Consider the following 1,129,682-nt stretch of genomic DNA (forward strand, 5'->3'; position numbering starts at 1 on the left):
TACCCGAAACTGGGCGCCATTTGCGATATTTCAATGAACACCGAGGTATTTTAGATTGTTCATCAGGAGGACATGGTTTCAAGACTTCGTAGTTTTTGTACAGAAATATGCCAATCGCGTCCAGTGTTCGGAACACGGACTCGATATTTCGTGGTTCTTGTCTCGGGCCATGGGATATTAACTTTGTGTTCTTGTACGGGAACTATTATTTGGAACGACATTCAATATTTAGTGGTCCTTTTGGAACTGCTTCACGACTTTAGTGTTCTTATTTTAAAGCACTAGTTTTACAAATCCACAGGCCTTTGGAATTTCGTGAGTTAATATTATTTTATTGCTTTTGCGGATTACTTTTTGACCATAATATTACAGCTAATGTCCTTAAGAGTTTAAGTTTGAACGCCGCGCAGCCCTTGATATCAATAACATGTAATCTCGTTATACTTTTTTTTAATAAATAAGAACACAAAGTAGTTAGGGATAGTTCTCGGCCACCAAGTGTTCTATGTGAGTGTTCCTTAATTTGTTTTTATTTCTTTGTCTGAACATCATTTCAATATCCACCAGTACTTGGCCACTGCTGGGTATTTTATACAGTGTTCGGATTTTCAATGGAACATGAGTTCAAATATTTCGATTTGTAAGTTCAAAAGCAGGGGCGAAATATTTAACAAAAAGTGTTCCCGTCGACCTAAAATACCTCATTATGTAGTTATAGTAAATGAAGCATTTAAGGTCGAGAAACTGTGAATTTTTAAATTCTAAATCCATTTTGCGGTGTTCATTTTTCTTTTAAGCGCGTAATTTAAGAAGCGATTTACTGGTTGGATTTGAAAGCGTATTGGTTAGTGTGGACACGGTCTAAATCGTTGGCTACTACCGCCACCTAGAGGCGTGAGTTTTGCGTATGTTGCTTGATGTGAAGCTTGCAGCCGTTGTAGTTCCTGAGGGCAACGATAGGTGGCGCTGCAAGCGAACCGGATTTAGCCCCTTTCACGCTAACGACTCAATTATTAATAATTATTATAGGTATACCAACAATAGCATAATTATTGACGTACATTATATAACTAGGGATGTTTCCACTCGCCTATTTTTATTAGAGTATAGTTATTTGTGATAGACTTCCGTTCATCGTACCATACCACGTTGACCTACTCAGGCACCCTGTATTAGATTTTAGTTCTCATGTCGGATATTTGGTTCTGATCTGAAAATTTTGCCTGAATAAATATTGCAAATGTCAGTGGTGTTATTTTTAGGTCATAAGCTGTGCAATGTGCATTCTTACTAATAAAATAAATAAAAGTAGCCGTGTTTTTTATTTTCATTCCTTCCCGTATCCACTACTCCGTATAACCTATCATATTTATCAAGACGTAGGTACGTCTGGAGTAGGAACAGCTTTATATGGAAGCGAGACATGGACACGAACCTAACGTGATTCAAACAAAATGAGTGCTTTTGAAATGTCGAAATGGAGAAGAATAGAAGATATAAGCTAGAAAGAGAGGAAAACAAACACAGAAGTAACTATTAGATTTGGTAGGTGATGAGAACAGATCTCTGCTGAGAACGATTGAAAACGGAAGGGGAAACATGTTAGGGCACCGAATACGGCGCAACACGTATAATTAAAGGAGAATAAATAAATAATTTAGGGGACCTTACTCAGATCAACCTAGCCCCTAACTAAGCTTGTACTTTGGGTGCTAGGCGATGATATACATACTTATATAGATAAATACATAGAAAACACCCATGACTCATGAACAAATATCTATGTTCATCACACAAATGAATGCCCTTACCGGGATTCGACCCAGGACCATCGGCTTCACAGGCATGGAGGGTCACATTTACTAACTAGGTCAGGCCAGACCGGTTGTCAAATAGAAAAAAGGAGAGGCAGAGGAAGACTGAGGGGTGTATTTTCGAACCAAGCTAAAGAGAAAATCAACGTAGTGACGTAGCAGGAGCTCAAAACAGTAGCAGCGAGAAGAACGGAATGGCGATCACTCCACCGACAAGAGCCAGGCTCTGAAAATGATGATGATGATGATGACGATGAACATAACATTACTGCAACGGTATGCACGCGCATAGTTATCTTGGTTACGTGTTCTGCTCTACGGGTCGCATTTCTCAGAAAATTCTCGTGAAAATTTGGTAAGCATTTTCGATTCAGTTTTTGGAACTTTTGGGATTTGTGAGGTCTACAGCTCGCAGAGCCACTAGTTCATTAATGATGAGTATATAGTATATAAGTAGACGCAGCTGCACAGTTTTTAGATTTAACTATCCTTTTCCCTAAGTCTCAATTCCAGCAGAAAATCATTTAGTTTAGGTGTCGACATTTACATAATTCACGCAGATATCAAATCGGAGCCGGGCGCGGATGCGTATGGATTACCATATCTAATCAGATTCGGGGCAGCTTCTTTGACGACGATCGCATCTCCATCGAGGAATCTAAATCACTTCTTAATATTCAACGTCCGACTGCAAGATATTGACGAGAATAAATAAAATAATCTAAAGTTTGATTAGATTTCGCACCCTTAAAGTTACCCGCTAAACGAGATCGCGATAAAAGTAAGACGTAATTAAATGTAATGGTATGTCACGCCAAGTTTAAACGAGCGGGGATAAAACAACAATCAAACTCAATTAGCTCTTAGTACTATCAGGAGTCGGATACAATAGCGGGTATAAAGGGAAATGCTATCGCAATACAAGTTAAAAGATAACGCTGGCGTACTCTCCTAATAACATTTGCATATCTTAATGCCGCCGACGCGATATATAGGAACGCGCCGCCGATATCAGCTAATATTGACAATAAACAAGGAACATGGAACACAAACAAAGCGAAGAGCACCGGCGAATCGTAATTATGGATTAATAATAATGGATACGTTACTTAATTGTTGAAATATGGTAATTGGAGCGGATTAACTAGTGTTTACAGAGTTTAAGTACACATTCTTCGCTGATATGAGGCTTAAGACGAGTAATTATTGCTGGTGTTTCGGGACCTGATTCAATTTAGCAAACTTTATACATAATTACATAATAGTATAGTAGTGTAACAGCTATATACTTAAGATGGGCTTTTTTCGGTACAAGCTTTTATCGCAGACTGTACTTTTCTTTCCACAAGCAACTAATATTAGGATAGGATATCAAGATGTGGTTGAAAAATGCATTGCAAGATTCGAAAATAAAAGTTAGTTACATACGAACATTAAATAAATGCTTGTAAAAATCGTTACCGTTACGTAATCGTTAAGTATGTAAGCTACTGATATAATATGATTTTTAAACAGAAGTAGGTATATTTTCAGAAGAAGGAGATATAAGGCAAAAACCTGCGATAGCGATTACTTCCGTCGCATGTTTCGCGCGGCGTTGCATATATATTTCGTCCCCTTCTAATTTCCTGGCTTTACGTTCTCATGTAAACCATAGGTAGACAATAGTTTGGCTAGTTAGGAACTATGAACTAACGACTTTACTAGTTAAATAGTTCGCTTGTTAGACTCTCGTCGAAGAGAGTGGTAAAACTAAAAAAATGGATCTAGCTAGATTTCATTGTTAGAAAAAGTCGTTTTGCTGAGTTTCAGGCAAAAAGCTAGAATGGTCTGACACAGATTTAGGTGCAGATTTATCTTTTCTGTACCCAAAAGTTAACAACGTACGTGTATTAATAATTGTCACAATTTAGGTACAGTCCAAAACAGATTCAGATTTAACAATTTCTTATGGTTTTAATCATAATTTGAATAATTTGATACAACCTTGAAGGTGGATCATTCTGATTGGTGCATGCAGAATGTTAAAGTCGTGTGTAAAGGTGCCCACTGATTAACAGTCCGCCGGACGGTATCGGCCTGTCAGTTAGAACAAAATTTTGACAGTTCCGAACAACTGACAGGTCGATACCGTCCGGCGGACTGTTAATCAGTGGGCCCCTTAAGATGCGCGCCAATCACCAAGACGATCGGCAAGGTCGTCTCAAAACCAGTTCAAAACCATAACAAATGTCAAATTAGTATCGACGTCTGAACGCCGAATAAATTAATTGAATTTAGAAGTTTCAAGTGAAGTGTGAAGTAAGATTACTTTCGCAATATTCAATTAACAATTACACTTCTAGCATATTCAGGTATAGAGCTGATACAGTGTAGCTACTCCCGCTGCCAATAACTAACGTCGCGAGGTCAGAAGAACAATAGGGTCTTATTCATTAAAAACATTGAAGCTTCATATTTAACCCAACACATTCTATAGAAGCTTTGTGCGATAAACTGAAATAAGTCCATACAAAATGTAAGGTATTGTGTCGCACAAAACGCCCGGTGCCCGCCAAAATACGTCCGTTCCGTCCCACAATTCCATTTTTGAATCTCCAGCGTGCAGCGGCATTCATGCCGTCGCTTTGTGCGCTCCTGAATGGCGGTCCTTTCAACGGGAACACACGTGAAGTTCGTCAAGTACGCACTGTATTTTACAAATACGGGACAATCTACGAGAAGATTAAAAGAAAAATTATTTGGTGACTGTTAATTGTTCCTGGGTCAAATTCATCATACGATGTTTTCTTTCACCTAAAAGCTAGTGGTAAATATCAAAATAATATTTTGTAGGTAGGTACATAAGTTCCGACACACTCTTGGTGCGAGACAGTCGGACGTCAGATCCACTCGCCCATCGCCACTTTTAATTATGAAGTCGGTAAAAATACGTATTGTAAAACCATAATAACGTTAACACAGTAGTGATATTACATGTAATTAATTCGGTTGGTAATACTATTAGCAGGAAACCTTAGTGCCATTGCTATTAAGCGGCTTAGAAACCAGCGAGACGTGGAATTGCTAATATGTAACTAATAACGGTCGATCGATACGGTTAATTGTTCAGTTTTAAAGATGAATACTAACGCATTAGCTTAGGTATCGAGGTCTACAGCTCACAAAGCCAGAGCCACTAAGAGTAAAATGGTCTGTTACCTCTTCACAGTTAAACCGCTAAACTGATTTAGATGACATTTGGAATGGAAATAGTTTGAGATCCAGGAAAGGGGAAGTTTTTTAGTAGTTTTACATTAGTCCTCATTATCATTCCACGCAGACGAAGTCCCGGGCGGAAGCTAGTATAAAAATAAATCGGTAATTTCGCTTCCCACTCATTTCGACAAAGCATCATCCGCCTTTGGCGCTCTACCTACAACTCGTCTGATTTCACGCATCACTGCATACAAATACTGGGGTCACCTTCTGACCTTCCGTAATTATAGTTCGGGAGTGATATTCCGATTGCTTTTCGAGACCAAGAGACTCTTATTATATCTTTTTGATGTCTACCTAAATGTAAGTTCCTTCCAGTCGGTGACACACCCCTTGCGCTGCGCCGGCAACCGACCTGCCTCTGAGGCCAATTCAAAGTTACATTCTGTCATGAAAATGATGTCATTTGGTTATTATTTGCGCATACATTTCGCTCGTACTTATCCGCACGCATATTGGAGCGCGCGAGACGCATGGGAGAATAACATCATTTCGATTTAATTTTGATGTACCTATTGTAAGTTCCAAGTGACCTCCCGGTCAGATATTACTTATACATTAAGTGCCCCCTCTGTAACACATGATTCTGGTTAGTACAAAAACAGTTTTCGCTGCCAATTTCTAAACCGAAGGGAATGTACACTGTAAAGGCCAGTAATAGCCTCTCGATTTGGCGCACAAAATATCAGACTTTAATTTTAGCCATGTTATTTCCATACGACTTGCTACCAAAGGCTGATCCTTGCGCAGGGCATTTTATTACATCACGGTTTTATAACGCGGTTCACAGTTTACGACCAATCGATTGGGTTTTCATCGGCTAAGATAATCTTAAATGTCTTTGGTATGATACTTTAATCTTAATTTTGAACGCAGCGAAGAAAACGTTTACTTTATTTAATTGATTAAAACTGCTTTCTACATAAATAAATTGAATCTTGGAAAACCGTTCTATTTATTTCTTTTACGAAATCATAAAAGATTAAGGTATAATTATATCCATTTCCCGTGTCAAAACTCGACGTTTGCAGCACCTCAAGATTTGTCATCAGCATAATGTCCGTCATCCGGACATCCGTGTAACGACCGTCCGGAGAAAACCGGACCCTTACAAAGCCTTCCGGACCCGGACTAATGGCAGCATTTATCAAAATTGTAACATAAAAATACAGTTTTATTACATAATTAATTTTAATGTTATGATCATGAGACCCTAATGACGCATTATGTGGGACGTCGTGTTCAAGGGTGGTGTTTTCTACTACCTACGTTTAATATGTTGGCGGTATTCAGCGGTGCATAGTGGAGGCTGGGGTAGTATTGGTGTTTAAAAAATATGATAAGGTTTATTTTTATTTAAATTAAGGTACTCAGATACAAGTCAGAGTGACATCAATATGAGTTGTACAGACTGATGTCAAAACGATTCCTAATGAGTTCGTTTATTGGAATTCAAATAGGTCTTCTCGAGCGACGTTCACATTTTTGAAGTTCGTAGATACCTCCTTGTCAAAGTTACCCAAACTTTCTAATTCCAATTATAATAAACATTTTTTCTAATTAGTTCCTGGAACTTGACTGATTTACTTTTAATTTTTCGGTACAACGGCCTTGATTATAAAATTAGGTTAGGTCCCAAGGGTATAGCGGCAAGATGGAGCCCGTGTTTTCAATAAAGTATTTTCATGCCGGTCCTAGGAAATGTACATTGGAAAATTATGCAAATTGCTTTTGGAAAAATACATATTGAGGATAAATTTTGTAAAATAGGGCAAAGGTTTACGGAATATGTTATTATTAATTTATTCTCTTATCCAAGGTTTATCCAAAAATGAAAATATCAAAGGTGCATGCATACAAAGTATAAAAAGTTATTAAGTATTGTAACTTACCATATAAGTTACGTCATAATTTCTGTACATTATTATTTGATTTACAATTCGCGTTTTAATGTATGGAAATAGCCACGTGACTTTTCGTTTTTCATTTGTCAATGTAGGTACGTTTGTCTTCTTGGCTAGGCCTTCAGATGTCCAACTATTAAGCTAAATGGTGACCTTAGACCACTTCAAATTCACAATAAGAGTTCTTACATTTATGGCGGGGTAATAGAGTTTTCATTTACCTAACCAATGAAAGAAGTGGTGGTGGCCGAGTGGATCTGACGTCCGAATTTCAATTCGGAGGTCGCGGGTTCAAATCCTGGCTCGTACCAATGAGTCGGAACTTATGTTCGGAATATCATTTCATATTTACCACTAGCTTTTCGGTGAAGGAAAAACATGCATACATCCGCGAAGAAATTCAAAATTCAAAGGTGTATGTGAAGTCCCCAACCCGCTTTGGGCCAGTGTGGGGACTATAGCCCATATCCTCTCGTGCTTGAGAGGAGGCCTGTGCCCAGCAGTGGGACGTATATAGGCTAAATATTTATTTTATGAATTACCAATGCCAGCCTTAGAAAAAACCCATGCCTCACAACAAACGTAAATACGTGCATAACCTCAGCTAAATTAAATGTGTGGCGCAACGTCACCTTGGTATGCCATTCCAAGACTGGAGTTACAGGGCCGTGAAATTGCACGCGCACGTCACCTAAGTAAAGCTGGAACAAATAATTAAAGTTAGACCAAGATAAGTCTGCAACGATTGTGACAGCACACGCAGTATAAGTATTATTTTAAACGTCAAACATCTATAAATTTTAGGAATAAGGACATTGTATACCGTAAACCGGTTGATTGTGACACTCACTAATCAAATAATATTGTAACATCTGTAAGCTGACATGCACAATCTGACAATAAATTATTACTTACTCGTACTTAAGACATGATGACCTATAAATAACATGGTCTAACTCTAAGTATTACATTTTTAACACTCTAGTATTCGAATACTTTATGCCTATCGGGCTTAGATTTGTCTCATATTTATTTACCAAATCATCAAATATTACCGTAAAAACGCGTTTTACCTAGTTAGAACTAGTTTACCGTAAAGCCTTTACAGTGAAAACGCGTTGTACCTAGTTAAAAGTGTCCCAGTGTCACAAAGTGCCTTGGTGAAAACTAGTTACTATGTTATGGGTGTTTTTAGTTAGGTACCTATCTATTTAAATACGTTTATTTGTTATGTAAGTATTACAATGCTATTATTGAGCCTACGCTGTTTGTTTCTTTCTGTCTAGACAGAAAGATAAACATCTAAGCTGTCATTTGGATTTGTACTTATTTTACTTTGACCTAATTAAACGATTTATATTAACACGAAATACAGTACTATCATAATCATTATAAACTTGAATAAAAAAAAATTAATTGAGGGTTTAAGAAACAGCATTCTTATTTTAAAAAGCTCGATATTGCTTTTACTCTCAAAGAAAGTAATGTAAATAAGCGTGATGACATCAAAATGTTCGTTTGAATTGGCATCCAGTCACAGAATAAATAATAGTACTAGGTACACTCTCTAACAAAACGCGTCTGTTAGGTTCAGCACAGATATGGCCGCTAGGTGGCGACAGCGCCACGCGCGGCTTATGGCAAACCCCAAAATTGGGGCCGAACGGATGTACTTTTAGCTACCTGTAGCAAAGCGACGAAATCGCGAAGTGAGCCACGCCTGATCCAGTTATCAAAATCAGAATAATCCTCCAGATACCATTTTTACAAGATTTTAGAATTATTAATGCCCCTCGTAAAGCGTCTTGCACTTGCTTGGCTTACATATTAATGCAGCCTTTAGCATACTTCCTCAAGATTTTATCATATACAAAGTAATAGAGTAATAAAATATTGCAACAGATAATTTATTATGATTATAAAACTACAATGTTAGTGTTCCGAGAGTGCTACAAGCTCTACGGCGTAGCGCGTAGACCCGATCGTAGCAACATACTTAACCGTAGCATTGCTACCATAAAATTAAAGTTAGCTTAATTAATTTAAAATATCCATGAAGTCGATTCGAATTTAACAATTTGTTAAGGTATTGAACTGGTTTTGATATGATCTTAACGATCATCTTTTATACTTTATAACAAACTTATACCATGTTATAACATTATTTTAAACTACTACAAAAAAAACTGTTTTACACGTCGAAAGAGAAAAAAAATACAGATTTTAATAGTATATGAAATATATTATTGCTTCGAGCAACACCGGCTTCCGACACATCGGAAGGGAGGGGCCCAAGCGATATCTCACCGTACAAATCTTTCTGCCATTTTTCGCGGGGGGAAAGGTGCACACAGTCGCACTTCTCACACACTTACATACAAAATCCAATCTGTAATGACGACACAAATACATAGAAAATGACACACGTCAAAGACAAATCTTGCAAACCTCGATCTCTTTTTGTGTACGGACGAGTGACAAGTGCCACAACACGCACACTAACACATTTTCGTTGAAGTATGTTATTGTATTCTGAGAGATGAGAAGTCGGATTTGTCGCTCGACCGATCCGCTATTTGTACTGAGCGAGCAAAATCGATAAATCCAACAATTACATGAGACTAAAATATAATAATTGTGTTTGAATGTAATTAAACGTATGATATGTAAAAAAAAATATTACATGTGAAATAACACTTTCTTTTTGTAAATTTGATGTCCCCGACCTCTTTTTATAACAAAAATTCACAGATTTCGTGCCTCACACGACTATCGAGCACATTGGAAATGAATCTACGGAATTCGAAAAACTATTGTCGCTGAGCGACGAGAAAGTCTGGTTAAGGAAAAAGTTACAAAATAAAACTACAACGTTGAATGATAATTATTTTATTCTTAGACTAACACAAGTATCCTGGACATAACGCATGTGAACAAACAAATTGCAAAATTTCCACACGCGTATCCAAGTTTGAATAATTGTCGCCGTGGCGCATAAGTATAGGTACATATTTCATTTTTCGATTAATAAGCAGGATATATTAATGTTCAAAGTACAAGAAAATTATTACACGGCAAATCCGTAGTCAACTCGAGAAGTGGTGATCGGCAGCGGCGCCAGCGGCCCATTTGCTGCAAGTTATGAAATTTTCTTGACAGCAGTTTGACGCGACGAGAGATGACCATAACAGCGTTTGTCTATGTTGCAACAAACCTGAGTTCCAATAGGTACTACCAGGGTTCAGCATCAGCTATCTTGGGTAATGCTCATCATGACGAATCGGGTGTCCAAAACAGCGTGTGCCTATGTTGCACCAAACCTGAGTTCCGCTAGGTACAACCAGGGTTCAGCATCAGCTCTATCTTGGGTACTACTCTCCTAAGTGCCCAACTAGCAAATCTATGTGCTATAAAAGTTGAGAGCACGTTTTTATTTTCGCTTTTTGGTGCTATAAAAGGTGTAAAAACAGTCGAATAAAAGTCCTGTAAGCGTTTACTCAACGCGAAAAGGCGCACTTATACAGACTAAAAGTGTTATAAAAATCGAGTAAGCGCTGTATAAGAAGCAAATCGATGCTGCAAGAGTTGAGTAAAAGTGGATAAAAGCGCTTCTAGTGTTTTAATAGCAACGATAGTGCTTTTATTCGACTATTTGTTCTATAAACATTAGCAATTTACTATTACTCAGTGAAAGTGTTCTATAAAAGCAGCCGCACTGCTTTTTCTCAGCAAAAATGTTTCGTAAAAGTAGCCGAATTGCTTTTACTCGGCATTTAAAATGTGTAAGAGTGCAGTAAATGCTTTTATTCAACTAATATGTGCTAAAAACGATCTCAGGTAAGCGATTATATTACAATTATTTTATTATGTTTGAGGCCTAATCGTCTTCACGTGTCTAATAAAACAAAAAGGTACTTAAGTATTTTTTTACTGCTGTCATCCATGACATTTATTTTTACCGTGATTGTGTACATAAGTTTTTACTGTCTGTAAGTACACGTAATACAGTAAAACCTAGCGCGAAAAATACTTTATTGATAAAACCAAAGGCACTGGTTCATATATATTCATGGGCCGTCTATTTTCTTACATTTCAATAAAAAAATATTAATTAAAATAAGTAAAAATTTGCTTACACGATCTAGTTTCTCTTATATCTCATTAATTCGACTATAAGTCGAGTAACTGCGTTTACTGCTACACTTATAGCACATGATGTCGCCATGTTTATGGATTTATAGTCCGGTGGCCGACTGCATGAAACCCTACCTGATAAAAAAATAGAAAAATCCTACTCTGTAGGGGTAGCTGACTTTTAGCAGCTTCAACTGCTCTTGGACAGCCGTGGCTTGGCAAATTTTGCGCAAGTGGCAAAAAAGTGGTACAAATATTCATCAAAAAACAAAAGTGGTCAGCTACATCCTGTGTTGGCTGGTTCCTGTGTCCGACCGAATTTGTGGTACCAAGTGAGCTACAATTTACCTCATCGAAAAATAGAATGTCACTTGTATGGTAGGATAGCTGCCTTTGACATTTTTTTTAATGCGGACGGACTGCAAAAGCTGCCAGGCTAAGGTGAGTCCGACCAAGACATACGTCAACAAATTTAATGTAGGTATTACAATCAGTTTTTTTCATTCTATTTTTCGATGAGGTAAATTGTAGCTGTCACGTTGTACTTACCACAAATTCGGTAGGACACAGGAACCTGCCAACACAGGATGTAGCTGACCACTTTTGTTTTGCTGTCCTCAATTCTGTTATACGATGGGGTTTTTTTTTGATGAATTTTTGTGCCACTATTTTGCCATTTGCGCAAAATTTGCCAAATTAAGCCGCGGCCGACCAAGAGCAGTTGATGCTACTAAAAGTCAGCTACCCCTACAGAGTAGGATTTTTCTATTTTTTTATCAGGTAGGGTTTCATGCAGTTGGCCACCGGACTATATTGAAACGACAACATGGCTGACTTGTGCTGTTAATGTAGTTCAAAACTCTTTAAAAGTACTCTAAGCTGAATACATTTTGAATAAAACCTGTAAATACACTTCAGCTCCTATAACAGCGGTTTGAACCCCATTACCCGAATTATGATATAAGCGCGCTGTTACAGCAGCATTGTTGCCAAATGGTTATTGGATTGCTTTTAATAAGCTTTTATAGCAACAGAGAAGAGAATTGAGTAACAGTTGTATTAAAGCGCCTTATTCAGACAATTAGCTATTCTATAGCTGTTATATGATTTTAATAGAACAATCATGCTGAATAAAAGTGATTTAGTAGCGCTAACTCAGCATTTATTAAAAGGTGGAATAAAAGTGCTAAAAGATAGTGCTATAAACGTTTATACGACATGATTATAGCACTAATTAGCGAAAATTGCTAAATAGTCGAGTTAACCGCTATTATACGATATATTGGTGTTTCAACAACCGTAACTCGGCTGTTATACGATTACAGGCTGAGTAAATCAATTCTTATACGACTATTTTGCTAGTTGGGTGCTCATCGAGACGAGTCCGATGACCAAAACAGCGTGTTTATGTTGTATTAAACCCGAGCTCCACTAGGTACTGCCAGGGTTCAGCTCCCTCTCCCTCTCCCTCTCCCTCTCCCTCTCCCTCTCCCTCTCCCTCTCCCTCTCCCTCTCCCTCTCCCTCTCCCTCTCCCTCTCCCTCTCCCTCTCCCTCTCCCTCTCCCTCTCCCTCTCCCTCTCCCTCTCCCTCTCCCTCTCCCTCTCCCTCTCCCTCTCCCTCTCCCTCTCCCTCTCCCTCTCCCTCTCCCTCTCCCTCTCCCTCTCCCTCTCCCTCTCCCTCTCCCTCTCCCTCTCCCTCTCCCTCTCCCTCTCCCTCTCCCTCTCCCTCTCCCTCTCCCTCTCCCTCTCCCTCTCCCTCTCCCTCTCCCTCTCCCTCTCCCTCTCCCTCTCCCTCTCCCTCTCCCTCTCCCTCTCCCTCTCCCTCTCCCTCTCCCTCTCCCTCTCCCTCTCCCTCTCCCTCTCCCTCTCCCTCTCCCTCTCCCTCTCCCTCTCCCTCTCCCTCTCCCTCTCCCTCTCCCTCTCCCTCTCCCTCTCCCTCTCCCTCTCCCTCTCCCTCTCCCTCTCCCTCTCCCTCTCCCTCTCCCTCTCCCTCTCCCTCTCCCTCTCCCTCTCCCTCTCCCTCTCCCTCTCCCTCTCCCTCTCCCTCTCCCTCTCCCTCTCCCTCTCCCTCTCCCTCTCCCTCTCCCTCTCCCTCTCCCTCTCCCTCTCCCTCTCCCTCTCCCTCTCCCTCTCCCTCTCCCTCTCCCTCTCCCTCTCCCTCTCCCTCTCCCTCTCCCTCTCCCTCTCCCTCTCCCTCTCCCTCTCCCTCTCCCTCTCCCTCTCCCTCTCCCTCTCCCTCTCCCTCTCCCTCTCCCTCTCCCTCTCCCTCTCCCTCTCCCTCTCCCTCTCCCTCTCCCTCTCCCTCTCCCTCTCCCTCTCCCTCTCCCTCTCCCTCTCCCTCTCCCTCTGCCTCTCCCTCTCCCTCTGCCTCTCCCTCTGCCTCTGCCTCTGCCTCTGCCTCTGCCTCTGCCTCTGCCTCTGCCTCTGCCTCTGCCTCTGCCTCTGCCTCTGCCTCTGCCTCTGCCTCTGCCTCTGCCTCTGCCTCTGCCTCTGCCTCTGCCTCTGCCTCTGCCTCTGCCTCTGCCTCTGCCTCTGCCTCTGCCTCTGCCTCTGCCTCTGCCTCTATCTCTATTTCTATTTCTACCACCACAAGAATGCATAGATTGTCGAATAGTGCGTTATCTACGCCCGTCTCAAACAGGATAGATAGAGTTAGACCAAGAAAAGTCTGCAGCGATTTTGAAAGCCCACGCAGTGCAAGTGTTATTCTGCCGTCATAATCCCGATAATTCACAACAAACACCGATAACGAACTCTGCGAAACATGAAGTCATAAATGTCCTGTGAAAAATGTCGTTCTGACTTTTTGACTATTTTAAGGTTAGGCTACAGGGCAAACCCTTAACCCGATCGTCTTTGTATTAGGCTCAAATTGTAGCTGACTAAATTGTCCAGAGCAGTTTTTCTCAAATTTTTGATATCATTCTTCGTTTCCAAATTATCGAGCACCAAAATCAAAAATTCGGAAAAAATTGAATTTTATTTTCACTACTTCGACCATAACTTTTTTTGTTTTTGACTTTCTCGAATAATTATTTTTGCACCTTACAGCTCTCGTAATTATGCGTCTTTTGAGCCTATTTTTTAATATCATATCTTCACAACTTTCCGAGATATAAGGGGATCGCACTTTTTCGTGAAATCGGACCGTATACTGGAGTGAACGAAAAGACATTTCCAATGTCAAAAACCGAGCAAACAGGCATTTTTGTGCAGCAGTGTTCACGCGCGCGTCTGGACTCGGTCTAGTGAAAAATCCAAGTGCAACTAGTTTTATTACCCGCGCTAGATTAGATTGACGCGCTAATCTTGTACCTCGGCAGAGGGGAAATAGTGCGAATGCCGCCTCCCTTCCGTGTTGCTCGAAGTATTATTGTATTTACGATAAAATGTCCCTTATGACATTTGAAATTTCCACAATATAACAGCCGTGACACTCATAAGTAAAGTCTAACAAGACAGCGCGTCATATACCTATGTGTTGTGGCGTTCGATTCCCGCGGCACTTGAAGCGCCATGTTTATCGCGACTATAAAACTGTTGGCCGCAGGTTACGATGATTTGCGGCACACCACCATAGAGCCAATAATATAGACAGTACGTGTTGTATTAGTTTTGTACAGAGCAGAAAAATCTATGAAGAAAATTAAATATATATGAAAGAAGTAAGTAGCTCAAAAATATGTTGAAAGTAAAAAAAAATGAATATTTTTCTTACTTGCACATCCTTTAGAGGAAACTGTTTTATTATATAATAAGTGTTATAAAATGAATATAAAACTAAAATAACTACAGTTAAAATAACTAAAGCTAAAAAATTAAAAATACCTTTCTTCAAAATATTCTCTTCAGCTTTGATACAGAAACGCAAACATTTGTTAAAGTTACCCAAAATATGCACAGTAAAAATCTTAGTTAACGTATTTTTGGGCCAACCTGTAGTTACTTTACAGTGGCTGTTGTTCCTCAACCCACCAACGGAGCGACCGCTGACGTCCACGAGGGTTCAGTACACATCGCCCTTAACAATTTTTATGAGTGATCACCCGGGATGCGATGACCGACGAAATTTGCGCCTAGGTTGCTGCCTATTTGTCACAGTAACAATAAATTTTTAAGCCGCTGTACAGATGTAGTGCATAATTATTTTCCATCGTATTTTCACGGAAACGTACGAACATGTCTTGTTATTTCAGTCAGTCTCGGTACAAAAAATACTGACATTGACTAAAGTAGCATGACAAACACGAACGTTTCTGAGAAAATACGATGGAAAACAATTATGCACTACATCAGATGTACATAATACAGGTACAGATTCTATAGATCTCATATTCTACTGTGACGATATATTTCTAATTGTAGATAAAAACAAATTTTATGAACAACACATGTAGTTTGTGGACAATTTCTCCGATATACCCTCGAGAGCTCTTCCTAGACGTTTATGCTCAGGGACTAAAGTCCGGCTGAAGTTGATCGAACTTGGGTATTCGCGGAACTTTACGAACTTCGCCAAAGATCGCAATAAGTGCTACTCCATGCGCTTGACTAGCCGGAGCATGATTTTACTATACAATACAATGGAACCTCGATAGCACGAATCTCAAGGGAAATGCAATAAGTTCTTGTTAACGAGGTTTCATCTTATAGAGGGCATCGATAATTTCATAGGTTTTTCTTAGTTTTAAAGAGGTTCCATTTAAATAAGTATACCCCATTAAAGAAATCGTATTAGGATAATAATTACCTACATACCTATTTGCAATCGCGTAACATACAGTCTTATTTTTTATTTCGACTTACAGGGGTTTGTTAGTAAATAATTTCAACATAATTATATAGGTAATAATAATAGGTACGTCTATTTTTTCGAGTTATAGAGGTATACATTTCGAATTCCTTGTGCTGGTATCTTCTCGGGTCGGGTGTAGGGTAAAAACCGGTGGAAGATTTCCTTTTTGTCATTCATCAAGCGCATTGTAAAATGCCTAAATCGAAGAAAACCCAATCTTTATCCTATCTTTCTCGTATCAAATCAGTACAGCGCGCCTTCGAATTACTCTAAGATCTCAAGAGAGGGTTCAGCGACTACGGTTCATCTCGGATTGGAAGTAGCCCAACTGGAATAACATCACCATACTGTATACTTAGTGAAGATAACGTTGTGTTTCTGATGGTGACTAAGGTTGCCTAAGGTTAGTGTCCAAAACACATGTCGTCCGCTCTTTGGTACAAAGTAGCGAAATGAACGGTGGCGCGTTCAATGCTTGGCTACCTGACGTTTTCGGAAATTCCATTTAGCTGAGATACATACATAAAAATCCTATAAATTTGAGAAGAGAGAGATTACTTTTACCTATACCTAGAGACTACTATGTATACGTAGTTACTCAGATTACACTTTTATTCCAGGAATATTATTTAGAATAAAAAATCATGGTTATATTTATTTCATTTGATACCTTTGTGGCTACCACCAGTTTGGCACTGACATAAACGCTATCGAGAACGTAGCTTACTTTCTTTGCATCTCGCTCGTACTCGCATATTAGTTCGAGCGAGATGTATAGAAAGTAAATTACGCACACGTTAGCGTATATGTCAGTTTTGACACTGTCAGTGACTTATGGTACGGGTACTTGAGTCCAAGTCAGATTTAACAATTTGTTATGATTTTCAATTGGTTTTGATGCGGCCTTGAAGTACGGTACACTTTCGCTGATTAGTGCATACGAAATGAACAATCGTGTGTGAGATGCGTGCCAAGACCAGTTCAAAATCATAACAAACCAGTAGACTACCATCAGGAATTCAGCGAGGAAGCTTTTGTAATGTGCAAAATCTGAACTCGATGTATTATTGGTGTGATTCGAGCAGTCATGACTAGTAGTTTCGCGTGCATTAATATCATATTGATTAAAATATAATTAGGAAGTTCGTTTAATGAAATTTCGTTGATAAAATACTATTTAAAGCGGTATTTATTTACCATTATTCTCTGTGAATGGAGCAACTTTTTCCCCTAGATCCGTGACTGCGCCAGTTTCGCCCGCCAGCTCCATCTATTGTCTGCTCGCGTCACTACAGACCGCGGAAGCCATATTTTTCGCGGTCGACGTTTATTTGTGGTTTTTCGGATTACAGTGCGGAGGAGTAGTGTCTATAATAAATGTCTGGTCGCGTTTTTCATTCTTTATTACGTGGGGTCTACACAATCGAAGTCGAATTGAATAATAAAATGCAGCGTTTGTTTTGTGCTTTTGTTTTTTAGAAATTAAATACTTATCGCCAGGTTATGAGTACCAATGCATTATGAAAAAAACGTTATATCCATATACAGGGTGTCTCTAGCCATTGGACAAAGCCGAAATGTACATATGCATTAGGGTATTTAGAACTAGTATACAAAGTATCATAACAATCGGTGTAGCGGTTACGAAGAAATTAACAAATTTTTTTTTTTTACTTTGGAGCAACCTATATGTGTTAGTAGCTCCTGAGGTAATAAATAGTATGAAACCTTCTTCGACCGTTTTGATTATCTTTTTTATTTATGACATTAATAAGATTCTGACTTTTGACAAATGTCATCAATGCCGCACATTTTCAAAAAATTGACAAAAGCACTGCCAATGATTAATACAGTATGTTACTTTTTGTTGTCGATTATTGGAAATAGGTAACTTTTGTTCGATAATTTATTTTTTTATCTTTTGTTCTAATTAAAAAAATATTACTGTTAGAGCATTTCTGAGAAGTAACCCTACGTGGGATTTCAGGGTTTGTCCAATGGCTAAGGTCACCCTGTATAACTAATTAGCATAGCCAAAAAAAAAGTTTGTTCGGAAAGACACTAGAAGGAAAACGTCAATCTAGTCAAACTAGGGTCAATGAAGAAACAAAATCCTTTTAAAATAAAGGAGAAAGAAATTACATAGTTTTTATTATAATAATTTATTATCACACAATAAAATTATAATTTAATAAGCAAAACTTGGAGCGATCATGTAAGTACTAACATGGGAAAAGTATCGATATTCGAGTTTATTCATATTGGAACAGATAGGGAATCTGTCGCTTAATTTTGCGCCCTAAAATCTGCCTAAAATATGATTGGCACAATCATGTGTCAAGTACCTACTTATATACGCATATTACATTAATTGATATGTCTCTAATGTTTTTTTGTTATTTATTGTTCACAATAATCGGGCAAAAATGCGCTAGAACAGCCATACGCAACCTTTTATTATTAGGGCTATACAAAGACGGTTTTGCCTTGTAGTCCCGGGTCGCAAGATCAGTTTGCTCTAAGGTGACATTCATATGGCAAGGGGCCCGTTTCTCAAAAGCTTGTAACTTGTAATACAAGTGGAAGTCCCTTTCTAACAAAAGCTGTCAAAAAGTGACATCCGCTTGTATTACAAGTTACAAGCTTTTGAGAAACGGGCCCAAGGTATTCGGCTCGATTCGGGAAAAGAATTAGAGACTCACTAGATATGAAATAGTAAAGATATGTGACGTTCCACTGCAAAAGGTACCGTATGGCGGCTGGAGCCGCGCTTCGGGAAATTAATTAGAGATTCATGAGATATGAAATAATGAAGATATGTGACGTTCCATAGAAAAAGGTACCTTATAGCGGCTGGCGCTTACGTCGCATAGCGTCGCAATAATATTGGAGCGCCGTTAATAATAGCGTAAGCGCCAACCGCCATAAGGTACCTTTACCCGTGGGACGTCACATATCTTTACTATATCGTATCTAGTTAATCTCTAATTCATTTCCCGAATCGCGCTGATTGCATCAATGCCAGAATCACCTGGCGTGCCACCTAAATGTAAAAATGCGTTAATTATTGCAGGTGTCTAAAAATACCCTGTACGTATTTTATTTTTGAATCAAGCCCTTTAAATCAATCAATCAAAATCATTTATTTCGAACAAAAGTCCATAATGTGTTAGTAACAAACTAATACTTAAATCTAGAGTTAGTACAAACATAACATTAAAACAGATTTTTACAAAATGGGGTATGTAGCTGCACTCAGTGTTTCAGCCACAACATACTACCCACCCACAATCTCTCTGCTTTGCCTAAAGGTTGACTGGTAGAGAATGCCTCATGGCGTTAAGTCCGCCTTTTGCACTGTAAGGTTTTCTTTTGTGCAATAAAGGTTAAATAAATAAATAATGATGATGATGATGCATTCCTGTTATCCCTCATTAGGGAGATAGGGCTCGCAGAAGAATCCTCCATTTGTCACGATCCTGAGCGGCTTCTTCCAGCTCTTTCCAGCCGAGTCCAGTTGAGCCAGCCTCTTTCTCTTTCTCAAATAATACTCACATTTAATTTCTATTTACTTTCAATGCTGACTCCCACGAACCTTCCTCGCTGGATTGACTCCACCATATTTACTTAGGGCGTCCGCAAACATTATGCCCAATTCTGAGATAATAGTCCCGGAAGAATATTGTCTTTGTTTGCTTATACAAGACGTTTGTACGAACACCAACACTCTTAACTGTCCATCGTTGGACCTTATTACAAAAGGCATAAGGCCGATGTACAGTTAAGAGTGTGGACGTTTGTACGAGCACTAGCCGAATCGTGGATCTAATATAATAGACTTGGTCTGTTGTGATTTGAAACCGACGTGTAAAACGGTTATTCTCAATAGGGTTAAGTACAATAGGGTTTACAGCGGTCATGGAATCAAATTTACGCAAATAAACGAAAAAAAAAACAAAAATCTAAATGTTTTTCCGCATTACATTCATTGTAATGTCACAAAATGCGTTTTTATGAAATGAAATGAACACAGACTTGTGACTGCACATCTCATTTATTTTAAATGTAAACTTAGTTTCGATTATGAGTTATGATTTATGTATTGAGGTTAAGGGCTCACTTAGACGGCGCGAGAACTTGCATGCAAGTTAGGTACATGACGGTATTTGATTGGTCGGCGGAATTGGAGCTAACCTCTGTAGTCCGCATTGAAACTAAACTCCCATACTCGCGTTTGTGCACCGTCGGAAAGAGCCCTAAAAATAAAGAAGATTATTAAGATTTTATATTACCACTTTGGTAACATAAATCTTTTCTAGCCTTATGTAATTTGGTACATACTGAACTTAAGTCACGGACGAACAGATCAGACATAACTTCCTTGTTGATAGAACCCTAAAACCTCAGTTTCCAATACAAACAAAAAATATTTCAGTCGACATGTCGCAGAACCGTCTGAAAAGCCAGTCAGAAACTTCGTAACTATAAAGTCCCGCAAAGAAAACGAAGTCCCCACACGGCCGCGGGAACTTTCTTAAAATCTCGAATTATTTTTCCTTCTGCCATTAACTTACTTTACTTGCATGGCGCTGGGAGCAAAGATTATATTAATTATAGATGCGGTATCCTTTTTTTATGATATAGGAGGCAAACGAGCACACGAATTGCCTGATGGTAAGCGATTACCGCCTCCCATGGATACCTGCAAAACCAGAGGGATTGCAAGCTTTTCTTGAAGGTTGTATCACTCCGGAAATACCGCGGACGACAGCTGATCATTCCACAATACCGTAAAATGGGGTGAGTAGGGTTCGCGGGGAGAGTTGGGTTATGAATGGGGAGAGAAGGGATGAAAGGGGGGTGAGATGGGATTTTAAGGCTACTGCTACAAAAATAATGTATTCCAATTTAAAATGGAGCTATAGTAATACTCATAATAAAAAAAAATCGATCCAACAATTTTCCAAAATCACCTTTGTATGAAAACCCAACTCACCCCAAATACGAGGGACTACGGGGTGAGGTAGGATTTCCTGTTTATCGTCAAAGTTATGAAATAGAACTACCCAAAATAAAATAAAAACTAAAATACAAACGTCCGGAACACTTATTATATACACCATTCAGTTTTCATATGTAAAAATAAAATGTTATCGAGGTTTCAATGTCAGTTTTGCACCTACTCACCCCATTTTACGGTATGTCTCTTCTTGGCTCAGTGGTTGACTAGTAGAGAATGCCTTAAGGCATTAAATCCGCCATTTGTACGTATAATTTTATGTGCAATAAAATTTAAATAAATATGCTTATCTGTGAAAGGCAGGCAGTTTCTCGAGGAACGCGTAGCAAGTAAATACAACATATAGCAGACAAATCGCATGATGGCTTACCATGCTCGTTCGTCTCACATAATTAAAAAAAGTGAATATAAATGTGTTCCCAAATTATTTAAGCGACGCATCTAGCCCGTAATCCATCGTCGAAAGTAAAAACGCTAAGAAAGTGGGTAGGTATGTTATGAAATGTAGATGATATTAAAATGCCGCGATGGGGGAGAAAATATGTAAATCCTATCGCCTCACAGGGAGGCAGGTTATCCGAGTTCCCTAATATTCATCCCGAGTTTAATATAGTTAGGGATTTTGAAATTGTATGTGTGGAGAGATTTGCATACGCTAAGAAGAATGTAGACATTAAGTTGACGTTGAAGTTGAGTTGAGTTGTAAGGAGTGCGAATTTGCGGCATTTAAAGATTTAGAGTGGCAATTCAGATTTGATAAATCTTAATTTGATTTGTTGGCATGGTACACATTTGGTATGACTTGCTATAAGTTATGTTTGTGTTATGATACTACCTTGACACGACTCTCTTTCGTGCACCAATAAGTGTGAACGATCGCCCGTATCGAAACAAGATCAAAACCATTTAATCAGAATTGGTTATTTGTCAACTGCAGCTACATTACTGGTGAGGCGTCGTTGTTGCTGCCGCTGTCTGTATCTGTCGATTGCCTTGATAAAATGAGTGACGGTATAAACATCTTAATTGCGGTAGTAATGCAGCGGCGAATGTCACTCATTTTTTAAAGGAAATTGACAGATAAGTACAGTGGCAAAAAAATTGATGCTGCATCAGTAATACAACTGCTGTTGACATCCGAATGTCACCTTATTGATGCTCGAGATGACTGCATGTCGTGTCAAGTTCTTATCTTAACAATAATAAATCAAGTTGGGATTTATTTAGTTCGAATAGGCGTGTATTTAAAAAATTCTTCGTAATCTTTATTGCTTCGTAGAAAATATTTTCTTTCAATTTTTATTAGGCATATTAAGTAAAAGCTCTTACAAGCGTGGCATAAATAAAATAAGTTATCAAAACACTCAAAGAAAACGAAATTTAGAAATAATATCTGCCTCACAATAAAACACTTTATAGCAAATAAGTTGTAATAGGAATGTAATGATTGTCATGAACGAATATTTTCAGTTTCATGTGAGGAATATTTTAACAATTTGTTGTTATGATTTTGTTTTTGTGTGCATCTCACGTACGTTTTTCAGTACGTGCGTGAGCAATTTTTAAGATCGTACCAAAAAATATCAAAAACGTAACAAAAAGTAAAATCTGAATCACTCTCTATTCGGTCTGTCTTCCCCTTGGCGGCCATTTGTGGTATCCCTTGGGTCCCACTTAGTACCAACGCACTATGCACATTAGTGCATTGTACCTATTTTAATTGATTTTTAGCATTAAGAGCTGATCAACGTGCACACTAGCGCCACTGCTAAATAATCGTGATTATTTAAATTTAACGAAAGATATTTAAAAAAGGGGGCATAGATTGACGAATCCAGCAACATAAAAACCAGTCTGATGTATTCAAAAGGTACTTAAATACAAAATACAGTACGTAGCGGCCCCCTTTTTTTAAATATCTTTCGATAAATTTAAATAATCACGATTATTTAGCAGTGGCGCTAGTGTGCACGTTGATGGGCTCTTAAATTAGGTACCTTTTCTCGAAAAGTCTACGGGACGCAATTATGCGTCAGAGGGAGAAAGCGTTGATCCCATTTCGTCCTACCGCATGAAGGAACATTCCAGTGTCCATTGTGTTGGCAGCAGACATACCTACGTGCATAATGAAGTCGTCTTCTCAATATTTAAACTACTTTGAACGTCTCCTATAACCTAAACTTCTAGACCAGTCGTGGCTATCCATATTTTCCTCCCGGGGACCGTAATGGTTAAGCCACAATATAAGAATGTCTTATGTGCCATTGAGTCTGTCCAGTGTTACGTCTTTTCAAAATGTTGCTATTAAACTGTTCCGAAACGTCGTATCTGTCCATCGCTTTTGACTGCATTTAACTCCTTTTTCACATGTATCAACGAAAACGCATATACTTACGTGACTATATACCTTAACCTGACAATAAGGTTTGGAATTGATTATAAATGTTAAGTGCGTTTTCGTTTGTGGCAGTATGGTATGGTGGCCAAAGCCTCTATTTGCCAAGCGTAAATTTATAGGACTTATGTGTCCTTTCTTTTATATCTTGGATAACAATAAAATAAAATAAAATAAATAAAAAGAAAAATTATTTATTTTCAGACAATTACAGTCCATAGTTGTTAGTATTAACTTACAGGCTATGTTACGTTACATTACAATACACTAAGTTACATAAATGAAGTTATACAGCTTACATAGGTAGGTACTTAATAAATGGCTGATTATTGTGGCCGATCTACCGGCTTGCATGTTTGTGAACATGTAATGCGATATATCGTCCCAAAATACCAGAATCAAACCGCTCGGCTATCATTTTCAGGATCCCGTTGGTGCTCCCACGTATACGGTGTACTACTGATGCAATATTTTTGCGCATAATGGCATAAAAATCATCTACATGCGCGTCCGCAAACATGCCAGAAGCACTACAGTATCGCGGGAGCCTCACCAGGGCCCTGAAAATGTTGTTATACTGGACCCTCAGAGAGTCAAAGGATTTCTGCTTAAAATTAGCCCACAGGCCGCAAGTATAAAAACATTGGCAATATCCATGATAGTTGATGAACTATTTAGTAAATAATTATACCCTGGCACACTCAATGTGTCAGTAGAAAAGGCGCGAAATTTAAGTTTTCTATAGGAAGACAACCATCGCGTCTATTTTTTTAAAATTTGCCGCCTTTTTCTACTGATAAACGGAGTGTGCTAGAGTATATATCCACCATAAAATTGGTCTTAAGCCCTTTAAAGGCCATCAAGAATACTTAATGGCTACCAAATGTATCGTGCATAGCGCCAAGAGCGTTTATAGCGTACATCGTCAACGACAGTGATGTTGGCATGTACAATATACATGAACTTTTTTGAATATGCAAAAATAGGGATAATAACTCATTAAGCCAAGAATACACGTTTGAGTCCTGGTCTGGTCTATAGGTTTTTTTGTGCTCGAGAATTGTATCAACAACACAACTTTTCTTTGCAACGCCATATGCTTTGGACGCATGTTAACTCCACGCCGCCTACTGAACTATGTATGATATTCGGTCGCTTATAACCATTTGGTGAACTATTGAATTTCTATCAGCTCTCCTTGGACGCTGGAGTTAGGTCTTGTTGGTTGCGATGTTTTTTAAATCTCACAGTTTTCAGCAGTTTTATGAATTTTAATGTGGATTCATATAGCCACTAATAACAGTAACTTTCTCTCGTGTGTCAAGACGATAGTACACGATCGCTTCTCCATACAAACTTAGTTCCCATTTTCCTCCCTGAATATTGAAATTATGGAAAATGCTTTTATCACACAATTTGTAGCATATTAACGTTACCTCTTCACGCTTAAACAGCTAAACTGATTCAGTTGAAATTTGGCATGGAGATAGTTTGAGGCCCGGGGAAGGATACAGGATAGGATTATCATTATTATTAATCATCATTCCACGATTGTCAATGGTATGAAATAGAACAATTGAACTAGTTAAAACACTTTTAATAAAAAGAACACAAAATAATGACAGTGACAAGTATATTTGCAGTAGGTACTTTAGTTAAAGTCTGTCTGTAGATATTCATTTTAAAACAGCAAATAACCTTTGAAATGTTCTAAATATGCTAAACATCTAACATTTCCCTCTGTTATAAATTCAAAATATCGGCAAAATTCTCGAACTTGGTATTGCAAAGTCTGCAATTTTGCTATATTTTAAGGTGACAGTATAATTTTATATTAAAGCTCAACCGAATATAGGCACTCGTAGAAGCACAAAGAAAATATCCAATTTCATAGAAACTTGTGTTCAGCGTCCGATCAATAGAAGCAGAATAGGCTGAGCTTACTCTGACCGGGTATACCTACATACTACATACCTACGATTTATTCGATAGCCTGATAAAAAGTAGATATTAAATAAAGTTTATGTGAAGAACTTGTGGATCAAGCGTGGTTTTACAGTACCTAAAAACACAAAAACTAGTTCTGTAAAATCAAAACGCTCGCGATTCTAAGCTCTGGTTTATTTGTTTAGACAACGTATCACGACAGGAAACATAAAGATAATTTATACGCGGCGCTGGACTGTTGGGCGATACTCGCCTGTTTTATAACTTATTCCGGCCTGGCACGGCACAGTGTGCATGAACTGTAGAGGGCAGCACAAGAGCCCCGTGTTTATTGGAGTTAGAGTTAAAGTTTTCCAATCAGGACAGAAGATGGCCAATTCTACAACGCACAAGGCAGCACTGCTTATAGGTGAAACTGATATTGTCAAGTTACAGTTTTCAATTTTGGCGAGCAGTTTAGCCTTCGGTAGTGACCCTGCCTATGAAGTCTAGGGTTCAAATCCCGGTAAGGGTATTTACCTATATTTGTGTTAAGAGCACGGCTATGTGTTACGGGATAATGGGTGTTTTATACGTATTTTTAAGTATTTGTATATTAATATCTTCGTCTGATTACCCACAATACAAGCCCAAGAAGGGCTTACTGTGGAGCTTAGTCAATTCGTGTAAGGATGAGATATTATTTATAATATTTATTTATAATTTGGGTCACTGGGCAGACTCCAACTCGCACTCCTATTACCGTGAGCCCCGTGAGGCTACAGAACTGCGTCATCAACAGAGTTACTGCATAATATACGAAGCCACAAAGCGTCATTTACTTCACTTATCAAATTCTAAGCACGAATTTGCCTTAGACTACAACGAATCTTTTCCACTACTCCCTTTAAGTATATATAAGCGCGTTAAAAACAATCACCGAACCCATTTGTTTCCGGAACATTTGTCCTAATGGCGCCCAAAACATACACGTTCCCTAGTTTTTATCTGTCCCATAAAATTTCATTAAGACCCAAACCCAATTACATACGTACCCATTACACCCTTTGAAAGCCTAATACGCATTTAAATTGAGTGTCCCGTACAATGGAGTGAACAAAGGTTACATTAGAGGCGTCTCAGGTAATGCATCGGTTTGCACGAGAAAGGACCAGATTTAGGGATGTGTATTATGAGTTATACGAGTATATTGAAATTGAAATTAAATATTAATTAATTATTAATTGGAATTGAATATGAGATGATAAACTAAAAAATGTACCTACGTGTAATGTATAAGCCAATTTTAGCCGACGACCAAGGGTATGATTTTATTTTCTCTCTCTCTTCTCTATCTTAATACCTACTCTGATTTGGCTCAAACTTCTGACCACTGGTTATTGATTATTCAATTTATGTACGCGTTTGTGATACATTTAAAGGATTCTGTACTGATTTTGACTGAGTCTTTGGTAATCCTATTTTTCCTAGTATGTTTCTAATGACCAATAATTATGTATAACTATTTAAAAACTACTTAATCAGTCAAAAAACTTTTTGTATATGGGTCATAATATAGGACTTATCCGATGATACATAAGACATAACACACAGCACTTATACAGAAATCGACAATAAAAATACCACACGTAAACGCACACAAGTAAAAAATCCCAAAACAGTTTTGGCAGCCCTGCTTAATGAGCATATTATAAGGGGTTCCATTCATGAGAATAAATTAGAGTTCCGCGGACAATAGAACCAACCCACGCCGTAATTATTGTGTCGGGAACATTCGGGTTTTTCCGAGATGATTGAACGACTATTGTGAACTATAATGAAACTATATTTAGTATTTTGTTCGTTCGAGCCGAAATAGTTTGTGCTTATCTCTTGTTGATTTAGGTTTGCGTTCCTGGGTAATACTCGTAGAATAGATAGGTATTATGCTTTTCTTTACGTGCCTTTGTGTTTTTCTTTTGTGTCCTTAAGAATTATGGCACCTATACTATATTTTGTCACTTTAAAACAATTAAATGTATACATTGGAAATTACCTTTTAAAAAAGCTTTCAAATGAACTTACCCAAAATAGAAAAGTTTTGACACCAGTTAATAAGTAAAACCATCTTAAAGATAGTAATTTTAATAAACGTAAAGCGTCCTTGATATTATCGGAATCTGCAAAAACACCGTTTTATAAAAGGCTCTCTAATTTTCTTGGGACAACGTCCTTCAAATACTTTCACGCAAATCACCGTATTATCAAATTAATAATTTCCTTCATTAATCACGCGATAAAATTCCCTGAAATATTTTGTCAAATTCCCTTGTCCATTAAATAATCTGTAGCCGCGTTAAGTTGATTGATTCCTGGAGAAGATGGATGAAGAGGATAATAACGGCCCGATTTATATTAGGAAGATCCTCGTTGGTGATCAGATCTATTGTGCAAGATTTAAAATAATTTCGGCTAGGGTAAACTACTTAATGATTGTTGTCCTTTGAACTGCTGGGTTCGGGGATGTGGGTTACGCGTGACGTTAGGCATTATTTACCCTAGAAATAATTTGTTTGGTAAGAATAAGAGACTTGATTAATAACTAATCTTATTGTAATCTCGTAGTTTTCTCACGCCTTACCGCTTATTTTTTTTATTATACAAAATAGTTACACAGTATTACAATATTACTACCAAGGCAACAAACTACAAAACAAATGAAAATACAAACACACGAATAATACAAATAATAACAAATTAAATATTTAAATTAAGCACTTAGGATTTGGCAGGATTTACTACCGACTGCCAAATAACTAACTAAAAACAGTCTCTCTCTCTCTCTCAAAAATACTCTCTCTACCCTTATTTTATCGGTCGATTAAAATATAAATATGTAGAGGGCTGTTTAACTTTTTCTGAGTCCTCGAAATCAAGTACGGAGGATCACTCGAAAGGTTGTTGGAAGGAAGTATCATACAGTATTATCTTATAAATATATCCACAAACATAAACATATATACACATACCTATATTATCTTCTACACAAACTAAAATAGTCTTAGCCATAGTTTCCGACAAGCAGCAAGAAAATTCGAATTGTACGAAGGGTCGGCCTGAAAACCAGCGTTGTAGTAGGTAAGCCTGCTGCAACACATGCTGAGGTTCGCTCCTTTTTAGCATCATAATTTAAAAATAATTATATCTGCATGTAAACATATTAATTTGTGCCTATTTAAGTTTAATTCTAAGGCTTGTAGTGTTTTGTAGCATGGCCTGTAACATAAACTGAAATAAATGTCATATACTAAGAAAAAGTGACCAAGGCCTCCAGTGCCCCAGGCTGGAATCGAACCAGCGTCCTCTGCTATCGCAGCAGATGCCTAAGCCACTCGGCCACCGGGTCACAGCGGCATCGGTCAAATTTTCCAAGTATATGCACTTCTTACTGAAGGCTCGCTAGCTCGGTATCACATGAGTGATCTAGTTAGAAGGTTCGAACCATATTGTTCTACCTTAGAGATGGCCAGGGGGCGCCATAAGCCTTCAGTAAGAAGTGCATATACTTGGAAAATTTGACCGATGCCGCTGTGACCCGGTGGCCGAGTGGCTTAGACATCTGCCGCGATAGCAGAGGACGCTGGTTCGATTCCAGCCTGGGGCATTGGAGGCCTTGGTCACTTTTTCTTAGTATATGACATTTATTTCAGTTTATAATTTATATAGTAGTGTTTCTACTTGATAAAAACAAATTAAAATATTTTTCTGAAATAATTTAATTTGTTCAAATACTTTAGTTTGGCCTGTAACATTTTTCAATGTGGTGTTAAATAAAAAAATTCTATGTCTATGTCTTGTTACGATTATTTGCTTTAGCACTTAATAAAGTAATTTTGAGTTAACTGTAAGTACTTTTATGGATATCATAGAATTATCGTCGCAAGTTGTATTTTTGTGGAAGAAAACCTGCATAAAATGCCAAACATAGGTCGACAAGGCAAAAAACTAACGTAGATAGGACTATTGATTTACTTGAAAACGAGTAACGAATACCACTTTTTATTAAATTTCAATAGCTCTTAATTAAAAATACCATTGCGAGTAAAAGCTAAAACTCACGATAGATAAACCAAGTGAAGCTAAACAAAAAGCTTGTTAAAAAGAACAGAACAAACGACAACTAGTGCCCAAAACCGTAACTCCGCTTTATTGAAGATCGTCCAACCAGTCGCCTCCATAAACAAACATTTTTCAACACTATGCCTGGGGACTAAGGTTCAAACTTGTGTGACTATGTTTAGAGACGCACTGACAAATAAACTAGACCCGAAAAGATTCCAAACGCAATCAGCATGGGAAGCCTGAATTAACACGGGTTACCGTTTCTATGCTAATTTTAACATTCGAGTGTTTTAGCTTAGAAATACAGAATGTTCACTCGAATTAAAAATATTCAGATTTTAAAATCCCATACTTCAAAATCCTATTTATAATACGATAGTGGATGACCGCTTTTCGACATAAACGTGGACTTCATTAAGCGTAATATTTATTTTATTTAATACGAGTATATACCTACGTGGAAAATCAACAGTTTTAATGGGGTTGGCCCATGAATCTAAGATATACCTGGATCTGGCATGAGTGGTGGGGGTAACTGACAGAACGGGATAGTGTTATGTATCTTTCAGTAGGAGTAACAGCGAAAGAGCTATTATTGTTTGTCCCTGTCACAGTCTCACATTTTATTTGTTCCCCACCTTTTTTTGAGTATGGATAATGGTGGGCAACAAATGAATTCGATCAATCACAGTGTCGCATTTACGTATGTTTTGTCCCTCACGGAGGCACGCGTATACCACTTCTATGCGATCCTACCTTCTATGGGTTGGCCGGTCGAAGTATTTAGCAGATGGCGCCAGCATAAGTAGCTCCGTCGTTCTCTAGAAATGTGCCAATTTTTTTTCATGGAATTTTATGTTCTGGGTGCCAGCCCTTTAAGCCAAATCTCATAGAAAAAGGCAAGCTATGATGGCGCCATCTATGCAAACCTTTGACAGTTGCCAACCACATTGTCTAAACATTTTAACTAACTATAGTAGAATTACAAAGCCAATTACAGATTCACACTTATAGTGTATAATACAGTATAATGAGTAACATAAAAAGATTAAAAACTAAATTTAAAAACTAAAATTAAAAACTACCTAAAATTTAAAACTAACTAAAATTAAAAACTACCATAAATTAAAAACTAAACTAATCTAAACTAAAGTAAATCTAAAAAAGGCCCCCGCGGCATTGTGCCAAAGATGCTGGCAGCATTCCCTCGCTGAATGGCAATACTAATGCGTTGCGAGAGAAAGCTGCCAGCTCTCTGGTCACCGGTGGTATCGGCCAGCTTTTTCGACAGTTCTTTAAAAAGAACATGAGCGCTTGGACCCCACGGCCCCAGTGTCTCGACACCGAATGCCACAAAATGGTATTGGGGGCCGAGACCTTGATACTTTGAAAACTTTTTGTTTTCAGTCGCCTCGGCAGCCGCCCCAGCCCTGGTCGAAGTTCTTGGTAGATGGGACGGTGCCAGTGTATCGACGCATGTGGCGTCCCAGACTAGCACCCGTCCCATCTTCCACGGGACCAGGGACATACCGTCCGGTCTCTTGCCGTCGTCCCTCAAAACGCCGTTAGGTTCGAGGATAGCTGGCGCATTGACGGTGGCAAGAGACCGGCGGATGATATCATTTAGGGCGGCGTGCCTGGAGAGGCGGCCAGCACTTAACCGACAAGAGAGGCCGTGGTGTCCAAGCACGTCGACGGTTGCGCCGCAGGGGCATCCGTGGGGGGCGCAGACCTTGACCCCTAGCCTAAGGCTTACGGCTAGGCGTAGGGTATCCGGTTCTAAATATGTACCAGAGGGGGGGGAGGGGTAGGCATGCAGCCACTGGCCGGATTCCCATTCTGCAGCAGCGAGCAGCCGCGCACGTGTATTAGGACCATCAGAGCTGGAAAGTAGTACCTCAAAGTTAATTTTGCACAAAGTGTCGTCCCAGCAACGTTGAATATGTAATTTTGAAGGTAAATCTTGACCCGGACAAGCCGTCAGCCAGGCGTCTCTAGCTTCCGTCAAGCACGCCGTCTCGTAGTTTAAAGGGCAGGCCCTTAATATTTTTCCTACGAGGGAGGAAGTGCCATGGACGGAAGATAGAAACGCCGGCAAAGCAACGCTAGAAATTTTGCGCGTACCCAGCCCACCGAATCTGATGGGCAGGCACGCCTGGTTCCAAGAATGCTCGCTAAGCTGTATATTTAGAATGGTTTCAAGGGAAGATCTAATAAGGTTGTCAATCGGTAATAAGGAGTTTTGGTGTTTCCAAAATGGACAGCAGCGGAGCAAATAAGTAAATTTTGGTACGAAAAGGCAGAATTTTAGAATTGAGCCCGTTGTGCAGTTTGATAATGTTTAATAATCGTGAAAGTTTAAATCAGAATTTTAGAATAGTCAGAGCGGAATGAGAATTGATGTCGTTCAGGCGATCGGCGCAGTTTTTGAATTTAGTAATCGTGTTTGTGATAATGCTGGGGATGGCTTCTTCGAAAATTGGTGACCCTAGGAGGTTTAGAGAGTCCTTATTGACTACTTTTATATTGGGAGTGAGGGCTTGAAATTTTTGTACGATGTCGGGATTGTAAAGGTTTAAATATAATTCGCACTTCGCGAAATTCAATTCCAGCCCTATAAGCTTAAATTTATTTTTTATTTCCGAAAGGTCTGCTAGTACTGTGTTTACATCTCCTCCTAGGGTGCCATCATCTAGATACCAAACGTTAAATTTTGAATTTAGGTTTTGATCAACTGGATTGATAGCTAAACTGAAGATGGCTGGTCCGAGAGGGTCGCCCTGCTGGCAGCCAACTTCGGAGGAAAGTTCGTGGTTTTTGTAAAGTAATTTCGACGGATATGCATAGCAATTTAATAAATAGTTATAAAGTTCCGGAGCGTGGTTGTTGACTTCGGCAAGCAGGGCGTCCCTATTGAGCGAATTGAAGGCATTTTTGACGTCAATTTTTAGGAGTACCTCACACTGGTCATTGAACAGGCAGGTGCGAAGGGCATGGACGGCGGCTTCGCACCCACCTTTAGTACCAAAACCAAGTTGTACCGGTTCAAATTGTTTTTGCAATTTCGAGAGTACGTGACGCACGGATATTTTAGAAGTTAAACGTCGAAATGTTGAACCAACAGCAATGGGCCTGATTCCCCCGTCTTTTTTTGTGAGGGCTATAAGATTTGCGCCGTAAATAATGGGTACAAAGAGGGGGTTGACTTTTCCGGAAAGCATGAGGTTGACAAGTTTGGTGAGGGCGATAATGAGGCGTTTGCCTGTATCGCCGACGCACTGTGAGGTTAAATCTTTAAGGTGTTGTGGGGATAACCCGTCTAGACCCGCTGCAGAACCCGTTTTGAATGAAAGAATTGCATTTAATGTGTCCTTATCCTGAACTTATAGTTGAATTATCGAGAAGATGGAATTGCATTTGTAGTGGTTGTATGCTGATAGTACAAGAAAATAGAAAATTCAAATATAGAATGCTTGTAAACAAACAATACTACTACATATGCAATTCCACGCTCTCGATGATTCAACTATACAAAACTAGACTAACGGAACCCCGGACCTGAACTAGAAGTACCTCATATCATAAATATTACCTACATTAACCCGTGGAGCGCCCTAAACAGACACGTGTTTTAGGGTTTTGGGTACAATACTAAATTGCTTTATTATATTGTCTTGTAATATGAGTGTATATTCTTACTAACATTATCTGTAGTAGAAATAAAATAACAGTAGTCAAACAGCAGTGATGCCGCTTGCAAGGGACTCGGCCGTTTAGTTCGCGAATTATTTTCCTTTTTGGGGGAATTCAACCATTGAGTACTAAAACAGAGTAATTATTTATATCTTTTCATACATTTCGGCTGATCGTCGATATTTCTAAGAGGAAGCGGAACATACTTTTGCAATATTTTAGGTAGAAAACTATGGCTTAAATAGATTTTAAATTTCATATTTTGGTTTGAATAGGTTTTTAAATGGTAAGGTATGTTCATGATTGTCATGTAGGTATCTAAAATACAAATAATAATTACGTTTGAACAAAAAAAAAACTATAAATTCTGCCGTTCTAAAAATACCAGCACCAGCAGGTAGCACAATAATACTTTCATATAAGAATATCCAAATATCTTACGTATAATTTATTGAATACGTCAACCAAGCACTCAACTTTAATAAAACCGGTACAGTCGCAAAGAGATAACTTATCATCTTAGACTTAGGTAACATTATGTACTACCAAGAAAGGTACGCCCATCCCGCAAACAACCGGTAACAATAAAAAAAACCGGCCAAGTGCGAGTCGGACTCGCACACGAAGGGTTCCGTACCATTATCTATAAAAACGGTCACCCATCCTAGTACTGACCCCGCCCGACGTTGCTTAACTTCGGTCAAAAATCACGTTTCTTGTATGGGAGCCCCACTTAAATCTTTATTTTATTCTGTTTTTAGTATTTGTTGTTATAGCGGCAACAGAAATACATCATCTGTGAAAATTTCAACTGTCTAGCTATCACGGTGAGATACAGCCTGGTGACAGACGGACGGACGGACGGACGGACAGCGGGGTCTTAGTAATAGGGTCCCGTTTTACCCTTTGGGTACGGAACCCTAACCAGTTAGATTTTATTTAATTGCAAGGATTACGATCCACCCAACCCGGCTTTGCCATCTATGCAAGATACCGAAGATACCATCATGGCTGCAAACATGTCCTTTAAGAATGGTTCAGCTGGCGGCCTAGATGGAATTACGCCTCAGCACTTGAAATATCTTATATTAGGTGGTCCTGGTGGCAGTAATGATGACCTGCTCAAGAGCGTTACTTGCGTGGTAAACCTCATGCTTTCAGGGAAAGTTAATGACGAAGTTGTTCCCACGCTCTATGGAATAAATATAATAAATCTTTTCACCCAGGATTACGGTTAACAATTCGATGATTTTGAATGTGACATATTATGGTTTTTATGCGTTCCAGATATATTACTTATATACTTGTGTGCCCGACTGTCCACATAAACCGCTAACTCAATATATTGGAAATGTCAATGCTTCCTTCGACTCTAACGGGATGTGTGTTTTTGTTACCTACAGATTTTCTTTTATTAAAAGATTCAGGCCAATTCAAACGTACATTGACATTAGAATGAAAATTGGATCATATTATTTAGTTATAAGCGCGTATCGAAATGCAAGATATTGGAATAACATCGGTTAAATATCAATCTGATATCAATGAAGTACGTTCGAATTGGCCTGATACTGCCCGATTCGAACTTTAAGATACGTCAATTAATGGATCTAGAAACGATATGGATTAGATGTATCAATGTCAAAAGTGATGTTTTTGTTTGAAGAAACGTCACATTTGACATTGAAATATCTAATCCATATAGTTTCTAGATCTATTAACTGACGTATCTTAACACTTCAGGGCCAAGAACACGACTGTCGGGTACACTGTTCGTAGCGACTACGCGCTACATACAGCAAAGACGTGGCTACGCTTGCAGTTGGGCGACGGTAATTACTTGTCATCAGGCGATTTGTATTGTTTGAATCCTATATCATAAAAAAGAATAAGCTAATAGGGTTTGCAAAAAGACCAATGTTCAAGTGTAAACATAATCTTTACTTTGTAAAATGTGTTTGCATTTTTCATCTCGCTGCCACCTTGAATAATCACAAAAGGCTTACACGAAATCTGTAGATTTTGCTTAACATTTATTGCGTATAAAAGATATATATCTTGGCGCTACCTCGCTTCTTGCAAAACCCTTGCAGTGTGGAAACGCTCACCCGTATCACGACTGACTAAGGTCGTTTTTCGCACAGTTCTCTGCAGCTAGGGTTGTCACCAAGTTTAAATAATTCATTGGCTGGCCGGCGGTATATTAACGGGGTACACAGCCCTGCTCTGGTTAGCGTTTAGCTCGAGCATCATTATCATAACTGACTTATTTTAAAATATTACGGGACCAGCAGCAGCATTGAATTATCTACCGACGATTAATAAAGTATAACTTTTGGGGTTTTAAAGTTATTACGTAAATATACGAAATTTCTTATTGTAGTTAGAGAAGTGGTAACAATTTATTTGATGGTTGATGAGGATGGGTTAATCGTCATTTCTTTGGCATGTAGGTTTAACAGCATTAAAATAATAGGTAGTCTTCAAAAAGTGGTAAATGTGGCTTTTGACAGTCACTTATTTTTGGAAAACTTTGCACGGAAGTCCCTCGAGAAAACCATTGTTCATCCTAATCCGCGCAGGGACCAACATTAACAAAATTATGTTGTTCAACAGTAATGTTGCACAATGTTGCAATACATTGTTGCACTATACTTAGCTTTACGGCTACTGGGGTCGTAACGTCGATGCATTATTTAAACTTTATGCACCTCACATAGTGGATACCCAATTTCGGAATGATCCGGCTCGAAGGACCAAAACTAATTTACTATCTTGAACTTAGGAAGAACAGTTACACCCGACACGTTCGTCTTTATAACACATAAACTAAGCCCATAGACACACACTTAAGTATACATACACACACATAATTTAACAATGACATATTGAAGGTATTCTTTAGTTTTTTATGGCTGTTACTTTGGAAAGGGGTTTTAAACTGTTTAGACTAAAGCATTGGTAGGGTGACAATAAATTTCAATTCAATTAATTTCATTTTAAAACAGGGATAAAAAGAACTTGGTTGTTTTAGTGCTACATCGTGATCGCCATCGATTACTGAATTAGAAAAACACACTTGCAAACCCTGGGGTGTCTTTCTGCAGGTTTGCTTCCTACATCATAAAAAACAAACATTGACATAATTTTTGATTTCGATAGGTAGGTATAAATATGTAAAGATTTCGACGCCTAAACACACGTCATCTCTCTGACGAAGAAGTTATCGTGCGGTGGTTCCACGACGCAGCGACGATCTTGAGACGGCACCCACTGTGCGACGCTGCCGTCCTCATCACGGAAAACTATAAGATCATCTTTGCCGATCACAAATTCCTGCACTGCACCCGATCTATAACCAGCGTGTATAGTTAGTTCTTGCGTATTTTTATTCAGTTTATATATAAGTTTTTCAGTTGCAGATCCAATGTATATCCATTCGCTAAAACGACCGTCGTCGACATCGTTGTCATATCTTGAAAATATTGATATGTGCTTCTTGCTTATTATTCCTCTGGGTGGCTGCAGCGGGTTGGTTCCAGAAAAAACTTGATTATCACATTCATACAGGGTATTATTAGAAACGAAATATATATGACTGCCATCAATGATAAAGTCACTAATTGAGTAATTTACTGAAAAAGTATAATGCCAATCAAATATATTCGTTGCAACAAAATGAAATCCACTAGTATTATTTGCGTACTCTTCAATATAAACCAGTTGATAGTCAGTAAAATACTTTATAATATTACGGCGCATGCCTTCGTTTAGCTGTAGCACACCCACCGTTGTATTACTAGTCAGATCATACTTATAGAATGTTCCATCTTCTGTGCCCATATACAAAGTCTGCAACCTTTGGTCGAAGTCCATTCCTGTTGTGCTCATCATGTTAACCAGTCGGTGCTGCAGATCGTCCAGGAAGATGGCAATGTTCTGGTTTGAGTTAAGCTGTAGGTAGAGTACATTATCTACGCGGTCGATGGCCATCTGGCCAGTGACGGGGAACCCCGAGAGGATGGGCCTGCGGGAGTGGCAGCGGCCCGCGATGCAGGCGTCGCAGTCTGCGCGCGCGCCTAGCGACAGTGCGCTCAGCGCTAGCGCCATCGCGAACATGTGATAGGCTGAAAAATCAGAGGTGTTACCTGAGGTTATGGAAAGAACGTCCGACACTGACGCCAACCACAGTTTTACAAATACACAAGACAAGTAAAAGGACACAGACAAGTAAACAAAAAAGAAACAATTCATAATCATTAAACATAATAATATCTACATTTTATATTCTGGCATATCTCCCAACCGCTTTAGTCTAGGGACGTCCGATAAAAACAATTAAATATTGGGATATTTTTGAGTACAAAGCACCCAAGTTATCATTAAAAAGGTCAGCATCCTGGTCCGAGCCAACTTATACTTATAAAACCCTTTATTTTGTGTAGCATCTACATTTTTTTATAGGTAGGTACATCTTCTGATAAACTGTATGAATGCTTCTTTTGTTCATTATAACGGAAATTAGGTCACATCATTATCAGCGAGTTATCTTTTGCGGTAGACCAACAATATTCTTTTATATTTGACCATTTAAAAATATAAATGAAATTGTTAGGAAAATGAATAGTGATTATATACACGGTGGCTAAAAGATAACTGCATTCCCGTTGCTAGGGAGGTTTTGGGATTATACTGAGGAACTTTTACTATGGGACCAACCCCGAAATCGCGAAAAACAATGTTACCCTCCCATAGAAAATTAACCAACCAAATTGTATGATGAAACTGCCAGTTCTTTCTTTCGCGATTTCAGGGTTGGTCCCATAGTAAAAGTTGCTCAGTATAATCCTAAAACCTCCCTAGAAACGGGAGTGCAGTTATTTTTATAGCCACCGTGTCACATGACAGCTATTGTGAACATTATGTTTATTAATTTAACTTTTATTGCACAAAAATCCTTAAGGTACCAAAGGAGAACTTAATGCCATAAGATAAGGCATGCTTTACTCATCAACGTTAAGGCAAAGTAGATAGTTTATTGGTAATGAAAAGAAAAAAAAAAGATACGAGTAAATAACCAACCACGTTTCATTGCTCAAAGAATCTTCTCCATGTTGAATATCGGTTTAATTTAATGCAGTCACACCGGGCAAACAGGAATGCTTAAATATTTATTTAATTAAAGAAAACAGAAAGGTACATAGATAAAAAAGTGTATTCTGGTATACATAACTATGTATAAGGCCGCTAGTACAGTAAAAATTACAAGACACAGGAGTCGTCTATATGTTCGTACAGCCTGATGATGAAGCCAGAGTGTGGTGGCTCGACGGAGCAACGCTTGTGCGAGAGCGCGGGCACCCACTGCGACACGCTGCCGTCCGCTTCTCGAAACACTACGTGGTTATTTTTGTCAAACACAAAGTCCTGTATCGAACCAGAAGTATAAAACGCATATACATCAAATGCTCCCGTGCTACTGTCTCGCTTATAAATTATCTTGTCAGTTGAATTTCCAAAATACACTTTATCATTGTTATCCACAGATAGCACATAGTTTCCTTTGCTAATTTCAGTTACTTCGACTTTACCGGAATCGTATGAATATACAGTGTCATTAGATACAAATAAAATATTGTTCCCACTAACAACAAAACTGCTAACTATGTAATTCTCTAAACTTGTATAATGATAAACCGCTGCGGTATCTATGGTTTCATAAAATTTCATCCTTCGACTTGTTTCATCTATAAAGTGTAATCTATTATAGCCATAAAACATAAAATCGGGTTTTCTGTCATAATCTTCTATTGAAATAACTTTTGTTGTATTACTAATTATATCATACTCATAATATGTATCCTTAACTTCTTTGGTACCCAAATATAAAACCCTGGATTGTTGGTTAATCGCTCTTCCCGAGGTTTTCATCACGTTAACCAATCTGATTTGAAGATCATCTAGATAGATGGCAATGTTTTGATTTCCGTAAAGCTGTAGATACAGGATATTGTCGGTGCGGTCGATGGCGAGTTGGTCAGTTACTTGGAATCCGGTGAGAATGGGTTTACGGGAGTGGCATAGACCCGCGACGCAGGCGTCGCAGTCAGTGCTGGCTCCAGTCACCAGAGGGACAAGCAACAGTAACATAGCTTTTGACTGCGTAAGCTTTTGACTGCGTAAGCTTTGATATTATTCTAAAACAGCTTGACCATATTGGAATAAGAGGAAATGCTCTTCAACTATTTTACACTTATTTATATAATAGGGAGCAAGCTGTAGAAATTGTTAGTTATAATGCTCATACAAAAACAGTTGAACGGGTACACTCATCATTTGAAAAAGTTCAATTTGGAGTTCCCCAAGGTAGTATACTCGGGCCACTTCTATTCCTAATCTACCTAAATGAACTTCCAAATATAGTTGATGTACCGTGTACTTTATATGCAGATGATGTTACTCTATTGTTCTCAAATGAAAGTACGTATGAAAGCATGCAAGACCATATAAACAGTGTACTAACAAGAGTTATAAATTGGCTAAACAGTCTTAACCTCCAGGTCAACTTAGATAAAACTAAAATTATACAATTTAGAAATTATAAAACCATGCCTGAATCTGTTGTTGTGTCAAATGCGAATACGTCAATAGAGGACGTAAGCCATGTTAGTTTTCTCGGCGTGGAAATAGATACGCATTTAAATTGGAAGGCACACATAAACAAGATAAATAAAAAGATTTCTAGTAGATGTTATGCTTTATCCATTTTGTCAGAAACTTGCTCCGAAAAAATAGTTATCAATGCTTATTATGGAACAGTCTACCCACTACTTACGTACGGAGTAATTTTTTGGGGCTATTCTGTTGAGGTTGATAAAACATTCATATTGCAGAAAAGAAGCTTAAAAACTGTTTTTAGAATGTTCACAGATGAATCGCTACGTGACGTATTTAGGGAAAAGCGCTTTTTGACTCTTACCGGCATTTATATATTAGAACTAGCTTTTGCCCGCGGCTTCGCACGCGCAGGAGAGTTTTTAATTTTGTTTTTTTTTTTACGGACTGAACAGTGACTGACCTTAGTCTCACCTGCTGGAAAGTGATGACAAGGCCGAAGGTGTAGGGGTTCTAAAAAAACGGTTTTTTTTCTGACTTGAGAAAAAACATGAAAAAAAACCGTGAAAAAAATCGTTTTTTTTCTGGAGTACGTTTTTTTTCAAAAGTATGAAAACTCAAAATTTGCAAGGCAGTTAATACTTTTATACGGTTGTTTTACTTGTTTTAGACTTTATGTCCGTTTATGTTAACCATTAAACCAATTTAATTTAACAACTTTGATTAATAACGACATAAATGAAATCTGTAGTGGTAGTTATCGCAATTTACTGTTGGCAATACCAACGCCTCTCGTCGCCGCATCGGGGAATTCAGGGATTCCCCAAAAATTACTTAGTTTTAAGTTACATATACAAATAAATCACGAAAAACCGTTATAGTGGCATATTTTTGTTCATCTGAAAAAAAAACCTAATTTAGAAAAAAAACCATGGTGCCAGGTTTTTTTTCATGTTTTTTTTTCATAAATTTGAAAAAAAAAAAAAACAGGGCAAGTGCGAGTCGGACTCGCGCACGAAGGGTTCCGTACCATAATGAAAAAAAAAACGGAAAAAAAATGCAAACAAAAAAACGGTCACCCATCCAAGTACTGACCACGCCCGACGTTGCTTAACTTTGGTCAAAAATCACGTTTGTTGTATGGGAGCCCCATTTAAATCTTTATTTTATTCTGTTTTTAGTATTTGTTGTTATAGCGGCAACAGAAATACATCATCTGTGAAAATTTCAACTGTCTAGCTATCACGGTTCGTGAGATACAGCCTGGTGACAGACAGACGGACGGACGGACGGACGGACGGACGGAAGGACGGACGGACAGCGAAGTCTTAGTAATAGGGTCCCGTTTTACCTTTTGGGTACGGAACCCTAAAAAAGCATTTGTTTTTTTTTCTATTTGCAACCCTACGAAGGTGTAGCTCACTATTTCAGTAAAAGCTTATTCACAGTATTCACTCTTGACTTGAAGACACCAATTGTAATTGTATCGATTAATCGAGCCCGACTTATTTAATATAATCTAATGTACGTTTTGTACCTAACACCTCTTAATTTATATTTTTTATTTATGTAGTTGTAGCCTTTTGTACCTATAGCAGCTCCTTATACACTACATCCACTTGGCAACCACAGAGAGGAGTGAAGAAGGGGGCTCTGATATTGTGGGTCTTACGAGTAATTCACTGCGAATATATACGTCAAAATGACCGCTAGACAATCACTTGAAAATCTTAGTCGGCCCACCGGATTACCCACAGTACCAACTCTCATATATACCTCATTGTTGCGGTAAACTTCGAAAACCCACGGAAACAGTTGTCCTGCCGCTACCAACTCGCAGAGACTACCGTAAGTAAACGGGCGCGACATTTCAAGGCAGTATTCAACGGAGCTGGAGTAATTATCACCGTTACTGTTAATGAGACATAATAACAAACTCCTCCCAGTTGGCCACCACGTGACTAACGATTTGCTCGCGCACCTCCCTGGCCATCACCTGCGTATCATACAGAAGATAGGAGATGGCGCGAAACAGCCGGCCTAGCCAAGGTTACAATCGCTATCGCTTCGACAACGAAAAGCATTATGTCTCTCTATCACTCTTCCATATTAGCGCGACAGTGACAGTTGCGTTTCGATCGCTACGGAGAGTAAGCGATTGGCATCTTGGCTACGCGGCCTGACAGGCTCCATCTCCAATTATAGGTACTACGGTGTGAGCCAACATGGTCCCATCAATATCCAACAATTCAACAGCCATTGTAGGTATTAGTGAAATTTTCCCTGACCTAATAGCTAAAAAAATTTACTTTAAGGCATTGCATTCTCAAAAGTCTGGATCACGTGTGGCTGTAAATCAGCGTGTATGTTACAACCGTCTATGCTATCTTCGTAATTAGCATTCCCCACCAGGGGCCATAGTTCACGTCGGCTACGTTATATTTTAATTTTGATCCCATTTTTGTAATTAGCGCCCCACAAAACCATGGAAATGATACCCATATTGATATTTTGAAATTTCAACCCCATTGCACCCCCACCAGGGGGATGATTGTTCACTTCGGCTACGTTAATTTTAATTTTGATGCCATTTTTGTTATTAGCGTCTCAAAATACTATGAAAACGATACCCATATTGATATTTTGAGATATCAACCCTATTGGGGACTTTTCCCCCTCTTAGGGGTTCAATTTTCAAAAAAACCTGAAACACGTGTTTACTCATTTATCTTTAGGAATACTCCTGTGAAATTTGGAATAAAATAGTTTAACTAATCTTGTTTCCCCATACAAACTTTGGACCCCCATTTCACTCCTTTAGGGGATGAATTTTGAAAAATCCTTTCTTAGTGGACCCCTAGACCTTATAAGGAATCTAGTTGCCAAATTTGGACTTTCTAGTCCCAGCGGTTTGGGCTGTGCGTTGATTTAAGTCAGTCAGTCAGTCAGATCTTTCACGTTTATATATTTAGATTAAGTCTATTTGTAAAAAATCACCCTCAATATTTCACAAAGCGTTCATGCAAAGAAAATGTCAGATCGCAATATAAATATAATATGGTACTTCCAAGAGTTAGCACCTTAATATATAAAAAAAGCACATTTATATCTGCTATTAATATCTACAATCATCTGCCTAACGAAATAAAATGCCTAGAAGGAAATACTTTTAAAAGAGTCTTAAAAAACTTTCTAATAGACAAAGTCTTCTATAACTTAAAAGAATTTTATAACACGATTAACCTAAATGTATACTAAAATTAAGTTAAGGTTTAAATATAAAAATTTAGTTTAAGATAAAATATAAAAACTTAGTTTAAGATAAAATAAATTGTATGCCCGAAAAGGGTAAAACTGTTGATACTCATCAAAAAATGTACTTAGTTATAGTTCTTGTACCTACACAGTTTACACTTTAATCATTTCTGATTTCTGATTTCTGATAGTCCAGCAAGTGATCATCCTAGAAAAGAAGTAAAATTATTAATGTTAAACATGGTTGGAGCTTAAAATACCCCCCTACAGGTTCAAGAATACTAAACCGGTAAGAACAGGAGCGCTTTATTGAATGACGAATATTTGAGTAAAATAAATGGTATGAAAAATAGTGAAAAGTGATGCAATGTTTCCTGTTATACTTACTTTACTTAATAGAAAATTCAATTAGCAGAAATTTGCAAAAGGAAAAGATTATTGCAATGCCGCGAACTGAAGTTTGTGTTAGCTCGGAGCGATGGCAAGCTACTTATACGCGACCTGGAGATATACGATTATGATAACCTAACTGTTGATTCATACGCGTAATACAGGGTATGTTTTATACGAGTTCATATATGTAGTTTTGCAACATGAAAATCGGATAACTATATGTCATACATATTTTATTGCACTTTGAAAAATTATGTGTACCTATTTTGTGAGCCGCTTCTTAGTTTAAAATTTAAACAAAACAAAATGTTTATTTTTTCACCCGATACATGCGCAAAACTAAGTAAATAAGTACGACTCACGCTTGACTGCACATTTAAAATAGGTTTTCCTGAGATCTAGGTAAGGAACTATTTAGTATATATTTTTCAAATTTTTAGACGCAGTAGTTTCGTAGATAAAGGTGGGGGGGAATTGTCGGACAGACAGACAGACGCACGAGTGATCCTATAAGGGTTCCGTTTTTTCCTTTTGAGGATACGGAACCCTAAAAAGTACAAAGGTTTGATTTCGCTCTGACTCTGCCCGCACATGTTGTTAAATCTTAGGGTGGCCACTGACGAGCCTTCCAACAGACCAAATAGCGTGGCTACAATCCAAAATCGGTCCGTGAATGTCAAAAACGTACAATGTTTAATATTAGGATGCCGTCCATTTGGATGAATCCATTGTAACGGCATCCATTTGGAAGGCTCGTCAGTGGCCTGCTTTACACACATATGATTCTAATATACTTATAATATCGGTTTGATGGCAGGTGCACATTCTAATTGGCCTATTAAACTTCATTAACAAAGAGAACATCCCTTACGAGCATTTTGCTAGCATATGCGCTTCAATTTACCCACTGGTTAGGGTCATTGTTATCAATCTTTACTTTGTTGCAGGTTGCAGTAGATAACTAAATCGCTTTAGCGATTATGCAGGTACAGTCAGGATCAAAAGAATCGTGTCAGACTATGCGTCAAAAGTATCTACCATTATCTGATAGTTAAACAAAAAGAGTTAGGTATGTCTTAACTTATAACAATCTCTGTAGCCCATAGACTAGGAATCCTCTAGACCGAGTTTAGAGCAATTATTTCATGCAACCGAAGATGCCAAAAATGCGGGGATGCGCGGGACGAGGTGAGCGAAGTCCCGTGCCGTTCAAACGACGAACGAGTTCACGGACGTCACACAAAGACACTTTCGACTCGAACATGGAGTAAAATTATTATGAAAAGATTCGTTTTTCTTAACCTTTAGCCTATGAATTGCGAAGTCGTCTGCCACTTCACAAGCTTAGTCTAGTGTGGGGCCACAGGATACCTATTGATACCTATTTGTTAACAAGGTTCTTTTCAAATAAATATTATATTATATTTTGTTAACAAGATTCTTTTCAAATAAATATTATTCTATTCTATTCTCGATCTTTGTAGAACAACACTATTATATACGAGTAGCAGATACTTTTGTACGCGCATTATCGAGATATATTTCTTTTGTGAATACTTTTGGTGCAATATTTCATAAGCTTTATTAATGCTGATTGTACGTGAGTTATGGCATATATAATCTTTGACCTGACACGTGGACTTATACAATGCAGACATGTGTACATCATTATGGATCAGAGACCAGTCATTTGTTTATTATTATTTATTTATCTATTTATTGAACAAATAAGTAACACAGCATTACAGTATAAAACCATAGGACTGTGAAACTACAAAATAAAAGAAAAACAATACACATAAAAATAACATTAACTAAACCTTAGATTCGGGCGACGACTCGGCGTAGGGTCATAATTCAGTGAAATTGTAGAATTTTGTAACGTGGCTCTTCTGCGTCAAATCCGGTAGTTCTGATTTTTTGCAGACTTATTTATGATGTTGGCCCAATTAATAATCCAAGTTTGTGACCTGGAGCGCTGAACGCAACTTTGTCAAAAATCGAAAAACCTGTGAAAATTTCGGTTTTTGTTTAGTTTTGGGCGATTCTAACTCTAAAGGACTAGTTTTTGATAGAACTTTCCTTAGACGTTTTTAAAGAAGGCTAAATTTGCTACAATACGAGATTAAAATTGTCTCTGTAGATTGAATAGTTTCCGAGATAAAGGCTTTCATAATTTTTTTTTTGAAATTGAGCTCGTAAGCTAAGTGAGTGCAGTGAGTATGCACTTTTGACTCGGGCAATGCCGCTTGGCACGATTGTTCCTAAGGTCAAACAAAGCTGATTTGACCCAGTAGCTACGAGATCGTACCGTGCCTACCAAAAAGGGAGGAGAAAAGTCGGATTCCCAGGTCCAATCTTTGCTATATTTCTTCCTACCCTTAGAAGCTAGGGCACGTTATATATCATTTTCATATAATTTAGGGATGAAAACATTATATTCATACTTTTAAACCGCCAAGTTAAGTGTTTTTTCAAAGATTTTTAACTTTTGACTTTGGCTATAATTACATTTCTATGGAAATCGTCACTCAATCCGCTTCATATTTTTACAAAAAAATGTATAAATGCCTGCTTTGAAGTGATACTTTATCGAATAAGGAAGCCCTAAATTATATGAAAATCATATATAACTTGCCCTAGTTGCTAAGAGCAGGAAGAAATATGGCTTAGATTGGACCTGGGGATCCGACCCTTTCCCCTCCCTTTTTAGGGGGTAGGCACGGTACGATCTCGTAGCTACTGGGCCAAATCAGCTTTGTTTGACCTTAGGAACAATCGTGCCAGGCGGCATCGCCTGAGTCTAAAGTGCATACTCACTGCACTCACTTAGCTTACGAGCTCAATTTCAAAAATATCTAAAATTTGAAAGCCTTTATCTCGGAAACTATTCAATCTACAGAGACAGTTCTAATCTCGTATTATAGCAAATTTAGTCTTCTTTAAAAACGTCTAAGGAAGGTACTATCAAAAACTAGTCCTTTAGGGTTACAATCGCCCGAATCTAAAAGAAAACCGAAATTTTCGCGGATTTTTCGATATTTGACAAAGTTGCGTTCAGCGCTCGAAGTTACCAACTTGTATTATTCATTGGGCCAACATCATAAACACGTCTGCAAAAAATCAGAACTACCGGATTTAACGCAAACGCGAAATGTATAAAGTTACTGTATTATCATGGCGGTTACCGTTTTGATATTGATACGATAGGTAGAGGAGGAAATAGTAGATCAAAATCTATATCAATGCAATAGATTAACTTCTTCGTTCGATCGTGGACCTCAAAGATATGTAGAAGAAATGAGATCGTCGATTTTGTAAGGCAATTTGGCCCTGAACAAACTGGAGCGAAACAGATCTCAAATGAATCGTCATCATTTCTAGATTTCGATGGTCAAAAAAGAAATGAAATATATATAACCGGAATGTTGAGAAATAGGTTTATAAATTTACACATGATATGAGCGATCCTGCGCCTTGTAAAGCTGTAGGCGGTGATGGGCCGGTGTGAAATACTGCCTCAATCTGTTGAGCACACCAAGCTTTTTTGAGGCTAATTTGGCCTTACCCTCTAACTAAATAGTCGCGGAACTAGAGTTAACTAAATGGGTCAAAAACAAACCTGTGTTCGCGTCTTTCCTGTAGACATACACAAGAGTTAAGGGCTATAAAGGTTAATTTTCTTATTTAACCCTTATGCACGTGAAAAGGTCCTCCTTTTATTCAGAGAACTGTGATAAAATCATTACTTACATGCCCACAAGCTGTTAACTATTGCCCACAGGAGAGAAAAATGTACAGTTCGCGCGAACACGCTAGTTTTCTCTCCTGTGGGCAATAGTTAACAGCTTGTGGGCATGTAAGTAATGATTTTATCATAGTTCTCTAAATAAAAGGAGGACCTTTTCACGTGGATAAGGGTTAAATAAGTAAATTAACCTTAATAGTCCTTAACTCTTGTGTATGTCTACAGGAAAGACGCGAACACAGTATTGTTTTTGACCCAAATATGTCGACGCCAAAGATTCCGAAGTTGGCTGTGCCAGTTAAGGCAGTGCTCTCAAAAAGAGATACGAACATGTAAGGTTCTCATAAGTAGTTATCTGGTGAGAGTGTGTGAATAAAGGTCATAAGTTTTAAAATATGACAGAAGACCTTTGTCAGTAGAAAACGCCATAGGCCAGAAAAACTGAACTCAGTGTTTTCATAAAATAATTTAATGCGGGTACACTCCAAACATAAAGATCTTAAGGTTCAAACTTTATTCATACACATAAGCCCTTTTAGTATTTCAAAGTCGGCCGAGGACGCGGCAAATGTGCCAGAAAGATAAAAAGTAAAAAGAAAGTCTGCCCCTAAATCATCCGGTACCGAGATTCAGGGTCCCTTATGGTTGCGTGTGTACGCGTGTAGATTTATGCGTGCATTTATTCAACAATCGCTTGTGACATGTCCGGTATAAAATAGGACCACACTAAACTGGTGCTATAATAATAATAGCTCCTTAGTCCGGTTCAAAGGATAGAAGAGCAGGATACGTATGCATTTGAGACATGAATTATATTCGCTATTCAAATAAGAAAATCCGACCACATTCATTGTTCCTTATCTGAAAAGGCATTGGAATTAATATCTAAATCGGGGTCGAGTACTGGTGAATGAATAAAAACTCTCGGTCCCAGTAATACGATTTATAATGGCGTAATGGGAAATGAGCAGAAAATTTGACAACTTTGTGTCTTACTTCTAAACGTTTTAAGTTTTAATACTAGTGGCTCTGTGAGCTGTAGACCTCGCAAAACTACGCTCCGCCATTTAGATTTTCTTTCTGATCAATAAAAAAATCTACGTAGTTATAGAACTTGCTCACAAAATTTGATGAGAATAAGTTCAAAATGCGACCTGAAGAGGAGACCTTTTTGCCCAAACTGAAATGGAAACCTTTGATGTCGCTTGGTCAATAATCTAATAAGGATCGCAAAACTTCAAAATAAAACTATTTCTAACAATTTTTTTAAATGTTTTTGCTTACATTTTTATTGCCTTTTAGTACATTTCATTCAAAATCAAATAAACATTATTTACAATTCCTACAAATCTATACGGGGCGGTCGGTGGAGGCGGATGCTCTCTTCATATTGTTTCTTTCTGATCAGCGATAAACTCAAAGGGTCGAATTTATAGTTCCCTTACGCGAATTTAACACGAAAACTTCCCTTGCCAATTTACGAACACAACCATTACTCCTTTAGTTCAAACACGATAAGTTTTAACTTAAATCGGAGCGGTAATGTAAAGCGTACGCAGCGATGTGTTTGTTAAGAGAGTTGGTGGAGAAGCTGGGATAGAGTCGCAGGACCGATTTATAGTTCGCACTACGTTGGACATCGGCCGAATGTAAATGAAAAGCGGTTCGCAGTTTATTGACTCGAAAGCTGTAATAGTTTTGAGCAGAACCGCTGAGTTGTCACTCAAAGTTGGAGCGAGCGATTCTCAGGCCAATTCGAACGTACGCTGACATCTGACTGATGTCATTCAGTTATCGTGTATTTCGCTCGTACATGTATTGGCGCAGGCGAGACGCACGATAACTAAATAACATGATTGAAATATTCTGATGTCAGTAATACGTTCGAATTAGGCGGTTCGTTCATTTTAGTTGTAGCAATGGTTCTTTTATTTTAGAATTCTGGGAAGGGTCGTACAAATGGTTTCTGTTGAAGTCTTGAACATCGTTGTTGACTAGTAGCGGAGCATCAGTTTATATTTAAGTTAAAATGGAATATTCCTTTGTATTGTATACATATTAGTATACCCAGGCTATAAAGACGTAATATGGTAAGAAACGAATTTAAAACTCCATTTTAAAACTTAAGTGCCTACTTTAAATATAAAGTACGAGTACTATACTTAAGGTGACGTTGGGATGTCATCTGAAGCTCCAAAATTGTTGCGGCATCTTTATTGCCGCCGCTATATCTGTCAATTTTAATTGACGTGTCGACAGCGACCGTTAGGGTAACATTCCATTTCTGACCGCAGCTGCACTACTACTAGTACTGAACGCGACGGTGTTATTGTCAATTTCCATAGTAAAATGAACAGTAGTGCAGCTGTCGTTAGAATGGACTGTCACCTTTACTCATTTTGTCTAGAATATTGGAAGCCATTTATGAAAACGAACTAGGTATATAGAAAAGTAAACAAGGGATCCATACTTATAAGCTAGTTATTCGTTAAGAAAGCGGTTGTTTAGCGCCTGGGCCAGGAATGTGACGGCGCCGGCGCGGCAATAATTCGGGGCGGCCGTGGACAGGTGTAGCTGTCGACAGGTTTGCTCTTCTTGTGACCACTTTATACTTATAAGCTAGTTGTTCGTTAAGAAAGCGGTGGTTTAACGCCCAGGCCAGGAATGTGACGGCGCCGGCGCGGCAATAATTCGGGGCGGCCGTGGACAGGTGGAGCTGTCGACAGGTTTGCTCTTCTTGCGACCACTTTATACTTATAAGCTAGTTGTTCGTTAAGAAAGCGGTGGTTTAACGCCCGGGCCAGGAATGTGACGGCGCCGGCGCAGCAATAATTCGGGGCGGTAGTGGACAGGCGTAGCTGTCGACAGGTTTGCTCTTCTTGTGACCACTTTATACTTATATAAGCTAGTTGTTCGTTAAGAAAGCGGTTGTTTAGTGCCTGGGCCAGGAATGTGACGGCGCCGGCGCGGCAATAATTCGGGGCGGCCGTGGACAGGTGGAGCTGTCGACAGGTTTGCTCTTCTTGTCACCACTTTATTTGACTTGTACCGGTCAGCAGAATATTATCAGCGCGTGACGACATCTAGATATTTCTTCAACCAAAAAGGTCACTTCTGACACTGACAAATCCGATCCATATCTAATCCAGATCGAATTCATATCCTATAATAAAATTTACGCCTGGTCACACGCCGTAGCTCGTAGCACGGCTTTATCGCTACGATAATTATTACTTACCCACTGCCACTTGACTGCACTGTGCTACAGTCGTAGACCTGAGGACTCCTTCGTAGCCTGTTGTACAACAGGCCAATTCTAAAGTACACTGACATCAGAAATTAAATTATTTAGTTATCGTGCGTCTCACCCGCTCCAATAGATATTGGAGCGGGTGAGTAAGTACCTAATGGATCAGACTACGTGCCTAAAGTATCTACCATTCTATAAATAACTAAGTATAAATACAGTATGTATCAGAACGAAAGGCAAAGAAAGAGAAAAATTGGATGTTTCATACATTTTGCTGGTCTGATGTTAAAATTTCCTATGAGAGAGTCAATTTCTTTCCGCGTTTTCGGGGTTGGTCCCATAGTAAAAGTTGCTCAGTATGACCTAAACATTAATGGGTCTCTTTCTTGGCCTTTCGTTCTGATATATACTGTATATATATGTATGTGACAAATACTTGTGAATGTTAACTGTAGAAATATAAATAATAAATAAATATGAGGGGACATCTTACACAGATCAACCTAGCCCCAAACTAAGCAAAGCTTGTACTATGGGTGCTAGGCGACGATATACATACTTGTATAGATAAATACATACTTATATACATAGTAAACACCCATGACTCAGGAACAAATATTTGTGTTCATCACACAAATAAATGCCCCTACCAGGATTCGAACCCAGGACCATCAGCTTCACAGGCAGGGTCACTATCCACTAGGCCAGAGCAGTCGTCCATGTGTGATATGACTGTTTTTTTTTTAATTATAGGACATTCTAACACAGATTGACTAATTCCCACAGTAAGCTCAAGAAGGCTTGTGTTGTGGGTACTCAGACAACGATATATGTAATATATAAATACTTAAATACATAGAAAACAACCATGACTCAGGAACAAATATCTGTGTCATCACACAAATAAATGCCCTTACTGGGATTCGAACCCAGGACCATCGGCTTCACAGGCAGGGTCACTACCCACTAGGTCAGACCGGTCGTCGAAATATTGGTTATAGAGTAGATGACATTCTGATATCAGTGTACGTTCAAATTGGTCGATTTAACATCGAACTTTTAAATTCGGATATCAAAAAGATGTAATTTTCATGTTAGTATACTACCTCTTGGTGGTGAATTATAATAATTGAAGTTTGCATAATATAAACTTATAAAAAAAATATTAAATTATTTTTATAATATTAGCACACACGTAAACGGTATCCGTGTCGTTCAGTCACCATCAGATATATCCTAGCGGCCAAGGTGATAACAAAATTCTGCAAAAGCCTTTATAATCTCTCAAGACATGCATGCACTTTAGTGCTTGTTCAGATATTTGTGAGCTGCTTGGCCGCTCCAATAACTCTGATGGCGATTGTAAAAGGACGTCTTAACCGTCGGACTTATTAACACTCGCAATTATAAGTGCTGAAACCCGAGTCACAAGAGGAACAACCCTTCGCGTGCAGTTGCCGTCGACTGTACATTACTAATGCGGTTTTCTACTCGTCTAGGTACGAGTAGAAACAGACACAGAATGGTATATCTGCCGTGTTCTTTCAAACGAATACACCCTTTTGTGTAGAGGCGATGTAGTGTCCGCCGTACATACTCTGTACTGTCTCTTCATTTTCGATGTGTGAAGTTATAAAGTGTGTCTGTTAATTTAAATATATTTTCTACGACCAAGCACTTACTTTGAAATAAAATTGAAAATTTAACAAATCTTTTTAATTCAAGAAGTAGCAAAAATGGAGGGTACGGGCGGGAAAAGAATGAATGAAATTAAAAAAAAACATGTCTGTGGTTCACTTATTTGTCAGAGATGACATTTAAAATAAGGTTGGCAACACTGTATTTCATTCAACAATTTTTAAGTGGTCATTACACGAAGTATCGTAAAATCGCCAAAAAGATACTGCGTGTATGCACAAATTCTTTTTTGGGGAATAGACTAAAGACTTGTCTTGACAACTATAAGGTAGGGTTTTAAAGGTGTGTGACAAATAAAAGTACGGGAGCAGAAAAAATATATAAATAAAACAGTCGTGTTATCCCTCAAATGATGTCAAGCTCAACCAAAAAGGTTTTTTTTTTAATTTGACCCCTAAGGTATTGAATTTTCCCCACTGTTCCCGAAGTTTCCCATCTGGGTTCGAAGGCCTGCTGGCAGTCGCTTTCGTAAAAGTTAATGCTTGTGCCAATTTGGTTCCATCAGGTTGCCAAGCAGACCCCACGCGTCCCAAATGAGTTCAGCATCAAAATTCAAAAAATAATTCAATATTCTGTAAGTAGGCCTCAAGAGCTCTTTGATAAGTCGATAAAACATTTACAATGACATCATATATTATAGTGACATGAAAAATACATAGCAACATTACAAATACAACAGCCATCAATAGTAGCGTATGAAACAACCTGCCAAAAGTGTCTGCCTTCCTAGATTACTTTACCAAACAGGGATTTATTGTATTTAACGCAGTATTTAACGTTTAAAAGTATCTACTACTTCCATTTTTTTTTCAGTTTAATTGATGTACGTATTTACATATATTATTATAAAAATAAATGTAAGTATATATTTTTGTTAAGCTACCTATCAAATAATGGTAGACACTTTTGACGCAAAGTCTGATACGCTACTTTGGAATCTGACTTAGGTACAGTCAACTGTAAAAATATGAGTGCACGAATCATCTCAAAAATATGTCCCTTAGCTCTTATGTCAGCGAATTAAGAACTATGGGACATATTTCGGAATAAGTTGGCTACACCCATATTTTTACAGTTGACTGTACTAAAAGTTATATCTATAAAAGTTCTAAGATAAAAGTTATATAAAATGAAGATTAATTTAAATTTATCCATAGAGTGCTTTGCTTAAAGCTTAATTGAAAAGTCACTCGAATAGCTTAGAAAAATAAGCTTTTAATTAACCGCATGAATCGCGGGTAGCGGTGACACGGAACCGGCAGTGCATTGCGCTGCTTCCGGCGGATAATCACATCCGGCCTTCTGGAGCCGCCCGGGTATTGTACTTGCTTATGGTCGGAGTGGGGGGTTTGGTGGGGGTCTGTCTACAACACCATAAAAAGCTAAAAATAATGTTATAAAACTTATAAAAGTTAAAAATTTATGAACCATTTTTTCATATAATTCAATTTATTAATATCTCACTATAAAATACGACATTTTTTTTATAAATAAACAATTGAAAATTTCAACTAAACCAAAATATGTCTAAAAATAAATACAATTAACCTTAAAATTAAAATCTCATTTTAAAACGACATTCTAAAATAACATGATATGTTTTTGAGATGAATATTCAAGAAAGCCCCGACCGTTTGCGAGATAGAGGACTGGATCCCCGCTCCGGGTCGTTCCTGGTGCAGAGGTTGTCCATCGTGATTCAGCGCGGTAATGCGGTGAGCGTTTTGGGCACCTTTGCGCCTGGGATGACGCGGGGTGGGATATTTGACTGACTACTGACTGCTTTGTTTTTGACTTGTGTTTTTTTTTGTGTTATGTAATTTGTAGAAATGTAGTATGTAATTATGTGATGTTTTTTATAATTAATGTAATTTTGGTGTAATGTTGTAATTTGTAATAAATATAAATAAAGGTTTTAATATAATTCAAGAAAGAAATTTCTACTCTCTCTATTTTCTTTGTATAAAAAGTTTAGCAACGAAAACTAGTACCAAAAATATGTACTTAGATATATACGAGTACCTATAGTCAGACCAAGAATAGTCTGCAGCGGATTTGATAGCCCACGCAGTAAAAGTGTTATTTTAAACGTCAAACTTCTATGAAATTATGACGTATACATGACACTTGCGCTGCGTGGGCTATCAAATCCGCTGCAGACTTTTTTTGGTCCGACATTACCTATGTTTATCATATTGGGGAAGCATTTGTAATTGTACAATGTGCCAACCGGTCGAAAACATCAAAACAAACTCTACCTTCTATAACTTCAAATTAAAATCCACGGCAAGCTCATTTCAAAAGCAATTGCAGTAAAATAGGTAAAATATACAAAGAATCCCCTGAAAGCGAGGTGTCCTTGCAAGGACAATCCAATTTGGTCTCAGAGCTAAACACTCGCACAGATAGGAAATACCCGTTACTTTCGCCGTGGACCAGTAAAACAAGCAGACTGAGAGTGTCTTTATAAAGTCACGTTGCTCCTATATTCAGCGCCATCTGTTGAACATACGATAAGTCATTTTGACTAGAAATCTAAAGACCGAACAAAACTGATGAAACTAAAAAAAACAAACTAACTTCACTTTTATTCAAAAGTTGGAGATGCGAAACCCGCGCAGAGGGACTAGGTAGCCAAGATGACCAATCGTATATCGACAAATGCCGATCGAAAAAAAAAATGTGTCAGGTTGACGTAACGAAAAGTCATGTCATATTTCGATATATTATTTCACTTTTGATTGGCGTTTTCTTTTGCCTACTACGTTAGTGACGCCATGTGGTAATATCTAACCCGAATATTGAAGGAACATACTTTGTAAGTATAAGCGCTATCTGTCTTCTTCGTTTTCGTCCATCCTATCGCCATTTGTGTCCTTTCCAAACTCTAAAGGGGCCCACTGATTACCAGTCCGCCTGCAGTCTCTGGCCTTATCGGGCGGCCTGCCGTCCTAGACCAATAACGTCCACAAACATAAGCGATTATTGCCGGCCGGCAATGGTCTGCTGCCACCTCTGCGACTACAGACGAGTCGTCAGTTTCCCACCGTACGGCCGTCCGCCGGCAATAGTCTGATATAATTTTGACAGGTCCCTACAAATTGACAGTTCGCCGGACGATATCAGCCTGTCAGTTGATCGCAAAAGGCCACACATTAACAGTTCTACTTCAGATTTTGGACTGACGGCTATTCGAACTACGGCTCGTCGATTCCGGTCAGCGTCGACAGATATCTGCCGGACAGTCCGTGGCCTGCAGTCCAATTTACACACACATTATCAGATAGCCGGCCGGTGGCCTGTTGGCCGTCATCTGCTGTCAGTCGAGAGCCTTCAGTTTCATGTTTTTCAACTAGTTTAATTTTTTCATCAAAATGGACAGTCGACGTCAAAGATAATGTTTACACTTTTGGACCTTATTCCTTTGTAATAAGGCAAAAAATGTAAACATATTTTTGACTACTATAGTGAAACCTGGTTAAAAGGGGATATTACTGCAATGTTCTGCCGCCAGAGTGCAGCACCACCGACTCAGTAAATTCATAGACTAACTTATACATACTGTGCCTTAAACTGTTTTTGACAAGGTTTCACAGACAATAAAATATGACATTGATGCATCAAGGCGGTTTGTTAACAAGGGCCTACCGGTAAACGCGAAAATCGAAATTTAGTTATCTGCCTCTTTATCGCTCGAATATGCAAGAGTGATAGAGAGATTAGATAACGAAATTTCGATTTTCTTGTTTCGCGGTAGGCCATGTGATTGACGTGACGTGTGATGTGTCAATGTGGTTTGTTTACTGTATGTGCCACAAAGGTGCCACCTACGCACTAGGTTGTTGTCGAATACAATGGCTCGCTTTTCGTATATACTTGCAAATGATTACATCGAGGATGAATGTGTCACTGAGTTTCATAGGATACTTTCCCAAAACATAAATTACCGTCCCCGCGACGTACTTTTGATGCAGGCTATGCATCTAATCGAGTCCGCTCCCGCCGAAGAAGAATTAATGATATATTAAATATATAGTCAAAACTACAAGGGTTGTGAAACTATAAGGGTTCCTATAGGGTAGTTGAATACGGAATCCTAAAAACAGGCAAACAACCTCTGTAAAATATAACGATGCGAGCGGAACACTAAATGCCTCGAGCTATCTCGGGCTTGGCCAAATTATTTATTACAAGGTATCAAACAAAAAAATCACTCGGGTAACGGCCATTACATACAAACATTGTTAGCGTGTATGTAAATTAAATAAAAATGATATGAACTTAAAGTAACAAAAATCATACAGCTTACTCTTACTTCGTACATCGCTAGTAGTAAACTTTACTCATTAATTATAGCTATACGAGGGTATAGAAAAATTCACAGATTTCGTGCCTCACACGACTATCGAGCACATTGGAAATGAATCTACGGAATTCGAAAAAATATTGTCGCTGAGCGACGAGAAAGTCTGGATAAGGAAAAAGTTACAAAATAAAACTACAACGTTGAATGATAATTATTTTATTCTTAGATTAACACAAGTATCCTGGACATAACGCATGTGAACAAACAAATTGCAAAATTTCCACACGCGTATCGAAGTTTGAATAATTGTCGCCGTGGCGCATAAGTATAGGTACATATTTCATTTTTCGATTAATAAGCAGGATATATTAATGTTCAAAGTACAAGAAAATTATTACACGGCAAATCCGTAGTCAACTCGAGAAGTGGTAGCCACATCGCCGTTATCGTCACTCGAGTCTTGATCGGCAGCGGCCCATTTGCTGCAAGATATGAAATTTTCTTGACAGCAGTTTGACGCGACGAGAGATGATCATAACAGCGTTTGTCTATGTTGCACCAAACCTGAGTTCCAATAGGTACTACCAGGGTTCAGCATCAGCTATCTTGGGTAATGCTCTACCATGTGATCATCATGACGAATCGGATGTCCAAAACAGCACGTGCCTATGTTGCACCAAACCTGAGTTCCGCTAGGTACAACCAGGGTTCAGCATCAGCTCTATCTTGGATACTACTCTCCTAAGTGCTCATCAAGACGGGTCGGATGACCAAAACAACGTGTGCCTATGTTGCAACAAACCTGAGTTCCTTTAGGTACAGCCAGGGTTCAGCATCAGCTCTATCTTGGGTACGACTCTCCTAAGTGCTCATCGAGACGAGTCCGATGACCAAAACAGCGTGTGCTTATGTTGTATTAAACCCGAGCTCCACTAGGTACTGCCAGGCTTCAGCATCAGCTATCTGCCAGCAGCCGCCAGCAACATGCTGAGGTGAGACCATTTCGTGGCACTTTTTCTTTTTTATGTTTCTCAGTATAATTTTTTATTTTGTGTTTGTGCTCACCTCCACCTCCACCTCCACCTCCACCTCCACCTCCACCTCCACCTCCACCTCCACCTCCACCTCCACCTCCACCTCCACCTCCACCTCCACCTCCACCTCCACCTCCACCTCCACCTCCACCTCCACCTCCACCTCCACCTCCACCTCCACCTCCACCTCCACCTCCACCTCCACCTCCACCTCCACCTCCACCTCCACCTCCACCTCCACCTCCACCTCCACCTCCACCTCCACCTCCACCTCCACCTCCACCTCCACCTCCACCTCCACCTCCACCTCCACCTCCACCTCCACCTCCACCTCCACCTCCACCTCCACCTCCACCTCCACCTCCACCTCCACCTCCACCTCCACCTCCACCTCCACCTCCACCTCCACCTCCACCTCCACCTCCACCTCCACCTCCACCTCCACCTCCACCTCCACCTCCACCTCCACCTCCACCTCCACCTCCACCTCCACCTCCACCTCCACCTCCACCTCCACCTCCACCTCCACCTCCACCTCCACCTCCACCTCCACCTCCACCTCCACCTCCACCTCCACCTCCACCTCCACCTCCACCTCCACCTCCACCTCCACCTCCACCTCCACCTCCACCTCCACCTCCACCTCCACCTCCACCTCCACCTCCACCTCCACCTCCACCTCCACCTCCACCTCCACCTCCACCTCCACCTCCACCTCCACCTCCACCTCCACCTCCACCTCCACCTCCACCTCCACCTCCACCTCCACCTCCACCTCCACCTCCACCTCCACCTCCACCTCCACCTCCACCTCCACCTCCACCTCCACCTCCACCTCCACCTCCACCTCCACCTCCACCTCCACCTCTAGACCTCTACCTCTAGACCTCTACCTCTAGACCTCTACCTCTACCTCTACCTCTACCTCTACCTCTACCTCTACCTCTACCTCTACCTCTACCTCTACCTCTACCTCTACCTCTACCTCTACCTCTACCTCTACCTCTACCTCTACCTCTACCTCTACCTCTACCTCTACCTCTACCTCTACCTCTACCTCTACCTCTACCTCTACCTCTACCTCTACCTCTACCTCTACCTCTACCTCTACCTCTACCTCTACCTCTACCTCTACCTCTACCTCTACCTCTACCTCTACCTCTACCTCTACCTCTACCTCTACCTCTACCTCTACCTCTACCTCTACCTCTACCTCTACCTCTACCTCTACCTCTACCTCTACCTCTACCTCTACCTCTACCTCTACCTCTACCTCTACCTCTACCTCTACCTCTACCTCTACCTCTACCTCTACCTCTACCTCTACCTCTACCTCTACCTCTACCTCTACCTCTACCTCTACCTCTACCTCTACCTCTACCTCTACCTCTACCTCTACCTCTACCTCTACCTCTACCTCTACCTCTACCTCTACCTCTACCTCTACCTCTACCTCTACCTCTACCTCTACCTCTACCTCTACCTCTACCTCTACCTCTACCTCTACCTCTACCTCTACCTCTACCTCTACCTCTACCTCTACCTCTACCTCTACCTCTACCTCTACCTCTACCTCTACCTCTACCTCTACCTCTACCTCTACCTCTATTTCTATTTCCACCACCACAAGACGCCTAGATTGTCGAATAGTGCGTTCTAACTTTTTGACTATTTTAAGGTTAGGCTACAGGGCAAACCCTTAACCCGATCGTCTTTGTTTTAGGCTCAAATTGTAGCTGACTAAATTGTCCAGAGCCGTTTTTCTCAAATTTTTGATATCATTCTTCGTTTCCAAATTATCGAGCACCAAAATCAATAATTCGGAAAAAATTGAATTTTATTTTCACTATTTCGACCATAATTTTTTCGTTTTTGACTTTCTCGAATAATTATTTTTGCACCTTACAGCTCTCGTAATTATGCGTCTTTTGAGCCTATTTTTTAATATCATATCTTCACAACTTTCCGAGATATAAGGGGATCGCACTTTTTCGTGAAATCGGACCCTATACTGGAGCGAACGAAAAGGCATTTCCAATTTCAAAACTTATTACTTATGATATTTAAATTTGTTATAAATAAGTTTTTAATATATTTTTATCCGTCTACATTTTCGTTATAAGAAATATACTCGAGCGATAATCTGTTAAGGCTTTGAAAATTATAATACAAAATTATAATAACAATACTGTTCGCTGTGTGCCCGTGGCCGCCACGAGCGCCCTAATTACTAGCCATTTATAACCGCGCGGACCGTCCGAGCGATTTTTATATTTTTTACGGCCACACGTAATATTTTCGCAGACAGAGTTCCAACCCCGCTCAAGTTGAAATTTTTAATTGTCATTTGCGTAGAACAAACCTTTTTGAGGAGGTTTTTTAGTTTGCTGAAAGGATTTTGATATGCTTACAGTAAGGTTTATAGCTCTTTGTTGTGTTTTTAGTTTTGTTGGATCTTTCTTTTTTTGTGCTTGTTACAAATGTGTATGCTACAATATATCACATTAAAGAGAATGTTTTAACGTTTTAAAATGTGCTACATAATTTTAATAGGAACATGAATAGGTAAGGTAAACGTACTAGTGCTTGACATGCTAATGCCCAATAGATGACACCTTGCTGTCACCTCTATTGACAATGACTTAAGTTTAAAGATGACATGTACTGGGACCGCGTCGAGCAAATTGAATATCTACACATTTTAAATATTTGTACCATGATTCCCTAACAGAGCCATCTATTTTAACAAACTTTGATTTATCTCAGAATGCTTACTGAATGGAAAAAAACCTACAAGTATCGGTATGCCATTTGCCGACTCACCCAAATGTAATTAATGATGTATGGAAAATTGTATGACAAATTTTAAAATAATAGATATTATAAACTATTTAATTGTAGGTAGGATTATAAACAGTAATGTCCAAATAATACGAGTAGATCATGTTTGTACCTATTCACTCACTGAACTCCACAGCTTTGATTTGAATCACGCAAATTCCAGCTCCACTCAATTTTAAAACGCATCCCAAGTATGCCAGTCTAAGATACAGAACTATTTAATTATACGACTTTCAGCTTCCGCACAGTGCTTTAGAACGGTTGAACTAGTAGAGTATTCTTAAGGGGCCCACCGATTACCAGTCCGCCGGACGATATCAGCCTGTCAGTTGACCGCAAAAGGCCACACACTAAACAGTTCTCTGTCAGTTTTCGGCCTGACGACTTACACGAACCGATAGTGTGTGGCCGCCTGACGATTCCAGTCAGCGCCGACAGATATCCGCCGGACAGTCCGTGGCCTCGAGTCCAGTCAAACACACATCATGAGGTAGCCGGCCGGCGATCGACACACGTTACAGCATTAGTAAATTCTACTTTATTCCTAGTACTTAAGAGTTCATAGTCCCTAAAATAAGCATACGACTTTTTGTCTTCGAACATCACGGATCCAATACTTAATTTATGACGCTGATATTTGCTTGTAATTTCATACACAATTTTAAGGCCAGTAGACCTTATTAACCTTAAATACGGTAGGGCTTCTGTCAAATTGAAATAGAATCAGTAAAAAAAAAACAGATATGTACGTTAGTAAAATTCAACTTTAATTCTAGTATAGTTAGCGTTCATAGTTGATTCATAGGCATCATTTTAATTTTAAGGCATGAATACAACAATGCGAAGGTTGCATAGTATCTAGTTTGTCAAGACTTTTCTTTATTTATCATGTTGTTACCTCGCAACTGTTGTTTACTGTCAGTCAAAAATAAATGTCATAGAGAGAATTATAACATAAACCTTATTTTTTTCTCTATTAATTTTAAATGTGATATGTTATTATAGTATTTGCATGGCTTATATATTTGAAAATACAGACTTGATTATTGATTGCTGGAAGAGTAAGTAACCGAGTAAAAAAGGAGCAAACATTGAAAGATTCAAATAGGGAAATTAGCGTCCCAATATAACAACACTGGTTAAAATTTTAATAGTTCTCAAGACAACGCCGGGAGGTATACCTTCGATGGCGTTCACGGCAGCTAGCAATGAAAAGACTAGCTATTGTGCGTTTTGATTCCGCTATAAAGACACGTGGTAGAAACACTAGCGCAAGTATGGAGGTACCTGCTTAGACAAGAGATAAGACCTACGCTTGAAATTCTTCAGCTACAAGTGGGATCGGAATTATGACATCATTAATTCATTCCGTTTTAAGTTAAGAGAATATCTGGAGCAAACTGTGTTCGGAGTTACAGAGCGTGGCGTGGCGATATTACCTACCCGAAATTCTCGTAATATGTGACAATTATTACAAAAAAAGGATATGGAGTCACAAGCTGCAAGCGGTGGATTCAACATACTTTTACTTACACCGGCTCTTATTTAGGTACTATCTATGTATACCAAATTGAAAGAAATGAAAATACTTTACTGTTATGTTTTTGTTATATTCATTCTACTCTTTTAAACCTTTTCTACATAATATTAGGTCTACTTGGCCGTTACCCGAGTGATTTTTTTGTTTGATACCTTGTAATAAATAATTTGGCCAAGCCCGAGATAGCTCGAGGCATTTAGTGTTCCGCTCGCATCGTTATATTTTACAGAGGTTGTTTGCCTGTTTTTAGGATTCCGTATTCAACTACCCTATAGGAACCCTTATAGTTTCACAACCCTTGTAGTTTTGACTATATATTTAATATATCATTAATTCTTCTTCGGCGGGAGCGGACTCGATTAGATGCATAGCCTGCATCAAAAGTACGTCGCGGGGACGGTAATTTATGTTTTGGGAAAGTATCCTATGAAACTCAGTGACACATTCATCCTCGATGTAATCATTTGCAAGTATATACGAAAAGCGAGCCATTGTATTCGACAACAACCTAGTGCGTAGGTGGCACCTTTGTGGCACATACAGTAAACAAACCACATTGACACATCACACGTCACGTCAATCACATGGCCTACCGCGAAACAAGAAAATCGAAATTTCGTTATCTGCCTCTTTATCGCTCGAATATGCAAGAGTGATAGAGAGATTAGATAACGAAATTTCGATTTTCTTGTTTCGCGGTAGGCCATGTGATTGACGTGACGTGTGATGTGTCAATGTGGTTTGTTTACTGTATGTGCCACAAAGGTGCCACCTACGCACTAGGTTGTTGTCGAATACAATGGCTCGCTTTTCGTATATACTTGCAAATGATTACATCGAGGATGAATGTGTCACTGAGTTTCATAGGATACTTTCCCAAAACATAAATTACCGTCCCCGCGACGTACTTTTGATGCAGGCTATGCATCTAATCGAGTCCGCTCCCGCCGAAGAAGAATTAATGATATATTAAATATATAGTCAAAACTACAAGGGTTGTGAAACTATAAGGGTTCCTATAGGGTAGTTGAATACGGAATCCTAAAAACAGGCAAACAACCTCTGTAAAATATAACGATGCGAGCGGAACACTAAATGCCTCGAGCTATCTCGGGCTTGGCCAAATTATTTATTACAAGGTATCAAACAAAAAAATCACTCGGGTAACGGCCAAGTAGACCTAATATTATGTAGAAAAGGTTTAAAAGAGTAGAATGAATATAACAAAAACATAACAGTAAAGTATTTTCATTTCTTTCAATTTGGTATACATAGATAGTACCTAAATAAGAGCCGGTGTAAGTAAAAGTATGTTGAATCCACCGCTTGCAGCTTGTGACTCCATATCCTTTTTTTGTAATAATTGTCACATATTACGAGAATTTCGGGTAGGTAATATCGCCACGCCACGCTCTGTAACTCCGAACACAGTTTGCTCCAGATATTCTCTTAACTTAAAACGGAATGAATTAATGATGTCATAATTCCGATCCCACTTGTAGCTGAAGAATTTCAAGCGTAGGTCTTATCTCTTGTCTAAGCAGGTACCTCCATACTTGCGCTAGTGTTTCTACCACGTGTCTTTATAGCGGAATCAAAACGCACAATAGCTAGTCTTTTCATTGCTAGCTGCCGTGAACGCCATCGAAGGTATACCTCCCGGCGTTGTCTTGAGAACTATTAAAATTTTAACCAGTGTTGTTATATTGGGACGCTAATTTCCCTATTTGAATCTTTCAATGTTTGCTCCTTTTTTACTCGGTTACTTACTCTTCCAGCAATCAATAATCAAGTCTGTATTTTCAAATATATAAGCCATGCAAATACTATAATAACATATCACATTTAAAATTAATAGAGAAAAAAATAAGGTTTATGTTATAATTCTCTCTATGACATTTATTTTTGACTGACAGTAAACAACAGTTGCGAGGTAACAACATGATAAATAAAGAAAAGTCTTGACAAACTAGATACTATGCAACCTTCGCATTGTTGTATTCATGCCTTAAAATTAAAATGATGCCTATGAATCAACTATGAACGCTAACTATACTAGAATTAAAGTTGAATTTTACTAACGTACATATCTGTTTTTTTTTTACTGATTCTATTTCAATTTGACAGAAGCCCTACCGTATTTAAGGTTAATAAGGTCTACTGGCCTTAAAATTGTGTATGAAATTACAAGCAAATATCAGCGTCATAAATTAAGTATTGGATCCGTGATGTTCGAAGACAAAAAGTCGTATGCTTATTTTAGGGACTATGAACTCTTAAGTACTAGGAATAAAGTAGAATTTACTAATGCTGTAACGTGTGTCGATCGCCGGCCGGCTACCTCATGATGTGTGTTTGACTGGACTCGAGGCCACGGACTGTCCGGCGGATATCTGTCGGCGCTGACTGGAATCGTCAGGCGGCCACACACTATCGGTTCGTGTAAGTCGTCAGGCCGAAAACTGACAGAGAACTGTTTAGTGTGTGGCCTTTTGCGGTCAACTGACAGGCTGATATCGTCCGGCGGACTGGTAATCGGTGGGCCCCTTAAGAATACTCTACTAGTTCAACCGTTCTAAAGCACTGTGCGGAAGCTGAAAGTCGTATAATTAAATAGTTCTGTATCTTAGACTGGCATACTTGGGATGCGTTTTAAAATTGAGTGGAGCTGGAATTTGCGTGATTCAAATCAAAGCTGTGGAGTTCAGTGAGTGAATAGGTACAAACATGATCTACTCGTATTATTTGGACATTACTGTTTATAATCCTACCTACAATTAAATAGTTTATAATATCTATTATTTTAAAATTTGTCATACAATTTTCCATACATCATTAATTACATTTGGGTGAGTCGGCAAATGGCATACCGATACTTGTAGGTTTTTTTCCATTCAGTAAGCATTCTGAGATAAATCAAAGTTTGTTAAAATAGATGGCTCTGTTAGGGAATCATGGTACAAATATTTAAAATGTGTAGATATTCAATTTGCTCGACGCGGTCCCAGTACATGTCATCTTTAAACTTAAGTCATTGTCAATAGAGGTGACAGCAAGGTGTCATCTATTGGGCATTAGCATGTCAAGCACTAGTACGTTTACCTTACCTATTCATGTTCCTATTAAAATTATGTAGCACATTTTAAAACGTTAAAACATTCTCTTTAATGTGATATATTGTAGCATACACATTTGTAACAAGCACAAAAAAAGAAAGATCCAACAAAACTAAAAACACAACAAAGAGCTATAAACCTTACTGTAAGCATATCAAAATCCTTTCAGCAAACTAAAAAACCTCCTCAAAAAGGTTTGTTCTACGCAAATGACAATTAAAAATTTCAACTTGAGCGGGGTTGGAACTCTGTCTGCGAAAATATTACGTGTGGCCGTAAAAAATATAAAAATCGCTCGGACGGTCCGCGCGGTTATAAATGGCTAGTAATTAGGGCGCTCGTGGCGGCCACGGGCACACAGCGAACAGTATTGTTATTATAATTTTGTATTATAATTTTCAAAGCCTTAACAGATTATCGCTCGAGTATATTTCTTATAACGAAAATGTAGACGGATAAAAATATATTAAAAACTTATTTATAACAAATTTAAGTATCATAAGTAATAAGTTTTGAAATTGGAAATGCCTTTTCGTTCGCTCCAGTATAGGGTCCGATTTCACGAAAAAGTGCGATCCCCTTATATCTCGGAAAGTTGTGAAGATATGATATTAAAAAATAGGCTCAAAAGACGCATAATTACGAGAGCTGTAAGGTGCAAAAATAATTATTCGAGAAAGTCAAAAACGAAAAAATTATGGTCGAAATAGTGAAAATAAAATTCAATTTTTTCCGAATTATTGATTTTGGTGCTCGATAATTTGGAAACGAAGAATGATATCAAAAATTTGAGAAAAACGGCTCTGGACAATTTAGTCAGCTACAATTTGAGCCTAAAACAAAGACGATCGGGTTAAGGGTTTGCCCTGTAGCCTAACCTTAAAATAGTCAAAAAGTTAGAACGCACTATTCGACAATCTAGGCGTCTTGTGGTGGTGGAAATAGAAATAGAGGTAGAGGTAGAGGTAGAGGTAGAGGTAGAGGTAGAGGTAGAGGTAGAGGTAGAGGTAGAGGTAGAGGTAGAGGTAGAGGTAGAGGTAGAGGTAGAGGTAGAGGTAGAGGTAGAGGTAGAGGTAGAGGTAGAGGTAGAGGTAGAGGTAGAGGTAGAGGTAGAGGTAGAGGTAGAGGTAGAGGTAGAGGTAGAGGTAGAGGTAGAGGTAGAGGTAGAGGTAGAGGTAGAGGTAGAGGTAGAGGTAGAGGTAGAGGTAGAGGTAGAGGTAGAGGTAGAGGTAGAGGTAGAGGTAGAGGTAGAGGTAGAGGTAGAGGTAGAGGTAGAGGTAGAGGTAGAGGTAGAGGTAGAGGTAGAGGTAGAGGTAGAGGTAGAGGTAGAGGTAGAGGTAGAGGTAGAGGTAGAGGTAGAGGTAGAGGTAGAGGTAGAGGTAGAGGTAGAGGTAGAGGTAGAGGTAGAGGTAGAGGTAGAGGTAGAGGTAGAGGTAGAGGTAGAGGTAGAGGTAGAGGTAGAGGTAGAGGTAGAGGTAGAGGTAGAGGTAGAGGTAGAGGTCTAGAGGTAGAGGTCTAGAGGTAGAGGTCTAGAGGTAGAGGTCTAGAGGTGGAGGTGGAGGTGGAGGTGGAGGTGGAGGTGGAGGTGGAGGTGGAGGTGGAGGTGGAGGTGGAGGTGGAGGTGGAGGTGGAGGTGGAGGTGGAGGTGGAGGTGGAGGTGGAGGTGGAGGTGGAGGTGGAGGTGGAGGTGGAGGTGGAGGTGGAGGTGGAGGTGGAGGTGGAGGTGGAGGTGGAGGTGGAGGTGGAGGTGGAGGTGGAGGTGGAGGTGGAGGTGGAGGTGGAGGTGGAGGTGGAGGTGGAGGTGGAGGTGGAGGTGGAGGTGGAGGTGGAGGTGGAGGTGGAGGTGGAGGTGGAGGTGGAGGTGGAGGTGGAGGTGGAGGTGGAGGTGGAGGTGGAGGTGGAGGTGGAGGTGGAGGTGGAGGTGGAGGTGGAGGTGGAGGTGGAGGTGGAGGTGGAGGTGGAGGTGGAGGTGGAGGTGGAGGTGGAGGTGGAGGTGGAGGTGGAGGTGGAGGTGGAGGTGGAGGTGGAGGTGGAGGTGGAGGTGGAGGTGGAGGTGGAGGTGGAGGTGGAGGTGGAGGTGGAGGTGGAGGTGGAGGTGGAGGTGGAGGTGGAGGTGGAGGTGGAGGTGGAGGTGGAGGTGGAGGTGGAGGTGGAGGTGGAGGTGGAGGTGGAGGTGGAGGTGGAGGTGGAGGTGGAGGTGGAGGTGGAGGTGGAGGTGGAGGTGGAGGTGGAGGTGGAGGTGGAGGTGGAGGTGGAGGTGGAGGTGGAGGTGGAGGTGGAGGTGGAGGTGAGCACAAACACAAAATAAAAAATTATACTGAGAAACATAAAAAAGAAAAAGTGCCACGAAATGGTCTCACCTCAGCATGTTGCTGGCGGCTGCTGGCAGATAGCTGATGCTGAAGCCTGGCAGTACCTAGTGGAGCTCGGGTTTAATACAACATAAGCACACGCTGTTTTGGTCATCGGACTCGTCTCGATGAGCACTTAGGAGAGTCGTACCCAAGATAGAGCTGATGCTGAACCCTGGCTGTACCTAAAGGAACTCAGGTTTGTTGCAACATAGGCACACGTTGTTTTGGTCATCCGACCCGTCTTGATGAGCACTTAGGAGAGTAGTATCCAAGATAGAGCTGATGCTGAACCCTGGTTGTACCTAGCGGAACTCAGGTTTGATGCAACATAGGCACGTGCTGTTTTGGACATCCGATTCGTCATGATGATCACATGGTAGAGCATTACCCAAGATAGCTGATGCTGAACCCTGGTAGTACCTATTGGAACTCAGGTTTGGTGCAACATAGACAAACGCTGTTATGATCATCTCTCGTCGCGTCAAACTGCTGTCAAGAAAATTTCATATCTTGCAGCAAATGGGCCGCTGCCGATCAAGACTCGAGTGACGATAACGGCGATGTGGCTACCACTTCTCGAGTTGACTACGGATTTGCCGTGTAATAATTTTCTTGTACTTTGAACATTAATATATCCTGCTTATTAATCGAAAAATGAAATATGTACCTATACTTATGCGCCACGGCGACAATTATTCAAACTTCGATACGCGTGTGGAAATTTTGCAATTTGTTTGTTCACATGCGTTATGTCCAGGATACTTGTGTTAATCTAAGAATAAAATAATTATCATTCAACGTTGTAGTTTTATTTTGTAACTTTTTCCTTATCCAGACTTTCTCGTCGCTCAGCGACAATATTTTTTCGAATTCCGTAGATTCATTTCCAATGTGCTCGATAGTCGTGTGAGGCACGAAATCTGTGAATTTTTCTATACCCTCGTATAGCTATAATTAATGAGTAAAGTTTACTACTAGCGATGTACGAAGTAAGAGTAAGCTGTATGATTTATGTTACTTTAAGTTCATATCATTTTTATTTAATTTACATACACGCTAACAATGTTACACCAAAACGTTTACACGGTAATAACAAACAAACACAATCATAGATGTACATATTTTATAGCTTAGTTCAACATAGACATTTAACAATGTTCAATGAAAAACTTTAATAGGCAATAAGTAAAAAAGGTTAAAATTAAAGTTAAATATTATATCTACCAACAACAATATCATTTCAACATAAAAAAAATCACTTCCACAGCTGGGATGATTATTTTTTTATCAGTGTACCCCCAGCCTACGCTCTGTACTTTTTCCTAGCTGGCCGTTACGCGGCTATAACGGCGCCGGCGAACTTTTTGTGAATATTATCCTTTTAGCACCGTGTATTATAAACGCTCCAAAAAGTAGGGAGCTCTTTAAATTACAATCTTTTTACTGCCGCGGGTCCGGCTCGAAGGACCAGCTCGCTAACAAATCAGCAGTATTTAGAAATATACCAACAGACCAAACTGGTCAAAAAAGTCATGCAATCGTTAATGAGGATAAGTTTAAAACTAAATAAGTAGACAATTTAGGTACAGTAGATAATATAATTTATTCTCAGTAGTTAACAGATAACAATCACATTCTCGAATCACCGCTGATAAGAAGGTCTTGACCACACGATGTTTTCGTGTGAACTAACTGGTTCTGGCCTTGAGTCTTATTTTGTGGAGTGGAAAACCCAGTCATAACCCCTCACTAAAATAATATGTACGTATATGTGGTTGACAAAATTACGAATAAAAGCGAAACCGCATTCCATTAGATGCTATGTGGATGCAATGATATTTAAGATATACATAAGTCATGAGCAGAAGCTAGAGGCCGTTTAAAACTTACACCGTGACATCAAAATGATATCATTAAATAAAATATAGATAATGATGTCAGTCGCAATAGTTATTTGTACAACAAGAGATCAAAGTTTGATATTTCTTCGAGTGCTTATTTTAAATCCCGTGCAAGCGAAGTATTCTAATTTAGAATCGTGAGCGTAGTAAGGGACTCAAAAGCGCACGAGATGTAAATAGCTTTGATCTCGTGTAGTACATACCTGCACTCATGTTTTCTTAAGATATACAAACAATTAAGTTTAATTACCGCAATCGAACACAAAAACAAAACGTTAAATTTCATTAAAATTATATGGAAATAACGAACATCAACTGACACTTCAATCGACAACTTTTTTTTTTGTAACAAAAAACTTTATAAGATACGGTCCGAATTGCGGATACGTACTATTTGTCAACTATGGTAGAAATTCTTAAAAGTAAAATAATTAATTTTGCGTGATAATCTGTGTATTTTTTGAGTTCATTATTTTAATTGTACAATAAAATACCTAAAATATTGTATTTTATCAGTTTTTATCAAATCATAAACTTTATTTTTATTAATTTATTATTAAGAATTCATACTCGTACGTGGTTTGGAACGATGCGGTCTGAAGTTTTCGGGGGTCTATTATAAACCCTCAATATACCGTTGAATGTTGCGCGAAGCGCTGGTGGCTTAGCGGTAAGAGCGTGCGACTTTCAATCCGGAGGTTGCGGGTTCGAACCCCGGCTCGTACCAATGAGTTTTTCGGAACTTATGTACGAAATATCATCTGATATTTACTAGTCGCTTTTCGGTGAAGGAAAACATCGTGAGGAAACCGGACTAATCCCAATAAGGCCTAGTTTACCCTCTGGGTTGGAAGGTTAGATGGCAGTCGCTTTCGTAAAAACTAGTGCCTACGCCAATTCTCGGGGTTAGTTGCCAAGCGGACCCCAGGCTCCCATGAGCCGTGGCAAAAAAATGCCGGGATAACGCGAGGAAGATGATGAATATACCGTTGAATGTCGTTTTAACTTTTTTTTGTCTGTTTCTTTTTGCTAACAGTGTGAAAGGGACAGAGATAATAGAACCCAAGTATTTCGAACTTGTATTAGACCCCGCATGTTGAGAGGACATTTGACTATAAAGGTCACTTGAATGACATTTTGTCTCACTCAGTGAGCAAAATCGCATTTTGCTCACTGTTTTTAAGAAGCAAAGTAAGTACCCTTGTTCGAGCTGTTGAGGTGAAAATGTATTTCCCTCGTAAATACTTGTATAGGTAGGTATGGCATCATTTTGATGTCGCTATGTTTGAATTGGCCTCTTACATTCGAATGGCTACTATTTACAGCAGGCTAAACGTGACGTTCAAATGGCAACTGCAGCTGCATTGCTGATGCAGTATTACTGTGCTGCGTTGACGCAGGTGATACCGTTGTCAATTTTCTTGTTAGAACGAGTGGCGGATTGAACGTTTTAACAGAGTCAGTAATGCGGCAACGGACGTGACTCATTTTATCAAGATTTACAGTGATAGTTGTAAGATCACCGCAGCTGTAATGCCGCATTAGTAATACAGCTGTAATTGATTGCCATCAAGATGCAAGACGTGAACGACGTCATAACCAAGCTAAAAATGGAATTAGGCGGGACATGTTGCCAGGCAGAGTGATGGCAGGTAGACCAAAATGTTAACGGAATTGGTGACTGCTTTCGGATGAGAGAAGCGTCTGGTGTCCGTTAGTGCGTTGGGTGGACGAGATTCGGAAGACGGGGCACTTCTGGATGAGACTAGCCCGGTATCGGGATAAGTGGAGTTCACGAAGAGAGGCCTGTGCTCAGCAGTGGGCGACAGGGGGCTAAAATATGGCTAATGATGAGTTGCCAAAGTCACCTTTAGCCACCATTCGAATATAAGCTTTACTGAGGTGTACTTAAGATGCAGTTGCCGACGGAACATTATATGAATCTCCACTGATAAGAGGAGTTTGGGCACACGCTGTTCACACGAAGACAATCTTGTTCTGGCCTTGGTTGTTTTTTTAATAATTGGGAAGCCAGTTGAGTAAAAATTCCGATAAGTACTATAGGTACTATATGAATATCTTTTTCCTCATGAACAACCAATATTTTATACTTTTGCTAACTGCAATATATACGTAGAACAAAAATATTATTTTAGTTTCAACCGTACCCCCAAAATCCTTACAAACGTACCCAACCCCTGGGTTGCCAATAAAAAAGCAATCACGTCCAAAACAAAATAGCCTTTAATAAGACTGGTGTTAGACCAATACAAGTCTCGAACGATTTTGATAGCACACTTAGTGCAAGTGTTATTTTAAACGTCATTTCATAGAAGTTTGACGTTTTTAGGGTTCCGTAGCCAAATGGCAAAAAACGGAACCCTTATGGATTCGTCATGTCTGTCTGTCTGTCTGTCTGTCCGTGTATGTCACAGCCACTTTTTTCCGAAACTATAAGAACTATACTCTTGAAACTTGGTAAGTAGATGTATTCTGTGAACCGCATTAAGATTTTCACACAAAAATAGAAAAAAAACAATAAATTTTGGGGGTTCCCCATACTTAGAACTGAAATTCAATTTTTTTTTGATCAAACCCATACGTGTGGGGTATCTATGGATAGGTCTTCAAAAGTGATATTGAGGTTTTTAATATAATTTTTTTCTAAACTGAATAGTTTGCGCGAGAGACACTTCCAAATTGGTAAAATGTTTCCCCCCCCTGTAACTTCTAAAATAAGAGAATGATAAAACAATAAATAATATATGATGTACATTACCATGCAAACTTCCACCGAAAATTGGTTTGAACGAGATCTAGTAAGTAATTTTTTTAATACGTCATAAATCGTAAACCGCAGTTTTATTATGTTACTTGCTGCTACGGAACCCTTCGTGAGCGAGTCCGACTCGCACTTGGCCGCTTTTTTAAATAATACAATCACTGCGTCCGCTATCAAAGTCGTTGCAGACTTTTCTTCGTCTAACTCTAACAATTCATAAAACTCCATTAAACTATGACGAATAGCTATTATGTCTTTGAATCGTAATATATTCCAGTAACTAAATAAATATTTTGAAAAGAAATCGACCAATAAAACCTACCTCTTTATTTATTTATCGTATGGCGGTTACCCACTGGTTAAAAATATAGGTACATATATTACAGGAAGTAGGTATTCAAAATTTATAATTATAACTAATATGAACTCGCATTCTTGGTTAGGTTTTTATGTACTTATGATTAGTTATGATACACAAACTACAATGTAACTACCTATCTGTACGGATTAAATATTCGATATTTATGCCAGCGCATTATTGTTTCATCCTATTCGCGATTCTGCTAATGGTCGTCCTCGTTTACGCGATAGCGTGATAAAACGGTGTCCGTCACTTTCTATCCCGCGGTGTTAAAAAGTGACGGTTATTTTATCACGTGGATAAAGCCATCCATAATACGCCTGCTGCACACGTATTAACCACGGGGAGAGCGCAGCATTACCGACAATCATGTCTGTAGCTTTGCACCGCTCCTCTTTCCCCTTGAAACCCTCACTCTTCTGTAGATACTTAGTTTTGCGAATACTCGAGCTATTTCCACCGTACTCATGGTAGGTAACTCTTGCAGATTCACGGGTAAAAGATGCATCGGGCTTCCAAAACTTTGTACACTCCTTTTTTGAAGAATGCCATGCACATACGCATACGACGCGGGGTTCTTTAAGAAGCGAGTATTCTGGGTTCTCGAGAGTCGGCAACGCATAAATTGGCTCCTCCTGGGAATAGTGCTCCTTTGCGGACTACCACATTAAAAAAAAAATACATCGACATGGAGTTTATTTCATAGCTGGAGCGTTCAGCGAGAATTTTCAATTTCAGGGTCTGTTAAGAACTTAAGACGGTTTTCTGTTATGGTAATTTTACACCTATTTTCTAAAATTATCTCAATAATATAATTCTAAAACCGCTTTAATGTCTTAAATTCATTTATTGAGGTTATACGTCCATTCTTGGGTCACTGACTTGCATATGTGTATCAAATTTCAGTCAACCGGTCCACAAGTTTCGGAGAAAAACGGCTGTAACAGACGGATGGATAGACAAAGACCCAAACACCTGTGACCATAATGCTTTGGCTAGGGCTGTTCCTACGTATTATAATAGGTATCTCTCATTTCGTAAGACAGCTGGGATCAATGATTTTAAAAAGAAGATACTACAAGGCAAGGCAAGATTGCGTAATATGGGAAGACCCAGTCAACCCAGTGATAATGGCCAGGGATAAAAAGGCGATGTTTCTCACCGAACATTCAGTCTCTTGCCGAAAGTGTTTTTGAGTAGCGGGTGTTGTAAGTACAAATAAACATATTTAATTATTAACCTAAATGGTGTATTTTAGTCTGCGAGCTGATTACGTAACATAAGTCAATGTCGTGCCATAAGACAAAAGTTACATTTGTGGAATTGGAACTTGGTTTAAATATATCTGATAGGGTCTGAATTAGGATATTTTCTTTGTTTCTCTTCGTCCGTATTCGTCGTACGTATTTAATATTTTGTTGTCAGGTTTCACAACTCGACATGATTCTATTACTGCTGGTAGCCTTGTGCGCGCTCACAGCGAGCGCGCGCGCCGACTGCGAGGCGTGCATTGACGGCGTGTGCCACTCTAGGAAGACCCTCATCTCGGGCTTCCACGTCACCGACCAGCTCGCCATAGACCGCAAACACAACGTGCTCTACCTCCAACTCAACTTCAACCAAAATACTGCTTTTTACTTGGATGATATGAAAATCAAAATGATCCAGATGATGAATACTTCAGGGCTGACTGTTGATCCGGTTACGCATGATTTGTATGTTGCCGATTATAACAGAAATATTTATAAATGTGAATATGAAAGTAACACGCCAGAAGTGTTTTCTGTTAATTATTACGAGCAGGATATTAATTTGCTCTTTAATAATGGCAGGGGTTTATTATATACTAGTAGACATAGCAAAGATTTACGATACATTAACCCTGATAAGGAATATTTTTGGATTTTAAGTTCTCAAGATTTATCTATTACTGACTTTGTACAAAAAATTAGCTCGCCATTACGTAGCATTTATTACGTCGCTGATAAGAAAGTGTTTGTTTTAAATACATTAAGTGAGACAAAAACTACTCGTAAATTAATCACAGAGAAAAATTGTGTTCTTTCTATTGATAAATAGTATAAATACGATAAGGTATATCTAGGATATGCCGATGAGAAAACTATATACAAACTAGACGAATCTGATAAGCTAGTAGTATACGCGGTTTACAAAACTGGGTCGATGAACAAGTTCGTGTTAGACAGAGACAACAATATCGTGTTCCATGATGCGGCTGAGGATAGCATTGTTACTTGGAAAAAAGGAACCACCAAGTGCAACATACAAGCGCCTAACAATACCTTTTTAATCAATGAACTAGATGAAGATGAGACTACTTCACAAATAGACGAAAACACAAAAGAAAACAATTATTTTCAAACAGAGTTTTATAAGTGAGTTTCTCCTTCGTGAAACTCTCGTCAAATTATTGATAGAGCTCCCAAATCTGAGATTATATACGATCTATATATTGTAATGAACAAATTGAAATAAATCATTGAGCAGAACACGTTAATAGTATTTTTCTCTTATGTTAAGGCCTCTAAAATATTAACGTGCATGTTTTCTCAATAATAAGATACATGTTAAATTACTAGTTTGATTTGTATTTTTTTTAGGAGATCACACTAATATAATATAGTAGCGACCCGCCCCGGCTTCGCACGGGTTACACAAAACCTTAACAAATTATACACCTAAACCTTTCTCAAGAATCACTCCATTGATAGGTGAAAATCGCATGAAAATCCGTTCAGTAGTTTTTGAGTTTATTGCGAACATACATACACACAGACAGACGCGGCGGGGGACTTTGTTTTATAAGGTGTAGTGATAGTGATACTTATAAACAAATATAGAGGAACGCAAAAAAAGGGTTAATTACTGCATTACAGCACTTAATGTAATTTCAAAATTAGTAACTAAACGTTTTTTTTTTGTTCTATAAGTGTATAAATGATAGACTTTCAATAATTAGAGGTACAATCTAAGTTTATTGTTAGGTGCGAGTTACTGCAATCATTGAAATGCTGAAGTCGTGAAGATTTGGCAGCGCCATTTCTCTTGCTATACCAGAATTCGTAATTGATACGAGTAGGAATAATATAATATGCAAGCACGTGATATTATAATATTCTTAATATTGTTGTAGTCAGAAGTCCTATAGCCTTTTGTTAGGTATCAGCTACCTTTGACCCCAAAATATGTTTTGACACTTATGACGTTGATTACACAGTTTCTGTAGAATCCTTATTTGATGGAAGATTGCAAAAACCCCAAACACTTTGCATTGAGAACTTCTCATCTGCACATTATAAATTATAAAACTGGACATAATCGCGTGTTAAATTTTAACATTTACCTCTAACGTTTCGAGGACGGCGTTGTCGCAGTGGTCTCGGAGAAGACTAGTCTTCACCCGACCACGCTTTATAATTTATAATGTGTAAAAAACGTGAAAGTTTAAATCAGTGTTATCTTGTTAATAGTTCTAAATGTGATGAACAAACTGGCAATTTATATATCATTTTTCTTATAACTTGTTTATATATTAGATAAGGTGCAGGGCGGGCAATTTAGACTGCGGGTTAATTTCAACTAATCGTAATATCTTCCATGTTTTACATTATTAACTAGAGGCACACACAACACACTCAACACTTTTTCGCTATCTGGACATATATGGCACTCTAGTTTATAATGTAAAACATGGAAGATATTTCGATTATTTGAAATTATCCCGCAGTCGAAATGGTCCCCCCGCATTTTACGTATCTTTTTTTGGATAGTCTACAAGATGTGATCGTAAAATGAAAATCAATTTGCTATTGCACATCACACCTTCACACCAAGCTATAAAACCTCTTCCCAAGGAATAGGTGCTAATGCTAAAAACAGAAGAATTTGGGATACTAAGAAATATCATCAGAATTTAATAAAGTCCGAATTCTTCAAATATGGGGTTGAAATGTTGAGTACATTTAAGTTACTTTGTAGTGGCGCAGAATAGGGCAGAATGGCGCTCTCTTGTGTCAGAGGCCAAGATCCTCTTTGGGTCACTGAGCCAGTGATGTATGTATGTAGTAGGTAGTAATAGAAGCAAGCTCTTTATTGTACAAAAACGCATAATAGAAGTAACTTACAATTAGGGATCTCTTTCAGTTAACATTTGAGTAGATGAGAGGAGAAAGTGAGAAGAGGGTGACAAATGCAGCAAAATCAGTCAGCTGCAGAGAGGTGTGAATTTGCGGGGGGGTCACCTCTGTCTGCATGTACATGTACAACGAAGAAGCAAATGTACCTTGTTAAGTTGAATAATGAACTTATAAGGAATGTTCACGTTCAGTCTGTAGAGTTTTTATAATAAGTATCCTTCATTTAGTGCCTTAGCTAGTTATGTCCATTTCTCTTTTATTACATAAATTGTAATTTAGATTGCTAACGATTCTTTTAAGTACAAACGTTTAAAAATCTTCCCCACTGCGGCAGATCGGCGGAAAAGAATCATAAACTTATTAAGAGTTAAAAAAATAAGGCCCTTAGTCGCTTATAATATCTTTCATAAGGATGCCACAAATAATATATAATATACACACCTGGTTGTTAGTGGTAATCTTCGCATTGCCGGAGGCCAAGAATGGCGCGAATAAAGCCTCTTATAAAACCATCGCCTGTTGCGAGACCGAGTATCTGCACACAATACAACAATGTTCAGTTTGTCTGTGCCGAGATCGGCGGAAAAGAATCATAAACTTATTAAGAGTTAAAAAAATAAGGCCCTTAGTCGCTTATAATATCTTTCATAAGGATGCCACAAATAATATATAATATACACACCTGGTTGTTAGTGGTAATCTTCGCATTGCCGGAGGCCAAGAATGGCGCGAATAAAGCCTCTTATAAAACCATCGCCTGTTGCGAGACCGAGTATCTGCACACAATACAACAATGTTCAGTTTGTCTGTGCCGAGTGCGGGGCATCACTGATAGCGGATAGATCATACACACAGATTTTACTTAATACAAAAGTTGTGACAGGTTAACAGTTTATGAGTGCTTAAATAATAATTTTACGACACAAGTACATAGAACATGAGTACAACAGGTAAGGCAAAGAACGCTCGAGAGGCTTGATATTTTGTATCGCGGTATAGGTAATCCGCCTAGAGCGGACATACAACGCTGCTGCTCCACCGTTCTGCACGAGTATAGTTTATATATATGTATATGTGTATAGATATAAACTTAGTTTTTAAACCAAGGTGTAGTCTTTATTAGGGCTTGGGTTTTGCAGAGATCTGATAACTTTTTTATAGTGAAAGCCAGTACCTAAGTCTTGGCCGCTAATTTTACATGGAATGTCATTGGTTATATGTAGGTTCTGTAACATTGTATGCAGGTGACATTACGCTGGTATTGGCGCCCCGCCCGGCAGACGTCAGCGGCCGACGATAGTTATTATATTTCTGCGATAGACACGGAATATTTCTCTCAAAGATGCAACGCGCTTGCACCGATGCACTTCTATTTCCGCCCACCACACTCACTGTACTTTACACGGATTAGATGCTTGTAAAAAAATTCCGTCCGTATATTAGAATAACTTTAATATTGAGTGACGGATTGAAAGTTTTAATCACGACGATATAGTAAGTATTTATTAAGGAAATTAAAATGACATCACCCGTTTTCTATTGCTGCAAAGCTCTTACAGTTGCGCGGCGGAATGTGCAGCTCTTTCCTGCTGTCAAAAGTGGAATGACATCTGAATCTGTCTCCAAAATTGAGTCACCACACCAGATAATGTTAAATCGGTTACCTAAATATTAACTTAGTCAATAAAATGATACAAGTCTTACCATTAAATAAAATAGAGTAGGTGTTTCTTATTTTAGTCAGCAAAATGTAACGCTTGTAAACGTACTTAATACGATGAAAAATATAAATGTATATAGTATGTTGTATATATATTATAAAAGGTGATTTAAGCAAAGTGGGAAATATAAATTTTGGTGACAGAAAATTTAGTTTTCCTATTAAATGCGTGGCCATGCCTTCTTAATCATATTTTTACATATAAATATTAAATATGACCTATATTTTTAAACAGTTGCTGTCATCGCGTTGCGGTTAATCTTTAGCCAGTTTTCTGCCACGGGGCGAGGTAATTCCATTCAGGATAGAGCGAAGCGTGGCCGTTTTTGAAATACAAGTCTGAAGTTGAATCTGATCACCGTACATGGAACGCGGCGCCAGGTAATGGCGGCTGATGGCTTCCGCGCCGCGATTCGCCCGATATCCGCCGTCTATAATACGGCCGGCTCTCGGCGCCTTATTAAAACTTGCTTCTTTGACCGTATTCCATTGGCAATGGTACACTGAGCAACGCTTGCCTCGGTAACTACGGTAATTGAAAAAAAAATATAGTTAAACATTCGTTGATTATTTATGAGAAAATACCTGACTGGTTGACCCGCAAAATATTTCGGTTTTTCGAAATGGCTCATACAAAAAATACCAATATTGTTTTTCAATCAGAATCTTCGGAAACATCTATTTATAAATATCATTCACCGCTTATACCAACAGACATAAAACATACTATCTAAGTTAAGGTTAGAAGACTTTGCTGTAAATATCATGAAAATAAACCAACTTTTAGCCTAACTTTTATATAGGCCCGTTAAAACCTACCTGTTTATAGTTGTATGACAAGTCTTAGAAAAATGTATTCAAAACGTTAACTTTTGCATTGTTCACAGAAAATGAGCCGATTTTCCTGAACGTGTTGGACCCCTCTGACAACAATCCGTGTTAGGTATTGAAAGTTTATAATGTGTTCTTGAACATTTAACACACTGCCCATTATCGTCTCAAACAGCCATCAACTATCAATTAGCAACATTTAACCCGCTCACACGTTTAGTCGCGTTAGCCGCCATTTTTGTCGCGTCAGCGGCGCTGACAAATGTAGTGGAAAGATAAGCTGCGCTCGCTGACAATATGCTAGCTATATAATTATAGGGTTTAAACGATAATGGTGAGCCATTGATTTGGATCCTACGTGAAGGAACTTTAAGATTTTCTTTTAGTTGATCACCCATCAACAAATTTTATGTTTTCTGGTTTCTGACAACGTCCGGTGGTATTTTATGTCTGTCTAGCAGTTAATATTATTATCTTAGATACAGTTTCTATTACGCGCGAAGGATGCGTCTAATCTGAAAAATGACTGTCGTTTCTTTCATTATTTATCGAACCTTATTTTTTTCTCTCGGATCTCAATAAATTTTTCCCATTTGGTAATAATTTATTTTAATTTAAATATCGCGCGCTTTCACTACGGATTTAACGTAAAGTCCGAAACCGCCATAAGTTTTAATTCAAATCTGATAATTTTTATTCCAACCGCCGAGATAGCTGATAAGGCAGATTGCGAGGATCTGTTTTAATCATCACTAGGATTAACTGCACGCCGCTTGCATAAAATATTTTAATTTTATACGGAAAATGCATTAAGACGGAGTTTTAAGAAGTTAATTGATTCGCGCTCCGAGTTTTTAATGACCTTTACTTTGTGAATTTTAATGCGGCCGAGAATATATTATTTCAATTGGTGTCGCGGCCACATTTAAAGTTTGGATTATGCAGAGAAAGAACTTGATTTTTATTTGAATTTAAAGCTTTTCGAGATTTTAAGATAGTCGTAATTCTTAAAGTCATAAAGTTTATTTATCAATTAATTTCATCACGCCAAAGATTTTCATATGTAGCTTTTTTATCTTTGATCTAGGGGAGACCGAGTTGAGTTTTGACAGAGAAGAGTTGTGACATTGTCGTTTTTTTTTGGAATCTAATGACTGTTAGCGAGCTCGCAATAGTGTGCGTTTGTTAGCTTGTAACTTGAACTAACAAACGCGCGCTATTGCGACCTTGTTTTTAGTTAACTGCTGTGCCCAGCAGTGGGACGTATATATAGACGATGTCACAAACTCTCCTCTGTCACAACTCACCTCGGTCTCCCCTAACACATACACTTAACTTTGAAGCAAAACTATATGTGCCAAAAGTATGAAATAAATAAATACTTATGTGACACTTATTTTCTAAGAGCGTAATAAAAATTAACGCCCTTATTATAGAAACACATAACTCATAGTCGATGCATCGCACATAAAAACAGCAAAACACCTCTCGCCAACCGCATTGTAACATATTTTATTAAAACATCACTTTGTATTCATAAAAAAACTGGAAGACAAAAACCGGCCGTAATAAATCGTAAAATGCAAATGAACGCAAATGTTTTCCAAGAATTTAATAATTCTGCAAATACGGAAGTGGGGCGGCGGCAAGAAAAACAATAACACTCGAAGCAGACTGCAATATTGAAATGCATTTATTTTATATGTCTATTCTTGGACACTGCTTCAGAATGAAACGTATTTTCTATCATTTGGAGGTAAAGTAGAATAGAAGTCGCCTCTCATTCTCATAATGATTACAAGCTAAAGAGCGGTTTCAGTATTCTTTTTTACAGAAAAAAAAAACTCTGTTATAGTTTATGTTTTTATTGTGTCCCAAACTGTTTTGAAGCTAGCTTCATTTATTTTAATATTATCATGATTAAAACTAAATACAAAAACGAAACTAAAGCTAATTAACGCAATAAACATCCACACCCTTGCGGCATAGTTCCGAAGACGCAGGCAGCATTTCCTTGCTGGATTGTAGGGTTGATATAATATACGAAATAGGTACGAGTCGCGCGCTCGATCAGTAGAGACGGTTCAATCGAGCTTTTATTCGAGTTAATAATACGTATGTAACTCGTTTAAAATAATTTTAATAGGTGTTGATGTACACCTATTACAAATGTTCACTAATAACTTTTCATAATTGCCATAATTGTAAAAATAAAGCAAGAATATTTATGTACCTATATATTGACGCTAAAAACACATAAAACGGAGCGACGGAGCAATCTTATCGGCAGAGTGAACAAAAGACTAATAAATTGCGACAGCGCCTTAATTAATTTTATAGCAAAAAGATACTTTTAATTAGCAATATTTTGCTTTCCCTTAGCTTTGTCAGCTGCGACTGTCCACATCAATATTGTGGTTAGATTCCTCTCCCAATGTTTTTCTGGTTTTTATTAAGAAATGCTAATCAAGTTTCGAGTAGGTACTTACATATTAAAATTTGTCCCGTTTTATTCAAAAATGCTTTGATAATATAATTGTATTTTTTATTGTGAATAGTAATTACACAGAACACACCGTGATAACAAATGACTGAGCTAAAAACCATGTCTAATGCTTTTAGGTGAATTTTGAATCTATTTAAGGCTTCTACTACAAACGTTGCAACAAATGACATGCGATTTTAAATAATGGCGTTGGTCGGTCGAAGTATTTAGCAGATGGCGCCACCATAGCTTGCCTAGCACAGCAGCACAACAGCAGTTTCATGAACGCTGCTCGCACTGTTAGTGCTTGAGAAAGGAGACCTAGGCTCTCCGAAACATGTTGCACAAGTGACTAAGAACACGTGAGTTTAAGCCGTAAAATTAGTTTAATGTTAGTATGTCTCACGACAGTTTAAATTAGATTTAAATAGTTCGAATGTTACTCCTGAACCAAATTGGATTGTTCTTACGAGGACACTTCGCTTTCAGACGCGGAATTCTTTGTATATTTTACCTATTTTACTCCAAGAATTGTTTTTGAAATGAACTCAATTTCGATTTTTATTTTAAATAGAAAGAGGAAGCTATTCTTGAATGAAGATTTTTATTTTAAATAGAAAGACTAGACGAAGCAATTCTAGATTGAAGAGAAGGTTAATGTGAATTAACAAACATGTGACTGTTTGTTGCTTAAAATAAGTTTATACATATTTCATACGTAATTAGGTACGTACATGAATGCCCCTAGACTTATTGCCTTCCAATTCGTAGCGTAAAGCTTAGAAATAAATGATATGTGGATAAATTAACTGTCATCGAGTGAAATCTCGGTAGCTCAGTTGGAAGAGTAATGGGCTAGTGACCCAGAATCACGAGTTCGAGTCTCACCCAAGACAGTGAATTTTTCCACTTTTCATTTATTTTTTACTTTGTGGTACCGTTTGCAGACGTTTCTGCTTAATACAAAATTAATTAATTTAATTCGTAGCGTGTTTTAATATTATTAGTTCAATTGATTTTCCAATGACTCACCTCTGAATACGGCATCTATAAAGGCCACAGAAGCCGACTGGCATTTTGATTCATTGCACCAGCATGTAATAGCCATAAATATGGATCTATACGGCGTCATCCCACATTCCATCCAGGTTCCAGCATTACTGAAATTTCCCGATCTCATCTTTGAACTGCGGACTCGAATAGAAAATATTTCATTGGAGAGTATTCTGAATGCGATCATGGTAGCATCGCAATTATATTAGACTGCACGGCTTCTGCCCGCGTCTTTGTATGCGTGGAATGTGTTGATTGATAAAAACTATATCCTATGTTCTTCCCTGGGGCTCAAACAATCTCTAAATTTCATCTAAATCGGTTCAGCGGTTTAAGCGTGAAGAGGTAACAGACAGAGTTACTTTCTCGTTTATGAAACATATTACTTAATTGGAAAGTAGAGATAGTATCTAGATATTGTTATTAGTTGAAACTTATCTTTTTTTAATTAGTCAAATCCCTTAGTAATTATTTTTATTTTTATTTTTATTTTATAGCCTTATATCAGAATATGTGACGTATCGTTGGTTTGATTATTTTATTGCTAATTATTCCGTGTGCCCTTTGGCAAAGGCCTCCCCCAACACTTTCCAATCTTCTCTCTTCTGTGCCAGTCTGTTCCAGGTTTTGCCAGCTGTTTTTACCAGGTCATCCTCCCATCTTCTGAAAGGTTTTCCTCTCTTTCTCTTGCCCTCTCTTGGGTACCATAGTGTTCCTATTTTATTCCATTTGTCATCTCCTCTAATTACATGGCCAGCCCATTTCCACTTAAGTGTTCTTAGTTTTTGCACCACATCTTGGGTCTTTGTAGCTTTCCTGATTATGTTGTGGTTGATTTTATCTATTTTCCTCTTTCCCATCATGCTTCATTCCATGCTTCGTTGGCAAGTACGAAGTTTGGTTTGTTGTGATTTGGTGAGCGCCCAAATCTGGCATCCGTATGTTAAAATAGGTATTAAATAGTTTTCCTTTAACTGAGATATTCATTGTTTTGTCTTTCATTATTTCTCTGAACGACCAGTATCTCTTCCAAGCATGACCTATACGTGTCTCAATTTCTGTACCTGACATATTGTCTATTTTAATTATTTGGCCTAAATATGTATAGTCATCCACATAGTCAATGAGAATGTTGTTCACTGTAATTAGTTCTTTCTCTCTGTTAGTCATTGCCTTGGTTTTTGATGCGTTCATGTTTAAGCCCACCTCTTTGCTTTGTGTATCAAGGTCTGTTAGCATTTTTTGGAGCTCATGAGAGGATTTTGCGAATAAGATGATGTCGTCAGCGAATCTTAAGTTTGTAAGGTACTCGCCATTTATTCTTAGGCCACAGCCTTCCCATTCGAAACGTCTAAAGACATCCTCAAGCACTGCGGTGAATAGTTTCGGTGAGAGTGGATCTCCTTGTCGTACGCCCTTTTCTAGATTGATGATTCCTCCTTCTTTTTCTAGCTTAACCCTAGCTGTACCTCCATTATATATGTTCTTTATTATTCGAATGTACTTTTCTTCCACTCCTTGTTTTTTTAAGGCATTCCAGATTGTATTGTGGTCAGTGTATGTATGTGTGGTCCCTTAGTAATACAGTGCAATAATTATAAATATTATAATTCGATTTTTCAACTGTATGTATGTACAGTTGTAAATTGTACACTGAAGTGTAAGTTAATGAAATAACTTCAATAAAACTTAATGAAATAATGATTCATTATAGAAAATTAACTTTCGGAATAAGGAAGAATATGCTGCCAGTAATCTAAAAAATCATAAGTAGGTAATTTAGAAAACATGAAAGCAATCATGCATCAACTTTATAGTGTTTACAAAATAACACGTTAATCTCCTGAAATACGAGAATACGAAATACACGCCCGCGACTTTTAGTTTAGGTATTCTTTATAATTCTATATACGACTTAACAAATATTACTAAAACTTTGTAACGAGGATAATCCGTGATTAAAACCTTTGCAAGGCAGTAAAATTAGTTAAAGCAAATAAAACATGCTTTCTGCCCCCAAATGGCGCAGCGCTTTTCAGTTTGCGAGGCATAGATTGCAGCGTTGAATCTGGCGCTCGCCTTTTTGCCCGCGACATTTATTGTTTTAATGGCAATGGCGTCCTCCACTCATATTTCTCTCGTTCTTTGTTAGTTTTTACTTATTACCGCAACGCTGCAGTGGCCGTATGAATATATTCCGCACCGTAGCGTCGCTGTTCGCGCGATCATTGCGGATTAAATTTTCATTCCGAATTTTCGGCTGTTGGCATCATTCGGACGCAAGAAGTGCGCGGCTGCAATATTTATAATGTAAGAATTCAGAACCTTGGCGCATTTGTATTTATTTGTGAGAAAAATGGTTCATTGGTCTCTCCTGTACTATCGCCCACAATCTTAACTGTATATCGGTGGACCTAAACCTTTTGTAATGGTCCACCGATGTACAGTTAGGAGTGTTGCTTTGTACATTGAAGCACGTCAACAATAAAACGATCCTACCACAAAACAAACAGGCTAATTTAAGTGTGTGCCTGACATCAAAAGTCTCTATCTGATGTCAGTTTACAGTAATTCGCGCGGTCAAGACGCACGGTGGGCGAATGAGTACAAAATTAAGTGCCTACATTATTTAGATATCGTTGAAATGTCAAGCGTACTAAATTTCAATTGGCCTCAAAGTAAGTAATAGTATTTCACACGGAAGGCTCCGCCCCACCTCGCATAGAATCACCCGACTCCGCAAAATACAGTCAAAATGGGGATTTTGACTGGATTTCTCCATGCGCAAAGAAACCCAATGCCATGAACAAGATAGTGCACACAAAAACATCGTGTGGTCAAGGCCCTTTTATCAGCGGTGATTCGCAAATATTCTGTTGACTACTGTCAACGCAAAATGAAATAATCTCTGTACAATTAAATACATATCGCTTATAACAGTTACTACTACTCGTACTCGTGATAGTTGTCTATATTTAGCTAAGGCCCACTTGCACCTTTCCACTAACCCGGGGTTAACCGGTTAAACCTGGAGTTACCATGGTTACAAGTACAATTTGACACTGAGTTAACCCCGGGTTAGTGGGATGGTGCAAGTGTGCCTAACTTACATATTTAGCTTTATACTTATCTCCACTAACTTTTGCGGAACTATTTGTCCAATTTTGTCTATTTGTAATATTTGTTATATATTTCTAAATACTACAGTTTTATTAGCAAGTTGGTCCTTCGAGCCGGACCCGCGGCAGTAAAAAGATTGTAATTTAAAGAGCTCCCTACTTTTTGGAGCGTTTATAATACACGGTGCTAAAAGGATAATATTCGCAAAAAGTTCGCCGGCGCCGTTATAGCCGCGTAACGGCCGGCTAGGAAAAAGTACAGAGTGTAGGCTGGGTATACACTGAGATTACTGACCAAAAGTATAACTCTGCTTAGAAATGTTTAGTGATTTAAACAGGTCTAATACAATATTATTTTATTATTTAGCTGGGTTGCACCTGACCAGCTGTGGTTTGTCATTCGTGTGGGCGTGGGCAAGTAAGGACAAGTCCGAGCGAAATGAACGCGCGAATGACAGCTAACTGATATGCTGATTTCAATATCGTTTTGATATGTCAGGTGCACATTCAAATTGGCCTGGATGTTCATTAGTTCACAACTAAAATGCCCTGTATGCATGTGGCCGGCACGAGCGCCCTAATTACTAGCCATTTATAACCGCGCGGACCGTCCGAGCGATTTTTATATTTTTTACAGCCACACTTAAATTTCGCAGACAGCGTTCCAACCCCGCTCAAGTTGAAATTTTTAATTGTCATTTGCGTAGAACAAACCTTTAGCCCTCATTCACACGGGCGCTTTTACAACGCGCGTTAAAAAAGCATTGGAATGACACAAATAGATACATGTGTATTTATTCACACGACGCGGGGGGCCGTTTTTAATCAAGCGTTGTTGGATTTTCGACTTTAAGCCTTTAAACCTTTGTCGTTGAATCGTTTTTAGAGTGCGGACAGATTCAAGCGCTTTTTTAACGCGCGTTGTAAAAGCGCCCGTGTGAATGAGGGCTTATGGAGATGTTTTTAGTGTGCCGAAAGGATTTTTATAAAAAAATCGCTTAGAGTAAAGATTAAAACTATTTATTTTGTTGATTATTTACAGTAAATAGGAATATGTATAATGTTGATAGTAGGTAGGTTCTAACGTATATAATTATTTTTTTTGTGACATAGGTAATTATAAACTCTTATAACTACCGGGGGCCTTAGTGCCCTTCGTAGAATAACGATTATTGAAATTTGAATAGTAACAACTGATAATTTCAAAATTGAAGTCCAAGAGGCCAATCCAAAAGTACAGGGAGCTGCAAGATTGCATTAAGAAATTATGAATGAATTCATTGATAAAGTCGCCATTCACTCTTACGGCTGATGGTACCTGCACTTTGACGTCAAAATGATGTCATTTTGACGACACGTACGGGCGAATGTGAACAAAATGACATAAATAATTTAGATATTATCATTTTGATGCCAAAATGTAAGTTTGACTTGACCTCCACAACTGTCAAAAACAATGTGCGTTTTGTTTTTAAAGCAGCGATTTAAGAGGGCTAACTGGACATGCAGTTTTTATATTGAACTCTCGGAGTAATTAACAATGGAGCCGCCATTAACAGGCGTTCCCCTCTGTCGAAAATAGGCGGCCAATGGTCAACCACATGTCAACCATATGTATGGACTGACGTTTATCTGACATGACGTACCTATACATTTGATGTGCCCCTCCCCCGCAAAAAACGGCAGACTATTTTGTACCGAAAATTTTAGACATGGCATCTCCGTTGGTTATATCCTCGAAGATTGCACTGTTAGAGTTAGATCAAGATAAGTCTGCAACGTCCACACGTTTTTACATCGACAAATGTCAAAGTACGGAACTACGGAAGGTACATACGGAAACTAGATTATATTTATGGATGACTCACGTCACGTAAGACCGGGCCGTGTCCGGGCCGGAGCTTCCGGCGCTTACTTTTATATGACAGGCGATCACGTGATGCTTTCCATAGAAAATGATGCCTCGGAAGCTTCGGCCCGGACACGGCCCGGTCTAACGTGAGTCATCTTTTATTTGGGCAGACTCAAACTAAAACCTTGGTTCGATGGAAAATAATAGCGAAAACAAGTCTAATTTTCATTTCAATTATATATCGTTACCCTGCATACCAACAGCATTATAATTTTAGTGTAAAATATCTAGTTCACTGCTTTTTAGGTAGATAAAATAATATACGAACCAGACAAGTCCTTGCACACTGACTAGGTACTCCCCATCAAGTAAGTACATTTTCGTCCGCCGCTTGTATAATAAAATAACTATTCCAAGGAAAGCGCCGACAATAACGAAGACCATTTCTCAGGCTTAGCAGTAACTGTCGAAACATTTCACCGCACGAACGAGAGTACTTAGACTGGAGTTTACTTTTTTTTAACCAGTTCAGTACCTACCGTAAAACTATAACTGTAGTCTAGTACTACAACGTGAGTTTCCCTTTATGATTAAAATATTTTAACTCACATTTATAGACGGATCTAACGCGAATTTTATTCAATTACCTTGATTTACCAACGTTTCGGCACAGGTTTCACTGGTCGTGGTCGCGGCTGACTGATGTCCCAGCAAAATGTGAATAAATGTGTGTGTAAATGTGAGTTAATATGTGTTCAAAACGCGAAAGTTTAAAAAAATATTATATTAAAATATTTTGCCATAGAATCGTAGTTTAATACAAATAGGCCGCGGACTGGAGGAGCGGCAAATCAAGGCCGTTCATATATTTGCCCACATTGTTAACTGTACATCGGTGGACCTTAATATGCCTCTTGTAATAAGGTCCACCGATGTACAGTTAGGAGTGTTGCTGTTTGTAGGTAGGGTTGCCATATGGAAGAATTAAATCTCCTGATAAAAATCCGGACATCACCTTAAAAATCCGGATATTTCTTGTAACAGAGATTTGGCGTAGCTTGAACGACGCCCCGGCGGCGCGCTGCTCTCTGCGGTGTACTGTATCGTGGATCTACCTTTCCCTTTCCCTCCGCCGGACCCAAAGCCCCCTCCCCGCGCGCGCACGACCTGCGCCCGCGCCGCATCGCATTCGTTACGCAGTATATCACGTAAACATTTTTTTTATATGGTCATTCCTAAAAATCCGGACACTTGCCAAGTCCGGCCGCAATCCGGACAAAGGGTCGAAAATCCTGGCATGTCCGGACAAATCGTAGGTAGGTATTTGCTACTCGCCGCGTCGCGCGCCGCTTGCGTCCAGTCCGCAGCCATAGCGGTTGTTTTATGCGATAAACACAGCGTTAAACGCCATACGCCATACGTTTGCCGCACACCCATTTTACATCAGATAATCTAATGTTATATTGTTTTACTTGTTAAACGCTGCGGTAAACGCATTGTCATTTTTCCTACATTCCGTTGACGAATGCGTTGCATATAAATAAAACAATAGCGCGCTAAGTCAACTAAAGATGTAAACGACACCATGCCGTCTGCAATAAACTTAAAGCGTTTCCGTGTCGCGTTCGCGTCACTTACTGCACAACGGCTGTATAATAGTCGAATAACATCTTAGGTGAGGTCATCATTGCACCTCGTTAAGCGGATGTTTTATTTAAGTGCAAAAACCTTCCACGTGATGTGTAGGGAAGTACATAAGTGCCGTGAGTATGCACTTATATGTCTCAGGTTATGCCGTTTGGCACGATAGTTCCCTGGCTTATAATTAGCTGATGTAAATGCCCTAGCCTAGAGATTTACTCTTTGCTACACACCAATAAGGCTGGGGCAAAGGCGGTTCCGGCGGTCCAGTTCGCACATTTGCTCTGTCTTCCTGCAGCTATAGTGTGTTTGCGAACCTAAAAATAAGAAAAGAACAACTATGGACATAGTTATTTATGTTACTACCGTATATTGCCAGAATTAATTTTAATAGAACCATTAAAAAAAATAACACTTGTTTATGAAATACCTGTTGTATTTATTTAAATTTTATCATTGATTTTCGTAGTTAAAAGAAATTGTGAGCCAAGTAGGTAACTAAATGGAGAAAGAATCCATAAAATCAAGAACTCAATAAGCAAACGGGATTTTACAAACGCCAGTTCAAGCTAATGTAGTTATCTAGACTTCTAGAGGTATAGTTCAAGAGCCTCCCGAAAAAAGTATCATAGTGCATAAAAGTACTATACCTACGCTCCGACTACTAATTGTATCGTAATACAGTTAATTTTTTCTTTGTTGTTCCTAAATACTGAGAATTTCTCTAGATCTACGAAGCACCAAAATTAATTTTTAAGACAACTTGTACATTTTGTCTAAGATCTAGCATAAATTAATGTACCTTCTGACCTGACACACGATTTAATAACATATATAATAGTTAGTATAACATCGCATTCTGCTACGTTTCAATCACACATTTTTAAGAGATTTTGTTGATACCTCTTAACCGCCATAGAATTTTTCATCGAGCGTGCTCTTGTCGCAGGGTACGAAGTTACACGAAGTTTTGTCTTATTTATCAGACCGCGGCGAAATGAGCCCGATTTTGTATGTCTTATATATCAGTCTACGGTGGTTAAAAGGTTAAAACATGTTAATCTTGCATTTCAGTGTGATTCTATAAATTTCATTTTATGTCCGCAGTGAAACAATTTTACGTTCGTTGTCTATAGTAAAAAATCCTATTTGAGATCTAAAAAGCAATCTCTAGCTCTTAGTAGTAGGTACCTTTCGTCGGCAATCGTCGCTGAGGCGCGATTGGCCCGGCAATCTGGAGCGCCCTCGACTGCAACTCGGGATGAACTCCACGGTAGTTCCGTCGAGTGTCCGGTTTTTTGCAACTCCTGAATCGCAGAGCATCTGGATTGTCTTAGCTAGTTTGAGAGTAACTTGCAGGCTTATTCTGATTATATTTAATATGAATTTGATCTGGATTTGTTGTTGTTACTTTATAAAGAAAAAGTTACCAAGCCCTCCGGTAGACGGTATTTAAGATTTCAGTTGATAATTTATATATGGAGTACTTGGAGTAGTACTAGTATGGCTACTTGCTAGTTACAAAACAAAAATAAAAATAAACAACCGGTTGCACTCCGGGAGTGCCGGTAGAAGTGAAAACTCAATGACATTGTAACAGTTTTTCGAGCAGGTCACGTGTCCGTCTTACGTCTTACGAATGTTACGGTCACGTCCTGTCGCGAGTTTAACATTTTTCCCCATCACAAAAAGTGCACAGCGCCGCTATAAGAAGTTTTCACTTCAAAAATATTTGATTTAAAAAATATTTGGTCCTAGTTCTTTTAAATGTGATCTGTCAGCTATCAACAGCGACATCTCGTCAACCAGAAATTTCACTGTTAATAGATCTTATACATATGTAATAAATTCAGATCAAATTCATAACCTCTTATTACTTATAAGAACAAGCCTTTGGAATAATATAATATACTTATAGCAAAATAATACGAAACGAGAGTAGAAAAAGCTTTTTATAATTATTTGACCGCGAATTTTTTTGTGCAATGCGCTTTTTCGTAAAGAATAATGCAAGTCTATGCCAATTACTATTTAATTTGAGTAACGCTAAACTAAATAAACGCCGCGGAGCTACTAACCCACTAGATAGTCACATTACTATAAGTCTGAAAAGATACAGATATATTTAATTGCAAAAATGTAGTGGTAAACCATAAACATAGTTGGACAGTAAGTAATTTTCGTACAATAAAAAAGGAAGCTAAAGTAAAAGCTACTATCTGGATTTTTATTTAATTTCGACGTCTGTCTGTGACTTTGTCTACGTCGAATGATGATGATGATTGAAAAAAACTTTCTCGTCAGCCAAACTATCTCCATATTTTATCTTAATCGGTTCAGTGAATTTTGCGTGAGGAGGTAACAGATAGACAGAGTTATTTTCGCATTAATAATATTAGTATGGATCCATGAACACATTAAAAGCAAAGTTTCGAATATGAGATTTTATAAAACCATTGCAAACCCTGACCATTAGCCGATATTGCACCGAATGGACGCTCAAAGGTATAAATGTACAAAGCGATTGTGGTCCGCATCGTAATACATGCACGTGCAAAGAGTTCTGGCTAAGGGGCGATCGCTTACCGGCCAAGGAGCTACGAACCCAACAGATATTCACATTTCTTTGAGTTTTTAGAAGGAACGCTTGTTTTTCGAGCATGTGTCTAAGGGATGATTCATCCTAGAACGGCCCGGTTCCGGGCAGTCCGGGCCGGTCCGTCAGACACTTCGTTTTCTATGACGTGTGATCGGTGATCACGTAATGCTTTAGAAAAGTGTCGACGCCTCGGCTCGGACCCAGACCGTTCTAGCTACACCCTTAGAGGTGCCGTTCGCATTCAACTACACTGGCTGCAGTATTGCAGCGCGACGTTACAACCGATTGCATAGCTGCGGCAAAAGTCAAAATTCCGAGGTGCAACATCGATTTTGACATTAAATTTGCGGTACTGATTAGCAATGCACGCACGAGAACTTTACAAAGTTGCGAAACTTTCCACATGAGAATTTCTCGGTAACTTCTGAGAATGTTCTCGAGAACGAGAATTTATTTATTTATCGTAGTTTATACCATGAATATTCACGATAGTTTAGGTGTAGTATCCTTACCCCCAGAAAATTCCGACTTTTGGTCTCCCGCTTCCGGTCAGAAAAATGTATGTCGGCCCGGCTAAACGGTCAGACCTAGGTGGGGGGTGCTCGACCAAATGTCATAGAGGGACCCTGGCAGTTTTTGACGCGGCCATGTTTTTCAATATGGCCGACTTTTTATTTTTTTTTATTTTTTCAAGTTTGTCCTAGCGCGCTGAAATTTTGGTCACAAAATCTCGGGGTCCCCTAGATACCTATGAAAAAAATTTTTTTGGAAATATGCTGCAGTTGCGGGAAAACTGGCCACTTATATTTTGTATGGCAACTTTTAAACGGTGCTTGATAGGTGGGGGGTGCTCGACAAAATGTCATAGAGCGCCCCGAGACAAAACAAACTGCATTAAAAAAAATCAAATTGGCCGACTTTTTTTTTTATTTTTTTAAGTTGGTCCGAGCGCGCTGAGATTTGGCATGGCGGGAGATAGAGGCCTCTAGATTCCTATGACAAAAAATACCGGCTCTCCCCACACCCCGAGGTTCTCATAAGGCTGATTTAGATCTCACTGGCAGTCATTTAATTGACAAATAGTTATGCTTTAATAGAAATAATATTATAAATATCTTCTCCATTTAGGAATCGTATGGTCACGGCCGCAAAGGTCGTACAATGGACGTATTATGTCGCGCCGCAAACAGCTCAATGCCTTGATCTACGGGATATTCGCAGCCCACGTTTGCTGAACAACCACTAAACGGTAAAATAGGTTCCACGTGGAGCAAAAAGAAATATTTCAAAACGGGTCACTCACGTAAAGGTATATTCCGGAACATGTTTTGTAAGTTGGACACAAATTTGAAAAATGTACGAGTGAAATGTCGAACTCTCACACAATTTTGAAATTAGCGCGATTGCTACTGACAAAATAGTTTGCCAGACTATATTTAAATTTTGTGTAGACCCGTTTTTTTAACCCTGGAATATAACTAAATAAATAAAATAACTTAATTTTACTCGCCTCGTCGAATTCGATTGAATGAAACCTCATAAAGTGTCATTCTATGGAACTTGCTAACTATGTAAACAAAAGTCACTAGTAAATTCATCATTCAGAGACAATTTCAATATGGCGGTTGGTTTACAATTTTACATAGTTAGCAAGTTCCATAGAATGACACTTTAATTAAGAAATTATGGCTTATTACATCTAAAACAGGAATATCATATTCCGTTCATCAATGATCTATCTATCCGTACCACAGACCCACCGTATTATTTCTTACCTTGTCACTGTGACAATCAATATGAAAGTTGCTAGGGATCCCATACTACTAGCTGTCACTGTGACAAGGTACGAAATCGTACAGTCACCTGCAATAATATGTTACTCTGCGAAGGCCGCAATAATATGTGACACGCTCTTATGGCTCTACAAATAAGATCGTGTCAGATAGTTTTGCGGCTTTCGTTGTGTAACATATTATTGCAGGTGACTGTACTGAAATTAAATCCCTTGACACGCACAGTCCCTAGTGGAGCTGCTCTAGATTTTAGCAAAAGTTTTTTTTTTCATTGCATTAGCAAAACCTAGTGTAGTTTCATTTGGGAAGAGATCGCTTTTTCTCTGTATGTCCGCCTGTTGTTAACCTCTGCTTGTGTTGCTGATTTTCTGTATTGTTTTCTTCAATTGAGGTGTGTAATAAAGAGTATTTGCATTGTTTCGCGATCTGTCTAAAAAGATCTCTATTTCACTCAACATTTTAGAAGTTTTTCCACGTCCCGACCAAAATGTAAAGAAAAATCTTAAATAAATTTTCCATTGCTCAGGCAAACGAGGGCGTTATAATAAATCTCGGGCCCAAGGGGTCACGATATTATTCAATCCTTTGTGGACCAATTTACACTGATTTCGTGCGATTGCCGGCTCAAGGACGGGTTTTACTAGAGTTGCCATGAGAGCGTGGCCGAATACCGAATATTCGGCCACTTTTATTAATAAGATAGGTTACGTCACGCACCTTGAAGATCGCTCACGTTGATTGGTGCATGCGAAATAAACTGAATGTCGATCGAAAAACCGATCGTCAAGGTCATATCAAACTAGTTAAAAACCGTAACAAGTTGTTAAATCTGGATTGTGCTCCTGTCCCATTATTTGGGTTCTGGTCTCCTCACTCTTTCACCAGTTTCAGCAAAATGTGTGTACTTTTAGAGTCAGTTATATGTGAAAACTGGCCTACTAAAATAAAGTTGTTTGTGAATATACAAAAAACGGAATTATTCAATACAATCAATTAGCTCAATAAGCGCTTAATAAAATCCCAATAATTAATTTTAAGCGCTAAAATTAATGATTTGCGGTACATTTTAATTGTGCATGTTTTATTTTATAAATAGGTGTGTAGTAATATTTATATTGTATTCGGCTGAATGATTCGTCATATTCGACCTAATAACGAATGTTAAAAAAGTGGTCGAAAATACCGAATAACGAATAGTTGAATAGAATTCGTAGCGTCTCTATTCTTTACCCCTTTCAAATTGGCGATACTTTAACATCAAGGTTTCTTTAGAAAATGTATTTTTGGATCAAGATCACAGATCAAAATGGGCAAAGAACTCGCTCTTTGCCCATTTTATAGTCTTGACCTCGGGTCATTGAGAAAGAATAAAATATTATTATAGTTTAATTTCAAACTACTGTCAGTTCAACGGCGCTTTACACTTGCACACACCTTAAAGAATACATAATTTTGTTTCTAATAGGCTGTCGCAAAATTTGGGTGGCAATTTCTCCGTATTATATTGTATAGGTAGAGTTTCAAAAATAACTACAGCTAAGTTAAAAGTATGTATAGATTTAGATTCCGTTTCAGGTCCTACCAAATAATTGAAGTACTTACCTGCCTAAGAACAATGTGGGCGACCGCTACTTCATAAAAACGTAGTAATCCATTTTCTAGTGTAAAATATTTTCCACATTGTCAATATCCAGAGAGAAAAATGGGGGGGGGGACGTTTGTATGGAAAAGTGGTCTTCCATTTTCTTCGTAAGAGAAGCCTTACGCCAAATTGCAGTTTTTATATAGTTTTTTTTTATACACGGTTTAATCAAGAGTATACTCGTATACCTAAATGCCATGGAAACAAATCACGCGGAAACTAGACAACATTTTCAAGGACGCCAGGACAAACTCTAACCAAACCTCTGAAGTCTGAAGAGTAAATTATAAGTTTGTATTTATTTATCCTTTATCTATTCTGCAAGTTATCCACGCCCTGTAATTTTAGCATGAACTAAGCGCAAGGTGCACAAAAGACGCTATAACTCTAAAGAGCCATTGTCTGAACGCACGCCTGCCACTACAAATCAAAAGTTTCTCCACGGTCTGATGGCGGCACACAGTGAGAGCTTTTACACGTCCAAATCTCATTAGTATTAGTACTCTACTCTGACATTAGGGACCTTTTACATCTCCAAATTTAATGTATTGTTAAACATAAATATCTATTGGCTGTTGTATTTTTAATGTTGCTATGTATTTTAAATGTCACTGTATGTTGTCATTGTAAATGTTTTGTCTTGTAAAAGAGCCCTTGCGGCCTACATACAGGAAAAAAAAGAGCTTTGTATGATATTTTTGTTAGGCTGGTAGCCTGCATTAACTTATTTATGCGTTTACGATTCTTTTGATGCATTTTAATTAAATAGAACAAAACGTAAAAAAACAAAAAAGGTTCTGGGCAGACATTATCGACTGATCGTGTCAAATCCGGACGAAAACAGCGAGGCTGTTTAGACTGCACGAGACGGGCCAAACCTACTCCTGTCTTTCAAAAAGAAATATTGCCGAAATATGACCTGAAAACTAAGAATAGGCTAGGCTGGCAATTTTTAAGATACCTAATCATTGCGGGCGTTTCTAGTAAAATGCAATATTTTTTGTAAATTACCTATTCTTTACATAATCCTAAAACAATTGACAGAACCTAAGGGTCGAAACAGGACTGAAAAGTTAGACCATTTAAGGCGCGGTATAAAATAAAACGCCCTTCTCAAAGTGCCCTTCAATGTAACCTATTTACTAACTGGAAATGTCCTTTTTCCAGTCCTTATGGCCCATTTTCTTTGTTGAGAAATAAACAGAGCTGGCGGACAAATGGACTCCGGACACGAGTGATGACTTCGATTCCAAGACGTCGGCTCGAGGGGCTATTACTGAAGATAAACAGCGCAGTCGACTTGCCTGGATAACCAGTATAATGTGAGCTCTTCTGCTATCCACTGTCCGTTATTATTCAGCCATTTAGCGTAAGTATTGGTCGAGGTATCGAGGTTGTAAAGGTCAAAAAACGCAAGCTACATTACCTTGGTCATCATGCGAAACGAGAAGTATGAACTCCTTCAACTCATTATCCAAGGAAAGATCCAAGGGAAAAGATCATCCGGACGGAGACGTTATTCATGGCTCTAAAATCTCCGAACGTGGTTTAAACAGAGCACACGCTCATTATTCCGCGCGGCTGTGTCTAAAGTCCGTATAGGCCTCATGATAGCCGACTTCCGGATGGAAGAAGAAGAAGATTTAACAACCAATTTAGCTAGGACCCTAAATAGCTCAATAATCCCGGAACATGACCGTACTGTCAAGCGAGGTCTTAGTTTAAGCTTTTTCGCAATCAGACGCAAGCGTGTGGGATCACTACTCAGGCGAGTGCGTGGCAGCAGCAACGGCCTCCTCAAAGTATTGTCGGAGAGCCTTGACTGCCCTATAACTAAATACTGGGTCGAAGTGGCTAGAGATGGGTAACTACCCGGGTAAATACCCGAGAGCGGGTATTTACCCGGTAAATACCCGATATTTACCTACCCGCGGGTATATACGCGGGTATTTTCGTTTTTCTTCTAAATTTGATGTGTTTTATGGTATGTGAGTATAAATAAGATTAATTTAAGTATTTTTTTATAATGTTACATAAAATGTATGTTCAAACTAATTACGAAAAGGTTGCTATGAGGTGAAGTTCGATTTTAACATATCAGTCCAATTATGAAAATCGTGTAAAATCATTCCCTGGCTTCCGGAAATGTTTTAAAATGCTTTTAATATACATTAGAAAGATGAAAATAAAGAATACTTATGAATGATAATAAAAAAAAAATGTGCCTTATCCCAACTTGTGAAGCTTATAAGTCAAACACAGTTAGTTTTAGGACAAAAATGTATGTAACCTTTTTTGTAGAAAATTATGTCTACTTTAGTTTGTACATACAACACTTTTCGATATGAATGACAGATTCCAAGAAATATGAAAAAGTTCACTTTTGCCCCCCTCCCCCCAACCACACCCCCCGCCGACCGAAGTTGGAATGTGTATTATCAACGTATAAGTACGATAATTTACTCAAGTCTAAAAAAAATACTCTTATGACGGCCTTTTTTTAATATTTATCAAAATTGTACTAAAAATTCCTTAGTTACAACTGCAACTGCAACAAAACCATTTCATTTTAAATGACACACAATAATTACAGCCATTAACTCGGTTTATATCTCCACTTTAACACAAATCGACATGTGCAACAAGAAATGAATCTACCCGTCCATTTGGGTAGATACGGGTAAATACCGGGTAGATGGGTATTTACCGGGTATTTACCTGGGTGGGTAAATTGGGTAAATACCCGCGACCCATCTCTAGAAGTGGCCATCGGCAGGGCCAAATAGGATGAGGCCGCGACCAATCGCGGGCCAATTTGTCGTGTTGTATATTTTTTGTATATTTTCTGTACCGACTAACTTAGTTATTAAGTCAAAATTGTTACTAACATCTTATGGATCATTGATCTGCAATAAATGATTTTTATTTTTTATTTAAGTCCGATAGTCTGCAAGTTGGACTCGTTGACTTTCTGAACAGAGAAACAGGCTTGCAATTTATGGACTTTAAAAACGGTACAGGTTTTAAACCATCGGTAATGTGTGGCATCAATAGTTAAATAAATATGTATTAAAGGGCATTCTTATAAACTAAGTCCCACGGACGTCAATCCTGATTCCAATTAATCCTGATTTGTATCCATCGATGGTTTCTGATATTAAAAATATGAAAAATGACTTGTAAAGTCTGACCCCGTGAAGTGTTTCGGGCAAGTGCTATAATAGGTGATAATAGTATAGTATATCGACAAGCGCGATCGAATAGTAAAACTGTAGTGAGATGGTTTTGTTAGCGCATTGGTCGGTAAACCCAGCGAATAGGTCGACAAATCGCGCGGAAGGTCTATTAGTCGGTCCATTAGTCGGCGAGACAATGGTCGCGCGTTGACGACGGCTAAGCTAATTAATTGGTCATCAATTTCTAATTTGGTAATTATGTACGCTTGTCGAATCCGATCAAGCTGTACTTGAACATACTTATATATAATTTCAGTGAAAATGCATTTATTTATAGCTTATGTGCAAGCTGGTCTAATAATAACCAAAAGTAGTCAGAGCAACTCTATAATACACTCATGGACAAATTAAGAGGAACGCAAAAAAAACAGTTTGATTACTAATTTTGAAATTATTTTAAATGTGTCATACAGTAATTAAGCCTTTTTTTGAGTTCCTCTAAATTTGTCCATCAGTATATAATGTAAAGACTAATACAATACAACAAACATTAATATTAAACTAAAACTAACTGCAATTAAAATAACTAAAGCTAAAAATTAAAAATACCTATCAAAATTTTGTGCCCAATATCAGTATATTATTTTATTTTAAAGCAACCTTATTCATTTAAGGCCCATTAGAACTCTCATAATAAGTAAGATGGCAAATGGCTGGCTGTTTAAGTAAATTTACAGCAGGCGATAAAAGCTTGGATTGCAAATTAAGTTATTTTAACACAAACTTATAATCTTTTACCGAAGACAGACATTTCCTCAAGTTATTTGGTTACCACATGGATAATATGTATGTGTCATCATCATTATTCTTAAGAGCCTAGCTCTTGTCGGTGGAGTAATCGCCATTCTGTTCTTCTCCCTGCCACTGTTTTGAGCTCCTGACACGTCACTACGTTAATTTTCTCTTTGGTCTGGTCAATATATGCACGTCTCGGTCTTCCTCTGCCTCTCTGTTTTTCTATTCTGCCTTCAATTATAGACTTTATGTGAGTATCGTGACGTATCAGGTGCCCCAACATGCTTAGTATGCATGTATGCATGCTTTATGGAGTTTAGTATAATCGAATAAAGAAATAATTTCACTAGCTTACACTAGCCGCGTCACGACATGGCGACTCGAATAGGCCTCTTACTACAAGTACGACGATATCCACAACTAGCATTCGGGTGAAAATACTGTCTAAAATTGGCCCATTTATTAAGAAGCAGCATGTCCAAAGTGAAGATTTCTGCCATAATTAACAGAATCGATAAAAAACCCATTTGGAGCAATTAGGGCCGCTCTCGGCAGTGAATTATTTCCAAATGAATTATTAATGTCAGTAAAAATACGCCTTTACTAAATGCTTTCACGGAAAACTGGAAGTCAGATAATTGGGTTTACGAGTTTCGTAATGAACGTATCGTGAAATAATTATTAACGGCGATAATTTATATTTTGCTTTTAACGAAATAGCATGACGCTTACAAATAAATAAAAAATATAATTCCAAATACGTAGTAGTAGTATCGTCAATTCTTCATTCGCTTTGCTAATCCAATCCCCTAAGTCCCACGGGAGGGAAATGAGGACTACGTTTGTGTGGAGAAGCGACCTTATGCCATTCTAATAAGGTTTACGACTCTCAGTTAAGAGGAGGCGTAAAACCAAAATAAATAAACAAAAAATTTGGCGCACCACCAAAACCAAAAGATTTTTACCTTTTGTCTCAATTACTCAGAATATACATAGGTATCTTCTTCCTCGCGCTATCCCGGCATTTTGCCACGGCTCATGGGAGCCTGGGGTCCGCTTGACAACTAATCCCATAATTTGACGTAGGCACTAGTTTTTACGAAAGCGACTGCCATCTGACCTTCCAACCCAGAGGAGAAACTAGGCCTTATTGGGATTAGTCCGGTTTCCTCACGATGTTTTCCTTCACCGAAATATGCATAAGTATATATTATTATCTGTTTTTTTTGTCATCAGGCCCCTATTTCACCAACGTGACAGGTGCGACAATTCGACAAGTCTCATTGTTGCTGACGTCACAGGCATCCATGGGCTACGGTTATCGCTTACCATCGGGCGGACCGTATTCCTGTTTGTCACCATCATTGTATTATTTAAAAAAAACTTTATTATATCGGCAAAAAACAGGCATTTCTCTTGCGATGTTTATGATGATAATGATGACAACTGTCACAAGATTTCAAAGAACTTACGGTAATTCTTGACAGCAAATGAGTTCTGTGTCGGAATTTCGTGACAATTGTCGTATTTCTTGTGACAATTGTCATTACATTAGCTTCGCAAAATAAGTACTTATTAACTGGCGATATAGTGGAGTTTTTTTTAAATTAACATGTTGGTGACAAACAACCACACCACCCGTCTGATGGTAAGCGGTTACCGTAGCCTATGGAGGCTTGTGACGTCAGTAACAGTGATGTCGACAACTGCCGGACCTGTCACGTTGGTGAAATAGGGGCCAGGTCCTTAGGCTTTATAATACTAAAATTGGTATAGTATGCAGGGTAACGATATACCTACAACTGAAAATGAATGAAAATTAGACATATTTTCGCGATTTTTTTTCGCGAGTCTTTTCAGGTTATGGTTGGAGTCTGTACTTGCAAATGTACCTAGTTTCCGTGTGAATTTTGTCATGGCATTTGCCCTTGTAACACTTAGTTAACCCCCCTTTAACTGTGTCGCCTATATGTAAACAGCACAGCAGCGACGTGGCCACAATCAGAGCCGTAACTCGATGGCCGCACTAATCACGCGTTCATTTACATACATTCATTTGTTTTGCCGCGCGGCGCCGAATTTGCCGCTTGATTGTCCCGCGGCACATTTTAGCGGTTCGCCGACGTGGCCGGTCGAAAGGTGTACGTGATATTTTAATGGAATAAATTTTACTGTCATAGCGACTTTTTTCCCGATTCCGCAAAAAAAAAAAAATGCTCAAAAAGAGTTTCTTTTTTCCCTACGAGTTCCGTACGCGTTTATAAGTCTTATAAAAAATACTAAATATGTTGAATATTATTAATGTATGCATGTAGCATGTAATTTGTTGAGCATGTGCATTCTACATAAAGGTAACTAAAATTCTAACAAGATTTCCTTCTGATTATTAAGCGTTTTCTTTATTATAAAAAGCATAATAGGTACATATATAATTATACACATAAATGTGTACCTACTCTCCGAAATGATATCAACATTATCTTCATCTTTTATAAATTTATTTATAGCTTGATATATAATTTATTATATTATTGTAGTTTAGTTTTTAATTAGTTTTATGTTTAGTTTATGTGTTATTTTAATTATGAAATAAATTTATATTTATTATTCTATATTGCAATGAACACCTCCATAATTATGAATATTAATATGATAGTTAAGTATTAAAAAACTGTTAACTTCCTTAGGAGGTTGTTTCGCCAGGATACGCCTGTTAGAACATTATTGCTGACCAAATGTTAACATTTAAATGTCCATCTACCCCGTTATAGCACAGATAAATCATCGTGTGTGCGTTAGGTGTCAAATTGAATTATTGCAACTATGTCTTTATTTACCCGGTCGGTCCAATTTTCAATTCGCTGTTCAGTTGTTTGTTTGCTCTGGTAATTTCTTTCGCTTGTGTCAATAGTGATATTAATTTGTTTTATGCAGCGAATGTGTAATGAACAGTGTGTAGTTATTTACGTTTTACTGTCATGGGAATGTAGAGGAAACTGAGTTTAATTATTTATTGAAATGAATTGGCTTTTATACAGGGTGGAAAGGCACGACGATCCTTTCCGCAAAAGGGGGATTGTTTAGCCTAAGCTCTATATTTTCTCCATAGAAACTATGTTAATATGGGCAACCGTTTCTAAATTATGGCCTTTAAAACATCCATGCAAAAAACTACTTTGTTCTAACCCTAACAGGTGTCAGGGTCAATGAACTTACTTGTAAACAATCAGTATACGACAGGAAATTATGCTAATTTGTTGCCATCTAACCATTTTTAGGTCTGCTTACAACACGGTAAGAATCGTTGTCGGATTTTCGCTTTCTTAGTGGTTCCACTTGTTCAGTACTTGAATGAAGTAGTTATGTTATTCCTTAATATTAATAATACTAAGTATACTAACCACAACATTGTTTACAACGACAGTTCAAATGGTGACATTGAAAACCACTCAAAAGTACGCAATCGTCTTATAAATATATCTGGTTTCCTTGACTGATAAAAAGGTTTTATAGTTTCTTAACACGTTTCGCAAAATTATTTTCGAATAATTGGAAACTATTTAAAATAATAAAAAATTACAAGTAGGTTGTGTTTGATGCACGAAATGAACTTGCAAAAATGAAATACTAAGAATAAATCAAGAATAAATACTTCTTAAATACCTAACTAACAAACCTTGCGTGTATCGTCTGATGTTTGAAATTAAATTGTCATTGAACTTTACTTATCTAATGTCATATTCTTCAAATAAAAATGCCGTTGTTAGATGCTCGTGGCTATTTAAATTTGTGGGGCTGTGTAAACGATATGGTGTACCAAACGGAATGTGAAACTGCGGACGAAATGAGATATTAAAGGCTAATTGCTGCTTTTGACAATCTGCGGAGGAAATATGACGAAGAGCATACACTATCGCATGGGCAATATGCGCGGGCTCGGGTGCGGGCTGCTCCGTGTCTTATAACGGAGGTATATTTGAACACCGTATGTGAAGAGAAGATAGTGTTAAATATTGGCAAAAAGTAATTATCTAAGAAAGTAATAAAATTGTTTGTACTATTTTTGCATTCATTTGATTTATTTGTCATTTATGCGTCATTCATACATAATTGCGATTCTGTCAACGATCGGAAAAAAGCGTAAAGTCCCGAGCTTTCCCGACGGAGATCCTTAATCTAGCCGTCATGTGCACATGCTATAGGGTTATCACCACAGTTAAAAAGTAGAAAATTTGGTATTTTTATTTTTTACACAATTAACGATTCTTACCATTACCAATCTGCTCTGTATCACTTAAACGACCTAATACTTCCGGGAAGGATCGTCGTGCCTTTCCATAGGGAACGGTGTTTTAAGAATATTAATAGTTAGTTATGGCAGATATTTATATGGCCGGGTTCTCGGTAAGAATTTAAAAATTTCGATGAAATTTACGACAGAGGCTTACAGAAGTGAGAAATCCTTTGAACGAGGTGTTGTTTCTGGGAAAATACGTTTTAATGAGTTTCACGCATTCGCTTCGAACGATTTTGGTGAAATTGACATATAAGTATGTATACATACCAGTTAGTTACATAATTAAAGTATACCTACATAAAAAATCCTTAAAATAAAGTATTTTTTTTTCGTTCTAAATCAGGGCTCTCCAAACCCCGGCCCGCGGGCCAAATCCGTTCCGCGAAGCGTTCCAATCCGGCCCGCCGACAGCGGTCCAATCCGGCCCGCGGGAGCCAGGCTCCAGGTGTTCAGCCCTAACAGCAGCAACCCCAGATACACCCACCCACCCTCGGCGCCGACGGTGGCCCGCGCGAAAATTCTGAGGCGCAATATGGCCCTCAGGTAAAAAAGTTTGGAGACCCCTGTTCTAAATAAGCGTCCTTGATGTACTTAATCATCCCAGGTTAGCAAACCATGGCTCTAGAGAAAGTTCTATTTTATACATTGAGACAAGTCAAGTTACATAGGTAGGTATACATTTGCGGCGTTTTAAGACTTCAAAAACTAGTGATTTCAGTGTTTTTTTTAGACACCTGTTGGCGTTCATTATGTCTCTGAAGTAATTATTTTTAATAGAGATGCCCCGAATAGTGAATTTGGCCGAGTACTGAATACCGAATATTCGGCCCCTCTATCGGCCGAATACCGAATATTCGGCAACCGAATATTCGGCATGACATGTCATGCGAACATTTTGAGTTACAATTATTATGAAAACTGTTCGCCAACAAAGCACGTTTGCTAAGATATATTTTTATGTTGAACAAAATTAATGAATGTAGTTAGAGTCAATCAAATCAGACCCTTGATAAAAATAAAATATTTTGTAATCAACAAATGCTCAAAAAACGTCCCTTCGTATTTAACTACTTTCCAAGAATACATTTTAAATATTAAATATACTTAGTTTTTCGTTATTTTTTTTGTGCAATTTTTCTTCTTAGGTAGGTGCAACAGATATTCGGTCTTCGATCGAATAGTAGGTAACATTCGACCGAATAGTAGACAACATTCGGCCGAATACCGAATAGTTGCCGAGTATTCGTGGCAATCGTGGCATCTCTATTTTTTTAAATATTATTACCTAAACATTTGTACATTGGTCATATATGTCTGTGACCAAAAGTGAATGACGTCCAGCTTGTAATTCATCGAACACTAAACTGTAATTCCTTTTGCCTGCAGACGAGAAGCAACAAATTTTCATAAAAGCGAAAGTTCCATCAATTGCGGTCCATAAATCCTAAATTTCGACCAAGGGCTGTAATGTATTTTTTCATCACACTTGCTAGGCGATGCGGTCCGTAAATCGTAAACATCCGAAATTGTCTTCTATATACTTTTATATCGGCCCAATTCGAACTTTAAGATACGTCAGTAATTCATTCATTCTATTAAAATTATGGGTTCAGCCCAGTGGGGCTATTTCGCCAGTATCAAGGTCGTAGTCAGTGGCGTGCACTTCATAAAGGCAAAAAGGCACTGCCTACCCTACTATAATTCCGATGTCTATCCTCTTAAACTACTTAATTTAATTTATACTTGATCGTACTATCAGTAATCGATATAACTTAAAACATTCTAAAAATTAATAAGCGCTCCATCTACCGGTTAAGCTTTGTCATCAAGTCATCATCTATAATAATTCTACGCGACGAAGTTTACACCACGCGGCACTAGCGCCGCTACGTGCCTTGCACGGCAAAGACAGAAAACATTTCCGTCTAAATCTTTCTATGTGTGCCTTCGTCGTTACGCGGTTACAGTGTAGTGGGCCTTCCTATAAGTACGAGCACACAATTATACAAGTAACGCACACATTTAGACGCAATAGGCAGTGTCTTTCGTACCAAACCTAAACGAATGACGCCCGAAAGTTTCCGAATAGTTCCGATGTTTATGTGACTATTTTAAAAAGTAGCATTTGCTATGGTAATTTAGTGCAAATACGAGACTATTTTTTTATTCGTTTACAGTATTTGGTTAAGTTTATTTTCATTTTTTATTCGGTCGCCATTGTTTGTTTGTTTTGGTGAGTTTATGAGATAACAGTTAACAGTTGCCGGAAATTATAAAGTGCGATTAGTGAAAAAATGGATAATGTAACTGTGAAAGTTGTGGTGGGTGTGTGTGTGTGCAAACTATTAAAAATGATGCGTTTTCGAAGCTTTCGTTTAGCCAAAAAAAGAAGTAATTGAAAAGACTTGACAACAAAATGAAAACCATCACGCAATTTTTTTGGTGAGTTAGTAGCTCTCATTTTTTAAGGATCCGTATCCAAAGGGTAAAACGGGACTCTATTACTAAGACTCTGCTGTCCTTCCGTCCGTCCGTCTGTCATCAGGCTGTATCTCACGAAGCGTGATAGCTAGACAGTTGAAATTTTCACAGATGTATTTCTGTTGCCGCTATAACAACAAACACTAAAAAACCGGGCAAGTGCGAGTCGGACTCGCGCACGAAGGGTTCCGTACCATAATTCAAAAAAACAAAAACAAAAAAAAAAGCAAAAAAAAACGGTCACCCATCCAAGTACTGACCACTCCCGACGTTGCTTAACTTTGGTCAAAAATCACGTTTGTTGTATGGGAGCCCCATTTAAATCTTTATTTTATTCTGTTTTTAGTATTTGTTGTTATAGCGGCAACAGAAATACATCATCTGTGAAAATTTCAACTGTCTAGCTATCACGGTTCGTGAGATACAGCCTGGTGACAGACGGACGGACGGACGGACGGACGGACGGACGGACGGACGGACGGACGGACGGACGGACGGACGGACAGCGAAGTCTTAGTAATAGGGTTCCGTTTTACCCTTTGGGTACGGAACCCTAAAAACAGAATAAAATAAAGATTTAAGTGGGGCTCCCATACAACAAACGTGATTTTTGACCGAAGTTAAGCAACGTAGGGCGGGGTCAGTACTTGGATGGGTGACCGTTTTTTTTTTGCCTTTTTTGCATTATGGTACGGAACCCTTCGTGCGCGAGTCCGACTCGCACTTGCCCGGTTTTCTGATATAATTTTGCCTACCCAGTCCCAAATCTCTGTGCACGCGACTGGTCGTAGTAGCAGGGTAATACGATTGAAATTGTACGGTTAGTACAAGACAGTGTACGGTGACTTAGCTCTTGTAAAGCGATAGCGGGCTTTACAAGAAACACGTGGACAACCGGCCGTTGACTCCAAAATGATGGTTAAACGTGCTTCAAGATAAATTCTCCATTCACTGCACACTACCACATTAGTTTACTGTATAATAGGCTATCGATATTACACTTTAAACAATATTAATGAGCAAAAAACAAAGCAATTGATCCCGACGCGTGCCATCAAGATGGCGCTCGAACCGGAAGTCATACACGTCACTTAATAGATCTAGAAACGATATGGATTAGATATGCAGTGTCAAATGTGACGTTTCTTCAAACAAAAACGTCACTTTTGACACGGACACTTCTATTCCATATCGTTTTTAGATCTATTAATTGACGTATCTTAAAGTTCGAATAGGGCCGTATGTGGTGGTACTGGTGCTCGACGCGGTCCCAGTACATGTCATCTTGAAACTTAAGTCATTGTCAATAGAGGTGACAGCAGGGTGTCATCTATTGGGCATTAGCACGTCGAGAACTAGTACCACCACGTTACTTGTAGGCCAATTCAAACGTGCACCTGACATCAAAACGATGTCTAGATAATTGATGTCACGATGTCAGTAACTTATCATTCGCGCGTTCACTTCGCTCGGATTTGTAACGAGACGCACGGGCGCATGAGAACAAAATTACATTATTTACCCTGCCTATGAAGCCGATGGTCCCGGGTTCGAATCCTGGTAAGGGCATTTATTTGTATGATGATACAGATATTTGTTCCTGAGTCATGGTTGTTTTCTATGTATTTATATATTATATATATCGTTGTCTGAGTACCCACAACACAAGCCTTCTTGAGCTTACCGTGGGGCTTAGTCAATTTGTGTAAAAATGTCCTATAATATTTATTTATATATTTATTTATTTTATTTATTTAGATATCATTTTGATGACAGGTGTACTTTTGGATTGGCCTCATATCTACTGTAGGCTCGTGTAGCGACAGGAACGGAGCCGGTACGGGGCGGAATCAGGCATAATTGGCCCGGCTTGTACTAATTACGGCGGCATGTCCGTCGAGCGCCAAAAGGACTCATTAACTGTCGAAATAATGAACCGAACGTTCAGGATTCATATTGCTGTTGTGTTTGACCTGTCACATTGCATTGGGTTTATAAGAATCCTTTTTAGGGTTCTGTTTTCAACTAGGAACACTTATAGTTTCGCCATGTCCGTCTGTCTGTCCGTCCGAGGCTTTGCTCCGTAATCGTTAGCTGCAATTTGGCATGAACACATAAATCATGCATAGCGACAGAACGGTAAAATAAAAACTATAAAAAAAACATTTAAAAAAAAAACAAAAATTATTACAGAATGGTAACTATGGAACTCTACACTGAGCATGGTCCGACATGCTCTTGGCTGATTTATTATTTATTTATTAGAGAAATGAAACTAACACTGACATTGTCTTAGAGGATATAACCAACGGAGACGCCATGTCTAAAATTTTCGGTACAAAATAGTCTGCCGTTTTTTGCGGGGGAGGGACACATCAAATGTATAGGTACGTCATGTCTGATAAACGTCAGTCCATACATATGGTTGACATGTGGTTGACCATTGACCGCCTATTTTCGACAGAGGGGAACGCCTGTTAATGGCGGCTCCATTGTTAATTACTCCGAGGACATTGTAGATGAACGATAAGTGAATGACATCATGTAGATGTCATTTTGATGTCAGTGTACGTTTAAATTAGCCTAATAATGCAAATTATAGTCAAATTGTATCTTTCCTTTTTATTATTATACTTCAAATACTTAAAAGTCGAAAGAGAAGTTAGTAAGGGTTGTTTTTTTTTCGGTATATTTAAAAGATAATATAAGTATTTTTAAATTAAAGCTCTATAAATATTTCTTAAATACTTTTAATATTAACCCTTTACCAGGCTGACATTTCAAAAACGACAATCGAACGACAGTCTTACTCATCGAAAATAGAACACATGTTTGAAGTGCCGCCTGTGGGAAATATATATCCCTTAGCCTGGTAACGGGTTTTGATTTATTTTATATTAGGCTCAATTATGGTTTTGAACTGTTCTTACACGAAATTAAAATAATATTAACCAAAAAAGGTAAATGCCATGCCGGGGAATTTTCAATAATAACGGCTCGATTCCGAAAATGAATTAGATTTCTACTAGACTTCAACAAGTTACGATACGGATAATTTAAATATGTAAGATAGATATGTCAAATTTGACGTTTCCGCGATTCTGGAGGTTCTCTTGAACGATTTCGACAATTATGACTTAGATATCCAAGTCACATTTATTCGATATCTAATGTAGATCTAGTTGATCTCTAAATCGTCTCATCTTGTGATTATCTCGAAATAGGCCTGTTAGTGAGTTATTTTAAAGTTCTACATTGCAGTTTACTTTACTTAAGTCGTTTTCAAATGGTGTTTATAAATTTGGTGAAAAAAAACTCAGTTCGTTCTCTAAGGAAAAATAAAAATATCTTTTAGTTATTTAAAGCTAGAAAACTCGAAAACGCTCTCTTGAAAAATCCATTTGTTAAGTTTTTGTTTAGGTTGGTTCCGTTCACCGTCGCGTCACAGATTACTTAGTATAATGATACAGATCCACCACCAAAAAAAAAATTTTTAACTAAATTCATCTGAAACTTACATTTCCGAATCCCGCAGCAAAATCTGCATATTTGTTGAATACAAAACACGTTAATATTATTTGTTGGTAGTTATGTAGCATTGTAAATGAATATTTTTACATAAAACACACAATATTAAATAAATTAAAACTATAACAAAATAATACTGAATAGGTGTTTATTCCTATGCCTATGTAAACCTATATTCCGGCTGTCACTGGTCCAAATGTGCCATAAATGCCAGAGGCGTTGCCGCGATGCCTGGCAAGCGATATTTGCTGGACCAGGTCAAATCCGGAATAGGGTCGCAGCCCGTATCTTTCAAATTGTAATTAATTCTGAAATTATAATAATATAATTATGTTTATGAGACTAGTGTCCTTGTAAGAATATGATTGAATTGGTTTCATTTTTAAATACCTATTGAAATTGTTGTCTTATCAAGACCCACTTCTTTTTTCATATATTTTATTACCTACCTACTTAAGTTACGTATCTGTTTATGTTATGTAATCTATCGTCACGTCGGATAATTGAAAATGGCGGACTCAAAATGGCTGCCGTGTATTAAATATAATCTCGCTGTTAGAATAAAGCCGCGAAGAAATGAGATTTTTGTCTTTATAGTTGCAAAACTCATTTCTCTCAAAATAATCATAGATTCAGAAACAAATGACAATAATAATATTGTATTAGACGAGATCATAAAGTAATAAGGGAAACAAATGGATAATGATGCTATTTGTCATAAAAATGCCATTTCATTTCCATTATATTTCACATTAACTACAGCATAGAAGTAATTATGTGTCTTGTGAACTTCTTCATTTGAAAGCCAGGAAATTAGAAGAAATGACCATCGCGGTGGTTTTTCCCTTTTGTCTCAATTACTCTGAAAAAGTAGTTTTCCTCATGATGAATAAGGTTTCCACAGCTAAAGCAAAGGCCAACTGGACATTTATATACATTTTGATCAAGTGCGAACCACTGCTCGCAAGGCACGGCACTTTTTGCTTTGTTTGTTGCTTCCTCTTGTTTGCGGTTACCGCTTAAGAACCACCAAAGTTCAGCTCCGCCAATAAAATAAGTAAATAGGTACCTAAAATCATTACCAGACCCCCAGCTTGAGCCTCTGATCCTCTTAAATCGCACACAGCACCCGCAGATCCTCGAACTCTCCAGACCGGGCTTAGTACGCCGAGAAGTCATTTAAAAATCGGGATCCGGGATCGACGGGATAACCAACTTTAATTACCCAACCCTTGCCAAATTCGAATCGAGATAACTGCGGTTGTTATTCCAATTGCTTATAGAAAATGATTAGACGATAAATTGATCGATGAAAGCAATTTGAAAGAGCCTAATACATAGAACGAATAGAGATAATTCATTCATTCATAATTGTTTGGGTTAACAAACAATTTGCTGTTTGTAAACTGACCGCGTTTTATATAATGTGGAGGAGGAAGTGGAAAGGAGGAGTAGAAGGAGGGACAAGAAAAGAAGGAGGTTTTTCCAACTAACAGTATGGACTTCTTCAAAAAAGAAGTGTACATGTTAAGGGTCAGCAACTCAGCAACCTGCATGCCCTGGAGTTGCAGGCGTCCCACCGTAACTGCTTACCATCAGTTTGTCGCTAAATCTAGATTTGTCTTTTTGCTAATAGTAGGGTATAGCTTGGTGCTTTTATAGTTTATCAACTTCAATAATGGAAGCCCATCTGGGCGTGAGAATTAGGCCTTTACCTTTACTATTTTAAAAAAAACAGGGTTAGATCGAGATTTCAGTTGGACTGGTTTGATCTATTTCTCGCCTCGCCTCCCCTCAACAAACAACCAACACAGCCTCTAGTCGATTCTTTAAACTTTGGCAATGGAGACAATCTGCGCAATTATCTTGAGCTTAGCGCGGGGTTCGAAGTTGGCTTTAATTACTCTTACTCTAAACTGTACTGATGTGAAGTGCTAACGTAAGTCCCGATTTATGGGATTTAGACTGTTCGGAGACGAGGCTGCTGCTTTAAATTGACTTCATCCAGTTTCGATAACAAATTTATTATTATTTATTTACGACCTCATTGTGTCCCATTACCTAAGTCATAGTGTCCCGTTAAGATCGGGAGTTGGCCGATCCAAAGACAATCTTCTGAAATGGGGAATCAACCCGGGACAAGTTATGTAGGTACTTTTCAAATCTCGCGACCTGTTCCCCGTGTCCAACTACGTGCACTATATAAGACTCTCCGGGGGTTGGAGGTGGCAAGATATTGGCAAAATATTATTTAGTTATGATCCCTTCACACGATAAAAAGAAGAAGTGTCCCATTGTTGGAGAAAAACTCCCTTCTATTCTTTCAAGTGTGTAGTGTCTAATAGGACTCCCTGTGGAGTCTGCCACCAGTGTTTCTCATACGATCGGTTAACTTCACGTTCAGAATACTACGTTCCATCACATGACATCGCAGACAAACCTTATCACTCTGATGACGAAATCCTTCGCTCTTTGAAATCTGTAAATCTTAACCTGTAACAACTGTCTGAACTTCAAATGTTTTAGGTACTGATTCACCTCATTCAGAGGGCTATAGTGCCATATCGCTTCATGTGTCTTTTCTGGTCCTGTTAATAATGGATTTTAAATGACTTGCTTGGTTTTTTATTTTCAACCTGAAGTTCAAACGAGATGAAATTTAAAATTTCGAATCTAAATGCTAAATGCAGCCTGCATGCTATATTATCTGAGTCGTTACCGTGTCGTGTCCCCTCCGTACGTCGTACACACTAAAACACGCAATTAAGGCGAACGGAACTGAAGACGGTTAACTTACGATGTGATCGCGATTAACTTGTTATTTGCAACTTACGCTAAATTTAGGGCCACGAATTACAAGTTTACGCATTTCGTTATAACAAATGTAGGTTCGTTATTAAAACTATTATATCCAACTTAGTTGATACGAGTTTAATTTGGAGTTTGATATTTATCTGGCCTGTTAAAGTGGCTAGTTAAGCTAGGGTGCTGGAAAATATTACTTTACTTGCTACAAGATCAATGGTCCAAAGCGGATTACGGCCTGCGTCGTCAAAGAGTCATTTTCCCATAAAGGCGCATTTCAATTTAAACCATGATTTTGATTTTCTATTCCTTTGATACTCACCTGATTGGATATCGCTCGTATTTGTATGTCGGGGCCTGACTCCAGAAGGACGTATTGCAGCGTTATAGTTCATTATTTTAGACGCCTGTATACAATTGATTAGCAATGTTTGGCTACTAGCAATGTTTGCTGTTTGGAAGTTGTAACGAAATTCATAACATAGAGAGTAACGCCGTCTATTGGCGTATTGTTGAACTAAGATGACAGGTAGAAGGCTTTGGAACGTCTTCTCTTGGGTGAACGTAGGCACGAATTGGCATTTTTGTCGTTATGTTGGTAGACTGGTCAAGCAGGTTGACCAACTTGACGTTGAGGCGGGAGCACTGGAGCAGCGAGGCTCCGCCGCTGGTGTTTCTTCTTGATCTGACCGCGCTAGAGATCGGACGTACTCGTTAGCCAACCTCATGCCTAACTCGCCACGTTCCTGAAGGCTTATACCTGAAGGATTATTCTGAAAGCTTATTAGAATCCAACGCTCTTTATCCATTTAGCTAAGTGTTTTATTCCAAGTGTTAATTTGATTTGTTATGTTTCATTAGAAGCTTACTTTTGTATAATAAAGAGAAGAAGTGTTGTTTTGAAAAGATGTACGTGTCCCGCCGAGTTTGTTGCCGGTCCCAAATAGGGCTAAATCTTCTCGGGTCAGAGGTGTACGGTTGGAGCCGGCCTAGCTTGACTTGAATAAAGACTTGAACGATTCTATGTGATCCTTTTATTTGAGTGCATCCCAATAGCGACTAGATATTTTATCATTTAGTACTGAGATAAAGTAGGCACTAGTATGGTTAACGAGTTCGAATGTTTATTTCATGCACTGGTAGCATACTAATTTAGCTGTGAAGTAATACATTAAGGTACTACGCCCACTGCCGTCGCCCGTGCCTCCGTCATCAGAAGTGGGATTCGAACCCACGCCCACAGAAGTGGACTGCGCCATATTTTGCGTATTTGGTGGCCAGAGAATGCACTAAGTCTAATACTTGATCAATTTTAAATCATTATCATTTTTAGCTAGCTCAAGTTTTCAGCTAACTGGCGCTTCTAAAGCTAAGTCAGATTTACGAGTACCTCATGCTTGTAACAGAATAATTTCATGTTTCACCCACTGCTAGGTACCTACAAGCCTTTTCCTCACTGGGCCAAACTTCCTCACGCTAGCTCACGGTGAATTTTTATTTGTAGCCTTGAATTTCTGGCTGCTGTTCACAGTTTCTTCATAATGCTTGAAGAGCAATGGGTAAAGTAAATACTCTTATCATATTTCATACATAAGTTCCGAGACTGAGAACAAACGAATGAAACTCGAACTCCGAACTAAAATCTAGTAGAAAACTAAGGATACTTAAGTTCTGAGAAATTCAAACCAAACCAAGATGTGAGCCGAAAGAGCCCTATAAGAAATATTGATAATCATAAATTGTAGTTGTTGAAAAACGGGTGCTTTCATATCAGGGCCGTACACATATTTACTCGTTACGAAGACAGTGGTGTAAAAATAAAGCGTCAGACGCGGCCCGCTTGACGCGGTCATCAATAAATGGGGTTTATCGGGCGCTCGCGAAGGCCCTTATGTTACCACGGAGCCTTTAACACCGCTGCCTCATAGAATTTTTAACGACAATGAGGATAAAAATGAAAACCTTACATTCATTAGGTACATTAGGTATAATCATACATATCATTTGACATACCGAATTCAAAGAAACCGTACCTAAACCACAATAAAATAATTCTAAGATTATAGTTTAAATATAATGTCATTTTTAATTTTATGACAGTTAGATACACAACTAAGGTCTCAAAATTAATTTTCTGGTTTTCCTCGTTTGTAAGCTAAGTTAGTTAGGTTAGGCTGGGTAAGGCGGAACGAGCATTTTGGGGAGTCTATTTTTTAAATAGGTACATAATTAATAAGTACAAAATGACACAGTATTTTGTCTTATATTGAAATTTGATCATTATTTTGTAAAATGGAATGAAATTCGCGTGTCAAATTAAAGAAATACTTACTTCTAGGCGTTCTCCGTTAGCGTACCTACTTTAGGCCGCCCTCCCTTAAAGATACCTATGAGATATACAAAAATATGGTGGGGCATTTTGTTCTAAGATTGTTTTAACTCTACATAATCCAGTTTAACTAATCGCGGTGCGAAATTAAATTTCATTAAAAGTAACCTATATTAAAGTTTGTATGGTGGCCGGTTTTGCGCTAACACATAATTTACAACGATGATGAATCAGTACTCGTAAAGATGGGGGGTATAACTCAAAAGCCTTGGTTCACCAGGCCTGCTGTTCCAGATACCGGTGTACGGAAACATGATGCATAGGCTTACTTTAATTATAAATTGCGTTATTATAGTTTGGCAAGCCATTTCTGTCAGTACTGACAGAAATGGCTGGGATTTGTGAACAATATTATATCACTGAAAAATCTCATTTGAAATTTCTACCAACATACAAATTATCGCAAGACCACCTAGAAACATTTTTTAGCGCAATCCGATCAAAGGGGGGATTTAATAATAATAACAATCCTACTGTAAGGAACTTCATTGCAGCTTATAAAAGGTTGCTTTGCCGCACTGAAATACAAATAAGTGAAAGTACCAATTGCTTGGAATTGGAAAAAATTGCGACTAGTACCATACCAACTATTGACAAAATCAACGGATCCTCAAATTATAATAAAATATTTAATGAGATATCTCAAGACAACAGCCTCCTTGAAGACGACCAAAACCTGGACAATAACTTGCATCAAGAAAACGTATTTGTAGACAATACGTCATCAACGTCTCAAGTAACTATGATGATTGTGTCTTATATATCTGGCAAAGTAGCAAAGACAATAGCAAAAAAAAATAATTGCGACCCATGTATGCAAAGTTTATTATCCAATAAATCTGACTCAGATATTCTTACCAAACGTTTAATCGTCAAAAGGGATTTTTCTGCAACGAGTGATGGCTATTTGACGTACCCATCCAATGACGTCATTACACTTTGCTACAACGCTGAAAATAGAAAAAGGCGGCAAATTAAAAAAATGTGAGCGCTATGGGTTGACGTCCCATAGAAAATTTGAACTTCGTTCCTTTTTCTACTTGCAAAAGTTATTTAGGTATTATAACGGTTTTGATGATATCCTATATTCCCCTCACCAATGAAACCCAAAACTTATATAGGTTATACGGGAACCTATCTGAATAAAGTTCTGAACTCCACGTACTAGATCCGTCAATACGGGTACTTCGGTATTTCGCTAAAATAAAGCGCTGTCTGCTTTAATGCTCCATGTGACAGCGCTGAACTTTTAAACTTACAGGAGTTAGAAAAATGTTCCGATTTATACGATTAGGGTGACTCTGTCGTAAGAATATAGTAGGACATTTTGTAGCCCTTAATAAATGAGAACCAAATGCGGATATAATGCATGTCTTTGGCTAGCATCGATTTCGACAAACTTGTTTTCCTAAATATGTACATACACAAACCTTGATAAATTTATCAAGATTTGCCTGGTCGTACATATTACACATACTGTAATTACAGAGGAATCAATTTTATAGCAAAAAAAACGAGACAAATAAATATAATAATATATATATATATTTAAGGAAATCATGGTACCTACTCATAAAAGATTGAAAATGACTAGTGTTTGATTGTTGAAAACTATTTTATCACTTTATCATTATTTAAAAAAAATGCAATATCTAATGGGCATTGGGCATTTAAGAATCATAATACAAAAGTAATAACTTGATTTCAATCAATTGAATGTATAAAAATATAAAGAAAGTAGTTAAAATACTAAAAGTCGTTCATATGGAATGCCATGTTTGTTATTGGTTTCGATTTATAAATATCCTACATACACAGCTAGTAAACATTATTAAATGTTTTCTTTTTGCTTTGACATTTTGTACGTGGCGTGCCTATTGGAATTGAAAATTCCCCCTTCCCCTCCTTTCTGAGTCTAACATTATGGATCAAAGCCGCTTACGGACGTTTTTGGTTTATAAAAAAAAAGGTATGAACAATACTAATTATGCAGTGATTGGAAGAGATCCCTCTTACGGACAAATTTCGCCTTTATAAATTGCATATATTTTATTTAAATTGTAATTTTCGCCTGTATTATGTACAATATTGTATGCCAAATGTACTTTAAAACCCGTGAACCTTTCTATGAACACGTAGTCACCCTTTCCTCGTAAGAGGTGAGTTTATTGCAACAAATCAAAACTTACCGGCTCTGTGAATACGCTGTACATAAATCGTGCTCGCGAAGGCACATTGCTCCCCAAAGAAGAATGCCTTAACGACGAAAAAGCTTCACATAGTCATGGTAAGAAATATCTAGACATATTTTCACCTTATTATCTACGTGTTAAGATGAAAGATAGTATACATATTTCTGATGTTTATTGTATTTTATTCGTCGTTTTGTTTTAGATGGCATAAGTCTGCACTTCTTGTAAACATCGTGGGTTACTGACTTTGATTTATATGCTTATTAGCTGCATTTGTAATAGTGTCAGCCATGAGCTGATATAGTATAATAATTAATTAATATAACTGAAGTTAATCTTATTAACAAGGTACGGGAGATAATAAGAAAATATAGTATCTAAAATACAAAACACAAATTCGCCTTGTATTATTCTGAAATGGAATTTAATTACCTATTAATTAAACCTAAATAATATAAATGACATTATTTAATTGAATATATTTGATTCCTTCTACCTAATCTGCGCAGGTACGTAGGGGAAGGTCGGGTAAAGCCAACACCCCAGGCAAAGCGAATTCGGGCTCCCAATCCTAAACTATTCAACTTTGTCGCATCACGCGCCTATATGATGTTCAGGATCCTTCGCTCTATGAGCGGCAAGCGTCACAGAAAGCGGTCGCTGCAAGCGTCGTCGGTGACGAGTCAAAATGTGTTTTTAGTGCAAAATGTTCGATTTAGAAAGGTAAGTACATTGTATGTTATTTTGTCATAGTAATTATGCTTCTATTGCTTATTAAAGTATCTTCCTTTTACAACGCATTTCTTATAAAACAATCCAACGGTTATTTTTTTAAATTCTTAATTTCTTTAACTGACTGAATGGGCAAAGTGGATTGGGCAAAGTGGATAGCGTGTTCACTTTGAATTTATTAGGTAAATTTTTAATGATAATATTTTGTTACAGATGGTATATAAATATCAAAAAAAGATCGATCATGGCTCCTGGCTAACAGACGTCATGGAAATGGCTATCTAAACGTGGATTCGCTGTGATAAACTGTCTTCAGAGATGCCGTGAAAACTTATGCTTATGAAATTAGTGAAAATATATCAAAAGTTACTTGTGACAGCTTTTTCTAATTAATATTATTGAAATGATCTTATGTTGATTAATTTTCACTTAGTTATTAAGTTCACTAAGATTTTATGAGTGAGATTTGATTTGCCCGGAGGCCTGTTTCATTTTGCCCGGTACCCTGGGCAAAGCGAATAAAATATCTTTTTTTACGTTTTGTTCAAAATTGCAGCAATTATTAAACATTGGAGGCTACTGTTGTTTTAAATTAAAAGTTTATTAAATAAAGACTTATTATTGACAATTCGTTCATTTCTTCCTTGTTAAATTTTTATGTTATGTCAAGTCAAAGCTTAAGGTGTTCAGTATACCCTGACTTCCCCTACTATTTTCTCAATCAATATTTATGTTCGTATAATTTGACATGTTATGTTATTTGTACATTCGTCATCTGCCAAGATCCTCACAAATATATGAACACGTCTATATCAAGGCGTTAGATTGCATGTTCAGATATTTTCCGATATATTTGATGGCAGGGGCCCACTGATTAACAGTCCGCCGGACGGTATCGGCCTGTCAGTTGTTCGGAACTGTCAAAATTATGTTCTAACTGACAGGCCGATACCGTCCGGCGGACCCCTAATCAGTGGGCCCCTTACCCTTAGTCAAAAAAAAAAAAATCTAAAATAAATAAATCTAAATTTACACGATTTTCAGTAGGTACCCAAATATAAACACAAACCTGTCCTGTTTGTGCATTAAGTTCTGTCGCTGTTATAATATCCTCGAGCATGAAAACAGCATTATAACTTTAAATTAACCTTCGCGACATAAATCAAATGCATTTACACCTTACTCTCTACCAGTTGTCTGCTCTTTCGTCGTTATAATGCAGATTTATTTAGGGTTCCGTAGCAAAGATAAAAGCTTACAGTATTTTTTTAGTTTTCCTCAAAAAACTCCTTTTTGTACCGAGCGCAAGCGAAAATCTCCGTTTCAACTGGGACAAAAATGTTTTCGTATGTCCGGATGTTCTCGTCCACAGGTTGCAAATCTCGATCCATTCTCGTGAAATTTTGTGAAGAGCCCATCAACGTGCACACTAACGCTACTGCTAAATGATCATGATTATTTAAATTTCTAACTAGTTTTTATGTTGCTGGATTCGTCGATCTATGAACTCAAAACGGCCGTTTTAACTTTGGACGCATAGATTGACGAATCCAGCAACATAAAAACTAGTTTGATGTATTCAAAAGGTACTTAAATACAAAATACAGTACGTAGCGTCCCCTTTTTTTAAATATCTTTCGTTAAATTTGAAGAATCACGATTATTTAGGAGTGGCGCTAGTGTGCATGTTGATGGGCTCTTCAGGTTCGATGATTGAATACATAATTTTTGTCGATTCAGTTTTTAGAAATTTATGAAAATGGCGGTTGAAAGTTACTCCTTCTGACAAAAATGATAAATCTAAAAAAAGCAAAAATACCGCTGAGGACAGGATTCGAACCTGCGCGGGTATGACCCATTGGATTTCAAGTCCAACTCCTTAACCACTCGGACACCTCAGCTGTGGACGACTGGACGAAATTTATCGCCATTTTATAAAGACAAATACTGTGATCACAGACTACCTACAATAGATACCGTTTTATAAAATAGTTACGAAGACCGCGAGGTCACATTTACTGCAACTTCCGTTATTGACATTATGTGCAAATACTTAACAAGAGCATAGGGATCGTTGTATAAAGTTCCGTTACCTGTAATATTTGTTTTACTCTATCAATTAATCATATAGCTGTTAGAAAGAGACTTTTGCTTGTATTATATTTTACAGATTACAGTCATTTAATAAAATGATATTATAGGTACTGGTAAAAACTAAAAACTCAATCTAGTGTCAAATCATGGGATTAGTTGTCAAGCGGACCCCAGGCTCCCATGAGCCGTGGCAAAATGCCGGGATAACGCGAGCAAGAAGAAGATATCGGTGGCCGCGTAGCCAAGATGCCAATCGCTTACGCTCTGTATAGTAGCGATCGAAACGCAACTGTCACTGTCATACTAATATGGAAGAGTGATAGAGAGACATAATGCTTTTCGTTGTCGAAGCGATAGCGATTGTAACCTTGGCTAGGCCGGCTGGTCATAAAAATGAGCGGTGTTACTCTCATGCTAAGTAGGTAAATTACTGGCCAATTCGAACGTGCACCTGACATCGAACCGATATTTTATCAACCAATATTTGGAATCATAATCAGTTAGCTGTCATTAGCGCGAGCGTCTCGCTCGCATTAATACTTGTGTGGGCGGTATGAACGTGCGAATGATGGCTAATTGATATGATTCCAATTTCATTCTAATACTGGTTTGATGTCAGATGCACATTTGAATTGGCCTGTAAGTACGTGCGGCAGCTCCAATGTATGGCAACCATGGGACTACTTATTATTATGCTCCTTTTACTTGTAAGTAATCTGTAGCGGTAATTACAAAGTATTGTTCCATAAAATATACACTAAAACAAATATATACTTACTTTGATGCAATGTTATACGGTCGGTGTATTCGTTTGGACGAAGACATAAGGAAAATTACGACATATAATTATCGTTATATCGTTGACATGATTTTGTTTTGTCAATTGTTAGACTTTACTGCACTTTTATTATTAAAGACATCCTCACACTCAACTCCCCGCATTTTCTAGCAGTAGGTACCTATGGGTACGGTGGCAAAAATCAACTCAGTACCTAAAATTCGCTCGTAATGTTTGTTTATTAATAGAAGAAATGATAAGGCAGTGAACAATGCCAAATAGGTACACCAAACATCATTATTAACCCAGATAACTATTCCTCGTACAAACGCTTAATATAATGAAACGATAATCGCATTTATTGCCCCGCGGTAATTAATGACAGGTAAGCGCATCACGCGATTAATAATCAATTAATCAAACAGTTATTAACTACCTGATTACTGATTTATGCGAGAAGGTACGGATGTAGGTTTTGGTAAATATAGAAGATTAGCGACCCGCCCCGGCTGCGCAAGGGTTACACAAAATGCCTGCAAATTATACGCCTGAACCTTCTTCAAAAATCACTCTATTGATAGCTGAAAACCGCATAAAAATCCGTTCAGTAGTTTTCGAGTTTATCGCGAACATACACACAAACAGACAGACGCGGCGGGAGACTTTGTTTTATAAGGTGTAGTGATAGTGAAGTCATTGTGAAATATCGATGACTTCAGTTCATTTTAACCGGATAATAGTGTATTTAACAGATTTAAAAAATAAAAGTAAATAATAAGTAATAAAAAATACAAAAGTTTCGCAGTCGGTAGGATTCGAACCTACGCTCCCAGAGGGAATCTGATTTCTAGTCAGACGCCTTAACCGCTCGGCCACGACTGCTGCTTGGCGAGTGGTCGAAATTCGCGAGGGCGTGCCAATGCACGTATGTGATGGGTACTTTCACTAAGTGCCACTAAACTTGCACCATCCCACTAACCCGGGGGTTAACCGGTTAAACCGTTTACCCAGTGTCAAATTGTACTGTAACTAACTCCAGGTTTAACCGGTTAATCCTGAGTTAGTGGGATGGTGCAATTGGAAACAAACTACCGCAATTGGATACCACTTGTGCATTACTTTATTCGTAGAAAAACTTCATTCCAGTGTAGTTAGTATGTAAGTACATTATGATTAGGTAAAAGATAAAAAAAAATATTAAAAAATATATTACATATGAAATGGGATCTATCGTGGCCATTCAAAGTATAAGTTTCTCAATATGTACGAGTATGTATGCTTTAAATAATTGCTACTAAGTAATTTTTATTTTGCCCTGTCTTGCAAACTATGTTACACGCCTAAATGTATTAACAATATGACTTAATTTTGTTGATACAGATGTATTAACTACTTGTATGTATTGTGATGACTCGTCATTACAAATAGACTGAATATATTTATTAAAAGGTCTCGATGGTTATTTGTTTTTATTATTTAAATGTGGATAATGGTGAAGGGTTTAGGTACATCATGTAGGTAACGTACGTCACGTGACGTCAATCTGCTTAATTACGGGCAGTGATATGGATTTTTTAATTAATTCTGTAGGTACCTACATAAACACAGACCTGTATTGTTTTTTCTACTAAACCATAACTAACATGTTTTGTTTACGTAAAAATATTCTCAGAAATATTAAAAAATGGGTGCCCTAAATACGCCTAACATTAATTGTCATAATATGAATTCGCATAACAGATTTGGCATAACATAATTGTGCATAACATTAAACAGGTATAATAATTAAAAAGCATAATATTTATTGTGCATAACAATGAATTCGCATAACATTATTAACTATAACTTTAATTGTCACAAAATGAATTAGCATAATTTTATAAAGCAACCGAATTAGATGGATCAGGGCAAAGCCAACTCGGTTAGGTTAGGTCCAGTTCGATGTTAGGTATTTTTTTCTAACAGCCCAATAAATTTTCACATTCTATGCCTACAGCGAAACCAGAAAATCGAAATTTCGTTATCTGCCACTCTATCGCTCGAAAATGCAAGAGTAAGATAACGAAATTCCGATTACCTCCTCAGATCTAATTATAAAAATAAATCAATATACACAATCAAAATTACATTTATTTGTCAGTACCTGAATTGGTAAATAGAACTGCGTTTTGGGTACGTAACATTTCTTTTCTTCCTTTTATTTATATACCATTTAATAATTATTAGTGTTCGACCGAAACATGTTTTTTTGCCGAAACCGAAACCGAAACCGAATGTTCGGCTTTGGCTCTAGTTTCGGCCGAAACCGAAACCGAAACCGAACCTTTTGTAGACTTGTTAAAATCGTTGAAAAAATGTTATAAAACCGCCTTTACACACATATTATGGGGCTGTCAACACCCAATGTCCTTGAAATTGATGTTACTTGAGCAGTTTTGTAAGAAATTTACTAGAGTTAGACCAAGATAATCCTGCAACGATTTTGATAACACACGCAGTGCAAGTGTTATTTTAAACGTCAAAACTTCTATGAAATTATGACGTAAGTATAAATAACATTTGCACTAGTTGCACTGCGTATGCTATCAAAATAATTGCAGAATTTTCTTGGTCTAACTCTATTCATTCACCAGTCAAATCAACATGTAGATACAGGGTCAACCAAAAACGCGAGCGCAGCGAGCGCGAATTTTTTGTTGACAATATCGCAAGGCCGGGTACCGATCTTCACCTGGGCCTAAACGTCCGAAGTGCCCCAGTGAGGCGAACTTTCATGCGAAGTCAAAGCCGTCCTTCAGGCTTCAGGATAAGTAGTTGAGCACAGACTCCAACCAATGTCCATTGTATTAAAAGCGAGATATTTCCTTGAGCGCTGGTGGCCTAGCGGTAAGAGCGTGCGACTTTCAATCCGAAGGTCGCAAGGTACAAACCCCGGCTCGTACGAGTGAGTTTTTCGGAACTTATATACGAAAAATCATTTGATATTTACTATTTGCTTTTCGGTGAAGGAAAAACATAGTGAGGAAGCCGGACTAGTGCCGATAAGGCCTAGTTTACTCTCTGGGTTCAAAGGTCAGTCTGATGGCAGTCGCTTTCGTAAAAACTAGTGCCTACGCCAATTCTTGGGATTAGTTATCAATTGGACCCCAGGCTCCCATAATCCGTGGCAAAAATTCCGGGATTAGGCGAGGAAGATGATGAGTTTTCTTATTATTCCTTTGCCCTGGCCCAGTAACATGCGACAGTGTGCTATCTCATTTACTCCGATACAATTAGACAGTGTAGGCTTTATAGGTATTAACAGCCTCTTAAGACTGCGTGGACCGTCTAGTGGCGCCCTCATTAGTGGAATTGTGTTTTATAATAAACCAATTAATTTCTGTACCTATACATGAATCAGTATATGTAGGTACATATTAATATTGTTGTCCTACTTATTCCCCAATTTTTGGTCTTTGTCACATAGTTTAGTTTCATAGTACGAAGTACCATTTCGTAAGTTTCGGCCCGGCCGAAAGGTTCGGCCGTTTTTTGGCCGAAACCGAAACTACAGCCGAAACATGATTTTTTGGCCGAAACTGGCCGAAACCGAAACCGAAACCGAACCTTCGGTCGGACACTAATAATTATGCAAAGTACCATTATGCTTGTTACATTTATCCCAAGTAATTGTTATGATAATTTACGTTATGCGCATTAACATTATACGTACTTAGTTATGCGGAATAATGTTATGCGATTTCAAAGTTATGCGTAATATACGTTATGCCAATTTGAATTAGGAGTATTAAGTTATGCGAATTAATATAGACCCATTAAAAAATACTTTTAGTAAACACTAATATTCAGGTAATAGACCAGGTAAGCTGGTTTATTATTTATATGGTAGATAGGTGCCTATATTTTACGGTTTCTTAATAAATCTCTTGAAAATTAGTTACATGGATTTTATTAGGTATCCTACCTACACCTAACGTAGAGATTTTTAAACTGACACGCGTGGCCACAGCCCAATATCAAACTTCGTACATTCCAATAAGGTGCAATATGCCTCGCCGCACACGGTCGGCATGGCGTTCAAAGGATTAAACCAGAACTCTGTAACTAACCTCTTTCGCGTGTTCCATTTTTTTCTTATTTATCAAACGACAACTGCCCGAATATTCGCCTTCTTTTTGGAAAGCTGAAAAGAATTGACGAGATACTGTGTGTGGCCACTGCAACTTGATTGATTGCGGCGAAACACAGCGCAATCAGCGAACAAACATTGCCATACTACTCGTACTAATAGATGACAAGACAGCAGCGGGCGCAGCCCGTTCCATTTTTATCGCCTGTCACTATGCGCGTCCCTTTCGCACTTACATATTTGTTAGAATCTGACAGGCATGGTACCAAGCGATAATAACGCGACCGTGCTACGCCTCCTGGACATATTTTTTACATATCTGCAGCGGTATCATGGTCGCGTTTTTATCACCTGTCATGTCATGCGTCACTTTCGCACTTACATACTTGTTAGAACGTGACAGACATGGTGACAAATGATAAAGAGCCGGCCATCTTAGCCCTTCTGGCTTTCGTTCTCTCAAATATTCAACTAAAATAAAAACTTTGATCGCACCCTAGCCGTCCTATGCAATTGCACAGAGATATGCAACACGGTCAACTTAGTTGTAGTTGCAGAGTCTGTCGATAGATACATAAAATAACATTTATTTCATTCGCGAAACTAGAGTAATTGCAATCAAGACAACTATACCCCCGGGGCATGTATCCCACTTTTACCCTAGTACCTATGTAGATGGAATCTCAAAAACAGACTGGATAGTAGGTTTAGTAAGGAACACAAATGTATGGAACAGCATGCACTTTAGTCTCAGACGATTCCGCTTGGCACGACTGTTCCTTAGGTCAAACAAAGCTGATTTGCCTCGGTAGCCGGGAGATCGTACCATGCAGACCCCTCAAAAAGGGGGGTGAAAGGGTCGGCTCCCCAGGTCCAATCTATGCTATATTCCTTCCTAGTGTTAGCAGCTAGGGCAAGTTATATATCATTTTCGTATAATTTAGGGATGGGGAATTCATTTTCGAAATAATAATTATACCTTTCCATACAAAAAAAAATTATACAAAAAATTAAAATGTTATGTAATTTTTTGTGACAATTTTGGATGTTACAATCACAGTGTGGCGATTTGCACTAAATAAAAAATGGAACAATGTAGCCCATGTATTCTTTATTCTGAAAAATATCACTTTATAGTAGGCATCCATACATTTTTTCGTAATAAAAAAATAATTTATAGCGCGTGGCGGTAACGATGTCCATACAAATGGAACTATGCCCAAAGTCACTGAATTTGGCATTTTAAAAGTTTAAATATAATGTTTGAATAATTTTTCTATGCGTTTTTGCCCTTTTTTGGTACCAATTTGTTGTCTTTATTTTTCTTTCATACAAACTTTCTCCCCCCCCCATTTCCCGCCCTTAAGGGTTGATTTTATAAAATTTTATTTTATCTTAAACTTAAACTTGACGCATTTAATTGATGTTGAAAATTTCAGCTTCATAAATATCTTCAGGGGTTTAGATTGTATGATGTCTGGAAGTAAGCAGAGTTTCGTTAGATATTATAATGTATGGGATATTATGAAATAAAATGTCTTTAGCTCAAACACATGTAGATCCTAAACTACTGAACATTTTAACCAGAAAGTTTGAACATCGATTAATTACAAAAGGTATAAGTTAGTTATAACAACAAATTTCAAAATATCTACCCTTAAGGGGGGAAATGGGGGGGGGGGGGGGGTAGTTTGAATGGAATAAAAATAAAAACAACAAATTTGTACCAAAAAAGGGCAAAAACGCATGGATAAATCATTAAAACATTATATTTAAACATTTAAAATGCCAAATTCAGTGTTTTAGTTTTTAGTAAACATTTTTAATCTTTGACTTTGGGCATAGTTCCATTTGTATGGAAATCGTTACCGCCACGCGCTATAAATATTTTATATTACGAAAAAATGTATGAATGCCTACTATAAAGTGATCTTTTTCAGAATAAAGAATACATGGGCTACATCGTCCCATTTTTTGTATGCAAAGGTATAATAATTATTTCGAAAATTATATATTAAATTATACGAAAATTATATATACCTAACTTGCCCTAGTTGCTAAGACTAGGAAGGAATATAGCATAGATTGGACCTGGGGAGCCGACCCTCTCACCCCCCCTTTTTGGGGGGTCTGCATGGTACGACCTCCCGGCTACCGGGGCAAATCAGCTTTGTTTGACCTAAGGAACAATCGTGCCAAGCGGCATCGCCTGAGTCTAAAGTGCATGCTAAATGACCTTACTCAACCTACTATGGAGGCCAATTCAAACTTACATGTAGTTTAATATTACCATGTAGACCATTGTAATATCAAGCTGATGTACTGACATCATCATCATCTACTGACTAAGCTTGTGCGTCCAATACGCGTAGGTATGGACAAATACGACTCGACTGACGTCATTAACCGACTTCAAAAAAGGAGGAGGTTGTCAATTCGATCGTATTTTTAGATATCGTTTTGATGTCACAATGTTTGTATTGGTCTCTTAAATTTATGAGAGGCACTGCGGTGGCCACGCGACTTGATAGATTGACAGCGAAGCCACACACAGCGACACAGTGCAATCAGCGAGCAAATATGGCCGTCCTAATAGAAGAGGAAACCGCTGGACATTTTTGCATGTACGCAGTTTTTCGTTCTTTTAGATGTTAGGGAATTCAAGAACAGGAAATACCTATTATACTTTATATAATTAATAAAATATACAGTTTAAGAGTTACGTACCCTAATGGTGACAATCAGAACCATACTACTGAACTTGCGGAATCCGTCCGTCCGTTCATCTCATGCTCATCTATCTGTCAGTCAGCGGGCTCTATCTCAAGAACCGTTAAAGCGAAGCTAGTCGTGTAAACCGCAAGGGAGCGATTTTAACTTCACAAGATGAGTCTAGTTTGTTCTCATCTTCATATCACTCTAGTGATGCGAGCGAGCTGCGTTATGAGTACAAAATAATGAGATCAATTTTACCGCTCAAGGCCAACCAGACCAGTCGACCTACAAATGTCACATATGGCTCCATCGGACGTCCTATGGTGAAAGTACGTAAATTACGTGCACTTAGCAAGCAGCAGTCGTGGCCGAGCGGTTAAGGCGTCTGACTAGAAATCAGATTCCCTCTGGGAGCGTAGGTTCGAATCCTACCGACTGCGAAACTTTTTTATATACCTATAATAAACTTTAGCTTGAAGTTTCCGTTGTCAAAAGAACTGTAATTCTAGAACAATTTTAAATAAGTATTTAGTCGGACTCGCGCCCTAAGGGTTCCGTAAAACCCCTTAAGATTGACGGCCCGGCTTAAAATTTATTATTTTTATTTACTACACATTAAACCCAATCGGTTCCGTGATTTAAGAGCGCTATTACATTTCGGCGTTGAGCGAGTTTAGGTATTTTACGCGCTGCGGCAGGTCGTGCGAGCTCAGTATGCCGATCCCTTCTACCACACTTGCACTACAATGATGGATTAAACATTCTTGATCCTTCGCGAAGCATATTGAAATCAACCATAACAACACTAACTGTACTTAACTTTTAAAGTTCTAAAACTGTTATTTGGTAAGTACGAAAATACTAAATGCAGTGCAAATGTACATAGGGGCTGTTCATAAATTACATCATCTATTTTTGACGATTTTTGACCCCCCCCACCCCTCAAATCATCCAAAAATCAAGCTTCGGATGAATCTGTTTCCTCCTACGTCATGTTACCATCATCCGATGTCCAGACCCCCCCCCCCCCCCCACTCCTCCCATTTGAAACGACGTAATTTATGAATAGCCCCATACTCGTACTTATGAAGGTATATTACTCGAAAGAAATTATAGGTACCTACTCGCTTATTTACATGTTTCGTCATTGCATTTGGTACCTATAGGTTGTAAAGTTTGTATCAACGAGGGTTTAAAAACGAACTGGTACTGAGGATCTGATGATGATTAAGGTGGTCACGGATACCAATCAACCATGTAGTAACATGATTAGGCTCGTTTGATTCGTCTCAACAAGATCTTTGACACTGAAGATACACAGGGTCTGATGATGGAGCTGGAAGGTGGCCACGGGTACCAGTCTATCATGTAACTAAACAACTTCGTGTTTGGGCTCGTTTGATTCGTCTCAACAAGATCTTTGACACAAGACAGTACTCAGGGTCTGATGATGGAGCTGGAAGGTACCATTACCAATCAACCATGCAACTAAACCACATCGTGTTTAGGATCGTTTGATTCGTCTCAACAAGATCTTTGACACTAGGTGATACTCAGAGTCTGATGATGGAGCTGGAAGGTGGTCACCGGTACCAATCAACCATGCAACTAAACCACTTCGTGTTTAGGCTCGTTTTATTCGTTTCAACAAGATCTTTGACACAAGATAGTACTCAGGGTCTGATGTTGGAGCCGGAAGGTGGTCACCGGTACCAATGAACCATGCAACTAAACCACTTCGTGACACAGACCCTGAGTACTAACTTGTGTCAAAGATCTTGTTGCGACGAATCGAACGAAGCCAAACACGAAGTGGTGTAGTTGCATGGTTGATTGGTACCGGTGACCACCTTCCGGATCCATCATCATACCCTCAGTACTACCTTGTGTCAAAGATCTTGTTGCGACAAATCAAACGAGCCCAAACACGAAGTGGTTCAGTTACATGGTAGACTGGTACCCGTGGCCACAGTCCAGCTCCATCATCAGACCCTGAGTACTAACTTGTGTCAAAGATCTTGTTGCGACGAATCGAACGAAGCCAAACACGAAGTGGTTTAGTCGCATGGTTGATTGGTACCGGTCACCACCTTCCGGATCCATCATCAGACCCTCAGTACTACCTTGTGTCAAAGATCTTGTTGCGACAAATCAAACGAGCCCAAACACGAAGTGGTTCAGTTACATGGTAGACTGGTACCCGTGGCCACCTTCCAGCTCCATCATCAGATCCTGAGTACTACCTTGTGTCCAAGGTCTTGTTGAGACGAATCAAACGAGCCTAAACACGAAGTGGTTTAGTTGCATGGTTGATTGGTACCGGTGACCACCTTCCGGCTCCAACATCAGACCCTGAGTACTATCTTGTGTCAAAGATCTTATAGAAACGAATAAAACGAGCCTAAACACGAAGTGGTTTAGTGGCATGGTTGATTGGTACCGGTGACCACCTGCCGGCTCCATCATCAGAGCCTGAGTACTATCTTGTGTCAAAGATCTTGTTGAGACGAATCAAACGAGCCTAAACACGAAGTGGTTTAGTTGCATGGTTGATTGGTACCGGTGACCACCTTCCGGCTCCATCATCAGACCCTGAGTATTATCTTGTGCCAAAGATCTTGTTGAGACGAATCAAACGAGCCCAAACACGAAGTGGCTTAGTTGCATGGTTGATTGGTACCGGTGACCACCTTCCGGCTCCATCATCGACCCTGAGTACTATCTTAAGTCAAAGATCTTGTTGAGACGAATAAAACGAGCCTAAACACGAAGTGGTTTAGTTGCATTGTTGATTGGTACTGGTGACCACCTTCCGGCTCCATCATCAGACCCTGAGTACTATCTTGAGTCAAAGATCTTGTTGAGCCGAATCAAACGAGCCCAAACACGAAGTGGTTTAGTTGCATGGTTGATTGGTACCGGTGACCACCTTCCGGCTCCATCATCAGACCCTGAGTACTATCTTGTGTCAAAGATCTTGTTGAATGAATAAAACGAGCCTAAACACGAAGTGGTTTAGTTGCATGGTTGATTGGTACCGGTGACCACCTTCCGGCTCCATCATCAGACCCTGAGTACTATCTTGAGTCAAATAAATACATATAGAATGTCAGGTCGTTTCAAATATTTTTAATCCTGTCCGGTAGTTTATTAAACTGTACCATTATAAATTATAATACTATAAAAACAGTGCTAGGATCAAAGTCTCTCGTTGCGGTTTACACGCACACAATATAGCGTTTTACACGGCGCCCGCCGCACACAATGATAAAAAACCTCGTCGTCGCCGTTGAAAATGTGCGGAGCCGACCGACACACGTCCTGCCTCTACAAGCTCTGCCGCGGCACTGAGCTGGCGCAGCGCGCGTCATCGGTAATATAGAGTAGTTTTCAAAAAATTGCCAAAAAATTATAGTAGAATTTCATAAACACTAATGTATACCAACAGTATAAGCAAACGTTGCAGATTGTTTGAGTATGAAAATGACTTCGATATTAAGTAGATTTTCGTAGGAATTGACACTTGTTTCGGAGAGAAAATCGAGTTCGTTTTACTTTGATTTTCTCTTTCTCAAAGGTATGTAGGAAAAATATAGTTTGATATACCTAAAGTACAGGGTATTAGTAATACAAAATAGCCAGGTTTAGCAGAGTAAAATTCTCAACATTTCCAAATAAGAGCTCGCCATTCAGTGCTGCACGGGGTTTTTCGGAAACGACCATCAGAAAAAAAATCATTACTAATTTAATAAGTCCTTTTTCTAATATTTACAACGATATTTATAAAGATAAGAAGACGCTTTTACTGGAACAAGTACTCATTGTTTCTAATAATGAGCGCAAAGTCCTGAATTTCGTCGACTAGTATCATCAATTTTGCATTATTTCGACTTTTCTTGTAAGAGCGCTCTTAAACACAATCGGTTCAGTAGTTTCAGAGCAGATTGGTTGTGACGGACAAACAGACAGACACACGATTGATTTCTTGCGTTATTGATTAACAATTTAATGCACATCCTATCCAAACATACGCTTTCATTATTAAATTTAAAATATTGGTACCTATTTAGGCTATTATTATCCATCCCCGTTATCAATGTTGCAGATCAATGAAAATAACGCTTGAAAAAACCCTAAGTTCACCTTTAGTACAGTCGCCATCAGATATATCGGAACGGTCGAGGTGCTCACAAATATCTGAACACGCCTCTATTGTCGAGGCGTTAGAGTGCGTGTTCAGATATTTTTGAGCACCTCGGCCGCTCCGATATATCTGATGGCGACTGTACATAACTTCGCTTTGAAGAGCATTAAATCATAATTCCACTATAATTTGTGTCACCGGATCCATGGGCGACTGGGTGTATTCAACAATCAGGATTTGGAATGAGTTTTAGTATTATTTAGAGAAAAAAAAAAACCAAGGCGAAGCTGGGAACGGGTGGAAAATATAAGTAATTTAAGAATTCTTATTTTTTAACTTTAAAAACTATTTTTCCAGAAATCCGAAAAATACTACACTATTAATATTATAGAAATTTACGCACAACATCGCGTCAAGCGTTATTCTACATAAATAATTCCCATGTCCATTCTATTTTTATTGGTATCTGCAACTACACTACATGGCATTAATTCATTATTTCATCATCATAAATCGAAATGTCGAGACCTAGACATACCTAGTACAGTCGAGTTCATAAATATGTATACATTTTCTCACCTTATTGCAATGGATTAAGGTGATAAAATGTATACATATTTATGAACTCGACTGTACTTAGTAATCACAGCAATAAAATAATAATTACAATTTAGTGAAAGTACCCATCACATACGTGCATTGGCACGCACTCGCGAATTTCGACCACTCGCCAAGCAGCAGTCGTGGCCGAGCGGTTAAGGCGTCTGACTAGAAATCAGATTCCCTCTGGGAGCGTAGGTTCGAATCCTACCGACTGCGAAACTTTTTTAAAAACCAAGATATAAAGTGAACTGATGAAAACGTACAAGGTTTCGTTGTCATTTTTTTTCCGTTAAATTAAGTTATATTATATTATATTATTTATATACCTTTACGTGTCCAACACTCACTGGCAACTCAGCGAGGTAATGCCGAGTAGATTTCAATCCTACTACAAGTATTTTCAGCTAGCATTTGTATATTTTGTATTGCTGTACCAAAAATATATCATGTAGCAGAGTTTCCAAACGTCAGATATCAGCTGGATAAATATAGTTGGCACCTTTTCTTTTGGAATCTTACATACTACATATTAAACTAAAATAACGGTTTGCTCGAGTGTTTTATCAGTCCGGAAAAACGTTAGTTACTTTTAATAGGACACCAAATCTAATTATTAGAGATGCCCCGAATAGTGAATTTGGCCGAATACCGAATACCGAATATTCGGCCCCACTCTCGGCCGAATACCGAATATTCGGCATGATGTGCGAACATTTTGAGTCACAATTATTATGAAAACTGTTCGCCACAAAGCACAACGTTTGCTAAGATATATTTTTATGTTGAACAGAATTAATGAATGTAGTTAGAGTCAACAAATCAGACCCATGATAAAAGTAAAATATTTTTTAAATCAACAAATGCTCAAAAAGGTCTACCTTCGTATGTAACGACTTTCCAAGAATACATTTAAAATTTTAAAAATACCTAGTTCTTGGTTATGTTTTGTGTAATTTTTCTTTTTAGGTAGGTGCAACAGATATTCGGTATTCGGCCGAATGTTGCCTACTATTCGGCCGAATACCGAATATCTGTTGCACCTACCACGAAGTGGCCGAATAGGCCGAATACCGAATAGTTGCCGAATATTCGTGGCATCTCTACTAATTATCACCAATCACCATAGCGAAACAAATAAGCTTTTACTTACTTATCTATGATGTTACTTATGTAACGTTATAAAAAAGTGGCAATTAGTTTAAAATTCATTGAAACAATAATACTTAAATTAATAAATATAATGATGATATATTGCGTAAGTAACCTATCTATTAAAAAGCCTCGTATTTTCAATCCATAATAAAGTGCCTCGTAACAGACGGCCCGGTCGTATTAAGGTCATATTAACCTCCACAAGTCATTTAACAGCTTTATCTAATTCAAGTTTGGAACTGAATTCCGACCGGGCTTAGACGTTATTTATGGCCAGAGTCTCACGCAACATACTCGGACTCTGTCGAGGATAAAACGTTACAAAAGGTCGTAAGTAGTAATTAAAGTATAGGTAGTTACGCCCTTTTTGATATTGCCCGTCAGTAGGAGCCTTAATTTTAAGCGTGCGTTTGAAATAAAATGTTCATTTATTGAAAACGTGTTCATTCTAGAGTCGAGTGAGAGCAATGCATTAACGTGAGATTTAAAAGATTGTGTTTAATAAAGATTTGGTATGAAATGAGGGATTATTTCATTTTATTTTATTATCATAACAGTGTAACTTCGTGAATATATTAAAATTTGTAATATAATTTTGTGATCATCTATTTAAGAACGGAAATTGAAATTTAAATATCTAAAATTATAGGTAGGTACCTAATATCAATGTCAGATGAAATTTACATTAATTGTAAGACGAATCGGTTTTTTAGGCACCTATATTATTACTTAGTTTAACAAACATTTACCGAATCTCAAATATTCTAGTAACAGCGCATCAAAACCATTCAGGCAGCCATTTTTCGGTTTCATGTCACAAAAAAAACATGATAACAAACTCTAAGCTCTGATGTAGCAGGGGGCACAACCAAAAGGAGAAAGACAGAGAAAATAATACTTACTTATAGTTGAACTTTCCTAGTACAAAAACCTCATACATATTAAATATGATTTTAAGCTTCCAGGCTAGTTCTTGAACATAGTTTCCACAACAACATGTACTTATAAAAATAGTCGTTAAAAATACGCAAGAGCCTCGTGGGACCGGGACCGGCCTCGCTACAATGTTCAAACTAAAACAATACTAATAAATACAAATAATAAAGGGTGCTATTTAGAATGGGGCCGGTCAACTAGCGGCGGTTATGGAATATATATTTTTCACTTCTCATGCTCAAAAAGTGCACCTTTATGTCGTGCGTAGACGACATAAAATCGCATTTTATGCTCTAGAGCATAAAAGTAAAATTTTCTTCTAAGACTAAGGTAATCGGTCTCAACAGCCAAACAGTTAAAACATATTGCACAATTTTACTGAGCAATAAAATTGTGTAGATGACAAAACTTGTTATATTTTTATTTGCTACAATTTATTAGAAATCCGTATTTTCTGTCATTAAATTTAGTAAATCACATAAATTAGGAGTCAATTATCGTTCAAAAATGCTCCGAAATGTTTGACTTGGCAGAAAACCAAGCGCCAGAAACTCTGATCACATGTTAAAAAAAAAAAAAAAAAAAAAAAAGTTAGTTTGCGGGAATTGGTTATGTATTATGTTCTTCCGCTTTACGACAATTTCGTGGTGTAAATTGCCGTGAAAAATATAATTTATTTTCCTCGCAATCGAAGTGAAAAGCAGAGTGTACAACAAGGGCATAAATGTCCATTTTTACCCTCGTCTACTAGTTTGGTCTTCGCTTCGCTCAGACCAAAAAATTGCCTCGGGTAAAAATTGGTCACTTTATGCCCTTGTTGTGCTATGTGATAATTTTTTTAAGAATGGATATAGTAAGTTAAAAGAAATGAAAGAGAGACATTCCCACCATACATTGTACTGTCATATCTCAAACGGCAGGGTTTTCGATTAAAGCTCCTAGACAGCGTGATTTTTTCCGAAACTATTAGTATTTACACTGAAACTTTCCTGAAGAATCACTCTATTGACAGGTGAAAACCGCATGTAAATCCGTTCAGTGCTTTTTGAGTTTATCGCGAAGATATAGACATACTAACAGATAAACGCGGCGGGGGACTTTGTTTTATAAAGTGTTGTTATTATATAGTGATAGGTGATAGTAATCCTTTCAAAAAAAAAACAACGGGTTGCACTCCGGGAGTGCCGGCAGAAGTGAAAACTCAATGACATTGTAACAGTTTTTCGATCAGGTCACGTGTCCGTCTTACGAAGCGTCTTACGTCTTACGCTCTCGCGAGTTTAACATTTTATCCCCATCACAAAAAGTGCACAGCGCCGCTAAAGAAGTTTTCACTTCAAAAATACTGTCGATAATTAAAATTGCATATAATAAAAAAATAAGTTAGTTGTTATCTGCCTCTTGGTGTATTTTTCGACGAGCCCGCTTACTTCATGGCCCGCCCACTCGTACAGTTTGACGCCTAGGCTTACAGCGCCTATTTACTTTATTTACGGCCCCGTTAGGGGGCGCTGCAGAGATTATTACAATTTTAACCTTCGCCTAATGCCCTAACGGCCACTCAAGACAAGCGCCCCTAATGGAAAGTTATTTGCGCAGGTTCACTGAGATATATGAAGAATGGGGTGTTTAAAGTGTTTGAAAAAATACAGATCTCTACAATTTTGTATTGACAGGGTACTTTAACATTAAATGACATAATAATATTATACCTAGTAGTTGAAATGCGATAAATCCACAGACCGTGCGTGCGATGAATATTTATATGAAATGGTTATGGATATAATGTCAGTGACATTTATGGTTGAAGATACACTTTGTTATTACTCGCAGAAAATGCTTGCACACGACGATGTGCACTGACATCAAACCGATATTAGAATGGTATTGGAATCATTCAGTTAGCTGCGCTCTCTACTTGAGACCACTGCGTAATGTAAATGCCTTATCTGTGACATAATTACCTACAATTCCATTAGTAGATAATAAACTTCTTCGCTCGCTTATCGATATTATTATAAAACTTTCGTAGTATTTACGCCTCCGGTAAAGATAGCTAGTAGTAACTTCGTAATGAATGCATACGAGTATATTATCTTAACATAAATAAATTGAGTAACGCCAGGTCAAACTTTATCAACCACACCCACAAATCTAAAGATAGATGTAGTTATGTAATAGCTATATATTAATAATGAATAATAAGTAATAACCATTATCTTGTTACATTACGTCAGGGACGATAAACTTTAGGTCATCTGACTACTTGGTCCTTTGGATTCACAGAAATACTAGGTTATGTCAATGTGTTATCAAAATCAAGAACAGTGTATAACAGGGTTTACTTTTTTTTCGTTGTAAGTAATAAGTTATAAATGAAAATGAAATCAATTCTTTCAATATACAGGGTGGAAAAAATTAATGGAGGGAAAGTTGGTATTGTATCGATGTGACATCTTATAGCTTTGTTTGAATTGGGTTGGAGGTCGTAGGCAGAGGTTAGTACACCTACCTAAGTACTGAATAACTCATCGAGGCAAACTGCTTACATTTTAATATGTATTTACATAATAGCACATGTTTTATCACATGTAGAGAATAAGACTATAAAAGATAAGAGTTAGATAAAACCAGAATTAATTAATGATTTTCCTTTGTGCTTACAAACTATATTAAATCACATTACGGGGTTTTTAGTTGTTGATTCTCTTTCGTTAGATTTGGATAAATTTTGGTTGGTTTCAAGAGCTCTTCTGATTCTAGGTGGAATAAATTTTAATGTATTTGTGTAAAAATGTATGCAATTTGCCGTCGAGTTATATTATTATAATATCATACGTTTTTAGAACTCAGATGAAGATTTTTCAGAACATAATCTTCTTCTTCTTCGCGTTATACCGATTTTGCCATGGTTCATGGGAGCCTGGGGTCCGCTTGAACCCACTTGACCTTGACTTGACCTTGGCTTGGCTTGATTTTTTAGAACATAATATACGGTAAAATTGCGCTTATATTGTACAGAATAGGGAATTCCATCCACCAACTTCTAACGAAATCTGTAAAAAAAATCGATACCTGGGGGTTTTCAGAAAAAATGGTACCAATTACTTTTTTTTTAAACCATTTAGTTTTGAATTATTTAGACTCAGAATCACGAGAACAATTGAATGAGATAAAGCAAAAAAGTGTACCCAGTTTTTCATACAAATTTTGGGTGTCAGTTTTGTAACGGTCCATACAAAATGTATGTGAAAATGCGTTACAAAACTGTAATTTTTTTGGGACACCATTTTTTTTAAAGTCAAGTCAAGTAAATGGTACACTTTTAAGTGTAAATGCCCACCTACCAAATAAAAACTTGGTCCCAATAGTGACTCACACTGTATTATTTAACACTGTTGTATATTTAACCTTATTTCTGTTTAATACTTTTCTACTTTGTTACCAATAAATCAAACAATACTTAGACGTTGAAGCTGGTCTCGTAATGCAAAGGTCGTAAATGCTGATGTAATTTTATCGTTGTTCGACTTTCTGTATACAAAGCAGTGCAATTAGCATGGCTGGCTGATGATAGTTATGGTGCTATTGTTTAGTTTCCTTTAAATGTAAATAGGGGGGAGGGACTAGGGTAGCGCTCGGTAATAAAGTGAGAATAGAGAGGTAGGGATAGAAAATATCACTTAGAAGGTACTTATAAACCATATATCCAACTACCACGGGCGACAGTTCGTTCCACAGTCTAGCTGTGCGAGGCATAAAGTTTCTGCAGAGACGCACAGTTGAGGATTGCCAACCATCTAATTGGTAAAAATGAAAATGTTGTATTTAGGTATTTTATCTATAAAAATATTAGACTGAGTTACATTATTAAAAAATAGGCTGAAGAAAATTATCCAGTAGTTCTTCTCCATTATTAGTACCTACCCCCTAATATCGAGTAGAAATGGGGGACATAAAGATAACGGGCGTACTGTGGATACCTTCTGCCCTTAAGACTTAGGACATTTAAGTCAAGTAATACTGAGCAGTTTTTAAGAGCGCTATTACATTTCGGCGTTGAGCGAGTTTAGGTATTTTACGCGCTGCGGCAGGTCGTGCGAGCTCAGTATGCCGATCCCTTCTACCACACTTGCACTACAATGATGGATTAAACATTCTTGATCCTTCGCGAAGCATATTGAAATCAACCATAACAACACTAACTGTACTTAACTTTTAAAGTTCTAAAACTGTTATTTGGTAAGTACGAAAATACTAAATGCAGTGCAAATGTACATAGGGGCTGTTCATAAATTACATCATCTATTTTTGACGATTTTTGACCCCCCCCACCCCTCAAATCATCCAAAAATCAAGCTTCGGATGAATCTGTTTCCTCCTACGTCATGTTACCATCATCCGATGTCCAGACCCCCCCCCCCCCCCCCACTCCTCCCATTTGAAACGACGTAATTTATGAATAGCCCCATACTCGTACTTATGAAGGTATATTACTCGAAAGAAATTATAGGTACCTACTCGCTTATTTACATGTTTCGTCATTGCATTTGGTACCTATAGGTTGTAAAGTTTGTATCAACGAGGGTTTAAAAACGAACTGGTACTGAGGATCTGATGATGATTAAGGTGGTCACGGATACCAATCAACCATGTAGTAACATGATTAGGCTCGTTTGATTCGTCTCAACAAGATCTTTGACACTGAAGATACACAGGGTCTGATGATGGAGCTGGAAGGTGGCCACGGGTACCAGTCTATCATGTAACTAAACAACTTCGTGTTTGGGCTCGTTTGATTCGTCTCAACAAGATCTTTGACACAAGACAGTACTCAGGGTCTGATGATGGAGCTGGAAGGTACCATTACCAATCAACCATGCAACTAAACCACATCGTGTTTAGGATCGTTTGATTCGTCTCAACAAGATCTTTGACACTAGGTGATACTCAGAGTCTGATGATGGAGCTGGAAGGTGGTCACCGGTACCAATCAACCATGCAACTAAACCACTTCGTGTTTAGGCTCGTTTTATTCGTTTCAACAAGATCTTTGACACAAGATAGTACTCAGGGTCTGATGTTGGAGCCGGAAGGTGGTCACCGGTACCAATCAACCATGCAACTAAACCACTTCGTGACACAGACCCTGAGTACTAACTTGTGTCAAAGATCTTGTTGCGACGAATCGAACGAAGCCAAACACGAAGTGGTGTAGTTGCATGGTTGATTGGTACCGGTGACCACCTTCCGGATCCATCATCATACCCTCAGTACTACCTTGTGTCAAAGATCTTGTTGCGACAAATCAAACGAGCCCAAACACGAAGTGGTTCAGTTACATGGTAGACTGGTACCCGTGGCCACAGTCCAGCTCCATCATCAGACCCTGAGTACTAACTTGTGTCAAAGATCTTGTTGCGACGAATCGAACGAAGCCAAACACGAAGTGGTTTAGTCGCATGGTTGATTGGTACCGGTCACCACCTTCCGGATCCATCATCAGACCCTCAGTACTACCTTGTGTCAAAGATCTTGTTGCGACAAATCAAACGAGCCCAAACACGAAGTGGTTCAGTTACATGGTAGACTGGTACCCGTGGCCACCTTCCAGCTCCATCATCAGATCCTGAGTACTACCTTGTGTCCAAGGTCTTGTTGAGACGAATCAAACGAGCCTAAACACGAAGTGGTTTAGTTGCATGGTTGATTGGTACCGGTGACCACCTTCCGGCTCCAACATCAGACCCTGAGTACTATCTTGTGTCAAAGATCTTATAGAAACGAATAAAACGAGCCTAAACACGAAGTGGTTTAGTGGCATGGTTGATTGGTACCGGTGACCACCTGCCGGCTCCATCATCAGAGCCTGAGTACTATCTTGTGTCAAAGATCTTGTTGAGACGAATCAAACGAGCCTAAACACGAAGTGGTTTAGTTGCATGGTTGATTGGTACCGGTGACCACCTTCCGGCTCCATCATCAGACCCTGAGTATTATCTTGTGCCAAAGATCTTGTTGAGACGAATCAAACGAGCCCAAACACGAAGTGGCTTAGTTGCATGGTTGATTGGTACCGGTGACCACCTTCCGGCTCCATCATCGACCCTGAGTACTATCTTAAGTCAAAGATCTTGTTGAGACGAATAAAACGAGCCTAAACACGAAGTGGTTTAGTTGCATTGTTGATTGGTACTGGTGACCACCTTCCGGCTCCATCATCAGACCCTGAGTACTATCTTGAGTCAAAGATCTTGTTGAGCCGAATCAAACGAGCCCAAACACGAAGTGGTTTAGTTGCATGGTTGATTGGTACCGGTGACCACCTTCCGGCTCCATCATCAGACCCTGAGTACTATCTTGTGTCAAAGATCTTGTTGAATGAATAAAACGAGCCTAAACACGAAGTGGTTTAGTTGCATGGTTGATTGGTACCGGTGACCACCTTCCGGCTCCATCATCAGACCCTGAGTACTATCTTGAGTCAAATAAATACATATAGAATGTCAGGTCGTTTCAAATATTTTTAATCCTGTCCGGTAGTTTATTAAACTGTACCATTATAAATTATAATACTATAAAAACAGTGCTAGGATCAAAGTCTCTCGTTGCGGTTTACACGCACACAATATAGCGTTTTACACGGCGCCCGCCGCACACAATGATAAAAAACCTCGTCGTCGCCGTTGAAAATGTGCGGAGCCGACCGACACACGTCCTGCCTCTACAAGCTCTGCCGCGGCACTGAGCTGGCGCAGCGCGCGTCATCGGTAATATAGAGTAGTTTTCAAAAAATTGCCAAAAAATTATAGTAGAATTTCATAAACACTAATGTATACCAACAGTATAAGCAAACGTTGCAGATTGTTTGAGTATGAAAATGACTTCGATATTAAGTAGATTTTCGTAGGAATTGACACTTGTTTCGGAGAGAAAATCGAGTTCGTTTTACTTTGATTTTCTCTTTCTCAAAGGTATGTAGGAAAAATATAGTTTGATATACCTAAAGTACAGGGTATTAGTAATACAAAATAGCCAGGTTTAGCAGAGTAAAATTCTCAACATTTCCAAATAAGAGCTCGCCATTCAGTGCTGCACGGGGTTTTTCGGAAACGACCATCAGAAAAAAAATCATTACTAATTTAATAAGTCCTTTTTCTAATATTTACAACGATATTTATAAAGATAAGAAGACGCTTTTACTGGAACAAGTACTCATTGTTTCTAATAATGAGCGCAAAGTCCTGAATTTCGTCGACTAGTATCATCAATTTTGCATTATTTCGACTTTTCTTGTAAGAGCGCTCTTAATCGCCCCCCTCTAATTGAGTTAGAAGGTAAACAATATCAACAATACTATTGCCCGCGGACTTTATGCCTGTAATTAAGCCTCCAAGCGATTTGTTTGTCTTTGCTCTAATTATTGTTAAAGTTAAGTACTTTTCAGGTAGATATATCAATTTAGAATTGAATTTTGCTCGCTTAGCAAAGATTACTCCACCATGTATTCGCGTTTGCTCAATGAGCGGGGGTCAATATAGGTTGCAAGAGGTGACTTTGAAATTTTTGTCTCACTAGAAATTATGAATGTACTTATACGCGAGCGAGATGCAATATATGAGTGAGTCAGTTATGACAATAAGTAGGAGTGAGACGCTGTGATCAGTAATGCAGTTAGAGTCTGTGCGGAAAGAGAAGAGTCGTGGAATGTATGGGGTCCAATACTCTCTACTCGACTCTAACATTCGGACGTCAACTGCTGCAAATCGTGCCAGGATCGTTATAAAATAATTCCCGCTTATAAAATAACACCTGAAATCGAAAAAGTTGGACCAAAGCCACAATATTGTACATTAAAAATGAACCGGTGATTTTAAGGGCGCGAATCTGATTAAAAATACCGCATACATTGTTTACAAGGTTTTTAATTAGTTGCTTTTCAGATGATTAATAACAAATACTTTGCGTTCGTTCGACTTTTATAATTAAGGGGATGAATTCCTCATTATTTTTATGATGAAATTTGTAATACATTTCCATAAAATGAATTTTATAACAGTGGAAATTATTGAAAGAGTTCGTAAATTTGTTTGAACTACTTAAAATGGCTCTCATTTTATCCAACTGTAACGGTAACGGAGGGCCTACCGTGAACCACGTTCGACGTGTTGTCTCTCTGTCACACTTACGTACGAATTTACAAGTGCGACAAAGAGGCAATACGTCGAACGTTCGCGGTAGGCCGTCTGTACCCTAATTCAGATGTAGGTAGCTTTTATGTATGTAGGTATGCCATGCTGCACAGCCTAAAGAGTTTGACATTTTGTTTTTGTAAAACTGCTATGCTAAATGCTAAAAAAAAACCACTGACGTCCTTATTTACTAATCCTTAAATGACTCTTAGTCTCTCTTAAACACAGAGGTTATAATTGTGACGAAACGACGTAACGAAAACAAATTTCAACATCATTTTAAAGTTAACTGACGTACCTATGCGAGTACGGTGTAGGGAGTGCTCCCGGTACTGGTTTTCTATACAAATACAGTACCGGAACCGGGAATTCCCGGTTCTCGCCATACAAACTCAGTACCGGGAGCATTCCCTAGTACGGTGTCGTGAATTCCAAACCGCTATAATGGACCGACTACACTGGAACTTGACGCAGCATATAATTATATTATTATGTAGGTACCTACGCAATAACGTTTCTATTAGCATTTTGTCATACAACCACAGGGAATCCTAGTTCAGGCATTTATAAACCACTTGTCTCTATATAAATTCTTAGTGTTTAAAAAAAATTAATAATAAATAAAATAAATAAATATTAAGGACATTTTCACACAAATTGACTAAGCCCCACGGTAAGCTCAAGAAAGCTTGTGTTGTGGGTACTCAGGCAACGATATATATAATATATAAATACTTAAATACATAGAAAACAACCATGACTCAGGAACAAATATCTGTATCATCATACAAATAAATGCCCTTACCAGGATTCGAACCCGGGACCATCGGCTTCATAGGCAGGGTCACTACCCACTAGGCCAGACCGGTCGTCGTAAGAACTACCACTGTACTATACTTTTCTTAATAAATTATTTGTATTTGTATACATTTGCAGCAGCAGCGCTGCGGTCGAGCCTTTATTTTCGTAAGTGTTGGTACCTATAAGAAAACTCCTTACGACTTCCAAAATCAAAACCATTTCCATCTGCCAAATTTAATTCCCAGAAGCAATCAGGCGTCAAACGTGACTCAAGCCGTTTTTAAGCAGGAAAATATGCCCTTTTAGCTGCATTTTCCTTAGGGGACGTCTCCGGATGTACCTAATACGCGACAATCTAAATTCAGTTAAAAATCCAACAAGTCGCCCTTATTACCATACAGAGCGGTCGGGTCGCACGCTGGCTTCGGTTTTTCGCTCAAATTCGATGTTTTTTCGCCATAAAGTGAAGGTGTTTTGAGAATGATTGCCTATATCGTTGTTTTCATTAAATGTCGCATTTTCAGTATTTTTCAGTAATTCTTTAGACATCCCTTAAGATCACAGAGCGAATATGATTTTAGAAAATTCGATTGGAAAAATTATTAGGATTTTTACCCAAGGGTCGAAGAAGGGAGAATGTTTTTAAAAATTGTACATTTTCCATCTAATTTATTTCATCATCATCATCATCATCTCAGCCATAAGATGTCCACTGCTGAACATAGGCCTCCCCCTTGGACCTTCATTCGTACCGGTTGGAAGCGACCCGCATCCAGCGTCCTCCGGCGACCTTAACAAGCCTAATTTATTTGCAAATGAGAAATGTATTCCATTAAGGTATGCCGAAATATTCCTCTTAGTCCTCCCGTAATATTGTTTCGTTTCTTTTTGTCTATATACGATTGTCACCTTGGCTAGGCCCATTGTAGTCCTGCATCTGCCACCTGGTAGTTTAACAAAACAGTTGAAAATGTCCTCCAGTGACCTCCCGTTGCTTCATTTATTCAAGCCTCCTTTGGACCCCAACGTGAACGTCTATTTGTGAAATGTGCTCCGTGAGCCAGACAGAATGAATAATTCAAAGAGAAAGTGTCATAACACTTGTTCGATTTAGATTAACCATTTTTAAACTGCGTGCTTCCCTAGAACACCTATGGCCACGTCTACTAATATTAAAAAAGCGTCTGTCTACCTCTTCACGCTTAAACCGCTGAACCGATTGAGATAAAATTGCGTACGCGGATAGTTTGAGTGTTTGAGGCCCGAGAAAGGACATAGGCTTATGATAGACATTGTTAGGTGGTCCCTCTATTAAGTACGAAATAATCCTAGAAACGCTTCATAGACTAAGAGCTAATACGCCCGGATCCAGTAATAAGGACAGTAGGTATAACAAACTTACTGTCTATGTAGTTTCGTTGTTCATATTAGCATTTACCTAGCTTTCCTTCTGTTACTCGTATTTTAGCAAAATCACGTTACTTCTAAGAATGTTTACGCAACAAATTATTTATGCTAGGTTAAGCATAAATGTAATGTTACTAAAACAATCGATTCCCTGATATTTTCTCACTATTATAACAGTAGGGCTTTAATAAAGTAAACACTACCGAAAGTTGCCGGCAACTACGTAAACCCTCCAAATTCTAACGTGAATACCAGAACGACCTAAGCCCAAATAACCTGCACGTAATGTTAGAACATAAAAGCCTAGCAATAAGTAGCAGTCCCGTGAAGGATAAAGTAGACTTGTGCTTCTTGTATTATCACGTGCAGAATTACAGCGATAGCCGGCAGCGATAGTGCGTTAATCTGCCATAAACCCACTGGCCTTTTAGCTACAAATTGCTGCAATTATAAGTAAGGAATCAAAGCAAAAAGGTTTCCCGACTTTTCGGTGCATGGCTATTTGAGTTTTTGGGGTTGCTATGGATCCCGAAAACTGCATTAAAGGCATGGGAATGCATGATGAATCTATTTGTCCCTATACTATAGTCTGATCAACATATTTTGTCAGTAACGGTAAAATCTATATTCGTCTTTTTTGGGTTAATAATACTAGCATAGGAAATCTATCGACAAGCGTCTCTTGACACACATTACACACATTAGATCTGTTATGGGTGTCGAAAAAATTGACGTTTAGAAACGAAGTTACCATAAAACACATTTTTTGGCTTTACGTTTCTTTATACTCGTTGGATACTCGTAAGTTTATTAATTGCGAACAACTCCTAGTAACTAGCAAAAAGCAGAGCTTTGTAAGGGCTCGCGGAGTTTTTCTACCAAAACGTACCGGACCGCGACTTTGAACCAATCCGAGGCTTGTTTCATGTTCGATCGAGTGGGTACGTAATAAGTCCGTTAAGAAAGCAGCTATAAGTGAGAGCAAGAAAGAAATATACTAACCGGACCCCGGTTGCTGTCCGGTACGCCTGTCTGTTACAGCTTTTACTTTGTCCATTAAAAGCGTGTCCAGCGGGCTCAGCACGGTTCCATTTTTATCGACTATCACTATGCGCGTCCCTTTCGCACTTACATACTTGTTAGAACGTGACAGGCATGGTGACAAGGGATAAAAACGCGACCGTGCTAAGCCGCCAGGACGACAAAATCAAATTGCCAATATCATCCACACGTATACAATTTCATAAGCGCTTATTACATCCTACATGGTCGCCCAGTACTTTTTGTAAGGAAGCCAACTGACTTTCCTACATCCTACATAATGTTGGGTCAGCGAGCCAATGTCCTTGAATTTATTTTTGCGTCCACACCACACAATTGAGTGAAAAACTATCCCGTCTGGACAGCTACTGGCGGTCATTTATTTATTATTGATCACACACACACACACACACACATAGTTCCACTAGGTACAGCCAGGATTCAGCATCAGCTCTATCTTGGGTACTAATCTCCTAAGTGCTTATCAAGACGAGTCAGGTGACCAAAACAGCGTGTGCCTATGTTGCACCAAACCTGAGTTCCAATAGGCACAGCCAGGGTTCAGCATCAGCTTTTCTTGGGTACTACTCTCCTGAGTGCTCATCGAGACGAGTCGGATGACCAAAACAGCGTGTGCCTATGTTGCAACAAACCTGAGTTCCACTAGATACTGCCAGGGTTCAGCATCAGCTCTATCTTGGGTACTGCTCTCCCAAGTGCTCATCAAAACGTGTCGAGTGACTAAAACAGCGTGTGCTTGTGTGTCACCAAACCTGAGTTTCACTAGGTACAGCCAGGGTTCAGCATCAGCTCTATCTTGGGTACTACTTTCCTAAGTATTCATCAAGACGAGTTGCATGACCAAAACAGCGTGTGCCTATGTTGTATAAAACCCGAGCTCCACTAGGTACTGCCAGGGTTCGGCATCAGCTCTATCTTAGGTACTACACTCTCCTAAGTGCTCATCAAGATGAGTCGGATGACCAAAACATAATGTGCCTTTGTTGCACCAAACCTGAGTTCCACTAGGTACAGTCGAGGACGTAAATATGTATACATTTTTTCACCTTATTTCAATGGGTTAAGGTGAAGAAATGTATACATATTTATGTCCTCGACTGTATCTACTACCAGTGCCAGGACTGCCAGGGTTCTGAGTCATTTTGTTGAACTTCACGCCGACGTTGCAATTGGTGTGCAGTCGGCGTGCAGTTCCCATACAAGTTGCAGTCGGGTTGTAGTCCGTCTGTATCGGCCCTAATTAAGTCACTGAAGTTTGTATTAATATGCTTATCTTTATTTATAATTTTAGCAATTCCAAGCAATAGTAACACTAAAACTGTTTCTTGAACTGAAAATACCCGATTTAATTAAGTTTGCTAACACAACATGACTGATCAGTTCATCAGCGTCATAAAACATACCAGTAAATTGACCTCCGCAGTGAATATACAGCAAGATTGATTGTTCTAGTAGGTATTCACAAAAACTTAATTGCTAAATTGGGAATCAAACCAAGCGAAGCGAGGTGGGTCTGAATCCAAAATTTTAACTCACTTTTGTATTCATCGTTGTTAATGGCGATGGCGTAAGCGCCATCGACATTATTGAAATTGAAAACACCACATAGGTATCGTTGTCTGAGTACCCACAACACAAGCCTTCTTGAGCTTACTGTGGGGCTTAGTCAATTTGTATAATAATGTCCAATATTTATTTATTTATTTACTACTAACGCCATCTGTTAATTAATGTCATCTTTAGGTGATATCAGCTGTCCCAAATAAATATAGTCTTCAATGTAGTTAATTCGTGCTTCGTTTACAAATATGTTTGTCTTGTTTCCATTGGTCATAATTTTTGTTTTTTCGGGGTTCAATTTAAGTCCAACCTTTACACTCTCAGATGACAGTTCACTTAACATCCTGCTTAGGTCCTCTGGTGTTTTTGCAAATATCACAATGTCATCTGCAAACCTTACATGAGTCAGTTTGCGCCCGTCGATGTTTAATCCTAGATTTTCCCATTCAAATTTTCTGAAGATTATTTCCAAAACAGCTGAGAAAAGCTTCGGGGAGAGGGGATCCCCTTGTCTTACTCCTTTTTCAATTTTAAATTGTTCACCTTTCTTTTCTAACTGAATGCATGCCGAGCTATTTATGTAGACATTTCTTATTAATCTTATATATTTTTGTTCAATCCCCTGTTCTCTTAGTGCGGCCCAAATCTTGGTGTGCAATAAAGAGTCGAATGCCTTACTGTAGTCTACAAATGCCAGATAATATGTAAGTTGGTGTTCGTTATATTTTGCTATGATTTGCCTTACAGCGTGAATATGATCAAGTACTGAATAGTCTTTGCGAAAACCCGCCTGTTCTATTGGCTGTTGTTCATCAAGTTTTCCCTCAATTCTTTTAAGTATGATCTTGGCAAATATTTTATATAGATTGGACATCAAACTTATAGGCCGATAGTTTCCAACGTCGTATTGGTCACCTTTTTTGTACAGAAGGATTATGTTGGATTCATTCCATTGTTGAGGTACGGTTTCTGTGTCGATGATGTTGTTAAAGATGTCTGTGAGGATAGGTGTTATTATCGATTTCGCTTGTTTTAAGATTTCATTGCTTATTCTATCTGGACCTGGGGTTTTATCCTTTTTTTGAGTGTCTATGGCATTTTCTACTTCTTCTTTTAGTATCATGGGTACGTTTGATGTATCTGGGAGTTATATTTCCGTAAGACGTATAACAAACAGCTGGAAAAGATATTGGAGCGTGAGTGAAGTAATGAAAGACAAAAGCATAAAAATAACAACAAAAAGTAAAGTTTTTGACACTTGCATATTACCGATTTTAATGTATGGCAGTCAAACATGGACCATAACAAGAAACAATATTAATAAACTTACCATTTCTCAACGAGCTATGGAAAGAAGTATGCTAGGGATCAAGATGATGGACAGAATAAGAAATACCATTATAAGGAAAAAAACAAAGATCCAAGATGTATCCCTAAAAATTAAACGGCTAAAATGGAAGTGGTCCGGACACATGATAAGAGGAAAAAACAAATGGAGCAAAATAATCACTCAGTGGTACCCAAGAGAAGGTCAAAGATATAGAGGCAGACCGCTGAGCAGATGGGATGATGACATAAAAAAAGTTGCTGGAGTAACGCGGCATCAAGTGGCAATGGAACGACAAGAATGGAATAGATTGGAGGAGGCCTTTGTCGAGAGACAAACGGATCTACAGAAAGTGGCCAAGGCCCAAATGATAGAATACATATAATGGAATAAGAAATGTTCACTGTAGACTCCGAAATAAAGGCTATATGTAATGTAATGTAATGTAAACGCCATCTGTTAGAGAAATAATTAACATTAGCACGAATGTTAATTCATCATTTTGCCAACAGATGGCGCTAGTAGTAATACGAAGTGTTATTACTTAATTAAATTTTTTAGGTTTATAAAATTATATTTTTATGTTTGATAGCACATCTAGACATTAATTTAAATTACTATGGTCAATTTCAAGCCTCACAGTGCGATAATTTTTCCGTAAAGTGTACCACAAGAATGCATAGTTTGTCGAATAGTGATAGGGCTCACTTCGCTCGCCCTAATTATATGACCACAGAGTCCAACTTTTAAAAGACGCTGCGTGAAATTATCGTTGAATTATTTAGTTGAATGTTAACGCAGAAGATGACGCGAGAAGAAGCTATTTTTTATAAAAGTGATAGTAATAAATGGAAATATTCCACTTATCCAAGTTTTCTCAACGTGGCATCTAAATAAGGTATTAGGTCGTTAATGATTTTATTTTACATACTTTATCCATAACTATTAGTGGTAACACTGGTAACTATAAGTTATGCAGCTGAAGATGTTTCTTCTGTCGCATTACCAGTCTCTGTAGCATTACCCCCTTCTTTTGTTTCAACAGTAGTTTCATTTGTTTCTGCACCGGTAGCTCCAGTTTCTGCACCGGTAGCTCCAGTTTCTGCACCGGTAGCTCCAGTTTCTGCACCGGTAGCTCCATCACCTTCTGCTTGACCCGTAGTTGATGCTTCATTATCCTCTTTCTTTGGTGTTGCTCTGGTCCAAGGAGCTCTAGTATACATTGGCTCGTTCGATCCTTCCTTCTTGTTCGCACAAGCGATGTAGATGACGACGTTGACTGGCTGGTTGAATACGGATGTGAATTTTAGGGCTAGGACGTTTTTCATGAGACCGCCTTTAACCTTTTCTACCCTGGGGCCTCTCCCTACGGCAAGTCGGTCTAATACGCGGTAGTAGGAGATCTGAAATTAAACGCTTTCGTTATTTATGACTGTAAATACTCTAACTGCTTCTAACTTTAAGATACGTCAATTAATAGATCTAGAAACGATATGGATTACATGTGTCAGTGTCAAAAGTGACGTTTTCGTTTGAAAAAACGTCACATTTGACACTGACATTATAAAGGTTCAGTGTTTAGGCCAAATTCAGTCTAACATTTACGCGTCAGCGGGGATTAAGTCCCGTGTTAGTTATAAAAGTATGAGTGAAAATAGTGTTAGTTTAAATCAATAAATTCAGTCAATTTCAATAAAAATACTTACTGGGCAGCTGAAATGTCTGACATATTTAGCAGTCACTGTGCGATAGTGCAGCTTGTCTTGATACAAATGGTCCTGTGCTACTAAGACATCGTTCTTGTTAAATATACCCGCGTAGAGATCGCGGATGCAAACAACATTTCCTAAAAAGAGTAAACCAAGAAAAATACACCAATTCATAGTTAAAATACTTGTACCTGTAAATCGAATTGGGAATGTGAAATTTACATTATTCATGATTACACTGTAAGTGCAATGTTTAATTGATTTAAAACTAGTTATGATAATTATAATTGAATTTTAATTATCAGATTACAGTTTTTAATCACAGTTTTTGCTCGACAGTTTTAGATTTTAATGATTAAGTAATTTGTTTATTTATACACGGCATTCGTGTCTAGGATATTGGTTTATTAATTATTATTAAAATGATTTATTTTGCAAACCTGGCTATGGTTTATTATCCCTAAAACATTACACGATTTTGGGCTACGGCAGTGAATTAGGTATGAGTATTAGATTATCGCACGACTAACCGGTCAAGGCTTAGTAAGTAAGTATTCCACTCAACACAGTGGGGTTGACCGGTTGAAGTACCTATTTTACAGATGGCGTCAGCACAGGGTTTATCTTTCAATCCCACGAAAAGTTAAAAATTCTTGTTTTGTAATTGCACGGCATGGAACTTTTTTTCAAGTCGAGTGTAAAGTATCCAAGAGAAAGAAAAATACGAGTATTATAAGAACACCTGACACAAAATCGACCTAATAGTCACACAGTAAGCTCAATATATCTTGTGTTGCGGGATATCTTTAATTTTCAAATTTAAGCATATTATAATGCGAAAAATATTTATACGTTTCTTGTTTGATATAATCAAATTTTAACAAAGTGTAAATTGTCCCTAAAACCAATACAGATATTTCATAACTTATTTGATCGCAAGCATTTTCAAAGAAGCACCAAGAAAGCTGCTGGGAGGGCGAGGTGAGAGATGTAAATGCGAATCAGCATACATCGTACACACGCGCGTTGTCATTCGTCGCCGTTCGTTTTGAGATCACAGTTCGGGATAGCCGCAGTATACTATGCCTTTACTTTTGCAGTAGCCAAGAAAACAACCCCCTTCTTTAAATTGCGCGCAACTTTAAGGGTAACTGGTAGAGAATGCCTCATGGCATTAAGTTCACCTTTTGTACACTAAGTATTTATTTTGTGCAATTAAGTATAAATAAATAAATCGTCCACTAGGCGCGTTATCATACGTCGCGTCGTCGCGCGTTCGTTTTACTAATGTAGTACGTACACAGTTCGAATAGCCGCAGTAGGTGTTCTGTCAAATCGATTTTAATTCTTAATTTATTTTTGTCAGGTACCTAAAATTTTTGTGTTACTCAGCAAATTAAAGTAAAGGTATTGTTCGGATCCAGACTACACGAGCTGCTGCCGCGAATGTCAGAACTCGGGGCAGCAACATAGATTCTGACATTTGCGGTAGCAATGCAGCCGGCAGCAATGACACGCTGCAGCAGTAGGTAATGCTGCCAACTGTTTAAATGCAGGAAATTTCAAATTCAGTGTAAATGTCTGGATAAAATTACCATCTACTATACTTTAAAAGGTCTCTCTTCTGCTTTCTAGTTTTTTGCTTTTCGATCCTCCCGAGCAATAAGCGACCAGCAAGCTATTAGCATTTGCGAACGTTTCCCAAAACTGCCGAATGCCAATGCACCGCGCAGTTATTCCCAGGTAGGGTTGCCATACGCCAGGATTTCCCCTGACAGCCAGTAGAAGCTACAGAAAAGTTTGGAGTTGGCAGAGGAATGGGAAGGTTATGGTGACGGAGGTTAGTGGCCCACGAAAGGTTTTGGATATTGCTATTTTTTAGAAATAACCGTTTAGAAAATGTGTCAAGTTTTTTAGGGGTTGTCCGGACTTTTGTCAGGACATTCCATTTGTTATATGGCAACCCGATTTTCAGGTAACCGCAGGATACAGCCAGCAATAGAAGTAGAGGGAGTGATTTTCAAATTGATAAGATTTTTTTTTTGTTAAGGTAACTCTGTTATTAATAGTGGTTTATGTGACTGTTACACAATAAAAGGCATTAAGTTATGAGTGTAGGTTTATCGCTTATACCGGATTACTCGCAACTTGTTTCATCAATTCACACTAGTATTTAAATGCCTTATATTATATAGCAGTCAGATAAAGTGATATTTTTAAATAAACTTTTATAAGCGATGCGCACTATTGTCAAAGGACCAGAGATGTGAGTCTCCAAGGAAATTCCTGAAACGCATGTATGTATGAATATTTAACTGCTTCTCCCTTACGCATACTAAATTTCGTTTTGTTTACTTTTTTACTAGCTATTTTTTATTCTTTACATATATGTATTAAAGTAAGAGGCAAATTGTAAATACAAATACATATAATATTCGATTGAATTACCGCATTTTTTATGACGTGATCAGAGTCTACTAAAGTTTGATCCGAAGTTGTCTATAAAACTTATAAGGATTCCACAATTTAAAACAGCTTTTACCTTAGAGACGGAGTGGAACATGGCGTGGCATAAGGTGCGGTGACGAAGCATTGTGGATCTCTGGCATGGATCATTCACCCACTAGATAGAACAACAAATATAGCCAATCCCGTTATCAATGCTGCAATTCATTGAAAATCAGAGTTGGCAAGCAGTAAATAGACTTACTCTCTTACCCTAACTAAAAAATCACTTAAAAGAGTTGCGACAAAATAGTACGATATTCACATTTTAAAAACTACTGCGAGGGTTAGGGAATTTTACTTTTTTACTTTGACAATTTCTACGCAGCTTTATATTGTGAATTCAATTTACATCTCTTTCTTAGTAAAACAAATTATATATTTTATTTGGATGAAGTTGGACACCAACGGCGAAGTTAGGGTTCCCTACGGTAGATACTTTTGCCAATATAGATTTTCAATGGATTGCAACATTGATGACGGGGTATGTATATTACCGTAATTGTTTTTGCGTTAACCTGTCTGACCTCTACCTACTCATAATCCGAGATCTAAGAGGGGTTACCCAGAAACTCTGACATAGCTCCATTCCCGGGAGTGGGACGCGGGCAAGCGATTGCAAAACACACTCCGCTTCGGCGAAGTTGGGTAAGCCGTGACTTTGTATCACGGATATAATACTTGGAGTTGGTTATTTGTGACGCAATCTTGAAGGTATTGTCATGGGTAAGGAAAACCAGGACAATCAGATGACGCGACGTGAAGACTAACATAGGCAACATACTATAACGTAGTCGCAGAATTCGCCTTTGAAATTAACCCTTAGGTACATCACAACGAAAGGCTTACTCATACTCATAATCTTTATTGCATATCACATTGTATCTTAACCTATTACATATAATTGTGTACAACATGACACCCTGTAGTGCACAGCAAACAGTTTAATCAAGAGGAGATCGAGTTTTTGTACAAGATAATAAGATTATATTAGTGTTATTTATTGCTTTATTAATTGCAATTATTGGTCGTGAAAAAAATCATTTAAAGTATAAGTAATAAGCTTTTTTAATGAGGTGATCTTTCAGTTTATTTCGTTACTAATTTTATTGAATATTTTTATTACCATTGAGTTAGGACTTTTTGAATGTAGTTTAGAGTTTTGAGGGGATAACCTGCACCAGCCTATTTTGAAACCTACTGGCGTAACGTCGGGGTATATCTGAATGTTTGGTATAAAATTGAGGGTATTTTTTTACGAACTTACATGTTTCCAAAATTTATATTGATGTTAGGGTAAGTATTTTTAGATGGATAAAGTGTGTCTTACTACTATCCGGTATATTTATGTTAGCCAAGATTCGAACATATTTTTTTGTAATATAAATAGGCTTTCCACATCTGTGCTATTCCCCCTTATATCTGCATATATCTAGCGACCTTCACCAAGCAGGAGTTTTGGCCGAAGAGTGTCAAGTTCTGGCGGTTCCGCGGCCGGCTCCCTGCGACTGCGGTGTTGCGAACTTCATTGCAGACATAATTGTGATTTTAGTTTTAAGACATATGTATTTTATAATAATGCTATCTATGGGCCAATAGTTGGCTGAAAATAAATATTTTCATTCATTCATTATATATGTCGGCGGCCGATCGTAAGATCAGGCGTATCGTGAAATTCCTAGGCATATCGTGAAACGTGAAAATCTTTGACTCGTTCCCTGAGTCGACGGACCCCGCTACGCGGGGCTCCTATTTCTGGGCAGTTTGCCCTTCGGGCATCTGAAGCAACCTAACGAACCTATCCTACCTATATATTGGTTTGATGTGACTATCGTCAAAACATTACACAGGAACATTACGATCTGCCTGATCGTACGATCGGCCTACGACATATACATATGTATGTGACCATCAGTGTGTCCTACCAGTTATTACGGAGCAAATCTGGGTCTTTACAAAAGATATCTTGCACAGGTTAGAAGAAACCCAAAGAGAGATATACATCCATCCATGACAAAGTAAAGTCACTGATGTAACCAGGCAAATGAGTCTCGTTTAAAAAAAATATGTACGGGTCTTATACATTTTGGCAAAGAGTGCAAAATATTATAGGTACTTTTGTTACTTACTGTATTATACGTTAAGTTCAATATTATAGGAATAAGTGTTCACTTATTCACTGCGATAAAAAAATAGCGACATAAAACTTGAAATTTTATTAATATATCACAGAGCTAGTCAAATTGCCGTAAAAGCGTGTCTAACAAATGACTATCACGACTAAACAACCAAAGTATAAAACACACGGAACGCACTTCTCTAAAGCACTATAGCGGACGGGTTGTTCGAGAAACTCGTCGAATGTTTCAAAATAACTGTTATAATTTTTAATTGTGTAGAAACTGACAAGAAATTCGAGATTTTTTTGGAGGGCGCTACTGAGCTTCAACAGGCAAGTTATGCAAACATCCATACATTCATCTCATCAGCTGCATAAGTGCGTCCTTTACGACCTTTACGTTATTGCCGATGGATATTAGTTTAATTGTAAAATCTAAAAAAAAAAAAAAGTTGTATGACATTAGACGTGTGCCGTTGACATACGGCGCGATTCGGGAAATGAATTAGAGATGCACTAGATATTAAATAGTACAGATATGTGACGTTCCACGGCAAAAGGCATTGCCCCGGCTGAATATTGGAGCAGCGTTATAATAGCGTAAACGCCAGCTGCCATAAGGTACCTTTTGCCGTGGAACGTCACATATCTTTACTATTTCATATCTAGTACATCTCTAATTCATTTCCCGAATCACGCCGATATATTTTAACGGATATTTTCAAGTTACAGATGTAGGTAGTGGATAATTTGGATTAAAACATTTATTTACATACAATATATATACAGTGGTACTACTAAACGAAATTAATAACTAGCTTAAATCTAAAATAGGCCCTTGAGGCATTGTACCAAGGATGCTGGCGGCATTTCCTCGCTGTATCGCAATGCTGATACGTTGTGCGAGGTAGCCGCCAGCTCTTCGGTCACCAGTTACGTCAACCAGACGCTTCGCGATTTCTGCGAACAACTTATGCGCGCTGGGACCCCATGGACCTAGAGTTTCAACACCAAATGGTACAAAATGGTACTCGTGGATAATTATTTTTTTCCTTCGTATTTTTACGGAAATGTACGAACGTATCTTGCTATTTCTGTCAGTCTCGGTACAAAAAGTACTGAGGTTGATTGAAGTAGCATGACAAATACGAACGTTTCTGAGTAAATACCTCAAAACGTTTGGAAAGCGGTCCCTGTGTTTCGACTGAGATAAATGATAAAATGACACAAAGAGAGAGAGAGAGAGCGCTAATTAATATTACAGTGAAACTCAAACTTTGAAAACACCGCGTTGCTTGCACTGTTCCGTTCCGTACGTCCCGCGCCGCACCGCTCGCGTGCGAACGGCGATCGCGCGATCGCACGGTAATCGCCACCGCGCGATCTATCGCGCTAATTATTAACAGCTGCGCATCAGTATCTCCTGTCGGCGGGAACGATATCGTTTATCAAGCGAAACTTTACGAGCGATGAAGATTGCAAGTTTGCTTGTAAAGCTATTTGGAGTTTAGAGCCTTTTTTCAAGCGGAAGGGAAATATTGTGTCGATTAGAGAGCCCAATTTTACAATTTATTAAGGTTTTTATATTGTTTTGATACGACATTGAGAATCACCATAAGTATTGTCGAATGTGCCTTTCTGTTTTTGCTATCTTTATATATTGAGGAAAAATCATTTATTTACATAAAATATATATACAGTGCAGTGGCGGCGCGTCAAACACATCAATAGCCAAGCCGGGGCTAATTTGGCTTACATATTTCCTTTACAACTCTGCTCAAACGTCCAAAAACAGGCAAGCCGGTGGGAATCGGCTTTTATGGACGCGCTGCCACTGATACAGTGGTACTAGTAAACTAAAAGCTTAAATCTAAAATAGGCCCTTGAGGCCCTATATATTTGTATTTGTGTCTGAAATGTGATTATATTACATAAAGGTTGATACTAAGTATATTAAGTCTAGAACGTGTCAGAGACGATGAACATAAGTGAATTACGTCTGTCTAGAATATGGTTAGGGTTAGTATTATACTCTATTTACAATAACAATATATATTATTATTGTACATTAACAGTTTTCATCTATAAACCCTAAAGTTGTCTAGATACATATTTATCGATAATCTTATAATTTAGAAGTATCTGTTATATTGTTGCTTTTGTGTATCCATTTAACAAAGGGGGATAAGCAGGGCAAAGTATTGAGGAACAGTTATATTCAGCTGAAAGAAAAAAGAAAATAGCCCCCAAGGATATGCAACTCTCAACAATTGATTTTCTTCGCTCTATTATCATATATATGAATAACATTTTTGAGTTACTTACTGATGTTTAACAAAAAAAAATTAAGATATATCACTAAGGAAAAATATCTATATATATCTACACTCTAGGAAGTCCCCATGGCTAGTTTAGTGCTAGATGGTCGGATGCCCAGTAGGCTGGTGGCATAGTCGCGCTGTAGGTACAACGATATCAATTCGCTGGGCAAGAAAGGAACCAGCCCACTTGTCACCCGTAACAATCTATATTATACATGAAATATCTACATTATTATAAAAACCCCATAAGTTAAGCCACTACGTGATTATAGACTATAACAATATGCGGTGACATAAATCGCGCCCTTAACATTAAGGGCGCCATTGAAGTCGCGAACGGCATTTTTCCTTCACAAATTCATTTTCCTTATGAATATTGTAAATTCCGGTCGTGTTCCAGCGGAAAATAACGAAGGCACGGCAATTTTGCCGGCTAAGTATTTTAGTGTGAGCTTAGAGGAGAGGTTTAGGGACGCACAGACAAGAAAGCAGAGGGTTCACTTAGCACAACATGGTGTCGGGTGTTGGATGTTTTTTATGTGAATCATATTTTTAATATCCATGTTGTCATAGTAAAGGTTAGTTGTTCAAGGGAAAAATCATGATTTTTTGGTACTTATTTAAATTTACCAAACGTAAATAATATGTGTTGAATTTTGAGGTACCTATTTATAAACCTCTTCTGTTAATACGTGATACATCCTGTCTTCTAACAAACAAAAAGGTGATCCGTCCATATATCTTTATGTAGTCGTTTGCTGGGCGTTGTAATTAATTAAATATTTTTTTTTAGAAACGGTTGTCATTTGAAAAGAAAGTGCCAGTTATTTTCCGAGAAATATCTAGATGTGTAGATGACCGTCTATAAGGCAAGACCGACCGTCTAAAAGCTATTTCTTCGCTTTCAACTCTTGCGTTTAAACACATTACAGAAGGTCGTTAGAGCAGGAGTGGACTCACTGTGTCTGAGTGACATACGTATATAAATACGAGAATAAGGTGCTCTTTCCAGCAATACATTTTATATGTCAGTCTTCTTCAATTGATCTTATTATAAAGTGGCTTCTCTGTAGGTACTACTCTCTGCAACAGTTCTCGCAAAAACAAAATGCTTATTAAAGCATTGCGTTTCAAAACGGAAGCCTTGGTCTCTGCTGCGAATAAATTTTAAGTGTTTTGAGCGAATCTTAAAACTTGGTATTTATACATACCTATGTACTGAACAGTAAAAAGTAGTAGGGAGCTTACTACATTTTGAATGATCGACAACTGTTTTAGCAATGAATCGTCGGTTTTTGAAAGTTATGCGGTATAAACTAGCGCGATCGTCTAAAGACTACGAAGTCCGCTTATAATCAGGACTCTAGCTATCGTAAAACCACCCAACTATATTCCAGTATGGTCTACGAATTCAAAATGCAATTTCATATCCACAGCATCCATACCAATGTTTTCTATGCTTTTGTTTGAGTTTTTTCTTCAATTTATAAAAACATTTTGCCTTGGAACTACGTAATTCAAATAATAGTCATAACCTGAGCGAATATAGGAGTTCGGTTCTATAGTTGGTTCGGTTTATGGTACGGTTGTTTTTACGGTTTGTGTTTTTATAAAAACCTACCCCAGCTTTAGACCGAACATACTAAAAAAGTCGGAATTTTGACAAAAGTTATCAACGTTTCCCATCTATTCATTCTCATAACCTACACGCTCCCGGGGCTAAGCAACAATCCATTGTTTCACAAAACTGGCCAACTAAATGTAGTTTTACACCGCGCATAAAGCGAAAGGTGCAAAAGGGGTGCCGACACAAAAACGTGGCTTGATTTCAACCTGATAACAATAGGCGGGGTTGCGATTGTACCAACCAGCCAACAACTACATGTATCATAAAACATAAACATTAACCATGGCTGCGTCAAGGGGGATACACTTATAAAAGCAACAGCGCAAGCAAGCAATGTACGTAGAAGAAATGATGATGGTAGTTTTCAGTTGTTTTGTGGTAGATAGGAGCGGAAGGCGAAAGGCAAACAACACCGTTGTTGATTAATCATTGTGAAATAGTATCGCGGGCACAGATAAGGCCACGGGCTCCGATTTTTTATGGTAAAAGGCTAATTTATAAAGGGAAAACGAAAGGGATGTTTAGTTCGCTATTTACAGCTGATTGTAATTGTGAAAGTTAAGATAAAAGGAATGTGTTAATTGAAATAGAAAAGTGTGTACCGTGAAATAAGGTTAATAATTAGTAAGGATTTATATGGGGTAATACAAGAATACTATTTTAAATTATAAAAAAAGAATGATCTTGAAACTAGTTACGATGATAAATGGCATATAACCTGGTATAGGTACAGAATTATTACTGGTTTTTTTCTTACAGAACGGACGCTCTGCCCTATCTCGAATGAATTACCTCATCCTCCGGCGGCAGATTGTCTATGTTGAATGGAACATCAGTTCGATTAGCAACTCGATGAGGGAAACATCAAGGTGCCAGTGTATGGTGTCATAAATTTGCGCTTATTCAATTTAGTAAACAACATTTTTTTCTTCTACCACGTTGCCGTGGCCACGCTGCAGATTATTAACTGACTGCCCTAAAGGAGTGTAAGTACATAGATGCATAATGCATATAATTATATTGACACAGAAACTGTTTCCGTATGGCACATCTTGCTTCACTCCACTGCTCGGTCAGAAACTCCCGGTTGGCGGCAGGCAGCACCTTCAAGTTACTGCCAATCTTGTGCACGACTTTGCATCTTAGGGATTTTCACTTTTACCATTCGAAAAATCGACGCTGTATTATTTTGAGTGCACATGTTTTATTTTAACAAAACGAACACGTTCAGCACGTCGAGGCAACTAATAAAAAATTTATACGCGTTCCAGCCCTGTTTTGGTGAAATAAGTCATGCGCCCATCCTCAGGATGTGTAAAACAAACTTGTGGCAACTTTTTTTACTTTTGAGTAAATTTGTTTGATATGTCATGTTATTTCAATCGCAAAACTTAGTGCAGTACCTTGCTCCTATTCAAAGTAGACGGTTTTTAAGTAGTTATTAAACTACATTTTTTTGGTTAAGCCTCCTCGTGAAACGTGATGATGTAAGGTAACCAAAAATGTACATAGGAACACTTTTAGTTTTCTTCTCTACTTTATTTTCCTTTCCATATTGGTCAAAAACCAAATCGTTTAATTCAACTAAGAATTAGGTAGGTACCTACATTTATGTCTCATTCACTAAATTTGTTGCTTGCTAATTAAAATCTTTTCTTATTAGGTAGAGTTAGATCAAGAAAAGTCTGCAGCGATTATGATAGCCCACGCAGTGCAAGTTTCATTATAAACGTCAAACTTCTATGAAATTATGACGTATAAATAAAACTTGCACTGCGTGGGCTATAAAAATCACTGCAAACATTTCTTGGTCTAATTCTAGTCTAAAAAATTCTGTTGTACAACTAAAATAATAGATTTTATTAAAAACATTACTGAATGAGATAACTTTAGGTAAATTAGATCTACAATTTTCAATTTAACGAAGTTTTTCAACTAACACAAAAGTCCTGTAAAGTGGAGTAAATTAGGTGCTCAATTAGAAACTGAACGGTCCACAAAATGGGTTTTCTTTAAAGTTTTATGTCGGTGTCGCTAAGTAGAAATCTACTTATATTACATGCACCTAAACTAAATAATAGGATGATGTTAGTAGCATCTATAGTAGGCAAAAAGTAAACTTATAAATGCTCTGAAAATAAAAGTATGTTTAAAAACAATCATTTTTGATACAAGCTTTTATCGTTGAATATAATTTTCTTTCAACAGAGATAAATAATACTCATTGAGACAATTCTAAAACCCCAAACACAATTAAGTTGCGTTGTTTTATCACAGAGTTCCTACGGCTACCTCCAGTGCTGCAGTGTCTATCATCAGATCAGCTTGATGGCCCCATAATATTGCATTCTCAACCAACTTGTTGTGAAGTTTCAGCTCAATCGAATATTGGAAGTGGGTCTATTTAGCTTGTAAGAATTTACCCTAACATACAAACAAAGCCTGCTGTCATCATTATCATCATCATCATTCTAGCCTTCAGTCGCCCACTGCTGAGCATAGGCCTCTCTTCGTGTACGCCACTTATCCCGGTTCTGGGTTAGTCTCATCTAAAAGTGCCCTGTGATTTTCCGAATGTCACCCACTCAACGAGCCAACGGACGCCAGGCTTCTTCTTTCATCCGAAAGCGGCCACCAATCCGTTAACATTTTGGTCCACCTGCCATCACACTCTGCCTAGCAATATGTCCCGTCCAACTCCATTTAAGCTTGGTGATGACGTCATCCACCCCAAAAAAAAGCCTGCTGTAAGAAAAATAATGTAGAAACATTTGCTGTTAGCGGGTAAGTCTCGGTAGCTCAGTTAGTAGAGCGGCGGGCCGGTATTCCAACAAAGATCCTGAATTTTTCCATTGCTCCTTTATGTCTAACCATTGTGGTATCAGTTGCAGACGTTTTTGCTTAATACAGAATTAATCAAAGCTTGAAACTCCACAATCAGACATAACGTACGCCCGGAAATAAAGCAACTCTATCTGACGCAAATGAAAAACGCCGACGCTAACCCGCCGTCAAAGAGACGTCGTTAAATATTTACACGGGGCTTTAATTAATGTCCCCGATGAAATATTAAACTGTAGCCTTGCAGTGGGCAAGGACATACAACAGATCTGCAAGCTAAGCACAACCACAAAAAAGGTTTTTTTATGATATATATATATCAGTCAAACGAGCAGACGAATCGCCTGTTGGTAAGCAATTACCAACACTGATGGACACCTAATAACTCTAGAAGTGTTGCAAGTGCAGTAAGTTTTAAATACTTACCAACTTTTTCTTGGCATAGGTACACCAAAATATTTTCAACTGACTGCCCTAAAGAGCTTACACAGAAGGTACAGTCAACGGACACTGAACATATCTGACACAATCTTATTTGTAGCGTAATAAGAGCGTGTCACATATTTTTGCGGCATTTGCTTTGTAACATAATTATTGCTGGTGACTGTACACACATTGATGAGTATACAGACATGACGTGCGCATAATAAGTAAGTAACTAAGTAAATATAGCGGACCTACTGTTCCTCGCCCCGTACGACGCGGTCGGGAGGTTGAGACCCGGCCTAATTAACAATTCTCGATACCGGCTCACCTTTGTGTTATTATATTTGTTACAATACAGGCTTCCATTTGTTATGCAAGGACCTTTTCACAGGGCGGGCAAACCATAGTACATAGTACGAATATTGTCTATATTTATGCATCAACGTGTGTAAGTTTTTAAGTCAGTCAGTAGAAAATATTTTGGCGTGACAATGGCAGCGTCGTTCAAGAATAAGTTAAAATTGATATAAATTAGTCCTTAGTTATTTTATTTCAGTTACAAAAGTATATACCCATTTTATGAATGAAATCCACTCACTAAGTGGGCACTTTTGCAGCTAGTTGGTATGCTACTTTCAATTTAACGTCATTACTGGTATAGTGGTACAGAGGGCCTACCGCGAACTACGTTCGACGTGTTGCCTCCCTGTCACATTTACAAATGAATTTACAAGTGCGACAGAGTGGTAACACGTCGAACGTGTAGAACGTCGCGGTAGGACCTCTGATAGCCTATCTGTACTGAGCATTAGCATATCGACTCCATTTCGAGCACTGGGATGTTTACATTATTTCAGATAAACCAGGTGTCTCTTATAACTTTCCTTAATAGTATCTGAACATGTATGAAATCGCCTAATCTCCATCAATTGGCCGGAACGCCTACTCAACCACCGCAATTAAAGTTGTGACAAAACCAACAGCGGCGCAAACTTGCCCGAACTCCGAACTTGCCCGGACTTGCCCCAACTTGGTCGTTTTGCCCCTGCCCCTTTATTCCCTGAGTTCCCGATCGACTTGAGCGGTAATTTGATGACAAAAGATTTGGGAAGTGCTGGACTAAACTTGAACCTTTCTAGTCTAAACCTTAGGTATAGTTGTTAACTTTAACTTCGGATTCAGACTGTACCTAGTGCGCTGCTGCAGTATTGAGGCACGATATTGCTTCCGACTGTAATCCTGCTGCAGATTATGCAGAACGTTATAGCATGCAACTGCACTACAACCCGGGCACTTATGTTCATTTTCTCCACGCCTATACCTATATATCGGAGCCAATTAGCCAAGGATAAAACGTCTGACAGGAACGGTTTTCTAAGTTTAAAATTCTACATTTTATATTTTGAATGTCCATAACATAACGCACAAACAGATGAACCAATTAAACATACCTAAAGAACCACTGCTAGAAAACCTACTTTCATATATAGAAAACCGCGTACAAATCGGTTCACCCACTAAGAGCTAAGGTTTCACATACAGACACACACAGCGATCAAACTTATACTTACCAACCTTCTTATGGGTCGGGGTTAAAAATGTATCTCAATTCGATGTCGTTTTGATGTTACTCCGAGTGCATAAATATCGGTTGTATTAATATTAGTGCACGTGAATAGTGTTACGAGCAATGTCAAAATAATATTAATTCACAATTTTCTTTCACAAGTTGAACGTCAGTCCAAAAGCTCCGTCGATTCATTATGCTCAGTGCACAATTGAAATGTTTATTTTAGCTTTGTTCAGAGACTTTGAGCTGAATTTGCACTATTATCTCTCTTACAAAGCTGAAGTGAGACCATTTTACTCGGTGAATGTATTGAAAGGCGATTTTGAAACTTGAAACTGCATTTTAGAACTGCTGAACGGTATTAGAGAGGGGATGATTAGGTCCAATGACTGTTTCAATGTAACTTTATTAAGACTTATAGGGCAATTTGAAGTTACACTGACACCAGAATGATATTTGAATCGTGTTATTTAGCTATCGCACATTTCGCTCGTGACGTACTGCGTGTATGTAAATTTTGGCGCGGGCGAGACGCACGATAACTTAAACATACATGTATTTTTTATGACATAAGAGGCAAAGCATAGTACACAAATCGTCTAATGGTAAGGGCCATTACTCGTACCGTCGCTCCTGATACCTGCAACACCAGAGGGTACAACAGGTACATACCTAGTTTTGCCACCAATGAGTTTTATCATAGCTACGTATTCAGCGAATTTTATTAATTATTATTACGTATTAGCTTTAATGCTCGAAAAAATATTATCCACACGCCGAGTAACCTAATACAAGGTGAAATGAAACAATACGTCTAGACTCATCGTAATACTCTTGAAATGCTTTGTTTGCCATCTTTTGTGTAACTAACAATCCTACAAATTATTTAATATGAAAGGTAATGTTTCATGGTAGATACGTCACTTACAAGCTTGGATTGATGTTAGTACAAGATGTAGTGAATACTCCTTTACCACCGTAGTTTCACGGAAACGCTTGAACGTCAGTCTATTTCAGTCAGTCTCGGTACAAAAAGTACTGAGGTTAACTGAAGTAGCATGACAAATACGGAAGTTTCCGAAGTGCAAAGGAACCACTACGTCTGTATCTATAACACCATGGCCACCAGAGGTTTGTATAATAGGGTAGGTACCTATATGGAAAAAAGTTACATGGTTTTCGTACTCTGTTTCGTAGTTTTCTAACTGTATTAATTAGAAAGGGACGAGTCGCCTTACTCGCGGCGAGATAATGTCCCGGCACACTCGTGTTAAACTTGCTGTTACCCAAAAGTGTCTGTCAAAGTTACCACTAGACACTTAACTTTAATACCAAACCACAGAACGTTAAGGAAATGCAGAAAATATTCAAAATATGCAACTTTAGCGTCAAAAGAAATTCCCCCGATGCGGTAAAAATTAATAGTTTGTAAGAAATTCTGTCGCTCGGAAAAGTTGGTCGTCTAGGGACGAGCAAGTTAAAAGTTAGGAGTTTAGGAGTCTCGAATAAAAGATGCAGAAGCGCGGGCAGTATTCAAATAAAAGAAATATATTATATTTGTTAGATTTAAATCTTAAAAGAGCTCGCCTATTTGGTAAGAAAACACGCACGGAGGCGAATAAAAAATCAATTATTTATTTTTTAAACGCAAATGCGCGTTGCAGGGAACTCAAGTTATTTTATATGAAATATTGTTCTATACATAATAGCTAAAATAAATAAACATGGCGTCAACGTGACTTATTAAATAAACAGTCGACAGTCTAAGACCTTTGCAAACACGACGAGTTGACTGTTCAATTTGCATCCCTCGAAACAGAACAGCCGGATAAAATCTATATTATTTCATGATAACTCGTGGTATGGTAACAATATTTAGTGAAAGAGACAATTGTAAGCGTCTGTCAAAGGGTAAAGCTTTTTGTCACTGTAACATTTTGACGACCGGTCTGGCCTAGTGGGTAGCGACCCTGCCTGTGAAGCCGATGGTCCCGGGTTCCAATCCTGGTAAGGGCATTTATTTGTATGATGATACAGATATATTTTGTTCCTGAGTCATGGTTGTTTTCTATGTATTTAAGTATTTATATATTATATATATCGTTGTCTGAGTACCCACAACACAAGCCTTCTTGAGCTTACCGTGGGGCTTGGTAAATTTGTGTAAAAAATTTCCTATAATATTTATTTATTTATTTTAACATCGCTCACACATTACTTAAGTGACCATTTTCAAACGTAAAATATTTTTTAAACAAATACGGCGTGATGTCGGTGTCCACTCAAAGGCTGCATAGGACTGGGATCGGTGGCGAGCAGTCGTGTTGGAGGCCAAGACACGCTTAGGGTCGTAAGTAAAACAAATGCGTCTGCAACGATACTACAAATTTAATAATGAATAGAATCAGGCGTTACTTTGCGGAAATCCATATTAATTAAAACCAAAATATTACTTTGCTAATCCGCGAAAAGATAACGTGCTAGTCAATCAGTGCTAACCCGTTATACTTACTTGCGTATTTTTTACATGCAATTAATGCTTCATCCTCCCACCGCAATAATAAATACGCAAATAAATATAACAAACTACCACCAAAAGAATAATACTCGACACGTGTTTCGCCTCTACGAGGCATCCTCAGGAACAGTTAAGTAGGGGGAGCGGTCAAAGTATAAATATGGCAAATTCTGATCTATTTTGTGCCATTTGTACCCATTTTGATCCAGCTGTTCTTATGATGTTGTCATACCAACGCATCTTTGGTTTTCCTACTGGGCGTGACTCTCCCCAAGGTCTCCACTCTACCAGCCTCTTACACCACGAGCCGTCTTCCCGGGCGACATGTCCAGCCCACTCCCACTTCAGTTTCGCCATTCGTCTGGTTACATCGGTGACTTTGCTATGTTCCCGAAGTCACTTGTTTGTTTTCCTGTCCCTAAGTGAAATTCCTACCATTCTTCTTTCCATCGCTCTTTGTGTTACTTGTAATCTGTGCAAGATTTCTTTTGTAAAGACCCAAGTTTCCGCTCCGTACGTAAGAACTGGTAGGACACACTGGTCAAATATGCGATTATATTATATATATTTATTTGCGTATTTATTATTGCGGTGGGAGGATGCGAACATTAATTGCATGTCAAAAATACACAAGTAAGTATAACGGGTTAGCACTGATTGACTAGCACGTTATCATTTCGCGGATTAGCAAAGTAATATTTTGGCTTTAATTAAATACTACAAATATTTAAATTAAAGAAAACATTGAAAAATTCACCGCTGCGGACAAAACTCGAACCTGCGACCTTTTAAAGCACCCGTAAAATAGCTCTTAACCAGCTGAGCTATCGAAGCTCACCAAATCTTAATGCTTGGCGACAAAAGGAATGGAAAAAAATGCAGTTCTGGTAAGTCATCCATCGCATAGCCTACGCAAACATAGCCAATCTAAGTTACCTAGTTAAGGATTAAGTTCATTTGTAACAACTCGTTCGGGCCCGTTAAGTCTATGTAGCTCTTAATTAGGTAAGGGGTAGTTTTGTTCGTGTATTTAATAACTTTTAAACTTGTGTTAACTGAAGGTATTCATTAAAATATGTAGGGTAGACTCAAGCGAATTGGATCACAGGGAATCGGATCAGACTAAAAAATAGTTTAAATTTAAAATATTGATTATCCCTTCAAGTGGCGGTCAACCCGTGAATGGTCGATGCGAAAACCAGTAAACTGTCATCCACCAGTGAGTGGTTAATGAGGTGTTGACGTATTTAGAGGTGAAATTGAACGCATTTAAGTATGGTTACGCTCTTTTAGCGCCCAAAATTAGGTAGCGAGTTAGAGAAGGATAGCAATCCATAAGAAACACAAAAACACGGTATAAAATTTGTTGGCGAGGATCATTGATTCGGGAGCGACGGCCTAGTCCGAGGTCAGTCTCATTTTTTAAGAGGTTGTTTTGTAAAAGAAATTGTATCTTAGGTATTTTTTATTAATTTAATCTTAAAGATAAAAGTCTTCATTTGATAATTAAATAGCAATTACCTCCAATAATCAATTAGTTTTATGGTGGTTGTCATTTTTAAGAAGGAAGCTGGAAAACTGTTATTCTTCCGGAGTTTGATTACGTCTGGCCAAATGTATAAACATTAGAATAATTTAATTGCTATATTCAAATAGCCTATATAACGCTGATTCTAACAATATGTGATTTAATATACTTTCAAACATAGAAAAGCTTAAATCGACGATTTTGTAAAATTTTCTTAATCTGCGCTGACCACCCACCGGGGCCCCGCCACTTGACTACTTTTCGCGTTTTCGGTGGCGCCACTTGAAGAATTATGAAGTTATGACTGACGTCGCAGACTAAGAAATCTACGGTGCTATTTCAGTGCGCTCATATCAATTAAATTTTTCAAAGGTATTAATTAAAATAAGATTATATACAGTGTCACTAGCATTTTAGAATACTTTGACAGTTTTTGTGGGCTAGTCGATTGTCAGTTATGTTAGCTGCAGTAAATAGAAGGCATATTTTAAGGAAAGAATAATTGAAAGTACCTAATAAGTAGTAAGTATTTTATTGGATAAAACACAGGTCAAAACACAATTTACAGAGATTAAGATTACCACAAAAGCGAACTGAACCCTTATAAGGCGTCTATTCCAACTAACTTTTAAGTAGAAATTTAGAAAGGGGATTATTTATTTACAGAAAAGAAAATAAAAGTTCTAGGAACTAGGGTAAGACCTCCAGTGAATGAACACTTAAGGAATTATCCATGTTTGAAAAATCATTTCTCAGCATTCATTAATAATTTCAATAATTATCTGCTATTTAATGAATCCTCATTTAATAAATCAGAAAGTAATTTCTGCGATTTTTTATTACTTTCATAGTTTTTGAGTTATAGCAGAATTTATCAAAAACTACCCAAAAACCTAATGAATGAACATAAAAACTAGTGAATGAACACCGCAAAACCCAGTGAATGAACATCATTTAGATCTTTTTAATCAGCTTTAAAAGAACATTTTAACACAAGAAACGTTTCCAGCTCTATTCAAGTAGGTATAGCGAAAGCGTTAATATATTTTTATCCCCTCCATATTGATTACAAATAGATTAGAATGTAATAAAATGATGGTTATTCACCAGAACCTATTACATATTAATAAGAAAAAGAGAATCTTTAAAACAAGAAACAACGAGCATATTCTGATGAAAAAAGGTTAGGATCAGCAAATAATGCTTAAAATAATAAACTTGTCATTGCATTGTTCGTGGTTACATTGTTCATATATAGAATTAGTAGAAATCTAATAAATGAACACCCCAAGTGTTGTATTGTTCATACATAGGCATGAAAGATCCAGTAAATGGACTATAGAAATTTTGTTTGTTCCAATACTGGCTGAAAGAATCAGAATCGTTTTCTATGCAGGATCACAAAAAACAAGCTCAATACAAATTCGTTTACACATAAATTTAGAAAAAAAATTAAATCTAGACGACACCAGTAAATGAACACACCGTTCATTTACTGGTTTCAGAACATTTGATAAGCCAGTATTGGAACTACGAAAAATAAAGACTTAATCGCATAATACGCCGACAAAGTGTACATTTATAGAAGGTTTAACTCTTAATCTAACCAAATAACCAAACTTTGTACAGGTAAACATTAAATAAGCACTTCATATGTTGCTCCAAACTTACACTGTTCTTATCTGGGATATAATTTTTGCATACAGAACTTCAAAACCAGAAATACGTAAACTTCAAACGCCAGTCACGTTCAAACTGGTCGAAAATAAATTTAGCAGGGGTTGAAATTGCATAGGAAATAGAGTTGTTAATAAGAAAAAAAATACGACAAGTGGTAGAAATTGCTATATTTCTTATTTTAGACAAAAAACGTGATTTTGTTCATTCACTGGGGGGTGTTCATTCACTGGAGGGTTTACCCTAATTACTACCGATAATTTAAATAAGCCACATTTCAAGATAAACTGAAATACCCTTATAGAGTTAAACAGAATGAGTTCAAAAGCAATAAGTAAAATAATAAAACATGCGATAATTCCTTCAGTTACCCGTTAACTAAATTGAAAATATTTCTCAAAGTTAATTAATTGAATCTTCTTTCAAGCTCAAAAGCAAGTTTGCCCGCGTCTGTGTCAACTGAATTATTTATTCAATTGGATACAAAATAGCAGTGAAATTGAGTTGAGTATTTTGCCATATTGTGGAATTGTGAAATAGTCGTAAGCACCTTGACATTCTTGTAAAGATACGCTGTTTAAAAACTAGAGCAGTAGTCGTATTGGAATCAGTTGAACCCAAGTAATCCACCTGAACGGATGAATGACGTTTTAGTTGGAGAGTTAAAACGGTTTCTTAAACCTTAATTGTACCTAAACATATATTTTGCAGAATACTCAGAACTGGACTGTTGAAAAATAAAGACTGTATAAGTATTTGAAGAAATAGAAGTACTTATGATTATAACTTTTCGGAAAATGAACACATTGTTCAAAAAAGTGTATCATATCAGGCTGTCATAGACAAATCACTTAAAAAAGATAAAGCTCTTAATTGGATAAGAAACATTATATTAAGCACATATATATTTATTGATATATACACAGAAAACGGAAGCACCCTCATTTCAAACTCGTTGTTGACATTGGAGTTACATGTAGACGGAGAGCTAACACCGAAAAAAGGTATACAATTCATGAAACAATTACACTTTATTTAAAAAAAAAGTTCATGTGCTAACGAACTAACATCTAAACTGTACTACTGGAATAAACTGTCGCCCTTCAAACCTTCAAGAAAAGAAAGACCTTAAAGAAGGCTACGCACTTACAACCCTTCTGGTATTGCAATTGTCCATGGGTGACGTTACCTAGTTGCTTATCATCAGGCAATTCATCTGCTAGTTTGACTCTTATATCATAAAAAAACCTAATAACTAGATCCGGGTCAATTTTTGAAGAGGGTGTTTTTTCGACATTTGTATGGCAATTTTTTATTTGTGGAAAATCTGATTTATAATCATAGTTTCAGGAAGGGTTCATAACAACAAAAAATATACTGTATGAGGCACCACTCTACTTTTTATAGTTGGTTAGATATGGACGTTTAAAGATTGACATTTGTATGGCACTATTTAGTCATTTGTAAGGCACTTTTGACATGTATATGGCAGTTTTTCGACATTGTATGGCAGTATCTAATTTTTTATGGCACTATTTATTATTTTTGTGGCATTTATAAGACCCTAGCGACATTTGTATGGCACCTTTTCGACATTTGTATGGCACTATGTCGACATTTGTATGCCACAATCGACATTTGTGCGGTCAAAATAGCCGTATAAATGTCGCCATACAAATGTCGCCAATAATATTTTTTTGCTAAATTTCCTACACAATACGATTGATTCACTTATTTATTTTACTATATATTTTAACACTATATTTGCAACAATTATTATAAAATACACATTTTTAATTTGACTGTGTACCAACATATTAAGCGTCCATACAAATGTCATTGTAGTCGTACCAAAATATATCGAAAGAGATTCTTACCTGTTTATATATAAATTAAACAGTTTCCGCGTCCACACTCGATGTCAATCGATGCCCAACTAACCGCACTATTGCGTCATAATTTTAATCTAACCGTTATTCAATAGACAAAGAAGATTTTGGGGGGGTATCTTTAAGTCATAACAAAACAAGTGCCGCGCGGGACAACGATAAAAAGGCTTCCCTTGTTTTATTAAATAACGCATTAATTTATCGAAACGATTAAATAAATTCTCTAGAAAATGCTCTTTAGAAAAAATACTAAGTTATTCATAATACGTTGCGTACATCCAAAGTTATGATTTTTTTAATTGGGCTATGTCGCCACTGGGACACGCGAAAAACGGCAAATTTCGCCGTTTTTGGAACTTTAAATGCGATTTTCTCAGAAACAAATAATATTTAAGCTACAGTTTTACATATTTTTTAAAGCTTATAATACATTGAATGAGAATATATACATACCCAGTCTTTTAGTCCTATGGACTTCGGGTTTTAGCCGTGGGACAGCAAAAAATGCCAATTTGAAAATTGACCCTCCACAGCTGTGCATCGATGAAGACCCGAATTGCAGGCCAGCAAGTTGCAAAATCAATTGAATTAGCACATTTTTGAGTTCCTTGCAGCTGTTCATCAATGGAGGCCAGAATACAACAGCAAGTTGTGAAATCATTGAAGATTATATAATATCTGGGGGTGGGGGGGGGGGGGGACAAACGTACGGTCTATATCTACATACAAATGCCAAATGAAAAGAAAAAAAACGTATCGGGATGACAGCTGCTACAAAAAAACCACGTGACTATTTCCAAACATTATTTAAGTTTCTATCAGCTATCGTTTATAAGCTATCGTTTTCTATCAACGATTTTGATCTTGGCTAAGCTCCTGGTACCTTTTTCTGGGTCTGGCTCTTACAGCAATGGCTGTTGGACTGCAATTAATGTCTCCGGGCAAACGGCTCGTTTTATCTCTGCTAATTAAGATTTTGTTGGTATTCAACAAAGGATCGCTCTGTTTCAGACACGGCGGTATTAAATCGCTCAAGACGGCTGCGGCTGCCACACAAATGAACTAGGTTCAAGGAATTCTACAAAAGGACCTAATTTAAGATTGTATTAATAGGTACAGCTCTATGTAATTAGTATTTAGGTACTTACACAATTGGGTAGCAAATAAAATTAGGTATTTTATTAATTTTGATTTGTGTTTTGAATAATATAAATGGAAATAGTTTATTTGGTGTATAAAAGTTGGAGAGTTTTTTTTTTTTGTGTATGAGTTTTCTTAAGTTTATAATCAATAATCACATACCTATTATATAAAATCCTGTTAAAAATCATACAAAAGAAAACTTTTATTGCAACGGATGAGACTATCTATTCTACATCAAAAGTACTATTTAGCTTTAATAAAAATAATAATTATGTATTTAGAACCATAATTATACTTTTGAAAAAAAAAAGGTAGACCCTCGTATATGGATTTCTAAAAAGCGCTATAAATGTTTTTAATGCCAGTAGAATTAATTAATAATTCTGGCCTCTCCCTTTATTTTGATAATGTAAATAACGAAAATATTCATAATTGTACATGCAAGCGGCAAATGCCTGCAAATCCTCGACAAGAAGGTGCAATAAGTACGAGTTACGGGACGGAATGGCGTCCAGAGCCATCATTCCAACCACCTACCTACCGAACTCCGACGAAACGCTTTATCAAACCAATATAAAATAAAAACGCATTACGATCGCGGAAATATTTTGAGCCATCGATTTTTTTATATAGTTGCGTTTGTATACGACATAAACATGCCAAATACGGCTTTATCTGAATCGGTATCCTTTGGCAAAATGTATACTCGATCATCAACTAAATACCTTTAATTGATGATAGATTTGAGGAGATGTTCTATATTCAATATGAGATGTATGTACCAGTTTTTTTTAACACAAATCTCTTAAAGTAATAAGTCGGATGATCTCATTCCAAATAAAAAATAACGTTACCTAATTGTTTCATTTTCCAATGAGGTATAATTTAAAAAAATATGTTACATTGCTACTAACATTTATACAACAATTGCTTCAAATCTCGGAGTCATGATACAGTGGTTCGTAATTTATACTGGACACGTATTCTCACGTACCCTTTGGAATTTCGCCAGTGCCATTTAATGAGCAGTTACGGCTAGTCGTACGATTATACCATCTAATTTAAATTGAATTTAGGAAAATATTTTGTCGCTTCCTTTGATGATAAAGACACCAACACTATTTTTTATATATAAAAATAAACTTAAAACTACGTATAACATCGGTACGTGGTAAAAGTTTCATTTCAATTTTTCGTCGCAAATGACTCGAACAGACTCAGTCTAAAGTAGTTTTAGAAATTGCTAAAATTTAAAATTCAATTACTGAAAGAGTTCATTTATTCGAATTGTGATAATAACTGGTATAACTTTTGCGGGCGCTCGGTAAGGTTGGTGTCACACCCTGTCATGGCGTGATAGACCGCAGGCATTTTAATCCAGTCACAGAACGAGCGTTTGACTCATAACAACTGTATTTTACCAAAACAACATCATCATCATTATAGCCTCCTTTCGCCCGTTGCTTCGTTTCGTTTATCCCGGTCGTGGGCTAGTGTTAATGTATTTTCCCATAATATTTATTTAGCTAACGAGCGCCAGGCGCTTGTTTCATCCGAAAGCGGCCCGCACCAATTCGTTAACATTTTTGGTCAAAAACATAAAAGTGAAAGGGGGAGACAAGTTCAATATTCATTCACCGACTAAATATGCGTAAGTTTGTGAGATCTGAATAAAGTTGATGCTCAGAACATAACCTCTATAAGACGAAAGTGTAACTATTGCAATAAAAATGTAACTGTTCATTAAACGAATCGTAACTTATGACTCAAGATCCACACTGGACGGAGTGCCCTTTTAAAACTTTCCCACTTGTACTAATCCAATCTATTTGACAAAAACTATGCATAACTAATTGGAAGCCAATTTTAGACTGGTTTTATTGATCACATGAGTATCACATGCCTCGTATATTTTTGTTACCACAAGGGAATGACTGTTGTGGACGGCGCGTATCGTCCGCATCAAAAACACGCGTGGTCAAAACATTTCATGCCATTGGCTTTCGCAGCAATTTTATTGTTTTATACGTGTATGTAAATTTATTTTTAAGCATTTTTGCTGAAAATTCTTTATCGATACAAGGTTTTGTTAAAAGATATTACTGTCAGTCATTTTATTGACAAATTGAAGCGCTGGAGTAGAATAACTGTTTTTTTGTCTATCATTAGATAATCAGCCATTTTGAATCGACGGCCTAAAACGGACATTATAATCTGATTTCACTTCAAAAATAGTAACTACAAAATTGAACACAATAATTTTAAGCTCAGCAAACTCTTCGCCACAAACTCATAAATCCACGAACACTGAACCAAACTTACAAATACTTCACCCGTGTACACGGCGCTACACATGTACAAATATTAAAGATGCAGGAGCTATCAGTGCCGAAACAAGTTTCAGAGCAAAAGTTGGCAAGTTTCTTTGAACCCAACTTTAAGGGAAAAAGAACTTTTAGTCCGAGCAAGAACGGAGGCGGTGAACGCTTGAACAGTATGTAAGGTATATGCAAGGCGCGGCCACTCAAAAATGCAATAAACGCACCTTGCAGACCGCGTTCCCCGCTTGGAAACCTTTGCATTCAATTTTGCATTATACGAATAATGCTGGAAAGTGCATTAGAGCGGCTTGTGAGGCCTGCTTAGAGTTGGAAAACATCGGGTGGTTTTTCATAATTTCATTTTCATATAAACTAGTAAGTAGAAGTAAATAGTAAATAAACAGTTGCAGTTGCCATCCGAATGTCACCTTGTGAAACTACTTACTCAAGACTAAAAACATCGATCCACCGGAGTTGTCAAACGTAACGTAGATAATTATGTTCAGAATTCAGAAACAGGGCTCGGAATGGTAACTCCAAATAGTTTTATTCATATAATGGACATTATAAAATGTAAGTACTAACCGCATGAACATTAGTGAGAACTCAGTTGGCACTATGTTGCTCGTTTGCTAGAGAATAATAAAAAAGAATTGTACACGACCATTGTCTTCTTGCCTTTAAACCAACAATAAAAGAGGGAAAAAATTACTACGAATATACGATAATGGGACAGCATAGTGCAAATGTTTTAACTTTATTGTGATGTTAAAATAGAAATATAATTCTAGCATCCTATTTAATGACTGTCGTTCTACATGTAGTACCTACATAGAGCCCAATTCAATTTTGATTCGTTGTGAATTTGATAGTGCTCAATTATAAATGCCTGCAAATTTTGAAATGTAGTCGTCAGCAGACATAAGAAACATGGATTTATTTTTCCACACGCACAATATAAATTGCCTTAGCCCACACTATGTAAATATATGGGTTACTGTCGGCCTTATTTTAATATTTTCTCGGGAATAAAAGTCGATAAACGTCTTGTCTTATATAACAGTTAAAACTTTCGCGATTTGGATACATATTATAACATATTTAAAACCGGGTCTATCGCGACCGGGTTAGCCGTGACCATGACCAGTGAAACCTGTGTCTCAACGCCGGAAATAAAGGTAAGTAACAAAGTAAATTCGCGATAGACCCGGTTTTAAATATGTTTTAATATGTCTTGTCTCATAGTTAAAAGGGTATATTTTTTATTTTATTGGTTTCCGGACATCCTTATTACAAATGGTCGCAGTTGTACTAACTAGGTAACGATTTAGGTACTTACTTCTGTTTATGTAGGTATCTGATACATATTTTCTTCCCAAAATTCAAGCTTATGGAACATTTCATTAATGTAAAGGCGTTAAATCAGCACCGAAACGGGCAAGCGACTGTATCTATTAGCGAAAAATTGCGATAAAGCCGAAAAAAGTAGATAAGAGACGGAACGATAAATTGTTAAAATTCCGCGATCGTGTAACAATTTTGTAAGTCAATTTTTCCGATACGAGCCATACCTAAGGGAAATTATCAAGATACTGTTGGTAAGATGGCGCCCGGAGAAGACGACAGGTTCTGTACAATTAATTTTATTTTTACCGGCTCTTATCTTCCAATTGAATGTATTGACCTATATTAACTTGGCACGATGCTATCGCAGTTTTTTTTGCTTGCTCTTTTAAAACAGCTAACCATTTTTCCCAATTCCATTCTTATTGTTCAGGTACTGGAAAGGTATTCAGGAACTTATTTAGTTATTGATATTTAACTAGTTAAAATCTCAAGGTAAAGTTTAGTATAATGATTTGAATTTTCAAGATTGCGATCATTCCCCTGGCCGTATTCATGTAGAAGTCTTTAAAATGCAAAGCTCACTCACGCGTGGTACTGCTATAACATTTCACCACCGTTGGGGATGAATTTGGGTATAAAAATTATCCCAATTGCCATTTTAAAATGTCCCAGATTTATTCCAAATCCGTATAACCATTGCGTGATTCAACAACTTGATGGGTCTTGGGTATCGCAATCAGGTCGCAATATACAAACTTACAAATTTATAAAATGTAGAATAGGAAAGTAAAATTTTCGCATCCTGCGTGTACCTTTCGGTTGCCGTTTCAATCCGAACACTTGTTGATTGTCATTTATTTTCTATATAAAACAAAACACGCGCGACAGTCGAGTGACGGCATGAGTGTCACTCCCGCGCGGACCCTGCTAGCTCCAACTTTTTTAATTTCACTCAAAAAATCGTCCCGAGCTCGGGTCGTTAAATTAACAATGAAATATTGGCGCTTGATTAATGGCGGGATCGTTATTTGAATTTTGAGCGGTTGAAATATACGGGCGATTTCGATTTGCGTGTGTACAATGTTCGATCGTTTATTAACGAATTAATGTAAGTGGGCACTTAAATAAATTGTAATTTCAAATTTGAATATTGAAGTACTATTGAAAATAGCGTTGAGTAACTTTTGAACGACTGTAAAAATTCGTTATTGTGGTGTACATAATCCTACACAATTGAATAACCACGTAAACACCACACCTTTCTATAGCATTTTAATCCTGAAAAGGACTTGTTTTTCTAATAGATAAAGCGACTGCCACCCTGAACGTTTCAAACCAGAGATCACCATAATGCAAAATTCGAACTTTATACTTTGATTTTGATATGGTATTACTCCCAGCACAGCCCACTAATTGTATAGGCATGTAAAAAAAAACATAAAACCGAATTGATAACCTCCTTCTTCGAGATTTGGAAGTCGGTTAAAAAGGGACACAGACCATGTGCTGCAAATTGCTCTAATTATAGGTACCACAGCATTTTGCACCACATACTTACAGAAAACATTAATTTAAATTTGATGTAGTAGTAGACCGTAGATGTAGACCGTTTTTTAAATAGGTATGTCACCTTATTTCTCTGTTGTTTCGTAGTGATTATACATACAGCAATCGAACACCGCTCTACATTCGTACATTGAACCCCATCGTAACGGAAATAAAAAAATCGATTTACTCCTAAACGATTTTTATATTCACAGTCATTAGGGATCAAACATAAAAGGGTTCAGAATTAATTGGATTCCGTCCAAACATTCCTTCCTAAGCGTTAACCGATTTTGCCCTTCGCTAACTCTATAAAACAGAGAGGGAGAGATGATTTTATGTGAAGGATTGTCGAAAAACTGGTAATAGGCGAGCAATTAAATTTTTACGGTATTTGATATAGAACAGATCGTTCGTGGGCCGTGGGTCCTCAATTATGGAAAATCTTCGTGTCTGGATAATTGAGTAACTGTGCGACGAAGAAAATACAGTTGTTCTAACACAGGATATAAAAACAGTTATAACAAATAATTCTAAATTTCTTATAATAAAATAAGGTAGTTAAAAAGGAGCTAAAATATTGAGCACTTATTTTAATAATTAGGTAATCTAGTCAAATTTGAAAAAACCATCGGAATTAAAGTCAAATACTTTCAAGTATGGATCGAGTTTATGCAATCTCTTGAAGGTCGACGGCGCCTTTAAGGCCGCGATTTTTTAAGTAGTATTCCGCCGTGACTCTGGTAGCCAAGTGCTGAGGATGCTGGCTTGATCCTAGGATTCTAGGGCTACCCAAGGAGGCCTTCTTGGTCACATTTTATTTCGTAAGTAGGTATATGACTTCTACTTCAGGTATATATTTTTTTTTTGAAATTTATTTTAGGCAACAAGGCCCATATTACAAATACATTACAGACTACTGAAGTGCACGTAGTGGCGCGATCGAAGCTGGAACACCCTCAGCGTGTAGCCGGTCTTTAGCTTTATAAAGTAGTGTTTCTACTTGAAATAACACGTTTCAAAATATTTTCAGAAATTAATTTGATTTGTCTCCTATTAATATTGACACACCGACAGCGAACCTACCTGTGAAGGTCCAAAAAAAGGTGATCAGTAATGAAATCGCAAAACGAGACCCTATTAAGGATAACAAGTGTGTCTGTCTGTCTTTATTTATCAGGCTCGCAATTAAGCTGCTCTAGCCAATGTGTTTGCTAAGTTTTGTTTCGATTGTAAACTCTTCTCTAGTATAATTTGAACCCGTGTGTTACGACTAATAATATTAAGTCCACATACTTTTTGAAATAATAAAGTGACTAAATTAAATTAGCACGATTCACAAAGAACACAAAATCGATTATTTCCCGGAAATCGTAAACTTCACTGAGCATACCGTAGTACAGTCACATTGTCATTTAGGGTTCTTGCTAAATTGGAAATTCTATAGCGTAAGTATTGAACAACCAATTTAGCTAGGACCCTAAATGGCGCTACAATCGCGGAGCGTGAGGTACAAATCGGTAGCTATCATTATTGGCCTGAAAGCGACACCGGGTGTAATGACTACGGGAAAAGAGCTATGGGATACGCTTTTTACGGGTAATTAAAAAAAATGCTTGGAGGGCCTACCCCAAAAAAATTCGTTCTTCTATTTGCCTCTCTGTCGTTCTAATATGCAAGAGGAACAGCGAGAAAAAAAACCGAAGTTTAGATTTTCGCGGTAGGCCCCAGTTTTCTACTGGTTTGTTTTCGACGCGCTTCATTCGGGGTCGTTCATAAGTCCTGTATTGGATTCCGCTTGGACCGTCATTTGCGCAAATACGTTTGAAACTGGGACCATTACGGTGGGAGGGTTTTACTCGCAGGTGTCTTAATGTATTTTACACGGACTTAGACAAAGGGGTGCATAGAGTTTTAGTCTGTATGTAGTTCTAATTTTAGGTTAAATTTTATTCCAATATGTATAGTCGACAAAGGCTTCAACAGAACTGTTTTGATGAAATGCACAATACTTACAATAAAGAAGAAAATTTGGTGTTAGCTACTTTTCATTTTAAGCCTAGATTTAGCTTTAGCATATCCAAAAAAATGGTGTTAAGTGTTTAAGTACTTACATTTGAAATCACGTAACTAATTATTTACGATGTTAATAGAATACAAGCGAAAAAATGTTATGCCTCGTCTAACTAGGTGATCAGCGATAAGTGTAGAGATGAATAACAGGCCAATTCGAACGTACATTGACATCAGGATGACATCTAAATGATGTCATGCAGTTATCGTGTAGGTATATCGCTCGTACTTGTCCGTACATATATTGGCGCGAGCGAGACGCACGATAACTAAATGACCTTAGTCAGATATCATTCGGAATCTGGAGTGTCATTTCATCGTACACTGTCAGTCTACGTTCGAAATGACCTGTCAGATATCATTTATCCTGTGGCCTTTTTTGAATTGGCCTCATACGGCCCGATTCGAACTTTAAGATACGTCAAATATTACGTCTAGATACGATATGGATTTGATATGTCAGTGTCAAAAGTAACGTTTTGTTTGAAGAAACGTCACTTTTGACATTGACATATCTAATCCTTATCGTATCTAGAAGTAATATTTGACGTATCTTAAAGTTCGAATCGGGCCGCTAGTGTATCCCAGTTTATTGTATTTTTCTCTTTACTGCGATAAGAAGTCGGGCAAGAGTAATAAAGAAACTATCACGCTCTTATACGGGTTGATACAATGACAAAGGTAATAAGAAAAAAGTTCCATTATCAACACAAAGAGATACGTTACTTTCTTACAACGCAATAATAACAGGTGAGTTTTGTAGAAGTGGCGGTGGGGTCGTATCGCTTATTACTGCCGGCCAGGGTTGTTACTTTACTGTCCTTTTTATGATAATATAGGAGTCAAGCAAGCAGACGAATCACCTGATGGTAAGCAATTACCGTCGGTCATCGACACCTGGAACACCACAGGGGTGGGGTGGGTTCAGGCCTTCAAGATGGGAGTACCGTAAAATGGGGTGAGTAGGTGCAAAACTGACATTCAAACCTCGATAACATTTAATTTTTACATATGCAAACTGAATGGTGTATACAATAAGTGTTCCGGACGTTTATATTTTAGTTTTTATTTTATTTTCGGTAGTTCCATTTCATAACTTTGACGATACACAGGAAATCCCACCTCACCCCGTAGTCCCTCGTATTTGGGGTGAGTTGGGTTTTCATACAAAGGTGATTTTGGAAGATTGTTGGATCAATTTTTTTAAATTATGAGTATTACTATAGCTCCATTTTAAATTGGAATATATTATCTTTGTAGCAGTAGCCTTAAAATCCCACCTCACCCCCCTTTCATCCCTTCTCTCCCCATTCATAACCCAACTCTCCTCGCGAACCCTACTCACCCCATTTTACGGTACGCTCCTTTTTTGAAAGTATTAGCCCGGAAATACCGCGGACGACAGTTCATTTCGTAGTGCTGTGCAAGGCGGGAAATTTCCGGAGAAACTAATTGGTGAAGAATAGTACACATAATTATATACCATAAGTAATTTATTATAGTAATTGAGGTACAACGTTAAAACCTCACGATATTTATCCCTACTTCCCGTCGCAAGTTTCACGTGGCGACATTATCTCTTGTCCCCATTCCCTTGTTTTTGCTTTACACCCCTTTTACAGAGGTACTAATACATAGTACCTTAAAGTTTCTAAAATTGCGAAATTCCTACATTGGAAAAATTTGGAAACTTCTCATTCTTGTTTGAGGATTGAAATTTTCCGTTTCCAAAATAAAGTTTTCCTTAATTTACTTTGACCCTGAAATTTCTGAGAACTGTTCCAACATTTTTTTGCTGTACTATCTATAGCTATTAATATTAGCTGTAAATATTAGCACGTGTTCGGTCGTGTCAGCCCTAGCCGTGCGTAATATTGCGTGGCCATCTCTGCAGAATAACGAGCGGCGCGTGAGCAATTTCTTACTCTTATTGTTGCGTACGAGAAATCTAAATGGGTTTATGTTTTATTGCAATTTGGGACACTTTTATGCATGTTTTTATTGAATGATTGTGTTCCTGGCATTTTTTATTATTATAGGGTGGCCTAAAAATACGCTGTTGTTCACTCACTAATGCACTTCACTTAAGAACACTCGGAATTCTACAATATAAATTGAAATGGAGGATTGTAAGTTAGGCTACCGGTTCTTTTTGGAAGAGTTTAGATATCTATTTATAGCGACATAAAATAGTAGAATCGCGTTAGTTGTACATATTGTTTGAATTTACCTCCTTAATACTTAACGCGAATTATACACTAGTCATCGAGTTCCGGAAACCTTACTACAATACAATACCTAAAAAGACACCTAGTTCAACTTAATCAGCGTTAAAATTGACGGCAAAATGAGTTCAAGCGATTGGTTAATTTCATTCCGCAATTACGATCGGACCCCAAAGAAAATATGACAAAGGTGCCTCGTTAAAGCGAATGGCCGTTTTGCGAGCTTTCTACTCGATTTGATTAAAAAAAACGCTCTTTCCGCGGCGATTGATTTCTTGTACAACTTTATCTGACAACTGCACACCATCCCACTTTTAAAAACATGGAGCTAAAGTCTAAATTTGAATGATCCGACGGTAAAAACTATATGGTGCTCTTAACGATGGACCTCTTCATTTGGAATGGCATTACGATAAAAGAAAAGGCTTTCTTGACTATAAAAATCTTTAAAATATCAGAGCTATTGTCTTTTTGATGTGTGCTTCAAAGAATTTAACTTTAGATTTCTTTTTTTTATAGAAGCAAATCGAAAGTGTTTTTGAAATGAGTTCAACGGGTCAAGTTACGGTTTTCAGTTTTGAAATCCGTAATTTGTAGATTTTTATTATTATTATTTTTTATTTCGTAGGCAAAACTAAAACTGTTATTTTGTTTTTAACTTTAATATTATTCAATCTAATATTTAATAACCTAATCAGTTAACACGTTCACTGCGTTACGGGGGCTTTTGAACCCCGTACGATGTCATCATTCAGTGCGGAGGCTAAAAATCGTGTCTACTCGCTGGTGCGGAAGCTGTATCTTGGATATTTTTATGACTACGATAAAAACAAATATACATTTGAGTTTCTTGTCAAAAGTATAACCAAGTGGTATATTCAAAATATACGAGGTCTCAGGAACCCCGTACCGACCAGGGAACAAATTTTGCCTTCTAGTGCGATACGGGTTCCAGTGAACCCCGTATAGATTTTAGCTGGCCCGTACGGGGTTATGACCACAAAGTCACTAGTGCAGTCAGCATTGCAAGACTTCTTATCGGTAAATTAAAAATAATGCGTTTGGGAAGCATGCTAGAATGGTGTTATTGCAAAAATAATGTAGTTAACAATTGGTATAATTTAGAACAAGTAATTATACTTCACGACATAATCATATCACTGAATGTTAGGTATTGTTGACTGCTGCTCAGTAATCAATTTTGACACCAGTCAGTGCCAAACATGTTGTGTCCGAAAGTGACAAAAACGTCACTTTCGGACACAACATGTTTGGCACATTAAAACTTTAGCTTTCAATCTGAAAAACGATATCTAGTTATTACTATAGTAAGCGCCAAAATATTTGTTTTATTTCCCATCACTATTGATTTATCGACATAAATAAGGTATGTGCGTTACGGGGTTTGCTAAGCCCCGTAGTTTTTCAATTTTAGTGCGATACGGGGAGAAAATAACCCCGTCCTTTCATTTCTCTATAATTTCATGCGTTTTTATCGTATCTACGTGCGAAGGGAACATGACGTAGGTAATTTCATAATCTTTAAGTTTGTCAGAAAAAAAATTAAATAATAAATTATTTCAGGACTTTATTGCAGTTTTAAGAGACTTGGGTGTACGGGGCACTTTTATACCCGTAACGCACCAAGGTGTAAACCACTACGGGGCGGATTAGGCCTCGTAACGCACTACATTTTAGGTAAAGGTTTTGGCTTGCCGCAGTGAACGTGTTAACCTAATAGGTATAAACTTTGCAGTGAACTACTAAGGCACTGCAAAACTACAAACCAAATTATTATACTTTTGTCATCTCCAAATACACATTTTGGATCTTATGAGCTTATTTTGTAATAAAACCACTACAAAGTTTTATTTTAATACTACAACAATAATATTTTCACGGGAGACTGCCGACATGTAACTGAATGTCATAATGTTTATACTCCAAAATCAACATGTGGTACATCGATATTTATTTAAGATAGTTTGGTGTCATCGGTTTACGGTTTCGATCACAATAGTAAGACATCCCTTTTGTTCTAAGCAATATGTAGGTAGATGGAAATCCATCTTTGGTGTCAATTTCATTTTAGGTTACATTCGGATTGAAACTGTCGCCGTGTTGTGATTGTGATAGAAACAATCTACTCCATCACTCATTTTACGTGACACCGTCCGTTTTCCACCTAAACTTAACCTTGTACTGTGTACTCAATGCACATTTTTGATAAAAAAAAACACCAAAAGAATCCTTTTGAAACCCAATAACCCGAGAAACGGAACATATGTGAGCTGTTTTATATTCACAGCATTATCACAGCAATAACAAAACCTACGTTACATACAAGGAATAAAAGCTACGCCCTATTACCATGCCATTAGCATAGCATTAGTGTATTGCGGTGTATTATACGATATTATACGGTATTATAGCGCATCGTTTGGCTGCAATCGCGAATTATAGGTTGCGGCATGTAACTCCGCGTCAATAACCGTCCGGTTATTTTCAAAAGTAATCATTCACTACCATCACGTAATTTTGAGAACGCGTGGTATAAATAAATTATAAATGGTTGAATAAAAATATCAGTATTATATTTTTATTGCATTTATTATAATCAAATTACGACCACGACGACGACCGGTCTGGCCTAGTGGGTAGTGACCCTGCCTACGAAGCCGATGGTCCCGGTTTCGAATCCTGGTAGTAAGGGCATTTATTTGTATGATGATACAGATATTTGTTCCTGAGTCATGGTTGTTTTCTATGTATTTAAGTATTTATATATTATATATATCGTTGTCTGAGTACCCACAACACAAGCCTTCTTGAGCTTACCGTGGGGCTTGGTCAATTTGTGTAAAAAAAAATGTCCTATAATATAATATAAATTAAACTGTTGTGAGTTGTACTAACATTAGGCTTTAACTCACGTATTTTTAGATACGTAGAGCGCGGCTATCGTGACCGCTGCTCATGCAATGTTAGCACTTGAAAATTGAGACCTAGGCTCTCCGATACATGTCGCACGAGTGACTAAAAATACGAGAGTTAAACCGGTAAATTAACATGTCGAGCGTTTTTCAACTTAAAATACATGAGTGGTGTTCTTAACATATTTAATATGTCTGTTTCTCAGAGTTAGTTGGCTAACCCTGACATGCGCATCTGGCCTTGTGTTTACTGTACCTTAGAACCCATTATGGTTCAATTAATTTTGTTGGCTATGGTTTTATCCCGTTATTTAAATTTTTAAATATTATACCTAATACAATCGGTGCATCTAAGATTGATTTTACTATCGTTATAACATTAAAAACACACTTTCGCTAACTGGTCATTTTAATAAGTATTTTAAGAAACAACATCGTAATAGTGATTTAATCCAGCCGTGCTTCTATTTCAACTAATTTACATCATGTACAAAACAGAGATTCAGGAGCGTTCTAAAGGGCCTGACGCGAAAATCGAATATCGAAGTCTCGTTACCTGCCTCTCCGTCTTTCTCTCATATTTGAGTGAAAGAGAGGTAAATAAACAATGGAATGAAATGGTTTGCGATAGGCCCTCTGAGCCCAAAACAAGGGAAAGTTTCCCACGTCGACCTTCCACTGTTGACCCGGCAGACCCCAAACTAGCAAAGTCCAACAAGCCGCACTAATTATTTAATGAATCTGTAATTACATCCAGCCAGTACAGAATTTATGATGCTCATGTTTTATAATTAGTTGAACTAGCTTGTGAGTAGGTAGGTCTGTACCTAACTTTAGTGGTTTTTAGTCATCACTGTCACTACACATTATAAAACAAAGTCCCCCACCGCGTTTGTTTGTGTGTTTGTTCGCGATAAACTCAAAAACTACTGAACGGATTTTCATGCGGTTTTCACCTATAAATATAGTGATTCTCGAGGAAGGTTCAAGTGTATAATTTGTTAACCCGCGCGAAGCAGGGGCGGGTCGTGAGTGAATAATATAATAATATTATAGGACAATTATACACAGAGCGATCTTACAGTAGGCTCAAAAAGCTTGTGTTGTATGTAATGAGGATAATGGGATGGAGTATATGGATTAATTTTATTTTTAGGCTCAAAATTCCATATTTTAAGTCTGCCTAATCTACCTTACAATAGGTACAGTCGCCATCAGATATATCGGAGCGGCCAAGGTGTTCACAATATCTGAACACGCGCTCTAACTCCCTGATAATAGAGGCGTGTTCCGATATTTGTGAGCACCTTGGCCGCTCCGATATATCTGATGGCGACTGTACATCATAATATTTATAGTTTTTATTTGACTGATAATAACACTATTTGAATTGTCGTTTCATCGTGTGCATTATATTTTGTCGTTTCTTTAATAGCACCTACCAAAAAACAAAACCAATAATAATTAATAAACGTTCAGAATTCCCACCAAAGAAAGCAATGTAATTATTTGGGAATGAAACGTCAATTTCCTGGCAACCCACGTTTTTGCGGAAACGTTCTCGTGAAGGTATTGCAGCGGGGTTGCCAGTGAGAAATGCTCCAAGAAATTGTATTGCATTTCTAACGGGGCTTGGAATACGTTTCCTATTTTTCAAAACCTTGAGAACGGGAGAAATTGCTGTGAAATAATAATTTTATTCTAAATTTTACGAGGCCGACATAACATAGATTTGCGTTGCTTGCAGCAAAATTGTCAACAGCTATTTTCGATGACAATATTTTTGAATATTATGTATTCAAAAATACCTGATGATGGATGGTCCTGGGTTCGAATCCCTGAAAGGGCATTTATTAGTGTGATCAACACAAATATTTGTTCCTGAGTCATGGGTGTTTTCTATGCACATAAGTATGTATTTATCTATAAGTATGTATATCGTCACCTAGCAGTCCTAGCAGCCATAGTAGGTAGGTAGTAGTAGGTAGTACAAGCTTTGCTTAGTTTGGGGCTAGGTTGATCTGTGTAAGATGTCCCGTGATATTTATTTATTTATTTTACAACAATTAAAATTATATATTGAAGGAAAAAAATCCAATATGATTCAAATATTGATTGATGCCAGGTGTAGGTTCGAATTGACATGTGAGTCTCAATTAGGTAAAAAATTATCCCGCCTGTAAAAGGGTGCAGCGCATAATTTAGCTTTTTATAAAAGAATACAATACTTACTTTTGATTCTCTTAACTTTGCGATGTTTACAGAAAGAAACGAAAAAAATAAAATGTACATGACCACTGCTGCTCTATTCAATACTATTTTTATCCATGATCCAATATACAAGGACGACAAAAAATACTATATTCTGTTTGATTAAAGTAACTCCATATACTCGTAGTGCCACCGATGCTATTTTATGACTTTCATATTACGGGAAGCTGATAGAGGCATCAAAATGGGTAAATAATCTAAGGAAAAGCGCTATACTTATGCACTATTGTCGTGATGACTGTACCTGTATGACTGTACCAACTCAACTGTGACTGTCAGGACAATTCGAACGTACACTGACATCAGAATGATATTTGAATAATGTTATTTTATTATTGTGCGTCTCGTCCGTGCCACTACATGTACGGACAAGTAGGTACATAAATACTAGCGAAATGCACGATTACTTAATGATATCAGTTATATTTCATTCTGATGTCAGTGTACGTTCGAATTGGCCTGTGTCAAGTGACTTTTACTTTAACATTTTTTTAAGGTTGGCCAAAAACTGCGTTGTCTTTTTTTTCCTGCGGTATATTGTTAATCATTTTAACAAACGTTGGCGTTTGTGTATTATAACATAAAATACTTTAATGAACACTACAAAGAAAAATACATGTTACAAACAGAGACAGGACTGCGCTACATTACTGCCGACTGCAATGCTGCTGCAAATGTGAAAATCAATATTGCTGCCCGGATTTGAGATTTGCGGCAATAATGCACTCGGCAGTAAAGTCGCGCTCCAATTCAGCTGTAGCAATGCTGGTGTGGTCTTCAGGCTTTATCCGAACGGTACCTTATCAAAACGAAAAACCGACAATCGCAATTATTCTCACTATAAACAGTGCGTAGCAAACAGCGCATTGGTCGGCGCGCCGCAACTAGCGCCCATAAATCGAAACAACAAATTTAAAAACACTCAAATTAAATCTCGTTTCGGAACGCCATAATTCGCGTCCATATTTTATAGGGAATTTTTAAAATGGCGGCGCGGTGTGAATTGTGATGTGCCGGTGGGTAAATGTGCTGTATTTTAAGGAATATTTACGGTGAATTTTTAGGAGTATTTGCAAAGGTGCCCATGATTTTTGAGGCATTTTCACGCTGGATTGCTGTGAACAGCTCGCGCTGACTGGAACTATAAATAAAGGGCGTGCGCAGTTCCAATACTTGCAATATAGTTTATCGTACTACTTTTTATTCATTATTATTTTTAACTGATATCACCGCTCTGGATACCGCAGTACGTCACTAAAAACACGATAAAATATCGCACGATATGCGATTCTTGTCTCGCGCTGTATAATTTTATGTGAGCACCAAACGCGCTCTCTTATTGACTCGCGCTAACTGGGACTATAACCGTTAAAGGATATGCGCAGTTTCGATACTTGCAATATAGGTTCCGATCGCCTGTTTGAGTTAGTCCGTACGCGTGCGTGCAATTTCCCGGAATTGTCAAGGCTTTTTGCATTTTTTGGCAAATATTATTGGTTTTCTACTATTGTTTTCGGTGTTCATATCGGCGCTATTGAGACAAGATAACGCAATTGCTTGGAGCTATAAAAGGCTTATTGAAACTATTTCTTACAGGTGTTGACAAAATTTAGTCTTCGTTTTACTCGTAAGTGAATAATAAATATAATAGACTGATATTTAGTATGTGTATCCTAGATTCCGATATTTTTTTTTATAAACAACCAGTCATGTTAAGACAATTTTACCGTAATAATCTACAATTCTCTTATGTACCTACTTATAAGTATGCTAATATATGAAAATGGAACTAAATTAATATCACCATTTAACTACTAAAATAATCGATTCAAAAAAACGTTAATTGCTTACATCTCGTTTGCGAAGCATTGTTTTGCTTTCGTTCTTACATATACATAGTATGTGATATTGTGCCAATATTTAAGAATATTTTACCACTTCAAAAGTGAATCAGGGTTGTTTTTTTTTGGTGTTGTCCAATTTTCGTAAAATTTCTATAACATTTGGTGAATAGGTAGAGTTCCCTTTTACAACGTAAAAAATCTTCACCTGTGTTACTGAAAATGTTTTGTCCCAAATTGGGATTTTGTGTTTATTCCGCTAGCCTTCTGTCGGTCATGAACTAAGAACTGTTAAGAATGAAATCCCATGAAGGACCGAAAGGAACTAAATCTTTTTGCGCGCTCTTAATCGGTCTTTCGGTCCTTTAGTTCAGTGAGATCGGTAAACTGATTGACTGAGTGAAACGGAAAACGGACGGAACAAAACGGTTCACAATGTCGCTAGCACAAGTGCGAACGAGATCAAAGAACGACGTGACACGCCAAAGCCCGAAAAGTATGAACGAAATCCAATATTTTCTTTATATTTTTTTTTTATTGTAATAAGGTGTTGTAATGTAATGTTATATAATCATACCGTACAACTTGAATTATATTTAGTTACCAAAGATTGGAAAAAAAATCGAGTGTAAAACCGATTCTTATTCATTCCCGGCTCTCAACAAGGTCAACGATCGAACTGAACTAAAGGAACTAAAAGACCGAACTAGTTCGTTCGACCGATTGACCGAAAGCGGAGCGCTCTCTGTAGTGAACGAGCAGGCACAAACCTATATTCCGCCCATAATGAGCCCCTTCAAACTTAACAAATTTTATCAAAAATTGACGGATAATAAAAATCGTCCCATCACCCAAAAGTGTCCCACACACACACAGAACCGAAGACTGAGGCGTGGAGGATGCAATCTGGAGAGCAGCGGGTCTTACAGGTGGCTTATGTGTCTAGTAATTTAGTCCGACTCAGACTTGCACCAGCTCGGAGGCACACTAGGTGTTAATAAAACCATATTATTATTCGATTTTTAAAGATCAAACCAGGGCCTTCTATCTAATCAACGACATAAAGTAGTTAATTTCCGTTCCCACGTTTTTGAAGTGAAAACTTCTTTAGCGGCGCTGTGCACTTTTTGTGATGGGGAAAAAATGTTAAACTCGCGACAGGTCTCGTCACCGTAAGATTCGTAAGACGTAAGACGGACACGTGACCTGATCGAAAAACTGTTACAATGTCATTGAGTTTTCACTTCTGCCGGCACTCCCGGAGTGCAACCCGTTGTTTTTTATTACCTTAGTTTATACATGAATGATAAAACACCGTGGGATTAACCGGCGTATTTATAATGAAGGTGTTATTGAGATGATCCGTCGAGTCCAGGACATTGGCTTGGTGGCTTTTTTGGCCTCGGTACACGGTTCAGCTGATCTAGTTGGTCGCATAAGTACTTACAATAGAGAGCACCAATATCTGCATACCTATCGCATCCGATGCCTTACCAAAATGGGCCACATTATGTCCATCTAACGAACATCATATTTAATATAATATACTTATAAAGGAAACTCGAAATTTCAACGTTTGTTAACACATTATTTTCATGTTTTTGGACATTTAGAATTTACTGTAGAAACATTCTAAATTGCAGCGGCTATGGTCTTGAAATTGATGTGTTTGCTCTTTGTACGTACCAGACCTAGCGAAAATACTCGACTTGTACCTAACTAGATACCAGCGCCCGCCGGATTGCCCGTACTATGGACGCCCGAAAATTAAATGGGGTGCAGTTTATTTGAGAGACAAATTATGTTCTTCAATTATTAAGGTATGAATACTTTATGTACTCGAATATTGTTTTCGTGCCAACAAAAATGAAAATGAAATAAGTAAAATACACAGAAAAAAGTCAATTTAATTGTACTTTTTCTTAGAAAAGTAAAATAATTTAAGAGTTTAGTTTGGCTTAAGACTCATACCTACGAGTACACTTGATATCAATGATATGTTTTCACTTTAACACCTTACTGCTTTGCAATAAGGAAATTTTTTTTAATGTAGGGGAAATTTGACTAATTCGTACCCCTTAAGAGAAAATACTAATTTCTTGGAAATACAACTAATAAAAAAAAACAAATGGTGTTTAAAGAATCTTTATTTAATAACGAACCAACAAAAGTAACAAGTTAAACTTAAACCTCTACAACTTCTGAGAAATAAAAGTTAAAAAAAAAAAGTGGAAAAGGTACGATTTAGGCCTAATTGTCCCTAAAACGTACCCGTATATTCGTATATCGTACTACGTAGCTATCGTACGTATTGTCTCCATGTCAAACCATGAGATGTTATAATTAGTATCGGTCTTATAATCACAGCAATTGACATAAGTAATCTTTGCAGTCATCACAAATAAAATTATGAGTATTTTTGTCAACCCCAGCACATAGTTCGTGAATCCAGGTTTCACAATATGTGCATTGCATCATGTCTTCTAAAGTACGAAATAAAACAAAGTGTTCATTACGAATAAGGCACATGATAACTAACGATTTTAATTTTGCCGCGTAAAAAAATGGCTGCCGGGCTGGCGTCTGTCGTCCATTATTTGAAACCGTAAAAGAGTATATAATTAAGCATAAAACTTCTAATTTACATATCTCAACATGTACGGAATTAAAAATCTTACGTACCTATCAACCAAAATAATTACTCGAAAAGAGCAAAATTACTAACATTTCGAATATTTTTATGTAGAAGGGCAGCGTGGAGTTGTTGTACGGGTGATGAGACATTGCGAACTAGTAGTTTCATTTTGTAGCACTGGCGTCGCCACTGCAGTTTCACGACTCGAGATCTTGATAGGGTACGTTTTAGGCGCAGGTACGATTAAGGAAAGTTTCCCCTAATAAAACGAAACATAATAAAAATCAACCTAGTCTCAAATTGGTTTAGAAATATTTTAATTTAGCATTTAAGACTTATCGTCACTGTAACAATGCAAATAGATACAAATCTTTTTAAATTAATTTTGTATTAAGCAGAAACGACTGCAAATGATAACACAATGCTTAGAAATAAAAGAAAAATTAAAAAAAATACTGTCTAGTCCGAGACTTGAACTGGTGACTCCAGGCTACCAGCCCAGAGGGGCCCACAGATTACCAGTTCTTCGGACAATATCAGCCTGTCAGTTAAACGCAAAAGGTGACAGTTCCGAACAACTGACAGGCTGATATCATCCGGCGAACTGGTAATCTGTGCCCCTTTAGAGAGATTTCCCAGTTGTCAGGGAACATTTCCACCACATCCTTCATATACGCCTTATGGCTTGTTTAAGGATGACTCACGTTAGACTGGACCGTGTCCGGGCCGAAGCTTCCGGCGCATCGTTTTCTATGGAAAGCATCACGTAATCATCTGTCATGTCGTAGAAAAGTAAGCCCCGGAAGCTCTTGATTAGTGTCGAGTGCGAGTTTTAGCTACTTGCGTTTAGTGACAAATGTATGTACTCGCATTTAACACTAATCAATGTTTTTATATTAAATGAAAAAATGTCCTGGTAGGCTTCCGTAGCTCAATTGGTTAAGAGCAACACACGGGTTGTGGAGGATGCGGGTTCAAGTCCTGCCGGAAGCGTAACTTTTTCCATTTTTTCCTTTAATATAAAATTTGGAATATCGCTCGCAGACGTATCTGCTTGTTAAACAAAACTAATCAATGTGTAAACAAGCCCTTAGAGGGGCGAGAATTGACATCTTCCATTAGACATACACTTTTTTCAGAGAATGGTAAATAATTTTGTTGCATGACATCCCATACTATTGCAGCCGTATTGTGTAATAACCTTTACAGCCCACCTGAGGTATAATACCAACACGGCAGCAATTGAAAACCTTTTCATATTGGGGAAATTGTCTTGCCGCGAGTTTGTCGAGGTGGAACCGTTTACTGAACCGCCAATGGGCCTCCGGGGGGCGATATCGGGCAATACTTCTGTAGTGGGCCGATGCAAAGGTGTGTTGGGCGAGTGGACTTGTATGCCAGTAACTTGAATGGCATTGGTTATGAAATCTGATGTTATTAAAAAAAATCTTCAAATAATTAAACTGTGTGTATATTATTTAATTAAACTGGGTGCGCCAGGTTTTTTCTGTCCAATTCATACTTACATATTGATGTCAACATGATTTCATTCTGGTATCGTTCACGTTCCTACAATCTTCTTGCGTCAATATACATATAATATATTATATTATGCACTAACAACTATGAACAAAATGTCTTCATAACTCCTCTTCATGAAAGCTACCTCAAAAAAGCGTAAAGGTAAATTACAAATTAATTTAATAAATGAAGTAGTAATCGAGAGTCGTGGAGATCAATAGTAGCCTAGAACAGTCTAAGAAAAAAAAATGCACGCCCAGTCAAGTAACCCGCACAAGTAATACAAGTCCAAGCAACGCAATTTGTCGGGTTTTCCTGGACTTTATAGCACCATTTATGTAGACTTTATTCCTTATTTATTTGACTATTTATTAAATTTATTATGATAAATCATCTGTTTTATCTAACGAGCTTTTATCAGCGAATTAGTTCACGTAAAAGTAGTTTAATTCCCCCATCATACTGTGTTTTCACTATGTTTAAGCCATTCATAATATCCCGCTGATTGCATTTCATACGGACCAAACAGCGCCAGTGGCTAACGCTTGATGACACGACTATAGGTCGTATCAAAATGAGATGACAACCGCTACAAATTGTTAGACAGAATCGGCCTCCAGTATAAGCCTTCCAACAACACATCAGATATTCATGACACTCGTCAACATTCCTCCACTATCAAACGCCCTAATTCAGCTTTAAGAGCGAGGGATGACAGGATAAACGAAACGCCGCTGCTTTTACTGCGCCGTAAAACAATTAGAGGCAAACATGACGGCGGCGGCCCAAAGAGTAAGCCCAGGGCTGTAAAGGGCTGGAATAAAATGGTAGTAAATGTTGACGAAACTTAACTTTTGTTATTCGTGGTTTGTTCGTCTAAAAATAAAATGGACGTAGTCGCAAAGTGAATTGCTAAATGGAAAACGCAGCGTAGGTAGACCACCTACAATATCCAATGATCTGTACCTAAAAGTAATTCTTTATTCAAGAGGCATTGTATGCGTATTACTTTTAAATCATACATAGATAAATTAGAAGTACTACAAATTAGATTCCTAAAACTACTCGTGAATAAGAAAACCAGAAACGGCTGTAAAAACGATTATTATAAATTATTCAAAATTTGCAAAATACTACCACTTAGTTTAAAACATAAATTCCTTCTAGCACTTAACAACTATGGCAATGAAGAGCATAACTCAATACTGATAGAACATAAGCATAAAACAAGGGCAGTAACCGCGCGAAAATTTGAAGTTCCCCGGGTCAGTAACTATTTTGGTGACAGAACTCTTAAGAAAAGATTTTCTTATTTCCTAAATAGTCTACCCGAGAACATTCGGCATGAGCCAAATAAGAATAAGTTTAAAAGCGCCTTAAAACTGTACCTATTGCAAACGCTTAAGTGACAATTGCACATGTGCAAGTGCCACTTAAGTCTCTCTCTCTTCCTAGCTATACATCCCACATGGTGGCGGGGTCAGCTTTCCTGCTTAACCTTCTCCACTTCGCCCTGTCCACGACATCGTCCTCGGATAACTTGCACTCACTCATGCCCTTTAGCACTAGGTACATCCTTCCATCTTGTTCTGGGTCTGCCCCTAGATCTTCGACCTGGGATGGATAGTTGTAGTGCCACCTACGTAGTCAGAAGGCCTTCCTTGTACGTGACCATACCATCGCAGCCTGCTCTCCTGCATTTTATCGGCAATGTCGCGTACGCCCAGGCTTCCTCGTACGTACTCGTTACCCACCACACATCCACCTCATCAACAAGCAAGCAGCAAGCAAGCAAGCCTCGGCAGCAAGTGCCACTTAAGTGTTTAGATTTAATAATAACAATTTAAAATGAGTACTCACTTAAAATACGATAAATACATGTGTATGTAGAGACTCTTACCTGCAGGCAAACTGTATATACAGTTTTGCAGGGACCTGTACAATTATATGTACTGTACTGTGTATTAATAATGTGTTTATATGTATTTTATATTATTTTGTAAATGTTTTTATATTTTACTTTTATATTCATATTATAAATTACCTAACTTAAGAGGAGAAATAAATAAGGAGAACATAAATAAAAAATAAATATAAAGTATGTTCGATTGCTATAAAGTAAGAGTATTTATGACAATGCAATATATCAAGTACAGATTTTAAAAGTAAACATAACAGGCAGAATTCTGTTTGAACTCAGCTATAAGACTTTGTACAAAATGTTTACTTAAAAGTATTCTGACAGCTAATGTATATTATCATGTACGGTGCACTAGCTATAGTGTAAATATTTAATTACTCGTACATGTATTTTATCACTTTCTCGGTTTAGTTTCTGCCTACTTCCACACCTGGCACCACTCTTCACGAGCCGCGATGCATAATAATGTCGTCTTTGAGCCGCGCGGGCGGTGTGATAAGCGCACTTCTTAATTATGGCCTTTATAATGTCATCCCACGACACCCTAACTGGCGCAGTCTCGGTAGGATTTCATATTCCTCTTCCATGACATTTGACATATATAATTACTTCCGTGTATATTTTTTGAAGTGAAAACTTCTTAAGCGGCGCTGAGCACTTTTTGAGGTGGGGAAAAAATTATAAACTCGGGACAGCGTAACGCGTAACGCGAAGGCGTCTCTCCTCTCTTTCTACCGCACGGCGAAAATATATGCCTGAGCCGGCTGTTTCATGTAGGCGGCGCAGGGCGCTTGCGTGACTTATGTCATGTGTGACGGACAATGTTATTCACCAAAGAACTTTAGCCATAACGTATCATAATCAGGTCAATTATTTAAAACTGGACTTTTATATTAAGCAATAAAGCTCAATGTTCTAATCTTGTACGGGCTGAAATACGAGGATCTCACAGTTACATTCTAACTTTATATCACTCCAATATAATTAAATAATTCAATAAAATCTCATCTTGATGAAATCGCTAATAAAAGTGAACTCTAGTACTGGTGAATAAAACTCAAAATATCATGACCAAATATATTTAGATGCGAAGTCTGCAAGGTAACTTTACAATTTCTATTCGAATTTTAAACAATTAACGCTACAAATTTAAGTTCACTGGCCAGCAATTTCGGAACTAAAGTTTTTCAATAGAAAGGAGGATGGGTCAATTATACATAGTGCTGCAAACATTTTGGACTAGTTATTGAGTTTTCACTTCTGTCGGCACTCCCGGAGTGCAACCCGTTGTTTTTTTTATAGTATAATACAGTTTAATTATACTTTTGACTGTATCAGCATTAAAGACCAATATAAATAACAAGAACTCGTTTAACTACAACTATTGGTGATAGTTTATGAAGACTAATTTATTTTCTAGAAATATCTCAAAGCCTTTGAAATATCTTTGCAGCTTTTATAATATTTGTAAAATCAATAACATACAGAGATACTAACTCAAAACCTCGCGTTGCAAATAAATTGCCAGCCATATTATACATGCAGTAACCTAACTTTGATTGCCTACTTTATGTACCTCATTACTCTGTCTGGCACTTTCGTTCGCATTACTTTTTCGTGAACGATACATATTTAACGAGTGAATTTTTGAATCGCAAGTGAATTTACGACGGGGCGCCGTAACCTGGCTGTTCTAAATCCATTAGCTGTATTATGTAAACACCCCTCTCTGGCTATAATCTTTTCACCGTCGCGCAGTGTGAGTGTAACAGTAAGGGTATTTATTATATAAGATAATAAGAGAAGATAAGATAAGCTGTAGGTAAAATCCAGCTTTCAATTTGGAAATTAGATTTTAATTTTATATTTCAAATAAAACGTCTGTGCTACTAAACGTCTGTGCTAAACAGTCACAGGTAAGTATTTCTAACGTATCTCCTAAAACAGGCCGGATACTGTTTTCATTTTATCTTTGTCCAAAGTTACCCCAGCTTTAAGGTGCAGTCGGTTCAGACAGCAGAGTTTTTGAAAACATTCTGCGCTTTTTAGGGTTCCGTGCCCAAAGGGTAAAACGGGACCCTATTATTAGGGTTCCGTACCCAAAGGGTAAAACGGGACCCTATTACTAAGACTTCGCTGTCCGTCCGTCCGTCCGTCCGTCCGTCCGTCCGTCTGTCTGTCACCAGGCTGTATCTCACGAACCGTGATAGCTAGACAGTTGAAATTTTCACAGATGATGTATTTCTGTTGCCGCTATAACAACAAATACTAAAAACAGAATAAAATAAAGATTTAAATGGGGCTCCCATACAACAAACGTGATTTTTGACCAAAGTTAAGCAACGTCGGGAGTGGTCAGTACTTGGATGGGTGACCGTTTTTTTTTGCTTTTTTTTTTCGTTTTATTTTGCATTACGGTACGGAACCCTTCGTGCGCGAGTCCGACTCGCACTTGCCCGGTTTTTTTTTAGATCATAATACGCTTGCCAAAAATATGAACAGCCATCTCAGTCAGTGCTCTGAACCTCGTTCGGAGAAGGTCCTGAACTCACTGCACCTTCATTGTCTAGCGTAGTTAACGTGCATATTTATTATCCTTCGAACTTCATCAACCTTGAAGATTAAATACATAATATGCTAAACATTAGGTTCTCTGTCTTTCTTTAAGATAAATATCAATATTAACAGTTACTCTACTGCGCGTCTACAGCAATGGCGTCTTATTAACGTTTTACTGTTGTCGCGTAAACCCCACTCCGCGTCGAGGATTTGTGCCTCACACGAACACGACGCCTTATACCGTAGCCAATTTATCTGTGGCTGTCTTTGCCACTGAACTGAGCATGCGGCTTGCAAATATGAGGTCATATAGGTACGAACCCAGGAGGACGAGAGTCCAATTCAGTGTTAACTTAGGAATTTCAACTCAGGAAAAGTAGTAATCGAACGAGCGGGCGAAGCGAACGAAGTTCTTACATTCGACTTGGGACACGCGGCTGGCTAGGGGCATGTCCCGGCATTTCGATGTTTTTAAGCTGAACTATCAGAGGATAGTTTGATACTCAAGAACTTAAGTAAATTTGTTCTAAGTAATTTAAATGAAATTGGGTAAACGTGTACCTAGTTAAGGGCATTATATTTTAGTCATTAAAATATGAGCAGGCTCGATCAACGGGTTATTGAGCTAAAAGAGCTTAGAAGGCTAAAAAGCTATTTGTGAGGGGTCTTGCTATTCTGGTCATCTTTTTGCAAGAAAGTATGGTCGAGTTTGGTATGAAATGAAAGTGCTCGTCTTGCACTTGTTTTTAAATTTACCATTTTGAAATAATTAGGAAGATAAAAATAAACATAATATAGATAGGTATTTGACATTTGACAGGAAATATTTCGGCTTACCACAGATACAGTATCAGTTAATTTTAATTAATATTAAATAACTTTACTAAATTAAACTTTCATTTCTTTCCTATCTCTTTCTAACTCTACGTGCAACGCTAAACGTCACAACCTTGATGACCGTCATGGTAACTAAGCGCGCATCTCACGCCCGACTTTAACTTTATTTCGCGTGCACCAAACTGCATGAGAAATCTTCAAGGTCGTCTCAAAATAAAATCGAAACCGTAACCTAGTTTATAACCTCCTAATCTCGAGGATACAACAAGTCCTTCGCAGTGCGTCCAGTGAAGCTGTGGAATGAGCTGCCTGTGTCGCTTAGGCAGGCACAATCGGTTGCGTCGTTCAAGGGGAGGTTAAAGAAACTATGGTTATCTGATCTGACTGATTAATTTGTCTATATTTCTATTGTATAGTTGCTTTATATCGTTCTAATTCTTTCCAATTTTTAGTGTATTTTCCCCATTCCTTTTTGTCCAATATATATATATCCTATAAATTTTGTATGTATTTATATCCTTTATCTTTCTGGTACCTTCTACATTTTGCTGCTTTTGTCACCCTCTTTTCACATTCTCCTCTCATCTACTCAAAGGTTAACTGTACTTCTTACTAATTGTATGTTATTTTTAATATGTCTTTTTGTACAATAAAGAGTTTACTACTACTACATACATACTTTCGTATTCGTGATATTATTAAATACTATGACTGTTTTTCTGTAAAAAAATTCTTGGTCTCATAAGAAAACGAAACGACGCCGCTGTGAACCGATTTTCGCTAATTTATCAACTAAATTATTGGTATCCCTCAACTTCAGACTGAGCCTAGGGCTAGGTATTCATTTCTGCTTTCTGATTTGTGGACTTTAATTTGTTTTTGACTAATTCTAGAACTAAACGGTTTGTGGGCTAGCTTGTTTTACGAACGAGTTAATAATTTTAAAATACCCACCAATTTTACTGTAAAAATTATTACGGTTGAAATTATTTATACCGATTCCGTTAACACCACTCCGCTGCACCAAAAATGCTGGAAAATGTACGATCACTGCTAATATTTATTTATGTAGTTTATTAATATAGTTTGCTTTATTTTTAATTCACTTAATATATTTCCCTTTCTGCACCAATTGTAGGTAACTCTGTTTGGCCCTATGATTGACTGGTCGAGGATGCCATTTGGCATTAAGCCCGCCATTTGTATGTTGTTGTATATATTTTGTGCAATAAAGGTTATATAAATAAATAATTCACATTAAGTTGTACAATTAAATACGAGGTACATAAGTGCTTAGTGATCAATGTGGTCATCAGTCTATGGAGGTTTTTTCCTGCTACCTCACAGCTCAAGACATCATAAGCCTTAAAATATTATTAATTAAACACCCCCTTGTAATTCCGGGAACGAAATGACACAAACCGTATATCTATTATGAAAATAGGTTAGTCGCGGTAAGTAAATAATAGATGGCGATGCTGAGACAGATACAGCTATTAATAATTAACTAGATGTTGGTATTCTGGCGGTTTAATCTTCCTCTGTGTGTTTGTGTACCTACAAATAGACAATATCTGAGGCTCATTTGAACAGAACAAGAAATAGTGATACATCAGGACTAGCTTCTGCCCGCGACTTCGTCTGCGTGGAATTAGTGACAGCAGCTAAAGTAGGTATAGCGCCTGGATAATGCTAATAGCAATCATTCAATTCGCGCATTGCTTACTTCAATTATTAGGCAATTCATTAACTCTTTCAATTCCACCCCCCTTTGCACTCTCTTTAGGGATGATTTCTGACATAAAAACTATCCTATGTCCTTCCCGGGACTCAAACTAATATACCAAATTTCAACTAAATCGGTTCAGCGGCTTAAGCGTGAAGAGGTAACAGACAGACAGACAGACACACTTTCGCCTTTATAATAGTAGCATGGATATAGTAAGAATAAGAATAAAGGATGACTCACGCTGGAATGGTCCGGGTCAGGGCCGAAGCTTCCGTAAATCCGTTTTCTATGACGGGTGACTGGTGACCATGTGCTGCTTTTTCTGCTATAAGTCTGATACATCCATAAAAATCTATTCCTTCAAATGAATAACATTCAGCTAAGACAAATGAAAAATTGTATAGTTGCTTTATATCGTTCTAACTAATTCTTTCCAATTTTTAGTGTATTTTCCCCATTACTTTTTGTGTAATATATGTATGTTTATTCTATAAATTTTGTATGTATTTATATACTTTATCTTTCTGGTAGGGACCTTGTTGTACATTTTGCTGCATTTGTCACCCTCTTTTCACTTTCTCCTCTCATCTACTCTAAGGTTAACTGGAAGAGATCCCTCAAAGGGATAAGTTCGCCTTTGTACTTCTTACTAATTGTATGTTATTTTTAATATGTCTTTTTGTACAATAAAGAGTTTACTACTACTACTACTGTCTACTACTGCTACAAATAAGTTGTATAATAATTTTTTTACCATTCTCACCGCCAAGATAAAAAATTACAAGAAAATCATTACTATTCTTGATTTTCAACATGGTTTCATCAAAATAAATGTTGCAGATATTATGCTTTGAAATTCACTAGACAAGAGACAGCCGGTTGATCAATGCGTTTAAACAGCTAGGTACACAAATTAAATACCCGCCTTCAGGTATTTGCTATCCATCTTACCCCTGGACGGAACCCAAGGACCAGCCACCGACCACTAAGGCAAAACATTGTTTGTTATTTTTCCCCTAAGCGCTTACCTTAAGAGGATTACGCTGCGAGCAACACAGCTGTAATTTATCTTGGTAATGGCTCTAAAACCGGCCCCGCCCTTTTTGGATCTGCTTAAGAAAATCAAGGCCCGAAAATAAAACGAGAATTCTTTAGCGAAGACGTTAATTTTGAGAAAACATCCTAGATTTATAGTCGCTGCTTCGTAAGTAGAAATTATGTGGGAGAGCAGTGACGGGCACATTTTAGATTTTAATTTATAATGGAACGTTTTGTTCTGCTAATGGGAAAATGAGCGCTTTGTCCTCTTTGTTCGGTTGCTGCGTTTTTCTTTGACGTATTTACAATATTTATGGTGAAATACGCTCAGTGACAACACTGAAATGCTACGTACACTATTACAAAATGGGGACTCATTTAGACAGTTCAAGAATTAGCCTGAAATATTTGATTTGTTGCTAACTACAGAGTAAACAGAGTACAATGAATACAGTCGTTAGACAGTTAGAAAATTACATGCAAGCTTTTGAACCGTCTAAATGAAGCTTTAGCTGATAGAAAACCAAATTTACACACCTAAAAGATTAAATCTTACTATAATAATAATTGTTCTTTTATTTGTTGAATTTCAGTTGAAGTAGCAAGTGTTGTATGTGTCCCTTTCCGATTTCATCTTGAGTTTAAACCATATTCATTATATTTTTTTGTTGCCTAGTTGCCTAGTAAAACTATTTTCAATATAATGCTATACCTACTCGTACCTACCTAATTGACTTAGGCAGAGTTTCAAATTACATACTTATTTCGTTTTATAACAAATGTTCTTATATTGACGATATTAGAAAGAATCGAAAGAAATCCTGAATGAAAACCTTGACAAGCATCTTAACTAAAAAAACCTTTAATATTTTTATTAAATCATAACTATCCGATTTTCGTGTCCTGAATAAAAAACCGCAACCTGATACTAGAGCCATCATTTATAATTTAAAGGCTATCGGGTATTTTTTTTTTAGAAAAAGCAAAATTTTCTCTAAACGAAGTTCATCTTTAATATCCCGAAGTCTCTAATCAACAAGCTCAGATTTTAATCAACGGAAAAACTTGACAGTCTTCCAAACTTTAAGCACTTTAATCTGCAAACCCGGATCAAATTGACTAAACCACTCGAAAAGTTGTCGAAAAACTAGTAACTAAGTAAAATCCTTGTGCCAGAATAAGAGTGAATTAATTCGCAACAAGAAAGTTTGTTAAGGCAAGTGGCTTGTAGGAGTTGTAGCTAAATCATATTGATACGGGCCGGCTTAGAAACCCTCGGTTGCGCTGGCTGCTGTAAGACAGAAGTGACTAGCGGAAAGCAATTTTTTGAATACTTATGTATGTATGTATGCATGTCACTTTATTGCACATCAACAGGTTTATATTAAACGGACAAAACAAAACAACATTAAAAATGTTATGCATAAAGGCGAACTTATGCCTGATATAGGGATGTCTTCCAACTAACCTTTGAGAAAATGCAAAAGGATCAAACACTAACAGGTGAAAGACAATTTAATATGGACTAAATGAGTATTTTGGATACACAGTAAAGGATAACTAATTTAGGGAATGCTCCCGGTACTGAGTTTGTATGGCGAGAACTGGGATTTCCCGGTTCCGGTACTGTATTTGTATAGAAAACCAGTACCGGGAGCACTTCCTAATAACTATAATCAAAAATACTTATGTAAAACAAACAAAATAATCTTCATATAAAACCATTGAGTGTTGAAGTTAGAACCATGAAATTTGAAATATACCTGTACCTTATAAATCTTATAATACCGACATTAAAAATCGGTTTACATTCCTATTATACATTACGTCAAGATGACATGGTTCACACGGGCGCTGTCACTCTCGATTTCTTTGATGAAATGAGTGACAGTTGTAGCAAACCTAACTCATTTTATAAGATAAATTTTATTGACAGTTATTAACCCCGCAATCGTTGCAGACTTATCTTGGTTTAACTCTACCAAAATTAAAAAATAGCGAGACTGTTGTTGGTTCAGGGATCCAAAAAATAAATGTAACTAATTATCTTCTCCATTATGGGTCCAAATTGCGCTTTTGAAGGCCTAGCATATCAGGAAATTAGTAAAAAAAAAAAGTTCCGTCATACACATTTTATTGTATGGTTGACTCTTTCGCATCTTTTCTGTAGACAGTACAAAGTTAACAGAATCAAAAGCTAATTTTTATACGGCACCTGTAAGATACGATACTCTTTTTCAGTACCTACCGTAAAATGGGGTGAGTAGGGTTCGCGGGGAGAGTTGGGTTATGAATGAGGAAAGAAGGGATGAAAGAGGGGTGAGATGGGATTTTAAGGCTACTGCTACAAAAATAATGTATTCCAATTTAAAATGGAGCTATAGTAATACTCATAATAAATAATGAAAACCCAACTCACCCCAAATACGAGGGACTACAGGGTGAGGTGGGATTTCCTGTTTATCGTCAAAGTTATAAAATGGAACTACCCAAAATAAAATAAAAACTAAAATTCAAACGTCCGGAACACTTATTATATACACCATTCAGTTTGCATATGTAAAAATAAAATGTTATCAAGTATTGAATGTCAGTTTTGCACCTACTCACCCCATTTTACGGTACTTTAGACTCAATTAAGGAAAACGTGATATAATAAATGCGGCTCGTTAACTTTTTGTGTCTTGTCCTCGGAAGACACATTTTCTGAAATGTTTGACCCAAAAGAGAACACGATCGCTAGCGCTTGTGTCTCGCACCTCCCCCTAAAAGATGTCTCTTCATTTTACACCAAAAATAAAATCTTTATCCGGGATTACTGCGGCGGGGCCGCGCAATAATTTAGCGCTAATGGTCGCCTGCCCTCCGAGCGAAATCGAGGGAATCATGAACCCCTGACTCCTCCGGGACGGAATGCATTAATGTCGTTATGGCCTCTTTTGTTTTTAACAATTTGGCGGCAGTGTTTTTTTTTAAGGCGAAAGGTCAAGGCCGTTGTTTTATTACAGGTTTTAATGTAGTACTATTGTGAACCAATCTAAAAAATATCATCGATAATCTAAACGCGCACTGCACGCAGGGTTATTCCCACTAGTTCCCACCAAGTTGTTACCAGTGGTAACTACTGGGAATTTTTTTCCCACCTTTTACCACTGGTAACTACTGGGAATAAAAATTCCCAGTAGTTTTAGTGGTAACTACTGGGAAGTTTTATTCCCAGTAGTTACCACCAAAATTTTGTTAGAGTTAAATACTAATAAAAACACTATAAATAGTGTAGTATAAATATATAGAGTAATTTAATAAATAATTATAAGTCGATTAGTGTTTTAGTAAACTCCCTTAAAAGTGACCAAAAATATTGAAACAGTTTAACCGGTGTACTAGTACAAAAACTATAATATATGTACTTAAGGATAAATTTAATAATCCATTTAGATGATTTTTCAAGTGATTTTATTAGGTAATTCAAAATAACTCTATTTATACTATTCATACCTACTGTTTTTATTAGTATTTAACACTAAAAAAGTTTTGGTGGTAACTACTGGGAATAAAAATTCCCAGTAGTTACCACTAACCCGAGTTGGTGGTAACTACTGGGAATTTATATTCCCAGTAGTTACCAGTGGTAAAAGGTGGGAAAAAAATACCCAGTAGTTACCACTGGTAAAAACTTGGTGGTAACTAGTGGGAATAATCCTGCATGCACTGCACTTCGCCCGTACTTTAGCTATACTTGTAACTTATGGCGTGAGTTAGATGCACGGGCGACTGACATGATTTAGATGTAAATAATTGGCCAAGCACGAAGTCAAGACTACGGTGTTCAGAGCACCGTACGACACATCCCTAGGTGGTTTTAAGTTTGGATACTTAATATACTAATTTGAAAAAAAAAACAAGTTTTATCAAGATCGGCTTACTTTATATTTCGTCAACTTTACCTTTGTTTCCAAAACCTGTGAATTTTAACTGTCATATACAATACAGGCGGCGTAGCACGGTCGCGTTTTTATCGCTTGTCACCATGCCTGTCACGTTCTAACAAGTATGTTAGTGCAAAAGGGACGCGCATAGTGATAGTCGATAAAAATGCAACCGTGCTGCGCCCGGTCTTCCAAAATTATTTTTTCGTAACAGAACAGTATCTAGATGCTACTCTCACCGATCTGTTCAAAAATATACATACTGTATACAATTAATACATAAATGTAATGGTACTTAATGAGAAGGAATACTGTTTCGACGAATCAGATACTCTCAGTAAAATCTATAGGTAGATGACGCCATAGCTGTTAATAAATATTAAATGACTTTATTATCTCTATACGCTTTACTAACTCTATGTGCGCTAATGTGAAAAAAAAAAACACAACGACACTGAAGACCGGAATTCTTAATTTAAATTTGTACTGATAAACTCCAATCATATATATAAAATTGAAAAACCAGAACGGGATAAAAAACGAGGGAAGAAGCGAGATGGCGCCTTACAAATTTCTAAAAAAGTTTTTGACACGTTTCTCAAATACGACGCACGTATGATAAGAAAAAACTGTTCTAATCTATTATCTAAGTATGAGAATATAACTAGAGCATAAAAACTATCGCTTTCGATGCGTATTTAATTTACAATAAGCAAAATAAATTTTCATAACATTCTTCATTTTACGACTATCGGCTATTTTCGGAAACTCTCGGTTGGTTTCGTTTCGAACTTCAAATAACCAAAATTATTTTTGTTATGTTTGTATGCAGTGATTTCGGCCTTTTTTACTTGGAAGTAAAATAAAAAGTGCTGTCAACCTCAACCTTTTACCTTAGTTTATGCCCATACGAGTGACATGCCATATAATGACTGATAATGACTTATCCATATAAATAAATAAAATAAAATAAAAATTCGTTTATTAAAAGAAAGAAGATAAAATTACATAACTAGCTCAGTGATCCCACACTAGGCTAGGCCTGTGTCGTGGTGACCGCTCTACAGAATTACCAAGTACATGAACTTTTGGGGTATCCTCTAAACTAAAGTGCTTAGGTATATACATTGTATGCGAAGAAAAAGAAAAAAGAAATGCTAAATGAAATGCATGCAAAAAACTAAGACATACTATTACTAACTAATACAATTTTATATTATATTTACAATTTCAAGTGTGTACTAGAAAGTCGTGATGTGTGTCATGTGTGTGTGAGTATGATGTGAAGTGTTTGAGTCTGATGTGATTTAGGACCTGTATGAGCGAGCCTGAAAAAAGTGATTGTACTATGTGTAGAATTTAGACAACTCGTTTTACCATTTGCTCAGTTTCATGGTAGTTTAGACTATTTAACCAGTTGAAAAGTTTTCTCTTGGCTTCGGACAGGGATGCGCTCTTAATGTCACAATATTTTGTGACCACATTATATATATATGGATGGAAGTGACTGGGGAAACGTTTTCCAAAAATGGTATTGGTGCTCGGAACAGGAACTTTGTACACTCTTCTGGTTAACAGGTATGGATAATTTTGTGAAGCAATGGTGTTTCGATGTACCATGAGAGTAACCCTTTGAAACATAAGTTGCCGAACTGACAATACCTTCCACTCTTTATACAGAGAAGCAGTTGAGAATCGCCGAGGCTTTCTAAGCATTACTTTTAAGATAAAACGTTGAGCTCTTTCTAAGGCTATAAGGTACGAGCTAGCAGCATATCAATAGTAATTTGTATTTTGTTGTTTTAAATTTCTTTTTGAGTTATGTTATTCAGATTTACTTTCACAGCTTCGGCAAACAAATTCGTCCGGGGACCGGGCTGCCGAGATGGGCCAAAAATACAAAGTTGATAGCAAGTTATAATGTAGGTAGATAAAATTTAAGTGCATGTTCAGATATTTTTGAGCGAAACGACCTGGTGAAAATAAGCAAACGTACAGTCAGCAGTCGGCCAAATATCGTAATATAACTCTGTTGCTATAGAAATAAGGATGTGTTCCGATTAGGGCTTCCAAAATTACGGATATGTCAATTACGTAATTAGTTACGAAATTCAACATTTTAATTACGTAATTACGTAATTCCGTAATTGACTGAATGTTTTAAAATAAATCAAAAGTTTCAAATAATTGGTGATCCTTAATAAGAAAAGAATGATACATACCATGATCTTCTATGTTTACCTACTTTTTTATTAACCGACTTTAAGATCTCAATTGAAATGAGGACCTCAATTCGATTGTACTTATGTTTTTTGTAATGTTTGTAATACACACAGGTTGGTCGCATTTTTGTCAAGATCCAGTTCTGATGATGGGATCCATATGGAATTGAGGAAGCTCCTCAAAACATAAAGGCATACATACTTATAGTGATTTATGTATTTTTATCAACAAATTAAGCATGTACATTTAAAAAAGTGACCTTTGGTGAAGTGAAGTTGCTGATGATGATTAGAACGGAAACACAAGTTAGGTATTCAAGCCACATTTTTATCAAGCTTGATTTCTGATGATGGATTCTATTAGGAATTGAAGGAACTCCTCAGCTCTTATTAGCACACTTTAGCGGTTTTTTTATTTACGTTTAAATAGTGCTATTCGGTGAAATGGAACTACTCATGAAGACCAGAATGGAACTCCTCTACGACAAAATATTTATTAAAGTCTTTAGGGTTAGCTGTAATTGTATTGAGATGCTGTTTGCTTCACAAACTGTTTTGTGAAGACGGGGTTTTTTCTATTACAGATTTTGTTTTTAAATGTTAAGTAAGTAGGTACTACATAAATGACAATGCGTTCAACTATTTATCCGATAAGTATCTCCGTAGTTTGCTACAAAAATAACCGGCAGAAGAAAAGAGCCTCACGGCTTCAATACTTGCGGGTTGCAGGTACAGATAATAAATAATTGTATGCAGCTGTCAAGTAGACTTCTCTTCCACCACCAGTAGTAATATCACCAAATAATAATGCGCTAATTTAAAATGTTGTTTTATGTAAGTCTAGGCTAAAATATCGCACATATCTGATTATATTATTTTATTGTTAATAATTCCGTAATTACGGGATTGTTCCTTTTAATTACGTAATTATTTAAAGTTCAATAGTTATTCGGAATTACGTTATTACGGAATTACGTAATTACGGAATGGAAGCCCTAGTTCCGATATACTGGCGGAATACTGAGAGACAAAAGTGGCTAAGCTTACATTGGCTCGGACATTTAGAGAGAATGGAAGAGGATCGTGCCGTGACGAGAGCGTACTTGGGACAACGAAATGGGAGACGCCCAATTGGACGTCATAGGTAATACCTACCGCTGGAACGACGTAGTTGCTCGAGATCTGCTTATCCTCGGCCATAGGGACTGGCGAGAGCTATCGCAAGACCGAGAAACATGGTGTGTTTTGTTTTGTCTTTTCTCGGAGGCCAGGCCCCAATTTCACCACGGTGACAGGTGCGACAATTGTAAAATCACTGTTGCTGACGTCACAGGCATCCATGGGCTACGGTTACTACTTACCATCGGGCGGGCCGTATTCCTGTTTGCCACCATCATTGTTTTATTAAAAAAAACTTTATTATATCGGAAAAAAACAGATATTTCTTTTGCGAAGTTTCTGACAATTGTCAAGATTTAGAAGAATTGTAGGTAATTCTTGACAGGTAATGAGTTATATGTCGGAATTTCGTGACAATTGTAGTGTTTTTGTGACAATTGTCATAAACAAAAATATCTGTTTTTTTTCGATATAATAAAGTTTTTTTTAATAAAACAATGATGGTGGCAAACAGGAATACGGCCCACCCGATGGTAAGCGGTAACCGTAGCCCATGGATGCCTGTGACGTCAGCAACAGTGATGTTTTACAATTGTCGCACCTGTCACCGTGGTGAAATTGGAGCCAGGATTCACATAACCGTAGTAAGAAATGTTAGTATTCAGAAAGGGAAATGGGGAGTACGTACGTTTGTACCAAAAGGCGATTTATGGGCGGTGGTCGTCCATATTCGTCTTAAGGCGGAAATTAATCTAATGAACGTTTTTGCAATTAGGCTTATAAAAATAAATAATAATTTTATGTTGAAACGAGTTTTAAATAAATAACTACGTAGATGAAAAAGTATAATTTTGCCTTTTATCAAATCACATATTTTTTTTCAGATATTTTGCGTATTAAGTTATCCAAATAACGGGTACAAATAAGAAATCCCTATCACCGTTATGAACCCTGGGGGCTATTCATACATTACGTCATTTCAAATTAGGGGGGGGGGGGATCTGGACATCGGATGATGGTAGCATGACGAAGGAGGAAACGGGTCATTCGAAGCATGATTTTTGGATGATTTTAGGAGGGGGGGGGGGGGGTCAAAAATTTATTTAATTTACGCGAGCGGAGCTGCGGGCCCGTCTAGTAATAAATATGATTCTTACTGAGCACACTGCGATAGTCCATTGGTTGGAAAGCCCGTTCGAAATTTAAACTTATTTGCTTTATTACAAGGTTGCATTTTGCAGATCTTTTACTGTCTCCTACTTATAGTAGGCTATTCAGAAAAAAAATGAAATATCTCACAAAAGTAAGTAAGTAGAATTAAACTTTGTACCAAAGACATAAGTCATAAATTTCAATGCCAAAGTTTTAAGTAAGGATCTTTCTCACTAAAACTACTTCCTAATATGAAATGACCAGTGTAAGCATCAGTTAGCTAGCCCTAAGCAACCAAAGATCAGGCTGCAGTTTAAAAACTAATAAAGATAGAGTTAACCTGGTAATTTTCCCGCCGTCTCCATACTTGTTTTAGTTGGATATTGACTGGTCAGCTGCCCGTTAGCTATAGTTTTCCCGAAAATCGACAGGACAGAGGTGAAAAATTTTATATGAAAACTTGCAACTTTAAATGCATTTTTTATCGAAACTATTGCATTCTAAAATGAAGTCAAAATCAGTCCATCGACTCAATTTTTTGCAAGCTTTCTAATGGTACCTCACACGATTCTTACAATTGAAAATAAAATTCAGCCTAACCCTCTAACCCCCTAAATTTCCCCCTAAAATCAGAAATAAGCAGTTTCGACTTATTCACAGTGTTAGTGATGGTACTTGCTATAACTATTCCAAATTTCAGGTACCTACATCAAACGGTCTTTGAGAAAAACGCATTTAACCGATTTGCAAGACCGAAGTGATCCCATAAGAGCACCGTGAAGAAAGTTTTGTACGGTGCTCTAAAAAGGTGGAAACCTAATAATAATAATAATAAAGGGCGAGTCACCGTCTGCCGGAAATAAAATTGCATACCGTTTTATTAGGCAGGCGTCCGGTTTTTTACCCCATAGCTCAGTTCTTAGTCCATCGCTTTCACCCAATAACCTAGTTCATTTTAGATTCCATCAACTCTCAATAGTCCTTACACCCTGGCGGGTGCTGCCTCTGCGTGCGTCCCATGACACGGGCAAGGGCAGCCTCCGCTCGGTGTACCCCTTACATTTCATTAAAGTGTCAAAAGGGCCTCTACGTGTTGGCTTCGGCTCCGCGCACGCCTCCCAAAGGTCCGGAACACCATTGTTCCGTGATGGGAAAGACATACAAATAATAATAATAATAAATTCATTTATTTCAGATACATGATCCATAATTACACAATTAACACATAAAACACACTCAATATGTACATTAAAATTAAAATTAGAATCATTAAAAAATAAATTAATAAAAAATAATAACATTAATTTAAAATTAAAATTAAAACTAAAATTACATGGTCAGTTAGACGCCCTGTGCAGCTTATCCCAGTGAAGCTGGAAAGGGCCGTCTAGGCGCTCTGCCACCGTCTGAAGGAGGCTATTCGGGCTGCCACGCAGGCGCCTCACCAAGGACGCAACGCGCTTGCGCATTATGGCATGGAAGCCATCTGTACGTCTCTCGCAAAACATCCCCGATGCACTGCAATAGCGCGGCAGCCCCAAGAGCATCCTAAAGCTATTATTATATTGGACGCGTAGGGCGCTGAGAGCTCGTTGTGTGTAGTTGATCCATAGGCTGCAGGTGTAAAACGATTGACAAAACGCCTTAAAAAGGGTAACCTTAGCTTCTTTAGTACACCTTGCAAACCTACGAATCAACATATTGCTCCTTACTGCGAGCGCCCTACGCTCCCTCTCCACATCTTTGTCGTCCCCCAGACTCTCCGTGACCCAGTGTCCAAGGTATTTAAATTCCTTAACAATACTAAGAGGTGTGTTGGCCAGTTTAACCGGCGGCACGCGTGGGTAATGTTTGGTACCCGCTTTAAAAACCAACATCACGCTCTTAGATGTGTTGTACCTAAGCCCGTGTGATTTGGCATACTGTTCACAGACACTGAGCATCTTGTTGAGAGCGTTGACCGATGGGGCCAGCAGCACCATGTCATCTGCATAACTAATGTTATTCACAAAAGTGCCATCCACTGAGCATCCTACCATGGTGCCGCTGAGCTCCCTAATCAACCTGTCAACGTACAAACTAAAGAGCCTGGGCGACGACAGGCCACCCTGTCTTACACCGCATTCCAGCCTGTATGAGACTGACAGCGAATTAGCCCACCTGACAACATTTCTCTGATGATTGTACCAGTATTTAAATAACTCAACCAACTCACTGGGTAGGCGTGCATCCTCGTACAGTTTCTGCCAAAGTTTATCGTAGCAAACCAAGTCGAAGGCCTTTGACAGATCGAGGAAGCACGCATACACAGGTGTTTCCCTGTCTGTGTAGTATCGCACAGTGTGTTTCAGGCAGAGAACTGCTGTCTCTGTAGAAAGGCCGGCTCTAAATCCGAATTGTGCATCGTGCAGAGCCAAATGTCTCTCCAGTTCCCTGTCCAACACACTGTCCATTACTTTAGCCACAATCGTGGCCAACGAAATGGGTCTATAATTATTTATGCTACCAACATCTCCCGTTCGATTCTTGACTATGGGCACTACCACAGTTTTCATCATGTCGTCAGGTAGGTATGTATGGCTCACGCAGAAGGTGAAGAGCATGGCTAGCACTCTCGGCAGATGTGCTCCGGCGTTCTGTAAATGCTCTATACTCAGAGAATCATGTCCTGGTGACTTACCGCGTCGCATGCCCTTCACGATTGCGGCCACATCCTTCGCTGTGATTCTCATACGTAAGCCTTCTGCCCCCCGCTCCACATGTGGCGCCACCACGCCAGCACCTGGTTCTGACTCGATCCGAAAGTGGTTACTGAAAAGCTCGGCAATCTGCAAGGGATCACTAACACCCTCGACGCTCACTGGGAGACCGGCCTTGGGATTCAGTTTGCTGGTCTGTTTCCAGAAACTAGGAAAATCCTTATTGAAGTGGTGCGTTGCTATAATATCCATTTTGATTTGTTCAGCATTATCCTGGCACCACTTGAGCTTCCGCTTGAAGGTTTTCCTAGCTTCGACCATTGCCTTGTGCAAAGCGCCATCCCTAGGCTTACCATAGGCAACCCAATTTTGAAATGCCAGTCTAGCCTCCCTATGAGTCTGTCGAACGTGTTTATTCCACCCTACGACTGGCCTCCTTCGACTAGAAACCACCTTACGAGAACTCAGAATTGCTGCGTCCCTCAACGTATTTACTATATTGTCATACAACCTGTCAATTAATAGCCTATGATTTAAATTACTACACAATATATCAGTACAATTTATAAGATCATTCGGAAAATCAATTAATTTAAGCCTATCATTACAATATTTATTAAAAAATGTCAACTGGTCAGGAGTTCTAGTCCCCCACAAAATTTTATTTTTCATATTACAGTCAATGTCATTTTTGGGTATAATTAATTCTAAATTACACTTGATTTCTAATGGGTGATGGTCGGACCAATAAACGTCATAATGGATCTTAGTATCTGACACTGTTTTCCAAGCCGCTTCAGTCACAACGCAGTGATCTAACCAGCTTTTAGTTCCATTAATGTCACTTAAATACGTATATGAGTCCGATTCATAACCCAATATTTCTATATCTGCACACTTCCAATTTTGATCAACACATAAATGTTCAAGTTCATTGCCAAATCTCCTTCCAGGATGTGCATTAAAATCTCCTAGTATGAACACGGAGTCTATTTGACACTCTTCTATTACCGCGGCTATTTCACCTAAACACTCAGTAAATTCATTTAATGTCTCCGCCGAGTCAGTAGGCATGTATACTGAGAACACTAAAAGAGCGCGCTCCGGTAGCACTATTTTAATAGCCGATATCCGCACACTTTTACACGGCACTACCGAAACAGATGTAAACAAGGTCTTACGCCACAACAGCGCGACGCCGGCATATGGCCTTCCCCGCAGTAGCCCGGCTCCCGTGTCCACCGCCGACTTCCCGAAGTAGGCAAAATCCTTATCAACATCCCCTAAAAATGAAATGCTTTCAGGTGTCAGCCAAGTCTCCTGTAGTGCCATTATATCCGCCTGTTTACATAACGACCTAACGCAGTCAACAGAACGGGTTATAGATCTACAATTAAAACTAAGTAATTTTATTTCAGTTCGTTGTGACTGGGACGTTGTGATCTCTTTTTAATTGGTGCATGTTATTTACTGGTCCATTTGCATTTTTAGATGTGTACATGTTCCTATCAAAATAAATAAACCGACGAAATTTAATTCCCTCGGGCCACATAGCGTTATCTAGAAATAACGATAACTTGGTGTGTGGTACAAAAATCTTGTAAGCGTCGTAGCGTTTTTGTGTGCTCATATTAATTTTCTTCAGAGACACAGATTCGCCAGTCCTCTGCTTTATATAGTCCTGTATATCCTTCTCACTAGTATCTTTATGTACATTATTAATAAATAGAGGAATTTGGAAGTTTGCCGCTTTGAATTTTCCACCCACTTGTACCATAGCTTTTCCTTCGTTTCCCTTAAATAGATTCTGCCTTCTTCGCTTTTTTCTATTCACCACATGCTCCCAGTCATTTTCATTTACTTTATTCAGATTTAGCTCTTTGTTGTCTGTATCGACTGCTCCCGCATACGTTTTAGACTTGGACCATACGCTATCCTCCGGTAGATATTGTGACGTCGCCTCTTGCGTCGGCTGATGCGCGGGCGCACGTATTTCGCTCTCGCTCTTACGCTGCACGTGAGGCGGGCCGTCAGATGCACTTACTTCGCACACGGTAGACTGAGACAACACACTGGTCTCTGCATGCACAGTTAATTGGCTCCTCTCCGCTAACTCGTTTGCGCCGCTCGGTGCATTGTATTCATGCTCGCAATTTTTTTCTGCACTGAGGGGTAGAAGTCCTATTGGCCCACTATTGCAACAGAAACTACTATTTGCAATGGCGCCGCCGCGTTTTCGGTTGATATTTAAATCAAACGGATTCACCATAGATGCTTGTTTTAAATTTGCCAAGTCACTCTTTACCTGATTTAGTTGTTGTTCATTAACATATGTCTCCTTAATGTTCTCCAAGTCACTTTTTAACACTAATATATCCTTTAATAACCGAGTCGCGTCGATGTGATCAAAGCTAATAGGTGGTAAACGGTGCAAATCCTTTGCTACGAATATGGGGAGCTCTTCGGCATTTTCCTGCTTAAACAGTGCTATCATGTCCTGAAGATTGCGCTCTGTTTTGCCACTGTTTTTGCGCAAAATCTTGCGTTGCTTCGTAGTCAACGAATCGAAAAGTAAGTCCTTCGCAGTTTCAATTTCTTTTGGTGAAAACGACGAAATCACCAACTTCTTGAGACTATCTTCACCCATCACGTCCACCTTGTTTTGTACAAACGCCAACACTTCACATATTACAATATTACACGATTTACATTTTAATACTTGAGAGGCCATGGCCGTTACACGTCCGGTCGTTAGCGCGGTGCGCGTTATATATGTATCGAGAATGAATTCATCAAGCACGACGCTGTTCGGTAGTTGGGTTATGAGTTATGAGCTATAATAGACTTTACAAGGACCCGCGTGGGCTACCCGGCGTTGACGCCAGAATGGTACTTAAACGCGCTTCATGATTATTTTTAGGGTTCCGTACCCAAAGGGTAAAACGGGACCCTATTACTAAGACTCCGCTGTCCGTCCGTCCGTCCGTCCGTCTGTCACTAGGCTGTATCTCACGAACCGTGATAGTCCTCCACTGTCCGTCTATCTGTCTGTCCGTCCGTATGTCTGTCTGTAACTCATGAACCGACAGAACCTAACCGAAGACAGTTGAAATTTTCACAGATGATGTTTTTCGGTTGCCGCTATAACAACAAATACTAAAAAGTACGGAACCCTCGGTGGGCGAGTCCGACTCGTACTTGTCCGGTTTTTTTATCATCTGCACACTTTCACATAAATTAACTGCATGTGCATAATACGCTATCAATATTACACTTTAAACAACACAAAGAAATTAATCACGAGGCGATGTTACCAATATGGCGGTCGACAAATAACCCAATAGGTTTTGAATTTGATCTAGGTTAGCTACGTCATCTGTCAATGTCAAAAGTGACATTTGCTCAACAAGAAACGTCACTTTTTACACCGAGATCCATAACAAACACAGATCAAATTATAACCTGTTATTGCAATTAGGATACACCTCCACTTGGGCATTGTTAAGTGTTGTCTAGAGTACCTAACTTAAAAATGAACGCAACTAAAATATTTTAATCATAATATTATAAACTGCCAGATAAATTCCCGCTATACATTTGGCTTTTTAATGAGTTTAATGCAACAATGTTGTTTCCATATATTATAACATTTTGGAAACACAATTATGTACGAAAATATTCTAAAGCCTTCAACAATATTATCGTAACGATACAGAAGCTTACCGAAGCATCAAAAATAACAAACAGCGAAAGTTGGCATTAAAATGTGCTGCAGCAGAGTTCTGGAGCCCCATCAAACCGGTAATCCTGTGCGCAGTTAAAATATTGTTTCCAGTATCTAATCTTGCTAATAATTGAACAAAAATCTTATCTTATTTAAGCAGTGTCAAACTGACATATACGCTAACATCTGCCTAACTTACTTTCTACACATCTCGCTCGCACTAATACGCGAGTACGAGCGGGATGCATAAAAAACCGGACAAGTGGGAGTCGGACTCGCCCGCGAGGGTTCCGTACTTTTTAGGGCTCCGTACCTCAAAAGGAAAAAACGGAACCCTTATAGGGTCACTCGTGCGTCTGTCTGTCTGTCCGTCTGTCACAGCACATTTTCTCCTAAAGTACTGGACCAATAAGGTTGAAATTTGGTACACATATGTAAATTTGTGACCCAAAGACGGACATCTTACGTAAACAAATGAATTTTAAACATGGAGGCCAATTTTGGGAAGTAAATGAGAAAATAAAAAAATAATGTTTTTTAAACTACATATATCGTGTTACATATCAAATGAAAGAGCTAATTTTGAGAATCTTAAATATATTATTTTTGCATTTTAAAAATAAATTAGTTTAGAAGTTATTTAGGAAAATAGCCAAAAAATTACCACCCCCCCCCCCCCTTTATCTCCGAACCTACTGGGTCTAAAATTTTGAAAAAATATACAAAATAGTTCTTTACAGTTTTTAGTATTTGTTGTTATAGCGACAACAGAAATACATCATATTCTGTGAATATTTCAACTGTCTTCGGTTCGGTTCTGTCGGTTCATGAGTTACAGCCTGGTGACAGACATACGGACGGACAGACAGACAGACGGACAGTCTTAGTAATAGGGTCCCTTTGGGTACGGAACCCTAAAAAGTAAGTTACGCACAAACTAGCCAATATATGTCAGTGTCAAAATTGTGGTATACGACTACGAATTGACCGATTATCACGAGTTTTGTTCTCGCGTGCGGCTCCATATACCAAGCGTGACTTTGAAATCATACTTGAGTAATTGAGCATGGAGTCGCGCGTGGCAACGCAAGCCATGCTCTGTGATCGAGTGGCATTGACAAAAGGAATATTCAAATCATGCTAAAGTTTTTAAGCCAATGGAGCTTATACCTGAAAAAATAAAACATTTTTTATGAAGTTAAAGTACTGTATATGTGTACTGTCTCACGGAGATCCACAAGCCGGGCTTAAAATAATCGCTCAACATGCCCGCTGATGATAAGCGGATGAAGATTCCCGGACCCTTTCGGCGTGACTTTACGGCGGACATGTTGCTTGGACTATCATTTTATCAAGGAAAATTAATTTCGCTCTGTTTGAGCATTCTGCTGCCGTAATAATATAAATAACTGTGTTCTAAAAGCTCACAACTATGGCACAGAATAAATAGGTACTAGGTACTCGTTCAGTCTCTAACAAAACGCGTTTATTACGACAGATATGACCGCAAGGTAGCGCAAGCGGCCACGCGTCTGTTCCGTAGCGGTGGGCGGCAACTTCTACTGCTGTCTGCTAGAGACCAAAATTGGTGAGGGCCGCATGTACTTGTAGCGACACGACGAATTCGCGGAATTTAAGGTGACATTACGGTTACGGTGCGGTGTCTTTGCTGTGACCACTGTTTCTGTTTTCTTGATAAAATGAGTGATCGACAGAATTAACGTCATTATCGAGGCAGTAATGCACTGCAGTAAATGTCACTCATTTGGTACACTTTCATAATTATTAAACTTTTCTAAAATACTTCTTGGGGCGAGTCACTATTTCTAAAAATAAACACGAAAGCAATGAAATAGGGACAGTTAATATAGAATTCCGATTCGAAGTGCACCCTCGAGTGTAATAAATATTTGCAGTACAATATTACTACTGACTATAGTAGCTTGAATTGCCGTAGTAATTTGACGTAAACAACTTGGCAGTCAAAGAGCTTTGCGTCTCAAGGCAGCCATCTTACATTATGTTAGAACTGAAGAAACGATCTACGAGTCCATGCTAGGAAATTACTTAGATGTTTGTACGGGTAGTTGGAAGGTTAGAAGGAAATAAATAGAGTACAACGATTTTCCAAGCTACGAGTAGTTACGATTTTCTAAACTACATAATTACTTACTACTAACGGGAGTGCTCCGCAGAATTGTTCGGATTATTCCTGCCGCTTTCTGTCATCCATCTGAGCGACAACACTTCCATCTTCACCCTTTAGATGGTTCGCAGACCTAAAACTGTGCGACCTGTGCGGTTCTCCAGAATCTCCCTGTCTCGCATAGCTAAATTGTAGTATCAACTGTCGCCTGCAGTATTTCCGGACCAATACGACCTTCGAACCATTATATATAAGTATGCAAGGGTGCTCAGCTAATAGTTTTGCTAACTGTACATGTAAGCAGCATGCTAACTGAATAGCAGCAGAAAAACAAAAAGCGTTCCAGTTGTTTATACTCGTAATGATCTGACCACAACTTTGTTGTTAGGTATAAATATTTTTTAATTAACTTGCGTCCTAAGGTCAATTGCTGTCGTGGCACCATTTTGCCATTAACTGTCAAAATACGCGCGCCTGGGAAATAACCTCACTCGTCGAAGATGCGTTAGGTTTTAAACTTTCATTTTATAAAAAAAAAGTACTGAGTTTAAGTGAAAATTACGTTGCAATATTTTTTTGATAGACGTTGATTTGATTTTTTTGGTAGACGAACTAAAGTCACCGACATAGCCCACCGGATTAGCAAGCTGAAGTGGCAATGGACAGGCCACATTGCACGCAGAGAAGATAGCCGATGGGGTCGAAAAGTGCTCGAGTGGAGACCACGGACTAGCAAGCGCAGCGTAGGACGTCCACCCACAAGATGGACAGACGATCTTGTTAAGGTCGCCGGAAGACGCTGGATGCGGGTCGCTTCCAACCGGCACGTATGGAGGTCCAAGGGGGAGGCCTATGTTCAGCAGTGGACGTCTTATGGCTGAGATGATGATGATGATGATGATTTTTTTGATTCTGGTGTAAGTATTCTTGGCATTGCGAATTAAAGGGTTAAGAAAATAAGTAGGTAGGTTGGCTAGGTACCGATTGCAGGTCAGTAGACGTTTTCATTTTATACCTACATTTTAATTCTACAAACAAATTTGCCTTTGCCTAGAATATAATTGAAGAAAGAATGTTTTTCGCAACATGCACATACTTTCTAAGCGCTTCGAATATAAAAGTGAGTACCTACCCAGTAATTTCACGTTAATATGGTTAAAATACAAGCGAATCTCAAGTTTCAAGACCGATTTACAAAAACAATACAACATTTTTAAAACATAATGAGTTTAGCAAAGGATTGTTTGGCCGAAACCTGAGATTTCCCGTGAAGCCAAGACTCGCTAACGAGGTTCAAATATTAAAAACATTCTCTTTACTGGAATTTACGAGGTATTTGCAAAACAGTCTGCCATCTTTGATATGACCTTGATGTTGAGCACAAGTCAGCATATATGCGACTAACGAGTGGTTACGTTACGAATACAAAATACAATCTGGAGGTCAATTCGAAATTTCATTTTGATGTCATTTTGGCATCATTCGCACGTGCATTTCGCTCTTTCTTAAGGGGCCCACTGATCAACAGTCCGCCGGACGGTATCGGCCTGTCAGTTATTCGAAACTGTCAAAATTTTGTTCTAACTGACAGGCCGATACCGTCCGGCGGACTGTTAATCAGTGGACCCCTTTACGGCTCGGCCATGACATTACGCGACTGGCGACGGCAGCAGCGACTCGGATTTTGAAATAGACATCTATTAGACATCTTTTGGACATCACCAAGATACGATAACGATATGTTTAAGATCTAACCTGTCAAATTTGACATTTTGCGCGATTCTGGAGTTACTGTTGAACGATTTCCACAGGATATGACTTAGAGATCCAATTCACATCTAATAGATATCTTACTCTATCTAACGTAAAAGTGACATTGGTTGCCCGAATTGCGCTGCAAAAGAGAACTAGTTGATATCTAAACTATAACGTATCTAGAATGGATCTAGTACGTGTCGTCTCTTGTGAATATCTTGAAGTTCGAATACGGCAGATTAGCGCCAAAGAATTTACACGTTACGTTCTGAATTCGGTCAGTGTGAAAATGGATTCTGACGAAGAAACACTTTTGTTGTCCCATCTCACTCAATTCCTATCCCCCCTAACGTTGACTGCGGGGTGAGCTGGGATTCCCTACTATTTTGTGTTAATCGTTGAATCTATGAAATGAAACGGCAGATGATCATTGAAAAACTAAACTTCATACTACCGGAACACTTTTCAAGTATATAAATCAACGTGCCAGATATAAAAATAAACTTTTATTGAGGTTTGAACTTCGGATTTGTCTCTACTCACCCCATTTTACGGTGTAGGCCGTGCACGCCCGTGATGCTTTGCCGTGCGTTCCATGGCCTAGGCATAAAACGTGCTAAATTCTCGTGGCAAGTAACCAGCAGCGTAAATCGTGTCCGAATTGAAAAGTTCGCAGTAAACGCACATAGATCAGGGCTTTGTGCGACGGACGCCGAATCACCGCCGCTATTTATCATGCAGCGATGCAGCTTAGGGACGGGGCGAGTCGGTGATTTTGTCGATAGTTTTTTGTTGTTGCAATTTTTGAAAATATGAATAATAAGTAGATTTTATTGATGTATACAGGTTTCCTCATGATGATTTTCCTTATGAACAGCAACTTGTCATATGATGGTATTCATACTAATACTTGAATAAAATGTCAATAATAAGTATGTTTATATCGTCGCCTAGCACCCACAGTACAAGCTATGCTTAGTTTAGGGCTAGGTCGATCTGTGTAAGATGTCCCCAATATTTAAAAAAAAAATTACAACGTCCGCTGACCTACTAACGCCAGTGCTGGTTACTATATGTTTGCCGCTCGTAAATTTGAATATCTAAAAAAAAAGTATTATAAGTATAATATTAAACTTACGCAACTATGACGCTATGAATGGGAATTATATATTAATATTAAAATATAACTTTTAGCGGGTTTGATCGTTTTTTTTGGCCTTTATTTTAGACGTTTTGACGCAGGCTACACCGGTCACGTTCGCGGATAACTCATGTCCCGGTCCGGACAATATACAAATTTAATGTGGAATATTATAACATCTTGATTTCGTAAAATTGAATGTTCCACGCGATAGGGCACACTGTGTCCGATTCGCACGTCGCTCCGAAGTTTGAGCAAGACAACACTATGCGCGTATTATAGCGACGTCTCGCTCGCACGTGTGAATCGGACCCTATAATCTTACAAGATAATCTTACTTGTTATTCTGTCCCGTCCTCCAATTTGTTATAAGAAATGTCGTATCACGTTCTATACCTACTAACATGCTCAGTACATGGCCTAATTATTGGAAATGACTATCCAGAAGAGTTTCCTTTTAAGAATATTTGGCCTTGTAAGGTCAATGTGGCTAATTCCGTCATAGGGATTATTCCGTTCACCTAGCGTTTTTCTCGAACAACGAACAACATTGATAATTTCGTCGACAAAGCAGCGATTGCTTTTAGTTTCAGCTATAAAAAGCAAATGGTTTTTTCCTACGATTGAAAATCAAAGAAATTATACGCTTGTAAACGGATTAGCCCTTATTACGGAATTAACCACATTTACCTTACCTTAATTTCTGTATTTTTTGTTTTGACCTAACTTGTGTACAATAAAGTGATTTCGAGTACTTCAGCAACTACTACGAGTATAATTCCATGACTGTGTTTATCGACATCGGGGCAGCTCTAGTCCATAGCTCTAGCTGCCTCGTCACGCTTACACGCTATTCTCTACACCCGGATATTTGCTATAAAAATCGTATTAGCGGCTGAATCGCGATATTTTACGGATACTACCGCATACATCCGGATTTGCTCGGGAAACTTACAACGTATTAAATTTTCCACCCTGTAGAGCTGAAACGAATGGCTAAAGCTATTCATGTTAGATTTTAACGTATAGGTACTCGTATTCTGATTTTTACCATCAACATATCATAATCTATGTAACTGTACGACTACCATGAGTTGGCATTTAACATTCGCGCTAGCGACTGCGTGAACTCGATCGCACCAATCAGTGCAAGCGAGATGGACTGCGATAGAGTCTACTAATATTACTTAGAAGAGATAATTATCTCTACTAATATTATAAATCCGAAAGTAACTCCACCTGTTTGTTACCTTTTCGGGATGAAGTAAAAAAAAATAGTTTTAACTTACGAGTGGATTATTGGACATTATGTACATGGCCAGACTTAACAAAAACACCTGTATAAATGAATAGCTACAAAAATAAAGAAACACAAAAAAATCAGTCCTAACTTGTTAAATTCCTTGACGCAGCCAATTCTGTATCAATGTTTGCCAAACACCTTTGACGCGAGTTGGAGGGCGGGTCACGTACAAAGATAAAGACAACAAAACGACAAAAGTGCCCTCGCCAAAATAAATACAAAAAAACTCTGTTAAGCAATCGGAAAGTTTGAGACATAGCTCGCGGTTAGAGGTAAGGGGGTAAGGCTGGAGCTGAGATCGTGCAGATATCAAACAGCGGAACTTTAGTCTAGCGTGAGTGAGAGCGGATTGTAAAAAATGATTTATCGTGTGCTCAGTCAAGTTGTTAGTTATGTTATACAGTAGCACATCAGTACGTCTACCATCAGTTTTAACATTGACATAACGCTCACATCTACGTAATTTACTTTCTGTACATCTCGCTCGTACTCGCATATTAGTGCAAGCGAGATGTATAGAAAGTAATTTACGTAGACGCGAGCGTATCTGTCAATGTCAAAACTGGTGGTAGCCGTACAGGGCACAAGTAGATATATTATATACTACATGTTTTACAAAACATACCTAGAAAAACTAATAAAGCGTTTTATACATTTATCCTATTACCCGTAAATACTAAGTGAATTTTATTTTTAAATATATTAATTTAAATTGAATTAATAGACTTAACGAGGATACCCACTTATCGGGTCGACTTTCTTCAAGATCATGCAATCTCAACCGTTTAGCTTGAACCAAAAATTTCAAAACAGCGGTCATATGTATGTCAGAATCTGTTTGGAAAGAGAAGATTCGTGGAATGTATTGGGCCCAAACATTCCACGACTCTTCTCTTTCCAAACAGACTCTATTATCAACTTGCTTAACACTACAAAATACTTAAAACAATGTTAACAAATAAAATTCCAAATTTCAACCACACTGGATATTAATGCAACTTAAAAATAATAATTTCCGTACAACTACAGTTTTTCTGCTAAACTTGAACAAAATATTCCGCTCCGCTCATTCCCGCCTAAATCGGACCACGGCCTTAACCTGACAGCGGGTGCCTGTCGCACTCACGCCACAAGAAAACCGCCCCGTAAAAGCCTTACTTTTTGACTTGTTGATTAAAATAACATTTCGGAACGCGGCGAAGTTTTTCGAGGAATTACTCGCTGTGTGTGGATTGCAAACTTTGTTCACTAGCATTCTTCGAGGCTTTTTCTTTTAGATTAAAAGTTGAGAACTATAATGCGTTGTGGAAGAAGAAGAATCTTAAAAAGCGGGGTTCTCTCAGCGTGGATTCAAGTAACTTTTCGAACAAGCTCTTTTAAGGATTTTATACGAAAAGAGCCAAAGCGGAACCCTACAAACTCCTCCCTTCGGGTAAACTCGGCTCCGTTCGGCTCAGCATTACTCCGAGCAATTATTAGGGTTGACACAACTTGACGTCCCTTTGCGTGCACGACCACAGATAAGACAATGGCTTGAATTTTGACAACCCTAAATAGCCGAAAGGGATAGTGCCATATATCAGAAAGGGACATCATGATTCGACCCTGAACCGCTGTCAAACTTCGGTTTTGTAGGAAGTTTCCGTTCTGTACGGTGGTACTATTATTTATTCTGTGACAGCGGCAGCATTAAGGTGACATTCGTATATCAAACGCAGCTGCTTTTTTACTGTTGCGACGTTGACGCTGCCGCTGCATTTGTCCATTTACTTAATGAACTGAGTGACTAATAGGGAGTATTACTGCAATGTTCTTCCGCCAGAGTGCAGCACTAAACAGAGTAAAAGCATAGAGTAACTTATACATACTAGGCCTTACACAGTTTTTTGACAAGTTTTCACTATGACATTGATCCATCAAGGCGGTTTGTTTACAGGTGGCCTACCGCGAAACACGAAAATCGAAATTTCGTTATCTGCCTCTCTATCGATCAAATAAACAAGAGTGATAGAGAGGCAGAAACCGAATTTTCGATTTTCGTGTTTTAGCGGTAGGGCCTGTGAGTATGCGAGTGACGCCCTCTACGCAGAGTTTTGCGTAATATTCTCTATTGATGGTTCTAATCGTGACAGTACCTACAACAAAAATCATTCTAATAGTAACATCACTAATAGGGGGTATTACTGCATTGTTCTGCCGCCAAGTGCAGCACTAGCGCCTATCGTAAACCATAGAGTAACTTATACATACTGTGCCTCATAGATATAATATATATGTACTTAAAGATGAAGTCTAAGCGAGCTGTCACTGTTACCACTTTTGTTTAGTGTACAATTAACAATGTGGCACCACCTGGCTGTGGTCATGTCGATAAAGTCATATCGATAAACTATCGACATTTCTTGCAATTTTAATTTTACTTCAAAGGTTTAACGATACCTAAAATGAACAAAAACGCTTTTATTTTTTATTGTGGTTATCAGATCACAATTTTATCGTTACGCCCCTGCAGGGAACGTAGGGAAAGTTCAGATATTTAATTAAAATACATAAATATCTACTAAAATATGTGTTCCGCAATAATTGAGTTATTTTATTATATTATAATATATTCATTATCCATTAGCATTTCAATTATGTTTATGTTTAAAGAAGATATTGTAGCTTCAATTAATCGCTATTTCGTTCCGCTGTGTAGCGTTTATCGATATAAAACATGATTAAAATTGACTTTTCACATCACGTTACAGCACACATATACGTTTTTACGCACACATACACAACTTGGTTCCACCTAAAACGGCAACACCTTGATTTGAAGTCCATCTTGTCAACAATATGGTTGTCCTAACCTTTTTTGAGAAACGGCATTTTTAAAAGAGCGAGGAGAGAGAAATGATACTAGTTGCTGCGCCGTCAAAGAGAACAGACAACGTTGGGGCCTTACTGTACCTTAAACTGTTTTTGGACAAGTTTTCACATACAATAAAATATGACATTGATGCATCAAGGTTTGTTAACAACAAGGGAAACGCGAAAATCGATCGATTTAGTTATTTGCCTCTTTATCGCTCGAAAATGCAAGAGTGATAGAGAGGTCGGATAACGATTTTATTTTGTTTTGCGGTAGACCCCCAGATTGTGATGGATTGTGGCAGTGGCGCCCCCTACGCAGAGTTTTGCGTAATATTCCCTATTATTATGAAGGAAATTGTCAGATACAGCGACCGCATCCACACCGACCGCATCCACACCGACCGCAGCAGTAATGCAGCTGCAGTTGATATCCGAACGTCCCCCTTAATGTTTTATATCCAACGCGCCTTCGGTAGAAATATGGAAGGTAGAGGTGTCTTCTACACTCCATAGCTAGGTAGAAAGTTAATAAAATAAGTAATGTCAATTTTCTAATAGTCGCAATGTCACACACAGAATGGGCCATTTTATGTAAAGTTGTCCCCTGATCTTTTTCTTTTAATTTGTGAAATTTTATGTTATTTGTACTCAGAATCACGAGCTCTTTCTATCCTAATAGGAGAAAAAAAGTGTCCCAGTGTTTTTATGTCTATTCCGTTACCGTTTTTCATAGACTTTGTATGGCGGGCACGGAATGGAAAGATCGAAAAATGTATGGAAATTTTGGGACACTTTTTTTCTCCCATTAGGATCAAAAGAGCTCATGATTCTGAGTAGAAATAACATAAAAATCCCAAATTTGAAAAAAAAAACTGTAGGGGACAACTTTAAATAAAATGGCCCAAATACAACATTGCCATTACGTAATATCCTACACAAATAATGACGAAAAACAACATTCGATATGTATCAAATCGGTTTATTTTTTTCTCAGCCATATTTGCTAAAACAATATTATATATGTATGACGGAGGCACGGGCGACGGCAGTGGGCATAGTACCTCAATGTATTACTTCACAGTGATTTGTTGTAAAATAAAAGATCACATCCTTTCTTTATTTCAAAAAATTAAGCATCTAATGAAACATAAGAAATCAAAATAACACTTGGAATAAAACACTTAGCTAAATGGATAAAGAACGTTGAATTCTATAAGCTTTCAGAATAATCCTTCAGGAACGTGGCGAGTTAGGCACAAGGTTGGCTAACGAGTACGTCCGATCTCTAGCGCGGCCCGATCAAGACTGCCCACCCGCGGCGGAGCCTTGCTACTCCAGTCCTCCCGCCTCAACGTCAAGTTGGTCAACCTGCTTGACCAGTCTACCAACATAACGACAAAAATGCCAACTCGTGCCTACCTTCACCCAAGAGAAACCTCTTGACGTTCCAAAGCCTTCTACCTGTCATCTTAGTTCAACAATACGCCAATAGACGGCGTTACTCTCTACGTTCTGAATTTCGTTACAACTTCCAAACAGCAAACATTGCTAGTAGCCAAACATTGCTAATCAATTGTATACAGGCGTCTAAAACTATGAACTGTAACGCTGCAATACGTCCTTCTGGAGTCACGCCCCGACATGTAAGTATTAAGAAAACGAAAAACTAGATAAATATCGAAAGAAAACAATTTACGCCAGAATAATAATCAGTTAACCCTAAATACGTTTATACGAGTGAAATAAATAAGAATTCATTCGCAATGAATTTCATATTAAATTGAACCCTTTTGCGTCCGTTATAAGGCTGCTTTTCTTTTAACTGACAATAAATGACGTCACCTGCAAATAACTACTTCTGTTCTGTATGATTCATTTTATTGCCTGCCGTTAAACAGAATATGAGCTTTTTTTGAGTAATTTCACTGAAAATATAATATACGTAAGTGATTATTCAATTTGATAATGTAATTCTAATAGTTTCTATAAGTACTAAGACTAAGTTATCTAGTCTAGTACCTTTAAACGAGCAATTCTTGTTTATTTATGTATTTCGGGGATCTCGGAAATGGCTCTAACGATTTCGATGAAATTTTCCGTATGGGGGTTTTCGGGGGCGATAAATCGATCTAGCTAGGTGTTATCCCTGGGAAAAGCGCATTTTTCAGTTTTTATATGTTTTCCGAGCAAAGCTTGGTCTCCCAGATATTTTTTTATAAAAATAGTTGCTATACTTAGTTATTTATTTCAAACTTCAGCTTTCTAAGTCAACCGGTCTGTGAAAAAAAACGTTATCCGTGATTCAAGTTTGGTCAAGCAAGACTAATATAAGTAATAAAAAATAGTTCTGTGCGAGTTAATATGACTCGCGCACCGAGGGTTCCGTATAAACTTTCAATTATTTCATACAACCTATCCCGTCCTCATAAATCAGGAATAATCTCAACAGTGCGAAGTAGAAAATGAGTATCCGAGTCTATAGCGGCATCTATTGGCAATATGGCTGACTAATTTGTATGTACTTGACCTAAATAGGCCCCGTGCATGAACTATAGGGGGCAGCATAGGAGCCGTCAGATTTTTGGCGCGTGGCGTAAATGTGTCGTTTATGCTTACAATGTAGCCCACAAGATGGCAAAAACCTACTATTCACAAGGAAACGTATCCCGTATGAGAACGGTAGATGGCGGCACTTGCTTAGGCAATGTACATGTGCACATAATGTTTCCGATTCAGAGCACAAGATGGCAGACCCTCCAACGCGCACGGTCCCTATATTCTAACAACCGATTTTCTTTGAAAACAATTTTCATTTATCAATGCACCAAGAAACTGTTTTCGTATGAGCCGAGGTTCGAACCCTCACGATTGAAAATCGCAAGTTTTATCGCTACCACCAACGCTTCGAAGAAGATATATTTTGGTTAATTAAAACATTTTGCCTTAAAATATCTAAGGTAAAAAAAACACGGTAAAAAAAAGACTGATGTTTGGTAAATGGCAATTACGTGATCGATAAGAAAGTCTTGCACACACACACACACACACACACACACACACACACACACACACTTGGCTCGTTATATGGCACATCATCACAGAAAGTTCATCTTTAACATCTTGAGTTGGCTGTTGATCAGTTAGAAAAAAAACGCTTTTGACACTTAAGGTATTATACCCGGGTAAGATCGGATGGAGGATAAGATCGTATGATCGCAATCGCTACCAAAATACTAGTTATATTAATAAATATTTTTGGTACAGTATGAAAGCTTGTTTTGTTTTTAATCAGTTACATTAAATATTCGGAAGTAAAAGTTAGTAAGAAATTCTCGTAAGTAGGTAATATATTTTTTTGTGACGTCCTAAAGGACCTAAATAATAAAAATCGGATAAGTGCGAGTCGGACTCGCCCACCGAGGCGAGGGTTCCGTACTTTTTATTAGTATTTGTTGTTATAGCGGCCGAAATACATCATGTGTGAAATTTTCAACTGTCTAGCTATCACGGTTCAGATACAGCCTGGTGACAGACAGACAGACAGACAGACGGACAGACCAGACAGTTGTGTCTTAGTAATAGGTCCTGTTTTTACCCTTTGGGTACGGAACCCTAAAAAACCTTCGACACTGTGGCCTACCGCGAAACGCGAAAATCGAAATTTCGTTATCTGCCTCTCTATCGATCGAATAAGCAAGAGTGATAGAGAGGCAGAAACCGAACTTTAGATTTTCGTGTTTCGCGGTAAGTATGCCCTGTGACTGTGCTAGTGACACCCTCTACGCAGAGTTTTACGTAATATTCCCAATTAAGGCAGCAATACTTAATGTCGCGACAGCAGTAATCTGTTGACATCCGAATGTTACCTTAAGAGGAATGTAGACATCCGCTTGAAATTGAAATTATGGAATATATCTTCTATTGGATGCCTTCATTAACCACAGCTGTCTTTTTGATTTTTGCAATTGTTTAATTTTATTATTAAAGGAGTTGATGCGAAAAAATGAATATTTTATTCTTAACTCGAGAAAGGATAACGGGGAAGCGGTCATCCAGTTTCCTCTTAAGTCTACAAAGGAGCTTTCGGGAAAAAGCGACACATTTTCTGTGTGGGTACGACTAAATTCACCGTTAGGTACCTACTTACTCAAAACCCGAGGGACAATCAGCACTGAATCACACCCCGTATGAATTACCGGCACTGCCCGACATTCCAGGAGGTCCATTCTGGTTAAATAATTTGTTATGCGTGTGCCAGGCGCAGTCAAACTCTAAAAATGGTTAAAGGCGATGTGTGATGAACCCGCGTGGACGTCAGCTGCCGCTCTGTTGGTGAGTCCAGGAACGACAGCCACCCAAACACGTAAAAAAATTAAATAAATTTAATCATCGCCTCACGGTTGAAACTTTGTTAACAGATAGTTTAGATGTTATTGTAAATTTAAAAAATCGTGAGCCGGTTGTATTGCGGTGGAAATATCGTCAGCTAGTCGTATGAACATGTAAAAAAAAAAGATACCCGCCTTACCTCTTTATGATACTTATCTCTAATTATTAAACTTTGCTAATTCATGAAGTAGGCGTTGCGGCTTATTCAATGAACTTAGTAAGATCAGGCGGCTTAGCACGGTCGCGTTTTTATCCCTTGTCACCATGCCTGTCACGTTCTAACAAGTATGTAAGTGCGAAAGGGACGCGCATAGTGATAGTCGATAAAAATGGAACCGTGCTGAGCCCGCAGGATTATTCATGATTAGAAATATGTAAGTGTTAAAAAGAGTTAAAGAGAGTACTTTTTAAATGTTCACGCGACCATCTGACGGTTTATCCACCGCGATTGGCTGGTTGCAAACGATTTTCTTAATTCACATTATTAACATCTAAACTATCATCTGTAAAAGTTTCAATCGGCACGACTATTACTTCATTTCGCATGCACCAATCAACTTGAGCAATATTCAAGGTCGTATCAAAATAAAATCAAAATTGTAACAAGTTGTTAAATAGAATCGGGCTTCAGTAAGTACCTACCTACTGGAATACGGCCTAGGCCGCGGGTCTCGGAGGGCGGTATGGATACAGGCTTCAGTACCTACCTACTGGAATACGGCCTGGGCCGCGGGTCTCGGAGGGCGGTCTGGAATCTGGATACAGGCTTCAGTGCCTACCTACTGGAATACGGCCTGGCCCGCGGGTCTCGGAGGGCGGTCTGGATACAGGCTTCGGTACGTACCTACTGGAATACGGCCTGGGCCGCGGGTCTCGGAGGGCGGTCTGGATACAGGCTTCAGTACCTACCTACTGGAATACGGCCTGGGCCGCGGGTCTCGGAGGGCGGTCTGGATACAGGCTTCAGTACCTACCTACTGGAATACGGCCTGGCCCGCGGGTCTCGGAGGGCGGTCTGGATACAGGCTTCAGTACCTACCTACTGGAATACGGCCTGGGCCACGGGTCTCGGAGGGCGGTCTGGATACAGGCTTCAGTACCTACCTACTGGAATACGGCCTGGGCCGCGGGTCTCGGAGGGCGGTCTGGATACAGGCTTCAGTACCTACCTACTGGAATACGGCCTGGCCCGCGGGTCTCGGAGGGCGGTCTGGATACAGGCTTCAGTACCTACCTACTGGAATACGGCCTGGGCCACGGGTCTCGGAGGGCGGTCTGGATACAGGCTTCAGTACCTACCTACTGGAATACGGCCTGGGCCATGGGTCTCGGAGGGCGGTCTGGATACAGGCTTCAGTACCTACCTACTGGAATACGGCCTGGGCCACGGGTCTCGGAGGGCGGTCTGGATACAGGCTTCAGTACCTACCTACTGGAATACGGCCTGGGCCGCGGGTCTCGGAGGGCAGTCTGGATACAAGGGCTGCTTTTACCCACTTAATAAGTAAACGCTATAGAAAAGTGCCAATATACGAAATAATTCATTATTAAAATTAGTTTTGTATTAAACGGAAACATCTCCTAACGAAGCCACAATATTAATAATAAAGGTAAAGTGAAAGAAGTCCTCCCTAAGGCGAGTATGAAGGATAGTGCGGAAATATTCGCTGTTAACGGGTAAGTATCGGTTGCTCAGTTGGCAGAGCGTTGTTTTTTCAAAAAGGGTGCAAAAATGTAAAGACAGTTCATAACTATGATCAGTATTAGGTACCTTTTGATTTCCCTGGAAAAATATCTTACAGTACTAAAGTAAAATCGTAACGTAAATACAACCCACCCATTTTCTACAAAACATGAGATTTATGTTTATTTATTCCTTTTTCTTCTTCAACGTAGCGTTTTCCCGGTCCGCTTTCTTAAATCTTCTTCACTTTGCCCGGTCTTCGGCCTCCTCAGGTGTGAGATTGTTCTCTTCCATGTCCACGACCACGGCCACGACCAGGACGTCCAGCCAGCGCTTCCTAGGCCTACCGCGGCCGCATGAGGCCTTGGACAGTGAGGTTGAGGCATCTATTTCCGACGTAGTCTACCGGTCTACGGCTTATATGGCAATACCATCGGAGGCGACCTTCCTGCAGCTTATTCGCTACGTCACGGATTCCGAGGCTGCGAGGATGTAATTATGTTTATTCATTGTTAAATAAAATTAGGAATTTCCCCCTAATATTGATATCAGATTAGTTTAACATCTCACATTCCCGAATACGTCCCTAGCTCGAACCCATAACCGGCAGTCGTAAAGAAACGTCGCGTTACTCCGCCCGCCGAAATTCTGACGTTGAAGCGATTTACAGTAATAGAAAATATAAAAATATGAGATATAAAGTTCTCGCCTTTGGCGTCTCCATTATCTTTACGGCGGTGTTTGCAATACGATCGGAGATAAAGGTTTTATTGTGCCCGAGATGAAGTAGCATTTCGTACCTACAGGGTGATATTTAATTTGGGGACTCTTTTACACTTTTTATTATGTGCGGTCACGCTCCGTGATTGTTGAGTCAATTAGGGCTCTAGCTCAATTAGACTGGTTGTTCAATTAAGCTATGGAATGTCCAATTTAGCTAAAACATTAAATGCCTCAACAATCACGGAGCGTACGAGGCAAAAAAGCGCATTGCCAAGTGGATCCCAGGCTTCGCGACGCTTCGCAGCAGCAGCGGCTAAAATCTGGGACAAAATTAGGAAGATTTAAGTCCATAGTAAAAAAACTTTACCAGCCTGATGATGTGTTTACCATAGCATATGGATTATGGACGCCTATAACTAAAGTAGAATTAAAATGATCGCCTCTTTATCGTCTTTCAACATGTTTGCCAATAGGCGATAAAAACGCGACCATGCCACTGTGTAAAAAGTAACAGTGGTCCGACGGCCTTTGACGCGTATACTGAGCTACTAACATTGCGATGATAGCGGTGTATGTAGCTCTGGTGCGCGCGAACCCTCCCTCGCCCCTAGTCAAACGATTGTATAGACTGTGACCATGCGGATAGCATGGTCATGCAGAAATATTTTAAGTACTGGAAAATCCACATATATAAATTAAATGGTCTTTACTTTCATTAAACTAAGAATGCCTTTACCAAGACTACATGATGTACATGATCTTCTGCTTCAGTCGGGCCCTCATAACTCAGGATCGTGACATTCGTGACATCATGTCCTTCTGTTGAAGACCAGGCTCCGCCATAGGGCTCTGTTCCTCGCCAAGCGCATGGCCTCGTGCAGTTTTAATTGCATATACGGCGTAATTTGAGAACACCGTCTAGTAGTAGGAGGGCCCTGAGATCTCATGCTTTCAACGTTGCCCGTCATTATTACTCTTTCCAGGTTATCCGGAGAGCGACGTGAGAGGTGTCCGCAGTAAGCTTTTGGTCCTGGCATATCGTTGACAACCGGAGTTTTATGCGTAGCTCCTCCAGTATAGACTAATTGGTACGCATTGCAGTCCACGTCCATAGTATTTACATGTCTCCGAACCATACAGAAAGATTGGGAAAACCAGAGAACGTTGAGAAACCATTCTAACCTACGTCTGTCGTAATATACTACGATCTTTCCAAATCTCATCTAGCCCTACACTTTCGCTATTTGAATCCTCCGTAATTTCCCCGTCACAGCTACCATCGCTAGATATAAGTGAGCCGAGCTAGGTGAAGGCGCTGACGCAATCGAGATCTTTTAGTTCTAAGCTTCTTGGGGGAAGTTTTTTTCGGTACACAAACATAGTGGTCTTTGCACGGTTGACGTGAAGTCCTAATTTGATGCTTTCGGCTTCTATTCATCTGAACAATCGACTCATCTCCTCCTCATCGGAGGCCAAGAGCGTTGTGTCGCCAGCATAGCGTAGCAGGTTGCATATCGTCTTCCCGCCATTCCATATGCCGCCGTCCCGCAGTCTCGCGGAACCGACCAGATCAGCATTGGACGTAGAGAGCGATTATGATTTAACAACTTGTTAAACTTTTGATTTTGTTATGATGTGAACTTGAGACGGTTTACAGTGCATCTTACGCGCTCCAATAACCATGTATGATATTAATAATGCAATGACACGTCGTCACAACTCGCAGTGTGAGTTAAGTGAGCACGCGCATTAATCAGCGTGAGCGATTGTCAACATCGTATCAAAACCTTAACAAATTGTTAGATCAGATTACGACTCTTAGCATTATTAACTCTAGAGTCTATGTGGAAAGAGAAGAGTTGTAGAATGTATCGGATCCCATTTCACGACTCCTCTTTCCGCACAGACTCTAATTACCTTGATGTAAGTATATTTTAAACAAACTGATGTTTCTCCATGAAATTAAAAATTATTCAAGCGTATATGTGCGAAATTCACCCTGTATGAAGATGTGTGAAGTAAGTACTCTGTTATGTTATGAGCTTTGAAGGGAATGACCAAAGTTGTTAATACGTATTATGTTTCTGAAGATGTTTTGCTTTGCTCATGATGGACAAGAATTAAGTTAATAAAGCGTTGTGAATAATAAAACATGTTTTTGTTTACCTACTTTTTTATTAATTTAGGAAATATGTATATATATTTTTTCCCAAAAAAGAGTAACTACACAATATACATATATTATTATTATTATTTTATACATATATGTTCATCATTTTCTGCACGAGCAGCTGACAATGATGGCTTCTTGTTGACCAACCAGAAGATAAGTTTATGGTTTGTTATTTACTCTGTTCCCAGGCATTATTTACCTAGCTACTATCGTAATGTATTATGACGATTGATATGACGTTCGTTTCAATACAAAATGCTCAACTTTGTTCTGGGCCCAGGCCCAAGTGCCTTAACAAAATCAATCTCCTTTGTACATTACATATCCCACAGCCGTATCTGAATAGGAATCACATGATGACCTGAAATAACAGGATATAATTGAGCGTTTCTTTTATATTTTGCCATTTTTATATATTGCAACCTTATTTGCCACTTTAGTGTTATTTCTGCTCTTCTAATCACGAGCTCTTTCGATCCTAATGGGATAAAAAAATGTCCTAGAGTTTATTTCCTATTATGTTAACCATTTCCCCATATACTTTGTATGGCGGTAACAAATAGTAAAGTTTAAAAAATGTGTGGAAATTTAAGGACACTTTTTTTCTCCTATAAGGATGAAAAGGGCTCGCGATCCTGACTAGAAATAACACAAAAGTGGCAAAAAAGGCAAAATTGGCATGTACAGTCGACGTCAAAGATATGTTTACATTTTTCGCCTTATTACAAAGGAGTAAGGAGCAAAAGTGTAAACATGTCTTTGACGTCGACTGTACCTAATACAATATCCAAACAATGGCGGTATATAAAGAGTGTCCGATGGGTGCTAAGCGACCTTAGCAATGGACGCTTGTAACCATTTTTATGAATCCAATCTCCTTACAATTCGAATTAGTTAAAAAATTATATATGTGAGACCCAGCTTTGCTCGGAAAACATAATTATAAAAACTCAAAAATGCGCGTTTTCTCAGAAATAAGACCTAGCTAGATCGATTTATCGCCCCCGAAAACCCCCATATAACAAATTTCATCGCAATCGTTAGACCCGTTTCCGAGATCCCCGAAATATATAATAAACAAGAATTGCTCGTTTAAAGGTACCTACTATTAGATAGAGGATTCAACTTCGAGAAAGAGGTTAATCGACGAATCTGACTCGGTTGGGCAGCGTTTGGGAAGCTACGGCACATCTTTTTGTCCAATATTCCGCAGTGTCTCAAGACGAAAGTCGTCGACCAGTGTGTGTTGCCAGTGATGACATATGGAACTGACACGTGGCCGCTTACTGTGTGCCTCATAAGAAGGCTCAAAGTCACCCAAAGGGCAATGGAGAGGGCTATGCTTGGAGTCTCTGCGTGATCGCATCAGAAATGAGGCCATCCGCAGCAGAACCAAAGTAACCGATATAGCCCTCCGAATCGCTAAACTTAAGTGGCAGTGGGCGGGGCACATTGCCCGTAGAACCGATGGCCGTTGGGGCGGAAAGGTTCTCGAGTGGCGACCACGTACCGGAAGGCGCAACGTGGGTAGACCCCCCACAAGGTGGACTGACGACCTGGTAAAGGTCGCGGGAGTCCGCTGGATGCGGGTGGCGCAAGACCGGTCATTGTGGTACTCTTTGGGGGAGGCCTATGTCCAGCAGTGGGCGTCCTCTGGCTGATATGATGATGATGATGATGATGATGATGATGATGACTATTAGATAGATAGATAATATGATGTAACTTACATTTATATTTTTGCTCCCCTGATTTCAGCCAAGTTATGGTTGGAATTGGATTATATGTATATGGATACATACTCCAATAAAACTATGTTATATTATACATATTAGGTAGATTTCTGGCATCAGGTTTCACAGATTTAGCGTAGGTATTTTGAAATTATTGATTTAGGGATTCAAATGAAACGAGTTTTCCAGACGATATTATTTATAGAAACGCGTGACACTGGCATTGTCGACAGGTGACAATACAATCAATTGACAATGACAATTATTTTTTAATGCTTGGTGTTGCTTGTGCTTTATCAAATCAGCCACGACATGTAATTCTCGAGAAGTCTCATATTTCCAATAAATTATAAATATTCAACCGAGCCACGAATTACTAAATCATTCAAATTGGTATCTTAAATTAACCTATATTTTCATAACAAAAATGGGGGTCTAAAAACTTAGAGCATTTAATAACTGGCGTCGCCTCTAAGAGCTTACCCCTCTGCCGAAAAACTTACACAATAGGGATGTTGACAACTTGACATGAATCGCGAATATTTATAACATCTTATGTTTTTACCATAGCAGGGAATATCAGAATGCTGAAAATCATATTATTCAAGTGTAAATATGCGTAATATTATTAAAAATAATCAAAAGTATTTAAAATAATGCCCAGTATCACGTGACTGCCAACACCAATCGGAACGCGTGCCATCATAGCCTAAGAAACTCCACAGACAAGTCGTCAAACATGACCGTAATCCATACGACACCACCAGGGGTCTCTATTGGTTCACATAAATTTTTTGTTCCGAATTTTTCAGTCCATAACGTTTTCCATCATAATTTTTATTAGTCATATTGTCAATAGTTTTAACAATATAAATTGCAGTTCCGATTTTTGCAGGTCATTATTTTTGTTAGTCATAAAATTTGTTCAAAGTCCAGAAGGTATACCAATTTATTCTCTTTATTCAATTAGGGTCTTAGGTTAGGGTTTTACAATGTGAGTATAAAAGTAAAATATAAAAACACTTACAAAACATAACAAAAATATATAAACACATTATAAAAAACCTAACCTAGGGTGCCGCCGGCAGCGGGGCAGGGTCCAAGCTGCCGGTGGTCAGGGCCGCAGAGTGAGGAATCGACGTACTATACGCGCCGTGTCCAAAATTACCGCCTTCTGCATCTGACCCTTGATCCAACCACCCAGCGAGAGTCTCTCTAGGTGTTGGTCGAGACTCTTCGCTATGAGACCGTTCGCTGACACGACTATAGGAACAATGATCGTCGAGTCAACATCCCACATAGCGGTTATCTCGTGGGCTAAGTCTAGGTACTTGCTGGACTTGTCCTTCTCGGCCTTCACGAGATTCTCATCATGGGGGATGGTGACGTCGACGAGCACGGTCCGGCGCTGCGATCGATCTATCAGCACGATGTCAGGCTTATTGGCTACAATAGTCCTGTCAGTGATGATAGATCGATCCCAATAGAGCGTGGCACGACCATTTTCGAGAACTGGCGCAGGTGAGTACTTGTAGTACGGCACTTCGCGGTCCACAAGGCCGTATAGGAGGGCAAGCTGCTGGTGAATAATTCTGGCTACGAGGTTATGTCTGTGCAAGTACTCGCCGTTAGCAAGATGAGAACAATCGGAGATAATATGCCTGAGTGACTCTCCGGGACGGCGGCATGCCCGACAAATGTCGACCGTACCGTCCTTCAGGATATATTTCCGATAGTTGTTCGTCATCATCACTTCGTCCGCAATTGCACAGGCAAAACCCTCGGTTTCTCCGAAGAGGTCCCCGAATCGTAACCAGTTCACCGACGCGAGCAGGTCCACATCGGGTCCCGTGAGGGCCTTGTAGAACCGCCCGTGTAGCTGCTTATCCTTCCATACCGCCTTGCGGTCCTCGGTGCTTAGTACTACAGGTTTGCGCCAGTTCTCGTTCGCCAAGGAGAGCGGCGTGAGGCCCTTGTCAGCTGCCACCACATCACGATGCATCCCACACTCGTTGTTGAGGAAATAATTCCTGAGATTGTACAACTCACGGTTGTGGAGATTTTTGGCGTTTAGAAAGCCGCGACCTCCACATTTCCGTGGGATGTACAATCTCATAACAGACGAGCGTGGGTGCAACATACGGTGAGTGGTGAGCAGCTGTCGGACCCTCCGATCCAGGGCATCCAGCTCGGTCTGAGTCCACCTTAGTATGCCAAAGGAGTATGTGAGTAGAGGCATTACCCAGGCGTTGAAGGCTTTGCTTAGTTTGGGGCTAGGTTGATCTGTGTAAGATGTCCCCAATATTAATTATTTATATATTTTATTGATTTATATAAAGGTCTCATATTAAACTCCTAGTACTGCTGGTTATTTAAATATGATTTTTTTTAAAGACATGTCAGTTGACGGATTTTCCCTAGGGTTTGGGGCATTTCTGTCAACCAACGATTTTTCTTGTATCGTGACGTATTACAAACATGCAGGTACGTCAAGTGAACACAAATACCACTATACCCTTAATTAGAGATGGGTAACTACCCGGGTAAATACCCGAGAGCGGGTATTTACCCGGTAAATACCCGATATTTACCTACCCGCGGGTAAATACGCGGGTATTTTCGTTTTTCTTCTAAATTTGATGTGTTTAATGGTATGTGAGTATAAATAAGATTAATTTAAGTATTTTTTTATAATGTTACATAAAATGTATGTTCAAACTAATTACGAAAAGGTTGCTATGAGGTGAAGTTCGATTTTAACATATATCAGTCCAATTATAAAAATCGTGTAAATCATTCCCTGGCTTCCGGAAATGTTTTAAAATGCTTTTAATATACATTAGAAAGATGAAAATAAAGAATACTTATGAATGATAATAAAAAAGAATTGTGCAGTATCCCAATTTGTGAAGCTTATAAGTCAAACACAGTTAGTTTTAGGACAAAAATGTATATAACTTTTTTTGTAGAAAATTATGTCTACTTTAGTTTGTACATACAACACTTTTCGATATTAATGACAGATTCCAAGAAATATGAAAATGTTCACTTTTGCCCCCCTCCCCCCAACCACACCCCCCGCCGACCGAAGTTGGAATGTGTATTATCAACGTATAAGTACGATAATTTACACAAGTCTAAAAAAAATACTCTTATGACGGCCTTTTTTTAATATTTATCAAAATTGTACTAAAAATTCCGTAGTTACAACTGCAACGGCAACTAAACCATTTCATTTTAAATGACACACAATAATTACAGCCATTAACTCGGTTTATATCTCCACTTTAACACAAATCGACATGTGCAACAAGAAATTAATCTACCCGTCCATTTGGGTAGATACGGGTAAATACCGGGTAGATGGGTATTTACCGGGTATTTACCTGGGTGGGTAAATTGGGTAAATACCCGCGACCCATCTCTACCCTTAATCGAAACTAAACCTTAGTGAACTCAATTTAAGGTTAAATTTAGATTTTATTCCCAAATATATTCTTGGGGCAAATTCGTCCTATTTTTAAATTGAACCTTTAAAAAAAGTTTAAAAATAATATCTACTTTTTAATTTTAAATAATACAGCACAGATATCTTAGATTGATGTACGAAAGCTACCACGAATTTATATGAGAAATTTGACAATTCAGTAAAAATCTCGCATCACCGCATGAGTATGATATGAGTTATACTTACCTAAGTGAGTCAAATCAAAAAAGGTTGGCAATATATGAAATAGGGAAATTCCGGCACATGACGATTTTTTCCGTTTCGTAATTGACGGATTTGTCCGCTCGATAGTTTTGTAAACACAAATTTTAACCACCCATGGTTTCTCACCAAGAGATTATAATGTAAAATGGATAAAAAGACCGATAAACATGCATATCGAACAATGATAAACATACTAAGGGCTGATTTAGACTGCGCGCGAACTCGCATGCATTTTAGTTACATTGCGGACTGTTGGTTACGTCCAATTCAACCGACCGATCAAAAACCGCAGTGTAATGAAACTCGCATCGTCTAAAATTCTAAATAAGCCATTATTAAGGCCTAACTTACATCGTCTCATCCCAACTTCACAAAACAGAGCAGCACACTTAGCTCGATATCAAGTTCGGAGCGCACCTGAACTTTAATAGCGTTTTTTTTTCATTTACTGGCGACTGAGCGCTGTTTCTGACTACTGTTGTGATCTGTTTTTGACTACTGGTATTAAATATGCTCTCTGCTTTAGCGATCGAGTCAGCAAGTGCATACTGTTGTTAGAATAGTCGCAAATGTTGTTGGACGGATTTACTCCTCTGACGGATTTGGCCACACTGACCTTAATAGTTTTGTTTTTCACATTTTTCCTTCAAAAGTAAATGTTTTTTCAGTGTGAAAAAGAAATGTTTTGTAATGTTCAATTCGAGCGCTTTCAAATGATATCCTACTCGACCTAGTAACTATAGACTTGTAATTTTTGCCCCCTCTTTATATTGGGCATTTTCCATTATTATTAAAAATTCATAAACAAATAATCATTCCAAATTTCAAATCGATATATAGCTTTCGTAGTTCTCGATATATTTAGCGATGTGACATACGGACGGACAGACGGACAGAGTCGCACCATGAGGGTTCCTTTTGTACTTTTTTGGTACGGAACCCTAAAAAGGACATCAACGGGACGAGAAGTCATATACCGACAAACAGACATAATTTGCGGGTTTTATTTCATTAATCACCATATACTTAAGAGTAGGTATTAGGTAATAGGTACACAATTACAAGCACAATGAAGAGCAGAATTTTTTCATAGGAAGAATTCTTTGACATGGCGCCTGGCCATTTGTAAGACGTAATTTTCATAGTTAATTGAACTTAACAGATTAATCGTGAAAAGGTAACAAATTAAACGTAAAAGGTACTAAATCCTGGCGTAATAACAATAGTTGTAGCGTAGCGTTTTTTCTTAAAAACGAAATCGATACGGTAAAAAATTAAAGCGCCTGCAAAATTGTAATAGCAATGTAAAGTGTAAAATGAGTAAAACTCGGAAACCACAAATAAAATGGCTCAATTTATAATTGAATATGAAAGTACTAAAAAGGTACTAAAATTTGGCTTTTATAGAATTTATCAATAATCGCGGGATCATTGCGTAATAAAATACACCCGCCATTCTGACTGTCAGAATGGCGGGTGTAATGTTTTTTGGTAATAACTTTTAATACCGGGAGGTACTAATTTTTTTAAAGGAGGTACTAAATAGTACAAATTAGGTACTAAAATATGGTATGCTTTTTGTTTATTTTTATTTAGGTACACCCGCGATCCTGACTCTCACCCATTGTGTACAGGGGCCTTTATGTTTTGTTGAATGTAAAGGAAACAGTTTTTAAAATAAATTTATTCTCGTAATAAAAACCTCCATAAAACACTTAACTTCATTAATTTCATTATCTACCTATTTGAAAAATGCTTTGAACTTTGTCAATATTGACAACTGTCAAACGAATGCATAACAATTATTTATGTAATCCAATCCAGTGGCGAGAAACTCTCTTACTACGAACAAACGTATAGCAAAGATATTTGTCATAATTAGTTCAGCGGCGTGGCATTGGCGGCAGCACTGTTGAAATGCCAACTTGACATTATGCGTATACGAGCGGCAACCATTTTGAAATACAAAATTTACATAATTCGTGTGCAAATTTTGCAAAATAATAACAGTTTTCTAAAGTTGAGTTTGCTTCTCCTGAGTTTTGTGGTGATTTGAAACAGAAACCCGTACCTACTGTTGTAAAATAGTACAATGGCCGGCAAAAACCGATATTGTGAAATATGCGGTGTCTGAGAAATCACTCGAGGAGGATTCTTTGCCAAATTTCTCAAGGATGAACAGCGGTAAGTCTACAAGTTTCGAAATACAACTACCAGGGAACAAATCAAATTATTTTATTAAACATTTTGATTTATCAGCCGCGTAACAAGCTAAAGACCGACCGAGACGCCGGTTCGAATCCGGTCTCCGCCACTCCGTAATAGGAGGAACAAGCACGTATTGCTCGCCCTAAATGTTATTTATTTATTTATTTAATAAAATACAGAGGTATTCTTAAAAATAGTCATAGCCCAGCAAAACTCAACAATGAGTTTGACTGTGGGGTCATCAGTCTCTAGTTATCAAAGTTGTTGGTTAAATACTTCCCAGGCATTCAAAGATGACGTCTATTTCAATTTATAAATTCCTAAAAATGTTATTTGCTACTTATGCGGTGTATTATTTAAATTTGCTATGTTTGCTACCTGTAAGTCTCTTCTAATAGTTAGGGCACAGGGTATTACTTATTAGACTGACACAACTCACGTTGTTTATCATCATCGAATCTCTATAATCTCCATTTCTTTTTCAAATATGACCTTTTATTACTATAAAAGCTTACGTGTTATTCAATTTCATATTTTAGTTATCTGAAAGTAGTCCTGCATGAACCCAAATGTCGCAATCACTTTAAAGCACATACTACTACTATCTTCCTCTTATGTTTGCAATACTTATTTTAATTTGCATCATTTGTGTCCCTCAATATTATGTTTACAGTACACAATGAAAAGGAAGCCAAAACCACTTTGCTTACAGGTGTATAACTTGGGTTAGATAAGCTAGACTGGAAAAGAAGATCTCGTTCATTTACCCATAGAAAAGTTGCAGAAGATTCGTCACGTTTGTGGCGATCATTTTGAACGGAGAGACTTTGGCAAGACAGAAAATAAGCTACATGTCGAGCCATGCTCAATTGCTCAGTGTAGAGTTTCGTAGTTACGATTCTGTCAAAATAGGCCAAACGGGGGATATTCGTAAGTATCATGTAGGTACATTATAAATTACAGGGAGTAAGTACCTATTTGCAGCGCTTTGTACGTCTTTTTACTAAGAAAAAGGAGATTTTTAGCAATAACTCAAAAACGACTGGACCGATCATGTTTGCTATAGTTTTCATTGAAATTATTTATTAAGCTTTTGTTTCACGATTTTTGTCATACTTTTTGGACCCATGGTTCAAAAGTTAGAGGGGTGGGCACATATTTTTTTTCTTTTAGAGCGATTATTTCCGAAAAAAATACTATATCAAAAAAGGGTCTCCTTATTCGTTTTGAAAGACCTATCCAACGGTTCACCCCACGCTATTGGAACAAAAAAATTTTTTTATAGTTTTTAATTTATCGCTGCCGCAATGCATGATATATGTACCCATGCCAAATTGCAGCTTTCTAACACTAACGATCACGGAGCAAAACCTCGGACAGACGGACATGGCGAAACTATAAGGGTTTCTAGGTGACTACAAAACCCTAAAAAGAGCCTATCCAAAGTTAAATCTTTCCGCACCTCCACTGTCGGAATACCAATTATTATGAGAATTTCCTCAACATGCTGCAAGTAGACGAGGTAACTTTCTATTAACCATAATTAGTAATTAGCCTTAGTTATAGCCCACAGGGCCACTTGCACCATTCACTAACCCGGGCTTAACTGATTCAACCTAGAGTAGCCATGGTTACCAGTACAATTTGACACTAGGTTAATGGTTTAACCGGTTAACCCCGGGTTAGTAGTATGGTGCAAGTGGCACTAAGTGATTAGGTAAGTAATAAACATTTTATCGTAGGTAAGTTTAAAACAGTCCAGCACAGCAACAGATACATTTTAAATTATAAAGATGCAGTTATCCCTTCATCCAGCTAACCCCAAACAAACTTTGTACCAAGACCTAATATTATAATTTAAAAAACCGGCCAAGTGCAAGTCGGACTCGCGCACGAAAGGTTCCGTGCCCATATGCAAAAAACGGGAAAAAAATCACGTTTGTTATATGGGAGCCCCACTAAATATTTATTTTATTTTGTTTTTAGTATTCCTTGTTATAGCGGCAACAGAAATACATCATCTTTGAAAATTTCAACTGTCTAGCTATCACGGTTCATGAGTTACAGCCTGGTGATAGACAGACAGACAGACAGACGGACGGACAGCGGAGTCTTAGTAATATTAGGGTCCCGCTTTTAACCTTTGGGTACGGAACCCTAAAACATGTATAAAAGGCATACACTACCTACCTTCTAAGGAGGAGGAATTTTACTGAGTACCTAATATAGGTAACTGTAAACAATTTGTCATATAATTGGGTGTTAGTGAGGTTGGATCATAATGACATCTAACTAATGTCATTCAAATATCGTACTTTTCCGTACATGTATTGGTGCGGGCAAGACGCACGATGACTAAATTTAACAATGAATGCATGATGATGATTAAAATAAATTATTATTCTGATTTCAGTGTATGTTCGAATTGGCCTGTTTTTGTGCACATCACGGTTATTCCAGTCCAGAGTAGGTACTTACAGCTATTTCATTATTTGTAATTACTTATTAGTATATTACCTACCTATTTTTTGATGGAAACAATGCCCATCTAACAAGAAACTTCAATTAATAGGTACTAAGTATGCTATGCTATGAGAGATTGAATTGAAGGTACTTATTTCAATTTCAACAACAGTATTCTTATGACATTATTCATAAACGCTTTTAAGCCCTTGATAATCGATTATCTTTATCCGTCATTTTGTCATTTGTGTTTGTTAGAAAGGGACAAATTTAACAAAGGTAGATGCTAAGTTTTATGAATAAGTGGTTTAATATATAAGTCAGTACGTCTTTCCCATAAGGGCACACGGGGCTCGTGCCCAGGGCACCCATCCTCAGGGAGCCCCGAAAGACAGACAGTAACAGTAGGTATATTTGATTACCCATAAAAAATAGATCATCTCATCATCATCATCAGTCGTTCCCTCAATGCTGAGGATCGTGACATCATGTCCTAATGTTAAAAATATTAAAATAATTTTTCACCAGAATTTTAAATTTCAGCTGCAAACCTTTACATGCCAGACCATCGACATCGAACAGTGTAGGTAAATGGTAATTATGCTAGTTATCTTTAAAAGTATTTTCACACAGACTTCAGAGGGCCTACCGCGAACCACGTTCGACGTGTTGCCTCTCTGTCGCACTTGTAAATTCGTACGTATGTGCGACAGAGAAGTAACACGGCGAACGTGTTTCGCGAGAGGCCTTCAGTTTACCCACGTTTCTCTTCGAATTGGTTAGTCCGAATTGTGATCGTTTTCAGGGTTCCGTCCGTAGCCAAAATGGCAAAAATGAAACCGTTATAGTTTCGTCATGTCCGTCGGTCAGTCCGCCCGTCCGTCCGTCCGTAGATCACAGCCATTTTACTCAAGAACTATAAGATATAAGGATATTAAAATAAACATAGGCTTTTCTATATAAGTTATATAGGAGGCAAACGAGGACACGAATCACCTGTAAATAAGCGATTACCGTCGCACATGGAAAGTCCATGAAGATCTTTTTTTTCTAGATAAATTGCCGCTCCCAACCGCGTTATTGCGGTGCACGGCGTATGGAGTTATACCTAATAGTACTTAATCTAAAAATGTTAAATTAAGGTAGAAGTACTAGTGCTCGACGCTGCACTAGTATTCGACATGGGCACTTTATGTCAAAGTGACAAGGATTCAATTTGAATACAGAAAAATCTTCGCTGTTCAAATTTAACCTATATTACTTTGACATAAAGTGCCCATGTCGAATACTAGTGCAGCGTCAAGCACTAATAGTACTTCTACCTTATTTTTTTTACAATAATTTAAATTTCAGCTGCAAACCAGATTCAGATCAGATCTTCACATGCCAGAGTACCTCTGTCAACATCAAACAGTGAAAATGGTAATTATGCTAGTTTTGCTTTTAGGTAAAAGTATTTTAGTTTTCACACAGATCTCAAGTAGTTTGTCCACGTTTCTCTTCGAAACCGATAGTCCGATTTGTGAACGTTTTTAGGGTTCCGTGGCCAAAATAGCAAAAAAAGAAACACTTATACAGTAATTTTACTCCAAAACTATAAGATAAGTATAAGGGTATTTTATTATTACATTACAGTCGCAACACCGTAGGGGTTGTAATTTCCTAATTTCGATGCTGGCCTCTTTTCTTGAAGGTTTGACGGTCGAAACGGTCCGGAAATACCGCACGCGGCAGTTCATTCGACAGTTTGTCTGTGCGAGGTAGGAAGTTTCTGGAGAAACTCATACTTGAGGACTGCCAGCCGTCCATTAATGGACGTTAATTAAGTGGTGTTGATGTACTTACTTTACGCTTCGGTACGTAGTTTAAAATACACTCCATGGGTAGGTAAATAAATAAATAATAAATATTAGGGGACATCTTACACAGATCAACCTAGCCCAAAACTAAGCAAAGCTTGTACTATGGGTGCTAGGCGACTATATACATTACATCTTATACAGATAAATACATACTTATATACATAGAAAACACCCATGACTCAGGAACAAATATTTGTGTTCATCATACAATGCCCTTATCGGGATCCGATCGGTTTCACAGGCATGCAGGGTCGCTACTTACTAGGCCAGACCGGTCGTCGTCGTATGAAACTAAAATTGTTTTTTTCTTGAGAAATATCAACATAAGCACATCATTCGATAGGTCTTCAAAATTACTATTAAGCAAGTTAAGGTTTTAAGCCACATTTTTGTTAAGCTCGAGTACCTACTGATGATGGGATCCATGAGGAATCGAGGGAACTCCTCAAATCTTTAATTAAAGGCATACATATGTGAGTTTTGTGTTTTTATCAACAAATCAAGCATTTACATTGAATTATGCGTGGTCATACATAAAAAAAAAAAAAAAATAAAAAAATATACGCGTCGACTTGAGAACCTCCTCCGTTTTTTTTTTCGTCGGTTGAAAAAGTGACAATTGATGAAGTAGAACTGCTGATGATGGTCAAGAACGGAACTCTTCATCGACACATAGCTCACGTTTTTAAGCCACATTTATGTCAAGCTCGAGTTCTGAACATGGGATCCATGAGGAATCGAGAGAACTCCTCAAATTTTAAAGGCATACGTACAGAGATTTATGTATTTTAATCAGAAAATCAAGCATTTACATTAAAAACTGTCACATTTGATGAAGTGGAACTGCTAATGATTATCAGAACAGAACTCTTGAACGACGCATAGTACACATTTGGCGATTTCGATTTTGTGGGTTAGGTTAGGTAGGATAAAACTGTGACCCTTAGAGAAACGAAATCATCATTATCATCATCATCATCTTCCTCGCGTTGTCCCGGAATTTTGCCACGGCTCATGGGAGCCTGGGGTCCGCTTGGCAACGAATCCCAAGAATTGGCGTAGGCACTAGTTTTTACGAAAGCGACTGCCATTTGTACTTCCATTCCAACTCAGAGGGTAAACGAGGCCTTATTGGGATTAGTACGATTTTTTCCTTCACCTAAAAGCGACTGGTAAATATCAAATGATATTTCGTACATAAGTTCCGAAAAACTCATTGGTAGGTACGAGCCGAGTTTGAACCCGCGAACCTTCGGATTGCAAGTCGCACGCTCTTACCGCTAGGCCACTAGCGCTTCTTAGAGAAACGAAATGCTACTACGAGTATAAAAGTGGGTAAGGTTAATATTAGGTTAGGTAAGAACTGCGACCCTTACAGAAACGAAATGCTACTAGGAAAAGGTGACGAAGTGGATTACTATATATGGTGATCACTGTGATCAGTTAAATGCCAGCCAATAATTTACATATATAAAAAAAAAATATAGGACATTTTTACACAAATTGAATAAGCCCCACGGTAAGCTCAAGAAAGCTTGTGTTGTGGGTACTCAGACAACGATATAAATAATATATAAATACTTAAATACATAGAAAACAACCATGACTCAGGAACAAATATCTGTATCATCATACAAATAAATGCCCTTACCAGGATTCGAACCCGGGACCATCGGCTTCATATGCAGGGTCACTACCCACTAGGCCAGACCAGTCGTCATTCATATATGGCATTTCAGACTGTTTTGAGAAGTCGGTTTTTTTCTATTAAATATTTTTGGCATAGGTACATTTATCTCAACTTAGTAGGTTATTCAGTGGAAGTTTTATCAAAACCGGTTTATTAATAACGTTCTAATGTACGTGTACGTATTAGTATGATAATCTCGCTTATTGATAGGTACGAACTACGAGTGTGGTATCATTGGGAATTAAGAAACGGGGCAAAACATCTTAAAGTTCATACCCCATGCAAGTTTCATCGAAACCGGTTAAATGTGTGCGTCCGCTTAAGGATTTATACGGAGATGGTCTTCGCATGCTCTTTAATAGTTTACTTGAGGATTCTTTACCTACTAGGTATTCGGTAGTATGCGAGATTTGCTCTCACGCGGACGCCGATATGCATGTCTTCAAGCAGGTCATTAGTATCAGCTATTACTAGGTAAAACATAGATCGGTATAAAACAGATAAGAAGTTCAAAGTAAGGTATTTAAACGGTCTAAGTCTTACCTGCTTGGTTAACAGCTAACTACGACTGACAAATAAAAATAAGTGAAGGTACTAACTATTAATGTTTTATGTTGGTACCTATGTTTGTAATTTATTTTTAAAACTTATTTTAACGTGTGAAATGTTCCAGCACAAACTTCAGCTACTGCATCTACGAGTACAGGCCAAGCTTGTCTGAAATCTGGAATAAGCATTCGACCGGATAAAGGTAAGCGTAGAATTGAGAAAAAAAAAATGTTATTGGCTCAATTAATGCTATTGCCTATTGAGCATGCGACTTGTCCACCGAACAAGAAATTGTTATGGTTCAAAACCATACATTAGACCAGACAAGTAGAGTCCGTATAAGTGAAGCCTGCAGTGAAGTATGTAATTTAAGTACAAAGGTATTTAATTTATAGGACTTGACCGATTATAAGGTTATTTACTATAAGGGCCAGGTGTTCAAAATGATCTTAACGCGACTTTTATTGTTAAGAGAATAAGTGCGTATCAAGATGGTATCAAGGTAATTTTGAACACCTCGTCCGCTTAGCAACATCTGCTGCTGACGTGGGAGTATCAAAAAAACTCTACCTATGTTGACGAGCTCTTATTTATTACTAACTTACATTCCATGCTTGATACGTTCACGACAGCACGGTCATGGTATGATACTGCATGGATGGGTAGAGCATTTACGTATTTTTAGCCACTCGCGCGACGGGTTTCCGAAAGCTTCATCATCATCATAACCATCATATCAGCCGAAAGACGTCCACTGATGGCCAAAGAACTCCCTCAACAATCTCCACAGCGGCCGGTCACGCGCCGACCCCATACAACTCCATCTTGTAGAGGGCCTTCCCACGCTGCGTCTTCCGGTCCGTGGTTTCTAGAGCTTATAGGTCTCCATTTTTAAGTAGGTAGGTACTAATACTACTAATAAAGAGGCGAGCAGCTAGTACCTCTATAATTATGCGGATTATTTGATTTCAGCGGCAATACCAGCGAAACACCCCCGCTTTGCTGACAAACAACCTGGCGGATCTAGGGATTCTCTAGTTCAGCGGTCGGCAACAAGCGGCCCGCGGGCCGCATGCGGCCCGCGAACCTCTCACTTCCGGCCCGCGAGCCCCCCTGGCTATTTTGTATGTAATATTGTCAAACAACAATGGCTGATTAAAGTCACACATATTAACAAAAGTGCGGCCCGCGTCAACTTCCTTAACTACTATGTGGCCCTTGGCTGCTAAAAGGTTGCCGACCGCTGCTCTAGTTCTTGCTTCTGATAATCGAAAAACGCAGCGAGCAAATCAAAAGACTAGGTAAGTGAATATGGTATTGTTACTCGTATTAAAAAAATATGTTTATCTCTCAGCAGTTTGAAACATTAATTCCAAAGTTATTGGTTAATATTTACGCACAGTATATTATTATCTCATCTTCGTTTTAAAGGATGTATACGGCGGAATAGTACCAAATAATACTTTTTAATCTCTGCCTGCATACATACCATTGCTTAAAACAAGTCTAATTTCATCCACTTGGTAAAAGGCTCTCATACATCTTTTAATTTTTCCGCGGATGTACTTATGTTTGCATTGTACGAATACATTTAAGAGACCAAAGATTTCTACGGAGTTTCATTTAAATTAATTTTACTTGTTACAGATTACAATACAACGAAGAAAGAATTGCTGAAGAAGCTCATGAAAGTGAAATCGAGTTTACTTTATTAAGAGTCTGCCTAATAGGTAGCTTAGGACTTTAACCAGATAAATTGTTTTTAAATCCATCTTTGAAACATGGTATCAAAGAGAATTTTAAATAGAGAGTTACTGTCATGGTAAATTATGTAGCTACTTACAGTACCTACATTTACTGCCATCTTTCGACAGAAGATTAAACCTGTTAGAACGCCATTTGACTTTGATCATTATTCTTTCACTCATATTACAGAATAAGTAATAGTATTTGATATGTGTAAACTTGTTAAATATTAATATTAACGCCATCTACTCGAGAGTAGGCCAAAGGTATGGTGCAATCTTTTCGAGCGATGGCGCCATAACCTTTGGCCTACAGTCGAGTAGATGGCGTTAATTTCAATATTTAACAAATTTACACATATCAGTGAAATAATAAAAGGGCTCATTTAGTCGATGCGAGAACTCGCATGCGAGTTTCATTACATTGCGGTTTTTGATCGGTCGGTTGAATTGGACTTAACCAACAGTCCGCAATGTAGCTAAAATCGCATACGCTTCGCGCGCCGTCTTATTCAGCCTTATGGATCAAAGTCAAATGGCGTTCTAACAGTTTTAATTTTCTGTGGAAAGATATTGGCAGTCAATTTACAGTGGCTACATAATTTACTTTGACAATCCGCCTCTATACACTCTATTTTCATTGATGGACCATATTTAGTACAGACTATGTAACTATGTTTGTACGACCCACTTCCCGACTTCCAATGAAGCTGGAAATTTGTATACATAAGTAAGGCGAGACAGGAGGTGGCCATAGGAACTCTGTGATAAAACAACGAAACCTAATTGTGTTTGGGGTTTATAGAATTGTCTCGATGAGTATTAGTTGCCCGTGGAATAAAAGTACAGTCAGCGATAAAAGCTTGTACCAAAAATTTTTTTTTGCCATAAACTTATTATATTGGTTAAAGTTAGATCTATGGGTTCGTTTTGGTAGGGTCTTAACTGAATGAGTTTTATTTTATGCGTATTAACTTGGAGATTGTGATTCTGTAGCCATTCTGCGTCAGGGGTTAATGAGGATTAGCTCATAGCGTAATAATTAACACACACACTATCACACACAGCCCACAGCTGATACGGCTTAAAGTATATAATAGACCTAGGTATATATAATTTCGACTGTCGAGTTGAGTGTGTGACGGTAATTCAGTTAGTTCCTACTTCCTTTTTACAGTTATATTTGTGTTTACCTTATCCTATTTAAATGTATTAATTTTAAGATTAGTTTTTGAAAAATCTTTAGACAAACATGTTAGATTTTGTAACGAGTACAGTGTATCCGTTTGTAAATTCTACCAGAATATACTTTGTACAGTTCAGTGTTTAACAACATAGGTACAGCATATTTGTACATTCAGTATTCAAATTGTGCAATAAGAACAAATATGTATATATATATATATATATATATATATATACCATTATACCATATATTAAGTCTGGCTATTAATTCAGCTATTCATAGTCTCACGTTCATACTGCATGTTTGGTACCTGGACGACGGCACCATCAGCGGAGACTCACATACGGTTCTGGCAGACTTATCCCTCTTCTTCAGTCGGTCCCTCAATACTGAGGATCGTGACATCATATCCTTCTGTTGAAGACCAGGCTCCTCCATAGGGTTCTGTTCTCCGCCAAGCGCATGGCCTCGTGCAGTTTTAATAGCATAGGTGCCGTAATTTGAGCACACCATCTAGTAGGAGGAGGGCCCTGAGGTGTCGTGCCTTCAACTTTTCCCGTTATTATTACTCTTTCCAGGCTATCCGGAGAGCGACGTGACTTATCCCTAGTTATACAGAAATTTAGCGCCATTGACCTGAAACTTAACTTCGACAAATGTGAATTGTACATTTCCGAAAACGTAGAACCCTCTTTAGCAGCCCAGGTACTTCAAAGTTTTTCGAGTTTAGATCAGATTCAGATTGTTTAGTCAAAATTAGTAGCCATTCGGCCTTATTTATTTTAAAATGTTGTTGTTGGTTCCCAAATTTACGTACTTGCTCCGTTGCTGCGCTATCTGGAAAGTCGCTAGTTTAGTCCAACCTATCGATAGTCTCCTTAAGTCACAACTGGAATCGATTTTGAATGTCCGTTTGAATGAACCGGCTTGGACCCAAGATTCTTTGCCCATTAGGTTTGGCGGTTTAGGAACACGCAAAATATCGAGTATTGCTCTGCCGGCATTCTTGTCCTCAATCCATAGCACGTCTGATCTCGCAGGTAAAATCCTTAAAATAACAAACTGCGAGGTCGCGTGCTTGGATGAGGCCAAGAAAGCCTGGCTAGCTAAACTGCCAGATGTGCCACCTAGACCCGAGAGGCAATAAGGGCCTGGGACAACTTAGCCCCCACTGCCGTTCTAAAATCCCCAATTGACACTTCGTCGGGAAGGGACCACGCAAGGCTCCTAGCTGTGACCAGAGTCTGGACAATGACCCTTTCGATTTCCAACTTCTGAACTCTACGCTGAAGCTATGGGCCTGACTGTTCGACAGTTATTTTTGCACAGTATCGTTTTGCTTACACACAAATCGTCTACACTCATGACTTGTTACGTCTCGCTTCTCAAAAACCGAATCTTTAACCTACCTGTTCCAGAAGTCTTCTCCGCCTTCGGTAAACAATTTGGGGACCACCTTAAGGCTTCAACCTACAGCGCCATGCTAAAGCATTGTTATCTCAAATCAAAGACAGATCAGTTATTGAGGCCAAAAAGCTTACCTACACTCTTCTTCAATCACTTAACTACGTGGAAACAGCTAGACGCTATACTAAGTAATATTTTATAATGTATACGCAAATATTTAAGTGTCATTTTTAGTAATTTTGTAACTTGCATGCTATACCTATTAAGTAACTAAATTCAGATACTGTACAAATCTAAAGGCCCCTGTACGCAATGGGCCAGCGCCGGCCAGTCCAAGGGACGCAGCCATGCGGTAGAATGAGATAGCAATATCACTTGCTCCCTTTAACGCATAAATGCGGCCCCCAGAATGGCCCACGCTGGCCCATTGTGTACCCCTGTACACAATGGGCCAGCGTGGGGTCATTCTGGGCCCCTTAGGCCATTTAAGGCCCCTGCCTTAAATGGTTCCCCGCGATACAGAGGAGCTACCGCGAAAACCGTAATTCGCAAATTGCGGGGATTTTTCTCTTTTACTCCATTAAAGGTGTAATTAGAGTGACAGAGAAAAATGCCCGCAATTTGCGAACTTCGATTTTCGCGGTTATAGCCCAGGTCTCACCTAGTGCGGGGGCCCCTGGTAAATATGTATACCATAGTTTATTGGTAAATACATTATTTTATTTAACTAATTTTATGGCTGCACGCCTATCCATCACCCAACAACGGCACTTTCATCGAGCCAAACACTCAGAATTGCTATCGGACTCCGGGTCGGGGCCGATGTATGTGTGGACCACAGCTGTGCCTCTAGTGGGGCCCCTGTTGATCGCCTTGGCCACCACGGACTCGCCTGCTCCTCGGGCGCCGGCCGCCTATCCCGTCATGCCGCGCTCAACGACATCCTGAGGAGAGCGCTCGTCAGCGCCGACGTCCCTGCGGCTCTGGAGCCCCAGATCGCAAGGGACGACGGCAAATGCCCCGACGGGATGTTGTTGATCCCCTGGCGGATGGGCCGGGCGCTGGTGTAGGACGCCACCTGCGCAGATACGCTGGCGGTGTCCTACATTTTAGCCACCAGCAAACAGGCCGGGGCGGCGGCTGACGTCCGCGAACTCTTCAAGGCGAATAAATATAGTTGTCTCGGCGCATACTACGAATATGTAGCCTTTGGCGTCGAGACACTAGGTCCATGGGGTAGGGGGGCTCGGGGACTCCACAAGGTGCTCAGTAAATTCCTAAGGGAGGCCACAGGTGATCCTCGCGCAGGCAGCTTTCTCGCGCAAAGATTGGCCATAGCAATCCAGCGCGGGAACGCTGCCTGCGTGATGGGTACCCTACCAAGGGCGCAAAATTTTTAGCTTCAGTTATCTTAATTGTAGTTAATTTTAGTTTTATATTCATTTTAGAACACTTATTATTTATAATAAATGAGTTTTTGTATATACCAAGTATCAACTTAAGAAATTAATAAAGTTTGTAATAAACTCACAGGTGTTTTATTTTCTAAGATAAAAAAATTGAATGAGTTTAGGACGGTTTTTATCGGTTTAGGAAATCACTATTATCGATTTTTCACAGCACTACTTTCTATCATGTCGGTTATTATCGTTTCGAGAACTCACTATTATCGATTTTTCACAGCACTGCTTTCTATAAACCATAGATAAATATATAGATAATATATTTCTTTATCTGTGCTATAAACAATTTTCTTTATGTTGGTATGAATAGATGCTCATCAGTCATACATCAGTCAAGTCCTGTCAAAACCAACCGTTTGACAAAAACGTACTATGGAGTTCCTTCTCTTAGAACGTAGTGATTATATGCTCTTTGATCCAATCTAAACAAGATGATTGAATTACATGATTGAACGGTGGAGCCAGAAGAAAATCAAACCAAGCTGTTGCACCGCAAACGATTTCTCGATCGGAGGCAGACTGACAGTGCAGTGTCATCGTCAACGTGGAACGTAGTGCCATGTTTGCGGGACAACGAGCCTGTACCCGGGGCCCGGGACGGCGATGCAGCCTATCAGCCAACGTGTAGGCGGTGATATTCAAGTCAGTTGTTGGCGGTATACCAGAGAATACTCCGCAATTTTCGACAACCACCAGTATCAAAAAATCAGAACTATATGTATTCTATTGATCTGATCCAGAAGTTGTCTAGAGGAGAAAAAGAACCTCATACATAATAGTCATTTGATAAAATAAGGATACCTAATGACATAATCACATCGAAAAAGAAAAAGCAAACAAGCAATCTATCTACGTAGCTAAGCGCAATTTCCATCGATGGACAACTAAGTCACTACATAATTATGTGCGATCAGCACAAGTAGAGTTAGACCAAGAAAAGTCTGCAGCGATTTTGATAGCCAACGCAGTGCATGTCTTATACATCATAATTTAATAAAAATTTGACGTTTAAAATAACACTTGCACTGCGTGGGCTATCAAAATCGCTGGACACTTTTCTTGGTCTAATCAGTATGATGCACCATTCTGGGAATGTGGAATGCAACATTCAACACCGAATAGCCGCTGCTTGGCTAAAATGGCGAGAAGTGACTGGTGTTACGTGTGACAGGAGAATGCCGGTCAAACTCAAGGGTCTGGTATACAAAAGTATAATAAGGCCGGTTTTTATGTAAGTATGGCAGCGAGACGTGGGCAACGACTCAGACACGTGCATACCATCCAAGTTGCCGAGATGAAGATGCTGAGGTGGAGTTCGACAAGAAATTATAGAAACCGATTGTTTGAATATATAAATAAAAATAAATAAAATAAATTGATTTTATTTCAGGCAAGCACCCATATAAAACAAATATTACCTATAAATTTTAAAATGACAAAAGTGTAAAAAAGAAGTTAAAAGTTAAAAGTACAAAATCTGTTAAAACCAAAAATTAATTTTTTTTAAATTACAATTTAAAATAAAATAAAACTATTTCCGGTTCGCATCTTGATGCAAAGACAGCCAAAACCTACATATTGGACTGTTCAGATCTTCACTAATTATGGCAAGGATACAGTTCTCAGAGCTGCGCAGCCTACTCCAAAAGGACGCTACTCTGGACCGAATTACGGCAAAGAAATCGGGGACACGAGCCTCCGCAAACATACTCGACGCACTACACCACCTTGGCAACTTCATCAGGATTCTGAAGGCGTCGTTATATTGAACCCTTAAGGTGTTAATTGCTTTCCTGGTGAAGTTGGTCCAAAGTTGCCCCGTGTAAAAGCTTTGACAGTATGCTCTAAAGAGCGTCACTTTGACCTCGTCGGAGCATCTGCCAAACCTGCGCGCGAGCATGTTGCACCTCACTGATAAGGCTCTTCTCTCTCGCTCGATGTCCTTGTCGTCCTTCAGGTTTTCGGTTAGGATATGTCCGAGGTATTTAAACTGCTGCACCCTTCGAACAGGTAATCCGTTTAAAAATACGTCAAGTATCCTCCCCGGACCCTTTCCTGCCTTAAATACAAGGTATTCAGTTTTAATACTGTTATACTTCATTCCGTGAGAAATCGCATATTTCTCACAGTAATGAAGCAACCTCCTGAGGCCCTCAGCCGAGGGGCTGAGGAGCACCATGTCATCCGCATAGCTTAAACTATTAACGCAGACGCCACCTATATGACATCCGACTCTGGTGCTCCTCAGCCCCACAATCAGGTCATTCACGTAAAGGTTGAAAAGGTCCGGAGAGGTTATTCCCCCCTGGCGAACACCGCATTCTAACCTATACTCGTTAGAAGTCGCTTCGCCCCATTTTACGTAGTTCGTTTGGTTTTCGTACCAGTATCTCAACAGATTGGTGACCTCTGTAGGAACTGTAGTGTTCCTAAGCTTACTCCACAGTAAGTTATAATTTACCAAATCAAAAGCCTTACTAAGGTCGAGAAAACATGCGTACACTGATGTTTCTCGTGTAGTGTAGTAGTTGACCGTGTGCTTAAGGCTCATGATGGCTGAATCCGTTGAGAGACCAGGACGAAAACCAAACTGAGCGTCATCTATAATACACCCCTCCTGGATCAAAGGTTGCAGCAGCCGCTCAAGCACTTTACCGACCACAGTACCTAGAGATATTGGACGATAATTGCTGGCAGATCCGAGATTCCCAGTTTTGTTCTTTACAATAGGCACTACAACCGTCCTCATAAGTGCATCCGGTAAGAAATTATACCGAATACACATATTAAACAGGTTGCATAGCCTAGTATTAATCCACGGTCCTGCATGGAGAATGTGCTCAATACTTAGACCGTCGTATCCTGGTGACTTGCCCTTGGTCATCGCTTTTAAGACGCTAATAATATCATTAGTATTGAATTGCTTTACATCAGTCTTTTTAAATGTCTTATCTTTAATACTAAGGCTAAGCACATTCTCCACGGTCAAGGGACTAACCTTGAATCTGCCAGCAAACATGTCCGCTATTTCCTTACCGCCCTGTAAGCCCTCCACTGAAACCGGTGACTTCTTGGTGGTATTCATTTTTTTAACCGATTTCCAGAAATTAACAAAGTTTTTCCCTCTTTGGTGGGTGGCCAGTATACTAAGTTTAATTTTATCTTCGTTATTTTGGCACCATTTTAGTTTATTTTTGAATTTTTTTCTATCTAACCTCATTTTCTCATATACCGGTCCAGTAGAGGGCTTACCGGCCTCCGCCCAACACTGAAAACTGACCCTCGCCCGTTGATGGCTGTCTTGGACATGGTAATTCCAACCGACTACCTTTTTTGCCTGACCTCTGCTACCAAAATGCGACCGTGCACTCAGCTCGGCACCTATCTGTAAAATATTTATTATATTAGTATAATAGTCATTTATAAATGTATAGTGATCTTTCAAATTACACGTTTCATTTATACATCCCTCACATTCATAATCCTCTTTCATTTTACTTAGCCTAATATCACAGAACATAGCATATTTCTTTATCTGACTAGAGTTACGCGTACCCCACAGCACATTATTTCTCTGTGGTAGTACATTAGAGCTACAGGAGGAAGGATCACGGGCTACCAATCCTATATCGCTTTTAACTATCATTGGAAAATGATCTGACCATAACACGTCATTCTTAACTGTTATTGATTTAATTGTGGCCCAGCCCGCTCCCGTTACTAGACAGTGATCCAACCACCTGCGGCTACCGTGTGCCTCGCTGAGGTAGGTATATATGTCTGCGTCGCGACCTAAAAGTTTAAAGTCAGCGCATTCCCACATATCATTTTCTTCACAAAATTGAATTAGTTCTCGTCCGAACCTCGCGGTAGGGTGCGCATTAAAGTCCCCCAGTACATATGCGATTTGAATGTCACTATCCTCAACTATTGCACTGATCTTAGATAGACAATCCGTAAAATCCACAAGATGTTCAGGTTCATCCGTCGGTAAATACACACTAAGCACGACAAAAGAACGCTCTCCTTGTAAGACCTTAATACCGGCAATTCTATCACTGCCACAGTCGATTACAGTCACACTGGGAAATCTAGATTTCCGCCACAGTATGCCTAGGCCACCATATGGTCGTCCGCGAAGAACACCGGTCGACGTGTCCACCGAGGTCGTTGCAATCCCATCGAAGTCCTTATGTATGCTATGTATCATGTCAAGGTCAAAAGAAAGAAGCCAGGTCTCCTGTAACGTCAGTATATCCACTGTATCACACAACTCATTTACATACCGTAACGATCTTTTAATGGATTTACAATTAAAAGACGCGAGTGTTATGTTATTATTATCCATATTTGTATTACAACCCATATTTTAGTTTGATTGTCTGTTTTGCTGTCTGTCTCGGTATAGGCGATATTTCACACCGAGCGGCCAGAAGTCGTTACTTAGTACTTTTTGTAGTGACAGGCGAGGAACTACCACTTTGTAAGATAGGAAATTCGTATCATACTTTTGCGATAGCTTTTGTACCTGTTCGCAAACAATACCCTTCTCTGTTATATAGTCGCTTATATCAGTTTCCTTGATTGTCATTTTTAAACGAGATACATATATTGACGACAATAATTCCGCGGCTTCTAATTTGCTAGACGAGCTCGCCGTGCCACACATATTCATGCTACGCTTATTTCGTTTCTTACGATGAGTAACTGTAATAAACTTGGTGTCATCAGCTTTATTCTTCATAGATTCAGGTGCGATATTTGCTTGCACTTTCACCATCGGCTTAGACGCCGCGTCTCTATAGGACGGCGGGGAGACCGGTTTCTCAGTTAGCGATAAGGATAACTCGAGCGGCCGCTCATCTAACTTTGACGATGTAGGTGTATTGATAACCGCTGACATGTCATTGCATTCATTGTCGCTAGGCGAAGATCTACTCGTACCGGATTGCTTATTTATTTGGCGTTTACTTGTTTTCGGAGATTTCTTGCTCGGCGATGATTGTTTACGCGTATGTTTATTGTTTATGCACATACGTAGGTCTGCAAAATCACTAGACAATTGTACCTCCAATTTATTTATTTCTGACTTTGACACTGAGTTACTACGCAGGTCTTGGAGCTCAGATTTCAAAATCATAATGTCTTTTAGTAGCCTGGTGACGTCTACATGGTCAAATGAAACAGGCGGAAGACGATTCAAATTTTGAGCAACAAACGTAGGCTGCGCCGCTGATTCCGTTTCTTTCATCAGCTTGATGACATCCTTGATGTTTTTCTTCGATTTATCCTCGCCTTTTCTTAGAACTAGCCTGTTCCCGTCCGGTACTGCATTAAACAACATATGCGCACGTGTCTTTTGTTGATAATAATTTCTAGCTAGGATGAGGATTTTGTAGAGTTAGAGCTGCAGACTTTTCACGGTCTGACTCTAGCTTGCAGTCGGTGTGCGGTCGACAGGACTGCACGGCAACTGCAATCAGACTGCGCAGTCGGTGTGCGATTTGGATTAAGGGAATATTACGCAAAAGTCTGCTCACTAGCTCAATCACATGGCCTACCGTGAAGTTCGGTTTCTGCGTCTTTATTACCGATCAAGTGGACCGAAAAACCGGCCAAGTGCGAGTCGGACTCGCGTTTCTATGGTTCCGTACATAAGTCCGACTCACGCTTGACTGCACATTTCTAATAGGTTTTCCTGTCATCTATAGTAGTTTCGGAGATAAAGGGGGGCAAGAGGGCGGTCATTTCTCGGCTATTTTCTTAAATAACTTCGAACCTAAACAAAACATGTCCATCTTTGGGTCACTAATTTACATAATGTGTACCAAATTTTAACTTAATTGGTCCAGTAGTTTCCGAGAAAATAGGCAGTGACAGACGGACAGACAGACAGACGCACGAGTGATCCTATACGGGTTCCGTTTTTTCCTTTTGAGGTACGGAACCCTAAAAAAGAACTGTAGGTACTCTCCGTTTATTTATTTTGGGTGCTATTCTAGTAGGTACTAGCGTAAAACAAATACAGTATGTTTCTCTCAGTCGATGTTTGAAATGAGACAGGATATAAAACATTACGTTTTTTCTATTTCTATGACATGAATGACTGATTGTGATTACTTTTGCCACTACTATTTTTTTAAACTTTGGATTGCCATTTGCGTCAGTGTCGTCTGTCATGATTGTCAATTTAAGATTCCTTTTTTTAAAGGTTAGATAACCATCAACGGGATTTTATATATGTCATGTCTGACTTTACATTATTGTTAACGTATATAAATAGAGTATTAAATCAATCCTAATGCTTAAATATGTAATTTACATCAAATGCATTAAATAATTATGGCATCAAAAGAGCCATAAAAACTCCGCACGTAATTAAGTATTGTTTTTTATCAATGTGCAAAAATAAAATACGAGTACCACAAAAAAGCCTGTCTTTTATGAGTCTGCTGGGAACCACACGGAATGGTGTGGTGATGGTGTGGAGTGGATTGGCGGCGCTCTGGATCGTGTTCCCAAAAGATGGTTATATGTATAGATGTAAATATTAATATATAAATATTTGGCTTGGTGAAGAAGTTCTGTTGCAAAATATTGCGATTGATAAGAATAATTTAAGTCATGATCATGACAGTGCACAAGATTATTTTACATAACGTCGGCTTAAGTCGCAAACCTCGGAACTCCTCCGGGAGAGTTACGAGGTTTACGAAAGTATTGTTGTCCTTGGTAGCAATTACTAATTTCCTTGAAATGGAGTTACGGGTTTGCGACTTAAGCCGACGATAAGTATCTTCGCAGCTTACATACTGTGTAAGATGTCTATACTATACAAGTGTGTCAAAAGTTTAGAAATTACTTTTTCTCTCCCTTTAACACGTCGAGGTGCCAATTGCTAATAATTACTAATGAACAATAGCGCTCCAGACTTAAGGGCCCACAGATTACCAGTTTGCCGGACGATATCAGCCTGTCAGTTGTTCGGAACTGTCAAATTTTTGCGTTTAACTCACATATAGATAGATAGATCTTCGAGCAACACGGAAGGGAGGCGGCATTCGCACTATTTCCCCTCTGCCGAGGTACAAGATTAGCGCGTCAATCTAATCTAGCACGGGTAATAAAACTAGTTGCACTTGGATTTTTCACTAGACCGAGTCCAGACGCGCGCGTGAACACTGCTGCACAAAAATGCCTGTTTGCTCGGTTTTTTGTTATAAAAAGAGGTCGGGAACATCAAATTTACAAAAAGAAAGTGTTACATTTCACATGTAATATTATTTTTTACATATCATACGTTTAATTACATTCAAACACAATTATTATATTTTAGTCTCATGTAATTGTTGGATTTATCGATTTTGCTCGCTCAGTACAAATTGCGGATCGGTCGAGCGACAAATCCGACTTCTCATCTCTCAGAATACAATAACATACTTCAACGAAAATGTGTTAGTGTGCGTGTTGTGACACTGGTCACTCGTACGTACACAAAAAGAGATCGAGGTTTGCACGATTTGTCTTTGACGTGTGTCATTTTCTATGTATTTGTGTCGTCATTACAGATTGGATTTTGTATGTAAGTGTGTGAGAAGTGCGACTGTGTGCACCTTTCCCCCCGCGAAAAATGGCAGAAAGATTTGTACGGTGAGATATCGCTAGGGCCCCTCCCTTCCGATGTGTCGGAAGCCGGTGTTGCTCGAAGAGATAGATAGATCATTTATTGATAAAAATATAAAAAAATTTACATGTCTATATTTTCTTATTCTATAAGTAGGTACTAATACATTATTATTAATAAGGTACATTTGGTATTATCACAAATCACAATATCTTAAAATAATTTATTTAACAAGTGGATAGATGGGTCAGTGACTTGTAGCAGTTGTAGCAGTTTACGAATTCGTCAATACTGTAGCACGCCATGTCCAACAATATCAGTTTAAGTTTTTTCTCAAATATCGAGTCCGAAGTAGCTTTTAACTCTTCGTCTAGAGTATTGTAAAGTTTTATGCCTACTATGTGTAAGGATTTCCTAGACTTTGCTAGACGTCGCGGGGGCACGTAGGTATAGGAGGTTGCGTCTACACGTTACAGTCTGGAGTTTTTGGTGATTAGAGGGAATCCATTCGAGATTGCGTCGTATGTACTTGCATGCTTCGAGTACGTATACAGAAGGTAACGTGAGAATTTTCAGCTGCTTAAACAACTCCTTAGCATGGTAGTCTGAGGGTTTCTTAGCCATGATACGAATTGCACGTTTTTGTAGTTAAAAAACTTTTTCACGTTCCGCACATGTTGCCCATAGGTCCACACCGTAGACTAATATCGAATGAAAGTACCCAAAGTATGCTGTTTTTAGATTGTCTTCAGAGACGCTGTGCAGCACAGGCTGATATCATCTGGTGAACTGGTAATCAGTGGGCCCCTTTAAACAAATTCGGAACCCCACTGCTACGCATGGTCAAGCTACGCACGCTACAAAATACACGGTACAAAAACGCTATGTAAACGCTTCGAAAATCTAAATTTAATTATCTGCTTCTTTATCGCTCGAATATGCAAGAGTGATAGAGAGGTTAGATACTGAAATTTCGATTTTCTTGTTTCGCGGTAGACCCCCAGATTGTGATGAATTGTGGTAGTGGCCTACGCAGAGTTTCGCGTAATATTCCCTATTAATAACTTGTTTTACAGTTGGAGGAGGAAATAAAAAAAAAAACTATACATAGGTACTGAAATGAATTGAATATTAATTCTAGACTGAACCCACGTCTTGTCAAGAAAACACCTTGAAGGAACTAAACAACATAATTTATATCAAATTGCTTGCTACAGACTATGAGCGACAAATTTATTTAATTTAAAATATGAATTGTATTTCAATAATTCCTCCACTGAAGTTGATTGCAATGTAATCAAAGAAGCATCATTTCCTTCGCAAAAATGTGACACACACGCTAACATACTTGTATAATAATTTAATTAAAATTTCAGCTAATAAACGTGCCACTGCTGGGCACAGGCCTCCTCTCATGCGCGAGAGGGCTTGGGCTACAGTCCCCACGCTAGCCCAATGCGGATTGGGGACTTCACACCTTTGAATTTCTTCGCAGCCGAATAGCTAGTGGTAAATATCAAATGACATAAGTTCCGAAAAACTCAATGGTACGAGCCAGGATTTGAGCCCGCGACCTCCGGATTGAAAGTCGGACGTCATATCCACTCGGCCACCACCGCTCACACACTTGTATGAATGATTATTGACTAAGAAAAGCTTATATTTGGAGCGGGTACGTGTTCGAAGACTATGCTGCCAATTCAAACGTACACTGACATTAGAATGATGTGATTTAATTATTGAGCGCCTCGCCCGCGCCAATACATGCACGCACAAATAGATGGCATTCTGATATCAGTGTTCGTTTGAATTTACTTGTTAGTTTTTTAGGGTTCCGTACCCAAAGGGTAAAACGGGACTCCGCTGTCCGTCCGTCCGTCCGTCCGTTCGTCCGTCTGTCACCAGGCTGTATCTCACGAACCGTGATAGCTACACAGTTGAAATTTTCACAGAAAGTCAGCGCTGATCTTCCGGCGAGACCATTTTGTGGGCCACGAACGCAACCGTGCAACACGGCCTTATTAACGAATCTGAACGCGTCCACTTTGCTTGCGCTTTGCGGTGGCGATCAGCGCCATCTAACGCGCCGGCTGTGCCTGCGCGTTAAATGATGATAATGTATTTCTGTTGCCGCTATAACAACAAATACTAAAAACAGAATAAAATAAAGATTTAAGTGGGGCTCCCATACAACAAACGTGATTTTTGACCGAAGTTAAGCAACATCGGGCGGGGTCGGTACTTGGATGGGTGACCGTTTTTATAGATAATGGTACGGAACCCTTCGTGTGCGAGTCCGACTCGCACTTGGCCGGTTTTTATTTTTTATTAAAAGTCTGTGAAGTGTTATAGAATCCTAGGAGCTTGAATCCAAATTCAACTTGGCTTTTAATTTAATGTTGCCAAAACCAAAACGTTATAATTTTTTTATCAAAAATCGCAGTTTACTTGTCTCGTAGGCAAAATGATTATTACAGTCGCGTTTGAAACCCGGCATTCCTTTTGAAAACACCTTCTGGCCGCTGACGGAGAGATATACTAATTCCCCATTCATCAGGAAAGGCGGCCTTATCTTTGTTTGCTATTTAGACCCGGATATTTAAAAAGACTCAAAGAAAAGCCTATTTCCGTTTGCACGTTTGCTTTGCGTCTCCATTTGACGTTACATAAGCGATGTTGGTGGAGGTAGCTATGATGAGGAACATGAGGAGGTAGCTATGATGAGGAAAATGAGGAACGGAAGGAACTCCAGTGATAAATAATAATAAAAATAAATCATTTATTCCAGACAACATCGATCCGTAGGTATACATTAAAGATAAAATTAAAAATATATAAAATTAGTGATAAATAGTTTTGCTTCGTTAGTGATAACTAATTTTATTGATGTGAAATTAAGTCTTTTTTATTTCTGTCTGTTTTAAAGGTTACGTGGTTTTAAATCTACAAATTATATCTCAGCCCAGTTGGAATGCACGAACGTTACTTTTTTTATTTAATTGGCGGAGGTAATTACAATTACTTCAAATACCTAATTAGCTATGACAGTTGTGATGCTTAAATAATTTGTCAGCAAAAATATATCTTCTGATTTTAACAGGCCATCATTTATTTTTCTTATCCATCAATACTTACCACATCTGGTGTAATTCATTTCTAAATAATCTAATCATAAGATCCTGTTATAAGAGCGTGAACTATTGTTTTCAGAGTCCCTCAGTGGGTGACTGAGTTAGTTAACCGGGGTCCTGTGCCTGTGTACAGAATCTAGAGTCAGGCGGCATTATTATCCCCCTGGAGTTGACATTTCGAGCCCGGCAAGACCGTTTCCTCAGAAGGTAAGATTTCGTTCTTATTTTCGTCAGAAGCCGGATGCCACGCTATTCGCCTTCATTCCGTTGTCTCGTGTAACTCGCTGAATGTTATTTATTTGGTTTTAACATCATATATCGTCAGGTGACACGCAAAACTCACTAATAACTACCACAAGTTAATAGCCATAGTGAACCATATTAATACCTAAATAAGGTTGATTTTTGTTCAATATTTTTTTAGTAATTAGTGAGTTTTGCTTGTCACCTGACGATATATTCACACAAATGGTGCAACTCAGCTGAAACGTCAGAATTTAAGGTAAAAACAATGAATTTGTCGAAGTGAGCCGACCCGCTAACATGGAGTAAACCGAGATTCCTTGCGTGAGGCATCATTTGAATTAAATCCTGTATCCGGAATATTTCAGGAGGTGTCAACTCCGGGCATGGCTATTGGTGAGCCAGACTCGGCTGCCGATCCGTGCAGCCAGCACCGTCCGAGGCAGTGCTTTTGGAACCGCAGGCCCGGTCGAGAAGTCGAAGTCTGCAGCTTCTGTGCAGGTAAGCCTACTTATCATTTATCCAAACTTCTATTCTTAGTTTTTCTTTAAGGTGTCTTTAGCATAATCGACCATATTATAATATCACCAATAAATAGAAATCCTGTATTTTTAACTCTCAAGCAAAAACAAATTTAACGGCGTCCTAGCCTAGTCTTTGTATAAAAATAATAAACCTTGTATTAAAATAATAGTATTACACAGTAAAACATATAGATTATACATTTACACAAAAATGGCGCTTAATTGCTTTCGAAATCATTTGGTTATAAATTATGAAGACATAGCAAAATAATAAACAAAAAAATAATAGAAAATTAGTTAAATATATTAAAAACGGGTCACTCACGTATTTTAAGTCAAAAAACTTAAAATAAGTTTTTTAATATATTTAATATGTCTGTGTCTCACGTAACTTTTGTTAGAAAATTATTATTGTCACATACATCCAATAAATTTGTAAAATTTCTACTACTATTACTCACGTTTATTGTTACAACTAAGTGAAATTAGAAGACGATCAAGGTCGCATCAAAACCAGTTCAAAATAAATGCCGATGTGTAAAGATCACTAAGTCTATGTCGAATAAGCGCTCTGGCTAGGCGTGCGCCAGCCCCTCTCATTGGACGTCCATGTGTGCCTAATGTTGACGAGTGCCCCCCGCGAGATGTCGCTTTGTCTAAATGCGCACAGCATCATTAGCAGGAGTGTGAATCGCGGTGCACTCATAAAAATTTCATTTGTCAATCTTCAAACAGTCAGTTACCGCGCATAGAGTAGATAAGGTCCAGAGGACCCACCGCGAAATCTGAAATTCGCACGGGGATCCTTCTCTTTTACTCCAATGAAGGCGTAATTAAAGTGATAGAGAAAGTTGCCTGCAATTTACGTTCAGATTTTCGCGGTTATAGCCCAGAAGTTTACTTAGGGCCGCGATTGTCGAAAAGCAATTTCAGTCGACACAAAAATAACAAGTTAACATGTAGGTAAGTTTTGGGACGGTATTAATTAACAATATTGTTACTGTTGAAATATTATTGGAATGGTTTACAATCGTTTTGTTACATTAATTCAGTTACTTTATGCTGTTTTCGTAAATTAATTTATAAGTATACTTAAAACAATTTAATTTAATTAATACAATTCAGTAAATTAATCTCGGTGATAAACACGATCAAACTTGTATCAAAGTAACAAAATGACATAATTGGCACGAGCGTTATTGAGAATGTTTATTAATAACAAACTTTGCGAGTTTTCGAAAATTTCAATATTGACGTAAACGTATAACAATTCTGCCAACGGAACGAGGTACTCTGTGAGTCTTGCGCGCTCGAGGTCTGAGCCTCAGTGTGCGCCGCGACTCGGTGGTGAACGCACGTCGCCGCCGCCTCGAGTGACGAGTGATCGCAACCCTGTGAAGTGTCCGTGTCAGTGTTGTGAACGTGCTACTAACAGATCCTAATAAAACGGTGTCTGTGACCCCGTTACTTACTATAGTGCACTGAATTAGTTATATGCCGTTATGAACATGAATGAACGTGTTTGAAAACGCAGGTAGGTCAATTGATAAGGTTTTTGAGGACAATAAGCTTTTTATTACTATTAATTGTACGACTAAACATGTATTAACTGTAATACTCCTCTATAAACTCTAAAAGAAATCGATTTTTAAAGTCAAGATTGCTTCCAATAATTAAATCACGAGCCCACGTTGGGCTCCAGTTATAACAACTTCGCCGAAACCTTGAGCGTACTTCAAAGCCATGTAAAGCAACGTTAGCTGACAATATAAAAGCTTTTAAAAATTTGCTCGACGTAAAGGCAATGAGCCATTTCGAACGCAAGCCTACATAATACGACGCGCGCTGAACGCAGCCCTTGACTGCTTTTATAAGTAGGACGGCCTCAAGAATCCCAAAACAGACCTTTGTTACTCGTGCTTTGTAACGTATCAGGGCCTTTCCCTCGTGCCAGCTCATGAGCTTGTATTTGAACGTTGAAGACTGAAAAGGGATTTATAACATGTTATTTTGTCTTCTGGGAGCGGATCTGTGTCATCAATTATTCTACAAAACAACAGCTGTGGCTACAATATTAATAATTATGTTATGATATTTTTGTCGCGAGGTGTTAAATAGCACTACATGTCTAGGGCAGTAAAGTAAGAAATGTTTGCAGGTTGACAAACATGTGATTTGAGTAATTCTTACTATTTTTCTATTCGACGGAGCCGGAAAGTGGCAACTTCGTTTAGCGCAGCACGCCAAAATTCGATGCTTCCCACACGACAAACAGATAAATATTTTGCTGATACAATCGTAATACTTTAAACTCTCGCGTTTTGTACACATATTATTTAATTACACGAACGGGTCTACCGCGATTTAATTTCATTTAATTTTTATAAACTAATTTCGGGTACTTTAGTGGTATTTTTTTTATCTCCGTTGACATTTACTGGGACGTCAGTCTTTCCGTGACCACAGCTGGTGTAACTCAGCTGAAACGTCGGAATTCAAGGTAAAATCAATGAAAATATATCGCGGTAGACCCGTTTGTGTAATTATATATGTTATACAATCGTTATTGAAAATGTAATTGAAAAGGGTATGGGACCTAAATAATTTATCTCAACAATTGTTGATTACAGGTTAAGAAACATCCATAAGTTTGTGTCTTTACACATGACAAATTAGTAGGCCGCGCATCAATTTTGACGCTTGTTCCACGTAACTATGGGTTCGAAGCTGTCATTAAGACTGTAATGAGCAGGTCCCGTCTAAAACTGGAAACAAGGAAATTGTTATTCAGCAGCAATTTACATTCAGAACAGTTTCCGAAGTCCGTCCGTGAAAAATAAAGTCGTATTTAAAAACAAAGTAGGATTGTTTTGAGGAGTATCCAGTCACCTTGTCGACTAGTGTTGAGTTGTGGTCGGTAATTCCTCCACTGGTATTAGAATCCTTCCGGAAAAAAACTTAGAACGCTTCGACCCCTGGACCGAGGTTAATATATTTACAAAAGTATTTACGAGGATATAAAGACGTGAACCAGGCTGGCCGCTGCGGGCCCATCGTGACATTGCAACGTGAAATTTTAATCTCATTACCTGTTTAATAAATATTGATTTCCCAAAAGACCGGTGGAGCTTTCCTGCTTTAACAGGTTTGTAAGTAATTGATTGTAGTAAATTATGCTAAAACAACGTTTAAGTTAAATTATTTTACGAATACGAAAAAAGTGAAAAGAAAAATATACAATGCTTATCTATACATATTATAAAATACAGTCCCCTGCCGCGTCTGTCTGTCTGAAGGTATGTACGCGATAAACTCGAAACTACTGAGCGGATTTTCATGGGTTATTCACCTATCAATAGAGCAATTCTTGAGAAAGGTTTAGGTAGGTATATAATTTATTAAGATTTACTCGTGCGAAGCTTCCAGTCATGCGATCAATGGGATGTAGGAAAAATGATATTTTACATTAGATTATCGAACACTATGTAGTTTTACGCAGTAAACGCAGCGGTACGCGCATTGTGTTTTTCCATACATTCCGTTAACGGATGTGTTTTCAACGCTGCGTTTGTCGCATAAAACAACCACGCGCTTAAGTAACAAACAAAATTAATAAATTATACTCCTAATTATTACCTACATAACATAAAAATAATATAAAAATAACATGTAAGCACTATTTGCTAACGTTACTTTCCATGTTCCTATCCGTTTATCGATTCCATCGAGTTTTTCGGAACTTATGTACGAAATATCATTTGATACTTAACAGTTGCTTTTCGGTAAAGGAAAACATCGTGAGGAAACCGGCCTAGTTTCTCCTCTGGGTTGGAAGGTCAGTAGTAGTAGTAGTAGTAAACTCTTTATTGTACAAAAAGACATATTAAAAATAAAATACAATTAGTAAGAAGTACAAAGGCGAACTTATCCCTCAGATGTCAGATGGCAGTCGCTTTCGTAAAAACTAGTGCCTACGTCAAATCATGGGATTAGTCGTCAAGCGGACCCCAGGCTCCCATGAGCTGTGGCATAATGTCGGGATAACGCGAGGAAGAAGTTACTTCCCATCCGTCTCCTCTTAAAGGCCCGCAACGCACTAGAAATTCCTCTGGCGCTGCAGGTGTCCATAGGCTATGATACCTAATTCGTTACCATTAAGCATTTATATCTGCTCATTTTCCTCCTATGTCATAGAAAAAACTTAACGTGGAACTATTATACTTGTAAAAATATGCCTATATCACTGTACGTGGCAATATCATTCAACAAATCCTCGTACTTGATCGTACAATAACAACAAAAACTTCTTCAAACTCTTCGGCAGTCGATAGGAATGTACGATATCTTCGCAGAACTTTTTACCTCGATAATCTTATATTTCTTTTTATTCTTTGTTGTTACACTTAACATCGATATGTTGTTGATGAAACAATGTTTGAGGAAGAAAATTAATGATATACTGAAAAAAATTAAGGTGTTAATTAATGGTTAATCTTAGCCTCACACTTGATATCGGTTTGATTTTAAATGATGTTAAAACACTTTATTTTATTTTTCATAAGCATAAATATTCGGAAATCTATACGGAATAATTATTGAACTGAGTGCAGATGAGATAGGTACAGTCAACGTCAAAGATATCTTTACATTCGCCTTATTGGAACATGATATTAATTATTTTTATCAATGTAGTAGCCAATCTTACTCCTTACTTCCTCAAGACTGGAGAGTCGTGACAACACGTCGTTGTTTTGTGCACCAAGGCACTCCATTCTGCATGATTTTCGCAGTACTAATAAAAGGCGACTGTGTAGATCCCTGGCAGGTCTTCTTTACTACGTATATAGACCCAATGAGTCGGTGGATATTCGCTGTTCCGTCCTCCATCCATCATACCCATTATTATAATATTTATAATATACCAGATCTTATTGCAGATTTGGAAATTGATTCGTATAAGATTGTCTCATCGAACTCATCATCGTTGTTAATGAATAACTCTTTAAACTAGCAATATTGTAATTTTTCTAACAATTTGTTTACTTAAATGCAAAAGTGACGCATGTTATTATACAAGTTAAAAGCGCAACCGTCATATCCGTACGTATATGTATATTAATGAATTGACTACGATTATAATAACGGTATAAATAAAACATTAAATTCCCGTCAATATTTTGGCGTGAAACAGCTTTGAGCCTCCTGATTAAGTTTAGTTAGTATCGATATTGGACAATGCATATTAAGTAATATGCATTTATTATAAAATGGCTTTATGGCACCGACATTTACATAGTCACGTTAAATAGAAAAGTGGAACAGTTTGTAATAGCAGTGTAGGAGCACCATAAAACTCCCTTGAAATAATAATGTTATATTCTATGCTTACATATATTTTTAACTGAAGTCATATTTGTTTCGTTCTGTCATAAAGTAACAGCTATAAACAATACCAACAAACATGTATATTTTTATTTTTTATTAAAAAAAAATGATGTATACAAATAAGTAGCTTCAATCCAAGCATTCTCCTAATTTATGACAAATTTACAATTAACCAAAAATGGAGTCCAATATTATGTAAAGCCCAAATTTTTTTCTTCACATCTAACAAATTGTTTTCAGTGGTAATATAATATATTTCAGCATTATTTATTGAAAATGAAAATGAAAAGAGTTTATTTGACACAACAATCTTAAGATTATTGGAAGGATAAATAATTATCTACATAATTAGAGGATCCGATTTGGAAAATCCATTAACCAGCAAACCAGCATTGTTATTTAGGAACTTTAACACTTGACAGTTTTGGAAGCATAAAGCCCCGTTTAATATATGAGAGGCTGTTTAACAAAATTTAACGAAATTTAACGATAATTAGTCCGACGACGATGTACATAAATCACTCGGCCTTTGTCGGCACGGACAGATTACCAACCGTGGTGCGAAAATTATTACATTATGCCCCCTAACAATATAAGGAGTGTTATTGAAGAAAGGAATTATGGGATCAAGGGATGCACGAGGGTACTTATGCCTTTAATGGGTCTGAACGTTCAAAGAATGGTGTGTAATGAATTTTGATTCTCTTTGATATGCGAGGTTTTGGTCATTTTGGATAACGGTTGCTAATAGTTATTTGTACAACAAGAGATCAAAGTTTGATATTTCTTCGAGTGCTTATTTTGAGTCCCGTGCAAGCGAAAGATTCTATAATAGATTCACGAGCGTAGCGAGTGAATCTAATTTAGAATCTTGAGCGTAGTAAGGGATTCAAAAGCGCACGAGATGTAAATAACTTTGATCTCGTGTAGTACACAAAATTTTTCACCCTAAGCAGTGAGAACATACCTAGAGGGACAGAGATAATAGAACCCAAGTATATCGAACTTGTATTAGACCCCGCATGTTGAAATTACTATAAAGGTCACTTGAATGTCATTTTGTCTCACTCAGTGAGAAAAATCGCATTTTGCTCACTGAGTGAGACCTTCAGTGAGCAAAATGCGATTTTGCTCACTGAGTGAGACAAAATGACTCAGTGAGCAAAATCGCATTTTGCTCACTGTTTTTAAGAAGCAAAGTACCCTTGTTCGAGCTGCTGAGGTGAAAAGTTAATTTAACATCAAGGATTGTCAGGCATGTACGAGTATCTATGGAAATACCGTAAAGGTATAGGGCAAGAAAAAAGTAAATTTTTTGAATGTGATAAATTCTTTTGTTAGATAATGACAGAATATGATTGATTAAATAAGTTTTTGGCAATAAATTTCATTTTTGGTACAAGCTTTTATCGCTGACTGTACTTTTCTTACGACAGAGAACTAATACTCATCGAGACAATTCTAAAAACCCCTATCACAATTAGGTTGCGTTGTTTCATCACAGAGTTCCTTTGGCCACCTCCTGTCTCCATCATCAGATCAGCTCGATGGTACCATAATATTGCATTGTCATACGATTTATACATGCATGCAAAATTTCAGCTCACTCGGAAACCGGGAAGTGGATCAAATTTAACTTGCAAGATTTGATTACAGACAGACAGACAACGGGACAGGTGAAAGTAAATAAAAGCTGGTAATAATAAATAACTGGTGGCTCTGAGCTGTAGACCTCGTGAACTCCCAACTTTTGCACCCTACTCCTTTGTTATAAGGCGAAAAATGTAAACAGTTCTTTGACGTCGCGTCGACTGTACCCTAATGTAATGCATGTTAAGTTTGTCGTAAGATGTATACTGCAATGCAATGAAAAAAGGCTGCTATTTAACTGATCACCAGATTTAGTAAAATTTAATACCAAAAAAATCTACTTTACCACCCTAAAATAATGAATGATCACCAAAATTATAACACCATTTTAATGTGAAATGATTACCAATTTTATTACATTTTACTATCCTATTAAAGGAAATGACACCAAACTAATCATTATTAACCCAAAAACTGTAAATGATTACCAAATTTCAAACCCCATTTTAATGTGAAATGATAACCAAATTTTTACATCTTGCTATCCTATTAAATAAAATGACACCAAAATAATCATTGTAAACCCAAAAATAGTAAATGACCACCAAAATTAGAACTCCATTTTAATGTAAAATTATAACCAAATTCTTAAATCTTGCTATCCTATTAAAGCAAATGACTCCAAAATAATAATTGTAAACCCAAAAATAGTACCTAATGACCATCAAAATTTTAACCACATTTTAATTAAAAATGTGCAAATATTTAATATATCGTTATCCTATTAAATTAATTAATCCACTTCGTCACCTTTTTCTAACCTAACCTAACCCACTTTTCTAGTAGAATTTCGTTTCTGTATGGGTCGCAGTTCAAACCTAACCTAACCCACTTTTCTAGTAGCATTTCTTTTCTGTAAGGGTCGCAGTTCAAACCTAACCTAACCCACTTTTCTAGTAGCATTTCTTTTCTGTAAGGGTCGCAGTTCAAACCTAACCTAACCCACTTTTCTAGGAGCATTTCTTTTCTGTAAGGGTCGCAGTTCAAACCTAACCTAACCCACTTTTCTAGTAGTATTTCATTTCTGTAAGGGTCGCAGTGCTAACCTAGCCCACTTAACTGATAGGAGTTCAAACCTAGGTTAGGTAGGTATGCGGTGCGGGGTACAGGGGGTTGAGCGGGAGGGGCTAGTAATTTTGGCATCATTTTACTTTATTTGGTGATATGTATACATTTTTTGGTAATCATAGTGGTTTATTTAGGTGAAAATATCGCATTAATTTGGTCTTCAAGATTTGGTGATCGTTAATGATTTTTGGTGATCATTCAATATATTTGGTATTCGAATACAATTTGAAGTGCAGTCGTAATTAAAACGGTGGTACTTTTGTAATTTTAGGCCTTATTTTTTTGGTGTTCAGTAATTTTTTTTGGTAAGCATGATTTTTTTATTTAGGGTACCAAAGCATTTTTTGGTGGTCATTATATTTGTAGCCATGAAAAAATAAGTCCCGCCGAATCTTTGACGGCGGTATCTTCTCGGGTTAGAACCAGTAGTATTTTTGACATTTAAAAGCGCCTTGTAATATGCCTACATTTAAGGATAAACACTTCAGAATATAATAGAAATAATTTATTCGTAAGCACAAAAATAGAAGTGAAAGTTATAGAAAAAATTAGGAAGGAGAAAAGGTCTCAACCCAGCATGATGTTGGCGACTTCCAGCGCTAATTCTCAGTTTCATATTTACGACGCATGACTTAAGAAATGGGTATTAGTCCCCGAGGTATGTGGGCCATTTTATTTAAAATAGTACACAAAACTTTTTTTTTTTCAAATTTAACTAAGAAATTGTATACCGTCTACTCGGAATCACAAGCTCGGAACAATAGGAAAAAAAGAGACCCAAATTTTTATTTCCATTCTATTAGCATTTATCATAGACTTTGTATGACGGTAACTTTGGACACCTTTCTTCTATTAGGATAGAAAGAACTCGTGATTTTGAGTAGGTTAAACATGAAAATTCTTAAATATGAAAAGGATAGTCAACTTAATATCATATGTTATGTGATAGTCTGATTTCAAGTTATCATTTCCATCGCTATCGTAAATTCTGAACGTGCATATCAATCGATACCGGTTCATCTATCACTGTAGCCCGATGTGTTAGCTTCATTCTATATTCCTTGTTGGGGTGAAATCAGCCGGAGCGCGTCTGTGCGATCCGTCCATTTTATAGCGGCTCAAGCTGTCAGTGTCCATTGTATCGGGCCGCTTAGTAAGCCGGCCTTGCAATGCGATGCAGTAAGCTGAGTTATGCAGAAGAAAATGTTTTTGCTGCAGTGATTTTGGTTAATGCTCTGATACATTATATACAACTAGGGAACAAAGCTAATTATTTTATTTAATATTTCTTGATTTGAGTAACAGCCAAATAAAGTTCACTTATCGAACGAGCGAGCGAAGCGAAGTGAAGTTCTTACATTCAACTTGGAGCACACGGCTGGCTAGGGGCACGTCCCGGCATTTCGATGTTTTTAAGCTGAACTATCAGAGGATAGTTTGATACACAATAACTTAAGTAAATTTGTTCTAATTTATTTGAAATTGGGTGAACGTATAGTTGAAGGCATTATATTTTAGTAATTAATTTTTGAGCAGGCTCGAACAAGAGGTTATTGAGCTAGAAGAGCTTAAAATGCTAAAAAGCTATTTGTGAGGGGTCTTGCTATTCTGGTAATTTTAACTGCAAGAAAGCATGGTCGAGTTTGGTATCAAATGAAGGTGCTCGGTTTACACATTTATAATAATTATTGTTTTTTAATTTAAGATTTTAAAATAATTAGCAAGATAAAAACGAAATAAAATCATCATAATATTATTATATGACATTTGACAAGAAAAAAAGTTTATTTTAATCTCTATTGTGACTTAAATTTATCAATTAAGGGCTCCACAGATCTTGCAATAAATCGCAAGCGGTTTTCGATGCTTTGACGACTAAGTAGCACTGCCTTCAATTGATCAATTGATATTTTTGGCGAACCGCGAGTTCTTAGTTCGGGGCGAACTACTAAGTCTAAAATAACCCACCTGCATCGTTACTGGCTCAAAGGTGAACTGCTATGGAGACCCGTTGGACCAAGTACGACCCGAGCTAGATTCACCACCTCATAAATAAAGTAAATCTGACTTAGGTTTTTTCATCTTACAAATCCAGTATTTTTCTAGACCCTATTAGAAATTGTAATAAGTTCAACGGCTTTTAAATCGGGAATTTAAATAATTTCGTGGAATAAACAAACACACCTTAGGATCTATTTAGAATTGCTTTTGAAATGAGCTGCTACCCAACTCTCAGCTTTTTAAGGTTTCGTAGCCAAATGGCAAAAAACAGAACCCTTATGGATTCGTCATGTCTGTCTGTCTGTCTGTCTGTCTGTCCGTCCGTATGTCACAGCCACTTTTTTCTGAAACTATAAGAACTATTATACTGTTGAAACTTGGTAAGTAGATGTATTCTGTGAACCGCATTAAGATTTTCACACAAAAATAGAAAAAAAAACAATAAATTTTGGGGCTTCCCCATACTTAGGTCTTCAAAAATTATATTGAGGTTTCTAATATCATTTTTTTCTGTCCCCCCCCCTGTAACTTCTAAAATAAGAGAATGATAAAACAAAAAAAAATATATGATGTACATCACCATGCAAACTTCCACCGAAAATTAGTTTGAACGAGAGATCTAGTAAGTAGTTTTTTTTAAAACGTCATAAATCGTAAACCGCAATTTTATTATGTTATATACTTGCTGCTATACGGAACCCTTCATGGGCGTTCGACTCGCACTTGGCCGCCTTTTTAAGTTTTTTTTGTCATCAAGATTTACATTATCTTGACTTTTACTCAATCCGATTAGGCTGTCTGGGTTCAAAATGAATGTTGAAAATCTGCATGAAAATGTTTACTTGTAACACGATTTGTGTAATCTTTTATATTCGAAAAACACTTTTTTTGGGACAACCTAAATTTAACCATTAAAGTAGTTCTGTGTATGTGATTGAACATATTGAATATTATGGAACAAGACCAAGTTTTTTTTCAGTTTCAATTATTTTGTTAAACTTAGGTTACATGAATGATGTAGATACATAAATATATATTTGATCTCTACGTTTTACCCACATGCAGGATTAAAATTAAACCAACATAATTAAAAATCAAAATCAAAATGTTAATATGCAAATACATTAAAAGGCTCCGATGAAGCGCGGCGTTAAAGTCTATATTTCTCTGACATACGTATGTGCGGGAGGCGCAGATATATTATATCTACCCCTCTGGCTTAGTTTGTATGCAACGAGGTTTAAATATCTCTGCTGCTGAGTGTACAATTAAATTATGACTAACGTTACAGTAACCAATAGCAGCGCCATGCTCAGTATCAAGCTTCAAGATCGAGTAAGGAATGTCGAGGTCCGTCGCCGCACCAAGGTGCACGACGTGGGTTTCGTCATTACCAAACTAAAATGGAATTGGGCGGGACTTGTTGCTAGGCAGAGTGATGGCAGGTGGACTAAAATGTTAACAGAATGGTGGCCGCTTTCAAATGAAAGAAGCGCCTGGCGTCCGTTGGCTCGTTGGGTGGACGACATCCGGAAAATTGCGGGTCACTTCTGGATGAGATTAGCTCAGGACCGGGACAAGTGGCGTACTAGAAGAGAGGCCTATGCTCAGCAGTGGGCGATAAAGGGCTGATATGATGATGAACCAATTAGCAACTGGCACGGAAACTCCTGAAAACATTACAATAGCCACTCTCCGCCCACAGCTTTTGACTCGAGGCGTGTCCTTAATGTACGTATAAGCCGTACAACATTAATTACCTTTAAGTGTTTTCGGATAGTTGGGCTATATGGCCTACGTCCCTCCACAATAAAGCCTTTGGGCCCGATTCGGATTTTGAAATAGACATCTATTAGAAATATTTTAGACATCACCAAGATACGATAACGATATGTTTAAGATCTAACCCGTCCAATTGGACATTTGCGCGATTCTGGAGATACTCTTTAACGATTTCCTCAGGATATGACTTAGAGATCCAATTCACATCTAATAGATATCTTACGCTATCTAACGTAAAAGTGACATTGGTTGCCCGAATTGCGCTGCAAAAGAGAACTAGTTGATATCTAAACTATAACGTATCTAGAATGGATTTAGTACGTGTCGTCTCTTGTGAATATCTTGAAGTTCGAATACGGCAGTCTGTCTCAAACGACTGCGGATGGCGTGGGCTCGGCTTTAGTCATGTGTGATAGGGCGCAGTCAGTAATAGGACCTTACTGACTGCGCTCTATCACACGATAATTTTTATTGTACCTGCAATAATATGTTACACAACGAAGACCACAAAAATATTTGACAGGATCTTATTTATAGAGCTATAAGAGCGTGTCACATATTTTTGCGGCCTTCGAAGAGTAACATATTATTGAGGGTGACTGTACAGTAACTAAATTAAATATAATATTGTCTTCTGTTACCAGGATACTTATAAAATAAAACTATTATTACGGATTACGAGTATATCACTATAAATATAGGCTACATAAAGTAAGTAAAAATCGAATAAATGAACTAGTTTTAAGCGCGCGGTTGTTTTATGCGATAAACGCAGCGTTTTACGCGTGCGTCAACGAAATGTACCAATCAATCAATCAAATCAAAAATATACTTTATTCATGTAGGCCTAGCAACAAGCTCTTATGAATCGTAATTAATCTTAATCTAATTATCAGAGCAATTTATTGATGTTAATATTATTCCATAATAAAATTGGATTATTATACATATCAAATTTAACACTAAGAATTTCACAAAAGGATCGTCAAACATTAAAAAGATTGTATAAAAAATACTAGTCTAGAATTTCTAGAATAAAATCTAAATGTACCGCTGCGTTTACCGCGTAAAACAATGTAATGTCATTAAATTATCGGATGTAAAATACCCATTTACGCATTGCGTTTAACGCTACGTTTATCGCATAGGTAAAACAACCGCGCGCCTTATTCCCACAGCTCAGTTCTTTTCTACCAAATAGAAAACTACGGCACAACTTATTTTCCAACCACCTACATAAGTGGTAGATCTATCAAATGACAGGTCTCAGACCAAAGTGGCGGGCGACTATTAAAACACATAATGGTTGCGATGCGTTACGCTACTCCGCAGTGTCAGGAAGCCGACACGGAAGCGCCGGAACTTGACACCCTTCCGCCAAAACTCTTCCGTGGCGAAAGCGACCCACTTTCGTTGCTCTTGAGTATTTAGATGTTGTCTTTTTTCATGTATTCCTATATTTTAAAACTAGTGTCTCTATGAGCTTTGTGAACCTCACAAATGCCCATTGCTCCGCTTTTTTGACTTTTTGTCACTTTTCCAAAAAGTGAATTGACACAGTAATCTATATATTATCGAACTTGTTCATGAAAATGATACTCGATTGGAAAATGTGAACTGTAGAGGAGAACAACCAAAACAGCCCTACACGAAATCATTTTTGAGAGTATCGCCTCGCTTGATCAGTTAAAATTGTCTAGGCGATTTCAATCTTACAAAATAAAACAATTTTAAAGCTTCCGCTCGAACGCTGCATAAACATTTAATCATTTTAGTAAAATCTAATTAGAGTTTCCTTAAAATCTGCTAAAATTACACGAAAAGCAGAACGAAAAGCGGCGGAATTTGTTGATTTTGCAGTTAAAATTTATGGTCCCAGGGAAACGTCTTAAATTTGAATTTTTCCGATTGGATTCGTTCAGAAATAGGATCCGTTGCAGGATTACGTGGGCCTCGCTCGAGTATGATTTACAATGGCGAGGAGCAGGCTCTTTGACCTAACGGTGCTATTTCAACTTAGGAACTGTGTTCAGAAATTTCAAAGTTGTTAGATTGCCGATTTTTTATAAGAACTAGATTAAAATACTTTAGCAAATTTGAAATAATTGGGTTTCGTTGTACCAAAGATACATTGATTGAGTAAGATTGATAAAATCTAAGACAATTTCGTCTTCGAATTTGACAGGTAAACCAGGTGGCGCTGTACAGCTCTATACATTTTGCGGTAACTCTAATTGTCAAAAGTTGACGTTTGACAATCTCTCAATGACATCTGTTACGGATTTCAAAATAAGGGGCACGGTTTTTTCTTAGACTTTACCTCTTTACTACAATCAATTATCTTTGATTGAACTGTGATTATGTTAGTAGAAAAAATGATTAATCACATCACAAATGGTTGTTTTTACACTATAATTCATATTCAAGATAAGGTATCAAAATGAGATGAAAACCATATAAAAATGTTAAAACGGCATCGGCTTCCCTGCCCTCGATCCTGCGACCCTTTCTAGCCCTTCACGGCCCTGAAAATTAGTAAATAATTCGAGTCACGCTGTATCGCGATTCCGCTTTCGTTGTTGCCACTTAATTTAACCTCTTGAAACGTAGTTTTTTCAATGTACCCTTTTCAGGTTTCATTGAATGCGTATATTAATTTTACGAGAAAAAGTTACTAGTATACGTAGGTTTAACGCTATAGATTAATGCCCTATTTAGGTAATGTATACCCATACGAGAACTTATTTTTTAGGTATAAATTATTTCTCTTTCTGAATAATTTTTCATATCGCTATCTTTTACTTTCTTTCTTGACCCACTTCGTAGCTTAAGTATTAAAAAATTGTTCGATGTCCTAAACAGTAAAATATTACCGGCATTAAACATACGAAATACTTAACTCTTCTGACCAGGACCTACGATAAAGTAATTTAAAATGTAATGAAGTCAAAAGCTAATCAGCAACAAGCATCTCAAAGAAAACGAACCAAATATCGAAGATCCTTTACCCAAATCAGTTGTTGTCTTTTGCGTGATTGACCGCCATTTTGATTTTTCCCATCTTATGGTTTCATTGGAAGATCAGCGCTGGAAGTCACCAGCAACATACTGATATGCCATTTCGTGGCACTTTCTCCTTTATATGTTGTACATACTTGTTGTTTACGATAAAACATAATATTTATATTTTATTTCAAAACATTGTGATAGTCGAAATATTCAGCAATATATAAGTACAGTCATCTGCAATAGTCTGTTACTCTTCGAAGGCCGCAAAAATATGTAAGCTCATCTTCAAATAAGATCGTGTCAGATATTTTTGCGCCCTTCGTTGTGTAACATATTATTGCAGGTAACTGTACCTAACGCAACTTACGTACTAAATACTTTAAGCCCCCCGTCGTTACCATATATTTCATAGCGACTCCTAAATGCATGCAACTTACGTCTCGGAAGATTTGCTTGGTAATAGCATATCTTGCAAGATGGCGGGCTCGAGCTGTTTTATTATGTGTTTATGGCCACCCTGGCTATCTGATCTGGAGGTCAGTACGTTCGTTCACATTCACTGCATAAGCACAAACTAGTCGCGATCTTAATATTACCAGCATAACCTGAACTTTACACCGTAATAACATTTCGTATACGGAGAAACCGGTTAAACTGTACGGTTACCATCAGTTTGTCACTGACATAAATGCCGTCGAGGACGTAATTTATTTTCTATACATCTCGCTCGCACTCGCATATTAGTGCAAACGGGATGTATAGAAAGTAAATTACGTTCTCGACGGCGTTTATGTCAGTGACAAACTGATGGTAACCGTACTGGTCGTCGTAATCTCTGAGTCGCTCGCTCTTGGTGAGCGATTGAAATGATACTCCAGGAGGTGGGGATGGCCGAGTGTATCATAAATGATATCTAGCAGATTTGTTCAATGTATGAGTTCGGGCTGTAACTCCTTTATTATGTGAAGTTACGACGTGCAGAATTCGTTTCGATGTTTGGGAAGTTGTAGGTACTAAATCCGAGCATAGAGCTGAGTTAGGAGATAATCTAAAACCTTGCTGACCATTGCATAGACATTGTCCAAGTCCAAATAATGCGTCAAACGATTAACATTATATGTATAAACTATTTTTCAAAGATGTATAATGTTTGTTTTTTGTTTATGATAAAACATTAATGCAAATATTAAAAAAATATATATATAATATATATGCTAAAGAAATTTTGCTGGGCAGATTCATCTCCATACGAGAAACTGATAATAGAATTCAAATTAACGACATAAAAAATGTTTCGTTCGTTAAAAGTTAGGCTGGAGGGCAAACCTATTGCCAACAACTTCAAAGGGTCTTTAATGAGTAGGCGTTTTCCGGGGTTTTGTATAAATATAAGCGCTCTTTCTTCGGTGTTTCGTCAGTGTTTTATCGTTAAATGATTACATTTCGCAACGAAAATGGGCCATAATTTGTCTTTGCAACTGGATATAGTTGGAATAAATCTATTGTATGATTCTATGTTTAATTTAATTTTTGCCTGCGGCTTGGTCTTACCTTTCAACATACCTACATACATTATACAATCTAATTAATTTACCGATCAAGCCATTCAGAGTTTTTACTTATGTTTTACAATACGACATAGTTATTACCGTATTCGATTTCTTCCCTTCACCGTTTGCATTTGATGTCTAAGTAAATCAATATAGGTAAGTAAGTTTCTGACAAGAAAAACTTATTAATTTGACTGATCAAAACGAATCAAAAGTCCAAACTTGATGTGTATACTTGAAGACATCGAAAGAGTTCGACTACGAGTATCAATTTTCTGACTCCAACATCAGATCGGTTCTGTTCAATGGTATCAAAATTATAGTATCGCCATTTAGATGCTTGCACAGTTAGAATTGATGTGACTATTAGAAGAAAGTTGGTTAAATTGGACTTGCGAGATTTTAACTGTAAGTTACAAGTACCTAATATAAAATCAATAGTTAAAGAAAATAAGGAGCAACTATAAAGCAACGCAATATTCCGAGCAAAATAACGCTACCGATATTAAAACCGCGGTTTTCTAATTTCCGTACGAAATCTGAAAGTGCATGCATGAAATTTCAGGAAAATGTTGGGTAAATTCAGATTATTTTCGCTTCGGCCGGGGCGTTTTATTGGCGGTACGAGTTATGGGTTATGGACATTTCGGGGCGCCACACCCTGTATACAATATAAATCTACATAACACCGGCATACAAATATACTTCTTGTGTCGGAATACATAGGGGGTTACACTACTTCGCTATTAGCATTTATATGCGGCTATAAAATAGTTTGTTAGTTGTGTTGAATGCAAATCGAATGTTGATTTTGAGAATCACGAATCATTAACTGTATATTTAGGGAAAAAGTCATACTGTACATTTTTTATTTATTTTTTACAATATAAGTTACTGTACGGTCCGTTCCCCAATTTAAGTAGCCAAGTTGCCATACTAGTTATATAAAAAAGTGGATACTTATGTTAGGGAACCGTATGTACATTTTGTGGTACTTTCAAATTTTAGAAATGGTTTTCAGGTCAATGTGGCTAATTCCGTCATAGGGGCTATTCCGTCCACGAGCGTATATTTCTTTGATTATCAATCGCAGGAAAGAAATACATTTGCTTTTGATTGCTGAAATTAAAGCAAGCGTTGCTTTGCCGACGAAATTATAAATTTTGTTCATTGTTCGAGAAAAACGTTAGTGGACGGAATTAGCCACATTGACCTTAATTTAAGGAAGTGCAATATATAGGTACCGGTAGGTAGCTGGGAGACATTTAAACCAAAGCTCCACTTGTAAAGTAATTACATATGAATTAGTGTTTAATGAGAGATCATAATAATATGTTTGCCCCGAACTAAACGCAAATAACATAATTATATTATGTGAGAATACTAATCAATGTATACAGGGTGTCCCTTAGCCATTGGACAAAGCCGAAATGTACATATGCATTAGGGTATTTAGAACCAGTATACAAAGTATCATAACAATCGGTGTAGCGATTACGAAGAAAATAACAAAACGATTTTTTTACTTTGGAGCAACCTGTATGTGTTAGTAGCTCCTGAGGTAATAAATAGTATGAAACCTTCTTCGACCGTTTTGATTATCTTTTTTATTTATGACATTAATAGGATTCTGACTTTTGACAAATGTCATCATTGCCGCACATTTTCAAACAAATTGTCAAAAGCACTGCCAATTAATAAAACGGTATGTTTCTTTTTGTTGTCGATTATTGGAAATAACTTTTGTTTGATAATTTATTTTTTTTATCTTTTGTTTTAATTAAAAAAATATTACCGTTAAAGTATCATTTCCACAAAAATCAAATATGCCGTCATTAGCTGTAAATACTCTCGACTACAGAATAGGTATCGAAAAAAGTCTCAAAGTAAAAGCAAACACTCCTACCAAATAAACACTCTCAAAACCGCACTAAAAGCTGAATGTGAAAAAGTAACGCATGAAATGTAGACCCTCGCCGTGATATATTAGGCCTGCACCCTTTCGAGAACATGGCCCTAATATTCCGGGGTTCAATATGATTATTTATAGGGGCTCTCTATGAATTTGGCCTAGGGAAAGTCCTAAAAATCTCAGACGAAATGGAGTCTTTAAGGGGACCTAAAGAAATAGTTTAGCGTTGCAAAAGGAATTTCTGCAAGGAAGCAAAATCCCTTTATATAGCTATATACTAACGCTTTTGGGTATTTTGATTACAAGCTTTTATATAACTTGCACTGTTAGTATGTAAGTTAGTTGCTTTAGTGTGGGTCAAATCTTGGAAGCTAAATTTGACCCTCTTCCCGATTTCCGATTGAACTGCATAGGTATATAAGTCGGGTGACAATGCAATATCATGGTACCATCGAGCTGACCCGATGATGGAGACAGGAGGTGCCCATAGGAATAGGAACGCTGTGATAAAACAACGCAACCTAATAATAGTGTTTGGGGTTTTTGAGAATATGTCTCGGTGAGTATTAGTTGCCTGTAGAAAGAAAAGTACAGTCAGCGATAAAAGTCGAAGTTGGACGACTGATCTGGCCTAGTGTCTTGACAAGCTCACGTCGGGCCTAAGTCGGGTCGTGCTGTTTAAGCTCCAACTTCCCCCTCTCATGTGATCTGTGAAGCCGATGGTCCCGGATTCGAATCCCGGTAAGGGCATTTATTTGTATGATGAACACAAATGTTTTAACCTGAGTCATGGATGTTTTTATTTATTTATAAGTTTCTACCAAAAGTGAAATTTTTGCTAAAAACTTATTTTACAATCCACTGGGCAAAAGTATCCTTTCTTAATTCACAAAACCACCCTAAAACCCGCGAAGGAGCTCTTAAAAAGTTGACGAAACTTGTTGAGAATTCGTAAGAGTGTAACAGTCGAGAAATTATGAGGAAACATTGTTTTGAAACGGAAATTTACTGTTTAACAATATAAGGCAATTTCTTGAAGATTCTATTGAAATACACAATGGATGTTAAGTCAAGAAGCTCAGAAGGGTGGGATGAAGAATGGTATAATAATGGAGTGTTGTAATTTAATCTGAATACTTATATTGTCACTTGTACGCTGTCAAATAATATAATGACTAAGGTCCGTTTAGACGTCCGTGTCCTCGTAACTGTTCCAGTAAATATCTTATTTAAAGTAACCTAAGACCTGTCACCAGTACAGCTACCACCAGTTTTGACATTGACTCGCTCGCGTCTACGTAAATTACTTTCTATACATCTCGCTTGCACTAATATGCGAGTATTCGAACAATGAGATACCAGTGTATTGCACAGTAACTAAAAAAAATCATTTAAATATTATTCTGATATACGTTCGAATTAGCATGACAGTTTCTAATTTAATTTTTGATTTTGATTTATATAATGCCGCAGCAGTAATCGCCATAAAGGGGCCCACTGATTAACAGTCCGCCGGACGGTATCAGTTGTTCGGAACTGTCAAAATTTTGTTCTAACTGACAGGCCGATACCGGCCGGCGGACTGTTAATCAGTGGGCCCCTTAAAAATGTCACATTAACTCAAAAATACTTTCGGGAAATAAGGAATGGTAAATATATATTAATAATAAGACATATTCCTCATTACGACGGAGTATATATTTGGTTCGTTAGCTTTTTACGACACGAGAATAACCAACGTATAAAATTAATTATAACGTAATTAAGTCTTTCTGAACATAATTATCTCCCTGAAAAAGAAAAGTTTATGCATATAATTACTCGGGATGGTGTAATACAAAATATTCGTTTTTCTCACACTTCGCTCGTAAAGGATATTATTATTATAAAAAGTGTTATAAGTTTACGTATATTACAAAACCAAATGCTCAAACTATCAAACATTTCAATTATTACAAAGGACCCCGCAGCAAACATAAGAAAAAAGTGGATTCATTTCAGTCAAATCTCACAAAAATTTAGTATGATGTAGATTTAAATCTCCTGTTTATTTTTTTTATAACACGAACACAACTACATAATTATCTTAATCTACATATACCCTCCTTACGTACCTATTTAATAAAATGTATATTGAATTACCTACGGAAAATAACAATATATTTTGGGGTGCCGTTCAATTTTAATACACACATTTTGCATAATTACATTTAACTACTTTTAAAACTCATAATAAACATAATGTATAGAAACAAAATCCATAATATTATTCGTTATAACAATTAAATTACAGCATGTTTTATAACCATAAAAACGTTGTTTATAACGATCACTAGGAGTAATTTTACTTGTTATAACATACAGTTAGTATTATGATTAAAATGTAGAACTATATTTTAACGAATAATCGGGTGACATAATATAATATTATGACATAAATTATAAAACAGCTTACATATTCTACCTTAAGGCAGGTCGCCGTTAGGTACGACGACGAGCGAAGCGAGGAGGAGTGTTAGGTAGAACTGCGACCCTACAGCGCGCGAGCCGAGCGAGCGAAGCGAGCGTGCCGCGGCAGTGGCCTGCGAAGCGCCAGAACCGACTTATTTTATAATAGTACACATTTTATTACGCTCTCGATCATGAGAGGAGGCCTGTGCCCAGCAGTGGGGCGTGTATAGGCTGAATTATTATTATTATTTTGTCTGTCTATTACAAATTTTCGGGACCATGGGGTCCCGGACATTTAGAAGCCGTGCGTGGTTTTTATGGAAAAAGAACGTTACGAGCATTAAATAGTATAGAAAGTGATCATTATACTGATTGCCTGTTATGCAAATACATTACTACGTAACTGAATTATTATTATTTCTGAAATTATGCAATTTGTTCTTATTCATTTTGTTTTTATACTAAATAATCATTTCTGCATTTCAAAATTATGCAATTCGAATTATGCAATATGAAAATTCTAAAATAGTTGTTATTAAAAACATTACACACCCTATATTTTGATTAAGCATTTCTATTACCCATTTCATATACCTACACTCAATATCACGTTTGTTTCCGTATAAAAATAAAATACGAGTATGTATGCATGCATGTATGTGTATGCATAAAACATGCTTGAATAATACTAAACTAGTGGCCATTTAAGTATTCTTATAATAATTTGTACTAGGACAAAGAAGAACACCAGCCTATCTAGAAAAAAAACGGGCTAAATACCCGGCGAATTTTCATTAATTATTAAAGTTGTAAATTTACGAAAATGTTTAACAGAAACTGATATATTCTTAAGTCGTATGCATATTGGTTACAATGTTACGAAGCTTCTAATTATACTTAAAATTCATTAAAATTTTCTTAGTACAGTAATTATCTTACATAATCATAATAATTAAGCAAAATACCCTCTCAAAGGGTTTTTGGAGGAAATTCCCATTTGTTTTGAATTAATTTGGTTTGAATACTTTCCGCTATCTGCGCGGGGATCTGGGACGGAATGTTTTTGTGTGCTCTAAGGTAAAAGCAGTGGTATATTAATCAATTATATGAGTGTGAATTGAAAATTAATTTTGTCTTTGGTAAATTACCACTTGTAACAAAACAGACTAGCGGGAGACCTATCCTAATAACTTAACAATTTGTCTGGATTGTTATGATGCGACCTTAACGATCGCTCACTTTTATCACCGAGGTATAAAAAAGACCTGCCTGGTGTGTTTTGATTGTAATGACAAATTAATATTTTATTGCCATCAGCATATGCCTCCTCAATAACAACTTTCCATTAAGGATCTATCTGTACCCATAATAAACGATACAGATCGTTTATTATGGGTACAGATAAAACCTGGTCTAACTGTTGACGTGTGTATTATTTTGTATTACTATGTTCTTAAGGCACAATCTGGGGGTATTTTTAAGCCGTATCTGATATAAGAAGGTTTTACATTTATTTTAGGGACTTTATGATGATTTTAATACCGCCTAGCAAATATAATTTGGACAAGCCTATCGAGCTTAATTTGAGACTATTTCACCGATTCCTTTGTACGATTTAAAGAAACAAAAGGTTAATATGCTGCCAAAATATGCCATCAAAGTGTTCTTTTCATGATTGCTCAATTGAACATCCGCAGAATAAATGTGGTGACTTTTTATCTTTACATGAAAACGACTTTTTATGCAACATTTTCGATTCCCGTCAATTTCTGACGCAAGCGAAATGAGGGAAACAGCTATAAGAATCTACCGAAATCCAAAGCCTAACGGACATTCATGGCGTTGAACCATGACTAGAACAGGTCGATAGAAACGCTCCATGATGGTTATATTGTATACCAAAGTCGGGGTTGTCGTAAGTAACATGCCATATTCTCTAAAAGGCCACCATGCACAGATCCAAAATTTTTTTCCAAGTAAAAGAAATTATTAGAGTATGCCCAGATGTTTCACTTTACGAATCATATGTAATTGATGTTTACATATTACGATTTTTTTGTGTAATATCTCGTCTTGTTCGCAAACCGCAAATTTTCTTGTAGTATTTGTCCAAAATCGTTGTAGTAACTCGGGAGGATTAGGTAAATATTGTCCCAACCATATGCTTTACGTGATCTCCCAGGACGAAATGTTACTTATTATTAAAGCACTAATTAAACTATATGTGTAATTTTTTAATAAAAATATAATACCAGAAAAAACGGCTAAGTAAAGTTGTACCCATAATAAACGATACAGTCCTTATGCAGCAGTCGAGTTGAAACGTACCTACGCATAACAGCACTCCTAAATCCAAGTATGATATCAGTATCTCACACAGACCGTCTAAAAAAGAGTAAAATAATTATTTCACGCCGCTCGGGCCTCCTTATGCATTCCGACCGTCCCCATACGCTTATTGCTCTTTTTAACAAAATCCCCAAGGTTTTAAAAATACGAATTCCGCTACATCCCTGGTCTTATATGGCTGAACCGTGAACCCACGAAAGCGTCAAATGCTAGCGGACTGAGCACGCGTTGGGCATACTAACACGTTTTCTCGTGTCCCCCTGACCCGCCTCACACAACACCCCTTCCCCCTCCCAACATAACGAGAAATGCCCAAATTTCAATGATGCATTAAACAGCTTCAGCGGCTGCGGCTGGGTCTGTTATGTAGAAATAAGTTACGTTACATTTTTGCTTGCGGATTTCGTGGTGTAAGACGTTGTGATATTTTATATGAGAGGGTTGGTAATAAAATTGCTGGTTTGATGGCACTGGTTTACGGAATTGAAATGTCACGTTTCCTGGTGATAAGGTGTTTGTTTTCATATCGTATATTTCTCGAAATGTGTTGTGATATGTAATTTCTCTATGCTTTTTGGGGATGTATTGTATAAGTTTTGCTGAAGATGTAATAATTTGAAAATTCTTTTACAGTTCATATGGTGCTACTTTACCGCCCTAGAGAGGTATCGTAGAGGTAGAGGAAAATTTAAAGGGTCATAATTTAAAACGTTGTACAATACAGTTGTAATTCGCGATTCGTGTCGATTTAAAGCACTCCCTTCGGTCGTGTTTCAATTTATCGTCACTCGTTCCTACTATTCGAACTTGTATCGTAATGTACTATTGTATTGTATGTGATCCAGTAGATTGATTATTGTACACGACGCGCGTTTAGATTAATAAGATGTAACTAGATAATAAAATAATTAAGATATAATTTAGATAAGCCAAAGTTTGTGAATAATAAAATATCCTCCTATTGTGTTTCATTACGTAACTCTGCATAACGGGAGGGGCAAAGTGTGGGTCGCCGGCGGCGACACACACTTTGCGCCTTTCAAATAAGAATGTGATAATAGGCTAATTAGGAAAAAAGTCTAATTAGAAAAATAAGTTAGGTAGAATAGCATAAGAAATAAAACTTGTAAATTAATAAATATTTAAATAAAGAAAGCTTGAGGGCCGAGGAAAAGAGAGGTATCATATTAGAAAGAGAGGTATCATATTAGAAAGAGAGGTATCTTATTAGAAAGAGATAGGAAGTCTGCGCGCATGCGCCGATCTCTCTCGATCCGCGCATGCGCGCCACGCGGGTAGCGGGGGACGAGGTACATAAAATAGGCAGTAATAAAAGCCGGTACGTCGCCCCGCTCAGCGTCAGTCCAGAGCCAGCAGCCGACTAGGAAACAACTAAAAGGAAAAGAAGAAACCTCTCCAACCTCGACCCTCCTGCATCTGAAGAAGCCAGCTGCGTTGTTTTATTGCTCCATCCTCTGCCGCCTACGAGAATTTCTACAGTCCACTCTCCCCCCCCCTGCGCACCCCGCTGCGATGTATGAAGATAGGGCCTAACACTCACATTGTTTGGTCCTCGTCGAAGCCGGATCTCTGAAGCAAGAACACAGCAAGATGGTAGTAACAAGAAACAACCACAACAAGGAAGATGAAGAGTCGTCAGAAAATACCGCAAAATCTCCGAGCTCCGAGGAAACCGGCACCACGTCAGGCACCGGCACCACGTCGGGTACCGGCACCACGTCGGGCACCGGCACTACGTCGGGCACCGGCACTACGTCGGGCACAGGCACTACGTCGGGCACAGGCGCAACGTCGGACTCAGCGAAGACGTTGGACACAGCTGCATCGTCGGGTACGGGCGCCATCAGGAAGACGCGTCCCACACCAGAGGACCTACCCGGGCCGAGCAACGCCGTCCACCCCGCTGACACGTCGGGCATTAAGGCCACACCTGCGGCCAGCCTCGCCGCCACGATCGTCGAGCGCAACCCCGTCGAACTGATGCCGCCACCGAGACCGCCGACGAAGCCCGCTCGGTCACACCGATCCAAGGCCTCCAGCAAGAGACTCCTCGCGGAGTTGGAGGCCAAGGAGAGGTTAGCCGAGCTAGAACTGAAGCGCGTGCAAGCGGAAACCGAGCTAGCGAGAATACGTCAAGAAAGAATAGACCTGGCGTCATCAAGAGAGGAGTCAGAAGAGGAAGAGGACCTCGCTCCACAGCGCATCGCTGACTGGTTCAATCGCCGACCCGAACGAGCGACAACATTAGAAGAGGCCGCCCATATAGAAGAAACGCAAGAGCCCGCCGCGCGCACTACTAGACGACGCGCGCGACCGGAAACATACGAAGATGCTCGTGCGATGGACGTGTCGTCGCTAACCGCCGCCCTCACAGAAGCCATTCAAGCCAGCAAGTCTTACAAGAAGTACATACCTGACCTGCCGACGTTTAGTGGCCTGTGTACCGAGTGGCTACAATTTAAGGCCGCGTACAACGAGTCCGCGCCCAGTTTCTCCGCAAGTGAAAACGTCGCCCGTATAAGAAGAAGTCTAAAAGGTGTCGCCTGGGAGGCCGTCAGCGCCCTCCTCATCAGCCAGCCGCATCCAGAAGACGTCATCAAAGCACTAGAAAGAAGATACGGAAGGCCAGACGCACTACTTGTCAACGAACTGGAGAAGCTAAAGGGACTGCCGCGCCTCACCGACAACCCACGTGACCTGTGCATATTCGCCAGCCGGATCGCTAACACAGTGACGACTATCGAGATATTGAAGAAGCCGCAGTATCTCTACAACCCCGAGTTACTGCGGTCGATAGTTGACAAGTTATCGCCGATAATTCGCAACAAGTGGTACGACTACGCAGCTACAAGAGAAGAGACGCCCGAACTTAAGAAGATTGCCGACTTTTTGAATAATGAAGCCGACAAGTGCACGCCTTACGCTCCGCCTGAAAATACAACGGAACATAAAGAAGTAAGAAGTGCAAGAAAGAAGCCCGAGCGAACCTACGCCGCCGCAGTCGAAATCAATAAGAAGCCAAAAGAAGAGAAGCCGGCGTGCCCGTTATGTGAGCACGCTACGCACCAATTGCCGTCGTGCCCGCAGTTTATGAAGATCGACACGAACGAGCGCTGGGAAGTGGCCAAGAAGAACAACATTTGCTACCGATGCCTCGTCAGCAAGCATCGACGCTTCGCCTGCCGCGCCAAGCCTTGTGGCCAGCAGGGCTGCCCCATGAAACATCATCGCCTACTACACCACGAGAAGTCGCCACCCGCGGCCGCCGCTGCAGCCGCTGCCGAGCCACCCTCACCACGCAAGCCAGAAGAAGTCGTGGCCTCGGCAGTGAACCAGATCGCCTGCGCGACAGCACAAACAAGACGCGCCTACCTGAAGATAGTACCAGTCACACTACGCGGCCCGCGGGCGGAAGCAGACACTTTCGCTCTACTAGATGAAGGCAGCACCGTGACAATTATCGACTCGGCGCTGGCGGACACACTCGGGCTCAACGGCCCCACCGAACCAATGTGGGTGCAGGGCATAGGCGGGAAAGAGATGGAGCACAATCAGAGCAGGAGGGTCGAGGTCTACATACGCAACAAGTACGGCGGGCAGGAGCAGCGCATACCAAACGCGCACACCGTCGGCAGTCTGGGCTTCACCACACAATCCATAGGTGCGAGCGAGATAGATGGCTGCACACATCTCAGAGGACTCAAGCACAAGTTAACCTACCAAGGCGCAACCCCACAAATACTCATCGGTCAAGACAACTGGGAGCTAATCGTGTCGCGGGAAATAAGAAAAGGACGGCGCGATCAACTCGTCGCTTCAAGAACCCTACTAGGATGGGTACTTCACGGCTGCCGCACCACTAGAGCGGAGCCGATCGCGTACTGCTGTGCGCACCTCACGCGGGCCAAGTCGAACGAAAACATAGAAGAAACAATGAAGAAATATTTCGCTCTCGAGTCCCTATCAATCGAGCCGAGGCGACCGAGCAGCGATCCCGAACAACAAGCGCTTCGCATATTAGAAGAAAAGAGCCGCCGCTTACCCGACGGCAGGTTCGAGACGGGGCTACTGTGGCGCAACCAAGAAGAAAGAATACCCAACAATCGCAACGACGCACTGAAGCGGCTACACACGCTCGAGAGGAAGCTGGATCGAGACGCAAACCTGAAACAACAATACACCGAGCGCGTCAACAATCTACTCACCTCAAGCTACGCCGAGCGCGCGGCCACGCCACCAAGCGGCAGGACGTGGTACCTACCTCACTTCGCCGTCTGCAACCCAGAGAAGCCGAAGATAAGACTGGTCCATGATGCTGCGGCCACCTCACACGGCCGCAGCCTCAACGACATGCTGCACACGGGTCCAGATTTCCTGCAATCACTACCCGGCGTCATCATGAAGTTTCGTCAACACAGCATCGCGGTCTCAGCTGATCTGAAAGAGATGTTCATGCAGATCAAGATACGCGAAGAGGACAGGGACGCACTTCGCTTCCTATGGAGGGGCGATCGCCGCGAGGGAGAGCCAGAAGAATACCGCATGACTTCAGTTATATTCGGCGCGTCGTCATCGCCGTGCACCGCTCTATACATCAAAAATAGAAACGCACGAGAGCACGCGACACAGTACCCGGAGGCTGCGCGAGCAATAGAGCGCAACCACTACATGGACGACTATCTCCAGAGCTTCAACACAATAGAAGAGGCAAGACAAGTGACAAGAGACGTCGATCATGTACACCAACAAGCCAAGTTTCAGCTGCGTGGGTGGGCTACGAACGAATATGAAGCAATAAGAGACGTCGTCGGCAGCGAAGAGCGAGAGGGAAACACTGTCCCTATCGGCGGGAGCGAGATAGAAAAAACGCTCGGCCTGCTGTGGGACACAAACGAAGATAGCATCCGGTTTCGCCTCAACACTAGAAGAGCTCAGCCCGAGGTGGTCAATGACCTCCGGCCTCCGACGAAGAGAGAAGCCCTAAGCATCATAATGTCAATATTTGACCCGCTCGGCCTGATTTCACCTATCACTACGCCGGCCAAGCGAATAATGCAAGACACGTGGCAACATAACACGAGCTGGGACGAAGCTATACCCGAAAATCTGCGGGAGCGCTGGAGCGAGTGGCTACAACAACTGCGAGACCTAGGTACCCTAAAAATACCTAGATGCTACGACGCAACGCCTGCCGCCGTGCGCGAGCTACACACTTTCGTCGACGCTAGTGAAGAAGCATACGCCGCCGCCGTGTACTGGAGGATGACGCGAGCCGACGGGTCAGTCAAAATAGCCCTGGCCGCCGCCAAGAGTCGCGTCACACCTAGGAAGCCTATCTCCATACCTAGACTGGAGCTGCAGGCGGCCGTCCTAGGCGTACGGCTAGCAAGAACAGTGATAGAAGAGCACGACTTCGAGATCGCTTCAAAAATATACTGGAGCGACTCTCGCACGGCGCTAGCATGGATACGCGCCGAGCCCCGTACATTCAAGACGTTCGTGGCCCACAGACTCGCCGAGATAGAAGATCACACTAAGAAAAACGAGTGGAGATGGGTACCGACAGCACACAACGTAGCCGACGACGCGACCCGCGCCACACCAGCTGACTTCGATACGAGCCACAGATGGTTCGTTGGCCCGTCATTCCTGTACAATGAAGAATCGACTTGGCCCCGTGAGAATAAAGTCGAAGTTCCCGTGACCGGTGAAGAAAAAGAGACGTGTGCTGCGACAGCCGCCGTGCCTGAAAATAAACACGCGGCCATACCTAAGTTCGAGCGCTTCTCAAAGTGGACGCGACTACTACGTGCGACCGCACGTGTGCTACAGTTCATCGACCTCGTGCGCCCTCGACCCCGTGACCCCGCCCGGCCCGCGACACAACTTATCGCGGCGGCCAGGCGCAAACGAACGCGCGCAAACGAGACACAAGACGGCGCCTGGAACAAGCGTGCCACTCACACACGCACACCTCGGCTGCCCTAAGCAGAAAACAAGTAACTCGAAAATTTTCAAAAACGGTTTTTTTGGATTTTCGGAATCTACAATTTCAGGCGCATCTTTCACCAAAAAAATAATTGTAAAATAATGTGTAGTTTTCAAAATATTCATGTTTTTAAAATCCGAGTATCTTTTTTTGACCCTGTATTCTACGCTAAATTCAAGTATATGTCCCATTTCTACGCTAAAGACAAGTAACTAAACAGAGATACTTGTAATTCATATAGATGACCGAGATACTTGAGTTTAGCGTAGATGTTCGTAGCTGCGAGTTAGTTTATTACAATGGTAAAACAAGTATCTCCCAACACAATCTGCGATTGAGGTTAGAAATTAGTTACATAGTTTATACAAAAGGTACCTTTGTTTAAAGACATACATAGAAAACAAATTTGCTTAGCAAATATTCCTGTCAACGGTGAAAAGTCTGTGAAATTTAAGTTTAAAGAAAAAGTGTTGTTACAACAATTTAAAATATATGTATTGTCTATACTGTAGACTCTACAGTAATGAAAACAGAACACTAGAATACGCCAAAGAAAGAGGAAATCATAATTATGCCGTATCCGTGCCAAAGGTTTTGGAAAAAATTAGAAACAAACAACAACTGACTGTATTCAATTGACCAAAAGGGAAATATTTAATCCAGGAATAATGCCAAAATTTGAATTTTTATAAAGACACTTATTATGTGGTAAAGTGAATCATCTGAGGTCAATCTCGAGAAGTCTATTAGTAGAGTTCGACCAAGAAAAGGCTGCAGAGATGTTGAGAGCACACCAGTGCCAGTGTTATTTATGTCATAATTTCATAGAAGTTTGACGTTTAAAATAACACCTGCACTGGTGTGCTCTCAACATCTATGCAGACTTTTCTTGGTCTAACTCTACTAATAGACTTCTCGAGATTGACCTTGTGCTGTCAAAATCTCTGCAGACTTTTCTTGGTTTAACTCTAGCCACTAAAGAGATCCACTAATTACTTACCATATTAATAGGTGTATATCAGCAAAATTTCAGATCGATATGGTTTTATAAGAAATAGCTAAAACTGACTTGAAGGATTTAGTTAGATTTTTACTTTGTTACAAGTAAAGTTAAATTGTAAATAAAGTAACTATGTACCTAAGTATGTATTTATCTATACACGTATGTAGGTATATATCGTCGCCTAGTACTCATAGTACAAACTTTGCTTAATTTGGGGCTAGGTCAACCAGTGTAAGATTGTCCCCAAATATTGATTTTTATGAACTCACCAGCTCTCACCATTCCATGCACCTGCCTCATTCCTATCAAACACGTCTGTCAAATAGGACTATAAAAAAATGCAAGTCGGACACGCCCACCGAGCGTTCCTTACAAATTTAGTTATTGTTTTTTTTTTTCTACAAATTTATAGTTTTCAAATTATTCCCTGTACTTATAATGTAATACAATATTACTTGCCAAATCTCATAGTTCTAGGGCAACGGGACTTCTCGTTGACCTAGCTACCTATTACCCACCTACTTAGGTACCCTTTAAATTTTGAATCTCTTGAGAATGTCGAAATATACTTACGTATTTTGGCATAAACCACCGTATCTTTTTTTTTACGTTAATGTAGATGTTTGATTTTTTTCTACATCTTTAAGGGAATGTAGACCTGAGTATATGGTTTTAATTTCAACTCGATACCTCCTCCACGCGTTTCCGAGACAAATGATCTTGACAGACAAATGGACGGAGGACGGACGGACAACAAAGTGATCCTATAAGGGTTCCGTTTTTTCCTTATGAGGTATGGAACCCTATAAAAGAAAAGTTCGGAAGCAGGATCCTGTAGGTACCACCCATCCACGAAGACAGAGGGTTTGTTGAAGGAATGGGTCATTGTATCACAAAATAATCACTGAAAATAAATAAAATCGATGAAATAGGTACCAATAACCATGTGTCAGAAGGTACGAGGATGGCAACATCAATCACTAATTAAAAACAGTCTATTTTCCAATAGAAAAGAACTTTAAAATATATAAAAAAATATAATTTTTTTTCAAGCGTTTAATATCTAACAGGGATTTTGAAGTCGATAAACCTGAAAGAAATAAAAATCAGTTTTCGGTAGCTTATGTTATTAGCTTTCATTTGGTACCATATCCTTCAGAATTGCATGAAAATTGGAAAAGTTATTGAGCGGAGAGCCAAATATGTTTAGTATTTAAGAAGCTAAAGTGCTTGCTATTTCCAAGCTAAACACGAGATACTTGAATTTGTGTAGAATGGTTCGGAGATTTTCGGGGAGTAAACTACACAGAAAACATTTTATGCCTGTACAAAGTTTAATATACAAGAATAACAAAAAATAAAGTCTGTATATACTTAATTTTATAGCCTTTAACATAATGGTATAAACAGATGTTACATTTTAGACCAAATACCTAACAAAACTGACACATTACGTTTTTTTGCTCTCCTCAAAAATTTGTCAAAACTGGGTTACTTGTTTTCTGCTTAGGGCAGCCGACCTGTCAAGATCGCCGCTACGCCGCCACAAGAAGATAAGAAGTACTTAGTGTTAGAAGCCAAATACCTAAGTGCCGCCGAGAAACTACTAGTACGCGCCTCACAAGAAGATAGCTACGAAAAAGAGAGAGGGCGCATAGCAAGCGGCCGCGCGCCAGACAAGGACGACCGACTGGCCAAGCTGAGTGTCTATATGGACGGCGATCACATTATACGTCTGCGGGGCAGAATAGCGGCCGGCGACTTACAAGAAGAGACAGTGCGACCTATAGTGCTACACGGGAAACATCACTATACAAAGTTATATGTTTCTCACGTTCACGAACAGTTACATCACGGCGGCACCGAAATAGTGGTTAACGATCTGCGACAGCGTGTGCATATAGTGAAAATAAGACCGACAGTGAAACAAGTGATCGCCCAGTGCCCAAAGTGTCGCCTGCGTCGCGCCAAGCCCGCGGCGCCATCTACGGGTGACCTGCCAGCGGCGCGCCTAGCACATCACGTTAGGCCCTTCACATACACGGGTCTGGACTACTACGGGCCGCAAGAAGTTACAGTGGGCCGTCATAGAGAGAAAAGGTACGTCGCACTGTTCACCTGTATGACGTCGAGGGCCGTACACCTGGAGATGGTTGCCTCACTGAGCACCGACTCCGCCATCAACGCACTGCGCCGCTTTATCGCTCGGCGCGGGTGCCCTACCGAACTGTGGAGTGACAACGGGACTGCCTTCAGAGGTGCACACCGAGAGCTGGCGGAAGCAATGAGAGACGCCGCCCACGCACGCCGCATCAATTGGCGTTTCCTTCCCCCCGCCGCCCCATTCATGGCGGGCGTGTGGGAACGTATGGTGCGCACCGTCAAAGAAGCAATGAAGGCTACGCTGCACGAGAAGTACCCGAGCGACGAGACCCTGCAGACCCTACTGGCGGAGGCGGAGGCAACCGTCAACTCAAGACCGCTGACCTACGTGGCCGTGAATCCAGAGGACCCGCCGGCCTTGACCCCGAACATGATCCTGCTGGGGCCGGACTGCTACTCACCTGCACCCGGCACCTTCGAGGAGAGCGACACCAACGCGCGACAACACTGGAAGCGCGCCCAGCAGCTCGCCGACACCTTCTGGCAGCGCTGGGTTCGCGAGTACGCGCCGCTACTCCAACACCGGCGGGAGCCCTACGACGGAGGAGTCGCCCCGGCCGTCGGAGACGTCGTCATCATCTGCGACTCCAACCTCCCCCGTAACACATGGCCACGGGGGATAGTGACGCAGACGTACCCGGGCAAGGATGGCGTGGTTCGAGTCGTGGACGTCTCTACGAGCAAGGGACACGTGCTGAGGAGGCCGACAAAGAAGATCGTCGTGCTACCAGTAGGTTCGCGAAGCGACGGCGGGAGAAATGTACACGACGCGCGTTTAGATTAATAAGATGTAACTAGATAATAAAATAATTAAGATATAATTTAGATAAGCCAAAGTTTGTGAATAATAAAATATCCTCCTATTGTGTTTCATTACGTAACTCTGCATAACGGGAGGGGCAAAGTGTGGGTCGCCGGCGGCGACACACACTTTGCGCCTTTCAAATAAGAATGTGATAATAGGCTAATTAGGAAAAAAGTCTAATTAGAAAAATAAGTTAGGTAGAATAGCATAAGAAATAAAACTTGTAAATTAATAAATATTTAAATAAAGAAAGCTTGAGGGCCGAGGAAAAGAGAGGTATCATATTAGAAAGAGAGGTATCATATTAGAAAGAGAGGTATCTTATTAGAAAGAGATAGGAAGTCTGCGCGCATGCGCCGATCTCTCTCGATCCGCGCATGCGCGCCACGCGGGTAGCGGGGGACGAGGTACATAAAATAGGCAGTAATAAAAGCCGGTACGTCGCCCCGCTCAGCGTCAGTCCAGAGCCAGCAGCCGACTAGGAAACAACTAAAAGGAAAAGAAGAAACCTCTCCAACCTCGACCCTCCTGCATCTGAAGAAGCCAGCTGCGTTGTTTTATTGCTCCATCCTCTGCCGCCTACGAGAATTTCTACAGTCCACTCTCCCCCCCCCTGCGCACCCCGCTGCGATGTATGAAGATAGGGCCTAACACTCACAATTATGTACTTAAAACATAAAGTATATAAAAAGGTTGTCTCCGAAAATACATATTATATCATTAGAATCGAAATAAGTTGTTCTTTAAAAGAAACTACAATATTATTAGTGTTATTACAACGGTTGACTGGTATAGAATGCCTTTTGGCATTAAGTCCGCCATTTGTACATTTTTCAAGTGTAAATAAATAATTAAAAAACAAATTATTTGTATTCTGAATATTTTTTCAAATTACATTTTTTCAATTAATGTTAACAGCAAAGAATAAGTAACCCTAACAATCAAAATCCAGTTAAACAAAAAAAAATTAAATAATGACAATAAGTTTCTCACAACGTAATAGAACGTCACAGAATAATAGTATTGTGTTCCAAATAGAATCTAATAAAATAAATATAAACAAAATATTCCACAATGAAAAATAGTTCAACGCCCGAGCTCCACTCGCTTATTTATTATTAACCGAAAACGAATTCCGACAAATTCCACGGCTATTACCTATTCGTAGTCTCACCAACCACAATTACCGAGAATTAGTCAAAGTTTCACCCAATTATTAGTTATGACACAAAAATGCTCCGCAGGTGGTTTTACTGGATTATGGCAAAACAATTCTCACGCTGATCGAAGACAATTCTATGAAGATAGAATGGGACAGCGAGTTAACTTTTTTTCCTTTTCAGCTCGTATTCCTTAAGAGCCAACGGGAGTGGTCATTTCCCCATACAAACGTACTCCTCGTTTTCCTCCGTGGGTTTTGAAGCTAGAGCAATGATTTTTTCAACACAGATTAATATTGTCAATATCTGTGTCGGACCGTTTTGCTTTTTTTGATATTTTTGTTTTTTAAGGCGCTAGAGCCCTTCAAAAATGGCCAAAATGGTAGGCCAATAAGGCCTAATTGACTATGCCGCAATGAGAGGCGTGGCATTCAAAACTGATATCAATTAGCCAAAAAAGAAAAACGGTCCGACACAGATAATTTCATAATCATTTAGATTTCCAAATTTGGTTACGATTGGTTAAGTTTTGGAGGAGGAAACAGAGGAGTACGAAACCTCGATTTTTGAGATTTTTACGCAGGATTTTTCGCCTTGTCCTTATCGAACTACTTTTAGGTGCCGCTTCCGTTAGCGAGACGGGTATATTTACCTAAAATATTTAAAACTCAGCTCCTGTTTCGTCTTAAGTACAACTATGCTCCAGTTGTTAACGTTGATTCTTAACGAGCCTTTATTTGTACTCGTTACATTTATTTTGGATAGATACACTAATACTTACTTCGCTGGCTCTTGGCCACCGACACTAGATTTCGCCATTCGTTCCTGTCCTGTGCCATCTGACGCCATTCAGACGCTTGTATTCCACACAGGTCTTTCTGGACCTCGTCGATCCACCGATACTAGGCCTTTCGACCGGACATCTCCCAGTTGATCGCCCCAGATAAGCTCTTTTGGCCGCACGATCCACTCCCATCCTCTTCACATGGCCGAGCCAGCGAAGTCGAGCAGCCTTGATACACTAATGTTCTCTCTATATTACATACTCAACACAATTTGTAAAATACTTATACATATTTTACTGGAACTTGAAATTGGACCATAGTTGTAAGTTGTGGACTAAATTTACCTGATTTTACGGTACGGAACCCTAAAAACCAGCGAATTATGCGGAAATTAAATGTTTAAACATGAACAACAATATACATATTATTATGTCCTGTTCATATTCAGATTTCTTCCCACAATTAGGTACATAACTTAACAAAAAGGAGAGTCCAAGACGTCAACCGTATCAAACTACACATAAAGTAGACATAACATTATCGCCTCCAGACCCTCCCGATTTGAACAGCTACGTAATATAAAGTTAGCAACGCCTGTCCAAACACATTACTGCCAAGAGGGACCCAAACTCATTCGACCGTGCGTTGGAAAGAAAATTGTATTGTTTTTTCACACTGAGACATATTCAGAGACTTGTGAAATATGATGTTATACGTTTTATATTATACAGATGTATGTCACAATATCTCTCTTTGCCGGTATGACGCTTCAATTCCACCAGTTGACCCTTCGATTTGAATGAGCTATCTTGCATAGATAGATATTTCGTTTTTTTCGACTTACTTATTATTATCTACAATGTAAAAAATTGCCTGTCAAATATCAGAAGTGCGACCAAAATCGGTATGATGTCAAATGTCATTGGAATGTATCGAATTCAGAAATGACATGTGACTGTATAAATTATTTGCTTTTGTAACAGTATATTTCAAGATATCTAATCACCATTAATAACCATGTCTTCTAGATACTTATTTTTTTCTACTTATTTTTTGGTATATACAAGCGGCCGTTAGCGGCCTCTATGAAACCAAAAGTGCCCCCTTTCTGCACGACTGCCCAAACAAAAGAATGTAGAGTGTTTCAGTGTTGTTCATATTTGGATGTACGTATATATTTATGTGAGTTTTTTATTTTATTTCATTTCTTGCCTCTTTCGTACTCAAGATATGTCAAACGTTCATGTGAAGGATTCCCTTTTGCACATTTCAATTATCTTTAAGTGATTATGGTTGTGTCTAAAAAACTAAAATAAAACATTTCTAAAAAAGTCACCCGTAAAGTGCCTATCGAAACAAACCAGCAGCACGTGTTTACTAAATCACTTGTCAGCCAAACTTGTATCGAGTTTGACCCAGTTGGTTCCCGAGTGGCTACGAACATGGAAACGGACTACGATTTAATGGCTTCCATTAAAACTGTAGGCTAATCATACTCGACGAACAAAACTTGTCAATCTTCAGTTAATCAATTTTAAAATCTAAATATATTTAATTCTGATATAGGCTTTTGCCCGCGATCGTCTGCGTGGAATTAGTGACAGCAGCTAAAGTAGGTATAGCGCCTGGATAATGCTAATAACAGTCATTCAATTCGCGCATTGCTTACTTCAATTATTAGGCAATTCATCCATTTCACCCCCTTTTGCACTCTCTTCAGGGATGATTTCCGACATAAAAACTATCCTATGTCCTTCCCGGGACTTAAACTATCTCTATACCAAATTTCAACTAAATCGGTTCAGTGGCTTAAGCGTGAAGAGGTAATAGACAGACAGACACACTTTCGCCTTTATAAAATTAGTATGGACAGGCGTGGCTCACTCCGCGATTTCGTCGCTTTGCTACAGGTAGCTAAAAGTACATCCGTTCCACACCAATTTTGGAGGCTAGCCATAAGCCGCGCGTGGCGCTGTCGCTACCTAGCGGCCATATCTGTCCTGATCGTAACAGACGCGTTTTGTTAGAGAGTGAGTCTTCTGTACCCTAGTACTATTCTGCCCTCCTAAGCTAAAAGGCAGTTTTTCGACATTTTGTCAAAATTGACTTTTTGTGATATTCGTAATGTAGAGATCGAGATGCATCGACCACTTTGGCCCGTTTTCCGATAAGTGGCTTAGTTTTCGAGAAAAATATCGTAAAAAGACCGTATTTGCACTAATTTTCTAAGCGTTCCTAGTCTAAAAAGCGACTATTTGACAAAGCCAGGCTAAAACAACGTATATGCAGCTATACGTTTTTTTACGCTCTGGTTTGCGTAAAATCTTATCCACCATGTCTAGCCTAAAATAACGTATAAACCAAAAACTAGGCTATAAATACGTAAAAGACGCTATACGCGCTTTAAGATTAGGATCTTTAGCAAAATTTTAGATCTGATACTAGTCTAAAAAATCGTATAGTATTTTTTTTTGTTTAAATGTCTCATACGTCATTTAAGCCTAGTATCACTTAACTTTTTTACGTCACCATAATAGTCTTTAGAAACGTATAAATGTTATACGTTCTTCTTATTTTGTATGGACGTCGTATTAAACGCAAACAAACTTTTATAATGGTTGAAAGTGCGTCTAACTAGTCTATAACGCAGTATATGCTCCAACCTTCGTCATGCTCCCCGCGCGCCGAAAGACACCCTTATGCTAAGTAAAAGCCGTCAGCCGCAAGCGCAGGCTTGTGGCTGCCGGTATGCGAGCGTAGGTGGCATTTTGCGCGCGAAATATTGACCGAACGCCAGAGTAAGAAAAATACTTTATTATTGCATTACCATCATATGTTATCAATAATATGTAGTGTTTACAATCAGTACCTTCGAGTATTATCATTTTTATCAAGGTATATACTTTAAAATTGCCTCGCAAATACTTACGCTCGACAGCAAATACGTCTTTCCAGCGTAGTTTGTGATGATGAAATTGTTCATACGTACTTTTCTACAGCAAACGTTGTTTAAGTTTTATTTTTTCATTCGACGGTTTGACTGCTTTTATTTAAATAAAATCAAATTTATATTAGAGCTAATTGTATCGGGTTTAATTCCCTATAAGCCAAGTAGGTATTTGACATTACGAAGAGTTTAAATCTTATTGAAAAATGTTTTAAAGGGAAATTTAATGAGAATTCTTATGGACAGAATAACATTTTCCGCCTAAGTATTTAGATAACCAGGACAAAGGACCATGGGCATCTTTGTATGGAACCTGGGTCCATCCAAAAACCAACAGAGTTATATATATATTAGGCCATTAAATACCTAAGTGGGTTTTATAAAAAAACAATATGTATCTTAAAATAAGTTGGTATGTTTGTGTATTAGGTAAAATAGTTGTATGTTAAAATAGTAAAAGCTATGAGTTTGTAATCTAATAGAAAAATAATTTTATTAAAATTTGAATCTGATTTTTAATTAGGTACAACCGCTAAAATGCGTTTTAGAATTAAATAAATGACAGAGTATGTGCAGGGATTAATACGAGTTTAATTTTATTGCTAATGTAGACTACACAACTCGCTAACGTCTTACCGTGCGATGAAACTCTCGATGATTCGATGCCTATTGATAACAAACTAAAATAACTATTAGAGATGCCACGAATTCGGTAAAACATTATGGATTATTGTGAGTTACGTGTATGCGAAAACTGGTCACCTACAAGGATAGATGGTTGCTAAGATTTAAGTCAGCAGCAAGCTGGGATCTCCATACAAACGTAGTTACGCTCTCATTTTAAAACGATTAGGTAGATTGCTCTAAAACTTTGTACTCACTAAAGGATAAGGTATATCTATGCCTGTAATTAATGTGTAGCTTCAGATACCATAATAAAAAAAATACAGCGAATATAAGTTTTTCATACAAAACTTATTTTTCCTCTATTTCATTAGTTTTGTTGGAATATAAACTAATTAGGTACTGGTATAGATATACCTTATGTTATTGTATGTGCAATTTATTACAATCCAACACGTTGTTTTAAAATGAGTACGAATCTCCGTTTTTATGGGAAGTAATAATTCGGCTGAGCTTATTGCGGACTCTTTTAAGTTTCGTTGCTCATGCTCATTAGAAGTACATGTAATGTCATTAGTAGAGTCGAGTAAATCTAGCCTATGATACAAATAAAATCAGAAAGACTGTACACATTAAAAATTTGTACATATTATGGGGTTATTCCCACCAGTTAGGTATCTACTACCAAGTTGTTACCAGTGGTAACTACTGGGAATTTATTTCCCACCTTTCTTCCCAGTAGCTACCACCAACTCAGTTTTGTGGTAATTACTGGGAAGTTTTTTTCCAGTAGTTACCACTGGTAAATGGTGGGATTTTTTGCCTAGTAGTTACCACCAACATTTTTTTACAGTACAATTTAAATGTATTTTATTTTATGAACAAAAAACACTATACTTACTGCTAAGCTTTTATTAAAAAAACGAGGTCCAGCGATTACTTTTTGGATTATAATCTTAATTACCATACAAAATTAACATATAAATCGGGTTATTCCCACTAGTTACCATCAAGTTGTTATAGTTAAATAGTAATAAAAACAGTATAAGTAGAATACTATAAAAATAGAGGCTTTATTGAACCTTAACAAAATTGTATTGTGTAAAAATCCCACCTTTTACCAGTGGTAACTACTGGGAAACAAATCCCATTAGTTACCACTGGTAACAACTTGATGGTAACTAGTAGGAATAACCGAATTTATGTGATAATTTTGTATGGTAATTAAGATTATAATCCAAAAAGTAATCGCTGGATCTCGTTTTTTTAATAATAGCCTAGTAGTATGGCGTTTTTTTTTTCGTATATAAATAAACATTTAAAGTATGTACCTGTCTATTTTTTATTCCTATTTCTTCCATAAATACTAATCTATAAAACCGTATATTCGGTGTTTTTGGTGGTATACGTTTTTTTACACTAGCACGCTAGTCGAAAATCTGGACAAAATCTTAATTTTTCCTAGTATACTAACCAAAAAGGCCGAATAGCTGCTATAAGGTCTTTTAACTTAGGATTTCAAGTGGGAATTATTCATTGTTACTAAGCAAAAAGGCAGCATGTGACATATACGGCGTTTTTACCTAGTTTCTACTTCGTAACTAAGTTAGAACGCCGCATAACGCATGTTTACCGCCTTCTTGACTAGTACGACCTACACATTTTTAAGCTTAATACTAATCTAAAGCGTTTTTTATAAAATTAAAAAAAACTGAGCTGTTTAGAAACATACTATAAATACCTAAAATAAGTACATATATATACCTACCACATACAAAAAGAAAAGATAGAAAAAGTTTTTCCGTTTCGTAGAAATTCAAGAAAGATGTTTGGGTTGTTTTTTTGCGATTATCTCGAAACTAGCTTTTGTCGAAAAACTGCCTTTTAGACTAGGACGGCAGTATTTTATATTCTGTGGTAATAGGTATGTGACCTCAGAGACGATATTTTAGTGAGCATACAATTTTTGACCACTTGCTTAAAACGGTCTCTGTCTGCAGACACTATCAAATTGACAATATATTCCAAAATTATAACTCAAGGAGGATGAAAATTCGAATGAAGAGTACTTATAACTGGGTCAAGCAGATCTTGTCAGTAGAAAAAGGCGGCAAATTTGAAAAATGTAGGCGCGAAAGGATATCGTCCCATAGAAAATTTGAATTTCGCGCCATTTTCTACTGACAAGATTTGCTTGACCATCTTATATTATCTGCATTGCGAATCGCAAGGTCAAGACAAAAAACAAAATAACATCTACCCTTCCATCGTGGCCATAAAATCTCCCGAGCCTTTTAATTGCAACCACGTTATTTAAAACGTGGGCCTGTTCATCCTTTTATACGTAGATTTCTACAATATCGTCCTGCGCGTAAGAAATGTCATATGTTATAGCTAAATTAATGGTGGTTACGTCTTTTTAGTGGATAGCAGGTAAGTGGCAGGGCGTAGGCGATTTTTAACGCGAGTCAAGTGGCGCCCTCTGGCATAAATTCAGGTTGGCGTTTAATAACGCGAGCGATTACGAATTACGCGTTGAGGCCGCGACGCGATGCGTTAGTAACGTGATTTATTTGTCGGTATCATTTGTGTATAGCACTTAAAAGGAAATAAAACAATAAATATGGAATTTAAGAGCGGGAGTTTTAGAACTTATAGAGTTTGTCAGTGGAAAAGTTATAGGTCTACCGTTTAACTGAAGCAGTTGATATTGTACGGGTACATTACGATACAAGTGCGAAAAATAGGGAATTCGAAAGGTGTTTTAAATCGACACGAGTTGCGAATTACCTATTCGCACATGTATCGTACAACGTTTTACAGTGCTTACATAATCATAGCCCTATAAATTTTCGATATAGTAACATTAGTAACGTAATGTGCTAATTATCGCACTAGTGCGGTAAAGTAGCACCATATGTATTGTAAAAAGTTATTATCATCAGACTGGTAAGGCTTGGCTGCATATAGTTCATTTGTATTGTGTTATACTTAACTTCTAATACAAGCAGTCGCATTTATCCAAGTCGCATCAAGGTCGTATCATAACAATATCAAAACCTTAACAATTTTTAAAATCATTTTTTTACCAACAAAATAACTTTGGACGGGTAATATGAACGAACAGATAATCTTTTTGTAAGAGAACTTTAAAGAAAGTGCTTTTATAAAGTTTAAGAAGTCTGGTAGGTATCTAAAAATCTCAGCTAAACATTTTCAAGGCATGCTCTAAGCTTGCATACTCGTATTGCCAGAGAGGTAGACGTGCGAGCCGCCATGTTAATTACCGAACAGAGTCTGTAGCAAAGACATATGTAACTTCGTATAAGACGAATAAAGTCTAAGGAAAAAACGTGCCTCGGAATTCAAGCAAAAGTCATTCTCGAATAGATGGCGCACACACCTTTAGCCTATCCTCGGCTAGATGGCGTGACGAAACCGTTTCATATTTAACAATTTTAACACATAGATATTAGTTGAATGAACATGGATCAAAATGATATAAAAATAATAAAATCATTTATCCATATATATACATTTTTCGATAACTTTATACGTTTTCATTTTGAGTTTTAGTCGTGTGTCGATAGATGGCAGTAAATTTACTGTGACTACAAAATTTACAATGACAGGACCCCTCTATACTATCTATTCTTTTTGGTTATACTTACTTAACTTCTAATACAAGCACTCGCATTTATTCAAGTCGCATCAAGGTCGTATCATAACAATATCAAAACCTTAACAATTTTTAAAATCTTTTTTTTACCAACAAAATAACTTTGGACGGGTAATATGAACGAACAGATAATCTTTTTGTAAGAGAACTTTAAAGAAAGTGCTTTTATAAAGTTTAAGAAGTCTGGTAGGTATCTAAAAATCTCAGCTAAACATTTTCAAGGCATGCTCTAAGCTTGCATACTCGTATTGCCAGAGAGGTAGACGTGCGAGCCGCCATGTTAATTACCGAACTGAGTCTGTAGACAGCTTTAGATTATCTTTCGTCTTTAGGTACAGACGGCGAATACTTAGCATTCTTAAGAACTTGTTGTAAATAGTATTATATATCTGTACCTTAATGTTTCATCTTAAGAGCCCATCAACGTGCACACTAGCGCCACTGCTAAGTAATCGTGATTATTTAAATTTAACGACAAGTATTTAAAAAAGGGGGCCGCTACGGACTGTATTATGTATTAAGTACCTTTTGAATATATCAAACTAGTTTTTATGTTGCTGGATTCGTCGATCTATGAACTCAAAACTAAAACGGCCGTTTTAACGACAGCGGAGTCTTAGTAATAGGGCCCCGCTTTTTACCCTTTAGGTACGGAACCCCGAAAAAAGCTTAAAAAAATTGAAAAGCGGCGCATTGTGCCCACACTTAAAGCGCTAAAGTTTCCCGAGAACCTGGAATAATCCGTGGCGAAATTAAACAAGTTATGAATGGCCAACTCTAAAGAATAAAATAGGGCCTCAAAGAATACGGCGGGCTTTAAGGCGAGTCCTTCAAACAGTTTAATTAAGGCTCCATGGACAGAGAAGTTTTTTGCGTGATTTGAAATAAATGGTAATTTTGTTCCGTTATAAAAGGACGGAGGCATTAGCACATCACCATCTAGAAACTTCAGGTGGTGATGGTGATGGCTCGCAATAAACAGAGGAAAAATGCATTACGTCGTAGTGAATACTGATAAACGGTCTAATCATACACTATTTGACCACATATTGAATGCAGATATATATATCTATAAAATATCCTTGGACAAACTTCGTGCGTGCATATTGTTGTACAAATATATATATAAGACCCGCGCAACGTACATTTTAAAAGATATTGTATATGTTATTATATAGCATGATATTTTATTAATATCAATTGGTACATATAAAATCTAAGGAACTAAAACTGGAAGAGCGATGCAAGACAGGTTACAGTGAAAAGTGGAACTCTTTATTTTTTTAATATAAGTATTAAATAAAAATAAAAATAATTACTTTGCCTCGATAAATATTGTTTTTGTTTATCTATAAATATTTTGTTTCATATATTATGATAAAGAGCAAATAAGCATACATTCAATTCAAAAAGTTGATGACAGGAGATGCCACTTTTTTGAGAATTACTCATATACACTTGGTAATTTATATAGCGTTGTCGGCAGGCAAATTTTTGTAAAGGGTGATACTGCCCTTAAAAACTCATCTAAACCAGCAGACGTATTTTGAATGGATCCACACAATTTCTTTTTTTTTTTAGTTAAAAGAAACAGACACTGATGACAGCGTCTAATGTCAGTGATAATGATATCACGCTGTCACGTAGACAAATACGACCATAATATCCGGACGGGACAAGGTAAGATAAAGTAAGAACGCTCTAGGACGGAAAACGCGACTTATTCACCTTGTGCCGACCACCGATTTGCATCAGCTCGCCAGAAAAGTTGAACTTTCTCGACGATTTTACTTTCCACGTTCCGGGATCGCTTATTGGTAATGCGTGTTTTAAAGAAAGTTTCGGGTATTGGAGTAATTAAAAATATTTTGTTGGAAAACAACGATCAGATAACTTTTTGCCTTCGGAAGAATTAATTTTAGCTTTGAAAAGTTTTGGGATGGATTTATCCATTTATACTTTGGATTTATTGTTGGGCTAGACCACAATTAAATAGCCAGATTGGCGAGTTGTTTGTAAATGTTTAAGCTAAAGCATTGTATAAAATAAATTTTCATAAAAATATATCATTAATATCTTAACTTCATCTTTATTACTGACTTAATTAAACTTTCACGATTGTTACACATTATTAAATTGTACAACAGAACTTATCACGTATTTAAATTCTAAGAATTACCTCCGACGTTTCGAGGACGGCGTTGTTGTTGTGGCGGTGTTGTGTCGGTGTGTTGTTATTGTTTATCTTTATCGGCTAAATACTATTTTTTGACTTAATTTATAATACAATATTTATTGACTCTGTGAATAGACTTCGCAATTTTTTTAAAAGACTCATTAAGGCATTAGTTGAGCAAAGTGTTCTAAAGACCCATATCCGTGTAAAGTACAATCGTCTCTGGCCGCCGGCCAAGCACGTGTCGCCATACATCATCATTGGCGCTACTGGCCGTGGCCGTGTGTCATGGCCTTAATAGCTTCTATTAAACAATGTCTGTTTTTATGGTCACTATAAAAATATTAAATATATTAAGAGTAACTCTTTACAGACCACAAAATGTTTTTTGAGAGCTGTAGAGCCCAATCGGGGGTAGGGGAGACCGAGATGAGTTTTGACAGAGGAGAGTTGTGACATAGTTGATCTTTTGGAATCTAATAACTAAAAACTAGGTCGCAATAACGCGGGTTTGTTAGTTCAAGTTACGAGCTAACAAACGCACACTATTGCGAGCTCGCTAACAGTTATTAGATTCCAAAAAATCGACAATGTCACAACTCTCCTCTGTCACAACTCACCTCGGTCTCCCCTATTACTGCAATTTTCTACCGCCAGAGCGCAGCACTACCGCCTTTAATAAACCACAGAGTGCCTTAAACTGTTTTTGACAAGATTTCACAGACAATAAAATATGACATTGTTGCATCAAGGCGGTTTGTTAACAAGAGCCTACCGGGAAAGGCGAAAATCGAAATTTAGTTATCTGCTACCTCTTTATCGCCCGAATATGCAAGAGTGACAGAGAGGTTAGATAACGAAATTTCGATATTCTTGTCTCGCGGTCGACTCCCCTATTGTAATGGATTGTGGTAGTGGCGCCCCCTAGGCAGAGTTTCGTGTAATATTCCCTATTCTGTTTAAAATAAATGAAGTTTTCATCGCATTTTGATACGACCCGTCACATGTCATGGTACAGTGACCTGCAATAATATTTTACTCTTCAAAGGCCGCAAAAATATCTGACACGATCTTATTTGTAGAGCCGAGCGATAAGAGCCTGTCACATATTTTTGCGGACTTCGAAGAGTAACAAATTATTGCAGGTGACTGTACGCCGTTCATTTGTAAAGTTAAGATTGATTTGAGCATCTAAGCATATGCAGGGTAACTATGATCTCCATTTATAGAAATTCATATATGTCACTTGTTTATTACAAAATCAGAATTAATTATGTTCAGCCAAAGTCATGGGTTCAACTTTTTATATAATAATATCAGATTGATATTTAAAAACATATACGAAGGGCAATTTTCTATAGGTAACGGGTTGTTAACTAGGAAAACTGCCGTGAGCATTGCGAGTAATTGCACCATCTAAAGGTTGTCTGAAAAAGATCGCTTTTTACCGATAAGACCTCCTGTTGTTTGCCTCCACTTGTGTAGCTATTTATATTTTGTATATTGAGGTATACACTATTCAATACTCTTTATTGCACACCGCACATACTCGTAGTTTACAATAAATGTACAGTAACATAAACAAAGACAATAGAGGTAACAACAGGCGGTCTTATTTAAGAGACTATTTATTATGAATTTTAATAACTTTTTACTTTAAATAACTATTTATTTACCTGTATTCACTTCTCAAGCACCTTATCTGTCTCCTGCTAAAATCTCAAAGACCGAACACGCATCAACTTTAATGCAGGTAATTTTTACCAATTTCCTCCACACTGCTCCCGCCATTCGTCCCTCCGATTATTATTTTTAAAGCCTCGTCTCCGTATAAAAACGACAAAGCCCGGTATAATGCCTCTATCAATCACGGCAGTTAGGTGGGCATCGCTCGCACGCGCCGGCATGCAAATCGCACATACTTATCCCGCTTTTTACCGAACATCTAAACAAATTTATTCACTGAGGAAAACTGAGTATATCGGTTCGGTTTGTGGGCTCGTTTTTTTTAATGCTCGCATGTGTTTGAGTAGGCTGCGATGTTGTTGGAAGAAACCACTGGGTACTGCATATAAAATCGACATAAATGCTATCGTAAAGCATCTAGATGAACTACAAGAAAGGAAAAAAAAAATTGAGATCATGTTGATGAGGATTTAAAATTTGTTGTGTAAAGTTCTCAATAACAATTATATTTTGAACTAGTTCAATAATACATTTATTATAGCTACTTAATTCTTATAAATAAACCAAATTAATATCAACTATCGGGATTAGAAGTATTCATAAAACTTGCTAACTTTATCACCTATTTCTATCCCAGTGATTTTTATTTATTTTAGTAGCAATAATTTCCTAATGCAAAAACACTAAATTTTTTTCAGGGTAATTTTTTTAGAAGTAGTATAATGGAACTAACCTATATCTATCGTATGTTATTATGTGTTTTCTAAGTGAGATAAGTAGCTAAAAATAACAATATAAACCTGATATTTATGGCACTAATTAAACCTGATACCTAAAGCGTAAAATGAATTACGAGTAATAAACCCGAAGAGCGCACAAGGAGAACGACACCCTCATAACGACATCACGTAAAAGGAAGCCCTAAAAATGTTAGAACAATTTCAATTCAGAGGCTCCCAAGTCCCAAGTGGAGCACACCAATACCCAACCCTGCTGTATGTTAAAAATCATCTCAGGCATCGGCAACCTTTCTGCCTTATCTCTGGAATCACGACAAAACGTAACGAGATAAACACGCATTATGGCACAAAAAGCGTGGGCAACCCTCGGCCGAGGCGCGGATCGCAAACCTTTTCCTCTGTTTATTTAGGAGAATACGCATAAAATACACGCTGGTACGTTCAGGCAATCTGATAGTACCGTAATGTGAAGTTTGAACCTCATTTCCATGTTTATAAAGATGGCAAGATGCGGTTGTTCATATTACGTCAGAGATCTTGTTTATCTTTGTTATGTCTTGATATTTTTATTTTATTTCTGTGTTGCGCAATGTGTTGCCGTGCCGTCGGGAGTGCTTGCTGCCACTTTATTCGTCCCTATTCCTTATTTTTATTCCAGATATGTATCTGGAATGCCGTCGAGAAACTTCCTTAGGTAAATAAAATGCAAATGTTGTCCTAGGTACGCTAAGATACAACCGGAATTTAGTTAGTTCTAAACATTTGGCTTTTCTCGTTGCAGACTAGTCCTTTTGATAAAACTTTTCTAACAACTAACAAAGCAATTACGTAGTTAATAGCCACTGGCAAGAATAACGAAATGCAATTTACTATTTTGAAGCTCAAGAACTTTGTTCCTATTTGTATTTTAATTCAATGTTTAGCTAGTGATTTAAAACAAAGAAGTTCCCTTATCCTGAGATTCCTGAGCAGTAACATTTCCAGAAATATAACCAAAAATTCGTATATGTTATCAAAGCAGATAAAAGTAAGTTAAATCTCGATAAGTACTTACATAGGAATCAACACCAACAGAAATAACCAATAGTTTTAACTGCAACTAACATTTTGACATAGACATGAAATAGGTTCATGTCCAATGACGTCATTTAGCGACCTCTTCAACAATCTAACTTGTCGACTAGACTGGCCAATCACAGCAACAAATTAAACATTTCCGTCGCTAAAATATTCCTCAATCGCAAATATCCCGTCTGTTATTTTCATTAGAGCTCGCTTCAACGTTCTCTAATACCGAAGTTTGATATTTTGATAAATTTCCATAGTCTACAGCACAGGAATAACATCGCCAGGCTGGGGGCATCATCGATCGTGTTATTTCAAGTTTAGGTAGAATAACTTGCGATTAGGATGAGGCTGGGGTATATGCGGAGGCGGGGATCACTAATCTACATGTATTCATAACACTTACTAGTTTGCATATCTTCGGGTAATCCAGAGGACAACTAGTAATACGATTTCCAAAAATAACAGAATCACAGTACCTACGAGTAGGTAGGTATGTTTCTCAAGTTTATTAAAATAATACCTATATACACTCAAAACAGAACAGAATAAATGAGTTAATACCGATAACCGTCAATCTAAAATATCAAATTGATTTTAATTATCAAACTGATTTATTTACAGGTATATCTAGAATTCTCAAAGCTTTGCAGTAAATAACATAATCAGAATAATTGAGATACCAGGCGTGTATAATTCAGAAGGAGTAGTGCCCGTGACGGCGACCCATCCCTGAATTATCGAGCGCCAATCGCTGCGGACATTATCTGCGATCATAATTGCCCCCCACTTAAGGTCCAGATTGTTTAGAATAATGAACGACTAATAATACATCTAGTGACGACGGTCGAGCGGTTGAAATGTGGTGGGAATTTCGATTCGAAATTATAGCTAGGTAATACCCGTTATCTCAGGATTCTCAGGTGGTTGGGAAAGAAGTTAGGTAGGTACGCGGTGATTTTTGAACTGAAATTAGTTTAATATTATTTGTATTATTGCAATTTATTTAAATATAGTACATAGCTGATTACAAATAACTTCTTACTAACCGCCTTAGTTAAATGATAGTCCTATACTTTAACGACGGTTTCGCGTTTGGTTTTATGAGGGTGCTGCATAATAGCTTATGCTGATGATGTTATTGGAAATATTATTTCATACGATTTGTTTTAATAATAATTAGACAACAAATTGTTTTGAGAGATTCTATAAAAACTAATAACAACCTGAAGTTCATTTAATAGGGCCCACGGATTACCAGTTCGCCGGACGATATCAGCCTGCCAGTTGTTCGGAACTGTCACCTTATGCGTTTAACTGACAGGCCGATATCGTCCGGCGGACTGGTAATCAGTGGGACCCTTAAAATGATTTGAGTCACGTATAGCTATGTTTAATAGGATATTTTCAATTAACTGTGTAGGTACCATTAACTGCCGGTTAACAATCGTGACAAAACTGACGGTTAACACATTCAATACCACTAAGTGCTACGGGTTACGCTCGTAGCGCGTAGCCACGGTTTCGTCGTATGTAGCGCGTAGTCGCTACGAACAGTGTACCCGACAGTCGGGTTCTTGGGGTTGAATGTGTTAATGTCAAACCACATACACTTTGTCAGGAATGTGACGGTTGGGCGTTACTGAAACACGACTTATGTCGCGCTTTAAAGTACCTACAAGTTAAAATGAAAATGCCCACCTCTTTTCTAATTTGACCTTACATATCTTTAATTATAACTGGCTAATAAAAAATATGTCTACACAAAATGTCAGAATAGTTTATACATTTGCCACTAGACGCAAGTAGAAAATGTATTAACTCGCAATAAACACAAATTAATGTGTAAACAGGCCCCAATGTGAAGGTCAGCCAATAATTTCTCGTTCACATCATGTTTGCCCTAAATTAGGCATAAGATTTGATATTAAATTTAATGTGTATTATAAACGTTAAGGGTCACTCGAAGCGGAATGGAAATTAGGCCGAGTTTACATAGCAAAGAAACCTCCGATCAAAGTCTGTCTTTAGTGGCGTGATTGCATATTCAAGTAGACAAGCCCTTAGTTACGGGTGGGTCTAAAACACTTGTGTGGACCTTTGGAGAGCGCCAGGTAGCACCGACTCTTCGATCAGGGTGGAGAGAGAATACACAGTGAGGAAACTGCATACATCTGCGAAGAAATATAAAGGTGTATGTGAAGTCCCCAGTACGAATTAGAACAGCGTTAGGACTATAGCCCAAGCCCTCTCGCGCATGAGAGGAGGCCTGTGTCCAGCAGTGGGACCAACTTATATAAAATAAATACGTTTCTTTCTTATGTCACTGCACTTGTGTGTTTGATTGTCAATCACTGCACTGCCAATGCAATGTCAAAAATAAATACGGTCAGTGTCTGCTCAAACAGCCCCTAATTATTTATAAACTGACGACAAAAAAAAAACATATAATTATACAACTCGCTCACATAGTTACACGAAATCTCGGTTGAAAAATGCAACAATTAGAGAAGAATTTAATAACAAAACTTCCATGACACACAGTCATATTAAAAACTAGCGCCCGCCCGCCGCCACCGCCGCCACCACCGCCGGCCACCGGCGGCGGTCCGTCACCGCCAACGCAAGCTCCTGATGATACTCGGTACGGAATGAAACATGTCGAGCGTTTTTCGACTTAAAATACGTGAGTGACCCGTTCTTAATATATTAAATTAGAGAAGAACATTAGACCGGCGGACATAGAACACGGACGCTTCGCTAGCGTTCAGTCAATTAAATAAAATTATATGAATAAGCTTCGTCAAAATTAGAATGGCACAAAGGTTATTATAATTACTCTGAGCTATATTTAAACTAAGTGAAATACTTAACAAAAGAATAACATACAAGGGAACATGGCATCCCATCTCCTCCGTGGGCGTCCGTCTAAAAACAAACCAGAGGCTTATTTTGCAGCTAAAATTTAATATATTAAAAAATCCTATTTTGATAAGACCTTGGGCATGAAAGCTTGTCAGCGTTAGCGGCTAAAGCTGATTGGTGCTGACGAAATTCATGTCAGGAGTCATTTGTCATAGGGCTTTGCTCTCGCGCCTATTGCCCGTGAGAAGCCTGACGATTTATGACCCACCAAGGTCGTATGAAAATGAGATGAAAACAAGATCAAATCGTTAAAATACGATCAGTCTTAAAATATGAAGTAGTTTATTTATTGGTCTGTAGTTACCTAGTTAGTTGAAATAAATGGTTTCAGAGGAGGTGCGCAAAAGGTGGATTTTGGCTTGAAATTTGTAGCAAATTTCACAAGAACTACAAACATAGAATCTGCTTTTCTTCCAGGTGTTATTTATCTATTAAAATATTTTTTATTACAATATTGTAATGCTTTGAAATAATTTTTTTTTTGGTGGCATGCAGTACTTTAAAAGTGTGCGTATGGAACGCATTGATAATCGAATCAAATTGTCATCATAATGTTTTCTGAATACGCCCATACGAATATCTTCATCGAAAGCGGGGTTCATGTAGGCGTTGAAGCGTAAAAGCGAAATTAGATCATGTTATAATAGAACGTGGGACGGTAACTTACTATCATGTTATTAATACACGTGGTATTCTGTTTTTGCTCAAAGAAACAAATAGAACACTAATACATTTAGTAGACTGTATAAAATATACCAAGAGGGAAATACAATACAATTCCTTATGAGAAACCTTCAGGTTGAGGTCACGTTAGAAAAAAAACTTCTTTGTGTTACGTCCATCGTAATAGTAAAAACTAGTGCTTAATGAAACTTTATGAACTTTTAGTAAAACCTATTAAATTTGTCCCATTTACAACTATTTTTCATCGAGTCACTTTGCGAAAAGTAGTTTTAACTAGTGAAAACGCGTTTTCACTGAGGCGATACGGGAACATAGTTTTAACTAAGAACGCGTTTTCTTTAAAAACAGTAACATACCTACTAGTATACAATTGTATAAGACTGAACATGCTGCCCTCTCTGTAATAGGCCAGAGCAAATCGAATCAGCGGGCAAGGGCTCTCTATGCCCACTCTATCGACGGCATAATTTCTTGTTTGTCGTTCTTAGACAAAAGCCGTTGGACTTAGGGAAATACTTGACACTGTGTTTTCACAAAGCTTATAATACTGCCCTACTAGTAACTTTGAAAGCCAGTTTGAAATTGGAATTGGTTGAGAATACGTTAATAATTGAGTTTTTCAATGGCTGTTACGTGATAATATGTTACGTGATATAGCAAATGTATGAAACGTAAAAACAAATTGTTATTGTGGACTTAAATATTATCGATGGAGCTGTAATGCCTGTAATACTCAATGTGATCGAAAAGCACGTGTCATGTGACGTTTTGTAATTTTTGGTTATTTTTATTGCTTGTAAAAATTTTACATGTAAAAGTATCCCTGTGGCTTATTTGCTGAATAAATGTTTGATGTTTGATGTCACAGTAAATGATGACGATTTCATCTTTGAATAATTTTTTGCTTATTTAAAATAATGCCTCCAATTGTACGTCTATGTTTGTGAAACTGATTTCGTGATTGGTGTAAAATAATTAACTAGCAGCATTAACTTTCGTTTCGTACTTAAAATTACATTTAACCTTCACATAACATATCTCTAGACTACTTAAGTATAAAAGAAAACTACTGTAAAGAAGATACAAAAAGCTTCCAAGCTTAATAAACGTTAAAAAAGCAAAAAAAAAAGTAAATTTACCGTAACAAAAGTAGGATAATGCTCGATTAAAAGCCAGTCGCCGCAAAATACTCGAACGATGCCGTGCCGTTAACAATTAGTAGTAATTAAGTTTTCTTCAATTGCCACCAAGTGCATGCCTCGCCCCGATAAATGCAGTTTATGCATTTATTAAGCGCATTGAAAAAGAGTGGATTAGTGGCGTGGATTTTTTAACAACATCCTAGCCTAGTCGGTAAATACTCCACGAGTAGGTCCTCTGTTCGAATCCCGGTAAGGGCATTTATTTGTGTACATATTTAATTACACAAACGGGTCTACCGCGATATAATTTCATTGTTTTTACCTTAAATTCTGGAAAGACTTTCCGTGACCACAGCAGAGCTGGTACAACTCAACTGAAACGTCGGAATTTAAGGTAAAAACAATGAAAATTATATCATGGTAGACTCGTGTGTAATTAAATATTATGTGTACAAAACGCGAATGTTTAAAGTGTTAAATTTATTTGTGTGTTTATTAATAGTTGTTACTGAGAACTGGAAGCCAATAGAGCAATGAGAATACGACTTGCAATGCGGAGTTTGCGGGTTCGAACCCTGGATCGGACATAAATGAATGGAAAATGATGTGTGGTTTATAATTTTGTATCTACGTTAAACATAGGCTACATTAATTCCAAATTGTTTTTGGCACGTAGCTGCAGGATTTTTGCGCAGGTTATAAGTGTTACATTTTTTTGCTTCGAGTACGTAATAGTCTCTTGCCACGACAACATATCGTGTATGAATGAAATGTACGTAGAGATAAGTTAACCGAACAGACTGGTACTGAATAAATAGTACAATCGATCTAGGAAAAAGCTCGAAATGTCTAGAACAGAACTCTTCTCCTGAAATTAAGGTAAAAACATATAATTATGTTAATCAAAAGTCCCTCTTTCATGTGATGTTTGGGGATCACGAGGAACCATCGCCGTCTTGGAAAATGTATAGCATGCTGGAAAATCTGAATTTTGACTGAATCTACGCTCAATCGTCTTGGTTGTTGACATGCATTTCACACACAATATTTTTAACTGATTTTCTTTAAGAGTTTCGTGATACTAATTTAAATAACTATGGACCGTCTCAGGTTTGGAGTAAAGCATTTTTATTTTATTTATTTTTTATTTCACATGCACCAAACAGCATGAGTAATATTCGAGGCCGTATCAAAATAGGATCGCAGATCGACAGATTTCATTAATAACTAGTCTCTGGCTAAACTTAAGTTACGTGTTTATTCCATACTCGTAGTAGCATATTTCAGTCATACATTTATTACTTGTTCACTCCGTGGATTTTTATGCTACCATAAAATGATTTTCATGTAAACCTTATCTATATGGCTAGTAAAATTGAAAGCCTAATTTCTTGAATAATGTACTTGTATTAATATAATATTAGATCATATTTTCCTATGCTAGCCGAATTAAAGTTGAAACAATACGAGTATTGCCAAATCGCATACCCAAACAGCGTATTGTTAATATTTGAAACAAAAGCAAACCTATATTCAGTACAATTTCCAAATTCCGAGCACTATAAGTAGATACTCCTCTATTAAAAATTCAACCAACTGAAGTTCACCATTTTCGACAATGTAAAACTGTGAAATTGGATCTACGGCCCGTTTCGAAATTTAAGATACCTACGTCAAATATTACGTCTAGATACGATATGGATTAGATATCTCAGTGTCAAATGTGACGTTTTTGTTTGAGCAAACGTCAATTTTGATAATGACATATTTAATATATATCGTAGCTAGACGTAATATTTGACGTATCTTAAAGTTTGAATCGGGCCGCTAGTAATTATTAATGGTGAAGGCTTGTTTGATTAAGAATTGTAATAATGTATGAGACAGGGCGAAAATGTCTGGATAAACCTAATATTTCAAATCGGCTTTTCAATATAAGTTGTTATTACAAAGTTTTAAGTGTAAGTTGTTATTTAAAGTCGAAGTAGGTACTTAAAAATTATGCCACATTTTAGTGTCATAGAACATAGACAGACAGTTATTCATAATATTTAAATACGAGTATTGCATGTCAAGCATTACTCAGTTCTTATAACATTAAAATTTATTTATTAATTAGGATTAATTAATTCAATTATATACATCAATTTCACTTTTTCATATTATATACATTACAATTACATAGATAGGTAGGTATTATTAAATTCCATTTATAAATATTTTTTGTGAAATATCTCATAGATATTTCACAAAATAGGCTATAATGTAATTAGGTACTTATTGAAATTAATGATAACTTTAATAGAACTACACACATATTTGTTGACATATTTATTGGAAAATGGAAATTTGTTCTTCAAAAAGGTCAAATCAAATAGCTGTCTAGAACTATTTATTAGCAAATGAGATATTAAATTCTAAAATATCTTTCACCTTTAAAGTATATATTTTATTCAGCTATTCAGTTTACGATAAGTGAATTTTTAATAAGTATATTAAGTATCTAATAAGGGCATTTGAAAATCACCAAGACGCCCAACTTTTTCTATATTGTCATTCAAACTTAAATATGTGACCGCCAAAATGTTGATATTCAATTTATCATATTAGGTATATAATTAAACTCATATATTATTACCTGCCTGATGAAGTCTACACTCCGACCTATTCGAGCCCATGTTCAAACCCCGAAAGCTTTCCACTCGAGCTCTCTAACCGCTTTGCTTGCCTAGAGAGGCTTCAGTGGACGAAATCAACGACGGGCTAGTGGAAACTGTCCACACATTAGGGTCTAAGTTTTTTAGACCCCGCCGTAAAGATAGACCTCAGAAATTGACCGAGCGAACCTTAAACCTCATGGCTGAACGACGCTCGCTACAGTTGCAGTCTCCCGATGACGCGAAGTCATATAGGCAGCTCAATAGACGTATATCTAAGTCCTTGCGATATGATCTGCGTCTCTTTAATACTAACCGTATTAAAGAGACTATTGAGCGAAACCAAGGCTCTAAAGTGTTCGCAAAGGACAAGTCTATTGGGCAAAGCCAGCTGACAAAGCTGAAACGGGAAGATGGCAGCATAGCGTCGAGCAAAGCGGAGGTTTTAGGCGAGATCGAGAGGTTCTATGGCTAGCTATACACTTCGATCGCAAAGCCCGTTGACAGCTTGGTAGGAGATCCAAGAGCCAAGCTGTCCCGACATTACACAGAAGATATCCCGGTCATCAGTCTGTACGAGATTAGGATGGCCCTGAAGCAGCATAAGAACAACAAGGCGCCGGGCAAAGACGGAATCACTTCAGAGCTTCTGAGAGCGGGTGGAACACCGGTACTTAAAGTCCTCCAGAAGCTCTTTAATTCAGTCTTGTCCGAGGGCAAAACGCCTGAAACATGGAATAGAGGCGATGTGGTGCTGTTTTTCAAAAAAGGTGATAACAGCCTATTGAAGAACTACAGACCCATCACGCTTCTGAGCCATGTCTATAAGCTGTTTTCAAGGGTCATCACGAACCGTCTCGAACACAGACTTGATGACTTCCAGCCTCCCGAACAAGCCGGTTTCCGAAAAGGCTATAGTACCATAGACCACATCCATACGCTGCGGCAAGTTATACAGAAGACCGAAGAGTATAACTTGCCATTATGCTTAGCGTTTGTGGACTATGAGAAAGCCTTCGATTCAGTGGAAACATGGGCGGTGCTTAAGTCTCTTCAGCGATGCCATATTGACTATCGGTACATCGAAGTGTTGAAGTGTTTGTATAGTAACGCCACCATGTCGGTCCGAGTACAGGAGCAGAGCACGAAGGCGATTCCATTGCGAAGAGGCGTAAGGCAGGGAGACGTTATCTCTCCGAAACTGTTTACTGCCGTAATGGAAGACGCCTTCAAGCTCCTGGAATGGCAAGGACTTGGCATCAACATCAACGGCGAATACATCACTCACCTTCGGTTTGCCGACGATATCGTAGTCATGGCAAAGTCGATGGAGGAACTCAGCATGATGCTCGATGACCTCAACCGAGTTTCACAACGGGTGGGCTTGAAAATGAACATGGACAAGACGAAACTTATGTCAAATGCCAATGTTGTACCCATCCCAGTCTCTGTTGGGAACTCGGTACTCGAAGTTGTTGACTCGTACATCTACCTAGGACAAGTAGTCCAATTAGGTAGGTCCAACTTCGAGAAAGAGGTCAACCGCCGAATCCAACTCGGTTGGGCAGCGTTCGGGAAACTACGTAATGTCTTTTCGTCCGACATACCTCAGTGCCTCAATACGAAAGTCTTTAATCAATGTGTGTTACCAGTGATGACTTACGGCTCCGAAACGTGGTCTTTCACTATCGGCCTCATCTCAAAACTCAAAGTCGCTCAACGAGCTATGGAGAGGGCTATGCTCGGAGTTTCTTTGCGTGATCGAATCAGAAATGAGGAGATCCGTAGACGAAATAAAGTCACCGACATAGCCCACCGGATTAGCAAGCTGAAGTAGCAATGGGCAGGCAACATTGCACGCAGAGAAGATGGCCGATGGGGTCGCAAAGTGCTCGAGTGGAGACCACGGACTAGCAAGCGCAGCGTAGGACGTCCACCCACAAGATGAACAGACGACCTTGTTAAGGCCGCCGGAGGACGCTGGATGCGGGTCGCTTCCAACCGGTACGAATGGAGGTCCAAGGGGGAGGCCTATGTTCAGCAGTGGACGTCTTATGGCTGAGATGATGATTATTACCTATTTTTAGGGTTCCGTACCCAAAGGGTAAAACGGGACCCTATTACGAAGACTTCGCTGTCCGTCCGTCCGTCCGTCCGTCCGTCCGTCCGTCTGTCACCAGGCTGTATCTCACGAACCGTGATAGCTAGACAGTTGAAATTTTCACAGATGATGTATTTCTGTTGCCGCTATAACAACAAATACTAAAAACAGAATAAAATAAAGATTTAAATGGGGAACTTACTGGCTGCTGTACACATTATTTTTACTGCTAAAGTAATGGTTTGGGTCAGTATTAATATAAACAAAACCACAATATAAGAAAAATACCGAAAAATCGAGTATTGTATCAGAAAATATTTTTTGGCTAAATTTAATGTATATTTTCTAACAATAAGAATTGAAAATATCCTTACAAGCCTTAGAGCATCAAAACATTTGTGGAAAAAGCGTTTTATCTGTGAAAAGTAAGGTTCGCTGGATTTAATATGGAACCTTCATAATTCTGAATGGCGGCCAGCGAACATGTTGCCTGACCCGGCTTCGCTAAACTACTGACCTGATAAAAAAGGTCTGCTCTAAAGTTACGGCGGGCATAGGAGGTAGCGGGCTAAGGCGGTATTCACATTGGATGCGGATTCGCACGCCGCTCCGGTCTGCGAGCGGGAAATCGCTATTCATACATGCACATAGCGCTGTCTCATTCATGACCGTGCTAGTTCGTATCAGTGAGATAACCATGTAAATGCAAGTACCATAGAGCTGCCATACACGTGTGCCCGTGAGGCCAACAAGAGCCTACACTAATGAAACATGACAGTTTTATTTGATAATAGCCTCGATACACCGCAATGATACTACTCTTCTTTAGGTATTGAAGACACAAATTATAACGTTAAACGTCTGTCAAATCTAAAAAACCGTTTGTCCTTATCCATCATATTGTAATTTCTGTTAGAAAAAAGAATCAAAAATTAAAAGACGACTTTTAGTTATTTACCCATATATCGCTCCCGCTTCTCTTGTGTTCTTCAACCACAACATTCGGTTTACGTAAATCGGGGTGATTCTACCAAAACAGATTTCTTTCTGTATTATTTGTATTTGGCCTCCGATCCGATTAAGTGGAGCGCATTTCGGATCGAGTCCGAACGTATTGTTGACTTTAGCCTAACCGCCCGATATAGTTTTAGGTAAAACAAACTCAACGCCATTTACACCCAATAACAGTACGATCATTGAACAAACAAAAACGATATTGGTTACTTGAAATCAGAGTACTCAAGAGGTATGTTATTTTCTACAAATACGTGACTGTCGGGTAAATGTTAAAGTCAAAATATTTTTGTAAGAAGAAGTACTACCAGGGGCCCGTTTCTCAAAAGCTTGTAACTTGAAATACAAGATACAAGTGGAAGTCCCTTTCTAACAAAAGCTGTCAAAAGTGACATCCGCTTGTATTATAAGTTAAGCCCCAGGCGGGAATGCTCAGTTTTTAACCCCCGACGCAAAAAGAGGGGTATTATAAGTTTGACGCCAATGTCTGTCTGTCTGTCGGTCGGTGGTATCGTAGCTCTCAAACGGATGGAACGATTCTGATGTGCTTTTTTACGCAAAAGTGAGTTTGCTTGCGGTGGTTTTTGAGTGTCAGCTGTTTTCCAAAATGATGTAAGGCGTTATTGTGCGTAGGGGTCCTTTTAAACTTTTAATATAATACTTGATCGATCCATCTTGTTATGATTCTTCTCAAGAAGTTGTCCACCCAATACCACATCGGTAAACTCCATTGGTACTATTGATAGTAATTACCAAGTTCATACCCTAGCATTATACTCCCAACGTATTAGTTGTTAGGACTAATGGGCGAGCTTCGCAGCGGTTGCGGCTTGCTCACACTAGCCCTTTAGATAGAGCATATTTATCTTCTAACTTAAAGAAAGTGATTGTGGTCGGAAAAGTGGAAGGTGTCAGACCTAGGAGCCCCCAACCAACTAGATGGTCTGACCAAGTTAAGAAGGCAACCTCAGATAAAGTCCATCAAGCGGTGAGGGCTACGACGGGAGATCGAGATCGATGGAGTAAAATCACAGGAACTTCAAAACCAAGTCATCACGTCAGTAATGAGGGACCGATAATGAAAGAAGTTAGATTGGAGTTAGATCCCTAAAGAAAACCGCCGTTTTAGCTTAGGTAATGGAGTGCTTGTTTGTAGAGCCAAGCCAGCGTCAAATAGACAATTAAAATCAAAGTGGCGACATATTCGTAGCACGTCATACATTCTTATATAGTAGTAAGGATGTGTTTATTTCTGATTGCACTGCACGTGACTATGCGTGAAAGTTCATTCATGTTCTAACCAACATTAGCCTAAATGCTTCAGTTTTGTATAGATCCAGCAGTTATATAGATCTAAACTAAAAGTTTGATGAATTCTCCATATCTGATGTGGTTTGAATGACAATAATTAATAATCAAACGAACTTACCTGTGAAGCTTGATTACAATTATACGAGTATCCAAATCCAAGACAACAATATAATTTACTGAGCAGCAGTACATGGAATCATGCCGTCCTTGTCACACATTTTAGAGATATAATATTTAAAAAACAAGTTCGCACTGTCCCTCTCACTCGCTACGCTATCATCCCCCGCCATCCCACTCCGACACCGCTCCTCAGATACCCGTCATTATTTTAGAGTGAATCTTTTTGTGTTATGCACGGAGACTATTTTATTTTAATTTTCGGGGTTGGGGGGCGGGACTTTGTTGTCTTGGATTTGGATACTCGTATAATTGTAATCAAACTTCACAGGTAAGTTCGTTTGATTATTAATTATACTTCCTATCCAAATCCAAGACAACAATATAATTTACTGAGCAGATGTTCAGAGCCTTGTATCTAAATACAGATGCGAAAATAAAATGAAATATCGATATAAAATCAGTAAGTTACGTATACCGTTACTGATATTACTGATTTCAGCTGAAGAGAACAACGTGTCTCATAGGAGGTACATATTAATTTATACCAAAAATTTGTAATTATGTATCTACCTACAAATGTAATTTTATGTAGATATATATATCATAATAATATTATATTATAATGATGGGCGTCATTAATTAACATAAATTATTATTCTTAAATTACTTGAATCAATTCCTTTGTGGTGAAAGTAAAAAACAAAAAAGTAGGTATAAAACTTTCTTTGGTTACATTGTAATACCTATTGGTAAGTTGTTTAAATGTAATTTTGCCATTGCTTATGTACTTAAACCATGACGCCATTGAAAGGTGTGTTCAATCTTTAGTTAGCTCTGAATCAATATTGCACCCATTATAATTATTGATATTTCAATTTCATTAAAATACGAGTACACAGTGTTTTAATTTTCAAGATTATAATAACTTCAACGATTGAGGATGTGTGTTTTCTGTCAGACACTATACTTATAAATAAGCCGTTTTGTATCATTTAGATTTTTCCAACCACTCACTGGATGTAATTATTTTATGCGTTATGATTTAACTATGAATGCGTGTCTTTTTAAGTATTGACACTAAAATATAACTTTATGACACTTTGCAATGAATATTCAATACAACAATAAATACCCTCTTCTATACACAGCTTATAGATGTGGGTAAAGGAGATTTTTCATCATTGCAAGGTTGTCATTGAAATCAAGTTTCTATACTTTTACACTAAGTCCGGACAACGACTAGTAGAAAATCCTGTAGGTGTTGTTTTGAAACTTATCATTTTTCAAATTTTCAATTATAATTCAGCTTTAAAATATAGATTTATATAGTTGGTCAAACCAATTTGTCAGTCAGTAACAACCAGGAAAACTATACTCATCCTTTTCTTTTGGGTACTAGTACTAGTGTAAGACAAAGATAGTACGATTCTCTCTGTCCTTGATTGAAATGAGACAGTCACATTCTCAAACAATATGTAAATAGCTAAATAATATATATAGATAGGCTACCTTTATTAATAAATAAGTCGTCTTTCTTTACGTATCTTACGTATCTGACCGATGACGACTACACGTGATACAAGTGGTAAGTAAACTTTGGTAGATTGTAGTGTAGGTAGGTGTTAAATTATGATATTATATTTGTGGACGAAATATAAGGCTTTTACTTGAAATTTAACTTTCAAGGAGTAACTTATAGTAACATTTTTTAACGTTACAATAAGACTGTGCAGCGTGCACAGTATTCTTGTGATACCTACACAACCAACAATAATATGTTCTATTTAATAAATCGGATAGAAATATAAAAATTAGGTGAGTTGACCGTGACGTCACGATGTAAATGTTTTATATAAATTCCATATTATTAGCAAACCGTTTTGACAGTTCAAAAAAAAAGTAGGAAAATACCCTATTATAACTGTACAGCAAGACAATATGACAACCTAGAGCATTTAAATTAATGACAATATTTAATTTTATTATTGTTTAAGGATATCAATCCTTTATTGCGATTGTCAATCTAGCTATTTAGCGAAAGCGATTCATGTAACAGGTTACAGCATTTAACTCAGGTTGCATGGTTGTACAATTGTGCATATTGGTTTTCAGCTGAGGTTTCCAGCGTTGATTTCGCGTCGTGGGATGTATGCATCAACCACGGCGCAGCCCTTGTTAGTTGCGGCGACGACGGTCCCCTGAAGTTTAGAGCCGAGATAACCAGTAAGCAAATCGTACTGGATTTGTTACGAGTAGGTAAATCGGGCTCGTTGAGATGGTATATATTTGACTGCAGGTCAAATATTGAATGAAAAATCGTTCAAATGGTTACATATATCTCTTTCCATATATTGTTCACTCGTCATACAGCACTGTTTGTGTACATTTTGTTAACAGGATTTTAGGCTGCATTAATACCAATTAAATTACTTCAACATAACTAAAATCTCCTCTGTATTTCACATACGTAAAGCCACATCATCACTATTAAAGTGGAGTCAACATAAAGATCTGGATACAGACTATGACAAGTACATTACATTGGCATCAACACTGTTACAGTGGAGCAACGTTATATATCTTTGACTTAGTTTACAACGAGCAAAGCGTCTGCAGACCAAACATACCGAAGAGCGTAAAGACCGAAGAACGAAGTGACTGAAGAACGAAGTGATCGAAGAGCGAAGCGGCTGAAGAGCGTAGCATCCGAAGAGCGAAGCGACCGAAGAGCGAAGCGACCGATGAGCCAAATGAACGAAGCAATCGAAGAGCGAGTCAATCATTATTATGTAGTTTTCGATATTACGCAATAATCATCATAAATTTTCAACACAATAAATGTGGAGTAAAGATAGCCTCGTCACTATTAATTCGGGGCAAATTTAACCTCAACGCTGTGAAAGCGGAGCTCTCGACACAATTACTGTGGAGTAAATATAGCCTCCTCACTATTAAAGTGGGGCAAAGTTACCCTCAGCGCTGTTAAAGCGCAGATTTTGACACAATTAATGTGGAGTAAAGATAGCCACTTCACTATTAAAGTGGGGCAAATTTAGCCTCAACGCTGTTAAAGCGGAGCTCTCGACACAATTATTGTGGAGTAATGATGGCCTCTTCACTATTAAAGTGGGGCAAAGTTACCCTCAACGCTGTTAAAGCGGAGTTCTCGACACAATTAATGTGGAGTAAAGATAGCCACTTCACTATTAAAGTGGGGCAAATTTAGCCTCAACGCTGTTAAAGCGGAGCTCTTGACACAATTATTGTGGAGTAATGATGGCCTCTTCACTATTGAAGTGGGGCAAATTTACCCTCAACGCTCTTGAAGCGGAGTTCTCGACACAATTAATGTGGAGTAAAGATGGCCTCTTCACTATTAAAGTGGGGCAAATATAACCTCAACGCTGTGAAGGCGGAGCTCTCAACACAATGATTGTGGAGTAATGATAGCCTTTTCACTATTAAAGTGGGATAAATTTTGTCTCGACATCTCGTGATATGAATTTTAATTTATACGTGTTAATTAATGTGCAATATTATAAACTCTCCTTTTGTCATTTACTTTTATTTGGTAACACGTTTAATACCGAGTACCTACCTGTTTGATGATCATCTTGTTGCATAGTATACCTAAGCTTGTAAAGTACTCACTCTACTTAAATTACCAAATTCTGAATCCCAGTTGTCATTAGAAGGTTTTACTTATATTTCCGATACGATTTACGCATGGGTTAATGAACCTCGACGCTATTGTACTAGCGCAGTATTATTATTGGACGTAGTCCATAATATTACACTAATCAAGTACCTATATCTGTCCATGATTTATTTCATTCTAAAATTACATTGAGTTGATAATGTGCAAGTGTATAAAAAAAAATATGTAAGCACATTCATGAGGTTTACACGTACAAAGATAAACTTTTTCACACTTGGTACGCCTCCGTTATAGAGTAGGTACTATTATAGAAAGTAACTAATAACTGGCTATGTGATGTTTAGCATATTATAGCATTGGTACTTAATACTGTCAATCAAGAATGTCTAGTTATCACAAAGCAGGAGATTAACTGATGAGCAAAGGGAGGCGACCACACCGACTGGACTCAAGACTCGACGATACCGCGATGTGCGATTAAAGGAAGTACCTAATCCGTTTTAATCCTTACGATCCATTCACTATGTCGGTATCGGAGCACGCATAGCGCGTGCTGGTTGTATACATCGGTTACTGGCATTAAACACTTTAAACAGTCGGTCAAACTATTCTTCAAGTATCTTGTAGATTGTGTATTTAATGAAATTTTACATTTTACATATAAATGTAGGTACCTGTAGGTATCTTCATAAGATGGTAATTAAACTTGTTGGTTACAGAATATGTATATTTGCACAAAGACACATTTGCTACCGTTCATAAGCACTTATTACCAATCGGCAAGGATTAAATATTGTTACCTATCTTTTTTATTACACGGTAGGGTAGATCGGACATGGCCGTTTTCTTGAAACGTTTACGTAGTACGTATAAATACCTATATAAAGTTTATTCAATTCAGATATGGTTTGTATACTAGTATACAGTATATAAAATCTGTAGGCGAAAGCATGTCAATATAATATAATAATATAGTGTTCGCATTCGTAAACAATTTACTGAGCGAACATTACATAGTATGAATGTACCATTTTTTATTCAAAACATGAAATGTAAGTAATATCTACATATTACTATAACCTTTAGATTTTGGATTAGTCATATAACTGGGTTAAAGTTCATTTTGTGATTTATTTATAGCTCCGTACTTATTTTATTCTAAAAATAAGGTAGTTGTAACAAGTGATTTCGTACGAACGCAAAGATTACGTACTTAGTTGATTTCTTAGGTAATGAGTTTATCACGCTAAATGAAAATACGATTACAAATTAAAGTATACCAGCCATGTCAAGAATTGTAAACGAGACTAGACTTGCCGTGCCGAAAAAACATTCATTTTTCGCACGGGGGTACGGCGGCGGCCGGCAGTACAAATAATGTTTTAATTCTATAATTATTATCATTCAGCGCTCAATAGACATATTAAAATTACTCACCCTAACTTCATCAATCGAAACACACACACAGATATTTAGAGGAACACTATTTTGGCGAAAATACGTGTGACTCGGACTAACACAAAAACATGTAATGACGGGTATCTGAGGAGCGGTGTCGGAGTGGGATGGCGGGGGATGATAGCGTAGCGAGTGAGAGGGACAGTGCGAACTTGTTTTTTAAATATTATATCTCTAAAATGTGTGACAAGGACGGCATGATTCCATGTACTGCTGCTCAGTAAATTATATTGTTGTCTTGGATTTGGATAGGAAGTATAATTATGATTCTATGTGTATAATTTATAATGCGGAATCTACGTAAGGCAATCTTTACACTTGCGTCACGTCGCTCGTTGTGGCGATGTATGGCAGTGCGGCGAGTTTGTGGGTATGATCGCAATATGGAATTAGCTGTGAGCAATGGAAAACTGGCTAATATAAATATATAAACCGTCGCGTTATCGCGTATAAATCTGTACCTATATGGCCGCGCACTTTTGTAATATGGAACGCGTCTGAGGCGCAATCTGGCGACCATCTATTGCTACCATTGAACTATTTTATTACTAACGTATAGAACCGACATAGAGAACTAGTATTTTGCGCCATAAGTTGCTGTCATTTTGACAACAAACCATAGAAGCGGAGCGTGAATCTCGCGACCTAAACGCGTAAGCGCCATGAATTTTACGGCGCTTACCACATTTTGGTCGCATGGTACAGGTTGCGATTGCGACAATTTCATTATTTAGTTATGGGTTATCTATAGTAATAATAACTCAATAATTGCTACACACATACCAGAAGTTGAAAGCTTGGATGTATTCGTTTCGTGACTTTGACTATTTCTATCATTTTTGTTACAGGTAAGAACGAGCCCAGAAGTCGTAGTTTTATGAAGACTGCGTATCCGTAAAGCCTTAGATTCACTTACCTTCTCTCGACGAGGTAGGCCGTAATGGGAATGAACGAGGCAAGACTACGTTTGTTTCGTAAAGTAACCGTTTCCATGGGCGAATAAACTTTTTTGTCACTCGTTGCCAAGGTTACGTTCTTCTGGGTCACTCTTACAACCCAACTCTTTTTCTTACACTATAGTTTCAATTTTCTTTGTATGGCTGGGCCTCAGGAGATTAATGATCATGCTACACAGTGACCAAGTAAACTTCCGACAGTCCAAGTCACCCTGAGAATACGGTAGGAAACTACCTAGCACACACAACAAGGTCATTTATCAAAATATAATAAGAAAATTCTAGGTGTCCCACTATTATCACATTTGTATCATAATTTCTGTTTCCGTCCACGCCCTCCGATTGAGCGTAGTATGCGTGCCGTAACCTGATATTTTCAGTCGTGACTTCGATCGGGTCTTAATACGCGTCGCTAGTATCGACTGGAATCGAAGCATCTAAATAGCTCAGGCGAGGCGAGATAACGGACGAACCAACGTATGGTGATCTTCAGATCTTTTAGATGTTGGTTATGGTATCTCTGCATCTGGCTCCCATTTAAGATATCGGTACAGCCACCATCATATATAACGGAGCAATCAAGGTGTTCTCAAATATCTGAACACAGCCTCTATTATAAAGATCTAAAAGTATATTTTGACCTTGGCCGCTCCGATATATCTAATCGCAACTGTACAGGTTCGGTTTAGCAAAGTTAGTATTGAATTGACGTCCTGTTTTGTTTTTAGGTTAAATTTTATTCTTGGAAAACGATTGAAATAAAACTGACGTGATGCTTGGAAAACGAATGAAGTTTGAATATCGCTCTGGTTTATTTGAGATTTCAACTCGTTACTCGTTATCTCGTTAAGCGGTGGGAATGATATCCAAGGATGCCATACGTGACTGCCGAGCGGAACCGATTACTTACACCAATCGACGAGGGTTTTATTACTCTTTTATTAGTTGTGTTCTTGTGTACGGCAGTGTTATTTGGGGAAACTGTAAAGATCTTTTTTTTTAAATAGTGTCTTGTTAACAAGAAAATGTAATAAAATGGCTTATGTTTTCAATTCATAACTAAGGAACAAAGCGGACAAACAAACAGACACCTCGGTAGACTTAAAAATCATGTACCAGTTAAATTGATCTGCCATTTAGATGCAATTATAATTTGGCATTACTATTATATCAGAATAAAAGGCGGCGAGACGACTTCCCATACATATTGTGACTTCATGCATTTTCTTAACAAATTGGTTTACCAGAAGAATTATACTTCGCTTTGACAATAAATATAATTTATTCTCTCTATCACCTCTAGACTCGTTGAGTGGTGTTAACGATTTTCGCAGCCGATTCAAATGCGCACCGATTCGAACCAATTTCACATTTAGTTCAAATGCAGCGCGCATTCCTAAATAGCTGTTAGGAAATTAAATTGTTTTGAATATTGAGCGTGTGTGAGTTCCATCGTCTTTACTGTTAAATGAAAATTAACCTTATTGCGAAGCCATAAAGTCCATTGATGGTCAGTTCTCTTAGTTCTTGTTTTTAGTGCTCTTAGGTCGTGCTCAAGCATATCTAACTATTGCATAATACTTGTAGTTTATGTGACTGTTACGTAATAAAATGTATTAAAATATGTGTGGGGGTTCTTGAAACGAGCTGAAAGTGAGTTTCATAAAAAAACATTTCATACTAGTGTTTTAATACCTTACTTAATTACAGTTAAATACACTGCCTTATTTTACATATATTATAAATTAAAATAAAATAAAATAAAATATCTTTATTTCAGAATATAAAAATTCCATACAATATTGTCAGTACCATAATACATTACAGCTAGATGTTAGTTTAAATTAATCATTAACACAATATTTTGACAATGAGATCAAGATTTATAATAAAATTAAAATATAAGAACTTGATGTATTCACTTATTCAGGAACCTTCATGTAGTTGTTATTCTAAATTTCTCTCACATTTGCTTGCCGTCCAACAGTTCTGACTATTATCTCACCATATTCACCATACTACTCGTAAAGTACAGTAAAGCATGATAATGCAATGCAATGAATTTTCATTTTCATCTTGTTTTTAATTCCTGCGCACTGGTACACTAGAAAGTTGATTAAATGCTAGACGAATCTAAAATCAAAATGGTAAACCCGTTTAGCATAACATACGTCATCATAATTCATGACTGACTATTTGATCGAACAAATTATTTTTTAAATCTCCGCGGGAATGCAGCCAGGCTAATCCAACCGCTCATCAAATAAATAAATGCCCGGCCAAATCCAATTTTTACCAGTTTATACGCTGATCAGATTAAACAAATTGGTTTTAGACGAAACTCGATTCTGACGCTTCGTAAGAATCGAGATAACAGGAGGACGATTCTGCTATTACAATTAGATATGGCATTCGTGTCATTTTGATCCGACCTTGAGTCGTGTCAACGGGCATCTCAAAAGCTCTAATAATAAGCACTAGATACCTGATGCACGCCGTACCTCCTGATTGCAATCAGTGAGCACCAATCACGCTATAAAAAAAGCGTGGGGAGGATACTAGCGTCTTTTTTTCTAGTCTAGTCAAATCTATGACTGTTGCTCGATGCAACGTTGGCGCAACTGCACAGCGACGCTATTTCCATAGCGCTGATTAGACGCCGACGCTCGAAAGACGCTAGTGTGGGATGGCCCTAAGACGCATTTTCGGAGCTCTGATGGAAGACGAGAGATGGCGAACGCGTTATAACCGCGAGCTTTATGCAATGAACGAAGAGTCTAACGTCATTAGGACCATAAAGATCGGGCCTGCAGTGGGCAGAGGACGTGTTGCGAATGGCCGACCGAGTGCGCAGAAGTAGACGCAGGCCCACGCTTTAGGGGTGACTGGTTAGAGAAGGAAAGCCACGAATAAATCGGACTGGACAGATGTGCTTGACCAGGCTAAGGCCTCTGTGATGCATCCGATGATGATGAATCAGTGTGGTAAGACTTGTCCAAACACAGTTCAAGGTCCTATCAAGTTGTTAAACCAGAATCGATTTCAAGATGGATGTGCGATTTGAGAGTCTATTTTCAGTTAACCGATAGATAGATCGGCGGGTTGATAAAATCGTGGCAATTTTGACGCGTTTTGTTGGCGATAAAAATATCTGAAGTGGAAAATATGGAGTATCTAAAAAATAAATGAAAGTATCATGAAATGTAGAAGGAAAATAAGACTTGATCATCATTCGCTTGCCCTAGTCCCACTATTTTTGGTAAGTACAATAAGTATGTACATAATGCATTTTTTTAAATATTTTAGGCTACTTTGACTATTATTATTTGCTAAAGCGCAATTTTCGCTTGTATTTTTTTTATAAATACCTACGAAGTTAGCCCGGACCATGATGACAATGTTGTCTTTGACTTAATTTTCAATCTTATACTTACATTATATATAGGTATAAAAATCGTAAAAATTTAAATTATTACTAATTTGACTACTGTTAATATTATAATATCACTTCAACAGTCCGATTTATATGAAACACCATCCTATGACAAATATACGAATAGCAAAATCGTCACGAACAATGTGCCTCTTCAAATCCATCGTTAAGTTTTAATCTGATTATAATATTCGTAGCTATTTTATGCTTACTCATTGCCCGTCTTTCTTTTGTGACTACGCACCGAAATTTAATAGGCTTTTATACTATTTAATCCATATACGAAATGCGATAATAATCTTATTTGAAATAACTTACTTTCATTTGAATGAGCTTTTATGAATATTTCTCTGCCTGCGATTTTGCCCCTGTATATTTGATTAAAATTTAACATATCATTTATTCAGGTTTATAACCTATCGATATGACTGCTATTAAATTCCAGTGTTGAAATATCTTAATAATCGGTTCGATAATCTGGTATTGTAGGATTCCGGTTTTGTTTTCGTAACCAGAGTTGTCCCTAACAACTGAGAATTTTTTTTTTACTCACAACCTTCCGTATTTTGTGTCAAATTAATTAACCATGGCCTAATCAATTATACAAGATAAACACTTGATGAAATATATATTATTAATTCCTCTAAGTTGCTATAGAAGGCTCTCTACTTCACACCCCACAAACCTTCCCAATCTTCATATCTGCAACCAAAATCATGCATCAATAAAATCAACACAAGTTTCCGTTTTAATCAATTAATTCGAGCCAAGGCCCTCGCCCCCATAAATTGGGGATAAAAGTGGCCAAGCCGTGCCCCCATCCGACCCCCAGATAACTTCGGGCCCTACCATGTGTTACCGAGTTTGACTTCGGCACTAGGCAGACACAGTTCGGAATCGTTATTATATGTGCACACGACATATTGTCGACAGTAGGAGTGTAGGTACAGTAAGCAGCATAAGTTGCTAAGCGGGCGAGGAGTTCAAAAGTACCTTGACGCGCTCTTATTCTCTTAACAATAAAGTCGCGTCAAGATCATTTTGAAAACCTCACTTGCTTAGCAACTATTGCTGCTGACTGTACAATGAAGGTAAGTGACAAAATGGTCAAAATGTGTTGATTATACGTACCTACAGTTTTCTTCAGAGTTTGATCCTCTTTCGATTTGTGTACATGAAAGAAATATCTCTTTTAATAAATGATAATAAATGCATCAATAAGTACCTATGTGAGTTTTTAGGGCAAACAGTTGAAAATACTTCGGCGTGGCCGCGGCAAAATAAAAATGGTTGAAAATAAAATATTTATTTAATTTATTTGCATTATACGTTACACTATTAGTGATTTTGTATGTAAAATCACTTATAGCATTCGCTTGTATTTTATTATGAATTAGGCCCCAGCTATACAGTAAAGGTCGTAATCATGGTTATACTAATAGGTTTACATTCTTAACTTAATTTGATGTAGGTAGTTTTACGCATTTTTTAAGTGGCAAAAAAGTTTGGCAAACAATTGTCTAGAACGAATAGTACGCGAGGTCACTGAAACGCACTTACTTTTAACTGACTCTTATCTGTCACTTAATCTAAATGTCCCGCGGTGTGTGCTCGGACCGACGCCAGCCCGATCTCTAAACCTCTATCGATTTAAAATCTACTGAATCACACTAAACTGCACCGTATTCGGTTGTAATAGAGATTGAAGTTCAAGTAACGGTCAGGTAAAGCTGGATATACACTTGTGCTCCACGCGAATTGCTGTTGAAGACGTATGCGGGTCGAATACTGAAAAATAGAAATGTTTTTTAACTTTGTAACTAACTGTTAAGTTTCGGACACTGTACCATGATCTTAACTAAACGTGAAGAACATTATCATCACTAACCTATAGGTACAATAAATACAAATACATATGCGTCCACCTGCTAGGTATGGTCTGTAAAAGTTGTCGTTCAGCAATAGATACTGGTAAAAGATTTTGTTCTTGCGGCCAGGGCCTAGCCAAGATGCCACTCGTTTGCACCTCAGTGAACGAAACGGTAATCTATCTCTATCACTCTTACCTATACCTTTTTCTAATTAAGCTTAGAATAAACTAAATCGACAATAACTCAACAGGTTTATGAAAAGTTACGATCCTGTTCCACAGAAAATATAATAATAAAATATTCTATATCTCGAAGGTAGTTGACATTCAGTTTATTGCTCGTCTGTAGTAGAGAACCACGGTGCGCAGTCATAAAGTTTTATGATTTTTTTATTACATTATATTATATTCGTTTATTACTTAGCAAAATGAATCTGAGATTTTATGTGACTTGATACGCCGCATTGGGATAAATGTTAAAATGTGATATAACATTGGATTTTTCCTTACTAGGCAAAGCTTTCCTCATACAAATTGTGAATTCACCGATGATACATGCTGACGCAAAATAGTTCTAAAAATAAACGTTCCTGATTTGAAATTTAAACCGCCATAAACTTCAATATTAAGTTTGTTCAGTAAAACATGCTGGTACACTTTTCAAAAACCAGTGAAAATGTTTCAGAAAAGCTGGCTTTAATAAAAACGTATAATAAGCAATTTAATTCGTAGATTCCCGTTAATGTTAATTCATAAGGGAAGCCGTTTCAGCTCGGTTTTGTCGGAGGCGCCATTGGTAATTTTCTTAATTACGCCTCGAGACGATATTCCTGACGTCAACTAAGCATTCGCCTATGGCAAACAAGTTTAGGGTGGCCTCGAGATCCTTATCTAGGTGGATATCGTGCTCGTGCTGGTTACTCTTCAGTTCATAACTTTTATTTCTCTCTCTCTCTCTCTCTCCGCCTAGCCTTATCTCATCATTTGGGGTCGGCTCTTCTAGTCCTTCTTCGCCAGGACGCTCTATCCCGGGTTGTCTGAGATGTGACATTTGAATCTTTCATGTCTTTGTTTATGGTAGCCCTCCATGCATGGCGGGTCATAACTTTTATTTCATCAAGTGTTTATTCGATCCAGATGTATCCTTAGTTATTGTTTCGGTGCACAGCTTTCTGGGTCTTCATCTTCACTTGGCATTGGTCTGCGGTATAAATGATGTAATACACTATAGAAAAAGTGACCTATTAGGCCTCAAAAGTCCGAGGTCGGTTGAGTCTTCAACTTTTGTAGCTAACTCCATAATACCCCTTCAAGACGGTACCAGTTTAAAATTCTTGAGGTCAAAGTAGTCCTTGGATGGCTTAACGCCATGATATAAGATGCTCTCGAAGATGTATGAAGATCTTTGATATTCTCTTTTGTAATATCACTGGTATTATCTTTAGCAACATCCAGCTAGGAATTATTGGCTTTCCACTTCTATAAAGACCAACCGGATGCAATATAATAAGTATTATACCCCACACTATACGTCTACTATTAGGACGGCGGAAAATCGTGGTTTGGGTCCCTTCCCACTGTTTAATATCAAGGGTCTCTTTAACCGAACGAACGCTCTGTAGCTTCGAGAATACAGGGTCCGCTGCAACGACGGGAACCGTCCCATTCACGAGGTTATTTCATTCTGAAGACTAAGCTAATGACACTTAGTTCGCTGGGCACACTATGAACATTTTAATATTATGCAGATGCGATTCACGATTTTACACTGAAATGTTTTGAAACCGCGACTTGCCCCCGCGATATTCAAGACAGGTTTCTTTCTCTACTTTTTTATATATTTTGTACTTTTTTGTATATACTTATTGAACTCTCAACGCCCAATATAGCCGACGATAGCAGTTGGAGAAGGTAACTGGTCTACTGGCGCCTCGCTCGAAACCGCAGTCGCCCCAGCCTACTAGATGCCCATGTGCGAAGCCCTCGACGAATATCTTCAACCGCCTCGCGATAAAGAATAAACTACACGATTTAAAAAAAAACTGACTTTTATTACGCGGTACAAATATAAAAATACTCCTACAACGATTAGGCGGTACAGCTTCGGATCCCTCAGGTCTTCCTTGGTTTTCTTCCTTTGGTTTTCTTCCTTTTGGTTTTTCCTTTTCGGCTGCTCCTGGTGTACTGTACGATCCGAAGCGGTTCCGTCTTACTTTTATACGAAAAATCAAGAAAGAGAGTCACCTACGATAGGGAGATAAAATCATGTCTTAATTCGCGGAATTAATCGGCCTGTGATTGGTCGCTTACGTCATACGGTCATTTTCGGGTGAATTTTCATTATCCCGCTATCGTTCTGCGACTCATATTACATACATCCGATTAATTACTGACTTAAAACTATTACAAATAGTTAACTACGTTCATTAGTTATAAAAACAAACGATAACAAGTTCACTAGTCCTTACGACTTGGCTTACAATAGATAGGAAAGCGGCCGAAATGAATACAATGGATGGTTTATGGCCCTTTTGCCGACTCGCAGGCCTTTGTCTACCTGTGACTGCCTTATGATTCTTATCTAACTAGGTGACTAGGCTAACGACCTATAATATCTACAAATATTGTTATGATGTAACTTTAACAGGTTACGAATTAATTAATGAAACGTGTATGTTTCTAAGTGAAAATTATGCTGTATCGGAGCGCTGAGCTCGAATTTGGCCGACCAATGAGAAGCGGTCATTCTGTCCCTTTCATATTGAGACTTCCTTGTCTTGATCCGCCTTTCTTTGGTTAACCAATGACAGAGCCTACATTATTTTACTAAGTTTATAGTGATTACTTGGGAATTGGGAAATAGGTTTAACCATGTTTTTTCCTAACTTACTGGGTGACCTAAAACTTATTACGAACCTACGAGTTAAATAACGGATATTTTGAATACTTATGACTACTGACAATCTAATCGCGGTTTTCCCTACCTATCAAATAAATCTTTATTGAGAATACAGTCTTAATCGAATTTGATCTTAATCTAACTTATAATTATCCGCGTCTTGTCGTAGCGTCGCTAACATTTTGTCCCCGCAGTCGAAGACTCCTGGTGCATGGGTTGCGACGCGATGACCGCCAGCTTGCAGCTCGGCCTGCGTAGCGTCCCGTGCCTCGTTCTGACGTCTGCGGAGCGAACCCTCCCGTCGGGTCCATGATAGACGGTCTCGACGACTCCTTTAGGCCACACGCTGCGTGGTCCGTTGGGTTCAGAAATGATGACAACATCTCCCGGCTGGATCTGTCGCCCTCCGTCGTCGGATGATTTGCGTGGTGCCAGCAGTGGAAAGTACTCCTTGGTCCAGCGCCGCCAGAAGTGGTCTGCTAGCGCCTGGGCAGCCCTCCATTGTCGCTTGTCGTTTTCCTCGTAAGCGCCAATCATAGGTAAGTTAGCGTTATGAAGTAGAAGAAAGTGCGCAGGTGTGAGACTTTCTTCGCTCTCTGGGTCGACGTTCACGTGTGTTAACGGCCTTCTGTTAACGATATTCTCGATCTCTGCCAGTAGAGTCTCGAACACTTCGGTTTTCGGTGCTCTAGTGTTGAAGGTATAGAGCATCGCTGTCTTCACGGTGCGTACCATTCGCTCCCAAGCTCCGCCTGCAGATGGGTTGCCGGGGGGAATGAATTTCCAATCCATTCGTCGCTGCACGCCGTAGTGTTGCAATTGCGGAAGCCATTGCCTGTAGGCCTCGCGCAGCTCGTTCGATGCCGCCTTGAAGCAGGTTGCGTTATCGCTATACATAACGCTCGGCCATCCTCTTCGTGCGGCGAAGCGCCTTAGCGCCAGTAGAGCGCTATCCGTAGACAGGCTATGTACAGTTTCGAGGTGAATAGCCCGAGTTACTAGGCATGTGTACAGACACACCCAGCGTTTCTCTCGTCGTCGTCCTATGGTCACGTACATAGGCCCGAGGTAGTCTTGCGCGGTGTAGGTGAATGGCCTCTGGTAAGCCTGTAGCCGCTCGGGTGGTAGATCGCCAAGGGGCTGCGCTCGCGGTGAAGCTCGACGTAGCTTACACAGCGCGCAGTCTCGCGCTACAGCTTTCACAGTAGGTCGCAGTTGTAATATCCAGTAATGTTGTCGTAGCTGATTTACCACTGCCTCGTTATGAATGTGCGCCATTCGCCTGTGTGCGCGTTGGACCATTAGTCTGGTAAATGAGTCCTTGCCGTCCAATATTACGGGTCGTACCGATGTGTACAACACTGGAGCGTTTCCTAACCTCGTCTTCATTCGCAGCACGCCGTCGTCGCACAGCTCGGGTGCTAGATTGTATATTCGCGATTTCTTGTCCAAATCGCGTCCTGCGCTTAGAGTGCGCAGCTCGTCCGGGAAACTTCTTCGTTGGCTATTCTGTAGCCACATATGCTCGGCTCGCTTTATGTGGTTCACTTGCAGCTGCAGCGTCTTGTTCTTATTTTTCATCTTATCTATGAAAAGTAGAACGTAGGCCGTCGAATTCATTAGCCTATCGTAATTACTGAAGCGTCGTATGTCAGGTAGCACGCTCGACGGATCTGACTTTGACGTAGTAGTAGATAACGTAGTCTCTACTGTGACTCCGCTTTTCCTTTCAGGAAGGTCTTCAGTCGGTCTGCCTATTTCTTGACTCGGCCACTCCACTTCTGGTCGGTGAAGAAATGACGGTCCTTTGTACCATTCGTCGTGAGCGGTGATTTTCCTCGCCGGCTTCCCTCTCGTAGCGTGGTCTGCGGGGTTCACGTCGGTTGGCACGTACATCCACGCCCGCCGGTCCGATTTTTCAGCTATTTCAGCCAAACGGTGTGACACGAACGGCTTGTAGTTTCTTGCGTCGTCTTTGATCCATCCTAGCAATACTCGAGAGTCCGTCCAGTAGATAATTTTCTTGACGTTGTATCGTTGCTCCTTTTTAATCGTCTCGGCCAATCGAACTCCGATTACTGCGGCTGTAAGCTCTAGTCGTGGTACTGACAATACTTTCAGGGGGCAAACTCTGCTTTTGCCCGCTGCTAGGCTGACTCGTACATCTTCTTTGTTCTCGATACGCCAATACGCCACGGCGCAATAGGCTTCAGTTGACGCGTCGGTAAAAACGTGTAACGTGTATCTCGTAGCTCCGCCCGGTGACTCATACCTTCTAGGTATGCGTAGCGCCGCTACGTGTTTCAGTGCGTTCTGCCACTGAAAAAAGTCTTCAGCTTCTTTATCTGGTAGCGGTGCGTCCCACGTAGTGCCTTTTGTCCAAACTCGCTGAAATATCATTTTAGCGCTGATGACGTAGTGAGCGATAAGTCCCATGGGGTCGTATATGGACATTATCGCGCTGAGAAGTTCCCTTTTTGTCGGCGGCCGTTCTTGCGTCTTCACAGCCTCGGGAACTCGCAGCATTTTCGTGTTGTAGCCCAGAGTGTCCGTCCTAGGGTCCCACGTCATGCCTAGAACTGTGGGTTGACCTTCGCCCAGATGCGTCGGTCCTTGCGCTGCGTGTAGTTCGTGCTCGACGCTTGCCAGCATTCGCGTACTGTTGCTCGCGTAGCCTCGTAGATGAAAACTGCCCTCCGCGTGCGAGTCTCGCACTTGTTGTGATACTCGTAGCAGCTCATCCTCGGTCTCGTACGATGCCACGTAATCGTCCATATAATGATTATTGTGGATGTCGTAGACCGCGTCCGGATATTTGTCCTGGTTGTCGAGCGCGTTCCTATTACGCACCGAATGCGCGAGGAAAGGCGATGACACGTTGCCAAAACAAACTCTGTTTAGTTTGTACACCTGGGGCTCCATATCTCTTCTAGTGCCGCGCCACAGGAAGAGTTGGCTCTGTTGATCTTCTTCTCGCATTTGAATTTGCAGGAACATTTCTTGTATGTCCGCGACCACCGCGAAATTCCATTCGCGGAATCGTAGCAAAATTCCTAATAGGCTTCGTAGTAGGTCTGGCCCCGATAAAATATAGTCATTCAGACTATTTCCTTGACTTTTTGCCGCGCAGTCAAAAACGGCTCTTCCTTTGCCTTTATTTAAATTAAATACATTAAAGTGCGGCAAAAACCAGGTTCGGTCGGTCTGCGGCGGCTCCATGATACGTTCCGCGTATCCTTTCTGTAGTAACTTCTGAATTTGGGCTTCGTAGTCTTCAGCGAAGTCCTTGTTGCGCCGCATTTTCATCTCCAAGTTGTGTAGCCTCGACCGCGCCATTACGTAGCTCGGTGGTAGCTTCACGTTGTCCGACGCCCACAGTTGACCGACCTCGTACCGGCCCCCTGCAGTCTTGCGTACCGTAGCGTTGAAAATGTCGATGGCTCGCTGATCGCTCGGACTGACGTTTTCTTTATTCGTTACTCCTAACGCTTCGATCGACCAATGCTTCTTAACTTGATCGATTAATTCGTCGTCCTCTGTGCGGCAATGAAGTACGGTTTGCTCGATCGTGCGAATGATGCGCGGCATTCGCCCAAAAAATACCCAACCCAAGGGTGTCTTCATTGCGCAAGGCTCGTCCTCTCCGCCCTGCCTGATCTCGATGGGAGTCTTCAGGTGGCAGAAATCGCCTCCAATCAGCATCTGCGGTACTCCTGTACCCACGTAGCATTCGTCGCCCAAATCTTCTAAGTGTTTGTGCTTCATCAATTCGGCCTTGTTGAGTGATTGCGATCGTATGCCAAGTCCTTCTACGGTCTTCATGACGATCTCGTGCACGGTGCCTCCTCGCAGCGGTCCCACTTGCGCCTTTACAGTTTGCGTGATAGATGTGTGCTTCAGGTTTCTTATCCCACGTAGACAGAGAGGTTCGTCTTCGCCTACTGCTCCGATTTCATCTGCGACGTCTTGATCTATCATGGAAAGCGTTGACCCGTCGTCGAGGAAAGCGAATATTTGAGCCGTACCCTTCGGCCCCGTGACTGTTACAGGCAGCACCTTCAGTAGCACGTTGAAGTTTGGGGTTGACGACACGTAGACGCGCGGATCGTTGTCCTCTCGTTCTGTAGGCCGCGACTCCGTTTCGGCCGCTGCCGCAAACGATGACGTCACTCTCGGTGAGGCGACCGCTCGATGCGTCGACTGAGCTACCGCTATTGTAGCCCCACTGCTGTTGTTCGCCTGTGTAGGCTCGGTGTGCAGCAAACGGTGATGCGTGTGCGGGCAGCCTGTCACGCCGCACCCTTTCGCGTTGCATTGCGACTTCAAATGTTTCGCGTCCATACATCTGAAGCATATACGATTGAGTCTTGCCCATTCCCATCTAGCGCCTATACTCTGTGCGGCCAGCTTGCGACAATCTGTAGTAATGTGATTGCCACCGCAGTACAAACACGTGCTCTTCGCTGTGATTTGTCGAGCCGCATACGTCGCCTTCTGCCCTCCGCTGCATCGATTTGCGGCCGGAGCTGGAGTGGGGATGGGATAGCGCGGCGCGGGCGCGTTCAGTCTAGCGCCAGGCGCGCGCGCGTACGGTGCTGTCATCGGTCCCTGCGCGCGCTTCGCTGGTGCGCGCGCGTGACAGAATGACATCTCTAGCTCGCTCTCTTCCATCAGAAAATCAGCCAACTGCAGGATCTCGGGGTCGTCAGTATCGCGATGTCTGTTGGCGTAGTCGCACCATCTGCTTCGTAGATGAGGCGATAATCGATCGGTTACTTCCCGTATCAGCATCGGGTTGTCGGCGTAGTGTCTTCTATCTATGTCCATGATAGTAGATACGACGTTCATAATCTTGATCGCAAACGTATTGAGGTCGTTCGCGCTCGGCCCCAACGGTGGCAGTCTTCGTAGGTCCTCGATTGCTTTATCCAAAAGCACCTCGCTTCGGCCAAACTGCTTCTTCAAAATACGTATAACCATGTCTGGACGAGTAGCTGTAGACAGGACATGTGACACGCACATCTTAGCGTCCCCGCGTAACGCCATACGCAGTCTTGCAACGTTCTCGTAGTCGGTGAACTTGTAGCGCTTCGATGTCTCGATGTAGGTATTGTAAAAGCTTCGCCATTCGCTCACATCTCCATAGAAGTGAGGTAGCTCGAAGATATCTTTAGGTGCCGGACGAGCCGCCATCTGCATCTTCTCGAACAAATGCAGCATAGACTCCGCAACTGTGCCTTCTTGCGTGTGTTGCGTACGCGCCGTGTGCGGCGTACGGGGCTCCTCCGGTGGCGATTCCGATCGCCGTTGACGTTCCACGCGGCTCGGTGAGCGGCGTCGCATATGTCGCTCGTCCCGCAGAGGCCGTCTAGGAGTCTCGTAGTCCGGTGGTGGCTCGTTGGCTAACCTCTTCTTAACTGGCTCGGTTATAGTCTTGTCATCCTGAGAGTCGTCCATCCACTTCAGGATTCGTTTCTGTTGTGGCTCGATGTCACCCGCATCTGAGACTGCGCCCGTGCTTCCTTCCGCTATAATCTGTGATTTCTGCGCCTCTAGCCTCTTCTTTATTAAGTCGGCTTCGATCCGCAACTCTTTTCGCTGAATTTCTGCTAGACGTTCGCTCGCCTCAAGCTCCACTTGAGATAGCCTTGCCTCGATGACCGTACTAGCGCATGAGTGCACGGACTGAGTAGGGGCAGGTGCATACGGAGTGCTCGACTCCATAGTGCCTCCCTGCTGCGTAGCTGCGACGTCCTTAAGTTTCGTTCTCGCCCGTCGCAGTGGTAACGGTGTGGGCCTCGCAAGTCGTCGTAACCGCTTGCGGAGCTCTCTGCTCCACAGCAGTGTATTTACTTGCGAGGGAGACCCCGGTGGCCTCGTGAAGTCGTCCGCCCTGAGGGAGTGCTGTGGTGCGGCCGCTACGCCAAACGGCTCGGCGCTAGCCGCGCGCGGACGCTCGCTGAGCGCGTCGGACGACGTTACAGGGGTGAGGAGGGGGCGCGCCGCCTCGGCGCCCTCTGACCTCTCGGCGTCCGCGCGGGCAGCCCTCTGAGCCGCTGCCGCGCCCTCCGCTAGGTAACGCCGCCTATCTTCGTCGCTCTGCATCGACGCAGCCTTTCGCGAACGCGTACCGACCATTTTATCGGTCATTTGTGACGTTTCTTCGCAGCAAGTGTAGACTTGAGCACGACGTCCCGGTGCGCTGACAGTAGATCCGGCTCGAAGGACCAGAAAATATTGAACTCTCAACGCCCAATATAGCCGACGATAGCAGTTGGAGAAGGTAACTGGTCTACTGGCGCCTCGCTCGAAACCGCAGTCGCCCCAGCCTACTAGATGCCCATGTGCGAAGCCCTCGACGAATATCTTCAACCGCCTCGCGATAAAGAATAAACTACACGATTTAAAAAAAAACTGACTTTTATTACGCGGTACAAATATAAAAATACTCCTACAACGATTAGGCGGTACAGCTTCGGATCCCTCAGGTCTTCCTTGGTTTTCTTCCTTTGGTTTTCTTCCTTTTGGTTTTTCCTTTTCGGCTGCTCCTGGTGTACTGTACGATCCGAAGCGGTTCCGTCTTACTTTTATACGAAAAATCAAGAAAGAGAGTCACCTACGATAGGGAGATAAAATCATGTCTTAATTCGCGGAATTAATCGGCCTGTGATTGGTCGCTTACGTCATACGGTCATTTTCGGGTGAATTTTCATTATCCCGCTATCGTTCTGCGACTCATATTACATACATCCGATTAATTACTGACTTAAAACTATTACAAATAGTTAACTACGTTCATTAGTTATAAAAACAAACGATAACAAGTTCACTAGTCCTTACGACTTGGCTTACAATAGATAGGAAAGCGGCCGAAATGAATACAATGGATGGTTTATGGCCCTTTTGCCGACTCGCAGGCCTTTGTCTACCTGTGACTGCCTTATGATTCTTATCTAACTAGGTGACTAGGCTAACGACCTATAATATCTACAAATATTGTTATGATGTAACTTTAACAGGTTACGAATTAATTAATGAAACGTGTATGTTTCTAAGTGAAAATTATGCTGTATCGGAGCGCTGAGCTCGAATTTGGCCGACCAATGAGAAGCGGTCATTCTGTCCCTTTCATATTGAGACTTCCTTGTCTTGATCCGCCTTTCTTTGGTTAACCAATGACAGAGCCTACATTATTTTACTAAGTTTATAGTGATTACTTGGGAATTGGGAAATAGGTTTAACCATGTTTTTTCCTAACTTACTGGGTGACCTAAAACTTATTACGAACCTACGAGTTAAATAACGGATATTTTGAATACTTATGACTACTGACAATCTAATCGCGGTTTTCCCTACCTATCAAATAAATCTTTATTGAGAATACAGTCTTAATCGAATTTGATCTTAATCTAACTTATAATTATCCGCGTCTTGTCGTAGCGTCGCTAACAATACTCCTACATATTATACTCGTATTTATAGGTAAATCAATAAGAATAAAATTAAGTAATTAATGCCTTGTACGATAAACATTCGGCTAAACCGAATAATAAACTGAAATAGATGTCATTATACTAAATAAAACGTGACGAAGCCCTCAACAAGCAAAATATTTGATAAAATAATTTGATTTGTTTCCAAAGTTGTAAAGCGAACTACACTCATGGACAAATTTAGAGGAACACAAAAAAAGTTAGTATTTTGAATTTACTTTAGATGCTGTAATCCAGTAAGTAAACCTATTTTTGCGTTCCTCTAAATTTGTCTATGAGTTATATTAAGTTGTTACCGAATTTCACGTAAGCACCTCTATTTCTCATAACTGCAGCTGCGTTACTGTTGCGGCGTCGTTGTTGCCGCCGCTGTATCTGTCAATTTCCTTGATTTAGATTTATATATTTCATAATATTAAATTATAATATAAATTATTTTACACTAATCTATACGAATTTATATTATGATCGTTAGGTAGGAAAATAATAATTGATTATAGTTGTACAAATGTCAAGCAATACACAATTTAAAACAATTATAAACAATCAATTAATTAACTATTTTTTTTAATAATGTCAAATAATATAAAATGAAAAAAACAATGTCAATACGACTAAGCATGGATATCTCATAATTATCGTAAATTAAAATAAAATGAAATACAGGTCAATAGAAAAATTAATTACATTCAATTTATTGTATTACATGTCATTTCCATTTATTCATTTACAGAATATAATGGATTATCCAATAAAAAGAGTCTCAATTGGCGTTCATTTGATTAAATTAGTGAAATTCAACGCTGCATTACTACAGCGGTGATAACGTTCATTCTGTCATTCATTTTGAATTGATTATCGGTAGACGTCTGCGAAGAAATTCAAAAGGTGTATGTGAAGTCCCCAATCCGTAGCGTGGGGACTATAGCCCAAGCCCTCTCGCGCATGAGAGGAGGCCTGTGCCCAGCAGTGGGACGTATACAGTCTGAATTATTTATTTATTTATTTTATCGGTAGACATTTACGTATATCTGGTGTAAGTTTTATAAAACCTATAATATAATTCTAACAAAAGCTAAAATAAATAGGTACCGAGAAAAGTTTCTCTGTTATTTTCTCTTTATTACATGAAATATAATATCCATTCATACATGATTCAATAAATAAAAGAAACGAATATCTCTTAATGGAGAATACGATAAAATATGTCCCACTAAAATAATTGTGATTGACAGTAGGTACTTAGGTGTAAGAATAAGAAAATAGCTTACCAGTTTTATACCTATTTGATTTTAGGAGTGTTGCACAATTTGAAAAAGGGTATCTATTATAGGGGGCGATTTACCACTGAAATTAAAAGAATCCAAAAGCTGCGCCGCGCTGTGTGATAGACAGAAGAAATGGCTTTTATCTCAATTACTCTGAAAACGTACTTCTAAAATAGAACTGAATGAATCTATAATAAATCTAAATATGGTCCCTGCAGCATAATACTGAAGACCCTGGGAGCATTTCCTAGCTGGATTATTAGGCTGATACGTTGAGCGAGGAAGCTGCCAGGTCTTTGGTCTCCTGCCGCTTCTCTGAGTCTTTTCTACAGGTATTTGAAGATACTTCGAGGGCGTTCCATTAATATTATGTACCCAAACCTATTAAAGTATGATCTGATCAAATTATGTTAAAAATCTCAAGTAAAACCGCAAGAAAACTCAAAGTAATGAAAACAGCTGTAGCAAACAAATATTGAAATACCAAGTTAAATGGAATTTTGATTTGATTCCTTCCCGCAGATTATAATTTCAAATTAGTCTGAGATGAAAAATCGGAAAGTTGTTTCTCCACGTGAGCGCCACTACGTAACATGATTATGGTAATCTTGCGTGCAATTTGGATGGATTCTTCGAAAGTTCCTAATGTGCTAAAGTTGGTAAACGTGTTCTAGGGAAATCTTTTGATTACGTCCGATTCTAAGCTTAACATATTGAGTGCTGGGAACCCATTTGGCGGGTTCTCTGCTCGTAGTCGTTTTCTTCTACAACGCTGGGATCGGCTACGTAGCACTACGAAAACGTTGTCATTACATGCGTTAACACATTCAACACCAAGAACCCGACTGTCGGGTACACTGTTCGTAGCGACTACGCGCTACATACGACGAAACCGTGGCTACGCGCTACGAGCGTAACCCGTAGCACTTAGTGGTATTGAATGTGTTAAGAGTAAAGTGAAAGACGGCTTCTTCATGCAAATGTAATCCCCATTTACGCTCTAGGTATTAACGATTTTCAAAAAAAAAATCAGAATTTAATGTATCAGATCTAGACTGACCGGATGTTTTTGTCACAAGTAAAATTGTGACGTATTTTACATATATTTTTTTATAGATTGTGACCACTAAATCAAGTTTGGTTGTATTTTTTTGTACTTATTGAGTCACTATGCTAGTTATGCGTCTTTTCTGTAAACATCATAAAATAAATGGACTCGAAAGACTAAGTAACTTATTTTATTAACGATTTTTGTGGGAATATATTTCCCATTTGATTTTGAACTTTATTTCGAAATGATAGGGTTCAATATTCAATGATTCCTGACACCGTAATGCCTAATAAAGGGTTAAGTGTTTTTTCTGCATGCATGTCTATTGTGACAAATATTTACAAATGGACACAATCCCATACCTAACAATAGCCCATAACGCCATAACAAAAAAAGAAAGATGCATCTCAAATGAAGCAAGCATTAGGCCACTGATTGGTGAATTGTGGAGCCTCGTTGCTGTTGCCTCTGGCATTTTCATCACTGCGACTTTTGACCTAGATTAAAATTTTCTTGGACAGCACTGGCTTGGCTGATTGTTACCTATTTTTTAGTGTTCCATTACAGTCTGTACGTTTACTGGTATATTTTCATCATTGCTGCTTAAGATTTTTGGGCATGTACGGCGGTTTGTCGCAGCGGTGATAAAGAGGCCAGATTTTTAACACATTCATTGCCAGTAAGTGCTACGGGTTACGCTTGTAGCGCGTAGCCACGTCTTTGCTGTATGTAGCGCGTAGTCGCTACGAACAGTGTATCCGTCAGTTGGGTTCTTGGCCCTGAATGTGTTAAACGACGACACCTCAATTAAAATACAATTTATTTATATATATTGTGTAATAATTGTATCGCAGGTATATGTAAATAAATAAATAAAATAAATAAATATTATTGGACAATTTTTACACAGATCGACCTAGTCCCACAGTAAGCTCAACAAGGCTTGTGTTGAGGGCACTAGACGACGATATATATAATACATAGGTATATATAAATGCTCTATACATAGAAAACATCCATAACTCAGGAACAAATATTTATGATAAACACACAAATAAATGCCCTTACCGGGATTCGATCCTGGGTCCTGCTGTTTTGTAGGCAGGGTCACTACCGACTAGGCTACGAGGGCGTTCGATATAACTATTGTTGTCTACTGTATATACTCTTAATAATACGTTATGATGTAAGTTAAACCGGTATCATATTTCAATTTTACTGTGAGCCCATGTAAGTTAGTTAAAACAAACCTTTTACTTAGCTACAAACAATATGCGATATTTCCGTTCAGTTTATCCTTATTTTCCGCTGTATTTGATTTTCCAGCCGTTTACTTTTTCATTCTCGTGTACGCATCGCAAATCTTCAACGTTATCGACTTTTCGGCTTTCGGTTTTTTATCTCCCCTCTACCCAAGTTTTGCGCTAATCGCTCGGTAATTAATAATGTAAACAGCTCTTTGATAAAATCCTTTTATTAATAAAGTGTTCGAGTTTCTTTACATTAATTTTTAAGATTTTTGTTTCATGAATTCGCATTTATAATGACGAATTACTATTTTTTGGTCAATAATTTTTATGGAACTACGCACATTTTATGGAACTACGCGTATCTATGCAAATTTAGAGATGAGTAAACTATTGCAATTGTGCCAAAATTTTGTGTTTAATAGAACTTGGCATATTGTACACATTTGCGTAGGAATGCAAGCAGTATCATGAATACTTATTTCAAGAATAAAATCCATCTTTACTGGATGTCCAATTATTTTTTAAATGAGGATGATACAATAAAATTTTGCAATTAGAAATCCTTGTAAATATTTGTAACCGCATATTCCATTTCAACTAACAACTTAATTGCGTTAGAAATATAAATAAGGTACTCTAAAGACCTTACGGTGACTAAAATTTAAACTAACATTGAAACATAAATAAGCTTTCAAAACTTTACAGATGCGCGAAGTAAAATGATTAGGCTAATGAGACAATAATGGCCCTGAAAAGAACCGTTAAGGGACAACAAAACTCAATTAGGCCAGCAATTTATTTCCGACTCGCGGGACTGACCTCTGAGAGGATTTTCGCGCAATCGATATTGCTGGCCGTGCCTTTTCAAACTCTTTCTACACTCAGGAGAAATGAAATCTAGTCCATTATGTACAGAAATTTTACAAATTATTGAACTCTCAACGCCCAATATAGCCGACGATAGCAGTTGGAGAAGGTAACTGGTCTACTGGCGCCTCGCTCGAAACCGCAGTCGCCCCAGCCTACTAGATGCCCATGTGCGAAGCCCTCGACGAATATCTTCAACCGCCTCGCGATAAAGAATAAACTACACGATTTAAAAAAAAAACTGACTTTTATTACGCGGTACAAATATAAAAATACTCCTACAACGATTAGGCGGTACAGCTTCGGATCCCTCAGGTCTTCCTTGGTTTTCTTCCTTTGGTTTTCTTCCTTTTGGTTTTTCCTTTTCGGCTGCTCCTGGTGTACTGTACGATCCGAAGCGGTTCCGTCTTACTTTTATACGAAAAATCAAGAAAGAGAGTCACCTACGATAGGGAGATAAAATCATGTCTTAATTCGCGGAATTAATCGGCCTGTGATTGGTCGCTTACGTCATACGGTCATTTTCGGGTGAATTTTTCATTATCCCGCTATCGTTCTGCGACTCATATTACATACATCCGATTAATTACTGACTTAAAACTATTACAAATAGTTAACTACGTTCATTAGTTATAAAAACAAACGATAACAAGTTCACTAGTCCTTACGACTTGGCTTACAATAGATAGGAAAGCGGCCGAAATGAATACAATGGATGGTTTATGGCCCTTTTGCCGACTCGCAGGCCTTTGTCTACCTGTGACTGCCTTATGATTCTTATCTAACTAGGTGACTAGGCTAACGACCTATAATATCTACAAATATTGTTATGATGTAACTTTAACAGGTTACGAATTAATTAATGAAACGTGTATGTTTCTAAGTGAAAATTACGCTGTATCGGAGCGCTGAGCTCGAATTTGGCCGACCAATGAGAAGCGGTCATTCTGTCCCTTTCATATTGAGACTTCCTTGTCTTGATCCGCCTTTCTTTGGTTAACCAATGACAGAGCCTACATTATTTTACTAAGTTTATAGTGATTACTTGGGAATTGGGAAATAGGTTTAACCATGTTTTTTCCTAACTTACTGGGTGACCTAAAACTTATTACGAACCTACGAGTTAAAATAACGGATATTTTGAATACTTATGACTACTGACAATCTAATCGCGGTTTTCCCTACCTATCAAATAAATCTTTATTGAGAATACAGTCTTAATCGAATTTGATCTTAATCTAACTTATAATTATCCGCGTCTTGTCGTAGCGTCGCTAACATTTTGTCCCCGCAGTCGAAGACTCCTGGTGCATGGGTTGCGACGCGATGACCGCCAGCTTGCAGCTCGGCCTGCGTAGCGTCCCGTGCCTCGTTCTGACGTCTGCGGAGCGAACCCTCCCGTCGGGTCCATGATAGACGGTCTCGACGACTCCTTTAGGCCACACGCTGCGTGGTCCGTTGGGTTCAGAAATGATGACAACATCTCCCGGCTGGATCTGTCGCCCTCCGTCGTCGGATGATTTGCGTGGTGCCAGCAGTGGAAAGTACTCCTTGGTCCAGCGCCGCCAGAAGTGGTCTGCTAGCGCCTGGGCAGCCCTCCATTGTCGCTTGTCGTTTTCCTCGTAAGCGCCAATCATAGGTAAGTTAGCGTTATGAAGTAGAAGAAAGTGCGCAGGTGTGAGACTTTCTTCGCTCTCTGGGTCGACGTTCACGTGTGTTAACGGCCTTCTGTTAACGATATTCTCGATCTCTGCCAGTAGAGTCTCGAACACTTCGGTTTTCGGTGCTCTAGTGTTGAAGGTATAGAGCATCGCTGTCTTCACGGTGCGTACCATTCGCTCCCAAGCTCCGCCTGCAGATGGGTTGCCGGGGGGAATGAATTTCCAATCCATTCGTCGCTGCACGCCGTAGTGTTGCAATTGCGGAAGCCATTGCCTGTAGGCCTCGCGCAGCTCGTTCGATGCCGCCTTGAAGCAGGTTGCGTTATCGCTATACATAACGCTCGGCCATCCTCTTCGTGCGGCGAAGCGCCTTAGCGCCAGTAGAGCGCTATCCGTAGACAGGCTATGTACAGTTTCGAGGTGAATAGCCCGAGTTACTAGGCATGTGTACAGACACACCCAGCGTTTCTCTCGTCGTCGTCCTATGGTCACGTACATAGGCCCGAGGTAGTCTTGCGCGGTGTAGGTGAATGGCCTCTGGTAAGCCTGTAGCCGCTCGGGTGGTAGATCGCCAAGGGGCTGCGCTCGCGGTGAAGCTCGACGTAGCTTACACAGCGCGCAGTCTCGCGCTACAGCTTTCACAGTAGGTCGCAGTTGTAATATCCAGTAATGTTGTCGTAGCTGATTTACCACTGCCTCGTTATGAATGTGCGCCATTCGCCTGTGTGCGCGTTGGACCATTAGTCTGGTAAATGAGTCCTTGCCGTCTAATAATTACGGGTCGTACCGATGTGTACAACACTGGAGCGTTTCCTAACCTCGTCTTCATTCGCAGCACGCCGTCGTCGCACAGCTCGGGTGCTAGATTGTATATTCGCGATTTCTTGTCCAAATCGCGTCCTGCGCTTAGAGTGCGCAGCTCGTCCGGGAAACTTCTTCGTTGGCTATTCTGTAGCCACATATGCTCGGCTCGCTTTATGTGGTTCACTTGCAGCTGCAGCGTCTTGTTCTTATTTTTCATCTTATCTATGAAAAGTAGAACGTAGGCCGTCGAATTCATTAGCCTATCGTAATTACTGAAGCGTCGTATGTCAGGTAGCACGCTCGACGGATCTGACTTTGACGTAGTAGTAGATAACGTAGTCTCTACTGTGACTCCGCTTTTCCTTTCAGGAAGGTCTTCAGTCGGTCTGCCTATTTCTTGACTCGGCCACTCCACTTCTGGTCGGTGAAGAAATGACGGTCCTTTGTACCATTCGTCGTGAGCGGTGATTTTCCTCGCCGGCTTCCCTCTCGTAGCGTGGTCTGCGGGGTTCACGTCGGTTGGCACGTACATCTACGCCCGCCGGTCCGATTTTTCAGCTATTTCAGCCAAACGGTGCGACACGAACGGCTTGTAGTTTCTTGCGTCGTCTTTGATCCATCCTAGCAATACTCGAGAGTCCGTCCAGTAGATAATTTTCTTGACGTTGTATCGTTGCTCCTTTTTAATCGTCTCGGCCAATCGAACTCCGATTACTGCGGCTGTAAGCTCTAGTCGTGGTACTGACAATACTTTCAGGGGGCAAACTCTGCTTTTGCCCGCTGCTAGGCTGACTCGTACATCTTCTTTGTTCTCGATACGCCAATACGCCACGGCGCAATAGGCTTCAGTTGACGCGTCGGTAAAAACGTGTAACGTGTATCTCGTAGCTCCGCCCGGTGACTCATACCTTCTAGGTATGCGTAGCGCCGCTACGTGTTTCAGTGCGTTCTGCCACTGAAAAAAGTCTTCAGCTTCTTTATCTGGTAGCGGTGCGTCCCACGTAGTGCCTTTTGTCCAAACTCGCTGAAATATCATTTTAGCGCTGATGACGTAGTGAGCGATAAGTCCCATGGGGTCGTATATGGACATTATCGCGCTGAGAAGTTCCCTTTTTGTCGGCGGCCGTTCTTGCGTCTTCACAGCCTCGGGAACTCGCAGCATTTTCGTGTTGTAGCCCAGAGTGTCCGTCCTAGGGTCCCACGTCATGCCTAGAACTGTGGGTTGACCTTCGCCCAGATGCGTCGGTCCTTGCGCTGCGTGTAGTTCGTGCTCGACGCTTGCCAGCATTCGCGTACTGTTGCTCGCGTAGCCTCGTAGATGAAAACTGCCCTCCGCGTGCGAGTCTCGCACTTGTTGTGATACTCGTAGCAGCTCATCCTCGGTCTCGTACGATGCCACGTAATCGTCCATATAATGATTATTGTGGATGTCGTAGACCGCGTCCGGATATTTGTCCTGGTTGTCGAGCGCGTTCCTATTACGCACCGAATGCGCGAGGAAAGGCGATGACACGTTGCCAAAACAAACTCTGTTTAGTTTGTACACCTGGGGCTCCATATCTCTTCTAGTGCCGCGCCACAGGAAGAGTTGGCTCTGTTGATCTTCTTCTCGCATTTGAATTTGCAGGAACATTTCTTGTATGTCCGCGACCACCGCGAAATTCCATTCGCGGAATCGTAGCAAAATTCCTAATAGGCTTCGTAGTAGGTCTGGCCCCGATAAAATATAGTCATTCATACTATTTCCTTGACTTTTTGCCGCGCAGTCAAAAACGGCTCTTCCTTTGCCTTTATTTAAATTAAATACATTAAAGTGCGGCAAAAACCAGGTTCGGTCGGTCTGCGGCGGCTCCATGATACGTTCCGCGTATCCTTTCTGTAGTAACTTCTGAATTTGGGCTTCGTAGTCTTCAGCGAAGTCCTTGTTGCGCCGCATTTTCATCTCCAAGTTGTGTAGCCTCGACCGCGCCATTACGTAGCTCGGTGGTAGCTTCACGTTGTCCGACGCCCACAGTTGACCGACCTCGTACCGGCCCCCTGCAGTCTTGCGTACCGTAGCGTTGAAAATGTCGATGGCTCGCTGATCGCTCGGACTGACGTTTTCTTTATTCGTTACTCCTAACGCTTCGATCGACCAATGCTTCTTAACTTGATCGATTAATTCGTCGTCCTCTGTGCGGCAATGAAGTACGGTTTGCTCGATCGTGCGAATGATGCGCGGCATTCGCCCAAAAAATACCCAACCCAAGGGTGTCTTCATTGCGCAAGGCTCGTCCTCTCCGCCCTGCCTGATCTCGATGGGAGTCTTCAGGTGGCAGAAATCGCCTCCAATCAGCATCTGCGGTACTCCTGTACCCACGTAGCATTCGTCGCCCAAATCTTCTAAGTGTTTGTGCTTCATCAATTCGGCCTTGTTGAGTGATTGCGATCGTATGCCAAGTCCTTCTACGGTCTTCATGACGATCTCGTGCACGGTGCCTCCTTGCAGCGGTCCCACTTGCGCCTTTACAGTTTGCGTGATAGATGTGTGCTTCAGGTTTCTTATCCCACGTAGACAGAGAGGTTCGTCTTCGCCTACTGCTCCGATTTCATCTGCGACGTCTTGATCTATCATGGAAAGCGTTGACCCGTCGTCGAGGAAAGCGAATATTTGAGCCGTACCCTTCGGCCCCGTGACTGTTACAGGCAGCACCTTCAGTAGCACGTTGAAGTTTGGGGTTGACGACACGTAGACGCGCGGATCGTTGTCCTCTCGTTCTGTAGGCCGCGACTCCGTTTCGGCCGCTGCCGCAAACGATGACGTCACTCTCGGTGAGGCGACCGCTCGATGCGTCGACTGAGCTACCGCTATTGTAGCCCCACTGCTGTTGTTCGCCTGTGTAGGCTCGGTGTGCAGCAAACGGTGATGCGTGTGCGGGCAGCCTGTCACGCCGCACCCTTTCGCGTTGCATTGCGACTTCAAATGTTTCGCGTCCATACATCTGAAGCATATACGATTGAGTCTTGCCCATTCCCATCTAGCGCCTATACTCTGTGCGGCCAGCTTGCGACAATCTGTAGTAATGTGATTGCCACCGCAGTACAAACACGTGCTCTTCGCTGTGATTTGTCGAGCCGCATACGTCGCCTTCTGCCCTCCGCTGCATCGATTTGCGGCCGGAGCTGGAGTGGGGATGGGATAGCGCGGCGCGGGCGCGTTCAGTCTAGCGCCAGGCGCGCGCGCGTACGGTGCTGTCATCGGTCCCTGCGCGCGCTTCGCTGGTGCGCGCGCGTGACAGAATGACATCTCTAGCTCGCTCTCTTCCATCAGAAAATCAGCCAACTGCAGGATCTCGGGGTCGTCAGTATCGCGATGTCTGTTGGCGTAGTCGCACCATCTGCTTCGTAGATGAGGCGATAATCGATCGGTTACTTCCCGTATCAGCATCGGGTTGTCGGCGTAGTGTCTTCTATCTATGTCCATGATAGTAGATACGACGTTCATAATCTTGATCGCAAACGTATTGAGGTCGTTCGCGCTCGGCCCCAACGGTGGCAGTCTTCGTAGGTCCTCGATTGCTTTATCCAAAAGCACCTCGCTTCGGCCAAACTGCTTCTTCAAAATACGTATAACCATGTCTGGACGAGTAGCTGTAGACAGGACATGTGACACGCACATCTTAGCGTCCCCGCGTAACGCCATACGCAGTCTTGCAACGTTCTCGTAGTCGGTGAACTTGTAGCGCTTCGATGTCTCGATGTAGGTATTGTAAAAGCTTCGCCATTCGCTCACATCTCCATAGAAGTGAGGTAGCTCGAAGATATCTTTAGGTGCCGGACGAGCCGCCATCTGCATCTTCTCGAACAAATGCAGCATAGACTCCGCAACTGTGCCTTCTTGCGTGTGTTGCGTACGCGCCGTGTGCGGCGTACGGGGCTCCTCCGGTGGCGATTCCGATCGCCGTTGACGTTCCACGCGGCTCGGTGAGCGGCGTCGCATATGTCGCTCGTCCCGCAGAGGCCGTCTAGGAGTCTCGTAGTCCGGTGGTGGCTCGTTGGCTAACCTCTTCTTAACTGGCTCGGTTATAGTCTTGTCATCCTGAGAGTCGTCCATCCACTTCAGGATTCGTTTCTGTTGTGGCTCGATGTCACCCGCATCTGAGACTGCGCCCGTGCTTCCTTCCGCTATAATCTGTGATTTCTGCGCCTCTAGCCTCTTCTTTATTAAGTCGGCTTCGATCCGCAACTCTTTTCGCTGAATTTCTGCTAGACGTTCGCTCGCCTCAAGCTCCACTTGAGATAGCCTTGCCTCGATGACCGTACTAGCGCATGAGTGCACGGACTGAGTAGGGGCAGGTGCATACGGAGTGCTCGACTCCATAGTGCCTCCCTGCTGCGTAGCTGCGACGTCCTTAAGTTTCGTTCTCGCCCGTCGCAGTGGTAACGGTGTGGGCCTCGCAAGTCGTCGTAACCGCTTGCGGAGCTCTCTGCTCCACAGCAGTGTATTTACTTGCGAGGGAGACCCCGGTGGCCTCGTGAAGTCGTCCGCCCTGAGGGAGTGCTGTGGTGCGGCCGCTACGCCAAACGGCTCGGCGCTAGCCGCGCGCGGACGCTCGCTGAGCGCGTCGGACGACGTTACAGGGGTGAGGAGGGGGCGCGCCGCCTCGGCGCCCTCTGACCTCTCGGCGTCCGCGCGGGCAGCCCTCTGAGCCGCTGCCGCGCCCTCCGCTAGGTAACGCCGCCTATCTTCGTCGCTCTGCATCGACGCAGCCTTTCGCGAACGCGTACCGACCATTTTATCGGTCATTTGTGACGTTTCTTCGCAGCAAGTGTAGACTTGAGCACGACGTCCCGGTGCGCTGACAGTAGATCCGGTTCGAAGGACCAGAAAATATTGAACTCTCAACGCCCAATATAGCCGACGATAGCAGTTGGAGAAGGTAACTGGTCTACTGGCGCCTCGCTCGAAACCGCAGTCGCCCCAGCCTACTAGATGCCCATGTGCGAAGCCCTCGACGAATATCTTCAACCGCCTCGCGATAAAGAATAAACTACACGATTTAAAAAAAAAACTGACTTTTATTACGCGGTACAAATATAAAAATACTCCTACAACGATTAGGCGGTACAGCTTCGGATCCCTCAGGTCTTCCTTGGTTTTCTTCCTTTGGTTTTCTTCCTTTTGGTTTTTCCTTTTCGGCTGCTCCTGGTGTACTGTACGATCCGAAGCGGTTCCGTCTTACTTTTATACGAAAAATCAAGAAAGAGAGTCACCTACGATAGGGAGATAAAATCATGTCTTAATTCGCGGAATTAATCGGCCTGTGATTGGTCGCTTACGTCATACGGTCATTTTCGGGTGAATTTTTCATTATCCCGCTATCGTTCTGCGACTCATATTACATACATCCGATTAATTACTGACTTAAAACTATTACAAATAGTTAACTACGTTCATTAGTTATAAAAACAAACGATAACAAGTTCACTAGTCCTTACGACTTGGCTTACAATAGATAGGAAAGCGGCCGAAATGAATACAATGGATGGTTTATGGCCCTTTTGCCGACTCGCAGGCCTTTGTCTACCTGTGACTGCCTTATGATTCTTATCTAACTAGGTGACTAGGCTAACGACCTATAATATCTACAAATATTGTTATGATGTAACTTTAACAGGTTACGAATTAATTAATGAAACGTGTATGTTTCTAAGTGAAAATTACGCTGTATCGGAGCGCTGAGCTCGAATTTGGCCGACCAATGAGAAGCGGTCATTCTGTCCCTTTCATATTGAGACTTCCTTGTCTTGATCCGCCTTTCTTTGGTTAACCAATGACAGAGCCTACATTATTTTACTAAGTTTATAGTGATTACTTGGGAATTGGGAAATAGGTTTAACCATGTTTTTTCCTAACTTACTGGGTGACCTAAAACTTATTACGAACCTACGAGTTAAAATAACGGATATTTTGAATACTTATGACTACTGACAATCTAATCGCGGTTTTCCCTACCTATCAAATAAATCTTTATTGAGAATACAGTCTTAATCGAATTTGATCTTAATCTAACTTATAATTATCCGCGTCTTGTCGTAGCGTCGCTAACACAAATGTTATAGGTTTTTAATTGATAATGCCAAAAATAATTTATTTACTATATAATTTATAAGATAAGACGTAAGCTAAACAAAAAACTAATTCAAAACTAAACTTAAATATAAAGGACCATGGGCAGAAATGTCCCCACCCACCAACAGAAATGAAACATGTCTCATTTAATAGATCTTAGTAACCTGATGATTTTTTACTATGACGAGGATCGCCATATGTATGAGGTTTTCTTGGAAACCCGTGTTTTGTTTTTACATATTTTTTGCTCATTTCATTGAAAGTTTTTGTTTTTTTATTATACTAGTTGATTGATAAACAAGCATGCGGGGCTGCGTGATGGTAAACAGTCACCGCAGCCTATAGACGGATGTAACAACTCATGGTTATCACGTAATACGCGTTACCGACCATGTGACGTAAAGATCTTATGCCACAATACCCAGTAATTGCACTGCCATGTCTCACCCTTCAAACCGGAACACCGCCATGAAAACATAACTGCTTAGGGACAGAAAAAACCCCATACATAGGGCGATTCTCGTCATAGTAAAAAATCATCAGTTTGCCAAGATCTATTAAATGAGACATGTTTCATTTCTGTTGGTGGGTGAGGACAGTGCCCATACAAATTTTCCCATGGTCTTTTGCGTGATATATAGCGTTTGCATCTTTGCCTAAACTGGCGATAAAAAAGTACCTATGTAAAATAACTATTTTTGTTTTCCGGTTTATAAATAAAATAGGTAAAATCCTTAAATGACAACTGAAGATCACGAATTATGCTGGGCGTAGGTATATTATTTTGTCTACAAGAATTGACGGCCAAATCATCTTCACCGTAAACCATATAATTATCAAATTTCAAAGAAATACCATTTAGGAAACGTTTTACCAGTGTCAGACGGCTAATAGTTAGTCCAGTAACTTCTGGGTAAGTAATATAATTATAAAAACAACTAACGGTTCTAATTCCTGGATCCCACCTAACGAGTACAATGGCGAGTCAGTGCCCTCGACCGAGCGCTGAGAATGTCTAAACACATCGTCGCCGAGAAAATGGGCGAGGCAGCCACTCAGTCCCCAATCATTTTATTAGTCCGAGTGCCCATCCCCGCGCTTCCCGCATTGACAGGCCAATTTGAACGTACACTGATATCAAAATGACATCTAACTGATGTCATTCAGCTATCGTGCATTTCGCTCATACTTGTCCGTACGTCCTTGGCGCGGGTGAGACGCACTGTAACTAAATAACATGATTCAAATATTACCATTCTGATGTCAGTGTACGTTTAAATTGGCCTGTGACTCGATGACTGACTCGCGTACCTACTCACAGGTGTAACGTTAACATCTGACTGATATTATTATGTTTCTATTTGCTCAAGTCATTACTTATATTATTTATTGAGAACGTGTGTCTTATCAAATACTCATCATTAATCAACATAGCTGATTAACATTTGGCTGAATTAACTCGCTAAATAAATAAAGCTCAATTTCGTATGCATGAGAACTGAATTAAATTCCACCTGGCCTGTTATTCCTCTTAACTAAATTTAAAACTAGATTAAGTTGGCTGCGAGTTCCGTATGAACTATGCGTTATCGGAGTTCAGGCTTAAACTGGTTGGGTAAATGTTGCGATAGGTCAGCTTTATAGGAATGACGGTCTCGGATTTAAACGTGGACTGGGATCAGTGTGTAATGCCTCCATTTTCGTTCTAAACTTGATTAATTATGTGTTTTGCAAAGCTGGCAAATATGAAATGAGTAAAATGTAGACAATAAAGTCCAAATTGTACAGTATCACTCCTTCTTGACTGGCGAAATAAATAGTGAAAAAATTATAGTAAATAGTTTCACTGGCCATGTTTTTTTTTATGTATAGCTCAACTACTTATTAATTAAAGGAATATAATTCTACTAGACCAGGAGGCCACAGGGTATCCGAAGATGCCAATTACAAACCAGTATAAAAAATAAGTTCAAAAACTAAAACCCGACTACTGCAAATCGCGCTCTAAAAAGTATGAAACAAGGTAGAATTCTTATCTGAAATTATCATATAGGAAAATTACAAGAGTTATCATTTTTTTATATATTTACAGAGATATTCAAAGGATCGCCGTGGACGTATGCCACGATTATAAACTTTAAGGTAAAGTGGCATACGACCACGGCTATCCTCTGAATCTCTGTAAATATATAAAAAAATGATAACTCTTATAATTTTCCTATATGATAATTTCAGATAAGAATTCTATCTTGTTTCATACTTTTTAGAGCGCGATTTGCAGTAGTCGGGTTTTAGTTTTTGAACTTATTATTTATTTAATTAATTTTGGGGTCAGGATTTCGTTACTTACAATAATATTTGAAGTCACCTTCGGCACCTGGCTTTGGAACGCGTACAGCGAGCCTCGTACGTCGGGCTACGCCCGACTCTTTTAGTATGAGGGCGCCTTCGGCGCCCGGCTTTGGAACGCGTACATCGTGCTTCGAACGTCGGGCTACGCCCGACTCTTTTAGTATGAGGGCGCCGAAGGCGCCCGGTTTTGGAACGCGTACAGCGAGCCTCGTACGTCGGGCTACGCCCGACTCTTTTAGTATGAGGGCGCCGAAGGCGCCCGGCTTTGGAACGCGTACATCGTGCCTCGTACGTCGGGCTACGCCCGACTCTTTTAGTACGGCGCCCGGCTTTGGAACGCGTACATCGTGCTTCGTACGTCGGGCTATGCCCGACTCTTTTAGTATGAGGGCGCCGAAGGCGCCCGGCTTTGGAACGCGTACAGCGAGCCTCGTACGTCGGGCTACGCCCGACTCTTTTAGTATGAGGGCGCCGAAGGCGCCCGGCTTTGGAACGCGTACATCGTGCTTCGTACGTCGGGCTACGCCCGACTCTTTTAGTATGAGGGCGCCGAAGGCGCCCGGCTTTGGAACGCTTACATCTTGCCTCGTACGTCGGGCTACGCCCGACTCTTTTAGTATGGGGGCGCCGAAGGCGCCCGGCTTTGGATCGCGTACATCGTGCTTCGTACGTCGGGCTACGGCTGAGTCTTTTAGTATGAGGGCGCCGAAGGCGCCCGGCTTTGGAACGCGTACATCGTGCTTCGTACGTCGGACTACGGCCGACTCTTTTAGTATGAGGGCGCCGAAGGCGCCCGGCTTTGGAACGCGTACATCGTGCTTCGTAAGTCGGGCTACGCCCGACTCTTTTAGTATGAGGGCGCCGAAGGTGCCCGGCTTTGGAACGCGTACATCGTGCTTCGTACGTCGGGCTACGCCCGACTCTTTTAGTATGAGGGCGCCCGGTATTGGAACGCGTACAGCGAGCCTCGTACGTCGGGCTACGCCCGACTCTTTTAGTATGAGGGCGCCGAAGGCGCCCGTCTTTGGAACGCGTACATCGTGCTTCGAACGTCGGGCTACGCCCGACTCTTTTAGTATGAGGGCGCAGAAGGCGCCCGGCTTTGGAACGCGTACATCGTGCTTCGTAAGTCGGGCTACGGCCGAGTCTTTTAGTATGAGGGCGCCGAAGGCGCCCGGCTTTGGAACGCGTACATCGAGCCTCGTACATCGGGCTTCGCCCGACTCTTTTAGTATGAGGGCGCCGAATGCGCCCGGCTTTGGAACGCGTACATCGTGCCTCGTACGTCGGGCTACGCCCGACTCTTTTAGTATGAGGGCGCCGAAGGCGCCCGGCTTTGGAACGCGTAAATCGTGCTTAGTACGTCGGGCTACGCCCGACTCTTTTAGTATGAGGGCGCCGAAGGCGCCCGGCTTTGAAACGCGTACAGCGAGCCTCGTACGTCGGGCTACGCCCGACTCGTTTAGTATGAGGTCGCCGAAGGCGCCCGGCTTTGGAACGCGTACATCAGGCCTCGTACGTTGGGCTTCGCCCGACTCTTTTAGTATGAGGGTGCCGAAGGCGCCCGGCTTTGGACCGCGTACAACGCGCCACGTACATCGGGCTACGCCTAACCCTTTTAGTGTCGCCTTTTGGACCGAGTCCGGTGCGTCACATAGGTACGTTTCAGTATGCTTCGCCTGACCACTGCGAATTTTAACGAGGTGAATATACTAAGATTACTAAGGCCCACTTGCACCAACCCACTAACCCTGGGTTAAGCGGTTAAACCGTTAACCTAATGACAAATTGTACTGGTAACCATGGTAACTCAAGGTTTAACCGGTTAACCCCGGGTTAGTAGAATGGTGCAAGTGGGCCTAAGCAACTTTTACCATGGGACCTAACCCGATCTCGTAAAAAAATTTGCTGATCTGGACTTCTATACCTATTCACGTTATACAATATTGCAGGTCATTTTAAAAAACACCATGTATATAGCGGCCAAACAAATTTCTTTTGAAAAATCCTTCTTGTATCGCCGTAGTCGCGTAACACGCGGATACATAGAATCCAGAGCAATTGTAGATTCGTAGTTCGAATTACCTACCAGATAAATTAATGTTTTATCGGGTGCATGCAAGCAAAGACGGGTGCAAAAGCTAACAATATGTATATATTTGAAATGTGCTAATTGAGCTCTTTCAAATGATATACAACACGTCATCATTACTTATTTTTATTTTTTTGGTTCGTGACTTTATGACCTCTAGAGGGCGCCGTGTTAATTTTTTTGTGACGTCATATAGCCTATAACCAGCGGACGATTAAGACGATTCGAATGACACGTCGTTTGTCAAATTTCAATGAGTACTTTAGAAGTTATGAGGGAACAGATGAACATACATACATACCCACAAACATACTTACCCACAAAATCATAACCCTCCTTTTGCGTAGCCGTAGTCTGGTAAAAATCAATGTCATATTTGCATAGAAGTTTGACATAAATAATGACAGTACCCAACTTTGTCATTGGAAACGTCATGTAGAGGTCAGCTTGGTCTTACTTTAGCATTATGTGTCTTCAGCTTGTCTGCGTATACAGGAACGTACCTACCTCAAAGAAATTTCGCTTTTAATAATTTTATGAATTCGAAGAGTTTTCATAACGGGCTGGTCAATCAATATAGTTTGATAGACGTTAATTACGCTCGGCTTGTTTTAGGCATCCGGCCTCGGGCGAATCTACTGGCTTCTCGAATTCGTCAAGATCCATTCAAAAATATACCCTAACATCAAACATCAAAGTCCTGTTTTTATTGACACGACACGCGAGATACGGTCGTCTTAGTTCAACCGTTTTACCAATTTTATCTGCGTTCCAATTTTGAATTAATAATTCCATTTTAGAAAGATAAAAGGATGGGACAGTTCTTTGTGGCCAGTCTCAACTTTTCTTTTGTTTTTAATTAATAGGAAGACATTTTTAATTCGACGATTTGGAGAGTGTTTCTAATTATTTGAATTTATAGAGCTGGTAAACTATTTTGTATGACATAGACGTGGTTCTTTATATGTCTTTTTTAGACCATGGTTTACAGTTTTACAGTAACTGCAGAATTTTGTATTTTACGAACGATTTTTTAAGCGCTGTTTACGTACCTATATTAAATATTCTAATAATTAATATTTTCTCTTTTGAAAAACATTTCCCTCCATAAATATAAACCACTAAAAATAGAGCTTATGCCATTCAGAACTTTCGTCCGAGCCATAAAAATATAAGAAAGTTATACTGTTTCATATTAACACCGTCTATATCACAAAGCCACGCAACCAAATCGGTCTCAATAGTCTTTATGGCACTATTAATAAAGCCTATAAATGTGTGATTCATATGCCTTCTCTTTTATACGGTCACACAAATCTAAAAGGTAATAACCGCTGTTAAAACTCTGAAACTTATGGCATTGCGTTCACCTGTTCCTCTTAAGTGTAGAAGTTAAAACGACGTAAGCGCCTAAAATGCTAATGTTCTTACGACGTTTTGTTCGTAAAGGTAGGTTCTCGTGTGGTTTGGAGTATAATTTCCGTAGGCAACACGCACGCAACACCTCGCCTAACTGATCTGGTTGACTGTTGCATAACATTGCCGGTTCAAGATGGATGTACCATCGAATTCGTGAGCAGAGCGCGTTCGTTTACCTACTACCACAGAATAATAGTTATTTGTTTTACAAGGGGGCAAAGTTGTTGTTTAACCGCTCGCTGTGCTAATATTGATACCCGAGCAAGCGAAAGATTCCATAAAAATGGAATCTTGAGCGTTGCGAGGGTTTCATAGCACGAGGGTTAAACAAAATATGCCCCCGAGTGAAACACAACATTTTTCACCATATACCAACCCGAAGCAAATATTAAATGTAAAATCAAACAAAATCAAATCCAAATGAATGTTATTAAATATTTATCATCCAAAATCATCATTTAAAAGTCAATTCTACCAGCAAACATATGAAAACAACTCAAAATTTGCATTTGACTAGTTTGCCTCACATGTGAATAAAATGCAACTTTGCTATCAGTTTTTGAAGTGCAAAGTAAGCCTTTCCGAGCTGGTGTGGTGAAAAATTAAATAATAGTACTGGTACCAGGTACCTACAGAAGGTTTCACTCTATAACAGAACGCGTCTATTACGAGAGATTCACGGCTCGATTCGGAAAATGAATTAGATTTGTACTAGACTTCAACAAGTTACGATACGGATAATTTAACCTTTTAACCGCCAGAAATTTTTGATCGAGCGTGCTCGTGGCGCCACCGACAGTAAATGTACCACGCAGTCACGCAGAGTAAGGTTGGCATAGTTACGGGAGTTATAAATGTGCTGTAAAAACCAAATCAGATCTTTGTCTTATTTATCAGACTGTGGCGAAATGAGCTGGATATGTAATGTCTTATATATCAGACTCTGGCGGTTAATGGGTTAAAGATATTTGTAAGATAGATATGTTAAATTTGACGTTTCCGCGATTCTGGAGGTCCTCTTGAACGATTTCGACAAGTTATGACTTAGATATCCAAGTCACATCTAGTCGATATCTAATATAGATCTAGTTGATCTCTAAATCGTCTCAAGATCTTGTGATTATCTCGAAATCCGAATAGGCCTGTATTACGAGAGATTCAAGCGCAAGCGCGAGAAGGCGTCCGTTCCGGGCGTTCCGTAGCGGTATGCGGCAACTACTATGGCTATAGACACCAAAATTGGTGTTCCGTCATCTAATCCGTCAAGCCTGCAACACTTACTCAAGAAATACGTATACATTTATTTTATTTTAAAACATATACTCCAGAACAAAACTAATGAGCTACTCAAAAAGTCATATCCAAATGAATCTAACACATTAAGAGCCACTTGTACCATTCCACTAACCCGGGGTTAACCGGTTAAACCTGGCGTTACCATAGTTACCAGTACAATTTGACATTAGGTTAACTGTTTAACCGCTTAATCCCGGGTTAGTGGAATGGTGCAAGTGGGCCTAAATTATTAAACGAGTCAAAACTTAATTCCTCCATCACCACACGAGTCGATTAATTGGCCTTGTCACAACGAATTACTCCTTTCTTTCCGCCAAATCCGATAAAATACCCTTTAAACTAAACACTTCACACAATTTAAAGCCTTACTCGAACGTGTTAAGATTGTTTTTCGTACAAAAGTGTGTAAAGAAAAAGGTATTTTGCTGTTTCATCGTAATAGGCATTTACTGTTGGTTTTTACACGTGACTCGGTGATCCTATTGCGGCAAACATGAACCAAATGAGAGTGTCACTATGATATGGAGGAAGGGGGATGTGTTTTGTTCGGATGTTGCATTATTATTGTATATTGTTTAAGTTGATTGATCAACAATTCATAGCAGTTCGCAGTTGGGAGTATCCAAAATGATGAAGAGGTCGATTCGTTTTGATACGACCTCTACACCATGCACTGATCACCGTTAATTAGCTGCTAGCACTACCGCTTGGCCACGACATTGCGCGACTGGCGACGGCGGCAACCATGGGTGGGAACGAAAGGTCCCACCGCTGTGTCTCGCTGTCGTGGCCGAGCCGTTACGCTTCGCGTGCGACTCCATATAGATACATAAATATCGCGAGTTCAAGTATGGACCATAGCCTCGCACGCGAGATCGCAACTTACAGGCCTATTCGGATTTCGAGATAATCACAAGATCTTGCGACGATTTAGAGATCAAATAGATCTACATTAGATATCGACTAGATGTGACTTGGATATCTAAGTCATAATCCGGAATCGCGGAAACGTCAAATTTGACATATCTATCTTACAAATATCTTTAAATTATCCTTATCGTTACTTGTTGAAGTCTAGTAGAAATCTAATTCATTTTCCGAATTGAGCCGTTATGCTAGTCGGTTTGGAGTCATTTCGTCAAGATGATGTTATATGAAAAGGGCACTGTTTACTTGCATCGCATTTCAATAGATTTGCGTAAACTTCAGCCCAAAAGGCAATTTTTTATCCCACTGTCACTCGTAAAAACGTGTGTGACGTCACCACCAGACAAGTGTAACAATGTTCACACCGGCGTAACCTTAGCATTGCAAATGCAATATTTTGCAACTAGACAGCAACAATCCTAACTGTACATCGAAGGACCTTATTACAAAAGCATAAGGCCCACCGATGTACAGTTAACAGTGTTGACGATGGTACTAACTCACCAAACCATAACAACCTATCTTCTTACAAGTTTCATAGTCACTTACGGCCTTTTGGCTTTAAGCGTTGTGTTAAAAAGGCGTATATGCATACAAGTTTCATACTCACTTATGATGTTTTGAAATAAAATGCACCGCAGCGTGTGACTGACATACGAGATGCATTCGTGACGGTTTTGTACAAGTGAATTTTGAGGATAAAATTTAGATTTACTACTGTTTACGTGTCATGCGTCTTGACTAACAATTTTTCATGTCAGAAAATATTAATATAAAGGAAGGATAGAGATATCTTTCAAGATTTTGTGGTTTATTAATTATCGTATGTTACTTTTGAGGATCTATTTCATCTGATTTCTCCTAAACGCGGGTAATACTCTCGTGGTAATTTAATGAGCAATAACAAACTGGTTGAATACATAAGTGGTATTACTTAAGTAAAAACTTTAGCAAGTTTGTAGCTTCGTTCAAAGAGACAATTCCCATTGCTTGTCATTATCATTACAAAAAACCCAGGTTTAAGCATCCAAGCTAAACTGCGAGCTAAACTTAACAGCGTAAAAACTCACGTCTTAACTTTGTACACTTTTACAAACGCCAATTTGCCCCACGAGCTACTTTACTTAACTTTCATGAACTTTAAAAGAGCGTAAGTCACTATGAATGTAATATGATAATACTACATTTTGGTGGGCGGAATGTTCATTTCATTTTAGTAGCGGAAGAGCGTAAGTCTCAATAAGTGTCGTATGGAAATAAAACCTATCATGTGTCTCAATCAAAAGAGTGTAAGTTGCTATGAATTTTCTAAAGAGATACGCCGTTTTGGATTTAAATGGTATAGTAATTAAGGCACGCTACGTGTCGCATGCTGAGCGGGCTTGTGATCTGAATGACAATGTGTCAGATGCGGTGGAAACGTACAGTGTTCTAATTGTGCTAGAAGTCCGAATATTGCATTTGGCATGGCGATACCAAAAATATTTTTATGTGTCTGGAAGGCAAATTCGAACTAACATTTCGATACCAAAATGATGTCATTTTATTATTATTAGCTCGTGCATCTCGCTCACGCTAATACATATACGGGCAAGTACGAGCGAAATGCACAATAAATAATTGACATAATTCAGAGATCATTTTGATGTCAGTGTACGTTCGAATTGGCCTGTAGTAACACTGGTATAGTTTAACCCTATAACGATAGTATGACGTGCTACGACAAACGGCACGATTCGGGAAATGGTTTAGAGATTCACTAGATATGAAATAGTAAAGATATGTGACGTCCCACGGGTAAAGGTACCAGTTGAAGCCGGCCAGGACAGTATCAAGAAAGGTACCTTATGGCGGTTGGCACTTACGCTATTATTAACGCCACTTCAATAATATATTATTGCGGCGCTATGCGACGTAAGCGCCAGCCGCCATAAGGTTCCTAACGTCACATGTCTTTACTATTTCATATCTAGTGAATCTCTAAACCCTTTCCCGAATCGCGCCGAATGCGGTACGCGTCGTGCTACGCGATAGCTACGGCGTAGCTGTTTCATGCTACGACAATGCTAATGTACGCGTCGTGCTACGCGGGAGCTACGGCGTAGCTGTGTCATGCTACGACAAATGCTACTTAGAAAGCGATTTGTAACTCGTTGTAGGGACGCCGGCGCCGTTGGCATCTAAACACTCGGAGCCCGATTCAGATTCAACAACTTGTTACGGTTTTGATACGCCCTTGACTGACGTCTTGCAGGCCAATTTAAACGTACGCTGATATCAGACTGACATCTTACTGGGGGGCGATTTTTGAATTTCGATCGCTCGATTTCGTCAGAATCAGGTGGTAATATTGAGCACTCGTTTTCAATCCTATGTATTAGTAGAATTAAAATGCCTAGTAGTGGAGATATTATTCAACAAAATACACGAAATCGGGCGGTCGAAATTCAAAAAGGCCCCCTGATATCATTCAAATATCGTGCCTCTCATTCGTACTTGTCTGTACACCAATCAGCGTTAGAAATAGAAATAGAAATAGAAATTATTTATTACCAGACCACAGGTACAGTCACCGCAAAAATATGTGACACGCTTTTATGGCTTTACAAATAAGATCGTCTCAGATATTTTTGCGGCCTTCGTTGCGTAACATATTATTGCTGGTGACTGTACAAATATAAAAGATGTTAATGGTGATGATGGTGATGATAAGTCCTTTTTCGCAAAAGCGAACTTCTTCTGTCAAACTGTTAAATATGAATTTGCCTCCGTATCTTGTACTTAATACAGTTACACACAATATATATCGTATTCTCAATCGTATATCGTATTCTTAATACAGTTACACACACAATATATATCGTATTCTCAATCGTATATCGTATTCTTAATACAGTTACACACACAATATATATCGTATTCTCAATCGTATATCGTATTCTTAATACAGTTACACACACAATATATATCGTATTCTCAATCGAACACACGTTAAGCTTCGGGCGATAATTCTCCAATCGGATTGGGTGACAATTTCCTTGAAACTAGGCGACCAAGTTATATTTGCGGGTCAAAAAACAAAGCTTAAATATGGAAGGTGATATAGTAGAAGCACATATGCTTTTATAAAAATGTCGATAAGCGGTTATTCACTTTCCTATTTAAAAAAGTTATTTATTTGGCGGCCTCCTAGCCGGTCGGTAGTGACCCTACGTAGCAGGAAGTCCCGGGTTCGAATCCTGGTAAGGGCATTTATTTGTATGTCACGAATATATGTTCCTGAGTTATGGATGTTTTCTATGTATTTATATATATGTGTATATTATATATATCGTCGTCTAGTACCCACAACACAAGCCTAATTGAGCTTACTGTGGGACTAGGTCGATCTGTGTAAAATTGTCCAATAATATTTATTTATTTATTTATGAATATGACTGTACGTACATCTAAATGTCATCTCGTTCCTTTTTACAATTAGTTTTATCTGCAATTAATGAGCTAAGTATTGTATTGTAGGTCATACTTTTTGTTTTGAAGGACCATTTTGTTTCCCACTGGTGGGCAAAGGCTCCCCCTTTCTTCCGCCACCCACGGTTTGGTGCATGCAACAGTCGCTTTAAAATGCGTCGAACGGCTCGATTCGGGAAATGAATTAGAGACTCACTAGACATGAAATAGTAAAGATATGTGACGTTGAACTACAAAAGGTACCTTATGGCGACTGGCGCCGCGATTCGGGAAATGAATTAGAGATTCACTAGATATGAAATAGTGAAGATATGTGACGTTCCACTACAAAAGGTACCTTATGGCGACTGGCGCCGCGATTCGGGAAATGAATTAGAGATTCACTAGATATAAAATAGTGAAGATATGTGACGTTCCACGAAAAAGGTACCTTACGGCGGCCGGCGCTTACGTCGCATAGCGCAGCAATAATATTGGAGCGGCGTTAATAATAGCGTAAGCTCCAACCGCCATAAGGTACCTTTACCCGTGGGACGTCACATATCTTTACTATATCGAATCTAGTTAATGTCTAATTCATTTCCCGAATCGCGCCGGAAGTCATACCACCATATCAAAAGTATATATTTTTTGATCTGTAAGATAAGGCCAATTCTGTTTTTAGAATTTAATGAGGTTTTGACTTTGATCTCGTCAGCTTACATGAGATTTTAAAGAAAATTATTATTATCTTTTTACCTATACCTACTTTTGAAAAATAATCATTAAAAAAACCGTTTGAAAATGTATTTCAACCAACTGCAAGCGTAAGTTTGTTTGCTAAAAAAGATACATGGAACACGGCAGCTGTGAAGTGAATTAACGAGAGAGGGAAAATAAACGAGCGAGACAGAAGAGAAGTAATGGTGGGGATGAAAAGTGAGGATTATTTTATGTGATGTCTGGATTTTAAGGTATTTTTCTGGAGGTGCGTATAAGTTTTTGAAGAAATTTAAATCTCTTGAGCCATTTCTAAAAAGTACGTAATGAAATTGACAATATGAAATAATTATAATAAATCAGGCATGACTTTGCAAAACCCCATCCTAATTATTGGAAATATTATTTATTTGCTTTCCCGCTAATTAGTAATATCATTTAATTAGTAACAACCAATTAAACAAATACGGGCATATTAGTGCACGCAGTTAATTTTCAGTTTCCGGTCGTAAAAATGGCCGCTAATAAATGTAACAAACTACAGGTTATCAGGCTTCGGATTTCGAGATAATCACAAGATCTTGAGACGATTTAGAGATCAGCTAGATCTACATTAGATATCGACTAGATGTGACTTGGATATCTAAGTCATAACTTGTCGAAATCGTTCAAGAGGACCTCCAGAATCGCGGAAACGTCAAATTTGACATATCTATCTTACAAATAACTTTAAATTATCCGTATCGTAACTTGTTGATGTCTAGTAGAATTCTAATTCATTTTCCGAATCGAGCCGTACGTACCTAGTTGAACAGCAAATAAATAGTTTTCAAGCATATAAAAATATAAAAAAAACCGGGCAAGTGCGAGTCGGACTCGCGCACGAAGGGTTCCGTACCATAATGAAAAAAAAAACGGGAAAAAAATGCAAAAAAAAAAACGGTCACCCATCCAAGTACTGACCACGCCCAACGTTGCTTAACTTTGGTCAAAAATCACGTTTGTTGTATGGGAGCCCCATTTAAATCTTTATTTTATTCTGTTTTTAGTATTTGTTGTTATAGCGGCAACAGAAATACTATGACGGTTCGTGAGATACAGCCTGGTGACAGACAGACGGACGGACGGACGGACGGACGGACGGACGGACGGACGGACAGCGAAGTCTTAGTAATAGGGTCCCGTTTTACCTTTTGGGTACGGAACCCTAATGAACAGAGGTGCTTTAGGTTTAAATAAAGTCTAGTAATATTTGTACAGCAATGCCATATGACGTCGTTTGTGGTCGCCCTAAATATATTTACTATAAGTAAAGAAGACACGAGAGCGGTAAAGAAACTGTATATAATGTGCGTGTTAAAACAGGTTTGTGATTTATTTACCACCTAGTTGACGACGCAATAAAAAATTACACAGATGTGAATACGCTAATAATAAACATAATCTACTCACATTTAATTGCAAAAGCTAATAAGTTTTACACACGCCCAAAAAACTATTAAAAACAGGGAACAAAACAGATAAACATCAGCGGGACAGCGCCGTAAAGTATGATACAGCGAGCTACACCAAACTGCGCGATATAATGTAAACGTCTAAACTAACCGGTATCACGCTACGCACATGGAAACCGAAATTTTCATTAGCACGCCATCCATCGCGCGCCCAAGCTGACCCCTGCTAACGCCACCGCGAACCCAGCCACCGTTCTAAAACGCTTTGACAGTTTGAGCCATGTCGTTATAATTTACGAGGTGCGAGCCGCTCCCCGGCGGAATTTATTCATGGCGGTAATAAAATCTGTCCTGTGACGGCGCAGAGCAGGTTAATTCCTTTTTGAAATTCTGCAGCGCTGAAAGTGTTATTTTTCAAGTAAAAAACCTCCTTATCTAACCTTGGCGAATTGATTTTGTACATTTAACGCTACTTAATAAGATAGGTGAGGGTTGGATGATTGTTTTTTTTTTATTTGGAAAGAAATTGGGCTAAGTGTTTGCGAAGAGCTTTACAAGAGTGCCTTTATTGCTTTTGGGAAACTTTGTGAAAACGTTTGCCCTTAAAAACGCCGAGTATAAAGGAAATATGATTGTATTTAACTGATGCGGAAAATACTGTTCCATTTTGTTGTGTTAAAATATATAATTCAGAGATGATTATTATAGAAAACTAGCAAGATCTACTCGTATTAAGACTCATGTAAGATCAAAACGGATAAGTGTGGCTGCGGGGTAATTGTGATTGGCCTTCACATTTGGGCTGTTTACCTACACTATGCCTAGTGTTGGTTGCGAGTTCATACATTTGTCACTAACTGCAATTATCAAGTAGGTAACACTCGCAATAACTCGAATATTAATAAAAGAGACTTTTAAGTAAGGTCAATACGGATTTTACTTACATTTTCATTTATTTAAGATAGTTTTGTTCCTTAATCCTTGTTAAAGAAACATATTTTTATATAAGACCAAATTGATATAATGAGCAGTGCCAAAAATAGCATAACTAGGTACAGTCACCTGCAATAATATGTTACTCTTCAAAGGCCGCAAAAATATCTAACACGAACTTATTCGTAGAGCCATAAGAGCATGTCATATATTTTTGCGGCCTTCGAAGAGTAACATATTATTGCAGGTGACTGTACGAATTGTTTTTTAGGGTTCCGTACCTCAAAAGAAAAAAAACGGAACCCTTATTTAGGGTTCCGTACCTCAAAAGGAAAAAAACGGAACCCTTATAGGATCACTCGTGCGTCTGTCTGTCTGTCCGTCTGTCACAGCCTATTTTCTCGGAAACTACTGGATCAATTAAGTTGAAATTTGGTACACATATGTTAATTAGTGACCCAAAGATGGACATGTTTTTTTATAATTTTAAAATACATAGGTTCGAAGTTATTTAAGAAAATAGCCAAAAAATGACTATTCCCCCCCCCCCTTTATCTCCGAAACTACTGGGTCTACAATTTTGAAAAAAATACACAAAATAGCTCTTTACCTATAGATGACAGGAAAACCTATTACAAATATGCAGTCAAGCGTGAGTCGGACTTATGTACGGAACCCTAGAAACGCGAGTCCGACTCGCACTTGGCCGCTTTTTATTTAAACGCTATAATTGGTAAAGAAATATAAATATTACTATAATTTAGTTACGCTTAGTTTATAAGTTTTTATACAATATTTATTGATATAATTAAATTCTTTTTCCAGGATTTGAACATGAGAGTAAAACATAATCATAATCTTTTGTAAGTAAACAATAAGTACAAAAGGTAATCACGGTCCATATCCCGGTCAATATGTCTAGTGAAACTAACCGTGAATCTTTCAAAACTGTTATCTTTTCTTAGTATATTTATTTTTTCTGTCTAAATTTCTTTGATTACTTACTATTTCTTTGATGTTCAATATCTACAACTCACTTACCTCTTAAAAAATATTCAAAACTAATTCCAATTATTCCTTTCAACTTGAACTTAGATAATCAACGTTCTCAAGTAATGTAAGTTTCGATTTTGTTTGCTTCTCTAATCCGTCTATAGGAAGAAATGATTGAAAAAGTTAAATTGGGAATAGATAGTTTTGTGCGGGATCACGCTCTTTGTGACATAGTTGTGGAGAATTGAACGGTTCAATTATAATTCTGAACAAATGTCACGGCTAGTGTTCTAATTTTGATTTATACATTACACAAAAAATATGTAAACCACAGATTAAAAATTTCACAATTTGGTCTTCCTTAGTGCAAAATGTTCAAGTTGATTAAGCGTTTCGGTGCGGATAGCACGACAGGCGTGTCATCAATGTTTTTAACGTGTGGCGTATGACACGACAGGCGTGCCATCTTATTCTATGGCGTAAGGCACACCTGTCGTGTCATGAAATAATTGTTCGCCGCCACAGCCAAAAGTTTTCGAAAATGGAAGACGCAACGAACCGGTTAACAAGAGCAATTGCGGGTAGTACGCGAAACAAACAGATTTCGTGAAATGAAAAGAGGCATTTTACAAATAACAAAATGAGCTTCATAGCAGCAACGGTCGCGTGAATGTACCAAGACGTAAGGTTTGCGGCTGGAAAATACGAAAAGCTGTATTCAGGAGATCCGGTAGGTGGTTAATGGTTATATCTTGGAATATACTCTTACTGACGCAAGCAATTAACGCAATCACATACTTAATTATTTCTGAATTCAATACTTCCAATAAAACTTGACATCATTCCAATATTCGTCACATTTTGTTATTTGGCAGGCAATCTTGTACATTCTATAGTCTGTATCTTTAGGTATATAAATAAAAGTAAACAACATCTACCATCAACTGGCTTAAGGAGCCATTTGAGGGTATGAAATAAATGAAAACATTACATCAAAAATCAAATAATGTAGGTTAAAGTCAGGTCGTTCAATGACAGATCTAGGCGGTTTTGTATTTGATTGGTTAACCAATAAATGTTAAACTAGCCGAAAATGTACAAATTGCTTGTTTACATTTATTTAAATACCTAAAGATACAGAGTATAGACCTGCGGTTCCCAACCCTAAAAGAAAATAACCTCAAACGGTACTTAATTCGCAACAATACCAACGACAACACTCTTCACTGACCATCGATAGACCTTATGTATTTAACAATAAGGTGTACGAATAATCAATGATCAATTTGGACTAGTACGGGGAGTCTGGCCTCGCCGCCATTTTAGAGTGCATTAACCGGGTTCATTAAGAGCTGGAGATAGGGTTATCAGTTAAATAGAAGTCATTTCGTTACGAGTAGCTGGTATTTTTTTTTTGCATAATGCTTTGGCTGTCGAAAAGATTTTTTTGCAAGTCGTAGTATTTAGTACATACAATATATATATTTTTTAAACAAAACATTGGTGTTATTTATAGGTTCAATTTTTTTTATCTAATTAAGCTTTATCCCATGTAGGTACGTTTGTCAAATAATACCCCCATTCCATTAAGCCTTTTAGCTTATTCAGAATCTAAACCCTTCCTTGATAATTGTGTCCGGCATACAGTTCTACTTATATATTTTTTATTACGTTGGTAATCAATCGAACTGATTGTCTGATGGAAAGCGATTACCGTAGTCTATGGACACAATGTTTTAGCAATTTTTTTAACCTCCAAACAATAATCACTTTCGAAAATCTACCAACAATTTCTACAAAAAAATAACTTTACATTCGGTAAAGCTAATCGTTTAAAACTAATATAAATATGTTAGCAACAATATTAAGTACATCTTCAAGTCAGTAAATCAATTCCGTATAAATCCTGTTCGGTGGCAGCCCTAACAAGAGTTTTCGAGCGGAACTATTATTGGGTTTTATTTATGGACTTTCTCTATATTACCTGTGGCTTCTGTATTGATATTTGAGGTAATATTTACTATGGAGCGATTGGAAACGCTTAGATTGCGATTGGAGACCCATTACTTTTACATTACCTACACCCGAATGAGTAACACTTAACATCAACCGAACCGCATATTTGATAGTGATAGATTTAGGATGGCGTTATACCCTGGAAGAGAAACAATATTTTGTCTCAGACGGTAGAACCGAGCAGTTATTCAACTGTTGACACTTTGACTTAATTGTTTTATTGTAAAAGAACTATTAGCGATAACATTCATCGATGCAAATAATATTTCTTCAACTATACGAAGTGGTTACGTCTTTATCACATAGATAGTTTATCTTGTCCACAGTGATGCGCCGGGGCAGACCGAGGCCGTGACGTCACGCCGCCATGCCGCCGCTCGCGTTGCTGCTGCTGCTCCTAGTGCACGGGGACACCAAGACCGTGCAGCAGGACAAGCTCGGTGAGTGATAACACACTTTATTCTTCACAACTTAAGGTAGGTGGCTAACGGCCGGGCCACAGTTTGGGCGACTGCTGTGTCTCGCTCCAACCTATGGTTGTCGCCTTAGCCGAAGCCAGTTGCGTAATGTCGTGGCCAGGCCGTAAGGGTGCGCAGACCTAGGCCGTGACGTCATGCCGCCATGACGCCGCTCGCGCTGCTGAGCGTTGTGGTGAGTGATACTATCATCATAAACCCGTCGACGGTTTTATGTCGAATGTACAGTCGACGTCAAAAATATGTTTACACTTTTGCACCTTACTCCTTTGTAATAAGGCAAAAAGGTAGGTATATAGGTTGCATAAGAAATTATCTTTTTTATATAACGCACCTTCTATGTAAAATCGTACATGTTGCATAAACCCTTCAATCGCTACTCCATTACAGCAATGCCCTCCAATTTCCCCGCATAGATTTAACGAATAATTGTCACCGTCGATAGCGTAATGTAAGAGCGCGCCAGCGGGTCGTTTGGTCGCTGTTTAATTACATCGAACGGGCGTACGCGGACGTGGGTGTGAGGTGAAATGTTGCAGTGAAGTTTGGTAGTGAATATTAGGAGGATAATTGTTTAAATTGTATGATACAAATACAACTTAACCCTTTAACGGACCAGATTATAAGAAATCAAGCCTCATTGCCATTGTCTTAAAAACTAAAAGGAACAAATACTAAAAGATAGCTCATACTTATTAGGTGGTATTTTTATTAAAATAAAGGTTAAAATGAGTACGAAATGATATAGCAAATCAAATGTCCGGAGATTTTCATGATCGAAGATCAAGGATCAGGTATTATCAAGTATTATTCAAAACCGCACTCCTCGACGGAAGCCGATTTTAAGTTTGAAATCGCAACTTGATTGGTAATTGTTATGGTGCGACTTTGTCACGACTATAAATATTTACCTGCTTTTTGTACAAAGAAGTTTTATACTGTAAAAGTCAGTAGATCAGGGTTCAGGAACTCGCTTGAGCTTGATATTGTTCAACTCTATTGCCTAGGTAATAAGGCCAAGGGTGCCGCCTGGTAGCTAAAGTTATTTACCTAAAGCAAGTGATTTGAGAAGAATCGTAGGCCATTTTATGAATACGAACCGGCGGCACCATTTAAGTATTTATGGTCATGTAATAACCTTAAAGTAAGTTGATGTTATTAAAGTCAAACGTTAGCAAAATCAGGGTAAAACTCCGTTATCTCATGCTGCCCATCGACGTATATGTAGGAACACAAATAGCGGAGACAACTATTCGGTAAACCCAATGATCTGGAACCTTATTTAGTATATCCGAGGCCAATGGGGTGGAATGCCTTTTCTTAGTGGATATTTTCTACCATAACTGTACATTGTGTTTTATGATTTAACCGTTATCAGTTGACCACGTTTTTGGCAGTTTGAGTTTTATATATAACTGTTACGGTAAAAATCGTTGAACAAAAACGCGTTTAACCTTGTTTAAACTAGTTTTCCGAAATGCCTGGGTCGCAACACTTGTTAACGTTAACATAACTATCTACAAAAACAGTCCAACCAGGCTTTACTCGTTAACTACGATTGGTTGATTAATAATCAACCAATCAGTCAACCAATTTATAATCAATGATTATAAATTCATTATATAATCCGTTTAAATTTATTTATTTCATAAACAAACCCCGGTTTGATGGGAAAAAATACACCAGTGCCAGTGATTAAATATCGACTCGAATATTATCATAACAATGGTATGATATGGTCAGATTTTCCTTTGCCCTTGCATTATTTAACGTCAAACCAAAATTCCTGTCAGACCGGGGCATGGTGATATATGAAAACATGATTATGGCACGATTTTTCATAAAATACACTTCATCTACAATGAAAAACTCATTGCCTAAAATGATGTTTCACAACGGCGTACTCACAAATTCTTCCTTATTTCCAAATAACCGATTAACCTTAATAAGATTCCAAACATATCCGGAACCGAAGGGCACCGTCAACAGAAAACAAACATGAACCGGCTCCGTGTATGATTGTTTATCAAATCTGGAACATCAATAAGTCCTTGATGTTTTCCGTATGTAAATAAGTCGGAGGGGTTGTCGGTAGCGTAGGACGAAAGATTTAGACGGGTTTTGTTTCGATTGAAAGTTACGAGTCGAAGCTGATTTAGGCTTGTTTTAGGTCAGTCCTGACATCGGTCACGCGTATACAGCCTATTGTAAATCTGTGCGTTTTTGACAAGTACTGACCGTGTGTGTAGCAGCTACGCATGACAAAACTCAGGATTGATCGACAAGAAAAAACTCAAAAGTACTCTTTATTTATGAGTCGATGCCTGCGAAAGGTTATGTATGCGATGAAAAACAACGTGTTTCGCTGGCAATAAAAATATGTTGGTATTTATGATTCATTCAACAAGTGCCATTTACTATTAAAGGAACATTGCTGACATAACAGCCTTCACGGAAGACACCTTCTATCCGTCTCTTAGGTGTAGCTACTAAAGTTAGAGGAGTGCCAGATTAAACATCTTAATTCTAGCATTTTAAGATGTAATATAAAGCATTAAATTTCCAACGACATACTGATAGAATTCTTCTATGAGTACTGGCATACATAGTAAAAAACTGTTAAAATGTATGGACTCTATTTCGGCCGCATGTAAATTCAGGTTTGCATAATCGCTGGCTTAATTCCGGCCGCCGAATGAATCCTCGTCAAAATATGCCACAGCCAAGCGACGCAACGTGTCACACTGAAATGTGGCTATTTGTTTGATATAACAAAGGTAACTAAAACCAAAAAGAATAGATAGTATAGAGGGGTCCTGTCATTGTAAATTTTGTAGTCACTGTAAATTTACTGCCATCTATCGACACACGACTAAAACTCAAAATGAAAACGTATAAAGTTATCAAAAAATTTATATATATGGATAAATTATTTTATTATTTTTATATCATTTTGACCCATGTTCATTCACTGATATATATGTGTTAAAATTGTTAAATATGAAACGGTGTCGTCACGCCATCTAGCCGAGGATAGGCTAAAGGTGTGTGCGGCATCTATTCGAGAATGACTTTTACTTGAATTCCGAGGCACGTTTTTTCCTTAGACTTTATTCGTCTTATACGAAGTTACCTATGTCTTTGCTAAAACTAAATATAGGACAAAATGCAGCTAAATGTTGAAGTTCAAAATGCAGCAAAAGTAACTCTGTCTGCCTGTCTTTCTGTCTGTTATGTACCTATTCACGCCAAACCGAAGAACCGTTTATGATATAATTGGTATGGAGATAGAGGCCCGAGGAAGGACATAGGATAGATTTTATCAATCATAAATAAGTAAATATTATAGGATAATTTTACACAGATCAACCTAGTCCCACGGTAAGCTCAATAAGGCTTGTGTTGTTTGTACTAGACGACGATATATATAATATACACATAAATATAAATACTTATATACATAGAAAACATCCATAACTCAGGAAAACATATTTGTGATAAACTCACAAATAAATGCTCTTACCAGGTTTCGAACCCGGGACCTCCTGCTTCGTCGGCAAGGTCACTACCGACTAGGCTAGGAGGCCACTAAATCATCCCACGCAAGATCCCAAACTTACGTAAGAATCACATACTTATATTAAACACAATCATATTTTGTGCTTGTGCAACAGGTAACTCCCATTTTTTTTATTCCGAAATGGCTCGACACTTTTCACTTGACAACGAAGAGCTTCAACGAACCACAATCCAAAATATTATACGAAATCGAATTATAACCAAAATGGTAACCATGAGGACCGAAGGCCGAAAGTTCAGTCAGTCACTCGAGTCAAGTATCGACCGGGCGAGGATCAGGTACGGTCCCTGAACCCCACTCACCAGAACGTCACATCATAAAGAGAAAGTCTGTAACTTACGCCCCTTTGTCGTCTGAGGGTGAAACTAGTTATTTTATCTGGAAGCCTTTGTGGCCTTTGCTCGAAGAATTTGTACTAAGATTTATGGAGTTGTAGTGCTTTGCCTTATGGCTTTGTCCGTGATCGGTTTCCTTTACCAAGTTTTATTTTTCGTGAGATAAAGATGTTCGTTTTTTAGGATCTCGATATATCTTTTGAGTTTAGATCGCTTTGTAGGCGTTTTTACCGCTTAAACGTTATGTTACCAATGTTATTTCCAAGATGGTCATAAATACGTTTTACATATTATTGATAATTTTAACAATGTTTTGCGTTTGTGTATCAAAGCCAAAGAAAAAAATTGAAGATAGGTAATATGTTTTGTTTCAGTTAAATTATAGTATGTAGTTTTAATTTTCATTTTGTAAAAAAACGTGCAAATTATAAGAAAATTATTGCTAAATTTATTCGACAACGTATTTTAACATCAATAAGTTAAACTATTTGAGGTGCCGTAAATAATAACGAAAAAACAATATTTTCAAGTTACATCACACCCTCAATAAGTACCTACCTACTTATAAGTACGTGAAAACTGAATTCTCGGAACCAACCAATTTACACATTTTATAAAAAAAATCTCCATATTATGTCATAGTGTAAAAAATTGAAAGAATTGTAGCATTCACCTTGACAAATAAATGCTAAAAGCACAATGACACAGATCGCTGGTTCTAGTAATAACCTAACTAATAACTATGTATTTAATTTTATACACTCACTTCAAATTAATATAGCAAATATCGCTTTAATGTGAATATAAACTGGCACGTGTCAAGAATAAAACTAAAACGGATAGCTTTTTCTAAATTAAAGTATTCTCGGGTATTCAAATAAGTTTTAAAAGTTTGCTTAAATTATGATTATACGAAATAAGCTGACATTAGTGGGCCGGCTTTTAAAAAATATTTTTTAATTATCTTTAAAAAGATAGACATAAAATAAACCATTGATCTAAAAAAAAAAATCTGATGGGAAACCTATCCTCGTAAAACTGCGTATGCAAATATGAGACCTATAGTGAAATAAGTATACGAAGTAACATATTATCAACGGTCGTATGCGCAGTTGTACAAGACGCTGGCTTGATCATAGGAGGCTTTGGTCACTTTTTCTTCCGTACCTAATTTTATTACCTATAGTGTTTTTTCGACTTAAGTCATTTGCTTTGTTTCCTATTTAAAAAAGGTAACAACTACTATTATTTTTGCAATTATTTGCAAAGAGTTGTATTTTCTCCACTTGTAATTTATTTCGTAGCTTAATGACAACGTTTCCAGGCGTTTCTGCTTAAGACATAAATAATTTAGCATTGTACAATTCCCTGTTCACCTAGAGCAAATACTTTAAGCGATAGACAGCCGATAGCCATTAAAAGCCAGTACATTCAGCTTCAATAAAACTCTTTCACCGCAGCATTTATAGCCGCAGTAAATTTTTAACGGCGAGTAATCACTCGATTACAGCCAAATGGGCTTTGTTTAAGCAATTTTGTTATATTAATTACGTGGACCCAAATTACAGTTTCTAAGTACTTTCCTAAACTTTGCAATTCTTGATTACGGGCACGATCGCTATAAAGTTATTTAGTGATCGCTCGTAATTACGCTTGGACTTGAGCTGTAATTTGTTACTTAACCTGCGCTTAAGTCGGTCTGTTTAGGGGTTTTAGTGGCTTTAACTTAGGTTTTGGTTGAGCTAATCTTTGGGGGCTTTAGTTGATAGGTTGTGAGATTAGTTGTTCATTTGTTACTGCGTGTTGCTTTGGTTTGTTGCACGGTGTGTTAAGTGTAGTCAAAAGTGCAAACGGGTAGCTACCTGCAATCTTGATCAACAGTAGGTTATTGAGTACCCTTTTTTGCATTTGTTGATTAAAAATGAAATAATATTTCAATAAAATCAATGTTCAAAGCCAAAAAGGATATATAACTTATGGGTATTAAAAAAAACTAAAAGTAAGAATATGTCACATAACATAACCAATAAAGCGACATCATTTTGCTATACTTCTGTGCAATTGGCAACAACCTCACCTCAGCACGAGAATGTCAATATCACGAATAAAACGACTGTTTTTTTTTTCTACCTGTATTAATTAGAATATGTTGACTCTGAGTTTTTCTAATCTAAATAAAACTGCCTATCTTTTTCGGCTGAAAGTTCAGTTCCGTCGTCGTCTCCCTTTGTGCGGTCCATGTGGTCTACTCCAACTATTTACTCACTTGTGAAATTACGCTCAAATTAATCCGCCATGTGCACTGCTCTGTCCCTAATTTGTTCAAAATGTTACACTGTTTATAATTCAGAACTTGTGCGTCAGTGGAGCGGCTATTTTTGGGTGCCGGGCGGTGTAATTTATAAGTTTGTTTTAGAGAAACCTTGTTTAATTGCTGATTGTTGTTTGTTTCCAATTTAAACAATCACGGTGGAAATCGGTTAATATGATAGGTTTGATTTTAAGGGGGTCGAAAATAGAAGCTTGAAATACAAGTTTAGTAATGGGTGGAATATGTATTCAGTGAATCAATTTACGAACTAAATTCGAATAATGTGGTTTAAAGGACTAGAGCGGCAGGCATATTATTTCAGTGTCTCAAATATACATTCATTCATTCATTCATTTCAGCCTATATACGTCCCACTGCTGGGCACAGGCCTCCTCTCATGCGCGAGAGGGCTTGGGCTATAGTCCCCACGCTAGCCCAATTCGGATTGGGGACTTCACATACACCTTTGAATTTACATAGTTCAGAAAAAAAAAATAGTTCCCAATAAATACATGCACTTATTGCTTTGTCAATCCGTAACCTTCGTGTCACCAAAGAGAATAGAGTGTATAGAGGCGGATTGTCAAAGTAAATTATGTAGCCACTGTAAATTTAGTGCCATCTTTTGACAGAAGATTTAAACTGTTAGAACGCCATTTGACTTCGATCCTTATTCTTTCACTGATATTGTGTTAACTTGTTAAATATTAATATTAACGTCATCTGCTCGACACTAGGCCAAAGGTATGGTGCAATCTTTTCGAGCGATGGCGCCATAACCTTCAGCCTACTCTCGAGTAGATGGCGTTAATATTAATATTTAACAAGTTAACACATATCAGGTAAAGAATAATGATCAAAGTCAAATGGCGTTCTAACAGTTTTAATCTTCTGTCGAAAGATGGCAGTAAATGTACTGTAGCTACATAATTTATCATGACAGTAACTCTCTATTTAATTTTCTTTGATGTCACTATCCAATTTTATTTTTTTCTTGAACCCATTGCGAGAATATAATTTATTTACATAGGCCAAGCAGTTACTGTAAATTCGCCATTAACTATTTTTATATACAACGTCGGTTGCAACCAATCATACGGCCCGTCTGAAGATAAGCAGTTACCGTAGCCTGTGGACGCCTGCAACTCCAGTAACTTTACAATACTTACAATCATTACCAGCAAATTGCTTTGCTTACAACAATGCAAACTGTTAAACAATATTCTTCTTACATTTCTATGGACTAATTATTGCCTAAACAAATTCCAATTAAGATTCATGAGTAAGCTATTTCGTCCGCTTGAGTGCCCAGCATTTTTGCTCAAGTATTTTTAATAATGTCTAGCTCTGCAGAAGATGACAGTTTTCTTGTTAAGTAATAAAATGTGCCTAGAATCAATTTAATATTATTTCAAACCTGAATAGGGTATTATACTGTATTTAAAATAAATTATTTTACACCATGCATGAAATAAAGCACCAGATAATTATTCGAAAAACATAGATAGGAGTTATTTTTAAACACAAGTTCTATTTAATAAATCGGATAGAAATATAAAAAGTTGGTGAGTTGACCGTGACGTCACGATGTAATGTTTCATATAAATTCCATATTAGCAAATCGTTTTGACAGTTTTAAAAAAGTAACTGATTTGACTAGTAGGAAAATACCCTATTAACTGCTAACGGCCATTTTGTTTTTAATCTTTCTCGTTTTTCTGGAAACGCCGGATAAAAGCTAACCCCCTTATTCACAAACGCGCTACAAGGCTCAATTAGCTAATAATCGTTTGTCTTTATCTGTCATTCTGACTTATGTATTTGTAAAAAAGGGATAAAACATAGTTTAGCAGTCACAGTTTTATAAATAAGGGGGTTAATGTTTCTGTTAAGCCGAACCACTTAAATACATGTTATATTAACATTTTATTTCCATTTTCCGCGAAGTGAGGCTTACCACGCTATTTTTATTGCAAAATACAAATTATAAAATTAAAATAAAGTTTGTTCTTCATATAAATAAGACTGATTCATATTTAAATTGAAATAATTATGCTCGTAGATTTCAAGGATCCTTTCAAGAATTTGATTATTAGACTGACTGTTATTCGAGCAAAATGTCAAAACAGAGATACGGGTAAATTTGTGTATACCTACCCGATATATCCATCTGAGTCAAAAGGTCTCCAGACTTGACCTCAAGTCTCAAGTATGCCCAGTGATTTATAAGGCAATTTTAATACTAAATAAACGACATTTGACCTAAGTCTCCGAGGGCTGGTGATTAATTTATTGAGTCTTAGGTACAGCCTTATTTATCAAGTACTTTAATATAGTCTGAAAAAGTGAATTATGTTTAGGTTTTCAGTAAATTTAGTACTGATCTACAAAAGGAAGAAGATTTCCAGTTTATTTTTGATTAAATACACGATGAAAAAAAATGATTTTTTCTTTACACAATTGATGTTTCAGAGATAATAAAATTGTTTTTATTATTTTTTATACTTGTTACGTGACGGACAGACAGTATAAGCTGCCGTGGATTTGCCAGCGCGTGTTAGGTACGAGACCTAAACGTGGGAGTGGAATTTTTCCGCGCCCCGGGCCCTAATTATAAAGTCAATGTCGAGAGTAAACTCCATTCAAATCTTTCTTCAAAACAGCTGGGAGGCAAATGGTTGTTTTTATTCAATTTCACTTTAATCGAGCTTTTCACGTGGCCAGCAGCGTAATTGAAAAGCGTTACCATTAAAAACGGACCTTTAATTGTATACAATGAATGTCAAATTAAATGAAAGATCATCACGATGGAAGGAAAGGTTTCATTATTCAAGTAATCCAAGAGCTCATTAAATAGTTGCACAGTTTGTTCTAAGAAATGTAGAACGGCCAAGCAATACTTTTGAAATCAAGGTATAAGGTTAGTAAAGTAATGCTTAAAGGCTTGGCTTTGGCTGAGATTTCATAACTTTTTAAAAGTAAAAGCCGTAGAGAGTCTTAGCCGACAATTTTACATGAAAACGTTTTTAGTGAGATCACGTTTTCTAATTTGCTTAGTGATGGCCCATCATGGAAATCACTTATAACTACCACAAATGTGCTTGTTAGGTAATTTCAAATATCTTAAAATTAGGGTTTAAGAAGGTGTCCCTGTCCAGGAAAGCATAATAATTATGACAATGAGGGAAAAGAAGAAGTCGACTTACTTTTACACTGCTCAATGGTGTGAAAATAGTAAAAATAGAACAGGTATCTAGTTTTATGATTGTTAAACCTCTTTGAAAAAAACATTGCTTTTCCAGTGAAATAACTATCTACATAAAAAAAACATTGCTCGATAACACCGATTTATGAAGTGTATATATAAATACAGTCTAAGAAGAAAAGTGCCTGGGAAAATCAAGAAAGAAATATGCTCGAAAAGATGGCGCCATACCTTTGGTCTATACTCGTGTAGATGGCGACAATGTTTGATATTTAACAATTTTAACACATATCAGTGAACGACATAGAATAGTTCTAATAGTTTTAATCCTTTGTCGAAAGATGGCAGTAAATTTACTGCGACTACAAAATTGACTGCGACAATAAGGATCTATCTACTCAATCTTAAAGTTGTCGATAATCAAGGAACTTTTTCTTTTCTTTTCATAAATCTAATTACTGTACATTTTATATAAACATTCTTCTTTTTTCACCGGCGACTGAAAACTGGCCTGTTCTTTGTCAGTGAAATAACCGGCCCTCGCTATCGAAAATGAATTCTTTTTAAACATCTCTAAAAGCCTGCATATTCCGTCGCTCTAACGAAATTGCATTTTGATTGTGGCCAGTCTCACGTGGCTGGTCGCAATCATTTGATATTATTGCGTTTTATTACAGCCATATTAAATTCCGGTTTGCTGGGAAATGTCTCCTTCAATTTTATTTCAAGCAAATTGGATTACTGGCGCGGAAGTTAGGGTTTTATTGTTTTTGGTGTTTTCTTGAGTATTGAGGAAATTTAGACGAGTTTGAATGAAAATGTTAGTTAATGAAGATAGACAAGCCAATTCGAACGTACATTGACATCAAAATGATATCTACTATATTATGTATTGGCGCGAGCGAGACGCGCTATACATATATTTATAAATGACATCATTGACATCATTTAGATAATATCATTATTATAACTATGAACTTAAGGAAACGCCATACCTTAAAAAATGTATTTGACGGAGGCACGGGCGACGGAAGTGGGCGTAGTACCTCAATGTATTACTTCACAGTGATTCGTTGTAAAATAAAAGATCACATCCTTTCAAAACAACACATCCTTTCTTTATTTCACAAAAGTAAGCTTAGAATAATCCTTCAGGTATAAGCCTTCAGGAACGTGGCGAATTAGGCACGAGGTTGGCTAACGTCCGATCTCTAGCGCGGCTCGATCAATTCTGCCCACCAGCGGCGGAGCCTCGCTGCTCCAGTCCTCCCGCCTCAACGTCAAGTTGGTCAACCTGCTTGACCAGTCTACCAACATAACGACAAAAATGCCAACTCGTGCCTACCTTCACCCAAGAGAAACCTCTTGACGTTCCAAAGCCTTCTACCTGTCATCTTAGTTCAACAATACGCCAATAGACGGCGTTACTCTCTACGTTATGAATTTCGTTACAACTTCCAAACAGCAAACATTGCTAATCAATTGTATACAGGCGTCTAAAACTATGAACTGTAACGCTGCAATACGTCCTTCTGGAGTCACGCCCCGACATATTTATTATTATAATCCATTCAGTTTCCTTAGATGTACTTAGCCATACCCTCTTTGAACAATCCTATACGGTATAACGAGGGAGATGATGGTGCTACTTATACCGACCGAAACAACTTGATAACAAATCAATCAATAACAAATTAAAAAAAAATGCAAACAACTTCCCCATCCAATTACATTAACTATAATGTTCTTGCACGCCTCAACAATTCAAGTTCTATTTAAAGTGTCGCATTTATTTATGCGACTCAAACAGCTTTGAAAGTATTTAAGTATTCTTTTTTAACCGCTCGGATTTCCCGCCGTTTCCGCGAACATTCATTATGGACGTTCGTTTTTAAGTCACCCTGGATCTTCTTTGTTTTATGAACTCCTACAGTTTTAATTTAGAGGACGTGAATAGTAATATAGTCTTTGAGGAGATTTTATTCGATAACCACATTGTCCACGAGTGCCCAAAAATAAAGTAGGTACACAGGAGATTCTCTGGACTTACTTAAGGTGGTTCGTCTTCCATGCAAAAACAAATGCGTTATATTAACTAATTACACACTATTACAAAAAACATTATTTTGGTAATGCATTGATAAAAAATAAAACGTTTTTTTGCGTGATTTCTGTACAAAACAAAGTTTTACTATCTATTTAGCGCAAATAAACATTCGAAAGTAAATAGATGCGCACATATTTATGTAGTAATAGTGTGTAATTACTAAATATAACGCAAAAAAAATTGTGTATGGAAAGCGAACCACCTTAAGGTAAGCGAAAACGCAGTCCATTGAATGAAGAATCTAGGTATTTTTACTAGCATACATATTTGTAATAGTAGTTTATGTGACTGCTACATAATGAAAGGCATTAAAATACGAGTGTGGGTTTATGAAACGAATGAAATGAGTTTCATAATAGTATCACACGAGTGTTTTAATGCCTAATTATATACAGTTACATACACTGCTTTATCTACACACATATTATAAACTTTCTATGATATATTCACTAACCTCATATTACCTACAGCCGACATTGGGGCACTTACCTCTCTGGCGGAACTCGCGGATATGAGCTGGCGTCTCCGAAATATCTTTATTGCACATTTTACACGAAACTTTTGTTATAGTTACTTTAAAAACAAGAAAACAAATTATTTTTTACTTACAAATTAATTAAAATATAAACTGTACGTCAAATGGCGGCAAAAATAAACTTTTTTCACGCATGTCACGCATCCGTAGTTATTTTTTAATTCAGAGACAAACTAGAGTCAGGGTCGATTACCATATCGTCCGATACCAACTTACATGCGGGATTTGTCAATATTGTATGCAATTGTCATTTGATTTCGAATAAAACGTCATCTCGACTGATATTAGAATAGGGGTCAAATCAAATTGCTTTTTTTATTCAGAGATGTTCGAAATTTAAAATGCATTACCAAATCGATTTTGATATAGTAATAAAGCTATTACCACATTTTCACAGATAAGAAATTTGCTGTAACAAAACAGTTTATCGTAATGTGGGCCATTATTTACGGATTTTGAAGGCGTCATAGAGAGTTTATGATATGTGTGTAGATAAAATATTTTATTCGAAACTGAAAGTACTGATGCACCGCAGTATGAGTGTAGAGCGTGTTCCTGTCACTCCGAGTAAAGTCGGAGATTTGCCGACACGACGGTTTGAGGTGAATCCGTTTGCTCTCGTCAGTAGCTTTTTTATTAACTCATATTAGTTATGCGGGCCAGACAGGATACCTTCGTGTTCTTCGATGGCTGAGATACGCGTCATACTCGTGAACGGGTGCTGTTTGTGGAGACTGGTCTGTTTAAGCTAACACAAGCTATTATACTTAGTAACTTAATTTTATTAATTAATTACAGTGAGACGCCTCATTCTGCTCTCGTATGTTTCTTTTCTCTTAATGAATGTATTAATTATACAGGATTTTGACTCTTGGAGACCCTATACATCTCTAAGGATAACTTGATAAACTATATAATCTTATAGTTCTGACACCTAGAGACATTTACACCTTTAAATATTATATTTTTTTTTTATGTGTTTTGTATTTGTATTTTTTATGTAATTCGACATTAAGAGACCATATACATCTCTTAGTAATTGTAATACGTTAGATTGAATTGTTAGTTTTAATTTAAAAAATTGTTGATGTTATTATTTTTGCTTGTATGTAAATTCAATGATGATGTGTAAAAGTGCCCTTGTGGCCTATTTGCTGAATAAATGTTGATGTTTGATGTTTGATGTTCCATAATTTCACTTGTACTTATTTCATTTGCTCAAATTTGCCTATTCACCTGAACCATCTGATACACCACAGACATTTTATTGAAAACACTTTTTAACACACAACGTGACGCTTTCTCCATCTACCTAAAAATATCTAATGCCATTTTAGGAAACCTTTTGAATGTCAGTAAAAAGCGAGCAATTCTGATTTAATTTAGTAGAAAGCGGGAGTGTAAGTGCTCACATTCAATCTTAATATGATCAGCGGCGGGTTGATCGCGCGATGCGACTCAATCTATCAGCCTCGAGGCTCGTTTAGGTTTCCGTTCGATAGCTTTTCTAGCGTTATACGAAATTTAAAACTCCCATTACAGTTGATATACATAAATAAATCTGACATTAGTATTTATTGACCGACTAAGGTGAACATCCCCTTTCTAATTGGGCAAAAATTCTTGGAGTTCCCATTTGCGGTTGTTCTCCAATAGAGGCCGCATTTCTCAACCAATTCTCGTGAAATTTGGTTAACAGATTCGATAGTAATATAATTTTATTTAATCAATGTTTGGATTTTTTTTATGTAAAGGTCATGGGGGTTTTCGAGGTCTACAGCTCACAGCCACTCATAACAACTAAATATTTCTTTTATACAGCGATTCAATATAATCTGCCGTATTCGAACTTCAAGATATTCACAAGAGACGACACGTACTAAATCCATTCTAGATACGTTATAGTTTAGATATCAACTAGTTCTCTTTTATAGCGCAATTCGGGAAACCAATGTCACTTTTACGTTAGATAGAGTAAGATATCTATTAGATGTGAATTGGATCTCTAAGTCATATCCCGTGGAAATCGTTCAACAGTATCTCCAGAATCGCGCAAATGTCAAATTTGACAGGTTAGATCTTAAACATATCGTTATCGTATCTTGGTGATGTCTAAAAGATGTCTAATCGATGTCTATTTCAAGATCCGAATCGGGCCCAATGTCATTGTGGAGTAGGAGAAACCACGTAATGTATATTCCGCACCACGTAATAAGTGAATTGTTGCGCGTATGATGGACGGACAGACGGACAGACGGACAGCGGAGTCTTAGTAATAGGGTACCCTTTGGCTACGGAACCCTAATAAAAATGGGATTATAAAAGTTCGAACGCCTCTCCAGGATTTCATTTTGTAACTTGATTGTAAAGAAATTTGACACGTTGTAAAACTTGTCGCGCGAGTGTTTATAAATATTTGAGTTAAACCGTAATACTTATTAATGTCGCATAGTAAAAAGTCGCCTGACATGACAAGTTAAAACATCGCCAACAAGACAAATATCGTTAGTAATATCGCTTCGCGTGCGTATACTACGGAGTCATGTTTGTCGCTATCAGTGTCGCGTGTCGCGTTGTTTGCGGGGGAGTGATTAAAGTGCCGAGTAATTATTATTTAGTGGGTAATCGGGCCCGCTGTAATGTAAGGGCGGGGCGCTTGTGTTTGCGGATAAATTGACGGATACAGGCTGTTGATGTGGTCATTTTTTTTTGGATTTCATTTATTTGTCACATGGTTATTATGCAGTTTTACTCAAGGACAAACAAAACTATTTTAATCATATTCCACATGTTACATGATGGCTGTCTTACAGTATGAATGTGCATAATATTTAATTATACATCACGTGGTGGCGGTAAATCTGAATGGGATAATTATCAACAAGAACTAGCCATATCATGTAGATTGTCATTACAATACGCTCTTATAACAAGTTTTGTAACATCTTTGAAATATTTCAACTAGCGAGGAAACTTTTCCTGTCACAACGAATATAGTAGCTGTGTTTATCCCCTTGCGAAAATTTGCTTGTCAGGATATATTAGTAGGTACTACTTCTGTTGAGAGACGCCGCCGCCGCGTAATGTCGCAAGTTTATGCTTGCATATGAGTGCTATCGATTGAGAAAAAGATAATGTTTTACCATGCGACTATTAAACTTAAACTGTTATCTCGCTGACACTAGCGCCGCGCCCTGCCGCGGTGTAATCAACTAATTGCTATAAGATCCGACAATATTGCGAAACTTGGGATTTATCGCGGCATTACACGAGCAATAACCGTTTCAAACAATTAACCGTCTGCGACTTCATTTTTGTTTCAACTTCGCGAGTTTAGTTTCTAAGTAGAACTTGCTAGTTTTCAGTTAGCGGGACGTTTCCTTAACGAGTAGGCATAACGCTACGTGGCGTTTTTGATATAGAATAATGTTCCTTGAATAAAATTGGGGTTAGCGTGAGGCTTTTAATGAAAAGTTCTACGACTGTTTCAAGTTACGAAATAGATTTTATTAGCTTTTCAAATTTGTTTCAGAGCGATATACAGGGTGTCCCTAGCCATTGGACAAATCCAAAATGTACATATGCATTAGGGTATTTAGAACCAGTATACAAAGTATCATAACAATCGGTGTAGCGTAGCGGTTATGAAGAAATTAACAAATTACGATTTTTTTACTTTGGAGCAACCTGTATGTGTTAGGAGCTCCTGAGGTAACAAATAGTATGAAACCTTCTTCGACCGTTTTGATTATTTTTTTTATTTATCACATTAATAAGATTCTGACTTTTGACAAATGTCATCATTGCCGCACATTTTCAAACAAATTGTCAAAAGCACTGCCAATGATTAATACAGTATGTTTCTTTTTGTTGTCGATTATTGGAAATAACTTTAGTTTGATAATTTATTTTTTTATCTTTTGTTCTAATTAAAAAAATATTACCTTTAGAGCATTTCTGAGAAGTAACCCTAGGTGGGATTTCAGGGTTTGTCCAATGGCTAAGGTCACCCTGTATATTATGTTGTAAAATGAGTGGCATATTTGTGCACATCAGATATCAGCTCAATTATTAGGTACATAAAGTTTGTTGTCCAGGTTTATATCTAGATATAAATTACGCACAATATTTTTTTTTTTTTCACCTTAGTCCGTTTTACCCATAAGTTGTTTATACTCGAAAAATCCTCCCTATACCTATATATGTTACATATACACTTAGAATGTGAAATAATATAAACCACTTCTCGTAATCCTAGCTCAGTTCTCGTAAGCAACAGCATCCTTGGCATTCCGCACCAGCACGGCATTCTTATAAAGAGCATATGTTATCGCAACATACGGCCTTCTTGCTAGTACTGCACTTCCTACATTTCTTGTGCTCGTCGCACTGAATTTTATTGCATGCCCCGGTATTTACCGCCCGGTCCAAACAGATGTTGAGAATTTTACAAGAAGGAGAATTATTCAGGTTTTTAAAATATATTGTTAGGGACCGATTTTTGATTTCAATTTGAATGCTTTTTCTGAGTTTTAAATCACGTATCAAGATATGTCTTCGTTTATTGCTTTATCATTGGTCTGGTATATTTTGTTTGCTGGGAGAATAACTACCTACTTAAATCAAAGTTTGAAGTAAGTAATATGTCCTTTGTTATGTTTTCAAGCTAGTTTGATACCTGATGAGTCCAAAGGCCTCATGTTGTAGTGTGCGCTATGCCTCATCCACACAAAAGCATAACCTTAACATAATAAGTGCATGTACGTGTTATTTGAGCCATTATACGTCTAAACTCGAACCTACTTGTTTCATTCGACGTCCCACCTCACACGGCGATCCTGCCAGGATCCTGGCAGGATCGCCATGTGGTGCAGGAAGTTGGAGGAGCAATTAAACAAGTGAATGCTGATTATAGGCTAAAGTTTTATTCAATAATCACGTAATTTATAACTACAAAAACAGGAAGGTTGCATTATTACTTACTTAATTATGTTATGAACTAACTCCTTACAATGTGTCAACGGAGTAATAAATCAAAGAACAGCATAGATTTCTCACTACATTAATTAATAATGGCTCCGCATGGATCTACCTGCAAAACTATTGCAGCTTTCAATTCCGTTCACTTCTAAAAAGCCACAAGTGCCATATGACCGTATGCAAAGTTACGCCCTTTTTGTCCCAACGTCGGAAAATACGTCTTAAACATAATTAAACCAAAAGTTTGAACCCAGGTAAGCGACAAAGTTGCAAATGCAGACTCTAATTACCAAGTTTGCGACAAAAAGACTCCAACTCTAAACTACGGACATAAACCAGATGTCTTTATGGCTGAAAAAAAACTTGAATTACGAGACGTCTGTTTTTATTGCGGCGAAGTGCGTCCGTGGTTATGACTTGATCGTTTTATGGCTGTCTGTGTAAAAATTTAATGTCGTTTTAGCTCTGATTTTCCAAATTTTCCTGAGATAAAATAGCTGTGTTTGGAAATGATTTATTAGGCATGTTAAAGACGAGGTATGTGAAATTGGGTTTCTCTTATTACCTTCATGTTTTAGTACAGGTATTAGCATATTGAAACGGCTTATTATGAGCGCCTTTATGCATTGAGCCATAAAAAGAGGCTACATACAACAATTACGCGTCGTAATACTTAGACAGCAAACTCTCAGCCATTTTAAAATCTTTATATTTTAATTCTACTTGTATCCGAATGAAGTTCCATTAGTTACTTGTTTCACGCGCCTCTCTTAAGTAATAAGTAGGTACGTTGATTATTTCAGAAAATGGTTGTACTCAAAACGTATATCACAGGATCAGAGAACAACAAAAACTAGGATTTAACTTTTATGAGCGGTGTCCGGACATACGCTTTGTAGCTCTGACCTAAAGCTTTTGTAAACACGGAGGAAAAGCTTAATTTTATGATTAATATGAAAAGTGCAGGTCAAATGAGAATAATGTTTCATTTGTGGGTAATACAATAACAAAGGTTTTCGATCATTCGATTTTGAGCATCCTGAAACGGAACTCTAATATGAATATAATTAATAAGCATATTAAAAATAACCCGATATAATCGAGACCAATATTTACTACAACACAAACACGTAATGAAGATAACATTTATCTGCTGTACATTAGTAGTGAAACGACCTAGAATGGAGCTCATAAAGTCAGCAAAAACATAATATATTACTGGGGAATCAAACTAAACCAGCAAAACATGCTCATGTTTTCGAGCGAACGCGCTTGCTTTTTAAAAACAGCACAATTTACGGCACTGAATAAACAACAGGAATGCTCATTACCTCCACTATCCCACTCTAAAAGAGCTTAAGTATACTTAATTCGAGTAAACATACGTCGTTATAGATCAGGATTTAAGCTACCTTTCCCATTAGCACCCGGTACATCTAAGTCCTGTAATGCCTAGTTAGCGTGTTCGCAGGACATCAACACTTGCAGTATGAGCAAACAAATGAGAAGACAAACGTCGTTTATTAGAGAAAATGGGAGTTTTTAATATATTTTCTGAAAGATAATTATTTTTTTCTTAGATGTCTATATAATCATATTCAGTGGAAACTCGATAAACATTTTAAGACGAATCTATAAAAACTCGACTGTCTCGATACCCTCTGTAAGTCGAAAACTCGTTAACGTGATCTTTTTTAGGATTCCGTACCCAAAGGGTAAAAACGGGACCCTATTACTAAGACTCCACTGTCCATCTGTCTGTCACCAGGCTGTATCTCATGAACCGTGATAGCTAGAAAGTTGAAATTTTCACAGATTATGTATATCTGTTGTCGTTTTTTTCTGTTATTTGCGTAATGGTACGGAACCTTTGGTGCGCGAGTCCGATTCGCACTTGGCCGGTTTTTATTTTTTGTTTACTTCGAGATTCGTGCTATCAAGGTTAAACCGTTTAGCACGAAACAAACCAAAATTAATATTAGTTGCACCGTAAGATTTCCAAGAGATGTCATGTGACATCATTACATTCGTGTAATAAAACTATTGAAACAGATTATATCGTATGATGAATTTAAAATACCCCATAAAATACATGTGTGCATACAGCACCGAATGACACTAAATATTTGTACCGTAGTATTGAACGCACATTTCGTCATGAGTTTACGGGACTACAGGTAACCTAGGACCGTGAGCTTTACGAGGTTAGGGCCTTTAAAATTAGTACAAAAATACTAGAGTAATGACGTCTACGTGTACAATGTCCCGAGCAGACATCAATACCTAGTTTAATAAATTTAATAATACACATGTAACCCTATTTATCGCTATTTCTAAGCCCAATAGCTTGTTGAGACCTTAATTATCTACAGACCGTACTATGTACGCCGCCGTCGCCCGGGGCGTCGTTCGCCTATTCAATTGCATTAGGCTGATAGTTATCGCTGAACGGACTTTATTGGTGCCCTCGCGTGGGTTTATTTATGTTAATTGCCATCTGTTTGCTTACTATTTATGTATTGTATTGGGCTGTGAAGCTGGGGAAACATTTATGGAGTTACTATGAGTAGTTTCAGCTTTGCCGGTTATAAGGGAGTATAAATTGGGGAAGGGTTTTGTATTTAGATGAGAACGTTATGTCAAGTAAACTTTTTGTTTTTAGGGATCCGTACCCAAAGGGTAAAACGGGACCCTATTACTAAGACTCCGCTGTCCATCCGTCCGTCCGTCCGTCCGTCCGTCGGTCACCAGGCTGTATCTCACGAACCGTGACAGTTGAATTTTCACAGATGATGTATTTCTGTTGCCGCTATAACAACAAATACTAAAAAGTACGGAACCCTCGGTGGGCGAGTCCGACTCGCACTTGTCCGGTTTTTTTAGTGCTCAGTACGAAGCTTTTTTAAAAGTATTTTTAAGTTATATTGCATATTCAAATCTTCATGCTGTTGTGGTATAATCGTGTAGATATCCTTACTATAGTATTAAAAATACAAAGGTTACATACTCTGTCTGTCTGTTACCTCTTCACGCTTAAACCGCTGAGCCGATTTAGGTGAAAATTAGTATGGAGATACTTTAGGGCATTGGAAAGGACATAGAACAGTTTTTATCAATAATTATTATATTCATCCCACGTAGACGAAGTGGCAGTCATAAGTTAGTACTTATATTGTTACAAAACTACTTAATTAAATTAAAATGGTGTCATGCAATTCGTTTTAGCCAACCGAATGAAGTAGTCGCGAAATGCATTCTATAATAGTTATTTGTTTTACAAGGGGGCAAAGTTGTTGTTTAACCGCTCGTGCTAATATTGATACACGAGCAAGCGAAAGATTCCAAAATTGAACCACGAGCGTAGCGAGTGGTTTGAAAAATGGAAGCTTGAGCGTTGCGAGGGTTTCAAAGCACGAGGGTTAAACAAAATTTGCCCCCAAGTGAAACACAAAATTTTTCACCACACCAACCCCAAGCAAATATTAAATGTAAAATATCAAACAAAATCAAACCAAATCAAATTCAAATGAATGTTATTAAATATTTATCATCCAAAATCATCATTTGTTGACCGAAGCGAAGCGAAGGTCTACGTTTTGACTCGGGCATTTTGCTTTCGTATGTCCGGATGTTCTCCTCTACAGGTCGCAATTCTTAACCGATTCTCGTGAAATTTTGTGACCGAATTTTATGACTAAATAATTTTTTTTTGTCAATCCGGTTTTTGGAAATTTTTAAAAATGGCGGAGTCGTGATACCTGGCGCCTAAACAAATAGTCGTATCGATATCATAAGACTTTTTTCTTTTTGAGACATGTTTACAGAGTTAATAGCAAAAAATGCAGAAAAAGTTATCGCTGGTTTAGGCGGTATTTAGATATTTAATTTTAACTAATTTTAATTTGAGAAGGAGTAGCTAAATTTCGTCAACCCATCTAAGAACTATTTGGCTCAGTTTGTAAACGTTCGCTTTTTCTGTTTGCACAGAGGGTCTGGGTTCGATCCCCAGTAATTGTATGCTGGGATATTATAACTTTTTGTATTTTTTTACACATAAATTTCGTATTGTTTTTCTTTAATTTACTATACACCGTGTTTTTATTGAATTCCGTTAACTTCGGGGTATAGTTAAGTACATTTATAAGAACTAAATGGCATAGTTAATTTTCAAAAAAAAATTTTTTTTTTGTTTTCTTTTTTGTTTTTTTTTTTGTTTAAAAAGTAATTAAATGTAGCATATAGCGTTGTTGTAACACGGGCATTACATTTAACTCAACCAAACAATTGAAATCTGTGACATATCAATGTCATTTCGTACATCAATCGACCGAGATTGTACTTAAGTTTAGTAGCAAATGCATGAACTCATTCTAAACACTAATCAATATGTAAGCCGGCCCTAAGGCAAGTGTACACGCTTGTAGAGGCCTTATAGTAAAAAAATAAATTATGGATTATCTCCGAAATGGACTTAATTAGAACATCGGTGACTTTGAGAAAGTTACTTGATTTAAGCTCAGGAATGCACCCTTGAAATTAACGGAAATCAAAAAAAACACGGTGTATTTAAAGCTCTTAGCACCATGTTATTTCAAGCTCTGCTCGCGAGGTCTACAGCTCACAGAGCCACTAGTTTAGTTAAAAGTCAATTCTACCAGCAAACATAAGAAAACAACTCAAAATTTGCATTTGATTACTTTGCCTCACATGTGAATTAGGTACTGATAGCAAAGTGCAACTTTGCTATCCGTTTTTCAAGTGCAAAGTAAGCCTTTCCGAGCTGGTGTGGTGAAAAAGAAATAGCTAAATCATTTAATTGCGTGCTCATTTGTTTTAACAGTTTCCTTTGGAATGCAATCCGATATTTCTGCAAAATAAGTGAACTGAATAGAAGTTTCATTTGTTACTTAAGCTGCTTCGAGCGTTGGAACTGTAAGCGTCTCAGTAATATAGCCGTATTTTGAAACGTAAATTAAATTTTCATTCAATACTAATCCAATCCGAATATTAATGGAGAATGATAATGTGATTAAATCAAACCGTTGCTGAATTTAACCTAATTTATTAAACTTGTCTGTATAAATGAAGCAGTAGCTGTAGTGTTATAATTGTGTACTAGCGGCCCGCCCCGGCTTCGCAAGGGTTAACAAATTATACACCTAAACCTTCTTCAAGAATCACTCTGTTGATAGGTGAAAACCGCATGAAAATTCGTTCAGTAGTTTTTGAGTTTAACGCGAACAAACATACAAATACATAAATAAACAGACGCGTTATAAGGTGTAGTGATAATTTATCAGTAACTTCTGCATTGCCACCCATATCAGAGCTTATGCTTACGTTCCGTTCCGTTTACGGCATGGATAGCTGTATATAATTTACCAGGTTAAACATGGTTCAGTGTTATTAATTATCTAAACCAGCAAAATAATTAAGTACCTACGTAAATAATTAATTCGTTCTAATGTGTGTTAATTTGTTTGAACTTTGCAAAATAATATTATTGATAAGAAGAGAGATTTTTATTTCTTGCTTCAGCGTCTTTTCAAACACTGAAACATATAAATATAGGTATATTTATTAATTATAAATGTTAAATATGAATTTAATACCAAATCCAAGCAGCAATGCAAGGCAGCACTTAAGACAGAGAGAAACGAGCGCAACCAACCAACACAACACGCTTTCGATATAGTTTGAATATATCTAATGCAAAGTCGCGAATACACCCCGTCATTGTTTTGCAAAACAGAATCAATGCCCGACCAAGTTTCCAGTACAGGGACAACTTTCTCGCGATATCTTCTCTTCACGGAGAAATAAAAATAGAATAAAACTCCACCGTATCACACCTAGTTTCGAACTCTGCTATGTGTGGTAAAAGTTTTTTTGCAAATTTTCCCGCAGTGTTTATAAAACAACTAATGTAGGGAGCTCGGAGCAAATTGAAAGGAAACTTGGAGCTGGAATTTTGAAATGCGTTAACTTTTTACAGTAGAGTCTCTTCTGCTGCAATACAGGAAGCCGTATTTTACTTAAAGTGACATAAAGACGCTTTATTTAGACTAGAATGGTAGTATTTAGGATAAAGGAGGCTCCGAAGCAATTCCACGGCCATTTGTAGCGTTTAGGAAGCACCCAGCAGGGACGCATTAATCTTTATCTCATATGATGTCACACGGGCGGCGGGAGGTCTGGCACGGTATAAACATGTAGTTTGGCAATTATATTGTGATTGGGTAGTGAAATAATTAATTTTACGGTCATTGTACAATGATATTGTTTAATAACCTAAATATTATAAATGTGGGTGGTATTTGGATGTATTTTTATAGTTAATAAAAATAATTTGTTCCAGTTCGCGATACACATTGTTCAAGATATCAGTGTACATGATATTTCGTCAATTATACTCCATCGTATAAGATTTGGTAAAATTTAGATGTCCGACAAAATACAAGATAATTTTTCTTTCAGGAATATTCTTTAAGTAACTAACTGTATATGTAATTCAATAAAAACAAAACCAATAAATATTAGTGTCTTCGTAATTCATTCGAAACCGTCTTCCATTTTCTAAAATATACAAAACTTTAACGGAGCTGTTTAAAGCGATCGGTCAACGCCAGAGGCGATATTCATATTGCTTATATAACACGCGAGCATTCGACGCAGGTTTTCCAGTACAAGTAAGTTGGACCACTAGTAGTCTAGATCTGTAACAATCGTAGGATGAAAGGATCTTAGTTATACTGGTTCTACTGAGGCAAATGCTGTGCTGCGCCAGGTTGGCTATAGGAATAACATACCAGTACATCTTAAGTTCAAACTCATTGTTTTTAAAATAAGCGAACAAAAATCCTGTGCTTCGGTGGTTTAAAAGCAAATACATTTTAACGGCGATCTCAATACTACTTATGAATGAACACTGCTGTGTTTCAGATTTACTGACATATACCATCTGATAATAATATATATTTTGGTAAGCGGGTATATTAAATAAATTAACACCTAGAAACTAAATATGTAATTATTATCCTTTCACACCAGGTACTCAAACATGCACTAAAGAGCCTTGCAGGTGGAACATTGTTTTTTTTTATAATATACCTAATTTTAAAATGTTTTTAAAAAGTATTCCAGTTCAATTAGGCATGAAAACATTAAAATGATCATTAGCATTACGGTCATTCAGGCTAGAATACCAAATTACACGCGCACGTAACGTTCATGAAATTTCAACTAAATTAAAATGCATAAATAATGCGGCCATTTTTCATTCAAAATCATAGGTTTGCCAATGCATGGGCCTCATTCTAGATCATGAACTAGACGTATCAAAATGACATCAAAAACGTATTGGTGATGCGGTTTTGATCTATCAAGGAGGTATAATCGTGTGATAAAATCAAGTAAACTTATAATAAGCCTTCAGAACGAAGCAACTTAGCGGTACGTATTAAGTGTTCATATTGTAGAAAGTATTGATATTATACTACACATGAGTAATTTCAAAAATATACTAAAGGTTCCTTCACGCGTGAGTGGGGCGTGAGCGTTTTATATGTAAAAGCGGCGCGACCCGCTCACGCCCCGCCGGGTAAACGCGCCTGTGTGACGAAGCCTTAAGTTCGGGATCTGCTAGGTTACCTTGTTTTAAGTATAGTCACTAATTTTGTTAAACTTAGTTGTTAGTTTCTGCCCTAAATAATAATTCCATAGCAAATCTCCTGTCCTTTCTCATAGGTAATATATCTCAAACTAAATCCGTACTAAATTTCACCTAATTCGGTTTAGCGGTTTAAGCGTGACAAGTAACAGACCGACAGTTACTTTGATATAAGTAGGGATTCTGAATACACCTCTACCTACAATAACGATAGATTGGTATTGAATGTTCGTTTCTGAATCCGTCCCGAGTGCATGTAGGTAGTGAAGTGCCCGTAGGTCGTGGGTAGGTTGCGCCTAGCTTTGATCGCTCGCACGGAACTCGAGCGGGTTTTTAAGGCTTTTAAACGCTTTCAACGAAATCGGTCAGTACAAAATGTATTATTAGTACGCCTATATTTAGTTGTACCGTATTTATCTGAAAAGCTACGCAAGCGAGTTTTATTATATCCAATATTTGGACGGGGTGTTTTTTGTGTGCGAAACTTTGAACGCCAAAACCCTTTGACCGTTTTTACACGGGATGAAGTGTAGATACTTTTATAAGAGGTAGGTATGCCTTAGGCGGTTTTTTGTAGAGACCGTCTATGCTAATTTTGCACCAGTTTGTTTAAAATATATTATATAGTGAGGTGTCATAAACGTCATAATTTTCATAGAAATTTGACATTAACGATGACATGTAACTCCGAGTAGACATCCGAATTGTCATCACTGTCGCAGTACACGTCATCTTTAATCTCAAGTCACTGTCAGCTGGGTGTCGAGCATTAGGACGTTTACCTTATCACCAAGTTGTACATTTATTGCTACCGTTTATGAATATAGTTAAAATGTTTCAGGGATTTGTTTTTAATCGATTGTTTCCAATACTAAAAAAACATAAATTGCGCCACTTGCACCATCCCACTAACCCAGGGTTAACCGGTTAAGCCTAGAGTTACCATGGTCACCAGTACAATATAAAATACTGGGTTAACGGTTTAAGCGGTTAACCCTGGGTTAGCGGGATGGTGCAAGTGGCGCTAAGTATCAGCATATCCGACGGCGTATCGAATTCATAATCTTGACTTGTCAAATATATTCAGTTATATACATACATTTCAAATATATACATTTCATTCCATATAGAGCGGTTTACCCGAAATGAGACCTTAACTGCATATAAATAAGAGTCACGGTCAACAGCATAAAATGAAAGGGCTGTACATTTAACGACGCTGGTATTCGCGATAACGATGAAAAAGTGTCGCGACATCGTTAGTACAAATATGGCACTATCTACATCAGCGGCGAATGTAAATGTATGTGCATAATGCGGTCACATAATGCAGTAGAAACTCGATAGAGTCGAAAGACCCTTCATGACATTTGGAATGACAAAGTGTCATTAATGTCACTTGGTTTGAAAATGTGACGTTAATAATGACACTTTGTTCTATTAAAGTAGGTGCACAGTTATCTTCGACGGAGTCTAGTGAAACTATCAAGGAAAACGCCAAAAACTTCTTGTTAACGAGGCTTCCTGTCATATAAAGAATCGAACAATATAATACAGTACAATATATTATTAGTACATTATTGTCGAGGCTCGGAAGTAGCTACTTGCAGGCTGAGGATTCGTTTTAAACGGACGACCTTGGGAGTCCGTTTAATTGAATCCGAAGCCAGCAAGTAGCCTTCCAGCCGAGTCATATATAGTGCTTTTCTCAAAAATGGTGCAACAAATATAAATATCATAGAAATATTTTACAAAAGCAACTTTCTTACGTATATATTTTCACAGAAAAAAGTAGAAACAATTGAAAAAATTAGCTTTGCCGCCTTTTTATTTTTTAATAAAAAAATAGAAGTGTATTTTTCTGCCGAAAATACGCCAACCTATTTGAGACAGCTAAATAGTCGCGGTACTAATCATCTGTTTGGCTGTTTAATGGGCCTGTGCCTTCATTTGATATGGCCATTTCAACTTTTAAAAAGTTTGGAACTCGACAAATAATGGAATTTGTATGCAACATTGCAGTCCCAAAATCGAGACTGCAATGTTTTTAACTTTTTAATTTTTGACTGACCATAAACTACGCGCTTCGCAACCTATTTTTTAAACGGCAAAGTCGACTTTGCCGTCCATTTTTGAGAAAAATACTATTTATTGCACACCTTACACAGTTTACAATACATGTACAGAATCAAATAAAGAAAATTGGATAGAAGTAACAACAGCCGGCCTTATCGCTTAAAAGCGATCTCTTCCAGACATAGAGAAGTACCAATAGAATTTTGTTCGTCTTAAAAAGAGGTAATTATTTATACAAACGTGTTAAGGGTAATCTTATTGTTTTCTTCAAGTTATAGAGGTTTTTTAAATACTTCGAGATATAGGAAGAGGTCAAATTTAATTTTTCAAGTTGTAGAGATAGAATTGTAGGTACTGAATCACCATGAAGGGAATCGTTTTACTTGATCTTAATTAGGCTAAATAATATATGCAGGTTTTGGGCTTTGAAGGGAAGGGAGTATTTTAGTTCGTGTTAACTAGGAGTTCGCCTTAGGACTCGGCCTTTTGGCTAAGATCAAGTTCGCCTTATCGAGGTTCGAGTTACCAAGGTTCCACTGTACATTCATAATGCGGTCACATGTGTGACCTTTCCGTCGGTTAGAGACAGTTATGCAGCCAAATTAGCAGCATGCTTTAATGTTACTGGAATTCATTACTAGAGCTCGTTCAGCTTTGCGGTGATGTGTTTATTTTATCGCCATGGTTTACGCAAAACAGTGACTGATTTTATAATATTCATGGTTATTTAAAAATTTGCCATAGAAATTCACATTTTGTTTGACAATAACTACAACAAGCAACTTTAATATTAACACCTTATTAAAACCGCGGGAAATAATATTCCGGGAAACTATTTCTAAATGAAAAACTATCGCGTACCGAGTTTACCAGTTTAGGCGAATTCGAATCCTCAGTCTATTTCCACGTCATATCTCTATTTACCTTGTTAAACAATAACCGACTTAAATGTGTAGATCAGAAGGTGTATATTTCATAAATTTGTGAGTATAATTGTGACGTAATAGTGTCAGATAAGCAGAACAAAACCACCCCGTTAGCGCGGATAGGATGAGTCTTGTAATGAGATCTGCGACACTGGTTCGTAGTTGGCTAATATTTTGCATGAAGTACTGTATACCGGTTGGAATTTGTTTATGAATTTAGAGAGATGTAGGTAGGTATATAGGAAGCTTAGAAAGAGCGGTAAAGATGGGCGGCCTTCGCCCGGCGGTGTGACACTCTTCCAGGCCGTCACTTAGTGGGACTCAACTCCAAAAAAGTCATTTTGATGCGACAATGTCATTTACTAAAATGCTAATCGCATTATTTTTCGTTATCCTGGGTAATATAGACGCTAAGCTTAAATGGGACTGGACACATCTGCCATATACCAAACGACTTGTGGGCCAAGCAAACTAAGAGTGAACACTAAATGTAGTGCGGTGTCACGGTGAATCTCACAGGAGGTCGTGCAACCTTGATGTCTTTCGAAAATATTGGCCTAGCGTAACAGGCGAATTCGAACGTGGACTGACATCATACATATTTGAATCATTTTTGTTATTTAGTTATCGTGTATTGCACTCGTACTTGTCCGTACATGGATGTTCGCGCACGAGACGCACGATAACCTAAATAAAATACAGTGGAACCTCAATAACTCGTACCTCGATAAGGTGAAATCCTCGTTAACACGAAATAAAATGCTATTCCCTTCCCTTCAAAGCCCAAAACCTTCATAACTCGAAATATTTAACAGTCTAAAATCTCTTATTCGACATGCCATAGGTAAACCTCGCTGTACATTTCGCAGAAGTGCAAAGTTAATAGAACAACAAGGTTATAAAAACGTTCAGTCTTTATCCTTGCCCCGCCGCCGCCGCCGAGTGTTCCGTGCCTTCTAATAAATAGACGCAATTTCTCTGACAACCAGGTAATGCGGCTAGAGATGTTGTGATAATAATGTCATTTTTATTGCGGTTCCGTACATTAGTCTCGTCTCGTCATGTCGTTACTCAGGGCTTTTTAAAATAGGATGCAAAAAAGCAGAGGAATCGTCTGATGGTAAGCAATTATCGAGGCCCATGGACACCTGCAACACCAAAGTGTGTTCTTCTTCTTCTTCTTCGTCGAAACCTCATGACTAAGGGTCGTGACCGCCATAAGTCGCTTTAACTTGGATTGCTCTCCAACCTGGCCGATCTTCTGCCTTCCGCATAGAGACCTGGAACTTGACACGTGTGGCTTTCTCAATGGCATCAAACCAGCGTGTGGGTATTCTGCCTCTGCCTCTTCTGCCCTCAACCTGGCCACCGATCATCAACTTCTCTAGACTGTCGGGTTCCCGCCGGGCCAAGTGCCCAAAGAAGCCCAAAGTGTGTTGCGGAACATTAATATGGGATTACCTATGCTCTTTTTTTGAAGGTTTGAAGGTCGTATCGGTTCGGAAATACTGCGGGCGACAGTTCATTCCACAGTTTAGATGTGCGAGGCAGGAAGTTAAGTATCATTTGCTAGCCTTTCATACTACCGTCGCATGAACTCAAAATTTTTGTCCTACCTAGGCTCGAAAGGCGTCGTTACCCTTTTGAAAAATCTTGGATATACTCTGAAAATGTCGACAGTTGCCGCCATGAACACGAATGGTCCAGGGGTATATACAGTTATTTTTTGGCCACCGTGTATATAAACGTTTATTTATTTAGACAACAAGATCCACTTATGGCCTGAGCCGCGAAAGCTGCACTGCGACCTTAGTTACGTTTTGTTTATGACATTTATTTTGAAAAACTAACCAGCCTATATTTCTCAAGCACAGAAGCTTAACCCATTTTTACAATCTTCTTCTTTTCATCATGTTACCCTCTATTGGGATGATAGGGCGCATGATAAATTTATTCTTTTCCTCACTCCGGTCTTGGGCAGTATGAGGAACCTGCTTGTATGCTTGCCTATTCCGAATACCCCTAACTCCTGCCGCGTAACGGCACCAAGTAAATTAGGGCGACCAAGTTACATTTTTACAGTAGCGAAGGAAAAATGAGGTTGAACACAATAGTAACTGTAGAAAGAGTGAGTTAATAAACTAGTTATTTCTCCAAGATGCTCTCTCGGAATGTTATTACGCGTTAGAACAGGCGCCGCATTGTGCTAAATATCACTGCGAGTCATTCTTCTTGAAATTTTATTAAGTTGCTAGTTTCTCTACGAGAGGGTTTTCTGAGTTATTAATAAACTTTAACAGGAAAGTTAATAATTTAACTGCGTGCAACAATTGTGAAACATTTTTATGTATTTCAGTTTTATGTTAGTTCTTGAAATTGTTCTGTCGATAGTTTTGAAATTGAATTCTTTGAAATTTTGTTGCGGATTTTATAAAGTGAACATTGATAGGAAATGAAGATGATTTGTTTAAATGACATTATGTTGTTAGTGTACGTTCAAATATTATTGCCCGTAGGTAGGTACTATGCCCACCATACGCAAATACGAAGTACCTGTAAACTCACTTAAGAGAAATAAAGAATAACATAAAAATTTAAACTTCATTACATTTTATTACATAGCAAAATCAGCTAAAACTCGCCCACAATCATTAAATATAAATACCACATTCATAAGTTTCATAACTACAATATCGCCATCGAGTTATCATCGAGATAATCTCACCATAATCACGTCGAATTAATAAATCGACACCGGGTGTTTTAAATGTATTATTATGTAATGTATGCGCGGTCACGGTATTGCTGTTGTACGAGTGGGACATTACCAATATCGACCTCGGTTATGCCAATTTAACCCTTATTGTGATTGCGTAAAGTCTAGGGTGGAGGTATTTTAAGTTTGTCGGTGGCCTCTGTAATGGCGCAGTGTACAAAATATATTGGCTTTCAATACAATGCACCACGCAATTTTTGCTTCATTTTGTAAAAGTCGCATCTTGATTGGCGTAGATTGACAATTAATAAAATATTGTTTTTTTTCTTGTTGTTTTGCATTGCGAATGTTTATATATTAAGGCTTTGATTGGCCTAATCGTGACAGCAATGCAATTTATCAAGGATGACAGTGACATCTATTCGCCGTTGCAATGCTGATCAATATCCTTCTGCAGACGACATCCGAATGCCATCTTTAAGCATCCACGTGCGTGGCAAATTGTGATGAATAACAACAAAATTGCCTTCATTTAAAAGTTTGCTTTATAAATAAATAAAATCAATATTTTAATGGGGACTGCTCCGTAGCCCCTCGACTCAGTGTACCTGCGGTACAGCAATGCAAACCATGGCACATCTACTACTGGCGTGCCCCGCATGCCCACATCACTGCTCGGGGCTGGATCTGAGAGACACGACAGCCAGGGTTGTCAACTCCGCTGCCTATTGGGCATCCATCGTATGAAAAAGGAACCTCGACACGAAAAGAAGACAGAAGAAGAATATTTTAACAATCTTCTTTAAGCAGAAGAAAAGGTCATAAGCCTCTTCAGTGATTTCTTTCATTCCAAAAGCTTATAAGTAGTCTTTTACTGCATTGTAGTTTCGAATGTATAAAAATTATTGGAAGCCACGCCACGGGCCGAATAACAAGCAGCTTTAAATTGTGACGTTTAATATTTTGAGGGAAGCTGCCACCGCTGATGCCGCGGGTGACTGGAATAAGTGCGGGTTTTTTGGTTTATTGGAACATTAAATGGCACATCGATTTTTAACGTATGTGTAGTGTACCGTAGTATCTTATCTTTGCAACCATGAGGTCTTAGTTTAAGTTTACCTCATATTAATAAGTTGAATGGATCGTACGTGCCCTACATTTTATAATTCACCAGGGTCAGGCATATGACGATCTTCTTACTAAAATAAAGGCTATGTCACTAGCTATACTGCTATGGTATGCAGGGTAACGATACATATACATCGAAAATGAAAGACATGTTTCTATGATTTATTTTCTATCGAGCCAACTTTCATTATTGTTTTGATTGGAGTCTGCTCTTGCAAATTTTAATGTGGCTTCTCTTCTTATTTTGTTTTTTTATCTCTGTTGGGAAACTCCTTCCATAGGTACCTGCTAAAATGTTCTGCGTGATTACCTACATGAATACTTATCCACTCTAAAAAATAGATTAAAACGTTATCCGCTGTTGTCAAAGAAAATAAAAAAAGAGAGACTGTCGCCCTTATACCCAAAGGTCGTTGGGGCAAGCAGAATTAAAAAGTTAATTTCAATGGACCTGTGTGGTTTTAAGCAAAAACGTTAAACCCGGCCCTCAAACAAAAAAAGTAATTAAATCTAGTAATATTTAATGAGGTTTTAAAAGAGCAAACATTTTAAATTTTAAACACGGAGCAACTTAAGCGACTTCGAAGTAATTAATGATTCAGAGAAGCTTTAACCAAGTTTTTACTTTTTAAATAAATATTTAATAGTTGCCGAGTAATTTCTTTAAAAACTCGGAATTGTCTGACAATATGCCATAGTTTTAAAGACGGTAGAGCGAATGAATTAGCATCATAAAGTCTGCGGACGGAGTTGGTAAAATATTCTCATTGCCTGGCGGCCCGATTCGAACTTTAAGATACGTCAAATATTACGTCTAGATACGATATGGATTAGATACATCAGTGTAAATAGTGAGTGTATATAGACGTAATATTTGATGTATCTTAAAGTTCGAATCGGACCGTAGTTCTCAAGTTGAACCGTTGTAAAATGACTTCGGTAATTCGGTATCCTCAATAACAATGCGTAAACTTCCCGCTTAGGCCTTATTTTTGCTTGTGTTCGGTAAACGATTAGAAATACACTCAAAAATAGATGGCCGCGACTTTAATCCATTACGAAAATGATAATGTAAGGCAATTTGCGCGGTCTAGTCTATTCAACAATATAGTCAAGTGTCATCATTAAAATACTAGTTTATTTTCTGCTCGTCCAATTTCGTGAATTGGGGTATTTATTTTTAAGGCTTCTCGTATGATATCAGACAATTAGAATGTAAAATCTTCGCTGGTCTCAGGTGTTGTTAAGGTGGTGAAATAATAAGTGGACTGTAGTTTAACGCTGGTTTACTTCCAAAAATACGAGAAATACAAAAAGTGGCAAAGTGGATTGTCGTTGGGATTCAAGATGACAAAGTAAGTTTTTGAAAGCTCTATAACTGTCAAAGCTTTGAATACAAAATTGCCATAGTTAAATTTGAAACATAGAGATTTGAATGATGATCGAATTTATACATTTAATTGAATATTTTAATTAAAAAATATGCAATTTGAATTAAGTTAATTATAAGAACATATTATACATATTATACTGATACATAAAATTAGATTATCTTAAAAATTGTGAAGTTGATTTTTATTGCCGACATTAAAATTGAGCTTAAGAAAAAGGATCAAAATTTTATCCATTTTGAACGTTTCTGAACATGCTCCCGGCCTTGAAGTCTGGATCTTCAATTATTTGTCGACAGGGAGAGAGCAGATGTTTGTTGTAGGCTCGTCGGATGGCCCTTCTCTTTGTCTGTATATTCTTGTTCCGCTTGCGACGCCGTCGCTGCCACGAATGCTTCGGACGACTCGACCGAGTTGCCAGAAGAGAAGAGGAGGCAGTTTTGTCCTTCACGCCAATCAGAACGCCTTCCTGGAGTTCTCCTGTTGATGAGTGCCACGAACGTTGAATTGACGAAGTCCTGGAGGCAGTAGTCTGTGGGTGTGGCATGAAATTTGTGGATCGCCCTATAAGGAAGTGGGAAGGAATTAAGGGACTGAAGTTATTTGTGTCGTCTGACATTGAAATCAGCGGCCTTGAGATATAAATTGCCCTAATTTGAATCAGTAGTGCAGACATCCCTTCGTATGTTATGCGCTGTGAAACCGGTGTGAAAGAAGACTGGATGCCTTCGGTTACCTCCGATGACGTCGATGCATTATTAGATAATATTGTCTGCTTTTTACCCTGGCGCGCAATGAAGGCTGCACCGAACGCGTGTCTATTCGAATCTGGATATAGTTCGAGGGGCACTGCTCCCTTTGCAAGGCACACACATGTACAAAGGTTACCTGTTTGGTTGAATATCAAGACTGGACCAGCATAATCGCCACCAGCCTCAAGAAATGGATATTGTGAATCAGTACATTTTTTGAATGTGCCGTGATGAAACCTGAATGTTGAACTGAGCAACACTGGATGTCTGAGGTCGTAGCTGGAGTTGCTCAGTCTTCCCCCCACACATATGAGTTCGCTATCACTGTGAAATGGAGGAGAACCTGTAGAAAAAGAGTCTCCATGAGCCCTACGCATCAGTAATAAATTATTAGAACGCTCGCGCTCTTTGTATGTAATATAGCCTTTTTGTTCGGCTTCTGAGCGACGCTCCACTGAAAGAGACGTGGCTGAAGCATGCTGACATGAGTGCCCCGGGACTGCAGGCGACTCCTTCAGCTGAATGAATACTTTATTGAATTGATCACCAGAATGAGTCTTTAAAGACTGCTCTTCACAAACGTTTCGTTCTGAATGAATTGCATCAGACTCCCACGAACTCGGGAAGTCAATCTTGGAATATTTTGAATCTGACGGTATTTCGTGTGAACTTATTTTTGGTAAATTGATTGAATCTGAATTGTGCGCCTTGACAACGGTATTAGCAGCGCTTACCTCCGACTCATTGACGACAGAACTACGCCGCGAATGCTTTTGGATCAGCACTTGCGCAGACGACATGCTCGCGAAGTAGGTATCTTCGAAGAGAGACCACTCTTCTCCGAGATCCTCTCCGCTTGTAGACGCAGACAACATCTCGATATCCGTCTGTAATGCATCGAATTCATCGTATAAGGGCACTATTTTGTCAAACCGTAACTGTAATTCGGCAAGCTGCAATTCACTTAATTGGGGCTCGGCTGCCAAATTCGAAACGAACTTTTGGAATGTAGTAAGTTTGCCTTTGATAGCCCCACGCTTGTAATTGAGTTTCTTTAAATCCTGTTCCGTAGACATTGTGAATAAAGGTATAAAGTAACAACCCTACTCAAATAAAATAGCAATAATATGAATTTAAACAAAATTTGCTCTGCGAAATTGCCAGGCGTGTAATCTTAATGCAATATGGATCGGAGGTGCAATAAAATTATGTAATCACTTAATTACCTTGTTTACTTCCTCCCGGCACAATGCAGTTGGCTATAAAAATCGATTGACTAACGTGTTCACGTGCGGTTATTTTAGTTTTAAATTGAAATTAAGCTAGTGAAATGTTTAATTAATTACTATTTTGATTAATGTACAGTTAGGTATCAAGTTTGAAGTGAAATTGTGAAATTAAGTCTTATGTATTGCTATAAACTGTGTTATGAGGTTATATCTGCCTACAATTATGAATACTGTTAATGAATACTATTGAATATCTACTTCTACTGAATCAATTCGATGGCAATGAAAACAATGAATGTACTTTCTGCACTAAATGGAAAAGTAGTGAATATGGATAAGAAAAGTATGGGTGGTGCAGCTACAAAAGAACAAAGGAAAAGTGAATGGAATGGAATTGGAACAATCTCACTTTTTCGTGCTTCCTCCTTCTGTGCTGACTGCTTCTTGACTTAAAGGAGAACTGCTGTCTCAATCAATCGGAATGTTGCTTGATTCTGATCCCCGTGTTTGCTCCTGGACTGGTCTAGTTGGTGCTGGATGGGCTGGATCCCGTAACTGACTCCTGGTTACGGCTGGATTCCCTCTGAAATGGGATGCTCCGTGTGTCCGTCGCTGCTTTGTCCTGACTGATGGGACGCGATGAATACCAGCTCTGGACTTGCACGTAGCTGGATCTGCCCTGCGCCAACCTGGATGACCCACGGCTTCACTGGAGAAGGTCCGTTGAATAGGTGGAGCTCGACTCGATGCCACAATCTTGCCTTCACGTAATTCAGAGGCTTCGTAAGGACCATGTAAAATCTTCGCTGGTCTCAGGTGTTGTTAAGGTGGTGAAATAATAAGTGGACTGTAGTTTAACGCTGGTTTACTTCCAAAAATACGAGAAATACAAAAAGTGGCAAAGTGGATTGTCGTTGGGATTCAAGATGACAAAGTAAGTTTTTGAAAGCTCTATAACTGTCAAAGCTTTGAATACAAAATTGCCATAGTTAAATTTGAAACATAGAGATTTGAATGATGATCGAATTTATACATTTAATTGAATATTTTAATTAAAAAATATGCAATTTGAATTAAGTTAATTATAAGAACATATTATACATATTATACTGATACATAAAATTAGATTATCTTAAAAATTGTGAAGTTGATTTTTATTGCCGACATTAAAATTGAGCTTAAGAAAAAGGATCAAAATTTTATCCATTTTGAACGTTTCTGAACAAGAATCAATGCGAATATAAATAATTACGAAAAATGGTAAGAAATGAACAATGCGAAGTCAAGACCATTTCTAAGAATTTTCATATATCTCACAAGGCTTTTAAAAATAGCTTTTCCAAGAATGAGAGGCATTTCTTATGCCCAATATGCCCATCATATAATGTTTCCTTGTATTTTCTTTTATCTAGTAGTTTCACAGTGCCTTGATTATCTTTACTGTAATGCTGTGTGCTGAATGGCGTTGGATCGCACAGGACAGGAACTAATAGCGAAATCTAGTGTCGAAGGCCAAGATCCACTTCGGGTCTCTGAGCCAGCGAAGTAAAAACTTAAGTAGATAAGTAATGCTGTGTAGCAGATTTAACTAACAAAATAAATAAATAAAACACTAGTTTATCACGGCTACAATCTTAGTGTGTCATCTTTTCATGACTTAATTAGGTCAAGCATGTTAATATTAAATAAATAAATGCCTTTCGGTTTAACAGGTGCAGGTCAAATATAGCCACCATCACAAAAGCTTCCTTGAATTGAACTCCGAACAATGCCTGAAAGGGCGTAGGTTTTATTTACTCTGTAGTGCAAACTAGAATTTTGTGAGCAACGCAAACACGGCTCATTGTGTTCTTGTGTTGGGTTTTAGTTTCGGAATTGGTTTTCGAATTGACAGTTTGTTAGGCGAAATTGTTGTTATTTTCTTCCGTGTTTACTCTTTATGATAAAATATACATGTAATTAATTATAATGTGTTAGATCTTTTTATAAGGGATCATAAAAAAGTTGAATAGCTTTGTATTTTTTTCATTCACGTTCTGGTAAAGAAGCAAGATAAAGTCTTGTATTACCTAAAAAATATGTGGTTATCATTTATTTTTAAGGTATACCCAGCTGCTAAATGGCATGACAGTATGAATGAATTCATACATAAATGTATCCATACAACTTTGTTTTTTTTTTTTTTTTTTTGGTATGGATGTTCTGAGTTGGGCAGCTGGTACCCTTTACTCTTTATTGGACTGGAGCGTCAAATGCACAAGAGGCGCACAGAGCTCTTAAAACTAAAAACTATATATACATTTTTCTTATAACTAAGGTCGATGCCCCCTTTGAACTCACGAGCCTTAGGGGCTCATGGCAAAGAATTCAAAGGGGTCATCGAGCGGAACCTGAACAAAGTCTTGGACTCTACCAGAGGAAACATTTATGTCCTGTGGACTGCTTTTTGAAGCTTTTGGCTTTTTTGGCAGCTCGCTGTACAACTAAAGCGTTGACGTATTTTTTTCACGGCCGGAATTTCATTCGCTAGTTTTTATTTTAAAGCGACATCTAGCGAGCAATTCAGCAACTAATTCGCAGTATGTCAACTACCTATGCACAATTTTTATTTTCAACGTTATCCAATTGTTACCGACTGTATGCCAAAACTAGGCCAAGACCCACGAAGGGTTGTAGCGCACTTGGAAGTGAGGAAGTAAACTAAACATATTATTTAAATTTGTTTGTTTAAATAAGTACCCACACAATCTAACTTCCAAAGTCATAACCCAGTAAATAATTATTTTAATGACACCACACTGGATTACGAGGGATAAAGTAAGTTTGATTAAATTCGCGAATACTTCGCATGGAGCGGCAGGAATTCGCATTCCGCTATTGAAACTTGGGCCGTCGTTGCACTGGGTAAACACGCAAATGAGTTTATATGGGTATATCCGGGTGTACCGACGCCGAGTATGTCCGCCAAGTGGTTAGTGAGCGTGTGTGTGGCGTTTGCCTGGGCATATTTAATCCCAAAAATGTACAGTGCCCTAATATAATTATTACACTAATTAATATCGTCGCCATATACTATTATGTACTAGCTGAATAGAAATGTAGATTGGTATTAAGTAAAGTTAGGCACTGACCGTATTAATTTATTTTGTGGAAATAATTATTGATAATTATTTCCACAATTGTTTATATCGTTGGCTCATGAAAATATCGATGCAAAAGTACTTTTAGTACGATTATTTTTAGAATGCTTTTCCTCACTGACAAATAATGGACTTTCAATGTTTTTCGAGTGTACGCATGTTTAATGTATAATTGTGTATTGTTCAGTTTAAACGTAACAGTACTACTTTGATACGCTGTGCAACCGTGCAACCCATACGGATACGAGTAAAAGATGTTTAAATGCTTATAATAATATAGTACAGACAGCAGCAGAAGTTGCTAGACGGGCGATTTGTTCAAAATGATCTAGACGCGACTTTATTGTTAAGAGAATAAGAGCGTGTCAAGGTAATTTTGAACACCTCGCCCGCTTAGCAACTTCTGTTGGTGATTATACTTAAAAATTTGTCGTATTTTAGTTATATATTTACCTATAATTTCCACTATCTTTCAATTCAAATCAATCTTGGTAAAATTTTCTGATTACGATAGAAAATGGTACATCTAGTAGGTACCTACTTATAATTAAATAATAACACAGTCTATATTCTGAATTCCACGAGTAGCTCGAATACGTAGACATTATATTGAACAATGCCGAGAAGTTGATTCGATTAAATTCTGTTCAAATATCTCCCGCACAACTACGAACAATGGCTATATACATTTTCGAAATTGATTTTGTCCCTAAATTTGTATTTGCGGGAATGGCCAAGGTACATGGACTATCAAGTTAAGTTCACATGAATGGATCAACAAACGTAGCGCACAATTAGTCGTTGATTCTTTTAAATTAAAACGATTTAAAGGATTATCTTTAATAAACATGATTTCTTGTTTTGCTTATACATTTTATGTTAGTCTTCGTTCAAGACTTCCAAATGGACAATCTCTATTATTTTTCACACCTTTCGGTAGCTCGGGCTCACTTGCAGTAGTAATGCAATTTAAATGACTGTGATTACATGCAATCTTTATTATGTTTTCCTCGTGGCGTCACCAATTTCAAACTGGAAAAACAAAACGGAAGAAAAATACCGGATAGCTGCAGCTTAACTCAACGCCACTCACAACGAAATGAGGTCCCGTGTACCTCAAGTACCCGGGTACTCGTAAAAACCCGGGTAACGGAACTACACGGATATTAATATTGTCTTAGCAACGTGCCTTGCCCAATAAAGCGGAGTATGCTTTGATGTAACATTTATGAGTTTGTTTGTGCCGTCTTATGAAATTGTTTTTATAAATTAAATTTTATGTGAAGGGCACATAGACTACATGGGTAAATTTTCTTTTGTTTCCAGTTTTTTGGATCCTGACAATATACGTTGGTGCCAGTAAGGCGTGTTTATCAATGCCCTGTACAAAAATAATTTCTTAAAATAATAAAGGTACGGAAGGAAAGGGCCGGACACATATGCCGTGTGCCAAACGACTTGTGGGCCAAGAAAAGTACCGAGTGGACACCAAACATAGTGCGGCGTCCCGGCTTCCGGCGTCCGTCCGTCCGTCTGTCACCAGGCTGTATCTCACGAACCGTGATAGCTAGACAGTTGAAATTTTCACAGATGATGTATTTCTGTTGCCGCTATAACAACAAATACTAAAAACAGAATAAAATAAAGATTTAAGTGGGGCTCCCATACGACAAACGTGATTTTTGACCGAAGTTAAGCAACGTCGGGCGGGGTCAGTACTTGGATGGGTGACCGTTTTTTTTTTGCCGTTTTTTGCATTATGGTACGGAACCCTTCGACGTGAGTCCAACTCGCACTTGCCCGGTTTTTTATAATACATTTTTACACGTTGTAATCAATCAAGGACACATGTCATGCCATGACAAAAATCACACGGAATTGAGACTATATAACAATACTAGGAGAAAAGCCACACAAAAGCATTTCAATTTCAGGGAATATTAATAGTTTCCATCAAAACTACGTTTTATTTCGCATAAACACGAAGTTTCTAAAAAACAAGAAGTATGGGTGTGCTGCCGAGGATCGATCAAGCAGAGCCCCGGTATAAAGTGCTTGCCATAAAGCTCGGGGCTTTCATCGCGTGACTGATTTGTACCAATACCGGAGAGGTTAAAGGATGGGTTTTGATTTCTACAAAGAATTACGTAAAGGCGAGAAACACTTTCATTTTTTTAATACAGAAATATGGAGCCGCGAGAGACTATAAACTTATTAAAGCCTAAGTCCCTCTAGCGGCCCGCTATACAAGAAAAATTGTAAATAAAGTCTTGAATTAATGGTAGGTACCTATTAGAAAATAGAATTGAATTTGTTTTAAAGTAAAACAAAACAAAAAGTTTCATTTGATGTAAATAATTATGACTTTGAATCCCAAGATACTATGCCGGACATTTTTTCACTTGCTAAGATTACGTCTAATAACAAATCCAAAACATGATGGCTGTCAATTAATGAAAATGAGAACAGTCATAGATTCATTCAGACATCTTTTTCCCGCCATAACCGTCCAGTAATAAAACCCAGAGGTAAACCGCGCCATTCGGGAAATGAGAGATTAACTAGATACGATATAGTAAAGATATGTGACGTCCGACGGGTAAAGGTACCTTATGTCGGTTGGCGCTTGCGCTATTATTAACGCCGCTCCAATATTATTGCGGTGCTATGCGACGTAAGCGCCAGCCGCCATAAGGTACCTTTTGCCGTGGACGTCACATATCTTCACCATTTCATATCTAGTGAATCTCTAATTCTTTTCCCGAATCGCGGCGTCAGCCGCCATAAGGTACCTTTTGCAGTGGAACGTCACATATCTTTACTGTTTCATATCTAGTGAGTCTCTAATTCATTTCCCGAATCGAGCCGAAACACTCACTTTAGCAATAACTTATCGAATTAGCCGTTCGCGGAAATTTAATAACAATTAGAGATAGAAAACAGATTGTTATTTGTATAAACAAGCTTTTCATTATGACCAATGATTGCACGGGTTAACTGTTTAAAATCTACAGTTATTTGAACTGCTAAGATATTGTTGTATGTTTACGATTATATTAACATGTCGCAGTAAAAATAACGGAAAATCAGCGTTGAATTTCTGCTTGTTTGTATGATTGAAAACTTGCAGCAATTATTGCCTAATGTTTTGTATATATTTGATATTCACAATAAGTTTACAGACAACGCGACAGTTGTCGCCAGTCCTTAGAGCTCTATTTTAAGCTAGAAGATGGTCGGTCATGCTAAAAAACATGTTACAGTGACCTGACATAATCATCTAAGTTCCTCAGCACTAATTACAATCGATGAACTTATTAATGTAACAATGTTACAAATGGTTTGGTGCTATACTTTAAGTTTGACGGCATTATAACTGCCAGCGCCATACAAACTTAATATCAATAGATTACTGGCCATGTCTCTGGTCTTAAGAAGATCGTATCTCCCTGTCCTAATCCTCAGCCACCAAAACCCTGCCGATTTACTTATTATTATGTTTATATTAAGAAAGATTAACTATATCAATGACCATTTAATTCATCAACGATCAATCATAAGAATCACCCGTTATAAGCTGACAAGAACTAATCGAACAATACACGAACCCTCAGCTGACGACCTCCGATTCAGCCGATAAGTAGATCAAATTCGCGCACAAAATAAATATCGAGAATGCTTTTTGCTTCGTCCCCGATCATTATTTATTATTTATGGAAATAGACCTGGAAACTCCGCCGAGGGAAGGTCGTCATATTTTTCTTAAAAAAGTAATGTCCCCCGCTGCCGCGTTTGTCATGCAAATTTATGCGATCCGTTTTAGCGTTCGTTTTTAAACCGATAGCGATTCCTAGACGGAATATTGAATCGTGTTGCGAATAAAAAGAGTTCATTCGATAATGTCGCTGTTATTTTCGCTCGACACGAACGTATTTAACTGTATTCATAAATCTGTGACGGTAAGAAAACATTTTCATTATACCGAGGGCTTTGTGAATATGATTTCAATGTTTTATTGCGATATAACAAGTTTTTTTTTATGTGTTTCTATTAAATTTTCTGCTTCGTTTAGTTACGAATTTAACATGAAATCAAAAATGCATTGATATCTATCGAATGTTTCGGATTTCTATTATTTATGGTTGCGCGGAAAATATCAAAATGTTTCATATTTTGCGATGAAATGTTTTGCTCGCATCCGTGTAGTTTTCAAGCGAGGTAACCAAGGGAGTTGGGCCAAATAAGTGAGTTAAGAGTTGGAATGGAACCGTTTGCAAAATAGTCTTGTTATGAATATGCGGCTAACGTTAATGGATGTTGTTACTTGCATAGCGCTGGCTATTTAAACTATTTAAATTGTAACGAATATTATTTAACTACGCCATGTTTAAACCATAAGATCATTTGTATTTTCAGGTATAAGTTCAGCGAAATTTTCTTGTCAAAACATACTCATCATGTTTATCCTATTCACGGTACAGTCACCTGCAATAAATGTTACACAATGAAGTCCGCAAAAATATCTGACACGATCTTATTTGTAGAGCCATAAGAGCTTGTCATATATTTTTGCGGTCTTCAAAGAGTAACATATTATTGCAGGTGACTGTACCATTACTGAGCACAGCAGCTAGGTAATATTTCATGACCTGTAAACCTTAAAAGTCGTATTTTTTTTTATTAATTTTAACAGCCGCCTGCTTTACTATTATATAAATGTCAAATCGGTTGCTGCCCGGTTTTTGACATTTGCACCAACCTAAAGTAAAAACATTTCTTGGTAACCCCAATGGCGTAAAACACATTTCAAACTTATCATCCCTAACGTTAAAAAATGGCAACTAATTCATATCACGTTCCTTAAAACGCCTTACGAATACACTCCTTAAAATACATATAATATATCTATAGCTCTTCGCTTTTATCGAACAAAATTGTCATGGCCGATTGAGTTACTACGTCGAACCAGAATACGCTGAGAGCCCCATCATTTATCACGCGGTATAATGTTATGTGACGTCATTATGTCATGTAGCTCATTTTGTAAGTGGAGGAGCATGACGAGCGGTTCTGGCCGAAGTTGCGAACTTGCATTAACGCGGTTAAGGGCCCTTGACAGTGTGGATATTGTGTAAAGGTTTTGGTTAACATGTTTGGAGTTTGTCGGATGAAATGAAGTGTTTGTACCCAAATATCATTTCAATGTTGAAGTTCATTGGAATACAATGAAATTTAACTTGGATTTTGGCAACCGATCCGGCCTAGTCTCTCTCTCTAGATTAACTAGTGGCGCTGTAGACTTCGCGATCAGATTAAAAATGTAAAAACAAACAATACATACTTCGTTGAACCATTATCACAGCGTTTTCACAATGGTCTTAAGTGCCACAGTGCCCACAGTGGCACTTAAGTACTTTACGCCTATTTCCACAATTTTGAACATTTTCCAAAAAAACGAAACGACTAAAGAAATAATTCTAAGTAGGTACTAAACCTGCTCACGAAATTTCACAAGAATCGGTTGAGAATTGTGACCTGTAGAGGCGAACATCCAGACATATGAAAGCAGTTTGCCCGAGTCAAAACGGAGACCTTCGCTAACGCTTCAGTCAATTAATGTTACTTTTCTTTCTTTTTCAGGTAATATTTCAACTGCAACCTTAGCTGCTTAGCGAAACAGTAAGCTAATCTAAGTAGGTGACGGAGGTTTTAAGGTGACATACGGATGGCAACTGCAGCTGCATTACTGTTGCGATATTACTGCTGCGGCATTGAGGCGGGCGCTGTACCTATCTGTAAATTTCCTTGATTAAATAAGTAATGTTCGCCGCCGCATAAAGGGGCCCACTGATTACCAGTCCGCTGGACGATACCGGCCTGTCAGTTAAAAGCAAAATTTGACAGCTCTGAAGACTGACAGGCCGATATCGTCCGGCGAATTAACATCGTAGCAGTAGTGTTGCGCCATTTAGGTTCCTTGCTAGATTGGTTCTTCAATACTTACGATATAAAATTTCCAATTAAGAACCCTGTGGTGATTGTACAACTAGCTACCATCTCGTGTTAACACTTACAAACCCTTCAACCTGTGCGTCTACCACCAGTTTTGACAATGACATAACGCTCACGTCTACGTAATTTACTTTCTGTACATCTCGCTTGCACTAATATGCGAGTACGAGCGAGATGCATAGAAAGTAAGTTACGTAGACGTGAGCGTATATGTCAATGTCAAATATCCCATTTACCCAGTTTAGCTTCGGGCGTACCTGCGTTTTTGCCCGCAATGCTGAGCTCTGCTGACCGCGTCAATTTGCGTAAAAGGTAACGACGCACTAATCCCCCCCCCCCCCCTCTTTTGTGCTTAGTTGGCTGACTCTAGTAATCGTATGTTGTTTTGTGTTAAAGGCCGCTGAATGGCATGGGTTTGTTAGGTATGGTTTTCGTTAATCAACAATGAAACGAATATACAGTCACTTCTTAGGAGACGAGCCTAAAACGAGTACCCCGCCTAAGGCAGGTATGAAATGGGAATCAAAAATATTATATAAATAACTAGGAGATAAGTTTATTATATACCGTAATAATCAGCAATGTTGAAGTTACTACTTCAGCTATGCTCTAAGTAGAAACCTAGTTTTTAAAAGGGCTGAAGTGATTCACAACTCCTACTACAATGAGCCTTTATGTCAACGTAGTTTGACGACGAAACTCTCGCAAAGTTTGTTGAAAACTCCAGTGTTTTAAAACCATAGACTACCTCCTTCAGAGTTTGCATCAAGCACTTATAAAATCTGCGTAGTCGCCACGTAAAAGCGCTATTTTATTTAGAAAGTACTCTACTATCTCACACCATTTTATCAGCCCCTTATTCATAAAAATTTGCAACCTCTTACAAACCCTGGTTTAATTTTGTCTCTTTCTAACAAAAAAACTTTTATGAATAAGAGCGTTAACACATTGTCCGATCCGATATCGGATGTCGGAAGGAAGTAAAATGTAAAATGTATATGTGTTTCTCTGTATTTATATATGCATTTAATAAATCATTATTACTAAACGATAAACAATGTAAAAACGCTCTAACGCTAATAGTCAATTTAGCAATAAATTGCATAAATTTTGTTGCCAATTGTAATTTTACATATTTACACACATGAGTGCTAATATTTATGCGACGTTCAGAAGTAACAAGGTTTGTTGTCGATATGATATGGAATTGACACCATTTGCAGACTGCCGTATTCGAACTTCAAGATATTCACAAGAAACGACACGTACTAGATCCATTCTAGATACGTTATAGTATAGATATCAACTAGTTCTCTTTTGCAGCGCAATTCGGACCCCCCAATGTCATTTTTACGTTAGATAGAGTAAGATATCTATTAGATGTGAATTTGAACTCTAAATCATATCCTGTGGAAGTCGTTCAACAGTATCTCCAGAATCGCGCAAATGACAAATTTGACAGGTTATATCTTAAACATATTGTTGTCGTATCTTGGTGAGGTCTAAAAGATGTCTAATAGATGTCTATTTCAAAATCCGAATCGGGCCCATAGTCATTCATTTCGCGCTTATTTGGTGAACGCGCCACGCTCTGCGAGTTATCATGTTGGTATCATACTATCTCTACTTCGCGCTTATTGGTGCGCAAGTCATCATCATCATCATCTCCTAGCCGTTTTCGGCTACAGCGACTGCTTTGCTACAGCTGAGAGCGTCGCTGGTGCGCTCTCAGGTGACTGACGTAGCCAATCTTTGCAGCAAATGTGCGGCCACATTCGCTGCATGTCAGCACCCCTCCGACGTAATTATACGTGATGGCCACAGGTGGTCTGGCCTTTAGCTCGTCACGCTTAACGTCGAGCTCTGTGCGTCGCCTGGCTTCAAATTCACGCACCTGCGTCTGCACAATATGTCTCCACTGTGGACGGTCACCAGCTAGTGTCTCCCATGTTAATGGCTGTATATGAGCTCTTTTCATATGCCGCTTCAACACATCTTTGAACCGCAGAAACTGGCCGCCTTGCTTTCGCTTGTTTTCGCTTGGTGCGCAAGTATCAAATTCTTAGATCAACTTTCCAATAAGTCTTAAACGTGAACGCAACCAAAATAAGGCGGACGCGCTCTCATATTTTATTAGTATTTGAGCGCTAATACATGTCTGGTGACTGTGAATCCTCTCGTGTGAGCTATCTAGTAGATGGTAATCTGTGTTTTAAACCAACCGCAGTTATTTCTGCGATGTTGCTAATGGATGAAGTGCAGTTTGTATTTTTAGTACTTAAATAACAAAGGTAGAATATCCCAGAGAGAACAAGGATAAGTAAAGTGGCAGTTACAGACAGTATAGGTACATACAGTCAGCAGCAGAAGTTGCTAAGCGGGCGACGTGTTCAAAATTACCTTGACACGCTCTTATTCTCTTAACAATAAAGCCGCGTCAAGATGTTTTTGAACAACTCGCCCGCTTAGCAACTTCTGCTGCTCACTGTACAAGGTGTCGATTGCAATTTAAAAATCTGTTATGGTTTTAAACTGGTTTTGATATGACCTTGACGATTGTCTTGGTGATTGGCGCGAATGGCGTGCATCTCACTCACGACTTTCACTTCATTGCTCATGCTCCTATCAGCCTGAGTGATCTTCAAAGTCAAAGTGAAAATCAAAACCACAGGAAAATTTTAAATTTGAATCGGTTTTAATATTATTAAGAAATTATTTTAAGAAACCGAAAATTGTCCTTTTCTATCACTTTTTAGTACCAACATGACATTGGTTTTTAGTATTAATTTTAAACGTATAATATAGTGTGACTACTTAAAAAACACAAAACAAAATGTTTAATAACGTAATATGGTTTGTTTCCAAAATTATAACATTTATATACAAACACATTCAGTAATAATGTACAAATTTGTTTGTACTTACAACACCTACTGATTATTTATCATCTCACAAACACTCCTAGTAAATCGACACCCACTCATCAGCTCATCACTCAAATTAATTTATCCGGCGCGGTATTTCTCATTACCTGAGAAACTCGACGCGACGAATACGTGGAAAATGAGTCGCCTTTTATTCATTTTGGCTATGTTTATAGACATAAACATATAGCTATACAAATCATTAGGATAAGCTGCTTATGACTAGAATATTATATGTAGTTTGAATTGCCAAAACAGTAATAACTAACGTTTGATAATTGTAGTATAACATTCAATGACCTTTTATTTATGTAGACGTGTGACGTTCATAGTTGACAAAACTAAAATTTGATCCAACGATTTTGACAACATGACAGGTTGGCGTCACCCATACGACTAACTAAATATAGGTTCCGGAACCTATATTTAATGGCTCACAATCGTGCGCCTGGTACCATATCTACCTCAATTTACTTACATCTATGATAACATTAATATTTTATAATATTGATAAGGATGTACGGTGCATTGTGGGGTAATCTCTAAAACGGAATAATTATATTTTTAATATACCAGATATCTTCTAAACTAGAAGCACTTTCTGTTGTACAGTCACCTGCAATAATATGTTACTCTTAGAAGGCCGCAAAAATATGGACACGCTCTTATGACTCTACGAATAAGATCGTGTCAGATATTTTGCCTTCGTTGTGTAACATATTATTGCAGGTGACTGTACTGTGAGTGTTGCAGTATCGTACAAGTGTTGCCAAAGTATGAAGGGCTTCTGGATTACAAGATATTTGTAATTTTCTAAATATCTCGTTTTCGAAGTTATCCCCAATGCAGCTTATCAGATCGAGACCTTTTGTGTGTTTCGCTCGACGAAAGTAAACGAAAGTATCTGGCCTACCTGCCGCCGTTGTCTTCCGCGCCGAGTAATCCGTCGCAGTGAGCTGCAGCGCGCAGTTCGCGTCGGTCAGCCAAGCTTCTGTTGAAGCTCCTCGTTACGGGGCAAAATATTAATTTCAGACTATAATGCCCATATATATTGTTATCTATAATTAAAATGTTGGTGGTAAAGAAGCACACCGCCCGTCCAATGGTTAGCGGTTACCGTAGCCTATGGAGGCCTCTGACGTCAGTAACAGTGACGTCGACAGTTGTAGAACCTGTCACTGTGTTGAAATACGGCCAGGTCGCGTAATTTTTTTAATTGATCTGAATTTCACGGAAGTTTTGTTACATTACACGTCTTAGAATGCCTTTGTCTATGGTTAACGTAGCAACGTGCATCCCTTGTTTATTCGGTCCGTGGCAGCTATCAATCTTACTTATTGCGGGGGCGATATTTTTCTTCGTTCCGCTGTCTGTTCGTTCAGGAAGCAATATCAGCTAAGTTACGTTCCGCGATTCGCTGATCTGTGTTGGTTTATTAACTTTTTGAACGGAATATGAAATTGAGGTTAATAAAATGGTTGCCTTAAGAGTAAGAAGAAAACAGAAATAGAAACGGAGGAGGTATTTAATAGTCAAATCGATACTCGTACATACTAAAACACTTTGAGATTAAAACTAGGTTCGTATTTAAGAAAGTTCTATCAATGTTTTTTTTTTGTATTTAAACGAAAAGCATAAAATAAACAACAAAAAATCGAACCAGTAAGATCATAATTTGCATCGAAACGCCTGATTTGCGTTCAATCAATAACCACACCTTCAATATTGAAATCATTCGTCAATATCTATTTAGCGGTGCGTCTGCAGTTTACGTTTCTAAAACGTGAAAAATAAATATTATTAAAAAAATAAGTGGTGATGACCACCACGGTCTTAACATGCCGCACCCCAAACAAATCGATAAATATAGTCTTAAAAATCTTGTATTTACAAATATTGTTCAAATTTTACAACTATTGTTTTTAGTGGTAGATACTATTTACATTAAGCCGTTGCTATGTAGAAACCTTTACATCTAACGAAATAAGAACCACCCTAATATGCAAATTATCTTTCATAGCCCGGAGTAGCCTTACGTGGCACTGCTAATATTTTCAACTCATCTTTAACGCCATCTGTCTAATTAATGCATAAAACAAAATGGCTGGGAGCGACAAGCAACCTCGTTAGTAGAGAGCTCGGATAACTACTTAATATGTGAAACTAAATTACATAGATATTTTGAATAGGTGTCACTTTGTGCATTACTTGTAATTTTTTTAATTTTACTAACTATTACTACCTTTACTAGCTAAGAATGTCATTTTGTCTCACTCAGTGAGCAAAATGCGATTTTGCTCACTGTTTTTAAGTAGCAAAGTACCCTTGTTTTAACCCTGCTTAGGTGAAAACAATATTACTTGTGCCATAAAATTAAAACAATGGTTTTGGCATAGCACTGTTAAACTTACATAATTATTATGGTTTGAAATAAAAAAAGCATGGGTATGATAACGGTAGTATGTAATTAAGGTAGTAAAAAACTTACCATAACATCATAACTCGGAATCAAACGAAGGGGGACAACATTTAAACCAAAAAACTGCCACTTTCCTTTAAAAAACATAACATCTATGTGGTGCGTTTCGCGTGGACGAGAAATTCGTCGCTTTGCGGAGCTTTGTACTTTGACGGCGGAGTGTTGGTTTAGGCTGCTCATGACGTTTGAATAGTTACTTATTGCGTGATTTGTGAGGGTTCGGAATGTAAATACAAGAAATTTAGGGTGCTAATCGTGCAACATACAGAAATACTGGCTTTAAGGTATTTTTTTTATTCGTAAATCTACATATTTTGACACAAAATACTTACACATATATTGGTCTTGTTATCGTACGTGAGATAATAGTTCTAGTACCTATTATTTTTAAGACTTAAATACCTATGTTGCTTATACTTTAGTTTATGTTATTGAGACTGAATTCATGAATTTGAATTTAATCATTCGTCGTTTTATTTTTCAGATAGATTCGTTCGAAGCGTAATTAGTTTTAAGTATACGTTTTAAGGTTATTGAAAGAAATTATCGCTAATTTAAAAGTTTATTTATCCAAACTTTATATAACGGGAGCAATACTTGAAATATTTTGTCTTCGGCAGACTAATTTCTACCGAATGCTCAAGAATACATATTTGAAATAATTCTAGCTCAAATGAAACAATATTAATATCCGTGTCAAATACTTGACGAGCTGTAAATTTAAGAACAACATAAATAGATTCTATTTAGCAACATTCAAGTAGGAAATAATTTAAACAAATATTTGTTTCGAAGATTCGATTTTCCGTGTATTTCAACAAACGCAAGCAATAACTATATAATAAAAAACCAATGAGCAAAACTAGATAGAAGTAGAGATGAACTTAGAAATAGTGACAAAAAAACTACAAATTGTTTACGATCTATTCAGAATCGTAAGGAATTGCAACCGACTTTCACATATTAAAATTCGCCGCTCGGTCCCGAACTTTTGTATCGTGCACTTGCTAACTTCGGAAATCGATGGAGCACAAAAAGTTCGCAAGTAACGTTCGTGAAACGGGTAGAAACGAGCGAACACGAATGAAAGAGCAATTGTGGGGAAAACAATAGGGGAACAAAGCTGTTGGGACCGCAGACATTTGCATGAGGACGGGGTGTCAAGAGACAACGCGGTCTGCCCTCGCGGAATTACTCGTGTGAATTAAATTTGATGTAATGAAATCTGACGTATACATTCTCCAAAATTAAAAAGGGTTATTTGCTCTAGCGTGTAAAGTGCTTTACAATTTGCTTTACGAGACTCATGATCTGGGGAGGTACAGTCAGCAGCAGAAGTTGCTAAGCGAGCCAGGTGTTCAAAATTACCTTGACGCGACTTTATTTGTTAAGAGAATAAGAGATGGTCAAGGTAAGTTTGAACACCTCGCCCGCTTAGCAACTTTTGCAGCTGACTGTACATTTACGCCTAAAGGGGCCCACTGATTAACAGTCTGCCGGACGGTACCGGCCTGTCAGTTATAATATTTTAAACTTTCGCGTTTTGAACACATATTAACCCACATTTAGCCGCGACCACGACCAGTGAAACCTGTGTCGAAACGTCGGTAAATCAAGGTAATTGAATAAAATTCGCGTTAGACCCGTCTATAAATGTGAGTTAATATGGGCCTGTCAGTTGTTCGGAACTGTCAAAATTTTGTTCTAACTGACAGGCCGATACCGTCCGGCGGACTGTTAATCAGTGGGGCCCTTAACAGTATGGTGGTTCAATCTATTACGGAACCTTTGTTAAGTCTTGTGGCTAAAGTACGATACAAAACGTTGTTCAGGCAGTTAGTTAAATCCCGAAACTCCTTGATCCTTGAGGTCTTGATAAGTCAGACAGGTCAGCATTAAAAGTAAACGAAAAGCAAAAACGTATGAGGGTGGCAGGTGGTACGAAAAGTAACGTGACTATTTCCATCCATAAAATATTTAAGTTGTTGGTGTTTTCCATCAACGAATATCATCTTGGCTACGTCTAACTGCTTAAAAAAATGTATCTGTAATAAAGAACAATTAGACTGTGGCAAATACTTTTGAGCACGAACTGTAAAGATATATCTAGATACTTTTAGCGCTTTGTTTCATCCTACTAAAGCTACTTAAGCAACTTTACTAATAAAGCAACTTACATTGTAGAAGGAAATCCGAGTTCAAATGCGACTGAACATGAAAATCGTGATAAGAGTTAAAATTAGTACCTACCACACGAACGACGCGTGTCATAAAGAAACACACAACACGACCATTCTTTCACTTTTCACAAGAAATGCATTTACTTCATTCCGAGTCTCAAAGGTGTAATTAGCACCAGCAATAGTAGGCTCTCAGACGCCACTCAGTTTCTGTTCGACGGTTGACTATTTTATTAGAAAAAAGCTTAACTTTTATACATAATTCTGATAGTTACGTCTTTTTGGGAACGAGTGATATGCAATTTGTTAACTCGCTCGCGCCTTGTTTGAGAATACGTGGTTGTTGAGTAATTACATAGTTACTGTGTTGACAAGTGTATTATTATAAATTGCGGTATGTGTGACAGCAAAATCTTTTTTTGGGAACAATGGTAAATTATAATTAATATTTTATAAGCCTTTTTAATGAACTATAAAAGGTTAGGTGGGGCAAGAGAAACAGTGGACTCTGACCATGCTAAGTTTACACAAACTTTGGCAGTAAAGGGGCCCACTGATTAACCGTCCGCCGGACGGTATCGGCCTGTCAGTTAGAACAAAATTTTGACAGTTCCGAACAACTGACAGGCCGATACCGTCCGGCGGACTGTTAATCAGTGGGCCCCTTAAGAATGCATACGTATCCCTATAAGCTCCACACTTGACGTACCTACCACTTGGTGTGATCCGACTCTGAGGATTCCTTACAAGTGTATTTCCTATAGGCAAAAGGTCTATGAAGTGTATAAGATAAATAAAGTCTAAGAAAAAAACGAGCCTCAGAAAATCAAGAAAAAAATATGCTCGAAAAGATGGCGCCATACCTTTGGCCTATAATTGAGTAGATGGCGATACCGTTTTATATTTAACAATTTTAACACATATCCGAGAAAGAATATGAAGAGTCATAATAATATGGTGTTCTAAAAGTTTTAAACCTGTTTCCAAAGATGACAGTAAATTTACTGTGACTACAAATTTTACTATGACAATAAGCCTTTATATCTATTCAATTATCTTTGCTATAATAAGTAAGCACTTGCTTTTATGAGTGCGTACTTATATTTACCTAGTCACTGTAATGTAGAGCCCGTAATCTAAAGTCTATTTCAATAGAACTTGCTAACTATGTAAACAAACAACGTAACTTTATTTATCACTGTTTCTCTTTGAATTTTCACACCACATCATCAAATACCATTGGAACCATACACATATACACTATTGAAACGGTCCGTTCCGTAAATTACATAAATATATAACTATATCTTGGATATTTAATTAAAAGTTTAAAATGGTTTCATAAGTTAGGTTATTAGGACCTGATGGAATGACAGTTTTGTTTCTTTTAAATTCTACAATTGTCTATGATGGGTAGTGTTGTGACTAAAGTTTGTGATATAAACCCGCTACACACTACCCAACCCACGCTCTGTACCTACCGCCGCGGTTATAAAATACATCAATACATCATTCTTAAGTACTTAAGTCTTCTGATCGTGATTTAACAAATCAAAAATAAGTAACTACTTGTTTTTTACTTTTGGTATTTTATTATTCGATATGGTTTGACATTAGTAAAGTAGTAAGTAGGAGTCTTGCCCATCACTAGTAAATTCATCATTCAGAGACAATTTTAATATGGCGGTTTGTTTACATAGTTAGCAAGTTCTATTGAAATAGACTTTAGACTTTGTATGATTAGTTTAATTAGATCGATTCCAGAATGTATTATGTTATAAGTACATTAACATCTAATGGAACTATACACCAATTTCCATACTTTTATAATATTTATACATAATTATGCTGATATTACATCTTCAGCCCGCCTTTTTGGTGTCACATTCCTTTTACGCGTACAAAACTAGATAACTTCATTACGTTAATCTTCGTAGTAGCTCCAAAAAACAAACACATATTTTATCAAGCGAGTGTCACCCAGATCACCTTTTACGTCAGAATCCCAAACAATAATGAATGTGATCCTGTAACGACGACGAAAGCAATAACGGTTAATGTGTTTCGCATTTCTGAGCATTAGCAAATGCAATATATAATAAGCGGTAATGGCGGTAAGGCGAGTCTCACGTGGGATCGGGTTTCGTGGAGTCAGCGTTGTTGATAGGCTCTAGCATGGGTTCAAAAGACTCACACAAAGCCGCGCCGGCAAAAAACCGCTCCCATACATGGAAGTTATGCTCAAATTTATTTGTATTAAAATTTTTTTTAAAGTTCGTGTGACTCATAAGACGCTTTTTGCACCCAAAAACATTGCATGCTGAGATGAGGCCATTTCGTGGCACATTGTCCTTCATATGTTTTTTTTATTTGTAAAACGATGTTTTTTTGAAAAAGCTGTGATACAGTCGCGATGCTGTCGCTGGTCATATACCCTGGCACAGTAAACACGATTCTGGATCGATACAGCGATATGCTTAGTCCTAACTTGGTACAATTTTGTTTCCCATTTTATTTAGATTTTTTGTACATAAATTATGACTATTTTATCATTTTAGATTATCACGGGATTTTGCTATTTGTTTGATCTGTACCCTTTGAAATTGTCCGACTGTATCTATTTATTTTCCAGTTTTGACGTGCTGTCAATTTGAGCTAATACTTTCCCCATCTTATTGCATAATTTCTACCTCTGCTATAAACTTCGTAAAATGTTTATTACACGTTTTTTTTAACGTTGCTGAACTCAAACCATATTATTCTAAGTATTAAATATAACAAGCGGAAGCGGTGGTGACCGAGAGGATCTGACGTCCGACTTTCAATCTGGAGGTCGCGGGTTCAAATCCTGGCTCGTGCAAATGAGTTTTTCGACACTTATGTACGGAATATCATTTCATATTTACCACTAGCTTTTCGGTAAAGGAAAACATCGTGAGGAAACCTGCATACATCCGCGAAGAAATTCAAAGGTGTATGTGAAGTCCCCAATCCGCATTGTGCCAGCGTGGGGACTACTATAGCCCAAACCCTCTCATGCTTGAGAGGAGGCCTGTGCCCAGCAGTGGGACGTATATAGGCTAAATTATTTATTTATTAAATATAAACCAAGTCATGCTAGCCCTCCACCCGCCATAATGAAAGCGTCCTGTTGCGTTACTTAGCGCGTAATGAGCATTTGCGTTAATTTGCGGCATTTTTGGTACAATTACCATTACCGGCGGTTACCCTGAGGTCTGGCAACGCCGACTCGGTAATGTGGCCATAGGTGCGTGATATTACTCAAGTTACACATTAGTAGCATAATATCATATACATAGTTATGAGGCGCTGTAAAGATAGGTCCAGACGGCTAAATCAGATGTGATTTCCATTTCACTTAGGTCTCGTTGTGTCTTGCTCCACTCGTAGGTAATATATATTATGACTAGTTTAGTCCAGTATTATTTGATTAACCTAAATAACTATGCCTCTAACGGTGCCACTTGGATTCAGACTACACACCAGATACACCACACCAGCATTACTGTTGCAGTATTGCAGCGTAACAACACTGCCGACTGAATTGAGAAATGACTTTTATAAGCGCATTTTGACATGATTTTTACATTTACGTTTTACATACCGAACTACAATTTCGGTGCGGCCGAAAATATCGACAGTTTTTTGCCGGAACCGAATCTTCGCCCGAAACATGATTTTAATGTTGAAACCAGCTAAAACCGAAACCCCAAATATCGGGTAATAAGTAGTAAATTTCTTGGTCTCTTACTCGACTTCAGCTAGTTGCATTCTTAAGAGGGAAGCATAGCACGTACAAAAATAGAAAACGTTTTTCCACTTCTAAATATTTTCCATTCTCCATAAATTTTTAGTATGTTATTGCCACAATGAAAAACTAGGCTTATAGGTTTTCCGTTTTTCAAAATTTGCAATACAAAAAAAATTAAAGCGAAACCTATAAACCTAGAATATATTATGGTGTAGCGTTCGACATCAACATCAAAGTGATATGTTAAAATTTTGTTAGTGGAAACCGTTTTCTCCCGAAATGGAAATTGTATGAAAAAAGTACCTTTTGTCAGTAACTATACTTCCCTCTTAACTCGACGCAGAGCAGAGCCACGGCGAGCCAGCCACAATGCAGATTGCATTTATGAAATGGCACGTCGCTAAATAAACCTTATACGTTTCTGTTTAAATGAGGAAGCCGTGCTTTTGTTCCGAAATAACGTCTGCAGTAAACATTTACTGTTATTTTCGTGCACTGCGGATTTTTTGGTGCGTTTTTTTTAATAGTTGGCAATATTGGGTGTGTTTAATTAAAAACTGAGTTAAAATACTTAAAAAATTTAATATATTAAAATTGCAAAATTCACTGACGAAAACTTGTTATATAGATGCAATTCATAATCTTATATATTTCGGTGAATCATAATATTTATTATGTCAATGTTTTTTTACGGAACAGCAGATTATTTCGCTATTTCGGAGTTGGCTCCATAGTTGTTCAGTATTACCAACATATTCAACCCTCAGAGTATGATCAGGCATAACAAAATTACTCTGTGGAGAGGGATTTTAACAAAGTTTACTACAGAATGTTACCTCCAGCCGTTAAAGTAGAGCGCTCTCGAACAAATCGAAGCTGAATGTTGTTCGTCGAAATGTATTATTATGCACCGAACTTTGCCCGCTCTGGATCCAAGGAAATATTGTTGCAGTACAAAATAAATACATAAATTTAAAGCAGTATTGAGCTAAATAATTATACTCATAAATTTTATATATGTTAAGTAGGTATCTGTTTTTATTTATTATTAAAACCGTTGTAGACATAAGGCGAGAAATTTGACGAGAGGGTCTGAAAATCAATTTAACTTAAGAATTATGTTTGTCTCTCTACACGATTTAACCCTTTCACATTCATACGTTTATTATACATAGTTACATTACATTCAATTAACAAATAAATGAATATAGCTACGTAAAACACGTTCTAATCCACACAAAGTATCTCATTTAAATTAATAAATAACTGTTAATTTTAAAGGTTTAATTTTAATGGCATTTATGGGAGTTAAGTAATGTGTACCTATGCATAACAACGTCCAATATCAATTATTATTATTTAAGTATTTCGTAAAATTTCGCAAAATATTTCTCGACGGTAAATTCCTAAATGAAATAGGAAACTTACTTTAGAAATGAAATCCTCCAGTATTAATCGTTGTTTTGCCGTAGACAGTTCTGGAACGAAATCATTAGCAACTTGCTAGTGGTTTGCTCGGTTAAAATAGAACGCTTCATTGGATATTTATTTCGATCTAACTTAAACTACTTACCTACAAGAAATTTTACAGAAGATATTAATGGCAAATCAAGGAAAGAGTTATGAACACCGATTTGTAATTTAATAATTAGTGTCTCATGCATTTAAAACAAAGCACGAGGAGCTAGCATGCGTGTATTTTTTTGGGTTTCATAACTAGCCAAAATGTCAAAAAAATGCTACCTTGTCTTGAAACTATTTTATTTTACTTTATTTGGTACACTAAACAAATATCGTACACCATCATGTAACATCAGGTTGGTAATACAATTGCACATTATGCCTTAAATCTAGCACGAGATCCAAAACAAGTGTACTTAGCATGTTGCTTTATTAATAACATATGTGAATATGACTATAATGTTAAGGTGTTGGGTGTTATCAAAGACATATGTAACTTCGTATAAGACGAATAAAGTCTAAGGAAAAAACGTGCCTCGGAATTCAAGTAAAAGTCATTCTCGAATAGATGCCGCACACACCTTTAGCCTATCCTCGGCTAGATGGCGTGACGACACCGTTTCATATTTAACAATTTTAACACATAGATATCAGTGAATGAACATGGATCAAAATGATATAAAAATAATAAAATCATTTATCCATATATATACATTTTTTGATAACTTTATACGTTTTTATTTTGAGTTTTAGTCGTGTGTCGATAGATGGCAGTAAATTTACAGTGACTACAAAATTTACAATGACAGGACCCCTCTATACTATCTATTCTTTTTGGTGTTATTTAGTTACTTCATAGTTAAAATTTAAGTATCACAGCAGAGAAACAAAAGGCCATCACAAACCAGGTCATCCAGTCTTTCCTTAGTGGCCTACTTTTTGTTCTTGATATCTTGTCGTAAGCCTTACCTTTACGTTTTGACTATAGCTCCCAACAAACGTACGTTTCAACCATACGAAAAAAGTAATTTATGCCACTGCTAAGGTTATTGTATACAATTAATGTATGTAACGACGGGTGTGTACGTGTACTTCAGTAGGTACTCGCCACATAGTGTGTAGTTATAGGTAATACTCACAGCGGCAACTACCATCGCACGCAACCCTGCTTGCGTTAACGCGAGTTTCAAAGTAAAATTGCACCCATTAGGGATTATTTTAATCGACAAGTTTGAATTATACCATACATTTTAGATGAGTTTCGACTTTGAGGTTACTACAGGTCGGTTCATTTAACTATTGTTAGCACCACGTGAGTACCTAATTATTCATAAATACTTGTTTTGGTGATTTATGATAATAATTTTCATATAATGACTATGAGTTTGAGTCCATGTAATGATTCCATTTTGTCAAATAAAAGATCATTATTATTAAAGTTATGAATATTTACATACTTACTGCTAGATTGTAAATTCTTTATAGAAATAATTCTAAGTCCTCAATTCGATAACGTTAGAACCGAGCATGGACTGAAGTGTCTAAAGGTACCGTTCAGGTTAAGACTACGCCAGCATTATTGCAGCGCGATATTCATCATCATCATCCTCGCGCTGTCCCGGCATTTTGCTACGGCTCATGGGAGCCTGGGGTCTGCTTGGCAACTAATCCCGAGAATTGGCGTAGGCACTAGTTTTTACGAAAGCGACTGCCATCTGACCTTCCAACCCAGAGGGTAAACTAGGCCTTATTGGGATTAGTCCGGTTTCCATCACCGAGAAGCAACTGGTAAATATCAAATGATATTTCGTACATAAGTTCCGAAAACCTCCTTGATACGAGCCGGGGTTTAAACCCGCGACCTCCGGATTGAAACTCGCACGCTCTTACCGCTAGGCCACCAGCGCTTGCTTGTATTGCAGCGCGACATTACTGCCACAAATGTCAAAATCAATCTGGCTGCCCAAATATTTGACGTTTGCGGTATCAATGCAGTCGGCAGTAATGTCGCGCTAGAATACTGCAGCAATAGTGCTGGTGTAGTCTGAATTCGAACGGTACCTTAAATTAAATATGTTATTTACTCGGTCATTGCAATGAACCGTCTGCCATAATAGGCGTTACAGGCCAATGATTTTTATTTCTATTTTTTATGACTTTTTAAGGTGAAATTCTAAAAATCGTACTTTTGAAAAATTATAAAAAATGTAAATAAAAATATTTTTCTAATTAAAAACTTATAAATCACATGTGCAAATAATGTGAAAACAGATACTTAAATAAAATTCTGAATAATAATTACTTGTTTTTTTTTGGTTTTCACACAACATACTTACAAAAATTTCAAAGTGGTTGAGCACCCCCTTGTAGTTGAGATAAAATTACGTAACTTGGTGTATTTTATCAGCATAATATGTGTAACAAAATAAGGGGGTGGCCCGTCGAGAAATAAAAAAAACATTTTTTGAACCACCCTAATGATGATGAAGCAATATAAACAGTTCTCGTAAAGACATCAGAGCAAGTGCGTTAAATAAATATAAATAAAATATGGCTTTATTTAAATGTTTAAATCCCTATATTCAACGTATGAAAATATAAATTTAAAGAGGTGAACAAAACAAATATGAACTGAAACGACATATTCTGGAACTGGTTGATTCCACTGTAATTTCCAATACAAATAAAATAATTCATTTGTTTATTTTCAGTGTTTCAATTTTGTATGATATAATATTATAAGTATATAATTTTATAATATTTGTTCAGGTTTGTTTTTCACCAAACTTTACCGACTACTTTGTCTACGTGTTCCACTAATATAAATATTATTTTTCACTGTTTCTTGTACTAAGTATAGTTTGGTATACTTTATAATATATAAATTATATAATTATTTGATGAGCCCATAACCCCTACAATCTTCGCTGGCTCGGCCACGTTTTGAGAATGGAGGAGGATCGCGGCGCTAAAAGGGCATACCTGGGACGCTCGGTAGGGCGGAGGCCGATCGGACGTCCCAGGTATCGCTGGGGCGATGCGGTTGAAGCGAACTTGCGCGATCTCCATGCCGATAACTGGCGGGAGATGGCACAGGATCGAGACAATTGGCGTGTACTCGTGGAGGCCAAGACTCATTTTGGGTCGCTGCGCCATTAAGTAAGTAAGTATAACCCGTACAATGTTCAATTGTATTTAAGCCTTCATGTAATTATTTACACTATACATACATATACTTAACTCTAATCGTTATCAAAGCTTTTTCATTGAGTTTGCATTGAAACGCCTTTCCGACCTACTACCTACCATTATCCAGATTATTAACCAACCATTCGTAAACCTTATTCCAAAGATATAAGGCCCACTATTGAATAGTATTGCTGTTAGTACAGTCGCCATCACATATATCGGAGCAGCTGAGGTGCTCAAAAATATCTAAACACTCACTCTAACGCCTTGACAATAGAGGCGTGTTCAAATCCGTACACGGCGGGAAGAAGTTGATATCTGGCGGGAAAAAAATTAAGAAATTTGAACCTTATGTAATTTTATTTTAGTTCAAATTCCTTCACTAAAATATCTCGAATTATCAACTTCTTCCCGCCGTGTACGGAAATATTCGTGAGCACCTTCACCGCTCCGATATATCTAATGGCAACTGTACAGTCGGTGCCTTAATATAAGTATCCACTTTTCTATACTTGCGCTAGCTGTAACACTCTTAACTATCCATCGGTGGACCTTATGCCATTTGTAATAAGGTTTACGAACTGTCAGTTAACAGTTTGGGCCGTACGGCGACGTGGGTCCTTAAGTTGGGGCACTTACTGTACTACAAATCCCAGGCATAATTTATGTGTCCTTGTTGAAATGGTTTTTTTTTCGTATCAAGATCAGCCAAGCACACGTCTTGAGGCATCTTATCGATATGACCATAAATTGTTTCTACTTGGCTCAGCCTTTTTGAAGTGAAAACGACCTTGGCACGAAGATGCCGAGAAAAAGGTAGCTGTAATAATATTAAGAACTATTGTCATGATTTATTTTGATTCACGGTTAGATAGTAATATAATTGTATTATATCGTTTTGTTTTGGGACGATATATCTTGACATCAGTAATTAGTGGTATTTAGCAGGCGAACGGAATCAGTATAGCCAAAATAGTGAAAATGTAATTAAATTTTAACCTGGCGGTGTTCTTTTTCGTACATAATTGTGAATATTTAATTTCAGATGTCGATTACAGTTTTTTAAAATCTGTTGCAATTATAACTCTTCTCGTGTTTAGGTTAAAATAAAAATGCGAGTGTAATACTCGTATAATTTGCAAACAAAATACGTAGAGAAGCCCTATATAAAAGGCCTCGTATAATAGTAGCAGAAAAAGGAAGGGTATATACCTACTAAAACTGTGAATTATTGCACGCATTCAACACAAAATTGAAATAAATTAACATATCTGCCTCAAAAAACCTAGCTTAATAAACCGAAAGAGAGCAGAGCAAAAAGCCCTCCATTAATTCAATAAAATTAAAAGTTCATCGAGTTATCTAACAAGAGGTCAATCAGCATAAACTGTTGAAGAGGGTGAGGGCAAGAGGGGAGGTTCTGCTCGGTGTGCCGGATATTTAATATTATTACAGAATTTCCGGATGTTTCTCTTGTGAGTGCACAGCGCCCTGTTAGTCGCATCGCCGGACACTGTGCAATGCTCTTCGCTTTCCCGGATTTCTGTTCAATTTTTCTTTCACGACTCATTCTAAAAACAAACAGACGGCAAAAATTAAAAATAAATTTTAAAGAGTTATCGAGTCTAATGAACGTTGAAGCAACGTTTAAATCTGAAAGAATCTCGGGAGAAACTGGGCCTTAACTTTTTCAAGAATTAATTAGTTTGGAAACAATTTATAGCTGTATATTAAGCGTTCTGAAGATTCCCACGTAACGTAATCAAAAGAAAGGTTTTATTAGGCGTCGCTTTAACGATTCGAATTCAGCGAGCGTACCGCAGCGTTCAGGCCCCTGTTTCACCAACGTGACAGGTGCGACGAATTGTAAAATCACTGTTGCTGACGTCACAGGCATCCATGGGCTACGGTTACCGCTTACCATCGGGCGGGCCGTATTCCTGTTTGCCACCATCATTGTATTATTAAAAAAAACTTTATTATATCGGATAAAAACAGATATTTCTCCTGCGAGGTTTCTGACAATTGTCACAAGAAACACTACAATTGTCACGAAATTCCGACATATAACTCATTACCTGTCAAGAATTACCTACAATTCTTCTAAATCTTTGACAATTGTCAGAAACCTCGCAAGAGAAATATCTGTTTTTATCCGATATAATAAAGTTTTTTTAAATAATACAATGATGGTGGCAAACAGGAGTACGGCCCGCCCGATGGTAAGTGGTAATCGTAGCCCATGGATGCCTGTGACGTCAGCAACAGTGATTTTACAATTCGTCGCACCTGTCACCGATGTGAAATTGGGGCCAGGAATTATCAATTATATCTGCGATGTTACAAGTAAGTACAACATCTTTTGTTTGAAACACTTCCAGGATGCATTAGCTCCTTTGTTTATATTTAATTTAACAAGGTATTTCCCGTGATTTTAAACAATAAGCGCCGTGTCGCCCCCGCCGCGCTATCGGCACATGATTATTTATCAATTTATTGAAACGGCACAAACAGATCCGGTGTTAGGGATCGATTCAATAAATAATCACAAAGGAAGCGTAAAGACAAAAGGAACAAAGGCTTTGTCCGCACCTTGGACGATACCGACGCAATCTTTGATTCTCCTTTGAGGCGTCTGAAAAGTGACAGGGCTATTATCGCGTATCAGCTGATTGACAGGCTCGGCCGCGAACGAAAATATGGCTTTCAACAGTTTATGAAGATTGATGCGCGCGGGAGTGATTCCTGTGGATTTGCAAATCGCGCTGTCAATTTTATTTGGATTTATGATACACCCTGTAGTTCCTGTATAGGGGGAGGTGCGGTGCAAATGATGTCAGGTCTTTTCCTGTCAATTAACAATTGGATTTTACCTTAATACGGCTATGGGATTTATTTAGTGACAATGTTGTTTAGCTTTGTTCGGCCTACCGAACGGATTCTACGGATTTGTCTTTTAATCTACGAGAACACAATAGGAATATTTAATTTGATATAATACATGACTGGTATGGTAGTGATATTTGCTGCAGGCTGGTTTAAAAAAAATTAAATCATATGTGAATTTTATTTTTACTTTAAAATTGAAATTAACATTATATGTGATGCACAAATAGGACAAGGGTATTAAGCATTCATAAGTATAACAACCGATTCCGAAAACAGATTATATGCATAATAATTGTATTGTAATTAAATCAAAGGAATTATATTTAAATAGGTATTATAAGACTCAAGACTATGTCTATTTCCAGTAGATTATTCATATTATTGTCCGTGTAATACAAGTACATAATATGTGTATTAGATTATAAAGTTGTATTACCATATCAAGATTATATTTGTTACTTACTGTTTGTATGTTAAGTATACCTTACTTACTATCAATTGGTACTTAGGTACTTTTATTAAAATATTTTGCAATGTTATTTTTGTCAAACTGTGAATACATATATTATTGAACACATTCATATCATATATTTTATTAAATGATGTTCATCCAAAACTACTTAATGCTGTTTGCGTTTCATCCAGCCCATATAATTCCGGGTATCCATTTTGTTTTGTTATTTATCTGTTCAAATACGTAAACAAACTGAAACCTTTCCATTTTTATCAATCATAATATTATTTCAATCCATTCACATCTCATTTTGCTCGGTAAGCAAAGCCAAGTCGCTGATCACATTCGTGTCACGACCTTTCATCGCGTTCATTCAAAAATCGACACTGAGTTGCTTGAATAGGGCTTCTTTTCCACTGACAAACTTTTCGACACGAATCTTCTACATCCTAATTTGAGCCTTATTGTGTTAGTAAAGGGTTTCTTTTGGGGTGTGGGATTTGGAAGCGGGTTTCGAGGGCAAGAGGCGTTAGGCCCGAGAGCCATCGATACAGCGGACAATGTACATTCGAGCGAGCTCTCTACTTTCATCACTTATATTCGAAATAGCGATATTTTTCACCCCATTTCAAACGGCACTTTTGCTGGAGCCGTTTCAGCGTTATTTGTAGCTGAAGTGCTAATCATTTTCTTGTTTGTGTATGTTTCTTAAGCTGAAACTGGACTCGTGTGCCCGATAACGTGTTACTTTTGGTACTATACTTAAGAGCGTAAGAGGAGAACCTAAGAATTTTATATTTTAGTCCCATATTTTAACATTTTATTTATGCTTAGTGCGACTTTTTAAAAGTCCTTTTCAATTTTTCAACCAGAATATTTTTGGACAATTCCTTATTAGGTTAGCTATAATAAGTCAACATTACTGCCAAGCAGATTAAATTGTTCTTGGGACTAAATCATATGGCTACAATATAAATATGAAAAATACAATAAGTACAATCAAAATTTTGTGAGTGCAACATTGATATCAGTGATGAATTTTTTAACGGTGAAGATTTAAAAAAAAAAACTCGATTCAAGGCTCTTTGCCGCCTTAAAGTCGTATGAATTCTGTATAAGAAAAAATCCAAAAAAAGATGAGGTAATTGAAGATGAGGTCCTAATTGTAATTATTGCCGTATAAAATCTAAGTGTGCCCAATATAGGGAAGCCCTAATTTCTAGTTAAGTGTTATTTCATCTACTGCTTGTAAATATACAATTCCTATGTATATTCAAATAATGTCCCTAAACTGATAACTCCACAAAAACTATGACCCACAAACTCAAAGAAAACTGCGTGACCCAATTGCATCTCAATAGTAGCGGCCGCGTGCCCAATCTACGTGGCATCATCGGTGCGTGAGGCACTATGGGGCACTACGGGGCACTACGGGCACCCCGTGGCACTTTGAGGCACTTCGGGATACTTGAGCCGCTAATAACGGACAAAGTGCTGAGGAGGAAATGTAGATGGGGCGTGTTTTGCTGCGTTGAGGATAAATATTGAAAATGGAAACGGACTTTTGGCTAGCCAGGTAAGTATCTACTGATTTTTCCTTTTATCAAAGTGTCGACATTCTTGAGACCCATTAATGCTTATTTTGACTTAAAATATTCCAACAATCTGATGGCATACCCGTTAAGCTGATTTCTGAAAGTATTTTAATTGCAATCAATAATGATGCAGCTAATACTAAACAAAAATAACATGTTTTCAGTCATCATCATCATTCGCTCGCCCTTATCCCATTCATTTGGGGCCGGCGCAGCATTTCTTTTTTTCCATACCTCTCTCTCGCCCGTCATCTCATCGTTCACTCGTGCTTATCTTTTACTGAGGTGTAAAAGATAGGCGCGAAAAGCTAAAAGTATTCTATCTATGTATATACGTCTATGTTTAAATACTCCATACACTAACATTTGACTACAATCTTGTTAAATTGTCAATACCTTGCATATTGGATAATCAAAACAACGTCACTAGTTCACAATAGATTTATTTCTCAAAACAAAACCAACTAGGTACACTGACAATACAGTTTCCGAAAAAAAAGTAACAGTACGAGTACCTCATAACGTATCTAAAACGTATACGTACGTATACGTGTTCGTTTTGCATGATAGTTTTTAAGTTTTGTACATATTTTGCATACCATTTACGGTTAAACGTGTGTATCTACGTAATATAAGTAAAGCATTGTAACGCATGTATTTGGCCAACAATTCAAGCCAGGTACATTTCTCAAACCGGCCATCATTCTAACTGCCTCGCGTCATCAGGAGGGCCCGAAATCCATCTTCATTACCAAAGAAAGCGGTACCGGCCGGCGCGGCGCATTACTCGCGGAACTTTCCGACAGATTAAAGAAACGGTACGGTGGCGTAGTTACGGCGATTTTTAAGTGACGGATATTAATGGGAGTTTATTTCATAAAACGTTATAGTAATGTGCACGGATTAAGGTAGTGTTAATCTAAGAAAAATGTTAAATGTAAGTATTTAAGAAAATACATTTTAAATAACAAATAAAATATATCGACTAATAAAAAATATGGTTGTCTGTAAAGTCGGTTTACGGACGATAATTTTGCGTGATAACATCATAAGAAAACATTACGTAACGTTACCATGGAGATCTGTCCAGAACGTTACCATGGAGATCTGTCCACAACGTGACACTTTTTCGTGCATGCTACCGGTGTTCATCGATTTATAAGACGTTGTCACGTCAAAAAGTAAAATACAGAGTATACAGATTATTACAACCCTAAGCATAATGCAGATCCATCACAAAGAAAAGTCATATTTCCCTAAAAGTCGAATGAAGTATATTTTGTACATTAATTGTAAGTTCGTACCTCCATTTGCTTGACGTTAGCTAAGAAAAATATTAGATACCTTTTTATACAGATTGCCTTGCGCTTAGCCAGATTTTGTCATTAAAAATTAACTTCAGTTAAGGCTGTTAATATAAAGTAACTTGAACTCAAAAATATGTTCATAATACAACCCTTGGAAAACTTTTAATAGGTCATACAAGACTCGCTCGTTTGCTTTAATTAAATGCTCGATACTACACACATAGAACAAAAGGAAAATACCTCACGCATTTACGACAATACATTTTATATTAAAACGTAATTTGAAACATTCACAAATTGAAATTCTTAGTACAATATATAAAGAGTATGCCTCGAGCAAAATTCTTCAGAATACAAAATGTATGTAATTACAGAATACGAGTTCGTTCGAGCATGTATTTAATTTCACACACACTCGAAAGCATCATTAAGAATCGTTGTCCTTTTCGAAACTGTCATTAGCAGAGTGATTAAATAGAACACCCAGCTTCAGGACCAGAAATTCATAAACCCCAAAACCACAATTAATAGGTATCACACCATAACAAATGCGGTGAACTTTCGTTGCTTATTTACCGACTAATTTATCAAGCAGACGAACAAACGTGAGGACTCAAAGTTGTTTATGCCATTGGCAAACTTAGGAATTAATGTTTCTGCATAGAAAATTATTCACCCGTCGCTGGTTTTGGCGCTGTGGCCGGCGGTAAACCTAAGTTTGTTTCTCAATGGCGGCACTCAACCAATTGGGGGCATCTGCTTTTGTTTACTCCCCCCCGGCCCCCGGAGGTTGTAATTAATATTCATAATCACGTTAAAGAAACAGTCCAGTTGACGGTGCAATTTTACTGTTTTTTTGTTAGTTAATTAATTTTCGACAAATTGCTATTGATGGGTTTATTACTTTGAATGCGGAATGGGCGTAGCATAATTGAATTTTGCTTTTGTGTTTTGCGGTACCGAAAAGTTCTGTGTATGAATGGTAATTCAGATTTCTACCTATTTATTCCTGATATCCTGATCATTTAGAATTGTACCTAAATGGTATTGTACAAACATAATCATATTGAACCTGCATCCATTGATGTGTAAAATTATTTTAGATGAAAAGCTTCACACGGTTATTTGAATGTAGGTACAAATTAGCGTACCTAAGTATATAAGTATGTTATTATGTTAATTCATCTAGTTGTGTGTGTCAGTGACAAAAAAGAAAACAAACACACATTATGGATAATGTCCATGAAGCACCCACATAATTAAATTCCCTCTAGTTGTAAATTATAAGCCTCTAGTGTAAATTTAATGAGTATAAAACATACTTAAAAAGGGTTACTCGTAATAATATAGCCTCACGGTCCTTTTCTCTTGGAAACATTGTCAAGGGCAAACCCTGAAATTTTACCTGCTGGTGGAATTTTAAATGTTGCTTTAAGTATATTCCTATTTATTAACACACACAAGGGGGGGAGGCCTTTGCCCAGCAGTGGGACACCTTATAGGCTCGTTAAGAAAAAAAAATGAACACACTATAACTTACAATATAATCATATCTTGCAAATCGATTTTAACCTACTTTTAATAGCTGTATCGATCTGAAACTTAGTAAGTACAATTATACATAGATAATAATATAATAATTCGATACCATCGAACTGATAATGGCACAATGGGTATTAAATAAATGTGATTTTTTTGTACACAGAAACTCATTACAGTCATTACTCATTATACTTACACATTATGATCCTGAAATAAACGATTCGAATTGAATTGAATTGAATTATTCCAATGCTATTAAGTTGAACAATACTACCACTCGATAGAAACTGCTTACTTTTCAAAGTTATATTAAAATATCAAATAATTATTGTGGTTCGCGCTGTTTACGCAGTATAATCCGATTATGTTGTTTCATTGAAATGAGTTATAATCTCTGTTGATAATGCGTTGAACGTTAATGAGCTGGTGAGAATATTACATTCCACGCACTTTAATCTTTATCCATAGTCTACATTTCATTTGATAACGTGGCGTGACGAACGCGTTAACGTTAAGTCTAATTTTGTATGGGATTTTGAGTTTCCAAAGAGTCCCGCTTGACGCGCTGTTCAAAATCCCATACAAAATGCAACTTAACGCAAACGCGTACGTCACGTCACGTTATTGAATGCGTTTGATTACCTAGAATCACATAAATGAACATCCAACACGCCGCGCGAACGTACATGCCAATATACGGAATTCTTTATAAAGCGACCGATTTATCGGTTTTGTTCGAATGATGGCCGTCAAACGCATAATGGTGTCCTGATTTATATCAACAAACCCGTCAGATATCACCGTTCTGTGCCCAAGCGTCGTATGTCGACGAAAATCTCACAAAATTACTGCTTTTTTTGTATAGGATCGTCAAACTACAGCGAATTACACGGCTGAGTGGTCTGCCTGGAAAATGCTGTCTTTTGCTTGTTTATTTCGTAATATATTTCAAACTAGATACGACCATGTGCTGTGGTTATATTTTATCGACAGTGCATTATAATCATTGCAGCAAAAGACAATACTGTAATAATAAACCTCTCCACCTATATCCACAACGTCTGGTTTTGTTGTTACGAGAACTTATTATTATCTGGATTCATTCAGTTTTATCTGGATTTTCTTTACCTACCTAGGCTAATCGTTTTCGCGCCGCCTGTTAGATAGGTGATACAACAATGTCTTAACCTCTCAGTGATAATTTAGGTAATTCGGAATCTCCTCGGACGAGCCATTGTGCTACGTAACACAACATCCCTTTATGTCGACATGTGAATACACACATGTCATGTGTATATTAACATAGTTATAATAATGCTACCTGTTTATATGCTGTTTCCAGGAAAACAGGCATTATACGCGACAAATGCTTTAACATGGACAAGACCCTGTGTCCTTGAGACAAGGACTAATTTTGCCTGGCTTAAATGTAACGATTATTCGGTATACCTGTATATTCCTAATTGATCGGATGATCTGTTCAGCGAGCATTGCATTAATCTGCATCCGGTGTGCAGGTTGGTGTGCACTTTGAGTTGAGGAAATATGAAATAGGTACGTTGTTTACATTATTAACCAGGATCTGGTGTTCCCTGCGAAAATTGAATTAGACAAATTGTATCTTCTAACTTAACTTCGGTCCCTCACTGCTGAGGATCGTGACTCCGCTTGCTAATTTTTCCTATGGCAGCTTACCACTTCTCCCTGTCGGTTGCTTTGTGGAATGCGTTGCTTAGTGTGATGTCCATCTGGGCGGATATTTGGTCACACCATCTCGTTGGACTTGGTCCTCTAGGCCGTCTGCCGTCCACCTTTCCCATCACCACAAGTCTCTCCAAGTTGTCAGGGTCTCTGCGAGCTATGAGACAGAAGTATCTCAGTACTCGTTAAAGACAGATGGTGGATAGTCTAGGTTCCTTTTCCAAGACAAATTGTACGGAGACCAGGATTTTTTTGTGATTTCAGAGTTACTGTTATAGTAAAAGTTTATCATAATATTGAGTACAATCGCGTACATATATATCTTGTATAACCTAAAAAAATGTTTCTTACCAGTATGCTATATCGCTATAGGTAAAATTCGTTCACCATATCAATTAACACTACACAGGCAACATATTTTTCTAGCATGTCATCGTTAACAAGTATCTGTTGCTATTCAAAACAAACAAATGAAATTAAAATCTAACCGATTGCAATTAATATTCATGTTTTGCGAATAGCCAAAGGCTTGTTTTAAAGGTTTTAAGAGATTTAGTGGATAAGTGCATAAGCGGATTTATTTATTTTAGGCGCTCTAAACGAAAAATGGAATAAATATTTAGTTTTATTATTTTATTTGCTGCATGCTTCTAGTAAATATTTAATTAATTATACTTACCTACTGTTTTAATTAATATATCTCCTCATTAATGCGCAATTGTATCACGTATGTACAGTTACCATACGGCATTGTTATACCATTTAGGGTTCTTGCTAAATTGGAAATTATATAGTGTAAGTATTGAACAACCAATTTAGCTAGGACCCTAAATGGTGCAACAAACGTGATGGTATATACCTACTATCGAATCACATAATGTCAATACCACGTAAGACAAGAGAAAAAATATTGTGCTTACTGTTCTATAGGTCTACCCTTTAACTAAGATGATTAGTAAGAAGTTATTATGTTCAACCAAAGACTGCTTGAAGGATTGGCTGTATGAACTAATACCTAAGTTAAGTAAGTATAAAAGTTCCTGATATTTAACCAAGGCTTAGCCCACGCCACGGACGGTTACGGTGGCGGCGACATTTCCATCTTCGTTGGCAGTCCTAAACTGTGCGTTTATATAAAAACCGGCCAGGTGCGGGTCGGACTCGCGCATGAAGGGTTCCGTACCATTATGCAAAAACATAAAAAAATCACGTTTGTTGTGTGGGAGCCCCACTTCAATATTTATTATATTATGTTTTTAGTATTTGTTGTTTTATCGGCAACAGAAATACATAATCTGTGAAAAATTCAGTTGCCTAGCTATCACCGTTCATGAGATACAGCCTGGTGACAGACAGACAGACAGACAGACAGACTGACAGATGGACAGACGGACAGCGGAGTCTTAGTAATAGGGTCCCGTTTTTACCCTTTGTTTCTATTAGGCGAAGGTAATTGGTTACCAGTTACAATTCGTTTGCTCGATTGCTGCCTATCATAAAGAACCGGCTAAGTCGAGTCGGACTCGCGTTACAAGGGTTCCGTACATTACCCAATTTTTAACAATGTATTTTTTTAAACGAGTGAATTGCCTTAAAAAACCCCGTAGGGTCGGATCAAAAACTAAGTAATTAGTCCGACTCACGCTTGACTGCATATTTCTAATAGGTTTTTCTGTCATCTATAGATAAAGAACTATTTTGTATATTTTTATCAAAATTTTAGACCCAGTAAGTAGTTGCGGAGATAAAGGGGGGAATGGTCATTTTTTGGCTATTTACTTAATTACAAAAAATATATAAATTTTGATATTCTCAAAATGAGCTCTTCAATTTATATGTAACACGATACAGTTTAAAAAAGATTATTTTTTAATTTTCTCATTTACCCCCCAAAAGTGGTTTCCGTCTTTAAAATTCATTTACTTACGTAAGAAGTCCGTCTTTGGGTCACGAATTTACATATGTGTACCAAATTTCAACTTAATTGGTCCAGTACTTTTGGAGAAAATGGGCTGTGACAGACGGACAGACAGACAGACGCACGAGTAATCCTATAAGGGTTCCGGTTTTTCCTTTTGAGGTACGGAACCCTAAAAAGTACGTACGTACCTACTTACCTTCCAAGATAAGTGGTAGACATAGGTATTCTTTTCTACATTTTCCGTAATTTAATCTTTATAAAATCCCGCCGCCATGGTATATTAAGAAGCCATTAAAATTAACTCATCCACCGAGCGCTTGTTTGCACTCAAAACACACTCAATTTCGCGGAAAAGCGAATCAATTTTCGACCGCCTGAAACGTTGGCAAACTTTGAGAACAACTTCAATAATTAAGGCACAGAACACACAGAGCGGTGCGAATCGCACTCCGCGGTGGTTGTGAAGTATCACATGTTTAAGTAGGTATATGAAAGTGTGGGTAGGTAAATTGAGTAAATTAATCACACGTGCATTGCTTGATTTCATGGTGTGACAGAATGAATATATCCCGGCCGCCTTTTTCCAGTAACTGTAATAAAGGTCAACGATGTTATCAAATTTCAGTATGCCGCGCACTAAAAAGCATGACTGTGTGTTCTTCATCTTAAGGGGCCCGCAGATTACCAGATCGCCGTACGATATCAGCCTGTCAGTTGTTCGGAGTTGTTAAATTTAGCGTTGAACTGACAGGGTGATATCGTCAGGCGAACTGGTAATCTGTGGGCCCCTTTAGGCCATACTTATCCAGATGTCGCAATTACGTGCCTGCATGGTATGACGCATTTACACAGGCAAAATATTAGCACCCAGTTCTTAAATCATTTAACTCACGCTAAGTTTTAAAATGTGCAAGTGTAACGCCCAATACGCACTATGAATAGCCTTACACGCATAATATCCAAGCCATTTGTTAATTGAAACCGTGTGGGTGTAATGGGGGAGAATGGCCAGGCGCACTATGCTCGGAATATTACATTTCTCGGTCTGCTGAAGTGTGTAGATAAAGGTTGGCTTTGTGTAGCCCATTTATGATGTTCACTAGGTCAGATTAAATTTATGACTTCCGAATATTGGCAGAAGGAAAAATACCTGAACTACATACTACATAGTTCAATATCGCAGCGAATGAATATTTATAATATATTTTAACTAGTGGCACTGTGAGCTGTAACTTCGTTATAAACTTCATTAACTTCATAAGCATAGAAAATGTTATAACAATAAATGATTAGAGTTAGACCAAGATAATAAGTGTGCAACGATTTTGTTGGAACACGCAGTGCAAGTGTTATTTTAAACGTCAAACTTTATTTATTATGACATTTCTTTTGGTTAGAAAGAGACACAATTTAACAGAAATTTGTAAGAGTTTGCCAAAGTTTATTGGGGTTAGATGTGCTCAGGACTTTTGAACACTTTGGCCGCTTAGCAACTTCTGCTAACCCTGTTCGATGAATAAAGTTGTTTGAAATAATAAGTACTTTATCAATACCTGTAAGTGATACCCAAACTAAGCCTATAAGTTTTCGCGTTGGTTGTTGACTCATTATTAGATTTAGTAACAAAATAAATTCTAATGGGAAAAAGTTACGGGCCAAAGTAAAGCCTTGAAAGTCTAGAAAAAGTTTCATTTTACGGAGAACCCGATACCTATTTTTGCTAAAACTATTAATAAACGGCACGTGTTTCTCTTTTTTACTGGCGGTTATCATACAGCTGATGCCGCATTTTGTTGCGAAGTGCGGAGCGACGAATTAGCGTGCGGCGACGATGGTTCGGAGCTGCGATGTACGACAAACCACGTTTATGAACAAAAATCTGTACATCCAGAGCTCGGTGTGGCATACCCTGCGGCCCGCATCGCATCCCCGTCCAACAGCGCGAAATGTCGTGCGATTCGCACGGAGAGGCGGATCCAATGTGTTATACGATTCGGTTAATGGAAACAAATCAAGATTCTACAATCCAGTACAAAGTTAAAAACCGCAGCACCAGACGTCGCTCCGAAGTGCGGAGCAGTGTGATAACTGTGCCTTTTTTGTATAAATATAAAAAGACAGCACAAACAACACAAAATGTTTATAAACATAATAAATAATAATATTATTAAAAAATACCTAACCAAGGCTGCCGCTAGCAGCGGGGCAGCGCTCAAGCTGAACGGCACGTGTAGCTTTTTATTCGAATTTGAATAATATTTATAAACTTTACTGATAATACTTGATTGTTTGTTTATGTAGTTTTGCTATTTATTCTGTAGTTTAGGCAACACTTTACGATCAATAAATTGAGCTGGAATTATGTAGGTAGGTATACCTACGCAAATTCAATAACTGTAGTATCTTCAATAAAACAATTGTTAAGCTTGTTCTTGTATTTATTTTTGTAATATGCTGCTTCTTAATATTAGTTACATTTATATTGTTATATCGCACGTCTATCAGTCTTGCGATGAGATAGGTAAGAGAGCTGTCAAAGTGACAGCCATAGATAAGCTATTTTTAAGAGTACGTTCATAAACGTCACTCCGCTACATCATCCCCTTTTTAAAAGAAAGTTAAAGTTATACAGCACTACAATATAAGTTTGACACAAAAGGGGTACCGTTACAGAAAATTGCAAGCTGTTACATAAAATTACTATGTGCTACAGTATAGTATGTTTTGCTATAAGGTACTGATATATTTATATTAGTGTTACACAGAATTACAGTTTAAATAAATATTTATTACAAAGTAACAGATCTACATTTCAATATTTGAACCTATCTAATATCTTACACTAATAAACTCTTCATCCCCTTTTTAAAGGAATGTCTTCCTAAATAATACTGAATTATCACAAGGAATCATAAAATGCCCAGTAATATTGGGAATTTTAATGTACATACTTCACATTCGACCGATGGTGGTAGACCCAACTGTAGAGTCCGGTGAGGCACCTAGCCCAGCTAAGGAGGTCAGAGGGGCTACCGCGAAAACCGATATTCGCAAATTGCGGGGATCTTTCTCTTTTACTCCAATGAAGGCGTAATAAGAGTGACAGAGAAAAATGCCCGCAATTTGCGAACTTCGATTTTCGCGGTTACAGCCCTGATATGAAGCGAGGTTCTGTCATAAATAACATTATTCTTATCAGCTATAGTATATGCTCTATTACCATTATAACTAACAATTTTTCCTTCAAGCCAAACATTCTTATTAGGATCTTTCTTAAACCATATGGATTGGCCAACTACAAATGGGCTTTTAAACCTGCTTGTTTTATTATAATTTCTAGTATTTCTAATCATAGCCCTGTCAAGCTCTTGTTGTATATTAGCATTCATCTTTGGCTGTAAGTAATGGGTATTTACTATTAATTTTGTCTTCAAATTTCTATTTAACATTAGCTCAGATGGGGACAAGTTTGTACCAGATACTGGTGAGGCCCGGTAATTAAGTAGTGCTAATCTATAATCCGTGTTATCTTCCTGACACTTAGTTAAAATCTTTTTTGCTATTTGTACTCCTCTTTCCGCCATTCCATTGGACTGGGGATACCTGGGGCTAGTATACGTGAAAGCAAACCCATTGTCACGAGCAAAGTCTCTACATTCTTTGGAGTCAAAAGGTACATGATCTGAAACAATTTCTTTAGGAAAACCAAAATTGGAAAATATATCTGTTAAGGCCTCAATAACGTTCTTCGCACTTTTACTACGAATGTATTTACTGTCTAGCCATTTAGAGTAATAATCGTAAACTACGAGGTAACTTTTGGTTTTGAAATCCATAATGTCTGTGGCTATCTTTGCAAAAGGCAATGTAGGTACTTCATGTGGGAGTAAAGGCTCCTTTATATTATTATTCTGATGTGTCTGACAAGGGAAACATCGTTTAACAAACTGTTCAATATGTGAATCTATATGTGGCCAGTAATACAATTTTCTAGCAAGTTGTTTCATTTTTGTCATACCAATGTGGCCTTCATGTAATGTTTTAATAAATGATAATCTTAGATTTTTTGGAACAATTAATCTATCATTAAAGAATACTAAATTTTTATCTACTGAAAGTTCACCTCTTAATTTATGATAGTCATGCAAACCACTAGGAATATTTTTATTATTAGTAGGCCAACCATTTTTTGTTCTTCAATACATTCTAAATTGTGGGCTAAACCAACACTATGAATAACCTCATACATGTAAGATTCATCTGTGTTATCATCGGAAGTCAGATACGAGCGTGACAAAAGATCAGCTAAAAACATTAATTTTCCTTGCAGGTATTTGAAATCTAAGTCATATTTTAAGAGTTTAAGTTTTAATCTTTGTAGTCTAGGTGACGGAACTTCATGAATATGTTTTTTCAATAGACTCTCTAGAGGTTTGTGATCATTTAAGACTGTCACTTTGCGACCATAGATAAAGTAATGAAACTTATGTGTGCTCCACACAACGCTCAGTAGCTCCTTTTCAATTTGTGAAAAATTACGCTCTGCTGATGTAAGGCTTCTTGAAGCAAAACAAACAGGTTTGCCTTGCTGCAGTAAGCAGCATCCCAGGCCATCTTTTGATGCATCGCATTGGATTGTAATTGCGAGCCTATCATTAAAATTTTGCAACACTGGTGCCTCACTAATTTTATTTTTAATATTAGCATATACATTTTCATGAACCTCCGTCCATATCCATTCCACATCTTTTTTTAATAGTAACTGCAGTGGGGATGCAATATCAGCCAAGTGCGGTATGAATTTTCTTAAGTAATTGATCATGCCGAGAAAGATTTGTAATTCTTTTTTATTATTAGGACTTTTCATATTAATAATAGCAGTGACTCTATCCGGATCTATTTGCATGCCTTTGTCTGAGAAAATATGGCCGAAATATTTGACTTGTTTCAATTTATACTGAAATTTCTCTTTGTTAAAGCGAACATTATGCTCTTTAGCTCTACTAAATACCTTGTCTAATATTGCATCATGTTCCTGCTCTGTATCCGCACATATTAAGAGGTCATCGCAATAAACAATAACACCAGGAATGTCACCAAAGGCAGACTCGCTGTACCTTTGGAAGACCTCCGGGGCTACTGAAATGCCAAAGGGGCACCTTAGAAACTTGTAACAACCAAATGGGCTGTTAAACGTGCATAAATCGCTCGAGCTGTCTGACAATTTAATATTGTAAAAGCCGTCTGATAAGTCTAATACAGAAAATATTTTTTTATTACTTAATTTAGGAACAATTTCGTCCAAGGTCGGTATTAAATGGTGCTCTCTTATCAATACTTGATTTAAATCTTTTGGGTCTAGGCATATTCGGAGTGACCCGTTCTTTTTCTCAATAACAACTAAGTTACTAACAAATTTTTTAGGGTGCTCCACCTTAGCTATAACTTTGTGCCTCACCAGCGCCTCCAGCTTCTCCGCAAGACGTGTGAGGAGCGCGTTGGGCACTCTGCGCGGGGGTCTCACTACGGGCTCCACTCCCGGTCGAATGCGTAGCTGCAACTCCTTCTTAAACTCGCCAACACTCTGGAACAGTTCGATATGTTTATTAATTACATGCTCTTTATTATTAATATTAATTTTGGCATTGACACTTAAATCATTAATTTTTTACTATTAATCTCCTCAATATTTATTAATTCAAGTTGGACCATGGAGGGTAAACCCAAAATGGGGCGTACATTCTTGTTAATAATTATAAATTTAGTTTCAAAAAAATTCTCTTCATTTTTAGAGTATAATTTCAGTGTGACTTGGCCTAATGGTACCAACTTACCACCACCGTATACCTCAAGTAAAGCTCTTGTCTTTTAATATTGCCATCATCATTGACAATTTTATTAAGAGTGTTTAGGCTCATTACATTGATTTGTGCACCTGTGTCACATTTAAAGGACACTCTCTTATTCTCTACTCTAAATGATTCTGACCATTCAATATTATCATCAAGATTGATCGAGTAAACTTTATATACTAGTCACAAATTTTGAACATCATTGCAGGCATCATCGCCTTCATCTTGAGTTACATAATCAACCCTTCGTTTTGAAAAAGTACAACCCACTCTAAAGTGATTTGGTTTGTTGCAATTAGAGCAAATTTTGCCAAAGGCTGGGCACTGTCGTGGCCCATGTTCACTATTACATTTTCTACACTTATAAAAAGAGCTGTTATAATTAGTGCTGCTACCATGTTTAACATTTGCAGCTTGGGACCAACTTTTACTATTGTTATTATTATAATACTTAGCTTTACTGAGCTGTTGCCCGTGGAACGCTGGCCTGCCACGCTGGACCGCATGCACCTCCGGGTTGTTGAGTGTCTTGACAAACTCCCTGGACAGCTCTGTAGACCGACAGATGTCAACCGCCTTGTCCAGCGAGAGGTCCTTGACTTCTAAGAGCTTTTGTTGTACCCTTTGGTCTCGCACTCCGATGACAATCTTGTCTCTTATCATCCTGTCCTTCTTGTCTTCAAAGTTACAGTTCTCCGCTAGTTTTCTGATTGCCGTGTAGTATGCATCAAAAGATTCGCCCTCTTCTTGATTCCGTTTGTTGAGATTATATGTGTTAATGACTTCGTTTTGTTTAGGTTTGAAGTATTCATCAAATATTTGAATGACGTCATCCAGCTTGTCTTTGTCTTCTTTCTTTAACACGTTGAAGTACAGCTCTTGTGCTTGCTGCCCAATACAATTTATTAAAATAGCTGCTTTCCTGGCCTCTTTCTGTAAGTTCGTCTCCGTTACGGCTGCGCCATGTAGTATCTTCAATAAAACAATTGTTAAGCTTGTTCTTGTATTTATTTTTGTAATATGCTGCTTCTTAATATGAGTTACATTTATATTGTTATATCGCACGTCCATCAGTCTTGCGATGAGATAGGTAAGAGAGCTGTCAAAGTGACAGCCATAGATAAGCTATTTTTAGGAGTACGTTCATAAACGTCACTCCGCTACAATAACAATGTAATATTATCCTACCATCGAAGACTAATTTTTCTTAAGCCTAATTGAAACGTTGTCTATAAGAATTATTCATAAGTAAATGCCGATTATAATGGCTCGTTAAAATCGGCTTTGTCTTTTAAAATAATTGTCTAAAGAAAAGCACATTCAATATTGTTACCGCAATTAAAATAATATTTTTTATATGTATAAGCTTTCATAAGCTTATATAAAAAATGTGTTTACAGAAACTTAACTTAAATTGATATTTTACAATTCTAACTAATTGCTGCAATTCATCTGACCACTCTAAAAACCACCAATACCGAAATATTTTCATCGTTTTTGATTTACTTATATAAATAAAGTTGCTGCAATTCTGCGGTAAACATTATTTATTATGTAATATTTCAACAAACAAAAACCGGCCAAGTGTGAGTCGGACTCGCGCAAGAAGGGTTCCGTACCATTACGTAAAAAAACGGCAATTAAATCACGTTTGTTGTACAGGAGCCCCACTTGTATTACGGAACCCTATAAAAGGACTTTATGCTTATGCTATACTTTATGCTCTATACTTCTGCATACCTAAAACTATAAATTGCAATGCAACGGCGGCCAGGTTGCAATCATCGAAAGTAATTATGCGGACAGCACTTCAATAGTAATTGGCATTACGATAGATGCCCATCTCTCCATGCATCTCCATTGGTTGCCTGCTAGTGGCGAGTTTGCGTGAACTGTAACGTAACCTCGAGATATTGTCATCCATTGTGTTAACTGATATTCGTAAACACAACACAACACCGACACCAAACAACAATAACACCAAACATCAAGGTTCACCGATCACAAGTTAAGAGTAAGGTGACATTAGGGTGTCAACTTTAGCTAGATTACTGTTGCGGCTTCGTTTTTGTCGTCGCTTTAACTGTGTTATATATCATAATCGCGGCAGGAATGCGGCGGCGAACGTCACTATTGCTTATTTATCGTATGGCAATTACATTACACTGTACATTCATTAGCTAGCTACCCGACTACAGCAACGCAAAAGGAGGGTTATGATTTTGACCGGTATATTTTATAATCTAAATCTACATTTTTCCAAGTAATGGCTGCACTCGTTACGGTTTTTTAGGGTTCCGTACCCAAAGGGTAAAACGGGACCCTATTACTAAGACTTCGCTGTCCGTCCGTCCGTCCGTCCGTCCGTCTGTCACCAGGCTGTATCTCACGAACCGTGATAGCTAGACAGTTGAAATTAACAACAAATACTAAAAACAGAATAAAATAAAGATTTAAATGGGGCTCCCATACAACAAACGTGATTTTTGACCAAAGTTAAGCAACGTCGGGAGTGGTCAGTATTTGGATGGGTGACCGTTTTTTTTTTTGCTTTTTTTTTGTTTTTTTTTTTTTTTTGCATTATGGTACGGAACCCTTCGTGCGCGAGTCCGACTCGCACTTGCCCGGTTTTTAAATCTTCCACTCCATCCATCCATCCATCCATCCATCCATCTCCATCCCTCATACCATCCATCTCAGGCCATCGTACCCATAATTATCGAGGACATTGACAGATACAGCGTCGGCAACGACAACGCCGCAATGCAGATTATTGCAGAACGCAGTTGCAGTTGGCATCAAAAGTTCATCTAGTAGTAGTAGTAGGCACCATTTGAACTTTAACAATTTGTTATTGATATGTTATTTCGCACGTTATCGGACAAGTGACGTCAAGATGTGATGAAATTGACATTAATTTGTAGATATGTAATTTATTGTGCACATTCTCCTCGGCCTTAACTAGTATTGCTAAACTATCTTCAACTATCTCTTGCTCGGAAAGCAATTTGAATGACACTCCAGGATTCCTCCACAATCCACCTCCAAACGTCATAACTTCATATCAATCAAATCAACATACGACTGTTTGCAATTGAGACAGATAACAGGATGTTACGGGACTTCGGACGTATTAGGTTCCGTTGTCTTAGATAGTTGGTTGACAAGGTCCTCGATTGAGATGCCTGTGGGCCAGAATTTGCGGGCTAAATCGGACACATAGTCGTTAAGCTTGATGAAAGACAGGTAGGCGAAGGCTCAAGGTTTAAAGTGCTTTATCGAGCACAGAATTAAGGCTGATAATTTTAATAGCTGAAATTGGAAGTTTATATTGAAAATAATTGACACATAAAATTTCAAGATCCAGTCGGTCCAAATTATATTAGATTTTTTTATAAATTTTCGCATAATGGTTTCGTAGTGAAAATGAATGCCCTCCCACCGCAAAAAGAATATGCAAATAAATATAACAAACCACCACCAAAAGAACAATACTTGACACGTGTTTCGCGACACGAGGCAACCTCAGGAGATGTTGACGGTCTGAGGCCCGGCAACGGAATGACCTGTCTAGAATCTGACGTTATCTTTTCGTGGATTAGCAAAGGGCTGCTATTTAACTGATCACCAGATTTAGTAAAATTTAATACCAAAAAAATCTATTTTACCACCCTAAAATAATGAATGATCACCAAAATTATAACACCATTTTAATGTGAAATGATTACCAATTTTATTACATTTTACTATCCTTTTAAAGGAAATGACACCAAACTAATCATTATTAACCCAAAAATAGTAAATGATTACCAAATTTCAACCCCCATTTTAATGTGAAATGATAACCAAATTTTTACATCTTACTATCCTATTAAAGAAAATGACACCAAAATAATCATTGTAAACCCAAAAATAGTAAATGACCATCAAACTTAGAACTCCATTTTAATGTAAAATTATAACCAAATTTTTAAATCTTAATATTATATAAAAGCAAATGACTCCAAAATAATAATTGTAAACCCAAAAATAGTAAATTACCACCAAAATTGTAACCACATTTTAACTAAAAATGTGCAAATATTTAATATAATTATCGTTATCCTATTCAATTAATTAATCCACTTCGTCACCTTTTTCTAGTAGCTTTTTATTTCTGTAAGGGTCGCAGTTCAAACCTAACCTAACCTAACCCACTTTTCTAGTAGCATTTCTTTTCTGCAAGGGTCGCAGTTCAAACCTAACCTAACCTACTTTTCTAGTAGCATTTCTTTTCTGCAAGGTTCGCAGTTCAAACCTAACCTAACCCACTTTTCTAGTAGCATTTCTTTTCTGTAAGGGTCGCAGTTCAAACCTAACCTAACCCACTTTTCTGATAGCAGTTTGGTTCTGTATGGGGCGCAGTTCAAACCTAACCTAACCCACTTTTCTAGTAGCATTTCGTTTCTAGAAGAATGATTATTTTGGAGTCATTTGCTTTAATAGGATAGCAAACCTAACCCACTTTTCTCGTAGCATTTCGTTTCTGTATGGGTCGCAGTTCAAACCTAACCTAACCCACTTTTCTAGTAGCATTTCGTATCTGTGGGTAGCAGTTGAAACTTAACCTAGCCCACTTTTTTAGTAGCATTTCGTAGAAAAGTAGATTAGGTAAGGTAGGTATGCGGTGCGGGGTACGGGGGGTTGAGCGGGAGGGGCTAGTAATTTTGGCATCAGTTTACTTTATTTGGTAATATGTATACATTTTTTGGTAATCATAGTGGTTTATTTAGGTGAAAATATCGCATTAATTTGGTCTTCAAGATTTGGTGATCATTAATGATTTTTGGTGATCATTCAATATATTTGGTATTTGAATACAATTTGAAGTGCAGTCGTAATTAAAATGGTGGTACTTTTGTATTTTTTGGCCTTATTTTTTTGGTGTTCAGTAATTTTTTTTGGTAAGCATGATTTTTTTATTTAGGGTACCAAAGTATTTTTTGGTGGTCATTATATTTGTAGCCTTAGCAAAGTAATATTTTGGTTTTAAGTAGTGAAAATTGACCATCATGTGGGCATTGGGCAATAATTGATTAGGTAGGTTACATGAAAGAAAAAAGTGAATAATATTTCTAGTACTTTAGCTAAAATAGAAACTCGCAATTTAATGGAATTCCACAACAGAGTGTCCCTCGAAATACTTAGGTGAGATACTGTCGCTTGGCTCGAAGCTGATAAATTCTTCGAACGATTCCAGTATTGCCTTGACCACCAAAGACGTCTACAGCCCAATATCAACCTTCGTCCATTCAGACAAGGTTCACGATGACGCATCGCATACGATAGACGAGGCGTTAATATTGAAGGGTTAATATTTATAACATACTTCTTAACACAATTGGACCTAATCACGACACGTCATTTTGCCTCTGCGAAGCATTTTCGTTACATGTCGGGTAACCCATGTTATCGGCTACGACGTAGCGCTATGGCAGTAGGTACCTTAGCGGTGAACGTACTATACTGCTATTCGGCGCGATTCGGGAAATGGATTAAATATGCTTTTCATTGCAAAAAACATGACTTGCCTAATTATTTAAACGAATCACAATTTCTTGTTTAAAATGCCATTTTATGAGGATTACTATCTTTCTTCTTTATCTATCTTTTTCAAAAATAACTTAGAAGGCGACTAAATAAACAGACCATTATTGTACCTACAGTCAAAGAAATAAAAAAAGGCCTACATACAGGCCTATTCGGATTTCGAGATAATCACAAGATCTTGAAACGATTTAGAGATCAACTAGATCTACATTAGATATCGACTAGATGTGACTTGGATATCTAAGTCATAACTTGTCGAAATCGTTCAAGAGGACCTCCAGAATCGCGGAAACGTCAAATTTGACATATCTATCTTACAAATATCTTTAAATTATCCATATCGTAACTTGTTGAATTCTAGTAGAAATCTAATTCATTTTCCGAATCGAGCCGATACTTTCTTTCAGGGTGTATTAGCTAAAAAGCTAATAAGGAGATTGTTGGTCACACAATCACTTTCTTTCCACTCATTTGGCAATTCACTACGCGGCACTTACCATCTACTTATTTAGAACCCAAACGACAAGTATTCATATATTTTAGTTGCACATACGACCTTTTAAATTTGGAGGATAGTTTGCGAGGAGGACTTAGTAAATGAGTGACAATTACCTACAACTAGTGGGGAGTGAATGTTAATGATCGTATTTTATTATTCACTGAGGCGTTTGTATTCAGTATAACAATGTCTTTATGAATAGCGGTTTTAGTAATTAGGTACTTCTTTTATGCACAACGGTATTCTAAGTATTTGCGATATTTCCGTGGAAGATGTTTATTTTTGTTTTTGTATATAAAATCTCCTGAAATTGACCGACACATCTCACAGCTCGATTCGGAAAATGAATTAGATTTCAACTAGACTTCAACAAGTTACGATACGGATAATTTAAAGATATTTGTGAGATAGATATGTCAAATTTGACGTTTCCGCGATTCTGGAGGTCCTCTTGAACGATTTCGACAAGTTATGACTTAGATAAGGTTTACTCGGGTAATTCCGAATGTCGAAAACTGTCGGATAATTCCGAAAAGAGACTTTTATTATGATGGAATTAAGGGTGATTTTCATCTGAATTTCGGAATTATCCGACATTCGGTAATATCCGAATACACCTTATCCAAGTCACATCTAGTCGATATCTAATGTAGATCTAGTTGATCTCTAAATCGTCTCAAGATCTTGTGATTATCTCGAAATCCGAATAGGCCTGTCAGAACTTACGACGATGGAGCCCCAGTGAAAGATCCAATAAATATTAAAGTATGGTTTAAAGTCGTGTTATACACCCTATAAGCATTTAAGGGAAGATATTTAACTTTAATTGACATGTACCAAAGCATCCAATCTAAAATATCTTATTCCAGACCTTACCCAAATTTATTTATACGCCTTGCTTATCTGAAGTATTCAATAGAAAACAATTTGAAACGTCGATAGCCAATGGCTTGGAAAGATAGGCCCAGCCGTGACGCCTGCCATCGTTGAGTGGCAGGCAATTAGGGTCGCGGCCATTTTAAGGCGTGAGAAATAAAAAGGTTGATAAATTCCATAATTTGGAAGGATTACGTTCTTTTGCAGTCTTGGTTAAGGCTAGGACCGTGTAAAGGATGACTCACGCTAAATAAACCGTCCGGGTCGAGGCTTCCAATACTTCGTTTACTATAGACAGCATCAAGTGATCACCGAGGCTCGGAAGAGGCTTTTCATAGAAAAATAAGTGTCGGACGCCTCGGCCCAGACATCACCCGGTCTAGCGTAAGCCAGCCTTAAAGTCTTCATCAGGTTTGGAGGTCGTACAAACTTGAGATACTAGTCTGTATTTGTAAATAGATGCTGCAAACGAAAAATTGTTGCCTAGCCTAGCATACACATTACTTCAGTACAAGTTAAAGACGCTTTCTCTAGACACTTATTTACCAAGTTATTTGTGACATTCAACGTCCATACTATAATTATAAATGCGAAAGTGTGTATGTCTGTCTGTCTGTTACCTGATCACGCTTAAACCGCTAAAAATTTGGTATAGAGATAGTAAATAAAAGAAAACGGTAGAAATTAACAAACTTAAAATTAGAGGCAGGTCGATCGGCCAGTACTTCCATTCCGATCAGCAATATCGGTCAGTTTAACTATTTTATATTATTTTGTATTGTATACAAGTGTATACAATACCCCCTTATTCATAAACGCGCTACAAGCCTCAATTAGCTAATGTCTTTATCTGTCATTTTGACTTATGTATTTGTAAGAAAGGGATAAAACATAATTTAACTAAACCAGCCCCGAAAAGTTTTATGAATATGGGGGAATATAATATATGTAGGTATCTATTTTTTCGTAAAATTTGTTTTTACTGATTTTTAAACGTTTAAAATGTTAAGTCCATTCAGAAACTAAACACATCAATCAAAGTAAAAGAAAAATGTAATTAAAAAATCCTATGAAATTACTTAATTTCAACCACATGCTTCATTTTACCAACTTCATTTTGTCATGAATATAATAGACCATTAATAATAGAACATTCAATCATGTAAAGTATCCGTGTATCAACGACCAACTGTTTCATAAACACGAATCCAGGCAACAACATGAAGATTAATCCCCGCTCGAAATAAAAGCATCGCAAGCCTTTATTGAGATGACTGATGAAGACAGGTGCACTCATTAGCCCCCTCTCCCCTCAAGAGGTATTAGGGCGCTCAGAAAAACTAGTGTAAATGGGTTTTCTGAGTAAACGTAGTTGTTATCGAATTTAATTTTATTAGTTGTAAGTGAGAAAAGCATCAAAATAATTGCTCAAATAAAAGTTAGGCAACAATTCATTTAAAAATCGTAACACTGAAAGTGACTTCTACTGAAGTCGAAAGGGTAAAAAATGGGACCCTATTACTAAGACTCCGCTGTCCGTCTGCCTGTCTGTCTGGTCTGTCCGTCTGTATGTCTGTCACCAGGCTGTATCTCGTGAACCGTGATAGCTAGGCAGTTGAAATTTTCACAGGTGATGTATTTCTTTGCTGCTATTAGCAACAAATACTAAAAACAGAATATAATAAATATTTAAGTGGGACTCCCATACAAAAAACGAGATCCCTTATAAGGGATATGTTCGCCTTTGTACTTCCATTACTGTAATTTATTTTAGTAAACCTGTGTTGTGTAAAATAAAGTGATTACTACTACTACTATAAACGTGATCTTTTGAGTAGGTAGTGGTTCGAACCCTTCGTGCGCGAGTCCGACTCGCCACACGTGGCTGGTTATTAATATTAATGTTACAAGAATCGTATCATCTCCGTTACGACTAAATATCCTTCGATGCTGTCACATGACATCCTTAAGCCTGATGACAGAAGATTACTGAGACATTTGAACCGCAGTCTATTCCTCACTCGCGAACCGGTCTATCATTCACTCACTCACTCGCGAATGGGAGGTTAAGTTTGATTGCACTCTGAGTGGAGCACTCAGTCAATATTGGAACTTTTGCCGGTTCTGATAGTTGATAAAGAATGTTATTACTTAAGTGACTTTGTACTGAATGATTCAATAGTTTGTAGTGCAAAGTATTATTTTATGGTTTCGCAGGTAGCTATGTGGTATATTACAAAACAGGACAAAGACAAAGATCTTTATTTAGGAAAATTATAATATTACAATGAACGTAAACGTAAAAAAACAACTATAACCGTTTTTAGCCTGAACTTTAGCCTCGACAAGACGCGGCATTAAATACTACTTCTCTTATGCCAATTGGGTCTTTTTTGACCCAGTGGATAAACTAGCTCTTATTCATTAAAATTATCAAGATCAATTTCTGTATCCTATAACCTAATGGAGTTCAGACTAAAAACTAATTTTAGGCTTATGTGGGTTAAGATATAATAATTGTTGAAAATAACGTTTGTAACGATAATGTTGTGCCTATAGATGAGTAAAAACTTAGTTTTTAAATTTCGAGCTTCATCAGGAATGTTAAAATACTATTTGAATTCACATTTGCTTCCCAACGCGAACCAAACTTTTACCCAAGACGCACTGATCAAATTGGAACTACTTTAGTATTCACCAACTTCGGCACCAGCGTACGTGTTTATAATTTATTTCAATATCAACACAACTCCGCTACTATGATCAAAACTTATTAATTCATACAACCGAACAGTAACTATCCAAGGTCTCTTGAGGTTCAGAAACAATACAGTACACGAGGCCATTAACATGATAACGAGCTCGGCCCAAGTTCTGGAAGGAAGTTACGGCTCTTGAAACTGAGTTGGACAATAATAAGTGGTGTTATTAGGTTTAGATTTTCGAGAAACTATTGTGAATTTGCGTAAATGATTGGGGACAATAGTTTGGGGGGTTATTTAGGAAGTTCTAAAACGTGGAAAGTTTCTAAAACTGTATTATGTACTCTGAATTTGTTTATTTGTAGTGGGCAATAAAGCATTTTATTTGTAGCCGTTAAAACTCTTGGGTTTTTCGAGGCAGGCCATTTATAAGGCGTGCGTGGGGATGCAGATTTATTGCAGATCCAACACGTAGGGAGGCCGTTTGGAGAGCTTTGATGTCGTGTAGCTGGTATGTTGTATGCTTTTAACGTCTGCTGGAACCCAATCTCGGTTAAAATTATCATTATTAAAGTTTTAATACCTGCTTATGATGATGCCTCGGATTGATAGACACTTATTATAGTAAAAGTGATTTTGGATAAGTGAACAAATGAAAATCAGTCTATTGAAAAAATTACACACTATTATGACGATTAAAGAATTCTTTAATAAAATATTTTTCCTCATACAAATACTTGTAGCTGCTGCTATCAAAGATATAGAAAAGAAAAACTTAAGGATTTAAAAATATGATTTAAATGCCATTTTGTACATATAGATATTGTTTAATTAATTGGGTTGCCTTCTTAACCAAAGTCACTTGTTTGTTATCACAATTTTGAATTCTCCATTAATTCTCCTATATCAGTTTACTTTATTTATTACGAGTCTAAACTAATAATAAACTAATAAATAAAGTAAAATATATTCTCGTACTCCAAACATAATCTTCTAAAATAACTGGTTTTCATTCTTAGAAGCAAACCAAACAAAGCTTATTGAAGTTTTCTTTTGTTAGATTTGTGACGGTAGAAATCCAATATCAATTCTTTGGAATGTTACTTTTTGTGGTGTCATATCTTTCAAAGTTATATTATTTACCTACGACAAATATTTTAAATTAGCCTCTTAAAATTATTTTAAATATACAAATAAATGCATTTGGTATTCGAACCCAGGATCTCCAGCTCCGTAGGCAGGGTTAGGTACTATTACTAATACCGACTAAGAAGGCTATCAACTGAACTAGGCTATGGGGTCATCAAGTGTGAAAATGAAAAACGTAAAGAGCAAATCCTTTAATTAGTTATAAAACCAACTAACTGATTGCATTCGGACAATTTTAATTAACGCACAGTTAATTTCGCTTTCGGGCGTGTTCCCGCTATCGTGCCGCGCCACGTTGAAATTGGAGCGAGGTTGCATATGACACACAAAAAGCTGTAGTGTGCGGAATTTGGGGGATTTTTGCGAGCATCGACACGCTGTATTGCCATCGTCAGCTGTCAAGTTGGTGATCGCAATGTGTTGAACTACATGTACATATGTAGTGCATACCTAATTATTTTCCTTCATATTTTCACGGAAACATACGAAAGTGTCTTGCTATTTCAGTCTCGATACAAAAAGTATTGAGGCTGACAGAAGTAGCATGACAAATACGAACGTCTCCGAGAAAATACGATGAAAAACAATTATGCACTACATCTGTATTTACCTATATGTATTTATTTAATCGTATGGGTACGTACGTATATTCTAAGTCGTCATTCAGGATACGCAGCAAGCCAGATTTACCAATCTGGGTAACGTCTCGACAAGGACTGGACTGGATGGACTTATAATTTCTTAAAATTAATTATGAAAAATATTATTACTATTATTACTGCTTCCTACAACACCACAGATCATCTCTAACAAGATAGAGCACGTAAGAAAATCAAGAACACCATACGTAATTAAGACCGCTTGTTGTTACCTTTGTCTTCATGTAATATGTGTGTCTCTCTGTAAATGTTTTATTGAGGTTGTGCAAAAAGAGGATTTGTATTGTATTATCATTAGATGCTCCCATAGTCATTTTCCATACCCTCTTCCATTTGCCACCGTCCTTTCCCGTTGTCTACTTAAAGCTTAAAAACTATAAAGTGCCCATAGTTTAAGTAGAACAATGTTTTACCTGGACCGAAGCTTTATGCACACTTGGCTGCAAAAGTGCAAAGTGCTCGAAACTATCCGCAAAACTCGTTTCTGACAAATACTAAAGTCGTGCCAGTCGTATGAGGTGCCTGAACTGTCCGATCATTTATCCTCTCGAATTTTATATCTTTTGTAACAGTTCTCGCTCTCCTTTACGTTTATGAGGACTCTTTCATTTTTCCACCTTTTAGTACAATCATGTTAATAAATAAAAAAAATTATGTAGAGACCTATAATACATTTTAACACAGTTAATTATTTTAATTGTATTTAAAGATTGACAACGATTAGCAGCATTACCTCTGCACAGCTCACAGCTTAATGTGTTCTTTAACAGACTTGAAAAAATAGAAGGTTCTCGGTTCGTCGAGAACTTCGTGTTTTTTTTTATAAGTTCTTTATTTATCATAATTTTTTACAATTACTAAATCTAGTGTACATTTGCATCCTAGACAGTAATATCAATAAATTAATACAGTTTAGTGAGCTATATGCGCTCATTATAAACTTTTTAACAACTCAGTGTTTATAACTTTGACATAGGTAATATCATACTTACGTACACTAATGCTTATACAGGGTGGAACATTTCTAGAGACTGAGCTGAAAGGATAGTGTTATCTAAGTGATCTACAAGTTATTACTTATAATCGTAAAGCTGGATTTAAAAGTAAAACAAAATCATTAAAATGAAATATTTTTATATTAGTGACAACCCTACAAAGTTATTTACATTTTCAATTGACACATGTCATGTCATTCATACGATCTACTTGCTAGGGTTGAAATATAAATATTTTCGCACTAATGTTTAACAAACTGTATCTCAAAAACGGTTAGAAATATTAACGTGATTAATAAGTGAAAAATAAAGTACGTAGCCTGAACAATTCCCAGTTTACGTAAAAGTCCTTCGTTCTGTTCCACCCGATATATAAGTAAACAACAGCATAACTATTAATACGTTCGCATAGATAGCTTACGTTTTTTGCATACACAATAAACACTTATAACTAAAACATTTAACCTAAGCTAGAAAGTTAAATAACTAGATAAAGAACTTCGTGTACTCGTATTGATTTTTAATATTTAATAAACAAATAATGATATGCTAGGATAGGCTTGATCTGAAATAGTTATTTACGATACAAGTGCGGAAAAGAAGAAGATGCGAATTACCTATTCGCACGTATATCGTATAACGTTTTACAGTACATAAACTGCCATATGTACTGTAAAACGTTGTACGATACACGTGCGAATAGGTAATTCGCAACTCGTGTCGATTTAAAATACTCCCTTTGGTCGTGTTTTAATTTATCGCCACTCATTTCGAATTTCCTCTTCCCCGCACTTGTATCGTAAATAACTATTTCAACACTTCTGATAAATTTGAGAAGGTGATATTTGGCATGATAACATTTTGATAGCTTAAATATATTAAATTCAACAATACACACACACACACACACACACACACACACACAATGATATACAGATATTATCTGCAGGTTACTACGAGTAATATAATTCTAATAAGCGTAACTTCCCCGTCAACGTAAACCTTTTTGTGGAATAGTCACACTTGAAGTATTTTATTTCTGTTGCAGCGGGCGTGCGAACGGTGGACGTTCAAGCCGTAGAGGGCATGGTGGCGCAGTTCCCCTGCGACCTGGGCACCGCGGCCAACGACAAGGTCTACATGGTGTTCTGGTTCCGGGACGATGCTGGCATCCCGCTTTACAGGTCAGTAAAGCTAATTTTTACGCACCCTTAAAGGCTGGATACATTTTTTTTAGTAGGTAGGTACTTACTTGAGAATCAAATAAGAAAAACGGGATTATATAAGTAGCAGAGTCATTAACTTTTATTGTATTTTCCAAAGAACTTAAGTGACCTTTTTTATTGACACAGGATTTCTTTGAGATTTTTTTGAGATATGGCCGTATTAGGTACCATAAAAGTGATATAAAAACAGACAATAGATAATATAAAAACACTTACAGTACATTAACATGTCACACCTCGTCAAATGTCAAGTCCCAAGAAAACACTATTAGGTACTATAGGAGGTTGTATCTCACAACAAAATCCTACTTCAGCTCCCTGATTCTTTTAAGCAGTAAAAACAAGTTTTAAACAAATTCCTTTTATTGCTTGTCAGTACTAATAGGTCTAAACGAAGGGAAATCAGGTTATGTCTACAGCATTGTAAGCGCTAAACAGGGGTGTTATTGCAATCGCAAGCCTTGCAAACGGCACTTGTTTACACATTCCACTGATTCTAATAAGAATAATAGTTAATAAATACCTATGCTAACACATTAAATTTGATAAATAGTAACATAATTAGAAATTTTTAAACGCAAATTCAACAATAGTCAAATCATCATCAATGTGGGATTTTTAACAATGAAAGGAGGAATTTTAGAAATGTATGTTTATTTTTATAGTCAAAGATTTCACAATATTACGCTGCAATATTTCACAAAAAAACAATAAATTAGATGTATAACAGCTATGCAGCACTTAAGAATCGTCACATATGTGTGGACACTTAAATACGAGGACATTCTATGGAACGTTTTGGCTTTGACTCTCATTTCTATAAAGCACTTTTGGTCCAATATAGAAATCCTTACAAGTCTACAAAAAGTGACACTAACCCATCCCACTCGCCAGTGCTTGCTAGTGAGTAAGAACACAACCCAAGACACGCTAAGGGTTGTAAGCTTGGAGAACAGCCGGTAAACTTCGCTCCCAATGAGGAAGGAAGCTTTACCCAAGTTTACTCAATGACCTAAAGAGTCTAGGCTAACTTTGTGGCACTTTGTAGTTTAGTTGCAGGAGTATTGTCTACCCGATGTTGCTAATAAATGGCACATATTATTAATTAATGATTTTAAATTAGCTATAATAACTCTGATTTAACAATCTGTTTTTTAATACCTACAGTTGCTCAAAAAGTGCAACTTTACTTTTGTTGTTGTCCTATTGGCACTCCAGAAGTGCAAAGGGCCTTCACAATCTCGCGCCACGCCTTCCTATCGTCAGCGACCCCTCGCCTCGCTCCAGCTCAACCTGACCGCTCGTAGCTCATTTATGAATTTGCTGTTTAGTGTTGACAAACTAGTGTTCTTTACTTTTCCATTTATTTTATTATTTTTCTGACCGTGCGTTATAAGTACGCCCACACCAAAAGGAGTTGGATGTTCAAAAACTTTCTTATGTGTTTTCATCTCTTCTACTGTGTTTGACTATACTACATATTTTATTTATTGGACAAAAACCTTGCGTTACATCAACTCAATTAAACTATGAAAAATAAAAACAACATTAATTTAATTTCATTGCTAGCCATACTTGCATGGAAAAGTTAGTCCCCTCGCAACAAAGTTGCCACATTGCGAGTTACCGCTATTATGAGTTGAAGTATTAAAGTAAAACAATGAAAGGCAAATTTTCTGAAATTTTTACTACAATTATAAATGAAGTGCATACGGCTTACCTACTTATAGAGCTCTGGTTGATTTGAGTAATATGGTGACCTGGTTTGCATATCACGTTTGTAAATTTATTTGATGTTTTTATTACAAAAATCAACAGGGATCACTGATTTGGTTGGACTTATTGGTAGCTCTTCCTGAAAACTAAAGTATCAATAATATACAACAACAGTATTGAAACTGAATTATTTATTTGTTATCGAATACCCAAACCAACCCGAAATTATTTTTAAATGAAATTAATGATAATGAATCTTTCTGCTAAGGAATTTCATAATAATTTGCCCTTTTTATTCAACACTATTCCTAATCTATCCTAATTGTAAGGTTTATTATATGCGTTGGTCTGCCCCAACATATCGGCTAGCAAAGCTTGTCGTGGATGGAAACATGAGTAGCAATTTGCGACTAAAAGAAGTTGAAATAGTTTTTTTTTATAATGTTTTGCGTCTACGTTAAATTGTCATGAAATAATTTATAGTAATAATGTTTGTATTAAAAAACATAAAACCTATCTAATTCTAACTATGACTTATCAAGTAAATTGCGATTGACTTCAATTCCATTCATCACTGATCGCATTCATTAAGTTTTTGTCCACTCCGTGGAGTTTCACCGCAATCAGGCGTCGGAGTGCAGCCGACGGCGATAATTGCCGAAGTTCCCCGAACTACTCGCCGAGTGCGGTGGCAGACAGGAGCCTGATTCCACTTTAACCGTCCGATAAGGTTTTTATTTTTTAAATATGATATTAAGCTGCAAACACTGATTGGTCTTCACGGAATTAAATCAGGAGTCGTCCACAAGGAATTTCGCTCACATTTATTAGTGTCCTTGAGATACCCGATGACACGACTGAAGATGGTATCAAAATGAGATGAATATAATATCAAATTATTATAGCAGAATCGGTCACCTACTCGCCTAACGTGCGGTGACAGACGGGGCTATTTTTGTGGTGGGAGTTATACGCTTTTAATTGCTTCGCTGGGAAGTTTGATGGCTAAGGGAAGAAATGAAAAGTGTACTCCAGAGAGAAACACTAGGTAAACAGATAAGCGCGCATAAATATGCGTACACAATTTCCAGCACAAACTTTTAAAATTTAATCAAATTTAACACAAATGTGTAATCGTGTATATCGAGGGTTGCCTGGTGAAACCCAATAAGTGACGAAAAGTGAGATTTTAATGTAAAGAAAGTTTTAGATTGATTCGATATCGCTCAATCTAATGGTAATATCGGATAAGCGGATTTGACGTGTATCACGGAAATATGCAGAGCTGTTAACCCAATAAGTACTTGATTTGAAGTTTTAATTTAGAACTAAATACTACAAGTACATTTAAGGCTTCAGTTTTTAGTATTACTTAGTGGAAGAACCACACAAGACACATTTATAGGTATTTAGTGCAGAGTAATTTACACTAAATTCAAGTAAACACACAATGTAGAACCAGTTACTATTACTTACCCGGTCTTACCTCATTACGATTTGAACCTTAAGACGATTTTAGTAAGAATTAAAATACGTTTAAAGCATTTGTCGGATTCTACTTTTACGATATTATTTATTAAACGTACAAACTATTTAAAAGAGTAACCCAATAAACAAACTTATAATAAGTATTCATTAAAAATATTTATTTTAGTCTAATTATCGGATTCTCGCACGAGCCTTTAACAAATTTCTTTAAAAAGTTGTTCGGAGAAGAATCCAATAAGTATTTTTGACGACCGCAAGGTCATGCGCCGCCTCGACAGGTAATGACTAGTTACGCGATTCACACGATCGCAAGCGCTGCGCTTCGTCGTTGCATAATTATTTTAATTGAAAATAGCTGTTAAAAGTTGTGTATTGTATCAATGAAGGTTGTGTATGTGTTAAAAGTTGTGCGATGGGTGACCGAGGCAGAAAATTAGTGCAACTAGCCTGCAGTAACAGGCTAGAAACAGGTAAAATCTAATTTTCTAACCTAGAAATACATTTAGAATTGTCGTACAAAATAAGGATACTTAATCATGTTATGACCTAATCGCCTGAACGATATATTAAATAACAATAAATCAGTCTAAGCTATTGAAACCGTTAATAAATTACGAAAAGCAGTGCGAGGGTGGCGTGGTCAAACCCGATAAGTGGAGCAAATGTGTTTTTAAAATTGTAACTGTAGGTAAATTAAATGACGTTCATATATCAATCACAAATTATTACGACTTATCGGGTTTGACCACTCACCCCTTTAATTGTTGTAGTTTCATTTAGAGCGACTTTGAGCGAGCTTATCGGGATTTAGCACTAACTATTAATCGAACCACGCGACTTTGAGTGATGCTTACCGTACAAAAAAATAAAAATGTAGTTTAAATTAAATTATGCTTGCTTAAATTATTGAATAATAATGATTATTTTTTGCGTTCCAGTGGGATCAGGTGGTTCTAATAACAGATTTTCTATGACGGGACCTAGTGTTTCAACGGCAAACGAAAACATAAGATGTTACCTGCAAAACAATAATGATGGTAAGTTTCCATGGTTTAAAGATCCGTAATAGTACATTGTGCATTAACCTCGTAAGTCCCCGCGTACTTGTAAAAGTACAAAATAGTCCGCAAAATACCTGTACATTATTGTACTTATGGATAAGATCAATAATTATAATATGTATTTTGTATGCCCTTATTTGTACTTACCCTAGTTTATAATCCCGTTACTGCCCGTAAATGATTTTAAGTTATTGTGTTTTTGGCACTCATACTTTAATTTATTCATTTTCAGACAATGACTCCTCCGATCTTGATGAATCGCAAATTGATATCGCCGCCCAAATGCACAATATTGTCACCGATGATAATATTACGGCAGACTCAAGTAAGTCTTTTGAAGATTATATAAAAAAAATATATTAGGATCCATTCGTTAACTATGTTAATATGTAACTTAATTTATTTTGCTTATATTTTTTTCCAGATGATGAAAGTCATTTATTTGGCAGTGACTATTCGGATGAAGATCCCACTTACGTGCCAGATCCTAAGGACTATTCGCCAAAGCAAATAGATTCCGACTCTGATTTTATTCCTGAAAGTCCGAATGCTTTCTCCAAACAGGAAGACTTTTTTATGGTGCTGATTGATGAAGTTTTAGATCGAGTTTGGATTTCTGTAGAAGGTGACTATTCAGCAGCAGCTTATGTTCAAGATTCAGATTCAGAAAACGATACACCTCAGCAAAATGATTCCGGCCATGATATTATTATTCCTGAAACTCCCAGCCCATGCAAACAGCAGAAACGTTCCTTGTCGATATTTAACAACGTTTGTAGTTCTGGAGAAGGTGAATGCATAGAAAGAGCTTCTTCTTATGTTCCAGATTCAGAGGACGATCCATTAAAAGTATTACATCCAACTGATTCTAGCTGCAATGACAGTATGATCCCTGAAAGTTCAGGTGTTCGTTCACAAGTGGAAGACACTGTTTACTTTATTGTAGACAATATTTTAGACAGAGTTTGGAGTCGTGTCAAACCCTTGAAGCGACGTAAGCAAGCTAAGCCATCTGAATGGAAAATAAATATCGCCAAAAAGCGAAAAATGGAAGGGCTACCTTATGTGACCCAAGGCATTAAGCGTCCTGCTAAAGTTCCAAAGCCTATTGAATGTGATAAATGCCAATTCAAATGTACTGAAAAGTTTTCCGAAGAAGAACGTAGCAGTTTATGCCGTTATTTCTACAGTATGGATTTCCGAGCAAGAAAGAACTTTATTCTTTCTTGCATAAAAATTCAGCCTGTTAAAACTAGAAAAGTACAGAAGGCATCTAATAAAAAGGAGCGTTCATATAGTAAAAAATGTTTCTTTCAAAAAGACAATGACGAAATCCAAGTTTGTCAAAAATTTTTCCAGGCTACATTGTGCATTAGTGTAGATGTCATCTCCGATGCTGTAAATAAAAAAGATTCATTAGGATTGTATGTCGAGGATGATAAACGTGGCAAGAAAAGCCCACCAAATAAAACTAAAATAGAAGATGTTAAACGGGTCCAGGATCACATAGAGAGCTTTCCTGTAATGGATTCTCATTACTGCCGTAAAGACAGTAAGAAGAAATACCTTTACCCTGACGCTAAATCGGTTAAAAACATGTACAGATTGTATGAAGATTCATGTAAAGAGACTAATAAAAAGCCGGTTTCAGAGTCAAAGTACCGTGATATTTTTAATGAAGAATACAATTACAGCTTTTTCAGTCCGAAAAAAGATCTCTGTAACGTTTGCTCAAAGTATGAAAAAGCTCTGTCGAAAGAAGAGCTAGAAGATGATTACCAACAGCATGTACAACGGAAGACGGTCTGTCAAAATGCTAAAGACGCTGACAAAGCTCGTGCTAATGTAGACAAAACGTTTATGTCAATAACTATGGACTTACAGGCAGTTTTGCAAATACCTAATGGCGGGGAAAGTCTACTATATTACATGAGAAAATTGGTTCTCTTCAATTTTACCATTTATGAAGCCAGTCTCCCAAATAATGCTTACTGTCTTTGCTGGAGTGAAATAAATGGTAATAAAGGCAGTTGTGAAATTGGAACTTGCCTTTTCTACTACTTGTCTGAATTGCCTAAAACCGTGACAGAATTAAGCATTTTTTCGGATACGTGCAGCGGCCAAAACCGAAACCAATATATTTCCGCTCTCTTACTCTGGGCAGTACAAAAGATAGACCACCTACAAATAATTGAGCAAAAGTTTCTCGAAAGTGGGCATAGCCAAATGGAAGTGGATTCGATGCATGCAGCTATTGAACACGCATCGAAAAACTTATCTATCAATAGCGTTTCTGACTGGAAGAATGTCTTTAGATTTGCTAGAAATAAAAAAACAAAAATCGTTACCACTGGCGAAGAAAAGAAAAAAATTGAAATCGATAGCTATAAAGTGAAAGAGTTTAAATATAACGAAATATTAGATTTAAAAAAACTAAATGCTGCCATAATAAATAATAGAACCAATGATACCACGAATGAGGCCGTGAACTGGCTGAAAATTAAAAGGATTAGGTACGTGAAAGGAGACTTCAAAATTTACTTCAATTACGACATGTCCGAGGATTTTCGTCAGTTAGATGTTTCGAGACAAAAGCCAAATACACCTAGAACAAGAGCTAAGAGACAGTCTAACCCACCATCAGTTGCAATGCCATGGCCAGAAGAGTTAGAGCCAAGATACAGTAGTCAGTTACCTATAAGCATTGCTAAAAAAAAAGATTTAGAGACCATGTGCAGGAAACAAATTATACCTGAGGAGTATCATGGATGGATAAGAAGCTTAAAAACATTTGCCGGGAAAGCACCAAATAATTCAGATTCTGATGAAGAATAATACCGTTCTCACTTGAAGATTCACTTCTTTTTTTTAGTTTTTTTTAAGTAATTATAACCTCTTAGTAACATTGACGGCTTAAAAAAAATTTGAGACCATGTGCAGGACACCAATTATACCTGAGGAGTAACATGGATGGATAAGAAGCCTAAAAACATTTGCTGGCAAAGCACCAAATGATTCAGATGAAGAATAATTCCGTTGTCACTTGTAGATTTACTTATTTTTTTGAGTTTTTTATAAGTAATAAAACCTCTTAGTAACATTGACGGCTTTTTTCTTTTTGCGTAAACCCAATAAGTCGAGACCCTTTGGTAAAATACATTTTTTTACAGGAAAACTAAATGAGTTACATAACTAAAACACAAATTAACTTAAAGTGGATAAAATTACCTACACGAAGAAATTATAAAACTACAAATTTATTTATCAAAAATTAGTGTTTGATGACCATAAACCTTTAACATCGTTTTTCTCCAAACTAGGTTTCTCATACTTATTGGCTTTCACCAGGCAACCCTCGATATGGCCTTTTTAAATGTAAATAGGCTGTTTATAAATATAACTTTGTTTTGTTGTTTAGGGACTTCCTTACTTAGTTACCCGTAATTTCAATACATAACAGTGGCGCCCAACGTGGGGCCACAACTATTTTAATAACCATTAAAATCAGAAGCAACTTACTCAAAATTATTTAAATTCCATTTAAGCGTAACCTCTTGTCTGTTGTGGTGGTTAAAATCCCAAGTGGTGCTGTGTAGAGCAGAAAAATCGTTCTCGAAAAAAATGCGAAAGTATGACTGACAATTAGGTCAGGATCCTAATTATGCACAGACAAGAGGTTAAACTATTATTCTTATTTTAATGTATTTAATACTACACGATGACGGCTAGTAACGACTATTTCGAATATAATAGAATATAATAATATTTATTCAGGCAACACATCATTATTACATTAAAACAATACATTAACAAGGACACAAAAATTGTGAAAGGCGAAGAATACAAAACAAACAGATTAACATGTGAGGCTGAAATAGTCTCCACTCAGCAACGCAGTTTTATTTGTATTTCAAAATGTTGTGACTTATTTTAAGTTACCAGTCCCTAAATTCAAATAGCTTTAAAGTGGCTGAGCGTCACTTTTTACATCAAGCGTAAAATGAAGATCATGACGCATCATTTAAAGTCGTAAACTAAGTTGGCTTCAACGTTACAAGCCTTAAGAGTTCGTAACGAGGTTCCCCGGTGATCTCAATCTCGATATTCGTGGCGTCATCATCCTCAATGAGATACCTAATAATAGACAGCGCATAATGATAAGTAATTTTGTACCTATAAGATCGCGATTATCTTAGTATGTAAAGTTGTAGGTACCCCTAACTTTTGTTCGAGAATTGGGAATTTTCATTTTATGTATTTCTTATTCAAATTACGAATTATTTCCCCCACTTTTTTGGCTCCAATTGGTTAGGTACGTTTTAATACAACCTTCTATGATCGTAATAAAACAGACAAACAGAAAATGTATGCAATTTTGGGAACACTTTTTTTCTCGTATCGGTTCGAGATTCAAATACCTACCTATGTATTATGTGCATTTGACGTAACAATTTAAAGTAAAAAGAGCATGTATAAATGGTAACCGGAAGGCTATGGTATAGTATATATGCTTCAAAATGCGAAATCTGTAGAAGGTAATCCATGCTCCTATCTTATATAGAACACTGGAACTTCGCCAGTTCGTAAATTACCAAGTGGACAAATTTTTGATAGCTTTTTAAATATTTTTTCGCGAGTTAGGCACTCAAGAAGTTTAATCTCGTGAATAAGTTTTAGCGTGAAGAGACTGTGAGCTGGATAAGGGACTTAATTTAGCCAAGTCTTGTAAGATACGGTGTAGCTAAAATTAACACAGACACGTACACTTGTACTTATAAGAGAAAAAACGCTTATTACGAGTAATTTTGTACATTGTCCCGCATGTTCCTGTCTGTATCGGCGGCGCTCAATTACACTGTGAGAGCGGGATAACAATATAATTACAGTGAAACTTGGGACCTGGATAAGTGAGAAACCTCCATAGCTGGGACTCATGGTGCGGTCCCGACACTTTAGCACTGAATTACCTCTGTTAGTGAGACAAAACAAACCTCTATAACAGGGATTAGTACTTTCGATTTTACATTCATATTTACCTCTATAATTGAGACAGAGAGTGTATTTTACCTCTATTACTGAGAATTTTTTTTAAAGAATAATTAACATTTTTGCTGTTGTTTTCTTAGAATTTTATACCTCTGTATCTGAGATGACGTCAATTTATAACCTCTTTAACTCGGACTATTGCAAATAAATTTCCGCACTTGTACCTACCTAAATTATTCGTGTTTTAGTTTGGTATAGCTAGCGTCCGGGCGTTAGTTAGTTTAGATAAAAATATTTCGAAGGTTAAAATCTTGATTATTACTTACTTAAAAAAGAGTCGGTACCCGCGTACGAATTTGGAAAGACATGCAATTAATTCTGTATCAACTGTAGGTATCGAATTTAATGCAGCAGTTACTATTTTTTGAAAACTCATTCATAATAAATATATAATTCAGTCTCAATATTCTGAAGCAGTCTCGAACTCATGCATAATGTTTACAAAATACGTTATTTTATTTAATAATTGCACCTCTATAACTGATATAACCTATGTTCTCACCTCTATTAGTGGTACCCTCTGTAAATGAGACAGATATTTATTTATACCTGGCTATCTGAGACACTGTGTAAGTGGGAGACCTCTTTAAGTGAGACAAATTTGCAGTACCCTTGAAGTCCCAGTTATCCAGGTTTCACTGTATTTGCGTGCGATAGAGATAGAATCAGGCAGGTCAATATCTGGAATTCCTTGTGCTAAATGTCCTTTCTTTAGGCAAATTTCTTTCTTGTCATACACTCAAAATTTTCGCGTTTCAAACACATACAGAAAGAGACGCTGAGTCGCGTCTGTCGCAATTTAATTCTTCTTATTAATTATCAAAATGGTAAATTTATTTTCATCGCTAATTAATATGCATTGTATAGATATCTTAATAGATATTGTACATTTTTTTATAACTTCAGAAATTTCAAGTTAGGTACAAATAGTTTCAATCGATCACAACATTGTGTATTTAGTAATTTTGATAAATCTTACAAACAACCTCCATTACATAATTAGGTTTGAAGTATTCGGAGATTGCATAAATGCATTTTTTTTTTAATTACACTAATTTTTTTTCTTTATTTAGGATTACCAACAGATAATACATCTTACATGCTCTTAAAACTATATAACCATCATGACTGATGTACTGACTTATGTATAGGTAACCACAGGGTAACTTTTTAGGGAAACAGAGATTTTCATTCTACCCCAGCACTGTGGTGCTTACCGGTTAAGTTTAAGTATTAACTATATGAAAGTGTTCATAGTCAAACTGAAATCCTTCAACTATCTCGAAGGCGGAACATTGTACTCACAGTATAACTTATAGTTTATCTTCCACGTATTATCTTCTTGTATACCTTTCTTAAACTCCTGGCTCATATAAGCGACATGCTCGCAAAGTTTTGGATTAAGCCCGCTTATCAATGGAGTTATTCATTAGCATAGTGTATTCGCCGTTGCATTGTGTACGAAGTTGGAAGAAGTTCATATCACGCGGGCATCCTTAATTCATGAGGGTGGATTCTGGATGTGGTCGAACTGAATTTAATCAGAGAAACGTGGTGAATGTACCCACTTATTTAAGCTTTTCATCTGAAATGTATGTGCATGTCTAAAAATGTGCAATATACCTACTCTCTCTTTCTACTTTTGCACACTTTGGATATAGTTTAGAAATACCCGCGTTGTTTCTGATTTTGATTCTGGGGTCTGCTTGACTACGAATCCCAATAATTGACGGTAGCACTATTTTTATGAAAACAAGTGCCATCCACGGCCACCTTTCAAACTAGAGTGAAACTTACGGCTCGATTCGGAAAATGAATTAGATTTCTACTAGACTTCAACAAGTTACGATACGGATAATTTAAAGATATTTGTAAGATAGATATGTCAAGTTTGACGTTCCCGTGATTCTGGAGGTCCTCTTGAACGATTTCGACAAGTTATGACTTAGATATCCAAGTCACATCTAGTCGATATCTAATGTAGATCTAGTTGATCTCTAAATCGTCTCAAGATCTTGTGATTATCTCGAAATCCGAATAGGCCTGTTAGCCGTATTGGGATTACCTACTGCGGTTTCTTCACGATGTTTTTCTTCACCGGAAAGCGACTGGTCAATCTCAAATGATATGAAAATAAGCTCCGAAGAACTCGTTGCTGTGAGAAGGGAATTGAACCTCCGGATAGAATAGAATGATAACTGTCCTTTAACATTTATTTAATTTAACCCTTAAACAGGCCTGACGAATTTTTTACTTTTGATTACCTACTGATTCGGGAAGGTAATAGCTTAAAAAAAAAGTAATTTCTTGATTTTTTTTATTACCCCTAATTCAATAAAAAAAAAACCGGTGGTTTTTATATGCCCACCGCTCGTGACCCATGGTGCTACGTGGTCCTTATATGGCCACTGCCTATAAGGCACTAACTGCCAGCACTTTCTTGGCTCGCCTGGATGTCGTGGCTCGTCAGATTGACCGTTGAATAAATACTTAATTTAAAAACCAAAGGAAAATATACTACTTTTGTACTATGAGGGTTCATTCATAGTAATGAATCTTACCCTTAAACGTCATGTAAACTCCCTGCAGGGCAGAGGCCACTTATAAACCACTCGAACTTGCCCCAGACGGGCAGAGGTTTCATAAGAAACACAAACTTTTAGATCGAATATTTTATCAGAAAACAATAACTAAGGTAAGTTATGAGTTATGACTTACTACACAGTTATCAGTAGCTTGAAAAGCAAATTACAGTAGCTGCACTGGTGTCTCTTTTTAAGTGAGAAGACACTTGTGCTAAGAGAACACCGCTCTTCCACGCGGTTAGTTTACAATAAGTATACATTTTTTACAAAAATTACAAAATATGACTTATTACAAAAAATTTACAAATGCTAGCATTAATATAATATACATTATCTTATAATCTACCATAAAAATACAAAACAAAATACTTACAGTACTTTTTTTGGGCGTAGCGAACTTATACAGCGGGAGAAACGTACAAAAACTGCCATTTGTTGTCGATTTGAACTTGACAATTAAATTTTCAAAGAAATTTGTTTTGACACCTGTAATTTTTTTACGTTCCGATATCACCCACTTAATAGACTTTACGGCAATGACATTTTGCGGTCGTTGTATTTACTCAGCTCGCCAAAAAAAATCATTTGCTATGTGGTACTTATAGATACACAACCTGTTTAAAATATATTGTTTTATAAATGTACCTACTTATATAAAAAATACTGGACTTGTACATGTTACAACGGTTTATTTTTTAGTAATACAATACAAACAGAATAAAAAATAAATTGTATAAAAGAGAATGTCATAATAACAGTTTAGATTTAGATTGATTAGGTTAACAACAACAGTGTCAAGTTTCCTGCGACGGCGACGTTCAACATATTCGGGCTGTTTCTTTTAAAAATAAATATTGATACTTTCATAGAAAATCTTAAATGAAATTCCATGAACACTGTCGAAATTAAACCAGATGTTACCAATTATTTCCAGTCTACAGCTCTTAAGCCATTTCATTAATAATTGTTTACAAACGGTATCAAACAAAAGCCCCCGCTTTGAAGTGTCTCTTATTTACGTGCAAAATAATTAATCCGCGTTAAGGAAGTCATTGTCTAAGTTCATGATTCACACTCCACGTCCCCTGTAGGGCGGGGCTGTGCCTCAGCAGCAGATGTGGATGAAGAATTTTTGAGATTCACTGATGTGGATATTTTTATATTCATTTCTTAATGTTTTGTACTACTAGCCAAGAGAAAACAACAACATGGTCTTTTGATACTTTGACATTGAATACACATTAATATTGTTTGCTCTAACAGGTCTGTTTTTCTAGAAGAGGCATGAGGAATGTATTTCAATGTGGTAGTTTTATGTAATTTATGTTTATTCTTTTACTTTACCTAGTTGTTAAGGACGTCACTATTTCTTTCAATTAGCCACCGAATTGTGTATTTGTCTCTATCTGGATTCAAATCGATTCTAAATCTCTAGTTAAATGAATATTGTTTTTTCTAAATATGCGCCGCATTTGGAAAAGCTTCGAAACGTTAATTGCGAATGTGAATGCTAAAATTACCGTATAAATTCCAGGATTGCGGATGTTGAAATCTGTACCCTCTCCCTAGATACAGGGTGCAGCGAGGCATCACCTGTTCGGTACGTAATAATTAACACAGAAGAACTTCCCGTATTAATTAAAAAACCTTACCATTTAAAAGTTACCGAATATTTCACCGTAGCCACTTAAGACAAATTGCCTTGGGTGTTTTTTCACCGTAATTTCACCGTTCGTTGGTGCCCGCGGCTTGTACAAGCCGACACCCTTTGGAACGTACGAAATGCCTTTAAAAATTCCTTCGTCCGACTGTCGGGTCCTCGGAATGCTTTCGGGATAATGAAAGCGCCATCTTGTAGATTAGTTTCTCTCTAATGAACGGGATGAACTCTGAACTCTTTAAGGAGTTCGCTAGGGGGAGTTCAAAAGATTTGCGTGAATGAAAGTTTTCTGTTTCAGTTAGTGGTGTTGCTTTTAAATGCATAATACGAAAATACAGTAGGTATGTAAAAACACTCCAAGCAAGCAAAAAACCTTCCTAACTATTAAGTACATAAAAATAATTGCACTATTGTAAAATTTTCGATTAACATATTAGAATTTATTTAGACTGTATTCTGTATAAAATTAAACAATAATAATCTATATATTTTTTCACAATGTTATTTAGGTGCGATTGCTAAAATACCCTTCGCCAATTAAATTTCCAATCAAACTTTCCTGTAATGTGCCATAAACAAAAACAAAACGGATAAATACAATTCAAATGCAATTGAACCAAATTTACATTTCAAAATTACCCGTCCCGCAATAATTGTAACTAAATTAAAAAAATCCAGCAATCAATCTGGCCCCCAAATTGTTACAATTCAATCAGGGGCCTAACGCGGCACGGTGATAAATTATGCCGCGCACGACATCCAAATAACATCCGTCTAATGAAGGGGCTAATAAAGGCCGCGAAGCGTCGCTTTCCCGGCCGCTGCCCCTCATAGCTGCTATAGCAAGCGTGTTTTGCTGCTAGGTTAGGATGCTATTTTGGTGACCATGATTGATGTTTAAAAAAAAACATGTTGTTACATGTACTCGTAACCGACGGTTAAACTTGTGACTTTTACTTTTAGACTTTTTGCATTAACCTTGCCATCTGATTGAGTAGATAATACTGAACTACTTCCAAGTAGCAACGAAATAGCAAAAAACTGTTCATTAAATGCATCAACCATAATAAACCGCCAATTTATTTTTCACGTTTTCGTCAATCCCTTACATAAAGTTATTCAGTATGCTATATAAATTATTCTTGCAGAATATAGCTCGGGGTTGAAAAATACCCACTATTTTAAAACTTGAAAAGTCTTTATTTACACTCGTTCAATATTACTCGAGTAATCAAATTAATCCGGATCGACTGTAACTGACACTTGACATGAAAGGAAATTTATCTATTGGAGCTAAATTGAGAATCATCAAAATATCACTTGAATACATTTTGTTAATTGAGTTGGAAACAATCAAGCGTGTGTATCGCGTATATTGAATAACGAAGACAAGTACATTCAAAATTCACTAGCCTAAATATATAACAAATATTGATTACAGTGCCACCTATTGACTGTATATGGAACTATGTACCTTTATTGGATGCATATCGATTGTCGATGAGCCATCTAGGGTTCGATAATAGTACATTGTGCAACATGGGGCGTAAGTTGAATATTGCAAACGAGAGTAAGTTAAATCGCGACGGCTTACCGGAGCGATTTATAGACTCGAGTTTGCAATATTATTACGCCCCGAGTTACACACAATTAAATGGTCAACCGTTTTTAAAAGTGATCTGCAAAAAAAAATGCATTTAAATCATTTGGACATGCTAGAACTCCTACCTTTACAGAAACCAGCTGCTACTAGAAAAGTGGGTTAGGTTAGAACTGCAACCTTTACAGAAGCCAACTGCTACTAGAAATGTGGGTTAGGTTAGGTTAGAACTGCGACCTTCACAGAAGTCAGTTGCTACTATAAAAGTGGGTTAGGTTAGGTTAGAACTGCGACCTGTACAAAAACCAACTGTTGCTAGAAAAGTGGGTTAGGTTAGGTTAGAACTGCGATCTTCACAGAAGCCAACTGCTACTAGAAAAGTGGGTTAGGTTAGAACTGCGACCTTTACAGAAACCAACTGCTACTAGAAAAGTGGGTTAAGTTAGGTTAGAACTGCGACCTTCACAGAAACCAACTGCTACTAGAAAAATGGGTTAGGTTAGGTTAGAACTGCGACCTTTACAGAAACCAACTGCTACTAGAAAAGTGGGTTAGGTTAGGTTAGAACTGCGACCTTTACAGAAACTAACTCTACTAGGAAATTGGGTTAGGTTAGGTTAGAACTGCGACCTTCACAGAAGCAAACTGCTACTAGAAAAGTAGGTTAGGTTATGTTAGAACTGCGACCTTCACAGAAACCAACTGCTACTAGAAAAGTGGGTTAGGTTAGGTTAGAACTGCGACCTTTACAGAAACCTACTGCTACTAGAAAAGTGGGTTAGGTTAGGTTAGAACTGCGACCTTTACAGAAACTAACTCTACTAGAAAATTGGGTTAGGTTAGGTTAGAACTGCGACCTTCACAGAAGCAAACTGCTGCTAGAAAAGTAGGTTAGGTTAGGTGAGAACTGCGACCTTCACAGAAACCAACTGCTACTAGAAAAGTGGGTTAGGTTAGGTTAGAACTGCGACCTTCACAGAAACCAACTGCTACTAGAAAAGTGGGTTAGGTTAGGTTAGAACTGCGACCTTCACAGAAACCAACTGCTACTAGAAAAGTAGGTGTAGGTTAGGTTAGAACTGCGACCCCTACAGTATATAACTGTTTTTAGAAAAGTAGGTTTAGGTTAGGTTAGGTTAGGTTAGGTTAGGTTAGAACTGCTACCTCCTGCAGAAACGTAGGTAGCTTTATTTATTAACAACAAATTCGGAATATCGTCATTCGGAATTTAAAAAATTGGCATATTTAAAATAGGAATCACGTCAAATCGGAATTCAAAATTTCGGAATAATGACAATTCGGAATTCGTGATTCCAAAAATCGTAAAAGTTAAATTCGGAGTTTCTCACTATCGAAATTGTTATATTCGGAATTATGTGGTTCGGAATTTTAAAAAATCATCGGTTTTGCTATTCGGAAATATAAAACTTCGTGATTTTCATCGTTCGGTAATTACGACAATCGGAATTTTGATAGGTCGAGCATTTAAAAATCGGAATAATAAAATTCGATATTCTAAAATTCGGCATAAAATATTTCGGAATTATGTAGTGTACCCATCAGATAGATGGCGCTGTTAAATGCATAGTTTAACAGTTGCTCAAGGGGATGTTACAGGCTGTGGTTTATTATCTGACTGCTGATTTTGCTGTTTCTGTTGTATAAGTAGTTGCTTTATGTATTTCCACTCCTCGTTTCCCTATTCCTTATTAGTGTGTTATAAGTTTTTCCTATACATATCCTTTGTCTTTTCAGTACCTTGTTGTACATGTCGCTTTGTTGTTGTTTTATTACTTGTTTTTAAAGGTTAACTAGAAGAGATCCCTCAATTGTAAGCACAAAGGCGAACTTTTCCAATTTGGAAGTTACTTTTATTGATATTTATATTCTATCTGATGTACCTGTATTCCTCTCTTCCGTACAATAAAGTGTTACTTACTTACTTACCTATACTTACTTTTATTATGTGTTATTGTACAATAAAGAGTTTACAACTACTGCTACGACAATATTGAAATGGTTCATAATATAACTCTGTAGAGTTGTCCAAAAGGTATCAATGTTTACGACCATAGCGCACGATATTACTCGTATATACACAGCAGTAAAACCACGGCCAATAACCGTGCAAATGAAAAGCATCAGCTTTGTGGCTCACTAGATCGGATCGGAACATTCGGAACCTCTCTAATTACTCGCGGGTCAGATATAGCTTACAAAACACTAATACAAATTCCGAATTAGAGCGTCATGTTCGACACAAATGATCCACGCTTCAACAGAATCACTACCACTTTAAGCTCGTAAATATAAGCGATAAACACAAAAGTCATGCTTGACCATCGAAAACGATATCTACTCAGTTTAGCTTCTACCACTATTGGAACAGAGTTCAAGTTCGCTTGTACGCTTTGATTATATAATTTGCTATTATGTTGACTTGTATTGTTATTAGTGATAGGGTTTGTTTTTGTTTGTATCCGTGATAGTTGATAGCTTGCCAAAAAGTCACGTTTCTGGCGTATCGGGGGTAGTTTACGATAATTCGGGTTATTCGCAGCGCGTGTTTTAGTGGCTCTCGTTATCTTTCGAATAATTGTCATTGGTGTTGTGTTTTTGCGGGAAATGATTATTTGCTAAATTAATGATAATATCATTTCATTCATCGGTTTCGATGTGCTCTGCGAATAATGTATGGATATCACGATAACTTTGGGTTATATGATCACACTCATATCTGGCATGATAAATGAGTGTTACCGTTAAATACTTTATTTACAGAGAATGTATTTTCTAAGTTAGGTTTTTTTTAATGATATATTAAGCATTTTACCATCGCTTATGGTCACCTGTAACTCCAGATCTTCTTCTCTTCTTGAAGATCTGAAGGTCATATCTGTCCGAAAATACCGCAAGCGAGTGGCGATAGTACATTCCACAGTTTTGCTGTGCAATGCAGAGAGTTATCTTCCTCTGCCTTTCCGTCCACCTCTCAATGCTTAGTGCCTTTCAACTTTATAGAAGGTCGCAAGTAAAAAGTAGGCTTGCAACCATTTCACTGAGTATAAGAGGAATATTCCTGCCGGGAAGGAACGGACTTATTTCCGGCGCCGGCGGACGCGGTGCGTCCGGCCGCCGGTTGCGTCACGTGTCTGCCTTATGTTCCTACATGTACGTGTTTCAATGGTACAGTCAACTTTAAAAATATGGGTGTAGCCTTACTTATTCAAAAATATGTCCCATAGTTCTTAATTCGCTGACATAAGAGCTATGGGACATATTTTTGAAATGATTTGTGCACCCATATTTTTACAGTTGACTGTACATGAATGACCGACGTTATGTTTATTTTGAAAAATACTTAATCTACGCTAATTTTATACACTTTACTCAAATGGATTTTAAACCTTTCGGCGTACCTATGCGAAATTGAAATTTAATTAATTGACAGAAAGTCGCAATTCCAACTAAAATAATGCAACTAAAATCCATGCGACTCAGTTATCGCTAATGACTTTATTATTTATTTGTGGTGTTTTGAAGTATAGGTATTTTGTATACCTATGGATTAATTGTGGTTATCCGAACGACTGAATAACGTGTTTACACGGAAGATACCATAGTAGTCTCTCAAGTATTCTCTTAGATATACCTATGCATATTTTGTGATATTTATAAATAATTTACTCATTTTATATTCTTTCAGTTTTATAAATGTTCTCATAAATAACTCTTTTCTGCAAAAAAGTCTAAGTTTCTGTAGTACCTAGTCTATTGAATAATACTCTTATATAATAGATATGCCTCTACATATATTATGATGCAGTAATATTTTTCTAGTCGTCGGATACTAGTAATAATGTATGTGTCGGATCCTACTTATAAATATTACACTCATTGTTTGCTCGTTTTAAATTTTTACTGCAAAATGAAAACTGGTAATACAAACTATGTCCAAACTAGAGTAAAAATGTTGAAATAGTCTTCATTTGAAAATGCTGACGTAAAAAGGAGTAATAAAAAAACTGACAATATTTTATCACAGCTTTTGCGAACATTTTAGGACATTTTCTTTCAGGCTAGAAACAGCCGTTACTCGTCAATATAGATTTTTTTGCGACAACATTTGGCACTTAAATTTTGATGCCTTGCTCTAAGCGTTTTAGACTGAAAACGTTAGTTTATAAATGGACTACTTGGATGAAAATGGGAATTTCAAACCTGATGTATCTCAGATTTTGCAAGTAGAAGTTATAACTAGATGTACATATATTTTTTGTCTGTAATAATATAAACGCAATCCCTATTCCTGTTCTGCTGTCCTCTCTGGATATTAACATTATAAATTTTATTTTTACACAATTTGATCACAGCTAATCCCCTTCGTTTCAAAATTTGATCACAGCAGAGCTAAGCCTCTTTGCTTCACATTTTTTTGATTCTTAACTACTTACTATACCTACGAGTTAGAAGGTTCCAAAAATATGTTTGCATTTTTTTTCGCTACGTTTGTATGAAGAAGTACTTAGTCCATTTTCCTTTTAAAACCAAATGTACTTACCTATTTTATTGAACGAACGAACTATTGAATTAAATATACCTAATTCACCTGACAGAACGTTTGAACTTATAATTACCAGATGTTCAAACTGTAGATAGAATCAGCCAACTTTCCGTTACTCCCTGTTACTACTTACTATCAAAGTGCTAAGTAAGTTAAAGCAGATTTCGAGACAAACAGAGCTAATTTAAATGTACAGGTCACGCCGCAACTTTAATTGGAAAGGCGAGTGGAATCACGCCGGCGGAAAACCAAAGAAGGCCAATCAACAAGGCTGTACACACCACCTCAATTTCATACTTAAGTACTTGGCTGGCGCGATGACTCAAAATGAGTCTTGGCCTCCAACATAAGAGCACACCATTTTGTTTGGTCCTGCTCGAAGTCACGTCAGCTTTCCATTTTTTTCCATTTTATATTTTTATTTTGTGTTTTGTACAATAAAGAGTTTATACATACATACATATATTAAGGTCAATATGATGGAAATATTTACTTTCAACGGGTATGTCTCGATAGCTGAGTTGGTAGGGTGACTGGTATCTCGTAGTCGCGAATTCAATTCTCGCCCGAGACCGTGAATTTTTCAATTTTTCCTATATATCGAAGCATTGTGGTCATCTGCAGACGTTCTGCTTTATACAATATAAGGTAATTGCTTTTAGTATGGAGGATATTAAGGATTATTTATTTAGACGTACCGGTAATCTCACTGATCGGACTAGTCGTAGCCGGAAAATGCTTTTTCATATCTCATGCTCTGAAAGTGGGTCGTTTTTGTTCTAAAAGGTGCGCAGAAAGTGATACGTTTATGCTCTAGCGCAGAAAAGTGGTGTACTCCTCTGCGTCCCCGTCCCACAAACAACTGGGCGGAAACAAAATGGAAAAATAGTGTCTTTATTTCCTCGCCTGGAACAATTGGTAATTGTTTAATTTTACTAATCCCACGTTGATCCTTTTTTTATAAAAAATGATGTAAGTAAATTGTTAAAAACAAATTATTCTTGATTTCTTTCGTTGAATTCTATTTACTCGATTTCATAAGGCGGGAACCAAAAGGAATACACCAAAAATATTTTTTTAAACCTTACACTTGCGTAAATGAGCAAAGGCAGAATCTTATACAGCCACAGTTAAACGTTTGTACGATATTAAATTGGTTTTTAAAGTTATTTAGCACTATATTCATGAAAATTAAATAAAATACAAAATAAAAATGTATTATATTATTAATTAAATTGTTATTTAATATTTAAAATACTTTTATTATGTTATTACGTGGTGCGGCGCACCAAGGTCGCGGTGCGGTCCGGTAGTCTGTTGCGGCTTTTAGAACGAAAAAGTATAAAATTAAAAAGTAAGAGGCAATCCCCCTTATTTTCATACTATAATGAAAAAATCATTTTAAAATGACTGCAGGTTGTTAAAAAATGTGTGTTTTCGTAAATATTGCAATCTAAATTATTTTCGCTAGGGGTATTAATCTTCACACAATGTACTTAAAGTCTCCGATTGCAAGTAAGTCCTGAGGAAAAAAATCATGGCTGTAGGTCTATTGGGTAAGTACTTCAATTACTGATTTTGCGAAATAGCCTTGTCTTGTTTGGTTTCCTCGCATTCGATATGAAAAGTAGAGTGTTTAACTCGGGTGAAAGGCACCATTTCCGTCTCGGACTATTGGCGCTCTCACTGCGTTCGAGCGCCAAACTACCTCGACAGAAATGGATGCCTTTCAACCCTTGGTTAACAATCTACTATTACCTCTTCTCTAATTAAAAAATCTTATGCAGTTTTATCGCTGATAAGAGTTTCAAGCGTCTGCTTGTTCAGAAATGTACTGGCTCTGACTGAAATTATAATTTGGGTATAGACGTTCCTGCTACTGCGAGTGAAAAAGTAATTCCACTGGGTGGACTACGGAAATCGTTTGAGTAAGTATCTATGTGGAGTATGTGGGCACGGCATGTCTGTATACACATCAATAGGTGTGTAAGCTCCTTAGGGCTCACCGTTGAAAATATTTTGGCGTAGCCATGGCAACGCGGTACAAGCAAAAGTTGTTATTTACCTACTGGACATTGACAAGCACCCACAGAAAGCATAATACACGCATTTTGACCTTTCCGTCATTCATCGTGATGCTAACCGAACTGAGGTGGCTTAGAGAAAAGAGGGTATGGCTGTGGCTGCTTTACTGATTTGCTCAACGAGTGTCCCATAGTTTACTGCGCTCATTTGTAATCTATCTGAAAAGCGCATTCAAAATGTCTAAAAAGTATGTTCTAAAAAGTATGAATTCTTATCTGAAATTATCATACAGGAAAATTATAAGAGTTATCATTTTTTTATATATTTACAGAGATATTTAAAGGATCGCCGTGGACGTATGCCACGATTATAAATTTTAAGGTAAACTGGCATACGACCACGGCTATCCTCTGAATCTCTGTAAATATATAAAAAAATGATAACTCTTATAATTTTCCTGTATGATAATTTCAGATAAGAATTTTATCTTGTTTCATACTTTTTAGAGCGCGATTTGCAGTAGTCGGGTTTTAGTTTTTGAACTTATTTTTTATTTACATTAAAGTCATCGTGTGCCACTCGCACTTATAAGCCTATAAGGAATAGGAATACAGTTAGTTTAATATGGGTATTATATTTTTAAATCAGAATAACTACGCGCCGCCTAGGACTGACCCGAGACCGAGGCTGATTAAAACCGCTTTCAGAGCAAAATGTGATTTACTCTTATTTATTTTGAGTTGACGCTCACCGGCCTAATTAATAGCTGGAGTTATGACTTGTGTTACGTATTATATTTCAATAACCACGTGTGTTGAGGATGGTAGCTTGCGGTGGTTGTTGAAAGTCCGGAGAGTCTCAGTAAAAATGTTTATTGTTCTACATTTATTTCATATCGTAAAAGTGGCGGCCTCTAAAATCGGAATGGAGCTGGCGGAGTCGGACGTGGACGACATATCGCGCGTCGGCCCCCGCAGAGGCGCTGGTACCCAGAACTTGGAGTCTGCACTACCACGGCCGGTTGTCCTCCGCTTTGTGCGGCACATGAAACGCCAAGAGTTTCTTAAAGCGACCAAGTCTAGGCGTAATATTACTTCTGCTGACTTAGAGGTAGAGGGCCGTAATAATAAACTCTACTTTAATGAGAGGCTTACGAAAGAGAATAGGCATTTATTTCGCCAAGCTAGACAACAAAAAACAACACAGGGTTACAAATACTGCTGGACCTCTAACGGACGCATCTTTATGCGTAAGAGAGAGGGCGGCCCCGCCATTGAAATACGAGGACCTGCAGATCTTGATAAAATCCGGGAGAAGGATCATGATTCACACCCCATCAACATACCACCAGATTCTGTGGTTCCAGGCAGCGACCCTGTACCTGGCGATATTCCTGCGGCGAGTGATACCTCGGCAAATGGGACATTTCGTATCGATAGCTGATAGCCTTTGTTGCCGGTCTTATTATGTGTTATTTTTAGTATCATTTAATTTTAAAATTAGTTATAACTTAATGTTACTATGTATAATTGTTTACGCAGCAACCGCTTGCAAACACTGCACACTCACCTTTGCATACTCACACACATCCTTACACCCTTCTACTACAATTATACGCTTTAACGCAGAAAATGTACCGACTCCAAAGATGAACCATATCTCCGAAACACCATCATTATGGCCTTGTCTTGAAATTATATACTTACTTATATATTTAAACAGTTATAGCAACACGTGAAATAAGCGCTGATATAGATCTAGTTGTTGCCATAAACTGTCAAAAGCTTGAATCTTTGGAGCAAATTAAGCCATATTTTACAAATGTTGGCTCTGTCAAATTTATGACCCTTAACATCAGAAGTCTTCAACGAAACTTTGATGCATTCGAGGTAGCACTAAAACGAATAAACACCGTTTTTGAGGTTATCATACTTACCGAATGTTGGCTAAATGCGAGTTCAGTGATCAACCGCCTTCCAGGTTACAACGCCTACCACACGACCAGGTATATCAATAAAAGCGGAGGTGTAGTAATATATGTGAAAGAATCTCTTAATGCTGTTGTCTCGGAACCAAGTGTCGATGATGCAAATTGCCTTTCGGTCTCTATCTCTGACCAATTTAAAATTTTTGGTATTTACCGCTCCCCGTCATTTCGCAACATAGAAAAATTCGTTTGTTCTCTAGACGTGGTACTTAGCGATGCCACGGGGTTTAGTAATATGTTATTGATTGGCGACATAAATATCGACGTAATGGATTCTTTAAATAACCAGTCCGCTGATTATCTCCAACTAATGGCTATGCATGAATTTCTACCAGCAATTACTATCCCAACAAGAAGTAACTCATGTTTAGACCACATCTTTGTTAAATCTAAATGTCGTTCACTTGGTGCGGTTTGTCAATGTCCTATCACAGACCACGATATCGCTATGGCCGCAATTGCGGCCCCTGACAAAACAACCACCCAACGCTCACGCTGGAGGACAAAAACTGATTTTGCAGCGGCAGCGTTAGAATTACAATCAGCAGATTGGTCCAAGGTTATGAACTCTAAAAAAGTAAACGAGGCGGTTGCGTACTTCGACCAAGTCATTGCTAAATCACTAATTAATAACACCAGTCGGGTGAAAACAAGCCGCTCAAAATTTAATCTGAAGCCTTGGATAACTCCTGGCTTAATCAGGTGTATGAAACATAGGGATAATCTGCACAGTAAAGCTCGAGCTGCGCCAAATGATGTGAGTCTTCAGATTACTTATAAGCGTTATAGAAACTTTTTTGACAATCTCCTGTATAAAATCAAAAACGATTACCATAGTCAACTATTAACGGAGGCCAGAGACAATCCAAAGAAATTATGGAAATCAATAAAAAATATATGTCACACCCAGAATTGTAAGGATTTTGCTAATCAACTCACAACATTGTCTTTTTCGCCGAAAGAGTCCCTTAATGTCTGTAACCAGCATTTCGTGACGGTGGGACAAAAGTTGGCTGTGGAAATCCTTAACAAACTCTCGGAAACTCAATCTTCTTTAACCTCCAAAGTAAAATTGTGTCATTCATCCGCTGACTCCTTATTCTTCAGCCCAACGGACGTTTACGAAGTTGATACAATCATATCAAATCTTAAATCGGATAGCGCTCCGGGACCAGACTCTGTTACGCCACTTTTTATTAAAGAAATCAAAAACGCTATCGTTGAACCACTAACCTATATTTGTAATCTGAGTTTGATCTCTGGATGCTTCCCAGATAGTTGGAAATTGGCTCAGGTATCTCCCATTTACAAAAGTGGATCTAAAAGTGACCCCAATAATTATCGTCCTATATCATTACTCAGTGTTTTTTCTAAAATCTTGGAAAAAATTGTCAATTCTCGTCTCACTAATTTTCTGGACAAAAACAAAATTCTCTCAGATAATCAGTTTGGCTTTCGAAGGGGTATGTCAACCGAGTCCGCAGCCATTCAACTGTCAAATAAAATAGCCAGCTCATTGGACGAGGGAAACAAATGTCTTGGGGTATTCCTTGATTTATGCAAAGCCTTTGATACGGTTTCGATCGATATCATACTTAAAAAGCTTGAGGCTTCGGGCGTAAGAGGGATATCTCTTGATTGGTTACGCAGTTACCTGACGGATAGACACCAAGTTGTTAAAATTGGAGAGCACTGGAGCGACCAACTACCAATCTCCTTTGGAGTGCCGCAAGGCAGCATTCTTGGCCCTACGCTTTTTCTTATTTACATTAACGACATCCTTGAACTTAAGTTAGATAAAGCAGATATAATTTGTTACGCTGACGATACTGTAGTGCTTTTTCATGGTAAAACATGGGAGAATGTTTTTGCGCTCGCAGAGTGTGGTTTAAAAGACATTAGGGAGTGGCTCGATAACAACCTACTGACGCTCAATGTAACGAAATCCAATTTCCTTGCGTTTTCTAAAACATCTGCCTCTACTGCTCCCTCTGACAGAAATCTAGCTTTACACGAGAATAATTGTCGCAACCCTGTCAATGGTGCTTGTACGTGTAATACTATAACAAGAGCTGCAAGTGTCAAATACTTGGGTCTGACAATTGACGATAAACTAACATTTAAACAACACATTTCTACACTATGTGGTAGAGTAAGAAAATGCATCTATATAATGAAAAAACTTCGCCGCTGCTCCTCTGAGCATGTTCTTCGCATTGTATACTTTGCGCTCTGCCAATCAATTCTTCAATATGGTTTGATCGTTTGGGGAAGCGCGACAAAAAGTACTCTTTTACTGCTGGAGAGAGCGCAGCGTGCAGTTATCAAGGTGATGCTCAGAAAACCTATTCTTTACCCAACTGACGCCCTATATCGCGAGACAAATCTTCTAAGCGTAAGACGGTTATTTATATTTAAAGCAGTATCTCGAGCTCATTCCGTAGTAACAAACTTACAAAATTATCCTCAACTTCTTGTTAAAAGAAAATTCAGAGTCCCTCTACCAAATTACAAATCAGCCCTTGGTAAGCGTTCACCCGACTATATACATTTACGTATTTATAATAATATATGTAAAGTTTTTGAATTCCAAAACTGTACATTATGGAAATTAAAAACAATTGTAAAAAAGTGGCTCGTGTCTTTAACTTATGAGGATGCAGAGTCTCTTCTTCTCGCCAGTTGATCCGCCGGTACTAACTCTCTCATACATGTACATACACACACACACTCACACACACACACACACACACACACACACACACACATGCACACGCTCATACAAGTTGCATGCGGGTTTATTTTTTTAACCTATTACTATTACTTTATAAATTGTATAGTTAATGCTCTTTGTTAAGTGTAAGTATATCTAGCATAATAATCTTATTGTCAAACTTATTTTGCACTCCAGGGGCCCATGATACAGGCTCAGCCTAGTTTGGGTTCCGCCAGACATTTCTTTTATGTAAAAATTGTACTGTTTAACAATAAAAAATATTTTGATTTTTTTTTGATTTTGATTTTTGACAATGTTACATAAGTTAATTCTAAAATGTTAATGTTAAATAAATGTTAATAAAATAGTTATTTGTTTTGAATGCACCCGGTCGCTAAGAATCCGAAAAGTACACTGATTTGTACAGCCGGCCGCATCGCCAAACTAAACTGGGTCGCGGGCGCCTGTCACGTGTTCGGTGCATGTGCACTGAACAACGTGGATTAGGCAAATAGGAGACCTGCGAGCAATGCTCCCGATAAGTGCATTTATAGTTAGAGTGGGTAAGGTAATGTATGTTCAACAGTGATAAGTGTGGCATACGGGTAAGTGTGCCACACTTATCCCTGTTTACACATTGAATAGTGTTTTTTGCGAGTTCATATATTCACCATTAAACGCAAGCAGGAAATGTATGAACTCGGAAAAACACTAATCAGTGTGCAGGTAGGTATACATTGTATACAAACTATTATCATTTTCTTCTAAATTTTCACTGTGATTATACATACAAAATGTATTGTTGTTGGAGCAATAAAGAATATTTACTTACTTACTAAACAAGCCCCAATCTGAAGGCCAGTCACACTTAACCTTATGCCACACTTACCCGTACTGACCTTAATTAACACATTCAGGGCCAAGAACCCGACAGTCAGGTACACTGTTCGTAGCGACTACGCGCTCCATACGGCGAAAAAGTGGTTACGCGCTACGAACGTAACCCGTAGCACTTAGTGGCAATGAATGTATTAACTGCATACCTACACTTCCAAAGCCACTTAAATCAAAATAGAATGATATAAAAAAGTTGAAAGAACTTGTAAACAATACAAAGAATAATTCGATCGATTACATTAAGTGTTATGTTCTGTAGCTGGGAGAGAACTGTCTGGGTTTCTTTATATGGTAATTTGACGTGTGAATCTTTCGGGGAGCTTGGACTTAAAGAGGGTTTCATGCCAAACTCACTTTGTTAGGCGATAAGTTTTACAATTTTCCTTTTTTCGATAAGTACTTAATAAAATAATTAAAGCGTGTTTAAAATAAGTATAAAATTACTTATAAAGAAAGTGGGCAACTTTGTATGGAGCCTGGTTCAAAGACCAACAGAGATGACAAGTTAGGTCATTAGATAGGTTTATGCGTAACATACGTAATGTCATTAATAAAAAACTTTTTCACGATATTCGGGCTCATTCCTGGGCCTAGTTTGTAAAAATCGTCCGCGGTATTTCGGTTTCAACACGACTTTAAAACCTTCAAGTAAAGAACTACTTTAAATGCTGGATCAACACTTACAAACCCTCCGGTGTTGTAGGTGACTACGGGCAGCTGTAATGCTTATTTTTGATTCATTTGTTCGTTTGCCTTCTACCTATATCATAAAAAGTCGGGCTTCCAACGGGCCAAAGAGCAAAATAAATTAAAAGAAAAGATCATAAAACCACTTAAGTACTAACCTTAGGCAATCTTCCGTGACATCCAGGTAAGATACAAGTCTATCCTGGATCTGACATTCAATCTACTAGGAGCCTGGTCCCCAGACTCTAAAGTAAAATGACGTATCTACACGGGAATTACAATGCGATAAATTACTTTTTCTAATTTTAAATGAGTATGCCCAGAGAGACGGCGAAAAAGTAATTTTGTACATTAATACATTTATTTATATTAATACATTAATACATTTTATTTATTAATACATTAATAATAGATTTGCTAGATTAAACAGCGGCCCGCTTGGTATTTCTCGGGGTTTGGTATTTCTCACTTTTAGGGTTCTATCAGTTATATCACTATTGTAAGGCTAAGAACGCACTGCGGTTAATTTCTGGTTTCAGTCTCGCAACTGCATGCGCTTATGAAGCATGCCATACATTACACTTTCTGCGGTTCTGGAACCGCAAGAAATTAATCACAGTGCGTTCTAAGCCTACTGCAAGTAAGAAGTGTCTCACTTTCTACTATTACCAACAGTAAGCAAGATGCCTTGGTAGGCGCGAAGTACCTAGCGTAAGTGTTGAAAAAGTATGCAGTGATTCTGGTTTTACTAGCTGTTTTCAAAATACCCCTTTCGAATTTGCCCCAAAGCACCTTATTTCCATTTATCTGAAGGTGAGAAGCTAAGTGAAGAACGTTGTTGTCAATAAAACTCGTATATTACTTTTGTGAAAATCAGATTGAAGACGAAGGCAGCTCGGGTGGAATTTATTTAAGTAAAATTGCATGTAGTGCTGTACGGTAATAGGTACTAAAAATTCCATTTTACCTACTCAAAAAAAGTTACATTGATTTTCAATCCTATTTAAACTAGATATGTACTTAACCTATGGCAAGACTAGTTAATGTGACTGCTTGAAATACATAATAATACAAGTGTGGATTTTTTAAACGATCTGAAAGCAAGTTTCATCGAAGAAACATCACACGAGTGTTAATGCCTAAAACTATGTACAGTTACTCGTACATACACGGCTATAATATGTACACACGTATGACGAGTATAAGCTCTCTGGAACCGCATGTTACGACCGCCATTGCGGGATTTGACCACTCACTCAATAAAATGTCATTTCGAGTTCTCGACTGATACTAGAAATGAGGTCTAATCAAATCCTTTGTTTTTCAGTGATGTTAGAATTTTGAATGTCATTATTAAATCGATCCCGACTTCATTATAATGCAATAGTAACATTTTCACAATTCTAACTAAATTGTTTATCTTTATCCTGGCCGTAATTTGCGATTTTAACGCATTATAGAATTTATGATACTTGTCTAAATAAATATATTAAAAAGCAACAAAACACGGTGACCGTGGGTTTATTAAATATAAAATTTTACGTTCTTGGAATAAAAGTACGTGGTTAGAAAATGTAACATTAAAGAATTTTTGTGAGTTGAATCACAAAATTCTTTTCACCACACCAGCTCGGAAAGGCTTACTTTGCACTTCAAAAACTGATAGCAAAGTTGCATTTTATTCACATGTGAGGCAAAGTAATCAAATGCAAATTTTGAGTTGTTTTCTTATGTTTGCTGGAAGAATTGACTTTTAAATGATGATTTTGGATGATAGATATTTAATAACATTCATTTAAATTTGATTTGGTTTGATTTTGTTTGATATTTTACATTTAATATTTGCTTCGGGTTGGTGTGGTGAAAAATTTTGTGTTTCACTCGGGGGCAAATTTTGTTTAACCCTCGTGCTTTGAAACCCTCGCAACGCTCAAGATTCCATTTTTCAAACCACTCGCTACGCTCGTGGTTCAATTTTGGAATCTTTCGCTTGCTCGGGTATCAATATTAGCACGAGCGGTTAAACAACAACTTTGCCCCCTTGTAAAACAAATAACTATTAATGTTACATTTTCTAACCACGTACTCATTTTCATTTGAACCGCTATTAATATCAATATTAATTAAACGTGATCAATAACGTATTGAACCTAATCCACTGGACTTAATTAAGTAATAAATGCATCCTGCACTAACAGGGGCAGCACCCTTAAACGCTGGTCAATAATATAGCATTAAGTACTTTACCTGTCCTCGGTCCTTTCCTTCGAATTCCCGAGTAACATACTATAGAGTAATCGGACTCCATAAGAGCCGTAACGCACTGTCGACTAGTCGCCGGCGACTCGGTCTGACGGCGACCAACATAGGCAACTAAGGCCTGGAGACCTAGCCGAGCGCAAGCATCACTAAAACATGTTGTGTTCTTCACAACAATTACGTTCGAGAAAGAGACGGATATAAATTCGTCGTCTCGACAGTTGCTCGCAGTGTGAACGCTTCCATTTGAACCCGTGTCCTAGTGGTCGCCAGTGACCAGCAGTCGCTTGTGCGTCGCCAGTACGCAGCGAGTCGTCCGGGCGACCGGCGACTAAGGGCCCGATTCGGATTTTGTAATAGACATCTATTAGATATCTTTTAGACATCGCGAAGATACGATAACGATATGTTTAAGATCTAACCTGTCAAATTTGACATTTCCGCGATTTTGGAGATACTATTGAACGATTTCCACAAGATATTACTTAGAGATCTAATTCACATCTAATAAATATCTAACACGATCTATCTTAAAAGTGACATTGGTTGCCCGAATTGCGCTGCAAAAGAGAACTAGTTGAAATCTAAACTATAACGTATCTAGAATGGATCTAGTACGTGTCGTCTCTTGTGAATATCTTGAAGTTCGAATACGGCAGTATGTGCATAAACGCTATTAGAAAGTCATAGTCGCCGTTGGCTGAATTGCCGCGGTGACCTGTCGACAGTGTGTAACGGCTCTATGGAGCTTTGGGTCCACAGGATTAGAATGTACGAGTACAATATTCGAAGCTGTTTGCGGGGTACATTTATGGATAACGGATAATCAGTGATATGTGTCGGTCATGTGGACCGATTTCCGAAGTCAAAAATATATAGAGCTTCGTTTATATATAATCCGTCGCTGACTATTCCTTATTCTGGATTTGGAGCAGCAAATTTACGTTACGCATTTGCTGCAAAGATGGGAATTTTCAATTAAATTGAACTGGTTGATACGGGAGCGTGGCGAACACAATAGCGTCTGCTTAATAAACTACCCGATCGCTCCTGAATACCTCGCATACGAGTGACTAATATACGTACGTCTGCCGAGAGTAATCTATGGAACTATTGTACATGTGTGTATTATTTAGTCTGAGTTCTCGTATTTACTTTTGTTCTCATATCGCCGGAAATAAAACGTTTTTTTAAGTATTTAATTTATTTTATTTGCACAAAGTGATGGTAGCCTGTGATAACGTGCGATTTTCAATCCGGAGATCGCGGGTTCAATCCCAGTTTATACCAATGAGTTTTTTTGGAACATATGTACGATAGGTAACTATTGTCATTTGATATTTACCAACCGCTTTTCGGTGAGGGAAAACGTGACAAAACCGGACAAATTCCAATAAGGTCTAGTTTCCCCTCTGGATTGTTAGGTCACTGGCAGTCGCTTTCATAAAAAACTAGTATCCGCGCCAAATTCTGGGATTAGTTGCTAAGCGGACATCGTGGCTACCATGAGCCGGGGCAAAAATCCGCGAGGAAAATGATTTAATTTCTTTTTATTCATGCACTATTTCCATATCCAATTTGTTTTCGATGAAAAAACTTATAAATTACTAGCGACCCGCCCCGGCTTCGCGCGGGTTGACAAATTATACACATAAATGTTCCTCAAAAATCACTCTATCGATATGTGAAAACAGCATGCAAATCCGTTCAGTAGTTTTTGAATTTATCGCGAACATACAAACAAAGACACAAACAGACAGACGCGGCGGGGGACTTTGTTTTATAAGGTGTAGTGATAGTGATGTGAAAGACACAATCGGTAGTCTTGTTTTCCCGTGGTTAGGCTATATTCGTCTAAAATTTGCAAGCCATCTCTCATGAATCCATTACCGATAACTCCTATAAGTCTTCCGCATAGTGCGGTGCGACGCAAATTCTGGGTCGCTTTGATCTCGTCACATTGAAATATATAAGGAATATCATATTATTTTCGTTGGGACAGTATTATGAAAATTGGTTCACTGTATGTGTTAGTAAGTAACTTGTATTGCTTTTTAGGGTTCCGTACCCAAAGGGTAAAACGGGACCCTATTACTAAGACTTCGCTGTCCGTCCGTCCGTCCGTCCGTCCGTCCGTCCGTCCGTCTGTCACCAGGCTGTATCTCACGAACCGTGATAGCTAGACAGTTGAAATTTTCACAGATGATGTATTTCTGTTGCCGCTATAACAACAAATACTAAAAACAGAATAAAATAAAGATTTAAATGGGGCTCCCATACAACAAACGTGATTTTTGACCAAAGTTAAGCAACGTCGGGAGTGGTCAGTATTTGGATGGGTGACCGTTTTTTTTTTTTGCTTTTTTTTTGTTTTTTTTTTGCATTATGGTACGGAACCCTTCGTGCGCGAGTCCGACTCGCACTTGCCCGGTTTTTTTTCTCGATTCTATTTTAACTAGGTGTATGGCCATCTTAGTACAACAATAAATTAATATTTTAATTAAAGCAAGCTTGCTTTCGGCAAAAAACCTTACACCATTTATGATCAATGCATCGGTAACTTTTTATTCCATTTACAATAAAGTTATTATCGTAAAAAAATCTACTTTAAAATACTATAATTATATAATATCGTAAAGGTTAAGTTGATTCGTAACGCATTATAAAATACTGATATAAACTTTCAATATTCTCACTCTTTTTTATTTACTTTAACGGGACCTAATTGCGTTTATTTAAGCTTTAAAATTACGTCCAACGTATCACACAAAAACTAGTTTAGTGAGGCTCTCGTGTGCTAAACGTTCAAGTTGATAAACAATACCAAATGCGGGTAGTTTGAAAAGCTCACCCAGCTAGAAGACGTTGGTGTCAAATTTAGCCAGTCTTTCTTCGAGACCACGGGGTACAATGCCGTCCTCGAAACGTCGACGGAAATTTTAAAGCAAATTTGGCATGGTACTACTCCAAAAACTATGCAACCGATACGCATTTATTATATTTCATCTTACTTCACACGATAATAGTTGTCTTATCTGTAGCCTTAATATTCCCTAAACCCCCGGAGTATACCAAAAATACTTCAAAGCACATCTCTAGTGATCATAAATTCGTATCGGCACCGAATGCTAGCCAACGCCTCCTAAAATATTCATGACACATTTAAGCCCCTCAAATGATGGGACCCATCACATTGTTTCGAAGGGATGACTTTATGCTCATGTCAATATTGAGTATGTATTTTTGGCGAGATAATGTGGAATGTGGTTCAATTTGGTTGGTGCGGTTTTTGGATAGGAAACATTATGGGCAATATAATTTTGAATGCCGATGCCAATCATTATACAGTTTATACGTTTGTAGCGATAAGTTTCGGTATGTCATATGAATTATACCCTACATAATTAGCATGCTACACACATTAGCATATGTAAAAAGGTCTATAAATTCTTATTTTATAAAATAAATAGAATTAATTATGCCGGTCAGTAGAATATTATCAGCGCGTGACGATAGCTTCACTGAAGTTAGAGCACGCGCTGATCTAGTTAAGAAAATATATCTATCATCATCATCATCATATCAGACTTTTATCACCCACTGCTGAGCATAGGCCTCTCTTCGAGTACGCCATGTATCGGCGTAGATTAAGAATGCAGCGATACGTTTTTTTATCGCTGTTTATAAACATTAATTCTTATGGAATAAATTAGTCTAATTGTAAGCTTGTCCGTCAAAGGTAGCTTTACTCACCCAGCCGCTGTCCCGCAAAAGTTATATGTAAAAGCTAAATATGTACACCTAGTTACCTACTTGCTAGAAAAAAGGTCTAATAAAGCGGTCACGAAGATAACGTTTTGTTGTCCCCTTGGGCCGTGATGTAACGTAATGCTTTATACATTTATCTTCTTCATATATCTTCTAATAAACATAGTTTCTAAATAAAGAGGAATATTCTATTGTCATAATAAATAGTCAAACAGGACTAAATACAGCTCTCTAGTAATTCTAACAAGAGAGTTAATAAGGTAATTGTATTTGCACACTCTCACATCGCTGCTATTGGATATTTCACAAATCCAAATGAGATTGTCGAAGCTCGTGTTGCCTCATTCATTCGTATTGAATGACTAGAGGCTGATTTTGACTTACGAAACTGTTATGGTTTTGATATTATAATTGACACGACTCACAGTGCAGTCACCATTAAAAGTAGCGGATCAGATTATGCATAAAATGTATCTATTGTCTTAACAAAACATATCACTACACCTTATAAAACAAAGTCCCCCGCCGCGTCTGTCTGTTTGTGTGTTTGTATGTTCGCGATAAACTCAAAAACTGCTGAATGGATTTTCATGCGGTTTTCACCTATCGATAGACAGATTCTTGAGGAAGGTTTGTGTATAATTTGTTATCCTGTGCAAACCCGGAGCGGGTTGCTAGTTAGGTATATATGTAGAATAATTAGAGTATGGCAGATACTTTTGAAAGCGATTTTATTCCTGAGTGACAAATATATTTGGTGCGTTTCGCTAGTACCGCACCATATAGATAGATAACCGTAACATATTGTTAATTCAGAATCGTCCTCCTGGAAAATTATCTGTAAGTACAGCTAAATATCTTTTATCTTCAATATGTCTGTGTAAAATCAGAATGTTGGGTATCATTGTAAGGCTGCTTATTAGATTTGAATATCTTATATCGCTATTGTTGAATTACGGCTCGATTCGGAAAATGAATTAGATTTCTACTAGACTTCAACAAGTTACGATGCGGATAATTTAAAGATATTTGTAAGATAGATATGTCAAATTTGACGTTTCCGCGATTCTGGAGGTCCTCTTGAACGATTTCGACAAGTTATGACTTAGATATCCAAGTCACATCTAGTCGATATCTAATGTAGATCTAGTTGATCTCTAAATCGTCTCCAGATCTTGTGATTATCTCGAAATCTGAATAGGCCTGTTAATTAATTTATTATCATGCTCGTGAGATACACGTCGCTTCATGAAAGTATATAATATTTGTGCATATTATGCTTTATATTAAGTATTTCTGTCAAGTAATTTCAGGCTCAGCTGTAATGCTTTTCCCGGGAGAGCTTACGTCTTTTTGAATTCTTCCTAACATGTGAAAAAAAATTCCAAGATTATGTTTTATCTCTCTGCATTCACCGTGTGTCAAAAGATTGAAACACTCGCTTTAAAGTTCATTTAAATGGTTAAAACTTACAGAATTTTTATGACAAAAGGGTTGTATATTTATGGTTGTAGTTTGAGTATCAACGCTACGCTATGAAGCCTGCTCCTCCATTGTTAAAAGTAATTCCTTTTTAGGGTTCCGTACCCAAAGGGTATAAAGGGACCCTATTACTAAGAGTCCGCTGTCCGTCCGTCCGTCCGTCCGTCTGTCACCAGGATGTATCTCACGAACCGTGATAGCTAGACAGTTGAAATTTTCACAGATGATGTATTTCTGTTGCCGCTATAACAACAAATACTAAAAAGTACGGAACCCTCGGTGGGCGAGTCCGACTCGCACTTGTCCGGTTTTTTATTCTTAAGTGTTTTAGTTGCAACCCTTCTGGTGTTGCTGGTGAGCATGGGCGATGTTAAATGTCTCTTCGTTGGGCTCCCATAGGTATCATAAAAAAAGTGTCATTGTATTATATTTACTCATGTATATTGTTTTTTGATTAATCAAGTGTATCGGTATCGTGTCGCATGACATTTTATAAGTAGTGTTTGAATTAGACCGTGAAACATAATTATTATTTGTAAACTTACAACGCCGCTCAGGCAGCCCCCGTTGCTTTACAAAACACAATAAAAAGTACAGCTTGAAAAACCCGAACCGCAAACCGCACCGGCCCCAATTTCCGCTCCAGCGGCGACAGGGCCCGGAATCAATTCGGTATCAGGACGAAGGCTAATACGCAATAATAATCGTTTGCATGTGGGGCGGGTGAATTTATTCTGTAGTTCGGCCGATATTGTGGGACCAAGAGCTTGGAATACAAACATGTGACGAGGGACTTTTAACACTTTTAAGTTTGAAATATTTACTACTACTTAAATAGGTACTTAATGCTCGTAATGTGCAATTGAATGGTACCTATAGGACAATTCGAAAGTACACTGACATCAGTATGATATTTTAATCATATTTTATAATTATGTTAGGGTAAACCTAAATTATTAATGTAAAATTTCACGGATCCCTTTGTTTGACATAATCATTGAAAGTCATAATGTAATGATTGTCAGATTATCATTAATCATAGTTTTGCAACCGTTAACTTTGCAGGATTTTCGTAAGGTTATTCTATAGATAGGTTAGGTTTGTTTTATGGCAATCCTGAAAAGTTAAGCGTTTCTGAGAAAAACCAAATTATGACTAACGAAAATGCGGACAAACAATACATTATGAATTAAAACTTTATGGGAAACAATAGAGACCCAAAATTTCATCGTCTCGTTAAAAAGATACCCGTGCCCCGTGCCTCGATAATGTTGGGGCTTCAGTTGCCTGCGACCTTGACCGGCAAAACTCGCGTCGAAATGTTGGAATGAAATGTAAATTCGTGATCGACCTGTGTTAGCACATTCATTTTGAAATCAGAAATTTAATTGTAGAGTTGGTTATGTTGAATTTAAGCACTGACAGTGCTTGAAACTGTTTGTTCAAAACCATTTAACTTAGTCGTTTGATCAATACCCTAAATACCACAGATGAATAATATGATTTATTATTATGATTATTTTCTTATGATTTATATTTAAACCCTTTTTAGTTCCATGCACGTACTTGAAAATAAAACAGACTTTAGGCCAATTTTAATTATTAACTTACTTGTGAACCAAAAAAAGTGCTGGTAACCTATCGGTAAGAGCGTGCGACTTTCTATATTTCGATAAGATTTTTGAAACTTATGTAGCTATGTATGGTTGTATGTATGGTTGTACCAGACAGTGTCAGTGAAGGAAAATATTATGAGAAAACCGAACTAATTCCCATAAGGCCCAGTTACCTCTAGGTTGGAAGGTCAGATGGCAGTCGCTTTTGTAAAACCTAGTGCCTTCATTAATTTTTATCATTTGTTGCCAAGCGGACCCCAGGGTCCCAGTCGTGGCAAGCGGGACGCGAGGAAGATGAATTGACTTGTAAATAACATACTCCTCCACACATTGCTACCTCACGCGTTATACTTTCAATTTTCTCCATGACTCAGCGTCCCGCAAAACTCGGCTATTGCATCCTTTGTTGCTATTTTCGACTTGTTTTGTCACGGCTCTGAGGGCCTACCGGGAACCGCGTTCGACGTGTTGCCTCCCTGTCACACTTACGTACGAATTTACAAGTGTGACAGACAGGCAAAACGTCGAACGTAATTCGCGGTAAGCCCTCTGTTTACTCGGATCTGACTCCGTTTTTGTTGGGATCGTAATGGAGATGTTTGTGAAATGTGAATGCGAGGCTTTATCTGTTTCTCGCAGTTGCTCATAATATTTTACGAGTTTTCGAAACCGACAATGAATGGTATTTGACGGGCGACTAAAGGGATCAAATAATGGGTAATACAAAACTTTATTGAACAATATTATAACTAGTATGAGTTTTCCGTCCATATTTCAATGGTGTAGCAAATGATGTCAATCTTCTCCTCATCTTAGCCATCAGAAGAGCTCATAATATTATATTTTTTACGTCTAGTTTAGGGCTTTTAATTGGGCATATAAAAGGTCTCTATGAAAGTTTAGATCGTATAAAAATAATGATGCCAGGAAAAAAGTAATATGCAAACAAAAACAGACGATATTTTTTATAAAAATAATTAAGCACAATATTCTCTAAGCGCCACTTGCACTATCCCACTAACCCGGGGTTAACCGGTTAAACCTGGAGTTACCTTGGTCACTAGTACAATTTGACACTGATTTAACGATTTAACCGGTTAACTCCGGGTTATTGGATTGGTGCAAGTGGCAATAAATGTGTTCAACGTTCAACAATACAAAAGCATGATATTGTCAAGAGAATAAGGCATTTTGTATTCTCCGGCATTTCCATTTTCAGTTAAATTGATCCGTCAATAAATTGACAATCCGAGTAATTCGATGACCAACGGACCTTTTGAACGTGAATTGGTAATTTTTTCATTACCTTTTGATGCATGAAGCCTTTGTAAATACAACGAACATTTAGGTAACTAAATGTAGCTTTCCATCAGAGGGTCCTTTTACTTCAAGTGCAATAAGGACATTTTTATCAGAATTTCTGTTGGAATTTCAGATGGAAAGGACCTTTTTGTACTTGAAGCATAAGGACCCTTCTGTGTTGGAAAGCCACAAATGTGTGCGGAACGTGAACAAGAGAAAGCTAAGTATTGTAATAAACCACAATACCTACTCGTATTTTGGATATATCCAGTCGGGAATCGAATTCGTAAAAATAACTTACTTGTTATGGTGCACCCACACTGGCAGTTATACAACATTATCTGACACGGACAACATGATAGATAGTGTTATATTATGTTCTCTCTGTCACACAATGCTATAACATTATATAACTGCAAGTGCTAGAGCACCATAAGCCCTATTCAAATCAAAACCATTTCTAAAATACATTTAGCAATATATCTCGGTTTATTACGGATAAATGGTTTTCGGTTCTGCCAAACAAAAACAGTAGTTAAAGTGAGATTTTTGGCCCCGTAAATCTAGCGTAAGTACCGGCTGCGGTTATATCCCAATCACATGAAGACCCTTAAAGCTTAATTAATAGGCGTTTGGATTAATTCGTAACTTTAGCCCTCAGTCGCTGGGCCCATCCGGGTGTGCCACAAGGTACGAGAGACGTGAAACATGCAGCTTAATTACTACTGTTATATTAACAAATCTCTATAAATGGAACTAATATCAGTTTTAAACAAGGAGACCAATTAAAACTTGCAATTAGACATCAAGATTATATTTAAATAATGTTTTCTTATTATTCGCCGGTGCGTCTTGCTTACTTCAATACATGTAAGTACGAGCGAAAACATGTAAATGACATCATTTATAAATCATTTTCATGACATGACATGTGTCAATTTAAAATGTAACTAACTTTGTGGCGTTGTTACTGATATTAAAATATTTCATTTTATTGATTTTGTTTTACTTTAAATCCAGCTTTACATTTATAATAACTCGATTGTAGATCACTTATATAATACTATCCTTTCAGCTCAGTCTCTAGAAATGTTCCACGCTGTATAATAAGAGATACGTACCAGATATAGAGATATATTTCGAATAAATATGTGTTACCTGATTTATTGTCATTATTTAAAACAAAAATCTGCAATTAGGTATTTTGCTGATGTCAACAAACTTTCAATACGTAATAACTATCTAAGTTAGGGTCTTTACCTATTATATCAATAAAAGTCAACTTGCTGCACATTCAACAATATTTTATGAAAGACTAGCTAGTGTTTTAAAAAGGAGAGCTCACAATATATTTCTTCAAAGGCCCGCAAATGCTTTTTTGTTATCATACCCGCTTCCGCTTATGCTTCCGCGCCGCTCTCCGCTACCGCCTGTCTCTCGCGCTCGCAGGGTCACGTCATGACTTACTTATGGACCGCCTCAACTAAGCTGTTTATCTCACTCACCCGCAACTAAAACTCTTCCCATGGATTACTATTACTGATCTTAACGGCCTAGTTAAATTACTGCGCTTTAAGGGCTTTATAAAACAAGACTGTATTTACTTTATTTTACAAAATTGTACCAGTTTCAACTGAGTTTCAATATACTTGTCTCTCTTGTCAGCGTGATGGATAATAATTGTACGTACGTGCGTAGTTTAGTAGGAGCAGTCTAACTTAAAAAGAAATAATTTGGCTAGTGATGGGAATTTTTAAAATTTTATTTAGGGTACCTAATTGGCCACTTCTAGTAACTGGCCACCCTTTTAGTAAATGAATCCTATTCACCTATAAATATAATTCATTTTAGTATAAGGTGGCCAGTTATTGAAAGCAGACCAGTTATTGAAACCTTATACTAAAATGAATTCTGTTTATAGGTAAGAATATAAGATCCAATTGAGGGGGGATTTAAATCTTCTCGGGGCAGAGGTGTACGGTTGGAGCCGGTAAAGGTTTATTTGACGTTCATAAGCGCATTGTAATATGCCTACTTGAATAAACTATTTTTTTTTCTTTTATCTTATCTTATCAGTTAGTGGCGAATTACCCTACCATCTTATTTATTTACAAAGGTTTGTATTTACGTCAATTTTATTGTTGTGCGACTAGTGTGTAATGTATTGAACCTATATAATTATTGTGATAAATAATACAATTATTCCTACCGATAATCATATTTTTTATTGTCTTACTTTTCTTGAACTAAGTGAGTAAGTACCAACATTTTTATTTTTTACTGGGATAAGTTATCAACAATGACTGCTTTGTCAATAAAATATTCGTAAAAACTCATACATGGATAAAATGATGTAATGTTGATGAAATGTTTCATACAAAAAGCATTACATAACACTTTCTTTGTACTAGGGATATTTTTACATTTTCTTCTCACAAAAATCCACTTATGCTATATGCTACTGAGATGGTAACATAGGATTGCATCATAAATATTTATCCGATTTAAAGACATTGTTAAGTAATTTGAGACGGAACTAAAAACGACGGGAGAGTGATAAATTTAAACGAACGTATTCTGAGAACGAGAAAACCAAACGCTCGAAAGTAATAAATTAATAAAACAAAGAAACATAAAAACAATACGATTTATGTTTCTAGTTAGGGTCTAAGGAAGTAAAACAAATGCAAAATGGACAAGTGTGCGATAAGACAGTTCAAGGAAAATAATAAAGAAATTTACTAACCCTTAAAGTTGAATACGACCTAATATGAAGCCTATCGCTGACATATACAAGCGATTATACAATGCAGGCAACTACTCTGGTTCTTTCAAATCATTGCAGAATAAGTCTACACGTGCAACACAACGGGTTGCCACTCAAAAGGCGACATCGCCACTTCCACGAACTCCGGCGCCGCCGAAGGAGCGAGCGAGACAGCGCAGTGCGAAGGAGCGAGACGGAGCATTTGCTAGGAGGGGCTGCAAAGACACTGGACCAGAGACGAGCGAAAATCTTCCCTGTTACATTGTATTTAGGTTAAGATAATATGTAAATAATAAAGTTGTAGTAATTAAGTTTGGTTAAGGTTGTCGCAGGAAGTTGAGGACACTTATTCGAAAGACGCAGAAGAGATAGGTTGTCTGACTTAATTCACCATTTTGACGATCAACAAGTATCTCAATACTATACCAAATAGAGAGTTGTAGAGTCAGTGTCGAGTGGCAGACGAGCAGCTAATACAAAGCTAAGTACTCTGTTAATGTGAGGTGACAAATCGGATATAAATACCAATCAATTTATCTCACCATATTTTCATAGCATTGTAGAGCAAGGCCGTAGGGCTTTGTAGAATAGTCTTTGTAGAAACTTATCCGATTAGTCACTGAAGATTGACCTCATTGTGTGTACTACTATACTGTGTTGGCCTGACGTATTGGTTGAGAAGAAATAAAGTAGTAATTACGTTCTTCTCTATAGACCGCGGGTTAATTCGCTATCACTTCGCTTCACCCCTTGTTATTGCCGAAACATATCAACCAATACTAGGCTAATATATTCTGATTGTGTATTTGTCTTATGGAAGTTTAGCTATACTCTCGTTCAACCTTAATAAAGACAGCGTATGTTAGTTGGCTAGGTTAGCTATATTGGTAATGGACCTGATTAGGGCTCGTTATAAGTAACTTTGTTAACTTTGTTTGAAAAGAGACCAAAAGAATAATCTGAAGGGGTTTCTTAGGCGGTTCTTCCTCTTTACAGTGTCCACCTTTCCGAATCGCTGGTACCAATAAATACCTATAAATTTGACCTGTTTTTAATTCAGTGCTTCCTTTCATACTCTAGTTTGGCCCTAAGCCTTCATAGTTACCTTGTAGTTAGGTTGGACAGACAAGAAGGTATTTAGTTAGAAACTGAGGTAATATCCATCATACCTTACATACCTGGCTTTAATAAGCGACTAGAACCGATTTCAGGTAGAAAAGCTTTGATGTGTATTGGTAGTTTTGACGCGGCTAGAGGAAATAAACGACGACGCCAATCGGCCTGACTGTTGACGGCCTCTAGCCGTCGATTGGGCTCATTATAACTTACGAAATATCTAATTTCTGTCGCTCGTTTTGATCAAGGGTTTATTTGCTATTAAATTACGGGGAATAAGCCGTTACCATTGTGACCGCAGGTCTAGGGACTAGATTAATTACTAGTACACATCGAGGTTATACGACTTGCGTAGAGCAACCTGTGTCTACCTTATACGAGGCGCCGAGGGTTAGCTTAGTGGCCACTCCCAAGTAATACTAAAGGTATACCGCTTAACACCAAATAAATCCGACATCACATAGTGCACCTGTGCACCTGCTAACCCTCCATACGAAATGCTAGCTAGCTTACACACATAGTAGACACAGGCCTCTACGTGGGTAGCGCAAACGGAATCAGTCCTAGAAGCTTTGGTATCTCAGTGACTGCCGTGCTCAGTACTTTTCACTTACGCTCAGGAAGAACTGTTCCGCGCCTCCACTGGCGTCGGACGCGATACCGGTCGAGAATTAATTACTTTCGTCCCAGACGAACACGAATTATAGTGGTTCAGGCTCGTTCCGTGAGGAAGTGGCTCTGAGGTGTGTGGCCAAGGTTATTGTTTGTCCAAGCTTTATTTTACAGGCCCACAATACCACTTCACGTGGTGCCGCATGACGCAGGATTCTAGACTTTGTGTCAAGATACTATAAAAACAAATAGACACAACTAGAAGGACTTGATTAGTTACTCAAACTTACTATAAAATAAATAAACACAACGTAGGCATTTAAACTAAAATTGACGATCACTTTTAAAGAAATACAATTTAAAATAAATACATTAAGAAGAGAGATTTCGATTGAGGCAAGTCATTAATACCAGTAACTTTAGTCTAAAGATTGGAGAGGGGTATCTACAATATAGTTTTCTCTAATTCAGATTTAAAAGGTTGAACGAGGGTACATCTGAGCGTATTATAATTACTTACAGTCCCTACAGATAATTAATTTTAATATAGCGCTTGGGTTTTTCATTCCTTGAACCGTCTAATCGTAGCAAGATGTCAGGACGTGGTAGTAAAGTTCGTGGCGCAAAACGTAGCGCAGTGTTAACGAATAGAAGCGAACCAAGTAAACAACGACGAATTGAAACCGACAATGACGAGGGACAGCAGGCTAGTGTAGATTTGTTTGCTTTACAGCAGCGTAGTTTTGAGTCTCTTTTAACTAGGTTTGACGAGCTAGTAAAGCGTGTGGACTCTATGTCGTCAACCGCAAGTGGGAGTAGTGAGAGTGCAGTCTCGCGGACCGAATCCGAGGCGGCGCAGAACATAGAGGCGGACGGGAACGCGTGCAGTAATAAGAGGACTAGCGTTTATGTGATGCCGCCGTTCACGAAGCCCAGCTTTAATGGAAATAACGACCCAAACCCGATGAAATTCATTGAAAAATTACGTAGATACATTAATTCGATTAACGCGCAAGATAGGGTCTTAGATGTAGTGACCGAGTGCCTGACGGGGTCCGCGCGTACCGTCTTGGGATTAGATAGTAAAAATTGGCGAAATTTCGAAGATTTTGAGATGGATTTTAAAAATAGATACTGGACCAAACAACATCAAGAGGCTGCGAAAATTAGACTTATCAAAGGAAGGTTCGATGCTAAAGGAAAACTGAGTATGGGGGAACATTTCGCGGAACAAGTCGATACGGTTAGTGCATTAACTATACCGTTAGAGGAGAGTGACTTAGTAGGGTATATTATGCGTCACTATCCCAGGGATGTACAACAAATGTGGTACACATATACACGGGTAGGGAAAGTTAGCGTACGGGCAGCGACGGACTTCTTGTTCGATTACGACCAGAATATTAGTTCCGATAGTGTTAATAGTAGTGTGGCAGGCCAGGGAACTAGTAGGGACAATTTTTCGCATAGACAATCGTTTAATAGGAGAGGAATAGGACATACGCGTGGTAATACACCCTTAGTCGCAATACTAGAGGGAAGGCAAGATGGCGAAAATCAAAGGTCGTATAGAGGCAGGTGGCGCGGACGAGGTAGAAATAATTATAACAGGCGCAATTTCCCGGCAATCAAATGGGAACCGGCTTCTTCGTCGTCAACAAGTAGGCCTAGTTTTTCACAGGAGTCTTCAACTCCAGGAATCGCGGGAAATAATCAATCCACATGCACAGGGGTAGGTTCGGATCAGGGAAACGGGACTCAGTCGAACAAATAAGTCCCGTTTGTAAGACTGTAGATAGAGAGGTAAAACGGGACGCGGTAGTCAGTAAAATAGGAGTACCCAAGTAGCACAGATTAGCTGTATAGCAGCCGCATAATGAAGTACGAATACGCTTGAAGCTGGAGTATAAAAGCTGCATAAGAGCTGTATAAGCGTCTTTTCAGCTTTTATAACTCTTAAATGGGCACAAATTAGGCAGCCTTAAGTTCACATAGCTACTTAAGAGCGTTGTAGCAGCAATTTAACGGAATTATAAGGGGTAACAGGAGTTATAAGAGGTGTATATTGACTGGGTAAGAGACCACCAGTTACCCTTTATTCAGCTAATATGTCACATGTGCGCCCTAATACCGGGAAAGATTGACGTTGGGCTGAATAAAAGATAATTAATAACATACTTTTACACCTCTGCCTTAAAAATCAGCTATTATATTTAGTATAGTGACGACGAACGCAGAGGTGAACATATTTATATTGAAGCAAAAACGTTAAGCGCAACGACACCATAAGTCATTTTGTTAAAGTGTTTAGTTAAATGTTTGTACATGATCTTTTATATATTAATGCGAGAAAGATGTTTGGGAATGCAAGTTTATTGACATTATATATATACATTATCTAAGAAAATTTCAGTGCGCCACGAAAATAATCAGTATTTATTTAAATTAATGATATAAATAAGCTATGTGTAAAAACTATTTCAATGGTTTGGACAGAATTATGAGATAAAAAGTTAATAATACGTTATAGGAAGTACTAAATTAATGATTTAGGTTAAGAACTCGGGCACAAAACCTTAGTGTTACCCTTAAAAGTTGGAAAAGCAATTTCAATTTTGTAGGTTATATACAATAAGATGGCGGTCAATGTTAAAAAGCAACGTGAACCGTTAAAATTCTTATATGCAGCATACGACTGTTATATATCTGATAAAGATACTTAAGTGAACCACTATAAAGTCCAAGTCGTTATTTCGATACACTAGTGAACCTCTAAACAGTTATAAGGCATCTTGTGAACGTTTTAACAGCCGCTATGCAGACAGTCCCAATGGTAGTATTATAGGCTGCTTAGCGGTAAACATGTTCAGCGCTCAGCCGTATTATGCGCCACATGTGATCCATTATACGTCTATTGGTTTCATAATAGTTCACTCGTTCTCCCTTATAATAAGTCAGCGAAATAAAAGCTGCTTTAGCGGTAAACATGTTCAGCGATAAGCTGTATTATGCGCCCCATGTGTTCCATTATACGTCTATTGGTTTCATAATAGTTCATTCGTGCTTCCTCAAAAAGTCAGAATAATAAAAGCTGCTTAGCGGTAAACATGTTCAGCTATAAGCTGTATTATGCGCCCCATGTGTTCCATTTATACGTCTATTGGCTTCATATTAGTTCACTCGTGCTCCCTTAAAAGTCAGCGTAATAAAAGCTGCTTAGCGGTAAACATGTTCAGCGATAAGCTGTATTATGCGCCACGTGTGTTCCATTATACGTCTATTGGCTTCATAATAGTTCATTAGTGCTTCCTTAAAAAGTCAGCGTAATAAAAGCTGCTTAGCGGTAAACACGTTCAGCGATAAGCTGTATTATGCGCCACATGTGTTCCATTATACGTCTATTGGCTTCATATTAGTTCAGTCGTGCTCCCTTAAAAGTCAGTGTAATAAAAGCTGCTTAGCGGTAAACATGTTAAGCGACAAGCTGTATTATGTGCCACATGTGTTCCATTATACGTCTATTAGCTTCATAATAGTTTACTTGTGCTCCCTTAATAAGTCAACGTAATAAAAGTCCACAATTACCTCCTTATACAGAACATGGCGTAATTTTATCCACTAAACAGACCTTATAACGGTTAAAGCATTTGATAACCCTTAAAGCTGTATAGGATCGTAGCAAATATACCTTTATATCACTCTTTGCGTATTAATGGTAGATTTCAGAGCCGTAATGCAGCTTTTAATCAGCCCTAAGCTATATAAATATCACTGAGATCTATTATACAGCTGTAGGACCACGAGTGTGCTCTTATAAGTGTCTTAATACGCACAGAGCGTTAGATAGAACTAAAAGTGAGTAGTTATAGAGCTATCTGTGCTACTTGGGTAGCTTATAAGTTAATGAATCGCTGGGGCTGGCGTGCGGGTCAAGGTTTAGGCAAGCTAGGAGATGGGGACAGAAAACCGATAGGTTGTAATGCGCGTTTAGGGTTAGATAAATTTAGGACGTTAGAATGCGTAGGTAGACTTTTTAGCGATAAGAACGAGCGTGCTATGTTATGTGAAGAATGGGGTAGACCGTGCGTTGCGTGTTATAACAGGAAAGGGGAATTATATACCATACTTGACGACTTAGATGAAAGTATAGACGAACAAGAGGGGAACGTAGATCCGACGTTGCCAAGATTACCTGAGGTAGAAATTAAAGTAGGTAGTCGTGTGATAAAGGCACTGATAGACACAGGGAGTCAGATAACGGCTATTTCCGGTGAATTATATGTTAATTTGAGATCGGAGCTAGGACCATTACCCGAAGTACCTATACCCGCGCTACATCTTACGGGAGCTTTTGGGTCTAGAAGCGAAAATGTTAGGAGTCTTTATCTAATTACTGTAGAAATTGCAAAAACACAAGTCGAGACTCCCGCGCTAGTACTACAAAAGATACGACGGTCAGTTATTTTAGGCTGGGATTGGTTAAGGAGAGTGAAAGGGACTATTGATTGTGAGGATCAAAGTTTAACAATAAAACATTTAGGAGTGACGGCGAATGCGACGTTCAACGATCAGACTGAAGAAGATCGTCTAGCTAAAGTCATGTATTCCTTGGAGGCCTTGGCCGAGCCATCAGGGACACAAACGAACGATGTTAGGACGTTTGGCGAAGGTGCAGGTTCCGAACTAATTGATAGGTATGTAGCGATTATGGACGTCGATGAACAGCATAGGACCTTACTGTTGCGGACATTGAAGAAACACCAAAATGTATTTTCACAAAAGTTAGGGCTGACAAATAAATATACGCACGAGATTAAAATGCTAGATGGGACCCCATTTATAAAGCGTAGTTACCCGATACCGTTTGCACATAGGGAATTAGTAAAGGCAAAAATAGACGAATTAGAGAGTTTAGGCGTTATCAAACGTGAGGCCACTGCGTATTGTAGTCCACTTACCTATACGAAGAAGAAGGACGGCTCCGTTAGATTGTTACTAGATGCGCGAGAACTTAACAAAAGGATGTTAGGGGACGCGGAGGCACCACCAATTACATCAGAGATTCTACAATCGTTCCACGGGGTAAATTACATTAGTTTGATTGATCTCAATAATGCATACTTCCAAATACCGATTCATAAAGACTCAACCAAGTATACTGGTTTCACGTTCATGGGCAAAAGTTATACATACGCCGTATTGCCTCAAGGTTTGAAGACATCAGTAGCTAGCTTTTTTCGAGCAATGGACATAATATTGGGCGGAGTTAGGGCATTTTGTGTGAATTATCTAGACGATTTAATTGTATATACGATTGGGGACTTTGATTTACATCTATCACATATTGATCAGGTTCTTGAGAAGCTACATGACGCAAATATGACTTGTAATATAGAGAAATGTAAATTCCTGCAAGTGGAGGTAAAGCTGCTAGGGCATATAGTTAGCACTAAAGGGATTCAGATGGACCCAGACAAGACAAAAGCTATCCAGGACTTCCCCGTTCCTAAAAACGTGAAGCAAGTTAGGGCGTTTCTAGGACTAATAAATTACTTTAGAAGGTTTATAGAACGGTACGGAGAGGAGACTAGGCCATTGTGTGATCTTCTTAAAGGGGAAATCAAATTCAAATGGACGCATGTAGAGAATGAATGTTTTGAACGCGTTAAAACGCTGTTTTTAAAATCAGTGATGTTGGTGCATCCTGATATAAATAAGACTTATTATCTACAAACGGATAGTAGCGCCATAGGTATTGCGGGGTGCGCATATCAACTGTCGGATACAGGTGAGAAACAAGTGATAGGGTTTTGTAGCAAAGGGCTCACCGAAGCGGAAATGAGATGGACAGTCACGGAACAAGAATTGTGGGCTATTATATACAGTTTATCTAAATTCGAGACTTATTTACGGGGAGCAAAATTAGTAATACGAACCGATCATAAAAGTCTTACGTTTCTAAATTCATGCAAGTTACTGAGTGCACGCATGATTCGTTGGGTACACTACATAGGACATTTTGACTACAGCATAGAATACGTAAAGGGTAGTGACAACGTAATTGCTGATGTTCTATCACGTCATATACAGGGGGTTACGGATATCAACACCGCGAAAGTTCAGCACCCAGAAATAAACTTATTTGAAACTACGAATTCGCGGATAATTAGGCAACAGCTAGCGGAAATAGGGCGACACCAGGTAGAAGACGGGGATCTGAAAATAATAATAGATAGTCTGTCTAACAAAGAAAACATAGCTAGGGACAAGGTAGGTCGGTACTATGAGTTGGAAGACAATGTCCTCTATCACGTAAATCCTAAGTCAGGGGGACGCGTGCCAGTTGTCCCAAAGAAATTACAAACGGATTTGATAATAAATATCCACGAAGAAATAGGTCATTATGGCAGGTTCAAGGTTTTAGCGTTGATGAAGAAAAGATATTACTTCCCCGGTATGTCGCGCGAAATAGCAAATGTCTTGCGCCAATGCGACGTCTGTCAAAAATCTAAACATGCGTTAGATAATCATTCTGGGCCATGTAAGCCAGTGATTGTCAAAGAAGTAGGAGAAATAGTCTTTGGGGACTTTTATGGGCCACTACCTCCAGGGCGGTTTGGTAAAACATATATTTTTGTGATGCAGGATGCATTTAGCAAGTACATACAGCTATACCCATTAAGAAAGGCAACAGGTAGTGGCGCATTAGGCTGCGTGAAGAAGTTTCACAAATTGATCAAAATAGGACGAATCATAACGGATAATGGATCACAGTTCATTTCAAATACTTGGGAGAAAGGGATAGCACAGTTAGGTATACAACTAGGGCATACCTCAGTACGTAATCCAAGGGCAAATTCGTGTGAGCGGGTTAACAAAGAGTTAGGGAGGATGTTTAGGACGTATTGCAGTAAATCACACAAATCATGGGTTGACGTAGTCTCACAGATCGAAGATTGCTATAACCATGTTATCCAGGTCTCAACAGGGTTTACTCCATTAGAGATACGACGCGGAGAGGACACAAAGCTCTCTAGTGATTTGACAATAGGTCACCAGGTCACGGGACCTGTCGGTATGGCAATTAGTGAAATTCGCGAAAGGGCTAGGGAAAATTTAGCAAAGGCGGCAGAAGATAGGAAACAGTCATATGATAGAACACATCGGCTGATACAATTGAATATTGGGGATTATGTAAAGCTTAAGGCTTTTCCCAAATCTGAAGCTGACAAAAAGTTAACTAAAAAGTTTTCACAATTATATAGAGGACCGTTCAGGATAGGAGCTATACCGTATGATAATGTCTATACGTTGGTTTGTCCGGATACAGGTGAATTTAAAGGAAATTACAATGCCGTATACCTTTTCCGTTATTATACAGATCGTACCAGTAGTAGAGATTAACAGGTTGACGGTCAGTGGGTCAGAGCAGGTAGAAATGGAGAAGACAATAGATATAGCGCCGGCGCTAAGTAGTTATTGTTCGGGTTTATGACACACTTAGCATAGTAGAACCGCAGTAAATGGTGTGCTTAAAGCTATTGTATAGGAAATAATAGTTGAGAGTTTTTCGTTCGGCGGTGTATAAATTCCAATAGGTTTATGATAGGGTTATGGGAGTAGGTTAAGTAGCTAGTTAACCGTATTTTGTTGTAGACGACCAAAAGAATGGTTATACGTTTTGATCGACCACAAGAGAGGGGGGTGAGATGGTAACATAGGATTGCATCATAAATATTTATCCGATTTAAAGACATTGTTAAGTAATTTGAGACGGAACTAAAAACGACGGGAGAGTGATAAATTTAAACGAACGTATTCTGAGAACGAGAAAACCAAACGCTCGAAAGTAATAAATTAATAAAACAAAGAAACATAAAAACAATACGATTTATGTTTCTAGTTAGGGTCTAAGGAAGTAAAACAAATGCAAAATGGACAAGTGTGCGATAAGACAGTTCAAGGAAAATAATAAAGAAATTTACTAACCCTTAAAGTTGAATACGACCTAATATGAAGCCTATCGCTGACATATACAAGCGATTATACAATGCAGGCAACTACTCTGGTTCTTTCAAATCATTGCAGAATAAGTCTACACGTGCAACACAACGGGTTGCCACTCAAAAGGCGACATCGCCACTTCCACGAACTCCGGCGCCGCCGAAGGAGCGAGCGAGACAGCGCAGTGCGAAGGAGCGAGACGGAGCATTTGCTAGGAGGGGCTGCAAAGACACTGGACCAGAGACGAGCGAAAATCTTCCCTGTTACATTGTATTTAGGTTAAGATAATATGTAAATAATAAAGTTGTAGTAATTAAGTTTGGTTAAGGTTGTCGCAGGAAGTTGAGGACACTTATTCGAAAGACGCAGAAGAGATAGGTTGTCTGACTTAATTCACCATTTTGACGATCAACAAGTATCTCAATACTATACCAAATAGAGAGTTGTAGAGTCAGTGTCGAGTGGCAGACGAGCAGCTAATACAAAGCTAAGTACTCTGTTAATGTGAGGTGACAAATCGGATATAAATACCAATCAATTTATCTCACCATATTTTCATAGCATTGTAGAGCAAGGCCGTAGGGCTTTGTAGAATAGTCTTTGTAGAAACTTATCCGATTAGTCACTGAAGATTGACCTCATTGTGTGTACTACTATACTGTGTTGGCCTGACGTATTGGTTGAGAAGAAATAAAGTAGTAATTACGTTCTTCTCTATAGACCGCGGGTTAATTCGCTATCACTTCGCTTCACCCCTTGTTATTGCCGAAACATATCAACCAATACTAGGCTAATATATTCTGATTGTGTATTTGTCTTATGGAAGTTTAGCTATACTCTCGTTCAACCTTAATAAAGACAGCGTATGTTAGTTGGCTAGGTTAGCTATATTGGTAATGGACCTGATTAGGGCTCGTTATAAGTAACTTTGTTAACTTTGTTTGAAAAGAGACCAAAAGAATAATCTGAAGGGGTTTCTTAGGCGGTTCTTCCTCTTTACAGTGTCCACCTTTCCGAATCGCTGGTACCAATAAATACCTATAAATTTGACCTGTTTTTAATTCAGTGCTTCCTTTCATACTCTAGTTTGGCCCTAAGCCTTCATAGTTACCTTGTAGTTAGGTTGGACAGACAAGAAGGTATTTAGTTAGAAACTGAGGTAATATCCATCATACCTTACATACCTGGCTTTAATAAGCGACTAGAACCGATTTCAGGTAGAAAAGCTTTGATGTGTATTGGTAGTTTTGACGCGGCTAGAGGAAATAAACGACGACGCCAATCGGCCTGACTGTTGACGGCCTCTAGCCGTCGATTGGGCTCATTATAACTTACGAAATATCTAATTTCTGTCGCTCGTTTTGATCAAGGGTTTATTTGCTATTAAATTACGGGGAATAAGCCGTTACCATTGTGACCGCAGGTCTAGGGACTAGATTAATTACTAGTACACATCGAGGTTATACGACTTGCGTAGAGCAACCTGTGTCTACCTTATACGAGGCGCCGAGGGTTAGCTTAGTGGCCACTCCCAAGTAATACTAAAGGTATACCGCTTAACACCAAATAAATCCGACATCACATAGTGCACCTGTGCACCTGCTAACCCTCCATACGAAATGCTAGCTAGCTTACACACATAGTAGACACAGGCCTCTACGTGGGTAGCGCAAACGGAATCAGTCCTAGAAGCTTTGGTATCTCAGTGACTGCCGTGCTCAGTACTTTTCACTTACGCTCAGGAAGAACTGTTCCGCGCCTCCACTGGCGTCGGACGCGATACCGGTCGAGAATTAATTACTTTCGTCCCAGACGAACACGAATTATAGTGGTTCAGGCTCGTTCCGTGAGGAAGTGGCTCTGAGGTGTGTGGCCAAGGTTATTGTTTGTCCAAGCTTTATTTTACAGGCCCACAATACCACTTCACTACGTATGCTAATACTGATACCGTATATGAAACATTTCCATTTGACATTTAATTTCATAAAACATTCGCGGTATTAAAATTCAGGCGGTGTTGGAAAAAACACCCTGACGCCACCGGGCAGGTCTTAAAATAAATATTGTGTTTCGACGTGGAAAAATAAACACTAACTGTATAGAAAATAATTATATTAGAAATATAAAGCTAATGGGATGTGTCATAGTTCATGAATGACGGTATACTATTTTTGAGTACATACCTAATATTTTAAAATTCATCGAGAACTTCACTTATAATATAAGTATTATTATTTATTTCGCCTGCGGTATTTCCGTACTGATAAGACCATCAAATCTTCAAGAAAAGAACGAATCTTAACAAGCTACGCACATAGAACCCCTCTGATGTTGCGGGTGTCCATGCGCGACGGTAACTGCTGACTACCGGGCCCCTGTCCCCAGTGTCAATTTGCCGTACATTGCTGGTCCAACAAGTAAATATCGACGCTAATTATCGTTGATCGTTGATACCTACTGCCAGTGTCAGGTGTCAACAGTTACCGTGCGGTGGTGAAATAGGCCCCAGACGATTCGTCAGCTCATATGATTTCTATATAAAAAAATACTCCACGGGCTTTTCGAGCAATATATTCGTTCTGGCAACTCGCTGTGTTCGATGATTCGATGTGACAACGATTCTCTTACAGATGCTCTAATTCCTAATTATATCTCTCAAGGAAACTCAGAGCATTGTCCTTTGAGTGTCATGATGAAATATAGCAGTGTTCTGTGTTATATCAGACCAGCCGCCCAGCGTACTAAATTGCGGTTCTTCCTGCATCGCAGGGCTCGTCCCTTACATCTACCTAATTTCCTGCCTTATTCGCCAAACGTTATGAGATTGGGTTAAGGCTGAACGCTAGTATTATTTGAGCCTTGAATTTACTCATCATCATCATCATTCTAGCCTTCAGTCGCGCACTGCTGAGCATAGGCCTCTCTTCGTGTTCGTGTTGAATTTACTATTTAACTTTTAACTGAAGTAAGAACTATTTTTTCTCAAGATGCGTATATGCTTGCGATTTTTAATGCACTTTTACTACTACTGTTTAAAATTTTCATTCCAGCCAAAGTCAGGGTAAGAAATGACCACCCTATTTCATGATCCTCGCGTTCTATTCTTAGTATACGGTGACCATATTTATGTACCTATATTATCTGTTTCCGTTTACATTTAGAAGAATTTTTTTTTTAGATTTTTTTAATTCTTCACGCTACATTGTTTCTAACTAGCCAGGTCACCTTTTTTAATAACACCGTAAAGTCAGGCTTATACTGGTCTATTTAAAATTAAATATTAGACCTTTATGAACACGAGCTGAGCTATATCAAGGAAATATCGTTATCGTATCTCGGACACACGGACAAATGGTTGTTTCATTTACCAACGAGTTAATTTAAGGGGCTGAAGCGACGGTTCCGGACTCATTTGACAGCTTGACTTTATCGTGACAGTTGGTGAGAGTAATTTAGTTTGAGTATTTATCATCCTTATGAGTAAGGATTAGAGATTCTTGACACTACTTCGTGTTCTTGTTAAAATTATAGTTGGGCGATTTTTTCTAATTTGGAAATATGCATGTTAAGGCAGAATACTAGTTTATTGAGCAATATTTATTATAATACAAACATAATTATTTAATGTCAAAATAAAACACAACATATTTATACATATTAGATTTCTATTTATACTCAGAATCACGAACTCTTTCAGTCCTAATAGGAGAAGAAAAGTGTCCCACAATTTCCATACATACAATTTCTATGAAACATTGTAAAGGAGTGATAAACAATTTTGGGCTTTTCTTCTATTAGGATCTAAAAATACTCGTGGTTATGAGTAGAAATAACGTACAAAGAATCAAATTAAAAATAATATGTTGTGTACAATTTTATATAAAATGACTGAAATACAATACAAAAGTGCTTTTGAGTAGTTAATTTTGATTTATAGGTAACTGATCGTTCCCAATTCCCAATAGATCGTGGGACGGCCATATTCGTATGATATTATAATGTATTTTCGAAAATAAAAATACGTATTATGTAAGCCATGAAAAGTTTTCCCGTGGCCCAGTCATTCTCATATTGACATAAAGTTTAATTTCGTCTGTACAACAAAACCATTTACTCGTATGGTTAAACGTGATTGATTCAAAGTAGTGATGCTTATGCATACTTTTTGTTAAATCAGGTGTCTGCTCGTTTGCCTCTTATATCATAAAAAACCGGCAAAGTGCGAGTCTGACTCGCGCATGAAGGATTCCATACACTGTTAAAAATTATGTAATTTTAAATTAAATTATGTAATTTTACAGTGTACCATTACGCAAAAATGGCAAAAAAATCACGTTTGTTGTATGGGAGCCCCACTTAAAAAATAAATTTATTGTTTTTAGTAAGTATTTGTTGTTATAGCGGCAACAAAAATACATCATCTGTGAAAATTTCATGACATACAGCCTGGTGGCAGACAGATAGATGGACAGACAGATATACAGACAGACGGACAGACAGCCGCACAGCGAAGTCTTAGTAATAGGGCCCCGTTTTTACCCTTTGGGTAAGGAAGCCTAAAAAACGAATATTCGTGAAAAATGCTGATATTCACCGAATACAAATATTCGTATTCGTTGCATCACTAACTCAAATGTTAAAACAAAGGCGGACATCATCACAATACTCGTAATATTATAAGCCTGCGGCCACGCAACGCTTTATTTATTTTTAATTGTGCTGATTGCAATTTATTTGCTCTGCGGTCCGGTATAAATAAAATACTGGGCGAAATATTTGCTTTACCGATATGTAATCCGATAATAAGCAAAATACACTTGAGTTAAACAAACATTTTGTTTCAATAAAATAAAAAAATTATAATGAGTTTTCATTTCGATTAAATCTATCTTTGTGCCCGCGACTTAATATGCGTATAATTAATATACATACGCCACTTCCGTAGTAAATTTTACCCCCTTTTTCACCACCTTAAGGAACGATTTTCGAGATAAAAACTATCATCCTTCCCTGGGACTCAAACAGTCTCCATAACAAATTGTATCTTAAGTAATTGGTTCAGCGGTAATCGTGAAGAGGTAACAGGTATACAGACAGAGTTACATTGGCATTTATAATATTAGTAGGAATTAGTTTCATTTGTAGTATAATAAAAAAATTAAATAAAAAAATTTAAATGATTAACTATTATTTATAGAAGTGACAAATTTTGTTTTAAAATCATTGATTTGTAGCGTTTTATTTATTTGCCTATGATAATAATATGTACCTATTTTAAACTAGCCAGATTTATTCATGCATTTATTTCATGCTTTATGGCTTTATTCTTGAATAAATATTTACCATTTTATGTGCATAACAATTCTATTCATGCATATGTACAGAATATACGAATGGAAATACAACGGAGTAAACCAGATCGCGTTATAAAAACTAGTAGAAATGCAATCCAAACCGCTTCCGTCTGGTTTTTCCTATTTCCACACCCAGGAAGCATCTGGATATCTCATCCAGTACGGAGCGGGCATAAACTTCTTCTTAAGTGAACTCTATCACATATTTCTCGTCTGAGCAAAGTTTTGACGCGTGAAATCCAATATCCTCGTATAAAATTTTCAGTTCTGTTTCCGTGAGTATAAGGATAGTTTCCTGTTTAATATTCTTCGCGCGAACCGTGAAAGTGTACCGAACTTTAGTTATGCAACGGCTTCTACACGTTTCAGCAAAGGCGAACATAAAAGCTGAGAACTTGGTGAATGAGCGTCCTCGACGAGTTTACCAGAAGCGGTCGGCGCGCGCGCTGGCCCGCGACCAAATCCACGCGAGCGTGTTACACCGCTCGCCTAATTCGTTTACACACATCAACTTTGCGAAGCGACCGCGTAATAGGCGACGCGTGAGTCGTCCTAACCGACTCATCCGTACGCGCATCCCCTTCACGCCATTGTTTTTAACAAACTCCATTGCTCGCTCTTAGCTAGAGGACGGATGTTTGAGCCGCGCGCGAGACAATGTATATTGTGCGGGGAGGACGTTTTGTTTGCCACTTGGGCTGACGCTGAATGGCTCATTTATTTAGTGTTTCGTGACATGGCTGTAATTAAACACGTTTTTATATCCCCATACACAAAAGTAAATATTTCAGTATCCGCAATCCTTTGTTTATGGTGTGCGTAAACGCGTCACGCCTCTCGCACTAGGCGTATTCATTCGCAATAAATCTTGGTACTTTTGTTCATGTTGGGTATTAATGGTATTTAGGGCGTCTTGGGATTGGCTGCGATTATCGGAATGGCGCTAATTCGTGAGCCGCTTAATACGGTGCCGTTTAAAATAATTTAGCGGGTGGTGTAATGAGCAGTCGGCGGAGCACGGCATCCAGCCATTAGGCAAGAGTTCACGAAGCATTGTGGCTTAGCTAATTTATATTAGCCAGGTTTTTTTGATATCCTTAAAGGTACCTAGCTCTACCATTTGGAATTACGAGTAGGCTGGACCAGCAGCATTTCTGCCGACTGCATTACTGCCGCAACTGTAAAAATCGATGTTGCTGTCCGCATTTTTTATATTTATTATAATATAATATTATTAAATAAATGAACAATAATACTACTACAGTATCGCTGATCTATAAAAAAGGTTTTTTATAGAGACATTGAAATTAACTTTGACGTTTCTAGTATACGAATTGTTATAAATGTTATAATTACGAAAGCGTAGAATACTGCTTTGAGAGGCCTTATTACTAGTATTAGATTTACCCAGACTAGTCTTCGAAGAATTTCTTACTTGCATGCAGAAAACCAGTAGTATCAATTCTCTGAACGATTCTATGTAATTACCTAAAAAGGAGTTACTTTTAATAAAGAGCTTTATAGCTAATGCGATTAAATTGTATTTCCTTAGTTCCTTGATTTCGACGTTCAATGACAGATAAGGCTTTGTTTGTACTTTGATGATATCATTTCAAACTATTGTAATCGGTTATGTCTTATAAAAACATGAATGTATAAGTTAATTACTGATAAAAAAAATCGAAACATAAAGTTTGATGTTAACAATCTTTTGTTTCATTGTTTGCTATGTTTAAAAACCAGGACGTTTATACCCGTCCATTAAACGAATTATAGACTTATTGACTTTATTATCTATTCTGATTGTAGTCCCATTCATGAAGTACCTATATGTGGGAGGAGTAGAACTACACTACTTAACTGATGTTATTTGGACATTTCTTTCAAATAACAGGGCAATTTTGCTTTGATGTTTGTACAGTCTACGTCAAATATATGTTTACATGTATCTATCTAATAACTTTAAACGAGCAATTCTTGTTTATTTATTTATATATATATTTCGGGTATCTCGGAAACGGCTTTAACGATTTCTATGAAATTTGCTATATGGGGGTTTTCGAGGGAGGTAAATCGATCTAGCTAGGTCTTATCTCTGGGAAAACGCATTTTTGAGTTTTCATATGTTTCCCGAGCAAAGCTCGGGCCCAGATATTCTCCTTATAAGTGTAAACATGTCTTTTTTAAATAACTAATATTTTAGGACATCCTTACACAAATTGATCAATCCCCAAAGTAAGCTCAAGATGGCTTATGTTCAGGATCTCAGACAACTACCTATAAATATACCTAAATATAAAGAAAACACCCATGACTCAGGAACAAGTATCTAAGTATGCTCATCACACAATAAAATGCCCTTATCCGGACTCGAACCCAGGACCATCGGACGCAGAGTCACTACCGACAATGTGTTAAACTAACTCAGAGCAACGGCACCATAAAGACCTCGGTTCAGGCTAGCCTTAAGAGAGGCGTTCCGCAGGGATCGGTTATCGGTCCAATCTTATTTATTCTATACTCTGCTGATATAGGGACGCAGATCACACACTGTAAGTACCACATTTATGCAGATGATATTCAAGTGTACATTTCTTGTAAGCCAGATGAAGCAGATAGTGCAATTGGAAAACTTAACCACGATCTTAGCAAAATTGCATGCTGGGCCAAAAATAACTGCCTAATGCTCAACCCTAGCAAGACCAAATATTTAGTCTTTGGCAGCAAACAACAACTAGCGAGGTTTACCCCCACGGCCAATGTGTTATTGATGGGGCAATCCATTGAGCAAGTTCAGGAGGCTCGTAATCTCGGGCTCCTCATGGATAGTTGCCTTCGGTTTGAGTGCCACACTGTTAATGTTATCAGAAGCTGTTTTTATAAACTTAAAATTCTTTATAAGATAAGGCCATATATAAATGAAAATGTGCGTATAAGGTTAGTAGAGTCTCTTGTTCTTTCTAAATTAAATTATGTTGACAGTGTATATGGTCCCCGACTTCTTGCCAAGACAAAGAAGCTTATTCAACGCGTCCAAAATGCCTGCGCACGTTTTTGTTTCAGCATTCCTTCAAGGGCACATGTCACTCCATTCCTCAACAAACACAATATGCTAAATGCCACTAAATGCTGGGTTACAACGGAAGAACAGCGCTGGTTTTGCCAGCAACATGCTGAGTTGTGACCCTTTTATGGCATTTTTCACTAAATGTTATACATTGTATATTTGTCAACATGTTTTTGTCATCTGTGTTTGTTTGTCATAAATAAATGTATTTCTATTTCTATTTCTATTTCTATTTCTAAAAATGCAGCATCGACGCAAACTCCATTTAGCTTGTCTTCTTTTTGGTGTCTTGAAGTTCAGTGCCCCACGATATCTTTACGATAAGCTGACGATCAATAGGACGCGTGAACGCCGGCAGTGTGCGATACATCTACTTCCACCTCGACATGCTACATCAGCGTTCCGTGGTAGTTTCCGATATGCAGCAGCAAAGATTTGGAATAATATTCCTCCGCCAATAAGGAACCTGCAAAATGTTAACACTTTTAGGTGCAAACTTAAACAGTTTATGTATTTACACCAAAAATCACAGGAAACTTTGAGTCATGACACTAGTTGCATATAACTTGTTTTGTCTCTCGTATTTATATAGACTTACCGTTCGTTTATTGTCCCTTTTGCTTTGCCATATCGCTTCTTTTTTTCACTTCTTTATAATTTTAAGTTACGCCTACTTAATATTGTGTTGTCCATCTTCTTATAGTTTATCTTTTCCCATGGTGCGACCATGCCATGCCACGCTTGTAGATAGTTTTAGTTACGCAAGTCGCCGCTGGCGCTAGCAGCTGCAGGCAAGCGTTGACGCATGGTATGGTCGCGTTCATAATTTTACGTCTACTATAAATTTTTGTCTATGTTTATGCTTTTCTTTTCATTTTGTTTTGTTTCTTTTCTTAATTAGTTTTCTTGTATTTTGTATTTTCTGTTTTCTTAATTATTTCTTCTGTGTATCTTTTGCAATGTTTTAATATGTATCTTTTTGTGTTATCTGTCGTGGCATCACCGAATGGGCCCTACGGAAGACCAGCGCTGGCTTTATAGCTAGCATTATGCTGAGTTGGGTCCATTTCGTGATGCACACTTATTGTTCTCTTCTGTTCTTGCTGTTGTTGTCTGTACATGTTCGTACATGTTTTGTGATCGTCACGAATAAAAATCTTTTTATCTTTTTTATCAATGCCAGACAGATCATCTTTGACGTTGACTGTACTTAATCAAGTTTGTTTTGAAACTGTTTATTGCTAAAGTAGTCATTTCTTGTTGACATCCACCTACGCTGTGTAATGGGGATGTTTACGCGTAGGATTATCAATGTTTCAATATTATTATGCAGTTAATCTAGAGATGTTAAATAAATAGTATCTAAATACCCTATGTATGTACTAAGGAATGCAAATCGGTTATTTTTTGTATGGAAATAACCGCGGTTTCGGTTAAAAACCGGGCAAGTGCGAGTCGGACTCGCGCACGAAGGGTTCCGTACCATAATGCAAAAAAAAAAAAACAAAAAAAAGCAAAAAAAAAACGGTCACCCATCCAAATACTGACCACTCCCGACGTTGCTTAACTTTGGTCAAAAATCACGTTTGTTGTATGGGAGCCCCATTTAAATCTTTATTTTATTCTGTTTTTAGTATTTGTTGTTATAGCGGCAACAGAAATACATCATCTGTGAAAATTTCAACTGTCTAGCTATCACGGTTCGTGAGATACAGCCTGGTGACAGACGGACGGACGGACGGACGGACGGACAGCGAAGTCTTAGTAATAGGGTCCCGTTTTACCCTTTGGGTACGGAACCCTAAAAACCGATTAGTTCCATACAAAAAATAACCGATTTGCATTCCCTAGTATGTACCTAGATACTGAGACATAATCACTGATATAATGACATGTTGGAATCCCCACTAATATTATAAATGCGAAAGTAACTCTGTCTGGCTGTAGGTCTTATCATCATCATCATCTTCATCATTAAATATTCTTATCGTATACACAACAACGTACGGGGCCGTGCTTGAACTGTTAGATTTTGTTTCGGTACTTACATACTTCATATTTAGAGTACATTTATTCTATGCTAAAGCTCACTGTAACTCTGAATTTGTTTAAACATGTTTCATTTTCCATTTTGCTAAAAACATTCTCCTAAAAAATCGCCTTTTTAAACCGGATAAACCGTAAACTTTAAGGAAAACCCCGCAAAAATGAAAAAGTACCAAGCGAGCCAGCAAACTCGCACCTAAGGGATCAGTTTGCCGAAAACTGGCCCTCATTAAAGATAAATGGTGGTCCTGAAGGAATTAGTCGGAGACGCGCATCCGTCCACTTCCGGCGTCCGGTCACTTCCGCCCGCCATCTTTGTATTCGTCACGTACCACATAAAAACGCTTTACCACTTCGCGCCCTGATTGCTTCGCTATTTATACCCCGAGAGAGACGTACCGTATGAGGTTTTATGTTTTTCTCGATTTGAGGGCATTGCGTGAGCGTGAGGGTTTTTGTGTGGTTTTCTTCGCTTTTTACATACAAGGGACAATGGTGTGTCTCGGGCAATGTGCTTATGTTTTTGTGGGAGTTTTCACAGCGCTATATTACGGTGCCTACACTTGCATTGTTATAAAATTTTAGTAAAGCCCCTATGCCCAGGAGATAAATAAAATTTTCTATTCAGCGACCTTTATGTACTCGTAATCGGGTATTTATTTAATCACAGTCGAACTGAAATAATATTGCGGGATATAATATGGGTCCACTGTGTATCTATTAGATACTATTTGAATAAATAAATAAGCCTAGAGTTCTATTAATTTTTATATACTTATCGAAATAACGTAACTAGTTGAAATATTTGAAAATACCTTCACTATTTTAGCGATCTTAGGCCTGCTCTAATCATACAAATAGCCCCGGTTTAGGGAGTTGTTTCTAAGTGTTTAATAAACTCGAAATACTATAAACCGATTTACTTTCTATTACAGATGAAAAATATGCAATTACTATAGACAAATATAGATAAATATTCATTTAAAACTAACATGAATTTTCTTTAATTTCAGGTACATCTACAAATAATTACAAATCCCGTCAATACGAGGGTTGCACTGAAAATGTCGGGAATAGAGAAAACTGTCGCATCTAGACGGTCAATCTTTATTTTAATACATACTTAAACTCAAACTGACCACGCATATAAATTTTCTTTTGAAAGTAATCATTCTGTAATGCACACGGCTCATAATCCCAAAGTCCTTTTTGTATGGCGATTTTGGGGCCTTAGTGGTTTTGTATGAAATTCGTGGAGTAGCCAACGGAATTGAAGTTTTTTTACATATATATATATATATATATAAAAGATTTTTTTACTGTTGTCATATGAATATTTAGGAATGTCGAAATCTGCCGATATGCAACTTTTTTGGCAGTCTTTTTAATTAACAGCACAAATGCGATTTTAATTTTTGACGTCGCTTTGGAATGACATGCTTCTTTAAGATCACCCATGGGATAAAATGAAAGTGACTTTCATATTTAATTTTAACTGCAAACGAGCGTACGATGAACTCTAGTTCATAAAAAAATAACAGAAGCCCATTGTAACTTTTATTTGTTCGCTGAGGGCATATTGAAAACCGTTTAAAAATATGATCCGAAAAATCACTTGGCCAAAAATTCAAATAATGTTCGACATACAATTTTCAAATTGCCAGTAATTCTTAAATACAAATGACAACCAAATGGAATATACCTTAAAAGTTTTATAAAGAGTTACATTTTTATAAATTATATGCCTGTTTCTATTATGTTATTTCTAAGTGTCCCATTCCCGAATCTTTCAGTGCGACCCTCGTACCACCTTAATAACAGGTCACAACGACATTAGCATGATGCTTCGTCAAAAGTCAGCAATCAAATATGTGAGTATATTGTATAAAGGAATCTAATATTTGACCTTACCTAGCGCGCCATGATTGATGGTGAAACGCAAGGCTGTACGGAAATAAATACAAAAGCTCACCCAATGGAGTGCCCGTGGCTCCAAACATACCCAGAAATACAGTAATAGGTGTTGTTATGGCATGGCAGGGGAAGGAAAAGGTTGGAGCTAATAACTTTTGACAAGTACAAGGCAAATGCTTTTATGGAATTAGCGGTAAGTCGACGCCCGGGAAGGAAACTAGCGAGGAACTAAGGATTTTTACACTTGGATTAATTTTAACTGGGTATTGTGCTTTATAGGATTTGTTGTGGGTGTTTGCGCTACGCTTATGTTTGACAAAATTCGCAGTTACTTGTAGTGTTTTTCTTAAACTTGGCTATTTTAAAGAATAGTTGTGGTCAAGCTATTAGATAGATAGAATATTCTTTATTGGCATAAACTCACCTCACTCATTTACATTAGTAAAAGATACAGCGTAAAGAAAAAACAAATTGATTAATACATATAGAGGGAGACAACATTACAGGCCGTCTTATCGCTAAGAGGGCTACTATGTGCTATATTCGATTCATTTTTTTGTGAAACAAACTTGTTTTAATAGTAGATATAAACTTTTGGAAATATCTATGACGAACCTGAGACATAATTAAATTGTTACGTGGTATATTATAAATAGACTGATCAATGATTCGCAAAAGATCGGTTTGACTACATATCAGTGACAAAACTTGATCGATAATACCCAAAATCTGCCGAGGCACATGTCGCTATAACGTCGTGAGACTCTATGTACAATATACAGGGTGGAACATTTCGAGAGACTGAGCTCAAAGGATAGGGTTATCTAAGTGATCTACAATCGGATTATTATAATCGTAAAGCTGGATTTAAAAGTAAAACAAAATCATTAAAATGAAATACTTTTGCATCAGTAACAACCCTACAAAGTTATTTACATTTTAAATTGACATATGTCATGTCATTCAATAGGATCTACTTGCTAGGGTTGAAACATACAGATTTTCGCACTAATGTTTAACAAACTGTATCTCAAAAACGGTTCGAAATATTAACGTGACTAATAAGTGAAAAATAAAGTACGCATCCTGAATAATTCCCAGTTTGCGTAAAAGTCCTTCGTTCTGTTCCACCCGATATATTGTACCTGCGTATTTTATTTTAAACTTTTATTCAATAATAGAACATTCCAAATTCAACATTTACCTACTTCTGGACCTCAGGATGTTAAAATTGTTATTGATTCATAAACTTTCTAAACCCCAGAGAAAACAATATACTTTTCACCTCAGCAGCTCGAACAAGGGTACTTTGCTTCTTAAAAATAGTGTGCAAAATGCGATTTTGCTCACTGAGTGAGACAAAATGACATTCAAGTGACCTTTATAGTCAAATGTCATTTCAACATGCGGGGTCTAATACAAGTTCGAAATACTTGGGTTCTATTATCTCTGTCCCTTTCACACTGTTAGCAAAAAGAAACAGACGAAAAAAAGTTCAAACGACATTCAACGGTATATTGACTGTTTATAATAGACCCCCGAAAAACTTCAGAACGCATCGTTCCAAACCACGTACGAGCTCCATACGAGTATGAATTCTAAATAATTATTTAATTAAAATAAAGTTTAAGATTTGATAAAAATACTATATTTTAGGTATTTTATTGTACAATTAAAATAATGAACTCAAAAAATACACAGATTATCACGCAAAATTAATTATTTTACTTTTAAGAATTTCTACTATAGTTGACAAATAGTACGTATCCGCAATTCGGACCGTATCTTACAAAGTTCTTTTTTTACAAAAAAAAGTTGTTGGTTGAAGTGTCAGTTGATGTTTCTTTATTTCCATATTATTTTACTGAAATTTATTATTACGTTTTGTTTTTGTGTTAGATTGCGGTAATTAAACTTAATTGTTTGTATATCTTAAGAAAACATGAGTGCATAGGTATTAAGAAACGAAGAAGGATTACATTTTTCAAGTTGTCTAATAGACCAGGTATGTTCTCACTGCTAAGGTGTGAAAAATTTTGTGTACTACACGAGATCAAAGTTATTTACATCTCGTGCGCTTTTGAGTCCCTTACTACGCTCAAGATTCTAAATTAGATTCACTCGCTACGCTCGTGAATCTATTATAGAATCTTTCGCTTGCACGGGACTCAAAATAAACACTCGCAGAAATATCAAACTTTGATCTCTTGTTGTACAAATAACTATAGCTGTAGTTAAAAGTTTATCAAATAAAAATAGCTGGAAAACGATTGTTGATTAAGTGGATAAGATACCTAACGTCTAAAGCGTGATTGTCAGTGTAAGTTAAAGTTTTAAAGACTATGTGCCGTGGCTGCCTGGTTCTCGCAATAATTAAGAAACTGCACACAAGTAGTTAACTGGATTCGAGTCAAGATTTAGTGTAACTATCTTTGTTTGTGTTCTTTTTGTGTACATATACTAGCGCAGTATCTTTAAAATGCGAGCATAAGATAATAACTAATTGCCCAAGACAACCACTATAGGTAATATTGTGTTAATCTTGACAGACGTTTATGAATCCTACCGATCCTACGTAATTAATTCATACATTTGTTTTATATTTTAGGTCAATTTTACACAAATCGACCACAGTAAACTAATAAATATAGTTATTTACTAATTTTATTTATTTATTTAAACTTTATTGCACAATACATGAACCATACAAATGGCGGACTTAATTCCAGGAGGAATTTTCTACCAGACAACTAAGCTAATCCATATATACATTGAAAACATCTATAACTCAGCAACAAATATTTAACATAAATAAATTCAGGATTCGAACCCGGGACCTCTTGCTTCGTAGATAGGGTCACTAGTCACTACTGACTAGGCTAGGACAAATCAATACATTATCTTAATACAACGAGCTAATATATCAAGTTACATTACTTCATATAAATTAATCAACCATTAAAATTCCGCCCCGCATTTAATTCCTCCAATAATTACAGTCATTGTACACATTTGTATATTCGCCAGCGATCGACCGGACAACGCCCGGTAAATATTTAAACCGCGGCTCCCGCGCCGGCCGCGAGTCAATTTGTCTGGACACGTCCGTATTTCATTAATCGAGAAGTCACCCCTGTGCGAATGGCGCGGTACAGCGCGTGAACAGTATTTGTTTGGACGATTGAAAAATAAGGTATAATCAACGAACTCTGTTATCAATATTTATATCAACGAACTTTGTATGTTGTGTGCAACCCATCAAAGTCAAAGTCATTAAAATCTGTTATCAGTGTTGCAATTCATCGAAAACTAGGGTTGGTTGCAATTCATCGAAAACGATCTGTCGAAGAGAATCCTAACTTGTCCTTGGTGCTCAATTTCAATCCTTATTTTCAATGAACTGCATCATTGATAACGGGTATGATAATCGATAGCATACAAACATAACAGGCTTACTATTAAGATTTACTAAAAAGAAAAGAATGGATTGTGTGCTATGACGGCACAAAAAAGTTTATGCACTGGGTATACCTAGTGCAGGTGCAAATATTTACTACTCTGTTAGCACAAACTAATAAAATATAAAAATAAAAAAAAACCGGGCAAGTGCGAGTCGGACTCGCGTACGAAGGGTTCCGTACCATAATGCAAAAAAAAAAAACGAAAAAAAAGCAAAAAAAAACGGTCACCCATCCAAGTACTGACCACTCCCGACGTTGCTTAACTTTGGTCAAAAATCACGTTTGTTGTATGGGAGCCCCATTTAAATCTTTATTTTATTCTGTTTTTAGTATTTGTTGTTATAGCGGCAACAGAAATACATCATCTGTGAAAATTTCAACTGTCTAGCTATCACGGTTCGTGAGATACAGCCTGGTGACAGACGGACGGACGGACGGACGGACGGACGGACGGACGGACGGACGGACGGACGGACGGACGGACGGACGGACAGCGAAGTCTTAGTAATAGGGTCCCGTTTTACCCTTTGGGTACGGAACCCTAAAAATATGTATTTACTTTCACAATCCATCATCTTAAAGTTAGTGATTGGTACCTCCATTTAAACTATAGCCTGTGTCAGTGTCAACTAAAAGAGACGGTTCAATTTTGTTTTTAGGGTTCCGTACCCAAAGGGTAAAACGGGACCCTATTACTAAGACTTCGCTGTCCGTCCGTCCGTCCGTCCGTCCGTCCGTCCGTCCGTCCGTCCGTCCGTCCGTCCGTCTGTCACCAGGCTGTATCTCACGAACCGTGATAGCTAGACAGTTGAAATTTTCACAGATGATGTATTTCTGTTGCCGCTATAACAACAAATACTGAAAACAGAATAAAATAAAGATTTAAATGGGGCTCCCATACAACAAACGTGATTTTTGACCAAAGTTAAGCAACGTCGGGAGTGGTCAGTACTTGGATGGGTGACCGTTTTTTTTTTTGCTTTTTTTTAGTTTTTTTTTTGCATTATGGTACGGAACCCTTCGTGCGCGAGTCCGACTCGCACTTGCCCGGTTTTTTTAGATAAGAACATCTATTCTAATTATATTCAAAGATTTTTAAGAAACCTTTTCATTCAAATATAATTTCGTAGAGTCAAGAGTTGTATAGGCAGCCAATGTTATTTTGGTACATTTTGAATGAAAAATTCATTTTTTTAGAATTACTTATTTTGATTCCGATACAAAGAAACTGCCTTAGTTCTAAAGTCTTTTTTCTATTATCTCCCCGTCATGATATTTTGTTAATACGAGTAGAATATAGGTTATCTCTAAGGTAATAGTTAAAGTTTGCGATAATATAACCAAGCTCCAAATACTGTCCCACCCCTACAGTCCCGGTCCCACACGGCCGCGGACAGGGCAATTATTCGTAATGGATGTGCTAAGCAGACGCCGACTTAATGGAAAATGTATGAGTCGTATGACTCGACCCGCTTTGTGCTCGCATAATGAGGCTAGGACTGCTTTGATGAGAAGTGGGTTAATGGTGTCACCGGGTGTTGCAGGACACTTCAGTTTTAAGTCTTAAAAGGGGTTTTATAGGGCCTATTTTACATGTCTCATATACGTATGATTTTAACCGGGTCTACCCTGCCTATCTCATTGCTAAGTATTTTTCAGGTTTAATATCTCCCTATTATTTCGTTTTATATGATTTTTGAAGTGAAAACTTCTTTAGCGGCGCTGGGCACTTTTTGAGGTGGGGAAAAAAAATAATAAACTCGAGACAGCGTAACGCGATCACGTGACCGTAACGTTTAGATGGCATTTAAATCAATAAAGAAAAACTCACTCGACTTTGCCGTTTAAAAAATAGGTTGCGAAGCGCGTAGTTTATGGTCAGTCAAAAATTTAAAAGTTAAGTTAATTGTTGCATACAAATTCCATTATTTGTCGAGTTCCAAACTTTTTAAAAGTTGAAATGGCCATATCAAATGAAGGCACAGGCCCATTAAACAGCCAAACAGATGATTAGTACCGCGACTATTTAGCTGTCTCAAGTAGGTTGGCGTATTTTCGGCAGAAAAATACACTTCTATTTTTTTATTAAAAAAATAAAAAGGCGGCAAAGCTAATTTTTTCAATTGTTTTTACTTTTGTCTGTGAAAATATATACTTAAGAAAGTTGCTTTTGTATAATATTTCTATGATATTTATATTTCTTGCACCATTTTTGAGAAAAGCACTATATATGACTCGGCTGGAAGGCTACTTGCTGGCTTCGGATTCAATTAAACGGACTCCCAAGGTCGTCCGTTTAAAACGAATCCTCAGCCTGCAAGTAGCTACTTCCGAGCCTCGACAATAATGTACTATTATATCACTCAAATATAATTCAATAAAGCTACATCTTGATGAAATCGCTAATAAAAGTGAACTCTAGTACCGGTGAATAAAACTCAAAATATCATGACCAAATATATTTTCTCAAAAATGGACGGCAAAGTCGACTTTGCCGTTTAAAAAATAGGTTGCGAAGCGCGTAGTTTATGGTCAGTCAAAAATTAAAAAGTTAAAAACATTGCAGTCTCGATTTTGGGACTGCAATGTTGCATACAAATTCCATTATTTGTCGAGTTCCAAACTTTTTAAAAGTTGAAATGGCCATATCAAATGAAGGCACAGACCCATTAAACAGCCAAACAGATGATTAGTACCGCGACTATTTAGCTGTCTCAAATAGGTTGGCGTATTTTCGGCAGAAAAATAACACTTCTATTTTTTATTAAAAAAATAAAAAGGCGGCAAAGCTAATTTTTTCAATTGTTTCTACTTTTTTCTGTGAAAATATATACTTAAGAAAGTTGCTTTTGTAAAATATTTCTATGATATTTATATTTCTTGCACCATTTTTAAGAAAAGCACTATATATGACTCGGCTGGAAGGCTACTTGCTGGCTTCGGATTCAATTAAACGGACTCCCAAGGTCGTCCGTTTAAAACGAATCCTCAGCCTGCAAGTAGCTACTTCCGAGCCTCGACAATAATGTACTATTAGATGCTAGGTCTGCAAGGTAACTTTACAATTTCTATTCGAATTTTAAACAATTAACGCTATAAATTTGAATTTCGAATTATAAACAAGCTCACTGACCAGCAATTTCGGAACCAAAGTTTTGCAATAGAAATGAGGATGGGTCAATTATACATAGTGCTGCAGACATTTTGGACTAGTCATTGAGTTTTCACTTCTGTCGGCACTCCCGGAGTGCAACCCGTTGTTTTTTTTTTTAAGATGCAAATATCAGTACTTTGTCTTTTTTTTACTTTGTAATTTACACCAAGATTGTCAGACTACAATAATGTAAAAGTAAAATGTTTAAAAAGTCTCCTAGATAAGGATCTTCATAATATATAACAGAGAATACAATATAAAATTTAGTTTACAAATGATACAAAATATCAGTCCAAATGTTCATAATTAAAAGAGGCAAATGTAAATAAAAAAACAAATCTTAAAAATACAAATTCAAAGACATTTCTAATTCATTAATTATTTAATTGAATACAATGGATTTATCAATAATGTTTCATTAGTTATAAGATACATTATTATTGCGGTGCGTATAATAGATGCTCGTAATAGAAAGTTATGTTCATTAAGCTTTGATAAGAGATGTTCTATTTAGCGTAAATACTTGAGTAAATCGTATTGCTGTAACTTAGCAGCTATTACATATTTGTAATACCTAATGGCAACAGATGTACATTAAAAGGCTTAATTTTAGTTATTATTTAATATTACAAAATACTAAAATTTATGTTCTTGCTATCAAGTCTTTTGAGGTCTTTTAGTTTTACTAAATAGGGTTTGTTTGACAATGAACAATTGATTATCATCACCTCAGCTATATTATTAGTTATATTTTCTAAAATACATGGAACATTCTTAAACATATAGAAATACCATGATGGATAGACTTCAATAAATTTCAATATGCCAAATGATAGATAATGCCTAGAGTGTATTGTAAACTATTATTAACTGTCAATATCCAGGATAGCTGTCAAGTAGAGATTGATGTAGCTGCAACAAACTAAGCCAGTAATGGATTGAAACAAACACACAGACAGTGTTATGATTGTATGGAGTCATATCGGAGAAATGACATGATTTATGAAGCTATGATTAATGGTATGGTAATGGAAACTTATAGTAGAGTTTTCAGACATTTTGTATTGTTTCTGATTGATCTTGTAAGGGTTGAAAATGATAAATTAAGTATTTCATGTCATGTATTATGGCTGGTGTACGGTCAAAGTCACGCTAAAGGTGAGGTGAAGGTGAAAAAAAAGCGCTGGTGACCTAGCGGTAAGAGCGTTAGACTTTCAATCCGGAGGTCGCGGGGTCAAACCCCGGCTCGTATGAGTTTTTCGGAACGTATGTACGAAATATCATTTGATATCTACCAGTTGATTTTCGGTGAAGGAAAACATCGTGAGGAAACCGGACTAATCCCAATAAGGCCTAGTTTCCCCTTTGGGTTGGAAGGTCAGATGGTAGTCGCTTTCTTAAAAACGAATGCCTACGTCAATTCTTGGGATTAGTTGTCAAGCGGACCCCAGGCTCTCCCATGAGCGGTGGCAAAATGCCGGGATAACGCGACGAGGAAGACATGTCATGTATTATGGCTTATGGCTGGTGTAATGTCAAAGTCACGCTAAAGGCGTTCGGATGTTATTTGCAGCTAATTACTGTTGCTGCTTTGCTGTTGCCGCCGCTGTAAATTTCCTTGATAAAATGAGAGTGAGTAAAACGCGATATCAAACAAAATTAACTGTAGCGGAACTAAGGAGTCTAATTTTGTTATATTGTCTGTTGAATGTGTGTCTTTGCAATAATCGTTAACTCTCAGTATCGAACGAAACGCATCGCCGCCGTATTCGGATTTCAAGATACTCACAAGATGATTACTAGATAAGAGACGTACTAGATTGGCATCTTATTTATGCACCCAAAGCTAGTTTTAATTATGAGCGGCTATAATAAATGCCTATGAAATTGTCAGTCGTGCAAAAAAAGCATATTCTCTAATATTTACACAGGAGTTATTACAGGAGGTAGGTATTACGAGTACCTAATTATAATTAGTGTATTAATTATCACGCGCGCAGTTAATTCAAATATTTTACACTTGTGAAGTAATAATGGCCTGTGATTTTTACACTTCAATCAATTACCTACGATTAAACGTACTAAAATTTACATTTGATATAAATGAAAATCCAAAAAGGATTAATTAGATCTGCTAATTAATGTGTTCAGCTGATTTAAATCATTATTTTTACGGTAATAGAGTTTATTTTAGTTCGATCAGAGTTATTTGATCGCTCGTTCTCTCGCATTAAATTACATATTTAAGCGCCACTTGCACCATCCTACTTACCCGGGGTTAGCCAGTTAAACCGTTAACCCAGTGTCAAATTGTACTGGCAACTCAAGGTTTAACCAGTTAACCCCGGATTAGTGAATGGTGCAAGTGGCCCTATGTTACTTTACAAAACTTAACCATCTCACTGAATCAAAATTGGACTCAAACCCTGAAGCGTATTCGGATTATCATAACAGGTTGTGAATTTGATATGTATTTGTTAGGGATATAACCTGTCGGTGTCAAAGTGACATTTCTTCAATCACAAACGTCACTTTTGACATTGACAGATGATTTAGATTTTTTATCTGGTCATAGAGAGAAAAAATACATAGATTTCTCACTAGCAATCTATGTATTTTTTCTCTATAACCAGATATAAAAATCTATGGACAACAAATGTATGGATGTATGGAGAGCCATACATTTGTTTCGGTACCAAAAAGACTATTATTTTCATAGTCGACATCTAGCATCGAGTAGCGGAATTATCAGTACTTTAAGTATTAACAGTAGTAGTACTGTCAAGTGACAATAGATGTAGCACCGACCGGAAAGTCTTATGTTGTTGAGTATTAGACTTTCCGGTCGGTGCTACATATATTGTCACTTGACAGTACTACTACTGCTACTTAAAGTACTGATAATTCCGCTACTCGATGCTAGATGTCGACTATGAAAATAATAATCTTTTTGGTACCAAAACTGATGTATGGAGTGAGCACTATTGTCTTTCTATATTTCTCTATGATCTGGTGCACGTTCGTATTGGCCTGTATGTTGCTGTGGCGTTAAATAAATGTATTTTCTCTCTTAAACAACAAATCCAGATCAAGTTCATTAACCTGTTACAATCTGAGTACACCTGTTGACATGGACTTGAAACTTGTACAAAATGTACAACTGACAAGAGCTTATGTTAACCCTTGTATTACCTGCAAGTTTACCGCAAACTTTAATCAAATAGGTTAATACCGGCGGGGTTTGACCGTTTGACGGATCGGCCCGGCCGAATGTAAATCGACGTGTAAATATTAAACCTGTTCGTTTCGGGGTCAAGGGATATTTAAAGGGTAGGTAACACACGGCCCGATTTGAACTTTAAGATACGTCAATGAATAGATCTAGAAACGATTATGGATTAGATATGTCAGTATCAAATGTGACGTTTCTTTAAACAAAAATGTCACTTTTGACACTGACACATCTAATCCATATCGTTTCTAGATCTATTAATTGACGTACATTAAAGTCCGAATCGGGCAGACAGTATTCCAAATAGTCCAAATACAATGTAGTGAGGTGCAAAAGGGTAAACATTTTGCGTGAACTGAACGGTAGACGGCACAAAACTTTATTTACCTTTCTTCATGGATTAGAGTTTAAAATTGTGTGTAAACTTACATTGAGATTCTTTTTATTAGAATATTTTATGTGGTTACGAGGCAGGAGTCAACCGTACTTATAAAATAATTACTCGCAATTAAAACAGATTCTGAAAAGTGTAAGGATAATTAAATACTTATGGCAAAAAATCGATGTTGCTGCCTAAAATTTTGACATTTGCGGCAACAATACATATGCAGTAATATCGCGCTGCAATACTGCAGCAGTAAGGCTATTGTGGCGGCATTAACTGCTGCTACGTGGACATGAACGCAGTAACTGTCAATTTACTTAATAAAATGACTGACGTTTGCCGCCACAGTACTGTCACGATTCGAACGTTCAATCCGTTATTCATTTTCTCTAGGCAACTGACAATGGTAGCGCCCGCGTCTAGCCCGCAGCAGTAATGAAAATAAAAATTTATTACATTAATAAATGTTACATAATAAGGCAATTTTTTCAATTTTTTTTTACAATCTTTTTAATGTTTGACGATCCTTTTGTGAAATTCTTAGTGTTAAATTTGATATCTATAATAATCCAATTTTATTATCACTAGACATAAAAAATCAAAATCGCTCTCCTTCTTGATTCGACTGGCAAATCATATTACTTTTTGGCAACCGGATTTTTTAACCTAATTAGACCCCGCTGAATCCGAATGCTCGATCGAAATCTTGACCGGAAGTGAGATATTTGACATTAAAGGTCCCTTTTTTTAGTTTTTCGTAAATAACTCTTAAACGGTGGCGCATAGCAAAAAATGTTCTATTACATAAGTAATCTGCATAAAATTGCCTTCAAGAAAGATTCAGTACAATTTTTCGCTAGGATCAATATTCAAAGAGATATTAACGCGGGGAGTTTAATTATAATCACTTCTAAGGTCCCTTTTTTTAGTTTTTCGTAAATAACTCATAAACGGTGGCCAATATCAAAAAATGTTGTTAAACGATAATAATCTACACAAAATTTTGAACAAAAAAACCTTAGTACACTTTTAGCAGGGATCAATATTTAAAAAGATAATAAAGAGGGAAAGTTCTAGTATAATAAATTCTAAGTTTCCTTGTTTTTATTTATTCGTTAATAATTTGAAAAGTATGACTCATAGCAAAAAAAGTCTTATACACAAATAATAAACATAAAATTTCCTACAAGAAACATGTAGAACACTTTTCGTTAGGATCAATATTTAAAAAGACAGAGCAGCGGGTAAGTTATAAATAATCAATTTTAAAGTCCCTTTTTAGTTTTTTGTAAATAACTCGTAAACGGTGTCCCATAGCAAAATAGGTTTTTAAGAATAAATTATCTACATAAAATTTCCTCCAAAAAATATCTGGAACACTTTTCTCTAGGATCAATATTTAAAGCGATATTAAAGGAAGAAAGTTAATTACAATCAGTTCACAGGTCACTTTTTTTTAGTTTTTCGTAAATAACTCGTAAAAAGGGACCTTTAATGTCAAATATCTCACTTCCGGTCAAGATTTCGATCAAGCAACCGGCAAATTCGGATTCAGCGGTGTAATAGGCGGAGCGCCGAGGTGGAGGGGTTGATTCACCAAACACAGTATACAGGTTAACAGATGTAATGTCTTCCAGCTTGTACACTCTAATCCTCCCAATACTTACTATTCTATTATTATATATAATTATTCTACGTGACAGAAGAGGCAATCCCTTATCGAGTGGAGGCGCAAGATCTACATTAAATGTGCTGATCACTCAATATGCACAGACGTGCTAATATGAGTGTCTGCCTATCGCACCTCCCCTGAAAAGGTAGGGGTTCCCTCCCCTGAAAAGAACACTATTAGTGATACAACTTTATTCTTATGTACTAAATAATCTGTATTATTTTTAATTACCTTTAAATTTGAACCTATAATGTCTTTTATTTTATATGGTCCTAAATATAGGTCATTTAATTTATTGTAACATTCATTCTTAGTTAATACTAAATCACCTATCTTAAAATTAACAATGTTTGACTTATAATATAATATTTTATATGTTACCTGCATACTTTGATTTAAAAAAATATTTCTAACAAAAACATTGCATTTCACACTTAATATTTCACATTTCAAAGTTATAATATACTTGTATTACATCCTGCTTTATCCAAGTCCAAGTAATCTAAAAAAAATCTTCTCAAAAGATGTTGTAGCTGTGATAGGTAGCTATAATTATAAAAATATTATCTCGCGTTTGTCTACTGCTAAACTTCTGCGTTTTATATAATCCAGTTTTTCCAATAATACTCGTGCTTCTAGATACCGTCAATCCGTTTAGTACTACCAGCATGTCCACTAGTTAGTAACAATAATAATCCTTTAGTATAACTTCTATCATTTCCCAATCGGTAATTTTCGTTAACAACGAAATAATTCCTACATAACCTAGGTAATTCATCTTGTCCCGCGCGAAAGACCTTACTTAGTTCACCTCGTAACATACTTTTTATTTTAGCTCATTTTTAATATAAAACAATTCTATTATATTTAACCTTTTCCACAACGAGCCATAACTCTAATGTCTGCATTGGGACCTTCCCATAACATAATCAAGTCTCGTAACGATACGTCTAAGCGTGCCTTCGTTCATGGAGAATCTTGATTCATATAAATTGTAGAGCTTACACAACAACATTATCCCTATCATTTTTACCGGGTCACTTCAAATTTTCCATCAATCTTATCATTGTCATACCAAATTATTTACTCGACCAAATTATTAATTCTGTGTCCTTTTTATGATATCTACTACTCTAGGCTGGCCAAGCCCCAAAGATGTAGTACCAGAGTGTCGTGTCCAGTTTATTTGTTTAAGTATAATCCGTTAGAATCCTCAACCAGTAATCCTAAATCCTTTAACATATTTATTTATAATTCGTTAAAAAAACCGAACTTGATAATTCCCTTCCTAAACACGTTACATATATGTGATAACTAGTATTATAAGACCAAATATTTACATAATCTTCGTTAGACACGAAAAAAAACAAATTAATTAAATTAATTACATTGACATTACACTATCCGTCTGACCTACAGAAACTGTCCGATTTCTGCCTACTCGCGAAAATACACCCGTCCTCGACCTTGCTGACTCGCACTAATCGTACCGCGATTATAGTTTGGGTATGCAAAAATAAACTCGTTACAATTTACGTCTTTAAATAAAAATCGGTAATTATCCGACCATACTATTACCCTCAATCTCCAAGAGTAAATACTCACATCCATCTACCGTTTTAAACGCGACTTTTAAAATCCACAGCTGCAACTTCTTTACAATTATCTTTAACTAATAAATACAGTTATCTCCTGTCATTAACTTATTCCTACTTTTATAACACGTAATACTTCTAATAAATCCTTAAAGTTAACTAAGTAGAAAAATAATACACATAAAAAAATACAAAACGCGCTAAATACCCTTAAAAGTTTCCACCTCGCTCGACGCGACGCTCCCAGCACCCGGCAGCAATGCGTAACCAGACGCGTAGCCTCCATCTCGGACCTACGTCAAATCCAAACCCGCCGAATCCAATGAAGCGATGTTGATACTGGCCGCGGTCACTATTACGACCTCATTCTTCGGTTTCTGACCACCCATTTTGGTACTGTTGATTACCAATTAACAAGACAAACACTGGGTAAGTCCGACGCCGCCGGCTTGTCCTCAAAGTCCTCCTCACTGTCGTCGTCCATGATGATTTTATACTCGCAGTATCCTCAAGTCCTCACGTGTCACGGTCGCCATGTAATAGGCGGAGCGCCGAGGTGGAGGGGTTGATTCACCAAACACAGTATACAGGTTAACAGATGTAATGTCTTCCAGCTTGTACACTCTAATCCTCCCAATACTTACTATTCTATTATTATATATAATTATCCTACGTGACAGAAGAGGCAATCCCTTATCGAGTGGAGGCGCAAGATCTACATTAAATGTGCTGATCACTCAATATGCACAGACGTGCTAATATGAGTGTCTGCCTATCGCAGCGGGGTCTAATTAGGTTGAAAAACCCGGTTGCCAAAAAGTAATATGATTTGCCAGTCGAAATCGATTTTATGAAAAATAAAACCAGTCTATAATATTAACATCAATAAATTGCTCTGATAATAAGATTGAGATTAATTACGATTCATAAGAGCTTGTTGCTAGGCCTACAAGAATAAAGTATATTTTCATTTTGATTTTTTGATTTTGAAGGTAACAGGTTGGCACTTAGTATAATTAATATCTGTATCAGGAAGCCCCGCTCCTCCGTAGCAACAAATTGTAGGTTTGAGAAATATAACATAGGTACCTACTTACGGAAAGAAAACTTAAGCTAATACAAGTAATGTCGCAACAGTAATGCAACTACAGTTTCTTCCTACTGAAGACATGGTTGATCATGGTTGACTGGCAGAGAATGCCTTCTGGCATTAAGTCTGCCATTTATACTCTTCATGTATTGTGAAATAAAGTTTAAATAAATAAATAAGACAGCACAATTCACGACATCTTTAAAAGTTAGCGTTAAAAGACCAATTCTTTTTAAACTTCACTAATATTTCATGGCAACTTTATTTTTCGATAACACCGTATACTTACTACGCTAATGCGCAGTCTTTGCTCGTAATTGAAATACAAAATGGCGCCTAAACACCGCTCGAGTCACAAATTACGTGGTTTGTGGGTTTCAATGCTTTTATTCGCGCACAGGTATTTTTCTTTAATAGCTGAGTGGTGCGAAAGAAAAACGTTATAAGAGTATTAGCTATGTAAGGTTATCTGAAAAAATAACAGGAAAAACATAAATTAAATCAGTGTTTACTGCTAATTATAATTACCTAATGTTCTTCTTTATTGGAGCAATTTTACTTCATCTCAATATGTTCAATGATTTAGCGAGCAGGCATGGACTCAAGCCACCTTACCGATAAGGTATGGTGGCTTGGGTACCCGTAAAATTTCAAGTGTTGCTTTGCCAGCATTCTTGGCCTCAATTCATAGCACCTCCGATCTCGCAGGTAATATTCTCAAAGCCTCTCCGGCTACAAACTGCGAGATCGCGTGCCTAGTTGAGGCGTCGAATGCTTGGCTAGCTGGACCGAGTCAAAATTTTCCGTCTCGACCGAAGATACAAAGGGCCTGGGATAACATAGCTTCAGTCTCTACTCTAAACTCACTTCTGGACACCGCGACAGGCAGGGATCGAGCGAGGCTTCTGGCTTCATCTAGGCCAGAGTCGGGTCAGTGGCTACACGCGTACCCCTCGCCTAACACCGGCACCTTTATAGACCCAGGGACGCTACGCATAGCCGCTGGTCTCCGGCTAGGTGTTGCTGTCTGCGCCGACCACAACTGCGCTTCATGTGGATCTGAAGTGGATAGCCTCGGTCACCACGGGCTCGCCTGCTCTTCGGGTGCCGGCCGCCTGTCTCGCCATTCCGCCCTCAATGACATCCTGAGAAGGGCGCTCGTCAGTGCCGGCGTTCCCGCCGCCCTGGAGCCCCAAATAGTGCGGAACGACGGTAAGCGCCCTGACGGGATGTCATTGATTCCCTGGAAGATGGGTCGTGCGTTGGTATGGGACGCCACTTGCGCTGACACGGTAGCGGCGTCCTACGTCCCATCGACCAGCAGGCGTGCTGGCGCGGCGGCGGACACTCGGGAGCGTCAAAAGGTAGCTAAATACAGCTGTCTCGGCGCTCAATACGAATTCGTCGCATTTGGCGTCGAGACGCTTGGTTCGTGGGGCAGAGGTGCACAGATGCTCCATAAGGCGCTCGGGAAACGGCTGAGGGAGGCAACGGGCGACCCCCGCGCGGGCAGCTTTCTCGCGCAGAGAATTGCCATCGCAATCCAGCGCGGGAACGCTGCCTGCGTGTTGGGCACCCTCCCGAGGGCACCAAATTTTGATAGGTATTTTTAATTTTTAGTTTTAGTTAATTTAATTGTAGTTAGTTTTAGTTTTATATTCGTGTTTATGTCTTTTAGTAATTTATATTAATAAACTTCACATGATTATATAGGTATAATTCTATAAAGTTGCCGCGTCTAGGCAACCTTTAAATAAAACCCACCGAAAGAGGAAGAGACAAGCTTAGACGTTTAACAACTAGTTTAACAAAGATAAATAAATAAATTAAAAATCAAAATAAAAATAAAATAGGTAGGTAGTATGCGAAAACTAATCAACAAAAACAGATTCATTCATAAATAATGAAATATATATGGAAATATTTTTTGTGTTCCATAAGTATGATTATACTATCTTTAGTTTTATAATATCATTGAATATGTCACTTTACAAATACGTGATTGCAAATACAATGCACTAATATTCAAATGAAATATTAATAAATCTGTATAGTAGGTATCTGTTTTACAAAGTTTTGGATCGTACACCCATAACTTAGTAGGTACACTCTATTCATTTGATAGTAACAGCGTTGTACCATTTCGCCATACAGACTATAAAAGCGAGAAGCATTTATCGAACACCGCTATTTGAAACATTTACGCGCCACTTTTATGCTATCAAAAAATCGTAACTGCCTAGTATTTTATATGAAACATACGTCTTTTCTTACCATCCGCCCAAAACTGGCCTGCGACACGAACCCAACTTGCCAAATTACACGACCGTTCTAAAAGGTACTTTTAAATATTTAAGTCTTTTATACATACGTCTATTCAGACTTACCAAACTAAAATTTGAGTTCAAACTATAGTATAAGTAGTTTATTGTGCTATTCAAAAAGCGACCTTTTGTTAAAGGATTTGATATCAAAATATAGCTCTTTTGAATAGCATGGTTGGGTAGCTATGTCAGTTTGCAGTGGCTTAGAATTCAGCAGCCAAGTGCCCGAGCACACGAAACGTACTGCCTGTATAATTTTAACTAACGCAATATTACTGGCATTTTATGCATTTTGTTCGCCTGAAGAAATTAACAGTTCAGCGGAAGCGGAATATTGTATGGAATAAGCGGTTTTTACTCCCGATTCCGCATAATTTGAATAGCTTTCTGTATTAGGGGCTATTTGCTGTTTTGGTGCCTTTTTATGTTACGGTCGCCCAGTTTGGCGTAGGCACGTGCCATACTCCAGTAAATGGGAGTGTTGAATCGTTTTAGTAACCATGTCGAGTGCTATTTACTAGGCTGTAAGTATGAAAAATACTAGTGGCGCAAGAAATACAATTAATTATGACACAATTTTTGCACACGTTTGCAGGAAACATTAGAATAACCTTCAAAAGATAATGTGAACATGGGTTTTATCATCAAAGTGTCTCATCATGGTAGTCTTCCGTTCACGAAGACTTCCTTGGCGTGTCCACAAGGTCCGTCTCTCATCCTATCGTATTTTTCAGTTCAATAGGAGTTCAGATAGTACACTTCAAAAAGTTAATATTAACTACGACGTTCGTTCGTATCCCATGACATATCCTGTGACCAGGGATCATTATCGTGCTCAAAGAACTTTTAATTAAAAAACGCATATTATTATTTAAGTCACAGATAATATATTTTACATTCAGATTCAAGTCATTGTCGAAGATCAAATGAGCCAGTGAATATCTCAAGGTACGTTTATATCGAATAAAAAAGATCGTATCACCAAAGCAAAAAATAACGCTTCATCGTCCTTTTTATAACAAAAAATGCGTTCTAATTAAGCAAGTATTAATTACTCTGCTCTTTGCGGACGAGTACCTACTGCTTAACTTAGATAAAAGGACGATTTTTTATATAATATTCTTTTCACTTACAACCTTTTGTAAGAGTCTATGGAGCTAATTATTTAATCCCAGTGAATAGCTCGATATAGCGTCTTTTCGTCGGATCTGGATTTAAAAAGTCGATGTTGAAATTTCTTTTGATATTGGCAGTTTTTTCGCATGAATGAATTTGTCTTTGCAAATGTTTAGGCTACGGTTGATTTTTGTTAAAATATTGGGTAAATTTCTTAATTGGTCTATTTCATTTGAGAATAATGTTTCGTTAAAATGGTTCCATTGGAATTTTAGTAAAGAAATAAGATAGCAACAAACTTTTTACCTTGTAATAACAATACAAACCAAATTCATTTATTTTACTGTAAAATTCTTTGTATGAAATAGGTATTTATTCTAAAATAAGCAGCCAAATAAAAATGCAAAATAATGTTACACACGCCAAATCTAATCTCAAATCAAATCAAATCAAACCTGTCAAATCAGTCAAATCTGTGTGTATCTGATGATACATTTTTTTGTAACGAGTTAAAGAATTTAAACACGCCCGACCATGATCATAAGTGTCATCCATCTTAGTGCTTTTACGGATGTATTCTGAAGTAGTGGACCCCAGGTTTCTTTAGGATGCCTTGTCAACGTAATAATCCCAAGAATTTACATTCTAGTTTTTAAGAAAGCTACTGCCATCTGACCTTCCAATCCAGGTGCGAAATTCGATTTTATAGGATTAGCCTCTACTCCCAATTCCATCGAAAAGCAACTGGTAATTTATAAAATAAAGGACATTTCGTGTCGTACAAAAGTTTCTTAGAAACTCTGGATTTGAACCCAAGCCTTAGTGCTACTAGCTTACACCTAATACCTATATTAATTACGCCAGATATGCAGATAATATAGACCTGGTATCGTTTGACCAATTAGTAAATCACTTGATCACTTGACACCTCATTACTTGAGATCGAATCAAGTATCTTGTTGCATTGCAATATCTTAATTAAATCAATATTGACCGGCGCCAGTAAAGATTTGCAATTTCGAGTCATTTGGATATTATTTCAAGAGTTTACCCCTTATTCATCAAACTGAACAACCTCTTACGGACCTTTGTTGGTCTCTTTCTGACAAACAGAATTGTTAAAATGACGGATAGGGACGAACGAACTATTAAGAACTGTTTGTTAGATTTGAGACATGTTTATAAATAACGCCATTAGATTTTGCCTTGTACGTAAAGTACTACGTAGGTACATCCAGATCTGTCGAAAGTGCCGCAAACGCTACAAAATGAGCTTGACCATTCGCAAAACAAGCTGATGATCTGGGTCGTAAAATGTCTCATTCATGCTTGCATGGTCGTAAAGGAGATACTACAAGAGTGAAAACGGCAATAATACGGTCTCGGCCAATTTTCTTTTGCAGATAACTAGTATAGGCTCGCTAACTGCTCACAAGTATTTTTTTTTAATGATACGATCAGACGAATCACCTGTAACACGAGGGTTGCAAGTGTAACTATTGCCGGCCTTGGATGGAAGTCCGCTCTTTTCTTGAAGGTTTGAAGGTCAGTTCATTCCACAGTTAGGTACAGTACACAGTATAGGAGCGATTCTTGAGCTGCATGTTTGCAAGAATATTTTCGCCCTTTTAGCTAGGCTAGGTACAAAAGATAGATACAAAAGACATTCAAATTTTGCAGATAATATACGCAGTCCATACCTATTCAGACTTTAGAACAGTTCAGTTCATAATGTCTCGCTAAAGCCCTCCGTTCCCGTTTAAGTACATATTTAGTGCCTATTTTGTACCGACTAAATCCTATTTAAAGTTGGCGGTTCTCCAACAGTAATTACTGAGTCAAGTATTCATGTTAGGACTTATGTTAATAACGGTGGTTGGCCGAAGATTTATTTGTACTTTTGTCATAGTTGTGGCGTAACAATGATTTGTGTGCAGAAAAATATGTTTGGCGATAATGTGTGTTTGTGCTGCTCCTGTTTTATTTTTTAATACAGAATTATGGAAAAAAGGGATTTCTAATTTTAATGCGTACACTAAAATCATTCTTAACTTACCGTTACGTTACTATACCGGTACGTTTAAAGTTTAGAAAGATTTAAAACATGATAAAGGTTCAATGGTCTTGTTTTTACAAGAAAGTCACCATTGCTATCTTTGCAAAAAAAGCCGAAGAGGCATTTTTCAAGGCTGTATAACTTTAGTCTAGTTCACTCTAAATTTGAATTGAATTGAAATAGCCGTTATTCCCGACACATATATTTAAAATTTTTTTTTTACAATTATTCAATTACCTATGTTTTATTTATTTAATTTTTACTCTTCTTTTTCTGTTTCTTCTTCTTTGTCAGGCTGTCTTTGACATAGGCCTCCTCCAGGCGGCGCCACTCCTCGCGGTTTCTTGAAAGTCTCTAAATACTTTGAAGAAATATTATATGTCATTAGTCTAATAACCATGAACGCTTACGCGCCTAGGTAGGTATTTAAAGCCCATAAACATAAACCATTTAGCCCACTCAAACATGCGTAAGTAAATATGTACCAATAGGCATAACAGAGCCTCTACCATCAGTTTTAACATTGACATAACGCTCACGTCTACGTAATTTACTTTCTGTACATCTCGCTTGCACTATTGCTCGCATATGCGAGTACGAGCGAGATGCATAGAAAGTAAGTTACGTAAACGTGAGCGTTATGTCAATGTCAAAACTGGTGGTAGCCGTACAGTCATAATCCCCGAACAAAAAACGCGGAATAAACGTACGTCAAGGCAAACATGAACGAAATTAAGTGTCAGCAGCAGCGTGTAAATCTTATCAGGCACGCTCCGCGATTTTAAACAATCATGTCGCGGGCAATACAATAGACGTGATTTACGACGCGAGGATGGATTTCTAAGGACTTTGGTGTGTTTGCGGTCGGTTAGATTCTGATTCAGTTATGTTAGATAACATCCTATTTTTTTAATTCCGTTGCCAGAATGGTAAGAATGGACGGACGACGCAACTTGAAAAGTCTTTTTCATATGTTGCGTCATTGTGAAAGCTATCATTTAAATAAACACGCGTACATAATGTGCGTGTTACACGTGCTTTTGGGCGTGTTGCAGTTCACAGATTTTTTTTTTATGGTATTCAGTTAAATTAAAATCTTACTAGAAATCGTCAAACAAGCGTAAGTAGCTAAGGGTTTTGCGTAACAGTTTAATTGTTTATATACTAATTATTATTTTATTTTTCTTTTTTTTCCAATAATTTATTATTATACCTAATATTATCCTTAGCTTACAAATACTTTCGATCCTATGCCGTTGAAATATTCCTTCATAGTGGATTTTCACTGTATGCTTACTGTGTAAAACACACACACAAAACAACTCCTTTATATGAAATGATCAATGAAACAATTGTTTACACGACCGACGCCCCGAAGCGAACCAATGTTACACTTGTCGTACTTAAATTCATGTTAACATATTTCGGTAACTAATCCATCACTATTACAATGTGAGCAAAACGGCGCGAAAGCACGTTGTTCGTGACGTGTCGTGCCGTGACGTGACGTGCCGGATCGGTAAACAAGCCGGCAGACTAGTTCACCAGGATTATGTAAATCACTGTTTGCTTTAATATGCGTGGCGTAATAATTTGAAACGGCGCTGTTGATGAGAATGTCTTTAGTTAGCAAGTTAATTAAAATTAAGTTAATATTTATGTTAGATGTGAATCAATTTGGGTAGCTGTATCGACTGTCTGATTTGTTTGAAAGTTATTTCAATGTTGCTGTTCATTTTGCCCTTTATCGCCCTTTTCTTACAATTTTCATTTAAACGCAATTTACGCCATTGTATCACAGACAATTTTGTAATTTTAAATTGTATTACTTCTACTGGGTCTGTTTGGATGAACAACTATTTATTGAAATAACAGCCAAAACAAGTAAATGAGGGTTAACATAAACGTAAAGCCAATATTACATTAACAGGTACTAAACAATTGCTAAAATTCTCAGTAAATTGCCACTAACATAATAATGTAAAACCTAGAATAACATTCATATAATCTTTTAAAAATTTAGGCTGCTATTTTCAATTCCTATTTTGACACTTTTTACTCAAATAGAGATCGTATTGGGATAGAGTCTGTGCGGAAAGAGAAGAGTCGAGTCACAAACTCTATTTGTTACGAAACATCAAAATGTGACGCTTAACTTCAAACTCGGGTAAATCCATTCGACCCTCTCAGCAAATATTTACCCTATTACCTTTTCTTAATACCAAAATCGCATAATCTGACAGATGGATTTACCCGAGTTTGAAGTTAAGGGACTCAATTGCAATATAACGGTACATTTTTCGTGTCACAGCGTATCGTTAAAACCTAATTTACCTTTCCTAATGTAACGTCAATGCATTAGGAAAAGCCTTTAAAAATAACAAAGCAGCGTCCCCCGTCCCGCGGGGGCCGATAATTCAATGCCGGGTCCGAATAGTGTTGGTAGAGGGAAAGACTCGAGTTCATAGCCCTCAGTTTTGAGTCTAATCAGTTTTTTTCACTCTAGTAATTAAGTCTTGCTTGCGTCGTTAATACTCGAGTCCTAGAATATAAAATGCTCCTGCAGTTTTCATATAATATAAATGTAATAAAAATTTGAATATGATGATGTTATAATGAGGGCTGTAAGACGGAAAACTGTAAAAAAAATCATACAAGCAAATATTAACAAACTGTGACATCATTGACATAAGGTCTGTGCAAAATAATTTAATACATGTTCTTAATTAATTATTTTACTCATAATTTTAGAAAAATATATCCTGTAGAAGCGAAGGTTTTTGAAATAAAAAAAAATATATACGAAACAACTGACGGTCTATACAATATACATTAACCTAATCTAAGAGGCTTCTACGTTGTTAAATTTCCAAAAGTTTCGAAAATTTATATTTGTTTTTAATAAAAGCGTTCGGTCAAATGAAATGTTGACAAATATTTTAACCCCCGACGCAAAAGGAGTATTTGGCATCGTAGCTCTCCAACAGATGGGCCGATTTCGATGCGGTCTTTTTACGTAAAAGCGAGTTTTCTTGTGGTGGTTCTAAGTTATGTTTAATAGAAATCGATTTAGCAGTTTGAAGAATACCTATTAGCTCTTTTCTAGTATGATGTAAGGCATTTTTGGTATAAAATGGATTTTGTTGGCATATAGCGTAGGGGGATTTTTGAATTTTAAATTTAATCATTATTTTAACTTGCGATAGGATACCATACTCGTACTTATAAGACTCGATTACGTGCCAACCCTAACCGGGCCCCGTGCGGCCATTTTCTGGCGACTCACGGACCTAATTCCGAACGTTATTGTAAAGGCCAGTAATTCGGTTTAATACGGATGCGTCTTATTTTCGAAGGGATTCGATGTTTCGCAGGGATTTGGGTCATTCAGCGCTGATGTTTTTTAAGTTTATAGGATGCCAATATTTTAAAACTGTTTAAACAAGGATGGGAGGAATCAGAAGTTACCAACTTTATCACTTATTAAAAGTTATTGGTGACGACACGACTCGCAGTGCATTTTGCTCGCAATAAGCGGGCGATCGTGTCATATCCATATCATAAATTATTTTTCAAAATATAGTTAAAATAATGGATGTTTGTGGTATTTAAAATTAAAACCACGATAATTTAATTAAAAAAAATAGAACTACTATATCTTTAAAATATCCTCCTTTAGCCGTGATAAACAAACGTATACGTTTGTGATTATTCATAACTTTTATGCATCAGTAAAAAATATTTGTTAACGTATTTTTGGGCCAACCTGTATATTGTTTTCTACTCACATTCATAATAATTATATTAGTATACCGACAAATCCTGTTTTAGACTGTCTGTATACTTGTTTAGTACGGTTATCATGGTCACATTTGTCTACACGACAGCGCGATAAAGGCAGTGTCCATCTATTTCAATCTCGTGGAGTTCAAAAGTGACACTTATTTTATCACGTGGAAAGAGCCATCCATAATTCTGCCCTGCTTATTGTATGTGCAGTACTTGCATGAAAATCATCGTTTAAATAAAGAACTTATTCAAAGAGAACAAGATAAACAATTGCTTGACTTTTCAAATGCGATTACTGCATATGTTGTTAGCACGGCAGAATTCGCCTGCGGGAATAATTCAAGATCAAAAGCATTTCCGACACCATGACACTATCCAGTCTAATTAACATACATATTATGAGATTATCTATAATTGGCTGTGAGGTAATTAATCACGGCTATGGTAATTTTATACTGCTGTTACAGTCCAAACCCTGTAATCGTTTTTTTTTATTATTATGTGTATTTCTATTATTACGCCGTTTTCCAACTTTCTTTCCTGATGTGGCTAAAAATATATTTTTATTTTCATGTTTTGCTCTAGAAAAGATTGTTCAGTCGCGTCTGAAAATGTCGATACGGACAATTTGCCAAATCTATGTGTACACGACCTTATTGCTCAAATGCCCATATTAAAGTGTATACTTACATATTTTTGGCACTTTGTCGTCCATCTATCTATATTTTCATACGTGACCGTATGTGTAATATTTGTGAAAGAGTAACAATATAAGAGAGTAATATTTAATTAATTATTTAAACTTAAATATACGAAAGAAAAATTAAATGTACAAAAGGCATACTTAATGCCATGTATGAGGCATTCTCTACCAGTCAACCTTAGGGCAAAGGAGACAAAATTGTAGGTGGTTGACTTGAAAACCTAAAAAAAAATATTATTAAAAGAAAGTGATATTTATGTAGATGTAACCATATGTTAATTTTTTTTTCATGTTATGATACATCCTTGACAGCAATCGCAGTGCACTAATCAGTGCAACCAAGAAGATGCATATCAAAACCAAATTGCAGGTAACATTTTAGAATCAGAATTCCGTTGACCGTTTTTTTTATATTTGTTACCTCAGTTATGTTTCAAATCCAGTTCTGATGATAGGATACATGAGGAATTAAGAGAAATTTTATTGGCGGTTTTTTGTAAGTATTTTCATCAAAATTTAAACTAGAATAGAACTCTTCTTTATTTTATCCTTCTTTAGATTATTACTAGACCGATCGAAAAACTTATTCGGGGCCCGATTCGGATTTTGAAATAGACATCTATTAGACATCTTTTAGATACGATATACGATACCGATACCCAAGACCAAGATACGAGAACGATATTTTTAAGATCCAACCTGTCAAATTTGACATTTGCGCGATTCTGGAGATACCGTTGAACGATTTCCACAGGATATATTCACATCTAATAGATATCTTACTCTATCTAACGTAAAAGTGACATTGGTAGCCCGAATTGCGCTGCAAAATAGAACTAGTTGATATCTAAACTATAACGTATCTAGAATGGATCTAGTACGTGTCGTCTCTTGTGAATATCTTGAAGTTCGAATACGGCAGTCGTCCTTAGTAGTCCTTATCATTTATCGCCGACTATACCGCCACAGCTGCACTCGATTACTTTATTTATCAAGGACTTCCCTGAGTTATGGCGGTCTTATCCCGGTGTACTGCCAAAACCGAGCTCGAAACCAAAATAGCCCATGTCAGTTCGCCCCAATAGAACTGTTACGACCATTTGTCTTGAAGCGGTAAACCGTCCAGGTGATTTGGGCTCGGGCGAATAATTGGGTATTTGTACGGATTTATTTGCGCTGGCAAATTAGGCCAGGGTTGATAGAGTGAATCTTTTTTGCTAGCTTATTAAGTGTACTGAGAGATAAATGTGTGTACTTAGGATTCTTATGAAAATACCAAATAATTAGGTAACGACTACGGTTTTTTTACCGTGTTTTTCGTAACGGTTAGGTGCGTCGCGATAGAGTCTCACGCACGAGGTAGACTACCCATTTCTGACTAATAACCTTCCGTTTGGATACCTGCTCTTAATTGTGTAAAAATAACAAATTTACAAGTTTTTCATTTCTAGTGCCGGGCACTTCACAAAAATATGTCTAACCTGAATCTGTAATAGTTATTGACAAAAATAAGTGTACATGCGCTTTATAAACGTCATTACTATTATAGAATTTTGACAATATCACGACAAAATATGTACAGTAACCTTAGTTCTAATTCTCCTAACCTAACCTACAGGTAGGTTAGGTTAGGTTTGATTTATGGCAATCCTGAAGAGTTACGCGTTTCTGAACCAAACAATATGACTAACGAAAATGCGGGCAAACAATACATTATGACTTAAAACTTTTTGGGAAACAATACAAACCCTAATTCTACACATCATTTATTTAACACTAACACCGCTATCACCATGGTCATCATATCAACATATGTATGACGTGACATGAGTCATGACATATATTTATTCCTATCCCCGTACAAGATAGATACCGACGTAGTATCGAGATGATTTACCGCTACGAGACAAAGGTTGTCCACACCACTATGCATCACTTCTATTGTGTGGCGTTTTGCCTGAGTTTTTAAAACTAAGCTTGTGCTAATGTGCAAAGTTGGTTAAATAAAAAGGGATACTGTGTATTGTGTGAATAGTTTCTGGAATCGTGTTGCGAGAAACTAAGAACAATAATACGCGGTGGAATAGTTAAAACTCTTTACTGGTTGGTGCCTAACAATAATAGTCCAGAAAAGTAATTATTGTTTTAAATTAGAACATAATATTAAGCTTATCCCACCCGTTGTCAATAGAAGTGATGTACATCTCCTGAATATAGCGTTTCGTATTGTTTAGTCCGCTAAGTAACTTTACGTCTAGGTACATTAAAACGACCGCTAACGGCCGCTACGAATCTCAAAAGTGTTTATTATTATTATTTTATTTGTAGTCTGCTCTTTCGCACTCATGTGATGTTCATATATTTTATGGCTTCCCCTTTGTGACACTTCAATTATTTTTAACATGTATCATACAAGACCTGAAGTACAAAATGAACTAAAATTATCACTATCCTCTTCCTACTTACAGCGTCACTAAATTATAATACGTTAAAGCCCTAAAACTGGATTAAAGCCTTAATCAAGGCACAAATCCAGCATTAAGATGACACTAACGTGGGACTGAAAGAGAATTCACAATTGAAATTAAACTGAAAGAGACCACAGGTGTCCCGAGTTCTCAAGTGAGATAAACTATAATCCTTCGGCTATTACTCCTATTACCAAAGCCGGTGTAAAACTTCGACAGTCGAATTCCCATAATTCACGGGTCCTCATAATCCTGGGGCATTAATTTATGGAGTGGCCGGATGGGCTCTTAGTGAAATATTAACGCGGACGCGACTTGGTTGTGCCGGGGACGTAGATTACCTTTCATAGAATCCTTAAACATTTCATATGAGTGTGGTGGTTAAAACTCGAGGATTTTAATCTCGGTAGTGCTGTTATGCAAAAAGAGGAATAAAAATTCGGCACGATTATCAATTATCATATATGTACAGACAAGAGGTTGATACGGTCGCCCGTATTGCGTAGATACGGTATGAAGTATAGCGCTCGCTCATATCATGGCTTGTAAATTCTAATGATTAATAAGCGCTTTATATCTCAATTCTCAAACATATTTCCATTTTTTGTTGGTCTACTATGATTTGTGGTCCAGCCGGCCTTGCCAAGGTGACAATCGCTATCGCTAAACGAAACGCTTTGTGCCTCTCTATCACTCTTCCAATTAGTGTGACAGTGGCAGTTGCGTTTCGATCGCTGCGGAGAGTAAGCGATTGGCATGTTGGTTACGCGGCCTGGTGATTTACTTATAAGTTATTTTACAGCAGGCGTCTGACAGACAGATAACTTTTTTCGATTTTTCGATGTTGGCGATACGTTCACGTTGCAAATGTAGACGCAACTGATATGAACGGTCGCACTCTCATGGACTACACGGCACCGATAGTAGTTATGCGTAACAGCCGCGATTCGTCCTACAAGCTCCATCTATAATAAGTAATCATTGCGTGGAATACATTAGGGCCGGATTAGTGCGTGAGTGGGGTGCGACGGTTTCTTGTACGAGCTTACATGTTAACATGCCTACATTTAGTATATAGGTACCCAGCGCCTTTGAAGCGATTAATATTTATAAAGTACTAGCTTTGTCCGCGATTTCGCCTGCTTAAAATTCCTAATCCCACTTCCACTTCCCTTTTTTACACTAATAAGGGATAATTTACATGATACAACTATCCTTTCCCGAAAATCAAATTATCTCCATACAGAATTTCATATAAATTGGTCCAATGACTTAAGCATGAAGAGGTTACAGACAGACAGTAAGAGTAAATTTCGCATTTATAATATTAGTGAGGAGGTTATATCTTGTTTTAAAATGTCGCATGAACACAAAAAAATATAGGAGAAGATACTAAGTGTTATTTAATAACAAAGTAGCAACAAACAGCTAATTAAATTGCTTGCAATACTTCTTACACCCTTAGCTGGTGCTCTTTATTTACCACTTCCAAGGTCGCCATGTGACGACAGGATAGATACAACAAGCTTCGATAATGGATATGTATTTATTCGTTAATTAATTTATTAGAAGAAGTTCATAGCACAGTTTCTAGTAGTTTATCCAAAATTAAATTCTAAAAAGAGGTAGGTAGGATGTGGGAATTTACTAGCTCTAATCTCATCTTGTTACACTCATAAGTCTCATAACGAGGTTGTGATATAGTTTTTACATTTAAAAACTCTTGGAGCTAGGGGCAAAGTAGGCAATATTTTTTATTTTTCATCATTAATTCCACGATGGTTTCGGCTCCGCGCACACCTTCTAAGTGTCCAAAATAAGGAGGGATTCCAATTAACAACGCCCAGTATTATCAATTAATTAAAATTAAATTAAATTCATAACATCTGTAATTTACCCATAGATGTAAGTAAATTGAGGTAGATATGGTACCAGGTGCACGATCGTGAGCCATTAAATATAGGTTCCGGAACCTATATTTAGTTAGTCGTATGGGTGACGCCAACCTGTCAAGTTGTCAAAATTGTTGGATCAAATTTTAGTTTTGTCAACTATGAACGTCACACGTCTACATAAATAAAAGGTCATTGAATTTACCTTTAAAGTTACTCCAATCCTAATTCTGACACCAGTTCAAGGGCATGGGAAAAACATGAAGTTGACAGGTGAGCCAAGGCGGGATAAGCCGTAAAGTTTTATAGGAGGCCAATAAACCAGCGGAGCGGAGCGGAGCAGAGGGAGCCAAGTAATTCATTATTCATATTCCGCGACGCGGGTGCGGAATGCTAATATTTAAACGCGTACTTTAATTATGGTTTGGGGGAATGGGACAATTCCGGTTTATGAATAGTTCGGGTTTTTGGTGGACTGAGTGCTTTTTTAGAATTAAAATGTAGGGTGCATAAGCTTTGAGATGGTATACGGGATTGCTTTAAGGTATAACAGATGGCACCGGGACCTTATCTTGTTTCGTGTAAACAATACAAAAAATGGGTACAAAATCTTAAGGTAAAATACTAAACTGAGGGAAAAAATACATTTTTACATGATTTAATATTCTTGTACAATATTTCATCAAAGTGGCCACTTGTACCTGTTACAGAAAAAAATGCGCATTCATTGAAGTAATCGGATCAAAATCGTTGAAATATAAAATTTGTAACTTCTAGAAACACTTCCCATTGAAAATGAAATTAGGAGAAATGTTTTATTCACAACAAGCACGTAGCTTAATTATCGATTTCTCAATAATCTACTTAATTCATACAGGAGTACAATCGAGATACAACGAGATGAATAAAATTAACGATTCGATTAAAAAGCCAACCTAATAAACAACCGACACTCTGGTACATTTTGCCCTTAAAACGTTTAGTGGTTTCAAATGCTGACTGTACTTTCACGACAGTTTTACACAGTCGTCTTGTTTATTTAGGCTTTTTAGGAGAGTTTTGTTTAATTTTAGCTTTTATGTTTAAATTTGGTCAATTACTTTGATATTACCTGCTTAATGGTCACTTAGTACCTTACCTAAGTTACTATTAAGAGTTGCTCAGTATATTTTAGTATAGGTACAGTCGCCATCAGATATATCGGAGCGGCCAAGGTGCTCACAAATATCGGAACACGCCTCTATTGTCAGGGCGTTAGAGCGCGTGTTCAGATATTGTGAACACCTTGGCCGCTCCTATATATCTGATGGCGACTGTACATAATAATATTGTAAGTTAAATGAGATTATTGCTTATAATTAAACTATATTATGAATATTTTGGTGGACATAAAACTTCTTTCATTATGTGTTTGTTTTCTGAGAAACAAATATTTTTGCATGAAAATGATATAGAACGTCTATGATCAAGCCACTTCTGATGATGAAAAAGGATTTAACTATAATCCCTGCTAGTCTATCACAAATCATTAAAATCTTTAAATAATAAGACGCAATTCTCCTTATGATTTTGTAAATGCTGGGGATTTCACATACCTCTAAGTTTCATGACGTAGTTTCAAGTTTATTGACCTAAATCTAACGATTTTCACTCATGGGACTTACTAGTGGATTAAGTAACTTTATATATTCTGCTTTATCATTGTCTCTTTGGGAATCAACTATCTGTAGTTGTCATTTACTTACTCAAACATCAAACATCAAACATCAAACATCAAACATCAACATTTATTCAGCAAATAGGCCACAAGGGCACTTTTACACGTCATCATTGAATTTACATATAAGCAAAAATAATAACATCAACAATTTTATAAAATAAAACTAACAATTCAATCTAACGTATTACAATTACTAAGAGATGTATATGGTCTCTTAATGTCGAATTACATAAAAAATACAGATACAAAACACAAAAAAAAAATCTATAATATTTAGAGGTGTAAATGTCTCTAGGTGTCAGAACTATAAGATTATATAGTTTATCAAGTTATCCTTAGAGATGTATAGGGTCTCCAAGAGTCAATATCCTGTATAATTAATACATTCATTAAGAGAAAAGAAACATACGAGAGCAGAATGAGGCGTCTCACTGTAATTAATTAATAAAAATAAAGTTACTAAGTATAATAGCTTGTGTTAGCTTAAACAGACCAGTCTCCACAAACCGCACCCGTTCACGAGTATGACGCGTATCTCAGCCATCGCCTCCCTCAACCTTCATTCGGGAAAGTGGCGACCCGATCAACGACGCCACCGTAAGTAAAGACTTTTAAGCGAGCATGACATGTTCAAGCTTCCGGCCTATAATAATATTAAAATAGTAATAACATGTAACAGTAAGACACGGCATTTTGTGCTCGTATGTTACATAAAAAGACAGTATAGCTTCACATAATTACTAGCCTAAGTTGACTTAGAGATGTAAAGGTCTCTAAGTGTCAGAAACATTAAAAATATAGGTATGTACAATCAAAAATAAAAATAAAATAAATAAATAAATACTTAGAGATGTATAAGGTCTCCAAGTGTCCAAAACTAAAATTAAATTAAACAATTTAATCAAGCGAGAACATCATTGTCTCATGTGTCAATTCTACTGGACACTAGCATATTTAATTCACAATGTAAAAAAAAAACAATATTTATTTAGCTCTTATTATACTAATGAAATTAAGCTACCTGCTTAAAGGCATCTCTATCGTTTATAAAATCATTTACAGTGTAGTACGCCTTACTTAACAAGGAGCGCTTAATGTGCGACTTAAATTTGTGAAGTGGTAAATTCACTACATCAGTGGGGACTTTGTTATAAAAACGTGTACAGTTCCCGACGAAAGACGTACTAACCTTACGGAGGCGGTGGGCGGGCACAGCAAGCTTATGTTTGTTTCTAGTGTTATAGTTATGGATATCACTGTTAACCTTGAATTCGTGGATGTTTTTCCGAACATACATAATATTCTCTAGTATGTATTGAGATGCAACGGTAAGAATGTTAACTTCTTTGAATTTCTCTCTTAGGGATACTCGAGCGCCCAGTCCATAGATGGAACGTACAGCTCGTTTTTGCAGCACAAATATTGTCTGAATATCTGGCGCTTTTCCCCACAACAGAATTCCATAAGACATAACACTATGGAAGTAACTAAAGTATACCAGCCTGGCCGTCTCTACGTTTGTTAGCTGTTTGATTCTCCTCACTGCATAGGCTGCTGAACTAAGTTTTCCGGCTAGAGTGCCTATATGTGCATGCCATTGCAGTTTGGAGTCTAGAGTGACTCCCAGGAAAACAGTTCGATCCTCAAATTCCAGCGTATCACCTTTTATTTTAATCTTGCTGTTATTTACCTGCTTGACGTTAGGTAGCGTAAACTTGATGCATTTGGTTTTCTTGGCGTTCAAAAGCAAATTGTTTGCCGTAAACCAGTTTACTATGGTTGATAGCGCGTCATTAATGCTCTCGAAGCTATTTTCCTTTCTGTCCACTTTAAATATAAGGGAAGTGTCATCTGCAAATAACACTATATCATGTCTATCTTGCACAACTTTTGGTAAGTCATTAATGTATACCAAAAACAGGAAGGGACCAAGAATTGAACCTTGAGGCACTCCGAGGGCTACCGGGGACCCCGCCGATTGAGTTCCATTAATAACTACTCGCTGAGTTCTATCCGAAAGGTACGATGAGACCAGGTCAAGGGCACTAGCTTTTATCCCATAGCGGCTTAATTTTCTCTTTAAATTTTCGTGATCAACGCAATCAAATGCCTTTGACAGATCACAGAAAATTCCAACAGCATCTTGAGCTTTTTCCCAGGCATCAAAGATGTGTTTTAGAAGTACCGCACCGGCGTCAGTAGTTGATCGACCTTTGGTGAAACCAAATTGATTGCTATCAAGCAGTTTGTTTCTGTTGAAATGTGACAATAGTTGAATTAGAATAAGTTTCTCGGACACTTTGCTTAATGCCGGTAGTATTGAAATCGGTCTAAAGTTCGTGGGATCTGTTCTTGTTCCTGATTTAAACAGAGGGATAATTTTGCTATGTTTCATAATATCTGGAAAAATTCCAGCATCAATGCATCTGTTGAAAATCTCAGCTAAGTATGGTGTAATTGACTCAATAATGGAATCTAATACTTTGACAGACAGGCCCCAAAGATCTTCTGTTTTCTTTAAATTTAAAGACCTAAAAGTCTTAAGAACTATATTCGGAGAGACATACGAAAATTTGAAGATTTCTGTACATTCTGCCACATTTGTCTTCAAAATTTATTCAGCGACGTCTGGCGATGAATTAAGGGATCTTGTTGTTTCTACCGGGATATTCGAGAAAAACCGCTCAAAATGATCTGCCACTTCACGGTCAGAACTTACTAAAGTGTCAGCAATTCGTAGGTTGTAGTGCGGATCCTTCAGTTTACGTTTTCCAGTTTCATTGCTGATAACTTGCCATACAGTTTTGACTTTATCGCTGGAATTTAGGATCTTTTTCGACAAATAATCGACTTTAGCGGCGACACACAACATCTTAAAAGATTTAGAATAATTCTTGACGTACTCCAGAAATTCCGGTCTTTTATCAGTTGCCTTTAAATCATATAAGTCGTAGAGCCGGCGTCTTTTCTCGTGAATATCCGGTGTAGCCCAGTCGCTAAATTTAGTCTTGGCCTTGCCTTGCACCTTTTTCTGAATGAAACAGGCATCAAATTCCTTTTTAATACAATTAAACAACTCGGAACTCAAACAGTCAGGGTTTTCCTGGGTACATGAAAGACAACATAATTGTTTAGTAATATTACGATTGAATAAACCTAGGCGACTTTCGGAAATCGGCCTGCACAAAGTGTCTTGAGGAATTTCTTCAGTTTTCCCGCTGAAAGAAGCTTTTAGTCCACAGTGGTCAGAACTTAGGTTGTTAATAACAGATTTACTAATCGCGTCATTATTACTAAAGATGTTATCTATACATGTAGCACTGGTTGCTGTGACTCGAGTGGGCTCACAAAATAAATTGACTAAATTGAAGGATTTGAAAGTATTTAGTAACCTTCCACATAATGGCGAATTTTCTAGCAAATTAATATTGAAATCACCGCATACAATTATATTTTTATGACTTCCAAAAACACTACTAAGTACTTCATCTATGACTGATTCGAATAAGTTATAGTCTGCCGATGGGGGCCTGTACACGCATATAATTATAAATTGTTCCAATACAACACAAGAAAGTTCTATAAGGCGTTCCACAGACATGTCAACAATGTCTTTACGCTCCTTACTTTTTAAATTATATTTTACCATTATCAATGACCCGCCGCGATTGCAAGATCTCCTAAAAAATGAACTTACTATACTATGATTATTGAAATTAAACATAAATTCATGACCTTTAAGCCAGTGCTCAGTTATACAGAGAATGTCAATATTCGAGTACTGTATAAACAAATCAATTTCGTGTTCCTTACAGGTAAATCCTTGGATATTTTGATGAACTAAGTTCAATAAATTGGTTTTACCAAACATACTAGCATCACAGTGATCAATAGGAACGGAGCCGGCTGGTGCACACGTTGTCGTAGCGGTTAGTTTAAATTCAAATCTCCAGGCGGCTCCATTTCAAACCCTACGCTACCAAGGCGTATAATACTACGTGACTTAAGGCTATTAGACGCCGTGCTAGCCACGACGGGGTCTTCAATATTATATGCTAACAGGTTAGCACACTCTACTAGACATCTTCTCGGTAGGTAGGTTCTTTTATGGGGCATAACAAAATCTTCTATAAATTTATTCGTATCAAAATACGAAATCGTACTACTGTACAAGGAAAGGTTATACAATAAAGAATTGTAATGAAATACCCTCTTATTGACCTTGCTCGACATTCTATAAGGGAGCGCACAGATAATTATTTTAGCAACCTCTCCCCGGTCAATCGCCGACAGCGTAGCGGATAATTTTAAGATATCTCGCTTAGTACAGTCTACACTATTCCCTAATAAAACTACAAGCGTCGAGTCGCGGTCAAACTCGCCCGCAGAAATACATTCGATCAGACGATCGACAGAGGCCCCCGGGTGACAGTCGTTGATGACGCCCTGCGACAAGCGCTGCGCCAGCAGCACGCCGAGGCCGGCGCCCACCTCGTCCGAGTACAGCACGGTGCGGCGCCCGGGCGCGCGCGGGCGGCGCGGCGGCGAGGGGAGGCGAGGCGATGATGGCGCTGGCGAGACAGGGCGAGGCGGGGACGACGCAGGCTCGACATAGGTCAGCAGCGATAGAGCTAGCTTGACTAGGCTCGGCGGTGAAGGAGCCGGCTCGACGCGGCACGGCAGCGATGGAGTCGGCTCAGCGAGGCCCGGCCCCGATGCAACCTGCTCGACGAGGCTCGGCGGTGACGATGGCGGCAGGGGCGCCGGGTCCCCGAGGCTGGCGGCGGGCGCGAGGTCGCCGCGCAGCTCGGGCGCGCGGGCGGCGCGCGACGCGAACAGCGCGCGCAGCGCGGGCGAGCCCGGCGCGGCCAGCGCGGAGCGCAGCGCGGGCGAGTCCGGCGCGGCGGGGCGGGTCGGTGGCCGCGGTGAGTCCATACGCAGAGTGTAGCCGCTCCCTGGTTCTAGAACATTATTCATAAAGGCTATGTATTCCTGTAACGCTTTACTTGACAGTTCGTCTCTATTGTTTAAGTTTTTCAACTTTAATTCTAATTTTTGTAATTCATCGGAGCGATTATTCAATTCTTCTACTGCCTGGTCTAGTTGGTATTGGCAGTTTAGAAGTTCATCGCTTAAGGCGACACTGTTACATTTGGATTGTATTGTTTTGAATATTGAATTATGGCGTTTTAGCAAAAGTTTAGATTTCTTTATGAATCTACTAAGTTTTAAATATTTTTTAATTTTTTTGGATCCTTTCAGTGCGACTTTAATATCACTACTGCCTTCAATGTGCACAGAACTTTTTAAATCTACTGTTTCTACCATTGGGGAGAACCCTATGCTATCATCAACTAAATCTACATCAAAACTATTAATTTCAGCAAAAATACTTAAATTATTATCTGGCTGTCCGGAGTGGCCGGAACAATACTTGCAACTATGTTTTGATTCTGACTCCTCCAGCTGCTGTTCTAAGTCCTGGATGCGTTGTAATGCCTGCTCATGTATCTCCTGACAATTCTTGAACTGATCAACGGCAGTTTGAAGTTCATCCCGCTGACCCTGCATGTCTTCGAACTCAACGTCCTAGTTAGCGAGCTGAGCCTTGAGGGTTGTGTTTGTTCTAATAACTTGCTCAAATTGCTCTGCACTCTCTTCCTGTTCTTGAAGGAGTCTTTTGTTCAATTCATCGGCTGTTTTCAATTCTTTCTGTAATTGCTGCATTTTAGCAACCAGGACATCCCTACGTGTAGTCATCTTAGTAGTTTGTGCTGTAAACATATTCATAGTGTATGAGATCTGAGCAAAAAAGATGAATGAATTTCAATGCTTCTAACAGAATAAAGTGATTTAAAAAATGTTAACATGAATACACTGACTTGATTTATAAGTGTTAAGCTTCTTAGATTTTATACAATAAACTTTATAATTCACTGTTTTGTAAGTTAACTGCTTCCCGCAGGGTATGATTTTATTGTTCTTGAGGTGATTTAAAATGAATTAAGATATTTAAATAGGTTAAAATCCTGTTATGTTTTAAACAAAGTTCTCCTCAAAACGTATAAAGGTAGCAACAGGAAGTAATGACAATTAAAATTCCTGGACAAATAAACTAAAGACTAGGCTTATAAATTATGAAAACAATACTCATCTGTAAAAATCTTCGGTGAAATACAGGCAAATACGGTGTAATTTTTAAATCTGGAACGTTACATCGTTGACAGTTTCCTTGTTTTTTGTCGTCAATATATTTCTTCTTATGTTAATGTAACACTTTAGATAACAATACAGCACTTTAATTGCAATGTGAAGGTTCTATTTATCACCATAACTTGTTAATTATTCCATTATAATAATTATATTACTTATTTAAATACACAAAGCTAATTTTACTGCATTTTAATCTTGGCTTTAAGCAACTCCACCAACTTTAGCTTTACTATCCACAAATCTTTGATCGAAGATATAAAGCCATGGATATCTTTAATGTCTCAAAGAGGTCACCTCCAGGTTGTTCAACCTACTACGGTAAACAAAATGACGGTCATATTAAGTATTATTATCTCAGTCATACCTCTGTCAACGAAATAATTTAATCCGGTAATATTTTATACTGACTTGGACACAACTAACGTATTGCCAGCAGGTATATCTGAGGGGTTCTACTGACCTATTTGCTAACTTGTGCTGCTAATGGACTGGCTGTTAGGGCGATGTCTGTGACTGCAGCGTGTAAATACATCATCAATCATGGGTAAGCGATCATAGCACAAACTTTGGTCCTAGTATCGGTAGATATATTATATGTACATAATTATTGTGTCGTGATTTTGCTGGTACATGGTAATTTTTATCGTCTCTGGAAGTTTGCGCTTAAAACCTTTTTTTTTGTATGTATCCTTAGTTTTCTTTTCTTCAAACTAAAAGAAAATAACGCGTTATTGAGTTTTTTGTAAAGTAACGACGGCGACGATATTGAATATAGTTATTCGTACACACATACATACGGCCTGATCCTAACAATGCTTATAAGATGTCGCAGCGATACGATTAGGTACTGATCTGTCAGTGTCAAAAAATGACAGTTTTGACACTGACAGATCAGTATCGTATCGCTATGACGTCTTATAAGCATTGTTGGAATCGGGCCGATGGTTTGTAAATGAATGCTAAGTTATTTACTGACAAAATTATACAGCAAATAAAAATATTTTCTCTTAACAAGCAGTTTCTTTGAGCAATTATTCCTTTTCCAAGCAGAAACGTTTCAATTATCTACAAACAAATTAAAATCGTTCCAAGTAATTCCAGAAGAAATTAAACACTAAAGTTTATACTTTGCAAAGAACTTTGTTCCACGAATTTCAGGTACCGTTAGGTACGAGAGACTAATTAGTGACTTTCTTCAGTGCCTTACTGTAACCCTTTTCTGTTTTATTCAATTCCCACCCTGCCTAGTGATGAGCTTTTAACTGAAATATTCCGTGTAATACCGGTATTACCCAAGTAAATATTAGATGACTAGGTATTTTTTCCTTTAATCCATCACAATTCAAAGGGGTTCCTAACAGACTGAAACATGACAATATGTTATTATTTCAATATAGATAAGAAAATTGACTAAAAGCGTAGTTTAATATTGAATATTCATTTATAAAACAATAGTTTTGTTCCATTTTATTTTCATTTCCAAAGTATAATATTTATATATGCTTCACCGCTCAGTAAATAACAGATGGCATGCCGAGTTATATTTAAAATATCAATATTTCCTTGTCTGGAAGAAATTACCGGTAAACAGGAAAGCATTACTAGGAAATTTTAAATTTCTAATAGTAATCCTGCAATTTTTATTTATTACTTTTAATGCTTCGTATTTACTTTTTTACATGCTTTTATTTACTTGCCCTGTTAGTTATTTTGTTAGTGGGGGTCAAATCTTGGAAGCTCAAATTGACCCACTTCCCGATTTCCGATTGAGCTGAAATTTTGCATATACATGTGTAAATCGAATGACAATGCAATATGACATTCTTATACAACTCTGTGATAAAAACAACGCATACTAATTGTGTTGGGGGTTTTTAAAATAGTCTCGATGCGTACCTATTTAGTTGCCCGTGGAAAGAAAAGGACAGTCAGCGATAAAAGCTTGTATCCGACATTAAATTTTTGCCAATAACTTATTTGTGTTGGGATACTTATTAAACACAAGCAAGTCTGACTAAGAGAATGGTCGGATAGCTTAAAATCTGGATTGCGGAGAACGTGTTTCATCAAATAGAGAATATTTCGCGGCACACCACTACGCCTGCCTAACAAGTCTAAGGGCTTCGGCACTTGAATAGCCAGACAAGGCCCTTTCAACTTGCACAATTACGAGTTTAGTGTTATCTCTTGTACGTCTAATAAGATTACTCGTGCTATTGTGTGAGCACAAAGGCTTGGTTGAGGTGATCCCGTTGTCCGAGCTACTGGACGCGGAGAAAAGAAGGATCAGGCTTATCTGATGGTTCACGGATGCCGTGTGGGTTGGAAATGCTTTAGTTTTTCTACGTTTTTCGCGATATATTAAAAAAAATATGTTTCTGGATACCTCCGGAACGTTTCATAGTTGGATATTTGGTCCATAAAATGTATTTCTTAAAAAGAAATAATTTTCATACGAATTGTTAGGTATTCATTTATTGCCAAATTTTCCACTCATTTCATGTACCTACCAACAAATGCACGTGCCGGTTTGAAGGTAACATTTTTATTACGTTTCTTAAAAAAAAAAACAATGTAAATGTGATAAAAAAAACATCTCAAACAAGTGTTTTGTGGTTCCTTGTATATTCTAATGATGAAGGTAAAGTAACGTAATTTCTTTTTATTTGCAGGTACCTACGTAATATGAAGCAAATTATCTTTAGTTATTACTAGGTAAGTGCTAGAACATATGACTCTCCTCGACACAATTTGAAGAGACCCGCTGCAAGCATCTGCTCGAGAAAATTCATTTTGTTTGCCGTAAAACGCTGGGCCGTAACCTCGGTAACAGCTACTAAGCGGCCCTTAGCGCGGCTTAGTACTGAGGCCTTCTTCCTCTGATCGCTGTAAAAGCATCTGAAGCACTTTCCTCAACTGAGTGTTAGTCTAGTCTAAAGTAAAGATAAATTATTGAGAGTGAGGCCAAAGATGAAAATCGCTAGTTTATTTTAAGTCAAGATCAGCTTCATAATCCAATATTACAATCAGAATACGTCTTTAGGAAATAGCTTGAATATGTATTCCAAGAATTTGACAGTTTCCTGTTTCTGAGTGAGACTTGAGTACAATCTAGTTCGGTTGTATCAAAGCAAATAACTGGTTCTATTCTCGGCTTTATATAGATCTGACGTGATAGGTTTAGGGGAGAGGATCCTAAAGAGAAGCGGGTACCCGACTTAAAGCAGGTAGACGCTGTTTTATTTCGAAATTAAGTGCGAAAGTCAAAGTATGCATAATATGCATATTTATGTAATTGTTATGTGAACACTCCTAGTTATTAGGAAGTTTTTGTTGGGCACCAGAGTTAAGACACAATAATTATATTAAGAGAAGAAAGAGAATATGATTGAGAATAAGGTATTAATAAACTTGTAACTGTCCCGATTTCGTTCACGTAGAAAGAAGTCAAACTAACGTAGATAAAGTACCTACTCCTCTGAGGACTCCTGTAGGTACTTACCTATTACTTAAAAGTTTAAGGATATGTATATTATAAAATAAATAAATATCATAGGGACATTCTTACACAAATTGACTAAGTCCCACGGTAAGCTCAAGAAAGCTTGTGTTGTATACTCAGACAACGATATATATGTGTCGAATACCGATGGTCTCAAAGGCGGTGGGCGCGTGGGGGTAGTACGATAATGTATTACTTCACAGCTAAACCAGTATGCTACCATTGCTACCAGTGCATGAAATAAACATTAGGACTCGTTAACCATACTAGTGCCTACTATACTTCAGTACTAAATGTTTAAAAGAACTAATTGCTATTTTTAACTCAAGGGAGCGATATGAAAGTAAAAAGAAACCGTTTAAATCTTTATTCAAGTCAAACTAGGCCGGCTTCAACCCTACATATCTGACCTGAGAAGATTTAGCCCTATATGGGACCGGCAACAAACTCAGAAGGACAAATCTTTTCAAAACAAGTTAAAACAACACATAACACATCATTTCTTTATTTCACAAAAGTAAGCTTCTAATGAAACATAAGAAATCAAAATAACACTTGAAATAAAACTAAATGGTTAAAGAACGCGGGATTCTATAAGCTATCAGAATAATCCTTCAGGTATAAACCTTCAGGAACGTAGCGAGTTAGGCACGAGGTTGGCTAACGAGTACGTCCGATCTCTAGCGCGGTCCGATCAAGAAGAACTACCAGCGGCGGAGCCTCTCCGCTCCCGCCTCAGTCAAGTTGGCAAACCTGCTCGACCAGTCTACCAACATACCGACAAAAACGCCAACTCGTGCCTACGCTCACTCGAGAGAAACCTCTCGACGTTCCAAAGCCTTCTACCTGTCATCTCAGTTCAACAACACGCCAATAGATGGCGTTACTCTCTACGCAACTTTATTTCAACAATGCGCCAATAGACGGCGTTACTCTCTACGCAACTTTATTTATTTCGTTACAACCAAATAATACGTAGCTCAACATTGCTAATCGATTTTATACAGGCGTCTAAAATAATGAACTATAACGCTGCAATACGTCTTTCTGGTGTCAGGGTCCGACATATGTATCATACTTAAATACATAAAAAACATCCATGACTCAGGAGAAATATCTGTGTTTATCACACAAATAAATGCCCTTACCGGGATTCGAACCTAGGACCATCGGCTTCATAGGCAGGGTCACAACTTACCCACTAGGCCAGACCGGTCGTCAATTATGAACATGGAAAATACTAAAAACGGTTTGCTTTGTTAGGTAGCAGGAAAATTTAACAAATTCCCAAAGCATTGTATATTGCGCAGCTCGAATCCAAGCAAAGTAGGTTTCTTAATTTTATTATCGTGTCGCGACGAGGCGTGAACTTTTTATCTTTTAATTACTTTCCTTTTTCGTTATATTGTCGACTATTTACTTATTCATTTATTCGCTTCTTTTCCTAATCACTTAGCTTAGGTTTGAAAGTGTTACGAAATAGCTCTATGTCGTTAGCACTTTTCATTTAAGTGAATAAGTAGGTACTTACATAATATTTAATAACAGCTTCACACTTGGTTCTCATTCTATATATATTAATGACGTGGACCTATAAAAATACCTTGCCACCATTGTTCGAGGAAAAAAATGATAGCTACATTTGCTTTTCACTTTCAGTAGGGAGCTAATGTGACTAATGTATGCTCATTAATCATTATACAATAAAATATCAATATAGGTATATTTCTAATATATGTACCTACTTACATAACAATAAAAGGAATCGCTACCTAACTAACTCGAATAATTTATTGTACTTAGTGTTTTAGCTGCCATTATACTTACGTACTGCAAAAAGCATCTTGGCCTCTGACACATACAAAACAACGCTACACTACCCTATTCTTCGCCACTTCACACGCCAGTTGGGTACTTCGAGGGCGGATAGGTTTTTAGGGCTTCGTCACTCGTCACGCCAGCAGTATTTGGGTCGCCTGAACGGACGTTTTCCACCCGGGAGCCGTAGGGCTATGTAGATACGTATGTAGATACGCTCTACTACCATCTAAACTGCCGTATTCGAACTTCAAGATATTCACAAGAGACGACACGTACTAGATCCATTCTAGATACGTTATAGTTTAGATATCAACTAGTTATCTTTTGCAGCGCAATTCAGGCAACCAATGTCACTTTGACGTTAGATAGAGTTAGATATCTATTAGATGTGAATTGGATCTCTAAGTCATATCCTGTGGAAATCGTTCAACAGTATCTCCAGAATCGCGCAAATGTCAAATTTGACAGGTTAGATCTTAAACATATCGTTATTGTATCTTGGTGATGTCTAAAAGATGTCTATTTCAAAATCCTAATCGGGCCCAAAACCCCCATTCTCTCCAGGTAACCGAGCCAGCGGAGTCGTGTGGCTTTGATCTCATCAGTAATATTGAGTCATCATAATGGTGGTAAATCTATATTAAATACAAAAAATAAATATTCTTTATTGCACACTCAATAGTAGAAAATAATAAAGAGAATACAGCAACTGAAATACCAGGCGATCTTATACAGGTTGGAACATTTCTAGAGACTGAGCTGAAAGGATAGTGTTAACTAAGTGATCTACAATCGAGTTATTATACCTAATCGTAAAGCTGGATTAAAAAGTAAAACAAAATCATTAAAATGAAATATTTTATATCAGTGACAACCCCACAAAGTTATTTACATATTAAATTGACAAATCTCATGTCATTCAATAGGATCTACTCGCTAGGGTTGAAACATACAGATTTTTGCACTAATGTATAACAAACTGTATCTCAAAAACTGTTAGAAATATTAACGTGATTAATAAGTGAAGAATAAAATACGAAGCCTAAACAATTCTCCGTTTGCGTAAAAGTCCTTCGTTCAGTTCCACCCGATATATTCAGTAAACGTAGGTATATTCTTTATTAAATAATACAATTCATGTATAGGTAGGCATTATCTTGGTTTTGCTAGTATCCTCATATCTTCAGTACATATCTGTCTAACTCTATTGTATAAAATATTCAATATGAGTTTCCCGCAGACGTCAAGCTCTCGAGTGACGTCTCCGTGACGGATATTGGATAAAAATCGGCGGCCCGTGTAATGTCTCTATATTTATATACCTACGTAAAAAGGAACTGTCTTCTGTTCAGCTACTAATATTATTATATTTGGAGGGTCTCTATTGTTTCCCATAAAGTTTTAAGTCATAATGTATTGCTTGTCCGCATTTTCGTTAGTCATAATTTGTTTGGTTCAGAAACGCGTAACTTTTCAGGATTGCCATAAAACAAACCTAACCTAGCCTTACCTATCTATATTAGGATAACGTTACGAAAATCCGCAAAAGTTAAGGGTTTCAGTTTAAGGATTAATGACAGTATGACAAACAATACTTTATGTGAAACAAAGGGACCCCATACTTAGAATCACTAGCCATACTTACTTTGCGGCTATGGTTTTATGTTTTATTACAATTAAATGTGTTCTATTTTTCTGAATATCAAAACGACTTAGTTCCAAAATGCCTAAATGTCAAATTGTTTCCTTCTTGAAATTAATTTGGGATAAATTCGAAATGGCAAATATCTTTAAAAACCAGTAGAACTTCATACTTCAGTAACACGTTAGCGCCACTTGCACCATTCCACTAACCCAGGGTTCGACCTGGAGTTACCATAGTCACCAGTACAATTTTACACTGGCTTAACGGCTTAATGGGTTAACCCCGGGTTAGTGGGTTGGTGCAAGTGGCGCTTACTTATCTACTACAACGCTTACCAAAGCATTGCTGCAGTAGAAAGAAAGTGCATCTTATTTAGTAGATATTTGCCATTTTCAAAATTATTCTGCTGTTATGGTTACACAGCATCTTATATTATTGATGACGGGATATATTTTAATATAATCATGGAAATTCTACCTCTCATGAGTTTAATTTTTTTAATTCAAATTTAATTTTAATTATACACAATTCGTACAAGAAACCAACTACCAAATCTAATTACTTCCCTTGAGCAAGGCCGTAAAACTAAAGACTTCCGGCACTGTCCAATGAAAAGTTAAAGCACAGTTAAGTTTGATAGCTCCAAACTTAATTTAATTAAAAGCTTTACAAAGTTTGGTGCAGCGTTTACATCAAACGTACTTGATGTAGCGCTAAACAAGGTGCATGTATTTGAATGTAAAGGAGGGGTGTATGTGTCTCTCTTGCTTTTAAATACACCATCACAGCAAGATCTGTGTTCAAAGCTATAAAAAACGAATTTAACCATCTGTATAATTAAACTTATAATTAAATGCGTAGTAATGATGAGAATGTTGAAATAACTACGAACCATCAATGTACTTGTCAATACTGAACTCATGAAAATTTTAACGCATATCGGATTTCGCATACTGATCCATTTTTCTTTCTCAGCTTGTATATCGTTACGGTGGGTGTGCGGCTTAAATACTGACTAGAATGGAATGTTTGTCATTCGATAGAAACGGTTTGATACAAGCAGCTATATTAAATAAAAACGTGTCTATGCGTACCTAATCCTAAATAAAAACTAAGCCAAATCGTTAGAAACCTGATATTTTTTATTGCTCATAGCTCCATATACTATTAAAATAGTCAGCTTCTAGTCAGCTAAGACAGTAATGTCGATCGCTGACAAGTCGCGAGTCGGTAACGGTCATAAACTGAGTTACGGCCGATCGGATCCCGCGGTTTACGGCATATTTATGGACAGATTACGCCTCTTTTACTATACGAACGCCGTTCTGACACTTTTTTCTTAATATGACGTCATTTTGGGCGTATAATTGACTTTCATTGGAGTTGCTAACTTGAGACTTTAGGTGCTGAAATTTACACTTTTAAAATTTATACATGTGTGATGTGACGACACACTTGCATGTACGATATGCACTTGCATAGGGTATTTTGAGAATTCTTTATAAGCTCGTGACTCGTTATAACCGTGCGAGGTGTTCTTAATTATGTGGATTAAGAAAATTAAAAAATTAAGTGTGCAAATCTTTTTGAAAAATATTTTTTATTCTGCTGCTGGACCTTCCTAACTTTAGCCACACATTTGCTCTCGCTTCAGGTTAATCGAAAGGTGACGTTCAGATATCAACTGCAGCTACATTACTGAATCATGATAAAATGAGTGGCGTTCATTCTGTCACCTAAATATTTTATCAAGGACATTTACAGATACAGCGGGGCGGCGCGGCGCCACCAACGACGTCCCAGCAATGTAGATGAATATTTCCTCCAATCTTGACTTCATAACCGTTTCTTTAGCCTCCTTGACTTACATACTACTAAATATATTCCTACTTTCAACACACCTTCATTTCCAATTGCAGCATCTCCAGACCTCTTCACACAAACTCGCCTGGAGCTAATAAAGATTAGGTTGATTCGTCGTAAAGCCAAGTTCGGAGCAGGTACGTTATCTAAGATAGCGCTAATCGCCGCGTAAAAGCGCTTTATTAGCGCCAGAGCTCGGCGCAACTTACTTGCGATGCGTTATCAGTTATTTCGAGTACTTTGTGAGCGTGATGTGGGTTTCTATAGATTGTTTTGGTGATTTAGCGGTCGTTTTGATCTTATTTTTAAATATAATAGGTAATATGATGTTTTGCGCGGCAAGTTTAGGTATAATCTGCAATGGAATCCTTAAATTTCTGGTTACATTTTACAACGTATTATTTATTATATTGATTTGATATACACAGGAGTACCATTATCTAGATTGATTATTATTTTGTTTGCAGACTACTAACTTTAATACGTGCATTAGACAATTTCAACCCTTAAGTTTTCCCAACCCAATTTCAATAACTAAACATTATTTTTTCTCTAAACCGTCAACCGTCAAGTAATCTCAATTAGCCTAAAATAACAATGTTTTCGAAAAATTCGCCTAGAAATCGCTTATAGGACTCCTATGATGCTTCCTTCTACCAACATTTACTTATTATACTGAATATTTTTGTGTCTTAGGGGATAAAATTGTAAGCATATCTCCAATACCGTGGCCATACTGTCTCGAACGCCAATCTCTACGACCAACTTCAAGTCCTTCGTTTAACGGCCGCGGGGTCCTCTCTATTACCCGTAGATAAATCAAAAAGTTGCCGTAATAGCTGCTTTATGAGCCCCCTAATACAGCCCGGGCGCTAGATGATTACTTCGCGAGTTTTTATTGAGTGTCAGCCTTAAAGTGGCCAGTCGTTGCCTGTACTGGGCTCCAATTGGATTGGTGCTGAAATGTTGAGTGTTATTCAGATATTATAATTTGTTAATATGGGTCATATGCAGCTGCTCTAGTTATTACTAGTTTTTAATTAGTCTTCGTAGGCGTCGTCTTATGTTTTTAGGCATTAGCGGTGCGTCCGATCCTAAAACTAACATAAAAATAGAGGTGTTTATGTTAAATTGTAGGTAGGTACATTTAATAAGACAAACAAAATATTGAAATAAAAGATTTTTGAAGTGAAAACTTCTTTTGCGGCGCTGGGCACTTTTTGAGGTGGGGAAAAAATGATTAACTCGAGACAGCGTAACGCGATCACGTGACCGTAACGTTTAGATGGCCACTCATTTAGATATAACACTTTAAACTCTCGCGTTTTGTACACATATTTAATTGCACAAACGGGTCTACCGCGATATAATTTCATTGTTTTTACCTTTAATTCCGACGTTTCAGCTGAGTTGCACCAGCTGTGTTCACGGAAAGACTGACGTCCCAACAAATGTCAACAGAGATATTAATAAAACACCACTAAATTACCCGAAATTAGTTTATAAAAATGTTTGGGGTAGACAAAGAAATTGCAGCTACCCGTTAAAGTTTAATGAAATTATATCGCGGTAGGCACTCATTTAGATGGCATTTAAATCAATAAAGAAAAACTCAATGACATTACATGAAAAAGGTTCTAATCTTGTACGAGTTGAAATACGAGGATCTCACAGTTACATTCTAACTATAATTCAATAAAGCTACATCTTGATGAAATCGCTAATAAAAGTGAACTCTAGTACTGGTGAATAAAACTCAAAATATCATGACGAAATATATTTAGATGCGAGGTCTGCAAGGTAACTTTACAATTCCTATTCGAATTTTAAACAATTAACGCAAAAAATTTGAATTTCGAATTTTAATCAAGCTCACTGACCAGCAATTTCGGAACTAAAGTTTTTCAATAGAAAGGAGGATGAGTCAATTATACATAGTGCTGCAGACATTTTGGACTAGTCATTGATTTTTCACTTCTGTCGGCACTCCCGGAGCGCAACCCGTTGTTTTTTTTTAATTCAATATGCCGTAACAACCTGAAACATAATTCGAAAAAAACCGTCGTAAAAAATTACGTCACTGAGAATTAAGCGGTTGACGTGTAGAAAAGTTTAACTTCGATGAAACAAGTGCCAACTGATTAAATTAAAACATACAATTACGGTGATAGGGATTTTGCTTTTGTAAGTTTCTATCTACAAGCTAAAACAACAATAACTTGTTCAATATTTTCAACAAAACAACAATATTTTTTAATAACCGTTTTTGGGATGCAAATATATGGCTCTTACCCCTTTAGACAATAAATACCGGTTGACAGCCTGCACCGTAATGAGCGCGTCATGCTCTCGCATTACCCTTACCATGAGTCGTACCATGGTTCGATTTGCTAGTCAGGTTAGGCGAGTCAGGTTGTAAATCATCGAAATCATGCTTTCTTTTTTGAAATTGCATGGCCTTATAGAGGGGACTCGCAACAGTAGTGCCAATAGTAACTAAGAGGTACGGAACCTAACTTTTAGTGTCTAATTTGCCACTTGGTGCTGCGGCAATTATAGCGATGACGTAAACTCACATTGCAGAAGACTAGTTACATACAAGCTGAGGGTATTCCAGTTTCGATCACGCCACTAGGTGTACTTCAACTCTTGTGGTGCGTGTAGGTATTGCAGGGGACCATCGAGTACACCGACTTCTGGCCCTAGGGTGTATCTACCGTTTTGAAGGTTACGAGGCAAACCGAAACGGTCTTCAAGCCTAGTTGGTAGTGACTCTGCTTACGAAACAAAAGGTCCCAGGTTTTTCCAATTTGATGCTTAGGGATAACCGTAAGCTACATTTTGCGAGACGAATATATATTATGTAGGTCATTTAGCAAATTTTACTATGAGACCAACCCCTACATCGCTAGCATAAGCGGCCGCGTTTCTCATGGTATGGGTACAGTACGAAGTTTGGCAATATCGCGAGGATCCCAGATTTATGCCGTTTCCACGTTACGGTTTGGTTTAGCTTTAATAACGTTTGACGGGTGTTATGATTGATTTCGCTGTAATTTTGTTGAGACAGTGCTGACGGTGTAAGTAAACAAAAATATTTACGAGAAATGTCTAGATTCTTCTTGGAATTAGATAACGTAACGTAAGAACCTTACTTACACATTATATTCATCACAATAAGGGGTTCTTGACATAGTTAACGTTTTTTTCTACTTAATTCACTAATAGTATAGTGCGCTACCACTAAATATATTTCGGTATATTTGCTCTTTAGCGATAAGACCGCCTCGCCTGTTGTCTGCCTCTGTCATTAATCAATTGTTTTTAATTAATATTTTTATTTAGGTTCGCCATTAAAAAGTATTTTAAATATCTATCTTTATTTACTCTTAATATAAGAATAAGTATATTTCCAAAAGAACACATAACAGAATATGTCAGGGGTCTCCGCACTAGGCTACGCCTGTATCTTTTAATATTGGAAAGGTCACGCCTTAATATGATACGAATAGTACATATGTAGGAAGACAAGTACCGAAAATGACAGATTAATAAATATTTTCCTATAATATAAAAGCAGTGATATTAATAGACAAACCGAAAAAAAAAGATGACGTTCGATAGACAATAAACACACTGACAAACTGAAAAGGATCGTCATTGGCCTACTTCAGGCCGTATTCAGTAATCTAACAATACTTAAAAACAAAATGCCGTATAATACACTCCGCCTAATATACATGGCTATGGCTGACTCCTATAGAATCCACAAAACTCACCTACAAAGAATATATAACCTACAGGTAAGAATCCTTAAATCCATTGTACCACTAAAAATCAAATATAAATATAAACATAATTATGAAAAGTTATTTCAGCATTGTAAAATAATGAATGTATATGATAAAGTGAAGCTAGCGATAATATTAGAATATAGACATAAACTGGGAAGTCTGAATAGGTATGATAGGCCAAATAACCTTAGAGTACTGATAAATAAAAAACATTTCAATATACCAAGTAGTAACAACTTTTATGGGCAAAGAGTCTGGTCGAGTTATTTGCCACACATCCTAAATAGTTTTCCTGGACATATAATAGATAACTTAGAAGATAAGCCTCATAAGCTGAAACTAATGTTAAAAAAGTACTGCTTGAACTGATAAAGTAGTTAAGTCAAAAGCAAATATAAAATAGATACACATTATATTATATAAATTAGATTAAAATATAGTAATAATAACGTCAATGATGTAACTAAAAGAAAACCTCTCACTTAGCTAATAATCTATTATAGTGTAGATTAGGTTAAGTAAGTACATAAAAAAAATATTGTAAAATTTATTTATAATAAACAGTTTAAATTAAAAAAAATTTTTTTTATTTTTTTTACTAATTATATATATATAATATATATGTTATTTTAGTTATTCACTAAAAAAAACAACACAGACAGATAACACTAATATAAAACCTAGTTCAAATACCAGGAATCCAGAAACAATAAAAGCACAACTATTTACTCTCGCCATTTCAATCTGACGGAGAAATGAAAACAAAATCTCACAATGTCCGCTGTGCGCGTCGTGATAAAAGTATAAACAAGGGTAAATGCATTTGAGTCGAGGATAAAGTATAAAATGCAGTAGATAAAGTAAATAGAGTGCTACTGTAAACGCGTACTCGGCGGAGGACTTAGGCACTCGTGAATGCAACTTATGACAGGTTTACACAGCATTAATATAAGTGGCAACATTACATGTAGGTATCTGCGTAGAGACAAGTTGGCAATATGTAACTAACCACATGACGTGGCAACATTACATGTAAGTAGGTATCTGCATAGTGACAAGTTGCCAATATGTAGTATAAAATATAACTAATCACTTGACAAGCGGCAAATTTTAATAGATTTTCATTTATTCTTACCCATTTGATTGACCTCGTACCGATACGATTCTATGTAGAATGGAAATGTATAAATACAATGCAAGCAATGCATACAGATGTGATTTTAAATATAAAACTCCCATGAGACTCAGACATTAATCAATACGAGTAGTTTATGTATTTTGTATAGATAAGATAAGATAAAATTTATTTCACTGAAAAATATCCAAAAAATAAAACAGTCATTTTGAGCCGATTTCGGCTATGGCGCCCACTTCGATCAAAACTGAATTATATAAAAACTGTCGCGTCCTGAAATAGAACCAACAATAGAAATACCAAGTAGGTACTACACTAAGCTCATAAAATACTGTACTGTCACTTTTGCTACCTTCAAATTCTTTATGCTCTGTGTGTATTCCTTAGCTGTGCATATTTTGTGTGTGTGCTGTGTGCTCTGTGTGCATGACCCTTCTCTAATGGAAAGCCACATATTTTTGTGTTTTATATTTTCGTCATGTAAAAAGGTAGTTTAAGACACAAGATTATTAATGAAAATAATGTTGCAAAATGTGTGCCGCGAAACAAAAGTTTGCTTTAATTTGACTCATAAAACATAGCTGCTGTGCAGCAACCTTTGTCGTCTTACGTTGCATCGGCATGAGACAAAAGGCTAGGTTTGAAGCTAACTGCTACGCTGTACCTAGTCAAAGACCAAACCGTAATAAAGACAAGTCTCTTTACAAAGTTGCATTATGCGCAGTTTTACATAACTATATTCCAAAATTTTCGGTAAAGCCTATCATATTTAGTAGAACGACGTTCTTTTTTAATTTCGCTTCGGTTTTTTAGACTGTAATAGTTTTTTCATTCAATGTTGATAGTCTCAAACGTTTGCCAGTTTTACATAGGTAAACACGCATCCTAATACAGAAAGTCCGCTACTACAAACACAGATTGTCTACTGGTATAGTCGCAATGCATTAACCAGTCTCTGGCTACAAACAACCCTAGGTTGCCTATTATTATTAGCGCCCTAATTACAGACGCCAGTAACAATTTCGGGGACGTCAGGGTCTCACCATCACAAAGCCAATCAAAACGTTTTCCAGAAATTCCCACTTTGCGGCCGGCCCCGTTCCATTTCGTCTGGTAATTTCATTAGCGGGGGAGAAAATACCAACTTGCCGGTCGCCAGTCGCCACGGTACTAGGGCTTGTTGACGATAACACTTATCCTGCATATGGTATTTGGTGGAAATTTATTTTTTCAATACTCTTGTGTTTTTCGGAACTTTTGTACGAAATATCAGTTGATATTTCGTACAATATCGCTTTTCGGTGAAGGAAAACATCGTGAGGAAGCCGGGCTAATCCCAATAAGGCCTAGTTTCCCTTCTGGGTTGGAAGGTCAGATGGCAGTCGCTTCCGTAAAATCTAGTGCCTACGTCAATTCTTGGGATTAGTTGTCAAGCGGACCCCAGGATCCCATGAGCCGTGGCAAAATGCCGGCATAACGCGAGGAAGAACAAGAAGAAAAAATACAAAAAAAAAAATATTTTATTAAAACCCAATCATGATTCCAGTTAGTCTTTGAAAACAAAAATGTGACACATTTACACAAATCAACCCAGTCTTACAGAATGCTTCTGTTGTAACAATATTGAAATTAAAATTTTGGAAACTTGAAATAAATTCAGAGGTTATAAAGTAAAATGAGACTGTACTTTCTACTTTATGTACCTAACTTAACTTATATTTTTGTTTCCAAGTTAATGTGTTCATTTAAACTAAAAATACATCGTAAATACTTAATCGTATTCAATAGAATATTAGCGTTACGTTACACCATTTGATACGCTTTCGCTTCGGTAGAAAAAAATTGTAGTTAGCTTTAACTATTTTTAGAAATAGAAAGATCTTTTAACTTCTATTCTGTTATATTTCTAGCTTCCATTTTTTTGTACTTCGTTGAGTCGGTATTTTTTTCATTGATTTTCTTTAAACAAGATTGAATGTGTCCATTCAAAAATAGATGTAGCTTTTTTGTGTGTATTGTAGCTTTTATTTCGTTTATAGATGTAGCTTTTTGTTTCGTGGGCAGAGAACGTGTTAATGAATGTACAACGAACTCACCTGACAGATGTGTCTGGATTTAAAACCGTTTGTAATCATTTTCTTTGTGAAACGGTAACAAAGGACCTATTTTAGTAATGAGCTGGAGTGAGTAAGGGATTCGCTGATATCTGACTCGTTATGCTTAATTTCAGGATTTAACAGTCAGCTTCAAAAGTAGCGTATGAAACAACGCGCCAAAAGTATTTGCCACCATCTGACTACATTATCTGGAATGCTTTTCTAAATTGGGATATATTATACATCTACAGGTTTTCGTTCAAAAGTATTTGTCTAAGTTTAATTGCTCTACCTTCATACAGAGACATATCCCTTTTTGTTAAGTTATTAGGGAATGGTAGATAATTTTTATGCTTAGTCTGATTCGCTCCTTATGGCGTTATCTGTACAATTTGTTGCCAGCCCATTTACATGTTCAAAGAAATATAAAAAGTATCTAACTGTAAGGGCACTTTAACCTAACCTATCAATAATTACAGAAATACATCCAAATATTACAAAACCCAAATCATTTTGCATGATTATTCTTTTTAGAATACCGTACATTAAAATTTTGCATGTACCTAGTGATCCTAAACTGGCAGTTATAAAATGTTATATAACATTTTGTGACAGGAACAACATAATGAAACACTATCAGTACTATCAGGTTGTCTCTGTCACATGTCACATGATACTTAACGTTAATAATATATCAGCCAGATTGGGACCATCATAGCTAGACAACAACCTTCATAAATGAGTCGCCACGTAATATTACTTATGTAAACAAAACTATAACTAGATTGGATAGTAAATTGGCCAATCAATATGTCAATTTATTATTCACGAATAAACAGAGTTTAAATCACCACCAATTTCCATATAAATTATCAAGTCATGGCAATTAGACCATCCACATATTTTCCGAAAACGACCGTTTCAACCCACCATTGTAGCCATAACTTTACCTAAAACTCTGTCGAGCGTGCAAGCAAATCCTAGTCGCGAAATCGGTTTCCGAAAGCTTTTCCTCCAGCTCGGCCCAATTGCATTCGCACCTATTATTTCCGGATTTGCTCTGTTGGAAGTTCATTACAAGAAGGGTGAAAAGAAAAACGGGTGCTGCGCTGTACGAGTACAACTTTTTGGTGCAAAACTTTAGAGTAGGAATTGGTGTCGCGCTGCGGTGGCGACGGGAGTGCAGCCTGATCATTTGATGTTAATAATATATAATGTAGATATATTATACAATGTTCTTTATGGCTAACCTCATTACAGAAAACATACAGAAAAGAAGAGAATATTATAATGAGGGATTATTATAACATTGTGGGAAAATTTATATGAATATGAAATAAAACTAATTTAACTGACCAATATTGCGTATAATGAACTAAAAATACCGATTTTAATAAAATAATAAAATACATTCCGATGTGGCCAACTCTTTACAGCGTTCCTAGTCAACGGGAGACAACGGAAAAAATGTATTCTTCTGCTTTCATAAAGTAATAGTTACTGATTTTTAAAATCGCTTTTCAATTAAAAGACATATCAAGATCGCTTACCTTCTTTCTAATGCTAAAAAAAAGCGAACTATAGCTTAGCTCCCCAGAGCATACCTACTTAAATATCGCCAGTAACCAGGGTCCACTTTCCTGCTTGCTTTTTCTTTTTGGTAAAAGAAAATGGCTTTATTTTTATTATGTGTAGAGTTAAATGTGACTCAGCTCAGGTAAGAAAGCACATCAAATTGTATGAAAGCATCTCATAACAATCAGTCAGATTCATATAATATGTATTCTCATTTCTTTTATTGATTTTATTTTCTTTTCCTTTTGTAAGAATTTGATGTGTTTTCTGAAAGAGCTACGTATTTGTATAAAGTTATGTACTCACTGAGTATAATTGCATGAATTCTATAGTAATTTAAATTGTATTTTTCTTAATGCATGTTAATTATAAGATGTAATAATGTTTTGAAAAGATGTGTCCCGCCGAGTTTGTTGCCGGTCCCATATTGGGATACCCTCCTCCAATTGAGGGGGGATTTAAATCTTCTCGGGGCAGAGGTGTACGGTTGGAGCCGGTAAAGGTTTATTTGACGTTCATAAGCGCATTGTAATATGCCTACTTGAATAAACTATTTTTTATCTTTTTATCTTTTATCTTTAAATGTGGCTTAGTGATGAGGCTGTGCTATCTCAAGTACAGCAAGTAAAGTATAATAAGGTAGGTAAAAGGAGCCCGCGCTCACAATACGTATTATACTTCGGCGCCGCCCACGCAGCCTTTATTAGCATTGGTGATCACAAAATACTTCTACTTCTAATATTTGATTTTTCCTTCTCGTAAAGAAACGCTTAAGTACAATTTACTCGGCTACGTACGTTATGTCATTATATAATAATATGAGTTATAGATATCGATATTACATGGTATGTAATGTAAAATGGGACCCACGGAACACAATAGACGGTGCAGGCCGGAGTTTAGGCAGACCGAAAAGGAGATGGCGGGACGACTTGGACGCATTCTACCCCAAATGGTGGGAAAATGCCGATGACAGGGTCGAGTGGAAAAAACGAGGGGAGGCCTTTGCCCAGCAGTGGGACACCAAAGTAGGCTAGGGAAAAAAAATGTTATGTAAAAACCATATAATTATAACTGGAACTATTCCTTTTTTATTTAGGCACGTACATAAAAAAGTCGTACTATAAAGATACTGAAAGACAAGGCCTAATCTGTTAAAGGGAATCCTTATTGTATAGTTTATTTATCTCCCTATACCATTTTCACAGTTAGGTAATGCATAAGTAAAAGAATACATAAGCAATTACTTATCGTATAGTGATCGTCGTATACAAAGCGAAATTTAACAATTCAATTATAATTCAATATTATAGTTATGGGGGTAGTTATACACAATGGTCTATATGTCTATAACAAAATATTAGCTGTGTCAAAATTATAAGAAATTATATTTAATTTTAATAAAATTGAAATTACATTCGTCAAAATGTTAAAGAGCTTCAGAACAAGGGGAGATGTATTGGATATTTATCTCCTGAGGTATTGTAAATGGGGTTGAAAGTTTTTACGCCGGACAAAGTCCCAAACAATAGCTAGTTAGGTATAGCACAATATAATAAAACTCGTTTGTTCATGCTTCGTCGTTTAATTATAAACTTGAAAAACAGCATATTTCATTTTTAAACACGTCTTTGTCAGGCAATCCGTGCCTTACCGGCCGTAGTAATGTAACACACAATTTACGGTGTAAGTCCAGGAATAACACACAAACCACCGTTTAAAAACCCCACTACTCTCATCATTCATAAATATCGTTGCAAGTTATGTGTTACACGCACGCTACGCCGCCGAAACATAAATTGTAAAATTAATTAAAATAATTAATTCAAGCACTTATTCTTTGTGAATATAACATAACAAAATGAAACTGAAAACGGATTAATGGCATACGTTTCTTTCTAAAGCATAGTTCAATACGTGCGAAAGAAATGCACTTATATTAATATTGAATTGATATTACATTGATTTGTAGTTTTCCTTTGATAAACATTGCATGTTGAAAAGCGCTTCGTCGGTTGGTCTTGATTGAGCCATGACTAATTAATGAGATTTTACTGAAAGAATTGTTCATGAAACTACATAGTCCATGGAAATTAAACTGATTTACGTAATTAGATTTTAATAATTAATCAGTCCGTTATATTGGTAGAAGTGTTTTGTCTATACGAGTAAGTAGAGAATGGAAATGCCATAGCACAGACAGCTTTTTAGTAATTATCTATGTCCGCGCATATCTGTGTATGTATTTAAGTGTATGCAAATTCCTTAGGCAGTCAATATCAACATTTTGGCAGTACAATACTCGTAGAAACGTTGTACACGAGAAATCAATTTGCCGATGCTTTTAAAGTTTATTTTACAAGACACCAAAATGCACATTTGCTGTTCTGCATTGCCTTTACATACATTTATTTTAAAATAAACTTTCAGAATATAAAGTTTAGTGTACCAAATAAGCCTTATGTTATCTTTTATATGTATGATAAACGTACTAGTGCTCGACATGCTAATGCCCAATAGATGACACCTTGCTGTTGACAATATCTAAGTTTCAAGATGACATGCACTGGGACCGCCTCGAGCACCAGTACGTTCACCTTAAGCGGTAGTCAAAAATCAAGCGTTCAAACCTTGATTGTGATGTATAGAGCAGAAAAAATCGTTCAAAAAATTCAAAAAGATGCCAATAATTCGGTCGGAATCCTTTTCATACACAGACAAGAGGTTAATGTTATTCCTACATACTGCAGTAATATAAAAAAGAATCCCAATTATACAATTAAGCGAAAAGCGAGGCGTGATTGGGGGCGGTAAATAACGCGCCAAGTTCGGCCGGGCTATGATTATACCACAGGTCGGACACCGACACCGGCGGAACTAGTGTTGTGCGACTGGCATTTTTCCACTGCAGTCGGATAATAATAGGCGCTGGTGGCCTAGCGGTAAGAGCGTGCGACTTGCAATCCGCAGGTCGCGGGTTCTAATCAAACCCCGGCTCGTACCAATGAGTTTTTCGGAACTTATGTACGAAATATCATTTGATATTTACCAGTCGGTTTTCGGTGAAGAAAAACATCGTGAGGAAACCGGACTAGTCCCAATAAGACCTAGTTTCCCCTCTGGGTTGGAAGGTCAGATGGCAGTCGCTTTCGTAAAAACTAGTGCCTACGTCAAATCATGGGATTAGTTGTCAAAAGCGGACCCCGGGCTCCCATGAGCCATGGCAAAATGCCGGGATAACGCGAGGAAGAAGAAGGAGGAGTCGAATAATAATAGGAAATCGGGTTTCGATATCGTTAGAGTTTTATTCTTTTTTTGATATGTTCTTAAAGATACGGTCAAAAAAAGTGTATATATAAATTTTTGATGCTGTTTTTAACGATAATAATGTATTTTGCATTATGGCGAGAAATCTGATGATATTGAAGATTTAGTAATAAATAAATATAAAAAAGTAAAAAAGTAAGTATAGTGTGTGTTAAGTGGTAGTAAATAATTTATTTGCCATTTGTCTTCCGCACCACATTCCGGGAAAAGGCACATCACTATGCGATATAATCGGTCTTTTTTAGTTTCGTTCCAAATAAAACTGTTAGCGATATCTGTTTCGAGCATGTTCCAGTTGCCCGCTCTGTCCACGGGAGCGTTTTACATGATGTTTTGTGCTTATTTCTGTATTGAAGTTTTTTGCCGTTCAAATCGATTGGGTAGGGCGCCGTTCATTGTGCTAGCCGGACAATTAAATTGGGATTTAATTGGCATTGCCATGCAGCGGATAACAGTTATGTGGTGTTGTTGACTAATATTTATTATTAACCAGACAGAGGGTACAATACAATAAAATCCACACTGTATATAATAATTATAGGTTTTATTTTTATGTTTTCGCATTACCTAAGTCACTACATAATACCTATCTACAAGCATTACATAATATCAAATTCATAAGATCAGGAAATATTCATAACAAAAAACAGGTGCACATGATTCTATTAAGTATTAAATTTAATGTTCCTTGCTATTTAGGTAACCTTATAACATGTCACCCTAATTTCCTATTAATAATTGTGCACTGTTCAGTTATAACAGTCTCCTAGTAAAACCGTGTGTGTGTGTTTCAGTGGATTAAAGTTAGGAGTTTTAAGAACGGATTAAACTGAGTGTTGGTCCATCGAGGGTGCACAGCGTGATTCACAACGCTTTAAGCGTGAGCGAGTGGTTCACTCGTTTGAGATAATACATTACAGCGCTAGCGCTAGCGTTTAAAGCGCGTATTCTAGGTGTTCTTTCAGAACGCCGTTATTTCGTGATTTTTTTTTTTTCCAAAAATGCTCCATTCATGATTTAAAACAGTCTCCTAGTAAAACCGTGTGTGTGTTTCAGTGGATTAAAGTTAGGAGTTTTAAGAACGGATTAGACTGAGTGTTGGTCCATCGTGGGTGCACAGCGTGATTCACAACGCTTTAAGCGTGAGCGAGTGGTTCACTCGTTTGAGATAATACATTACAGCGCTAGCGCTAGCGTTTACAGCGCGTATTCTAGGTGTTCTTTCAGAACGCCGTTATTTCGTGATTATTTTTTTTCCGAAAATGCTCCATTCATGATTTAAAGCTTAGTGCTTTTAAATGATTTATTAATATTGATAGGGTATAATACATATCATAAGAGCTATATTCACTTGAAAGCAAAATCCGTAGGTGTGTGATTTCCGTGACGCCGACTGTATAAAAGCGCCGTCTATCTTTAGCAATGACGAAACTCCAGATAGATGTTCTGCCTCTTTGCCGAAGTTTGATTGACCGAATTTCACTTCCCAACCAAATTTTCGCAGATGATTTACTTTGACAACCAACATTCGACAATTTTTCATTATTTACTCGGTAGAATTATTGTTAAGAAGACCGAGTTTCTTTTCATTTGCATAAAATGTAGTTAAATTACAAAAATAAACTTTACATGATTTGTATTCGACTGACATACAGGCTAACTGTTAGGATCTTTCGGCAAAATGAAATAATGCGAATAGTTGGTTTCGAAATCACATTCGGAAAAAATATTTTTCATCAAGGTTTAAGAAAACCTTGAGATAAAATTTACATTGGGTTTCGTCCAAAATTTGACTTGCTAGCGCTCGCGAATCAATCGGGAATACACTACCAGACAAGCTTAGTTGAACATAGTTACAAACTTGGCCCAGCGCTAACGTGCACCGCGAAATATCCTTTTTAATATTCAAGAAATTCGTTTTAAGATTAGCGTGTGTGATATGTGAGGTACCTAATGATTGGTCTTTTTTAAATTAGTAAAATTGTTACGGCGTTTTTAGGAATGGTTATACTTACCGATCTTACAAGCTTTCATTAAAATATCTCGAACAGGGCCCAACTCCGCTATAAGTAAATAGCCTGATCAGAAATGACAAAGCGCCCCGCGTTGAGTGGGTTGGGGCGAATCAGCCCTGATTGAGGCGCCGTTGGCCGTTTTTGCCGCGCCTCCCCACGGAGACAAATGAGTGGCGACGGCTAATCTCGAGGTGAAGAAAGGCTTTGTAGTAATTTGTATCGCCTCTTTATTGGAGGGGCTTCGTTAATCAAAGTATGCTGACTGTTGCTTTAAGTTCGAGAGGCCGTAAATATCAGGGGACAATCTCACAATCGGCCCCTCCAATTTTTGTTAAGAATTACCGTGACTTTCCCAATAGGTCAAAAGATTAGCTTGGACCTTGAATAAATAACGAAAATAAGATCAATTTAATTATTTCTTTGTGATATTATAAATGATCATAAGTAGGCAAATTTCACCGGTGTGAAGTTATCGGCCAAAGTTATCGGCGAACAATAACCCGACCAAATTAAGAAGTCGAGATTTTCAATGTTTTTATTCGTCGTTAAAAAGAGCGTAAGTACATTAGTTTGAGGAAAAGTTGAATGTCATCAATTCTATTGAGAACATTTCATCATAAATTTTACTATGTAGCTGAAAAACATGCATCGTGACTGGTCGTAGAATTTTGTGCTTAACAAACAAAGAAAATCCTACTTTCTAGTCAATAAAACGCTTCAAGTCTATTATTTGTAAAAGCTATTGACAAAAGCTTGCATTTTTCTGTTAAAAAACTTACTTTCTTTGATAATCAATGATTTATCGATTGATAATAGTTAGCGCTCTAAAGATTCTAGACATATATTTATCAATTTGACCAACTTCCGGGCAGAAGACCACTGCCTAACTGACATCATCAGAAACTGTACATCAGAATCTTTCATAAAACGCTTTCAGAACCCACTTAGCGAGATAACTGTAGCTGCATTAGATAAAATAAAGTTAGCGGCGGAACGATTTTGTAAACTTATTTCAACAAAAGAAAATTTCATAACCTACATAAACTGAAAATTTACATCGAGAGCTTTTATTTTAAGCTTTCATAATCCACCAATCTAGGTATTCTAAGTATTTTTTTTAAATAATTCATTGCAGAGTCAATTGCTGAAATATTCCAAATACACATAACTAATTTTGACCCACTTCTACACGAAAGACCACTTTCGTTTTGACAACATTCGGAACTGTACACCAAGATCTTTCATAAAACTCCTTCAGAACCCACTTCGCGAGCTTACTGTAGTTGCATCAGCTGAAAGAAAGTTATCGGCGGAACCATATTATATCCTTTATTAATTCAGAAAAATAAACCTTTGAATCTTACATGATTTGTGAATGAAAATCAAGAGCTTTTTCATAAAGCTTTCAGAATCTATTAACCTAGGTGTTCGAACTAAGATTTATTTTTTAAATAATTTATGACCAAGTCCGTGGCCAAAATATTCCAAATGCACATCACTAATTTTGACCCACTTCTAGACGAAAGACCACTTTTATTTTGATAACATCCGGAACTGTACACCAAGATATTTCATAAAACGCTTTCAGAACCCACTTCGCGAGCTTACTGTAGTTGCATCAGCTGAAAGAAAGTTATCGGCGGAACAATATTATATCCTTTGTTAATTCAGAAAAAAAAACTGAATCTTACATGATTTGTGAATGCAAATCAAGAGCTTTTTCATAAAGCTTTCAGAATATATTGTTCTAGGTGTTCTAAGATTTATTTTTTAAATAATTTATGAACAAGTCCGTGGCCAAAATATTCCAAATGAACATCACTAATTTTGACCCACTTCTAGACGAAAGACCACTTTTATTTTGATAACATCCGGAACTGTACACCAAGATATTTCACAAAACGCTTTCAGAACCCACTTCGCGAGCTTACTGTAGTTGCATCAGCTAAAAGAAAGTTATCGGCGGAACAATATTATATCCTTTGTTAATTCAGAAAAAAAAACTGAATCTTACATGATTTGTGAATGTAAATCAAGAGCTTTTTCATAAAGCTTTCAGTATCTATTCACCTAGGTGTTCTAAGATTTATTTTATAAATTATTTATGACCAAATCCGTGACCAATATAGTATAAATGAACATCACTAATTTTGACCCACTTCTAGACGAAAGACCACTTTCATTTTGACAACAACCGGAACTGTACACCAAGATCTTTCATAAAACACCTTCAGAACCCACTTCGCGAGCTAACTGTAGCTGCATCAGCTGAAATGAAGTTAGCGGCGGAACGATTTTGTAAACTCATTTTCCACAAAAGAAAATTACACAACTTAATAAACTGATAATTAACATAAAGAGCTTTTATTTTAAACTTTAGGATCCACCAATCTAGGTATTCTAAGTATTTTTTTTAAATTATTTAATGCAGCGTCAATTGCTGAAATATTCCAAATACACATAACTAATTTTGACCCACTTCTAGACGAAAGACCACTTTCGTTTTGACAACATTCGGAACTGCACACCAAGATCTTTCATAAAACACCTTCAGAACCCACTTCGCGAGCTTACTGTAGCTGCATCAGCTGAAATCAAGTTAGCGGCGGAACGATTTTGTAAACTCATTTTCCACAAAAGAAAATTACATAACTTAATAAACTGATAATTAACATAAAGAGCTTTTATTTTAACCTTTCAGAATCCACCAATCTAGGTATTCTAAGTATTTTTTTTAAATAATTTAATGCAGCGTCAATTGCTGAAATATTCCAAATACACATAACTAATTTTGACCCACTTCTAGACGAAAGACCACTTTCTTTTTGACAACATTCGGAACTGTACACCAAGATATTTCATGAAACGCTTTCAGAACCCACTTCGCGAGCTTACTGTAGTTGCATCAGCTGAAAGAAAGTTATCGGCGGAACCATATTATATCCTTTATTAATTCAGAAAAAAAACCTTTGAATCTTACATGATTTGTGAATGTGAATCAAGAGCTTTTTCATAAAGCTTTCAGAATCTATTGTTCTAGGTGTTCTAAGATTTATTTTTTAAATTATTTATGACCAAATCCGTGGCCACAATATTCCAAATGCACATCACTAATTTTGACCCACTTCTAGACGAAAGACCACTTTTATTTTGACAACATCCGGAACTGTACACCAAGATATTTCATAAAACGCTTTCAGAACCCACTTCGCGAGCTTACTGTAGTTGCATCAGCTGAAAGAAAGTTATCGGCGGAACAATATTATATCCTTTGTTAATTCAGAAAAAAAAACTGAATCTTACACGATTTGTGATTGTAAATCAAGAGCTTTTTCATAAAGCTTTCAGAATCTATTCACCTAGGTGTTCTAAGATTTATTTTTTAAATTATTTATGATCAGATCCGTGACCAAAATATTATAATTGAACATCGCTAATTTTGACCCACTTCTAGACGAAAGACCACTTTCATTTTGACAACAACCGGAACTATACACCAAGATCTTTCATAAAACACCTTCAGAACCCACTTCGCGAGCTAACTGTAGCTGCATCAGCTGAAATGAAGGTAGCGTCGGAAAGATTTTATTAACTCATTTTCAACAAAAGAAAATTACATAACTTACATAAACTGATAATTTACATAAAAGCTTTTATTTTGACCTTTCAGAATCCACCAATCTAGGTATTCTAAGTATTTTTTTTAAATAATTCATTGCAGAGTCAATTGCTGAAATATTCCAAATCAACATAACTAATTTTGACCCACTTCTAGACGAAAGACCACTTTCGTTTTGACAACATTCGGAACTGTACACCAAGATCTTTCATAAAACTTCTTCAGAACCCACTTCGCGAGCTTACTGTAGTTGCATCAGCTGAAAGAAAGTTATCGGCGGAACCATATTATATCCTTTATTAATTCAGAAAAAAAACCTTTGAATCTTACATGATTTGTGAATATAAATCAAGAGCTTTTTCATAAAGCTTTTAGTATCTATTCACCTAGGTGTTCTAAGATTTATTTTATAAATTATTTATGACCAAATCCGTGACCAAATTAGTATAAATGAACATTACTAATTTTGACCCACTTCTAGACGAAAGACCACTTTAATTTTGACAACAACCGGAACTGCACACCATGATCTTTCATAAAACACCTTCAGAACCCACTTCGCGAGCTTACTGTAGCTGCATCAGCTGAAATCAAGTTAGCGGCGGAACGATTTTGTAAACTCATTTTCCACAAAAGAAAATTACATAACTTAATAAACTGATAATTTACATAAAGAGCTTTTATTTTAACCTTTCAGAATCCACCAATCTGGGTGTTCTAAGTATTTTATTTAAATAATTCATTGCAGAGTCAATTGCTGAAATATTCCTAATACTCATAACTAATTTTGACCCACTTCTAGACGAAAGACCACTTTCGTTTTGAAAACATTCGGAACTGTACACTAAGATATTTCATAAAACTCCTTCAGAACCCACTTCGCGAGCTTACTGTAGTTGCATCAGCTGAAAGAAAGTTATCGGCGGAACCATATTATATCCTTTATTAATTCAGAAAAAAAACCTTTGAATCTTACATGATTTGTGAATGTAAATCAAGAGCTTTTTCATAAAGCTTTTAGTATCTATTCACTTAGGTGTTCTAAGATTTATTTTATAAATTATTTATGACCCAATCCGTGACCAAATTAGTATAAATGAACATTACTAACTTTGACCCACTTCTAGACGAAAGACCACTTTAATTTTGACAACAACCGGAACTGCACACCAAGATCTTTCATAAAACACCTTCAGAACCCACTTCGCGAGCTTACTGTAGCTGCATCAGCTGAAATCAAGTTAGCGGCGGAACGATTTTGTAAACTCATTTTCCACAAAAGAAAATTACATAACTTAATAAACTGATAATTTACATAAAGAGCTTTTATTTTAACCTTTCAGAATCCACCAATCTGGGTGTTCTAAGTATTTTATTTAAATAATTCATTGCAGAGTCAATTGCTGAAATATTCCTAATACTCATAACTAATTTTGACCCACTTCTAGACGAAAGACCACTTTCGTTTTGAAAACATTCGGAACTGTACACCAAGATATTTCATAAAACTCCTTCAGAACCCACTTCGCGGGCTTACTGTAGTTGCATCAGCTGAAAGAAAGTTATCGGCGGAACCATATTATATCCTTTATTAATTCAGAAAAAAAACCTTTGAATCTTACATGATTTGTGAATGTAAATCAAGAGCTTTTTCATAAAGCTTTCAGTATCTATTCACTTAGGTGTTCTAAGATTTATTTTATAAATTATTTATGACCAAATCCGTGACCAAATTAGTATAAATGAACATTACTAATTTTGACCCACTTCTAGACAAAAGACCACTTTAATTTTGACAACAACCGGAACTGCACACCAAGATCTTTCATAAAACACCTTCAGAACCCACTTCGCGAGCTTACTGTAGCTGCATCAGCTGAAATCAAGTTAGCGGCGGAACGATTTTGTAAACTCATTTTCCACAAAAGAAAATTACATAACTTAATAAACTGATAATTTACATAAAGAGCTTTTATTTTAACCTTTCAGAATCCACCAATCTGGGTGTTCTAAGTATTTTATTTAAATAATTCATTGCAGTGTCAATTGCTGAAATATTCCTAATACACATAACTAATTTTGACCCACTTCTAGACGAAAGACCACTTTCGTTTTGAAAACATTCGGAACTGTACACCAAGATATTTCATAAAACTCCTTCAGAACCCACTTCGCGAGCTTACTGTAGTTGCATCAGCTGAAAGAAAGTTATCGGCGGAACCATATTATATCCTTTATTAATTTAGAAAAAAAAAACCTTCGAATCTTACATGATTTGTGAATGTAAATCAAGAGCTTTTTCATAAAGCTTTCAGAATCTATTGTTCTGGGTGTTCTAAGATTTATTTTTTAAATAATTTATGAACAAGTCCGTGGCCAAAATATTCCAAATGAACATCACTAATTTTGACCCACTTCTAGACGAAAGACCACTTTTATTTTGATAACATCCGGAACTGTACACCAAGATATTTCATAAAACGCTTTCAGAACCCACTTCGCGAGCTTACTGTAGTTGCATCAGCTGAAAGAAAGTTATCGGCGGAACCTTATTATATCCTTTATTAATTCAGAAAAATAAACCTTTGAATCTTACATGATTTGTGAATGTAAATCAAGAGCTTTTTCATAAAGCTTTTAGAATCTATTAACCTAGGTGTTCTAAGATTTATTTTTTTAAATAATTTATGACAAAGTCCGTGGCCAAAATATTCCAAATGCACATCACTAATTCTGACCCACTTCTAGACGAAAGACCACTTTTATTTTGATAACATCCGGAACTGTACACCAAGATATTTCATAAAACGCTTTCAGAACCCACTTCGCGAGCTTACTGTAGTTGCATCAGCTGAAAGAAAGTTTTCGGCGGAACAATATTATATCCTTTGTTAATTCAGAAAAAAAACTGAATCTTACATGATTTGTGAATGTAAATCAAGAGCTTTTTCATAAAGCTTTCAGTATCTATTCACCTAGGTGTTCTAAGATTTATTTTATAAATTATTTATGACCAAATCCGTGACCAAAATAGTATTAATGAACATCACTAATTTTGACCCACTTCTAGACGAAAGACCACTTTCATTTTGACAACAACCGGAACTGTACACCAAGATCTTTCATAAAACACCTTCAGAACCCACTTCGCGAGCTAACTGTAGCTGCATCAGCTGAAATGAAGTTAGCGGCGGAACGATTTTGTAAACTCATTTTCCACAAAAGAAAATTACATAACTTAATAAACTGATAATTAACATAAAGAGCTTTTATTTTAACCTTTCAGAATCCACCAATCTAGGTATTCTAAGTATTTTTTTTAAATAATTTAATGCAGCGTCAATTGCTGAAATATTCCAAATACACATAACTAATTTTGACCCACTTCTAGACGAAAGACCACTTTCTTTTTGACAACATTCGGAACTGTACACCAAGATATTTCATGAAACGCTTTCAGAACCCACTTCGCGAGCTTACTGTAGTTGCATCAGCTGAAAGAAAGTTATCGGCGGAACCATATTATATCCTTTATTAATTCAGAAAAAAAACCTTTGAATCTTACATGATTTGTGAATGTGAATCAAGAGCTTTTTCATAAAGCTTTCAGAATCTATTGTTCTAGGTGTTCTAAGATTTATTTTTTAAATTATTTATGACCAAATCCGTGGCCACAATATTCCAAATGCACATCACTAATTTTGACCCACTTCTAGACGAAAGATCACTTTTATTTTGACAACATCCGGAACTGTACACCAAGATATTTCATAAAACGCTTTCAGAACCCACTTCGCGAGCTTACTGTAGTTGCATCAGCTGAAAGAAAGTTATCGGCGGAACAATATTATATCCTTTGTTAATTCAGAAAAAAAAACTGAATCTTACACGATTTGTGATTGTAAATCAAGAGCTTTTTCATAAAGCTTTCAGAATCTATTCACCTAGGTGTTCTAAGATTTATTTTTTAAATTATTTATGATCAGATCCGTGACCAAAATATTATAATTGAACATCGCTAATTTTGACCCACTTCTAGACGAAAGACCACTTTCATTTTGACAACAACCGGAACTATACACCAAGATCTTTCATAAAACACCTTCAGAACCCACTTCGCGAGCTAACTGTAGCTGCATCAGCTGAAATGAAGTTAGCGGCGGAACGATTTTGTAAACTCATTTTCCACAAAAGAAAATTACATAACTTAATAAACTGATAATTAACATAAAGAGCTTTTATTTTAAACTTTAGGATCCACCAATCTAGGTATTCTAAGTATTTTTTTTTAATTATTTAATGCAGCGTCAATTGCTGAAATATTCCAAATACACATAACTAATTTTGACCCACTTCTAGACGAAAGACCACTTTCGTTTTGAAAACATTCGGAACTGTACACCAAGATATTTCATAAAACTCCTTCAGAACCCACTTCGCGAGCTTACTGTAGTTGCATCAGCTGAAAGAAAGTTATCGGCGGAACCATATTATATCCTTTATTAATTTAGAAAAAAAAAAACCTTCGAATCTTACATGATTTGTGAATGTAAATCAAGAGCTTTTTCATAAAGCTTTCAGAATCTATTGTTCTGGGTGTTCTAAGATTTATTTTTTAAATAATTTATGAACAAGTCCGTGGCCAAAATATTCCAAATGAACATCACTAATTTTGACCCACTTCTAGACGAAAGACCACTTTTATTTTGATAACATCCGGAACTGTACACCAAGATATTTCATAAAACGCTTTCAGAACCCACTTCGCGAGCTTACTGTAGTTGCATCAGCTGAAAGAAAGTTATCGGCGGAACCTTATTATATCCTTTATTAATTCAGAAAAATAAACCTTTGAATCTTACATGATTTGTGAATGTAAATCAAGAGCTTTTTCATAAAGCTTTTAGAATCTATTAACCTAGGTGTTCTAAGATTTATTTTTTTAAATAATTTATGACAAAGTCCGTGGCCAAAATATTCCAAATGCACATCACTAATTTTGACCCACTTCTAGACGAAAGACCACTTTTATTTTGATAACATCCGGAACTGTACACCAAGATATTTCATAAAACGCTTTCAGAACCCACTTCGCGAGCTTACTGTAGTTGCATCAGCTGAAAGAAAGTTATCGGCGGAACAATATTATATCCTTTGTTAATTCAGAAAAAAAACTGAATCTTACATGATTTGTGAATGTAAATCAAGAGCTTTTTCATAAAGCTTTCAGTATCTATTCAGCTAGGTGTTCTAAGATTTATTTTATAAATTATTTATGACCAAATCCGTGACCAATATAGTATAAATGAACATCACTAATTTTGACCCACTTCTAGACGAAAGACCACTTTCATTTTGACAACAACCGGAACTGTACACCAAGATCTTTCATAAAACACCTTCAGAACCCACTTCGCGAGCTAACTGTAGCTGCATCAGCTGAAATGAAGTTAGCGGCGGAACGATTTTGTAAACTCATTTTCCACAAAAGAAAATTACATAACTTAATAAACTGATAATTTACATAAAGAGCTTTTATTTTAAACTTTAGGATCCACCAAACTTTAGGATGCTTGAAATACCTAAAACCGATTTACCTAATACATGAAACACCTAAAGCTGACATACCTAATGGACGATCCACCTAAAGCTGATATACTTAATGAACGATATACCTAAAGTTGATTTACCTAATGGAGAAAATACCTAAAACTGTTATACCTAACGAACGAAATACCTAAAGTCGATATCCCTAAAGGACGGAATATCTAAAGTCGATATACCTAATCCACGTAATACCGAAAGTCGATATACCTAATGTACGATATCCCTAAAGTTGATTTACCTATTGAACGAAATACCTAAAGTTAATATATATACCTAAAGCACGTAATAAACACAAAGTTGATATACCTATTAGGTACTGTTAACTGTAAAAATATGGGTGCACAAATCATCTCAAAAATATTTCCCATAGCTCTTATGTCAGCGAATCAAGAACTATGGGACATATTTTTGAATAAGTGGGCTACACCCATTGACGTAGAATATCTAAGGACGGGCTTTACGGGCACTAAAAATGGTACTAGTTCAGCGGTGTTACTCACGAATTCCAGCCAATCATGCAGTCTAACGCAACTAGTTGCGACCAATAGCGCGCGTAATGTGAACTCATCAAGCAATCGCGCGCATGATGCGAACTCATCAACCAATCGCGCACATGATGCGAACTCATCAACCAATCGCGTTGTAGCGGTTTCACACCGCTATACTGGCCCCTGTCATGCCTCATTATTATTGCCCGTAAAGCCAGTCAGTCCCTAGATATCTATGTCAATGGCTACACCGATATTTTTACTGTTGACTGTATGTAATGAACGAAATACCTAAAGTCGTTATAAAAAATCATTTACTGCAGATAATGTAAGTAAATATAGCATTAATAATAAAAATAAAAATAATATTATATCTAATTAATAGATACCTATAATACAATTATTAAATGATAAAATTCATACCTTTATTGATTAAATTCAGATTAAAATTAAAAACTCTAAAAGAAAAAGCAAAATATAGTTTAAATCATATAACGTTTATGCGCAGTCAAAAATAAATTAGAATGTGAAACTTAAAACAGGCAGTAAGAAAAAACGCCTCTTCTTTGACAGGCGTTTCGACAGCTATTCCGTTCCATTCAGACAACTTATTAAGAACGGTTTTTCAATATTCAATATTAAAAAAATAAACGTGTTATAATGATGAAGAGGTAAGTAATAAAATATGAAATATGTATATTTTCTTACATTAACAGTAGGTTTTTATGTTGATTACGACGTTTAAAGGAAACTAATATTAACACCCATCAATAAGTAGTCATGAATTGGACAAGTATAAATTTAAAAAAAATTGAAAAGCTCTAGTTCGCGAAAACCAACTTTCTGCACGCTAAACAGCTACGTAAAGTAGCACTTTTTGAGCTGTATATAACTGTATTAAAAATATTTATTTTAATTACATGTAAACTTATTTTTTTATCGCGTTCTAAAAAAACTATGGCCTTCTACCCTGGAATTACCCTAACTACAACATTTATCGCCACAAGTTCAAACCCTTGATAAAGCAATAAACTATTAATACCAACTATCTTTTTGCTGATGTTGTCTGAAATTTTTTCATCACTTTATGAAAACATTTTCCTTAAAACTCCGGCATTCAATAATAGTCACACCTGATGAAGATATTCGAGTTTATTATGGCCCAAATTTTGGAATGTAGGTACCTAAATTTATGGTACCTACAATAATGTAGGTACCCTACCTGTTTGAAGGTATTAGCTATAGGTATTTCGTTCGTTAAAACCAAAAAGAATAGATAGTATAGAGGGGTCCTGTCATTGTCAATTTTGTAGTCACGGTACATTTACTGCCATCTGTCGACACACGATTAAAACTTAAAATAAAATTGAAAATGTATAAAATAATCAAAATATGTTTACGGATAAATGATTCTTAATTTTTATTGTTCCATACTGACCCATGTTCCTTCACTGATATGTGTTAAAACTGTTAAATACCAAGCGGTGTCGTTAACACCATCTAGCTGAGAATAGGCCAAAGGTAATGGCGCCATCTATTCGAGAATGACTTTTTCTTGGCCGTCCGAGGCACGTTTTTTTCTTAGACTTTATTTATCTTATACGGAGTTATATGTATCTCTGGTTAAAACATATACCAGCCTTAGGTATTTCGTGCATTAGGTATATCGACTTTATGTATTACGTGCGTTAGGTATATTAGCTCTAGGTATTTCGTTCAATAGGTAAATCAACTTTAGGCATATCGTCCATTAGGTATATCGACTTTCGGTATAACATGCATTAGGTATATCGATTTTAGGTATTCCGTCCTTTAGGAATATCGATTTTAGGTATTTCGTTAGTTAGGTATAACAGTTTTAGGTATTTTATCCATTAGGTAAAACAACTTTAAGTATATCGTTCATTAGGTATATCAGCTTTAGGTGGATCGTCCATTAGGTATGTCAGCTTTAGGTATTTCATGCATTAGGTATAATAGCTTTAGGTAAAACGTGCGTTAGGTAAAATGTGCATTAGGTAAAACGTTAATTAGGTGTTTCATCCATTAGGTTAATTGAGTTTAGGTATTATAAACTTAGGTCATTCAATGTTTAGGTAAAATGATCGTTAGGTAATTAAAAAATAGGTGAATCGAGCATAGGTGATTCGACATTAGGTAAATGAATTTTCGGTATTCTGATATGTAACCGAAGAAAGAATGAGCGCGTCTTTGTTTTGTGGACAGTGGGCTGCCGCGTGCCGCTCGGCTCGCACGTTAGTCGTGTCACGTGGCGCTCGCGCAAAATTTAAAATACACAAAGGTTTCGAAACCTATATCTCGATCTAATCTGTATAAAATATATTGTTCTGTTTACAGATGTCTGAAGAACAAGGAAGCAGAAATAACATTTTATTAAATTCCGGACGATATTGAAAGGTGAATTTAAACTTTGAAACATAACATAAATACAAAGTAATCAAATTCGATAACTAATTCGTTTTGTTTGCATAAAACTACAGCGCTTTAGACCAATTTAAAATGATTATTGGTCGCCCAGAAACGAAATTAGGAACTGACCGACATATTTTCAAAGGAATACGGCTGTGGCATACCTACCTACTTCCGTAAGAATCAGACATCTATCTCCGGATAAAAAAATTATGTTTACAGAATCAACGTTTGTAATTCCTACATATTAATCTTAAAAATAATAAATCGGTAAGTATAGGTACAAAACCGGGCAAGTGCGAGTCGGACTCGCGCACGAAGGGTTCCGTACCATAATGCAAAAAAAAAACGGTCACCCATCCAAGTACTGACCCCGCCCGACGTTGCTTAACTTCGGTCAAAAATCACGTTTGTTGTATGGGAGCCCCACTTAAATCTTTGTTTTATTCTGTTTTTAGTATTTGTTGTTATAGCGGCAACAGAAATACATCATCTGTGAAAATTTCAACTGTCTATCTATCACAGTTCGTGAGATACAGCCTGGTGACAGACAGACGGACGGACAGCGGAGTCTTAGTAATAGGGTCCCGTTTTACACTTTGGGTACGGAACCCTAAAAAACTTGTCAAGTTTCAACCCTGTGCCGACACTCACAGCTCGGTCATAAATCTGCGGCGCGCAAGGAAGATTCACGGTTCGTGCGCGGTTACGTAGGTATATAAGTTTAAATTTTGCTTGCAGGCGGCGAGTATAGGTATAATTTTATACCTAAATGTAACTTTTGTGAACGAGTGAATTTTCTGTACGGTAGTACTACTAGTGGCTCTGTGAGCTGTAGACCTCGCGAGCAGAGCTTTAAATTACATGGTGCTAAGAGATTTAAATATAGTAAATAAAAAAAACCGGGCAAGTGCGAGTCGGACTCGCGCACGAAGGGTTCCGTACCATAATGCAAAAAAAAACGAAAAATAAAAGCAAAACGGTCACCCATCCAAGTACTGACCACTCCCGACGTTGCTTAACTTTGGTCAAAAATCACGTTTGTTGTATGGGAGCCCCATTTAAATCTTTATTTTATTCTGTTTTTAGTATTTGTTGTTGAAATACATCATCTGTGAAAATTTCAACTGTCTAGCTATCACGGTTCGTGAGATACAGCCTGGTGACAGACACACGGACGGACGGACTGACGGACGGACGGACGGACGGACGGACAGCGAAGTCTTAGTAAGAGGGTCCCGTTTTACCCTTTGGGTACGGAACCCTAAAAAAACAATACGAAATTACAGTGTAAAAAAATAAAAAAAGTTATATCCCAGCATACAATACTGGGGATCGAACCCAGACTCTCTGTGCAAACAAAAAAAGCAAACGTTTACCAACTGAGCCAAATAGGTCTTTGATAAGCTGACGAAATTTAGCTACTCATTCTCAAATTTAAATTAGTTAAAATTAAATATCTCAATACCTCCGAAACCAGCGAAATAAATTTTCTGAATTTTTGGCCATTTAATCTGTAAACATGTCTCAAAAATAATACACTCTTATGATACCGATACGACTATTTGTTTAAGCGCGAGCTGTCACAACTTTTCCATTTTAAAAAAATTCCAAAAACCGGCTCGACAAAAAAAAATATCGAATCATAGAATTCGGTTACAAAATTTCACGAGAATCGGTTAAGAATTGCGACCTGTAGAGGAGAACATCCGGACATACAAAAGCAAAATTCCCGAGTCAAAACGTAGACCTTCGCTACTCTTCGGTCAATTAGTTTATTCTGTGATATAACGGGAATAATTTTAAAACATTTTAACATTCAGGTTTTTATAAAAGTTACGTAGGTATTGCTACTGCTAGCGCCCTCTATGTAGGGCCTATATAAATTATACAGTTGACTAATACTACACATCGCTAAACATGTCGCGCGAGTGACTTAAAACAAGTGAGTCCAAACCGTAAAATTATTCAATGTTAGTATGTCTCACAACAATTTAAATTCGACTTAATTACCAACTAAATTAAACTTAAATACAAACCCCACATTTTAATAAAATAATACATTAATTAACTCCACATAATACGAGTACTTGACGTTGGTTTGGTGCCTGTTTGAAGTGCTCGAGAATCCTTTCCTCAACTTGCACTGGCACGATCCTGTGCATGGCCCTATCAGGCTGACCATTGGCCTATTCTCACGAACTCGCTGAAAAGCCGCTGTTATCATTGCGAGCATTGTGCGGATGTCGTCAATTTGGGAAGTGTTTCCGATAAAACCGTGAGCTGCAGTTCCACGTGTAACTCTCGAACATCGTAACCCATTTTAAAGAAAATCTAATACCAGTTTTGCAAATTTTTTGGTCTGCTTTGACAACCCGACGTGTTGATGACATGTCAAGTTTACAAAAAACTCTTTAATTACTGTATTAGAACCTCCATATGATAAGGACGACAATAATTTTGTGATAGTTGTCTCAGTTTTTTAGCCCGTCCCCGTACCACGGCATGCCTCGTACCACGTGCTTTAGCGATATGAGAAACGACAATAGGGAATATTACGGAAAACTCTGCGTAGAGGGCGTCACTAACTCAATCACATGGCCTACCGTGAAACACGACAATCGAAAGTTCGGTTTCTGCCTCTCTATCACTCTTGCCTATTAGATCGATAGAGAGGCATATATAACGAAATTACGATTTTCGCGTTTCGCGGTAGGCCACCTGTAAACAAACCGCCTTGATGCATAAATGTCAGAGTGAAAACTTGTAAAAAACTGTTTAAGGCCTGTATGTATAAGTTACTCTATGGTTTAGTAGGTGCACTAGTGCTGCACTCTGGCGGCCGAACATTGCAGTAATACTCCCTATTGTATGTATTACAAATTGTATGTTTCTAGAAACTTAAAAAAATTATTCACATAATCGGGATTGTTTTTAATGACCCAAGCGTTAACGAAGGTCTCCGATTCAGCTTACTCAACCGATTATTGTGAATTTTGTGTTCTCGTATTTTTTGATTCTGTTTATATGGAAAATGTACAAAATGACGGAGTCATTGTAAATATCTAGATCAGCGCCTAAAGAAGCAGCGGTTTCGATATCATCAGACATTTTTAGGGTTCCGTATCCAAAGGATAAAAACGGGACCCTCTTACTAGGTACGACTCCGCTGTCCGTCTGTCCGTCTGTCCGTCAGTCCGTCAGTCCGTCCATCTGTGTGTCTGTCACCAGGCTGTATTTCATGAACCGTGATAGCTGAAATTTTCAATTTATCACAGATGATGTATTTATGTTGCCGCTATAACAACAAATACATGCCGCTATAATAAAAACACAATATAATAAATATTTAAGTGGGGCTCCCATACAACAAACGTAATTTTTTACCATTTTTTGCGTAATGGTACGGAACCCTTCGAGCGCGGCGAGTCCGACACGCACTTGGCCGGTTATTTTTTAAATTAAAATTTGACTATTTTGTATTGACCAAGCGAGTGCGAAGTGCGAGCTAATAAGCGTATCCGTTTCAGTTCGGCAAAAATATTTTCTTGTCTCCGGCTGCTCTCCTGTACAAGGTGTGGTTCCATCTTTTCGAGAGATCATCATCTTGGTGACACTTTATGATATTTAACAAATTTAATACATATCAGTGAAAGAATAAGGATCAAAGTTAAATGGTGATGTTCTGAAAGTTTTAAACATCTGTCGAAAGATGGCAGTAAATTCACTATGACAATCCGCCTCTATTTCAAATTTGCTTTGTAGGAAGCAAGGAAGTTAGGTTTTGAAAAGTTTACAACAAGAACAGTGCCAATATAGAGGGCGCTACTTGGCTGGTTTACGTGAAGCTGGTTCAAATCTGCACTTCGAAAACTTTTTGGTTTTTTTTATTGTTGTTTCTTTATTAGCACTCCAATCACTGCTCCCACACAAAATTTCACGATTCTAGTACTTCAGGAACCAATGTTTTCAGGTTTACAGCAAATTTTAGGTACCCCCATTTCAAGGGGTTGCAGGGCGAAAGTTACAGATTTCTCATCACCATATGTGTTAGCATACAGACCTATCATTACAAGCCAAATTTCAGCCTTCTAGGTCTTCAGGAAGTGGTCTGTATTTTCTATGACACGAATTTCGTATGGTTCGGACAGTGAAAATTAAAGAATCTATAATTTGTTTAGTGTAATAGGTACAGTAAAGGGCCATAAAGTTTGCACATCGGAATTTCGGCTTCGTAGAGCGTTGTCTCTTTCATTCTCGTTGCCTCCAATATTCTCTTTCTATATACCGATGTGCAAACTTTATGGCCCTTTACTGTAGCCTAATAAAACTTCTAAAGGCTCTCTTTCTTCAGATTTAGTGGCTTAATGTTTATTGACTTATTTTTGAATAAGACTCTTTCAACACCCCTTACTTGCTGTGTTAAATGCGACTTATGACTAAAATTTGTGTTATTGCTTAATACAGTCACGCGGCGTTCTTGTAAATAAAATTTAAATCTTTTGCAACCTTCATGTTTGCAGCGAGCTGTTATTACAACCTTATTCGAACAATACTTCTTATACATAAAAATTAAAATGCAAGTATTATTTATACTTTTGTCGATCGATTTCTTTAAAATGTACGGGTACGTGCTTGGATTCAACTTTTCGCCGCTAAACATTGATTCCCAAAGTGGCAATTCTATTTCACAAGAACCTTCAAGGGCAAAATCATTTCCATCGCTTAAACAATCAACGTTTTTTGTCCCGATGGGAAGTAGGGAGACAGAGTTATTTGCACTCGACAGATTTAGTATGGCTTTGGGAACTTTTTGTAAGTCCGGCGATACTTTTATATTATCATTAGGCAAGATGGCCTGTGGTAATGAATGGCTTAAATTACTTTTTTTTTTCTATTCTTACTGTTGTTTCGAAGTTTGAAATGATTCGTTAGTATAGCATAAGGAACAGATTCATCATTTCTATGCGAGATCGGTTTCAATGGTAAACTATGAATAGTTAGCGCACGCTTTAATTCATTTTGTGATAGTTTTATCAAACTATCACAAAATTAATTAAAGCGTGCGCATCAACACTCTTTTCACCAGAGTGAAAGTGATTTTTTTTTTTAAATTGTTGTTTTTGTTGACAATTTCAAACAACTGACTAGCATACTTATATCTCCAATTAGCAATTAATTTACAAGCAACTATAGACACCCGATCCTTTTTTTTCAAAACCGGTAAAATTTTGCTCAGTTGAACTGATATTTGTTTATATGCCTCAATTTTGGACGAGTTCATGATGTATACATTTGTATGGGTATACCCTCATAGCACAGAATAAGTAATAGTCTATAAGTACTAGTATTACACTTGATTATAATAGATATATAGTTATATTTAACTATTCCGAATTTCAAATCGATAGCTCAAGTGGGGCTCGAGATATTATTTTGATTTTGATAGCACACGTTTTTTATAGTATTTGTTTGATTTGTTGGATAATGATAGTTTTATTTCACTAAACAGAGTAAACAGGTAACAATTATATACAACTTATTTAATAACTTAACTTTGATCACTCTTTAAAATCAATGTCGTATGATAAAATGAAATAGATGGCGCGCGTGTAGCGTAATCATACGACTACCTATGCCATCTACCGAGAAAATCGAGAAAACTGAGTTGTATAATTGTCGCACATAGATGGCAGTGGCATCGAGTTAGAAGGCGCTATCATTGTTTGTTATTTTCTCGAACCGAGGTTACCTAAGCGATGTTGAAATTTCATAAAAAATATAGTCTAAATAAAATAGTAAGTACATTGGTGGCATATTTTAGTATTGTGTGCCTTATTGCTATCCTTACAACAACAACTTGAAACTATTCAACATCTATTACTGTAAACGAATCGAACAGAAATAAGAAAAATACAGAAACGAGAAATTTAACTTAATGCGAATACTACAGTATTTATTAAGGAATAGCGATTTATTTCTATAAATTGATAATTTACCCGTACATAACACAACGGCATATTGAACGTTCCGTCATCACAACGTTCACCGAACTGAGAGTTCGGAAAGAGCTCGGCAATCTGCTGTCGCGGGCCAGGTAATTAGTATGATAATACTAGCTATTACTTATTCTGTGCTATGAGTGTATACCCGTACAAATCTATACATCATGAAGTCGTCCAAAATTGAGGCATATAAACAAATATCAGTTCAACTGAGCAAAATTTTACCGGTTTTGAAAAAAAAGGATCGGGTGTCTATGATTGCTTGTAAATTAATTGCTAGAGCATTAAGAAATACTACCTGCAGATATAAGTATGCTAGTAAGTTGTTTGAAATTGTCAACAAAAACAACAATTTTAAAAATATTCACTTTCACTCCGGTGAAAAGACTGTTGATGTGATAAAACTATCACAAAATGAATTAAAGCGTGCGCTAACTATTCATAGCTTACCATTGAAACCGATCTCGCATAGAAATGATGAATCTGTTTCTTATACTATACTAGCGAATCATTTCAAACTTCGAAACAACAATAAGAATAGAAAAAAAATTTATAACTTATGGTTGGTGTTAGATAGGTCACTTAGAGAATTGTCTAACGGAAAGATAGCGTCACCTGTGATTTCGTATGAAATGAAATCAGATGATGTGCCCTCTTGCATGCCGCTGAAAAGCCAACATTGCACTCCAATAATACATCAGAACCCTAGAGAAGTGGAAGGCAAGGAAGTTAACAAACCTTGCGTTAGGGTAAACGAGTGCAATCTTGTATTTTCACCTACCTCCTCACCAATTTATGACTCTATTATAGAAGCTCAATCTCTCAATGATAAGGCGTCTTTGGATTCAGTATGCAAAAAAATTGATTTTGAGGCTCAACTTGGTGATTGCAATTTAATAGATGACAAGATAATCGAGCCTGCTGTATACTCTTCTCAGTCTTCACCAAATTGTGGTCAGAATGATATTTCTACAATCACAACGTCAAATTCTAGCCATTCATTACCACAGGCCATCTTGCCTAATGATAATATAAAAGTATCGCCGGACTTACAAAAAGTTCCCAAAGCCATACTAAATCTGTCGAGTGCAAATAACTCTGTCTCCCTACTTCCCATCGGGACAAAAAACGTTGATTGTTTAAGCGATGGAAATGATTTTGCCCTTGAAGGTTCTTGTGAAATAGAATTGCCACTTTGGGAATCAATGTTTAGCGGCGAAAAGTTGAATCCAAGCACGTACCCGTACATTTTAAAGAAATCGATCGACAAAAGTATAAATAATACTTGCATTTTAATTTTTATGTATAAGAAGTATTGTTCGAATAAGGTTGTAATAACAGCTCGCTGCAAACATGAAGGTTGCAAAAGATTTAAATTATATTTACAAGAACGCCGCGTGACTGTATTAAGCAATAACATAAATTTTAGTCATAAGTCGCATTTAACACAGCAAGTAAGGGGTGTTGAAAGAGTCATATTCAAAAATAAGTCAATAAACATTAAGCCACTAAATCTGAAGAAAGAGAGCCTTATTAACATTGACGATCGTTATCTACAGGATACTAATAATCTAAGAAATATTAAATCTGACTCAGTCATGAGAAAAATTCGATCAGAAGCACTTGCTAACAATGACAGGTCCAAGAATGATGTACTAGATTTATATTTATTTCAAAAAGACCACTCCAATTATGTGCAGGAAGTAAGTTTTCCACTGTGTTTGAAACTGTTTAGCGAAGAGCAGGTAAAGGTATTAAAATTATCCGGTTTGTCTATACTACATTTTGATGCAACAGGAAGTGTGTGTAGACCAATTAATAAAGAAAAAAATTCGAAAAAAATCTTGTTATACTCTGGCGTGATACAAGCACCCATATCCGAAAGGATCTATCCCATTTTTTCCATGATTTCATCGAAACATGACACTAACAGCATATTTAAGTTGCTTAATGATTTTAAGGTGTTTTGCGCAAATAGAAACTGTTGGCCTGCGTTTTCGGGCGTTGTGACCGACTTTAGTTTCGCCCTGATTAACGCAGTTTGTTTGGCGTTTAACGAATGTTCGCTGGCGACATATCTACAAATATGCTATAACAGCTTACAAGATTGTCGGAATGTAGAAAAACCACAAACGCTGATTTTTTTATGTTGCGCTCACCTTATCAAAGGTATCTGTAATTACATTGACAAAAGCGCTTCAAAAGAAAAACCTACCTTAAAAGATATTCTCATCAATGTTATTTTAATGGAGGATTTAAATACGATAGATGATTTTGTCTCAAATCTATACGTTTTATTAAATACAAAATACTATACACGTAATGTTGTAAATGCCTATAATAACCTTATAAGTCTTTGCCGTGACCAGGATAACGTTGATATCTTAGAAAACATGCAAACTGTCACTTCATTGAAAATTGACCACGACAAGGGCAAATCAAACTACGCGAATAGTCCTTTTTACATAAGATGCATGTCAACTATTTCAACTATAGTGCTTGATTCACAGGGAAATTCACTAAATAAATTTAAAGACCCCAAAATGTTTGAATTATTTATTACCAAATACATGACATATTTACCACTGTGGAGTAATTTATTGAGAAGTAAACGAGAAAGTAACTCTCCTGTTGAAAATTATTTTGGCCAACTGAAGTGCGAGATATTAAAAGGCCAGCATAATTTGAAATGTACACAGCTTATTAGACATCTGATGCGCGACACTATATCTATCTCTAAAGAAATACTCAACAAGATACCAAAGAAAAGACTTACCAAAACTAGTAAAGTTATTCAAGATGAAGAATTATGGCAGAGAAAGAGAAAACCAGTCTACAGTCATTTTGACGCACGACATTTGAAAAAGGTAGCATCAATAGAAAGTGACATTGAAATAGAAGCGCTCCAGAATACTTATTATATTTGTAAGTATTGTACGCGTGGTACAAGGCATGACGACTCAATAACAAAGTGGGTTGAGTGCGGAGATTGTCTGGAATGGGTGCACCAATCGTGTGCTAAAGTTTATTTAGAAGATGATTTCGACTTTTCAGGTGTATATGTTTGCTTATATTGTAAAACCAAATATTCATCACCCATTCCGTCTCCATCCCCATTTCAGTCAGCAGGTTCTGATTGCAGTAGTCACGTAAATCTCGATGTGTTTCCCAACGGATTAGTGACCGATCCTAGTTACTATAAAGTAATGTTAAGAGACTATTATATTACTAAACTGAATTCCATACCTCTAGTTAAGGAATTACGTGCTTCTGATTTTCATTCGCTATTACCTAAAACACACGTAATAAGTACTGTTATTGATCATGCTTTTCAAATAATAAATGAACAAAATTATTACGATGTTAAGAATTGTGAAGTGTCTTCAATCATCTTTGGACTTAACAAAAACTATGACATTACCAATTTTAATTGGTCATTTGACAAGGAAATAGTATTTCCCATTTGCCTGCACAGTCACTTTACGTTAGTTATTATGAAACTAAGCGATCAAAGCATCACAATTATTGATCCATTAGGAAATGAGCTGAGACATAAGAAAAATTACTTATATTATATTAACGTTTTATTAAGAAAAATTAAGTACGCTGTAAAAATAAATAAAGTGCATACTTTGAAACATCGTAAGCAAACTGATGACAATAATTGCGGGCCAATGATTATATATTTCTTTTGGTGCCTTGTTAATAATAAGCCACTAGACGGCATTGGTGTAAATTTTACACAGTATAGGCATACTATTCAGACAATGCTATTAAAAAATAGCGATGCGATATTTAATATGTGCATGAGTTGTGGTCGTGACGTGAATGACGGTGATAAATATTTTAAGTGCCACATGTGTTACAGGAAGACGCACGCTAAACAATCTTGCTTACTTACATCTTCTGAAGTTCAATCAATAACTGTATCTGTGAAAATCACACACCTTAACAAAACTTGCCAATTGTGCAAAGAATACAAGAAAATAATTAAAAATTAACGAATTGAATTTCATTTATAGTGTGGCTATGTAATTTTGCAGCTTACTTTACATTTATTCACGAATATGTCTGGTAACATGTAATTTATTTAGGCTTTATTATCTATATACACATATACAGGGTGTGGACATTCTTGACACAGATCGACTAAGTCTAAGGATTGTGTTGTGGATACTCAGACAATGATATATATAATATATAAATACTTAAATACATAGATATCAGCCATGACCCAGGAACAAATATCTGTGTCATCACACAAATAAATACCCATACTGGGATTCGAACCCGGGACCATCGGTTTCACATGCAGGGTCACTACCCACTAGGCCAGACCGGTCGTCTACAAAACACAATAAAAAATAACATGGGAACAGTAAAAATCGATTTATAATACATACTAAAAATATTTTTAATAAAATAAAAAAAACGATCAAACGTAGACTTAAGTTTAAAAAGAAAATTAAGCAGCCAAACATGGGAACATCAAAATTCGTTATATAATTATAAAATTAGTACATTTGTACTTAACAAATAAAAAAAAAACCAAAAAAAATAACAAAAAAAAAGCAAAAAAAAAACAAACAAAACAATAAAAACAATGGACTTGGTCATAAACTATTAAAAAAAAATTATAAGAACACCTAGGTTCTTGATTTATATTCACAAATCATGTGAGATTCAAAGTGATTTTCCTTTTATGAATTTAAAAAGGAAATCGTTTCGCCGCTGCTAACTTTGTTTCAGCTAATGCAGCTACAGTTAGCTCTCTAAGTGGGTTCTGAAGGCGTTTTATGAAAGATCTTGGTGTACAGTTTAGGATGATGTCAAAATGAAAGTGGTCATTCATCTAGAAGTGGGTCAACATTATTGATATGAATTTTGAATATTTTGGCCACGGACTTGGCCATAAATAATTTTAAAAAAATCTTAGAACAACTAGATTAATAGATTCTGAAAGCTTTATGAGAAAGCTCCTGGTTTATATTCACAAAAGATGGAAGATTGTAATTTATTTTTATTTTTCTGAATTCATAAAGGAAATCGTTCCGCCGCTAACTTTATTTCAGCTGATGCAGCTACAGTTAGCTCTCTAAGTAGGTTCTGAAGACGTTTTATGAATGATCATGGTGTACAGTTTCGGATAATGTCAAAATGAAAGTGGTATTCATCTAAAAGTGGGTAAAAATTAGTGATGTTCATTTTGAATATTTTGGCCACGGAGTTAGCCATAAATAATTTAAATAATATCTGTATCATCACACAAATAAATGCCCTTACTGGGATTCGAACCCAGGACCATCGGCTTCTCAGGCAGGGTCACTACCCACTAGGCCAGACAGGTCGTCTAAGAAACACAATAAAAAATCAATTAATCGTAGACTTAAGTTTTATGTGAAAATTACCCAGCGTAACATGGGAACTGTAAAATTCGATTTATAATACATACTAAAAATATTTTTAATAAAATAAAAAAAACGATCAAACGTAGACTTAAGTTTAAAAAGAAAATTAAGCAGCCAAACATGGGAACATCAAAATTCGATATATAATTATAAAATTAGTACATTTGTACTTAACAAATAAAAAAGAAACCAAAAAAAAAATAACAAAAAAAAGCAAAAAAAAACAAACAAAACAATAAAAAAATGGACTTGGTCATAAACTATTAAAAAAAAATTATAAGAACACCTAGGTTCTTGATTTATATTCACAAATCATGTGAGATTCAAAGTTATTTTCCTTTTCTGAATTTAAAAAGGAAATCGTTCCGCCGCTGCTAACTTTATTTCAGCTAATGCAGCTACAGTTAGCTCTCTAAGTGGGTTCTGAAGGCGTTTTATGAAAGATCTTGGTGTACAGTTTAGGATGATGTCAAAATGAAAGTGGTCATTCATCTAGAAGTGGGTCAAAATTATTGATATGCATTTTGAATATTTTGGCCACGGACTTGGTCATAAATTATTTAAAAAATAAATCTTAGTTAGAACACATAGGTTAATAGATTCTGAAAGCTTTATGAAAAAGCTCTTGATTTACATTCACAAATCATGTATGATTCAAAGGTTTTTTTTCCTGAATTAATAAAGGATATAATATGGTTCCGCCGATAACTTTCTTTCAGCTGATGCAACTACAGTAAGCTCGCGAAGTGGGTTCTGAAGGAGTTTTATGAAAGATCTTGGTGTACAGTTCCGAATGTTGTCAAAACGAAAGTGGTCTTTCGTCTAGAAGTGGGTCAAAATTAGTTATGTGTATTTGGAATATTTCAGCAATTGACGCTGCATTAAATAATTTAAAAAAAATACTTAGAATACCTAGATTGGTGGATCCTAAAGTTTAAAATAAAAGCTCTTTATGTAAATTATCAGTTTATTAAGTTATGTAATTTTCTTTTGTGGAAAATGAGTTTACAAAATCGTTCCGCCGCTAACTTCATTTCAGCTGATGCAGCTACAGTTAGCTCGCGAAGTGGGTTCTGAAGGTGTTTTATGAAAGATCTTGGTGTACAGTTCCGGTTGTTGTCAAAATGAAAGTGGTCTTTCGTCTAGAAGTGGGTCAAAATTAGTGATGTTCATTTATACTATATTGGTCACGGATTTGGTCATAAATAATTTATAAAATAAATCTTAGAACACCTAGCTGAATAGATACTGAAAGCTTTATGAAAAAGCTCTTGATTTACATTCACAAATCATGTAAGATTCAGTTTTTTTTTCTGAATTAACAAAGGATATAATATTGTTCCGCCGATAACTTTCTTTCAGCTGATGCAACTACAGTAAGCTCGCAAAGTGGGTTCTGAAAGCGTTTTGTGAAATATCTTGGTGTACAGTTCCGGATGTTATCAAAATAAAAGTGGTCTTTCGTCTAGAAGTGGGTCAAAATTAGTGATGTTCATTTGGAATATTTTGGCCACGGACTAGTTCATAAATTATTTAAAAAATAAATCTTAGAACACCTATAACAATATATTCTGAAAGCTTTATGAAAAAGCTCTTGATTTACATTCACAAATCATGTAAGATTCAGTTTTTTTTCTGAATTAACAAAGGATATAATATTGTTCCGCCGATAACTTTCTTTCAGCTGATGCAACTACAGTAAGCTCGCGAAGTGGGTTCTGAAAGCGTTTTATGAAATATCTTGGTGTGCAGTTCCGGATGTTATCAAAATAAAAGTGGTCTTTTGTCTAGAAGTGGGTCAAAATTAGTGATGTTCATTTGGAATATTTTGGCCACGGACTTGTTCATAAATTATTTAAAAAATAAATCTTAGAACACCTAGAACAATATATTCTGAAAGCTTTATAAAAAGCTCTTGATTTACATTCACAAATCATGTAAGATTCAGTTTTTTTTCTGAATTAACAAAGGATATAATATTGTTCCGCCGATAACTTTCTTTCAGCTGATGCAACTACAGTAAGCTCGCGAAGTGGGTTCTGAAAGCGTTTTATGAAGTATCTTGGTGTACAGTTCCGGATGTTATCAAAATAAAAGTGGTCTTTCGTCTAGAAGTGGGTCAAAATTAGTGATGTTTATTTGGAATATTTTGGCCACGGACTTGTTCAAAAATTATTTAAAAAATAAATCTTAGAACACCCAGAACAATAGATTCTGAAAGCTTTATGAAAAAGCTCTTGATTTACATTCACAAATCATGTAAGATTCGAAGGTTTTTTTTTTCTAAATTAATAAAGGATATAATATGGTTCCGCCGATAACTTTCTTTCAGCTGATGCAACTACAGTAAGCTCGCGAAGTGGGTCCTGAAGGAGTTTTATGAAAGATCTTGGTGTACAGTTCCGAATGTTGTCAAAACGAAAGTGGTCTTTCGTCTAGAAGTGGGTCAAAATTAGTTATGTGTATTTGGAATATTTCAGCAATTGACGCTGCATTAAATAATTTAAAAAAAATACTTAGAATACCTAGATTGGTGGATCCTAAAGTTTAAAATAAAAGCTCTTTATGTAAATTATCAGTTTATTAAGTTATGTAATTTTCTTTTGTGGAAAATGAGTTTACAAAATCGTTCCGCCGCTAACTTCATTTCAGCTGATGCAGCTACAGTTAGCTCGCGAAGTGGGTTCTGAAGGTGTTTTATGAAAGATCTTGGTGTACAGTTCCGGTTGTTGTCAAAATGAAAGTGGTCTTTCGTCTAGAAGTGGGTCAAAATTAGTGATGTTCATTTATACTATTTTGGTCACGGATTTGGTCATAAATAATTTATAAAATAAATCTTAGAACACCTAGGTGAATAGATACTGAAAGCTTTATGAAAAAGCTCTTGAGTTACATTCACAAATCATGTAAGATTCAGTTTTTTTTTCTGAATTAACAAAGGATATAATATTGTTCCGCCGATAACTTTCTTTCAGCTGATGCAACTACAGTAAGCTCGCGAAGTGGGTTCTGAAAGCGTTTTATGAAATATCTTGGTGTACAGTTCCGGATGTTATCAAAATAAAAGTGGTCTTTCGTCTAGAAGTGGGTCAAAATTAGTGATGTTCATTTGGAATATTTTGGCCACGGACTTGTTCATAAATTATTTAAAAAATAAATCTTAGAACACCTAGAACAATATATTCTGAAAGCTTTATGAAAAAGCTCTTGATTTACATTCACAAATCATGTAAGATTCAGTTTTTTTTTCTGAATTACCAAAGGATATAATATTGTTCCGCCGATAACTTTCTTTCAGCTGATGCAACTACAGTAAGCTCGCGAAGTGGGTTCTGAAAGCGTTTTATGAAATATCTTGGTGTACAGTTCCGGATGTTATCAAAATAAAAGTGGTCTTTCGTCTAGAAGTGGGTCAAAATTAGTGATGTGCATTTGGAATATTTTGGCCACGGACTTGGTCATAAATTATTTAAAATAATAAATCTTAGAACACCTAGGTTAATAGATTCTGAAAGCTTTATGAAAAAGCTCTTGATTTACATTCTCAAATCATGTAAGATTCAAAGGTTTATTTTTCTGAATTAATAAAGGTTATAATAAGGTTCCGCCGATAACTTTCTTTCAGCTGATGCAACTACAGTAAGCTCGCGAAGTGGGTTCTGAAAGCGCTTTATGAAATATCTTGGTGTACAGTTCCGGATGTTATCAAAATAAAAGTGGTCTTTCGTCTAGAAGTGGGTCAAAATTAGTGATGTTCATTTGGAATATTTTGGCCACGGACTTGTTCAAAAATTATTTAAAAAATAAATCTTAGAACACCCAGAACAATAGATTCTGAAAGCTTTATGAAAAAGCTCTTGATTTACATTCACAAATCATGTAAGATTCGAAGGTTTTTTTTTTCTAAATTAATAAAGGATATAATATGGTTCCGCCGATAACTTTCTTTCAGCTGATGCAACTACAGTAAGCTCGCGAAGTGGGTTCTGAAGGAGTTTTATGAAAGATCTTGGTGTACAGTTCCGAATGTTGTCAAAACGAAAGTGGTCTTTCGTCTAGAAGTGGGTCAAAATTAGTTATGTGTATTTGGAATATTTCAGCAATTGACGCTGCATTAAATAATTTAAAAAAAATACTTAGAATACCTAGATTGGTGGATCCTAAAGTTTAAAATAAAAGCTTTTTATGTAAATTATCAGTTTATTAAGTTATGTAATTTTCTTTTGTGGAAAATGAGTTTACAAAATCGTTCCGCCGCTAACTTCATTTCAGCTGATGCAGCTACAGTTAGCTCGCGAAGTGGGTTCTGAAGGTGTTTTATGAAAGATCTTGGTGTACAGTTCCGGTTGTTGTCAAAATGAAAGTGGTCTTTCGTCTAGAAGTGGGTCAAAATTAGTGATGTTCATTTATACTATATTGGTCACGGATTTGGTCATAAATAATTTATAAAATAAATCTTAGAACACCTAGCTGAATAGATACTGAAAGCTTTATGAAAAAGCTCTTGATTTACATTCACAAATCATGTAAGATTCAGTTTTTTTTTCTGAATTAACAAAGGATATAATATTGTTCCGCCGATAACTTTCTTTCAGCTGATGCAACTACAGTAAGCTCGCAAAGTGGGTTCTGAAAGCGTTTTGTGAAATATCTTGGTGTACAGTTCCGGATGTTATCAAAATAAAAGTGGTCTTTCGTCTAGAAGTGGGTCAAAATTAGTGATGTTCATTTGGAATATTTTGGCCACGGACTAGTTCATAAATTATTTAAAAAATAAATCTTAGAACACCTATAACAATATATTCTGAAAGCTTTATGAAAAAGCTCTTGATTTACATTCACAAATCATGTAAGATTCAGTTTTTTTTCTGAATTAACAAAGGATATAATATTGTTCCGCCGATAACTTTCTTTCAGCTGATGCAACTACAGTAAGCTCGCGAAGTGGGTTCTGAAAGCGTTTTATGAAATATCTTGGTGTACAGTTCCGGATGTTATCAAAATAAAAGTGGTCTTTTGTCTAGAAGTGGGTCAAAATTAGTGATGTTCATTTGGAATATTTTGGCCACGGACTTGTTCATAAATTATTTAAAAAATAAATCTTAGAACACCTAGAACAATATATTCTGAAAGCTTTATAAAAAGCTCTTGATTTACATTCACAAATCATGTAAGATTCAGTTTTTTTTCTGAATTAACAAAGGATATAATATTGTTCCGCCGATAACTTTCTTTCAGCTGATGCAACTACAGTAAGCTCGCGAAGTGGGTTCTGAAAGCGTTTTTTGAAATATCTTGGTGTACAGTTCCGGATGTTATCAAAATAAAAGTGGTCTTTCGTCTAGAAGTGGGTCAAAATTAGTGATGTTTATTTGGAATATTTTGGCCACGGACTTGTTCAAAAATTATTTAAAAAATAAATCTTAGAACACCCAGAACAATAGATTCTGAAAGCTTTATGAAAAAGCTCTTGATTTACATTCACAAATCATGTAAGATTCGAAGGTTTTTTTTTTCTAAATTAATAAAGGATATAATATGGTTCCGCCGATAACTTTCTTTCAGCTGATGCAACTACAGTAAGCTCGCGAAGTGGGTTCTGAAGGAGTTTTATGAAAGATCTTGGTGTACAGTTCCGAATGTTGTCAAAACGAAAGTGGTCTTTCGTCTAGAAGTGGGTCAAAATTAGTTATGTGTATTTGGAATATTTCAGCAATTGACGCTGCATTAAATAATTTAAAAAAAATACTTAGAATACCTAGATTGGTGGATCCTAAAGTTTAAAATAAAAGCTTTTTATGTAAATTATCAGTTTATTAAGTTATGTAATTTTCTTTTGTGGAAAATGAGTTTACAAAATCGTTCCGCCGCTAACTTCATTTCAGCTGATGCAGCTACAGTTAGCTCGCGAAGTGGGTTCTGAAGGTGTTTTATGAAAGATCTTGGTGTACAGTTCCGGTTGTTGTCAAAATGAAAGTGGTCTTTCGTCTAGAAGTGGGTCAAAATTAGTGATGTTTATTTATACTATATTGGTCACGGATTTTGTCATAAATAATTTATAAAATAAATCTTAGAACACCTAGGTGAATAGATACTGAAAGCTTTATGAAAAAGCTCTTGATTTACATTCACAAATCATGTAAGATTCAGTTTTTTTTCTGAATTAACAAAGGATATAATATTGTTCCGCCGATAACTTTTTTTCAGCTGATGCAACTACAGTAAGCTCGCGAAGTGGGTTCTGAAAGCGTTTTGTGAAATATCTTGGTGTACAGTTCCGGATGTTATCAAAATAAAAGTGGTCTTTCGTCTAGAAGTTGGTCAAAATTAGTGATGTTCATTTGGAATATTTTGGCCACGGACTTGTTCATAATTTATTTAAAAAATAAATCTTAGAACACCTAGAACAATATATTCTGAAAGCTTTATGAAAAAGCTCTTGATTTACATTCACAAATCATGTAAGATTCAGTTTTTTTTCTGAATTAACAAGGGATATAATATTGTTCCGCCGATAACTTTCTTTCAGCTGATGCAACTACAGTAAGCTCGCGAAGTGGGTTCTGAAAGCGTTTTATGAAATATCTTGGTGTACAGTTCCGGATGTTATCAAAATAAAAGTGGTCTTTCGTCTAGAAGTGGGTCAAAATTAGTGATGTGCATTTGGAATATTTTGGCCACGGACTTGGTCATAAATTATTTAAAAAATAAATCTTAGTTCGAACACCTAGGTTAATAGATTCTGAAAGCTTTATGAAAAAGCTCTTGATTTACATTCACAAATCATGTAAGATTCAAAGGTTTATAATTCTGAATTAATAAAGGATATAATATGGTTCCGCCGATAACTTTCTTTCAGCTGATGCAACTACAGTAAGCTCGCGAAGTGGGTTCTGAAGGAGTTTTATGAAAGATCTTGGTGTACAGTTCCGAATGTTGTCAAAACCAAAGTGGTCTTTCGTGTAGAAGTGGGTCAAAATTAGTTATGTGTATTTGGAATATTTCAGCAATTGACTCTGCAATGAATTATTTAAAAAAAATACTTAGAATACCTAGATTGGTGGATTATGAAAGCTTAAAATAAAAGCTCTCGATGTAAATTTTCAGTTTATGTAGGTTATGAAATTTTCTTTTGTTGAAATAAGTTTACAAAATCGTTCCGCCGCTAACTTTATTTTATCTAATGCAGCTACAGTTATCTCGCTAAGTGGGTTCTGAAAGCGTTTTATGAAAGATTCTGATGTACAGTTTCTGATGATGTCAGTTAGGCAGTGGTCTTCTGCCCGGAAGTTGGTCAAATTGATAAATATATGTCTAGAATCTTTAGAGCGCTAACTATTATCAATCGATAAATCTTTGATTATCAAAGAAAGTAAGTTTTTTTAACAGAAAAATGCAAGCTTTTGTCAATAGCTTTTACAAATAATAGACTTGAAGCGTTTTATTGACTAGAAAGTAGGATTTTCTTTGTTTGTTAAGCACAAAATTCTACGACCAGTCACGATGCATGTTTTTCAGCTACATAGTAAAATTTATGATGAAATGTTCTCAATAGAATTGATGACATTCAACTTTTCCTCAAACTAATGTACTTACGCTCTTTTTAACGACGAATAAAAACATTGAAAATCTCGACTTCTTAATTTGGTCGGGTTATTGTTCGCCGATAACTTTGGCCGATAACTTCACACCGGTGCAAATTTCAACATTATTTTCTATGTTAGAAACACCTTACTTTATTTTTTCTTGGATTATAACTACTCTGCAAAACGTAATTCAAGACCAAAAAAAGTAAGACAATGTTGCCACTTTTTACTAGCGCGTCTTGTATTTATGTAAAAATAAGTAAATAAAAGTACCTACTTTTTTTTAAATCGTAGGAGTAAAATTACTAATAAATAAATTATCTTTGTGTGATTATTTATCAAAAGGAATTTACTATTTTACAAACAAATTATTGCAGTGGCAACATTGTCCTACTTTTTTTGGTCTTGAATTAAGTTTTGCAGTTTAGTGGGACCTCGCAATACTTAAAAAGCTTAAACTTTGTAAAAAATTAGTCATTTTACAGCGAACTCACTATGGCCTTAAGCGCCATAGACCCTACTAGGGCTTAAGCCCTTCATACCAATTTCCGCCATTAAGAACATTTTCAAAAAAAGACAGATTCTTTTATCCGTCAAACCTCTTCAAAAAATTTTACATGAATCGGTTGAGAAATGTGACCTACATTGGACCTACAGAGGAGAACAGCCTGACATACGAAAGCATTTTCGCCCAAGCTGAAATGGAGACCTTATCTAACGCTCGCTCAATAAATTTAGTTAGCTACGATATTATTTTTTGTCTAAACAGCAACCTTTTTGTTTCAGGTAAACCAAACATTGAATTGCAGAGACAGCTAAAAGCTATTTCTGGTAATAACTCCGATAAAATCTTGTTACAAATAACGGTAAAATAGTACATTTCGATGCTAGTGCGGAAGGTATGTCATTACTTCACGAGTACCGAGATATCTTGGCACGAGCCGCAGGCGAGTGGCAAGACTCGGGACGAGTGAAGAATGACATTTCCGCACGTGTATCGAACGACATTTTTTAATACAGTTGCGAAAAAATAAGTAAAATATTGTTAATCGTACACTAAACCAAAGTGGTAACAGTGACAGCTCGCTTAGACGTCGTCTTTAAGTATATTATATCTATGGGCGTTTGGCAGCTATTCCGTTCCATTCAGACAACTTATTAAGAACGGAATTTTCAATATTCAATATTAAAAAATAAACGTGTTATAATGATGAAGAGGTAAGTATTAAAATATGAAATATGTATATTTTTCACATTCTTACATTAACAGTAGGTTTTTCTGCTGATTACGACGTTTAAAGGAAACTAATATTAACACTCATCAATAAGTAGTCGTGAATTGGAACAAGTATAAATTTAAAATGCTCGCTTAAAAGTCTTTGCTTACGGTGGCGTCGTTGATCGGGTCGCCACTTTCCCGAATGAAGGTTGAGGGAGGCGATGGCTGAGATACGCGTCATACTCGTGAACGGGTGCTGTTTGTGGAGACTGGTCTGTTTAAGCTAACACAAGCTATTATACTTAGTAACTTTATTTTTATTAATTAATTACAGTGAGACGCCTCATTCTGCTCTCGTATGTTTCTTTTCTCTTAATGAATGTATTAATTATACAGGATATTGACTCTTGGAGACCCTATACATCTCTAAGGATAACTTGATAAACTATATAATCTTATAGTTCTGACACCTAGAGACATTTACACCTCTAAATATTATAGATTTTTTTTTTGTGTTTTGTATCGGTATTTTTTATGTAATTAGACATTAAGAGACCATATACATCTCTTAGTAATTGTAATACGTTAGATTGAATTGTTAGTTTTATTTTATAAAATTGTTGATGTTATTATTTTTGCTTGTAATTATGTAAATTCAATGACGACTTACTTCAGACAAACATATCAACGCAAACCCAACTTATCTTTGTATATCTGAACTTCGTTCGTGGTTGACACACATGATGGTACGGTTGCCATCAGATATATCGGAGCGGCCATGGTGTTCACAATATCTGAACACGCGCTCTAACGCCTTGACAATAGAGGCGTGTTCAGATATTTGTGGGCGCCTTGGCCGCTCCGATATATCTGATGACGACTGTACCATTACATTTCACTGTAAACAAAAACGTCGTATTATACATTTCAGCTTTACATACATAAGGATAGTGGCTTGCAAGTTTTGACCAAATCAGAAACAATACAAACCTTTCAGTTAGTCAGTATATCCTTAAACCTGTCAAACAATCAATTATTTTATTTATTTCACCGTATGGCCAAACAATACATTCGAGCATTGCCCATAAAGCTGCGTCTATACTAGACGCACTTCAAATTATTGAAATATAAGGTAAACAAGCAACAATCAACATCAAAAGTCTTCTCAGTTCCTTTGAATATAACTTTGCACCACGACGTATATTCAAAAGTGGGTAATAAACACATGCAAGTTTATGTTTCGTCATAAAATGCACTTGTAAGTAGACGATGTGATTTATTATTAATTTGCGTAATAGCGCAGAATCGTCGCGTGCACTGGGCTCAATTTATGTTCGAAGCTCATAATTATGCTCTTATTATTAACAACTTAATAACGCGGTAAGTAAATGTGAGCGAAGCATGCTTTGCGAATTAATTAGTAAAGTAAAGAAAATACGTGACGACCTAATTTTATGTCTATATTTTGACCACAGTTTTTTACCCATGAGTAGAATTTCAACTTTCGTTTTCACCCTTAATTCGTTTTGATCTTTTTTGCTCTGACTCGCAGTTATAGGTATTAGAATTCATTAAACAATATTAAAAACATGATATTAATAACGTAAGTTGTGAAATTATAAAAGTTGTTTGAAAGTAGTTGTTATTGTAACCATCTATACCTTGCGGCCATACCAATGAAGTGGACGAAACCCAAGAATTATTAGGTAATATTAAACTTTCACGGCCAAAGTGGCGTAATTACAGCCCAAAAGCTGTACCTAAGTAGTCCGAAAAAAATGTATATTCATAGGTACAGTCATCAGCAATAGTATCTTACACAACTAGGGCCGCAAAAATATGTGACACGTTCTTATTTGGAGCGCAATAAGAGCGCGTCATATATTTTTGCGGCCCTAGTTGTGTAAGATACTATTGCTGATGACTGTACAAATTTACTTACACGAATTCACTTGAAAAACTGGCAGTTGGCACGCATCGCCAAATCAAAAATTAAAAAAGGGAACTCTTTATTTTAATACGGTATACGAATTATACCGCGGTTTGTTAAACCTTTCAATACCTGGAAAAGCTATTCGGTGTCGGTCACGTGGATAGCGATATGAATTTTTCCAACAACTGAGCTCATTGAGGACGGATCATGGGATCATGTCAATTGTGCCCTTTTAATTATGTCACGTGAGGTGACGGCTTTCACTGAATACTCCCTATAGGTATGGATAAAGTCATCTTTGCCCTTAATCATTTCATTTGTCATGTTCTCATGTACAAGTTGCAGAGATACGAGTAGTTGACCCGCCAAGCAAACACATTTCTATGGAGGAGGTTGTCTCTGCAGCTGAATGTACTTGTTTTTTTGCAATGAACTGTTTTCCTACTGTCACTAAATTCGGATGTCATAAATATGATAACATCGACAACTTAATCGTTAGTGTAGAACAGACTAATTGCAAGCAAGACGTCATGATATTTCGTAACAAACATATAAAAAATTATGCGATATTATTACCTATTTACAAATCATTATGTGTGACAAGTACTCAGTACAATACCGAGATAAGTAATTCGGTTAGAAAAGTTTATATTAAAATATATTTATCACACTAACTTTTATTGTAAACACAAATCAGATATAATACTGAAATAATCCCTCCGTCGCTTTCAAGGTTCCTATTCCTAACGCTACTGAACACAAGCCAGCGATCACGTCAAGAAGACCAGTATTTAGAGACTCCAACGCAATCCATAACAACTAATATTTGTAATGAAAGATACACATTATTTTAATATCACGTCGGTGGCAAACAAGCATGGTAAGCAGTCACCGTAGCCAATGGACGCCTGTAACTCCAGAGGTGTTAAATGCGCGTTGCCGACCCTTTAAAAACCTGTAAACTCCTCTTTGAAGAACCTCATACTTGAGAAAACCTCGGCAGGAAGATCATTCCACAGCCGGAGCGTACGCGGGAGGAAATTCCTGTTAAACCGCACAGTGTGCCACCATATAGGTTCTAGGGTATGAGGATGAACACCCTGCTGACGGCGAGCGGTGCGGTATTAGAAAGCAGCCTTTGGCATCATGTCACACATATAATATATCTATTGGTATGTTCATTGGCATTGGTAGGTATATTGGTTTTATTGGTACCTTGGTTAGCGTTGGGAACATAGAGAGTCAGATAATCGTGGGACGGAACAAATCTCGGAACTGTCTAACCAGTTCGCCTTTCAGCTGAGACCGAACTTGGAATTAGTCCGATGCAATCCAATTTAGGCTTTATGTCTTAGAGCAAAATGCTCCAATTGCCTTGTGCTCTAGTTTCCACCTGAATGAATATAGCCGTGATTCTAGTTTCGAGTTAGCCTATTCAATTACTAGACTAGTTTAGTTTGGTATTAGTGGAATATTGTTTTAAAATGATAAATCGGCGGCTCAAATCAAAAACACGTACCTTAGGTGTGCAAGTCGATTTTGACTAAATTCGGCATTTTACCGTTTATTCGTGATTTGTTAAGACGAGAGTAAAATATTCTTCCTTCGCTAAAAACAAGTATCATACTCATTTGTTGCTCCTTTTGGTGTAGAGTTTTTGTTATTTGCTATTTTGGTTTTTGAAAGACCAAATTATATACAAGGAACTGGGTGGCGAACTAAAAATACTAATATCGTTACTTTTATTAAAAGGCTTATGGTGTTATTCATAAACGTCTGATAAATCTAACAAACCGTTGATAATCGTTCGTCCCTATCCGTCATTTCGACATTTTCATTTGTTAGAAACAGCCAAAATTTAACACGGGTTTCATTTGTTACAAACATCCAAAAGGTTGCTGTTAGTTAAATGAATATAAGTGGGTAGGTCCGGAGTTTTGTACCAGCTGCTCAGACTCAGTAAAATCTAAACCTAATTGCCTCCTAATACTCACTTAATTACATAAGCTCATTCACTAGATGATAGAGATGCCCCGAGTGACAAACGGCGAGAGGTCACGCTCGCGAACCACTCCGGCGATTAACGGCACGCCACGCTGTGGGCTTTACATATTCAATTAAGCTTTAGCATGCTGAAAGCAGATTATATGTTACATGAAATAGATGCTTGTGATATGTTTAATATAGACACTTAGTTAAACTGTGGAGTGAGCTATCGCGCGCGGTATTTCAAGAATGACACGATTCAATAAAAGAGCGTACTTCCATCTAAAAGGCCGGTAATTCACTTGCAACCCCTCTGGCGTTGCAAGTGTCCATGAGTGACTGTAATTGCTTACCATCAGGCACTTCGTCTCCTCGTTTGTCTCCTACAACATAAACACGCAAATTGTCTGAAAGCGCATGATACTGCCAGAAAGCAGCGAAACCTATAGAAAATGTGAAACACGTATGGGCCCACTGATTAACAGTCCGCCGGACGGTATCGGCCTGTCAGTTGTTCGGAGCTGTCAAAATTTTGTTCTAACTGACAGGCCGATACCGTCCGGCGGACTGTTAATCAGTGGGCCCCTTTACACAATGTACTAGACATGTCTATGAAGTCCAAGAAGTGAGAGTAATTCAATAAAGTGTCCTTAGTCCAATTCGTAACTTTAATACGTAACTACAAGGTCAGTTATATATTCAGTCGTCTAATCTAATTTATTCGTATAAACATTAAAACGTAGGTATTTTTTTATTTCTGCGACTTGTCTTACAGTTTAGTAACTTCCACATCCAGGAAAAGTTTTACTAAACCTATAGAACTTTCCCAATAAACAGACATACACATTTATGAAAACACAAATACACATTCATGTATTCTATAAAACATTACCTAGGTACTATTCTTTCTTCCTCGGTTTGAATTTGTTTCTATTCGTAATGCAAAGAGTACAGACAAATGCTTTTCATGAATGTGAAATCACTTTGTTACATTATGCTGCTTGAATACATTTAAAGAATGGACTTTAAATCTTTAATACCTAACGGCTCAATTCGAATAATGCTTATGAGACATCACAGCGATACGATACCGATCGATGTCGAAACTGTCAAAAGTGATATTTCTTCAACCAAAAACGTCACGTTTGATATTTTTCGGTATCGTATCGCTGTGATATCTTATGAGCATTGTTCGAATTGGGCCGTAAGTTGTCGTAACGTGAAACAAGCTGACGTTACAGCCTCATTTCTACGTAAGTACTTTCAAAAAAAATTTTTTCTCTTTTTGTCGATGTCTTTGTGATATTATAAGCAACTACTTTTTTAAAGATTTCAACTACTATTTTGTCGTTCAGTTATATACTCGTAAAACTACTTTTTAGGCTACCACCAATTGCCAGCACTTTTTTAAATATTTTCCGTTCAGAATTTATATAAGAACTGTGTACCTCAAGGTGGATTTGTAAGCCATTATTTTTTTGCTTGTTAACGCTGAGAGTACTACATTATATCAACACGTACTTACAATTTTATTCTTGTCTTGCCTTTTCTTTTCTTCATCTACCTTTTCTTCTAGGATAAGTACTACATGACATAATATTATACGTATGTATCTTATACCTGTAAGCGAGCAATTCTTGTATATATTTAGCTATATTTAAATTTCGGGGATCTCGGATACGGCTCTAACGCTTTCGATGAAATTTGCAATATGGGGGGTTTCAGGGGCGAAAATACGATCTAACTAGTTCTTATCTCTGGGAAAACTCGTATTATTGAGTTTTTATATGTTTTCCTAGCAAAGCTCGGTCTCCCAGGTATTAGATTAATAAATTACAGAAGCTGTCACGTGTAATTAACTTAATACTTTCCAGTTGTCAAAAAGCAAAATTTAATTTAACAATTAGCTAGCTTTCAAATTATCGATATCATTTGCTAATATTCCCCAGTGGCCAATTAACACCTGCGGTCTATCGGTCTGCGGCGACGGACATTGTTTATACCGTAATGGGCGAGCGTAAAACTATCGCAATAATTTTAGCTTTATTTTTATTACATTTTGTAGTGCAGAGTTAAAATGGCCGCTCCTTTACCGGCTGCGGCTGTCACAGAGGCATCTACCACATACGTACTCGTAAGTGAGAGAGTAAGTATGACACGGTAACCGATGTTCATTCATTTTAATTGTTTTTATAAAGTGTCATTCTATGGAACTTGCTAATTATGGACACAAAAGTCACTAGTAAATTAATCATTCAGAGACAATTTTAATATGACGGTTTGTTTACATAGTTCGCAAGTTCCATAGAATGACACTTTAAGTGGAGATTATAACCTCCACTTAAAATATAATATAATAATGTTATATATTTTAAGGATGTGTGCCGTTTGGAAATTCTTCAGGTCCGTTGCAACCAAATTAATAACTATAATCTTTAATGTTTTAGGCACTGTATTGTCAATATTATATGTAATATTTCAATGTCACTCTGTATTAATGACTGTTTGTGCCAAAATAAAGAGAGTGAAAAAGCCTTTAATAGGAATTCCATGTCCAAATATTTAATTTAAACTCCATCCAGTTTAAAAGAACAAAACTGTCTTCAAACCATCATCTTCCAAAATCCCATTTGTGCACGCCGTGTTCCCAATTTCATTTCATCGCACAAACAAATGAAAGTCGCCTCGGTCCGCACGGTAATATCCTGGCACAGGAGAGCAAAGCGGACTGGCTGATAGAACCGGACACAGATCACCTCAGCTACAAGATGGGGCATGACCACAGATCTACAATTGACAAGATTGCCTGTCATGTTGCCTGTATGCGACCAAAATCGGAATAATATCAATTGTCATCAATGGAAGTATTCAAGTAAGAAATAAAATATGATTCCGTAAATTATAAGCTTTTGTAACAGTACGTATATTCCAAGACATAATTATTTAATCACCCACCGTAACTCTTGAATACAGCTGATTATGACAGGTGATTATATTTTGCAAATAATTTTTAAAATCACAAATAATTTCTGAATCAATTGCCTCTTATGACACTTGACATCATTCCGATATTGGTCGCAGTTTTGATATTTGACAAGCATGTACATTCTAGACCTGTGATAATAAATGTGGACCTCGCGCTCTTCGTAAACTTTTCATTCGGTAGGTATTTACTTAGTCTGTGACGGGCGACAACGGCCGACAAAAGCCGAGCCAATGTCCGAGCTCGGCTAGTTTGCGTCGGCCGACACACGCGATTCGGTTTGCTAACTTTTAAATGTAAATTGACTGTGAAGCGACCTGGAATGTTATTTGTAGTGGAGTTCTTGAGTTTGTTATGCAATTGCGCGGGTGTTGAAGGTGGTTTAAACTTTAATGAATACCTTTACGGTAACAGGATTTTCTAACGATACTGTCTCTATTTTACTTAAGTAAATTAGAGACTTTAAAATGTTCACCGTGGAAGAGGTGTCGTTATTTTAGCCTTCGAATTGAAGCGAATATTGTTTCATACTTCATGCAGTTTCAAGCTAAGCATTTTAAGCAGTATTAACTTAATTAACAAGAAAATATACTTAGGTAGATAGGCGTTTTGTTACTTAATTAGATTATATATTAAAATTATTTTAAACGGGTCACTTACGTTTTATTAAGTCGAATAGCTCGACATGTTACGAGCTATTTTTAAATATTTTTTATAATGTTTAGGTCTCACGGGAGCTTTATAGTTAAAATTAAATATAATATGTAAAAAGTAGTTTTGCTTTGATTAATACGCTGAAAAACATACATTGCACTGGCGCAGTCTGCGAGGATTAGACTATTTACGTTACGTCTGATACATGTTTTATTTAGAGGAGTTTCAACAGATTTCTAAATCTGTTCTATTTGTATCCATATTTCATATCATCCCGCATACTGAACCGAGACTCAGCCGCAAGCTTCTAAATCGTGTTAGAAATAGACTCGAAACCCCACGGCACATGCCTCATACACAGTATTATAAAGACCGTACTTCAAAAAGTAGCACATTATAAATTCAATTTAAAAGTAATAGAAATATGGTTGAAAATAGAATTGCACCTGTTTAAAGTATCTGTCCAGCGTACTCGACTGCAGTCCGCGCGATTTGGCCGCTTCAGGACGGCTAAGTTTGTCTTGCAAGCCGAAAACGTCGTAAGCGCCGTTTAGTTTACTAATAAGTTTTTCGTTTTGGTTCTAAGGCACAAGTTTGTTTTAAGCCTTCATCTTGCCTCTTCACCCCTATCTCCGCAGTTCACATGTACCTACTTAAGAATGTTATATTATCATGTAATATAATTTTGTAACTAGTTCATAGCTCAGATTTGTAAATATATTTATATTTTATAGGTATTTTATAGGCGTTAAGTTAGATTTTGTTAAACACATACAAGCAGACAGCACAAGCATTGACAGTTATATCAAATAAATAAATCTTAGGAGTTCATACCCTTACTTTTTATGGTAAGTGTGGAGTGTAGACTGTAACTTGAGTGATGAGGGGTTCGTTGGGTGAAGTGTACAAACTGGCAATCTGGAACGCGCCGGTGGCTGCTGCCTCGAAGTCCGCTTTACCTCCAATTTACCGGTATATGTGTTGTGTGAAATGAAAACACATATATTTGATTTATTTACTGGAGAGTGTTCAGGCTGGTGTGAGTGAAGCTCTCTTGATGTCTCTGATATCTCTGAATAAGCTACAAACGGCTCCGGTTTATATAGGAAAATACGAGGCCGTTAGATACCTTTTTCAACTAGTGGGTGTATCATGCAGAGTCAGTAATGTATATTTTTGCCAATCTCATTAATAATTAACACGTATGAACAGAACATGGATCCTAGACTTATAACTAGATACATACATTCCACGCAATTCATTAACATAATATACGAACACAAAAGTAAAAACATGATAAAACGCACACAAGTAAAATGATTAAAACTTAAAATACTAAAAGATTAAACTGAAACATAACAAGACTCCTAGCTATTCACGACAGTAAGTATATTCTGATATTTTGACACGATTACATATTTACGTAAATATTTTAAAGAAGTAAGGGTAGAATTTATGAGTGAATAAGCTATTCGACGGCGAAGTACCATGAACTCCTAACTATTTTTACTAAATGAATGAAAATGTGTATTACTAAAAATGTTAGTTAGGAGTTCGTGGTACTTCCCCGTCGCATTACTGAACCGGTGAGCTCCATCTTAGGCTCAGTCTTCACTTTCCATTAGACGTGACTAGAGCCAATCGCCGATCAGTTTATATAAAAAAATACTTGAATGCATTAACAATGTACTCAAATATACAATAGAACATTTTTGCATGATACATAGCAAAAGTGGTCAGTTGAATTCGCTTTATGCGAACCAGTTTTGTTCCACTGCAACATTTGTTTGACTTAAAGTTGTTTCCACGTAGGATTCAAAAGCGTAGGCTTTCTCTCCCCACGTTCTGTTCTGGTCCCATCGTCCACACTGTTAACTGACAGTTTGTAAACCTTATTACCAAAGGCATAAGGTTCACCGATGGACAGTTAAGAGTATTGCTGTTGATACAACGGAAAGCCGACCGGAATCGAATCTCGACGCAATCTCGTCATGTCTCCTGTGAAACCTCCACGATGCGGACTTTTTTATTCGTTGTTTTCGTATATCTGAAAATGGATATGGATTCGTATATCTGAGGCAATTCATTCCAGCAACGTACTTTTAGCTTACTAATAATGGAGAGTACTCATAAATGTATAATTTTAAAAGCAAGTGTCCAATTAAATTAAACGACAAATTTTAGCGACAGGAATTTAAATTAGTTTTCGTAGAATCGAGAAGAACAGTTAACAACATTACACGACTCGATCAAATTGTTAAAACAATTATCATTTTCTCTATTCACGAGTAATTTGTACACTCAACCTCAAAGATTATGTTTACATTTTTCGCCTTATTACAAAGGAGTAAGTGCAAATATGGCTTTGACGTCGACTGTAATTATGAAACGGTGCCACCAGAGTCATAATAAAATTACTGATTGGTACATTATGCTAGTCCCATCAAATATTGATGGTAAAATATTTAATATTGACCATTGTTCCACACTAACTCCTAATTCCGACCAGTACAAATGTTCACTCGTTCTTTTGATCATCATTTATCAATCACAGTGAGTGAAGTCAATATTAGCATTTCAAATATTAGTCGGGCTTATTAATGAGTTGCGTAAATCAGTACGCGGCCGTTTGTTGAATTATTGAAACTGCCTTTGGCCGTTCAAAGGCCTGAGAAGCTCGTAATATATAAGAAGCTTATGTTCCCCTCCTGATAGCAATTTTCAGTCATAGAAATGTGAAATATTTCCTATTTGAAACCTAAGAGCATTGTCTAAAATGTATTTTTAATGTACAATAATAGGAGCCAAGAAATTAAATACAACATCATCCATAATAAGCTTTTGGAAATATGATACTTAACTTAGGCCTTGTGTATAACAAAAGGTGCTATTGAAATATAAGTGCAATGACCACTCGTGGTTTTGATAAGTCGAATATACTGTAATTATAATAAATAAGCTTATATATAATATCACAGAAAAAATATTTTTGTGTAACACCGTAAAAACTTGTTTTGTCGCGGTGGTAATAAAGTAATTTGGTTGTTTTTATTCAAACTCTTTCCTGGCGTAGCAATAGGACTTTAAACTACAGTTCCCATCAAAAGCATAATGTTACATTCGGACTGCGACTGCAGTGTTAACGCTGTCGATGTCGCTGTCAATTTTATTGATAAATTGCGTTTCTGTCGTTACCGCATAGATGTCGCCTTTCATTCAATTCATCACTTATTTTATCATAAATATTGACAGTGGCATCGCTCATGTTATCACTGAAGCAGTTACCCGGAAATGGCACCATTAAAATTAACCCAGATACATTTTTGCGCTTTTGAATTTTGAACTTTCTTTTATTTCTGTTAGAGTTCAAAACTCGAATCGAAATTATACTTATAAAAGTACACGGGGACTTACGAGGATATGTAATAAGCAACAAAACAAAACAATAGCACACGGTGTACGGTACCCACCCACATCCGCGGGATAAGGAAACGTCCTCGATGATATATCGTTGTCGCTATCTCACAGAATGTTTAGGTACGAGTTATACGAAACATTCGTTCTTTAACTAACGCCCTGCGCATTAAGAAATTGACAGATTTGTGAACATCAGCTGTAATACCAGTTCGGACATGAATGTATAGGCACTACAGAATAATTTAAATTTATTAACACATTCAACACCAAGAACCCGACTGTCGGGTACACTGTTCGTAGCGACTACGCGCTACATACGACGAAACCGTGGCTACGCGCTACGAGCGTAACCCGTAGCACTTAGTGGTATTGAATGTGTTAAGATACTAGCTTTTGCCCGCGTCTTAGTCTGCGTGGAATTAGTAACAGCCCTCCTTTTTACAAAAAATGATTTCGGGGATAAAAATGATTCTATATCTTTCCCCACAACTCAAATTATCTCCATACCAAATTTTATCTAAATCGGTTTACCGGTTATTGATTCCCTATACAAATTTCCAGCCCCCTCCCCCCCCTTCCAGCTCCTCAAAGGATAATTTCTGGGATAAAACCATGTCCTTCCTAGCGACACAAACTGTCTTTTTACTAAATTCCAACTAAATCAGTTTAATGGTTTAAACGTGAAGAGATCGCATTTAAAGTTACAATATACTTACCTCTTATTAATATAGTATGAAAGTATGGTTTCTATAGGTATCGACATAGTTGCATTGTTTGATACCTAATTGCTGAAATTAAAAAATAATAATTTAAGGAACCACATGCAATCTGATTTCCCGACAAATCCAGGATAGGAGCACATTGTTATAGTATTTCGATTTAGTATAGATAAACAACTAGGATAACACATTCTAGATTTTACATCGTCGCCGGGAACACGGCATTACACGACACATTTTATCAGTTGAATATCAGCCGGTGGATTAACAGACTGACACACTCACATAACGTCAGCTGTAGTTGCGAGGGATTAAACTGAACATTGACGTGGACGTATTAACATTTTGTCAGTTTACAACTTAATAATCAGGAAAATACTTGCTGTGTAATTTTATCCTCATTTTTTATGTAACACTCTGTTATTGCTCAAATTTGAACTGTATTTTAGTAGTCCATAATCCATATTTATGACTTAATGAGGTAACAAACAGTTCTTACATATAAAATTTCTCCTATTTTCAATTTTCGTGATTCTAGAAGTATAAAGTCCTTCGACTAGTAGCTACTAGACTTACTTTCACAGATATTTCGATTACCTGACCATAATTCTATCAAATAAAAACTTGATCTTTGAGACAAGGAAATGCCTGTCTTTAGTGCTTTTTATTTTTGCTGACCTGTCTAGACCTGAAATGTACCTAAACCGTTACTTTATTATAAGCCAAAATGTCTACTGCTTATATAGACTTTTCCAATAATCAGTATAATACTTGGCCATTTGCCACTCTTGTAATATCAAACGGACCCACATAACTTCATCATATTATATTACAGGGGTTCTATCAGTACACGCGAGTACAGTAACTTTTAAACTGTGGGACCGCCTCCAGACGATATCAGATAGGATAAGCGGGAATTTCGCGTGCCTCCATTGGCAATATTGGAGATAAGACAACGCTTCGAGCACGAGCCTCATTATTTGATAACCCCGATCGGTTCACGATGTTATACTGGAGCGACTTCGGAATCCTTTAATTGGAGATGCGACATATTTACTGGGTAGATATTTTAATACCTAATACTCTTGTGAGCTTAGTTCAGTCTTGTGACTATCAGAGACCAGATTTGACAAACTCAATTAGTTTTTAGGAGCTGTGGCTGTCCGGAAAACATTTTGAAAAATTTGATACAACACTATGAAGGAGGATTTACGGCCAGATACAGATTTCCCTCTAGGTTAGTAGTTGATATTGTCATTAGCGCAGTTTTCCATGGGTACTTTGGGGTTTACCTTGTATTTCTAAAGTTCTCGTAGTTATATTAGCCCATATAGTCTTCCCTCGTCTAAAATAAAATTTCACTGGTCTCAAGACACCAAACTCAAGAGCTTTCGACATTAAGAAAGCCATACAAGTAAGCAGTACTGTAAAATAGATTCCATATAAGTAAATGCCATCCATGACATTCATGTGTCGTACCGACAGTTTTAACTTCACTACTCGCACAATTCATCGAGATGAAATAGACTTCCCAGAAAGTGGACATTCAAAGCGCATAAATTGAAATGTTTAATTTAGGCCCATCAGATGCTGTGTTCATAGGGAACTCCATATGAACGGCAATGCTACACGTACACATTCAATAACTGAGAATATCTACACAAAGGCTTGATTCTGATCGCATTTCACACGAACGCGTCTACGATAATAAATAACTAATTTAACTGTGATCTTCAATTATTTACTGTTATCACATACTTGGATTTGACTTCACACTGGTTCTCCATGCACTGAATTCGCTCGCACTCGGGCCAATGTAAACACAGAGCCACAGATTTACGAGTTTCACACCTGATGTCATGAAGGATTTATAGAGAACAAATCACAAGTTTTGATAACTCGACGAATGGAGCCGGGTGGAATAAAGATGAGATTTGTATGTAATAGAGTCTGACACCATAGAAGAAGAATAACATTTATATTAACATTAACATTTTTATTTACAAAAAATATCCATAAGTACGTCGAAATTTAATCTAGTATTCAATTGAAAATTCAATTTTCTTGAAAATACTTTCAGTTTTGCAAACAATGTCCGGCCCGCCAGAGTGGTATGGGTTTAAAAAGGCCCCCAAAATTCTCATACACATCGTACGGGGATCGATTGAAGCAACCTATACATTATTTAGAAGCGCCATCTGCTCCGCGAGATAATGGCGACAGCGAATTGAATACAAATTTGTTGTTATTTTATTTGGGACAGGTTTAGGGCAAGTAAAAGTTTAATGCGTGGCGTAATGGAGTCGTTCTGTTTTTATTGGGCACAATCAAATGGATGGTTTCTTTGATGAGACGCCAATTGGGCCTTATTTTTGTAAAAGAAGGATAACGAAATCATAGTATTGTTACCGTGTGGAGAACGTAAGTATGAATAATATAAGTAAGTAAGTATGAGTATTTCTTGGTTCATTATGTTCGTACTGGTGACCAGATACGAGACGACGAATTTATCAGAAACATTATAGACGAGAAACTTGAAGCAAAGATGAAGAAGGGAAGACCAAGGAGAGCGTGCATGCATCAAATAAACGAAAAACGAGAGGGCAGAGGACCGCCAAACATAGTAATTGCTCCACCGACAAAAGTCATACTATTAAATATATGATGATGGTGATGAATCGGGGTCACCCTTTAAAGGAAAGTTCAACAACACAAGCTTTTGACAGTACGTTGCGTTGCGAAAAATTATATCAAAAGTTATCATCGCTTATCCCATTCGCTTGAGGCGATTGGTTTAGAATAGAATATATTTTATTTTCAACCTTTTTTGCCTGTTTATTTGCATACAAATCACTGCCTTTCATCCTGTTCATACCTTTTATAGATCGGTCAAATCTTACAATAAAAAAACATTGCGTGATGTAGTTCTGTATTTTTTGCATGTTGTTTGGAGTCCTTGGAGGAATATGAGACTATATTTTGCAAGCAAAAAAAAGTTGTGCTCCCTGGGTAATTTGCGAAAAACTTGAAAAATTTTGGACTTTTTTCAGGTTTTGCAGTTTTATTAAAAATCTATGGGTTTTTGGTCAAAAATTGCTATGTAATGTTGAAAGTACATTAAATTTGGAACAATTTAAGCCCATTTCCAGCGCCGTATGTAAAATAGATCTTGAGAGATGAGACTTTCAAAAAGGGTATTTTTTTCCTTAGAATGGAATTTTTAGTTTTTCCTATATTTTAAGACAAATATGGGCACAACCGCTCAAGATATGAGATATATTGCAATAAATAAAGTTGTAGTAAATTTAATTACCTTTCATTTAAGTGCAATAAAGGGTCAGTAAGTTTTACAGTTCTCTAGTTATCGTAAAAAAAAGAAATTGCCATAATGGGGAAGGCAACTAATATATTGTTTAAGGCATTGTCAAAATACCTACAAAAGGCAGTACTATCGTCGAGGGCACAATCTACGATTAGCTTTTACCGGCTTTCTCCGATAGCAGCAGATTGATGTCAGAGATCAACCATTTTTAAAAGACACTCCCCTCTTCAGCACTTCATTCATTCAGTAATGAAATCAAGATACAATCTGTAGTTTGGCTTGTTTCTCGGCCCAACTTTTTGGTTGTAGCCATAGATTCCACGGTACCGATTCTGATTTAATAATTTGTTATGGTTTTGAACTTGTTTTGATACGACCTTGACGATAGTTCACGGTAATTGGCGTGGTGTTGGTGAAACACACTGAAATTACTGGAAGTCATGTCATTAGATATCTAGCTCGCGCTCGATTATTGGTGCTCTTCAGTGTACTGTGAGTCGTGGTAATTACAAGATCACGATAATATCCTATCCATAACTAATTGATACATCAGAATCAGCTACCATTACCCACTCTAGGTAAACGTTTGTGTTATAGGCATGTATGTGACTCAGTCGTGTCATATTACCAGTATATTATAACTTCTTCAGTGGTTTACCGTGTTTACAAACGATAAATTACAAATTAATTTCCAATGGCCGTTAAGGCTTAATGAATGTGGAGCTACTGCTCAGCGAGTTGTCAATCCACGGGTTGGAACTAGCAATACCTCTTTCACTACTAGTCTTTACTGTATAAATATATTTATAGTCCGGACCAATTCAAAAATAAAAATAATTGGAGAGTAAATGGGTCAATTTGTCAATAGAAAAAAAAGTAATTGTGTGGTTTTATGCAACCACGATACAAGTGATACATTTTTCGTAGTATAAATATAGGCATTTAACTAAAACTGTGTGGAAATTTATCCGATTTAGGGTGTTAAAAACGCGTTTTTAATCTTAACTTAATAAAAATTCTCTTTAATTATCTTATATAAGCTCGCCCAACGCCAATCACGCCAATGTAATTCACGCCAGTTACTGAACATGGTGCTGTAATTCATTATTAATATCGCTTACTTATCATACGCGAGTCAAGGGCTCAAGAAACCGGTATAAGTAAGCTCTCCGATATGAAACAAATGTATGCAATCCGCCCGGCTTGGCACATCATGTTAACACACACTTATCTATAGTTCTATATTTACCTACGTGTTTCTTTCAGTTCTTTTTAAATAAATAAAATAAAATAAATAATTAAAACCCGTGGATTATAACACAAACGTGTACCTAGAATGGGTAATGGCACCTGATTATGATGTATCAATTTGTTATGATTAGGATATTATCGTGATCTTGTATTACCACGACTCACAGCTCACAGTAAACTCAAGAGCACCAATAAGCGAGCGCGAGCTAGATAATGACATGACTTCCAGTAATTTCAGTGTGTTTCACCAACACCACGCCAATTACCGTGAACTATCGTCAAGGTCGTATCAAAACAAGTTCAAAACAATAACAAATTGTTAAATCAGAATCGGCGTCGTGGAATCTATGGCTACAACCAAAAAGTTGGGCCGAGAAACAAGCCAAACTACAGATTGTATCTTGATTCCATTACTGAATGAATGAAGTGCTGAAGAGGGGAGTGCATTTTAAAAATGGTTGATCTCTGACATCGCTCTGCTGCTATCGGGGAAAGCCGGTAAAAGCTAATCGTAGATTGTGCTCTCGACGATGGTACTGCCTTTTGTAGGTATATTTACAATGCCTTAAACAATACATTAGTTGCCTTCCCCATTATGGCAATTTCTTTTTTTTACGATAACTAGAGAACTGTAAGACTTACTGACCCTTTATTGGACTTAAATGAAAGGTAATTAAATTTTCTACAACTTTATTCATTGCAATATATCTCATATCTTGAGCGGTTGTGCCGATATTTGTCTTAAAATATAGGAAAAACGAAAAATTTCATTCCAAGGAAAAAAATACTTTTTTTTAAAAGCCTCATATCTCAAGAATTATTTAACGTACGGTGCTGTATATGGGCTTCAATTGTTCCAAATTTAATATACTTTCAATATTACATAGCAAAATTTGACAAAAAACTCATAGTTTTATAATAAACCTGTAAAATCTGAAAAAAGTCTGAAATTTTTGCAGTTTTTCGCAAATTACGCAGGGAGCACAACTTTTTTTTGCTTGCAAAACATAGTCTCACATTCCTCCAAGGACTCTAAATAACATGCAAAAAATACAGAACTACATCACGCATTGTTTTTTTAGGAGATTTTTTTGTAAGATTTGACTGGTGTATTTATCACTCTCTCTACCTATGTAATTATTCTTTAGGTCTCCTTTTCTGATGATAAATTGACTATGTTATTCTTCTCATCACATGACAATTATATTATATTTATTTCACCATATCACATATACGGGTCAAATCAATCCAAAACTGTCAACACAGACTGAAAACCTAATTCGAGGATCAGACATATTATCATAAAAAAAATATTTATAAAACCCATTTTTTTATTGTACCTCCTGTTTTGCCTACTTATAAGTACCTATTTAGTCTCTAAGCGCGACATGTTCGAATAGGTATATGTTAAGAACAGCAAAAACTTTTCGATAGGTTTACAAAAATAAATTAGTAGCCTGGTAATAATTTCATTAAATCTCTAATTCGGGACACTTTAGTTTTATTCGACTACACTTTTTAAATTACGCTGTTATCGCGATGGTAGTTAATGCCCCACTAATGCCATGATACGGGTTATTAACGTGAAAGCGTAATCAAATGTTGTAGGTATTTCCGACCTTATTTTGATTGGTACCGACTTTGATTTATGTTATAATGAATACTTACCTACTTCAGTTCAACGAAGCAACTTGCCTGTTTAGTAAATAATATTATTATTTTATAAACTTGAAGAAGCTTTTGTTTGACGAAGAGTGTAAAAACGAGGCCGTTTTGGAAAATATAAAACCTTAAGGAATTCAAAGCTCTGTTATAAACGAAAAATTATGGCAGAACAAAATAATTATGATAAAACTGGGCAGAATAGACTGTCGAAATTTCATTTTATGTACTTCTGTTTACCTAGATTTTATAGGTTTTTTTTATAGTAAGTACCTAAATTTCCAAGAATTAACCAAACTCATTAACTCGTCTTTACTAGTACTTAGGGTAATCTAAAATGTTAGAAGATTTATACCTAAGTAGGTAATATAAAATGCTTCCCTTGTTACTAGTAAATTAACCTTAACACTGAATAATACTGAATAATATCAGAACACACACACAGACACAGAACACAACACACATTAAATTCACATTTACATTTCTTAGTAACACAATAATGTATGATTATCAATCTCAGTTTACCCTTTAATAATGTAATTTGATGCCGTTTCTGTCGACGCCTTAAGAGCCCATCAACGTGCACACTAGCGCCACTGCTACATAATCGTGATTATTTCAATTTAACGAAAGATATTTAAAAAAGGGGGCCGCTACGTACTGTACTTTGTATTTAAGTACCATTTGAAAACATCAGACTAGTTTTTATGTTGCTGGATTCGTCATTATTATTTTATTATAAATTATTTTGCTCATTTGGATTTGGATGGATTATTTTGCAGTGGCGCTAGTGTGCACGTTGATGGGCTCTTAAAACCTATTTAAACTCGCCTATTTTTTCACATTTCTTTGCTAAAGTGCTTCTTTTCGTTAGTGTTCTTTCATATGCAATGACGATGCAAATTTGGTTGACCCGTTGTCTGCCGCCCCGCAGCTTGTCAATAAACCCGTTCGCAAATATAAACACGTTGCGACAGATAAACAGATCGCAAAGCGCGAGTATGACACAAACAAATCGGTCAATACTCGGCGTCGAAGCGTCTTCACATATTTAATTCAGCACACACAGCCAATATCGTTACGTACGCCGTGCACCGCTTCCGAAACGAGCGGGGCTGTGTTCCTGTAGTTGTGCGAGCGAGGGCGTCTAGGTCTCGAAAATAAACTTGCGAAGGATCCATTACAAAATACTTTTTTCTCTGATATAGGAAGCAATATCACATCTGAGGATGCCGAAGACCGGGCAAAGTGGAGAAGATTGAGTAGTAAAGCGGACACTGGCACTAGGCCGGGGAAACGCTAGGTTGAAGAAGAGAAGATAGGACGCAAACGACCAGATAAATCGCCTGATGGTAAGAAATGACCGTCGCCCATGGACATCTGCAGCACCAGAGGCAAGTGCGTTGCCGTCCTTTAAGACCTTTTCTTTAAGGTTTGAAGGTCGTATCGGTCCTGAAGTACCGCGGACGACAGTTCAAAATGCGTGATTTTTAAATGTTGCTCATATGTCTGGATATACATATAGAGCCAACGAAGCTGAAGTGTTTTTGAGATTCGTGACAACTTTTCGTTATTTGAATAAAGTAATAGAAAACATCGCATCGTGTGTGCGGTAATTATCACACCGCTCCTCGAACTGAGGTACCGAAACTTACTTTCCATTACAATATTTTTAAATAGCATAGCAAGGGAACTAGAGTTAGACCAATAAAAGTATGCAGAGATTTTGACAGTACACGCAATGCAGGTGTTGAAATGTCAAACTTCTATGAAATTATGACGTATAAATAACACTGGCACTGCGTGTGCTGTCAAAATCTCTGCAGATTTTTCTTGGTCTAACTCTTGTGATAATCTATTATAAAATTACTTGATTTTTAAAGGCACTGACATCTTAAATTGTATAAAAAAATATAAATCCCAAATTACTTATTCAGAGGACTCGTCGACGGTCAGTAAATTATTGCTGGAATTATAACATAAAATAGGTGTGACTTGTGACTTCGAGCGACAAATTCACGAATTTCGATAAATGCATCTCGAAATATTTGTATTAAATAATTGATTGAAGTGTTGAAACGCGTTGATGGGAAAAGCAAATTATTCCGAATTTTCATATTAGTCTCGTAAGGCGTAAGGTGCAATAATGTTTAAATCTAATTAAATCTTTCATAAACCAAATAAAGTAGCATTTTTTTTGCATTTCATAACGAAATTCATCCCAAATTAATGCATTTTGCCTTACGATAAAATTAAATGTGAATAAAATATTTCAAATTCCTATAGTAACATTATACGATTTCATAGTCGCTTACCAAACATGTAGCTTATAATATATTTGAGGTGCACAGAATACAGAATACCAACAGGCAAAATACCTTACTTAAGTTAAAATGTTACTAAGCTCATGTAAGCCCCGCTTTACGCAAAGTTACCCAGTAGTGCACAGTAAGCATCGTTGCTTACTGTGCATGCACGTTAGCCGTGTTCCGACTCGATTTGGCCAATCTGCGCGTGAATGGGATGGAGTTGGTTTCATTCTACCTCTTTTTATATGAACTTGGGTGTTGAAATGTGTAATTCTAATTACTGCGGTGGTTTGCCGTTTCTATTATTTTTAATATTTTATTATAAATAATAGCACCTAATTTTGGCGTACTATTTAGCTAAAAAGTAAAATTCAAATGGTTTAAAAAATACTTTTTACTTAACCCGTGGCGCGCCCTAGTATCACACGTGTGATACTAAATCAATTTGGGTCGTAGCGACTCAGTATCAGACGTGTGTTACTACAAATCAATACATATAAATGGGTCAAATGCTTTGCATCAATTTGTTGTATGATAGCCGTTCGACGGGTTAAATCTAGGTTGTATTAAACTTTAAAATCCGTTATGCTTTTGAGCTTCGGGGGTCACAAAAAAAAATTGATATGGTAAGTACCTAAGTAATATATAGGTAGATAACTCGTATAAGATATATTCTTACCTAACATCTGACTTCATTTGTTAGTTGTAAGAAATGTAACAACACAATTTCTGCCATCGCTTCGTGTCGAATCGAGGCCCGAGGTCTATTTATAGTGTTACTAGCAAACCAATCATAAACGGTCGATAGAGATCAAATAGAACTGTGTGGAACGCTCCGAGTTTTGTTTTTCTTTTACTGTTATTTCGACGTATGGAGAATATGCCATTAGAACGTTTTCTCGTTGTATTTGAGGTTAAATAAATAAAAAAACGTCACTAATGCCTGTGCAGAAATGAGCTTTTAACCTGATCTAGAATTTATAAGCACAAAATGGATCGGAGTGGATTTGAGACTAATCGGGCGAAATGTGAGACTGTAAGATTGTTTTAGTTCAAATACGGTGTGTTTTTTTTCTGCTGGATCTGATTCTCTTAGCCAATCGCGACCCGTCTAATTTAATATACTAATTTAATAAGTAAATTAAAGTAAAATACACTGCAAATGATGTCAAAGAGAACAAACTTATATGTAGGTTCTAGTAAATTTTGAGTTCAGTTTCAGGTTTCGCTAAAATCTAGCACTAAAATAAGTCCTTCTGATTTAATACCGCTAACACCCAAGTGAGCGCCTGTCACTTCAGCTAAATCTCGCGGTGTCATAAAAACCGTCTTTATTAAGCCAGTTCTACAGTTCTAGCTCAAACTTGTATATTTTATGAGCTACAATCACGTACGAAGCCGTAAAACAAATGAACGAACTGCTGACGTCCGCTTTTCTGTGTTAACATTTTAACAATTAGTAGAAGCAAAGTTAACAAAGCAGTTAAATAATAAGGACAGTCAAATACCTTGACAAAAATATGCATAAAATAAAAGATGGGACTTTCGTACAAGGAAGTGGCTTATGACCACACAAAATGGAGACAAATCACATGTGGTCGCGATCCTCAGTAATGAGGGAACGAGGAAGAAGAAGAAGAAGACAACGAAGTAATAAAATTATCATCATTGTTGTAAATGATACCAGCACGTACCATCGCCTACACTCTTAACTGTCCAGCGGTGGACCATATCGTGCTATACTTACTCAACCTCATATCTGCAACAATCATTTGATGGAAATGTCGCTTTTCTTTCATTCGGAATACGGGTGTTTTTGTCATCAAATGAGTGGTGCAGATAAAAGGTTGAGTAAGTATAGCGGCGATATGCCTTTTGTTATAAGGTCCACCGATGGAAATTTAGTGTTGCTGTTTGTAATACTTAACAAATGCCACGATACTATTTAAACCTCTGACCCTTCCAAGCTAGTAGGTTAGCTACATATCAGTAACCTTCAATAAGAGCGTTCTCCAATATTAAAGGCCGTAAACGCATTTGCAACCCCTCTGGTGTAGCGGGTGTCCAAGGGCAACGGTAATTGTGTCTGTTCGTTTGTCTCCTATATCCATCGATTTAGAATACCTAATTTCCTAAGGGTATTCTAAATGACAGCTATTTCACACAATCATCAAATTTATGGAGAGTTCTATAATTAACTCTTGTTACAACGAACGGAACGTTTACTGTAATGAAATCTTAGTACCCTAATTAATAATAAAACTTAACGCCCATTTATATTGTCTTCTCTGTAATTACATTTAATTGATATGTTTTCATCTTCAAGGCTAATATTTGTAATTTTTAAATAGATACGGCTCCACGTGGAAACGTGTAGATTAATTTTATAGTAACTACACGTGTCTTGTTTATTTCTAGTGTTCGGTAATTAATTCGGTTAATGTAAGGGAAAGTAACTATTTTGAAGGTGACGGTTAATTAAGGTCATATGAAAGTTATTAGCGTTAATTAATAATTCCAGCTGAATTTTAATTTACAGATTCCTTTTCAACAACGTTGCCATGAAATTAAACCAGCTGCTGCTGCTGACTGCATTGCTTCAAAAAACGTCAAAAAAGCCATTTCGTCGAGACACTTAAGTTTGTTAAATGTGACGTTTCATGTAGTAATAGGCAATGCATGTAGCTCGTCTTATATATGTATAAGTAGGAGTAAGTAATTCGATTTTTTATCGATGTTTTATCGTTTTTATATTTTTACAAAAGCATCAAACAAGTTTTTCTCAATGAAAACGGGGGCGTATTATACTTACTATATCTCCGCTGTCCGTCAGTCTGTCAGCAGGCTTTATCTCAAGACCCGGTTTTTTAGTGAAGTAAATCCGCAAAAGGCATACAAATATTTGAATTTCGAATTCAATCAGAATACAGGTAGATGTTCAAATATCTAAACTATCGCAATATCGACTGCTATACCAATCGAGCGAAGCCGGCTCGCCGAGATTAAACAGCAATAACAACGGCGCCCCTTTAAACATTCAATATTATTGGAAGAGAAACTCTTTCGCCCGGCGATAAGCTCATAGCTATTATCATCTAAAGTGAATTGCAAATTTGAAGTATTCCTCGGGATTCTCTAGAAGGAGAAACAAGAGCTGAACGTTATTTTCGGTAACGATTTCTCATAACGGTTTCCGTTAAAATTATTGTGTTTTTGTAAAAGCGGATTCATAGAGCCTTTTACAGTCAACAATTTTGTAACCCCACGATAACTCAATGGGTATACCCAGTTACCCACCTAATTCCTTCTTTACAGCGTCTGTTTGAGTTGCGGCGACCTCATTGTGATTTGCAAGACGAATCTATTAAAGAATCTGAGGATTTGTTGTTAAGAACTGTCATGAAGAACTGAAATTTATTTGGAAGTGTTGGTTCATACGAAAAATCTGAATTTTGGCTCATTAAAATGGCATATGAATATAATTTTATATGACTATCATAAACTAGCACCTTACATGAAGCAACCCGTTATTAAAAAAACCGTTTCTTAATAAAACGAAACGTATTCGTTTCATTCACGCAAAACTCGCAACGCTGGGACACGACAAAAAGAAGCAAATGCCGGTGAATTTCTAAAAACAAACGCGAGGTAAAATAAAGCCTTAGGTGTTTGCGTCGGATGTCAGTCGTATATTCGCGACACTCGGTTAAGGAGCCGCCAGGGAAGGCCTCGGCAGGGATGAACAGGCGTCATGTTTAAATTTGCAATTCAACTAGAATACCTTCGCCCTAACTACCAGTGTCGCTCCCTTCCATATTTGATAAACAAATATGAAAATGAAGTACAGTCACGCGAAGAACGAAGTTTCCCTCTTGTTTTGACAGGAGGTGTTTTCTGACTCGTATAGGGGCGTCGATAAGTATATATTATATGGTTTCGTTCCCACCGTTAATACGTGCTGGTAGGTGCCGGCGCCTTTTTTATTTAAACCTCGATTTTGAGGTTTTCGTGACTGTTTACTCTACAATGTTTTAGTTTAGGAATACAGATGTATATCTTTTGGTGGGCTCTGCAATATGAGAAGAAATGAAGGTAAATTATTAAAATGTTGTTTGAACAAAAACAAGAGAGACAAAGCATGCATGTGCGAACATCGGATTCCTATTTCGGAGACGCACAGTCGTAATTCTTACTCGAAAGTGTAGGTAGTGGAAAAGAGTTTGAAAAAGTTAAATGAAATAATGCGTGGCATATCACGCCGTCGGAATTCGAGATTCCTTAGGACCAATTACTAATTTACGCAACGTTGTTAAATAGGCACACGTTTTCGGAAAATAAAAATTGCTGCCGTAGTGTAGTGTTGTAGTTTTCTGAAATTTTATCTGTGTAAATATTTAATTCTATACTTCATTTTTGTAAAATAAGGCACAGCAAATATTGACAATTTTTATCATAAACGATCATTTACATTCTTATTTTTTTTCATATAGGTAAACTTATTTTTAAAAAGCGGTTTTCAATAATTTTCAATAAAAAGACACGTCAACAAGATTATGTACTTTTTTTCTAATGCTTAAAAAACGAAGTATAGAGTAGGAAGCTGTGGAGAACATATCTTAATATCAAAGTAAGTATTTTTACGCACGGAAGGCCAGCCCACATATCCTCTCCTGTTAAAGGTATTTGATTTCATAATTCAATTCAATTTTAAGCGTATTGTTAACTGTCGCGCGTGTGCTTGCCGCTGACAGTGATATGAAACAAATTGCTTTGAACATTATTTTGCTTGTCGATAAGCGGGCGTATTTATTCACTCCATCCATTTACAAAATGATGGACACTTTAATTAGCACGTGAAGAGATAACGTGTTTTCAAAATGTTTACCAAACAACCGTTATCACTCGCTCAGGGATGATTGCATAAATGAATCTTGATAAAGATTTATCGCGAATGGTTTCCAGCAATCCAACGATAGCGCATCTGCTCGCGCAAAAACCTACGAGCCGAGATAAGTCGTTGGCCGGCACTCAACTCCGTAAGATAAAACAAAACATTACGGTAACAAGGCACAACGTTATCCAATCTATTTCAGTCTATAGAGACATCGAGTACAATATGGCTTCGGAAAATACATTAAAATGTATAGTCCATTACATAAATGTCTATCAACTCCATTTTAGGGGCTCAAGATAATCGGCGCTCGGCAGCTTCGGTAGGTATGTTTAAATTCCTTTGAGCCTCGTGTTTGAAAGCTGGCTTTTTCAAAGCGAGTTTTCCTACATTCCGATATATCAGAGAAAAGTGAGAGACACCAATCGTAAACATGACGAGCGCTCGACCTCCTTTAAATAGGAACTTATGTTTCTCTGTACGTGACGAGAAATTTACTAGAACCTAAGTTCCACAGTGAGGTTTCGTTAAAACTTTATTCTTTTCGAAGTATTGACTTTTATTTACCAACCCTTCACAAAACTTTCCTTTTCACCTGTAAGCTATTTGTAGATAGAGAAAAGAACCACGCGCACCGTAAACTGGCGCAAGTGTAAGAATTATTTTCCGTTACGAAGAAGTGAGATGAAAAGTTTGCTATTCAATAAGAGTAATACCTACAGCTGACAGCACGTCAGGCGTTACCGCGCGCCTTGAAGTGGCAACGTGTCACGCATGATTTGACGCGATCGTGACGTCACGTCGTCGCGACGTTGCTTGCGGCTACGCGGCTAGTTGCCGCACGAAGAAGGGGTGAGCGGCAAATTGACAAAGGGGCTCGGAGTGGATCGTCGTTTTGCGAGTGACGGCGAGCGGCGGCCGGAATACGGGATGAGACCCAGGCCTCCGGGGGAAATAAAACAACACGGATCCTGTAAAAAATATGATGCGGGCAAGAGTTGCGAGCGGGAGCGGTGTAAACCACAGCTGAACTTAGGTCTGAAAAACTAAGTCCAGTGATATTTATACCTCTAGAATTTTGATCAAGCAATTCAACACACTGAATTACTTAAAGAGGTACCAATGATTTAGAAAAGACATATGCAAATTAGATATTTCGCCCACCAAAATGCCGTTTCTTTATACTATACTTATATACGAGTATATTATATATATTATATACATATATATGCTTCGCTGTCGCTTGTCCTCTAGAGTCGATGCTCGAGTCACGCGTCGCCGCTCCATCACCGCTAATGTCCCGCCTCGGGCAGATCACTCACGATACGACGTCTTACATTCAACTACTAAACAATTTTACACTCGCACCTCGAGCTAGGATAAACAAATATTTGGTGAAAAAACTTTTACGGATTGAGCCAAACGAAAATGTTTAACGATGTAAACAAACAGTAATAATATATATAATGGTGAAATAATTCGTGCTTGATTCACAAGTACATTATGATTAAGTTCTGAAATAGGAATTATCAATCAGGAAGTGTATCAATATCGAACAAGGGACCCCTACCTAGTCAAGTAGTCAAGGTAGGTAGGTTAAAATGGTGATGGCTGAACAATTGTCGTTAAGTGAAAGTCTAAAGTCATTGGAAAGTAAACACAATAGGTATTACATGTACAGCGAGCTGCAAAATTGCATGGACACATTATGAATGGAATTGATGTACAAAAATGTAGCTTGCATTTAAGTCGGTTAAAAACGCAGAAACCTCTGTATGCAACGTTTTACTGTTTCAGAGAATAATTAAAATGTCGAAACCAGTCAGAGTTATCGCAAGTTCGCTTTAAAAAAACAACGCATTAACAAAATTAAACTGTTACCTAACGAAATTGAATTTGGACCAAAATTCGTGCGATACAAAGTTTGCAATAATTTTAAAAAGTGGATTTCTCGCTCAAATCCGCATATACATCGGCAGAAGCGACGGCAGGCGCTAATTAAGATCACATTACTCAAAAACTTTATAATGAAGAGCGCTCTCAACACAGTAATTAGATTTTTCTTTTGTTAAAATCCGGAGGCGTGGGCCGAGTTATTCCCTCTCGGCTACCTGAATTATTCGAGGGAAAACGTATTTTTTTATAATTTCAGACGGAAAGTTTCGAGGGAACTTTTTTGATAAATCTATAATTGCGAGATGAGTTTTAGGGTACCGAGTCTTGGAATTTGAAATACGGCTTTCCTAGAGGTATTTTCTTTCTTTTCTTTGGGTAAACATTGTGGGTGCCCGTTGGGAATAATTCGTGCAAGAATAGTGTGACGAAGGCGACTCTAATATGCTCGCGAAGTGAAGGCACCACGCGGGAATTACACTCGGTAATATTGAGTTATATTTTTAGAAATAATACGACGCGAATGAAGCAGCCAGGTGTATTAATATCATTTATTTAATTCAATACAAGGTTTTATCAATAGCTTTACTAAAAATTAGAAGAACTTCTGCCTATTTAACGAATAAAGAATATATAGTAAAAATCGATTAAATCGTTTGTATTCAGCGCTACATTCAATGTATGTAGGTAACAATAATCCATTACTGTAATTATGCATTTTCAGATTCAATGTTTTTGTTATAAATGATGTTAATTAAAGGGATCATCAGGAGCCAAATTCAGAAACAACAATTCAACAGCAATATCAATATAACATCATTACTTTGCGCTCGCACATATTAGGAGCATCATATGAAAAATACGTTTTCAATACCATTTTAACAAGGCATATCGAGAATACACCCCGGACGTTAAAACACAAAAGGTATTAATTGCTTTTATAGTTCCATTATGGTTGCGTGAGTCAACGATAATGGCCGATGTCTGTTCGGCACCAGGCCACAACAGGCAACGTGACTCTTACTAATTACGTTATCGTGAGCGAGTATAGCTCTCGAACAAATCAGCACAACATAGTCACCACACCCTAGAACCTACATGATCAAGTACTTTTTCGCGGATTAAAACCAATTTCCTGCCACTCTCCGCCTGTGGAATAAATGCCCCATTGAGGATGATGTTTCATGTCTGATAAATTAATAAAATAAAAAACCGGTCAAGTGCGAGTCGGACTTGCGTTCCAAGGGTTCCGTACATTACTCAATTTTAAACAATGTAGTTTTTTATGTGGAACGTAAATGAAATGTCTTTAAAAAACCCGTAGGTGCGTAGGGGTCGGATTAAAAACTAAGTAATTAAGTCCGACTCACGCTTGGCTGTACATTTCTTATAGGTTTTTCTTTCATCTATAGGTAAAGAACTATTCTGTGTATTTCTTTTCAAAATTTTAGACCCAGTAGTTTCGGAGATAAAGAAGCGAGAATGGTCGGACAGACACACAGACAGACGCACGAGTGATCCTATAAGGATTTCGTTTTTTTCCTTTTGAGGTACGAAACCCTAAAAATAATTCAAGCTTATTCAAGCACTGGCATATCGACATTACACTTGTTTAGCACTGGAGACTTCGACATTCGATTCGAGCACTTGCTTGCATTCAGTATGTAGGCAACAACAGGCCGCCGTAACATGCGCATTTTTATTCCCGCGAATCCCCGCAAGAACGCGCTCGTATCCGCAAAAGTAATGACTATTCCCATTATACGTTGTAGTTGTACTCGTAAAGAATAATTCTTTATCCGCGCACGTGCTCGCTCAGTAAAACAATGTCACTCGACATTAAAATGAAAAAGCTAATCTGCATAAAAATAAAAGCGGTGCCTTCCCGATGACTGAAAAAAAAACGGTACGCCTCTATAATTTTTTCTGGCGTAATCTCCTTTATGGCTATGCAGTCGTGTTCGCTTCTTTTATGCCCGTGGCTTTTGAACGTTCCTAGCGATTACATTAAAATCATAGGGCATGTGGGCTCCTGATTTATGGAGGGCACTGGCACTTAATTTTACCCTTGTTTATTGTAATGCGGCCCTTCGCTGAGCCGGGGACGGCAAACATCGCGGACCCTAACCTTGCCTTGGACTTATCCAAATCTACAACACCCTTTAACTACAAAGCCCTTGTACTCTAAAGCTTCAAAACAAAGTGAAGTATATTATTGTTTTATAGTTGTTAGGTAAGTATATCTACTTATAAGTTTCATTATATCACCCTATAATAAATAATCTACATAATTATGAAATTAAATTTGCAGGAGAATCAAGGTCGACGATATAGCGCAGAAAGTTGCCAGGCTTAAGTGTTAGTGAAAGGAATAGAATAAAAGGTTTTTGTGTGAAGTGAAGTGAAGTCCGACACCGAGGTGTAGGTACTAGGTACTGATTATTAAAGATTATAGAGAACCGTTGGACAAGAATAGCACATGATAGGTCCTTGTGGAGATCCTCAGGGTAGTCTATGCTAGTCGTATTTTGATATGTATTGGCACAGTCAGTAGGATCAGAGTCAGTAGATCAAATACAAATCGTTTGGTCACCAGCTAATATGTTTACAAATAATTAAATAAATATCAGGGGACATCTTACACAGATCACCTTAGCCCGAAACAAAGCAAAGCTTGTAATATTATGGGTGTTATGGCTCCTCTACACGATGGGCCAACGCCGGCCACTCCAAGGGACGCATTTATGCGTTAGAAGGAGCAAGTGATGTTGCTATCTCATTCTACCGCATGGCTGCGTCCCTTAGAGTGGCCGGCGTTGGCCCATGGTGTAGAGTAGCCATTAGGCGACGATATCCATACTTATATATAAATGCATACTTATATACGTAGGAAACAAATATTTGTGTTCATCACACAAATAAATGCCCTTACCGGGATTCGAACCCAGGACCATCGGCTTAACAGGCAGGGTCACTACCCACTAGGCTAGACCGGTCGTAACAACAACTAACGTCTTAATTAACTTAACATTACTGAAATTTTACTATAAAGCGAAAATCCGTCAGGCGTCGACCCCAAACTAGGCGTAGGGCCCGATTCGTATTTTGAAATAGACATCTTTTAGACATCACCAAGATACGATAACGACATGTTTAAGATCTAACCTGTCAAATTTGACATTTGCGCGATTCTGGAGATACTGTTGAACGATTTCCACAGGATATGACTTAGAGATCCAATTCACATCTAATAGATATTATTATACTCTATCCAACGTAAAAGTGACATTGGTTGCCCGAATTGCGCTGCAAAAGAGAACTAGTTGATATCTAAACTATTTCATTCAGAAAAACATGCATATTATGGCCATATTAGGTACTTGTACACAAATCAGCTGCCCACGTATTTGAGGTTTCCATTTTCAAACTGCACAAAACCGATTGTAAGATTCATGAATAGACATGCCCGCATGCATTACACCAAACGGCAGTAGTAAATTACCATGGCCCATGCTTTCCGGGTTAGTTATGTGAGGTTACAGCTTAATCCGCCGGCCGCGGCGAGCGAAATGACTTTCTTCCTTTATTTACCTGCGCAAAAACAAGCGCGGCTTTAAAGCGTTGCAGTCCCGCAAATATTTGACATTAAATAAATTTATATTTGTGTCAGTATTATATTAGATTACTTCTATTTGAGCTGGCATACTAAAATTGAGCGATAAAAGGCCCGTTTGTTTGCGGATCGTTGGTAAAAACTTAGCCTCCGGCATCTCAATTCGCGCGCTCAAATAACAATCTGCCCAACTCGGCCGTCGTTCGCAGTTTTTCTACGGCTCCGATAGGCATGAGGCAAACGATAGCTGTCATCAAACCCGTCAGCTGAAAATAGAAAAGAAATTCCCTTACTGACCTAAATAAAATCAAATACTGATAAAAATGTCACACTTTTATGACACAGTGTTATAATATAGTATTATTACGTCTTCTCATCAAGGTTTACGAAATGACGAATGGAAACTTAAAGCTAAGTCTTTTGTTTAAATTTTAGCTGAGAGTTTTAAAAATTAATGTTTTATATTGATTTAGTAGGATTACGGGTACGGAAATTTTCCGACGATCCGCTTAAAAAGGATTTTAGAAATTTAAGATGTTTATAGAAAAATACTTGGGGAATTTATTGGCATTGCTTTTTAAAATATTACGGAGCTTTGGTCCCGGCGGGCGGTGATAGATCGCTGAGTCTGCGCATCTGGAGCTATATTCGACAAGCTTTCGTTGACGATTAAATTATTTCTATATTATTAAGTATATTATTTATCTTAAATACTCAATGCCAAAACTGGTAAACAGCTTTAAATGAAAGTTATGGTGACATAACAAATAATAGCGAAACAATAAACGATTTAGTTACCTTCTACACCTACAGTGTAGACCTACCTAGGATTTATAGTCCCGACGATGCATACTTTAGGCTAGCGCGGATGGAGAACTTAAGATTTTTTTCGCAAATTAATGCAACTTATCCTTCAAGTGGCAGGCCGCCGGCTCGTGGTCGATTACTTTAGTTAAATTTAAAATTTGACTAATTAATATAAAGTTTTAATTCCAACTACTGAAATGTGACATTGCCACTTGAAGGGTTATTTAGTGTCGGTAATATTCATGTAACATCTCTGGAATTGCAGGCATCCATAGGCTACGGTGACCGCTTACTATCAGGCGGGCCCTATAAACGTGGTATAAAAATCCGAGATTTAACTTACTCACGATTTACCTACCCAAAGTTCATTATAAATGCATTAACCATCGCTTGTACGTTTTACGACGCCTGATAAAAAACAAGCTTAGAACAGAAAGCACTATAAAAGCATTCGAATCGCATTGGAGTCAGAATTGTCGCGCTGCGCAATATTATTCGCTTTCATACGACCCGGGGCTGAATAACGGATTATTGTTATTGGCTATTGTGGACTCCCGCCCGAAAAGGCGGCTCGATTTAGTTTTAGATTCAAATCGTAGCGGAGAGGATGAATAAATATGAATTGGCGTTTTTAACCGATTCCAAAAATAAATATAAAGGAAATTACTTACTTATTTGGCTGGCACGATGACCCAATATGAGTCTTGGCTTCAACACAAGAGGACGCCACTTTGCTCGGTTTAGAGCGGTATCACGCCAGCTTTCGCCGACGTCGAGCTCACGGAGTTCTGCCTCCACTCTATCTGCCCAACGATATTTAGGATGACCAACAGGACGGCGTCCAGTTGGTCGACACAAGTAGGCCCTTTTGGCTGCCCAATCTTCACCCATCCTTTCGAGGGAACCAAGCCAGCGAAGATGATGCGATAACAATATAAAAGCCTACAAATTGATTCGATAATATCAAAATTACTGATGCTCTCCAGATGTGTTTTGGGGTTTTTTGAAAACGTAGTTTTCGGGAGTATAAAAATTCTGGTTATTTGTATCACGAATGAATTAATGTTCTTATTTTTAGGGCACAGAAAACTCAATTACAACATAAAGCTTTGTATAACGTATGGTAGACTGAATATCATGCCAGTTTTAAACAATAAACAATAACTATAGTTCAAACCTTCAAGCATTCACGCATAGCTGTCAATGCTTGTTAGCATTAACAAGCCCTACATTATGAACCCGGCCTTAGGCTTTGTGTGGCCTGACAATGTGACTGTCGTCACCAATAAGTTTCGACATGTCGCATTGTCGCGCTCAGTGACGAGTTTGTCACGCTGGAATCAATGGGTGACTGAAACAGGATGTGTTATGGTTTTTGATGGATGTGTTCGTATGCAATTTAATAGGTATCGTTGCTGTAGAAATTGATAAATGTTGCGTCAACCGGAGTCGTTAGTGACACTTTTCATCCAACTGCTGAAAAAAGGGTTTGAGTTTAAGCCGGTTACTTACTTAATTTTAGTCGATTGTCGCTATACAAACATATTTCGAGCCGTTTCGAGGATCATCAACAGGACCAAGCCCTTCAACTCGCTTGACTCGTTCGGCTTCGCGCACTTACAACTAGCGTGACACATTATATTTGTCTGTGAAAACCAGTAAAAACGCGTTTAAACTAACGCGATACGGAAAACTAGTTTTACTTAGGGAAAACGCGTTACAACAAAAAAGTGATTTCCATTTCATGGTAATATAATAACAAACCCTAATAAGAGAAGACATATAAAATTGTCGAGGACATATTGAATTTATGTCTTACCAACTTATTTTTTTACATTTTCATGGTACGCAATACAAAGATAGTAAGTTACAAAAGTATATTATTCATATTGCTAAATATCTGTATTACAGTCATAACGAAAGTACACCGCTTCCGTAACGTGTAATTCCTTTGGGGTAAAATCAAATATGAAACAAATGAGCGACGTGCGGTTGCGGCTGCCGCTGACAAATATTTCAGCTGCAGTGTATCCCGCCTTCATTTATTTTTGGTATGCTACGAGGATCCGGATGCGAGCACGCGAACGTTTTGTTTTCGCAGAGTTCCGTGAATCTGACCTATTTGGTAGCCTGTTCAATATTGCTTTCAGACGAATATAAAAATGAAAATGGTCTTTAAATATCCCGCCCTTGTCTTAAAATTAATTTTTGTCCCGATGTTTATAGTTGCTTGGAAGTCGAGAAGCATTATGCTGATGCCGACCTTTTAAAGTAAATAGTTAAATAGGGCATCGTTAGCAGGGTAATTGAAGAGCTAGGTAGCAAAAAATACTCAGCACTTGCAGAATTACTCTATTTCACCTACTTGCCAGCATTGTAGGGGAAACAGATACAGAAAAGCTTCTCTACTCGTAGCTCCATAAGTTATCATAAATCTATGACAATGGTAATGATAATATGTGTTTTATTGAGTTGGACATGAAGGTCCAACCAGGAAATATACTTTTCATTATATATTTCTTTGAAACAACATATCGGGTTAGCATCCTTCAGATCACTAAATTAATTATTTTGTCCACAGTTTCGACGTGCGAGGCAAGCCGCTCTCCGAAGCGCGTCACTGGTCAGCGCCAGAAGTATTCGGGCCGCGCGCACACTTCGCCACCTCGCCGCCGCCGGCCGCGCTCCTTGTGCGCGACGTCAAACGGCGGGACGAGGGCGTATATCGGTGTCGGGTGGACTTTAGGAACACGCAGACCACGAGCTTTAGATACAACCTCACTGTTGTTGGTAAGTCTTCCATCTAATATCATGTTTCGTCATGCTCCTCCTTTATCTATAGCCACATGAATATGAATAGAATAAGTAGGTACTGAAAACACACTGATTTGAGCCAAAAGTAGTGCCATGGGAGTACATCGCGACCTCCACGCCGTATCAAGTTGTATACCCTGTATCAAGTTAGCGGCGATACATACCTAATTAAAATACCTATAGCATACCTACTTACAAAACCAAAGTTTTTAAAATCGCTAAAGTACACACAGACTGAAGCTGGTTTTGCTAACTGGAACTTTAAATCCATTAGACTTTCTAATTTAAGATGATAAGCAATAAAAGCACTTTTATCAATTTTATCATAATTATATGCATGCAGAAATAATATCTCAGTAATTTATTCATAGTTTCAAATAGCACGTCTTCAAAACAAGCGCCAGATTACTTAGATATCGCGAACTATATCCAAGATTGAGGACAAATTCTTCTTATAAATGTGTTATACGACACCCATTGATTTCCACGAAAACGAATGAGAGAAGCTTTAATATATCACGCACCTACAGCGGTAGGGATCTCCTTTACACCAATTCACCCGCGTAATTGGTAGAAACTAGATATCAGAAGTATGTCAACGTCTCTGCCGACTCGTATGAACGATATTCCACATTATAATCTGATTTATGGGGTTAAACCACAAAACCCTTTTTACTTTGACAAAATACTATTTCAATCAGTAAGAGGCAACCATTGTTATTTGTCAAGCAATTTTACAGGGATAGCATTTTTTTTAAGCTTATGTGTGTTTTAAACTATTTATTTATCGTATGGCTACATTATATTGTCACTGGATACGAAACTGTAACCTGTTATAAAAATCCTACTCAGGTCAGCACTGTCAGCAGCCGTTTTCTTTAGTCAGGGTATTAAAGTCATTCATTCATGTGATTAATTCTATAATTAAAACCCCATTTACGAGTACGTAATACAAAGTAACCATTCTATAATTTTTGTTTGTTTTTGTTGTTTTAGTTTGGGTTTTAAGTAACTCAATCATAATTCCTGTCTGAATTCAGAACCGTTTTTAGTGTGCTCAGCACAATGCGACGATAGCACGTAGGTACAAAATGCAAAGCAAGAAAAATTTCACGAGCATGAATTTTAGCCCAATTTCTTCAAATTTCATTTCATCGGCACATTAAGCTGTTAATTAAAATCGTTTCCCAAAACTCATTAGTTCCAATAGTTTGCCAAGAAAGCTAACGCCAGCAAGCGACACATTCGATTTGTGGCAAGTTGGCAACCATATATTACTCCCCAAGATGTAGAGTAACTCGCGAGGAACTGCATTCCGTTCCGTAGGCCTGCTTTACGATCGCGTTAATTGATCAGGATGTAAATTGGATGTGGGTGTTATTTATCTGAAAATGTTGGTGAATATTTAGAATATATTTAGAATATATTAGAATATAGGGACAAGCTGAGCCCACGCAACGCAACGTATGCAATGCATTATGAAATCTGAACCCTGAAATTTGTGTGGTTAGAAACATAATATATACTTGTCAGCGTTGCGTAGGTTTTATATTCATAATGCATTGCATACATTACGCACCTACGTGGGTTCAGTTTTTCCCTGTTTGTAAAATATATATATTGACTTTCGGCTCGATTCGGAAAATTAATTAGATTTCTACTAGACTTCAACAAGTTACGATAATTGTATAATTTAAAGATATTTGTAAGAAAGATATGTCAAATTTGACGTTTCCGCGATTCTGGAGGTCCTCTTGAACGATTTCGACAAGTTATGACTTAGATATCCAAGTCACAACTAGTCGATATCTAATGTAGATCTAGTTGATCTCTAGATCTTGTGATTATCTCGAAATCCGAATAGGCCTGTTTGAATAATCACGAGTAAGGTCGAATGCAATAAGAATGACTCATCGCTAGAGACAAGAGCTAGCCTAAGTATGTATTTTGCACCAATTCAAACGTAGTTTTTTTTAGTTTTTAATGATGCAGTTACTAATTTCAATAACAATTCGTCTCCTTTTAAATAAATGATTAGGTTAGTAAGTAATTGCTCCTTTACCTAATTGTTTCGAGGTTCACAACACATAAATATAGTGTGGCATATTACATAATAACTATAATGGCCGATCTGGAGGTAGTTAGTTATAATCCTAATAATGTAATTGTTTGTACCATGAGTAAGCATGTTAATAATATATGTCGCGTACATCAAACATTTCCAACACCAGGTATTGCCTCGTGCTTAAACTTAACATAATTATACACAAAGGTAACACGTGTTTGGGATAATAATTACTATTATCACTAGTCAGGTTTCCTTAAGAGCCGTTGCGCACTGTTGACTAGTCGCCGGCGACTTGGTCTCTCGGCGACCAAATCATAGGCAACTAGGGCCAGGAGACCAAGCCGAGCACAAGCATCACTAAACAGCATCGCTGTTGTGTTCTCCACAACTATGTTCAAGTGAGAGACGGATACAAATTGGTCGCAGTGTGCACGCTACCATTTGAACCCGTGTGTCGCCGGCGACCAGAGGGCCTACCGCGAATCACGTTCAACGTGTTGTCTCCCTGTCACACTGACGTACGAATTTCCAAGAGCGACGGAGAGGCAATACCTCGAACGTGATTCGCGGTAGGTCCTCAGCAGTCGCTTGTGCGTCGCCACTACGTAGCAAGTCGTTGAGTCGCTCGGGCGACTGGCGACTAAGCGCGTAAACGCCCATCGAAATTATAGAAAATTACAGTCGCCATCGACTGAGTCGCCGGCGACAAGTCGACAGTGCGTAACAGTACGGTTACCATCAGTTTGTCCCTGACATAAACGCCGTCGAGAACGTAATTTACTTTCTATACATCCCGCTCGCACTCGCATATTAGTGCAAACGGGATGTATAGAAAGTAAATTACGTTCTCGACGGCGTTTATGTCAGTGAGAAACTGATGGTAACCGTACAGCTCTAAGATCAATCCTTCGTCATTAGTATTATATTAAATAATACTTAGTACCACGCACCGCCCACACTTTTAACGGTACATTGGTGGACCTTATGCCTTATGCAATAAGGTCCACCGGTGTACAGTTAGGAGTGTTACTGTTTGTACGTAAGCTCCATGGAGCTTTAGAACGAGCACGGGCAAGGAATCGATTTACCTCTCGTCTATGAATAGTCAGACTCTATCTGACATTCATATACGACATTATTACGAAGAAACCATATAAAGAACACAACACAACACAACACGGGACAGATTGTCCTGGCGCAGACGCACAAGAAGGCCTGACCCCAAATAAAGTTGGGAATAGGGCAGGATGATGATGATGATGATGATGAAACCATATAAAGAACGAATTATGAACACAAGTGCGTAATAAAATGTTTTCCCGAACAAACATTCACTGGAATTGTCGATTAACGTGACGAAGCGCATCGTTTAAACTCCATAGAATCCGGTGAAGGTATTCCAAGTTTATTGGACGGATTGGTGTTGGAGTACCTAGAGCACGCTAACGCGCTTGTTTTGAGTGCCATCGATGCGAAGTGGGAAGTGGCAGCAGCTTCCAAGCGTTTGTAGTCAAATACATTTTTTTAGCGCACGGGGGACGTGTTTTATCCGTGCTGATTGTCTTTGACCCTATATTTATTAATTTATCTAAGTAAATAGTTAAATAGGACTCGTTAATACCTGAACTACCGAATACTTTTGAATTTATTGATATGTCCATGTAGCTATCCCGAAAAATCCTACTTAAGAGTCATAAAGCCAGGAAGGAAACAAAAGATGTGGCGCGCCGCGCGAAACTAGCGACAGAAGATATGGCCGTCGGGTTTTACCTTTTGTATTTCCGATTAAAAATTTTGCTCGTCTAATTCTTATATCACGAGCTATTTAATACTAAAATCATACTGCTTTCGAATTTTTTTTATCCAGCTAATTTTAAAAGTTTTGGTTGGTAATTTTTTTCGTGGTATTTTCCCTGGATTAAAACGTGTTTTCATTATATAAAACTACAATTTTGTGTTAGCCCCTCTTAATGGTCTGATGTTATCACCTAATCTAAGCCAAACTTTTCCGTGATAACGCGACAAGAATATTAACTTAACCTTCAACCTTATTTAGAGTTATTACTTTTTGTTAAGGACGGATTTTGTATACTTTGAATACAGTCCATCGTTTTGTAGGGATCGCTGTAGCTGGTATAAAGGTACACGCTTGATTTACACACTAAACTTAGTAACCACAAGTGCAACATCTATTAAACATAATGTCTATGCTGATATCAAATCAGTTTGAGCCGTGATCGATGGCAGAAACTTCAGGAATGTTCAATCAATGTTGCTCTTAGACGCTCGATTTTCATTAGTGCTGATGAAACCGTTTATTAATTTAATCAGCGGGACGTGTCAAGTCGTGCGTGGATGGATGGAGTGGACCCTTATCACAATAGTGCTGACTTCAAGCAAAAGTTGTTAGATGTGTGGGATAGATATTGCTGCTAGCCTTCTTTCTCAGTATTTCAGCGTGACTCGTATATCTATGTTTGACGTTCACCCGGATCGGTGGGCTAAATTGGCTACTCAATGGACACTGGAGTTTAGCCGAGGTAGAGGCAGACCAAAAAAGATGGCGTATTTTGCAGCAACTGGAGGAAGCATACACCAAACCGTTATTAATGGCGTAAGAAAGGGGGGGGGGGGGGGGGGGGTCTTTTCTCAAAACCTAGTAGTGGGGCACTAAACAATAGCCAATAAAAAAACGTCTGACTTCTCTTGCCTTTAGAAGAGAAGCTTTCTAGTAGATTTAGAAATACCAAAAGATTAGCAAATTTAAACGATACTTCAGTGGGGAGCTCTTCTTTAACATGAAGGAAAAGTTTAAAAAAGTTGAGCTATCCCAAGGTTGCTAATTTGATATTATATACCTGCATATTGCGAGATTTTTACTATGACACCAATTCTCGGACAAACTAGTAATTAATACATAAATTCAATAGTGCAAGTGACATCAATTCACATGTCGGCTATCAATGGCGCTGATTTTACATTCACGCAAAATATTTTAAAAGTTTGATAAATAATACATTTTAAAAAGCTGATCTTTTAATATACTTTAGATACTCGCTACTCGGTATTAATTATATTGAATATCATTTCCATGAACTTTAAGCTAGTCGCCCGATTCGAACTTTAAGATAGGTACGTCAATTAATAGATCTAGATACGATATGGATTAGATGTGTCAGTGTCAAAAGTGGCGTGTTTGTTTGAAGAAACGTCACATTTGACACTGACATATCTAATCCATATCGTTTCTTTCTATATCTATTAATTGACGTATCTAAAAGTTCGAATTGGGCCGTAAGTAAGTAAACAAATACTAACTGCCGTATTCGAACTTCAAGATATTCACAAGAGACGACACGTACTAGATACGTTATAGTTTAGATATCAACTAGTTCTCTTTTGCAGCGCAATTCGGGCAACCAATGTCACTTTTACGTTAGACAGAGTAAGATATCTATTAGATGTGAATTGGATATCTAAGTCATATCCTGTGGAAATCGTACAACAGTATCTCCAGAATCGCGCAAATGTCAAATTTGACAGGTTAGATCTTAAACATATCTTTATCGTATCTTGGTGATGTCTAAAATATGTCTAATAGATGTCTATTTCAAAATCCGAATCAGGCCCTAAATGGCTAGAAGTTGAATAAAACGACATACTCGTAATTAAACATGCTACACACGCAGCCGCCCCGAACGGACTCCTAACTTCTAAAGGAAGATAACATTTTGCGAGCCTGGACGTGGAGTTTAGCAACTTTCAATGAAAATTGTTGCGAACATACTGACTTTATTACTTTTGGAAGGATATGAGAAATACATATAGGTAATGTTATGCAAAATAGAAAAAGACTGTGACTCTATATGTCGTGGTCGTGATATTAAAATGAAATATTTTTAGACTATTTTGTATCTAATTGAGCGTTAGCGAAGGTCTACGTTTCAGCTTGGGTAAGAATGCTTTATTATGTCCGGATGTTTTCCTCTACGTGTCGCAATTCTCAACCGATTCTCGTGATTTTGTGAGCAGGTTCGATGGTTAAATCGTTTTTTTTTTGTCGATTCAGTTTTTTAATTGTTTGAAAATGGCGGTGTCAGACATTTATTTAGTTTTAAGCTATTCTCGCAAACACAGCTCACAGAGCCACTAGTAGACTACTAACTAGGCCTGGTAGTGTGATCAAACGGCAAAAAATTCCTGGAGAAATTCCTTTCCAAAATTCCTCGGGGCAAAGCTAAGTAACTCACAAGGTTGTGTTCTAGATAGATTGCTTGAAGTTATTCAATCTAATCTTGGAACTTGGTGGTTAATCGACTTAATAGGAGTTTTAGGCTAGTTCTAGCCCAAGCCTATTTGATAGGATTCCAAGTACTGGGGTCCGACACGAAATCTACTGAATCTTGTTACAATAGGTATTGAAACCTTTTGATTGCTTGATTTTCTCTTCAATTGGTATTGAATCCCTTCAAGACGGCAATTGGTTCTCTATTTAACTCGCAATACATTGTAAAACAAGAGATTTGCGTAAACCCCAACAGTGTTAGGCAGCCAACCCCGCTGTTCAAGGAAATTACCTACTTAGTCGCCTCGTGTACACGATTATGGTCCTCGCCCTTTGGTGACAGGGGCCGTAATCGTGTGGCCTCACGGGAAGGATGCTTAATCACGAATTGATGAGGCGAGCTAATTACGTTTCGTAGCTCGCGGTATAATGTAGGTACCATTGGAACTGTACAATTAAATTGATTGTTTGGTGCCACCATTTAAGGTATAAGTTAGTAGGTTTCTCGTTATACGAGTACATGACAATTCGTCAAAACCAACATAATATATGTACTTGTACCTATTGTTGTTAAAGATTTCTACAACAACAACACAACCTCTAATAACTATAAAGGTATAACAGAAGACATGACAGAATATTCTACAACTGTAAATGATGAGAATGTTGGCGTCATTCTTAGGTTTTCGGCGATCTTGCCCGAACTGTTATAGCAAAACATAATATAAGGAAATATGAGTTGACCCCAACTCGACTGAAACCGCGACATTAAAAACGAAACATTTCACAAAAAACCGCTGCATTATTTCTTTTATTCGTATATCCAGGTCAAGCGCGACTTCCATTTCCGCTAACAAATCATTATCGCCTACAAAAGTGCGTGTAGACGCTGACCTTACACAAATGCCATGCAAATGCTAATCGCTGCCATTGCTACACTCAAGGTGATAGTGCAGGCAAATGTCACCGCTATATCTACGCACATATAGGCTGAAGCTCCAGAGTCGATACTCCAAGCTGTTCCTATCGCTTAGCACGCGCGTAAACGAGTCCTATTTTTAAGAAAACCAGCGTAAAGTGACTTCTAGCGCCGTATAAATAGTAGGTAGTAATAGTGCGCTTAATACTGGTTTGCGTCAGGTTTCGATTCGCCCGAGTGTTGCAGGCAATTTGAATGAAGCCTCAGGTGCGCGAATTCGCGCTTTTAATAAATTGCGAACGTCGTCGCCTTCATCTTGTGTTGTCGAGAATTATGGTTCGGGAAATTTGCAGCTGAATGAACCGGCGAAAACAGGTGCAGGCGTTGTAGGCAAAATTAATTCTAAATATTAAGCGCGGTGTTCTGAAACGGCTTTTGACTATGGGTACCTAGTTTGTCTTATAGTTGGAACTTGATCCAACATAACTCCGGTGAAATATGAGACGCTGATATGTGGGTTGCCTAGTTTGTTGGATCTACTAATCTTTGATTATAATATTTATAATGCACTGTGAATTACTTGAAGAATGCATGAAAATAAATATTTATTCGCCAAGAATATTTAAACGTTTCAGTACTAGATCGTCACACGTAACGCATTTTTAGGTGACGTATTGACGCCGTTGTATGTTTGCAATATATCATAACATATTATACGTAAAATGCTATTACACTTCGGAAAAACTCACAGAACAATTTATATGGATTTTTTTAGTATTTTATTCTTATAGGAAGGTGTAATTAGTCCAGTTCGGTATAAAATATTTAAATGGCTCTATTTTTGCTCAGGTTAAAATATACTCTAAATATTTACAAACAGGCCGTCATATTGAATTATTACGTTCCAGCCTACAACGACTGCACAACCTAATCACAGCAGGCTATATCTCTTATACAGCAAATCTCGATATAACCGGTATCTGTTTCCAGTAATTGGTCACAGCTCACAGCGACAGCCCACGCTTATTCCCATCACTTCAAGCATAATATACTTAGACAAACCAGTATAACTACGCTCTCTGTTTACACATAGTTAGTATAAACCTCAAGGTTATAATTGTACAAAGTTGGGTGAGCCTCGACTCGTTTGTCTCCAGGAATACGCGGCCAGGTAATCTGCCGTCCGGCGCCCGCGCGGCACCGTTAATTTGATCGCATTTCCGTCAACGGGTTGTTCCCTTTAATGAGCAGCGGCCCCCCGGGCCCGGCGTAATTGGCCGGTGCCGGACGCCGGACAGCGCCGATAATTGCCCGTCTCTTTTGCCGGACGCCGCCACGTGTCGGGGCTTGATGGGATGCCCGTGCTTCTGATTTGTTGGGTTGCCATTTTAGCCGGTGAACTAGTTTCATGTCATTACTTTCAGAATAGAGGACTTTTGGCTTCCCTTGCATTGTAACAAGGCGGAAATTGTAACCATAATATAACGTCGATTGTTTGTTTGACTGTTGAAGCAAAAAAAATATTATTAGCTATTAGCTTTTTTGATCATATTCTACGGTACCCTTGGAAAAAAAAACGTGTGACAGCATTTCGTATTATATCTGTTACATTTTCATTTATTTCGAACAAAATTGTAACGTGCCTGATAAAATTCCAGTTTCACGACTTGAGATACATTATTCTGCATTGATTTGCCTGACTGCTGGCTGGTGACCTAGTGTAGCTAATTATAAATATTTCGTTATTTTGAATATTTACTAAATCACCTTTTTTGTGCTTATATATTATGTTCCGGGGAATGTAAGCTACTTACTTACCTACTTATTTAGACATGTCTTGGCCTATTCAAGCTAGATAATATCTTGTTACACCTATTTAAGAAATCTAAATCATAAAAATTTATTTGTACACTTATGACTTGTCAAAAGTGGTTATTTTAAGCTTAAACTTGCTTGAATAAACATCTTTTGAAGTTTGAAGTTTAAAACAAGAAAATAGAGCATCCCCTTACAAAATGTAAACAATATTTACGCGCTGCAGTATATTACAGGTAGTAGACTTGCAAACTGCGCTCACAAATTCCAGTTTTAAAAGAGTAGTTAGTCGTAAATTTCCTTTTCTTCATAAAATTCAGAATAGCCCAGGGGCTGTAACGGCTTGATTTCACGCCAAGTTCGGTTTGGCGCTGCCCGCTCGGGGCCTTATTCTTGAATGCATTTGACGTTCGAAAATTATATCGGAAACATATTGATTGCAACTTATAGTCGCGCACTGTGCAGTTTCAGAAGAAGTTTCTCTAAATAGCAAACGCACCGGCTATAGAAAAAACTTTCGAGCTTAGGTTTTTTGGCGGGGCTGCGCCTACGGGATTCTTTAAGACGGGCACATGTTCTAATTGGTTTTTGCCAATGCCTGTACGACATCTGTGAAGTTGAAAGGTCAACCCTTTACGTAACTACTAACGGGTGGGACATAGTAGAGGTATGCCTGTTTAGCACCGAAGATACTATGATGTTCAGATTTGGCTCGTATATAAAAGAGCCAAAAATGATTGAAATTGAAAAGGTGCTAGCATTCAACTGATGGCCACTAAGGTAGAAAGACGTATTAAGTGGTGAACATGAACCGTGAAAATGTCCTTAAATATAGGCTGACGACATAGCCAAGCCTTTGGAACAAGGCAACGCACGACTTGTAGCTACGAGTATCCAGCAGTGGCTATTTGTGGCTGACGTGATACTAAAGATAGTGCTTACAGGCTCTCAACCAATCTATATGCATATTGAATCAGTATTACATCGGTGTTGAAGTCCAGCTTCTGAATAAGACTCTGGTCCACTTTCGGGTAACCGCCTTTTGCCATGAAACGTGTTATCTGCGATATTGGAGGCGATGATCGCCGCGATTGGATAAGTGGCCGGGCGGAACGAAATGCTGGGAGTGGTTTATGTTTACTTTTTAGATGAAACTGTTAGTTTGAGCAGTACAGCAAATAGTAGCAGATAAAACAACGCTCCAAAAGTATCTGCCATCCGAGAATACTGTTCCAAATATATAGGTAAAGGTACTTTAACAGGTCGCGTTGAACAGTATCTGTCACAGTCTAATTGTTCTACATAAACGGCGGGTTGCACCATGCCCATTTGATGTGCTGATCATGGTTAAAAATGGCGCTAACGAACGCTAACTGCATATTTGGGTTGCACCACTCTATGTGTCTGTTAAAAAGTTAAGTTGCCCTTAACCGGTGGTAAGAGACATATTTCTTTTCGTTAAGAATGATTGATAGTTTTCATGCGTAGTTTGATCCGACACTTTTGATGCTAACTATACATGTACTAAAGATAAGTAATAGTGTTTCATACAAAACAGACACGCTCCACCCCGAACTAATCGCAAGTAGCAAAATGTATGAACTTGTAATAAACACTAATCATCTGATCAATGTATAATTAGGGCCCGATGTGAAGGCCAGCCACGTTTACCCCGTATGCCACACTTAACAGTTGACCTTCCCATTTTTCGAGGCAAGCTCTTAGTCTGCTAGTAACACTAATAGAGCTACCGCCTCACCGTTTGTTTTAAAATTAAGAAAATAAATGTTTACTGAAGAACGCATGAGTGGCTATTCTTACCTTAATCGTCTATTTCATTCAATTTTCGTTGGAAAAAATTTACAATCATGTTATTTAGTGTCAATGGTTTACAAACACGCAATCCAGAATAGACAATGAATTGTCACGAAGCTGAACGGAGTGTTTATTTTATGACAGTGTTGTTCCTACATTGCCTGCTTAGTTATGCCAATACGGGTCTTGATTTTCACTTTGGGACCTGTTTACACGTTGATAAGTGTTTATTGCGAGTTCATAGGCTCCGCCAGTTTGAAAACTTTACAAAAACTATATTACCTACTTTTTTTTATATATTATGCCATAGTTAAACTGATTATTTCTGTGTAACAGAACCTCTCTTGCTTACGATTACGACATGCAAAGATACAACTAGTTGATCTAATCCAGCATCTTACTAAAGGTACCTAGAGACTGAAAGTTTTAATTACCTTAAAATAATACTTTGCTCCAACCTGAGCGCTCTTGTCATCTCCGCGATAACAGAAACTTCCGCGGAAGATGACCGGGGAATCGAGGCTTAATCGAAACTTTAAATCACTTTGCTCGGATCCGCGAGACTTTGTTGTCTTTCCATCCGAGCTGATCCACCGCGAAACGGTAAACAGATACCTACTTATTTATCAATTAATATCAAGAGTTAGTCAGCTCGAAAGTTTTAATTGGAACCGGGAAAGGACAGGCGAAAAAGCTGTATGCAACGCAGAGTCAGTCACTTTGACTGGTCGGTATTAGAGGTTAAAGTTAGATTGAGCGCGCGGCTCTGACGCCGAATGTAAAACCTAATTGCCCTTTGATGCTTTAAATGGAACAGGCCAGAATAGCTTTTATATACAGCCGTGCCAAGCAAATACGGGGCTTTTTCCCTTGCGGCTTAAATTGGAACAATGGCATAGTGTGAATGCGGCTGGCTGCATGGTAATCGAAGTGAATTGTGAGCAATCACCTGCGTTGTATTAGGCTGATTGGCTATTAATCTGGTTTGGATGCCTCCGTGCTGTTTGCTGGGTAAACCAATAATGGTGCAAAGTGGGAATAGACTTAAAAAATTGAATCATAATTTTAATAATTATTAGTAATTGGTAATTAATTCGTAAGTATAATGTTATCCTGTCTATTAATTATGCCTTTATTTTAAATAAGAATAATTTAACTTAGGTACAAGAGGATTAGAATAGATCCAATTAAAACTGAATTGTTAAACTAAGTTGCTGATGCTGGCTGTGCCTGTGAGGTTTCTTGGGAAGGAAAGTGCATATTTAAATAGGATTTAAAAATTTAACGAAGATTAATAAGCACTTTAGTTTTTGAATATACCTTTCATTTTTGAAATCTTTTTTATTCGCAGTGTCATTGAGATGATCGTAATAAAATGCACAGACCAATGGTGATTGTCATATGTCTAATGAAATTATAAAGTGTCTATTGTATTTTAAAACGGCACTCAATTAAATTCAGTTGTCTCTCCACATATTACGTCATGGATTTAAACATTTTAAATCTAAGATTCCGTAAGTAAGACGTTTAAGAATATTTTATTAGTCTCCATAACATTCGCCATCACGCTCCGGTATCTCGAACCTAAATAGAAGAAAGCTAAAACTTCGTGACACGCTATGTTTAGAGAATCCTAAAATACAGGAACGGAGTTCCCTCGCAGGTCCCTGGTGGAACGGTAACGAACCGGAACGATGCCGTCACACCTGCCGTCTCATATCATAACGCGGAGTATTTCGATCGCTTGTCGCATCGTCTTGGATAAACCAGTCTAGTCTTTTCTTGGCTTTCCTTTCTTAATGCTTTTCTGATTGAATCCGCCTTGTAATAACTATGTAAAAAAAACCGGGCAAGTGCGAGTCGGACTCGCGCACGAAGGGTTCCGTACCATAATGCAAAAAAAAAAAAAAGCAAAGAAAAAACGGTCACCCATCCAAATACTGACCACTCCCGACGTTGCTTAACTTTGGTCAAAAATCACGTTTGTTGTATGGGAGCCCCATTTAAATCTTTATTTTATTCTGTTTTTAGTATTTGTTGTTATAGCGGCAACAGAAATACATCATCTGTGAAAATTTCAACTGTCTAGCTATCACGGTTCGTGAGATACAGCCTGGTGACAGACGGACGGACGGACGGACGGACGGACGGACGGACGGACAGCGAAGTCTTAGTAATAGGGTCCCGTTTTACCCTTTGGGTACGGAACCCTAAAAACTGCAACTGCAACTGTAACTGTGTAATTATGTAATTTTTAGAATCGCTACGCCTGGCTTTTCATCCTTTCTGAGCGTTCCTAGAAAAAAGGAACCCATCAGGGTCTATTCAACTTCAGTATTCCAAGAATAGGTATGCACGTTAAGCGAGTGGTATTTCCAATGAAAAGATGAACTAAGAGTTAAGGAAGCTTCTTAAGATGCTTTACTTTGCTGGAAAGCTAATAGAAAATAATGGATAAGTATTATATCATTTTTCCCATTGGTAATGTTCATATTAGCTCATTGGCACGAATGATGATTGGGAACAATTTAAAAATCGACAACTTATGAAATGGCCATGGGAAAGCGAGCCTTGGGTTCTCTTACCATGAATAGAAGACGCATTATTTAAGGCCCATGCACAATAATGTGAACATGCAATATAGCCGAGGCAACTGTCGGATGAGGCACAAACCCCCTAGAATTTTCTCCATATGTCAAGCGCGATTTCAAGAATGGAGTTTACACAAGTTATGTTAAGGAAACCAACTACCAGTCCAATGATCACCAGTGAAACTGTCTAAATTGTCTGCCTGATATCATCAGTCTCATAGCTGGTTCACATTAGGCAATACATGTGTTAGTTAGGCGACGCGAATCGCTCGTGACTCTTACATGGCAAACATTGACACGTTAGTTATGCTAATGCCTTATACCTCGTTATTATAATCTTAGATATTTGATTAAGGACGCGTACTTGCATACATGACAGCGTAAAGTAAAATAAGGTAAATGTGTTAGTATGGCTAAAATTTATGAGTAAGTAATTGGATGATTTAGCGTCATCTTGAATATAAATGTAATTTGCTACGTAAAAACCTACGACCACAGTACACACTCTGTACCTAGGTATCATACACATAGGTATGTATTATCAAAAGACAGAACTGAGCACATCATATCTATAAAACACGAAATCATTTTCTGAAAATTCTAAGTTATAGCACTCACCTATAACGACGTAGCGACAAGACAGCGCGGAAACTCTAGTCTGTTCTATAAAATTTGCCTGCATCATTAGCGTCACGAGGCAACAGGCAGAAAAATGTCTCCAGTCGCTGAGCTATTCCGGAGCAAGTCAAGCCAGCCGGGTGTCATTCTAACAGCGTACCAAGCACTGGCAAGACGAAGGATCAGCTGAACCAGTACAAGTGAGAACTTCGATCACGTAGTTGACACGGGTCTCCAGATACAACGGTTTGTTACCAAGCAAAATTTACGCTCGCTCGTGAACTAATGGGAACATGCCCAGACATTTCCTTATTCCTACACTTTATTCCGCGGATCGTGATTCTAAGGATAGAAAAGAATTGACACTTGAAAGGCTGGGATAGGCTTAAGAATTTAAAGGTCGAATCAGATATGTGATGACCTTTTCTGAATCCTCCGAACCCTTTGCTATTATATAGATAATCAGTAGGACGCTTTGAATGGCATCTAACCCGTTTAGATCACGAAAGCGGAACAGACGGAAAGTCTTATTTTCATGGGCCTAATTTTAATTTAATATTATTTAACTGTAATACCTTTCCTATTGACTAATATATAGGTAGAACGCAATGAAACGCATACTTCGAACGTGCACACTCAACGTTGACGCCGACCACCATACATTTTGTTTAAACCAATAATTATTTTACTCCCAGTAGACAAGAAAATCCTTGTGATATCATAAGCACTTTTGTACACTTAAAGTCATGAACAAGGCACAGGTGTGTTATAAAAGTGTTTCAAGATATTGCATCCATTCTGTTACGGACTCGCAAATATTTCTGGCAACTGTAAGTAAGGGAAGAATGATCGAGTAGTTCGGCGCAAACTGTAATACTAGTCTATAATAAGAAATATCCGGTATATATTATAAGAAACTAGGGACCTGTCCCGGCTTCGCACGGGTTATAAAAAACCTCAACGAATTATACACCAAAACCTTCCTCAAGAATCACTCTATGATAGGTGAAAACCGCAAGAAAATCCGTTCAGTAGTTTTTGAGTTTATCGCGAACATACATACATACAGACAGACGCGGCGGGGGACTTTGTTTTATAAGATGTAGTGATACCAGATGCCTGATGTATTCTGATTCAACGAAGAATCGAAATGTCATGGGAATACTGGCGCGCAACTTTGACAGTCGTAGGCCTGCTAGCGCAAGATGGGAGTGAGTCGTACTTATCATCACCTGAGAGCAGGTATTCTGTACACTACGCAGTTAGAAGCTCATGGAGAATGCAAGCTGCCGTGGCGCCAGACTGATGGTCCCGCATTACGAGAAGCGATCGCATATTTTATTCATCGCCGCAGATAGGCGCACGAAATTAGGAAAACAAACGAACAAAAGGCGAGAGATTTACTTTCGGCTTATCTTCTCTGTAAACGGGCGGATGTTACTGTTTACTGACTTTTTTATTTTATTTGTTTTTTACGGTTGTTGAGAAATTTAAACTCGGGATTGCTCCGACGATTGGCTAATATTTTATTTGGGTTTTGTGCTACTTGGTTATGCGATGAGGTCTAAATTAAATACGAAGTTTTACCTGCCGTATTAACGTCTTTGATTATAAATGTTTCACTGTAGATAGGCCATTTTTCTTCCCATTCTTGTTACAATAGTGCTGTTTTGGGAATGATTGGTTTTTAGCAGCGTACTTCCATGGGTTCGTTTTGGTAGCCTATCACAATTTACTTATAATTTAACTGATTTGCTAAAAAACAGTTGATCAGCAACTGTCTAACCTAACTCAAACCTTTACTGACCAGATTCGTTTGTTAAACAAAATGTAGGTATATAATATCTGGCAGACCATTTAATAACTTTCGTTTATCGTCCATTAAAGTCATCAGTCCTGAACAAAATTACATTAAGCAAAACTAGTTCTAAACATGTTTTTCTTTTTCAGTGTCTCCAGAGAAACCGGTGGTGGTGGACCGCTGGGGGCGCGTCATCAACACCACCACGTTGGGCCCGCACCAGGAAGGTGACGATGTTCTGCTCACCTGCCGAGTGCTTGGTGGTAAGTAATCAACTTATCTTGCCATGTCTCTGGAGAAGCCGGTGGTGGTGGACCGCTGGGGGCGCGTCATCAACACCACCACGTTGGGACCGCACCAGGAAGGTGACGATGTTCTGCTCACCTGCCGAGTGCTTGGTGGTAAGTAATCAACTTCTCTCGCCATGTCTCTGGAGAAACCGGTGGTGGTGGACCGCTGGGGGCGCGTCATCAACACCACCACGTTGGGACCGCACCAGGAAGGTGACGATGTTCTGCTCACCTGCCGAGTGCTTGGTGGTAAGTAATCAACTTATCTTGCCATGTCTCTGGAGAAACCGGTGGTGGTGGACCGCTGGGGGCGCGTCATCAACACCACCACGTTGGGACCGCATCAGGGAGGTGGCGATGTTCTGCTGACCTGCCGAGTGCTTGGCGGTAAGTATTCAACTTCTTCTATCCGTGCTTCTAGAGAATCCAGTGGTGTTGGATCGCTAAATACCACCACGTTAAGCCCTCTACAGGAGGCGGATGACGTGCTGATTACTTTCTGGGTGTTTGGACTTATATTCTGAACTAAACTTCAATCCACTAACCTACATAAAAAAAAACCTAAAACACCTCTTTACTCACCTTGCTTTCTAATACCAATGTAAAATTAAAAGACTCCTGTTTGAAATCTATATCAGTGCACATATCACATTCTCCCACATGGAACTACGTTGCAAGTCACGCCTAAAAATTACTAGTGCTACCTATAAAACACATAATGGGTCTACATCAATAGGTACTATCGCCCACACAGATAACTGTCCATCGGTGGACCTAATTACAAAAAGGATAATAAGGTCTACCGATGGACTATTTATCATTTGATATTTACCACTTGCTTTTCGGTGAAGGAAAACATCGTGAGGAAACCTGCATATATCCGCGAAGAAATTCAAAGGTGTATGTGAAGTCCCCGATCCGCATTGGCCCAGCGTGGGGACTGTAGCCCAAAGCCCTCTTGAGAGTGAGAGGAGGCCTGTGCCTAGCAGTGGGACGTATATAGGCTGAATGATGATGATGATGATGGACTATTAAGAGTGTTGCTATGTATAAGTAAGCTTATTACTTCCACAAGATGAACAAGCAAAAACTGATGCTGACATGAATATTAATAGTAACGAAAATACTATTGCCTCCTATGTAATTAAAGAAAATCTACATAATCAAATCGGATTGGCATTTTCAAAGATAATTTTAACAAGCAGTAGGTACTCGTAATTATCAAAGCCGTGAGTAAACTCATTAATTAAACTAATAATCTCCTTCAGAAAACACAAGGATCTGCTTTCTATAAGTAATTCATGGAATAAGGTTTCGTGGAACTTGAAACTAATAACATTTTCTCGGTACAATGCCGCGCAATTATCAGCTTTATGAATTCCGAGCTAAACGCGGCTTCTTGAGTGTTAAACAACCTTGCTTTTATTTAAGCAAAACGTATTTGAACCGACGACAAGAAGTTTATGCCAAAATTATATTTTTTATAAAAACACATAAGAAGATAGAGTCTGGCTAGCCAAAAATTGTTGACAGATATTTCGTTGCTGTATCACCAAATGTCTATGATTTAAAAAAAAAAGCTAAAAGTCAGTTGTCAATTTATGTCATTCATTCAAATTGTTTGCGGTTTATAAGGGGTTTAATTTAAATAATATTAATAATGTCTATACTGAGTGAGGTTCGCAAACCATTATTTAAGCTCTTAAATAATTACGACAATGTGCGAAGTCGACGTGTAGCGTTGTATAACGAAAAACTGCAATGTTTACAACTCCTAAACAAATGTAAACAAATTAGGAGGTTGGTGCTCTATAAATATTTTGATACTTAGCATTTAGCATATTTGGCATAGTACTTATGTATTTTTTTGGTAATAGATTAATAGATTATTACTAGTGGCTCTGTGAGCTGTAGACCTCGCGAGCAGAGCTTTAAATAACATGGTACTAAGAGCTTTAAATATAGTAAATTAAAAAAAAAAACAATACGAAATGTATGTGTAAAAAAATACAAAAAGTTATAATAATATCCCAGCATACAATTACTGGGGATCGAACCCAGACCCTCTGTGCAAACAGAAAAAGCGAACGTTTACAAACTGAGCCAAATAGTTCCTAGATGGGTTGACGAAATTTAGCTACTCCTTCTCAAATTAAAATTAGTTAAAATTAAATATCTCCATACCTTCGAAACCAGCGAAATAAATTTTCTGAATTTTTGGCCATTTAATCTATAAACATATCTCAAAAAGAAAACACTCGTATGGTACCGATACCACTATTTGTTTAGGCGCGAGCTATCACAACTCCGCCATTTAAAAAAAAATCAAAAAACCGGACGGACAAAAATTTTTTATTTAGACATAGAATCCAGTCACAAAATTTCACGAGATTCGGTTAAGAATTACGACCTGTAGAGGAGAACATCCGGACATACAAAAGCAAAATGCTCCAGTCGAAACGTAGACCTTCGCTACGCTCCGGTCAATTACGGTATTATCGAGCAAGGTCTTATTTAAACTACATTTCATTTTTTGCCTTGTTACAATGGTATATGGTGAGAAAGTGTTAACATATGTGTTTATCGTTGACTGTACTTTACATAGTGGTAGAAATTATGTGAGCTGACTTTGAGTGCACCTCAACGTATATTTAACTTATATCTTTAGGTACCTTACGTGTGCACAGAAAATCAAAAATATTTTCTAGTATCAGAACTATAATTCCTACTACACAAAGTGTGACCAGCCCAAGATTTTTTGAATTTCCCGCCAAACATTTGTGTAATATTTCAGTAGCCAGACTCTAAGCATATTTTTAAGGATAGGGCACGGTTGCGGTGTGCCCGCCACGTTAAACCAAAAAAAAACAAACTCACAGATGTAGATACCATCCTTTTTATAAAGAAATCCAGGATATTATAGAAGGGACGGTTAGTGTGAGTAAAGCACCACACCTAAAGGTTTTATACTGCATTCGTTACAAAACGGATTTAATTTGTTTTTGAAAAAAAAAATACTGAATCATGTATAGCAAACAAAAATTGAAACAGTGTTATTTCCGTGTTCTACATGCACAAACTGCTTAAATAAGTAACTTTGTAAAGCAACCTTGGTAGTACGTATACATGCACACATATATACAGAATAAATTAACCGACTTGGTTCGAATAGGCATCCAAGAATTGTCAACTCTCAATCCAACACAATATTCTACGCCGAACAAGCCAACCCAAACCTACATTGACATTAGAATGATATTTGAATCATTTCATTTAATTATCGTGCGTCTCGCCGGCACCAATATATGTACGGATATGCACGAGCAAAATGAGCGATATTTGAATGACATTTAGTTACATTTCATTCTGATATCAATGTACCATCGTCCACATTGTTAACTGTCCATCGGTATACTTATTACAAAAGGAATGAGGCCCACCGATGGTCAGTTAAGAGTGTTGCTGTTTGTACAGTCACCAATAATATGTTACTCTTCGAAGGCCGCAAAAATATGTGACACGCTCTTATGGCTCTACCGAAAATCAGAGTTCGCAAATTGCAGGCATATTTCTCTGCCACACTAATTAGGTACGCCTTCATTGGAGTAAAAGAGAAAGATCCCCGCAGTTTGCGAATTCCGGTTTTCCCGGTGGGCCCTCAGATATTTTTGCAGCCTTCGTTGTGTAGCATATTAGGTACGTATTGTACGTTCGCATTGGCCTGAATGTTCTGCGCCAAATATAGCCGAGTGGAATGTTTCACACTAATCCAGGCTCCAAAATGGCGGAACAGGCGTCCTTCTCTTTTTGTCCGTTGTCTGTCGCCATGCTATTGACGTTGTGAAAAAGGAACAACCAGAAGTTAAGCTTCGTTGTTTTGCAGGGTTTGCGACAGTGCTTTTATTTCTGGACGCTTCGAAGTGTTTCATCTAACGAAGGATTAGGTAAAGAGGAGGATAGACTAAAGAGAGGTCAAGGATCTTTAGAAGCTGATACGGGAACGATTCGAACAATGCTAAGAAGATGTCACAGCGATACGTTACTGATCTGTCAGTGTCAAAAGTGACGTTTTTGGTAAAAAAAAAAAACACTTTTGACACTGACAGAATAGATCAGTATCGTATCTCTGTGACATCTTATTCATTGTACCATCATGCTCCGCGAATGTTGCGCCATTTAGGGTCCTAGCTAAATTGTTTGTTCAATACTTATGCTATAGAATTTCCAATTTAGCAAGAACCATAAATGGCATAACAATCTCGTGGGGTGGGTGTACAAATCGGGCCGTGAGTTAAAGGGTCACACGAACCCGCAGACAAAAAGGCGATCCCATAAAATACCTAAACGCTATCGAGAACGTAACTTTCGATGCATCTCGCTCGAACTGGCATATTAATACGAGCGAGATTTATACAAAGTAAATTACGTAGACGTTAGCGTATATGTCAGTTTTGACACTGTCAGGGACTCATGGTACGGGTACTGGTCGATATTCAAATAAGAATGTAACTTCCCTGTACGATGCACGTTCGATCACGCTCGGCAGACAATTCCTTTGCATAAAACGAAGCAGAATGATGTACTTAAAGTTTGTTTCCTTATAATCCAGTTAATTATATTTAAATACAGGTAGTGGCATTTGCAGCCGATGAAAATTAAATATGACGTTTCGTGAACATTTTCTTTGATTTTGCAGGATTAGTCTTTAGGACACCGCAAGGATTGGTTTAAAAAGTGGAGCCACCAAGATTTTTGATGTAAATTTGGGGAGAGGGGGGCCCGCAACTATAATTATCTTGATATCTACAGTTAAGTGCATAACTGAGTTAATATCAGTACCTCAGTAAAATGTAAATAATATGATGACAAATAAATTTGCCCGAAAAAGCTATTCGCAAAATATCTACTTCTTAAGTGCCGCTACAAAACTTTATTACAAATGATTTTCTTCCTTCTTATACATTTTTCTTAATTTCATAATGAAAACTGTAAAATTTGACCTAACTTATTTTTCGCATTGGTTATTTTTTTCTTAGGCATTCCCAATTCAGTATCTTATTTAAAGTAAGGAATTCTGTGCCCATTGTAATAGTTATTAATCATTTCAATCAGGCTTATTTTTGTATTTAGTTACTGGCGATGTATAGTCTGGTGCAAAACTGAGTCAAGGCAAATAGCCTAACAAATTTGTCGTTAGTTAAATTTTGGAGTGAACTTCATTCTGGGATAACTTTACTATAAGTAGGTATACGTTTTATACCGGGTGTGGCCTGTAACATGAGCAAATAATTAAAACATAGATTGTTCTCCTCAAACGGTGACACTTTTGTTCAACAACTTTTAAAAATTATGAAGTATTTAGACTCCCTATTTTTCATACAAAATAAATATTATCTTCAATGGACGCCATATCGCCACGCCATATCATTGCTTGTCACGCCTTAAACATAACAAAATTCGCAATACATTGCGTCTTAGAATAAACTTTAAAGTGTATTAAAAATCAAACCCCAAGTTATTTTTAAAAGTCGCTGAAAAAATGTTGGTCAGTATGAGCAGTACATCATACTGTTTAATGTTTTGCTCATATTACAGGCCACACCCGGTATAATATTAATTATATACCACATTATAAAGAGCTTGTAATGTACTATTTTATAACTAATTACCTTACATGGACGTGTCAAAAATATATACATTTTAGGCTGATTTAAAAAAAGGAAGTTTGACAGTTTTTCCTTCAAAATATAGGATGAACGAAAAAATCAAGACTGTGAATCCAATTAATAGGAATCAGTTTCACATATGGATAGATTGCTGACACCGAGACAAACACATATCAACTAAAAGTTTTATATTTTTCTGTAGATTTATCATTATCAGACTAATCTTCATTTAACGATATCGGTGGAAAAATTATTCCGTACTAAATAGTATCTAATGGATAAAATTATTATTTTTATCTGCAATAACATAATGGTTCAGTCAGTTTATCAGCGTTGTAAACTATTAATAATAAAATCGTAACTGAATAACTAGCCTTTTCTGAAATCATGAAAGAAGCATGTCAGAGTGATGCACGTTGACTTGCAGCCGTATTCGAACAATGAGATACGTCAAATACTAGATATTGAAACGTTATTGATTGGATATGTCAGTGTCAAACAAGTGTCAAAATTGACGTTATTGTTTGAAGAAACTCAATTTTGACACTTGTTTGACACTGACATATCCAATCCATATCGTTTCAATATCTAGTATTTGACGTATCTCATTGTTCGAATACGGCTGTTAGTATATCAGCTAAGCTACTAGGCCAAGTTTGGTATCGTTTTCGTATACATTGGGGATGCCGAATTCATTCCGAATCACAAGTTGACACTTGACGTTTACGTTAGCGACTGCGTAAAGTCATAAAGCCATAAAGCAGATGTTTTGCTCATTTATGTTTATTATGTAACAAATTATGAATCATTTTTTTTTTTCAAATAGCAGCTTATGCTATATTTTAAGCGGTTTTATCTCAGTTAAAATAACAGTCAGTATCACGTGAAACTCGAAGCTAGTAGCGTATACAAACTTTTATTAATAAACCGAAAATGAAGCATAACTCAGGCTTCTGTCTGGTCGCATCTGCCCGTTTTGCAATTCAGCAACTTTCGAACTATTCAAATGGGATGCAATTCATTAGAACGATAGTTAAATGTTTTTGCCGGTTGCAACAATAGTTGGTTCGAGTTTGCATGGTACCGCCGCGGGCGTTGTCAAGGGTTGTCACCCGCAGCAAGTTTGTGCTCTTCAGCGACCCGTATTTTGTAATTTCTTATCTTTCACTGTGTTGAAATCTGATTTTTCAACGCGGCAACTATGTACTTATTAGTTGGTCGCGAAAAATAATTTCGTTTGTTTCCTGTGCCTATTTTAAGCGTCTTGCAGAGTAGGGCACAACCTATCAAAAACGGAAACATTATTCTTAATCCTATCAGATTTAATTAAAACAATTAATACATAAGTGATTAAAACATACAATGTTTGAAAATACCACTAGTATGACTTGGGCTTTTTTAATTAATGAGCGACGCGTCTTAACAAACTAATTGTATGTGTCGCGTAGAGCAGCTAGGCCTTGTTCTAGATAAGTACGTAATATTTTTTTTAACTTTCATTACATTATTTGACTTGATTTCATACCATATCGGGTCAAAGTGTTAGGTTTCATTATGTTTCAATTAAAAAGTCCTTTTTTTTTCAATTTTTTTGAAAACAATTGCTCAAAAGTCTAACAAAATGTTGCACTCCTTCTAACTTCAAAATTGTAATGATTTAAAACGCTTCATAATACATTGTTACTTTATAAAAAGGCAACCCTAGCAATGTCGCGCTCGATCGCGTTGTTTTCACGCGACGAACTTTGTTTGCTCGCCTCAAGTGTGACTGCTGACTTGACAAACCCCCCCGCCCCGCGCCCCTTACACAAGAACGCTTTTATCAACCCCCAAAACGATTCTTTATTATAATCGAAAAGTTTCTTACTGAAATGTTATCGGGCTTCAGGTATTGAAATTCTTTAAAAAAACTCGTCGGTGCTAAGTGGTTATATTGTTACGAAAATGGAATGGAAACCTGCTTTTGCACAAAATTAAATTTACTCTGTTTCTTTATTATTATATTTTTAAAGCATTTAATACGGATCTAGGTAATCATTCATTTTTTAAGTCAAATAAATTGACTTAACTTATCTTAAAGAGCGTTTTAAGTACAAATCTTCTACTCGGTGTGCATGCATCATGCATCTTCTGGCTTCTTCTTACTTCATCTAAATTTTATAACAACTTCTTCACTTTTCGGGTTTATGGAATGCTTTTGCCAAATCCCTCCTCATATTTAAAAGCATTTTCAAATCACATTACCTCTCGCTACATTAACTTGCCTTTATTTGTGTAAGCATTTCATGTATAGTAACTATAATTCTTGAATAAGTATATTTATGGAAGCTTATCTGATGTTCTAATAATATTATAGGTAGTCCCATACCGGCACTACCGATTGTTCATTGTGAGTTATCAGTTTCCTGCTACCCAAAGGTTGTCGGGACGAAATCGCTTTATAGCGATAAGATCGCTTGTTGTTACCTAGTAGATACTCGTGTTCTTTTTCTATATTCTCTTTTTCATTACGTGGTGCACAATAAATAATATATTATTATTATAAACACTATAAAATACACAATTCATAGATAACATTAAATAATAAGATAACGTCAAGCAGCGAGCTCGAGTGTATTTTTCTTCCCGGCGAACGGGCTACATACACAGAAATGCTTTTATCTCGCTAAACATTCCTACAGCCGGAGCAGAGATCAAGCTATACATAAGTACATAATGTACATAGGTAGCACAGTGTACAAGGCAATATCGACATTCTCGATCAGTTTGACTTCGTGGCCTTTTCTTATTAACAATGCTAACATTTAGCAAACGAAAGCGAAATCTTGTCGGTAATAAGATGAATATGATGAGGCCTATTTACACATTGATTAGCGTTTATAAGTAAACAAATAAACAATAAGGCTTGGCCGTTTCGCAAACATCACATGGGCGTAAGGTGAAAAATGTATTCACTATTCACTGTTTATTATTATTCTGTTCTACAATAATACTTGTATTACGAAACAGCCAAGCCACATGTTTTGACTAGGGTGTAGAGTTTGTGAAGGGGCTTGTAGAGTTAAAAGCTTAGCTCTCAACATAAGGTCTGATAGGTAACTTTTTGACAGTGCGAGCTATATGCTCATCTTGGTAACATTTTACATGAAAATGTGTTTGGTGGGATGCTAACCATGAGTATAATAATAACATTTTTTGGTTCACAAAAGTTAACATTATTTTCATGTTAAGCTCTATTTTCACTTTTATATCGGACACGCTGCACACAATTAATTTCAATCACGCTAATTCTAAAGATATTTCCATAATTGCCATTAAATTCATTCTTCAATTAAAAATATCTCAAAAACGTTAACATTTTCCCAAATTAACAACGACAGGTATCGGCCCCGAACACCTCGACAATTTCAAAATCGCTAGATTCCAATCAAAGTGACTTTTATTGGATTAAGTGTATAACTCAGACGTAATTCCGATCGACGGGGGCACCGTATTTGCATAATCGGGAAATTGATTGAAGCGTATCCGCAGTCCCAGGCGAGAAAAGAGTCCGTGTTAACGTAGATGCCCCAATGAAGAGATGGGCATTTTTCGATAAAATTTTAACAAATAATTGTATTCCGGTGTATTAATACTTTGCTTTTGTAATAATGTTTTCACTGGAACAAATGTAATGAAAAATTTAAAATATTTCCAAAAGATGACCAAAGATTTATGTATAACTTCTTGCTGGTCTTTTTAGCTTTTAGATACATACAGTAAAAGTAAAGGTACAAAAATATCTAAGAGCAAACCAGGCATAGTACGTGGTAGCAGCTAATACCTAGACAATATAATATAATGTATGATATTAATAGTAACAAAAATCTACCTTAAAACAGGATTGACTCGCGAGTCTTCTCCAAGACCTATGTGTTAAAATCGTCAAAATTCTAAATCAGTCTCCTATTTTCCCATCTCTGCCGGCAGGGCTCAGTTTGCCTGTTGCGTCGTCGGCCCTTCTCACTTTAAAATTAACTGCACGGACAGCTCGTCAAAGATCCGACGTCTTTTTGTCACAGATTTAGAATGAATCCACTTAAATCCGCTTTTTCTCTCTCAAATAGATTGTACAGTTTTCAGACGAATAACATTTACGCTTAAACGAAACCATTAATAAGAAAGTGGACGACCGCTTCTCGATAATATAAATTGTAGTCTCCATTTTTCACTTTGGAAAATATTTTTACAGAATTAGTATGTTAATCATAGCTGTCTTCGTTTGACTTTTTTATTTTTTCATTATTATTCGAGTTTGTAGCAAAAACCAAATTGCGAACAAATTTTAGGAGGAACTCTTATAATATTATTAGGTTTCAAAAAATCTAAAAAGACATACTAAGGGCCAGCAAATTATGCAAAAACATTTTATTTAAGTTCGTATACCTACAGAAAAAGTTATGGAAACTATGTAGCGGCCCACTTTCCTCTTAAAGTTATAGCTACGATTAAATTTGCAAACTCACAACGTTTAGTAATAATTAATTATGCGACTTTGATAAGTTGATGGCCGTTCCGTTTATCAATTTAGGTTAACTTTGATGTGATACTCGACCGGTTCAAGTTTTCTCCAGTTAAGTGAAATTGGATAATTGATTTAAAGAATTCTCCTTGACACGAATTTCAGAAATGGCCTCGACTGTACCCCGAATCCAATTTGAGAGGCCGATTACGTTTCAATAATTTGATATGGTTTTCATCTTGTTTTGATATGACATTGAGTCAGCGTCGAATGAGAATGTTGAGATGGATGTGTGGAGTGACGAGAAAGGATCGAATGAGTATATATAAGGGGAAGTTTGAAAGCACCACCGGTAACGGAGAAGATGAAGATGAGGAGTAGTAGGTTAGCGTGGTATGGGCATGAATGAGAAGGGATGAATGCCATATAGACAAAATAATGTTAGGGATGAATGTTAATGCACGGAGAGCTGATGGTAGACCCAAAAAACGATGGATGGATTGTGTTAAAGAGGATATGAGAAAGAAAGGAGTGAGTGCTGAGGTGACGAAAGACAGAGGAGAATGGAAGACAATAACAGGTTGTGCCGACCCCACATAACGTGGGATAAGGGCAGGAAGAAGAAGATTGAGTCAGCGTGCGCCGCTGCTGCCCCAATCAGGGTAATCCCCTAACACTGATTGGTGCTAACGAAATGCAACCAGGAATAGTCGCAAAAGGACTTAATAGTGCGCGTGAAATTACCGATGACACGACTCGACGTCGTATCAAAATAAGATGACATTAATAAATTGTAAGAACAGAATCGGCTTTTGAGACTCAATCAGGGGTTGTTTCGAGTGAATACTTCATTTTGTCTGGAGCGTTTTGTTGTTTTTCAAACGCCAAAATTCTATATAAAGACGAAGGTTGTTTGCCGAGCGCCGGGCGAGGCGAAGTGCCGATCCCTCCTAATAGACGGGACATATAAAAGAGCAACGCTCGCTGCGTTTGAATCTATGAGCGATACGTTCATTTATCTCATATTAACATTTACCAGATCTAACCATAAATTAAAGAAATATCAAGAAAAAAAAACAACGGGTGGCGCTCTGGGAGTGCCGACAGAAGTGGCACTCTGGGAGTGCCGGCAAAACTCAGTTTTCACTTCAAAAATATTAATAACATCGCCATCTAGTGCAAAATATCGGCAGCACTATGTATAATTGAGTTTAACGCCATCTAGCGTTATTTAGTCGCATTACTTGAAACCCCTAAGCACATCACTGTTAGTACTCGAGTTATATTAGTACAAGTTAGAGGGAAACTCACTAGATGGCATTTAAATTAATAAAGAAAAACTCAATGACATTGTAACAGTTTTTCGATCAGGTCACGTGTCCGTCTTACGTCTTACGAATCTTACCTGTCGCGAGTTTATAATTATTTCCCCATCACAAAAAGTGCACAGCGCCGCTAAAGAAAAATAAAACGAAAACACAAAAAAAATGAGAATATAGAGATACGTTCTTGTAGCACAAAATTAAATTAATTGTGTAAGGCGATTTACACAATACACAATTTACACCGTCGCCATCGCATCGCATCGTCGCATTTACATGTCGCTCCTATCCAAGGCCTGTTCACTTCCTAAGAAAGTTATGTCCCCAAATAATTGCGCATGTATGCGCCTGGAGCTTCTATGTGTGCTTTGGCCTCCTAGAAAAAGTTGCCAGTAATCAAATAAAAACATTTTTCTACAGCAACATTGCTCCCAACTAAGATTTAAATTTTCACGATTTTTTTACATTATTAATCATAAAACGGGACTTAAAACAGTTAAAACTTAACTACAAGCGATTAAGTTTTATAATGAATATTTGCTTCCAACTGTCTTTATCAATGTTCATAAAATATATGGAGGGTAGGTACGTCTACCCACCATAATAAAAAAAAATATTTGTCAATGACTCTGTCCAACTGCTGTGGTTAAAGTTCATAACGTTAGTTATTAAATCTTTAAATAATAAATACAACGTAGCGGTACTACCACTTAAGACTCTGTAAGTCTGTACCTACATGGATTACAGCAATGCACATAGAAAATGTGCTAAATGCGGAGCAACGGCTGTTGAAGATACATATTTGAGTGAAATTCATAGCTTTAGTGGGTTCAGAAGGAACCGCGTCATAACGCATCTGGAAAGCGTATTAATTAACCGTGAAGAAATCTATGAATACAAGTTGGAAATCTGTGTAAAATGCCGTGTGTAAAGTGTAGTGTATCTGTGTGTGTAAAGTGTAATAGGTAGGCATGCCTAAAGTTATTTGTATTATACTGAAAACTTTGTGAATGCGCTTTATTAATGTCTATTTTTTTATTAAGTTGTCAGGGTTTAATTTTCAGTGTATATTTCTATATGTAAAACATTTTTTTAATAAATGAAATAATACAATGTTATAAAACTTATAAACATAAATATGCCTTTTATTTAAATTAATTGATAATACCACAAACAAGGGGTAATATTTGCATCTTTCATATATTTCGTGATATGAAAATAACAAATATGTTTATCAACAGAATTACTACCTACCAATACCCGCCAGGCTAAACCGGTTGTCAACTTTAGTTCCATTGGTACACAACGACGGCGCCACTAGTATAAACGTATAAACGGTTGGGGACATTTTTTTGTATGGAGTTACCGTTCTTCTCCTAGTGAGTATTATATTCTTTGCTCCTATCTCTGTGGCAGATTACGGCGCGGGCGAGCTGCACGATAACTAAATAACATGATTCAAATATCACTCTGATGTCAGTGTCCGCTCGAATTGGTCTATGAGTTAGTACAGTCACCAGTCACCTGCAATTATATGTCACTCAACGAAGTCCGCAACAATATCTGATACACTGATTTAAACTTTCACGATTATTAAACATTATCAAACTACACAACAACAACATCCCTAGTGCGCAAAACGTTCAAACTGATAAACAAGACCAAGTGCGGGTAGTTCGAAAAACTCGCGCGGCTAGAAGATGTCGATGTCAACTTGAGCCAGTCTTCTCCGAGACCACGGGGACAACGCCGTCCTCGAAACGTTGGAGGTAAATCTTAAAACTTAAATACGCGATTAAGTCCCGTTGTGTAGTTTGATAATATCTGACACGATCTTATTTGTAGAGCCATAAGAGCGTGTCACATTGTTGCGGCCTTCGAAGAGTAGCATATCAATGCAGGTGACTGTGCTGTTCGGATTGAGATTGCGTCAGCGTTACTTAATGCTGCAGTACTCTAGTGCAAGATTGCTGGTGTAAACTGAATCCTTTTGGTTTGCTTAAAAAATTAAAAACGGGTTCATAAATTTCATAATGCTGTCTCTAGAAGGTAGTCTATGACAAGGGGCAAGACAATACTCCAAACGGTGACTCGCAGTTTTCATTTAGCGAACAATTGAGAACGCTCGTTGAAGACTTTTCGAGATCTGACAATCATTGGCGCCTTGGCTAATAACATTATTAAATTTGTGGTTTAGCTTTAAGAGCGTGAAAACTGGATAAGCTACATCAAGCCTTATGTCAGTGTCTAAAAGACTGACGTATACAACATGTTTCCACATTATTTGTGATGTGTGCAAAGTGCCTAGGTTAGAAATTTGAACTTTCATAGAAAAAGGACTCCTAAAAAATCCGAAACATCAGTTTTAAGTTCTTTAAACTCCATAGATACGACGTCAATTATAATTTACCTAAAATAAAATATTATCTTTTCATAATAAGGGGTAAATAGGAACGGATTGTATGGGTTTTTCCTATCGTATGTATGAAGGTATGGTCACAAACTTTAATTGCTGAGACCTCCATTATGCGTGGCATGACACGCACTTGGCCGGTTTTATCATAATACAATAAGCCTGACCCGATTCACGAACTCTGCTGCGCCATTGATTAGGTCCGCGAATAGCGTCGAGCTCGAATGTAAATTAGCTTATCAAAATTACATTAAAATCGTATTGATTGCATGCAATTTGTTTAAAGTGACGTTCGGATTTAGTCCGCACCAGCATTAGGTACTGCTGCAGTTAACTGCATTGCTGCACCTAAATTTTATGTTTTCTGCAGTATTTTCGTTTGCTCGTTTGCTGACTACACAGACAAAACATCCTCCAGACTGAGCATAGTCGCGCTACCCCCTCTGCCACGCATACGGTAATTTTACTCCATGTTCGAGTCGAAAGTGTCTTTGTGTGACGTCCGTGTCTTTGAACGGACCAATCACGGCACGGGACTTCGCTCACCTCGTCCCGCGCACCCCCGCATTTTTGGCATCATCGGTTGCATGAAATAATTGCTCTAAACTCGGTCTCGAGGATTCCTAGTCTATGGCTGACTATCACATAAAAAAAAAGTATTGCAGTCGACTGCAGCAGTGCCGGTATTACAGCACGACATTAGCCGAATGAATTACTGCCGGAAATGTCAAAATCGATGTTGTTGCCCGGATGTTTGTTTGACCTTTTTGGCAGTAATGTTACAGTAATGCTGGTGCAGTTTGAATACGAACGGCACATCAAAGTCGCAACCACATGAGAACGAACGCGATAAAGTGAATGAATTGGTAGTATTAAGTTTCATGAATAACGCCCTCAAGTGTGTTCGCGGTTTTTCAACTAGTTTACCTCTAGTCAACGTTGCGGAATAGTTTGACCAAACCAAGAAATAATACACCTAGCAAAGTTTCCCGCGAAATAAGCTAAGTTCGCTTCGCTTTGATATTGTTTCGAACGGAGTAAATTTAAATATAATTAAATGGCTACGTCACGCAGGTAACCAGCACTTGTTACTGTCAACACAAATCCAAATTAAACCCATTGACATTTGGAATTAGATCCCCGAAACCGCGCCAGTGCCCCAGGACTGTGAGAACTAATTCAATTTGCTCAGAGCGGAACTAAGGACGCTTTACCGTTCGATCCCGGCTTAACAAAAGCACATAGCGGTTTACAAACAAGCAAACAAAGGACCAGTCGAAAGGAGCCTGCGGGCGACGAATATCGACGCCGTATTGTTTCACGTACAATACAGTTATGTATAACATGGTAAATTGGTACTCTAAGCGCCACTTACACCATCCCACTAACCCGGGGTTAACTGGTTAACCATGGGTAACCATGGGAACCCCAGGTTTAACCGGTTAACCCCGGGTTAGTGAGATGCATGGTGTAAAAGGCCATTAACCGAGTATACATAAATGAGGCATTCCATGAGAATGTCGCTTGCGAAATGCCAGGCTTTTATTTGAATACTTACTCAAAATGTCATTCATCTGCTACCCTAAGTCTACTGCGATAAGATCGCCTGTTGCTATATTTATTAACGTATCAGCATTGCGATACAGCGAGGAAATGCCGCCAGCATCCTTGGTACAATGCCTCAAGGGCCTATTTTAGATTTAAGCTAGTTATTAATTTCGTTTAGTAGTACCACTGTATATATATTGTATATTTATTTACATTCTCAATCTACTTTTGAATTTCTTTTCTTTTGTGCTGCAATAAAGTATCTATAGTTCAAGTTTTTGTACGCCACCAGGCAGGGTATAGTGCTACAAATATTTATTTACCGCCACTGTAATCAGTTTGACATATACTCACAAATAAAAACACTTTGACTTTGACTTTGACTTTGTTATTTACTTCTGAAAATATTGAGTAAGCGATACTCGTATTTGGTCTGGGGATATTTCATGAGTTTCATGACTTGGCTTACACATTGGCATATACTTGAACTTTACGCCTTTGATTGAGGTAGCTGCCATGTAAGACTAAAGCATTTGCAAGCGATATTCTTGTGGTATGCCCCAGATACAAACATCGATATAATAAGATTTTCTCCGAATCCTAACTTCCTTCAAGAAATCACCGAGAAAAAAATAAAAAAAAAAACAAGAAGGAGATTCCGGATTCAGAGAAGGTTTAGCTTATTCCTACGCAGAATCATGAGTTCTGTTATTCTACTACTAAAATATTATTTATATTACATTTATCAAAAATTGGCAGCCAATAAAAATACGTTATAACATTGGTTATTGAATAATTATGATACATATATATGTAGAAATTTAATAAAATAATGTTCCCTGAACAAAAAACTATAAATAAATAAATAAATATTATAGGACATTCTTACACAGATTGACCAAGTCCCCCAGTAAGCTCAAGAAGGCTTGTGTTGAGGGTACTCAGACAACGATATATATAATATATAAATACTTACTTAAATACATAGAAAACAACCATGACTCAGGAACAAATATCTGTGTCATCACACAAATAAATGCCCTTACTGGGATTCGAACCCAGGACCATCGGCTTCACAGGCAGGGTCACTACCCACTAGGCCAGACCGGTCGTCAAAACTATGTGACTTGATTTCCAAAAACGTTCCAAATATAATTTCGTGGAAACTAGGGTGGTTCACGTTTGTATGGGAAAAATTCAAACTCTAGTTAGAAGAAGCGGCACCCCCTCATTTTGTCACACTTGTTATGTTGACAAAATACGCCAAGTTTTGTAATCTTATCTCAACTACAAGGGTGTTCTACAACATTTGAAATTTTTCAAAGTTGTATGAAATCCAAAAAAAAAAGTATTTATTATTCAGAATTTTATTTAAGTATCTGGTTTCACACTATTTGCACATGTGATTTATAAGTTTTTAAGTAGAAAAACATTTTTATTTCTATTTTTTATAATTTTTCAAAAGTAAGATTTTTAATTTTTTTTTTGATTTTTATGTAAGTAGTGGTTTTCACATTATTTGAAAGTGTGATTTAAAAGTTATTAAGTAAAAAAATATTTTTATTTCTAGTTTTTATGATTTTTTTAGGTGAGATTCAAAAAATCTTACTTTTGACAAATTATAAAAAATAGAAATAAAAATGTTTTTCTACTTAAAAACTTATAAATTACATGTGCAAATAGTGTGAAACCAGATACTTAAATAAAATTCTGAATAATAAAAACTTTTTTTTTTGGATTTCATACAACTTTGAAAAATTTCAAAGTGTTGTAGCACCCCCTTGTAGATGAGATATATAAAAAAAAATGTTTTTTGAACCACCCTAGTGGAAACGTACGATATTGCATTTCAAAATCTATACAAGTGCAACCAATGGTACCTCTGATTCCGAGAATATATTTATTATTCAAAACCCGAAACTACATTCGAACCTTTTTCCGAAAACACCCCAAGCATCATTTCATAAAAACGTACCCTGTAAAATTCATGAAAACAGTCGGAACTATCATCGTAACCTCTATACAAATGCACTCAAATATAGTACATCCAATGATACCCCTGATCTTGAGTAGAAATAACCTACATGATTCAAAATATATTCCAAAAACATCCCAAACATCATTTCATAAAACCGTACTCTTTGTAAAATTCATGAAAACAGTCCGAACTATCATGGTCGGCTAGAGAGGGAATCCACGCAGCGCCGAGCCTGATAGCATCCAAGCGTAGCGAAGCAAGTGCACGCATTACCGCGCCACTGGTTTATACATTTTAGGATTCCTGTTTCACTCCAACATTTGCATCGGGAAAGCCAGTCTATGTTATCTTTTGACTCCTTTGTAGATTACGTTACGAATTGAGCTATTTCGTACATTCATCATAGTCATATTTAGCTCGGGTGCCGGTAACGTGAGCTAGGCATGATTGTATGATATTAATCAGGAGTCCATGTTAATGACACGCTACTACTTTTAATCGTGAACGTTTATTTTGGGAGTAGCTTGTTTACCGGTGAAGGGAAATAAGTTGTAAAGGATTAACGGTGTACCTGTTATTTATTTGTGTTAATCGCAATGTTGAGGTTTTAATTTTAGTAATTACACACATTTTGTAATTCCGACCACGTTTGCCATGCCATGTTCTACGTCTAGTATGGTATTCCGCTGGGATATGCCTGCATTGTCACTGGCATAATGTCAGTGCAAACTTAGCTACGGACTTCGACATGTTTTCTTTTGTATTGGTAATTAAGTCTTCACATTACCTTATTATATTCGTATTAAATCTTGTTTTTTCTTCCACAGGACGACCAGAACCAACAGTCCGATGGCTGGTCAACGGCGTACTAGTAGACGCCGAATATGAACAGAACACCGGTGACGTCATCGAGAACCGCCTCATGTGGCCGGCGATACGGCGCGCTGACTACGCCGCTGTGTTCACTTGTCAAGCTGCTAATTCACAATTAGTCCCACCACGAGAAGTGTCTCTAGTCCTGGATATGTTCTGTAAGTTGGTCATAATATCTTCCATCAAGCGTACCAACTACAAGAAAAAAACTTGAGCGATAGATTTATAATAGGTTTGACAACGTGACCTGTGGCTCGCAAATACGGGGCGCTCGGGTAACCATGTTCAATGGCGGCCTGGTATACCAGCCCATCAACTGCGACTTATCAGTTTTGTGACAAAGTCTGTCCGGTCCTGGAAAATGTGTATGCCAATATCACATATTACAGTCAACATGATCTATGGCTTATTAGATTCTATGATAGTTTGCAATCTAGCGAGTTCATATACCCGTCAACACCCCTCTGCGACACTCAAATATTTTCAAATTTGGAATGAAAATTTACATTAATTTTAAATACAGTTTAGTGTTTTTTCTATGAATTTTAGTTATACGTAGGTACCTAATTATATGTATCTGAGTCATCAAAATTAAACCTTATTTATTGTTGCAGTGAGGCCACTAACAGTAGAAATACGGAGGCCTACAGAAATAGGCGAAGGCGGCTCTTTAACGGCCGAACGGCGGTACGAGGTGTCCTGCGAATCGGCAGGATCGAGGCCGCCTGCCGTTATTACGTGGCACAAAGGAAAGCGGCTGCTAAAGCGGATCACGGTGAGTCCTACAATTATAATATCCTAGAGGCCTAAAAAGTCTTAGCTGTATTTGTAATAACGTTAAGATTTATTATGCATGTAAATTGTTACCGGGCTTATATAATTTTCAATAGAAGTCACATTAGTCTTAACTAGGTACTTATTCCATTTGTGACGCACCAAATGTCTATGCATACCTATCTACAAACATAATAAAAACAAACTGGCGTAAACATCCTAAAACTTGAAACTAATGCGGACATGAAAATTGTCAGCGAGCAAATTTTAAAAATACGAGTCTTAATGCATGTAGGTTACATCAAAAATAACCAGCATTTTCCTCGAACCAACAAAGCTCGTATATTTTTAATATTGCGAGTAGATCCAGGTACCTATATTTAAATTGTCAAGCATCACAATAAACATTTCTAAAGACGTGCAGAGGCCAGCCAATCGCCTAATGGCAGACTTACGTATGTCAACTATTATTACAGTCGCATTGTAGCATTGCGATCCGGATTCAATTCAGGCATTACTTGGGTTAAATGTATATGTATTCAAACCATATTATGATTCGAAGATGCAATTGTTAGGGAATTCAATACGCTTAATTAGTTTGCTGCGGAGGTGTTATTGTGAGTTGAAGCATTGACAAGAATTTAACATTAGCTATTGTTTCTTTGTATTCGGTTTGGTTGTTTAATTTACTAAGTATGTAATTTTTGAGCTTAGTAATGTTTCTTCTACTGACATCCTGGATTTTTGAAGGATATTTGTATCTGCATACAAATTTTAATATTCATTACCATTTCTAGGAAAAAACATATAACCCAAAATCACACCGCAAAAGCGTTGAGATAGCCATTAACTTCTATCCGCCTCAAGATCAAAGCGTTCTTAACGACGAGCTGCGGAAAAATACTTTAAAACCGTAATCTCAAACGTAATTTAGTTTGGTTGGAGCTAGAGTTGTGAGTGCTCGTTCACTGAAAAGATCGCTCCAAACTAGTACAATCTTACAAATGTACTAGTTCGGTTTTTTAGTATAGTAGTACACAGAGACAAACTGATCATAATAATGTAACGGAACCGTTTATCGAACGTTCTGTAAAGTAACTAGTACAATTCTGAATTTGTCGTCTCGCTTACTCCCGTGAGTTGCAACGGAGTGACGGCTATGTGCTGTGTCGCTCATATTAGCCGAGAGGCGTTCGGTCGTCATCGCATGCGCTCGTCGTTAGTTCGGTCGGAGGTCGGATCCATGTCGGATCACTCGGATCCCTATGATATCAGTGCCACTCCTCGCTCCCGTTTAATCGTTTTGATTTGCATGTAGTGTACTAAGAGCAGAATCATTAGGGAATAGTTCGGTCTGGTAAAGTACTTTAGTACATGTACTACACAAGCCTAGTTGGAGCGTGTAAGGAAAAGGTCGACCGAACTAAGCTTCTAATCAATCCGAGATAATTCCCTGAGCCGCGTGCAATCTCAGCACTAATTGAAGCTCAACCTGTCAATACTTCCTCGTACCGCGAATATAAGTGCTTACGTCGAACTAGGTAACGAGATCGATTAAATAAACCTTCAGACGTCAATTACACTGCCATTTACCACTGCTTTATATGTATAATTCTCAGGTTAAAACAACCCAGAGCCCAGTTCTGTTTTACTAGTTTGATATGGTTATCATCTTATCTTGATAAGACCTTTATGGTTGTCAGTTTAGCGGCTCACGGTCATTCATCATCATCATCATCATCATCATCAGGCTATAGTAGTGCACTGCTGGACACAGCCCTCCTCTAAAGAGCGCCATAGCGCCCTGTCCTCAGCTTGCCGCATCCAGCATCTGCCTGCAGTCTTTCGCAGATCGTCATCCCACCTGGTCGGAGGGCGTCCTACACTACGTTTGCCGAGTCACGGTCTCCACTCAAGAACACGTTTATCCCAGCGGTTGTCGGTTCTTCGTGCGATATGGCCAGCCCACTGCCACTTCAGCTTGCTAAATCTTTGAGCTATGTCGATAACTTTGGTTCTCTGTCGGATGTATTCGTTACGACTCCTATCCTTCAGAGAAACTCCGAGCATAGCTCTCTCCATAGCTCGCTGAGCGACTTTGAACTGGTGGATCAACCCTACGGTGCTGACGAAATGTAATCAAAAGTCGGATTATAGGGCATTTCGCTCGCGCTTAATTGGTGCGCATGAGATGCCCGATAATTTGGCTCAAGTTGGTATCAATATGAGATGAAAACCATATAAAATTGTTAAAACAGAATTAGTATCCATATATTCTGAGCTCGGAGCGCTCAAACAAACGCGCTTTAGTGTATGAATATTTTATTGTGAAATAAAGTGATATTTCTGGCTTAGCGTTGGCAGAGTCGCGCAAGGAGCGAGCTTTTATGCAAATACGCTAACTCTGTTGGGCTAATAAAGCTAACCGTTTATGGGAAATGTTTAATGCAAGGTTCTAAATATATTTTAAAAGAAAATGTGGTGGTAGAAGCATTGGTGCAATAAGAATTATTTTTTCTATGCTTCTTTAAGGTTTGTGCTGTATTTGATCGACAAAAAGACTCGACTGATAAAAGACAAATAAAATTTGTCAGTTTATTTGGTGCACGAATAAATTTTCAATATTTATACGTCAATTGTACGATTTAATTTTAAACATTCTAATTAGTAAATGTTCTTGTTTGTTTATTACCTATACAAAAACGTCTTTATTCCTTCTTAATGAATCCCTTTCTTAAAACGTTTCTTTGCACTATCAGTTAGTTAAAAATAGGTCCAATTCGATCGAGCAATGTCCTTAGAAGTTCGTTGGCTTGTCGCTAATGGATGTTATTCTTGGAATTGTCTAAGGTAATTTCTTGAATGTGCATCAATTTAACGATTTCATGCATATCCTGTTATTATAAAATGTAATTTACGTTTTTAAGTATGTTAACAAGTTAAAACTAGTTATATTAAATGTGAAGCTATTTGCACGCAACTATTTGTCCTTGTAAAAAGCATATATTAAGGGAATTTCTGCTTTGTTTGAACTTGTTACAGCGTAGTTAGGTTAGAAGTTAGAAATGAATTCATTAATTTGTTTGACTTCGCATTTTATACATTGTTTTCTTGATTCTACAGTTCTACACATAAGGGCTAATATATTTTATAGGATCACAACGCGCTTGCACACTTACCTACAATATCATTATTTACTTATTTTAACAAAACTGACTAGTGTGAGTTATTCCGTATGACTTTCATTAGTTTATGGATAATAAATGGATATCCGATTCATGCAGAAATCGGATTTTATGCACATGATACTGAAACACTAAAATGAATGCCATACTGCGCCACTATGTTGAATATATAGGATTAACTATATGAAATGACGATAACGAACTAGTATTCTGATATAAATCCTGTACAGTTTGCAACATTATTCAGTACCTAGTAGTCGGTGAGTTGTCAAGAGGTTGTCAAACAGTTATTACGTCACTACTCTTCAAGAGTAAAACAATTAAGTCATCCGGGATAAATGCGTCTTTTGTGGTAAATATATATTTCGAAGATATTTTTGAAACGCAACATTAACTGTTATAGCCGTCTGCATTAAAAGGTCAGTGACCACACTTCGAACAGGGAGGGTTGCAATAGTTCTAAAATGTTCCGTTTGGAAGAATTTTTTAAAACACGCATTTACCTCAAGTGACGAATTTACTCCGATTGACTTAAAGTGTGGCAGGTGCTACTCAATGAGAACTGTAGATTATATACCATCATCTATTTGTATATTTTGTAGAAAATATATAATGTATTTGTCGTAGGCATTATGACTTGTATTTTATTGTTACTATTTTCATTCAATAAATCTTAAATTACATGTATGGTTATCAAACCGTACGATAAACTAAGATTTTTAAAATATTCCTGTCTTCTCCAGCAAAATGTCTATAGGTGCTCCATTTTCCTTAAAAGTAAGGGCGTTAATTTTCGTTTGATCGCGTGTCTCAAGTGTAATTAAAGCTTCTTTGCGCTCCGCCATAAGGCGGTTCATATCGTCTTTTTGTCGTGTTAAGAACAGCGGGCACAGCAATTTATGAAACAGTGCCTCAACTGTAGAAAATGCTATGGAAAGTTTTAGAAACGGGGTCATTAATAAAATGACTAAAAGCATGAATTTTAAAGAATGATCATTCAAAGGTATCAGCAATGAATATATGTAACTCCGTATGAGATAAAGTCCGAGGAAAAATTGTGCCTCGGAAATCAAGAAAAATTCATTCTCAAATAGATGGCGCCACACCTTTGGCCTATAGGTACTCGGCTAGATGGCGTTGTCGACACCGTTTGATATTTTATCAATTTTACTATGACAGTAACCCTCTTTACTATCTCGTTCTCTATGGTATCAGGTATACGTGTTTGCATTAGGTATAACTTATAATTATTATTGTTATTGACGCGTTAAAAAAAAAACTGAAACGGAACAATCTCTGACACGAAAATTCGAAATAGTTCTGTACATTTCGTTCCCCAATCCTCTAGTGACATACAAATCCACAAAGGTAAAATATGGGATGAGCTTGTTTGTGATAAATGAGCATTGAGCATTCAGCACTCAGTGTTGAGTATTGAGCATTGAGCGTGGCTGAATGAGCGCTAATTGGCGGCTCGCGGTAATCTAGTTGCCTCCGATCGCAGCCCGCTGTTGGTTTAGGCCAGAGCTTGGGTAAACTTGTGGCCACGAAACCAGTGGTCATGAGAGACGTTATAAGATTTTTGTATCAAGTATCTTCTTCTTCTACCCAGCGTTATCCCGGCCTTTGCCAGGGTCCGTTATCCTAAGTACTTGGTTTCCTCCACTTTGCGCGATCCTACCAAGGTTCAAGGTTTTTATACCAAATATAAAATTACAATATTTTCCTGCCTACTTTTTTATCAGTTACCTGCTGACATATTTCTAAACTCGGTCGAGAAAAGTTTCATCTAGCCATTCCTCACTATTCACTTAGCCAGGAGCAATGTTAAAACGATATTAACATAATGATTCATATTGGTTGTATTGTATATGTCTAAACTGTTGTTATGAAATTATTAATAATTATGTTTGATTGTGGTGTGGCAGAGTCAAATGGTAGGGTTCTAAGTATCTTTAGTACTTAAAAAAAAACACGAAAATGCTTTTATACGTACTTATTTCCATGCTCTCGCACGTTTAATGTCCTTTAAATTAATTGCATGAAGAATGCTAGTATATTTGGCTTGCTTGAAAAAGCATACCTCCCACGCAGGATTTTAAAAGTGCAAGGATGAAATTTCAATTAATCGCTTGCCTATTTTTTAATATTGTCCGTAAATTCTGTCTAAATTTGAAGCTACAAGCTCATAAAGAATCCCGCGATCCGCTCCACTGCCCGCACATTTCCCAGCCACACCGAAGCCGGCCAACTTTTACCCCGAGTGTTTCCGTAAGACTCCGTTATTAGATACGTGGTCGTTTTGTACCAAACTCGTACAGATAGCCGTAATGCCAGCCGGCACGTGGAGGCATTATGATTTTATTCCACCTAATATTTTCCTTGTTCACGTATCATTATAGCCACTTAGGAAGGCTTGTATCAGGGATATCGAAGGTATTGTTTCTTGAGGGTCTGATGTTGTGAAAGGTTTTATTGCTTAGCCAATAGAAATTATTGTCTGTAGGCTACATCACCTTACGCCTCTATTGTTTAACTAATATAATGAAAGTAATAAGAAATAAGAAGGATGAAAACCTTCTTATAATAATTTCGTCGCTATTGTCTGTTGTTTAAAATAGCAAACTTTTGTTTAATTTTATAGTTGGGTGATAAAAATTATGTAACAATCGAATCGTAATAAATTGTTGTTGCTTATGAGCAATTTGTTGTTGTTTGTTGAACATAAAATGTAATAATATTTTATAGGTATCTTTACTTATTAAATTTTGCTTAAATAATATTTGTTCAATATATTTAATAAAGGGAACTTGGCATACTTCTAGTGTATTAGATGTATGTATATAAATCTCATAAAGACATTGTTTTAGATCTGCCACATTTTTTGATATATACTCGTATTTATTATGTCGCAGTTTTTTTTTTTAACTTAGGCACATTCCTATACTTAGAATCTCAAAAACCTCTACCAGTTCTAACCCTACATCACATCCCGAGAAGATCCGGCGCAAGAATATTGGAAACCTATCATTCAAGTCTGAATTTAGCTTACGATTTCAGTTGCAAATATTCACCTTTGAGTTTTGCGACAGACCGAAGTCAAAGTTTGCCAAATGTATTTTCTATAAATATCTTCCAAAGTGTATTCTCTTTTAGGAGTCTGAGTATCAATACATCATTGTACATTTCAAGACAGACATGTTCCATTAGTGGCTTGCTGTGTCAGTCACTGGATTTATATTCAACGACTGTTGTACGTGGGTAGAAAGCTCGGCCAAACTACTGTACGTATATGCGAAATCTATAAGAAATGCACGTAATAAATGATACTTCTACTACTACATACTTACTTTGTGCCGTATTATACGATGTGACGTAACCGGGTAAAAGATACCAATGGCATTTTGATTCTCATTAAGGCGCTACTATAATAAAGATTTAATTAGAAATCAACCTTATCGAAAATCGACAACGTGTTTCCTTTTACTGGTAACATTACTTTGCAATTTCCTACGCTCGATCAGCAATTCGAATAAGACATTTTCTAGCACGCGGCGTTGTTTGTATTTATTTTGATTCACGAATAGCGTGCTTTAAAGTTTCTTGCTCAAGAATAAATAAGAATCGGAATGGGATTGGAAAGTGTTGTAAGACTTGTAATAGTTTATTTACGTATACCGTCAACGATAGTCCGCGAACATGGCGCTTGTAAAAATGCCGAAATGTTTGCAACTCATGTTAACAACATGGTAAATATCCCACGCTAAAAACGTTGTTACGTATTCATACTTTCATTTATCCGTAAAAATATGTAAAACCTAAACTCACCTCAAAATAGAGAAAATTTTACAAATTTAACAAATAACTCGACAATCCCCAATTTCAAATACTAGTCATAAAATGGAATAAAGTTAACATGAATCGCTTGGTCAAGCTTATCCGATATCAAAACCGGAGCATCTACAAATTTCGCATTCCGTCCGGGCCAGTCCGAGACCCGGGCAATACCTGTCACCTACCTGGAGTCTTATTCTGGACGGTGCATTTCAAATGATATTGTAAACGCATTGAAACGAAATGTGTTTTATTGTTGTCAGGCAGCTAAAAAAGTACTTACCTAAAAACTAGCATACAGTTTACAAAATATTACTTAGAGAACAAAATTTATATTCTATCTTTTATTTTATTAAAGATTTTGATTTGTGTTTTTTTTATCAAGGACTCGGTCATTCAAATATTGCATATATATACTCGAGAAATTGGATCTATACTACCGTCGTGGCCGGGTACCGTAGAGGTCCAGAGCGTTAGCCACGTAAGCTAAAGAAGCCGCTTCGTATCCGGCCTCCACCACTGGAGGGCTTGGTCACTTCATGACATCTATTTCAGTTTATGATTTACAGAATAGTACCTAAAATACTATAAATCCCAAGTATACAGGGCTGACGTGGCACATAATGTAGTGTTTTTGCGTTGCAGGATGCAGTAAATAGTTTGAGTGTGCTTGCAAGTGACAAGTGTAAAACACTAATACTGTGAAATGCTAAAAAATAAACTTTTCTTAATTTGCATTTCGAAATCATCGTAAGTATTACGATGTATTACCTTAACGTATCCGCTATCGGAAAATGCTTTTCAGGGACCTAAGACCTCATCATCAAATCATAGTAATTCGTATTCGAAATGAAATATTGTTTTCCGAATAAGACCTCAGCATCTCGAAACTCGCATGTCAGGGGCTTAGTCTTGCATTGCATATCAAATAAAAGTTTTATAGTATCGATTCCCAATGTCCGTGCTGGCGCTACGCCAGCGTTCTTTCGAAGAGCATATAATCGCTAGCGCACTATTGACGGTTATCACCGGGATTATGCTAATATAAAATTACTGACGCTGTCAACCTGAGCAGAATGGCACAGGATAGGAATAAGTTCCGAGAGATGGTCGCTGACGTCCGATGAGGACATGGCACAACAACAAGAAGAAGAAGATAATTACTGACATACTTGGAGTTAAACGCCAGTATTATTTATTAACCAGTGGTTTACAAGAAAAACCTTGACTGCGCAGCTCAAAGTTTCATGTGCAGTGTCATCAAGCGTTTAATACCTTACTCACTTACTTACTGCTGTGGCGCAACGATCCGAAGTGGATCTTGGTCTCCGACACCAAAGACCGCCATGCTACTTTTTACGATTAGTCAAAACTAGTTTTCATTTTTACTAGTGAAACCTCGTTTTCACTGAAGCGATAGGTACGGTAAATTTGTTAAAACTAACTAGGACAAATGAGTTTTCACTAAAAACGGGTTTCTACGGTAACACATACATTTGTTTTTAATAGTTTTTATTACTTAATTTACTTGAATTCCATATCAAATAAAAGTTTTATACTATCGATTCTTGACGTCCACCCTGGCGTGCTGCCAACGTTCTTTCGCTGAGCATAATCGCCGGCGCACTTTCCACGGTTATTATCGAGGATTATTCGGTTTAGAACAATGGTTGCTCTATTAGCGCTTTGTGCTCTAGAGAATTTATTCCGTTTTCAATTTAATTGTGGGCGATGTAGCTCGTTTGTTGTGAAATATTGAATAATTGATAGGGCATTGTGCGTGTGTCAGCTCCACGCCAATCTGGTCGGAGTATTTATAGGAATATCACGGGCTGCATTGAACACTTAAAAATGTAGTTCCAATCGATATGAATCCAGGAACTGATCGCTTTTGTTCATCCTATGAGTTATTTATTGTGTCTTTCTTTTGTTCATGTTTAGTAAGTCTAGGCAATGTTAGTTCTGATACTGATGGAATTAAATTCAATCTGACCAGAAGCCCCTAAAGCGAATGACGTCATAGGAATGCTTCTTACAAGTTTTGCGAATAAACGATTTAGTAAAATTTGAGAAAACCGATTGACTCGCAGCACCTGCAGTTAGGCACCTACTCTAGGAAAAACCTGCACTCATCAGTCATCATTGTATCTGTGTTACAGATAGTACTGAATTATTATGCTCTTGACAATCAAGTTGTGTTGATTATCTATTCGTTAGGTAACGAACACTATGTTGGCCAGGCTATGTATGCGGTTGTTGGAATAAGTTGACTAATTACAAGCCTTATCACATTGTAACAAGACTCACGAATGATCAGGTGGACAGTAAGTACACAGTTGAAATTTCACACGTAAGTCAGACTACAGTAAACAACACCCGTTTACATGTTTGCTAAGCAATCAAAACTTTCGAGTCCAGATGTTGTCATGCAGTCAATAATAGGAGCAAAGGCTACATTGGAAATTGTTCACAACTTAGAGAATATAACCAATCGGAGTGGTCATTAACAGGCGTTCCCCTCTGTCGAAAATAGGCGGCCAATGGTCAACCACATGTCAACCACATGTATGGACTGACGTTTATCTGACATGGCTATGTTTACGTTACGTATACATTTGATGTGCCCCTCCCCCGCAAAAAACGGCAGACTATTTTGTACCGAAAATTATAGACATGGCGTCTCCGTTGGTTATATCCTCTAAGGTTCACAAGCGTTAATTTTATTGTACGAGTAATTACATGTACCTCCAACTGGCCAGCACTATATGCGAGTAGAGTGCAAGCAATAAAAAATCTCTTATGGAATACAAGAGTTCAAGTACTATTATATTTTATAAATTGTAAACTGTTTCCTCATCACATCAGCCATGAAACGTCAGTTTCAGACAGTTACGAAAATTAATTTTTGAGAACTCATCATTCATCATTATATTTTTTTTGTCTGTTTACCAACATTAGTCATTAGCCTCTTTTCCAACCCTTGTGCTAGATGTATTCATAAGTGACCTTCAGTCTTTGAATTACAAAATAGTAAACGATCGATGATTTTAACATATTATTCGTACACCCTACTGCCTACTGTCATTCTGGCAATAAACGTCTAGCACAACTCAACTAGAGTTGGTGCATTGCCCGCCATGCATGCTTACATGAGAATTTAAACATTTCTCAGATATTGGGCCCTATTCGAACTTTAAGATACGTCAAATATTACGTCTAGATACGATATGGATTAGCCCCAAAGGATTAGGTCAAAAGTGAAATTTTTTCAAACAAAAACACTGTTACATATCTAATCCATATCGTATCTAGACGTAATATTTGACGTATCTTAAATTCGAATCGGTTGTAGCTTTATGCCGAGCATTTCACGCTTCATGGGTCTCAAAGCACACTGTATTTTATGCAGTGCTTGTTATGAGCGGCTATGTTGCGGTACCATGATGACATAGTATGCATAATGACACAAATTTTCATAAATCACTACTCTGAAATCCACTCCCCGACGCAAAAGAGGGGTGTTATACGTTTGACGCCAATGTCTGTGGCATCGTAGCTCTCAAACGGATAGATCGATTTTGATGCGATATTTTTCTCGTGAAACCGAGTTTCTTTGCGGTAGTTTTTAGCTAATTTTGATAAAAATCGAACCAGTAGTTTTAAAATAATCAGCACGTTACCATAATGATCTAAGGCATTTTAGGCATATTTTTTTGCGTAAGTAGGGGTTTTCAATTTTTAATTAAATAGTAAATATTAATTCTGCATGAACAGGACATGTAAAATGCTGTTTTTTTCGCTCCGCTGGCATACCAGCTCGATACGAGTACCAGTCGTTTTACCAAATACCTTTCAATAAACTGCGATGTGTTTCAAGAAAATTTGATTTATATGGTTTCAGCAACTGCTAAGAACACTCGTTCATTCCATCATTCCAGCTACGGAAAAACATAATTATTTGAAATTTAAAGGCAATTTATTAAAGCTACTCACAATGACTCACATGCCACTTTCACTCTCATTCCAACTAGGTATGTATTAAATTTCGTTTTAGACACTGACTATTTGAGATCTAGATAAAATAACGAATGATAAAGATGAGATTTAATAGCTTTTAGGCTATGCCTGATTTACGTTCTATGGATCCATTTAATAAGAAAAATAGAGTATATTGACCATAAAGTTTTCACTACATTTTGTTGTTTTTGAGAAGAGGCCTAGAGTATGCCTACTCAATCAATATGTGGTACAGAATCAAAATAACAATAGCAACTTTTGAACTTTGTTAGTATTTACCAAGATATAGTATTTAGTCAAGAAAGTCCAATCTTCAATCAAGTGTTGTGAAACTACTTTCTGGGTTAAAATGTTAGCACGTTTTATAAGCTTAAAATAACGTAGTAGTGACATCTAGCGTCAAAATTAACACAATACATAGAAATCAGTTGAAACTCCGCTGCATCAGCCCCACACTGCTCTGCTACATTGGCGCTACGCCAGCATTCGGATAATCATCCCCTATTAATCTACGAGCCAAATCGCTGTCCAAATGCAGTCCTTAAAAAAACCGCCCCCGCTTCCGCCTCTGAGACAATGCCTGATTTAAACTCATTCCCTGGTTCACCAGCGTTAGCTGAACTATTAAATAATGACCGGAACGTTGGAAATTACTGCCTATATACTCTGGTTATATGGCGCAGGATATCCGCTTTGTAGGATACGTTTTTGCACTTGAGTGGGTTCTAATGTAAGTTTTAGTGAGATATAAATATTCTAGAATATTTTTAAAGGATGTTCAATTCATCTTCCTGCTTTCTATGAGAAAATGTACCTATAACATTTTCTCACAGGAACATATACCTGTAATAGTTGTTTACTACGTATTTGTGCCGTATGTTCCACCGTGGCCTCAAAACCACTGATCTACTCATAATGTTGATGAATGAGGTGTCGATCGAATCGTTTTTGTTACCCAAAATAGATTCCATGCGGAAAAAGAACTGACAGTCTGGTTAAATTTTCCAGGAAAGAAATCTTACAAGAAGAATAAGGAAATTTTCGTCGTCGTTTATCATTTAAGGAAAAATAAGTAAATATTCGTGAATTTAAATAAGAACCTGCCAAATGAAAGTATAAGATGCATGATTATTTCGCTAAAAAATATTTCGCTTTTTACTTTTTCAAAACCGCTCAGCAACTTTCCAGCTTTTATTTCGTGTACTTCAACAGTTTAGCGTTTAGCATTTACGTAAGCAGCCGCGCAAGCTAAGCTGCGATCAAAAGTCAGTATTTGTATAAATCTTTTGAACTCAAAGCATAAGATGATCGGTCACCCGGTCCGAAAGTTAAAGTAGTTTGAGAGTTGCAACGCCCGCGTCGCCTGCGGCTCTCGTTTCATGTTCTTGTTGCTGTCACGACCATTGGATAGTTGAGATCGAGAGTTTTTAAATGGCTCTGGCGAAATTTCGTCTTTTCATACAGTAATTGCTGTTATAACTCCTTGGATATCTTGATACAAGATGAAATCGATTTTACAATTTTAATCTCGCAAACATACTACACTTGTAGTCTTACTCAGTGAAGATGGCATGTGCAACTGTGTCGAAATTCGAAATATCGCAAACTCGTAGAAACAAACATACATGGTAAACACCTTATATTCATCAGTATTTATAGTTAACTCTATAAATCAGTATAATCGTCTTATTGGTGACGCTTTCGAGAGTCAGCCAACAGATATTGACTGTGTTGACTTATCCAGTATGAGTTATTAATGCATTTTATGATTTTTACATAATAAATAATAATATGTAGCGAAACAAATTACCTTATCCTCCTGAGACCCAGAAGCAATTGTTTTGTTTTTGAAATTGGAACCCTTAGTTACACAGTAAAAGTTCAAAATAGATTTTGGAATATGTACAAAAAATTGTACGCGGGGACTTAGGAGGCTATTATATTTAACGTGACCGTAAGGCCCATAACGACTATGAGTAATCGTAGTGGCCACTTATACTGGTTTCCTTGAGCTTTTGTCTATCTCGTGCTTATCAAGCGATCGAGATGACACCCCCCGGCTTCGATTGCTGTTTAAAATTCCGAGCCGGTTTACAAATTTTGCCAAGTCATCAAACTTTCCCAATAAACCCTTTCATATTTAATGAATCCGGGAACGAGGACGTGAGTGCCGCGGCTTAATCGCTTCACAATAAAGTTATGCTGGAGGATAATACGATACAAATATGCATGCCAATTCTGTCTAGTATGGACAGAATATTATATTATACTAGGGTTTGCCCGATTCAGATGTAACAGTTAGTTACTATTCGTTACAGTTTTCATCATATTCTGATGTGATAACCCGGCGGGAACCCGACAGTCTAGAGAAGTTGATGAGCGGTGGCCAGGTTGAGGGCAGAAGAGGCAGAGGCAGAATACCCACACGCTGGTTTGATGCCATTGAGGCAGTCACACGCGTCAAGTTCCAGGGCTCTATGCGGAAGGCAGAAGATCGGCCAGGTTGGAGAGCAATCCAAGAAAACGCACCTTATGGCGGTCACGACCCTCAGTCATGAGGTTACGACGAAGAAGAGAAGATGTGATAAGTGACGATTGGAGCCATGCGAAGTCAAGTAAAAGTCGTGCGTGCCTATCACCAAGGCATATTCCGCTAAGAATTTCTGGCATATCTGTGACTCCGCTGCATTCGTAGTGGCATCTCGTTGACATTTCGCAGTCACTATAGTTCGACTTAATATCATTGAATCGAGACAGTGAGTTTTAATATAATTCCCCTTCATTCACCATCAATTCCAGATTTAATACTTTGCGTAATATCTCGACGACATAATGGAAAAACCATCTGAATTGGAACCTAAACCCTCCCTTGAACAGGCCCCCTTAGCGTGAAACGTCAGTTTTCCGCGCTCACAAAGCTGGTTAGGTAAAATAGCTCTAAGCTTATGCAACCTGACGCGGCACGCCAGATGATTCTTATTGCGATTCAATTTGAAATAAATTTCCGACAAATATGCTAACAACTGTACATTTTAAAATTTCGATTGTAAAGCACTTCGATAACCTTCACCACGTTTATTACGTACTTAGTTAACTTAGTACGGTTGTTTTATTAGATGTTTCTCGAAACATAATTGTCTTACTTTATTTCAAATCGGAATATAATTTCAACATGCGTTCACACAGCGTTTGCACCCATAGGAAGCTAGTAACAAGATAACTTCCCCTCTCTTCAATAAGAAAGTATTGCTTATACTTCAATAACTTAAGATGTAGGTAATTAAAAATATTTTTCCATCATACCTACAAGACAACGTTTCATGATTGAGAATATTTTTATTTTACCCGGCTATATACGACGCTCATCAAAGCAAAATTTAATGAAACAGGGAAGGATCCCTGTTATAAATTGTACACATATAATTTATATATAAATATTTTAGTACATTACAAAAAGGTCGTCCTATATTTAGAGTAAACACCCACACAAAATACGCGTCCCTTAATTGTATTCTTGCACGCGTTTTCAAAGAACGTATCTTATAGTCCCAATGTGGGGTGCGATCCCAAATTGCTTTCTTAAACGCAAATAAAAGGGAACAGGAAAACGCGTAAATTATTTACTGAGGTCGCAACTCTTCCGTGTTTTACATAGAAGAGCGCATGTACATAGAATAACCATGGCTTTTACGGTGTATTTATTTTATTACGAAAGCATAGATGAGTACATCAGATGGAATAGTTCGTGCCGATACTATTTGCTGTTCCCTTTTTGACGATAAAAGTAAGATGCTTGGGAATAAGTGGTCACGAATCGTCATAAGTCGTCGAGAAGCAGACAATTTTTTGTCCTTTTTAGTTTATTTACAGCTGACTCCTCATATATTATTGCCATGTAGCGCCTAGAATTTTTTTAAGCTCGTAGATACTTTTGACGCGTAGTCTGATCCGTTACTTTTGACTGACTGTTCAATTTCAATTATAATGTATCTTATTTCAGTGCCTTGAAATCCATTTTAACATCTTGTAAATAGTTTATTGAGTCTCACTAAACTCTGAGAGCCCTCAACAATACACTTTAGCCCTCCAGTTCCACAAAACTTTTGCGAAGTACCTAGCTTTAGTATCATCTATCTAGGTTACCTAAGTCGTAGACAGCAGACACTGTATCATAGAGCCAATTTAGTTACTTGTAGTAAGGTTTAAGAAAATTTGTTTGAGAGATGTAAATGACACAAACTTTGACTTTGTCGTACTTAGGTAACTAAAATTTTGGGCTATTTAAGGCGAAACAATAGTAGATTGTATACAAGAATTTACGAAAGATTTTAAATTGAAGCCCGAAGCCGAAGGCGATCGAGGGCTTAACTAACACGAGTTCGTGATCTCATACATAATATAGACACATATATAAAATACCTTTTGTAATCTAAAAACTTTATACGGCTTCTAGTTCTATTAGTTATCACTAAGCTTTAAAAGCAATCTAATCATCCCACTAGATGTCGCTCTCTCCTACAGCGCAGTCCCAGCGCTGCTAAATATATCCAGTACAAAAGCAGGTAACATTTTATCTCTTGTTCATTTATTGTAGCCGTTGCGACACGTGTCGTTGTCTGGTTACAAGGGGTTATTCTTTATACAAACAGCAACATTCCTAACTGTACATCGGTGGACCTTATTACAAAAGGCCTAAGGTCCATCGATGTACAGTAAAGTTAACAGTGTGAGCGATGGCACATACAGGGTTATTTAACAATTGAACATTGAATTTAAAACGTTTGTTGTTGAACTTTTTATACAGGCTTTTTTAAAGATCAAACAAGGTTGAACGTTGACAAACAGGCCCATTGGAACGTATACTGATATCAAAATGATACATATTTGAATTATGTTATTTAGTTACCGTGCGACTCGCCCGCGCCAATACTTGTAGGTAATTGTCCGTACGAGCAAAATGAGGAGACACACTGAAAGGTTGGGACAGATGTCGCCCCAGCAATCCGTCATTGTTTACGATTTGTGACTAGAATATGGTTGCGAATTTTTTACTAATACTTGCGATTTATCAAGAAAAATGTATTCATTTATGACTGTACGGGAACTGCAAACCGAGCTTCGAAGGAGAATTGCTACAGTTGGTGGAAAAAAGGCTGATTTGATACAAAGATAATCACTGAATATATTTGAGGTTATCTTGTGTATTTTACCGTTTATTCAAATTTTCGAAGGCAGTGCAGTTTTTCCTCATATATTACAAGCGTTCGATCGAAAACAATGCTATGGTGTATACCTGGATCACCTGGATGTATAAGAAGGCGTTTCATATACGCGCGCCCTACGACACATCAGATAGGTACACAAAGTCGTGATGCGTATGGAGTACAGCATGTGTGGTCAAGCCATTATGCCCTAAATTAAGTACTACTTCATGAAAACTTAGCTTACCTGTGTATTTACTCTTTCCAAAATATTTATCTTCCGTAAAATGCAGCCTATAAAAACGGTCTTTGTTATTTGCCTTAGTTTGATACTCAAAGCTTTTTCTCACCGATTTATGCATATTGGGTGCTTGGGAAAAAGGGAGATCCTATATTTCCACAATTTGTCGCACAATATTGGAGTATTTTGGAGAAAAAGGGGAATGTTTACAATTTATTTGATAAAATGTATGTGATTTGACAGTGACAGCAACCCCATTATAGAGGCGCCACGTGGCGTGATAAAATGTCAGTTCGCCTCCTCATTGATACGAAGTTCGCAAAGAATTTGCAGAAACTGATTTTTTATTCAGAAATATTAAATGCAAGAACAGCATGTAAACTAGCACCCACAATGCAACTTTTGAAATGTCAACTTCACTGGAAATGTATCTCTCTCGCTCACACCAATGTATTTACCACCAGCCCAGTAAAGAATTACTGATCGTAGGTAATTAATTTTTAATATTTTAAATGCTGCCATGGAAGAACTTTTTTACTCCCTTACGGCTAATTCTTAAGCATTTCATCCATAGATCCACGTCTTGCGCACGTTTATCCCCAGTTAATTCAATATTCATTAATTACGGAGCGATCGTGTTTAGCGGCTATCGGCCGTCGATATATTTCCCACAGCGCAGGTTAAACGTCACAGATCACTTACAGTTTACACGATGGACGGAGTATGTAAGATGGAAACATGCATTGGTGCTCCCATCAGATTCTACGGAGTTCCTAAAAAACCGGACAAGTGCGAGTCGGACTCGCCCACCGAGGGTTCCGTACTTTTTAGTATTTGTTGTTATACTTACTAGTATTTGTGGCAACAGAAATACATCATGTGTGAAAATTTCAATAGTCTAGCTATCACGGTTCGTGAGATACAGCCTGGTGACAGACGGACGGACGGACGGACGGACGGACGGACAGCGGAGTCTTAGTAATAGGGTCCCGTTTTACCCTTTGGGTACGGAACCCTAAAAAACGATATTTGTTAAACGCTCAGCATTGTGTAAGCCATTATGGGCGTCGCCAGGGGGTGGTAGAGGGGCAGCTGCATAGAGAGTCAACGTTTGAAACACAAGTTTTCACGAAAACGTCTGACATCTAACTTTCTAACCTAGCGGAATTGGGATTAGTCCAGTTTCGTAATGATGTATTCTTAGATCGAAAAACTGGTGAATGTCAAATGATATTCCTTAATAAGTCCAATAAAACTCATTGGTACGAGCCGGGGTTCGAACCCTTTTGAAATCATGCGTCACCAACCTTCCTACCATGGAGTCTTCGCGGGGTAGTCTACGCTTACAACATAATAAAGGTAACCCGAGCTATAACTCAGCAAGACAAACGCAGACGCGGCCGATCGCAAGACAATACACGTTCCGTGCGATATACCAGAGGTACGTTACTACATAAATTGTGTGACTAAGGAAACGGAGCGTTTAGTCCTTAGTCTATCGATGACGCTGTGTGTAGATCGTCTAGTTCTACGACAGCAAAATACAAATACAAATGTATTTATTTCATTACGTATAGAATTTGAATACTTTTTCACTGTGTTCACAAAAAATGAGACGCTAAGCGCACATAGTTTCAATGGATATACAAAGCTTTAATGGGCCATGGTGTCCGTTGTACGCCTGACTATGCGTATCACATATTATGTAAGTAAGAAGACAGAAAAGTTCTTGTAATAGGCCTTAATGTATTAAGAAGTTCTTGTAATACCATGGTTGCAATAAACGATTATGATTATGATTATAAGATACTCTTTAAGAAAATACTCCGCAGTAGGAGTTAGAAACGTATAAGCAAAACAAATGCACCAATAATTCATCGCTAATTTGAGTCGATTAATTTAATATCTCAAATTATCGATGGACGTCTAACCATACCAGGCGGCTTAGCACGGTCGCGTTTTTATCCCTTGTCACCATGCCTGTCACGTTCTAACAAGTATGTAAGTGCGAAAGGGACGCGCATAGTGATAGTCGATAAAAATGGATTTTTTTTTTTTTTTTTTTTTTTTTTTGGTTTATAATACGGAGTTTAGAGAAAAGCCTCTATCATATCCATGGATTGACGCCGGGATGTCCCGGAGGGACATCCCGGGGAAAGAAAAGAGTTGCCTGAGTCCTGAAGGGACTCCGGTCTTTACCTCGTTAGGTTAGTCTGTTAGTCTGTTTGTTATTAAGAGTGTAATTATGTTGTCTGTCTGTTTGTCAGGAAGGGAAGAGCGATTAGCATCTATTGTTAAAAGAGCCATTATTTTGAAGTGATGTTGTGAACGGCTTCACGGGTTGATGTTGTAATCGGCGTTTAAGTGTTGGCCAGAGCGGCAGCCGCCGCGGCCAGATCGCGGGCAGTGACGACACCTGTGAGTACTCTGAAAGATGGAATTGCACCCACTCTCGGATTTGATTTAAGTTTGTGTGAGATGAAGTTAAGGTTTTGTAACACTAGTGTCATGTCGGCGTCTGTGATGTTAGTTAGGTCTATTTTGAAGAGGGCATGCGGTGGGTAAGTCTCTCTGGGGGGGGGGGGTCATTTTTCTGTCGCGTCGTAATGTCGTCATCAGGGTCTGTCAGTACATGTCTCGGTCTACGTTTACCCCTTTTGGGGTTCGGTCTAGGGATATAGTCAACAGTATAGTTTACGAGGGGATTAGGGTGGTGAGGAGCGCGGTCAAAGTATTTTCGTGAGGCCATCTGAAAGAAGTTATTTATTGATTGTAGACCTAGGTCGCGGTGGAGGTCGATGTTCCTCACGAACCAAGGGGCGTCGACCGCCCTCCTCAAGAATCTGTTTTGGAGCTTTTGGAATGAGTCTAGTTTGTTTTTGGAAGAGTGTGCGAAGACCACGCTTGCGTAGGAGAGAACAGGACGTATGCAAGTTTTATATAGAGTGATTTTGCCCCTGATTGACATTTTACTTTTCTGGTTTATTAGCAAATGTAATCTACCCATAATGAAGGCCGCCCTGTCCCTCACTATTTTAATGTGGCGATGAAAGTTGAGGCGACTGTCTAAGGTGACCCCCAAGTACTTTGCGTTTTCACTCCAATCTATGTTTTTGTTAAACAGTTTTATTTTGGAGTAGTTGTTCTGAACGTAATTCAGTCCTCCATCTTTCCTAGTGAACAGAATGGCTATGCTTTTGTCAGGATTAACTTCTATGCGCCATCGGTTAAACCAGTCCCCGAGGGCGTCTGCGGCTCGCTGGAGGAGCGAGACAAGTAATTTAGGGGAGCGTGATGAGGCGTAGAACGCTGTGTCATCAGCAAATAAGGCGTAATTGACCCCCGGGATTTTGGGCATGTCATTAACGTAGAGGGAGAACAGCGTGGGAGCCAGAACTGACCCCTGCGGCACTCCAGCCCTGACGGGATGAAGGGACGAAAGAGACCCCTCCACTTTGTAGCCAAAGCTTCTGCCAGTCAGAAAGTTAGAAATGATGAAGATGAGACGAGATGGCACACCTAGGCTGTTAAGCTTGCTGAGCAAGCCGGTGTGCCAGACCTTATCAAAAGCTTTGGCTACGTCCAGAAACACTGCTCCTGTTGGGACGGGCCTCCCCCGCTCCGTGAACCCGACAAGAATCTGTTGTTGTACAACAGCGTTAAGTCAGTAATAATATGGGGACGTGATATTGTCATAGGATCATTTTAATGAGTAAAAGGGAGGCCAATTGAAACTTACAAATGTATGCCAATTTATCCCTTTTTGATATCACTTCCCTGTTCATCTCATTTATAATGATAATATTGGTACTAGGTAGCTAGATGATCGCCAAGTAATACTCCAGGCATTTATTACAATTTAGGAGCATTCCACGGGCTGTCCCGTACAAACGCATTGTATTTCCTATATTAGGATTTTTTTTCAACGCTTAAAGCCGACGATTATTTTTCTGGTCATATTTTTGACCATTTGTTATAGAAAAAGAAACTCCTATACCTAAAAATCTTCAAAAAACTCGCGTTTGTACAGGACAACGCAACGGTAGACAATTTCATGGAATGCTCCTTTAGAATAATATCCTGCTAATGAACCCTGAAACAACAAACTGAATCCTGAACAGAACTGGCCCAAACAACCCTTCAAGTTCCAACTTCAAGCTACATTTAAACAAATACCGCTATTAAAACAGTTGATTTTTTGTTTGTCCCGGGTTCCGTGACGAGGGTTCCGTCGCTAATGGTGCCCGACAGATATGACGTCGCCACGGGGGACCGGGTATCATTTGACGCGCGATCTCGCCGATGCTCGCTCGCTTATAAAAATAACTTGAAAGGTTGATGAATGGTCCCGCTGATGTTATGTTGACAACGTTTGCCATTTGGGTTGACGTGTGTAGGTTTTCTTTTTGCTAAGTTGGAAAAAAGATGTAGTGAATAAATGAAATGGTGTTTATTTCAGCCGACAGGTTGCATCTTTATCTACAAAAGGAACAAAACACAGACTAATTTGAAAACTTATTTCAAAAACGGTGGGCGAACTTGTTAGTTATATAGGAATAGCCAGTAACGGCCGAAGCGCTGGTGGCCTAGTGGTAAGAGTGTGCGACTTGCAATCCGGAGGTCGCGGCTTCTAACCCCGGCTCGTACCAATGAGTTTTTCGAAACTTATGTAGGTACGAAATATCATTTGATATTTACCAGTCGCTTTTCAGTGAAGGAAAACATCGTGAGGAAACCAGACTAATCCTAATAAGGCCTGGTTTTACTCTGGGTTGGAAGGTCAGAGATGGCGGTCGCTTTCGTAAAAACTATGCCCACGCCAATTCCTGGGGTTACTTGCCAAGCGGACCCCATAAGCCGTGGCGAAATGCCGGGACAACGCGAGGAAGACGATGAGCCAGTAACGGCTGTCGTGCCGCCCTGTAGTTTAAACAGAAGCTACTCTGATGGTAATTCAACACCTTCTTTAAAGTCTATTATTTAAGGTTTTGCTATTGTAATGATATTACGGTCGTTCTTGCTGATTGGTATATACGCGATAGATGGAGGCCGACTCTAGTTAAATTTGTTGATAAATTCACCCAAATTAATCAAAGCGAGCGATCGTCAAGGTCGTCTCAGAACAAGATCAAAACTATATCAAAAAAACCGGTCAAGTGCGAGTCGGACTCGCACACGAAGGGTTCCGTACCATTATCTATAAAAACGGTCACCCATCCAAGTACTGACCCCGCCCTACGTTGCTTAACTTCGGTCAAAAATCACGTTTGTTGTATGGGAGCCCTACTTAAATCTTTATTTTATTCTGTTTTTAGTATTTTTTGTTATAGCGGCAACAGAATTACATCATCTGTGAAAATTTCAACTATCACGGTGCGTGAGATACAGCCTGGTGACAGACGGACGGACGGACGGACAGCGGAGTCTTAGTAATAGGGTCCCGTTTTACCCTTAGGGTACGGAACCCTAAAAATTAACAAATTGAATAATCTGAATACCGCTACTCTAGCAGTTGCAAGAAAAATAGTAATAAAATGTTAATACGTGCTATTTTTGTCTGTATTTGTTCTAATGCAATTGCAAAGTTACTTTGTCCGTAATAATGTTGAGTACCTATTGCTGCTGTTTCCACGACCCCAGGTGCAAGCAGTTGCAAGTATGACTTCGTTAATGTATGTATGAGGCGCGCCGGGGGAAATCAGCCATCAGTGCAAAGTTCCGCTTGTTTATTCCAATCCCGCGGATATGAAGTGGACAAACTCAATACTATTTAATTATATTGTAGTTATAATAATGTAAACTGAAATAACTGTCATGTACTTACTAAAATGACTAAGCATTTCAGTGGTCGATTTTACTAATATAATTTGATTTGTTCCCCTAGTACATTTAATGAGTAATGACAATTTAATTAAAAAAATAACAATCTTGGTTCAGTTTCAGTGATTCCTTTTAAGAATCCAAAGCAGATTAATTTAAATAACCGGACAAGTGCGAGTCTGACTCGCCCACCGAGGGTTCCGTACTTCTTAGTATTTGTTGTTATAGCGGCAACAGAAATACATCATCTGTGAAAATTTCAACTGCCTAGCTATCACGATTCATGAGATACAGCCTGGTGACAGACAGACGGACGGACGGACAGCGGAGTCTTAGTAATAGGGTTCCGTTTTGACCCTTTGGGTACGGAACCCTAAAAAAATGCCCAATATCTACTAAACTATAAGAAGAAGCACTTTCTATTGCAACAACAGTACCTACGCAATATGCTTTGCAGGCTTAAGTGTTGTTCAAGTATAAGTGCTTCTGATTATAAAACCACTGGTTATAAACTTCAAAAGTGGGGTACTTTTAAAAATGACAAATATCTAAATAGGGTAGGTAATTGTCATTTTCAAAATTACCCCGCTTTTGAAGTTAACCGAATGCACCTTACCTTAAAAAGGAGAACTTTTTAGGGTTCCTTACCTAAAGGGTAAAAACGGGACCCTATTACATACTAAGACTCCACTGTCCGACTGTCCGTCTGTCCATCTGTCCGTCCGTCTGTCTGTCACCAGGCTGTATCTCATGAACCGTGATAGCTAAACAGTTGACATTTTCATAGATTATGTATTTCTGTTGCCGCTATAACAACAAATACTAAAAACAGAGTAAAATAAATAATATTGAAGTGGGGCTCCCACAATAAATTAACGTGATTTTTACCGTAATGGTATGGAACCCAACGTGCACGAGTCCGACTCGCACTTGGCCGGTTTTTTATTAAACTGCGTGTATAAGTGCAACAATTTGCAGCAATCGTCCCGCTGATTAATTTATAAGATAAATAAAGAGCTGTTAAAAAGAATAAAAGTGCCTAGATTCAGACAAGCGTTTCTCACTTAATATTTAAGCGCTGTATTTACTACATCCTAATGATCATCTCTATTAAGGGCCAGTTGCACCAACCACATTTGACGGACTGATCAACGTCAGCCGGCGCGCCCCGGCACTTTACTATGAAACTTCCCATACATAAAAATTTAGCGAACTCTTTAACGATATGAGCAGTTTGGTGCAACCCACCCTAAGTCTCAGTACGGCTCTTCTGTATAAACGATTTTTAAGCGGCTGTTAGTCAGACCAAGCTAACTCTAAACCGACTTGGTAATCGACAAAGTGTGGCAGTGCTATCATAAACTTCATCATCATCATCATCATCATCTCATTTATTCGTGATAAACTATAACATACACAAGTAAAGAAATAACAAAGAAAGTTGAACATAAAAATAAATAAATAGTTTACCACGAAATGGTCCCGCCTCAGCATAAATGCTAACCCAAAAGTCAGCGCTGATCTTCCGGTGAGACCATTTGTGGGTCACGAACGCAGCTGTACGACACGGCCCCATCATAAAAATGAACGCGACTTTGCGGCGGAGAGTGGACGGGCGGACGGGCAATCAGCGCCATCTGCCGGTGAGATGTCAAGATGACATAAGGCCATGTCGAACAACACGTGCTGATAAATAACAAGTCCATTAATTTTATTATTATCTTCTAAAACACTAGTATCAGTGCATAACACAAAAGAAAGTAAACGTGATTACATGATGAATTAAAAAAGAAAAAAATACAATCTTACAACATAAAACAAAGAATACTACCTAGGTGATACAAATACTAAAAAACGACTGACAATGAAATAACATAAAGCTTGACTTTTCGTTTTTACGAGTTTTTTACACGAAGAAGATGAATTACTTAAATATAAATATAAATATAAATATAACGCACAATGGTGATGCAAGAAGAAATGACAAAGAACAACTTCAAATTTCTTTGAAAATCTAAAGGTAACAGACTTTAATAGTTGATCCGTCTGAGGGTCAAGCTAATTTGGCTGTCAATACTAACGGTATGAAATGTCCATTGTAAAGTAAACCCTAAATAGAGAATGAGAATGCCTATAACGGCATTAAGTCCGCCTGTTGTACTTTTTGTATGTGCATTAAAGTTTAAAAATAAATAAATAAATAAATAAATAAATAAATAAATAAATGACTCAACAATTAAAGTCCGTGACTGTACTTCCATGTTAATTTTTACGGCTCTGTATATTTCGATCATCATCATCATCAGCTCAGCCATAAGACGTCCACTGCTGAACATAGGCCTCCCCCTTGGACCTCCATACGTACTGGTTGGAAGCGACCCGCATCCAGCGTCTTCCGGCGACCTTAATAAGGTCGTCTGTCCATCTTGTGGGTGGGCGTTCTACGCTGCGCTTGCTAGTCCGTGGTCTCCACTCGAGCACTTTTCGACCCCATCGGCCATCTTCTCTGCGTGCAATCGCATCGATCGATCGATACTTACCTGAAATATCTTTGACTAAAATTAAGTGGTACCTTTAAAGAGTTTAAAGCGTAGCTAAGTTGTTCTACGTAGCTAAGTTACGTTGTCAGAGTAAAGCTTAAATAGATCTCGACATTTCTCAGACTTTGAAAGGTCACAAAGAAGATACCTTCTAAAGATAGACTTAATAACTTTTAATTGGTCTGTGAAGGTAACAGGAGACTAATAAATCGTTTCGTTTAGCACTGGTTTAAATATAGGCTTCAAAGGAAAGATTGATACTTATTTATTTAATACCTATTTAGCTTTTGCTATGGCTCCGAAAATAGAATAATAAATTAAAATTTTCTTAAGCAGGCCACTGACGAGCCTTCCAATTGGATGCCGTTACAATGGATTCATCCAAATGGACGGCATCCTAATATTAAACATTGTACGTTTTTGACATTCACGGACCGATTTTGGATTGCAGCCACGCTATTTGTTTTTGACTGTTGGAAGGCTCGTCAGTGGCCACCTTTACACCAGCAACATTTTTCGATTTCTAATATTTAGGTGTATTATTTTTAGGTACTATAATCAGTGTTCAAACGCAGACAGAAATTATAACTATTGCTCTATAAAATTAATGCTCATACATTTTATATATGCCGTCATGTTAAAGCTAGTAGGTATATGTATTTAAAATTAGACTAATTTACGTCTTAACAGAAATCAATTTATTTTATTTTCATTCAAAAGATAGAATTTATAATTATGCTAATGATATGTCAGTCTTGCAGCCAAATCAGTCATTAAATTAATTATAATAATCAATAATAATAATCAGGGCCAACACCTTACTTATAGTTTATTCTTGTTTAGGGAAAATTATGATAAAATTGATTTCAAAAGTTTACGAATGTACTCCAGTGTCAAATTCGTAATAATTTACATATGGCCGACGACTATTTTTATACATGGTCATTTTAAAAAAGCTGACAGTCACTAAAACACGACCCCTTCATGAAGCCGTTACCTTTTTTACACCTCAATATCAATACGAGCAAAAACAACTTTATCTCCCATTCCTTTTCCGTTCGCGGTGGATCCGATGATCAAGCGGTTTTGCCGAATATTTTTAGGTGAAAATGCGATTCAGTATAAACCCACTGCTTACACAACTTATTTACACGGAATCCATCAATTTTGGAGCACGAAAACAGCTGTTAGATTAAATAGATTTTAACAGTAGAATATGCCATATTTGTTTTACCCGACTGCGGCAACGGAAAAGGAGGGTTATGATTATTTATAAGCATTTTCACTTAAAAGTGTACTTACCATTTACTTTTTTTCTAAAATCCATCAACTTTTGGGTTATCTCTACTCAGAATCACGAGGACTATCGATTTAAAAGGAAAAAAATGTGTTATAAAAAATGTCAGTTTTGTAACGCATTTTCACATACATTTTGTATGGACTGTTACAAAACTGACAGCCAAAATTTGTATGAAAAATTGGGGACACTTTTTTTTCTTTGTCTCGTGATTCTGAATCTAAATAACCCCAAAGTTGATGGTTTTTCTAAAAAAAGTAAATGGTACCATTTTTTTCTGAAAACCCCCTTATATTTATGTGAAATAAGGAAGAATAATATTTACCTAACACATTCAATTCCCGTCTGTTATTTTTAAGGTTTAAAGGATTGTATCAGGGTTTTTTCCTAAGTGTTTTTCTGGCAGATTTATTATTTATTTTGTTGGGAGAACGGACTTGTTTCCAATTTTCTTCTACAAACACCCATTTTGATGCGAGGCCAGAAAACAATAGGTACGTTCTTTAGAGTAAACAATTATAAAGTAAATCTATTCAACAAATAAAACTGAAGTATTTATTCGGAAATAAAAGGAATGAATAACAATTTTGAGCCTTTTACGTTTTTTTAATCTTTTTATTTAACCATCAAATTACATTATACAAATCTCTTTCCTTAGTGTCCCATGTAAGGCCTAAAACTCAATTACAAAAGCCGATCTTCGTATCATGTTGCTAAAATAAAGTAGTTACTTTTGTTACACGTAGCTATGTCACGACTGTCCTGCCAAACTTTATTAGACGACAAGCCTTGTGTCATTCATTGGAGTCAAATTGGACACGTAGATGATAGCTTGACGTACGGAATGCCTACGGATATAACGGCGTCTTGAGGTACAAAGGCTAAACGCGTGATGTTACATAGCAAAATGTACCAAGCAGGCGAAAATACCTACTACTATAGTTAGTTTTTTTTAGCATTAGAAAGAACTTGAAAGAAAGATCTTGACATGTATTTTAATTGAAAAACGCTTTTTAAAAATCAATAACTGTTACTTATGAAATCAGAAGAATATAAATTAGATTCATAATTGTTACACATTTGCCGTAACTTATTTTTAAAATGTGTTTTTCAATTAAAAGACACATGTCATCAAGATTTTTTACCTTATTTCTAATGCTTAAAAAAACGAACTATAGGTAGGATACGCGTAAGATCACCTTCTCACTAGAAAGAGATAGATTCTGGTTTAGCAGCCCTTGAAAATGTTGCGGTTTTTCCATTTAGTGTCTGCCTACTCATTTATCCCTGTGTAATGAATTAGAAATGTTTTTAATTGAAAGTAAAATTTCATAGATTGTTTAAGACGTGTACACGGACGAGACTATTTTGTTTTTGACAATTTTAATTCCAAATTTATTCCTTTACTTTTACTTCCGAACATTTTTATTACGGGCCTATGCATGTTTGTAATAAAAAAAATAACGTTAAGTGATAAATTTTTGATATGCTTTCCTTTCAAGCCCATACCAGAATTTTCACGAGTCTATGTTACATTTACATTCGCAAATTCGCTCATTAAACAAAACACGAATCAAAAATGCAATATATCAACGGTACTATCTTAAAACATCCAAGATACGGCAACATATTCTATCACCCACCCAAAGCATCTTGCGAAGTAGACTTGACTCCCAAACGTTTTCATTGCCCCAGACGGCCTTAACGCCTGTACCCGTCAGTCCTGCCCCTAATGGCCCTGAATACCTCAAAGATTTATTAACTGGGAGTATCGCAGGCGGCGCCCGCGCTGGCACCCGGCCAGCGCAGCTGCTCGCTACGTGACTCCCCACCAGGCTTGCCGACTTCTCTGAGTTGCTCCCAGATTTTCGTACGCTCCAAGGTTCAATGATACGAAATTGTAGACCGCGAATGTTATTACGGCTGCAACTGCTTTGGAATGGATTATTTGGTGGGGTGTGTGAATAAAAAGGGGTTTTATTTATGTTCTCCAAATACCGTCCTGACACTTGACTGTCACTATTATAGAAATATACGAGTGTTACTATCATATTAATATTAATTATAATGAAAATTTAAATGAAACGAAAGATGGAAATATTATTATCTGCATTCGCAAAATATAGAATATCGGGTTGGTAGCTAGAGTTAGACCAAGATAAGTCTGTGACGATTTTGAAAGCACACGCAGTGCTTCAAGTGTTATTTTACACGTCAAAATTCTATGTAATTGTGACTCTTGCACTACATATGCTATCAAAATCGTTGCATACTTTTCTTGGTCTAACGATATATGCTTCAGCTCGTGTTTAGTTTAATTTAATTTAATTTAAAGGTTCTTAATTACAAAGACTAAATAATATCGCGTTTAAACAGAATTATAACGACCGCTTGGCAGATTTCTTTGCGGTTATAAGTTTATAACTATCTAAACCATTTCATCGTTGAATGTTCATTTGAAATTGCGTGTCTAATACACACTGAGTATGGTGCTATGTAATAATGATTTTATTCAGTATGTACGATTTAACTAAGAACATTGACAGCGAATATATTCAGCAGGGTGTCTATTCCAACATAAGCTTACAAGTCTAATAAGCTATTAAAATTGAAACTGAAATGTGAGCTATACAATAAACCTATCATACCATACTAATTGAATTGGTTGAACAGCGATTCCATTCCCAACGACGTTCTAATCCTATTTCACGAGCTATCAAACGTTCTAGAGATGCGAGTACCTGAGCAATATGATACGGGATCTTACTGCCGAATTCGAACTTCAAGATATTCACAAGAGACGACACGTACTAGATCCATTCTAGATACGTTATAGTTTAGATATCAACTAGTTCTCTTTTGCAGCGCAATTCGGGCAACCAATGTCACTTTTACGTTAGATAGAGTAAGATATCTATTAGATGTGAATTGGATCTCTAAGTCATATCCTGTGGAAATCGTTCAAGAGTATCCCCAGAATCGCGCAAATGTCAAATTTGACAGGTTAGATTTTAAACATATCGTAAACGTATCTTGGTGATGTCTAAAAGATATCTAATAGATGTCTATTTCAAAATCCGAATCGGGCCCTTAGGGCCGAATACGATGTAAACCTAACTATGTATGAACGAGAATTTAGTGACGTAATTCATAAACGAGTTACCGGACTAAATTAGCAATGAATCGTTTGTTTTTATTGTATCATTTTGACTTATGTATTACTAAGAAAGGGATAAAACATAATTTAACTAAATCAAGCCCGTAAAGTTTTATGAATAAGGGGGTCAGTAAATACCTACTCTACGCCATCACTGAGCAAAATCTTAGTATGTACATTATTTATGGAATAATCACTCTTTCTTTCTTGAAAACTTTTCTTTAAACAACTTCTCCTAGTACATTTTCTGAGATAGTAATTTTAGAACAGTAGGCAGCAAGTAGAACAGTTCTACAGTTACTGTCGTATAAGAAATAAAGGCACAAAAAAGCGACAAAGGCAGCCAGGTGTTGAGAACTGGGGTCCTATTATGAAATCCGGTGTATCGCAAATTGCTTGAGACGACTAAGGCGCCTCGTAGCGTGCGATATGTAGTTCATGGAATCGTATTTTATGTCTACCAATGTTAGTTACAATCGATGATATGACCCGTGTAAAGGTAATTTTTTAAAATTCAAGCATTTTTTCCTGTTCTGAACATTTTAAAAATAAGTCGCGTTTTAAAGTATAGTAAACTACTTCTATTTTGGTTTAATACTTTTTTTTAAATAGTGTACTGCCCAAATTTTTCTAATGCACTCGTTTATTTAGTGCTAAAGTCAGATTACAGTCGGTTTCTTTAATTTCCATGTGTCATTTATAATCCATTTCCAAGTAATCATTAAAATGACGCAGAAGCCTTACACAACAAAGTCACCACAATACAAAGATTATGTAACATAAGTAACACAGATCTTAATATAAATATACTTGATGTTTACAAATAAGCTAAATTATTTTCAATAAAAAGTCGTTTAAAAAGCATGCTAATAATATAAATTATAAGGCCACGCTATTAGACTAAGTCCATGCCGCACTGGCAGCGGGCCCTTAATCCATTAGCGTCTTTATCGGCCCCATATTTAATCAAGGAGAGGGCGGATGCGTCGATACCGTTGCGGGGATACACGTCATTGATATGCCAGTTTGTGGTTTCTGGTATACCGCTTGGTTCATCCTTGTTGGATATAGCCCTTTATCTCGTTATGCGTGTTATCTGTTACTATAATTATTACCGTATGCTAAAATGCGCTCGAGTATTTAGCAAGAAGATAGGGTACGTGAGCCGCCTAACGGCGCACCAGAGAGTGGATCAGCTACACTCTAATAACACGAGTTAAAAAATGCCTACTCCAGAGCACACAGTGGCTGTGGCCGAAATCGGTCAGAAGAGCATCATCGTCATCATAAATATAGAGTATTTTCACACAAATTGACTAAGCTCCACGGTAAGCTCAAGAAGGCTTGTGTTGTGTTCATCACCGTATGAATTATATTCTGGTCTTATACATAGGTAATTTACGATTTAATCACGAACGTTAGGTTTGAATGCAATCAGTTGTAAATTTAAATAAATACTTATGTTCGTATTACAGTAAAGTAACGATGACGCAACAATTTGAAAAAAGTAATTTGACATACTAAATAAGGCAAGTTTTTATTATTTCGCAATAAATTGCGCCCCACGTTGGGCGCCAATATGACCAAGTGGGAGGAAAATCATTTATCACTTAAAACAGAAAGAAGTAAATGGTCTCATTGTCATTATCAAATAGCAGGAGAGGGGACAGTTTGTTGTAATTACATGTAGAGGCACAATTATACATAAAACCTTGATATAAAAAAAATATCGACATCTTTGCATACTTCTAACATCAAGGAACATTGTACACTAATTATTCTTCTATATCTTAATTAACATTAATCCTCTGCTCGGAACGCCTGCGTTTTATTTTCAAAAATTATAACCCTTTTCTGATTCTGCCACGAGATACACTTTACACACTACTTATACATTTGCCCTCGACATATTGGCACCCAACGTGGGCTCAAATAATAAAAAAAATATTTAAGTTAATTAGTCTTAGGTGCTTGTGTGTGTGATTTGTGGCGGCATTGTTTCTAGAAAAAAGCAATCGTTGTGCTGATACACTTGAAACATTTTATAAACACTCAATTATATAAATTAACTTTCTTTGCATCCAGTCTTAAAGATTCCACTTTTATTATAAAGGCCGTTGATTTTAGAAATAGTGATCGAAGATTCAGTTCAGTAAAAATTTCAAACACAATAGCCAAAACAGGCCGAACACTCGATATTTATTTTACCGGGCGCTATCAAATTTATCGACGTTGTTAGGCAGCGTTCCGCACTAGTGGCCACGACCACGGGCCAAGGTCGGTGAGCATTAATTAGAGCGATGCGCCCGCAGAGAATCGTAGTAGGGTTGTAACCGATATCGATAATAAGAAATATGTAACGTCAACAGACGTCAAAGAGGTAAACGTAAGAAATCTATTTTTTGCTATAATGGAATAAATAGGAAATCTACATCAAGGAAACTATCAGTTAGTATGTAATTTACGCTGATGAAATAGATTTAGAAGCTGAGAGCGCTACTTCTACACCAGCCTCCGTTCAATGTGTACCTAATCAGATTGGATAATTTGATTAGGTACAAATTGATAGACGTCTTGTAACGGTTCCACAATTAATAAAGGGAGGCACTTACGTCACTCCTTGATTCCGTATATATTGATAGAAGATTGTTTCCTTAAACGGTTTTATGAATTCCTTTTTTTTATAATTTTTATAAGGTAAGGCGTTATCTTAACTGAGTCTTTATGAAAAGCGACCGCAGAGAAATATAAATTGAAAACTTTCATTATACCTGTTATATCAAAATGTAAAATCCGTGGTCATGTGTTGTCACCAAAGTATACCATTCGCATGTCGAGGCAAAACGAGACCGGAAGAAAGTAAAGTGCCCTCAAAAAGCTCAATGATATTTCTCACCACGTCCAAATAGATTAGCTCCATACCCTGGTCCGAACAGCTGGTCTGTCCCGGGCCTTATTACAATCCAGTCCACCCTCCGCGACGCCGCGGGCGCCCGGCGCACTCGCTCGTCTCATCGTGTTAGCTGCGTCACTTCGCTTGCCTTCCGACATGCATTATCTCTGCACCGGATTAGTTCACGGCCCGAATGTCGCTGCCGGGGCGTTGTAAACCGGCTTGTGTGTTGACCTCTTTAGTGGCTATGTGTTGATAATTTGAGTTATCATGGCTAGCTTACAGGATGGACATTCGATTATTAAATAACCAGTTTGCAGTGTATGCATCATATCAGTGCAGCTCTGGGATATTTACGTTATAATATATAACATATAACTATGTAACGTAAATGCCCCAGAGCTACGCTAATATGTTATAATGGTCATAATTGTCTACGATACAGCGTGATAATGACAATATCCGTCTCTTTCCGTGTTTTTAAAAACTGATTGCCGTCCGTATTACCTGCTGCACATCGTCCCAATAATAGTTGTCACCTTTTATCTTAATGCCAATATTACCAAGCAACAGAGGTGAATGGACTATCAAATACTAAGACGTTTATCTTAATATCGCTCATATAATTATTTTATTGGTGCGCGTAACTGTCAAATTGTATAATAAATAATAATATTTTAAAGATCACCAAAATCATGGTGGTTTTGTTGATGTAAAACCTTGTCGATTAGAAAAAAATTAAGTTCACGCTGGATTCATAATTATGTTTAAGGCGCCATTTGACTTGTCTTTAAATTATTTATTTTTACTGTTCCATTTTGGTCCCAAAATATATGTTAAATTGATTAATTCATTATGGCTCTGACTCGATGTCAAAATACACCTTTCGCACACATATCTACACAAATCACAAGCAGGGGCCCTATCCCGACACAAAGGGTTAATGAGATCAGTCCATCCCCTAACACAGATGTATTTAATCCGGCCTCCCGATCGGATTGAAATATAAAGGTGGCTGTCAGCAACTCACCAACTGTCCCGAAATTAAAGGTGCAAAAGGTAGACGTTAGGAATTAGGCCCTCTCGCGGATGACCCATAAAACTGGTCGAACACGAGACGAGGGTCAATTTATCGGTTCGTTGCGCCCCCAGGGAACGATTCGTTCCTCTTTTAATTTCCGTACAGAACAAAAACCTACAACCGCTAAAATGCTGCATTTCTTGCAGGCGACCCAATTTAGTAGGAATTTATAGCAGATGGAATGTTTCTTGTTTTGGAGGGTGAAATAAAGAACGCAATTGGAGACGATTGCATCGTTTTAACCGCGCGCGTGGGTAGAATTCGAATTTTAGCCGAACCTCTCCTTAGCCCATATTAATAAATAATAAATAAATATTTGGGACATCTTACACAGATCAACTTAGCCCCAAACTAAGCAAAGCTTGTACTATGGGTGCTAGGCGACTATATACATACTTATATAGATAAATACATACTTATATACATAGAAAACACCCATGACTCAGGAACAAATATTAGTGTTCATCACACAAAGAAATGCCCTTACTGGGATTCGAACCCAGGACCATCGGCTTCGCAGGCAGGGTCACTACCCACTAGGCCAGACCGGTCGTCAAAATATTAGCTCTGCGGAAATCTGGGGCAGCGATGTTTGGACGCGTGTGTGCTGCAAACAAATCCTTAGTACTCACAGGACAAAATCCAATTTAGGTTTTTGCTTGTCTCGTTTATATCTGTTTGTTTGTCTAGTCTAACACGGATTCAGTCAGCGCGACTCATTGGAGAGACTGCATACTGAAGTAACTTCGCCTGAACGGATGTCTTTGCTTAAGTTCTCGGTGGATCGCTGGCATCTGACTGAGCACATACTTAATCAGTGGAAGGAGCAGAGCAGTTGTGTCATGTCCTTAGTGCGCAAGGAAATCCTGTGAGCTGGTTTAGTCTGTTTGCGAAAGGGCTTCCCAAGTCGCACCCATCTAGTTTCTCGGATGTATTTTGAGATAATTCCTATATACACTGCAAGATTCCATTTGTGTGAACGGCTCAAAAGGATTATAAAATGACATCTGATTCTGGGAAATACGTTATTAGCTTCTTGAGTGCTAGCAATCTTGATCATGGGCCAAGGATGGTCAACACTTCGTCAAATTATGAAAATGGCAATGCTTTTTACTATTTAGACGACGATCTAGATCTCTTAGTTTTTGAAAAGAAAACAGTGGTGGATTTGAACCCACAAATCCTTTACCAATTTTATTGAGCTATCGATCGTGTTGCTATGGTCACCGACCTTTACTCTATTTCGCCTTTGGGTTTCGCCTACAGCGACATGTATGTAACTAACAATCAAATATTACATTATTATTATTTGTTAAAAAGGTTTGTAAAGTTTCGTGATGTAGGTTTTTATACTTACATCCAAGTTCTTATCTTCATTTCACATCGATACCTACCTAAAACTGACCCCACCGCGTAAATTAGCTCCTATCTGATTCATACGAGAAGTAACTTTTTATCCTCTGCCTTTTGAAAAGTCCTTTACTATCGTTCCGCTGCCATTGCTCGAGCCAAAGTCCTGGTAACTAAGCTTAATGGAGCAGAAGGTTGATTCTGTCAGGATGGCCCGCCATTGCTGGCTATCTTCATTTCCTACTTACCTACACATTTAAACCCGATGAATTCATATAAAATTTTATATATGGAGAAATTTATCGATATCAACCAAAATCTAGACGGTAATTGAGAATATATTTTTATTTTTGTGAGTTCGGTAGGTACAACTAGGTAATAAATAACACAAGACAACACAAAAAGAAAAGACGGTCATTGAAAAAACTGATAATATTAATAACTTATTGGGTTTTTTTTTGCCATTTCGCCCCATAATGGTTCAGCCAGCCTGTGGAGTCCTGTTGGTACAAAACTCTTTACATCATTTTATTTTTCTACACTGACACTGCCATCTATCACGGGTTGCTGCACCAGGCATACAAACTTGCTTTCAATATTCCTATCGATAAATCAGTTCCTCCCAATACAGGCAATATACAAAGACATAATCAATACTCGCTCGATGATATTTCCCGATGCATTGCCGCGAGCGTATTAAGGATTATCTTGTTTCACCGTGACTTAAGGGGCCCATTGATTAACAGTCCGCCGGACGGTATCGGCCTGTCAGTTGTTCGGAACTGTCAAAATTTTGTTCTAACTGACAGGCCGATACCGTCCGGCGGACTGTTAATCAATGGGCCCCTTTAAGCGAGTGCTGGACGGCGGTCAGGCTGATTTCAAATTCAATACGTGACTTTTAGAAGATTATTTAAGTTCAGCTAGATGTCTCTTTCTTAATAATCATTGACAGATGAGGTGCGCTGGATATTTTATGTTAAGTTTGCTTTGCTTGCAATATGAAACTTTAGACGAAAAAGGGTTTTAAAAGTGACACGCCATAACGAGGTAAATTCACTATATACATTATACAGGCCATCAAACATCAACTATCCGTGTAAGTACCTACTTACAAAATTGAAATCTTCAGTTAAATATCATAATTATGAATGTGATACACACGTATTTTATGAAACCGGTTTCTGCTCGGTACGGTGGTGAAGAATTAAATACGTAGACTGATTGTCTTAGCTCACGAAAAGTGGGCAAATGTCCTCGTGATGATACTATAGGCAAGAAATTATCAGGATCAGACCAGCATAGCAAGATAATTTAAATTTCTTGTATGCCATATGAAGAACCTATTTGGATACTTCTGTTACGGTTCTCATCAAAAATATATTGCTTTTTTTAATAGCGCTGTTAAAATTAATTCAAAATAAATGTCCGAAAAATTTAATTAACACAACTGGTTTTCCTGAAACGGACTCTCTGTACGCACTGAGAATAAGACCGCTGCGTTCAAAAGGTTTTGTTATAGATCGCTCGCTCGCATTATCCGCTTATGAATGCGAATATTCCAGTTAATTCCTAGCAGTTTGCGAATAATTGAGTTGGGAACTGGACGATTCGCAGCCATAGCGCGGTTCTATAGATCCAGTGCCTTATCCAGGCGTGTTAATAGCTTTTAATTATTGAAATTATAATAAGTAATAAATAATTACCAATTAATATGGATGGTAGAGGGAAGGTAAATCAAGGAAAGAGGACAGTGTGTGATATGAAGAAAGAATGTGAATGATTCTATGATGAACGAATGAGAGGAATGTAAGTAAAACAAGAGATGCTGTGCCGACCTCAAGTGAATGGATAAGGTCAAGCGAATGATAAATAAGTTATCATCGTTGTCAAGGCAAACAATTAAGAAATAATGTTTGATAATAGTCGGTTATTAATCTCAGTCCATCTCATTTTAAACCATATACTTGAGAAAAAGGGACGTAATAAGATAAGAGATAAATGGATTTGATGTCATATTTACAAAGTTCTTTAAGCTAATCATACATCAATAACACATTAACGGCTCGATTCGGGAAATGAATTAGAGACTCACTAGATATGAAATAGTAAAGATATGTGACGTTCCACTGCAAAAGTTACCTTATGACGGCTGGCGCCGCAATACGGGAAATTAATTAGAGATTAACTAGATATGAAATAGTGAAGATATGTGACGTTCCACGGAAAAAGGTACCGTATGGTGGCTGGCGCTTACATCGCATAGCGCCGCAATAATATTGGAGCAGCGTTAATAATAGCGTAAGCACCGATCGCCATAAGGTACCTTTACCCGTGGGACGTCACATATCTTTACTATATCGTATCTAGATAATCTCTAATTCATTTCCAGAATCGGGCCGTAACACTATTGTAATACAGCAAAATCTTCTGCTATTACTCACCCAAACGTTACGTAGACTGTAGACTACATTTACTACGAGTAAATGTCAGCCTCGTAGCACGAGTGGCGCTTTTGACGCGTAGCAGAGTGGCGCACTCGTAGATCCGGTTACTACGGGCTCACGTAAGCGTGCTACGGGCGTAGCTAGTGAATTATGTGCTAGCTAGCATTGTACAGTCACCTGCAATAATATGTTACTCTTCGAAGGCCGCAAAAATATCTGACACGATCTTATTTGTAGAGCATTAAGATTGTATCAGATATTTTTGCGGCCTTCGAAGAGTAACATATTATTGCAGGTGACTGTACTTGCCTTTTCATAAACATTTAATTATTCGTGTCAAAATACCAGTGTCTGATCCACAACAACCTTGCCGGTAGCAAAAAGAATAGATAGTATAGAGGGGTCCTGTCATTGTAAATTTTGTAGTCACTGTAAATTTACTGCCATCTATCGACACACGACTAAAACTCAAAATGAAAACGTATAAAGTTATCAAAAAATGTATATATATGGATAAATGATTTTATTATTTTTATATCATTTTGATCCATGTTCATTCACTGATATCTATGTGTTAAAATTGTTAAATATGAAACGGTGTCGTCACGCCATCTAGCCGAGGATAGGCTAAAGGTGTGTGCGGCATCTATTCGAGAATGACTTTTGCTTGAATTCCGAGGCACGTTTTTTCCTTAGACTTTATTCGTCTTATACGAAGTTACATATGTCTTTGCCGGTAGTAACATTGATTTTGACGGTGGGTTCCTTCTACATCGAGTGGTTTTGTCAATCCAAGGTAAAATTTATCTCCCAAGGCCCCTAAAATTTATCCACATCTCCTGGGATGGAGCAAACTCGGATTATATGAATTAAAGACCTAATAAAGTTATTATAATTATATCTAGCTTACTGGGAATTAATTCCTCAAAAACGCTTTTTTTATCTAATTTGATTGGCCTATTACATTTTAATTTGCGTATGATAAGATATTATGAAAAAAAAAATTACACGACTTAACAGGTCGACTCGACTTATCAAGCTCGTACCTGTCACATCCATAAAAAATGAGATTTTCTTTATTTCAATAGGACGGTATTAGGTTTTACCGTCGGTAATGTTAATGCCCAAGTTAATTCATAAAAAAACATTTTTGAAGTGAAAACTTCTTTAGCGGCGCTATGCACTTTTTGTGATGGCGAAAAAATGTTAAACTCGCGACAGGTAGGGCATGCAGTACCGGTTCCGGTACCAAGAATTTCATTTCCCGGTTCTGGGCATGGCTGGAACCGGGATTCCCGGTTCTTCCCGGTTCTCAATGCATATTAAGATTATACTTAAGAAATTGTTTGTGTTAGTGTACAATCTTTATGAATGACTTATTTTCATATAAATTATTACATACGTATTGATAAATGACTTATTTTATCAAAAAATCTAGCGTTCCAACCTATTTTACGAAACCAACCTGCACACGGCCCTCTACAGTTTGAGACTTTGCCTATGCTCGCTCACATTTTTGTAAATCTTCCGCTACGCCCCTTTGGAAATTCCCAATACCTAATCACTACAAGTCAATATTATTGCACGCGCTTTCATCGCAAAACCTTGGCTATAGGCTAGAGCCACCAGCCCTGCGAATCGCTGGTTTACCTCCGCCTGATGGGCATGGCATTACGAGTTACACGGGAGGCCCCGTAGTCGATGCACTCAGCACTATGACCCGACCACGGATTTTTTTCATATAAAACCAACTTCCTAGAAAGAAAGATGAATATTCGAATATACCTAATATCCTACTTACTCGAGCCAAAACGTAATATCGATTGGAATACCTACTTTACCAGGTTAATTTGTCGGGTTATTTGGGTCCCCCGTTTCATAGCAACATTATTAAATGTGATTTAATGTCCCGAGCTAAAGTACTAGTATTAAAATGGGAATAAATACGCATATTGATGAGAACCGGGAAGTACCGGTACCGGGTCTTCAGTACCGGTTCTTTCGTCACAATGAAATTCCCGGGAATTCCCGGGAATTTGAGAACCGGGAATTCCCGGGAGCATGCCCTAGCGACAGGTCACGTGACCGACAAATTGAAAATTCGTAAGACGGACACGTGACCTGATCGAAAAACTGTTACAATGTCACTGAGTTTCCACTTCTGCCGGCACTCCCGGAGTGCAACCCGTTGTTTTTTTTTTATTCCTACAGAACCCGTCTCCTACTCCCGCTGTTTAGACTAATGGCACCAACAATGGTAGTAGGGTGGTAGTGCGCAGGCGTTGCGTTGGCGCGGCGCCAGGCGGGTGCATTAGACCGCTAATCGACGCGACGCTAAAAACGCATGGACTCACCGCTTAGCATTACTTTTATGACATCCGTTTAAAATAAAACGTTTACTTCTTGGTAGTTCAAATTAACTGATATTTTGTACGCAACTAAGGAAATATTTAGATTTGTGTTTTGACAAATATATAAACAAATATTTCAGTTGCCATGGTTCGCTTAGTTTAAAAACATTTTAGGCAAAAAAACTTGTTATAAATTAAAACTGGTATGGGTAGCACATCGTAACTGGTGAATTTCCAATATGACTTGGAACTCCGGTAGCCGTTTAAGAAAGTGTAACACTCTTACGGTAGATGTCGCTAGGGTCCCCTTGACCCATAATATGGTGGAAAGACTTGCTGGCTATGGATGAGGTCTTGGTGGCTCAGATGGCAGAGCGCTGGAGTATCGATCCAGAGGCCGTGAGTTCAAGTCTCACCCAAGACAGTAATTTTCCACTTTTAAATTTATTCTAAGCTTAATGGCATCGTTCGCAGACGTTTCTGCTTGTTAAAAATTAAAATTAAATGCACGTTTGTATAACTTTCGCATATTCCATATATAATCTGCATTGAACTCAGATATTGTTCCTGAACCAAGCTAACAAGCAAAGCCTATTGAAATAGTTCAGAAACCGAGCGAGTTAATAGCCACTGTGTAATCGGATCCGTACGGTTATAGAACTTTCGATATTAGACTCAGTAAATCTGGATTACTGTGATATCGAGCGCGCGGATATTACGAGTATCTAATGCGGCGGAGTCGTTTTATAATATGGGGCGCGGATATGTGATCTCATTCGCAGAGTTTGGAAATGTCATTATCGAAAATGTCTATTCCTCTTTAATGTTTGAATTAACACTTCGTATACCAAACTACAGTCGCATACATTTCACTATGGGCTCCCGACTCAATTATAATGGCTTTATTACGAAACACTTTAGTGTATTTTTGAACCTTTAAGTATTTAGTAACTGGAGACGCCATGATTGTTATTTTCTGTACAAAACAGTCTGCCGATTTTTGCGGGGGAGAGGCACGTCAAATGTATGGCTATTTGTACATGATTTGTACGTAACGTACAAATAGCCATGACAGCCATGTCAGATAAACGTCAGTCCATACAAAAATTTGCACAGTTGTGCAAGGTTTTTGGCAGAGGGGTAAGCTCTGAAAGGCGACTCCGCTTATTAAATGCTCTAAGATTTTAACACATATTTCCTATTCCTTTATTTGAGTAAACATGTACATAGCCTTATATTCCGCCTCACTCCAGATCTTTTCGGCTGATAAACTTAAAGAGAATCTAATAAAGCTAATTAGAGCTGTTCCTATCCAATTAGGAATCGTCTTATTAAACCCACACATGTTGCGGTGAATATTCTATGTCTTCGTGTTTATTTATTCATCGAAATTCGTCGGCATCGCCGGCGGTTGCCGACAGATAACGAATTTAAGTGAAGGAGAAATTGTAACAGAAATTAAGCTGTATCCAAATGGAATAAAAGTTAAATTTGATTAACAAATTTTCGGTAAAGAAAAACCTAATGACTTCCTACTTTTAAAGATGGATTGTGTTCGTATTAATCATTTACACTGTTCGTAATAATTTTAGGTTGAACACAATATCAATTGCACTTTTTGTCTCAAATACTTTTAAATGATTGAAGTTGTATGTACAAAAAAAACTTGTTTGAGATCGAGAACTGGCATTGTTTACATTATAGGTATTTTAATTTTTCTGACTTAAGACTTGCAGGGTTCAAATTTTGCAACAAACCAATTGGTTTCTTAATAAATACTTCGTGTATATATTATATATACAATCGCCATCAGATTTATCGGAGCCGCCATGGTGTTCACAAATATCTGAACAAAGCCTTTACTATCAAAACGTTAAAGTGTATGTTCTACAGGAGACCGTCTAGATTACTCGTTTTACATTAATTTGTTGATTTCCTTACTATAATTATCATAATAGGTAGTTACTTTCGGTACAGCGGCAGGATGAGAAAATCTACCTTTGGATGGTAATCACACACTGATTTAGTCCGTAATTAACTAGAACCTTACATATTACACATGCCAATCGCTAACACTCCGTAGCGAACGAAACGCAACTGTCACACTAATATGGAAGAGTGCTAGAGAGACAAAGCGATTCGATGGCGAAGCGCAAGCCATCGTCATCTTGGCTAGGCCGCCTTATATCGTAATACTAATATTATAACTTATACCTCTACAACGATGCAGGCATAATCTTACCTGGATCAGCGCATGCGCTAACTAGACTAGTTACCAGTCCTACTACAGGCACTGCCTACAGGGCGTCTGCGAGGCCTTTTACACTGTAAAGTCAGGCTTCTTACATTCAAGGCGCCTGAGGCGCCCTTTACACCGCAAGCTTAGCACGCTCTGATTTACAGGGCGCCTGCGGCGTACTCCACACTGTAAGGTCGCGCGTTCTTTCAATACAGGGCGCCTGCGGTGCCCTTTACACTATGGGGTCCCTATAAGCGGCCCTATTAAGCGGCGTTTGCAATAACTGATTCTCTGATACTGATACAGCCTATTTCCATTTTTATGTTATTATTATGACTGACAAAATGGCGCCAAAACCAAAACAAAATGCAATCGTAATAGGCGGCAGGTGCGGCGTTGCCGGATCGGCGCCCCGGGCCATGGCCCGGATGGTCCTAGGGTAAAAACGCCCCTGGTTATCACAGCACAGCTACTAGTGCTTGCTCTTTTCAAAAAAACGGCAAATTCAAAACGCTCAGATAAACCTGGGCACCAGCTCGATTAGTGGCGAAGTGTGCGCTCGATCGATCGCACTCGCCACAATGAAGTTAATTTCCTTACGCAAACACTCGCCACTCCGACTAGACTAACTCCGCACAGAGGAAGTATTTCCTCTACGGAGAATACGGGCCGAGAAACGATTACACAATTGGTCAATTCTCGATCGTTTGTAGCTTTTCGAATTTTCGATTCGTTTGTTGATGGTTTACTTATGTGTAAAATTCGTTACGTTAGCTTTGATTTTTCTTTTATCTATCGTGACTTAAATAATGTAATGTAAACTTATATCGACCGGGATATGAACCGTGATTACCTTTTGTATTGTTTTCGAGCTGCCGATATTTTGAAGCAGTCATATGCATCTTGTTCACAGGTAACTAACCGTGAATCTTTCAAAACTGTTAATGTAATGTAAGATTGAGATCCTTTTTTATTATAATGTATTAAGAAATTACTGTTCATGTGTACAATATAAGCTTGCTTACCCGTCTAACACTAACTGGGCATGTCACCTGTAGGCGCTTAACAAGGAACTATAAGGAAAGAACTTGTTGATTTTACATATACTGATATTAGTTAGTGCATCTGACCTGCGACTGAGCTACCTATGCATTAAGAGTACCAGTAAACCAATATAAAATTGAGATTATATTTTGAATTTAGAGTTCCTTTCATGATTATAGTTACAAAGTCAAATATAAGCAATAGACCATTGCCCACACAAAGTATGTTTATAGCGTACTAATTATGCTGCTAGCACGAATTGGGTGTAATAAAATAACAAGTTGGGCTTTAATTTGTGTACAGGATTGAAGTCCGAGTGTCATCACCCCCTGAAGGAGGGGGGGGGAGGACCGCAACTCTTTGTGAGAATTAAACCCGCTCTCATATTTATTTTGCGCTGCCGGCGCTGCTCATTTTTATTACTCTCCTATTTCCACTTGCCACTGTCTTGTTTAATTAGGGAGGGGCTCGCTTTTTATCTTTTAATGTTCCAACGTTTTGATTTTAATAGTGCAGCTTTTCATCCACGACTTAATAATGTAATCTCCGGGCCGATTTGGCTTATCTTTACGAGCCATGAAATCGTAGCCACAATCTTGAATAAAATTATTTTAACGAGGCTAGTATTGAAACGGAGCCGCAGGCTTTACAATAATAGCTGCAGTCGTTAGCTTTTTGAATACGGACGGTTCAGGTGCCGCTTATCTGTGTCGCTCGTTTCGCTAATTTCGCTGCAGAAGCACGCCTCGAGCGCTCTCAGCATGAGAACCCTCGCTAGTCGGCTTGTTAGTGTAGCAGCCAATCCGTTGCCGCTCGTGCTCGGCGTACTTTTCGAACCCCTCTGCACAGCGGAGCAATGGATACTTTCCAAGCGTAACATCCACTTGAGATTGTATCTCTTTTCGTCGCTGAATTGTATTCGGCGTTCGCACCTCCGGCATCAATGCAGCTGATGCAGCGATTAAATTCCTCGAAGTTCCTTATCTTATTCGATCAGTGATTCCTGGCGACGCCTATCGTATCATGTGGATATTTTCCTTCGCGCGGAAAAATTTACTTGTCAGAGGGGTTTCTGTTAAAACTTTGCCACTTTTTCAAATCTGATAAGAGGAGACACAATGCTTTTTACTCTCGTGAAAATATTGTTGGATAAAAAATCACTTTATGTAGCATATTGGTGCGAGTGAGATGCGCAGAATATGCGCTGCAATAAAAAAGTATTAAGAACAGAAATCAGATTTTTGACTGCCGCGGTATAAATTCTATGTCCCGAGCGTACATAGTTAATTTCTCCTGATCAAGCTTGTATATAAACAGCGTTGGTCTGATTAACTTGACAAAAATGTTTTTTTTTTGTATTCGATCGTCTTTTATTTTAAGAAGAGCCAGTAATGGGGTTGGCAACTGTCAAAGGTTTGCACAGATGGCGCCATCATAGCTTGCCCCTTTTTAGGGTTCCGTACCCAAAGGGTAAAACGGGACCCTATTACTAAGACTTCGCTGTCCGTCCATCCGTCCGTCCGTCCGTCCGTCCGTCCGTCCGTCTGTCACCAGGCTGTATCTCACGAACCGTGATAGCTAGACAGTTGAAATTTTTACAGATGATGTATTTCTGTTGCCGCTATAACAACAAATACTAAAAACAGAATAAAATAAAGATTTAAATGGGGCTCCCATACAACAAACGTGATTTTTGACCAAAGTTAAGCAACGCCGGGAGTGGTCAGTATTTGGATGGGTGACCGTTTTTTTTTTTGCTTTTTTTTTTGTTTTTTTTTTTGCATTATGGTACGGAACCCTTCGTGCGCGAGTCCGACTCGCACTTGCCCGGTTTTTTTCTATGAGATTCAGCTTAAAGGGCATAAAATTCCCCCTTGTGCTTCGTACATTACTGAGTTACATTACCAGCATTGTACAAAGAAAAAAAATTCTTCGTACAAAACCGGGTAATGTACCAAGAAACCTTCGTTCCCTGCACATTACCATTCACATTGACAGTTATGTAAAAAAACAAAAATTTTACACAATTCTAGGGATTGACAGGGCAAGCTATGCTGGCGCCATCTACTAAATACTTCGACCGGCCATTGGTGTCTACAGTCTTAAATAAAGACTCTGGTTCGAACCTCGGGTACAACTGGGGGCCAGTTTGCGATAGAATAAAATTTTGGTAAGTGCAGCCACTCGAACTGCCAGAATATTGTGTTGTGACCCACGGCGAGTTCACCTGTGACAAACGTAAGAATGACAACTCGTAAAATTTTATGGAGCTGATGATCTGAATACTTAAGTTGCCAGATGATAAAGCGACGTAATTAGTCGTAGGCCGTACTCGGCTGTAGGGTTGCGACAATCAGTCGCGCGACGCGATCACGCGCCGGCGATAAATCGCGGGAAATCGCGGCGGCGCACACTGCGCTTGTTTTTTTTATCTTTATTATATTATTTAATCATTTATTTTCATAAGACACGGATTAAATAGTACTGGTAAATGTAAAACAGTTTGATAGCAGTCAGTTTCGCTCTTGATATACCTACCTACATTTGTGCCTTTATTATAAATATGCTGTAATTATTGTTTAATAACAATGGTAGTTGGGTAAGCATGCAAATTATTTCTTATTTTATTCTATTGAGCCGTCACGATCCGCAAGGACGGGTCCACTTTGTATGGGTCACTCATACGAGTGGACCCTATTTTACTGCTCCATCATTTACTACTTTTCTTCATTGCTATATCACCAGCAAGTGTATCTGTTTACGGATGGCTTTCTCCGCGTGATAAAATAAGTGTTACTTTTTGAACTAAACTGTTGTAAGAGTTAATTACCACGCTGTCACATCTTAGACAAATACGATCATCGTTATCACTTCACTTTATACTTGTAATTTGACATCTTTGAGGTATTTAGGTACCTACAATAAGTTTAGTCCAACTTACAGATATATTAATACCTATACAGACAATACCAACTTATACAGAGAATATTACAGAAATACTTATACAGACAAAATAAATATAAATAAATTTTCTAAAATGTATGTTTCTTTTTTATTATTATTACAAGTATTTTCCTTTAACCATAAAACGTATTCAAACATATCTGAACGGCTTAAATATTTGTAAATAATACTATTCGTTTGCGTTCGATATCGACCGCGTACCTACTCAATAAAATGAAAAAAGAGTTTCGGCCGTTCTCCGTTTAAAAAATATTTGCAAAATTTAGTTTGATATTCGGATTATAAGACTTCCATGCCGCAAAAAACTCTGGCTTTGAATCTGGCTCCCTTAAAAAAAAGGAAAATTGGAACATGAAGCTAAAATGTAGACAATGGCGCGCAATTCTGCACTTTTTAAAAGATGTGGATAAATCTTTCAGAAATGACCCCTTGAAAAAAGATGCCTAAAGTAACGAACACAGTAAATGCACTAAAAATGCCCATGTCTCTTCCAACGTAGCGTGATCTTCGTCCTCCATTTCACTTCACTGTCACATTGCGTCGGTCAATAAAAACTCACTTTATCCCACACACTCCGCGGACAATTGTACTGAAACATCTTTACGAGGCACGTGACGAGTCCGTTCTTTACCATTTCATAAAGCCGCAACTGACGCAATTTTATAAGTGAACTATGTCATTTTATGGAGGGTAAAGTAGCCAACGCCATTCGGGTAAAAAGGGCGCCACTTAAGTCGGGGGAGTTGCACTTTGTTGCGCTGTAACTTAGTAAAGTTTTTAGTGCTCTTGAGTTTATATCCGTGGATTGTTCGGCAATGTGATAACAAAACAAAAGGATTTACCTAGTTGAAGTCTGTAAAAATTCGCTGTTATGTAATCTGTTTCTTCATTCGGAATACACGTTGGAAATTATTTTATTTGTTTTTGTCTACTAAGTGGTTTTTAGCGCTGGTAGCCTAGCGAGCGCTGGTGGCCTAGCGGTAAGAGCGTGCGACTTGCAATCCGGAGGTCGCGGGTTCAAACCCCGGCTCGTACCAATCAGTGTTGGCCGAAAGTTAATGCGAATTGAAAATGTTGGCCATTAACCATTATAAATTGAACCTTAAACCGTGACGGACGATTACAGATTACGGTTCAATTTATAATGGTTAATGGCCAGCATTTTCAATTTGGATTAACTTTCGGCCAACACTGGTACCATTGAGTTTTTCAGAACTTACGTACGAAATATCATTTGATATTTACCAGTCGCTTTTCGGTGAAGGAAAACATCGTGAGGAAACCGGACTAATCCCAATAAGGCCTAGTTTTCCCTTTGGGTTGGAAGGTCAGATGGCAGTCGCTTTCGTAAAAACTAGTGCCTACGTCAAATCATGGGATTAGTTGTCAAGCGGACCCCAGACTCTCATGAGCCGTGGTGAAATGCCGGGATAACGCGAGGAAGAAGAAGAAGAAGTCTACTAAGTGGTTTTTAAAGCTCATGTTTGATTTAAACTGATTACGATATTTTAAGTACGTCTGTGTTTTCTTTTAATTATAGAATTATGGGACGTTTAATTTATGCACAACTGGAGTGCTATAATCACAGAAAAATCGTAAAAATTACAGTGTCATTGTAAGCCGTCCTCACAAAGCGCCCAACGTTGGATTATTTCTACATCCATTTCGTGTGTTAAAAATGTGTCCTGTTTATGATTTTTTTGGGAAGTTTTCATCTATTTTGCTTCGCTGTTATTTTTTACTGTTTTTAGGATTTTAGCAGCATTCCAACCAGCCAGCATTATTCTTTGTGAAACATAAAATAAATATTCGACTAGTACAGAGAGTGTTCTGCCTCAGTGTACGCCGCGCTTTATCATTGTCTCATTCCTTTCTTTTTAAATTAGAGCGGGATGTCACGCGCCTCTCGCTCCGTTACAATATTCATAATTCAGCGTTATTAGAGCGCGACACGTGACTGTGCCGGAAGCGACATGACGGAACGTGTTCAAACGGAAATGTAATGTAACTAATATAGTTAGAGTAACACAATTGTTACAATGTACCACCGCCCACACTGTTAACTGACCTTATTCCTTTTGTAATAAGGTCCACCGATATACAGTTAGGACTGGTTGCTGTTTGTACGGGATTCTATAATGTGGTTGTCGCACTGATGCAGATCCGATCGCTAATTACTCTAGAGTGTGAGCAAGACAGCGTTAAGGATGGCTCACGCTAGAACGGTTAGAGTCCGGGGCGAGGCGTCCGACACTTCGTTTTCTTTTTTATAGAAAGCATCACGTAATCACTGATCCATCATAGCAAACAAAGTATAAGACGCCTCGGTACGGACCCAGACCGTTCTAGTGTGAGTCATCCTTTATGTACGGATATCATTACATATGTACCCGAAACCTACATCCTCACACTGGAGCGGCATATGATCCGCACTCAATGCGAAGGCCGCCATAGCGCGACGCAAGGTTGAATGATAACAAAATGACATCACTTAGATAAAATATACGTTTGAATTGGTTTCCCGTACAGTCAGCGTCGTATAGTAGGTAGCATCCAAAGTATTCAAATAGTTCGGTACGCCATACAAATAATACGGTGTACCGAATTATTTGAATACTTTGGATGCTATCTTCTATATGACGCTGACTGTACACTCCTTGAAGAAGCCGATACTATTTTTCAGGCCAATTCGAACGTGCACCTGGCATCAAACCGATATTGGAATCATATCAGCTGTCATTCGCGCAAACGTCTCGCTCGCACTAAGACATGTACGGATAAGTCAGAGCGATATTATTCAAATATCGATTTGATCTCAGTGCATGTTCGAATTGGCCTGCTAGAAGAGCTTGGCCCCTCGAGAACACAGCAGCTCATTGCAGCAAATACTGAAACTCATTGACGTATATGTCTCAGGACTGGCCTTACGGGCAATAAGAATGGGGCCAGTACAACGGTGTGACATCGCTACAACGCGATTGCTTTATAACTCTAACAGTTATGGCCTCTAAGTTACACGAAACAGACGTTTCCAAAGGCAGCACGTTTGAGAGGGACGATCTAGCATATACAGCGGAACCGTAAATAGGTGACAGGGTATAGGCTATCATATCAAAACCCGCGATTATGCCGCGGTTGTTAAACTTATTTACGCTATCTATGTGATGTTCCTGGATGACAATCACGTCAACGTTATTATCTTTAGCTAATCTAGCGAGGTAGTCGCATTTAGACTGTGAAATACCTTCAATATTCAATTGTAGTATTAGGACAGAAGGTCCTAAACTTTTCGTCAGAGAGCCCTTAAAAGGAATATTTGAGCGCATTGTAAGGAAACCAAAATAGCTGGGAGGCTCAGAGGGAGCGAGTTCAGCTAGCCAGGAACAGCCGGAATCTTTTAGCCGTCTTCTGCGAAGTCGTTGCCCGGGGTGGACCGCGAGGAGGTAGATTCTGACCAATTACCACCCCAGCTTTATGAGTTCGCATCACACACGCGATTGGTTGATAAGTTAGCATCACGTGCGCGATTGGTCGCAACTATAATAGTTGCGTTAGGCTGCACGATTGGCTCGAATTCGTGAGTGACACCGCTGAACTAGTACCATTTTTAGTGCCCGTAAGGCCAGTCCTTAGATATAATATGTCAATGCTGAAACCGCACCGCGAACTCCACTCGTTATCTCACTCGCGATCCCACAATAATACGTCTAACTATTATAATAAATCAGAGTACAATAGTTAACCGGATCCGAAGAAAGTTCGCTCTTCCCTCCGCCTTTGAGCCGAAATAATTGTGACGCGGGCATGCGGGGGAGGGTTAATACAAATCCGGAGCATCGTATATCAAGGGCGGAATATCTTAAGCTATTGTGTGGTTACGTAGGCGGAAGTGTTGACTTCACTTCAGCTGGAGCAGCGTTCAGAATGAGCGAGTTACTCGCACATTAGTTTGTTAATTGCTGAAACTGCACATTAAGTAAGGGTTCATCATGCAGTTAGGTATTAAAACAGAAAATCTTTCTGCAGCTCTTTATGTAAAATCGAGTGAGGGCATATAAATGTGCAATGTGCAATACTTAATATTAATCTAGTGTAGATAATGATTTACGAAACAATTTAGCTAATAAATACCTATGTCGTGTTTAACTACAATTCCCAGCGAATTTATCATATGTATTGTGTTTATTCGATAATAATTCTTAAATAAATTAATAACTAGTATTTACTTCCACACAGTTCAAATATAGAACTTTAGTACAGTGCGAAATAAAATGATAGAAAATAAATGAGGGCGCCACTTTCTACGTAATTCTCACATTTTTGACGTAAAATGCTACATAATGTACATGGCAACAATTTAGTATGTAATTTTTTTAGTTCGGTTTTATTTAATTTCTACTTAGAGCATTTAATAACTGGAGTCGCCATTGAGAGCTTACCCCTCTGTCGAAAAACGTGTACAATTTGTGCAAACTTTTGTATGCACTGACATGGCTATTTGTACGTTACGTACAAATCATGTAGAAATAGCAATACATTTGACGTCCCCTCCCCCGCAAAAATCGGCAGACTGTTTCGTAAAGAAAATGACAGGGATGACATCTCCAGTTACTAAATGCTCTAAGAATTTCTACTATTATATATCGTAATATAAGCAGCATCGCAAGCACTAGTATTGCCATAGGCAATAAGTACTAACTAGTCAAGTGCGTTACAACGCGACTCTTGAGTCTCTGGCGGGAAGCCAGCCGTTACGTATTCATGCACGAATATTCGCCGCGGCGCCGAATCCGCGCACTAGAATCCGCGCACTGCATACATTCCGACCAGTCCACACAAATAACGTTAGAAATGTGCTAATTCTATTAAAAAAACCGGGCAGGTGCGAGTCGGACTCGCGCACGAAGGGTTCCGTACCATAATGCAAAAAAAAAAAACAAAAAAAAAACGGTCACCCATCCAAATACTGACCACTCCCGACGTTGCTTAACTTTGGTCAAAAATCACGTTTGTTGTATGGGAGCCCCATTTAAATCTTTATTTTATTCTGTTTTTAGTATTTGTTGTTATAGCGGCAACAGAAATACATCATCTGTGAAAATTTCAACTGTCTAGCTATCACGGTTCGTGAGATACAGCCTGGTGACAGACGGACGGACGGACGGACAGCGAAGTCTTAGTAATAGGGTCCCGTTTTACCCTTTGGGTACGGAACCCTAACTAGCTAAGTCTAATAAATGATTATGTATGACCAATTCATTGGTGTGTAAACTGTAAATTGCCTCCGAGTTTGACAACTGACGCCGTGATTTGATAACATGTTTTGGGGTACCTACCTAATTGAATTGTCAAAGTTGAACGCTTGACAATCGGAGTGATTGCGTAATGCCAGGATTTCCACAGCTCCATCTGTTTTAGCTGTCAAATTCGAATTAAAATACATATGTATGTATGTATGTAAAATATGTATGTACAATCAACTAATATTTATATTCTACGAGTATATTGAATAAGAAAGTTAAACATAATACATCGTAATTCCACACATATAACCCACTTTTCGGTATCAAATCGCTTAACTGTACAATACTGTAGAGTAAACTGTTGTATTCTGTACTTACTTTCGTCATTTCACTAAACCGTTCAGAGATTTAATCAAATCACCATATACCATCTTTCAGTTGACACTTTATCATTTCACTAAACGTGTTTAGCGAAATGATAAAACTAGTTGACTTTTTGAGTTCGTTTCGTCAACTTACTGTCGTGGTTAGGGATTTTGTCAAATTCCTAAACAAATATAGTGAAATGAAAAAGCGTTTCGCGTTTATTGACCGATTTTGTCTTTTCACTAAACAGAGTCAGTGATTTGGTCAAATGACTGAATTTTTCTAGGGAAATGATGATATGGATTCGCCATTTTAACATCCTGCGTGATTTGATCATATCCCTTAGAGATTTGTTCAAATCTCTGTTTTGATCATTTCCCTGCGACATGAGCACCCATATTTTTACACTTGACTGTACGTGACTCATGAATGTCCACTAAAGCCTACTCAGCCTATCAATTAGCGACACATTAACACTCAAAGAGCGCAAGCGCCAAATAACTCAATGGTATTTACGCCCTTTAAGTGTGAAGATCGTTAGTATTCACACCACGGCCCACTACTTAGCCGCACTTATCTCCCGATACGCGGCTATTCTCTATAAGGTAACAGTACCGATGAAAGGCTTATTAACTTGTACGTTTACCTTGCGATTAATTTATTTTTTTCTTGTATATTTATGATCAGGAGATATTGGGAGATTTGGGAGCGGTATTCTGATTTTTACCCGACTGCGCGACGCAAAGGAGGGTAATGTGTTTATTATCAGCCTATATATGTATGTATGTATGTATGTTTGTTCCTATGTGGCACTCCAGAGACCAAACGCGTGAACCGATTTTGATAATTCTTACGTCAATCGAACCGTCTTACTTTTGCGTGTGTCACTAAAGACATGACAGTAATCAAAATTCAATATGGCGACAACCAGACGCCAAAATTGAAAACAAAAAAAAAAAAAGTTAACGAAATATGTCGAGTGGGGTATCACTGAATAGGTATTTAAAAAATAGTTATAGGTTTCTTTTACAGTTTTTCATTTAGAGTGACCATTTAAAATCTATAACGTTATAAAGTTATAGTAATTCTGTTCAGTATTAATACTGCACTGCGCGACGCAAAGGAGGCCAATGTGACTATGTGACTAATGACTATCCTATAATATAAATAAAAATATTATAATGAAGCCTATATGTACGTACGTATTTATTTAAGTATGTATGTATGTAATGCAAGTATAAAAAGTTGACATACTATATGTCAAGTGGTGTCATATCGCTATGTAAGTACCTATTTTTTAAATTATATTTTTTACGTTTCCCTTATCATTAAATTTGATTAGAATAGGTACCTAAGAAAAATTAAATAAGCTTCGTGACCTAAACGCGGTACTCGGTTGAAAAAGCTGTCATTAGATCACGATTGTATAAAATACTATTGACAAACCCAGAGTGCTTCTGCTTCGAAAGATAGTTTTAACGACCTAAAGCGTCACTTACAGGCTACAGCTTACGGTGAGATATTACTTCATTTGGAATAAATCTTCTATACATATAATAAAGCTGAAGAGGGTCGAAAGTCTGTACATGGAAGATATTTGAAAAAAAGTTGGCTGGGAATACTTAGAATTGATAACAGAACACGTTCCAACAGTTTTTAGAATTTTTGTCTGTTTATCTGTTTGTCTATTTATTTGAACGCGCATCACGTGAAAACGGCTGAACGGATTTTGATGAAAACTTTACTAATCTGTCGAGAAAATCCCCGGACAGGTTATAGGCTATAAAATTTCAACCCCTAAAAGGGGGGGTAGCCACAACACTCGATTGACTTAAGTTTGCTCCTGAATCGTATGCCTACTTAGGAAGGAGGCCAAACTTTTTTCAAATATGTGCTAACACTATAGAGTACCCTGGTAAACTAACAGATGGCGCTGAATTTAATACGATGTGACATAAATAAGCCACCGAGGAAGGATTTTGCTAAATTAACTCTAAGTTTAAAAGACCCCTCTTCTAAAAATTCAATCAATCGTACGGATAAAACAATTGAATTGATAATTGTTTGATTTAATAATACAACAAAATTAAACGACAGTAAATTAATTGCCCCCTCATTGCACAGTGCCATCTTTTGGGGAGCTGAGTAAACATTAAGTAACCAAGACAACTAAAAATGAGTTTACATAGTCACGTTGTGGTAAAAAAATAAACACACATATTAACACGCGTATAATTGCATAAAATTATTTAAAATTATTTATTTTCTCCGTCATGAATTATACCTAATCGTAATTATATCGCATCAAATCCATGTTCATACGTATCGCCTCCTTAAGCACATAGTCTAATAAAACATGGTCTTCCATTCCCAGAGTGACACGGGCCTACGTCACAACAACATGGCCGCTATATATAGCGCTATCGCATATTATCATATAGCGCTGTCGCATGATGACGTAGGCCCGTGTCAGTTAGGTGACCTAGAAAAGACGGGAATGGAGTACCAGGCGGAGTATATTATTATACCATGCTTAAGCACTTAATAATGGCCACGACTGTGGGTACTTTAAATTTACGCGTTCGCTTCGCTCGCGTTTTCAATAACTTTCTAAGATATGATAAACGTGACATTCGGTTGGCGACTGCAGCAGCATTACTCTGCTGCAACGTTACTGCTGCAGCACTTTCGATTTTCGTGATAAAATGATGTGACTGATTTCCTTACTAAAAGTAAAAATGTACAACTGTCTATCAAATTGCGTTTTTGAAGTGAAAACTTCTTTAGCGGCGCTGAGCACTTTTTGAGGTGGGGTAAAAATGATAAACTCGTACCGTAACGACATTCAATTTTCGTGATATAATGATGTGACTGATTTCCATACTAAAAGTAAAAATGTCCAACTGTCTATCGAATTGCGTTTTTTTTTATATCGAAAAATTGTCGCGCTCGCTTCGCTCGCGTTTTCAATAGCTTTCTAAGTTATGATAAAGGTGACATTCGGGTGGTGACTGCAGTAGCATTAGGTACTCTGTTGCAACGTTACTGCTGCGGCACTGTCAATTTTCGTGATAAACTGATGTGACTGATTTCCACACTAAAAGTAAAAATGTACAACTGTCTATCAAATTGTGTTTTTTTATATCGAAAAATTATCGCGCTCGCTTCGCTCGCGTTTTCGATAACTTTCTAAGGTACGATAAAGGTGACATTCGGGTGGCGACTGCATCAGCATTAGGTACTCTGATGCAACGTTGCTGCTGCGGCACTGTCAATTTTCGTGATAAAATGATGTGACTGATTTCCATACTAAAAGTAAAAATTTACAACTGTCTATCAAAATGCGTTTTTTATATCGAAACATTTTCGCGCTCGCTTCGCTCGCGTTTTCAATAACTTTCTAACATATTATAAAGGTGACATTCAATTTTCATGATCTAATGATGTGACTGATTTCCATACTAAAAGTAAAAATGTCCAACTGTCTATCGAAATGCGTTTTTTCATATCGAAAAATTGTCGCGCTCGCTTCGATCGCGTTTTCAATAACTTTCTAAGTTATGATAAAGGTGACATTCGGGTGGGGACTGCAGCAGCATTACTCTGATGCAACGTTACTGCTGCAGCACTGTCAATTTTCGTGATAAAATGATGTGACTGATTTCCACACTAAAAGTAAAAATGTACAACTGTCTATCAAATTGCGTTTTATTATATCGAAAAATTATCGCGCTCGCTTCGCTCGCGTTTTCCATAACTTTCTAAGGTATGATAAAGGTGACATTCGGGTGGCGACTGCATCAGCATTAGGTACTCTGATGCAACGTTACTGCTGCGGCACTGTCAATTTTCGTGATAAATTACAACTGTCTATCAAAATGCGATTTTTATATCGAAAAATTTTCGCGCTCGCTCGGGCGCGTATACCTACCTTACTGTATCGTCCGACGACAAAGCTATTAAAAAAACAATGTCCCTGGAGTAGGCGTAAGAATCGAACCATCGACAACAGAATTCGATGCACTTCGTGGACAGGGCAAAATAGAGAGAAAAATGTTGCCATTGATATTGTGCTGGGGTGTTACTGTACATAAGCTACAAGGAACGACTTTAGACCGAGCTGTGGTTGATTTAAGTTCTCGCATTTTTGCAAAAGGTCAAGCATATGTAGCTTTGAGCCGCATTAGGTCTCTAAATGGATTAATTATCAGTAGTTTAGACCACCGCAAGCTACTTAATAATCCTCACGATATTAACTCCCTCAATGAAATGACAAGATTGCGAAATTTGCCGTCTTTTAATACTAACTAAAAAGTGTTAAATAAAAAAAAGATAATTTAGAAAATAAAAAAACCCGACTGCAAAAAAGCTATTTTTGAAAAAAAATTAAAAAAACTGAAAAGAAAAAAACAAGTTCAGTAGTCGAGAACATTGAATCAGTTTCATGATTAACATTTCGTATGTCAATTTGGACCTTGGAGTTTAAAAATAATGTCCAAATCGCTTGTGACGGATCCGGAACGAGGCATACGAATCGTTATGACACAGATAAAACAAACTATACATTCTTATACGAAACAGCAACTTCAACAGTCGGGACCCATTAAAAGTCTAGGCTGCGGCACTAATGTTGACGACAATAATGGGTCCCGACTGTTGAAGTTGCTGTTTCGTATAAGAATGTATAGTTTGTTTTATCTCTGTCATAACGATTCGTATGCCTCGTTCCGGATCCGTCACAAGCGATTTGGACATTATTTTTAAACTCCAAGGTCCAAATTGACATACGAAATGTTAATCATGAAACTGATTCAATGTTCTCGACTACTGAACTTGTTTTTTTCTTTTCAGTTTTTTTAATTTTTTTTCAAAAATAGCTTTTTTGCAGTCGGGTTTTTTTATTTTTGAATTTGTTAAAGTTTTGATTTTGTTAGGATTTACGTTAACATAACTCACGGTGTATCTCGCGTGCACCAGTCAGCTTATAAGATTGTCATAAAAATTTGAATAGCGCCCTTTTACAAAATACAATTGGCCTTCTGCAAATCTTTACATATTTATCAGACCAACTATTTATTACTGACTGTACCTTTACATTTTGAATATAATAACCTACTTTAGTCCGTAAACGTTTTCGCAATACAAGCTTAAATTCAACTTCATAATTTATGTGGAAATTGAGAACTTACAGTTATTACTTTTTCACGACTTCGAGTCGTAAATCTTTCTTGCTTTTAGAAAAAAGGTGGAATTTCTCAACTGGAGTGGCGTTATTTGTCAGATTAAAAAATATTTGCGATCAAAATGAAATGTTTGATTTAGGTGAATCATTCACGAGACTATCAGAATGTACATACCTCATTTTAATAACAATTTAAATAAATTTTTGGTAAAAATTTCATTTTTGGTACAAGCTTTTATCGCTGACTGTACTTTTCTTACGACAGACAACTAATACTCATCGAGACAATTCTAAAAACCCCTAACACAATTACGTTGCGTTGTTTCATCCCAGAGTTCCTATGGCCACCTCCTGTCTCCATCATCAGATCGGGTCGACAGTACCATATTATTGTATTGTCATCAGAAGATCTACGATCCTTGGAAGATGGTTAAATTAGTTACCTTAGATTCCATTACATCGACCTAATAAAAGCTTGTTAAGGCCACCTCCTGTCTCCATCATCAGATCAGCTCGATGGTACCATAATATTGCATTGTCATCCGATTTATACATGCATGCAAAATTTCAGCTCAATCGGAAACCGGGAAGTGGATCAAATTTAACTTGCAAGATTTGATTACATAGTTAGTTACATACAGGTCGACCTAATAAAAGCTTGTTAAGAAAAGACAGTAAAGTTAAAGAGCACTATTTAAGTACAAACAGCAACAATCTCAACTGTCCATCAGTGGACCTTATTACAAAATACATAAGGTCCACCGAAGGACAGTTAACAGTGTGAGCGATGGTACTCCAAATTAAAGCACATCATTCTACATGTTTACAATATACTTTCAGATTTTAGCAGTCGGTCGTTGAACGAATACACCTTCCAAAAAACGAGTCCACTCCGTCCGCTGGACAATTCTAATTAAATTATATTTATATCCGAGTCGTCTCTTATGAAAATGGCCGCAATTTAGAGCGCGAGATAAAATGAAGCACCTTCGTGCATAATTTAAAACGTAATAAAACGCCATGAAACACGGCTAATTAGACAATAAAATTCCTCAGCGAGGGAACGACGAATCAAAGGAGGAATCCGCGACGGATTAACAACGAGAAGGCAGATTTAATTATTCAGTTAATAGCTGTTCTAAGACAGACACACATACACACACACACACACACATGCTCATGGACCCTCGCCCAGAAACACCGCATTGTGAAGCTTAAACAAAAATTGTCAGTCACCATATTAATAATTAACGTTCTTGTCGAAAAACATGAACGCAACTTAGCATGGCAGTGGAATCGCCAATGTAAGACTTATGCACCATCTATCTGGTTGCTAGGCGATCTGGGTTTAATGGAAAAACTTGCGTATGCTACACGGAAAAACGCTTCAAGCGCGGCAATTTAAATTAAATTCTAATCTGCGATGTGATTTCACGAGACGAAATCAAATACGTTCGTAGCTACAGATCTGATCTGAGATCATTTTACGATAATTGACTTAGGGTTTTCATTCACAAAATGACGCTTCGCCTTCGACCTTACCGGAATCCGGAATGATCTTTAGCTAAGTATCTTTGATTTCTTAAGTGTTTGAATTTTGATGTGGGTATTTTTTGGGCATTGTTTTAGATGTTTGTATATTTAAGTGGTTACTTTTACCAGTGTATATATGAGTTTTCCACACTAAGACATCATTTAAATATAATTTTTAATTTAACAGACAATATTTTAGTTCAATAATTACTTGAATAACACTTTGTATACACACAGTGATACCTTATACCGATATATCAAAGTAAAAAATGAAGGTACACAATCACATTAATTTTATTACGATGGCAGCGAATTTTCAAAGCTTTTAAAACGTAATTAGGTTCTTGGCTTTAGGTCCTTAACTAATTAGGGTCTTCATCCTAATAGCACTTTGTCCACACACAATGTTAATTCGTTAAAGTAGGCATTATTTAGATTCAAACACGCAGATTCTTCGTAGCACCAGGTTTGAAACACCCGAGTTTCAAATTAGATAATGCCAAAAACCATTAAAACAGATGTTAAAATCTATTTGCCTATTTTTACATTCGTTTCCTCACATAAAAGCGAAAATAAATTGTTTTTGTATAATACATAGAAGAAACCTCTTTACACACGTTTTTGTAGGTCACACTCGTCTGCTTCTTTTAGATGTAAACAACATAATAGAAAACGTATTTGTATATCTCGTTCTCTTTGAAATTGTGTTTACGTAAACACGGAAACTGCTTCAGCATCTTTTAAATTTCCCACTTGTTTTTCTCCTCCACTCCATCGGATGAAAACGTCTCTCATGCAGTTCGCCAACACTCCAACTACAAGTTTATTACGGAGTGTTCATAACCAGGCCGCCGAAGTTGCTCGGCGCCCGCCGTCAATACGCTCTGATTGCGCTGCACTGACAACTCGATTATCGATCCCGCGATGCGATTATACAGAGTTAAACTCGCATTAGAATCGATTATCTCACCGAGCTCCAACGTTGATTACCTAATTACCTAAGTTTAACCAGCTTTCTTGGCGTACGCATTCAAGTTAGAACAATACGGCTTCAAACATTAGCGGGCGTAAGCCGCTTCCATTTTATGTTAAGCTTGAATACCTACTACCTAGTCGCTGTGTAGAATTTGGTATCTTCATTATTTTGCTGGCGAAGTTCGTAACCCTCATTAAAATTATTTAGTTTCTCGGCGGACTTTAGGGCAAGATCCGTCTTCATTACAACATTTTAGAAGGCTTGGTTTGGTAACGCTTTAGTACCCGGTATCACAAAATAAGTGGATGACCTGTTCAAAAGATTCACAGGGTTATACTTACATTACGTTAATCAAAATGGTGTAAGATTCTTTATTGCTTTAAGTTTATCAAGTGCAATCACAGATTCTTAATAACCGTACCATAATTTATAGGTACTAAATAGGTATACGTCCTACTAACCTCTAGACTAAGTACATACGTATCTACATTCCACTGTTTGGCAAATGGCTCCATTCACAAGAGGATTAATTCCCCACACTAACCCAATGTAGATTGGGGACTACAAAGAATAGGTCTGAACCAAAGAAGTTGATGAAGTTTTGACTAAGTATACAAGCTTATACGTATCTGTGCTTCTGTAGTAACTATATACTGGGCATTTTGATGCTTGAAATCAGGTAGATTCGGAACTCTCCATTTAATTGGAATTAATAGGCGGAGTGGTTTGCTCGCATCTCGAGTGTACATAACACTTGCTCGGTACACGGGAGGCAATTTCATTTGCAAATGCTTGTTTGCCGGCAGCAAACAAATTAGCGGGCAATCCGCAGGTGTCGTGACATATGTGTATGTGTGTATGTGTATTTGAGTGCAGTGCGTGTGTAAACAAGCAATCGGTACTAGGACGTGTAAATGCATCTTATTGGAATGACGATTGATTTGTTTACTTCGGTCTTGAATACACGAATTCAATGATATCGGACAAATGTTTATACTATGTGTGTGATTTATCAGGTCCGCTACCCTTACCACCTCGAACACAGAGTATAAAGCAAAAAGGAAATTATTTTTTTGTTTGAATTTCCTGCCTTGAAATATATTCGCATGCTATAACTAGCGTTTCGAAAATAGTTTTGGCATGTATCAAACTTTTGATGGACTTCGAATACTCCAAACTTCTTAGCTATCAGGAACAGAAGACGAATTCAAACCTTAATCTGTTTAAAACCCTAATACTGAAGGCCTTTATCGCAACACGGAATAACAGGTTCCTATTTTATGTTTCCTTTTTACAGCCCTCGCAAGGTTATATGAAATCTACCCATCAGGCGTCTGATACGTTTGCACATACTTACCCATCTATCAATATTAGGTGTCTGGCGTTGGCTCATATGATTATAGTTCAATGTTCACCTTCTTAATACGTGATACATCTATAATCTAATGTTTAATTTGTCTTTGATTTTTATTTTTTTTGTTTCCTTGTATTCTTATTTTGTAGTTTCACAGTGCCTTGGTTTGGTGTCACTTGTTTGAGTAATAAATAAATAAATAAATAATATATTCTAGTTCAGCAAAACCATCGATAGCCAATGAACAAGGATTGCAATCCACACTATCTCACAATTCTCACACATGATACAGAACATGTCAAACATCACGTCTTCGTAGAACCTATTCATTACAAACGGAAACCGCATTAAGTAGCGGCAGTAATAATCCTCTAACCGTTATTACTGAACGGTTATCCCTCCGAGTTCCCGGAATCTAACTGTTCGGCTTCCGAGCAATCCGTTCAGAAATAATTCTGAATTCTAACTTACTTCCACTCAATGGCCGGGGGCATACGAAAATATATCGGCGGGAAAATGTCAGCCTTCCAAAGATATCGGAAGATACTTTTGCTTCTATGAATAATTACCTCTAATAATTCTAAATATGTTTGTGTGTGGAAGGTGGGACTTTCCAAATGAAATCAAGTAATTCGTTCACATAGGGTTTGGTTGGCGAAACGATAGTTTAAGTGAAGACGTAAAGTAATGGAGGCTAGTTTATGGTGTAATTAGGAGCCGCTTTACGACTCTGCGCCGCGGAAACGTTCTCACGGCCCGGCCGCTTTGGCTAACAGTTTATGTTAATCCTTAAGTGAGTCCATAGACAAAAAACACTATGAAAATGTCTTACTCTAACCTTTCTCTCTGAATATTACTTAATTTCTGACGAAAACTAAGGAAAGATACATGCTAGGAAAAGTTTGACAGAATACAATATAATATATCATACATACGTTTCGAAAAACTCAATGGAACGAGCCACGGTTTGAACCCATGACCTCTGGATTGAAAATCGCATACTCTTACCGCTAAGCTATTAGCGCTTTCATATTATGCCAGCGCTTTTATATACATACGAGTATGTATGTCGTGGCCAGATCTTAGAATTGATAATTTCATGGCCATAATATATAGGTACCTAAGAAAACGTCCATGATTCAAATACTTATGATGAACACGCAAATAAATGCCTTTACCAGAGCGACGACTACATAAAAGTAGTAATTACCAACAGCTGCTGCAAAGGTCCGAAACAGCAAGGTCGACTGACAAAGTTTCTAATAGTTTTCTATTCTAACCTTCCGATAAATAATTAAACTAGTTAATAATGCTGAATACTTTTTCAGTGTTAATTAAAGAACTTAATAATCCAGTTTTTACAATACCTCCTCGCGCGCTTACATGCCCTTCACTCCCTTGAGTTATGGATTATGGAATAGCGGAATATACACGTGCCACAATTTTATGTAAACAGCTTCGGAACTTTCTATTTCACGTCGTCCTTGACGAGCCGAATATTAGATTAGCAATTTCATTTTGATTACGATCCAATCAAAGTTATTTCGATGGACAAGATTTATAATTCGTTCGAAAAGTTTTCTTGCTTGCGTCACTTTTTGTCATGTTTCATTACGATGGAGTGGCTCTGTCCGTAATGTAATATTGATTATGATTTGCCTCTAAAGCAATCTTGAATGTCGGTTGTCTTAAATATTTCAAGAAAGCTCTATATAACTGAATTCTACATGAGCAGAGCGCATGCAAAGCTCTTTGAGCATTAAATATATAGCTCAAAAAACAATAATAATAAGAAGCACCGTTCCGAGTATGTTTATGGCTTTATGCACCGGACGTGGCTGTACACACGACGCGCATACTGCAACGCCAGCGTTTTGGGCCGCAGCTCATAAAGTGTGAAATAATGCGTCCTGCACGGACCCGCTGAAGCATGCAGTAAGCGAGAGTTACGCGCGCGGCGTGTGGCGTGCGGCGTGCGGCGTACGGCGTGCGGCGTACGACGTGCGGCGTACGACGCCGTCGCGCAACCTAATAAGCCCCGCCTGGCCGCGCGCCAGAATTATGACACTACAACTGCATTCGCAACGCAAAACGTCGTAAGGAGGTACATGTTGAGATTCTCCGATTGCCTTTTGGACTGGGTAACACGACAGGCGCACTGAGTCAGCTGCGATTAAGATTTTTGCACCGACTCCTATCCAGAAAACGCGGGCACTTATTTATGAATAACTCCTTGAAAAATGGTTAGCATTTCGCCAAGTGGTATGCAGATAATCTTGCATAGTGTTAATACTGCTAGTACAACTGAGTATAGCTTGAAACCGACTGGATATAAAGGCATAATCTCGCAACAAATTATCGTTCTTTATGTTCCGTGTCACGGAGGGCATGTTGAATTTATACCGCGACAATTTCGACAATGGCCAATATGAAGGCGTAAAAGAGGGGAAAGGAATACAGAAGAATGTTACATTACATCCATTGAAGTGTACGTGACAATGATGGCGGCGGCGCGGGCGCCGCGGATTTATCGTACTTACGTGATCGTGGAAAGAAATAAGCCCCACGGATAACGAAGGAGATGTAATCGCTGCATTATTGATAATGTGCGAGACAAATCCGAGCGTCTGCAGCCGGCGATAATCCGCTACGCCGGGAGGATATTAAAAATAAACTTGAAAGCGGAAATGTTAGTCATGAAGAAACTTTAGAGAGATTGGGACATAAGTAGATTTAACTTTTTGCCAGTTTAGGTGATTGTTCGGGTGTCAATTGCAGCAGCTGCATTACTGTTGCGTTGTCGTTATTGCGGCCACTGTATCTGTCAAACTATCTTTGATAAAATGTGACGTTCACCACCACATTACTGCCACGAGTGCCACGATTAAGACGTATTTTTCATTCACTTGACCCTTCATTTTATCAAGGAAATTGACAGATACATACATAACGAAACAACGACGCTGTAACATTAATGCAGCTGCAGTTGATATATGAACGTCACAATTCATTTATATTACCAATAAATACTTTTTATAGGCTACCAAAGCACGGTTCTAAACTAAAAAGTGTAGCCTAGACTAGGCTATGAAAGTGCTTGATGTAAGGATTAATGTTTGTTTGTACTCAAGAGGGATTAGGAAAATCGAGTAAATTACGGTGATCGCAGCTGGGTATTATCGGTCGGATGCACTGTGTAAACAGCCGATTGTTTGCGTATCGGTCGGTCCACCTGCAGCGCCCGCATAGCCGCTAATCCGCCTTGGCGACGTCTTGCGATCGTAAGCCAATAAGATGACTTTAGAGCGTTTTCACATTGTTCGATGCTATATCGATATTGGATGTTGGATACGACTAGGAAAAAGCAAACAGTCAAATGTGCCTTTTTACAATATTTTTATTCATCATCATCATCATATCAGCCAGAGGACGTCCACTGCTGGGCAAAATTTTATTATAGCCGCTCAAACAAGTATGTCAGTAAAAAAAAGCGTCAATAATGTAACTATGTTTGTACGGGTCAAATCTTGTACTTAAATACAAGGCACTTCTCGTCATTATAAGTGTCGAAGTAGGTACTTGGAACAAGAATATTAATCGACTTTCGACGTATAGAAGCTGAGTAAGTAACTCTCGAACGCGGTGCTTGAGCATCACGAAGCCAGTAAAGAGTTATCTACGTGAGCTAAGTGCACGTTGCACAGTCTATAACAGTAGGTACCTATGTAGGTACTCTTCAATAAAAGTTTATCTACTAAAAGGATGTCGTACTGTTAATACGGGGTGTTTTTTCAACTTTTAACCAAACTGTTCATGATATTATAGCAATTTTTATTGTAGGCTCCTTAACCTCGTAACACAATTTTTAATCATTTTGGTTGACGATGACGATAATATTATTATGTGGATGTTTTTTACGACTATGAGAGAGCCAATATTTTATTCGCTTTTTCAGGGTTGGTCCCATAGTAACAGTTGCTCATTATGTATAAATATTCACCACCACAAAATAACGCTAACGTAAAAAAATATTCTGTATTGTACAGGGTGTTTTACGCTAGACAGGAGTGCGGTAGGGGTGTGAGCTAGGGACCTAAGAGCAAAGACCACGGCAGGGAGCGTGTTGACCGAGCGCTCCACTCTCGCTTATTAGCGACTCTTTCAAGCACGCGGGAGTCTTACAGAGCAATCCATAACAAGCACACTGTGCCCAGGACAACGTTTTCTCCATTTACCTAATTATATTATTAAATTATTATAAATACGAAAGTAATCTTGTATCTATTTCTGTCCCTGTTACCTCTTCACGCTTATACCGTTAAATCGATTTAAATTAAATTTGGAATGTAATAATCTGTCAAATTTGTGGAAACATCTAACAATTTAAGTAAATTAATATTAGTTTACAGAACAACACGTTTAAAAAAAATTGTATTGTAACAATGAAACCATTTAGAAAGTTAATAGATAAATATTTTTACATTTTTGACATGATTTTGATACTGTTGGCATATTTTCTAATAAATAAATAAAAATACTTAGGTATGTTTGCTTACTTGTATTTCGTTATAATTATCAATATATAAAGGCAACTAGCTAAAAAAAAAAAACAAATAAATGGATAACATTCTTGTACATTTATCTTTAATAACGAAACACGTTTTCCTTATTTCAAGGAATATGTAACATACTCGCGAGTATTCTTGGAAAACAATATTTTAAAATACTTTTTATTACAAGCTAAGAGCTTAACAGAAATTTGCACTTTATCACATTGGAATATACGAGGTTTTCTCTGAAAATAGATTCTATAATAAAAAATAATGGAGCATACATTTTTAATAACCATAAAAGTCAGCCGGAGCGTTAACAGCGTACATTGTTTTATCGCACCGATATATCCCGGCATGGCTCAATGAAAATTGAATGCACAGTTTGCCTCGATTTGTGGTGGAGGATTTGAAATGAAAGCTAATGAAATATGACAGGAACGCAATGACGCGATCACGTCCGCCGCGCTTCACGCCTCCCTCCCCCCGCGCGCCGCGCCGCCCGCGCCTCCGCGTGACAAACGGCTGCTGACTCGCGCGCCGATACTCGCCGATCCGCTCGGATAAAACTAACGAGCCTCTGCGCTTTTGATACGTTAATATTGCACGATAAAGTTGTTTCGGGTTTATTCAGGCCGGCGAGGAATAAGGGCAAATTGGCACTATTTTTTGCGCCGTTTTTACTTTATCGACGCTCGGCTACAATGAAAGCCGTGCATGAAAATGCAGCCGCATGCAGAGTAATTTTACGACGCGTTAAAAACGTTTATACGCTTGTAAATGTTACTTGCAATACAACATTTGCACAATAAAAAACCCGAATGGATGGATAAGTTGTTGATACTTTCATCCCGCTGTAACATCATGAACAGTGGGTATACTTTTAACATCGATATTAAAGTATAACACTTCCACCTTATTTACTCAGGTCGGCTTGTCCAGTAGTAGGTACAAATGTCCAAATCCACTTTTAAAGGGATAACTACTTATCAACCATTTTCGAGATAAGAGTTACCCTTGCAGGTTTATCGCTGTCGATATGAGTCTATTCATGTGCAATCAGCCGACAGACTTCGGTAGGCCACCTGCCTTGTTACATCACTTTAGCAGGATCAATGCATGCGGCTGGCGACCGCAGATACCGCAATATCATAGGTAGCTTAACAGGTATTCGATGTTTCCGATGTGATACTGATCTATCAGTGTCGAAAGTGACGGTTTTGGTTGAAGGAATGTCAAAATCCAATTTTTTTAATCATAATCGGCCGATTATGATTAAAAAAATTGGATTTCTGGCTAATGTTTACCTACTAATAGTTTCATTCATTTACTATTTGCAACTGACGTGATTGTCATATCATATAGTAAATATTTTGACTAGAGTCTGTGCGGAAAGAGAAGAGTCGTGGAATGTATGGGGCCCAATACCTTCCACGACTCTTCTCTTTCCGAACAGACTCTATGTGGTTTTACAAATTAATTTTGTATTTTTTTAACGGTTTAAGTAAGTAAGTAAATATTCCTTATTGCACCAATAATTATACATTTACGGTTTAATTACTTAAACTTCGTTAAATTATCGCTCGGCATGTTTAATTAATAAATATTTGTATTAATTACGTGAGTAACCCGTTTAAATACAATAATTTTAATATGACTCACGGGAGTTTGTTAATAGTAAAAATTAAAATTAATTTGGTAACATGGCTAAAATTTAAGCTTATTAATGTTATAATTTATCCGATGTAGCAACATAATTATATTTCATTCCGTCAACATTAGGAAAGGAACAGTAGAATTTACTTAACAACATTACATTGAAACAGAAGCTTGGCTAGTTTTAAGAATAAACCAGGCAATCTGAGCTGATTTCAATAATTTTATGTTAAACCAAACTATCTCCAATAGATCATGATTATTTTTAGTTGTAATCGTAATTTTATTAACGTTGACACTGATTTGGGATTGGGATGAAAATCGCTTGTGACGGAAAGCTGGCATATGGCCATGACCTTCTAAAACAGACTCTTTGACCTTGATAAAGGTCCGGTAGTTCCAAAGTTACGACCGTTAAAATCTAATTTCGTAGGAACTTTGATAGCCCTCTTTAGCCCCATCTGCTGGCTCCATATTGTGATATTATTGCCCTTTAAATATTGAACCCATACTTAAAATGGCATATCACGCAACGTCTATCAAGTTAGGGAGGAACCAAATGATTTGTGGTCTTGCGCTGTCAAACATACGGCTCGATTCGGAAAATGAATTAGATTTCTACTAGACTTCAACAAGTTACGATACGGATAATTTAAAGATATTTGTAAGATAGATATGTCAAATTTGACGTTTCCGCGATTCTGGAGGTCCTCTTGAACGATTTCGACAAGTTATGACTTAGATATCCAAGTCACATCTAGTCGATATCTAATGTAGATCTAGTTGATCTCTAAATCGTCTCAAGATCTTGTGATTATCTCGAAATCCGAATAGGCCTGTTAGTTTTTGTTAGACACAGGGCATTTTCTATGTAGTATTATTATCTACTAACTTATTCTGCCCGCGACTTCGTCTACGTAGAAAAGTACTTCCATATCCATTACCATAGTAAATTCCATCATCCTTTTCACTTTAGAAAATGATTTCCGAGATAAAAACTATCCTATGTCCTTTGAAAATCTCCGTAGCAAATTGGTTTAACGGTTTAAGCGTGAAGAGGTAAGACAGTTTGCTTCTAAGTAGAGTTGAGCATAAGTAGGGATAATACTGTCGGAGGAGTGCTGACCTGCAGATAGCAGTACATTCACTGCAAGAATAGGCTAGCCATCTGAGAGCTCACGATCGTCGCTCTCATTAGCTCGTACCTACAAACTCACTCGCCGCCGTGGCCGAAACCGGCCAGTCCGGATATGATGGTCGTTCTTGTCTACGTTTTTTTTTTTTTTTTTTTATTTATTTACTCAATAAAAAATACACAGTAATCCATTACACATATTTTTTCGCCAAACTGCATGACAGTTTGTTGGCGAACGGTAGCACTCAACAATCTTCCTTAATCTACTGTGTAAGATATAAGTAGGTACTATCGGCAATACACTTACCCGAGGCTTTATCTCCTTGCAACAAAGTTCAAAACTGGTCAGATAACTGTGACGCCGATGGAATATTTGTTAACAGGTAACATACTTAAATACAATCTTATATCTAGTACTATGCTATATTATATAATAATATGTTTATTCTAAAGAAATTTAACCAATAGGAACTGGTATCAGGTACCTATGTTGCACTTTATAGCATTATAGGTAAAGTAAGCATTATAGGTTCATACAGACTTATTTAATCCGAATCTTGTTATCCAGAACATTACGTCGATAATTAAATGAAGTAACTTAAAACAAAAAACAAGTTAACACCACGTTAATCTGTTTTTGTGTAATTGTCTAATAAAAACACTTTTAGTTTATTTCTAAAGGACAATATGCTACTACAGTCGTCTTCAGATGGGATTACATTATAGATTCTCGGTATTAGGTACTCCCTCGTCCGTTTACCGTAATAGTTATTGGCCCGCGGTTCAACATATTTTTTTCGTGTTAGCGATAAGGTTCTTAGAGAACGAGGGTACACTTTGGTTGTTTTGAACTTTGAATGCGAACTTTGAACGTGACAGCGTGATGAAACGGTGTCCGTCACTTTCTATCCCACAGTGTTAAAAAGTGACAGTTATTTATCACGTGGATAAAGCCATCCATAATACGCCTGCAAGACAAGCCATCCTGTCCTAGTATATTGTGTTAATAGTAACGTTTTGTTACAGGAGGAGGTCCGTGACAACCTAACAGTCAGCGTGATGAGCTTCGTTCCTACGCTGGAAGACGACGGCAAGGCGATCACTTGTCGAGCAGAAAACCCTAATGTGACTGCGTTACATATGGAGACTTCGTGGACGATTAATGTTGTCTGTGAGTATCTCAAAGTAACCTAGATTTAAATTTTGAGTTCTGAATATTGTGATGATCACAATGAGCTGCTAATGACTGACATAAGTTAAAAAATACTTTGGCACATTTATAACCAGGACCTGTACCTTTATAATACATGGTAACAACTTTACTGTGCCTAAAAAATACAAACACATCGCGAAAGAATTGCAATCTTTATAAGTGCGAGTTTAACTATCCAAAAAACCAACGCGCGTAACAAAAACAGGACTAAACAAAATGTGTAGCTACAACCTTTATACAAAAGATATTCCTTATAAAACATACCACAACACAATACAAAACTACCTAACATTGACATCCTCGCTCGAGCTGGACAATGAAATAGAATCAACTTAGTCAAACGCAACTTCCTAAGTAGCCGGGAACAAAGGATTGGAATAACGTTGCCCAAACGAAACGCTCGCAAAACTTACTGGGTACAAACTTGAAGTACAAAGCCTCAGGGAAGCAGACTAAGTAAAATCTAGATAATTAGATTCTTTGATTTTGTAAATTGAAGTTACTTAAAGCGCTTATGTTTAGTTTACGTACTAAGAGATCAAAGCTACCTCTTGTTAATAATTCTGAGCCTGTAAATAAAATTGAATCCTCAGCTTTTACTAAATCTGGTATCAAAAGTTGGAAATTTCGCTAGATTTCGACAGCCAATTAAAGTATCACTTTAGTCTGTTGAAACAGCCGTGTCACTCTTAATTTGAATACCTAGGTAGTCCTGTTATATTTAAGACGGATGCATTTATACATTGGCTGTGCCTGTGCCTTCTGCCACGCAGGATTCGGTCTGTATTACCTATGTCTTTTGTTCCATAAATTTGTAGATTTCTCAGTCTATCTCAGTCTCAGGGCTTTCTTACCAGACCAGAAAAAGTTACTTTCGCATTTAGATTATATAAATAAGGAACCTAAATAGTTATGCATTCATAATGTATTACTAGGTTGGTACTCGTATTTTATGTAGGCTGTAAGGTATCATAATACCTATGTACGCCAAGAGCATGTCCCCAATAAGTATGATGCGCAGTCAAAATCGTCATGGCATGTAAAACTATGTTTTATAAATAAATGAATGAATATATACAGATGCTTCAATTTTCACTGACACAAGAACAATTTTCATCAACAAACACATTTTAGATTTATTTTATTTTTATTTTATTTTATTTTAGCTTACTTACTCGTATATTTGCTCGAACATGCTGAAGTAGTATTATTGGTTTACAGTTATAGTCAACATTCCCTTGAGACATCTTATTTTATATCACATATGCTCTGTCCAAGTGAGAAACACCCCGAGGCTGAGAAAATACTGCAATTGCACACACTTAACGGCGGCGAGTGGTTATGGTCGCTGTGTAGAGGTCCTTAGTCTTAAAAAGGCGTTACTGTTTCTCAGATTAAAGTAGACGTTATTCTTCTAGTTTTATTAATATTAAAAAGGAGACTGTATGTCTGCATAATTGCAGCTTCTAAACTACTTAATCAGCTTGGATGGCATGCAGAAAGCTTAAGTTAGAAAAGGGCTGAAGTCTGCGGGACGACGGAGAAATTTATACAGACCGAATCTCAGGCAGGCGGATACGCGTGCAGAACTATTAGCTAGAAATGATTTAACAGCACCAGTAGTGGCTTGACTTGACGTAAAATATTTATTTGTGTCTTTTTTACATAGATTGCATTATTGACCGAAGCGTAGCGAAGGTCTACGTTTTAACTCGAGCAATTTGCTTTCGTATGTCCGGATGTTCACCTCTACAGGTCGCAATTCTTAACTGATTCTCATGAAATTTTGTGACCAGATTCTATGACTAAATTTTTTTTTTTTGTCAATCCGGTTTTTGGAAATTTTTAAAAATGGCGGAGTCGTGATACCTGTCGCCTAAACAAATAGTCGTATCGATATCATAAGAGTTTTTTCTTTTTGAGACATGTTTACAGAGTTAATAGCAAAAAATGCAAAAAAAAAATATCGCTGGTTTAGGCGGTATTTAGATATTTAGTTTTGTATTTCCGGATGTTCTCCTCTACAGGTCGCAATTCTTAACCGATTCTTATGAAATTTTGTGACCAGATTCTATGACTAAATAATTTTTTTTTGTCAATCCGGTTTTTGGAAATTTTTAAAAATGGCGGAGTCGTGATACCTGTCGCCTAAACAAATAGTCGTATCGATATCATAAGAGTTTTTTCTTTTTGAGACATGTTTACAGAGTTAATAGCAAAAAATGCAGAAAAAAATTATCGCTGGTTTAGGCGGTATTTAGATATTTAGTTTTGTATTTCCGGATGTTCTCCTGTATTTCAGGTCGCAATTCTTAACCGATTCTCATGAAATTTTGTGACCAGATTCTATGACTAAATAATTTTTTTTTGTCAATCCGGTTTTTGGAAATTTTTAAAAATGGCGGAGTCGTGATATCTAGCGCTTAAACAAATAATCATATCGATATCATAAGAGTTCTTTTTGATATATGTTTATAGATTAAATGTCCCAAAATTCAGAAAATTTGTATTGCTGGTTTTGGCGGTATTTAGATATTTTGTTTTTACTTGAGAATGAGTAGCTAAATTTCGTCAGCTTTAGTAAGAACTATCATGGCGTATTTTGCAAACGTTCGCTTTTTTTGTTTGCATCGGGAGGTCCCTGGTTCCATCCCCAGTAATTGTATGCTGCTACACAACTTTTTGTATTTTTTTATACTTAAATTTCGTATCAATTGTTGTTTTTTATTTTATTATTTTATTTTGAAAAAATGAAAAAAATCGTATTTTTTATTTATCAAGCGCGGGCTAAGCGTATTCGTTTAATTTTTGCAAGAGATGATGGCTTTTTACGCTTTAAAGAAATATGATTCTTGAATATACGGCGCCATACCTTTGGCCTCTATGCTCGTCTCGATGGCGACACCATTTTATATTTAACAATTTTTACTCATATCAGTAAAAGAACATGGGTCAAAATCATATGGCGTTCTAAAAATAAAAAAAATCATTTATCCATACATTTATTGATATTTTTTATTCATTTTCATTTTAATCCTGTATCGAAAGATGGCAGTAAATTTACAGCACTGATTTACAGTGACTACAAAATTTAGTACGACAATAACCCTCTACTATAGGGACCGTGCGCGTTGGAGGGTCTGCCATCTTGTGGTCTGAATCGGAAACATGTACATTGCCAAAGCAAGTTCTACCATCTACCGTTCTTGTAGGTACGTTTCCTTATGCATAGTATAGGTTCTGTCATCTTGTGGGCTACATCGGAAGCATAAACGTCACATTTACGCCTCACGCCAAAAATCTGACGGCTCCTATGCCGCCCCCTATAGTTCACGCACGCCCCCTATAGGGACCGTGCGCGTTGGAGGGCCTGCCATCTTGTGGCCTGAATCGGAAACATATCCCATACAACCATTTCCAGTCGCCGTTACGACGCGGTGTTGACACATCTTGTGTCGACACCGTCTGTTTCGGTCACAATTCCAGTCGCAGAGTCGTCGCCGTGTCGACACAGTTACCAGAAATGGGGAAGGGTCGACACATGACACAAAGTGACATAAAGTGTGGTCGCCGTGTGCACACATTGTTTCGGGTTTGCGACTACTTTATGCCAAAATCATTCGTTCATTCGTTCATTTTGTTCCTGTCAAATGGAAACTGTCAGATGGAAAAATACTTAAATAAAAATAAGTGACATTAATACGCCATCTCTAAAACGGATTACAAGACGTAATTATATATTGTTTGCATTTATATTACAATAGGACTTAAATTATTATGGGGAATTAAACTGCTCGAGTGATTTGATAAACTAAGTGTACTTAATATAATCAACGCGCCACCACATTGTTTTAGTTTAGCCGGAAATGAAATTGTTTACTTCTCAGTGCCTGTGTTCATAACTATATTATTTGAAGCATTTTTAGTACTTCGATGCGTATACTATACTTAAATAACAGAAATAACGCTTTACATACTACGAAACTTGTTAATTATGATGTATAAATATGGTTTAAGGCTAAGAAATATTGCAGTCACAAAGTAGTTGCAATGTTTCGACTTTGTGTCGACTCTGTGTTGACACATGACACGCGCTGTCAAAAGTAATAACAAAGTTACTGGTATGTTACTGGATTTGCAAAATGGCTCCTTGTGTTGATTTGTTTTCAGATATTCTCAAAGTGTAAAAATGCCGTGGTCAGAGATGGGCATTAATCGATTAACTGTTTATTCGACTAATTAATGGAATAAAAAAAGTTAATTCTCAAATTTTAATCGCGATTAGTTTAGTCGACCTAACATAGATTGAAATTGAATTAATCTGAATATTAATCGAATAAATTATCGATTAAATCTCGATTGAAAGTTGACAGGGGGTCATTTTTGTACGTAAAAATAATAGAAATGTCTTGCATGCAGATGGTAGCAAAACACTTTGTCATAAAAGTCGAGATGGGTGTCGATATATAGGTTTTAGGGAGTGCCGATTTCGAAAATAATGACCATTTTGGAATCCGAAATGGCGGCCATGCACTGTGTCATAAAAGTCGTCATGGGTGTCGTTTTATACGTTTTAGGGGGCCCCAATTTTGAAAATGATGACCATGTTGGAATACAAAATGGCGGCCATGCACTATGCCATAAAAGTCGTCATGGGTGTCGTTTTATAGGTTTTAGGGGGCGCAGATTTCGAAAATGATGACTATTTTGGATTCCACTTTTATGACATAATACGTAGCCGCCATCTTGGATTATAAAATGATCATCGTTTTCGAATTCTGCACTCCCTAAAACCTATAAATCGACATCCGTGACGACGCAAGTTATCTTTATTTTCAGATCTAACAAATTGCTGCAGAATACAAAGGACAAAAAAGAAGCGAGGAGGTAATGAAACAAGCAAAAATACAGATGATTCCTCGACGCAATTGGGTGATTCTTAAATTGTGTCCAGATTTTTTTTGTCATAAAAGTTTTTATTTTTCACATATTACTCTCACAAGTTCCGTGACATTTCGACCTTGTAATTTTTTAAGTAAATGTTTTTGTTTATCTATGAGGATCTCACTAGAATAGTATAATCAAGGTATGTTTATATTTGATGAATGAAATAGTAACGCAAAAAAAAAAAATATTTGTGTCTTATATTCCTGCCGAAGACTTTTATTTTACCTTTTCCTTCTACACAAGTTTGGCCAAGTAATAAGAATTTAGGGCTCTCAATTTTATTTTGACTTCTACAACAGTAAAGCTATGAGGCCATGTTTGGTATCGTTTTCGTATAAATTCGCAGTACCAAATTTAGTTAAGGTATCACATTGACACCATTCCGAAGTAAAAACATATAAACTTATTAAAATACTTTCTTTTAAACTCCTCTTCACGCTTAAACTGCTGAACAGTTTTAATTTAAATTTGGTACACATATATTTTGAGTCCCGAGACAGGATATAATAAGTTATCTCAAAAATCATCCTTTAAAGGTGTGAAATGAGGTGTAGGGGGGAATTCAGAATTGACTTCTTGAAGTTAATACTGTTTAAGTTTAGGTTTGAACTCATGTTTTTTCATCATTTTTAACTAAATCAAAGATGTAGACCATCCCAAATTTCATATAAATCGGTTCAGCGGTTATTGATTTCCCGTACAAATTTCCACGCCACTTTTCACACCTTCAAAAGATGATTTTGGTTATAAGATCTATCCTATGTCCTGTTCCGGGACGCAAACTATTTCTATACCAAATTTCAACGAAATCGGTTCAGCGGTTAAGCGTCAAGAAGAGTTTCAAAAAAACCGGCCAAGTGCGAGTCGGACTCGCGTATTAAGGGTTCCGTACATTAAGTCCGACTCGCGCTTGACTGCACATTTCTAATAGGTTTTCCTGTCATCTATAGGTAAAGAACTATTTTGTGTATTCAGACGGACATACATACAGACGCACGAGTGATCCTATAAGGGTTCCGTTTTTTCCTTTTGAGGTACGGAACCCTAAAAAGATTTATTTTTATTTTGTGGAATGGTGTCAATGTGATATCTTAAATGGATTCAGCACCCCAGATTTATACGAAAACGATACCAAACACGGCCTAGCACCTTCACTGATATAGATATATCAAGATAAAATTGAGAGCCCTAAATAAACTGTCAAGAGCGGATATCTCAAAAACTATTCAACATATCGAAAAAATTGACGGAATAAACTTGTAACAAATTAAATTAACTTTCATTTTGTATAAGTGGCCATGTCGCTGAGATGCATAGTTTCCGAGATATAATCAAAAAACGGGAAAATGGGACCTTCAAAGCCCCCTCTCTCCCCCCCGCTCAAGGGCTACGGCCGGGGACTTTTGATATGTTCACCTCCTAACTTGTCAAACCGAGTTACGGAGTCAAAAATTGTGTTCCGAGCATTTCCCTCTACAACTTTTGCAGCATTCTTTGCCTGACCTAAGTAGCTTATTGAATTTCTTTAAAAACTTTTCTGTAAAAGGTTGACGGGTGTTGGGTGTTTATATGGTTTCGGTCGATTATTATCATTTGCATTGCCCATGATGACTTACTAGAATTACGAGCACACGAGACACTAATAGTAGTTTGACAAACCTTGGTTTTCAAGAGGTATTTTATGTTGACATTTGCTGTCACAAATTTGCTGTCAGATTTAGTCGCAAACCGCACGCAAAGTGCACACAAATGTGTCGACACCTTGTTACGGAAAAGTGTAGACACGGCGACGACACTTTGTTTCGAAACAATTCTAGACACATTGTGTGGACTCTGTTACGACACATCTGACATTTAGTTACCACTTTGTGATTCTGCGACTGGAATGGTTATATGGGATGTGCACATGTACATTGCCAAAGCAAGTGCTACCATCAACCGTTCTCGTAGGTACGTTTTCTTGTGCATAGTAGGTTCTGCCATCTTGTGGGCTACATCGGAATCATAAACTACACATCTACGCTTCGCGCCAAAGATCTGACGGCTCCTGTGCTGCCCCCTATAGTTCATGCACGTCCCCTATACAATCTATTCTCTTTAGAATTTAGATTAGTTAGATATTTAAATTCTTACTCGACTAAAATTAAAAGCATGAAACTCCTTCTATTGCGACTCGAGGAGGAACAAAGACTGAAAAGACTGGCAAACCAAACGCGCACGAAGCTTCTCAGTTGCAGTTTACAGGCTAATTAAAAGGTAATGTTGGTTCCCTAACATAAGTAGAGTTAGACCAAGAAAAGTCTGCAGAAATTTTGACTCTGGCACAAATAACATTGGCACTGCGTGTGCTGTCAAAATCTCTGCAGACTTTTCTTGGTCTAACTCTATCCACTTTTCTATACAATTAGTATGGCGACGTGGATACTTAAGTTGGGGCACCGACCGTACACTGACATCGGAATGATATTTTTATCATGTTATTTAGTAGTCATCGTGCGTCTCGCTTGCGCCAATACATGTACGGACAAGAACCAGCGAAATGCACGATAACTAAATGACATCAGTTAGACGTCATTCTGATATCAGTGTACGTTTGAATTGGCCTGTTAGCCAAAAATTGTTTCGTATGTCCATCTGTTCTACTCTACTGGTCGCATTTCTAAACCAATTCCCGAATTTTGTAAGCAGGTTCGATAGTTAGGGTTTTAATTGTCAAATTAGATTCTCTAAATTCTTCTAAACAAGGAAGCCATACATTTACTCAGTTTTAAGCTCAGCTCGCGAGGTCTACAGCTCACAGAGCCACTAGTACTTACATAGTGTGAGATAATCAACGGGATAACCAAAACTACAATATGAAAGAACAAAACAGTGTTTCTAGTTTCTGGAGCAAAGATGAAACAAAAGCGAACGGTTCGAAAAGATAGAGCGGCGCTCGCCTGCATTTGTCGTCGATATAGTTTTCATAGTCGATATAAAATTTATTTATTGTGCTGCAGTGGGAAGGCAAACATAACCCAGGGTAACTGGAGCGAAGTTTCTTGGAGATAACATGTACAATGTTTTAAATATATTATTTAATGTGAGTCGACATGGCCGCCCACTGTACGGCTTCGGAGGAGTTTTCTCCCGCAAACATTAGCTGTGGCTCCATTTCGAGATTTTCACAGCGCTCTCTATGTAGTGTCACGGGGAGTATTCCTTGCCCGGCTGGGGCTTTGCCCAGGGGAAACTCACGGACAATTAAGGTTACTAAATTAACCAATCTAAATCTTAACCAAAAACTCAAGCAGGTGCTTACACTTATTTCCATCAACTATTCAGGGGTTTCTAAAGGATGTCAAAATGAAATGTTAGTTTTGTGACACATAATTTATTTCTATTCTCACACTGGGGAAGTTGTTCTACGAGTAAATCATTTATTAAGCTAGCATTAAGCACCTTATTCTATAATGTCAGACGATAGAGCCGGGTCGTGCCAAAAATGGTTCTACAATGATTTACAAGCAGACCTATCTAAATTTGTTAGTACCTAATTTATCATTTGCCATCACATATGATTCTACTAAATTCTTTAACTTTAAATTTGGAAATGCTTCTAGGACGGAAGGAAAGCGTACACCAACCTCATAACAATGTTCCACCAGTTCAAGCCCGACGTATGATCCTCCGCTGTGCCGGAGCTGATTTGCTGCAGCGGGAATCTGACCCGACACCGCAGAGCAACACCGAAGGACTAGGGTCTCAGTTTGAAGGTGACGTCACCTCCATCCAGCAGAAGAGCGAAATTCTTATGGCGAACTGCTCACCAGACACACTTGAAGTTTTAGGAATATGGACAGACTTCCATACTCTGATATGCGAACTGATTTCACATACGTAGTAACATAAAAACGAAAAAACCCCAGTCAGCTGAAAGAAACAATTCAAGATTAATAACTAGAAGCATGTGCTCTGCTAACCTAAGAGACATTATATATTCTGAGTTTCTTACCAGCTGGAAATTCCTAGAGTGGATTCATCTCACAGCTGTAACTAACCCATCCCACCACATTGTTTTACCAGCAGACTGGAAACAAAGCGAAATGGTCAAACAAAGATTCAACAAGGAGTTGCACCTGAGGACATCCATATATTATCATATTCTACTTACTGTTTGTGGCAAAATAACTTCGGCATGAGCTTCCTAGCTCATGGATGCAGCGGCTGCTGCCTAACCAAGACTCGGATCGATGCTACCAGAGCATGATGTATTTAGCTTCACTTTCTAAATTAAAAGATGCCCATCCAGGGCAAAAGCCAACCAGGAAATGATCTCAACCTAACTGTCCCTGGGATAACACAATCAAAATAACAGTAACTAATGAAATTCTTGGAATAATTTTTGTATGTAAGTCCAACATATAGAAATAAATCATATTTAATTATCTAAACATATTTCCACCTTTTTTTGTATATAAAAATTAAGTTTTGATTTAAATATTTAATAAATACTATTCCATCAATTTAGGATTTAATTTGAAGTAGCAACACCATCAGATTTAATTAGTTTCTAATTGGCCAAATGGTTGTCATTTGTTTTGTTGCTACATCAATGACTTCCTTGCCATAAAACAAAACTATACTATATTCGAGACAATCCTAAAAACGTTAAACTGAATCATACATGCAAAGTGCAGTGTCACAATACCCCTCTCCCCGCTGTTGCGTTTTACCAAGGGTAAAACGCTCGCTGTCCTCAGCGACTATCCTAAATCTAAAACATGTGTCACCAAGAAAAGGAAAAACAAAACTACACTACCTCGACCATACCTAGTATGGGAGCACCTAAAAAAACACAACCAAAATGATTGCCGCAGGTTTCGAGAACCCTATCCAGAAAAGAAAAGCCAAAGTAAACCAAACTATCACTACATGCCGAAACCGCTAAACCATAAATTTTAATTTCACGAATTCTCGAACCCACGCAACACTAAATACTAAAAACCTAACGTGTGTGGTATCCGAGCCCATCAGAAAAATCCACCACCTTTTTCCTAACTAACCAGTGAACATTCCTTGGTTTTACCAGCACAACATTGCGTCATTGCGCTGGAAAAACCAAACCCTCTGCCAGGACTGATGATCAGCATTCCAAACTTATCTCTACTAGACCGGGCAAAATAAAATTCCGAAATAATTCCTACTTCGAAGTTTACTTTATAAACTTGAGAAGCTAAATAAAATCCAATCCAAAATATAATTCGCAATTCCGAAATTTCCATACTAATCTTAAAATGTCGCAACCCTACAGGTTGAGGACACCCATAATTGTCTCAACCCTTCAGGTTGACAACCACAACAAACCCAAACAGACAAAATACCAATCCTCAAAAAACCAACAACAAACGGTTGAATTGGACACATCTTAACTGTGCCAACTCTTCCATTAAACAAAACTAATCAAACCACACCAAAACATCTAGGCCCTTCGAGTTGGTGAGAGTAACCTATCCCCCAACTCTCCGGATCACAAAACAAACCGACCAAAACCTTACACAACTCTGAGGTTGCAACATGCCCAAAATCTCAACCATTGAGGTTGAGTACTGAAACAGTATCGCACGCCAGGCATGATTGGCGGCGATACCGCGTGTCGCATCAACGCCTACATAAATATTTGTCATTGTATCGGCAGCGCGAACACAAAAATCGTGTGCCTCACCAACGCCTCTATGGCTTGGACTTATGGGCAACACGTACACAAAAAGATACCCACCAGCGAGTACCAAGTCGACGCCTGAAAAGAGCAAGAACCCATCGGAGTACATAAAAAGAACGCAAAACGTCCGTGGTATGCGGTGCGCGCCCCGCCATACCTCACAAAATCTCCTGGGTGTGGACCCCTGTCGACCCAAAACACAAAACGCACCAACACGGCGCTCGGGTGTGGTAAGCACCCGATAATTTCACACAAAAAACTACTGGCCGTATCAAGGATCGCTCAAAACTTAAAAAAGTGAGCTAGATTGTAACGCCCCTTTCATACTCCACGCATTTAGAGAACTGTTCCAAGAACCCTTTCATTCATCACACAAAACAAAAAAATAGTAGTGAAAACAGACATTGCTGCTCACCACGTTCCGTACATACAGTCGTGATTGAATATTTTTACCACAATATCCAACACTCCAAACGAACAACCGTAGAACGAAACGTTATAGCGTAAGCGAGGGCGTTTACTCTGGCGGCAAGGTGAAAGCTAAAAAACCGGGACCTTGCGTCCAGAGAAAACAACCACCTCCAAAACCTACCAAAACCTTGTGTCCGAATCCTTAATACGCCACGATCCAAACTCCATGTCCAAAATCCAAAACGAAACTTTACCTAGCACCATACAAAAAACTTCAATTGAATTTAAAACTTGGTGCTAAAAAACATTATCGTAACGTTACATCATTAAATGGAATGTTTTGAAACACCCCGTAATGATAAACCAAGTTACTCAGTAACTTCAAAAAAAACGAGCGTTTATTAAACGCTGACACGTTACGACTTAAGTTTGGACCCTAAAAATATCATGTTTCTGAACGCACCCTTTGTTGAACTTATTTATTTACTCTATGGTATAGCGTCTATGCTTTTAAAAAGTTAAATGTCACTGAGATATTTTGCGAATTATAACCTTACCTACAAAATAACTTTCGCCGCATTTATCATTTATTACTAGATTCATCTATATTTTAGCCACTTTAAAGTACAACAAATTGGAAAACTAAATATGAGTGTGATCAACTTCGAACAAATACCTACTTAGAACTTCAATATTTAGTTTGTCAAAATGCGAACTTGGAATGGAATTAAATCTACTAATAAACACAGGTAATCTACCAAATAATGAGAAACGGAGTCGACTTTCGTTCTCACACTCTAAACTGAACGCAAAATCTCTGTAACGTTCCCTGTATTCTATAAAATAACCAAACTAGTGTGTATAATCAACTCTAATTTTAATGAAATTGTTACAGATTACTATAAAACTGTGCTAAATTTGAACAACAGACCACCATAAAAGCAATAGATATCCAGCTATGCCTATAACTGGACACCGGACTACAGGAATTTGCAACTTTGAAAATCAAACAATGTTAAATCATGAGAACACAGGCACTGGCAGTGCGCTGAAGAATTATATCTTCACAAATCAAAATCATTTCCTAATCAGGAACACAACAGAAGTCACTTGCCAGCGACTATCAACCTTGCTGCTGCCGGACACTCAAACATTTCCACTTCTCCGCCGTTCCTGCAAACTTCCAACTACTGCCAGCGACGCCTCAGATTTGATCCACCTTCATAAATAAGTTCAACGGGCATTAAACATTAAAAGTGTACTGAAACCGCCGTTGTATAATAAGTTTAACTCAAACATTTAAATATGATGGCAAAAGACTTACAATTTGATGTGGCACTATAATAAACAATGCTAAATTTATTGTGTTTTTTACTACAATGAACCCTTTTTAGCTCTGTGTAAGTATCTTACATATTTCACATAGACAAGATTTTATATCAAAGTTATGAATAACCGTGAAAGCAGGCCACTAACTAAATTAAATTACTACACAAAATTGTCCTAAAATTGCAAGCTTTCAAGTTGCGTCTATCTAGAAAAAAACGTTCCAAAATCAAGTATGTACACACTGTATGTTCATACATTTTACCAAAAACAATTTCCTTTGTTCTTAAAGCCCAAAATAACGTTGGATTGTAACTTAAGCTTTCCATCTGTGGCTAAATATCTAATGTTAAAAGGTATTTTGAGTTAAAATTTTACACTTAAACAATACTTCTCAAATTTCTTAACAGTTTCTGCACAAGCTCAATAGCTTTTCGAACTTGACCTAAAAAATCATTAACATTGACTTGACCTTAACAAAATGACATACAACTCAATTTCAGTACTTATAAAAGCTCTGCCCAAATATTTGTCTATAACTAACCAAGTTATACAACAAAATTAAAAAAAAAAATGCTTTTTAAATCCTCAAAAATGCAAAATATCTTAGGTCTCAATCTTTAGAGACAAGCTCACAAGCATAAAAAGTAGCAAAATGTGGTAAAAGTTTGACACTTTCAACTTCCTGACAAAATGTCAGCACAAATTTTACTAACTGAAAATCAAAGCATTTCATTTACGGATTTCACCAGAAATTCTGAATTTCGTGCAGCAAATTGGACAAAACTAACTGTAAAACAGCTAAAGCTTAACCTGGATGGTATCAAAGTGTGCAAAGCCAAAGCACAAGCTCAAAATTAATACTTAACCGTAAGTATTTCAAAACTTTTATCATCTATATGTGATGGCAGTGATACAAACTGATTTATGATGGAAATAGAGCTTTAAGACGGAATCTGTGAGCGCCAAATTGTCACGGTGATTCTCCTTGCCCGGCTGGGGCTTTGCCCAGGGGAAACTCACGGACAATTAAGGTTACTAAATTAACCAATCTAAATCTTAACCAAAAACTCAAGCAGGTGCTTACACTTATTTCCATCAACTATTCAGGGGTTTCTAAAGGATGTCAAAATGAAATGTTAGTTTTGTGACACATAATTTATTTCTATTCTCACACTGGGGAAGTTGTTCTACGAGTAAATCATTTATTAAGCTAGCATTAAGCACCTTATTCTATAATGTCAGACGATAGAGCCGGGTCGTGCCAAAAATGGTTCTACAATGATTTACAAGCAGACCTATCTAAATTTGTTAGTACCTAATTTATCATTTGCCATCACATATGATTCTACTAAATTCTTTAACTTTAAATTTGGAAATGCTTCTAGGACGGAAGGAAAGCGTACACCAACCTCATAACAATGTTCCACCAGTTCAAGCCCGACGTATGATCCTCCGCTGTGCCGGAGCTGATTTGCTGCAGCGGGAATCTGACCCGACACCGCAGAGCAACACCGAAGGACTAGGGTCTCAGTTTGAAGGTGACGTCACCTCCATCCAGCAGAAGAGCGAAATTCTTATGGCGAACTGCTCACCAGACACACTTGAAGTTTTAGGAATATGGACAGACTTCCATACTCTGATATGCGAACTGATTTCACATACGTAGTAACATAAAAACGAAAAAACCCCAGTCAGCTGAAAGAAACAATTCAAGATTAATAACTAGAAGCATGTGCTCTGCTAACCTAAGAGACATTATATATTCTGAGTTTCTTACCAGCTGGAAATTCCTAGAGTGGATTCATCTCACAGCTGTAACTAACCCATCCCACCACATTGTTTTACCAGCAGACTGGAAACAAAGCGAAATGGTCAAACAAAGATTCAACAAGGAGTTGCACCTGAGGACATCCATATATTATCATATTCTACTTACTGTTTGTGGCAAAATAACTTCGGCATGAGCTTCCTAGCTCATGGATGCAGCGGCTGCTGCCTAACCAAGACTCGGATCGATGCTACCAGAGCATGATGTATTTAGCTTCACTTTCTAAATTAAAAGATGCCCATCCAGGGCAAAAGCCAACCAGGAAATGATCTCAACCTAACTGTCCCTGGGATAACACAATCAAAATAACAGTAACTAATGAAATTCTTGGAATAATTTTTGTATGTAAGTCCAACATATAGAAATAAATCATATTTAATTATCTAAACATATTTCCACCTTTTTTTGTATATAAAAATTAAGTTTTGATTTAAATATTTAATAAATACTATTCCATCAATTTAGGATTTAATTTGAAGTAGCAACACCATCAGATTTAATTAGTTTCTAATTGGCCAAATGGTTGTCATTTGTTTTGTTGCTACATCAATGACTTCCTTGCCATAAAACAAAACTATACTATATTCGAGACAATCCTAAAAACGTTAAACTGAATCATACATGCAAAGTGCAGTGTCACAGTAGGTATATATTTTTACAAAAAGGTTACCAACGCGCAAGTCATAGATTTTCATGCATCCGTAGTAATTTGGTAACAACTCCGTTAACACATTCAATACCACTAAGTGCTACGGGTTACGCTCGTAGCGCGTAGCCACGGTTTCGTCGTATGTAGCGCGTAGTCGCTACGAACAGTGTACCCGACAGTCGGGTTCTTGGTGTTGAATGTGTTAAACGTTTTAATTGACACACCGTTGAAAATTGCCAGAGCTCACGGACTATTTATATAAGTGCAGCTAAGCACATAATTCGTCCATGCAGGTATTTAAAAATAAGGTATAATTTTGCTGATATTTATACCATTTTAACTATTTGCCTTCTTTAGATCGCAAACTTTGCATTAAGTTGAGGTACTTTATCGTCAAGCACTTGAGTCAAACAAATTTCAGAAAAAGGACTCTTCAGTGGACAAAACAATAAAAGTTAACGACCCAGCTACAACATATATCACCTTTTCCTTATTTGTATCTCAATTGGGTAAAAAATATACCGACACTAAGAGTGCAATGCAAAAATTAGCTTTTGACTATCTTAACTTTGCGATGTCTACAGGAAATACGCAAACCAGTTAAGCATATTATAAAATTATGTATGACCCACTTAGACCTCGAGGAAGGCCAGCAGATCCAGCAGTTTTTTTTAAGGTGTGGGAATGCAGTTATCCATCGTCCACCCGTGAAGAGGTTTTCCCATTGGGGACGGGGATGGGGATATGGAACTCTCTCCTCCCGGCTCTTTCTATTGAAAAAGAAGGGGAGGAGCGTTTCTTATAATGTGCCGTTTGAAGAGGCGTCCGCGCCGCCCGTTTGAAGATCGCGAACATTCCACTACGATAGATCCAGCAGTCTGTCTTTTGACTATAATTTTGAAACTGTTTGTATTCACAGATCCTCCAGTGGTGCGGCTTCGGCTTGGCAGCACGTTGGCTGGCGGAGACATTAAAGAAGGCGATGACGTGTACTTCGAGTGCCACGTGCGTGCCAATCCTGTCGCGCGCAAGCTCTCGTGGCTACATGACGTGAGTGTTGTTCTTGTGATGCCACATCCGATGTAGTCTGCAAAACTATTTCGCGAGTCGGGCTAGAAAAAATAATGTTTACCTACATTTCAGTTGTGGGACACGCTTATGCGGGCGGCGCAAGAGGAAAAGAGATGCATGATTGTTATTTAATGATTGACGCGCCAAATAGTTTTGCTGCCTAGCTGTGTTATAACTTATGAACGAAAGTTTTAATTATTCATCGCTATTTAGGAAAGAGTGGGCATCTATTGCCGCACTGTGCATAACAGCCGCAACAGCGTAGTACTCGTATTATTATAGGAGATCACGCTAAAGATTTTTAATTTCATATTCCTCCGGCTTCATCCTATAAAAGTCGTCTATTTTTTTAAGCTTTCTATTGAAACTGAACTTTCACGTCTCGCAAAGTCTAAATTTAAAGACCTCGACCTAGTTATACGAGATTTTTTATTTTATAGACATCCAAGCCTTGTAAGTTGTAGGTCGACTATTTTTTAGTATTTTCTGACAACGAGTTCATCGTTAATTTCTTTGTGCCTAAATTCTACACCGACATTTTGACACTTTATACTTACCTAGGTATATTAATCCAAGATTCCTTTTGAACAAAAAAAAATCCAGAGTCTACGGACGGTTTTTAAAATTGTTTGGCATATCCAAGTTATTCACTTTACATCTAGGTTCTAAAACGTCCAACATTTTCATGAGACGGTACAGAGCGCTCGTTGACTCCCAAGTCGTTGAATCATGTATGTAAGGTTATGCATGGCGGGAGTACACTGTGTTCTCATTGGTCGCACGCATGTGGACGAGATGTTGCATGAACCAGGGTAACATGCTCTGTCTTGCGCGGGTGCGTGCACGAAGTACCATCGCGGGTTAAATCCGACGCATGCCTCTGACCCGAGTTAGGGCTCATTTAGACAATGCGAGAACTCGCATGCGAGTTTCATTACATTGCGGTTTTTGATCGGTCGGTTGAATTGGACTTAACCAACAGTCCGCAATGTAGCTAAGATCGCATACGACTTCGCGCGCCGTCTAAATCAGCCTTTAGCGTTGCTCATACTATTTTTCAACAGGCGTGCGGGTAAACAAAGACAGCGAAAGTATTAACAACTGATATTTGGCACATTTCGACATCATTCGCCCGTCTATCTCGACATAATATACTACGGTATATGAATAATATGAATTATATGATTATACCATATTGTGCTACTTCGTGCTCCATAAGCGTTAGGAATAACAAATCCCCTGGCGAAGCTATTAGCGTAATGCGGTCCGAGCGGCCGCGCCATACATTTTGCAGCCAATATTACATACTTCCTCCTGTCTGAGCACCGACTTTTATGTGGGAAAGGTAAAAAATTACGTTCTAGTTATAATTTTACTATCTCCTGCCCGCGTTCCGTTACGTAGAATAATGTTATCCATGAAACTATCCTGTGTTTTTTTTTCACGAAACTCAAACTAGTAATGTGCGTACCAAATTTGATCTAAGTCGGCTCCGCGGACTACAAAACGTGAAGAGGTAAAGGACACATAGAGCTACTTTCGCTTTTATAATATTGGTAGGGATCAGTCATCATCAAACAGTTAGTAGCAGCAAAAACTATTAAACATAGAAGACTGACAACCTCCATACCATACCGCGTGCCTCATCAGTCTCATCACATCATTGTTGTAGGTGGCGCTAACCACTATTTTTGCATTTTTACTTTGTGTGTAGAGCGAAGTGGAAGGAGAAAAGTAGGAAAGCGGACCCCGTCACAGTACGGGACAAACTCTAGGAGGATGATGATGATGATGACTTTGTGTGTATAAAAACTGTTACCTTACCCATGCCTGACTGAAAAGGAAAATTAGACTTATCTGACCGTTGTCATAGGCGCAAACGTGCAGTAAACATTAATAAAGGCAATTTAATCATATAATTTATTAAATGTCAAACACGTATAATTTAAAACAAAATCATAACAAGACGACAATAATTAAGACAATGCGGTCATCCTAATAATTGATGACCACGACCGCAGACTCTGAATAGCTAATTTAAAACATTACACGCTAATTCGCGGTCAAGATTCACGCCGGCAATTCCACTTTGACTGCCACTTTTACAACCAGCCATACCGGACCTCATTTCGATGGCTCTAAATGCTACATTGTCGCCCGCATCAAACTCGCCATCAAATTGCAAGCATGTACTTTGTACACACAATTTGCATTTAATATCGTACAAAGTCGTCCAAATATGGCGTCCGACATTGTCGTGGTCTCACGGGTTCGGATTAATAGGTCCAAATGCGGGGGAAAAATCTGTGGGCGAAATTACTGTCGTTACCTAAACGAGTCGTGTTATACAGTCAGCAGCAGAAGTTGCTAAGCGGGCAGGTGTTCAAAATTATCTTGACGCGGCTTTATTTATTAAGAGAATAAGAGCGTGTCAAGGTAAGTTTGAACACCTCGCCCGCTTAGTAACTTCTGATGCTGACTGGAGGTGTAATAATATACATATTATGTATGTGTTTTCCAAAAGGGTAATTAAACTTTCAAATTTCGCTTTGAGCTCATTAGTTTGTTGATCCATCCATTACGTGCCAAATAAATACAGTGCCAATTTGTAAACCAAGTAATTAAGTTAAATTCTGATGTAATTTGAAAAATTATACGCTCCGACGATTGCGAAGTTTGAAGTTTAATTAACATAGGCATTGGTCGTCGGTTGATGGCCTACTAGGTATATGTAGGAAGATAAAAACATGTAGAGATACAAATCACGTCAATTAGATGATGAAGCATATGTGTATAACTCTGACACACATAGAAACTCCCATACTAATTTGGATTGGAAGCGCAACTGCGATTCGATAAGCATGCTATACAGGATGATTCATGAGACGTGAGCAGGACTAATCCTGCACACTCAGTAACTGATAATTGATCGATCACCGTCGTATTTAGGTGAAACAACCACACTTTTTCCTATTTTTTAACTTTTTAGTGAGGACAAATTTAATTCTCTGAAATCATGGTTACCCTACAAGACCTAATTAATAAACATAGAACCTCTTTAAAGTCTTTAACCGTAATGACAGCATTTTGATTACGAAGAAAATAAACTGTCAAACTTGAGTGAGATACGAGTTTTCAAAAGTAACCAGACCATGATGACATTTAATTTGACACAGAATATTGATAGTTTAGTATTCTAATTTTAGGGTGACCATGCATGTCGTAAATAAATTAATAACATTTTTTTTCAACACGACTAGAAAATTAACGTTAACCTCACTAATACTGATACGAAACAGTTGCTTATAATTTACGAAATGCGCAGTGTTAGTCCTGCTCACGTCTCCTGAATCACCCTGTATACACGATAAATTTAATCATATTTCTTACAATCTCATACGTATATTAGATTCCAACAGACACTTGTTAGCAAAGAAAATAAGTTAAAGAGTAATTAAACCAAATCAACACATCCCACACCATTACATAGAATCAATGACATTTCATAAATGGACGTCCAGAGCCAAACAAAAAAGTATGGCAGCAAAATAGTTTTCTACGATGTTTCTGTTGATGCTAATAACGCTCACTTCAAAGAAAAATATTCATACCACAAACGACATACTGTTTTAAGCACTAAATATCAAAATTGCAAAAAGAACTGCGATACAGTAAAAACTTTTTATTCCAATGACTTTAATTGTAACATACCCAAATGACTTACGTCAAAAGTGAATAGCGAACGAATATGGAACGAATGGAGTCGCTACGGATTGTGTTTTCATATTTATTTCATAGTATTGTATGAAATCTAGAAGAGCACCAATTTACAATTAGCTTTCACCGGCTTTCCCCACTGAAGTCGTGTTTTACTTCTTTAAAATTGATTAACTTTTTTAATAAAACCTTATTTGATATCAGGGTATGAATAACACGAAAATAGGTTAAAACTTAAAAATACATTAAAATAAAGGGAAAAATATATATCTAACTTTTTTTTATAAATTACCTATATTATAAACTTACAAAATAGGAATTCTAACTTCTTTGATATAAATTAAGTTTATTATTAAGTGCCTTTTAGGCAAACATTCTTTTTTGGAATGAGTTACTTATCGAATTTATTATAACAATCCTGTGATTGTTACTGTATTTCTTCTCTCTCTGGAATTAAAGTAAATATGTTTACTTATGTGATTGGTTTTACATTTAATGCTACGACAATTTTTACCTACTATAAAACAGCTCTAGTTGTTATAGTCTATTCCGGTTCGCATGCTATGTCTTATTCATTTAAGGAAGTCGTATTAAATATATTATTTTATTTGAAAAAAATGTATTAACCGAATACATTCGATTTTTGTTCCTTGACAGCCTTTAAACGCCCAATATCATCGATATGTTCACACTATTTACGGCACCTTATTTCCTTGTAATAAGGCATAATAATATTTAACATGACCCGATACAAGGCAGAATTCCTAACCTCAAAATCGTCGAGAAATTCCGCTTTTATAATGTTCTGTGAAGTGTCCGTGAATTTCTAATAACTATCGGGACTTTCATTTCATGTTTGGAGTCTAACAATATACCACCCATGTTTAGCAAGTGTTGGGCCAAACTTGTATGGGAGCGGAACATCATCCTTTGAATTGGCCTCCTGTGTTTCATTTAAAGTTTAAACACGAGATGTGGGTACGTATCAAATATCTACAAAAATGAAGTTCTAGGGATAAACTTTGGATTTTTAGAGTAATACTCGTAGTATGGGTTTCTTCAAAATAGTGTACACGTTTTTAAAAGGTCGGCAAACGCGAATGACGTGTTGATTAAAACAGAAAAAGTAAATGTATCTGTAGTCTGGGTCTAGATAGAGCGCAGCGTCGACAGACTAAGGCATTATTTGTGACGTTCCACGGGAAAAGGTACCTTATGAGGGTTTCTAGTTTCGGAGATATTAAATGTTTTGTAAAGAGGTGAAAAAATGCTCATTTTTTTTTTATTGTGTGATCTGAAACCTTAATGCCTAACGTTTGTTTACCTGTTTTTATTTTTGTTATAAGTTAGTTATAAGCCTAGTAATGTCGTCTCAGAGTTTAGTAGAAAAGGTACCTTATGGAAAAAAGATTGAAAATTCCCAAAAAAACTAGTCAATACGGGAAAAGAAGTTTGGTAGAGAACTGTATTAGCATTCTGCAAAACTAATTTGATAATTTCAGTTCTGGTTGGGGCGCCTCGCAAATATTATAACCGTACATAGACCGACATCACAAATCCAAGTAGACTGCTATTATACCAAAGTTACTCTCGTCAAGTCTTTCTTGACTAGAATAATCTTCATTTGGTTTGGTCGCATGCAGTAAATCAGCCATTGGTTTGCTGAAAAATGCCAATACCCGACGCATTACCTTATGGAATATCTGAGGTCATTGAACCTCAATGCCGCTTATCTTCAATAGCAACCGAAATATATTATTGATAAGAAATAGACGATTTATACCATCTTAACCCCAAAATATTATTAGTTTATCCTAACTGTTCCATCATCATCATGCCTCATCATGTAACTTGACCACAAGGTACCTTTTCATTACGTACAAATTATTGGTCTTTTTTAAGATTATTATGACGAAGAACTAATTAAATTGGGGGCAGTTTAATGTAAATTAATATTTTCTATTCATAAAAGATAAACTATAATATGATTGATATTTTGTAGTGATGTATTATTAGATTTATTTCCATAAGGTACCTTTTCGTAAATGTATGGAGCAAATACTGTTATTGTTATGTAAGTTTAAAGTGGCATAAGGGGTTAAATATAGTATTTAGTTGGGGTTTTAGGATTTATTTCATTTGAATGACAGAATTTCTTTCATATGTGCTCAGAAAAATTGATTGTGTGTCACATTAAAAGTAAAAATATTCAATTTTGTGATTTTATATGAAAAAGTCAGAAAATACATTTTCACCTCTAAATCGGTATTGTTTTTTGCTTAAACTGTCTGTCAGTGTCGTTTTCTAATAGATAAAATTTAAATCTTGAGAGCTCATTGCAATCAATCGTGAAAATGAAATAAAACTTTATTTTCAAGAGATTGGTTAGTATACACATAAATCAGTCGATATCAAAAGTTTCTATTTGCATTACAGAACAAGTCGCAATATTTTTTTAATCTCAGATATATCAGGCATTATTATTTGTAGTCAACTATGTAACTTACTTCAGGAACATAGTTTTTTAGGCGGCTAAACTTAAAACTTCTCTATCGTAAAGTTGCTCATTTCACAACATTATTTTCAAAAAATCATATCTCTGTAACTACGCAACCTAGAAGGTTGATCTTTTGTGTTATCGATAGGTTATTTATTGTAGATTACTGGGGTATGCATAACTCCATACCCGCCATAAGGTACCTTTGACCGTGGGACGTCACATTTATTTATGTAAACGCTTGTAGCATCGTCCCGGGACGATAAGTGCCCAACAAAAACACGTGGAAACAATACAGGGTACAAAAAAGCGAGGGCGGTGATGCGTGTCGCGATCCGTGTAACAGCGCGCGACCGATTGCTCCTGAAAGGGTGAAACGGAACAAAAAATAAAAAATGTACCCCGCCCGCGCCCGCACACATTGCCTGATTAAAACACGAGCGATACTGACTACCTCCGGTAGACTGGGTATTGTAGTTGTAAAGAGTTCACGAAGACTCGCAGGTACAGTTATAGCCACAAACAGATACCTAGTGGTGCCTAAAGTGGCCAAATATATCGTAATACACCTGTGTTAGCATAAAAATAAGGATTTGTAACGATATCTATTTCATGCTGACTGTAGGTACTCGTACCACTGATTGGCGCCCTTATGAAACTGATAATTTACTTTTATGGTTAATACTCCCGAATGCTTCAGTAGGTATTCGCCGCCAGTGTGAAGACCGTCCTAAAGTTTACACTTCTAGTACAATATGACTAATATGAGCCGCTTAGTTGCTTCTTTGTTTCTTACTGTTGCACTATACAACACACGTAACTAAAAGCTCAATATTTGTGACGTCCCACGGTCAAAGGTACCTTATGGCGGGTATGGAGTTATGCATACCCCAGTAATCTACAATAAATAACCTATCGATAACACAAAAGATCAACCTTCTAGGTTGCGTAGTTACAGAGATATGATTTTTTGAAAATAATGTTGTGAAATGAGCAACTTTACGATAGAGAAGTTTTAAGTTTAGCCGCCTAAAAAACTATGTTCCTGAAGTAAGTTACATAGTTGACTACAAATAATAATGCCTGATATATCTGAGATTAAAAAAATATTGCGACTTGTTCTGTAATGCAAATAGAAACTTTTGATATCGACTGATTTATGTGTATACTAACCAATCTCTTGAAAATAAAGTTTTATTTCATTTTCACGATTGATTGCAATGAGCTCTCAAGATTTAAATTTTATCTATTAGAAAACGACACTGACAGACAGTTTAAGCAAAAAACAATACCGATTTAGAGGTGAAAATGTATTTTCTGACTTTTTCATATAAAATCACAAAATTGAATATTTTTACTTTTAATGTGACACACAATCAATTTTTCTGAGCACATATGAAAGAAATTCTGTCATTCAAATGAAATAAATCCTAAAACCCCAACTAAATACTATATTTAACCCCTTATGCCACTTTAAACTTACATAACAATAACAGTATTTGCTCCATACATTTACGAAAAGGTACCTTATGGAAATAAATCTAATAATACATCACTACAAAATATCAATCATATTATAGTTTATCTTTTATGAATAGAAAATATTAATTTACATTAAACTGCCCCCAATTTAATTAGTTCTTCGTCATAATAATCTTAAAAAAGACCAATAATTTGTACGTAATGAAAAGGTACCTTGTGGTCAAGTTACATGATGAGGCATGATGATGATGGAACAGTTAGGATAAACTAATAATATTTTGGGGTTAAGATGGTATAAATCGTCTATTTCTTATCAATAATATATTTCGGTTGCTATTGAAGATAAGCGGCATTGAGGTTCAATGACCTCAGATATTCCATAAGGTAATGCGTCGGGTATTGGCATTTTTCAGCAAACCAATGGCTGATTTACTGCATGCGACCAAACCAAATGAAGATTATTCTAGTCAAGAAAGACTTGACGAGAGTAACTTTGGTATAATAGCAGTCTACTTGGATTTGTGATGTCGGTCTATGTACGGTTATAATATTTGCGAGGCGCCCCAACCAGAACTGAAATTATCAAATTAGTTTTGCAGAATGCTAATACAGTTCTCTACCAAACTTCTTTTCCCGTATTGACTAGTTTTTTTGGGAATTTTCAATCTTTTTTCCATAAGGTACCTTTTCTACTAAACTCTGAGACGACATTACTAGGCTTATAACTAACTTATAACAAAAATAAAAACAGGTAAACAAACGTTAGGCATTAAGGTTTCAGATCACACAATAAAAAAAAAATGAGCATTTTTTCACCTCTTTACAAAACATTTAATATCTCCGAAACTAGAAACCCTCATAAGGTACCTTTTCCCGTGGAACGTCACATTTGTTGATATTTGTTATAAAATTTACACATGTAAACTCAAGTCGTAAAGACAGCCGGTCCAGTGATAAGCAGTTGCACTTTCAGACTACATTTGTAATAATCGCGAGTCGTTTTATGTCATCATCTTCTTTCTCGAGTTTGCCCTGGCTTTTCGCCATTGCTTATGGCGGAGCCTGTGGTCGCTTGGAAACGAATCTCAAAAATTGGCGCTAGTGCCTACGCCAATTTTTGAAACGATGATTCTTTACGAAAGCGACTGCCATCTGACCTTCCAACCCAGAGGGGAAAGTAGGTTGAGATTATTCCTATTTCCTTACGATGTTTTCTTTGACGGGAAAGTGAGGTAAATATTAAATAATATATCGTAGGTACTTATTTAAGTTTCGAAAACCTCAATGGTACGAGCTGGGGTTTGAACCCGCGGCTTCCGTATTGAGTCGCACGCTCTTGCCGTTAGGCAACGAGCGCTTGTGTTCCATCTAATAGAAGAGTGATCTGCGGACACAGTACAAAGCGATTATCGGACCGTACACCGCCATCTATTACTTTATCCCCCACCCTTCATTGTTATGCCAACAATAATGTTGGACTACTTTGTTATTATTAATCTTTTGTCGCCGAATTCATTTGAAGCCAACAGCGATTGCGATTAAAAGTCTGAACGACAGCTGAATTGTTTTTTTGTTAATCTTCGCTCGTAAATTCATTAGGACGAAACGTTACATTGTTTGAGTTGTGATGGAGGAAAAAATTACGGAATTACGACGCCGTTAACATGTTTTGGAATTGTTTATTTTTATGTTTGTTTATGTTTGTTGCGGGCTGATTGATAGGAATGGGTGGAAGTAAAATTTTTTATGCTTTATAACGCCGAATACGCTGAAATTTTGCACGTTATCAAACTAACTATAGGTCAGTGTAGGTATCGACCTATAACGGGCTTCGTGTATTTCTGGACTGAGAAAGCGGAAAGGTGTACGTATTAGTGTTGTGCCTTACACCAAACTTAGGGTTGTGGGGATAAGACGGATTAACCTTAGGGTTGTGGGGTAAGACGGATTAACCGGTGACGGGAGCTCGTACGCAAAGTGTACTTCTCTTCTTGGTGCGGCCCTGCTTAGAGCTTGACTGCTTTTATTATGTGTACTATTCTAATGTACCTTTTCTCAAAATTTTGTGATGTTAATTTTTTGAAGTTGACCGGTAAGTATAATTATTATTTGCTTAATAATTCTAAGCACCATCTCTTATGGTAATTTTGTTTATGGAACACCGTTAATACGCTGATTATTCACTCAGTATTATATTATTTTTCCTTCTGATCAAACAGTATAAAGAGAGGCATCGGTCATCCAACTTAGCTTTATTTGCATAACATTTTAATCATCCTAACAATTCTTTAATTACTGAACGCAGTCAAAAGACTCAGGAGTTCATTTATTCGCAGCGACAGGTGACATCTCTGCAAAAAAGATTATTAATGTTAGGGGAGTAGATTAGAGCCGTGTGAAGGTTTGTTTGGCTTTTTGTTTCGTCCCGAGAGAGGGCGCCGCTGAAGCTTACTGTGTAATGAATTATTCGTCGTGTGTTGAGGCCGCTGGTACAGATATTTTATTACAGACATATCACTCTTGTCGAGGTTTACACTTAGGTTTAGTTTAGGTTTCATATTGTCTATGTTAATAAACCTATTGTCTTTTTTTTATAATGCTTTTGTTTTCTGTTAGTTGTCATAAAATCTTGCTATTAGCCGGCTGGTTAATGTTGCTATCCCTAGCTATCCCTTAATAACTACTGTCTTTTGTTTCACTGTCTACCCTTTGGTCAAGGAAATAAAATTCCCAATCGTTTGAAGCTCATTAAATTACGTTTGAAAATTGAAACCATTCCACTATATTTTTATCCCTGCCACAATGTTTTTAATACAAACTCCCTTTTCCCTTGTTACTAGAATCTAATTTATTCCCATCAACATAAATAAATAAATATACATTTAACATTATCCATCGGTAACAAAGAATAACGAGCGAGGCGACGTTTCCAATATTCTGATATAAGATAGTAATGAGGCTCCGAGACCACTTTGTAATGAAATATGTTCCTAGAATAGTGTTCCGTTTTGCTTTGACTTTGCCTGTCTCTTGGTAGAATTTGCTTTGAACTAGCATTCTGGTCTCTGCAGGGTACTTAAGCGGCGAGCGAATATGAAACTTAACTTAATATGTGTACAGTTTAAAATTGGCCGAAAAATTACGTGTAATTCTATATTTTGCACCACTATTTATTTAAATTGCTACTACAGCTTCATAGTATTTAATTACATGATTGTTAACTTTGCAACAACCCAACACAGTGGGCGCTGGTTCTTAGAAGCTGTTAGCTGGCTTCAAAGTTATAAAATTGAGGTTGAGCTAAATGGAAACTTGGTAAGTTTTTTCTTGTTGTTTTGTAAGTAAGCTAAAGCTGACAGAAATAGAGAATTACTTAACTAGAAATATCTGAGAGATATATAAAAACTCAAAAATGTGCGTTTTCCCAGAGATAAGAACTAGCTAGATCGAGTTTTCGCCCCCGAAAACCCCAATATAGCAAATTTCATCGAAATCGTTAGAGCAGTTTCCGAGATCCTCGAAATATATAGTAAATAAATAATAAATATTAAGGACATTAAATTTTTACACAAATTGACTAAGCCCCACGGTAAGCTCAAGAAAGCTTGTGTTGTGGGTACTCAGACAACGATATATATAATATATAAATACTTAAATACATAGAAAACAACCATGACTCAGGAACAAATATCTGTATCATCATACAAATAAATGCCCTTACCAGGATTCGAACCCGGGACCATCGGCTTCATAGGCAGGGTCACTACCCACTAGGCCAGACCGGTCGTCAAATATAGGTAAATAAATATACAATATTGCTCGTTCAAAGGTATGAGATAAAGTAAAATACCTATTTTTAATCCTACCTGATTTTCAAAGCAATTTAAAATTTGTTATTGATATGTTTTATTTACTCTTAGGTACTACTCCTTCTATTTACACGCTTCGTTTAGTTCACACTTCACACGCTTTAGGAAGACGCAAAAAATGTTGTATAACTTTTTATCTGCTTGTATCTGCTTTATAAAAAATAGTTTAGTATGGTTAGCACATTCTAATTTAATATGTCGCTATGCGCCTTTCTAAGCCGTTTACAAACGATAGGAATAAAAAAATTCGCTCGCTTCTGATAAACTTCGGTAGCTCAATTTATAATGTAAGTGTAATATTTCGTAGGATCTGTACCACCAATACCCCCCTATAGTGTATGTAGATTTCATTCGACAGCGTGATGTAACGTACGCGTTCGCGTTAAGTGTCATTTTGTATGGAATATTGAGTTTCCAAAACGTCCCGTTTGGTGCGCTGTTCAAAATGCGCAAATGCGAACGCTCGTCACGGTATCGAATAAAATTTACACAAGGGGTTCTAAAACTTTAAAACTAAACGCAAGTGTAGCAAAGAGTCAAATCGTACAAATATCCTATTTATCATCAAAGAAATATACCTATGCGACATTTCAGCTTTGAAGGACGACCGTCTGGACTCACGTTCAAATTAGGCAGCGCATTCAACTCACCATGCAACCATTCAGCAACTTTAGGCTCCGTTACAGACTCGGTTATTCCGCTATACATCCAACAGCCGAAGTAACCACGTGATGTACCCTAAATATACCTACACACAACTCTATCGCGAACAGAATAAGGCTTGTACAGGTAATTTTGCGCACATAACTTGTGTTGTTGGCTGTACGCTGCGAACGAATCGGATTTATGTCGAGCACTGTAACAAATTCCGGCGAAACATTTTATCGCGTTAACCCTTGTTCGGGCGAACACTTCGCTAACTTTTTTAATATCGGACACGTTGAATTTAATTTTTATTCCAGCCAGAATCTCACTGTAAACGTCCATCATCAATTACGCCCACAAACATCCCCCCCCCCCTCCGCAGACCTCTCATTATTAACTACCCTCGAATGAGCTGTCAAAATAATAAGACGCGGCATAAATTTCACGTCTCGACCGCCATTTTGCTTTGAATTTATGTATTGTAATCCTCCCAATTACTCAGCTGCATCCCGACTGATGTCGAATCATATTTCTGCGGATCCCTTTAGTTAAATCGCTTCCGGAGTTTGATTGTTAGGGCCTCGCTATCTCGCTATTCGGCGTTCTCCAAAATGTAATAGGTACGGATATTAATTGGTATTGTGCCGTAACACTTGGAATGGATATGGATATTAGCCATTGTTTAAGATATTATATTCAAAAGAGAAACGTTTTTAGCATAATTATACCTATTATATTTACTTGTAATTAACAAATAATAAAATCAAATCTTGCAAATAGAGCTTAACCTACACCTGATAGCCATGACTTTTCGTTGCAATTATAAATAACTGGATGATAACACGATAATTTTTGATACCATAAACCTAATGATGATGATGGAGCCAGAAGATGTATGGTATAGTGCTATGTCTTCGGTGGCTACTAGTAGACCCCTGGACTCATATTTGATAATTTTGAAAAGCCCAATTATTCGAAGGCGTTAAATAAAGTCGGCAATAACTAATAAGTAAGTGTGTATATAAAAATGAAATATTTGACCGAAATTTATTTCTTATAAAAAGGCTCCTTGGGGGTCATCCATTAATTACGTCACACGTTTAGGGGGAGGGAGGGGGCCAAGAAAATGTGACATGTTGTGACATGTTGTGACATGGGGGAGGAGGGAGTCACAAACATTGTGATGTCACTTTAACTTCATCAGTAAGCGAAAATTAATTTATATTTTTTTATTCGCTGTACAGTTAAATAATGAGATTTTGGATGTAACTTTCGTTGTGTTATAAAATTACTAATATTTATATATCAAAAATATTTTTTTATTAAAAAAATAATGCCGAGTTAATATTGTCGATTTCGTTGAAAACAAAAATTGCCTAAAATGTGACGTCACACCAGGGGGGAGGGGTTTGCAAAATGTGACCAAGTGTGACAAAGGAGGGGGGGAGGGGTAAAAAAACCTAGAAATTCGTGTGACGTAATTAATGGATGATCCCTTGTACGAATAGCAACACTCTTAACCATTGTCTATCGGTGGACCTTATGCCTTTATTTTACTACTTACGAACCGTCAGTTTACATTTTAGGCGATGGTAGAGGCAAAATGCTTTTAATTTCAGGATGCCTAAGTCGGTCTACGTTTCCACAGAGCGCATGTCGAATAGGCCCCCGCAACAGTCCCGACAAAGTTGCGACTCCTATCAGCGCCAGTGGTGTTGAACTTCGAACAATGCGGCGACGAGTGCATTTTGTGCATTGCTTACAACTCCGTCTTATCCGATTTGTGCATATTTACATCGGTTCTGTGCAATATGTGCCGTCGATGTCTATTTTAAACTACGTAGCCTGATTAGTCGTTTACGATCTTGGTTGAAAAAATGTAGGCAACCTTAAGAGGTCCAAACTAGTCATTATATTAAGTATACATTAACCATCAATACGATTCAATTTGTGGACTTGGTTATTATTATATTAACTTTTAGATACCAACAATTGTTAAATGACATAAAAGGCAAGGGTCCAAAAGAGCTTTAACAGTTTCAGATTATAATAACTCTTTTCAAAAGCGGGAGACATATAACTGCGACTTTAACCCTTTTTGAAAAGGAAATACTTTCCTTATCCTCTTTTTTTGGATATTACATGTAGACAATGGCTAGGTTAAGCTAAGAGGGCGTGTTCTTAACAGGGTGTCGTGGAAGTAACAATGGAACCTTTCGCCGCAAAAAGAGGGCAAAGACATGAAGGGTGATCAGCAAAAACGACCACACCGTCAAGACTTTGAAATCAAAGAACGCTGCTTGAAGTACCTGATGGTTTCATATAGCGCCGCTGGAAAGTAACGCGTGTGAAACGCTAAAAAAACCGGCCAAGTGCGAGTCGGATTCGCGCACGAAGGGTTCCGTACCATTACGCAAAAAACGTACTATCACGGTTCATGAGATACAGCCTGGTAACAGACAGACAAACGTACGGACAGACAGACGTACAGCGGAGTCTTAGTAATAGGGTCCCGTTTTTACCCTTTGGGTACGGAACCCTAAAAATCTATATTTACACCAAATTCTCGCCTTCTAATCGTCTACAATATAACACTCGTAAGCCGTGTTACAAATTTAATTCTCCCAGCTGAATTAGTACCTTGTTTAATTTCCCAAAGATTTGATAAATCAAGTAACGGAATGTTGTTTCTCAGAATCGGGAAAGTTCGGTGTTCCAAGGAGTTCCCTTTGCCAAACGGCCCTGAAAGTGGCGGTGCGTTCCCATATTGGTTTAGCCGGCGGGAGAGAGTCGAGTTCTCAGATGGTCCAGTGTAACTTGGTCTTATTTAGATAGAATACTCTTTATATGCACACCTCAGTAATAGATACAACCTTAGGAAAACACAATTGATTAAAAATAGAGACATACAACAGGCGATCTTATCGCGGCAGATGAAACAGGAACAAGTTTGTTTATTAGAGGAAATAGAGTATTCTAGTTTGTTCAAATTTAAAAAAAAATAATATATCTACTTTGCTTGATTAGAGATTTCATGCAGTGCATTTCACTTGTGATCATTAGTGCACCCGAAATGTATTGCAAGAAATGCAAAAAACGTAAGGTTCAGGAAAATTATTGGATAGCACATTGGTTAGTTTATTTATTATACCTTTGACTCGAGTAGGTACCCGGTAGTGTTCCTAAAGAATTTTTTAGAGTCCCTGCCTTAGAACCTCGCCTTTTTTAGACTCTAAGTAGTCAGTAAATCGCAAATGTCGATTCGAAAGTAGAGTTCTAAACATATATACTGGTGGGCAATTGGAATGAATCTGGTCTCCAATCAACCGAATTTCCGATCGAACGTGATACCCGTGACCCCAGTTTCTACCCGACCTTACACATTACACATGAGTAATACAAAAACAACAGTACATTAAATACGGCAAGATGAAGGTCACGGGTTAGAGTTGCTTTGAAATTGAGTAACGTTGCTTTTCGAGAATTGTAATAATCTCAAAATGTATAATTATTTTATTTAGTGGGTATAACTGAGGTAGAGTACGTGTGTATAACTTCATTTCCCTCAATCACACGAAAATATTGTGTTTATAATACTTAGTTATATTCGTAATCATAGTTTTTGATTTTTGAATCATTAAAGTCATCAAACAATTTTAACACGAAATTATTTAACGTCTCGCTCGTTATAAGAGTTTAGGTTCATATTTGTTATTCTCGTTTTTAAAAATATGGCTTTTAGGCTAAGCCTGATTACATGTTTCACATTGCAAAATGTCCTCACTTAAGTTCAGACATATAAGTCAAATACTTGGCATAACCACAATACCTTATCCCTTCAAGTGGCGCCAGCGAAAACGCGAAAAGTAGTCAAGTGGCGCCGCGGATTTGCGCAAAAGCAGTCACGTGGCGGGGCCCCAATTTAATAAGACTTTTATTTTTAAGATTATATCACTAAAAGGGACCTAACATACGATTTATTTTACAAAACAACCTCTTAAAAATCAAGACTGAACTCGGACTAGGCGGCGGACGCTCCCGAATGAATGGTCCTCACCAACAAATAACATACCAAGTGTATTTGTGTTTCTTACGGTATGTTATCCTTGTCTAACTCGCTACCTAATTTTGGGCGCTAGAAGAGCGTAACTATACTTAAATGCGTCCAATGTCACCTCTAAATACTAAATACGGCAACACCTCATTAACCACTCACTGGTGGCCGACAGCTTACAGGTTTTCGCATCGACCCGTGAGTGGTGGGCCGCCAGTTTACTGCTTTTCGACCCGACCATTAACGGGTTCACCGCCACTTGAAGGGTTATTTCAAGGTCTGTAAAGTAATTTGCCAATATAAATAAATACCAGCGCCCTAAAGTTACTTTCACGGTCACGAAAGCAAAAACAATATTTCGGTATGGTCCCGGAAAACAAATAAGTAACCAAGCAAGTAATATAGCCAAGTTAGTTCCGCACCAACGGAGATCGCTCTCCAAATAAGAAGCATGCGTAAAATAATGATTTGTTTTACGATCTCAAAGAAACTCATACGGAATCTAATAACGACAGAACAAGCGAGGTTATCAGGTGGAAAATTCTCTCTTTATTCGCTAATGGCAGCCATTTCCGTACGCGATTGCTGAGACGCGTCATAATGGGGTTTGATTCGATCCTTTCAAAGTGGGGATTGGTTTCATGCGTGCTGACCATCAGGGCTTCAATACGGTAGTACTAAAATGCTTAGAGCTTTTGCACACTGACATTCCATATTTTTAGCGAGATAAAACGGTTTTTTAACGTGATCTTGTTTAGTGCTATCTTATTATAAAAAAAATAAAAAAATTACCTTATTATAAAGGATAAAATAAAACATTATCCTTTTTATATGCGCTTATAACTGATATGTTTGAAGTCGGTTCCAAGCCACTGGCATCTAGTCTATTAAAATATTTTATCAGTGTCTTTGGCCTATTAAGGTATATATGTAACAGTTATCAGACACTATAGGAAAGTGCTCACAAAAATCCCAACATAGCTATTTAGTCATGCCCTCATTTTTAGGGTCACTTTAATATTTATTGGGTGACTGGGTTACAATTACAATGATATATGTTAAAATATCATATAGACCCTGAGATCTCTAAGCCCAAGGCTAGAACGGTTTAACTATAAGTAATCAAAAGATTACACTGGCCACTGTGCCAGAAGCGTTTTGCGAATTGCTGCTACAGGCACAGCCAGCGACAGCTTTAACGGGACACGGCAGAGCATTAATTAGAGATTTGGCGCCGCTCTGATTAGACGCTTGTGACCGGCCAGGTGACGCGCGGCTTAACTGAATCTTGTTCACGCGCGTAATAGCTGTCCCGCTCTGTGTTTGAGCGACAGCGAAGCGCAATCGCTGATGTTCCTTCATGTACAGTTGCGCAGAATTCGAATAGGCAGGTAGTTATGAATGTTGCATAGTAAAATATCAAGTTTATTTGTTTCTAAAATATTACCGGTGGTTTATTGTATTTATTTACAATACCAAAAGCACCATCAACAAAATGCTTAACCAGGAAATGTTTTCGTTTTTGGTGCGATGCTCAAAATTTTAAATGCAGTTACAATTTTGGTGCCGTGACCAGGATATCATATAAGTTGCAAGTTACAACTATATTTAAACAGACACTATCTAGCTTGCTGGCTAATTACTCTGCTGGAGCATAGCAAGTGGCAACTTCAACAGACCACATACAGAGCAGAGAAGAAAATGGCGAAGCAGCATGTCTGGGAGTTACCCTCAGTGCCCTATTTACAAATCTACCTTGTATAACAATTTGAAATATGTACGCTTCTCGCTCCACAACATACCATAGCTCCAGTAAATACTCAGCTTTGCGTATGTGTACGCTAGCCGATTTTCGTCTCTTTCAGAATCGAGATCAGTTAGTACACATGCAGAAGTAGCCATTTAACATTAATGACATTTGCTTAGCAGCTTTACCGTCGGTGCTATGAGCAATATTTGTTTATTTTTACGAGCGTTAAACTTTTAAGAGATTCAGGGGCAGTGCTGGTAATAGCGGGTGCGATTGTTTCTCATTTGTGTTAATGTTTTATTCGGGGTTCGTGCTGACAAGCTCTCGTTAAAAAGGTCCGGCGCGCTAATTGTTTAGGGATGGTGCCTTCGGCCATCTTCCGTTTTTAACGAGCACACCTTTGAACTTGGAATGCCTAACATAGAATACATATGTAAGTGTATGAAAATAGTCAATGCACCAAGATGTCCAATATGGGAAAGTATTGCGAAATTATGGGAAAGCTTAAATTCGATAAATCGACTTCATTTCTTAATAAAACATTTAAAAGCAATCCTTAACTTTCCCAGTCTGAACCAGAAATCACAATTTTCCGATATTTCTCCACCGATTAAGAACAAAGCGAAAACCGTGATGTACTTTTAATTTTAATGCCCGCCTTACTCCGGCTTTTAAAACGTTTCAATTCTCTTTCCCTTTCGAAACAACAGCGTCATTGGGCGTACCTAAATGGTTTCTGTTTGTACCGTGCGACTTCATTAGTAGAAATTAAATTTCGTATCCTTCGTTAAGCCACTCTCATGTACCAAACCCCCCTTCCCCCTCCGGGTCCAATATTGGAGTGCGTATTCAAACAAACCACATAAGTGGCCCTAGAATTTCATGCGACGGCACCGAAATTGCACGAACAGAACTGGTGGTCGATTCTAATCTAACAATTTGTCATGGTTCTGATACGACCGTGACAATGGTCTTGGTGATTGGCGCGTATCTCACGGATGGTATCGTCTTGGGTCGTCCCATTAGTTTTTCGTCAAGTTCTTAAATTAATCCTATTCTGCTTTCGTCACTCATTCTACATTCGTCACAATCGTCCGTGGCTTTCAATGTAGAATGAGTGACGAAAGCAGAATAGGACTAATTTAAGAACTTGACGAAAAACGAAAGGGACGACCCAAGACGATACCTCACGGATAACTTTTACTTCATTTCGCGTGCACCAATCAGTGTGAGCGATCTCCAAGGTCGTATCAAGATAAAATCAAAACCGTAACAGGTTGTTAAATCTGAATTGGGCTCCTGGGTCTACATATAGAGGTGGCGAATGCGGTAGGTCTGCGTTTTATTAAATACCAGCTGCAGTTAGCAGACTTTGACTCCTTTGAATTGGTCATGCGAAGGTCTATTACTCGTACATGCTCCTCTTCCTGGAAATGGAGCCAGTCAATAAGGACTGATATAGACGGCGCGCGAACTCGTATGCGATTTTAGTTACACTGAGGACTATTGGTTACATCCAATTCAGCCGACCAACCAAATACCGCAATGTAATGGAAACTCGCATGCGAGTAATGAATAGAATCAGGTATTGCTTTGCGGAAATCCATAATTATTAATTCAAACCAAAATATTACTTTGCTAATCCGCGAAAAGATAACGTGCTAGTCAATCAGTGCTAACCCGTTATACTTACTTGCGTATTATTACATTTATTACATGCAATTAATGTGCCCACCCTCCCACCGCAAAAATAAATACGCAAATATATATAACAAACCACCACCAAAAGAACAATAATACTCGATACGTGTTTCGCCTCTATACGAGCCATCTTCAGGGGATGTTGACAGTCTGACGCCCGGCAACGGAAACGGAAACGGGTGATGATTGACTAACACGTTATCTTATCGCAGATTAGCAATAGATATTTGTTTTACAAGGGGGCAAAGTTGTTGTTTAACCGCTCGTGCTAATATTGATACCCGAGCAAGCGAAAGATTCCAAAATTGAATTCAAATAATGGGATCTTGAGCGTTGCGAGGGTTTCAAAGCACGAGGGATAAACAAAATCTGCCCCCGAGTGAAACACAAAAATTTTCACCACACCAACCCGAATAAAATATTAACTGTAATATATCAAACAAAATCAAGCCAAATCAAATACAAATGAATGTTATTTAATATTTATCATTCAAAATCATCATTTAAAATTCAATTCTACCGACATAAGAATATATGGCATAAACATAAGAAAAAAAAACTCAAAATTTTCATTTGATTACTTTGCTTCATATGTCCATAAAATGCAACTTTGCTATCAGTTTTTGAACAATCAAGAGAGCCTTTACCAGTTGGTGTGGTGAAAAGTAATATTTTGGTTTGAATTCGCATGCGAGTTCTCGCACCGTCTAAATGAGCCTTAAGTTCTCAGTTTCTCCCGGTGCACTACTGTAGGTACTAAAAAACCAAACTAGTACCTTTGTGAGATTATAAGTACTAGTTTGGAGCGATCTTTTCAGTGAACGAGCACGCACAACTCTAACTTACGCACTTAAGCTTAGTCTACAGCTCACAGAGCCACCTAGTAATTATACTAATTATCATAGTCGTTTTCCATGACGCTAGTGGAAACAAAACTAAATTATATTATATGATTGGTAATGGATTCCCGATTTCCTTCACGACCACTTTATTTTTAAACCCAACATAAAAACGGGTTATTATTTTTATCACTCTATGCAGGTCCCGTTTGTTTATATTGTCCAAATCACGTATTCGGTATTGTTTATCTAGGAGCTAGGCGGCACCCGCGGCACGCGCGTGCATGCCCAAAACCTTTTGTTAAGAAACGAGTAATATTTTTCAGAATATAACGACTACCTTTATTGTCCGTTGAAGTGGGGCCCGGCGAGAAAATAATGGGAGGGCCTTTTGTACATCTGGTAATCGCCCCCCCCTTTTATAAGGACATTTAGGTTTTTATTTAACATGTTAGGGTACAAACTGTACAAAGTAATTTGATGCTAAATGGTCGGGTGTGGAGGTTTCATTTGCGATGAGCGGTGATTCTTAATGTTCCCATATTTTCAACGAAGCAATTGTTTTTGTTTAATATCTAGAATATTTTAGGTCTAACAGATGTAAGCGATTAGGCCTAAAGCAATGATACCTATTAAAGCTCGTATTTTTATACTTGTAAAACTTGTATATTATAGGATGTTTCAACATAGGTAAGTAAAATCACGATATTTGCCCAAAAAGTGAACTCATTAGCATCGCACAAGGCAAAGTTGGTTAAACAGTAGATAGTACATACCTACTGAATTTGAAAGATCATGCGAGAATTTCTTATGGATGTCATTGTATTTGTTTCTTAAAGCATTTAAAATTTTCTTCATTTTGACTTTTCATCATCATCATCATCATCATCATATCAGCCAGAGGACGTCCACTGCTGGACATAGGCTTCCCCCAAAGAGTGCCACAATGACCGGTCTTGCGCCACCCGCATCCAGCGGACTCCCGCGACCTTTACCTGGTCGTCAGTCCACCTTGTAGGGGGTCTACCCACGTTGCGCCTTCCGGTACGTGGTCGCCACTCGAGAACCTTTCCGCCCCAACGGCCATCGGTTCTACTTTTAGTTCATGATAATAGGCTGCGAAACATCAGGTTGTAGGTGCTTTTATGAAACGCGCCGGCAACGGGTTTTCAAACAACATTGCCGGTCTAGGCCGTCAATAACTACCTACTTCACCGGCAAACCATTATGTGCCCCCGTATGTCCCGGCCTCGTTTAGTGCATTCAAAATGTCTTTTTAATAAGAAAGAAAATCATCGATAATAAGGACGTTAACTGTTCTACGATGCGTCTATCTTTGGAGATCTATACGTACACCATGCTTCATTTCGAGTAAAAAATGTTAGTAATAGTTATCGGCTGAACACAGGAAACACAGATACAATGTCTATGATCTGCGGCTCAAAATTGTTAATTCCTTTAACCAAACTCTTTTGTTGACAGGACCGGCCTTTAGCCCACAACGCGTCAGCGCGCGTGTTCCATAGCAACCAGAGTCTCGTGCTACAGAAAGTTACGAGGCACTCCTCGGGACGGTATGCTTGCTCCGCGCTCAACGCGGAGGGCGAGACGGTCTCGAATGAGCTACACTTTCGTGTTAAATGTGAGTACAAAGTCGTCATAATTCAACACATTCACTGCCAGCGCGAGCTACGCGCTACGAGCGTAGGCGATAACACGGCTTTTCCCGTTTGTAGCGAAAAGTGCCTATGAACAGAGAACCTGCCTGGCGCTGGCAGTGAATGTGTTAGTCCACTGTATCCTCAACAGTCAATCATCCATATTATAAAAATTGTGAGTTTAACCATACCAAATCCAGTAAGTTCCAAAAACAATACTGCAAAATGTACAAAAGTGACACAAACTTAACTCAAAAAGACGTCGGTGTAATATGAGTCATCCTTAACTCGTGAGCAGCGCTCATTACCGCTCAGCGCTGAGTCGCTCAAATGCGCCCAATTCATTAATCGCACCAACCGCAGTAGCGCCTCGCGGCCACGTGGCGCGGGCCTCTATCACTAACCTCAAGCCAAAAAGTCGCATCTCCACATGACTTCCATAATCACATACGGCTTTTCGCAACCCAGATTCTAACTTACGTCTCCCCCACACCCAGAAACGCCTCCAGCAAACTTTCCTCTAATTGTTTTTCCCCGACGTTTGCCGTCTGAAAGAAAACAACGACTCGACTTCGTTGCTTAGCAATTTAAGACTAAATGGAGTTCTTGCCTTTTTTATTCGAATTAAGCGATCATTCGCGCGCCCGATACGCTCAACATTTCAGGCGAGTCATAACAATGGAGCAATCGGTGGGGAAAGACTTCAAATTGTACCTGGCACCGCTCAAAGTGTCTGAAAGGATTTCTAAACAATGGTCAATTAGAAAGCGGATTTGGTGGCGGTGATTAAGCACCGAAGAGAAATAATGGATATAAATTAAATAAGAGTCGCCTCAGGTGTGTACCGTCACAACAAGACGGCACATTTAATGGCGCATTACGCGGGATGCGGTAATAAATTGTTGTTGCTCGGAGAATTGTTTTGTAATGAAGTTACTCGGAGAGACGATTGGCCATTACGAGCCGTTTTTATCGCATCGCCGCGTCCCGTGCACTCTTTACGGCTACTTATTGCCCTTTAATTACTTTCTATTCCGACGGGAAGTTTCCGCGCGCTCATGTAAAGGGGTGCCGTGTCCTACATACAATTAGTGGGTAGCGCTGAGACTACCGATTTGCATATTTCGAAGGGCCCTCAATTTGGAATGTTTGACTTCGATTTCTCTAACAATTTTGGTATAAATTCTTGAACCGTTAAGGGTATATCAACAAACTTAAATCAATTTCAACATCTACGCAGCATTTTCGCGTAAATTTAGTAGCTGGTAGAATTTGGGTCAACAACAAAGTGAGCGCGTGACGCTTGCTTCTAAAGGCAATTAGCGGTGGCCATAGTTTTCCGTACTTCCCGGGCCGCTCACCCATCGCGCTCAATTACAATTTAATATGTAGGCCCGCCAACGGCCGGTCCGACCTTGCATCAATATTAAACGAGATCTTCAAATTAATTGTAACAATCGTTGGCTCCTTTTGCATTTTACATTGTTTCGGGTAACTTGGCGCCGGTTCGATGCGGTTATTTCTGTGATTCATTTTTATTATCAAACTTTGGTGTTGGCTTTTTGTGTGATGTTGACACGCAACAATACACCTACAATTATGAAGCGTCGTTAAACATGATTCATGCCTCGCGTCAATTTTAAAGACGCCGATAAAACAATGCTGCTCGACTTCAAGGAAGCATTTTTCCTCCTGTCACGGACTCATCCAGGCGCGGTGCGATGTATAGAGAACGCTGTGAATGCCTGGCAACCTTTGTGACAGAGTAAAATAAGTAGAAGCTCTCCAAATGCACACACCAGCTGTGTAGATATCTGTTTATTCTAAGTTCAGATCCACTTTATGATTAATTCCATCCATTCACTTTTGCAGCTCATAGACACAGATACTTTTCTCTCTACAGCCATTGCATTCGGTTGAGAGTTAAGTTCATCGGCATAGTTCAGAAGTCTGTTGGTCGACACTTGGAGTGCTTCCAACGTCTGCAGCCATTCCTCTCAAATAATAAAAAACTCAACAGAAGAATTAGCATTAGCGAAGAAACAGACATTGAAAAATTCGGGTAGCCCTGCCAAATGTAGGTACTTTGAATATAATAGAATTATATGATCCGCCGATGAGACCATCAAGTGCGAAGAATCACAACAGGTAACAGGCAAAAAAGAAGAAAGACATAAAATATACTTACAAATAGTTAATTAAGAAAAGTTATACAGCAAGAAGATAAAACATAAAGACTTAATTAAATTAAAATTACATAACCTATGCATCCATCTGGACTGAGTACAATGCTTTATAGGTCAGGTCCAACCATACCTTGGCCTGGCTTTGATGACAAAACTTGTAACCAAACAGTTACCTACCTAAAGTATAGGAGATGCGCTACTTTTCCTTATTACATTAAACTATTCTCGTGTCACATACCTACGTGCCGTGGAGGATCGCACCGCTTAATGCAGGATACACTCGGTGTCACCGTTCACTTAAAGAGAGCTAGCTACGTGACTGACCCGACTCCTCAAACGATGTCTTCGAAACAGTAAGGAATGTTTTGTTTCAAGCGTAATTCGTCCGTACAATGAGCTTCTTTGAGCGCTCCTCGTAATTTGAATATTTTCGCTTTGATCACACCCAAGTGATGTCGAGAACGCGTTTATTAGACGCAACTTGGTAATGATGCCGACATTCAAACTGGAGGGAATTGATTCCTTACAATGAAGTAAAATACGGTGTGTGGGGCGGGCTGATGTTAATCGCGATTAATTTATCACTGCATGTGTCGAGGCGCTCGCACTTGATCAAAGTCTGCGAGTCGGGACCGCGCACCGGCAACTCTTCAAAGGGGGCACAATTGCACGGGAATTGTATTGGGGGTACTGCCGTTTTTCGAGCATCGATAAGGCTGCTTTTCCACTGAGGTGGAGACGTGTGGAGATGAGAGGAATCAACCAATAGCATATTTTGTTGTAATCTATATCTTGTCCGGTCCACTGGAATAGTCTAAAGCGATTTAAGTTAAAATTCTGGTGATGCTTGTCTCGTTAATATTTAGGTATCCAAAAACTTGCAATGCAGCAGAGTAATCGTTTTTTTTTCTTATGTTCGTTGTTGCTGGTATAAGACAGCATACCTTAGAAATTACTCCATTTTCAACTGGGTATGTTAGAAAACGGTCTGGTGATCAATCCCATAATAAAATTATTTTTCTAATGCAGCGGTTCTCAATCTTTTTTTTGACGGAACCCTTTTGGAAAGCGAAATACTTGATGGAACCCTACAATGGCGGTGGCGGCATAGTACAATTTTTCGAGGCGACTAAAGAATAGTGTTCTAAATTCTTGCGGAACCCCTGCAGGGGTGTCGCGGAACCCTAGGGTTCCGCGGAACACACTTAGAGTATGGCTGTTCTAATGAATTTGTATATAACAGTCAAATGAGGATAGGAAAAAAATACGAAAGAACTTTTTATTAAAAAGCATGTATGAGCACGGAATTCGGAGAAATAATTAACCCCGGCCTTTAATGTTATAATTATCATGATTCGTACCAACGCAGTAAAACACTTACATATTTCGACATGTACAAGAATCTCTAGAGCTTTGCTGAATATAAATGAAATTTCTACAATTCTGGGATTTACGCAGTATCTCAAAATTACCTAGTTACAAGATACGAAAATAGAATAGGTACCTACGAGTATGTTTGCGTGAGCGTTCATAATAAAAACATCAGGCAATACATTTTCAAAATACATGGAAATATGAATGTTTGTTTATTGTACGTTAAATTTGTATTCATATCTTCAGACGCACCATCATGTCGCACCGGCGCTGGCTCGCCATCCGGCGTGTCCGTAGTCGGCGCGGCGCGGGGTGAAGCCGTAGTCATCGTGTGCGAAGTTGACGCAGACCCACCTGCAGCTGTGTTCAAGTGGAAGTTCAACAACTCGGGCGAGACCATAGATGTGGCTGCCGACCGGTATACGTCCAACGGCAGCGCTAGTAGCCTCAAGTAAGTTCATAACATCGAAGATCAATGATGTCCAATATCCATAATAGAAAGAACCCACAAGACTTCTTTTGCCATTAGTGGGATCTTAGGATCTATGTTTTTTTGAGAGGCTAGACTCTTCAACAAAAAAAAAGAGATAAACACAGTTAGGTACACTTCTAGAATGATTGTGTATCAAATTTCGAATTATTTCTAAACAGAGTTAAACATAACATGTTCAGTTAATAATTAACCAAGAAACCAAGTTCAATACTGCTCCCCTAATGGTCTCGAAGCAGTTTTTCCTGCGTCAAAATTCTTAAGATGAGTTACAAAAATTTTAAGAATATCTTTGACTCAAACCTTGTTTACAATATCTGAAACTTTGTGTGTGTAGATATACGCCGGTGGCGGACTTGGACTATGGCACATTATCCTGCTCGGCATCCAACGAGGTGGGCTCGCAGCTCGCGCCCTGTGTCTTCCAAATGGTAGCTGCTGGTAAGCCAAGAGAACAAGATATTACTAACTGAATAGTCTGAATAGGCTTCTTCTGGGCTTCTCAAATAAAAAGCGTAATAGTAAAATTATGATCGAATGTTTTTGACGAGAATTAAAACCGAGTATAATTCTTGTAACTGGCTGCCAAGAGGCATGCTTTCAAAACTGGCAGTCAAACCTTGAACCTCAATAACAAATCTCTTATGATACCTTCGCCCAGGAATGTCAAGAGCCTTGCTTTAAGGGTTATCAGAAACTGTACCTAACGTCTTAACAGTTTATTAAACTGATTTCCAATAGGTTGACAATTTCATTAAACATTCATTGTTGTACAGGCAAACCGCATCCGCCTCGCAACTGCTCCTTATGGAATCAGACGGCGGAATCAGTAGAAGTGTCGTGCCTCGCCGGTTTTGACGGTGGTCTGCCTCAGACTTTTCTGCTGCAGGTCTACTCTGCGGGCGAGAGCGTGCCCAGGTAAGTTACATCTTAAGGGTCATCGTAAGAATTGCGCGCACTACATTTAGTATACACACTTACTCGAGGGGTGTATGCAGATACACCCCTCGCAGCACCAACGTTGCCTACATGTTATATTGCAAAATATATCGTTAAATAAATAACGAACCATGTATAGTATAAATTTAGGCCAGATAAAAAATGTCGGTAAAAATTCCAAGTTCCTCATACCTACATTAATTATTCCGCAAATTAGTACCTGTACGAACATCCGTGGCTAAAAGGCAAACATCATTATTTTAACGTCCAACGTAAAGCATGAGCCCTTCTCGCTATATTTTATTTCCCGTACTATTCCGGAGCCCTCGGGAGTCCGTTAATGAGAGCGCATAATGGAAGGGACCAACGGCGGCGACAACGTTTTTATCCGGCCTGCGAGACTTGTGGCTATTCTTTAACCGGTTTGCAGCGGCTGTGGGCTTATCCCTCTTTTTCGTGTGGAAAAGCAGATCATGATTATTGTCGAAGTCTTAGCTTAAAATAATTAATTGTCACTGTTCGATAGGGTTTTCAACAATTTATTTGTAAGTGTAAGTGTATTATATTTTCTGGAATAAACTTACTTATAGTTAAGTGTTTTTTAAATATATATGTTCATAAGTTTTCGTGCATAGAAGTCCGGAATTTCAATAGAGCTTTCAAGTTTCTGTTCGCATTTACTGGTTCATTGCTTACAAGAGCTATATCGCCTTCTTTGCCCTTTCTTCTGGAGTCGTAATGTATGACCATTGCCAGCAGTAGATACCTACAATTTTGCTGGACTCTTCTTACATCCAGAGATCCTTCTCTCATTTAATTAACACCTAAATTCGCAGTAAACATACGTAAAAAGAGTTTTACTGTTCAGCTAACAGAGCAGCTGCGAAAAGCTTTGCGAACAACAGCCCTGTCCAAATAAAATATCTGCGTCTACCGTCTCTTAGAGTCTGACGAACTCATTCGTCCTCCTAAAGGGCGATTTGCGTGTTTCCTAACACGGTTGACGACGTATGAGCGGGGGATAATATTGGGTCCGGTTTGTATATTCCTACAAATTTCTTTGTATTTTTACTTCTTGTGGATTACTGCGATCCATTTTCTTAGACTACTTAAACTATACTCTGTAAATGAGTACATGGAATTGAATTTGTAACGACATATGTAATTTTATTTATTATTAAATTGTTGATTTGTATTTTAAACATGACATTTTGTTATTTTGTTCATTTGTAATATTGTTATCTTTATTTGACATTTTAATGACAGTTACAAATTATTTACGTTGACATCGACTTTAATGTTAATTTGGTTTATATTCAATTGTTTGACATGTTTTTCATTGTACAGTCGCCATCAGATATATAGGAGCGGCCAAGGTGTTCACAATATCTGAACACGCGCTCTAACGCCCTGACAATAGAGGCGTGTTCCGATATTTGTGAGCACCTTGGCCGCTCCGATATATCTGAAGGCGACTGTACATGACGATCCTTATTGGGAGACACAATTAATCTTATTATTTTTTTATTTTAAATTTATAATGTAATTTTTGACGATCATGATGAGAAGATAAACATAATTTTGACGAATGTAGCAAATTTACAATAAAGATTTTTAAGAGAAGAAATTTACAATCATCTTGCAATAAAGAAAATCTAATCTATATAGAGAAGAATTACCAGGCAAAATAATTTCCTAACTCTTCTTTTGGAATTGTTAATCCAGATTCATGCCTATAAAATACCGACCCTTACCTTACTGGAACGGCCGTCAAAGCTGTTATACCTAGCTTTTAATAGCGAAGCCGGGTAGGCGAAAGATCATTGCCGAAATAGCCGCAATCAACTCCAAGGAAATTCAAGCTATATTGCACTCTATTCCAATGCAAGAATGTTCAAAATCGAAAAACACTATGAAGCGAGTTTCCTTGGACGTATTTCAGTGCATCCTAAAAGGTGCTCGCTAATTAGTATTATTTAACTATGCAGAATGCATGCACAAGACGTGTACTAGCAGCTGTGGTCGGCGCTGTAAGGGAATTTCACCCGATACAATTAGGTTGCCGCTTGCCGCTGTAAAATGCTGTACGACGACAGAATAACGACCTGACAACGTTACAAGAATTACCCAATTAGGGATGTTACTGTAACGAGACGAGAAATGCGCACATATTATTATAGTATACAGGATGATTCATGAGACGTGAGCAGGACTTATCCTGCACACTCAGTAACTGATAATTGATCGATCACCGTCGTATTTAGGAGAAACAACAACAGTTTTTCCTATTTTTTAACTTTTTGGTGAGGGCAAATTTAATTCTCAACAATCATGGTCACCCTACAGGACCTAATTAATAAACATAAAACCTCTTTAACCGTAATGGCATTTTGATTACGAAGAAAATAAACTGTCAAACTTGAGTGAGATACGAGTTTTCAAAAGTAACCAGACCGTGATGACAGTAATGACATTCAATTTGACACAGAATATCGGTAGTTTAGTATTCTAAATTTAGGGTGACCATGCATGTCGTAAAAAAATTAATAACTTTTTTTATCAACACGACTAGAAAATTAACGTTATGCTCACTAATACTGATACGAAACAGTTGCTTATAATTAACGATATATGCAGTGTTAGTCCTGCTCACGTCTCCTGAATCACCCTGTATAGTATGTGTAGGTACTTCCAAGGTCGATTCTCATTGCTTTCATAATTTAGACAACCATGTCTTCAGGCGAATTTTGGCTTACAAAATTCCAAGAAATAGACGTTATTATTCTCTGTGGTTGAAATTTCAGAATCTTTATGTTTGGGTGAAAATTCGAAATGCAAATATTTTATTTTATGAGTAAACCTCAAGGGAGTCTTCGCAAGGCAATAAAATATTTAATATAGCAGCTTATGCAGCAGTTAGGTAAACATTTTTATAATGACCTTAAAAATCTAATTCTACAAATAGATCACTTTATGAAGACGTTATGGCAGTTACGGTTAACAATATGTACATTCATTAAATTTAGTAAGTAATAATGTTATAATTCCCCAATGTCAGAAAAAATAATTATTCTAATAAGTTGTGTAGGTGTAAAGGTTAATGATATCAGATAAGATAATTTATGAGTTTGACGACTTTGATTACAATATCATTATTTTTTGTAGAAGTATTGTCGATTTGGTATTAGAATAATAATTAAATCAGAAACCTATCGGATCACAATAAATGCCCTTTAATGCTCTAACACTCGTAGCTATTACGTGAGGATTGCGTACTGATTATATGGAATTCCAATTTAGTTTGGATTAAATTAGTTGAATCGATTCACTGATTGACGACTCAGGATAATTATATATTCATGTAGAAATTACTAAGCGAGCTTACTAAGTTCAATTTATAAAAAAATAATATTTTCTTACATGGACTTACATGGTTTACAATCTTTTTTACATTTGTTTTGGATAATGACGATGATTCTCTTGAACGATTTCGGCCACAGCGACTGTGTGCTTTAGATTAGGTATTTTTAATTAGCGTTATTCTCTCTCTCTCTCTCTTCCTTCCTTGCCGTATCCGGCAATGGCGACTCCATCAACAATTCTTATCCGGATTATAGCGTTATTAGAGTGTAGCTGTTCCACGCTCTGGTGCGCCTTTAGGTAGCTCGCGTATCCTATCTTCTCTTCTTTTCTTTATATAATAATATTATGTTCTATTTACATCTATACACACTTTTCTTACGTTTGCACGATTGTAAAACGAAAATACATCATCAGTTCTAATATGAACCTGATAAAGACATCCCCAGAGTTAATAAAAGAGCATATCTGCATGTTTCAGTTGCGTGAAATTAAGTCATTGGGTCAGTTCATAAGATTCATTTTACAACAGCATTCAACTGGCGCTTGTATCATTTTTCATTCATAGAGTATGCTTTTTGAACTTTGGGCGGCAACAGACACAAAAATATTTCAAAGCAGCCTCATTAAACTTTATCCATGTTAATTATGGAGAACGCCATACACATAAGTAAGAAAGTTCAAAGGCAAATTCTGTCACAAGATGGGTAAGTAGGTCAGTTTTTGTGATTAAATCTCTTTTATTCCATCTTATTTTGACGACCGGTCTGGCCTAGTGGGTAGTGACCCTGCCTATGAAGCCGATGGTCCTGGGCTCGAATCCCGGTAAGGGCATTTATTTGTATTATGAGCACAAATAATTGTACCTGAGTCATGGGTGTTTTCTATGTATTTATATATTATTATATACATCGTTGTCTGAGTACCCACAACACAAGCCTTCTTGAGCTTACTGCAGGACTTAGTCAATATATTATTATGTAAGAATGTCCTATAATATTTATTTATTTATTTATTCCAATGAGCAGACTAACAAAGTTACCGGAAGAATAATACATACGTACGTATTTTGCCTCTCGTATATGGGTAGATCTTCCTGCCAACGTTTTCTAGACGGACTGCAGTGTTGTACAGAAAATAAATAAGCAGATTTTCAAGCTAGGGAATGCGTTTGTGCATACCCCGGGAGTCGGTAACTGCTTTCCTTAAAAAAAAAACATTTTTATTGAGACATAATGTTTTCCTAACATCTTCCAAGGTCATTAAAATTGTAATTTTCCCGGTACCTGTCATAATCGCTGCTCAGCTTCACGCATTATCATTAACGTAGCCTTAAATTTACTACATTGTATATTTCCGGGCTCGGCCTCGCAGATTGGCCCACGATTTATTCAAAAGGAAGGGTTCCTGGAGGTCGCAAAGAATATTAATTACAGGGATTTTATTTGCGTTTGCCATTTAATCTTAATTACCTTACGCGAGTCTTTGAAGTCCGAAATGTTCACGTAGGCACAGTACATGACCTTTATATTACTTAATTTATATAAGATTATAATCTTTAAGTACATATATATTTTCCAATCTCGAACAGCTAAGCTCCTAGCCAGCTCTAATGACGAGCAATATGTACTTACAACTCCTATCTAAATTAATTACAAAGTGCTGCTATTTATGTTTTTACTATTGAATAAACCAAAATATATGAATTACATATTTGAAAGTTAGATAAAAGCCTTCTATATTTTTAGTAGTGTTTCTACTTACACAGTATTAATGTAGTACATATTTCTGTTTTCAAATAACACCAATCAAATGATTCACCTTTCAAAGGTTTTTGAATATGTCTGAGCAGACTGAGTTACACGAAAGTTTTTTAATTAAAATAAAGTTATGAATTACAGTTGGTACTCTAACCGTTGGTAGAAACAAATGACTTAATACCATATACTACACGTGCCAACTATGTTTATTGTTTACCCGATAAGGGCCAGATCAGTAATTCGCTTCAGAATTTATTCCCCCGGGCAACACCGCAGGCAAGTTGCATAATAATGCCAACTTTTGATCGAGAACTTTGCGGGATACGGGGAGCGCTTTATTTGAACGGGTGTCAGGTGTGCGAGTCGCGGTGAAATGAGTATTCACATACAATATTCTGTAAAACGGTGTATGAAAACTTAGACTGTATTCTACGCTAGCAAAAATCTAAAAACTGTGGTTGCATTTTTGCAAACAACTGTGCGATCTTTTACTTCTTACCTTTCTGGCGAAGATTAAATTAAAGACTTGACATACCTATGTCTCTCATAATGTCTTTGATTTGATTCTAACAAGTATCTAGAAATTTAAATCAAGTTTCAAACTCATAGAAATTAAAGGAGATTCTGATTTCAATAACTGAGTTTTATGAGATTAAATTCTCCTGCCTTGGAATTAAAATAGCCGTCAATTCGCAAAACTGATGATTCCAATTAAAGTAACGGATCTAAGCACGGTTTCATCGTGTCAATGTAACCTGAGCTTCGACACGTTTTAATTGATATTCTGAAACAAACACCTCCCCTAAAGTTGTCTCATTTGAGTGTTTGACCTGACGACGTGAGTGCTTATTTGAATATTCAGCGGTGTTTTGTTGACAGCGCGATTATCCCTCACAGGTGCGGGTTTTTATATGTCGTCCCGATATTATACACGGCTGTTGTTCACAACGCCTTCTGTAAATATCGGCATGGTGGACCATTAAGCCAGAACCCTGATCACAGCTTAAAATCTGCAGTGTTTAGACCCAAGGGCTGCTAATTGGACCATGCGCACAATGAGGCACAGGCACATCGCAATGTGCCTATGTATAAATATTTATTGATACCAGTTTCTTCTCAATCCTTTGTCAGTATCTGCTGATAACGACCAATGAAAAATTATACATTATCTACATCTCGGTCAATATACACATCGGCCAAATGCTTAGGTTCGACTATTGACACCTATGTCAAAAGTTTCGATGCCTATTGGAATGCATATCTGGTCTATTTAAAAAGCAAAGACTTGTAGTCGTGTACAAGGTATTTTGTGGACAGAAAGGCTCGTTGTGACGAGCCGTGGGGCGAAAAGTAACAAGATGGATTTGCCGCAGCTGCGCGCGGGGATAAATAAAAGGCGGCGTTTATCACCCCGTTTTGTATAGAAATTTAATTACGGAATACCGGAGTGCGAGTTGACTCGTAGATTACTGGTACATAACGGCTTTCGGGTGATACTAAAAGATAAATCCGCTCGTAAAGTATTCTTTATCGTAATACATTTTAGGGTACGCTTTTCATAACCATTGTTACTTTTGTTACAACCTGATCATCATCAGGCTAAAGACATCTAATGCTGGACAAAACTTTTCACTCGGAATAATAATACATATGTAAAGCCTGGAAGGTTTCTGACAACCGTGGTGAACTTATTGAACTATTATTAGGCACTATGTATAGAACCGGCAGAGAGAACCAGTATTTTGCGCCATGAGTTGTTGTTATTATTATTATTTTTTTTTTTTTTTTCTTTCTTTTATCTGCAATCGGCTGTTTTAGCCATAATCAGATGTTCTGTCGTTTTGAGGGTTTTGAGAGGTATTCCATTAAATACTCTCTCTTGACTTTGATGAGTTTATCTTCTAGTGCCTTTGGTCCAGCCGCAGTATTTGCCACCTTTTCAGCCTACTCGGATTGTCATTGGTGTTTACCAGGTCCCTTGCAAGTTCGTTTGTATGTTTTTTTAGTCGTTCTTTGTATTTAACACAATATCTGTTAACTTCCTCTTTGATTGTTGGAATATTTACGTATTCATGTATCTCTGTATTTTTTGCAAACCATGGTGCACATGTTACAGCCCTTAGGACATTATTCTGAAACCTTTGTAAAATTTCGAGGTTTGAGTTACTGGCCGTTCCCCAGAGTTCAATCCCGTATGTCCATATGGGTTTTATAATGCATTTATACACTAGCATTTTATTAGTTAGTGTCAGAGGTGATTGTCGGCCGATCAGCCAGTACAGGCGCTTGTAATGAAGGTCTGCTTCTTTTCTCTTTGTTTTGATGTGGTTGGCCCATGTTAGTCTTCTATCCAAGTGAAGACCAAGGTATCTTACACAAGTTTCTTGGGGTAGTTGTTCTCCTCTCAGGTTCACGGCTGGACAGTTCTCTCTTCGTAGTGTAAATGTTATTTGTACTGATTTTCATTTCATTTCATTTTCATTTTCATTTATTCACCATAAAGTAATATGTGCATTACATGGTATGTCGTTACAGGCAATCGAATACTTAAATTACTATTATTTACTCACATTTGGCTTTATTCTCCACTTTTCAAGCCATTCTTCTATCTTGCATAAATGAGTTTGTAATTTTTCAGCTGCTATGGTCGGGTTTACGTGACTTGCAAGACAGGCTGTATCATCAGCATATGTTGCCGTTACCACTTCTTCACTACATGGTAGGTCAGCCGTAAATATTGAGTACAGAACAGGGCCCAGTACGGAGCCTTGCGGGACAGAGGCTTTGATGCTGTACAACTGGGACACTTCATCGCCAAATTTGACCTGAAATTTTCTGTCTTGTAGGTAAGATCTTAATACCATATAAAATGAGTTAGGTAATAACATTTTTAGTTTATGTAACAGCCCATCATGCCAGACTCTATCAAATGCTTGCTGGATATCCAGAAACACAGCAGCACAATATTCCTTTTGTTCCAAAGATTGTTTTATCTTGTTTACCACACGATGTACTTGTTCTACTGTTGAATGCTGTTCTCGAAATCCAAACTGGTGGTTGGGTATGATAGCTTCTTTCTCTAGGATTGGCTTGAGTCTCCGCAGGAAGAGCTTTTCGAAGAGTTTTGACATTATTGGTAGAAGACTAATTGGTCTGTAGGAGCTTGGGTCTATAGGCGTTTTTCCAGGTTTGGGTATCATACAGATTTGAGACACTGTCCATAGTCTGGGATAATAATGTATTCGCATTATGGCATTAAATAGCATAGTCACATAGACAATAGATTTTTTAGGTATGTGTTTCATAACTTCTGCCGTTATTAAGTCGAAACCAGGTGCCTTCTTATTGCTTAGCATTGTTATTGCCTTTTTTAGCTCTCTTGGAGTAGTAGCATGAATAGGCAGTGACAGTTGTTGATCGCTTTCCAGGGAAGCCTTCACCTCATGTTCGAAGTCTGTCATTGAGCTAGTATTGGGCATAAAAACTTTGCTAAGGTGTTGCGCGAAGAATTCGGCTTTTTCTTTGGGACTTTTAACCCATGTACCAGACTGAGATTTCAGTGGAGGAACAGCTTTTTGGGGCCTTTTGAATTGTTTTGTAAGTTTCCACAAGGAATACTCATCACACTTCTTCGCCGATAGTGACAAAAGTTGTTGTTGAAATGTGTAGTTTTCATTTTCTGCAATCATCGCTTTTAGTTCCCGAGCAGCTTTTTGGAATAACCGCTTGTCCTCCACATGTCTATTAAGTTGCCAGACTCTTCTGAGTCTTCTTTTTTCTGCAAGTTTTTCTCGTATGCAAAGAGGAATGTTTACCACACGTCTACTCGTTGTTTGTAGAGATGGTGTACAACGCCATGCTGCTTCCTGTATCAAATTAGTTATATAAAATGTTGCATTATCAATATCACTTTCAGTTTTAAGCTTAACTTGCAGATTAGTTTCTTTCTCCAGGAATTCAGCAAAAGCTATCCAGTCCGTTTTATGATTGTACAAGGTTGAATGTGGCTCTCTGTAAATGACTGTTCTACTAAATGTGCATATTATTGGTGAGTGGTCAGATGTTGAATCCAGGCAGCTTTCAACATCAAGGTATGTTTCTGCAAGTCCCTTAATGACAAAAAAGTCTATCAGGTCAGGAATTTTGTTTCCATCAGTGGGCCAATAAGTTGGTTCGCCTGTTGACAGTACTTTTAACTTTAGATTATCTACGCATTTCTTTAGTTCTCTTCCTCGTGTTGTAATTAGCCGTGATCCCCAATGTGTGTGTTTACTGTTCCAGTCTCCTCCACATATGTATCTGTCTCCAAGAGTTTGAAAGTAAATTTTAAACATTTCATGTGATATTCTGTGTCTCGGCGGACAATAAACAGCACTAACATTAATAGATCCACTTTTATCTTCTACTGTGATTGTTGTGGCTTGTAGGTAATCCTCTCTGAACTGATAGTGTATGTGATGTTTGATATGTTTCCTTATCAACACAGCGGTCCCACCATGGGAGCTGCCATCGGGGTGGTTAGTGCAGTAGACATCATAATTCTGAATTTGAAAGGTTTTTCTGTCGTTAAGGTGTGTTTCAGATATTAACATGATATCAATTTTGTTGCTCTCAAGTATGACTTGAAGTTCATTTTTTATAGGAGCTAAACCGTTAGCATTCCATGCTCCTATGCGTAAGGAAGCTATGGTGTTTTTGTTATTAACGTTGTGATGAGGTTTATAAGCGTCCCCATTTGTGTAACTAGTAAATCTATTTTTTGTGCTTGTTTGTTAATTATATCTAATAAAGTAGTTGCATAGTCATTACTGGTTTGGCTATCAGTCGGAGCTGAGTATGTTGATGAACAGTTTTGTGTGCCAGTAGTCTTCTGGACGTTGAAGAATTTAGGGCTTGCCTTGTTTTGCCTTTGAAGTGCTTTGCTGTAGACATGTGTTTGGTTCATAGTTGATGGTGGACTCAGTTGTGATACTTCAGAATTTGTCGGTGGACCCTGATTTGATACTTCGCCTTGAGGATTACACTTCTCTGTATTCAGATTGTTGTTAGTCTTCTGGGTTTCTTGCTGTGTTTTTGTTTCATCTCTGTGTTTATTCTTTTTAAATCTTGCATAGATTTCACGGTACACTTGGCAGCCTTTGTAGTTTCCAGGATGACTGCCTAGACAAAGCGCACATTTAGCTGGAGTGTTCTTATCTTTTGTGCATTCTGTTGAGTCATGAGGGCCTGCACATTTTACACACCTGTATGGCCTCATGCAGTTATTTTTCGTGTGGCCATATTGCTGGCACCTTGTGCATTGAACTATAATGTCAGATTTTCTAGGGTCTTCGATTTTAACTCTTTGATGATAGATATATTCCATTTTTTTAACAAGTGAGAGGTTATCACTGGGTTCCACATTTACAAAGAATACATTAAATGGCTCTTTTGTGGTTTTTTTGCGGGCATTAACTATCTCACCGCTGACTTTATTTCCCGTCGCTTCAATGGCTTGCATAATAGCCTCTTTAGGGGTTGTATGATGTAAATTTTTAATTACAAATTTTTGACTCCGTTTATCTTTCCTAGTAAAGGTATGTCCAATCAACCCTTTCAGTCTAATGTGGTTGATTAGTGTCTTGTAAATGTCAACATTTTTAGTAGAGATTATGACAGCATTATTTGATAACACTTTATATGAAAAGTCATCATCACTAATAACTTCACGAATAAAACATGTTAATTGTTCTACATCCTCAATGCCATCCAACTTAATTGGGGGTGGTTTTGAAATCTGCTTTGGTTTATGGGCATTTGGTGTAGTTTCATCACTTATTGGGCTTACTTCTTCGGGGAGGTCCGAAAATCTGTTACTGGTTTTTATTGGAATACTTTCCTGTATTGGTCGGTTCTTGTTGAATAGGTCTTGTCTCTCTTCATTTCTTTTTTGAGACTTGCGGGTAGTTTGGTTTTCCTCTGGGGAACGGATCCTTTTGTTATAATTGCCAGGAACCCTTTGCCAGGGTACTGGGACTGGAGCACCAGGTTGCTTTGCTTGGTTTGATGTAGTTTTAGTTGTAATTACGCTGTTTTCAGGCAGGGTAGGTTTGGTTGAAGTTTGTGCTTCGTGTTGCGGTATCATTGTTTGGTCACTAATTTCGATTGTGTCTCTTGCGATCACTGTATTATCATCCCCGGTCGAATTATTTCGTGGTCTAGGAGAGGTATTGAACATTCCTTTGTGAAATACTTGTTGAACGAGTGTTTTGTTTGCATGGTTTGGTGGGGTTTGTTCATTTGTTTTTTGCATATTTATGTCGTTGTCTTTCATTGTGTTGGTAGAAACGGTGTTATTTATCCGTGATCTGAGTTATTATCGACCGACATAGTAAGTTTTTACGGTTTCCACACAAAGAACACAAAAGAATTCAAAATTTTGAGGTTAAGTTTCCGGTAGGTATTTTGCTAACTGATTTCATTATTATTGCACAGAATTTTATTGGGATAACAATTTGTCCGAAATATTGTTACTCCCGAGGTCCGAATATCACACTTTTAGTATAATTTAGCGAGATTAACTATTAATTAACTATAATTTGTCTGTAGTATGAACTGACGCGTGCGCGTTCCGTTTCACTTCCTTTGTTGTTATTATGACAACAAACTATGGAAGCGGAGCGTTAATCCCGCGACCTAAACGCGTAAGCGCTATAAATTTTACGGCGCTTACCACATTTTGGTCGCGTAGTACAGGTTGCGATTGCGACAATTTTATTGTTTGGTATGGCTTCTCTATAGTAATAATTACTCAATGGGTGAACTATGTTATTGGAGTAGGTAATGCTCTTTCACTTGAATACTTTGGCGTAATGGAACTAGGTTTCTAGGCTTAATCTCATTACTTCTACTACTACTGCTGCTGTGGCGCAACGACCCGAAGTGAATCTTGGCCTCCGACACCAAATACCGCCATGCTACTCTGTCCAAAGCCGTTTCTGTCCAGTCGACGGCGCCGAGTTCACTAAATCTCATTATTCTATGTTATTTAAATTCTCAACAATGCACAATTTTTATGATCGTGACCAAATCTCTTGATAAGTTCCTTGCTCCCGTACTTACTGATGCTCAACTGAATTGTCAAACACTCAACTACGTGTTAATTCGCAGAGTGAACCTGTCATCAGACGAGCCCTCGTGGACGGTGCGGGGGCTGGAGTGGGACGTGAGGTTCCGGCTCGAGGCCGTCGCGGTGAACGGGAAGGGCCGCAGCGCACCCGCGCGGCTCGACGACGTGCTGTTCCGGGATCCTGAGAAGAGAACAGGTCAGTGACAAACAAACTATTTATTATCACACAAATGTCTGCGAGCGATACTAAAAAGGCGTTCAGACATAAGGGAAAGAATGGAAATTCGCATGCTTCAGTCTGGTAAGCTTCCGTAGCTCAGTTAGTTGATAACGATCGGACTGGTGTTCCAAAAGGTTACAAGTAAGAGTCTTATCGGAAGCGGTGATTTATTAAAATTTTCCATACATGTATAAATAATGTACGTGTAAAATAGCATTAACATAAATTATGTACATAGCTAGTTATTACGCAATGCTGGAGTTGACAGCTGATAGAAGAAACACGTCATAAATAAAATAATATGATCATCTCATTGTGTAAAATATCAGTCATAGACAGAAAAAAAACTCATTTATTTCCAAATCTTCAGAAAATTCGCGTTAGTAGAGGAAAACAGTAGACAGTTTCGTAGAATGCTGAAAAAGCATATTTAGTCTTAAATGTAACAATCACACGGTTTATTCAGCTTTCATATTACTGTATAGGTAGCTTGCACTTACGCCCTTTTAATCGTTTTCAATCAACCTATTTAGATTTATCTAGCAGACGCCCATTCTAGATTTAGCTTAGCGCAAATATCTGAGTCCCAAGCAAGTTACTTAAACTATCTTTAGAGCAGTTTATTTTCTGCGAACCCGGGAATCCCAAGTTGAATTCCGAAGCTTGTCTCCCGGTTGAGCTCGAGATATTACAATATCGAATATTATATTTCAGTATTCTGGATCACGATTCGAAATCCATTTATATATAAAATATACAGGTTTAGAGACATAAATAATACCAGTAGTTAATGTTTACGTTAATCCGTATAGGTATAACAGTTATGTGAAGGTGATTACTGTTGCAGCATTAATGCTAGACAGAGAGAGGGATGAGTATAGCTTTTTTATTCTGAAATTACTGCCCAAGAGTACATTAGCCCTTGCCTTCTAGAATAAGAAGGTTACTTTGCCCAAGTAATATCAGAGTGCCTATTATAGCTAGCTCCAATTATTACAGAATGTCTGAGTACTAGAGAAGAAAGCTTTCTAAAGATACTTGAAAGGCCTTAGAAATCATTACTTGGTGATGAATAAGGTCTAAGAGGATTTCAACGGGTATACTTGATAATATTCGTATGAATAGATATTTTAATAGTTATCGTAAGATAAAGATAGAAGGGCAAATCGAACTTGCTTTGTTAGTTGAGTTCTGAAAACAAGTCAAATTTTGTGAAATACGGAACCCTAAAAATGCTATTCGTTTTCTATGACGGTTGATCGGTGATCACGTGATGTTTTCTATAGAAACTGAAGTGTTGGACGCGTTGGCCCGGATCCGGACCAATCTTGCGTGAGTCATAGTGAAGTCATCCATTATCAGCAATTCTGGCATTTCAGTATATTCTGTCGAGTACCTATTTACCTACGTCATGGTCATAGAAATACTAATTTCGTATAATCCTAAATATGCGAACCTGGCCAGTAATTATTATTTTGTGCCCCTTGCGTTTAAGACTACTGGGTGCTGGGGGTCGGAGGCTATTGCCTTTATTAGGGAAGTGGGACGTCGAATTAGGGACAGGGGGTCTGACGCCCGCGCGGGTTCGTACCTGGTGCAAAGGTTGTCCATCGCCATTCAACGTGGTAACGCGGCTAGTGTGATGGGTACCTTTGCGCCAGTCAGCTTGAGCTAGTCTTAAGTTGTTGTAGTCTTTGGTATTTTTATTGTTGTATTGACTTTTATTGAATAAATATTATTAATTTCGTATATGTATATATGCACATGAATTCGCGAAACGAAGCTAGTGACGATACCTATATTATAAATCGACCAAAAGTCGATACCTTCGTGTATTGTTTCCGAGTTTACGACAAGCAGATCTTGTACTCGTAGGTACAGTCAGCAGCGGGCGATACGTTCAGCGCCGTAAATCCTTATTACCACCGTCTGCAGCGGCACTTTAAATATTTACATTTACGGCTAATATAGTGGAGACTGTACGCCGTAAGTTTGCTGACTTTGGGATTATTTCTTTTTAGTTTTCTGAAATCGGTATAGGAAATTGGTACTGTAAAACTCCTGTGACCCTACATATAACATTTTAAATATATTTAAAATATAAAGTACTTGCAATATATGATTGTAGGTAATTCATTGTATGAAAAATCAAAAGCTTGTTTCAGATACTAATTTTGTATCGTATTAGGTGCTTATATGTATATCTACATTGTTCTAGAGTATAATTTTACGATATAGCTCAATGGAGAAGTTAGCACAAAAGTAGCGAGGAAAGGGAATATTTGATGAAATCTTGGAATATTTCTAGCTGCAAGTTCCTAGGCTGCTATTCCAATCGCCCGCCAAGCGCGAAAATTGATTTCTCGGGTAATTTATTTGCGTGCGAGCTCCAAGTACTTGTAGGCTGGCCTGTTTGTGCCCGAGCTACTGCCGTATTCGAACTTCAAGATATTCACAAAAGACGACACGTACTAGATCCATTCTAGATACGTTATAGTTTAGATATCAACTAGTTCTCTTTTCGCAGCGCAATTCGGGCAACCAATGTCACTTTTACGTTAGATAGAGTAAGATATTTATTAGATGTGAATTGGATGTCTAAGTCATATCCTGTGGAAATCGTTCAATAGTATCTCCAGAATCGCGCAAATGTCAAATTTGACAGGTTAGATCTTAAACAATTATCGTTATCGTATCTTGGTGATGTCTAAAAGATGTCTAAAGGGGCCCACTGATTAACAGTCCGCCGGCCGGTATCGGCCTGTCAGTTGTTCGGAACTGTCAAAATTATGTTCTAACTGACAGGCCAATACCGTCCGGCGGACTGTTAATCAGTGGGCCCCTTAATAGATGTCTATTTCAAAATCCGAATCAAGGCAAGGCAAGGCGGTACTCACTTTCACTGTTCAGGCCTGTTCACGCTAGTTGTGCGTGTGCTTAAACGTGCACGTGTATGAGCGCGTAATATACAGATCTTTATGCATGAGAGACGGCACACCAATTATGCGATGTGTGCGTGCACTGCCCCAACAATTTGTGCACGACTACCCACACACAGCAGGTGTGCTCTGGCAAAGGCTGAAGAAAGCTTCTGCTCGAAAATGGTTGGATATTGTGCACATACTGTATTATAAGAGCATTGGCTAGTTATGATACGTTGTAATACAGATGCTTATGAGAGACGGCACACCGCTTGCGTGACGTGCTTGCACGGCTCCAATGTTTTAGCGCACGAGCACGTGCACAGCTACGCACACGCAACCGGTGTGCTCTACTGGCCTTTATTGAATCTTGCACTGGCGTTCAAAGCTCCCCGAGATCATGATATACAGGTCCGTTTAAACTCAAATCGCTTGCGCTTATGAAAGCAATAAGAACAGTCTCGCTCGTTAGTGAGCGAGCAACATGCCGCAACTTTCACTCAGTCGTTCTTTGGATTATTCCCGATGACTTTCAGCCCGACGTTTCTAAGATGTCATAAAGACAAATTTCGGAAGTGGAACGAGTTGGGTCTTGCTTACGTCTGCTTACAATAAAGGACAGACGGCCCGATTCGAACTTTAAGATACGTCAGTTGATCTAGAAACGATATGGATTAGATATGTGACGTCAAATGTGACGTTTCTTCAAACAAAAACGTCACTTTTGATACTGACACATCTAATCCATATCGTTTCTAGATCTATTAATTGACGTATCTTAAAGTTCGAATCGGGCAGAGAGCCCAGAATTATCGTGGAATTTTCAACCATTTACAGTTCAGTGTTCTTCTTATCGTCGTTATCATTGTGACCAATGTATATTACACATACTATATGTATAGATTAATAATATTTGAAAAAATAATCGATAATTATGAACAAATAAGTTATTTCCGAGTATATTTCTCAGCCAATATTTTACCTTTTTATATACGTCTAATTATTTCATATAAAGAAAAAAAAAATTAATCTGTTTATTTCATAAAAAAACATGCATATTTACAAACTTAACTACTAATCTTAAATAAAAGATTTTTTGAGTTAAGGAGTCTAGGTATTCATAATAATATAGAATTAATTATACACTACTATTCAGTTTATATTGTTTTCAGTTTACTCTTCTTTATTCTGAATATCATGATAAATGTATTCGGTATATAATAATTATATTTATACTCGTTATGATTCTGACAAGTGGAATCTGTTGAATGAATCAATTCTTTGAAGTCAATAAGAGAGTACTACGTTAGTTTGAAATTTCCACGCAATTTACGAACATTGATAATGGACAGAAACCTTTGTGTTTTATTTCAAATAAGTTCAAGTCAAGAACCAGGACTAATCTAAGATCCAAGACAAGGAAGCAGCGTCTCACACCTAGTAAACCTTGATTAAATTACTAGAAGCATTAAGGGAATGAACATTGTAAGTTATCTTTGATCTGAGAGTAGTGAATACAAACACCTTTAGATATCAGCACTAAAGATCAACTTGGTATTAATTACGTCTCATAGATCCCGCACTGTAAATAAAAACGTACTCCAAAATAAAAGGATGGCACTAAACTGTGATCGCACTTGTATACAAGTGCGAATCATACTGTTTTTATGATTCGAGTCAGACACTTTCAGTAATAATATCATCATCATTTTTATACGTCAGCATTTCCATTCCACCAAATGTCGGTTTCTGAGAGCTATCCTCTGTTGTAGTAATTTAGTTATTTTTGTTGCAACTTGTTATTATATTGTAACTTGGAATTCCATCATCAGGTCAAGCTCTAAAGTTTACCAATTCAGACAAAAAATAACGTTCTAAATCTACCCAGTGGTCATCGAGAAATTGGAATTTAGTTGGTTAAAATGTTCAATTACTAACATGAAATGATAAACAAATGATTGTCATGAAAGATATACAGCATTCTAACTATTAGCACATGAGAGCGCTTAAGTGTACGTTTAGTGAACAGCAGAATTCCTTTTATACGCTCCGTCTAGCAGGTAAAATCCGTGTCCTAAGATCTTCAATTTGAGACCAAATAGTTTACCCCGGACTTTAATATAGATGAAAAGACACAGGCCAATTCGAACGTACACGGACATGAGAATGATATTTGAATCATATTATTTAGTTATCGTGCGTCTCGCCCGCGCCAATGTACAGTCGCCTTCAAATATAACGGAGCGGCCAAGGTGGTCACAAATATCTGAACACGCTCCTTTTTAATTGTCAGGGCGTTGAACTGCGTGTTCAGATATTTTTGAACACCTCGGCCGCTCCGATATATCTGATGGCGATGGCGATTATATTGTAGGTATGAACAAGTACGAGGGGCACACCGAAATTGACGGGAATTGTGTAGTTTAGGCTGAGTTTGAATAAAACCTTTTTTGATACATGCATACTGGCTATTTACAATCACGATGACATATCCTTAATAAAAAGAAATTATAGCGCTTTAAAATTGACTAGTCGATAAACAGAATGGGGCTCACGCGTGAAAATTGCCGTGCCCGAATTTTTCACAACTTTCGCCGAGGGTTATTTCGTGATGGGTATCTCATCGAGCTTATTTATATATATGATGTTGAAGCGCCTAGTCAAATGACAATATATCGCTGGTCTGCGGAGTTTTGACGGGGTCGTGCCTCTCTCAGTACTACTCTACCTTCTACAAGTCGACCAAAAACAGCGGTAACACTTGAAAACGACACGGCTGTGCAAAAAATAATAAAGGTGACAGACATATGACATACGAGCAAATCCGGACAACTATGGGCATTGGAATGACTGTAATCCAAACTATTTTACATAGTTAATTAGGTGTCAGAAATCTGTTTTCCCGATGGGTACCACATAATTTGTCAGAAGAGCAAAGTATGGCTTGTGTTGTTTGGCACCGAGCTACTCTGAAACGCTTCAACGGAGGGAAATCAAAAGCCGGGTATAATATCGTCTCAGGTTATCAATCGAGGGTTTATTCCTATGAACCTTAAAGGAAGCATCAATCGGCAGTTTGGGTCTTCGAAGCCAAGGTCAAGCCAATGAAAGTCTACAAATCGGCCACTTTGGTAATGTCTACTTCAGAGTACAAAAACTGCTTTAATGAATGATTCGAAAGAATTCAGACATGCATTGATTGCAAAAGAACATACTTTAAAAAACAATAAATCATAATTTATGTCTAACTTGCAGCTAGTTTTTAGGGTTCCGTACCCAAAAGGAAAACGGGACCCTATTACTAAGATTTCGCTGTCCGTCCGTCCGTCCGTCCGTCCGTCCGTCTGTCTGTCACCAGGCTGCATCTCACGAACCGTGATAGCTAGACAGTTGAAATTTTCACAGATGATGTATTTCTGTTGCCGCTATAACAACAAATACTAAAAACAGAATAAAATAAAGATTTAAATGGGGCTCCCATACAACAAACGTGATTTTTGACCAAAGTTAAGCAACGTCGGGCGTGGTCAGTACTTGGATGGGTGGTCGTTTTTTTTTTTGCATTTTTTTCCGTTTTTCTTTTCATTATGGTACGGAACCCTTCGTGCGCGAGTCCGACTCGCACTTGCCCGGTTTTTATTTTTTTACCGATCATTTCGGTGTGCCCCTCGTAACAGCGAATGCTGACTGATATCAGTTAGATGCTATTCTGATATCAGTGTACGTTCGAATTAGCCCACTGGGTGTCGTAGCTAATCAGCGGAGGGGTATGTCGACTATTTCTTTGAAGCGTATAATGGGGATTCCGGGTAAGTTCGAGTTGAGTCGTTATTGTGATGTAATTTAATTCAAGGACGCGAGAGTAGTGATGTGCTGTGATTGAATTCCTTAGAATATTCCTCTGTTCCCTGAATTATTCCCTAACGACACGATTATTTTTAAGTTGTACTGGATATTAAAATCATCAAACAATGTAGATAAAAATTCAGTTTTCTTTAATTATGCTGTCATCATAGTTGCTATGTTTTCATAGCTACTACTACAAAACTTAAGTTTGTACTTGTAGGTAACCAATTTTGTAAATATTGAGTACCTACCTACAAGGACAAATTTCAGGGTCTATAGACCCTGAAATTTGACTCAAGAAAAAAACAACGGGATGCACTCAGGGCGTGCCGGCAGAAGTGAAAACTCAATGACATTGTAACAGTTTTTCGATCAGGTCACGTGTCCGTCGTATACGTCTTACGAATCTTACGGTCACGTGACCTGTCGCGAGTTTAACATTTTTTCCCCATCACAAAAAGTGCACAGCGCCACTGAAGAAGTTTACACTTCAAAAATTCTTTGGTCAGGTCATGATAGCGTGACTGCCATAGTTATTGGCCACTACATTGTAATAGGCTTCACTTAGCAATCAAAAGCTTCAATTGGCTTGTTTCTTTCTGATTTGTTAGGAGTGACCAATTACTATGTAGTGGCCAATAATAATAGCAGTCACCCTATGTACATATGATTTTTTTTAATAATACGATATTTAAAAATATATTCAATTTTCATCTTACACCTACCAAATTTCCCCAATATATTCTTATGATCGGGAATATTCCGGGGCTCTTTCCAGAAATATTACCGCACGGGAATAATTCCCACGGCCCATCTCTAGAAGGGAGGCTTCTGAGGAGCCTCTTGATTAATCTCGCCGGTAAATCCGAGGCGCGTTTAATTAAAATGGGATTATCTGGAGGTTGCAGCGGCGGGCAGCTGCGCCAGGTACCTACCACCTTTTTGGCCCTCCAGGAAACTGTACGTTTGATATTTTATAACCGATGTTGAAGCGTTTTTCATTTCAAAACTAAAATAAGTAGATGTCATATCTTCAGTGGTGTGACGGGGTGGCTAATAGATCCAAGGCGTTAGCCACTGCAGGGCTTACGGCCCGATTTGAACTTTAAAAGATACGTCAAATATTACTCCTAGATACGATATGGATTAGATATAACAGTGTCAATAGTGACGTTTTTGTTTGAAGAAACGTCTCTTTTGACACCGACATATCTAATCCATATGGTATCTAGACCAAATATTTGACGTATCTTAAAGTACGAATCGGACCGATAGATTTTGTAACGTTACTAGTCGTTTTTGTCACTACAAGCATCATTTAAGGATCCTATTTACCTCCATCGTCTATTATTTTTACAAATGTGCCGAAAACTCTCAATATAATAAATAACATCGAAGAAATCAAGGAAAAGAAAATAATTTCCCGCTGGAAAGCTGCGTCACGATGAAACTGTATCGGATTGAATAGGGTCCTACATTTTATATCAAGTGTAAAATTACTTATGGAAACGTAATACGCATCAGTGTGATGTGCGATCGAGCGTGAAATGTTGCGTGAGCCCGTGTGCACACTGAGGTACTGACCGTTTGATGTAATAAATGATAAAAAATATATATTTGATAGCAAAAATACAAAAAAAAGGGTGGAGAATCAGTGGTTCTTTTTAAAAAATGTGGTTTCTGAGAGGGATAGTAACTATAGTAATACCAAAGTTTATTTTTTAAAAGCTTATAGGAGTATTTTTTCTTTAGTATTTTTTTAAATTTTAACATAGAAATATTTTAAATTTTCGCGCCGTGTGGCGCGCGTCCGCGAGGCGACAAGTTTTTAATATTTAATAAAAAGGGCGTCCAGCTTCTGTCTTCCGTCTACCCTTATGAACAAAATATGTAATAATAATTTGATTTATCTGTTCTACGGTGTCGAAATGATCTAGAAATATGAACAAAAAAACCTCGACGAATTAATGTTATTTATGTGCAGCAGATAAAATAAAATAAAAATTATATCATTCTACCAAGCAAATTTAATAAAACCTGAACTTAAGTAGGTACTTGGAGTCCAGCAAGAGAGAGCTATTTGTTTAGTTTTCACTCCAACAGCCTCTCCATTTTTTTTTTGTCAAATCTTTTCCCTAACTCAGTGGAAGATTTTGTAGGATATACGGTGAAATTGGGCTTATGTTGTACAGAATAGGGAATTCTATCTATCCACCAAATTTTATCAAAATATGAGAAAAATTAAAAAATTACCCGAGTATGTAAACGCACGGTGTGCCCTCGGTCCCTCCATGCCTTAGCCACAACGCGATTACGCAGCAAATTGCGAACCCATGCCTCGCCCTTCAATCAAACATGCCCAATTTCGAATCCAAAGCGTTCGAAGGTCTCATTCCGATCGGACTATAGCGAGAAACAAGCTAGGGCAAACCAGAATAAGGCTCCCATTTAGTATAGGATTTCGCAATCACGCTATAATAAACATAAACAGTTATGATGTTGTATTTAAGTTTTCTGGCAAATAAAATAATTCTGATTCTGATTCTGATTCTGATGGACATGGAAACAATAATGGGCGATAATATACCATAAACCCTGTAAAAGAAGTATAATTTACATATCATGTTTCTAAACACTGGCAACATATTACCATAAACAAAAGCCATAGAGCTGCTTAAGTTGGACTTTTCATTATTTTTTGTTTATTTTAAAATAAAAGGCGCCATACTTGCCACACCCATGACTAAAGGAAAAAACAACGGGTTGCACTCCGGGAGTGCCGGCAGAAGGGAAAACTCAATGACAGTCTTACGTCTATTTTTTAATTATGTTGAAACGAATTGCAGCATTTTCAATTAAAGACGCCAAAAATGTAAGGGACGAATATGACATTCAGCTTTTAACAAGCAAAGCGGTAAAAAATTTACATTTATAAAATATCAATAATACTCTAATTATTCTCTTAAATCTCTCATGATTGGTACCGTACTGCAGACTGGTTTTCAGACAACTTGATTCACTGGCGGCTCAACCAATGGTAACACAGTACCCGTTTACCTTCCTTCCGGCAATTCGGTCCGTTCATTTTCACGGAGATGAAAATACAACAAGTTACTTTAGAGCCATCGATCTCTGTCAATAACGATACGGCTGAAAACAGTGGAATAAAGATATTGAATTTGGCTCGCGGTCGCCCGGCCGTGACTATTCCGGTTGTAGACAGGCTGAAATAGCTTTCGGCTTTAGTTTGAGACGGTACATAAGGTACAGGATTAAGGTTACGGAGCAGAGAAACGGCTTCAAATTATCGTATTATCGTCAATGTTTATCATGCATGACGCTTCCTCTGTTTTTTTGTCATCACACTACCAGCCAGCGGATTTTAATAAACTATATCCCACAGGCTTAGTTATTATGGTCTCGCTTATCGTATAAATATGATATAATAAGGTACAGAATTCGATTACATTCGGATTTGTAAGAGACACAAGCACATCATCATCGATTTGTAAGAGACACAAGAGCAGCCGATGCAACGGAGCCACGCCGTTTTGTCGACTAAATAGTGTTTAGTTTTAAGTTTATAAAATACATATGTATGTTAGTCTGTAAGGTATTTGTAATATGGGCCTTGTTGCCTGAATTAAATTTCTAAATAAATAAAAACATCATGACGTATGCGGGGGGTGATGTACCCTTAAGCAGTGCTTCTGCAGTGCATTTTACATAAGGGGTCGTTCAGAAATCATGTGATCGTTTAGAGGGGGGTGGGGGTAAGAAAAATATCACGAATGATCACGATGGGGGAGGGGGGTCAGAGAAGATATCACGTGTAATTTTTTTTTCAAAGCGGGAAAGCCAAAAAAAACAATATTACTCCAAAATTTAATCAGATCAAATAATACGCCCTATTTTATATGCGTTTACCCAATAAAAACATTTATCGCGTTGAAATCACCAAATATCACCAAGGGGGAGGGGGGGTCAAAATAGGCCAATATTCGTTTGCATCTAGCGTCATATTGTTATGGCCTAAGTAACGTACGAATCCTTAGACTTCTGCTATTGTATGCACTTTAGGCATGCTTTTCAGAAACCATGGAAGAGAGAAATGGTTGTATAGCTGTTACTCTCTTACGTTTCTTCACTCCTGCACTTAAAGATACACAGTTGACTCGTGTTAAGCAATCTCGCAGACAAACATTAACAGAGAACTCGGTACACTTCGCTAGTACCCATTGCCCACACTGTTATCTGACAGTTAGTAGACCTTATTACAACAGGCATACGGTCCACCGATGGACAGTTAAGAGTATTGCTGCTTGTACGAATAAAGCAACGAAACTGGCGAACGCAATGACAAGCAGACTGTTCCGATACTGAGCATTTCAGAAATTTGCACCAGTTACTCTGCCGTATTCGAACTTCAAGATATTCCCTAGAGACGACACGTACTGGATCCATTCCAGATACGATATAGTTTAGATATCAACTAGTTCTCTTTTGCAGCGCAATTCGGGCAACCAATGTCACTTTTACGTTAGATAGCGTAAGATATCTATTAGATGTGAATTGGATGTCTAAGTCATATCCTGTGGAAATCGTTCAATAGTATCTCCAGAATCGCGCAAATGTCAAATTTGACAGGTTAGATCTTAAACAATTATCGTTATCGTATCTTGGTGATGTCTAAAAGATGTCTAAAGGGGCCCACTGATTAACAGTCCGCCGGCCGGTATCGGCCTGTCAGTTGTTCGGAACTGTCAAAATTATGTTCTAACTGACAGGCCAATACCGTCCGGCGGACTGTTAATCAGTGGGCCCCTTAATAGATGTCTATTTCAAAATCCGAATCAAGGCAAGGCAAGGCGGTACTCACTTTCACTGTTCAGGCCTGTTCACGCTAGTTGTGCGTGTGCTTAAACGTGCACGTGTATGAGCGCGTAATATACAGATCTTTATGCATGAGAGACGGCACACCAATTATGCGATGTGTGCGTGCACTGCCCCAACAATTTGTGCACGACTACCCACACACAGCAGGTGTGCTCTGGCAAAGGCTGAAGAAAGCTTCTGCTCGAAAATGGTTGGATATTGTGCACATACTGTATTATAAGAGCATTGGCTAGTTATGATACGTTGTAATACAGATGCTTATGAGAGACGGCACACCGCTTGCGTGACGTGCTTGCACGGCTCCAATGTTTTAGCGCACGAGCACGTGCACAGCTACGCACACGCAACCGGTGTGCTCTACTGGCCTTTATTGAATCTTGCACTGGCGTTCAAAGCTCCCCGAGATCATGATATACAGGTCCGTTTAAACTCAAATCGCTTGCGCTTATGAAAGCAATAAGAACAGTCTCGCTCGTTAGTGAGCGAGCAACATGCCGCAACTTTCACTCAGTCGTTCTTTGGATTATTCCCGATGACTTTCAGCCCGACGTTTCTAAGATGTCATAAAGACAAATTTCGGAAGTGGAACGAGTTGGGTCTTGCTTACGTCTGCTTACAATAAAGGACAGACGGCCCGATTCGAACTTTAAGATACGTCAGTTGATCTAGAAACGATATGGATTAGATATGTGACGTCAAATGTGACGTTTCTTCAAACAAAAACGTCACTTTTGATACTGACACATCTAATCCATATCGTTTCTAGATCTATTAATTGACGTATCTTAAAGTTCGAATCGGGCAGAGAGCCCAGAATTATCGTGGAATTTTCAACCATTTACAGTTCAGTGTTCTTCTTATCGTCGTTATCATTGTGACCAATGTATATTACACATACTATATGTATAGATTAATAATATTTGAAAAAATAATCGATAATTATGAACAAATAAGTTATTTCCGAGTATATTTCTCAGCCAATATTTTACCTTTTTATATACGTCTAATTATTTCATATAAAGAAAAAAAAAATTAATCTGTTTATTTCATAAAAAAACATGCATATTTACAAACTTAACTACTAATCTTAAATAAAAGATTTTTTGAGTTAAGGAGTCTAGGTATTCATAATAATATAGAATTAATTATACACTACTATTCAGTTTATATTGTTTTCAGTTTACTCTTCTTTATTCTGAATATCATGATAAATGTATTCGGTATATAATAATTATATTTATACTCGTTATGATTCTGACAAGTGGAATCTGTTGAATGAATCAATTCTTTGAAGTCAATAAGAGAGTACTACGTTAGTTTGAAATTTCCACGCAATTTACGAACATTGATAATGGACAGAAACCTTTGTGTTTTATTTCAAATAAGTTCAAGTCAAGAACCAGGACTAATCTAAGATCCAAGACAAGGAAGCAGCGTCTCACACCTAGTAAACCTTGATTAAATTACTAGAAGCATTAAGGGAATGAACATTGTAAGTTATCTTTGATCTGAGAGTAGTGAATACAAACACCTTTAGATATCAGCACTAAAGATCAACTTGGTATTAATTACGTCTCATAGATCCCGCACTGTAAATAAAAACGTACTCCAAAATAAAAGGATGGCACTAAACTGTGATCGCACTTGTATACAAGTGCGAATCATACTGTTTTTATGATTCGAGTCAGACACTTTCAGTAATAATATCATCATCATTTTTATACGTCAGCATTTCCATTCCACCAAATGTCGGTTTCTGAGAGCTATCCTCTGTTGTAGTAATTTAGTTATTTTTGTTGCAACTTGTTATTATATTGTAACTTGGAATTCCATCATCAGGTCAAGCTCTAAAGTTTACCAATTCAGACAAAAAATAACGTTCTAAATCTACCCAGTGGTCATCGAGAAATTGGAATTTAGTTGGTTAAAATGTTCAATTACTAACATGAAATGATAAACAAATGATTGTCATGAAAGATATACAGCATTCTAACTATTAGCACATGAGAGCGCTTAAGTGTAAGTTTAGTGAACAGCAGAATTCCTTTTATACGCTCCGTCTAGCAGGTAAAATCCGTGTCCTAAGATCTTCAATTTGAGACCAAATAGTTTACCCCGGACTTTAATATAGATGAAAAGACACAGGCCAATTCGAACGTACACGGACATGAGAATGATATTTGAATCATATTATTTAGTTATCGTGCGTCTCGCCCGCGCCAATGTACAGTCGCCTTCAAATATAACGGAGCGGCCAAGGTGGTCACAAATATCTGAACACGCTCCTTTTTAATTGTCAGGGCGTTGAACTGCGTGTTCAGATATTTTTGAACACCTCGGCCGCTCCGATATATCTGATGGCGATGGCGATTATATTGTAGGTATGAACAAGTACGAGGGGCACACCGAAATTGACGGGAATTGTGTAGTTTAGGCTGAGTTTGAATAAAACCTTTTTTGATACATGCATACTGGCTATTTACAATCACGATGACATATCCTTAATAAAAAGAAATTATAGCGCTTTAAAATTGACTAGTCGATAAACAGAATGGGGCTCACGCGTGAAAATTGCCGTGCCCGAATTTTTCACAACTTTCGCCGAGGGTTATTTCGTGATGGGTATCTCATCGAGCTTATTTATATATATGATGTTGAAGCGCCTAGTCAAATGACAATATATCGCTGGTCTGCGGAGTTTTGACGGGGTCGTGCCTCTCTCAGTACTACTCTACCTTCTACAAGTCGACCAAAAACAGCGGTAACACTTGAAAACGACACGGCTGTGCAAAAAATAATAAAGGTGACAGACATATGACATACGAGCAAATCCGGACAACTATGGGCATTGGAATGACTGTAATCCAAACTATTTTACATAGTTAATTAGGTGTCAGAAATCTGTTTTCCCGATGGGTACCACATAATTTGTCAGAAGAGCAAAGTATGGCTTGTGTTGTTTGGCACCGAGCTACTCTGAAACGCTTCAACGGAGGGAAATCAAAAGCCGGGTATAATATCGTCTCAGGTTATCAATCGAGGGTTTATTCCTATGAACCTTAAAGGAAGCATCAATCGGCAGTTTGGGTCTTCGAAGCCAAGGTCAAGCCAATGAAAGTCTACAAATCGGCCACTTTGGTAATGTCTACTTCAGAGTACAAAAACTGCTTTAATGAATGATTCGAAAGAATTCAGACATGCATTGATTGCAAAAGAACATACTTTAAAAAACAATAAATCATAATTTATGTCTAACTTGCAGCTAGTTTTTAGGGTTCCGTACCCAAAAGGAAAACGGGACCCTATTACTAAGATTTCGCTGTCCGTCCGTCCGTCCGTCCGTCCGTCCGTCTGTCTGTCACCAGGCTGCATCTCACGAACCGTGATAGCTAGACAGTTGAAATTTTCACAGATGATGTATTTCTGTTGCCGCTATAACAACAAATACTAAAAACAGAATAAAATAAAGATTTAAATGGGGCTCCCATACAACAAACGTGATTTTTGACCAAAGTTAAGCAACGTCGGGCGTGGTCAGTACTTGGATGGGTGGTCGTTTTTTTTTTTGCATTTTTTTCCGTTTTTCTTTTCATTATGGTACGGAACCCTTCGTGCGCGAGTCCGACTCGCACTTGCCCGGTTTTTATTTTTTTACCGATCATTTCGGTGTGCCCCTCGTAACAGCGAATGCTGACTGATATCAGTTAGATGCTATTCTGATATCAGTGTACGTTCGAATTAGCCCACTGGGTGTCGTAGCTAATCAGCGGAGGGGTATGTCGACTATTTCTTTGAAGCGTATAATGGGGATTCCGGGTAAGTTCGAGTTGAGTCGTTATTGTGATGTAATTTAATTCAAGGACGCGAGAGTAGTGATGTGCTGTGATTGAATTCCTTAGAATATTCCTCTGTTCCCTGAATTATTCCCTAACGACACGATTATTTTTAAGTTGTACTGGATATTAAAATCATCAAACAATGTAGATAAAAATTCAGTTTTCTTTAATTATGCTGTCATCATAGTTGCTATGTTTTCATAGCTACTACTACAAAACTTAAGTTTGTACTTGTAGGTAACCAATTTTGTAAATATTGAGTACCTACCTACAAGGACAAATTTCAGGGTCTATAGACCCTGAAATTTGACTCAAGAAAAAAACAACGGGATGCACTCAGGGCGTGCCGGCAGAAGTGAAAACTCAATGACATTGTAACAGTTTTTCGATCAGGTCACGTGTCCGTCGTATACGTCTTACGAATCTTACGGTCACGTGACCTGTCGCGAGTTTAACATTTTTTCCCCATCACAAAAAGTGCACAGCGCCACTGAAGAAGTTTACACTTCAAAAATTCTTTGGTCAGGTCATGATAGCGTGACTGCCATAGTTATTGGCCACTACATTGTAATAGGCTTCACTTAGCAATCAAAAGCTTCAATTGGCTTGTTTCTTTCTGATTTGTTAGGAGTGACCAATTACTATGTAGTGGCCAATAATAATAGCAGTCACCCTATGTACATATGATTTTTTTTAATAATACGATATTTAAAAATATATTCAATTTTCATCTTACACCTACCAAATTTCCCCAATATATTCTTATGATCGGGAATATTCCGGGGCTCTTTCCAGAAATATTACCGCACGGGAATAATTCCCACGGCCCATCTCTAGAAGGGAGGCTTCTGAGGAGCCTCTTGATTAATCTCGCCGGTAAATCCGAGGCGCGTTTAATTAAAATGGGATTATCTGGAGGTTGCAGCGGCGGGCAGCTGCGCCAGGTACCTACCACCTTTTTGGCCCTCCAGGAAACTGTACGTTTGATATTTTATAACCGATGTTGAAGCGTTTTTCATTTCAAAACTAAAATAAGTAGATGTCATATCTTCAGTGGTGTGACGGGGTGGCTAATAGATCCAAGGCGTTAGCCACTGCAGGGCTTACGGCCCGATTTGAACTTTAAAAGATACGTCAAATATTACTCCTAGATACGATATGGATTAGATATAACAGTGTCAATAGTGACGTTTTTGTTTGAAGAAACGTCTCTTTTGACACCGACATATCTAATCCATATGGTATCTAGACCAAATATTTGACGTATCTTAAAGTACGAATCGGACCGATAGATTTTGTAACGTTACTAGTCGTTTTTGTCACTACAAGCATCATTTAAGGATCCTATTTACCTCCATCGTCTATTATTTTTACAAATGTGCCGAAAACTCTCAATATAATAAATAACATCGAAGAAATCAAGGAAAAGAAAATAATTTCCCGCTGGAAAGCTGCGTCACGATGAAACTGTATCGGATTGAATAGGGTCCTACATTTTATATCAAGTGTAAAATTACTTATGGAAACGTAATACGCATCAGTGTGATGTGCGATCGAGCGTGAAATGTTGCGTGAGCCCGTGTGCACACTGAGGTACTGACCGTTTGATGTAATAAATGATAAAAAATATATATTTGATAGCAAAAATACAAAAAAAAGGGTGGAGAATCAGTGGTTCTTTTTAAAAAATGTGGTTTCTGAGAGGGATAGTAACTATAGTAATACCAAAGTTTATTTTTTAAAAGCTTATAGGAGTATTTTTTCTTTAGTATTTTTTTAAATTTTAACATAGAAATATTTTAAATTTTCGCGCCGTGTGGCGCGCGTCCGCGAGGCGACAAGTTTTTAATATTTAATAAAAAGGGCGTCCAGCTTCTGTCTTCCGTCTACCCTTATGAACAAAATATGTAATAATAATTTGATTTATCTGTTCTACGGTGTCGAAATGATCTAGAAATATGAACAAAAAAACCTCGACGAATTAATGTTATTTATGTGCAGCAGATAAAATAAAATAAAAATTATATCATTCTACCAAGCAAATTTAATAAAACCTGAACTTAAGTAGGTACTTGGAGTCCAGCAAGAGCGAGCTATTTGTTTAGTTTTCACTCCAACAGCCTCTCCATTTTTTTTTTGTCAAATCTTTTCCCTAACTCAGTGGAAGATTTTGTAGGATATACGGTGAAATTGGGCTTATGTTGTACAGAATAGGGAATTCTATCTATCCACCAAATTTTATCAAAATATGAGAAAAATTAAAAAATTACCCGAGTATGTAAACGCACGGTGTGCCCTCGGTCCCTCCATGCCTTAGCCACAACGCGATTACGCAGCAAATTGCGAACCCATGCCTCGCCCTTCAATCAAACATGCCCAATTTCGAATCCAAAGCGTTCGAAGGTCTCATTCCGATCGGACTATAGCGAGAAACAAGCTAGGGCAAACCAGAATAAGGCTCCCATTTAGTATAGGATTTCGCAATCACGCTATAATAAACATAAACAGTTATGATGTTGTATTTAAGTTTTCTGGCAAATAAAATAATTCTGATTCTGATTCTGATTCTGATGGACATGGAAACAATAATGGGCGATAATATACCATAAACCCTGTAAAAGAAGTATAATTTACATATCATGTTTCTAAACACTGGCAACATATTACCATAAACAAAAGCCATAGAGCTGCTTAAGTTGGACTTTTCATTATTTTTTGTTTATTTTAAAATAAAAGGCGCCATACTTGCCACACCCATGACTAAAGGAAAAAACAACGGGTTGCACTCCGGGAGTGCCGGCAGAAGGGAAAACTCAATGACAGTCTTACGTCTATTTTTTAATTATGTTGAAACGAATTGCAGCATTTTCAATTAAAGACGCCAAAAATGTAAGGGACGAATATGACATTCAGCTTTTAACAAGCAAAGCGGTAAAAAATTTACATTTATAAAATATCAATAATACTCTAATTATTCTCTTAAATCTCTCATGATTGGTACCGTACTGCAGACTGGTTTTCAGACAACTTGATTCACTGGCGGCTCAACCAATGGTAACACAGTACCCGTTTACCTTCCTTCCGGCAATTCGGTCCGTTCATTTTCACGGAGATGAAAATACAACAAGTTACTTTAGAGCCATCGATCTCTGTCAATAACGATACGGCTGAAAACAGTGGAATAAAGATATTGAATTTGGCTCGCGGTCGCCCGGCCGTGACTATTCCGGTTGTAGACAGGCTGAAATAGCTTTCGGCTTTAGTTTGAGACGGTACATAAGGTACAGGATTAAGGTTACGGAGCAGAGAAACGGCTTCAAATTATCGTATTATCGTCAATGTTTATCATGCATGACGCTTCCTCTGTTTTTTTGTCATCACACTACCAGCCAGCGGATTTTAATAAACTATATCCCACAGGCTTAGTTATTATGGTCTCGCTTATCGTATAAATATGATATAATAAGGTACAGAATTCGATTACATTCGGATTTGTAAGAGACACAAGCACATCATCATCGATTTGTAAGAGACACAAGAGCAGCCGATGCAACGGAGCCACGCCGTTTTGTCGACTAAATAGTGTTTAGTTTTAAGTTTATAAAATACATATGTATGTTAGTCTGTAAGGTATTTGTAATATGGGCCTTGTTGCCTGAATTAAATTTCTAAATAAATAAAAACATCATGACGTATGCGGGGGGTGATGTACCCTTAAGCAGTGCTTCTGCAGTGCATTTTACATAAGGGGTCGTTCAGAAATCATGTGATCGTTTAGAGGGGGGTGGGGGTAAGAAAAATATCACGAATGATCACGATGGGGGAGGGGGGTCAGAGAAGATATCACGTGTAATTTTTTTTTCAAAGCGGGAAAGCCAAAAAAAACAATATTACTCCAAAATTTAATCAGATCAAATAATACGCCCTATTTTATATGCGTTTACCCAATAAAAACATTTATCGCGTTGAAATCACCAAATATCACCAAGGGGGAGGGGGGGTCAAAATAGGCCAATATTCGTTTGCATCTAGCGTCATATTGTTATGGCCTAAGTAACGTACGAATCCTTAGACTTCTGCTATTGTATGCACTTTAGGCATGCTTTTCAGAAACCATGGAAGAGAGAAATGGTTGTATAGCTGTTACTCTCTTACGTTTCTTCACTCCTGCACTTAAAGATACACAGTTGACTCGTGTTAAGCAATCTCGCAGACAAACATTAACAGAGAACTCGGTACACTTCGCTAGTACCCATTGCCCACACTGTTATCTGACAGTTAGTAGACCTTATTACAACAGGCATACGGTCCACCGATGGACAGTTAAGAGTATTGCTGCTTGTACGAATAAAGCAACGAAACTGGCGAACGCAATGACAAGCAGACTGTTCCGATACTGAGCATTTCAGAAATTTGCACCAGTTACTCTGCCGTATTCGAACTTCAAGATATTCCCTAGAGACGACACGTACTGGATCCATTCCAGATACGATATAGTTTAGATATCAACTAGTTCTCTTTTGCAGCGCAATTCGGGCAACCAATGTCACTTTTACGTTAGATAGCGTAAGATATCTATTAGATGTGAATTGGATGTCTAAGTCATATCCTGTGGAAATCGTTCAATAGTATCTCCAGAATCGCGCAAATGTCAAATTTGACAGGTTAGATCTTAAACAATTATCGTTATCGTATCTTGGTGATGTCTAAAAGATGTCTAAAGGGGCCCACTGATTAACAGTCCGCCGGCCGGTATCGGCCTGTCAGTTGTTCGGAACTGTCAAAATTATGTTCTAACTGACAGGCCAATACCGTCCGGCGGACTGTTAATCAGTGGGCCCCTTAATAGATGTCTATTTCAAAATCCGAATCAAGGCAAGGCAAGGCGGTACTCACTTTCACTGTTCAGGCCTGTTCACGCTAGTTGTGCGTGTGCTTAAACGTGCACGTGTATGAGCGCGTAATATACAGATCTTTATGCATGAGAGACGGCACACCAATTATGCGATGTGTGCGTGCACTGCCCCAACAATTTGTGCACGACTACCCACACACAGCAGGTGTGCTCTGGCAAAGGCTGAAGAAAGCTTCTGCTCGAAAATGGTTGGATATTGTGCACATACTGTATTATAAGAGCATTGGCTAGTTATGATACGTTGTAATACAGATGCTTATGAGAGACGGCACACCGCTTGCGTGACGTGCTTGCACGGCTCCAATGTTTTAGCGCACGAGCACGTGCACAGCTACGCACACGCAACCGGTGTGCTCTACTGGCCTTTATTGAATCTTGCACTGGCGTTCAAAGCTCCCCGAGATCATGATATACAGGTCCGTTTAAACTCAAATCGCTTGCGCTTATGAAAGCAATAAGAACAGTCTCGCTCGTTAGTGAGCGAGCAACATGCCGCAACTTTCACTCAGTCGTTCTTTGGATTATTCCCGATGACTTTCAGCCCGACGTTTCTAAGATGTCATAAAGACAAATTTCGGAAGTGGAACGAGTTGGGTCTTGCTTACGTCTGCTTACAATAAAGGACAGACGGCCCGATTCGAACTTTAAGATACGTCAGTTGATCTAGAAACGATATGGATTAGATATGTGACGTCAAATGTGACGTTTCTTCAAACAAAAACGTCACTTTTGATACTGACACATCTAATCCATATCGTTTCTAGATCTATTAATTGACGTATCTTAAAGTTCGAATCGGGCAGAGAGCCCAGAATTATCGTGGAATTTTCAACCATTTACAGTTCAGTGTTCTTCTTATCGTCGTTATCATTGTGACCAATGTATATTACACATACTATATGTATAGATTAATAATATTTGAAAAAATAATCGATAATTATGAACAAATAAGTTATTTCCGAGTATATTTCTCAGCCAATATTTTACCTTTTTATATACGTCTAATTATTTCATATAAAGAAAAAAAAAATTAATCTGTTTATTTCATAAAAAAACATGCATATTTACAAACTTAACTACTAATCTTAAATAAAAGATTTTTTGAGTTAAGGAGTCTAGGTATTCATAATAATATAGAATTAATTATACACTACTATTCAGTTTATATTGTTTTCAGTTTACTCTTCTTTATTCTGAATATCATGATAAATGTATTCGGTATATAATAATTATATTTATACTCGTTATGATTCTGACAAGTGGAATCTGTTGAATGAATCAATTCTTTGAAGTCAATAAGAGAGTACTACGTTAGTTTGAAATTTCCACGCAATTTACGAACATTGATAATGGACAGAAACCTTTGTGTTTTATTTCAAATAAGTTCAAGTCAAGAACCAGGACTAATCTAAGATCCAAGACAAGGAAGCAGCGTCTCACACCTAGTAAACCTTGATTAAATTACTAGAAGCATTAAGGGAATGAACATTGTAAGTTATCTTTGATCTGAGAGTAGTGAATACAAACACCTTTAGATATCAGCACTAAAGATCAACTTGGTATTAATTACGTCTCATAGATCCCGCACTGTAAATAAAAACGTACTCCAAAATAAAAGGATGGCACTAAACTGTGATCGCACTTGTATACAAGTGCGAATCATACTGTTTTTATGATTCGAGTCAGACACTTTCAGTAATAATATCATCATCATTTTTATACGTCAGCATTTCCATTCCACCAAATGTCGGTTTCTGAGAGCTATCCTCTGTTGTAGTAATTTAGTTATTTTTGTTGCAACTTGTTATTATATTGTAACTTGGAATTCCATCATCAGGTCAAGCTCTAAAGTTTACCAATTCAGACAAAAAATAACGTTCTAAATCTACCCAGTGGTCATCGAGAAATTGGAATTTAGTTGGTTAAAATGTTCAATTACTAACATGAAATGATAAACAAATGATTGTCATGAAAGATATACAGCATTCTAACTATTAGCACATGAGAGCGCTTAAGTGTAAGTTTAGTGAACAGCAGAATTCCTTTTATACGCTCCGTCTAGCAGGTAAAATCCGTGTCCTAAGATCTTCAATTTGAGACCAAATAGTTTACCCCGGACTTTAATATAGATGAAAAGACACAGGCCAATTCGAACGTACACGGACATGAGAATGATATTTGAATCATATTATTTAGTTATCGTGCGTCTCGCCCGCGCCAATGTACAGTCGCCTTCAAATATAACGGAGCGGCCAAGGTGGTCACAAATATCTGAACACGCTCCTTTTTAATTGTCAGGGCGTTGAACTGCGTGTTCAGATATTTTTGAACACCTCGGCCGCTCCGATATATCTGATGGCGATGGCGATTATATTGTAGGTATGAACAAGTACGAGGGGCACACCGAAATTGACGGGAATTGTGTAGTTTAGGCTGAGTTTGAATAAAACCTTTTTTGATACATGCATACTGGCTATTTACAATCACGATGACATATCCTTAATAAAAAGAAATTATAGCGCTTTAAAATTGACTAGTCGATAAACAGAATGGGGCTCACGCGTGAAAATTGCCGTGCCCGAATTTTTCACAACTTTCGCCGAGGGTTATTTCGTGATGGGTATCTCATCGAGCTTATTTATATATATGATGTTGAAGCGCCTAGTCAAATGACAATATATCGCTGGTCTGCGGAGTTTTGACGGGGTCGTGCCTCTCTCAGTACTACTCTACCTTCTACAAGTCGACCAAAAACAGCGGTAACACTTGAAAACGACACGGCTGTGCAAAAAATAATAAAGGTGACAGACATATGACATACGAGCAAATCCGGACAACTATGGGCATTGGAATGACTGTAATCCAAACTATTTTACATAGTTAATTAGGTGTCAGAAATCTGTTTTCCCGATGGGTACCACATAATTTGTCAGAAGAGCAAAGTATGGCTTGTGTTGTTTGGCACCGAGCTACTCTGAAACGCTTCAACGGAGGGAAATCAAAAGCCGGGTATAATATCGTCTCAGGTTATCAATCGAGGGTTTATTCCTATGAACCTTAAAGGAAGCATCAATCGGCAGTTTGGGTCTTCGAAGCCAAGGTCAAGCCAATGAAAGTCTACAAATCGGCCACTTTGGTAATGTCTACTTCAGAGTACAAAAACTGCTTTAATGAATGATTCGAAAGAATTCAGACATGCATTGATTGCAAAAGAACATACTTTAAAAAACAATAAATCATAATTTATGTCTAACTTGCAGCTAGTTTTTAGGGTTCCGTACCCAAAAGGAAAACGGGACCCTATTACTAAGATTTCGCTGTCCGTCCGTCCGTCCGTCCGTCCGTCCGTCTGTCTGTCACCAGGCTGCATCTCACGAACCGTGATAGCTAGACAGTTGAAATTTTCACAGATGATGTATTTCTGTTGCCGCTATAACAACAAATACTAAAAACAGAATAAAATAAAGATTTAAATGGGGCTCCCATACAACAAACGTGATTTTTGACCAAAGTTAAGCAACGTCGGGCGTGGTCAGTACTTGGATGGGTGGTCGTTTTTTTTTTTGCATTTTTTTCCGTTTTTCTTTTCATTATGGTACGGAACCCTTCGTGCGCGAGTCCGACTCACACTTGCCCGGTTTTTATTTTTTTACCGATCATTTCGGTGTGCCCCTCGTAACAGCGAATGCTGACTGATATCAGTTAGATGCTATTCTGATATCAGTGTACGTTCGAATTAGCCCACTGGGTGTCGTAGCTAATCAGCGGAGGGGTATGTCGACTATTTCTTTGAAGCGTATAATGGGGATTCCGGGTAAGTTCGAGTTGAGTCGTTATTGTGATGTAATTTAATTCAAGGACGCGAGAGTAGTGATGTGCTGTGATTGAATTCCTTAGAATATTCCTCTGTTCCCTGAATTATTCCCTAACGACACGATTATTTTTAAGTTGTACTGGATATTAAAATCATCAAACAATGTAGATAAAAATTCAGTTTTCTTTAATTATGCTGTCATCATAGTTGCTATGTTTTCATAGCTACTACTACAAAACTTAAGTTTGTACTTGTAGGTAACCAATTTTGTAAATATTGAGTACCTACCTACAAGGACAAATTTCAGGGTCTATAGACCCTGAAATTTGACTCAAGAAAAAAACAACGGGATGCACTCAGGGCGTGCCGGCAGAAGTGAAAACTCAATGACATTGTAACAGTTTTTCGATCAGGTCACGTGTCCGTCGTATACGTCTTACGAATCTTACGGTCACGTGACCTGTCGCGAGTTTAACATTTTTTCCCCATCACAAAAAGTGCACAGCGCCACTGAAGAAGTTTACACTTCAAAAATTCTTTGGTCAGGTCATGATAGCGTGACTGCCATAGTTATTGGCCACTACATTGTAATAGGCTTCACTTAGCAATCAAAAGCTTCAATTGGCTTGTTTCTTTCTGATTTGTTAGGAGTGACCAATTACTATGTAGTGGCCAATAATAATAGCAGTCACCCTATGTACATATGATTTTTTTTAATAATACGATATTTAAAAATATATTCAATTTTCATCTTACACCTACCAAATTTCCCCAATATATTCTTATGATCGGGAATATTCCGGGGCTCTTTCCAGAAATATTACCGCACGGGAATAATTCCCACGGCCCATCTCTAGAAGGGAGGCTTCTGAGGAGCCTCTTGATTAATCTCGCCGGTAAATCCGAGGCGCGTTTAATTAAAATGGGATTATCTGGAGGTTGCAGCGGCGGGCAGCTGCGCCAGGTACCTACCACCTTTTTGGCCCTCCAGGAAACTGTACGTTTGATATTTTATAACCGATGTTGAAGCGTTTTTCATTTCAAAACTAAAATAAGTAGATGTCATATCTTCAGTGGTGTGACGGGGTGGCTAATAGATCCAAGGCGTTAGCCACTGCAGGGCTTACGGCCCGATTTGAACTTTAAAAGATACGTCAAATATTACTCCTAGATACGATATGGATTAGATATAACAGTGTCAATAGTGACGTTTTTGTTTGAAGAAACGTCTCTTTTGACACCGACATATCTAATCCATATGGTATCTAGACCAAATATTTGACGTATCTTAAAGTACGAATCGGACCGATAGATTTTGTAACGTTACTAGTCGTTTTTGTCACTACAAGCATCATTTAAGGATCCTATTTACCTCCATCGTCTATTATTTTTACAAATGTGCCGAAAACTCTCAATATAATAAATAACATCGAAGAAATCAAGGAAAAGAAAATAATTTCCCGCTGGAAAGCTGCGTCACGATGAAACTGTATCGGATTGAATAGGGTCCTTGTAAAATCTTCGCTGGTCTCAGGTGTTGTTAAGGTGGTGAAATAATAAGTGGACTGTAGTTTAACGCTGGTTTACTTCCAAAAATACGAGAAATACAAAAAGTGGCAAAGTGGATTGTCGTTGGGATTCAAGATGACAAAGTAAGTTTTTGAAAGCTCTATAACTGTCAAAGCTTTGAATACAAAATTGCCATAGTTAAATTTGAAACATAGAGATTTGAATGATGATCGAATTTATACATTTAATTGAATATTTTAATTAAAAAATATGCAATTTGAATTAAGTTAATTATAAGAACATATTATACATATTATACTGATACATAAAATTAGATTATCTTAAAAATTGTGAAGTTGATTTTTATTGCCGACATTAAAATTGAGCTTAAGAAAAAGGATCAAAATTTTATCCATTTTGAACGTTTCTGAACATGCTCCCGGCCTTGAAGTCTGGATCTTCAACTATTTGTCGACAGGGAGAGAGCAGATGTTTGTTGTAGGCTCGTCGGATGGCCCTTCTCTTTGTCTGTATATTCTTGTTCCGCTTGCGACGCCGTCGCTGCCACGAATGCTTCGGACGACTCGACCGAGTTGCCAGAAGAGAAGAGGAGGCAGTTTTGTCCTTCACGCCAATCAGAACGCCTTCCTGGAGTTCTCCTGTTGATGAGTGCCACGAACGTTGAATTGACGAAGTCCTGGAGGCAGTAGTCTGTGGGTGTGGCATGAAATTTGTGGATCGCCCTATAAGGAAGTGGGAAGGAATTAAGGGACTGAAGTTATTTGTGTCGTCTGACATTGAAATCAGCGGCCTTGAGATATAAATTGCCCTAATTTGAATCAGTAGTGCAGACATCCCTTCGTATGTTATGCGCTGTGAAACCGGTGTGAAAGAAGACTGGATGCCTTCGGTTACCTCCGATGACGTCGATGCATTATTAGATAATATTGTCTGCTTTTTACCCTGGCGCGCAATGAAGGCTGCACCGAACGCGTGTCTATTCGAATCTGGATATAGTTCGAGGGGCACTGCTCCCTTTGCAAGGCACACACATGTACAAAGTTTACCTGTTTGGTTGAATATCAAGACTGGACCAGTATAATCGCCACCAGCCTCAAGAAATGGATATTGTGAATCAGTACATTTTTTGAATGTGCCGTGATGAAACCTGAATGTTGAACTGAGCAACACTGGATGTCTGAGGTCGTAGCTGGAGTTGCTCAGTCTTCCCCCCACACAAATGAGTTCGCTATCACTGTGAAATGGAGGAGAACGTGTAGAAAAAGAGTCTCCATGAGCCCTACGCATCAGTAATAAATTATTAGAACGCTCGCGCTCTTTGTATGTAATATAGCCTTTTTGTTCGGCTTCTGAGCGACGCTCCACTGAAAGAGACGTGGCTGAAGCATGCTGACATGAGTGCCCCGGGACTGCAGGCGACTCCTTCAGCTGAATGAATACTTTGAATTGATCACCAGAATGAGTCTTTAAAGACTGCTCTTCACAAACGTTTCGTTCTGAATGAATTGCATCAGACTCCCACGAACTCGGGAAGTCAATCTTGGAATATTTTGAATCTGACGGTATTTCGTGTGAACTTATTTTTGGTAAATTGATTGAATCTGAATTGTGCGCCTTGACAACGGTATTAGCAGCGCTTACCTCCGACTCATTGACGACAGAACTACGCCGCGAATGCTTTTGGATCAGCACTTGCGCAGACGACATGCTCGCGAAGTAGGTATCTTCGAAGAGAGACCACTCCTCTCCGATATCCCCTTCGCTTGTAGACGCAGACAACATCTCGATATCCGTCTGTAATGCATCGAATTCATCGTATATAGGCACTGTATTGTCGAATCTTAATTGTAACTCGGCAAGCTGCAAATCACTTAATTGCGGTTCGGCTGCTAGATTCGAAACGAACTTTTGAAATGTAGTAAGTTTGCCTTTGATAGCCCCACGCTTGTAATTGAGTTTCTTTAAATCCTGTTCCGTAGACATTGTGAATAAAGGTATAAAGTAACAACCCTACTCAAATAAAATAGCAATAATATGAATTTAAACAAAATTTGCTCTGCGAAATTGCCAGGCGTTTAATCTTAATGCAATATGGATCGGAGGTGCAATAAAATTATGTAATCACTTAATTACCTTGTTTACTTCCTCCCGGCACAATGCAGTTGGCTATAAAAATCGATTGACTAACGTGTTCACGTGCGGTTATTTTAGTTTTAAATTGAAATTAAGCTAGTGAAATGTTTAATTAATTACTATTTTGATTAATGTACAGTTAGGTATCAAGTTTGAAGTGAAATTGTGAAATTAAGTCTTATGTATTGCTATAAACTGTGTTATGAGGTTATATCTGCCTACAATTATGAATACTGTTAATGAATACTATTGAATATCTACTTCTACTGAATCAATTCGATGGCAATGAAAACAATGAATGTACTTTCTGCACTAAATGGAAAAGTAGTGAATATGGATAAGAAAAGTATGGGTGGTGCAGCTACAAAAGAACAAAGGAAAAGTGAATGGAATGGAATTGGAACAATCTCACTTTTTCGTGCTTCCTCCTTCTGTGCTGACTGCTTCTTGACTTGAAGAGAACTGCTGTCTCAATCAATCGGAATGTTGCTTGATTCTGATCCCCGTGTTTGCTCCTGGACTGGTCTAGTTGGTGCTGGATGGGCTGGATCCCGTAACTGACTCCTGGTTACGGCTGGATTCCCTCTGAAATGGGATGCTCCGTGTGTCCGTCGCTGCTTTGTCCTGACTGATGGGAGGCGATGAATACCAGCTCTGGACTTGCACGTAGCTGGATGTGCCCTGCGCCAACCTGGATGACCCACGGCTTCACTGGAGAAGGTCCGTTGAATAGGTGGAGCTCGACTCGATGCCACAATCTTGCCTTCACGTAATTCAGAGGCTTCGTAAGGACCATGTAAAATCTTCGCTGGTCTCAGGTGTTGTTAAGGTGGTGAAATAATAAGTGGACTGTAGTTTAACGCTGGTTTACTTCCAAAAATACGAGAAATACAAAAAGTGGCAAAGTGGATTGTCGTTGGGATTCAAGATGACAAAGTAAGTTTAAGAAAGCTCTATAACTGTCAAAGCTTTGAATACAAAATTGCCATAGTTAAATTTGAAACATAGAGATTTGAATGATGATCGAATTTATACATTTAATTGAATATTTTAATTAAAAAATATGCAATTTGAATTAAGTTAATTATAAGAACATATTATACATATTATACTGATACATAAAATTAGATTATCTTAAAAATTGTGAAGTTGATTTTTATTGCCGACATTAAAATTGAGCTTAAGAAAAAGGATCAAAATTTTATCCATTTTGAACGTTTCTGAACAGTCCTACATATTATATCAAGTGTAAAATTACTTATGGAAACGTAATACGCATCAGTGTGATGTGCGATCGAGCGTGAAATGTTGCGTGAGCCCGTGTGCACACTGAGGTACTGACCGTTTGATGTAATAAATGATAAAAAATATATATTTGATAGCAAAAATACAAAAAAAAGGGTGGAGAATCAGTGGTTCTTTTTAAAAAATGTGGTTTCTGAGAGGGATAGTAACTATAGTAATACCAAAGTTTATTTTTTAAAAGCCTATAGGAGTATCTTTACTTTAGTATTTTTTAAAATTTTCGCATAGAAATATTTTAAATTTTCGCGCCGTGTGGCGCGCGTCCGCGAGGCGACAAGTTTTTAATATTTAATAAAAAGGGCGTCCAGCTTCTGTCTTCCGTCTACCCTTATGAACAAAATATGTAATAATAATTTGATTTATCTGTTCTACGGTGTCGAACTGATCTAGAAATATGAACAAAAAAACCTCGACGAATTAATGTTATTTATGTGCAGCAGATAAAATAAAATAAAAATTATATCATTCTACCAAGCAAATTTAATAAAACCTGAACTTAAGTAGGTACTTGGAGTCCAGCAAGAGAGAGCTATTTGTTTAGTTTTCACTCCAACAGCCTCTCAAAGCAAGACCGTGAATGAGCCATTTTTTTTTGGCAGATCTTTTCCCTAACTCAGTGGAAGATTTTGTAGGATATACGGTGAAATTGGGCTTATGTTGTACAGAATAGGGAACTCTATCTATCCACCAAATTTTATCAAAATATGAGAAAAATTAAAAAATGACCCGTGTATGTAAACGCACGGTGTGCCCTCGGTCCCTCCATGCCTTAGCCACAACGCGATTACGCAGCAAATTGCGAACCCATGCCTCGCCCTTCAATCAAACATGCCCAATTTCGTACCCAAAGTGTTCGAAGGTCTCATTCCGATCGGACTATAGCGAGAAACAAGCTAGGACAAACCAGAATAAGGCTCCCATTTAGTATAGGTTTTCGCAATCACGCTATAAGAAACATAAACGCCCGTATTTATTTATTTATTTATTTAAACTTTATTGCACAAAACATAAAAATAATGTACAAATGGCGAACTTAATGCCTAATGGCATTCTCTACCAGTCAACCATCGGGCCAAACAGAGACATGTAAAAATGGTATGGTATGGTATGGTGCAAAGAGAACAGAGGCATTTATTATAACATTGGAAAACAACTGAACAACTAATAATTCTGATAAACTACATATAGAATACACAAATAAAAATACTAGAATATATATAATTAATATACTACTACATATTTCATACATACTCATAATATATAATATATAGGTAATGATGGACACTACTCGAACTCTTGTTTCAGCAGATACTTATGTAGCAACCGCTTGAAAGCTAACTTGCTCGGGGCTTGTCTAATATTGAGAGGGAGTGAATTCCAGAGACGACTCGCCTGGACAGCAAAGGAGTTAGTCGTAAACCCAGTGCGGTGAGCAGGAATAGGCCTGATGACAAATTTTGAAATCCCTTTTATTATTGTCGGTACACTTGTATTGGTTCCGAAAAACACAATATTTCAGCTATACTCATAAGATTTAACATAAATAATTGCATTTTATTATAGCTAGTTTAAACTTCGCGCGAAAACGCCTCGCATGCCATTTGTGACGTCATCATTTAGTTGGTGGTAGGGTGGTAAACATTGTTTACATACTTACAGTTACGAATTTCCCTTGAATCCGAATGATATTGTTAATTCAGCGCCATATATTACGATTAGGGATGATAAATACATTACAAAAATTTATCACAATAACCATTTTACACAAAAAATCTCACACGGTTGCAGTTTAAGATGAATTATTTAGATACATGTAATTTTTGTGTGAAAATCACCGAGCGCCGGTTTTACTTTTTAATTTTTCATTTTTTCTAGTTACGACAGCCAACATGGCAATGATAGTTCCATTCAGCCAAATAATTAAAAAAGTTTGTTGTTGAAATATCGTATTATTTAGCATTTTATTTAAATAATAACAAATAGATATCTACTTTATATCGTGTAATAATATTTTTTGGACGTAATAAATGTTTAGTGGCGAAATAATATATTTATTGCACCTTTCGAACTCTTTGGTGAGGACGTATGAATTTCGGTCAATGAGGTTGTCTATGTTGCTCTAAGAAATATGTTATGGATTGATGACGTCACTGTTTACAACGCTTCTGATTGGCGTTTCAGTAATAATGGCCGATTGAAGAATTTTGCACTTTTATTTTATCGAATATCTTAATAATCCTTCAGTTTATACTGAGATTGGGCCATTTTTTAGAATCATATTAACATATATGTTTATTTGAAACCATTATTTCCATGATTCTTTGTTACTTGCAACAGGCCTATTGAGAGTTTGATGTGATGTTGTTTTTAAGTTTTCTGGCAAATAAAATAATTCTGATTCTGATGGACATGACACCGATAATGGGCTATAGGGCGGTAGGTATATCCTACCATAAATCCTGTAAAAGAAGTATAATTTATCATGTTTCTAAACACTGGCAACATGTTACCATAAACAAGAGCCATGGAGCTGCTTAAGTTGGACTTTTCATTATTTTTTGTTTATTTTAAAATAAAAGGCGCCATACTTGCCCACGACTAAAGAAAAAAAATGGGTTGCACTCCGGGAGTGCCGGCAGAAGTGAAAACTCAATGACAGTCTTACGTCTTACGGTCACGTGACACCTGTTACGAGTTTAACATTTTTTCCCCATCACAAAAAGTGCACAGAGCCGCTAAAGAAGTTTTCACTTCAAAAACATAATTTTATTTGTTAATTATGTTGAAACGAATTGCAGCATTTTCAATTAAATACGCCAAAAATGTAAGGGACGAATATGACATTCAGCTTTTAACAAGCAAAGCGGTAAAAATTTTACATTTATAAAATATCAGTAATACTCTAATTATTCTCTTAAATCTCTCATGATTGGTACCGTACTGCAGACTGGTTTTCAGACAACTTGATTCACTGGCGGCTCAACCAATGGTAACACAGTACCCGTTTACCTTCCTTCCGGCAATTCGGTCCGTTCATTTTCACGGAGATGAAAATACAACAAGTTACTTTAGAGCCATCGATCTCTGTCAATAACGATACGGCTGAAAACAGTGGAATAAAGATATTGAATTTGGCTCGCGGTCGCCCGGCCGTGACTATTCCGGTTGTAGACAGGCTGAAATAGCTTTTGGCTTGAGTTTGATACGGTACATAAGGTGCAGGATTAAAGTTACGGAGCAGAGAAACGGCTTCAAATAATCGTATTATCGTCAATGTTTATCATGCATGACGCTTCCTCTGTTTTCTTGTCATCACACTACCAGCCAGCGGATTTTAATAAACTATATCCCACAGGCTTACTTATTATGGTCTCGCTTATCGCATAAATATGATATAATAAGGTACAGAATTCGATTACATTCGGATTTGTAAGAGACGCAAGCACATCATGACGTATGCGGGGGGTGATGTACCCTTAAGCAGTGCTTCTGCAGTGCATTTTACATAAGGGGTCGTTCAGAAATCATGTGATCGTTTAGAGGGGGGTGGGGGTAAGAAAAATATCACGAATGATCACGATGGGGGAGTCAGAGAAGATATCACGTGTAATTTTTTTTTAAGCCAAAAAAAAACAATATTACTCCCAAATTTAATCAGATCAAATAATACGCCCTATTTTATATGCGTTTACCCAATAAAAAACATTTATCGCGTTAAAATCACCAAATATCACCAAGGGGGAGGGGGGGTCAAAAATAGGCCAATATTCGTTTGCATCTAGCGTCATATTGTTATGGCCTAAGTAACGTACGAATCCTTAGACTTCTGCTATTGTATGCACTTTAGGCATGCTTTTCAGAAACCATGGAAGAGAGAAATGGTTGTATAGCTGTTACTCTCTTACGTTTCTTCACTCCTGCACTTAAAGATACACAGTTGACTCGTGTTAAGCAATCTCGCAGACAAACATTAACAGAGAACTCGGTACACTTCGCTAGTACCCATTGCCCACACTGTTATCTGACAGTTAGTAGACCTTATTACAACAGGCATACGGTCCACCGATGGACAGTTAAGAGTATTGCTGCTTGTACGAATAAAGCAACGAAACTGGCGAACGCAATGACAAGCAGACTGTTCCGATACTGAGCATTTCAGAAATTTGCGAAAGGCACCGTTCGAATTCAGACAGCACCAGTTACTCTGCCGTATTCGAACTTCAAGATATTCCCTAGAGACGACACGTACTGGATCCATTCTAGATACGTTATAGTTTAGATATCAACTAGTTCTCTTTTGCAGCGCAATTCGGGCAACCAATGTCACTTTTACGTTAGATAGCGTAAGATATCTATTAGATGTGAATTGGATCTCTAAGTCATATCCTGAGGAAATCGTTCAAGAGTATCTCCAGAATCGCGCAAATGTCATATTTGACAGGTTAGATCTTAAACATATCGTTATCGTATCTTGGTGATGTCTAATAGATGTCTATTTCAAAATCCGAATCGGGCCCACTGTTGCAATATTGCGGCGCGACATTGATGCCGTCTGCATTGCTGCCGGAAATGTCATTTATATAAATGTCGTATAATGAATTGTCTCACTTTAGAAACGGCGCGAAAAGTGAAATAACGACATCTCGGAAGTGTTTTTATTTATTATCGCTTGTCTCGTTCTACTATTTACAATGACTATGTCTATCCTCTGTCTACGTTGTCTGTAAGTACCGCTAAATGGGTAATTAAGTAACGACGAAGGGTTCGTTTCGATCCGAATATAGAATTTGCCCTAGAGCTAATTCAGTAAGGAACACGCCAAGATAATGCCCATCCGGTGCCTTGATGTGACTTGATAAGGAAGCATTGTGGTGCACGTCACGTGTCGCCGGGTGTACCGCGCACAATGGCTCGTGCACGTTGTAAATAATTGTTTGTAGCCGCGTTGACTTGTAACGACTAAAGGTGACTTTTGGATATCAACGACATTGCTGCCGACTGACTTGCTGCCGCAAATGTAAAAAAATCCGGGTAGCAACATGATTTTGGCATTTTTTTTGTGGTAGCAATGTAGTCAGCAATAATGTTGCGCTGCAATTCTGCTGCCGACAACTTCAGTACTCCACGAAACGCCAATTTTAATAGAAATGATTTAGTATTGCAGCGCGACATCGCTGTCAACTGAATAGGCTAGATGACAAATTTTCATTTATGGTATCAATCAATCAGGTTTGTTTTTAGGATCAAATGTCTATATGGGACCCATTGCATTAAAGCAATACAAAAGTCAGAAATGATAGTCAAAGTCCGACAGTCGTACTTCACTCGCGAAACGCCCCTAACAAAACGATAAGTGACCGTGACGTCAAGGTCACTGAGAGTCCATCTTGAGGTATGAATACTATGAACAAAACAAGAAAATTGCTTTTTTGTCGGTGAAATATTGCGTTTATGTATATAGTTGCAATACATTATTTTTTTTGATAAAATGTGAGGAATCGAATGGTATCCTTACTTATTTCGTTTTTGGAAGCTAAAAAAAACTTAAATTTTGAAACTTTCAGGTGCTGTGTTTTTGAGTTATTTCCGTATAATTTTTTAATATCCGCAATATGTGATAAATTGCTCATTTGCTATATATTTTACTAGATTTAGTTATAAAATTCAACATGTGTCATCCATCATCCCTATTGTTGCCGCAAATATCAAAATCGACGTTACTGCCCGGATTTTTAACATTTTTTTTAACCTTGTTGTCCTGATTTAAAATGTTAAATGAATAATATAATATTATACATATAAATTTCCTAAAATTAAAAACTACAAGACACATTGTGGCTGTGATAAATTACGCAACCCCGCAGTTTTAGGGATCAGCCGCGGGGCCGCCGGAACTTGACACCCTTCGGCCAAAACTCCTCCTTATTGAAGCATTTGCAGCAACAATGCAGTCGGCTGCAATGTCGAGCCACATTATTGCGAAAATAATACTGGTGCAGTCTGAAACCGAACAGTGCCTTAATTGTGCTGTCAAACAGTCACGGTGATCACCATGATCTCGCCTCAGTCCACCCAAATGCACTAGGGAACAAACAGGATTTGCGTGAGGACAATGCACTTATCCTTATCACATCACCGAGCGATGCACATTGCACAATGCACATGCTTACCCGCCGCCTAATGAAATCAAATGCCCAAATATCGTGTATTGTGATATATGACCAGACTACAGTTATGCCAGGTTGCGGTAAGTTTCCAAATAGTTGGTAAAGTTTTCACATGAATGAAAGGACTCAATATTTATTTTGCAAATAGAAAATTTCGATTTCTATTTGCGAAAGAAAGAAGAGAAGTTTCAAAATTTTTTCCAAGTGATAATTTTGCAATTTTGGAAACTTTCTGATGTAAAATCAATAGATCAGACTATTTGCTTCCAATGAGAGTATAGGTCTCCTTTTATGGAAGAGATACAATGAGTTTTATTCACTACGCTAATCAAGAGAATTAAAATTATTCGTTGATATACGCAGCTCATAACTAAACAGACTCCTAAATAAAAAAATATCATGTAGTCGAATAACTAACTTATAGTAATAAATATATTTTTCTGTCTTAACGATAGTCAGAAGATTCCAACGTTTAGATACGATGTTTTCTCCATAACGAAACACGTTGGTCTGACCAAATAAAGGAAGCCACCGCCTCTTCCAAGCTACATCAAGTAGTGAGGGCTACTTTGGACCGCAACCGATGGAGACAGATTGTTTATTTGAGGGGTTCCAGTGACCACGATCCTCAGTAATGAGGGACCGACCAGAGAGAGAGAGACATAACGAAAACGCTACTTATGGGTTACGACATAGAACATTATGGAGCATTTACTTAAAAAAAAATTTCTTAGCCTATTTGAGTGTTCCACTGCAGGGCAAAGGCCTCTCCATAACTCCCGATTTAGTACTTCCTCCAGCCAGTTGTAAAGGAACTTTTAAAATTAAATTTTCAGGCGCCGCTAATTATAGAAAATTACCTACAGTTTCATAATTACACTTAAAAAGCTGTCGATTCTTTTAATTACGTCAACAGAATATTTTGAGCACTGTCACGATCAAACATGACGAGAAAATTTCCGTATTGAACCAACTTATACTGCAATTACGAATAAAGTTGGTATAGTTTGTTACAATTATTCCTACGGTCTAGTTGAAGTTTTGAAGAAGTTTAGTCTCTTCATCTAAATTAAATGTGTTTTCTTGAAAAATGTTTGTTGTTTTTGTCGCCAGAATTATAAAACACAAAGTTTTGGACGGAACACTAAAAATTGAATCTGATGCTGGCTGACCCGTTTGAATGAATGGGATAAAATATAAAAAGATTACGATGGTAGTCGTGATGAATGGTAACGACTTATGTGTCATCTCTCGTCACACATATGGCATAAATAAATAACGGCTGCTATTTAACTGATCACCAGATTTAGTAAAATTTAATACCAAAAAAATCTATTTTACCACCCTAAAATCATGAATGATCACCAAAATTATAACACCATTTTAATATGAAATGATTACCAATTTTATTACATTTTACTATCCTTTTAAAGGAAATGACACCAAAATAATCATTATTAACCCAAAAATAGTCAATGATTGCCAAATTTCAATCCCCATTTTAATGTGAAATGATAACCAAATTTTTACATCTTGCTATCCTATTAAAGAAAATGACACCAAAATAATCATTGTAAACCCAAAAATAGTAAATGACCGCCAAAATTAGAACTCCATTTTAATGTAAAATGATAACCAAATTTTTAAATCTTGCTATCCTATTAAAGCAAATGGCTCCAAAATAATCATTGTAAACGCAAAAATAGTAAATGATCACAAAATTGTAACCACATTTTAATTAAAAATGTGCAATCATTTAATATATCGTTATCCTATTAAATTAATTAATCCACTTCGTCACCTTTTTCTAGTAGCATTTTATTTCTGTAACAGTCGCAGTTCTAACCTAACCTAACCCACTTTTCTAGTAGCATTTTGTTTCTGTAAGGGTCGCAGTTCAAACCTAACCTAACCCACTTTTCTAGTAGCATTTCTTTTCTACAAGGGTCGCAGTTCAAACCTAACCTAACCCAGTTTTCTAGTAGCATTTCGTTTCTGTATGGGTCGCAGTTCAAACCTAACCTAACCCACTTTTCTAGTAGCATTTCTTTTCTGTAAGGGTCGCAGTTCAAACCTAACCTAACCCACTTTTCTAGTAGCGTTTCGTATCTGTATGGGTAGCAGTTGAAACTTAACCTAACCTACTTTTCTAGTACCATTTCGTTTCTGTAAGGGTCGCAGTGCTAACCTAACCTAACCTACTTAACTGATAGCAGTTTAACTTACTTTTCTAGTAGCATAACGAAATGCTACTAGAAAAGTAGATTAGGTTAGGTAGGTATGCGGTGCGGGCTACGGGGGGTTGAGCGGGAGGGGCTAGTAATTTTGGCATCAGTTTACTTTATTTGGTAATATGTATAAATTTTTTGGTAATCATAGTGGTTTATTTAGGTGAAAATATCGCATTAATTTGGTCTTCAAGATTTGGTGATCATTAATGATTTTTGGTGATCATTCAATATATTTGGTATTTGAATACAATTTGAAGTGCAGTCGTAATTAAAGTGGTGGTACTTTTGTAGTTTTAGGCCTTATTTTTTTGGTGTTCACTAATTTTTTTTGGTAAGCATGATTTTTTTTATTTAGGGTACCAAAGTATTTTTTGGTGGTCATTATATTTGTAGCCATAAATAACTGCCATGCCAAGAGCTATCCTATTCGAAATCGATAATCCTTAGGTACGTATGCTGTGCTTAAATTTAAATGCAATAGGTTACCCATCTTGGTACAGTCGACGTCAAAGATATGTTTACACTTTTCGCCTTATTACAAAGGAGTAAGGTGCAAAAGTGTAAACATAAGATATTATCTTTGACGTCGACTGTACTAATACGAATACGTCGGACACCTTTCTTTAGGGCCCTAAAGATTGCTAATGATATGTATCATTCATCTGCCATTAGTGAAAACAGTAGCATTATTTTCAATACACACGCATCGAAAATTAAACAAATACTCTTGTGTACAATACACGGATTTTAAATATTCAATAAGTTCATTATCCCGTGTTGTTGTGTCTCCTCCCGATCGTGACAGTCTTCCCCCGAGCCAACTTTAAAGAGCATCTCATTAATCGCATTTCCCCCCTCGCTAATTACCCTCTCGCACCGAGCTCGTAATTATATCCTTATTGCGTTATCGCCTCGGCTCGATGCTTCCTCATACACATACTAATTAAGTTTCGTTTCATCGTCCTTTCACCGAGATTGCTCTAGGGACTAGCGATAGAATTTCGTAGGGACCCATTCGGTTTTAAAGCCATTTGGTTTAAAAACACGGCTTATCAATTATTTGTTGTTTGTTGTCGCATTATCGACAACTAATCACACTAATTCGATTATAGTTTCATTGCCATATCTTCGAAATTCTCTTTATCCAACCTAACGCATTCATTTTGGCTCCAAAGTCACAGTCAAATTCTGTAATTCAAAAGCGCACGTTTAACGATAAGTTTTGTTTTTAGTCCAGCTATTTATAATTATGTACTTAATGCGTTAATGGCTCTATGGGTACACCAAATCAAGGCCTACGAACGCCATATCTAAAGATTAACAACTCTAGGAAGCAGAAAGAGCACGTGCTACGCGTCACGGTAGGAATGGCGTGACCGGTGGTGAAATTTACCTCCTACTTTTTTGATTTAGATTAGAATCCTCTGGTACGTCAGTGCTTTATATTCTACCCAGCCCGAGCCCCGCCGAGCGGCCCGCGCCGATCACTCCAGTACACACGACTCATCATTTTTATTTGGTCGGCGTTCGCCGCGCCATTTGTCGTCGGCGGCGGCGCGCCGCGTTAAATCACGCTTTGCAGCTATTTACGACAGTTATAGATTCGAGGATGCGTCGCGCCGTACATCAACGGCTTTTCCATCCTCGCCGATCACGTCTAAAAAGCTAAACTAGCCATAACTTAGATTTTATTACTATTGACACAGCGCGGTTTTACAGGCCCTACAGCGATTTATATTAAAAATAGCCACCTTTCGGTATAATCTCGCCGGACAGCGTTGAAATATGACGCTCGGGCATAATCCGCCCTTTGTTCGGCCACTATCTGGCTCGACCGCCCTAAAGTATAATCTCGAATTATTCTAACAAAAGTTATCCAAGTCCCGAAATAATATTTGGTACGCCCGCGTCCACAGACATATATTATTAATATTAATAACTAAAAACGTCATTGTTACCAAATTTATGAAAACCAAGCGTATTATTATTTCGGTGATGTATGAAACGTGGTGCTATAGATAGACTTAAAAATATACAATTTTAATTTATGTTCTGTTTGCTTAATCTAGCATGTGATAGGACGTTTAAATGTATAATAAAATGTGTTTATGGAAATTCCCAAGGTATACGAACCGTTTCTGTCGTCTTAAGAGTATTTCTACTATCCGTTTTGTTACACGTCTGTGCAGTCCTTTATAAGCGGAAGAGATTACCGAGCACTAAAAAGTTGGGTGCGCAGGTGCGCGAGTCCGCTCGCTTTATGGCGCTCGCTAACGTGTGGCCACTCGCTGCAGCGAGGATATAAGCGAACGCAACGGCCTGTTTGCAAACTTAAGAGTTATGCACTTAATACAGGCATTTCTGTAAAAACTAGAGCAAATATAGCCAGTCTAAGTTAAGCACCTTCTTTTCTTGTCTTTTCAATACTGCCTTCCAAGATGTTTAGGAAAAAGTAGTCAAGACAAGAGAAGGGAAACCTAGAATTACTTATCACAGCCAAATAAAAAATAATGCGTCGTATGAGGAAATTAAAAGACTGGCAAGACTGACAAGGCAGACAAGAAAGAAATTATTGGCGAATACCGATTACTCCACCGGCAAGAGCAAAGCTCTTAAGTAATGATGATGATGAAGTTAAGCACCGACTAGCCAGCAAAAAAGTTTGGCAGCACCAAAGTTTGGCTGCCGTAAATATCTAAAATCTGGACATCAACATGTTCACATTTTACGGCAGTAATGCAGTCGGCAATAATTTCGCGCATACTGCTGTAATAATACTGGTGCAGCCTGAACCCTGGACAAGAAATTTAGCCTCATTTGTTTTAATATTTAGGATTAGGATAAATAAAGACAATATCATTATGATGTTTAGTAGCCATGAAACCAAAGCTTAGCAGCTAGGTTTACGAATTATTAGTTAAAACTAAATTAAAATATTCAACTAGTGTCAACATCCCTATTAATTTGGCATACCACTGTTGCTATTTTTATCTGTCATTTTATACAAAATCTTTAGTAATTCTAAGCCAACGTTTTCAAGAGGAAATTTAATATTATCGTTGTTAAGCTACAAATACAGGTTTAAGTCATGTTGCTAAGTTGCTATGGGCCGGCGTTACTTAACCGGCTCGAAGGACCTTTATATTTGCAATACTGCCGCTAATTAAAACCAAAACAGAGGATATAATGCTAGTTCTTTGTAGTTGAATTACAAATTAAGCTACTCATACAAATCCCCTCAACTATATAATAGATGGAGCTTATAAATTAGGCACCACACATGCATGCTTCTGTGCTAATATAGTACCTATACATTCCCATGTATAGACCTCAAGCACTTATTTCGGTTGCGTTGAAAAATGAATGTCCCAAATAAGTTCTACGATTATATATGGGCTACAGTTATAGTGCATAATTATTTTCCATCGTATTTTCACTGAAACGTACGAACGTGTCTTGCTATTTCAGTCAGTCTCAGTACAAAGACTACTGAGGTTGACTGAAGTAGCATGACAAATACGAACGTTTCCGAGAAAATACGATGAAAAACAATTATGCATTACATCTGTAATTGTTGTTTAGTGTACCAACTCGTAGCTTGCAACTCTGAATTTGTGTTTTTTTTAATACCTATGTTAGAAATAGTAATATACTCTTCGTTAACAAATTCATAATGCGTTGCATACTTGCGTAGTGGTACTTTACTTACATAATGTAGCAGTCAAAATACAATAGTGTTTTTCAAGGCTACTTGTGGGTCGCCGGTAAGATCCCGAAACTATACCCGTATACCGTCTCGTCAAATGAATACATTATGCCAACTTAAATCATTAATGCCACCCTTATGATTAATATTTACATTAATTTCATGCAAATTGCCGGTTTGTCGCTAATTTCTGGTTATTTACGGGCAAGACGTGGCGCGGCTGTCTCTCGACGCATCACTGTTTAATCTTTATTGCCTACGCAACTTGTACAGACTTGGGCTTAAAGGCGAATTAAGTTCGGAGTTCCACAAGGAGGTGAATTAAGGTTTGGTGTCTTCTTCACTTTACGAAATTTGTAAAAATTTTGGGAGTATCTAATTTATTTTTGTTAGCGGACGTGAAGAGGCATGTTGGCTGTGTCTTGGAGATTCACTTTTTAATGTTTATTGTCTAACATATAACTCGATACGCAGCCTTATACCTAAGTGCTAACTTAAGGCTAAGCTTAGTTTCAAAAGAGCAAGGAGGCGAAATAGGGCTTGACATTTTCTACTTTATTAAACAAATACTTAAAATCTGCTAATTTATTAACATCGTTTCTAAACGCATCACAGTTTAACATTTATTATTTGTTTACGCAACTTTCTAGGTAGACTTGACTTCAAGGGGCATAAATAGCCGAGACTTGGAAGCAAAGATTGAATGAAGTTAGTTATATTTTAAAAATTCGATAGAGTAAATTTTAACAAACAAAAATAGGTACAAAGAATTCTGGAGCCCTATTCAAATTTTAATTTCTTTTTATGGATATAGATATACCTAATCTATCCTCCTACGTGTAAAAACATAACAAAAATAGCGCATTAATATTGACAATGATTAGGACTTTAAAAAAATACATAACAATTGTAACAGACGCTTGACGCATATTAAACGCGCCAAGTGCTTATTCCAGCCGGATGCTGAGCGACAGCTAATAAGTAATGAAGCATAAATTCTACCCGCTGCATCAGATGCACTCAGAGCACTGAGCAGTAATGCTCTAATGGATATTCGATCTTGCTGCAATCTTGACGTAAGCCAAGCCGTGTTGGTGGTTGGATTTTCCTTTTGAAGGCCTTGGGTAATTCTTTTTATACAATGTGAACATGGAGTGTTCCGTTCTTAACGTTTAGTTTTTAAGTAAATAATCAAAATTCCGCGCGCTTCTACCGTTTATCGATGCAAAGCCAAAACGCACTTCACAACGATACAATATTGACATTTTAGCCAATAGGATCGTCCGAAACTCTCGGGCGACACGCTCAGAACGAGCCTCAGCAGCGCCTCTGTTGGCGAGAACGAGAACTAGCGAGACGCCGCCGCGTGCAGATCGACCGCTATCGATTTAAATCGCTTATTATGTTTTAAGCCTCCAAAACTAAGTTTGTTAGTGATATATCCTGCGTGACAAAAGACCTAAGACTGTTTAACATACCGCCGGCCGGCGTGTGAAAGAGGAGAAAGTGCTAAACTTAAAAGAAGAACCAGCCGCAACGAGAGGATTCCGCCATTGCTGGAGTATCAGGTCAGTTCAGTGCGTGATATCCTTTGGTTATTTTATCGTGTTGTACCGTTTGTTACCGGCGAGTATACATATTTATGCTCGATCCTAACTGTTGTGAATTGGCATTGCATCTCATTCCAAAACCGCGCCATTTTGCAACATATTTTGGTGCCGAAACCCGCGAACGACCTTTTGACCTCTATTCACACTCGGCCTACCAAGTACCAATACTACCAATTTCACTTCGTAACCTTTCTAACATTGTCGTTAATACTCGTTTAATATCCTTATCTACCGTGTAAACGAATTGCAACGTCAATTTATCGCGTAATTACGAAGTTAAAATCAAAGTCTTTGGTTCATGTTGTCTCGCTTACTCCACCGCCTACCGAATTTAAAACTTTAATCATTTCACTAAAACTATCGAAATATTAACTAAATCATTTAGCGTTTTATCATAAATAACCGAATTATTAAGTAATCCTATAATTTTGTAACGAAAACTACAACCTACAATATTTCATACCTACGGGTATTCTGAGAATTAAGTTCCCAGTGTAACGAGACCTCCGTCTTACGGAGTTTGTACGTAGTTTGATCACGCGTTTCGTTGGCCTTCTCCCTTTGTTCACAGAACCACGTAACTTGACCCCTCGTCCGAGGCGTAGCATACGGCGACTCGGGTCTTGAGCGTGTTTTGTACACAGGTGTTCGAAATTCGTATAACTCATTTCTTTATTTCTGACCGCTCGACTTATCGTATTAAAAATTGGCATTATATTTTAAATTTTGAAATCCAATTTATCGTATTAATAACTTTGAAGGGAGATAGGTATTGTAAACGTTTAATTAGGTATTCACTTTAGTAGTTCCAGATTTCTCAAATTAATTTCGTGTTATAAAATTTTTATACTGGACTTTTTTCATTTTTATTTTCTATCGACTTTACCGACTACCGATAACCGTACCGAGTGCCATTTGAGTTCATTTTCGTATAAATTTACTAAACTGATAAATTTTACTACATTAATTCCGCGAACTCGGGGTGCCGGTTTTAATAGTTGCCGCGTTATATAAACATCGAAGCTGTTTTTATTTGTGCTATCACTGATAACGTATAGTGTTTTTAAATACGAGCTTGTTGTTTTAGTGTATTATTTGCGTATTAGTAAACATTGTTTCCGACCTTAAACAATGTCTTACCTAACAAGGCGTAAATCTAAATCCAGTTCCAGTGTAGGTAAAAAATGTACCGATACAACTTACACTGTCAACAACTTACCGAGTTTACGACGTAAACGTACTATAGCGTATAACCGTATAGCGAAGGCTTTGGAAATAGGGACCTTAGCCAATACCGATGATTCACAAGTCGATTTATTTCTTTCATATTGTCAGGAGATAAAAAATATCGCTGATAGTTTTCAAGAGTCGCATCTTATCATTTCGGATCTACTAGGGGATGATGTCGACGACAGTGAGAACGAGATTCAGGAACGATTCGACGAAGCGTATTTTAACGTAGTTGCCCTACAGCGTAAATTTTTACCGTGTTCGTCTCAACAACCGGGTATTTCGAGACAGGACATAACACCGGGTTCGCATAGTACTAATATGCGGCTTCCAAAAATTTCGCTACCGACCTTTTCGGGTACTATTAAGGAGTGGCCCGAGTTCATCGCGACTTATAATGCGCTTATTCACGAATCGACCCTTTTGAGTGAAATTGAGAAATTTCATTATTTAGTGTCCGTTTTACGCGGTGACGCTTTATCATTAATCAGAACGTTTCCTGTTGCAAGTGAACATTATTTAAGTGCATACGATGCTCTCAAGTCCCGTTACGAGGACAAACGCGACTTAGCTTTTACGTGTTGGCGTGACATTTTGGATGTCAGTTTTAAAACAGCTAGCGCTCAAGATTTTCGACACGCGCTCGATACAATCGATGAAAATCTAACTATTTTAAAACAGTTGAAGTTACCGACCGAACATTGGGACTTTGTCCTTTGTTATAACATTCTTGCCAAGTTAGATACAAAGCTGCGACGCGAGTTTGAGGAGAAACACATCAACGTGGAGATGCCTCAGTACAAGCAGATTAGGGCATTTTTACACGCGAAAAGCGAAGCTTTGTTGCGCGATACGCACTTTACCGGCGTTACTTCTAAAAACGCGAACACTTCTAAAGAGGCAACGGGAACTTTACCGAAACCGAAGCGACATAACGTCACACATACTCTCCTCTCTCCTACCGTGAACCCCCTTCCAAAGGGTGGTGACAAACAAGAGGTGAAACCGAAAGTTTCGGGAACTCCGACAGTTTCGGCAACTCCGAAAGTTGTCCGAAAATGTTCCTTCTGTGGTGAAGAGCACAACATATCAGCCTGCAAGGACTTTATAGCTAAATCAGTGGATGAACGAATGGCTCTTACCACGGAGAGGAAATGGTGCTACAACTGTCTTAACGCGTCTCATTCAGTGCGACAATGCACATCGATATTCTCTTGTCAGAAATGCAAGCGGAAGCACCACACTCTGTTGCACCGAGAGCAAGCTGCCAGCAATCCTGAACCTTCTGGTGAAAAATCAAGCTCAGTCGTCTTACTAGCTAAAGAATCGTTGACTCCGTCCAATTCACCTTCGAATACGACCGTGCTACTGGCAACCGCGCTCGTCCAAATTCGTGATGCTTCAGGCGAGTTTCAGACATTCCGGGCTTTATTGGACGCCGGAAGTCAAAACAATCTTCTCACTACACAAGCGGCTCAACGGCTGAAGTTGGAGCCTACACCGACTAGTGAGGGGCCATGCGGCCTAGGAGGTGCACCCGCAACAGTGACTGGCAAGGTCACATGCGATATAGGTGCCAAGGATACCGTACATTTCCGTCTGGAAATGTTTGTTTCACCACACATTTGTGATGAACAACCAATCGGAAGACTCAATACGAGTGGACGGGAGGAACTCAAAACATTACCGTTAGCTGATCCTGGTTTTGATATTCCTGGTCCAATTGATGTCTTGCTCGCTGCCGATGTCTTTGCTGAGTCACTTCTCGACCAACGTTTGAAACGCTGCGTCAATAAACCGCGTGCTCTCAACTCTGTCTTCGGATGGCTGATTGTCGGTAGAATCCGACTAGCATCGTCGTCTTTATTAAGTGTGCCATCACCTAATATGGATGACAGCTTAAACAATATTGTTCAACGCTTCTGGGAAATCGATACCGTTCCACATTCTTCCCGATTAACCCCAGATGAACAACTCTGTGAAAATAGTTTCACAGACGAGCATTACCGTGACGAGACTGGTAGGTACGTCGTCTGTCTCCCCTTCAAAGATAACGCTGAGCCTGTGTTTGAAGGCTCTCGGGAGATAGCGTTACGACGCTTCCATGCTATCGAAAAGCGCCTTTCTCGTGATCCAGACTTGAAACAACAATATGTTGATTTCATGACCGACTACATCGAAAGTGGTCACATGACTTTGGTGCCTGCTAAGCACATGGGTCAAGGCAAGTTTTATGTGCCGCATCACTGCATTTTGCGCCCTGAGAGCGCCACAACGAAGCTTCGCGTTGTTTTTGACGCTTCAGCTAGAGATGCGCATTCAAAATCGCTTAACGACTATTAACAGGCCCAAAGTTACAATCCAACATTGCGGAGATTCTTCTTCACTACCGGGAGCACGAAGTGGTCTTTATGGCCGACGTGCGCCAAATGTACCGTCAAATTAACGTTGCTCCGCATCACCGGGATTACCAGCGTATTCTCTGGCGAGCTCACCCAGATGAGCCTCTTCAGGAATACGTATTGAACACCGTAACGTACGGAGTCTCCTCGGCTCCGTTTCTTGCTTGCCGAACGATCCAGCAATTGGCCAACGATGAAGGTCATAAGTATCCGAAGGCCAAAACCGTTCTAACTTCCGATATTTACGTCGACGACGTCGTTACCGGAAGTTCTTCGCTGGATGACGCTTGTGACATCAAGTCACAGGTTATCGCACTTTTCAAGCTCGGCGCGTTCGAGCTAAGAAAATGGGTAAGCAACCGACCCGAACTTCTTCGGGATTTGCCCTCAGAAATGTGTCTCTCGGACGCCATCGCATTTACCGAGGCCGAAGACACCACCGTTAAGGTCCTTGGCCTTAAATGGGAACCTGCTTCAGACTCGTTCGTTTTTAACGCCCAACCTTCTAATCAACCGTGTACCAAACGAACGATTCTAAGTGAGGTCGCCAGAATCTTCGACCCTTTGGGTTTCTTGTCCCCATTGACAATCCAAGCCAAAGCCTTGATCCAAAAACTTTGGATTCTCGGCTCTTCGTGGGATGAAACTCCTCCTCCGGAAATTGTGTCCCAATGGAGCAATTTCTCTCAGCAACTTCCTCAAGTTAGAGATTTGAAAATCCCTCGCAAATTCACCATCAAAGGTGCTCAATCGTATCAGTTGCACGGGTTTTGTGACAGTTCTGAGGTAGCGTATGGCGCCGTTGTATATCTACGAGTCACCGAGTCTGATGGCTCCGTCCGCGTCCACCTCGTTTGCGCAAAGGCCAGAGTTTGTCCACTCCGGAAACAATCTTTGCCCAGATTAGAACTGTGCGCAGCAGTGCTACTTGCTGATCTCATCAAGTTCGTCAAGGACACGCTACGGCTGCCTGTCGACGAAACCTACCTTTGGTGCGACTCAACCGTTACATTGGCTTGGTTACGCGCTCCGTCCTCTCGTTGGGTGACATTCGTCGCAAATCGTGTTAGCCACGTGCAGGACATCGTTCCTACCGCTTGTTGGAGACACGTTCCCTCTGGAACGAATCCCGCAGATATCTGTTCACGAGGGCAGTTTCCTCGGGAACTTTTAACCAACACGCTATGGTGGGCGGGCCCAGAGTGGCTCTCTCAATCGCCGTCCGAATGGCCAACAGATCTTTCGAAAGATCGCAACACCGATAACGTCGTACTTTCCGAACAGCGTCGTGTAACTCTCGTAACAAGCCAAACCGAACCAATCAAGCAAACGTCAATAATCGATCAGCTGTTAGAGAGATATTCGTCGTTGGACAAGGTCTGTCGCATTCTAGCTTACGTTCGTAGGTTTTGTACCAACGCGCGTGGCAGCGCTTCACGATCTGAAAGCCTGCTCATAACGGACATCGAGCGCTATCGCGCGCTACTAGAAATCGTCAAGCATTTCCAAGATCGACATTTTTCCGATGTCATATCGAAACTTAGGTTGCGAAAACAGCTACCTCGTAGTCTTCGCAAACTAAACCCGTTCCTAGACGACCAAGGTATTCTCAGGGTGGGCGGACGCCTCGCGCGCTCCGGCTTAGAATTTGAACATAAGCATCCTGCCTTATTGCCTAGAAAGTGTGTACTTACGACACGCGTAATCGAATCCGTCCATCGGAAAACCTTTCACCCTGGTCTAAATACGACTCATTATTTAGTCCTGCAACAATTCTGGATCCTCGCGGCTAGGCGAGCGATATGACACCAGCTTTCGAAATGCATCCGCTGTTATCGTCTTCATCCGCAGCCTCTGCAACCGTTCATGAGCGACCTTCCTGCCTTTCGAGTCAATCAGGCTAAACCGTTTTCTGTAGTCGGCGTTGATTTCGGTGGTCCCTTTCGCATCAAACTCGGATCCCATCGCGGTGCGAAAATCGATAAGGCTTACTTATGCCTGTTTGTGTGCCTAAGCACTAAGGCCGTGCACTTGGAGGTAGTATCAACGCTATCAACCGACGGCTTCATCGCAGCCTTACGTCGTTTCGTTTCCCGTCGTGGCCGTTGTAACGTCATACACTCGGATTGTGGTACTAACTTTGTCGGCGCGAGCTCACAACTAGCGGCATGTATCGAACGAGCCTCGCACGCAGAACGTATCACTTTCAAACGCAACCCCCCGTCTGCTCCACACTTTGGAGGGATATGGGAGATCCAGATTAAGGCCGCCAAGACACATTTATATCGCATCGTTGGCGACCAGGTCTTAACTTTCGAACAATTATCGACATGTTTCACCCAAATCGAATCGATTATGAACTCGAGGCCTTTGTGTCCATTAAGTTCTGACCCTAACGATCTGAACGTCCTCACACCCGGTCACTTCCTGACATTAGAACCCCTGACAGCAGTCCCAGACTCTGACTACACGGACGTTAAACTTAATCGACTAAACCGGTGGCAACTCATCCAAGCGTTCCAACAGCAGTTCTGGAAACGCTGGCAAAATGAGTACCTACACGCCTTAACTCTGCGGGCAAAATGAACCAAAGACTCAACACCGTTAACCGTAAACTCAATCGTACTTATCAAAGACGAGAACCGACCTCCTCTTCATTGGCCGTTGGGACGAGTTGTCTCTCTCCATAACGGACCTGACGGAGTAGTTCGGGTGGCTACCGTGCGAACTGCGAAGGATAATTTAGTTAAAAGGCCCCTGGTCAAACTATGTCCCCTTCCATCCGAATAATCGCTCCTCTTAACGATATTCCCTAGTTTTAAGATTGGATTCATAAATCGTAGTTTTATCAATAGCTAAGTAACGTTTTCTTTCTCTTTCGGGAAAATCCCATTGGTATTTTGGTGGGCGGAATGTTCCGTTCTTAACGTTTAGTTTTTAAGTAAATAATCAAAATTCCGCGCGCTTCTACCGTTTATCGATGCAAAGCCAAAACGCACTTCACAACGATACAATATTGACATTTTAGCCAATAGGATCGTCCGAAACTCTCGGGCGACACGCTCAGAACGAGCCTCAGCAGCGCCTCTGTTGGCGAGAACGAGAACTAGCGAGACGCCGCCGCGTGCAGATCGACCGCTATCGATTTAAATCGCTTATTATGTTTTAAGCCTCCAAAACTAAGTTTGTTAGTGATATATCCTGCGTGACAAAAGACCTAAGACTGTTTAACATACCGCCGGCCGGCGTGTGAAAGAGGAGAAAGTGCTAAACTTAAAAGAAGAACCAGCCGCAACGAGAGGATTCCGCCATTGCTGGAGTATCAGGTCAGTTCAGTGCGTGATATCCTTTGGTTATTTTATCGTGTTGTACCGTTTGTTACCGGCGAGTATACATATTTATGCTCGATCCTAACTGTTGTGAATTGGCATTGCATCTCATTTCAAAACCGCGCCATTTTGCAACATGGAGCGTTTACTAAGTTACTGATAGTTTTTTGTGCAACAGGTACATAATAAGGGTTATTAAAATTCAAGGGCCGAGGTTACAAAACAAAACGAAGTTGAGTTTTGTAAAGACAGGCCCGAGAATTTTAAGACCTAATTATTTTATGTTGCACACAATATTTTTTCTAAGACAGCTGCAAACACCTAAAATTATAGATAAAATCAAAGTAAATAATTATTTGTAGATCTTTGCCTAAAATCCAGAATTAAAAAAAAACAACAGTTTCATAATATTTTATGAATATTTCTAAGAACACTGCAGACACTGCTGTTAGGATCTTAAGAACACGGCGCCGGGGCCCCGCGCGCCGCACTTCTTATGAAGTTGATTTCAATCTCACTGGCAGTCATTTAATCTACATATAAGTGTGCTGGAGTAGAAAAACGGTTTTTGTGTGTGAGTTATTAATTCATTGTTATTTATTGCCTCAGCTAATCCACCTATTCCCACTGACATTGCAATCACCTGCCAAACTTAGAAGTTAGATGGTTTTATTTGATCATCTTTGTAGGCTTTGTAGATCATATTGATCAAATATCGTCAAATCCGCTTTTGCGACATTGTAATAGGAAATCATTTTAATGCAGTGTAGTTCCGCAAAACAAACAGGAGCCCTATACAGAGGATTTCAGAAACAAGATTATTTGTTCAACTTTGTCGACAAATATCAGTTCCCGGGGGAGCCACTGTATGATTTACTATAAAAATATAAAAATACATAAATAAAATACTTATAACTAACGTACTGACTTAGAACGCTTTAGTTTATAGTCATCCGTCACCATATTTGATATCTGAACTGGACTCAAGTGGACAAGGAGACGCACCTCGCCGGGCAGGGGTCGGAGGAAGGGAGATAATTAGTTTTCGAGTAGTCGAACTATTTCGTCGTGTTTCCTGAATACAAAATAGTTCAGCCGCGGACCGCGGACCATGGCAACTGAGAATTGCTCTTGATACAATTTTATTTTTATATCGTTGTGGTAAACAAGGAGTCTAGAGGTCGAAAACCAATTTTGACCAAAAACGTGATCGCTGCTCAGCACTGTTCTGGCTTTCTTGATTTTGGCTCCCTAAAAAATTATGCGCGAGTGACTAAAAATAAGTGACTTAAACCATAAAATTAGTTTAATGTTAGTGTGACTCACGACAGTTTAAATTCGGCAACCCTTATATCTGAAAGAGAATAAAACAATATTTTCATCTCAACAATTATTTGGGCCTTGTCAACATACCAGCTTTATCGAAAAAGCACAACAGGCAAACACGGCCATACACGGCAGAACAATAACTTCAATTGAAAGTACAATTTATTGTCGAAGTCAACTGTGCGGCGTCGTAAGGATGCTTACCGATGCCGTAAGGCGTTAGTGCACCGCAAAGCCCGCTGGTGTCATTCCAGTTACTCTCAAGTATGGACGAGGTCAAAGCAAAGTCAAACCAGTGTAGAAACGCTTTACATTTGGCTTAGTTGTCAAAGACCACTTTACACTGGTTCACTAAAAGATTCAACACAACTGAGATGGCATTATGCATGGGGAATGCATGGAAAGCACGTAAGATACGTGCCGTCGTAAAGTGAGGCGCAGGTGTCGAGTACTCTGCCTAAGAGCTGTTCTATTCTCAAAGCATCCAGTACTCAACTGTACGCTCTTTTCTAGTATACAAGTTTAGGTATTTTATATTCGTAGCAACTATAGGTATCCTCATAATATAATATCCTCTGCATAAAAAACCGTTTATGCTTTCAACATTGGCCATGTTTTGCCCTTTTACTTTTAGCAAAATTGGTGAGCGTAAGCTCCTCAATGTCATCATATCAGCCTTTCGGCAATAATAACTACGTGAAATAGAAAAAAAGCGGCCAAGTGCGAGTCAGACTCGCCCATGAAGGGTTCCGTAGCAGCAAGTAACATAATAAAATTGCGGTTTACGATTTATGGCGTATTAAAAAAACCGGGCAAGTGCGAGTCGGACTCGCGCACGAAGGGTTCCGTACCATAATGCAAAAAACGGTCACCCATCCAAGTACTGACCCCGCCCGACGTTGCTTAACTTCGGTCAAAAATCACGTTTGTTGTATGGGAGCCCCACTTAAATCTTTATTTTATTCTGTTTTTAGTATTTGTTGTTATAGCGGCAACAAAAATACATCATCTGTGAAAATTTCAACTGTCTAGCTAGCACGGTTCGTGAGATACAGCCTGGTGACAGACGGACGGACGGACGGACAGACGGACGGACGGACGGACGGACGGACAGCGGAGTCTTAGTAATAGGGTCCCGTTTTACCCTTTGGGTACGGAACCCTAAAAAAACTACTTACTAGATCTCGTTCAAACCAATTTTCGGTGGAAGTTTACATGGTAATGTACGTCGTATATTTTTTTTAGTTTTATCATTTTCTTATTTTAGAAGTTACAGGGGGAGGGCGGGACACACATTTTACAACTTTGGAAGTGTCTCTCGCGCAAACTTATTCAATTTAGAAAAAAATTATATTACAGACCTCACTATCATTTTTGAAGACCTATCGTGTGGGGTATCTATACCCCACACGTATGGGTGTGATGAAAAATTTTTTTTGTGTTTCAGTTCTAAGTATAGGGAACCCCCAAAATTTATTGTTTTTTTTTTCTATTTTGGTGTGAAAATCTTAATGCGGTTCACAGAATACATCTAATTACCAAGTTTCAACAGTATAGTTCTTATAGTTTCGGAAAAAAGTGCCTGTGACATACACGGACAGACAGACAGACAGACATGACGAATCCATAAGGGTTCCGTTTTTTGCCATTTGGCTACGGAACCCTAAAAAAGATGATGGCTTCCAAGCCTGAAGTTGTGTTTTCAAACCCCGTACCAGTGAGTTTCTTAGAATTTACGTGGGGTGTGCTTTATTGATGTTGACCAGTTTCTTAGTGAATCCTACACGTCGTGAGTAAACCTTTACACGTCTGTGTAAAAATACAAAAGTGTGTGTGCATCAATTCGCATTGAGCTAGCGTGAAGATTTTGGCCAAAGCCCACTTGTACAACGAAACAAGCCCAGCAGTGTGTACCTATTTAGGTTGGTGATGATGATACCATCGCTGTAATAGAAGGTCAAAAAAATTTAAATTGGTGCATTGTCATTAAACAATAAGTATATTGCTGATTAACAATAAGTATAGGAATGTACAGTGAACGGCCCAGCGGTATTTTCAGACCGATATACGACCTTCACACCTTCAAGACTACCTACACTTATCTACACCTATTCCTATCTCAAAGGCCGGTATATTCAGACCGTAAAAAGTCTGCAGCGATTTTGATAGCCCACGCAGTGAAAGTGTCATTTTAAACGTCAAACTTCTATGAAATTATGACGTACCTATAGATAACACTTACACTGCGTGGGCTATCAAATCCGCTGCAGACTTCGTTTGGTGCGACTCTAACGCACTTGTAACCCCTCTGGTGTTACAGATGTCAATTACCGACGGTAAATTGCTTACCATCAGGCGATTCGTCTGTTCATTTGCCTCCTATATCCTAAAAAACATTCACTTCATGACAAACAGATCACTAAGCAGAAATGTCTATGCCTACATTCTTGACTTGGTAAGCTTTGTGAATAGCAACCCTGTAATGTGGAAGACACAGTTAGCTATTACATTTTCTCAAGCTGCTATACAGTTATGGCTTTACTTCTCAAGCTAAACTGATGACGGACCAGAAACAGACAGAATTTAGACAAGATAGATATTATTATAATAAGGAAAGAAAGTAAATGGTTCAAAAATGTTGTTTGCGAAAACTGTTCATACCATCCCAGTCTATGTCTGATGATGATATAATTTATGTAATTAAGTTAAAATCAATCTTCTAAATTTCCTAGTTTTGAGAGGGTGGTCTTAAGATTAATTCCGGCTTGATTCGAAGTTTAAGATACGTCATAAATTTGCTAAAGATACGATATGGATCGGATATGTCAGTGTCACTCAACATCACGTTTCTTCAAACAAAAACGTATCTTAAAGTCCGAATTACTAGGCCGTTCGTTTTATTTGTACATTTGGCATACTTACGAGTATTTAATTGGTTGATCTGTATCCTAAATAAAATCTTTAATGTGACATTTATCTAAAAAATCATTATTAGCGTACTTTGGTGTCCCACTGCTGGGCAAAGGCCTCCCCACGTTTTCTCCACTCGGCCCTTTCATCGGCATCTACAAAATCATCATCATCATCTCAGCCATAAGACGTCCACTGCTGAACATAGGCCTCCCCCTTTGAGGGGTGTCTACAAAATACAAATGTTAAATAGAATTTAGAGATATTTCTCTGAAAAATCTTATTTACAACTCTGATACGGATATATGAATACCGAAGTTCACTTCACTTAGATCTCGTGAAATATGATGCATTGTCATGAGCCCAATCCAATGAGACAGACGTTCACAATCTATATTTATGAGCCCGACGTAGTAAGCGTTGGTACAGCGCCATACATAACAATGTTATTGCACAAGTAGCATTGCATGGAAACAATTTTAGTAGACCGGTACACACTGTAAAAAGAGGGGTGGCCGGTTGAACTTCAAAATGGCGAAGTAGATGTACGATATTTTTTGAAAAGAGGGAGGTTTTAAAAGAGTAGGTAGAGTGTCTAACCTAACTTTGCACCGATTTGGACAGAACGAAGTGATGGACTTTACACACCTTTTCCTGGGCATATTATAATTTTATTGTTCGTGCAGGTATACCTACGCTTTAATTTTACTTACTATGCTATAAAAGTGACGAACGAAAAGGACGAAAAGTGAAAATCTCAAAAAGTGACTAACTGCGCCTATAGTTCGTTTCTTTTAGCATTAGAAAGAACTTGAAAGAAGGTAAGCGATCTTGACAAGTCTTTTAATTGAAAAACGCTTTTTAAAAATCAGTAACTATTACTTATGAAAGCAGAAGAATATAAATGATCGTATTAGATTCATAATTGTTACATATTTGCCGTAACTTATTTTTAAAATGTGTTTTTCAATTAAAAGACACATCAAGATTGTTTACCTTATTTCTAATGCTAAAAAAACGAACTATAAAGGGAAAAATCTGTAAAAACTAGCTTAAAATTATTTTAACTAGTGAACGCTTTGATACATTTGTAGTGCTACGAAGGTCCCGGGTTTTATTATTCCTGGGTGGAAGGGCATTTATTTGTATTTAATTTGTTTGCATTTTATTTTGTATGTTTATTAGGGATATAAGTTTCTGTCCTGGGTTATGGATGTTTTCTATGCATTTAAGTATGTATTTGTCTATTTAAGTACATAAATATGTAGTATATCGTCGCCTAGTACCCATAGAACAAGCTTTTCTTATTTTGGGGGTAGGTCGATCTGTGTAAGATTGTCCCAAATATTTTTATTTTATATTTTATTTATTTAATTAGGTTTATTTTTTTTTATTTTCCTGGTGCAAAGGTTGTCCATCGCAATCCAACGCGGCAACATAGTGAGCTTGATGGGCACCTTTGCGTCGGAGGCAGCCCGGGACGGGCTTCAGTAGGGTAGACCGAAGCGAATCGGGTAATTTTTTGTTTGACGGTCAATAAATACAATTTTTAAGGTCATACTGTTTTTATTAATATTCAGTTGGATAAATTATTTATTAATGAACAGAATCCAAGATTCAGACATAAAATCAAACTTAAATATGATTTATGAAAAATAAAATACAAAACTTCTTAAAAAATCCGATTCGCCCCATTTTAAGGGGTAAAACGGATCAAAAAAACTCTGTCATAAAATCTTAATTAATAATGGTTAACAATGTTAATCATATGATTAAGAATCACAAAGGTCAAATACTATCATTGGTATCTTTAATGTTGCATTTGAGCATTATTTTTATTCCTCCTTTCTAGTTCAATTTTTTATCACGCCACCTACAGAAAGCGCAACATAATATCACTCCTATATGCTACTATATATTTTAACAATAAATCCAAAACATGCTAATGGCCATTTAGCAACAAAATCGAATAACTTAAATGAAAATAAACAAAAACTGTAAACTTTTGCAAACCAAAACATGAAAAATCACACATATCCGATTTACCCCATATGAAAAACTTAGTTGTTGGTAAGAAAATACTCTACGTAGGGACAAGGAGGTCGTTAAAACCTTATTACCAGCTGTAGTCATATTTTCTCCCGACCATTCCCCCTGATACCTCTTCTTTTTATACGTACGCACCATCTAAAACATGCGAACATAAAATAAGCCAAAAAAAACGTCCGAAAACCTTGTTTTATAATGTGATCCTAATCGCCCCCAATCAGATGATCCGAATAACCCCATATCATATGTTTGAATTATTTTTGCGTAACGGAAATATACCTTTAAATACAATAAAAACAAAATCAAATCAGGAAACACTATGCGCCATTAACAATAAGTAACAACAATTACAAACCTTTAGCCTTTTGGGTTTACTTTTATCACGGACTGTATTTGCACATTTTTTACATCGGCGGTAAAATCACAATACACCTGTACGAGCGACTCATCGGGAAGTGTCACCGTGACCGACGCGTGAGTCTTTTCCAATGGCAGTAACTGTGGCGACATGCGTTAGGAACAGAGCGAACGCGGGACGCTGATTGACTGGCTTTAACGAACCGCGATCTTTCAAATTTTACAGAAATGCTTATTTTGATCCGATTTCCCCAGTGATCCGAATCGCCTCGGTCTACCTAGGCAATTTAATTTATACTTATTTAGTTTTTATTTATATTTAAGTTTCGTTTTTAATTAGTTTTATGTTTAGTTTATTAGGTTTATAGGTATACTAGAAAATAAGTATTCGTTTCAAGTTAACTGTATTTTTTGAAATACTTGTCTTGCTCAATATATTTTGTGCTGTATGTTATAGGCATCAGTCTGGTTTATGGGCAGCTTTGCAAGGACACGGCAATAAAAAGTGCAGAGCCGACTGATCGTGAGGCACGACCGGTCGGCAAACATGTCGGGCAAACATTTCGGACAAACATTGTCGTGGATTTATTTATTTCAATCCTAGAGTTAGTACACGCAGTGCACGTGTTATTTTAAACGTCAAACTTCTATCAAATTATCACGTATAAAGTAACACTTGCACTTGGGTATGCTATCAAAATTCTTGCAGACTTTTCTTGGTCTAACTCTATAATAGCTACTGAAACTGTAAATAATAATAGTCGTACATACTTAGTTCACAATTGACAGAATAATATACATAAGTTCATAGAATCTTGCTTTTTGAATGAAATATTAAAACAGATAAGATGTTTTTTTAAGCTTGGTGAATTATTGTTGTTTAATTATTTTTATTAGTTCTTTGTAACATTTAATAGGGGGCATTGTAAACTTTAGTTTATTTTATTTATCTCTTAATTATAATGTAATTTGATAGCCTATAATGCACAGTAGATTGCAATCATATACCTTCCTACCTGTTTTAAAATATTTTATTAATACAAACTTTTTAACCTTTACATCAAATTACAACCTAAATATCATAGTCAATGTAACTTTTGATATTACCAACATTATTTTCAAGCACAATTTCTCACAAACTTGATAAATTTGTTGAGTAACTGTATGACATCGAAAATGAAGCGAGTACCGGTAAAAGTTAGTCGTTAGACGCTGACGCTGTCGACAGCAGAGGTGTCGACGGCCGAGCGCCGATAATTTATGCGCGCCGACGCCGACGCCGGAGCGCGCCGATAAATCACCCCCGCCGATACGCGCCGGACGACGAAATGAATAATCATTATTCATTGCACTTTATCAATGATTTATGCGCGTTATTGTATTTTTCCGTTCGTAATTAATTCGCGAATATTGCAGCGCAGCCGGTTGCTAATGGCGGATAATCAGATACGCGGATGATTGAAATAAACCTTTGTGCCGACGACGCTTACAGTTGAAGCGAGCTGACGCCATTTTGGCCACTATACTTGTCGCGTGGGGTCTAATGCAACTTTTGTGCAATCGTTTTCTTGTAGCGATTAATGATACTTGTACTATTTACGACTACAAATTCTTATCTTTTATACACCTGTCCTTTGATAAACTCTCATTACTAAGCTTACCATGTGTACTTATTTTAATTTAATATCACTACAATGTTAATTGACGCATCATTACAATTGTCATACTTAGATTAATTAGGTGCCTCAACGGCTTAGAAACCCTACTCAGTTTTGATTGAACTGTTTTTATGTATTCACATTTTATATTCTTACCAATGCAGTATTTTACTACTCAGCCCTCGAACTTGATTAAGTAGGTACCTGCCTAACTACCAATAAATTTTACACGACTATCTTGTTCTCCCCTATCGCTGACAAAGAAGCAAATCAGTTTAAAAACTTAATTGCAAAAGGTAACGAAGGCACGTCCGACGTCCGTCGCCATTATAGTAACGTGATTCCATTCAGGTAATAGCTACTTCAGACAAGTTTTTACTAAAGTACGTAAACGCACGTACTTCGCTTGTCAAAGTTCATGCTCTGCAGAATTAATGTCATAAAAGTGGTTGAATATCATTACGATTTATGATCTAAGTAGTTTTTGTTTTAATGTTATGATATTTATGGATCTCTACTCTACTCGTTTAGTATTATTTAAACAAATATCGTCATTTATGATCAGTAGTACCTTCAAAACTTCTCACTAAATAGAAGCGATAAGGAGCATTATTACAGGATGGTAATTAGTTAGGTTAAATATACCCTAAGTCACCCCGACATTAGTGTATGTTACATTTAAAGCGATACCTATTAATTTAGTTAAAATAGCTGTGCCTAGAAAATAGCTCCAAGAAAATACTTCCTATATCACTTTACGTCGCCTTTGACCCTTACTGTAACGCCGGATACTAGATCAAATAACTCTATCAAAGGAGGCATTGGAAGGTAATCTCGACCGGTATTAAATTAAATCTTTGAGCTCGGGCTAAATACCGAAGTTATCAATTTCAGGGCCCGATTCGGATTTTGAAATAGACATCTATTAGACATCTTTTAGACATCACCAAGATACGATAACGATATTTTTAAGATTTAACCTGTCAAATTTGACAGTTGCGCGATTCTGGAGATACTCTTGAACGATTTCCACAGCATATGACTTAGAGATCCAATTCACATCTAATAGATATCTTACTCTATCTAAAGTAAAAGTGACATTGGTTGCCCGAATTGCGCTGCAAAAGAGAACTAGTTGATATCTAAACAACTATCTACTCTATCTAAATTTAGACATGTGTAACTACATGACATGAGTTAACTAGTTAAATTTATTTCAGAGTGATTTTACATATGGATATCTTATTTAGCAGGTAAATGCGATATAAACACTGAAATCTCGTTTGTAGGATTATATATTTTCATCTTTTTTTAAATACTAAGTCGGCGGCAAACAAGAATACGGCCCGCCTGATGGTAAGCAATCTCCGTAGCCTATGGACGCCTGCAATTCCAGAGATATTACATGCGCGTTGCCGACCTTAACACTCCTTACCCTCATTGAGCTCTAGCAACCTTACTCACCGGCAGGAACACAACACTATCATTAGGGCCTATTATTTGGCTGCGGTTTTCAGTAAAGTGGAGGTACAATGGAATTTTACATATTATGTCTTATTTACACAGTTTCCAAATGTTTGCTTTAAAATCGTTAATAAAGGCTTACCTGCAAAAGCGAGTTTGCTGATTTAGGACGCAGTAACGAACGCGCCGCCGCGATACATTAATGATTAGCCAGCTAGAATAATCTCACAAGCACGTGTGGGCTCAGACGGCTTGAGGAAGCTCTTGGCATCTTACCGCTGCTTTGAAAATTGCCTGAGATTAAATTTTCACAAGTAAACCTTCCGTGGACTAAACGAATATATCTACTATAGAATATACAGGGTGGAAAGGCACGACGATCCTTTCCGGAAATGGGAGATAGTTTAGCCTAAGCTCTATATTTTCTCCATAGAAACTATGTTAATATGGGCAACCGTTTCTAAATTATGACCTTTTAAACATCCACGCAAAAAACTACTTTGTTCTAACCCTAACAGGTGACAGGGTCAATGAACTCACTTGTAAACAATCAGTATTCGACAGGAAATTATGCTAATTTGTTGCCATCTAACCATTTTTAGGTCTGCTTACAGTACGGTAAGAATCATTGCAGGATTTTCGCTTTCTTAGTGGTTCCACTTGTTCAATACTTGAATGAAATAGTAGTAGTAGTAGTAGTAGTAGTAATCACTTTATTGTACACAACACAGGTTTACAAAAATAAATTACAGTAATGGAAGTACAAAGGCGAACTTATCCCTATAAGGGATCTCTTCCAGCTAACCTTCGATTATGATAGTTATGATAGTTATGTTATTCCTTAATATTAATAATACTAACCACAACATTGTTTACAACGACAGTTCAAATGGTGACATTGACAACCACTCAAAAGTACGCAATCGTCTTATAAATATCTCTGGTTTCCTTGACTGATAAAAAGGTTTTAGTTTCTTAACACGTTTCACAAAATTATTTTCGAATAATTGGAAACTATCTAAAATAATTAAAAATAACAAGTAGGTTGTGTTAGTTGCACCAAATGAACTTGCAAAAATGAAATACTAAGAATAAATCAAGAATAAATACTTCTTCAATACCAAACTAACAAACCTTCTTGCGTGGTAGGAAATAGACAAGACGTCTGATGTTTGAAATTAAATTTTCATTGAACTATACTTATTGAATGTCATATTCTTCAAATAAAAATGTTAGATGCTCGTGGCTATTTAAATTTGTGGGGCTGTGTAAAAGATATGGTGTACCAAACCAAACGGAATGTGAAACTGCGGACGAAATGAGACAAAGGCTAATTGGTGCTTTCTGCGGAGGATAAATGACGAAGAGCATACACTATATCGCATGTGCATAGACATACTCGGGTACGGGCTGCGGCGGCGTTGTAATACACGGAGGTACATTTGAACACCGTATGTGAAAAGAAGATAGTATTAAATATTGGAAAAAAGTAATTATCTAAGAAAGTAATAAAATTGTTTGTAATATTTTTGCATGCATTTGATTTATTTGACATTTATGCGTCATTCATACATCATTGCGATACTGTCAACGATCGGAAAAAAGTGTAAAGTCCCGAGCTTTCCCAACGGAGATCCTTAATCTAGCCGTCATGTGCACATGCTATAGGGTTATCACCACAGTTAAAAAGTAGTATTTTTGCAATTTTTATTTTTTACTCAATTAACGATTCTTACCATTACCAATAGTCTCTGTATCACTTAAACGACCTAATACTTCCGGGAAGGATCGTCGTGCCTTTCCACCCTGTATAATAGAAATAATAGAATGCAAGCCACTTCAATAATACGGCTGGATTAGATTAGAAAGTTTGTAAAAAAATGTGTCAACAATGTGTTGGTAGGCTTAGCACAGGACAGGACAGGATCGCTTCCCGTATTTTTCCAAGGACCACTTGTACCATCCCACTAACCCGGGGTTAAGCGGTTAAACCGTTAACCCAGTATCAAATTGTATTGGTAATCATAGAAACTCGAGGTTTAACCGGTTAACCCCGGGTTAGTGGAATGGTGTAAGTGGCACTAACTGTATTAATTAGAGTAGTAGAGAGTCTACGGGTACGGGTCGCGGCACTCCTGTGCTAAGCCTGCTCGTGGGGAAAATTTACTAAAGCAGCATCTATTATGGAACACAACACTCTACTCTACTATTTCACTCTGTAATAGCGTCCGATTGACAAGAGAAAACACATGTCAAGTATACGCTGATACGCGTGGATTGCGTCAGTAACTCGACAACGCATTGGATGTTTCAGTGTCGAATTAAAATGTTTCGGCGAGCGAGCACGGACGTTGAGTATGCTCGAAGATGCGAGTGGCCTTTGACGATCACATGCGGACATATCTGGTGATCATATGATCGCTGTGCGTAATGTCAAACTATTCTGCACAGATTCAAGTGTACTTGTTTGAGATTCATGATAAAGTCTTTTCTCAAATGGGGTTGGAATGTTATTCTCTTAGTTAATATTGTATTTATATGGTTCATCAACATCCCTACTAAGATTATAGAATAAATGCATAAGTAACTCTGTCTGTCGGTCTGCTACCTCTTGACGATTAAACCACTTAACCGATTTAGGTGACATTTGGTATGGACGGAGTTTGATGTCCGAGAAAGGATAGTTTTTATCAAACATCATCATCATCCATATAGCAAGAAATAATAATCTGACAATGTATGATCAATACAAATAAAGAATATAAATATGAATATGCAAATATGTCACTACACAGAATTTAGAACTTCAATATTACGCCGACGTCAATTGGTTCCAATGAATCGAAAAGATCACGAATAGCCGGGTAAAATTTGAGTTTGGAAGGTTTACATTAATTTGTACGAAATGAATGATTTATGCGTGCAGGGACCCGGAAGGAGTATCGTCGCCGCGAGCACCTGCCCTAACCCTTCATTAATTATTGAAGTTACAAATAGCCCGCATCCCCCGCCGACTGCGCCAAATCGTTTCATTGTCCCACTTAGTGAGATGTCGGCCGAGACTGATGTGGCCACGCGCTTAACTTTGCTAGCATTGTTACTCAATTTATTGCAATCCACATTAGCGTGGTCTCAGTCGAAATTGAGCAGGGACATGTTGTGCCAAGTTTGGAAGTAACAAGTCGCGCGAAGTTGTCACATGTGCACGTAATATGCCGCGGACCGCACCGGGGCGTAGTGCCGCGGCGTCGACGGCTCAGAGCACTGCTAATTGCTTCTAAAACTTCGCACTTGCCGAAATGGATTGCGGACACGTCGCCTCACCTGACATACGACTCGTCTCTTGGAGCCTTAAACGTTTGAGGCTCGAGTTATTATCCAAGTTATATTGGCCATAAAGTCTGCCCACCGTTGACATCGTAGTAAAATTGAGTGGCCCGAGGCTCCTGTCTAGTCTAGCTTTAATTACCTGAGTTAATTAGAGCCGTAGAGCGAACTTTTTGTTCGATGGCGATCGAACTGCATCACCGGCGCATAAATGACGCGAAATCCAATTATGCTACTCCTTGTGACACCCCCCTCCCAGCCTTTTCAATTATGTTATTAACGTTGCGATCTCGGTCCCACGGCGGAACTCTTTACACAAAATGCTAATTCCGACTCCTGTTCCGTTCTGAGTCGTTCCAATTTGATTTGCCTTTTTTATTACAATGAATCTTTTAGAATATAAGGGGTGAGGAACCTTGATAGCTCGGCTATTCTGCTACAGTGTGTTATTTCAGCGTTGGAATAATATTTATTCTAGAAATGTCGGACGTCGCGAGCAACGAAGTAAAACAATACGGCCACCAGGCATTTTTGCAGAATGTTACAGTAATTTTCTATCAGCTTCGCTATCAGTTCTCTCACCAATACGGTGTGAACATTCGAACTCATCTGAAACATCACTTCTATTCGTTGTTTTGGGAATCTAGTACCCAGCAGAGCGAAGAAAAATGAGTTTTTTTGTTAACGTGCAAATCAAGACATTAGTGTCCACGAAACAAGGTTGAAAATTGAGTTGTAGGTAAATTTTATTCTTAAATTTGGAAACGTTGTGGAATATGGTTTCTGAAACGTATTTCAGCAGATCGTCATATTGCAAGCGATAACTGTTATTAATTATTATTTTCGCTACCCGCGAATCGGTGATTCCGTGAAATATTGGATAATTAATAAGACTTTTCAACAAGAGTTATGTATATTATTATGATAATCTGTTAAAACCTGTTTTATTGTAACGTCTATAATTATAAGTTATTACAAAAGCTTTATATTTAATAATTATGTAGGTACATACTATGACTCTTTGACTATTGAAGTTGTTATACAGAAAATCAGTCTTGATTTCCTGATACTAACGAGCTAATAATGACATATTGTTGCAGCGTCAGACACGGGGCTCGGACTAGGCAGCACAGCAGGCGCCGTCGGCGCGCTCGGGCTCGGCGCCGGCGCCTGTGCGCTCCTCGTCGGCGCGTGCGCGCTATCACGCCGACGCCGATCGCGAGCCAAACCGCCGCCGGCGCCCGCGGTGCGCGCTACGATGGCCCCCGCGCCTGTCGAGGACATCAAGAGGCCTGATCATGATGACGCCGAACCGGACCTAATACCAAATAATTACTGTAAGTTATATTTATTAAATCTATAGATTCTTTCTCTAGCAATGCGACCGAGTTACGAGTGTTACGACAATAAATAGAAATGTTTCATCTAACAAATATTTTGAATTAAATGCTTCAATGACAATACTACGAGTATGACAATTATAAACTGGCATAGTAAATAAAATAAAGAAACATAGACAAATATATGAAAATAATTAGAAAATGAGTTTTCATGTACCTAACAACGGTATTTATGTAGACTGAAATCCGTTAGATGGCATGAATTCACTTGAGTCGCTCCGAAATACTAAACACTACTTAAGTACAATACTCTGAAATATTTTTAAGCACAGTCTTTCAAAATAACTCACATAAGACTCGAGCTATTTCCAATTATAATAGGTAGAGGTAGGTGGTACTTATTCAAGTGCCATTTCTCAGATTTCTCTCGCTGACTTTCAAATCGTGCGATTTCTTGAAATCGTTTGAATACTTTCATGGCATATCATTATTCGGTCATGTCTTTGTTATATTGACTTGATATTAATTCGACGCGATTTATATAACCGATAGATTTGGTTAGCGGCTTACCCACTAGCCGAGTATATCTTGATTTGCCTCGCACGAGCCAAGCAAGAGCCACGAGGCAGCCTGAAAGCGCTTCTAATGAACGAAGTTTCGCCTCAACGGACTATACTCGCTCGTTCACTTATCTCATTTGCTTATAAAGGAATATGTTATACTTAGTACAAAAGTTATTCACTTGCTTATTTATAAAGGAATTGGTATAGGTAATAGGATAAAGTAATTCGCTTCCTTATTCCCTATTAGATGTATGACACGTGTAGGACTGTAGGTGTGATATACAGGATGGAGATGGACTAGGGACCGTTTAAGCTAAGCACCGACTAGAACCAAAAAAGTGAGGGAGTGCCATTATAAATGTCATATTTTCATAGATTTTTGACATTAATTATGACAATAATTGTTCGGTATTAAAACCATACGACCGTTAATTGGCCAATATTTTCACCTTCGTTTGTTGCACATAGGCATACAAGGCACGCTTTTCGGACTAAGGTTAAAATATTGGCCAATTAACGGTCGTATGGAAGTCAGAAAAGTCATACATAGATGCGTTCGCTGTGTCAGATACAATGCTGAAGCCTGTGAGCAGCAGATGGCTAGCTTACCCGCTCCAAGAGTCACTTTAACACGAGCTTTCTTACATGTTGGTGTTGATTTTAGCGGAGCAGTATATATTCGAAATTCTATGCTTCGAAATTGTAAGTACACTAAAGGATATATATGCTTGTTTATATGTCTGTCAACTAAGGCAATACACCTAGAGCTAGTTACAGAATTGTCCTCACAAGCCTTTATTTGCGCCTTGAAACGATTTATTAGTCGCAGAGGTTACTGTACACATTTGTACTCGGATAATGCTACAAATTTTAAAGGAGCAAATAACGAGCTTCATGAATTGTATCAGTTATTTAAAAATAATACTTCATATAGTCAAGTAATAGACTATTGTAATGTCAGTTGCATAGAGTGGAAATTCACAATTCCTCTTGCCAGCCACATGGGTGGAATTTACGAGGCTGGAATTAAGTCTGTTAAAAGTTTATTGAAAAGATATTTAGGTAATGTTAGATTGACTTATGAATTTTTTTACACAGTTCTTGTTCAGATTGAGGGTATTCTGAATTCAAGGCCTTTATGCTCAGTTTTTGACATTCCTGATAACGACAATATTGTTTGCCTAACACCGGCTCATTTTTTAATTGGATCTCCAATTTCAGATATTCCTGAGCCTAGTATTGTTCATAAAGCGGAAAATAGATTAAATATGTATCAAAAAATTACTCAAATAAAACAAAAGTTTTGGGTAAGTACAGTTTTATAATAATTACTTGAGTGAGCTGCAACCAAGAAGCAAGTGGCTGCAGAGAAGGACCAATTTAGATATTGGACAAATTGTTTTGTTAAAAGATGAAGCTACTCCACCTGCTTGTTGGCCGCTGGGTAAAATAATATCTATTAATAAAAATACATCGGACAATTTAGTACGGTCTGTCCAAGTCAGAACCCAGAAAGGTGTTTTCATTAGGCCAATAAACAAAATTATTTTGTTACCTATTAATTAGCTAGAATAGCTAGTATAATTTAAGTTAATTTTCTGTTAAAAGGGCCGAGAATGTTCGGTATTAAAACCTTATTTGATTTAGTTTTATTGATTTTCTACATTTAAACAATGACATATAAAAAAAACCGGGCAAGTGCGAGTCGGACTCGCGCACGAAGGGTTCCGTACCATAATGCAAAAAAAAAAACATAAAAAAAGCAAAAAAAAAACGGTCACCCATCCAAATACTGACCACTCCCGACGTTGCTTAACTTTGGTCAAAAATCACGTTTGTTGTATGGGAGCCCCATTTAAATCTTTATTTTATTCTGTTTTTAGTATTTGTTGTTATAGCGGCAACAGAAATACATCATCTGTGAAAATTTCAACTGTCTAGCTATCACGGTTCGTGAGATACAGCCTGGTGACAGACGGACGGACGGACGGACGGACGGACGGACGGACAGCGAAGTCTTAGTAATAGGGTCCCGTTTTACCCTTTGGGTACGGAACCCTAAAAATAAGATGACTTTTCGATTTAGATTTGTACCAAAAACACGTATTTTATATAAATAAAGAACCAGTGCGAAATATGTGTTTAATTCAACATACATAATACATAATCCACTTCAATAATAACACACTTAATCATTGCAAATGTGATGCAGAGTTAACTTGGTCGGACTCTATTAAATTTTCCGCAACCCCCGACACAACACTCTCAACTTGCTATTATATCCACTTTATTAAAGTAAATCCTTCTCAAATTCTAATTGAGATTGACAAGAAGCAGCCAATAGTTTCAATCCCATAACTATCCAGAAATCACCCAAAAACACTTCATGTATTAGATTGCATAGATACTCGTTAATTCTGTATTAGGTATTTATTCCAAAGCTTCGTTGTATAGTCTAAAGGATTTACACTGATACAAATTGAATAAAGTTATTTTTAAACATTCTAAATATGTCCAAATTGATAGACTTTACAATGAAATTGTCGGTTTAGTCCTTTGTTCAAAACCACCCAGTATGCATAGCTAGGTTTCAAATTTATCGGGAAATGAATTCAGAATGTTGTCCGTACGCAGATTTATTGAAGCGATGAGCAGATGAGGGTTAACATGAGCCGTAACAGCGGATATTACGACAAAAAAAACTGAAAAACCAGTGATATATTTTGCGATATATTTTAAATATTCTCTGACAAACAACATGGTAGCACTGCCCGAACACGCATGACGGCCGTAAATAGTTTATCATATTATTGCGCAGTAAATATAATTTTGTAACATTTATTTTCACACCCGTATACGTCAGTTGATTCTGTGGGCATAAAGTGATTGCACCTTTATGGAAATTTACTATATTTTCAACTATTATTCTTTGGTGATCGGTTAAACCATACTCTTTATCGCCTGTCGTCATGACCGGTACATTCTACGAGTATAAATAATTTATATTTAATCAATAAAAAAAATCTTTAAGCGCTTACTTAAGCGCAAGAACGTTACGATACAAGTGCAATGCAAACCATATTGAATACCATTGTATTTTACTTGTGATAGCGGGAGCTATTTAAAAGCATAAAAAATAAATTAGGTAAGTATTCCAATTTGCCTTAATGAGGCACAGAGTGTGTCAGAGTCGAAAACATCCCTAATTAGACGATTGAGACAATATGAGACATTTAATATTTACTTTTTATGGTAACAAAGCTAATTTAATCTTCTAAAACGCTTCAAGAGGCATTCTAGTCCCAAAATACCTCCGAAACAATTCGAATTATTTAACGAAATGACTAATTTCCTCAGTCAATATAAATACGTCTTTCAATTCGATCTCATTTCGACTCAAAACGTGATTACAACGTTAAATTGTAACCGGTAGGGTAGGCACAGGGTTATATTGTTCGCGTAACATTGATCTCAGACACAATGAAAAGTAATTAAAAATATAAAAATTTGTTAACCTTTTCGCCACCACGTGACAGTGAAATAATAAAGTATCATCAACGCCATGTCAAAAATTTCACGTAAACAGTTGAATTTAGTGATCGTTATCAACGTGCAGTTTTCGTAGCAAAGGGTATGGTTGGCAGAAAAAACAAATTAATTTGAATATTCACTTTTGTTCTTAACTATAAAATAAATACTTAACTTAGGATTACACCTCTAGATATAACTCTTTACGGTACAAAACCTTTTCCGCCCTAAGACATTTTTAAAACAACGTACGTCAAATGACATTAAATGTCATAAAAATACAACTATAGTTGCGTGCAATATTTTAGAGACTTAAATTAACCTTCTTGTGACTTCTGTTAACGTAGAAAGGTCATTGAGCTATTAAAAATGGATTTTTTCCAATCGACGTGAACGACTGACAGCCAAATCTGTTGAACAAATTTTAGTCGTTTATTCAGTATAATTTGGATAAGTGATTATAAATATCTATATAAATCTCATAATTTGTGAAATACATGATGTTTAAAATACTTGCGTATTTGTTGTTTTGTCAACCATACTTTGCTACCAATACAGCACGTTGATAACGATCACTTTGTTAGTAAATTATTATTATTAAACCTTTTAAGAGGACAGTGGAAGACCGCATCTCCATACAACAGTAGTCTCCATTTTCCTCCCTGGATATTGACATTATGGAAAATATTTTTAAATTATTTTGATGTATATTAATCGTTGCTATGCCCCTTCGTTTGACTTTTTTCAATATTTTGATTACCTATTATAAGAGTTAGGACCGATAAACAAATTCCATACACATTGTTTCAAGCTCCTAGCTTTTATATATGTATGCAGAAGCGATCACGTGACGTCGTCGTCTTTCGTCGTAAATAGCTTTACAAGGAGATTATTAATATAAAAAGCATTTCAAATTTGAGACACATATGATTAACACTACGAGCAGCTATTGCAACCACGAAGGCGTACGGTACGACAGTTGCGACGATGTGACGGCTAATTAACGACTCGCATGCGGGCGCACTAACGACACTTTGAGACGAACTTACCTCCTCGATTCCTCATTCTAGGGCAATTACTCTACCATCAGATTTGCGATGCAGAGTTCGCAGAGTAAAAAGAGTAGCACACATAGGTTAGTACACGAGTATTATAAGCTTAAAGAGCTTCTAAGCTTACATAAAAAAAAGTTTACGTTCAGAAGTGCTCGGTTTATAACTGCTCTAAATGGTAACTGACCACGGTCTTAAGAGCGGGAAACACAACGTCTCATGCTTTAGTAAAGACAACAAAACACACATCGGTTTTGTCAGACAGTTACAATTTTGCACTTGATAGACTTGTGCCTAATATCGAGAATATCTAAAGCACAGTATCTACGTAGCTACAATAGTTTGTACTAGATAACAGTATCTATGCACAAAAAGGCACAGCACAAGCAATACGCAAAAGCACAGGCTTTTGATATTGGCTAGAGTTGGTCCAAGCTACTCTCCATGACATTTGCAATGACAAAGTCTCAGTTCATTAATGTCAAACTCTTATGAAAATATGACGTTTATAATAACACTGCTTCACAATGTTCTATTGAAGTCGCTGCAAAGCTAGTTTAGACGGACTCTATGTACGAAGTGCTTTGAGGAAACTGAAAGTCACGCGTGATGTAGCAAAAATGTGACTTTTCGTGAACCAATATTGTCACACTACCTATCTGTCAACTGTCAAATAACGAATGTTTCCTATAACCGCCGCCTACGTACATTTCGTTCGTCACAAGCCACCTGAGCCGTGTAGCGTACATTTTTACGGACGGGAGAGTTATGGCGCAATAATACCGTAATGCCTATTATAATAACACGCGTTCCAAACACGTACGGACGGGCATTAAACTGATTTACACGGCTTTTTAATTGCTACCGCCGAATTTTTACAATATCCATCAAACGATCGTAATGATTATGGCGGTTTGGAATTCAATTTGAAGGTCAACTTATATTGTAGTAGAAAAATAAATTGGGCTATTTATTACGTTTTTTTTAACTAAACATATTTATATACCTACTTGGTTTTTCTCCAAGTCTCAAGACGAAACAGTCGTTTCAACCTCACGCGATCAAGGACGATCACTTTACTAAATTTCAATTTAACATATGTCAAAAGGTTCATCAGATTAAATAATGAAGTAGACACTCTTAACGTTGGTAAAGTAGAAGTACTAGTGCTCGACGCTGCACTACTTAGTATTCGACATGGGCACTTTATGTCAAAGTAATATAGGTTAAATTTTAACGGCGAAGATTTTTCTGTATTCAAATTTAATCCTTGTCACTTTGACATAAAGTGCCCATGTCGAATACTAGTGCAGCGTCGAGCACTAGTACTTCTACCTTAGTGGGATACGGGCCCGTAAACTATTATTTCTACATTAAAAATGTAGTATAGTGCATGTTTGCTTGAATGTACTACGTACGTAGCTACATCTACAAAAAGGTTATGACTGTAAGATCATACGTCTAGGTTTAGTCATATCTTAAGAAAATGAGCCCGATTTATATTTAAATTTTTGTTATGAACCGATTATATTTAGAAATGTCACTGTTGATGAAAGATCATTTTCGGGCTCCAAACTATAGATTTTAAACATAAAGATGTCGGTTAAATACCAGCCCCGGCCCGTTTAGTCATGCGGGCCATTTCATGTTTTAGTTATTAGTACTGATTCCAACATTTCTTCAACCAAAAACGTCACTTTTGACACTGACTAATAACTAAAACTCGAATTCGCCCGGTTGACTCTTTTAAACACGTATAACTTTACTACAAACCTCAAATCTCGTCAATAACCATCGTCAATATTCCAGCGAATTAAATTTATTAGAAAGGATAAAAGGTGACCTCTTATATTCATAGTGACCGCTGGCCCGGCCATAAATCGCGAGGTAATGAATGCCGTTCTCGCCGCAATAAAACCCGTTATGGAACCTCATATCTCCACTATCCCTTTAAGGGCGGGCGACACGCGAGCTCCGAGCTCTTCACGTTGATTAGTTTGGGAAGTCGGGAAAACTGTTACAGACATATTTTAATTAGGAGTGCGAGGTTTGTGGGAGAACTTTCGATATTGTTATTACAAGTTTACCGCTTGAAACTGAGAAAGTACGCTTAGGTTTTGTTTATATTCTAGACTGTTATATTCACCGATATAAATTCGGCATTTTCTTTAAGAGATCTTAGCAGTGGTCGCTGTCTATTTACTCTGAGTCTTACTCCTTTTTTGGCACAATCTTCTTCTTTATGCTTTTAATGCAGACAGTGATATTTCGTCTTAAAACAGACAAAACATCGAGTCAATTTTCAGTTAATCTTTTTTCTTCTCCCGTTTGACTGGCCTGAGAAAAAGGCGTGTGTGAGGTGATAAGAAATGGGGTCGAACTATAAATATAAAAGAGAGCGAGATGCTCGAACGAACATCAACGTAAATGTGGCGCGTACCTTATCATTACACACAAGTTGATATTTTGCTTTTAAATTTCCTTGATATATTGTCTACAGAGTCAAATACTCCAATGTCGGGAAGCCTACCTAAGATGACTTGGCTAGTGGCTAGCAGTTTTTCATAGGACGTTGATTGTCAACTCTTTCTCACGTGACAAGCTAGTAATACATACCGTCTTTACCATAAGGGCACACGGGGCCCATGCCCAGGGCCCCCATCCTCAGTGGGCCCCGAAGAACAGACAGTATCAGTATATTTGATTACCCATGCTAAATAGAAGATCATATGTTTATTGAATAAGCTTTCTTTACTTTCCAAAAGGGCCCCAAATTCTTATGTGCCCAGGGGCCTCAGCATAGTTTAAGACGGCCCTGACAAGAACCTTGCCGTGATCGAGCCAGTGCAGTTCCCTAATGTATCTCATTCAATCTCAGCACAATACATACTCGTCTGCATTGTCCGATCGGATCCGAAAGATTCTTACAAGAAAATTGTATCGCTCGTTGCTCGCCGTGATTCTGAAGAAGATTACATTCTATATTAGATCGTTTCCCTTACAACGAAAGATAATCTTAATTTAATCAATCGAGTGATATTGGATAGGAACGGTGCAGTCTCTTATCACATTTCTGATTTGACTTTTAAAGAGTAAATAATTATAAATATCAAAGAAGAAAGTGTAGTAAAATGACATCTCAGCGCCTACTGTAGAAGGGTCACACTATTTCATCACAAAAATCAGATCATTGCTATTATACCCTATTTCTTTAGTTTCTAAATATACTGAAACATATTTTGTCTGTATATTTGTAGTAACAACTTGCGAAAAAGTTAATAACAACATAAAAAGAATGCTTCAATGCTCCTAATTTTAGTAAAAGAGCAGTCCCCCAGTCCAGTTCCACTTTTCATTTTTCTAAGAATTCTAGAAAGCAGATTTTTGCTCTAACATAGTTAGTTACATTTTAAACCTACTAATGGGATATCATCAGACCAAAACTCATCTGCATCGTGAAACTAACATTTGTAAGTGACACTGAACACCATGGCTTTAAGAGCATTTGTATCAAAGTGTTACAAAATCAAAACGTAAAGAATCTCTGGCCTGCATGTTAGCGCAAAGTTTGATTTTGCAGAGTGTGCGCAAAAATTAGTGTATTTGGGATTGAAATGCTCTCTCGTATTAGTCCCAAAAGCCGACTGCATTGGAGCTTTGAGCAGCGATAGGTTTGACGTGTTTTATGCTAACTCGGAGTGGATTTCGCTGGCCGCCACTAGCCGCGGTCGCGGTCGGAGGCATATTCAGATCAATAAACTATGACACATAGGTATCTTTGTGTCACATAAAGGTATTCATGAGTAGGTACTTGGAGTTTAACGGGTTAATTTACTTATATTTAGTCACTCGCACGGTATGTTTTGAACAGAGGTCTCCATTTTCAAGCACTGGGGGAAGTTCTGTCCAGCAGTAGGTAGATGTCTTTCGACTATTATGATGATGAGATCCGCCGGATAAATATAGTTTTGGTATAATATTTTAAAATCTGAATTTGCTTCCTGTTTTCAATTCCGAGTGTCGCCGCGTTGAATATTCACGAATACATCAATATTCATGAATACATCGCCGCTTCTGTTTCGAAATATTTTTCAATACACCCCGCGACGTTCTCCGAGGAAGCATTGTATACGTATTGTAAATTAATTGCGAAAGGAAAATTCATAAAAATGCAATTATCGATTTATAAATTGATTTGATAGTCAGGTGACTACGAAGCAGGATATCCCATATAATAGTCAGTAATCGGGATTAGGTGAACTAAAATACCTATTCTCTGCAAGAGGACATAATAAGAGGGCGTACATTGATAACGCTCTCGCTATATGTCATTTTACTCCTTGTGTTGTGACACAATCTACTATTATAATTTATACCTGGTTGTTACCCGGAACCCGGAACATTTATTCATGAGCACAAATATACAAACACACCTTCTTAGTTTCATATACATGTCCGGTGTAAAACTAATATTCTCACATGAATCCAAATCGATTGCCATTATCAAAAAACTCCCCCTCTTAATTGTTTCCATTACACTAGGATTTTAATTCAAGCAATTAAAATTAACTCAAGGCACATTAGTGGCCCGCTATTAATTATTTCTTGCGTCGTGACTTGGCGTCTTTGAATGTAGTGATTAATCAGGTTTTTTCCGGGAGATAAATCTGCGCGGGCCCCGCTAATTTATGTGGACACCGCGACTAAGCCCCGGCTAAATAAGAGTGCGCCGATTCATCTTCACAAGCCTTTCACTTTAAACGCTCTGTTTATATTTAGGAAGAAAACTTTAGAGACTATTTTCATGGCAGTGTCGTGTTGTCTAATTATTTTTAAAGTCATGCGAAAAGAAATTTATTTTAAAATTCAGATAGAGCAAGTCAGATCTTGCGGTGATTGAAAAGAAAATGATTTATTTGTAAGCGAGCCGTTTTACAGCTGAATTTATGGCCTGAATGCCAGCATCCCGAGTCTAGTTTTTTTCGTACTTAAAAAAAATACAAGGTTATTAATTACAAAATTTATCAATAACTAAATAAATATATTACAGTTTGTAATATGTTTATTAACAGGGCAAGCAAGTATTTAGGTAGGTCTACAGTCTAGACTAGAGCCACTATGATTTTAGCACCTTGTTCGACACGTGCTTGTATACTTTACTTATCATATCATAGAATACTGTAGAATACGTAGTATACGCACGTATCTGCATGTATACATAACTACAGTTATATGGCCCGGCAAGAACAGCTCCATCCACTAATCGGAGCCTCCCCCTCGCGTTATCAGTACAAATCTCTTAACACATCCAATTTGCTTCGCCGGAAATTGGGAAAAAACTACCGCTCGATACCGCTACCACGAGACGATTTCCCTTTTAACAGTGTAATATGGAGTCCTATTTTGATTAAACCATCATATTATTATTAAATAAACATAAAATTATAACAACAAAAATAACAATACACTAGTCTGGGACGCCACGTGTGTGGATACCCTTGAGCCGTCCCACCAGAGACCTCGACCAAGGCTGGGACGGCAGCCGAAGCGGCCGACCACCTGAAATGGCGCGAATATGCAGCCATGCCAAGCCAGGTTGCATGTTTGAGCCGTTTGAGGTGGAGACCCTTCGGTCCCTGAGGACCCAGAGGGCTCTCTATATTCAGGGAGCTAGCGAAGCGTCTCACTGAAGTTACGGGTGACCAGAGGGCTGGTTCCTTCCTTGCCCAGTGAATTGGCATTGCCAAATAGCGCGGCAATGCCACCAGCTTTCTGGGCACCCTAACATCTGGCACCGAGCTACCCCCCATATTTTAACTTGTTAATATTGTATAGATATTTTAGTTTATTAAACAATTAGTAAGATGATGTTGATCTTGTTATGATAGGAATCAAGAGTTGCCCTTATTGATGCGGTGTTAGATACCTGGCTCCAATTTCACCACGGTGACAGGTGCGACAATTGTAAAACATCACTGTTGCTGACGTCACAGGCATCCATGGGCTACGGTTACCGCTTACCATCGGGCGGGCTGTATTCCTGTTTGCCACCATCATTGTTTTATTAAAAAAAACTTTATCATATCGGAAAAAAACAGATATTTCTCTTGCTAAGTTTATGACAATTGTCACAAGAAACACTACAATTGTCACGAAATTCCGACATATAACTCATTACCTGTCAAGAATTACCTACAATTCTTCTAAATCTTGACAATTGTCAGAAACTTCGCAAAAGAAATATCTGTTTTTTTCCGATATAATAAAGTTTTTTTAAATAATACAATGATGGTGGCAAACAGGAATACGGCCCGCCCGATGGTAAGTGGTAACCGTAGCCCATGGATGCCTGTGACGTCAGCAACAGTGATTTTACAATTGTCGCACCTGTCACCGTGGTGAAATTGGGGCCTGGAGACACTACTCAAAGACATATATATCAATTAAAATGGAAATCATGTCAAATTGTTAATACGGAATTGGCTTCACGCCGTCACGGTGCTTATTTGTTATTGTCAAACAATTTACAAAATATTAACACGCAATAAATTACCCGTTATTCAATCTCGTATCGTTTTTCCGCGGGCGTCATTCGCCCGATTTTAATATTATTTCGACAAATGGCCATTTTTACTGCGTGATGAATATCGCCATAAGGAGATCTATCAAATGTAAGTGAATTTCACCGAAGCAGGCGTGGCTCACTCCGCGATTTCGTCGCTTTGCTACAGGTAGCTAAAAGTTCATCCGTTCCGCCCCAATTTTGGGGAAAGCCATAAGCCGCGCGTGGCGCTGTCGCCACCTAGCGGCCATATCTGTGCTGATCGTAACAGACGCGTTTTGTTAGAGAGTGAGTCTTCTGTACCTAGTACTATTATTTATTCTTTGACCGAAGCATGGATTACTTATATTCAGTTGTTAAGTGAGACATATATGCCATGGTGAAATATATTTTTAAAGTTCTTTTATTTCAGCTGTCATTGGCTAATCTTGGTCTTGGATTACGATTCCCTCATCATCAGTCACGACTACGATTGGTGAAAATCGCGTCGGAAAGCCAAAGTTTTAGATTTTTTAAATATTCATTTCATAAATTAAAATAGGATCAGACTTGCAAAACAACTACCCTTGATTTTATGTATGTATATTTGTGAGTTATTTTAATATCATTATGATTTAAGGTCGCCTTTGGAGTAATTTGATACCTATACAAGTTATTGTCAAAAATATTTTTTGATACACACTTCAAATTTTCTATACACCTTTCCGATGAGTCTATGTTTGTGTTGTATGTGTTTATATTTTTCCATCGAAGAGTTCCTTTGGCTACCTTCCAATAGCATCATCAGATCAGCCCCAAACCCCATGTTAGCATATTATTGTATTGTCATCGGAAATATGGTAGTACATATGCCAAATTTCAGCTCAATCAGACTCCAAGAAGTGGTTTAAATTTAAGTTACAAAATATGAAACACATACAAATATACGCGGCGAATCTAAATAAAAGTGTGTAAAAATTGTGAGCATTCGTTTTCAATATCAAGCAGACCACTTCTATATTAGCGCGAAAACACGAAAGAGATTAATTGTTCGATGCGTTGCCGGTCATTAATGTCAATCCATCGATTGGTCGCTGGAGACGCTCGTCCTGTCAAGCTCTGACACGTGATGCTTCCAGTGCGGCGTCCTTTTCTAGCAATTGCTGCTGCATTTTTAACAAAGTAACCTCTAAAATGCTAGAAATAGAATATTGTTCTATAACAAACCAAATTTTCTGAGTGTCCCACTATTATTCCAGAGATCGGACAAATTTGCGACATTGCTCGCAATAATGTAGACATGACTTCAAAATTGATTAAATAATTAATCATTTAATTAATTTCTTACCTGAGGTTTAATTTTGATTCCTAATCAATAAATAACACAAAGATTTCTTATAATGTAAATTTATTAAAGAAAATAATCAGCATGTTTTTGAAATTTTCTGTAGGTACTCATTTTTTATATCAAAAATATATTTAAATTATTTAAGTGCTATTTATTGACTAGGGAACAAAATTAAATCTCAGGTAAAAAAAATAATTAAATGATTAATTATTTAATGAAATTTGGAGCCATGTCCACATTATTGCGAGCAATGACGCCAATCTGTCCGATCTCTGTATTACAAAAACGAGGTGTTCAATGGGTCGTTTAGTTTGATTGTGTGGAACTGGGATGTTGCGAATATTCGCATCCGCATCCGCAACCGCGGAACTTCCGCATTATTTTCAAAATCCGGATCTGCATCCGCATAACATTGATGCGGAGCTTAATGCGGATGCGGATGTGGAATAGGTCGGTACAGGAACGTCTTAGCGGCGGAGTAAGTGTTAGGTAATTAATTTCGTCATTAACCACTAGGAATCTCGTTACGTTTTTGTGATTCGTCAATCGAGCACTTTAGTCTATGACGGACGGCGATATAAATTACTAAAATCCGCACCCGCGTCCGCGGATGTCAAAAAATCTGCAACATCCCTGGCCCTGGTAGGTACCTAAGAATATTTCCTGAAGTATTTTTTTTTTGTCACAGGCGAATCAGCGGTGGGCATCGGACGACTAACGGCAGCATCACCTGCACGTACTGCACCAGCGCCGCTTTCCACTCCAGCAAGTGTAAGTACATCAGTTCACTCTTCACTACAATTGTCCAACTTGTCATGGCAAGGCTGACATGCTTATAGCCTTGTAACTTGCATTCGATTATTATTTTGAACTGTCAGCCTGTAGGTACCCATAGTATAAATTTTCATTCGATAGCGTGACGTGACGTACGTGTTCTTATTTTGTATGGGATTTTGAGTTTCCAAAACGCCCCGCTTGGCGCGCTATTCAAAATCCCATATAGAAATGGACATAACGCAAACGCGAACGGTCGTCACGTTATCTAATGAAATTTATGTTAAGTTCAGCTGGATAAGCGTTAGTCCGTTTGACAACCTATTCTAAAGAGTCTGAGCACTATAAATCATAAATCTTTTATTTTTACTAGAGCACTAGTTTTAACTGAAGCGACTACTAACTGACTTTCCAACCCTGTCTTCTGGCTTAACAAAATTCTGTTTAGTCCCATCCGTTAAGATATTATTGCACTACAATTTTAGATTCTGGACTATTCATTGTGCAAAAATCAACAACTTACAATAACTTTACGGTTGTACATTAAGGTTCTACTGCAGAACCGGCATCAATAATAGTTTCTCTAAGTTCAATGCGAAGGATTCAGTAAATGTTTAGTTATCAGGCATGTCTCTATTAGTCCTGTTCCACTGTTTAAGTGTGGTACTCTTATGCCGCGCTTGCTGTTTTACTAATTACAATTACTCACCACCGCAAATAATTCGCACTAAATTTGCCCATGAGTGACTACCAAAGCTGCACCAGGCGTACAAAAACGAAACTCCTAAATCGTATCGGATTCATGGGGCCAAAAAACCCATACCCGTCAGTCTCATTGGAATATTGAGTCGGCAATCCATTTGTGCGTGCGGCCGATCGCCCATTACCCGCGACACACACATCAATCCGATCGCATTCTCATCTCTTAAAAGCCCCCCTTTCCCCCTAGTCATCTGATATTGGGAATAACTCTTCCGTACGTGCCATTAGTTTCCCCTATGAAGCGACTTCGCGACTAAATTGTTACGTTTCTTAGTTGAAATTAAGTGGGTCTTTCTCGGTATAGAAGCTGCAGCGGTCGAGAGCGGTCGAGTGTAGTTTATTGAAGTCCGGTAGCTTCGTAGAATTTTATGCCGCGTGCACGGCTTGCAGGACCATTTTCTCGCCCACCTAGTCTATAAAGCAAATGACTCACTTTACGGCCATTGACAAATATTTCACTAAAATTGTACATTCTTTTTTTAGAGAGTCGTATTATACGTGCTTAACTACACAGGATGTATCTGAGGGGAGAGTAAGTAGGTCATACTGAACTACTTTTACAACGGAGCCAGCCCTGAAATCGCCAAAAAGAAATCTTCTGTTCCATAGAAGACCTACATAGATTCGACGAAATGTTCATACAGGCAGGTGTGTTTTTTTTTTCGTTTTCAGGGTTGGTTCCATAGTAAAAGTTGTTCAGTATGGCCAACATATTTGCCCCTCAGAGTATGGTCAGACATTCTTAACAAAATCACTCTGTATTGTCGAAACAGAACAGATTCTAACAACACTCAAGCCAAGAGAATTAAAAAGAGCCATTTACATAAATGTTCACTTAAAGCGGACCATTTTTATTTTCTTGAGTATATTTTAATAGTAGGAAGAACTATTTGTATTAAGTGGTGCCGGGATATGCTGTGAGATATATCGCCGGCACAGTTCTGCACTAATTAAATTCTTCCTGACTCGGCACACACACTGGATTAGGTTGGCCACTTTAACCAATGTCGCTGAATACACACACTCCTACCTCCTACACAGTGCAGTTAGCAGATTCATAGTTGTGGATGTATTCCGTAGCTTTTTTTAAGTATAAGAGTAAAAACACCAGACAATGTTTAATTTTTAGAAACCTGGAACGATTCCAAGATATGACCTAGAAATTACGCGCAAGACGGCTAAAAACTGGTCAGATCTTTTAAAAAATATTAAAAAATATTTAGCAACACAATAATGAAGTTCATGTATCTACTATCAGGTATACTTAATTGTCAAAAATGTGTGTAATAAAATTAATGAGGGTAGCTGATCTTCAGTCCATAAGCAAAAAACTTAAATCTAAAAATAAAATGAAATATGCAACTAATCCGGAAGAAGCGGGGTCAAACCCTAGGTCGTATCTATCTGAGTACATATAATTTTAAAATAATTAGAGCGTAACTTTCATTATATAGCGGCGGCTATTATAGGTTCTTGTGACTCTTAAGCTACGTTATGTTATATTAGGTAGTTAGGGTTTGGAAGAGTGGCACATGGAAGCCTACTTATTAGCCTCCCGCTATCTGTGGACGTCTTTCGTTTAATAATGATGATGATAAATGGATAAATGACTCGGCGCGCGCCGACGCGGCGCGCTTCGACGCCGAACGCCGCCTCCGCACAATCACGCCCCGCCGCCGCCGAATAATGCCGCTCCGGCAACTCGATTAACATTAAGCTTAACGAATTTAGCATCGCTGACGAGTTTGCATTAAAATTCAACTCGCTCGTTACTTTATCGGTCGGCAACTCGGTTAACTGAAGTTCGATGTTTTTATTTGATGAGGACTTTGCAAAGTAAATTCAGGATGGAAGTTTTCGTGTAAATACGATAAAGTTTAATCTGAAGGAGATGGGGCGGGCCGCCTACAGTCTCGCCGTGACCGATTTTAATTTGTTAAGTTACAAAAGCTCCATTCATAAAGTTTTATTGGAGGCTTGTCATATGGCTGTGACATCAGATTATAATATTATCATGTCGATCTTTTATGACAGTTTCTGACATATTGGTTGGTTACCACTAGCCAACTAACTACTACTTAAATTTTAATTTTTGCCAGAAAACCTTATTTTGTTACTTTTTTTCTTGGCATATCCTATCTCATCTATATTTATTTTTATTTGTGATGTGAAATCAAGAGTTGTTGCTTATCTTCAATGGGGGTTGCTGAATTGTGTAATTAGGTATCAATAGAATCGTAAATCATCCCTACCTACTAATATTATAATTTCGAAAGTAACTTTGTCTCTCTGTCTAATACCTCTTCAGGCTTAAACCGTATATATTTGATAGTGTGGGATCCGAGGAAGGACATAGCATATTTTTTGTCATTATCATCGTCATCATCCTACGCAGACAAAGTTGCGAGCAGAAGCCAGTTTATAATAATTATTGCAAACCAGATACGTATTAACGTATTAAACTCAACCATTTATTGATGAAACTACGTTTTGGTTAATTACATTGAAGTTAATGAGCTCATTATAAACAGAGTTAGTAACGAGATAATAAGTTATTATTAACATACATGGTTTTAATTAACACAACATACGGCGACACGATTGCGTGAGGATATTGTCATCGGCTTACACAAGGGACGATAAAGATACGAACCGGGCGATCAAACTTATCTTAACCGCTAAAACTTCGTAAAGGGACACTCCGAATCACTCAGTTACGGCTATATTGTAAAAGAACTGATAGCATCAATGCGAATTTTATCCTGGCTTCAGAAAACTTGGTAAGTAAATACAGAGGCAGCGTCGTAATAAAGCCCGCGCGCGTTTATGGGACTTCAGCTCATTTTTATCGCCGCGGGCCCAAATGGACGCGGACCTTGTTACAATTGATGGCTTATTGATTTTGACGGACCGCAGGCAGATTGGCTTTCGCGGAGGAAGATAAAGGGCCTTTTCGATTGACGCCTAGTTGCAGATTGGAATTTATAGGTGACGAGTTACATTACATTGGAATAGTGTTTGGATTTGTTAGCAACTTAATACTATGAAAATACATTCTGTTTAAAATGTTGCTCATTGGGTCCCTCGGCTACTTTATACTCATTTTATACTGATATAGTATCTAGGGTAACGATAGGTATGCAACTTAAAATAAATTAAAAAAATATATGTTATCGTGTTTTGTTTTTTCTTTTGTTTGTAGTCTGCCCTTGCAGATATAACCACTCTAGTTTTCGTAGGAATTTTTGGTGTATTTTTCCCAGGGTTAAAACATGTAAAAATTTAATATAAAAGCTGCAATTTTGAGCTAGTGCCTTCAGACAGTGGAGTAGGAATGGGATGAAGGGAGATAAAGAAGAATAAGTAACAATAACAATACGACCGATTGTCATTTTTATGCATCAAAATCGGCTCACTTGTTTCGACGTTACTATTAAAATAAAACCCTTGAAATAAGAGTGCACAGCTCGTAAATAAAATTATCCCATTTTTGCTTTGAAATCCAGTAAAAATATAAACGTGGACGAAATCATCTTAAACGAATAAGACATCTTGTTGATTTGTGCGCCAATACCGCGCTCTCCGCCGCAGCTGCCGCGGATATATCGCTCTCAAAACCACATTTCTCCCCAATAGCCGAACTGTCTACAGTTTTACACTTGGCTCAAATAAATTATCCTTACGTGATGCCGAGGGCTATTATCAGGCTAATATGTGAATTACTGCGCGCACTGCACGTGGAATACATCCATTAAGAGATATTAGTTCCGTACGGTTGTTCACAGAGATAAACTGTCGCGTGAAAGTATTTGAGCAGTTTGAAATTTTATATTATGATAAGCATAAACTGTTATTTTATAAACCCCATTTTAATTTAATTATTTTTAGGATTTTAGACCAGGTTAAACGAACAGTATTTTTACCCTCCCGAATTTGTTAAATTAGTAATTACTTAGATTACTTTCCTACATGCACCCCATTTGTTGAGGTTCGGAGTGTTACCAATTAGAACTTTTAAAAAGTAGGTTTGGTATGTAGAGATGGCTGCAGAGATAATTGACCCCCTCCCCCCACCTTCTATATTTATATATAATCATTTATGCATTATATAAGTAGTTATGAACTTATGATTCTCTAAGCTGATACTGGCTGACTATACTAGCCTCAATTAGCTAAATCATGTTTTATTCCTTTCTTACAAATAAATAAGGCATAGAACATTATTATTACTACTTATATTATCAGATAATCGAGGCTTGTAGAGCGTTTATGAATAACGCCACTAGCCAATAATGTGTTCTTAATTAGGCGTGTAGTGTTGACAGACACGTATCGTGTCAACAGGCCACGCCGCCGCCGCGCCACGCGTCACAGGTCCCGTCGCAAACGGTGCGTGTATGTTAAAGGGTTTAGACCACCGCGCCGTATTCGTCTAAACTATCTATTGTTGACGTTTGGAATAGGGATAATTAAGACGAACTCAGAGTAAGAGGAGTGGGGATTAATGCAAAAACTGGATGGCCGTTGTTGATCTTTGTCGAAATAATATAGTATAGTGGCCAATCGGAAAAAGACCCACTCAGATTAGGTGATGTAGGCATTATTGCAAGATTTTTATGGCTGTAGATTGTGCTGAGCTGGTTTGCAGCAATTCTTGCTTGAAGAAGCGAAGTAAAAAGGTAATAATATGTGTAATCTTTATTGTAAAACAAAAACATTAAAACAATAACCTATTTTTAGGTATTAATATAACTAAGGCCTAATAATATTGCCGAATTAGTCCGCACGGTTAGCGTGTAAAAATAAAATTAATATTTTTACTTTCCGAAATATTACCTAATGAATTTTATTATTTAGGAGAGCGCAGATCGTTATACTACTCTAATTCATGTAATAAAAGCATATTACCTCTTGCGAACAAAAGGAAAAATCTGCCAGTTAGCAGTAAATCTATTCATTGTCTCATTAGACAAAGTCCAGTCAAGTGCATTAAATCGAGGCGCGCCCGCCGCCGCGCCTGTAAGGGGCGTTTTAATTAAGCGTGTGATAGTTTTGTCTACGCATTTTGTCGTGTCACTTGTCAGGTCGGTTTGTAGGTAAGCTATTTGCTGTATATATTTCCACTGAATGTAAGAATTGTAAGTAAACAATATTACGTGTCCCGGTTAATCAGCTAATGCAATTTACATTTTGTATCTACCTAGGTAGATCCTACTTACCTATATAATATTCTCTCAACCGGGCACGCGTGGTTTTTTTTCTGTTTGTGATAAATACCTAATAAACGTAGTTTCAGCTATTCACCTCTGCGGTTTGAACAACGGTCTAAGAAGGTCGTGCTTTTTATTGTCTACCACCGCCGTAGTGGCTAACTTTCTATAAAGCGTGTAAGTGCTAGAGTAACGCATGCTGATAGACGATATATTATAAACAATAAAAGTACAACAATTACGTAAATATATAGTTCTGCCTTTCATATAAATACTCTACAAGTATTTTCAGCAAACATGATCAGAATCACGATATTTTTTAAATTAGGTCAAGTTTGCGGTCCCCGTTGAATTAGTTTTAATTCCGCGCTATCTCCCGCGTGACAATGAACCGGCTAATTCTGCGAGATGCGTGCGCGATACCGCACACACGGCCTCATTACCCCGCTGATTGGATGGCCACTGCACACACGGGGGAGCCATTATAATAAATTATAAGCACAATCTTAGTTCCGCGACTAGTTAATTAGTTCCCACGATTCGGGATGGCTATAATTTGTAGTTAGGCTCACAATGGGCGGGCTGATTGCGTGCGACAATCGATGGCTTGTACAGGTTCTATATATGCAGGGCCAGCTCTAAACGCATACCGATACCACCGATACTAATCGAAATAGAATAAGTAGGGCATTCGATATATTGCTCTCGTTCCCGTTCACATTCGAAGGTGTACATGTGCTTATAAGTGAGTGCTAAGAAAGTAGGTGCAAGTAGGTAGGTACTTACTATATACGTGCGTGCAAACGTAAAATAATAATAATAATGTGCCCTTTATCAATGTTAATATGTAAAATATTAACATTAAAGCGAGCACAGTACTAAATTAGCATTTCGTGTTTATGAAACCTACTAAAAGTTAGGTTACTCAGCTAATATTAAAATAAAAAATATCATACATTCTCAATTAGAACGAAATTAGAGTGCCGTGTTCTTTAGTTTCCATATTTTATAACGTACCGATGGGATTCAATCAATTTGTCACGTGTAAAGTCTGCTATCAGGTGTAAAAATTTTTCGTTAAACATTTTTTTTACACAAGCTCAGCTTAACACTTCAGTTCATATTAAGTTAACAATTTAAATATTATAGCAAACATCTATGAATAGGTACCTATAATATCACCTATGTTCTTAATATCATAATGAACGAAGTTTAGTCGTAGGTACCTATTGGTTTTCCATGACTGTTACCGCCGTATGTAAGGCAATATGATAAGATTTAATGTCATATTTGTCACGGTCTTTTCTAATATCAGTGCGGCGTAGATATGATGATGTGAAACATATGTGCATTGTTGCAGGCGTGCAACGGTCCCGGCGCATCATGGACGTGGGGCGCGCGGCCTCGTGAGCTCGCGGTCGGCGCACCAGCGCCGCCGCCAACAATCGGCCGCAGCGCCTCCGCCACGCTACGCGCCGCCGCCGATCTCAACGTCGACGCTATCAAAGAAAAACTGCTCGACCACCGGATCCCCGAGTCTTGCGTCTAGTCTAATTTAGGTGAATACGGCGCGCCCTGTCGCTGTCTAAATAATGTTATCACTCCAGTTACATCATCTCTCTATCAGAGAACATATCAGTTTACGAATATGATTGCTTTATTCTTATTTATAGCAATATTGTACTTACAAATATGTACGTACCATATCAGAAAACATATCAAGCTTAAGTCTTTAAATTCAGCCACGACATTTTATTGTACATAATCTCCTTTAGTTGAATAGGTACGAAAGCCTCGGAGGCGCTTTGTTGAACAAAGCGCTTGAATTTCGCGAGCTCTGTCAACACACGCTGCAATCAATTTGAGTGGTGAGGTAACAAAAATTCCGTTTATGAGAGTAACAAAACAAGAAATACTCTTGAAAGCCCGGGCGGAGAGTTCACGTTACAATTTTAATTTGTTAGCCAGCATTAGAACGCCGGCGGCGGGGCGCGCCGATCCTTGTACAGTCGCGATGTCCCTGTCTTGTAAATGTGGTAGGTAGGAACCTCTCGGGGTGCATTCTCTTCACTCATTCCTTCAGCTGTGCGCTCGGAATACCCTTGCATATAAATGTTGCCAATTTATCTTAGTACGTTGTTTATTTTGCTTAAATACATTTGTGTTGACCTCTGACCGCTAGGACTCTAAGGGTACGTATATGCCTTAAGGCTAAATTCGTATCTAAGTAATTATCGTACCTGCTTCTGACATCTCCTGAGACCCACTTTCCTAGCGAATTAGCTTTTGAATTAAAGGGTTGGGCATTCCGAGCGTATATTTCCGAAATTGAAGACTAACATTATTAAATTACATAGTTTTATTGACGAATCGTATGTAAATAGTATTTGTAAGCGACTGAATCTTTGCCACTTTTTTACATGTCTACGAACTCTAGCCGGTGCGCGATGTCATTAGTTTAAATGGATTCATCGTTATCTGTATAAATATCATAATACATTTATGTAAATAAAATTTGTACTTGACTCTTAAGGTTTTAAAGTCGGCTTGGAAGCGCGAACCGGCCATTTGCGAGACATTCTCGCCGAATTCACGTTTGACATTAGATGCAAAGCCAGTCAAACGAAATTAACTGACGTCACGTTGGTGGAAAAGTTTCGCAATTAGGCTGCCGGTGCGATTAATGTCGCGCGCGGTTCACTGTACAGATTATTTACACCCAAGCTCTGACGATTTAACTCCTACTTTATGTCCAGAGAATTGTATGTGACGTAAAAAAAGTCTGCCGCATTGCTCGGCCAATACGGGAATGCTCGTTCGAACACATAGATAATTGCAAATTCGGGATGCGCTGTAGTGCGCGCACATAACATAATTAGATCTTAAAAACTGATGTAAACTTGATCCCATTTTTAATACAGGCCCGTGCGTCCCACTGCGAGTAATAATATTATCAACAATCAATCTAAAACAGATACCTCTACGGTGTTTTAATTTAGGTTATCTGAAACATCCATCCATGCACGTTAATTTCCCGGACGTTTTTAATTCTGTTACGAGGCATTTAAAACAAGGCCGAAGCCGTCGCTGCGAAATCACGGGAAAATTAACTTGATTACGGAGTCCAAATTACGTCAATTTTATTTTTACAAGCGAAAAACTGAAGCATTTATCAGTGTGTTCGAACGAAAATTTAAATTTACAAGTTGGAGGTAGCATTACTGAAATGAAAACATATCTATCTGGCGCAGTCGATGCAACGGAGCGTATCACGTAAATATCAGTATTGTATAAAAAAACAGAGGTTTTATTGTATCGCCTTCTACGGTCGGCGGGTAGGTAAATGATTGTTAGGTAATTTTAATTTGTAAGTAAGAGATTTGTTATTATAATGTTTAACAGCTCGAAGAGTTCGCCCTACTGTTGACTTATTTATTTATTTTGATGAAAGATTAAAGGTTGTCTTGAAGTACACTTAGCGTTTTACTGCGATACTCCTAACATCACACAGTATTTTTTAAGTTGTCATCTGCGATCATATAATTATTGTTTTGCACAAGGAAGCAAACACGAGCTCTTATGGCCGTACAAATGCCTACAATAAATATATAGGCAAGTAATAAACACTGCACTGTGTCAGATATTTTTGGTCATTTCATTGTTCAGATACTACTTATGCATCATAAGAGTGTGGGTTCTCATAACCGTTTTTCGTCTGCGCCTTAAACTAATAACGCATAGACAGATAGTCTCCATATGGCTAACCTGCCAAAAGTGAAGCCGAAACACGATCGATGTGTGCGTGGGAGGCCTGTGTTTCACGCTCAGCAACACACACACACATATACAAAAACGTGTTGCCAGTATATTATATTTCCCTCAAAATGGGGGATTTAACAACATCCTTAACACTTGGTTATTAATAATTTGTGTGTAGATTTAATAGCAAAAGCTTTTTATGTTTATTTAAGGAATTTTGCATTTCCCGTCTTTGTGAAATAAGGTTTAAATAAAAAAATTGATACTTTTTTACAATTTTTTATTTATAATGTGCATAAAATTACTACATAATTTGAAATAAAATAATGAAATATTTAAAAATATGTAATTTTTATATAATTATACAATGAACTTCAATTAAGCGTATTCATTTTAGAATGTAAACGTCATGTCCCATTTTGAGGAAAAAATATTCACTACACTGTCAACATTTATAAGAAATGGCGGCTGGCGAAACATTGGATTTTTGTAGTTACGATTACGTAAAAATATCACATTAAACTCTATACTTACGCGTGAAATGTAATGTAAGTCGGTTTGTTTTTATGATATGATGCGTTGTGACACCCATTCAATGCACAAACAACCATTTTTCCTGTGTTTTTGATTTTTAAACGGGAGGTGTACACAAACCGACGTGACCTTGAGTACTGCCAGGGCCGATCGAATACGGTGACACGAGTGCGACGTGACGTCGCACTTGAAATGGCTTCACTAGGGATGTACGAACACTCGATCTATGCCTTATAAATCTATGGTCTGCGCGTATACGATCGTTTCGGCAAACGCGCTTAACACGAGCCTCCAAAAACGAGCTTATACGCGCATATAAAACGCTAGTCTGACCGCCGCAACCGCCCTGGTGCACCTAGCCGCCCAGACATCAAAACATGGCGAGACAAAATGCAATTTTGATTTCCCAAAATAGCGATTCAAATTAGAATGGAATGGGAAACTGTTTTATTTTATAGGCCTTATTATTATTAGTGTCGGCAGGTCGAATACCTGCTATGTATATAATTTTGTTTCTTAATAATGTTTAAGTAGCTCTTTCTTTAAACTTATTCATGCAAAGAAAATAACGCCGTCTAAACACTCGAATATTCAACCAATACTCTCCAACCAACACTAGCATTTGTTGTTTATTTTCTTATTATCTTCATATAATATTGATAGAAAAACCTCGCAGTACTCGAGAGTCGAGACCCGGCTACAAGTGCTTCGATGAAGAAATATCTTTTAGATACTTGTTTATTTATAATACCAATAAAAAAGGTAAAAGCACTTAAACCTATATTTTATAAATAATCCTATTTCATTGAGATAGTTTCATTCAAGGCTGGGGTGGTTGGTGGTTGGAATAGCCCCAATAGCGGTAACTCATTTTTCACGCAAAATAGGCACATAAATATAGAAACAAATTAATAATATAGGACGTTTTTACACAGATCAACCTAGTCCCACAGTAAGCGCAATAAGGCTTGTGTTTCTAAAGGTTGTCGATTTGCGGAAAATGCCCGGTATTTGTACGGTTAGTACAGTCAACTGTAAAAATATGGGTTTAGATAACTTACTCAAAAATATGTCCCATAGTTCTTAATTCACTGACATAAGAGTTATGGGACATATTTTTGAGATGATTTGTACACCCATATTTTTACAGTTGACTATACAAGGCAGTGTATGGTTATGAGCTCTTGTAACTGGACTTTACAAGTAGGTAGCCACGTCGTGGATTAGTTATGGATCGCATCTGTAAAGCGAAGTTTTTGGTCGAAGAAATGTCCCTTTTGATATTGACAGATCCGATCCATGATAACAGAACTAATCCAGTACGGATGATGATGGTCGTGTCTACGTGACAGCGTGATAAACCGGTATCCGTCACTTTCAATCGCGCTGTTAAAAAGTGACGGATATTTTGTCATGTGGATAAAGCCATCCACAATAGGCCTCCGATCTAATTCATTCTTCTTCTTAGTCGGTACACTCTTGCCAGAGTGGTCGTGGTCATCATTGTGAATCTCGATGAGTGATGATCTTGCTAATACGGCGCCATTCGTCGCGGACTGCAGCTTTCCGGGTACATTCGTAAACCGAGCACTTAGTTGCGGCCTTGATCTGGTCTGTCCGTCTCATTGGTGATCTACCACGTGGCCTGGTGCCTTCGATCTAATTCATAGCCTGTTATTAATCAGAATACGCAGCCTGTCAGCGGATCAAGTGTGAAGAGGTAACAATGACACAGAGAGACAATGTTACTTTCACATTTTATAATATTAGGGACTAGTAGAGGGCTTCATGCTCAAACTTTTTATTATTTTGCGTCAGTGGCGCCATCTGTGGGTTGCAGAGCGCGACACGATGTAGCAACTGCGCCTAGGACCAAAAAGTGCCTTCATCTGCGAAAGTACCGCCGCTCGCCGATAGATGAAGCTCGCAATAGAAATAAGGAGCTTTATGTTGATGTTTAATCCCTTTAAAATACTCTATGTACCTGTAGCGAAATAATAATAAATATCAATAGAGTATTTCTAAAAAAAAAACAAATGAAGTCTATTCGTTCTATACCTATGCTTATGAATGCTATAAATAAAGTAATTTTCAGGTAAGTATGTGCGACTTCGAAATTGCAGTTAGTAGGTAAGTAATTAATAAATAATTTATCCAATGTTAATATGTGATTATGTAGTCTCATAAGAAGGCTTATATTATTATTTATTCATCAAGCTAATGGAGTGAGCTATGCTCGAAGTTTATCTACAATATAGAATTAGATGCATTAACCTCTGACATAATATGTCATTCATATTTTAAAAGATCTAAAATTTAATTTCTTAACATGATCTGTAAGCACCAACATATTGCCGACTTCACCATTTGTACTCTATAGAACCACGTCACTTTAGCTCGTTTGACAATTTCGTACGTCGGCCATTAATAACGCTACAACGACAAGGTACTAAAGTGTACAGATGTTTATGACGCTGGCTGTGAGCCAACGAGGCGTAGCTTCCAACTTGATTGAGTTTCCTTAAGTCGTAAACAAATTGACTTTGTGAAGTGTGCGAATAAATGAAGCGGGAATATTGGGAAACAATCACACTCAAATCGGTATATTGCTAAATTGAGCAACGCTGAGAAATGCCAATTATCCAGGACATTCACTTTGACATTTCCTGCCGCAATGCTGCAGTGGTAACTCTGATATTATGATATAGGTAGGCGTCCCGCCAGTGGCTTTCTCAAAAAACCGAATATTTGAGTTAAGGATATCCCTCCTCAAAATTAATGTCCTGTACAGTTAAAAATGAGTCAAATTGACGACAAATACATAGTGAATAGTGATATATTTTTACGCTTCATCTTCTATAACAAATATCCAAATCCGCGAAAAAAATGTGTCGTCGTTGCAAATAAATAATATCGAATGGCAATAGGCTCGCATGATGGATAGCGACACACGGCCGCATCCGTGAATGATCCGTTACGCGTCACTATACGCGGCGGATCATTCACTCATTCATTCGTTGATTCGCGTGTCACCATCGGTCACGAAGTAATGATGCCCTAACGACGACATTTTTATAAGTTTTATAAATAATATCAAATGTCAATACCGTCAATAGGCTCATAATGAACAATGATGAGTAAGAAATGCCTAATCTCATCTTAAAAAGTGATCTGTTTTCAAGTGCACTTAAAAGTCTAGCTGCTTTCGTGCATTCAACTGGCTACGCTAGTAACTGGATTTAAGAATTCAGGACAAAAAATAGGTAGATACAGATGTAAGTAGTGCATAATTGTTTTCCGTCGTATTTTCTCGGAGTTCGTATTTGTCATGCTACTTCAGTCAACCTCAGTACTTTTTGTAACTGAGACCGAGACTGACTGAAATAGCAAGACACGTTCGTACGTTTCCGTGAAAAAACGATGTAAAATAATTATGCACAACATCTGTAGGTAAATTTTGGTTTTATCTGGTTTCATACAGTTCAGCGGACGTTTCATACCACGCTTGACACGTGCTAGACTCTGGCCACGTTAACACTGCATAAACTTGGCAGTAAAAATGCATACAGTCATATCCCTATAAGCTTCACACTTGACGTAGCACTTGGCATGAAAACTTAGCGTGGTTCGACTTTAGCTAGTTTGGGTAGAAAAAGTTAATTGAAAACAAATAAAACCACTAAAGAAATTTAGACAAGTAGGTACCTAAATATTTATAGCTTCCTTCCCCATCACTATCCCCAGGCCCCCGCGATCCCGTGCTGTGTCATTCACGCAATATCATAATGTAGTAACGCGTAGGTGTAACGAATATAGGTATTCCTTTTGCATAATATTACGTCTACCTACATATATCGATCATCGCGAAATCTAATTTATAAGGAAAACTAAAGTGGTTTGTTTTTCGAACCGATTCTTTGTATTATTTTCGTATAAAAACATATTCCTTTTCCATATTGATCTTCAGAAAAACCAATTCCATTCTAAGCAAGAAAATGGAAGCGGGTTTGCTTAGCAGTTCACATCGTTTCCTCGTCGAGTTGCAGAAAAGCACGTTGCATTTATTCCACTATTTACCCGAAGCGATTTGAATTTGAACAGATTCAAGTGTGCGCTATCCACTACTGCATGGTCGCGTTTTTATCGCCTGTTGTGTCACTTACCCACTTGTGACGTGACAGACATGGTGACGACGATAAAGAGGCTACCATACTAACGCTGGTGCCAGGTTAACTGACTTGAAACGGCATGGACGGCATGGCATGTCTTTTGAGGATTTTATACCTGAAGTCAGGAAAACTTTTGCTTCATAGAAAAAAATCACGAATACAGGTTTAAAGCGCACCTTAATCATTTGTAGGTACCTAAAATTTTTTTGCAAAATGCTAATAATATGATTATTGATTCTAAAATTTCGATTCAATTTTATTTTTGATCGAATTCGTTGATTACTTTTTTTATCAAAACTTACAGAGAAAAATTCAAACATGATATCCGCGATCCCGGACACGCACAGCCATCTCGCTCACGCTTACGCTCAGTGAGAGGGAGAGAAGAACCTGATATGAAACCTCGAGGCCTTAAGACTAAAACGGAGCGCGCATTGGATTCGATATCAATGCATATATTTGCGAGAAGCGGTTTCAATTGTTCAAAGGCACGCATCTATCCTATCTCAGCTATTTACCTCGGTGAACCCGGACATACAAACAATACGATCAAAATAAATTACACTTGAAAGGACGCACATGTGCCTTTAAATCCTTTAAAACCACTCAAATCGAGAGAGTTTCGCTGAATTCGTGTTAGCAAATCTACAACCAAGAATAATTTTTTGTGAAGTGATTATTTTCGGAAATAATCGCTCCAAAAGGCTTCAAAAGTACATCAAAAGTTCTTGAAAGTAAAGCTTAATAAAAACTTTCAATGAAAACCATAGCGAACTTATCGGTTAAGCCGTTTTGAAGTTTTTACAAAATGTCTTTCCTTCTTAATTACGGCTCAGCCACGAAATTGCGCGACTAGCCACGGCGGCGGCGGCAACCATAGGTGGGAACAAAAGGTCCGATCGCTGTATCTCGCTCCTACCTATGGTTGCCGCCGCCGTCGCAAGTCGCGCAATGTCGTGGCCGAGCCGTTAGGCCGTTCAAGGCAGCCTATTCTGACGGACTGGTAACTTAACTACGGAACCCTACACCGAGCACTAAGCATGGCCCGACATGCTCTTCGCCGGTTTTTTTGTCAATATTTGGCATTTTAGACAACGGTACCTAAGTTTTCAATGGTCAGATAGGCACTCAAGTAGCCCGCAATTATCGGTACGCATTGTGAATCATCGAAACTCCTAGACGAAGAGAATTGAGAGCTCGCAGACTTCTGTCTCGATAATAACTTGCCCAACTAATCCGAGGCGAGGAGCGGAAGCCGAAAGAAAGGATCCCGAGTTGCGGAGTGCCTTGAGATATTTCAACTGCTAACCTAGCAAACGCAAGTCAGCTGTAATGAACCAAAATAATTCTCTTAGCGGTGGCTGCAGTAGCACTAGTAATGGTACATTTGTCTATTATTCAACTATTTGGTAGAGAATCACTATGTTTTAGGGTTCCGTACCTCTTCTTCTTTGTCGTCACACTCTTGTCAGAGTCACACACACCTCAAATGGATAAAAAAAACACTTAAAATACTATAGTTCGTTTTTTTTAGCATTAGAAAAAAGGTAAATAATCTCGATGTGTTTTTTAATTGAAAAACACGTATTAAAAATAAGTCACGGCAAATATGTAACAATTATGAATCTAATACGATCACTTATATTCTTGCTTTCATAAGTAGTAGTTACTCATTTTAACAAAACGTTCTTCAATTAAAAGACATGTCAAGATCGCTTACCTTCTTTCTAATTCTGAAAAAAAAAACGAACTATATAATGTCTGTCACGGCTAGACATAGATATTTTTTTAGCACGAACGAGGTAACGCTAGTGATTTCCTTCCGATATTTAGTTTATCGATACCTATCTTATAAGTTTCACATACAAAGGCCACATTTAGAAATAAATGTTACTAGCATTGCGTTGTTCGTGCTAGAAAAATCTCTATGTCTAGTCACAGGCAATTTGCTCCAAAACTACAGGATCAATTGAGTTGAAAGGTATCCATTTGTAAGTTGGTGACCCAAAGACGGACTAGTAAAGTAAATAGTTAAATGAATCTTAAACTGGTTTCCAAGAATGCTTGCCTCACCTACTCTCATTAAGCTATGAGAACACACAGCCTGCATCGGAACTGTCCTTTGTTCAACCGCAGTGAACTTGGGAATGCTTCTTGCAGAGTAATTCTCAAATCTCTGCCGCTGCGATGATGCTCTAGTTTACTCCAATGACTTGCATTGCATACTTACTATTTAATAATCTACAGTTTAACTGAGGCTTTTGGTAAGAACAGTACAGCTCTACTGGTTGAAGCTGTACAATTCTGCTGTACTAATTACTGTTCTGCTGTTCTGAACTGATAAAGTCAATGAAAATAATATGTTGAAACTAGTTTAAGTCCCGACTGTCTGTTCCCTAACCGCAGTAAACTTGACTGCTAGGGCCTTACCATGATGTCCTTATTGCGATTCTATTTAGGACCTAAACTGAATTGCTAAAGGACGGAGCTATATAAGTCGCATAAGTCCGTCCCTTAGAAATTCAGTTTAGGTCCTAACCACAATGGAAATGGGGACATTATTGGTAAGGCCCCCCTTACCAATAATGTCCCCATTTCCATTCCATAGCGTGCCGCGTAGCCAAGATGCCAATCGCTTACGCTCCGTAGCGATCGAAACGCAACTGTCACTGTCGCACTAATATGGAAGAGTGATAGAGAGACATAAAGCATTTCGTTGTCGAAGCGATAGCGATTGTAACCTGCTGTAGTCCAAATAGCTACGCTAGCTAGCCAGTATAAGTAGGCCTTTTCGATACGCTGTGAACGTCGGTCGTTCTACAGCTAAACAGATTAGTAAGGATTTTAATGAAACCATGCAAAAATAGTAAATGTATATAGGTATTGTATAAATAATTACAGGCGTCTACATTTAAGATTATAATGTCATTTTATGTCACCCGTAAATATAATAACTATCTAAATATAATAACTATATTAAAATACAAGATATAATTTGACTAGAAATAAGAATAAAATAACGTCATAAATACGTTACATGATAGCTAATAATTGTGTAATGTTATAGTCACTTAAGGGAAGGTTAATTAGTATTGTTGCTTTGTAGGTACCTACTATAATCTATCGCTTTTGACATATAAATCGGTACCTGCAATAGAAATGACCAAAATAATTGAAAAATAAAAGAGTCAGAAAGAGACAGATAAGAAACACTACACAGTTAGCCTGACAATAAAATTATTCTAATCAATATATGCAGTATGCACAACATCAGCGATCTTCTAGTGTTTACTATTAGCAGTCCGATTCAAGACGTATAATACTGTACTGACGTCATATAGTCAATTACTGTGGATCATTCAATTCATTCACCAAGTGTGGTCGCCGAATCAAACTCAAAGTATGAAGTTGAAATCGGCATTGTTTGATGCGGTTAAAGGTCCAGAATCTCAATAAACTTCATTATACTGCCACTTCATTATAGCTGATATTATGCAACATGATCCTCTGACACTATAGCCCAATATCCACCCTATCCTAGTAGACCTCGACGCTCTCCTGGTGATGTACGGTGTCCTGCCTGAACATCTCCACATCAGCCTGGGAGTCCGCATGGATCATCTTGGCGCGCCCCTCCTGCAGAGAAACAGTCACAGCGATGATAAGTAGAGGTAGATGGTGCCCTACGACAAGAGAGTCCTATTTGTTCCATGGAAGGGTAGCGTAAAACTAATAAAACTAAATTGCTTCCAAGAATTTATACTTTTTTGTTTAGTTAAACAGAACAAATGGGAATCAATACAGGTTTGTCTCTATTAAGCTTCAAATTTTAGGAGGAAGGCCACCTTTATCTCACGTTTTTGGGAACATTTTTGATGAATTGGATGATAATTTTACACCAATCTAATTATTTGATAGAATATTTGTACCATATCATATAACCGTAAACAACACCAACATCAGCTCATGTATTGACAAAATGCACTTACAATAGTAAAAAGTACAATATGTTCCAGGAAAGCCTTTCGCGCGAAAAATGCATAATTCCTAGCTTCAATTTCTCGTGCAATATCAGGTAGGTAGAGGTACCTACGATATCTTTTTACAAACCGTTTAAAAACAGTTGTAAACGTCGGACTGAGGTCTTTCTTTATAAGTACCTTGGGATGCATCATGATGAAAGGCAGCTCAGCGGCGAGCTCTCCAGCGAGGGCGCCGAGATACAGCTTCACCTTGACGCTGTAGGAGACCACTATGCCGAATGCGTCGCGTTGGTCTGGATCCAGCATCCTGGCACCAAAGGGACTTAGATTAAATGTGGATGCTCAAAGATTTTATGACGATATGGATGACAAATATGACGAGATTTTTGGGTTCATTAAATTGTTTAGTTTACCTAGCATAGAACTACGTGCGTATGTGTCTTGAGTTTGGTATTGACACTATTGACAGCCGAACACGATTTAGATTTTATAAAAATTCTCGAAATCCGAGTTTTGGCCTGACACTAAATATTTTAAGCCAAACCATGAAACATGACCAGACCAAAAATCGGATTCCTAGCATTTTCTGGAGCATTACAATAATATTTATAATAGCGTTGGTATACAATATTCCAGTGACATACTCCATCTGCAAATCTTTGTTAAATATATTTGCAAACATTAAAAATTCCTTACAGAGTGGTAGACGCAAGCGTGGCGTCGCCGCGTTTCAGCTGACCGTCGAGGGCGATGCCGCGCTTGTCTCGGTTGGCCGACAGGGCTGGAGTCAGGTGCATCACACGCTGCAAGCTGGAACCTGGCTGTAGTGGGCATCCATCCCTACACATACATGCTTATTATTAACACAAATTGGCAAGATTTTAAGCTAAAAATTACATTTGTGCAATGTAACAATTTCTTACCACTAACCAGCCTTTAAGTACTTCCCCTCTAAATTTTAAGAAACATCTAAGGCAAAGAAGATCTAAGATTCTAAGATTGGAACAATGGAATCTCCTACTTAATCAGCAGTCAGATAAGTTAGTAGAATGGTCGTAATTATAATATAATTTACTATTTATTTATAACTGTGACCGCCACTCTATCTATATTGTTCCATACATCCCTTTGAATGAGGTTGCGAGAGCACTGAACTTAGTCACCGATTCGAGGAACAGTGGAATAGTTATTTCAAATAGTACCTACACATTTGACTCAAATCGATACTTAATGCAAAGTACTAAAGTAATTAAATAAATATAAATTATACTAACTGTGTCTCCACACTGGCAACGATATTGCGATACTGCCCGCTCTGGAACAACACCACATCAACTCCTTGCTGTACAGCCGCCTTAATGCGCTTGACCACCTTGTTGCTATGGTTACGAATGCACACGTTGACAGCGATGCTCTCTCCGTGCATGTACAGCTGCTTGTCCAGGGTCAGCTCCAGCTCTAGTTGTCCAGGAGACAGGACGAAGTCCTTGCGGACTACGGTGCACGGCTGCGGGCCGGGCTTGCTTGGCGCGTATTGGACCTTCCTAATGCCGAGGGCGATCGTGCTCCTAAACAAACATACAAAGATAAAAAAAAAGATAAATTGAGATACAACAAAAGATTCTACTTTGCTTTAACTACATTTTTTTTGCATGCAAGTACATTTCCTTATCAAACCAATTTGTCAGTCAGTAACAACCAGCAAAACTATACTCATCCTTTTGTTTTGGGTGCTAGTACTAGTGTAAGACAAAGATTGTATGATTCTCTCTGTCTATGATTGAAATGAGGCAGTCCATTGACACACTATAGTTACCTACTCCATTATACTGTAGGTAACCCAGCGTGACGTTGAGCAACATGTCCAATAAAATGATGATGACTGACGTCCTTCGGAACAGTGTAACAAAACGGGTATTGAGAAGTGACTTACGAATTAAGGAGCCACTGACACTGGTGCCAAGTTGTCATCAACGAATAGCTTGACAATTGTTTGTTTCACATAGTTCACACTCACCTTTCAGCGCTTTCTAAAGAGCGACACAACGAAGATCTTCAGCTGATGTGTTCAGACGGAACGCGATTGCATTCTCAACAAGATCCTTCAAAATCTATTACCTCTAGGTATTTTAGCGTACAATCAGCGTACATACCTGCGATGCGAACGATCAATCTCAGAATCTCCAACAAACAGCTTGACGTAGTAATGCACGCCGCATGGCTCCCCCTCGTCTTCCAATGCTGGCTGAAGTGTCACGGAGCCAGGCGCGCCCGCTGGCACAGTCAGACGGAACGCGAATGCGTTCTCACCGAGCTTCTTTATAAGCCGCTCCTGTTGAACAGAAACAATTTCAAGTTTTTTTTTGTATAACGAGCTGACAAATTAAAAGCAATAATCGCATATGGACACCTGCAGCACCAGACCAGAGGAGTTGTAAGTGCGATACCGGCCAAAGTTTCTCTAAGGTTTGTTTTTTATGATATAGGAGGTGAACGAGCAGACGATTCGCCAGATGGTAAGCAATTACCGTCTCCCATGGAGACATACAACACAAGAGGGGTTGCAAGTGCGTTGCCGGGTTAAGATGAGAGTTAAGCATTCCTTGTTTGATGAGATAAGCATTCTTTGTTTGAATTTCGTTAATGGAATTTTCCATAGATATAGAAAGTAAGGAATTTTCTCTTCAATGAATGATCACTTGATCAGTGTTTAATTAATGTTTTCATTTGGTCAACATTTATTGAGTTCTGCCCCACCACGCGTAATACCCAACTACGAATTCAGGATTTGTTGCATGTGAATATTCACATAAACAACTAAATAAGTTTTCAATGACTTATGTATGTTTTGCGTGCTTAAATAGGAAAAAATAACATAAATATGTATTACCGAATTTAAAATTATAGAGATGGCAATATCAGTTCATTAGATAAAGGATCCGGTGGTCGTCGATTGTCGACACAATCAGGCCTCCGTCACACGCTCAAGGCCACGCGCTATATGCCTACCGCTCGGCGTATCGTCGACGATACAACCGACAGAGGGCCGCCGAACGCCCGCCTGAACGCTCGCACCGCACGTTTCCCGCGCTTACGCTTCGAAATGCCGAAACCACGTAATTATTGTGCAGTAAATGGGTGTAAAAGTCAAAAAACAAAGGAAAAAGCCTATAATAAAGATTCATCTTTTTATGGCGGGCTAAAGGTCCCACCTGAAACGTTTAAGAATTATATTGAAGGGTTAGAAAAAGTATTTTTAAATAATTTTGACGACGTAATAATTAATCGGCCTGGTAGCACCGTATTACAACTTTAAAAACCGTTGATTTTCCGTTGCTTTGCTCCTGAGTATTTATTAAAATTATTTACGCAATTTAGGATATTTACAACTATAAAACTTTATAACAGAGAATTCCGAGAAGGGAAAAAAATGTAAATCATTATATAAAACTAAAACATATTTGATTGACTAATAAAAAATGTGGTTGATCCGCAACATTCGTTTTATTACAATAATCATCATAGGTAGATGCCTACAACCCTAGCGCATTCTTACGATGACGCGTTAGCACGTGACTCGCAAGGCGGGCAACACAGTCTCGACTCTTTGTGCGCGTACTTATGGTACATTTCTTCTTGTCCTGAGCAGCAGGTATTATTATTAAGGTTTCGTAGGCTATTATAGCGTAGGTATTTTCGCTTTTGTTTGGGAATGAAGTATCTGTTACGTAGTAACTATTTATTAATCTGTGACACAATTCAGTTTGTGTCAAAATGTTATTTTGGACGGATGTCGGACACTCACATCCAACATTGTGGAATTCGAGTCCCCTAGTGCTATCAAAACGTCCGTTAGCTGTTATAACACTTCGTTTATTTCAGTTTTAACAAGAACGCTAAGAATTTAAACCTCTCATGGGGGCCGATTCTGATCTCACAATTTGTTAAGGTTTTAATCTTCGAACTTAGACCTATAGGCTCTCCGAAATGTCGCGCGAGTGACTAAAAACAAGTGAGTCTAAACCGTAAAATTATTCAACGGTTTTAGGAGTAATCTTGTTATAATTCGACTTTGATCGCTCACGCTCGTATGAAATGCTTTGAGAGCAGTGTCCATGTCGTGTCTTCAGGCAACGCTCGCATTAGTGTGCGTTAGATACACTGCAAGTCATAAGACACAGTCGTATAATAAAAAGATCAGAACTTTATAACAAGTTCTAAACCCTAAACTTGGCAATATAATATTAACTAATAATACACTTTTTTATTTTTACGGAAACTGAAGTTTTTGCTCTATTAGGCATAACCTAAGCCAGGACGCACAGCTTTTCTTTCAAATCTAGGGTTAAGGATGACTCACGTTTAGACCGGGCCGTGTCTGACCCGGAGCTTTCGGCGCATCGTTTTCTATGGAAAGCATCACATGATCCTGTCATGTCATAGAAAAGTAAGCGCCGGAATCTCGGGCCCGGACACGGCCCGGTCTAACGTGAGTCATCCTTTAAATCAGAATCGGCCTGAAGGCAGTGTAAACCAGTCTGGCTGCGGTTCATTTAAAGCTGTACTTATAATGAAGCAGTAGTGCCTTGTGCCGGCCCGCGAGGAATGCAATAACGGCGCGCGCGTAGAGATGGGTAGTGAGTAAATACTCACGGGTAAATACCGAGTAAATACTCAGTATTTACTCAATTTATCCGTATTTACTCGTTTATACCCAAATTGGTGGGTATAAACTATTTAGAGTGCTGAAAGGGGCATACAAATATGAAATATAGGTGTATTTTGTAAGCCGCTACTGGATTAAGTACTCAAAATTGTAAGAAATGTATTTTTAAAAGGGGCACTCCATACATGTAACTAATAGTCCCAAAAAAAAAATCAGAAACCACCAACGTGTTGCACATCATTAAATGGGTCTTTAAAAATAACTGGAATGTTTCTAAGAACATTTTTGGATAAATTGAATATTTTTGAGAAAAAACCGTTTCAAAAGGCCAAAATAATGTTTATCTCTCTATAACTTTAGAACCAAAGTTCAGAAAAATTATGAAAACATTCGATATGTTTTCATAATTTTTCTGAACTGAGATAAGCCGTATAATAGAGTACAAAAAACAATATTTGGAACATCATCGGTTGAGCCATTTTTGAGTTAACTTTAAAAAACCCTTAATAAAAGGTCGTAAGTGCCGCGTAAATACGCACTTTTGCGCGACATGCAGTTATCCATAACATCGATAGAATTTAAGTACCATATTTTTAAAGTAAATACCTTATTATTTAAAACAAAATTGTTAACTATGATTATCATAATTTACCTCTCACTGATAATTATTTTTTTTTCCAAAATTAAGCGTCCTCTATGCTTTTTTTTTATAGATATTGTTTTAATACACGTTGGCACTCTTCAATAAAAGACAATTTTGTTCTTAAATCTCACTTTTCGAATATTTTATAAGCAATCGTTTTTACCCACCTAAATGAGTAAATACGGGTATTTATCGGGTACTTTGAGTAAATACCGAGTAAATACTCAGTATTTACTCACACCTACCCATCTCTACGCGCGCGATACCTGCCGCGAATGCTGGCAGAGAATACACATACATTCCTGGTCCATGTGGCTTGAATTTAGCAGTTTGTAAAAGTGTCTTGTTAACCGCAGTTTACGTACAAACACTACTATAGCTTTCTCTGAAATACGAACAAAATCTACCTAGTTAAGTACCTGCTGCTCCCGTATGATTTTTGCAGCCAATTTATCTACTCTAGAGGAAGTCGTACTTGTGGTCATTTGATATCAATTTGAATAAGAGCTAATAAAGAAGGCCAGTTTTGTTACAAAATAAAAAATAATTACACACAGCAAGAGATTCGACTTAACTCGTTAAAAATGTAAATTTGAAGAGAAAAATACAAATTCCTGGAGCTGAACTTGATTTCTGTTATCAAGATGATAAATACAACACCTTACCACCTGCATCTCTCGAGCACCAATAGATAGGTAATACCGAGATTTTCAAATCTTAATATCGCTCCAGGTTTTGGCTATTCCATGTTTTAGAAAATCTCCCAAATACTTTCACTGCTTTAGACTGGACGCGCGATGGCGAGATGGTTTTTGCTCCGATTTGTGCCCAAAAAAGTATACAACTGCTAATTATAAACAAAAGAAGGCAAGCTTGCAGTTACCTGCGTACGAGTGGGTTCCCAGTTCCTCTTCTCCGGCGGGGGGTACAGCTGTTCCGAGGCCAAGAACAGCTCCTTGTAGAAGTTCAGCCCCATCACTTCATCCTCTTCGCGGCCGTAGCGGAAGGTACACACCACCTGGCCCCACACTTTACGTCCGCGCACGTACTCTTCATCCAATACTACAACGCCGTCTGCGCAATATTAACTACCATTAACATCTGAATGCTTAATATGGTCACATTTAAGATTATAAAGATGGCGACTGTAGCAGCATTGCTGTTGCAGCGTTACTGCTACAGCGTTGCGGCAAGTGAAGTCAAAATTCAAGAATGTGTTTCGATTTCAGGAGCATTTATTTTTCGGTTTATTTTATGTTTCTTTACTAATTTTTTTATCTGTTACCTTCCGTGATTATTTCTCACTTGATGGTCTAATCGGAAGATCAGCGCTGGAAGTCGCCAGCAACATGCTGAGATGGGACCATTTCGTGACACTTTATTTTTCACTATGTTTTTTCTATGTATGTCTGTTGTCTGTGTGTTTACGAATAAAAAACTATTCTATTCTATTCTATTTTCTGTCAGTAAATGACGTTGTTTAAATTTTTTTAACGTTGTTTAAGTTTATCATGCCGCCATTAAAAGCTCGATGAAGTTGTACGAATTTTAAAATCAGTAAGAAAAACAATGAATCAAAATCAAACCATTCTGAGTTTTAACAGACATTAATATTTGAAATACTAATTACCTATTACCTATTTCAGGTAATTAGTAATTACCTAATTACTATCTTGATTAGCAATCAACATTTTTGGAACAAACTATTATTATTTACGAATTTCCATAGCAGAGGCGAGTGTTTTATGTATAATTATACTTAGGCCCTAGTGGTCCCAACATCGTTAGACAATCTAGCAATCGATCTTCTAAGCTTTAATAAGTAAATGTACGAGTTAGACTTTAAATGGACTTATCGAGGCGTGCCAAGATGGATGCCTGCACCGCCTGCCGCTATCGCCTCGTGTAGGGCATGTAATTCCATTACTACCAGCCACGAGTCAAACACTCAGTTGAACCAGCACGAGTGCCGCTTTCCAGTTTCAAGTACCTAATACCTACTGACAATTTTAATCACCAAACTTTCCATTCCATACGCATAGGCAACGATTTGCCTAATCACAAATAAAAAGGACAGTTTTAGTAAATTTATTCATGATTAAGTAGATTAATTATTGTCTTCCTTGTATCCTCATCGCTGAGGGATGTGACGACTGTGGACGCTCTTCACTAGTGCTCTCCAAGCCGCTCTATCTTGGGCCCGGTGCTTGATGTGACCCAGACTAGCAGTGATTAATGATTATTAATTCGTACCGGTTCATTTTGTTATAGATATTACGAGTACATAGACTTCAACAAGTGGTTGTGCAGTTATCGTCTAATTCGTCTATCTTGTCACGCATCAGATAACCGTTCTACTGAAGCGGAGATGAAAGGAGACTTGTTGGAATTAATCAATCAATCAATTTTTTTTTTATGCACAATTAACCAATAGCATTGATTGTAATCTAGCGGAGCATGATGTGAACGGAAAGTTGGACGATTTTACGGATCTAAAGGTTCACGATTCACTTGTTCTACAACTTTCGACTCTTCGACACATGGAGAATAATGACTCAGGTAAAAGTTAAAAGTTAATAAACACGTGCGAAGCCCGCGATTAAACTGAGATCTGTTAACGCCAAGCAGTTGTTAGTGGTACGCCATCGGTCTTAGCTGTGATGGATAACTCCTGACTCCGCCTTAACGCCTCACTCGATCCAAATGCAAAATTAGCGGTTGATAAAAATAATCAGTCGGCGGATCTAAGTACTAGGATCATTTTATATCCAAAGATTTTACAATTTTAAAGTACATCTGGTGCCACACATTACGACACCAGGTGCTATAATAAGCACATTACGTAACTACGTCGAAAATTTAAAGGGCCATATGTACTGTAAAACGTTGTACGATAGACGTGCGAATTACTACATTACGATACATGTGCGAAATGTAGGAAATTCACAACGAGTGGCGATAAATTGAAACACGACCCTAGGCTAGGGAGTGTTTGAAATCGACACGAGATGCGAATTATCTTTTCGCACGAGTATTGTACAACGTTTTACAGTAGGTACAAAGGCTATTCGCCACTCGTTGCGAATTACCTATTTGCACGTGTACCGTAATAATACTATTATTAAGCTCTACGTCCGTATCTTTTTCCAAAGTTTCAACAATTTAGTGGGTCATTTGAGCTTTCAACAAGCTCACAGCCACTGTAAACGGTTTGTGTCACCGGAAACAGGAACACAATTCAAATTTAACAACCCGTCACTGTTTTGATACGACCTTGACGACAGTCTTTGTGACTAGCGTATATTAAAATATACGCTATATACGGTAAACCCATGAATTTCACTTCATTTCGCATGCACCAATCAGCGAAAGCGATCTTCATTAATCTTTTTTTTTTCCTAGCCTATTTGAGTGTCCCACTGCCGGGCAAAGGCCTCTCCCCTTAATTTCCACGACTCCCGATTTGGTGTTTCCTCCGGCCAGTTGTTCAGGAAGCTGTCCAGGACATCTCGCCGTCTCCGTTTGGGCCTACCGCGGCCACGTCCCTCTACCGGCATCCACTTGGTGGCTAGCCCACCTCTCCGGATGCATGCGGTAGACATGACCAGCCCAGTCCCATTTGAGCCTAGCGGTTTTCTCGCCTACATCAGCAAAGCGGGTATTAGAGCGCAGCGTGGTGTTTCTTATGCGATCAGTTAGTTTAACACCTAGAATGCTGCGCTCCATGGCGCGTTGGCAAACCTTCAGTTTGGACTTCTGAATATCTGTGAGTAACCAAGTTTGAGCGCCGTAGGTTAGAACAGGCAGAATACATATGTCAACGAGTTTGCGCTTCAGTGACAATGGAAGGTCGCCCATTAATTATTAACGTATCAAAATAAAATCAAAACCGTAAATAGTAATTAACATTGAATCGGGTTTCAGGACTTTTAACGCACCAATAGGTTCGACGAACGAGATATGATCCACGAAGTCCCTCTTCGCCATATATAGGGTAAGTTTCCCATTCGGGGCACATTTCTTGAACACTTTGAAGTTGTACACCATTTTGACTGCACTTAGTTCGCTGCTAGACTAGCACTGAGGCTGGCTGTGTCGGTGTATATAGTATATATACAGGATTATTTTGTGTGTGAGGCTTCTGAGCCGGTAATCTTGTTCCCCTCGTTAGGGCTCACGTGAACGGAACTGCTTCCTACGATTTCTATGAATCACCCACACCATTAAAGGTCAGTATAGCAGCGCAATTGACACGCGACATGAAATAGTCTTTTTTAAATTTAAGCAAAACAATTTTGTGTCACAAAAGAATTTATTTTTAAGCGCTTGTATTGCCGACTGTTATTTGTGTCCCCAAAGTACACACAATAACAATGACCACTACCTACATTTTATGTGCATTCTTCTTATAAGTGAAACACCTTTTTGAAAAAGATAACAAGACAGAAAATCCTTTGAAAATTGGGGTATAATTACGAGTATAATAGGTAAGGTCCCTATTTTTCCGAGTCTATTGGACCATGCGAGCTAATCAGCCATTCTTCACATATTTTGTATAAAAATAGAACAAGTACAGTCAAAGAATTTAATTTTCACTTCTCATGCTCAAAAAGTGCACCTTTATGTCGTGCGTAGACGACATAAAATCGCATTTTATGCTCTAGAGCATAAAAGTAAAATTTTCTTCTAAGACTAAGGTAATCGGTCTCAACAGCCAAACAGTTAAAACATATTGCACAATTTTACTGAGCAATAAAATTGTGTAGATGACAAAACTTGTTATATTATTTTATTTTTGCTACAATTTATTAGAAATCCGTATTTTCTGTCATTAAATTTAGTAAATCACATAAAATAGGAGTCGATTATCGTTCAAAAATGCTCCAAAATGTTTGACTTGGCAGAAAACCAAGCGTCTGAAACTCTGATCACATAATAAAAATTTAAAAAAAAATTAAAAAGTTAGTTGGCGGGAATTGGTTATGTATTCTTTCGCTTTACGACAATTTCGTGGTGTAAATTGCCGTGAAAAATATAATTATTTCCCTCGCAATCGAAGTGAATAGCAGAGTGTACAACAAGGGCATAAATGTCCATTTTTACCCTCGTCTACTATTTTGGTCTTCGCTTCGCTGAGACCAAAAAATTGCCTCGGGTAAAAATGCCCTTGTTGTACAATCTACTATTCAGCACCATTTCGTAGGTACCTTGTCACAGTGGCAATTAATATGAACTAGGGACTAAAGCTAGGGACCTCATACTATTGTCACTGTGGCCAGGTACGAAATATAAGGTACCTACCTACTGAAATTAAATTCCTTAACCGTACCTACTTGTTCTATTTTTAAACAAAATATGTGAATGCGAAAAAAACGCTCAACTTGCTTGCTTGGTATCCCCATATTTATGGGAAGTGAAATGGAAAGGACTCCATAAAGCAGCAGCATAAACGCGGGTCGATTTTACTGTAAATTGAAAGAGTGGCCGACTCCGGCTCGTAAAGTGCCCATATTCAATAAGCACAGATTCGGAATAAATAAAGCGATCAGCATTAAACCCTTCGTTGCCCTAAGGCTGAAACACATCGCAAGTGTAAGGGTTAACATTCCATTTCTGACCGCACTGCACTACTAGTACGAACGCGTCGGTGTTATTGTTAATTTCCATAGTAAAATGAATGGTAGTGCTGCTGTCGTTGGAAATGGAATGTCACCTTAACGCAGCGGTCAGTCTCGCTTAGTCGGTACCTAAGTACATCGCTTGCGGTACGAACACGAAAATCGAAATTTCGTTGTCTGCCACTCTATCGCTCTTGCATATTCGAGCAATAGGTTTTACTGCAAATTGAAAGAGTGGATTTCGGCTTGTAAAGGGCCGATATTCAATAAGCACAGATTCGAAATAAATAAAGCTATCGGCATTAAACTCTTCATTGACATAAGGCTGAATCACATCTAGTGATGTGCCGAGAGTAAAATACCATTACCGGTATTTTACCATTTGGGAATATTACCAGTAAATTACCATTCTTCCCGGTAATATTCCCAAAAGCGGGTAATATACTCGTACTTGAACGCTTACGTTATAACTGAATTAATTTAATTTAAAACATGTAGAAATGGCTTAATATATTTAATACCTAAAAAAATAAAATAAATAAAATAAATAAAATAAATAAAATAAATAAAATAAATAAAATAAATAAAATAAATAAAATAAATAAAATAAATAAAATAAATAAAATAAATAAAATAAATAAAATAAATAAAATAAATAAAATAAATAAAATAAATAAAATAAATAAAATAAATAAAATAAATAAAATAAATAAAATAAATAAAATAAATAAAATAAATAAAATAAATAAAATAAATAAAATAAATAAAATAAATAAAATAAATAAAATAAATAAAATAAATAAAATAAATAAAATAAATAAAATAAATAAAATAAATAAAATAAATAAAATAAATAAAATAAATAAAATAAATAAAATAAATAAAATAAATAAAATAAATAAAATAAATAAAATAAATAAAATAAATAAAATAAATAAAATAAATAAAATAAATAAAATAAATAAAATAAATAAAATAAATAAAATAAATAAAATAAATAAAATAAATAAAATAAATAAAATAAATAAAATAAATAAAATAAATAAAATAAATAAAATAAATAAAATAAATAAAATAAATAAAATAAATAAAATAAATAAAATAAATAAAATAAATAAAATAAATAAAATAAATAAAATAAATAAAATAAATAAAATAAATAAAATAAATAAAATAAATAAAATAAATAAAATAAATAAAATAAATAAAATAAATAAAATAAATAAAATAAATAAAATAAATAAAATAAATAAAATAAATAAAATAAATAAAATAAATAAAATAAATAAAATAAATAAAATAAATAAAATAAATAAAATAAATAAAATAAATAAAATAAATAAAATAAATAAAATAAATAAAATAAATAAAATAAATAAAATAAATAAAATAAATAAAATAAATAAAATAAATAAAATAAATAAAATAAATAAAATAAATAAAATAAATAAAATAAATAAAATAAATAAAATAAATAAAATAAATAAAATAAATAAAATAAATAAAATAAATAAAATAAATAAAATAAATAAAATAAATAAAATAAATAAAATAAATAAAATAAATAAAATAAATAAAATAAATAAAATAAATAAAATAAATAAAATAAATAAAATAAATAAAATAAATAAAATAAATAAAATAAATAAAATAAATAAAATCCATAAAATCAATAAAATAAATAAAATCAATAAAATCAATAAAATAAATAAAATAAATAAAATAAATAAAATCAATAAAATCAATAAAATAAAAAAAACAAATATGTACACGCTCAAAATAAGAATATAATTATATCAATTAAGCTATAAAAAATTACCACTTAACGTATAAAAACAATGGCATTGTACTACACCTTACCTACTCATAAAAATGTGATGATTATTATTAAATCAATGTGATTTTTACATTTTCGTTTTAGTTTTACTAAAATTCTAGTATTATTCATTGAGTGGTTTTGACTGAAACTGGTTTTGACTATGCCTACTTGCCCAGACAAGGGGAATACTTCCTAGTAATATTGGTAAAATACCGAGTAACATTGGGAAAATTACCAGTAGTTTTGGGAATTTACTAGAAAAGTAAACCTATGTTGATTTTTTGCACTTCGTATGATGCATTTGTTGACAAGTAATGATTTAATGTAAAACAACTTATGTTGACATTTACTTAATTTGAATATTACCGTAAATTACTGATTCTGGGTAATCTTACCGGTAACATTACTGGGTATTTTACCACCTTGGGTATTTTACCGGTAACGGCACATCACTAATCACATCGCAAGCGTAACGCAGCGCAGCCGCAGCGGTCAGTCTCGCTACGCCGGCGATGACGTCACATGCGCACGCGGCGCTCCGTTCATTCACCCGCATTGTATTCACTCGTGCGCTTGTGTGGGAGCAAGACGGACTTTCTAAGACACTGCGCAACATAGCATAACATTCTTATTAGTTATTTTATCGAAGGTTTACTGCTTTCAGTGTATTTACACTAAACATTTTAAATCGCATAAAATCCTATTAGATTCTGAAGACGGACGTGCAATGCCCTTTTTAGAGGTCTTAACATGGTGTTAAAATAAAAACACTAGATAGAGTTACCTAAATCATTTTCGGTGGTGAACTACCTACTTAACTACCGAATAGAATCTCATCTAGGATATTATTTATTTAAATTATTTATTTCATACGGACATACGGACTACGAGAGTACTAAAGGTAGAGTAGCATCTAATCGTAGAGCAAAACAGTAATTCTCGAACTTGACCCTCTTGCATTCGAAACACATAACGCACCTGTAGCACTTACTGTACCCAAATTTTCTAACCCTTATCGTACCCAAACTTTAATCAAGCTCTAATTACTCAAGTCGCGTATTTCTCGATAGAGGTCGCGGTGCGATGACGTCACCGACTCTCGCGCATCACAACAGACAGTTACCGGCGCGCCGCGTCGCTACCTGCGCGTTCTTAATTCAAACTTTAGTAAATTGTCACTGTTATTCAAGAAACTTAGCTGCTATTTATATTGTAGTGAATATTAGCTGTGACAATGCAGTGTTAAAGACAGAGTGGCACTTATATATAAGTAGTGTTAAGTGTGTGCTTACGCGCTGCTTAAGAATACAGTTACCCTAGGTGTTCAGAAGTCACAGTTTCGATACTTTCGACCTAATAAAGAATAGCTGCCATTCTTAGTGCAACGTGAATGGTAGTGAGTGATAAGTGTGCAAAGTTTTAGTGTTTTTGTGTGTGAAATAAGCGACTGCGTGGATTGCAGACGTTTAGGAATGCACTGTTAGAGCAGGTAAAGAAATCGTTGCTGTGACAGTTAGTGATCTAATAAATGTTTATACACTAAAGAGCAATGTAAACGGATATTTTTTTACAGAATTTCTATGCAAATTGTACTTGTTTTATTGGTATTAAAAACTAAAATCAAAAGTATTATATTCAAAATGACGGTCCAAAAAAAATTTTATACAAATCAACAATGTGCCGCAGTAAAATTCTATGTCAACATTTTTAAGGCCAACCACCAAACCAAACTACCTAGTCAACGTTAGATCATAATCATATTGTAATACTTTTCGCCGAATAACAATCGATAGCTTCAAAATACCTATCTGCCGTAAAACAAATCAAATACCTATAAGGTAACTAACTCAAAACTTATCCACTAGAAATACAATATACAGGCTGATGAATAACACAGATGCCTGTGCCAGAAGCTGATACATTCAATTAAAGCCAGTTTGAATAACCAACGCGATTAGGCGGAGTAATTAAATCGCATACTAATACAACAGACGCGCAGAACGGAACGGAACCGTTTACTATTGTACGTGTTCTGATTGAACTGGCCTGAATCATACAGAGTATTTAATTAACTAGCGCTATGTGAGCATGGTAGATATCGCGAACCCATGGTTCCGCAATTAAAAAATCCAAACAGTTCTTGCAAAACACAATCCAACAATTATTATCGAACCTGCTCACAAAATTTCACGAGAATGGGTTGAGAAATGCGGCTGTAGAGGAGAACAGTGGGCAATAGTGGGCATACGAAACAATTAATGGCCAAGCTGAAACGGAAACGCTTCGCTCGCCGTTTGTACTCGCTCGGTCAAGGCTATAGTTCGTTTTATTTTAGCATTAGAAACTTATTTCTAAGTGGAATAAGTGGTAGTGGTGGTTTCTTATTTTTAAGTGGTTGTTGGGGCTTAATAAGTCACGGCAAATATGTAACAATTCTGAATCTAATTACGATCATTCATATTTTTCTGCTTTCAAGTAATAGTTACTAATTTTTAAAAAGAGTTTTTCAATTAAAAGATATGTCAAGATCGCTTACCTTCTTTCTAAATGCTAAAAAAAAACGAACTATAGTGGGTAGTTTTTCTCCCTGAGAAGATTTTTTTTATTAGAACGATGTTAAACATCATGATAAACTACGGTATTTCCGAACCGATACCTTCTTCGACTTCCAAACCTTCAAGAAAAGAGCGTACTCCCATCTTAAATGTCGACAACGCACTTAAAATCCCTCTGGTGTTGCGGGTGTCCATAGCCGGCGGTAATCACTTACCACCAGGCAATTAAATAAATATTATAGGACATTCTCACACAGATTGACTAAGTCCCACAGTAACCTCAACAAAGCTTGTATTGTGGCTACTCAGACAACGATATACATATATTATATATAAAAACTTAAATACATTCATCACACAAATAAATGCTCTTACTGGGATTTGAACCAAGGTCCATCGGCTTCACAGGCAGGTTCACTACCCACTAGGCCAGACCGGTCGTCGAATTCATCTGCTCGTTTGTAATGTATTCAAATACTCAACTTTATAATTATGCATTTTTCAGAAAAAGGCGCCGCTGACAGCATGCAGAATGCAACAGACACCACGCCACCATCAGGTAACTCTCACAACTGTCACGTCTCATGCTTGGCCTTCCGGGCTCGTGGACCTATTTTTATTCCTTAAAGCTGTTCCAGTATTTGGATACGTTAAGTTTGCCGTGAATTATATGTACACAAAAAACGTCTCGCAAATTACTGCAGACCTGTAAATTACTTAAGGCATATGTAGCCGGACTCTATCATCTAACTAAATCATCTTCCTCATTATAGTCCGACTCAAATAACTTAGAAGTTAAAGTATCCTTTAAATAACAGTACCTATCTTCTTCTTCTTCTGTATCTTTAGGTATAAAAAAAAATTAAACAAACAATTTGTACATTTTCGAGTAGTAATAACATTTATTGGTTTAACCAACCAAATACAAAACCGCCTGGATCAGTCACTGAACAACCTGACTTTAACCTACATTATTTGATCTTGTAATATTTTCATTCACCCTCAACTGGCTTAAGGAGCCATTTGAGGGTAGATTATGTTTACTTTTATTTAAATACCTAAAGATACAGAGTATAGTTCAAAGCAGCTTTACAATCTCTACAGTATCCAGATAGCTCACTCCATCCCACTCCGTCATCGCCGGCCACTATCTTAATAAAAATCTCTCATTTCCCGCATCGCATTCCGATAATGTAAACACCGACGCCTTGCACAAAACATCCGCGCGGTTAGTGACGTTACGTCACTAAATATTCCTCAGATGGTAATATTTCCTAAATAGGAATATTTATGCGCGGAAATATGCTTAGGAATATTTGAAATTCACGAAATTTTGGAAGATATGGCAATTATCTTTGACACATATTCTACAAACGCTTTAGTTTCCTTTCAAATAGTTGACTTCTAGTTAAAATTTCAAACTAAAATAAAAAATTACTCCATGATCTCTGGTCAAATCCTAGTTCTTGCTTCCTTCCTGTATAGATATACAGTTATTAAAGGAAACTTTCATGAAATAGGCTCCTGGTAGTAAATGTACATTACGATACAAGTGCGAAAATAGGAAATTCGCAACGAGTGGCGATAAATTGAAACACGACCGATGGGAGTGTTTTAAATCGACACGAGTTGCGAATTATTTTTTCGCACGTGTATTGTACAACGTTTTACAGTAGTTGACAGTAGGTACATATGTGACGTTCCACGGCAAAAGCTGGTGGCTGGCGCTTACGTCGCATAGCGCCGCAATAATATTGGAGCGGCGTTAATAATAGCGTAAGCGCCAACCGCCATAAGGTACTTTTACCCGTGGGACGTCATATATGGTCCTTTAAATTTTTGACATAGGCACGTACTGTCCATAATCCCGCCCTAAGGCGGTAAAGGAGCACCATTTGTACTGTAAAAAAACATTATTGACAATATATATGTATTTTTAATTGGTCCATACTAAATATTCGTTTAAAACACGTAACTTTGTATTTCATTGCTGCTCGTCCCTTTACGCGATATTTGCGATTTTACCGCGATGATTTACCACAGGAAACCGGAACAGGCCGCGCCGAATCCAAAATTAGTTTCACTGATTGCTGTCTCCTGCAAATCTGGAATTACTTTCCGATGGTAAAATATTCGGTTTTGGGATATAAAGTGAGACTATGCCTGTTTACAGCAATCTGCTTGGAATAAACAAATTTTATTAGAAAAGGATTGTTCCATGCGCTTCTGAGAAATTCGTATGTGCATGTCTATGCGACTTCTGAAGTTATACAACATAGAGTCTGTGCGGAAAGAGAAGAGTCGTGGAATGTATGGGAAGTGGGAACCAATAAAAACTACGACTCTTCTCTTTCCGCACAGACTCTATTTAACATATTTAGATGAATTGTGGGAAGTTTTTTTTTCACCACAACAGCTTGTAAAGGCGGGCTTTATAATTCAAGAACTGATGAGAAAGTCGCATTTTATCCACAAGAGAGGCAAAGCATAGGCAGTATTTATACCAAACCATGTTCTTTTGCGTCATAATTTTCTACCTTATTTACGTATGTACGTATAAGCTACGTACTAACGTAGCATAACAGTAAATTTACCACTCGGGACGTTAAGCCTGCTACTTGTAAGGCTGACGGTAACCGCCCACTTTAACTGCTAGGGTTTCTTGAGCTCGCAAACATGCGCTAGGCCGATCAACATCAAATCGTTAATGTTGACAAGGTAATAACTGTAATATGGTGGTATTCCACCTATCCAATTTCTTTGTCCAATGTGTATTGCGTCTCACATTTTGCTTTAATGAGAGAGTGAGACTTTTTACTTTTATTCTTTGCCTCTAATATATGTTCTAAACATTACAGGCGTGGTGGAACTGCGCGAAGATATCCCACTAAAAGCGGGTGCCAGCAGCGGTGAAAGCTGTGGCACTCCACGCCTCATCGCTGGATGCTTCGCTGCCCTGTCCGCGGCTGTGACGATAGCCCTGCTTACGCAGATATACTATGGCGACTATCAGGTACAGTCCAATGTTATCTATTCGTCTGTCTCCCTTGCTCCAATATATGTATATAGTATACAAATATCCCACTAAAAGCGGGTGCCAGCAGCGGTGGGAGCTGCGGCACTCCACGCCTTATCGCTGGATGCTTCGCGGCTCAATCCGCGGCTGTGACGATAGCTCTGCTCACGCAGATATACTATGGCGACTATCAGGTACAGTCCAATGTTGTCTATTCGTCTGTCTCCCTTGCTCCAATATATGTATAAAGTATACAAATATCCCACTAAAAGCGGGTGCCAGCAGCGATGGGAGCTGCGGCACTCCACGCCTCATCGCTGGATGCTTCGCGGCTCTGTCCGCGGCTGTGACGATAGCTCTGCTCACGCAGCTATACTATGGCGACTACCAGGTACTGTATTCGCATTACCTCTGTCTTACATACAGGAGTAGTACCTGTCTTCCTTACTGTCTTGGTGTATATTATGAATATCCCACTAAAATTGGGTGCCAGTAGCGGGTGCCTCCACGCCTCATCGCTGGATGCTCCGCGGCTCTGTCCGCGGCTGTGACGTATTATGTGAAATTTCTAGTGTGGTGTGACTGAGCTGTGTTAGATCATGGATCACAATAATATATATTCATTGCTTATTTTGTGTTGTATACAGTTGGTGCCCCACGGCTCCGTGTCAAGCGCAGCAGAAGCTTGCTCTTCAGCCGGCACGGGGGCTCTCAAAGCCGGTGGACGAGCGATGGACGCCGCTGCCGCCGCTGCATTATGCCTAGCGTTGCTCGCGCCGCACCGCACTAGCATTGACGCGTAAGTCAACACACAGTGTGATGTATACAGGTGGTGCCCCACGGCTCCGGGTCAAGCGCATCGGAGGCTTGCTCTTCAGCCGGCACGGGTGCTCTCAAAACCGGCGGACGAGCGATGGACGCCGCCGCTGCGTTATGCCTAGCTTTGCTCGCGCCGCACCGCACTAGCACACATAATTATGTCTTTTGCTATACATAACGCCAAGCACTATATGGAGGCGTGCTCTTCAGCCGGCAATGGGGGCCTAGCCAAGATGTCTCCAATCGAAACTTATCTTATATGATTTGTTCAAAAATGCTTCCCTCCCTCCCGAGAGAGTGCTGGAAGCGAATGTAAAAAAAGACTCGCATCGCTTAAATACCCAAACTTTACCTACCATACATACCATATTATATTCAGGTTGTTTCCAATATTCCACCATTCGTGTTGTTTTCTGATATTTTTTGTATAAGCAACTCATTCCGGTAACTTACGCATTTATGTTTATGATATCATAGGAATAGTCCCTACGAATAAGAATACGTACCGTCAACTAGAAAACTAGCACCTGGATTTACCTAAAGCGCTGCTCGTTAATATTTATAACAGCGCCATCTAGTAGTAACTAGTGGCACCACTAAAACAACGATACACCCTATTACACTCATTCGTGTCGTTAGCAGCCGCTAGGCTTGGCACGGCGCTACTTGCGCGAAATCAATGTTTTATTTTTTGGAGTAGAGAACGGAGCGGAGTAGTTATATTAGGGTGGTATTCCACTCTAATTAAACTTTTTTTGCGTTACTCTTTTGTCCATAAGTGTAACAAACAAAAAAGTCACCAAAATAAAAATAAGCCCATACAATAATAGTAATATTTGGTAATATCAAAGACATATGTAACTCCGTATAAGATGAATAAAGTCTAAGGAAAAAACGTGCCTCGGACGTCAAGAAAAAGTAATTCTCGGACAGATGGCGCATACACCTTTGGCCTATCCTCGGCTAGATGGCGTGACGACACCGTTTCATATTTAACAATTTTAACACATAGGTATCAGTGAATGAACATGGGTCAAAATGATATAAAAATAATAAAATCATTTATCCATAAATATTAATTTTTTGATAGTTTTATACATTTTCATTTTGAGTTTTGGTCATGTGTCGATAGATGGCAGTAAATTTACTGTGACTACAAAATTTACTATGACAGGACCCCTCTATACTATCTATTCTCTTTGGTAATATTATTAAATATTTTACCATCAGTTTAAATGCGTCTAGGTATATTAAAATAAATTTATTTGGTAGAGTACTCTGAGTAGCTACTGCTTTATCAGGTGGTGTATCAGGTTTCTTTCCTACACTTATACGTTTATTCAACTCTACGTGACTCAAACGCAAATTCTCTTATTCAAAATGAATAATTTATAAAAAAATATTTATGCTGTTTCTAGTACTATTGAACTTGATCCCAGAACTCTATTTATTTGGATTCGCCTCGGTTAGATTCGCTAAAATTATCGGCTCTAATATTGAGGAAAAATATTTCATTTTGATGCTTGCAAAATAAAGGATAACTCACGTTAGACCGGGCCGTGTCCGGGCCGGAACTTCCGGTGCTTACTTTTCTATGACATGACAGGCGATCACGTGATGCTTTCCATAGAAAACGGCCCGGTCTAACGTGAGTCATCCTTAATATATCTGGGGTAGCCCCAGCCAAAATATCGTACAAACTAAACGTCCATGTAAGTACCTACTGAGTATTTTTACGTATAATGTCACAATTTGTCAGTCAATAACTAATCACAATTAACATTAATGTTTACCAAGGTCAAAGACGAATAAAGTCTAAGGACAAAACGTGCCTCGGAATTCAAGTAAAAGTCATTCTCGAATAGATGGCGCACACACCTTTAGCCTATCCTCGGCTAGATGGCGTGACGACACCGTTTCATATTTAACAATTTTAACACATAGATATCAGTGAATGAACATTGATCAAAATGATATAAAAATAATAAAATCATTTATCCATATATATAAATTTTTTGATAACTTTATACGTTTTCATTTTGAGTTTTAGTCGTGTGTCGATAGATGGCAGTAAATTTACAGTGACTACAAAATTTACAATGACAGGACCCCTCTATACTATCTATTCTTTTTGCCAAGGTCATTGTCATCAGGATATCATTAATTAGCGAACTATTGCGTAATCAAAATTATGGTCTGTATCATTAGGTATTTAAAAAAGAGTAAACAAAATCTATCCTCAAATCTTAAGCCAGTTGAGGGTAGATGAAAAAATTACACGCTCAAGTAATGTAGATTCCATGGTATAATAATATACTCCGCCTGGTACTCCATTCCGAGATTCGCGTATGACCTAACTGACACGCGCCTACGTCATCATGCTGTTTACAGGTTCTCAAACTTTGAAATGTGGGAGAATTTTAACCAACGGTGAAAATTATTTTAACGGCATTAATTTTAAGTTATTCATGTAGAAACATAGTAAAATAAAACAAATCTAATGTATTAAATTAAACTTTATTTATCTATACAAGACAAACGTTTAAAAAACTAATTCACAGTTACACATTAATTACCAAGCTTACGACGTGAAAAGTTTGGAAAACACTGCGACTGCTGACACTGAGCGAGAAGGAAATAACAATTAACACGCGTTCGACAAGGATGACGGTCAGGGCATGAAGTTATCTAGATCCGAATTGTCAAATGTCCCCAGCGCTATCCTGTGTTGCCAGTAGTATAAACAGAATTACCCGAAAGTCTGAAATTTCTTTCGTGAATCGGAAGATATTGCTAACGAGTAATTAAAAATGACGTGTTATTGTAAAATTTAAGCTAAAATACATATAAATGAAAATTATAAAATTATAAAGAAATATTTTAACTTATTAACCATAGGTATAATGTACCCATGTAACATGTTATGTTGAAATAAAGTGGCAATGTTATTGTGACGTAATCGCGTGTCACTCTGGGAATGGAAGACCATGTTTTATTAGACCATGGTAGATTCCAGATCAGTACAGATCCAGGTGGTTTTGTATTTGGTTGGTTAATCAATAAATGTTATACCTAACTACCCGAAAATGTACAAATTATTTGTTTACTTTTAATTAAGTAAGTACCTAAAGATACAGAGTATGAGTGCAATTAGTACTTATTGTCCTTATTACTCGCCACCACGAGTGTCACTTTACCCTTTATCTATCAAAGAGATTACGATAACGATTATGATTGCACTTTATATAAATCCCATGTTAACACAAATTTCAGCCTTATGCCACGAAGAGAAAGTTCATTATTACTTGACTTGTCTAAGCTGTTTACATTGTTGCAATGTGGAGAGGACGTGATGAGTGCAAAAACAAAAATAACTTGTAAAACAAAACAACGGAAGGCGTATGGTGGATGGCGTTATTCACGTGATAAAGTAAGCGTCACTTTTTCTCACCACGGGATTGAAAGAGACGGGAACTGTTATTATCATGCTGTCAGGTAGACAAGAAAGACCATCATAGCCGCGCTGGTGATGTTAGGAACCGGACACGAATACTATAGACATTACTTACGGTTATTGTTGAAGATTTCTGGAAATTACGTCTCTGTATTTATTCGGCACATTGTTTTTGGGTTCCGTACCTAGAAAGAAAAAAACGGAAACCCTATGGGTTACTCTTTTGTTAGTCTGTCTGTCCGTCTGGTACAGCCAATTTGTTCCAAACAACTGGACCGATTGAGTAAAATTTACTACACACGGATACGTAAGTACTTACATAAATCAATTTTAAACACACGAGGGAGTCATTTTTGGGAAGTAATAAATAAAAAAGATCCTGCCGCTACTTTCCGCCATCTCTTTTCGACATCATCATCATCGACAGCATTTCCATCTTCTCCACTTAGCCTCCTAAGGCCCAGCCATGCCAATGAAAAATCCAGACCAGATTTTGCCACTGAAATTTGAACCTTTCGTGCAGGGAATAGAGTTGATTTTGGTTTTGTTTGAAAATTGAACGAAACAAAACAAATGCGACTCTGTTCCAATTGAATATGATTTAAATTTCATCGAACTGAATAAGTGCTATAGGTAGGACCTTGGGCCTTAGGAGGTTAGATGGTTGCGTTTCTCCAGAAACTTCCTACCTCGCACATCTAAACTGTGGAATGAACGTCTGCGGATTCTCTACTATTTCCGGACCGATGCGAACTTCAAACGTTTTTTTCTATTGTTCAGGTGCTGGTTCTATCTGGTTTTTGCACAAAGGCAGTTTGCATATTTATAACGTGATTTATTTACCTACATTATTTGAGATCGGTAGAGCTGGGCGAAGCAATGACGAAGTGTGGTAATGTCAAAATTCTATGAAAATATGTCCTTTATAAAGATACTCTCTTCACTTAGCTCTGTTCAAGTAGCTGCCAAATCAGTTTAGTACGACTCTAACATTCCATTTGGAAGGACCATAAGGTAGTCAATGAATATTATGCAACGCAATACGAGCGAATATTTAAACGGTGGTTAGCATAGGACCTAAAAAGTATATTCAGATAGATTTTGCTTAGAAATAGGTACAATGAAAATTATAACCATATAATAAAACACGTTTACCATTGACTTTGCATAGCCGCAGAGAAGATCAGCCCCTTAATTGTTTATAAAGTCAATATGGAAAAGACATTGTCATGTAAGGTCAACATTTTTGTTTGGGAAGACCGTCTTAGAGCAAGAACTCTCGTATGTCGCGCGTCGCTCAGACACAGTCTGAAAGGAAAAGCCTGCGGTCGCGGTAGGTGCTCTACCGACCATCTGTTAATAGAATATGTGTAGCAACGCAAGAGTTAGAAGCGTTGTAAGAGCATTGTACAGATATAGTTCATAATTATTTTCCATCGTGTTTTCACGGAAACATACGAACGTGTCTTGTTATTTCAGTCAGTCTCGTTACAAAAAGTACTGACATTGACTTAACTAGCTTAACAAATACGAGCGTTTCCGAGAAAATACGATGGAAACAATTATGCACTATATCTGTAGACGGTCTTCTCCGCATTGGTCATAATTATGAATTTATTTTTAGATAGTTGCACTGAAAAGCAACGGTTCAACCTGACAACTGAACATATTCGCCTGGCCCCTCTTATCACTACTAATGGCGGAGGGTCATGAACTTCCTATAGGCAAAAAGTTATCGCGGGTCGAGTTATTCATTTATGGATTATTTTTAAATTTATTTATCACGCCATACTTCAATTAGTACCTCACATAATAACCATTACAATATTTTATTTACTCTCATACCTACTCCACACTACACTACATACATAGGGTTTGCAATCCGGATCCGAAATGTATGAAATTATCCGGATCTGGATCCGGATCCGCGGATCTTTCCATACATTTCGGATCCGTCGTGCAAACCCTATACATACATAATTATCGTAAACCCTTTATGATACTTTCATAAGCCGCAAATTACGATCAGCCTAAAGATTTACAAAGTTTTCTTAGAACGAAGTTATAAAATCGATTTTATTCGGTATATTCAAATTTCAAAGTAGGTACTCTGAAAATCAAAACAATTTGATATGAACTCTATTCTAATATCAGTCAAAGTGTCAGTTGCATATAATTTTGACAAAATGAGCGAAGCACGTAGCAAGTTTTAATTTTTTGATTCTGGCCACTAGATGGCAAACCCTACTATGCGAAATAGAGCCAGCGTTTGGTGTAGGGGGCAGCACCTGCTTAAAAGCGTGAATTGTTTTTGCTTTTGATTCAGGTCACGGGATGGCAGACCTTCCAACACGCACGGGCTCTATAACAACTCTTATTATAGTAGAAAACCTGACAGATTGGGAAGTCGAATTGGACCTTCGAATTAAAATGTTGCTAAAACGGTCATTTAATTTATAGCAATATTACGGTTTCAATTACCTTGGAATAAACTTTGGTACCTTAAAAAATATTACACAAAACCTGAACATGGATTTTAAAATGAAGCTTGGATCTCTAACATTTGCGGCGTAATAACAGCAAGCATTCAAACTTCAAGTATCTCAACTTGATTTGATAATATTTCTCATTTTGTGACTTATATGTTTGTGCAAGCAAGATGCACTGAAAGTATCTCAAATCAAGAGCAGATATTTAAAGTTTAAGTACGTATCCAGGTGTTTTTCTCGAGGAGACAATAGATCTGCGTAATATAATGAAAGAAGCGAAACGATATTCCTATCGACAGTGCTCCATGTTAAGGCAAACCAGTGGAAATACTTACTCAAAATCCGCTACAGCTACACTATACTCAGAGCACAGAAGAAGAGAGTGAATTCACTCTCTAACAAAACGCGTTTATTACGACGGATATGACCGCAAGGTGGCGCAAGCGCGAGCAGGCGTCCGTTCCGTAGCGGTGTGCGGCAACTGCTACTGATAGACACCAAAATTGGTGCGGGCCGCATGTACTTGTAGCGACGTTACGAAATCGCGGAGTGAGCCACGCCTGCTCAGAGCTCAATATCATACTGGTCTTCTGAAGCAATGGTGTGGCAAGGGAGAAGAATTGTAGACCGAAATAATAAACACCGAGCGTCACCAGCCTTTGTGCTACTCGAGTTGTTTATTCTTTAGTAAATACAAAAAATACCTATTCATGTACGTAGAAGCCATTGTATAAGGCATGCTTAGCAAATTTTGGAAACACTGATAGTTTAAAACGCAGTGGGGTTGGCCGGTGGAAGTTTTTAGCAGATGGCGCCATCATAGCTTGCCCCGTCAATCCCTAGAATTGTGTAAAATTTTTGTTTTTAGGGTTCCGTACCCAAAGGGTAAAACGGGACCCTATTACTAAGACTTCGCTGTCCGTCCGTCCGTCCGTCCGTCCGTCCGTCCGTCCGTCCGTCCGTCCGTCTGTCACCAGGCTGTATCTCACGAACCGTGATAGCTAGACAGTTGAAATTTTCACAGATGATGTATTTCTGTTGCCGCTATAACAACAAATACTAAAAACAGAATAAAATAAAGATTTAAATGGGGCTCCCATACAACAAACGTGATTTTTGACCAAAGTTAAGCAACGTCGGGAGTGGTCAGTACTTGGATGGGTGACCGTTTTTATTTTTTCTTTTTTTTTCGTTTTTTTTTTTTTGCATTATGGTACGGAACCCTTCGGGCGCGAGTCCGACTCGCACTTGCCCGGTTTTTTATTTTAATACCCTGGATGCCAGCTCTTTAAGCCAAATCTCATAGAAAAAGGGGCAAGCTATGATGGCGCCATCTAGGCAAACCTTTGACAGTTGCCAACCCCATTAAAATGTCATTGAATAACAATATATGCCATTCTATTTTTTAGAGTTTTGGTCGATTCATTTCAGAATACAAGTAGCCTTTATGATATTAGAGAGCATACTCTCGTCAAAATATTTCAGGCATCTCGTCAACGTTTAAAATGAAGGATATTTTACACCTCATACGTACATTGCAATCCATTAAACTTGATTAAACGATATCCTCGTAAGGCCCACGGTCCTACCCGAAGTACTTATTACTATTTGAACAATTTTCAATTGGAACAGAGTTGGGTTTTTTTCTTTCGATTTCAAAACAAAAGGCTTCAACCTTTTTTTTATTATTTATTTCAAATTCAAATAGCGTTTGTTCTTGTACAGTCATCAGCAGAAGTTGTTATGCGGGCGAGGTGTTCATAATTACCTTGACACGCTCTTATTCTCTTAACAATAAAGTCGCGTCAAGATCATTTTGAACACAAGGCCCGCTTAGCAACTTCTGCTGCTGACTGTATATGTATATGCTCGGAAAACATAAACCTTTTCCGGCAATCGAGTAAAAAGTTAAAAACATGCCTTTTTTACAATTGTTTCTTTTTTATCAGACATAACAAAAACAGCAAATTATGTTTATTTTGCCGCTGGCACGTGTAAGCAATTATCGTGTTTCTATTCGTCAAATTAGCGTGTTTACTTCGTTGTCCTCGTCCGGTGTGTGTGCATACGCCCCTTGGGCCTGTTTTAGACCGATAACATTCATTCGACTGTTATTAAATTATCAGCACTTGTGGCCAAAATTAACGTGCCGATTGAGTTATAAAATCTCAATACTCAGTATCTAATAGGACCAGCAATAAAAATAGTAAAAAAATATTGGGTTATTTTATGGAAAACGTTGGCATTGGATCAACCGAAATGTGTGAAACAGACACTTTTTTGTGATTTCGACGTTGGTCCCACAGTAAAAGTTTTTCAGTGAGAGAATATGGTTCAGGGCTGAATAAACACCCTGTATGCTGAAAAACTTCAGGGTTGTATCTTCAGTAATTTAGGCTTTTACGTCTTGTCAGTCAATATCTGAAGTAAGAACTGTATAATATATAAAGTTAATTGAATGCTGCCAAAGCCTCATCGCCTCCTTAAGAGCCAACGGGAGTGGTCATTTCTCCATACAAACGTACTCCTCGTTTTCCTCCGTGGTTTTTGAAGCTAGAGCAATGATTTTTTCAACACAGATTAAAATTGTCCATATCTGTGTCGGACCGTTTTGCTTTTTTTGATATTTTTGTTTTTTAAGGCGCTAGAGCCCTTCAAAGATGGCCAAAATGGCCTAATTGACTATGCCGCAATGAGAGGCGTGGCATTCAAAACTGATATCAATTAGCCAAAAAAGCAAAACGGTCCGACACAGATAATTTCATAATTATTTAGATTTCCAAATTTGGTTACGATTGGTTAAGTTTTGGAGGAGGAAACAGAGGAGTACGAAACCTCGATTTTTGAGATTTTTACGCAGGATTTTTCGCCTTGTCCTTATCTACTTTTAGGTGCCGCTTCCGTTAGCGAGACGGGTATATATACCTAAAATATTTAAAACTCAGCTCATGTTTCGTCTTAAATTCGTACAAATTCTGCATTTAGATATAAGAAACAATACAAAAAGATGATCGATGTTACAGGCTGGTCATTTTTGCCATATAATACCTACCTAATTGTAAATGTGCCCTATAAAGGGATTAAGATCGATTTAGTTTAGTTCTAATGCACTGCAAAAACAAAGTTTACATCTATACTGGCTCATAATGCTAAATATCTAAAATTAACTATTGCACCGGACGCTCTAACTGCGTCATACGATCAGATAACAGTTTGTAAACAACGCATGCGCATGTGTACAGACGTCAAAGATTTACTATTCACTTTAAACCTTACTCCGTTGTAATAAGGCGGTATATTTATGATGTTGATACGCGCTGCGTGCGCACATGATGCATAAACAAGAAAACACTGACTGTGCCGCGTTTCTTATCGCGATCATGACCTCTATAAAATCGGGTATGAATTAAACTCGTGGCTGTTTTGAATGATAAATCACTGTAATGCATTTGACGTATTTTAGTGCACATTTAGGTACTAGTAATGTGAATTTCACGGTGCGATTATAACTGCTTTCAGCGTACAACCGTAAACCATGCGTAGTGGTGATGTAATAATGATGATGATTTAGAATAGAATTATTATTACTAAGCTTTATTTCCCGTGTTTTCTTTTCTTTTCTTTTCTTTTCAGTTGTTTTATTTAAGTAATTACATGGGTTTTGGGTAAAAGCCTCCTCCATCTTTAGAATAGAATAGAGAGCGTTCGAGGCCAAATAAAAGAAGAAGGTAATACCGACAATACGTAAGGTGATACTGGTGCTCGACGTGATCTCAGTACCTACATGTCATATGAAACTTAAGTCATTGTCAATAGAGGTGACAGCAGGGTGTCATCTATTAGGCATTAGCATATCGAGCACTAGTACGACCATCTTAACATAACATATATTATATTATAAGCCACGAAATAGTCCCGACTCAGCGTGATGCTAGCCTGGCTGCATGGGCTAGCGCTGGTCTTCCGTCGGGGCCATGATCTTGTGCAGCACGAAGTGTAACACAATACTTATATGTATAAAATATATAATAAAAGACGTATATTTAAATATGTTTGCAGATGTAGGTATATAGTTTTCTTTTGTCACTATGTTATTTCGTTTTTTTTATCGAATTTGAGATATAAATTGCAGATGATCTGTGAGAGAATCAAAAAAGTCTCCTAAAATTTTAACTGAATTCTGGTCAAACAAATGTAGTATAGGTACTTAATTGCCTAATCTTAAAAATTATCAATACAAGAAGAACTTTTTTATATCATAGACCCCAGGCAAATATAATAAATAAAAAGACAGTGACAATTACAAGAAGTGTAATCAGGGCTGCTATTCACAAATCAACGTCTACAAGCCAGGGTTGACTAGTATAGTCGAGTAACCGTCAATTTGACGTAACTACACACGAGCCTTAATGAGCATACTGTGAAACAAGGTTGAGACGTATAAAATAATCTCCATAACATTTACGTAGGTACCTTAGTTAGTTAGTGCTTCTGGGCATTTTCCGCAAATCGACAACCATTGTGCCTATTTTGCGTGAAACGAGGTAGCGCTACTCTAACCACCCCAGCTCCTCCATGAAGCCTAGCAATGTTTTCAGGTTGCTGACTGCCTCTCTCAGAGTCCCTAGGTACGAGGTATTTGCTCATGTATGCTTCTACCTGTTTGCAGTCTAGGAGTATGTGTTTTGTTGTTTCCTCTTCTTCCATGCATTCTCTGCACATGGGGCTGTCAGTATTACCCATATTGTGTAGGTGTTTGTTTAGTGTGTTATGTTATGTAGGTACTTTATACTTAATTATATTTCTTACTTTTACCGCTGTGGCGCGAGGACCCGAAGTAGATCTTGGCCTCCGACACCAAAGATCATGCCACTCCGTCATGCTTCTCTGTCCAACCGACGGCGCCGAGTTCGCTGGTCTTTTAATACTTCGCTTAGGTCTTTTAATACTTCGCCTCTCTTATAACCGTTAGAGTGTATTCACATTGTCCGATCCGATATCGGATGTAGGATCCGACATCCGCGTAGTTAGGCCGCGGGGGCGCGCCCGGGCGCCGTCTATAACGGTCACGCACACTACAACAAGCATTATACCTATACAATACGCACATAAATAAATATTATCCGTCCGACAGCTGACTGGGGGCTCCGACGTGGCTGAATTTATCAGAAGCGCCTTTCCGATATCGGATGTCGGAAGGCGCCTATGCGAAAAACAGCTGCAGGAGAGTGCCCTTGGCATTAATTCCGCCATTTTTGCGTTATTTATCGTTTCTTAGTAATAATGATTTATTAAATGCATATCTTACATTGTACTTCCTTCCGACATCCGATATCGGATCGTACAATATGAACACGCTCTTAGAAATTGTTTACGAACAGCGGACAGGCAATTAGTCCACCGCAATAATGATGAAAGCTATCTTACACCTACCGCCGCGCCGACAAGATTTATCTGCGGCCTCGAGTCGGATCCGTGTATTGCAATTGTAATTACTGTGATTGTTGACGGACTGGCGGTGTCATATGTAACCGTCTTAAACGGTCGTTAGTGAGTTTTTATTACTTAAAACTACTTAACCTAGAGCAAAGAGAATATAGATAGTATAGAGAGCTATTGCCAAAGTAAATTTTGTAGTCACGGTACATTTACTGCCATCTATCGACACACGATTAAAACTTAAAATAAAATTGAAAATGTACAAATTAATCAAAATATGTTTACGGATAAATGATTTTTAATTTTTATTGTTCCATATAGCTGCTTTGTTACTGCACACCGTTGTATGGGGACCTTGCACTTTGAGACTATGCGCTGAAACTTGGCACAGTTGATTCTTAGCTGGTCTTGAGCAGATACAGACCGGGAGCCGTCGAGAGCCACCTCTCATTTAGTGGGGGGGGAGGGGGAAAGTTCGACGCTGCCGCGCTTCACTTGGAGCAACATTTCTCTAAAACTATACCTATTAGGGAATGTAATATATCATTTTCGGATAAATTAAGGATGAGGAATCTAGTTTTGGAACAAAAACAATGCACTTTCTAACAAAAAAAATAACCGCCGAAAAAAACTAAAAGGAAATAAAAAAACCGGCACTAACACGAAACGAGTCGACCAACAAAAACAATAGCACACTGAAAAGAAAAAAATAATTATTTTGTCTTCAATAACGCAAGTGAATACCTATGAACTATGTATATACATACTTCTGAAATCAATCACACAAATCTGCGTATTTATATATTTACAATCTGTTATTTTTGGAGTCGGTGCAGGTGCTTCACTAAGGTGCTCAAGTTTGTTTGAGGCTGGCACCGACTCCAAAAATAACAGATTGTAAATATATAAATACGCAGATTTGTGTGATTGATTTCAGAAGTATGTATATACATAGTTCATAGGTATTCACTTGCGTTATTGAAGACAAAATAATTATTTTTTTCTTTTCAGTGTGCTATTGTTTTTGTTGGTCGACTCGTTTCGTGTTAGTGCCGGTTTTTTTATTTCCTTTTAGTTTTTTTCGGCGGTTATTTTTTTTGTTAAAAAGTTTTTATTTTATAATTTTCTGTGGCTATAATTTATACAAATTATTACATGCTTAATTTTTGATTACTTTTAAAATAGCTACCTACCTTGCTTTAGCTATTAACTGTTATATTAATAATCCTACTTTAACTATTATTTTGTTATGTAATATAAATAAATTACCCCTATTTTCCCACCCTTAGGGTAGGATTTTTTTCCAATTTTTTATTATTATTACGACTACTCTGTAAAAGGTTATGCGTGGTCATACGTTACAATCGGTGAGTGAAAAAATCAATCATCCCCTATTTTCCTACCCTTAAGGTTCGATTTTTTTTTCCAAATTTATATGGGACCAACTTCGGGGTATACCCTTTCCAATAAAAAAATAATTATCAAAATCGAACATCTCTGTAAAAAGTTATGCGTGGTCATACATAAAAAAAAAAAAAAAAATATACGCGTCGACTTGAGAACCTCCTCCGGTTTTTCATTTTCGTCGGTTGATAAAAGGTTATGCGTGGTCATACGTTACAATCGGTGAGTGAAAAAATCAATCATCCCCTATTTTCCTACCCTTCAGGTTGGATTTTTTTTTCCAAATTTATATGGGACCAACTTCGGGGTATACCCTTTCCAATAAAAAAATAATTATCAAAATCGAACATCTCTGTAAAAAGTTATGCGTGGTCATACATAAAAAAAAAAAAAAAATATACGCGTCGACTTGAGAACCTCCTCCGGTTTTTCATTTTCGTCGGTTGAAAAAGCATAAAGTAGAAAAGACTAAAAAACGTATTTTTGATTTTTTCATAATTACCATTTTTTTTTAAAGTGTAGCAGGAATCTGAAAACAAAAAATACAGTCGTAAAGCTACACTTATAACGTTTAAGAAAATATATAGTTTAATATACAAAACTGTTGATAAATGGGAGATAAAAAATAATATTAAGCGTGGGTCAGAGTGATCTCAATACAAAATATTATGAATGTGGGAAAGTTACTTATAATTTGTTCTACAATCGTTTATTTTTCTTGTTTTTCGTAAATAACTCGTAAACGGTAGCCCACTGCAAAAAAATATCTTTTACGTAAATAATCTGTTTCAGATTTCTTATAAAATAAGTACTACTGTTTTTCGCTACCATCAATATTTAAAAAAATATTGAAGGGAGAAAATAAATACTTAGGTCCCCTTTTTTAGTCATTCGTAAATAACTCGTAAACGAAGGCCAATAGCAAAAAAATTTTTAGTACATGAATAATTTACATAAAATTTCCTACAAAAAAGGTCATTCGAACTTTTTCGCTAGGATCAATATTAAAAACGATATTAAAGAGTGAAAATAAATTCTAAGGTCCCCTTTTTAAATATTGATCCTAGCGAAAAAGTTTGAATAACCTTTTTTGTAGGACATTTTATGCTAATTATTCTTTGTTAAAATATTTTTTGCTATTGGCCATCCTTTACGAGTTATTTACGAATGACTAAAAAAGAGGACCTTAGTATTTATTTTCTCCCTTCAATATTTTTTTTAATATTGATCTTAGTGGAAAAAAGTAGCACTTATTTTATAAGAAATCTGAAACAGATTATTTACGTAACAGATATTTTTTTGCTGTGGGCTACCGTTTACGAGTTATTTACGAAAAACTAAAAAAATAAACGATTGTAGAACAAATTATAAGTAAGTTTCCTACATTAATAATATTTTGTATTGAGATCACTCTGGCCCACGCTTAATATTATTTTTTATCTCTTATGTAACAACAGTTTTGTATAATAAACTATATATTTTCTTAAACGTAATAAGTGTAGCTTCACAACTATATTTTTTGTTTTCAGATTCCTACTACACTTAAAAAAAAAATTGGTAATTATGAAAAAATCCAAGATACGTTTTTTGTCTTTTCTACATTATGTTTTTTTGTGTTAGGAAGTGCGTTGTTTTGGTTCCAAAAAAAAATTTCTCATCCTTAATTTAACCGAAAATGATATATCACATGCCCTAATAGGTACAGTTTTAGAGAAATGTTGCTCCAAGTGAAGCGCGGCGGCGTCGAACTTCCCCCTCCCCCCCACTAAATTAGACGTGGCTCTCGAGGTATCCCGGTCTGTATCTGCTCATGACCAGCTAAGAATCAACTGTGCCAAGTTTCAGCGCATAGTCACAAAGTGCAAGGTGTCGTGCACTAACAAACTAGCTAATACTGACCCATGTTCTTTCACTAATATGTGTTAAAATTGTTAAATATCAAACGATGTCGTCAACGCCATCTAGCCGAGAATAGGCCAAAGGTATGGCGCCATCTATTCGAGAATGACTTTTTCTTGATTTCCGAGGCACGTTTCTTAGACTTTATTTACCTTATACGGAGTTATATATATCTCTGCCTAGAGTTAGACCAAGACTAGTCTGCAACGATTTTGATAGCACAGGCAGTGCAAGTGTTATATTAAACGTCAAACTTCTATGAAATTATGACGTATAAATAACACTTGCGCTGCGTATGGGAATAGCATAGTCATATCATCATAGATATATGGTCTAGGCAGGTATCAACAGTCACCGCAAACCAAACTGTCAACATAAATATAGATACTTTTTCTACCAAAAAAGAGGGATTGCAAAAATCAAACCAAAAAAGCAAAGCTCGTTCTCACTTCTTAGATACATGGCACACCAAGAGTAAGCTGGCATCTCGCTCGTTTCTTCCTAAAACGTGCAGAATGTGAAATGAGTTACCTACTTTGTGCTACTAGGTTCTCTCAAGTTCTCAAGGGTCGACATCGTATAAGTGGCTCCTACGATGTTGCCAGTCGATGTTGATATCCAGTCGTCATCAGATATATCGGAGTGGTCGAGGTGCTCAAAATATTGTGTTCACTGTTCACTGCGATACAGGCGACTGTAACCTCTTCCCATCAAGGGACTCGTCTGCCGTTTGCTGACTCATCATCATCTTCGCGTTATCCTGGCATTTTGCCACAGCTCATGGGAACATGGGGTCTGCTTGGCAACTAGGTAATCTCGATAATTGGCGCCGTTATTGCTCGTTTGCTGACTAATATCACAAAAAGAATATCAACTACAACATACCTATAAACCAACCTTGCGATCATCACACATATTTCAATTATTTTTATACGTTTCATCATTGATATTATCATTGCCAATCATGCCTAAATACCTACCAGACACACAATCACCATATGGAAAACAATATAATTTTGGAACACAAAACAGGTCCGGATAATGTCACCTTACCATGACCATGCCAGACGAATGTGATTTAATGCAGTTCCCAAAATAATTAGGTATCTACACCTATTCAATTACCTAAAATTGATTTATCAAGTTAAGGTCAAAAATCCGGGCAGCGACATCGATTTTATAACATTTGCAGCAGCCAAAGACATATGTACTTAACTCCGTATAAGATAAGTATATCATGATCTAAGGAAAGGTCATGGTCATGGTCAAAGGAAAAAACGTGCCTCGGAAATCAAAAAAAGTTATTCTTGAATAGATACACCTTTGGCCTATACTGGGGTAGATGGCGTTGGCGACACCGTTTGATATTTAACAATTTTAACACATATCAGAAAGAACATGAGTCAAAGTCATCTGGCGTTCTAAAAAATATAAAATCATTTATCCATATAAATATACGTTTTTTGATGTTTTTATACATTTTCATTTTTAGTTTCATGGCAGTAAATTTATTGCATCTAGAAAATTTACTATGACATTAACTCTCTATACAATACACTCTATTCTCTTTGCAGCAGCAATGCAGTCGGCAGTAATATCGCGCAGTATTACGGCAGATACAGTCTGAAACCGGACGGTACCTTAACTATACACTCCACGTATCTATCTAGTTACCTACATATTGTATTAACACATCACGTATGTACCGAGTGTTTAAAGAGAGGATAATTGTCATTAATTAATTTATTGTTATTGTCCCGTTCACGAATGTTCGTTGCTGACGCACGCCATAAAATCGCCGTTATGGATAATTTGTGGGCACCTATTTAAATACCGCGCGGGCGTCTACGGCGTGGACAGATGTAGTGCATAATTGTTTTCCATAGTATTTTCACATAAACGTTCGTATTTGTCATGTTTAAATAAAAGTAAATAAAATCTACCCTCAAATGGCTCCGTAAGTCAGTTGAGAGTATGAAAACATTACATGATCAAATAATGTAGGTTAAAGTCAGGTCGTTCAGTGACTGATCCAGGCGGTTTTGTATTTGGTTTGTTAACCAATAAATGTTATAACTACCCGAAAATGTACAAATTGTTTGTTTACTTTTTTTTAAATACCTAAAAATACAGACTATACTTCAGTCAACCTCATTACTTTTTATTGCGAGACTGACTGAAATAGCAAGACACGTCGTACGTTTCTGTGAAAATACGATGGAAAATAATTATGCACTACATACGAGCATGTACCTACTGGGGGCCAATTCGACGATTTTGTTTTGACACGTCCTTGAATCTGCGAGCGCCGTTGTACCAATCACCGTGAACCGCTAATGCTAATTTGGTCCTCACGAAATTCAGTCAGGACGCGAATTCTAATTAAACAATTTATTATGGTATTGAACTAGTTTTGATACCTTGACAATCGTCTTGGTGCACATTTCACGCACGATTTTCACTTCATTTTGCATACACCAATCAGCGTGAGCGATCTACAAGTTAGTATCAAAACCAGGTCAAAATAATAAGAAATTGTTAAGTCTGAATCAGGCTACCGATTTTAGTTTATTTTGACACGACATTGAGTGCGCCGTTGCACCAAACAAGCCGCTAATGATAACTGGTTATCTATGTAGACCATTTCTTCCGCAGAGATAACCAGTTGTACTCATACAACTGGTTTTCTCTGCGGAAGAAATGGTTTACATACATAACCAGTTATCAAACTTGGTTAACTGGGTGGAACAATGGTAATTGGTCCTTAGTTTAGTTTAGTTTAGTTTATTTATTTCATAATGATAAATTACAGTATAAATAATTCTTACGCTAATCTATATGAATTTACATTATGATCGTCAATAATTATAATATTATACAATGCCAACAAGAATATAATGGGTTATTCAATAAAAAGTTCCTCAGTTGACGTTCAAATGCTTCGTCAGATATTTCAGTTCTTAATTCGGCGGGTAGACGTTCGTTCCTTACGAAATGCGATCACGTGTCGTCGTCTCATTGAGCATGTCGCTCGCATTAATCAGTGGACCTTATCACATTTTTAAAATATAATCGGCCTCCTGAGTGTTACTCATACTGTTATGAGCACATAACACTGGTAAAACGATTCATGCCGTCGGTCAACTGACTGATATCATCATAATATATCTTCAGCCTCTGTCAGTCCCACAGTCCCGCAATTTCTTTGGGAAATAAATAGAGAAATACATACGTACATTAATTTAGTAGTGTGCTGCAGTAAAATTAAGGTCAATACGATATTTGAAATATATTCTTCATCTGTTTATTTATAACTGGTGCGAGCTAGACGATACTGGCTTGAACATGACACATAATGTCTTAAAAAATAAAAACACACAAATTAATTTTAATTTTCATAATTCGGTAAGGCCTCCTTTCTGTAAGAACAAAGTTGGTTCACACTAAGTATTTATAAAGAAAAAGCGAAAAACCCCCTTTAATTACGAACCCTCAGCCGTCCCTCCCAGAGTCCCTAAGGCCCCAAATTTACGGAATTCGAGGGCAAACTGTACTTACATAACACCTGAAGTGACTTACTTTCGTTTCGTCCCTTCACTTATGAATACACTTAAGGGCAACAACCACATCCTTTCACTTTTCATCTTGCCAAATCAGGACATGAGTGAGAGAAGAAACAAAATGAGATATAAAACAGTAGCAGCGAACTTTTATAGGGTTCCGTATCCTAAAAGTGTTAACGGGACCTTATATTCTAATTTTGCTTTAAATGACAGATAATTACTCGTATCGGTATAGTACACTCCGATCTACGTACGTTATATACGTTAGACAGGGTAGAGATCTCTGCATTTCACTCTTTCTCTGAAGCTGTTACATGATCGTAACATGTGGTTCCTGACTCTTCAGCAGCTATGTGTGATAAAAAAGCAGTGTATGTAACTGTGCATAGAGCAACTGGTTTAATCAAACATTCGCTTTTAATTAATGGCCTTTTACAAACCAAATTTTCTTCCTCAGGAGCGGAAGCCTCCTCTACTGGGAGTACCACAACCGCACCGCGCGCGATGAAGGCCCCACGCTCATGGAGTGGGGAGGACCGGACCAGGGGAGCGTGCCGCGGCTACTGGTAGCGCTGGCGCAGCTGCATGCGCGGTATGGAGCGTTGCCTTGGAGCCAGGTGCTACAACCGACCATAGACCTCGCCAGGTGACTTGTCCCTTCTTCTTTGTTGTTATTTTTTGTCCCTAATGTGTTTATCAGGTTCAACGGTGTTAGAGAGGGAGTGAACTAGAGTGGAACGCTGCTAGTACAGATACCGCACCGCGCGCGATGAAGGCCCCACGCTCATGGAGTGGGGAGGAGCGGACCAGGGGAGCGTGCCGCGGCTACTGGTAGCGCTGGCGCAGCTGCATGCGCGGTATGGGGCGTTGCCTTGGAGCCAGGTGCTACAACCGACCATAGACCTCGCCAGGTGACTTGTCCCTTCTTTGTTGTTCTTTTTCGTCCCTAATGTGTTTATCAGGTTCAACGGTGTTAGAGAGGGAGTGAACTAGAGTGGAACGCGGCTAGTATAGATACCGCACCGCGCGCGATGAAGGCCCCACGCTCATGGAGTGGGGAGGACTGGACCAGGGGAGCGTGCCGCGGCTACTGGTAGCGCTGGCGTAGCTGCATGCGCGGTATGGTGCGTTGCCTTGGAGCCAGGTGCTACAACCGACCATAGACCTCGCCAGGTGACTGTTGTCCTTTCTTCTTTGTTGTTATTCTTTTTGTCCCTAATGTGTTTATCAGGTTCAACGGTGTTAGAGAGGGAGGGAGTGAACTAGAGTGGAGCGCGGCGAACGCTAGTGGCTTTATAGTACAGCTATATGCGCAGCACCTTAGCCCATTACGAGTCCGGTACCTTAGAGGGTCCAAGTTGGAGCCAACTGCTTTAGCCTGCCATTGATCGCGCCAGATAACTATTGTCCAAATAAATTTGTTTTTCTTACGGTGATGGGGAGAAGTAAGCCTAGAGGTGCTAGGGCTCCTAGCTTCACTAGTACGGCAGTACAACAGTGCTGCAGCCTGCCATCGACCTCGCTAGGTAACTACTTATCCCTATTACTGTGTTTATCAGATCCAATGCTGGTGGTTTAGAAGTGAGTCAAGGAGGCAATACGGCTCCCAAGCTCTAGCGAAGCTGCATACGCAGTACGGTTGTTTCCCTTGAAGCCAAGTGCTGTAAGCAGCCATTGACCTCCTCAGGTAACTATTAATGAGTTTATTACGTGATGTGAGGAGCGGATCCTCGAACTCGCCAGGAACATAACTGTCCTGCAGGTGAATTTCTAATGGATGATAATGATACATTTTAGTTTGTTGTATCTATCACTGTGTGTGTGACCACTAGGGCATGCTCCCGGGAATTCCCAGTTCTCAAATTCCCGGAAATTCCCGGGAATTTCATTGTGTCGAAAGAACCGGTACTGAAGACCCGGTACCGGTACTTCCCGGTTCTCATCAATATGCGTATTTATTCCCATTTTAATACTAGTACTTTAGCTCGGGACATTAAATCACATTTAAGTAATAATGTTGCTATGAAACGGGGGACCCAAATAACCCGACAAATTAACCTGGTAAAGTAGGTATTCCAATCGATATTACGTTTTGGCTCGAGTAAGTAGGATATTAGGTATATTCGAATATTCATCTTTCTTTCTAGGAAGTTGGTTTTATATGAAAAAAATCCGTGGTCGGGTCATAGTGCTGAGTGCATCGACTACGGGGCCTCCCGTGTAACTCGTAATGCCATGCCCATCAGGCGGAGGTAAACCAGCGATTCGCAGGGCTGGTGGCTCTAGCCTATAGCCAAGGTTTTGCGATGAAAGCGCGTGCAATAATATTGACTTGTAGTGATTAGGTATTGGGAATTTCCAAAGGGGCGTAGCGGAAGATTTACAAAAATGTGAGCGAGCATAGGCAAAGTCTCAAACTGTAGAGGGCCGTGTGCAGGTTGGTTTCGTAAAATAGGTTGGAACGCTAGATTTTTTGATAAAATAAGTCATTTATCAATACGCATGTAATAATTTATATGAAAATAAGTCATTCATAAAGATTGTACACTAACACAAACAATTTCTTAAGTATAATCTTAATATGCCTTGAGAACCGGGAAGAACCGGGAATCCCGGTTCCAGCCATGCCCAGAACCGGGAAATGAAATTCTTGGTACCGGAACCGGTACTGCATGCCCTAGTGACCACAAATTGTTCTACTTATGCTGATGACATAAAGTAGCGACACCAAGCAAGCCGGTCCATTCCAGCGTCATGCCTCAAGGGCGTAGGAAGCTACATAATATCATTCTAAGATTTTAAGAGAATACTCGGCACCTACGAAAGTACGTAACCTACTTATACACAACTATTAGATTTTACGAACTAATTTAAAATTCCAACTATCATTACGAGGTAATAAACATGCTAGTAGCTTTTCTAATACCTAACATTATTTACCATATGAGGCTGGAAATTGGCAACAAAAAAAACAGAAATCATTTTAAAAATATTTTGATTGCTGAACTGAATTGATGCACCATCAGTTAGCATATTTAAGCACTTAAGACGAGATTATGGTGAATAAGTACTTTAAATTAACTACAGACAGCATGAGAGTTTTCTCTTACTTTGGAAACATAGCGTATAATTTGTAATCATACAAATCACTTCAGCCGTCACTGGAAAAACTGAAAGTTTTGTGAGTTTAAGATTGTGAAATTTTTATTTTCACTTTCTTAAAAAAATCACTGGTTCGAAAAGCATTGATTTACTACCTGTAATATTTTGTGTTACTTATAATAATTATGTAAGTATACACCTAAGCATTACGCAAAAGTACATATACAGTGAAACCTGGTTAATTGGCACCTGGATAAATGGAAAACCTTAATAATTGCAACCAAAGGTCCGGTCCCGGTCCCTTGAGACCAAAAGGCCTCTATAATTGAAAGTTTGGAGCCTCTATAATTGCAATTTAGATTTTATTGCTTTTCGTAATTTTGCCTCTGTAATTGACCACATCGCAACTAAGACCTCTATAATTGACACTGTGCTAAAGAAATCCGTTATTTTAGCTCTTCTTACATAAATGTAAATAATTTACTTACCTGAATGCATGTTGAATAAATTTATTTTCATTTTGTTTTGTGCATGTTGACAATTGTTATTAATTTTTAATTTAATTTCTTTTATAACTTGACATTGCTTCTATTATTATTTATTTTATGTGGGCATTCCAAATGCAAATCCAACTCCAAATGTGTATAAATGTCTTAATGGTATAATTTGCAAGCTTGATAATTAGTGTTTAAGGCTGTAATATTTGCATGCCGTCATTTTCGGCTGAATTATGTCGTGACCTATAAAAACTATGTAACATCTGTTAGCTACCATAATTCACGCAAATAAACGATATCTTATCTTATCTTATCTTATCTTATTACCTCTATTATTGAAACGAGACTTATTGATTACCTCTGTAATTGAAAAAATGTAGTTGTATACAGCAGAAACAATATTTTAATAGCAATGATCATTTTATTTTAAATCTTCATCCAGAATTCAATTTATTTATTGGGTATCTAATATCTATCACAGCCAAATAGGTAGGTAGATGAAATAGTTTTGATTAAATCAAAACCAAAGTATGCTTTTTACATTCCAATAAAACTTTTTTCTACAATTCAAGGGAATTTTTAAAACCCAAATGATTAATAAGAAAATAAAGTAGTAATTAATGTAGGCAGTATAAAAGTGCAAGTTATAGACCAGAAACCCAGAAAGTAAGCTTGTAAATCTACTTTCAATGGTTATTTGCACCTCCATAAAAGAAATTTGTCAGAACGCAACCTCTATTAATGAAAACCTCTATAATTGACACAACGATTTTTTGAACCTCGTTAATTGGCACGACCTGCTTAAATGAAAAACCTGGTTAATTGACAAAAAATTGCCGGTCCCTTGAGATTGCAATTATCCAGGTTTTACTGTATTAAGTAAGATAGGTAGGTAGCCTGTAAATATGTACCTACATTCACACAGTTTTACTTAATAAAGTTATTTTTTTATTTTGTCGGATTTTATTTGTTTTAGTATTAGATATACAATTGACCCAGACAGAGGTCATGATTAATTATTTATAAGTTTTATTTAACACCTTAATTTGAATTCACCAAGGACGTTTAGGTAAACAGGTCAAAATCGTCACGCATAATTTATTGAATGAATTTAAGATAAGACGCAATAAAGAGCGCAAAGAAACGACCTTCGAAAACGAGATCTAAAGTAAAAGTTTAATTAAAAACAACATTCCGTGTTCAAATGAATGCTCACTGAACCGAATTCTGGCGGAATTTTAATTACACTCCCTTGCCGCCATTTAAAAAATAAGGTTTACAATCAGTTACCAGTAACTTGTTTACCACAGATCATCTCCGCGAACTGCACGTGTTTGTTCTCTATCGGGTTTACCCCGTGTCATAATTCTGTGTTATTAGTTTATTAGATGTCGAAGCATAACAATGATGCACTGATTCATGCAAATCACCGAGCCGGTAAAGTACTGTATTGATACTGTTGATGACCTGATACGCAACAGTTTTCCGGCTGACATCAGGAAAAAGATGAAAATAATTCATGTCACTAATGAAAAACGAATAACCAGGCTAGAAAATAATGAGGAAAGACATGAGAATATCATTGGCAATGGTATTTAGAATTGGAGAGCTCTGTTGGAATTTATATGTATTCGTAATTTAAAAAAAAACGTGATAAATGAGTTAATAAGAATTGAATACCAGGGTGATACCATTAAGATGCCAAATGAATTCCTCGCTAGTTTTCAATAACAAACATAAAACCGGTCTGTTATCCAAACAGCCGCAAAAGCCGTTGGAAAACGCATCCAATCAATTACCGTATTCTCACACACTAAATTCCATATTCAAACTAGTTTTCGAATGGCTGTTACGGCTTTTATGCGTGGGAACAATTTGTTTGCGAAATTTGCTAATGATAACAATTAGTCTGCCTCCTTGGAAGTCTCGTCATTAAATATAGCATTGAATATAAATAAACTATAAAAATGTTACCTCAGTTCTTTGGCATTTTTGCATAAAATACTTCACGTATAGAATCAGTGAGGTAATCTACATGACTCGCAGTGCACGCTATTTATATACTCGTATTTTATTGGTCCGAGCGAGATGCGCTTCGAATTATGTCACAATACCAGGGGTGCGAAACTCCTGACTTCGGCCAAACTCGGCTTCGCTCGGCTCAGCATTGCTCCGAGCAATTATTAGGGTAGACACAACTTGACGTCCCTTTGCGTGCACGACCACAGATAAGTTAATGGCTTGAATTTTGACAACCGTAAATAGCCGAAAGTGATAGCGCCATATATTAGAAAGGGACAGCATGATTCGACCCTGAACCGCTGTCAAACTTCGTTTTTGTAGGAAGTTTCCTTTCTGTACGGTAGTAGGTACTATTATTTATTCTGTGACAATACTCACAATTCACAATTAGAGCGTTTTCACATAGTCCGATCCAATATCGGATAGAACAATACTACTAAAACAATACAAAAACATAATGTATAGGGTAATTGCGTCAGTTTACCGTCCAGTGTCAGCTTCCGTCGGATCGGATCGGACATGACGGATTAGCAAATAATACATTTCATTTTTAATTTGCTACTTGCGAAATATATTTTTTATGTAGATAGATAAATTGTTTAGATATTAATGATTGAACCATTCCAAATTTGTGCAGCAATGAAGTCTGTATTCAAATTTCGTCAAGTGGACGAAAACTAGAGCCCGACGAAAACTAGCGCAATGACTCTATTTCTATGTTTATTTATTCATTTAAGAAATCTTTATTGCTAAAAATAACGTTAAGAGGGAAGTGGACGGCCGCTTCTCCATACAAACGTAGGCCCTATATTCCTCTTTGGATATCATTACATTTCTTTAGTGATAATATACTTAAAACATATAATATTGTCTCTGGATATTGTCATTGTGGTAAATATTTTTACAAAATTTGATATTAACCATAGCTATGTCCCTTCATTTGACTTTTTTCTATTTTTTGATTATTATTATAATTACGAGCGAATAACAATTTCCATACAATTTTTTAACTGCTCCTAACTCTTATAATAATGAAATCCGAAAGAACAAACGAAAATCAAACATAGCTGTCGTTGACATACTTCTAACAACTGTGTCAATATATCTTCAATAATGTTAATATCTAGAGAGAAAAATTAGGACTACGTTTGTATGAAAAGGCGATTTCGTGCAGACATCTACTTTCGTCTTAATGCAAAAAAGGCGGAGGCGAGGCGGTCAAAACAGCTGTCTTTCTAGTAGGGGCCATCCGACATTCGATATCGGATTGGCACTTCCGATAACTTCAGCCATGTCGGACCTCCGTCAGTTGTCAGGCCGATAATTTTTATTTGTGTGCGTGTATGTGTAGGCTATTTTTTATGTTTGTGTGTAGGTACATCCCGCAGCCCGGCTACGCGGAAGTTAGATCCTACATCCGATATCGGATTGGACAACGTGAAAACGCTTTAAGAATTATAAGATCTACATAACGTCATCATGACATCAGGCTCCAATTTCACCACGGCTACAATTGTCAGTGACATATATTATGTCTAGCGACAATTGTCAAGCGACAGGTGACATATTACAATTTTATAAAATATTTTCTATAGAAATACTTACAAACATGACAGGCATTTTGCTACAATTGTATGTATTACAATTATGTTGTGAAACAAGAATTATTTTTTCTAGTCGACATATTTGTAGAATTGTCGGTGAATCTTGACAGGAAATGATTTATATGTCGGAATTTCGTTACAATTGTAGTGTTTCTTGTGACAATTGTCATAAACTTAGCAAGAGAAATATCTGTTTTTTTCCGATATAATAAAGTTTTTTTAATAATACAATGATGGTGGCAAACAGGAATACGGCCCGCCCGATGGTAAGCGGTAACCGTAGCCCATGGATGCCTGTGACGTCAGCAACAGTGATGTTTTACAATTGTCGCACCTGTCACCCTGGTGAAATTGGGGCCAGATAAAGTAATTATGACTTTATATTGTGGAATCTTATTTGTAGGAACTTTTAAATCCAAAGTTCGTCTAATTAAAGGGTTAAAATAGTCGAATTTAAACTAATTTTACACTGAGACAAAAAACTAACAAAAACACACTTAGAATTACAAAAATAAAACTTAATCCGGGGACAAGGACAGTCAACTAATAGGAACAAATTGACTTTTGCAATTTCCATTTAGTAGGAAATACAACTTCTATATTTGTAATTTGAAGTATGCTAGAGTAATTTCAGAAATTTGGTTTTGTTATTCCGAGAGGTGCTTTAGCAATATTAGCGGAGGTGATGACGTCATGGGTGAAAACTAACCGTTTTGTAATTCTAAGCGTGCTTTAGCAATATCGGAGACGATGACGTCATAGGTTTTACTAAACTGTACTGCGATTCCAAGCTAGCTGTTGTTATTCTAGATATAATGACGTCACAGGCAAAAACTAAACTGTTTGCAATTCCTCCGCCCCTAGCAAACGGGCGCCGCGAGAGCATGTCGCGCGCGTGGTAGCTACCCGTCTTTATTTCTGTCTGTATGAATAAAAAAGCATTTGGTAGTATATCTCTGTACTAAAGAGGCACTATAAAAGCCTGTCGAGATATTCTACCCATTCCTTTCTTATTCATGCAGTCAGAAAGAGACTAGTAGTTATTACGCGCGCAACATGCTCTCGCGGCGCACCTGTGCTAGGGAGGTTGGAATTGCAAACAGTTTAGATTTACCTATGATGTCATTATCATTAGAATAACAACAGCTAGCTCGAAGTTGCAGAACAATATATTCCTGTAGACCCCAACTACACAGTAGGTCGCGGGTTAATATGTCCATGGCCCACAATATATCCTAAATATATTATTTAACTTAAGTATGTTTTAAACAAAGAAGACACGAGACACGCCCGCCCGACATCCGACACAATACTAACTCTAACCAAATGAACGTAGCAAGTAGTAAATTTTACTAAAATCACTAACATTCGTTTCGCTGTGTTGGTATTACAAAACTCGTTTAGTGATTGGTACAACAATGAACATAAACACAACAAGTCTATATACTAAATACCAGTAAACTTTGTAATGTCGCTATAGTAACAGCTGAATTGTTATTTTAAATGGGGTAATGTTATTCCTGCGAACTCGTTTTTTAGATATTACAAAACTATGTAAGTGAGACATTTACTAAAATCATAACTTGAAATCACAGATGCTTTTTTCCAAAAATCACAAGCTTTACTAGTAAAAATCGGAGAATTTTAGTAGTAATAAAAATGGATTGTAACAAATACTGAACTTTGTTTAATGCTCCATTTACTAAGGGGCTATTCATAAATTACGTCATTTCAAATTAGGGGGGGGGGGGGTCTGGACATCGGATGACGGTAGCATGAAGTAGGAGGAAATGGGGTCATTTGAAGCATGATTTTGGATGATTATAGGGGGGGGGGGGGGTCAAAAATCGTCAAAAATCGATGACGTAATTTATGGACAGCCCCTAAAGTCTGTTTGCTGAAATTAGATTTAGTATTACTGAGCTGTTTGTAGAAATAAATAAATTTTACAGAAATAGTGAAACTTCCATGATTACTACTAAAACTTCATTTTTTCCCCCAGAACAGTACAGAACTGTTTATTAATTCCTGGTGATGATTTTTCTCTCAGTGTACGGTTTAAAAACTAACGTTTGGTCACTCGCGCAATTCATGCTATATTTCGATGAGGTTTTTTTGATGAATGTTTGTACCACTTTTTTGCCATTTGGGCAAAATTTGCCAAGTTAAGCCGCGGCCGACCAAGAGCAGTCAGGCTACTAAAAGTCAGCTACCCCCACAGAATAATAATAAAAATAACAATAAATTCAGCCTATATACGTCCCACTGCTGGGCAAGGCCTCCTCTCATGCGCAAGAGGGCTTGGGCTATATTCCCCACGCTAATAGCCCAATGCGAATTGGGGACTTCGCATACACCTTTAAATTTCTTCGCAGATGTAAGCAGGTTTCCTCACGATGTTTTCCTTCACCGAAAAGCTACCCCCACAGGGTAGGTATTTTCTATTTTTTTAGTGGGTTTCATGCAGCCGGACACCGGGCTACAACTGTCTCATTCCACAATAATATGTCCAGTCGGTTTAGCCATCTATATTTAACATGACTATTTGTAGTATTGTTAAATAAAGTGGCGACTCATTTATGTTTAAATTCGTAGATATTTTTTGCTACTCGCTGCAGCTATTCTTACAAACCATCAATTTTTACACGCTCATAACTGTCGAGCGTATTTTCTAGACACGCGGCAGCGTGTCCAGCCAAGTTCAAAGAAAAAGAATTGGCGACACAGCAACCGTGTGTAATATTACACGAACCATTTCAAGCCACCTTTGACCCCTTCCCAACTTGAAACCCATTTAACCTACACACATGAAATTTGGCACATTTATTTTAGCCCCTTAGTTTCTAGAATACAAAATATCATAAACGTAACTCAATCAGTTATTGATAAATTAACGTTTAAAAACAGACATTTTTGTGACTGACTGACTTATAAATCAAAAACCTAACCCACTTCTAGATGACCTAGAAACTTGAAATTTGGCATCAAGGAGGCTTTTAAGGAAAAAAATCAGATAATTGAAAATTATTGATAATTCGATGGAAATAATCACGTAAAAAAAATATTATATATATTTATAATTATTAGATTAATATAGACTTATAGATGATAAACCTAACCCACTTCCAGGTAATCTAGAAACATGATATTTGCATGACGGTAGACTATTAGGCGTATAAGTACAAAGGAAAAAATCTGAAAATTTAAAAATATTTTTACGCAGCTCATATAGGCTATTATTGTCTATGTTACTTTTCTAAAAATTGTTTAATTGTTGGTAAAAACTAGCAAAGTCAAATCTTTTATAATTTCAGTATTTTCTACACAGCACAGAACTTGGCGCCGATATAGATCTTAATTCTTTTGTCGGCGAGTCAACAACGACACATATTCTTAATATTGAACTCGGCTCTCATTTCACATTAATGTTTTTGTTGGGATACTTAATATTATCTCACGATATAAATGTTCGTGTGAATGGCCGCTTGTATGTAAATCTAGCGATTTGGTAGAGTCTGTGCGGGAAGAGTCGTGGAATGTTTTGGTTCTTATACATTTCACGACTCTTCTCTTTCCACATAGACTCTATAGATGCAGAAATAACAAACGATATTGCCTACTCAAGCTGGTTTTGTAATGTTTCTGTTTTTTAACCTTCTCCAAAAAGGAGGACAACAGACGCGTTATCATCGTATCAAAATTAATTGTGTATGTAACATCTAATGGCGTTCTGAATAAATATTCATCAACTGGAAAGCTGCAAACCTCACTTCATAAAGTTAAGAATCCTGACCTTAATCTCCATGTACATATTGGAAGTGTGTCTATTCGTAAAGAACAATGGAAACCTCTTTCCTCAATACTCGCGAGCGGCCCATCTACGACCAAAGACTAGACTAGCCACACAAAACTCTACTTTACAGATGATCCATAAAGGCCCTTTTGGCATGGCCATAAAAATATATAATAAAATCCCAAACGAATTCAAAGAAATAAATAATTATAGTAACTTTAAAAATGCATTAAAAACTTACCTAGTAAAAAAAGCGTACTATACATTAAATGATTTTTTTAACGAAAATATGGATGAATAACTGGCACAGAGAAGAGATAAATTTGGAAAAAAGGTTACAAGAGAGACCATTGTAAATCATACATTATGGAATTGGCTTAAGCCTATGATGCATGTTATCTCATAAGTTAGTGTTAAGTATATTGTTATACCCTTACAGGGTTCATGTGGAACTGTACTAGTAGTTTTTAAGAACTGTATACTAATATGAGTGCAATAAACAATTCTGATTCTGATTCTGATTCTGATTCTTGTCTAGACTTCTAACAAGCCTTAGTTAAACTTTTGTCTTTATTTGCCATTTTTACATTTTGGTTTAGAAAGAGACAAAATTTAACAGAGGTTTGCTAAGTTTTATGAATAAAGGGGTAAAGAGTTGTTCTCGGCGAGTTGACTTGACAAATTTCGTTATTCGTAAGAGCAAGAGCATTATTAGTTATCATCAGTGATCGGACAAATCATCGCAAAACCATCAAAAATCATTTATATCTCAAAATAGGACAAGATTTATTAAACTCATATTATGTAGGTACACAGTAAGTATCTTTATAAAATTTCCAGATTATACTCAAAAACTGCAGTTCAAAATTGTAAAAAAAATTGTATCATGTACTATATTTATTTTTGCGATAATTTGTCCGAACTCTGGTTATCATTACTTCTCAATCAATTAGGATCTTCGAGCAACACGGAAGGGAGGCGGCATTCGCACTATTTCGGGACTCCCTCTGGTCGCATAACAACTTTTGTCATATTTTAAATTGTCATTACACTTTATGCATAAAATTGTAAGTCATAAAAATCTTCAGTCAGAATTATTCCTAAGCATAACTGGGTTTTTGTCATAAATGAGTTGTCATAATTTTTATAGTCATTAATTTAATTTGCATAAAATTTTAAGTCATATGCTTGATATCCATAATTGTATTTCGTTCGAAGTATTGCAGTGCATAGTATTAATATAGACATAAAAAGTTAAGTCATATATTTATAGTGGTCATAAAGTTTGTAACCAAAGCATGAATAATAAATATGTATGGTTGTGAGCAACATATGAAGCAAATATTACTTTAGTCATAAATGTCATAATCGTAACCACACAAAGACCGTATAAAAGAGTAGATCGAAGAAGAGGAGCCCCCTCCAGTAGGAGAAACGGTTATATAAAAGAAACTAATCATAATAGGTAGGTTAGGTTCGTTAGGTTTCTTTAGATGCCCGAAGGGCAAACTACGCAGAAATAGGAGCCCCGCGTGAGCGGGGCTCCGTCGAATTAGGTGTTTGGACGGATATTAGGGAAAAGGTTTTTTTCGAGGAGTTGTTGAGAGGCTAAAATTATGTAAATCATTATGGTTGAAAATTATTATGCTACAAAACGTTATACGTAGAAACATTATAAGTATCGATAACTATGCTTTTAGCTGGTATGACATTTGATTCATTATAATCAAAACCTATATGCACAAAAAATATATGACAACTGCTGAGTATGTCATCAAATATTATGGCTAAAAATGTATGACACATGATAATATGACTTTTAATTTGTATGCGCAATGATGATTATGACACAAGTTGTTATGCGCATCAAAGATATGACCTAAACTTGTATGCAACCCAATATGGACCCCACTATTTCCCCTCTGCCGAGGTACAAGATTAGCGCGTCAATCTAATCTAGCGCGGGTAATAAAACTAGTTGCACTTGGATTTTTCACTAGACCGAGTCCAGACGCGCGCGTGAACACTGCTGCACAAAAATGCCTGTTTGCTCGGTTTTTTGTTATAAAAAGAGGTCGGGGACATCAAATTTACAAAAAGAAAGTGTTACATTTCACATGTAATATTTTTTTTTACATATCATACGTTTAATTACATTCAAACACAATTATTATATTTTAGTCTCATGTAATTGTTGGATTTATCGATTTTGCTCGCTCAGTACAAATTGCGGATCGGTCGAGCGACAAATCCGACTTCTCATCTCTCAGAATACAATAACATACTTCAACGAAAATGTGTTAGTGTGCGTGTTGTGACACTTGTCACTCGTCCGTACACAAAAAGAGATCGACGTTTGCAAGATTTGTCTTTGACGTGTGTCATTTTCTATGTATTTGTGCCGTCATTACAGATTGGATTTTGTATGTAAGTGTGTGAGAAGTGCGACTGTGTGCACCTTTCCCCCCGCGAAAAATGCAGAAAGATTTGTACGGTGAGATATCGCTTGGGCCCCTCCCTTCCGATGTGTCGGAAGCCGGTGTTGCTCGAAGATTAGGATGTTTAAATTTAAAATGTAAATGTTTCTATTAAACAAAATTAAATTAAAGTTACCACCGTAAGCAATAAGATGTACCGACTTAAGTTAACAATTAATGAGGCAATTAGCTAAGTCTACCCATCTATGTTTTAAGGGAGTTCCCTCTGCCATTGCAGTTTGGCAGAAGAAAAAACTGTACAATAGGGTTTCTTTCGCCTGAATAAATGATTGTTTTTTTTTTCTTTTCCTTCGTCTTTCCTTAGGTTATTTTCAATCTTAGTTGCGCTTATGCGAGACTCTGTGAAAGCAAGAACAGACAATAACAGAGTGTGAAAGCGTCACCATCGTCAAATTCCTCGTCAAATTACTGTCACACCAAGTAATCACATATACAAACATATTAAAAGTTGAACGTCACAAAAAATAAATCACACTTAAAACTAATTACTGCTACTTAACCTTAACCTACCCAAGCTATAAATAGATAAAACTAAAACATAACTAAATGTAAAATATCTCCCTCAACTCACCCGCTTCCGGGAAACTCCCCAAAATGCTGGCGACATTCCCCCTCTGAATCGCCAGGCCTAGCCTCTGAACAAAGAACGAGCCCGCTCTTGGGCCGCCCGAGACGCCTACCAATCGAGCCGACACTTCCTTCATAAATTTTTTCGTGTCGGTCGACCAAGGACCCAATGTTTCCACTGCAAGTGCCGCAAACTCGTATTCGTTTGTTAAGAACGCATACTTGCGGCGCTTCAGTGTCTGTGCCTGCCTGATTTAATTATCCGCGGCTGTCCCAGGCTTCCGAGCAGACCTCTCAACGTGGAACGGGGCCAGAGTATCTACCGCAGGTAGCGTCCCTCCATGGCACGAGAGTGCAGCCGTCAGGTCTCTTGCCTTCAGCCGCCGAGAGGCCTGACGGCTCCAAAGTCGCGGGAAGAGAGGCGGTGCTGAGGGCGCGGCAGATTAAATCATTCAGGGTAGAATGCCTATAAAAACGGCCAGCGCTCTCTGTCACACCGTACCACGGATTCTTGATTTTCTATTATCAATATCACCAATTTTAATTAAATTAGATCATCTTCTTCTTCCTCGCGTTATCCCGGCATTTTGCCACGGCTCATGAGAGCCTGGGGTCCGCTTGACAACTAATCCCATGATTTGACGTAGGCACTAGTTTTTACGAAAGCGACTGCCATCTGACCTTCCAACCCAGAGGGGAAACTAGACCTTATTGGGATTATTCTGGTTTCCTCACGATGTTTTCCTTCACCGAAAAGCGACTGGTAAATATCAAATGATATTTCGTACATAAGTTCCGAAAAACTCATTCGTAAGAGCCGGGGTTTGAACCCGCAACCTCCGGATTGAAAGTCGCACACTCTTACCCCTAGGCCACCCGCGCTTTTTTTTAATTAAATTAGATCATAACGAAGCGAAAAGATAGTCTTTGGGTGTATGCCAACTGGCGCCGTTCAGTCGGCACTTGACACAAAAGCGTTAGTTTACCATTTTTTTATCGTTGTCTGATTGTCAGCTGCTAAATATACTCGCTAGTCTTCGTAAATGGGCCGAACCTGGGGGCCGATTTTTTTAATTTCGACCGCTTGATTTCGTGATTTTCTATTATAATATATTTCCACTACTAGGCATTTAAATTGTACTAATAGAATTGAAAACGAGTGGTCAATATTAAGTCAATACCACTAGATTCCCAATATCTATGGCTCGTATTTCAAAATTATGAATTCGCCGTTTTACACAGACTTTCGAGTGACGGAATCGAACGCTCGAAATTCAAAAATCGAACTGAGGAAGCGGTATTATATTATGACGCATAAGATTTGAATACCGAAATCCAGAAATACCGGAATATCGTACCGATTCTTACGATATTATACCGGAATGGAAGAGGACCAATATCGAAAAATGATAATTCCGGTATTGGATTCTTCTTCGTTTTATTAAAATACATGAAAATTAAGACAATAACTGCGACAGTTGTGAACATGTGTCTCTATTAGCGAATTTTGGAAAAGTTTTACTTTCGAGAATTTCTTAGATTAATATTGATCTATTTATTGACTTTTAAACCAAAAGTTTGTCAACATCATGATATCATGAATGTCAACTCATGTTTTTAGCGAAAGTGCCCATCGAATTTTTCAAAATTTCCGATTAGGTTCTGTTGTTTTGTCTGGACCATATGATGTTGGACCGTGAGTTATCTTAGTCCATTCAGTAAGTAAGTGAACATTGTAAACATGGATGCTGGGAGCGAATATCTTTCATGTGAATAAATGAAACATTAGTGTCACCAGAATACCTATAAATAAACACCACTTACAACAAATAAAACTCCCAGAAGATGGACAGATCTCATAAACTCCACAACAAATTGACAGGTAATGCATTGAATCTCTTCCCACGCTTCGAAAATGGAACTGGGACACTTCTCTACCAGCTATACATGCATATGTATAGCTGGTATGTTATGTCTGTTATCAGACATATGTAATTCGGGACACTTAAAATGAAAAGTTCCTTAACTTCATAAGATGCAAAAAACCAAACGTAATACAAAAAAGTAAAGCATCACTCAATCATCATTACAGACTTTCCTTGTTTTCACTACACAAATATTATCTGCAAAAGACCACTCAGCGATAAGAGTCTGTTGTCTACAATAATTAACAATATGTTCAAGCTTTTATGCTATTTTTAGACATGCAATAATAATAATACTGTATTGTTGTCAACAGAGGTGGTTACACAGTGTCAAGAGGTTTGGCGACGGCGGCGAGCGACGCCGGCCGCGCCGGTTGGCTCGTGAACACCGTGCGCGCCGACCCCGCCTACGCCGACTATCTTGAGACGCTGCAGCGCAACACTAGTGCAGGTACAAGACTAACAAACAGGAGGTCGAGTGTCAATTTAAATTTTAACTAGAGTTGTTATTGTTATGATACAATCTTGATACCACGCATCTATGTAGGTATAAAGGCTTACGATGCTTTATGTTACGGCGCACTTAATGGATTTCTTATTAGTAAATAATTTATCTAATAATAATTTTATTAGTAAATATTAGGTGCGAATGATCGTATCGCTATCGCTCCAGTTATATTTCACCAACAATAATGTCAGAAAGCATGAGGGTCGCGATTTGATGATAATTTTAAATAATCAAATGGCTCTAATTATTTGGATACGCTTTGCAAAATACAAATAAGTAAGTATCTAATAAACAAACCGTTAATTACCTTATACCTATCAAAGTCCAATAATCATAATATGTTTCAGAAATAAAATTGTTTGCACTATATTAGTCATCAATAAATATATATTTACAAATTAAAATATACACAGAGCTAACGGCAATGTGGTCAAAAGACGCAAACGCGGTGCGGTTTTCGTCGGCGCTGGCCACTCCAGCTGGCGGCTGGAGATTTTTCGTCGGCGGCGTTGGCGCTGCGTCTGCGGCGAGGGCACTCGTTGCGGCGATCGAGATACCCTTCGACGTCGATGAGGCCGAACGAAGGTTGGCATGAAAAGTGTCCCATCATTTACCCATCTTTCGAGGAACCTTTTAGGGCCAGTTCAATCAACCACTATTGACGGGCTGATCACCGGCATTTAGCACTGAAGTATGAAACTTGACATATAATAAAATTTAGCTAATGTTTTAACGATGGCAATTGGTTTGGTGCAACCGACCCTTTGTCTAGTTTTCACTAAGCATTTTTTTTTTCGTAAGTGTATTTAGGTTCAACGATTAATGTATAAAATGCATAAGCTCAACGATGTATGTAGGAATATATTTTATAACTTAGCGTAAAATTTTACAATGAATGTATTTTGTAGAGTAGGTATTATTTCTTATTTACCCCATCGTGTTTAGGTACTATGTAGATATTAAATTGACAAAAACTAAATTCATAAAAATGTAATCGTTTATCCATTCATTAGGTTACGTTAGTACCAATGATTTCTTTCTATTATAAGAAACAAAATTTATGCAGGGTAGTTGCTGCTCTTGTGAATGAAGCGCACGATAAAACATCGCCGGCCGGCGGCGTGGCGACCGGCCTGGCTGTGGTAGATCCCGTTGACACCTACATTGCACTTGTCACGTACGTATTTACTTGAATGTTATTTGAACCTTTGTGATTTGAACCTGCAAAATTGCTTATCAATTATTCATGTTAACCTATCAAACTATGTAAACAATAAAAAAATATTTGACAAAAGTTTTGACTGCCGCCCACTGCCCACCAGAAATAATACAATGAAAGGCTATAGAAAAATATAAATCTATTGAAAGTTGCAAAAATTGACATTTTTACTTTAAAGTTACCATAATGTATCCAATTCACATGCAATCTTCATTATACATAGGTATTCCTATAATATTCAACCATGTTTTCCGCAGCGTGGTCGCTAACCTACTAACTGTATTTATAACCTAATCCCAACTTTGATATATTGTTCTGTGAATATAGAGGGCTGTCGGTGCCGTTCGGCTCATTACCACCCTGGAGCGTGGATGGCACGGGCGGCGAGGGCAGCGCTGCCAATGCTCGAGATTCACCCGCTGCACCGATTGATCTGGCACCTGCCATTTTACTCAACGAGAACGTCTGTGGTTAGTGTGCCGTAGTCTCCCGCACGAGTGTAATAGTAGTAGTTAATACTAAAACAGTTACATGTATCTATGCTATTTTGCCCGTGGAATGCAACTTAAATTATTAACATTGACTAATTATCGCATAAATATGTAGAAACTTCGCTATCCTTATCATAATGCGTTGTCGCGAATGCAGGTACTCGCTACGTCCTTGGGGCTGAATCAACAAGCGCGCTAGCGCAAGCAGCTGCCTCGCTAGCAACAAGCGCAGGCGACGAGCTTGGGCTAGCGATAGAACGCGCCCGCGTCGGCGTGTTACCAGGCGGCGTGCTGGCATTAGAATCGGCGGCGCCGCCTTCGCTCCAGCCTCTAGTCGGCGCGACGGTCAATGCTTCTCTTCCCTATGCTGCGGTTAATGTAGTACAGCAGAGGGGCGATGCGCTCGCTAGCCATGCTGACAGTCGCAGCGGTGGGCTTTCTTCGCGTTTCTAACATTACACATGGGTAACATATTTGTTAACAATGAAGTATTGTAGATTTATAAAATTGAGTTTCCAAATGCAAAGTTACCTCAACCATTGGAAATGGAAATGCGTCTCTGTAACAATTTGTAAGTCATTTTATAAACGCATAGTAACTCTCGCAAGTAACTCTTGGAATAAGACTTCTGCTTATATTATAGGTTCAAAATGATTTATCTAAATAATGTTGTCCAGTAGGTATAGTAAATGTTACAATGTTATCTGAAATATTTCTCTCACTGCGCCTACTTCAGAAATTTTCTATTTTGCCTTAAGGCTTCCAGTTATTTGTATTTATTTTTATTGTGCATTAAAATTAAATAAATAAAGTGATACTAAAGGTGTTGAATACCGGTACGTCCGGCAGCTTTGTTATATTTATGAAGACTTAAGCATAATACTCATAAAAACTTTATATTATTTTTATGAACCGCGTTTATATTGTTAACTACTTACAATAAATATATTTCGTTGTCGTATATTACTGTTCAATAAAATCGTTGCTTTAATTAAAACACGCTGTTTTATTGATAGCCCCATATTTATTTATAGCTACACAATGGGTTCGTCTGGAGAATGTGCGAAATTCTATTACATCGATAGGTACATATATAAAGGATGACTCACGCTAGACCGGGCGAGGCCGGGCAGAGGCGTCCGACATGTCATTTTCAATGACGGCTGATACCTACCTACCTATTATGTAGAACCACTCAAACAGGCATTGCCCCAGCTATATAAAATGCGGAAATCTAGGTTAGCCCGCACAAACAAGTACTTGAGTACCTGCCGGCCTAGCCAAGGTGACAAACGCTAGATCGCTTACGATAACGAAACGCTTTGTCTCTCTATTTCGTACTCTTTCATATTAGTGTAACAGTGGCAGTTCCGTTTCGATCGCTCTTGTTCCACCACTATAATACTGGGTACACTAGGTAAGAATGTGCGTATGCAACAACGTAACTGTTATCTGAACTGGCGATAAAGTGTAAGGTACTGTTACTCGCAACAATAAAATATTCATTGTCTGCGAAAGCAGTGAGCCTAATGACTTTAACGGAGGCTTTTGCGATGCCTAACTGTTTGACTGTCAGAATCAGAGCTCGTATTCACAACACAGAGATACGTAACCAATGTATCTGACCCCTGACTACGTATCAGCTGAATTAATTAGATGATACTATGCCAGTGGTTCCTAACCTGGGGGTAATTATCCCCGTGGGGGTAAAAGTGGTATTTTACGGGGGTAATAAGCTAACCTCATATAACAATACAACAAACGTACACGTTTTATTTTTTATTACCATTGGGAGGAGGGGTAAAATCGGGTTCCCTAGTTAGTCATAGGGGTGACCGGACTGAAAAGGTTAGGAATCACTGTACTATGCGATTAGATGTACATGGAATTAATTAAAGAGGCCAATACTGATTTAGCATTTTGCGCACACCGCGCATCAATAAGCGTGAGCGATCGTGAAGGTGGTGTCAAAACAAAATCTTTACAAATACGATACGCTGTTACTTGGTTAATTTCCGCATGTAGCTGACTTTCACGACGCAGGCATAGCCTAGTGTGGAAGTCGTCGATAATTTGAATTAGTACTGTATTTAAGCAATTCTTCTTGGTTAATAAATCATTTTTACTTTTTTTTTACAAATTGTTAAATCATAATCGACTCCTGTTCTATCCACCATTCAAGTATCTGAATAGAGTCCGTCTAAGCTTACTTTGCACTGACTTGAATTGAACAAAATGAGAGTGCTATAATGAACCTCATATGTTTATAGAAATTTGACATTAATGATGACATTCCACACTTTGTCGTGGCAAATGCCACGCAGAGATAGCTTGGCTAGACTCTAACCTGATACGAGTACGTACCTACTTACACCTTAAAGATCGAAACGATGTGCGCGGTAAAAATCCACCAATAGGAAAGCGAAAATAACATACATAGAAACATCACCATCAATGGTTCATGGCACCGATTCCTGTGCCCTTGACTCAACATCAACCGAACAAACTGCATATCTGATACCGAAGTTCCTTTCTGCGCCAGGTTTAGATTGAAATCTAGTAAAAAGATTTTCTTTTACCTAGTGTTACGCATTGCTGGTGGCCACTGACGAGCCTTCCAACAGTCCAAATAGCGTGGCTGCAATCCAAAATCGGTCCGTGAATGTCAAAAACGTACAATGTTTAATATTAGGATGCCGTCCATTTGGATGAATCCATTGTAACGGCATCCATTTGGAAGGCTCGTCAGTGGCCTGCTTTAGCTACCTACGAATTTTGGACAAAGGGCCAAATCATACTAGCAAAGAACATAATCAAGTAGGTACAAAATGTTTTGTGAATGCGGTTAAAAGATGCGGTCGAAGACCTTGTGAAAAGAAAAGAGCTCAAACAACAAAGTTTTACTTTAAGCGTACTGTATCCTTACTAGGGGTAATGTAGCTATTAAAGTTTTTATTGTTGTTTGAATGGTTGACATTACTTAGCGGCCGTCGTGCCGATGTGCCATTGGCGGGATCGTTTACAATAATATTCCAATGTTTTCCCGTTGTGTGTAATTAAACATTTTTAAATAAACGTTTGTCCGGGCCATCTGGGCCTGGCAACAATATGGATCTGGGGACAGTAAATGATAAAGTAAGACATATACGACGCTAGAAAGACGGAGCTGGCCTGGTTTAGCCAGGATTAGTAAGAACGCAGGTAATTTATGAATTCCTACTTAAATGTTTAGTGATCGAAATACTAGCGATCTGCTCCGGCTTCGCACGGGTTACACAAAACCTTAACAAATTATACACCTAAACCTTCCTCAAGAATCATTCTATTTCTATTTATAGGTGGAAACCGCATGAATGATGAAGTTTTCGAGTTTATCGCGATCATACATAGACACAAACAGACAGACGCGGCGGGGCATTTTGTTTTATAAGGTGTAGCGATAGTGATAGCAAATATAGCAACATTAGCAACCCAGTAGCTACATCGTTATAGGCCATAACAGACCCAGAATGACGCTTAAACATAACTGAAGTCTGTAAAAAGCAAACAATTAGCATCTTGGCTAGGCACTCTGACAAGACTATGTTTATTTCGGTAGCTAAGTCTACTGCGCATTAGTTGTACCTACATTATTTACTCAATGCTTTCATTGGAATAACAGATTAACAATTGTGTATATGCAAAATGGCGTGTTTGTTTCAACGGGCTGTCTGGTCACTGGTGTAAATGTTAGTAATTACCTATCATTAAATTAGCATACTGGACGTCGTTTGAGGACGTTAAACCAACAACCTCCGCTTATCCTGCGTATATCAAAGACAAGACTATGTTTAAACAGAGGTCCTTTTATGACTCTATACAAGGTAGACTTTCGAACGTCACTGTCGTAGTACAGTTAGAGTCTGTTCGGAAAGAGAAGAGTCGTGGAATGTATTAGGCCCCGCACGTTCCACGACTCTTCCCTTTCCGAACAGACTCTAGTCAATAGTAGCGGATAAAACAACGCTCCAAAAGTATCTGCCACTCTGGAATAATTTTCCAAACAAACATAATATCTCTACACAAATATTTAATTAAAGAAACTGGTCTACCGCGATATAATTTCATTGTATTTACCTTAAATTCCGACGTTTCAGCTGAGTTGCACCACCACGGAAAGACTGATGTCCCAGCAAATGTCAACGGAGATATAAATGTAATCGAATATGTAATTAAATATGTGTATAGGTACCTACAAAACGCGAGAGTTTAAAGTGTTATATATTTCTACAGTTCGCGTTCGAAAGTATCTTTCACAGTCTAATTGTTCTTCATACCTTTTGTGGAGTTATTAGAGACTACCATTCACTCTGTCACATACTTTTTAACCGTAGTAAAAAACATAAGGTTAGCGGACTGGAAAATATGAAAAGCTGCATTCAGGAAACGTGGTAGGACACGAAAACCAATAATTTTCAATTACTTAATGACATGCTGAGTTTAATCACGCTTTTGATCGTTGACAAGCAATCTTGTACTTTCTAGATCTGTAGGTACGCCTACACAGACATACCTAGATTGCTAAACTGCCGGGCTAGCACATGATTGGCGCGACAGTATCTTGCGGCGAGATAAACTACCTACAAGTTTTTTTTCTATGTTAATTAAAGAGGGATGGGATGTCGATCTCGCCGCGAGATACTAATCATGTACAGTCGACGTCAAAGATATGTTTACACTTTAGCACCTTACTTCCTTATAATAAGGCGAAAAATGTAAACATATCTTTGACGTCGACTGTACTAGGCCTACTGGTAATTCTTTAAATTTTGCCGTCGGTGAAAATGGACGCAGCGCCAAAGACATTCTAGGAGGATTTATCACAACAAAGCAATTTGCGTGCCGACGGCACGTTTGAAATACCTATGGATGTATTATTAGTTTGTTTGCCATGACGAGGTTCAAGGAAGTTTAAGTGAACTCTATTAACTGTCTAGTTCTTTATAGATAAAGATAAAGATAAAAAATAGTTTATTCAAGTAGGCATATTACAATGCGCTTATGAACGTCAAATAAAGCTATACCGGCTCCAACCCTACACACACCACCTCTGCCTCGAGAAAACTTAAATCCCCCCTCAATTGGAGGAGGGTATCCCAATACGGGACCGGCAACAAACTCGGCGGGACACATCTTTTCAAAACATTATTACATCTTATAATTAACATGCATTACGAGTAAATAAGAAAAATACAATTTAAATTACTATAGAATTCATGCAATAGTAAGAAGTAGGTAAATAATATTAGTTTTCAAGATAATATCACTTCCAAAGTCCAAAACAATATGCCCCTCCTCCGGGTGTATACAGTCAGTTATTGGCAAGACGTAGGTACTTAAATTTACGGCACTTTCTGTACAAAAAAAACCGGCCAAGTGCGAGTCGAATGCGTGCACGAAGGGTTCCATACCATTACGCAAAAAACGTCGAAAACATCACGTTTGTTGCATGGGAGCCCCACTTAAATATTTATTTTATTTAGATTTTAGTATTTCGTGTTATAGCGGCAACAGAAAAAATACATCATCTGTGAAAATTTCAATAGCTATCACGGTTCATGAGTTACAGCCTGGTGAAAGACAGACGGACGGACGGACAGACGGACAGATGGACAGCGGAGTCTTAGTAATAGGGTCCCGTTTTTACCTTTTGGGAACGGAACCCTAAAAAGGAAATAAAGCTTAATCTTTCAATGAAAATTACGTTGAACAGATTAGATTAGATTTCTTTATTTCAAGATGAAAATTACACTATAAATTTGCTACATTCGTCAAAATTATGTTTATCTTCTCATCATGATCGTCAAAAATTACATTATATATTTAAAAATAAAAAAAATATTAAGATTAATAAAATTATGTCTCCCAATAAGGATCGTCATGTACAAAGAAAAAACATGTCAAACAATTGAATATAAACCAAGTTAACATTAAAGTCGATGTCAACATAAATAATTTGTAACTGTCATTAAAATGTCGAATTTAAACAAAAATATCACAAAAGAACAAAATGTCATGTTTAAAATACAAATCTACAATTTAATAATAAATAAAATTACATATGTTGTTACAAATTCAATTCCATGTACTCATTTACAGAGTACAGAGGGTTATCCAACAAAAGGTTTCTCAATTTGCGCTTAAATGTTTCGTCACACGGCTCATTTCTCAGAGCGGCAGGTAGGTGCTCGTAGTAAGTAGGGCCGATTACTCGTGGGTTCTTTCTTGAAAGTGCCATGCGACGGGGAACTGTTCTCAGACGCCCTGCAGCTCGAAGCAGTTTGCCCGGAAAGTTAATGCGTGCAAATTGGGATATATTCTGTCTTACATATATCAGTACATCGAACAGGTACTGTGAGTAGTGCGTCATTATACGTTGAGAACCAAAAAGCTCTTTACAAGGGTGCCTGTCTTTCACACCGGCAAGTGTACGTATTGCGCGTTTCTGCATTATCAGAACTCTTTTGGCATCTTTGACATGATCAACTTTGGTCTTCCCATCCGCGAAAATACGTGTTTTTTATTTATATGGTGTTGATATTATACGTATTGTTTTTTTGTATCGTATAGAGGTACGGAACTACGGAACCCTCCATGAAATTGCGTGGTCCAATACTTGATCATATTTATGGATTTCAATTAAATCTTGTTTTAGCAAATAATTTTAAAATTTGAAAAAATATCAGGTCTACACGTGTCATAGAACCGTTTTTCAAATTTCAATTCCATCAGATAAACAACAAACACCTGCGTACGCGCACAATGGAACGCGCATTAAACTAACGTACGTTTGCAACACGTGTACATCGTAAATAGTAAAATGTATGGCGCTTATGACAAGATGGACTGAAATTACTGACAACGATGTTATTAACTGAAATGAGTGTACGGATTGTGTAAGACTATGTATCATTGTTTTGTGTAAGACTACATATCTTTATAAAGCCTGACCTATTAGTAATATATGATCAATGTCAAGAGGGCGCTGTTATTCTCACGTAGTAGATTAGGGAGACTTATGAAAAAATTAGTTCCAGTGAAATTCCGCAACATGGCGCGTGATTATTATATTCCTGGTCAGGCTTTAGTTAAAGGCGGCTTTATCATACTGGACTACCTACTTATGATCTTTATGACTCAGATGTAGCGGTATTCGAACTTCACAAATTGACCTCAACTTAAGAGTTACTACCCAAAGGGTAAAAACGGGACCCTATTACTAACACTCCACTGTCCGTCTGCCTGTCTGTCACCACAACCAGGCTGTATCTCGTGAACCGTGATGTGAAGACACTTGAAATTTTCACAGATGACATATTTCTGTTGCCGCTATAACGACAAATACTAAAAACTACGTAACCCTCGGTGGGCAAGTCCGACTCGCCCGGTCCGGTTTTTATTTGTTTAGTTACTCGTAATTTCATTGTTAACTACTTTTTTATTCCCATGAATTCACTCACGGGTCACCTGTGAAGTTTTCACACGGATAGTAGGCATAGTAATGGAATGTACAATTCTTAAGGGTACATTCGGATGGTGACTGCAACGCTAACGCGGACGGTGTCACTATCAATGTTCTTTATATAAGTGACGGATTGAATGTTCTACTCGGTAAGGTGACATTCGAATGTCAACTGCAGCTGCATTACCGTAAAATCAGGTAACTATAAAATAGTCCTTAAGTACAACTAAATATGGTCCAGTTTTTAACGTTGATTCTTAACGAGCCTTTGTGATTTATACTCGTAAAAAAAATTATTTTGGAGCTTAGATACCCTAATGCTCTTTCTATATTATATACTCAACATAATTTGAAAAATACTTATTCATATATTATACTGCAACTTGAGTTTGGACCATACTTGTAAGTTGTGGACTAAAGTTTGATTTTACGGTACCTACTTTTGTGACATTACTCAACGTCATACTCGCGTCAATAATGCGGCGTCGAAGGTCACTCATTTTATCAAGGAAATTGACAAATACAGCGGCGCCAACAACGACGTCGCAATAGAGGGCCTACCGCGAACCACGTTCGACGTGTTACCTTCCTGTCACACTTACGTACGAATTTACAAGTACTACAGAGAGGCAACACGTCGAACGTGGTTCGCGGTAGGCCCTCAATAATGCAGCCACAGTTGAAATTTGAACGTCACCTTCAATTCACGTCACGTTCATCGCTATCTCTGTGAACTCGTGTAACAAACATCGTAAATGGTTTCCGAGTACGATTACGATTGCACACAGTTCTGAGTATTAATTACTGCACGAGGAAAATACGAAAGAGAAGTTGCAATTTGCACTATTCAATGGAATCAATGCGTTTATCTCAGTACCTATCCCTTTTGACATGATAACGTCTTATAATCTTATAAATCGATGAACACCGGTAGCATGCACGAAAAAGTGTCACGTTGTGGACAAATCTCCATGGTAACGTTGTGGACAGATCTCCATGGTAACGTTCCGTAATGACTGTAATGGCAATGTTTTCTTATGAGTTATCACGCAAAATTATCGTCCGTAAACCGACTTTACAGACAGCCATTTTTTCACTATTATGTATACCAACGGAGTGCAATCAGGCTATCAGGATATTAGCATCGTCTTTTTGATATCTAAATATGAATTTGAACAACTGTAGAACGACTGTCTGACTATCGTTCGTTTTTTTAGCATTATAAAGAAGGTAAGCGATCTTGACATGTTTTTAAATTGAAAAACGCTTTTTAAAAATCAGTAACTATTACTTATGAAAGCAGTACGGTTACCAACTTACCATCAGTTTGTCACTGACATAAACGCCGCCGAGAACGTAATTTACTTTCTATACATCTCGCTCGCACTCGCATATTAGTGCAAACGGGATGTATAGAAAGTAAATTACGTTCTCGACGGCGTTTATGTCAGTGACAAACTGATGGTAACCGTACAGAAGTATATAAGTGATTGTACTAGATTCATAATTGTTACATATTTGCCGTGACTTATTTTAAACGTGTTTTTCAATTAAAAAACATATCAAGATTGTTTACCTTTACTCTAATGCTAAAAAAAACGAGCTATAGTGCTCAAAAATGACCCCACGGGAATTGTGTCGCTAGCTACTCAACTCTACAGAGCGCAAGATTTTTTTAGTTATGTAACTTTTTTTTGACCAATTACAACTTTTTTTAGTAGCGGGGTATATTTTATGGAAAAGGGATAATTTTCAGTTACATGTGTCAGATAAGTGTCAGTCATATGAAGTCAATAATGTACTGGAAGCTTCGTCTATATATATTCCGTCGCTGTTAAATACCCACCATCATATTCATTAAAAAGTTTGCAGGCCTTCCTGATCTGTTTTTTTTTCGTTAAGTATACCTAAATACCTAAATGTGTGGTAGGCAGTGAACGGATGGTAGGGTAGAATGGTGTTACTTAAATGTAACGTTTCAGAAATAAATCATGTTTGATTCCGATCACAATATTACCTGTGTGTAGGTACATAATTAATATAATTATAATAGTGTAGTGTTTTATAATTAGTAAAGAGAACGTTTCATATAAATATGTATAACTTGTGGTTGAGGTATCTACTGAGAAATGAGAATCCGGTTTACCTACTAAGAAGTCTTTTAAATACCTACGCCTTTTCTATAAAATACTCACACTCAGGTACAGTGAGCATCAAAAGATGCGGATCAGAATACGCGTCAAAATTTTCTAACACTATCTAATCAAAAATATATTGGGTGGAACAGAACGAAAGACTTTTACGCAAACTGGGAATTGTTCAGGCTACGTGCTTTATTTTTCACGTATTAATCATGCTAATATTTCTAAAGTGTTGTGAATAACGCTAATTTCGAGGATTAAAGACTCGAACCCTTAAGACTCTCGAGGCTTAACGCCTCAAAGGCGGCAAAGACAATTTCTTACATACGGTCGTGTAAAATAAATAAATACAATTCTCAAATATAGTCGAGTCTTCAAGACTTACGAGTTTTAAGGGCTCGAGTCTTTAAGCCTAAAAAATAAGCGTTATTCACAACACTTCTAACCGTTTTTGAGATTTGTCATGACATGTCGCTGGCCCAATATTACAGGGTTCTATGTTTCACTTTTATCGAACTGTTTGAACATTTTCATAGTGACATTAAGCTGAATTTCAACTATCTTGAAATTGTAACATAGAACCCTGTAATATTGGTCCAGCGATGTGCCAATTTAAAATGTAGGGAAATAACTTTGTAGTTGGTCTCGTATATGTCCAACAATTAGATTGTCGGCTCGATTCGGAAAATGAATTAGATTTCTACTAGACTTCAACAAGTTACGATATGGATAATTTAAAGATATTTGTAAGACAGATATGTCAAATTTGACGTTTCCGCGATTCTGGAGGTCCTCTTGAACGATTTCGACAAGTTATGACTTAGATATCCAAGTCACATCTAGTCGATATCTAATGTAGATCTAGTTGATCTCTAAATCGTCTGTAGATCTTGTGATTATCTCGAAATCCGAATAGGCCTGTGTGATAGATACTTTTGACCGCGATCTGGCATTCCGTCTATTCTGTGGTGGCATATTTATAGTTCTTGGGGCTTGCTATTAAGATCACAATATAAATTCCGTAATCCGTCCAATTCTGTTCTTGATACAAAATATGACGTATAAAAACCGGGCAAGTGCGAGTCGGACTCGCGCACCAAGGGTTCCGTACCATAATGCAAAAAAAAACGGTAAAAAATGCAAAAAAAAACGGTCACCCATCCAAGTACTGACCACGCCCGACGTTGCTTAACTTTGGTCAAAAATCACGTTTGTTGTATGGGAGCCCCATTTAAATCTTTATTTTATTCTGTTTTTAGTATTTGTTGTTATAGCGGCAACAGAAATACATCATCTGTGAAAATTTCAACTGTCTAGCTATCACGTGAGATACAGCCTGATGACAGACAGACGGACGGACGGACGGACGGACGGACAGCGAAGTCTTAGTAATAGGGTCCCGTTTTACCCTTTGGGTACGGAACCCTAAAAATGATAATCCTTATCTGATCTGAATAGTATGAGGTCCCTAATAGCGTCTTTCATATTGATTATCAATCACTGTGTCAATTTTTGACTGTACAAGGGTTATATATGTTGTATTACATTCTACTAACATGCTTTAATGTGAAAAACTTCAATGTTTAATAGTTACTTATATAGCTAATAGGTTTTTTTTTTGTAATTGCCTTAAAAGCAAACTGTGCTTACGCACGATTATGCTCATATGTTAGCCGTCACACGTAGTACATATTATCATATAAATAGGTTTATTGCCAATTAATGCGCGGACATCGTACCTACGTGATTATACGATTATATAATTAATTCATATTCTCAGAGACGGACGCCATATTAGCGAGTTAAATATGACTTGCTGATAGATTCATGACTTGTGAATGAATTTATCAGGCAAGTAGTATTGGAAGTGGTAGTGTTTATAGTACCTACAAATAAATAATGCTTTTGTAGCAAATATAATAATATAATTTTCACCTATTGTAAATATAGTCACTAGTCAAGAGCAAAATAAAATCATGAAAATTCTTCGTAAGGATTTTCTATAGGTACTATTTACGTCCAGCAGACATGTCCAGCCGGCTGGGCTGGGGGGGGCTGTACATGTCTGCCGGATGCATGATGACAGATGGGCCTAAATAGCCACTAGCTGGCATCCCCAGGGTAGTCGAGGCAGAGGCAGACCGAGAAAGAGATGGCGGGACGACTTGGATGCATTCCAGCGGGATTGGCGGGATCTTGCTCAGCACAGGGAGGATTGGAAAGGGAGAGGGGAGGCCTTTGCCCAGCAGTGGGACACACACATAGGCTAATAAAAAATAAAAAACTATTTACGTACTAGGTAAAGCAGCTAGGGAATAAATCAAAATATTTCATTAAATAGGTATGTATTGTAAGAAATTAAATATGTACCACAATAAGTTTGTTAAAAAAAATATTTCCCTCAGTGGCAAAGATTGTTTAACCTTCGTGCCTCGAAATCCTAGCAACGCTCAAATTTCCACTTTTCAAACCACTAATTACCAATTTTAGAATTTTTCGCTTGCTCGGGTATCAATAAATATAACCGAGGGGTAAAAAACAACTTTACCTCCTTGTAGAACAAAAAACTATTCCAATGTAACACTTTAAAATCTCGCGTTTACGGCTCGTGGTGCGTGTAGTGGACGTAGAGGTAAAATAATTAAATTTAATTGCGTTAGACCCGTTATTCACATTAATTAACTATTTCAATTGCTCTTACGGTTGCTATGCGAGATGGGGGATCACCGTTAAGCAGTGGACGTTCGTATTGTAGCCGCTTAGCTGTGATCGTTTGTAGATAAGGAAATTCACAATGAACGTGTGCATTTTCATTCATCTATTATTTCATTGTCATGCAAGGGAAATCCCCGCGTAATCGATTGATTACCAATATTTCCATTATGTGAATTGAATACGTACAATAATGTTTATGTAATGGAAGCCGAAACCGCTTCATGCGACCGACCGACCTTAGCCGGCGGGTGACTGGCCGGGTTATGATTGAAGATAATATTACTATGTATATTATTATGTATAAAAATGGTATTAACTTAACCACAGTCTATAGAACAATACAGTAGTTCAACGAAGCCGTCTAGACAGGCCAATCGTGCGGGGTGCGAGGAGCGTGGGGTGGACCACGCGCACCCGAGCTGCGTACATTCGCCATTGTTAGTAGCTCGGTACCCGTCAAAGTCTTCAGTCCACTGTATACTTTTTACACTGTGACATAACACTCGAATCAGACCCCTATACGGATATATTCGCTCGATTCGTGAAATGAATTAGATTTCTACTAGACTTCAACAAGTTACGATACGGATAATTTAAAGATATTTGTAAGATAGATATGTCTTTGACGTTTCCGCGATTCTGGAGGTCCTCTTGAACGATTTCGACAAGTTATGACTTAGATATCCAAGTCACATCTAGTCAATATCTAATGTAGATCTAGTTGATCTCTAAATCGTCTCAAGATCTTGTGATTATCTCGAAATCCGAATAGGCCTGTAAGGTTGCACATAGGTAGCCGTACGCTCACCCGTTGAGCTTAACAAGACACTTACTATTGCGTCGTGTCGTGTTTAAGCTCCAACTTCCGCGGAGCACACACCTGTGGGACGCCTCGGGCCTTCGGCCCTACGCGGATCGGACTATGAAGTCTATGAAGCACCTTAAAAGCTCAGCCAGTTTAGGCTCGAAGCGGTATCTAAACGATCAAAATTTGATTTCATGTTGTCCAGTAAAATCGAGAATTCCCAGGCAAATACTTGACGTCAGTAAGACTTAGACACCAATCCAAAGACACAAAGATCAAAGGAAATGTGGAAATTAACTGAACGTTCAGAACCTAGGGTCGCGAGATGCGCACAATCGTACAATCTCGCGATTGCGACACATGTGTTATTGTGCCAGCCAGTATTTGTTGGCGCCGCGCGCGCGTGGACGTGTCGTAGCCGTCGTGAGTCACGCAGTAAACAACTATTAAATTTGTAGTCGTACTCGTAAAGTGGCGGCAATGAACGGTGCCTATGCGCTCTACTCCGGTTTTTACGTTTTATCGTATTTTACAAGGTGTAGGTCATGTCACGCTGAATATTATTTTTACTTTGGGACCAAATTTGTCGATTGGGTAATACTGCCATTTGTATCGCGATTTTAGTAGTGATCATGTAGTTAAATTATTCAATATTTCCCACACATTTACCTCGCAAAGTGTAGCATAACGTTGAAAACTGTATTTAATTAACCCAGATAAAATTCAAATTTAAATAATCTGACAATTTATTTGGAAGTTAAATAACTTTTTTTGGTTATTCAAGTAAGTATGTGGATTGAATATAGTCAGCGGTTTATGAGTTTTACATTTTCGTAAAATTTATATTAATACCTATACCTAATAATTTGATATTAATATACCTTATATACTTACCTATAGTTTTTTTCCTCAATGCATTTCGCTCGCGTTTATTTATTGATAATGATAACAATCTTACATCAACATCAAATAAAATAACTCTTTTTGTCTAAAAACCTCCCCAGATTGCGCGTTTATTAGTAATATTTATAACGAATGGAAATGACAAGAAACATCAAGAATTACGTGAAATATAAACTTATATAAACAACAAGAGTGAAGGTAATTTTTTGTTTCTAGTGCAGCTCTCTCGTGGGAACAGACAGCGAGATAATTAGCAATCTATGTGACCCTGAGTTGAATGATAAATAGCTTGTTAACCGAGTATACATATAAACACGTGTTGTGTAACAAAAGGTGAAATACATTGACTTGTTATGCATATCTGTGCATATCCAACGATACTTGTGAGTTAAAGTGAGCTGGATTTACAGTGTGGAACAAAATTTATATGGAAAGGAATACTAGTGTTACATGGATAAAACAGTGAAGTGTAGCACTATTTGATAAAAACGGAATTTGCAGAGAATTCTCCCACGGTAAGTCCAAACTATAATTTCATATTCCCACCACGCCGGTACATTTCCATACCACTTAAATGGTTGGCACTTGGCAGTTCTCATCTGTAGCATAGAGAAATATAGTATAGAGTGCTCACTCCATTCATCAGTTTTGGTACCAAAACGACTATTATTTTCGTAGTCGACATCTAGCATCGAGTAGCGGAATTATCAGTACCGCTACTTGATACTAGATGTCTCTAGTGTTCCGACTCACGAAAATTGTATTGAACAACAATTTACAACTAATAGTAAAAGCAGAATTAGTTGAAAATAGACTTCCGGTTAATGTGGTTATAATATTAGCTGAAAATTGTTGAGCATTAAAATTTTCGGTCGTCGGAACATCTATTGTCAAGTAGCAGCTAGTACTGATAATTCCGCTACTCGATGCTAGATGTCAACTGTCGATTTAGTACTAAAACTGATGTATGGAGTGAGCACTCTATGTATTTTTTTCTCTATATCTGTAGCTTCACCAGAAACTTTCAGCCTCGCACATCTAAACTGTGGAATGAACTGTCGCCTGTGGTATTAAAAACAAGAAAAGAACGTAGGTACTCCCATCCTAAAGGCCGGCAACGCACTTATAATCTCTCTGCTGTTGCGGGTGTAGAACCATCAGGCGATTCATCTGTTCGCGTTTGCCTCTTGTCACATAATAAATAATAGTACCTACTACCGTACACCGTACAGAAAGGAAACTTCCTACAAAACCGAATCATGCTATCCCTTTCTAATATATGGCACAATCCCTTTCGGCTATTTAGGGTTGTCAAAATTCAAGCCATTATCTTATCTGTGGTCGTGCACGCAAAGGGACGTCAAGTTGTGTCAACCCTAATAATTGCTCGGAGCAACCTGAGCCGAGCGGAGCCGAGTTTGGCCGAAGTCAGCTAGGAGTTTCGCACCCCTGCTCTCGTATAAACAAAGCGTCATTACATTAGCCATTCATTTAATACAAACATAGGTTATCAAAACAAAACAATTATAGCATTTTATAAAAACGATTGTAGATAAATAGATACGAGTAGGTACTTACAATTGATATGATAAATATGAAGCATCAATAAGGCGTACCTACAAATCATTAAACACACATAGTATAACAGATTATTATCAGACAGTTTGTTATATTCAGACATCGTAAATTTTATAGATAATTCCAACAGAAATGGTGAATTAACATTAATTAACGTAATTAACGCTAATTAATTGTTTATACCAATTCCGTTAACACCACTCTGCTGGAGCGAAAATGCTATAAAATTAACGATGTCTGATTATTATACATAATTAAAACAAGTAATGTATATGCTAGAAAAAGTGGCGTTTTTGTCGAATTACGCAATAGGAAGGCGCCAGAGTTGGAAAAACATCTCACAGTCTAAATGACCGTCAATCATGCTGACAGTGATTACAGTAGGCAATGGCATTAATATATAAATAATATATATCAAAGACATGCTCCTCGTTACTCGTTTAGATGGACCACGACCATGAATCTAGTATATACCTGGATCTGGAATGGAAGGTGGGGGGAAGTGACCGAACAGGATAGTCTTATGTGTCTTTCAGTAGGAGTAGCAGCGAAAGAGCTATTATTTTTTGTCCTTGTCACACAGGCCTATTCGGATCGAGATAATCACAAGATCTTGAGACGATTTAGAGATCAACTAGATCTACATTAGATATCGACTAGATGTGACTTGGATATCTAAGTCATAACTTGTCGAAATCGTTCAAGAGGACCTCCAGAATCGCGGAAACGTCAAATTTGACATATCTAATATCTTACAAATATCTTTAAATTATCCGTATCGTAACTTGTTGAAGTCTAGTAGAAATCTAATTCATTTTCCAAATCGAGCCGACAGTCTCACATTTTATTTGTTCCCACCGTAAATTTAGTATGGATAATGGTGGGCAACAAATAAATTCGACCAATCATAGTGTCGCATTGCGTATGTTTTGTCCCTCACGGAGGCACGCGTATACCACTTCTATAGGATCTTACCTTCTATGACCACGACCCATTGAGTTATTATTAGTAGTATTATTAGTTGGAAACCATATTAAACAAAGAAATAGTCGCAATTCGCGAGATTCCCGCTCCGCTTCTACAGTCTATAAAACAATGTCTAGTCAGAGCAATCGTGTGGGGTGCGAGGGGTGGGTCGCGCGCACCCGAGCTGCATACTTCGCCATTGTTAGTATAGCTCGGTACTACTTACAGTGCTGGCGTGTTTCATATTCGGTTTTAGGCAGTTGTGTAAAAGTCTGACTACCCTACTGTGTTTATGTGCCGTGTCGTGTCGGCATTTACGCAAACATCAAAGGCGTCGGTCCACTGTTACTTTTTACACTGTGCCGCTTCTATGGTTTGTTGTCAAGACGCCAACTCGTGGCGCAAAATATGGTTCTCTGTGCCGGTTCAATACGTAGTAATCTAAACTAATACCTTTAAATGAGCAATTCTTGTTTATATATAAAATATATATTTCGGGGATCTTGGAAACAGCTCTAATGATTTAGAATAGAATAGAATAGTTTTTTATTCGTAAACACACAGACAACAGACATACATTGAAAAAACATAGTGAAAAATAAAGTGTCACGAAATGGTCCCATCTCAGCATGTTGCTGGCGACTTCCAGCGCTGATCTTCCGATTAGACCATCAAGTGAGAAATAATCACGGAAGGTAACAGACAAAAAAATAAGTAAAGAAACATAAAATAAACCGAAAAATTGATTACACACATTTTACACAGCTAATACAAAAAAGAGATGAATTAAGTACACGGATTAACCGATCGAACTTGTACCATCCGGTCGGGTCACATCGTGGCGCGGCATTAGGCATTATTTCAATGAAATTTGCTATATAAGTGTTTTCTGGGTCGAGAAATCAATCTAGCTCTTAGCAGGTCTTATCTCTGAGAAAACGTGCATTTTTTAGTTTTTATATGCTTTCCGAGCAAAGCTCGGTCTCCCAGATCTGATATTAATATTTCAATGCCACGAACTCACAAAAAGTTACAACTGTTTCTTTTGTGTCAACTATTTTTTGTTGCTATTTATTCTGCTTCATGAACTAGAATAAAATAGTAGCACGTAGTAGCACACTTTGTTTAAAGAATGTTTTTACAATGTCTACTTACATGCATAGCATTATCGAAAGCATGCAAACATATATGCAACGTCCATTATCGAAAGGGCTTATAACTACCAAAACATAGATACTTAAGTACTTAGTTAATTTAAAAAGGTACTTACTTACTCCTCTGGCGCAGCGACCCAAAGTGTGTCTGGGCCTCCAACACGACTGCTCGCCACTGATCCCGGTCCTGTGCCATTTCTCGCCAGTTTTCAATCCGGAGCTCGCGCAGATCAGTGTCCACCACATCCGCCCATCGATACCTAGGTCGGCCGACCGGGCGGCGACCTATAGCTTTTCCCTCAAACGCTCTTTTCACCGCCCAAAAAAAAGGTACGGTCGAAAGTATTAATTTATAATCCATTTCGTACCTTGTCACAGTGACATTCAATATGAAAGTCGCTAGTGGTCGCTAGAGACCTCATACTATTGTCACTGTGATAAGCAAAATGTAATCAAGGCACACAATTTGTTCACCCAAATGTGTCTAATGGCAACTTGCACCATTCCACTAACCCGGAGTTAACCGGTTAAACCTGCACTTACCATGGTTACCAGTACAATTTGACACTGGGTTAACGGTTTAACCGGTTAACCCGGGTTAGTCGGATGGTGCAAGTGGCGCTAAGACATTGAAGCAAAGCTCATCTTTGTACTTGTAGTGTTGTAATGTAAATTACTAGTCTAATATTTAGTATAATTGCAACCATTAATCAATATTTAGAATTTGACGTCTAGATCTTACGTTCAATTGATCAATTTAAAGGCTATGAAATGAGATGCGCAGGCAAGCATTTGCGCAGTGAACTTTGGAGCTATTGTATAACTGTTAATTTTTAATTCGGAATGAGTATTTTAAGGCCGCGTAAAGGGGTCCACTGATTAACAGTCCGCCGGACGGTATCGGCCTGTCAGTTAGAACAAAATTTTGACAGTTCCGAACAACTGACAGGCCGATACCGTCCGGCGGACTGTTAGTCAGTGGGCCCCTTTAGACGCTGCTTTTCCAAACCCCGGCCCGCGGGCCAAATCCGGCCCGCGACGCGTTCCAATCCGGCCCGCCGACACCCAAACTGTCCGGCCCGCGGAAGCCAGGCAGGAGTTCAGCCCTAACAGCAGCAACCAGACACCCCCCCGCGACGTTGGCCCGCGCGAAAGATAAAATGTTTGGAGACCCCTGCTTTAGACGGTCGGTATTGTTTTCGAGCTCCCAATATTACGACGCACAACGCAGTTACATGCATCTTGTTCACGGCTAATTGAAGAAAGAAATATTGAGAGGTACATACAAAAGGTAATCACGGTCCATATCCCGGTCGAGTCTCCTCTTCTTCTTCAACCTAGCGTTAGGGTCCGGTTTCCTGCCCATCTTCTCCACTTTGCCCGGTCTTCGGCATCCTCAGGTGTGAGATTATTCTCTTCCATGTCCGCTATCCCGGTCGAGTCTACTTAAATATATTTTCTTTTACAAATAACGTGAGAAAAGCTACGTATGAAATGTTTATCAATAATAAAATATTTGTTGACATAAGATTTTACCGTCCGCGTCCTTGTCAGACATATTTTCAACACACTTACTGTGGCCTATTTTATAAAGCTACAAGTTACAATTTACAAGCGGAAGTCTCGTTCTAACACATAGGGTTAGAAAGAGGCTTCCGCTTGTAAATTGTAACTTGTAGCTTTATAAAATAGGTCTCTGCACTCTTCATAATTAGATCAAACGAGTGTATTTTGCGCCTACAACGAGCAAAACAAGTTACATCATGAATGTCACGCGATCACCTTGTTATTTGCAACGCTTAAGCGACTCACACACTAACTAAGGAATTGTCCTTTTACATTGGCCAAATCATAAAGGACCCCGCATGTAGGCAAAAAGCGGTTTCAGTCAAATCTCACTAAATTTTAGTATGATGTAGATTCATGACTCTCGATTATTTTATTGTATGGGCAGTACTCTATCACAAGTATATTTTCAGAAATAAACTAGATAATATATGCAGCATACCTAGTTTTCGTAAATCATAACATCAGCAACTGACAGTGTGTGTCACAAAGTATCGATTTTAGGAAAGACATCACAGAATTAGAACAAAAATTCACAGATTTCGTGCCTCACACGACTATCAAGCACATTGGAAATGAATCTACGGAATTCGAAAAAATATTGTAGCTGAGCGACGAGAAAGTCTGGATAAGGAAAAAGTTACAAAATAAAACTACAACGTTGAATGATAATTATTTTATTCTTAGACTAACACAAGTATCCTGGACATAACGCATGTGAACAAACAAATTGCAAAATTTCCACATGCGTATCCAAGTTTGAATAATTGTCGCCGTGGCGCATAAGCATAGGTACATATTTCATTTTTCGATTAATAAGCAGGATATATTAATGTTCAAAGTACAAGAAAATTATTACACGGCAAATCCGTAGTCAACTCGAGAAGTCGAAGCCGAAGATCGGCAGCGGCCCATTTACTGCAAGATATGAAATTTTCTTGACAGCAGTTTGACGCGACGAGAGATGACCATAACAGCGTTTGTGTCTATGTTGCACCAAACCTGAGTTCCAATAGGTACTACCAGGGTTCAGCATCAGCTATCTTGGGTAATGCTCTACCATGTGCTCATCATGACGAATCGGGTGTCCAAAACAGCGTGTGCCTATGTTGCACCAAACCTGAGTTCCGCTAGGTACAACCAGGGTTCAGCATCAGCTCTATCTTGGGTACTACTCTCCTAAGTGCTCATCGAGACGAGTCCGATGACCAAAACAGCGTGTGTTTATGTTATGTTTCTCTGTATAAGTTTTTATTTTGTGTTTCTCCCTCTCCCTCTCCCTCTCCCTCTCCCTCTCCCTCTCCCTCTCCCTCTCCCTCTCCCTCTCCCTCTCCCTCTCCCTCTCCCTCTCCCTCTCCCTCTCCCTCTCCCTCTCCCTCTCCCTCTCCCTCTCCCTCTCCCTCTCCCTCTCCCTCTCCCTCTCCCTCTCCCTCTCCCTCTCCCTCTCCCTCTCCCTCTCCCTCTCCCTCTCCCTCTCCCTCTCCCTCTCCCTCTCCCTCTCCTCTCCCTCTCCCTCTCCCTCTCCCTCTCCCTCTCCCTCTCCCTCTCCCTCTCCCTCTCCCTCTCCCTCTCTCCCTCTCCCTCTCCCTCTCCCTCTCCCTCTCCCTCTCCCTCTCCTCTCCCTCTCCTCTCCCTCTCCCTCTCCCTCTCCCTCTCCCTCTCCCTCTCCCTCTCCCTCTCCCTCTCCCTCTCCCTCTCCCTCTCCCTCTCCCTCTCCCTCTCCCTCTCCTCTCCCTCTCCCTCTCCCTCTCCCTCTCCCTCTCCCTCTCCCTCTCCCTCTCCCTCTCCCTCTCCCTCTCCCTCTCCCTCTCCCTCTCCCTCTCCCTCTCCCTCTCCCTCTCCCTCTCCCTCTCCCTCTCCCTCTCCCTCTCCCTCTCCCTCTCCCTCTCCCTCTCCCTCTCCCTCTCCCTCTCCCTCTCCCTCTCCCTCTCCCTCTCCCTCTCCCTCTCCTCTCCTCTCCCTCTCCCTCTCCCTCTCCCTCTCCCTCTCCCTCTCCCTCTCCCTCTCCCTCTCCCTCTCCCTCTCCTCTCCCTCTCCCTCTCCCTCTCCCTCTCCCTCTCCCTCTCCCTCTCCCTCTCCCTCTCCCTCTCCCTCTCCCTCTCCCTCTCCCTCTCCCTCTCCCTCTCCCTCTCCCTCTCCCTCTCCCTCTCCCTCTCCCTCTCCCTCTCCCTCTCCCTCTCCCTCTCCCTCTCCCTCTCCCTCTCCCTCTCCCTCTCCCTCTCCCTCTCCCTCTCCCTCTCCCTCTCCCTCTCCCTCTCCCTCTCCCTCTCCCTCTCCCTCTCCCTCTCCCTCTCCCTCTCCCTCTCCTCTCCCTCTCCCTCTCCCTCTCCCTCTCCCTCTCCCTCTCCCTCTCCCTCTCCCTCTCCCTCTCCCTCTCCCTCTCCCTCTCCCTCTCCCTCTCCCTCTCCCTCTCCCTCTCCCTCTCCCTCTCCCTCTCCTCTCCCTCTCCCTCTCCCTCTCCCTCTCCCTCTCCCTCTCCCTCTCCCTCTCCCTCTCCCTCTCCCTCTCCCTCTCCCTCTCCCTCTCCCTCTCCCTCTCCCTCTCCCTCTCCCTCTCCCTCTCCCTCTCCCTCTCCCTCTCCCTCTCCCTCTCCCTCTCCCTCTCCCTCTCCCTCTCCCTCTCCCTCTCCCTCTCCCTCTCCCTCTCCCTCTCCTCTCCCTCTCCCTCTCCCTCTCCCTCTCCTCTCCCTCTCCCTCTCCCTCTCCCTCTCCCTCTCCCTCTCCCTCTCCCTCTCCCTCTCCCTCTCCCTCTCCTCTCCCTCTCCCTCTCCCTCTCCCTCTCCCTCTCCCTCTCCCTCTCCCTCTCCCTCTCCCTCTCCCTCTCCCTCTCCCTCTCCCTCTCCCTCTCCCTCTCCCTCTCCCTCTCCCTCTCCCTCTCCCTCTCCCTCTCCCTCTCCCTCTATTTCTATTTCCACCACCACAAGAATGCATAGATTGTCGAATAGTGCGTTCTGACTATTTTAAGGTTAGGCTACAGGGCAAACCCTTAACCCGATCGTCTTTGTTTTAGGCTCAAATTGTAGCTGACTAAATTGTCCAGAGCCGTTTTTCTCAAATTTTTGATATCATTCTACGTTTCCAAATTATCGAGCACCAAAATAAAAAATTCGGAAAAAAATGAATTTTATTTTCACTATTTCGACCATAACTTTTTTTGTTTTTGACTTTCTCGAATAATTATTTTTGCACCTTACAGCTCTCGTGATTATGCGTCTTTTGAGCCTATTTTTTAATATCATATCTTCACAACTTTCCGAGATATAAGGGGATCGCACTTTTTCGTGAAATCGGACCGTATACTGGAGCGAACGAAAAGACATTTCCAATGTCAAAAATAGTAGATTGTACAACAAGGCCATAAAGTGACCCCTTTTTACCCGAGGCAATTTTTCGGTCTGAGCGAAGCGAAGACCAAAATAGTAGACGAGGGTAAAAATTGACATTTATGCCCTTGTTGTACATTCTGCTTTTCACTTCGATTGCGAGGAAAATAAAACACATTTTTCACGGCAATTTACACCACGAATTGTCGTAAAGCGAAAGAACATAATACATAACCAATTCCTGCCAACTAACTTTTTAATTTTTTTTTTTAATTTTCAACATGTGATCAGAGTTTCAGACGCTTGGTTTTCTGCCAAGTCAAACATTTCGGAGCATTTTTGAACGATAATCGACACCTATTTTATGTGATTTACTAAATTTAATGACAGAAAATACGGATTTCTAATAAATTGTAGCAAAAATAAAATAATATAACAAGTTTTGTCATCTACACAATTTTATTGCTCAGTAAAATTGTGCAATATGTTTTAACTGTTTGGCTGTTGAGACCGATTACCTTAGTCTTAGAAGAAAAATTTACTTTTATGCTCTAAAGCATAAAATGCGATTTTATGTCGTCTACGCACGGCATAAAGGTGCACTTTTTGAGCATGAGAAGTGAAAAACCTAATTATTCCTGAAAGTTTCTTAGAGAGTTGCGCCCTTATACAAAAATAACCAGGAGACTTTAATTTACATCATACTAAAATTTCGTGAGATTTGACTGGAACCACTTTTTCCCTATGTTTGCTTCGGAGGGTATTTACTTTGATGTAAGTAAAGGTGACAGTCCATTTCCAACGACAGCAGCTCTACCATTAATTTTACTATGGAAATTGACAATAACACCGACGCGTTCGTACTAGTAGTGCAGCTGCGGTCAGAAATGGAATGTTACCTAACATCAACGTGTCGGAGCAGTAGTGCAGCTGCGGTCAGAAATGGAATGTTACCTTAAGCCTTTTTTCAAAAGATGATTTCTTCAACAAGAAATGTAAGTGGGTAATTCTTATTCTTATGCATTTTTTGTGTAACACGTAAGAATAGCATGTATTTTTGTGAAAATAAGTAAACACTATATCAATATACTTAGCAATTTACCTCTAGTTTTAGGCCAACCTCAAGAGTATTAGAAACATATAAAAAATAATTACAAGTGCGAAATGTCACGGACCGTGTAGTGTGACTTCCCCAGATTTTGTGTTATTTGTTTTTTCTTTTTTAAATATGAAGTAATTTTGCAACAATTTATATCAAATATAAAACACTAATCCTTGTTCTACAACACTGTTTAAAAATTGTATGGATTTATAACGATTTTATATAATTTTAAACAACATACATTTTGTGATTAGTTTTCACCACCGCGCGTGGTAATATAAACATGCGGTACTCGGTAGAAAATTATCTTTACTGCTGACAGCCTTATTAAAGTTTTTTTAGAACAGCAACACTGTGTTGTAATGTTGTCAGGTTTACAAATGGCTGAAGGGAGAAGTTTTGTCGAAAATTATTTATTTGTGTTCATTTGAAAAAACGGTCAACCTTAACGCGTCACCGCCGTGTTAGAGTTTTACGAGTAAGTTGCAATTTCACGTTATTGTTTGTAACATAATATATACCTCATACATTGCAGATTAAGCTAATTATTTAACATTTGGAAAATCAAAGGAAATGTTTATGTAATATCGAACATGTTCCAAATTATCACGACCGTGGCCTCAAAAATCTGTCACCGCCACGGACTTTTGAGTCCACGTTCGTGACATATAGACACGTGGTCGTGTCATTCTTAATTCGTTTGATTAATTTAGAGGCATGCACTTTTCAGAAATGCATTTTTATTAGCTACAGATCATTTGCTATTATTGCCCAACTGCCAAAGCAAAAAAAATGTTTTTCGCTTGTATGTATGTATGATGTGTATCGAATTCTTTGTCACGCTCTACAGCCTTTATAGTTTGACGGATTTCAACGTCTGAGCTGTCATTAGGTTTGTCGTAGTCATAGGAGTGACTTAGGCTATGTTAAAATAACTATATAAATCAAAATAGCTATATAGTCGGCTACCAAAATGCCGAAATGTCACGACTGAGGGACACTTTGTCACAACCGTGTTTATGTACTCATTTTATTTACCTTTCCTGAGGGTATTAAGCTTGACCATATGAATCAAAAAAATTGGTTTTTGTATGTACTTTTGATATATGTAATAATATGTGAAAAATTAAAACGTTTATGAATAAAAAATTTTTTTGGACACAATTTAAGAATCACCCAAGTAAGTAAATATTCTTTATTGTGCGGTTAAATACACAGAAAATGAAAAACAGTTAAAAGCTAGGTAACAACAGGCGGTCTTAGAAGCGATCTCTTCCAAACAACCTCACACTCACTAACTCAATAAATGAATGTCACTGTTGATCGACAGATTATATCCATAACCGTTTATAACAAGAAATAACAATCGAAATTCGGAATAGGCCTCCTCATCGCTATCAGATTGCACTTCTGTTTGTTTACATACACGCGCGCACCCTTGCACACACAGACACATTGATAATGCGTTTTAATTATATTGCCCGGACACTGCCAACAAGTGTGTTTTATTTCGGGAGTGTTAAATTAAATGATTCTTTCCGCTTTCTCTATCATTTTGGCGCGTGGCGCGTGGTCATCCGGGATGTTGGGTCAGGGCAGTTTCTATTGAGGCGGCCTAGCCAAGGTGACAATCGCTTGCGCTTCGCCATCGAATCGCTTTATGTCTCTCTATCACTCTTCCATATTATGTAAGTAGTGTGGCAGTGACAGTAAAGTTGATATCAAGTTGTTCGCTACGGAGCGTTAGCGATTGGCCTGTTGTCTACGGGCCCTGGAAATTAAACCATGAAACCGGCCTACTCACACACGCCGCTAATGTTCTGTACGGTCGCACATTGTTTAGGTATGTTTCCGAAGTTGTTTATCACATTGACACATCGATTTAACTACCACAAGCTTCGCTCACCAGAATTTTTTGCAATTTTTTTATTTGAATAATAATTTATATTGTCTTACACACAGACACATAAAATGTACCTAAGTTTACCGTGGAACAGATATACAGTATAATCCGCATATAATGACATAAAAGGGAAGTGACAAACACGTCATACTAAGCGGATGTCATATAAAGCATAGTTGATTAACTTCTTATTTTTATAATTTATTATGTTCTTGATATTAACGTTATTGAAAATATTTTAACACCATTTGTTGTATATCAACCACAACTATGTTTTTTTTTTCGAATTTGTTATTAATTATAAAAGTTTTTAGGACCATTTAAAAATTTGTATGAAATCTGTTTTTCGCCCCTATTTTTTACAATAATAAAAAAAAATAAAAAAGTCAAACGTCCCCTACGTTAGCTATGGTTAATATAAGTACATCAAGTTATGCAAAATGTCAATTTCCTGAGAGGAAAATGGGAGCTACGTTTGTATGGAGAAGCGGCCGTCACCTTTCCTCTTAAGGGAGCAGGAAATATATTAATAATTAGGTAGGTACATATTTTTTACTAATACATTATGTTGAAACAGCTAAAGCATGAAACTAAAATCTTCATCTGTCGCAAAACGAGACAATGTCCGGTGTCAAATGAAGATGTATTCAAAGAGTAGCCTCCGCGGCTCGTCTCACTTCATTTAACGTGGCCAGTTCGAAAACAGCGTAACTTACTATATATTCCTAAGTCATTTTAGCAGTTTTCGAATTAACGCAGTGCTTTTTCATTCTTTGCAAATCCCCGACAGTGTGACGGTGGAGCTAGGTATTAATAGCTTACCCTCGTCTGACCTACACATTTGAAAATTCTTACTTATTGATGCCGAATTAGAATGAGCCTAGGACAAACACGTTTGCCGTACCTATGGTAAGTCCTAAGATCACCTCAAATACTTAATATTTCGCTACCTTACTAATTTACAATGGTACGACCATTATGAGTTTTGAGAGCGATATTTCAGTTGAGTCCACATTTTTAACCACGAAAAACGAAAATCGAAATTTCGTTAAGAAAGGGGACTGCAGTTTCTCCATACAAACGTAGTCCCCATTTTCCTCTCTGGATATTGACATTATTATATATTATATAAATATTTTTACATAATTGGACGTAGGTATGTAAACCATAGCTATGCCCCTATGTTTGAGTTTTTTCGATATTTTGATTATGGTAAAAATTAGGAGCAAAAAACAGATTTCATACAAATTTTTAAATGCTCCTAACTCTCCTGCTAAATGCTACAATGCTCCTACGTTTAATTAAAAAAAAATAAACGTAGGAGCATTGTAGCCGTGGTTGATTGATATACAACAAATTGTGTCAAATGTCAAATTTCAATAATATTAATATCCAGAGAGGAAAATGAAGATTGCGTTTGTATGAAAAGTAGTGTCCGACCGACACATGTTTTTTTGCCGAAACCGAAACCGAAGGTACGAGATACGTTTGTATGAAAAGCCGATTTCGCGCGGGTCCTCCACTTTCGTCTTAAGCCTCCTACAGGGTAAAAACCTCTAAACATACCCGAACTTACTGCAGTCTCTGAAATAATCTCAATGCAAGATTACATTGCCTGCTACATTGGTATTTCTCCACATGGATAGGCAAAACAGTCGTCAACCGTACGAACTAGTTTAAATTATTTAAATGTCATCGATTTCGACGCAAAAGCTCTTGTTTATGCAATCTCAGAGACAGGTGACTATAGTGTCTTTAGCGACCACAAAATGATATACGGGAGGTCGAACCTAATTTCAAAATTAGTTATGGTTTTGAACCGGTTTTGTTATCAAAAGATTTAATAATATGAACTTGACGACCGTCTTGGTGATTGGCGCGCATCTCACGAACAAAAACTTCAATATTTACACACTTTTTAAATATAAATATTATGCGGCATTTTTACACAAATTGACTATATAAGCCCCATGGGAAGCTCAAGAAGGCTTGTGTTGTGGGTACTTAGACAACGATATATATGATATTTAAATACTACATAGAAAAACAACCATGACTCAGGAACAAATATCTGTGTCATCACACAAAAAAATTAGAGGGTTTGGTCACTTTTCAGTAGGTACTTTGGAGGACAATTTATCTCCCAATAAGTTGAGTTTAAGCAGCTAAATAAATACATGTCTGTTATTTTAGATTATACTCTATATACATATGTGACGTCCCACGGTCAAAGGTACCTTATGGCGGATATGGAGTTATGCATACCCCAGTAATCTACAATAAATAAGCTATCGATAACACAAAAGATCAACCTTCTAGGTTGCGTAGTTACAGAGATATGATTTTTTGAAAATAATGTTGTGAAATGAGCAACTTTACGATAGAGAAGTTTTAAGTTTAGCCGCCTAAAAAACTATGTTCCTGAAGTAAGTTACATAGTTGACTACAAATAATAATACCTTATATATCTGAGATTAAAAAAATATTGCGACTTGTTCTGTAATGCAAATAGAAACTTTTGATATCGACTGATTTATGTGTATACTAACCAATCTCTTGAAAATAAAGTTTTATTTCATTTTTACGATTGATTGCAATGAGCTCTCAAGATTTAAATTTTATCTATTAGAAAACGACACTGACAGACAGTTTAAGCAAAAAACAATACCGATTTAGAGGTGAAAATGTATTTTCAGACTTTTTCATATAAAATCACAAAATTGAATATTTTTACTTTTAATGTGACACACAATCAATTTTTCTGAGCACATATGAAAGAAATTCTGTCATTCAAATGAAATAAATCCTAAAACCCCAACTAAATACTATATTTAACCCCTTATGCCACTTTAAACTTACATAACAATAACAGTATTTGCTCCATACATTTACGAAAAGGTACCTTATGGAAATAAATCTAATAATACATCACTACAAAATATCAATCATATTACAGTTTATCTTTTATGAATAGAAAATATTAATTTACATTAAACTGCCCCCAAATTTAATTAGTTCTTCGTCATAATAATCTTAAAAAAGACCAATAATTTGTATGTAATGAAAAGGTACCTTGTGGTCAAGTTACATGATGAGGCATGATGATGATGGAACAGTTAGGATAAACTAATAATATTTTGGGGTTAAGATGGTATAAATCGTCTATTTCTTATCAATAATATATTTCGGTTGCTATTGAAGATAAGCGGCATTGAGGTTCAATGACCTCAGATATTCCATAAGGTAATGCGTCGGGTATTGGCATTTTTCAGCAAACCAATGGCTGATTTACTGCATGCGACCAAACCAAATGAAGATTATTCTAGTTAAGAAAGACTTGACGAGAGTAACTTTGGTATAATAGCAATCTACTTGGATTTGTGATGTCGGTCTATGTACGGTTATAATATTTGCGAGGCGCCCCAACCAGAACTGAAATTATCAAATTAGTTTTGCAGAATGCTAATACAGTTACCAATCTACCAAACTTCTTTTCCCGTATTGACTAGTTTTTTGGGAATTTTCAATCTTTTTTCCATAAGGTACCTTTTCTACTAAACTCTGAGACGACATTACTAGGCTTATAACTAACTTATAACAAAAATAAAAACAGGTAAACAAACGTTACGCATTAAGGTTTCAGATCACACAATAAAAAAAAAATTGAGCATTTTTTCACCTCTTTACAAAACATTTTTCATATCTCCGAAACTAGAAACCCTCATAAGGTACCTTTTCCCGTGGAACGTCACATATATAAATATAAAAATAAATCAAATCGGAGCCGGACAGTTGTTTACTTGTAAAGGGCCCCACTGATTAACAGTCCGCCGAACGGTGTCGGCCTGTCAGTTGTTCGGAACTGTCAAAATTTTGACAGGCCGATACCGTCCGGCGGACGGTTAATCAGTGGGGCCCTTAAGTCGCGCTGTAAGGCCAAGCACGCACTACGATTTTTTGTCATGCGATAATTTTGTCGCAGAAATGCATCGTATGTGTTTATGTCAGTGCGCGCATATACGACAAAAAATATGTAATTAGAAAATCGTGTCGCATAATTTAAATTCGTAGTGCGCGTTTGGCCTAAAGCTCGCTTTTATAAATATACCGCTTATCCACTTGACCTTGAGTGTCTGTATTGAATAATTTCAGTTAGCGAGTTGTTTATGTGAATTATCGGTCATTTTGAAGCATTCAATGATTGGTCGTTATCGCGTGTGGTGTACAGGTAAACACGCGCCGGGCCGGAGATTAGCGGCGCGATTCGGGAAATGAATTAGAGATTCACTAGATATGAAATAGTAAAGATATGTGACGTTCCACGGCAAAAGGTACCATTGCCCCGGCTGAATATTGGAGCGGCGTTAATAATAGCGTAAGCGCCAGCCGCCATAAGGTACCTTTTGCCGTGGAACGTCACATATCTTCTTCATATCTAGTGAATCTCTAATTCATTTCCCGAATCGCGCCGTAGGTACGCACAGTGCGGTCTCACCGACGCACCAAAAACGACCCACTGCCCGATTCGAACTTTAAGACACGTCAATTAATAGATCTAGAAACGATATGGATTAGATATGTCAGTGTCAAATGTGACGTTTCTTCAAACAAAAACGTCACTTTTGGCAGCCAGAGTGGTGTTTTTTTTATGATTTAGGAGGCGAATCGCCTCATGGTAATCAGTTACCGTCGCCCATGGATACCTGCGACACCGAGGGGTTGCAAGTGCGATGCCGGCCTTTAAGATGGGAGTAGGTCTTGAAATTGTTGGTTGAGTATGTAAATAAGTAGGTATAAAAACTTCTATCCATATTATCAACCGGGTACGTTCCTAAATTTATAACGAATTGAGAAATCCCAGTTCCTCTCTATTATTATATTTTACCAATCTCTCGGTCATACTTAGGATGTAAATTGTAAACAAATAATCGTGCCAAAAGAACTGAGACAGCCGACATAATTCTTGGGACAAACAGGTGTTGCGTTTTTTTAGGGTTCCGTACCCAAAGGGTAAAACGGTTTATTTTATTCTGTTTTTAGTATTTGTTGTTATAGCGGCAACAGAAATACATCATCTGTGAAAATTTCAACTGTCTAGCTATCATGGTTCGTGAGATACAGCCTGGTGACAGACGGACGGACGGACAGCGTCCCGTTTTACCCTTTGGGTACGGAACCCTAGAAATCGATAACAATCAAACGGTTGGGCGATTGTTGCGCCATTTAGGGTCCTAGGTCCTAGCCCTAGCTAAATTGGTTGTCCAATACTTACGTTATAGAATTTCCAATTTAGCAATAACCCTAAATAACATAACAATCCCGTGTGGTGACTGGACATCAAATTGTGTAAAAATATTATTCATAATGTCAATATCTGGACTGTCTCCTTGGGGAGGAAAATGAAGCTCTACGTTTGTATATAGAACCTATCGTACCCTATCCTCTTAACAATGATTGCATTTTGTCGCTATTAACCTTTTCGACACCGTGTCAAACACAAAAGCTGTCATTCGGACGCCGCGTCACCGAGGTGTCAAAACTGAAATTGAACTTTATGCATATGCACGTAGGTCTATGTTGCTCTGTGGTCTGTGACCGATTAATCGATCTTTGGCGTTGGACCTGCGGTGCGGATATATCGGTCATTGGCGTCCAAAAGTTTAACATATCAAAACCAGCCGACCCTTATTGAATGCAAGGCGGAATGTAGCAATGGGGTTAGCCGGTCGAACTATTTAGCAGATGGGGCCAGCATAGCTTGCCCTGTCCTAGAATTGTGTCAAATTTTTGTTTTTTTAATGGAATTTTATGCCCCGGATGCCAGCCCTTTAAGCCAGATCTCATAGAACAAGAGGCAAGCTATGATGGCGCCATCTATGCAAACCTTTGTCAGTTGCCAAACCCATTGGCCTAATATTGGATATGAGAAACCAATTCACAAAAGTGGCAAGACGAGTATATTAAGGTGTGGTGTTGTGAGCGCAGCGGTATAGTTTTTGTTAGGTATGATAACATTGATAACATATAGAATACGAATTAGGGCACACCAGCAGGCGTATTATGGATGGCTTTATCCACGTGATAAAATAACTGTCACTTTTTAACACCGCGGAATAGAAAGTGACGGACACCGTTTTATCTCGCTGGCACGTAGACAAAAACGACCATAATATCCGTGCAGTTGCTTTTCGGTGAAGGAAAACATCGTGAGGAAACCGGACTAATCCCAATAAGGTCTAGTTTCCCCTCTGGCTTGGAAGTTTAGATGGCAGTCGCTTTCGTAAAAACTAGTGCCTACGTCAATTCTTGGGATTAGTTGTCAAACGGACCCCAGGCTCCCATGAACCGTGGCAAAAATGCCGGGATATAGAATCAAGTGATAATCATTGATAGAAATCGATAATCGAAACCTGTTTGCACTTTGACAATAATCCGTTAAATTTATTGAGAAAAAAAAATTCACAGATTTCGTGCCTCACACGACTATCGAGCACATTGGAAATGAATCTACGGAATTCGAAAAAATATTGTCGCTGAGCGACGAGAAAGTCTGGATAAGGAAAAAGTTACAAAATAAAACTACAACGTTGAATGATAATTATTTTATTCTTAGACTAATACAAGTATCCTAGACATAACGCATGTGAACAAACAAATTGCAAAATTTCCACACGCGTATCCAAGTTTGAATAATTGTCGCCGTGGCGCATAAGTATAGGTACATATTTCATTTTTCGATTAATAAGCAGGATATATTAATGTTCAAAGTACAAGAAAATTATTACACGGCAAATCCGTAGTCAACTCGAGAAGTGGTGATCGGCAGCGGCCCATTTGCTGCAAGATATGAAATTTTCTTGACAGCAGTTTGACGCGACGAGAGATGACCATAACAGCGTTTGTCTATGTTGCACCAAACCTGAGTTCCAATAGGTGTACTACCAGGGTTCAGCATCAGCTATCTTGGGTAATGCTCATCATGACGAATCGGGTGTCCAAAACAGCGTGTGCCTATGTTGCACCAAACCTGAGTTCCGCTAGGTACAACCAGGGTTCAGCATCAGCTCTATCTTGGGTACTACTCTCCTAAGTGCTCATCAAGACGAGTCGGATGACCAAAACAGCGTGTGCCTATGTTGCAACAAACCTGAGTTCCTTTAGGTACAGCCAGGGTTCAGCATCAGCTCTATCTTGGGTACTACTCTCCTAAGTGCTCATCGAGACGAGTCCGATGACCAAAACAGCGTGTGTTTATGTTGTATTAAACCCGAGCTCCACTAGGTACTGCCAGGGTTCAGCATCAGCTATCTGCTAGCAGCCGCCAGCAACATGCTGAGGTGAGACCATTTCGTGGCACTTTTTCTTTTTTATGTTTCTCTGTATAAGTTTTTATTTTCTCCCTCTCCCTCTCCCTCTCCCTCTCCCTCTCCCTCTCCCTCTCCCTCTCCCTCTCCCTCTCCCTCTCCCTCTCCCTCTCCCTCTCCCTCTCCCTCTCCCTCTCCCTCTCCCTCTCCCTCTCCCTCTCCCTCTCCCTCTCCCTCTCCCTCTCCCTCTCCCTCTCCCTCTCCCTCTCCCTCTCCCTCTCCCTCTCCCTCTCCCTCTCCCTCTCCCTCTCCCTCTCCCTCTCCCTCTCCCTCTCCCTCTCCCTCTCCCTCTCCCTCTCCCTCTCCCTCTCCCTCTCCCTCTCCCTCTCCCTCTCCCTCTCCCTCTCCCTCTCCCTCTCCCTCTCCCTCTCCCTCTCCCTCTCCCTCTCCCTCTCCCTCTCCCTCTCCCTCTCCCTCTCCCTCTCCCTCTCCCTCTCCCTCTCCCTCTCCCTCTCCCTCTCCCTCTCCCTCTCCCTCTCCCTCTCCCTCTCCCTCTCCCTCTCCCTCTCCCTCTCCCTCTCCCTCTCCCTCTCCCTCTCCCTCTCCCTCTCCCTCTCCCTCTCCCTCTCCCTCTCCCTCTCCCTCTCCCTCTCCCTCTCCCTCTCCCTCTCCCTCTCCCTCTCCCTCTCCCTCTCCCTCTCCCTCTCCCTCTCCCTCTCCCTCTCCCTCTCCCTCTCCCTCTCCCTCTCCCTCTCCCTCTCCCTCTCCCTCTCCCTCTCCCTCTCCCTCTCCCTCTCCCTCTCCCTCTCCCTCTCCCTCTCCCTCTCCCTCTCCCTCTCCCTCTCCCTCTCCCTCTCCCTCTCCCTCTCCCTCTCCCTCTCCCTCTCCCTCTCCCTCTCCCTCTCCCTCTCCCTCTCCCTCTCCCTCTCCCTCTCCCTCTCCCTCTCCCTCTCCCTCTCCCTCTCCCTCTCCCTCTCCCTCTCCCTCTCCCTCTCCCTCTCCCTCTCCCTCTCCCTCTCCCTCTCCCTCTCCCTCTCCCTCTCCCTCTCCCTCTCCCTCTCCCTCTCCCTCTCCCTCTCCCTCTCCCTCTCCCTCTCCCTCTCCCTCTCCCTCTCCCTCTCCCTCTCCCTCTCCCTCTCCCTCTCCCTCTCCCTCTCCCTCTCCCTCTCCCTCTCCCTCTCCCTCTCCCTCTCCCTCTCCCTCTCCCTCTCCCTCTCCCTCTCCCTCTCCCTCTCCCTCTCCCTCTCCCTCTCCCTCTCCCTCTCCCTCTCCCTCTCCCTCTCCCTCTCCCTCTCCCTCTCCCTCTCCCTCTCCCTCTCCCTCTCCCTCTCCCTCTCCCTCTCCCTCTCCCTCTCCCTCTCCCTCTCCCTCTCCCTCTCCCTCTCCCTCTCCCTCTGCCTCTGCCTCTGCCTCTGCCTCTGCCTCTGCCTCTGCCTCTGCCTCTGCCTCTGCCTCTCCCTCTCCCTCTCCCTCTCCCTCTCCCTCTGCCTCTGCCTCTGCCTCTGCCTCTGCCTCTGCCTCTGCCTCTGCCTCTGCCTCTGCCTCTGCCTCTGCCTCTGCCTCTGCCTCTGCCTCTGCCTCTATCTCTATTTCTATTTCCACCACCACAAGAATGCATAGATTGTCGAATAGTGCGTTATCTACGCCCGTCTCAAACAGGATAGATAGAGTTAGACCAAGAAAAATCTGCAGCGATTTTGAAAGCCCACGCAGTGCAATTGTTATTCTGCCGTCATAATCCCGATAATTCACAACAAACACCGATAACGAACTCTGCGAAACATGAAGTCATAAATGTCCTGTGAAAAATGTCGTTCTGACTTTTTGACTATTTTAAGGTTAGGCTACAGGGCAAACCCTTAACCCGATCGTCTTTGTTTTAGGCTCAAATTGTAGCTGACTAAATTGTCCAGAGCCGTTTTTCTCAAATTTTTGATATCATTCTTCGTTTCCAAATTATCGAGACCCAAAATCAAAAATTCGGAAAAAATTGAATTTTATTTTCATTATTTCGACCATAACTTTTTTTATTTTTGACTTTCTCGAATAATTATTTTTGCACCTTACAGCTCTCGTGATTATGCGTCTTTTGAGCCTATTTTTTAATATCATATCTTCACAACTTTCCGAGATATAAGGGGATCGCACTTTTTCGTGAAATCGGACCGTATACTGGAGCTAACGAAAAGACATTTCCAATGTCAAAAACATAATAATAACAGCATACCTTCAGATCCACAGCGCAGGCTTCGTCGTCTTGTTTGCATATGAAGGGTACACGGAAAGAACATGTCTAGTCACTCTGACAACATTTTGAGTTATCGCGGTTTGAAAGGAACGATGTACATAATTAACCATATTAATTTCGTGTATAAGTGTTTTTAAAGTAAGAAAAAAAGGAGTTATATTTATGATTACACAGGTAAACGAAATTGTTACTAATAGTTCATTGAGAGCTCTACATTTTAAGATTAAAATCTCATTTTTCAAAAAAATGGACTAGACATGTTCTTTCCGTGTACCCTTCATATATTTACGTGGGCTTCAAATCTTGTAACTTAAATATGAACCCCTTCCTAGTAGGTATATCTGATTCAGTTGAAACTTGGAGTAAGTACCTACTTCCTTAATTCAGATGACAATGCAATAATATGCTAACATCACGCTGATCTAAATGATGCAGCCGGAATTTAACCAAAGGAACTCCTCGATGGAAAAACACAGAGACATAGAGTTTAAGCTCATTAAAAAGATATCTAGATGTAGCTGATAATTTTGATATATTAGGTACATGCAAATGAGAAGAAGTACCATCCAATTGTTTTTTTGACAATAAGTAACTTGTTTACATTTTTGGCGTAAATATGTATAAGACAGTCATCTTGGCTTCACCTTCAAATTACTGATTTGACCGCACTGACCTTACCCAGTGCCATTGTTCGTAACAAGTTGATTTACTAAAAATAATTACATAAGTAAGTACCTACTTACAAACATTATTTACACCTATACTGGTAATGCCGGTATTTAAATTCACCAGTGCTTGAGGTGTACAACAAAATTATAATAATTGTATTTTTTCTACTCGTCGACTATAATGCTTGTATTAAGACTTCATATAACAAACTGTAGGTACATACTTTTCACTGTGGGCTTCCGACTCAACTAATGAAGTAATGAGTAATGGACTCCTTAAAACGAAACTTCGAAACGCTATAGTCAATAGTGAAGTCGACCAATCACATATCGCCGCCGTCAAGAGGAATAAATTAAAGAGTAGAACAAAAGACATCAACGCGCTACTGAATCAGAAGTGCGTTGATATCTTTTGTACTGTACTTTAAATATATGTAAATGTACTATATTATAAATGTTAAATAGAACATCTTCAAGATTGTACATTGAGTAATAAATAATCCTTAATTTGAACGTGAACTATCTAAGCGGAAAATTTTGTCGTGAAAATTTCCAGAAATTTCGGAAATTTTGCGAATGTTTTGCAACTTACACATTGCTATAGTATAGTATAGTAGTCTATTATAGTCACGACAACGCGGCTGTTTTATTTACTTAGATAATAATATTTAGCTTTGATATAATAAACAGAGGGCGGAATAGGGAATATTAGGCAAAGCTATGCGTAGGTGGCACCTTTGTGGCACATACAGTAAACAAACCACATTGACACATCACACGTGACGTCAATCACATGGCCTACCGCGAAACAAGAAAATCGAAATTTCGTTATCTCTCTATTACTCTTGCATATTCGAGCGATAAAGAGGCAGATAACTAAATTTCGATTTTCGCGTTTACCGGTAGGCCCTTAACAAACCGCCTTGATACATCAATGTCATGGTATAATAATATACTCCGCCTGGTACTCCATTCCGAGATTCGCGTATGACCTAACTGACACGCGCCTACGTCATCATGCTGTTTACAGGTTCTCAAACTTTGAAATGTGGGAGAATTTTAACCAACGGTGAAAATTATTTTAACGGCATTAATTTTAAGTTATTCATGTAGAAACATAGTAAAATAAAACAAATCTAATGTATTAAATTAAACTTTATTTATCTATACAAGACAAACGTTTGAAAAACTAATTCACAGTTACACATTAATTACCAAGCTTACGACGTGAAAAGTTTGGAAAACACTGCGACTGCTGACACTGAGCGAGAAGGAAATAACAATTAACACGCGTTCGACAAGGATGACGGTCAGGGCATGAAGTTATCTAGATCCGAATTGTCAAATGTGCACAGCGCTATCCTGTGTTGCCAGTAGTATAAACAGAATTACCCGAAAGTCTGAAATTTCTTTCGTGAATCGGAAGATATTGCTAACGAGTAATTAAAAATGACGTGTTATTGTAAAATTTAAGCTAAAATACATATAAATGAAAATTATAAAATTATAAAGAAATATTTTAACTTATTAACCATAGGTATAATGTACCCATGTAACATGTTATGTTGAAATAAAGTGGCAATGTTATTGTGACGTAGGCCCGTGTCAGTCTGGGAATGGAAGACCATGTTTTATTAGACCATGCATCAATGTCATATTTTATTGTCTGTGAAAACTTGTCAAAAATCAGTTTAAGGCACAGTATGTGTAAGTTAGTCTATGAATTTACTGAGACGGTAGTGCTGCACTCTGGCGGCAGAACATTGCAGTAATATCCCCTATTGCTCATGGCAAAAATCAAACGTCAATAGAGTTGGAACGTTGAATTTTATCGACTTTTTCAGTTATCGATAAGTTCAGTCACCTTTTACATTTCTGACTTTAACATTAACCTCTTTGATTAGCTAGTTGACTAGCTAGGTTTAATAATGCCGTACTAAGTTAAGTAGTTTTTAAAATTATCGTTTTATATTGTCTTTTATTTAAATGTTATACCGTAATGTTCATATGAAGTCTATTATTGTTTGCTTATGGATTTGAGGTTCAGTTTTGTTAATAAATAAATAAAGATTCGCTAGGTAAATATAATTTCAGTTTATCGATAGTCGATAAAATTCAACGTTCCAACTCTATTGACATTTGATTTTTGCCATGAGCAATTCCGCCCTCTAATAATAAATCACTGTAGGTAATCAGCAATTTCTCCTAATCATTATTGAATGATTGTTTACTATATCAATCAATCCTTTTAATTTAAGTGAATGAGTGAGTGATTGATTGTCGCCGAACTGAACGTGACCGTCACAAAGTTACCAAAAACTTAAACAAGTTAGAGGTAAATTATAATTTGCTACATGATGTCTTTTAAATATTTAATCAGTTCCATTTCGGAAAATTGTTTTTTTTTTGTTTTAAAAATTATAATTAAATTGTGAACTTTTTAGGTAATACAAGATATATGTACGAGATTGTACTCATTGCTAAATCTACTTTTAGGTACTATACGATATAAAACTTTAATATAATTATCAAGTGTTATAAATAGGTAAAATTTTCTTATTCAAAGACAGATATAAATTACGCTTGGCCGTTTCTTTGTACTCATAATCACCCTCATACCTTCTCCTTAAATGAGTAATTTAATCATTCCAGCCTATTGTAGTACCTATTCGTTTCCAAATGTAGAATGTATGAGTCATAAGTTTAATCTCTCTGTAATTATTAGGATTTATTATGTAATGTTAGGGTGGAATCACATCTGTCAGCATCGAGCCGCATTTTATATATGAGAAATTGCTCATTAGTAGGTATGAAGATGCGTACGCATGCTTTCAGCTTTTCGATGCGTACGCATCTCCATACTAACGAGCAATTTCTCATATATAAAATGCGGCTCGATGCTGACAGATGTGATTCCACCCGACCCTTAGGAGTACTTTACTAGGATTTGAAGATCATCACGTCCCCTGCCTAATACGGCCACACATCAAAATTTATGATCATTGCAGATTCAATAATTATAAATTTCGAGATGTGGCCGTATAGGCAGGGGACGATCAGATCAATAATAGCAAGGACAGAAGGCCTATAAGAACGATGGATCTGCCTCGATAACGTATTTTCGATTTTACGATGATTATTTCGGTCATGTGATCTCAACCTGTTTAAATTTTTACCTTAATGATAACCTTCGTCCTTGTTTACAAGACAATCAGGTCATTGAACTGAATATATATTATCATTTAATAGAAAAATGTTTGCGCAGCCGGCGAGTCTACATCGCAACACGTCATATCTCTTTTATCGCATAGTATAACAACATATTATCTTTTATTTTTACAAAATGACAGTCGTTGATTTTAATGATATGATCATTTGCGTTGTCAGACCGCCGACGGGGAAACGATTAGCGATCGATTTGGACTTCGACCCTAATCTGTTTAACAAAGCAGTTTGTATCTTATAACGCTTATAAGCTGCTCAGTTAGCTAAGGAGTAAGAAATAAAATTGTTGAAATTGTGAAGTTGAAATGAGTAGAAATGACGACTATGACGGGCAAAGTTGAGGGCCAGAGTACTCGCGGCAGAACACCCGCTAGATGGAGCGCACAAGTTACTACACCGTTGCATCTACATCTGCAGGAAGCCGTACATATGGCGGGTGACAGAAGCCTATGGAAGAGACTGGCCAGCAACATTAGGACATTAATGCAATTTAAACGTTTTATCTATATATTTATATGGTTCAAATGTACTTAACATGCTTCTTGCATTCACTTAAAGCTTATTTATAGACATAGAGATTTTTCAAGCACGAACGAGGCAACGCTAGTGACTTCCTTTCGATATTTAGTTTATCGATACCTATCTTATAAGTTTCATATACAAAGGCCACATTTAAAATAAATGAACAAGAATAAACTAAAAATATCGGAAGGAAGTCACTAGCATTGCCTCGTTCGTGCTAGAAAAAATCTCTATGTCTACTTATTTAATATATTATATTATAGATAATTATAATTATTTATTCTTAGACTTCTTTGATTCACTCGATGTTGACACACAATACAACTATCTTTTTTCGGGTCAAATAGTAGTAGTGAACGTTTGCGTAGTTTATCAAGTCTATCAACGTACCTACATCACTTAAAGAGGGCGGCTACCTTAGAATTCAAATAAATATATATATTATTTTCAAACTATACGTTAAAGCCTCATTTAAATAATTACTCGTAAAAAAAATAACTTTAAAGAATAAGGCCTCCAGATATATTTGCTCAGCCGGGTTCCGAAAAATGCGTCGTATATCGTAACGCAGTTCGTATGTTTAAATAAAAACTTATTTATTTTGCAAGTGAAGACCAAAAAGAACAGTGTATCATGGGTAAATCACGCCATTTATAGCGGAGGTTCTAAAACAGAGCGAGTAATTCTGGAATCTGTTACAATTCAAGCCCCGCAAGTAATTTCGTAGCTACAATAGTGCTGTTAAAAGGTTCGAAACTTTAGATTCCTTCTTGTATAGGCCGGTTTTGTCAAATAAAAAAAATTATAACCTCAAAAGTAGTGGTATGTAACTTTATTTCCTCCAAAATTAAATCTGCACAGACTTATTAGTGTCGATTACATAAATATTATTAAACCGCAATATTAGATATCATAGGAACTCTAGCATTTCGGTAGAATAATTACCACTACTTTTGAGGTTAGAAAAATTTTAATCTTAAAACAAACGGGATATAAGCCTGGTTAAAATTTCATAATGTTCGTATTTATGATTTCATAAGTCTAAGTATATAAATGTTTATATTTTCAGAAGCTGTTTTCGTCTCAATCCTCGCGGCGGCCGCGTCGTTACGACGCCCGCTGGCCGCTATTATATGAGGTAAGCATTCACTATAGGGGCTCACAGTTTACCAGTTCGCCGGACGATATCAGGCTATCAGTTAAAGAAAAAAAGGTGACAGTTCCGAACAACTGACAGGCTGATATCGTCCGGCGAACTGGTAATCTGTGGGCCCCATTTAAAGTAGAACCCGTTTAAGCTAACTTAGCAAGCGACAGAGTGTCATTGGATTAGGCTTAGGGCCCGATTCGGATTTTGAAATAGACATCTATTAGATATCTTTTAGACATCACCAAGATACGATAACGATATGTTTAAGATCTAACCTGTCAAATGTGACATTTGCGTGATTCTGGAGATACTCTTGAACGATTTCCACAGGAGATGACTTAGAGATCCAATTCACATCTAATAGATATCTTACTTTATCTAACGTAAAAGTGACATTGGTTGCCCGAATTGCGCTGCAAAAGAGAACTAGTTGATATCTAAACTATAACGTATCTAGAATTGATCTAGTACGTGTCGTCTCTTGGGAATATCTTGAAGTTCGAATACGGCAGTAGGTCGAATAGAAGTCACTTTAGTAAAAAACAATGTATGTTTAAATTCTTGGGATAACATTGCTAAAAGCGAACCGACTTTTCCTAAAGGTTATTCTTCCATTTGGTGACTAAAAAATGTATTATACTAGGATGACACGCTAGACCGGGCCGGGCCAGGCCGAAGCTTCCGGCACGTTTTCTATAGAACCACGTGATCACCGATCAGCCGTCATAGAAAATGACATGTCGGACGCCTCGGGTCGGGCCATCCTATTTCGGACAAAATACGAATCAAAAAGATGGGATCACAACTCTCCAACCAGATAGGAGAACGATATTAAAGATTGCAAAACCCACTCTGGAGTAAAGAAGCAGCAAATCGGACCTCTTGCAACAGTGGGTGCATAATTCGCTAAAGAAGAAGAAAGGAAAATACAAACAAAATACGAATATAATTCCTTATGTCGATGTTCACAGAGTCACATGGCTGTGCGTGGCGGCGTTGTGCGGCGTGCTAAGCACGCGCGCCGACGCGCCGCCGCCGAGCGAGCTGCGAGTCACCAGCGCCGTGCTTGGCGATGACGGCGTCGGCGCGGCGCTACGGGAGTTGGCGGCGGCGGCGTTAGCGGCGAGGTAATATGTAACTCAAGTGCGGTAAAGAGTCTTTCTAAGCTTACTCTGTAGGCTTAGCACGAATGCGCCGCACAAGTATCTCGTCAGCGGGATAGACCACCCGTTTCTTTCTAATTAATACTTACAGTTAGAAAATTATCTTCAAATGTCTTGATCCGGTTCTAGGTGTACTTATTTCTGAATCATTCATCATAAATGTAATACTACGCCGTAGCTCATAAAGAAAAGGAATGCTAGCTCCGATTTCCTTATGAATATTTTTGATGCACCTGCCTGGTACTTATCTTTATCTTGTGGTATTTACAAATATATTATCATCTTCCAGAGGCGTGCGCGCTAGGGCTGTACCTCCGCCGGAAGAATGCCTTGCCCCGGCGTCGCGCATATGCCACATAGCTGTGAACCGTCTCCTCACTAAGGGCAACCTTACTGCTGCTATACTACCCACGCCCGCCGCTGAAGCGCCACTTGAGTAAGTACCTTCATTAATTACATCTTTATCCCGTTTTTTCTATGTGATCCATTTTTATTTCCTGTGTAGTTATTATATTAACCAGAATGTGTTGTATCAAGAAGGTTACTGAAATAGAAGAGTATGATCAGTTACCACTAGGGTTGCCAGATGGCCGGGATTTGGCGGGATTCTCCCGATTTTTAGCATGTGTTCCCGATTCCCGACAAAGTGAAAACTGTCCCGAAAAACAGCTACACGTTATAAAACAATAATTTCAAGTTCCGAACTGTCGTCAAGCGAGCCAGCGACCCACGCCGAGCATAGTGCCCATAATGTAAAATATCGTTGTTTTTAATAAGTACAATTACTTTAATTTGTATGTTTTTTTTTCGACTTAAGTCCCAAAATCCCGAAAAATTTATATTTTTTCCCGATAAAAGCACCTTTCGATCTGGCAACCCTAGTTACCACCCAACTAACAATTTGAGGCAATGCATTGTTTACCCTGGTTCACGTTGACTTAAGAATGGATAGAGTTTTGAGCCTTCCGTTACAGTGGAAAAACAAAAATATGTCTTTTATAAACAACGAACGGGTTTTAGTTATAAGTTTTCAATTTAACCAAATCTAACTATAAAACGGGTGCTTTAGCTCAAAAAGTCCAATTAACACAAGATCGACGGTATAATACTTATGTATTGAAAGTGTCATAGATAATACATTTTTATTATAACTTTTTTATTAATCTATCCCTCAGCGCCATGGATGGCTACGGTCTCGCCGGACTCGGCGATGCAGCGCCGCCGGCGCGGCGAGTATGCCACGCGGGGGGTCCGGCTGCGCCGCGCGGGGCAAGATCTCTACTCGACCTAGTGGATGAAGACGTCGCCGCGCTTTATGAGTTGACGCCGATGGAGATTGCCAGCGTGTTCGCTAATACCTCAAAATGGGACGGGTGTGTATTCAGTTTTAGAGAATATGATAATTTAGTCCACGTTCACGTCTTACGTTTTAATGTACGGCAATTATATACTATCCTACTTTACACTCGTAGTCTACATCCTAATTTATTCATTTCTCCCTTAGATTATCGTATCCAAATGGGACGGAAGCGCTGAAAGTATGTACGACAGGACGCTGCGCGACGCTTCTCACTAGTACCACAACTGAAGCGAAGGAACTAGCTATCCTAGCTCACGCTTACTCACTCCGCGTACGCGTAGTTCCTCTGGGCATACATCTATCTGCTGTTAAATTACATCGCCCATTCATCGCCTGTGATGCACTGAACGTACCTCCTGGCCGGCCGCTCGGCCCACCACCCTGCACTAACTCCAAAGATATTGCTTGCATTTTCGAGCCATACCGAGTACTAAAACGTGTCAACAGACGTGCTCCTGAGCTAACGTTAAGCGCGTTACGCGTACTGACTAGGCTAAAGTTGGACGAACACCAGTTAGCAGTACTGGGTAAGGAAGCGCGAGCACGCGGCGCGGTAGCCGCAGCAAATGAGTTTTTATCGAAGAATCCACTAGCGGTCGGCGCTAGCGAAGTACGCGTGTTGGTGATGCTGCCGGACAAAACGCCGCGTGAATTACAATTAGAGCCACGAGCGCTAGCCGCCGCTGCCGCTTTGGCTGAGTTGGATGAACAGAGCTCATCACACGCTACGCGTTTTAAAGTTGAAACTTTTGATGATGAATGTTCAGGATCTACGGCCTATAAACATCTGTCGGATGCGCTAGGTACAGGTGAATACGGTGCGTTATCGGCGGTAGCCGGGCCGGCTTGCGGCGCAGCGTTTGCGGATGTGGCTAAGCAAACAAAATCGCATGTGTTGCCGGTGCTGGCATATACGCCGCAGGCTGCAGAAGGGCCGTATGTACTGCGTGCAGCAGGCGATGCGCGTGACGAGGCTGCCGCTCTAGGAGCATTACTATCAGCGCAGAGCTGGCGCCGAATAGCCGCGCTTACTGAGCCTAGTACACGCGCGTTGCTGGACTCTGCTAGCTTGCGCGCCGACGTCGTTGTGCACACCGAGCTGCCCGACGCGGATGTCGTGGGTGACGATGTGGTTGGAAATAACGCCGCCTATGTGACAGAGACTCTTGACGACAAAACCAAACTAGAGCCAGATTACGAGTTAATATCTCAGGTAAGTTTTCGTCTATATATTTAATTCGTGAATTTTAATATGTAAGTACCTAGTATAATTAATTAAATTATCAAATCTAGTTCATGGCATCATTTATTCTTACTCATCTCGATTTCAACATCCTAGTAGCGTGTCATCTCATCAGTGCATCTGCTTTGAGCATTTGTAATTTTATTACTCAATGACGCATTTAATCAGTCACATTTGCTATTTATAAAACCTACTTACTCAGTTAACCCTTCGAGTGGCATTGTCCTCCTCGCGGTCTCTACGGTAAGTGGCGGTGGCCGCGAGACGGACAGACATAACATGCCGGTTGAGTGGCGCAGCCATTTTGGAAAAATATACGTCAAGTGGCGGGGCCTCAACGGGTGATCATCGCGAATCTGGCGCGTGTTAGAAATATGACCGTTTCCCAAAAAACATCTATGAATGATATATACAAACTATACATCACTGAATTCAGCATAAAATGGGTTATTTGATTGTATACCAATGAATTCTATTCTATTTATGTGAATTATGCTAGACTTGTTCTAATCTCATATTACCAATTTTTTCTACTTTCATGTAAAAATACGTATAATTACGAAATAAAACAATTGATTGTAGAAAAAGTAGTCTTTATGACAAAACAATACATTTAACACGATTCACACAGATTATTTCACTTTTTATCAGTGCGTATTCCGTTTGAATGTTCGCGGCTCGACGACAGTCGGCGCGTACTGGCGAGGTGGGGCAGGAACATCACGTCATTTCTAACAAACTTTGTTTTACGCGGGAATTCGACCGTTAGGGAATACCATCCTTGTTTATTGACAAATGCATCTTGCAAGATTGAGCAAGCAAGGCATAGTTTTAACGGTTTTATTTTAGGCGCGAAATGCAGCGTCGCACAGATGCCGCGAGACGGTCTCTGCCAATTACGGGCTTGTTATGACCGAACCTTCTCGCGGCCTCTGCCACGCCGAGGCATATTTAAAAAAATGGCCGCGCCATTTCTCCTACCGTTCAACCGGAGTTGCTGCCACCCGAAGGGTTAATGGAATCAGTTTTATGTTTTATAATTTACATAATATAGTGCCTATAAAAAGGTGAACCAGTCAGTTCCATATAAAACTTTTAGGCAGCATTAGCAACTTTGATGGTTTTAACTATTCCAATTCCAATACGAGTGATGACAAGGTTCATAATCAGGATATAAATATACTGGATATATGTTTACAGTGGGCAACTCGCGCAGCAGCAGCAGGTGCGCGTATCCTTCTAGTATGGCCTGAAGACGCGCGTGCACTTCGCGGGGCATTATGTGCAGCCCGGGAAGCTAAGCTCACACCGCAGGCCGGCGCGGTGTTCCTCCTCCCACCGCTAGCCCCTTCTGCCCTCATCCGAGCCGACACTGATAAGCACCCCTGCTCGACCGAGCAGTTGCAGGAGATGGCTGACGGCCATATTAGTCTGCGGCCCGCTTGGCAGATGGACTGGATGCCGCCCGCTGATTGGGCTGAGCGCTGGCGTACACAGTGCAGATTTCAGGTAGTTTAAACATTGCAAAAAATATAGTTGAACATTATAAAAGCTAATTTAGCCTCTTTTTGAAGTGGTCTTTGTTAATTACAAAAAAGATCTTATCATCGTGAATAATGCGACCATCACAAACTGTAATTACTTAGTCAATACTGACTAAGTACTATACTGAACATGTACCTACTAAAAATTAGATGTTTGACAGTCAGTCCAGCAACTCCTATGTAGAGTATACGTATTAGAAAAATCCTTTTCAACCTATTGAGTAACCATGTTAATTTTCCTGACATAATGACCTATTATAAGCTGAAAGACTAATGATAATAACTGTGTTAATTTTTCAGCCGGTGGTCGGTCCATGTTCTACGCCTACACCAAACGCGGCACTTCTGTACGACGTACTGCGTCTTTGGGCTGCTGCACTCTCCCGCTTGCTCACGCGCAAGCCCAGCGCTCTTGATGACCTGCATCAGGAAGAGATCATCAAGTCAGTATATAGAACAGCTCGTATTATAAGTCGTTCATAAAGCCTGAACAGACATATTGAAGAAGTCTATCATGTGGTTTGGCAAGTAAAGCAAACGACAACTGAAACCTTACACGAATGTAGCAACTCTTCATCAGCAGCTAAAAACCTTAACGTTATTCTGAATCAAATATTTTTATGTTCTTAGTTCCTCGTATCTCATCTTTATATGATTAGTTTATCTATTATAGATCACTGATAGCCGATGTGGAAAGTCCAGAGCACAACTATACTGGACTCACAGGACAGTTTGCGTGGGGCAACGGCGCACGAACGATGCCACTGCGGTTGTTGCAGTGGGACAACGGCACGCAGGTAAAATTCTACAAAATGTTTCTGCATATATGAAATGTAATTGATACTTGTTGAAAATTTCTAACTAGAAACTACACAAAACGATCCTGATTGACGATCAGGACAAGATCGTGAGTTGTTTGTAGACCTGTGTAGAGCTGTCTCGGTGATTACGAATATCAACATTAAACGTCTTTGGTCAATAATAACAACGTTAAAAGTTCATAGAGAATTGCAATATTTTGGGTTCCTATATTTTACAGAGTTTTTTAAGTATATTATTCATTTCATTTCAGGCGTACTCTGCCGTCGGTGATTGGGCAAGCACATTAAAACTGACGCCAAATGCGATCCGCTGGCGGACGCTTGACGGCTTGCCTCCGAACGACGGCGTAGAGCCTTGCGCATTGCAGCCACTAGCGGACGCTCTACACGCAGACTGTCGCGTTGCACTTGGAACGCTTCTAGCACTACTACTGGCCGGGCTTGCAGCCGCGCTCGGCGGCGCTGGGTGGCTTCTTAAACGACGTCTAGAAACACGCTACCGCGCTCGCTTAGCTGCCCTCGGCTTGTCCACATTAGCACCTAAACTGGACGCGCTCGACCGCTGGGAATTACCACGAGAGCGTGTCGTTATCAACCGCAAGCTCGGCGTCGGCGCGTTCGGTACAGTGTACGGCGGGCATGCACTACTAACTGAACGACGTGCTTGGACCGCCGTCGCCGTCAAAACGCTCAAACCCGGCGCTGGCATGGCAGAAAAACTAGACTTTCTTGCTGAAGCTGAAGCTATGAAGAGGCTTGAACATCCCAATGTTGTGAAACTACTAGGTGTAGTCACGCACTCAGAACCAGTCTGCACTGTTATGGAGTTCATGTTATATGGAGATTTAAAGGGATACCTTCTGGCGCGGCGGCATTTGGTGGATGAAGGAGGCGAAACCGCGGATGAAGTAAGAAAACTATATTTTATAACTTTAGTAGCTACTTATTACGTCGACATTAGTCTAGTGTTTTGTATAAAACATATCTCAAGGTTGTTTTTTAGGGTTCCGTACCCAAAGGGTAAAACCCTATTACTAAGACTCCGCTGTCCGTCCGTCCGTCCGTCCGTCCGTCCGTCCGTCCGTCCGTCCGTCTGTCACCAGGCTGTATCTCGTGATCTGTGATAGCTAGACAGCTGAAATTTTTACAGATGATGTATTTTTATTGCCGCTATAACAACAAATACTAAAAACAGAATAAAATAAAGATTTAAGTGGGGCTCCCATACAACAAACGTGATTTTTGACCGAAGTTAAGCAACGTCGGGGTAAGTACTTGGATGGGTGACCGTTTTTATAGATAATGGTACGGGACCCTTCGTGTGCGAGTCCGACTCGCACTTGGCCGGTTTTTTTATTTCAATTGAATAATCATATTTAATCGCAATTTTTATCAAACAATCGAAACTTACATTATTTTCATATTACCTTAACCTACGAAGTGAAACTAATAACCAACTGAAGTAACCAACCAACCCGCATTTCAGACAGAAATGTGAACCGGGATGCACAAATCTTTGTATCAGGAACCCGGAGCGATGATCATAACCGCTCTCCCTTAAGCTTCAAAGTAAAACAATTGTAACATCTTTGTAGGTATCGCCAACCCGACTGACGGCTATGGCTTTAGACGCGGCGCGTGCGCTCTCATACCTCGCTCAACTCCGCTTCGTACATCGTGACGTAGCTGCCCGTAACTGCCTGGTGTCAGCTCGGCGGCAGCTTAAGCTGGCTGACTTTGGCATGGCGCGACCAGTATGCGAGAGTGATTACTACCGGTTCAGGTAACTACCATACCCAGACCGACTAAGCCTTGCAAGGACGCTTCGAACATTTCAAAGCTCTTACATCATTTCCAGTTCAACCAGCCTGGAGCTACTTACTTACCTTATTGGCTTCTAATAGACGTAAAATGTATACTTCGCAATCTCTTTGTTTCGAAAGGCGGTCAGTCTAGACTTCTAATTTGAGTATGAGACTTCACGATCGTGAGTTAGTTTATTGCTTACTTCGTGTAAAGTTATTGTTGAACCTAGGTACTTTTTTTGTCAACATCTACCTGTTTATAATGTAATGTGACCACGTATACCTCCTACACCTTTGTGTTGTAATTTCAGCCGCAAGGGTCTACTTCCCGTGCGCTGGATGGCACCCGAATCACTTTCTCGAGGCGTTTTCTCTCCCGCCTCAGACGTATGGGCGCTCGGTGTTCTGCTGTATGAGATCGTGACGTTTGGAGCCCTACCGTATCAAGGGCTCGGTAACTCACAGGTGCTGGCACGCGTCACACGAGGACGATCGCTTCGTCCACCGCCTGGATTGCAGCCTAACCTGTAAGTAACAGAGGCACATTTTTACCCCTAAAGAGTGTCCCACTGCTGGTCAAAAGCTTCCCCTTTACCCGCCAACACACCTTAAAGCTAGGGACACAATTAGCCCACGTAAGCAACAACGTATGCAATGCATTATGAAATCTGAACCCTCAAATTTGTATACTTAGAAACATACTTGTCATGCGTTACGTTGCGTAAGACAAGTATGTTTCTAAGCATACAAATTGTAGGGTTCAGATTTCATAATGCATTGCATACGTTGCGTACGTGGGATAAGTCAGATTCAGATTCAGATTATAGAATTAATGAATTTTATATGCTGCATACTAGCCTGGAGCCCATTACCCCATTTTAGAAACAAGAATTCCCCCCTCTTGATGGCTCGATTAGCTGGTAAAATTATATTAATGCCTAAGTAATCCCTATTCTGTATCTTTCCAGAGAGGGGCTGATGAAGTCCTGCTGGCAGCAAGAGCCGGCGGCGCGTCCAAGCGCGGCGGCAGTCGCCGCTTTCCTAGCTGACTCCCCGCGTCTGTTGACGCCGTGTCTTGTCGCGTTCGACGTTCTGCCGCTCGACCCGCCGCGGCCGTCTGAACACTCTGAACATGAGGTAAGACGCCTAGTTCATCGATGTTTTCTATCAGGAGAGAAAGGCCTAACTGCAAATTAAAATAGCTGAGACATCAAAGGTACAATCAACAACTTGCGTAGCTGTAGATTTATATCTACGATTTATATCCGTCTACGTCTACGATCGTCTGGATCTTCTTCAGGTGAGATATAATTGAGCTAATATCGGGTGAACTCTTCTCAATCCACCAACCCCAGCCTCAAAGCGTCAGCCAAAAAGCTCATCATACATAGTGCATTAACTACATCTGCCACTGAATTCCAACAACTGATTTCCACCTGCTACAGTTGAAAGATAATTTCGCACACGCAAAAGTTACTTTAAAAGATGCAATGCAAATTGCATTAGTACATACGCACTTGCTTATGCTATCGTGTTATCGAAGTTTATTTAGAATAAAGATGAATATAAGCCTTTACCCATAAGTAATTGCTTAGGTAAATTTACTCGAAGTGAATCTCGCTTGCACTTATAATTTAGTATCACCTAAAGTCTATTTCAATAGAACTTGCTAACTATGTAAACAAACAACGTAACTTTATTTATCACTGTTTCTCTTTGAATTTTCACACCACCTCATCAAATACCATTGGAACCATACACATATACACTATTGAAATGGTCCGTTCCGTAAATTACATAAATATATAACTATATGATCTTGGATATTTAATTAAAAGTTTAAAATGGTTTCATAAGTTAGGTTATTAGGACCTGATGGAATGACGGTTTTGTTTCTTTTAAATTCTACAATTGTCTATGATGGGTAGTGTTGTGACTAAAGTTTGCGATATAAACCCGCTACACACTACCCAACCCACGCTCTGTACCTACCGCCGCGGTTATAAAATACATCAATACATCATTCTTAAGTACTAATTTGTCTTCTGATCGTGATTAAACAAATTAAAAATAAGTAACTACTTGTTTTTTACTTTTGGTATTTTATTATTCGATATGGTTTAACATTAGTAAAGTAGTAAGTAGGAGTCTTGCCCATCACTAGTAAATTCATCATTCAGAGACAATTTCAATATGGCGGTTTGTTTACATAGTTAGCAAGTTCTATTGAAATAGACTTTAGGTGCATTACGGGTGAGCTTAATGTAGTCGCTAGCCATTATAGTTAGTCACCAATGGCCATTACAAAGTCATGGTAAGGAACCTAATGTGATGTGATATTTAAAATTGGATTTCTCTTATCAGCAGGACCTACAAGAACGCTGGGTGTCGTGGGCGGCGCCGCCGTCCGCCGCCACCGACACAACGTACCTCAGCGCCGACGCCGACGCCGACACGGAGCCAGAATCACCCGGCGTCGATGTGCCCGTCGAAACACAGCGGTTCCTCCCTTGACATATCAGGAGATTCATGAGTCTATTGCATAAAAACTTACGAGCTAAACCTTCTATAAAGATAAACTTCAAAATGTTCGAAATGCCCAATAGATGACGCCCTGCTGTCACCCCTATTGGCAATGAAAATTAAATGACTTGAACTGAAATAGATGTACAGTCGCCATCAGATATATCGGGGCGGATAAGGCGCTCACAAATATCTGAACACGCCTCTATTGTCAAGGCGTTAGAGTGCGTGTGCAGATATTTGTGAGCACCTCGGACGCTCCGATATATCTGATGGCGACTATATATACAAAATAAAAAGTGATAAAGCCCTCTGGTGGCCGACGCCGGAATCGAACTGGCGTCTTCTGCTCACGCGACTTATGTCTTGACCACTAGACCACCCGACTGCGGCGGTCGACGTCTATCTTTGGTCATAAGACTCATAAGCATAACAATGTGTATGAAACAATGATATAAATGGTTACTTATTTGTTTAATATTTTGAACATTATTCTCAGGTAATGTTCTCTAATAATAATATGTATTGTAAGGCCACTAAGTAAGTACTTACCAAAAGTTAAGTCTTTGGGGTTTTTCATACACATCTTTACAGTTCTAACCAAAAATGGAAAGTAATACTTATGGCGTTATTTTTTTTTAACACAATAGTTAAGCACTGTACATGTTTATGCAATAGTACATTACGATACAGTGCGAAAACTCGGAAATTCGCAACTAGTGGCGATAAATTAAAACACGACTGAAGGGAATGTTTTAAATCGACACGAGTTGCGAATTACCTTTTCGCATGTGTATTGTACAACGTTTTACAGTACATATCGGCCGTTTAAATTTACGACATACGCACAACATATACGAGGGTTGCACTGAAAATGTCGGGAATAGAGAAAACTGTCGCATCTAGACGGTCAATCTTTATTTTAATACATACTTAAACTCAAACTGACCACGCATATAAATTTTCTTTTGAAAGTAATCATTCTGTAATGCACACGGCTCATAATCCCAAAGTCCTTTTTGTATGGCGATTTTGGGGCCTTAGTGGTTTTGTATGAAATTCGTGGAGTAGCCAACGGAATTGAAGTTTTTTTACATATATATATATATATAAAAGATTTTTTTACTGTTGTCATATGAATATTTAGGAATGTCGAAATCTGCCGATATGCAACTTTTTTGGCAGTCTTTTTAATTAACAGCACAAATGCGATTTTAATTTTTGACGTCGCTTTGGAATGACATGCTTCTTTAAGATCACCCATGGGATAAAATGAAAGTGACTTTCATATTTAATTTTAACTGCAAACGAGCGTACGATGAACTCTAGTTCATAAAAAAATAACAGAAGCCCATTGTAACTTTTATTTGTTCGCTGAGGGCATATTGAAAACCGTTTAAAAATATGATCCGAAAAATCACTTGGCCAAAAATTCAAATAATGTTCGACATACAATTTTCAAATTGCCAGTAATTCTTAAATACAAATGACAACCAAATGGAATATACCTTAAAAGTTTTATAAAGAGTTACATTTTTATAAATTATATGCCTGTTTCTATTATGTTATTTCTAAGTGTCCCATTCCCGAATATTTCAGTGCGACCCTCGTACCTACCTAGTGCTAGTTACCGCACTGGGGTGGTAAATTAGCACCATATGTACTGTAAAGATATAAATGATAATGCCAGTCCGTCTTTTTTATCGATAACTGAGGAGAGAATATTTTTAGCAATAAACGATAAGGTAACCGTCCCAGCGTTTGACTACCTCAATTGCATAGAAATACGGTGACAAAGGTAAAATGCCAAACACTGGGACGTTTGCGTGACCATCATAGGCTACTACACATTCCATCGTCTAGTCAATTAGCTAACTATTTATAATAAGTAAAAGAATGATCTTGTAAATATAATATAAATATAATTTTTAATTTATCAAATATTGTTTTATTTCTCTGTTATATAAATCCATCAACTTTAATAGCAGTTTGTACATTAATTACGCTTCACAGGGCCTTGCGTATTGTATAGGTCAGCGGTCGGCAACCTTTTAGCAGCCAAGGGCCACATAAGGTATACGTGGTTTATATCACATAGCCACAATATCAGAACGAGGACTAGGACGAAATTGCGTCACTCATGCAGGTACAATAGGTACATGACATTACGCAGTTATAGCATCCTCATCTTAATTGTACACTTAAGAGCAATGAAAACGAGTAGTATTTTAGGGTTCCGTACCAAAAAGGTAAAAAAAGAAACCCTTATGGTGCGACTCTGTCCGTCCGTCTGTCTGTCACATCGCTAAAATATATCGAGAACTAAGTAAGTATTAGGTACTAAAGTTATCGATTTGAAATTTGGAATAGTCACAACGCTTTTAACCCAGACACATTAAAAGTGTTATTTTTTATGACAAAGGAAGGGTTTTTTATACCACGTCGGTGGCAAACAAGCATACGGCCCGCCTGATATTAAGCAGTCACCGTATTAAGCAGTCACAGGAGCGCTGGTGGCCTAGCGGTAAGAGCGTGCGACTTTCAATCTGGAGGTCGCGGGTTCGAACCCCGGCTCGTACCAATGAGATTTTCGGAACTTATGTACGAAATATCATTTGATATTTACCAGTCGCTTTTCGGTGAAGGAAAACATCGTGAGGAAACCGGACTAATCCCGATAAGGCCTAGTTTACCCTCTGGGTTGGAAGGTCAGATGGCAGTCGCTTTCGTAAAAACTAGTGCCTACGCCAATTCTTGGGATCAGTTGCCAAGCGGACCCCAGGCTCCCATGAGCCGTGGCAAAAAATGCCGGGACAACGCGAGGAAGATGATGATGATGACCGTAGCCTATGGACACATGCAACTTCAGAGGTGTTACATGCGCGTTGCCGACCCTTGTAATGTGTTGCCGGCTTTTTATGGAATCTTTGCTTATTATTCACGCTATAATAACATCTCTTCACGCTTTTTTGTGTATATTTAGATATTTGGTACGTAGGTATGACAATAATTTGAGTCCCGAGAAGGATATAGGATAATTATTGCGGAAATCGTCTCTCTGTGCGGACGAATCGCGGGCATCAGCGTTTTCATAAAATCTGAGCCGTTTTTATTGTGTATCTCTCTCCCCTCCCCCCTCCCTTCTATTGTGTGTATAAGCACAGAATAAATAATAGTACTAGGTAGGTATAGAAGACTCACTCTCTAACAAAACGCGTCTGTTACGATCAGGACAGGTATGGTCGCTAGGTGGCGACAGCGCCACGCGCGGCTTATGGCCAGCCACCACAATTGGTGTGGATGTGGAACGGATGTACTTTTGGCTACCTGTAGCAAAGCGACGAAATCGCGGAGTGAGCCACGCCTGGTATAAGTAACGCCATAACGGGTTCATTACATTTAGATATAATCCTGTATTAATAATTTTAACAGGAAGCGATAGTATTAAGGAAACAGGTTAGTTAATTCTCGTGAGTGTGAGCGATGGGCCGCGTGCGTGCGTTGTATGCATTGTGTGTGTTATGTGCGTTATGGCAGGGCACCGAGAGCGTCGACTATTGCCAAAAACTTAGGAAATCGAAGCTTGGTAAGAACTAAAGTCTAGTTTACAGCTGTAAATAAACTGCAGATTAGGTATATCATTAAATATAAAATGATATAGTATTACGGCTCGATTCGGAAAATGAATTAGATTTCTACTAGACTTCAACAAGTTACGATACGGATAATTTAAAGATATTTGTAAGATAGATATGTCAAATTTGACGTTTCCGCGATTCTGGAGGTCCTCTTGAACGATTTCAACAAGTTATGACTTAGATATCCAAGTCACATCTAGTCGATATCTAATGTAGATCTAGTTGATCTCTAAATCGTCTCAAGATCTTGTGATTATCTCGAAATCCGAATAGGCCTGTTATTCACTTTGGAAAGTTAGCATTAACGTTAGCAATAGTGAAATAACGCGCCAATAGTAGATTGTTAACCAAGGGATGAAAGGCACTCATTTCTGCCGAGGTAGTTTGGCGCCAATAGTCTGAGGCTGAAATGATGCCTTTCACCCGAGTTAAACACTCTACTTTTCATTTCGAATACGAGAAAAGTAAAATGCATGTGTTATTTTTATAAACATGACTAAGTATACATTTTATTCTATAGTATTTTTTGAGGGTACTTTCAATTAACAATTTAGGCAAAAGTATCGTTATTTATGGAATGGAGAGTCAAATATCAGAATGGAAATTGTATAACAAATCCATTTTAACCTACCCAAATTTCAATTACTTATCGTAAAAATAAAAATCGTACTTGGAACCTAATATGCTCTACTGCAGAGACGTATCATTTTCTGCACACCTTTTAGAACAAAAATGACCCTCTTTCTGAGCATGAGAAATGAAAAGGTATGATTTTAGTTAGAACGCGTCATTCGCGCACTTTTCACAAACTGTCAGTCAATACGTCAATATCAAAATTGTATTAGGTATACATCGTGCTTTTGCATATCGTGTATCGTGTTCGTGTGCTGTATCCCACTAACCCGGGGTTAAGCGGTTAGCCCAGTCCGTCCGTTAACCCAACAGTGTCAAATTGTAGGTAGGTACTGGTAACCATGGAAACTCCAGGTTTGACCGGCTAACCCCGGGATAGAGAGATGGTGCAATAAAAATTTGAATTCCTGACACTTGTTTTTCGCTCCTAACTCTTAAATAATAATTAAAAAATGTCGACATCTAGCGTGAAGTAGCGGAATTTATCAGTACTGCTTGTCGACAATAGATATCGCGTCGAACGAAAACTCTAATGCTCAACAATTTTCAGCTAATATTATAACGAGAAAACCGTAAGTATGTTTTCAACAACTCCTTCTGCTCTAATATTAGTTGTAAATTTTTTTAACAGTACATTTTTCGTCAGTAGTGACATATTTGTGACATCAGGGCCCAGTTTTATAAAGTTACAAGTTACAAGTTTACAGGCGTTTACTGGCAACACTTGCTCCGTTTTTTACAATTTGCGTTTTATAAAAGTACTGTGTTACAATTTTACAGGTTACAGGTACAAGTGCCTGTAGCTCAACCATATATAGTTTTAAACTCATAATCGAACAAGCGTTTTATAAAAATATTGTAAATTACAAGTGTAGATTGGTACACTTGTAACAAAAATTGACATACGTCTTGAGTCCTGTAATTCTTAATTTTTAATTAAAATTATTCGTTTTCTGAGCGATTTTAAACTTTACTCTTTATTGTTAGGCACCAACGCCAACGATTTTGCCAGGGCATGCATACTTTTCCATGCACTGCCCTTATCAGTTTTTGTTAATGTATCTGAAGTATATATAGTAAATAGGAAATAAAGTGACAATATGTTTGATATATTGATTTTATTGATGATATCGTTTTATTTTATCTACTAGGAAACGGAAAGGGATTGGTGCCGATATTTGTCGTTGATTTATTAGCATTCGTCTTTTTATTTAAGTATAGTGCATTCACATTATGGTAAAGTGTACTATTCATAATTTTCGATACACAGCTTACTTATCTTTGAGCCGCTACCGAAACGATACATTTTATAATGTAATGTGAAACAGTATTTATTTACTTATTAGGTAAATATTTCATGAAATCTAACTTAACCTGAATCTGAAAACGGCCCGAACCCGAAAAGTATATCCTTGGCATCGAACACCGCTCTCAACCACTCGATTTTTCCTTCATTTCTGGGCATTTTTCCAATAATTAATATTTTACAGCAAACAATAACACAGCATTTAGTAGAGCACAGAGTATCTATGACAGACGTTTTTTTTAAATAGTGATGTCCTTCACACCTGTAGATTTCACATGTAATCGAGATTGACCGTGGTTCTTTACAACTGTAATTATCTATGTGTATTTATAAAACACCTGTAGCCGTTTACAGTGCATTACAGGTGCCTGTAGCCTGTACTCTTGTAACCTGTAACTTGTAACTTTATAAAACTGGGCCCAGGTGTCAAGTAGCGGTAGTTCCAATACATGACGTTAGATGTCGACTACGAAATAACTAGCGTTTTGGTAAGAGAACTGATGTATGAAGTTACCACTCTCTCTTTAGGTACTTAGGTATATTACTCTATGCTTACTACTGAAAACTTGTTTGACCCATCAGAAACTGGACAAGGCAGCAAGATCCCCGAGCGCGCGCTGACGCTGAACGGCAGTTCGCGCAAACTCAAGCTATGCGCTCGCGACTCCGTCCCGACTGCCGCGCGGGCGATTCTGCGCGCGTTGCTAGTGCATGGCCTTCGATATCGCGAGAATGAGATAGGGGAGGGAAAGTACTCGCTGCTACAGCTGCAAGGGCTTCAAGATTCAGACGACAAGTTAGTATTGCTTCATTCTGTACACAACATTGCCCAGCTGATTGTGCTCCTATCGGCAAAGATTAAACGGTGATTTAAGAGAGTGCGGCGAGGATCCCGGGCGCGGCGATTCGGGAAATGAATTAGAGATGAAATATATACGATATAGTAAAGATATGTGACGACCCACGGGTAAAGGTCCCTTATGGCGGTTGACGCTTACCCCGCCGCTCCAATATTATTGCGGTGATATGCGACGTAAGCGCCAGCCGCCATAAGGTACCTTTTGCCATGGAACGTCACATATCTTTACTATTTCATATCTAGTGAATCTCTAATTCATTTCCCGAATCGCGGCGCCAGCCGCCATAAGGTACCTTTTGCCGTAGAACGTCACATATCTTTACTATTTCATATCTAGTGAATCTCTAATTCATTTCGCCGCCAGCACTAGCCAGCCGTGTCTCCAAGTTAAATGTAATAACTTCGCTTTAACTAAAAATTCTTAATTGTGGGGTACATATTATATGTATTATAGGTACTCTTTCCGAATCCAATTCAAGTATCAAAAATACTACCTACTTACTTAATTATAATGTAACTTACTGAAGTATTTTAACATTTGTATATTTATATGAGTTCTCATTTAATTAAAACCATATATGAATTTATTTTAATTAATTTAAACGATTTTAATTAAATATGTAACAATCGGAAACTAATTATAGAAAACTTGTATGATGATAAGTTTGTTTATATATTAATTTATCCCCATCTGGGGTCATCTGAAATACTCTTAATTGAACTATTACGTTGCTACTTATTTATGTGAGCAGATGAATGACAACGCGTTAAAAGTATCTTTAATAATCTACATATCATACTTATGTTATGAATTATTATGGAGAACCCATAAGAGAGAGATACACATGTATCCCTATTTGTTTTAAATTACGCGTCTAAAGTATTCACACGTCTAGAGTATTTTCCAGCAATAAAATGATTGATAACTTATTTTTCATTGGCAGCAAATACTTCGTACTGAGCATGGCGACAGCATGGCGGAACGAGGGCACCTCAAGAGCTCAGTGCAATGAAGGCGCCTGCGGTCTCGGGGGGTCACGCCTCGAGGTACTCGGCCGTGGCGCGGTGCCCGCCGGCAGGCGCCTACTGGCGCGTTTGGCGCCCGGAGCGCCATTCCATTGTCTACAAGACTGGAACAAGCTACGAGCTCCTGAGTGTGGCTTTATTGATAACTTCATCCCTGATAGAACACCCTGCAGGTTAAGCCCGTTGAAAATAACTAATCATACACTAGTACCTACTGCATGCTTTCTTTTTGCCTCAATTTTGTTTTGTTTCACAAAATTTTATTATAATGAGCTAAGAACTTGACGATTTACTTTCTTAAATTTATGGATTTTTTCCCGCAGCAACTGGTCGATAATCGCGTGTTCCGCCGAATGTGTGACCGTGGCGATAGAGGGCGACTATGAAGAAGAACAATGTGAATTAGCACAAGAACTAGCCGAAGTAACTGAACTACCACTGCGTCTAACTTATTCTTTAATACCAGAGCGCACAAACAGCTCGTACCTCTTATTTGACTTCGATATTTTGATGGACAGTGATGAAACTAATGAGCGAATATGGCCTGCGCCATCTCACCCTAACTTCACCTTGCCGGATGCCGTTTCTTTATCATTAGGAGATGTTCGCAAACTACTGTGGTTTGCTCCTCAAGTTCTGAACCTCGCATATCGCTTCCAGCCAACAACCTCGATGCTGCGTCGTGTTCTAGCCAATAGCACAAAACTTGGAATTGAGAAAGCGGCGTGTGAAGCCATCGTCGCATCCAACAAGACTCGTGACCTCGCCCGGTCCTGGCTCACATGCAACGACAACTTCTGCAACGTGAAACCCAAATTGATCATCTACGTGTGTGAAGCGGCAGAAAATAAGGACAAGCGCTATGGAACTATCATAAGAATAGCACGAAACCACTGGCGAAACACGAGTAATCGAACTTGGTTTGGTTTGGAATACATCGAGATAAACTGTTCGACAACCGATGAAGTCAAATTCGATTTGGAGAAATTGATGACAAACTACGAGTATGTACGCTTGCGTGGTGTGGTAGCAATGGGATCGGGGGGAGCGTCGCCGTTGCCTGAGTTCGCTACTGACACGGTGATGGTGCCGCTGCTGCTGGTAGCGCCGTCGCCGAGCGGCGCGGAGCTGGCCAGCGCGCGCAGCACCGCGCCGTCTGCGTCGGCGCTAGCTGCGGCGGTACGCGCGCTGATGAGCGGCTGCGGCTGGCGGCGCGTGGCACTTCTAAGGGAAGAGGGTCGCTGCGATGTGTCAGTATAAAACTTAAATATATAGTACTTACTTATGTATAGTCGTTAAACCTGAAGACAAAGAAGTCATAGTTTATTCAATTTTTATTCAGGGTACATAATTCAACTGGGTGATATTGGCCGCATTGTTGTTGCCACTGTCAGTAGATACCGTCTATATTTCCATTTCCAAAGAGACAATTAATAAGATTACCTAATTAGAATTAGACCTTGTCAAGTTAACACCCCCCTGAAGGAAAAGACAGAATCGATACCTAACCCTTTTCTGTTGATATTCGCTTTGTACATGATATTGGCACCATCTTGGCGGGTATAGAAAACATTAGTAAACTGACAGTTGACATTTCTAAAGTAGTATGAAACTTGTCAAATTTTTCCCACGCAGTGCATGAGTGCATTGTCATCGCTTATAATTCCCAACCACTTTGTATTAACCAACAGTACCTGCCTACTGTTTTTTAACCGACTTCAATTTCATGGAAGGAGGAGGTTCTGTATTCGGTTGTGGCTATATTTTTTTTTTTTCTATGTACGTTCACCGATTACTCCGACATCCGTAGTCCGATTTGAGTAATTCTTTTTTTGTTTGAAAGGAGCTACCTCCGAGTTGGTCCCATTTTAATTTGGTTCTGTTCTGATGATGGGATCCATGAGGAATTGAGGGAACTCCTCAATTTTTAAAGGGACATGCATGGTGTTTTGGGCGTTTTCTTAAGCAACTCGAGCATTTTCTCCCGAAAACTACCAATTTGATGAAGTAGACCTGATGATGATGATTATTTTGATGATAATGATGATGATTTCTTTAAATTTAAGTATGTTCAGCGATTACTCCGGCACCTGTGATCCGATTTGAGTAATTCTTTTTTTGTTTGGAAGAAGTTACCTCCAAGGTGTTTCCGTATTATTTTTGGTTCTGGTCTGATGATGGAATCCATGAGGAATTGAGGGAACTCCTCAATTTTTAAAGGCACGTGTTAAGTGATTTCGAGGTTTTCTAAAGTAACTCGAGCAATTGCTTCCGAAAACCACCAATTTGATGTACTGCAACTGTAGCCTTACCACGAGTTTGACATTGACACATTCGCTAACGTCTTATGCATCTAAATGTAACTTTTTATGCATCTCGCTCACACTAAGGTTAGTACGAGCGAGATGCATAGGAAGTAAGTTACAAACATGCTAGCGAATATATCAATGTCAAACTCGTGGTAAGCTGGTAAGGCTACTGATCGGGGATTAGGGTTAGGAGTCAAGGGGTCAGGGATTAAGGGGTCGGGGAATGGCGGTTGAAGAGTTGCTGGTTCAGGATCGAGGGGTTCCTGGATCAGGGGTTGATGTGCTGTGAGGTTGAGTGATCGGGGGGCAGAGGGATTGGGTCAGTGGCGGGGCGGGCGGATGGATTTAGTTGACAGGAATTATAATTTCCTAGACGGACTCGAGAAAATTTCTGGTTCAGGGTCGAGGGGTTCCTGGATCAGGGGTTGATGCGCTGTGAGGTTGAGTGATCGGGGCGTTGAGGGATTGGGTCAGTGGCGGGGCGGAGGATGGATTTAGTGTAGTAGTGACAGGAATTATAATTTCCCAGACGGACTCGAGAAAATTCCTGATTACATATTTATTAAAGAAATAGGTAGGTACACGAATTTAGTGTTAAACATGATCTTGTTTTTCATTCATGCGTCGCGCTCTTAACAATGTGTTAAAACTAAAAATGGAAAAATAAAAACTTTTTACAAAAAAAAGCAAACCGACTTCAAAAAGGATGAAATAAAATATTATCCTTTTTGAAGTCTATGCGTTACCAACTGATATGTTTGAAGTCGGTGCCAAGCCAAGTAGTAACAATACCAGTCAAAAATAATCAGCTTTATGGCTATAAATCCCATTAGAACTGTACTAATAACTATTACAAATGTGTAAGTAATTCTGTCTGCCTCTTTGTCGCCTTTTCATGGCTAAACAACTGAACCGCTTTAGGTGAAATTTGGCAAGAAGGTAAATTTCTTGAATTGTTTTATATTTTGAAATGTAGTCCTCTGGATAAGGGACGGGAAATTACTCAGTCCCAATCTCACACTTGCGTGCTATAGACTGTTGGAGCATTAGTAAGAAATGCTCTTTAAAAAATACGACGGAAAAAAATGCATTGGATTTCCACTAATGTGCCGACAAACATGGTACAAACTGCGCCAAGAAGGTTTGATCGTGTGTTCTGAGGTGTGTTCTTAGATACAATCTACGTCAAAGATATGTTTACACTTTTGCACCTTACTCCTTTGTGATAAGGCGAAAAGTGTAAACATATTTTTAACGTCGACTGTACCTACAGAAAGTACGTTCATTGTCGTCGTGTAAGGCAATCCAACGTAGGTACGTCCTTATCGAATCGCACCAAAATCATGGTATGCTTCAAAATTTGACTTGGCACCGACTTCAAACATATCAGTTGGTAACGCATAGACTTCAAAAAGGATAATATTTTATTTCATCCTTTTTGAAGTCGGTTTGCTTTTTATTGTAAAAAGTTTTTATAACATTCTAAAGTCCGTTTATTTGGCATAGATGGAAGCGGTCCCTGGGAGTGGCAGAGCTGTTAAGCGAACACGACCTCATAGTATATCCGGCAATCGTGCAAGCGAACAACGCGACGGGCGCGCTTGACGCGCTGCAAGCGCACGACGCCCGCGTCGTCGTGATAGACGCTAGTGCAGGCACGGCGAAGAATATTCTGGCAACAGCGGAAAAACGGGGACACACCATGAAAGCTGGCTATGTGTGGATCGTCGTCGGCGCGGCGGGAAACTCCTGCGATTCAGTACGGTTTTTTAATTATTACAGTTTTTACTGCTAATAATTTTCTCATTCCAATTTTCTACCTCAGTTTTGAAATATGATAGGAGGCTGTAGAGTAATTTAATGTAATTCAATGACATGCCTTCATGGATCGTAGCGTAATATCACTCTTTTGAATAAACTTTTTTATCAAAGATTATAAATTTTAAAAAGATATGGTAGGGAATAGGAGTAAAATATGGTAAATACCCCGTTTTTAGGGTTCCGTAACTCAAAAGGAAAAAACGGAACCCTTATAGGATCACTCGTGCGTCTGTCTGTCCGTCTGTCACAGCCTATTTGGTCCAAAACTACTGGATCAATTAAGTTGAAATTTGGTACACATATGGAAGTCTGTGACCCAAAGACGGACGTGTAATAAAAACGAATGAATTTTAAGCATAGGGGGCTCTTTTAGGGGAAATATGAGAAAATTAAAAAACAAAGTTTTGCAAACCATATCGTGTTACATATTAAATGAAAGGGCTTATTTTGAGGATCTCAAATATATATTTTTTATAATTTTATATGAAATAGTTTAGAAGTTATTGAAGAAAATAGGCAAAAAATGACCATTCCCCCCCCCCCCCTTAATTCCGATACTACTGGGTCTAAAATTTTGAAAAAAATACACATAATAGTTTTTTACCTCTTACTAGATGACAGGAAAACCTATTAGAATTCTAGAGTCAAGCGTGAGTCGGACTTAAGAAAGAAAACGCGGTTGGGCTGTTTTAGGGACACTGCCGTAATGATTTACGTGAAACTCGGTGTGGACAGCTTTTGCGAAGGCCGAAGGCCGAGCTACGCGTAGGGCCGAAGGCCCAAAGCATCCCCCAGTAGCTTTTAGAAACGCACGGTCGAAGGCCGAGTTGCGGGAGGTTAGTGTTCAAACACAGAACAATTACCTATAGTACAAGTGTCTGAATGCGAAGGTCGAAGGCCCGGAGCCTTCGACATGTACATGCTTCCTGCAAAGGAGATCGTCGATTTTGTTCTATCTTTTGTTAAGCGATTGGGCCCGATACCTATAGATTACTGGAAAACGTATTTTAAGAAGTCTGCAATTAAGCGTGAGCCGGACTTAAGAATAAGAATTGCGGATAAGCTCTATCAGGGCCACAACCGCAATTGATTTACGTGAAACGTGGTGTGGACAGCTAGTGCGAAGGCCTAAGGCCGAGCTCTGCGTTGGGCCGAAAGCCTGAAGCATCCAAGAGAGATGCGCCTCCACGCAAGGTCGAAGGATGACCTTTAGGAGGTTAGTGCTCAAACAGAACAAATAATTGGTTTAAGTACGAGTAGCTAAATGAGAAGGCTGAACTGCCGTATATCAGAGGGTCTACCGCGAAAAAGTTCGCAAATTGCGGGGATTTCTCTTTTACTCCAATGAAACCGTAATTAGAGTGATAGAGTGAGATGCCAGCAATTTCCGAACTTTGAACAAAATTAAAGATAGCCAGCCGTGTGTGGAAAAATTGAATGAACAGTTGAATGTACTTATGATTTAGATTTAGATTTATTTATTTTACACAGATATAAATTATTTTACACTAATCTATACGAATTTATATTATGATCGTCAAGTAGGAAAATAACAATTGATTATAATTATACAAATGTCAAGCAATACACAATTTAAAAACCATTTTAAGCAATTGATTAATTAAATAAATTATTAACAATGTCAAATAGTATAAAATAAAAAACAATGTCAATATGGCTAAGCTAAGCACCGATATCTCATAATGATCGTCAAATTGAAATAAAATAAAATGAAAAACAGGTCAATAGAAAAATGAATTACATTCAATTTGGATTATTACATGTCATTTCCATATATTCATTTACAGAATATAATGGATTATATAATAAAAAGAGTCTCAATTGGCGTTCAAATGTTTCGTCAGATAGTTCGGTTTGCAATTTTGAGGGTAGACGCTCATAATACGACGTTGGCCCTATCACCCTCGGATTCTTGACTGAAAGTGTCATGCGACGCGGCACTGTGCGTAGTCTCACCGTGGATCGGAGCTGTTTGCCCGCAACCTCGACGTGTTTAAACATGGTTATTGTTTCTCACAAACATCAATATTTGAAATATGTTATAAGGAGTAGTGCGTCATGATGCGATGTTGTTTAAAAAGTTCTTTACACGGATGTCTGCCTTGGACTCCGGCCAGTAATCGAATAGCTCTTTTTTGGAGTATTAAGACTCGCTTGGCATCGGTAGAATTTCCCCATATCAACGTACCATAGGATATTATATATTAAGGAGTGGAAATGGGAAAAGTATACAGCTTTTAGTGATTTTCTATTTATGAGTGGCTGCAGTTTTTTAATGGCAAAGACAGCACTACTCACTTATTACATAATTGGTCAACATAACACTTCCAGCCAAGATTCGAATCAACTGTAAAGCCCAGGAATTTGCTCACAGTACACAAAGGCATTGGACCTTGAATTATGAACTTCGCTTTGCTCGCTCGTTCGAAAATGTGTGCAGTACGGAACCCTTGGGACGCGAGTTCGACTCGCACTTGACCGGTTTTTAACAATCGTACCTGTTCCAGGACTGGCTGCCCACGAATTCAGACTTCTCGTACTTAACCGTAAGCGGTGGCTGGCGCGGCGGCCTAACGCCAAATAGACTGCTTGGCTCGTCGACTCTACGCGACACTTTGGACAAGGCGTTCCCATCAAGATGGCCGCCACATACTTCTGCGCTCGTCGACGCTATACTGCTGGTGCTTGAAGGCACCGCGCGATTTGAAGAGCGGTATCCGGAGCACAGAGATGATCCGCATCGCCCCGACGTAGCCCGGTAGAGCTTAAACTCAAATTCCTCAAATCCATTTGCGAGCTTAAACTCAAATTCCTCAAATCCGTACGAAGACAGCGCTCTAATCTCGCACCGTTGTTTTTAGGGTTCCGTACCCAAGGGGTAATATCGGGACCCTATTACTAAGACTCCGCTGTCCGTCTGTCTGTCTGTCCGTCTGTCTCCACCACGTCACCAGGCTGTATCTCATAAACCGTAACAGATAGAGAGTTGAAATTTTCACAGATGATGTACCTATTTCTGTTGCCGCTATAACAACAAATACTGAAAAGTACGGAACTCTCGGTGGACGAGTCCGACTCGCACTTGTCCGGTTTTTTTTGACATTGGCTGATAGAATTATTCTGTTTCAGGAAATTCTTAGAGATTCTCGACAGCATTACAGTGCCGGGCGTGACTCGCGTCATACACGCGAATTCAACTCCTCTCGTCTTCGCACACCGCTGGACGTCGAAAGGTGTGCAGTTGGTCGCTGCGTGGGATGGTGTGAAGAATATACATAGCGATAAAGGTAATCTTGACATTCCATGATTCCACCACGTAAGGCGTACAATTTCCTTGTCATTCATGGATTGTGATTATGACCATATATGCTGATGTGCACAGTTACCATTAATTATAATCTAACAAAAAATCACATACACCTAATACGCTTTGTCAACAAAAAAAATCATCTACCTTACTTTAAAAACTAATCATATCATCTTATATTTCCTAATTGATTCGGAATTTTATTAAAAACTTCTGGAGCCAAAACCAACTCTAAGGAAACTTCAAAGTCATTTGTCCCACCAGAGCAGCTGTGCGGCGCCGTGGTCGACGGTCCCGGCTGCTACACCACCCGATCCGGCGACTACTTCACCCCCCACTGCCACGACTTCGCATGGGCTATCCTAGCCTGTGCGCTGGCGTTCGGGCTCCCGTCTCTCTACGCCGCCCACGTCGCACGCCGTCGCCGTCTTCAGGTAACATTCCTTCGGACTGGGTATTTAATTGCGGTGCAGTACTGCTGCAATCTGCATGGCTGCAGCAAATATTAAAAACCGGGCAAGTGCGAGTCGGACTCGCGCACGAAGGGTTCCGTACCATAATGCAAAAAAAAAAACGAAAAAAAAAGCAAAAAAAAAGCGGTCACCCATCCAAGTACTGACCACTCCCGACGTTGCTTAACTTTGGTCAAAAATCACGTTTGTTGTATGGGAGCCCCATTTAAATCTTTATTTTATTCTGTTTTTAGTATTTGTTGTTATAGCGGCAACAGAAATACATCATCTGTGAAAATTTCAACTGTCTAGCTATCACGGTTCGTGAGATACAGCCTGGTGACAGACGGACGGACGGACGGACGGACGGACGGACGGACGGACGGACGGACGGACGGACGGACGGACGGACGGACGGACGGACAGCGAAGTCTTAGTAATAGGGTCCCGTTTTACCCTTTGGGTACGGAACCCTAAAAATTCGGGTATTGACATTGCCATTTAGGTACTACAGCAATGTAGCCATCAGTATTGCTACACCACAACACTAAGTTAAAAAAAACCGAACTGCAGACTGAAATACGTAGTAACCTCGAATTTAATATAAATGCGGTGCTGACAGTTTAAAAGGAATTTCCTCCAGCGGACGCTCCGGCTGTGGAATGAGCTTCCTGTCGAAGTGTTCCTCGAGAACACTACTGACAGACTAGAGTTTTCAATGTTGATACCCGGATTATTAATTTGCTAATCTGCACCGCAATACTGCAGCAGTAATGTACAATCTAAATCCAACATTTCAGCGCCGAGACCGCGCCGTAGAAGAGCGCGTTTTGCTCCGCGGCGGCCACTCCGCCGCCGAAGCTGCCGCCGGCGCCGCTTTAGCTGAACACGCCGTTCCCCGTGATGCCTTGCAATTACTGGATGAGTTGGGCACTGGGCATTATGGGGTTGTACATCAGGCGGTGTTGCGCCGCCCAGCGAGAGCTGCGCTTGGAGTTGCTGTCAAGGTATCCTCTTGCGTAAATGCTATAAGGTAGAACGGGGTGACTTTCAAATGCAGGGGCGACTTTGAAATTCTAGTTTTTAAGCCATAATATATTTTTATTTTATGCGTGATTTTTTACAGTAGGTGAATTGAATATATAGTAATCTAACTAGTTACAGGAACATTTTCAGTAAATAATGAATAATGGTAATTCTATGACCGTTTTAAATCTATCAAAGTAACCCCAAATTTTCCAAAGTCACCCCATTCTACGGTACACTAAAAATACCACCGTTATTATTTTTAAGGAGATAAATTACTTCGACTAATTCTTGCGCTCGCTAGCTTTTATTAATTAAAGCTAGGAACTTTGTAGGTATTATAAATTAATACAACCTGCTGATTTAAATGCTTCCTCGTTCTTACGCATCAGACTTCAAATACGATTCTGAATTTATTGATAAACTTTTGATAGGTAAACATTGCTGTTTTTTTCAAAGGCGCCACGAGCAGATGCGCCAGCTGGTGCGGCCGCTGAACTTCTTCGCGAGGCAGCACTTCTTGCGACATTGAAACACGACCACGTAGTGCGCTTCACAGGTAATGCACCGATAATAGATAAGTACCAACTATAGCGTGCAAACTAAAATTGTTTTTTATACAAAATCGCTTTCTCAGGTGTGTGCTGGGAGGGCGGCCCCCTAGTCCTGATGGAGCACGCGTTCTACGGCGACCTGCGGCGGTAATTTATATTAACTAGTTACCCACATTTGCTTTTATCTATTATGTTCGCTAAAACGCTGCAAGAGCATTGCATGAAAAAAAAAATACTTACACAAAAACCATCTAAGCTAACTCCGCGCCAACTTTAACAGGACAACAGTTGTGACTCTAACTTATAACAATTTTATTATTATTCTTATAAAGCAGAAACAAAATAATATCATTTCACTATATCCTTTATTAATCATAAATATATACATGTTTAAAGGTACCTCCGCGCCCGGCGCACACTAGCTGAGCGCGCTCGCGACGGCGTCCCAGAGCCGGAGGCGGCGCACGTAGCGGCGGCGGCGCTGACGAGACTAGCCCGTGAAGCGGCGGCGGCGTTAGGGTATCTAACGCATCAGCGGCTGGTATGTATAATAAAATTGTATAGGTACTATGAACTAGTATCTAATTTTTAGAAAGAGAACATCGTTTCTATAGAAAATGCTATAAGTCTATAACACACCTTTACATTTAAGAATGACTCACGCTAAAACGGTCCAGGTCCGGGTCGAAGCGCCCGACACTTCGTTTTCTATTGAAAGCATAAATTGATCACCGAGGCTCAGAAGTGACTTTTCTATAAGAGAACGAAGTGTCGGACACCTCGGCCCGGTCTAGAGTGGGTCATCCTTTATGTTTGTCACTGCGATGCTGCGAAGTATCTACACAGTTAATTCTCTGATTCTAGCACATTTTTGTATATTGCAGGTCCATCGAGACGTCCGCGCCGCCAACTGCTTAGTGGACGTCCGTCGGTCTCTCAAGTTGGCCGATTTTGGGATGGCGCGGCGGTTAGATAAACCAGGGAAGGGAGAATATTTGTGCAAGCGACGCGCCATGTTTCCGGTTAGCACAGAAAATATTAATAATATTTTATCCCAGAATCTTGTCAGGGAGAATATGGACTCCGCCTGAGTCAAATTGGGTCAGGTGGAGTCCTATATATTTATGTATTTTCGTTTAGGTGCTATGGATGGCGCCAGAATCCCTTTCCCGCGGCGTTTTCTCAGCGGCCAGCGATGTCTGGGCACTAGGCGTATTGTTACTAGAACTAGCCACGCTGGGCGAGCGGCCTTACGGCGCGTGGACCACGCCTCGAGTTTTACGCCATGTGCGTGAGGGCGGCGCGCCGCCGCTGCCAAAAGACGCCGCGCCTAGCACGTAAGTGTCCAAGTAAAAAAATATGACTCAAAAAAGACGTAATATTTCGGGTGTTTTACCAATTTATTTCGGTAGTTTTGCTACGGAACCCTAAGAAGTCGCAATTTCAAAATTTCTATAAATGATGATGAATTGATGATACGTATTTCAAAAGAAGCGACGTCCGCGGGCTTTATATACTGTCAAACTCAACAGCAATGAAAATAGGGAACTTTAAAGTCAATTCCATACAACAATCCATTTATTCTGAAAATAATCGACTTACATTGGTTGCCTATTGAGAGTCGCTTACAAGTAAACTTTACGTCATGTTTCAGACGCGGCATAACAGCGGCATGCTGGCACCGTTCGCCCGAAGAAAGACCGACAGCAGCCGAACTAGTCGCCTACCTCGCCGATCATCCCCGCGCCATACAACCAGCGTTAGAACCATACGCCGATGCCGATACAAACGCCGACGCCGCCCCGGATACGGATGTGTACATCGAAGAGTGGACTGTTAACTAATATATAAAGACTGTTTTGGTTATGTGCGAAGTGCGTGGTGGGGGAAATATGAGTCGCTTAACTTCAAACTCGGGTAGATCCATCTGTCAGATTATGCGATTTGCTGAGAGGGTCGAATGGATTTACCAGAGTTTGAAGTTAAGCGACACATATTAGGTATGTGACGACAACGCATAGCGTGAGAACGTGTGAAATTTCAAGGGGCGAAATTTTCATACAGTAGCTATCAGTACTACTGACCTACTACTACAATTGGACTGTTCACTGATATACAACGAACAGCGGTTGGGCTTGTCGCTCACCTCGATCTTTTGATGATAACATCAAAAGTAGCGGATAGAACAACGCGCCAAAAGTATCTGACACCAGTTTGTGTGACAGTTTTACAGATATTACACTATTAGTGAATGGTATTTTGGCTCATCCACTACTATTGATGCAGATTGCTGATCGATATTTTTCCCCCGACGACGACGCCGTCTCAGATACAAACTAATACATCCACGTGTGGACTGTCAATTACTTTTATGTACTTAATTGTGTAATTTTTCATAATTATCATCTAAAATAATCATACAATTTGGCGGCGTGGCAGTATCAACTTTATAATGTTGTGTTTAAGGTAGAAAATCAAATGTACTTAATGTGTTTTAAGGATAATTTTATTATGCTTGTATTATTACTTGATGTTTTTTGTTTGAATAATTTTTAATCAAATGTATAAGTAAATATGATGTAACTTCGACTGACGCGTTGTCACGATTAATTTAGCCAAAATTAATCATTATATTTGATGCAAAATTAATGGTATCTTTGAGTGAGAACCGACAATTGAGTGTTATATTTATATTAGTTATTACTGATATATTAAGTATACAAATCACTTACTAACATGTTAGAACATTAAGTCAATTTCACTAACAAATAATTTAGATCTCGATATTTTAAGTAAGTATTTGAACACCAACAGTTGCAAAAAACGCCTATTAACCTTTTGGACGCCAATGACCGATATATCCGCACCGCAGGTTCAACGCCAGACTGATTAATCGGCCACAAACCACAGAGCAACATAGACCTACGTGCATATGTATAAAGTTCAATTTCAGTTTTGACACTTCGGTGACGTGGCGTCCGCGTGACAGCTTTTGTGTTTGACAAGGCGTCGAAAAGGTTAACTGTATAGGTACCAGTCCAATGATGTTGGCGTATGCATGAAATATTAGCTAATATTATTTATTATGTCAAATGGCGTCCAAAAATTAAGTGACACTAAACAGTAAGTTACCTATTTTTCTCCTTGGGTGCTAGATTAAACTTTTTTGATAATAAGATAAATAAAATAATAGTATAATGATTAGTCTTTTATTGCATGTCCATTATTATACACAAACTTGCTTACAGACAAATTTCGATTAAAATATTTCCATCAACAACTCCCACAATTTAAATAACTCTTTAATATTTCTTACACGGGAATAAAACAGTCCTATTCGAAAATATTTATTGATAGTTGGTGACATCGCTTTTTATAGGTAACTAAATGTAAAATTTCAATTCCGACTGCAAGCGACAGCACACCGTTTTGTGTTTCTATTTAGAATACGGCGTAACGTACACGTACGTAACGTACTGCAGCAGCGGTTCGAATTGAAATCATACATTAAAATACATATTCCCTCTACTTAAGGTGACATTCTGATAACAATTGCAGCAACGTTACTACTGCAAAGCTGCTGCAGACGCCATTAGAATGTTACCTTAAGATTTGTCTAAAATTTGATATATGTAGACGTTCATATAGCCGCCATACTCCAAAATCAACGATATCAAGAACCCTCATAAATAAATTCAAATAATCTCAGATAATTTTACACTAACCTAACCCTTTAAGGTACAAACAGTGCGCGGAGGCACGGAATGCGATTTTGCGACTAATGTGCTTGGAAATAAATACGGGTACAGGATTAACAATAAGTCGGTAATAAAATAAAATCGTATTAACAACGCCGCGATCTCAGCACCTGAAAGTAAACGGTTAAATAAGTATTTCCAACTTTACAGTTTCGTAGGAGCACATTCTAAGCTCGTTGGGATATTTTTATTTCGAGGAATATATTAATATATATTATATTATACCAGAGTTCTCGAAAATGGCTGGACCGATTTTTTGTAATCTCCGATTTTTTTTACCTGAATGTGGGTCGATCGCCCAACATTACCCAAATGTGTTATTTCCGAATAAGCTGTTACATCAATTTGAACTATATAACTAGAACTGTAAAATTGATTTTTTAAAAACTCGTTTTTCTTACTCATGACTCTCATGAGAGTCATGAGGGATTCGGTAGCTAGCCGCACTGCATAAAATAAACAATGCCTATTGTTTAACAGATTAATGTTTGAGCCGAAAAATCACTTCAGAAAAGGTCTACTATATTCAGTGAGTACAAAAGTGCAAGCCTTTGAAGAGCAGAGGCGAGTGGAACTCGACACGAAGCGTAACGAGTTAAAGGCCCGACCACCTGCGGTCATAAATTACAATTTTGTCGGTGTTCAATTCACCGCAAAAATAGGCTACGTCAGCCACCTGAGAGCTCACGATCGTCGCTCTCACTAGCCAGTGAATACCCAGTCGCCGAGGCCGAAACCGGCTAGGACAGGATGATGACTATATTTAGCTGATATTATATCAATACCTACCTAGGTTGCGGCGGTTGTCCGGGAGGATGCTGCGGGCCGGGCGGCGGGAAGTAGTGCAGCTGCTGCAGGTGTGGCGGCAGCGCCGGCCCCGGCACACCTAGTAATATTATATATAGATTATTTATTCATGCATTTATTTATAGGTAATATACAATCGAATACTTTTTATGGCACACCTCACACAGTTTACAATTACGTACACAGAAATAATTAAAGCGAGCGCGGCGGGATGCCACGGTGAGCCCGTATGGCAGCCTACTGGCTTTTTGCACCAACGGCGTCAATCCGAGGTCGCATAAAGAGTTCCGTAGCCTCAACTACGAAACGGAGCGGATTAATCACCCGATACACCACGAGTATGTAGGGTTGAGAAATGCCGTAGGGTTCCGCGGAGAGCTGTGTTTTACTACTCACCTGGAACACCAGAAGGAGGCATTCTGGGTGTGTGGGGCTGAGGAATGCCGGAGGGCTTGAGGAGTTGAGCGCGTCAACCCAGTTCCGGTATGTGGGGTGAGGAATACCGTAGTGTTTGACGCATGAGACTGATATAGGTTGAGCGCGTCGACGAGTTCTACGACTTCTGCGTGAGGCGTAATTATAATGTTTATTACGTACCTGGCACACCAGGAGGCACCCCCGGTATATGTGGCTGAGGCATGTTGTAAGGCTTGAGGGGTTCCCGCATGAGGTGGTGGTAGAGGTTGAGCGCGTCGACGAGCTCGGCGGAGAGCTGCGTGAGGCGCGCGTGGCGGGCGTCGGCGCGCTGCAGCGCCGCGTCCACCACGCCGGCCTGACGGAGCGCGCGAGCCTGGTAGTTGAACAAAACCAAAAAAATATTACAAAAGAGATATGAGTAGCTTAACTTCAAACTCGGGTAAATCCATCAAACATCAAACAAACATCAAACATCAACATTTATTCAGCAAATAGGCCACAAGGGCACTTTTACACGTCATCATTGAATTTACATACATGCAAAAATAATAACATCAACAATTTTATAAAATAAAACTAAGAATTCAATCTAACGTATTACAATTACTAAGAGATGTATATGGTCTCTTAATGTCGAATTACATAAAAAATACAGATACAAAACACAAAAAAAAATCTATAATATTTAGAGGTGTAAATGTCTCTAGGTGTCAGAACTATAAGATTATATAGTTTATCAAGTTATCCTTAGAGATGTATAGGGTCTCCAAGAGTCAATATCCTGTATAATTAATACATTCATTAAGAGAAAAGAAACATACGAGAGCAGAATGAGGCGTCTCACTGTAATTAATTAATAAAAATAAAGTTACTAAGTATAATAGCTTGTGTTAGCTTAAACAGACCAGTCTCCACAAACAGCACCCGTTCACGAGTATGACGCGTATCTCAGCCATCGCCTCCCTCAACCTTCATTCGGGAAAGTGGCGACCCGATCAACGACGCCACCGTAAGCAAAGACTTTTAAGCGAGCATGACATGTTCAAGCTACCGGCCTATAATAATATTAAAATAGTAATAACATGTAGCTGTAAGACTCGGCATTTTGTGCTCGTATGTTACATAAAAAGACAGTATAGCTTCACATAATTACTAGCCTAAGTTGACTTAGAGATGTAAAGGTCTCTAAGTGTCAGAAACATTAAAAATATAGGTATGTACAATCAAAAATAAAATATATAAATAAATACTTAGAGATGTATAAGGTCTCCAAGTGTCCAAAACTAAAATTAAATTAAACAATTTAATCAAGCGAGAACATCATTGTCTCATGTGTCAATTCTACTGGACACTAGCATATTTAATTCACATTGTAAAAAAAAAAAAAACAATATTTATTTAGCTCTTATTATACTAATGAAATCAAGCTACCTGCTTAAAGGCATCTCTATCGTTTATAAAATCATTTACAGTGTAGTACGCCTTACTTAACAAGGAGCGCTTAATGTGCGACTTAAATTTGTGAAGTGGTAAATTCACTACATCAGTGGGGACTTTGTTATAAAAACGTGTACAGTTCCCGACGAAAGACGTAATAACCTTACGGAGGCGGTGGGCGGGCACAGCAAGCTTATGTTTGTTTCTAGTTTTATAGTTATGGATATCACTGTTAACCTTGAATTCGTGGATGTTTTTCCGAACATACATAATATTCTCTAGTATGTATTGAGATGCAACGGTAAGAATGTTAACTTCTTTGAATTTCGCTCATAGGGATACTCGAGCGCCCAGTCCATAGATGGAACGTACAGCTCGTCGCAGCACAAATATTGTCTGAATATCTGCCGCTTTTCCCCACAACAGAATTCCATAAGACATAACACTATGGAAGTAACTAAAGTATACCAGCCTGGCCGTCTCTACGTTTGTTAGCTGTTTGATTCTCCTCACTGCATAGGCTGCTGAACTAAGTTTTCCGGCTAGAGTGCCTATATGTGCATGCCATTGCAGTTTGGAGTCTAGAGTGACTCCCAGGAAAACAGTTCGATCCTCAAATTCCAGCGTATCACCTTTTATTTTAATCTTGCTGTTATTTACCTGCTTGACGTTAGGTAGCGTAAACTTGATGCATTTGGTTTTCTTGGCGTTCAAAAGCAAATTGTTTGCCGTAAACCAGTTTACTATGGTAGATAGCGCGTCATTAATGCTCTCGAAGCTATTTTCCTTTCTGTCCACTTTAAATATAAGGGAAGTGTCATCTGCAAATAACACTATATCATGTCTATCTTGCACAACTTTTGGTAAGTCATTAATGTATACCAAAAACAGGAAGGGACCAAGAATTGAACCTTGAGGCACTCCGAGGGCTACCGGGGACCCCGCCGATTGAGTTCCATTAATAACTACTCGCTGAGTTCTATCCGAAAGGTATGATGAGACCAGGTCAAGGGCACTAGCTTTTATCCCATAGCGGCTTAATTTTCTCTTTAAATTTTCGTGATCAACGCAACGCGCCTTTGACAGATCACAGAAAATTCCAACAGCATCTTGAGCTTTTCCCAGGCATCAAAGATGTGTTTTAGAAGTACCGCACCGGCGTCAGTAGTTGATCGACCTTTGGTGAAACCAAATTGATTGCTATCAAGCAGTTTGTTTCTGTTGAAATGTGACAATAGTTGATTCAGAATAAGTTTCTCGAACACTTTGCTTTGCTTTGCATCTGTCAGATTATGCGATTTTGGTATTAAGAAAAGGTAATAGGGTAGATATTTGCTGAGAGGGTCGAACGGATTTACCTGAGTTTGAAGTTAAGCGACACATATTTAGTTATGCACTATGCAATGGGTTCCAATTCACTGATGTTGAACTCAATCCTTTAGTTAACTTCAAATCAGGGCTAACTTCAGCAGTAGAAAAGGCCGAAAATTTAAAAAACCTAGGATCGAAGGTCTATGAATCGTTTCGTAACATCACTTAAGCTGGCCCAAATAATAATGCCATACCTTATCGTAACCATGGTAGCATAGTAGGGTTAGCACCTTCAACCATGGTAGATTTCGAACAGAAATAAGTGTCAATAACTAGTTTAAGTGCCTATAATTGGATCTATACCTCGTGCCTAGCAAGATCATCTTCCCCTGAAACGGGTGCTGTTCTAACGTCGTGTAACGCGAGCAACGCCGTATCTATTTCTCTTCCTCTTCAATAGGACCGGAGGAGGCAGCGAATTAAACGTTTATTCTCGTCTGAAGGACTCTTTCTAATGCATTGCTTTTGCAGTAATAAATATCTAAGTATTTAACATATCTTTAGTTACCCCAAAGTATAACGCCTTATCTCAACATGAGGCATCCGTAACCATAACCATGGTAGCATAGTAGGGCTGGAGCCTTCAAACATGAAGTTTTGAACAGAAATAAGTGTCAATAACTAGTTTAAGTGCCAATCATTGGATTTACCTCGTGCCTAGCGAGATCCTCTTCCCCAGGAGCGGGTGCTTCAGGGCTAGCCTCATGTAACGCGAGCAACGCCGCGTCTAACGCCGCTTCATCTATTTCCGGCTCCTCCTCTTCCTCTTGAATAGGGCCGGAGGAGGCCGCGAACTGGACGCTCTTGCCGCCTGAACGCGACTCGATCTCTGTGGATAAGCCATTTAGTTAGGGGTGGTATTCCACCTGTCCAATGTGCATTGCGTCTCACTCTCTCATTAAGCAAAATGTGAGACGCAAATACACATTGGACCAAGATATTGGACAAATGGAATACCATCCTTAGTCATAACTTACAGCCAATGCTCCAGCTCGCACCAGTGCGATGGTATACAGTATGAAATGGAGATGCGTTGCGGTTACCGCAAGTATGCATTTACCAGAAATCTTGCCTTTTGACCAGTTTGTTTCTAGGGAATTGCCTAGGAAGCGAGTCATCTTTAGTTGGTAATGTAATTAAAGCGTTTTCAAATGGTTTATTAGACAGATGAACCGAATAATTCGGCCGAATTTTCCGTTCGGTAAAATCTGACTCTGAACCGAACATTTGGCCGAATACGAATAAGGCAAACTCCATATTCGGCTCATTACTATGTATGCAGTGTGTCCTAGTCTTAGAGTAGGTATACTAACTTGGAGCAGGCTCGAGATCGGCACTGACAAAGTTTGCAGGGAAGAGCCCCTCGCCGCGCTCGTTGCTCCCCTTCCACCAGTTGGGGTCGCTCGCGTCCGTCACCCACACTAAAACAAATTTTAAGTTATACAGGAACGTAGTTTTGGAATATTTTTAAGAACGGCAAAACGTACAATCGTGTTCCGGCCTCCGGGGGAGGGGACATATTTAATCATAAACTTAAACGAAGGTTAATTTTAAAATGCGGCCCGGAAAGTAGAACGGCCGGACAGAGACCCGAAAGCTTTTTTTGTCCCAGCTGAGACGCTTCGTCGCTCGGTCAATAAAGGTATAGTAATGGTACTAACGTATCTCTCCAGCTAAAAACGTCAGCTCATTATCCTCAGCGGCCTCAAAGTCGTAGAGCGCGCGCACTTTCCTGGGCGCGGGCGCGGCGGGCACCGGCGCCGGCGGGGGCGCGGGCCCCGGCGCCGGCGCCCCCGCCGCCTCCACGCGCGGGTACAGCGCGCCGCCGGTCACGCCGCCGCCGCCGGCGCCGGCGCCGCTCTCGCGGAGGGACAGCTCTATGGCGCGCGCGAGGTCGTCGTGCTCGCGGGCCGCGGCGGCGGACGTCGCGGATTGGGCGGGGGCGGCCGCAGGTTCGCTGGTTTCGAAGTCGTGGCCTATAGAATAGAAAAACGGCTTTAAACAAATAAAACAACTAAGACGGGTTAAACCTGAAACCTCGAGAACTTTTCTGATGTGCAACGAGATTAAAAATTACATGGACACATTATGAATGAAATTCATTCGTAAAATAGCCATGCACATAGTTCAACTCGCCTTCAACGCGTAACTTCAAATACAGCGAAGGCACCAAATCGAGCTGCGGATCGCCCTTGAACTCATTCTCCGCCCATTTTTTTAACAGTCCTCGTAGTCGGCGCGCCACAGGAGGCTGAGCTCGCGCTAGCAGACGGCGGAACTCGTGAAGAAAGTCGCGAGAGGCGACCTCTAGGAGGAAGTTGCGGCCGCAGTTGGAGACGCAGGCGTCGAGGAGGGTCGCGGCCTGGAAGGAATATATATGTGTAAAATGATAGATAACTTAATAATTACAACTCTTTGTAAGTTTTTTGAAGATCGTACAACAATTTGTTCTACTATCATTGTAAAACAGTTACATGTACAGTCTAGGGAAAAAATCGTTTGACTGATTAGTTGATGACGCTTTACGGAGCTTAAATACATATACTATTTTCGTACTGCATTCTTAAACGTCAATTTTCAGGCATCGACATCTACTTTAGCTGTGCAATCTTTGATAATAATAAGATTAAAGTTTAAATTAGCATAGGGGTTTTGACACGAAATTGAAAGACAAATCGAGATATTTGTCGTAACTTAAAAAAAAAGCGTTTCAACAATTCAGTTGGTCTCCTAATATTTACCCTAAATAAAGGTTAACCAGGGTTCCTAACCTTTTAACCGTGTGATGAACATTGTAGATTGTACAACAGCATAAACATAATAACCACATAACATAACCATTTATTATATCGATATAAGTCAAGGATAACATGGGTAATACTTGAGTAGGTATTTCATATTTATCGAGGTCGATTACGAGGAAAATAAGTCAGTAATTAACAAAGAATAAATACTAACGCACGGACGCAGATCTCCAGATTTAGGGCTCAGGCCAGGCTTTATTGCTATTACTTTATGAGCGCTTTCAATGCAGTAGCGGATTTGCCCTAAGGCACAGTAGGCCCGAGCATAGGGCGGCAAGACATGTGGGTCGGCAGCAAGGTGGCAGTCTATATGATGGGTGCTGAGACTGCTGAGGAAGGGGCGGCTAGTAGTTACTACAAGGCCTGGGGCCTAGGGCGGCCAACACTGCAAATCCGCCACTGTTTCAATGACTGATCCATACCTTCAATTGTACATGAGGGTCGGTGTGGGCCAATCGACGCGTGACGGCGCGCAGGCAGTCTCTCGCCGCGGTCGCCCCGGCGCCCGCACGGTCACAGATCTCTAGAATCATGGCCTATTGATATAGCTTCATCAGCTCAATAATGGAAGCATACCTTCAGTTGTACATGAGGGTCGGTGTGGGCCAATCGACGCGTGACGGCGCGCAGACAGTCCCTCGCCGCGGTCGCCCCGGCGCCTGCGCGGTCGCAGATCTCTAGGATTAAGGCCCAGTCTTCACTCGAGTTGTTCTCGTTTGTCGCCTTTTCTGTATACATGTAGAAAATGCATGTAAACTGTAAACAGGTAGAAGTATACAGGAACCATACCTAGGGACTCCGTGCACACTGATGCAGGTAGTTAGCAACCTAAGACACTGCTAGGTTTCATGGAGGAGCTGAGGTGTCGAGGTTGTCGACTTGCGGAAAATGCCCAGTATAACTAACTAACTAACTCGTTATTGCACACCTCACCAGTGATTTATAGATACTGAATAAGTATATATTTCCATGTACCAATATTAAAACCTACCGCATATATACCGCATACCGAATAAATATATGAATCATTGATATAAGCTCTTACTTTATGAGTCATCAATATATCAGTTTCTATACTACGTAGTAGAGGTGGTCCGTGTCTACTATAAGGAGATATGATTCATTATTTAAGTATGTAACTAAATAGTTATGATAAGATAATTCATTTTGATAAGTGCTACTTATATTAGGATATTGAACTTTCTAATTTTAAATAAAACTATTAATGACGCAGTCAAAGGTTCAGCATTTTGTCAGGTGACAGCAAAAACTCATTGATTACAACCACAAATTTAGTGCCATAGTGAACCATATTAGTAACAAAATTAGATTTTAGTTTAATAATTTTTATGCAATAAGTGTTTTTTGGTTGTCACCTTTCAATTTTACCCAGGTGGTTGGTAAAGAAGTTGCCCATTGGTTTAGTTTTGACACAAAATCTAGTTTAAGTATTAAACTTTTACTAACTTAACATAGTACAAACAGCAACACTCTTAACTGTCCATCGGTGGACCTTATTACTAACGGCATAAGGTCCACCAATGGACAGTTAAGAGAGTGGGGGATGGTACCAACCAGTCGCACACAGCCAAGCCTTTAACCAGATTGTAGTTACCTGTAATAACTTTTTACTAACCAACTTAGGAGTAAGACCCATATTATGGTTGTGGAGGCTAGTATGTCCACGTTTTAAGTCACAAATTGCGCAAACAATTTGCTTTCTTTCATGCAATATTCATAAGATATAATTATAGTAGATTTTCTTTTACAAAACAAAGTTATAGAAGATATACTGCGCATTAAGATACGTCAGAATTCCTTGTTTTATCAATCACATTTTACCTTTGAAAACTACTTACAATTTATTTTAAATGTTTTACTAAGATTATACAGCTCTCTAGCTGGGTAAAATCATGTAATAGAGCAATAACAATAGCTGTGTAAGAAGAAAATGGGGTTAAGAACATTATGCTAATACCTGCATAAAGTTTAACTGTTATTCATTGTTCAATGCCCAAACTAGTCACCACTGTTAAATTTGTTGGTTGGTCCTAGAGATATTTGTTAACCCTCTGCAACTGTGGTGACTTTTTTAGAGAGATTCTACTGATGTGGTGTCTATCAGATGTCATTTTCGATGATTCATTAAAAATAAACTAATGGCAAAATGGTAACTATTGTTTTATATAACAATCAATCCATAAGAAATATATAATAAATTTTAATGGGATCACAGTTTCTTACAATTTGTACTTAGGCTAACAAAAAAATTTCAAAAAACTTAACAATCAGCAACTTCAAGTAACTTCATTAATTTTCCTTCTTTTGAACATTATATTTATACTTTAAAAAAACCGGGCAAGTGCGAGTCGGACTCGCGCACGAAGGGTTCCGTACCATAATGCAAAAAAAAAAAACGAAAAAAAAGCAAAAAAAAAACGGTCACCCATCCAAGTACTGACCATACGTCAGAATTCCTTGTTTTATCAATCACATTTTACCTTTGAAAGCTACTTACAATCAATTTTAAATGTTTTACTAAGATTATACAGCTCTCTAGCTGGGTAAAATCATGTAATAGAGCAATAACAATAGCTGTGTAAGAAGAAAATGGGGTTAAGAACATTATGCTAATACCTGCATAAAGTTTAACTGTTATTCATTGTTCAATGCCCAAACTAGTCACCACTGTTAAATTTGTTGGTTGGTCCTAGAGATATTTGTTAACCCTCTGCAACTGTGGTGACTTTTTTAGAGAGATTCTACTGATGTGGTGTCTATCAGATGTCATTTTCGATGATTCATTAAAAATAAACTAATGGCAAAATGGTAACTATTGTTTTATATAACAATCAATCCATAAGAAATATATAATAAATTTTAATGGGATCACAGTTTCTTACAATTTGTACTTAGGCTAACAAAAAAATTTCAAAAAACTTAACAATCAGCAACTTCAAGTAACTTCATTAATGTTCCTTCTTTTGAACATTATATTTATACTTTAAAAAAACCGGGCAAGTGCGAGTCGGACTCGCGCACGAAGGGTTCCGTACCATAATGCAAAAAAAAAAAACGAAAAAAAAGCAAAAAAAAAACGGTCACCCATCCAAGTACTGACCATACGTCAGAATTCCTTGTTTTATCAATCACATTTTACCTTTGAAAACTACTTACAATCAATTTTAAATGTTTTACTAAGATTATACAGCTCTCTAGCTGGGTAAAATCATGTAATAGAGCAATAACAATAGCTGTGTAAGAAGAAAATGGGGTTAAGAACATTATGCTAATACCTGCATAAAGTTTAACTGTTATTCATTGTTCAATGCCCAAACTAGTCACCACTGTTAAATTTGTTGGTTGGTCCTAGAGATATTTGTTAACCCTCTGCAACTGTGGTGACTTTTTTAGAGAGATTCTACTGATGTGGTGTCTATCAGATGTCATTTTCGATGATTCATTAAAAATAAACTAATGGCAAAATGGTAACTATTGTTTTATATAACAATCAATCCATAAGAAATATATAATAAATTTTAATGGGATCACAGTTTCTTACAATTTGTACTTAGGCTAACAAAAAAATTTCAAAAAACTTAACAATCAGCAACTTCAAGTAACTTCATTAATTTTCCTTCTTTTGAACATTATATTTATACTTTAAAAAAACCGGGCAAGTGCAAGTCGGACTCGCGCACGAAGGGTTCCGTACCATAATGCAAAAAAAAAAACGAAAAAAAAGCAAAAAAAAAACGGTCACCCATCCAAGTACTGACCACTCCCGACGTTGCTTAACTTTGGTCAAAAATCACGTTTGTTGTATGGGAGCCCCATTTAAATCTTTATTTTATTCTGTTTTTAGTATTTGTTGTTATAGCGGCAACAGAAATACATCATCTGTGAAAATTTCAACTGTCTAGCTATCACGGTTCGTGAGATACAGCCTGGTGACAGACGGACGGACGGACGGACGGACGGACGGACGGACGGACGGACGGACAGCGAAGTCTTAGTAATAGGGTCCCGTTTTACCCTTTGGGTACGGAACCCTAAAAAAAATAGAGAAAATCTAAAGACAGAATAAGGCACTAATCCTGAAGTTGGTACTTATTTTAAAGGATTTTCGTCAATCAACTATGTAAAATATAATTATTTATGTGGTGAGGTCTCTCAGACACTATAGAAACATTACTATTTTTGTGAGGTGACGTCAGCACCTCTAGCACATCTTGCATCCGCGACTTAGACCGCGACTCGAGTCGACATTCCCGCGGCTGTCAAATCTGTCGATTTCCGTAGCACAACTTGTACCCGCGACTGCAACAGCCGCGTAGAGAACTCAAAGTCGCGGCGCGACTCATCAGTGTTCCCCGATAGAATCAAAGTCTAAACATAAATGCTATTTACATGTGACAACACTGAATCGGAAACAGGGTTGCGCTATTTCATTCGTTCTTTGGTGGTAAAAAATCTAGTTTATTGTCGATGGTTAAGTTTTTCCTGTCAAAGTCAAGGAACTTTCAAATTTTGTCAACATTTAATTACGAGAAAAAATATGAAAAAAATGTAAGTAATAGAGCCTTATATACTAAATTTTGATAATATTCCTTAAAATATATATTGTTTTTTAATTTCTGTTTAATAAACCTTTTAAATAAAATATTTTTGTAAATAACTATAATTAATGGAATTGCTATTATTGGTTTTAGTTCTCATATTCCTGTTGTAAATTGTGTTTTTTTTTTCAGAATAGGTCCAGCATTATCCTAGACACGATTGATATCCCAGCACCCAAAGGAAAATATTGTTAACAGGAACGTGCCAACGGGCCCCGAAGTGGAGAGTCAGGAAAAGAAACACACTAGGCAAGCTTTTAGGTTTCAAACGCGGAGCTGTCCCCGTTTCTAAAGTCACTAAGATGTGAGAAGCGCTTTAGCTTTAAGAACACCACCGAGGAAGTGAACTATTATAATAACCATAATGGTTATGGCGTACCTATCTATAGTTCGTTTTTTTAGCATTAGAAATAGGTAAACAATCTGGATGTGTTTTTTAATTGAAAAACACATTTTAAAAATAAGTTACAGCAAATATGTAACAATTATGAATCTAATACGATCATTTATATTTTTCTGCTTTCATAAGCAAATATTGTGCCAATAATGGATGGCATTTGTGTGTATGTGTACTGTGTAACTGTTTATGATTTGACAAATTGATATGAAAAGCTTATTTCATAGTCCTCGATGAAGTCACGACCATATTTTATTTTTTTGTTTACAAACCAATTTTCTTTCCAGGGTGATATTTAATTGTCCTACGCCGCATGTCGAAGAAAAAGGAAGAGAGAAAATACTTTTCAAGGGTAATAAAGAAGATTATTACAATTTCTCTATTGTGGTTCTAGATGTTAATAATATATTAGGTTTAATAATAAGAAGTCGAATATTGCAAGAATATATAAGGCAAAGCAATATATTATTAATTTAAATATTGTTTTTTTTTTCACTCCTGTATTTTTTACCTAAAATGAAACAAAAATAAAGTAGGTAGGTACCTACAACTCCTAGAAGCCATGATTAGCTCCCCAAGGCCCACTTCATACTTAATGCTGACAGCAACGTATCATAGCATGATCGTATCAGACCCTGTCAAACATGAAGTGAAACATCTAGAACGGGGGTATGATCTAGAGGAGTTTCAATATGGTAGAGTAGACCATATGATAACCGTACCTATGCTACGCAGACTATGACATGAGCGTAACGACTCCTTCAAAATATTGTTGGTCGGGTCGGTCCAGTCACGTCACAGTATGGTGTTGGCAGGGGACGGAATGGTTTAGTGGGTGATGACTGATAATATTTCATACAAAGCATGATTTTGAGCCGGACATGATCCTGTTACAGCCACGTATTACATCATTCTGTTACAGTACGATGCAGCGGGCACAGGCCACATGTAGGTATGTTTTGTTGAACTCGAGGAAGGTTCCAAACGGTACCTAAATAGTAAGAGATTGTTGAAATTAGACATCTAACCGTGATCCTAAATACTACTACTAAGGCTTACTTAATAATAATAAGTTAACTACTTACTACTATATTACTTAATAAGTTGGATAGTTTGTTTTGAACATTTGTACCTACCCACCTCATCGGCTTCGTTTATGTACAAGCATCAAGCGGGCTCCGTTGTTAGTTGTTAGGTTGATAAAAGTTTTGTGTAAGGAAGTCTTAGGATTATACTTTTACAAACTTACGAACCTGAATTGAAATTTCAAAAATCCTACATATGTACCTATTTACTTAATTGAGTACCTACAAGCTAGCTGTTTGAAATTAAAGTTGTAAACATGATGGGTGTGTTGTGGTACTTGTATACAGGTATCACCGTGCATAATCGATATAAGAGTGCGTAAAGCGCATTTAGTGATTGTTCCATACTTCCTTATCCCTTAGGGCAATAAGTAATTATACAAATTATATTATTACATAATATATGAAACTTGTTTTTAAGTTATAATTATCATGAGTTCAGTTAAAAAAGTACAAGCAAACCACCCGCGAGAGCGAGTCGCGTTATAAAGTCGCGTAGACTTCAACTCGCGGATTGACATAAAGCCGAGAGAATATTTTGTCTCAAAATAGGCAGTTGTGCTACGGATTTTAGTTCAAAGTCGCGATCGTTGTCATTTTCTGACAGTGACACCTGATCGCGAGTTTGTCGCGGCTCTCGCGCGTGAGTTGTGCTGCCAACACGCGACAAGCCGCCAAGTCGCGCCGATCTGTCTCTTCTCGCGCCTGTCGCGGCCAGTTGTGCTAGAGGTGCTGATAGACACCATAATTACTATGGACAAGTACATATTTTTATGAGGTGAGGTCTGTCAGACCCAGGACTTATTGCTGTGCTCATGTCTGTGGGACACCCGCAGCTCATATGTCCCGATGCATGCACCACATTGCCGCTCGGGCATCACTGTCCGATGCCGCGAGTCGTTTGAGGAAGGTAATGAGCGAGACAAAAAAAAATTTGGCGGTGTCTGATAGACCACACATCAGTCGCAGAGGGTTAATATGTACTTTGTAATCTTTATATGAAGTTAGCCCTAATCAACCATAGTTGAGTAGAAAGTGACAGGGAGGAGGTTTGAACTTACAACCTCCCACATTTTGTGATGTTTTAAGGCTTAATGTTTTTTATGTATTTAGGCATAAAACAATACATACTTGTAGTTCTCACAACTACTATAACCCAAATAAAATTCATAAGCCATATATGTAGTTTTTTTTTCTGGGTTACTCCCTGCCCATATTATTATACAGTTGCCACTACTTTATAATAGTTTGACAAGGGATAATTAAACACAACAACAATCATCGTATGTCTGGAACTTAATTCATAAATAAATGTATTTCTATTCTATTCTATTCTATAATTAACAAATAGGTACTTAGCCTTATCTTTAAACATATTTAGCAGGTAATTAATGTGCTATATTATAAGAGATTGTTAATTTGTAGAAAAAAGTACTTCAAACTTTTTGATTTAGATAAATATTCATGAAATATATGCATTTGTAAAAAAACATTTTTTTGTCCATTGTGCCAGATTAGAACTCAAAAACATTTTGGATTCCTTTTAATTCAGTTTCTTATGGTGTCAGTTTACAATGTACGAGTTCATATCATGATATTAAAGTTGTAATATAATAATTGCATAATAATTTTCATTCGCAGTGCAACAGCTTGTCAAGAAACAGTAAGCATTAGCTGAACATGGACTATATCACTAATACCCCAGTCTTAATGTCTACTGGAACAATGTCATGATAAAGTATATCATAGTAAATTGAACCTAGACTGGATAGGTTAGGACTAACTGCTTCACTTCATTTAAAAGCAGCGATGCAGAAATACGAAGGTCAACTATGCAGTTGCTAGGTCCTGCCTCCCGCTGAGAAACGTAATCTAACCAGCTTGTTGTGCAAGCTATAGCAGCGCCCCGCGTCACGCCGGGCGCCGCCTAGCCAATCTGATTACTGATAATTAAGAAAACACGTACCGACATCTTGGTCGAAAGGCGATGAGTTCCCGAATATCCCCATTGCTTTCTTGTTCACTGTCGAGCCACGTTCACATCAAGTCGTGCTTGATCACTCCGCGCGAATCATTTAAATCGAACCAAACCGAATGTAGGACGGCTGATGATGATCAACGGGATTTAGGAGAAAACAACAAAACAATGAATCGCTTCAGTGACAGAGGTGACAACACTATTCATTGACATTACTGATAATGACAAACACGTACGACTTTGACAAGATGACAAGCGACGTCATAATGCTGGTGTTGCCAGAAGAAATAAATAAGACTGCGTTCAGAGATAATTTTATTTCCCGGAAGCGTTTCAATTTATAATTATTATTTATAGATGGTCAAGCAAATCTTGTCAGTAGAAAAAGGCGGCAAATTTGAAAAATGTAGGTGCGAAGGGATATCGTCTCGTAGAAAATTTGAATTTCGCGCCTTTTTCTACTGACAAGATTTGCTTGACCATCTATAGTTAAACAACTTTGTCAGTAGAAGTCAATTTTTCTACGGGACGCGTCTACATTTTTTTTAATTTGCCGCTTCTACTGATGGAAGCTTGACAGACTATTTTTTCGTGTTCATTTCTGTTGACCAGATGGCGTAGCACGGTCGCGTTTTTATCCCTTGTCACCGTGCCTGTCACGTTCTAACAAGTATGTAAGTGCGAAAGGGACGCGCATAGTGATAGACGATAAAAATGGAAGCGTGCTGCGCCCACAGGATATATAATAAAAAGAATATTATATAGCCCGCTCGACACTCGCGCAGAGTGTGGAGCAGGCTTATCACTAGGCGGATATCCGTAACTTTCATGCAGAATGACAGCGCGAAGTACAAACGTCAGCCACCTATCAAAATTTGATTGTAAAAATTGAAAATATCTATAAATCCTTGTAAAATTGTTCAAAGCTGTTCATTTCATTTTTAATATGGAAATGGAAATAGATATCGAAACTAAAGATCAAAATATTAGAAAAATCGAAGATGTCATAGACTTGCAGAAAGCTAAAGGAAGTTACAATCCTCGGCAAGTGGCATTTGCTTTACCATCAGAATCAGAGAGCACGGTATCTGCAAATGTAGCGAAGAGTTTAGAAACTGGGCTGTCAAATACGAAATCTAAAAGTAGCAGTAAGAAGCAATTCAAAAAGGCTACTCGTCAAAAGGGGCAGGTGCCTGATGTAGTGTCTTGGCCTAGTGATTCCGACATAACTGTACTGAGGATGAAGCTCATGGACGCGACCAATTTGAAGAGGAATGTGTCTAATATTGTAACAGGCGATGGTCTCCATCAACCCGATAGCTCCTCAATGGTTAACCTGGCAACACTAATACTTCAATCTCAAACTCCTTCAAAGCACAGCGTCTTGGAAGAGTACTTGGTACCTCTAACTTCTTGGGAAGAGAAGAATACTGAAGCTAAAGTGTCCTTCGATGAAAAAGAACAGAATGAAGAAATAACAGTTTTCCGTTCTGTTACGCAAGAAGCACTTTCTTTTATAAAAAAGAAGTACCTCTCATCTGAAGCTCTTAGCTCAAGGGACAGCGCTTATTTCGTGAATAGACCGAAAAAGTGCAGAATCGCTAGATTTTTCCGTCTCTATTTTTGTCCGTGTTGCTCATGCCTTTACGAAATAGAGAGGATGCGGCAAACATCATCAGAAGCATGAAGTAAGAATACACGGCATCTCCTATGGCTCTGCAGTGAATCGTTAGTAAGTTCCTTTTGTACATAATTTTACTGGTGTATATTTTTTTGTTGACTTTACTTTTGTGTTGGCTTCACAATATGAAACTTACCAAACAAACGCAACAATGTTTTTTATTAATACATTCTTCTGATTGGCTTTTCTTTATGACGGCCAGAAAAACACGGGATTAAAGCTGGATTTATATGCTGGGTCAACTTTACGAGTTGGTTGATGAGACGGTTGTCGGTTAGAGGCAGCAAGCGTTACAGCGATATAATTTCACCACCTAGCTCGCAGACTCACCGAAATTGAACTAAAATGTGAATCGGGCTTTATGTTGTCGTCTTCAGAGGGCCTACATCGAAAATCACCATCGGAATCGGAAGGCCCTCAGTCTCCACGCTAGCAATAGCTTAGGCCACGTTTTAATGTAGGGTCTAGCCAGTTGAGATGCATACATTCGTGAGTTGCAGCCCCCTCGGCTTGAGCTTACTTGGAAATGCACGGTCACAGTAGAACTTCGAGCAACACCGGCTTCCGACATGTCGGAAGGGAGGAGCCCAAAGTGATATCTTATCGTACAAATCATTCCGCCATTTTTTGCGTGGGGAAACGTCCACACAGCCGTCCGCCGTCTCCCTTCCCGGTGTTGCTCGAAGCAGTAAGTAGTAACACACCACACGAAATGTGGCCAACAAAACATACTTATTTGAACGCCTGTAAGATCACAATAGCTACAAAAATATATTTGGTCGTATGGCTTTTCTACCGGAACAACTTAGCCTTGAATCTTAACTTATCGTTCTTTTTTAGTTCCGCTTGACTTGATAACATCACCATTTTTATTTTTTCTCTCTTCTTATCGCCAAACGTACCTATCTGTTTAGTTTACGTAAGCTTGAAAGCTTAAGCGCAGTCCATAAGAGTTTTTCGGTCGTTTGACGTGGCTACCACTAGTCCACTACCACCTAAAATTGAAGTTTCCAAAGACCTGATCCTCATTATTGGGCCAATCCCGGCAAGCCTACAGAAATACGGGACGCAGGAAGCAAGCAAATACAGAAAATAATTGTTTATACCTGTTCCCTGGAAGCAATGTTATTGCGATCTTTTGCGACTGCAAAAAAACGGTATCTATATAGTAGACCGGTCTACTTCTGTGATTTTTGGATGCCCAGACGGCGGACCGGGAACATCGAAATTCGAAGAGAATTTATGTCACTGTCTCTCTATTGCTCTCACTGTATTGGAGTTATAGAAATGGAGATTTTGGAAACTTGCGGTAGATCTACAGATCGGGAGTCATTGAACCTTCGACTCTGCCGGCAAAGGTAATTTTAATTTCAATTTATTAGGCATTTGTTATCCTTCGCTAACCCATTGAAACGACTTCTTAAGGCGACTAGTATTACCTATAGAATAATCATGTGTTCATGGCTTTTTAAGATTCAGGAAAATATTGATGATTAGATGGATTAGTTGTCTCGGATCTACCCGTTCCAAATTTTTCACCATGATAGCTTGGAAATGCAGGTCCATTCTTTGAAAGCGATCTGAAAAACTACAATTTACTAATCCTTTAGAGACAAGATAATTTAGAGCAAGTTTTAAATTGTTTCTCATGTTAGCTGGTAAGTATAAATACGCTGGAATAGGCTGGAATTTTCTTCACTAAATGTGATATTTTTATCCCGTATTCAACGTATTTTCAAGATTTTTGGCGCGTGTGGATGACGTTTAAAGTATGGTCAAGGACGTCAAGGTCGTTAAGGTAATCAGTCGCGTTAACTAACACAATCAAGGACCTCGCACAGCTAGACCGGACGCCCTTGTGGGTAGTCTGCATTCTCGTCATTGTTCGTGGGTGATTCATTTCGCCTCAATGGAGGCTGTAATGTTCGTATTGCGATGGTGCACCAATGCCAATTGATATGAGACCTAGCTTTCTAGGAATAGAGTTTTTAGGGTTGAATTTTGAGTTGGTACGACGAGTTAAATGTTTGAATATCAACAGTCAACTATAGAGCTAACTGACCCCCTGTTTAACAGTGATTGCTGTCCAATTAGTACTTTAAGTGGGACACAAAAACTATATACAGTGTATACCTATGTGGGAACTGTCGACAGTATGTAACTGGACACAATCTATTTATATGCAATAATTATTTCTGAAATAAACTTTATCATTTAACCGATTGTGAGTAAGTAGGGAGATTTCCTTCAAGTGTTTCTTTATATTTGTTAACTCTCCTTCCTTCCGGTTGCCATGAAAGTTGTCAATTATTGTCATTATTAGTTACACTTGTTATGCAATACGATATTCAAATTAAAAACATCACAATAGATTGATACAATTTTTTCCACCGATTCCATCAAAGCAACAGGCGTACACCGTTCTTTCAATAATTAAATATTTATCCAAATATAGCACGTTGAAATTGCTTTTTGATCAAATAAATTGGCCTATCAATTGCCTTATACGCGCACCGTCATGGCATCAATTCGAGGTATTGTGCGCAGGTTACCTAAGTGCCTGACTTAGTGTTAAAAGTCTCGAAAAGTTGAGCAAATATTAGCAAATTTTCTTTGAAACTTGGAAGGCTTGTAATTTGTCGTAACTATAATTAGATTGTCCGGTTTTCTAAGTTTAGGATGTATTTGAGACAGTGTTGCTCTGATAGTAGTGGTGACAAGAATAAACATCAGTGTTTACTTTTACCAGTTGAAGAGTCAGAAGAATTTGGGAAATATGGAAGTCTAATAAAATTTTAAAGGCAGCAAGACTTATAGACATAGGTCAATTGTGGGGTAGGGCACTGGAGCTTTTTTGGAGGTTTTTAAGAAGCGGCGAAAAGAAGGACGTTTCTTGTGCCATAACATTAAATAAAACCACCATCTGTGCAATGTCAGGTGATCAGCGAGCAGACGCCCATTTACCTATGATCAGAAGCTAGGCACCAATATATAACTGCCTTGGACCTTATATATCCACAGGAATATGTAGGTATATTTTCTTCAGGGTGTTTCAAAACAAGAAAATTTGATATATTATGTAAAAGTTTTTATCTTATTAATAGGTAAAGACTGACCAGTAATATATGATCATTGTCAAGAGGAGAATTTAATTCCAATATAGTACGAAAAAAATAGTTCCAGTGGAATTTCGCAACATGGCGCGTGATCATATACAATAATAAGTATGCCTGGTCAGGCTTTATACACTACGTAACTTTGTACACTCGAGTCATTAACTTTGGACTTATGGATTTAAAGTAATTAATTTTATCGGTAGGTATATTAAAATAGCCTAAAAGCAGTAAGTAATTATACTAATTATATGTGCCTATCTGCAAGAAATTACTTCTTATACAATGCCGATACTGGGCTACTAACATAGATTACCATATTTGGCGACCCAGGACTCGGTAAGCTCGGTATGGGACAGATGTGTAACCAACGTAGGCTTTTCTCGTAATTAATAGCTAATTTACAGAAGTGTTCTTAGCTAGAGTTATGTATAATATAATAGGTAATAATAACCGTTTTAGTTTCCACGTTTAAACAACCGTAAAACAAAAATTGAAAAATTTTGAATGAGCATTGTATCCTTTTTTGAGTCCCATTCCTACACTTCTGTAGGTAATACTTTATACCTATTAATTACCTACATATTGATAGGGTATTAGAAGATGGCCAAGTTTGTTTCAAAACGTTTTAAACAGTCTTACTACAGTGGTAACCATCTTGAAATAGGTTATAAAAATGCCATTCGATATTTTCCAGTTGCTTTTCGGCAAAGGAAAACCTATAGAGGAAACCGAAATTAGTGGCGGATCTAGGATTTTGGTTTGGGAGGGACTTGAATTGGGGGACTCAAATGCTTGTGGGGAAAGGGCGGGGCTTTGCACCAACCTCCCCTAAATCTACTTTTCCATATGGATTGGAAGGTTAAATGCTACTTCGTAAAAAACACTACCAGATTAGGTCCTTCTTCAAGTTGCAACGGGAAAAGCGGTAAAATGAGGATGAGGTTGTTTTAAACATCCGTTATCACAACCTTCAGAAGAGCTCTAGCCAGGGCCATCATTTAACACAAGATCACAAAAGTTCACAAAATTATTGTTTAAATAAAATGTTACACAAATGGCTTAGGTACTATATATATAGCAAAGTAAAGCAGGTAAAGTAAATATTGAAAATTATTAACAGTCATAATAGCTCGTAATAACGTTTTTCGCCTAATCATCTACGTACACAATTGGGGCGAAAACTTTCGTTTTCTAAGTTCAAACCGTCAATCGATTTGCGATCGAATCATAGTCATCTGTTGACTTAACGGTTTTATTTGTGTTTTACCGAATTAGTTCGATTCGATCGACTCGCCCCACGTTGAAAATGCACTTATAAAGGCTGGAGAAAGCACTGCGCTCGCAGTCTCCGTCTAACCGCCACGCGTACCGTGTTCCCGCGCTTTTTTGACGTTTATTTTTTTTATTTAAACTTTTTAATCAGTGTTGCAATTCCACGGATTCGTTTCACCACATTAAAATGGATATAAGGTAATATTTAATTTTGATTGTTCTATTTTAGGAGGCGTGTTTTCCGAGGGTACTTATTGTACCTAAACATGGGATTTTCTATTGTTATAAGATGTTAATTTAGTTTCACTGTATTGAATGAAGAAGTTAAGGTTGATGGTGTGAATAAAATCATAAACACCTCATTAGCTACACAAAGATAATAATTAATTTTTGTTTAATAGTTAACTGAAAAGTTAATTTATAAATATAAATGCTATTTAAAAAATCCTAGGCACCTACTCAACGTCCATGGAAATATGTACTTAATAGGAACTTAAGGATTTAAATCGTAAAAATCTGAGTTCTTATATCTGATAAGTAAGACAAAATGTAATAAAAAAATTATTAGGTACTTTACCTTCCTTTCAGAAGTCGGTTCAGATGGTCCACTTCACCAATTACAAAATAAAAGGTATATCTACCTAATTATAATTATAAATGCAAAAATTTTAATTACCTAATATAAAGCTTGTAGGTAACATTTACTTCTCTAAACTTTATTGCACAAAAGAAAAAACCTCACAGTACCTATTACATAAGGTGGACTTCATTCCATAAGGCATTCTCTACCAGTGAACCTTAAGGCTAAGCAAAGAGTTTAATACTTAAACATACTTATTAGGAATTATTTAAAAAAAACTTAATGTTGATATGAAATTATTTACAATTTTGTGACAGCATAGGGGCTGTCCATAAATTACGTCATCGATTTTTGGCGATTTTTGACCCCCCCCCCCCTATAATCATCCAAAAATCATGCTTCAAATGACCCCATTTCCTCCTACTTCATGCTACCGTCATCCGATGTCCAGACCCCCCCCCCCTAATTTGAAATGACGTAATTTATGAATAGCCCCATATCTACCTACCATAAAATCAACACGCTAAAGTTACATTCGTTGCATAACACATAATCAGTCATTAATTTACATCTAATTCATCTAAATAACCGAGAAAGCGATTGTTAGCTTTCAGACTCGTCTTTCGCGATTCCGTTAATATATTAAGTAGGTAATATAATGTAATATGTCGATATATATCATTCACTTTCTCCGGTAGCGCGAGTTATGAGATCGCGCGGACCTGTTGTTTGCATTCATCATGATTCATGATGCTTTATTTTTATGCACATTTTATTTTCTCAAAAACCACCACCTTAATTTTTCTGCCGTGTTTCAATTTCGAATGAGGATGTATCTCTGTACATCTTTGTCTACAGGTTCTATCAAAATATAGGATAGGTAATCTACCTTAATATTGTTCATTGGCAGTTTTGTTGTAAATTCAAACGTTTTTCTAAAAAAGTAATGAAATATAGGTACTGCAAATCGGGACACAAAAGTGGATGGAGGGGAAATACATCTTCAATTAGGAGTGTGATGTAGGTAATTCCAAGTTTCATGCTTTCTGTCGGATGGGACTCATAGAACCATGACTTGAATTAAAACCCGAACTGCCTATTGAACTTCAGTGACCACTTAGTTTTGAGGTCATTTACGACTAACATAGTGTATTAGATACAATGTAATGATACATACATAGGTGGATTAGGGAAGTCAATAATCTTTTCGCTGTCTGATTTGTGTACCTACGCATACCACTGGTTAGTGCAAATGTAGGTAGGTACTTATAAGAAAAATATTTTATATTTCATTTTGAAATTATTTTTTAACACGAGGAAAATTAAAAATACCACTTTGTCCTACACAATAATGTTGAAGACAGAAAATAAGAAAATAAAAGAATTTTGTCCAGGTATTAAGTATTTCATTACACTTTAAAAAATTGATCTCCAGAAATTTACAGGTAGGCAGATCCGAATTGATCCAATTCCATGTAGCGGCAGTTATCTTAATCTATTTAACTATCATAAGATGCAAAGTGGAACTCCAACAGGCCAATTCGAATGTACACTAATATCAGAATGACATCTCTAATGTCATTCAGTTATCGTGCATTTGCTCGGACGTTTCCGTGCATGGCGCGGGTGAGTCGAATGATAACTAAAATGACATGATTCAGATATCATTCTGATGTCAGTGTACGTTCGAACTGTACGTCTCGTAACTATAAACTAGCATGCCATCAAAATGGAAAGTGATCTGGCCGGTGCGTCAGCAAAACTTGTGTATACGCTTTAGTGCGGGGTAGTGTGTATACACTGTAATTACAGCGATTACTTGCGCAGTTTCCCGCTGCGCCAGAGCGTGCTTAAAATATGTATACAATTCTGTACCTTACATCAAAGACATACGCTCCAAAATGTATAATTTGAATGGATGTAGGACATGTAGGTAATTGAAAAGCTCGGGAAGCCTTATGTAATCCGTGATTCCGTTACAATTTGGACTTCCTTCGTTCCTTAATTGAGGATGTCATGGTTAATTGATGAAATTTTCCTGGTTTAGTATTGCCTCTCTATCGCTCTTGTATATTTGAGATAGAGTAGGAGATAGCGCAATTCTGAATTTCGTTTTTCGCGGTATAGCTTACTTTTGACCGAATATGCGAAATCGTTGTAAACTTTGGCCACGTTGCAGCGACTTGGCAGAAACAATGCATTATACGTACACATCCCATAAGAGCGCGCCATATTTTACGTAGCAGTTGGTATGAAAACAGCGTGGTTGGTTAACGATTTTGTATTACCTGTTCATAATTTCATGCTATTACATTGAAAACTGTTGAATGTTTCCGGTTCCTGTAATCCAGGATCCTGGGATTCTGTAATTCAGGATCCTTGGATTCTGTAATTCAGGATCCTTGGATTGGTTCAGGATACAATGAAGCTGTCAATAGTGCGGAAACATTATCCGTGTTTCCCTCTTAAAGTCCGGCAATCAAGGATTCCTTGTACCTACCAAGGATTAGATACGGGTCTATTACGACTCTCTTTACAAATGCCTTAGAGTTCGGATTAGACTTTTCTTAACTACTACCTACAATTTACTACCTACTTTTCTTAATACAACTTACGCTAATTGGGTACCTACACTATTTTCTGAAAACTCCCATAAGCTACGTTGCACCGACTTGTATTGTCATTGTAAACGTATAAATTTCATTGAAATTTGACATTAAAAATGACATTATTACATTTTGTCATTGCAAACACTATTCAGAGCTTGGTCCGCCCTTTATGTGATAGATGGTATCGGACATGGTCGCTGCCGTTGTCGCTACGATAATAAATATAAACATTTTTATTGCACTAAATAACAAAAAAACATCGTACTAAAGGTGATTTAATGAGCCAAAAGTATCTGCCATTCTGGAATAATTTTCCAAATAGGGATATAATATATCTCCACAGTTCCCGTTGAAAAGTCACATATTATTATTGTTCTCATATAGATAAGTAATATAGGTCATATAGGTATGGATATTTATTCTTTTGATTTTTGTAATTAATTTTGACAGAGGTGTAATGTTAATATAAATGTATTTGCATGCATTGTACTAAGTATATTTTTATCTGCAAATAAACGATTGATTGATTGATTGTAAAAGTTTTGCTAACTGTAGGTACTTTCAAATGTTTAGGCTATTCGTTACCTGCCAACATCTATTTTATATAAATAGATTTCAGACTTCAATTAAAATACAAATTACGAATTCAATTTCATACTTCGATTACATTAATCGCGTTTGTCATTGACCTTGATTAAATTGGAATGTGTGCAATTGTTTTATCAGTTCCCAGCGTGCACGGATTTGCTGGCGTGTGCGCTGTGCGCACGCAACCGGCCGCCATTTTTGTAGGAAACTGCCGTTTTTCGAACATATGCGGACATATTTAACTTGGTAAATAGGAAATCGTAAATAAATTAACGTTTTAGTTTATATGACAAATTAATAACCCGTTACCAATTATTGTGTCAGTTTTTATTACAGTTAATTGCTTGTCAGTAGGGCTAATAATTAAATAAAATCAGCGCTAATAGTGTATTGTTATTTTTGATTAGGAGTGCCCTAAAAAGCTTTTATTTCACTTTAATATACGTAGGCATATATTAAAGTGAAATAAAAATGTGAATACCGTTATTTACTTGTACCTAAATCATAAATGTATTGCATTTTTTACACGTTAGGTAGGTACTTCAGGGGATCTGCTAATTTGACTTTTGCCCGTGTTACTATAATATTGTATACTTAGACTTCAATGCGTAGGTATACGATAGTGTCATATCATAACTCAAAAACAATGACTTTTATTTAATTTTAGCTAAAAAGCACGCAATGGTTACATAATACTGTAAGTAATCGAGTTAAAATAATTTCAGCATAATCGTGTCTACATAATATTTGCAATATAATCTACCCACAAGTACTTATACGGTACATAAATTAACATACAATTGTATTAAATTACGTGAATGCATACAGATTTGTTACACATAACACTCGTAACAGATATACCCGACGTATAAAATACATATTAGTCTTAATTAACGGCTTTCTCTTAATCTTCCTGCATAATCTTACATACATAAAGATAATTGTAACAAGTTTATATCGCGATTATCGCATAACATGCTATTAGACAAGCAATATTTAGTTTTGTTTCCACTAACGTCATCGAAAACGGTTTTTTTTTTTTTTTTTTTTTTTTTTTTTTTTTTTTTTTTTTTTTTCTGGCTTACTCCCTGGAATTTTGCACAGGGTGGATTTTCCAATGTCGGTGTTGACTTTCACACGTGAGGAGAATGTTCGGTATAATAATTTTGCATTTTTGGGAGGATGTAGTCGGGGAAACCTAAAAACAAATAATTGTTATGAACATCACAGACAAACACATGACGAATACAACGATTAGCAAAAAAGCGGGAAGCGGATGACAGAACGTTAGTAGTGCCAACATGAAGGAAGTGGAAGAGAAGAAAACGATATATATAATATAGAAATATAGAGTTTAGAATAAAACGAGTATAGATTGACATGAATTATACGCATTAAATTAGAAGAGATAAGACAATATTTAGAGTTTTATGTTATTTGTTTGTAAATATTTAATTAGAATAGAAGTTAGCTTAGTATCCATGTGGCAAAGAAGCGAGCTAAAGCATATAGGTCGTGGAACATTTTCGGGTAGTACATCGTATAGTGAGTAGCTACATTTTGTACAAGCAAAGAAGATGTGGTCCAAGTTGCCCTCATCCAACCCACATTCACACAATGAGTTCGCACGGACACCAATCATAGCCAGAAATAACGGAGTACATACTTTGCCTAAGCGTAAACGGCAAATGGTGGATATTACCCACTTTGGAGAAGTACGGAATCGATAGAACCATGGTTTTCGAGTAATTCGAGGTTGTACACAGCCATAATGTTTACCAGTCTCCAATCTAGAGATATCCCATTGCCTCTGCCATGTATTAAACATATCAGATAGTGCACAACTCAACAGGTCAGTACTGTAAGTTTCCCGTTTTAGTGAACCAATCTCAATCGCCCGTTTTGCCCATATATCAGCCACCTCATTGCCTCTAATACCACAGTGGCTTGGAACCCATCCGAGAACAATATGTAGGCCCCTCGATTCACACCTACGTAGCACAGCTTTAATTTCAAGAATCAAAGGAAATTTGGCTTTAAATTTTAATTGATTGCCTACTATTGCCTGCAGGCAACTCCTACTGTCAGAAAAGATAATTGTTTTTTTAATGTTATGTGTGTCTGCATATTTGACAGCCTCAAGAATAGCAACTGCCTCACCTGTGAAAATGGACGCTTGAGGAGGACATTTAAATGGAAGGACGATATTGTACCGTGGAATCCACACCGCTGCTCCCACACATCTTGCAGGATCCACCTTAGAAGCGTCAGTAAAAACCGGTAAGTAATCTTGCCATTTATCTAAAAATTTATTAAATTTATTGTTTGCTCCTGGATCATCTTTGAAAATTCCTATGTCTAATATGACCTTTGGTGAGTAAATTAGGGTCTCAAACGCCACTTCAAATAATGGGTTAGCACCAGATTGATATAAAGTGGGGTGGATATTAATTAATTTTGAAAAAGAAATTACTATTCTGGGAAAGGCTTTATATGTCCAATATCTACTTTCAGTGACCTCCAGTGCCAGCGCCTGCAAGCGTGGGAGCAGCAAGTGGTTGTTGTAAGAGCTGGCTTTGATCAAGAACCTGTCGGCGAGGTATTGTCTGCGTAGAGCCAACGGCGGTTCAACACCTTCCACCTGCATGCCATTTTTGGGAGAGGGAAGCATAGCACCTAGTATGATCCTTAAACATTTAGCCTGTATAAGATCTAATTTATCTAGACCATCCTTATTACAGGGTTCCATTAAAAATGCCCCATAGTCTATATGGCTACGTATGATGGCATTGTATAGTAGCTTCTGGCAATAAGGATGGGAACCCCACCAGACACCCGACAATGCTCGAAGAATATTAATATTTTTCTCACATTCACCCAGTACATATTTGTGGTGTGAGGTGCCAGACATTTTATGATCTAAAATAACACCTAGAAATTTTACTGACTCTTTATTTGGAATCATCACACCACCATAACGGACATCTGCGTCAGGCATGGTCCTTCTGCGACTGAAAGTCACTACACAGCTTTTTGTTGGCGATAGGGTCAAACCATGTTCATCAAGCCAATCCTTGAGGTAACCCAAAGCTGTATTAAGACTAGCAGTGGCTTTGTCCATTGACTTTGCTGAGGTGTATAAGACTAGGTCATCAGCATACTGCAAGATATTACAGAAGGATAGGACAGATTGCTCCAAGTCGTAGGTGTAGATACTGTAAAGCAGGGGGCTGAGTACCGATCCTTGCGGGAGACCACGCCACAAAGTTCGAGGTGGGTAATAGGAATTACCATTCCTAATTTTAATTGACCTACCCATGAACAATTTGGTGACAATATGTACAATCTTCGCGGGAATGCTCAGATGTAGCATTTTTGCCCTGAGCACCGGAAGAAGGACATTGTCGTAGGCCGCAGAGATATCTAGAAAACATCCCAGCAGATATTCGTTTTTTGAAAGGGTTAGTCGGATATCAGTTGCTAAGATATTTAAGCTGTCCATTGTACTACGACCCTTTCGGAAGCCAAACTGCGTGTCAGCTAGAATACCCTTGTTTTCCACAAACCATTCCAATCTATTTTTAACCAGATGCTCTAATATCTTTCCCATTGTCGCGGAAAGAGCAATCGGGCGATATGAGCTAGCTTCGTCTGGGTTTTTAGACGGTTTTAGGATTGGGATAATAACTTGGGTCTTCCAGTCAACTGGGATCTCTCCCGTGTCAAAGGCATGGTTTAGAATACCGAGCAGATACTCCTGTGAAGATGAATTGAGCTTAGACAGGAAACAGTATGGTATGCCATCCTCTCCAGGTGTAGTATTTCTCAATCCACTAAGCACTAGACTGAGTTCTGAATATGAGAAAGGCATGTCCAGTGAGCTCAAGGTGCCTGACAGCGGGGGAAGTAACAAGCAGGATGCTTCAGGGACAGTTGACGGGGCAAGTCTATCTGCAAAGTCGGCCAGCCAAGGAGCATCTGTGGTGGGCATAGACTCTGGATGAAATGAACCCCTGAACCTCTTTATGTTCCGCCATACAAGTGATGGAGGGGTTCTAGGAGATAAGCTCTCACAGAATCCCTTCCATCCCCCCTTTTTAGCCTTTGCTAGGAAGCGCTTTGTACGTGCCGAGATTTTTTTAAAAGAAATGTAATCATCTAAATTTCCGGAATTGTTAAAAGTTTTTTCAGCGGCATCCCTTTCCTTAACGGCTGCCGTACAGTCTGCGTTCCACCACGGGGGTGAAGGGATTTTAAGTCTAGCAGGTTTCTTTTTTGGTATAAATTTATCGGCGGACTCTATTAACACATTTTTAAATTTTAAATATTTTTCATCTTGACCCATTTCGCTCGTGTCCCACTCTTTCATACTTTCCTCTACAAATAATGCGTAATTGGGCCAGTCTGCTGATTGAATTTTGTGTTTTAAAAGAGGTTCAGGGGACGGAATTGGAAGAATAGAAGAAGGCTTCGTGATAATAATTGGGAAATGGTCACTGCCGAACGACTGGCGTAATACCCTCCAGGATAATAAAGAAGACAAACTAGGAGAACACACAGATAGATCGAGGACTGACTGGGGGTTCTGTCCTGGGTATACCCGATGCGTGGGAGTACCGTCATTAATAACTCCCACATTGATTTCATCGAATAAATCCAACAGGGCTGATGAAAATGCATCCGAATGGTATGACCCCCATGACATATTGTGACAATTGAAGTCCCCTAAAATCATAAGAGGAGGTGGAACCGATTTGAGAATAGATTTTAATTCATATATATCAACTACTTCAGGATGGGGAATGTATATAGAGATGAAATTAATGCCCATAACCTTGGCAGCTACGGCATTAATCCCATCCGAATGAGGGGGAATAGAAATTTGGGCGAAAGGGTAACCGCGTTTGATGAACAACGCACATCCGGCGCGTCCATCATTGCGGTCTTCCCGGAGACATGAGAAGCCCGGCACTCTGAAAAAGGAGCCTGGGCGTAACCATGTCTCCGAAATGGCCGCAACAGTCACAGCATGATTGTTGATGAGCTGAATAAGGTCAGGTTTCTTTGGTATAATGCTTCGACTATTCCACTGAAGAAATGTGACCGGGGGGGCCGTTATGGAATGTAAGTCTTTCCGCGAGTGTGATCATTAAGGGTGCAACGTCGTCTGGTAGGCAATCGCTCCACTTAGCGATTATGTTTGTCAAGAATTTTAGACAGAGCTCCATTAGGTCTTCATTAGGAGTGATTCTATTGTAAGCAGAAGAATCTTTCAGAGCTTGGCCATTGGGCAGTTGAGGTGGGGGAGTTCGGACAATATTGTTGTGAGCTACTCTATCATAACCGGGGGAGAGGGAGACCCTCGTCCGGGGCGCTCGATATACGGTCTTACGATATGAAGTGGTGGGCGGAGGGGTTGGCATGAAAGTATCAGGGTGGCATGGGGACTGGGAAGATCGTGAAGAGTCTGTAACCGGCTCAAACATGACTCTTGCTACATCTGAATATGGCCTGCGAACCGCTGAGAACTGTGCTGCTGCTTCTGCGTATGAGATATTCTGTTCAGACATGGCAAGTTTAATGGCCTTTTGTCGACCATATTCATTGCATACTTTTTCTGTAGCAAAGTGTCTGCCGGAACAAAATATACATGTCACATGTTCTGGAGCTACATTGCATCCATCACCGGGGTGTTTTTGTGCACACTTATAGCATCTGGCATCAGACCGGCACTGTGTTTGAATATGTCCGAACCTAAGGCACTTCCTACATTGAATAATTGGCAGTTGATACACTTCTACAACTAGTGAGGTGTAGTATGCGAAGATTTTTGATGGTAAAGATTGCCCTTCAAAAGTAACCACCACTGACTGGGTTGGTACCCAGGATGAGGAGCCATCATCTTTTGTCACCCTTCGTTGCAGTCGTCGAGCCTTAAGGATTTTTCCTTTACCTTCTTTGAGGTTTGTGCCGTTGACTAACTCCTCCATCGACCAATCCGAAGGAACTCCTCGCACAACTCCCATACGCGACACATGGTATGAAGGAATATCAGCTATAAACTTATGTTTGTCTAGTAGCGGGTGTTTTAGGAAACTATTTGCATCAGCTGCTGTGGAGAAAGTTACTGCTACTCTGTTGCGACCTACTGATTTAATACCACCTTCTTTCTGGATATTATGAACATTTGCTTGAGTAAGCAAAAGGCCTACATTGATGGGTTTTAGAGAGGCATTGGAAGATGGTGCAGACTCTCTAGAGACATGAACTATAAATGGTCCATCATCTTCGGCATTGTACTCTCGGTGTTTGCTGTCTAGACTGGGGTGTTTGTATAAATGTGGGTTGAACTCATCTGAATTATTTTTGTTTAAATCAACTGTATTAATTTGACTTGTCTCGGCTGGATCATTTTTGTTTAACTCAACCACAATACTGTTGTTCGACTCCACTGTATTAATTGTATTACCCGATTGATTGGCGACCTCTGACGGGTCGATTACAATTTTTTTAGGAGAAGGCTCCAGCTTGGTCGGTGACAAATCCAAGTTACGTTTACGTGAGACTATCTCCCAGTTCATGTCATTATCAGCCTCGTCTGGAGGCTTCTCCTTCTCGTTACCATCCATCTAAACGCCTATAGGATTAACCTACAGTATTATATTTAAATATACCACCACCTGATTAGTAAACAAGGAAAGTTGTTTTATTTAAGGAAATATAACCTAAAAACGAACCACTCACTCAACGCGCTACTCCTCAAAAAAAAAACTGACTGACTCTTTCTGGATTAGATATGTCAGTGAGAAATGTGACGTTTCTTCAAACAAAAACGTCACTTTACTTTTGACACTGACACATCTAATCCATATCGTTTCTAGTTCTATCAATTGAGTTATCTTAAAGTTCGAATCGGGCATTGTGATAATTACTAGTGGCTCTGTGAACTGTAGCCTCGTAATACGCTGAAAAATTTAAAAATTAAAAATTCTGACTTCGTTGAGACATTATCACAGCGAACTCACAATGGTTTTAAGTCCAATAGACCCTACTGGCGCTTAAGTACTTTAAGCCACTTTCTGCGTAGGTAATTTTTCCAAAACACGACCCGACAGAAAAAACTGATCACAAACTTTCACAATCTGTACAAATTAAGTGAAGAGCCAATAGGATCCTCACTCAGTATGATACAAGTGTAAAATATGTTGTAGGTACCAATCACATTACATAAAATTCATGATTACCATAAAATTGCATCCACATTCAGCAAATTTTATCTGATACTGATAAGCAATACAGTCAACTGTAAAAATATGGGTGTAGCCAACTTATTCAAAAATATGTCCCATAGTTCTTAATTCGCTGACATAAGAGCTATGGAACATATTTTTGAGATGATTTGTGCACCCATATTTTTACAGTTGACTGTAATTAAATATTACCTACTTATAATCAAGAATAAAATTGGAGGTTGGATTAAACCACGATGTATACTACGAATGTGACTTCCCAAACGGTTAAAGTAGGTAGCGAATTATTAACATACCAAAGGTATTATTTCACATACTCAATGAGGAAAGCCAAAGCCCCAGACGTATTGCACAAGTGCACACACGAAATTATCCTTTATTGTTATAGCCGTAAGTGGCATGTGTCGTGTAATTAGGCGAGTTAGCATAGCTAATGGCGGGTCGCACGTGTTGCTGTATTGTTTAAGGAGTTGTTACAAGCTTACAAACATATTAAGTACAGTCAAGTGTAAAAATATGGGTGCACTCATCATACTCAAAAATATGCCCCAAAGGCACCTATGTCAGCGAATTAAGAACTATGGGACATATTTTTGAGTAAGTTTTATGCACCCATATTTTTGACTAACTCTACTATAGTAGATGCAAACCAAACTGATGGGGTGTAAAACTTCTCATTCACACTCGCGTGTTTGTAGGTAGGGTGAGAGAGATAGTGATATCATATGATATGACCCCGGTCGTCAGTTTGTTTCAATGCGTTTACTATAGGAGTAGCTGCTAGTCGAAACAGCTCAAAGCTTTGGTGTCACAGTATCACTGTACCCATGGTAAAGACGTACCTTTGAAATCAGAAATAATATCTCATCTTGAATAAAAATAACGCATTACAATTTTCTCTATCGATAAAAAAGGACTTGTAACCATCTGTATACATAACCACCCTACAGAAGTGTATATAAGTACCATAATATAAATATCATATGTACATACAAATCATCCGACACCGCCTTTTTCTGGATGACTGGTCAAAAGAATTGAAACGAAATATGCAGAATATTATTCCTTCTGTTATTTTTCCTTCCAACCGGGGGCCGATTCTGGTTTATAATTTGACATGGGTTATTTCTTGTTTTGATACGACCTCGATCGTATTAGAGATAGTTCGTCTGACACACAACTTTCTAATCTAATCAGCGTGATCGAGATGAGAGTGTGCAAAATTTATTTATACGTCATTATTTCATAGAAGTTTGACGTTTAAAATAACACTGTCACTGCGTGGGCTATGAAAATCGCTGCAGACTTTTCTTAGTCTAACTCTAGCTATGTTCAAAGTAGTATCAAAACGAGATCAGAACTGTAACAAAATGTGAAATAAGGACCGGCCCCCAGAATGTGGGTGGTCTCCAAACTAAGTACAATGAAATGCACTTTATCACGGTATTTGTATCGGTGTTTGCAATCTTCAATCTTGTCCTTTTATTCAAAGGTTCAATAACTTAGTGCTTATTTTATTTTTCAAAAAATGTCGTGTGTTTGGTGAGGACATTGAACTAAAAAACTGGTTAAAAATTAAAGTCAGAATCGAGTTACAAAGCGCTATACTAAGAGGTATTTTTTTATACATATTATACGCTATAATAGACAGGTCATGTAACAGAGTATTAAGGCCCTGTAGATTAGAGTACGATTGTTACCTACATACATATTTTGTCTATACCTACTGTACTGTAACACACCCGGATTCATAGACCTTCGTGTCTAGTGGGACGATTCGGGAAATGATTTAGAGATTCAGTAGATATGAAATAGTAAAGATATGCGACGTTCAACGGCAAAAGGTACCTTATGGCGGCTGGCGCTTACGCTATTATTAACGCCGCTCAATATCCAGCCGGGGCAATCGTACCTTTTGCCGTGGAACGTCACATATATTTACTATTTCATATCTAGCGGATCACTAATTCATTTCCCGAATCGCGCCGCCACCAGTCTATTTTATAAATTGTGATATTTGTGATTTTTTACACAGAATCTGAGTCTAAGTACATATTACACAATAACGTGAATTTAATTAAACAAAGGCTGATTCGAAAATCCTGCTGAAATTATAAAATCAAGACCATTTAATTGACGTGATACAATTACTGCACTTATTTCCTCCGTTCGTAAGAGCTTACTTAATTTCGGGCAATACCGGTAATGTCATGTCACTCGGAACATGCTCGGAACACCGGTTATGCTCATGCGTTACGACTGATGAAGCATTATGTGTAATCGTTATGCCGTGAGCGCTGCGCATGCGATTAAACCGCCAAATTTACTCGGATGTCGCTCAAAAGCATAATGCAGTTATGTAGGTTGGAAAACTGGCGTTTTTGCCAAATTGTGAGATAATTGCGATTGTTATCGAATATCGAAGTGCATATGACATTATGCAGTACTGCAATCGTTTTATTTTCGGGTAGGCGTGATAACTGAAACTGAAGCCTACTCGAACTTGAACTTCACTAATTCATCTCATTAGAATTTAAGTCAAAATTAAAGTTGTAAAGTTCGAATAGTTAATCTCACCATTCTGTGAAAAATATGTCCAAGTCATATCGTCATCGGCATCTCAAATAATTCACGTTAAAACTGTTTTGTCTAGGTAGACACGAACGTAGGTACATTTAGTTAATTGTTTTGAGACTGAAACTAATTTCTAAATACCAAGAATATCCTTCTCTGAAGGACAATTCGATCGTTTCCCTGTCGGAAGTCGGAACTGCTCAATGCTGGCGGATAAAACAATGTTGGAAAATCGATATCCATTGTTAATTGTTGTTATCTAACAAAGATATCCGAAACATATTATTATTTCCGATTCTCTAACGTTTTTCCTGCAGTATTTATTGATCCGGGTGGTTCAATAAGCAGAATACCTATATATCCTATATATCCTAAATACCTAAGCTTAGTATAATTATTAATCCCGTCATTCATCAGTCTGTTACATCTCAAACCGTTATTAATAGTTCGCCCCTATCATTTGTAATTGGTAGAAAAAGACAAAAAACATAAGTTTACTAAGTTTTAGGTATAAATAAAGGGGTAGAGTGAACAATTATAATCACTATTGTGTTATCATCATCAATGATACCGCTACTTATTAAACACGCCAATAGTGAAGAGCTACTTATGGAAGACTGCTTGCAATATTTAAAGATTTGGCAAAAATTTAAACATAATGAACATATGAAAATACTTAATTTATCTTCTAGCTAATATATGTTAATATAAAAGTTGAGAGAATTTCCGGATGAAATACCAAACAGCTGTCAGGTTTTTGCAACACAGTTAGAGCCAGGATTTAAGCTTAACTAAATTAAATTTACCTCTCCGTAAATAAAAGAGTCATTGTTGTGCCCCTATATCTTTATTTAAGCCTCATAGCTTAGCTCTGCCCTTGATTTAGAATACTATCAGATATATCTGCCCATTCATTGTATTGCTCACTGATTACTTTTATTCTAATGAATGAAAGCAAACCCGTTCAGTTCCCCAAGGTTCATTGCCCAACGTCGATCCAGCTCGTGCGGATCCGAGGTACAGATCTATTGTGAATCAAATTAGATCATTGCGAAACTAGTGTCAAGGTGTCAACTGCTCATTAGCTATTAGATTTGATCTGAGAACGTAGGTCAGGCGAATGAATTAACCCTTTAATGCATAATTGACGGATAAAGTGGCCGTAGACACTATAGAGTGTAGTGTTTAGTTGAGCCAGTAATACGATGAGCCGTCAGAAAATATCGAAATCTTCATATTTTTAATTACGATCGTAATATTCGGTTTCCAATATTCATATTTTTTTATGAAATTTCCGAAAACTTTACCAACTCTTTTGAAACTTTACGCAACTTTCACATCTGGCTATAGTTGACATTGGAACTTGGAAGGTCAAACTAAAATATTTTTATTATTTTGACACAAAATTAACAACTTCTAAATGCGTTACATTGCCACGTTTAAGCTAAAAATATTTCGCTTCAGTTAGATGATGTCGAAATTTAAAATTGTGCTAAAAGATAAAAAGGCAAATGCAAATGTCGCTAAGTAAATCGACCATCATTTACGTTAACAATTGTTTAGATAGGTAAGGACGGTCAAGGAATATTCAGTAACATTTCGTACTTTGTCACAGTGACAATAGTATGAGGCCCCTAGCTACTTTAATATTGATTGTCAATGCGACGAGGTACGAAATGGTATTGATGTCGGCGGCCGATCGTAAGATCAGGCATATCGTGAAACGTGAAAATCTTTGACTCGTTCCCTGAGTCGACGGAGCCCCGCAACGCGGGGTTCCTATTTCTAGGCAGTTTGCCCTTCGGGCATCTGAAGCAACCTAACGAACCTATCCTACCTATGTATTGGTTTAATGTGACTATCGTCAAAACATTACACAGGAACATTACGATCTGCCTGATCTTACGATCGGCCTACGACATTGACATTAATTTTTTTGTGTACTTTTAAGTTACCAAATACCATATTGCTGAGATATTTTATGGCGTGATTTTTACCAACTGCCGATGAAAAGTTATTTTACACTTTGAGAGTACCAAAACTTTTTAATACTTACATATGTATTAAACTAATTGGTTCTATAAAATCAGTTGCTGTTTAAAATTAAAGTTACTAGAATAGTATTGAACCTTTCATCTATAGCAAAAACAAATCATTAAGTACTCAAAGATAAATCTGATTAATTAAAATTATATCTAAATTAAACGATAATCTTAAACTAAATTAGCTCTTAATGGCTCTTATACCATTAGGTACCTACTACTTAAAACAATGAAAATAAATTGTTTTGTTATTCGCTACGCTGCCGCTGTGACACAGACAGCTGTGTTTCTTGTTGCTCGATTTTAAACCATAAGTCTTGTTAATAAGGTAGAAATCAAAATGATCGATTATTGGGTTAATATAGACAAGTCTGTTTAGCCAACAAAGGTCGAGATTAGGGTCAACGACCCTTTGACAGCTGAATGCTATATTTATTTATAAATGTACAGTTATTATATTATGTAACGTAACTATAGTAGGTCAATTCAATTTGTTTTAAATGGACGTGACATGGCACTTTCATAAAAAGTGGCAAAGTTAATGACAATCTGACAAGTTTTGACATTTGAAAAGGATTACGTTGTAAATGTGTAAACACCCACACCCATAATAACATCGCTTACCTACTCCTCCGTTAGTTTTTAGTGTTGGACCAAGCTAACTCTGCATTGTATGTGCAATGACCGGCCCGATTCGAACTTTAAGATTCATTTAATGGATCTAGAAACGATATGGATTAGATGTGTCAGTGTCAAAAGTGACGTTTATGTTTGAAGAAACGTCACATTTGACACTGACACATCTAATCCATATCGTTTCTAGATCTATTAATTGACGTATCTTAAAGTTCGAATCGGGCAGAATATATGACATCATTAATGTCAAATTTCTATGAAAATATGAAGTTCATAAAGACACTTCCTCACTTTGTTATGTTCATGTCAATGCACGGTTAACTTAAGGGGCCCACTGATTAACAGTCCGCCGGACGGTATCGGCCTGTCAGTTGTTCGGAACTGTCAAAATTTTGTTCTAACTGACAGGCCGATACCGTCCGGCGGACTGTTAATCACTGGGCCCCTTTAGACAGACTCTATCGCCGTAGCAATGACATCAACGCGCGAGCTAACTCTTACCTCTTATTCATAAAACGTTACAGGACTGATTTAGTTCAATTATGTTTTATCCCTTTCTTACAAATACATAAGTCAAAATGACAGATAAGAACAAACGATTATTAGCTATTTGAGGTTTGTAACGCGTATGAATAAGGGGATTAGAATCAAGTGTAATAAATATACATAGGTGCCTATGTACTCAATGTAAATGAATATTATATCAAAATGCAATTTGTGAGTCATAAATGTGTTAAGTTCGAATGCCGCTCCATTATTATAGGTACTTAATATCTTATTATTATTTAATAGTTACTACATATTTATGATACGCCATTGTGCGGTACCGTAAAACGGGGTGAACAGAAATCGCGGGGTGAATAGAGAAATTTTGAACTTTTTCTTTCAAGTTGTTATATTTAAAAACGTACATCTCTAAAATTAGATTTTTTGGAATGCGTGTAAAGTAGACTATTTATTCTCTACATTGATACCAAAAGAATTTAATCAAACTGCCTAAAAGTTAGATTTTTTTGACTCTAAAGTAAGGTCTCGCCGAGGTAAGAAATGAAGCCTGTCTGAACTTTGTTCTAGCGGTAAATGTTATGACATTAACTAAGTAAAAGTTAGCTAACCTGGTAATATAGTATCTGTAGTACCGAAATAATAAATAATATCACTAATTTTCTCTATAATAAAGCATTTCTTTGCAAAAAACCAATAACAAGCAAATTTACGTGATAAAGGGGTCAGTGGACACGCATATGGGGTGAACAGTTACGCCATAGGGGGTGATTAGATACAACAAAGGGGTGTAAAGACACGCCTTGGGGGTTAAAAGACACGAAAAAATAATTTTGTGTTAAATAGCTGTTTAACAGATATATATACCATTTGCCAATAGAGTATCCACATAATAATGACCAAATTCGATGCCTATGACAGCTAAAACTTAATATTTCTATTCACCCCTTTCTTGTGTCTATCGACCCCGTTTTAAGGATATGGAGAAAACAGGTAGTTTTCTTTGATTTTCTCTGAATTGGGTAGGTAAAAATTTATTTCACAAATACAAAATTGAAGAGCTAACCAAGACTCAAAAAATGATATCAAAATTATTACTTTTATCATTTGGATTATTGGCGAAAATCGTCCTTGAAGTTGAAAATCGTGTCTTTTCACCCCGTTTTACGGTGTTTTGCTTCCGATAGCACGCACCAAAGTAGTAATTACATAATATTTGATGACTTGTGCAAAAATGTAGGCAACTCTCTAGTTATTTGTATACTGTCATGTTTGTCATGTAACATGCATTTTGTATGTTACAAGTTTAGCGTCATATAACCAGGGAGCGTACAAATCATGACGATGACAGACAAATGACGTCAAGTGCCATACGACATGTTTCAGGTTTTAGGTTTATTTATCGTTACATAAAATAGGATTAATCATTAATCGCTACTATCTAATCAACCTCTTTTGTTTAACCTTTTAGACGCCAATGACCGATATATCCGCACCGCAGGTCCAACGCCAAAGACGGATTAATCGGTCACAGACCACAGAGCAACATAGACCTACGTGCATATGCATAATAAAGTTCAATTTCAGTTTTGACACTTCGGTGACGTGGCGTCCGAGTGACAGCTTTTGTGTTTGACACGGCGTCGAAAAGTTTAAGTAGACATATATTGACACTTACACATAAGATGGAAAGCAAAAAACATTGTTATCTGACATTGTCATACCGTCATCGTCATACCTAATTAAATCCGTAGCTTTTGACGTGATAACGTCTTATAAATCGATGAACACCGGTAGCATGCACGAAAAAGTGTCACGTTGTGCACAGATCTCCATGGTAACGTTGCGTAATGTAATGGTACCTAATGTTTTCTTACGACGTTATCACGCAAAACTATCGTCCGTAAACCGACTTTACAGACAACCATATTTTTCCAACTTCTTGACTACGGGGAAGACGAAACTGAGTGATAATGCTTAATAATTATATTGGCAGCTGTATGTAGTTCTGATGACAATACAATAATATGGTACTGTCGAACTGATCTGATGATGGAGACAGGAGGTGGCCATAGGAATTCTGTGATGAAACAACGCAACCTAATTGTGTTAGGGGCTTTTAGAATTGTCTCGATGAGTATTAGTTGTCTGTCGTAATAAAGTACAGTCAGCGATAAAAGCTTGTACCAAAAATGAAATTTTTGCCATAAACTTATTTTACGGTGACATATATATATATAAGACATCATTATGACGAAGCCGGCATGAATTGTTCGCTCCCTGCATATAACCAAGTAACTTCTTAAAATGAATGTCATGTTGTACCTACCAAAAATTATTATCAAAAGACGGGCATTAGACCAGCGGTTGAACAAAAATTGGTTTTTATAACATTAAAGTTAGTTTTTTTTTGATGCCCATGCCATATAAGCATCACTTTTCCATCAGAATTATCATAACTTATATATAGGGCAAAAGTCCGGTCCCACTATCGGTCTACATGGAAATTTACGTCGTTTAATGATTTCTTGATTACATACAGGATTGTATTCAGTGCTCAAATTGAAGTTACCAAGACCATTATAATTATAATGTATAAGTTTTTAATTTTCAACTCCTTATAATCTACTAATCATATAGGTACCTAACTAGTTATATGTCAAATATCGACGATACATGTTCCGTGAACACATTATGTCTTACCTGCGAGATCAAAACCATATGTGGTCGCCAGTCACTGACCACGTGCATAGGTGTGTCGTTTCGGGTACACACCAACCAGAAAGGCTTCAAATGTGTAATTTTAGCTAAGTACCTATTAAAAAAAAACTCTTTTAAAGGTAAATTTAACCTATCGAGTTTTTGCTGTATGGCAATGGACGGACTGGCGGATGTACAGTCAACAATATTATTAGCTTATCACTTTGCATACAAACAGTGTATGAAGGGGCGTACCTCTTTGCTGCAGCTGACTGTACGAATGAAATTAACGATGAAACGCACAATTCCGGAGGGAGAACTATTTACACAATTTGGCATCGGCACTTAAAGAGACTCCACACTAACGTCTCCCAAGAGTCCCGAGATTCGGCGTCTAGTTAATTCTATGGCTGCAGCTGGACAACGTTGGCGCCACTGCGCAGCGAAACCATTTAGCCGAGCGTGGGGTTTCTTTTTAACCAACTGGTCGGTACACACCCAGTCATTATCACATGTGGAGCATGTCAAATACCATTAGGCGCATACTTCACGTGGTCAGATACCAACCGGATCCGAGCGTGCCAGATACCGATACGCAATCAATTTCAGCCGCGTTTTGGCGTAATTGCGGGCAGTTTGGTTTGGTGTGACCTTGATGGTTTGTCACGGTGTTATGTAATGTGTTAAAACTTGTCTCAATTAATAAGTAGATCATCAACACACATTAATTACTTATCACATCGCGGCCCGGGGTTTTGGGTGCGGGAATGATTTCGTTTATAACTTTCTTCATAAAAAAATAGCTAGAGTTAGACCGAGAAAAGTCTGCAACTATTTTGATAGCACACGCAGTGCAAGTGTTATTTATACGTCATAATTTTATAGAAGTTTGACGTTTTAGAACTGATTTGGGCCACCCTATACACAAAATTACAGGAAGATCTAAATATGATTACGTATAGCCCTCTATGAATATTAATCGAGACTAACCAAGAAGTGGATGCAAGCTAATTCCGTGCCAAAACGGCTTTCTAAACTATCTCGAGCCCGAATGCGTTTACGCATTTTAGTTTAGTTACAGTGTTTTACAAAACACTGTAACCGCGCTCAATGATGGCAATTTATATAGGTACATTTGCGCTAATATATCTGGGAGATAAGCGAGAGTGTTACAGTATCCTAGAGTTACGTGTAACTTTTATTTTATTAAGTAGGTATACCACGTCGGTGGCAAACAGGTATACCCGCCTGATGGTCAGCGGTCACTATAGCCTATGGACGCCTGACGCCTGCAACTCTAGGCGTGTTACAATGTTACATTGAGCGTTGCCGACCCTCTAAAAACGTTTATTATTGTTTGGCCAATCCACTTCCCAGCGTAGGTACTTAATATACAAAACAATTGTAAGGTTTACCGCAAAACACAGAATGACAGAACTTACCTGCCTCGTAGTAGCCTTATATCGCACAACAATTACTTCAAAACCTACTGTTCATACATGAGTACTGCGGCAAAACCTGTCTCCATAAGCTGCGGTTACACAACCGTCGAAAGTGAAATCTGAGATAATGTCGCATCCACACGCGAGCTCCTGTTTGCACGTGCACCGTGCGAATGCTCTTATTATTTACATACGATGCCTCTGTATGGATTAAGTAAGTATTGTGATTTGCTTTTTTTATTATTGAACTAGCGACCCGCCTCGGCTTTGCACGGGTTACACAAAACCTTACCAAATTATACTCCTAAACTTTCCTCAAGAATCACTCTATTGATAGGTGAAAACCGCATTAAAATCCGTTCACTAGTTTTGGAGTTTATCGCGAAAATACATACACACAGACGCGGCGGGAGGTTTTATAAGGTGTAGTGATAGACAAACAAGTTACAGTCTAATTAATATAAATACAAGACCCATCATGAGCAAAACCTTGGGGAGGTTTGTTTGCCGATGGGGAGTTCAAAGTTCAAAAATATCCTACCTTCCATTGTTGACTTTCAACCCTTATATCAGAGTGGCCCGTTTCATCTCGGCGAGGTAAACACATAGATCAAACTGAACAACTTGAATTATAGAAACAACCCAAAGAAACTGCATGTACTTACTTACATGAGATCTCGAGCCATTTTTGGGACGGATATTTTTGATTTTGCGATTTCGGGGTTGATATCGTAGTAAAAATAATTTAGTAGGTACATAAACATTTAAGCCGACCACTGACTAACTAACAGTAACAGGCCACCGGACGATATCGGCCTGTCAGTTAGAACAAAAATTTGACAGCCCCGAACAACTGACAGGCCGATATCGTTCGGTGGACTGGTAATCAGTGGGCCCCTTTAGTGACAAACACTAACTTAGTGAAGGGTTGTAAAACACCCTTTGTTTTGGTTAACAATTTTTAATCGTAACATCAAGGCGGACCGACTCTACAACCTATCTAGTTATTCAAAGCGATGTGCTCTTGAGCCATTGTATAGGTAACTTAGCAGTGGTTACAGGTGTAAAGTTGTAAACCTAGTTGCATTGCAACACATTCATTGCTGTGGAAGAGGTATTCTCGCAATGCCGACGACTTGAAACGTAAACTTAGTACCTAAATAAACAGTCAACTTGTGGATATAGATGGGGAAGTTAGGCCGCATTATGCATTATCAACACGAGCTACCTTTCTTGTTTTGCACGATATTGCATTCTATATAATTGTCATGTTGAATTATGATTGGAAAGGGAGCGTCCATTAATTACGTGAGGGCTTCAGGGGAGGAGGGGTTCAAGCCGAATCTCACTAAATCTCACAAAAATCCTCAAAATCACCTCATGTAATTTATAGACGCCCCCAAAACACCCCATCACAAGTTTGTACAGTAATCAGGTGCCGTAGACCGTAGCCAAGATGACAAATCTTATATCGACAAACGCCAGTCGTAAAGTAAAATATGTAGGTACCTGCATGACAGATGCAACGAAAAATGACGTGTTCATTTCCATATACTATTTGGCGTTTAGTTTGTTCTGCGTTTCGTTTGGCGTTTTCTACTAACGATTGTAAGCTTGGCTAGGCCAGAAACACCGGCTCGTGACAAGCTGCGCCGGCGCGTCACGCCGGCCGTTTCATTGTCAAGAGCCCGGGCAATGTCAGCCAGTAATTAATCGTTGCGAAACTTTGCGCCAGACTGATGAAACGTTCGGCTTTTAGCTTTTGGCTAAATACGCACTTTACGATTTGTTAACTTAGCGGATACATTTTTTCGGGTGGCAACCAAGGTGGCCCGCCAGGTGCCAAGAAAATGAGTGCAATACGTTGTTGATAATATCTTGCGATGTGCAGCGAGCTGCAATTGAATGGTTTTATTCATAAAGTATCCATATAATTTTGCGGAGTGGTCGTCTGAGCCCGCGACAGTCAGTTTGACTTGACTCACCACGAAAAAAACCGAAAGGGGCAATGAGCACCCGCGAGATATTTTTTCTGTGAGCCCAGTTGCCCACAAAGCCCACAAAGGATATAGGAGTTGTTGAGCAATTTACAATACATGGCTAATGGCTAGTCACCTAAGCTAACTCAATGTAGTTTTACTAAGTACAACCAATACGGTTTAACTTTTGCTTTTACATTGTACAAAAGATCGTAGGCAGCTCCGTGGGTATTGTGAAGCCTTGGGTCGCCGAAGGATTAAGAAACTATCAGAACCGATTGTTTGCTAATTACATTTTAAATCATGTTAGCGATGCTGTGAACACTTTTTGTGTCATTGCCTCATTATACTATTAGGATCAATGCTTCGACGTTAGGAGTAGGTAAATAAGTTAGATAAGAGCATTATGGGGAAGCCTTGAAATACAAAGAGTAGGTATCCGATCTTATTTATTTAATTTGTAGCTAGCTACAAATATATAAGATACGGAAGAAGATTTGACGACCTGTCTAGCCTAGTGAGCATTGACCCTGGCTATGAAGCCGATGGTCCAGTCTACGGTTCTAAATTTCAAATCCTGGTAAGGGCATTGATTTGTGTGCTGAGCGCAGATATCTTGTTCCTAGGTGTGTTCTATTGGATTGTTATAAAAACAAAATAGGTATGTTGTTAAAGTAAAACAAGTGCGGTACCTATAAAATAAATCAAGTAATCTTTGGACTATCTACAAGTACATGTTTTCTTAAAACACTTGACATTTACTAATAAACTTTGCTTCGACGAAACTGTGTAAAAAACATCGTGTCTGCCGCGAAAATTGTTGTGACATTTGTGACACACCGTCTCGCAATGTTGTCTCTTGTGAAGTTAACCTTTACTTTGTTTTCTATTTTTACCGGTAGCTGTCAGATTTTTAGCTGTTGCCATCAAATAGATCTCTTTATTGAGGAAAATAAGCTCTATCCACGGACCTAATGGCTCTGTCTTATATTTTCTTACTCTACAACACCACATATTAGTCACCTCGTCAATATTGTTGGGGAATTCACCTAAAGTGGTTGAATTTTGTATGATTTGACACCAATCACTAGGTACTCAGTGAATCACGAATAGGTATACCTAAGTACTTAAGTAGGTATAATACATATTTCATTTCATATTGTGATTTGCGTGACAATCAATCTTAATTGCCTCTATTACAAGCGGTCAATACCTTTCATCATCCTGAAAGAACACAAAATCTACTCTTTGCATTATTTAAGTAAATATTTAGAATCAAATGATGAACTAGAAAAGTACGTGAGTCAAAAACTTATTTAGTATGAGTTAAGGTTACGAGTACTTATGCGTCTTTAACCATAAAATAAACTCACCATAAAGCCTAATAATGTAAAACGGGAAAGACGTCATTTCCACGATAGTTTTTGACCAGTAACTATGCTTTAGAATTTAGATCAGTTCATAATCATAACAAAAGAATTATTGTTTGCTGAACCGTGTCCTTATTCCTTCTGAATCATTTCGCAGGTCGATTATCAAACTCCATTCCATTCATCGATTAAAAATAAACTATATAATACCGAAGTGTGCCAACTAGATTATTTCAATCTTTGGTCACGGGCCAGATACCAGACGATATTACTGTTAAAGACCTGCGCAACGGACAGCCAATACGCAAGTTTCTATTTTACGAGTCAATGCTTTTGATGGAGAAAGCACTAGAATGTTCAGTTTAGAAATTATTTCTACTAGAACACCTATTGAGAGTGTTAGCAAAAAAAGCCAGCTTATGTAAGAAATTGTTATCAATAAATAAACCAATTTGCAGTTTTCTTCGACGTAATTATGACTCGATAAATACTTGTATGCCGCGCCCTGGAGCATTGGCGCAACGAAGTAACACCTCACATTGCTTTTTCTGTTCCAAAACAGCACATATCCCTTCGAACGCCAAATAAGCAAAAGGCCTTCTTGATACACATGAATCTTGCCGGAGGCACTAGCCCATGCTCTTGGGTAATTGATAAAAACAGGATTATCGCCTTTAATGGGATACAGATAAAGTTGTCCCCTGATTTTCCCAACGGCAATGGTAATTTGGCAGCTGTCACCTGCTGGCCTACAAATTCGTTTCTTCATGTATGGACGCCGAGTGCGTAATTCCCTACCGTTGACATTTCGGTTGATTATTTTGTTAAGTAACCGCTTTTTATGAGTTCGTAATGAATGGTTATGGTTGTATTTGGGTATGGTTGAATAATATACCGGGCCTGAACTGCATAAAGGCAGGGCAGATGGCATCATACGTGTAGGGGTAGGGTGCTTTTGGCAAGGGTCCGACAAAGGCCTCATTAAAAAACAGAAGATAATAAAAATAATCGCTTCTGAGATTTCGTACCTTTGTGGGCAGTGTTGGCACTTAATGATTTAAATTTTTATGATGATGTCTACTATTGCATCCAAAGTTAACCTTCAAAATAAAGTTATAAATTGCTTCTGAAGGTTGATTGAATAGCATAAGGTACATTATCTATTTATCTGGAATGGATAGGGACCCTATCCATTCCAGTGTGTCATAGTCCATCCACCCTATCATAAGGTGGATGGACTATGACACACATTAGCGTCTAGAGTCTATATTAGATCTGATTAATGTCGATGGCCATCACTGGTGACACATTAAACATAATATTAGCTGGGCAAGCCGAAACCCATTCAGCTTTTTTTCTTCATAACGTGTACGTAGTAGAGCTATGTTTTCACAAATTAAGCAAACATTAACGCCCGCCCCTGACGCCCCTCCACTAATGGTCAAAGTACTGTAAGATATAACTAGCAAAGCTTAACCATAAACTCTAGCCTTGTATGTACCTAACCATTATGCTTAAAGATAATTTCCTTGGTTGCAGATGGTGTTTATTCCTGGCGCTGGTAGCGCTGGCGGCGCGCACGCACGCCGCCGAGGAGGAGGATCGCGTGCCCGACATGGGCATTGAGGATGAAGAGGAAGATGAGGTCGCTCTGGACCAGGAGGTATGGCCTAATATTATGATGATCTTAATCAAAATAGAACTCTGCACAAAAGTGTCGAACGCCATCATTTTATAGTCTTTGTTTTCATTTCCACTGGTGTACCAAATGGTACTGAGAGTAACTGTACTATATTTATTTATTTATTTAATCGTATGGCAAACATACTGTAAATATGACACAAAGGAAGTAATTAAATCTCTACACTAAGACCAGACAGCCATTTTATGGCTTCGTCGCTCAGGGTGATCAGTTCTTCGAGAGGACCGGCGACACAACGAATTGAAACCCTGTTCCTTTTCGAAGTCAGTAAAAAAACTCGTGCATTTATTGTTTTAGTTGTACAAAGCAATAGTTCTGTAGGTAAATCACCGTATCATTGAGCTCATTTAGCTTATTTATCACTTCAAAAATATCCTCAATTAAGTCCAACCTACATTACATGTTTAACATGTTAAAACACATCCCCAACCGGAAGTCCCGTCTCCGTCTCCAGCGTTACATATAACTCCACAGATAGGATCTGCCTGTATCCATCACTACACATCTTAGATCTTAAACGTATAAATTTATAAACGTTTGCTTCAGTTTTAAACTCTAACACGATTGAATTTAGGTCCAGAATGACTGGAACTATCTCGATGGTCTACTCTTTTGTTTTTAAAAAGCAATATATTGCGCCATGGCGAAGACAGGTGTGTTCAAGCTTTCAGATTTAGAGCGATATCGATACAATTAAACGAAAGTAGTTCTTGTGTTACCGATAAAAGGATTAATTTTGCTTGATGTGGGACAAAGACAAGGGTTTACTTTCGATGCTGTCCATCGGATAATAGGAAGTTATTCGAAACCAATTAAACGCTAATAGGTTGTTTGTTACGTGTATTGGAAGATATGCTAATGTTTGCGATATGTGATAGGGAACGTGCATGAGCTGTAGGGGGCAGCACAGAAGCCCCCTGTTTATTGGCGCGAAGTGTAAATGACAAGCTTAAGCTTCCAGTGTAGTCCACAAGATGGCATAACCTACAATTACAATGCACAAGAAAACGTTAGTTTTCGGTTGTCGAATTGGGCCCCAGTTGCAAAGAAGACGTGAGAATACTTATGGAACGAGCGAGCGAAGCGAAGCGAAGCGAAGCGAAGCGAAGTTCTTACATTCGACTTGGATCACGCGGCTGGCTAGCGGCACGTCCCGGCATTTCGATGTTTTTAAGCTGAACTGTCAGAAGATAGTTTGATACTCAAGAACTTAAGTAAATTTGTTCTAATTTAAATGAAATTGGGTAAACGTGTCGTTGAGGGCATTATATTTTAGTGATTAAATTATGAGCAGGCTCGATTAAGGGATTATTGAGGTAGAAGAGCTTAGAAGGCCAAAAAGCTGTTTGTGAGAGGTCTATTCTGGTCATTTTATTTGCAAAAAACATGATCGAATTTAGTATCAAATGAAAGTGCTCGGTTTGCACTTTTATAATATCGTTTTTAAATTTACCTTTTTGAAATAATTAGCAACATATAAATAAAATAATATAAACATAATATAGGTATTTGACATTTGACAGGAAATATTTCGGCTTAGCACAGATACAGTTAATTTTAGTCTCTATGATTTCTATGATGACTTAAATCCAGGGGAGGGACAGTCGTATATAAAGCACTTTATTCGAAAAAATAGCGACATCGATATTACTTAACGCTAAACTTTTTTTTAATAAAGCTTCACTTAATTCGTCAGAACGTCTTAAAAGTCTTGTATCTAAGGCATGGATCAAACAAAAAAACATCTGTTAGAACAGATTATTTATGGACATTGTTGCCATGGAGGTGATTGTCACAAAAAACAACTTTGTCAAATAAAACCCAAAATATTATAACACCCTATTTATTAAATATATTAATACGGGTCACTCACGAAAGTTTTGTTATTAAAACACCCCATTTATTGTCTGTACTACGACATAATTCAGATATATAAAAATACTTTCAGTTTTACAATGTTAAAAGAAACAAAGTTTTCATACGCCATCACAGTTGCTGAGAACTTTATTACCAAAAAATTTTGAAAAATTATGGCGGGTAGATTCACAACCTGCTGCGTGTAATTGTTTCGTGGTCAATTGTCTGTTATTCCAGCCGTGTATTATAGGTAATTTATTTACATCAACAGTCAAGTTAAAAGTATCTAATCTGTTTCGTGTATTAATAAATATCCTGAAGCCTTTCTTCAAAGTCAAAGTTTTTTACGTTCGTAACATACTGAGACGCTATTTATGCCTCTCACCCCCCCCCCCCCCCCTGATATTGACGTTGATATTTCTGGTTAAGAATTACAGATGGCACTTCAAAATGGATGCAAATTTCCACGAGAGGGCTCAAAAATGTCCATACTAAATTGTTGCCATGTGTAAGCATTTTACGTCAAAAATGTGACAGTTACTTACGTAGAAAGTGGTGCTCTCATTTATTTTCTACTATTTTATGACGCACTATACGATACCTAAGTAGGTGCAACAAAGTCAATCGCTCTATAATAATTTTTGGTTAACTGCGAGTTCTCAGTTCGGGGCGAACTACTAGTTAAATTAAAAAACATGACATAATATATGTATATGGTTGTAAGATGCCCGGATGATAAAGCAACAACAGTTCTAATCATGCAACTATCACATCACATGCATTTAGTGCGGTTAAAGAATTTGATTTGTGTGCTATTTCGTACCTTGTCGCAGTGACAATAATACGAGATCCCTAGCGGCTTTCATAGTTGTATTTATTGTGACAAGGTGGTATACAAATCAAATTCCTTGACTTTACAGTGAGCAAAGTAGCTTGATTGATTGATTTAGTATGAAAGAAAACTTCTGGGCAGAGATACCAATATTACCAATGCCAAGATTAGGTACCAATATCCAGTTACTTGCACTCTCCAGTCGACAAGTTCGAGATAATCGTGCGGTATCCGTTTACAATTTACATGGACGTGTTCAATGTTCAATACCAGCATTAAATAAATTATCTGGTTTCCCGGCAAATAGGTAGATCGTGACCAAAAACACCGGTGCTATTTTTTTTTCTTTCGGTGCAACGGCCTGCCGGTGAAAGTCGAGAGCAACTCATTATTTTTTAATCATCCTTTTTCAATCGATTTCTGAACGCGAAAGTGACGCCATGTTGACAATTTTTGGCGGGAAAGCGGACATTGTGCGTGCTAGAGCGTAGTGTTATGGGTCGGTAAGCAAAAAACTTACCATAGTGACCACAATGTTTTTTTTTTAAGTTTCTGATACGAAGCAAATTGAGAATTTGAGGGCTTTTCTATAAATTAAGAGTCAGTATCGTGACTTATATTATAAATTAAGATAAAAAAAGATAAACATATAAAGGAGAGACCAATAAATATAGTCCGTCTAACTATGCTAATTCGGCACCGAGTGGCTCCGCACCGTCTTGGCAAAGAAAAATTGTGGCGGGTCATTCCACCGTTTCGGTTGTTACACTTGAACTCATAAAATAAGGTTTTATTCGATATTGTAACTGGAACTAGGAGGTATAACTATTGATTCATCTGCTACTTTGATAATATTATCTTTTCCTGTACACACATAATTAAAGTATAAGAGCAATAACGAGAGAATCACTAAAAAGTAGCTGTTTCGGGCGTTACGCGAATTGGCCTATACCTTCTGATCATCAGTACCAAAATGCATAATTTAGCGAATTTTGTCAAGTAACCTCCAGTTTTACTTATGTCAAGTAATAATAGTTAGTATAGCCTACTGAAATACTGAAGTAACACTTAGTATTACATTTTATTTAATTTTAATAAAATAAATTACCTGTTTCGGGTGTTACTCATGGTTCGTTTCGGGTGTTACGAGTACCTACGAAATTAAGACGGATTTATACGAAATTATGGCTCATTTTATTGAAATTATTGTCTTTTTAATAAATTCGATGTAAATCATAAGTAATAAATGCTGAATTATTATAAAATACATTAATCTTAACAATAAAAACTGTTTCTCGATGATATCATAATTATCGAAGATATCATAATTATTTTTTAATACAGTTGCTCACAAAGTGCTACTTTACGTAGCTGTTTAGCGTGCGGAAAGTTGGTTATGTCGAACTAGTGCTTTTTACTTTTCCAATTTTTTTAAATTTATACTTGTTCCAATTCACGACTACTTATTGATGAGTGTTAATATTAGTTTCCTTTAAACGTCGTAATCAGCATAAAAACCTACTGTTAATGTAAGAATATGAAAAATATACATATTTCATATTTTAATACTTACCTCTTCATCATTATAACACGTTTATTTTTTAATATTGAATATTGAAAATTCCGTTCTTAATAAGGTGTCTGAATGGAAAGGAATAGCTGCCAAACGCCCATAGATATAATATACTTAAAGACGACGTCTAAGCGAGCTGTCACTGTTACCACTTTTGTTTAGTGTACGATTAACAATGTTTTAAGGTCACTGTGGGCAAGTCCGTCTATAAGGCAAGTCCGTCAACACGTTATAACTTTTGAATTTGAAGGCGTATGCGACTTTGGAGTCCAGTCGATTAACCAGTTTTTCGCGCTAGTTCCGTCACTGTAAAACAGATGGCGCTGTGACAACCAACTTCAGAGCAATCCGCCTCAACAAGTCATTTCGTGTTTTGAACTCGAAGTCATAGTGCGACAGCCGTTCGAAAAAAAATTTTTAAAAATAGTTTTTGAAAAGATTGTGCATCAGAAAGTAACTACGTAGGTGGCATAAGAACCAGTTGTCTTTATTCTATTTTTAAAATATCAGAAATTAGCTTAGTTTTGTAATTATACGTTCCACAATTTATCATATTAAAATTTGACTAAGTTGGAAAGTCCGTCTATTATGTTCAAGGCAAGTCCGTCATATGCCGGACTTTCGTTAAATCAGAGATTACCAACTGTTTTTGCGACTTTAATATTATAACGATTTTATAAGGTATCAAAAAATCCTCCTGACTTTGCGCATGATGTTACTTTATTAAATTTTAATCTCAGTAAATTAAAAGAAACGATTAAAATTCGTTTTAAAATTACTATTGATCTTTTATTTCGGAAATCAAAAAAATAATTATGTTTAATTATTTGCCAAAAAAGGTTTACCACCCCATTTTGGTAGTATATCGGCGGACTTGCCTTTGTTTTAGAAAAATGGTGTTTATTTCGAATCTGAACCGTATATTAACAAGTTTAAAATACACTTTTCATTGTCTTGATCCGTTCTTTTTAGGAATTTGACTACGAACACATACGCACCCATAGATTGGCTGATATCATAACTAGACGGACTTCCCTTAAACTGCACGGGAAGTCCGTCTACTCGCCGAATTTTAAAAAATGCCATTGGTTTTGCTTAATTTGTGCTTGAAATGATCTGTCACTAAGGCTAAACTATTAATTATTAAATTCTTCATCGTATGCGATTACAAGCAGTAACATAGGTGAATAATTAACGGAACTAGATCAATCCAAAGTCAAAAAAAAAAAAAGTATGCCGGACTTCGCCACAGTGACCTTACTTATTTTTTCGCAACTGTATTAAAAAACGTCGTTCGATACACGTGCGGAAATGTCATTCTTCACTCGTCCCGAGTCTTCCCACTCGCCTGCGGCTCGTGGCAAGATATCTCGGTACTCGTGAAGTAATGACATACCTTCCGCACTAGCATCGAAATGTACTATTCTTTCGATGCGAATATTCCCGAAAATATTCACTTAGTCAAAAAATGGTTGATGGTGACACGTATTCATTTTGAAAGATCTATCCAACTACACCCCACATCACAGGATTAAATGCGAAAAAAAAAAAAAATTTTTTTTTTGTACAGTAGCTACCATAAAAAACCATTTCTTTTGGGGTTTTTTTTTCTGACATGAAGGTTTGGTATGTTTTCTATGGAAACAGGTTAGTGTTGACTTCTTAAACCAGTTTTCATTTTTGAACCCTTGGTAGCGTTTATTATGGAATGACCCTGGCGGCATATTTTCTTTAAAAAATCACATTTGCGATATCTCACAAATTTACATAGGTACCTGCCTATGTTAAATTTGTAAATTTGAGTTGGCTCAAATGTTGTTTGTTTCAACGTTTTAATTAAACCACATACTGCCGTATTCGAACTTCAAGATATTAACAAGAGACGACACGTACTAGATCCATTCTAGATACGTTATATTCATATTCATATTTATTTGCAGAAAAAGGGTTAGTTACAGGTCTTAACGTTAGGTTAGTAATGATCCACCTTAATCCGCTATCTCATGACAGCATGCAAATTATTCTTAAAACTACATTCTACAACTAGGTCTCTAGGTATAGTTTAGATATCAACTAGTTCTCTTTTGCAGCGCAATTCGGGCAACCAATGTCACTTTTACGTTAGATAGAGTAAGATATCTATTAGATGTGAATTGGATCTCTAAGTCATATCCTGTGGAAATCGTTCAACAGTACCTCCAGAATCGCGCAAATGTCAAATTTGACAGGTTAGATCTTAAACATATCGTTATCGTATCTTGGTGATGTCTAAAAGATGCGTCTAATAGATGTCTATTTCAAAATCCGAATCGGGCCCATAGACGGCTTAGATGCTTATATTCTGAACGTTTAGTATCATAGCTAAAACAGGATACGCAAGGCAAGTTAATAAAAGATTTACGCCGGCGTATGATCCAGTTCTTACATAAGTTTGCGCAAACGCGTGAGAAAAGCGACGCGCCGCTGCGTTCCGTAATGACTTAGGTAGCCGTTGTTTACTTATCCTTGTAGCGAAACTATTAGGGTTTTATTAATGACACTTTGTTTTAGTTGAAGAAACTGTTTATTGCAATTTTTAGGAGGTGTTTATGATCTCTCGTCACTTATTGCGTCTAAACTATTGACTAACCTATTCGAGAATAATCATATACAAACGTCTTTGCAATCTCCAACCAAAGTGGTGGACTAAACAAATCAAGGAGAACAATAAGTTTAATAATCTGGCATAAATGATCATGAATAGGAGTCAATTCAATGGAAGCAAGTCGTACTATCCATAACTACTAAACCCTAAAAATGCTAGAATGATCATGATCAAACTCCAAAGAAAGATTTGAAAATGATCGAGCTACTCCCTCTCGTCATTTAGGTATTAAGGCTATTACGGGTCAAAGCGTTCGGGAACTTTTTGACATGTAATACCAGTAGTACCCGTTCGGGAAAACTGACGTGTTTTTCTGTGGACAATACGAACATTTGGGTACAGTTTACTGAGGCTTAAGGCTTCATAACCGCTCTTAAGAAGTATTAGAAGGTTGGAAGATGTCTAGGTGGGTCCATGTATAAAAGTTTATGTATAGGTATCGTAATAATAGTGAATTAAGAAGAACGAGAGAGTAGGTAGAGCATCGTATAAAATGCGAACTTATTAACAACTGCTGGTAGTCGATAAATTTGACCTTAATGTAACCGTTACATAACGGAATTGATTATATTGTTATGCTTAATCAACACTTACTCTATTGAGTATAGATTGTAAAAAGATACTTATATTGAGAGCAAATAATTAAGTATAATGTGAACCGATACGTTTATGAAAAGTGATTAAACAGAGCAGTTATTTGGGGCACGAAGACGTTATATAAAGCTGTTAATATTGTAATGAGTTAATAAAATAATGTAACATATCAAATTCCTTATAGGTACCATCGCCAACTCTGTTAACTGTACATCGGTGGACCTTATGCCTTATGTAATAAGGTCCCCCGATGTACAGTTAGGAGTGTTGCTGCTTGTACAGACCTACGGGTGTATTAAATACCTTCTGTTAGATACATACTTTCGTAAGTTGAGCCAACCAATGTGAGATTCAGTCGTAACTTTCGGGGTCGTCTTTCGTCGTAACCTATATATCGCGTAATGATGAAATTCAATCCTGTTAACAATGAATGAGTTATCCTATACCAATTTAAGGGTTAACTAACCACTCTTTTGAAGTAGGTACAATTGTGGCAGCTTTACTTCTATTTTAGAGCGACAAAATCAACATGCCTGACTCTATTAGCACTCCTGCAACCGATGTTTCCTTTACTGCAGTGCAGCTAGCTCTTCTGAGCACCTAGCCAAGATGTCAATCGAACATCGACAAACGCCAAACGAAAAGAAAATGTATCGCGATGACAGATGCTACGAAAAGTCACGTGACTATTTCCAAACATTACTTAAGTTTAATTTGACGTTTTCTATCAACGACTGACATCAACTTAGGCTCCCTGAAAAGTTTGCCGACCCCTGTATCAGGGGTGCGAAACTCCTGACTTCGATCAAACTCGGCTCCGCTCGGCTCAGAGGGGCTACCGCGAAAACCGAAATTCGCAAATTGCGGGGATCTTACTCTTTTACTCCAATGAAGGCGTAATTAGAGTGACAGAGAAAAATGCCCGCAATTGACGATTTTCGGTATTGGCGGTAGCCCTACTGTGCTCCGAGCAATTAATTAGGGTTGACACAATTTGACGTCCCTTTGCGTGCACGACCATAGATAAGATAATGGCTTAAATTTTGACAACCCTAAATAGCCGAAAGGGATAGTGCCATATATTAGACCCTGAACCGCTGTCAAACTTCGGTTTTGTAGGAAGTTTCCTTTCTGTACGGCAGTACTAGTATTTATTATGTGCCTGTATTACCACATTTAGCGTATGCGTTGGAAGACACGAAAATAATTGATGCCTTTGTGGATAGGAAGAGGGAAACACGTGCCGGACGACATATCGCGTTACAAACGACAAACTTGTGATATAATTACGTCGTCTCGCACGACCGCGTACGTATTATGCATCAGCTTGTAACATTGCCGGACCTGTTACTCATTGGCGGTAATTTTATAGGAATTATATAACACGAGTGTTGCGGAGGTATTGAGGAACCTTTGATTGGAAGTTATGGCTTTAGGTGTCATACATTTAATTTCATTCTATTTCACGATCAAGCTAGTTGCGTATAGAAAGAGTTAAAAGCAGAAAAAGGCAAGCTTTTGGTAGGTTTATAAGTGCCGTTGAGGAACTCTCTACCAAGTTTGTGGGTTCCAAATTTTGCTAAATAGGTTGCAAATTTTAGACTAACTTTTAGACCTTTCTGTCCTGACCAGCACGTAAATTCGGTCTAGGAGTATTTTTTTAACTTTAGGCCTTTATTTTCCTGAACATTAGAGCACATAAGTACCTACTCACAATTTTGAGTAATTTGATATACCTAAGCACCGCATGCGAAATTTTACAAAAGGCACTTCTTAAGTTTTTTTTACTTATCTACCTAAAATAAAAATAATAAGATACGAGCGCAATTAGAAAAAAAAACGTAGGTAAGTAAACCTACTTACCTAATAATTCTATGATAACAATCGTAAATGAAAGTTAAAAATTCCTAATATTTAGTCGCCAGCTTTGTGCAACAGCAGGAAATATTTTAGCAATTGGCTCACACGATTACAGGAATTGTAAATTGCTTATAAAAATGCCTTTTAAACGTTTCGAAAGGTATTGCAATTGGTGTTAATTCATTTTATTAACGCATTATAAGTACCTATCACGCTTGGCATTTGTAATCGTAACTTAACAATCAATCGCAATGTTTTTATAGCTTTTACCCGTTTAGTGCCCATATGTCAGTTTCCGACAAGAAATTAAAAAGTAGGTTTATATAGAAATGGAGGGCTTTCGTCTTATTCAAATAGATCAAGACGCCTGGCAGTTTATGAAGAGCAAATTCCAATGCACATTTTCTAGTGAAATCTCTAGCCCCTACGCCAGAGTTTGTAGCCTAAACATAAAACCTACAAGTGCATGTCTATTCACCAGCACCTCTGTCCTTTCCAGGAAACACGGAATCTCCGGCCACGAGCCTACTCCCCCGGTGCCTTCTCAAACACCGTTCCTACCGGCTTTAGACCGACGCCGTCTTTAGCTGAACTGGCTGGATACCAGCAGAGACAGCAGCCTCAAGAGCAGGAGGCCTACATCGTTCAGCGGCAACAGCAGTATCAGCAGGAGGAAAGGCAGCAAAGACCAGCGCCTCAGCGAAAGGTAATTTGGCTAATTGTTTTCCACGTCAATATTGATCTTCTATCGAAAACCTTGACTTACGCCAGCATCAGGACCCACGCCTTCACTATCTTAGATAGCTGAACACAAGCAAATATATCGGGAGATCCTATATCATTATTTCTTTACCTAAGTGTACTTTTCTACATTTATTTATTTAATTTTCCTTTACTCGTAGTGCACAAAAGAAAACCTAACAGTACAAAAGGTGGACTTAATGCCATAATGCACAGTGGCCTACTGACTGACTGCCGCCATCATGGACGGGACAGCAATTTAACGCGTGCGATAGATATAGTCAATGGCGGGTCCTTGTTTGTGCTTTTTTAACTAATTAACTGTTTTTTCGCTAGCACCCGCAACAAGACCAACGGCAAAAGCTCCAGCAGCAGCAAGAAGTAGAAGAGGAACTGGAAGAGGAGAAGGAAGAGCCTGACCGTCTCCAAGGCCTACTCCAGCAATCCAAGTTCGACTGCGGCAACAAGCAGTCCGGGTACTACGCAGATCAGGAGCTCAACTGCGAGGTGTTCCACTACTGCCAGGACTCCGTCAAGCACTCCTGGATCTGCCCTGACGGATTCACCTTCCATCAAGTAAGATACTACATTTACTCCTAGAGGGAAGGCCAGGAACTGAAACTCCAACAAGAGCTCAAAGAAAACCTAGTCAAATGCTTCTGGATTTGCTCTATAGGTTGTCATTTAGGTACCTATACTAACATCAGCACTCTTGTAGCGTAGCAGCTGACATGAAGACGCGTGGTTCGACTCTAGACAGAGACGACATGAGAAGTCTAAGAATTCATCAAGTACCCATCCTTTTCTAATTCCAAAACCTCTAAACTCACCGTGTTTCCAGGTTCACCTGATCTGCATGCCGCCAACCCACGACAACATCTGCCAGAAGTCAGCCAAGTACCACTTCGTGAACGAGTACCTGTACAAGCCCATCAACGAGGAAGAGGTGCAGCGCAAGCCCAACGTGTCCCTCAAGTACTCCGACCGGTATTACCCCGCTGAGGTGTACAGGGACGACCGGTATGACGGCGATGAGGAGTCCGAGGAAGAGGTAACATTTATATCTTTATTATGAAGGCTATCAGAGGGATTTGAAGACAAATGGTTCTGAACGGATTCAGAGGACCTACCGCGAAAATCGGAAATCAATATTGTAACCTAGATTACAATTTTGATTTCCGATTTTCACGGTAGGATCTCTGAATCAGCTGCCGCTCTATCGTTCGAATATGCAAGAGATAGAGAGGTACATAACGAAATTTCGATTTTTACATTTTCACGGTAAACCCTCAGACCCTGTGCTTGCGGCACAAAGCAAATGAATATAAGAACCACTGAAAATATGTCTTCCTAGATATGTTTTTTTTTAACCATAATCCCTGTCAGTTAATTGATAGGTACTTATTTAATCCCAATCTATGATGACTGATGATGCTTGAGTTTTGAAGAAGCGGCGGCTCGAAAATACTAAGCAACTGTAAAAACGCTCAGAAAAAGGGAGACAAACGACAATCGTCAAGTTGTAATACTTGTAACGGCATCAGACCTGTTTAATAAGTTCACCGTTATTTCAGGAGGAAGCCCCCCGCCGCCACGCCCCACAACAGCTGCAGCAGCTGCAAGCGCATCCACAACAGCGGCCGCAGCAATCCCAAGTGTTCCGGTCCGCTGACGAGGTCAACATCCCGCTAGTCCAGAGGCGCCCGCAGCGCCCCTACGACTTCGACTTCTAAACCGCCTCCTAACTGTAAAAAGTAGTTAAGGTTAAAAGGGGTTATTACATCAATCCTTTTTTAGGACAGAGATACACGAAGCTACAAAAGTAAATGGCTATCTATTGACTCTGATAAATTCAGATCTTAGAATTTATCAGAGCCGAATAGTCAATACGAGTGGACCATCAGGCTCAAAATTCGATGTGGTTCAATAGGTCATAGACTTAGCGTCACATTGAAATGATGCCAAAGGCCAGTTGTTACTTGCGCCACTCTCACAGATGATAGTACCTTACAGCAGACCACAGCAACAATAACACTACTACTTAGGTAGGTACTTACGGAGGTAGGTAGTGTTGTGTTCGTGGGGAGTATAGTTTCCACAGCTCCTAAAAATGCTCGTGGAAACAAAAATCGTAACTTTTGGTTATCGAGTTGTAAAAAGCTATTAAATGTCCTCAGCTACTTTATAGTTTCGTTGGTCAGACTAAATACCTTTTATCGCTGATCCAGCATTCTTCCGTCTCACTCTTACTTAAAATTTTTACGTTTTGCGTCAGCAATAAAGGGTACTTTACTGTAGTAGTATAACACTCGCGAACTCCATAGAAAAAAATGCGTTGGAAGAATAGATGTAAAAGTAAATTGGGGTAGATATGGTACCAGGCGCACGATTGTGAGCCATTAAATATAGGTTCCGGAACCTATATTTAGTTAGTCGTATGGGTGACGCCAACCTGTCAAGTTGTCAAAATCGTTGGATCAAATTTTAGTTTTGTCAACTATGAACGTCACACGTCTACATAAATAAAAGGTCATTGGTTGGAAGGTACAATGTTATGTACTTTCAGTTGTAGATACTATTATAACCTGATTTCATTGGTTAAGACTGGATTTCACCCAATGGGATGGGACTATTTTGTGTTCGCAATGTGTATTTAGATTTATTAAGTATCGCCTTAGCCACATCATAAATAAATACTTCACTCTATCAATGTATCCATTATTTTGTACAGCGAAATCGTCAGTTGATATTGATACGTCACTGCTAGGGTTAAATCTTATTTATGTTTCTGTACGATAAAGTATTTGTTCGTAATAAGTTACAAATTAGGTTTAAGCTAGTCTTTATGTAAGGTTTAAAATAAAAACATGTTTTGTAATAACGTCTTTTTTTCCACATCCCCAAGTCAAAAGTAGGTACAAGAGTTTAAAAGTCAAAGAGAACATATGGTGGTCACCGTACGTGCGTTAAGGACGCAGCTATAAGTTAAAGCGAGTAAGAGTTATTTTGACCGCACTAAGGTCGCGGTGCGGTGCGGTAGTCTGTTAACCTTTTGGACGCCAATGACCGATATATCCGCACCGCAGGCACCGCCAAAGATGGATTAATCGGTCACAGACCACAGAGCAACATAGACCTACGTGCATACGCATAAAGTTCAATTTCTGTTTTGACACTTCGGTGACGTGGCGTCCGAGTGACAGCTTTTGTGTTTGACACGGCGTCGAAAAGATTAACTCTGTTACGGCTTTAAGATGACAATCGTACATCGACAAACGCCAAACGAAAAGAAAAAATGAATCGGGATGATAGATGCTACGGAAAGTCGGATGATCGATAGGCGTTTTCTTTGATATTTGTTTTCTATTAACGATTGTCACCTTGGCTAGGGCCCACTGACTTAATAAACGAAAGTTATTTATTCTATATCTATGCGTGAAATGGAACGTGGACGGCTGACAGTGACAGGTGACAGATCATTTATCAAAAATGTTTACACTAAACCACTGAAATATGAAACCTATGGAAGTGAAACGTCAACGAATAATGCGTGCCACTGTGACGTCATCTTAGAACTAAACATGGCGGTTTTAGTGCTGCCCAGAAGATTTTTACTGTTACTAGGTTTTATCGATACATCGATACCTTTTTAACGTTCTCGGCTCATTTTATTTAAAATACTAAGTATGTATTATTTGTGGAGTTTATGTTTGAATAGGAAGTAAGTAAATAAATAAAAATTCTTTATTAGTATATTGTTATGTGAAAAGATACTTTGATTTAGTAAGATGTGTGGAGTCTAGGACAATTTCGTGCTTCAAATTTGACAGGTAAACGAGATGACGCTGTACTACTCAATACATATTGCGATTTTTGCGGTAACACTGATTTTCAAAAGTTGACGTTTGACAACTTAGTGACCGCAAAACACATGGCGCAGTACAGCGCCATCTGTTTTGGATGTCAGAATAAGTGTACGTGTTTGGACTTTACCTCTCTATTACAATCAATTTTGTTGTGTTGCTAACCCTGAAGTCTGTAACACACTACCGCACTGCACCTCGACCTTGGTGCGCCGTATCTATAAGTGAGAGCGATACAAAATTCAAGCTTATTAAGCGACGGGTGAAAAAAAACAAAACACCTTCAGAACATTTTTTTATTACAAAAATAAGGAATGACTTCCGCTCTTCAACTTCTTCAACATTTATTCAGCAAATAGGCCACAAGGGCATTTTTATACGTCAAAATAATAACAATACATTAACCATTTTATAAATTACAACTATATGTATATGGTCTCTTAATGTCGAATTATATAAAAAAACTATAATAATGATATAAAAAAGCCCGCAGGGCAGCTTGTGGAGTAACGACCCCACGGACCCAAGTGCTCCCGAGAGTCGGTCAGGGTCTCCATCTCCAGCTCTTTCTTTTTATGTTCATTTCTTGGTAAGCTATAAAAATGATTTAATTATTAAATTAAGATAATTTAGTTGGTTTGAAGCGGGGTAGCATGATAAAATAAGAAAATATAAATAGGCAATCATAATATATCGATATCAAAGTCGATAAATAAAGTACAACCCTAGCTGAAATGTTTACATTATTTAAGCGTAAAAATATAGTTAAATAAATCCAATCACTTCATGATCTATAACTGCACAGAAGAACCTTGCTATTTATAATGTGAAACATCCTTAAATTTCCCAGGAACATTAACAATAACCAATATTTTTCATGTAAATTATAGCGTACCTGTGTATGGTTAAAGATGGCTGATTTGGTGGTTTTCTTATGCCGCACCCTAATACACTACACACTGGCATATTCGCGACGTAATTATTCACATTTGGCTTCAATTATTTTCAATCACAAGCAAAATATTGAAAGATAATTAATAATTTTAATTTTCACCACGACTTTTTGACAGGACAAGTACCTGCTGAACTGACAGACAATGACATTTGCGTGACTAAACATGGCGGATTTTCGGCCGCATTAGGTATTTACGTATTTTCATGGAACACTTTATGTCCGTACTGAAATACTGTCACCTTTTTTTGCTATGGGTTACAGTGCTGAGTAAAAACGAGATAGATATATATTTATGTGTGTGCCGTCAAAATGGGTGCTATTTCTATAAGCAATTGTACGTATAGAACAATATGTCTTGTCCCTATTATATAGGTCTATGCACTAAACTCACTGAAATATGATATAGGTCCATGACTAAACTTGATTTGATTATCTTGATTACCGGCTATTTTATTTAGTTCTATATCATGCATTCAGTGTATGGCAGTATTATCCACCGTATCAATAAGACGTCAAATATTCTTATCCATTCTAATCATATTTACAACAAGACCCATCTAATGCAAGTTTATTAAAATGGCGCAATTATCCATAAGTGAAGTGGAAATGTTGAACAATGTTGAATATAAACAATACCACGAGTCTTTCATGCAGAATAATCACGGATCTACAGCGTTTCATACATGCTTCAGTATATTCTTCACCATCCAGTGCTCTCTGTATTGCTGTGTTGCACATCGACGGGCCGGCTGGCAACAATATTTGTTTGAGTTTTCCGTCATAGTTTTACCACTTATCGCTGTACACACTGTACTTGCAGATTATCTCCTACATTTAAACCTTATTGTTTTCTTTTTGTTGGTACTTGAATATGTAAAGAACTATTCTAAAATTTATATTGTAAAGTCATTCAGAAAGTTAAATAGTTTTGGTACACAATATTTGCATTTAGTGAGTATCATCAGAGCTTTGACATATCTTATAACTGCGTTTTGTATTTTAGCTGTTGATTTTAAATGTTTTCCAAGATATTTAGCTAAGACTGAGCGCTTTGGTTACAGTTTGATGGATACTGGGGTAGGATTATTTGTATTGATAAGTGGTATAGTGCATAAAGATTTGAAAAAAGATAATCTAAAAAGTATAGTTTATGGAAATGTTATGTTAATTTCAGTTTTATTATTACTAGGTGTTGTAAGATTTTGGTCAGTAAAACAATTAGATTATCAAGAACATGTGACAGAATATGGAGTCCATTGGAACTTCTTTTTTACTTTAGCAGTTTGTAAATTTCTATCAACATTTCTTTTGTTTTGCTCAAACAGAGCATTACTGTTCAGTGTACTGACAATATTTGTACATGAAGTATTATTATGGTATAGTTTACAGGATTGGGTGTTTAGTGACGAACCCCGCAGTTCCTTGCTGTCTGCCAATCGTGAGGGCATATCATCCTGCCTCGGCTATGTCTCAATGTATCTATTCACCGCACATTTAAAGACTGAGCTTAACAATAAGACTATCACAAGATTAAAGTTACTATATAAAATGGTTTTAGGGTCTATTTTCCTTTGGGCTATATCCCAAATTATTCATTTATATCGGCCTGCATCTAGAACTCTTGCTAATGCGGGTTACTGTTTATATCTAGAGGCAGTTTTCTTAAGTATTAGCACTTCTATGTATATCATTGAAGTGTTGTTCCAAGATCCAGAAATTAAATTGTACTTCGATTTGCCGGAGATTTTGCGTATTGTAAATTGGAACGGATTGATATATTTCCTTGTAGGTAACTTAGCAACAGGAATGATTAATTTAAGTATGAGAACACTTCTTGTGTCCACAACTAGTGGAATTATTATTTTTGTACTGTATATGGCATTTTTACTAATAATTACTAGATGTATTCAATCATTATTTAAACAATTGAAGAATTAATGAGGCATAAAATAAACGAAATGTAAATTAAAGTTTTTTTATTTATCAATAGAAAAATATGGATTTTAAGATAATAAAATCTTTATATAGACATATACATGATAAAAACTTCTACACACATAATAATAATAATAATAATAAGCGATGAGTGCGGGCCGCCGCCACCGCCGTCACGACCACCTGCGCGGCGCGGGCGGCCACCGCTGTCGGCACGCTTGGGGCCTGCGGGACATCCTGCCCCGCCCACGGCTCCCGCTGCCGGTGGTGTAGTGCGTCGCATGCGATGGTCTCAAACTATTAATGAGAACGTCATGCGCGCCTACTATGGGGCTACAGAGGGGGGAACCAACTTATGCGCGTACCGTGTCCGAATGCTTCCACTGTTTCAGGCCCTCGAACCGACCATCGACGTGACTGCGCAACGACTATCGGATCAGGTGCGAGTCATCCAGCGGCAAAAGCGGTTGGATGACTCGACACTTGATCGGCTTCGCCTGGAGGCTCTCTCTGCTCGCGCAGCTTCTACCTCGGCGCGGGATCCGCCCGCCACGTCGCCGGATCCGGTGCCGGCACCCGACCAGGCACCGGGGGCGCCGCGGGTAGATCTCAGTGCCGACGAGGAGGAGTTCGCGCAGAGTGTGGGTAGTACAGCCAATGAGCAACTGAGGAGGACTCTGGACGAGGCGATTACGCGGTACCGCTCCACACCCGATACTAGGCCACGATTACCACGTTTGCCTATGAATAGACACAATCTAGCGCTAATGGGAGCCCTAAACGCTTTACTAGAGCCATATTTGCGGACTAGTAAAGATTTAGATGATACGCACGCGATCATGTATTGCGGAGCCATCGCGGCGTGCCGTGTTGCACGAGTCAAGTTTCCGGACTCTGAACGTGCACCTAGGACCGCCGGAGGTGCCCCCGCATGGCAAATACGAATCGAGCGACGTATCAGCTCTTTTAGGACTCTTATCGCAAAGCTGATCTGCTTCAGGGGGGGCAACAATCGCCCCCGAGTAATGCGCTTTGTAAACCAGGCATTCGTGGGGACGGATATCAGGCCCCGCGACTACATGGCCAACGTTACGGAGCGCATCGACTTTCTAAAGCAGAAAGTCTATGCATGGGCAAACCGTATTCGCCGCTACAGAGAGCGTGTGGACCGATTCCAGCAGAATCGTCTTTTCCAGAGTGACCAAAGGAAGATGTACCGAAAGTGGGAGGAAACCAACCTTCGTGCATCCGACTCGCGGCCACCGGATGCTACTGTCATGAATGACTTCTGGCGTAGCATCTGGTCGGTGCCTGTCGGACACACCGAGGGGAGTTGGATGAGTGTTGTCGAGCGTGAGTGCGAGTCCATTGAACCTATGGGGGCAGTCACCATCAGCCCCGATGACGTAAGTTGTGCCATCCGCACGGCCCAGAACTGGAAAAGTCCTGGGCCGGATGGATTGCACAACTTCTGGCTAAAATGGTTCCGATGCTCGCACTCCTACTTAGCAGCACAATTTCAACAAGCCCTCGAACTTGGTTCTCTCCCACCTTCCTTAACAACTGGTGTCACCTTCCTGCTCTATAAGTCCGGTAGTACCACGGAAGCGAAGAACTACAGACCCATCACATGCTTGCCTACGCTCTACAAGCTCCTTACATCCATTTTGAGAGCAAAAATCAACGCGCACATTGTCGCAAACAATATTTTGGCCTCTGCTCAAAATGGATGTAGGGTTGGGTCCCGTGGTACTAAAGAGCTCCTCCTCATAGACATGACCATCTGCCAACAAATCCGGCGGACCAAGGGGGCCCTCTCAGCCGCTTGGATTGACTACAAGAAGGCCTATGATTCGGTGCCTCATTCATGGCTGGGGAGGGTCTTAGAGCTGTACAAAGTTGATGCAGCTTTGAGAGCCTTCCTAAGCGCGTGTATGGGGCAGTGGACCACAGTCCTTCGTCAACCAGGAGGCGGAGATGACCGCCCTGGCCCGCAGGATTTTATAAGGATTAAGCGAGGAATCTTTCAGGGCGACAGTCTGAGTCCCCTGTGGTTCTGCCTAGCTTTGAATCCCCTCAGCACCCTGCTGAAGGATTTGGGACTAGGTTGCCGGCTTCGGAGAGAGGGTGTAGTCATTTCTCACCTTCTGTACATGGATGACCTCAAATTATTTGCACCAAATAGCCAAGACTTGTTGGAGCTACTGAAAACCACGGACGTCTTCAGTAGTGCCATCCACATGGAGTTTGGTGTCGATAAATGTGCGGTTATGCATATACAGCGGGGGAAGGTTGTAAATTCAACAAATTTACAACTCTCTGAGACAATGTCTTTCAGATCTATCTCTGAATCAGAAACCTATAAATACCTTGGTATGTCACAGTCGTTGGGTATTGAGGACGAGGGTATTAGACGGTCGGTGAAGGAGCGCTTTTTCAGTCGGCTCACAAAAGTCCTTAACAGTCTTTTGTCAGGAGGCAACAAAGTGCGCGCCTTCAACGCCTGGGTAATGCCCCTACTCACATACTCCTTTGGCATACTAAGGTGGACTCAGACCGAGCTGGACGCCCTGGATCGGAGGGTCCGGTCACTGCTCACCACACATCGCATGCTACACCCACGCTCGTCAGTTATGAGATTGTACATCCCACGGAAGTGTGGAGGCCGAGGCTTCCTAAACGCCAAGGATCTCCACAACCGCGAGGTGTACAATCTCAGGAATTATTTCCTTAACAACGAGTGTGGGATGCATCGTGATGTGGTGGCAGTAGACAGGAACCTCACGCCGCTCTCCTTGGCAAACGAGAACTGGCGCAAACCTGTGGTACTAAGTACTGCGGATCGCAAGGCGGCATGGGAGAGTAAGGCGCTACACGGGCGGTTCTACAAGGCCCTCACGGGACCCGATGTGGACCTGCTCGCGTCGGTGAACTGGTTACGATTCGGGGACCTCTTCGGAGAAACCGAGGGTTTTGCCTGTGCAATTGCGGACGAAGTGATGATGACGAACAACTATCGGAAATATATCCTGAAGGACGGTACGGTCGACATTTGTCGGGCATGCCGCCGTCCCGGAGAGTCACTCAGGCATATCATTTCCGGTTGTTCTCATCTTGCTAACGGTGAGTACTTGCACAGACATAATCTCGTAGCCAGGATTATTCACCAGCAACTTGCTCTTCTATACGGCCTTGTGGACCGCGAAGTACCGTACTACAAGTACTTACCTGCGCCTGTTCTCGAGAATGGTCGTGCCACGCTCTATTGGGATCGATCTATCATCACTGACAGGACTATTGTCGCCAATAAGCCTGACATCGTGCTGATAGACCGATCGCAGCGCCGGGCCGTGCTCGCCGACGTCACCATCCCCCATGATGAGAATCTCGTGAAGGCCGAGAAGGACAAGTCCAGCAAGTACCTAGACTTAGCTCACGAGATTACCGCCATGTGGGATGTTGACTCGACGATCATTGTTCCGATAGTTGTGTCAGCGAACGGTCTCATAGCGAAGAGTCTCGACCAACACCTAGAGAGACTCTCGCTGGGTGGTTGGATCAAGGGTCAGATGCAGAAGGCGGTAATATTGGACACGGCGCGTATAGTACGTCGGTTCCTCACTCTGCGGCCCTGACCACCGGCAGCTTGGGCCAAGCTCCGCTGCCGGCGGCACCCTAGGTTAGGTTTTTTATAATGTGTTTATATGTATTTTTTATTGTTTTGTAAGTGTTTTTTTATATTTTACTTTTATATTCATATTATAACAAACCTAACTTAAGACGAAAAATAAATAAAGAGAATAATAATAATAATAATATCGATCTATCATCAATTGGGATCGATCTATCATCACAGACAGGACTATTGTAGCCAATAAGCCTGACATTGTGATAATAGATCGATCGCAACGTCGGGCCGTGCTCGTTGACATCACCATCCCCCATGATGAGAATCTCGTGAAGGCCGAGAAGGACAAGTCCAGTAAGTACCTAGACTTGGCTCACGAGATAACCGCCATGTGGGATGTTGATTCGACGATCATTGTCCCGATAGTCGTTTCAGTGAACGGTCTAATAGCGAAGAGTCTCGACCAACATCTTGAGAGACTCTCGCTAGGTGGTTGGATCAAGGGTCAGATGCAGAAGGCGGTGATCTTGGACACGGCGCGGATAGTCCGCCGGTTCCTCTCTCTGCAGCCCTGACCACCGGTAGCTTGGGCCTTGCCCCGCTGCTGGCGGTACCCTAGGTTAGGTTTTTTATAATGTGCTTATATGTTTTTTTTTTTATCGTTTTGTAAGTGTTTTTATATTTTACTTTTATATTCATATTATAAAAACCCTAACTTAAGACGGAAAATAAATAAAGAGAATAATAATTCAGCCTATATACGTCCCACTGCTGGGCACAGGCCTCCTCTCATGTGCGAGAGGGCTTGGGCTATAGTCCCCACGCTAGCCCAATGCGGATTGGGGACATACACACACATACTTTATAAAAATATGTGTACCCTAAATGGTTAAAAAAAAAGTTGGTTAGGTACTATTTGACACTGAAGTTTATAAAAATATCATGAATTCATGAATGCCTGGTTGTCAATATGAATACAATTTTCACATGAAAAGATAATACTTAAATTATTTCACACCGCACTGTGAATCATGATGATTGATGACTATTTCACTGTACTGTACAATATTATGTTTCACCACATTAATAATAATGGCTAAATTTTTGGCTGAATCAGTCTTGAAAATGAATCTATTACATTTGATCAAAATGGCAAGACTAAGTTTTGAGGTATATGTAGTTGGCTTGAGGATTACAAATGTTATTTATCACCTTTTAATGTAATAAGTAGAAACATGTACCATTATGTATGACGTGTTTATGATTGTGGCTATGTGCCGCCAGACGGGCGCCACTGTCACGTACACAAGCAATATACAGTGGGCGCAGCACGGTTCCATTTTGATCGTCTATCACTATGCGCGTCCCTTTCGCACTTACATACTTGTTAGAACGTGACAGGCATGATGACAAGGGATAAAAACGCGACCGTGCTAAGCCGCCAGGCCACAAAGTGACAACCGTTATGCATTGCTGGTAGATGAGATTGTAGTAGGTATACTATAATTGTAGTTTCAGACCAACTTGTAAGAGGTAGTTTAATCAATGCCAATATTGGAGTGGAGTGTAATTAATATTTTTAAATAAATATTCTCACATAAATAAATATTGCACACACTAAGATGATTGGCTTCATATTTCCTCCTTAAGAAATATGTAGGTACCTACCTTATACCGGCCGTTTTTGTTTATTCTCTCGCGATGATAGTATTTACGCTATTACTATCATCACTATTTACTGAGAATGTATTACGGCTCTTATAGTGAGCAAGCAAGACAGGGCTATAGATATATGTAGCATTTTCTCTTGCCTCCATTCCAAACCCACACTCAATACATATAGGTAATTAAAAAAAAGTTATTTTCTAGGCTATAAGTACTATGAATTCAGCAAGCTATTTACAGTTAAACTAAATATAAATATAATTTATCTTTAATGCTACAGTATAACAATAATTATGGATGGGGCAAGCTCTCAATATTAAAATTCGTATTGTCTTAAATAAATTAACACAACAAGTATCATATCTTACTAACGGCTTTTTACCACAAATGGAAGCCCGGACCCCAAGCTTGAGAATGAATCCCAAGGTGGTCCAAACCTTGACGTCCAAAAACTGTTTTAGATTCCTCACGTCGTGGGCTATAAGAATATACCCCATGCATGTTCGCAGATTTTTCGTAGTTTCGAGCATGGTATAATAATATACTCCGCCTGGTACTCCATTCCCGTCTTTTCTAGGTCACCTAACTGACACGGGCCTACGTCATCATGCGACAGCGCTATATGATAATATGCGATAGCGCTATATATAGCGGCCATGTTGTTGTGACGTAGGCCCGTGTCACTCTGGGAATGGAAGACCATGTTTTATTAGACTATGGTTTCGAGTTATGATTTTTTTAACTAAAGAAAAGTAAATGTGATGCGAATAACAGGTAACACCGGAATTTTGTTACCTTACCCAAATGCGGGAATCTTTTCCATCATATCCTTAATTATATACATATAAGTATATTAATTTGTCCATGGAGGTAGGGGGACACGGTACATGTCACCGCTAAAGTTTGCTATACATCGGTAGACTTGTACTCCTACAATACCACTGGCAGAACAGTTTTACTATGCAAGCGGCTGTGTAAGCAATGCCTAGTACCAGGAGAACAAGGTATCCGAAAAGGTAGAGGAATCGCTGCGGCGACCAGAACACGGTGTAGCGCAGACGCGTATTGTTGTAATCTGAAAATGTGAAAAAAATATATATTTGTAACTATGTATATTACAATTAGAAACAACGCTTTGACATTGACTATCAGTTTTGTGTTGTGTTGTGATGGCTGCTAACCGGCTGTTAAAGTTAAAGGTACAAATTAAAACTTGTGTTTAGAGTCTGTGCGGAAAGACAAAAGTCGTGAAATGTAGGGGTTAGGGAATAATGCAATTAGGGAATAAAATAACCGGCCGAACTTCATAACCGGTTTCGGTTACGGTTATGCCCGAAAAATAACCGAATATCGGTTGCGGTTATTTTCAACAAAAAATGATTAATTTACAATGAAGTCATTAAAAAAATACGAAAATAAAGGTACAGTATTAGGGAATGTGAGTATAAGTCTTCGTTTTTTAATAAAACACAGAAAATACAGTAAAAGTAAAATATGACCTTGGACGTGATACAATATTCAATACAAATATTTCATAAATAAGGGAAGTAAATTTGGTATATTTTCATTATTAAAGTACACGAATGACAAAAAATATAGTCACAGACGTCACAGCCAAAAAAAAACAGGATTTTGTAGTCATTAGATGATAAAAACGTAGAATTTAAGTCATAAATAAATAACCGAAAATAACCGTAACCGGTTATTCGAGTTTCCAATATTCGGTTATGAAATTTTGTCAAAATATTCGGTTATAACCGATTATTTCGGTTAGGGTTATAACCGATTTGCATTCCCTAGGTCCAATAGATCTCTTACCGCACAGACCCCAGTGACTGTTCAACAACACCTCTCCATTATAGGTAAATTAAATAGGGTGAAAAGGGGGTGGAAAAGAGAAAATGAATTGCCTGTTAAATAATTAGTGTAAGCAATTAAGCATAATATGCTCAAAATTATTGCCATTACATTTTATCCGGGCGCTATACTTAATCTAACTGCTGGAACTAATTCCACGCAGACGAAGTCGCAGGCAAAAGCTAGTAACTAACTAATAAGAAGAACTTTCTTCTAATACATACCTAAAACCGCCGCACCATATCCAATCTTGCTTGTCCCCATCCTATACGAACAGGTCGGGACATATATCTCATACACATCCCCCCCAAACCCTATGTCCAGTATTTCGTTCCCGTAGAACTGATGTATCTTGCTTTGTTCAAATCTCTGCGTTTGCGTCGTGTATTTAGATTCGTGGTCGTGTGCGCAGAAGAATATGTCTAGGTGGGTGTGCTTGTTTACCTGAGGAAGTGTAAATCATTTTAATATAGATACATCACGTGTTTTTGAGCGGCTAAGTTTAATTACTAACTAACTTTTCTTAAAACAATCAATACAGATTGAGTCCCAAATTAAGCAGAATTTTTACAACATAGGTATTTCCAAAAATAAAGTAGCCCATATAGCAAACAGTAGTCCTAACTCAGCTTATCAAAAGCGGTTCAGTAGTTTAGGGTGGTTCCACCTGTCCAATTTATTTGTCCAATGTGTATTTTGTCTCATAGTTTGCTTATTAAGAGAGTGAGACGCAATGAAATTGGATCAATATATTAGACAGATGGAATACCACCCTTAGCATAAGATTTATTCGGGTAATTCCTACTACTACAGAATGTCGGCTAATTCCGAAAATCACTCATAATTCCATTATGTGGAGTTCATTTTTGGTTAATTTACCTCTGCAATAAAGGCGTGTCGTATCAGCAGCGGATAGTGCGAGACAGCTATCTTGAAATTATCGTCTGTCTCGTTCTCGGGCAGTTTGGGGAACGCATGCGTGATGGCGTTTATCCTGCCAATCAAATATTTTATTTTAAAGTCAGAAAGCTCATTATATTATGTCGAACTGCGTATTGGACGTACAGCTAACAAATCCAACTTACAGAGGCATGGCACACTGCATCCAATTCGCAGATCACGTCGCTATAATACGCGCATAGCGTTGTCTCGCTTAAACTTCGGAGCGACGTGCTAATCGGACGCAGTGTGCCATCCCCCACAACCATACTCTTTTCATTCATCTTTTAAAATTATGGCTTCAGCCCAGTGGGACTATTTGTTGTTTAGTACAAGACAGTGTACGGTGATTTTATTAGTTCTTGTAAAGCCATAGCTGGACTTTACAAGTAGCACGTGGACTACCGGCCGTTGACTCCAAAATGGTGGTTAAAGGCTTTCAAGATTAATTCTCCATTCACTGCACACTACCACATTAGTTTACTGTATAATAAGCCATCGATATTACACTTTAAACAATATTAATGAGCAAAATACAAAGAAATTAATCGCGCCGCGTGACTATCAAGATGGCGCTCGAACCGGAAGTCCCAACCATACTCTAGATGTAAGAAATCTAAGTCTCAAAATAAATCAAAGTACCTGTAGAATGATATGTCTTTAACCGCAACTATAGGTGGCTGAGCAAACACCTTGTGAAACAACTTCACTTTATCCCACTTGATTGGCTCATTCTCTCCTCCAATGTCATTGTCTCCTGGTACCCAGATTTGCTGTAAGGAAACAATTTTCTAGTTAATTATTTTATTTCTAGTTTTAATATTGTATTATTATGATTATTCCTTTAAAATTAACATCAAAAAATTATAGACTTCATAAAAAAAAAAAATTGCTAGTTTAGAACAGAACATGGTTTCAGTTTAACACTTTCAGTGCCAAGTGCCCAATTTCCAATACAAAATGAACACGCATACATGTTCTTGGCAATTAATGTGTAGGGTTGAAAACCTGATATACTCCTAATAGTCCTAATAAAATATTCGAAAATCTGAACTTCTTTTTCAATGTATATATTTTTTATATTTCTTTTAAAAGTACTTTGACAAAACCTCAGGTTAGTGAGGTGGGACATAGCGAGAAGGTGCATGACTATTTATTTACTTATACACCGTGTTTTTATTGAATTCCGTTAACTTCGGGGTATGGTTACGTTTAAGAGAACTAAATGGCATAGTTAATTAAAAAAAAATATATCAATGTTATTTCGAACATTGATCGACCGAGATTGTACTTAAGTTTAGTAGCAAATGTATGAACTCATTCTAAACACTAATCAATATGTAAACCGGCCCTAAGGCAAGTGTACACGCTTGTAGAGGACTTATAGGAAAAAAATAAATTATTGATTATCTTCAAAATGGAGTTAATTAGAATATCGGTGTCTTTGAGAAAGTTACTTGATTTAAGCTCAGGAATGCACCCTTGAAATTAACGGAAATAAAAAAAAACAGTGTATTGTCAAACTTTCATTATTTACAATTTAGCACTTGTAAAAGCCTGTTGCATATGATTTATCATATTTATATATGAAAGGTAGAATTTTCAATCTTACATGTACAGGATAAGGTATGTTGTCAAATATATCAGACAGCCTCTTGATATAGTGCGAATATTGTTCTGTGTTAGCTATGGATCCTTCATCCATCAGGTCTCCGAGATACACCAAAACTTCTGGTTCAAAGTGACGGACAACTCTTGAAAATGTCATCTGTACAAATCTGAAACATGATAAGATATTACTAACCCTTTTCCAGGCCACACCAATCTACATGTTTTTCCCAAAAAATCCAAATATATTCCAATTTAATCAGCTTTGATGAATAATTGGAAGAAAAGTCACATTTTCCGAAAGTGCAATTAAATTTGAACCTTAAAGCAGGATGCTAAAGTTGAAATTCCATTGGCGCGCATGTGGTCGATAAATCATACTATGCCTGGAAAAGAGTTACAATATCACTGTATGCATGGAGTAGTGAGTCTCTCAAGGTCAAAAGGATCTTGTAGAAAATTGCAGGGCTAGACCAGGAATTTTAATAGGCAGAAATCACAGACTGGGAATGGTTGCAGTGCAAACTCACCTCTAAATCCGAAGCTTAGGAGCCTGACAGAGCAAAAAGAAGATAGCCCATAGTCAATTCAAACCATTGGGCTCTTGATTTGCTTTTAAGGGTAAAGTACGCGCTCGATAAGGCAGGAGTGGACGCTTTGGCCACCATATGCAACTTGTGCTTATAGGCTAAACCACCTTTAATATTGTTTACTAGTAGATCCACAACTCACCTGTCACTATCCCAGTTAAAAAGGTAGCTCAAAGGCGGCGGCACCGCTAATTCACCCTGTATCTGCGGATCGGCGATGAAAAGTATCTTCGTACAAGTTTTGTCTCCTACTTGGCATTGTAAATTCTGCCATTGGAGTGCTTGGATATAGTACACGATCACTTCACCATACAAAATTGCCCCTAACGCGATCCCCAAGCAGTATTTAACTGCTGTACTGAAATCAAAAACACATACGGTAATTGTTTATCAGTATAATATTTATGGGTAATTTAATTAAAAGTAAGTGCCTTACTTTCTTCTAATGTACATTGATTTTGGATTTTAAAGTCCGTTTTGTTAAAAATATTTATTAAATGACTCTGTGTGTTGATAAATTATGGTAAATTCGAGGTAAATTCTTTTTCATACACAAATTACAAATTTGAAGTAATAAATAAAGTAGAACCAAAGCTCCACAGGTTCTAACGTTTCGTTAACATGCTTTGTTTTGTAATGTCAAGTTAATTTATTTTGCCCTTTTTTTATGAAAATATCAATTCGATCCGGACAGCTTTAACAATTTATTAAAATAATTGATTGATGAGTTAGTTATTTTTAGTTAAAGTTAAAGAAACATGTTACAAGAAACGGACGTTGAATATGTAATCGATTCTGTCGAGTAACAAAACGTGATTTTGACATTTCAGTTTGGTCGCGTTCAATAATAAAATTTAAATTTTAAATCTTGACATTAAATATGCATAAAATTTAAATTGCTCAATTAACTTAATCGAATACATCAATTTCTTTTATTTCTCCGCTCTCATGTATAAAGGAATGAATAAATAAATATTATTACTGATTTTCCAATTATATATATAGTTTTCTTTATTTCTTTGCTTTATGTTAATTTTTTTGAATGTACCGACAACAAAAACATTTGAACGCTTCTCTTTCCGGCGAATTGACAGGTCAGCTTCAAGCCACTTTTTAGCTTCTCGAGTAGAGTATTTAGTTTTATTTTGTGTTATCATTTAATTTGATTATTAAAATGTATATGTTTATAGACGCAATAGAGCTATTAGATGAATTATAAGTGCACTTACAGTGTTACATAAACTAGCGCTCGGCGGTCCCGATGCATACAACGACATAATACGTCAGTGAATAAATGGTGGCTAGATAATGGATGTGGATGCGCCGAACATATTGAAGCGGTGCAGCAGCGCACCGTTGATCAATGAGGTGGCATCGACGGCTGCGACATCGCCCACGACAACTACAACGCCTAGGTAAAGCTTCGCCTTCTATAGCGGTATGTGGCGGACCACTGCCTATTTTTGACAGCTACTGAGGTCGGCCGTGGGTGCCGCGCCGTATCGAGCGCTCGCACGGGCGCGGCGGTGACTGCGTCGTGTTGTTTATATCATTTAGCAAACAGTCATCAGTTTGCAGTATCATATTGCAGCAACATGCATGATGATTGCAGCTAGTTGGCTGTCATTGGGGGCACAGGGAGCATTTATTATTTAGAGGTAAGTGCATTGCTTCAGTATCTTACATGTTTCATGCAGTATGTAGTTAGATTAGCTTGCCATTTTCAAGCTGTAATACTTCTAACCATTACTAATATGCTTTTTTGAGTAGAACAAGTGTCAAATAGTAGCCCCACCTATTTTTGTTTTGATACTTTGATGACAAATTGAAGTGTTATCCTGCACTTCCTTCAATTCTCTTATTTTGTCATTTATTTCTTTCTATCCCTAAAGGTGGTTTTACTGAACACATACATGGTAAATACATATAGGAAGTAGGCATAAACTGTAGGGGGCAGCACAGCAGCCCATTGTTTATAGGCGCAAAGTGTGAATGTCAAGTTTAAGTTTCCAATTTAGGCCACAAGATGGGAGAATCTACAACACACAAGGAAGCATGCATGCACAGGAGGCATCACCTGCTTTGGCGTGAAGTGTCAATATCAATTTTAAGTTTCCAATTTAAGCAACAAGATGGCAGCCAGCCCTCCAACATGCATGGTCCTAATAGTAAAAATAAGTAATTTGATTTTATTGTTTCATGTAATATGACTAGCGAGTTGCTATGATAAGTGTGTTGTTAGTAACAACACTGACCTTACCTTTATGAAAGTAAAAGTGGTTCAATAAAAGTGATAAGATATCAGATATGTTACCTTGTGCCAACAACTTTAACACTTTTGCCAGGCGTGGCTCACTCCGCGATTTCGTCGCTTTGCTAGTGCTAGTATAGCTAAAAGTACATCCGTTCGGCCCCAATTTTGGGGTTTGCCATAAGCCGCGCGTGGCGCTGTCGCCCCCAAGCGGCCATATCTGTGCTGATCGTAACAGACGCGTTCTGTTAGAGTGAATCTTCTGTACCTATATTTATTCTGTGCTTTCGGTGCCGGGCGCCCCATTTCAAGTACAAAATGAACATATATTCTTCAAAGTGAATGTGTTAACTAGAATCAACCAATTGTGTGTTCCATGTGTGCATGACAGTGGCACCTCCTGGCTGCTATGGGACACATTATTTATGAATAGTTGACAAATTTCAATATATGAAAATTCTACATTATTGTCATGTTTAGTGTGATGCATTTAGATATGACCTGAACATTTGCTCTGGCCTAGTGGATAGTTAACCTGCCTATGAATCTGATGGTCCTGGGTTCGAATCCCGATAAGGGCATTTATTTGTGTATTGAGCCCAGATATTTGTTCCTGAGTCATGGGTGTTTTAACGTATTTAAGTATTTATATATTATGTACCTATATTGTTGTCTGAGTACCTACAACACTGAGCTTACTGTGGGGCTTAATCAATTTGTTTAAGAATTTCCAATATTTAAGGACAATTTTAATATTTATTTATGACTAAACCGTAAGTGCAAACTACAGACAGACACATTTTATGTTTTACTCTCTGACAGCAATTTTTTTTTATAAATCAATAATTGTGTATAGTGTGTAGCTTTCAAATAGAGCTCGACGGCTAATCCTATTGTATTGTTAAGTAAAACCGCACATGCTACTTACCTGCAAAAAAGGGTCTTAATTATTCTATTTGGCACCTGAGCGCGGGCTAGTCCAACGCTCAAAAAACCAGTGGAGGTGCGCTCTCCGATAACGCGTCTTTGTTACGCATCTCGATGACACATTTTAGACTGGTTCTGTAGCGTTCGACTCGCCGGCACTCAGTAACCGAAGTACGTATTTTTTATGCAGGTGGTTGTGGCACGTGGCACGAGCGGTTTTACTTAACAATAGACAATAGGATTAGCCGTCGAGCTCTGTTTGAAAGCTACACACTATAGTATATTTTATTTTTGTTTTGAATCAATACAAGTGCTTTTAGTGCTGAATGTATAAAGAACACATTTCATTGTGTGTGTTATCTATACTTGATGCTTATAAAGAATTTCCTTGCAATTGTTCTGCTCATTATCTTAACGAACCTGGTATAAAAACAAGCCCTGATATTATTGCAAGTTATCTGCTCCATGAACAGATTACAATGGCATTTGCCTCCTGTCTCAAGTAACAAGCCTGCCAACACAAGATTATTGATATCTTGTTTGCAATGCTATCTTATGCTGAAACTGTGGGCCTAGCACATGATTGGCGCGACAGTATCTCGCGGCAAGATAGACTACCCTTCTTCTTTTTCTAACTATCACTACACCTTATAAAACAAAGTCCCCCGCCGCGTCTGTCTTTTTGTGTGTTTGTTCGCGATAAACTCAAAAACTGAACGGGTTTTCATGCGATTTTCACCTATCAATAGCGATTCTTGAGGAAGGTTTAGGTGTATAGTTTGCTAACCCGTGCGAAGCCGGGGCGGGTCGCTAGTATGTTAATAAAAGAGGGACGGGTAGTCTATCTTGCTGCGAGATACTGACGCCCCAATCATGTGCTAGCCCGGCTGTGATAAGTTATGCAAAGAATGAACAGACTTTAAAATATTAGGCTGCTTTGAAATGCCTTGTTCTTGACACAGTCCCCAGAATATCGAGAGTATCCTTACAACTGGGCATTCTACTAAAATTAATAAATGTCAACATTCGTATTTTTGGGTGTTTCTCCATGGCGCAAAAACGGCTAAACGGATTTCGATGAAATTTCAACGCAGATATTTTTAGGGTTCCGTACCCAAAGGGTAAAAACGGGACCCTATTACTAAGACTACGCTGTCCGTCCGTCCGTCTGTCACCAGGCTGTATCTCATGAACCGTGATAGTTAGGCAGTTGAAATTTTCACAGATGATGTGTTTCTGTTGCCGCTATAACAACAAATACTAAAAAGTACGGAACCCTCGGTGGGCGAGTCCGACTCGCACTTGTCCGGTTTTTTAGTTTGTGCAATAAAGTTTAAATAAATGAATAGATGCGGTAAAAAGTGGCTGTAAATGGTTGACATTCCACTTTCAAATAGGATGTCGTGTCGAATCTTGGTTTTTACCAATAACTTTTCCGCATTCGTTATCCTTGTTGAGACATCTCTTCCTTTTTTCTTAACCCACGTGTACCTGCACTACCTACCTATACTGCAATTAACAGTGCAATTTTATACACTTGGCGCCACGCCACGCACGCAACACACTTCACTACTAAGCAAAGGTCGAAGTTTACTAGCAAAAACACGGCTGATACGTCGTTTTGTATCTATTAATGTGAACAAAACTCGCTAGCTCTTATGGTGATGGCGTAAAGGCTATAATGGATTGTTTATTTGCATTTAGAATGTCGAAACGTTTTGGTACTTTTATGTGATCAGAATGGATATAAAATGTATATACGTGGAGTTTTTTATTCTCTTCGACAAGCGTTTTTTTTGTGTATTCCGTCACTTTTGACTGCTCTGCAGACTTTGGTCGGTAGCGGTATTTGGCAAACAGAAAAGCAAATATTTGTTGAAAAACTAACCAGTCTTTCTTGTAAAAATCTGCTAAAGTCATAACCATTCCTTATATACCACAACGTTGGTAAACAAGCGTCCGAAGTGACCACCGCAGCCTATGGACAGTCACAAGCTCTTTTCCAACCCTATTCCAATATTGGCTATGTGCGAAATGCGTATTGGGAGAAATACAAACGACGACAAAAAAACTGTGGGAAAAAATTGTCAGCTAAATAATGTGTGCCACCCTCGCCAGGTTGGTGCTACAGTCATGCTCAGAACGCATACAAGGACAAATACAAGCCCCCTACATTCAACAAATAAGGGCCATCCCACACTAGCGTCTCCCGAGCGGCGCCGTCTAGTGAACTCTATGGCTGCTGCTCGACGCAACGTTGGCGCAGCTGCGCAGCGACGCTATTTTCCATAGCGCTGACTCGACGCCGACACTCAAAAGACGCTAGTGTGGGGTGGCTCTAAACATCTTTGGAAACTTTTGGCTTGGCCGTGTCAGTCGTATTTATCAAAACTAGTTTTCGTACAACATAGGTGTTGTTATTTTTTCAGGAGTACGTCGATCTTCAGCAGCTTCAGCATGTTCTCCAACAACAACCTGAATCTGCGCACGCGGCGGCACAGCGGCAGCTTCAGCCCTTTAGCCACGCCACATAGCCCCAATGTAAGTTCATCACCTTACCGTTTCTCTTTAGAATTTGTTCCAATCCAACCTATTTCCAAGAGTTGGCGCAAGAACTAGAGTCTACAATAGTGATCGCCGTCTGACCTTCCAACCTGACATCCCCAAAGAACAAACACCGATACTCCTTATTACAAAAAGCATAAGGTCCACCCAGGGGCGTATTTACCCTAGGGCCATCCGGGCCATGGCCCGGGGCGCCAACCCCCAGGGGCGGCATATAGGGGCGGCATCGGATCGCATTTTGCTTTTCTTCCTTGACTTCTGGGGCGGCGAAACGTATCAGTTAACAGTGTGGGCGGTGGTATTTTGATTTAATTTAATTTTGTTAACATGGCTGTTTCTATTTTAGACAAGCCGGAGCTTTTTCTTTTATTTATTTTACCCCCTTTCAAAACAGCCGTGTTACAACGTAGATATAAATGGTTTAGGTGGCCCTATTCGATATATCACACGACTACACTTAATTAGGTACCTATACTTACTTCACTGGCTCAGTGACCCAAAAAGGATTTTAGCCTCTGACACAAGAGAACGCCACTCTGCCCTATTCTGCGCCACTTCACTCCAGTTGGGTGTCCGAAAATTTATCATGATAGGGGTATACCTAGAGTTGAACGGCAGACATAAGATCATTGGATTGGTTATGCTGATGACCTGGGGCTATTGGCTTAAAATAAAAGGGACCTGGAGGCCATGGCTAGAATTGTGGAGCAGGAAGGCGACAAGATAATATAGGTCTCAAAATCAACCACCAGAAGACAGAATATCTCCAAATGAAAAGGACGCGGACAAAGAGGCTATAGTAGCTTATAGAATTCATGTCTATCGAACAGACAAATTGTTTAAAAATCAAAATAGATCTCTAGTTATTACGAATTCGGTCACTATTATTTACAACGTGGTCTCGATATTGACCCAAATTGCCAGTTTCGGAAATAAATGGCGTCGCACAAAACTGTCGTCTGTTTTGCTGACCTGATGACCTCAATTTAACACATGCCTTCTTGGATTTTCGTTAGTTTTATTTTTATTATTCTGTAAAATGTGAATATATGACGAAAGTTTGCATGCACAGGAATTTAGTTCTGTAATCATAAAACTATCATTAGAATAGAATACTCTTTAATGGCACACCTCAGTAAAAATATATAAAAGAGAAAACCTATGGATTAAATGTATTAGAGGCAGACAACAGGCGGTCTTCAATCAATGTGGATATTTTTATTAATAAATTAACAGTATTAAGGTCAAAGTGTATAGTATAACGTATGTTTACATTTAGTTAATAGTGCTACGCAAACAGTCGACACAAAAGTAGCCATATTGGTAAACTGCAGTTAATGTTCTGTTTGCAAAATGCATATAAGCGATGTTTTTGAAAAAAACCTTAGTTCACGTTTTTTACCTAGATAACCTTCTTTTTTGACAAAAGTGCACACCTCCATACATTTCTGGCATGCCTGTAGTAATACTTATATGTTATTTTAGAATTGCTGGGGTCCTCGCGCGCCGCGCGTCAACCAACTGCGCCTCGAGGAGTGCGCCGACGTCAGCAACACGCGGGAGGTCGCTCACGAGAGAGAGGTTCACTCCGCCATGCAACTTGGCCAGTCTTGTGAGGACCTCACGCTGCCAGGCTTGTCCAACTCACCCACTAGAGTCACCAGGTGTGTATACTGATGTTAAGATATCTGAGGCGGTTGATCAAAGGCCAGTCAGCCAAGGAGTGCCGTCAGCAACACGCGGGAGGTCGCTCACGAGAGAGAAGTCCACTCCGCCATGCAACTCGGACAATCGTGTGAAGACCTCACGCTGCCAGGCTTGTCCAACTCACCCACTAGAGTCACCAGGTGTGTATACTGATGTTAGGATATCTGAGGCGGTTGATCAAAGGCCAGTCAGCCAAGGAGTGCCGTCAGCAACACGCGGGAGGTCGCTCACGAGAGAGAGGTTCACTCCGCCATGCAACTTGGCCAGTCTTGTGAGGACCTCACGCTGCCAGGCTTGTCCAACTCACCCACTAGAGTCACCAGGTGTGTATCTGAGGCGGTTGATCAAAGGCCAGTCAGCCAAGGAGTGCCGACAGCAACACGCGGGAGGTCGCTCACGAGAGAGAGGTTCACTCCGCCATGCAACTTGGCCAGTCTTGTGAGGATCTCACGCTGCCAGGCTTGTCCAACTCACCCACTAGAGTCACCAGGTGTGTATCTGAGGCGGTTGATCAAAGGCCAGTCAGCCAAGGAGTGCCGACAGCAACACGCGGGAGGTCGCTCACGAGAGAGAGGTTCACTCCGCCATGCAACTTGGCCAGTCTTGTGAGGACCTCACGCTGCCAGGCTTGTCCAACTCACCCACTAGAGTCACCAGGTGTGTATCTGAGGCGGTTGATCAAAGGCCAGTCAGCCAAGGAGTGCCGACAGCAACACGCGGGAGGTCGCTCACGAGAGAGAGGTTCACTCCGCCATGCAACTTGGCCAGTCTTGTGAGGACCTCACGCTGCCAGGCTTGTCCAACTCACCCACTAGAGTCACCAGGTGTGTATCTGAGGCGGTTGATCAAAGGCCAGTCAGCCAAGGAGTGCCGACAGCAACACGCGGGAGGTCGCTCACGAGAGAGAGGTTCACTCCGCCATGCAACTTGGCCAGTCTTGTGAGGACCTCACGCTGCCAGGCTTGTCCAACTCACCCACTAGAGTCACCAGGTGTGTATCTGAGGCGGTTGATCAAAGGCCAGTCAGCCAAGGAGTGCCGACAGCAACACGCGGGAGGTCGCTCACGAGAGAGGTTCACTCCGCCATGCAACTTGGCCAGTCTTGTGAGGACCTCACGCTGCCAGGCTTGTCCAACTCACCCACTAGAGTCACCAGGTGTGTATCTGAGGCGGTTGATCAAAGGCCAGTCAGCCAAGGAGTGCCGACAGCAACACGCGGGAGGTCGCTCACGAGAGAGAGGTTCACTCCGCCAGGCAACTTGGCCAGTCTTGTGAGGACCTCACGCTGCCAGGCTTGTCCAACTCACCCACTAGAGTCACCAGGTGTGTATACTGATGTTAAGATATCTGAGACGGTTGATCAAAAGCCAGTCAGCCAAGGAGTGCCGTCAGCAACACGCGGGAGGTCGCTCACGAGAGAGAGGTTCACTCCGCCATGCAACTTGGCCAGTCTTGTGAGGACCTCACGCTGCCAGGCTTGTCCAACTCACCCACTAGAGTCACCAGGTGTGTATCTGAGGCGGTTGATCAAAGGCCAGTCAGCCAAGGAGTGCCGACAGCAACACGCGGGAGGTCGCTCACGAGAGAGGTTCACTCCGCCATGCAACTTGGCCAGTCTTGTGAGGACCTCACGCTGCCAGGCTTGTCCAACTCACCCACTAGAGTCACCAGGTGTGTATCTGAGGCGGTTGATCAAAGGCCAGTCAGCCAAGGAGTGCCGACAGCAACACGCGGGAGGTCGCTCACGAGAGAGAGGTTCACTCCGCCAGGCAACTTGGCCAGTCTTGTGAGGACCTCACGCTGCCAGGCTTGTCCAACTCACCCACTAGAGTCACCAGGTGTGTATACTGATGTTAAGATATCTGAGACGGTTGATCAAAAGCCAGTCAGCCAAGGAGTGCCGTCAGCAACACGCGGGAGGTCGCTCACGAGAGAGAAGTCCACTCCGCCATGCAACTCGGACAATCGCGTGAGGACCTCACGCTGCCAGGCTTGTCCAACTCTCCCACCAGGGTCACCAGGTAATGTAGTTAAAAGGTCAATTAGCCAGAAAATGTGTAAACCAAACGCCTGTGAGGTGGGACGTAAATACAAACAACTGCTTGCTATGATATTAGTATAATGCGCTGTCAAATGATACATGTGTAGCCTTATATACTCTAACACTGTATATGTGTGGGTAAGGTGTAGCACACACTACACGCCGATAAGAAACTTATCATTTAATCACACTGGGTTTGAGAATTAAGTGGATCGTAAAAAGGTAAACAGATATTTCAGGTTACAGTAAAAATTAAGGAACGTTTGCGGTCCAGGAAGTTTTTTAATTCAATTTATTAATTTAACACAGTCGTCCTTAAACTACGGCCTGCAAGCCCAAGCCCTAGAAAAGCGTCAAATTTCATACAATTCGGGTTGTGGAAAAGAAGCAACGGCCTGGCTGCGGCCGTCGGTTCAAAAAACTTATAAAAAAATAAGCTTATACAACTTTGATCGAGCTTTTTGTGGGACTCGGTCTATTTGTGTAATAATTGTCTAATTATTATTTAGCTTAGACCTGTTTAATAAATACTCACATTTCCTCAGGTTACCTCAAGTGGTATCCCCGTCCCCCACGCGCAAGTACATGACGCGCCGGAGCCTGTCGCCCATCGCCATCCGCGCCTCCAGCTTCAGCCCCGTCACGCTGCGCAAGCGCCGCGGCGACGAGCCCGACTCCCCCCTCCCCAAGCGCATGTGCGACCGCCTCACCCCCTCCACGCCCGGCACGCCCGGCACACCAGGCACGCCAGGCACCCCCGGCACGCCAGATTCAGACTCGCTGGAGTGCACGTTCCGGCCGGTGTCGCCGCGCGCGCCCATGGGCGAGAATCATAAGAGTGAGAACACTAGCTAATAGATCGTGGGGGCCTGGTGTACGGAATGCGAGACTCGCCCGGCGTGTTTCCAGACGTTGAAACTTGAAAAACAAAACGTAACTACTAATATATTGGAATGTTTTTCTGAAAAGTAAATATAGTGTAAAGACTAGCCAATTTCTAGTATTTTATAGCAAACCATATTCTATTGCTAAATTAATGTAATGGAAACATGCTGGGTTTTATGCATCATATTCAATGCAAACGTATGAACCGATTATAAAAAATACATGATGTACCTATTGTTGATTTGTGAATCTTGGCACAATCGCCGTCAGATACGTCGGAGCGGCCGAGGTGTTCAAAAATATCTGAACACCCACTTGACAATAGAGGCGTGTCCAGATATTTTTGAGCACCTTAACCGCTCGGATATATCTGATGGCGACTGTAACATAACATCTCTGATTTGAAATATACTTATCTCGATTTTGCAATGTTTTAATTATAATTACAATACATTACAATTAAAAAAAGTTTCTGATTGGTTCGTACTTGCATGAATGTTTGCATAAATTCGTCAAATTTCGTAAATTCAGGCGGTGGTAAGGTGTAATATTGTATGGGGTTCTACGCGTTTATCCAATGTTTGTAGGCTAGGACGGCGTATCCTAGGGAGACGGCGTCATTGTGGGGGCATAGACAAATTGATTTCTTTAGGTTTCAGTTTGATTTGGTTTCTGGGTTTTCTACGTAGTTACTTCTGGTACGGGCTGTTCAAAAACTGAAGTTTAAGTCAATAATTTAATTACAGTACCATTTTATACCTTGTCACAGTGATAATAGTAATTATGAGGTCCCTAGCGACTTTCATATTGATTATCACCGTGACAAGGCACGAAATGTACCATGTCAACCTTTTGAAAGACAGACGGTGAAGGTATATGCCGTGCCCGGACGCCAGGCGATCGCCATTATTTAAGCGAAATTGAACTTTACGGAGTCCTGCGTAAGTCCCTATTGCATCGGCGAAGCTGACGGCTGTAGCCGTCGTTGGCGTCCGTGGCAAGACGGCCACAGCCGTCTGTGGCTGTCAAAAGGTTAATGATCCTTCAGAGAGTGATTTTCTTTTATATGTAGAATGGAAAATCATATATTTGCTAATATTTTGTTTTTAATTGTTCTATTCTAAATTGTTTCTCTTGTTTGTCTAGATGTGTAAGCCCCCACGATAGCGTAGTCCCCCAATAATTATCTAGGAAATGTAAAAGTAGCTTTTAGGAAAAACGGGAGCCCTAAATAGCCAAAGCATCCAAAACTTTACTGTATATAGTTAGCCGCGTTGCTATATTGAACGCTCTGTATATAATTTATTGTAAGTATTAGCTGTTATGTTCAAGTATTTCGAAGTCCGTAGGTCGATTCGAATAGTTTTTGTTTATTTCCATACAGGGATCAGAGGGCCTATCACGTTCGACGTGTCGCTCTTGTAAATCCGTACGTAAGTGTGACGGAGGCAACACGGCGAACGTGGTTCGCGGTAGACCCTCAGGAGAATCAAATTGAATGTCGATTTCAGCAGGTTTTTGAGAAAATTATTTTAGGGGATTTTCTGCGAGTTAGAAAACTTGTTGCGTTTGCACACGGTGCATGTAACAAGCGCAAGTTGGGGTATTGGCGTGGGTTATATGCATTGTGTGAACAATTGTATAAAGAGGTATACGGGTCCAGCGACTTCAGCATGTGTGAGCGCATGACTTGAGCGAGTAAAAGCACGGACTGGTATAAATTATTCGCCCAAGTAGCCCTGGCCAGTTACACAATATACGATGTCTAACATGCGCCGTGTGCAATTTAATTGAACCGACTTTTCTCGTTAAATTTAACAGTTACTAAAATAGTCCAAGTCTGCAACGATTTTGATAGCATACGCATTGTAAGTGTTATTTATATGTCATAATTTCATAGAAGTTTGACGTTTAAAATTTGCGTTGCAGACTTCTTGGACTAGGATTTATAGGCATTTAGACCTGCTGAAACGTCATTCTTAGGTTAAAACTCAACTTCTCACCGGTAGCGTTAGTACCTTAGTTCAGTTCGTCTTGCGTTGTGTACGTCACATAAAACCATATCTATAGTAATTTGTATTATAACCATAGCGTAGAAATGACGATATAAATAGCCATTTTGCACCAGTGACTAGAGTCAGACCAAGAAGTCTGCAGATGTTTTGATAGCACACGCAGTGCAAGTGTTATTTATACGTCATAATTTCATAGAAGTTTG

At 38.1% G+C, this 1,129,682-nt stretch overlaps 14 protein-coding genes, 3 long non-coding RNA genes and 4 other non-coding genes across 24 annotated transcripts; 16 read left to right on the plus strand and 5 right to left on the minus strand.

The window, feature by feature from the left end:
- Positions 1–119,361: 119,361 nt before the first annotated feature.
- Trnas-uga (transfer RNA serine (anticodon UGA)) lies at positions 119,362–119,443 on the minus strand. The gene has a single exon. It is a non-coding gene; the product is annotated as a tRNA-Ser (tRNA).
- A 1,771-nt stretch (positions 119,444–121,214) lies between these two features.
- On the minus strand, positions 121,215–121,296 carry Trnas-aga (transfer RNA serine (anticodon AGA)). The gene has a single exon. It is a non-coding gene; the product is annotated as a tRNA-Ser (tRNA).
- A 6,320-nt stretch (positions 121,297–127,616) lies between these two features.
- Positions 127,617–127,698, plus strand: Trnas-aga (transfer RNA serine (anticodon AGA)). Its single transcript has one exon. It is a non-coding gene; the product is annotated as a tRNA-Ser (tRNA).
- A 4,441-nt stretch (positions 127,699–132,139) lies between these two features.
- On the plus strand, positions 132,140–132,221 carry Trnas-aga (transfer RNA serine (anticodon AGA)). The gene has a single exon. It is a non-coding gene; the product is annotated as a tRNA-Ser (tRNA).
- A 134,635-nt stretch (positions 132,222–266,856) lies between these two features.
- Positions 266,857–906,464, plus strand: LOC134790436 (nephrin). The gene is made up of 17 exons (XM_063761218.1): positions 266,857–267,204; positions 378,379–378,492; positions 469,404–469,539; positions 658,947–659,155; positions 675,241–675,354; positions 693,637–693,840; positions 694,297–694,457; positions 763,139–763,283; positions 779,110–779,240; positions 801,298–801,457; positions 805,280–805,484; positions 805,861–805,964; positions 806,300–806,441; positions 818,732–818,886; positions 882,973–883,209; positions 896,933–897,015; positions 904,351–906,464. Exons 2-17 carry the CDS (start codon positions 378,420–378,422, stop codon positions 904,537–904,539), a joined length of 2,448 nt encoding a protein of 815 aa, XP_063617288.1. The 5' UTR covers positions 266,857–267,204; positions 378,379–378,419; the 3' UTR covers positions 904,540–906,464.
- Positions 290,435–294,832, plus strand: LOC134790371 (uncharacterized). Its single transcript, XM_063761139.1, has one exon. The coding sequence runs from the start codon at positions 290,435–290,437 to the stop codon at positions 294,830–294,832; it is 4,398 nt and encodes a 1,465-aa protein (XP_063617209.1).
- Positions 295,133–298,783, plus strand: LOC134790372 (uncharacterized). The gene is made up of 2 exons (XM_063761140.1): positions 295,133–295,144; positions 297,347–298,783. The coding sequence occupies exons 1-2, from the start codon at positions 295,133–295,135 to the stop codon at positions 298,781–298,783; spliced, it is 1,449 nt and encodes a 482-aa protein (XP_063617210.1).
- Positions 452,477–454,224, plus strand: LOC134790472 (uncharacterized). The gene is made up of 2 exons (XR_010144188.1): positions 452,477–453,053; positions 453,186–454,224. It is a non-coding gene; the product is annotated as an uncharacterized LOC134790472 (long non-coding RNA).
- Positions 473,097–474,215, plus strand: LOC134791050 (uncharacterized). The gene is made up of 3 exons (XR_010144247.1): positions 473,097–473,255; positions 473,724–473,822; positions 474,079–474,215. It is a non-coding gene; the product is annotated as an uncharacterized LOC134791050 (long non-coding RNA).
- An 8,507-nt stretch (positions 906,465–914,971) lies between the features above and the next one.
- Positions 914,972–924,831, minus strand: LOC134790447 (arrestin homolog). The gene is made up of 7 exons (XM_063761254.1): positions 924,683–924,831; positions 921,628–921,818; positions 917,589–917,767; positions 916,710–917,003; positions 916,132–916,275; positions 915,613–915,742; positions 914,972–915,088 (listed from the first exon to the last, which is right to left on the minus strand). The coding sequence occupies exons 1-7, from the start codon at positions 924,789–924,791 to the stop codon at positions 914,990–914,992; spliced, it is 1,146 nt and encodes a 381-aa protein (XP_063617324.1). The 5' UTR covers positions 924,792–924,831; the 3' UTR covers positions 914,972–914,989.
- Positions 924,832–929,288: 4,457 nt separating this feature from the next.
- On the plus strand, positions 929,289–971,618 carry LOC134790328 (uncharacterized). The gene is made up of 14 exons (XM_063761097.1): positions 929,289–929,670; positions 931,242–931,295; positions 933,595–933,749; positions 934,400–934,551; positions 953,277–953,465; positions 953,572–953,730; positions 954,051–954,158; positions 959,816–959,843; positions 967,180–967,359; positions 969,131–969,278; positions 969,749–969,920; positions 970,402–970,512; positions 970,882–971,024; positions 971,203–971,618. The coding sequence occupies exons 2-14, from the start codon at positions 931,262–931,264 to the stop codon at positions 971,496–971,498; spliced, it is 1,875 nt and encodes a 624-aa protein (XP_063617167.1). The 5' UTR covers positions 929,289–929,670; positions 931,242–931,261; the 3' UTR covers positions 971,499–971,618.
- Positions 971,619–985,331: 13,713 nt separating this feature from the next.
- On the plus strand, positions 985,332–1,024,205 carry LOC134790413 (uncharacterized). Of its 2 annotated transcripts, none has more exons than XM_063761179.1 (14): positions 985,332–985,625; positions 1,011,738–1,011,806; positions 1,012,790–1,012,945; positions 1,013,271–1,013,417; positions 1,014,157–1,014,354; positions 1,014,486–1,015,554; positions 1,016,785–1,017,093; positions 1,017,429–1,017,571; positions 1,017,802–1,017,925; positions 1,018,201–1,018,857; positions 1,019,545–1,019,732; positions 1,020,066–1,020,281; positions 1,020,723–1,020,891; positions 1,022,119–1,024,205. In XM_063761179.1, the coding sequence occupies exons 2-14, from the start codon at positions 1,011,802–1,011,804 to the stop codon at positions 1,022,266–1,022,268; spliced, it is 3,531 nt and encodes a 1,176-aa protein (XP_063617249.1). In that variant the 5' UTR covers positions 985,332–985,625; positions 1,011,738–1,011,801; the 3' UTR covers positions 1,022,269–1,024,205. The 2 variants fall into 2 exon arrangements, with proteins under 2 accessions (XP_063617249.1, XP_063617250.1); XM_063761180.1 differs by having other exon boundaries at positions 985,340–985,625; positions 1,022,122–1,024,205.
- A 5,423-nt stretch (positions 1,024,206–1,029,628) lies between these two features.
- On the plus strand, positions 1,029,629–1,039,380 carry LOC134790329 (uncharacterized). The gene is made up of 9 exons (XM_063761098.1): positions 1,029,629–1,029,912; positions 1,030,063–1,030,989; positions 1,033,555–1,033,807; positions 1,036,398–1,036,648; positions 1,037,020–1,037,177; positions 1,037,462–1,037,631; positions 1,038,450–1,038,656; positions 1,039,135–1,039,234; positions 1,039,313–1,039,380. The coding sequence occupies exons 1-9, from the start codon at positions 1,029,629–1,029,631 to the stop codon at positions 1,039,378–1,039,380; spliced, it is 2,418 nt and encodes an 805-aa protein (XP_063617168.1).
- A 244-nt stretch (positions 1,039,381–1,039,624) lies between these two features.
- On the plus strand, positions 1,039,625–1,041,205 carry LOC134791051 (tyrosine-protein kinase fyna-like). Its single transcript, XM_063762080.1, has 4 exons — positions 1,039,625–1,039,770; positions 1,040,114–1,040,251; positions 1,040,370–1,040,566; positions 1,040,884–1,041,205. Exons 2-4 carry the CDS (start codon positions 1,040,186–1,040,188, stop codon positions 1,041,071–1,041,073), a joined length of 453 nt encoding a protein of 150 aa, XP_063618150.1. The 5' UTR covers positions 1,039,625–1,039,770; positions 1,040,114–1,040,185; the 3' UTR covers positions 1,041,074–1,041,205.
- A 1,219-nt stretch (positions 1,041,206–1,042,424) lies between these two features.
- Positions 1,042,425–1,058,121, minus strand: LOC134790445 (signal transducing adapter molecule 1). 2 transcript variants are annotated; one of them, XM_063761251.1, is made up of 9 exons: positions 1,057,891–1,058,121; positions 1,050,400–1,050,551; positions 1,049,156–1,049,381; positions 1,048,681–1,048,995; positions 1,048,333–1,048,440; positions 1,047,670–1,047,848; positions 1,044,392–1,044,584; positions 1,043,777–1,043,873; positions 1,042,425–1,043,097 (listed from the first exon to the last, which is right to left on the minus strand). In XM_063761251.1, exons 1-9 carry the CDS (start codon positions 1,057,931–1,057,933, stop codon positions 1,043,091–1,043,093), a joined length of 1,320 nt encoding a protein of 439 aa, XP_063617321.1. In that variant the 5' UTR covers positions 1,057,934–1,058,121; the 3' UTR covers positions 1,042,425–1,043,090. The 2 variants fall into 2 exon arrangements, with proteins under 2 accessions (XP_063617321.1, XP_063617322.1); XM_063761252.1 differs by lacking the exons at positions 1,050,400–1,050,551; positions 1,057,891–1,058,121 and adding an exon at positions 1,050,246–1,050,359.
- Positions 1,058,122–1,058,752: 631 nt separating this feature from the next.
- LOC134791052 (uncharacterized) lies at positions 1,058,753–1,059,729 on the plus strand. Its single transcript, XM_063762082.1, has one exon. The coding sequence runs from the start codon at positions 1,058,849–1,058,851 to the stop codon at positions 1,059,587–1,059,589; it is 741 nt and encodes a 246-aa protein (XP_063618152.1). The 5' UTR covers positions 1,058,753–1,058,848; the 3' UTR covers positions 1,059,590–1,059,729.
- Positions 1,059,730–1,063,816: 4,087 nt separating this feature from the next.
- LOC134790454 (putative uncharacterized protein DDB_G0271606) lies at positions 1,063,817–1,102,013 on the plus strand. 2 transcript variants are annotated; one of them, XM_063761260.1, is made up of 6 exons: positions 1,063,817–1,064,169; positions 1,089,785–1,089,908; positions 1,099,807–1,100,013; positions 1,100,385–1,100,624; positions 1,100,890–1,101,099; positions 1,101,623–1,102,013. In XM_063761260.1, the coding sequence occupies exons 1-6, from the start codon at positions 1,064,159–1,064,161 to the stop codon at positions 1,101,779–1,101,781; spliced, it is 951 nt and encodes a 316-aa protein (XP_063617330.1). In that variant the 5' UTR covers positions 1,063,817–1,064,158; the 3' UTR covers positions 1,101,782–1,102,013. The 2 variants fall into 2 exon arrangements, with proteins under 2 accessions (XP_063617330.1, XP_063617331.1); XM_063761261.1 differs by having other exon boundaries at positions 1,063,818–1,064,169; positions 1,101,626–1,101,813.
- Positions 1,069,300–1,070,604, plus strand: LOC134790414 (uncharacterized). Its single transcript, XR_010144185.1, has 3 exons — positions 1,069,300–1,069,600; positions 1,069,885–1,070,028; positions 1,070,263–1,070,604. It is a non-coding gene; the product is annotated as an uncharacterized LOC134790414 (long non-coding RNA).
- Positions 1,102,014–1,105,294: 3,281 nt separating the features above from the next.
- LOC134790444 (phosphatidylinositol-glycan biosynthesis class W protein-like) lies at positions 1,105,295–1,106,836 on the plus strand. The gene has a single exon (XM_063761249.1). It carries the CDS (start codon positions 1,105,443–1,105,445, stop codon positions 1,106,802–1,106,804), a length of 1,362 nt encoding a protein of 453 aa, XP_063617319.1. The 5' UTR covers positions 1,105,295–1,105,442; the 3' UTR covers positions 1,106,805–1,106,836.
- Positions 1,106,837–1,112,856: 6,020 nt separating this feature from the next.
- Positions 1,112,857–1,117,647, minus strand: LOC134790449 (uncharacterized). The gene is made up of 7 exons (XM_063761256.1): positions 1,117,525–1,117,647; positions 1,117,231–1,117,446; positions 1,116,503–1,116,668; positions 1,115,533–1,115,663; positions 1,114,831–1,114,945; positions 1,114,176–1,114,395; positions 1,112,857–1,113,169 (listed from the first exon to the last, which is right to left on the minus strand). Exons 1-7 carry the CDS (start codon positions 1,117,539–1,117,541, stop codon positions 1,112,991–1,112,993), a joined length of 1,044 nt encoding a protein of 347 aa, XP_063617326.1. The 5' UTR covers positions 1,117,542–1,117,647; the 3' UTR covers positions 1,112,857–1,112,990.
- A 498-nt stretch (positions 1,117,648–1,118,145) lies between these two features.
- On the plus strand, positions 1,118,146–1,128,857 carry LOC134790415 (uncharacterized). The gene is made up of 4 exons (XM_063761181.1): positions 1,118,146–1,118,503; positions 1,122,696–1,122,807; positions 1,124,317–1,124,495; positions 1,127,125–1,128,857. The coding sequence occupies exons 1-4, from the start codon at positions 1,118,397–1,118,399 to the stop codon at positions 1,127,432–1,127,434; spliced, it is 708 nt and encodes a 235-aa protein (XP_063617251.1). The 5' UTR covers positions 1,118,146–1,118,396; the 3' UTR covers positions 1,127,435–1,128,857.
- Positions 1,128,858–1,129,682: the final 825 nt, after the last annotated feature.

The sequence above is a fragment of the Cydia splendana genome, chromosome 5 (genome assembly GCF_910591565.1).
Source record: "Cydia splendana chromosome 5, ilCydSple1.2, whole genome shotgun sequence".
In the NCBI taxonomy this organism is placed as follows: Eukaryota; Metazoa; Arthropoda; class Insecta; order Lepidoptera; family Tortricidae; genus Cydia; species Cydia splendana.

Bases quoted from the DNA above. Each gene is read 5' to 3' on its own strand.
- LOC134791052 (XM_063762082.1), top strand. From the start codon at position 1,058,849: ATGGAAATGGAAATAGATATCGAAACTAAAGATCAAAATATTAGAAAA.
- LOC134790413 (XM_063761179.1), top strand. The intron at 1,015,555-1,016,784 runs GTAAGTTTTCGT...ATATGTTTACAG, and splicing joins ATTACGAGTTAATATCTCAG to TGGGCAACTCGCGCAGCAGC. The intron at 1,017,572-1,017,801 runs GTCAGTATATAG...TATCTATTATAG, and splicing joins CATCAGGAAGAGATCATCAA to ATCACTGATAGCCGATGTGG.
- LOC134790415 (XM_063761181.1), top strand. From the start codon at position 1,118,397: ATGGATGTGGATGCGCCGAACATATTGAAGCGGTGCAGCAGCGCACCG. The intron at 1,118,504-1,122,695 runs GTAAAGCTTCGC...TTATTTTTTCAG, and splicing joins ACGACAACTACAACGCCTAG to GAGTACGTCGATCTTCAGCA. The intron at 1,124,496-1,127,124 runs GTGTGTATACTG...ACATTTCCTCAG, and splicing joins TCACCCACTAGAGTCACCAG to GTTACCTCAAGTGGTATCCC.
- LOC134790444 (XM_063761249.1), top strand. From the start codon at position 1,105,443: ATGGCGCAATTATCCATAAGTGAAGTGGAAATGTTGAACAATGTTGAA.
- LOC134790436 (XM_063761218.1), top strand. From the start codon at position 378,420: ATGCCGCCGCTCGCGTTGCTGCTGCTGCTCCTAGTGCACGGGGACACC. The intron at 659,156-675,240 runs GTAAGTCTTCCA...TTTCTTTTTCAG, and splicing joins ATACAACCTCACTGTTGTTG to TGTCTCCAGAGAAACCGGTG. The intron at 805,485-805,860 runs GTAAGTTCATAA...TTGTGTGTGTAG, and splicing joins GGCAGCGCTAGTAGCCTCAA to ATATACGCCGGTGGCGGACT.
- LOC134790328 (XM_063761097.1), top strand. From the start codon at position 931,262: ATGCAGAATGCAACAGACACCACGCCACCATCAG. The intron at 953,466-953,571 runs GTGACTTGTCCC...CTGCTAGTACAG, and splicing joins CCGACCATAGACCTCGCCAG to ATACCGCACCGCGCGCGATG. The intron at 954,159-959,815 runs GTACCTTAGAGG...GTTTGTGTGTAG, and splicing joins CTTAGCCCATTACGAGTCCG to GTACATCCCGCAGCCCGGCT.
- LOC134790454 (XM_063761260.1), top strand. The intron at 1,089,909-1,099,806 runs GTATGGCCTAAT...TGTCCTTTCCAG, and splicing joins AGGTCGCTCTGGACCAGGAG to GAAACACGGAATCTCCGGCC. The intron at 1,100,625-1,100,889 runs GTAAGATACTAC...CCGTGTTTCCAG, and splicing joins ACGGATTCACCTTCCATCAA to GTTCACCTGATCTGCATGCC.
- LOC134790449 (XM_063761256.1), bottom strand. The intron at 1,114,946-1,115,532 runs GTACTTTGATTT...TTTGATTGGCAG, and splicing joins AAAGACATATCATTCTACAG to GATAAACGCCATCACGCATG. The intron at 1,113,170-1,114,175 runs GTATGTATTAGA...TCACATTTTCAG, and splicing joins ATATGGTGCGGCGGTTTTAG to ATTACAACAATACGCGTCTG.
- LOC134790329 (XM_063761098.1), top strand. From the start codon at position 1,029,629: ATGATTGATAACTTATTTTTCATTGGCAGCAAATACTTCGTACTGAGC. The intron at 1,036,649-1,037,019 runs GTAGAGCTTAAA...ATTCTGTTTCAG, and splicing joins CATCGCCCCGACGTAGCCCG to GAAATTCTTAGAGATTCTCG. The intron at 1,037,178-1,037,461 runs GTAATCTTGACA...TTGTCCCACCAG, and splicing joins GAATATACATAGCGATAAAG to AGCAGCTGTGCGGCGCCGTG.
- LOC134791051 (XM_063762080.1), top strand. From the start codon at position 1,040,186: ATGGCGCGGCGGTTAGATAAACCAGGGAAGGGAGAATATTTGTGCAAG. The intron at 1,040,252-1,040,369 runs GTTAGCACAGAA...ATTTTCGTTTAG, and splicing joins AGCGACGCGCCATGTTTCCG to GTGCTATGGATGGCGCCAGA. The intron at 1,040,567-1,040,883 runs GTAAGTGTCCAA...GTCATGTTTCAG, and splicing joins AAAGACGCCGCGCCTAGCAC to ACGCGGCATAACAGCGGCAT.
- LOC134790447 (XM_063761254.1), bottom strand. From the start codon at position 924,791: ATGGTGTACAACTTCAAAGTGTTCAAGAAATGTGCCCCGAATGGGAAA. The intron at 916,276-916,709 runs GTTAGTATAATT...ATGTATGTGTAG, and splicing joins GTTGCCAGTGTGGAGACACA to GGATGGATGCCCACTACAGC. The intron at 915,743-916,131 runs GTAAGGAATTTT...CTTTGGTGCCAG, and splicing joins ACGCTTGCGTCTACCACTCT to GATGCTGGATCCAGACCAAC.
- LOC134790371 (XM_063761139.1), top strand. From the start codon at position 290,435: ATGGTAGTAACAAGAAACAACCACAACAAGGAAGATGAAGAGTCGTCA.
- LOC134790445 (XM_063761251.1), bottom strand. From the start codon at position 1,057,933: ATGGGGATATTCGGGAACTCATCGCCTTTCGACCAAGATGTCG. The intron at 1,048,996-1,049,155 runs GCGAGTTGAACT...TCTATTCTATAG, and splicing joins TTTGAAGTTACGCGTTGAAG to GCCACGACTTCGAAACCAGC. The intron at 1,048,441-1,048,680 runs GTTAGTACCATT...AATTTGTTTTAG, and splicing joins GTTTTTAGCTGGAGAGATAC to TGTGGGTGACGGACGCGAGC.